General features: G+C 41.2%; 4 protein-coding genes across 6 annotated transcripts; 2 read left to right on the top strand and 2 right to left on the bottom strand.

Moving 5' to 3' along the window:
- The first annotated feature begins 10,836 nt into the window (after positions 1–10,836).
- IL1RAPL1 (interleukin 1 receptor accessory protein like 1) lies at positions 10,837–554,611 on the top strand. The gene is made up of 10 exons (XM_077812318.1): positions 10,837–10,987; positions 31,510–31,789; positions 117,332–117,518; positions 121,216–121,369; positions 293,391–293,465; positions 505,105–505,237; positions 507,937–508,082; positions 526,722–526,865; positions 552,401–552,571; positions 553,893–554,611. Exons 1-10 carry the CDS (start codon positions 10,837–10,839, stop codon positions 554,609–554,611), a joined length of 2,160 nt encoding a protein of 719 aa, XP_077668444.1.
- A 202,814-nt stretch (positions 554,612–757,425) lies between these two features.
- NR0B1 (nuclear receptor subfamily 0 group B member 1) lies at positions 757,426–760,568 on the bottom strand. The gene is made up of 2 exons (XM_077807204.1): positions 760,004–760,568; positions 757,426–757,670 (listed from the first exon to the last, which is right to left on the bottom strand). The coding sequence occupies exons 1-2, from the start codon at positions 760,566–760,568 to the stop codon at positions 757,426–757,428; spliced, it is 810 nt and encodes a 269-aa protein (XP_077663330.1).
- Positions 760,569–933,717: 173,149 nt separating this feature from the next.
- On the bottom strand, positions 933,718–946,105 carry TASL (TLR adaptor interacting with endolysosomal SLC15A4). 2 transcript variants are annotated; one of them, XM_077807205.1, is made up of 2 exons: positions 945,976–946,105; positions 933,718–936,802 (listed from the first exon to the last, which is right to left on the bottom strand). In XM_077807205.1, the coding sequence occupies exon 2, from the start codon at positions 936,799–936,801 to the stop codon at positions 935,941–935,943; it is 861 nt and encodes a 286-aa protein (XP_077663331.1). In that variant the 5' UTR covers position 936,802; positions 945,976–946,105; the 3' UTR covers positions 933,718–935,940. The 2 variants fall into 2 exon arrangements, with proteins under 2 accessions (XP_077663331.1, XP_077663332.1); XM_077807206.1 differs by having other exon boundaries at positions 945,954–946,105.
- Positions 946,106–979,095: 32,990 nt separating this feature from the next.
- GK (glycerol kinase) lies at positions 979,096–1,025,737 on the top strand. 2 transcript variants are annotated; one of them, XM_077816972.1, is made up of 20 exons: positions 979,096–979,259; positions 988,157–988,230; positions 989,014–989,120; positions 989,638–989,715; positions 990,703–990,782; positions 991,590–991,727; positions 992,296–992,405; positions 993,081–993,147; positions 996,162–996,197; positions 997,216–997,283; positions 1,003,607–1,003,649; positions 1,004,743–1,004,823; positions 1,005,717–1,005,795; positions 1,008,007–1,008,103; positions 1,010,163–1,010,247; positions 1,011,279–1,011,399; positions 1,013,289–1,013,432; positions 1,016,222–1,016,302; positions 1,019,560–1,019,646; positions 1,022,928–1,025,737. In XM_077816972.1, the coding sequence occupies exons 1-20, from the start codon at positions 979,182–979,184 to the stop codon at positions 1,022,939–1,022,941; spliced, it is 1,668 nt and encodes a 555-aa protein (XP_077673098.1). In that variant the 5' UTR covers positions 979,096–979,181; the 3' UTR covers positions 1,022,942–1,025,737. The 2 variants fall into 2 exon arrangements, with proteins under 2 accessions (XP_077673098.1, XP_077673107.1); XM_077816981.1 differs by lacking the exon at positions 1,019,560–1,019,646.
- The last annotated feature ends 68,778 nt before the right edge of the window (positions 1,025,738–1,094,515 follow it).

Consider the following 1,094,515-nt stretch of genomic DNA (forward strand, 5'->3'; position numbering starts at 1 on the left):
TTTGTGCTTTCTTTAATTATTGGTGTATGTTGTCTGAATATCCCACTGTTTGCAGAGTGAAGTGCATTGATGAATACTACTGGTGTGGAATTTACTTGAAGTTATTCATTTTAAACAAGTTACACAGATAATTTCATGTACTATGTGTGTGTGAAGTGGCAGTTTTGGATGAATTTTCTACTAAGAGAAATGCAAATATTTCTCACTGTACTCCACCTGTTGTATGGGCTGATAAAGTATCCAGATCATTGGGCCCAAAGAGACCATAGCTCCTTGGAACAAAAAGGATTACTTGGAACAAAAGTGTTAGAATCAGTCCCTGACTGGATATTTGGAACAATAAGCTACTTACCATACCACTGTATTCAGAGACAGCACTCTTTATACCACAGAACTCATCCAATCACCGAATTATAATCTCTCCACTCAGGTAGATAGAACGTGGGTAGCAAAACTCATATGTCAAAGATATTGCAGCGATGTAGCCATTTTCTAATGAATATATGCATGTGATGCGTTTTCACTAACCGATTAACTACACAGTCTCTATCCTCGTTTATTATAGTCTACTTCATTTACTTTTAACCACGATTTATAGGATTCCTATTACTACAGGTAGCAGGTGTCACTCAAAGCAGAACTTCTCAGTAGCTAATTTCATTACATTGATCAGTAGCAAAGGGTACAAATAAATATCCTTTTCTGGCAGTTTACCTCATAAGGCTAATGTAATGGCATCACTGAAGTCCCTTAGTTATTTCTAGAAATTGCCTCCTCGTTGTGTAGCAATTTATATTCTAACCTTAGCAGTACTAAGTACTAAACTAAATTCTAGTTCTTCATAAACAATCTCCAAACACACTCATATTCCTGCCATTGTGGTGGCCTCTGGCACTAGTCCATCTTGGTCCCTCTTTTCTCTGCCAGTGGCACATAATAGTTTTATCTACTGTGGGCTGTAATACTTTGTTCTAATTTTGGTTATTGGGTTTAGTGTGCATGTCCTGGCTGGTATTGGTAGCCTGTGATATACAAGAGGTCAGACTAGATGGTCTGGTGGTCTTTTTTGGCCTTAAATTCCATGACTTATCATTAAGTATCATTGTGTTTTTTAAAGTCTTTTCATCAAGTCACTAAAATGTAAAAGGTCTGGCAAAGTAAAAAAAAAAAAAAAAGCAGCAATATATATTTAAATGGAATATATTTAAAATCATACCATTGCCTTTTATTATACCTGTGTATTTAAACTCTTGTTTGTTTCAGCAATGATAGCTTGGCTGTTGTCCAGAAGCTTAATTAGCACTTGTTTGCCTGATCTCCTATAACAGATAATATTATTACTGTTTTCAGGGACTCTGAAATCCCATATCTGACAAAGCAGGCTTAATAATGAGAATCACTTAGTTTTATGTTGTATTTGTCTTGGCTAGAACACCGCCCTGAAAATATATATATTTCTTCCACTAACTAGAAAACATACAGACATACAGGTCAGAGTTGCATTCCCTGAGTGGTTCACTATTCAGAAAAATACAATTGAGTAGAAATTTAAAATGGAATGAAATTGGAGTGGGAGTTACGGAGAAGGACAAAGAGTGCAGTACAGCATTGGTTTCTGTACTGATGTTTGTTTCTCGGTGAATAAAATGGATCTGATTTGTCTATCTTTTTCATCTGAATTTTGAGCTGTTTTAGACAAACTGAAAAATATGAAATGCTACATACATAGTCCTTAGTTTGGTTGTCTGTATTCTGATTTCTTCTAAATCATATTCCTGTTTGAGATTTCCCTGTTGATGCATCCAAGTATTGCATTAGTCCTTTTGGCCACAGCATCACTCTGGGAGCTCATGGTCAGCTGATTTTCTACAACAACCCTCAGTTTTTTTTTCATAGTCACTGCTTCTCAGTGATAGAGTCTCCAATCCTGTAAGTATGACATACAGAGCTTAGAGTTGGCCTCTGGAGACTGAAACCCATGGTCAAAAGTCACAACATTCTTCCCTTTTGGGAGGAGTGGAACTCATGACCAAGTAGCGTCAGGGAGGAATAGTGCTTGCCTCGGTTAGGAGTGACACAACTTGCCCTTGTTCATTAGGAGAACTGACCCTTAAAAACAGTTTTAAATGTTGGCAGTTATGCAAGGTCTGCAGCACAAAAGTTGGGGGACATCGTCTTCCTCATCTGGAGACTGATTGTGACACCAAGATCCTCCTTCCCCTTTTAACATGAAATGCGTCAACAAACTTACTGAAATTCTGTTATGAAGGAGATGTTAATGGACAGTCATTGGGGTACTGAAAGCAAAGGCAATTACAGACCATGTTAAAGAAAATAGGTACATTAAAGCACCCAAGTGAAACTGGTTTGTGTGGCAAAAAACAGATGCAGACAAATGGAGGGGTGGATGTCTGGAGCAAGCTAGCAAGATCATCATGAGCCCAGGGTACTAATGGGGATTTCAATCTCAGGGACTGAGACCTGGGCAAAACTGTTGAGTGGTAATCTGCGGGAGTGTCTTTGTTTTGCTGTGAGTCTATGTGTGTCCTTAGAAAGAAACAGAGGCAGGAGATCTGTTTCCTGGGATAGAGTAAGTGTGCCTGACCTGAGGCTTCTGCAAAAAGAGAGTTGCCTGTGTGCAGTTTTGTTCTTTCTGCAGTTTAGTGAAACAGGAGATGTGAATATTGTCTGGCTATACCAAAAGAAGGACTGGAGACATTTGACATGGGTTTAATTAGGCTGCAATTTTATTATTAGATGTCTGGGACTACCCAGCAAATAAAAGTGTACAGTGCAGGTAACCTCATGTTTATTCCATAATTACCTGGGGGCTTTTACCAGCTCCCCCTCTTCTTCCCTCCAGCAAATCCATTGCCGGTACCTTACCATCCATCCCCTTCCCCCGCCTGCCCCCACCAGCCATTAGCTTGGCTGCTTCCTCCCCAAATCAAGTTGGGTTCCCAGACATCTCCTCATGCCATCTTTTATATCCATTAAAAACATGACGGCACCTAAGTCTGACAGGTGAACCTCATCCTCCTGAAACAACTCTGGCGCCCCATATACTATGCCAAGATGTGAAATTATTGCCCTTCCTAGGGTCCCAAGGAATTTGGCCACATCCCTGTTCACATACCTCTTTGCCTTGTCCACCCTGAGGAGGGGGGGTTCATGGCTCCCAGCCAGACCCTGTGCTGAAGCATGTCCAACCATACAATGTTAACTCCTGGAAAAATTTCAAGGATCAGCTTCAAGTCCCTCTTTACTCTGAGCATTAGTTCCCTGCCTTTAAGCATTCCCAAATCATTTTCCCCAAGGTGTACGACAATTATATCTGGTGGCCGCTGACTGGCCCGCATAGCGTACAACAGCGGTATCGGTTGATCCCATAACATGCCCCTCTTTGCTGAGTACTGCTTCACCACCACAGCCCAGCTGCGAATCCTCGGGCAACTTGGATGCATGCCTATGTGCCCAAAAGACACCACCTCAGTGTCTGCAAATCCACACCACCGTCTGCATTGCCAGTCATCCAACATCTGTAATGAGATTACAACAAATTAATGCTGACTTACCACCTGAGGTCTTACATACATTCGGTACACGTCCGAATGCCAACACCCAATTGCCTGAATAGCCTCTGCTCTCATATCTAGCTGTGCTGCTGCCATTGCTGCCCCAATTCTGAATAAGTGGGAACCAAATTCTTGGGCTGGCAGCCCCAACCTCGTCAGCCCCTCTCTCAACATGGTAACAAATTGATATGCTGCGAGGAGACTCCCATCACCATGCATAAAAAGGGGGCCTTCCCCCTTTTGCTGTATAACCATGTAGGCCTTTAAAGCCTGGACAAGGCAGATCGCAGACTCACCACCCACCTGGAGGATAACAAATTCTCCCCCGACAGACTTGATCCGCCTTTGATCTTCATAAGTGTAATATCACTGAATGCACATGACATTGTATATCATGCAGTTCCAAAGCCCTTCCTGTACAGTCCCTAACGGATTCAGGTACTAACTTGCTGATCCTGAAAGCAACAAAAAAATGCTATCAGGAATGCTGCCTTGAACAAGGCTGCCTCCCATCCACTCTGACATATGGTGCCAAGGATCTGTATGAGATCCCTGAGCATTAAAACTGATGGGACGACAGGAATCCTCCCTGGAGCCACCACTACGTGACCACCCTGCCAAAAACATTTGAACTAAAAAACTACTGAAAGGATCAGGATAACCATTTCGCCTATTGATGAATGTAATGGCAGAAAGGTGATTTGAGATTGTGGAGGACAGCAGTTGATGGGTTGCCAATGACAGCATGTACCACAGCACCTATTTCTCTGTAATGGGCCATATTACTGACAGACCTTCCTGATCCTGAAATTGTATGAAATCATTAAAACTTCTCTCACAGCCCTGCCATGTGCATGGAGCAACTGATCTCTGCACCACACTGACCATCATTCAATGCCAGAGTTCCATAGCGCTGGTGGCATCTGCCTGGGTTCCTGGCTGGCTCCCGCTGCCAGCTCCCAGAAGTGTGTGGATCTGAAAATGAGATAAGGTGTCTGCTATGCCATTATCAACCAGAGAGGTTATGAAGTAATGTATATTCCCTGGAGTCCTCTCGGGGGCCAAGCCTCAGAGAAAAAACCCACAAGTTCTCCACAGGCAGTTGGTTGAATGGCCCTGCTACTCTACCTGCCCAATTCATTCCTGTGGAATTATGGTCTTAAAAAGCATAGCCAAACCCCACCCTGACTTTAAACATCATTTATTTTATATAAAAGGGCTAAGAACCCCCATTAAGCCCAGCCACCAAATTTGACCGATGTGCTTTGATGGGGTAGCCCCACAGGAGGCCCTTGCCTATTCCACTGCTTTAAGCTGGCCCCTTGCACCAGCTTGCATTCTTTCTCTCACCCACACCCCATTCCTGCAGGTCCTGACCTGCTGGTGGCATTTGTTCTACAAAACATTTTTTCAAGCATTCCTGAACGTACAGATGCTGGGAAAGAAAAAAAAAAAGGAAGGAAGAAAGAGAAAGAAAGACAGAAAGAAAAACCTGCTTTGATTAAATCCATGCTCATGAATGTACTGAACGCATGCCCAGTTATATTCATATGTTTAACATGGCTGGGCTTCTCTCTGGGTAAGCTTCAGCTGTAACACAAGTATAGCCAATGAAGGCAGTCTTAGCAAGACACCTCTCCCATGTATGTCTCCAGCCACTGGAACAACTTTAAGTTAGCCTGTAGCAGCCATGCAATACCATGAACCTGCTAACTGGGGTGTGCTCCCCCTGCCCCCCGATGAGCTGATACAGTTTATAAAACTGCCAATCCTTGCCCCCCCCCCCTTTTTTTTTGTAAAGTCTCAGAGGAACCAATTTTGCCTGGACTCCACGCCTCACTGAGGCCCTTGGAATCCCCACCTGTTTCCACTCTATTTGGTATGGGCCCCTGAACCATCTCCTGTAGCCTGCACTCGATGCACATCCAAACACCCCTGCAATCAGGAACCTTTATCCATTGTTGATTTAATTCACCCCTCAGCATCTCCCTCCTCTCTTGCAATCCCCTGACTGGAATGTCCTGGATCTGGGCAACCCATTACAGTTTGTACGGCCTGTAATGCTGCAGAAACAACTTCAGGTGCAATAACTCTGATTACTTGTATCAAATCCCTGCTGATTGTCCCACCATCAAATGCAGCCAGCTCACTTGCCTGGGTAAGTGCTTCACCTGGAGTGTCCCCTTCCCCAACCTTGATAGGCTGCCTTTGATAATCGAACACTACTCCAGGCTTCCCCAGCCTCTCACCCTTGTAAGTATCCTGCCCTTGGCTCACCTGGGGCCAAAGAACAGCCCTTCATCTACCTGTGCAAGGCTTGATTGCTCCCTGTCCCAGAGAGACTAACCGGGGGCGGGGGAGGTGAAGCAAAATTCCCCCCTTCCCCATGCTGTCTCCTGCCCACAGCAGGAAAAACCTGAAACCCAATTACCTAAACCTCTGTGCACAGCTGCTGCGAGAGGGGGCAGACATACCAGAACCTAGGGTATATAAACCTTCAAGGCTGTCTACACGCCCAATAGTTTCTCCCTCAACTACAGTGCTGTTTTAGCGGTGTAATAGTGTGCTGCCTCCCCTCTGTCAGAGCCTTTCACCTCTGTGTGTAGCTGCATACCTCAGGATGGATGCCGCCTGGCTTTCACTGCAGCCTGTAGGTTCATGTGTAATGCCTGTACCCTATATGCTGCCGCCAGCATAGACAAGTCTTAAAAAATACACTGACTTGGTCAGTAGTTTCTCACTGAAACAAAGGCACCCTTCAAAGCCTGAATTTGAGCTATCACTCAACTAAATGAGCAATATTATTAAGTCTAGATGCAAGTTCATTTTCTGTGCTTTCTACAGAGAACTGGGTATACCAATTATATCACTCACAGTTACATCTGAGTCATCTGACTTTCCCATGTACCAGATTGAAAAAATCATTGCCCACAATATTTTGCTTGCCTCGTTTCTGTAAGTGTCTCTCTTGATTATTCCAAATTGTTATTTTGGGATCCACTGTTGCACACTGTCTCTGTGTTCTCTACTTTTCCAATTGCTACAAAATTTTAATATATCATAATGACCTAATTGGAACATACTCTTCTATTTAGTGTATAATCAATTTGAGACCACTCAAAGAGTGTCAAGTTCTTTCAAATAGCAGCCATAGTTTCCAGTTCTGAATCGTAAGTAGGAGTAATGGAAGGAAATTAAGCAAAGGAAAATGCCCTAACTATTTTGAGAAATGGTGAAATAGTTTCCCAAAGGCGGTGGTGAAAGCTCCATCACTTCAGTCATTTGTAATTAAATTGGACAAAGCACTCAAGAATATGCTATAATGTACAATCCTGCTTTGTCATGGGGTGAGTGAAAATACTTTTCCATTAAATGTTATAATTTTAATAAGTTTGATTAAGGCTGTTTTCCATAAAGGTGCAATGCCCTTCTGTAAGGATCCAATGGCAGGATTGGCCTATAATTATTTTTAAAGTTGATGTTTTGTATTTCCTTTTTGAAAAGTTATAATATTCCAAGTTTCAGAATTTATATTCAAAGGATAAAATACTAGGTTTCATTAATAAAAGATCATCTGTATGCTACAAATGTGCTTATGACTAGGTGTATTAGTATTAGTTATTTTATAGATGGGAACCTGATCCGTGGAAAGAAATCATTAATCTGATCATTGGGTAATTCCTATTATATTGCAATCAGGATATGTCCATTTTTCCTGCAACAGCAGTTAACATGCTCTTTCGCCCCTGCGTCTGAGATAAATTTAACAGATCCAGAAATGAGGTAAAACAGCCTTTCCAACCTGCTAGACACAGGTCTGAGGAAACAGATGGTGCTGCACAATAATTGGCTGTGTTATATTGGGTACAATGAAAGAGGCTGTACCTAAGGGAAATTTGTCAGAGTATGCTTTGCTTCCTAGCTTAAATGAATGCTTTTTATTTTTTAGTTGTGGAACCGTCATTTTCATTCTTGCACTCATGTACACAGTGTGAATTTTTGTTTAAGGTAATTTTGCTCTATGTAGTGGTTTAAACTGTGTTTGTTCTCTCCCTTCTCGACCCCTTCTTATGTCTGGCTCCTTGATTTAGATGAATGAATGTTATAACATCATGAACTATCTATGAGTAGTAGAAAAATTGCATTTTTTAATAATTTAAGTTTAAAATTAAACTGCTATTGACAACTCATGGTAAACTCTGAAAAAGATTATTTTGTGAAATGTTGATCTTATCCCATTTAATTTGTCAATTGTTCATTTCTATAGATATTTAGTATCTTTAATTCTGACGCTGTTCATTCTTTTTTCTCTCCAGCAGATATAATCCTCTGTTTGTGATAGGAGAATTAGGTATTCTGGATTGAAATAACCATAATATCACACTTGTACAATGTGGTCTAAGTTTACCAAAGGGACCAGTGATTCTGGGTGTTTCAGTATCCATGTGCCAAACTTGTGACACAAACTTGAGCCTAACTTTTCAGAAAGTACAGAGCATCCACCCTCTGACTATTTAATGTGTGTATAAGGATCTCAAGTTGGGCACCCAAAATCACTAGTCACTTCTGAAAACTTGATTCCATTTCTTTATCAATATAATGTGTGGCAGGTGAGAATGAGTGGGACCCTTTAATTGAGTGCAGAACATACCATATAGAATGTGTACCTCCGGTTGTAGCAAATTGTATAACTTTAGACTATACTACTTCAGGTGATCATAGAATTAGAAGCTTTCAGAATTCCAGGACATTAAAAGGCGAAGAGTTAAGGTTGCATTTGCAACTTTAACACTGGCATTTCGTGAGTTTTGAGTAGAAGTGGTTGAATACTGTAAAACACTGTGAAGATATTTAATTCTGAACAGCGGCTTGATTCAACTGTCTTTGTGCAAGTTTTTTGGGTTTTTTTTTCCTCCCCTCAGAGGTGCTGACAACCTGCAACTCCCTTTGAAGTCAAATGAAGATTTGGTTGCTCAACCTCTCCAAAAAGGCAAATGATTTTTTTCTGTGAAACATCCCAGGCTTTTGATTTGTAATAGAACAACATAGGATAGGGGGGAACAAAGAGAAGCTTCACTGTTCTTTTCTTAGATGAGTTGCAACAAATTGAAAATAGTGCATTTTAATTCTCTCACCTGGGACTCTTTGACTGGAGGACATCAAAATGCCTTGTCCCTTAAGAGTTCTGCATGGCAAGAAAACCTTATGACCTGCACAGCTGCTGAAGTGTATCAGAGTGGGGAATTTATCAGACTGCAAATCTTGCAAAGAGGCTTCCCTAACATTTTTCACCTTACAAGCTTACCAGCTCTTGTCCCAGGCACTTCAGAAAGAAAGACAAGACACCAGAATATGATATAATTAGGCTGCAACTTCATTAAGTAATACATCTGGGGAACTATCTGGCAATAACTTGTACAGAGCAGGTCATCCTTTCTATTATAGACCATCCAACTTGGTGGAGGGCTGCTGCCAGCCTCCGTCCGCTACCATCCCCGTTAACCTGGTCCTAGCACCATTGTTGAAACCTCCACATCCCTCCCTCCTCTGAGGGTTAAGGGGGTGGGGGAGAGTGGGTTGTTTCTTTACTGTAGTACTAATTAGGAGCTCCAACACCATTACCCAGCTTCTTGATGGGATGTCTTCTAATCTACTTCCAATTCTGATTTATCAAGGAAACCAACTCACTATTGAATAAGCACCTGCATTGGGCACCTGCCTACAGCTGGTACCAGCAGTTTGCATGTCTTCCTCCTCCTCTTGCCAGAATTCACATGCAATCTGTACTATATCACTAGGTTAGCCACACACATATGCAACCTTCTGAACTGCAAACTTCATAAGTTTAGTGAGAAAATCAATGCAGAAGGTACTCTGCAGCCACAATATGCAACTTCAGTTAAATTAAGATGTATTTGCTGTAGACGTGCAGTGGTATAATGTGTTATGTTTTATCAGTTTATCTAGTGTTAAAAGTATAAAGTTGGAGATGAGGTTATTTTGTTTTGAACTTTTCTTCCACAATTTTATTCTAAAATGAAATTCTGGCCAAATCAACGTAGTTTTGCAAAGGGCTTTGATTTTGTTGGAACTGAATATTCCAATGGAATGTGGTTTCATCAAAGTTTCTCTGACTACCTCTAGTTAGGAGTGATGAGGGTGTTTGTCAGACATAGCGGCTAGGAGCAATAGGAGAACAAGGAAAGCAGCTGTTGGGTCTGGGTAGTTCCAAAACTTTTCCTTGTGGAGCTAAATTATGGTATGGTTAATCAGTGAAATAATGGAACATTTTGGTAAGTGGCCTATATGAGGTGGGACTGTGTATGTATGTGTGAGGTTTGAAGTTTGGGTCACTGTCACTCTATGGGTACAAAGAACCCATAACTCACTTAGGGGAACAACGGGGGAAATCATAAAGAGATCATTTTTAAGTCACACTTTCCTCTGTTTAGAAAAAAGTAAAAGTTGTATACAAATAGAATACAAAATTCAGCTCTGCTTTGAACTGTGGTTGTGTTAAATCTAGAAACTAAATTCAATCAATGAAGAGTGAAATAGAGGGATTTTAATCCTGCTTTAAGTGCAAATCTCAATTCAATCTTAATGATGGAGTTACTAACAATACCTCCATAATATAAAATGTCGTCTAGAGAACATATATAATCATGCAGGTTTTGTTATTTTGAACTTTCAATCCCTGCAATTAAAAAAAGTAGCCCATCTTTTCTCCACTGTCATTAACAAAATGAATTCTGAGAAATGTGAAAACAAGAAAACTCCAGGTTTGATGGAAGATGGGGAAGGGGAATATGAAAATCATGGGATGAATACTTCTGTGCCTCATCCAATATATTTGCTCCGTTATATGTGTAAAATAATATGCCAAATGCCATACAATGAGCTTTCACGCATACAACATACATACAGGGAATATTTGTTCCCCCACTGCCTAGTCTTAATGGTTAGTGCAATATGAAAGTACTGATTTACAGTTGTCACACAAAAGCTGTCTCATGCTCTATTTTCATTATTCTAAAATGCTACTTGTACCATTGGACAGGCTGCTGAGAGGTTTTTATAAACAACATTAATCCTTTAGTGAAGCTTTTCCAACATTGCTCTTAAAAGGTAGCTGAGAGGAATGGAACCTCTAACAGAATGCTTAATTTAAGCATCAGATCAATCTGCTCTTTTTAATAGAATCCTTTTGATGTTTGTGGAAGACTTGATTTGCTGTGGTTAAGTGACCAAAAATGGGTAAATGGGTTTATTTGGTATTTATTCCCATAAAAGACTGAGCCTTCTGAGGGAAAGCGTGATAATAACACTGCCAGTAATCCTTATAGGAGCTGAGTTTATATACAGATTGCAGTACAGCAGTGTACAAAATGGTACTCAGGAAGAAAAATCACGTAAGTTTCCATGATCATTAAGAATACTGCAATAAACTAGGAGAGTTTAGTAAATAATATTATCCCACCTGTTTGCAGACCCAGCTTAAAAGCCTAAGATGTTAAATGGGAAACAGATCTCTCTTCTACCCTGATAGTGCTTATACTAGGTTCAAAAAGAACACACCAGAGGAATAGCCATTCTTTGCTCTTGGAGTGGTACTAATTTATTACTACAAGCATGGATAAGGAATGGCCTTCAGCGTAAAATACTAAGAAAAAAAAACAGTATAGAAGGGGAAAAAGTCTCTGGTCAGTATCACGAAGGGGGTGTGAGCTATAGAGGGGGGACACAAATATCCATACATGGCTAAAACAGAGCTTTGTAATCTTCTCCCCCAAAACTTTTCCCTCTACCTCAGTGGCTCTCAACTGTGGTCCACCGCTTGTTCAGGGAAAGCCCCTGGCATGCCGGGCCGGTTTGTTTACCTGTCACTTCCGCAGGTTCGGCCGATCACGGCTCCCACTGGCCATGGTTCACCGCTCCAGGCAAATGGGGGCTGTGGGAAGAGGTGGCTGGTGCGTCCCTCAGCCCATGCCACTTCCTACAGCCCCCACTGGCCTGCAGCAGCAAACCGCAGCTAGTGGGAGCCGCAATCGGCCGAACCTGCAGAAACGGCAGGTAAACAAACCAGCCTGGCGTGCCAGGGGCTTTCCCTGAACAAGCGGTGGGCCACAGTTGAGAACCACTGCTCTACCTCCTTTCTTGATCACAACACCTCCATCCTGCCTAACACTCAGACCCAAAAACTGGGGCATCATATTTGAATTGGACCTCATTCTAGCTTCTTATATCCGGGCTATATTTAAAACTTGCCAATTCTTTCTTCATAACATCTCTAAATACAGCCTTCCCTGTACAGCTAAACAGGTAAAACTCATGTTCAGGTTCTCATCATCTCACATCTTGATTACTACAACCTCCTTTTCTCTGGCCTTGAACAAAAACAATCTTGCCCTTCTATCTACGGTGCTGCAAAAGTCATTTTCCTAGCCCCAGGTCCTTTATGGCCTATCCCCACCCCAGATATCATCAATGATTCAGTATTGTGATGACGACTCCTGACTTTGACCCATGATGCCAGCCTCCATTGCCCATGTTATCCTTTTGAATGAACACCTTCATACCTTCTCCCATCAGCCCCTCATACTTTGGAGGAGCTCCTTATAATCATCCACAAAGACACCTCATTATCCTCCTTCAAAACCCTCCTTACAACTCTAGTTTTCTACAAAAAACATCAGTTAGGCTGCTGGTGAGATGAGACCACTGTATTATTCTGACCAATATTCTCATTGTTTTCTTGTACTCCCCCACCTATCTGTAACTAGCTGTGGTCTTTTGTCTTATACCTAGAGTGTAGGCTGTCAGGGACAGGAATCTTCTTTTTCTTCTGTATTTGTGCAGAGCCTAGCACAGTGTGTGTATGTGTGTGACTAGAGTTATCACAACAACAACTACGCACTCAGAAATTCTCATTTAAAAACTCAAGCATGAATAGAACACATAATCAGCATTTCTAGGCCATCCGCTTTTAATAGCCACACAGCAATACGAAAAAAAAATAATCAAATGAAAACAAATCTGGGGTGGCATTCAGTTTCTTCCCTGCTGGTCACATAAATAGACTGTAAACTCCTCAGGCCGGGGATCATTGTCTCCATGTGTATTTGTACAGCTCATAGCATAGTTAGGCCCTGATCCCGTGTGCGCCTTTGGGCATTACTGTAATATAAATACTTAGCAATGAAAATTCTTTTTGACTTATAGAAGCCAACAGGGGGAAATAAAGGCGAGTTTTAAAAACCATTTATTTTTCTGCTTAACGCAACCCTGTACTCAGTACATTATAAATGCTGTTATTTATATGCCTCTCTGAAGGCTAATGGAAGCTGGGATGCAAAACAAAGATTTGCTTGACAATGGAACACCACAGGCACAATGCTGACACCGAGTGTCATAATATTTTTTCCTTAGACACGAGCACACACTTGAGATCCAAGCTTCCATCTGTAAATTCCAAATTAGATTTCCTGTGTTGTTAGCATCAGACTGACTCCAGTGACCCTTGACCTGGCAGGCCTCCAGTTTACAATATGAGACTTCAGAGTCTCATCAGCTCTTTACCCAAAACTGCAGCAACACCCACCTTTAATAAATAAACCATGTGGTGGGGAGGGAAAGGAGCTGGATAGAAGGGGGATTACACATTGAATTGAGCAACCTCTAAGGCAATTTTAAATAATCACAGATCAAAAACTGTTTTATCTCTGTGGTGTTACAGTATATACCAGAATTTTCTTTACCTCTGTGGATTTGAGGTATTATAAAAGCTGCATAGAGATCAAATAGAGTGAAGCATCACTCAATATAACTGTCATAAGGAAACCTAGAATATAAGGTTGTTCTACCACCAGCTCTAGCTTCATTGACACCCTTTATAGAAATGTCCATTCCTTGGACAACTGGAAGAGCTTTACTAGGAGACTGCAGGACTCTCTCTTTAGAAGTGCAATCATTATTAGTGTCTGATTTTTGTCACTGTTACTGCAACATTGAGGTGGTGTTGGAAGATATGATATTTCTCAGGAAATGACAATTTGTTCTAAAATTAATGGCAAACAATCACACTTCAATATAAAACTAAATAAAAATTCAGCCCCATTGTATAATATAATCAAATATACAGACACAATTGCTTTTGGCATCACCTAGGCATATGCAGTGAATTAAAATTGATGCTGAGTGTCAAAATATGATACACAGCATAATTCTGGACACTTCTATTGCCTCATTTCCCAATAATGGATATTGTTACACATTCAGTGCATTACTGACTGATGAAGTAGTGTGGTTCACACAAAATTGAATAGTATCACAGTGCTGTACAGTAAAAAACAGCAGGAGAGTGAGATATTCCTCATGATATAGCAATCCCCAGTGCTGATATGCATCCAATTTTAGTCCAGCAGTATCTTCATCTCCAAACCAGGAGTGAATCTTTTTGGTTTGTTGAATTGACCCAAAACTGCATTTCCTTATTGTGGTAACTAATTTACATTAATGTGTTTTGATTTGTTTTTAGAGGAAGCTAATTGCATTGATTTATCAATCAGCAGAAGACTGGAGTTATGATTTTCAAAGTTATGAACCTAACTCCCTCTGAATTTCAATGTGATTTGGGCACCTAATTCACATATCCTAGTCTAGATTTCAGTATACTCCACTTTAACATTAGTATGCCTGTTAAACTTAAAAGTAAGCTTTGGTTAAAAAAAAAAAAAAAAAGCCTTTCTTCTCATATATTTCCACTAAAGTAACAGTAAAAAAAACAAGGAGTACTTGTGGCACCTTAGAGACTAACATTTATTTGGGCGTAAGCTTTCATGGGCTAAAACCCACTTCATCAGATGCATGCAGTGGAAAATACAGTAGGAAGATATATATACACAGTGTGACAAAGTTCCGAGCCTGTAATTGTGGGTCCCGCACTTCCTGGTGGATCCAGGGGCCTCAGAAACTCACTAAGGCCCCAATGTGACCTTCCTTTCACAGTGTAGTGGCCAGAGTCACAGCCTATTGAGTTACTTCCATCACAGGCCAGTATGGGAGATGGAAAGGGGAAATACCCCACAGACTTTGTTGTTCCATAGAGCTCAGTAGGCACAGTTCGCCCTCCTGAATGGATCAAGTCTTGCTTCCCCTCTCAAGGGGATCTCTGTAGAGTATGGGGGGGGAGGGGGCAGGGAACCCAGGCCCATCCTCTACTCTGCTTTCCAGCCCAAGGACCCTAAGGATAGAAGCTGTTGGTGGCTTTCCCTCCACCGCTAAATGCTGCTTTGATTCCCTGGGCCACTTCCCCCGTGATCCCCTCTTCCTAGCTTCACCCTTGCCTCAGGATACAGCAATACTGCTGCTTCTTCCTCCTCCAGCTCTTTTCACCTGGGCCCTCTACAGAGAACTGGAAAGGAGAGCTTTTAAGCAGTCTGAGTGAGACCTTGATTGGTTCCACCTGTCTCTATTAGCCTAATGATCTTAATTGGTTAATTGGCATCAGGTGTCTTGATTGGCCTGGAGTAGCCTTTGTTTGGCTATCCAGGAAACCGGGACCTGTTCATCCTGAGGCTGATATACCTGCCTTTGACTCTCTTGAGGTTGTCCTGCAGGCTGGTTGCCCCCCCCCCACCCCGGCTACTGCTGCCGCTGTGGAGAGGACTCTGCTGGTGTGAGTTCTCAGAGGGTAGTGTGAGGCCCCACTTGTTCCATCTCTTTTGGGGTGTCAAGGTTCCTCCCCCACTCTGAACGCTAGGGTACAGATGTGGAGACCTGCATGAAAAACCTCCTAAGCTTCTCTTTACCAGCTTAGGTCAAAACTTCCCCAAGGTACAAAATATTCCCCCCGTTGTCCTTGGACTGGCCGCTATCACCACCAAACAAATACTGGTTACTGGGGAAGAGCTGTTTGGACACGTCTTTCCCCCCAAAATACTTCCCAAAACCTTGAACCCCACTTCCTGGACAAAGTTTGGTAAAAAGCCTCACCAGTTTGCCTAGGTGACTACAGACCCAGACCCTTGGATCTTAAGAACAATGAACAATCCTCCCAACACTTGCACCCCCCCTTTCCAGGGAAATGTTGGATAAAAAGCCTCACCAATTTGCATAGGTGACCACAGACCCAAACCCTTGGATCTGAGAACAATGAAAAAGCATTCAGTTTTCTTACAAGAAGACTTTTAATAGAAATAGAAGTAAATAGAGATAAAGGAATCCCCCCTGTAAAATCAGGATGGTAGATACCTTACAGGGTAATTAGATTCAAAACATAGAGAACCCCTCTAGGCAAAACCTTAAGTTACAAAAAAGATACACAGACAGAAATAGTTATTCTATTCAGCACAATTCTTTTCTCAGCCATTTAAAGAAATCATAATCTAACACATACCTAGCTACATTACTTACTAAAAGTTCTAAGACTCCATTCCTGGTCTATCCCCGGCAGAAACAGCATATAAACAGACACAGACCCTTTGTTTTTCTCTCTCCTCCCAGCTTTTGAAAGTATCTTGATTTAATTGGGGATTGGTCCTGCTTTGAGCAGGGAGTTGGACTAGATGACCTCCTGAGGTCCCTTCCAACCCTGATATTCTATGATTCTTGTCTCCTCATTGGTCATTTTGGTCAGGTGCCAGTGAGGTTACCTTTAGCTTCTTAACCCTTTACAGGTGAGACAATTTTTTTCTCTGGCCAGGAGGGATTTTAAAGGGGTTTACCCTTCCCTTTATATTTATGACATGGGGCCTCCCCTGGCTGGTTGCTGCTGTTGTTGTCATTGCTGCTGCTGGAGCTGAGGAGGGAGCAGAGGGAGCCTTGTAACATCTTTGCTTCTGAGGTGGTAGGTGCCTTTGCTGTGGGGAGCTGGGGGAAAAGCGTGGAGCCCTCCCCTGGTTTGTTCGCTCCCCTACTGCCACCACCACTGCGCCCTCCACCTTTCTACCTACCTTCTGGCTCTATTCTCCACTCCCCAGCCCAGCAGTTTGCTCTCCCTTTCTATCCATCCCAAGACAGCAGCGGCAACAAGTGGGCACTTGTTTTTTGGGTGCCTGTGGGTGTGCCTTTCCTTTCCCCTCCCTTGGCTTTGTCCTCCCTCCCTTGCTGTATTTGGCAGGTGGGCCCCCTTCCCCTCTGCCTCTCCCACTGTCCTGGTTTTGCAGCTGTTTGCCCCTTTTCCTTTTGCTGCCTGCCCCGCCCACCCCCCTTCTAGCCACCCTGTTTGCTCTGTTTTGCCCTGTTCTGGTTTTGGGTCCTTGGTTAGTTTGTTTGCCCCGTCTTTGTCCCGTGGTGCAGGCGTGGTTGCCAGCCCCATTCTCCTCCCCTTCCATTTGTTGTGTTTGAACCTACCCTGTTTTTTACTCCACGCCTGTGGCATACTTGTTCTGACACCCCCCACTTTATTCCAATCCCTTGCTGTTTGCTCCCCTTCCTGGTCTGCCCTCATTGCCCACGTACCCACTTTCCGCTGTTGTCGCTTGAGATTCCCCCACCCCCTTTTTTTTTGTTAATCCCTTCACTGATGCACACTCCCCCATGATGTTTTAGTTTTCCCCTCCTTTCCTCAGTGCAGCAGGGGGAGCCGTCTTTTCTCATCTTGTGCTGGGAGTTGTGTTCCTCATTTTCCTCTGTCTCCTTCTGTTGACGCGCCTCCACCCTGCTTTCAGCCTAGTGGGTGTTGTGTGGTAGCCATTCCTCCTCCTCTCCTTTCCCTTCCTCTTCCCTTCCCCCCGTTCCCTTCTTCCTGCCCTAGTGGCTGTCCCTATCACCCCTTTGCCATACCAACTGTAATGAGACCAATCAATTAAGGTGTAACAGTGTTTCTCCTTTCCTTTGCGTAATGAGATTACAGTATCAATCCACTATATTATCCCAGTGGCCTCTATCTCTTTGTAGGTTAGTTGAGAAAGTTTATCAAACATAAAGAATGTAGAATCAGAAGGAATGCCAAGTGGCATGTGAATTGATACTGGGAGCAAAGCTTCACAGATTTAGTATGTCTTTCATAAGCTTTGCTTTCCAGACTTAATATGGTTATCAGGGCAAAAAAGGAAGGGAATACTAGATGTTATGGGAAGATGAATTCTTCTAAAATCAAGAAATGTACAAAGAGAAGTACAATGACTTGTCATAATACTTACCTTGTAGATACAGGGTTGTTCATATATTTTTCACTTCAAATTTCAGGTGTGTATTATTTTTCCTTGCTAGGGTTTTTAAGAAGTTTCTGTTGGAATTAAATAGCCTTGTTTTCTGGCTGGTGGCATCTGCAAGAAAGGAACATATATTAATAAACAATTACAGCATAATACCTCTTCAATTAGAAATGAATTGATATGTGATTACTGCACAAACAAATGTGATCTGTCTTTAAAAGTTTGTTAAGAAACACTCAATTATCCCTGCACACCATACACAGAGAAGCCTTTTTTGTAAACATAGTCAATCTGGGGTTTTATAACTGTTGGAACTAAAACATAGTTTAAATAGTTTATTTTTCTTTTCTGTTTTTCTTACATTACGCATTCAGCATTCATTAAATTAACAGTCATTGCACATAAAAGGAGATCCACTCAATATGACAAATTTTGGATTGGCAATGGCTTGTTCTTTTATTTTGACATTCGTACATATCCTCTAATTGCTGCAGTAATGTTTCTGGATTGGTGTCTGTGGGTAAGCATATCACAAATACCATTAATTGCTTTTGCTGCTGACAGATTCACACTGAAACTTTTACATTCTGATAGATATCACCATATGAAATTAAAAATATGCCCCTCCATTGTGTGAGTTCAACATTACTATTATTGTTATTTTTAATACACACTTTACGCACCAGAATAGTTAATCCTTAATAATAGAAGTATTGTGTTGGTTTCCTGGCAACTGTCAGGCAGCAAGGCTGAGACTGAAAGTAGCCATATTAGCGTGAGGTGAGAGGAAACCACAGCCCTATAGTGTCAGCCAGTCGTGTCTATGTAAATGTTGGGGAGAAATTCTGACCTCATGGAAGTCAATGGTAAAACTCTGTTTGATGTCAATGGGGCCAGGATTTCCCTGCATGTTCTTATGCAGTATTATTAGTGCAGCTCATCACAAGGTATTTACTGTATTTATTCCTGGTAAAGAAAATTGGGCATTTCTCATGTTGAAGAGATGGCTAGTTTTTTCTAAATGCCACCTACCCCCATCAACGGGAGGGGTAACTTGAGGGGCCAGTGGTGAAAGGAGGACAGCTCCATTAGCAAGGGAGGGAGACACTTGCCATAAGGACAATAGGTAGCTCCTCCCACTAGTATTTGGGATCCTTTGGACAGCTGGGAGAGAGGGGTGCTCATCAGCCACCGTTTCCCATTCCTAGGATTTAGCCCAGTGCAAGGGCCATGTGGCGCCTCTGCCCGCTCTTTGCCATCAGCCCACCTGAACTAGGAATGGGAACCTGACCAGACAGATGCTGCAGGTCTAGCCTATCACCAGTTTAAAGGATTAGGAAGGAACTTTTCTTCCATGGGCCAATTGGTGGAGGACCGGGGAGGTTTTTTTGCCTTCCTCACAACACCTTTGAGCTACAGTGGGTTAAGTAGGAATGTGCTTAGTACTGAACTGAAGTACTGGGATGGTGGTGTCCATTCACAGCCACTTGCAGCCGGATTCCAGTGTGATTATGAGAATGAAATGAACAGTTCCCAGAGGTAAAAGATCTGGGATTTTGGTGATGGGCCTTGGGATCATGTGATAGGGTGAAACCTTGTGGCCTCTGTGGGAAAAGTCAGAATTTGAGGCCCTCACGGGTCGAGGTCCCCACCCTGTTGCACCCTCTGTCCCCCCTGCAGAAGAGAGGGTGCTGGGACTCAGAGAGAGCTGATTCTTGGGAAGGTAGGCTGAGGAGAGCCACTCGAATTATGGATTACCAGGTCTCTAACCCTGGTGCCAGTTAACAGGTTATATGTTAGGGAGCCCTATGAAACCTACACTGGAACCAACTAAATGTCTGGTATAAGAGAGAAAGAGTGATGGGCAGGTCGCTCCACTCCCTTGTGTTAAAGTTTAATAAAAGTTGCAGCCTGCCACTTCATTCCATTCAAGTGTCTGTCCTCATTTGGCTGCTGTGTCCTCATCAATCTTTAATTGCTTGCTCCAGATTTATGCTGGTGAAACTGAGATCCTAGTCTGACCCTCTGTGTCTGGGCAGATCAGAAGTGGGGGAAACACTCTCCCACTCCAGCTTCACTCATTTGCTAGACAGAGCAATAGTAGCCGTGACATTAATGACTCACCACCAGGCTTAATGTGGTAGCTATGAAATCACTGGGATATCCTAGCACCTGAGCACTACCTGCTACCAAACTGTAGCTGCCTAGCTACCATGCTCAGCCTTAAGAAGTGCTTCTGCCCTTGCAGCTTACTCTAGCATGGCTGTAGTAGGAACTGGAGTGGGTTCTTGTCTCAAGTATTACTTTTCAGATGTTTGTAGAGAGCATAAAATAACACTAATAATTACCTCAAATCCTTTCAAAACTAATTTATAACAACACTGTAAATTTCACATTAATATGTTGATGCAAATATTGGCATCATGTTTCTATCCATGACAACTTTAATTGCTTTGTAGGCCCCAATGTGTACAAACACACACACAGTTCATCAAATAATGTAGAGACATGCACTCATTTCACAGTTGCCACCTAAGATCATTTGAATATTTTGCTCTGGCAAAATCACCTAAGACTTTGTCCCATGAGTTACATATTTTTTCATTACTTTTTTCAGTATGTATCACAATAGCATTTGTCTGTTATGAAATATGACAATGTTTAGAGACTCTATAGTTACAGATATACCAATAGCTATAGTTGTGGATTGAGTTGCCTGCCTCACACGTATCATGATTTCAAAAAAATATTTATTTGGAGTACAGCAGGGCTCACTGTGAAATATAACACAGAGACAAATCTTATTATCCATAATTAGATGAGCCCAGTTAAGTCAAAGGGAGTTTTGTGTAATGCAAGTTTAATGAGATCTTACAAATAGTACCACTGAAGTTACGATTGACACTTCAATAAAAATATTTTCACAAATTTACCAAGTAGCGATATCATTCACACAGTAACAGTGGAATGAAATATGAAATATAAATATGAATTTAATACAATGTTGTATGTTACTGTAGACAATCACTCTGAATGTCTGTATACATATTACTGACATTATTGAACAGCTTTAGAACTACCAAGTTTTTGCACTTTGACTTTATTAGTTGAATAAACGTCATCCTCTGCCACAAATGTATTTCATATCCACTGTAATTCTGTGGCTTAAATCTCTCTGACTCACTTGTTTGAAGTCATTGAAGTGATCTATCTGGAGGATCCATCTCCCAGGTGTGTTGAGCACAGCTTTTATGTTAACTCTCCAGAAGGGCATGTGAAATGTTTTTTCACCCATCTCCCCACCCCCACCCCCCCCAACAAAACGAACTCATTTACCCCACTATGCAAATAGTCGTCTTTAGTATTGTTGTGGGTGGCATAGTAAGATGAGGTTTAGGAGCAGTCCCATGAATAATTGATTAATTTGATGTGGACATGGAAACATTGAGACCCATATCCCATAGCATTGTTAAATGTGGAAACCTAGTGACTTAACGCAGCACAGGGGAGTCAGTGTCAAAACTGGGATTAAAATACAGTGGTCCCTAAGTCTCAGTGCCACACTTGTTCCTCTCCAACAGGCTGTTTCTCATATCACTGACGTGTCTTCCCACATGCATTCCTTTTGGCTAGAATGCACATTGGCTGCTCAGTGGAGCTGCTTGTTTGGCCATAAGCAGCTTTCTGGGAAGGAGTTTGTGATGAGGCTAACACCATCAGTGGCAGCGCTGAGTGGCTAAGGGAGAATGTGCATGTACGCATGCACACATGTAGGTGTGTGTGCGTGCCTGTAGAAAGCCGAGATTAGCTTTCACATTTTTAGGCCTTCAAAACCAGGACTGGGGTTCATGGGCATCAAAGGCTTGCCCTGCTGTTCTGCCATACAAAAATAGCACGGCCATTCTTGGCTCCAACCACTCCTTGCCTTTTGTGGTAATTATTGAGGCTGTTCCTCATTCTTGTATTTGACATGGAGGAGGAGATTTACAAAGGCCTAAAGGGCAATTCAGTGCTGAACTGCTATTGAAATTTGATGGGATGGGCACCTTAGAGCCTATTTGTGTCTTTGAATATCTCCCTCATAAATTACATTGGACTGCAGCAGACTCTGAGAACTGAGGAATACAATTACAGCTGTGGGAAATGGTTGTAATCTGCTATACAAAAGATACACATGTATGCTTATCTTTGAGAACTTGTGGAGGAAGAGAGAGATCCCAGCAGCCTAGGAAAGGGCAAATATAGCTCTTGTCTATAAAAAAAGAGAATAAGGATAACTCAGGGAACTATAGACAAGTCAGTTTAACTTTGGTACCCCGAAAGGTAATGAAACAAGTAATCAAACAATCGATTTGTAGGCACCTAGGAGAAAATGAGGTTATAAGTAACAGTCAACATGGATTTCTCAATAACAAATCATGTTAAACCAATACCTAATATATTTTTTTGACAGCCTTGTGGATAAGGGGAAAGCAGTATATGTGATATATCTTGATGTTATTAAGGCTTTTGATGTTGTCTCAAATGATCTTCTCATAAACAAATTAGAGAAATATAGTCTAGGTGAGCCTCTTATAAAGTGGGTGTTCATCTAGTTGGAAAAGCATACTCAGAGTAATTACCAGTGGTTCACAATCAAGCTGGAAGGGGCATATAGATCGAGGTCCTGAAGGGATCTCTACTGAGTCCAGTTCTATTCAATATCTTCATAAATGATTTGGATAATGCAATACAGATTACCCTTGTAAAGTTTGTGCACAATACTATGATAGGAGGGATTGCAAGCACTTTGGAGGACAGGATTAGTATTCAAAATGGTTTTGACAAACTGGGGAAATGGTCTGAAATAAGATGAAATTCAATAAGGAAAATGCAAAGTATCACAATTAGGGAGGAAAAATCAATTGCACAAATACAAAATGAGAAAGCACTGTCTAGGAAGGAATACTGCAGAAAAGGGTCTGAGAATTATAGTGAATCACAAACTAAATTTGAGTCAACAATGCAATACTGCTGCAAAAAAAGTACACATCATTTTGGGGTGTGTCAGATATTTTAGGACATTGTAAGCAAGATGTAAAAAAAGTATTTCTTCCACCCTATTCAGCACTCAAAGGCCTCAACTGGAGCACTTGGTCAAGTTCTGGGCACCATTCTTTGGGAAAGATGTGGAGAAAGTCCAGAGCAGAGCAACAAAAATGAAGAAAGGTCTAGGAAACATGACCTGCAAGGAAAGATTGAAAAAAATGGTGGTTTTTTTAGTCTGGCAAAGAGAAGACTGAGAGGTGGACATGATAACAGTCTTCTTGTACATAAAAGAGAAATGTGATAAATTGTTCTCCTTAACCACCGAGGACAGGACAAGAAGTAATGGCCTAAAATTACAGCAAGGGAGAATTAGATTAGACATTAGGAAAAAAAACCCTAACTGTAAAAGTAGTTAAGCACTAAAACAAATTATCTAGGGAGGTTGTGGAATCTCTGTCACAGGAGGTTTTAAGAAAGAGCCAGGGATGATCTAGCTAATACTTTGGCCTACCTCCATGCAGGGGCCTGGGCTAGATGACCTATATGATTCTGCATTTCTGTGGTTCCATTGACTCTCTTCCTTAGTGAAGTACCCTCCAAGAACTGAGCTGGTCCAACCTTGCTTAGTTTATAGGAACTAGCAGAGTTGCTATCCATGGTTTTACAGTGTGCTTGTAGGTTAGTGATTTTCTTGTAGTCATTTGAAGCCCCAGGGAGGGCACTACCAGCAGCACAAATCAAACCCTAGTGTTTTATATAACAATGTAGAGCACTATCTCTAGGCAAGACACTTAAGAGAATCATAGATTTTTAAAGCCAGAAAGGACCATTAGATCTTGTGTGACCTCCTGTACAATACAGAGCATAGATTTGTATCCAGATACTGTTATTAAAAAGGGCTTATATGCTATTTTATATGAATGTTCAATAAGTTTGTTCTTATAACTTAGCATAAGTTACTAACAGCATAAGTGATTAAAGTAGATGAAGCCTTAGGCCGAGGTCAAGCTGACCTGAGAGGAACGCTGAAGAAGCAGCTACAAAACCAGTTGAGACTGCCCGTTATCACTGAAGATAAAAAAGAATGCAAAGAGTTGGACTGTCTGTCTCCTGGAGCAAATCCAGCACCCGGCAACGGACTCTCCACTCAGCAACAGAACTGTCCAATGGGAAAGAGCAGAGACCCCCTACTCAAATTAAGGGTTTGGACTTTGGACATGGGTGAGGGCAGTGTTAGCAACTGTAAAGGGTATAATTGCTTGCAGTTTTTGAGGGGCAGGGTCCCTCTCCGGAGGCACCCAGCTCGAGCTGTATTTCTGTACACCAATAAAAGATGCCTGTGTAGATTGGACTCTGAATCTAGAACTCTGTGTGATCCTAGAGTCGAATCAAGCACCTAGAGGGGTGAGAGCAAGGGCTAATTGTTTTTTCCCCTAACAGTTACCAACACCCACCCACCCCCACTCTTTAAAATAGATAGACATGAATCAGCAAGTCTAGATCCCTAGTCACTCTCCAGTGGGCAAATTCCTAGTGAGATCCAAACGTCAGATTTTGAAGTAAAAAAGGCTCTGAAACTGTTGGTTTTTGTTCTTTATTATTTAAGTACCAGTGATAGGATACCAAATACAGACAGTCCCTGACCTGAAGACATACAATTCCAACAAGAATGACACATGCATCCACACAAAGTAGGAGGCCAGTAGAGGTAATGACAAGGAAATTCTTTCCTTAAAATATATTACTATTGACTCTATACTTCTGAGCATCACAGTGAACCTTATGGAAGGATTTCAAAGAAGAGACACTATTGACCTGTGGCACAGAGTAGGGTGGGAGTTCCAGCTGCAAAGAAAGATATGAACCTGTTTGAGGGGAGAAGTGTATTCAGACCTTATGCATTCTAGCATGCTGCCGTTTTCCCTCTGATGACTGATATAGCTTTCATAACTTATCTAGTTTGTTCTATCGTGAGCTTTCCGATTTTTATAACTCATGGTACAAGTGATGGATTACTTGTTAAGGAGGGTTACTATTTCAAAGGTGTGATCTTGAGCAGGGCTTGTCCAGGGTGAAAGACCCAAATTCTGCAGTGAGTAGAGCATATATTATAAACGTGTTAAGCATACAGGTCTTTTCACCTCTCTCCTGTTTTACAGTAGAATGATTTGAATCAATCAAGTATCCACACTTGTGATCATTCTAGTCCCTCACTTGGGAGTCAAGGTAAATAATGAATGAAGCATTTTAAATTAACTGTTTGCAAACACTCAAAACTTCCTTTCATAACTAGATTTATGTCTTCACCTGTCTTTCCCCTACATATAGCAAATGCACTCATTAGTCCTCTTAAAGGGCCAAATCTAATGTTTTAAACACTCAACTGACTGAAAAATGGGGAAGTGTGTGGGAAAATGTAACTGAAGCATTCCTTAACAAATGAAAATATCTAAAATAATTTTATGTACCTCTCTTAAAAATATAAACACCACACACTTTTGGAATGAAACCAAAGCATGAGAAATTTCAACCCAAAATGAAATTGTTGAGATAGAAGCAAAATGAAAATAGGAGCTTGGAATGAAAGCACTTTCTCAACCTTAACTGTAGCCTACTAATCGTGCAAAGCTATGATAACAATGTTAATCCAAACGGAAATAAATCACATATAAAATGTACTTGACTGTCATTTTAAATTATTAGCATCAACTCTTTTCATGTTTCTAATTTCATATTGAAACTTTTTAAAAAAACAATAGAGTATGACAACACAATGATCTATTTAAAAAAATATAGCTTGATCACATTCCTTTCTCATTCTCAGCCTATCAATGTGTGTAACATTTTTTAGCCCTCCTTTCCTGCATTTGGGGAGGAGATTAGTATTGTTACCATCAATTAGAATGATACTGTAAGAAAAAATAGCACAATCCAGAATTTGTAATATAATCAGAACAGACACTAGATGAAGTGGATGCATGGCTGATCAGTTCAAGCATTTTGTTGAGCACACTGTGTTCAAGCACTATTCTTTTGAGAGCATTTCCTCCACCTCCCTTTTTTAATGTTTGTTTTTTTTCTAATTGAAATAACTAAAGGAAATAGCTTGGAAAAAGGTACAAAAGATGCCTCAGGATGTACTGCTAGTTTTACCTTTCCAAAATTGGCTATGTGATAACAATGCTGATTAGAAAATGTGCTTTAAACATGAAAGGGTTCCAACATGAATTTCTAAAAGTTTATGGATTTCATGTTAAATAATCCCAATGTGTTAAAAAAAATCTGGGGGGGGGATCTTTTTTTAATGCATATCTTTTAAAAAAAAGTTTCTGATGCAGTTTTAGGAAGTGTGGGTTATTACTTGAACCTTTCTCTTTGAAAGTGTGGTTTTCACATAATGGCATACCTAAATTGGTAGTATATAACAGGAATTTAGATTCCTGAAATCATACTGGAAACGTTGACACCCCTATTACCTCACAAGAACCAGAAATTGAATTGAGGTTTTGTTGCTTTGTCAGGTTGTGGCAATGGACCCACAAGTCAGTAGCTCAATTTTCTACTTCTCTGCATCAAATATTCCCTTGAAAATCATGCATACAATCCTGAGAAATGGCAGGGAGGATGCTCTTAGAAGTGTTAAATATTTGGTTCACTAGGTCCTATCAGTAGGTAGGGCCTGCAGGGAGTTTGTTTATCCACCAGAACGATCTCATTATAAGGACAGTGATGTAGTGTGTGGTTTACTTCATACTCTGAAGCCATTCGAGGAAATAACTGAGTGAATGGTCCCTGTATTGTGCTATTATGAGTAGCAATAACTGGCAGCATATTAAAATGGAGATTAGGGAGTACAGCCACTCAGCTGAATGCAGCTCTGAAATTTCAAGGCTGTTGAATTATTCAAGTATTTTTCAATTTATAAAATAAATATGTGATTGCTTGATGGAGTGATAATAGAAATGGCTCAAGCTTGAGAAAATTCTCAGTACATATTTATTTGTCATAATTGTTTTCTGCCAGCATGAATGTATGTATTGATTGTGTGATGCTGTGATCAATGTTGTCATATACAAAGAAGGGTAACACTGGATCTGATTTTACAAAGTGTACTGAAAGATAAAGAAGAGAAAAGCATATGATCACAGCAGAAGTGGGGCAAAATTGAGAGTATATCTCAGTGGCACAAATAGCATTCTGCATGCTGCATTATTCTTCTGAGTAGTGTCTTTGGAGGGGATTCAGCAAAGCATGTAAGCACCTGCTTAACTTCAAGCATCTGCTTTAGTCTATCCCTATTTAGGAAGGCACTTAAGTGTGTGCTTAAATAAGTCCCAGTGAAGTTAAGTATGGGATATTTTTTCAAACAGAAATGTCAGTTGGGTGCTTAACTCCCACTCAGTTTTTCAATGGGAGTTAGGCACGTAATTGATACTTGTGGACTTTGAAAATACTGTACATCCCTATGTGCTGCAGTTATTTGTACATCAGGACATTAATTCCCATGGATTTCAGTGAGAGTGTTCTTTTGGATTAAGGTATGGTATGAATTCAAAGCGTGATAGCTATGCTGGAATAGTTTGTGAGTGGACATTCTTATTTCAGAATAAAAGCGTCCATATGGGGAACTATTCCAGTTGCTTTTCCAATAAGACAAGCCCTAAAATTGTTTTATGTTCTTCAACTGTCCAGTGACAAGGCAGAGCATTTTTCAATAGAGGAAGATAAAATATAAATAATTCATTGACCTCAGAAAGGATAAATATGCATAAGAAAAATCTTGGTGTTTTTTGTTGGCTGTAAAAATACTAATCCTCTGGTGTCAGTATGTTATATGCAATGTGTTTCTGCAATCACTAACTCTATGATGCTGTTCAACAACAAAACTCTGACATATTGCCTCTAGTGGTGAACCTGTTATCCACTTGAAATATGAGGAAGAGTTTTGTTTAGTTTTTTGTTGATGGGAATTATGGTTAATCATCAGGAAACTATGGAAAATGCTACATTTTGAAAATTGCTTTGCAGGCAATATGCTATGCCTTCAGGCTTAAACTTCACTCAGTTAGGATCTCTTCCTTGTACAAAGTGGGACTATTCAGCTGTGTAGCACAAAATCTTATAGACAAATTCACGTCCAAATTTATTGTTGCATTTTCCAATAAAACAAGGAAAGAAAGAGAGAAAATGATAAACCAACTGGTGATATCACCCATGCACTAAAGTGCCTGTTTTTGAAGGGAATTAAAATTTTAGCATTTTTTGTCAGCTTAAAAAATTCTGAAATGGCAAGACATTTTTCAGTAATGCTCCTTCCCTTTGACTATGGCATGAGGTGGTGATCTGATTCCAAATCGGGTTTATTGGTAAAGTGGGCAATGAATTTTAGCATGTATAGATCAAGAGATCTCAAAGCTTTTTTTACAAAGAATGGTAACTATCATTATCCCATTTTACAGATTGGAACTGAGCAACAGGTAGTTTAAAAGACTTGTCCAGAGAGAGGAGCAGAACCTAAGGTTCCTGTCAGTCCCATGCCTTTTCTTCTGGACCACATTCCTTCTCATCTGAGTTTTGACTTGAAGCTCATCAGGGCTAGGACTAAGATTGGAATTAGCCTTAGATAGTGCAGACATTTTGAGAAGAGCTGAGAGTTGAGTTTGGCTACATCCAAACTGGAAGGTATTCCTCATTCTCTTTTTGGATCTAACCAAGATCCAAAACATGTAGGAGTATGTGATTGATTCTGGATTTTCAACTGTAAATTTCCACTGAAATTCTAAGGATTTATTTTCAAGTTTTGCCCACCACAACTGGCAAATTGGAATTTGGCTATACTCTCAGAGCCCGAGGGAATAGCTGGGTCTTACATTGTGCCCTGAATTTCAACTGACAGGCTATTTCAGACCAATGGGGGAAATAAGTCTCAAAGCTGGGAGCTCTGACTCCAACTGCCAGATGTTCAAATCTAGGCATAATCAGAAGAAGCATCCTAACTAATCCCAGTTGTTGTGACATATATATATATATAAAAGAGCTATTTTACCAAGTAGCCAGAACTCAAGCCACATAAAACCTGAGATCAACACCAAGAAGCTGATTCAAATCCAGGAAGTTAGGAACAGTACACTCTTCATAAAATTGGTGTAACATGCTCTAGTCATGGTTATTCCTGTTATTTCCAAAATTACAGTAAAACTACCAAATATAAATCTGTAGTTATATTACAGTGTAAGTAATAAGTACTTAAATAATATTTGTGCTTTACAGCAAACAGCAATAGAGCAAAATACAGAAAAACTGTCTGCATTTAAGCTTTTTCAGGTATTGTTTGTTGTCATAGAAATATCATTATTTCTGTATATGTAGTAATAGTTTCACTGAGCTTCATTCCAAGTAGAATATTTGTACAGCCAATTTATTTTTCATACTCCTTTAATACATCTCCTGAATTTTAAAAGCATTCATTCACGTAATAGTTAACTCTCTCTCTTCTTTTTGCACATGAGTGTATTATGTCTTCCAACACATTTGTCTAAGCTCACTAAACTAGATTGCAAGTGACATAAATACATGAATTGTCTTGGTATTTTTTCCATGGGGAATTCTAAACTGAACTAAATCAAGGTTAAGTGCTCTGCATAGCTGATCCTCCATTCAACACAAACAGAAATATGTAGTGGAATAAGTATTCTTCCATAGTATGTTTCCATGGATGCATCATGTTCAAGGGAGCTGGCAGCATTAAAATTGAAGGTCCTGAGAGAGAAACCTAGGCTAATAAAGTGGCATTATAAACCAAAAGCATACAAACTAAATTAAATAGTAAAGGTCAAAATTACAAGCTGATAATGAGCTAACATGAAGAAGCTGTTACCTAATAACTTGTATAATGGAGTTAACATTTCTTAAAGATGCATTTTAATTTACTGATTATTTCTGGGTTTCCAAGCTGACAGATTTAAGGTGCTCAGTAACGTAAAAGCTGGAACAATCAGAAATGGAAATTCATTCTAAAATCAGTAGATTTGAACACTGGAAAACTGGGCATATGTCCCTTCTAAATTGTATAAAGTTCCCATTCCTAGCCCTGCAGATTTCCAAGATATGGGACTTTAAAAAAAATACATTTATGTATCGCAAGTTCATCTCTTCTGCAGTACTGAATCTTGCCTGATCTAGGCCTCTCGCAGGGGTGATTTTTTTTTTTTTTTGGGTGGGGGGAAGGGACAGACACTTTGGGTTATTTGAAAATGGAACACCCTCTGGCCTCCCCCAAAATTAAATAAGGAAACTAATCAATCCATGAACAATATGGAATATTTCACTATATGGGTGGCCATTCCTTACACACCCTGATTCTAATATTGTCCTGTACTATATTGACAATGTTGAGTGGCAGTTATACTACTATGTCATACTTTATATGTTCATGTCATCATAACATTTGACTATATAGAATATATACTCCTATACATTTATAACAAATATTTATATTATATTACTTATTTGTGGACTCTTAAAAATGATTTTTTTAAAAGGCTTTTCTCCCAAATTAAAAAAAAAACACCAAAATCTGGCATTGTACAATACATAGCAATAGATAGTAAGGCTGGTTGTAAATTTTCTAACAACGTTTTTTTGTGACAAAAATTGGGTTTTTGAATAAACATTTATTTGCAAGTGTCTGCTCACCTTAAAAGTTTTTGATTTTTTTTTATTGTAATACCATTTTTTAATGTTTGAGCGTTTTTTTTTTTTTGGTAGAAAGTCAACATTTTCCATGAAGTTAAAAACAAACCAAAAACCCTTCTTTTTTGAGCAAATCTAATCGATAGATCCTGTCCTGAAGTTACTTTGTTCATCTATGTTGCAGTTATGATTGGATAGAATTAACCTTGACTGAGAGTTTTGTCTGTGCTTAGCATCTTAGGAAAACTGAAGTACAGAATTACTGGTAGCAGGAACAGTAAAATACCAAACACTTACATCACATTATCTCATCCCCAGCATTTTGTAGCACTGAAAGCTCAGGCATTCCTCGTAACATCCTATCTAACCTGTTCCTTCATTTATCAAGAGAGGATGCCTTGAATCATTTTTCCTAATACTCTGTCCTGCTGCACAAACACCAATACTATTAAGAACTTCCCCTCCCCCCCCCCAAGATCTAACTTAAACTTTTCCTTTCTTAGCTTCAGACCACTGGTCCTTGTCCTAACATAATCTGAAACTCAATAATTGCCTTCTTTCATTTATATTGTTACCTGGACGGGATTTGATTAATGCGATTCACTGATTATGACACCTTCTGTGGCAGACGGCCACCATGTTACACTAATTTAATTCCAATATTTTATAATAATTCACTTTAAAATTACACAATAGAGAAAAAGAATAACTGCATATATATCATAGGAATTATCAAGATTTACCGTAGATTCATTTGATATCTCTTTTCTGCACAATTCATCTGATAACTCTTTTTCACCACAGAAAAATGGTGTTAATAGCAAAAAAGAAAAAAAAATAGGCAAATTTTGCATGGTACTTAAAAATTAATAGTGCTGCTAGATGTTCAATGGGAATGGTGTAAGATAGAGTGGTTTTTATGCCAGCTGTGTAACTCTAAACTGCAGCTCTGATATTAGGCTGCTACTGTATTCAGTTGGCTGAAGCCTCTATTTATATATACGTATATATTTATATATACACACATATATATTTCTCTTTTTCTTTTCTTTTAGCTGATGGATGCACTGACTGGTCGGTGGATTACAAGAAGTATCAAGTTCTAGTGGGAGAGCCTGTTCGTATAAAATGTGCATTATTTTATGGCTATATCAGAGCGAATTACTCTCTAGCACAAAGTGCTGGCCTTAGTTTGATGTGGTACAAAAGCTCTGGACCTGGAGATTTTGAGGAACCTATAGCTTTTGACGGAACTAGAATGAGTAAAGAAGAGGATTCTATTTGGTTTCGGCCAACAGTGGTACAAGACAGTGGTCTTTACGCATGTGTTATAAGGTACTTTTATTTTAATTTATTATGCTTGAATACAGTGAAATACAATAGAATTATTGCTCTTAATACTGAAACTTTATGCTACCATCCACAGCACATACTGTTTTCAGTGATTTTGGTCTTTTTTCCCCTGATGGTGAATGTTTCATGAGTAACTTAGGTTTTTCTTTCTTCGTCTCACTCCCCTCTCCTATGCTTGCAGCATCAATCCTCTCCCACTTTCAATCCGAGCCCTCACCTTTGCCCTTCAGTAAATGCTGCCAGCCATAAGAAACATGCACAGCATCATCAACATTTTGCAATACCTTTTGCTATATTCAATTAATGTGCTTCACATGTGCAGGCTATAGATACCTTCCACCAAGTTAATGCTTCCTGGAGGCAAGATTGGGAGGTCACCAGACTGGGCTGGAAGTGGAGGAGAGGGCTTGCTGTCCCTGTGGCTATCTTCTTTGATCACTATCCCATTAGTAGCATTGAGAAGACTGCTAGACCTACAGAGTGATGATGCATACCACCCATTATTTTGTAGCAGCCTTATACATCTGAAAAAAGTAAACAGATTGTATCTTATATACAAAAGTATGTTCATGTGCTGTGACCTGTATTCTGCATTGCAACCTTGAGGGAGTTGAAAGCTGTAGAAAATAAAGGCTTACAGTGGATATTCCATCATGCTGTTATCTATTGTGTTTGCCAGATTGCACTATTGTTGAATGAATATATTTCTAAAGAATTCTCAGATTTTTTTATAAAAAAAACTTACCTTTTCAGTTACAGGATCAAGTTTGTCTCTCAAGATGATGAACTTTTTGTTCATTATTATTGCACAGTGACTCATCAACGTACAGCTGCTAAGAAAAAAGTCTTTTGTGTAGACAGACAAGAACTTTATACATTGTCGTTATGCTGTATAGCTACTTGTAAGAGTTTGTTCTTGAATTACAACTTAGATTATTTCTGTGACCGCAATCAGTACTCAGTATTCTCTTTTCAAACTCTGCCTCCTCTTCTTGCAACAACTTGTTACTATGATACCCATTTACATTATTTTCCTTGTTGTCTGACTATATCAGGAGGAGGACAGGAGACAATGGTTATGGCTTAATGAGGCCACAACTTTATTATTAGATGTCCGGAAGTACCCAGCAGATTAAAGAGTACAGTTCAGGTAACTCCATAATCATTTCAATATCTACCTGGGGACTTCCGTCAGCCCCCCCGACTTCTGTCCTGGTCCCCAGCCAGCCCAAATGAGGATCAAGGTGGGCTATAGAGGAGGGGGTGTTTGGCTTCCTGCCTTGCCAGTCATAGGTGCCCTGAACCTCTCCCTATTCCACTCCTTTAACAAACACCTTCTTTAAAGTCTTTACCAAACCATCCATGTGATCTCTGTGTCCCCTCCCTTCAGAGTACCTGCACTGGACATCCACCACAAGGAGGCACCAGCAACTAGCTTGGCTGCCTCCCCCACATCCCCAGCTGGGTTCCCAGACATCTCTCACTGCCCTCTTTAATATCAGACAAAAATGTGTCTGTGCCAAAGTCTGACAGGTGAACCTCATTCCCCCTGAATAATTCTGTTGCCTCATATGCTATGTCAGAATGCAAGATTACCAGCCTCCCTTATGATCTCCATGAATTTGGTCATGTCCCTATTCATATACCTCCTTCACAGCTCCCTGACACACCCTGCATTGAAGGATGTTTCACCACACAGTTTTTACTCCTGGAAAAAGTTCCAGGATCTGCCTCAAGTCCCTCTTAACTCTGAGCATTAAGACTACCCCTTTACAAATTCATAAATCACTTTCTCCAAGGTGCACCACTATTTGATATGGTGCCTACTGATGAGCCCCCACGGTGTATACAAGTGGCACCAGCTGGTTCTGTAACATGCCCCTTGTTCTATGCCAGCTCGGGATTGCTTCATCACTAAGCCCCAGCAGCGAATCCTCAGGCAACCTGAATGCCCACTTATGCACCCAGTGAATAATACTGTGCCCAGAGATCCACACCATCATCTGTGTGGCCCTTTTCCCCACATCTGGAATAAGAACACAACAAAAAATTGACGCTGACTCTCCACTGAGGTCTCATATACATTCTATATGCTTTCAAATGCCAACAGCCAATTGTCTGAATTGCCCCAGCTCCCGTACCTAGCTGTGTCACTGCTGTTGTCTCCCCAAACCTGAATGAATGGGAGCCAAATTCATGAGCTGGAAACCTCGGCCTCGTCAGTCCCTGTCTCAACACCATAACAAACTGGTATGTTGTGCGGGGACTCCTGTCACTGTGAATAAAGGGTGGCCCATCTCTCCCCCGTCTTATTGCCATGTATGCCCTCAAAGTGTCCTCTGGGCAGAGCATGGGCTTGCCACCCTCCCATAGGCTACTGGCTACGCCAAGGCCTCCTTGATCCATCTTTCACTTTCACAAGTTTAATATAACTGCTTACCCCTGCCAATGTATATTTCACAGTTTCAAACCCTTCCAGTAGAGACCCTACATGATCCCAGGTACTGCTGACCCTGAAGCTCAAAAAAATTATTCCAAAAATGCTGCCCTGGTCATTATCATAGGGTTAGAAGGAACCACAGAGGTCATCTAGTCTACCCGCCTGCCAAGATGCAGGATTTGGGTGTCAGCGTAGACTTTAGGATCAAGCTGGAGCCTGAACTCTGAGACCCACTCCACTCTCACCCCTCATGGGCTCTCCAAGCCCAAAGGTCTATACTGTAGTTCTGTAGCCTTGCAGCCTGAGCCCTGCAAGCCTGAGTCAGCTGACCCAGGCCAGCTGTGGCTATGCCGTGAGTCTTTTATTGCAGTGTAGACATACCCATCATCAGTTTATATAACATCAGATTTATCTAGTAGTTGGATTTGAATCTTCTTATTCATTTTAAAGATGATCAGCATTCCTCTTCTCTGACTTACCATTAACTTTTGGAAGAGGCTGTCATGAATGACATAGCCAATGAATGCTATTCAAAGTTAACTAACTTAAGTAATTACAGTCCTAGTATACACTTGAAATTACTGCAAAGAGCTCAATTATGCTTGTGATGTATCTTCATATATTGTTGTAAATTTAAGGATATACATATGAAGTTTAAAATATTATTGTCATGTACAATTCATTTATCCAAAAAAACCCTGTAATTTTAAGCCAAAACAACAACCATTATATACTAAACCAAACCAAACCCCACCACCACATCACTTTCAGGGAAGCATTCTTTTAAATTATCATTGAGGGTGCAGTTCAAATCCTGTAATGTCTTAGTCCACTCCCTCTGTGAAGACTTGTTGGATAGCAATCCCTCTGTGCACTGGTTCCTGACAATCACATTGTGTGTGTGTGTGTGTGTGTGTGTGTGTGTGTATATAATAAAAATAGATGTTGTAATTTCCATTGTCAGAAATATTGAATGAAATACAGGGAGGGCAAAGACACCCCTGCTTTTGGGGTGGGAGTAAAGTTGAGCCTAAAAGAAATAGGCTTCATTTTTTCATAAACTGTTCACAGACACCATTTCTAAATCATCAGAATTAACGTAAAAGCTTTTACAAGTGAGATTTACCACTCCACAATACCTGGCATTCTTTTAATATTAGTACTGATTTCTAAATATCTCCACTTGACTCTGAGAAGGATTTTTCCCCAGATAATTAGAAACATACATAATTATAAATATTTATTTCACCTAAATGATTTTCAACATTTATTACTTTGTTTTTATTTTCTGATCTTGTTTACCTTAATTCTGTTTAAAGTATCCTACACAAATGTCAAAGTTATGATATAATTTTTATTTGTTTCTCTTTTGTAGCAGTTAGTATTAACTGAGATTTCTTAATGTTTGTCTCTTCAGAAGGTAATCTTTTAGTTCCCCGTGCAGTTCTATATAATATAATGTCTCTAACTGAAAATCAGCCTATACTTATAAAGTCGATGCCAGGGAGCCTACCTTATTGACTGGCTCTTCCTGATTTTGAATGTAATATTGTCAGGGATTTCTCTAAAAATCCACCCTTTCTACCAAAACATTAGAAGCTAAATTTTGAAAAATAAGAGCCTGATACGTACATGCAAATTGGGCACCTAACTCAGAGAGCAAGTTCAGATGCTTACATTATTTAAGTTTAATGTTGTTATGGCATATTGCAGTCAAGTCCAGAGGCCCTATTTAGGGTCAGGTCTCCTAGTGATGGGTACTATACAAACAAATTAAAAGACTTCCTCAAAGAGCCTGCAGTTTGGCACACTGTAAACAAAGATACAAAAAGAGCAGTTAGGATGATGGCATGGATGGATAGAAAGAAGTGAGGGAAAATAGAAGGAAATAAAAACTGAGATAGAAGCAGGATTTGAGTTGTGCAGATGTTTGAGAATGGAAATTTTGTGTGGAAAAGGAAAATCACAGAAGAGATTTGATAAGGGAGTGATAAGTTCTTTGTTGTGGGAGAAGATAATTTTAGAAGTAATATCTTAATAAACTGGAGAAGAGGAAGCTGAGAAGCAGGTAGAAGTGAAAGATCACCAAAGAATAAGTGAATTATAGGGATGGGGTGGAGAAGAAAGTAACATTTTCAGTAGTAATTATTATGCAGGATTTGGGAATGGATATGATATTGGAGAAGAAAGTTGAGTTGAAAGTGACAGTGAAGTGACCAGGCAAAAGCCACTAGTAGAGCCAGTTTTAGTGGAGTTGAAGAGACAGATTCCCATAGTCAGGGACCCAAGAAAGAAATTCTTGCAAGAGTTCTTTATCAGATACCAGTTTTCTTTTACTGTTAATTACTTTACTACTGAGATCATATTTTCTTAAGGGAATCTATGGAATAAAATAGAGATTATCCTGAAAATTATGTCAATGTCTTGCCAGTATATTAAGATTTTAAATATTCTTTTAGTAGTGCAGGCTTTACCTCCTTTGTATTCATTGTCACATTTCTTCTTTGCTCCAATAATTAAAAAATTCCACTGACATGGCAGAAGGTATTCTGTACAAAAGTTAGCTCAGTTTCCTAATATGGTCTGTTTGTGATGGCTGATCTTGTAGAACTGGAACCTTCAGAAAAAATGTGTAATCGTCTGTAAGTTACAGTAGCTGACTTTATTTCTACACAGGATAAAAATGAGACTTTTCAGGATCTTTCACTAAAAAACAGAAAAGAGAAAGACGCCTTCCTTCTCCTGCCTTCCTTTCCTCCTCCAGTAGCCCTGTGGATAGGGCAGTCATCTGAGGTCTAGGAGATGATCTAGGTTCAGGATCATAGAAGGTGTATTGATTTTTCACACTTGCTAAGACCAGGCTCTCTCCCATTTTGACCAAAAATTCCATCCTGGACCTGAGAAACCTTCCTGATGTAGTTTTCATCTAAGCCAATATGTTTCCGCAAAACTTTGTTGTTGTTGTTGCGAAATGGCTCATTTCAACCAGGGTAACATTTAATTGACATTTTTTTTCAACCAGCACTATCTACTGCAAATGCAATTAATCCATCTGCAGAGAAGGGATCATATGTTATATAAAATAATGGAAAACAAAGCTGTCCTGTCATATGTCCCCACATCAGATGGAAAACAAAATTAATTAAGTTAAATCCAGATACTTAGTATTGATGTCTTCAGTAGACTTTTTAAAATAAGGGCAACCAGATTCACTCTTTAATGATCAGTCTGAGACCTACCTTTTGAACAGAGACCTTCAGAATGTGCAAATTCAATTGGTGGATAAACACCTTATGCAAGAATTGATATGAGGCTGACACAGTAATGGTTAGTTATGAGATTTAAAACACGCTGCTTACATATTGCAAAGCAGATGAGAAAATAACAATGTGACTGCAGTAGCAAACTATACAAGTTTATGCATTTAAAATTAAAGTTTGAAAATTTTTCTGCAGTTTGTCATTTTTAATAAAAACATAAGGTAATAATTCACCTTTACCTTTTTATTTTCTGTCATTTCATTTAGGCAAGGATTTTTAAAGGATATTACATGCATGTATATATATTTCTATTATTAAACCAGTAAACTATACTAACTATTTTGGTATGAAATATATTTTCAATTTTGATCATTTTTTGTAAACATGGAGACTATTTGGAATAGCAATATCCTGCTTTTGCCTTTCCATTTCTAAATCCACTTTTATGGTGATTCGTGAAATTTTCCTGTGCCTAAATGCTGGACTGGGCACTGGACTAGGATTCAGGATACCTGAGTTCAATTCCCAACTCATCCACTGGCCTGCTGGGTGACCTTGGGCAAGTCATGTCCCTCCCTGTGCCTCAGTTTCCCCATCTATAAAATGGGAATATGGTACTGACCTCCTTTGTAAAGTGCTATGAGAACTACAGATCAAAAGTGCTATAGAACAGCTAGGTACTCTTGTTATTATTAAAAAAAAAACAGGAATTGTACAACTGGGATTAGGAATTACTGAAGTGAGCTGTAGCTCATGAAAGCTAATGCTCAGATAAATTTATTAGTCTCTCAGGTGCCACAAGTACTTCTTTTCTTTTTGTGAATAGTTATGATGAGATAAGCAAATGCTTGCAAGTTAGCTGTCAGGACATTTACATCGTGGAGAGATAAATGTTGTCACCTGCACATTTCAGAGACAATGCGATGAAAATGAAAATTATGACAAGTTCCTGAGTGCTCGTAGAAAGCAAAAAAAGAGAGAGAGAGAGAAAGTAAGATGATTATCACAGGTTTAAAAAAATTACTTTGATTTTCTATTACTTTCAGAGATAATTTTACTCATGGATTTTACCATCCTCTTACAAATTGTTTATGTTCACTTTTATGTCTTGTTTCAGATTAGGCCTTGATCCTGAAAACACTTACTTAATTTTACACAAATGAGCAGACCAACTGATTGTGTTTAAAGTTAAGCATACCTCCAAGCTTTCAAACCTGCCAGTAGGTGACATAAACCATCAAAGTATGTGCCAATCAACCAAAATATAGAACACCTGCATTTTGTTGTATGTTGTGCCATAATTGACAGATTATATTTTTAAGGATAAAATATGTTTGAAAAGTTGTTTCATAACTAAATAGCATGAAGTCATTAAATCAGTCATTATATATACTTGCCAACTCCAAGTGTTCAAAGATCATAAGTCAAATCCACCAAAATTCATGAGATTTGCTTAATATTTACATATTTTTCAATAATACATTTTTACTTCTTTTGTATTTATCATATGGTATTTAAGGTTCACATTTTCAAAGTTTCTTCACAAACAGGCGACTTAGAAATTTCCCTTTTTAAAAAAGAAGGGAAAATTGAAATTCTCATGAATTATCTGATTCCAGGAAATAGAGCTTTCAGAAAAACACCAAATAGCAAGTGACTCCCAATGAAATCATGAGAGAGAGCAGCATACTTTTACAGATGAGATTAAAGTTGGAGAAAAGGTCTCTGCTCGGGTTGCTGGGAGGCATAGGGTGGGGAAGCTGAAGAGAATGTCCCTGCCTCGGCTTCTCTGGAGGCATGATGGTGAAGGGCTCTGGGGAGGGAAGGGAGGTATTTCTAAAGGTTGCCTCCAGGAAAATTAATTCAGACCATCCACTGGTTTTCCCTGCAATTAACCCAGCCCCTGCACACCAAGACAATTCAGGCCAACCCCAGTGTAATTAATTGAGCCACCAAACTCTACTCCAATACCATTACTCACCCAAACCTGGTACAATTAATTCAGGCTACCCACATATAATAGCATTGTTGTAGTCCAGCCCTATCTTTCAGCATCAAGGGCTTCCTTGATGCTGCCATAAGGAAGGTCCTTGCTGCTGCTCCGAGCCCTGCTTCTCTCCCCGCTTCCCCCATGAGAGAAAGCCCAACTGCAAACAGTGATTTCCAAAAGGGGTAGGGAGAAATGAGGGAATAGTCTGTGTCCTACCGTCACTGTTCACAACACAGGGGAGTTGGGGGAGGGAACTACCACAGCCTGTGAAGACCCCAGTAGCTTAAGGCCCCTGCTTTGCCTCCTTCTTCCTGCTCTAGCCAAAAAGACAATTCTCTTCATATTTTGAGTCTGCTACTGAGATAGGTGGGGAACTGTGCCCTGAAGGTCTACAGATTCAGGCTTTGAGACCAAACAGGCAAAGCAAATTCCAGTGGGAAGGATATTACAAATGTTAAAGATCAGTTTGGGGAGAGGCAAACAAGAGAGAATTAAGCACATATAAATCAAACGCACAGAGATAATATGCCAACAAAGAGAAAGGAGCAAAGAAAAGAAATCAAAAACATATTATTTAAGGGACATTTAGACAGAGGTTAGATGAAATCTTGACAATCAGAAATTATCAAAAAACAAAAACACTGAGAAACAGAAGGTGACAAAAAAAGTAACAAACAATAGCTGAGGAGATGAGCCAGACACTAAGATGGGGAGAAAAAATAAATAATTGGAAGTTGGAAACTTCACTCAAGTTTTGCCAATTCTGTTCATTTTTTGTGAGTCTTGAGATATTTTGTGTTTTTCTTAAATCCCCAGTTCCTAGTGTCAGTGCCTCTATAAGAAATCTAGTAGAATCTCAGAATTTGTTTTTAAAATAGAAGGGAATGTTTAGCCCTAATGGTTGCAGAGAAAAGCTAGAGTGTAGAGTAGACCTGACTGCAAGTTAAAAGCTTAAAAAAAAAAAAAGAGGTGGGAAATAAAAAGAAGCCTCCCAATTAATATATTTTTAAATATCTTGATTTTTGAGGACTGACATAATTTTAAATGCTTAGAATTTGACAAGACTGTTCAACTAAATGACAATTTGTACTGTTTAAAGAACAATGCAATACTCTGCCAAAATGAGATGTGCCAACAAAAGTGAGGATTAAATGCATTGTCCTGTAGAATGTCAGTTTCAGGCGATCAGAATAACATCACTGAAAAGAAGATTTTTAATATATATATTTTTCCTTCAAACTGCAAGGCTCCACCAAAAGAATTCTGATTCTAATTCTGACCATAAATAATGTTCAAGTGGTTTTTATTGATGAGGCTTCTAAGTTTCAATTCTTTTTACAGTTACAAGGGTTCTTAAAATTAGACAATCCTCTTTTAATGTGACTATTTGTTTATCCCATTTCTTTGGGGCTGCTTCCCATAATCACAGATCAGAAAACACATTGAGCTGGAAGGGTATAACAGAGTCCTGAGTATAGATCCACAAGGCAATGTCTTTTAATGCTACTAAAGCTGTGCATGATTGCTCTGGTGATAATAATAATAATATTTAGCAGCTAAATAATACTTTTTCATCTTCAAAGTGATTACGTTAGACATTTCAACAGCCCTGTGAGGCAGGCAATTAAGGTGAAGCACCAAAAGGTTAAATGACTTCCCAAGGCCAACAGAACAGTCAATGTCCTGTCTTGCAATCCAGTTGACAGACACTACTACATTTGATGCACTTGCTGGGGGTTATTTGGAGGAGTAATTTATGCCTGGCTAAATCAAAGGTCTTTGGCTAATAATAATAACTCACAGTGTACCTGAGCACTTTGAAGCATAGAAGAAGATACGATCTTTGATGCAAAGTCCTCACAATCCAGACAGTGGATAGGGGGAACAAAAGCAACAGATAAGCAGTTATACAGATATACTTGTTAATAAATACTGACATTGTTCTCTATGTATATATTGATAGATGGATGGAAGGAAGGAATGAAGGAACATGGAAATTATGCCCAAGTTACTCCTCATGCCTGACAACTTCCATTGGCAAGTTTCTTATCAGCATTGTGACAGAGAGAAATCTTCAGGAGGGACTTGAATGTGGAGAGAGTTAGGGGGCTAGCAGATGAGCCCAGAAAGGCTCTTTCATTTGTAAGGGGTAATACAGCTGAAGAAACTGTACTGGTGTAATAAGGTGACAAATGGGAAGACAGGGTAGCGTCACTGGCAGAGCAAAAGAGACGCGGGAGAACTTGGAACTTAATGAGGGTAGATAAGTAGGGAGAAGCAGTCATGCAGTACTCTCAAGTCAGTAACAGGAAGGTTAAGTCTGATGTGATTGAAGAGGAGCAGTAAAATGTGGTTTTATTACAGTGTTCTAAAGCCATTGATTTCGGGAGATCATTGCTGACTTTAGTTACAGCTGGTGGTAGAATTAAAAAAATCACTAGTAATTCTTTGATGAAAAATGTCAAGATTTGCAATGAACATATTTTGCAATGAATTATTTGGCCAGCTCTGCTTAAAATGTAGAATAACTAATTTTGAAGCACATCTACCTTGGAATAAATATATCCGGTCAGGATGATTTGTCTGAAATCTGTGAGTGTAAAGAAATTTTCAGTAATGTCTCCTAGTGATTCACAAGATTTGGCAAGTAACATTCTCAAATTCTCTGTGCCACACTGAAAATCACAACTGCTCAGACATCACCACTACAGAGAAAGGAAAGCCAATGGTATTTCCATATTGATTTTTACCCAGTACTGCAAGCTGATAAGTTGTGGTTATGGTTTGGGGCAGCAGTGCAAAAATGAGGTTGGATCTATCCAAGCAGTACTTGGAGATGTACTTACATTCAGAGCCTAAAGAGAAGATGACCTGAGGGCAAGGTTATCTGTATAAACATGATTTGGCCCACTTGTGTTTATGCATTATCATTCAGTCTTTAATTACGTGATCACCTAGTGTGCAGGATGGACCATGCTCTGGGAATGAATCTGGGTTGTATAGTAACACAGGCTGTTGCTTGGAGGACCCCCTGCTTTATTTGTTGCAGAAGTGGGAAGGTGTGTGCTGAATGAGGCAGAGGATTGAAGAAAGGGAAAAGGCACAGTCTCATCGTTAAGATAGTTGAAAGTTGCCCTGGGGATTTGGACTCTATCCCTGTGTCTGCAACAGAGTTCCTATAGATGCTGGGCAAGTCACTTACTCCAAACTTTTTACAGGTGGTCACTAATTGTGTGTTCCTCATTTTCTGAGTACCCAATTTGAGACTGGGGAGACTGATATTCAGACGTTCTTTTAATGTTTTTAGTATGTAATGTTCAGAAACATGAAAGTAGGTTAGAAAAAGCGTTCTCCTATGCAGTAATGAATTCCACACCATATTAAGTTTCAAACACAAATATATTTTTTGTTTCTGACAATTTGCTATTCGTCACACCTTGTGTATTACATGAGCACAAGCTAGTTGAGAGGTCTGACAACAAAATATAAGGAGACTTTGGGCAATTATTTTTGTATGATCTCTGTTAAACATGGATTGCATTTGTCTCTGGCAGCCAAAAAACCACAAAGGACTATTTATTCCTTTTGTTTGGGAGTATGCTATGGAACTATTGATAGAGTGTGTGTGTGTCTGTGAGAGAGAGAGAGAGACAGACAGACAGTTAAAACAGAAACTTCCTTGAACTGAGTATTTCCCTGGACACTATATTAAGAATGTTTTGCGACATATAGAATAAGGTTCTTTGATTGCTCCAATGAATAAGAAGAATAAACAATAGAAGGCTATAAAACTACTTTTCTCAAACAACTGCTTCTACCTCTCAAGTATAAGGGAAATATATTAAAAGAAAAGGTACAAAGGTTCAATTTAAGATGTTCTTCAGAGATGGCATAATATAATGTGTGATGGCTTAGCAGGAGTCTCTTGAGGTTTCATAAGTTAAGTTTTATTGTTTTAGCTGTACAACTGTTAATTAGATAACGAAGGCCATGTCTTCACTACAGCGTTAGCTAGAGGTATAACTCTAGTGTTCCCCTCAACCCTACTTGCATCTACACACAGTCTAGCTTGTAGTAAGTGGTGCTTTGAGCTTGAGTGATGCTTGACCGTCGCTGATGCTCAAGTTAGTGATTCAGCAGGGACTCAGGTACAGTCCATTTGAGTACTAGGAGTTTCCTAATGTCTTCCCCAAATTGCTGCTCAGGTATATTTGTTGTGTCAACTTCTGGTCATGAGATGGGGAAGATAATCTCCATACCATATAAATAGCCACTTGAATGTTTGGACCCCTCCTTGTATGACGTTCTAGTTCTTATTCTGCACTTTCGTTTAGTCAATGGTGACTGAGTAGAAACTTCTTCCCCAGCATCCACCAAACTGGCCTGTGGCTGATACCAAGCATTTTATTCCGTTCTGATGTGATTCCAGTAGGACTTAAGATTTTGGATCCAAGACCCCAAATCAGCAGTGTTAGGACAGTACATAATCCAAATCTGTCTGAGGAAGGGATCCACTCTACTGCCACCAGTCTTGGGACAAGATCAAATCTCTAGAGATACTGTACCACCAGACAAAGGACCACAACTTCTAGTCTAGTAAAAGCCTGAGGAGCTACTGCATGAGCAGTTTGTCCAGGTGCACACCAATACTCCAAGAATGGTGCCTGTCTACACTCTGGAGAAGTTTGTGGATGACTGACTACGGAGAACCTGGGGATGACCAAATGTGGAGGAGCTAAAGCTCTCAACGGGGAACCATGGCCACACTGCTCAAACCCAAGATTCCGAGAAGGAGATAGAGGAACAGACTGTGGAGGAATGGGACAGGGAGGAAGCTGAGAAAGGATCTCCTCAGCCAGGCAAGGACTTGATTCACCATTTTAGTTATATTTGGAAGAATATGACATAAAGGGCCCATTGTGTATGTAAGACCAATCTGTTGTCTGGTGGAAGATGGATTTAAGAAATGCCACTTGTAGCTTCCTTTCAGGATATGGGTACTATCACCCCCACCTCTGTTAATGCTGCTTGTATATTCCCTTCAGGGCATGACAACTTTCTCTCCTTTTTCCCTCCCCCTCTGACATCCACATAGCAAGCTGCAGCTATTGTCACACCTTCTAATCCTGCTGTGCATGCAAAATCACCATCCTTCCCCTCCGGCATCCTGTAATGGTGTGTCTATGTTCCCTGCTGGGCAGACAACCAGCATTCCTCTCTCTATCTCCCCCACACCTCTTCTCACCTCCGCTTGGGGTTCCAAGATGGATTCCAAATGGGGAAAAACACTTTTTTTTTACACTAAACAGAGATTTAGTGTAAAACGCACTGCTGCATGTATGCAAAGCAGGCATTATTAACACAAGCTTACGAATGCCTGCCAACACAGGATCGGAGGTATGTTCAAGCAGTTGTTGGTTGCATTTATAGTAGTATGCTTTTCCTCACTCCTGCACTATCATTTAAGCATTTAAAGAGGTAGCCCAAGCTTATCAAGATAACATGTCCCAGGAAATAAGTCCACTGTAAGGCCTTTTTGTTGTAAAGTCAATAAAAATTCAAAAGTCTCTTGGCAGTAGAGGACCAGACTCTGACTACCGTGGATGGAAGGCATGGATGCTCCTGCATCTAGTTTAGCAGGCTGCTTGCAGTGGCCCAGAATTTACTTCAGTCTTGTGGAACAATGTAGCAGAACTTCTCATAAAAATGAATTTCCAGTCTTTCAAATTTTTAGGCAGCCTCAACTTCCCACACCCACCACTGTAGCACTAATTGTGATGGTAACTCCACAATAAAATTAAATACCCCTCCTTCTCTTGTGGTGACAAAGCACTCACAGGGCTTGTCTTCCCTGCAGAGTTAACTTGCGTATTGCCCCTAAATCAAGTTCCAATCACACATATCTTGAGTGTGGTGTTGCTTTTAACTCAAGTTGGCTGTCCCATTACAGGATATAGGCTACAGCTTAAGTTAACATAACTCCTCATCTGCTAACACAATTACCCTGTGCAGAATGAGGGTTATTTCAAAGTGTGGCTGTTGTCACTTGTGCAAGACAAAAAGAGGAGTTAACTAGAGTATAAATAACTCTGCAGTGAAGACATCGAACTAATCCCTTTGTGTATATATATGATCCATTTTGACTCAAACATTAAAAAAGGAAAATCATCTTCAGAAAGAGACAAGGTCTGAAACATTTCAGCTTGAGAGGTGAACATTTATGAAGCCCTCAGACACTATAATAAGAGCTGAATACAAAAGCCCATGAGAAAACTAAAAGCTTTGTATTCAGTGCAGGATGTGGGTAGTATGCAATAACTAAGGCCTGGGGCCACACACTGAATGTTGAAGATAAAAGGAAAGATTCAACAGCTACCCATTCAATGAGGACTGCAGGTCCTGTGGGGTGATCATGTAATTAAAGACGGTATCATAACTAGGTTTGACAGAATCTGATTTTTATTTTTTATATAATTGCAACAGATAATATCAATGTTTATTTTAATCAGTTTTTCCTATATTTATCAACTAAATTTTCACAGTTACACAAAATTATGAAGAGGTCAGTCCATAGGAGGGGTCAGACAATAATTAGTTAATTACACTGAGATTCAAAAAGTTAAAGCTTTAGTACTGTTAAAACACAAATTGTCAAAATCACATGTCAAAATATATGAAGTAAATATCCGTAAATTAAACTCCTAATAAATTCTCAAGCAGCATTTTTCTTACTTTGCCTTTCTGTAAGTTTCAGTTATTGCTGATGGAAGTATTTTTTGTCAGTTTGTGTGTATATGGTGAAATCAGCGTTTACCGACATATGCCGATAAAAATTTCATCCTTCCAAGCCTAGCCATAATGCATCTGCCCAAGAGAGTCAAGCTAAGGTTGCACAGGCAACTTTAATTCTGGCATTTCCTGACTTTGAAATGCTTGATTTTCCAACTTTAACATTCTGGTTTTGTATGTAATATAAATATACAAATTGTGTGTGTGTGTGGTATTTGTGTGTTAAGGTGGAAAGAGGGTGTTTGCTTTTGTTTGATATAACATGTACACTGGCTTTGACTTCCTGTCTCATTTCATACTCATTTTACATTTTGCCACAGGGTAAGTTGTATTGGAGGTTAAAGGAGAATTGTAAAGACTATTAAAAAACTGCTTAAATCTCATAATTTGTAATGGTGAAGTATTTAATCCTTCTCCTTTTTAAGACTTTTCTGTGAGCTGTGGTAATTAATGGGTCACACAAGGAGATCTCCAGCATTCTGAGTTGTTGCATCATTCTCCTAGGTCACCATGTGGGAATTAATAGAATCGTAATCCCTAGGTAAATACAAGCTGGGCATCCTGCAAAGGATGTGAGGATGTGCTTGATTTCCAAATTGCAGAATGCTGGCTGCAACATGCTGTAGTAGCCTCTCTCAGAACAGTAGTTTTCAAAGTGTGGGTTTTTTTTCTTCTTCTTCAGGTTTTGAGGTTTTTTTCCTTATTCTGCTGTGTGACAGCTGTGTTGCCATTGATTCATTCCTCAGAGAGGATGAGAAAAGAATCACCTGCAAAATAAGAGTGATATCTATAATAACGTTACAGTGTAAATCGGCAGTAAACACTCCAGTTCATTTGTGAACGTTTAAGTTGCAAATCAGCATAGATTGTTTTTTTCCTGTTTGACTTTCAAATCTCGAAGCCAAAATGCAGTGTAGATTGCTTTATGAGCCTAAGGAATGCCCTCTAAAATTTAGGTCTGTTACCAATTCATTATTCAGAAAACTGTTAGATCAGATCAGCTGGCTGGCAAGAAGCATTGCCCCTTGCTCTTGAAACATTGCTCCATATTCAACCAGTGGTAGTTTTCTTAATTGGAGAAGACTACATGTTCAGGACAGGTTCTTTAATTTCCAGCAATGGTTCTAAATCCACTGGAGTCTCAGCGATAACCTCATAGCCAGGGGTAGTCCTCCACAGGGCATGAGTAAAGGGAGAGACCTTTGTTAAACTCCCAGATTGTTCACCAAAAGGAAAATAAGATTCTTTTAATTAGGGCAATAAAATAACTTTATATTTAATAATATATAATTTGTTTGGGGAGCTGTTATAATCTTTTTCCTATTCCTTCCTGGAAAAAGCCTCCAACTTTTAATCATGTCTCATGGGTGTTTGCTGAGTGTGGAAAATTGGCAAAGGAAAAATAAAATCACATCAGCTTGGACAGAAACTCGAGGGAATTCTTCTTTTTAAATATTAGCTTACATCTAGACTAATAAGTTTATGTTCAGTCTGCAAATGACATTTCTATAGAAGTGTTGACTTGATAGACTTTGAAAATGTAACTTCTACAGTATTCAGAGATAGTTTTGAACTGCTTACTAAATTTGGTAGTAAAAGACAGTATATTTCCACAGAACAGTGTCAAAATATACATTTTTATCCTTCACAATATAGTTTGCAGTTCTCGTGAGTGAGGTGCCTTCTAGCTACCTTTTAAAAAGTCACAGTTAGTCTGTAGTGCTTTCTTCTATCAAAAGGATCTGAGAGAACTTGGCAAACATAATAGCTAGAGCAAGTATCCTGGAACATGCTTTCTGTGTGGGACAACTGGAGTCCTGGCCCTGGGAATATCTAATACCACGTGCTTCCTAGCTGACTTGCGGGTGCGGCAGACATGAATGTCCATGAATAATGGAGAAAAAAATAGCTGAAAGTTTGCAATGAATGAGGTAGGGTTCTGCAGGAAGCCCATACCATAATGTATTTGAAAGAGAGGGCAGAGCTAACATTGCATATGTCGCCTTAACCTTAACTAAATCCAATGAAAGCTTCTTTTCACCTCCCTTCACTTGTCGGGAAGTCAACATTTATTTTTTCTGGACCTCCAATTTAATTTCTCCTTTAGAACATGAGTTTTAATGGGGGGGGGAAACTACTTACAGTTCATGCAGTTATAGTTGTTGCCATTCAAAATCAACCTTTATTGAACCAGGGTAATTACTTTTTACCACAGGAACTACTGCTGTAAAAATTTAATTACAATAGCATGGTAATGACTGTGGATTCTTTCTTTTAATGACAACATCTGTAAGAGGAATTCTATCCTAGTAATTCAAATGTAATAATAATTTGAATGTAGGGTATGGTCTAATGTGTGACTGACTTCCTATTTTGGTGAGTTTTTATTGGCTTCCATGAAGAAGTCAAATATTTCCATGTTAGGCCGGTTTTGCAGCTAGATATATTACAATAAATAAAAGTTGTATCTGGATATTTAAATGCTACCATTTATTTTACTTGCTTTGCATCTTGGAGGTTATTTTCTTTTTAAATGGAATAGATTCAGTGTTACTACGACAACAACTTCTATTATTTGTCACTTATATATAATATATATAAAACCCACAGTAGTTATTGGATTTGTTCACACCACAGAGCGGGGAAATCTGCTACCAGATGCCTAAAAGTTAAATGTAACTTATGGGAATTCATACATCAGTATTTTTCATGTTTTGCATGTGTTTAGAGTGATGTTTATATTGCAACAAAGCTAGTGAGCAAAGAAGTCAAATTCAGGGTATCCAATCTATCTTGCATTTTACTGGCAGTGCATACCAGTGACTAAAGGTTGGAGAGAGGGGTTGTTTTTCTTCATTTGCACTTTTAAAATTATTGGATTATTATTAAAGTTTAACTAAATAGTTAACAAGGTATCTTTTCAGTGTAAAAGAAACTTAGGAGCTTTGATATGCAATCATTAACAGAATATTCCAAAAATATTTCCATATTGACAATATTGTGACTCTATTAAAATAGTGCAATTCAGACAATATATTTGTCATCCACATATTTAGTTACCTGGCAGAAAGCAAAATAAAGCAAATGACAGACTATGCATATAGATTGAAATGCTCTTAAAAATTCTAAAGATCACGAAATAAGTTAAAGGTATTTACTTTACAGTAGTTACATATTTGTTCATTAGAGAATGTGTAGGTTCAGGAAGGTATATGTAGTAACAAAGTTTAGCATTAATATCTGCAATATTAGAGGAAGATTTGTGGCAAATAAAGGATATTCTTTTAATGGTTTGCGTAACATGCATGTTTGCTTCTTTGCCTTCATATGGATTAGTACCTTATGCAAGTAAAGAGGCTGGGTTATCTGTGTGCACTTGAGTGGGCATGGGAAGAAGACAAATATCTTTACTCATTCCTGCATGGCTTTTGCAAGTGTTAGTAATAATCAGAGTCATTGTGCTTGGAGAAGCGCCATACGTGCACCCCTGCAGGCACATATTGCCCCAAGGGAGGAGGCAGTATATCTCCCTATTTTCTGCACACACCAAGATAAGTAGGTTCTACTCCCTGAAACCTCCACCCTCAGGGTTTCCCAGTGGCTAACATTTCTGTTCTTGCACTTTCTGCAACAAGTAATATGGAGGAAGGTCATTAAAAACAAGGATATAGATAAACAAGACTAGGGTTAAGCTGGTCCGCTACTTGTTACTAATATATAGGTTTAATGAAGAATTCTATATGAACCCTTCAAAAAGTTGTCTAGAACACTCTCAATTCTGTTTTTTAATTATGTTAATTCCAAACCACTGGGATCTGAGTATCACCTGGTAAGAAGCTGGAAAATCCTAAAGCCACACTGAAGTGGAATCAAACTATAGGTATTCCCTAACTCAGTACTTCGAATGTGTAAATCTGCTCAGTACTTGGAATGTGTAAATCTGCTGCAGAGGAGTGAGAGCAGGCTGCTTTAAGATTCCTGTTTTATTGCTTATATTGATTTTAGCCTTAATGGTTTTGAATTAGGCTATAAATAAACCAGAAATATAACATATGTACCCTTTAACCTTGCCTTAAGGGTCTTTTTATATTCACCATAGAAACAAAATAACCATACATATTCAGTAATTTCTTGCTGACAATAGACTTTGATGATTAACTTTGTCCCATTGTGAATACATTAAGATCAGAGAGAGTGCATTGCATTTAACTGTACATGATAATAAATTAAAACCCTTTGGATGGGGTATATTTCATATCCTGGCTTTGAATGGGTTAATATGGACCTGATAGGCAATTAATTAAAGATGAAGCCCCACTGGAGAAGGAGTAGAGTGATTACTATAATGAAAGGAAGGCTGGAGCAGAAGGGGGCTGCAGGGCGAGCAGGAAGAACTCTACCATCTCAATCTGAGTAACGGAAGGTAGAACTGGGAGTTATATGGAGAAGACCGTGGGGTAGAGCATGCTGCGGTTCTGAATTCTGACAAAAGGGCAGGACCTGGACCTCCAGGAAAGAAAACCCAGGAAGGTGCTCAACTGAGGAAGAGCTTCAGAAATGAATTTACACCCTGGGATGGGCCCTGGTGGGAAAGGACAGCAGAAGTGAAGGGGACTTCTTGAGTGGGCCTGAGAGAAGGCCAACCGCAGGTAGATGGCCTTGGGGATAGATGAGAGTAGAGGATCCAGAGTAGAAGCCAGGCTCCAGGGAGGTAACTCTTAAGAGTCAGTATTTTATAGAAGAATGAGGAGCACCCAGGATGGATTAAAAGTGTAAGCTCGAAGAAGGGGGCAGAAGTTATGATTTGCTTTTGTTGTGGTTTGCTTTTGAGTTTGATTAAAGGAATCCAGGGAGAAACCCTGTGGCCACTACTGTGACAGAAGAGTTAATGTTAGAATATCAAAGTTGGAAGGGACCTTAGGAGGTCATCTAGTCCAAACCCTTGCTCCAAGCAGGACCAATCCTTAATTTTTACCCCAGATCCCCAAACAGCCTCCTCAAGGATTGAACTCACAACCTGGGGTTTAAGCAGGCCAATGCTCAAACCACTGAGCTATCCCTCCCCCCACAGAAGAGCTCTGTAGGTGTGGAAAATATCAGTCACCAGTGTTTCATGGGGACACTGTTTGGGATGCTGATGCCCCAGAAGGGGAGAAACTTTAAAGTGACCCCACTAGTGGTCAGAGTCACGAGAAGAGAGACCACTTGTTGTTGTCATTTATATTATGGTAGCATCTAGATTAGTGGTTCTCAACCTACAGCCTGCGGGCCGCTTGTGGGCTAATCAGCACACAGCTGCTGCCCATGTGACATCCTCAGAGCCACACAGGTACATGCAGGGTGGATGCGGCCCACATAACACACAGAGTTGCATATGTGGCCCACAATGGTAAATAGGTTGAGAACTACTGGCCTAGATTTTGTGCACACACAACTGCTGATTTAAATGGTTTTAATGGATTGAAAACTAGTTAGATCACAAGAAATAACTGTACAAGTGGAACCATTATCCATAGGGTTGTTCATACTGGGGCCCCACAGAGATCTATTCTTGACCCAAAGCTATTCTATTGGCATTCCACATGGACAGCAGTAAAATACTTTTCTTTTAACTTTTTAAACCCAACACTGGAAAATATTAGAGACTGAGTCATGTCACCATCATACCAGTACTAAACCTCTTCAAGAAAGATATTGTGGCTTCTTTCTGTAAGATTGCATTGCTTGAAACGGTTATGTTTTGTTTTCATTCTAATAGCAACAGCACTCTTGATATTGGATGTCCAGGCAATGAAAAGCTTATGCACTGATTAAATGTCTCAGCTTTGCTCTGGTATTTAATCAATTGCCAGTGCTATTTATTGCTTAGTATACCCTTGCACCATGACCGTTATCCCTTTATCATACTAGTATAGAAGCCAAAACAAATGGCAAGGCTTCAGAATACAATAAGATAAAAACGCATAGCTTGTAATATTAAAAAAGTAAGATTCTTCTACCATACCATATATCAAGGCTACGTCTCTACTTATGGCAGAGTGTAGAGTACATGCACTGCGCACACACCCCAGCACTGGTGTAAATAGAGTTAAATATTAAGGCACTGCTTAGGTGAGTAGAGTAAAGACAAGATAGAACCTTAGGATATATACCTTACACCAGTGGTTCTCAAGCTAGGGCCACCACTTGTTCAGGGAAAGCCCCTGGCGGGCCAGGCCGGTTTGTCTACCTGCCGTGTCCGCAGGTTTGGCTGATCGCGGCTCCCACTGGCCGTGGTTCACTGCTCCAGGCCAATGGGGGCTACGGGAAGTGGTGCAGGCCGAGGGATGTGCTGGCCACCCTTTCCACAGCCCCCATTGGCCTGGAGCAGTGAACCACAGCCAGTGGGAGCCACAATCAGCCGAACCTGCGGACACGGCAGGTAAACAAACTGGCCCGGCCTGCCAGGGGCTTTCCCTGAACAAGACGCGGCCCTAGTTTGAGAACCACTGCCTTACACGGCTCTCTTCACATCTACAGTGGTATTTTAAGCTATTTTAAGTGATATCCTGCTGCTAGAGTTTTTTCCCCCATGGCCGCCCCCATTGCTGGAGCCTTTCTTTGCTGCAGGCAGCTGCTGGAGTCTCTCCCTGCCTCAGAGCTCCAGGTGTAGGGAGGCAATTGGGAAATGCTCCAACAACTCTCCACTGCCTCCCCTCTGCCAGAGCCTTTCACTACCATGTGTAGATAGACACCACAGCATGGATGTCGTCTACAGCATACAGCTACACTGGGGCCCTGCTAAATTCACAGCCACAAAAAACGCATCACAGCACTTTCTCAAATTGGGGGCCCTGACCCAAAAGGAAGTTGCAGGGGGGTTGCAAGGTTATTTTAGGGGTGTCACAGTATTGCCACCCTTACTTCTGCACTGCCTCTGAAGGCAGCGCCCCACCAGCAGCAGTGCAGAAGTAAGGCTGGCATGGTATGGTATTGCCACGCTTACTTCTGTGCTGCTGACTTCAGAACTGGGCGGCCAGAGAGTGGAGGCTGCTGACTGAGGGCCCAGCTCTGCCTTCATAGCTAGGCTCCGGGTCAGCAGCCGTCGCTCTCTAGCTGCCCAGCTCTGAGGGCAGTGCCGCCGTCAGCAGCAGTGTAGAAAAAAGGTAGTAGTGTGTGGATTTATGGTGACAAAAAACTAAAATCACAAGCTGCAACTATGGAACTTTTAAAACAAATCTGCACATTTTCAAGTTTTTGATTAACTGCAGCTTCTGACTGAAATTGACAATCCTGCCACAAGTATTAATGAATGTATTTATCTGTATGATAAAAGAATAAAAAGGGGCACCTATCCAAGGTTCTAGGCAACAGTGATACAAGTATGGGAATAAAAATAAAATTAAATAGCAGTGTATGCCCTAGCATCCAGCAGAACTCAACCCACTATAATTCACACAATTTCCTTCCCTACACACAGATGTAAACCAGACAACACTGAAATAAGAGTATGTGATGTGGTGAAAAGTTCTAATTATTATTATTTATTTCTCTTACAGTAGCACTTAAAGCTCCATTGGGCTAAGCACTGTACAAATATAGAAGAGCAGAGGGCAGCTGGTGAAAATTGTCTTAACTCCATTGAAGTCAATGGAGCGATGACCTTTTACATTAGCTGAGAATCTGTCACAGAGTGGGAGACTGTCCTGATGGCCAGCAGCCTAGCAAACACTGTACCCTACCCAAGAGAAGTGATGATTGTAAGGGGAGCAGAGGCAAACTGTCAGGATCACAACTGGGACATGGACAGTGAGACTTAATGTTCAGAGCCATGGCAGTAGGCAGGCCTGGACGTTAGAGCAGAGCTGAGCTGGAGTCAAAAATCAGCACCCTGCGATAGTTGGAGGTGTAGTTAGGGTTGCCAGGTGTCTGGTTTTTGACCAGAATTCCCGGTCAGAAAGGGAGCCTGGCAGTTACTGACTGGGCCATTAAAACTCTGGTTGGCATGAGGCCCCAGCCCTGAGCCCTTTCCCACAAAAACTCCCTCTCGGAGCCCATGCCCCTTCCGCACCCCAACCCCAGCCCAGAGCCCCCTCCCACACCCTGAACCCCTCATTTCTGGCCCCACCTCAGAGCCCACACCCATAGCCCATATCCTCTCCCACACCCCAATCTCCTGCCTCAGCCGAGAGCCCCCACCCCCCATCATGGAGCCCCTCCTGCACCCCACCTGCCCATTCCCACTCCAGAGCCCCCAGCTGGAGCCCGGATCCGAAACCTCTGCCCCAGCCTGGTGCAAATGGGTGGGGGTGAGCAAGTGATGGAACGAGGGGGGAATTGAAAGACTGGGGGTAGGGCCTCAGAGAAGGGGTGAGGCAGGGGCAGGGTAGGGGTGGGGAAAGGGTGTTTGGTTTGCAGTGATTAGAAAGTTGGCAATGCTAGGTGTAGTTGAAAGCAAAGCTGAGGGTCAGAGCCAGGGATCACGAGCCAGCACAAGTGGGTGATCCAGAGCCAGAGACAGGGTGTCAAGGATGGAGAAGGACAGGAATTGAAATGGGCACAAGAGCAGGAACAGGGGCAGAGAGCAGGACCAAGCATGGCTATGGGTATGGAACACGTTCAGCAGCCCACAAGCTCTGGCTGCTGCAGGCTCTAGTAGTAGCTAGCTTCAGCCCTCTACCAACTCGGAAGTGCAATCCATCATGCAGCCCCTGCCAGGAACAGCTGTGTCCTGTGTGTTAGTAAGAGACTGACCCTGCTGCAGGTGGCTCCCTGCCAGACACACACATGAAATGACTTGTCCAAAATTGTGCAATAGGTCGGTGGCCCATCACATCCATGTGCTGTCATAGTTTCCCATAGATCTTGGTTTTCCATCATAATTTCAGTCCTATCTCATACATAATTCATACAATCTGCTATTGTAATATAGCTAAAGTAATAGTTTTAAGTGAAACAGGAGTATTCAATTTTCAAGAAACAACTTGATTATCTGCTTTGTAATGATAGTCCCACATCACAATTCAATAAACATGAGAACTACAGTGTGAGATTTACAGTACCATAATAATCATGTAGTAATTATGATGCTTGTGCCTCATTAGTCTCTGATCTTAAGTCTTCTGACATATTCTCTGTTCTTCTCACATCTCCAATCTTCAATCTGTGTTTCAGAATAAGCCGTCTACTTTACTTATAGTAAAACTTTTTGGAGGACATTTCAAATGTAAAAGATTGGAAGCAAAAATCATTGTTGTGTTTGAAAAATCAGGAGAAAGTCCAGGGCAACTTATCAAATAACAGTTTTCTAAGAATATATCTGAACTGTGCATAGGAAGGTGTCACATTCTGAGGTGCAATCCAGACCAGTAATCGGTTATGTCACTTCCTGACCTGTAACCCTTAAATTCTTAAATTCTCTGCTGCTGTGGTTCACAGCCTGGGCACTGATGGCCAGTAGACAAGCACACACTGAGCAGGTGTGTGGTTAGAGGCTCTGATGCAGCAATTCTGATTCCAGCTGCCAGTTTGTTGCACTCTGGCATACACCACTTGTGTTTATTTCTGGCAAGATGTCCCCAACACCACCTAGTCCTGAATTTTCCCAAAACCATGTGATCTGCAATGTCTAGCCTTTCCTGAACCATTCAGAGGAATAATGAGGTTTGTTTGCTCCTCTAATTCAAAGTTTATCACAAAATTCACAGCTTATCACTTTAACTAGAGTTGACTATCATTTCAGTTCAAACACAGAACAGGAGGTTTAGATAAAAGTAAAACAAGTTTATTATCAAAAGAACATAGGATTTTAAGTGAGTTCAGGTATGAAGGACAGATTTAGAAATGGTTACAGCAAATAAAGGAGAACAATGCTTTCTAGAGGCTAAGCCTGAACAAAAAAAAGTTAGTCTTTGTTCAAGATAGCTTCCTTACCTCTCTGCCTTTTGGCAAGATGGCTGACCACCACTCTGGTCAGGATGTCCCACAAAGTCCAAACTGCTTGGTTCCTTTTTCTTTTTGGGTAAAAGAGCTTGGGGGTCTCTGTGCCTCTTTTTATATTCCACTGAACCTTTGAAATGAATTATTCTGAAGGTTGGTTACCCTCCCCCCAAAAAAGTAAAGTTCATTCAAGCTGTGAGGACAGCAACATGGAGTCTCCTTGTGAACAAAGTTTCATGCTACTTTCTTCCCCTGCTGGTGTTTTCTAAAATGCAAATTGATCTGTTTCCTGCAATCTGCTCCCCCTGTTGTGATGCTGAGTGGTTATCTCCTCCCCTTGATGGTCCTGTGTTATCTTCTATGTAAATTGCATTCCCATTGTTTCTCAATGTACCTTAGAAATACCTTTCACCATTCCTTTGTCTAGTGTGGGGTAATTTTAGCCCTGCCTGGCAGAGGCACTTTAAGAACATAATTCCCAATATAGTTGTAATTTTCAAAATTGTTCTCCATATAGTCAGCATGCAATAATATTAATGATCAGTAGTTTTCTGCTGATATCTGACATGACACCATTTAGATACAAGTTATGATATTAATGAGTTGGGGTACATGCACCTGGTCAGGCAATCTGAAATGCACTACCAGATACTATTGAACTTCAGTGGGATATTAGGTAACAGTTAGGGTAACAGAGGGGGAGAGATTTCTGAGCTTCTACTTTTTTCAGCAGTATATGCAGTCATGACACACTCAGCCAACGTAATGCTTCCTACCTTGTGTGACAGCATCTTAAAACAAAATCCTATCCTGTGACGGGATATTGTTTCTATTGTTTGTCAAATTAGCCTTTCTATGTGTGTTACAAATAACTTAACTGTATGTGATGACAATAATAAAGCTAACTTTATGAACAAATTCATAAGTCAGTCAATGCTGATGCTATTTTCTCATTCTGGAAGCATCAAAACTTTGAGAAGTGGAACTATTCCAGTAAATGGTAGCCTTATGCAGTGTTACCAACTCTCAGGATATTATCATGAGCTTCACAAAATATTTTTCTTTAAGTCCTGGCTCCTGGTGTCAAGTGTAATGGATATGAAACTTTTAGTTTTTAAAAAAACACAATAGGTTACTAGCTCTCCTGGTTGCAGGGAAAAGCTTGTGAATATGACTGACCTGAGAGCTCCCTAAAGGCTCAAAATCCAGAAGTAAATAAATGAACCCCAAATGTATTTATTTATTTTGTTAGTCACGTGAATTTTAAGCAAATCTCATAATTTCATGGGCCTGACACATGTTATTTGTATCCTTGGGGTCATCAATACTGCTTATATTCCCTATGTTTCTATTTTTTCACCAAAGAAAAGTAATCTTTATCTTATTTCCTTTCTTTCCAAATGTCTAAATGTAACGTGCCAGTTCCCAGCTGCTGTAAATCGGATAGCTCTGGATCTGAGTGCATAAGGTGATATTTATAAAACTTTTCCACTTTCATGTGGTTCTCCCAAAGACACAAACATGGAATGCCCTCTGAACTCTGCATGTTGAAAATTGACTGTCAGCCATATTTCCTATGACTTGTCATGCTCAAAATGTTTCTAAAAAAAATGGTTAATCAACCATTTCACAGGCCCTAAATATGAGCTGCCTAAAATTGAGAGTTCACCTTTCACCCTGAATAATGGAAAATTTTACAAATATCTTAAACAGTAGTTGCAGTAGTCTTAAAATCAAATCTTAAATATAGCATTTAAAATCTGTAATGTTCTTATGGTGATGCTTAGAGGATCAGGTATCTTTAGTTTTAGTCATATAGACAAAACTCTTTGGACTGGATTCACAACAATGCTACTTTAGTTTTAAGTTGGTGAATCTACATTGAAGTTATTGTTACACAGATATAAAACTGGAGCAATGCATTAGTGATTCAGGCCATTTGACTATATGGCATGTTAGTGTGCGCAAGCTGGGGTGTAATTCTGCTGCACAAGTGTGTCATGCTAACTGTCCACGTGGACCCTCCTGGTGCTCACTAAAAATTCTTTAGTGTGTGTTGATGTTTCAAACAGGACCATATCAATAATCACTAGGGAACTTTTAGTGAATGCCACCAGGGTACATATAGACAGTTAGCACACTGGTGCTCCCTACAATTTAAACCCCAGCTGGCGTGCACTAACACACCATGTAGGCAAACCGTCCGACTATGGTAACACATGATTCATTTTACTATTAGGGGCATACAGTTAAGACTGAACTGTTAGAATGTTTCATACAACGGGTCATTTCAAAGTAAAGACCTCTACCATTGAAGCCAGTTTCAAGCAACAAGATTCAGAATCATGAATTAATATATGATTAATACTTAATCTAGAATCAATTTGTACAATTTCACTCGTTTTAAGGTATTTGAAATTGTTTTGTCCTCAGAAATTATGATGAATTTGGATAGTTACCTGATCACCCCTACAGTCATGCAAATGAACCTGCTAGCTCTGTGAGTTGACTTGCTAGATCAGTCAATATTTAAAATCAGTTATTTTCTTATTTGTCATGAGAGCTGTCCTTTATATCACTACGAAGACAGAACGAGTAAGGCAAGGGTGGGAGGGAAAGAGACAAGTCTTCTAATAAGTGACAGTAACTCAGCCAAACTTGAATGTGAGCTCTGTAAAGCTGATATTTCTTGTCTAACTACTCAAGACCAGGTATGAGAATGCATATTGAAATATAATTGGGACCTTATAAAACTACCACTGAAAAGGTTAGTAGGTAGGACTCTGTATAGAGTATAAAGTTTCATTCCAATCACAAGTATCAAGATCTACATAGAAAACTATGGAAGAATGTGCAGCCAAGAAAAGTCTTGGAAGATGTATTCCCAGATGCTAGCAAATTCCATATCTTCCTTAGGGAAAAAAGAGAGAGTTACATCAAGTCCCAGTATAAAGAGTCTGCCTAGAATCTTCAAATGCATGAAGATGCTGTTCCGGGGAAGACCATCCATTAAAGATGAAAAACAATTATCATTAAATGTCACCATTTTCAGACCTATTTTCTCTTTTTTGGAACATTCACTTTTTGGGCTTAAATTTGTCATAGTTGATCTCTTCCAAACACAAACAGACAAACACCACAAAGAGAAGACAGAATAGTAGGGAAGAAGGGGAAAAAGTGATTGTTTTACATTACGCAAAAAACATTCAGACATTTGAGTTATCAAAGACATTAAAATACAAAAAGTTTTTCCACTGTGAAAATATTGGTCTATTGCTTTTTCCAAAATGGCTTAACATTACATTTTGGCATGTAGATACCCAATAATGAACAGTTTTGTGAACTGTAAGAAATTGAGTGTCAAACAATACTATGAATATTTGGGAAAATTGTATCATATTATCTAAAGTGTGGTCACTTTATTAAAGTTTTCAAAATGTAATACACAAATTCAAGTTAGCACACTAGGATTGTACGTCACTTATCCTAACTTTAGAGAATTTATGGGCAACCTTAGCACTCTCTAATATAATTTATATTAATGAAATTTGTGTATGTATGTGTATCAGACACAAAAAGAGATGGAACATATATAGAAGATACAGATGTATTCTATGTATTCTCAGTTCTGTGTATTAGAACTGAGTGAAAATTGGAATTTCTATCCCACAGGATTTGTCCTGACTCAAGACAGAAAGTCAATAGAGTAATATTTCATAGAACAAATTGTCCCAAAAAAAATTCTTAACATTTTGACATTTTTTGTTCAAAATGAAACATTTTACGACTCCAGAATCAAAATCTTTCATTTCAGTGTGTTCAGCTGAATCGAAATGCCTAGTTTCAAGCCTGTTTGATATTTAATTGCATCTGACTCAGGTGCTGTGATGCCTCATAAGAATTGTAGATTGGGCACCTCATGCCATTATTCTTCCCTATGGGACAGTCTCTCTGGTGGGACCACATGTCCCACAATGCACCACAGTCATATGATGCCAATGCTACACTAATCCCGTGGACAGAGGGGAGGCTATAGTGCCTCATGGGAGATGCCGACTGTCCAAGAAACCCAACTCATAGGAGAGAATGGGGGCATTCAGCACCTGCACTACAGCTCAGGAGGGACCATGACATCTTAGGCAGATGCAGTTTAATTTTGAGTTGACTCAAAAATGAAATGTGTTGGTTTAATTCAGATCAAACCAACCCAAAATAAAATATTCCATTGGGAAACAGGAATTTTAATTTTGCAGAAATTGAATCTTTTATTGAAAAATAATTTCAACAGACAATTCCTGACTAGTTCTAATACCTATTAATACAACAAATTCAGTAGTGGAAGACTGTGGTTAGGTCTTTATTACTCTTTCTTTGCCTCATTAGTGAATTAATTATTGATTTCTAAAGGGATAAGAAAGTAGTTCTTGCTTAAAATGTTGCATAATATAATTGCCAGTATTCCTCTTTTACCTTTAAGTGTTAATTAACTATAATTTATAGAGTATGCTTTCAAAGAGAGAGCATTATTTAAGGATTCTAGCCCTGTAGGGTTTTTTAGAACTGAAGAAATGAAAATAGGAAATCCCTAAAGAATATTGAAAGGTACTTTTTTTTTTTTTTTTGGAACTTTCTTCTGAAGCCTGTTAATGGATTGTCAAAGGAAAAATGACTTTGTACAATTTCAGTCATGAACTTCAGAACTATACAAGGATTGATGGGTTCTCATGGATGTTATATCATTGTTCACACGAAGTTGGATTTTTTTCTTAAAATGGAATAAAAGCTACTACAAGAAATAAGTGTTGATGTGCATATGTGTAAGTGTACAATGAACTGTTAATATACATAACACATTAGCAAGCACTGCCTGTCACTCAAGGGAAATCAGAAAGTCAGAGTTGGCTAGAATAGGCTGTCAGTCTTTTATCATAGACTGAAATAAATGACATGGTTGTTTCCTTTACTTATGAAGTTGTCTGTCTTTAGTTTTCACTTTAATATTTTTTTTTCTTGTCCCATTGACACTTGCAGTGGGTAACTATATCTTTTTATTTTAAAGAAAGATATATCCTCCCTACTTTGTAAAATATTTTGCCTTGCTTTCCTCCAGTTTCCCAGCCATGATTTCCTTTGATGAATCTATATTTTTCTCATTTACACCTTTATACTCATATTCCTCTCAAAGTACTGATTGATATATGGAGTTCAACTTTTGACCTCGGGAATTTTCTTTCAGTAAACTAATTTTCAAGCCTTTAGTAAGGACTTGAAGAAAATGAGCTGTTCGTGAACAGCTCAACATTTTGTGTTTTAGGTCATCTATACTTCCAATCTGTGCAACGCCATCCTGTTATTCCAGCATTTGGCTCCTGAATTTTGAAAACAGAATAAATTGTTTGTCATATTTATCATCAACCTCTGTGGGGTATTTTGGGTTGTTGTTGTTTTTTTTTAAATATTTTTGCAAATGTGAGGATTTGGCAGTGTGTTTGTCATCCATCTCCTGTTGTATACACATAGTATACTGGAAAATAATGGGCTTTATTGGAGGCATTTGTCATTTTCCCCTTTTGTATAAAAATATTGAAACACATTTATACATTGAGGGAGATGCTGATAAACATCATTGATAAAGCCTCTGGTTTTCTGTCACTGACCACTCTTCAGATCCTTCAGCATTATGTCCAGTTAGCACTCTCCTCCTAACTCAATCTGAAGAGTTTAGGAGATCCCTTTATGATATGCTACAAGGCTGTTGTTTCCCTGTTAATTCTGGGTTTTAACGAAGGTGTCTTATACTTATTCAACAAAATTAATCAACATTATGAAGGCATTCTACACCAAATCAAAATGCTGGCATTAAAATGGAAAATGGATGGAGTAAGCCATTCAGCATCAAGACAGGTGAAAGGCCGGGGTACATCCTGTCTCCTTTTTTGTTTATGCTAGTCATTGATTGGATTAAAACAGTGCGATAGTGATACATATGGTCTAAAATGGAACAATTCAAGGCTATTTGATCTAGACTTTGCTGACGACATCACTCTTATCAACAAAGATGCCAGCGGACTACAAAAATGCACAAACAAGTAAAAGAAGTAATGGGGAAGATAGAATGCAAAGAAATGCATAGTCATGTTAATGGGGACTATAGGAACAGAAATCAAAATTGAAGAAGAGAAACTGGAGAAGGTGGACAATTTTACGTATCTTGGAACTACCATCAGCCAAGATGGTACCAGCTCTGAGGAAATAATAAGAAGAAGAACTGGGAAGGCAAACACTGCGTTTGGAAGACTCAAAAACATCTGGCAACTCAAAAAACATCTCCCTCAAGACAAAACTGAATGTGTACAAAGCAATTGTTATCGTCATCACAACATATAGCAGTGAGACATGGCAACTTACCAAGAAAGATACGCAAAAGCTGGATGCATTTTATCACAAATGTCTGAGAAGAATATTGGGAATAACATATGAAGATAGGAAGATGAATGAAGAAATCAGAAAAAAATTACTGGACAAGGCACCTTCTCACAAATAATCTACAAAAGAAGACACCAGTGGCTGGGACGTGCTGAGAATGGGAAAAAAATGCTTACCAATGCTGCCCTTGAATGGAAGCCAGAAAATGCAAGAAGAAAGAGAGGAAGAGCATGAATAACATGGAAACAAACAGTTCTGAATGACATCAAGCACCTCAACATGAAATGGGAAGATTTGGAGAGAAGGGCAGCTGACAGGCAAGGATGGCAAATGTGGATAGCCCAATTTGCAACAAAGCACGGGATGGACTAAGTGACTAAGTGAAGTCTTATACTCTAGATTTTGATACTATCCTCTCTTTTGTTGTCCCAACCAGCAAGGTCTCAGGTTCCAATCTGCTGTCACTGTTATGTTCCCCTCCCAGTGCTCTTGTTTCTATAATCACCTCTTATGCTTAGTCCCTATTTAATCCCCAGTTCAGAAAAGAATGTGTTTATCTCTATTTAAAAAAATCACTTAAGCAGATGCTTAAAGCCCATGTATCTTCATAGGGACTTAAAAATTGCTTAAAATAAATCATACTTACGTGCTTTCCTGAATATAGATGCTTGCCCAAATTGTGGTGTTAGATTGCATGCTGTTTAGGTCAGGGACTGTCTTCTGTTTTATGTTTGCACAAAGTCATTGGGGGGCTTCTGGGTGCTACTGTATTACTCCTCTTTCCCACCTCACAAGATCTTCTCTGCCAATCCCCAACCTCTGTTTCCTCACACAGGAGAGCATTTTTGGTGGAAGTCCTGTGATCACAGTTTTTCTCAACTGCATTTTTTGTTCCCTGCCTCCTTCAATTCTGCCATTTTCTTAGCTAAATAACGCTACCCTTCTCCACCCTGATTAAATCCCATTTTGACAAACCCAGCTATCTATTTACCACTTTCAACATCTTCCTTAAATACTGCCCTCACTACCCCCACTCTTCTTTCCACTCAGAATTTCATTGACATTTTCAAAGAGAAAATTGACCAGATCTGACATGACTTCCTCCACCTTCTGTTTTCCCATTCTCACTTCCTCCTTCTAGTCCTACTATTCCCTTCTCCTTCTCCTGTATCACTGACAGTGACATTTCTTCTCTGCTTTTCTTCTCTAACTCCTTCATATCCCCCATCCTATCCAGTCTCCCTTACTCCCACTTTCACTCCTCCTTCTCCTCAACCTTTCACTCTCTTTAGCCTCCTTTTCCTCCTCACAATACAGGAATGTTTTAGTATCCCACATCATGGAAAAAAAAATCTCATTGCTTGTCTTTTCAACTAGTGCCTCATCTTCTTGCTTCTCTTCACTTACAAATATATTCAATGTGATGTCTATAATTGCTGCCTTAATGTCCTATTCTCCAGCTCCATTCTTGACCCTCTCCACTCCACTGAAACTGCTATCATCAGTGTCTCAAAAGACCTCTTCCTGGCCAAGCCCCAGTGTCTCTACTCCACACTTCCTTGATCATTCAGTATTTTTTTAAAACACTGACTGCTCTCAGCATCTTGAAATCCTGCCTTCCTTTGGCTCTCTTGGTTTTTGTTTTACCACACTGATCTTTCTTCAATATCTTCTTTGGAAGGTCCTCCTCTTCCTCTCTCCTTATTACAGTGGACATCCCGAAAGCTTCAGTCCTGCCTCCCTTGCTTTTCTTCATCTTCAATTCATTGTGCTCTTATCCACAATCATAGCTTTATATATCATCTTATTGTTGATGATATGCAAATCTACCTCTCTACTAAAGATCTGTCACCATTAATCCAGTCCTGAATCTCATCCCATATTTCTGGAATCTTTTTGTAGATGTCCAGCCAGCAACTTAAGTTCAACATGTCAAAAACAGAGATTTTGGTCTCCCCACTCACAGCCCAACCCTTCACTTTTCCCCGGTTTCTCCTTTCTCATAGACAACAGCACCATCCTCCCACTCACTCTTGGCCTTAATCTGGGTTATCTCTTCTCAACCTTCTCTCTTGATCCACATATCCAGGCCATATGCATGTCTTACCGTTTCTCTCTACATAATAGACTCTTGTTCAGGCCCTCATCATCCTGAACCTTGATAACTGTAATCTTGATCTCTTGCCTTGACACCAATCATGTGACTCAACTACCATTCATTCAAAAAGCTGCTGCCAGGTTTATCTGGCTGGCTTGTGCCTCTGACCATATCACTCCCTCTTCAAATTTCTCCATAGGCTCCCTCTCCTCTATGGCACCAAACAAAAGCCCCTTGTCTTTCCCTTTCAGGTCTCCCACCATTTAGTTCTACCCTGTCTATCAGATCCACTGATTTTTTGAGCCATCAACTCCAACCTTGATTGCCCATTTGTCCATTTCTCCTTGAGCACCTCCAAGTTTTCACCCATGTTTGTATTCCCCCACCCTATGCATGAAAAAACCTCTCTATCAAAATCTGTAAAGCCTCACAGACCTTATCTTCTTCCTCAGCTCCTTCTCAAAATTCACCTCTTCCATACTGCAAATAGTAAGCTGCAACCTCATAAAGGCTAGCCAAGTGGCAAGTGTGATTACTGAATCTGATGGGCTAAGATTGCACACATCTTTTTTGCCCTGTTTCCCACCACCGCCACATACGCTTGTTACTTTTTGACTTTTAGTTTGTAAACTGTTTGCGGCAGGTCCGTTTTTTGGCTTGGCACAAAAAGCTAGTCCTAGTCTTGTAATGGGTTTCTGGTGGGGATTGGCAACAATGTCACGGATACTCTGTTGCCACTTCCCTTTTCTGGATGAAGTTACACATTTCCCATCAGAACTAAGGACCTGTTTTTGCTGGTCCGCCCCCTTGGTGGTTAATTGAACCAGTCAGGTTTCAGATCGTTCCAACTGAGAATACCATTCAGTCAACAGTCCCCTCAAAACTAAATATTTCTAACCTTTTTATTCACTTCTCACATAAAAGTCTTTCTGTGCATTTAACCATTTTCATTGTTCTCCTCTGAAATTGTTTGAGATAGAGTGACTAGGGCTGAACAGAATATTCACTGAAAATGTGCTATCCATTTATTATTCTCTCTCTCTCTTTTTCATAAAACCCAGCATCTTCTTTACATTTTGGACAGCAGCTGCACATTGAGCTTTTCCCAATGACTCCTAGGTCTTTTTCCTGAGCAATTACAGCTAATTTAGAATCCATCAATGTGAATGAAATGTTCACATTATTCTTTCTAATAAACATTATATTGCACTGTCTACATTACTGGAACTTCTCTTGGAGGGTTCAGGTAGCTGATTGGTATATGTGGTGGAACTGAAGGAGGGGAGTTTATTTTGTGACAAACTGGGAGGCTTTATTTGAATGATCTATACCTATATAATATACACACTGACCCAGATTGATGTTTGTGTATTTATAAAATTATAAAGGCACCTAAATTACTAGATAAGTACTTTTAATAAAGTTAAATAAATACATAAACTGTTGACATTTCTGCTTTTTTGTGTGTTCAGCCATTTTCTTGTTAAATGTCCTTGTTCCATATTACTTTAGGATATATTTCGCATTGATCTCCTAACAGTCATCAGATGAAGAAGCAGTGCTTCTTTTTAAATGCAAGGGGTCTGTGTGGTGCTTGCCTTGGCGTGGTGAGTTTATATGTCAAGTGTACAATATCATTTTTGTGCCCAATAGCTATTTTAATTTTTTTATTTCAGTATATCGATTTCCATTGGTAGGGTTTTAATAACGTCTTTAAATCTGTTGCATATTTTTTTCTTTTCTTTTTTCCCCTATTGGACAAATGAAAGGCACAGACCAGGATAGTCCTGGGTTCTAGTTCTGATTGAGCATCGGACTGGGTGATTTCAAGCAAGTCACTTGACCTCAGTGTGCCTCTATTAACCCACCAGCAAAACTGGGTAAACCGCAAGACCTCGCTGACAACCAGCTGCTGCATTTGAACTGAACTGTCCTAAATTACATTGAATTAGCATTGCCACTAGGTCTCCTAAGACTTAAATTTTAATTGTTTTGTCATCAATCATAATCTCCCATGAAAACAGCATTATAAAGGCATAAAAAATAAGTGTCTTCAAAGATTTGTATTGAAATTGCCTGGCATAGTTAATGGGGGTACTTAGGGCAAATACATAAAGTAATTACTACAAATCCTTAATATTTACTTGTCAAACTTTTTGTCTATATCAAATTAAATATGCATTTAACAGTAAGCACTGCGTGTTTGTATATATTTTGATCAGTTGATATCAGTCTCATTTTCAATTATTCAAATGATTCCAAAAAGGTAAAAAGAAAAAAATAGACTGATTTTGAGGGTAACTACTAGAACCTGGGGATTAAAATTGTTCTTTCAGTTGTTCAATTTTGTCCCAAACCAATAGAAATATTGTATCTTTCCAGTGATGGTTAGTGATAGTGCCCTCAAACCCAATACATTTCTTTTGACCAGATTCAGTTCTTTCAAGTAGTTTTATGTTATGTGATTTGTCCAAAAACTAAATTGTGCTGTTGCCATCGAAACCTATGCCAAAGAGCAAGAGTTCAAGAGCATGGGGAAATTGTTCACATCTGCGCCAGTTTTACAGCAATGGTGCAACACTCCTGGAACATCTTGATCCTGTGGACGTCCCTTAGACCTGGCATTTGCTTTCCCTATTGTTCGATCAAGAACCAAGTCTGTTAACCTTTAGGGCAAATATAAGACTTCTCATGTCTCTTAGGTTTTGCTTGAGAGAGAGAAAAAGAGGCATTTATTTTGGGACCAGAATTTTCATTTCATATTGTCAAGTGTCCATGTCTCTGTCATCTTTAATCCTTTCTACATGTGTGGAAAGCCTCTTGGGTGATCTCATGTTTTAAATCAATCAATATACTATGAAAAGCATCAACATTACACAAAAGTTGCTCACAAAATAAGACTTTTGTTTTAGCACAGGAACAATGTTGTAGTATTGAAGCAAATGCACAACCATTTGTATTTCTTCTTGTTCACTGCTAACGACTCACATATCTAGCTGGAATAAAATGATCAAATGTTGGCTTTTTCATGTTTTTTAAAGAGGTTAAATATTCATTGCAATAATTGTGTTTTCCAGAGCAGATTTACAAGCTGTTAGTATCCATAGCTAAACATATTGCATGTTGTTAACAAATGAAACATGGAAATTAAAATGAATTGTTTATGGATTCGTAGGGCATCAGAAGCATCTTTGGGTATGTCTGCACCGAAGATGGGATGAGCCTCCCAGCCCGCACTGGCAGACTCATGCTAATGGGCATTGAACTAGCACACTAAAAACCGCTGTGTGGACATTGCGGCTTCAGTAGAAACTATGGCTAGCCACCCGAGCTTAACCCCACCCACCCATGTAGGCTTGAATTTGACTAGCCCAGCCCAAATCTCTAATGTCCACACAGATATATTTGGCACTGGCACATGAGCTTTGAGACCCATTAGCATGACTCTGTCTACATGGGGCTGGAATGCTCTCTCCCAGCTGAGGTGTAGACATTCCCTTTGTGTCTGCTGTAAGAATGTGCATGGGTTCCTATATTGGGCCTCTTCTGGTGCTAGAAACCTTGTGTCCCTTATGATGGTAGTACTGTTGAAATAAGATCTGGAATCACCTCATATGGGCAGAAAAGAAAAGAAAAAAGCATGTGAAGGGTAAAGGAGAGCGTCTCAGCAGTTGGCTGTATCAAAGGTGGGACGCAGGATGGATAACTTTGATCCTTTGCGAACAAAATAATGTGTGTCAAGTCTGTGTTGGAGTTATGTTATTACAGTGGTAGGATTTTTAAAATGAAGACAGAATGAAATTGATACTGGGACTCTGATGTGGATCCTTTCTCTGCCCTCTCCACCAATCTAAGGTCAGAAATTTAAAAGACAGGGAAAAAAGTGCGTGTGGAAGTTCATTTCCAGTCTAGCTTTCCCTCACTGTTTTATGGAAACTGGCATTGCATTCTTCTCTCCATTCCCCAGAAAGGTTGGCATTTAAGGAGTTGTGTAGATTTTTTTCTTTCCATCTTTCCCCTCCTCATGCTGAGGAGATGGGACCCAGAGGCCTAAGGGCTCTCATGTCTCCTTTCCTAATTGGAAGGGAAGAAGGCCTGTGACAGTGTTATTTGAAGGGACTTCCCGAGGGTGCAGAGTAAAATGATCAGTGCCCCTTTACCCTGCTGTCTTTGTCTAAGAAGAAATTGTCCACTAATGTGTTAATCAGTGTATTTAGCTTGGGACCATCTGCTTGATCAGTCACTGCTTTTCACTGTGCACACAAGGCCAGGCTCTTTACCCTATGTCCTCAAAGATATGACTTTAAGTCTTCACCTTTTCGTCACTTTGATCATGAATTCCCTTCCTTACCGTCACTAATTCATTTTCCAGAAAATGATTGTTACTGTGATCACTTACTTCTCTGTGACTTTATTCTCTGATCTAATTTAATGATTCTTCTTAGTGGTAAAAAATCATCTACTGTCCTTCAGTGCTACAAATGTTGAATGACGGGATCTGTTGTTAAGTCATGTGCTCTCTGGTTAAAGAATACATCTCTATCAATCAATCCCAGTTTTTTTTAAAATGGGGCAGTCACCATAGTTTCTGAGTGCCTTCTAGGAAGTTAAAAATAAATCCACAAATGGCACGTCGCCTAGTTTCCTTCCTGGCTTCTCTGATTGCAGTCAGGTATTTTTTTTTCTTTTAGGTTGCATTTCCTCCTCCTTTCTCCTCAGTCTTCTCCCCCCTCCTTTCCTCTTTTTTTACTTCTTCACCTTATATAGTTTTTAATCCACTTCCTCCTTTCTTTTTTTATGCTGCTTTTAGTCCCATAGCTGGAATAGTCAAATCAAATGAGTTTTGCTTCTTTCACTCAAAGAAGCTGTATCCTGAAGGTATTGAAATGTGTGCTCTTTCGGCAGTCCTATGGAAATGAAGTCCAAAAGTCTTCACTATTGCAAAGAAAGTCCTGTATATCAGTCTCACAACCTTCAAGTTTGAGGTTGGCAGCTTCATAGGTCCCGAGGAACACAGCTGCAAGTGAGATCTTTGTCACAAAGAAAGAGGCCTTCTGTAAAATAGCTATGGCTAGTTCTATGGCGGGCTTTGAAAATAAGGACTAAGACTTTGTGAATTGGACCCAGTATCCTATGATGAGCGGTGTACTGAGCAGAGTTCCAGGGTGATTTTCTCTCAGCAGTCAGAATTTAGAGATTTGGAGTGAGACTTCATGATGTACTTCTAAGAGGCTCAGCATAGAATGTGTAGCTCAGAATGTGGGGGAGCTAAAATTGCTTTAAGCTACCTTTGCATCCTTCCAATCCTGTGATATTTCAGGGAATCATAGAATCATAGAATATCAGGGTTGGAAGGGACCCCAGAAGGTCATCTAGTCAAACCCCCTGCTCGAAGCAGGACCAATTCCCAGTTAAATCATCCCAGCCAGGGCTTTGTCAAGCCTGACCTTAAAAACCTCTAAGGAAGGAGATTCTACCACCTCCCTAGGTAACGCATTCCAGTGTTTCACCACCCTCTTAGTGAAACAGTTTTTCCTAATATCCAATCTAAACCTCCCCCACTGCAACTTGAGACCATTACTCCTCGTTCTGTCATCTGCTACCATTGAGAACAGTCTAGAGCCATCCTCTTTGGAACCCCCTTTCAGGTAATTGAAAGCAGCTATCAAATTCCCCCTCATTCTTCTCTTCTGCAGGCTAAACAATCCCAGCTCCCTCAGCCTCTCCTCATAAGTCATGTGTTCTAGACCCCTAATCATTTTTGTTGCCCTTCGCTGGACTCTCTCCAATTTATCCACATCCTTCTTGTAGTGTGGGGCCCAAAACTGGACACAGTACTCCAGATGAGGCCTCACCAATGTCGAATAGAGGGGAACGATCACGTCCCTCGATCTGCTGGCAATGCCCCTACTTATACATCCCAAAATGCCATTGGCCTTCTTGGCAACAAGGGCACACTGCTGACTCATATCCAGCTTCTCATCCACTGTCACCCCTAGGTCCTTTTCTGCAGAACTGCTGCCTAGCCATTCGGTCCCTAGTCTGTAGCGGTGCATTGGATTCTTCCATCCTAAGTGCAGGACCCTGCACTTATCCTTACTGAACCTCATCAGATTTCTTTTGGCCCAATCCTCCAATTTGTCTAGGTCCTTCTGTATCCTATCCCTCCCCTCCAGCGTATCTACCACTCCTCCCAGTTTAGAATGGAGAAGTCCCCAGCGTAATTTAGTCCACCCTGGAGCAGGGGCACTGGAACAATTTGTATGGGCCAGGGGAGGGTGCTGAGAGCCATCAAACCAAACTGTAAACCCTGTATGATGGAAACCACTTCAAGCCAGGGGGTGCGGCAGCACCCCAATTCCAGCACCTATGCCCTGGAGGCCTCTCGAAGTTCCAGCAGCCTCCCCAGGCTGCCCTATTAACTTCAACATTACCTAGAATATCCCCAATGCTGCATTCTATGGCCCCATGACTGTCACACTCCACCTGCCTCCAGTAAGTCCTCTATGTAGGGGCTTGAAAGAGAATTCATATCGTTTTCTATAGTACTTGCACTAGGGGAATCCTATGTGGACCTTTTATACAGCCCATGTATGTTACTCTGACTTTTTGACCCAAATAAAAGGGCCAGAGAAGAGGTGAAGCTCTCCCTCTTTATATCTAGAGACAACTTAATTTTATGCTCGTTCTGTATTCAAGTGAATGTTCAAATTGCACCTTTTTAGGACAAATGTATTTGGTTTTGGCTGAAATTATGTTCTAATAATCATTTTTGAACAATTTATTCCTATACCAATTTATCCTGACTACTATGAGCTACGTTTTCTTTCATTAGTACAGATTTAGTAGCACAATCAAACGTTTTTGAGGTACTGAACCAATGTCACACTTCTATTTAAAGAAAGCTAATCCTATTGTATTTGTGGAAAGCTTTTCTAGGTAAACATATGAAATATGTAGATAATAAACTTGCTTCTCCATAGGTTTTTTGTTTTCCCCTAATTCCATTTATTTACCACTGTAAAATGTGTTCTAACCTGCCCTTTTTGTAAAGTGCATTTGTGTACGTTAAAATTATATATGAATACACATGCTGCTGCTAAGGTATCTAGCTCTAACCTGCTTTTGGCAACTCATATGTCTCACTACATTGGCAATCTTTGTTTTACCCAGGTTATTTATAGTAATTTTTTTCTGGGTTGGAGAAAAATGGCATCTTTATGATTTGATGTTGGCAATATTTTTATCAGCTGAATTTGAATTTTAAAATTAATACTAATCATTTGCTCTTTTGTTAAAACTTCACTCATTGTTAGCAGAGGAAGAGTCATACTAAATTCTGTTTTTATGATTTGACAATGTCCTTTCTGAAATTCATAGGCAGCATATCATGAGTTAGAGAAAAGGAGTTGATTCTCAACATCTAATAGCCAATGCATTGCTCTTTTACAACTCCATTACTTAATAATGCACCCACAAAAAAGACACTGAACAATGACAATCTGACCCTAATTATGCAACATAAACATTAGTTTCAAATGTAATACTGAATATACTTTAACAAATAGGAAGGTTTAACCCAGCATTGAATGGCTACCTCATGAAGAAAAAGGAATTGATTTAGCTGTTTTTGTTTTGCTTTCTAGGGAGAGAAAGTGAGAATTTAAATGCATAAAATGGGATTATTTCCTTATAATGTTATGTACAGACTTATGGGACTGGGTAGAGCATGCGATTACTCTACATGATTTTGGGAAACAGAAAATATGTAATAATATATATGCAATGAACGAATGGTAATCTTGATAATATTCTGGCTTGTTTTCACTGCTAGATAAGGTTTAGAGCAGTGGTTCTTAACCTGGGGTACATGCACCCGCTGGGGGTGCGAGATGCCAGATTTTTTTAGAAGGTAAATCATTGAAAACACAAATTAAACACAGGCACGTAAGCACAACTACTTTGTTTAATCAAACCTATGTATTTATTAACATTATACATTATTAACTATTACTGTAATATACAAAGAAAAATCTAGGTTTAAAATATCTAGGTTTAAAGAACTGACCTACTTCAACAATTTTTATAAGGGGTGCGAGAGCATATTTTGATTTTTGATAAGGGGTGCGAGAACATATTTGGAGAACCAGAGGGGTGCAGGCTGCAGTAAAGGTTAAGAGCCACTGGTTTATAGGCTTTAGTTAATTTTTAATTGCCTTGTGAATAGGTGCTCTAGGATAAATTTGACTTGAAATTTTAAACTTCAACTGACTCTTCATAACAGAGGTTACTATGAAGTGTTTTGGGTGATTTTTTTAAGAATTGTTTTCATCTTTCATGGTCATATCTCAACAAATGTTACAGAAGATGTTTCCTTTCAGCCCTATTTCATGGAAAACTGTATTTAAACACAAGCTCTAATGCACACACTGAGCTAAAGTCTGCCTTCACTTAGGTTACTGTGAACTTTGGCCCAGAATGGATGTTATTTTCTTAAGTACATTAAGTTTGTGTTGCAAAATGTTTATTAGGATTTTAATTAATTACAACATTTATTTTCCCTTGTCAAACTGCAAATGGCTTACACAAGAAAGGAGAAAAATATTCAAATAAAATTCAACAGATGGCAAAAAATTATTCTGGTACTGATCTTTTATGTTTGCTAGGGGAAACATGTTACATAATGCTTGGAAGGTCTAAATTTTTAAAAGTGACTAATGATTTGGCGTGCTTTAATTTTTGGGTGCTCAGCCTTAAAGGAGCATGGTGTGCAGAGGGAAAAGTGCTCAGCACTTTCTGAAAATCAGGCCCCTATAAAGTGTCTTAAGTTTAGCACCCATAAAACGAAGAATATAATATCTAAAGACTCTTGGAAATGTAGGCCTTCAGGTCAAAGCACCAATTGTCTCAGCTAAAAAAGTTATTAATAGTTTAAATATGACATGGTATGCGTGGTACTTGTTAATAGCAGCAATTTGCATGTTATTACAAGATCTTGGTAATAGTAGAAGATCTTTCCTAACACTTATTACTATTAAAATGTTTAATGGCAAATGAGGAATGAATAGTTTGGGTTAATAATAATAATAATAATTAATAATAATCACCACTAATAATATCTGCATTTGCAGTATCTTTCACATGTGAATCTACAATTTCTTGACAAGCATTATTTCGCATCTATATGAAGCATAGGTGCCTACTCTGTGGCTGCTCCGGGACTCAAGCACCCATGGAAAAAAAAAAAGGAGTGCTCAGCACCCATCAGCTACAGCTGTTTGACAGAGCCGCCAACTGCTTGGCTGGCAGGAGGTGCTTGTGGGAGGGTGGAGAGGTGTGAGTGGCAAGCAGGCAGAGGGCCTCATAGGAGGGGGTGGAGCAAGGATGGAGCCTTGGGGGTGGGGGTGGAGGTGGAGTAGGGGTAGGAAGAGGCGGAGTGAGAGCGGGGCCTTGGAACAAAGTGGGGGTAGAGCACCCACCGGGAAACATAAAAGTCAGTGCTTATGGAATGAAATATGCTGGTATTGATATCCTAATTTTACACTTGGGAAACTGAGACACAGATGTAAAATAATTTTCTGAGTGTTATTCAGAAAATCATTTGAAAAGGCAGGAATAGAAGGTAGGACTCCTTATTACAACTCTGTTACACCTTCTAATGTAATGCAAAAGTACTCTTAGCTTGCTTGGTTTGGGATCCACCAGAAGAACTGGCCAGTATTTACATACTTTTTTTTTTTCTAAAACTTTTAGCTATTTGCAGGATACAAGTCAGAAAAAAGAAAGCATTCACTGAAAGATTTGCCAGAAAGCATCAATGTTAACCACTGCGTTTTTTTTTCCATTTTTTTACATTGATTAATCTTACTGTTTTGGAGATTCATCTTATTACATTTGCCAGTTTTATCTTGGTTTGACATTAGTGTTTTGAATTCCAGGTGAAACTAGATGTCATAAAACTATGCAAACTATTCCCGCTGAAGAAGTTCAGCAATTCTAATGTGAAGTGGAACTGGTGAGGTTCACACAGCTCCACTCATGCATATCAGTCCCTGGTTCTGATTACTTAACAACTATATCCTCTCCTTTAAACTGCAGGAACATTGAGGGTTGGGTTTTTGTTTTGTTTTGTTTTATTGTTCTTATATGTGTTTATTTTATTTCTACATTCAACACTGAAAACAATTTTGTATAAATTCACTGAGCCTGATCCAAGGCCCACTAAATCAATGGGAGATTTATTGTATTTAGCAGACTGCATATGACTTTTAATTTCCAAGTGCCATGGATTGACAAACTACTGTGGCTTCTACTTTATGTCTGACATGGTCACGTAAGGTGCTTAATTGAATGCTTGACACCCTTTGGTGAATACTTTTGGGAGATGGTGAGGATGAGAAGGTGACTAACACTTCTCCACTGGAGTGATATTTCTTAATCTCTCAACTGTATTTTGATATCTTCCTCAGTCCATACACAAATATTGGGTAAAAATATGATATGGACAACTAACATATATCTGAGTTCCTTTGAAGATATATTTCCAGTGACATACAAGTTAACATTTATATACATATGTTTTAAAGGCTTTGACATTCTCTGTAATGTTTGGATTGTGGCTGTTTGGGACTGTAACATATAAATCTCTAGCTTTTACAGCTTTTTAAGGCTGTATTTGTTTCCACTCTTCCACAGTATCCCACCATCAGTCACTTTCCCTGCACAAAGGACAATTTTATTACCTGTCAGTTAAAAACCCTAATCTATATACATTTTATTATAGCTTTTTATATATATTATATTTATTATATCTATATTTAAGTTCTACGTTTATATTGATTTATAAACTGGTCTGTGTATTTACTGATTTATAAAAAAGTCCCTATGGTCAAACCTCTGGGCACATTTAGACCTATTAAAGACATCAGTGCTACACAAACATATTGACAAATATAACTGAATTAAACTTGTCCGCATCCTCTTTAAAAGCCTGCATAAAGTGAGTACCTCATCGTGCCCGGAAGGTGAACAAATATTGCTGTGTTGCATCTACATGAGAAACAGATTCCAGAGTCTCTAATTCTAGACTGCTCCAAAGAGACCCTGCTTCCAGTCATTCTGAGTTAGACATGTTGGGACCCCTACTGTCTGTCTTCTTAATATGGTACTCAGTGCAATAGTACCTGAGTATCTCACAATTTTTAGTTAATTTATTCTTGCAAAGTAGAGAAATGCTATTATCCCCATTTTACAGAGGGAGAATTGAGGCACAGAGAGACTAACCTCACAAAATAAGTTTGTGGCAGAGCAGGGATTTGACCCAGATCCCCTGAGTCCTAAGCTAGCACCCTGTTCACTGGACTTTCCTTCCTCTCAAATAATGGTCGGTGGAAGACCTTGTCTCTTAAGGTAGCCAGCGTGAAAAATATATAGGACGCAGTTTTCAGATTAAGGACCAAATCTTGCAAAGAGTTAAACATCTGCTTAACATTAGGCATGTATGTTGTCCCATTAACTAAACTAAGTGTTTGTAGGATCAGGGCCTTAGATACCTAAAGGCAGAGACCTCATTCTATACGTAGGCACCTAAATAAAATGGATCTGATTTTCAAAGATGCTCAATGTGTCCTGCTTCCGCTGAAAAAACCCAAACAAAACATAATGCTAGACTGCACATACCATCTTCTCCCTGGGGAAAGAACAAACCATACATGACAGATGTTAGCCATGCCATTTAATGCACTTCTGAAAGCCATTAAGGTACTATGGTGATGAGAGTTGTGTAACAACCTGAGGGGAAAAGAAGAGACTTCATCTGGAGTCAGGGTGTTCAGCACCTCTGAAAATCAGGCTACTTTTATTTAAGTGCTTAGGTATGGTTTTGTTGAAAATCTTAGCCATAGGGTTATATAGATCCATCTCAAGATCTTGAATTGCACCCATAATAAAATCAGAAGCCAGACCGTCAAAGATCTGCATGAATGCAGTGTAGTTATACCCATATCAGTCCCAGGATATTAGAAAGACAAGGTGGGTGAGGTAATATCTTCTATTGGACCGACAGCTGTTTGAGAGAGAGACAGGAGAAAGAGATCTGTGTGACTTGAAAGCTTGTCTCTCTCACCAACAGATGTTGGTCCAATAAAAGATATTATCTCACCCACCTTGCCTCTCTGCAGATCTCCAGAACTGTTCCCCATGCATGACCAGTAAGTTGCAGACATTACCTTGCTACCATTTTTCCTGCCCCTGTACCCTCAAGGCTAGACAACTCCAATGAACTAACTCTACATGGGGCTGCTGTTTCATTCACAAAATGTGAAGTTGAATGCACGTTAAGTTGCGCAAGTGAAACTTTATTAAATCATGGGTTTCAGAGTAGCAGCCGTGTTAGTCTGTATCCGCAAAAAGAAAAGGAGGGACTTGTGGCATCATAGAGACTAACAAATTTATGTGAGCATAAGCTTTTGTGAGCTACAGCTCACTTCATCGGATGCAGTGAGCTGTAGCTCACGAAAGCTTATGCTCACATAAATTGGTTAGTCTCTCTGGTGCCACAAGTCCCTCCTTTTCTTTTTGTACTAGTATTGCAGCTTTTCCAAATTCAAGTTATCCACAGCCTATAGCTACAGTCTCCTTAAGCCTTTATGAGATTTGGGTGGAAAGCAGGGGATTAACATGAAAAGGTTAGAAGTGATTGAAAAATTGCTTTGGGACATGTTCAAAGAGAGCCTACTGATGTCTATTTAGTTGGTAGGTTTTTCTGAGCCTGATGAAGCTCTGCCTTCATTGTAATACTACAATTATATTTTCCCCACCTACCTTAATAGACACAGAAGTTATTATTTTCAGGATACTGCTAGCGCAATTTTACATTACAGTAATTGTAAATGTTTCAGGAGAGAATTGTGGATTTTGCAACTAATTTTAGAGGTTCTGCCATTTTTGTTGCATTCTGGAATATTCTTCAGAATTGATTTTAAAATAAATGTGTTTGTTGGGAAAATATAGTGGTCTCACTTTATATAGTAAACAGTTATACAGCAGCTTCCCTAAAGCAACATTGCAGAAAATGGTATCTGTTCAAAATAGAGCAACAGTAGAGGTGGCAATAACTATCTTCTTTCCCATGACAATCAGGTCAGTGAAGGGAGAAATTCAAAGCCAAATTAGGGCCATTTAAATGCTAGAATTATTGCAGAGAACAGTATTTTCTCATTTAATTAAAAAACAAAAGGAAAAGAAACTTAGTATTCTGATCTTTTGGCTGAAATCATATGTGGACACTTGGTGTCTTGATGATATTACTACAACTGTTGCACAATTAAAATTTAATTTAGTTTAAATAGCAAATATTAAAGTACCTATGCAAGTAGATTTGGCTACACAAACACGTATTAATCTATATATTTAACATAGAAAACATTTTATACTGCATGTGCAATGTCTAGTGTGTTAGAGGAACCTTAATTTTTGTATTTCTTATTTTTTATTTTTATTTTTAAATTGCAACCTTAGGCCCAGGTCCACAAAGGGAGTTCAGTGTTGCAATGCTAATTGTTTCAAAACCTAACTTTTACATGCCTAGCTTACCCAATGGACTCCACAAACCCTGAATTCTAACCCTAGACTCCTGTACAATGCATGGGGAGGGATAGGTACCTGAGAATGGGATCCCACAAAAGTCAGTACGTTAGTTGGGAAGTTATATTTTGTGGGGAGTGAGGCATATTCAGAGCAAACCTACTGGGTCTGGCCCCACAGGTGAGATAGCTGAGGCAACGTGTATCTTCACCTAGTTTAAGGATCATACTGCCGCTCAGGCATGAGATAAGCACCCAGAATTTGTCTGATGCAGCACCGGGCATGCCCAGAGGCAGACTCTTAGTTGCGTTGGGGACTTTTACAGTGAAACTTTAGGAACCAAGTGAGTTTAAGTGCCTACTGGTTTAGGCGGCAGCTGAGGGGAATTTTTTGGATCAGGTGGCACTTTAATCTTGACTTAGGCACCTACATCCATTTGTGGATGTGGACATTAATGTTTAATAGCATAGAAATATATATTGTCCTGATTGTGATAAGAGAATACATTAAAGAAAGAGAAAAAAATGTGTTATAGAGTGCAGTGGGGAAAAATATTTGTAAAACTTGCTGCTATTGAAACATTGTAAGTTTCCCAGATCATTTAGAAAACTAGTCTGATATACCAATAAAAATAGCATCTGTAAGTGCACTTTGCTAGAATTAAAAAATAATTAAGACCTACCCTTGGACATGCATGTGGGAATTATCCAATCACTAGATTGGATAGGATATCAACTCTCCTATAGTGTTATACAAGGCACGCATTATAAGGGTTTCACACATTCCAGGATTGGCTACTTTGAGATACAGAATTCTGGTTTAGATGGTCCAATGATCTGTTTCACAATGACTATTAAATTCATATGGAAATGAATATAAAGACAAATTCTAATGTTTTATTATTTACTCCATAAACCATAATGGTGCAATGTATCATGTAAATTATATATTAATACATTGTTAAAATGTGTGTTCTCTGAGCCATTATGGTTTATTGTAAAATCTCAGTCTACTTTATATATCCATCATGAAGTTATTCAAATATACATATTTGGCATTTTATGAACAAAGTTACTATGCCTGTGTGGTAGCCATTTTCAAGTGCTTCATTTAGAGGTGTTTAAAAGCCTTCACCTTTTACTGGTAGCCTGCAAAATATGAAAACAAGCTGGTTGATATTACATTGTAGACAACTTAAGGTTCTGAAGCATCTGATCGAGTCCCACTTGAGTTATAATAACTATAGTAGGCATAACAAAGTTATGGGAAGTGCTTGTCTTGTGCAGGTTAGTGTAATATGCCTTTTAGATATTCATACTGCTGTCACTTTTACAATTTGACTACCTATGTGTTACCTAACATAAAATAATTATCCACAATATCTGCTATTCTTCCAGGCTAAAGGTGAGGATGCATAATCCCATCATTGGTAATTATCTTGTGGCATAGACCAAACAAAAGAGAATTATGGGTTGTTTTTTTAATTAGTCGATTTATATTTACAGCAATATATAATATCTTTGGGGAAACATATTGTGTTAAGTTTCAGAGTAACAGCCGTGTTAGTCTGTATTCGCAAAAAGAAAAGGAGTACTTGTGGTACCTTAGAGACTAACCAATTTATTTGAGCATGAGCTTTCGTGAGCTACAGCTCACTTCATCCGATGAAGTGAGCTGTAGCTCACGAAAGCTCATGCTCAAATAAATTGGTTAGTCTCTAAGGTGCCACAAGTACTCCTTTTCATATTGTGTTAAGTTTATGTATCACTGTGGGCTAGGGATTGTATGTATGATTGTGTTCTACTCCCATAGGGGAGGGTTACCACAGCTCCTTCAGGAACTAAAACAGTGTATGTGTGTGGTATTAAAGTGAGTATTAAGGAATCACTCATGTTGTAAACACTTCCAGAGAGGTACTATCCCCAGGGGAACTTTTTTACTCTGTTTCACACTGGGTTTCCAGAGACCAGGAAGACAAAGAAATGGCTTTAGGTATAAAATGGCTGCATCTAAACTGACCCAGGTTGATCCAGCAAATGGATAGGACATTCTGCCTAAGGGCCCCCAACTTTTGCAGAAGGGTTTTGTCTACCAGGACCCCATAAGACTGGTGGGAGATCTCTGGTAAGGTTTTTTGCATATAGATAGGAACTTTTGTTATTTTTATATGTTCTCTCTCAAATGCATTTACCTTAAGAATAAATGGCTTCTTTAGAAATAGCTCTCTGGTAACTTGGAATTGCTGGAAATCCACCGATCAGAGAGAAAGCAAAGCACAGGTGCTGGCCTTTAGGAAGACTGGCTTGCTAAGTGTAACAGAGCACAGACTCATCATTGCTGCCTCTCCTGCTGGCTTGCTCTGGGAATTAGCTCATTCAGCTGTGGAGCGCCCTCTGCAGGTGGTGTCTTGCCAGTTGTCTGCTCGGCTGCGCTGTCTGGACCCGCGTTGCTCCCTGGCTTGCAGTGTCTTCTTCTGGACACAGCCCTCTAGCTGTGCCTATGCTCTATTCTCTCCCCCATCTGGGAGTATCAGCAGTCCTCAGTCTGAACCTGCCTTCGTGGCCACCTGCTTCCCCAAAGTCTAGTCCTTTGCTTCAGGGACAAGGCACAGTCCATCAGCCACGCTCCTCCATGGTAAGGTGTGATGTAAGGGGTGATGGGAGGACCCAGGCCTGTCCTTTACTCTGGGTCACAACCCAGGAACCCTCTATTGGCAGCCTCCCACTGCTCCCCCTTCAATCCCCTCTTCTCCCTGTGTACCCTGGACCACTTCCCCTTGGCCCATGCACCTTCTTGGCCCTTTTCATCAGGGGCCACCGTCTGGCAGGTAACAGGCTGGAGCTCTCTCTCTGCTCCCTGAGCCTGCCCAGCACTGCTCTAGCCTAGGTGCTCTGTCTACAGGGAGCCAGTCCTTCCAGTCCCTCCAGTCCCTTCCAATGGGAGGTCTGAAGCCAGAACCAGAGAGTCCTGAGCCTGAATAAATCCAGAGGAAGTGATGGAAAAGACTACAGGCCATTGTAATAGTGCAGCCATCTCCAGAGCATCCCCACCCCCCACCCCCCGCCATGGCTTCAGGGTGCCCTGCAAGCAGCCCTTTCACTCAATTTCTCTCTTCCCAGCACTCTCAGCTACTCTCTTCCCAGGGGCCTGATCGTCTGTCCACATTCTCCACCATTGTAATAGGGTGGCCCCACCTGGGGTGCGATCCTGTGGGAGGCTGTGGTACAACCACTGCACTCACCTCAGTTTTCCCTTTCTTCCAGAGCCTCAAAACCATAACTCAGAATTCCCCAGCAATACATTCACTCTTTCAAGTCCCAGTAGTCCATCAATATGGTAAGTACTGCTCTAGCATCTTTTACCATACTCTGGTTCTCCAGTACAGCACCAGCGCTTCTTACTACTTTTCACCCCCACCCTTTCTCCTTCCTGTTTCCTCCTCAGGTTTGATTCTAGGTCTTGCCCAAAGACATCAGCAAACTCAGCCCTTCATCATTCCCCAGTGCTCAGCCCTCTCTGGCTTCAGCTGTCCAGCTCTGAGAGCCATCAGGCATCTCCCTCTACTGCTCTCAGCTTCAGTCTGCTTTAGTCAAAGCTCTCTGGCCTAGTGAAGTTTGTAGATGACCCCCTGACTATCTTCTGCTTACACCAGCCTGATCTAGTTCTAGTGCACACTAAGGAACTCACACCACTCCTTCCTTCAGAGGCATCTCCTCCCTGAAGGTCTAAACCCAGCTGTGTTGTTCTTCTGAGTGTGTCTGTGAACACTTGTGTGCTCTCTCTCTTCCTGTCATCTCCAAACACTTGGCTTCCTCTGGCTCTCTTTTATAACTCCTAGGGGCACTATGCTAAACTAAGACACACCTAGATTAGGACAAGACACGTGAGTCTGATTTCAGTTAAGGGACCTTCTACCCTGTTACAGGTATTTGAACTGGAGTTTGAGAGGCTGCAAGCAGGGGAAGAGGAAAAAAGAACTCTTTGGTCACTCTCTTGGCCCTAGAAAAGAAAGAAACCTGCAAGATGTAGACTTGGAGCATGCTCCTATGGCTGACCAGGACCTCTTCAGAGGAACCAGACCTCCACAGAGAAGCCCTGGGAGTCATTGTGCATTACAAAGAATCCAGGAAGGGGCCAAAGAGAAGGCCTAAAGAAAGGCATCCAGGCAGTCTGCAGCAAAGTGCCTGACAGAGCAGATTTTGGCTGCTTATACTGGGGTCCATTGACTGGAACCAATACAGAGTGAGGGCCTGGATTCCCCTCCCAGCCTCTGGGGAGGTGACATGGAGCTCCTTGGCATAAGAGGATATGGACAATTAAAAGACTGAAAGAAGGGCGTAAGGAGAGTTGGGACTAAGGACCAGATGTATGAATTGTGGATTATCTGTTGGACTTTGTTACCCCAGAAGGGGTGGGGCTAAAATGTGACCTGAGCAGAGGGTTGAATTGCAACAAGAGGCAGACCACTGTAGGACCAGAATAATGACTGGCAGGGGGCACTAGAGAGGAAAGAGCTGCTATGTCATATTCACCCAGGAGGGGGCTGCCAGCAGTGAGTCCTCCCCTCTACACCCAGATATAGTAATAATACCAAGTTTGTATACAACATTTCACAAAGGAGGTAAGTATTATTATCCCCATTTTACAGATGGGGAAACTGAGGCACAGAGAGGTGCCAGAGAGGACAAAGAGAGGTGGGAATAGAAACCAGCTTTCATGAGTTGTAGGCCAGTGCTTTATCAACTAGGCCACATTTTTCTTCTGTGTTGGTCCACTTATTAAGCATTTCTTTCCCACAGAGAACACATTATATTTTTTGCTCCATAGTCTGCATTGGTTTCTAATTGAATTCTTGGCAGAATTTAAGATGTTGTTTTTGGATCTATAATGTCCTAAATGCTTTAGGTCTTGGCTACCTGACAGTATATGGCTACCTACAGTGTTGCTGCAGCTACAAAGAGTGGAAGTGGTTGAACTGCAAGTTGAACTGCAAATTCAATATCTGAAAGGGATAGGGCTGATTACAGGGTGTTTTCTTTGAAGGACCTTACCTCTGGAACTCACTTGTTCTGATAGAACCTAACTTGTAATCATTCAAGATATGCTATAAAGCTCTTTGAATGGGGCTTTGAATGAATGAGGAGGATGGTGGGAGATATTGGTTGATTGAATAAAGTAGATTATTATTTTGGGATGATTTATATATCTGAGAGCTGGGGGTTCATTTAGATAGGCAAACCACTGTTTGGGGGACTGTTAAGTCTTAGTTTTCTATATTTTAAACATCTCTAAAATAGAATATGCTTTTTTTTAAAGCAAATTGAAGAAATAAATAAAAATACCCCATAACATCAAAATACATCACAAGGTAATGTACTATAATAGTTCCTATGTCTGGAGAAGCACATTTTGTCTTAGTGAACACCATATGTAGGCAATTTGAGTAGCAGCTGTTTTCTCAAAGTTGACACAGGAAATAAGTCTCAAAAAGTGGGTAATTTTTCCCACTTAAACCTGTCTTGTTCCATTTCGCTGGAAAGAAGGCAAAGGATTTGCCTTGGCAAATGGCATGGAACAGGGCTTAAAATGTATGCTTATGTCAAGGGTATGCACTATCTTTTGACATCCGTGTTTGATCTTCCCTACATGTTGAGCTTAATATCAGAATCTAGTTACGTCATTAAAAAAGAAAACCTGCTCTTCATCTGTGTCTCGCATGGCACCAACTTAATTTTTACTCTAAAAACTGTTCACAATTTCTGGGAAATGTGTTCCCAAGTCTCCTAGTAAAAATTGTCTGCCACCTGTTCCAAATAGATCCTGTGCCCACCTGTCTGAAATAGAAGCTGTGTGGCTTCTTGTTTACTGACTGACTTGATCAACTGATTTAACATCTACCCTTAAAGCCTGAAATTGATTTTAAAGGACTCCCATTCTTGGCTGCCTCTCTTCCTGGAGTCCAGCTTGTTGAAACACAGAAGTCAACAGAAGTGATTCTGCATTTGGTGAAATACTGTGGCAGCCATTTATAACAAACAAGTCTGTGCAAAAATTACATAAAAAGTGGAATCAAATCACGTTATATTTCCCATGACTTCCTGCAACGTGTGTGTGGCAATGGGGAAGAGTGCAACATTTTTGTTGTAACTGCAAAAGGCAGTTTTAATAGGTGAAAATAGTCACATGATTTCAGAATTCTGAAATGACTGTACATTTTCCAAAGGTTGTGAATGTTTGTGCTCCAGAATGTTTCTAAATACCTGCTGAATTATAGAATCATAGAATATCAGGGTTGGAAGAGACCACAGGAGGTCATCTAGTCCAATCCCCTGCTCAAAGCAGGGCCACACCAACTAAATCACCCAAGCCAAGGCTTTGTCAAATTGGTCCTTAAAAACCTATAAGGAAGGAGATTCCACCTCCTCCCTAGGTAACCTATTCCAGTGCTTCACCACCCTCCTAGTGTTTCCTAATATCCAACCTAGACCTCTCCCACTGCAACTTGAGACCATTACTTCTTGTTCTGTCATCTGCCACCACTGAGAACAGCCGAGCTCCATCCTCTTTGGAACCCCCTTTCAGGTAGTTGAAGGCCGCTATCAAATCCCCCCTCACTCGTCTCTTCTGCAGACTAAATAACCCCAGTTCCCTCAGCCTTTCCTCAAAGTCATGTGCCCCAACCCCCTAATCATTTTTGTTGCTCTCCACTGGACTCTCTCCAATTTGTCCACATCCCTTCTGTAGAGGGGGGACCAAAACTGGACGCAGTAATCCAGGTGTGGCCTCACCAGTGCCGCATAGAGAAGAATAATCACTTCCCTCTATCTGCTGGCAATGCTCCTACTAAAACATCTTAATATGCCGTTGGTCTTCTTGGCAACGAGGGCACACTGCTGACTCATATCCAGCTTCTCGTCCACTGTAATCCCCAGGTCCTCTTCAGCAGAACTGCTGCTTAGCCAGTCGGTCCCCAGCCTATAGCGGTGCACGGAGTCTTCCTTCATAAGTGTAGGATTCTGCACTTGTCCTTGTTGAACCTCATCAGATTTCTTTTGGCCCAATCCTCCAATTTGTCTAGGTCATTCTGGACCCTATCCCTACCCTCCAGCATAACTACCTCTCCCCACAGTTTAGTGTCATCTGCGAACTTGCTGAGAGTGCAATTAATCCCATCATCCAGATCATTGACAAAAGATGTTGAACAAAACCGGCCCCAGGACTGATCCCTGGGGCACTCTGCTTGATACTGGCTGCCAACTAGACATTGAAACATTGAACACTACCCATTGAGCCCAGCTTTCTATCCACCTTATAGTCCATTCATCCAAACCATACTTTTTTAACTTGCTGGCAAGAATACTGTGGGAGACCATATAAAAAGCTTTGCTAAAGTCAAGATATATCACCTTCACTGCTTTCCCCATATCCACAGAGCCAGTTATCTCATCATAGAAGGCAATCAGATTGGTCAGGCATGACTTGCCCTTGGTGAATCCATGTTGACTGTTCCTGATCACCTTCCTCTCCTCCAAGTGCTTCAAAATGGATTCCTTGAGGACCTGCTCCATGATTTTGCCGGGGTCTGAAGTGATGCTGACCGGTCTGTAGTTCCCCGGGTTCTCTTTCTTCCCTTTTTAAAATTTGGGCACTATATTTGCCTTTTTCCAAGCATCCAGTACCTCCCCTGATTGGAACAAATTTTCAAAGATAATGGCCAATGTCTCTGCAATCACATCAGCCAACTCCCTCAGCACCCTTGGATGCATTAGATCTGGACCCATGGACTTGTGCACATCCAGCTTTTCTGAATAATCCAGGAATCTCAGAAATAACATTGAACAGTAGTCTCAGAGAATTGAAGATACCATGCACTTTGTCTTCAATAAACTATCTAATTTCTCTGAGAGCTTTTTACACTTTTGGCCCACACCTGCAGACCCAGGTCTACTGAAGGCAGTGGAAAAACTCCTGTTTACTTCAAATCAGGAATGATTTGAACTATATCATGCTAAAGCCCACAACAGACCTGCATGCATCCTACTGCGTGGCATTTCTCCACTGCCTGTCTGATTCTTTCTATCCTCTATGCTCCTGTCAGTCTGAACTTCCTATCTTTTTCTTCCCTTCCATTTCCACTTCCTGTAGCCCACTCCTTTCCCCCTATTTAGTAACTTCCTCTTGCTTTTCTTCAATAAAAACAAAAACAAGTTGAAATAAATTACAATTTTAGAAAAGAAGAAATGGAATTAATAAACCAGCTTGAGCATCATCATCCTGATCACTTTGTTTTTGTGCTGTATTCCTTTCTGCCATCCTTTGCTAGGGCTGAGGTTTCTTATCTTTTTTAGGACATAAGCTCCCCACATCAGTGATTGTGTATTCCTGCGTGTTTGTACACAGCACCAAACATCATGAGACATTGATCTTGACTGGAGCCTGTGGACACTACAAATAACAAACCATGGCAATAAGTTCTGATACATAAAGAGCAGCATGCACCATTTAAAATATAGTATATCCTGAATATGAAGTCATATGTGAGACTGGGTTTAAAAATATGGTTGCCAACTATCCAGGATTATTCTGGAGCCCCCAGGATTTAAAGATTAATCTTTAATTAAAGATTGTCATGTGATAAAACCTCCAGCAATATGGCCAACCAAAACTGGCAACTCTATTTAAAAATGATGTATCAACGAAAGAGATACCTTTGTAAATTGTACATACAGAGAAAATCTTTTGGCCAAGATCTAAAAAAAAAAATTGTGATTTTGTGTACATCAGTGTGGGGGTATCTAACTTAAAACACTTTAAAGGGGACTGATTTTCAGAAAGCGCTAGTACCAGCCTCCTGAAAACCAAGCCCCTTTAAGGTGTCTCAATTGGTTGGGCTCCCAAAACAACAAGTCACTTTTGAACCATTCGGCTTTTGTTTCTATATTTAAGAACATGTCTTGTTCAGCACCCTTAACCCTGAGGGATCCTAACACTCATGTCAGACTATATGTTCTGTACAGGGGTTACTTGCTTTTCAATGAAATGCAGCTATCTTCTGAGAGTGGGTCATGCTAGCACCACCAAAGAACAGTGCAGCTTCTCCTTGTTTTTAATTATCCCTACATATTTCTCAGTTGGAATGAAATGGGTGTTTTGTAGAGGAGAAAAATGTGTTTAAATCCTGATACTGCACTGCAGTACTAAGGAGCACTGTGCTATTATTAGAAGTGATGTCTTTTGACTGAGACATTGAACAAAATTCTCTTCTGCCTCTTTTTGCTAGTTGCCCAGGTGGAAGTTGAAGAGATACTATGACATACAACCAATATTCTGTCTATCAATAAAGCAGGTCCTTTTTTCTGAGGCTATGTGTGAGCTATTGTTTGGTGCATAGTGGCAATTTGGCTTTGTCTACAGGGTTACTCAAAGTGCTCTATAAAGCCTTTTGGGATCTCATAAAGATGACAGGTACTATTTAAAACCTGATTCTGTTTGTTTTTTTTTCTTTTTCCCCTTTCTATACAGCCTTTTTACATGACAGACAGGCATTGCGTTCAAAATGTTTTTGCTCCTGGCCCAGTGTAATAAAAAATAGTGAGTGTAGGCCCAGCAGAGAAGAATATGACTGTTTAGGAAGAGGAGAATGATTACAACAATGAACGACAAAAACCTTAATTATATTGAAGAGAAAATTGCAGATATTAGATTTAAAAAAAAAATACCGACTTGAATCGTTGGAAGTAACGAGTCTTGGCTTAAGCCAGGCACAGTGGTCTCAGACTCTACAAGCGCTCTCCCTGCTGAGCACTCAGTGCTAAAGCACCTTGATCACAACCTGCAATACAGATTGTTCCCCTGTTGTTGCAGTCTGGGAATTTTCTGAGCAAAGCCTTGCAGTCATGTTCAATTCTATACTTGTGTTTTCTTTTAATGTGCATGTATGGGGACTAGTATGAGACCACCAAACTCATTTTCTTGTGTATCCTCCTCAGGCATAATTTAGATATGTAGTGCACTAACCTATTGCAATAGCTAACTATTGGTGCACTCTCTCTCTCTCTCTCTTACTAAAGCCATAGAGAATCATGCAAAATACCTGTATTACTCCATTTATATATTCTCCAAAGATTACAATTTATAATAGGTTTTCTAAAACAGCGTTGTTGTTTTTTTAATATCTGAGGAGGACATTAGGACTAATAACATACCTTTGGAGAATATGCAGCAGTAAAAGTAATATGTGCTTTGCACACCTTTAATGTTCAAAGTGACTTTGAGTACCAGTGGTGACTTTAACTATTTCCTCTGTAGTTGCCTGCTTGTTCCAATCTGCATTTACCCCATACATTGCTGTTGGCATACGGAATCAGAATTGCTGTTTCTCAGACTACTGCTGGTCTTGTTTTGTCCTTGCAGTTTTCTCACTGATGTACCACTATGAAAAACAGCTATAAAATCTGAACAAATGGGTAAAAATGAGATTCTCATGAGGGCTCATCAAATTATTTGGCTAAAAATAAATCAGGAATACAGCTTTATCTCTATTTGCTAATTGTGAATTGAACCTGAAGAAGAAAGGTCCAGCATTCTTGTGTCATCATGGGAAAGTTACCTGGTCTCTCTGTCAGTTCACTCTCTGTAAAATGGGGATAATAGCACTTCCCTGTCTTCCAGAGGTGTTGGCATAATACATTAGAAATTGTGAGGTGCTCAGATGCTATGGTAATAGGAGGCATATAAGTACCTGAGATGGAGATGGATGTATTTGTTATACCGAAGTGTTCACCAACTACTCTGGATGAATAATTTATCAATTAATGGTTGTTAATAGGAGTTCATTTGGACAATTTGCAATTCATTATACATTGTGTGTAGTTGGTTATCTACTATAAGTCATATGGTGTTTTTTCTGTTCCGTGATTGGATGTCTGAAATGTTTTTAAAAGAGATTATGGAATAATGAACATCAATATTCCTGTTCATTCAAAAATACCTTTTTTTGCAGAAGGCTTTGGGTATTTAGATGAGGAAAAATCATTCTGAAATATTTCCATGAATAAAATCCCATTTGGCTAAATATTTGACTAAAATTGAGTAAAATTAAAAATGAAATATCCATTTGGAACTCAAACAAATATTCATTAATTCTGTTCTTACAGTAGTCAAACAATTTGAGCTTTCAAAATCCATTTCTTCATCTGAACTTGTGGTGGAACTAATAATCTTCCCTTGCTTATGAAATACACAAACACATACATACAGTAAGAACACTCTCATTATGCTGACACTGCATAGATTTTATTGACAAAATGACAGATATATTGATAATTTAGCAAAGGTATCATTTGCTGACTTTAATGCAGTTTTGTAAGAGGCAGTATTATAAAAATGGGGAAGGCACTTGCATTGCTGTTTAATTTTTATGGAGTGAACATGGAAAGATAAGAGAGCTTATTAAAACTGGAATGAAGGCAAGTGATAAAAAATGGTGTTACAGGGGTGCTAGAGCCAGAGGTCTGTTACACTTTCCATCATAATCCCTTTTTTTTTTTATAACTGTATTGTAAAAAAATGCTTCAGGGTGAAGCTTGGTGTACAGTGTTTCAGTGAGGTCTGTCAATTAAAAATATATATTGCATGTATTAAAATAACTTTACTTAGGCTGAAATGTCAAGTATGTAAAAATTAGGAAAGACTAGATTTAAGATTTTTCATGGCACTTTAATTTTGCCTCTTTTCGTGTCTATCCTGTGTAGTAAATGAGGCAGGGGTGCAAAAAAAATATGGGATCGTATAATTAAAGATTGTAACAGAAAGCATTGTGCACAATGGGGCAGACTGAAGGTTTTGTGGACAACTATAAATCTGGTATTTCCTAACTCTTGAGTGGTTGGCATTGCAACCTCAGTAATGTTCTTTTAACTTAGCATTTTAAAGTAATTTTCTAGGTGTTTTGAAGGTACCAATACAATTCTGTTCTATGAAACCATAGCAAGCACCCAGGACTACACTACACCCCCCCACCGTCGCGGTTTGATCTCTTAATATCCACCTGTACGGTTCAGACTGCTACTACCTGAACTACAGCACTACATTATTTTACCCAGAGGGGGCCCTGTATTGGGTGCCAGGGCTGGTCAGGTGAGGCCAGCCCTTTGTTTCCCTACTACTACACCAGCTGCTTCAACACTCCCTAGCCATTCCCAGAGTTGCCGAGGGCGGGGGGGAAGGGCCAGTGGTACCACCCTCACTTCTGCGGCGCTGTGCTCCGGGCTGCCGCCCCTCACGGCTCTTGCCAGGGCTTGGGGCACCCGGGCTCCTCCTGTGGCGCAGGGCGTCCTAGTCCCGGGGCTTCCGCCCTCCCCCTGCGGCTCCTTCACAGGCTCGCCGCACCCTAGCGCCAGGGCTTCCACCCGCTGCCACGCCCCGCAGCTCCAGCCCTCTGCAGCTCCTGCCCAGCTCGGGGCTGCCCCTCCCGCCTCCCGGCTTGGGATGCCCGAGCTTCAGGGCTGCTGTCCCCCGCCTCCCGGCAGCCCCTCCCCAGGCTCTGGCCGCTCGAGCTCCAGGGCTTCTGCTCTTCTCCCCGCACCCCCGGGAGCTCCTGCTAAGAGCTCAGGGCAACTGAGCAGGGTGCTGTCACCCCCCGCGGCTCAAGCCGGGACTCGGGGCTTTTGCTTCCCGCAGATCCTGTCCGAGCTCCAGGCTTCCTCCTGCCCCGTGGCTCCAGCTGGGTCTCAGCGTCCCCGAGCTCAGGGCTCATGCCCCTCGCAGCTCCTGGCCCATAAATTAATCTGCCACTGACCCTGACTAGCAGCGAGGAGCCCCCGGCTGGGGCGCTCCCAGCAGCACTGGGGAGGTTGGAGCCTCCTCCAGCTGCGGGAAACTCTGCAGCTGCTGCCTTCAGAGCCCTGAAGGCAGCACAGAAGTGAGTATGAGTATGCAAGCCCCCATCCCCTTTTGGATCAGGACCCAGTTACAACACCATGAAATTTCAGATGTAAACATCTGAAATTGTGAAACTGACCAATTTTAAGACCCATAGCTGTGAAATTGACCCAAGTGAACCCTGAATTTGGTAGGGCCCTGTTTATAATGGAAAGCGTTAGTCCCTTTAATTATAGAGTAGTCTATACCGGCTCCCCAATAACAGGTGAGTTGCTGCTGAACAGATGTGGGATGACCTGTATTTTGGGGTTACTAGTCCCACTAACACCTTTCAACTTTGCCAAATATACTAGATTATTAGTTCTGTAGAGCAAACTCTAGCAACTCAGCACAACATGTAGTGTAAAACTGTACAGTAGCCAAAGGAAGAAAATCCAGTCCAGTGATGGAGGGTGCCAGTACCACAGCAAGTTTCAGAGTAGCAGCCGTGTTAGTCTGTATTTGCAAAAAGAAAAGGAGTACTTGTGGCACCTTAGAGACTAACCAATTTATTTAAGCATAAGCTTTCGTGAGCTACAGCTCACTTCATCGGATGCATACCGTGGAAAGTGTGGAAGATCTTTTTATACACACAAAGCATGAAAAAATGGGTGTTTTCCACTACAAAAGGTTTTCTCTCCCCCCACCCCACTCTCCTGCTGGTAATAGCTTATCTAAAGTGACCACTCTCCTTACAATGTGCATGATAATCAAGTTGGGCCATTTCCAGCACAAATCCAGGTTTTCTCACCCTCCGCCCCCCCCCCCCCACACACACAAACTCACTCTCCTGCTGGTAATAGCTTATCCAAAGTGACCACTCTCCCTACAATGTGCATGATAATCAAGGTGGGCCATTTCCAGCACAAATCCAGGTTTTCTCACTCCCCCCCCCACCCCACCCCCCACACAGACTCACTCTCCTGCTGGTAACAGCTCATCCAAACTGACCACTCTCCTTACAGTGTGTATGATAATCAAGGTGGGCCATTTCCAGCATAAATCCAAGTTTAACCAGAACGTCGGGTGCAGGGGGGTAGGAAAAAACAAGGGGAAATAGGCTACCTTGCATAATGACTCAGCCACTCCCAGTCTCTATTCAAGCCTAAATTAATAGTATCCAATTTGCAAATGAATTCCAATTCAGCAGTTTCTCGCTGGAGTCTGGATTTGAAGTTTTTTTGTTTTAAGATAGCGACCTTCATGTCTGTAATTGCGTGACCAGAGAGATTGAAGTGTTCTCCGACTGGTTTATGAATGGTATAATTCTTGACATCTGATTTGTGTCCATTTATTCTTTTACGTAGAGACTGTCCAGTTTGACCAATGTACATGGCAGAGGGGCATTGCTGGCACATATCACATTGGTGGATGTGCAGGTGAATGAGCCTCTGATAGTGTGGCTGATGTTCTTAGGCCCTGTGATGGTGTCCCCTGAATAGATATGTGGGCACAGTTGGCAACGGGCTTTGTTGCAAGGATAGGTTCCTGGGTTAGTGGTTCTGTTGTGTGGTATGTGGTCGTTGGTGAGTATTTGCTTCAGGTTGGGGGGCTGTCTGTAAGCGAGGACTGGCCTGTCTCCCAAGATTTGTGAGAGTGTTGGGTCATCCTTCAGGATAGGTTGTAGATCCTTAATAATGCGTTGGAGGGGTTTTAGTTGGGGGCTGAAGGTGACGGCTAGTGGCGTTCTGTTATTTTCTTTGTTGGGCCTGTCCTGTAGTAGGTGACTTCTGGGAACTCTTCTGGCTCTATCAGTCTGTTTCTTCACTTCCGCAGGTGGGTATTGTAGTTGTAAGAATGCTTGATAGAGATCTTGTAGGTGTTTGTCTCTGTCTGAGGGGTTGGAGCAAATGCGGTTGTATCGCAGAGCTTGGCTGTAGACGATGGATCGTGTGGTGTGGTCAGGGTGAAAGCTGGAGGCATGTAGGTAGGAATAGCAGTCAGTAGGTTTCAGGTATAGGGTGGTGTTTATGTGACCATTGTTTATTAGCACTGTAGTGTCCAGGAAGTGGATCTCTTGTGTGGACTGGACCAGGCTGAGGTTGATGGTGGGATGGAAATTGTTGAAATCATGGTGGAATTCTTCAAGGGCTTCTTTTCCATGGGTCCAGATGATGAAGATGTCATCAATATAGCGCAAGTAGAGTAGGGGCGTTAGGGGACAAGAGCTGAGGACGCATTGTTCTAATTCAGCCATAAAAATGCTGGCATACTGTGGGGCCATGCGGGTACCCATAGCAGTGCCGCTGATCTGAAGGTATACATTGTCCCCAAATGTAAAATAGTTATGGGTAAGGACAAAGTCACAAAGTTCAGCCACCAGGTTGGCCGTGACATTATCGGGGATAGTGTTCTTGACGGCTTGTAGTCCATCTTTGTGTGGAATGTTGGTGTAGAGGGCTTCTACATCCATAGTGGCCAGGATGGTGTTATCAGGAAGATCACCGATGGATTGTAGTTTCCTCAGGAAGTCAGTGGTGTCTCGAAGGTAGCTGGGAGTGCTGGTAGCGTAGGGCCTGAGAAGGGAGTCTACATAGCCAGACAATCCTGCTGTCAGGGTGCCAATGCCTGAGATGATGGGGTGCCCAGGATTTCCAGGTTTCTGGATCTTAGGAGTAGATAGAATATCCCAGGTCAGGGCTCCAGGGGTGTGTCTGTGCGGATTTGTTCTTGTGCTTTTTCAGGAAGTTTCTTGAGCAAATGCTGTAGTTGCTTTTGGTAACTCTCAGTGGGATCATAGGGTAATGGCTTGTAGAAAGTGGTGTTGTTCATATTCCGACCTATTCATGATGACAACAGCACCTCCTTTGTCAGCCTTTTTGATTATGATGTCAGAGTTGTTTCTGAGGCTGTGGATGGCATTGTGTTCTGCACGGCTGAGGTTATGGGGCAAGTGATGGTGCTTTTCCACAATTTCAGCCTGTGCACGTCAGCGGAAGCACTCTATGTAGAAGTCCAGTCTGCTGTTTCGACCTTCAGGAGGAGTCCACCTAGAATCCTTCTTTTTGTAATGTTGGTAGGGAGGCCTCTGTGGATTAATATGTTGTTCAGAGGTATTTTGGAAATATACCTTGAGTCGGAGACGTCGAAAATAGGATTCTAGGTCACCACAGAACTGTATCATGTTCGTGGGGGTGGAGGGGCAGAAGGAGAGGCCCCGAGATAGGACAGCTTCTTCTGCTGGGCTGAGAGTATAGTTGGATAGGTTAACAATATTGCTGGGTGGGTTGAGGGAACCATTGCTGTGGCCCCTTGTAGCATGTAGTAGTTTAGAAAGTTTAGTGTCCTTTTTCTTTTGTAGAGAAGTAAAGTGTGCATTGTAAATGGCTTGTCTAGTTTTAGTAAATTCCAGCCACGAGGAAGTTTGTGTGGAAGGTTGGTTTTTTATGAGAGTATCCAGTTCTGAGAGCTCATTCTTAATCTTTCCCTGTTTGATGTAGAGGATGTTGATCAGGTGATTCCGCAGTTTCTTTGAGAGCGTGTGGCACAAGCTGTCAGCATAGTCTGTATGATATGTAGATTGTAATGTAATGTAACCACAGCAAGTATGCAGTACAGTCTAAGAAGCATGTGTTGTAGGCTGCTCCACCCAACACTGTAGATGGAACTGATGAGCTACATATGAGCCACAAAGAATCCGTAAAAGGCATCTTCCAGTGGCAAGCAGTTTGATGACCTTTGAAAAGACACACTTTTGTCTGGTATGGCATAAAATCACAAATTGATTTGGTAGCCAGAATCAGCACAGTTACATGTGTCAATACAGTAGAGGACAAATATAACCACCTGCAGTATGCTACAGAAATATATAGTAAGGCACATAATGAAATTATTTCAAAGTAATAGTTTATATGCCAAAAAATGCCAGATTCTTTTGGAGGGTTGGATTCTTTTGGATTCTTCTTTTAAACTCCTTTCTCATGTTTAGCTCAGTGATTAGGGTATTCACTGGGGATTTCGGAGACAAAGGTTCAGATTCCTATTCTGGAGCAGGGACTTGAATAACCCCTCCAAAGTGAGTGCCCTGCCCACCGGGCTATAAGGTATTCTGTGGTATACTCTCAGTCTGTCCTGCTGAAGCTATTCCATTTTGTATAAAATACTTCATTGGGCCAGAAAGGAAGAATGTTTTTATATCCTAATGGTTAGAGACTTGCCTGGGATAATGGAGACACAAGTTCAAGTCAACTCACCTACGAGGCAGGAGTGTCTCACGCATCCCACATAAGTGCCCTAATCAGTGGATTAAAAGTTATAAATTGGTCCAATAAAAGATATCACCTCACCCACCTCATCGCTAGGCACTAATGCTAGACATTCTGGAATACAATAAAATATCTTGCTTGTTAAAAAAACCCAACAACAATCCATTATTCTCTGCAGCACCTGGCCAGACTCAGAATCTCTTGGAAGATAAAATATTAACATGTATATTAATCATCAGGAAGATATCTTTGAATTAACTAGAAACCCAGGTCTATGACTAGGTCAGATCTTTACAGAGGGCACTCCATCAGGAAAAAAGATGAGTCCTCAGTGAAGCTTTTTGAACAAGAAACTCCATTCTTCCCTCTTAATAAATCACTGACTCCCTAGTTCTCTGCCATAGCTCTGGAGAAGTGTTAACGGTATCTGTTCTTGCCTCTTTCATTTTTCACTTGCTGGTCCCACTTTTATCTTCCTGTACTCCCTAACCTGTATTGTTTCCCGCATTTTGTCTCTTCTATCCTGCTTTTCTACTCTTCCTTTTTTATTTTATAGCAGCCTTGAGAGACATTGCTTGAGAGAATCAGACAGAGAAGACTAATGGAAAGAGAGGTCATTTTTGATGCGGGGTTTGGAGGCGGAGGGTGAGGCTGCAGGACTCACAGGGTCAGGAACAATGTTCCAGGCAGAGCACAGATGAGGCATGAGATGAAGTCTGGAGTCACTCGTGGGAGTCAAGGTAGAAAATAGTAATGTGAGCTGAACTGGCAAAAGCATGGACCCTGTTGAGAGGGAAACTTTAGCAATGAGTTGCAATTAAAAGTGGATCTGCACTGGCTTTTGGAGATCAGGATGAGGAGTTTCTACCTTGAGAAGAGCTCAGAAGCTTTAAAGAGTGAAGGTGACTGGCAAGGAAGATAAGCATTACTACATAGTTTTGATGGTAAAATGATGAGTTATTTTGTGTTAACTTTGGGCCAAATTTCTGAAAAAGTAAGTTGTTTGGAAAATTGATTTTTAATTGGTTTGTATAGCCTCAAGCAGGACACTGTGGTGTGAAGCCAGGTGAAATTTTTAATGACTCTGGCTCTCCCTAGTTAGCACATGTTACTACTCAATAGTCAAAATTCTCCAGATGGTTTTTAGCAATCTCCAGAAAATTCTCAGTACACTGAATTTGTGGGAATTAGTCCTGCAGATATAGGTGGTAGATATTTTGCTGCTCATCACACAATATCAGCTAATAGTATGAACTTGCAAAAAAGGCCCTTCTTCCACAAATTACAGTAGAATTATTCATGCAAGAAGTACGTTTGTCTCAGAAGGCTCACCTTCCAAAAGTAGCACCTTCAGGAAATACGTCACCACCGGGTAGTTTGGCTTATCTGGGTCTTTTATAGGGAGAAGCTGCAGGAACCAGGAAGAATCTAATATTTATGTTCTTCTTCCTCTTCCCATGGTTGATACTAGTTGCAACCCTCAGCTGTAAAAAGGAACAGCAAAATAAAGTGAACTTATGGTTTCCCTGCTGCCCAACCTTAAAGTGTAGCAGAGCAATCATTATTATTCATTCAGAAATATTTACAGAAGAAAAAGAACACATATCAGAACAGGAAAATGTATTTCATGCTCTGTTTTTCTGTGAGCATTTATTATCATGTGAAGATTACTTTGGTTTTAAAACTTTTTTTTCCATAGGAATAGATTGGATTGCTTATCTCTCTGTCTGATTGCTGTCATGCTGAATCATTCTCAGGATAATATTGTTCTGTATAAAATATCTCACACGTTAAAGAGAGGCTTCCTTTTACATTACAATATATCTGAAAATACTTTTGAGTTCTGTTCTTTACTCCTAAACCTGAATCAGTTATGTATGCAACCCCCTTGTGGCTATGGATCCCCTTTCCCACACTCATCCACAATTCTCAGTTAAAAAGACAGACAAAATATTTTATTTAGAAACAAGTCTGCATCTACTTCATATATATACATATATATATATATATGCAAAATATATACATATACAAAATAACATGTACTCAGCATTCCATATTTCTGTCCTCTTGTCCTTTATGTCTAAGTGTATTTGCATGAGAATCTGATCTTTGTTTAAGAATTCAACTGTTCCAACTGCTGTTTCATTACAATTATGAGATATCACAATTGGGCTACTGTGGCAATTATTATGGTGCAACCAAATGAGGATTATAACTTCATGTGGGTCTTAAAAGTAGGAGTAGATGAATTTGTGGGAATCAAATGTTATTTTCATGCATATGGTTTCATAATAACAAATGAGAGAATGATATCTCTACCACTAATCATGCACATAAGTAGGATAAACCTGGCCCTATTGAAGTCAATGGGAGTTTTGCCATTGATTTCAACGTCGTTAGGATTTCATTCATGAAGTCTGACCAACAAAAAATGCTTATAATTCAGAAAGAGTGTTGTATACATTTTCCCTCTAAAACTTTCAATATGGCGTCAACAACCCTTTATTTAAATCCACTCAGCTAAGCTTTCCCTATATATTTTAATTAGCATACTACAATCTGCATCATCAGTTAAGATCTCAGTGTTATCATGTTGCCCCTTTCTCTTTCAGTAATTGGAAACAGAAATATATTATAGTTATTTGTCTCTTCCAGAAAGAGTAAAAAAGAGAGAAGTTACACAGATAACTTTGATATTATGGAGTAGTGGTAGTTGCTCCATAACTCTGGTTGAAGCTAATTTCTCACTATAATCCTGATTTAAAAATAAACAAACAACCCCTAAAAAAAAAGAAGAGAAAGAAAGACAGACACATCCTTATAAAAATGGTTATGCTACATTTCCTTTCAAAGGCAAAATTTTGGGGAAGTTTGGTAAAAATAAGAGAATGAGTTTGAACTTTTGTTCTGAAGAATGATGTCATTCACTTGAATATTTTTCTTTAGTTATTTGCTTCATAACGTTGCTATGCTTGGCGTAGAAGCTCCAAATTTCTGTTTTTGGCCATGCTGAGAAGAAATGCTTTATGGTATTTTTGAGGTCGTTAGTGGGAAAATTACAATGCTATGTAATATAAACATTTATAATGAACTACAGAAAAATATAAGCAGAAAAGAGGTTTACTTGGGGCTCATTAGAGCAGAGATCTAAATAGAAAACACAAAGAAGCAAATGGGCCAGAACCTAGAGGGAAAGAGGAAGTGTTCACCCTCACTAATGACAGGTCCTGTTGTGTATTTGTATCACATGATCATATATTATTATTTTCACAGAGCCACTGCCTTATTCAGACCCAGAGTCTAAAGTCCGTGATCAGGTTGAATAGCACCCTACTCCATGAAAAGTCCCATTTAAATCAGTGAATCAATGGACTACTCAACACTTAATTTTGCAATCTTAACATTCTGTGAAACAAGTTTTGTTTGTTTGTTTGATTCATGTTGCTTGTCTAATTTAAGCTACGGAGACCTGATTTAGGCTACAGCATATAGCAATGCAGATGCCATAATGGAATCGGTAGGAAGGCATGTAGAATTAGGGAAAGAAAAAAGCATTTCCAAGTGAATTATTTCAATGTAACTCATTTTCATTTAGTGCTAATATGGTCAAGTTATTACAAAATTATGCACTGTGGGTCTGATTCCCATTTTCACTAAAGCTCCAATTAAATGCTCTTGCAGTTTAAAAAAGGCCTTGTATAAATGAAAATAAGGCGCTTTAAGATAAAAGCAGCAGTTCAGCAATAGGCTTTGCCCACGCTTTAACATTAGGTCTGTGTAACAGGGTACTGGTACCAGGGTGCATACGCACATCCTTCTTTCAAAGCTCAACACGTTACAGTTGTGTGTGCCGAGTCTCAGAGCCCAGGTCAGCTAAAAATAGCAATGTAGACTTTAGGGCTCAAACTAGAGCTAGGGATCTGAGACCCTGCAAAGGGGGAGGGTCTCAGAGCCTGGACTCCAGCCTGAGCCCAAATGCCTACCCAGTAATTTTATAGCCCCACAAACTGAGCACTGTTAGCCTGAGTCAGCTGATCAGTGCCTAACCACAGCCATGCCAGGGGGCTTTTATTGCAATGTAGATATACCCTTAAATAACGTGGGGGGTCACGTTATTGCAGGTTACAAATGGTGTTTGCTATAAATACAGGCAGCTGACCTTTAAAAGGGAGAGACTCAGGTGCCAGGAAAGACCTGGGAGTTGGTGTTTCACACTAGTCCAGCAGAAGGCCTGAGAGGCAGACAACTGTGGGAAGCAGAGCTGACTTGGAAGAAAACTCAAGTGGGGAGAGCTAAGAATCTGTGGAAGAAGTGAGTGTGAGGACTGTGAATAGTATCCAGGAAGGTCTACTAAATGGTAGAAGCTGGGAAAGCTTCAGATAATTTGTACCTTGAGTTTATTGGGCCTAGGTTATTTCTAGAGCTGGGCAAAATCTTTCAACTGAAACTTTTTTGGTGAAATATGCAGGTTTGAGTCAACCTAAAATTTTTCCAAATTTGTGTTAATTTTGGCAAATTGTTTTGATGGAAAAAACCCCAAATTCCAAAAAGAAACATTTCAACTTTTTGATTCATACACTTTTTGATTTGAAATTATCTCTATTTTTATTATTTTAAAAATTTTAAATGAAAAATGCTCAAAATCAAAAGGAAATGTTGAAAATATTTGGTGTAGGGTTTAACCAAAAATGATTTAAAAAAAATTTTTTTTGAACTACCAGTGAACCGAATTATTCACCCGGCTCTAGTTGTACCTTCTGTTATTTAAATAAAGCTAACCCAATGGAAAAGGTCTTGAAGTAGAGGGTTTCTGGGGTCTTTATTCTGCCAGTATTCTACAAACTGAATACCTAAGAATAGTGAATGTTGGCCAGGCCACTAATGTTATTCTCCACTCTCTTAAAAAAAAACTTCCAGAAGACTTTTAACTTCTATATAAAAAGCCATCAGAGATGGCAGAAAGCACCAAAAAGTAATATCTCCTCTACACTGTAATTTTTAGACTGATCAGGGCAGTGTCAGGAATAGGATGCTTTTAGCTAAATAAATATGGCAAGAGATTAAAAAAAAAAAGAAAAGAGGCATATATTCTAAATTGTTCTTAGTGTCCAAACATTTAAAAGAAAGCAGAAGGGGAATACAATAAATAAAAATATATCAAAATGTTTAATTAATATAAATTGTACAAGCTGTTGTTATGCTTTCAGTCTCAGGTATGTCAGGGGATTTCTGACTGAAGTACATTAGCTGGAGTAGTAGGCTGACAAGTAAAGGATAAACTAGATTAAGCTTCACACTCACTGAGATTTTAAGTGCCTTTTGGTAGAGTAGTTTCTTTATTCACTTATTTTTATTATACAATCTTGTGACTAGGCTTTAAGCCAATGCTTAGTAACACACTGTGCCTAGGAAGTAACTGAATTAGTTTTTCTGTATTTACCATGTGGTGTATTTTAGGGTGTCTCATGTCCCAGGAAGAGGTAAGTGACTGTAGAAGTCAGCATTTTCCCAGCTGGAGGCTTTATAGCTCTTCTGATACAGAAACAGGGGATCAGGTAGGCAGCACTAGGGACCCTAGGATGTGAATAGGAGAGTCAACTTACATGTTGGCCTACCAGAAGACTGCAGATGTGGGAGTGGGGCAGATGGTGGTCTCCCAGAAAATCCAAGAGGGAGGTGGGAGAGTGCTAGCCACCCTTGACTATGTCTAGAAAGGTATATATTGGAAGGAGTAGGAAACCACCATCCTACTGCCTAAATAAGGACTGGGAGCTAGGTCTGAAGGTAGAATAAATTCAGGTGAGTTTCAGTGATTTCCATTAAACTTACCTGGACTTGTATAGTTTCACTTTCACACTTTGGCTATAAATTAGAATGTGCAAAGCTAACCCACTGGTACATTTGTCAAAGCTCAAGAAATGGACATGTTTTGTACATCCCCAGTTAGGTAAAATCACTTGAATCTGTCCGCTTAGGTATGCCTTCTCCATTCTTATTACTGCTGTTCACAATCTACATGGATTTGGATTTTCATTTCCAGGCACACTGGATGAGTCATCCTTCTGAGGATTAGAAACAGCAGCAAGGTGTTGATAACCAAGCTAAGAAATGAAAAGATGTCATAATGGTTTCTAGCACCCTTCTGTACCTCACACTCATGCTGCTCTGCTTGTTGGGGCAGCTGAAGATCCTGCAGCCTATTTATTTTACACCTCTGACTCATTTGCAGAGGTAGAGACAAAGAATGCAGCTTCATATGCATGTAGTTACAGACTAGTCTGACTTCTCAAGTATGTCACATTCTGATTGGGCCGTACCACAAAATACGGAAAGCTGGCTTTTGAGAGAAATAAAGGTGCATGGTTGTTTTTATGTTATGTCAGGAACATTAGGAAAATAAGCATGAACATCTTTTTGAATGCTGCAGAGAAAAGGGTTCATTGCATTTGATTCTTTTGTGAGTTCAGAGCCTTGTCATAAACACAAACTGGACTTATGCTGGGATTTTAATAAAAATGGAAGAATATCCAAATGTTCAGTAATTTGCTTTTGTTGATATCCTAATTTAGCTGGAATTTCTTTTTCAACAATTTTCTATTCCTAGCTCTGACACTTACATATTTTAAAATTTATAAATTGCCCAGTACAGCATCTTCAGGAACTTCTGTAATATATCATTTAGAATGTTCATGTAAGAAGAATGACATCTTGGTGAGATCTTGGGACATTCACTTAACTTTCCTGTTCCTCAATAAGCAAAATGGGGATAAAATAACATCTCAAAGAGAATGTTGTGAAGTTAAATTTATTAACTATTGGGAGGCACTTTGAGATCCTTGGATGGAAGACACACTAAAATTGTAAAATATCATTTATTATGTATTGAGTCAAATGCTGTAATTCTTATATATATTTTACTTGTTTAAAATCTCTATTAAGAACTTCAGGATTTTCCATTATTATAAAAATTCAGAGTGTAAAACTCATTAGATCAGGGTTTGTAGGGAGCCAGGGTGGCTTTCCGCCAAACCAGAGGGTAAAGAGCCACTCTCTCAGCCTGAGTGGCGGGGCCAGACCTAGCTTACTCCAACCCCGGAAGGGGCGGGGTGGAATACGAAGTACAAAGGGTGGGCCCTTTGCCCAGTGTGGGCAGCACCAGGGAGGGAGACAGACACGGGCTGCTGGCTGTTCCCTCCAGACCCTGCTGCCGAGCCAGGGGAGGCCCTGGGCCAGGAGAAACCTGACCTGGAGGAAGGACTGGGGCTATCAGGACTGCCAGCTGCCGAGTACCCGGAGGAACTGGAGGAGCCAGGCAGTGGCCCAGGCCAGCGTGAGCTAACGCGGAGGGGGATCTGGAGCTGGAGCTGCCAGCAGCTGAATACCCTGACAAGCTGGAGGGACCAGAGGGACCCGCTCGAGAGACCGGGTAGGAAGTAGCCCAGGGGCAGAACTGCACAGTGCGGATGGTTCCCCGCTGACCCAGCGGCGGGACCCTCTCCTCCCGCCACTGTCAGGGCCCTGGGCTGGAATGCAGTGGAGTTGTGTGGGCCTGCTTTCGCCTACCCCGGCCAGCCTGCCTCGGGGAGCAGAATCCCGACAATGCCACTGATTCTTGCCGGCGCTCCCCATGCCTGAGGGGTGCGCCACTGACTCTTGCCGGCACTCCCCATGTCTGACGGCTCACCACTGACTCTGGCCGGTACACCTCCCTCCGCTAATTTCCTAGTGACAGAAAAGTGTGAGCAAGGCCTGCCAGTGAGGCAGTAGTTCCCCACCCCGCCTCCAGCGGCTCGGTGGACCAATTGAAACCTATCACAGGGTTATTTATTTTCCTGTCTCCTCCATCCCCCCAGTAGTTTCTAATTTGCCAATAGGGTAGGGACTGCCACAAGACAAGTGTTTTCACAGGACTCTGGTATTTCCACTTCCAGTCCTAGATGTACACAGGAAATGCAGAGCAGTTTTTAATTTGATTTGTATGGCTTCAGACCATCCAAGAGGGATTGATTTCCCCCTCTCTAGTCCTACTTCCAAAGGAAGAGAATAACTGGCCTGTGAATTACCAAATCAGTCTAGGAAAATGAGTGTCTAAAAATGTGTTGAATGTATCAAACAATAGGTGGTTGGTCATAAGCATCACTAAGGATAGGTTATATATTCATTTAAAAGTGGTCTCAGAGCAGCTGTGAGGGCAATCACAAACTTCCTGGGGTTGAGTGGTGGCACCTGGATACTAGGTAGAGCCTGAGATGGCCTACACCCAGTGGTTCTCAACTGTGGTCCACTGCTTGTTCAGGGAAAGCCCCTGGCGGGCCAGGCCAGTTTGTTTACCTGCCACATCTGGAGGTTCAGCCGATTATGGCTCCCACTGGCCGCGGTTCGCCAATGGGGACTGCAGGAAGCGGCGTGGGCCGAGGGATGTGCTGGCCGCCCTTCTTGCAGTCCCCATTGGCCTGGAGCAGCGAACCGCGACCAGTGGGAGCCGCGATCAGCCAAATCTGCAGATGCGGCAGGTAAACAAAATTGACCCAGCGCGCCAGGGGCTTTCCTTGAACAAGTGGTAAACCACAGTTGAGAAGCGCTGGCCTGCACAGAAATGCTTGATTTTTTTTTTTTTAAATATTTGGAGGAGACCTAACATGCTCACTCTCCTCCAATTTTATGTTTCAGAAAGAGGTATGGGAAAGATTCCAGAGGCATCTTCTTTATGTCCATATTTTTGTCCCCAGAATATTCAAAATAAATACTGTCCTCTATCGACAACTCTAAGAGATAATGGAACATGAGAGACCAAAAAGTATCACCCCATGCAGAGAAGAACAAATTGTTCCAGTTAGGTCAAAATAGTAATGTAGCCCCTTCTTCACTGATTATATAACAACTGGTAATTTGCTTGATGTATTGTACCAACTATTTAACAAAAGAAGCTAGCTTAGCATATGACACAAAGGTACAGAAACTTTCACAATTCAGCTGAAGGTTGGGAACCATTGTTTGTACTCATATTGGTTCAGCATGTGGACTGAAAGGAGAAAAGGAGACCACTCAGCAAACTACTTTATTTCCAATATTAGTGTTTTTCATTTAAGTTCTATAAAAAGTGGATTGAATTACTGTATGGGATGTCCCAGTTGTACAGTTGTTCCAGTACCTCTGTATGTAACAAACCAGGTAGTAAATACTCCTTCATAAGAACCCATTTTTGCATAGGCACTCTGGCTTGAACTGCTTTGCCCAGGCAGTCGAGACCATTATTTATGGCCATCTGGCCTGAGTCAGATCCTCTGCCCATTCATGTTTACTCTCCTGTCTGTTTCCTTTCTATTTAAGCCATTAAAATAGTATTCCCGTTTTAGCTTCCTCCTGGTTACTAGGAAAGCAAGGTGATACCAGCACCATCTACCCATAATGGGAAAGTGGAAGAGAAATAATAAATTCCCCAGAAACTGGTACAGTATTGATATTCGAGACTGCAGCACTCCATTTCTGCCAGCATGTGATACTAAGTGACGTTTTAAATTTGAAGTTCTTTGATCTCACTCAGTTGGATCAAGAAGATCTCTCCCAGCAGAAAGCAGGCACTGATCTCTTCTCTTGGGTCCAGAGGAGGTTGTCTTTAAAGAGGAGTTTTATCCTAAGGTATTAAAGGGTTAATGTTTCTATCTCTGTGGTGTAGTTGGTAGAAGGATGGAGGGAACCAACTCCACATTGTCCATCCTGCCACTGGGTTTCTCCTTCTCCTCTATCTGAGGAATCCATGGGAAATTTCCTTAGGGAAGGGATTTGGTATTATTAGGATATCTTTCTGGTTTTACCTTTTTCTGCCTCCCTGAGCCTGCTTTTCTTCTGTGCTGATTTCTCTATCACAGGGACCTTTGGTGAAATGTTCCTGTGACTGACAGAAACATTTTCAAATGACTGAACTCTGTATTTTACATATTTTGGCACTATGAACATACTGGGGTCAAATTCAGGCCAGTTCCAAGTGGCTGTAATTCCATACTTTGACTCACCATGCAGACTGTGCATAGTGTCTTAGGTTCTTGTCTGATGCTGTAGTTAAAGTTAGCTGTGGTACTTTTGCAAATGTCCCAGGTGTAAGTGTAATTGCCAAAAGCAGCTTTCCATTAAAATCGCCTTTTTAATGGCAAATTGTTTTCAGTAATCGTATCTTTCCGCACAATATGTAATGTCTATGTACAATAATAATATCTGTGTGCATTTTACCTCCAATCTCATACACATGCTCCAACAGATTCAGTTTTATGTGTATCTGAGTCCTCAGTGAACCCATATGAGAGGTTACAAATATTGCATGTACTGAAAGAAGCTGGGAAATTTGCTTTGAATTTTTTATTACTAGACCCTAACTTCTGCTTAAATGTTTTGTGGAGAAATGATGGAATTCCACTTTATTTTATTCATTTGAGCCCTTGGGTAATTGCCATTTCAAGATCTTCCCAATGTGATGTGTTTTCATAGAATACTTTAGCATTTCTTTTTCTGAGGAATTGAAATTTTATGAAAATGTGGGAACATACCAATGTGGTCTTGAGTCTAGTGCTTTCATAAAGAATGAGTTTGACTCAGACTTTTAATGAGTCAGAGAACGAGAGAGAGCTGTGTAATACAAGAAAAAAATGCTTACTGATTTACTCACAAGGGAAGCCTTAATGATTATTTTTGAGTACTATAAAGGAAAAATGTCTGCTTTCTAAAGGCAATTTTTTGTATCACAGCACCGATAAAAATTCAAAATCAGTAGCTTCTTTAAACACAAGCACTTTAAGAGTAGAAGTTGGAGCAAGGCATAAGTGTTCCTTGTCTATCAGCAAATATTACTATCAGTGAGGGACTACATTGTATAAACCTGACATCCTCTTCAGATGATATTGATGAGGACAAGGGGGAGTTCAGTTTACTGTGTGTGCTTGGTTTTTTAGGAGAGGAGAGAGCTTTAAAGTTACCGCTTCTGAGAAACGAAGCATGCAATAAAATAGTTCAGTACTTCTGGTGTGATTAATATGAATGTGCTAATCAAAACAAATATCTTGTGGGACTTGTGCACACTGTTATGGAAATAGGGCATAGCCACGCCGTGGTGCTAATAGAAGAGGAGAAAAGCAGTGTTTCCTTCAACCCCTCTGGCCTCCCTACTTCAGAGACATCAGATCGGAGTTTTCTGTGCTCTTATAACAAGAGGGCACACACAAACATTCTTTCACATTCCCTTCTCATTCACACGTATTCTGTGTGTGTGCTTTTTCTCTCTCTTCCCCCTTCCTCCTCCTCTTCCACTTACCTGTTTCAAAAGCAATGGAATTTTAGATGCATTTGTTGTCTTAAAGTAATGTGGCCTGTTCCTTCTCATTACTGCATTGCACGTACTTTCCGTACTTTAATATTTATTTAATAAAAAGAACAAGCTGCACCTGACACACTAGAACATAATCTAAGTGGATTCTGCATTTCTCTACACTAGACTCTGACTTGAGCCATTTTCAGACGTTAAGATGAGGAGCAAAGCTGACCAGCACACCAATTAAGTTCCATCATTATGTTAGGAAGAAATAAAAATCTGTGAGGCCATTATAAAAATAATAATCAGTTGAGAGGCTTACATTCTTCAGGTTACCCACTGACATTTTTCCTAAGCAAGCCCCTTAAGGCTGAATTATGGCTGCTTTGGGTGCTAACAAAGTAAAGTGTCTAGAGTTTATGAAACATTTCTATTTTCCAATCACAAGATCCTTGATTTTCTGGATCTCTCTGCCCCTTAGGCTCCAAACTGCTACAGTATAAATCTGTAAATCAGTAAATGTTATATACCTCCTGTCTTCTGAGTTAAGTGTAATAGTTGGTTCCAGAAGGGTTTCAAATGCTGGCAGTGTTAGCTATTTATTTTAATTACAGGTAGATGACAATTAGTAGAATTGTCTTGTTAATATTAATAACACTACCATTGTAAGTTTGAATTTAGCTGAGTTTAAATGAACAGTGCTCTTAATGCTTTAGATGTAAGGGTTAGCCTTTCATAGCATCCAATAAATAAACATAGTTAGTGATAAGCATTGGAACAAAACCTGGTATTCATGTATTGTTAGCAACTGAAAACATTTTAGATTATCATCTTCATTATCCATATGTGTCTGTAATGAAATAAGGTTAATTCATATTCATTGCTCTTCCTTCTATTTATAAACATAAGAAGTTAATAGCTTGGTTGAACCTATGCTTTATTAGTAATGGTAAAATATTGAAAAAGATGCTGAGATTTGTACCACTTTTGTGGCCACAAACCCTCACTCCCACCTCCTGCCGCCACAATTATATGAATTAGAGGGCATCAGTTAACAGGAGGAAAATTGCTTACAATGGTCCTTAATTTATTAAACACTATGTGTTATAGCAGTGTTATACACAAAGTTGAATAAAATAGCAGGAAATATAATACTTGCTCTTTCCTCAGGAAGTCTTTTGCTGTATTTCTGCATTGTGTAGACTTAACAACATTTCTGGATGGATTTTGCCTGGTGCCACCTTAGAGTTTGTGTAATAACGATGACCTTAATAGTAAAAATAGAGATGGTCAAGAATTGCAATATCCTATCAAATCCACACAGATGTGGGTAATGCCTAGAAGTTCCCTTCTCAGATGTCTGTTTGGTCCATTTAGCCCAACATTGTGTCTTGGAACAGTAGCCAATGCCAGATGCTTCAAGGGTAATGAACAAAACAGGGAAATTATCAAGTGATCCATCCCCTCTCTGGCAGCCAGAGGCTTAGGGATGCCGAAGGCATGGGGTTGCATCCCTGACCATCTTGACTAATAGTCATTGATGAACCTATCCTCCATGAATGTTTCTAGTTCTTTTTTGAACACAGTTATAGTTTTGTCCTTCACAACATCCCCTGTCTATGAGTTCCGTAGGCTTATTGTACATTGTGTGAAGAAGTACTTCCTTTTGTTTGTTTTCAACCTTCTGCCCATTAATTTCAGTGGGTGACTCCTGGTTCTTATATTATGTGAAGGGGTAAATAACACTTCCCTATTCACTTTCTCCATACCATTCATAATTTATACATCTGTCATCTCCCCCCTTAGTCATCTCTTTTCCTAGCTGAACAGTCCCAGTCCTTTTAATCTTTCCTCATAGGGAAGCTGTTCCATACCCTTAATCATTTTGTTGACCTTCTCTGTACCTTTTTAATCTCTAATATATCTTTTTTTGGAAGGGATGACCAGAACTGCACAGAATATTCATGGTGTGGGCATACCATGGATTTATATAGTAGCATTATGATATTTATGGTCTTGTTAGCTATCCCTTTCCTAATGATTCCTCACATTCTGTTAGCTTTTTTGACTGCCATTGCACATTGAGCAGATGTTTTCAGAAAACTATCCACAATGACTCCATGATCTCTTTCTTGAGTGGTAACCGCTAATTTAGACCCCATCATTTGGCACATATTGTTGGGATTAGGTTTTCCAATATGCATTCCTTTGCATTTATCCACAATGAATTTCATGTGCTATTTTGATGCCCAGTCACCCAGTTTTGTCAGATCACTTTGTAATTCTTCACTGTCAGCTTTGGATTTAACTATCTTGAGTAATTTTGTATCATCTCCAAACTTTGCCACCTTACTGTTGCCCCTTTTTCCAGATCCATTTATGAATATATTGAACAGTACTGGTCCCAGTACAGACCCCTGGGGGACACCACTATTTACCTCTCTCCATTCTGAAAACTGGCCATTTATTCCTTCCCTTTGTTTCCTAGCTTTTAACTATTGAGAGGATGCATGAGAGGATCTTCCCTCTTATCCCATGAAAGCTTACTTTATTTAAGGCCCTTTAGTGAAGAACCTTGTCAAAGACTTTCTGAAAGTCCAAATACATTATATCTACTGAATCATCCTTGACCAGATATTTGTTGACCCCCTCAAAGAATTCTAATACATTGTGAGGCATGATTGCCCTTCACAAAAGCCATGCTGACTCTTCCCCAACAAATCATGTTCATCTAGGTGTCTGATAATTCAGTTGTTTACTATAGTGTCACCCAATTTGCCTAGTACTAAAGTTAGGCTTACCATCCTATAATTGCCAGGATTGCCTCTGAAGTCTTTTTTTAAAAATTGGTGTCACATTAGCTATTCTCCAGTTATCTGGCACAGAAGATGATTTAAGTGATAAATTTACATACCACAGTTAGTAGTTCTGCAACCACTCCTTGACTGCTGCTAATAGACACTCTTGGCCTGTTTCTCCAGTTTTATTCGGAGGCAACTACATTGACTTTGGTGGTAAAAAACTAGTGGAGAACCATGTCTTCTAATATTAAAATACTCCTTTGTACCTCACTGCCCACATAAATCACTATTATTTTCACACAAAAAAAACAAGTGAAGGAAGAAAACATGGGGTAAGGAAGGCAGATCAAATCAATCGATTTCTTTTTGCTTTGATGGAATAAAAGGTGTTTTTTTCTTTCTATTTTAAATACTGTGGCAGTATCCTAATACTAAAATAAGGACAAAGTAAGTAGATGATATATTTTACTCTATTTCCTCTCTTTTTATACTAACATCATAGTATTAATAATACAGTCACTGAGTGGAAACCAGTAACTCTAGATGATTCCTTAAACTGGTTTGGGGACACTGAGAATTGTATAAGTTATAAACACTTGTTGAATTTCTTAGAGAACAGTGCTTTACCATATTACCCCCCCCCTTTTTTTATGTTTTACCACTTTTTGTATCAATCATCTTAAAAACAAAAATCAAAGCAAAGAGCACCATATTAGAGGTTGGATGATTTTAATAAATCATTCATTCTTTGAATGTCAGCATTTCAAAAATGCTTTCATTGGACACACAGGTCATTTTGTGACTGGGTGAGTATAAGTCTTTGCTTTCTGGAAATACTTGCTTAAACGTTTAGGTTATGGTAAACATTCCAGCCAAAAAACTCATTAGTTAGACTATTCACAGAAAGTAAACACTAGGGGACAGACCCTTAGATGGTGTAAATTGCTGTAACTCCATTGAAATCAGAGAAACTTTTTTTTACTATTTACACTAGCTGATGGTTTGCCCCAAAAGGGCTGCAAATGCAGTCAGTGTACTGATTTTAAAACTTCACACAAATATTAGTGAACTTTGTGTGTGTGTATTCCCTGCCCTAGATGTAATGTCACACTGAAAAAAAAAGCGTATGTGGATGACAGTAAAAAAAGGGTAGTGACTGTGGTGTTTTGGAGTGCTATATTGCAAATGTCTGTTAAGAAAAAAATATCCTGGTTTGAATCTTTCAAATACTGTCAACTATAAATATTGACAAGGTGGTTTAAACGTTTAGGCCTAGCAGTCTTGAAAAGTTTCCCTTTATTCTGTGATATTTCATATTCTAACTATCCTGTTATGATTTTCTGTGAAATTAAATGTGGTTATTATTATTATTATTATTTCTTGCAGTGTCCACAATATGCCAAGCACTTTCTACTAAAGAAGGACATGACTTGTGTCCTGAATGTGCTTATCTGTTCCAAACCATATGCTGGAAATTATATCAATCATATTGTTAGAAAACAAGGCACATTTGACAGTTCAGTTTAAGTTACTGAATTTAATTACCTAGATCAATGTCAGTCCCAGGATTTTGTCCACATACCACTTGGGAATATGACAGAGGCTGCCCATTCAGGCATTGCACTATTTATTTTTCTTGTTTCCTTTTTTAATGGGCAAAGTTACAGAGGCTTTGTGAGACAATTGTAGGACTGGAAGGGACCTTGAGAGGTCATCTAGTCCATTCCCCTGCACTCATGGGAGGACTAAGTATTATCCAGACCATTCCTGAAAGGTGTATGTCTAACCTGCTCTTAAAAAGCTCCAGTGATGGAGATTCCACAACCTCCTTGGCAATTTATTCTAGTGCTTAACCACCTTAACAGGAATTTTTTCCTAATGTCCAATCTAAATCTCCCGTGCTGCAATTTAAGCCCATTGCTTCCTGGCCTATCCTCAGAGGTTAAGAAAAACAATTTTTCTCCCTCCTCCTTGCAACAACCTTTTATGTACTTCAAAACTGTTATCATGTCCCCTCTCAGTCTTCTCTTTTCCAGATAAACAAACCCATTTTTTTTCAATCTTCCCTCATAGGTCATGTTTTCTAGACCTTTAGTCATTTTTGTTGCTCTTCTCTAGACCTTCTCCAATTTGTCCACATCTTTCCTGAAATGTGGCTCCCAGAACTGGACGCAATACTCCAGTTGAGGCCTAATCAGCATAGAGTAAAGCGGAAGAATTACTTCTCATGTCTTGTTTACAACACTCCTGCTAATACATCCCAGAATTATGTTAGCCTTTTTTGCAACAGCTGTTGACTCATATTTAGCTTGTTGTCCACTATGACCTTCAGATTCCTTTCTGCAGTACTTCTTTCTAGGCAGTCATTTTCCATTTTGTATGTGTGCAACTGACTGTTCCTTCCTAAATGGAGTAGTTTGCATTTGTCTTTATTGAATTTCATCCTATTTACTTCAGACCATTTCTCCAGTTTGTCCAGATGATTTTGAATTTTTATCCTATCCTCCAAAGCATTTGCAACCCCTCACAGCTCGGTGTCATCTGCAAACTTTATAAGTATACTCTCTATGCCAGTATCTAAATCATTGATGAAGATATTGAACAGAACCAAAATCCATTCCTGCAGGACCCCACTCGTTATGTCCTTCCAGCATGACTGGCAACCACTGAAAACTACTCTCTGGGAATGGTTTTCCAAGAGTTTTGCACCCACCTTATAGTAGCTCCATCTAGGTTGCATTTCCTAGTGTTAGATCGCCACAAAAGAATCACATGATACGACAACAGAGCAGTCTACTAAAAAGTCTTATGATATGCTCCTCACTTACAAATACTGGAATCATGCTGGTGGAAGCTAAACTCTAAACCTGTACATCTGCTTCAGATATAAGGGAAATATTGTGACCTGAAAAAGCAATACACTTCTATCCATGTTATGACCTATAGATGTCATGGGTAAAAATGGGCAAATAGTGGAGAAAGTTATTCACAAACATATTGCAAATTCTGTTTAACACTATTCATCTCATGTATTTGCTTTCTGTGAACATACACACAAGTGAAATTGTTAGACAGGTGTTTTTGGAAAGAGAAAATCACAACTACTTGGGTGCATTTGGATATATCTGCCTAGTCACACTAGGTATAAATGTACAACCATCGGGAATGCACCTTGAGAGTTTGGGAGCTGGAAGGGAAGGAGAGAGGTTTTAGCAGAGGAGCAGAATAGCAAAAAATAAAATGCCACCACTCCCAAACAAAGCAGAAATGGTGAGGAGGTGGTGGTGGATGCTGTGCCATTCTCAGGAGATGGAGAGGTTTGAACTGTGACTGTACCCGTGATCCATAAAAGCAAAGCTTCTCTCTACTCTGAAAATTTAGAGATAATGTAGCACATGCAATGTGCTGTACATCTTCCAGACCAAGAACCATTTAGATGAATCAGGCAGCAATTAACAGTCAAGACGTTATGGGCTCTAAATGACAGAGAATGAGTGGATGGCATGCGGAAATCCTTTCGTGGCCGTGGCCTGTATGAACAAGCCTTTGGTATTTAGTATTCTCTCTGTACATTGCTGGGTGTGTACATAAGGATATTAAACACCACTGATGAAAAAGGATGTAGTAGTTAAGCAGCGAAGGCACAGGAAAGAGTGCCACAGAAATGCAGCTAAAGCTGGAGTGGTATGTGGGGTGGGAAGATTAACACAGTCATTGACAGTGTTCCCAAAATCTGTGGCCAGAAGTCTAGTGCTATTGCAATGACTTGGACAAGGATGTATGTCTGCTCCCTTTGCAGCTAGGACCGGACACTGTAATTCTAGTGAATAGTTATAGATGGCAGAAAATAGAGCCTGGGAAAATGAATCAATATACTTGCTAGATATTATTCTTTAACATTTATTTAACAGTAGCACACAGATGACCTGATCAGCATATGCGCCTTGCTGGGCTATCAGCTGTACAAATATACAACTAGACATAGTTTCTGCTCCAAAAAGGCTTTATAAAATATTGTTATATACAGAATATGACAGTTAACATAGTTCCCTAAGCCCCTTGCCAGAGACTTGCCATGGAGACAAATGAGAAAGATAAAGATATGCAGCCTTTGCAAATAGGACTGTGTAGTTATATGTGTAACCCACTCCAGCCAAGTGTAGGTTTTCATCCCTGTCTGATGGCTGGGCCACAAATGACACTGTGTATCTTGTGGGGAACACCCAGCCACCCTCATGTTCATTCTTATAAAATGATTGTGTGGTATCCAGTGCAAAGTTTGTCATGTTGGGTGTCTTCGGAAGGCTCATGATGCACTGAACATTGTTGTTATAGTAATGTTATAGGTTGTAATTTCATGTATATAGTTATGAGGCTGAAAATGTGTCCTCATGGCTTAAAACAAGCCCAGGCAAAACTCTCCAGATAACACCATAGGAGAATGTCACAGTGATGTCTGTCTGTGACAGGTTTGCGTTACAGAATTTAGTGCTTTAGCTGAAACAGTAGAAACTCATTCTTTTATTGCTGAAGGTCCAGGGTTCAATCCTCCTGTCAGCTCAAGTGAATACAGAAGTTGCACAAAATGCAGTTACCTTGTGAAGAATGAAAAACAAAAGTAAATACAGTAACTGTTCTATTCAAACAATACAATCTGGTCTCCAGTGGAATATACAATTTCTCTAAAGTTACCAGTGGTACAGGACTCTGTTTGCTCTAATGCCTCCAGTGAGAGTCATATAGGAAACTCCCCCAGTTCTAAGATTCTTGACCCTCTGGGGCACTTGTAGGCTAACTTGAAGGCTCTGCTACGTGATACACATTTTCTTAGCTCATGGGCTCCACCTACTTCTAGTCCAGCTGCCGTCAGCCAACAAACCACCTCCCCGCTGGAGTTGCTGCCTTGCAGATCTAACTGCCTCAGGCCATTAGGGACTGACTGATTTTTTTATCTTTTTCTGGTTCTCTGAGCCCACTAAACTGGTTTTCTTTGGCTCACATCATTCTATTTTGTTCTGTTTTCTCTACAGTTCCTTAGAGCCGGACTGGCCATTTCCTGGATGCAACCTGGGCTCCTGGCAGAGTGCCATATGAGCCACCTTGTCAGCGCTGTTACTATTCAGGCTCACGGTGGAAAAAACATATAGGGAGACATGTCATGTGAAGGCAGCCAAATCTTTATGCTCCTTTTATGCTGCTTCAAGCTCCCAGTAGAAAGTGCTTTTGAGGGACCCTACATCATAGAATACAGTTGTCTAAGTATCCCAGCCTAGACATGTCAGCGCCTTGGACTCTGGGCTTAGCACTTCATAATTGAGAGCATCAGCACTTTGGAACCCCATCCTTTATCTGGGCAGATGGACTCAGTTTGAACTGAAGCGCTTATGCACTAAATTGTGAGTCACTGAGGTGCCACAGCTCTCCTCAAACCACAGATACACCCAGACTAGGATACATCCTAAACAGGATCATAAAATGTAGAGATCTTCATTGCATTTTCTGCCCAGAATATCATGAAAGGAGTTTGAAAGTCCAGACTTTAGCTGACATGAGAATCCCCGTGGTGCTTTCTGCTGGGAGCCAAGAAAAAGACTAGCTGTGAGGATGAAACCTCAAACTTGCCTCGGAAGGAACCTTAGGGAAGAAATGGCAGAAAAAATAATGAAAAAAATGTGATCTGTAGCAAACCAGGTTATTGTGAACATAGACCAGAAAGAGTACCGAGGCCCTAACTGGCTAGGGCAGCTGCACTGGTTAAAGCTTAGAGACACCATTTCCTGTGCTGACTGGAGTCAGAAGGGAACCAGCTGGATTGTTCCGGTGCCCCTGAGGAACCTGATGTTGGCATATGCTCAGCAGGACAGGGCTCTTGATCAGGCCTATCTTGGAAGGAAAAAATAACTCTTAGACAGGGACATCTCCTGAAGTGATGTGTTCCAGAGAGATGTGAACCAAGAGTGAGATTCCTGCCTAGCTGGTATCTTTAGAGAAGCAGAATTGCAGGTTAAGTGATTTTCTCTTCTGTCTCTGTTAGGAAGGAATTTTCAAAGCATGTGGTGATATACACAGCATAATACTCCCTATGCCTGCTTATCACCTTCTACCTGTCTCCCAGTAGCATACTCCCACTGTGATAGAGAGAAAATCTATGCCCCAGTGAATTGCTTTGGCCCCCCTTCTTCTGACAATGGTTAGGTCATCCAGTCATAGAAAAGATAAAAAAAAAACCCAATATCAGCAGACTTAGGTCACAACTTAGGACAGTTTGTGACTTAGGAATGATCTATATTCAATGATTAAATTGCTTGCTATGGATACAGAAGTTTTACCAACTCCAGTCACAAGTATACACAGGAAGCATCAGATAGCTCCAAGGATGGGAGTACAAGCTGACTCCATTCTAGAGAAGATATTTTATATTTGTTGCCTTTCCTGCCCAGAAAAGACATGCATGATTTAAGGTCATTGACAGAATTACTGTGCTTTCAGAAATGATATTCTTATTAGTAATTAATAAATAGTGCCTTTGAGATTTACATTTTCTTCTAGAAATGAGGCTGTGGTGCTCTTTGTGTGCTGTTTTCCTTCCTTTTTAGCCTTTTAATCACTTCCTGATAAACAGAAAGAGTAAACAGGTATTAAGACATCTAAAGGCAATCTGAAAATGCAGCTATCTTTGACAGCCTGCAATGCTAGATATACACTAGACTCTTGTAAATCAGCAGTCATCTCACAGAGTCTAAGAGTGAAAATAAGTAAAGGAAAAGTGTCTTAGTGCTCTCTGCAGGAACCACTTTCAGCAGATTAGGGGTCAAATGCATTTACAGAATAGTAGGGGAAGATGCTTGCACTGTCACAGTGTACTCCTAGAGAGTACTCAACCTTAGACATGCTCGTCCTGCCCATTTGGATACCCAAAATGAAAAAATAAATCCTTTTCAAGTCATTTTGTCTTTGAGACTAATTAAAGTGCATAGTGAAATCAGGAAAACAAAACAATGTTCCGCAGTCGCTGTCTGTCTGGCATATCAACATATGGCCACCAGTGGAAAGTAATAAGTTGCAGGACAGAGCCCAAGCTAATGAAAGCTGAGGATAATGCAGGGGAAACATTTTGGCCTGGGAATATGGGGATGAGAGGCTAAGGTAAACAAACTGGTAGTCCTCTAGTTTAAAATACACTGAGATTAAACTGTTTTCTATGGAGTGAAAGGCCGTAAGTCTGATTTTTAATCAAATGTTGTTTAAAACTATATTTTTAATTACTGCTTCACTTGAAAACCTGCTTAAATTTGATGAATGGGGGGGCTAACACTCCAGTTCATGGTGTGATGCCCAAAGTTCCAATGTGACACCAGGCTGCTGTGGAGTAAACTGATTTGTTAACCCCAGAGAGCTGTTGTAATAGTGTTTGGCAGGAGGATGATTATGGTGCTTTGCTGGTTAGTGCATGAAGCTTTTTTTGGCCTTTACTTAGGAGGAAGTTGCCTGCCAATAAACAGTATGGACTATAATGATGGAGGGAAGGAAATTCAGAGGAAAGGAAAGGGTTCATTCGTGGATTCAGGCCAGTTATTGTTATTACATTAAAATCTAGTGGTTGAGGTGGGGATTGGAAAGCGAAGAGCCTATCCTGAATAACTAAGGACTACACACACAATACATAAAGCAAGAATAGTTTGATTTTTCTCTCTCTCTTGCCTACAATGAATATAACTGTATCGAAAACAATCATGTGACTGGGATTTTTTTTTCACACTGGACCCATTATTTTTATTTGTGTTATATTACAGAAACTCTACTTACTGTATGAAAGTCTCCATCTCGCTGACAGTGGGTGAAAATGACACCGGACTCTGCTACAATTCAAAGATGAAGTACTCTGAAAAAGCTGAACTTAGCAAAAGCAAGGAAATCTCGTGCCCTGACATAGAGGATTTTTTAATTCCTTATAGAGAGCCTGAAATCCTGTGGTATAAGGTAAGGAATACAGAAGACTTCTGTTGCCTTCAACAAAATATTCTGTCAAGTTCTGATTCATTTTCAATAATCTCAACATTTTATTTGGACGTGATATACAGCTTGGATGGATTTAAGATGCAATAATAATAAGACAAGGAGGGATAGGATGAAAAAGGAACTAGACCGTAAAGTGTTTTAATGTACTAGCCTTTTAGTTGTAGAGGCAAGGATTCAAATGCTTTCTTAGGTAACACTGAAAATTCATTATTTGGAATCTTCTTATTGCCATCTAGCTGTATCACAAAATAACCAAATACTTGGTGGTCCTCTTTCAACTGAAAAGTCCAAAACTGGAAAAGAAAAAATGTTACCAGGGTGGTCTGGTATGGTACACATTGGTAAGGCTGGGTGGGGAAGCAGACAGCAATTGTCTGCACTATGCCAGATTCAAGCTCATGCTATTAGAACCCTCAATTTCCAAATATGAAATTCACTCAGAAAGATATGAAGAGAAAACATATTTGAAGAAGAAGCTGTGCACACTTTTTACTTGCATGCACAATTTAAATTGTACCTCATACAATTCAAAAAGAATCCCATGTTTTCAATAATATTAAAACTTCAAATCTCATCAAGAATAAAAACTCAGGTTTAAGGCTTGTGATCTGCCCATTGTTCATACAATTATGGGAAGAAAAGGGAAATGACAATGTCCCAGAGAGAAAATTAGCTTCCACTTCAAATATCCATATTTCTCTATGGTTTATTGATAACTTTATTTCAACATTGTGCATTAATTTGCTTTTCTGGAGAGTTATTTCGGCCCTGGTTCTGCGAGGTACTTGTTAAATGCAGCTCCCATTGACTGCAGTTGGAATTGAGGGTGCTCAGCACTTTTCAGGAGGCACTTTGCACCTTGTAGGATCTGTTTCTTAAAGTACCCTAGTTATTGGATAAACCAAAATAGTTCTGATCTTATAGGTAAACCTGAAATAAGTTTGTGTATACAGGAATAATTAACTGTAATTTTCCAGTTGAAACATATTTCACTATGCTTTCTAATTATAAAAACATACAGATTTACCTAGCCTCATTATGGGTACTTGTAAATAGTGTACATAACACTGTATTGTCCAGTGATTATAAAGAATTATAATCTAGGAGGATTCTGGCTGAGCCACTGCCTCTGAAAATGTTATGCAGCCCAACTAGTAGCTTCATCTGAAATATGCTATCTAAGTGTAAGGGGACTGTTGCCCCCTTACTAACATTCAGTGGGGATGTTTTAGTTGCTAGCTCCCAGTACTAAAAAGAGGGCAGGGTCGATGGGGCATCAGGACCCTGAAACTGCTAGTCCCCAGGAACAATGGGGAGAGGCCAGTGCTCCAGGTCAGCCTGAATAACAGGGCGGTCAGGCTAATCAGGGAGTCAGGAGGCGAGGGAGGTCCCATCCTCCCTGTGAGCTGGATTTGTTTGGGTCAGACAGAGTGGGGCCGAGCTAAGGAGAAAGCAGGGGCCTGAGCTGAGCTGGGGAGCAGAGCCGTGCCAGATCCAGAGAGAGCAGCCCCTGTCCTGGGAGCAGAGCTGCAGCCCCAAAGCCAGAGGCACAGCCCAGACAGAGCAGACTTGCCCTGAGAGGAGAGCTGCAGCAACCAGAGCCAGAGGAGCCAGAAAAGCAGCCCACGAAGCAGTTCAGTGCTGGGAGCAGAGTCACAGAAGCAGCCTGCAGAGCAGACCTGTGCTGGGAGCAGAGCTGCAGCAGCCAGAGGCAGAGGGGCCAAAGAAGCAGCCCAGGGAGCTGGAGGCAGAGCAGCGGCAGCAGTGCTGAGACAGAGTGGTGGAGCTGGAGCAGTCTGGAGCTGGGTGCGGTGAGCAGCTGAGGAGACGGATGGGGACCCTGGGCAGCGAGCCCAGCACAGGGAGACACCTCAGCCAAGAGGCTCTGCAGGCCAGGCTTGGATTGTAACCCCGACAGTGTGGGGACGACACTGGGAAGAAGGGTCCTACCACTTAGAGCCTGAGAGCGTGTGGCCACCACCAGAGCAAGTCTCCAACCCACAGAGCAAGTCTCCAACCCACAGCATCCCTACAGCACAGCCAGGGCCTGAGGAGAAGGCCTGGGACTTACAAGGAACAGACTGTGAACTGCCCTGACATTGCAGAGACACTGTTTGTGATGTTCCCTGCCACAGAGCAGGTTAATGTGTTTCTTTTAACCTTTCCCATTTTTCTTATTCTTTTTAAAATTTATTGTTGATTAAATAACTTGCATTTACTTTAAATTGTATGTAATGGTCAGTGGGTCAGAGAAATGCCCATTGCAGAGAGAGTACCCTGGAGTGGGGACACCCTATCCCCTGTCCTAGGTGATCACAGCAGGGTTGGGAGTTGAGCCCCCCAGGAATCCTGGGCCCAGCCTTGTTGGGGTTACGAGGACTCTGTCAGGCAGGAGAGTGGAAGGGGAGTTCTCAAGGGCAGGGAGGCCACTGGGTAAAGGAAGTGGGAGCGAGGACTCAGATCCTTTCACTAGCCCACTTCACTGTGGTAGTGCAGAAGCCAGGAAAGTTCCCCACAGTAGCGGGACTATTCCCCCGCTTACATAATATTTAAAATATGTAATAGAATACGTATCTAAGGATTTAAAATGTCAAAAACTATTTTCCCTTGGTAGGTTGCAAAGTTTCATAAAAGACCATTGTGGGTTTTCATGTGCATGGACATATGTCTATTCTAAAAAATAGTCTGAATGACATTTATGAAACTAGCCTATATGCTAAATACGCAGCAAGCTGCTATGCTGGGCAAAATGAGCAGATTATTTTGTACTGTTACATCAAAAGTCTCAAGGACATTAGTCCATTGGCCTGTAACTTATTTCTTAGAAAGATGAAGAAGTTTGGAAATCGCTGAAAAATATCCAAAAGCGTGCAGCTATATCATGTTTTACTTTAATTATCTGAAATCTAACTAAGGCAATTTAAAAAAAGAGAAAAAAAAATAACCACACAAGGGGAAACCAGTAAAAATTGCCAACACATACACACATTCTTAGACCATAACAAATTTCAACCTAGTGGATGGGCCCACTTATCAAACAACTAAAAAAGAATATATTTCAGCATGAATGAAACATACAACTCTATCAGTAGCCATTAAAATTGGGACACGTTATATTTTGTGTACATATAAATAGTACAAATTAGACATTGCGTTATCTCACTGAGTCAATAGTAAGATCATTGATAAGTTAAACCTTTCAAAGCAAATTCTAAGATGCTTTCAGGTATGGGGATGCAACTTGCTTCCTCCTTTTTTTTTCTCATTCGCTCCTGCTTCCCTCCTTTTTGATTAATTATTGCTTTACAATGACTTCCCATGTCCTTTAGCTGTCATTAACATAATGAAGATAAAAGTTTTCTGTATATGTAATTGTCCCAGAGACAACATTAATTAGATAGGAAGAATAGGAACTCTTCAACAATATTACTTCAGAGTACCATCATTAAGGGAATAAATTCCCTGCCTTTCTGGCATCTAGACAGCTCTCATGTGACTCAATGAAGTAGAATATTTGGGCAACTCAGTGTATGTGAGATGTCATAAGTAATTATCTAAGCCATTTCCTAGGCTCTTTGACTTGGGCAGTGTTGTCAATAATCACTACGTTTAAATACAAGGACTTCAGTCATGGGTGTATTATATTGTCTTTGAACAGGAATGCAAGGCAAAAACATGGAGACAGAGTATTGTGTTCAAAAAGGACACTCTCATCATCCGGGAGGTTAGAGAAGATGACATTGGAAATTACACTTGTGAGTTAAAATACGGAATCTTTGTTGTCAGAAGAACTACAGAATTAACAGTTACAGGTAATTTATAGGCTCGTAATATCTCTTTCTGATATTGTAAAGAATGACATTGCCTTTTTTTGTTTTAGGTCATTTGTGATATACATTGCAACTACTTAGCCAGAGACAAAAGTTTTGATGATTGTCATTGCCTAGGTGATGTGCCCAAACAACCTTACGAAGTTCCAATTAGTGTGCACAGCGCTCTGAATGAGGTCTAGGTTGGGGCCTGTTTTAGAGACCTGTAGGCAGCTTAGGTTTCTGAATGGGAAATGGAGAGTGCGTTCAGTTTTTGGTAGGATAGGTAGCTTGGAACCTATACTATTTATGGCAGAAAATAACATGATGGAGCCCACTATATTTGTTTGTGGAATGCTGCCTTTTGAATGCAACACTTCTAGAACTAATGTTGCTATGTCAGAGTGGCATCATTCTAGGAGGTACCTTCCAGAGGAATACTACCATGATTCTTCTCCATCAGGCCCACCGGCACAACCATCCAGCATATCAATCATATTGTGTACACCTGTGAATACTAACGGTGAAATCCTGAGCCCATTGAAGTTAACGGCAAACTCAGACTGATTTCATTAAGGCCAGAATTTCACTCCATGTATTCCATATCCACCTAGCTCTAGTTCTAATTAAAAAAAAAATCCTATAATGGCTATATCTTCTGAAACATAACATTGGTGACAGGGGAAAAGATGCTTTTAATATAATTTACATTAAAACCTTCAACATCCTACATAAGTTACATCATGATTTGATCTTGCACGTACTGTAATAGCAATATACTCTATTCCAGAAAACAACCTTTCTGCATAAGGGTTAGTCCAACCGTTTTTCAACTGTTCCATCCTCTCCAAACCTCAGTATCACAAGGGCCTGTCCTAATTTAGAAAGAATATGGCACAGCGCTATCCAAGGAAAAATTGTACTGAATTGATTTCCAGAATTATTTGGTAATGTTGGGAGATCATATATGTGCTATATCTTGGGTCTTCAGATTGCAGTGCACTTGTCATTTCCAATGCAACATTCCTTAATAGCTGGCAAAGTTTAGGTTTTCCCTGGGGATTGAAGGTGAAATAGATTCTTAGTTGCCTCAGCAACACCAAAAAAAAAAAAAAAGAAGAAGCTAGTGGCAGTGTGTTTGGAGTAGTAAACAAAACATACAAAGAAAGAATCTTAGAGCAGAAATATCCACTTCAGGTTCTCTTTGTTTCTCTGCTAAGTCCAATATAAATGTATATCTCATCTGGCAGTTAATTACTGTGTTTATAGTATGCCTCGATCTGCGACTGTGGAAACATTTCTGAGTTTATTAGAAATTTGTTTTCTTATGTGCTAATGAATCTCAGTATCGTCCATCTTGCACTGCTCCCACCCAAAATATGAGAAGCTAAACGTAAACCTCATGATTTGTAACTTCCACTTATTAGATTAGTCAATTATATATCTGGAAATTATACCGTATGTTGATTTGAGAGAAATTCAGACAATCAATCATGTTTTCTTTAAGCACAATATCCAGTTTCTCTTCATATTTTTTCTTGTATATGAAATTGATTTATTTGGTGACTAGAAGCAGGCAATTACTCTCTAGTGATTATGCTAACAGTAAATATCAATATACCCTGTTTGACACTCCTGAAGGAGAGCAGAGATAGAGGAGTGCTGTAGTTAATTTACTTCAAAATAAGGCTCCAATTATCTTCTCAATGTATGATTATGCTCTTGAGTAGTACATAATCTTTCAGCCCTCCAGTATTCTCTCAATCACTTTGGAATGGTGCTTCCACTGCAAAAATATATCTTGCTGGTAAATTTGGTGTGCAGTGTTGTTTGAAGCAGACTAAACCTACAGCTACTGAAACAGGAATAAGAGCAGTATGAAGACATGCACTCACATAATTTGTGATAAAGAATGTTCATTCGTCAGTTATGTAGTTTCTGGGGGAAAGCTCTATACTTAATGTGGAATGAAAGTGTGACCACTCAAGAAGAGACTTGGCTTACTTTTGAAGTGTTTTAAAATGAATGAGATTAAGAGAGGAGAGCTGCATGATTTCTGTATCTGACAACCAGGGAAGATGTAAGAACCAATTTGTTGCAGAGCATCTTAGCAAGTTTATTTGTTTTGGTATTACTGTGGTTCTGCATGTTGTCTTTATATTTATGTGACTAAGCTAAAGAAATAGATACACTGGTATTATGATCAGTTTTCTTCTTTTAATACATGCCATAGGCTACAGTCAGTAACCATGCTATATTATTATTTGACACGTGTTTGGTAGGAAGACATGCAGACATTAAATATGTCTTATGTTCTGTTTATGTACTGGTGAAAAAGAGTTTATTTTCCAAGTGACATACATTGCAATTTATGTGAGATTATTTCTGTTGTGTTTAAAAATAGCTTAGACTTGAATTCAGGAGTCAGAGAATAAATGTCGCATCCTGATTAAAAACATAAAGTTGACACCTTTTACTAAATTAGCTATAAATGAACTAGCTAAAAGCACTCCCCCACCATATGTAGAGGTAGGGCATATCAAGTGAATATATGTGTGGGCCGACTGTTAGACTGATAGATGGGTCCCTTTTCTTCACTGATATAACCCTTTTATCCTCACTCATCCTCCTTGCGACTCCTTTCATCCTTGTCTATTCTTCCCCCATTTATCACCCTGCATCATTTATAAACTCCTGAAGTTTGTAATGTATATGGAACCACTACTGGCAGCTAATTCCATTAACAAATCTACCTCCCCCAAAAACTAATCATAAGAACCAGTCCTAATACTGTGAAGTTTCTATGCTAAGCCATTTGTGACTTACAACTAGCCAAATCCAAAATTATGGAGGTGTTCAGAAAGTGAGAGCAATGAGAGTAGTTTTTATGAGACAACCCCCCGCCCCCGGCACCTATTATGTAAAGTTAGCACATCTAGCTGGAAACTAGTGACTCTCCATAATCTACAACTATTCCTCTGCCTATTTTTCCATATTCTGATGCAGCAAATGTGTGGTTATTTTCTGGTGTTTGTGTGTTTGTATGCATTCATGTTTAATAAATACTGTCTTTTAGGCTTCCTGCCTCTGTCTGTGGTGGGAAGAACTCTTCTGGGGTGTATTGTATTTCCATCCTGTGCAGAATGTGTTATGTGAAATCCATGAGCCAGATGCTCAACTGGAATAAATCACTATAATTCCACTGAAGCTGAGGATAAAGATCTAGACCTTTATATTAATACCTTTTCTATCATCAAGTAACATAGTGAATGTTGCAAAAAGGGATTGTCATCTGGTTGGCGACAGGGGGGCCGTGTTAAATCAAATGCAGAAGTGGATTAAAACAAAACATGCATACACAGTTTTGGGGTTTTTTTCTCATCTAACTGCCAGGTGAATCAGGCAGTGGGTGGAGAAACATAATTGCAGGAAGTTTCCGTCAAATCTATTTACATAAAATTTTCATTCCATTTTGGCTGTCCACAGCCCAGATCAGAACAACAGGGTAAAAAAGGTTTTGGCAGCTAGCATCACTTTAGAATGAATAGGTCAGCTGTGAACAATTTACATTGAAATCCATCTTTCACATTATAGGGCTATTGGAAATCTACTTTTATGCAGATAAAGTTACTTAATAAGAACAACATTTTAAAATGAAATGTCTATATTGTAACTGATCTTTCCTGTATCTAGTAAGTTCAGTATTCTGTACACTATTATGTTCTATAATGAAACAGCAAAGTTGTTTAGACCTCCAGAGGATGATGAACTTTTGCTGGCTGAATGGGGTAGGAAAGATGATCCAGTGGTTAGGCCACTAACCTAGAACTCGGAGCACCTAATTCCTGCTCTGCCACAGACTTCCCCTGTCAGCTTGGGAAAATCACTTAGCCTCTCTGTACCTCAGTTACCATCTGTAAAATGGGAATATTATCATTTCCTGACATTACAAGAGTGTCAGGAAGATAAATACATTAAAAATTGTGAGGCATTAAGGGCCAGATCCTCCAAGGTATTTAGGTGCATAAGGCACCTAAATACCTTGGAGGATCTGGGCCTTAGATACTACAGTAATGGGAGCCATGTAAGTTCCTAAAATAGATATACTGGAAGGGGAAATATGATATCAAGGCTGTGTGTGTGTGTGTGTGTGCACGCATGCGAGTGTGCGCATGTGTGGATACACATTATACAATCTAAATATATTGAGAACATAGTAAAAATTGAGATTTTCTTGACAGCTTCTTGACTGGTAATACATGACAGTATTAAGGCAGGGGTACATTGCTCTCCTAGTAAAAGAAATATTAGCCATAAATGTAGATGGAGAAGATAAAATGTGATGACTTGGAAATATAAGTAAGAAAGACTAGGTACAGTTGTATTTAACTTGTAAGAGCTTTAAAAGATCACTTCCTATTATTTACACTTATTATGTTAACTTTACATTCCATACTAGATATCACAGAAGTATACATAGTCACATAAATGAAGGACCGATGCTGTAAATCATATTTATAGTGAAAAGAAATTAAATCCTCTTTTCCTATATGACTTTGAAAGCACTTTTCTATGTCAGTTATACATATTTCTCTGGTGCTTACCACTATAGTTTCTGTGCATCTTGTTAACATTAATTAAATAAGCATTAAATTTCCATGAGGTAGGGAAGTGGTATTATCCTCAGTAATATGAGGAATGGAGTGGTTTAAGGGACTTACTTTATGTCACTCAGAAGTCTGTGGCAGAGCCTTGAGGAGAATACCGCTATCCAGTTTCTTCTACCTGTTGTACCATCCACTTCACATGGAATACTGAGTATTACTGAGCATAATATTTGGGCATGATATAAAAGTATGTTTTCCGTTGCATTGTATCATATCAGCTGTGATACAGGATGTGTGTTGTGCTGGTGTTAAGCATTAGGGAAAAGCAGCTGCTTTTTTTTTTTTTTTTAATGTTAGAAACACGATATTAAGGGAAAGCAAAGGACGTAGTTATTTCAAAACACCCTGGCTCCAACCTGGAGACTTCATGATGTCTTCCAAACAGGCCTCAGAAAGTTGGGAATTCAGCTGTTTCCCTAGAAGCTGCTGTCTCTGTGGTTGTCTGGTCATCACTGAATTGCTCGGGTCACCATCTTGTAGGAGCCTTTGCCAATGGGCTTTTTTGAACAGCTAGTTATTTATGTCCAGGAAGGGGGAACAGCTGCAGCCCTAGGACAGTCTGACTGCTCTAGGCTCCTCCTTCCTTCCTTCCAGCTGGTGAATATTTGCAGTTCCAATTATGGGTTCCCTTGGTTTGCAGAAGTTGGAACATCTTCACAAAGGTTTTGATGGATGAATGGGGCCTGCGTGTTGTGAGCTGACACTAGCAATGTTGGAAATGGGCCAGCAGCCTGCAGAGCTGCTTAGGGACAAATCCTCCTAAGTGTACTTGTTTTTTTTTTTAATTATGGCATAATAGTGGCTCAGCTTCCTTACCTCCGTGTTTCTGCCTAGACCCACATCTTCCCAGCAGACAGCAGGTAGTGAGCCCTATGTCCTTCTATTCTTTTTCTACGCACTGCAACCCTCGTTTCTTTCCCACACCAAGCAGACTTCTGATGGGGAATCACTGTCAAAGTCTGAACCTAGTAATGTGAACTGTGCTCTCGCTGCTGCTGCTCTGAATAACTTGTATATTAACATCAATGTTAAAGCCCATCTCAAAGCAGAAGTGAAAGCAAAGATTGTGGTGCAATCTCTGATTTGGGAGTTTAAATAGAAATATTTTTTTCAAACCGGACTGGGAATTTGCTTTAGAGGTAGTTTTAAAATAGCTAGTGTATTTAGTGGTGAAAGTAGTGGTTATACAAGAAAAATCTCTGTTTAATGGTGCTAGTTTTGCATTTTTTTAAATGTATTGTGTGACGGGGCAAGGCCAGATGGCTATAGAAAAGTAGTAGGAGATAGATATATTAGCTCCAGGCTCAACAAATCCCTGGTACCAGGATAAGTTAAATGGAAGCTGCTCCAGGTCAATTAAGACACCTGGGGCCAATTAAGAACTTTCCAGAAGGCAGGGAGAAGGCTAGGTTGATTGGGACACCTGAAGCCAATCAGGGACTGAAACTAGTTAAAAGCCTCCCAGTTAGTCAGGTGGGTGTGCATGTCAGGAGCTGTGGGAGGAAGTTGTGCTGTTGGAGAGACTGAGCAGTACACACCATATCAGGCACAAGGAGGGAGGAGGCCCTGAGGTAAGGGTGAAGTGGAGCTTGAGGAAGTGGGGGCTGCCGTGGGGAAGTAGCCCAGGGAATTGTACATGTCATGTTTTTAAAAGGTCAGCTACCATAGCTGATACTATTTGGGTCCCTGGGCTGGAGCCCGGAGTAGAGGGCGGGTCTGGCCTCCCCCCTTTGTCGCCTCCCCCCCCCAATTAATCACTGAGACTGGGAGACAACAGAGACTGTGCAAGGGAGGATAGCTTCTCCTCACCTCCCTCGCTGGCTTATGATGAAAATGGCTCAGTAGACTGTGACCCTTGTCTCTAGAGAGAGAAGGGTTATGTGGAGGGTCACAGTGAGCCTCTGAGGCTAGCGAAATCCACCAGAAAACGTGGGACCCACGGAGACAAAGACAGAGCTTTGTCACAATTGGTAGAAGGTTCACATCTTCAGTCACTACTTAGTGCCTGTTACTTACTGAGAATAATTGTTAATTTACTTTATGTACCCTTTGGAGTAGTATAAAGTAAATTTATGTCAGATAAATTTACTTTTCTGTGAGAACATATTTCTTTTCCTTTCCCTTTGATTTTTCTTTAGTGCTGGTGAAAAGATCTCTATCTCCTATCAGAAATGTGCTACTGTCTAAGCAATCTGAATCAATTTCCTTCTTCCAGTGACATCTGTTTTAGAAAGTGTTATCTAAATTGAAAATGATAAATTAGATACTTTTTTATTCTAATAGCATATCACAAACAGAAATGTTCACTTAAACAAAACAATTTGTTTTGTGGGGTTTTGTGTAATAGGTTTATCTATAAAGGAAAACCTGCTCTATATTAGAGTATTTGTGAATATTTATACCTTCAGATTGAATAGCATCACCCAAATTATTTATTAATTGGAATTTTTTTAAAAAATGCATGTTTCTAATTCCTAGCAACATTCCAAAATTAGATAGTATGGTTAACTTGGGCCACAGAACACAACATGGGCCATAAACACTTTCTGATCCTGATTTATACTTGAAATGTTTAGTTTAATATTATACCTCATTGTGCCCATCCTACAAAGGTATCTGCAAGTGCAGATCTGTCTTGCTAGCATGGAGTCCCATTGAAGTCAAAGGGAATCAACCTGGGCATAAGGGGCTGTGCAGTGGATCCCTTTGCAAGAATAAGTCTCTCCTGTAAAATGTATACCATAAAACATACAGGATACGCAATCGAGCCCTATCAGCCTTGCTGTTAAACATTAATATATGCAATTCCAGCCTGGCCTTTTGTGACTTTTAGCATTACATTAATGCTTTTCTTTGCATTCAGTTAAGAGTAAGAAGTACTAGTACCTTTGCAAATGATACCAGAGCTAATCACCTGGGCCTTAATCATGAAGTCTTTTTTCAGGGTCAATTTTTGTTACCCTTACATAAAGTAGTGCCTTATTTTTGAGGAGTAGTCCGATTGAAATATATAGTGTAAGGTACATGAGTAAGGGTGTCAGTATGTGGCCCTCAGTTTTTACCAGCTTTCCCCAGGCATGTCTCAAAGGGATTTGGCTCTGTTAAGATCTATCTCAAGAAAAGCGCGTCATAGCAAACCAAGTACACTTTGACCTTCAGTCAGTCCCTCGGCCTTTTCTATCTGCAAAATATTTTATGGCATATTTCAGCAACACCAGCAAAACAAAACAAAAAAAAATTTGCAATAGCTTTTTCCAAATGTGCAAAATCACCATGCCCCCAGATCACCATCTTTGTGCACCTATTCTTTCAGCTACAGTACAATGGCCTACAGCTCAAACTTTAAATTCCTGTACCCTTCTATTTGCTAATTGACTGCAAGACAAAGCCAAAACTTCAACACGGGAAACTAACCTCAGTAAATGTAAACTAACCTCAGTATGCAGGCATATTTTAGTCCTTGCTTCATATGCAATTTAATGACCAGATCCTGGAAACACTTTATTTGTGTGAGTAATATCACTCACATCCACAGTCCCATTTACTTCATGAGGCCTATTCATGTGACTCAAGTTACTCATTTGCATAAGTATATACTTGGTTGAGCCTTAAATCTATACACTGATAGGTTTGGTCTGAACATTTCCATTCATTGAAAGAATAATGATGCTGGGTGAAATCCTAGCCCCATTGAATTCCACTTCAGTAGAGCCAGGATTCCATCCACTGACTTTAGTAACACTGACAGATTTGAAATCTGTAATCCTGACCTATGGTTCGTCCCTGTTACCAAATGCTGGTAATTTGCTTTTATATATAAAAGTATTTCCATATATAACTGATCAGCACTTGTAATTATTACCATATTCTGGGTCACTATTTAGTCTCATCAGGACCAAGAACTGAGCTGATGCAAATGTGTGAACTGGTGAATCACAAGTTTTTCAGTCTAAAATAATGTACTTGCTTATTCACTGTACATGCAATTGTTTAAAGTATTTGAAATAGTCAGGGAGTCCCAGTCCTTATCACACTGTTGGCTCAAACCCGCAGTCCTGAAGCAGCTAAACCTTCCATTTAAATCAATGTGATTTTAAGCTCAGTCCTCTAAGCGGGTCACACAGAAAAGCCGAAGAAACACCTTAAACATAAAGATGCCCTTTAGTGTTTTTAATTTGCTCACAACTGTTTTAAATGCCTTTCCCTACCAGTTCGTTCTTTTCTATCCATTAAAAACGACTTCTTTTTTTTCCCGATTTGTTACGGACTGCAAGCAAAAAGCTTTTTCTGCTTCTGGTTATCACATCAGCATCACTGGTTATATCATTTCTGATGTAGTAATAGGATTTGTTGGTTAACTTCTGTTCTCTTGGCTGTCTGACAGACTTTATCGTCTCAGCACAAGAAAAAAGTTGCTGGGATGCAGTGGGTTTTTTGTTTTGTTTTGTTTTTAATGGTGATAGATTAGTCTTAAACATAAAATTTTAAACAAAAAATGTTTACAATGCAGTGATATTGCCTAGTGTTAGAGTTGGTCAGATTTGGGCCCGACATGATTTAGGAGATTTTTAAACAGCTATTTATGGGATTTTTTTGTGGGGAAAGAAGGGATGTTCAAGTTTAATCAGTTTGTGCTGATCTATATTGTAGTTGAATGATGGGAAAACTATGGTTCATTTTTTTTTCTGAAATGTTGTGAATTTAGGTTTTGCTGGTTCATTTGTTTTGTTTTGTTTTGTTTTAGTTCCTAAAATGCAAAAAAACCTGTTTCAGTGACTTTAGCTTATAAACAGTCTTGATTATGTAACTCTTTCATTTATTTATATTAATTATTTGAGATGGTTCTTTATTTCATGTAGGTATTAAGTACCAAAAAATAAATATTGAAGAGTAGATTACTCCCCCTATGTAGTTTCTACATTTAATGGCAGGAACTAACCATTCAGTCCTGGACTGATGCACCAGCTGATCCTATAATTATCAGGGTTGATGGTTATTCCTTTTGTTAATTAACCTGATGCACAATCATCATGCATTTAATTCAGCTCTACAATATATTGAGAGAGAGATTCTATTTACTGTACATTTATTATTCTGTGAAAAGTGTAATAAAATATAAAGCAAACAATAGAGTTATTATGAAAGCAGGATGCTCACAAAATCATCCCAGCACTTCTGGTAATGCACTAAATCCTTCTGGGTATAACAAATTCCTGGCTAAAGAGTAATTAGAAATTAGCGATCTTCTTTATAGAGCAATAATTTCTGTGTGCCTAAAAACAAGGAGCTAAATTAAAACCCTATGTGCATTTGAGAAATAATAATCAGAACATTCTGCACAGATTTTATGAAAAAGGTTCTCTATAAATGTTCAGTTAATGTACTTATATATAGCTGTAGCAGCATATACACCCCAGATTCACATGCAGAAAACTTCACACAGGGATCCATGTACCTTACTGAAAAAAACAAGACCAAATGCAATGAGAGATGCATGTTATTGGTTATATGTAGAAAATGTGTATTAAAAACACCTTTGGCAAATTTGCAAAGAAGGAAGGATGTATAATTTAAGGATGATTTGGTTTTGCTGATGATGACCTTCTGGTCTCTTTACCTCTGTGATGCAATTAATGATTTGCTATTCCTATTAGAAGCTGAGTCTTTTTATTAATTCTACATTGTATTCTCTTCCTTGTCTATAATGCCTCCTTTTCTTCGATTATCTGGTCCCACTCTCCTCCAGGTTTAGATATATTCCAGGTCTTGATTTCTGCTTAAGTGCCATTGCCATCACTATTGCCACCCTAATCCTGATCAGTGGTCTTACTGAGTGTTTGATTCCTACTCCCCACTTCTTTTCACATAGCCTTGGGGCACTCACTGTCACTGATTGGGCATTTTCTGGGGAGAATAAGTGGTTGGGTCTTTAGGTTGTTTTGTGAACAGTATTAAAATGGAACATAACGTATGATAGTTTCATTTTATTAGGACATTTTTAAACCCAGAATACTCCAGTTAGTTTGAAGAGCCAAAAAAGCAGATTTGTTCCATCCTTATCTGCAATGTACCACTGCATTTAAGGGACCTGCAAACCTGAAACAGTGTTAATGAATGTCAGTCAATGTAGTGAACAAATATATCTGAGTTATAACAGTTACACTGTCAGGTCCAGCAGACCCACATAATTGATTTTTCATTGGGTGAACTCTCTTTTCTTAAACAAAGTGTCTTATTCACTACCAGTAGTATTGACATTATGATGTGAATGAAAGTTAAAGGGATTTGTTATTTGCAAAGTGCTAATAAAATGTCAGTAGCAGATTTTGTTGTATTTCTTTATTTGACCAAAGATGAAGAAATTGATTTTTTGGAAATACTACCACAGAGCAGACACGCCGTGTATTTCTACGTAAACAGACCTGCATTTGTGCTACATTCTTTTTATTTTCGTCCATAACTTGATGGTTGGCAAAATGATGGCTATGTTCATAAGCATATGCTGCATTTTCTATGTCAAGTGAAAGCCGAGAGGCACAAATACATGTGTGCCCAAAAGGTTTTTAAGCAATACTTTCAAACTATTTAGAGAAATGCTGTTTCTGTTTCTCATATTTGTCTGAGTCAGTTTATATCTGTTCACAACTCAAACTTTAAAACATAAGATCTCTAAGTAGATGTTGTTGCCATGGTGCTATTTATTGGTATAACAATACTGTGTGACAAAGTCAGTAAGGTCAGATTTATTCACAAAGTGGGAGAAACTGGTATGTGTATATAATATAGTAGCTATATGGTAGTGTTGAAGAATACTAAAGATGTACCAGGCTAATAACCCACAAACTGAATAAGATATTACAAAAATTAAATAAATCCATTCTTAAGACACCCAAAGTGCTTATTAAGCAACCTTTTAAAATGTAGTTAAATATTTTGAATTATTCCTGTGGAATCAGAAGACTTTATTTTACTTTTATGTTTCCTTTGAGTATGCTAATGCAACATTGTCCTAGAGTATCATTTATCATTTCTCCTCCCCTTCTTAGAAAGCTGTAGATAATTGAACTGTACAGAGTACAGAATACTCCCAATGGAGTAAAGTGGGACTGTATTTTAATAAACAATAAACAAGGTATTTAAAGTATTCAGGTGATTCTTTGCATATAGCATAGCTGCACAGCACAGTATTTTGGCCTTTTTGTGGAGCTAGATTCTGTCAGCATGCAAACACAGTAACTGTACATAAGGTCTGAAAGCTTAGGGCACACTTTATGTTGTGCTGTATGAAAACCGTAGTAGAGTTCATTATCAGTACCTTTGTTTTTCCCCTCCTAAGTTTTATTGGGTCTTTTTTTGGGGGGGAAAGGGGAGTTTCCTCTCAAAGCTTCTGGCATTTTATGGTATGAAAATAAGTATTTATACATAAGACAACAGATAACAATCAAATGTTGAAACTAAAAATCTAATTTCATATTTCCAACATACATATTTTCAAGCGTAAATTATTGTCAAGTGCAGTTTTTTCTTTAAATGAAATCCTTTAAAAAAAATATTGCTGCTTGAAAATCTCCTATTATTGACTTGGCAAAGGGTTTGGTCCTATGTTGGTGAAAGCCAGTGTCAGAGCACCCACTGACTTTTCCCTGCAGGATCAGAACAAAGATGTCTAAGTATCAAACTCCATCTGATGGAAAGATGTATAGCCTATTTCCATCCGTAGAGCAGTATACGTAACAAAGTCTGTTTGTAATGATCTGTAGACAAAGCCACAGGGGAAAAATTAGTTCTGACAGATATTGCAATCACATGCAGTCTTTTGGAGTCCGTATTGTATTAAATCTATTAATGGTTTCTATATGCGTTCTAGTCCATGAGATGAGGGTTATCACAGCTCCTAAAGGAACTAAAAATCTGTGGGAGGCAGGAGGAGTGGTATGATTAAGGTGAGTCACTGAGACTAAACAATGCTAGAGAGTACCACCCCTGGGGTGGTTTGCATAACATGTTTCAAGCTGTGTTTTCCAGAGACTAGGAGACAAAGAAAGGGCTTTCAGTATAAAAGGATGAGCTTGAACTGACACAGGGCTTTCTTTCTGATCCAGCAAACCGAAAGCACCTTATGCTCAAAGGGGGCCCCCAACACTTGCAGAATTTGCTGGAAAGACTTTAGCCTACTAGGGACCCTGAAGATTGGTGGGTGATACCTGATATATATGTTTATTTCTGAAATGCTTTTACCTTAAGAGTAAATGTGCTTGCTTAGAAAGAGCTGTGCTGTAAATTGTAACTGCTAGAGTAGCCCTCGTGGGGGGGTGGGGGGAAGAGGAGCAAAGTGCAGGTGCTGGCCTTTAGGCAGACTGGATTGTTGGGGATATCACAGCCTTAGAACCAACTGGTTAGACTAGGATCCCTATTCAGACACAGGTGATAGCTGGAGACCTGAGACCTGGGAACTCCTGGAGTGGACCATGGAGGGGTAGGGTTGGGTGCGGGGGCAATAGAGATTAGCTACATAACGTCCTGAGTCCATTAAGTATTTACAACTTGCTTAAGTCCAGCTTTCTTTGGGTTAAGAATTAAGTGTGTGCTTACTTACTGTCCTGAATAGAGATGCTTTTCTGAATTGAGGCCTAAGAGCACAACACCATATGGTCCTTTTGTCAGTATTCCCAAAGTATATTCCAACCAGTATAAGATATTATTGAGCATTTAGATAGGGTTGTATACGTACATGTGAATGTACAAAATGTAGGTACAGCTTTAAAATAAGTATCATAACCAACATACAAAAATGTGTCAATAGTTTAAAGTATGTTTTCTCTAAGAATTTACTCTTTATTTATGAATTACTTTTTTCTTCTTCTTCTACAAATATATTCATGCTAGTACAGCTATTCTCTGAAGTTTATGTTTAAAATGGAAGTGTATATGAGAAGGAGTGGGAATGAACATTAAAATTCTATCATCATTTTGTATGTTTTTTTTCACTTATCTTAGTAAGGCTTTAGCATAGGAAAATAATATTGCCATATTATTTTGTTTTTCTGTTGGGAAGTTGATAACATGTGGTAATTGTATGAATATGGGAAAGAAATTGGAACCAGCAATGACATTTTTCATTCCTTTTGTATAGGTTTTCCCTTCACTTTGGCATACTTAATTCAGATCCAGAACTGCATTAATTTTAAAATATGAGATATGAATTCATGGAAACAAGATTGAGGAGTGATAGAAATCAGTGGATTTCCTTCATATTCTTTTGCCTTTATAAAAGATGGAAAAAAGAGAGCTGAAGTATATGAATGTCTGCCAATTTCATCATCATCAAAATCTCTCTCTCTTCTCATGCCCCCCACCCCCACTCTTGTTAAATAAGTTCATGGGATTTCTTCACAGACACTAGAAGAAAGTACATGCACCCAATCCTTCATATAGATGGAAGTCAACAACTTCGCAGATAGATGTCTATATTTCTTAGTATAGGTTTGTGCAAGTTACAGAAGACCAGTAGAAGTTCATTGAGTGTGACCTGCTGCATGCTAGTCCCTCAGATTCACATTTGTAGTTCACAGGTTTTATATCTTTGTGAATACTGGGATATCTTCTGCAATGTTTCATTATTATATAATGATCCCCAAGTAGTGTTCCCTCTAAATTTTGACAGGCCATGTGCACAAAAAATTTCTTCTGTGCAAATTGTTGTGCTTCTGTGCAAATTTTTGTGTGTGCAGTGTTTTGCCCTGTGTGCAGGGTTTAGGATCTGTGTGTGTGTGCACACACCCACAGCTTCGAGGGAACAGTGTCCCCAAGATAAACAATAGATTTGTAATAGCATTTCTACTATCTTATGGTACAACTGTTGACAGGCAAATGACATGTTTCATTAAGTTATTTAAGTTATTTAAAAAGTAAGTGTAGCTATTTACTAAACATTTTCTATAACTATTTCATTTTATTTTGTCAGCAAAATTGCATTATATTTTATTTATGACACTCGGTGAACCCATATACTTACTGAATTTTGTTAGAAAGGGATAATCTACAATAAAAGAAGTGAAAGTTTTCCTTTGGCCATTGTCAGCTTTTGCATTCCCTATTGTGTATGTGGCTACATCATCTCTAGCAGCTTTAAAAAAATGGTTTCTTGTAACAAGGATATTGACAATAGGATGGAATGTAGATGAGAGACAAGGCAAAGTAACCTTGAGTATTGAGTTGTGGGTCATCAGTGTTGACAACAGAAACAATAAAACAGAAACCATAGTATGGATAAACGTAAAGGCTTAACTTCAGTTAAAAGTACTATCTAACTGTGATAATGAACCCAAACTATCTGTTAGGGCTGTTCCAGGGTAGATTTCAACTGGCACTAATGTCCCAGGTGGATTATAAAATTGAGTGTTAAGGACATGCCCCCTCTACACTCTCCAACTTGCCCAGAGACCCTTTCTGAAGGTCATAGTCTAGAAGAGGGAAGCCAGAAGCTTCACAAGACAGTGGAAACCTCATCATGTATTGCCATGCTCAGGACCAATTCCCAAGCAATGGACTGAGTTACAGGACCTTACATCAGATCCTTTCTAATTCACCAACCAGACTGTAACCTGCCAAAGTTATGATAATTGTAATTTAAACACCCCAAACTGAACCAGCTGGATACTGTGTGGAAGATGAAAAAAATCAACAGGGCAGTTTGCCAATTTAACCATGTGGGAAAAATCCCTGAATCCCTGGCCTCATCAGAGATCCAGAAAGTAGATCAGAGGTTGGAGCTCATCCTGGCTGCAAAAAGTAGCAACACCCATCCCCCTCTAGCACCTCCAAATAGGACCAATCTCCTGGCCCCAGCAGCGCGCCCCATCACCCAATGGTAGCAGCAGTGGATGGATCAGTCCTCAGAGCCTGAGGCCAGATGCAGCATATGATTGCTTTCCCCCTCCATGCCCTGAAGCACAAGGAAGAAAAGGGGATGATGGGGATGAAGAGAGAAGGAGCTGCCTCCGTGCACTGAAAGCAAAGGGGAACAAGGAAGAAGAGTAAGGAAAGTAGGGGCGAGGGAATGTAGAACACTGTGTGATTTTCTCCCTGTTGAGATATCTCCAATGCTCCTGCCCCATCAAAGCCACACCCTAGTTGGCATTTGTGATGCTCGGGGGGAGGCGCTACTGTGTTTTTCTGTTTTGTTTTTCCAAAATACTTTTTTTTTCAGAATTCCTGAACTATCTTTCAGAATTCAAAAAGTGGTTCATGGATAACTTGAGAAAGGGCAAAAATGAATAGCAATAAGATTATTTGCATCGAAATAGGCTCATTACCATGTGGGCTGCCAATGTATTTGGAAGCCTGATTTTTACCAACAAATTGGGTCTTGCAGAGTACTGACCTGTCTGCTACCTACAGGAAGAAGCAAAACAAAACCACTGCTGCAGACGGTGGTTGTTTTGAATGTCCCATTATCTATTTTGATGTTATTTCAGGGCTGACAATTAACTTGGAAGAAAAAATTGGTAATCAGCATTAAAACAGAGAAAGGTTTGGAAAACAGGAGTAAGGCCAATTGCACTGGATGTCCCAAGAATGATTTCTCATTCTCTCTCGCCTGCTATCACATGCCTATAAAATATATGTGCACATCCTATAATACGAATCAGGCCCACCTGGTTCACTTATGCTGATGAAGATGGGTTCAAAAGATTGAGGGAGGAAGGTAGCTGGAGAAGTTACGCTGCCTTGACAGATGCCAATGTAATTTTTAAATGCTTTTATACGTGTACTTTAACCCATCACATTCCTTTTATTTAATATTGTAGTTCACAGATCATCTCTCCAATACCAGATTCTATTCCATTCTGCTCTATACAGCAGGGGTTTTCAAACTGGGGGTTGGGACCCCTCAGGGGGTCATGAGGTTATTACATGAGGGGTTGCGAGCTGTCCGCCTCCACGCCAAATCCCGCTTTGCATTTATAATGGTGTTAAATATATTTCAAAGTGTTTTTAATTTATAAGGGGGGTCACACTCAGAGGCTTGCTGTGTGAAAGGGGTCACCAGTACAAAAGTTTGAGAACCACTGCTGTACAGGTTTTTACACTGCCCTCATCACTGTGGTAGCTGAGCACTTCCAGTAGTGTCATAGGATCTTTGATGTGCACACAAAGCAGACAGGACAGTGATTTATAAGTTCTGCTCAGAAAGATATACATCTATTGAGGGCTGAATGGAAACCATAAACTACTAAAACTACTTTACGCTGTGGTTTATGTAGCTTGAGGGAAAGTGCTATCTGTAAATTTAAGTTGACAGAGTCATGGGTTACTTAAAATACAATTTCAGAAAAATTTCATATTTTCTTTAAACTTATGTTTATTTTGGTTACTTTCCATGTTGTTCATTTGTTACAAAGTTTGTTTTAGTTTTTTTTTTTTAAATATCAGTTTTGAAAAACAATCACTTTGTATTGCAAAAATAATAAAAACAATGTTGGCCCTGGTAAACCAAATAAAGGAATCTTTTTAATTTCTGAATTTTTGGATATCCAGCCAAAGAATTTTTTTTAAAAAGCTACGTCAACTTCCCCTGTTCACCTGTTAAACTGAATGAGTCACATTACCAATGGACAGGAAACTTGCATTAACTTGGTTGAAAAAGCAGTATTGAGTCAATACAGAAATGATGAATCGAGACTTACATATTCTAAGAGAGTTTCACAAGTGGAAGGGAGAGGTTTTTAGTAAGTACATTATTCCACAAAAAAATTCAGTTTGGAAGAGTAGTTATATGCATGCACTTTGGAGGCTAAATGAGCTCTATTTAGTAGGGATGTATGTGTTTTCTACTTGTGTGTGATATTAAATGAGAAATTAGATGTACAGGCTTATATTTTGATTCACAAACTGAATATGAGCTATGTTTCAGGTTCAGATTTATTCTCACAAGAGTTCTGTCCGACACAGATAACATCTCATGAAATCAGCTGAAAGGTAGTAAGGTGTCCAGGATTGTGTTTATGTAGAATCCAGTACAATGGGACTTTTATCATTATTCCAATCTTTAGACAATACTGTAATGTAAACAGTGGATGATGATAATAGTATTCTGATCATTTTAACCACTTGAGCAGAAAAATAGGCCCCTTCCAATGGTGGGTCCAATCCAGAACCAAAACTATACGGGACAGATTTGGATCCCCAGGGTTTCTGCACCTCCTGAAATTGATTCAGACGTGAGTTTTCAGTTTTGGCTCATCTCTAGATCCAAGTATTTGTGGTGTTTCTGGAGCAATATTTTAGTGTGTCAATAAGCCCCTTATAAGGTCAATGTAATAAAAAATGATAGTTTGATTCCTGGATGATGAAAGTACCCTGAATATATACATTGCGTTGTTTCAGCTTTCTAGAATGGCTCCTTTGGAAGGGCTGAAAAAATAAAAAAGCCTCAAATATAAAAAGTGAAATATTTTAATTTACCTGAATAGTGAGCTATTTAGGATTATTCATGTTCCTGCAATTCACAGCTCTCATGGCTAGTGGCTAGTGTACTGTCCTCTCCTCCACATCCTGGCCACTCTAAAAGGAAATATAGCAGCATTGACATAATTTGTAAAAAGGGCACTGAGAAATCCAAGTGTATAAAAATGATTTTGCCCTGAATGAAAGATATATAAGTCAGGCTATAGACAGTGTAATATTTGAATGTGGTGATGCAAGACTAGTGAAAGAAGCATTTTGAGGTCTATAAGATAGTTCATTATGAGATGGCTATGCTGCCGATATGCTAATGAAGGCCCTGGAAAACTACATTTTGTTATACTATTATTTCAGAGTATGACTGATGCATTTGTGGATTTCAGAAAATATTAACTGTATTCTTATCAGATAATTAGAAACAATTAAATAACAATGAAATAATTAGATAATTAGAAACACAGAAACACTGTTGTTACAGAAGTTGTCCACTTCCATTTCACTTCCCCTCTTTTTTTTTTTTGTTTTTGTTTTTTTTGTTTTTAACTTTTTTGTGGGAGGAGCAGGGAATGCTACAGTTTATATTTGCTTTTGGAAATCAAGCTACTCATTCCTTCAAAACTGTTAGGTATTACCTTGAAGTTTCTGAAAGAAATTGTATATTTGTATATTTAACTATGTCTTATCATTTTTGGTTAACAAAATATGTTCATAAGGCTAGCCACATGGCAGATTCTATGACTATCTTTTGAGTTTTCTGTGTTGCATATTGTAGTATAGGAATTTTAATTGAAAGTAAATTACGGTTTAAGAAAAAAACAGTCCAGAATATTTAAACCCTTACCATTTTTCAAGTTTAGGACAATACAAATGGATATTATTCAGTAATATAAGATGTATCTGAGCATACTGTGGGTTTACGCCTATGCCTTTTTTGACACAGCATATTTTGAAATGAAACTTTTATGGTATGCCTTAGATGTAAAACTTTTAAATCAAGCTTTTAGTATTGATAGTTTTCTGTGAGTCCAACTTTCAAGTAAACCCTGAAATATTTGTCTTCATTTCTCGCAGGCAAATATCCCCTGACTGAGGACTTCTGTGTCCTGGAGGGAATACATATATATTGCCAGCTGAAAAAAAAATAGTGAATAAAGTACTCTTAGATTTTAAGAACAGGTATTTCTGTTTCTCTGAATGGAAAAACACAAGCATTTTCTAACTATATTTGGATAATTCACCTTGCCCTTAAAATGATACCAAGTAAGGAGTGGTGTAGATCCTTGGACCAATAAATGTGTAGTCAACAGGCCACCTCAGGCTTGCTCTATGGGAGTGGGAGAGCCCAAGAGTGGGGCAAAGAAAAATTAGCACTCAGTATACACTTAAAGTAGAATACATTGCTAGAAAGCTGTTGTGTGAGAGAGGGGGGAAGCCTGAGTGCTTGTGATAATGCCACGCCCTTTTCTCCTAACAGGAGAGAATTTTCTATTATTTTCCTCTAGTGAGAGTTGAAGCTTAAGCAGGACTCCATGGTCAAATGAGCAGAAGCTTCATTTCAGACATCGACACCTTGTTTGAGAAAGGGTTTTGTGTGGAGTCACATTCAAATACAAAGGAGTGTGCAGAACATCTTGTCTTCTACCCAGTGCAGGAAATCAGCAGGTGTTTGGAGCTGCTCGGGAATAGTGTCACAAGTTTTGTGTAAGATAAAGCAGGACACCTCCATGCATATGTTTCCCGCTGACATCTGTTGAAAAACAAACAGAAAAGCTGAATGAGGAATGCAGTAATTATTTACAGGAACAGTGACTACAGGTTTGTTTTGTGGACAAGATGGGTGAGGTAATATCTTTCACTGGACCAACTTTGTTTGGTGGGAGAGACAAACTTTTGAGCTTATACAGACCTCTTCTTCAGATTTGTTGGTTTGTTTCAATGAGAGTCTGCACCACTTTTTACCTGCCAAATGCTAAAGGACAAGGTGAACAAACCCAGAGGCAGAAAAGTGTTTAAAGAAAATGCGCATACGTCTGCCAAGGTAAGTGGCAACAGCAGCCATAGCTAATAAAATCTTTCATTGGCTTTCTATGATAAACAGTGTCATATTTTTCTATGACATTGAAAAAAGTTGTTGACATTCTATTAAAGCAAACATGGTAAGTGAAATGAATAGGCAATAGGCTAAGGCTCCTTTTACTTGGCTGTTACTGATTTATAGAAGATGAAACAGTTTATGGAAAAGCAGCAGAGTCAACTGCTGTAAGCAATAATTAAAGGAGTGAAAGCTTGAGAAGATACAGTATTATTATGGTGATAGTTGCAACTCTTAACTTCCCTTACACTGTGTAAAACTTCGATTTCACTTCACAAGTTCTGTTTAATTGAATGTATAGGTAGTGACACCCTAGGAAAAAAATATTGAATTAGTTGGGATTTAGTTCTTTTTAGAAGCTGTGTATATCACTAGTGAAATGTGTCCACTACCTGAGTCGATCTGATTGGTATAAATCTTATGCTGCTTCATATAAGTTATATACATGTAAGCAAATAAAAACATCACCTGGCATCAGAAGCAGCCCAAGAATCACAGCCCTTCACCTTTAAGCAGGGGCTTTTTTAGTTGGTCTGGCTGAGTGATGGGAACAGTGCTTTATGGGTGAAGGGTCGGGGGAGGATGAAAACTGCTGCAAAGGGGGCAGAGTGGTCACTGACTCATCCCCTGGGAATGCAGGGTTTGAAAAGGAGCAGTGCGGTGCCGGGAGCCTTCCTTTTTACACATATCATGGCTGAGGCAAGACCCAACCTCCCTCCCTTTTAGGTGGTAAAATACCAGGTTTGGTCAACACCTGCTGTGGGCATTACGCTAGCCACCCCTTTTTTAGGGGAGCTGGGAAGGAATTTTTCCCTTACCACCATATTGGCTTGGGTGCAGTTGGGCGGTTTTTCGCCTTCCGCACAGCGGGTTCAGGAAGGGCTTTGTTCATGCATGTCATGATGGGCGGTAGACCATCTGTCACAACTCATTATTTAAGTGTAGGGCTGATGTCCAGTGCAGGTACTCGATAGGAAAGATATACAGTGACTGGAGTGAAAGAAAAGGACTTTAAAAGAGGTGTTCATTAAAGGAACGAACCGGGGGGTGGTGGGGGAACGGTTGGGGACTCCTATGATTGGTATGGCAGGGAGCCAACCCCTCATTCTTATAGCCCACCTTAACCCTCCTCTCCTTCTTTTGTCATAGCTAGGCAAAAGGACAACTGGCCAATATTGTGTAATGTGCTAGAATTCAGCCACACATCATGAACTACGCAATCATAAACCTTCCTGACTAAGAAATTTGAATAGCATTCAGAGTGCCTTTTAAAGGTCACCTAAAATCCAGAGATGACGAGGAAAAATGCTGTTATCTGCTAATCTGGGTTAGAGACAACGGTAGAGACATTTAAATACTTGAATAGTTATGTCAGCAGAGAACTTATTACAACAGACTGATGAATATATAGCTCCAAAAGTTCACCCAATGCCTGCACTTTATCAGTTTTATTACAAGTATAAGTCTCAACTGAAACCAAAAATAGGTTTGGTTAATGCATCTGATTAAGGGCTGATACAGAGGAACTTTTTTGGGACAGGCATGTTTGGTACAATAGACCAAAATTCTGTGAAGAACTAACTGATACAACAGGGAACTATCCTTGATTTACATAAAGGAGCACAAATCCACTCTAGCCAGTCCCTCATACTGACTAGAGACTCCATCATCTTGCATGTTACCCTTCATATACCTTTTCCAAATGTCATCCACTTGTGGCATCAAAATGGCATATTGTCACTCACAATATATTGTGCAAATCTGCAATGCTACTTTCTTGCATATTTTAATAGCAGTAAAATAGTTCATAATGTTGACATTTACTTTGTCATCACTGGACATCTGATAGGTGATAGATTGATAGATTCGATATAAACGTCTCACAGCTGTTGTTTCAGGCTCTCTGCAATTCTGGCATTCCTCACTGCAACGGTTACATGCGCTTCACATTTTCAAGGTTTTCTCCACACCCATAACGGCTAGAGATTGACTTTTTAAACATGAAGGCATTGCTTCTGGACAATATGACGCCAGCTTCAAAGAAAAAGTGCTAAAGAGTCCTGAACTAGCTGACTCAAACCCTGCATCTATCATTCCACCGTGCGGAATGTGTGAGCTAGAATCTTCGCTCCACAACAGTAGTTCTGTTTCCAGGGGAAACCCACACAATACAAAATGATGTTTCAAATGACAACATAATCTCAACCATAACTTTTCTTCTAACTAAAATGAATGACATTAAAAATTGGTGTCAACATTTACCTTCACTAGCTGGATTGAGTATTAGAATGGGAAATATCACTGAAATTTGCTGAAGTAAACTTAACATCTGTAGGCAGAAATATGCTGCTTTTAGTTGTAGGCACCAAACATTTTCTTTTTGTCTGGGAATATGTGCAGTCTGCAAAATATGTTCAGTCTGCAAGATGAAGGACACCATAAAAATGTTGGCTACTGTTTCCTATGGAAGTGATATTTGCTCACAGAATGAGATGCATATGTATTTCAGATTTTCTAAATCATGCACTATCCAAGCAAGCAAACTACCATTCTGTAATATTTTTGTCTGAAATACAAGAATGTGATATTGCCATTTTCCAGTCCTGAAAAATTCTGATTCTAAAAGTACCTCCTAGCCAAAGCTGTACTTTAAGGAGGAACCTCAAGAAATGTGCTTTTCACCATCATCAAGTATGTACTAATGTTGTGAGTAGCAAGAGATGAATTCTAGCTACAAAATCTGAGCTACCAACATTTTTCTAATATTCAAATTCTCTACATTTATATCATCAACTTTGCTTTTTAAACTCAATCTGTCACCTAAGCCCTATAAATACAAGAACATTATCTAATCTTCTGTTTGAAAATATATCTGTAAATCACTGCTTTAATAATTTTTTTTTGTTTTGTTTTTGTAAAAAGGAAGGAAGGATGGGAAAGTACCAAGCTGCTATTGTAACATGTACAACTTTGGACCATTACTGTTTAATATGGCAAGGTGATTTTGTTTTGTTTTTAAATAAGGGTCATTAAAGAAAAGCATGCAAAGCTGAAAGCATATGATACTGATATTCCTACGGTTAAGAGAACCTGCACATCAATACCTATATAAAGACTTAAGAAAAAGAGTACACATTTTGTAACGTGAGTACTTTTATTTACACTGGAAAAGCTTTCATTAGATGCTTGAGGTAGTTTTATTAAAGAAATGTTTTGTCACAACTCTGTCAAAAAATCCCCCTAAGCTCCATGAAATGAGTAAAGCCTTTTATTTGCTCTGTCAAACATAAGTGGGGGTTTTGCTTTTATAAATCAGTGTTTAATGACTACCTACCTGAATAGTGCCCTTAGAAATCTGATGCCATATGCCTAGTATTCTATTCAGTTAGATGTTGAATTCATGTTAACCTTCAAAAACCATCCATATAAAGTCTCAGCAAGAAGACTAGATAAGTGCTAAGAGTATTTCAAATCTGTTTCCATAGCTCACCTGTGAAAAAGTGATCTCTTACATTATCAGTCAGCTGTTTAATGTTTGCTTACTAGTGGCTTGTTTTCTTCCTGGGAGATTTTTCCCCCTTTTATATGGTGAGAGAAATTAAATAGAATGTTTTCAGTTCTTTTTATGAAATGTGATCTATACTGCACCTTGATCAATGGAACACAAAAACACAACAGGATGTGAAAAGAACATGGTAACTGAGGACTTATTCCCACCAAATCAAGGAAATCCAGAATTGAGGCACATGTAAGTGAGCTTAGAGCACATTGCAGCACTAAGGTCCACAGAACCTCAGTAATGTTATAAGTCCTGGATGCTTCCTGGTGATTAAAATCTGTAACAAGAGAGGTGCATAAAATTATTATCTGCACAATTATATCACATGTTGAGCTAAATATTTTTTCTGTGTGGTGCAACATTGCTGCCTGTGTTGTGAATACCCTTTGCGGGCTACTTTTTTGTTATACTACCTGTCTCACAAGAGTGGCTGTCCTCTCCTGCACAAATGACTGGTCCTTACCCCAGTTATGTTAGATGTGGTTCCAATTTTAGAAGCAGTGGGCGACTGGCATGCTGTAGTATTATGATAGTAGCAACATGCAGGAGATTTCTAGACTTGTATCTAAAATGTCTCCCCTCCCCCTTTTAAAGAAATCTTTAGTTTCTGACATAGCCCTATGTCCTGGTGGGACATGGGGACTCAGAAGCTTAATAGGAGACAGATCCTTAGATTAATAGAAGACCGGGCTCTTTACCTTAGCTCATCTGTTCAAAGATGATTTGGGTTGATCATGCCCAAAAGACACTAATCTCTGTTGACTGTTTGGTCTTTATAAATTAACTGTCTGGTCTTTTTCTAATTCCTGTCTGATAAATGCCCAGATTATAAAAAGCACTATTACAGTTATCACTAATTGGTACCCTTGCTGGTAATCTCAGCGGAGAAAATAAGAACTGAATAGCTATGGATACTGAGTTACCAGTCTCACCTTTAAAATGATCTCTGAAGTACATTAGCAGAAGAGTAGAGAGAAGCTTACTCTGTTGCTGTATGAATTGTAGAGAACTAAAGGACTTCAGTTCCCTGTGCTGATACTGTGATGCCATTCACGAGAGAGAATTTCATTTAAAACTAAATGTGTTGATTTCCATTTTTAAACTTCTTGTTTTTAAGCTTGCCTGATTAGGTAGCTATTCTAAGGGGGAAAAATGATTTTGGCATGTTATAGCAAGATATATTTTTTAAATGGTGTCTTGGCTCAGAAAGGAGGTAGATGACTCTAAGACCATGTCCCCATGAGAGACTTTCTTTGGGCCAGTTGTCCCATTTGGCACTAGTCTCTTTGAGATGCTGAGAATGCCCATATTCTGACACTTGACATTGGCCTGGAGGAATGCTCAGTCTTAGTTCTTTGAATTTGAGCAACTCAGTAGGTATGATCAGGACATTTGTGGCTGCTTGATGTTCTTGGCTGAGTTAGATATTATTTTATAAAACACCAGATACCTGGTGTTTTGAAATTGTAAGATAGGGGGTAAGATCCTTACAAAAATGAGTACTATGTGAAGGAGCACTGCGTTATGGATGTTTAGGCAATGAAGTTGATTTTTCTAACCCTTTATAACACAACATTTTATCCCCACCCATTTTTGGTTAATTTTATGTCATCTTTATTATAACTTTAAAAACCAAGGTAAACTCCTAATGACATCCTCTCGTGGCCGAAGTGAAAGGCTAAGGGAAGTCAGAAGCTAAAACAACTTAACTGTTCAAGGTCTAATCAATGAAGGCCTTTGTTTGCTAGCACAATTCCAGGAGCTAGCCAAGCAAGCTACTGCACAAGGAAACTTCGAACCTTGCTGCGAGAGCTCAGGCATCCTTAGAAATCCACAGGAAAATGCAGCTGGAAGTAAGTCTGGAAGATTCCCTTCTTATCCCCAGTAATTCTAACCAAGTGAAGGAGAATCCAAATACTGCTGCCAGAACAAACTGCCCCAAGCTGTGAATCTGTGAAGCAAGTTATAATGAAGTGAAACACAATTCCTGTACTCATAGCGAGTAGATAGGTTGTGCACCATGGAAACAATCTGAATAACTAATAACGGCAAAAACACATGAGATCCAGAAACACATAACCCAACTGTCTACATGTGTAAAGAGTTGAACCTTATGCTACCCATGCAACCAGTAAACCCAAATGGGAGGAGAGCAGACTTTGTGATGACATGACAAAACATGCAGACTTTGTGATGAGATGACAAAGCAGGAAAAAAGCAGCCTACCTTCACCCAATACTGCCTTCTATGGGCACTATCTTGCTGGGCACTAGCCAACCTCAGCATATTTTAGATTTACCATTTGCATTACCGTTCGAATCTCATTCCACAATCTGGTATTAGCCGAGATACCCAGCACTTCTTGTATGTTTTTTCCTGATCATATAATACTGGGTCAGATATTGAGAAATGGCTTAGATTTTCATCCTAGAAATAATTATGAGGTCAGTTAGTGATCTACCTTTATTGTGCCTATAAACAGCAGTTAGACTACTGTTTGTAGTGGGTGCTACAGAATGCACACACAGTTATTTGTGCCTGTGAAGGCTAACTTTAGAGTTTTTAACAGTTAGGCTGACATCTAGAAAACAGCCCTTATTGAATTAACACTACATTCTGGGTTGTCTTTGATGTTCTGATTTAGAATTCCAAATCCTCCCACTTCTTTTTAAGATGTACAAACAGTCTTGATCTGCCAGTTTTGTTTTGTTTTTTGTTTTATTACTATACATGCAGAAATACAATTTTGGAGAATATATTATAGACTCCCTAGAAATTTATTTTTCACTTTTATTGCACTAGTACATTCTGTGGTTTATATATTTATGACAAATTTAAGAAAGGATGAAGTTAAGGTTGTACATTCCATGCTCTTTTTGATATGGATTATGATTTTAGTGTTTCATTATATGGTCACAGTTTGAAAATAATACCCCAGATATACATTTGTAGAATCTTGTAATAATTGATACTACTGTACTATGCATATGACAGAGATCTTGCACTGACAAAAAACTCAACTGGGGGAAATTTTAGTCCTATTAAGGTCATTGGGAGTTGCCACTGTCTTCAGTGGAACAGGATTTTACCCATAGTATGATGTCAGCAGTGCAAAAGCAACTTGCTCTGTGTCTCATCTGGGCCTTTGCGAGCCATGGAGTATATGCAGCATTGTCTTCCTCTGTCAGCTATTTATCATAATAAAGGTAGAGCAATATTTTCTATTGTATTGAAAAAGAGAGGTCACTTTTTAAACTGTTAAAAAGAAGTTGAGGTAAATGTATAGAGGTGTGGAAAGGGTAATAAGTAATTAATGGAAAGGATGTGGTAAAACAGAATGTCTCTAAAATGGCACCGATCTATCTTCTTAAAAGAATGTAACCTTTATCTGGTAGATATAGTCTGGAAATACTTATAAGATAAGAAAAAAAATCTAGGAGTCTAGAGAAGGTAAGTGCATGAAGTTAGGCTTCGGGTGTTCTTTTGAGAGCCTTTTTCTTGTTTCAAAAGTATTTCTATTTTTGCTCCCTGATGAAACCAGAAATATTACCAACATATACATAACGATTTGGGAAAGATGAACCAGAAAGAAATTGTCAATGTAGAAGAGACATTTTCACTATATTTTGTTGTTAAATGAGGGTTTAGGGTGACAAATTAAGGACCTTTTTAGCCGGATAGACTTTAATGTTATCAATTAGAGAGATTAAACCATTGGCAAAATATGAAATGGGTGGGGGGGATTTATTACTGATCAAGTTCCAAGAAAACCCTGTGGAACGTAATGAGGCTGCCACATAGGCTATTCAGAAATGCAACTACTCCTCAGTATGGACTGATTAATATACTACATGACCAGGATGAGCTGCATACAGCAATAAATGAATACTTAAAGATAACATGACCTGGATAAAACCCCAAATTACTGGATCATTTATCAGATTATTCAATCACTTTATTTGTAGGTTAAGGTTATTTTGTTTAATTTATAAACCTAGTTAAACATTCAGTGAGGCAATGTGACTTTAAAGCAACAGAAGGGACATTTTACATCTTGATACCTAGCACGGGTACAGCTCTCAAAGAAGCATATAAACATATGCACATACATAAAAGTGCTGCCATAAAAATAATAACATCACAGTGAGCAAATAATTTGGCAGTAGGTTCCTGTGGTTACCACATAGTGGTATCAGAGCTGTAACAATTTCCCCTCATACTGAGAATAGGAAATTACGGAGACATTACTGCGTGGAAACTATTAATAAATGATGACTTTTGAACAGTGACCAGTGTAGTGTATTAGTAGCAGTAATAGTATTATTTTGTGTGTGTGCAAAATTCCTTTAAAACAAACACTTAGGCCCCCATCTGGCAAAGTATAATGTGTGGGGAAACAACTGTGACCATGCAGAGCCGCATTGAAGTTTTATATTGCTATATGCCATTCTCTGAGCATCTGAACTTACATTGCATGCCCAAACTAAATATCAGGATCCTTGGGGGTTGCTCCATCACTGATTTTGTCTTGAGGTAAGGATTAAGCCAGAGAAACAGATGAGTCTTTAGAAATTGACTGTGTTTTGGAGATGTCCAGACCTCACTTACTTTCTTATACTCATGAGTTGCTTATGTACATCAGAAGCTCCATACTTTTACCTGGAGTCCCTGTGTAGGCAAAGGGGTCTATGCCGAATCCGTACGCAGGACCAACGACTAATATGTTAAACTAAACTACGTATATCTGACTTGATTGATAGCATTTGCAATCATTAGCTGCATCCCATCTATGGGAATTATGAAGAACAACCATGATTTAATTAAGCAGCAGTCCCTACTATCACAAGCTCTGTTGCCAATAGCTGACATCAATTTGAGTTTACACTGGTTTTTAGTTCTTAAGCTCAAGTGAAAGATGCCTTATCAAATGCCAAGGTAAATCAGCATGGTCAGTAGAGCTCAAAAAGAGAGAGGATTATTGCTATTAGATCATATTCTGAGCAGGGAAAGAAGTTTGATAATCTTTAATATTTAAATTTGTAAAATCTTTTAAATAACATGTTTGAAAAAATATAGGCACCGTCAAAATTTAAAATGAGTATAACAGGAAAATTTGTCATAAAAAGAAAGAAGCTATGTATATCTTACAGGACATAGAGATATTGGAGAGAAATTTGATTTTCATTGAGAAAGCTCTTGTTTCAAATCCCATTTCTGATATAGGCCACGTAACTATGAGACAGCCAGCGATGATACAATAAAATACAGTAGTACTGTTTTTTTAAAATAAAACAGAAAGCATAGAATCCTTTTAAATTACTGTTTAAATTCCCAAAACTCAAGGATTTATTTTTAGATAACAGTAACTAAAATTATAACCCTTGTAAATAATCCAAGCTTAAATCGCTACATGTTTATGAACAGCAAATATTAAACATATTTCCCTATTAGAATTTTTTTTCTTTTAGGTAGCATATACAGGAATGACTGCTCTAGTACCAAAGGAAATGACACTTGTAATGGTGCATAGTATTTGTACCATGCAAGCAAAGATTTCATTTTGTATGCCTATCATTTTAGCCATCTATCTGTCCATCTGATGGTAATTCAGAATCGAAATGTAAAGTTAGCTAACTAGTAGAGATAGAATTATTAACTTATTATTACAGCTATAAATTAATCGCAATTAATGCATGTGCTTAATGCAAAACAAATTAACTAGATTTTAAAAATAGTCATTATTAATCACAGTTTTAATTGCACTGTTAAACAATAATAGAATACCAATTTGAATTTATTATAAATATTTGTGGATGTTTTTCTACATTTTCAAATATACTGATTTCAATTACAACACAAAATACAAAGTGTAAAGTGCTCACTTTATATTGTTTTTATTACAAATATTTGCACTGTAAAAAAGAAATAGTATATCCTAACCCCCATGACACAGCAAGGATCTTTACAGCATCTGGAGGAGAGTATAAAATAAGGGACAATGACATAACCACTTCACCTCTCCTCCTGGGAGGAGTCATCCTATATGGAAAAGCTTTCAAGTTACCCAAAAACGTACAGAATTTCTGCTAAGAAAAACCTTATTACTTCAAATGTGATTTAGCATGATAAAGATTAGGAATTAGACTGCAATTTTATCTATTTCTTATTGTAACCAATATGCTTATACCATTTATATATCACTTAAAACATATCTTTCTTTAGTTAATAAACTTATTCTAAAGTTTTATCTAAGCCACTGCGTGTTTGATATTAGTTTGGGGAATCTCCTCAGGTTACAAAATCTGATGCATGTCCACTACCTTGTGACAGAGCAGTGAGCTAATTAATGTGCTTGCAATGCTTAAGAAGGTCTTGAGCAGTGTAACACACACATTTCTGGGGTGTAAGGCTGGGACTGAGAGGGTGGGATTTACTGGTGTCTCCCTGTATGCAGTTCAGGAGTGGCTTGGGAGAGCAATCATGCAACTTAGCTGGGTGTGCCTCAACATGCTAATGGCTGTGTGAGAACAAAGCCTAAAGGGATTCACTGTTCACTAGCATAGCGGTGTAGGAGAGTTAAAGGGGTCACAGTCCAGAGTGCACCCTGGGGGACAGTCACACTGTGATTTTTTTTCCCAGCTCAGTTGTTACTCTGACACACAATGTTTTAATAAACACTAAGTCTTTTTTGTCTTACCATCTTCATCTCTGTCAGTCTGTAAGCGGACAGGAATCCCAACAGCTATTTTCTGAGTACATGTTGGGTCTCAAATGTTAAGTGATAGTAGCATTATATTGGATAAACAAGTGGTGATATTTTGGCTTGATGTAGCAGCTATATAATATGTTACTGTTAATCTTTGCAGAAATATTGAGCAAAGACCTTGCATCTAAAACAACATAGTATTTGTATGACTGGGGTGAGCTAAATATATGTAAAACAATGAGTACTAATCTCTGCTTCATGCCCCTCTTTTCTAAAGATCTCAAACATTTTAAAAGAACATAACAATGTTCATTATGTTTCCCAGAGATAATGAACAAAACAAAGATCTACACTCTCAGAAATAGTTGATTATTTTTTAATTTAGGAAACAAGAAAGAACAAAAATAAAGTCTCAGTGTGTGTTTGTGGTCTCTTATGAAAATGAAGTGGCTGCTAAACTCTCCACACAGGGAAAATTCTTTGAAATTTAAAGATGCAGTATGCAAAACAAAATACCCTTAGGTTCTCAGCTGTGTACCCCATTTAACATCTTAATATCCATTAATCACATCCTCTAATCTTACAAGTGAATTTTCTTCAACATTGAATCATTCCTCATCGTGAGAGAATGATTGAAGTTCTGTCAGCCACCAGCTTCTGACACATCATTCCAGAACCTTTCAGAAGATTTTATGTCTGCTGAGGTAAACGGTTGGAATTTGCGTTTGTAAACGAAGATTCATATATAGCAGTGAGTAATTTCAAAAAGTATTTTCTATGTTTAAGGATAATATGATCCAAAGGAAGTTATCTTGGGGAAATCATTACCTTCTCATGTGATCAAATTTGGTAAGATCTGTCATTTGATTCACCTCTCCCATGTTTGCTAATTGATTTATAACTATTTTAATAATTTTATATCTATATTGACTTAACTGGTCTTTCTATGACTGACTTAAGAATTTAAGGGCTTTTTGTACTCTTTCTTAATAAATTTTGATTTTTTTCTGAAATAGAAAAAACCTTTTGCTGATGATGCAATTTATTATGATAAGTAAAAAGTGTTTCCTCCAGTAAATCTAATTTGGACTACTATTAAAATTGGTTAATTTGAAGGAAAAGTGTGGAAGTATATAAAACTAATTTTTCAGGAGCATGGAATGACACACCATCAAACAGAAATCAAAATGCTTGAAATGTTTCATTTGTAATATAATCCTAGGTCTGTGTATGGAATAATCCGCAAGATACAGCCTCAGAGTTGCAGGGTTCGGGATATTTACTGTTTATGTTGTGAAAGATCAGGAGCTTTTAGAAGCATATTGACGTTCTCCTAAAATTTCCACCAACAGAAGCATTATCATTAGAGTTGAGCTGACCAAGAGTGTAGTGAAAGAAGCAGGCATAAATATGTACCCATTCCTGTTAGACATCCTAAAAGCTCAGAGCAGGGAATCTTGAAGGCTAGCAACGTTATAAATATTCAGTAAGATGTGTAATTAGTGTAGAAAAAAAGCCAGGTAAGCCATTCACAAAGATTTTTACATCAGTGGATAGTCATAAATGCAGGGCCTGATTCTGGTTTGAGTTACTTTAGTGAAGATACAAAATGATTCTGTCAGTGTCACAGTGGGAAAGTATTTTTTTCCAGATTGAATGCAAAAGAGACATGACTTCAAATCTTATCCAATCAAGCAGCCTCAAGGGAAGTGTGATGGGAGGTGTTCACTGGTGGCATAGCCTAATGGTTAGAGGGCTAATAGTCTGCTCATTCCATCTCCAAATATTTCCACTGGGCTACAGTCATGCCCTGTGGTGGTCTGGCTTTTGGTGGGTGTTGACTCGACCCTCCTATCAGTTTACCAATCAGCCTTCTCTTTCCCTGGAGTGATGGAATCCCAAGGAAGATACGGTGTCCCCCACCCTCAGAATTGGGGGGGAAGGACACCGTCAGTGGTATCTATTTACTCCTGCGGGTGTCCAGCCCCAGCAGTGAGGTTCTAGAATTCTTTACTCTTTCCTTCCTTCCCTAAGGGAGAGTCTGTATATGAGGGTTTTGTGCCCTTTGTAATGAGGGGGGTTGATAGGGAAGCCCAGCCCCTCCCACTCCACCGGCTCTGGCCCAGAGACATGTAGAAGGCACCAGTGTCCCACCCCATCCCAGAGTGCCTTAAGGCTGTCTCCCTCAGCCACTTCCTTCCACCCATTCTCTCGCCAAAGTCTTACAGTTTGCTTCCAAGTAGTAAAAGAAAAGGAGAATAATTGACCCTTTAGGTCATCTTGGCCTTGCAGGCAAGCTCAATTTCTTTGGGAAAAGGCTTCTGTAGCACCCTTCCCAGGAGCTCTCAGGATAGGACTCTCTCCTTGCCCTGTCAGACCCCTTCTGAGCTGTCTGGCTCCCATTTAAGTTCCACCTCCAGCAGGAGCATACCCTGCAGGTGGGACAAGCTGGGCCACCTGGGCCCAGAGTAACTCCATAACCCTTTCAGATCCACTGCAGGGTATATACACCCCATCACAGGGGCCCTGATCAACGGTGTGTTGAAATCAGTGGAAAGACACCCAGTGCAATGAGATTTGGATCAGGCTGTAAGAAAGCTAAGGTGCTCATTAGAATTGATATTGTGACTTACTGACATCAGGACATGGCTCTGTTTATAGTTTCTGCACAGATTCCTCCTCACCTTAAAGGCACAGAAGTAAATATATCTAGATATTAGTCTCTAAAAGATCAGTACAATGATGGAGACACCTAGAAATACCTCAGAGGGATAAGGGTACCTTGAAGCATTTCAGGAGTACCAAACCAGACAAGAGAGAGGACACATACAAACACAGATAGTTCAGTGGTGTTAGTCACAAACAGAGTGATCAGAGAGCACCTGTTTGATTAGTTTGCCTAGTCAGACAGATGGAGGAATGGAGCCTTCAGAAAAAAAAAAAGTTTTCAGGCTAGAGACCACCAAATACAGGAAACTGAAAAGAGTATTTTATACTGAGCAACAATGGTCTAGCACCTCAAGTTCTTACCAGACAAGGATGGAATTAGCAATAGATGGATTGTTATAAAATTGGAATAAGGATCTCCATTTTATGAATTTCCTTCCCTTTTTTTCATACCCATGATATTGCTCAGAAAGACCAGGAGAAAGTAATTGTAATAGTACCATTCAGGACCATGGAACATGGATATTGAAACATCGTGAGTATTTCAGCATTTTGTCTCATAAGATTACTCCCCAAAGAAGAAATAAACACAGAAACCAAAAGGTGCACAACAATTAAGCCTGACAGCTAAGTTACAAAAAGGACTAATCAAGAAAGATTTAGTCCCATCCAGTAATAAATACCTTACAGTCATCAAGGGAACACTCAACTGCACTTATACGATGATATGGTTCAGATTTAAACACTGGTGCACAGATCGGCATATTACCTTAGTAGACCTATCATCTTGGAGTTCACACAGAGAAGGACTTTAGGACTTCAAATAAGCCTATTCCATGTACTAGTAGCAGCAATAACAAGTATGTTATGAGTTAATAAATAAGGCATATATTATGCACATCCTTACAACAAATTTTTCTGACTAGGTTTTCTAATTAATTCCACTGAAATGAAGTGCAAAGAAGCACTCGGAACTGGACTTTAAATATTTTCTTAAAGACTTCCACTCAACATCCTTGCAAACGATGACAGTCCGTCTCTAGGTGTTTCCTAGCTAGCGACATTGTAATCTTCTTACAATATTGAAATTCCTCTACAAAAGGAATGTTAAATGTGTAGGTTTCTTAAGTGATGTAATAGGTTCTATATATTTCACAATAAAAGGTGGTGTAAAGAACAAAATTTGAGTTCATCTCCATTCCTTTTCTCTTGTCAGTTACAATGATTTCAGAGAATTTACCATCCAAAAAAGAGGCAGCGGAAATGAGACACATAGAAACAAGGTGTATCATTTGCAAGGGGTATTCATTGTGCACTCTTTCTTCCACCCTGTCATGTTTTAAATTGTTTAGGTGGACTACTGTGATGTGCTATCTTTTATACAAATACTATTCCATTGTTTCTTTATCATGATTAGTTAATATACAATAGTCGATTTTTCTGTAGCAAAACAACTTAGACATGGATGTTAGATGGCAGATACCACAACGCTGGATTTTGGTCATTAGTCTGCAAGCTGCTATTTGTCACTGCAGTTACACACATTTTAGATTTTCTTTAGACAGCATCAATTTTGTGGTTAACAACTGAACTCTTATTTCACTTTCTCAGCTGTTTGCTACTTCACAGCTGCCTTCTAGAAAAAATACAGTGTATATCCCTGACTGGGATAAACCAGATTGCAAAAATTATGAGTTTAGGTCCCAGCATGAACGTTTGGTCTCGGGCTCATAAGTATGAGACTCCCTAATGTCTTTACAGTTACTGGCAATCCGTTAAATCTCCTGAAGCAGAATTCATAGCAATGTTTGGTTTGGTGGGAGGCAGGAGTTGTGGGGATTTGTTTGTTTGCTTGTTTGTTTTAAACTTGTAAATGTTGAAATCAGTAGCTCGATATGTGAGTTATTTTTTTCCTCCTGAAATAATAAAAAAATCAGTTGTAAGAGAGGGCGGATTTGATGCATTTTCTTTGACTTTACTCTCTAATAAAACAGTTGAATAAGAAACTAGATATTGTCAGCTAGAGCGTCTGGTGAATGTGGCCACTTAGCACTGCATTGTTGTGAGTATCTGGTCACAGAGCTAGCATAGCTGGTCCCAGGTGCCCATAGCTGGCACCTCAGCATATGGCAATTCTCTGATGAAGTAACACTCCTACCCCACCACACCCCATCCCTCCTGCCAGCAGAGGAAACATGGCTAGGATGCATGGTTTATCCTATGGGAGACATTAGTAGCCAGTGTATATTAGACTACCTTGTGGGTGATTCAAAAACAGCACAAGAAGACTAGATTTTCAAACTGGGTCACCTTCATAGGCATGTATATGTGTGCACACGACTTTTGCTGTATGCTCCTTGAGGACAGCTGAGGGTCTGACTCTATGAATAGCATATGAAACAAAAATATTCCATATGATCCCAATATTACTTATTAGGTAAAATGGGTGTAGAACACTTTTGACCAAGCCACAGAAACAGCTTCTGGTGAGCATGCCCAGAAGAAATGAACCATATTTTCAGAATGTGGAAACTTGCTAATGGGTTGAATGCTGCAAAGTGACATTTGGGGATTTTTTTCTGAGGGGGTGTTCGTGGTGTAAGAGCATAATCTAGTTTGAAGGACAAAGATGGGGCATTTGAGGGATGCTATCTCTAGTCTCAAACCTCTGTAATGGATATAACATTTTATTACTGTTGCTACATAAACTTAAGAACTATGGTTTTCCTTCTCCCATTTATTAAATAGCATAAAGCTGAACTGTAATGCTTTACAAATTGCAAACACCACACTAATATTACAGTAAGAGTATTTTAATATTATTTCTACGAGGTGCTTCGTTTATCATCCTAATTATATCCTACAACCTCACTAACCTTTGTGAAGAAGTGGAATGACTTGCTAATCTAAAAATGTCAAGGTTCCTTCCCCACTCTGAACTCTAGGATACAGATGTGGGGACCTGCATGAAAAACCCCCTACACTTATTTTTACCAGCTTAGGTTAAAACTTCCCCAAGGTACAAACTATTTTACCTTTTGTCCTTGGACTTTATTGCTGTCACCACCAAGCGTCTAACAAATATATAACAGGGAAAGAGCCCGGTTGGAAACGTCTTTCCCCCCAAAATCCTCGCAAACCCTACACCCCCTTTCTGGGGAACGATTGATAAACATCCTCACCAATTTGCATCGGTGAACACCGACCCAAACCCTTGGATCTTTAGAACAATGAAAAAGCAATCAGGTTCTTAAAAGAAGAATTTTAATTGAAGAAAAAGTAAAAGAATCACCTCTGTAAAATCAGGATGGTAAATACCTTACAGGGTAATCAGATTCAAAACATAGAGAATCCCTCCAGGCAAAACCTATTTTTTTCACTGAATGCATCCGATGAAGTGAGCTATAGCTCACAAAAGCTTATGCTCAAATAAATTTGTTAGTCTCTAAGGTGCCACAAGTACTCCTTTTCTTTTTGCAAATAAGTAATAGTATCAAATGGAATTCTGAGAGTCTTTCAGAGACTAAATTGACTGTTAGTATAATATCTCATTTGGCAACAAAGACACTCATCCATCCATTTGTGTTAAAAGTATTTTAACAAAAATATTAAGTGAATTCTCACTGAAACCATTTTCATTATATAGTCTCAAGTTGTTACCCTGTGATCCTTCTCAGATGCTTATCTGGAATCCACAGCAGAATGGATACCTTATAATTATTTCTCCTGTTTATAGAAAATATCTGAATAGTTCTTGTTGTTGTTGTCCCCACTGGGGAGACAAAGACCCTAACAAGATTTGGAGCTGGTGCTGACAGTCCCAGTTCAGTCACAGAAAAACAAAAGTGGTGAAGTCTATCCAGAGCTTGTATGGGCTACTCGTGAATCTTTTCCATTCCAGTCAGTCTCAAATACCTCTATAGATGTGTTTGAACTAGCCACATATATTACTTCCTAATACAGAGAGAGAGAGAGAGAGAGAGGCTTTGGCATAAATGTTATGGCTATGCTTTGCAATGTGTTTTCTGCTGCCATTTGCCAATACCTCCATTTACCTGAGTGGGTTTCCTTTGGGATTTCTCCATTTTCTTCCATTAAATCCCATATATTTATATTTGGGCTGCAGCGCAGCAACTATCATGCTGACGATAGCTGGAGTTGGCAATCCTTCTGTGGCCTGTTTTTATTTATTTATTTATTTTTTAAAAAATCTGTCACACCCTCGATAACACTAGTAAAGACATAAAAAGCAAACCCTTGCTCCAATTCAGCAGCATTGCATCTTATAATTCCTTTCTCATATGTAGGTCAAAGTGATTTACTGAGAGCAACAACAGATGTTTCCTCCAAAGTGCTCTCTGCCCCAGCCCACCTGGGAGTGAAAGACAAGCTCAACATGCTAAATTTAATTTATTTATCAACTAATTTTTAACATTTACTGTACATATCTAACATATTAATTTTCTGTGCAGTTGTTTTACAGATTTAAAAATTATGCAAAGGAAGCTTTTCACTGATTTCTTGAATTATACTTTTTTTCTTGGCAATATCTTCTAAAAAGTTTCAGAGTACTTCAAAACTATTTCTCGAATCATTTTTTTTTTCTGTTTGTTCAATTGTACTACCCTTCCTCCCTGCCCAAATAAATAGAACTCTATTTCTAATTACACGGAAATTGATGAGACTCTGAAAAAAAATGGGACTCAGGCTCATAAGTCACATAAATGCTTTTGAAAATTTTACCCATCATCTAGTACATGGTATTATTTATCAACTTACAACTTCTAAGTAAACTTCTAAGATCAGGACACTTAACACTAAAAAGATCAGTTATTCAGAATATGTTCTTCTAGTGTACCAACAAGTGCATAAAATTCCAAGAAAACATACAGAACTCTAAAATAGTTTGTTCTGTTCTGGGACTCAATATCTTCGTAAGGCCTCTTCTTCGGAGAAGACTTATGTACATGCATAACTTTATAATAAACAATATAAAAAATCAACAGTGTGCCTCTGTCAAGGTTCCTTCCCAACTCTGAACTCTAGGGTACAGATGTGGAGACCTGCATGAAAACCTCCTAAGCTTACTTTTACCAGCTTAGTTTAAAACTTCCCCAAGTTACAAACTATTTTACCCTTTGCCCTTGGACTTCCCACTGCCGCCACCAAACATTTATCTGGGTTTTATTTTTATTAGGACAGCGTTGGTTGGAAACGTCTTTCCCCCCAAAATCCTCCCAACCCTTGCACCCCACTTCCTGGGGAAGGTTGGTAAAAATCCTCACCAATTTGCATAGGTGACCACAGACAAACCCTTGGATCTTAAGAACAATGAAAAAGCATTCAGTTTCTGAAAAGAAGGATTTTAATAGAAGTAAAAAGTAAAAAAGAATCACCTCTGTAAATCAGGATGGTAAATACCTCTACAGGGTAATTAGATTCAAAACATAGAGAATCCCTCTAGGCAAAACCTTAAGTTACAAAAAGACACAAAAACAGGAATCAGAGTAACAGCCGTGTTAGTCTGTATTCGCAAAAAGAAAAGGGAGTACTTGTGGCACCTTAGAGACTAACCAATTTATCTGAGCATAAGCTTTCGTGAGCTACAGCTCACTTCATCGGATGTATACTGTGGAAAGTGTGGAAGATCTTTTTATACACACAAAGCATGAAAAAATACCTCCCCCCACCCCACTCTCCTGCTGGTAATAGCTTATCTAAAGTGACCACTCTGCTTACAATGTGTATGATAATCAAGGTGGGCCATTTCCAGCACAAATCCAGAGTTTAACAAGAACGTCTGGGGGGGGGGGGTAGGAAAAACAAGGGGAAATAGGTTACCTTGCATAATGACTTAGCCACTCCCAGTCTCTATTCAAGCCTAAGTTAATTGTATCCAATTTGCAAATGAATTCCAATTCAACATTTTCTCCCTGGAGTCTGGACCTGAAGTTTTTTTGTTGTAATATCGCAACTTTCATGTCTGTAATCGTGTGACCAGAGAGATTGAAGTGTTCGCCGACTGGTTTATGAATGTTATAATTCTTGACATCTGATTTGTGTCCATTTATTCTTTTACGTAGAGACTGTCCAATTTGACCAATGTACATGGCAGAAGGGCATTGCTGGCACATGATGGCATATATCACATTGGTATATGATTGGTATATGGAAGGATAGTAACCTATCCTTGCAACAAAGCCCATTGCCAACTGTGCCCACATATCTATTCAGGGGACACCATCACAGGGCCTAATAACATCAGCCACACTATCAGAGACTCGTTCACCTGCACATCCACCAATGTGCTATATGCCATCATGTGCCAGCAATGCCCCCTCTGCCATGTACATTGGTCAAACTGGATAGTCTCTACATAAAAGAATAAATGGACACAAATCAGATGTCAAGAATTATAACATTCATAAACCAGTCGGAGAACACTTCAATCTCTCTGGTCACATGATTATAGACATGAAAGTTGCGATATTACAACAAAAAAACTTCAAATCCAGACTCCAGCGAGAAACTGTTGAATTGGAATTCATTTGCAAATTGGATACAATTAACTTAGGCTTGAATAGAGACTGGGAGTGGCTAAGTCATTATGCAAGGTAACCTATTTCCCCCTTGTTTTTTTCCTAACACCCCTCCCCCCCCCCCCCCCCCCCCCCCCCGACGTTCTTGTTAAACCCTGGATTTGTGCTGGAAATGGCCCACCTTGATTATCATACACATTGTAAGGAGAGTGGCCACTTTAGATAAGCTATTACCAGCAGGAGAGTGAGTTTGTGTGTGTGTGGGGGGGGGTGGAGGTGAGAAAACCTGGATTTGTGCTGGAAATGGCCCGACTTCATTATCATACACATTGTAAGGAGAGTGATCACTTTAGATAAGCTATTACCAGCAGGAGAGTGGGGTGAGGGGAGGTATTTTTTCATGCTTTGTGTGTATAAAAATATCTTCCACACTTCCCACAGTATGCATCCGATGAAGTGAGCTGTAGCTCATGAAAGCTTATGCTCAAATAAATTGGTTAGTCTCTAAAGTGCCACAAGTACTCCTTTTCTTTTTGAAAAACAGGAATATACATTCCATTCAGCATAACTTACTTTCTCAGCCATTTAAAGAAATCATAATCTAACGCATATCTAGCTAGATTACTTACTAAGTTCTAAGACTCCATTCCTGTTCTGTCCCCGGCAAAAACATCACCCAGACAGACACAGACCCTTTGTTTTTCTTCCTCCTCCCAGCTTTTGAAAGTATCTTGTCTCCTCATTGGTCATTTTGGTCAGGTGCCAGCGAGGTTATTCTAGCTTCTTAACCCTTTACAGGTGAAAGGATTTTTCCTCCGGCCAGGAGGGATTTTAAAGATGTTTACCCTTCCCTTTATATTTATGTCAGCCTCCAACTGTATATTTCTATTCCAGAACAAAACAAGTTGGCAAAATTAAGATTGGTTGGGTTGAGTAAATCAGGTATAGTGATAATGACCCCCTGCACCTTTAAGTGGGAGTGCGGTGGGAGCGTTTGGCTGGCTGGCTGAGTGAAGGGAACAGTGCTTTATGGCGGGTGGTGGTGGGGGAGATTAAAACTGCTGCAAAAAAGGGTCAGCATGGTCACTGACTCATTCTCTGGGAATGCAGCATTTCAAAGGGGCAGTTCAGCACCTGAAGCCTTCTTTTTTACACGCATCAAGGCTGAAGCAGGACTCACCCTCCCTTTTAGATAGTAAAATATCAGGTTTGATCATCACCTGCTCTGGGCATTATGATAGCTGTCCCCTTTTTAGGGGGGTTGGGAAGGAATTTTTCCCTTACCACCATATTGGCTTGGGTGCAGTTGGGGTAGGGGAACTCCACTGAAGCAGAATTTCAACTTCTAATTAAAGTATTTTGTCACTTATGAGCAGTAACATTTATCTGCAGTAAATTAGTCATCCCCAGGTGAATATAAGTGGAGTACTGTCTTATTTCTAGTTTATAGTGAGGCCACAAAGAGGGTCTGCTCTGGCAAAAAAGAAGGAAGGGTGTAGGAGGCTGAGAGGAAAGGCCAGGTTTGGAATCCTGCTTGCATTGTGCCTGCCCCACCCCGTTCCACTTGGAACCACCCCCCCGCCTTCCTTCACTGAATTTCTTATTCAGAGATCTCCATCCCAGGAGTGGATAATGTTGATAATACTCTATCTCAATTTCAGGATGACAGATTCTGGGAACTCGTCCCATTGACTAGCAGGGATCTACAGGTGATGCCACAACCAGTCTGGAACCTTGATTCATGACAGCTGTGGGACTAATTAAGCACTCGGTTGCCCCTCAGGGTATGTCTACTCTGCAATTAAACCCCTGTGGCTGGCCCATCCCAGATGACTCTGTCTCGAGCTAAGGGGTTGTTTAATTGCGGTGTAGACGTTTGGACTTGTGTTGGAGAGCAGGCTCTAGTATCCTGGGAAGGTCCCAGAACTCAGACTGCCGCCCAAGCCAGAACGTCTACACCACTATTAAACAGCACCTTAACCAGTGCCCTGCAAGCCCAAGTCAGCTGGTGGGGGCCAGCCGTGGGTGCCTAATTGTAGTATAAACATACGCTCAGACTCTGAGGGCCTGGTCACATAATTTAGGGCACAGGGAAAGCGGCTATAAACAGTAAAATGTAACTGTACCAATGCACTTTTGTTTCAGGGGGCATCCGGAGTGTACCCGATATTTGGATTTGCAGGCACTTGATAGTGCACTGGGCCCACAAGAGGGCAGCCAGGATGGCAGGCGGATCTCAGTTGAGCTTCAGGGTCTAAGCTGTTTGCATCCAGTGGCTCAGCAGAAGAGGCATACAGTGAGATCAGCTCATGCCACTTCACTCTGATGAACAATGGAGATCTGCCTCCCAATCCTGGCTTTTCACCTTGGGAATAAACATCTCAGGGGCTGCATGGAACTCAATTTAAGGAATAGAATCCAGAAGGATGTCAGCTTGATTAGGCAGTCATGGACAGAGGTTTAGGTTAGTATGGTCAGAAATACTCCTAAAGTGGGTTTGGTGGGAAGCTGCGGATCCAGCCAGCATGGACCAGGATTGGAAGAAAGTGAATAGAGAGGTCACCAGAATATTCCTGGAGACAGATTGTTCAGTGATACATCTGTCACAATTGGCCTAATTTTTCAAGAATGATGTCACAAGTTTGTCAGATGGAGGCTCTGACCTATAGTAATGGAATGTCTGGGAATGGATTGGTCAGGAGTTATGATTGGGACTATGCAACCCAGCTAGTCATTGGCTGTGGCTGATTTCCAGTGTTGTTAAAAATAATAAAATGAACAGTTCCCCAGAGGTTAAAGACCTGGGGTTTTGGTGATGGTCCTTGGGCTCATGGGCCAAGGTCAGACCTTGTGGCCCTCAAAGTGGGAGGGGGATAGGATTCAGAGCAAGCAGCTAATATTCAACAGGAGTGAAAAACACTGCATGTGAAAGTATATATTAGTTGTGCTGTGAAATGGTGGTGGGGGGGAGGTTGTTGTTAATCCAAATAATGTGCCACATCATCAGTTTGATGTCACAACTAACTGGGTCACAGTAACATTTGAGTGCTAATGAAGATGATTTTTTTTACACATCAGTGGTCACTATATTAAGGAAATCTGGGTGTCCATGTTACATGTATATTACACCTTTCAGACAATTCCTTTTTTTGCTTATCTGTTACAAGACGAAATTAAGGAAATATAGTAGAAATGGAATGCAAATCAATCTAAGTTTATTATTGACATTTTAATATCTGTTTGATTCTCTCACAACACAAATTATTTAGGTAATACAGATATATCTCTGGCAGGGATGAGAATGTGCTAATCTTCCTTAAAACTCAGTCCTGCAAGGTGCTGAAATAGCCTATTCCTGTAAATACTTACACATACGTGTAATTCTAAGTATGTGACTAGTCCCACTGGCTTTTTAGTGGCTTTAAAGTTAAGCATGTGCATAAGTGTTTTGTAGCATCAGGTACTAAAGTACTAATAAAGAAGTTTAATGGTCTAGTTAAAAAAAGCTAGAGAATTAATCAACAACCAGAGCTGATCACTGCCCTGAAATGTAATATGTATGTAGCAGTGCAAGAAACTCTAGGTTTTTTGTTTGGTTTTAACAATAATGAAAACCTTTAAAAAAATTTGCAAAATACCTATCAGTTGTCTTCTCTATTTAATAAATCTAACTTATACATTACTACCATGCCCACAATTGTTGTATCTAATCATATAGTTAATTATAGCTGGTATTGTCCACGTTTGTTTAAAATTGTTCATGCTCTGCCTTCCACCTTTAGTTCTGGTATTTCATAAGCAGATTTTCAATTGATGGATAGTGGATAAAGACATGGCTTAGCCTTCAGTTTTTGGTATCTAACATCAAACATTTTTTTTAAAAGTCAACATATTTGAATAATGTTTACAAAAATAAACATATGCCTTATATTCTGTTGACCAGTATAAAGCACTAAAATTCTGTAAGAAAAACGTACACGGACTCATTGGAATTTATTTTTTTTTAAAGGAAAAAAGCCTGCAGCACATTTTACAATATCAACCAGGCTGAAAAGAAGATTATTAGATTTGAAGAGAGATGTTAAAATGTGTAGTGTGCTGGTCATGTCAATGAGAAGATAAATACTGGAGCTGAACTTCAAATATGATAAAAATTGATAGACTGCCTTGAAATATTAGCCCTCACTAAATTTTCCTCAAAAAATATGGAGAAAGTATCATCATTTTTTCACCTGCCAGTTATTTAACAAAAGAAAACCCCAAACACTTGGTATGTCTTACACATTTTCAGAAGTTAAATATTTATCAATTGTAGAGTCTTCTTCCTTACTCTTTAAAAAAAAAAAAAAAAGACTTAAAGCTTTTCTCATATAGTAAGAGCCTTAGTTATATATCATGTTTTTTTCCCCTTTTCTGCAAATGACTTTTTGAAAATTCTCCCTGTGACATGGTTATACGGGATAAGCAATATCATCTCATGCTGCACCACTGCCTACCATATCATTAGCAAGGTAATGGCCTGTGTATTCAACCTGGAGTACCTTGCTTGTGACATTTTATGTCACATTGTTTCTACTTACCTGTGGCTAATGGGTAAAAATGTCATGCTTTGAATTTAATTTGGAGGTTGACTATCTGTGTGCCTCTTCCTCTGTCATTGAGAGTTACCAAGACTCCTCGTACATGCCTTCTCATGACAAGTATTCAGAATGCTCATTAGCACTCAAATACAGTTGATACATATTTTAGAAACTCCCTACTCTACAGTTTAGTAGTATCTGTATATGAATTAGCATATGAAGATATGAGTAATTGTTTTAATGAAAATTTTACCCCTGCACCACTCTTCTGTGAGTTCATTGTGAATATAATTAGGTCTGCCACAGTCCTTTCCCTGTGAGCCTGTAGATAAGGAATGGAAAAAATTATTTCTTTTGCTATAATCCTTCTGCTTAAAGATGATAGGAAAGCACCAATGAATTTAATACCATTAATGTTCTCTGTGAACTAAAACTCTTTAAATCACAAACTATCATATGTCTTTTTTATTAAAATGTTGACAATGTCTCCAAATATCTATTGAAATATGTATGTAATTTTATAGAGAGTCCAGTGAAATAAATTGAGGAACTTGTTTCTGTGTTCTTCAACGCCATGCATAATATGGACTTTGACATACTGTTCATTTGACCTCCCATTAAAAATGACAAAAACAAAATATATCTTCTATTTCTTGCACACCAAACTTTAGTCTGTCCTTTGGTGTTTTGTCAAAATATACATGCCCCATTAACTCTCAGATAAAAACATGAGTGTTTTTCAAATACAGGGTTGATTTAAAAATGTAACCTTAAGAATAAATCTCAGAAACACACTCTTATTTAATATGCAAAATTTTCTCCATGAAAACTGCCTAGACTCTATTTGGCTTTTTTAGTACTTTTGAACCAGCTTAAATAATGAACATTAATGGTGTTGTACTTTGAATGATTTTTGTAAATGGATGCATAAGAGCTCAGCTCCTTTTTTTTTCTTCCAAAAAAAGACACTTCATAATAGGAGAAATATTTTCTGAAAAATAAAGATCTAGGACCAGCTGATGTTAATTGTCAAAGATCCGTTGATTTCAGTTTTGGGATCTAGCTCCTGCTGAACAAGAAGTAAATTTGAAACATCCCAGATGGCAGAAATTTTTGAAGAATGCGTATGCTATCTCTGTAGTGGCTATATTTATCCAGGGAAAATGTTGACCTATGATAGCAAGTCAAAAGCGATGGAGTGCAAAACTCTAGGACCTAGAAGAAAGAAAGTATTTGACATTTCTTGTGCAGAGTTCATTACTTATTAACTTTATTATTATCAGTCTCTAAAAGTGTGCTTGGTACTTTAAACAGGGAAGTGGGGGAATGAAACCCTTCCCCAAGAAGCTTACAATTCAGCTACAGACAAAACAGATCACCTGTCCTGTATATAGTTCTGGGTCAGGGCATTAAACCCCTGGTTGTTACAGCTGCAGCTGGGTTTGTATTTGGTCCTTTCTAGTTAGTCCTTGGAAGTCCTTAATGTTTATTTCTTTATCACTGTTTTTTAAATAAAGTTATTATTTTATGTTTACCGTATCCTTGTAAGTTTTTTGGAGGGCTAACAACCCAATGACAGATGTGGGATAGAGAGGCAAATCTAGGCTGATTTCCTGGCCAGATTAGAAATAAACATTGGTTTATTAGTTATTCTAAAAGGGTTTTTTCCCTTCTGAAACAAAGTATTTTGGAGGACCCTGAAATAACTTCAGGATGTACAGGCCCTTTTTGTGCTCTAAGTTAGATTGCTGAAGTCCTTTCTACACTGCCTACACCTTAAATTAACCTGGAAACTGAAGCGGTTTAGTGAGTGGTGCATCCCACTACTGACTTTACATGGTGTTCCAGGATCTGCAATAGCTGCCTATTGATTTCCAGGTAGAATTTAAGCTGTTGGTTTTCATAAAATCATCAGTGGCCAGGTACCTGCTTGTTTGAGACAACATCATATTTCTACTTTGAGGTCAGCAGAAGTACTTGAGCCGGAGCCCCCTTGGCATAAAGGAGAAGGAGCTGCCAGCAAGGTATTTTCTGAGAAGGGTCCTTAGAGTTGCAATCTTGGTCCAAAATAACCTGAATTTGCTGATGCTCAGGTCATCCTGCAAGACCCACCTCCTTACCGCGGATTTCGTGGAGGGAGAAGCATGGTAAGGGTTGGTATTAGTAGGTATGTTGTGGTTGGGTATTGCTTGATTTGAGCTCTCTAGGTATTTTTTGGTTTGGAGAAGTGAAGTAGTGTAGACGCGTCTCTTTTTTTAAAAAAAGTCTTTATTGCATTTTCTAGTATTATTTCACAGGCAACTAAGATAAAACTATTTTTTCATATTATAAATCTAAATGAATGGATAAATATTGTGATATATATGCATCATTTGTGTATTTTTTTTAGAAAAAGTGAAACTAATTGGTTGGTTTCTGAAATGAAGCGTTATGAGCTGTACAATGTTTTGCACAGTGGATTCAGAGATGCATGTTAACAACCAATCTGAAATGAAGAGTGATCAAATGACTCAGACTATTTACACTTAACCCATTTTTCAAAACATTGTGTCACTGAATTATTAAGCATGCCGGGACAGATGTTTCACATTAAATAGATAGTAGAAGCTGAACTGAAATGTTTAGAAATCAACTGATGACTAAATGATTATTCCACAAACTCCCCTTAACTGAAGGCAACAAATCTCTAATATTTTATCAAATTATGGTCATTTGTCAATTAATGTTAACCTTTTCATTTAATAAAGAAATTTAAAAATGTATTGAAATATGAGGACTCTTTCAGCATTAAGTCCAACAATGTGTAAATATCAACTCACAGCTTCTGCCTGCAGCATGCAAATAAGATTATTACACTTTTGGTTACTTATACAAAGTAATAGTTCAGGGCGAAAGATTGTCAGATAATTGATAATGGGATATACAGTCTTCCTCCGACAGATAACCAATAGAGACTGAAAGTCATTATCTGATGGTTTGTTGTGATAGGGTTTACCAACCCCACACTGGGACTGTGGGGTTAATGAGAGTCATTGAGCTCAAATTGCCTCACTCAGCTACACCTTCATTATGCATCAAGGAAAGAGATAAAAGGACTGAACCTGGTTCAGGTAGGGGCTAACCAGGAAGAAGAGATCTGCAGCTCCCTTTCAGCAAGAGAAGCCTGGCTGGAATCAGGTTGCTGGGCTGGGCTGTTGGCACTCACAGCCTCTCTGTCAGATGCTCAATTAAATTTGTTAGTCTCTAAGGTGCCACAAGTACTCCTTTTCTTTTTGTGAATACAGACTAACACAGCTGCTATTCTGAAATCGGTCAGAAGGTACGGCTGCAGTAGAGAGCCCATGAAAATTGGGAAGAAAAGTTGCAGGAAATGAACCCTCTCAGCATTTTCCACACTGGTGGAGGAGCTGGAGGGAGAGGAGAACTCCTCTTGGGACACAGACTGCCCTGACAAGGGAGTAGAAAACCAGCCGCAGCAGCAGAACCAGTTGGATAGCAGAAAGTGTTATGAAGGAGGCAGAGAAAGCAGAGCTGATACACGGTGAGCCCAGAAAGAGGCTGGGGCAAAGGCCCAAGAAGGCAAAGTAGGAAGTGGTCCAGGGAGGCAACCATGGGTCAGTGTAGTCAGGCCTTGACTGCTTATTAAAGGGTCCACTAGAAGCCACTGGAGAAGGAAGGCCTGGGTTTACCTACTGGCCCACTGAGGAAGGTAGAGCAGAAATCCACAGTAAGTGCTAAGGACTACTCAAACCCTATGATATCAGGTAAGGACTAGTGATTTCACACACAGACCAAAGGCCCAGTGCACGGTGAACAGACTGTGTTTTGTTAACTATTGGTTTAGCCTAGAAGGGGTGGGAATCTATGGCTATGTCTCCACTGCACAACACTGACAGTGGTGTGTAGGGTATGTGTAGCTACATGCCTCAGTGAAGAGCAACCTGAGTCCACACTGCAGTGTGTAGCTACATGTCAGTGAAAGGCTCTGGCATGGAGAAAGTGGCAGGGAAAGGCTCAACCTTTCCCCACTGTCTCCTCATTGCTAGAGTTTTGTCCTGTGGCGGGGAAAAGTTCCAGCATCAGAGGGGCAGCAGGACACTACTCAGCTAAAAATAGCAGCGTAGACTGAGACACTGTTGGGGTTAGTAGAGGGCTGTGTAGGCTAAGTCCTGGAAATATACCCACACTCTTCAGATATATCTTTATTCTTCTCTCAAGCCCAGGATCACCAGCTAAACTGCTATTTATACCCAGGCTAGTGGGCTACACCTATACGTATTCTACACACTGCTGAAAAATGTGTGTGGTATAGACCCTCTGTGACCTGGCCAGAGGGCTGAGTTGCAAGAAGAAGCAGAGCACTGCAGGGTTGGAGCGGTGTCAGTGCACACCTTTAATCTTCTCTGAAACTACTGTATCTCTGCCAGGGCCTATTTTCCCATGACTTCATGTAATCTATCATCTTGACCCTGCAGTTGGGTGATGTATAGTTTCCCTTTCCAAACCAGGGGCTCAGTATAAAGTCTAAGAGTTTGCTGTGCAGGACAAAGGCCTAAACCTCAGTTTCTTGCATGGCAGTGTGAAGTGCTGACTTTAAACTGCTGGAATGGGTGTCTGATCCTACACGTCTTCTGTGGCTTCATATGAAAAATGCCACAGGCTTATGTTTAGTTAGTGGCTATTGGTTTAAAAGAGTAAACCAACAAAAACGTTTAGTTTATCTAAAATAAAAATGTATATTCAGCATCCAGAGGAGGGTTCTGTCCTGTATATTATCAGTTTTAAAGTGGATTAAATGTTCGGTAATTGGTAATTCCCCTTCTAATTCCAGTTTTGATTGTCAAATCAGAGGCAGATCAAATGCTACAGTATGCATAAGAATGAGGAGGTATATCTTGTTTGAGCTGGTATAAGAAAAAATATCAGCATTAGCAGCACTAAGAAAAAGATACTGTATAATATTCCAGACTCTGTCTGTCTGTCTGAAGAGATTTGCACAAAATGATACAGTATATTATATTTCTGGATAAAGTAGATTAACAGAATTTGTAGATATTTTATTTCTATTCCTGTTCAGCAAATGCTGTTTTTTTTCCCGCCATTTAAAACATACCTTTTCTCAAAACAAATTGTATTTAAGAACTAACATCAGTGAGGTTCTAGCTGTGTCTCATTTCAAAAGATGTTGTTGTAACTCAATGGCATAACAAAATACATATTTGTGTACAGCATATTTCTGATTGCTATACATATTAATAAAAATGGGACTTGATCTCATTAGTGTGTAGACCAACAAACCATATGCACATTGTTTTAATTTTTATTAGTTAATATAAACCATGATTCTATAGGTGTCTAGTAGTTAACAAGTATTTTCTGTTCATTGTTCTTACTTTTTTTTTGACATTTCAATAATCAAAGCATAATTCTTAAAATTATCTATCCTAGAGTTTTCTATAGTGTGTCATCATAAGAGTAGGTAACTGAAAAGTAAAAGTTAGTTTCTATTTTAGAATAACTTCAAGAAGTCACTGTTTAATGTTTTTCCACTGAATGCATCCGATGAAGTGAGCTGTAGCTCACGAAAGCTTATGCTCAAATAAATTTGTTAGTCTCTAAGGTGCCACAAGTACTCCCTTTCTTTTTGTTTAATGTCTCTCATGTTAACAACAAACTCCAGTCTAAATCTACTTGTAAATAATAATATTGTAGTATCTCCCTTTCATCTATCCATATTCCTCCACCTAGACAGAACATAAAGTTTATAAAATATATATACAGGCAAGAAACTCCTGTTCAGTCTTACAATATTGTATGACTACACAATATTACAGAAGATAAGCACTTCTATACAGTTTGAAAAAGCTAAAACAACAAAAATTTATACTTAATTTCCTGAATCCATGTAATATTGTAGGATTGAAGAGATTTTTTTGTGTAACAGTATTGAGAACTGTAATATTTTGCATATGTTCAAAATAAAGGATTCCTATTAGTGAGTTAAACCGATGTAGGGTAGAATCTTTCAGTCAACTTCTGTCTAAATTCTAGTACATAGTAATGGAAATATTTTAAAAATGATATTAAGGTTAACAAGTTTGTTGTTTCCGCTTTCTCAAGCTGTAAAGAGGTTGCTACACATATCTTTACAATGTGGTTATCTAAAGCAGGTACATGGTAATGGTTATTTTGTTAATTCTAAATATCGTACATACCTTGTACATCAACTGCCAAAATATCCTCATGAAAATTTCTTTTGGTGGGGAAGAGAGCTAATATATGTGTAGAGTAAATTTTTGCAGAGTAATTACTTTCTTCATATCTTACCATAGTTATTAAGGATTAAGAGACAATATGCCAAATTTAATCTAACAAGCCATTTCTGAATCATAGTGGTGCAAAAGACTTCTGTAATCACTCATCAATTTTATTTGTTGTTTTAAAGTCCTAGAGAAAAAAAATATTACTACCAGACTGAGACCTTGTATGCCAGATTCTACTGTGTAGCAGACTTTTATGACTTTTACATGTGACCCCTGTAAAAGGTAGCTGAAGATGGAAAATGTTGACAGTTACCATTAAACTGCAACAGTATTAACGATACTTCCTGTAAAACAAAATGTAATGTCAGCAGAAAATTTTAACCAGCCTTAAAATTGGTCAGAAAATAGAGAATGTTTTTCACAATATTTTGAGTCAAAATTTTGACAGACAGAAATTCTAACTGGCTGTATTTATGAGCATGAAAGTATTACAATGCATTTTATTATGTTGACTAAGGCTAAATTGAGTCTGCATGAGGTCTGCATGAGACCTATGTGCCACTTATGTCCCATTTAAGCCAGAGAACTCTACCCTGTGAAGACTTAAGGTATGGCCGCATGGCAAAAAAAAAAAAAAAAAAAAAAAAAAAATCCACACCAACTGAAAAAAATGAGCAGCAATCCTCAAAGCCTGGATCTATAGGACTCTAGCTCGTGGGGCTTGCTCTAATGCATGGAGACATTCAGGCTCACACTGGAGCTCAGGCTGTGAAGCTGAGGGAGCGGAGTGGGTGTTTCAGAGTGCTGCAGGGACAAAGCTGGCAAGAGTCTGAGCTCAGGGGTTGGGAGAGGTCTAGGAAGCAACCTAAGCATGACCCCTTTGAGCTTGCGGTACATGCAAGAATCCATCAGAGCGCAAAGGGAAGGAGGCCCCTGATCAGTTACTGGAGGGCTGATGTTGGAGGTGTGCTTGATCTGTTTACTGATCAAGGTGTTGGAATGAGTCTGGGTGAATTCCTGACTCCCCAGAGGCTGTAGGAAGACAGCCTAGGTAAGGCATGAGTTTGGAACAATCTGTCAGAGAGGGGACCCTCACGTCATGGTTTAAGAGGTATTTAAGTGGTGCCCTCTGCATGCGGTGAATTCCACACTAAAAGATTAGTGAAATTTATCACATTATTTTTGTGCGGTAGGTAGGTGTATAAGTTCAGAGGTTTATGTGTGTAGTGATTTCCCTTTCACCATACTTTTGTTCGTTGCAAGCACATGTATCATAATTGTCCACTTTCACACTATAGGATAGGTGAGTAATGGCTAGACCTGGGGTTCTCAAACTTCATTGCACTGTGACCTCCCTTCTGACAACATGACCCCAGCAGGGGGGATCGAAGCCTGAGACTGCCCAAGCCCTGCTGAAAGCCTAAGACGGAGCACCACCACCCTGGGAAGGGGGGCCCAAGCCCAAAGGCTTCAGCCGCAGGTGGGAGGCCTGTAACCTGAGCCCTGTCACCCAGGGCTGAAGCCCTCGGCACCGGTTGATGGAGCTCAGGCTTTGACCTCAGGCCACAGCAAGTCTAACGCCAGCCCTGGCGACCCCATTAAAATGGGATCGCGACCCACTTTGGGTTCCTGACCCACAGTTTGAGAACCACTAGGGTAAACTACTCAAATATTTTTAAAAAGTTGAATAAATTGTTTTACAAATATTACCATATTGCAGTTACTCATCTAATAATTTGACAAATAGTATTTGACAGGCTGATTAAATATTGTAAAACAAAAAAATTGTTGAATAACTTATTTGACAAACACTCTTTGACCAACTCTGTTGTCTGACAAACAAATACAGTGTATTTGACTTAAAGGGGATGCTTGCAAACAGTTGCCATGGAAAGACAGCGAGTTAACACAGTAATGTGTGCTTGTAGAGAAAGAGCCTGAAAACAGTAATTTAGTTTTAGTGTGGAGGGGTAAGTGTGGCTATTGATTTAGAAATGGATCCACTCTCACTAGCTTGGAACAATAGTATGAGTATTGAGATTATCATTACTATTGAAATCCAGTATGGGCTGGAGGTTCTTTTCCAATACAAGCGTGACTTTCCTTTTGTCATTGTGTTTGACTTTATTTCTCCTAAACAATCAGAAGCTTACCTACTGGTTCCACCACATCATTGTAAAGAGGACTCTGCCCTCTTGAGTGCCTCCTTACGGCTGGGTGTATACTGTAGTCCTTTTCCTGCCCGTATAGGTTGTCGACCTCATTTGGTGGGTCTTCAGTAACTTGGCCCTCAGTCAGGGTCATAAAGTCAAAGTGAACCACTTCCAGGGTAACAAGAGTCTATCTTCCCTCACCAAGTTCCTTACATTCAACCCTTCAATAAGGCTTCCAAAGAAGTCCTGTCCCACTTTTGAGGCTTAGGTTAGGCCTGTCCCAACTTTTTTGGGATTTATGCAACTTTGCTTTGTGGCCAGTTGGTGAACCTGGGCCCACCCACTACTCTGGGTTGCAACTCAGGAACCCTATTCACAGCAGCCACATATCACTCATTTCAATTTATTGCTGCTTCTTCTCTGGACATCTTCCCATCTGGCCCCTTAATCTTTACCCTTAGCTCAGGACCCAGGTTCTCAGGTCCTTGGCTCCCTGCAAATCCAGCTCTGTAAAATCTAGCCAGAGATAAACTCTGGCTAATCTACAGGCTCCTTTCTCCAGAGAGGAGCCCACCCTGCTCCTCTGGTTCCAGCCAGGGACTGCCCTGCAATGGCCCTGCAGCCACTTTTGGCTGAGCCTGCTGGGATCTGATTGGCTGTCACTAGCCCTTCTAGGCATTGGAGAACGAGGTATCTGTAGTTTCCAAGATAGCTGCTCCAGAAAGGCTTCTCTAAGGAGGCTTGGAAAACTCACCTTTGCTGCTTGATTCCTCCCACATGACTGCTTCTTGGGGCAGGGTGGAGTAGGAACCTGTGAAGGCTACATTCGCTCTGTCACAACCCTGTTATCTGTTCTTCTACATTTTTCACTGTGTTATTTTAATTTTCCCATCAATATAGTAATTCACAAACCTGATTAATTAATTGTTTGTCTTTGTTTTGTACACGTCTAAATAAATAAACAAATAGGTGTTGGGGAAATAACTGTCGGGGTTGGACTAAGTTTGCATGGTCCTGTCTCAGCGTAGGGACCTGAAATGAGCTGGATGAGTTCTTGAGGCCCCTTCCAGTCCTAGGTTTCTATGAAAGGGCCAAACTGCCATTGCATTGTACTACTTTTATTTTTAGAAATCTGTGAAAATGCTATGGTAAATGTGATACGAGACGATTTCATTCAGATTTATTGCTTTCATTACAGGAAAAAAAATCTGCTGGTCAGGTGATTGTTTTTGTGCCTGTGGAAGGTTTAGGGTTATCTCACACCTTTTATACTCCTAGCACAAATACCGGAATGTTCTTCCTATTGATCTGCGTGGTAGTCTGATGTGATGTGCCGATTTAGTAGAAGGACAGTTTAATTCTAAGTACTGGAATCTTTGTGCAGTAGGAGTCAAAAACAGCTTATGAAAACTCCTATTTGAACAATGTTTTCCTGTTTGTGACTTGGGTTTCATTGGACTGTTATATGGCTGAATTAATTTTGTTTTTAATCTAACCTGCCTTTTGCATCAATAGTCAATTTTGTTTTTAAAAAATCTGTTACTTTATTCTTTGCTAACATATTTAAAGTATGTAATTTATTATAAATTAGCAGATTCTCTAACCACTGGAAACACAATGAGGGGTGCTCAGTTAGGAAGTTTCTATGGCCTTTACATGACTCTCTAAACACGCAATAATGTGGAAATACAGTGTACGTGAAACACCGGTTGGATTGTAGACTACTCCTATTACTCCATATATCTATCAGTAAATTTTCTAGACAATAACAGATAACTTTCTAATTTATTTTCCGTTTGTGTAGGAACAGCAAATGTGCATTTGGGGAAGCCTCTTACTTAACTCTGTGCCAGTCCACCTCTGACCAGGAATGGGACCAGTGACTAGCATCTTTCTCCCAGTTAATGTCAAAAGATTATTTTCTCTCCTTCTCCTCCTCACAAAATAGTTCAAAGCTTTTAGTATAAATATCTCCACTTATATGAAATCATTTACACTAAAAACTGATGTATCTGACCACAAAATTTCAATCAAGGTCCAAAATTTCCTAGATCTAGGGGTGTATTCAGTTTCAGGTTTTCATTTGGGTCCATCTTTAATGGCAATGACTGTGTTTGATGTGAAATATGTCTATTTAATACATATTTATCCACGTATATGTACATGGGCACATTTATATTAATATATACCCCAGTTTTATCTATCTTTACTGTCTGATCAGTCACAATAATATCAGAGTGCTTTCTTTGTAAAATCAATAGCAGTAGCAGAGTTCCTACTGAATTTCATGGATACTATCGCTCCTTCTTCCCCTTTGGGTAAAATATCAGTTTGAGGTAATATTTTTAGGTTAGTTGGTTGACTGACTTTTTTCATGTTTCTAGAGTTATTTTTTTAGGGGTTCAGGTGGATGGGCATGTCAGTGTGGCAAGTGCCAGGTTTTTTTTTGCTACATTTGAAAGGCTTCTATTTTTAAAAGTGTTTCCTAAAGATGGTAAGAGTCTGCATTTGCTCAAGTTACTATGGAATTTCATTTCATAGCCAGATCCACTTGACTGAAAATGCTTTGCACCCAGCTCCAGCGTGATTTGATTTGGGTTTTATAATCTGCATTGTGCCAGAAGAGCACAACTATGTTGGTGGTCCATAGGCCATAATTCAGTCCTTAATGTAGCTGTGGCTTGATGTATTATGTGTTCTGAGGATTAAGAACAAGGAGTTAAATTGTTTTCTGAAATTGGCTAAGAGCCAATGAATAGACTTCTGCACGGGTCATAGCGTGCTCATGGTGGTCTAGCCCACAAAGAATGAGGGGAGCTGCATTCTGTACCAGCTGGTTCACATCCAGCTTCAGATACAGTAAATTTAAGTAATCGAGCCTGAAGTCAAAGTATGGATCACTCTGTCCAGACCCCTGGGATGAAAGGGTGAAGTTTTCTAGTGAGCTGGAGGTGAAAGAATCATGTTTACACAGTTCTTGCCACTTTGATGAATGGGGTTTTTGTATGCCTTCTATGGAAAGTGGGAACATTGTCTTGGCTCATTCTTCAAAGCATTTTCACCTTTCACCCATCATTACTTTGATTTTTTGCCTTCAATCTGAATTTCTTGTAGATGTTCTGACACCTTAATAGCAGTGGTGGTGGATCATTGGTGGTAAATGAGCTACACAATTGAGTTTGTTAACATATTGTTGACAGCTGAGCCTGTGGTTTGTCTCTGTGTTTCCCAGGAGTATTATGTAGATATTGAAAAGTGAGAATAATATGGATCCCTGTAGTGTCCTGCAAGTTTGGGCCTTCCAAGAGGAGGAGTAGATTTCTATTCCCACTCTGTAAGATGTGCTGGATAGGAATGGCTGGAGCCACTGTTATGCTGACATCTCTGAGTCTGGTGAATACATGTCATAGATGCTTTCTGGAGTGAAGTTAAAGAAAATATTTCATATAACAAGTTAAAGTTATCAAAATCCACTTGCTATCTCAACACTTTACAAACTGTGAAGATATATTTGATTAGACATTTTTCATAAGGAAAAGTAGATAAAGAAGACATGCACTACTCTTTTTAAATCTATCATTTTCTCCCCTTCACCTATCTTTTATTAATTGATTGATTTCCTGTTGGCTGGAAATAAGCAACACAACTATGAAGAAGCTAGGACAAACAGCATGACAGCTATAACTTTTGGGGGATACATGTGTTATTTGACAGGTATGCTCCATTCACCAGGAACCAAATCTTGACAAATTACAATACTTAATAGGTGGATTATTATTTGTATTCTTCAGTTCAGTTGAAGAAAAGTCTTTTAAAACTTGAATTAAATTCTTTTCACAGAAGAAATTGTATGTAGGGGGTAAATAAACTAGATAATCTTTTCTTCATTTTGCCAAGTTGAGATGAAGAAAATATATTTTTTGCTGCAACTTGCAAACTTGCCATTGCAAATAAGAAAGCTTTGCCTTTTAGATGCATGGTGCTGTATGTGAGCTATGTAATTTACAGTATTTTAGATTAGTATAGTGTATAATAATTCAGCATTGGGATGTTATCTGTGATGGATGTTGCACCTTAGAAAGCTATTTGTCAATTCAGAGTTTCTTTTTAAATATACCTGTTAAAAAGTATGAGGCCACATGAATTCCCTCCGGTTTCCAGGCATTGTGCAGATTCAAGAATAATACATTACAATTCTCTACCAGGCCTAACTACCACACAAGTGTTTTGTCAAACAGACAACACCATGTAGTTGTTGAACTACTCAAATTATGAATACAGACTTTGATGTTGCTTCTAATCATAGCAATTTTAAAGATTCATACTTAAGGCAAGGAGGAGGATGTCTTGTCTAGAATCATTTCTGTACAATACTTTGTTTCACTAGTGCCCCAGGAATAAAATTTGCAATATTTTGTGTATCTTCAGTGATTACTTTTCAGATTAAGTATATATCTATTTGAATGTTTTCCTAAAAACAAAGGGGAAAATATTTTTATACATTCAGGTTGCAATTATGAGAACTTGCAGTGAGATATCCTTATTTATAGTATATTTGGTTCTTCTCAACCTTAAGTTTAATTTCTAACTGTATTTTTTACAGTTTGTGTGTTTACAAGCTATGGGTTTCAGACTTTGCAACAACTGGCTTTAGAAGAGCTGCAGGAGGTGCTAAGGCTTGCAGGCAAAAAGGCTAACCTTGAGTGTTTAAAAAAAAAATCCAATCTCCAGTAGTTGTATTACACTCTCAGTTGTTTCTTCTCTCTCCAAAGTGTTTTACTTGATTCCTTCGAGTCAAGGAACTCCACTGAACCTGCTCAGGTTGTCCTGTATGATTCATTTTTTAAAAGACAGGCACTGCTGTGATTCACTGATCTATTTCAGATATCAGTCAAGAAGAGCCTTACAATGTATACCCAACCTTTTGATTCACTTTTGCAAAGGAGGAGGCAGAGGCTGACATGAGGTGACATGAAGAACAAATGTATGGTGAAGTAGCCATTGCCTATATATATATATAAAGAAAATTGTACATTAAGAGTGTGGAACCCTTAACTAGCTGAGGGACACATCTCCTCTGTTCCAACATATCTTGGAGTCTTTGCAGATGTCATCTAAAAATAGGAATATAGCAATCTTCTTTCATGCTGTATGTGCAGTAAAAAAGTAATTTTGCTTTTGCAGTTTCTCTTGTCACTTAGGGCAATATGCTCTATAGCATTTATTTAATTAAGCTTTCAGTGTTTCCAGAATTGACTACACCAGTTTCAGATACTATCTCATATATAAAATGTGGATGGCATCACTTCTGTGAGGTCTCCAAAGGCCTATATATGCATTAATAAGAAATACTTTTAGAATACAATATTTCCAGTAAGGTAACTTGCACAGTATTTGTTGTCATATTCCTACTGTACACTGATAACCTCTGAAATCTTTACACTGTCTAATATTCATGATTTTGATCATAACCAGAGCATTATCTGGCATCAGAAATTTTCCCATGTGGTCTAGTATAGTCCAGCTGTGTGTATTATTGGTAGATTGGGATGGGGGATTGTGGTGTTTAGAAATTGCTTGTAATTATTAGAATTGGGAGCACTGGCTGTTGGGAGTCTGAAAGGACAAGAAACAGGAAGGATGGGGGGAGGAGTTGAGAGGCTGGGAGAAAGCTACAGAGGGTGCAGCAGCAGCTTGGTAAAGAGGTTTCCACTTTGAAAATAAAGTCCTGTTGAAGCTTGTTAGTACCTTGCCTGGTTGATACAACAGGGATTTGACTTTCCTTTGATTAATTGGATAATGGCCATCATTGGAAACAAAATACCAGAGAAGATGGACAGCAGGTCAGTTCCATTATAGGAATCCTATCTTCCTATTTTTAGAAGACCGTGTTCAAAAGAGAGATTGATGGCAGGTGCTCTTTTCTACCTACTTATTTACTTTTTTGGACTCAGACAATCCACATGTTGATGCAAATTTGATGCATTTTGACCTGCAGGAAAACCTGCATTCAGCAGTGATAATTTAGGGGGAAAGTTGAATGGCCTGATTCTGGTGTCTGACAAAACCCTTCACAGCAGGAGCCATAGAAGAGCCTTTTTTAGCTGAAGCCTATGGGTGAAAGTATGGGTCACGTTTTATGCATATGAAAGCAAGTACGCAGAAATCTCTGTTGATTCCTCGGCAGGAATAATTGTTGGCAGCCCGAGGGTGGGGTATGGTAAGCATAATTAATGTAGCTGTTCCTATTCACTACTATAGGCCGGCCAGCACAGCATGTCGGGATTGTAATTTGTTTGGGTATATGTCATAAATATAAAGGGAAGGGTAAACCCCTTTGAAATCCCTCCTGGCCAGGGGAAAGCTCCTCTCACCTGTAAAGGGTTAAGAAGCTAAAGGTAACCTCGCTGGCACCTGACCAAAATGACCAATGAGGAGACAAGATACTTTCAAAAGCTGGGAGGAGGGAGAGAAACAAAGGGTCTGTGTGTCTGTCTATAGTCTGTCTTTGTCGGGGATAGACCAGGAATGGAGTTTTAGAACTTTTAGTAAGTAATCTAGCTAGGTATGTGTTAGATTATGATTTCTTTAAATGGCTGAGAAAAGGATTGTGCTGAATAGAATAACTATTTCTGTTTGTGTATCTTTTTTGTAACTTAAGGTTTTCCCTAGAGGGGTTCTCTATGTTTTTGAATCTAATTACCCTGTAAGATATCTACCATCCTGATTTTACAGGGGGGATTTCTTTATTTCTATTTACTTCTATTTTTATTAAAAGTCTTCTTGTAAGAAAACTGAATGCTTTTTCATTGTTCTCAGATCCAAGGGTTTGGGTCTGTGGTCACCTATGCAAATTGGTGAGGCTTTTTATCCAACATTTCCCAGAAAAGGGGGGGGGTGCAAGTGTTGGGAGGATTGTTCGTTGTTCTTAAGATCCAAGGGTCTGGGTCTGTAGTCACCTAGGCAAATTGGTGAGGCTTTTTACCAAACCTTGTCCAGGAAGTGGGGTGCAAGGTTTTGGGAATTATTTTGGGGGGAAAGACGCGTCCAAACAGCTCTTACCCAGTAACCAGTATTAGTTTGGTGGTGGTAGCGGCCAATCCAAGGACGACGGGTGGAATATTTTGTACCTTGGGGAAGTTTTGACCTAAGCTGGTAAAGATAAGCTTAGGAGGTTTTTCATGCAGGTCCCCACATCTGTACCCTAGAGTTCAGAGGGGGGGAGGAATCTTGACAGTATAGATCACTAACAATTTACTAATCCCCATTCCTCCCTTCAATGCAAAGTGCAGGGACTTGTGCCATGGAGGGGAGGTGTATCCTGGTCTCACAGTGTATTCTGGAACTACTCTTTAGGGGGTGCAGCATTTTTGCATCTTCCTTTGCTCAGGGTGGTACCCAAAGCTAAAATCTAGCTCTATAATATTGAAGCACATGTGTGCTAGTCTGAAGGGGTGGTAATTTGGTCCATTATCATGTGGAATAACAAGCAGCATAAAGTTTTAAAAAAGAAGTTGTCAGGTTAGGTTTTATCTTTTTTCAAAACTGTTTTTGTCCCAATAATTAGATCAAAATCATGCCATATTAACTAAAATTACTCTCCTTTGTGTTCTCCTTTGCATGAACATTGCATGTGTTGTTGTAGGGTGGCTCTGAAAATGCCTGGCCGTTAATTACAGAAGTAACAGAAAAGGGGAAGCCTGTTGATAAACATTATCCTTCTGTGTTTTTAAAGAGTAAAGTAATGATTTAATAGAGTGCCTAGGCTCCTCAGACACTAGAGGCCATACACACAGAGAATTTTTCCCACTGGTGTATATATAGGCCAAACATAGTGTGCAAAATATTATAATAGACTATGTATATACAGTATGTAAATAGCCTTAGTGTTCGCATGAGAACACCACAAACCTTAGCAGACACATTATTTTAGAATGTGAATTTATTTTTCCTTTGGATTGATGCTAATTTAATGTGGGGGTGGGGAGCTGTCTGCTTGCATGCTTTGCTGGTAACGTACAAGTTACTAAATAGAGCTACTGCTTCAGTGATATAAGATCATTTTATATTTGCATTTACAGTACAAATAATCAAGATTTCAAATAAAATCTGGTAAATATTACAGAAATTACGCAACTTGGGTAAACGTTGATTAGCTTATTTCAGACAGTGATCACAGCTGAGCTAATGGAATTTTTGAAGGTTTGGAAAGTAATTCCACACACCTAGTTTCAATAGGCTGTGAGAGAGAGTTATTGTCTTCAAGCATCTATTTGTTTGTACTGTTCACCATATCGACTCCCAGCAGTCAACTTTTTTAATCAAATTATGGAAGATGACAGGAAGCATAGAAACTGTGCTTTCCTAGTTAAGGACCAATGTTTGATTTATAGCTAAGTGTGCTAAGGATGCTTAAATTACTCAGAGTTGTCATCTTAACGTGGTAATAAGATATATACCTGACAATGGCCATGCAAAATTAATTTATCTGAGCATGTGTTTTTATTGTAGAACATAAACATGGCTACTGTGAGGCAAAACAATAACAAAAACTACTATTTTTTTCATTAAAATAATACAGATTATGATCTTTGGAATTTTTTTACTATAAATTTGTTCTTCTTGCCTTTTTTCCCCCAGGCCATGACTTCCTTTATACTTAAGTGTGACAGGCCATTAGCTTTATTTATAGTCATTCAGAGAGTTCCACTTGTTTTCAGAGGCAAACAATAACTAATGCAGTTTATGTGATAGTAATATAAATACATGTCTTGAGTCTATAACTTATGAAGTATTGTACTGATGTCTTTTCAGAATATAACCTTTTTATAAACCAGTATTTCTCATTCCTGCCTTTCAATTGAAATAGACTATTAGAGACACCTAAATCCAAGGTGGAATATGCTATCAGTTTCAGAATAAACTGCGTCTGATGGATTAACCTAAAGGATTTAGATGAGATGGAGCGAAGATTTAGGAACCACATTAAAATGGTCTCAGTGGGAGGAAGGGAGGGAAAAACAGGCTTATAGCTTTATCCAACTTGGCTTTTCAAACAGAATTGCTTACTGTTTTGCTATGTGTCTACTGCCCTATTGCAATGCACAGAAAAGATACAAAGAATCCAGGTTTCATAAAATAATTAATAAAACTGCTCTCATAGACCAATATCCTGTAGACTACATAGTGATGGGCTTTATCTTTGGAGGCTGTACGGTTTACATTTTCTTATTACATTCCCTTTTTTCCCTGTTCAATACGGTTAGGCAATAGAATATCAACTCCTAAATGTTTGCATGTTTCTAGCTTGTGGCATGACATAGCCAAATAAAATCACTCTCCCCAGCATCTAGTACACTTACACCTGTTTGATTAAAAGTTGTTTGTTCTTAAATTATAATGAGAACTTTGAGTGAAGAGTAGCTGCTGAAGCTAATTAATATGCACAACAATACCCATAATTAACAGGGTGTTTTCGGGGAAGATTTTCAACATACATTTCTTTCATATCTGTTGTGGAGATTTCTTCCCTTTTTTTGGAATGACAGTCTCCAGGTAAGATTCATAAACCTGTTGATTATTCATAAACAAAGTTTGCTTTCGGTATCTATTTATGGTCTTTTGTTCTATTTGGTTGCATTATTCTCTGTATTAAAAAACAATAATGTATGTGATAGTTAATTTTCCTCTAAACAAAAGCTGTATGCCACTGCAATCTGACTAGATGACAAAAGTGGTAAATTAAGAACATTAATTGCATTGATCTTGATGTGCTGTAAAGCTGTATTTAGCAGTATGCTCATTTATTTTAGACATTTATCTTTATAAGGTCCAGGATCATTTCTTGTTAAATGATGGTTATATTTCATTGTTTAAATAGTCATTGACTATGTTATCCAATATATGACAAAAAAAAAGATCTTTTTTGAAAGAAAGAAAGAAAGAAAGAAAGAAATATATACACTGACAGTATACTCATTGAGTGAATATATGCTGAATTAACAGGTACAATACAGTACCATTTTTAAGCAAAAGGTAACCAGATCTCTAGGGAATATGGCAGTTCATATTGCAGTACCATCAATATGTTGATGACACTTCGCTCTTTGTTTCCATTTCATTAGACACAAGTAGTGTGGTCAACCAGCTTTCCCAGTGGGTGGCTATTATTATTTAATATTTGTACGCAGTAGTGTTTAGAGACCCAAATCAGGGACTGGAGTCCCATTATAAACAAACACAACAAAAAGACAGTCCCTGCTCAAAACACTAACATCTAAGTAAACTGGATTGGGGCTTGGATGAGCTCTAGTTATCTGAAGTGTGACCCAGATAATAAAGAGGTGAAGCTGAAGGAAATAACAAAAAGAATGACCAAGGAGCTGGATGTCGCCTCAGCTAAGAGGGGCTTATATGGCTGAAGTTTTCCCAGGTTGGATCCTTGGCTTCTTCTGGGTACCCAGAGAGCTGTGATAGTTACAGTTGCTGCTGTCCATGTATGCTTGGCTAGGTGGCTGTGACCTTTATTTTTGGGTGTGGATTTTGGTACTGTTATATTTGTCTTTGTCACCTCCAGATTGGATTTCTACTGTGTAGTCATTCTGAAAACCTGTTTGGAAGCTTCAGCTGGTGCAGACTTTGTGGTACTTCTCAGGAGGAGCATGTTACATTCATTTTGCAGTTCATTTCTGGTTACATTGATCAATAAAGCCCTTTATGGTTATGTCCTGTCTTAGACAAGTCCTATCTCCTCATGTTTGAACCCAGTGATCTTCATCAGATGTTGCACCGCCTGTTTACTAAGCGGCTCAGCTGCATTTGGGAGGGGAGCAGAGAGCTATCATAGTTTTGAGAACTGAATAGAGTTTCACCATGCACAACTTGTAAGTTTTTGTAGTGACTTTCAAATAATTAATTGCTTATGTGATTAGAGGTCACGATAACCAAATTGAACTTGTTGAATTGCTAATAATGTGAATATTTTAGAACAGTTTTCAAGAGTGACCTCTAAAACGTGACTAAAACTTTTCACATGCCAAAATTTTAATTGACATGTGCACACTGTATTTGCACATTGAGTATGCACCTATGAACCCAATTTGTATGTGCAAATATAGCTTCCACATGCCAATTCAAGTTATTGCATTGGAAAAAAATGGGTGCAGAAATTGTGAAATCAATATTAAAAGCTAGATCAAAGCCATAATGAAAATCTGAGTCTACATTTTAAACAGAAAAAAAAAATCTGTTAAACTGATAAAGTATATCACCAATTATCAGAGAGACGGTATACATAGATTTATTAATAAATACATTTATCTCTGCTCTTTTAGTGAGATACTTTAACTGTGAACCTATAGGGAAAAATCTAAATTGTGGCTACAGTTAGAAAAACGACTGTTTAAAGAAAATACATCTTTCTTCTACAAGATAACTGGTTTTTTTTTTTGCCTTTTGTCCATATCGTCATACCATGCATATCACTAGCAATGGTTTCAAAGTGATAAAATATTTTTCTACCTTTTATTCTTGCTGTTACAACCTAGCTATGAGCTCAGTTTGCTTTAACTTGTACATCATCAACAGAATTGTTAGCTAAGGACTTCTCTATCGGAACACTTAGTTCACCAGAAGCAGGTGTGTAAAGCTAACCTATGCTGGCCTGTTATGCATTGAGTGTCCATGTGAACCCTGCTGGCATGCATCAAAAGTACTTTGTATACCTAGTGTACTTTAATCTACCTGGCATTGAAATAGGAGTAGATTAAAGTGCACTGGGCAACTTGTAGTGAACCTTCTTGGGGTCCACATAAATGCTCAGTGCACAAGAGGGCTAGTGTGAGGTAGATTTGAATCCCAGCTAGCTATGAACTAAGTGCTCTCATACACAGGCCCTAATTTCAACTATATAATCTTTATAACCAGTAATTGTGGGTAAATGAGAAGCAAATCCTGCCATTTCTTTCTCTATATTAGCATTGAACTATAAATATTATTTCTGTCATACAGCTAAATCTCTCGTTCATGCTCTCATCATCATCCATCTTGATTAGTGTAACCTCCCCTCTGACCTCCCTGACACCCACATTCACTTCACACCACGAAACCCACATGGCTTCTAAAGCCACAGTCTTCACCTGTTAATCTGAACATGGTCTTGCACCTCCCTCTCTTGGCTCCTCTTCTCAATCTTATCAAGTTAAACCTTTTTATTATTGTGGCTTTCAAGGCTTTACATAACTGTGCCCTCAGAGCCACATAACCAACTTTTTGTCTTATAACATTGCCTGCCCCCTTGTCTGAATTCCACCATTGTCACCAGTCTTGATATCCCATCGGACTGTTTATCCCAAAAGCATCTCCATGCTTTCTTCCATATCACCCCCTACATGTGCAATGCCTTTCCTAAACTGATCTGCAAGATAACTACCTTTTTCAAATCTCATTTTAAGACTCATTTCTTTCAGGGTGCTTCAAAACATCGTAATGTACACTAACCGTTACTGAGTAACTGCATAGTCTTACTGTTTGCCCAGCTATGCTTTCCCTAAACCCATATCTATTTTTTTTTGGTTCATCCCTTGATGTGTCATATGCAATATTAGTTTTTAAATCCCTGCCGGTGGGGATCTGTCTTGTATTTCTGCCTATGCTATGTAGTGCCTGTAAGAAAATATACATAATAAAATTAACACTGACAATGAGTTTTTTCTGGTCTCCTTCAGGAAAAGAATTGAAGGCATTCTCCAATATTTGGCGAGAGTACTCGTGAGTTTTGGACATTTCCCAGCAACACTCTTTTGGAGTGTATACATCTGGATATCTGGCAGCTTTTTCCCCCCAGATTACATTAAGAAATATTAGCCTTGCTATATAACACCATATATTCAAGTTAGGAAATATAATATTAGATTTCCATGTATATTTCCCCCAATGTTTTCAGTGCCAAATGTTGCTGAAAGAAAAAAAAAATCACAGCACAGTTTATGGACAACTGATTACCTGTTTTGCTAGGTTTCCCTGATCCTTTCTTTTTCTTTGAAAATCCTGTCAGGATGCTGAAGTTATTAGCAGTTTTATTGCTTATCTCATGGAAAACAAGAACTGAAATTGATCCATCCAACCTTTGTATTAACGTAAGCAGTTTACATTAATAGACCTTGTACATTAGACTGGCTAGTATTAAGTTTATTGAAGCATATTATGAGAATTAATTGTATAACTAAAAAATAAACTAAAAATTCCCCCATATTTGTTTTCACAGTACTTTGAATCTTGTATTCATGAGAATACACTGGTAGCAGTTTTTTTATCAGCCTTCTTTAAATAATACAATTTGACAAGTTCATGAACTGTGAAAAGATCATTTCAAATGTAGTGTGGGCCATTTAATATGTAGTTATCTCTGTCTAATACAAAAATCTCAGCTACAGTTATCATTTGTCTGAGTCTCCAAGATTTTTCTCAATTTCTGCTTAATAACAAGGATACTTAGTCTATCTGCCTACATTTATACAAAACTCTTTGAAGGTTAGAAGAACTATATAAACTAATAGTTAAGTGAATTACTCAAAGCTAAAAAAAGGAGTTGATGTCTGAACCAGAATTCAAATTAAGGAATTCCACCTTCTTAGTTCTATGTTCAAACCATTAGATAGTGCCTGTTTTTTTCAAGTAGAGCTGGGTGAAAATGAGGAGTTCAGATTTGTGAGACATTATTGGCATTTTGAAGCTTGTTTTTGTTCTCAGTTGGAAAGAAACCAAGTTTCTTTGACAATTTTTGAGAGCTGGAAATCTTAGTTTCAGAAACGTAATATGTGGAGTTTCTGAAATGAACTTTGCTCCCTGAGACCAGCAGCTGTTGAGTGAAACTGAATGTCAGTTTTACTTGGCAGCTGCCAGGGCTCCCAGGGCCTGCAATTTCCAAGTGGACAGCCTGGGAAGCCCGTTGGCCAAGGAATCAGGAAGCCCTGGGATTCCTAGTCCTGAGACTGCCCATATGGAAGGTCTGACCTAGAGTTGTGGGTCTTGGAAAACAGGGTCCTGAGTCCTGGTGTGATCAGTACTATGGGGCTGCCCTTGAGCTGAGGGCCCTAGAAACCTGGGTCCTCCCAGAGCTGTGGACTCTGGAAGCCTGGGGTTCCTGTCCACGCCCACATAGTAGAACTTACTAGCCGCCCACCAGGTGAACAGGCCGGGAATCAGGCAGTTTTCTTTGGGAACTTTGTCAATTTGGTGAAAGTTCATAGAATCCAAATCACTTTCCTGAGAAATGTTAGATTCAACAAACCAGCATTTTCTGACAAAATGGTTTATTTCTGACCAGTTCTATTCTCAGATAGAAGGCTTTCTGATGGTCAGATATGGTGTTCAGTTATTCAGTACTACATTCAGAACTTTGCAGGCTATCATTCTTCATCAATTGTTACTTGGGGCTGGGAGGATTTGTTTTCTGTATACTGGATCACAGGTTTTGAAATTAAATGGTTATATGACCCATATATGTGATTAACCTCTTTATCCCTTAAATTAGAGATCTGTAGCATTAAAGTGCTAAATTATTTACTGTGCTATTTTGTCTTCATTTCTTCACCAGGTAGGCCAGTTCAACATAGACTTGGACAAGGATATGTTCGACCACACTTAACCATTTAAAGCTACAGATTTTGGAAACCTCTCTTAATTTGCAGAGAGAACTGGGAATGGGAGAACTGTCTTGTGACAATCAGAATCAACCTTACCTCAATTCTTATGTCTATTCAACTGCATGGCCCCCACACTGTATATCTGAGCACCTCACCAGTATTAAAAGTGAGGAAGAAGTAGCTTGATTGTTTGTGTGTGAGTGGCTGGGTTTTGTCTGTGTGAAGAACGTCTTGAGGAAAAGATACAATGAAGAAGTGAGTTTTGTACTTAGTTCTAAAAGTTGTGGTGTTCCTGGTCATTCTTACTTCTTAAGAAGTGTAAAGATGTGAAGGTAGAACCAGGGTCTGCAGAGTCTAGGATGGCTAATGTTCCTGCAGTGCCGCCATGCAGAGTCAGGTTCAGGGAATACTGTGGTGAATAGGGGCCGCAGGAAATACCACCCAAGGAAGCCAGAATGACAGTACCCTGCGGGCCTCTGATTAGCCAGTCACCCTATTTAACCTGGAGAGTGCTCCAGGCAGTTGTCTGGGCAACAACACAGGCTTTGGGCCTGCTGTGGCTCCAGACCTCATCTCATCTCCTGATCCCAGCCTTACTTTAGCCTCCTGATTCCAGCCTGGTACAACCTTTGACCCCAATTCTTGCTTACTGAACCCTGCTCTAGCAATTCTTCCAATCTCTATTCACTGACTAAAATCCCTGATGTGTGGACTCAAGCCCAGCTGTGACTGTGAGGCCAGACAGCCTATGTCCTGGTCCCTTACAATGAGTTTCGTAGTTTAGGTCCAGCTTCCATGTAAATTGTCTCCTGCGCTCATTGGACTCCCCCATTGGTCAACAGTTTCATTGTTCCATTTGAAATATAGCTGTCCTTGGAGGTCTTGGTTGCAGAGAGATGTGCTCTATTAGGTAGCTAAGGCAAATATCACAGTAGGCCTTGAATGTCAGAACAAAGACTTTGAACTGAACTCTGAATGCACTTGGGACAGAGGGACAATGTGATCACAACAACTTATGTTGCTAAGCAGATGGATTGCTGTATTTTGTTGGAACTTTTTCAGGATGGGTGCTTTCATACCTATATGTAATGAATAGTAATAATCAAGTCTGGAGGTTACAAATGCATGATTCACTTGGCCAGAACTCTGTCTGATAGGATGGGATGCAACCATTTGGCCGGTCATGCAAAACCAACTTGTGTTTGGCTCTCAAGGCTACATGAGCATACTTTATCACTGAGGAATCTAAAAGAAACATAAGGCTGATTGATTTACCAGAGGGTGAATGTGCTCAGTGGTGGTGATGGTATAACAGAGAGAAATTCTTCAAAGTGCTTCCTCTTCTTCCTATCAGTGTTACCTCAACTGTGCCTGGTTTCATGTCCATTCAGCTGCTCTTCATCCAGATATTAATTTAATCAAAGCCGTATCTATTTCCTTTTACATTTATGCAAAGCAGATACAGACCTACGTGTTGTCTGAATACTTTTGGCATGTCAGCCTTTGTTGTCGTAAACCCCCACAATATTGAGTAGAACTAGTTTGAACTTTTTCAAATGCATTTTTTTATCAAAAATACCCTTTTTCAACATTTTCATAAAATAACAATGTTTAAAATGTTTGTTACAATTTTTCATCAATATTAATATTTTATCCATCTATTAGCAGCGCTTCCTAATCACTGTTTTTCATTTTTTGTTTTCAAAAGAGCAGTTTTAAATTAGTTTTTTGTTCTGATAAAATGATTTGAAGAGTTTCACTGTTTTCTCTTTCTTTTCTGACCAACTGTATTAGTGAATAATATGGAGAGGATGAGTCTTCCGAGAGTGTCTGTAGGTGGGGACTATGGAGGCTGAGGAACAGTTGCCTTTACTTTGTTTATTGAAGAAGTAATTTAACCAGTACAGGAGGGTTCCCCAGTGGATCCAGTTCACAATTGTTGGCTGTGTAGAAGAGTTCATGCTTACCTAATAGCAATCCAAATTGGGAGTATGTATACGAGATTTGTAACTATTGTGATACAGCATGGTCAGAGGGCAGCAGGAGAGTGTTAGAAGGGAGCCTTATTGCCTATTGAGGGAAGAAAGTTTGCTATAAATTAATTAGAGCACCTGAAGCCAGTCACATGATAAAATCCCCCTGCTTCAATCAGACGGGGGAGCAGTTGAAGCAGAGTGGATTGGCATTGGAGCAAAGAGCAGTTTGGAGGAGTTGAAACAGAGTGGATTGGTGATGGAGCAGAGAGCAGTTTGGAGGGAAGCAGAGGAGAGTTTGGAGAAGTGCTGTGGTGGGCTAAGAAGACCAAGACCCTAGGTAAAGGGACACCTGGTTTGTGCAGAGGGAGGGCAGGAAGCCCCACAAGCTGAAGGGCAGGAGCGGGAAGTAGCCCAGGGGAAGGAACTGCTAGTTCTAGTGGTTTACCGCTATCCCTAGGGCCCCTAGGCTGGGACCCGGAGTAGAGGGCAGGCCCGGGTCCCTCCCTCTCCAGTCGCCTTCTCTAGGACACTAGTGGGGCAGTTAATACCCCAGTTCAGGGGTGAGAAATGGTGCCCTGAACCCCCACCCAAGAAGAGAAAGCGTGAGACCCATCATAGTAGTGCCGGCAATTTGCCACACGATCCACTAGAAAAAGAAGCTAGTAACGCTGTCTAGACGGATGCTGAATTGCCAGGACAATGAGCCTTCAGGAATTAATAACTTTGCTAGGCAGCATGTCTGTTATGTTCTTTGGGAAGCCCTTGGTGTCCAGGAGTTTCTAGATTAGCAGGATGTCCAGGTTAGCTTGATATCTGGTTTTACAGAGTAAGTGGATTTACTCAAAGAATTATGTTTTCAGTTAACTTTTCCTGAGCCCAGAAGGGAAACACTCAGAGTTTGAGACGGTAGTTAGAAGAGTACTTAAACTGAGTCCATACCCTTTTAGAGGTTGAATAAGGTCTTATGTCTTTATTTTAACTTTCACACATCTCTGCAAATTCTGGACAAGAAATATTACTACAAAAATGCTGGTTGAAACCTGGAAATATTGTAAACTTAACAAAGGTGACTTTTCTTCTTACATTTCTGGCTTTTTTCAGATTAAAGAGTAAATGGAATTATTGTAGTTAGAGAACACACTCAGTAAGACACAGTCTATCCTGCTTGCAGCCGGTGCAAGATTGTTCCAAAGGGGCATGGAGTCTTTCCATTAACTTCAATGGGCTTCGGAACAAACCAGTTGTCTTTTCTAGTGCTTTGTGCAGTCTAGTTTTAAATGTTGCATTTTCCTTGGGAAACTGTTTTTATATTTCCAGTATTTTATCTGTATTAAAGCCTTGTATCAAAAGTGATTAGGCCAAAAAGGGCTAGAGAACTACATTTCTGAGACCCTGCATGACAAATAACTGAACTGAAATAATAGATGTTATACACCTCCCAAAAACTGGAGTGAGATGAGTCGTAAAATGAAAATAGTGACAGGCAGTGATATCTCTACTAGTGGATACAGTAGTCATACTTAGCCATACGTACATTTTAAAATGTATATAATTATCTTTTTAGACATTTATCTCTTCTGTAAGACCTCTATTAAAATTAATCAAAGTTGAACTGAATCTTCTTCTTTATTAACATTGTGACCTTGACATTTGCTATTGTGCTTGAAATGTAGTAGCTCTCCTTTCTCTTCATGCAAATGACAGGAGCGGCTCTTAGTGTAACTGAAACTGTGGCAGTTATTAGTTGTACTTTCAACAATAATGTTTTCATGAATTTCCAATTAAACCAACATAGCTATTGGCTGCCAGTGAACTTGGAATTCCCCCCTACTCATCGTGTATGAGGAAGCAGCAACTCTAATAAAATACTACAGCTCCATTCCAAATGCATGGATCAAATACTGGTGTATTTGTAATTTCTGCGTATGGTATATGACAGTGTTTTCCTGTCGAACAGTCATAGATATAGTTGCAAAATCTGCAGTGTTTCCTCTGAAGAATTAAGAAGTTAAGGCTCTCATAAAGTAGACCTTTAAACTGATTTTTGATTATTGGAATCCCCTTTAAGATGTCATAAAGCGCAGGTGTACTCATATTTAACAGTGGAATGCTCATCAGAATCTAGATAATGCACTTTATTTCATACTATACTTGAAAACCATTTGCAAATTACAGATATGGTGGAGGGCAGGTGCTTGACTACTTAAGCGCATCCACCCACCTATGCTTCACAGCTGTATTGGTTGCCTATTGCTCAGCAAATGAGAATCTAGATCTTATTTGTATTATTTAGAGCACTAAATAATATGGGACCTATCTTTTCCCGCCTTTTTGTGGTATGAAGTAGAGCAAATTACATAAATTTGCAGGATCCCTTTATATTTTTGCTATAGCTTATGTTTTAGCCATAACTTGCAGCACATAAGACTCTCACTTTACTTGCCCGTTGTTAACTGCGCAGCTCCTGTTCTGTACGTACAAAATGCTGACCCAAGTTTAATATCTGTGCACAGTCATGAGGGTATGTATTATGGTATAATTCTCTTCCTTTCCTGAGTGCCAAATGCCATCCTCTCCTATTCAGCATTTCCAATTCCAGCATCTGCCAGCTGGCTTTTATATCCCTTACTTCAGAGTCGGCTTTGTGCATGTACTTGTCCAATCACCCTGAGAGTAACATACAGGAAAAACACTTTGAGGTCCAAGTGGTATAGAAGTTGGCAGCCAAGGAAGAGGTAAAAAACCCATATGGGATTAGTGGGGTAAAGGGAAACAAGCTGGGAGAAAAGAGAAGGCTGAATTGCCCTGGATACCAAATAACTGAATTTCTTTTAAGTTTCATCTTTGCTTCCCCACCACCATTTCTCCACATACACCACTGCTGAGTTACCATAAGATCAGACAATGAAGAAAAGTGTGGAGGAGGATTAGTGGCCTATCCATCTGTGCTGAAGTTACTGTAGGGATGGCCCCAGTGCTGCTGTTCCTTCACAGAGATCAATATTTGAAAATAGTCACAAATTACATAAATCATGACATGCCTGACTGTCAAGCAGTCTGACATTTTTCTGCCATAATTACAATAAGGAAATAATATTATAAGCTAACACTTACTGATTATTGGTGCATTAGGAAATAGAACAAATGTTTTGCCAATTTCTAAAACCTTGTCTTTACGGATTTTGAACAGTATTTTAGATTCGTAGAGTTCTAGCAGGTTTTTCACCATGGTAACTGAAATGATGGTGGGCACTGTTTGTACTTGACTACATTTGCAACAAAACCCTCAGAACCAGTTCAACTGTACTTGTTGTTGACACCTATTGTCAGCAACTGGCAAATTACATAATGTGGACAAGACTTTTCTGTTAACTCTATCCCAAACTCATTGACGTTATTTTTCAAGGACATGCTCTTCTGTCACACTGGAGAGTAGATGTTACTCAAAAACACCTAGGATCTGTGCTTTAAACAATGGATACCCATGACATCTGAAAGGGACTTCTGCTTTAACACAAAAGATTGTCTGATATTATAGTTAAGTGACTTAAATACAGAGTCACTAAGCCAACTCTGTGGAGAAATGTGAGCAATATGAATATGTATTTTTAAAATGTTTATATCTTAGCAACTTTGTTATAATATTTTCAATTACTGTCATATCTTTAGTAATGATGAATAAGTAAGTAAAATGCAGAATTTGTATTTCTACTATTTATATGCTTATATTTAATCATGGACTTAAGTGCCTTGCTGGACAAGCATCTCAAGGGAATGGCTAACAAATGAATGACAACTGTAGGGCACATAGAGCTAAAATGTTCAGACTCATCAGGATCTTTCTCATACACATGTATTTCTATCCTTAGTGTTTAACACTTCACACTTCTGCAGGCAAAAATATAGCCGTGGGCCACCTTTGGATTAAATATGAGGAAGTCTTTAATTTTAAAATTCATACCTGATCAAGCTGCTGTTCGCAATACCAGAGTCAGGGTACAGCTACACTAGAAACACTACAGCAACACCGCTACAGTGCTGTAGTGTAGACCGCATAGCAATGGCAGGGGTTCTTCCTACTGTAGTAAATCCACCTCCCCGAGAGGCAGGGGTGTTCACATAGGGGGAGGCAAGCAGGGGCACAGAACACCTCAGGCCCTGGGGCCATGGTGGGGAGAGTGAGCTCCTTGGGACCCCTCCAAAAGCAGTCAAATTTTATTCCTGCACATGCTCCTCCCGAAAGGCAGTAGCTAGGGTGACAGAACAGTTCTGTTGACCTAGCACTGGCTATAGGTTGGCTTAGCTGTATCTCTCAAGGACTGAATGACACAGCTAGGTTGAGCGAACTTTCTAGTGTAGACCAGCCCTTAGCACTGTATTGTTGGGTAGGAGTGCGAGCCCCACAGCTGATATAAATTGTCATAGCTCAATTGAGTTCAGTAGAAGTGTGCCAGCTTACATGGGCTGAGGATCTGGCGTGTACATACGTAGGCTTGGCAGATTTCCTTTTTTTTTCATATTTTGATGCCTATCAATGTTTGTTTTTAGGCATTTTTATTATTTAAATGTTGACAGTTGCACAGAATTATAGTGGCTAAGCATTTTTAAAATCAATTTAAATTTTCTCAGTTGCAAGAAACAATGGGTGGACAGACCATAATTAATGAGAGTAGACATTGAGATTCAAAAAAGCGAAGTTTATAACTGTTAAAACACATTGGCAAGTATGATGAAGTAAGTAGCCTTAAATCAAACTCTAAGTTCTCTTACTTTGCCTACTGTAAATTACAGTTATCATTGATGGAAATACTTTTTATCAATTTGTGTGTATTATAAATTCGACATTATATATTACTGATTACAAATCTAATCCTTCCAAGCCTATCCATACTATATCGATTAGAAATTATCTGTCCACCTTAACTATGGAGTTACTACCATATCTCTCTCATACAGAAGTACAACTGTGAAGATGAACCTCTCATCTTGCCATACTGACTACCTTTCATTGTTGACACAGAGGTTGAATGAGATAATCAGAGAACCACAATTTTGTTCTTATTTTACAGTTTATCTCCATGTACAATACTTGCTGCATTTATAGACTTATTAACTTTTTCCAGAGTTATACATTGCGTTAATCAGGTTGCATGATAAAAATCTGCACATGAATAATTTTATATACTGTTTGCATTTTCAGTCTCTCTTCATCTCAAATCATCAGCTATAATACGGAGTTCAACTTTTGTCACCACATTTAAAAGTAAGCGTGTAGAAAAAATTGGAGATGATTCAGAGAAACAACAAAAACGGTAAAAGATTTTGAAAATAAGAACTGTGATGGGTGTTTAATGTTTTCCATATGGAAAATAGACTGAAAAATCACATGATGAACAATGGAAGGATCAGTTGCTTTCATTTTTCAATGAGTGAAATTGAGAACCCATGGGCTTGAGCTGCAGGAGAGAAATTTTGGTTAAATATTAAGAATAACTTCATAACGATGAGAATAGTTTGCCAATAAATCAGGCTGCCAAGGGAGGTTAAATATGTAGAATCACTATCATTGAAGATATTCAAGACTAGGCTTGACAGTCATCTATCAAGAATAATGAAATCTATCCTGCCATGATGCAGAGGGACGAGCTAGATGACTTATGAGAAGCCCATTCCAATTCAAATGACTCTATCATTCATGCTGCATGTAGAGTCTGTCTATAATATGAAAGCCATGAGAGAGACTGTTAAGTAAAATGTAGAATCCTGGTAGGATCCATCTAGAAAGTGAGCCCCACTAAGTCTGTAACCTACATACTTCTATAACTTAAAGCAGTAGGAAATGGTTAGAAAGATTTAAAAAATAAATTATGGAAAATATTCTGGTAAGCATAGCATTTAGTACCTAAAGCTGTGTCTAAATTCAGCTTCAGACATCTAAGTGGAATAACTTCTCAAGATGAATGCTATACACCCATGGTAAAGCCTATTTACTATCTAAGATGTGACAGAAAGTAAAGCTTTGGTCGATATCTATAGCTTTATGAAAATTTCTGTTTGAACTCCTTCATCACCTTAGGGCCGGGGTCTCAAACTCAAATGACCATGAGGGCCACATGAGGACCGGTACATTGGCCTGAGGGTCGCACCACTGACCACCCCCCTATCCACTGCCCCGGCTCCGCCCCCACTCTACCCCTTCCCTTGAGGCCCTGCCCCGCCTTTTCCCACCCCTTCCCTGCCCCCATTCCAACCCCTTCCCTGAAATCCCCACCCCAACTCTGCCCCCTCCCTGCCCCCAGGAGGTGCAGGAGGGGTGTGTGGTGCGGCAGGGGGATCAGGGCAGGGGGTCGGGGTGTGGGTTGCGGCAGGGAGCTCAGGGCAGGGGGTTCGGCTGCAGGAGGGATTCGGGGGGGGGCGGGTCCGGCCCAGCGCGCACTGGGGGCAGGGCAGGCTCCCTGCCTGCCTGCCTGCCATGCCCCCGTGCTGCTCCCGGAAGTGGCCGGGACCTGGGGGAGGGTAGGGGCACAGGGGTTTGTGTGTTGCCCTAGCCACTTCTCCAGGTACCTCCCCCGAAGCTCCCATTGGCTGGGAATGGGGAACTGTGGCCAATGGGAGCTTCGGAGGAGGTACCTGGAGGAGTGGCCAGGGCAGCCCACAGACCCCTTTGCTGCGCCCCCCAGCTCCCCTACCCCCCAGTCCCGGCCGCTTCCCAGAGTGGTGCGGGGGCAGGGAGGGAAACTACCCTGTCCCCGGTGTGCACCGGGCCGGAGACGCCCTAGGTAAATGCTGGGAGGGAGGCCGGGGGCCATGGGGAGCTGGCAGGCCGCAGAAAATAACCCTGCGGGCTGCGTGTTTGAGACCCCTGCCTTAGGGGGTAGAATCTTGCAAAGGTGGTCAGAGACCACATTGCCCTGTTGAGCATACAGCTGTATGCAGCCTTTGAAAACTTCCTATCTGAGTTACTGAGTGTCATGTATACCTTTTCAGTTCTCTGGTCTCCAAAAATGTCCTCACTATTTGATAATCTTTCTGAATCTATTTAGTGATGTGATGGCTTATCAGCATTAGTATTTCTTGAGATTTCATCACATTTAGGGGGAAAATATGTCTTTTGGAGAGCTGATTGCAACTCAGACTTAAGAGACTTAACTTAAGAGAGAATATACATACTGGTTTTCTTCTCCATAAACCATGGTGAGGAATTAACTGATATTTCTGTCACAGACAGTTGTTAGTGATGGGCAAAACTTACAAAGTTTGAAAGTAAATTCAGATAAATGACCAAAAGACATGGAAATTTGATAAGATCAAGCTTAAAAAACATACAAATGGCTACACTGTTTCAGAATAATAAACCATCTAGCCTCGTGGTTCTCATTGTGAGCCATATATGCAGCTCTCTACGTATTGTGGGCTGTATTCCCACTATGTCTGTCTATCTATCTATCTGCATGGCCTGAGGATGCCACATGGGCTACAGCTGTGTGCTGATTGGGCTGTGGGTTGAGAACCACTGATCTATCCTATCCTGTCCTGTCTTCTGACAGTGACTAGGCCCGATGCTTCTGAGGAAATTAATAGAACAGGGCAATTATCAAGTGAGCGATGGCTGTCGTCCAATCCCAGCTTCTGGCGGTCAGAGATTTCTGGACACCCAGAGCATGGGGTTGTGTCCCTGACAATCTTGGCTAATAGCCATTGATGGACTATCCTCCATGAATTAATATAATTCTTTTTTGAACTCAGTAATACTTTTGGCTTTCACATACTGTGTGTAGTATGATGAAGTACTTCCTCATGTTTCTTTAAATTTGCTGCTTATTAATTTTAGTGGGTGACTAATTTTGTGTTAGTTGAAGGGGTAAATAATGCTTCCTTATTCATTTACCTTCTCCACAATGATCTTGTTTTCGAGTGTTCCTTTAGCTCCTTGATTGTCCAGTGACCTCATTGATTGTTTGGCAGGCTTCCTGCTTTTGATGAACTTTAAAAAAAAGTACTTTAGTTTTTTTTGTCTTTTGCTAGTTGCTCTTTAAATTCTTTTTTGGCCTGATTAATTATGCTTTCACATTTGACTTGCAAGACTTTATGTTCCCTACAACACTTCCAATGCTTCTGAGTTTCAGCCAGGAACAGATTTTCTCAAATTATTCCAGAAACCAGGAAGTGGAGAGATTGAGGGAGAAAATTAATTCAGTTTCTTTAAGTCTTGAAAATAAGTTTCAGGCTCATTCTGTTTCTAGTTTTATGTGAGAATTTGGGTATATTATTTTAATCAAACAAAATGTCGCATTTCTAGTTTAAAAAAGCTTTCATTGACGTTACGTGAAGTTGCGACTTTACCTGTTAAAATGTGAATTAATCGAATTGAATATTTAAATATTGTGTTAAAATTATAGTTGTACAGCACTCACAGTGAGAACACATTAGTTTAGGTTGCATACTCTTCTCCCTTATAATTCTGTTTTCACATTCTGTTGTTTTCTTCTTTTTGGCTGGCACTTTCAAATGTGGACGTAGACAATGTGTGTGTGTTTTTGTTTTTGTTTTGTTCATGGTTTTTTAAGGTAAATTTGAGAGAGATTCCTTAAGTCATTTTTGAGTTTTAAAACTATGGTAAGCTGTGCTGCAAAATACTGGAAACTAAATAAAAAAGCCTTGAAATTGGAATGCTACAACAATGGGATACAGTAATTCTAAACTTCTTTCTGCTCAGAAATACAGACTTTGACATACACACATGAATAGTTCTAATGGGGGTTTCTTTGTGAATATATTTAAGTCTTTATCTTTGTTTCTAAATTACAAGCCTGTTTGCTTAGTAAGCCTGCCATTAGGTCAAGGTATAAATACTTAAGTACATAGTTGGTTTTTTCCCTTTAATCTATTTTGTGTCACATTAGGTTACTCAACATTTTAGCTCTAAACATGCATAAAATTTCAGATTAATACGCCTCTTAGATTAAATAATACGTTAATGGGCCAAATTTACCACAGCATAATTTGTGCACTTCTAACTATGGCATGCACATTTCCCCAGTTCATCTGAGCAAGCTGGGATTTCAACATGTAAACCCAGATTTAACATGTATTAGTAAAATTGTCCTATTGAAAATCTGGCACAATTATTTGATTATTATTTAATCAAAGGAAAATGTCATGGAAAATGAAGGGCCAAAACCATCTTTGAAAAATATTTTGATTTTTAAAAAGGTACTTTATTAAAGTGGTGTTTTGTGTTTTGAATGCCCTCAATACTTTATCTTCCAGATTCTCCTCTGACAGTGCAAAAGTAAATCCAGATTTGTCACTGTAACAGTGTTAACTCTTAGTCAAAGGAATAGCTGTTGTTCTTAAACAGTTCTATAGACCCTTGGAGCATCATTAAAACAAGCAAATGCTAAATGTTAATCTTTATTGGCCTGCAAACTTAATCATGCATAAACATGAAGAGTTCATTTTTAATTAAATAGCTCCCCACTCATTACTTATAATTTTCTCAAAGGAACAGCAGTAAAGAGTACCTCTTGTTGTTATTTTACACTGGCACATTAGCTGATCATATGTGAACGTGTGCTCCGTGTGCAGGTTTCTGCATGTTAAGGAAATGGGAGTACTGCTCGAGTGACAGAGTGAGATGAAGGATTCTGGGAGGACCTATCTACTCTGTCTGTGGTGGTCCCTCAGTGTTACTGCTCTGCTTTATGGGGCCTGGCATCTACTAGAATTTGGGAATAATAAAATGTTTCTTCCAGATTGCTTTTTTTAATTATATAGCTTATTTTAATAGCATCTGAAAAAAAGTTGTCTTATATTAGGCAGCATCACTGGGCTGCTGGCCCTTGTAAGAGGAATGGGGTCCAGGCCACCCATGAGGAGTTAATTTAAGGATCCCATCTAGGCAGTTGATTGGATAATGAGCACTAGGCCTGATATAAGACCATCAGGGCTCAGTTGCAGGGAGAGAAGGTCTCCTAAGGGAGGGACACTCCTGTAGACCACTCGCCCCCAAGAGGCGGGTGGGGAACCCCAGAATCCAAAGGGAGAGACTTTATGAAATTCAAATAAACTTGAAATAAAAGTCAAACTGCAGCAGGGGAATTTTGTCTTCTACCCCTTTGGACTGTGTGGAGTTAGAAGCCTTGAGAGAAGAGAAACTGAGGCAGGAAATGCCTGCAGCACTACACTGACGCACTACAAGGTAGGCACATCCTGTGACAGTTGGATGGAACAAAGCCACATACTAACAGTTTTGAAAATAGGTTTGGGGGGACTATTAGGGAAGGCTTTCTTTCACTGTTGATGCATCTATTTTATTAATACACCCCCTAACTAGCTGAAGAGCTGTGAACTTTTACTCAAGTAATCTTTGCTCTTTTGGTTAATTCCACAGAGGTTGGTTGAACTATTGTTGTGAATAAGGACTACTCACTTGAGTAAGTGCTTGCAAGAAAGTGCTACTAGGTTAGAAAAATTGTCATAGAGCGAGCACTTAACAGTAGTAAAAGTAGCGTATTTCCATTTTCAGTTGCTTATTATAAAATCCTCAAATGTTCACTTTTTATCCTGAAATATTCTGGACTAGTCTCTGCCAGCTAGCACATTTTTGAAATTTGAGCAAAAAACTGTTCAGATATTACTGAGACTGGTAAAAATAAAACTTATGGCATTACACATGTGCATGCACATACACGAAGATAGATACATATGCATGCCACACCGATCTCCAAAGCAAACTTGCACTACTGGTATTGTGTACATTTCACTGTTTATAGATTTTGCCTGATATTAAACCTAAATTTCTCTTTGCTTAGTTACATCCCATTATTCCTGATTGAGTTCTGGGTTAGCCAAAAAAATCCCACTTTCTTTCTGAGGATTACATCCCTCAGGGATTCATACATAATGACATCATTCCTCATTCCCCCATGCCATCATTTGGCCAAGTCACGATATTACATATTCAGTTCTCTTAATGTTTTTTTCATCATTCAAGTCCCAGTATAACCTGGAGGGACTGAGGCCTTGGTCCATAAAAGCACTTAAGCATATACTTAACTTTAAGAATGTAAGTAGTCCCACAAGTCACATGGCTATGTGGATGGTGAAGATGTATGCTAGCTTTACTACTTAAACACAGGTACTCATTTAATTTTGCAGTGGGAAAAGCAAGGACCAGAAAGAAATCAGACTCTCAAATAAATGCAACAGTTTTATTATTTATTAACGCACTACACTAGTTTACATGGCTAGCTGCGATCAGTTCAGCTAAGATTACTGACAGTACAGAATCCTGCTGATGTTTTGCGAATCTGCAATCATCAGCTGTAAACATGATGGATTCACAAGCACTCTCATTTGTACTTTGCTGTTGAGGTGGTCACTTTTTCTTAGCTAGCTAAAAGTCTCCAATTGTGAGGGATAATTTTGAAAGATTTTGAAAGGAAGCAAACACTTTCTCAGGTAAAATAATGCACAGCAACAAAATGTACTTATCCTTCCTGTTCTGTGTCTTCAGAGATATTTTAGAAGATGGAATGTGACCTTACTGCAGTTTTGTTTGCCTCAAATCTTACCTTATCTATTACATCTGAATACCAAAATGACAATCCTCTCAGCCACTAATGTAATACCAGTTTTACAGTATTTAACACTGCCTTTTTAATATTTTTGATTTGCTTTTGTCCAGTTATTTTGTTTTCTCTCTCTTCTGAGCAGCTCCTTTCCTATTGACTCTTTTCACCTGAACTCGGCTCTGTCTCACAAACTGTCTCTCTAAAAACAAAGGTTTTGATTTGGAATAACCACCTATCATTCAGGCAGTTTAAGAAGTGAGGCCTGTTCTACACTTAAAATATTCACATCCTCTGAATGCCATAATTAAGCTGACCTAACCTCCTGGTGTAGGCATGGGTAGATCAATGGAAGAATTCATCCATTAACCTAGATGCTGCTGCTGGAAAGGTGGATTAACTACAGTGATGGTGTCACTGTGTCTCCGTAGGTCACGATTGAGAATGCCAAATTCAGGACAAACTGCTGAGAAATAGGGCAGACACACCCCAAAACTGGTGATTATTCTCCTATAAGAGATACCGAACCAGCAACAAAAGTTAGCTTTCGTTTCACCACACTGATTAACAAAAAGTCAGAACAGTAGTCTCCTTAGGCATTCCAGTCCTTGTATCACCACCAAAAACACTAGACTTAAAGATATTTAAAACCAATTTCATCAAAAAGAAGGTTCCTCTGATCCCAAAGGACCAGTCACACACCCATGTTAATATATAACTTAGATCTTACCCAATCATCATGCTGTTGCCAATCCTTTAGTATCTAAAATCAAAAGGTTTATTTATAAAAAGAAAGAAAGGTGAGTTAAAATTAGTTAAAGGAATCAAATACATTCAATACATGTAAAGTTGTTGGATCAGGCTTGTAGCAGTGATGGAATAAACTGCTGGCTTTTTAAGTCTCTGGTTGCTTCCAAATCATTGGAATGTCCTCAGTCCTTTGATTAGAATGCTCCCATTAGTATAAGTGCATAGTCCAGAGGTCTGAGCAGGAAAGAGGCAAAATGGAGATGTTTTCAGCGCCTTTTATAGCTTCTCTCAAATGAAGAGAAACCCATTTTTCTTACTGTAGAAAATTACAGGTAGCAAGAGGGTGTTTGGGGTCACATGGGCAAGTCCCATGTCAATGTATGATTTTGCTTAGTCACAGCAAAAGCCATTACTTATACTCCAGATGGAATGTTCAAAGAAAAGTCCATTAAGTGTAGATGGGTGTCTCCCATGGTCCATTGTGAGTTAAGGGTTCCTTAATGAGCCATTCATCTTGAATAGTTCCTTCCCAATGTGCTGGCTAAATACTTTGTGGGTGCTACCCAGGAGAAAACATTTGAAATCCAATACTCTTAACTGCCAAATGATACATGCATACAAATAGCATAATTATATTCAGCAAAGTATAATCTTTGCATAGACCCCTTACTTGACATATGTTGTACAAGATTTGCTGCAACTATATTGCTGTGGTAGCAAGAATGATCCACATGGTCGTATTTTAATCAGACAACATTACAGATGGAAAAAACCCTTCCTTCAGTGTAGGAAGCATCTACACTACATGTACTACCGCAGCCCAGTTACAAGGCTGTAGCTTATGTACCGCCCGTCATGTAGACATGGCCTAAGATTGCCCTTCTTCCTTTACTCCTGGACTCCTGTGTCTTTTCTCACTCTTAAAGAGCTGCAGTAATCCTCTTTTCAGCAGGTCAGGGGCTTTGGCATTATGCTTTTCTATGAATTTCCTCCAGTGCTTATCTTTTTTGTTTTATGCAGTGTGGAATCTACAATTGAATCTACTTTATTTGGTCTCCCTAGTGCCTCATAAAGGATAATCTTCTTTCCTATCTGTGACATAATGCTACTTTTGTGCCCTCCAAGATCACATTGGCATTTTTGCCCCCATATTGTACATAGTTACATGGTGATGAGAGCCATATAGGTACTGAGATTGCCTTGCGATTCACATTCTGTTTGTCCACTGTATTTGTTTTTCCAAGTCACAATTATGCAGGTAGCTCAAACCAGCCAAGAGATGATAAATAATAATTAGAGTAGGTGTTAGATGATAAATTGCAACCTATCATAGGGTACACATTAGTGATCCAAATGAAGATAAAAACATAATTTAAAGTGAATCGTTTGCCTCATTTACAGGGCGTTTCTGTCATGTACATGGTAACTTCTGTTACTTTTCCTGGCGGTTTTTTTATGCTTCTGAATAAGCAATTCTTATTTTGTAATCACTACAAATATTTACTTTTGTGTGTGACTTGTTAATTAACTGTCATTCCTGTGAACAGTGTGTATATTATATGGAAAATTATACACTCTATTCTTTAGAGTGTGTCTTAAACCTACAGCAAAAATATATTGATACTGCTTTGTAGTCTTCAGAAGTATGGGTTTACAGTTTGATGACTTCCAACCACTAAAGTGAAGCAGCTGCAGCTCTGAATAAAAATGTGCTAATGAAGCTTTCAGAGTGGTGATCAAAAGCAGATTCTGCTCTTTAAATTGTGCACTTTTCTGAAGATAATTAATTGTGCTGTTTCAGCAAAATGTGCATATTAAAGCAGCTGAGTCACATGTTCCAGTAGAAACTTTAGAATATTTTTTAACACACTATGATAGCTAATCCTTGAAACAAATGGTCCATCAATCATGGAACATCAGAAGGTAATTAAAGTGTATTTTTAGCACTGTTTTGTATATTCAATGAAAGCTCTGAATACCAAAGATAACCTCTGTATGGACACATATGCCATTGTATGCGTAAGCCTGCATGGAAACTCATACAGATAACTAAATATTACAATAATCAATTTGGTGGGATAGACTAGCCGATAAAAAAACACTATCCTAAAATTTCTGAAGTGCACAGTTTTTTACAGGGGAAAAGGAAGTAAGACAGGTAAAACAAGGTATTTAAGTAATAGCCATCATGGACTTGTCAAAATGAATCATGCCAAACCAATGTAATTTCCTTCTTTGAGAGCATTACTGGCCTAATGGGTGGGAGGAAGCAGGAGATGTGCTATATCTTGAATTTAGTAAGGCTTTTGACACAGTCCCACATGAGTCATAAGCAAACTAGGGAAATTTGGTCTGGGTGGAATTACTATAAATGGGGTGTGCCAGGAAACAGGGCCTGCAGCAGAGCCTGCCACCAGGCAACTTAATGAGCGCATCTGCTGTGTACTAGGCTGCCTGATTGGCAGGAAGACTGAGAAGACTGGCTCTTCCACAAGTCTTACAACAGCAGTAGTTCAGTGGCTACTCAAACCATGGCTCTGATGGTTTCTCTGCCTCCTTGTTTCCCGCCCAGTTACTGCCTTGGACACAGCACTGCTCTTGTCTTTGGTCCCCAGTCTTGCCTTACTCCAGGTAACCTGGTCCTGATCCATGGCTCCAGTTCCTCACTGCTGACTTTGTCTCTGACCCTTACCTCTAGCACCTGATTTCTGACTCCAGTGCTGAACCTTGGCTCTGATTTCTGACTACAGACTCCTGTACTAACAAGTAGGCCTGACTCCTGATCTAACACTGGCATGACTACGCACATCCTGGTTACTGACAGGGTGCACAACTGGTTGAAAGTCCATACTCAAGGAGTGGTTTCAGTGGTTCTCTTTCACACAAGGGGGGTGTATTTTGTGGGTCCCACAAGGGACTGTCCTGAGTTTAGTATTAGTCAATATTTTGCTTAATGATTTGGGTAATGGAGTAGCGAGTGTGCTTCGAAAATCTGTGGATGACACGAAGCTGTGATGCGTTGTTAGCACTTTACAGGACAGGATTAGAATTCAAAAGGATCATGACAAATTGCAGAATTGGTCTGAAATCAACAAGATGAAATTCGATAAAGATAAGTGCAAAGTACTACATTTCCCTTTCCTTACTACCAAGGAATTAGTGATTATGCCGAGCTAGGCTCGGTGAATCTATATGCCCCTGTGGTGTTAAATTGCTCTTATTGTTCCAAAGTTTAATACAAGCTGTTTGGTTTCCATCCTCTGCTTCTCCATCTCACGTTCTTTCTGTGTTATGTAGTCTATTTCTATACTAGGCAACTTTTAGCGACACAGCTGTGTCGCTACAGCTGTGCTGCTAAAAGGTGTGCAGTGTAGATGCTGTTTGTCATTTCTCCTGCCAACAAAAAACTTCCTCCCCCAACGAACAGTGTTAGCTTTGTCAGTAGGAGAGCGCTCCTGCCGACAAAGCGCTATTCACACTGGTGCTTGTCATCAGCAAAACTTTTGTCTTTTGGTGGTTTTTTAACACCTCTGAAAGACAAAAGTTTTGTTGTTCAGTTGCTAGTGTAGACATAGCCCTAGAGTTGTTTGAAATTAAGAATTCTTGTTTCATAGAGTTTTGCATGAAAAATCAAATGCACAATTACAAAATGGGAATAAATGTCAAGGCAGTAGTACTGCTGAAAAGGATCTGAGGATTATAGTGGATCACAACTGAATGAGTCAACAATGTGATGCGATTGTGAAAAAGACTAATATCATTCTGGGGTATATTAACAGGAGAGTCACAGTAAAACTCAGGAGTCTCACTCGACTCAGCACCGCTGAGGTCTCACCTGGAGTACTGTGTCCAGTTATTGGTGCCACACTTTAGGAAATATGTGAACAAATTGGAGAGAGTCCAGAGTAGAGCAACGCAAATGATAAACCATTTAGAAAACCTGACCTATGAGGAAAGATTAAAAAATCCTGGCCATATATAATTTTGAGAAAAGAAGACCGTGAAGGGAAAAGAAATCTTCAAATATATTAAGGGCTGTTATAAAGGGAACATTGGTCCATTGTTCTCTATGTTCAGGACGAGAAGTAACTGGCTTAATCTTAAGCAAGGCCAATTTGGGATAGATATTAGGAAAAACATACTAATTAGGTTTTTGAGACAGGTTATGGAATCCCTGTTGTTGGATTTCAAGAACAAGCTAGATGAACACCTGTCAGGAACACTTGGTCCTGCCTCAGATTTGGCTGCTGTACTAGGTGACTTCTCAAGATTCCTTCTAGCCCTACATTTCTATGATTTCATGATTGTGCCAGGAGGTCGGTGCCTACCCCCAGCCCTGCCACAAGCTTTCTATGAGAATTTGTGGCAAGTCACTTAGAGGCCAGATTTTAAATGCATTTAGGCATCTAAAGATGCAATTAGCAGCCTAGTGAGATTTTTAAATGCACATAGGTGTCTAATTCCCACTGAAGTCAATCCTCAGTTACCTTGGTTTCTTCAGCTATAAAAATGGAGTGAACAAATCCCACACCTGGACAATGCAGGAGATGTGCTGCTCTGGCCTACAGACTGGGGTGGCAGTTGGATCTGCTCCATGTCAACTGCAGAAAATGTGAAAGCTGGATGGGGAGGGACCTTCATCTGGAGTGGAACAGAAGATAAGAGAGGAAACAGGTTTCAGAGGGCTCTTTGGTCACCTTGCTAGAGGTCTGGAAGAAACTGCTGGTAAGATGCCTTAGAACTGCATGGAAGAGATGAGTTACACAGGGCTTCACTGAGGGGGAGGAAAACTCAGGCTACAGTATGTTCATCAGCTCAATGAGCGGGGAGACTGGCCAGGTTTCCCTGGTAAAGAAAAGCCAGGGACCTGCTGTGCATATTTTTCCCCTCCATGATGAATTAACAAAATGTTTGGAAGCCAGCTGAATGGGAAAGACTATCCAGGCCTTGATGAGGAAACATGAGGTTCTGGGAATGGATTACTCGTGCTAGGATGGTTGTCTTTGAAGAACTCACTTTAGTTTGCCCGGCTCCAGATGTTAACATTTTGTTGATATTTTTGACTTTTATTTTGATTAAAGAAGAATGTTTGCCACCCCTGCCCCTCACAACTGGGCTTGGCATTTGAATATAGCTTGCTCAATGCCACTAGGTTGTCTTTCAGGAAGTACGAATTTTCTTGTCTCCATGATTCTGTTGCAACCAAATTTGCTGTAGAAATTTCCACCCCTTGTCACAGAATTTTGCTCTACTTTTCATTTAACACAAAAGTATGGCTCTCCTGCTTGTGAATCTGAAAACATTAGCCAAGCAGAAGCTGAGGTGCGTATCTGAGACTTGTGACTTTCCTCTGTTTATCTTAATGAATTGCTTACTCTAAAACCTATGGGTGATATTTCAAATGTCAACATTGCACACTGTTTTGCTGCTGATCAATGTAACAGAATCATAGAGCTATTGTGCGTCTTCCACATTGCCCAAACTGCCTCCCATACCTCCCAAGGGGGAGGGCTCCCAAAAAGACAAACTGTTTCCTAGCCAGCCAAAACCTCCTGCTTCCCCCTGACATCTTCTTTATCGTGCTAAAAACTGGCAGCATAACGAAAACAGAATGTGTCTACAGTGATTTTAATATATCAATTGAAAATTGTAATATCAACTGAATTCAATATAAAAATATATAAAACAGGTGCTTAAGCCTCTATATTGAATTACTAATTTTCATATTGAATTCATTTCAAAATCTTCATTTTAACTTAAATGCAATGGCTGTAGAATTTCCAGACTGGCATATCAGAGTGGTACAGAATCCAAGGATCTTGTTTCAGAATTTAGTTCCAGTTTGCTGCATAATACGCGAGGCCTTGTCTTTAAGTTTTCAGCGTGACACACCACATGAGGGACTTGAGTGATGTATTTTTCCAGTAAATAAAGAACATAATAAGCAGTCTCTATGCTGTCTAAAAGTAACTTCTCTAGGTCAGCTTTTTTAACTTAACTCATAAAGGGTAATTACATTCTCTCTCCCATGTGCCTTTATTCGTGATTCTCATGTTTTTAAACAAATGCAATCCCAACTGTATAGTATCGTTCATGGCCCTTTTCCACTCAATTTGGAAGTAGTAGGCTTCAATGAAGATGTGTCTCAAGACTCTTCAAATAGGTTATGTTGTCCTAAACAGTTTCATAATTGTGAATGGTATACTCATGAGAAAACTTCATGTCAGATCATATTCTCAGGGTTTGTATCAATAGCAAATTACTGTACTGTTGTATGAAAACACTCTGACCTTTCCAAATGTCTACTTGGAGGCTATAGGAATGATTATTACAGCAAAACACTACGTTCGGTATTACCTCAATCAAAATCAATGAAACCAGTGCAGTGAAAAGACTGATATTCCAATTTTTCATTCTGCCCTTACACTAATTCTGTATTTCATAATATCTGTTTAACCAACTTAGTTCTAATTCACTGAAATCCCATGATTAAGACCCTTGTACAATATTCTTCCTAAACTTGACATTATTTTATTCACAAAAAATAATACCTTGAAGCTGGGTCAGAGGAGAGAGTGGGATAGAATGTTAAACTAAGATAAAACCCTAAATCCATTTACAGTGTCTTCATTTTGTCTCATTTATAGTATATTCAAAAATACCTTCCTCTTTTATTCCCTGGGAGACTAGATGCTAAGTGAAAAGTTTTTCTACCACCAGCAGCCAATGTAAGTGCTTAGCCAACCCTAGCTTTTGTTCTTTATTATCGAATGAATAGCTAGACTGTAATATAGTTCATACTGTCTTCTATGCACACGCACATACACAAAGTTATTTTATGGACATGTTAAAATACTAGTTTACTAAAGTTGTGTGATTAGTTGGGTTTAGTGTGCAGGTGTGGTGGCCTGTGATATACAGGGGGTCAGACTAAATAACCTGGTAGTCCCCTCTGGCCTTAAAACTCTGACTCTATTTGTCCAGAGTTTTCCTCTACTTGACACACTGAGAGATGGGGATCAAATGTTAACCAGGGATCTGGGGCTTTCTAACAAAAAGTAATAAAACAACCATTCCAAAAATTCAAAAAACAAAACTATCTTTAAAGGTTAAGCAAGAAACAAGCACAACTGAGTACGCTTCATTCTCATCTGCTACCCTGTGCTGTCATATTAGCATACAGTATATATCGTGTGGAAGATCATCCATGCTAAGACCTATGCAATTAATTGAGTGTAATATGGCTGACAGAATGTGTTCTTTCCATTTTTAAAAAACCCAAGCCATTTTCCCCATTATTTGGAGATATATGTTCATCTTGATGCATGATGAGATTTGCATATGCATCAGAGTCAGACATGTAAATACACATCAAGAAAGTAATATACTGGTTGGAATTGATGATCAATAGTAAATGCTTAGTTAGTGCCAGATTCTGCCATTCTTAAGATGACTTGTATCTCATTTCACAAGTAATCCTATTGAAACCAGAGTAAGATAAAGCTCAAAGTGATTAAGGGTGTCTGAATTGAGCCCATACTTATTTACATTGCTGTGAAAGTAATGTGCAAAGAATTATTTTCCTTTCCTGTAATCTCTTATATTGTAGCTGCAAATGTAAACTTCTGCATTTTTAAAGTAATGCATTCAAAAAGTAACCCCCATTTATTGACCTGTAGTAGTTTGGCTCGCTTGTCCTTCAGACCAAAAGTCATGAAATTGCAACTATTTTAAGGATTTGCTTCTTTTTGCTGGAACACTGATCTCATCATTCTATCAGCTCTTTTTGACTCCAGGCACTGCCAATGGAAATTTGTCAGTGTACATCTTATGCCAAGATTCATTAAAAACAAGGGTGAAGAGTTTTAAAAAAGTGATTAATGATTATAGGTGCCTCAATTGTTTGGGTGCCTACTGAAAAACACATTAGGGTGAATGTTTAGCACTTTCTGAAAATTAGGAGCTGCTATGGTATTTCAGGTTGGGCACCCAAAACCACTAGTTAATTTGGAAAATCTCATCCAGGGATTTGCTGGGCTATGTGAAATGAGTTTGGTGGTCTCATTGACATTCCCAGTGGGCCAAGTATCCATATCAAAAAAATCACTGCTATAACTGGGACTAGTTAGCCAATCCTATCATTAGTGCCAAGAGAGGTCAAAGAGTGACAGTTGACACTCTGTGCCTATCTTCTCATCCCTAGAGATTGTTCCTTCATGGTGGGTTTGAGACTTATTGGGAGGGCAGAGAGGGGAAGCCAACACTACTACAATCCTGGCTCTACCTGTACTGCAGACAAAGGGTCTGTGGATCCAATGGGAGAATTCAAGGTGCCCGGGCTGCTAGTTCAGCTCTTTTCAAGAATAGTAACTTGTTTGTTTGTCTGTTTTTTTTTAAATAAAAGTAGGATTTTGTTTACTCAGTAGTGAAGCGAGTGAAATTGAACTATGGACGGTTAGCATTAGCTGTGTCAGCTTGGGAGGAAGTGTAGGGCACAGCAGCTACAATGGCATTTTCCCATGCCTGCTCCATGTAGACAGACATGAAAGGAGGCAATGGACATTGAAAAGGGACCAAAGGAATATCCAGCTACACAAATCCAATGGTCCTAACACCTGGCACAAGTAGAAAATGGAGGCTAGAATATCATCCAGAGACAGATGGTGGTGCAGTCCAGTGTCTGGCCCCTGCTTGGAGAATGGATTTTGCCCCTCTTCCCCTCCACCCACTCCTCACTCCTATAAACTCAATTTTCTTGGAAACCTGATATTTAATTTTAGAAAAATATTTGCCCTGCTACCACATAGAGAAAGTAATCCATCTACTTAGAGAGTGATAACTTCCATAACTTTATTTCTCCATATTCAGACATTTTTGCCACATGAATTGTTACAGGAAAAATAGAGTTCCAGCACACCCTTTTAAGCCAGGAACAGTTTTTGGGGAAAGGAAAGGAGAGTAGGAGCCTTTACTCTGATTCATGGGTACTAGAAATCCCCCCTCTCCCCCTTCCTGGAATGGAATTCCCAGAACTGAACATGCTGGCAATATGCCTACAATGTGCCAGTGGTGCAGACCAATGGTATCCTTGTGGGGGACAAATTTACAAGTGCACACAAAATAACAGAAATGTAAACACTGAGCATCAGGAAATAATGTTTTAATGTGCTGTCTGTCTTTGTCTTCAAGAAGAGATCGAGACAAAAATTTACTGTGCACTATTGTTTAGCTCCAGGATATGTTTTGACATTGAGATGCCCCAAATCAAGAAGGAATGAAGGTTGAATAATTCCATGATTTAAAGAAACTCCTCATAGTTCTACAACAGGGGTCTCAGTTGTACAAACAGTTTTGAGACTGGGGGTTTTTAATGTTAGAGAGCCATAGCACTGAAACAAGTACTCTAACACTGTTCGGGAGGTGGCTAGGGTTTATATATAAACATGTAAACACACATCCTCTGCCTTACTGTAATGTTTATCTTTATATAAGTCTGTTAGTGATTTAAATCAGCAGGTGCTGTTCTCTTCATTAGTGTCCAAATCTGTCATACACCGTTCGGCTCTTCTTAAACTGAGCAAACTTCTGTGTTGTTCATCATCTTAATATTCATCCACAATGTGAACGCTGCCTGGTGTTGTGTCATCGTTATCAAAGTCCTCACAAGTTTTACTCTGTTCAGGACCACTTACCTGTACTGTGTATGAAATTAGCATTGGTCATTTTCTTCTGGTGGTGGGTGAATTTTTCATCCTATCCACCTGTCCATTTATTTATTTAGTAAAATGCACCTGCACGCCAGTGGACTGAATCAGCCAGTTCAACTATGGAAGAAGCAGTTTTTCAGGTAGCAAGGTTTTTTTCTCTAGACTACATTCTCATTGGCAGTCATATTGTATTGAGGGTGTACACATGGTCTTGCATTTATAGTTGTCTCCTTGGAATTCACAATTAGATGTATTTGTGTGGGTTCCCCCCAACGCACATACACACAGGGGTTTTATTTTAAATGCCTCACAGAGCCAGTTAGCCATATGCTTTTATTTTATTGCCCTCTTATTAAGTGGTGGCTATTTTTTAATGTGTCAGTGTGGGGTGAGCAGTCATATTATATTCTGTAAAATTAGTTTAATTTATGGAATGGGCACTAACAGGAAGTTTTATAAATCTAAATATATAAATTTGAGGTATAGGTGAGATCTGGATGAGTTAGCACATTTAGATTCTCAATAGTGCGAGAACTAAGATAAGATCAGGTGTTATGTCCCTTTGAACCCATAAACAGATTTCCAGAGATATCAAAAAAAAAAATGAGTGAGGAAGATACGTGGTTTTACCCCAAAATTTCTATTTTTGGCAGAGTTCATTTTCATGAGGAAAACAACTTAGCAGTCTTAATAAAAAATGGCTTAAAAGAAGAAAATATGTTCATATGATTGCAGGAAATTTCTCTCTCTCCTTTCTGGCCCTTTTCTTCCATCTGAGAAGTTTACCACTGTTCTTATGACTACATTTATTTTGCACTTTTTAGAGAAAATTCTTTTTAATCTTCAAGCAACCATCTAAAAGCAGTATTTTTAAAAACAAATCAGTTAAAAACCTTGGTGAGGAGCTGCATGGTGAAAAGAAAAGGTTATTACTATGCAGATGAAGCCACTGTTGAAGTCCAATGAGAATTTAATTTTACATGCCATGAATGCAATAATATGTTCGCTGTGGTTCTTAAAGAGGTTTCAGAAAATGTCATTACAGAGTTTTTATTTCCAATAATTCACTTCATAGGTGAAAACTGCTTTAAAATGAATAGTATGTAACAGTCCTGGAAGATATCTATTGGAATTCTTAGTTAATAATGAAGAGGGTAAGTTGTTTATCTAGGGAATTGTTCTGTTGAAAAGCTTTATATGAAAATGGAAATATTCCATTCTTTTATCAAGTATGGGGTAACAAAAGGAGAGAAAATGAAATATTTTCTCTTTTTGTGCAGAACCTAGATTTATAATTAGCTTGTCTTTCTGAATCAATGGAGAGCTGTGTTTTGGGCTTTTGAATACATATATACAATAAATCATCATGCCTTTCTAACAATAAATATGGAGTAAGATATATATGATGATAAATTTTGTACTCTTCTAATGGGTATTAGGAGTCTGCCATATTAGTGCTTTGCTATTTGTACTATTTTTTTCTTATCTAGTCATTAATTCTCAAAAAATGCCTAAAACAATTAATTCTCAACCTCTGATAGCCACCTAGCTATCTTGCTAAGCACAGTGTTAGCAGCTTTAATGCAAGAAGAACATTGTGAATTCAGAATGAAAATAGACAACAATATAGAGTTGGTTGGGAATTTTTTGACAAAACATTTTTCTGTCAGAAAATGCTGATTCAACTAAACCAGAACTTTTCAAAAGAAAGGTTTCAACAAATGCTTTGACTTAAAGAAAAAAAACCCACAAAAACCCTTGAAGAAAAATCAAAATTATATAAATATTTTATTTCAAAACCAAGAAAATCTGTTTTTTTTCCAATTCTAAACATTATTTTTCAAAAGTTAAGCTAATTATAGGTTAAAAAAAGTTTTAAATAAAAACTGGTCAAAATTGAAACACAGCATTTAATGCTGGAAGGGACCCCCAGATCATAGAATATCAGGGTTAGAAGGGATCTCAGGAGATCATGTAAAGCAGGGCCAATCCTCAATTTTTACCCCAGATCCCTAAATGGACCCCTCAAGGATTAGAACTTACAGCCCTGGGTTTAGCAGACCAGTGCTCAAACCACTGAGCTATCCCTCACCCCCAGATCATCAGGACTATAAGGTAGATAGAAAGCTGGCTAGATTGTCGGGCTCAACGGGTAGTGATCAACGGCTTGATGTCTCGTTGGCAGCCGGTATCAAGCGGAGTGCCCTAGGGGTCGGTCCTGGGGCCGGTTTTGTTCAACATCTTTATTAATGATCTGGATGATGGGATTGATTGCACCCTCAGCAAGTTCGTGGATGACACTAACCTGGTGGGAGAGGTAGATATGCTGGATGGTATAGGAATAGGGTCCAGAGTGACCTAGACAAATTGGAGGATTGGGCCAAAAGAAATCTGATGAGGTTCAACAAGGACAAGTACAGAGTCCTGCACTTAGGATGGAAGAACCCCATGCATCGCTACAGGCTGGGGACCGACTGGCTAAGCAGCAGTTCTGCAGAAAAAGACCTGGGGATTACAGTGGATGTGAAGCTGGATATCAGTCAGCAGTGTACCCTTGTTGCCAAGAAGGCTAATGGCATATTGGGCTGCATTAGTAGGAGCATTGCCAGCAGATTGAGGAGAAGGGATTATTCTCCTATATTTGGACTGGTGAGGCCACGTCTGGAGTATTGCATCCAGTTTTAGACTCCCCACTACAAATAGGATGTGGAGAAACTGGAGCGAGTCCAGCAGGGGGCAACGAAAATGATCAGGGGGCTGGGGCCAGGGGTGAAAGTAAGTCTGGGGACTTACCGGTATGGGGCTGGGCTGGGGCCGGCTCTAGCCCCTAGAAGGGGCGGGGCCTCGGGCGGAAGGGGCGGGGCTGGGGGAGGTCAGAGCCAGCCCCGGCCCACCCTGTACCGGCAAGTGTCTCCTTCCCCCTCCCTGGGGTAACAGCGGACCCGGGGGCTCTGGCAACAGTTTAAAGGGCCGTGGCCTTAGCAGCGGCCGGAGCCCTGGGCCCTTTAAATCGTCCCCGGAGCCTGCCAGAGCCCTGGGGAAGTGGCGGCGGGGCTCCAGGGATGATTTAAAGGGCCCAAGGCTCAGCCGCCGCTACCGCCCAGGGCCCTTTAAATTGCCGCTCCAGCCCCCCTGCCGGTACCCCAGGCCTCTGGCAGCGGGGCTCTGGCAGCAATTTAAAGGGCCAAGGGCTCCAGCCACTGCTGGGAGTCGCAGGCCCTTTAAATTGCACCTGGGGAAGCCGATCCACCCCGGTACGGCACACCAGCTCTTGCCGGTACGCCGTACTGGGGCATACCAGCTTACTTTCACCTCTGGCTGGGGCACATGACTTATGAGGAGAGGCTGAGGGAACTGGGCTTGTTTAGTCTACAGAAGAAACGAGTGAGGGGGGATTTGATAGCTGCTTTCAACTACCTGAAGGGGGATTCCAAAGTGGATGGAGCTAGACTGTTCTCAGGTGTAGCAGATGACAGAACAAGGAGCAATGGTCTCTAGTTGCAGTGGGGGAAGTCTAGGTTGATGTTAGGAAACACTATTTCACTAGGAGGGTGGTGAAGCACTGGAATGGGTTACCTAGGGAGGTGGTGGAATCTCCATCCTTAGAGGTTTTTAAGGCCTGGCTTGAGAAAGCCCTGGCTGGGATGATTTAGTTGGGGCTGGTCCTGCTTTGAGCAGGGGGTTGGACTAGATCACCTCCTGAGTTCATGCATCCGATGAAGTGAGCTGTAGCTCACGAAATCTTATGCTCAAATAAATTTGTTAGTCTCCAACGTGCCACAAGTACCCCTTTTCTTTTTGTGAATACAGACTAACATGGCTGCTACTCTGAAACCTTCCAACCCAGATATTCTATGATCCTATGATTCTAATGAGACTTCCAACATATCACAGGCCTCCAACAACTGATAGTAGATGAAAGTATTATAGCACACTGGAGACTAGATTGTTATGTGCCATAGGGAAGACCAAGGCGCTTTAAGGCCTCAGCAATGGCAGGGAGGTGATTAAATGAGAGACCCAGATAATCCTGGCAACTGACCCACACGCTGTAGAGAAAGGCAAAAATATCCAACAAGGTCACTGCCAACCTGACCTGGGGGAAAATTCCTTTCTAACTCCACATATGGCGATCAGTTAGACATTGAGCAAGTAAGCAAGAACCATCCAGCCAATCATGTGAGAGAGAGAATGCTCAGTACCACCTCAGAGTCGTGGCCCTCTGCATCCTGTGCTGCATCCAGTGTCCTATCTCCAGTCATGGCCAGAAAACATTTTGAAAGCATCAGAACAACACAACTCGATTGAACTGATTTGGGGGGGACTTTTGGTTCACAAGTAATGTTAAGATTTCAACTTTTTTCTCCCACTGCAGAAGGGGGAAAATATTTTGAAGACTCAAATTTTCATGGGAGAGAAAAAGGTACTTCCAGGTCAACTCTACAACTGAGACACAGGCTTGGTGAAAGGAACCTCCATTGGTGGGTTACGTCCATACTTGGAGCTAGGTTTGTGATTCCCAGCTTATGTAGACGTACTCACACTAGCTCTCACTGAGCTAGCCCAATGGTAGCATGGGTAGCAGTGAGAGGTGGCATGGGCCAGCCACCCCGAGTATGTACCCACAGGTGCCAGATGGATTTAAACTGAGACCGGTTAGCATGTGTCAGCACTCACTGCTGCCTGTGACATCACAGCTACTCTACTATTTTTAGTGCACTAGCTCTCTGAGAGCTAGAATGGGATTTGCTAGTTACAATTTCTCCCTACTGTTTCCTTTTCCCCCACCTTGTCCTCTGTCCAGATTCCACAACAAACCTCTTGCATGGCCGGTGCTCATCCAAACTGCACCCTATCCATCCCATAGCCACAGACCCTGGCTTAAACTGGGTGGGGGAAAAAATCTCTACAAATCCCAACCTAGCCAAAAGTTTCTGAAGGCTACTTTGGCTTCATATCTCCTCTCTTCCTCCATGAAGGGAGATATACTCCAATCTTCTCCACCTGGGCTCCCAAGAGCCTCTCTTTCGGGGATCACCAAATTCTGGCTTGCCCCGATGATGCTTGTCAAAAGGCTGGACCCCACTGTTGACATTTTTAAAGAAGAGAGGAGCACTGGTGGCAACAGCAACTGCAACCCTGCCACACACAAACTAAAAATCGAATGCATAACTGCATAACTCCATAGGCAGAGTAGGGCTGGGAGGCATCAGTTACCAGAAACAAAAGATTGAGGCCAACATCAGTGGCATTTTACTGGGTGACAGGCAGAAAGGAACACCTCATTAGTGCCCAGAATGAGGATTTGGTGAGTTTTGGGGGGTTGGAGGGTAGGATAGGCCTTTTGCAATGGTTTCTGTTTCACTAGCATGTGACCAGAGAAAGAAAAATACCCTACTCTTCGTGAGCAGACAAGGCCATATGGGTGCTAATAAAAAGTCTGTATCAGCCATGGAAATCTCACTCTGAAACTTATAAAACTGATTAATTTTTCATGTGTGTTAATTTAATCCTTTTATCTTCAGATGTTTTACATTACTGAGGACTTTTTCCCACACATTTCAGTGTTCATATACTGTTTAATAAATGTCTTACTAAATCTAGTTCTTAAATTAATATAGTACATCATGTGCCTAAGATTCTCTAACCCATAGGGAATAGTAGATGAAAGTATTTAAAGTAAGAGCATATGTGTGTTACTCTGTTAAAATTATTTATGGATTTAGTTAAACATTTATTTACAAAGCAGGAAGGAGTTCATTTCACACATAACTCACATTTGTATATTGTAATGCTATTGTAGATAGGGGATATCTGTTCAATAAATGGGGGTTCTATGTTTTTAAGCCATGGTCCTATAACTGTACATGTGTAGGAAGATCTCAGTGCTTGCATGGAGCCCTACCAAAGTGGATGGGGCCGTATGCAAGAGCAAGAGTGTGCTTGTATGCATGGAGATTCAGGATCTTAGTTTTCTTTATGGAATCCTATTTTTTGCCATCTCCAATCCCCTGAAGATGTTTCTTTCTGGCTTCTTCTTTACTCTTGGAATTTCCTTTTATTTTTTTAAATGGGGTGTGCGTGTGTGTGCGTGTGTGTATAAAAGTGAATATAGATGTTATATAAAATATATGTACCAGTGTGCCTGCTGCTGAACTAAAGTTAGGAGGAGAAACCAATGTCTTGCAATGAAAGTAGAAAGCATGTCGTTTATTTCACAACTCATGAAAGCTTGAAGGAGTAACAGCACTTGTTTCCTCTAGTTTAAACCAAAGGAGAGACTGACTCTGCCAGCCACTTCTTGACAAGCGCCTTTCATTAGGCTCCAGTCACCCCAGCTGTGACTAATTTAAGGAGTCTCAGGTGCAGTAATACTCAGTCCGCAGGAACTAAGGCAGAACGGGTATTACACTACATAAAGCAATAGCAGCATATACCCCACGTTCGCTTTAAATAGATGCTCTAATTAGGTGGGATGATTGAGATTAGGTAATAGTTAATATCCTCCACAGATGAAGTCCTATAGAGAGGGGATTTGTAGGTAGTTGTTAGTTATGGCTTTGTTGGTGTGTTTGTTTTCCTGCTAATAAGTTATTTTGTTTTGTACATTTTACTGCTGCTTCCTATGAGTCTTCATCACTTTCCCATCTTACCCCACATGCTTGCCACAGGACGGGGCCCAGGAACTACCCATAAACTCTCACGTGTAACCTCTGTACCAAAACTGTATGAGGAGGCTCTGACATCTCCTCTGCAATTACCATATGCCAGAGTTTAATCCTAACTAAATATAACAGTCAGTTTTCTTTTCCTCTATCATTTCATTCTGGTGCCTCATGTCTCTTCACATCCCCACTTCCCTTTCCTTGACAGCGGATTTATACGCTGCATAGGGAGTGTGTGCACATAACCTTGTAGCTGGGGAAAGGTGAAGAGCCCTCTGTGTTGCCACTCTTGACTGGATTTGGTGGTGGGAAAAGAGAAGAGGGAATTTCTAAGGCTAACAGCAGTTGATTTTTCCAATAGATACATATTTTTAAATCCCTTTTTCTGAAACTCCATTTGTAACTTATTTTAGTTCTTATTCAAACATCATCTTCACTATCTCCAGTTAGTGCCAAGTTTGTCTGGGTTTCTTAAATTGTTCATTGGCATTTGATAGAAGAAAGGTTATCCAACAAGCACTTTGTTCAAAAATGTTTTGTCAGAACATCTCGAGTTACTGATTTTTTTCTGACATATGATCAATAAGGTTAGTTGAAGTACAAACCAATCACACTATGGTACATGTTTGTTTTCTTCCCTTTTTCCCAACCATGATCAAGATGTCAGTCATGTCTAAGGATTGTATACTTCAGGTTTCTATTTAAGAGTGAAAGTTGTGCTGTATATTATTGTATATTAAGTTGTGCTGTATATTGGCCCAGAATAGGCTTGAATAAATAGAGCATTGCTGATTTCCTCACATGTTCATGGAAAAAATGTGAACAATCTTCATGGCCTAATGCAAAACCTATTGACGTTTGAGATACTTTCCATTGACTTTAATGGATTTAGGATCACAGCCCATAAGTGACTAATACAAAGAGTATGGAAGTGCAAGTTTTAGAGCTCTTGAGAGGAAGAATTGTGCAGTGGTTAGGGCACTAGCATAGGATTTGGGAGCCCTGGGTTCAGTTCCTCCTGTGCCACATACTTTCTGTATGACTTTGGGCAATTAGTTTCTCTGTGCCACAGTTACCCATTTGTAAAATGGGAATGATAGTACTTCCTTACTTCATCACTGTTGTGAGGATAGCTACATTACAGATCATGAAGCACTCAGATAGTATGGTAATTGGGATGATATAAAGACCGTAAATATTCAACTTTCCCTTTCATCCTTTACTGGCAACCAGTGGTGCTGCCATATAGCCTGGCTTCAAGTAGTAATAAACAACCAAATACATGGTTTCCGTGGTTTCCATCAGCAGCACTCCCACTATAAAAATTGTTCCAGCACTCCTGCTGCCAACCTCTTCTGAGTAACATTGCACTGAAATCCAGTGTGAAGTCTGTGTAAGCGCCAGAATCAATGGGACCTTGGTTTTTAATTGAGTGTGTAAATTCTAGTTGCTCCATTCCATCGTTGGGTTAGTGTGCATCATGTCCAATGGAACTTGTAGCTCTGTCTCCCAAGCAGACCAGAGCAGCCACACAAGACTTCATGAAATAGATGTTAATGAACTTGAGAGTAATGTGATATTGTCCACCCTTTTGGTCAGAAGGGTCATAATTCCTGTTTGTTTAGAACAATATATGCATGTCTTTACTATACCAAAGAATGTTAAGATTTTATGGAAGGGTGGCCCAAGATCTTTCCACCACCACTGTGTGGCTGTGTGCACACATGTTTTGAGATTTAAAATGTTTATTTTGGGAGGGAGTTGTGGCTTTTATGCTCTACCAGGTTGGACTGGCACTGTGAAGGTGTGTTTCCTCCTTCTCCCCACTGGGTGGGTAGAAGAATATATATATTTTTATTACTACTATTTTTATTACTATAATTCCTACCCACATTTTGAATCAAACAAATTGAGTGCTTCTTTGGCAAAAATTGTAAATGGTTCTCAATCTGGCCTTTAAGGTTCCACCCACATACTCCTGTGCAAAAATTTTTGAATGTACAAACAGATTCGTTCATGCAACTGGTTAGACATCTATGCTGGGATTTAAGGAAGTTAGACATCCAACTCTCACTGTAATTTCTGCATAACTGATTTGAGAAAATATTCTTTTCACTTGTACAGGCAAATCTAGGGTTCTGTATATAAAAAATTATGGATAGGTTATCTTTGAAATTTTAGTGTATTGGCTTCTCTGCACAGCCCTAATATAGATTCTGCATGCAAAATTTAAGAGAATGAAACACTCTGAGATTTCTGTGGCCCAAAACTGCTGAAAACCGAAATTGGCCAAAAACCAAATTGGGGCCAAAAATTCAAGTTTTCTTGTCTTTGGTAGTCTGTGGAGACACTTTCTATAATTGTGTTCTTGTTGTTTTCGTGGAAGTCCAGTCCACGTTTTGGTTGAAAATGTGTTCCTTGCTTAACGGAGTGTGTTTCTGTTGGGTAGAAAAGCAATGGAAACAGCCTCACGTCCTCCCTCCCCCAAATAGGGGAGAAGAGGAGATCTGAAGTGGGAGTGACTAGGGCAATGCTGTGTGTCTTCTGGATCTCCCCTCCCAATGGGCTGTAGTGTGTATATGAGAGAAGGGGAGGATGTTGCTGCTTTCTTGTTCAACTCCCCACGTTCCCTGTGGTGCCATGTTTTGCCATAGGATGTGATTTCCCTCGTCTTACCTCTCATCAACTTAGAGGAGGGGAATGGGTTGAGATTCTGCCTTTTACTCATGGTCTCTGGGCAGGCCTCGGAGTGTTGAGGAGCATTGCCTCATGACTACCCCAGGTTTGAAATCCTGGGGTTGTTGGCACCCAGTTGTCTTTCACACTGGAATGGCCCTGATGTGGTTCTCCATTGGTTCATAGCTTTAATAAAGTGATCTCAACGTTTAAGCACACTATAGTATACATATCTCATTAGTTCCATGTCCACAACAAAAAGTATAAAATGCTCAAAATGATAAAATATTCAACCAGCTCTCATGGCCATTTTCCATATCTAAGAGGAAATTCCACAACCTCCTCATCAAGCAAAGCTGGAAGAAAAACCATCTGGCTACAGCTGCCAGAACTATCGAAGGATCTATCTAGCATGATCCCCAAATTGTTAACTTGTCTACCAAAGGTAGTCAAACTCCCAGAAAAAAAGGGTCAGAACAACACTAGTTGGCTTTCAACAGCCACGCAGCGTCATCTCAGTCTTTTCCAGATTCATTTTCAAGCAGCTAGTTTCTAATGCAAGCTGCAATCATGCCAGACAGTGGGAAGGCAGAGAAACCAAACCAACTGATTATACTGAACTTTATACATAAAGCTGAGTCATCAGCACACTGACAGTACTGCAGTTCAAACCCTCTCCTTATTTACTCTAGCAACCTCAAATAAACTTTGATTGGAAGGGTGACAGGATATAGCCTTAAGGCTGCACAGATGGGAGTCCTCTGGGCAGATGATCAAGTAACCTACTATTACCATCTGGGATCACTAGCAGAGAAAGAATGGAGCAGTTCTACCTACTCTTGCTAAGGTCCAGAGTCATATCAACAGTATTCCATGATGAATATATGAAAAGCCTCTGACATGAATGCCTGACCTTTGTTCATCATGAGAGAACCACAAACCAATGTGGCCAGTTACATTTCTGCTAAGAACAGTCAAGGAAATCTCAGAACTACATATAGTGCTGAAGTTTTCTCACCACAACCTTCTCTAAAGCTCCCCGCTAAAAGAAGATTAGAAGCAAGGTTGATTAGGAAAGATGGTCAGCGCAGAGCTGATTTACTTTCAAACAGTACTACATTAAAGCACACTAGGGTCTACATGGGATGGCTGGCAGGCAGCATATTGGGGAGCTTTGAATCAGAGCCCTGTAATATGCAGTACCACATTCTATGGACAAACCCCCAGTAATCTTTGGTTTCAGGCTCTTTTGTAGAGCCAAACCTAACAGTCTTGTGACCAAGCTCATCTTGATTTTGATGGTCCCTTAGAGCATGAAAACAATTTAAGTGGCTATATAGACTCTGTCTTATGTTTTCCTGAAAAACTACAAAGATTTTGAAGATAAAATATTTATTTCCTCATTGCATATGTAAATACAGAAAAAATGATATCCTGGAATTCTGACCATTACTCTGTCAGAGTTGTGTTATAATGGCTTACTTCATACTGTGAATCAACAGATGGCAGGTACAGTATAAAACATGTTTTCATTGTACAGAAAAATGATTAGAATATATTTGCAAAAAGAAAAGGAGTACTTGTGGCATCTTAGAGACTACAATTACTCCTTTTCTTTTTGCGAATACAGACTAACACGGCTGCTACTCTGAAACCTAGAATATATTTATTTCACAATGATGCCTTCATTTCATTTAACATCAGCAGAAAATTTATGTATTTGAAAATTACAGTATAAGCATGAATCTCTTTAAATATTTTCCCTTGGTCACTTGTATGCCTTGGAGCGAGTGTCTGAGAGAGCTGGTATAGGCAACCAATGACCAAAAATCATGCTTGTGCAGTGTATGTGCTTTGTGTTCTTACTATCTTGAGATTTTCTCCCTTTGGAGAGGAAAAGAAGTAAAGTCCTTTGTTGTTTTATTAGTCCAAAAGCAGAGTAAAGAAATCTTTGGAATCTCAAATCCGCAGACTAATGCCTTGGAAAACTACGTACTGAAGTAATGAAGTGCAGCATTGTAGCAATTATATTAAGAATTGTGTAGCACTTTCATGGCTTATTATAAATACAGTACTAGTGATGACATAATCAAGCCAGCATGCATACCATTAGTAGCCTTACTCTACATAAAATGTTGATTACGTCCTTGTAAACAATACAGCATGTCATGAGGTGATGTAAACAACAATATAGTGAGACAGGGCCATTTGTATGAAAAGCTAATGAAACAGTAGAGAAGCAGAGGATAGGCGAGCCACAGATTTCTCTATCCAAACTGTAGAAAAATGGTTAGGGAAAATAACTCAATTAAGTCTCTTAAAGTTAATGCCTGAAAGCATTAAGTTCTAAGTTGTAAACATAATTTTAGACACTTTTTCTTTCCATTTTGCATTTTATGATCTATTCCACGGCAACAGAAGATAAAGTCTGCAATTATATCTTAACAACTTACACAATTGCATTTTGATGTATCTATATATAACATATATGCAAATTAGGCTCTGATTTGAATATTAACCTTTTCTTAATTAACTTATTCCTATAAAAATATCAAGCTATTTATTTAGGGCTAGAAGTGTTTGCCAAAGACAGATTTCTAATTTTGAACCTGTTAGCTTGATCAACATGTACATTGTTACCATGGTTATGTGTGGGCATTTAACTAACTTCTCAGCAAGATCTCTCAAATCCAAGTGTCTGAAGGCATTGTGGGTTTGCATTGAGGACACAGCAATGTCACTATCTTGTTGAACAATTTAATGGTTGTTATTTACCCTACCAGAGGGATGTATAATTAACACAAGATAAATTAGACTGGAACTTGAAAAATTACAGCTGATGTCAAGTACTGTGAGATTTATGTCTTGGAAAGATTCCACTTATTCATAGTGAGAAAATCCTTTGGTGACATTTCTGTTCACTCTACTTATCGAGAAATCTTCATGTGTTTGAACTGTTTCTATGTACAGTTCTCTTAATTTCGACTTTGCTTCAGTATGTCTCCCAGCAATCATCCGTTAGAAGGATGTACTCACTACTATGCATTTTAAAAGATTATTATTTTAACATTTGTGGACAGCAGATGCTCAGTTAGTATAAAATCAAAGGTGGAGAAATTAAATAAATTTTAGTTACTACTTGATTGTCACTGATCCCACTTTAGTCAACTGTAGTTCTTGTCTTTAATTTATTTCTTCCTTTCTTTCTTCTGAACACGTGCACTACAATTTAATGAATGAAAATCAATTGTGGTCAAGAGGTTTGTCACAATTAAGATGTGTTTGCAATCTTTTAAGATTGGATCACAAAAGGTTAAGTCCACAGTCTGCAAAAACATTGTGTTGCTGCATATTGTATTTTGAATTAGGTTAGGGTCTACTCCTTTACACAGTGCCTCCTGTGATCACAGTCTTCAACAACACACACACGTGTTCCACATATTACGGAGAGGTAATTCTGTTTCCATGCCACTTCAGTCTTATGTCTCTCTTGAGAGAAGAGATTGAGAAATATATTGTACTGAAGCACATGTTTAAATTTAGCGATTTAGGCTGCTGCCCATAAAGAGCTGGGGTAAGAGATTTAAAACTCCAGGGTATGTTTTATTTGAACTACATTTTCCAGTTGCAGAAATGAAAGAAAAAGGGAGATAGGCAATGCTGATGTCTAGAGAGGGGCCTGAAACCCAGAGACTGAACATATATTTAGAGGAGTGGGACTCAGTCTAAACCCAAATTAGGAGTATTGCTAAATTGTAATCTTTACTACATAAAAACAAACAAACAGAATCACACCAGAACACCTATATTAAAATAAAATTATTTGGGTTGGAAATTCAAGCACTCAAAAGTTAGGGAACATCTGTGAAACAAGAATTTTTCTCCCTCATGAATTGCATCCTAGGCACTGAATGAGTCAGGAGTCCTATGGAAAAAATAATGTAATCATTTAATTAAAACGGGTTAGTAATGCATACACAGAAGGGGGCAGAACTAAGGTTGCACAAGCAACCACAAAGCTGGTATTTCCTAGCTTTTGAGTGCTTGATTTTGCAACCTATATCATGTTTTAATGTAATTACCTATGCTGTTTTAAAATTAAAAATATAAAAATAAAACATTATGTACAACTGTAATAATCCCCCTGTCATCATCAGCAGGGTTTGAAAGGTGTAGCTCTGAAGCACAGCTACCTCCTTCTTCCCAGGATCTGGGGGAGGTTCTGCAGTATGTGGTACCCCAAGAAGCAGGGCATGTACTTCTGAGGTTCTGGGCCAGATCCAGCAGTGGGTTGGTTTTCAGCCCACCAGGTGCTGCTGCTTTGTGATTTGGTGACTGCATAGGCCACGCTGTTTGGAATGTTCACATACAGTTGTTATTGTGGAAGGCTGCCAAACCTTTTCTGAGGAACACAAGTGGGAGAAGGGATATGGTGATTTCTAACAGTTTATACCTCAGTCAAACCTGAATGGAATTTCATGGACAAGTGAAAGGCATACCTTTAGCCCCAAAGTGTTAGGCCACCCAAATATAGGGGGCTCTACTAGCTGCCTGTATAACAATAGGTCTAATGATAAACATGGATCCAAACTTCATTTTTTAAAAAAAACATTGATTCAAATCTGACTTGTATAACTTGAGCCTATTGTTGTTTATATTTACCCCAGTTTCCCTTTCTCCTTTTACTCTAGCTTTGGTATAGATCTCGTTTTGTTCCTCTTGTCCCACACAATTACCAACATCTGATTCCACCTCTCCATGAGTCCTCTTTGGCTTGGCTCCCCTGCTCACCATTTCAGATACTGTCCTGATCTATGTTCCTTCCCACTCCCTATGCTTTTCCTAACGCTCTTGCCGTATTCCTTCCTTCCTCTTCTTCCATCATCAGATGTATCCTTTCCATCAGGCTGCCCCCTCTCATGGAACAAGATCCCTGTCCTTGTCTGCCCAGTGCCTCCCCCTGCCTGCCCCATCCTGCAAATCTCTCCTCCCTATTCATTATTACTAACCCCTCAGTCTTCACTATTAAAATCTATTGTCCTTTCCTTTCAGGTTAAACAAGATATAACCACACTACACCCACACAGAATGTGAAAAACTGTACAGTAGTAGCCTTTTTAGCTACTGTGCTGTCATTGACCCCATCACACTCCTCATTCCACTTGTTCCTTTTAGAAATTTTGGTGTATCCAGCAGCGCATGTGAAATACTGTCCTTTCCCATCTGGCCAGGAGTCTGCATAAAATGTTGTTAATGTGAACCCCTTTGATTTCTGTGGGGAATGGTTTCTGACATAAACCCCAAGTTCTTCCTCAGCCTTGTGTGTTTTGAAAGGGAGGAGCAAGGGATGTCTGTATGGTCTTAGTTGTATTGGGATACAGTATGACTTGGTCTCTTAAAACCTGCCTAAGCATGACAAGAAAATGTATGGCTTTTCCATGCTGGAAGGCTGGCATTGCCACAATTTTTCTATATTCCTTTTATCTAGATTGTTGCTGCCTTTGTGGGCAAATGTCCATATCATCTCTTCCCTCTCTGTTGGCTTTCAGCTTTTTACTCACTGGCCATTTTTCAAAGCACAAGGAGAAGGGAAGGGGGATAGATACTGTATCAAAAGGCACTCCCCCTTCCAAATACTCTGGGGAGCTACTGGAACACAGTCTTCTGGAAGTGAACCTGAGAGTGGGGTACTGTGCCTCATAGTATTTATCCCTTCCTTTCCTGTGTGTTTTTAATGATGAACGTGAGAACATTTGCAGTTTTTAGCCAGAACGAGAACTACAGTATATGCATGGAACTGGGTTCTACATTGTGTAACCCATGGTACAGTAACAGTGCCAATACACATCCAGATACATAAAAATGCAATGTTTATTTAAAGGCAGTGGATGATCTGTTCCTTTCATACAATGGCTTTTCATTTTGGAAAACTGTTGTAAGTGATTGCTTCCAATCACTGCCCTCATGAATAGAAATAAAACAAATAAACACATGCAGTGTGGCTGTGTAATTGGTCAGCAAAGCTTCTGCTTTAAAACCTATATTAGGAATAAAGTCTTATTTGATTGAATGCAGAAATCAAGTATGCTTGTAAATTGATTATTTTATTTAAAGCTTTGCTCTTGTGGTTGTGGGACTTTTCTTCTTTTTTTTTCCTTTTTTTAAAAATTTATTTTCACACAAATAAAGGACTCCCTGATTAAAGGAGACAGTTGTAATTTGGTTTAATTGTTTTGGGCAAAATTTTCATAAATAATTTTTTGTGTGTGCGCTCTCCAATTTTGTTCTTTCAGGTCATCATCAAGGTATCTATACACAAATAAACACATCCAAAGTTAAAAGGAGCTGACAATTGAAGACATGTATCATGTATTATTTTTTTCTTCATGGCCTATCAGGTTTACAAATGGATAGTGCCTTACCAGTCTCTGCACACTACTCATTTAATACCTACTTGGGTATTTAAGTGATCTACAATATTTCTGGAGGAGCTGAATGAAAGTATCCTGCCCCAAACATGCAAGTGTGAGTTATCCTTTCCAAAGCCACTTAGCCTTCCCTGATTACATCTTTTTCAAACTTTTAAAGTTTCTCTCTTCAAGCTCTAGTTTGCTCTAATATTTTCTTCTATCAGAAGAACAGTGTTCTGTTCTCCTTCCCAGTTGCCACTGGGACTGATTGACCAAGAATGATACAGGAGCCGAATAGTTCACAGCCTTCCTGGGAGATTGAACATTTGGCTTACTAGAGTGGATAAAGTACATGATGATCTCACCCTCCAGTGACTTGAGACATGGAAGAGGGTATCAGTAGTACTGTTAACAAGTTACCGGAGGAGCAATGAATCTAAATAAACAAAGGGTATAAGATTGTCATTTAAGTCTGCCTCCACATGACCTTATTGCTTACTAATACATCTGAACCTGCAATTGTTTCTGATTGAATTTTTCAAAGATTCTGTGTGAGACCTGTTGCTATTGCCTCATTGTTGGTGTCAAATTGTGTTAGTTCATCCCAAACAAATGAAAATAAGTCTTCTTAGTTTTTTACCTGTGCATTCTAGATATACCACTCAAACTGAAAGAGAAATTTTCTTTGCCGTTCTGCTGATTTGCTCATCACAATCTACATTATTGTCAGCAAAATTCTTTGGATTACAAATTTCATTTAGATGTCTCGTATTGATTCAGCCTCCTTAAAGGTTTCGCTGGTTTTTAAAATTCCTCAGTGAGGCTTTTATTTCAATTTTTATACTTCATGTTGAGATGGATATCTTGGTGGGCCTGTTTCAATGTAGCTCTTTGCAGTGATCAGTGTGAGCAGGAAGCAACTGTGAATAGTGAAGTGCCAGTTATGGAGTAAATCTGGGACTTCTGAAGCCTATGAGTTTTTGGGATAGTAAAATAAGTGGTGTCTGTCACCACTGGTATTAGAATAGGATATTATTCTGGCTATTCTTGGCAGTTCATTTCCCAGTTGGAAGGACATCCATTTTTTTAGTATTTAATAAGGTAACACTTTTTATAGAGGTAACAGTTATAAATGCATCAGTAATGACTGCTAAAATTAAAGCAATTAGAAAATTTTACAGCTTTCTAAATGATTTTAAAATAATTGATAAATGTCATAGCAACTTGTTAAAAAGCCCTTATTAATTGGAGCACATCGTGTCTCTTGAGGGATGAATTCACACTCCGTTGCATGTTATACTGCTAATGTATAAAAATATGGAATATATATTATATTTCAAGAAAAAATGTTATGATTGAATTTACTTTGACTTTCATTAGCTTTAGATCAGGGCCTACAAAGAGTACATTTAAATGTAAGAGAAAATATTTTCACTTGTTCTATTTCTTAAATAACAATAACAAAAATCAACTAATTTTCTCCTTTTGAGACTCCAAGACAGCACTCTCTAAAAAAAGACAAAAAATACTTTTAATTACACCTCGATATCCATTTCTTTTCAAAAATGTATCTTTAATAAACATCACCACGCACGTGATAACAGTGTTCATGCGAGGAAAAAAATAAAAATTCAGCTTTGAAGCATGAAGATCTGAGACAGCTTCTCCCTTGAGGCTATTTAAAGTGTTAAGGTGATCAAGAAGGGAGAAGAAGAACATGATTATTCCCAACTGATAAGAGAGATTCTCCTTAAGTGAGATAAAGTGAGTTGTGTTCTCTCATCCCCTGCCAGATCCAGAATTAGTAGTGGCAATAGGATTCAAACAGCCCCAAAAGTATCATTTGCAGATATTTATTTTGTTCTTGCTTACTGTATGTACTGTATACTATTTAGTCATTATTCACATTTATTATTTCGGTTCTGGTAGTGCCTATGAGCACCCCACTGTACAAACAGAAAACAAAGAGACTGTCTCTGCTACAGAGCTTACAAAATAAATCTGTTTATAATGTAGGAAAAATTCACCTTCATTATATTTGCACCATTGGCAAATGGTCTAAATGTGGTTGTAAACTGTGAGAGAAGATTGTGGGGACATCGGGCAGGGGTGGGGAGGGAGCCTTTCATTCACCATGTTCACTATGGAATGAATTATTCTGTACGATTCTCTGTTGAGAATTCATCTGCAGAGATCTGTAAGCACTGACAGGGAAGTGGCAGGAAGATTGAGCTAGAGAGAACTGCCATTGTTAGATTCTATTGTTTGACTTCTATGTGCTGTGTTATAGCACAATCAGTGTCCAAGAGAAAAGGAAAACAGAACTTTTCCCCCCTTTATGTAAACTAAATAACTCTTAATTACACAGTACATACAAAGTCACACCAATGCGATTGCTTTCTAACATGGCTCCAGTGCTCCATGGTGCATCTGGGGTTTCTCTGCTGCCACTATGGCAACAGTCCTAGACAGACTCATTCATTTTTGTTGGCATGGAGACAAGCAAAGAACTTAAAGCAAAGCTGTAAAAGAGCCAGCAAGGCTCAAAGTGATTATTTGTAATTGGAGAGAAATGGCATGCAGAGCTCTGCAGATGACAGGGTGGAAAAGGGGTTAAAAGATTATTTCAACACCATTTGCCAGACAGAACACTCAGTGCATGCAGCTGGAGCACATGGTTTTCCAGTGCTCTTGTTGATGTGCCTGGTTCATCCTAATGTTCTATTTCCTTAAATGCACTTTCCATACATAGCTGCTGCTGCTGCCGGAGCATGGTCACTTTTGGGCTGCAGTTAAAAGGGAAATTCATTTGTCCAAGTGACTCCAACAGAGTTTCACTACTGAATCAGTCTGTTACCTGTCACCTTAGAGTGATCTACTTTTCCCAGGCTATTCCTTTCACAGTTTCTCCCTCTTAATATTTCTCCCATTGAATATCATTTACAAAAACAGAACACAAACTCCAAACCCTATAACATGAAACACTACACATATGTGCAAAGCGGTGAAATAATCAAACGTACATTAAGGCTGTCACAGCTGGTTTTTCCCCTTGGGGGGAGCAGAGAGCTTCTTTTTCTTTTGAGCCTTCTAATTCTGGGGCTTACACTCAGAATATATTTAGCGACTGATAATTCAAACTAAATAAATATATACACAGATAATGGAACAAATATATGAATCATTGAGTTTAGAGAAGTAGAATATTTTTTGTCTATCCCCTTAAACATTGTACTTGTAGAAATATGGATTTATTTGTCATATGGCCAAAAATGTGCCATTACTAGAGTTTTATGAATAACTGATTTTTCAGCTCAGTGACAATTCAAAAAAGTCTTTGGAATTGTCTGTTGATCAGAAAAGTCTGTTTCATAGAATCATAGGACTGGAAGGGACCTTGAGAATCCAGTCTCCTGCACTCAATGGAGACGTCCCTGGCAGGTGTTTGTGAACCGGCTCTTACAAACCTCTCATGATGGAGATTCCACAACCTCCCTAGGCAATTTATCCCAGTTCTTAACTACCCTGACTGGAATTTTTTCCCAAATGTCCAACCTAAACAGCCCTTGCTGCAATTTAAGCCCATTGCTTCTTGTCCTATCCTCAGAGGTTGAGAACAATTTTTATACCTCCTCCTGTAACAATCTTTTATGTACTTGAAAATTGTTTCATGTCCCCACTCAGTCTTCTTTTCTCCAGACTAAACAAACCCAGTTTTTTTTCAGTCTTCCCTCATAGCTCATGTTTTCTAGACCTTTAATAATTTTTGTTCCTCTTCTTTGGACTTTCTCCATTTGTCCTCATCTTTCCTGAAATGTGGCACCCAGAACTGGACACAGTATTCCAGTTGAGGCCTAATCAATGTGGAGTAGAGAGGAAGAATTACTTCTTGTGTCTTGCTTACAACACTCCAGAATGATGTTTGCTTTTTTTGCAGTAGTGTTACACTATTGACTCATATTTAGCTTGTGATTCACTGTGACCCCCAGATGCCTTTTTGCAGTACTCCTGCTTCCCATTTTGTATATGTGCAACTGATTGTTCCTTCCTATGTGGAGTACTTTGCATTTATCATTATTGAATTTCATCCTATTTACTTCAGACCATTTCTCCAGTTTGTCCAGATCACTTTACATTTTAATCCTACGCTACAAAGCACTTGCAACCCCTCCCAGCTTGGTATCGTCCACAAACTTTATAAGTGTACTCTCTATGCCATTATCTAAATCATTGATGAAGATATTGAACAGAACTGGACCCAGAACTGATCCCTATGGGACTCCACTTGATATGCTCTTCCATCTTGACTGTGAACCACTGATAACTACAGGTTTCAGAGTAACAGCCGTGTCAGTCTGTATTCGCAAAAAGAAAAGGAGTACTTGTGGCACCTTAGAGACTAACCAATTTATTTGAGCATGAGCTTTCGTGAGCTACAGCTACTTCATCGGATGCATACCGTGGAAAATACAGAAGATGTATTTATACACACAAATTATGGAAAAATGGGTGTTTATCACTACAAAAGGTTTTCTCTCCCCCCACCCCACTCTCCTGCTGGTAATAGCTTATCTAAAGTGATCACTCTCCTTACAATGTGTGTGATAATCAAGGTGGGCCATTTCCAGCACAAATCCAGGGTTTAACAAGAACGTCTGAGGAAGGGCGGGGGGCGGGTAGGAAAAAACAAGGGGAAATAGTAGTGATAAACACCCATTTTTTCATGGTTTGTGTTTATAAAAACATCTTCTGTATTTTCCACAGTATGCATCCAATGAAGTGAGCTGTAGCTCACGAAAGCTTATGCTCAAATAAATTGGTTAGTCTCTAAGATGCCACAAGTACTCCTATTCTTTTCACTGATCACTACTCTCTGAAAATGGCTTTCCAACCAGTTATGCACCCACTGTATAGTAGCTCCATCTAGGTTGGGGTGGGCAAACTACGTCCTGCAGGCCGGATTCAGCAAGTCAGGGATTTGGATCCGGCCTGCGGGATTGCCCCCAGTAATGCAGCAGGCCACGCGCCGCTCTCAGAAGTGGCCGGCACCACGTCTCTGCGGCCTGGGGTGGGGTGGGGCAGAGGGCTCCATGCATTGTCCTTGCCTCCAGGCACCGCCCCCCGCAGCTCCCATTGGCCGGGAACAGGAAACCGCGGCTAATGGGAGCTTCGGGGGAGGTAGCTGGAGGCGCAGCAAGGGCAGTGCATGGATCCCTGTGCCCCTCCTCCCCCAGGGTCCACGCAGGGATGTGGTGCCGGCTGCTTCCTGGAGCCAGGAATGGCATGGGGCCAGGGCAGGCAGACAGGGAGCTTGCCCTGGCCTTGGTGCGTGCCGCTGCCACCCCGGGGCTTCTTTAGGGTTAGGGTAAGAGGTGCCGGGCCGGAGCCCGAACCCCTCCTGCACCCCGCCCCCAACTCCCTGCTCTAAGCCCCCTGCTGCACCCCAAACCGCTCCTATACCCCAACTCCCTGCCCTGAGCCCTCTGTCGCACTCTGCACCCCTCCTGAACCCCAACCCCTTGCCCTGAGCTCCCTCCCGCAGTCCTCAGCCCTTCTGCACCCCTGTCCTGTTAGATGTCCAATTGCTACTAATCTCTTCGGTGAAAACTGAAACAAAAAAGTCATTTAACACTTCTGCCATTTTCACATTTTCCCCCAATGAGTAATGGGCCTACCCTGTCTTTGCTCTTCTTCTTCCCCTTGCTTCTAATGTATTTGAAGAATATTTTCTTGTTACCCTTTATGCCTCTAGCTAGTTCAATCTCATTTTGTGCCTTGGCCTCTCCAATTTTGTCTAAGCAAAGTTGTGTTATTTGTTTATATTCATTCTTTGTAATTTGACCGAGTTTCATTGAAAATCTCCTGGTTAAGCCAGGGTGATCTCTTGCCATACTTCCTATCTTTCCTACTCAGTGGATAGTTTGCTCTTGTGCCCTTAATTTCTCTTTGAAAAACTGCCAACTCGTGAACTGTTTTTCCTCTTAGACTTGCTTCCCATGGGATCTAACCTACCAACTCCTGAGTTTGCTAAAGTATGGCTTCTTGAAATCCATTATCTTTATTGTGCTGTTTTACCTCCTACCATTCTTTAGAATAATTAAGTCTACAATTTCATGATCACTTTCACTTAAGCTGCCTTCCACTTTCAAATTCTCAAACAGTTCCTCCCTATTTGTCAAAATCAAATCTAGAACAGTCTCTCCCCTAGTAACTTTCTCCAACAGCTGAAAAAAAAAATGGTCTCCAATACATTTCAAAATTTGTTGGATAATCTGTGCCCTGGCATGTTATTTTCCCTACAGATGTCTGGGTAATTGAAGTCTCCCATCACCACCAAGTCCTGTGCTTTGAATGATTTTGTTAGTTGTTTTAAAAAAGCCTCATCCACCTCTTCTTCTGGTTAGGTGGTCTGTAGTAGACCCCTACCATGACATCAAGCTTGTTTTTTATCCCTGTTATCCTTACCGAGAGACTTTCAACAACCTCAGTCCAAGTGTATACATTTTTAATGTATATGGCAACACTTCCTCCCTGTTCCAGACCACAGATTCAAACCTGGGTCTCTCACATCCCATCCAGTTATAAGGGGGGTGGAAGGAGAGGCATGGCAGCACTACCCTCTGTTTGTCCTCCTCCGGCCATTTTCTGAATGGCCAAAACTATTTGTGTCATATTCATGAATAGTTTCTGGTTGACCGACATTTCATTTTTGTCCAAAACTTTTTGCCACACTCTAGTTATGACAAGGTTCTAGCATGGCTTTCTTGTCCCTGATGGACACCCCCACTCCCCACTTCTTATAGCTGTTTTCAAAAACTCTGATAAAAGACCACAATAGAGTTATAAAATAGTACTTAAAAAAACTGTCAGGGAAACTCTGTTAGGGCCTGAACCCAAGTCCATGATAGTTACTGGAAAGACTCCTCTTGACTCTAACAACCATCTGCCCTTAACTCCTGTTAGTGACTATGCCTCAGCACTGCTGTTGTTAGTAAGGTTTTAGCCATAGTGTGAAGAAATCTGAAAAGTGATCTGTTGATAGTTACAATAATCAGTGAAAACTTCTATACTCTATTTGTGAAACTTTTGTTAAATATATTACAGATTCTTCTATTTTAAAAAACAAAACAAAAAACTAAAATTTGCTGAGTAGTTTTGTTGGTTTGATGAAAACGGCTTCTTCATATTTTATCATAGTGGAATGCTTTATGGGCTCACTGCTTAGTTTTGTTTCCTGCTGAGTTATGCTTAAAGAGACTGATTTTTGGTTGGTTTGCTTTTGGTAATGTTTTTTTTTTTTTTTGAGGTGTCGTGGGGCATGCTTGCCATTTGCAGCGCCTCCTGCTGGCCGTCCTGGGGATTAGTTCTGCCAGCTTGCACTCTCGCTGACCTCTCTTGCTCTGCAGTCCCACTCACTCCTGGATGTGCAGTCTCTTCTTCATAGCTCAGCCCTTAGGCAGGTCACTAAAGTCCTCCCCTTCTGAAGAACTCAGTCTTTCCAGACCTGCTGTCTGGCTGGTGTCTCCAACTCCCTTTGCTACTCCGCAGTGGCAAATCAGGGAACCCAGGCCCACCCTTTAAACTGGGTTCCAGCCTATGAACCCCATAACAAGTAGCCACCATCCCTGCAAAGTTCTACCCCTTGCTGCTGTTTCCCTGGGCTTCTTCCTATACCAGTGGCTCCTGCTCTCTCTGAGTTTGCCAGCTTCCAATTCTTTCCACTCAGGGAGTGACTGCAGCCTACTTCCCTGCAGCCTTTCTCAGTATCAGCCACCCATGTCTGCAGCCAGCTACCTGGCTTTATACAGGCCCTGCCTGTTCCTGCACAGGTGACCCTTTTCTTCTAATTAGGGCTTTCTTCTTAGCCTTCTATCTACTAGGTTAATTGGCCCGTAGGGCTTCTATTAACCCCTTCCACTTTGGTGTGGGGTGGATACCCTATCACATGAGGTCACCCGTAATAGTTTGTTTGTCCAAAGAAATTAGTGTTGAAACCTGTTCTGAATTGGCTGTTTTCATTTGATTTTTATCTGTTGCAGTGGATGCAAAATTGTTTTGAATATAATCTTTCCTTCTCTCTAGTCTGTGAAAAAAGTAGCAAATTCTGTAACCTGTGTTTAGAAAATTAGGCTATTCTTCAACATGTAAGAGAGATCTATTTCAGATAAGCATTCCAAATAGTGGATGCTTATCTGAACTATCTAAATGTAATAGATCTACAAAATTTGACTGGTAATCTCATGAGTGCCATTTTCCATGAAATTTCAAATGTCACCCACTCACCAAAGCCTCAGTATTGGGAAACTTTGTCTAGAACAGTAGGTGAAAGATACCCATGGGATATTCCTATTTCACACCCTTCCTCCCCACTCCCTGTGGGCAACTGACACCGTTTGGGGCCCTGCATATAGGGCTGTGCACATGTCCCTAGCATGCCAACTGGCTTGGTGGAAGAGGGCAGTTCCCACTACCCACCCCCCCATGCCTGTCATCCAGTATTAGAGTAGGACCACATTTCCAGATTTTGCTGCAGGCAAGACACCCTTAGGAGTCTGGGAATTAATTTACATTTAAATATATCAGGTGTTGTGGTATCTGAGTTACTTCCAGCTTTGTGGATACTACCATAATGTGTTGTTTTATGAAGAATTTGTGAAAGATGCTGTTGTGTATTAAAATACAATTTGTATAGTATTGTGATGGGCTCCAGAAGTGTGCTGGTGAACAAACACAACACTTCCCTACCTTTTGGACTATGTTAATTCTAATTTGAATATTTCTTTGTGGTAGCAGTAAGTGCAGCCAGAGGAACTGGATATATTCCAGTTCATTTCAACTGATGATAACAAGCTCATCTATCAGTGGGTGGGACAGAGCTGGTCAAAAAATTCAAAAAATTAATTTTCAGCTAAAGTAAAGCTGGAAATAATTTCTTCAAAAAGGTGAAGAGGGTAGTTGTAGGGTTTTCTTAGTTTTTGTTAACAAAATGGGGTTTTGTCAAATGATTTTTTCATTTTTTTTTCATTCAACTTTCCTCTCTTTCCTCTCAATTTCTTTATTTCATTTTTATACACTTACAGTATGTACAGTGACACTTCCGGTCTACTAGTCTGACTGTCAACCCTGCAGGCTCTCAGGAACTGTGTCTTTGCCAGCTGATTGTTTATAAAATGGCATGATGGGCCACTCAGACCAGCTGAACTAGATACATTCTGTATTACCTTGTAGTAAAGAATTACCATCCATGAAAGTATATATTCTTCCTGCAGGCTCACTGCTTATGAGCAACATTATACTAGAGAAAGCCACATCAACTAGTTGCTAAGTTTTTAGATGGGTAGGCTGTAATGAGTGATACAAAGCATGAAATATCAAAGGGGGTCTAAAGAAATTGTAAAAGTGATGAATTTATTTTAGTAAAATTGTGCTAATTATGAAAGGCAATTAAAAAAATCCAGTAATTTGGGATCTTTTTTGTATTTTCTAAGAGGCTAGAAGAGATGCCGTCCTCATCGTTGGTAGTAAAGCTTACTGAAAGATTCTGTAAATAGTTATGATAATAGAAAAAAGAAAAGGAGTACTTGTGGCACCTTAGAGACTAACCAATTTATTTGAGCATGAGCTTTCGAAAGCTCATGCTCAAATAAATTGGTTAGTCTCTAAGGTGCCACAAGTACTCCTTTTCTTTTTGCGAATACAGACTAACACGGCTGTTACTCTGAAACCGATAATAGAAAAAGCTCTGTAGAATAGGAGTTGTTGATTTTATTGCTTCGGTATTTCATATAATTAGATTGAGTGAAGAGAGTGATGCTGCAAGTCAAATGTACAAAGGCACCTTTGTTAATTTTATCTTTAAGGTTTTAAAGTGGACTAGGCTTGGTTTAGCATTTTATTTGACATGATTTGCAATTAGAATTGTGATTGACAGAAAGGGAAGTGCCCCATTAATTAAATAAATAGTCATTTGAGCCTTTAAACCAAGGTAGTATCCAACCAGTTTATCTACATGATAGCTAAACATCCCATAGTAGTTCTGGAAACTCCAGGGTCTTTCCTCTTCTCAATATAATTGGTTTGTGCAGGCTTCCACCTTACACACAAGGCTGTCCTCACCACTATGCTGATTTAGGCGTCTAGCACTACTCGAAAACAGAGTTCAGGACTGGATTTTATTTGGTTGTGACTTAATTGTGTGGCTTAACCTTAGCATCAATCTTTTGTTCTGTCCTTTTCCTTTTAACAGATTACCTTAAAATATTTTAAAGTTTGATTTTTGTCCTTCCCCTCTGCTCTACGGGACTCAAGATATCTCTTCTTCAAGTTCAGTGCAGATTGAGCACTCTCTCTATTATCCCTAGAATCTGTTTCACTATTGCATTCTGAATGGTGAGGGATAGAAGCAGAGTGAAATAGCCAAAATGTAATGGGCAGAGGTTTCATCTCATAACATCTGAGATATTTAGGGGTTTAATGGGGAGGAGTTGGGCATCTGTACACAAGACTTCCTTATAGTTATACTCTGTATCTTAAAAGCAAAATGTGTTTGCTTTTTAAAATTTTATAATCCTAGACCTCACAGGTAGCACTGCCTGTAGTTAAAGTTGCCTGACACTCTCTCTTTTAAGACCATGTTTTTAATTACTTATAACTTTGCCAGACTCAAACTGTTTGAGCTAAAATTTTTCATGCTGGGAGTTTGCCTCAAAGTTTTTTTTAAAGTTACAGCTAAAAAGCTGTTTCCAAAATGAGATTAAGGAAAAAAATATATTGTTTTGCCCATCTTAACAAAATTCTTACAACTGTTTCATTGAGAAGCTCTAATATCAACACTGAAATTCTCTAAATCCTTCTGAACCTGTTCCACCCCATGTGATACCACATTCATCACTGTAGTATCTGAGTGTTTCCATGTGTCAGTGTGCTTTGCTTCAGTTCTCCTGAGTTTGTCTAGCAAAAAAATTACTGTTATACATTGAAAGTTAGGCCTTCTGCTGGTTAAACAAAGTAGACATGAGATGCAGACATGTAGCCATGCTCTCGGAAGATCTAGTCAGGTTTCACGTTGGTGTGAGGTTCAACAACCTCTTCATTAGTTAGCTATGATGTGATGCTGGTGTTGATGCATTGGCATTATGAGATGCATCTCCATAACAAGGCATAGAGTAACAGTATCAGTTATGCAAGGAACAAGAGAAAAGTACCAGTATTAATATTCAGAACTCTCATCCGACAGGGAGAATTTCTTTTCTGTGCAGAGGGTCAGAACAAGTCCCTAATTTTGAGGAGTTATGTGGTATTTAAGTCACAGGACATAAGCTTCCAAAGAAACCAGATACCAAAACAGAGAGGCTGACATCTTCCTGGGGGCTGGCTTGCCAGGTGTTAAAGACCTCCCAGAGACCCTGGGAGACCAAGAGCAATAGCTGGTAGAGCTCCCTTTTCTCCAGTGAATTAATTGCATTTAGGTCCGCTGTTTAATGGCCTGATCCACAGCCCACTGAAATCAATGGAAAGTTTCTCAATGATTTCAATGCATTTTGGACCAGAGTCTGAGCACAGGATCTGTTGATATCAATAGAGAAAGGACTTGTGCCATAATTCAGCACATCTGTTATGGGAGTGTTTACGAGAGTGTTTACCATCCCTCAAGTCGGGTGGAAAATTGACTTCCTAGTCCACTGTTCTTGCGGAACTGCAACAGGCAGTTGCAGCGAGTTAGTCTGATATGCTAAAAGAAATCTATATCACTGTAAGTAGCTGCAAAATATTATTTCAGTAAAGGCTACTCTGGTACTTATGGAAGTTCTAGTGAACTTTCCCTTTATCAAAGCACTAACACTTGCCATTTGAAGCAAGTTGTAATACAAATACTGAGCAGTGAGGTTAATTTATATCGGTAACACTTTATTAAATGAAAAGCTTTAAAAAGCAACAAAAAATCCATATTTTCCAAATCTTATTTCCATTACTCCTGTTCAGGGAGAGCAGTATCTTAAGATACACATTAGTTTGGTGGGCAAAACTTTCAGTTGAAACATTACTGAAAAAAAAGTTTTATTTTAATATGAACTAATGCTTCTTCTCAAGTTCCCAAAAGTGGAGTATGTTGTTAAAATGAAAAGATACCCGATCTTCACTCTCTGTTTTCATTAATCAAGTTCTCTTCACTCTACATTACAGATCTGCTGCAAACAGTTAAAGCCACATCCAGGTAAAGTAATTGAAATTAAGAACAACAGCAGGGATGTTCAAAATAAAATTTGAGTTGGGTGACTAACTCCCTTAGGCTCCTTTGAAAATCCAAGAAATCTGAGATATATTTAAAATTATTAGGTTAATGAGTATCCTTTTCTTAGATGTGCTCCCATTCACTTGTATCCCTTTTTCGGATTATATATGGCTTCTTTTTCAGAGGCCTCAAGCCAACCTCTTAATATATGTTTGTAGTTTTATGCCATCCCCTCCCCTCCAAAAAAATTAAGCATGCACCGTGAAGTTGGTAGGTGCCTACATGACTTGCAAATTAGAGCTGAGAGGGGAAGAATCCTGAACAAAAATTGTGATTTCAAAATCTTCCCATTTCAGGTCAGAATGACCTTTTGAGCTGTTTCACAGGTTGGGGGGAAAGGGGGGAAGTGGAGAAGAAGGGAGAGATCCCAGAATAGGCAAGTGGTTATCGGGCAGAGCAGGCTTCAACTTGCCTTCCACATCCCAGATTAATATCCTAATCAGTTGGTCATTGTAGGGTAGGTGGTCTCTGTCTCTCTCTCTCATTTTGACTAGAAATTCCCTCCTGGACCTGAGGAACCTTCCCAACAAAAGTTTTCGCACAGCCAATCCTTTCCTGAAAATAAATAAATAAATAAATAATATATATATATATATATATATATATATATATATATATATATTCAGGAAAGGGTTGGCTGTGCGAAAACTATATATATATATATATGTGTGTGTGTTTCAACCTAAATATTTTGTTGAAAAAATCCTGACTAGCTCTCTTGCAAATGTTCATTGCATTTTCAAATTTGGATTTTTGTGCATGGCAATATGCTCAAATGACCATGAGGCAAAATTTCAGTTCTAATTTCAAGTCAGCTTTTGAAAAATGTGTCTTGTACTGACTGTCTTGTGAAACTCAAGTGTTTTTTTCAAGAGCATTAAGAATACCATAGAGAGAGTCCACATTTAGAATTTCAGTAACTGTTTAAAAATGCTGTGCACTTCGGAGAGACCTCAATATTGCTCATAACATTCCATGAAAGTACTAGTTCACAATCCCCCTTTATTGATATTACATACAGCACAGAGGAAGACACAGGTAACAAATATTCGAGGTCCAATTATAAATACAGCAAGGAATGCAACTGGAATCTACAGGAAATATTCAGATCATGCACTTGGGATAATTTCAGACACTCGTGTTTCCAGCCAACTCTTTTCAACTTGTTGGCTATTGTAGGCTTGTTAAGGAGTTGCTGGGGTTATTTGTTTGTTGGAATTTGTAACTTCCCACTCTTGGCGAGTAGCTGTACTACTGTAAGGGTTTATACGGGGCTCAGCTTTGCGATGACAGTGCCATGATGTCATTTTTACAGTCTTGTCTTTCAATCTGGCACTTCTCTGTAGTATTGTTTCCCCCATTGTTTACCATAGAGGTTACAAATGAAAAAGACCTAGAGTGTCATCTTGCTATCATTATGCCACTGTGGGCTGGTTCTCCCCACTTAATTCACAAGTGATATGACCATTCTAAATTTAAATTAAATTTATCGTTGATTATTCAAATGTTGGGGTACTGTACGTTTGCTGAATACAGTGACTCTCTATATAGTATACCACAGGCATTGTCCAGCAAGATTTTTAACAGAAATTCCATGGAGTCAGAAATGAATGTATTCAGTGAATGAAAGGGTTGTTGCCATTATCTTTCTGCCAGTTACTGAGACATTTTCTTCTACCAATATAAATAGTATAGTGGAAAAAATTGATATTCTCCTATCAAGCTTGTAAACCCACATTTGCTTACAATAGCCACTGTTAATGTACTGTCAACAGGGCTCCTGTATTGCTGAAATACCTGTACTACTGCTGAACTTGGCAAAGATCTGTCATATGTCTCCCAGCCCTATTACTTCACAGCTGGTGTCAATAGCTCCAATCTAAGTTAATAGGAAAAACGGTAGGAGATCTGTTTAGAGCTTCTTTGCTTCAAAGAGCTAGAAATAAATTTTTAAAAAATGCAACTTTATTTTCTAGAAGGCCTCCCTTGGATGAGGACTGCATTTTGAAGCTATTTTGTATGTGTGATTGAGCATTCAGTGTGATAGACAGTCAAATCTAGAAGTTATGAACTGACATGTTATAGCCATTCAGCAAATGGAAAATGTGATTCATAACACAAACTGCTCTTCCTGTAAGCCACAATAAACAAAAATGGTAATGAGGGTTGTGGGATTCCCATAGCGCCAATATATACAAGGAAAAAGCAGCAAAGCTAAAACTGTGTTAATACTTCACCCTCATAATTCCAAATGACTAATTTCACCAAGTGCCTTAGCGTGCCAAGACACCTAATGAAGATCCCTAAACAACCAATGACTAATATTTAAATAGGTAAGCAAATTGAGACTGAAAAGAAAAATGCCGAAATATTGTAGGAAATGCTGAAATACTGCTGTTGTGGTGTTTCCAGCCTGGCAGGAAGCAAAATGTTCTGCTCATCTTGTGGTAGAACCTGTGCTGGAAAGATTTGGGGTCCAGTTTTTCAGATTCAAGAAGTATGGCTGACCAATTTTATTTTTGCTATATTTTGTTTGTTCAGCAAAATCTGAGTCTTTTGACGTATGTTCCTCAGTAAAAGGAACCACCAACCTCCATGACATCAGAACAAGTAGGGTAGAAATGATCAGGACCTAGGTATGTGCCTATATAGCATTGGAGTTGGTATTTTAGTAATGTACCTGTTAAGCCCCTGCCCCACAGTAATAAAGACATTGTTACTTTTTCCTTTTTAGGTTGTTTCTCACTCACTGACAAACTCATATGCCTTAAGATATAGTTACTACTTATTTCTTCCACTTGATAGGTTGAATCTAGTACCTCTCCACCTCATTCTTTTTCTTTCTTTCCATCCTTCCTATGTAGCTTTGCTGTTATTTCTCTCTCCATTGATCCTAGTTGTCGCTGGTCATTATTACTCTTGTGTCAGCTCTCCCACAGACTGTAAATTGTATTTGCATTCCACTCTGCTAAGTGAAACTTGCTCCAGTTGATAAATCACCCTTCCCGGTTAGGACTCCTGGCTCTCTTTCCCTTTACCATTCTAATGTTTGAGGCCTCTTTTCCAAACCAGCTCACCGAGGAAACAATATTTCATTTTCTTCCACAACCTTAAACACATTTCTCCTCCAGCACACATAGTAGGGCCAAGAAAAAAATGCTGTCTTTTGGACCCTTATGTCACGTTTGGTATTGTTAGACCAGGCCATTTCTGATGTTTGGTGTCAGTGGAAATCAGATAGCTATCAGATCAAATAATCCTTTCTGTGAGTTCCCCGTGTAGCACGCTGAAGTCCTTTAAGATAAGATATGACTGAAGATGAGAAATTGATGGATGTTTTGTGTATCAATGATTTCCAACATGAAAGAATTCTCCCCTTATATCTTATTCAGTATATATGGTGAACTGCTTCAGGCAGTTAAAATCAAACTGGCGGAAGGACTGGAAATGTATTGACTTGCACTATCAAGTAGATGGGCTAGATAAGTTAATAGAGATGAGGGGGAACAAAAACTCACTTATGAATGTGACTCACCATCCAGTGTGCCTTCTGTTGCTGGTGTAGCGTAGCAGGCTGTCCTCTTTTAATGCTCCCTGCTAACAGTTCTGTCAGCCTTGTGGTGGTCTGCTTATTCTTGCATTCAGACCACCAGCTAGGCCCAGTTCTTCTGGGGTAAACCAATAGTCCAACAACTAATAGTCCTTCAGGTTCATCTTGGACCATCAGAGCAAGTCCATGCTCACTGGTAGTAGTGGTAGGGGGGTGCTCAGTCGTCCTTATCCCTTGCTGTGGGGGTTCTAATCCACCTTCCTTGATGAGCTGGTAGGGGAAACCAGGCCTTCTCTCACCTCCCTCCAGGGACCCTTTTACCTTCCTGGACCATTTCCTGCCTTGCCTCGTCTTGGGATTTTGCCTCGCCCTCTTTCTGGGCTCCCGGTGTACAAACTCTACTCCCCCAACCCTCGTCCACAGGCTCCCCTCAGAGTGTTTGAACACATTCTGTTATCCAGCTGGTTCTGCTTCACGAGATTTTTCTCTACTCCCCTCCCAGGGCTGTCCCTGACTCAGCAGGAGTCATCTGTCTCCCTGCAGGCCCCTCCACCAGCACGCAGAGTCCTGGGTGGATTTACTTTCCGTCATTCCATCCCAACTGCCTTGGACTCCCTGTTGCAGGCCTATCTTTCTTCAGGGAGGCTCTGTCTGCCAGCAGTCCCACTTAGCTCCTGGACTCCAGCCAAGCTTCTCTCACTGAGTGAAAGCCAGACATCTGCTCTCTTTCTTGGCCAGACCCATAGTAGCCAGGTTTAGCCCTTTTAACACCCCTCGCCAGGCTTGACACCTACTGCAGGTGTAGTGAGATGAGGCTGATTGAGCCCAGAGGCTCTCATTAACCCCTGGAGACCTAGTGTGAGGTCAGTACACCACATAGAATATCGGGGTTGGATGGGACCTCAGAAGGTCGTCTAATCCAAACCCCTGCTCAAAGCAGGACCAATCCCCAACTAAATCATCCCAGCCATGGCTTTGTCAAGCCTGACCTTAAAAACCTCTAAGGAAGGAGATGCCACCCCCTCACTAGATAACCCATTCCAATGCTTCACCACCCTCCTAGTGAAAAGTTTTTCCGAATATCCAACTTAAACTTCCCCCACTGCAATTTGAGACCATTACTCTTTGTTCTGTCATCTGCTACCACTGAGAACAGTCTAGATCCATCCTCTTTGGAACCCCCTTTCAGGTAGCTGAAAGCAGCTATCAAATCCCCCCTCATTCTTCTCTTCTGCAGACTAAATAGTTCCCAGTTCCCTCAGCCTCTCCTCATAAGTCATGTACTCCAGCCCCCTAATCATTTCTGTTGCCCTCCGCTGGACTCTTTCCAATTTGTCAACATCCTTCTTGCAGTGTGGGGCCCAAAACAGTACTCCAGAGGAGGCCTCACTAATGCCCTATAGAGGGGAATGATCACATCCCTCGATCTGCTGGCAATGCTCCTACGTATACAGCCCAAAATGCCATTAGACTTCTTAGCAACAAGGGCACACTGTTGACTCATATCCAGCTTCTCGTCCACTGTAGATCCTAGATCCTTTTTTGCAGAACTGCTGCCTAGCCACTCAGTACGTAGTCTGTAGCAGTGCATGGGATTCTTCCATCCTAAGTGCAGGACTCTTTTGAACTTTTTGAACTTCATCAGATTTCTTTTGGCCCAGTCCTTTAATTTGTCCCTCCGTATCCTATCCTATCCCTACCCTCCAGCGTATCTACCACTCCTCCCAGTTTAGTGTCATCTGCAAACTTGCTGAGGGTGCAGTCCACGCCATCCTTCAGATCATTAATGAAGATTGTCATAAATATAAAGGGAAGGGTAAACACCTTTAAATCCCTCCTGGCCGGAGGAAAAACCCTTTCACCTGTAAAGGGTTAAGAAGCTAGGATAACCTCCCTGGCACCTGACCAAAATGACCAACGAGGAGACAAGATACTTTCAAAGCTGGAATGGGGGAGAAACAAAGGTTCTCTCGGTCTGTGTGTTGCTTTTGCCGGGACGACAGCAGGAATTCAGGTCAGAACTCCTGTAAAGGGCTAATAAGCAATCTAGTTAGATATGCGTTAGATTCTGTTTTGTTTAAATGGCTGATAAAATAAGTTGTGCTGAATGGAATGTATATTCCTGTTTTTGTGTCCTTTTGTAACTTAAGGTTTTGCCTAGACGGATTCTCTATGTTTTGAATCTGATTATCCTGTAAGGTATTTACCATCCTGATTTTACAGAGGTGATTCTTTTACTCTTTTTCTTCAATTAAAATTCTTCTTTTAGAACCTGATTGCTTTTTCATTGTTCTTAAGATCCAAGGGTTTGGGTCTGCGTTCACCTATGCAAATTGGTGAGGATTTTTATCAAGCCTTCCCCAGGAAAGGGGGTATAGGGTTTGGGAGGATTTTGGGGAGGAAGACGTTTCCAACAGGGCTCTTTCCCTGTTATATATTTATTAGACGCTTAGTGGTGGCAGCAATAAAGTCCAGGGGCAAAAGGTAAAATAGTTTGTACCTTGGGGAAGTTTTAACCTAAGCTGGTAAAAATAAGCTTGGGGGGTCTTTCATGCAGTTCCCCACATCTGTACCCTAGAGTTCAGAGTAGGGAAGGAACCTTGACAAAGATATTGAACAAGACCGGCCCCAGGACATCACACTTTCACAAAATCGTATGCATGAATGAATGCTGTAGCATCATAGGAAGGATTACATAACAATATTATGTAATCATTAAAGTTAGATATTACATCAGTGAACCATTTTTCAAGTCTAATATGATGGTTCCTAAGATCTTAATATAATTAAGTGTTGTGTCTTCATGAAGCCTTTTTTTGGGGAAAATGTATAGAGGTACAGATACCCCAAGTGAAGCTACTAGTCTGTCACTTAAGTACCCATTAAACTTAGTTTAAGAAGAGAGAGGAGGAATAGTCAAAAACAACACCCTCCTTCTGTCTTTTCAGGATCTTCTATCTAAACTGTGGTCGAATCACCCCTCTCTAAATTAAAATGGTCATTTATAATAACACTGTTAGATTACTGAAAGGCAGAAACCTACTTCAATAACAATAAAATATTAACAATACTGCAAGATTGCCATATGTACTCATTTATGGAAAGAAAAATACAGATTGCTGTGATAATTACTGTCAAGAATTCAAGCTGTCTTCTTTCCAAAGTGCAGAATGCATTTTTCTGTGCAACTGGGAATGTGAATTACCAACCTATGTGCAAGGCTAAATATACAAGGACTGATGTTTCTTTTCCAGATGATATTGCAATGGGTACTGATATAGATTCTGACAGTGAGAGCTGGTGTGTAATATTAGCTCAAAATGAGAGGCTGCAAAGTCAAAACCAGCAAGGAAAAAAATGTTTTATAATCCCTTCTGAATCTATTGCTAAAAATACAGTTAAAATACTGTAAGATGAACCTGTCCAATGCAAATTCAGATTTCAGGGGACCCAGGATTTACAAACACCCTCCACCTCCCGGCAAACTGACTTGTCTGAGAGGAGGCAGAGCAGAAACTGTTGAAGTAGAAATAGTCTCAGAAGCATAAAATGTTCCCCTCAGAAAGAGGCAAGGAACTTGGGCAGAAACAAAAGTGTGGGGAGGTGAGGTCCAGCCTGGGATACCTGTCTCCCATTACCAAAACCAGAGTGGGATACAGATTCATTTTCCAGGGCAGTCTGTAAAGAGACTCCCTCTCTTAACAACATAGGCTTGGGAGATGTAAACCAGAAGCTCCTGTGTGTGGAACTAGCTCTTTAGGAGCAGAAAGACTTTTCCCCCAGCACCTCCAGCAGCAGCTGGCATGACCATCAGAACCCCATTGTGACAGTAATGTCACCAGATACCAGGGTATATTTTCTTCAGTTTGGACTCTGGTAATAACTGCAGTCTCAAATATCATAGTGTACTAAATAGTGACATCTGGATGATGGCCACTGTACATATACACATACTTCCTGTTAGCTAGCCTGGTTTTCCCAAGTTTAATTATGACAGTAGCTTACAAGATGCAATAAAAGCAAATGACCTGGTCCTTCCATGACCTATGCACATGAGTAATTTTACTCATTTAAGACCTATTTATGTCATGTGACCCAAGATGGCGTACAGTTTTAGGAGTTTAATTGCAGTGATATTTTGCTGAGATAAAAGATGGCAGCATGTAGGAAAGTCCCATTGTTTTAGGAATGATAAACATGCCAGCGGTGCCTGTAATATAGTGCTGTGTTAATATTCATGCTTTTCAGGAAGCTTAGAGGTATAAATCAGACATCTGTTTCTGGGCAGCGATATAATACAGTACCACTTTAAATTCCCCATGCTGCACAGTTGTCTTACCTTCATTAATTGTAGTATAGGTTCTATTTATCAGATGGGCCTGAGTACGTATCCTGTCCTCTTGCGTAGGCATAATTATCATATGTCATTTAAGTGCTGGTGATGAGCTTTGTGCTATACAGGACAGAGAAGAGAACATCATCCCTGCTCTATTACTAGCTCAGTAGATTGACTAAACTGAATACAATGGGGGAGACCCAGAGGATGCTTCTTTGTTAGAACAGAGTTGTTATTACAGTAGAACCTCAGAGTTCTGAACACCAGAGTTACGAACTGACCAGTCAACCACACACCTCATTTGGAACCGGGCATACATAATCAGACAGTAGCAGGAACAAAAAAACAAGAGCAAAAAAGCAAATACAGGACAGTACTGTGTTAAACATAAACTACTAAAAGTAAATAAATAAAGGAAAAGCAGCATTTTTCTTCTGCATATTAAAGTTTCTAAGCTGTATTAGGTCAATGTTCAATTGTAAACATTTGAAAGAACAACCATAATGTTTTGTTCAGAGTTACGAACATTTCAGAATTACAAACAACCTCCATTCCCAAGGTGTTCATAACTCTGAGATTCTACTGTATTTGTTGACTTACAATGTCATTCTACACATTTGATTTCTAAGTCACAATTAGAATGTTCCAAAGAAGCATACTTTTTTTTGAAGACCTACTTTTTAAACTATCTAATATGTATTTCACACTGATTTATAAAAGTATAATTAATTTAATAATTGTAATGTTAACTAGTTCTCTTATGGCACTTTAACTTCCAAAACACTTCAAAATCATTAGCTAATTAATGCTCGCAACAAATGCAAGAATTCACACAGCTAATGTGTGAACCACGCTGCTACGCTTTGCTTGTCAGCACATCCAAGCTGTGCATTTGTTGGCATATGAATGCACACCTTATTAAGTGTTATGGCTTACATATGAGGGCTGTGTGTGGTCCATTGGTAGTCATCTGAAACTCTTTCAGAAAAAAAAATATTCTCATTTCTTTAAAATTGTGTGACTTCAGCTCTTAAGAAAATCCTAGAAATAAAAAAAATACAAAATAGTATAATAACTTCCATTGTACAGTTACTTTGTTTCCCTCCCACCCATTCCATTTGTCTGCTTTGTCCACTTGCTATATTTTCATTCACCTCAGCCCCAATCCTGCTTGCATGATGTTAATTGTTTCACAAGCATAAAGTTAAATTCTGTGAATGTAGTATTGGGCCTTTCATTTGAGTGGTTTGAAGAAGAGGCTAGTCTTCAGGGTTAACTCTCATTTCTTTTATTCTGGCTTTTTGGAGGGGTGAGAAGTGGAGAGAGTAGTCTGCTGTTCCTACAAATGAGCTTTGCACTTACTGTTGGAAATTTTTTTTCTGATATGCACCTGTGGGGCTAAGCCCCTATGACAACCATTGTTTGGTAGCTGGGAGAGATGAACAGGGTTGATCTACATTTGTGGGAACCACTCAGGGCATCTCCACTTACCGTGGATCAATGCTGCGGCAATCGGTCCACCAGGGGTCGAGTTAGCGGGTTTGTGTTTACAGTGACTTCTCTCTCCAAGGCAATTTGCATAGTTTTAACATTTATGTGTACAAGAACATCTAAATATGTTTATCATGAATAAACACATGATTTCAGCTTATCAGTCTTTAAACATCTCAGAAATGTATAATGTTTAATTACACATCCAGCATTGTGATGCTTGTCTCATTTTCAAAAGTGATTTAGGTACTTAAGAGCCTAAATCCCTTTTACTGTCAATTGGATTTTGGCCCCTAAATGCCTTAATACATTTTGAAAATGTTTACACTTCTAAATCAACTAGGTGCTGCAACGCTGAGTGCCACAATGCCAAAATACTTTAAAAATCTTGGTGTGAGTGCTTATCTGATGGTCTGCTAAACCTTCTGCATCTCCAAAATAGAAATCCTGGGAGAACAGGAAGTGAGCTGTAGCTCACGAAAGCTTATGCTCAAATAAATTGGTTAGTCTCTAAGGTGCCACAAGTACTCCTTTTCTTTTTGCAAATACAGACTAACACGGCTGTTATTCTGAAACCTGTCATTATTCAAGGCACTGCATTTAGCCGTATGGAATGGAAATCTATCAACTGCATGAAAAAACTTTGCATCCGATGAAGTGAGCTGTAGCTCACGAAAGCTTATGCTCAAATAAATTGGTTAGTCTCTAAGGTGCCACAAGTACTCCTTTTCTTTTTGCGAATACAGACTAACACGGCTGTTACTCTGAAACCAGGCTTTTTCCTGTAAATTTAAGCTCTTCCAACTTCTGGTTAGGCTAGAATCCAGAGTTTAGAGGAAAATATCAAGTATCCAAAGTAAGCAGACTTCTTTCCATCTCCAAAATTTCAATTGGAATGCTAGTTGGAAATTTACGGGGGCACTTCTTATTGTATCTGATTCAGTTCACTTATCCATAATCATAATACAGTTTATGGTAGATGATTTGATAAGGTGAATATAATTTGCATACTTAAAATGTGACATTTGAAATGACAGTTTTATACTTTAACAATAAGTTGTCAGAGCCTGACATTCATGTTTTGAGGCTGAGCAAGTTTTCTTTAGGGATGCACTCTATAGTTCTAGAATGTACAGTAACTCCTCACTTAAAGTCATCCCGGTTAATGTTGTTTAGTTGTTACGTTGCTGATCAATTAGGGAACATGCTCATTTAAAGTTGTGCAATGCTCCCTTATAATGCCGTTTGGCAGCCTCCTGCTTTGTCCACTGCTTGCAGGAAGAGCAGCCCGTTGGAATTAGCTGTTGGGGGCTTGGAACCAGGGTGGACCAGCAGCCCCCCATCAGCTCCCCCTTCCCCTAAGTTCCCTGTGCGGCTGCCACCTAGCAGGTGATCCATTGCCAGCAGTTCAGCTGTCCCTCCCCCCACTGCTATGTGCTGCTCCTGCCCTCTTCCTTGGAGCTGCTCCTGGGAGCCTCCTGCTTGCTGTGCGGCGGGGACCAAGGGGGGCTAATGTCAGGGTGTCCCCTTCCCCCCTGCTCCTGCACCCCACTTACCCAGATCTTCCATAGAGCTGGGGGACACATGATAGGGCTCAGGACGGAGGGAGCTTCCTGGCAGCAGCTGCTGTCTCAGCTTGCTGATTAACTTAAGGCAGTGTACTTAAAGGAGCAATGCACATCTCTCTCACACAGAGGGTGTGTGTCTCTGTCTGCCATGCTGTCTCCCCTCCCTCTATTCGTGCTGCCTTGTAGAGTGTGAGGCTACATTAACAACAATGAGTTAACCCTTGAGGGATCAGCCAATTCCTAGTTCATCATTTAGCAGTAAGGAATCCCCTGGGAAATATCCCACCCTCTGACTTCACCACCTCAGCCAAGCTTCATAATCATCACCACCGTGTACCAGTATTAAATTGTTTGTTTAAAATGTATAATCTTTGTGTGTGTGTGTAGTCTTTTGTCTGGTGAAAAAAATTTCCCTGGAACCTAACCCCTGCTATTTACATTCATTCTTATGGGGAAATTGGATTTGCTTAACATTGTTTCGTTTAAGGTCACATTTTTCAGGAACATAACTACAACGTTAAGCGAGGAGTTACTGTATAAATGTAGGGTCAACATAGTCCATGCTGTATTCAAGGTGTGCTATTACAGTTACACAACTAAAGAACAAAATATATGGCTGGTTCTCTGTTGAATCATCTAGATAAATTGCTGATCTCAAAAAACAGGTATCATGCAAGGTTGTAAAGTGTGTGGGCTTTTTTATATATATGTAAATGTATATACACACCAGCTAAGTGGAGTTCCTTTGTGTGTGACTCATGAAATCTGCTTATGAAAGACCCAGAATATTCGTCTAGTTTTTTTTTTTTTCTAAATTCGCTCTTTCAGGATCAGAAATAGACTGGCTAATAGAGTCCTACGTATTCATTTGCTCTGTGAACCTTGCCAATGTGCTTCCTCTTAGGCCAAATTATAGAGGAGGTTTTGAAACTGTACACTATGAATCAAGATGTTGCTGCTGTGTTTTATTAAGTTGTGGCCAACCTGTTTCTTTACTGATGATAGCTGTGGGTCTCACTGGTCTAGAATTGCCTCAACGGGAATGACCATTGCTCCCATAAAATGTCTTTGAAGAACTGATTTGCATGCTCATAGTGACCACAAACCCTACCAACTTGGCTATCAATTGGTTTGAAATTCTGGGGCCTCTTCTCCCAGAAGTCACACTCATTCTGAGAAATGGTGGTTAAGGGGCGAACAAGCCCCTACATTTTTACTATACATCTTCACCTCCTTTCATTTGCCATTGCATGCTTAAATAATTTTACAATAGCCTGAAAATAAAATGGCTGAAGACTTAATTTGCTGACAGGTAGTGCAGCCACTTGAATACTTACACATATTGTATGAAGAAATTAGGCTATTTTAATAAGCTATAAAATATACTGGAAGGCACCCTTGAACTAATTAGAAAAATACCTGTCTATAAGAGTGAAAATAACATTAATTTCCTACATTTATTGCAAAGTCTGAAGTCGGTGCAAATAACTCTTAGTTAAGCTTGCATAGAACAGATAATTTAGTTAACTTTGTAGAATTTTTTAAAAATAGTTTTTTCCCCAGATTTAAGTTAAGAAAATAGCTATGTTGATATGAAGGTATTAATTTTTTTGTTGCCATGGCAATGATTATTAGTGGAATTTAATATAGACTTTTTATGGGATACAACAGTGTTACAACCACAGAGGTTCAACCTGTAAAATAAACTTGATAAAGATGTCATAGTTATCTTTCAGCTGTACTGCTTTATTTGGGATAGCTGTTTTAGAGACCTTGTTCAAAAACAAGGATTTTTCTGTTATAGTTTGAATAATTTACTATCTATGGCAAAGATCAAAGGCTGCTGGCATCTAATTATGCCATTAAATGAATGAAATCCATGTGTAGTACATTGCAGCAAATGTGAAGGCAATCAAGGAAATTGTATTTAAGGTATATGCTATTGTATCCAGCTCCAACCTGTTGATGAATGAATGACAGTATAATGCTCTCCTGCTTTCTGATAAGGGCTTAATGATTGAAGTATGTCTCATCAAGTTTAAACTTCTCACTTCATCTGTTTAACGTTTTATAAGTTTAATATGGTGACTGGTGGTTAGAAATCAATCTTCTGCCCTAGAAAAGAACTGGCCATTTAAAATATTTAACAAGAAGCTATTCAGGTGGCTCTTGTTACGCATTTAAAGATGAGGTGCTTAGAAGCATGACTGACATTTTCATATGCGTACATATACCAATGGAAGATACCATGCCACTCAAACTTCTAAGGCTGAGGAGAGGCCCTACAAGTGCTGTGTAAGTACTTCATATGGCATGGGGAAACAACCTGCAAATCACTATGGCATAAACTATGCAAGGTAATCAATATTCTGGACCTCAAATCTAGTCCAATGGTCTCCTTGGAGGATAAATTGGACCAGAAGAAAAATGAAACAATAAGATACTTTCACTCGCTTCAGAGAAATACAAGTGCATCTCTTCTATTCCTTCAGTGTTGGAAAATTCAATAATCAGAATGAGAATGGCCAAATGAATTCAAGTAGCTGTGAAAGGAATCCCCAAAAATCTCTTTGAAGTGCCTATGATTATTACCAAGTCTCAAGAAGATGCCAGTCTGTTAATCAGTCAAGTCTTTCCACCAGCAGTTGAGTTCCTCCACTGAGGGCCTAAACAGCCTCTTCTTTCTTTACCTGTACCATTCTGGCTTGCAGGACCTTTCATCAAAGTGCAGAGACCTAAATATAAAGACAAACCTATCATGTCCACAGGGATTGAACTCATAACTTCTGAGCCAGAGCCTCGACCACCTCTGAGATAAAGGATCATGTCTATTGGCTCAGATGCAGGAGAGTCTCTTGCTCTTAGGTCCAGAGGTCACAGATTCAATCACTCATCTAGGTGCACATAACAAGTGGTGCCCTGTGTCAAAGTTTCAGGATAACTACATCTGTATTCCCCCTCCTAAGTTTTCTGACTCCCAGCCATCACCTCTCTTGGGCAGAGACTGCTCTCCCACCTGACCAAAGTTTTAAGGCTGTGCAGCTCCCTGCCTTGTGCTGTGATATCCCTAGCAAGCCAATATTCCTTATGGCCAGTGCCTGTCCATTGCTTTTTCTCTGAAAGCTATGACCAGTGTATTGCCAGCAGTCACAAGTTACCACATAGCTCTTTCTAACACACACACACACACACACACACACACATACACATATTTATTCTTAAATTAAAAGCATTATAAAAAATACAAGCTTCAGAGGGGTAGCCATGTTAGTCTGGATCTGTAAAAGCGGCAAAGAGTCCTGTGGCACCTTATAGACTAACAGACGTATTGGAGCATGAGCTTTTGTGGGTGAATACCCACTTCGTCGGATGCATGTAGTGGAAATTTCCAGAGGCAGGTATAAATATGCAAGCAAGAATCAGGCTAGGGATAAGGAGGTTAGTTCAATCAGGGAGGATGAAGCCCTCTTCTAGCAGTTGAGGTGTGAACACCAAGGGGGAGAAACTGCTTGTGTAGTTGGCTAGCCATTCACAGTCTATGTTTAATCCTGAGCTGATAGTGTCAAATTTGCAAATGAACTGAAGCTCGGCAGTTTCTCTTTAAAGTCTGGTCCTGAAGTTTTTTTGCTGCAGGATGGCTACCTTTATATCTGCTATTGTGTGTCCAGTGAGATTGAAGTGTTCTCCTAGAGGTTTTTGTGTATTGCCATTCCTAATATCTGATTTGTGTCCATTTATCCTTTTACGTAGGGACTGTGCAGTTTGGCCGATGTACGTAGCAGAGGGGCATTGCTGACCCATGATGGCGTATGTTACATTGGTGGACATGCAGGTGAATGAACCGGTGATGGTGTGGCTGATCTGGTTAGGTGCTGTGATGGTGTAGCTGATGTAGATATGTGGGCAGAGTTGGCATCGAGGTTTCTTGCATGGATTGATTCCTGAGTTAGAGTTACTATGGTGCAGTGTGTAGTTGCTGGTGAGAATATGCTTCAGGTTGGCAGGCTGTCTGTGGGCAAGGACTGGCCTGCCTCCCAAGGCCTGTGAAAGTGAGGGATCATTGTCCAGGATGGGTCGTAGATCACTGATAATGTGTTGGAAAGGTTTTAGCTGAGGACTGTATGTGATGGCCAGTGGAGTTCTGTTGGTTTCTTTCTTGGGCTTGTCTTGCAGCAGGAGGCTTCTGGGTACACGTCTGGCTCTGTTGATCTGTTTCCTTATTTCTTCATGTGAGTATTGTAGTTTTGAGAATGCTTGGTGAAGATCTTGTAGGTGTTGGCCTCTGTCTGAGGGGTTGAAGCAAATGCGGTTGTATCTCAGCGCTTGGCTGTAGACAATGGATCATGTGGTGTGTCCGGGGTGGAAGCTGGAGGCATGAAGGTAGGCATAGCCGTCAGTGGGTTTTCGGTATAGGGTGGTGTTAACGTGACCGTCACTTATTTGCACCGTTGTGTCTAGGAAGTGGACCTCCTGTGTAGATTGGTCCAGGCTGAGGTTGATTGTGGGTTGGAAGCTGTTGAAATCGTGGTGGAATTCTTCCAGGGTTTCCTTCCCATGGGTCCAGATGATGAAGATGTCATCAATGTAACATAGGTAGAGAAGGGGCATGAGTGGACTAGAGCTGAGGAAGCGTTGTTCCAGGTCAGCCATAAAAATGTTGGCATATTGTCCATGCTGGCACATGGACTCCTCCTGAGGGTCGAAATGACAGTCTGGACCTATACATAGAATGCTTCTGCCAATGTGCACAGGCAGAAATAGTGGAAAAACAACGTCGCTTGCCTCATAACCTAAGTCTGGAGGTATATATTGTCATCAAATTTGAAATAATTGTGCGTGAGGATAAAGTTACAGAGCTCAGCAAACAGTTGTGCTGTGGCATCATCAGGGATACTGTTTCTGTCAGCTTGTATTCCATCTGTGTGTGGGATGTTTGTGTAGAGAGCCTTTACATCCATGGTGGCTACGATGGTGTTTTCTGGAAGATCACCAATGCATTGTAGTTTTCTCAGGAAATCAGTGGTGTCACGGAGATAGCTGGGAGTGCGGGTGGCCTAGGGTCTGAGTAGAGAGTTCAAATATCCAGACAGTCCTTCAGTGAGAGTACCAATGCCCAAGATGATGGGGCATCCAGGGTTTCCGGATCTTGGGTAGTAGACAGAATAACCGCTGTCAGGGCTCTACGGGTATGTTGATTTGTTCCGGTGTTAGTGTAGGGAGCGTCTTCAGTAGATGGTGCAGTTTCTTAGTGTATTCCTCAGTGGGATCTGAGGAAAGTGGCCTGTAGAATTTGGTATTGGAGAGTTGCATGGCAGCATCCTTTTGGTAGTCAGACCTGTTCATGATGACAACAGCATCTCCTTTATCAGCCTCTTTGATTATAATGTCAGGGTTGTTTCTGAGGCTGTTGATGGCATTGAGTTCTGCACGACTTAGGTTATGAGGCAAGCATAAACTGAAGCATATTCTCACCAGCAACTACACACCGCACCATAGTAACTCTAACTCAGGAACCAATCCATGCAACAAACCTTGATGCCAACACTGCCCACATATCTACACCAGTTACACCATCACAGCACCTAACCGGATCAGCCACACCGTCACTGGTTCATTCACCTGCACGTCCACCAATGTAATATACGCCATCATGGGTCAGCAATGCCCCTCCGCGGTGTACATTAGCCAAACTGGACAGTCCCTACGTAAAAGAATAAATGGACACAAATCAGATATTAGGAATGGCAATACACAAAAACCTGTGGGAGAACACTTCAATCTCGCTGGACACACAATAGCAGATTTAAAGGTAGCCATTCTGCAGCAAAAAAACTTCAGGACCAGACTTCAAAGGGAAACTGCCGAGCTTCAGTTCATTTGCAAATTTGACACTATCAGCTCAGGATTAAACAAAGACTGTGAATGGCTAGCCAACTACACAAGCAGTTTCTCCTCCCTTGGTGTTCACACCTCAACTGCTAGAAGAGGGCTTCATCCTCCCTGATTGAACTAACCTCCTTAACCCTAGCCTGATTCTTGCTTGCATATTTATACCTGCCTCTGGAAATTTCCACTACATGCATCCGACGAAGTGGGTATTCACCCACGAAAGCTCATGATCCAATATGTCTGTTAGTCTATAAGGTGCAACAGTACTCTTTGCCGCTTATAAAAAATAGAAGTTCTTATACATCTGCTAAAAGCTTACCAGAGATGACCCGTCAGTCTTATGGGGGCAATGGTAGGTCAGTCTGTCCAACTCTTCCACAAGGGTCGGAAGATCCTTACACAGAAGGTCCCGTCCATTAGCTGGATAGCAAAAAAAAAAAAAAAAAGGCCCATAGTCAGTTAAAATGCAGCCTTGCTATGCTAAAAGCCCTTTCTTTGTACACTGGTTTCTGGAAAACTCAGTTTGAACCAGGATATGCAAGCCTCCCCAGGGTGTTGTACTTTTCTGGAGGTGTTTACAGCCTGAGTGATTCACCTTAATCACCCTCACTGTTTTTATTTCCTGGAGGAATGAAAATCAACCCTCCAGCCCTTTGAGTTGCATACAATCCATGGCCCACAGTGATACATAAACTGTTCATATCTCTATGTTCCCCCCAAGACAGTGCACGTTGTTGAAATATCTGTCACAGCATGTATGGGGATTTGAACTGCTTTGGTCCTCTGAAGCTTTGAACAAGCTTCCCCAGCCAGGGAAGTGTGCAAACCATGCTAATACAGTGTGACCCTGTGTCTCCCTCTAATAACTAGATGACTTAGAGAGGATTGTGTCTGCTAGTGTGTCTGAATCAATGCTCTGCTTTATCTCAAGCAGTAGAAGCTCATGCTTTTAGATCCAGAATTGTCAGGTTCGGTCCCTGCAGTTCACTCAGCCTGGAACACTGTTACAAGTAGCCGGCTTCTGGATCTGAAGACACGAGCTTCTACTACCTGTGCAAAAGAACCAGGTCCAGTAAACCATAGCAGTCTCAAACCTTTATGTGTGTACTATACACTAGAAGGGGACACTGAGGAACAATGTGTTAGCATTAATTAAGTCAGTTCTTCACTTGGCAGCTGTGTAGTGGGACCTTTGAGACATTGGCACCCAATCAGCCCGTTTGGGATGGTGGTGTGAGCATTAGTAGCTGAATGTTTCTGCTAAAATTGCCAACAGTGAAATAGGTAACAATGGTGGCAGTGAAATTGTCATCTTTGAGTGTCTGACTTCATCCAGTAAAATAAATGGGGGCAGTTAATACTTGCAGCAGTTATTGTTTCAGGCTCTCTCTAAAGTCAGGAGTACCTCATTGCCTCTGTTTATATGATCTGGTTCAGGTTTTCCAGGTTATCTAGAAACATTTTTTTCTTTTAAATGAGAGTTCAGATTTGGGAGCACATTGAGCAAAAAGGGTGTTGCTCAAAAGGTATATTCTCTGAGGAATTCCATGGCAATTCTAGTGCTCTAGCTATGTTGTCCAAGAGCCTCTTTTGAAAGAAAACCTATACTCAGAAAGTGATTGAAATATTTCTGTCTTCCACAAAGTCATCCCCAATTTGGAATATTCTGCGGTTGGGAATAAACCCAGCTCATGTTACCAGTCTGAGGAAATCAAGGTAATCAAAAAGTTGTTCACAGGATCAGTTATTGTTTGTTCTTAAACCAAACACATTTCACAAATATACTTCCAGTTTTATTTATTATCAAGCTGAACACATTTTGAAGAACTCCCTCTTACCTTCACATCAAAGAGCTTCAGTTATTAGCTCTCAAAATCCACGGTTGTACCATGGAAACATAATTTGGTTCTGGAACTCCTAATAAGACCTTTTAGTCCCAGGCAACCGTGTTTTTATGTTTCCTCTCCTTTAAAGTGTCCTTTCTAGTAGTCATTATCTCAGCCCACAGGGTGTCTGAATTGGAAGCACTGTCTGTGAATTCTCAGTACTGCACCTTCCATTCCAACAAAGTGATGCTTCAAGCATTGTCTGGTTATACCGAAAGAAGGACAGGAGACATTTGACATGGGTTTAATTAGGCCACAACTTTATTATTAAATGTCTGGGACTATTCGGCATATAAAAGTGTACAGTTCAGGTAACCCCATGTTTATTCTGTAATTACCTGGGGGGCTTTTGCCATCTCCCCCTCTCTTTCCATCCAGGTCCCTCCAGCAAATCCATTGCCAGGACCTTACTATCTACCCCCATCACAGGAGGGCTATAAGAATCGGGGGTTGGCTCCCTGCCGTACCAATCATAGGAGTCCCCAACCTCTTTTTAAGTCCTTTTCCAAGCTATTTATCCGGTCACTGTATATCTTTCCTATGGAGTACCTGCACTGGACATCCGCCCTACACTTAAATAATGAGTTGCGACATACGGGCTACTCCCCTTCATGCCATGCATGAACAGAGCCCTTCCTGAACCTACTGTGCAGAAGGTGAAAAAACCCCAACTGCACCCAAGCCAATATGGTGGCAAGGGAAAAATTCCTTCCCTTGACCAAACCTGGTATTTTACTACGTAATGGGGGGGGAGGGGGCTTGAGTCCTGCTTCAGACTGCTCTGTGTAAAAGGAAGCTTCAGGCGCAGGGCTGCCCCGTTTAAACCCTGCATTCCTAGGGGATGACTACTGTCCCATTTTGCAACATTTTTCATCTCCCCCCTCTCATCCCCAGCACTGTTCCCTTCATTCGACCAGCCAGCCTAATACTACCTCCCACCTTAAAAGTCCTATTGGGTTAAATGGAGGTGAGCGGGCGCAAGCCTGCCCATGGCTAAAGTATTCTCCCCCAGCCTGTGGGGAAGATCCACTGGACCCGGGAACTCAGATAATTACACGGGACAACAGAAAATATAACAAGGACAGGTGTGAAGGTGCAGGGTGGTCATTCATACCAAAGTGACCTCTTCCTTCCATATATAATTTCTCCTCATGTTCTCCCTTAAGCCAGTACATTTGGGACAAAAACAATGCCAAATATTGCATGTCCACAAAGCAATCAAAATGTGTCTTATCAGTGTATCTCTCTCATTCATGAGCTCCATCCCTATTCATTTTATATCATCTGGCATTGATGGGAAACAAAATAACAAAGGTTTAGCTGAAAAAAATGTTGTTTCAAAGAAGCCTACAAAAAAGGCTTCTACCATCCAAAATCATCCCTGCAAATCAGAGAAGGGCAATTGTCTTTTCAGGGACTGAAAAGTCCCCTTCATCGTACAAAGAAATAGGCAAAGAAGCTAGATGGTTCATTAAATACATTTTCCTGCTACTACAAATTGGCTATACAAGCACCTGCAGGTGTCAACTTTGACAGAAGGGTGTAACATGAACTGAAGCTATAGTAGTATTAATGCAATCTGTCTATTATGTACATAATTATGGGAGCCATCTGTGGGGCTTTCACTGCTATAAATATCCCCATATTGATATAGTGAGCTTGAACAGCAAAGGGAAATGTGTTACCTGAGCTTTCTTTTCTGGGCATCCAGATTCATCATTCTGCCACTTACCTTAACTGTTCAATGTTTACATGTACATTTGACATTTCTATCTCGTACGCTTAGGTGAGTAACTTGGGGAAAATTATCAAAGTTTTAATATTGATATGTAGCATTCTCATAGTATGTTTCACCTTTGGAAGCAACCTAACTGTTTTTATTTTTGCTAGAAGAGGAGCAAGCCAAAACTCTTAATTGACAGTACTTCTCCTGCCTCCTCTAGCAATAGAGAAGAAAGCAATCTAATGTTGGAATTGCTAACCTAGATAATAGGAGAAGAAAAAAATTATCAGATAACGCATTTGTCTTCTTCATATGTATTTGTTATTCAAAAGTATTCATTCAAAGATTCATTCCCTGAGTAATTGTTTCTTGTCAGATTAATCACAAATTGTGAATATATCAGATTCACAAGTCTCATTGTTGCCTAACCCAGATTAGTTACACAATTAATATAAAAATGCACTTTTTATGACTATTGAGATCAGTGAAGTTCAAATATTTGAAAATGAGCATGGAAAATTTGGAAATGTGGACAAACTGAAATTATTTTCCAGTTCAAATGAATAATGTTTTGAACAATTCATTCAGCTCCTGTTCACAACAGTCCCAGCTGAGCTCAGATAGTCAGATACCATAGTGATGGCTGTGACTTAACAACCTGACTAGAATAGCATCCGATGAAGTGAGCTGTAGCTCATGAAAGCTTACGCTCTAATAAATTTGTTAGTGCCACAAGTCCTCCTTTTCTTTTTACGATACAGACTAACACGGCTGCTACTCTGAAACCAGTTGTCACTAGTTTCTAATGGAACAATTGCTTTGGTATCTTTCACAAGCTTAGCCTTACTTCTATATTACCATAATACACCATCCAAATGTATAAACAAAATGTGCATTGACACAAAAGTAGTATTTGTTTTTGGTGTCTAAGAGAAGCAATTCCAAGATGCTATAATGGTTTGATATGTGATTCAGTGAGCCTACTTTTTATAGAAAATAGAGATGATGGATGCTTGTGCTGAAAAGGAATATATTCTGTGTAATAACAATTTGCGTTGTGGGGTAAAAGAGCATTCAAATGCCATTATCAGTGATTTCTAAATGAAGCTTAATCTGCATTACTTGTTCTCATTTTATTTTTTACCAACAAGGAAGCAGCAGAATATTATTCATTATAATATGTGTGCATGTGAGTCAACAGTTGGGTGTTAGGGAAAATGAGCTAGACATGCATGGTATTTTCATGAAAAAGTACATAATATTTTGATTTAATTGCACAAAGAACAGAACCAACTAAAATCCTCATTAGTTTGGTTACGAAGATCACTCTTCCTTGTGTGAAAACTACCACTAAAGAGTCAAAAGAGCAATATAAAGACAAGTGTTGGCACAATGATTTAAGTTAAAAAAGTATTGAATATATTTGGAAATGTGCTGGGATGGATAATAATATAGAAAATATGATAAAACCATTATTGAAATCAATGGTTCAGACTCATCTAGAATACTGTGTTCAGTTTTGGTTTCCTTGTCTCATAAGGTTCAGAAATAGGCAATGAGAATGATTGGAGATATGGAAAAATTCTCATATGAAGACATATTGAAAAGATTGGGATTGAGAGGAGACAAATAAGAGGACATGATAAAAGTATACAAGATAATCAGTAGTATAGAGAAGGTAAACCATGAATTTTTGTTCACTTCTTCTCATAATAGAAGAATAAGGGATATTTAATGAAATTCAAAGATAGCAAATTCAGAACTGTTAAATGCTTTTTTTTTCTACACAAAGCACAACTTGCTTGTGAAACTCATGGTCACAAGACATTGTTGAGGTCAGAAGCTCACCAGGACTCAGAAAACGATCAGACATTTATATGGGTAGCAAGAACACCCAGTTATAATAATATAGAATAGATAGAAACCTTCAAGCTTTGGGTCATAAATCAATTTGTAATTATCGGGGGCCAGAAGGAAACTTTCTCTGAGAAAACTATCTACTGCAGGGTTTCTTCATCTGAAGCATCTGGCATTGGCCACTATCTAAGAGGATGTTTGACTAGATCAGTGATGGGCAGGCTGAGTGCTTCCCATCAGCGTAATCTGATTGCAGGCCGTGAGACATTTTGCTGACATTGACTGTCTGGAGGCATGCTCCCCTGTAGTTTCCAGTGGCCGCGTTTCGCCGTTCCTAGCCAATAGGAGCTGTGGGAAGCGGTGGGCTGCAGGGATGTGCTGGCTGCCACTTCCCGGAGCGCCCATTGGCGGGAAACAGCGAACCATGGCCACTGGGTCAATGTCAGCAAAATGTCTCGCGGCCTGCAATGAGATTACCCTGATGGGCCACCGGTTGCTCACCACTGGACTAGATGGACCACAGGTCTGATCCAGTACGGCTGTTCCAGTGAAGGAGTTTGGCAGTATGGAGATTTTGTTCACTCTGTAAGTCCTCTAGTCTACTTGTCTGCTTCCTCCTCCTCTTCTTTTTATTTGTCCAGGAGAATAGTAAAGTTACAATTTCAGATGTAGACACTGCTATCTGATATAATATCATGGTTAAACATAACATTGTGCATTCTACTTTTACATCCATAGACAACAAGTAAGGTGCTATTCATTTCCAATTTATTAGTCATGTCTCAGCATTTTAACCCTGCAGCCCTTCACAAGTGTTACCTAAAGCCTGTATGCCTCTCTTGGGCAGTTTATACAAAATTCAGAAGTAAAACAGGACATCATAGTAATTACACTATAATGACTGTATGTTTTGTTACATAGTTTGGCAAAACTATTCTAAAATGACTTTCTTCTCATCTGTAAAGCATAGCGGTGTTTGGTTTGGTTTTGGGTTGTGGGGTTTTTTTGCTATGTTTAAGAGGGTTATGGAATTTCATCACATCCACAGTCGAAGAAGGAATTGAAATGACAGTTGGTCAGTGACCAGCTCCAAACTCATTTATTTATGAAACAGTTATTGTGTAAGTTGATGGAAAGTTGCATGCAATCTGTTAAACTCTAGAAACAGATCAATGTTATCAAACATTTGACATACTGTTTATTGAAGGATCCATGTCAACCATTCTTGAACACATGCAGATATTTTGTGTGCAAAAGGAGTTATCAGTATATAGGAAGTGTTTTTTTTTCACTACAAAATCCACAAACTCTACATAAAGCATTGCCATCTACTGCGTGTTTTAGGAGAACTAACTCAGTTTCCATAAAAAGAAGTAGTACTTGTGGCACCTCAGAGAATAACCAATTTATTAAAGCATAAGCTTTTGTGGCCTCAGCCCCCTTCATCGGATGCATAGAATGGAACATATAGTAAGATATAGATATACACAGAGAAGGTGGAAGTTGCCATACAAACTGTAAGAGGCTAATTAGTGAAGATGAGCTGTTATCAACAGGAGAAAAAAACTTTCGTAGTGATAATCAAGATGGCCCATTTAGACAGTTGACAAGAAGGTGTGAGGATACTTAACTTAGGGAAATAGATTCAATATGTGTAATGACCCAGCCACTCCCAATCTCTATTCAAACCCAAGTTAACGGTATCTAGTTTGCATATTAATTCAAGCTCAGCAGTTTCTCGTTGGAGTCTGTTTTTGATGCTTTCGTGTTCATCAAGGAGTTCCTATGGTAACTAAAAATCATTATCTGTGTGATCATCTTGTTGTTTTATGATGCCCTTACAATTCTGCACTTTTTTTAAAGTACCAAATGCTGTTTGACAACTTACTGGCAATAAATGTAAAAGTGACTGACTGTGTTACCTCAGTGCAGCTGTGATGTGTTGCAATACAAACTAGAAAGCTAGTTTCTGGGAAAAAAAATCTGGCTTCAGGAACCAGGTCACCAATACACAATGAGTGTATGGAGGAAAGGCAACAGCACTTGATTGATTTGACTTCAGTTGTACTGAAAACCAGTTCCCAAGCCTTTCCTTGAGAGGCAAAGGTGCCATGCTAGTTGCCTCCAGCAAAATGTGAGTGAGTTCATCAAGAGACAGTGGGGAGAAAAGCAATTTTTGAAGGGTAATTTGAAAAATCTTAGCAATTCAAGCGGTACTAAACATTGTCATTACCTTATCATTACAGTTTCCAAAAATTGGCACAATATAACATTACTCAGAAAAGATATCCAAAGGTAAAGGTATAAAATGTTTGATTATGCAAATAAGATCGGATGTAAATGATTAATCTTTAATTTTCATTTGTTTCTATATATATAATATAAAAATAACCACTAAAATATTCAAAAGTACATGGAAATTATACATTTTGTTTTTAAGTTTAGTTCTTAAGTTAAATTCTTTGATCATGGTTGTTAAAAATATGCCTTTGTTGTTAGAACTTGTACAATGACAGGAGTATTACAGGCAAATTCAAGACATGAGATTGTGACCTTTTACTAAACAAGCACTTCTTGTAATTGTAATTGCCTGGGGCTAGTGGATACTACTATTACATTCATTTCCACAGTAATTGTACACCTATTTGAAAAGACATGTCATGCATCATGCGTATCCACTTTAAATAGTTCGGTATGATTATAGCTAATTAAATCATACATTTACTAATCACACTGCATTTACTAATGTTAAGTGTTTGACTAACACCCACAAAAGAAACCCAGAAATTCATAGTTCCGATTCATAAAATATTGTCCTTACTCTGAATGTATCTCCAAACCAGAGCTGTAAGAAATATATATTTTTGACAAAATTTTGCAGCCAATTTTTTTCCATTTTGTGCAAATTTGCACCTTCCAGATTTTTCTTGATTCATTGTTTCAGTGAAACGGCTATATGTTTTTAGGATAAATTTTGGTATTGTTTTGAATTTAATGTGTCAGTCAATGGCACTGTCGCTCTTTACGGCGCATGGTGGATGCGCTGATGAGTTCTTTGACGGTTGAGTCCGATGCATGAGCGACAGTCCCATACTCAGGTAAGGCACACCCATGCACTAGCAATGCTCCGCATCTGAGCAGCAGATTCTTTCCTCCCCTGATGCCGGTCATCACAGAGCTTGATCCCGTCTGCCTCGCAACGCTTTGCTCCGTCTACAAGCTGACTCTGCCACCCAGAGCGGCATTCTGCGCTCCTTTTCCAATCATCCGCAGAGACTCCAGAGGATACTAAATCATCTTTACAAGCATCCTGAAATCTGCGCAGCAGTCTGCTTCTCTTTCTAGACCCTTTGCAAGCTTCAGGGTACAGCACATTCTTTGAGATCATGTAATCTGGCATTTGCTTGACAAGTCCAAGCCACCTGAGTCTTTTCTTACTAATCAACATTCCATGAATGACATACCTGCCCGATTTAACACTGCTACATTTGTCACCGTTTCTTGCCATCTTATTCAAAGAATTTTATGCATCTGATGTACAAACTGTTTAGTCTTTTTTGTATGTTTGGCTCAAGTCATCCATGGAGCTGCAACTAGCGAGAGATGTTAAGAGTAACAAGAAGGGTTTCTTCAGGTATGTTGGCAACAAGAAGAAAGCCAAGGAAAGTGTGGGCCCCTTAATGCATGAGGGAGGCAACCTACTGACAGAGGATGTGGAAAAAGCTAATGTACTCGGTGCTTTTTTTGCCTCTGTCTTCACGAACAAGGTCAGCTCCCAGACTGCTGCGCTGAGCATCACAACATGGGGAATAGATGGCCAGCCCTCTGTGGAGAAAGAGGTGGTTAGGGACTATTTAGAAAAGCTGGACGTGCACAAGTCCATGGGGCTGGACGAGTTGCATCCGAGAGTGCTAAAGGAACTGGCGGCTGTGATTGCAGAGCCATTGGCCATTATCTTTGAAAACTTGTGGCGAACGGGGGAAGTCCCGGATGACTGGAAAAAGGCTAATGTAGTGCCAATCTTTAAAAAAGGGAAGAAGAAGGATCCTGGGAACTACAGGCCAGTCAGCCTCACTTCAGTCCCCGGAAAAATCATGGAGCAGGTCCTCAAAGAATCAATCCTGAAGCACTTACATGAGAGGAAAGTGATCAGGAACAGTCAGCATGGATTCACCAAGGGAAGGTCATGCCTGACTAATCTAATCACCTTCTATGATGAGATTACTGGTTCTGTGGATGAAGGGAAAGCAGTGGATGTATTGTTTCTTGACTTTAGCAAAGCTTTTGACACGGTCTCCCACAGTATTCTTGTCAGCAAGTTAAAGAAGTATGGGCTGGATGAATGCACTATAAGGTGGGTAGAAAGTTGGCTAGATTGTCGGGCTCAACGGGTAGTGATCAATGGCTCCATGTCTAGTTGGCAGCCGGTGTCAAGTGAAGTGCCCCAGGGGTCGGTCCTGGGGCCAGTTTTGTTCAATATCTTCATAAATGATCTGGAGGATGGTGTGGATTGCACTCTCAGCAAATTTGCGGATGATACTAAACTGGGAGGAGTGGTAGATACGCTGGAGGGCAGGGATAGGATACAGAGGGACCTAGACAAATTGGAGGATTGGGCCAAAAGAAATCTGATGAGGTTCAATAAGGATAAGTGCAGGGTCCTGCACTTAGGATGGAAGAACCCAATGCACAGCTACAGACTAGGGACCAAATGGCTAGGCAGCAGTTCTGCGGAAAAGGACCTAGGGGTGACAGTGGACAAGAAGCTGGATATGAGTCAGCAGTGTGCCCTTGTTGCCAAGAAGGCCAATGGCATTTTGGGATGTATAAGTAGGGGCATAGCGAGCAGATCGAGGGACGTGATCGTCCCCCTCTATTCGACATTGGTGAGGCCTCATCTGGAGTACTGTGTCCAGTTTTGGGCCCCACACTACAAGAAGGATGTGGATAAATTGGAAAGAGTCCAGCGAAGGGCAACAAAAATGATTAGGGGTCTGGAACACATGACTTATGAGGAGAAGCTAAGGGAAGTGGGATTGTTTAGTCTGCGGAAGAGAAGAATGAGGGGGGATTTGATAGCTGCTTTCAACTACCTGAGAGGTGGTTCCAGAGAGGATGGTTCTAGACTATTCTCAGTGGTGGAAGAGGACAGGACAAGGAGTAATGGTCTCAAGTTGCAGTGGGGGAGGTTTAGGTTGGATATTAGGAAAAACTTTTTCACTAGGAGGATGGTGAAACACTGGAATGCATTGCCTAGGGAGGTGGTGGAATCTCCTTCCTTAGAAGTTTTTAAGGTCAGGCTTGACAAAGCCCTGGCTGGGATGATTTAATTGGGGATGGGTCCTGCTTTTGAGCAGGGGGTTGGACTAGATGACCTCCTGAGGTCCCTTCCAACCCTGATATTCTATGATTCTATGTTTCTGAGCCATATAGAAGAGTAGATAAAACACTCAAATGTGGATTTTCGCTTTAGTTGACAACTTGTTATTGGTCCAAGCTCTGTCTTGCAAAAGACCAAAGTTCCTGGCTGCTTTGTCAATTCTACAGGTAAGCTCAGCATCAAGACCTACATTGCTGGTAACAGTAGAGCCAAAGTAGTAAAACTAGCCAACATCTAGAATACCATCTATTTGATGTGTATTTCCTTAAGCCATAACCTGATTGTGCACTGGCTATGCAGTTACTGCAGTAAGGTTCTGCAGGGGTAACTGAGGGCAGGTCTACACTTAAAACTCTGTATCAGTGCAGATGCACTGATGCAGATATGCTGCTGTAGCATTTTAATGACAACACTACACGAGAGGTGATAACTATGTCAATGAGAGAAGCCCTCCTGCTGACATGGTACTGTCTACACTGTGGGTAAGGTTGATTTTTCACACCCCTGAGTGACGTTATATCAACTTAAGTTCCTAGTGTAGACCATGTCTAAGGTCTGTTCTACACTACAGACCTATATCGATATAACTACAATGCTCATGAGTGTGAAAAATCCACACCCCTGAGCGATGTAGTTATACCAACCTAACTCCTTATGTAGACAGCTCTATGTTGACAGGAGAGCTTTTCCCGTCAACGCAGCTACGACCTCTTGGGGAGGTGAATTAACTACGCCAACAAGAGCGCTCTCTCCCATTTGCATAGAGCGCCTTTGTTAAAGCACAGCAGAGCAGCTGTGTCGGTGCAGCATTGTAAGTGTAGACCTGCCCTAAGATAGAGACAGAAGTTCTGAAAAGAGGAAAATATTTTACAGAAAAGTGACCGAAACATGTAAGAGGTGGGTGTTTTTTGTTGGCGGGCGGTGGGAGGGGGAGTTTTAGAATTTTTGTGGGGATTTTCAACAGAGGATAGGAAGGACAAGAATTTGGGGAAGTCTTTGTTGTTGTACCACCTCTCTCCTCTGGTGTCTTATCTACTATGACTCTTTCTGTTCCTATACTGCTTGGGAAGCAGGCCAGTCCTCGCCCACAGACAAACTGCCAACCTGAAGTATATTCTCACCAGCAACAACAAACCGCACCATAGTAATTCTAACTCAGGAACCAATCCATGCAACAAACCTTGATGCCGACTCTGTCCACATATCTACACCAGCGACACCATCACAGCACCTAACCAGATCAGCCATGCCATCACCGGTTCATTCACCTGCACGTCCACCAATGTAATATATGCCATCGTGTGCCAGCAATGCCGCTCTGCTATGTACATCGGCCAAACTGCACAGTCCCTACGTAAAAGGATAAATGGACACAAATCAGATATTAGGAATGGCAATATACAAAAACCTGTAGGAGAACACTTCAACCTCCGTGGACACACAATAGCAGATTTAAAGGTAGCCATCCTGCAGCAAAAAATCTTCAGGACCAGACTTCAAAGAAAAACGGCCGAGCTTCAGTTCATTTGCAAATTTGACACCATCAGCTTAGGATTAAACAAAGACACTGAATGGCTAGCCAACTACACAAGCAGTTTCTCCTCCCTTGGTGTTCACACCTCAACTGCTAGAAGAGGGCCTCATCCTCCCTGATTGAACTAACCTCCTTATCCCTAGCCTGTTTCTTGCTTGCATATTTATACCTGCCTCTGGAAATTTCCACTACATGGCATCCGACGAAGTGGGTATTCACCCATAAAAGCTCATTCTCCAATACGTCTGTTAGTCTATAACATGCCACAGGACTCTTTGCTGCTTTTATAGATCCAGACTAACACGGCTACTCGTCTGATATACTGCTTTCTGTCCTTGTCTATTTTCTTTCTTTTTGTCTCTCCTATTTTCTTTGGACGTGAAAGGGACATGGCCTCTTGGTATATGTTCTTCAGTCTTTTTGGTCTGCCCTGCTTTAGAGAAATATACAAGGGAGTGTTTATCCATTTCAGCTGTTGTGGTCTCTTGTGTACTATATAGCTACCTTTAGTTTTTTATTCCTATTTTTCCAATGTAAACAACAAATATGAGCAGTAAAAAAAATATAATAACAGGAGTACAGCTAAAGACAGGACAACTAAAGAATATCTGTAAACGAAAGAAACTAGTATTTAATAAACATTTGCAACATTGATAATCACAATTCTTCTAATAACTCCTGCAGTACATACAGCACAAATTAAATTGTAAAATGCATGCAATTTACTTGATAGCCTGTGATTGATCTGAATTTTTCTGTGCTTCTTTCCCATGACACTTCCTAAAATTGTTAATTATGGTAGTCTATTGTAAGAAGTCATTGCTGAGATCAGAGTTAAAACCATATTCTAAATGATGCTGAACACAGTAGCCAATGTTCAAATATTAATAATTTGGCTATCACATAAAAGCAGCCTTATAGATGTCAGCTTTTTAAAAAATATATCCATTTTTCAACTTTTCTGTAGCATGAGAAATTGTCTATTTTCTTTCTAAAAAGTTAAGCGGACAAAAATATTTTAGAAGAGGTTTACAAAACAATTTAATTTGGACAGGATGAGTTCTTGTATGGCAAAACTTCAGTCCTGAGAAAATGTTCATGATCAGGTTATGAACTATAAAAAAGAACAAAAAAACCCACCCTAATTTATTAAAGAAAATAGTTAATAATAAGGTCTGAATCTGCAAAAAGGAAAGGAGTACTTGTGGCACCTTAGACTAACAAATTTATCTGAGCATAAGCTTTCGTGAGCTACAGCTCACTTCATCGGATTCATGCATCCGATGAAGTGAGCTGTAGCTCACGAAAGCTTATGCTCAAATAAATTTGTTAGTCGCTAAGGTGCCACAAGTACTCCTTTTCTTTTTAGTTAATAATAAGGAATCTCATACATATATTATGAACTGGAAGGTCTCTCAGGCTCTCTTGAAGATTGTTTTCTCATTTTTGTATTTTGCATACCAGTGCACACTCTTGGAAACAAATGTCTAAAAAGCCCACACCCTCCAGATGTGCTGTGATGAATTTGTGAAAAAAACAACACATTGGCAAAGTTTTAAAAAAAGCTATCTGCAAGAATTTTTGCTTAACTAGATTAATTTCAATTCACTCTCTAACTTCCCCAGACTAAAGTAATTGCTTTTTAACATGTAAGATGTTGTTAGTGTGGTTACGATATGGCACTTGAGCCACTAGTTGCTCTGGATTTAACGGTTCGGACTGACACTCTTATTTTTCTACCTGGGTTTTAGGCATAGTAAATGCAGTGTAAAAGGCAGTGCGCAGAATGCTGAAATATTGGAATGGTGGGAATAGGAGACATTTGGATGGAAGTCAGAAAAGGAGTCACTGGACTCCTTTAGTAGCTAAGAGTAGAGAGCTCAAAATCTACTTGGAGTGAAATTTGCCATGTTTAGTCTCAACCATTAAATGAATTTATTGGGGAAACTTCAGGAAAGTTGGTTATTTTTGAGTTATATGACCATGGAACAAAAAAAAAATCTTAGTTCTTACCTCACATTTTAATCAGAAGTGTTTTTAGAATCAGAAATAGTTGAAACTGGAAACATTGAAACTGACTGGTTTGATAGCACTCCATGAAAATTACCCCTCATCCTTCCACCCCAGCCCATTCCCCCAAAAAAGGAGATTTGAAGAAATTAATTAAGAATTTTTAAAATTCTGAATGCTTTTCTAATTGGTGGTTTCACACATGTATTAGGAGAACTAAAATAAATGTTTATTTCCATTATTTTGGATGACCGAGTTAAGGACTCCTCTCTTTTAATCAATTCACAGGATTTCTTCATAAAGACAAACTCTGCAAGATGGATAGGTTCCGTTCAGAGAATTTACAAACTCTACAAGCAGAATAGACTTGGCCTGACATATTTCCCTCCCCCCGCCCAAACATAACCCAAGAAATTAAATACAAAAATTCCATTAATAGAACACTGTTTGATAAATCAAGTGCAAGAAGTCAGACAATTCCAGAGGTTAAGGTTTCTTCCACTGCACTAATCCAGGCACTTGGTAAATATGTAATATCTTTTTGTTAAACGTTTAGGACTAAATTATTGCTGCCCCAACAAGGGTCTGTTGCAGTGGATAGAAAGGAGGGGCGGGATTTTGAGTTGAGAGAGAGATTTTCTAATAGGGCACAGGAAGCTGCCTAGTGGCAACAAGGTGTCCTGGGCTAGCCTAAATCCTCAGAAATAATCTGATCTGGGATTTCTCTGGGTAACTTCTGCACAGGTCACTATATGTGCATGTAATTCACAGGCATCAGAATATGTTAGTTATTCTGTAGTTGTTATAGCACATGATAATAAAACCTGAAGAGTACAGGAGAGAGATTAAAACAAAAAAACAAGGAATATATATATTTCTTTCCTATTGACTGTGATCTCCTCCACCCCACCCCTCTAACCCCTGCAACAGTGGCTGTCCTAGTAGTAAACGGTTGTGGCACAGATCCAGAGTTCTTCAGTGTCTTAAATGGTTCTGATTTCCTGTTTAGTGACTTTTTGATTGCTTGAAACTTCCTCACTTTTGTGAAGGCTAGTTGTTCACCAGAGCTGAAATACAGGATAGTATTTCTGTTTCTGACCATTTTTTATTGTCTGTTTCTTTGTTTTGTTGCTGTTATAAATAAAACATAACTCTGAAAAGGATATCAGAAGAAGAGAGTGTAGTTGAATAATGCTTAACTTACAGCATATTGATGAATGCTCTTGGAATACATAGGCAGAATAAATAGGTACATATGGAATTGCATTTGACTCCCACATGAATTTAGTAAATTCCTTGTGTTCTGTTCTATTACAGTAAATACCAAAAAGGAATGATAATAGGGAATACTTTAAATATGGTATAAGCATTTGGAACTTAACCTTTATCAATGTAGTGACTAATTTCAGTGAAAATATGAGTGTTGCGATTGTTTCTCCTCTGTTGCTTATTTAAAGTAAAACAAAAAATGATTCTTTTTCTCTCTGACATCAGTATCTTTGAAAATGGCATATCTGATTAACAAACAAGTGATTCTCAAGTTTGAGTTTCCGGATTTGTTGTTGTTGTTGTTTCTCTATTGCTACAATTTCCACCACTGGAAATATGTCAGACTGTGTTTGTTCTGCTCAGATATTATTTAGACTTGCTTTGAGGTACTACACTGTATTAAGCTTTCTAGCTATGCTAGCTGAGATGCTATTTTTTGTTACATTGCAGCTTATAGTTTGCTGCTTGGTAATCAGACCTGTGTAGTTGTTGTGATGCTTTGACAGTGTCTGTTAGACAAATGTGCATGAAGAATTGAATTTAGCATAACTCAATTTACAGGAATGTACTATTATTCTTTATTGTTTTTGAGCTTGAGTTGAAACACAGCATTGCCACTTGCCTTTGGCATTAGTCTGACACAGTTACTATAAGTGTCCTTGCACAGCTGCATATTCATGAGCAAATTATAAGAAGGACCTATTGTAGTTTCTGAAGTCCAAGTGGATATTACCCATGATACTGAAAACTGAGTTTGATAGTATTATAATGTAGAAGAGAGAGAGCTCCCATGTGATACCTTCAGGGAAACTAGATAAATTATACTGACAACTATGGAGAATAATTGGACTAATTTATATATCCTGTTTTGGGGAAAGGGTAATGGGGGAAAAAGCTTTTCTTAAAACTTAACCTTATATTATCTTGTAACCCTTTCCCCTACACTCTGTCTTTATACTGTGATGTTTCCTTCTTTTCTCTTAGAAGCAGAATATCAGGGTTGGAAGGGACCTCAGGAAGTCATCTTGTCCAACCTCCTGCTCAAAGCAGAACCAATCCCCAATTTTTGCCCCAGATCCCTAAATGGCCCCCTCAAGGATTAAACTCACAACTCTGGGTTTAACAGGCCAATGCTCAAACCACTGAGCTATCCCTCCCCCAAAGGAAAGCATCTAGGACAAGATTTTTAAAGGTATTTAAGTCCCTACAGATGCAGATAGGCACATAACTCCCCTTGATTTTAATAGGAATTAGGTACCTAGGCACTTTTTAAAATCCCATTAGGCACCTAAATACCTTTAAAAACCTGGCACCTCATAGTTTAAGGCTGTTAGTGGAAATGCATAATAATATTTATTATTAAAGGTGAGCACATATATTCATCACTAAACTCTAAAATATGCCCATTTTTCTCACACACACACACACAATGCCAAAAGTTACACTTGTTTAGAGCAAAAATTATTGTGGTTTTTTTTTTGTTTTTTTTACTTTGGAAGGATGTTGTGGGAGGAAGAGAATACAGTTAACTGTCCAGTGTAGAGGCTCCCTTCCTGATGGTTGTTTTGTCTTGTGTGCAGTGCTGTGTCCAGAGGCTACTTTAGCAGTACTGCCTAAACATTACCTAATCATAGAGGCCTATTTTATTTCTGACTCTTTAAGATAATCAAATGCAGAGGCCTCTGCTGGGTCCAATTGCTTCTAGGTAGATCCATGCATTAGCGAAGAGGTGGTTTCTATCCCTGCATAATAACACTTATTTGCATCTTTGTCTGCCCAAAGGGAGCTTTTGTTGTCATAATCAAATAGACGCTTCCCACAGTTATTTGCTGTCTGACGATTTACTTGTTCTACCAACACTGGGCATAGAAGCTTACCAAACTAAAATATTTGCTGGCAACAAACTTCACAGCTCCCGGAGATACAACTTTTCCAACTCCCTCAATAAACAATCACATTCAATATATATAAAAGCTGCAACTTATGTAATGCTTTATTTTTTTCCCAATAAGAAATCACAGCACCACTCAGGAGGGCAGAAATGTGCTACAGACAGGGATTTTAAACTCTTGTTCAGCTTCAAAAATAAATATTATACATTAAAAGACCTTAAGGGAAATACACACTCCAGCTGCTTGGGCGAGAAATCCAAATCATAAACATATAAGAGGAAATTCAAGGGGTAGTAACTATAGATATGTTTTTGAAAAAATCTTAGCAGATACTTGAAACCCAAGAACAGGGTGATAGGAAAGGGAAAGATGAAAGACTAGAGAACATACTGGCAATGGAAGAAGTGAAACTGAACAAGAGAACTCAGATATCTGTATAATTACCTGAAGATTATGAAGAAAGGACTTCTTGGGAGTCTTCAAAAATGAATAGTTGAATAGTCATTATTTTAATGTTTCAAAGAAAATAGTATGAAGTTTGGTTTAATTAGGGAGGGCTTAACTCTGTGATAACTTTGTTCAATATTTTAAAAATAGAGAAAATTGAAAGGATAATATGGAAGTATTGGGTGGACAAAGCAGTCCTAGGAATGATAACTACAGGATATGTGATGACGCAGAACTTGTTGCCAGGGGACGTTGTGAAGGCCAAAAGTATAACTGAGTTCAAAAAAGAATTAGGTAAGTTCATGAAGGATAGGTCCCTCAATGTCTGTTAACCAAGATGGTGAGGGACTCAACCCCTGCTCTGGGTGTCCCTAAACCTCTGCCAGAAGATGGGACTGGATGACAGGGGTGGATCACTAGATAATTACCCTGTTCTGCTCATTCCCTCTGAAGCATCTGCCAGCAGTCAATGTCAGAAAAGAGATTATTGGGCTAGGTGGATCATTGGTCTGACCCAGTATAACCATTCCTATGTTCTGATGTTTGTGACATAATACATGGATACAAGGGAAGACAAAAAAAAATCTACAGTTATTTACTGAAAATATATGTGCATAAAAAGTGGCCAAAATAGAGACCATGGGTCAAATACAGTTCTCCAGAATTCCTTTATGTGCACTGACAGAGTTACACGATACCACAAAAGAAATTTTCTTCATTTCCCCATTGTGCAGCAGTCATGTTACAGCAAAGAAAATTGAACATGCAGTTTTTTACTTCCATTTGCGCTCGTTGTTCCTACACAGTCATAAAGACCAAGATAGACAGTAGATCCAGGACAAAGTGGAAATAACCAAGAGTTTCATTCCCAAACAATGTGGATAAGAATTTACAACTGATAGATAAGCAAAGCGGCCACTCAGTATTTGGACAAGAAAGAACAGCCATCATCAGCATGCTGGTCTTGCACTTTGTGTCGTCACATACACACGTACAAAGTAGTAAGAGAATGGTAGCATTTTATGACCCTTTATACTCTGCGAAGGTGTAAATGAATATATAAGGTATAATGCATTTTTAATTGACATGTGAATCACATGCTGTCAAGGTTCCTCCCCCACTCTGAACTCTAGGGTACAGATGTGGGGACCTGCATGAAAAACCTCCTAAGCTTATCTTTACCAGCTTAGGTCAAAACTTCCCCAAGGTACAAAGTATTCCACCCGTGGTCCTTGGAATGGCTGCTACCACCACCAAACTAATACTGGTTACTGGGGAAGAGCTGTTTGGACGCGTCTTTCCCCCCAAAATACTTCCCAAAACCCTGCACCCCACTTCCTGGACAAGGTTTGGTAAAAAGCCTCACCAATTTGCCTAGGTGACTACAGACCCAGACCCTTGGATCTTAAGAACAATGAACAATCCTCCCAACACTTGCACCCCCCCTTTCCTGGGAAATCTTGGATAAAAAGCCTCACCAATTTGCATAGGTGACCACAGACCCAAACCCTTGGATCTGAGAACAATGAAAAAACATTCAGTTTTTTACAAGAAGACTTTTAATAGAAAATAGAAGTAAATAGAAATGAAGAAATCCCCCCTGTAAAATCAGGATGGTAGATATCTTACAGGGTAATTAGATTAGAAAACATAGAGAACCCCTCTAGGCAAAACCTTAAGTTACAAAAAAGATACACAGACAGAAATAGTTATTCTATTCAGCACAATTCTTTTCTCAGCCATTTAAAGAAATCATAATCTAACACATACCTAGCTAGATTACTTACTAAAAGTTCTAAGACTCCATTCCTGGTCTATCCCTGGCAAAGACCAGCATACAGACAGACACAGACCCTTTGTTTCTCTCCCTCCTCCCAGCTTTTTAAAGTATCTTGTCTCCTCATTGGTCATTTTGGTCAGGTGCCAGCGAGGTTACCTTTAGCTTCTTAACCCTTTACAGGTGAGAGGAGCTTTCCCCTGGCCAGGAGGGATTTCAAAGGGGTTTACCCTTCCCTTTATATTTATGACACATGCTCATACTTAGAAAATGCTTGATGGGAGAAGATCTAGTAGAGTGAAGCCACAGCACAATTATGTCATATTCTATCAGACAAAAAGTCCAAACAGCATGAGAAACAAAGGATGGTGACACTGGCTCTAATCCTGTGTACTTTGAATGCTGTACTTAGGGCCTACCCTGCAATCCTTACCCAGAACAAACTCCCACTGAAGTAAGTAGGAGTTTTCCAAATATAAAAACAGCAGAATCGGGCCCTAAAGTTACCTCCTCCACAGTAACTGGAATAACTCAGGATGTATTAGGCAACGCTGTATTATAATTTCACCTGATGTGGTTGAATATCGCTGGACAGATGTTCTCCTAAAGAAACAACTTCAGGGTCTATTGTTGTCTTTCCTAACTCAATTAAGATGTGGGGGTTTTTGTTTTGTTTTGTGGCTTGTTTTGTGTTTGTGCATTGCTTTCTTGTCTTTCCATGTCTTTTATTGTTCCATATATCCACTATTAGTGCCACAGTCCAACTTTGGTCAATTCTTGAGTCACACCTTTAGAAACCAAGTAGGGAAGATGTACAAAAGTACCACACATTTATATTGTGCCATGTTTGTACACAGAAAAGTCAGTGCCTACCCATCCCTAAAATATCATGAATCTCATATGAGATAGAAGAAGACAAGTGGGAGCTAGAGAGAGCCTTTTAGGCAGCCAGCCCAGGGCTGACTCCCTTCTACGAGCTGAGGTTGAGCCTCAGGGCATAACCTCCACAAAACAACATTTCCTTTTTTTTTCTTTGTATTTAAACCACTACTTCCATTGTTATTGTTATGTGTGAGAGAAGAATGAAAATAGAAAGATAGGAAAAAAATATTACCGGTGCTTGGGAAGAGAGAGAATTCAAGTCCGTGTAAGAGCCACTTATAAGGTTTAGATAAGGTTGCAAGTCTTACTATCTTTTGAGGATCTGGATCTTATATGCGCATAAGAATGCCGTACTAGGTCAGACCAAAAGTCCATCTAGCCCAGTATTCTGTCTTCCAACAAGAAAAGGAGTACTTGTGGCACCTTAGAGACTAACAAATTTATTTGAGCATACAGATGTGGGGACCTGCATGAAAACCTCCTAAGCTTACTTTTACCAGCTTAGGTTAAAACTTCCCCAAGGTACAAACTATTTTACCCTTTGCCCTTGGACTTTCGCTGCCACCACCAAACGTCTAACACCAGTTACTTGGAAAGAGTTTGTTTGGAAATGTCTTTCCCCCCCAAAATCCTCCCAAATCTTACCCCCCTTTTTCTGGGGAAGGTTTGATAAAAATCCTCACCAATTTGCATAGGTGACCACAGACCCAAACCCTTGGATCTTAAGAACAATGAAAAAAACATTCAGTTTCTTAAAAGAAGAATTTTAGTAGAAGAAAAAGTAAAAAGAATTACCTCTGTAAAATCAGGATGGTCAATACCTTACAGGGTAATTAGATTTAAAACACAAAGAATCCCTCTAGACAAAACCTTAAGTTACAAAAAGATACACAGACAGGAATATCCATTCCATTCAGCACAGCTTATTTTCTCAGCCATTTAAAGAAATCATAATCTAACGCATATCTAGCTAGATTACTTACTAAGTTCTAAGACTCCATTCCTGTTCTGTCCCCGGCAAAAGCATCACCCAGACAGACACAGTCTTCCAACCAAGACCAATACCAGGTGCTTCAAAGGGAATGAACAGAACAGGTAATCATCAAGTGATTCCTCCCCTGGCGCCCATTCCCAGCTTCTGGTAAACAGAGGCTAGGGACACCATCCCTGCCCATCCTGGCTAATAGCCATTGATAGACCTATCCTCCAGGAACTTACCTAGTTCTTTTTTGAACCCTCTTATAGTCTTCGCAACATTCTCTGGCAAAGAGTTCCACAGATTGACTGTGCATTGTGTGAATAAATACATCCTTTTGTTTGTTTTAAACCTGCTGCCTATTCATTTCATTGGGTGACTCCTAGTTCTTGTGTTATGAGAAGAAGTAAATAACACTTCCTTATTTACTTTCTCCACACCAGTCATGATTTCATAGACCTCTAGCATATCCTCCTTTGTTGTCTCTTTTGTGCACAGTGATTGGGGTGATTAAAACACCACTTTGGCCAGCCCACTCATTATGCCAAGTATTTATACCTATCCAATTCTGCATCAGTGAATCCCAATTTGAATCAACATCCTTGAAAATGACTATTCTTTTCCACAAATGGGCACAATTTACACCCTTTATTGATCTCCACTTCTGAGCCAGGCCCTTTAAGTTGCATTGCTATTAAACATATCATTAACTGTTTTAAACATATAGAAACTGTTAAAACATTCCTATTTAATGACTCCACACGAGTAATTTCTTTCTTGCTTGTTTACAACTTGCGCATTGATGTTTTGCAGTGTATCCGAGAGATTAGTCATATTCCGAGGTAGAGATTATAGTTTACTGGACGGGAGTATTTACCTTACAGCAGTGGTATTTCATCCATAACAATGCTTGTTTATTATTTATTATTATTATTATTATTACAGTGCCTCTGTTTCAGCTTTATGGCACCATGTGTGGGTGGGTTTGTGCATGCCCCCTTTTCAAAGAAGCGCCTGTGGCAACCAGCTGTCAGTTCTCAACATTTCTCACTCAGTTAGTTAATAGGCTCTCTGATAACGTGGTAATCGGAGCAGTATAGGAACTAGAATATAATTGAATACGGCAGAACAGGAAATTCTTTAGAGCAAAAATCTTTTCTCAGAGCTACGTGGCAGATTCCAATACCACCATCCTGCTGTTCCTGCTTCTGGAGTTCTTTGTATGTAGGAAAATCCAAATATTGAACGTGAGATCAGCCATGTGGATCTGAGTAGAATTGTGCTCTCACTTTTGATCTTGTCCTGCAACTTAAAGTCTTTTAAGATAAAACACTTTTTTCTTTTTTAAGATCTAAATGTAAATCTCTCACATGGGCAGACTGATCCTGTCCAGTTGTTGGGTTGATATTTCATTGTTCTATTTTAAGTGCATATGCTCAGAGCCCCATATTTTATTTTATTTCATGACTTTATTATAGTTTGTGATGGCAGCATTTTGCTTATTTGAGCCTTTCTCTTGAGGGCCATGGAGAATTGCTGAATATGTTCAAGCAGGGTAATAGGAAAAAGAAGCAATATCTGCCTCTTCCCTGAATTCACAGGGCTGGCTTAAATGTCATGTCAGCTTCAATTAGAGATGAGCAGATAATGAAAAACCCAACATCTGGTTGGACACGTGCTCCTCTTCCCCAATACCCTATCTGTCCTTGGTCATCAGGGGCCACATTTACTTAAAACTTTGTGAACCACTGTTTAGAAATATTCCTGCATTCTTGTCCTACATTTTGTATTTCTCTTTCCAGATTTTTATCGCTACAGACATTTGCATGATAACAGAATCTTTGTTTCTTAATGGTTCATCTACTCCTGCTGCTGCTTTGTTATACCAATAAAATAAAACCAGCAGGATCTTATTAAAGGGAAAAAGGCAAAATACCACATTTATTGTGAATACAGAAATAATCATGGTAAGCAGTTAGTTATAGCTATAACATTCCATTCAGTTTCATATTTATTCACACATTCATACACACACAGAGGTTCTGCAAGGTTGTTATCATAGTTACCAGCCTTAGAGTTGCTCATGCCAAGCCACTGGCCAGGTGGCCTGGACATGAGGAGGGAGCAGAGCCTTGTCAGATGCTCATCTGATGCTCCTGGAAGATGGTTTGCAGAATCAGACCCCAAAGTTCTCACTTTCTAGAGTTCATTTTTATAGGAGTTTCTTCCTATGCCAGTCTAAGGGAATTTCTTCATCATGCTGTTGCTGAATCAATCAGCAGATAGCACATTCCTGACGGCTCCGTGCTGCTAGATGTTATCTTGTTCTTTGGCTCTCCCGTTCTTGAGGCTGTTGGGTGGATTCCAGTCTGCCCTCCGGGGATCCTCTGGTTATTTCCACTTGACGCCTTCTTCAGCCGATGGATACTTGGATTCTTGGGCTGGCACCTCCCCGATCATTCAGTTATTATCCACACCAAGCATCCATCCACATACATCCTCTGTCTCTATTTTAATCACAATTGTTAATACAACAAAAGGGCGGGGAGTCTCTGGGTGCTGTTTCTGTTGTTACAGAGTATTGCTTTGAGTCTCTCTCTGTGTGAATTGCTTTGAGAACAGACTCTGTCTTAGAATGTACTAATGCAATTAGCAGCTTGCAAGTTTCACACATAGAGGGAGAGAAACAGTACCAAAAACCAAGAGACCTTTTAATTAGTAATACCCTGGAATTTAAACTCTGGGGAATCAAACTCATTTGTGATTTTAATACAGAACTTCTTTAATATGATCCAACAGCTTCCCTACCTTCCATTTGCAACATCAGAATTGTTATTGCAGAAGCAATTTTTGATGTCATAAAGAGAGGATTATGACTTCAGGTGGGAAAGAAGCAGCGGGAGCAGATGAACGGTTAAGAAACAATAGTCCTGTTTTCACTCAAATATTTCTAGTAATTATTTTTTAAAGGAAGGAGGTGATGAGAAATATGGACATTAAAGGCAGAGACAGAATACTCTCTAAATACATGGTGTATCAGAACTTTTTTCAGAACATGTTAGCAAATCTTAAATCAGCCATGGAAATAACTAAATCACATTAGGCCCCATTACCAATAATTTTATTGCAGTTTAACATGCTACCTCTGAGATGTCCCTGCATGCAGCTGACCTATCTGTGAAATGCTGGATTCAATAATAGAACCAGGCTTCCCCAGGCAGTGTTGCAGAACATTATTAGGAGGTTGTTGGGCTGTCCATTTCAGGTTTATTTAATTATAAATGTTGCTCTTATGCAGCCCTTGCCACTCTTATATAGCCCTTGGACCTTTGATCAGTCCCTTGCTCAAGGCTGCAAAGTTATTGTTCTTGGACCGTCAATCAACCCTGCTGTCTGAAGTCTTTGATTGGCAAATCGCTCCCTGGTGGTAAGGAGTGGAGCTGAGCTAAGCTAAGCAGAGAAGACTTGGTATAAAAGAGTCATTTGTTAGGCACACTCAGGAACTATGAACACAGACAGTTAACATGGGAGTTTGGAAAGGGAGTGTAAGAGGCTTTCCTTCTAAGTTCAGCACTAAGTGTGATATCAAGATGGACAGCAATGGAACAGTGGTAGTGGTGACCTGCATCAGGTGTGACATGTTCTCTTTCCTGCCTGAAGACAGAAGGGACTTCTTGTACATGAAATGTACATTAGTGACTGTGCTGGAGGAAAAAGATTTTTGGATTGGAGGGGCAAGCTGAGACACTATTAAGAATCAGAAGTTAAGGAGTTCCTAGACAACCAGGTTCAGGAAACACCTGTACCCCAGGTTCAAGGAAGAATCGAGCTGGCTACAAAGAAATGGGAGAGAGAGGAAGTCAGAGAGAAGACCTGGTGGTTCCTAACCACTAGGGGCAGGAGGTCATGGTGGAATTCTACATGATTGGAGATAGTTGAGGAGAGACTATGTTCACCAGCAAGAAGAGAATCACCAGGAATTCCATACCACTAGAAGTATCAAACTGATACCGTGTCCTCAGTGTAGAAACTATGGAAGATACCTCTCAAGATCCAGCAGATCTAAGGGAAGGGAGAGATTTACAGGACACACATGTGGATGGCAGCTTGGATCAACCTGTAAGAAAATCAAGTTTACCCACAAAGAGTTCTCCAGCTGTCCAAGGTAGACAGATGATCCTTGTTGGAGATTCAATATTCAGAGGGATTGAAAGAACATTCTGCAATGGACAGGAGGACAACAGGATAGTATGTTGCCTTCCCAGAGCCAGAATACAAGATGCCACTCTAAGCCTGGATAGGCTTCTGAAGTCTATGGGCAAAGATCCATCTGTGACAGTTCGTAGCAGCATTATTGACACTGACATTATTGACACAGGATATCAGATGACTTCACGGAACTCAGAAGCATACTGAAGAATAATAATATCCAAACAATTTCCCCTGAGATTCTTCCTATCCCACAAGCAAAGGAAGACAGAAGGCAGAAGATTCTGGAAGTGATCTGATTAGGTAAATGATGTAGGATGCAGGGCTTTGGTTTTGTGTAACATTGGTCCATCTTCTATAGTTTCAATGGCATCCACCTCAGTAGCAAGGGACCAATTCTCCTGGGGACAGGCTGGTTAGAGTAGTTTGGAGGGCATTGAGATAATAGCAAAAGGAAAGGTTAAAAAGAAGGAAGATATGAGCACTCAGCACAAAATCAAGATGTTGAAGAACAAAACAAAAAACAAAGGAAGAAATTCTTCTAACTAATGTTAGAAGCCTGAGTAACAAACAAGAGGAATAGGAATTGGAATTGCTCATTTATTAACATAAATTTGATCTAGTTGCTATAACTGAAACTGGTGGTATGTTTCACACAATTGGAATATTTAAAATCAATGATAATAACCTATTTAGGAAGGAATGAGTGGGCAAAAGCGGGGGGAGTGGCACTCTGTCAAAAATGGTATTACTTGTTTCTAAGTCATGGATAACTTTGAAGAATATGAGCTTGATTGTTTATGGGTCCATGCCCTAACAGATAAAACACAAGATGGGGTACTAGTTGCTGTCTGCTACAGATCACCAAATTGCACTAGGGAAAAGGATGCTCACTCCTTACGCACTTATCTACAATGTGTAGGGGAAAAAGAAAAAATCTGTCATCATGGGAGACTTCAATTTGAGTGACACATGCTGGAGTTCTCATGCTGCCAGTACTAAAACATCCTCGGAATTTCTAAACATTATAGATGACAGTTTCCTAACTCAAAAAGTATTTAATCTAATTCTATATTAGACTTCATCTGGACAGATGAAGATGAACTGATTACAGAATTTAAAATTAAAGGTAATCTAGGTACTAGTGATCGTGACTTGATCACATTTACAATGTACAAACAGAATAAAGTCTAGACCAGTTTACAATGCTGAAAACAGTTATGAGCCAAATCAGCTGGGAGAAGAATTAAATCAGAAAAAAATGAATAATTATTAGGAATAATTTAGGAACACTAGATGCCCAAAAAGCCCAAATCCCACAATTGAGGAAGAAGTCTATGCTGGTGAAAAAAAAAAGACTGGTTTAGAGGTAAAGTTAAGGCAGCTGTACAAAATAATGTATATAAGAAAGAGGAAGTTGATAGGACTGAATATAAATCAGAAAATAAAAACTGTAGAAAATTGTTAAGGGAAGCCAAGAGATACTAAGAGAAATCTATGGCTGGCAGAATTGAGCACGATAAGAAGGAGTTTTTAAAATAAATTTTAACAAAAATAATCCTGGCAATGGTATTGGTTCTTTGCCAGGTTGAAATGATAAAATAAGCAATCATCATGCAGAAAAGGAAGAGGTGTTCAATATTTTTTTCTGTTCTGTATTGGAGGAAAACAGATGATGCAGCCTCATCCTATGGTGGATAATACTCTTTGCACAGTATCTCTGGAGGGTGCGAAACAGAAGTTACTAAAGATAGACTTTTTTTTTAAATCAGCAGGTCCAGATAACTTGTATCCAAATGCTTTAAAAGAGCTGACTGAGATGCTCATTGGACCATTAACGTTGATTTTCAATATGTCTTAGAGCCCTGGGGACATTCCAGAAAACTGGAAGAAAGCTAATGTGTAATTTTTTTTAAAAGGGTAAATGGGGTGATGTGGGTAATTATAGGCCTATTAGTCTGACCTCGATCTCAGGCAAGATAATGGAGTGTCTGAAATGGAACTTGATTATTAATGAACTACAGGACAGTAATGTAATTAATGCAAATCAACATGCATTTCTGGAAAATAGATACTGTTAACCTCATTTGATGTCTTTTTTGATGTTACAGGTTTGGTTGAAAAGGTAATAGTGTTGACTTAATATACTTAGGCTTGTGTAAGGCATTTGACTTGGTGCTGCACGCCATTTTGTTTAAAAAACTAGAGTGATATATAATTAATATGGTGTACATTAAATAATTAAAAACTAGCTAACTGATAGGTCTCAAAAAGTAACTGTAAACAGGGAATAGCCATTGAATGGTCTGTTTCCAGTGGGATCCCACAGGGACTGGTTCTTGGCCATATGCTATTTAATATCTTTATTAATGACTGGGAAGAAAACATAAAATCATCACTGATAACGTTTGCAGATGACACAAAAATTGGGGAAGTGGGAAATAATGAAGAGGACTGATTCAGTGGGCTCTGGGTCTCCTGGTAAACTGGGTGCAAGCAAACAATGTGTGTTTTATATGACTAAAGATAAATTATACATCTGGGAACAAAGAATGTAGGTCACATTTACAGGATGGGGGACTTTCTCCAGGGAAGCAGTGACTTTGGAAAAGATTAGGAAGTGGAGATGAAGCTGAACATGAGCTCCCAGTGTGATTCTGTGGTCAAAAGAGCTAATGCAATCCTGGGATACATCAACAGGGGAATCTTGAGTAGGAATAGAGATGTTATTTTACCTCTGTATTTTGCATGTATGACTGCTGCTGGAACTCTATGTCCAGTTCTAGTGCCCACATTTCAGGAAGGATGTTGAAAATTTATACAGGGTTCACGGGGATGATTAAAGGATTAGAAAACATGCCTTATAACAGTGTCCTAAATATAAAGGGAAGGGTAATCACCTTTAAAATCCCTCCTGGCCAGAGGAAAAATCCTTTCACCTGTAAAGGGCTAAGAAGCTAAAGGTAACCTCGCTGGCACCTGACCAAAATGACCAATGAGGAGACAAGATACTTTCAAAAGCTGGGAGGAGGGACAAAAACAAAGGGTCTGTGTCTGTCTGTGTGATGCTTTTGCCGGGGACAGAACAGGAATGGAGTCTTAGAATTTAGTAAGTAATCTAGCTAGGTATGTGTTAGATTATGATTTCTTTAAATGGCTGAGAAAATAGCTGTGGTGAATAGAATGAATATTCCTGTCTGTGTGTCTTTTTTGTAACTTAAGGTTTTGCCTAGAGGGATTCTCTATGTTTTGAATCTAATTACCCTGTAAGGTATTTACCATCCTGATTTTACAGAGGTGATTCTTTTTTACTGTTTCTTCTATTAAAATGTTTCTTTTCAAGAACTGAATGTTTTTTTCATTGTTCTAAGATCCAAGGGTTTGGGTCTGTGGTCACCTATGCAAATTGGAAGTGGGGTGCAAGGGTTGGGAGGATTTTTTGGGGGAAAGACATTTCCAAACAATGCTTTCCTAATAAAAATAAACCCAGATAAATGTTTGGTGGTGGCAGTGGAAGTCCAAGGGCAAAGGGTAAAATAGTTTGTACCTTGGGGAAGTTTAACCTAAGCTGGTAAAAATAAGCTTAGGAGGTTTTCATGCAGGTCCCCACATCTGTACCCTAGAGTTCAGAGTGGGGAAGGAACCTTGACAAACAGGGATAGGCAATCCTTTGGCACGCAGCCTGCCAGGGTAAGCCCCCTGGCGGTCCGGGACAGTTTGTTTACCTGCGGTGTCCGCAGGTTCGGCCAATGGCGGCTTCCATGGGCTGCGGTTCGCCGCTCCAGGCCAATGGGGGCCGCACAAAGCAGCGGCCAGCACATCCCTCAGGGTTCGCCGCTTCCCACCAGGGGGCTTACAGAGATTGAGCTTATAGAGTTTATATAGAGCCTTATAGAGATTGAGCTTCTTGAGTCTATTTATTTAGTTTAACAAAGAGAAAGTTAATGGGTGACTCCATTACAGTCTATAATTACCTATAGGGAAAACAAATATTTAATAATAGGCTCTTCAGTCTAGCAGAGAAAGGTATAGCATGATCCAGTGGATGGAAGTTGAAGTTAGACAAATTCAGACTTGGAAGTAAAGTGCAAATTTTTAATGGTGAGACTAATTAACTATTCAAACAATTTACCAAGTTATGGTGGAGTGTCCATCAGTGACAATTTTAAAATCAGGATTTGATGTTTTCCTAAAAGATATGCTCTCAGAATTATTTTGGGGAAGTTCAGTGGCCTATGCTATTCAAGATGTCTGCCTAAATGATCACTGTGGTCTCTTCTAGCCTTAGAATCTATGAATCTACATGAAAACCAAGCCAGTTGTAACTGAGAAATGGAATCCAAATTAAGTTTTGGTCTCAAGCAATGATTACACATTTTCTTTTTCTGAAGGATATAAGAAAATGGACACAGTAATCCAAAGTGTGTTCCGTTATATCGGTGTTACCCTTTGATCTAGGGGGTTTGTGAGTTTATAACCGAAAGGAGATTTTGCATTGCATTGCATGATTTAAACTTAAGTTTCTATCCTGCAAACACGCACATGCTTCATTGTACTTACATGAGCAATCCCACTGATTTAAATAGTATTACTCACATGAGTAGTTTTAAGCACATACCTGAGTGTTTGTAGGATTGGTCCCTGTGTCATTAACATTCCTGCAGTTTCCTATAATTGAGAGAAAATGTATTCCTATATTACCTTCTTTACAGTAGTCAACATTTTTTGTCAATGAACATTTTGCAAGTTACTACACAGTAACATCTGACATGCTGCTGTTCTCCCTCACCCCCCAACCTGTACTTACAATAGGAATAAACTGTGATATCTTTGATAATGTTGTGTGTAGTAACTTTTGATAAGTGACGGCTTGAGTATTGTTCATAATATTTTACTTTAACAGGTACTTTCATACTGTGCACATTTTTGAAAGAAATGACTTTCAGATATTAATCTTTTAAAGTTTCGATTCTTACTCTTACTTTTCTTTACCATGCTTGTTGTTTATGAAAGGTATTTGTATATAACCTTTAGGATAGCAGTAAGTCCTGAGGTATTTTATATATATTTTATATATATTTTATATACCTGGTCACTTCCTAGAGCATCAGACTTGGCCTCTTCTCTGTAGCAGACACTATAATAAGGAGGAGCATCTGGATCTGGAGACTGCATCCATTGCTTCCCCTCTACTGAACAAAACTCTCTTCTCATATCCTGCTGGGTGTGCCTTGCCCCACTCCTTCCATGCTCCTAGATTGTTTTTCCTGTCTCATGCCAGGGAACAGCAGGGAGCAGGGATTTACTGCCTGTCGAGCAAGAACTCCAAGTTGAAAAGGCTAGCTAGAAACTAGGCAATGTGGCTGGGGAATATAAGACTCTCTGCCTGCTTGGGTAGGGCCATATCATGTGTGCTTTAGGGGCATGGAGAGAGATAGCACGGGTTTGTTTCAAGAGAGGGGAGAACGTAGAGAGGGAAGTGAGCGTTTCAAGAAGAGGGGAGATGCATAACCTAAGAATTCAAAGTGTGGGAATACTTCCCCTTAAGCTTATGTCTCCCTTCTTTCCTCCTCCTATTCAGTCCTGCAGAGAAGTCCTAAATTGTATCAGTGACACCAGAGTCATTACCCCAAAAATGGACTGTGAAGTCATCAACAAAAGACAAATGAGCCTGCCTGATGTGGCAAAGTGAGAAGCTGAGCTAGGAGGAAGCTCTAATTCAAATACATGATCACAAGCTATGTGTGAATGACTACCACAGCCCTTACTGCTCAGCTGTGTGCAATCATCCCTGTAAGGATAATGGAGATTCTCTGTTAGTTTAATTGGTAGGGGTAGTCTGTGCTTTTGGGGAAGGAGGAATCTGAATTTGGTCCCCAAGATGTTTCAAGGGACCATGGTGTGCAGCACGTTGATAACAACTGACAGCTGTTACGTCCTGTTTGGCCATTGATTTTTTACCATAAAATAACAAACTTTGTAATACCAGTTCAAGGCATGTAGAAAAGGGCTGTCCAAGTAAATTTCCTGGTGTATGTTCTAATTTAATTGTAATTCAAAGGATTTCTTTACGTTCCAGCTACCGTTAAAGGTCATTAATTAGTGTTGTCATCTCTCATGACTTTATCAGAACTCTTGGGGTATCTTTTAAATATAAAGGGAGAAAAGAAAAAAAATGGTCTTATTTGTAAAATGGATACAGCACAAATGCATTGTGTTTTATTTTTTATTAAGATTTAATGATATGTTGCAAAAACTTATAGCAGTTCATGGATATTGTTTGGAAGCAAACTTTATAAATTAGAAAATAAAGTGCTTAATCGCTTAACAAATCAGTTAAAAGTCTAGGTTTTGTGAGTTTCACTTGGTTTGTGAAGTCTGCATAGGAGAAAATGTTGTTTGGTTAGAGGACTGGGTGTCAGGGTTTATGCAAACTGTATTGTGTGACATCAGGGTAATTATCTGACATCTCTGCATCAGTTTACCTGCTCGAAAAAAGTGTACAATAGAAATTGGTCAAATATTTTGGCCTCATGGATAGTCTGTCCACCCACTGAAGAATCCATCCCAAGGGCTTTTTCTCTAGGTAAACTGTAGTATTGCTGGGCTGGAACAAGATAGAATGTAACTTCGAAGATGCACATAGCTCTATTACAGAGCTTTTAAACTCACCAAGGATTGCAAAAATTGTTAGAGGCTATCTCAGTCTTCTAACCTCTATCTTTATCCATGGAAAAATATTGCCAGAAAAGCATGTTTACATTTTGGAACATGACTTTCAGAGAATTATGCATACTTAATACATACTGAAGTTAAGGACTGGCAGAGCACAATCTATCTTGGAAAATCTGGCTGATAACATTTTAAAATAAAGTATACAAAGTTGCTCAAATTTCACTTTCTTGCCTTTTCTGTTCTAATTTGTAGTGGTTTCCTACAGCCACCTATTGACTACTCTGCAGCCCAGAATAGCTGAAATGCAGTGTGCTCCCGGCATAAACACCCTCATGTCCCCAGCATGTTCTGATGCTGGAGGCTTCAGTTTGGAGTAGTATAGGGTTCCCTAAGCCATAGGGAATTTCCATGTGGAGTAGCATGAAGAGATTGGAACTTGACCCAAAATCGAAGCCATAGAGTGCATTGCATTGTGATTACCCCATTAAATGATGAGTTTGAAACTTGACTGGCCACAAACTTTGGCTGCTGAATTTATCACCCTAAAATGGGCATACAGCAGAGTTATTGTCTATGGTTTGTTTGTAATAGCAATGGCCCCAATTATTAAATAGAAGTTAAATAAATATAAACACACATATTAAAGCAGCATCTTCTCTCATAACCCCAGAGCTGCTGTAAGCAAGCCTGATGCTTTAGATAAATGACACTGGACACAATGACAGGGTTTTATGAGATTAACACCCCTAATCCCTGGTTAGCTAAAAGTGATCATCTGTCGCTATGGATATTTACAGAAAGCTGCCACCTTAGGTCCAAGACCTCAGGGAAGTAATGTAGCACTTTGCTTAAAAAAAAGAAAAAAGAAATGTGATCTCTTGTTCTCTAACTCACATGCCTTTTGTACTTGGATTAACTCTACCAGTTACTCTGGGTTTGTCTACACTTAAAGCGCTGCAGTGGTGCTGCTATAGTGCTTCAGTGAAGAGGTTACCTATGACGACGGGAGGGCTTCTTCTGTCAAGATAGGTACTCCCTGAGAGGCAGAAGCCAGGTCAAAAGGAACATTCTCCCATAAATCTAGGACTGTCTACACCAGGGGTTAAGTCAATTTAACTGTGACAGTCAGGGGTGTACATTTTTCACGCCCCTGAGCAGAGTAGTTATTGCTACACTAGGAAATTAGGTTGGTATGAAAGAACTTTGCCTGCTTTGAAGAGTATTAAAAGGGATTTGAAGACAACAATAGCTCAAGAAACATTATGTGATAAATGGGCTTTGAGTCGAGAGTGAGAGAATGGCAAATCTACCTTTAAATGACAGAGTGGACACTCTCTGAAAGTTGACAGACTTAGGCATCTTTAAAGAGATGTTAAATGTGAATAACTATCTTTGCAGTTTAAATCAATATAACTAGTTAAGAAAAGTCATATCCCAGAAACGTAATTCCCTTCTCCTACCGCTCACTTTACTCCCCTTCCAAGAGAGAGGGAGAGAGAGAGAGAGAGACAAGAAATGTATTGAAATTCAACAAATACAAACGTAACTTGAATTCCAGTAAAGTGTCTAAAACCTTTTCATAACTGTGGGCTGCCTCAGAGGTCTAACCCAGTGAGTGCAAAATCCACTCGTGAAAAGTAGAACTGTTGTTGGAAGGGACAACAGAAAGCTTGTGAATCAGCTTCAGTTCTTTTGATTTTTTAAAGATAAAGACGTTGATCCAATGCTTAAACACTGGTGCCTGGGTTCGCATTCCAGATATCCAACCAGCCTGGAGTATGCTCCCGACAGAAAAGTCAGGAGGGGGAGAAACATTTGATCACATTTGATCAGTCACCCTTAACTGATCAATTCTGTACTTGTTGCAGAGTTGAAATTGGTATGGTGGATTTCAGGGGACATGTATATTTCAATCAGAGAGCTCAAAAAAGCATAATAAAATCTAAAAATAAAATAAAAAAGTAAAGTGGCTAAATGATTATCTAAAATACTGCTGACATAGTTCAGCTGACAGAAGGTGAGCAGATTTAGTAGGATAACACACACATCTGTGTGTGTCGTGCCAACTTGATGTGGGGGCAGAAGTGATGATTTTGACAAATTGGATGGAGCAAAGATTATAGAGTTGTTTCAAATGTACTCAAATCAATGACAGCCCATAATATCTATTAAAGACGCTAATATAAATTACGGTAAAAAAGTAAAGCAACATAGAATTTCTGCATGACTACAAAAGTGAAAGTAAGGCTTTTCTATGGACATATACTGCTGATATTGAAAAAAAATCACTTGCTATTTTTCTATTTTTAACTCATGTTTCTGGTGGTCAGAGGTCAGTAAAGGAAGGACTTATTTACAATAATAATTATTAATGTGGATTCTGTCAATTAAGTCTGTAGATGAAGAATTTGAATAATATGACCACCAGTTTAGCTGCATGATTTGACATATGAGCTTTGCTGTTTAAAAAGAAAATTATATACATGAAGATAGTATGTTAGGGATCGATCCTGCAAGTTGATAAGCACCTTTGTACCAGGTGCCAAAAACCATCACCTCTCACTGACTTTGCTCATATAGCACTTTGGAAGAGATTTGTAGAAACTTATAGAATCAGACCTTACTGCATATCTTGAAAATTCCTAAATATAAGTCTAACTGCTCTAAGGTAATACTAGGGGAGACTAAAAATGGAAAAAAACACTTTTGTGGAAAATCTTGACACTTCTCAACTATTTCCATTTCACAGGTTTCAAAAACTGACCCATTTTCTGACCTTCCTTAAAAGTGCCATTGATCTTTTTATTAATGTACTAATTGACATTTTTGTCAAAATTCTGTTGGAAATCATTATCGAATGTCTTTGCTTACTGAAAATTGTGGTTTCGGTAAACAAATATGTTCTCATACACAATTTTCATTAAAATAATTATTAAACATCTATAAAATTGTCATGGTTTTTTTCTGAAAAACAAAAAATTTCTATGATAAATGTTTGTGAAAAGTTTGACAAAGATAAATATTTTTGTCAGAAAAACGGTTCTGTGCAAAAATATATGACAAGCTCTAAATAGTACCTTGAGTATGAATAATGCTATTTATAAGTTATGTATTTATCTTACAGTTAGAAAACAACATGCCCATCATAACATCTAGATGCTTGTGCATTTAATTAAAAATGCACACAAATTAAGGGGTATCTTTGCTGACATAGGTAAAAATCAAACACTGTTGTATAATATGTAATATCCAGAATAATTATATATGTATGCTTTTCCCCCCCCAGCACCACTAACAGATAAACCACCAAAGCTTTTGCACCCTTTGGAAAGTAAGCTGATGATTCAGGAGACCCAGCTAGGTAAGTAGCAATCATGTCATGCTGTTCAGTAAATTGTGCTGATGTCATCCTTTGTATTAATGCTTGATGATGATATTAAAGTTTACCCTGAAAGACCTGGAAGAACATTAGTGTCTTGCCACCACTATTCCTGGGTTCAATAAAAAATGTTTTGCACAATTGCCATAAGAATATTATTATAATTAAATATTGGTTAATGAACACTTACAAAATATGTATTACAAGATCCTCAGTGTATGGACAATGTTAGCTGAGTTTGGTGTATCGTCCTAATATTGATCTCTGAGTCACAGGGATGTAAATCATATATATGTACTTTTACTTTTACAATGTGTTTATCTAATATACATATTTATGATTCAGTGAGTAATTAAGATTCAGTGTAAAATTATTCCAAATTGCTCTGCAAGACTTCGTTTGCTTTGGGGTTTAACTATAATTCCACAACGACATTTTGTAATTATAAATACTTGTGATGACCACAAATCAGCCAACAGACAGTGAGACGTTAATATAAAAGTGTCTGGTTATTCTAATATACCACTATTTCAGAGGGTTTGGAAAGAGTTATCTTACCCAGGACAATGTAGAGGAATTCATCAGTAGAGTGAGCATCTTTCTCCCTTTCTCAGTCTGACTAGTGTGGGTGTCGGGATGTAACATGCAGTTTAGAATTTTGGTGTGTGTTGTCTAAATGCAAACAAATTGTCTAATGGGTTGACAGATGTTCTAGCATTTCATCTATGGAAACAAAAGGAATTGAGTTTGGTGGTTTAGCCTGGATAAGTAGCAGACATTTGTTGACCAAAAAAAAAAAAAAAAGCACTGAATAATGTTAAGGAGATACTGTTGCGTAGAGATCTAAAATAGGAGAAGTAGAAGTCTTGCAAATTAGGACTGAAGTTCATTGGCAGAGAGTTATGTACTGTGCCTGTCCATGCTATGCCTGACGCTAGCAGTATTTAGTGCTCCTGCATTTTAATAAATGTAAAAACGGTGAGATTGGAAATAGTTGGGTCAGGGATTTTAAGGTGTTGAAATACATGCACATGCACCCCTGCAGTTGTAATGCAATTCCTTGAAGTATTGATTTCTGGAGGCATTGCTTTTATGCATAATGTCACAAAAGTACCCATGAGTATATGATATTGTGGATGGTTCTTCTCTCAGACCCATGAAAAGCCAGGGCAGTATAGTTCAAAATAACTCTGCGAAATTGCCTTCTTGACTAATGTTGCTTTCATAAATATCATTGGGGGGAAAATTGATTTTTTTTTTTTTTTTTTGCTTTTTGTCGCTCTCTTTGCTAAATGTACTATATTGGTGAGATTAATTCAAAAAGAGTGTAATTATTAATGGCTAGCTAGTGGCTTTTTGTCTCTGATTTTTAGGATTAATCATATCTTTGATTTCTCAAAGTTCTAAGAAATAGAATAAATAATTTGTGAAGTGCCTGGTTATGGAAAAGGCATTTTTCAAAAGAATAAATAGTTGCGGATGAAAGTGAAAGGATTAACTTGAAAATGTCAATTTCACATACAAATTGGAAGGACTGACCATAAATTAATCTGAAGTGATAATGGCTTGGCTTGTCTAACCAGCCTACAGGAACTATATTAATTAATTACTTAAGTATCTATACAAAAAGCATGTGAGTGCCAGGGTAAGGGTGCAATTGTGAGATTGAAACTGTGTTGAATAAAGAAAAGGAGGACTTGTGGCACCTTAGAGACTAACAAATTTATTCGAGCATAAGCTTTTGTGAGCTACAGCTCACTTCATGAAAGCTTATGCTCAAATAAATTTGTTAGTCTCTAAGGTGCCACAAGTCCTCCTTTCCTTTTTGTGGATACAGACTAACACGGCTGCTACTCTGTGTTGAATAACTATCTTCAAACTGAAGGTCCTTATCCTGCTAAAGTTTAGCATTTTTTTACTTAAGTCACATTAGTAGTCTCATTGACTTCAGTGAGACGATTCACATGTTTAAAATTAAGTAAATACATTACGCATTGGCAGGATTCCACCTTAAAAATTCTGCCACTTATCCATTTGACTCCTGTATCACAGAGAGATTGAAGCAGCTGACATTCAAGTCTGAATGTCAGAGTCTCTTCCCATGCTGAGAACCCCAGTAGAAATTAATATTGTAGAGCTACAGACTGTCTTAGGAGAAGCATAGATAGTGGTCGGTTTTCTTTCACTTAAAGAAAAAGATGAGTGAGATGTTTTTAGAGGCAACTGTAAAGGTTGGAGCAAAAACATTATTTTTTAGGCTGGCCATGTGAAAATATTCCTCCTTCCAATTTCTATGAGTCAAGCATTTGTAATTCCCCTCTATGCTGGATTTATCAGCACGACTGATCTTCTGCTTGCACCTTGTTCAGAATGCAGCTGCACATTTCCTCATGGATTTGAGCTACCATGATTATATTCAGCTCGCTTTGCGTTCTTTGCATTGGTTGCGTATTAATGGTGAATTCAGTTTAAATTAGCCTTTAATTTGGTTTTAAAAAGTTCTGAATAGGACTGGCCCTGGTTGTATTCAAGACCTCCTCCTTGAGCCCTCACCAGATGGGTTTTTGCACTCACATACCACCTTGTGCTTAAGGGATTCTGCCATTGCCTCTGAAAGTCAGTAAACAGTGGAGCTTTGGATGTGGTAGCCCCTATCATGTGGAATGCCATCCCTCCTGAAATCTGTTTCATTTCTTTTCTCTCCACCTTTGTTTCAGAGGTGTTATATTTTTTTAAATTACTATCACAATTGCTGTTCAGTTGTTCTGTTCCTATTGTTTTTTTCTTTACCCATGTTGTTTGTAATTTTATAGAGGTTGACATGTTCTTTTTATTAGTTAATGGGAAATAGCTTTTATGATACTTGTTCAGAACCCTGAGCACTTATGAGTGGGAGAGGTGCTTTTTAAATAGATTATTTTGTATCACTGCTATTGTGTTTTAGAATAGGAAAGTGAACATGAATTCGTCCATTAAACTCATATTAGGTTTTTGAGACTGCATTATTTAATTAAAATTCGTAGACAAAAAAACCCCGTCGCCCCACAATAAATTTCCACACACCTCTAGGAAATCAGGATTGATTTCCCAAACACTCCTGTCAGCTCATAACTTCCTGAATTCACTGAAATTATCTGTAATTCAAACAAAATCCTAGGATTTTAGATTACAATGGATTTTTTTTAACATTCTAGCTAACTTTAAATGTTGTCATACTCTGATTTCTATCCCAAATAATTCAAGCATGCTAAATTGAAAGTCTAGTGCCTGGTGAAATTAAAAATGAAAAGCAAAATCCTACTATAAGACTCAGATCCTAAGTTTAACCTGTTCCTCTGTCAATAATAGCTTACAATATTAGCTGGCATTTTAAAATAATTGTCTTTTCTTTTTTTTCTCTTATTCTTTAAATAAACAGGTGTCCCTGTAATGCCTGGTTTTATTCTGAATATAGTGCTCTCCTCCGGAACAGTAGAGAACAGATGTGTTCACAGTAGACAATTTGTTAAGAATTGGCAAAACAGCTCATAAAAAAAGATTGAAACATCAGCCACAATTTTGAATAAAAAATGAACTGACACACTTTTAAGGACAGAAAAAGTTAGGTTGATTTTTTTCCTTGTTTTGGTGTTGTTTTTTCTTCTCCCACATTATCCATTTGGTGGTCTTACCCAGAACTGTAAGTTGAAGTGCCAAAATTCTGCAAAAAAAGGCTACACTTGCAGTATTATCAGACACATTGAAAGCAGGAAATAGTCAAAAAAGTATTGATGAAAGAACTTGTTCTTGCATGATTTCCAGCACTCTCTGAACGACCAAAAAGTTTTCGATAACTGTTTGGGTAAGAAGCCACATTTTTCTTCCTTTATCTGAACTAATCTTTTGATTAGTACATCAGTAAAAATTACTTCTATATTCCAACAAACACACTGTTTATTCTCCCCTGGTGGTCTGCAAAGTATTTTTTTCCTATAAAACTGAATTAATTACTGTATGGTGAATAGGGGCTCTCTTTTTTTCTTTTCCTTTTCTTTTAAAACACAAAAAAGATACTAACACTGTTTCGAACATATTGTTTCTAAAAGAGAGATATAAACAATTCCCAAAGGTCAAGCTTCAGGGGAAGGAGATTAATGGTCCATTTATATCACAATGCATTTTATTAAATCTTCCACAGAAATTGGCCTTGTTAATGAGAAAAGTACTTAACTAGTCTAATCAGAAATTATATAAACAAACACAAAAATAAAAAGAATTAACTAGCACTCTGTGTGCCTGTGTTCTAGTACTCAGTTAAAATGAATGAAAACAATTTTCATGCAATGCATCTGAATGACATACCAATGCTGTTAAAGGAACAAAATCATCATCATTTTAATATATATTTAAAAGTTACCTTTTATTTAATAACACTCAATATTATTAAAACGGAAGCAATTTTTAAAGATACCCATTTTCATAGTAGTTCAATGCTAGCAGCACTCTGCTGTTTGAGGTGGGTCCAGAAATGAGGGGTTCAGGGTGCAGGAAGGGGCTCAGGGATTCACAGTGCAGGAGGAGTATCTGGGCTGGGGCGGGGGGCTGGGGTGTGGGGGATGTGAGGGCTCTGGCTGGGGGTGCACACTCTGGGGTGGGGCTGAGAGGTTTGGGGTGTAGGAGGGTGCTCAGGGCTGGGACTGAGAGAGGTTTGGACAGTGGGAGGGGAATCAGGGCTGAGACAGGGGGTTGGCACGGCGGGTGAGGGCTCTGGCTGAGGGTGCAGGCTCTGGGGTGGGACTGGGGATTAGGGGTTTGGGTGAAGGAGGGTGCTCTGGGCTGGGTCCAAGGGGTTCGTAGAGTGGGAGGGGGATCAAAGCTGGGGCAGAGGATTTGGGGCACGGGATGGGGTCAGAGGTGCAAGCTCCAGGCAGCACTTACCTCAGGCAACTCCCAGAAGCAGCGGCATGTCCCCTGTCTGGCTCCTATGCGAAGGCACAGGCAGGCAGTTCTGTGTGCTGCCACATCTGCAGGCGCTGCCCCTTCAGCTCCCATTGGCTGCAGTTCCCAGCCAATGGGAGCTGCAGAGCCGGAGCTTGGGGCCAGGGCAGCATGCGGAGCCCCCTGGATGTTCCTGTGAGTAGGAGCTGGAGGGGGAACATGCCTCTGCTTCTGGGAGCTGCGCAGAGTCATGGCAGACAGGGAGCCTGCCTTAGCCCCGCTGCACCACCAACCAGACTTTTAATGGCCTGGTCAGCAGTGCTGACTGGAACGGCCAGGGTCCCTTTTCAACCAGGTGTTCTGATCGAAAACCAGACACCTGGGAACCCTAACTCCTCTCAGGCACGTTGAGCATGTACTACCAGGTACCTTTGGCCTGGACACCACAGAAAGAAACATCAGAAATATGATTTAACTAGATCACAACTTTTTAAAATAACACACCTGGAAACTATCTTGCAATAACTCATCTAGAACAGGTCATCCCTTCTATCTGTTCCACCAGGTAGGGGAAGAGAGTATTGTCTCCACACTGTACCAACTTTAGGAGCCACAGTCCCATTCCCCACCATCTTTAGGAGATGCCTTCTCCTAACCCACTTCCAAATTTGTTTCATCAGGGAACCAGTCCACTTGTTGCATGATTACTTGCACTGGGTACCTGCAAACAGGAATCACCAGCAATTAGTCTTTTATTTATTTCTGAGAATATATATATTCAGAAATAATAAAATAAACAATAAATAATAAATAAAATAAATAATAATAAAATATTATTTAGAATAATAGCAGGTTCTAGCATATTTGAGTACTGTTCATCAGAGTTAGTTTTAGAACAAATTCCTGTAGTAAAAACAGAAAGTGGGAGACAGTTTGGAAAAATGGAAATGAATGTTGAAGGTACCCAAACTACCTTATACCCTGAGAAAATCAGAATCTCAAAAATACCTTTTTCCCCACCTTGAAATAGTATTTAATTTTTCAATTACAAAAACTACAAGAATCTACTCTTGATTACACAGTGGTTGTGCTAACTCTAATTTTTTTATTGTCAAATAAAGTCCACAGGAAAGACAAAAAAATCTAATTTTCAAATTCTGTATTACAATTTTTGATAGAAATGCAGTGGCCATTCAAAGTGTGAGCCATAGGGTTTAATCTTCTTAAAGATCTCGTGAAATATCCCTGACACGGCAGTAACATCTTTAACAAAATAGTTGAAAAGGGAACAAAAATGAATATGGGAGATTGGAATCACTAAGGGGCGGTACAGGAGTACAGAATTAGCCTGTGAAATACTCTTAACTGCTATTTGTAGACCCAAACATCTTTATACTTGAGCTAACTAGTCAAGTTGCAGCGTGAACTCCCCACTAAGGTTAATCTCAACCAGCTAAGTAGACGTAGTAGTTGGTAATCTGCATCTACATTAAAATAAAGATACCGGTAATAGGTAGTGTGAGAGAGCTTTCCGTTCACCCCCTCCCCTGGTTCTTGTCTCGCAGACAGAAAGCAGAAGACCAGAAGTCCGAAGTGCAGGTAATGTGATGTTTATTGGGGTTAGTTCCAAACAAGCATATCCGTACAGAGTCTGTTTCCCTGTGTTTTGTTCCTAGCAGAGCATTCACTCCATTTACCCCTTCCCAGCTCTGACGCCACAGAGCCTTGCCTGTGTCCCGGTTCCCCATTCCCCCCACCCCATTTCCATTTCCCACCTCCTCCTTCTTGGCAGGCCAAAATATACCTGCAATGCATGCCCACAGTCCCACCCCTTTCATATCCCATGGGAGAGGTGAGGAGTGAGGTTGTGCTAAGGTCAGAAACAGGCATTTCTTTGGTCTTTTAGTGATTTATACCTTCCCAGCCCCAATCCCCCCCTACTGATTGGTTGCTTGACCTTTCCTTAAGATAGAGGTTTAGACAATCTTAAAGTGTGCTCAGACACTCCCACCGTGCCCTGTAACAATTTAACTGCTCTATCCCTTATCTGTTCCCATTGTACTAACAAACCCATCTGACAGAGGCAGAAGCAACACACACGTTGTCTTTGTTCACACATATTAATGCAAGATATAAGAGTATCAAAAGGTCAAACCCAATATTCTATCTCAGGCTGACAAACAAGCCTATATACTAACAGGTAGGCCAGAGTTAGTTAGTGAACACGCTAGCTAAACTATCCTTCCCCCGTCCCTCAACCACCTAATTCTAGTTATACCCTAAAAAGGTATGCTTCACTATACATTTTCATACTTTCTAATGTTTGAGTTTCTATAAATTTATTCACACTGATACGGTCTTTCCAACATTTACCTCGCTTTATTAAAGTGTTTTATCTGGGAATCTGAACCTGGTGGGAGGAATAAACTATTTTTTTTATATTCATCATGGGTGATACATACCCATATTCTCCTGCAAAGAGTCTGCACAAGGCCCTATCTACCAGTTAATCCTTGTTTTCAGGCTTTAATATGTGGTGCATAGGCGTCTGAGCAAGCTCTCTCCATTGGTGTAAATTTCATCCTTTGTTAGTCATAAATAGTGCAGACTGAATGTACTGCCACTTCCTACTTCAGGCTACCAAATTATTTCTTATGAAGATCAACACCCCAATCTTCATAAAGATCAATAATAAAGGTAAATGTCCACACAATTTTGTATGGAGAGAAGGGTAGAGAAACCCGTGATTTCTGCTATTAGTGATCGAACCTCAAAAGGTTTCAAATTTGAGTTTGGTTTGGTTAAGCATCCAGAAGTTTGGATTCTTATCTGAAACTTACTTGCATAATCCAAAACTCTACAATCTCTTATCAGCATAGTAAAACACAATTTGATGCAGCAAACCTTTTGCAAATTGTTGTTGTTGGAGACAGCAGCATATAGCAAATTATCAAGAGCAAAACCCTAATAAAATATAGAATACCTATAATATGTAATGCAATTTAGAAGTAGGCACATACTATACATGATTGACATCCTTTAAAATGGTACTAATAAAAAGCCCATAATCTTGTAAATTCCAAACATCAGGAACATGATTGTTCTGCAGTCATTTTGCCTTGTTTTTTGGCTTGAAGCTACACTGAGTGTTTCTGAATTATATCCAGGCTCTTCATCAGGACAAATGTCTAGTGTTGAAACATCTAGAAGCATTACCTGGTAAAATTACTACAATAATAATAATAATCATAATAACGTTGCATAACAATACTGGGTAAAACTTCAAAGGAATGTGTTAACCAAGAAATATCAAAATCAGAGTTAAGTATTGTCATAAATATAAAGGGAAGGGTAACAACATTCCTATATACAGTACTGTAAAATCCCTCTGGCCAGAGGTACAAAATCCTTTTACCTGTAAAGGGTTAAGAAGCTCAGGCAACTTGGCTGGCACCTGACCAAAAGGACCAATAAGGGGACAAAATACTTTCAAATTTGCGGGGGAGGAAGGAAAGGTTTTGGTCTGTCTGTTCTGTGTGCTTGCAGACACAGATCAAGGAAGCAAGCAATCCAACTCCATTAGAATTCGTAAGTACTAGCAAGGGAATGCATTAGCTTATTTTTGTTTTGGCTTGTGATTTTTCTCTGTGCTGAGAGGAAGGTGTATTCTTGGTTTTCTTTTTGTAACTTTAAAGTTTGGCCCAGAGGGAAATCCTCTCTGTTTTTGAATCTGATTGCCCTGTAATATTATCTTCCATTCTAATTTTACAGAGGTGCTTCTTTTACCTTTTTTCTTTATAATGAAGTTCTGTTTCTTTTAGAATATGATTGGGGTTTTTTTTAGTGTCCTAAAAAAACCCAAGGTTGGTCTGTGCTCATCTTGTTTATTCTCAAGCCTCCCCAGGAAAGGGGTGTGGTGGCTTGGGAGGATATTAGGGAGGAGTAGGAATTCCAAGTGGTCTTTTCCCTGAGTTTGTCTAAATCACTTGGTGGTGGCCGCAGTACCTAATCCAAGACACAGAGGAGAATTTGTGCCTTGGGGAGTTTTTCACCTAAGCTGGTAGAAATAAGCTTAGGGGGTCTCTCATGCAGGTCCCAACGTCCCCTAGAGTTCAGAGTGGGGAGGGAACCCTGACAAGTATTGTGTCCCAAATATTTCTGATTAATGACTAGTCACTATAAATTTAGTCTGTAATATCCTGCACTGGAGTTAAAGGTCTCCTGTGAACAGCATTCATCTCCACATGTAAAACTGACCTAAATAGCTTCTTTGGGCTATCAGTGAAAGTACAAGTAATTCTTGCTTTTTCCCACAGGAGCAGTCTGTTCTCCAATTGTACAACAATAACCACTTGCCAGCACTGGAGAGTTCAGATTAGCATCTGTTTGTGAAGTTCAAAATTGGAGTGATTTTACAAACAACAAGATTCTGTAGTTGAACATGCTTTTGTATCTATTAGGTGCTTTGTACTACTATTAGGGTTGCTATATATACAAAGAACAGGAGTACTTGTGGCACCTTAGAGACTAACCAATTTATTTGAGCATAAGCTTTCGTGAGCTACAGCTCACTTCAAATTACTCCTTTTCTTTTTGCGAATACAGACTAACACAGCTGCTATTCTGAAACCTATATATACAAAGGGGTTTCATTTTGAACAATCCGTCTGCAGCTATGGGAATTTTGAATCGTGCTAATTATTTAGTATCTGGCTGGTTTTCACATTTTTGAGCACTGCTATTTTGGTGAAAAGTTTGTTTGGCGCTAAATGTAATTAAAATGCTCCTGAAGTATCCATTTATAGTTTTCTTCTACAGGATAAATTTTGGTAGCTGGGCAAACTGTAATAATATTGATATTTTTAAAAGCTTTGTTTACTTAAAATTATTTATATTTGCTAACATACATAAAACATTTCATATTGTGAACATGAGTTTTATAGTTTCATAGGATTTGTGCTTTGTTTCTTTGCTTTTATAATACTTTATGAAAATTTAAAGTATTTATAGTACATATAGTTAACACTGAGTGGCCAATTCACCAATTATCCAGTTTTGGTTATCTGCTTTTCAGTATTTTAGATACTTCTAAGCCAAAAAGGTACATTAATTTAACTTGACCTTACATAATGCTACTTGATTCAGGGAGCGATCTTGACCCGTGTTCATTCTATGACATGTAGTGTAGCTTTATTACAGCATTGCAGTAGTGCTAATAGTAGTTGTGAATGTAAAAATAATGTTTTAAAATAATCATCCATTACCTATGTTATGTTAGATGAATCTGAACCAAAGCTGTTGCTCTCAGGACCCCTGAACTATGGGTTAGGCCTGAGGAGAGCAGAATCAAAATTGCCCTATCTTTACACTAGCTCAAGTCCAGATCTTGAATCTGAATATCGATTATCATTGGAGTTTTTAAAAACCACATCTTGATCCCAATTTTGTAGCTTGAATCTATTCAGTAATGCCTTAGATTGTTCAAAGCAAAAGGATTTTTTTAAAGACTTCACTGTTTTTCCTCTTTATTTTCCCCCCTTTTCTCTGAGGTGTGATGATGAAATTAGACTAGAAGTTCCATTTTATTTCATGGTTTCATACAGGGAAAAAATAGATGTAACCTGAGTGTTATTGCTTAAAATTCTCATCAATGAAGACTGCACACAGAAGAATTCAGGATTTACATATTCACAGAACCTTGTCTGCACTGGCTCCTAGTGTTTATTTCACTTTTGTGAAATATAAGTGTATCAATTAGTTTGTTTATAGCAACACACTGTATGCAGAAATTGTTGCACACTCATTAGAGTCACTAATCTGTAAAATCTTTGAAAATGTTTGTATAAAGGAGAACAGGAAAGTCTTACTTAGCAAGGAAAATATATCAAGCGGGAGTTCACTATGCAAGAAATTCATACTCACTACATCAAATATTCAAAACCATACTTTAATTAAGCCACATTAAAAATAATTCAGAAAAATGTATAGAAAGAACCACAAAATCAAATTAACCTCACCTAACATTGTGGCCAAATATGGGGCACATGGGAACTGAAAAATCAAATGGTTTAGTCCTTTCACATCTTTTTCTAGATGCTTCATTTGAATTAAAAAATGTTTGTGTTTTTGAATAATGTATCGGGGTTTGACTTTTTTTTCCATGGGGTTCTTTAAAGTAAGCAGAGTGCATTTCTGCTCATTAAAAATGATAGAAGAACCAACTTCTCAGCACTAATTTTATAATTCCTTTAGGAACTGATACTAAAGATACTTATAAATCTGTTATAATTTAAACTATTTAAGCAGAGGGGTTTTGTAATTCTGTCTTTTCCAGGTTTCCTTCAACCACTGCATTTCATCCCAGTGAACTTACAATTAGAGGATCTCTGTCCCCAGAAGGCATTACATCACAGAATGTAGAAGTGCTACACCAATAAAGAGGAGTGAATTTACAAATGTAGTAACCACAATCTATTTTGCTTCATGGGTGACAGCGAATGTTACAATATTGATCTTTTATCCTTGACTCCATATCCAATATATAATTTTCAGTCTCCCAAAGCTTTCTTGAGTGTCCCAATGCTTTACATGATGTCTACACATCCTGTGGCAATGAGCCTCCCAGCATGGGTTGGCATATCAGGGCTAGCGGGTATCATTCTAGCACTCTAAAAATAGCTGTGTAAACAGCACTTTGATGTTGCCGCTTGGGCTGGAGTTTGGGTTCTGAAGAGGTCCCCGATCCTCCCTAGGCTTCAGAACCCTGCGTTCCAACCTGAACTGCAACTTCAAAGCTCTGTGTACACAGCTGTTTTTAGAACACTAGTATAAATCTTACTCGTCTGAGCCTGTCAACCCAGGCTGGGAGGCTCAGTGCTGCAGTTTGTGTAGACATACTCACGATATGCAAGGCCCGGGTCATGGAATGCTTTGAAGATAAGGACTGAGACCTTGAACGTGATTTGAAATTCTATGGGAAGCCAGCATATAGAATCATAGAAGATTAGGGTTGGAAGAGACATCAGGAGGTCATCTAGTCTATCCCCCTGCTCAAAGCGGGACCAACTCCAACTAAACATCCCAGCCAGGGCTTTGTCAAAATGGGCCTTAAAAACCTCTAAGGATGGAGATTCCACCACCTCCCTAGGTAACCCATTCCAGTGCTTCACCACCCTCCTAGTGAAATAGTGTTTCCTAATATCCAACCTAGACCTCTCCCACTGCAACTTGAGACCATTGCTCCTTGTTCTGTCATCTGCCACCACTGAGAACTGTCTAGCTCCATCCTCTTTGGAACCCCCTTCAAGTAGTTGAAGGCTGCTATCAAATTCCCACTCACTCTTCTCTTCTGCAGACTAAATAAGCCCAGTTCCCTCAGCCTCCCCTCATAAGTCATGTGCCCCAGCCCCCTAATAATTTTCGTTGTCCTCCGCTGAACTCTCTCCAATTTGTCCACATCCTTTCTGTAATCCAACACCGGACTCAATACTATGGATGTGGCCTCACCAGTGCCGAACAGAGGGAAACAATCACGTCCCTTGATCTGCTGACAATGCTCCTAATAATTCAGCCCAATATGCCATTAGCCTTCTTGGCAACAAGGGCACACTGCTGACTGATATCCAGGTTCTTATCCACTGTAATCACCAGGTCTTTTTCTGCTGAACTGCCACTTAGCCGGTCAGTCCCAGCCTGTAGCAGTGCCTAGGGTTCTTCCGTCCTAAGTGCTGGACTCTGCACTTGTCCTTGAATAACCTCATCAGATTTCTTTTGGCCCAATCCTCCTATTTTTCCAGGTAATTCTGGATCCTATCCCTGCCCTTCAGCATATCTACCTCTCCCCTCTGCTTTGTGTCATCCACAAACTTGCTGAGGGTGCAATCCATCCCATCATCCATATCATTAATGAAGATATTGAACAAAACCGGCCCCAGAACTGACCCCTGGGGCACTCTGCTTGATACCAGCTGCCAACTAGACATCAAGCTGTTGATCACTACCCATTGAGGCTGACGATCTAGCCAGCTTTCTATCCACCTTATAGTCCATTCATCCAATCCATACTACTTTAACTTGCTGGCAAGTATACTGTGGAAGACTGTATCAAAAACTTTGCTAAAGTCAAAGAATATCACGTCCACCACTTTCCCCATATCCACAGAGCCAGTTATCTCATTATAGAAATCAATCAGTTTGGTCAGGCATGACTTGCCCTTCGTGAATCCATGTTGACTGTTCCTGATCACCTTCTTCTCCTCCAAGTGCTTCAAAAATGGATTTCTTGAGTACCTGCTCCATGATTTTTCCAGGGACTGAGGTGAGGCTGACCCATCTGTAGTTCGCTAGATTCTCCTTCTTCCTTTTTTTAAAATATGGGCACTATATTTGCCTTTTTCCAATAGTCCAGGACCTCCCACGATCGCCACAAGTTTTCAAAGACAATGGCCAGTGGCTCTGCAATCACATCAGCCAACTCCCTCAACATGCTCAGATGCATTGAATCCGGCCCCATGGACTTGTACATGTCCAGATTTTCTAAATAGTCCTTAACATGTTCTTTCACCACTGAGGAACGCTCACCTCCTCCCCGTAGTGTGCTGCTCATTGCAGCAGTCTCGGAGCTGGCCTCTCTGTGAAGACAGAGGCAAAAAATGCATTGAATACTTCAGCTTTTACCACCTCATATGTCACTAGGTTGCCTCCCCCATTCAGTAAATGTTCCACACTTTCCCTGACCTTCTTTTTGCTAACATACCTGTAGAAACCCTCTTGTTACCCTTCACATCCCTTGCTAGCTGCAACTCCAATTGTGCTTTGGCCTTTCTGATTACACCCCTGCATGCTCAAGCAATATTTTTATACTCCTCCCTAGTCATCTGTCCAAGTTTCCACTTCTTGTAAGCTTCCTTTTTGTGTTTAAGCTCACTGAAGATTTCTCTGTTAAGCCAAGCTGGTCACCTGCCATATTTGCTATTCTTTCTGCACATCAGGATAGTTTGTTCCCGCACCCTCAATGAGGCTTCTTTAAAATACAGCCAGCTCTCCTGGACTCCTTTCCCCCTCATTAGCCTCCCAGGGGATCCTGCCCATCAGTTCTCTGAGGGAATCAAAGTCTGCCTTTCTGAAGTCCAGAGTCCATATTCTGCTGCTCTCCTTTCTTCCTTTTGTCAGGATCCTGAACTCGACCATCTCAGTAGAGAACAGAGGACAGATTTCTTATGTTTGCAGTAACCTGTGTTGCTGAGAAGATCCACTGCAGCATTCTGAACTAATTTCTAAGCGCTGAAGGGTTCATGCCCAGGTATACTGCATTGCTGTAATCCAGTTAAGAGGTGACAAGAGCATGAATAATCAAGGCCAGGTCTTTGTCTGCCAGAATGGGGCAGAATTTCTTAGCCAAGAGGTGATGGCAGAAAGTGTTACTCATGCATGCTGCTATGTGAGAGCTCAATGTCAATGAGGAATCTGAGAGTACTGCTAGAGTAGGGGTTAAATGAACTAATTATGGTATCTTCAACCAACAGAGACTGCACCATAGCTGTAAGCTCTTCAGAATTAGTTCCTCTTCCCACCAGCATCACTTCTGTCTTGCTCTGATTCAGTTTCAGCCAACTGTTCCTCATCCTTGCATTCATCTCATCCAAGCACTGGGCCATATTTTGTGGTAGTGATGTGGACATGTGTGCTGAAGAATGCTATCACATTCATCCACAACCGAGAGGTCTAGTGGTGGAGGTGCAGTTTCTCAGCACTGCTCATTGGGTGTGTCCCTCCAGCAAGAACTCAGACCATGTTAATGCATTACCCTGGATCCCAGTCATCTCTCTCAGGCGATAGAGCAGAATCTCATGGTCAACAGTGTTGAATTCTGTAGAGAAGTCCAGGAGGATGAGAGTGGATATCTGTCCATTGACAGAAGGAGATCATGTATCAATGCCAGGCAGTTTCATTTCCATGTCCTGGCTTGAATCCAGATTGTGCTGAATCTAGAATGTGAATTCCAGTTAGATAAGCTTGTAGTTGGTCTTTTGCGAGTTTCTCTGTGAACTTGCTCAGGAATGGGAGGTTTGATACTGGCAAGGACTGAAGTATCCAGGGTGGGTTTCTTCCGTGTTGGTCAGACTACTGAGTGATTGAAAGAGGGAACATTCCTTCTTTGAATGATGTATTGCCTATTGTCAGGAGTGGCACCAGTTGTTGTGACTCTGTTTCACAAGTCAGGAAGGGAGGGTCAGTGTCACAAATCTTGGGTTGAGACTCCTTTAGGATTTCCAGAACTTCTTGATGAGTGAAAGTCCTGAACTCTGTGAATGCAGGTGGGCTGTTGGTTAGAGAGTATAGGCAGAGTGGATCCATGCTGGTTTAAACACCTTCCTGAATGTGTGTGATAGTTCTTCATAGTGCTTGGTTCTCAGCTCTGATGCATGTTGAAGGCATTCTGAATTAATGAAGTGGTTTACCCAGAATAACTCCTGGGGCAGGATTTGGCAGCCTCATTGTAGCCCAATAGGAAGATTCTCTTGACTTGTATTACAGCCTCAACATAGGCTTTGAGGAATTCATAATGTTTCATTTTGCCGGAATCAATGTTTGTTTTCCACCATTGGTGCTTGGGTTTCCATCCTTTCCTTCATCCGGCACAGGGTGTCAGGCAACCAAGGAGATTTGTGTGAACAATGGGGAGAAAGGGCCTTTTGGGGGGTCAGCATATCAGTGGCCATGGCCAGTGTAGAATGGTAATGTTTCACTAGGTCTTCAGCTCCTCGTCACATGGATGGGGTGCTGCTGTCTTTTAGCAAGCGTTGGAATTTATTGGAGTCCATGAGTATATGTTATTCTAGTCTCTAGTAGATAGACACATTATAAAGCTGTAACACAGTGCACTGTCAGTTTAAGATTTGTGAGGTAATCCTCCAGGGCCAGCAGTATCCCGTTCCAGATTCTGCCTCTTAAAATATACCTATGGAAAAGGAGACACAGTCACTAAGGGAGAGAAAGTAGGAGGCAATTTGTGGCTTGGGAAGAAAACCCATACGGCTGACTGATTATATGGGAGTTCTATGAGGAATTGAAAGTCCCCTCTTCTTGTCTGATGAGTTGCTTCATGCTCAGGGTAGTTCTCTTTGAGATCTAAGGCTACAGGGGAATGTGGAGCAAGGCAGCCTGAGAAATAAGGGAATATATAAACCCTACACTTTTCCTAGATGAAGGGACACCTGGAAGGAAGCAGGCTGTGCTACTGGGTCTCTCCTAGAATCTATGAACAGAAACCTGATTTTCTATATTTTAATTTTAAAATGTTTTTTAGGCAGATCCATCTAAATAGGGTCTGAACCAGTTTCTAAAAAGACTTTAGTTTCTTTGTACTGCCTTGTATGGCAGACTGAAAAAGCACTGCTTTCAGGGGAAGCTTTCTTTCCTGTTTTTACGAACTCCATGACCATTGTTACTTTGGCCTGCCACAGCAACAAGGCATTTTAGCAAATTTGCTCAAGAATGTGGCAGGTCTACAATACTGGAGCTGTAATGCATTGGCAGAGCTATGTAGAAAAGTGTAAACTCTGCTTGCCTGATTTTATCTAGTGCTATACGTTCAGTATTTTCAAAAGAACTCAGATATTCACCTCAAAATGTACTTAAAAAGCTAGTAACCTGTAAATTAGCTAGTGACATAGTGCATAGTAGCTCTGTGCTAATCTAGAAAAATAATTCAGAATGTTAAATGCATGGAAATATTCTGATATTTTATATATAAATATGATATACATGACGGAATGCATTTTGTTATTGCAAACCCCAGTGAAGTTATATAATGTAGAACTCACCTGGAGTTTTCACATTTTCATATTTGGGAATTGTTTTGTTCATTAAAATACTGATGTAAATTGAGATGAGTATGTTATTTATCATAATTTGTTAATACAGAACAGACCACACTACATAGATAAAAAGCTACCTTCTGTTCTTAATTATTTTGTTTTTGTTTGAAATTAAACAATTCATTGGGCAGCTAGTTAATTAACTAATTATCCAGTGAAGAAAATTTAAGATATAGGAATAAATTGTAACAATAATGAAGAAAGAAGCTTTAGTCTTATCAACATTGTAATTAGATTTTCAGTTAATTTCGTTTATTAGTTGCACACACTTCAACTTTTTTGTCCTTATTTATATCAGTATATAACTTACTGGGATATGGTTCTTTCTTTTCTACATAAATATACATGATCAGTGCAACTGGAAACAACTAGCAAATACTTTTAAAAGGCTGGTGTTTTTAGTGATAATAGTAGGGGTTCATAAAATTTTTGAGATGATTTTAATTTCAGCAGATATTTTTATTTGTAGGTTTTCATTCTTTTAACCATTTAGTGTCAGGGGAATTTTATTTTTAGAGACAATATGCAGATCTTCACAAACAGGGCCCTCTGCTGTAGCCTTGATGAGATACAGGAATCCTTTTACTTGCTCATCTGAGTGACATGAGAAAAGCAATCTTAGAAAAAGGATTGTTCCTCCTGTTGAGTTATGTAAAAACATATGCTGACTTTGATTCATTGTGCTGAAGTAAGCCTCATAGACCCATTTTATTTGGGCAGCACATCTCAAGAGCATCCATCCATGTATATAATTTCAGGATTGCATATTTTCTGGTTTGAGATGACTGTCTTTTTGGGAAACATCACATTGAAATGCTTCTAAATTAGTCATTTTAGTAGTTCAGTAGTTTGCTTTTTTCCCCCTAGAGTTTTTGACTCTTGCAATCGAGCATTTGTACATGCCAAGTCTTCCTATTCTGAGACTAGCCATTCGTACTGGCAGCTTTTCCATCCAACCTTCCTCACAAACCCAGTTCTCCTTAAATTTCTTATGTGGCTAGTGGCAGAGTATCAGTTAGTAATAGATTAAAAGAGGGCATTAAGGCAGTCAATCTCTTGTAGGAGCTGAGTGCTGCTTCTATGCACTGTGCTCATGATTTACAGGTTTTGTCCTTTATTATGTCATTGGTTAGTCCGTTGCTACTCTGTACAGTTTTCTTGTGCCAATCACCAGTTTTCATCATTTGTGGAAATCAGTTGATAAGTGCAATAGGTGAGTGTGTTGTGTCCAGTTTTTGAGAAAATTACTGATGAAACATCTTGTAGTATGGTACATGGGAGGAAAAAGGAAGAGTAATAGGGGCTAGCTTCCAGAAGCTTTTAACATGGGCAGGAAGGTGAAGATAACAGGAATAACAGCTACCAGGAAAGTGCTTGAAAATATTTTAAATGTCTTGTGAGAAGACTGTAAATAGCAGCATGCCAAAAAACACATTTGAAATACATTCCCTCCACCACCATTAGCACAAAGGCCTTAGATACTCCTCCTTGTATTATCATCATGTAGTATCATACAGGAGATTCCGCTGTGTTTTCTTATTAGATTTTCCTGGAGCATTTACAGGCAGGTAAATCCTTGTGACTAATGAACTCTCTCTGTGAAGGGAAGCTGTTAATATGTTAATCAAACCCACACAGCACAGGTCATAGTATATGTTTGTCATCAAAGAAAATTTCATGCAGTTAAATGTTTATATAATATTTATTTGGCTTTTGTGCCTAAAGGGACAGTACTTATGTCAAATTTGCCCAAAAATATAACAGGAGACTATAATCAATGTTTCTGTATTTTGTTTCACAGGAATTAAAAGAAAGACATCTAAAAAATAATTCCCTGCAGTGTTTGCAACATAGACATTACAGCCTTGGGTGTGTATGTATATCAGAAAGGGAAAGTCATTACAGTCTGACTAGATGCAGAAGTGGGTATTGCTAGTCCAATTTTACTCTTCAAGCTGAAGGAAATGTAAAAAGTAAACAGCCTAAGTTTTGGAAAATAAAATTGATTTTTAATTGTCTTAGTTTACATAATCTAAGAAATAATGTAGGTAAGAAATTGTTTTTGAATATTATATTATTTATAAACTGATAGCGTCCCTTTAAAATATACCGTCATCCTTCCTCCTGCAGTCTGGGCATCCCTGTTACCTCTAGGTTCTCTGGTCTGCCCTTTCCCCAGTACCTCTGAACCCTGCAAGGCCTTCGGGGTTGCCTTGGCATCTGCCTGGGCTCCAGCATTCCTGGCTCCTATGGTCCTGGGCTTCCACTGAGCCTTGTCTCGAGTAGGCAGCACACCTCCTTCCTCAATGGCAGTCCTCCCACAGCTGAGCCGAGCTGTTCTCTTTTATACTGGTACACTTGGAGCATGCCCAATAGTGTAAAGGGTGTGTGGCTTCCTCAGCCCACAATGTAGGGATAACCCTTTCCCGGCAAGTGCGCCCCATCACACTAACCTTTTCTACCCACTCTAGGAAGGTGAGTCTGGAGATCTCAAGGATTGTCGTTGCACCCAGACTCAGTGTGGACGCACAAGGAGTGGGCAGAAGGGCCTTTATGGTTTCTCCTCTTCTCCTTTTATGAACTGGCACAGAATTGAGTTCTTAAATTTTCTTTGTCTCACATTGGCCATCCATAAAGTGGGACTAATGACAATCTTATCTACTATACCTGACTGCTCTGTGGTTTCTTCAATGGTTGCCAAACACTCTGAGCTCCTCAAAAGAAAGACATTAGGTATACATAGCCCATAAGAATTAGTGCTAGGATATAATTTGCCCAGGCAAAAATAAGCATGTGGTAAAGTCTGATAAGAGCAAGACTGCAGGAGAAAATCTGATGTGATAGGGCTCACTTGAATAGTTTTCCTATTAGTCTGAATTCAAGCCCTTGTACTTTTGAAGCACAAAAGTCAGATAATACTAAATATTGTGTAAATATTCACCAGATTGGAAATTTCCCTGATGAAGACTTCTTTATATGTGTGTGTGTGTGTGTGTATGTATGTGTGTGTATATATATATATGCATTATCTTCTACTATCTTGTAATATATATATATATATATATATAGTAGAAGATAATGTAATCTGGCATTCAGCTGTTGCATATGTTGATAGGAATTCATATAGACACAAGTAGCAAGAGCAGATTACTTTATTTATAGTTCTGCCAAGCTGACTCCATAGAAAATTCAGTCAGCCAGCCACATGGCCCTAAATTAATTTTTTAAAAAAAGTATTGTGTCTTATTCATAAAGTGAACATTCTTCTTCTGCATCTTTACATCTTATAGCAAGTAGGCAGAGGGCTTTTTGAAAAATAAAATTAAATTAAAATAGAATGAAATAAAATTGGAGATTGTCCTGTATCAAAATTCCAGATCAAAATACTCAAGAATTTGGGGGAAATTCAGATCTAAAACCAAGAGATGTGCCCAATCCTGGTTATATACATAGGGGTCTCAGACAAGATTATAATCAGGGACAACTAGCCAGTCCCACCACTTGTGCCGTCATGGTTGCAATTCTATGTTTAGTGCACTAGCTCGATCAGAGTTAGCACAGGAATATCCACTTGAGCTGGAAATTACTCCCGCTCCACTGTAGACCAACCCTTAGACTTTTCAGATTGGGTATCTTCAATGAACTGTGCCATCCTCAACCATGACGCTGTTTGCCAGTAGGGTACTTCCTGTGACTTAATGAGATAGGAGCAACACAACTTCCCTCCACCATTTGGGGTGTATATAAGTATGGGAAGAATTTAGTCCATAGTGTAGAAATGACTAATGTAGCAGGAAGGGGCTTGACACATACTCTAGTACTAACTGCCCTATCCAATAGTTGTGGAACATTTTTCCCCCAAAGGATTTTCGTATTCCTTAGGGAGCCCTGTTATCAAATGTTGATTGTCATGGCAAATGCTGTGTTTATTTCCAGTACATTTCTTTTGTGTGTATCCTGTTTAAATTATAATAAAGGTAACTTTTTAAGAATTACTTCCAAAACCAGAGATGCTTGATGTATTGTCAGAGACTTCTGACAAAGCAACTAGCTCCGAAACAACAGAAAGGATACATGTAGTCATTTTTGGCTGAGTAAAGCAAGGCTATACACTCAACTTGATGGCATTTCTTTGTCTGTCTGTCTTTTTATATGTAACATGCTAACATTTAAGTACTGCTGTGACATTAGCCAGGGTACAGTCTGGACTGTTGAACATCTGTGTCCCCTCAATTCCTCAACCTGGAGGAGCCTTTACACTGCTTTGCTGTGAGAACAGCCGCTCCTGGTCTGTTCTCTCACAGCCTCCAGCATGTAAATTACTCCCAGTTATATTGTATGAGTGCTATAGCCAGCCCCTCTTGAATTACACTGCAGGGCAATACCAGCAAACTCACTTACCCAGACCTTCCCCCAGAAATGTGCATCTTGTACTGACCAACCCTCCTGGACAACACAAGCTCATATAAGGTCAGTCATTTTATTAATAGAAAATGATATGCACAGATCCTGTTTTTTTCAAATGGATTTACCCAAAAACATTAGTCCAAAAACACTGGTTTAAATAAAACAATAAAACAAGTTTATTCACTACAAAAAATAGATCTTAAGTGATTACAAATAATGAGGCATAAAAGTCAGAATTTGGTTACAAGAAAATAAAAGTAAAGCACAATTTGTACCTAATTTAACAAGCTAAGTGAATTCAAAACAAAGGGTCTGATCTCTCTTTTACTATATGCTTCAGCAGTCTTTGTGGCTGAATTCCTTTCAGATAGGATCCCTCCCTCAGTCCAAAACTGCTTCTTTTCTTCAGATGTTGTGGCTACTATGGGTAGAGATAAAGGGAGGAATAACTTGGGGCACCTGATCCACATTATTATGTTTTTTCCTCTTCTTCAAGAATCATCCCCAGCTGGGATTCAGGAGACAGTCTGTGGAGACAGGAACCTCCAGCTGTTTATTTGCCAAGATGCAAATTTCTCACTCACACCCTTTTTCCTACCAAAGAATGGCCACTTGACCATGTGATGGTCCATTTGATTCTGTTGACACTGGCTGAGGCAACAGTTTACTTTTTGACTCTGAGGAACTGGTTTGTGACTGCTTTTCTAAGCTTGGAACATGTCTCAGTCATGTCATACAATAGAATTGTATAACTTTACATACAATATTGCTACATATATATTTACTAGGACAACAATGAACAGCAAACTGTTAGCGTTCAAATGATAACTCATGCTTTGTACAAAATATTTCATAGCCTTGTAAAAGGGGTACAGACTGTTACAACCACATCCAGTCAGTTCCAGATTTTCAGGGACTCTAGGCATCAGTGGTTGATTTTGGTGAAAACTGAAAAACTGTAAAGGGATAAAGAGGGACACACGATACTCTGCTGCTGTGTTTGTGGGGGGGGGGGTATGGGGGACTCTAGTATGGAGTAGAAGGGGCTTGGGGCAGAAGGGGTACTCAGAGCCCCTGGCATATTCTGGGGGAATAATTGAGGGTACATAGTCCCTGGCATGGAGGGTTGTGTAGGCCTGGGGCATACAAAGCCCCCAGCACGAGGGAAAAAGTTTATGTGGGGGGTTTCACAGACTGGTATGAGAGGCATGGAGAAAGGGGGAACACAAATAGACCCTGGCATGAGGAGGGGAAGAATTATGAACCAATAGCATGGAGATAGGGGAACATGGGATTTGACAAAATCCTGGGCACTGGGGAGTAAAGGAATGTCCCAGAAAGCATCTGGCAGGGAGGAAAGGGCTGCGGCGGTCACACAGAGCCCCCAGTATGGTGGGCATGCAGGAAGGAGAACACAAGTCCTCTGGCATAGGGGAGACAATGGGAGACAGCAGTAAGAAGGTGGGGAAGCCTCTCACATGGTGGGGAAGGGGAGACAATGATAGGGGAGTAAGGAAACAACAATTTCCTTACTGGCAATGTGGCAGAGCAGGAATGGGGTGGGGCACATAGAGCACCTGGCATGAGGGAGGGGGTACGGGGAGTTGCAGGGAGTTCCTGAAATAGAGGGGAATAAGAGGGTGCCACACAGGGAGCTTGTGGCCAAGAGGAATGTAGGGATACAAGAAGCCCTGGTATATGCAATGAGCTTGTCCTACAGAAGCTGTGAAACAATCTGCTAGTATTCCTCTTTCAATATTGTGAATTGTGGTTCTTTTGATCTGATTTACAGAATGTTAATACAATTCTACTAATAAAATGAATCCTGACTCTGCACTGGAGCAGGAAACGTATGTTGATTTGCTAATTATACTATGACCATGCCTGGTTTTAGTTATTCAGCAGAGTAATGTTTATACTGGAGTCTTAAACTGATCTTATTAATGTAAGTAGCCGTAAGTCTGAGGTACTGAAAAACTACTCTAATTCCTGAAAACAAATTGCTAAACAAGCGCTCTGTCTTTTGGGGATTATTAATAGGGTACTTTTCGTTTGGCCTTTGCAGCTTTGTCATTTCCATATCCTTTTATCTTAACCATCCATTGTCAGATTTAAGCTTATTACTATCATGTAAGATTTGTGAGTGTGACTGCTCATGACTAAATCCTACCATGAAGTGTGAATTAGCTTCTTTCCAGTGAAACTCTGCAGCATCTATAGCTAGTGCATGTTTGCCCTTTAGCAACTGTACACTTACGTACAGTATAGTGAACATGGGGAATCTGTGCTGTAATTTTCAGCATCTGAGAGATGTATGTCTGCGTTAATCTACTGGGTTAGCTGAATGGAGTTTGCCTTGAGTTACCCCATAGGCTTCCCAGGGGGGTATGCATTAATATCAATTCAGGGTAGGAATTTATTGTATTTGTGGATAGAGTATTGTTTTTAAGTTAACATGAGATGCAATTTACTACCTGATATTTAAATATTGTAAAGTAAGGATGTCATGTTATGTCATGTCATTTCAGCACAGCTGTATTAGTATAAACCCGGGCATTTTCACAGATTGTCATTTTATTTAAAGTTGATTCAGCAAACTGGGTGGCTCAGGGAACTAGTAATAGGCTATGGAGCCTTTTTTGCCTCTAAGTCACTAATATGAAGTCAGCTGAAAAGACAATGGCCAAAAGTTTTTACATAGGTCCTCATAAAACTACTACCACAGCTGACACTCATGTTGGCAGTTGTGAAGGAAGGCAAAGGGTTTGAATGGGAATGAAAAATAAACTATTATTTTACTTACAGAGAAGACCCTTTCAGGACCATACTCAGGCATACTGGCAGGGCAGTATGATGAAGCAAAAGAATGTGTTGTTTGGCTAAATAAAGGACATCTGTCTGTAGGACTGGAAATATAGCATCTTTCACACCCTTTTTAATAAAAAAATAAATATGTAACTTTAAAAAAATTGATTCAGGAAAAAAAGATGCCAGAAGATCATAGATACTTCCTATTTACTTCTATGATTCTGCAGATTTTTTCTTTGTCACTTTAAGAGTTAAAAATAAAGTACTGTGGTACATAGTGTATTTACTGGTAAAGGATTTTGCATCTCTGTCATACTGATTTATATATAGCTGGATAATTTAAAATGATCAATAAGTTCTCTACACTCACCAGTGCATTCACAGTATATAAATCGATTGATCTTTTTCATTTTTTAATTGCTGGGAATGTTCAGAAAATCATTTTATAAATGTAGCATTTCAAAGGGCTTTGTAGTCTGTGTGGTTGTTACAGGTCTCTGTCAAGGTTGTAGTGACATGAAAGCTAAATATTTAACTACCTACCTCTTTTCCATTAATCACTCTGTTGCCAGAAAAAGGCCTTTAACAGAGATAAATAACTACATCAGAGAAGCATCGTGTACAGATGCACAATGGGAAGCCTCAGCTAGTTCAATGCAACCAGGTAATCGGGTAATGTCGTCAGATGGAAGTTCTTTTAAAAATGCAATTAGGAAATAGGGTTAAATTAAATATTTATAACAATCTCTGCATTTTTAAAGTCTTGGCCCACATAGTTCTTTCTCTGTTGTGTAGGGTAAATATCAAGCCCTTTGTGCACATGTTATGCTTGTTGTGGTCTTGTCTGGTTTTTAGAGTGAGGAATGAGGAGCTGTAAGAAAAAAAAAGTTGCGGATTTCACCTTTTGTATTCCATCCTAAACAAAGCAGCGTGCTGTACTCTGCTTCTTCAGGCAAAGAGTGCAAAAGGAGTTAGAATTTTCACCCATCAAGGCTGGCTTTGGGAACACTGGGGACAAGAAGCTATGCAGGGCACTAAATATAAAAGGGAGGGTCACGGAAGCACGTACACTGTGGACATGCTGCCTCCCATGAAAAAAATGACTGTTCACTTCTGTCCCCTTGCATTTAAAACAATGCTTCCCCATGTGCACTGCTGAAATCCCTTTCATTTTAACAACACACAGAACATGTTGCAGGCTGCTTGCTTCCTATGGTTTATATGGCAGGGATGTAAATAACTTCTCTGCTTACCAGTGTGACAAAGAACATATTTCTGTTGACATCTTTTCTTTAAAGTTAAGTGAAATCCTAAAGTTTTTGATTCCTTAGCAAAATATTCCTCTCAACCCTATATGGTGCAGCCTGACTTAAGTAACCAGTTGCTCTAGTCTGACCCTTACCTGAATTCAGTGCAGGCAGTTTTTCTTGAAGTTTGTATACCTTAAGCTAGACATAGGAATGTAAAGATCTGCCTTTACTGAGGCTGACAACAATACTGCTGCATGGACCATCATCTTGAAAACAGTCCCTCCCTACTCGATCACATTCCCATTCTTTGTAAAACACAGGGACCGATCTACAATATTGCCAATCATCATGGTCTAGGAAGCAAGCATCCCAAGCTGGGCCCTGAAGCATAGCAATAGTAGACACTGCTGTGTGTATGATATTGTGTCAGTCTAACAAGACTGCAGATCATAATTATGTGCTCAACCCCACAGCTCTGTGTTGGTATTTTTTCACATGAGAAATAAGATGGCTATTTCTACTGGTTGAAAGTACTCATGTTAGTCTTTTAACTCATAAAGTGGCAAGCAACAAATATATTGTAGATATTATTTGACTTCTTTTCAGAATAAGTGTTTAATGTTTGTGTCTGTGTGTATACATTAGATCCCAGCATCACAGCTAATAATCTACTCAGCTTTCTGTAATATCTTCTCTTGCCCTGCCATGCCCAGCTACAGAACTCACCCAAGTCACTCTGTGGCAGGGAGAGTATGGGAGCCTCCACCATGAAGCTCATGTTGTGCTTATTTAAACACTGGTGAAGTTTTTTTTTTCCTTTTGGTTCCCTCCTCCTTCCCCTTCCTGTCAGTTCCCCATTACTTCTGTGTGCTCCAATACTGCTGATTCTCATAGCTACTCTCAAAGACTCTGAGGAAGTGGGTTTTAGCTCTTGAAAGCTTATGCCCAAATACATTTGTTAGTCTCTAAGGTGCCACAAGGACTCCTCATTTTTTCTCAAAGACTTGTTCATAGTTCCCCCTTTGCAGCAGTGAGCCTCACCTGGTAGGGATTTGCATGTAGCTCTGAGTGGCCAGTAAATTAGCATATGAGATTTTAAAGTTCCCAATGGAAGATGGTCACTGAGAGCCCACGTGTCCCCCTCATCTCTACCTCCACCACCCAGCTACATTCTCTAATGCCCTGGCCGCATGGCCTAACTGAAGCCTGGTAATTTACAGCCACACAGGATAAGTCTCAGAAAGCAGACTTATATGTATCTAGTGAAAATATTGTTTTTTGCCTAGTACTGCAGACTCATGCTTTTCAGCTCAAGAAAGCTCCTTTAAGGTGTCTGTCCTGGGAAACTCATTCCTTTTAGAAAGTTGTGCATTTCTTATAGCCAGGGGGCAAAAATAAGGCTCCCTTTGTTCTTAATCAGCCTTGCTGTCTAGGCAAATAGAGGGAGGGAAGATGGGACATGGCAGTGGAAGCCACATTTAGGAGGGATTTTAAGGGTGATATCTTTAGCTAAACCATATTCATAGATCACTGTTGAGAGATTATGATTATTGCTATGACCAGTCATGGGGGCTAGCAGATAATGGCTGTGTCCAGGGTTTTTAATTTTCATTCCAATGAGACGTATCCTGCCCAGCACTCACAGGACATATAGAAACATATTCTTCTGACCTCAAGACAAGAGAACTAACATATCCCTCTGCCCCCTCCTCTGTGCAGGAGAGGTTCACAAAATACAGAACCACATCTTTTTTTGTATGTGTGCACGCAGGCTCTCAAATAATGTGAGTCTAGTGTCTGTGATCAGAGTCACTGTTCTCAGAATGGGGATGGAGGAGTCCCTCATTCAGAACTCACTCACTGAGGTATTGGTTAATTCTGACTCTTATCTATCTTAACCCAGTCTGCTGTGGTGAGATGGGATAATTTCTCCATTAACCTAGAGGCAAATTTGTCAGTAACATTTGTCACTGCTTACAAATTTGCTAGAGCCCTTAGAGAAACTGGCAGTGGCTTGAAATTGAAGTAATCAGAAATCATTCTTTTAAATAGCTCCAGAGGAAGCCTTGCAGATGGTGCATCACATGGTAAATGCACTCCCATTTGGCATCTAGGACATTAAGGAATCTGGTTTGTTCATTTGGTCTCCTCTTTTTCCCATCTTGGTCCGTATGACTGCAAGAATATGATAGTGTCCTCAGTGTCTAATTTCTTCCAATTTCTCAGGCGAAGGCACCTGCCTATCCCTTTACCAAGACACAGACATCAAGAAAGGATAAGATGTTACCACAGTTTGTGTAAATGCTTATCCAGGCACATTGTAGTCTCAGGAGCAGATCGTCAGCTGGTGTGAATTACATTGCTCCATCCATTTCAGTGGAGTTATGACAGTTTTCCAGGGTTGCCAGGTTTCCAGTTTGCCTGGTCGAAAAGGGACCCTGGCAGCTCTGGTTAGCACCACTGGCTGGGCTGTTAAAAGTCTGGTCAGTGGCGCAGTGGGGCTAAGGCAGGTTTCCTGCCTGCTGTGGCTCTGCGTGGGTCCCGGAAGCAGCAGCATGTCCCTCCTCCGACTCCTACATGTAGGGGCAACCTGGGGGCTCCGTGCGCTGTCCCCGCCCCAAGCACCAGCTCTGCAGTTCCCATTGGCTACGAACTGCAGCCAGTGGGAGCTACGGTGGTGGCGCCTGTGGGCAGGGCAGTGCGCAGTGCCATGCCGTGCCTCCATGTAGGAGCTGGAGGGGGGACATGCGCTGTTTCCGGGACCTGTCTGAGGTAAGCACTAACCAGAGCCTGCACCCCTTACCCACTCCTGCGCGCCAACCCCCTGCCCCAGCGCTGATCCCACTCCCACTATCCGAACCCATCGATCCCAGCCTGGAGCATGCTCCTGCACCCCAAACCCCTCATCCCCATCCCCACCCCAGAGCCTGCACCGCGAGATGGAGCCCTCACTCCCTCCTGCATCCGACCACCCTGAGCCAGCCCACTGAAAATGAGCGAGTGAGTGAGGGTGGGGAGAGCGAGTGACAGAGGGAGGGGGGAATGGAGTGAGTTGAGGCTGGGCCTCAGAGAAGGGTTGGGGCCTCTGAGGAGGGGTGGGGCAGGGGCAGGGCAAGGGTGTTCAGGTTATGTGCAAGTAGAAAGTTGGCAACCCTATATCTGGCCCTGGGTGTCTGTCAGGTGTGAACGAGTGAAGAATACAGGCTCAGATACAGAGGGGGTTATACTCAAAAATATATTAATTTGGGGTCCTCTTATGTGGTAAGTGGCATCTGACTTGCATCACATCCCAGGTTTACAAATTTTCAGCATGGACCGTGAAAGTGGCAGTAATATCACTGCCATATATCTAACAGTATATAGCCACTTTGTACTTTTTCTAGATATTCACAAGTTGGTGCAGTTGCCATATTGGCCCATTATATCACATGTGCCACATGGAAGGATTAATAATGTTCCTGGAAGAGCATGAGAGAGGAGAGGGGGTGTAGAGCCTTTATAAATAAAATACATGCGAGGAGTTGGGAAGAACCTCAGGATATTGAAAAGAAGTTTTGAAAATACAAGAGTCTGAGTACCTGCACCGATGGGAGGGCCAAGTTACTGATGTATTTTCAAATCACAAGCTCAGCTCCTACTCACTGTTCAAGATTCCTGTCTCATTGGATGCCTTCTGCTGGCTGAGTGAGGACTGGAAATTACACAGCCACAGTACAGTTCTAGTCTTTCATGAGATTAAACTGTTATGGATGGGTAGATATGTCTCAGAGGGTTCTCCCAGCTGTCTCCTGGCATTACTCCAGGGACAGAGTTAAGGTTGTTTGGGCATCTCCATTATTTAATATATGTGAGTTTCTTATACATTTAATCTTAGCTCTGAGTTTCCTGGGTTCCTAAAGTGGTTTGTTTCTAATTACAATAGAATTATTGTAAAGTTTATATTTTTAACTTTAAATTACTGCTCAACCTTACTCCATTTTAACTAAAAGAAAAGGAGTACTTGTGGCACCTTAGAGACTAACCAATTTATCTGAGCATAAGCTTTCGTGAGCTACAGCTCACTTCATCGGATGCATACTGTGGAAACTGTAGAAGACATTATATACACAGAGACCATGAAACAATACCTCCTCCCATCCCACTCTCCTGCTGGGAGGAGGTATTGTTTCATGGTCTCTGTGTATATAATGTCTTCTGCAGTTTCCACAGTATGCATCCGATGAAGTGAGCTGTAGCTCACGAAAGCTTATGCTCAAATAAATTGGTTAGTCTCTAAGGTGCCACAAGTACTCCTTTTCTTTTTGAGAATACAGACTAACACGGCTGTTACTCTGAAACCTGTCATTTTAACTAAATGTTTCATATGGGAATGCCCTACAGTCTTGGGCAATTAATTAGAAGTGATGTGTAGTTCAGCTTATTTACATGGCAGCTCCTGTGCGCTTTTAAATTGGGTAGAAAAGTTATTGTAAAATACCAAAAACATTTTGTAGGCACATTTTATCACCTATATTAGTGTTATTCCACATTTTCATTTCATTTCCAGATGGAAATTAAAATAAAGTGTTTGTTTTTCCTTAAATGTCAAATAGCACACTGCATTTTCAGATTTATATAATCAGTATACAATGCTGTGACCTTGCATGTTCCACTGAGCATTTCTTTCTTCAAGCTGGCAGAAAATTATGCTGAATGCATGGGGACATAACAGATTTTACTTTAAATCAGATGTTCTGGAAATGAAACACTTTATCCCCATTTCTGTATGTGGGTGCCAAGAAAATACTGCTGCTTCTGGATAACATTATTCATTTCCCACCTTCTGTCCACTTAAACATCTCCTGAAACAAGAGAGTGGAAGATTCCTAACTTGTGTAAGTACACACAAGTGAAAATAAATGTAACTAAAAGAAAAAGAATGAAAAAATATCACTATGCTGGCAATCTTTGCTCTCTGATAATGCCTGTGAAATAAATAATCATACCTAAAGACAACAGAAAATCTTTGTTCAGCATTTTTCAGAACTGTTAAATTTTGACTTTTCCGAATAACTTCCAAATTCACAATACAGTACAGTGACAGATTTCCTGGTGTATTAAATATAAATACCACTTTAGAAATAAACAACATGTACCACAACTATAAATCAAAATAAATCCAATGTAGTTTTACAGTATATTTGCCAATTATGTAACAGTTATTTTCCTGAAGTGTCTTCCTTTTTGATAAGTTTTTTGTGTGGTCTCTCTGTGTGAAGATAAATGAAAAATTAATTTTAAATCCATGAACTTGAATGCAATATTAATGCTTTTTTCATTGTTATGAAAGAAAAAACTGAATTAGAAAACACAGTCATCTATATATATTTCTCCTTAGCAGAAATAATTTTGGGGAATTTCTGTATGTTCCTTGGAAGGTTTTACTATGCTACTTTATTACTGTTAGTTGCTTAGACATGCCAACATAAAACTGGCACCATTATCTGATTGTGCTCATCAATATTTTAAACACATTTTTTCAGCTGTCCTAGTATTTCAACCTGGAAAAATATTCAAGACATAAGAGTGCAAGTTTGTATTTTATGGTTGATATGCTTTATGATTCTGTCTCTTTGCTTTTTATCCAATCTTGTTATGATACTTGTCTTGAGAGCAATCTTCTAAATGCTGGTCTATAGGTGCAGGACTCTATGGTTACATTTACATTTATCTGGGCAAAAATAACATAATATGGCAGATATAATGTTAATGATAGAAGCCAGGTTGGCATCCTCACTCCTTTGAACTCTGGACATGGTCTCAGCATTAAAGCTGGTTGGAATTATTTTTCAACAGAAAACTTCAACTTTTTGGTGCAAACTGAAATATTTTGGCCTAAATTAAAAATATTTCAATTGGGAAATGCTGCCATAGTGCTTCCTATGAGTTGCCATTTGGGTGCCTCATCCATTTATTCTTCTATGTAGGTTTGGTTCCCTAGTTACACTACATCTCCCAAGATGCAATCAGGTCTCCCCTCATGGTGAGGGGAGACAGCTGCATCATGGGAGATGTAGTACAGCTGGACAGCCTGGCCCATTGAGGAGAACGGTGACATAAGGAAACTCTACAACTTCCATGAGGCACCACGACAGGGTAGCCAAATAAAAATATTTCATTTTTTGGCTGATATTTCCGATTTGGTCATTTGGCTTTTCAAAGAAAAAAATTAATTTTCTGTGGAAAGTGAACACTTCATGCATGCATGTGTGTGCATGCACACAAAATTGTTTAATCAAAAATTCAATTTTCAACTGAAAAAAAGGTTTGAAGGATAATTTTCAACCATCCTGACTAGGCCATCCAGTCCCACTCTCTGGGGGAACAGCAGAGGGGAGAAACTTTCCCCTTTTCCCCATGTAGGGCTTGAAATCCCTGTGGCAGGGGGAGAAATATGGAACTCTTTTTGTGAGGAAGGGAATTACTGATGCTCATTCTGTCTAGGGAAGCAGGTGGCACTTAGGGGGTGCAATGGTGGACCAGGTTCACTGGGCCATCCGTGCAGGGGTTGAGGAATAGTTTGATAGAACTAGAAAACCAAAAAGCAACTACCAAGTTCTAAACACTATGAATGGATGCTTTATTCTAAGTAGAACAGGGGTGAGAGTAAGGCGGTACGGCCAGCATGGTGTATCAGTAAAAAGTGGCCACCAGTACCGGCCTGTACCAAGCTGACTTTAAAGCGCTGCCCCTTTTGCTCCCCCCGTCGGCAGCTCTGCCAGGTCCCTTCCAGCAGGGCCGCTGATAGAGGGTGCGGGGTGCAAAACCCCTGCCAGGTCCCAACCAGCAGGGCCACCAATGGAGGGGCACAAAAGAGGCAGTGACATTAAAGCGCTGCCGTGGCAAAGGACCCTACTTATAGTGCTGCCATGCTGCTGTTGTCCCTTTTGCCCTGCCTGAAGCTCCGGGCCCTTTAAATTACCACTGGAGCCCCGGGCGCGTGGGCCAGGCAGCGTGGAAGGGCTGGCTGGGGGATGCTGACCTCCAGCCCTGCCCCTTCTGCCCAATGCCCTGCCCTTTCCGTCCAAGGCCACGCCGCTTTTGGGGGCCAGAGCCGGTCCCCATACCAGTAAGTCTTTAGCTTTACTTTCACCCCTGAAGTAGAATAACTATAAATAATATTGACTTAAGTGTTAATGATACTGGTAAAGAGCCTAGAAATTGTATTGTAGAATATAATCAGAAAAGGATTGACAATGTAACAAAATACATTGCATAAAACCTTTGTTATTTGACTGCCTATCTCAGACATTTTCATATCGTTCAGCAAAACAATACCATGGCAGAAGAATGAATCACTGCTTGATATTGTTTTACTATTCAGCTATAAGGATTGAATCACACAGAAATTGTATTCAGTACAAGGTTCAACTATGAATTTTGTATCTGTAAAACAGCAAAGTTTTCTGTACATAATTTGTGCTTAGTGTCAGTTTATTTGTGTGGTATATTCACCACACTTAAATAATGCAGCTACTCATACAATAAAACCTTTATATCACATGACACTGTCATATATCACTCTCCCTCAGCATATACATCAGGACTTGGTTTTGTACTTCTGTAATGATATTGGTTTTGAAAGTGATTTATTTAAAATGATAGAATCCCCTAGTATGGAATACATTATTCCAGTGTTAATGTGCCACACTTATATGAAGATCTTCTAAATTTATGGAAATAAACTATACCAGTATAATGACAGGTTTCAGAGTAACAGCCGTGTTGGTCTGTATTCGCAAAAAGAAAAGGAGGACTTGTGGCACCTTAGAGACTAACCAATTTATTTGAGCATGAGCTTTCGTGAGCTACAGCTCACTTCATCGGATGCATACCGTGGAAACTGCAGCAGACTTTATATATACACAGAGAATATGAAACAATACCTCCTCCCACCCCACTGTCCTGCTGGTAATAGCTTATCTAAAGTAATCATCAGGTTAGGCCATTTCCAGCACAAATCCAGGTTTTCTCACCCTCCACCCCCCCACACAAATTCACTCTCCTGCTGGTGATAGCCCATCCAAAGTGACAACTCTTTACGCAATGTGCATGATAATGAAGTTAGGCCATTTCCTGCACAAATCCAGGTTCTCTCACTCCCTCACCCCCCTCCAAAAACCCACCCCCATACACACACAAACTCACTCTCCTGCTGGTAATAGCTCATCCAAACTGGATTTGGATCAAAACCTGGATTTGTGCTGGAAATGGCCTAACCTGATGATTACTTTAGATAAGCTATTACCAGCAGGACAGTGGGGTGGGAGGAGGTATTGTTTCATATTCTCTGTGTATATATAAAGTCTGCTGCAGTTTCCACGGTATGCATCTGATGAAGTGAGCTGTAGCTCACGAAAGCTCATGCTCAAATAAATTGGTTAGTCTCTAAGGTGCCACAAGTACTCCTTTTCTTTATACCAGTATAAGCACCTTTCTACCAGTGTAACTGTGTCCATTGTAGAGTTTTAACCATATAAGTACAAAATATTAAATCAGTACAAAAACTGTGTAGACCAGGCCTAATGTGCATGTCTAAATAGTTCATAAAAGTCAATATGTCACACAGAGTGTGAACATACTTTCAAAGAAACACACAGTTTAGATTCACAATTTGACTGTGGGAAAATTATTATAATCTTGATGTATTAGTCATCATAATTTCACATACATGTATTTAAATTCACAAAAATAGTAATTTTTCTTTGAATTAAAAAAAGAACAACATAAAAAACCATTGCTTTTAATTCTTTCATCTGCAGTATAAACAGTCTTAGGTTGTAGAGACATTCAATAAAAGAAGATCAATTTAACAAAGACTGAATTAGTAGGACCACTTGTGGACCACATTGATTAAATAACATTTTTCATATAGTCCCATTGTTTTCAATGTAACTAGTAAAGAATTAAGATACTATTTTTGATACTAAGATACTTAAGAGACTATGAATAAGGTTATTAGAATCTGGTCCCATGTAAGATTTGAAAATGTGGGCTTATAGTTTGAAAGACATATATGTGAAAGACAGAGTTTAAGCTACTCCAAAATTCACTTTTACCTACAGCTATAAGAGCTAGATAGTGAAGAAACAAGATCAGTGTCTGTTGGAATCTTTTGTAATGTGATGTTGCTATGTCTCAGAGAACATAAGATCATTGAATAGCTACTTGAACGTCGGAGGATGCCAACGATTTTTCCCCCCTGGCAGAACAAAAAAGGTAGTGAGAATGTTTCAATCATCATTTCTCTGTCTCCTGAAGAGGTGGTAGAGAGATTTGACAAACCTGTAAATTAGACAGGCGAAAAGGCTAGCAAGACTAAAACAAACTTGTTGAGACCATATTTACTATGTCATCTACAAATGGAATCGCTAACTTTCAGAGGCGGGGGGTGGGGGGGAGGCTAAATAACAATTAGAATATGAATAAATGTACACTAAATGCAAACAATAAGATTAGAGGGCATACCTGGACAAGGAGACAAGACCAAATTAGTGTTTATTGCTGGATACTTCAGTGCATATTGTTGCTAGGTAGTGAATATATAATTTAACTATTTAATAGATGAAGTCTTGCCCTGCAACATGGGACTGAATAGCAGAGAAAAATTCCCCACATGCTGCTTACAAAGATAACATAATCAAAACAGACTTCAGAAACATTCTTTCATTACGGGCCAAAAACATTTGTGTGTACAGGATTTTGCTTTGTACTTTGCAAAGAGTGACCAAAATATTATAGTGACTGAAATGATTACGAATAATATGGATTGTACAGTTAGGCTTTATGATATTTAGACATATTGTGCACTGCATCTCTAAGTAATTTTGCATTGATAATAAATTGCATTGTGATTTAGTATAACACATTTATGCAGACCAGTTCAATGGTTCCCAGAGCCCTTTACAAGCTATAAACCAAATCCTTATTATTAAAGTGATTTCTCTTGCTTAATGCATGAGTAAACAAACTTTCTCAGGAGACTTTATGGGACATGGACTTTTCTCCCACAAACCTGATGGTGGGACAGGAAGCATCAGCACAGTTGGTAGAACTCACAGACTCTAATAACATATCTGCCGGCTTTTTGTAATGTACTGGTTTAGCGTGTCATCTCTTAGTGGCTGACCCACAGGGAAGATAAGGGACCAATTACTACTGCCAGAAAGGGAGAACTGTTTATGCTCAGCTGGCAGTAGCCTAAACTTTGGTAACCAAACGTCCTGAGTTTTATTCCTGATCCTTCTTGTGTGGGGCTTAGCGGATGACTTATATGGTTTTAATGCACTGGGCTCCACTAACACGGGGGGTTTTGGTCTGTGAGTCAGGCCTCCACCATTTCCCAGATCCACCTCTTTTTACTCGTCTCTTCTACAGGCTGATGCAGAGTGTGCTACACTACTCTGAAGCACAGGGATTTTGGATTCCTTGTCCTTCATCTTCTGAGTGGCCATTCAGTTATGTGTCCATGTACAGCTTGTGTAGCGGGCCAATAAGAGATGTTGGCCATGGTACACCTTTGAATGCATCTGCCATGCATCATAAGCCCCTCACATACCTCTTCTGCAGAAAGGCCACACAGCCATATTACTCCCTTCTTTTCAAGGCCCTGGGAGTTTAGAGTCAGCTGGGGTGATGCAGAACAAATACACCCCTTACTATACACCAGGGAACAAGATTTGGGCCTGTATAGTGACAAAGCAACAAACTGAAGTATGTGTATCAACACAGTAGCATTATAGTCACGATGACACCTGGCTGACACAGGAACGACAGCAGAATATAGTCATGTATACACAGGCTTTAAGGCTCATACCCTCTTACATCAATGAGAGCTATGTGCTCTGGGTAAAATTCACCTCTCTTCAGAGAGCCCCACCCAAAGCCCTCCATACCAGGAAAGTCATGAGATACCCTTTTGGAGGGGAGGGCACAGACTGGGCAATCAGGCATGTGGGGAGGGGAGTGCAGCATTCCCTGTTTACTAGGGAAGTGCTTGGAAGCCCCTAGGTTGGGTAGAAATTAGTTTTAAAGTGGGCTAAAGAAAAGGCTACTGGCCAGGAATATAGACGGGCAGCAGCAACTATTCTAGTAATATACACCTTGCAGTCTGCCTCTCTTTTTGGTGGGGGGAGGGGAGCAGGGGGATTGAGGAAGGTGGATATCATCCCTCCCGCAATCCCCTGCGCAGAATACTCTCATCGAGTTTTATTTTCTAGACTTTTATATGTATTTCTATAGTTTCAGCCTCAATGATTTGAGTATTTTCTATTCTTCATATATGACTCATTAACACTGATGCAAGGTGATGTCCATATATCTTTAAATTTGCTTTAGAACTCCAAATTTAAGAGTCTCAGTTCCCCTTTTATATAGGCACAATTTCAATTTATGTTTACAGGATCTTTAAAAGCACATTGAGGAAGTAATAGAACCCTTTGATCTCTAAATTATCAAATTTAACTATTATAACAAAGAATCTAGGAATGCTGGATTTTTTTATATATATCTACAGAATAGCCAGGCCCTCTAAAGCTGAAAGACAAATGATAATGCAATCAAAAGAAAAAACACAATACATAAGAATTCTCTTTGGAGATTTTTTATTCAGGACCAAATATTTTGTAATTAAAATGGTAAAATCTTCCAGTCTGTTAAAGTTTTCTGCCTATCAGTTTAAGTGTAGAAAAACCAAGAAAACATTTCTAAACATTCATGGTCCATTGAAGTATAATAAACCCAGCTCTCTGGGTGTGACAGGGTGGATTAGGCCCAGAGTTCCCTTGGTGGAGGCCTCAGTGTCCTGCCACACCTGTCCCGGGAAAGGAGCAGTAGAGGCATTCTCCAAGCAGCCTAGAGTGTCTTCAGGGAAAACAGTCAATCAGAGGGGCTGCAGGGAGCAGCCAGTCAGGGCCCAGGAGAGCCATGTAAAAGGAGCTGCAGTGCCAGAGACAGTTTCATGCTGATGGTGCTCCTGGCTGGCCAAAGGACCTACCAGCACCAGGGACAGTTCAGTGCTGGTAGGCACCAGGGCAGGGAGAAAAAGAGCTCCTGGCTGGCTGTTGGGCTTGAACTTAAATGAGCCCTGATGTAAAGATGAAGCTTTGTCAAAGGCTGGGGTCGTGGAGAAGTGGCCCAGGGAACTGAAAATGTTTTAGTTAAAGGGACACAGCAGCACATGGCTGCTATTCTGAGGATCCTTGACTGGGACCCAGAGTAGTGGGTTGGCCTGGTCCCCCCTGCACATATGCCACTGGGGCAGTGGCCTACAGTTGGACAGAGAGTAGCTCCCAGAAGGGGATCTGAACTGTTAAGAGACCCAGATGAAGAGCTGGGGCCAGAACAGACCAAAGAGGATGAAAACATTGCCTCCGGGAAAGGAAGCCCTGGGGGTATGGCTTGATACCAGGGCTGGAACTATTTAAAGACCTCAGACACACCTGACCAGAAGGGGCATTCATGAAAGGTGGGTGCCATGCCATTACACAAGATTTACAAGTGCAACTAAATGCAAAAAACACACACATTTTTGATGGTCACTGACTTTGTCATAGAAGCATAATGTGAATGAATAGGATATGTGATGTGTTTCCTAGAAATTAACACAGACTCAAAAAGACAAGCAAAATTAAGTGAGGGCTGTCAAATTTCTAGCTATTTGTGTGTGTGTGGGGAGGATGTCCTTTTAAAATTCTCCATAGCATGAAGATGTTGAATTAACCTTGTTTTATATTGATTATCTCATTTTAGTATCCATTACAAGTCTAAATGACATATGAATGTCAGTGTAAATAAGAATCTAAATGACCATGAAAATGATAAATTGTATATTCCCTTCAGCTTTACTTGAAAAATTCTACTGTAAACAGTTAATTCTAATTGTATAAGAGGTATTTTTTTCTTTGATTTAGTATTGATAACGTTTATGATGCTGACAGAATTTTATCTTCCATGTTCTGCTAGATAAAGATATCGGCACACACAACATTGTGAACGTGAGCCCTCCCCCCCACCCCCATGTTGCTCTTAAGCATGTTTTGGTGTACACATAAATGGATATAAACTCAGTCATTTCCCTTTAGAAGAATTTTTTTGGTAAAATATAACTGAATAAATGATGCTGTGTAGGTCAATTACTTATGGGTTATCTTTATTGGTGAGTGAATGCTTCCTTTATCATTTTGTACATAGTCTTTGTCTGTAAACCCAATACTCTTTGTATCTAACCAGCCCTTCCCCTGTTAATGGTTTCATAGCAGCACCTGCTGGTCATGATAAAATGTTAACACCAAAGCACCTAGAATACTTGATCTATCATACTTCTTTGAAGATGCATAGTCAATTTCTTGTTGCATTTCATTATGCTTTCAAGTTCCTCAAACATTCTTTCATCCCCCAAAGATGATTTCCCTGAGCTCAAAAACCATTTTCCCCCATTACCCTCAAACTAAGAATTTGAATGAGAATAGTGAAAGGGGTGAGAGGAGGAAATTGACCTTCTCTAACTAGAGCAAGCAATTTTGTGATAGGACACAGAGGGTATTAGATCTCTTCCTTTATTTTCATCACCTCTGATAGAGATTTAAAAATGAATATTCTAAATAGCCACAAATGTGAGTCTCCCTAATTTGTTCCTTAAAACTCAAAATACAACTATTTTTAAGAGTAGTGGAATTTAAATTCCAACTTGTTACATCTGGCTGGCTGGTTCATTTTTCTTTGTAATAGATATTTTATACTTAGAGCTTACTTGTATTGGATATATAAAAGTGTGAGGAACCATTTGACAGATCTCTGGTGGCCTATATTGAAATGAGTTGGTCTTACTTCAGTACCTAGTGAAATACATGTTCACATCACAAAACTACCAGTTGGCCAGCACCCATTCCAATTTCTCTTTGACTTTGACCAGGAAACTGCATCCATAGCCATGTAAGCGAAGAAAATTATCTTATTTTTCAAAAGTTCTGTTTAATTTTTTATGTTTTGAAAGGGTTTGCCAAGGTTATAGGAGATTGTACCTTATTCCTTTGTTTCACCAGAAAGATTACTTAAACTCTACTTTTACTGCCTGGACATAATGGGCACCGATTTCATTTCAACACAGTATTGCAAGATCCCTGAGATTAAGTTTCTAAACCACACACTTCATCCTTATTCTGTAGCATGAAATGAAAAACTGACACTGCCATTAATATCATTAACATATCCAATTCATATTTTTACTATGATGTTGCACAGGAAATATTTAAAGTAATGAGAAGTGGAAATCATTTGATTTTGTTTGTGTCACTTGGCAATTTTGTAATTTCTTTAGTTATGTCTACACTACAGAGACTATGCTGGCATGACTGGGTTGTCATAGTCCCATACTGTAGCTGTAGCCTTCACTGATGGAAAGGTTTTTAGCTGTGTCAACAGAAGCCCTCTTTCAGCAACATTGTTGCATTATACTGGAAGGAAGTGGTATGTTGGCATAGCTATACTGGTCAGATTTTTTTTCCACACTTCTGATTGAAATAGCTAGACTGATATTACTTTTCAGTGTCAATTAGGCATTTGTTTGGCAAACTGCTTCCACAAAAGTGAGAGCATGGTAGTCAAGACTCTTAAATTCAGTTCACAGCAGTGCCACTAACTTACAGTATGGCCTTAGGCAAGTTACTTAACCTCTTTGCCTCAATGTACCCATCTGTAAATTCTAGTCTGTCATATTTATAAAACATCATTCACAGACAATCTTAACACTGGCATTTCCTAACTTTTGAGTGCTTGACTTTTCAACTTCAATAATGTTCTTTTTAAAGTAACATTTTGTGTGTAATTTCCTAGTTTTTATTAAAGAGAAAACCAGAAAAAAAAAACCTGAAAAAAACAGAAATATCATCATGTGGCATTACTGACATCCACATTGTTCATCAGCAAGCTTGGAGCCTGTCACACTGTGATTGCCCCTGTTAGGAAGGAGTGGAGTCCAGTGCACTTGTGACTCCTCAGCTGCCCCCTAATTGGGTTTTAAGAGAGGGCACCTGAGTCATGTAAATGGAAGAGCCTGACAACAGATGGGTTTAGTCAGAAGATTGCTAGGTAAGAACTGCCAGAGATCAGGAGGCTGGATTAGGTATCCAGGGAAAGCTGCAGAAAGCTCTGCACACCTTTCCTGGGAGTAGGAAACCAATGGAAGGGCTAGTCAGCTGACCTTCTTGAGCCAGAGTCAGGAAGTGGAAAAGGACTGAGGGCTTGGAGACCAGTAGACAGGCTGACCTGCCAAGCTTTCTGAGAGCCCTGGCCAGAGAGGCTGAAGGCTGAGAGCCGCTGTGAGAGATGCCTGCTGGAGAGGGCTGAAGGCTGGCAGTGAGGCATGATGAGAGATGCCAGACCCATACCTGATAAGTGAGCCTGGTAAGAGATGCTGGAGATGTAGTGGAGAGCTGGTGTGTGGTGAGAGACACTAGGGCTGTACTGGGGGTGTTGATGGTCTGTTGGGATTTGAAGATTGAGTATACTGTTTGGAATGTGCTGGGAAATCCTGGATTATGGTTGTGGGACTTCTATTATGGTGTATGTGCACAGGATTTTCTTTTGTAATAAATAAACCATGCAAGAGCTCTAGGTTTTTGGAAAGCTATTTTGGACTATTTCTAGGAAGCAGTGAAGTGGAAACTGAGGAAGGTACACCTGTTATGCCATGGTCTGCTGCAGGAAGGCACCCCAGGAACGGTCCACCCTGTGACAGAGCCTTTATAACCACCACATAGGCTCTGCTACTTGAGCTAGTAGAGGAACTGATCGCAGTGGTAGGCTGGGATCCTCTGTGTGGACCAGCACTTGACAGGAATGAGATACACATACTTTGCCAGTGGGTTTCACAGATATTTGCTGACAACAGAAGAAGGGTGAGGCTCAGGAAACTCAAGTTCTATTCCAGGCTCTCGGTAGAGGGTGCTCAAATGGGCGAAGATTTGTCTGCTTGTTCTTCCCATTCTTGACAAATTCCATTGCCTCCAACCTGTCCCTGTCACGGTCCTATCTCTTATGTCCTGGCTCCTTGCCCCAGTCCTAGTCTCTGCTCCTCAGGCTTCTCACCACAGTCCAATGTCTATTTGCCCAGCTAGTCCTAATCTCCCTCTTTAGGCCTGTTGTTTGAGTCCCAGTCTTTCCCTAACTCCTCGTCTCTTCCCCTCCCTACACCCAATTCCAGTCTCTTTGCCCATCCTTCACACAAGTCACTCCCCTTCCAAATTTCAAGCCTCTAATCCAAAGTATGGGGCAGTGGCACTAGAGCATTTCAAAGAAAAGTTTGGCAGCATTTTTTAACTTTGAACAATATATTTGTTCTCAGCCTCATTCTCAGAAACTGCTTAGCTGTTTTGGCTGGAAATTTAAAAAAAAAAAAAGGCTGAGGAAATACCTTGAATGGAAAATATCAGCCCAAATGTCAGTTGGCAAGTTACAAGTAACTAAAAAGAGTCTTATAATGGGAAGTGTCAGGCAACCTTTATCATAGGCAGTGCTACCAGTCCCATGTATTATGTAACCTGCTCGATCATTCTGCCAAAACCAATAACATTTGATTAACTTAATATGGGCTTGGAAATCTAGTAGAGAGAAAAAAAATCTGAATGACAGTTAATCATCCTTTTTCCTTTTATCGCTTCTTGTGATGTTTCTCCTACATATAATTGCAGTGAGTGTTACGTATTGATGAAACATTTTTGATCCATTCTCATGTAGTCATTTTCTGGTCTTGTTTTAGGCATTGCAGTTTTGAAGTATTTTTTTATTATGATTGGGAAGGTTAAGTTAACCAGGTCCTTGGAAGTATATAGTGGTACCTGAACAGCCTGTCTATATTTATCAATCTCATCCTGCATATCTCCTTTCAGAATGCTGCAGCAAAGATCATTTTTGTAGTCTGTTACTTTGACCAAGTGAACCATCCCTTTGAATCATTCCACTGGCTCTCCCTTCTCTGCTTTATCAAACGTATGATGCCGTTCTTCGCTTTCAAGGCCCTTTGTAACCTACCCCCACACAGCCTACAGTCACTATTGAAATGTCAATTTCCACCTCCAATCAGCCCATGACACCAGTCTCTATTACCCACTTGATTGTTTAAAAATTTAACATCTTTGTGTGTTCTCCCCTGCTGTCCTTCGTGCTTGGGAAGGGCCTCCCTCTAAATAACTGCAATGCTACCTCATTATCTTCCTTCAGATCCCTTCTTTAAAATCTCCTTTGCCATGATGCCTAAAAAAACCCATGACAATGGTCAGTCTGCTGGTGTGCTGAGACTGCTGCCTAGCTTGCTGACCAGCATTGCCTTGTTTATTACTTGTACTTCACCATCAGTCTGTCAAGAAGAGAATTACTTCTTATCTACATCACAGGGTCCTTTTGAGAAATAAGTGTTTGTAAAGCACTTAGAGATCCTTAGATGAAAAGCACTATATAAATCCAATATTAGATTATTTTAATCTACCTCAAAGAATGGCTTACTCTGTAATTTTAGTAGTCAAATTACTCACAGGTATGGAATCTGAGCATATGTCTTTGCATACCCAATGCCAACAAACGTTATAACCCTGCGGTCATGACATGTGTTTCAATATATTCTGCAAAGTACTTGATTTAGAAAGGACAAGAGTAATTTTTGCAGGGAGATGTTTCTCCAGACTGTGGAATGCAAAACAATGGTTACAGAATCTCGAGAGAAGTGGATTACTCAAAAGGATCAGTTCTGTGTGTTGTTTACCTGTAGATTTTCTTAAAGCTCCAAGTAGAGCTGAGTAAATACTGAAGGATAAAAATTATGAATCTGCTTTGATGTTGAAATAAACAATTTGTGAATAACCTGTAGGCTGAAATACAGTATATGCATATAGTGTTAGAATAATGACCACATATGTAAAAAATCAAAGTCTGTATTTATGCAAGCAGGGTCTGAATGAGCTCTCCCCTAACTTCTAGCACGGAGCTGAGGGAAAAGACTTCAGGAACAGACTGTGTTTGTCTTGACATGCCTACTCTGCCTAGGTGCACAACATGACAGATTTGCTTTGCTAAAATTATCACTTTTAGCTGGTGTTGGGTTACAAATCATGTTAGTATTGAAGGCAGGGATAATGAAATGTTGTTGTTCTTATTGTACAAGTAGAAGGCAACAGAACTGTACTCAGCCTGCCCTGATCACCCTAAACTGAACCTCATTTGCTAAGCAGGAGAGGGATGGCAAAGCCCAGTAAAGGAGAGAGGGGATGGGGACAGGTTTTCCTACCTGGTGGTGTGGACTCTACCCAAAGAGTCCTAGATACCATTTGACCTTCCCCTCTCCAGTGTTTAAAGACAGAGCTAATTGGACTCAGTGGAGAGTCATTGTTTCTTTTCAGTGACTACCAGAGCTGAAATCACTGATAAGCAGCTCTAGAGGCTACAATGTAGAGCTGGTGTGGGGACAATGATGAAAAGAAAGAGAATGCAGAGGTTGTACTGGCAGTGACGTTCCCCGCTTCACAGTGAAATCACTAAGAGCTGAGATCACTAAAGACCTGGATTAAGCGGTGGAACCACAAACATGGCATCGCAGAAGTGGCAGCGAGCATCCAACAGTGGCAGCTTGTGGCCAGCAGCGGCAGAGAAAAGTAGCAGAGGCAGCTGCAAACAGCTGCTTGATCCACCACTCCTTTATGAGGTAGGAGGTGAACCCCTATAAATACACCTTTGAACTCTGGATCTTCACTAATCAAGCACAGCCAACTGTAAATGGGGTATAGCAGAGGGAGACGGGTGATGTGAAAAAGGGACATTCATTTGTCAGACTTTTCCACTGCAAGGTGGGAAACTGAGGCAAAGGACATTGCCCAGTGCACTGTGGGGTTGAGTTTTTCCTTATGGTTGTATGCTTTTGAATGTGGCTGTGGTGTCTTCCTAAACTAATGCTTAGTTCCCTTTCCCTTTCATTAAAAGTTCTTTTGTTATACACAGACTCAGTGCTTATGAAAGGAGGAGTAATGCCTCTTTGAGGTGCCCAGGGGTGGTAAATTTTCCCAGATTACTTGGTGGGGGCTCAAAATGGTTCTGTTTCTTATTGTTAAGAGGAACCCTTAGATAGTGAACCCAGCCCTTTTTGCCGCCAGCTACACCTGGCAGAAGGGTTACATTTATAAAGGCGAATAGTGCACATATACATAACACACACATGCACTTGTGTGTATGTATATGTTCTGCGAGTGTGTTTAAAAATAAATAGAAAAACACAAGCGTACATTTGAGACCAGGCTCGTTTGGGCGGGGAGGGAATCTCAATTCCTTTAAAAAAATACTAGCTACACCACTGCTTTTGGTAACTGTCTGAGCCAATTTTCTCTTTCTTTTTTCACGTAAACGGAGAAAATAAAGCTTGTTTTATGAGGTGACACGAGGAAGTTTGCAAATCCCACGATGCACATATTCTGCATATAAAGAAGGATCTTCAGTCTTGAGTAACGCCATTCCAGTATCTTCCTTGAGCAAATTTTTAAAATTAAAATAATTAAAAATGGGGAGGCTTGAGTACTTTAAAAATGATCACATGCACTGCCTCTCCGTTATATCCATCTCAGTTAGTGCAGTTTTTCTGACCAGAATACAAGAAGGATTAGACAGCTATATCGATGATAACAATATCCATAGTTCCAAAATTCTGTTAGCATAAACTATTGCAAGAGATATTAAACCTTCAGTGTTTAAGCCAATCTCTAACTAGAGGTATTCAGAGAAGACCTGATGTGGGGGGCTGATTATCTCGCATTTGCCTAATGTAGGATTTCTTGCTCCTTCTTCTGAGGCATCTCGTGCTGGCCACTGTGGGATATTGGATATTGATATTGAACAAGATGGGCCATAAATGCAATCCGCTATGGCAATTCCAATGTTCCAATTAAGCAAAACAACACATATCTAAACCATGCTGAAATGTATAAACTAAACCCTTATGATACTGTCATGCAAAATGGCAAATCTGGCCATTCTGTCCTATAAAATTGTAGCCCTTAATAGACAATGTGGTATATTCAATACTGAGTGGCATCATACAATTACCACACCCTAGAAAAAGCAATGTTTAAGATTACATTGTAATTTTACAATCTGCCCTGAGTACAGATCAGGGTGTCTCAGGAGTAGACCAGAGAATGAACTGTGTCTCTGGGTGGGTCACAGTTCCTCTGCTTCTCCATCCTGCACTCTGGAGAGGGAGTAAATTATTTCTCCCTTTTCTCATGGAGTGACTTACTCCCCCGTACACGTGGCCAGGTACTTTATCTGGAAAGTGTGTGGATGCATAGCCAAGGCTTCTCCCACTCTTCAGCTCTCTCTAACCATTTGCTCAAGGAGGGAGAATATCAGATGAATAGCCTCCTTTCCCTCTCCATTCCACAGAAAGAGTCATAATCTGAGCTGGTTAAGTCTGAAAGGCTGTGACAGTCTAGTCCTCGGTGAAAATGAATGTCAGCCTGAGATGAAATAACTTGTGCTCTTTAGCATCCACAACACAGCCATTTGAGAGTTATATCACTATGTGTGTCCGTATTCATCTATCAGCAAAACCTGAGCATTGCAAAATCTAGCACTCAGTTTCATTATGCAGACTTGGGGCACTTGTTGAAGTAGCTTGATTCTACAAAGTAATGAGATGACCACTGTGAGACATAGAAATATATCATTTGAACCTCTGGCACATAATCTCACTCCAGTATTGGTTATGTTGTTATCCGTAAAGAAAAACTGTACCCATTTACTTCAGACAGGCACTCTGAAATTTGAAAAGAAAATAAGCAACTCTTAACATAAAGAAACAGACAACTACTCATTACAGTCAGTTTGGCAATAAATTTTAAAGCTTCACATTTCTGAGATGTTCAAATTTCTTTCTTAAAAAAAAAGTACACCATTACTAAGTGTTTAATACAATTGAATGAAAATAGCTTATGTAAAATATGAGATTTACTAAATGATTTACCCTAGCAAAAAGAGCATCATTACCATGACTTTCACACTTCAGTGACACACATCTTAATAAAATCCCCAGTAATCCCAGGTGCATAATGTTGTAACTCATAGCTATACATAGTACAAAATTATACTTAGATTGGAAGTCTTTTTTCCTCTGTGTGTCTACATTCCTCCTCTATTTTTGTCTCAGTCCCTGCACAATAATCAGAGGTTTGGTCTCGATTTACAGTGGATCTCTTGAGATCCAAAGAAGGCCACAGAGTTATTAGGCCTAGGTGTCCTGCTCTGCACTGAGAGGAACTCCTCCTTCCAGCAGTTTCCAAAAAGGAGGCTCAACAAGGGGAGAAGGAAGAGCTGTCATGGAAAAATTAAGGCAGTCTTAGGCTGTATTAACTTTTCTGCAGGCTCCCTGCTCCTCGCTAGGGGTGGATGAGGAACATAGCATACTGAGCTCGAGGCTGAGACAAAGCTCTGTAGGCAAGGAAAATGGGACTCTCTGGGTGGCTAACTCTCACTTATACATGTCAGTGTATTCAGGTAAAAAATAAGTAGATGTTAAATGTGCATACACTTAACAAGGCCTTGTCTAGACTAGGGATTTCCCCTTGGAAATGTAATAGATATAGTTATATCACTACAACCCCTAGTATAGGCAGCCAAAGCTATTAGTATAAATAAGCTTATCTGATAGTTTCAAGCTGATATAAATTCCAGAAATGCTAATAGTTGCTGGGCCTGTCTCTATGAAAGGTTGTGTCAGTACAGTTATCCCAATGGTTGCCCGCTAATGGTAGTAATTGTAGCAAATCCCCAGCCTGGGCAGGGTCTTAGAGTGAGTGCTCATGGTGCATGGGCCTTCAGCCCAATGAGTTGGGAGCTGCCATGCACTCCCTGTACTGTCGGAACCCACACCCTATACCAAGGAGAAGCGTTGGAAGCTTTCACCCACCCCATCACCAAGAACTCTATTCTGTCTCCCAATTAATTGCTCTGTCCACACACACCCAAAGTAATATGCTCTGCTGTCTCTCCAAACACAGGAATCCTCCAATGAATTAATCTACCCCAAACACAGACTCCAACATTGATTGGATTCCTTGCCCTCAAACGTGCCTCTTCTGATGTTGCTGCTGATGTTCCCCTTATCTGGCTTTGTGCTTCTTGCCCAGCTGCTTTGTTCCATCACTCCCCTCTTTGTCCTGGATGAGGAGGGGTGGGATCAGCCAGGAGTTTCATCCTCTTAGGCGTGTGGAGGGGTCAGGAGGGAATAGCCCTGGGAGCTGGAGAAGAAGAGATGCAGAGCCAGCTGGGGAGCATAGGGCTGAGCATTTCAGGAGTGCTCCCAGACCTTTATGATGTGGGGGAGAAGGGAGTGAGAGAGAGAGAGAGCTTTTCCAATTCCAAATGAAGAAGATGCCCCTTAGCACATGGAGCAGCTCTGATTGGGTGCCTTTCACCAAGAGGCAGGAGAGTGGTGAAGCACAGGAAATCAGAGGGAAATATGGAATAACTTGACCACAATGGAAGTTTCTTTCGAACCCTTGCCAGTTAGAGGACTAACATGTAGTGTAACATGAGTCCTGTACCATGGAGTTTAGAATGGAAGGATGTGCTCCAAAACTCACTGAAATCAATGGAAATATTCCCACTGACTTTGATGGTCCTTGGATTGGGCCATTAGAGTCATGGCCAAGTGCCATGCAGATAATTAAGCCATTCAAAATATAAATTAATGGATGAGAGAATGAACAACAATTGAGTATTAGTCTTAGAGCTTAAGTCAAATATGAATAATCAGGATTTCACTGTTGTAAAAAATGTTCCTGTTAAATTTGTCTTGGCAAATTCAACTTTAACAAAATGAGCGACCTTTTTAGTTGCAGTTCATTTATGTCTGTGTCAGTTGCGTGGGTTCTGTCTTCTGGTCATGAGAGCTGGTTATTAAAGGAAAAGCTGCAATACATATCTGGCATGTGCCTATTTTCTTTTAAGGAACAGTTTAATGGATGAGTAATAAAAGGTTTGCAGACTTTGTACTGAGTGATTTTTTTCTGTTGTTGGGGCTTTTTATATACATAATTCAGGGTCATGACTCGAGTGACTATCCTTTTATTACAGACAGGATTCTAATTCAAGACAGACAAGGCAGTTTTTCACTCTGGTGAAGAAGGTTTTAAGTTTTGAAGTGTACTTCACTCACACTTAAACATAACCACACATGCACACAAATATTGCAGAAGCAGAACATTTACTCAGAGTAATGTTTGCTTCTTTGTTTTTTAGTGCCTTTCCAGTTTTAAATCCAATTTTGCCTTCATTAAGAAGAATGATTGTCTTACAAATCACATTAATAGTAAAAATGTAAAATGCCTCATTCTTGTAGGATTTCTGGCATTTCTGCTGGGAGTTTTGCATATAAGATATATTGTTTTCCATCAAGGGGTTTATATTACCTCTCAATTTGCTGATTATGCTTGAAGTTTCAATTATTTCATTGCAGGGTTTAGCAAGGAAAAAGAAGGGAGAGAACATTTGGAATACTCCACTGTTAGAGATTAGTTTGTTCTTTTGAAAAAGAAGTTGGCTCTTTTGATTTCTAATAGTTGTTAGTTTATTGTAAAGTTATCTACACTCTGGTGGGTGAAACATGGGAAAGGCATAAAATGAGAACCTTCCCGAAACTCTGGTACAAACACTGACCACTTACAAATGCAAATAAACATGATGCTCTTGTGTTAGCCATAGTGAATATCATTAAGACTATCACTGGAATTGTCTCTTTTTTCTCTGTTTCTGCAGATCCCGGCACAATAGGGCAACAATCCAATTGGGGGCCTGTGGGTACAACTATACTATAAATACTTAAAAATGATAATAATGACTTGATGTTTCTGATAATCTCTGCAGCTAATAGGTGGATAACAACAAATTGCAAATGTTTCATAACATCTGCACACAGCCCCTCTCTCTCACTCCTTCTCCATTTCCCCACCACCACTCCACGTGAGTCTGAGAACTGCCAGGTTTCTTCCCCATTCCCCTGCATAGCTCAATTTGTGCCCAGGTTCTCCTGACACCACCCACTTCCATATGATACCAGAGATATGGTATCCGGGTCCACTTTTAATCTGTATCCGTTGACATGGATAAATATCAATGATTGGAATTGTGGACAGAGGGCAGGAGGGAGTGGGGCTGTGGAGGCATGGGGCATAATGCAAGGGAGAAGAATTGAACTCTGACAATCCTCCTGGTCCTGTAACTTAGGGTGAGGATCCGTTCTTATGAACTGTAATATGGTTATTGGAGGACAGCCCTTCTCTCTCTCCACTTCTCCCCCTTTCACAGTCAGTGGGCAGCAGAGGATATGTATAGGAAGCACAGGAGGTAAGGTTGGCAGTGGCAGGGTTAGGCAGCAGGATTGAGGACAGGTGGACAGTGGAGAACCCGGCTTCCCAGTTCTGAATGTGCCCCCCTCCTGTCATTCTCATCTCATACTGACTGACAACAAATGATCAATCAAGATGTCACCATCTATAAACTAGGTTATTTAGAAACCTATTTAATCATGTTCTGTTTCAGCTGGTGCCTTTTCTTTTACAACTGCCATTTCATAAATATAGGTTACACAGATGTTACATATAAAAAAACAGATGTCATCTGTCCTGTATGTCCTCTATTTAATAAAACCTCGACATTCCTGCACTACTGGTATATTCCTGCTTTCCCTGCACAATGAGCTGCTTTTTTGTTCATGCCAATTATTCTATGTTAAATTCATGTGTGTGTTTTAACACACTATCTTCCAATGCAGGCTTTCCTTCTTCCTTGTTTTCTAAAGTTATGAAATATGGTCTTGGTGGTGGGAGCCAGTCACTTTTAAATCCTAATCCAAAGTTATACTTCCTCAAACATTGACACCCCACCCCCCTCCTCAGCAGTCATGAGCTAGACATTTACCAGCTATTTCAGTATCCACCCATCTTGAATAAGAACATGAACATCCACTATTTATATATTTACATATGCAATCCCTTCCTCTCCTGAAGAGTTACGTGTGAGGGGATTCCATGCTTAATAGCAGTGTGTCCTTAGACCAACGTTTAGCATTACATCATCTTGTTGTTGACATTAGGACTTATATGGGTTTGGTGTTTGTTAAAATTTAATTCACCAAGATCCTGGATTAAGTCACAGATATCCTTTATTTATTATTCTTGTATATAATTATCTGTTTGCATGCAAAACCTCTGTAGCTCTTTATGTACTTAAAGAGTAATTGTTCTCCCACTTGATCAGCAGCAACACATTTGTAGCTAACCGGTGATAATGACACATGCCCAAGAATATATTTATAGCCTGTCACCAAAGTTGTTAAGAAAATCTACACACATACACCCTTAGTCATCTGTGCGCGCACACACTTACACTCCATCATGGAGAATATCACTTTTGCCACCGGCCCTTAGAACGAGTGCCTCAAGGTTGAGCTTGTGACTCTTAGTTGGAGGGACAGTGTGAGTAAGTTTATACTCTTAAATAAACCTCTCTGGTTGAAGCTATTCCAATTTGTATAAAGTACTTGAATAGTCACTGGGTCAGTGATAATGAGAATGACTCTATAGCCTGGTGCTTGGCACACTCACCTAGGGAGATGGCAAACTCTAGAGCAGAGATGTGAACCTGTCTCCCACATCCCAGGTGAGTGCCCTAATGACTGGACTATTGTGTGCAAGAAGGACACCACCATTACCTCCTCCAGTTTTCTGTGTGGTACCTGTGCTCGTCTATTCTGAAACAAAAATTGTCCTAAACTAGTCAGTGAATTCATGTCAAAGGCACAAATAGTTTCAAACAACCCAAAACTGCATTTTTCAGTGAATAAACAAATTCTCTGAAAAAATTTGCCCAGCTCTGCTTAGCTTGTGTAAATCTGCTTAACTAAATTGATTTCACTGAATTTAAATTGCAAATGAAGTTCCAATGAAATTTTTTCCACAATAGGAAACTAGTCACTTTATGTCAGAGGTAGTCTGCACCAGATCCTGCAGCTTATGCACTGGAACAGTGTCTGCAGATGAAAAATCCAAATCAACTGCATAAAAATTACCCTTGTTTCTGACATATGGACTATAAAACATTCTACGGAAGGGAAGAGGTTAACAGTAAATTCTTTGGTATGTTGTTTGTTCATTAATGGCACCACTTTGTCTGTTAGACCAAGGTTTCAGAATAAAGGTAGGCACTAGGAAAGCTGGTTTAGTGCTTAAAACGTTCATCACTTTTGTTTAATTTCAAAATAAGATCTTAAGCAGAATGGATTCTGAGATCACCCATGAAAAAGTAGCTCTTTATTGTATTTTCCCCCTTTTATTTTATCATGGTCATGAATTAACTATATAACAAAAACAGACCAGAAGCAAAGTTGGCTTCATTATAAATAAGAATAAAATAATCTGAGAAGGTATCATTGGCTTGCTCCTGTGTCTAAAGGTTGAGATGAATACTTTCATTCATTGCCACACTGAAAGAAGACTAATTGTCTCCAGCTAACGTGATGTCTTAGCTGACAACTGTTGAAACTGAAGTGCACGCTTCGGGCTCCTGACAATTAAAGCAAAACACCAAAAATTTTAGCTTGATAAAACCTGTTAACCCAGAGATTTAGTTTTGTATCATTAAACAATCACGTTCACCCAAATTGTCTTCAACCGTCAGACTCAAATCGAGTTCTTCTCTCCACGATCAAATCTAATTATGGCTATCTCCCTGATTACTTCCTCTATCTTATGAAACAAGAAATTGCCCTCAGTACATTCCAATAACTTATTGGGCATTTTGTATTTGGATATATTACTTTTCCAGCAGATGTCAGTAGTTGTGGTATGTGTATGTAAAAGTTTAGCTGGTCTTGTACTTTATCTCATAGTCACTATTGTCACTATTGAACATAATACAGAAAAGAAACCTCAAGAGAGCAATAACTTTGCTTTTAAAATCAATTTCAGAATATCTATCCTTAGACACGTTCTTTTGTAGGTTAAATCTTTCCCTTCTTTTCTCCCTGGACCATGAACAGACTTCACTGGGAGAGGGGAGCCAGGGAAACTTAGGTATCAGAAAGATTTTGACATTTTGAGGTTAAACTGAAAAGATGCTTCCTGGCAGAGAGAACATTTGATGTTTGTCAAAGGTGTTGCATAATCACTGACAATTGCCACATTTTTCCTTAAGTTAAAAATTCACAACTTGAAAAACCATTGCCACTGCTCTACAATTTGGCAAAAAGAGAGCGGGTTACTTTTAACCAAAGGAAAGTGTGTTTTTTCTGTGGTTTGTTTTTCCTTCCAGAATATGGAAAAGAAAAAATTAACCATTTGTCTCTGTTCACATCATGGGGTAAATACATACATTGATAAATCTGCATCAGGTTTGTCATGTTATTTTTAAGTATCTATCTTATTCTGATAGTCTATACACATATACTGTAATAGGATGCCTTGCTGTGTGGGCTGGAGACCCTGGGGCTAAGCCAGGCCTGATTACAGCATGGGCCTCTCCTGAGACAAATCGGGTGATTCCTGTATAAAAAGAGACTACAGAGAGTAGGATGCCATTGAAAGGGGGATATTTATATGAAAAACATACAGACCATAAAGTCCCATTTTTTTTGTTGCAACACCAAGTAAGAGCATGAGGAAAATGTGGCTCTGTTTTGTTTTTTGTTTTTTAAAGGCAATATTGCAATTCCTTAAGAATACTGAGAAAGGTGAAAGACTTAATTCAAGAATTAATGTATGGTGTCCAGGGTTTGTCAGCCATATTCTCAGTAAATGAGCCTGCTTCACCATAAAACACGGGGAGAAGGAGGCCCTGGCAGGGCCCTGAGTAAAGAGAGAGTCAGAGCATGGAGGAAAGCCCTTCCAGTAGGGAGGCTGGAAGGGAACCTGACTAAAACAGCAGAGAGACTGGAAGACCCATCAGGGAAGTAAAGAGGTGATGTAGGAAGTGGTCCAGGGAAAACTGAAATTTGGATAGCAGATCCTACCTAACTGTGCAGTGCAGGTTCCTGGGTTGGAACCTGGAGTTGAGGGTAGGACTGGGTTCCCTCACCTGCCCCAATGAGGGGATGTACAAGCCCTTTACAAGGGTAGTTGGTCCCAGCAAGGGGGCAGCAGACTGAACCGGGGACTGGCTGAAGAATAGCCTCAGAGAGGGCAGATGGATTTTGTTTCTGTTAAGGACATTTTAGACTTTTAGTTGAGATAACTGGGATCCCAGCAGGGTGGACTAAAGAGTATGACCTGGTTGGAAGGCCGAGTTAACAGACAGAGAAATCACCTCAGTGACTCTCAACAGAGGATGCTAGCACAACAAGGAGTTGCTATTACCACCCCTAGCTCCAAGGGGACCCCAAGTCATGACTGGACTATGTTACACAGACAGACAAATATAGTGCCAGATACTTAAGATGTTTATAATCATGCTGGACATGCCACAGCAACTCTCCTCTCACACTCATTCAATAAACTGAAAAAACTTGTGAGTAAATTACCAGTTATAGAACATAGTATAATGGTTTAATGATGGCATGTTCCTTAACCCTAGGAATGGAAGCTCCTGGCCTTTTCATCATCATACACTTAACAAAGCTATTTGATGGTCACACAGGTTGTTATATTTTGATATTTATGCTCAAGGTTCTCCATTAAGATCTCACTAGCACAGTGCTCACTAGAAAAGTGATGTGCCAGTTTAACTGGAGAAGAAACACTCAACAGCTGGATTTGTGTAGGCAGCCTATACAATTCTGTGAATGCAATTTCTTATAGGAGCCATGGTCCTTCAGACATTAGTGCTACATTCGTTCGCTCTTTGTACATAATTAAATTGTATCATATGCAGAATAAGCAAAAAGAGAATACCTGAGAGTGGAGGAAAGGAAAACACAAGATTTGGTAATTGTGACAGCCGAAGAGGGCAATATATTGCAGTAGACACCTGAACAACTCACTAGGGCCATTTGGGGTTTCCAAATGTATATCATATGTTTCTTAGAATAAGAGTACAATCCATAGACAGGCTTTTTAAAGACAAACCCATGACAGAGAGTTTGGCTCCAGGCGCACAGCATAAATCAAATCATACAGAGTAAAGAGGGACGGGGAAAAAACTGTAAACTGCACATTTAACCTGAAAATTGGGGGCAGTTTTCCCAGGTGCATGTCTCTGATTGACCCTTTTTGTGGAAAGCTTTAAGGATACTGTGAAAGATCCTCATTTTGCTTAAACTAGAGCAGGGTTGAGCATGGTGGAAAATACCAAATATAAATCACATTGCTCCGAACTTAAATGAGACAGTAGACAAGAAGAGGGACAGAACATGCTTTACTTGTCATGATCCACAGGCTGCAAATATGCCCTGACAAATATTTTGTATAAGAGTGACAAACTGTAGTGATGTTGTTAGTTATCCTATCCCTGCCCTCTCCTGAGATCAGACATTGCTCTTCTCTTGCTGAATGCTCAGGACAATCCCTATTACTGTTGGATTGTGTCTTCACCTTCTGATAGTCCTTTGAAAATATATTTGAAACATTATTATGGGTGGTAAGTAGAGCAGTGGAGTAGGGTGGCAGGAGGACAGGCACCCCTGCCCCAGAGGCATGCAGCAGTTGCCCCCTTGAGCATGGCCCTTGGGTGGTTGCCCACCTCTAAGGCCAGCCCTGTCCAGAAGGAAGGGGATAGTGCAGGCATCATGGGGTCAGGTGCCTCTCTCCCCCCCTTGGAAGGTGTTTAACCAGCTCTCCCAAGTTGCCCACAGGGCCACGATCGCTAGTGCAGCATGGAGTTGGGGGAGACCTCTCGAGTCACCCAGGGGATGGGGTCCTGTGGCGGCAGCTCCCAAGTGCCCTTTCCCTTCTTCGCGTCCTTGCGGCGGCTGGCGACTGCCCTTACCCCTTCTCTCACGTAAAACAAATCATAGATTCATAGATATTAAGGTCAGAAGGTACCATTATGATCATCTAGTCTGACCTCCTGCACAATGCAGGCCACAGAATCTCACCTACCCACTCCTGCGATAAACCTCTCACCTATGTCTGAGCGATTGAAGTCCTCAAATCATAGCTAAAGACTTCAAGGTGCAGAGAATCCTCCAGCAAGTGACTCGTGCCCCATGCTACAGAGGAAGGCGAAAAACCCCCAGGGTCTCTTTCAATTTGCCCTGGAGGACAATTCCTTCCCAACCCCAAATATGGTGATCAGATTATTGCATGGGAAGGGGGCATGAGACCGGCTTCCCAGAAATCAGGAGGCATTTTGAGAATCTGTATGTTACAGAGTCTCTTGTCCCCAGCCGCTTCCTGCTCACTGCTGTAGACGGTGCCTCCCTCCCTGCCCGGTTGCCGCAGAGTTCCGTCTCCAGAGATGTGTGATTAACGCTCCTTAAAAAAATAACATGTTAATTTGTTTTGAGTTAATCACATGCGTTAACTGCGATTAATTGACAGCCCTAATAATCATTCAATAAATTTCAAGCATGTGAACGTGTTCAACATAATGTTCCAAAATTTACTCACATGCTTTTCAAATAAAAAAAAATTATCAATACTCTCTAACTTCATATGTTCCTTTTCAATCTTTGCCTACTGAGTCTCTCTGCAAATGTTATGCCTTGATAATTTTCTGCAAGTGATTCTCTGTGTGCCAGTCCGTACCAGGAGGTGTTTAGTTTTCTTTGTACAGTAGAAAGCTCAACATGTATCAAGATAGAACCTTGAAGATTCAGTGTTCTCTCCACAAATGCCTCTTTTTAGTGATGCATTGCCCACTTTCTATTAACTCTCATAATCAAATAAAAGAAAATGTTGATTTGGTGCCTAATTTTCCATGGCCACATACCTATTATACTCAATTACACTTATGCAAAGTGGGTATAAAATACTCCACTCATACTAGTTGTAGAATTCTGACTTGGTACAATTTACACCTAGTTTGCAGTCACTTGGAGAAATTAACTACATAAAATGCAAGGCAGTATAAGACACTTGTTTATTCCCTAAACACAGCTTTCCCTCCAACCCACCCTATGCAATACTTACAATTCTGTTCTGAATCAGTGTGCAGCCAACAGCTGAAACTTTGGTATGGATAAAAATTGTGATTGGCCAGGTTACCAGACTCCCTCCTGGGCCTTGATTGGCCATGATTGGTAGCTACGGAGCTTAACTTCTGGTGGAGCTGAACCACAGTCTTTGAGGATCACCAGCCCATCCTTCCATTTACTTGAGCTTTCAGTACCTTTTCACTTTGAATTTTTGTTTCTGCTGCAATTTCTTGGGTCTTGAATACATCATTTATCTCCTTCTAACCTTAGTTCCCTTTCCTATAATAGAGGCAATTTTGGTTACTTACTAACTTGTTTTCCTTTTTTCTTTCTACAAGTTCATAACTTTTATTTCAGTTACAGGAACAGGCTAGCCGTTGCATTGGTTTAGAAACGGTGTCCTTAAAAGATCAGAAAAAAACAGGTGGTTGTTTGAATATAGGATTTAAGGGTAAACATGCAGGAAAATGCTGATTTTAAATAATTCCGTTAGATCCTCTTCCCAGAGACCATTCAATCTCTTAGCACAAGCTTTGGCTACTTAGCATGGTACAAACTTTAGAGCCTGAGCTACAGTACGATGTCCAGGGACAACAATTACATTTTAGAATGCATCTGTCTGTGAGGGGTTAAGCAGCGTGTCAGTCTGAGATGGAAAAATCCAGGGGTGGTTCTGACTTTTGGAACAACCTGTTCACATTTCAAAAATAAAATTTTGATGGAGTAAGAATAAATTGATCTTCTTCTGAGCAATATCTTGTGTCTGTGTTATGATTAAAAAAGTTGTGGCCTATCCAGATCTAATTTATTAGAAAACTGGTTTGTCTTTATCAAAGGCATAGTGTTAAAGATTGTATGTCAACTAAATCTTTAATTTTTTATGCACAGGAAATCCACAGAATCAGTTCAGTAACTTCATGATAACTATATCCATTAATTGCCTTTGATTTTTTGATAAAATGGATAAATATGTTTAGGAGAGCATTCTGTACCTATCAAAGCAGGGACTGTCTTCTGTCTTGTCTGTATACCATTGTATAAACCAATCAGATGTCATAAATAATAATAATGCATAAAGCAAGAACCCACCATTTAATCCCATTGATCAGTATGGAACCCAAAGAAAGTCTTTCCATATCTAGAAAGAGCCATTTTATGCTATGTGGAAGATGCATTTACCACTTAAGTAAAAGTCGTGTAGATTTTATAGAATTTAATGAAAATTATATTCTTGCTATAGAATTTTATAGAATGCTTCAGAAATCTTATATAAAGGGCACCTTCTCAGGTAAAAGTTATGCACGTTTAGAGTAAGTTGCATAGGACTTTATTGGTTTCAACCTTCTCAAATATTTTTGGACTTTTTTCCTAAAGGTCCTCCAAGCTAAATTTTCTCATTCAGTCACTGTGGTTATATTTTGCTAAGAGTCTCTATAGCTCAGTTGTTACTCTTTCACTGGAAAAGAAACAGCCACTCAAACTATAACCATTATGTTTTGTTGGGATTTTAATTCTGACTCTGTCCAATAAATCCCAAGGGGTTGGGAGGAGCAGGGGGAAAGAAAGATAATAATACAGCAAGGGACTTTTCATCTTTAAACATTGCTGTGATTGAAGAGCTTCCACGTCACAGTATTAAAAGACCAATTTTTTTAAAGAAGTGAATTTAATAGAAGGTTTAATTTCATCCAACTTTTTTATACCTATATCTCAAAAGTGGATTGTGACACTTTTCCATGTATACTTAGAAATTCTTCAAAGACCCAGTTCAAATCCTAAATTCCATCCAGGCTGTATAGTTAATAACAAATGAGGAACCAGAGAGGATGGATCCCACATATTATGGATGTCTGCTTTATGAGTTATGAAATTGCTATCCACATGCTCTGGCAAGCTCTGACATAACAGGGAAATATGTTGACCCTCGAGAATGTTATCTTCAAAGACAGCAGAAGCAGCGAGCCATACATTTCAAATTGGAACTCTTCTGTTTTTTACAGGTTGCTGAACAGCTTCTCTGGGAGCATGATGAGCCTTAAGTAGGTTCTCATTCACACCATTGTTTAATGCTTTACAGTTTTCTACACTAATTATGGGAACATCACTTGCATAATTGCAGAGCAGAGAACCATTAATTTTAGATATAATGCTAGCTACGTTATGGAAAATTGTTTTGTGAATGCTGTTTCCATGTGTATCATGGAAAGGCATTCAAAACGTTATGCAAGCTACCTAAAGAAAAAGCATCAGACAGGTGATAATGTCACATTTCAGAAACAACTCTACAGTGGAATTATAGCCTTGTAATGTTTGTATTTCTGATAAAACATTTGACAAGTGATAGTCTGTGAAATGAAGGGGATGGTATTTACTAGACCGCACACATTTTGTCTGCAACTTTTGAGAATTCTTAAAGAGCTGCTGGCACCTCTTAAAGAATTGTAGAAAAACATTAGAAACCATTTTGATTACATTTTTGTCTGTATCTCTTTTCTCATTCTCCCTTACTATACTGACAACAGCCTCTCTCTTAAGAATTCATTAGTTTCTGTAGTTTATTCTCCTTCTGAAGTCATAAATGTCTCTTTGGGACATCACAGTAGGGTACTACAGAAATGATCAGTATATGTACTTGACTTTATTATTACAAATTGAAATAAAGGTGTTTTTTCAACATTTAATCATTGAAGTAAATGCACTGTCTTACAATGTTCATAACTTCATGTACTAGGGTACTTTTGAGCTGGAGTTCATATTCATAAAGATCATCAATAAGTTTGTTTCTATAAGTAGGAGAAAGCAGCATACTAAGCATGGACTATATTGTTCAGTCAGTTAACTTCATGTTCAACCATTTCTTTTTCAACTTTAGCAAAGCACGTATTCCTCATTGAGAATTATGCACATGCCAAGTATGAAATTTTAAAGCAATGCAATTTTTTTAATGTTATCCGTGTTAAATGAAAAAGGAACATCCACATTGCATAAAGCATGAAAATCATATATTTCTCATATTCTGATAACTTAAATATGACCGAGTTACGTTTTAAAATAAAATTCACTTTTCTGCTGAGAAGAATGAAAAAATGCTATTGTGATTTATTAATAATTGTTTGCATTAATTATTTTCAATTCATTTTAATCAAGCCATATCTTACTCAACTCTTCATTGTATACTTTTAAGTTTAAATGTGAAAATATCAAATGATAGAACAAACATGGCAAGTGAGGTAACGTCCTTTATTGGAACAACTTCTGTTGGTGAGAGAGACAAGCTTTCGAGCTTCCCAGAGCTCTTCTTCAGATCTGGAGAAGTTGGTCTAAATAACAGATATTACCTCACCCATTTTGTCTCTCTTATATCCTGGGACCAACATGGCTACAACAGCACTGCAAATGACAGAATAAGCTTTTTGCTTCATCCATTACTACTAGTGAGGCAATATTCATGTGAACAATCTGTTGTTTCCATGTTATCCAGGAGTAAATTCTGTTATGTAAGAGTGTAGTACTTCCACACTGGGGGATTGCCATAAAACATAAGAAGCAATTAGACCATGAAGCGTATTTTGCAGCTTATTCTTGCCCTTTAGCAATCAACAAAGCACTTCTGCATCTGAATAGTCATTCTGGAAATCACTTGAGTTCCAACAAACTTGTGAAGGTTTTGCCGACCTATTTTATATTTTATGTTTTTTTATCAAGCTATAATACTTGAGATCATACAATCATAGAATATCAGGGTTGGAAGGAACCTCAGGAGGTCATCTAGTCCAACCCCCTGCTCAAAACAGGACCAGTCCCCAACTAAATCATCCCAGCCAGGGTCTTCTTGTAGTGTGGGGCCCAAAACTGGACACAGTACTCTAGATGAGGCCTCACCAGTGCCGAATAGAGGGGAATGATCACGTCCCTCCATCTGCTGGCAATGCTTCTACTTATACAGCCCAAAATGCTGTTCGCCTTCTTGGCAACAAGGGCACACTGTTGACTCATATCCAGTGTTAGGTTCTAGATATTGTTACGAATTACACCTTGTAGGACACGCACACAACTGCTGCGAATTATACCTGATAGGACACGCACACAAGTGCTACGAATTACACCTGGTAGGACACGCACACAAGTGCTACGAATTACACCTGGTAGGACACGCACACAAGTGCTACGAATTATACCTGATAGGACACGCACACCAGTGCTGCGAATTATACCTGATAGGACACGCACACCAATGTTGCGAATTATACCTGATAGGTCACGCACAGTTCGAATCTAGGCTGAGACACAGAAACAAAGTCCACAACTGCAGAGTTCCCAAAAGACACTAAGTTTATTACGCTCGAGCGTGGTGCCCCCCTGCTAGCCAGGAGGGGACCCTGAATGCAGATTATACAAAGGTTATATACCTTTTAGCAAAGCATGTTGCCCTCATGCATCGGAAACCTTAGCCAATAAACAAACCCTTGTCTTATCTACCACCTATCCCTGCTTGGTGCATTCCTCGTGCTATACCAGTATGTTAATTACACAGCATGGTCCTAAAGCCATGCATCAGTAACTTTTATTATCAGGGTGGGAGGCCTCACATCAAGGCCAAGAGACAGGGAGTTAGAGACTGACAAAAAACAGATACTGGGAGTCAAGGCAGGCTGGAGACAAGGAGGAGGATTTTCACAGGGATTCAATATCTAAGGATTACTCCTCCTGGTGTATGATGTGCTGGCATTTAAACAATGGTGGGCCCCAAACCAAAATGGAGTCACATGTGCTAACTTTTCCTTAACAATATTCAGGCCTGTCTGTAAAGGCCTATACTCTAAGAATGTATGTGTATTCTTATCACTTAGCTAGTTATAGAGGTATAAAAGAAAGAATCAAAATCACTGTCTGCCGGTGTAAGAGCCTTCTCCTACTGTGACAGTCTGAGGCCCTGTTCTTAGGCTAAGGCCTTTGGCTAAGCAGCAGAGGCAGCCATAAGCTGGGAAGCGAATGGTCACATCCTCACATTCCAAACTAGTCACATTGAAATAAGTTGCTATTGGGCTGTTAAGAATACACTTCTGTCCTGATAATGCCTATCTGCTGCAGAGAAAGGGAAGTGCCTAGAAAATGTAAAAGAAAACTGAGTTTGATAGCATCCTGTCTGGCAAGAACTCACTTATCAGTAGCTGGGATGTAAAATCCTCACTTCTGTATTGTTTTGTCATTATATTTCCCACTTCGCTATTATTTGTCTGTATTATCTCTGTCTGGTTCTGTGATTGTTTCTGTCTGCTGTAGAATTAGTTTTGCTGGGTGTAAACTAATTAAGGTGGTGGGATATAATTGGTTAAATAATCATGTTACAATATGTTAGGATTGGTTAGTTAAATTTCAGTAAAATGATTGGTTAAGGTATAGCTAAGCAGAACTCAAGTTTTACTACATAGTCTGCAGTCAATCAGGAAGTGTATGTGTGCGGGGGGGAAATGGGAACAGGGAATGGGGTGGGGAAATTGGAATCATGTTTTGCTAAGAGCAGGAATGGGAACAGGGACACAGGTGTAAGGCTCTATGGTGTCAGAGCTGGGAAGGGGGACACTAAGGAAGGAAACTGGAATCATGCTTGCTCGAAGTTCACCCCAATAAACATTGAATTGTTTGCACCTTTGGACTTCGGGTATTGTTGCTCTCTGTTCATGTGAGAAGGACCAGGGAAGTACATGGGTGAAGGAATAAGCCACCTAACATCCAGCTTCTCGTCCGCTGTAATCCCTAGGTCCTTTTCTGTACAACTGCTGGCTAGCCACTCGGTCCCTAGTCTGCAGCAGTGCATGGGATTCTTCTGTCCGAAGTGCAGTACTCTGCATTTGTCCTTATAGACTCATAGACATTAAGGTCAGAAGGGACCATTATGATCGTCTAGTCTGACCTCCTGCACAATGCAGGCTGCAGAATCTCACCCACCCACTCCTGCAATAAACCTCTCACCTATGCTTGAGCTATTGAAGTCCTCAAATCATGGTTTAAAGACTTCAAGGTGCAGAGAATCCTCCAGCAAGTGACCTGTGCCCCATGCTGCAGAGGAAGGCGAAACCTCCCCTGGGCCTCTTCCAATCTGCCCTGGAGGAAAATTCCTTCCTGACCCGAAATATGGCTATCAACTGAACCCTGAGCATGTGGGCAAGATTCACCAGCCAGATACCCAGGAAAGAATTCTCTATAGTAATTCAGATCCCACCCCACCTAACATCCCATCACAGGCCATTGGGTCTATTTACCATGAATATTTAAAGATCAATTAATTACCAAAATCATATTATCCCATCATACCATCTCCTCCATAAACTTATTGAGTTTAATCTTAAAGCCAGATAGGTCTTTTGCCCCCATTGCTTCTCTTGGAAGGCTGTTCCAGAACTTCACTCTTCTGATGGTTAGAAACCTTCATCTAATTTCAAGTCTAAACTTCCTGATGGCCAGTTTATATCCCTTTGTTCTTGTGTCCACACTGGTACTGAGCTTAAATAATTCCTCTCCCTCCCTGGTATTTATCCCTCTGATATATTTATAGAGAGCAATCATATCACCCCTCAACCTTCTTTTAGTTAGGCTAAACAAGCCAAGCTCCTTGAGTCTCCTTTCATAAGACAGGTTTTCCATTCCTCGGATCATCCTAATAGCCCTTCTCTGTACCTGTTCCATTTTGAATTCATCCTTCTTAAACATGGGACAGCAGAACTGCACACAATATTCCAGATGAGGTCTCACCAGTGCCTGGTATAAAGGTACTAACACCTCCTTATCTCTACTGGAAATACCTCGCCTGATGCATCCCAAGACCGCATTAGCTTTTTTCATGATCATATCACATCAGTGGCTCATAGTCATCCTGTGGTCAACCAATACTCCAAGGTCCTTCTCCTCCTCCGTTACTTCCAATTGATGCATCCCCAGTTTATAACTAAAATTCTTGTTGTTAATCCCTAAATGCATGACTGAACACTTCTCACTATTAAATTCCATCCTATTACTATTACTCCAGTTTACAAGGTCATCCAGATCTTCCTGTATGATATCCTGGTCCTTCTCTGAATTGGCAATACCTCCCAGCTTTGTGTCATCCACAAACTTTATTAGCACACTCCCACTTTTTGTGCTGAAGTCAGTAATAAAAAGATTAAATAAGATTGGTCCCAGAACAAATCCCTAAGGAACTCCATTGGTAACCTCCCTCCAGCCTGACAGTTCACCTTTCAGTATGACCCCCTGTAGTCTCCCCTTTAACCAATTCCTTATCCACCTTTCAATTTTCATATTGATCCCCATCTTTTCCAATTTAACTAATAATTCCCCATGTGGCACCGTATCAAATGCCTTACTGAAATCTAGGTAAATTAGATCCACTGTGTTTCCTTTGTCTAAAAAATCTGTTACCTTCTCAAAGAAGGAGATCAGGTTTGTTTGACACGGTCTACCTTTTGTAAAACCATGTTGTATTTTGTCCCATTTACCATTGACCTCAATGTCCTTAGCTACTTTCTCCTTCAAAATTTTTTTCCAAGACCTTGCATACTACAGATGTCAAACTAACAGGCCTGTAGTTACCCGGATCACTTTTCTTTTCCCTTTCTTAAAAATAGGAACTATGTTAGCAATTCTCCAGTCATACGGTACAACCCCTGAGTTTACAGATTCATTAAAAATTCTTGCTCATGGGCTTGCAATTTCATGTGCCAATTCTTTTAATATTCTTGGATGAAGCTTATCTGGGCCCCCGATTTAGTCCCATTAAGCTGTTCGAGTTTCGCTCCTACCTCCATATCCTAATTACCATTTGTCATGCTGCCATTATCCCTAAGATCCTCATTAGCCTCATTAAATACTGAGGCAAAGTATTTGTTTAGATATTGGGTCATGCCTAGATTATCCTTAACCTCCACTCCATCCTCAGTGTTTAGTGGTCCCACCTCGTCTTTCTTTGTTTTCTTCTTATTTATATGGCTATAGCAGCTTTTACTATTGGTTTTAATTCCCTTTGCAAGGTCCAACTCTACTTGACTTTTAGCCTTTCTCACTTTATCCCTACATGTTCTGATCTCAATAAGGTAGCTTTCCTTGCTGATCCCTCCCATCTTCCACTCCCTGTATGCTTTGTGCTTTTTCTTAATCACCTCTCTGAGATGCTTGCTCATCCAGCTTGGTGTACAACTCCTGCCTATGATTATTTTCCCCTTTCTTGGGATGCAGGCTTCTGATAGTTTCTGCAACTTTGACTTGAAGTAATTCCAGGCCTCCTCCACCTTCACATCCACAAATTCTTCAGTCCAATCCACTTCCCTAACTAATTTCCTTAATTTTTAAAAGTTAACCCTTTTGAAATAAAAAACCCTAGTCACAGATCTATTTTTGTTTATCCTTCCATTTAGTTTGAACTGAATTCGCTATGATTGCTTGAACCAAGGTTGTCCCCTACAATCATTTCTTCTATGAGGTCTTCACTACTCACCAAAACCAAATCTAAAACGGCACCCCCTCTTGTTGTTTCAGCAACTGCTTGATGAAGGAATCCATCAGCTATCGCATCTAGAAAAATATGAGCCCTATTATTATTACTAGTACTTGTCCTCCAGTCTATATTTGGGAAGTTAAAGTCTCCCATGATCACACAATTCCCATTAGTATTTACTTTATTAAAAACATTAAAGAGGGCTCTATCCATATCCAAATTAGATCCTGGGGGTCTACAGCACACCCCAAGCACTATCACAGGGGAGGCTCTAGTCGTTTTCTTCCCCAATGTGATTTTTGCCCAGACAGACTCTCTTATCCATTCCATCGCTTCTTATTTCTTTACATTCTACCTCATCATTGATATACAATGCTACTCCACCACCTTTACCTTTATTTCTGTCTTTCCTGAACAGCACATATCCTTCAATACCTGTTGTCAGGGTTCCCTCCCCACTCTGAACTTTAGGGTACAGACATGGGGACCTGCATGAGACCCCTAAGCTTATTTCTACCAGTTTAGATTAAAAACTCCCCAAGGCACAAGTTCTCCCTTGTACCTTGGATTAGGTACTGCTGACACTACCAAGTGATTTAGACAAACTCAGGGAAAAGACCACTTGGAGTACCTACTCCTCCCTAATATCCCCCCAAGTCCCCACACCCCCTTTCCTGGGGAGGCTTGAGAATAAACAAGATGAGCACAGGCCAACCTTGGGTTTTTTTTAGGACACTTAAAAAAAAAAACAATCGTATTCTAAAAGAAACAGAACTTTATTATAAAGAAAAAGGTAAAAGAAGCACCTCTGTAAAATTAGAATGGAAGATAATCTTACAGGGCAATCAGATTCAAAAACACAGAAGATTTTCCTCTGGGCCAAACTTTAAAGTTACAAAAATAGAACCAGGAATACACCTTCCTCTCTGCACAGAGAAAATCACAAGCCAAAACAAAAATAAGCTAACACATTCCCTTGCTAGTACTTACTAATTCTAATGGAATTGGATTGCTTGCTTCCTTGATCTGTGTCCGGCAAGCACACACAACAGACAGACCAAAAGCTTTCCCCCTTCCCCCTGCCCCGATTTGAAAGTATCTTGTCTCCTTATTGGTCCTTTTGCTCAGGTGCCAGCCAGGTTACCTGAGCTTTTTAACCCTTTACAGGTAAAAGAATTTTGTGCCTCTGGCCAGGAGGGATTTTATAGTACTGTGTACAGGAAGGTTGTTACCCTTCCCTTTATATTTATGACACCTGTAGTCCAGTCATAACTACTATTCCACCATGTTTCTGTTATACCTATAATATCTGGTTTCACTTCCTGCACCAGTAGCTCTAGTTCCTCCATTTTGTTACTTAGGCTTCTTGCATTCGTGTACAAACATCTTAATTTTTGCTGTTTGGCCTTGCTCACATTCTTTATCCAATTAGGCATGGACATTCTACTGCCAGTATGACCTACTAGACTGGTATCCACACTGCCCTTCCTCCTTATGTCCATTCTCCTACCCACGGCTGTATCCTTTCTTACTTTGTTTTCTTCCCTCTCAATGTTAAAATCCGGCTTGGAGATTACCTGGACATCTCGCAGCCATCTCCCCCAAATTCCTAGTTTAAATCTCTCTTAATCAGTCATGCCAGCCTCCATCCTAGAAGTCTATTTCCTTCCCTATTCAGATGAAGTCCGTCCTGAGAGAACAGTCCTCTCTCCATGCATCCTTCCCAGTGGCCATACATCCCAAAGCCCTCCTTATAACACCACTGCCTGAGCCATCTGTTGATAGTCATCATCTTGTCACACCTTTGTTGCCCTTCTCTAGGAACTGGCAGAATCCCACTGAAGATCACCTGAGCCTTGATTTCCTTAAGCATCTTCCCCAGTAAATATCAATTTACTTTTAGAAATATGTAATTACAAGAAAAACTGTTAAATTCATTCTCTACGTGTATGTACTTCAGTACCTTTAGGATATGACTACATAGGAATTAAACACCTGCTGCTGGCAAGGGTCAGCTGACTTGTGCTCTTGTGGCTAAGGATGCAGGGCTGTAAAATTACGATGTAAACATTTGGGTTTGGGCTGGAGACTGAGCTCTGGGACAGAGCCCGAAGTCTACACAGAATTTTTTAGCCCAACAATCCAAGCCCCAGGCAGCTGACGAGGGGCAGCTGTGTTGCAGGTCTTTTATTCCAGCATACACATACCCTTAAAATATAACATGATGAGTGTGAAAATATAGAACTGGGAAAAGCTTCATTCATTTCAGGCATTTGCACTGTCCTGGCCTATCCAATTAACTCTAGAGGGATTAGACAAGGTAAAAAACTATTCCTGTCCCTTCCTCCAACATGTTCACAGATCCCATCAGCTCAACCCTTTCCCAGTGCAGTGTGCAACTCTGCCCAGCCTCACTGCCATACAACATGTTAGATGGGGATTGGGGGTGGTGATGTGAGTAAGCAATTGAACTGAGAGATCTACATTCAGTTATTAGCTTTGCCACAGATTTCCTGCATGACCTTGGGCAAATCACTCATTCGCTTTGTGCCTCAGATCTCTATCTGTAAAATGTGAAAGACAAAACTTCCTCCACATGTCACGGGGATATTGTAAAGAAAGTTTCATTATTATTTGTGAGGCACTGAAGCACTGGGATGATGAAGGCCATATATGTACCTAGATGTATAGGTTTTCAGTTATGCTGTAGAGTGGGTTGTTCTGAAGATGAGTGACAGGTAGAGCTGATCAGTAATCATGATTTCCCTTCCACACGAAATTCTGGGGGGAAAAAATTTCTAAATCAGAATGAAAAGCCCAAATTTCAAATTTATCCATGAAACAAAAATTCCAAAAATTTCTATCTGAGCCCATCGGAACATTTTGTTTCATAATGCTGCATCATTTCATCATTTCATTTCAATAATATTGAAACATTACCTTTTGGTAAGGTGAAAAGTGTAATTTTCATCAGGCAAAAATGTTTTGTTGAGACACTGTTGGTTTAGATTTCATTTTTAACTTATTATATAACATTGTGTAATATAGAATATGACATTAATATTTAAATATGATCTAAATTGGAAACAAAATAAAAGACTTTACCTTATCCAAACAAAACATTTTGACTTCATATCAAAACAAGATGAGAGCCAAAATGATGTATTGACTTTTTTTCCATAGAAAATTTCATTGAAATCGACGTGTCCCTGTGAAATAATTCTATTTCAATGAAACTGAATGTTCTGTTGAAGATTCTCAAAGCAAGGAGAGAATGAATAGGCTCTGCTACTCAGAGAGAGATGTGATAGCTCTGAAACAAGTTTTCAGAACAAGAGAAAGATCAATCGAATGAGGCCACTGGGGGGAAAGTGGGAAAGAGGTCTCCAGGGATGTTGGAAGCCCACCTTGCAAGGTAAACATTTGTCTGCAGATGATTTCCCCATCTCCATCTTCCCCACCTCCTTGCTGGAGTTACTGAGGCCCTGTGGCTGGACTGACCCCGACACACATACACCAAGCAGTCACACAGTCCCAGTTTGGGGGCAGGAGCCTGGATCCACATTCCTTTCAAGCTGCTCAGGGTGTTGAGGAGTGGTCATTAAGCGAATTTGCATGAGTTTTTAAATACTTTCTGCTCTCAGAGGTTTGAATTCCTTACCACTCCTTCTTCCCTCTGCTCCCTGTGTTGCATTATGCATAGGGCCAAACATTCCCTGGGTCAATCACACCAGTACATGGACTGCAGCCATTTGGTGCTAACATGACCATTAAGACAATATAGACTGGGCTCAGGATTTGCCCTTGTTGACCATAGGTGAAGATAGATGTTTCAGAGCCTGAAGGAAAAACCAGTCTGCTTTTATGTAATGTGCTTGAATGCCCATTTTAGCCAGGCTAGTGTGAGCATGCGATGCTGAAGTGGATGTCATTTTCATTTGCAGGTCACCTTTAATAATTATAATGCATATGATTGTCATAGTCATCATTCTATTTAAGAGACTTTTTTTGTATTTGTAAGTTAATTACTACTTTGGCAGAATTCCAGCCTATTAATTGTTAGCAATGAATTCACTGGAGAATTTGTAGTTGGGGAATCTATTAAAGACAACAATGTATTTGTTTTTGTTATGCAACTTAAGCAAAATAAGTTGTTCTTCTGTTCTCAAAGAGAGAGGAATTGTTAGCAATATTACATCTCAGGTAAAGCTTAAATATTTATCTTTTTTCATTGGATTTTGAAGAGCAAATTTTCTCTAGGTAATTCCTTGCTTTCTTATTTGAAGTAAACTTAATACATAGTTAAGACTGATCTACGCTAGAAACTTTGCCAGTATAGTATCACTTTTGGAGTGAGATTGTTTTACGACATTTTTCATATCAGCAAAAGCTCTAGGATACATGCAGTTTTACCAGCACAAAAGTGCTTTTGCTGATACATCTTACTTTGGTTGGGGAATTGGTGTAAGCAGCGCCCACACTAGAAGGCAAATAACTATATTGGCAACACTTTCCTAGTGTAAACGAGACTTTAATTTAATAAGATTAAGGGTCTGGACTCACCCGATGGTATTTGAGATACTGAGAATTAAGGCTGCTATCATACTATCCTTCATTAAATTCTATCATGAAAATAGGGTAATGATGAGATGTGATGTACTCCATATTTTAATATCCTAATTCTTACTTGCTTAGTTTCCAATCACACAATCAGATGTGCTTCGACCCAGGAATCTACATGTTTAAATCCCAACTGACTTCAATGGAACTGCACCCTCTGTATAGGTTCATAAGTTCAAGCAAAAGGCTCCACCTTTGTGGATCTGATTTTAGGATCAGGACCTTGTGAATTTGTGTGTAGGTAGCTAACATTTTGTGTGCTGGGATGTAGATGACTCACCGTCAGTTCATCTCTCTGTGCTTTGGTCCTCTCCTGAGGAGAAACTGCAGTCTCTCTCCTAGCCCACAAGCAGTAATCAGTCTGTCATTTTATTTCTTTTACATAGCTCCTGCAAAAGGATTTGAGGGGACTCCTCTTCCACACAAAAGCTAGACCGTATTATCACAAAAGTCAATTACTGCAGTCACTATGGGTCATCCAATACAGACTTTTAATAAACCTACAGAGAATAGATACATTAGCTGGTCTTCACGAAATCTATTAAAATATTTTGCAACCTAATGGAAAACTGAGTTTAGAGATAAAAAGCTAAACATAGGTAAAAATACCATTATGGTTAGAGTTGGATGGGAAACTATTCTCCTGTCCCTTTCTGAGATTTCAAAAAGTTTTCCCATTCGACACGGGGATAAAACCAAGAACTTTTTTTTTAATGAACAACTAGAGAGGGAGACCCATACTCAGGTTATAACCCCCAGGATGCTAATTAGTGGTAGCTCTCTCTCTAGTTTTGACCAGGGAGACCTTTTGTCAAACCTGACCCCTTTCCACAAAAAGTTTTGGTTTTGACAAATCAGCATTTTTCATCAAACTCCAAACCAGCTGTAGTTATGGTACCACACCAGACCTTGTCAGAAAATAATCTTCATCTTTCTGCTTCAGGACATTCTCCTTGAGAAATGTATCTATCTGACCGTAACTCTTATCAGTCATACCTTAGGGTTTATATTGTAGACCTTCCCTACATTGCAAACCCCACAACCTCAAGGAGTGGTGTGGGTTCTCTGGTTAAATGGGAACAAAAGAACTGATATTTGGCTGATATTAGGAAGGGAATTTGTTAACTCTCTAGGAATGCAGCTGGGGGGTAGAGAGAGGCAGTCAAGTTAATTGCTAGCACCTCCTGGTGGTCCCTGGGTGGTCTGATTAATTGGATTTAAAGGTGGATTGGGGGGGGTGACATCCCCTAAAGAAGCTTTGGGAATGAAGTTGGGGTTCCTAATGTCTGGTACAGCAAGAAGCAACCCTCTTTTCTCAACCCTTTAACCTGGGTACAAGGAAAGGGTGCTAAGGTTCCAGCAGCAAGCTGGGGCCAGAATTTGGAAGGCCTAGCAGGAGGGACGACAGAAAAGAGGTGGAAGCGAGTGAGGAAGGAATGATGACCTTCATTGTACAAGTTATTGCTGGGTAGTTCCTAGATGCAGTAAACACTGTTGGTGTTTTCTTCTGCTCAAAGCCAACATAATCTGATTTACACTGCAGGAGCTTTCCTTGCCCATGCTAGGGGTTTGCACCAGGCCAGATACGTCACCGACTGGCTGCTGGGTTTATTGTACACAAGGGTTAATCCCACTGTCCAACACCATAGTATCTGAGCTGAATCTCTTTGAGGAAGTTGGTCTAGTCTGTTCTTCAAAGAGGAAGAAGTCGAGTGAGTGACATGGCACAAGGTGTCCATGGCATCCTGTGAAAGGATGTCAGAGCTCCCTCTTCAGTGTTGAATTTGCAGCAAAATTCTAAGTCTAAATTCCTGTGGGATCCTTGATGCTGCATGGTTCCTCAGCTGTTGTCTGTCACTACCCACCAACATGATCAGCAGTTTAAAGCCACAGTCTAGCCCAGAGTCTGTAGTAAATTATGTTTCTGTTTTTCTTGTTAAACGTGTTTCTGTTTATGTTGATAAGTGTAGATTGCACCTCTGAAAACAGACATTGTGCAGGAAAGACATTTGTATCACTTTTGAATTACCTGACTTTGTTTTATATGTACAAATGAAAAATTGCTTTAGTCTGTTCCTTGCATTTAATTTCCTTATTTTAAAAAACAGACAAAAATGCTTGTGCTTAATAATTTTTATGATTTGAATAGTCGCAATTAGAAATTGAGGAAGAACAGGATACAGGAATGTAGTTCACACTTGCTGCTGATATTTTTTGGAGATCAGCTGTTTTCTAACATTTAAAAGAAGAAAAAATAAAAATAAGTATCCATTTTTCACGATGAGGAAAGTACAGTTTGTCCAACCTTCCATAATTAATAGGTTGGATTTGTCTGAACATCCATTTAAGGGAGGGCACTCTTTATTGATAAGACCAAGAATGGATGATTTCAGCCAAACAGTAGGTTTTATTTTCCCTGTGAGTGAAAACTGGGATTATTTTCCTCTACCAGCTCAGTAAGAGTGCAAAGCCACACAGTTTTGTCGGTGCTGAATTAGAGACCCTTCTGGTGCAGTGGGCATTTTGCCAACTACAGAGACGTGATTTTAAATAAAAGGAAGATTTAAAAAACACTGTTTCTTTTATTAAATTAACTAAAGGTTGTATTTAGTTTTTTCTAATGCAGAATGCTCTCTCTGAGCATATTTTATTGCAACAAATGTCTGTGAGCAACATCAAATTAAAATACTAAATTAATACCTAAGAAATTCTACAGAACATATCCTTGGGTCTTACCACTGGTAAATTAATGTATCATCGCCATCAAGTATTCTAGTGTCTTGGCTCCTTTTGTAAGTACAGTTCTAATTTTAATTATAAACAGGAATAAATATAGAAATGGATTGCTCTGAATCTAAGTGACTGTGGCAAGTGAGTAGGTGATTTTCCATCTTGGACTAAGAATGCTTTTGACATCTGCATCCTTCAGACTAGCTGATGGAAGAAGGCACCAAATCATATGAAAGCCCTTCCCCCACACTCCCATCATGACCACATCTACTTCACTTCAGCACAGCTGCATAACCAAATTATTAAAGTCAAATCTATTCAGGGTTTTTCAGCAGAAGTAGATTGATTAAATTGTGTAATACAATTGTGCCACAGTAATTGTACGCTGTAGATGGAAAAATGAATGAAAGAATTCACAAGCTTGTTGTTGTGGCATATGCTAAGAAAACAGAGATTTCCGTGTGTAGGAAAGGTCACCCTACAGTGCTTACTGGACTGAACTTCATAATAAGGCTGCCTGGGTAACTGCTATTTATAATGTCACTAGAGCATCTCCTGGCTAAACCATGGAAAAAACATATGCTTCAGTTAATTAGTATAGCCCCTTATTGTTAGTTACAATAATACACTGCTGCCAGAAAGCAGTATGTTAGGCATCTTACAAACAGTTAAAAAAAGACATTGAAGTCAATGGCATAACTCCCATTGACTTCAGTGGGCCAGGATTTCCCCCATGGTTCTTGACCTAACGAGTTTACAAACAAAAGCCCCAGTACTCCTGTCAAGGTTCCTCCCCTACTCTGAACGCTAGGGTACAGATGTGGGGACCTGCATGAAAACATCCTAAGCTTACTTTTACCAGCTTAGGTTAAAACTTCCCCAAGGTACAAATTAATTTTATCCTTTGTCCTTGGAATATCCACTGCCACCACCAAACTCTAACTGGGTTTACTGGGAAACGTAGTTTGGACACGTCTTTCCCCCCACTTCCTGGGAAAGGTTTGGTAAAAATCCTCACCAGTTTGCATAGGTGACTACAGACCCAAACCCTTGGATCTGAGAACAATGAAAAAGCATTCAGTTTTCTTACAAGAAGACTTTTAATAGAAATAGAAATAAAGGAATCACCCCGTAAAATCAGGATGGTAGATACCTTACAGGGTAATTAGATTCAAAACATAGAGAATCCCTCTAGGCAAAACCTTAAGTTACAAAAAAGACACACAGACAGAAATAGTCATTCTATTCAGCACAATTCTTTTCTCAGCCATTTAAAGAAATCATAATCTAACACATACCTAGCTAGATCACTTACTAAAAGTTCTAAGATTCTATTCCTGGTCTATCCCCGGCAAAAGCAGCACACCGACAGACACAGACCCTTTGTTTCTCTCCCTCCTCCCAGCTTTTGAAAGTATCTTGTCTCCTCATTGGTCATTTTGGTCAGGTGCCAGTGAGGCTACCTTTAGCTTCTTAACCCTTTACAGGTGAGAGGATTTTTCCTCTGGCCAGGAGTGATTTTAAAGGGGTTTACCCTTCCCTTTATATATATGACAACTCCACACAAACAGACCTCTAGATTTCATGTGGAATTGTATTTTGTTAAAATGAACTGTTTCATGGGGGTTTTCTTGAGATGGAATTCAGATCTATCCTGACACCATATTTTAAGGAAATAAAAGAACCCTCTGCAAAGATGTCTTGAGATCATCTGACATTCTCATGACATGGAAAGTAACAATCTCTTACACTGATGCTTTGGAATAACAAATATATTAAAAGAACACTGTCAAAATTGCTAGGCTTACCCTGTGACTACTTTGACGGTGCCTCTCCCCCCTGTGGCAGAGCTTACTGTAAAGACTACAAACTTGTTGATTTATTTAGTTAGTTTTTTCGTTTGCACTTATTCCTGGTGGTGTGGTTTGGAGGAACAAGCACAAGGATGTCGTTTAAAAATTCACAGTCCCAGTTAAAAACTTCTAGTCCCAGTTCTGCCACCAACTTGGTATTTGACCTTGGGAAAGTCACTTAAGGCTAGATTGTGCTTGAGAGGCACATCTCTACTTGAAGGACATGCATATCACCACAGGGGAATGCCTCCTGAACTTCCTTAGTGTGTGGAGGAGTGCATAAACCTCATATTCCCTTGTCAGCAAAGCAGCCATCCCTGCTGGTTGGTATATAGTAGGGAAGAATCAATGGCTCTGCCTAATTCCTATCTTTCCCATTCCCTCGGGAATGAGGAAACAATCTCCATAGCAGCTGTTGTGCTCTACCAAGCACCAGGGCTACGATCCTTAGGGGGGAGGGATAGCTCAGTGGTTTGAGCATTGGCCTGCTAAACCCAGGGTTGTCAGTTCAATCCTTGAGGGGGCCATTTAGGGATTGGGGCAAAAATTGGGGATTGGTCCTGCTTTGAGCAGGGGGTTGGACTAGATGACCTCCTGAGGTCCCTTCCAACCCTGATATTCTATGATTCTATGATCCTGGTCAGCCCTTATAGAATCATAGAAAAGGAGGGCTAGAAGGGACCTCAAGAGGTCATCTAGTCCATCGTCCCATGGTAAGGCAGGACATAAGGAAAGATTAAAACAACGGGGTCTGTTTAGTGTTGAGAAAAGAAAACTGATAACAATCTTCAAATACGAAAAGGGCTGTTATAAAGAAGAGGATTATCAATTGTTCTCCATGTCCATAGAAGGTAGGACAAGAAGTAGTTGACTTAATCTGCTGAAAAGGAGATTTAGGTTAGATATTATGAAAAATGTTCTAATACTGGAACAGGCTTCCAAGGGATATGGTAGAATCCCCATCACTGGAGGTTTTTCAGATTATACAGGCTGCGTTGAAGGGTGGGCTCTTTTCTCCCATTCCACATTGCTTGGGTCCAGTAAATGCTGCCCAGAACTGACACCTGCATCTCTCTGCAGTCTTCTACTCTGTAAAATGTCGATAATATCCCAAAGGGGACTTCCAATAATATTGAAAGGCAGCTAATTTGTAGTGTGTTTATATTAGTTATATATATTTATATTTTGAAAATATTTTGGTTTGCTAAAATCTGTGAAATGCAGTGCCCCAGGACAGGAGCAAGACAGATAGCTTATTATGGCTTTATTATTTTTAATTAGATAAGAAAAAAATCTCCTATTAAATTAACACGTAAGCCTCAGGCTTCTGCAAATATGTGATCAACAGTTGGTATAACAAATTAATTTTTCTCCTCCCTCTATGACCAAAATCTAGGTGTCTTTTGAGTGGGTGCAGGAGGGAAATACATCTTCCTCAGTCAGAAATAACATGCACTGACTACTTTTTAAAAAAGAAAGTAGGATGTATTTGAACTTCATCTATATTGGTATGCCATTACATGGGTGGCTGTACTCAGTCATACAAAAATCATTGGATTGGGTCTATTCACTAGCAGATGTCCCAATTAATTATCTGTGTCATTTATCAGGAATCCAGTATAGTTATCGTGTATAACAAGTTTTATGGATTAAAATATATTTTACAAGTTTGTTTACATATAAACACTTAAGCAGTTGCCGATTTCCACAAAAAATGAGGTTCCATATTTTGAGCCTTCCTATATTAATATTTGTGGAACTTTATTAGGCTCTAATATTACGGTTTGGCAGCTTCATTGTGACAGGGCCCTGCCCCAAAGAGCTTATACTCTAGAGCCCTGATCCTGAAAACACTTAAGTATGGGCATAATTTTCCCATATGAGTACTACCATCAATGTCTATGGGACTACTCACATGAGTGAAGTATACACATCCTTAAGTGCTGGCAGGAATAAAGCCCAAGAAGGCAAACAACATACATGGGGTGGGGAGGAGGGAGACAATCAATTATATGTATTTCCATTGTAACTTCATTAATATTTACTCTCCCATCTGCTCCTCATCTTAGTTATCATATGGCATTTTGTTTCCTCGCTCTACTTGTGGGATTCAAATAAAATACGTTCATTTCTCCAACAATATTCACTGTTTCCTGGAAACTGCCACCTTGGGGAGAAAAAAATCTTGTAACATGGGAAAAAGTTGGGAGGAAGAACACCAAACCCGCACATTTAATTCTTTGTACAGTTATTTAAATGAGATAACAATTATGGAAACTGATTAGGGGTCATGTCAAATAAGTCTCTTATTGAAACGCAACAAAGCTTAATCATATGAAAATTCTGACATAAAATATATGACATTTTTCTTTTATTGTCTCAGAATGTACATACAGATAATCTATTTCATCTAAGAGAGACTTCATAAAACATTTTTCATGTAACTGTATGGGAGAGAATTAATTAAAGGATAAGGTTTGTGGTAGAATACGAAGCCATAAATAGATTTTGTAAGTCATTAAACACCTAAGCTATCATTGTTCCTATTATATCATAACAAAAATTTAAATATATGGGGCTAAACACTACAGTCCTATATCAGGCTAAACTGCCTTGGAAGTCAATAGGAATTTCATCTGATTTAGAAGTTAAGGTTTCTGCTATCTTTTTTTTATTATCTTCCCTTTATGAGGGTTTGAAAGACATGTGCATCTGTGCACATGTGCACTCACACTCTCTCTCTCTCTGAGTTTGCATTTAATTCACATTTGGGGTATTGATACAGTGAATACATGTTTGGAGGTGTCAAGGAGAGAAGGAACTTTAGCAAAAAAGGAGTAATATAACTGCATGCACCCAATGTCAATTAGAGATGTAAGAGTCAGACTTCAGGTGTGTACAGTGAAGACAGAAATTCTATGTGGGCCTCAAACTCATTTTTTCTGGGTGTAGTCACAGTCATTAAGGGGGGGACAGGAAGATTTCCTCCACGCACCCCCCTAGAGGAGGGGAAACTTTGAGCATCACAGAGGGGAAGCGAAGAAGCACAGAAAAGGCCATTTAGCCCCTAAAGTATTGCTTTCTGCAGCAGTAATAGTAATCTAAGCACTCCCCTCCCCTCTGGAGCCACCTAACAGCTGGGCAGCAAAGACTCAGTATGGCGGGTCAAACAGTTTACAAAATGAAACATTGCACAATTTATTTTTTAACCAGAATTTTCCCTTTATGTATGGAAATCAAAAAGTATTCAATTTTCATTGTTTTCTGTTTTGAAGTTTTCTTTTCCTTCTCTCCCCGTCCCCCTTTTTTTTTTCTTTTTTACTTACCCTGGCAAAAATGAAAATAGAAGAAAATGGGGGGAGAACCTAAAACCGAAAAGTTTTGTACATATTTCACAACATTTTTTGAGAAATGAAAAATCAGTTATTTTCAAATACTTCAAAACAAACAACATTTAATATTTTACAATATTTTGTTTTGTGACCAGTTCTAAACTTAGGTCAGGGATAAGTAGAGGCTGCACCAGATTCAGCCAGAAGGGGTAACAAGAGGGAAGAGACCAGTTTCCTTCCTACTAACAGGTTGCACTAACAGGTCTCCTCCCTCTGGCTTGCAGTGCATGGAAAGAGTCAGAGTCCACCTGTCAGCCAATTTGGGGGAAGGAAAGGTCTGCTGGAAGGGAGCCAGACATCCCATATTGGGAAGACTGGACTCAAAAGAGGAGTAGGGACAAAGAGAAAGAGAATGGTTGAGGTGCACAATCACATAGAAAACCGTGTGGGAGCAGAGCACTGGGGAGGAGAGACACGGGTAGGCCCATATGTTTTTTATGGAATAAAACATTATGCTAATGGGGGCCTTTTTTGGAGGAGGGGAAATAAGCTTATATGTAGAGCCAGATCCTTGTTCCCCCCAGCCTCTGGAGCACAAATGACTCTCCTGGTTCTCTTCTATAGTGCTTTTTATCCATATATCTCAAAGCCCTTTACAAAAGGAAGTATGTATCATTATCCCCACTTTACAGATGGGAAAACTGAGTTACAAATAGCAGAAGTGACTTGTCCAGAATCACACAGCAAAGCTGGGAATAGAACCTAGGTCTCCTGACTTCAAGTCCAGTGCCATACCCACGACCTCTCTAAAATCACCTCTAATCCCAAAGGAGGTGGATTAGTAGCCAGAGTGGAAATGAAATGGGTAGCATTCAAGAAACTTGGCAATATGATGGTGGATAGAAGACAATCCAGGATGAAAGGCCGTGAAATAACTGTAACCTCTCAGGAAAAAAAAATCAAAGGTAAAATATTCAGCAATACCTATGTGAGTTAGGAGCCTAAGTTTCTGACTTTCAATGGGATTTAGGAGCTTTTGAAAATTCGACCCTTAGGCCAGAAGGTGGATATGAAAGTGCCAGCTCAATGTGAAGTGTTACTCTAAAAGTGGGAATAAGATTTTTAGGCTGTATTAAGACAGAGATGAGTAATTATACACAAAATATAAAGACGTGAATTGCTGGGATGGTCTCAGCTGAAAAATATCCAGTCTTGGTCACCTCATCATGCAAAATAAACAAAAATGGAGATCCAGAAAAGTGTAACAAAAATTATCATATATGGATGGGGGATGAGAGTTGAGGTAGGTTTTATTTGATAACAGATTAAAATGACTAACCCTATTTAGCATGGAAAAAGAAAAAGTAAAAAGATACATGATAGGGATATGTAAAATAATGAATGCTATTGTTGAGGCTCTTGTTAATCCTTTCCCATAATACAAGAAGTTACTCCAAATTAAAAGGCATCAAGTGTATATGAAAAGATCTACCTCTTTATGCAATATGTAATTAATCCGTTGAATTCACTGCTGTAGGATATTATTCAAGCAAATAGCACTGTAGAATTGAAAAAAAAGATTAGCCATTGATATAAAGGGTCTGAATAAACTAGTAGATTGAAATTACATGGACGATCAGTCCATAGTTCATTGCATAAAATGATCAGAATCTGAGGTCAGGAAGAAATTTGCCACCATAATTATGGCTGTGTCCTACCAGCTCTATAGTGAAGGGATTGAGATTTATATTTAAAGTAGACTTAAAATCCCTCTGTTTCCCAATTATCAATTGAATTTAGCCTCCAAATTTAAAACAATAATTCTCTGCAGGCCAGCTGGATTTTCCACTTTGGCGGCGTTGGATATTTTTAGTAAACGATTTGCTAACCTTGCTTGAGGAAACATTTTTTAAATGATCCCTTTTCAAAATATCCCTTGGCAGACTAACATTTTTGGGACCTCTGTAGCTAAATAGCTACAGTTGCCAGAAATTCCAAACTCCCCTCCCCACCTCCTATTTGGTCACAGATCAGGGATTGGAATACTAATTTCAAATGTCAGTTAAAATAAATTAGTTATTCAACTGATTCATAACTTGGGCTCCATAAAGTAAAGCTGATAGAACTGTCCATTGCCAATTGTGACTTGTCCTTTCTGACCCTATCTAGAGTGTCTCCCTGAGTCTTCAGATCAGCCCTCGCAATACTCCTAACTTTCGGGCCCATGGGAGAGAAGCTGGGTAGTAGAACATTTGGGGATGGGAGGTGCTATGGAGGGCATGCAGACATGCCAGGTACGGGGATAGAGCAGGAGCCAATGAAAAGCGTAAAGGACAATAGACCAGGAGAAATGGAAAGGACATCCGTATTGTCTCTTTTAGCTCCTTGGGGATGAACACACCTCCTATGATTTGCAGGAGGGAGAGAGGTGGGTTGGCTCGAAAAGTTCATCATAAAGGCTGTCAGAGGGCTATGGACACTGAAGGCACCTAAGAGGGGCCAGGAGCCTTCCAGCATCTATTGGTATTTAGAGTCTATTAACACAGATCAGCCAGAAGTGCACCACATTTCAGCAGGCATATGTGTTGTCTATGGGAAAGACAATGGGCCAGAACCCCTCCCATGGCAGCATCTGGCTCAGTAACACATGCCTCTGTTTAAATAATAGACTAAATTTGGGCCTACATTGCTCACTTAATTGTCATGCATGTCAAATTTTATATATGACAACAGAACAAAATGACGAAGTTGAAAGAGAGATGTGTGTAAATACTGGAGATAATATAAAAGGACAGCTATTAAAATGGTGACTAAGATTGAAATAAGGGACAATCAAAGGAAAAAATTGTGCTAGACATCAGGAGAAAATTCTTATGCTAATGCACAGTAGACAATGCTCTGCCGAGGTTGGTCACTGAGGCATCATCACTAGAGATGCTGGAGAGTAAAGTAGAAAAATGATTATGGGTTTAATGATGAAGACATGATTGTACTTCTGAACAGGGAGTGACTGGATGATCTAAGAAAATCCTTTCCATCCCTATCATTGAGGATTTTTCACATGATCCCATGTAGTTTCGTTATTGAGTTTCCATATGTGAAAAGCCAATCAATTGATCTGTGTGTATATATACAGATAACAGAAGTGTATGGGGTAGAGCTGTTTGGAAATTTTCCAATGGAACATTTTTCCATCCGAAAATGTTGATTTGTTGAAAGGAAACATTTCACGGAAACATGCTATTTTGGTGAAAATTCATTTTGAAATGTCAAAAAAAAAAAAATTCACCTCACCACTTTTGATAGGGGAAAAATATTCCATTTCAGACTTTGTGGAAAGGAAAATTTCAAATTTCTATTTCTAAATGACTTTTCATTTCAATATTTTAAAATGGTATATTATAAATTATAATATAGAATGGAAAAAAGTTAATGTCTGAATGAAACGTTTTCATTTTGTCAGAGGCAAATGTTTGATTGACCCAAAATGCAATTTTTGTTTAAAAAGTGAGTTCGTGGGAATTTTTTTTTTCTTTTCCGTTACAGAACAGGAGAAATTCCAAACTTGCAAAACTCTCCTTCAGATAAAAAATCCAGTTCCCACATTCTCAGGTGAGACCATTGGCAGGATCTGTTCTCAGTGGACCCAGGAAGGGATCATCCCAACTGAAGAGTTTTTCTCTAGTGGTATAGACACAACTTTGAGACTTTTTTAGCCTCTTCCTCTCCTTGCTGCAAGCTTTGCTTGAAAAAAAGCATGGCTGGACAAAAGAGGTTGGGTGATCCTGCCCCAAAATGTTTCTCAGCTATGGAACCATTGCCATTCAGAGCCCATGTATGTTAAAATAGCTTTTAGATTACGCTAACACAGCACAGTAACACCAGCAATTCCAGAATCAAGGCAGGCTCGGGGGGAGTAAAGATGAATGCTGAGTCGTATTTTCACTGTTTCCTGTCCTCTGTTCTGTGCAGGTCAGCCACATTGCAGTGTGTGGCCCATTGAGTTTACTACCCTAATAGTTTAGGTGCAAAGTAACTAAAAAATGACATCTTGGTTATATCAGTTGCAGTATCTGGAATTACTCTGAAACACTAATGTTTAAAGGGCAATTTGTAGAGTGAAATGTAGAGACTTTGACCAAGTACCGTATATTATTCACAAATAACTGAAAAATATGTAATTGGTATAATGCAGAAGTTTTCATTATAAAAAAATGGGGGTTACAATAGCACCATTAATCATAGCTGAAATATACATTTTGTGTATATTGGGAGGAGGAATGCAATACCCATAAATCAGATTTTCCTGCATTTGTAGGTTTTTTTTTTTAAAAAAGACCTTCATTTCTCCCCTCAATGAAATCATGGAGAAATATATCTTCACTTGCTAGGAAGACAGGAAGTGGTCATCAGGAAGTAGAAGAAGTGGACATTTCTTATTTATTTAAAATTTTGTCTTTTAAAATATTAAAAAAATAAAGTTAACATACTTGCCTTGTAGACATACTGCTTTAGGATTTGTGTCTAATCACACTGAATGCCTAAACAACCAGAGAATAATTTCAAGATTTTTATGGTTTAATGTACAATAGTAGAACTGGGTAGATGCTGACATGGTAAGAAAAGATAACTTTATCAGCCATATCAAAGTGGCAACTTCTAGTTTAATGTAAAGGCTGATCCTGTAATCTTTATACTGACATGTTTGAAGTCCCACTGTATTTAATGAAAATTTTGGATTAGGCCCGTAACAACAAGGAGAGCAATTCAACCTTGGTGAAAAGTCTACTGCAGACAATGTGCTCGCCCCAGAGCTAAATATAACCCAAAATCTCTAAGGACCTGGCAGCTTGAAAAAAGCTTATATCCATTCATGTATCTATTTTTAAAAAACAGTGCAGTAATTAATGGAGAAATTATAACTTTTCTTCTCTGTGGAGCAATAACCCTAATTTATTTCTTTTGGTGTTCTTCTCACCTTTCTCTTTCCTCTGTTTTATTTTCCAATCCTATATTCTCAGTTCTGGTCCACTCTGAAGAAATAGCTTCCATAGTTTTTCTATAGGTAATTATACTTGAACAAATTTGCTTATCATAGTCTATATAGATATTATCATCATGGGGGTTTTACTACACACAGTGCTGACACTTTATGCATTAATGGAAACATACACCACAGTGTTAAATCCGCCTAACAAAACTGTTTTTTTGGAAACTACCACATCCATTTTCTTTCAATATGTTAGCAAGCTCATGGCTCATAGTTTGCACCACCATAAGTTCAGTTTCTGGTCTTTTTCAAAGCTAGTAGACAGCTTTGTGTGCTGGAAAGGCAGCTCACCCAGCATCTGGGCTGGACACAGTTACATCATTCACATAACTCAGAAATAGCCACTTATATTGTTGTGGGGGCTTTTTATGTACTACTTTTATAAATGTGTGTGGTCCTTTTTACAATAAAAATAATGAAAAATTCCCTCCTGCCAAAAGTGTACAATCTAAGGGCCATTGATCACACTGAGTAGTATTTGAAGTCAATGGGATTACTTGCCTGAATAAATGTTGCAGTTTCAGGATTTAAATTAAGGCAGCGATAAACAAAACCAGATGACAACACGATGTTGTGTATGAGAGGGGAAGGTAAGGGAAAAGACAATAGATTATGCCAGGGATCGACAATCTTTGGCCCGTGGCCTGCCAGGGTAAGCCCCCTGGCAGGCCAGGCTGGTTTGTTTATCTGCCACGTCCGCAGGTCCAGATGATCACAGTTTCCACGGGTCACGGTTCACTGCTCCAGGCCAATGGGGACTGCGGGAAGCGGCGTGGGCCAAGGGATGTGTTGGCTGCTGCTTCCCACAGCCCCCGTTGGCCTGGAGCAGTGAACCGCGGCCAGTGGGAGCTGCGATCGGCCGAATCTGCAGACACGGTAGGTAAACAAACTGACCAGGCCTGCCAGGGGGCTTGCCCTGGCGGGCCGTGGGCCAAAGGTTGCCGATCCCTGAATTATGCAATCACTTGGGAGATCAATGTTCATGTCTAATAAGCATAAAATGTTGTTCAAATAAGTTTTTGTTGTTGAGGAGTGAGGGTTGTCAGCCTTCTGCCATGCTCAGAATTTCTACTGACGGTAGTCTAAAGGGAGACCTGTCTGAAAATCCACAGGTTGAAGTATGCCAGGTAGCCTACAAGAGAAATAAAGAAGGGAAAAATAAGATCCTGAGAGTTCATGGAGGACATTTAGGGCAAGTCTACACTATGGGTTTAAGACGACCTAAGTTACGCAACTCCCCTTATGTGAATAACGTTATTCATATAGCTGGAGTCGATGTACCTTAGATTGACCTATTGCAGTGTCTGCACTGTGCTGGGTCAACGGGAGAGTTTCTTCCATCGATTTACCTTATGCTTTTTGTTCCGGTGGAGTACCGGAGTCGACAGGAGAGCGATCAGTGGTCAATTTAGCGGATCTTCACTAGACCTGATAAATCGACATCCAGTGTATCATTCGTTGCAGCATTGGTCCATGGTAAGTGGAAACAAGCCCTTGGAGAAAATCAGCTGGAATGGAGTAATGTTCTGCAGTTCTCATTCTCGAGCTTTCAATAATGTGTTAGCCCCAGGCCATTAAGCACTTTGAACATATGGATAGAGATCTTGAGTTTAACACTGTTTTTTCTATTGGAAGCCATAGAGGGCAGAGGACAGGTCTGGTATGCGTTCAGTAGTCCATGGTGTCACACAGAAGATAAATTAACCCCTTTTCTCTGAGTTTCACATGATTGATTGTAAATAATACATTGTGGAAAAAGCTTTGGATAGAAAAACGTATTTCTGTAGAATAGGAGATTGCATTTGATTTTAGTCAAAATGGGTTGTTTCCCCCCCACACACACAGTAGTAGTGTAATTGACAAATTATATAGTGTAGTTGTATCCAGGATATTTGAAAAACAAGGTGGATGAGGTAAAGGGATGGGAGGCTTAGTGGGTTATAGATTGTTGCAATAAACCATAAATTCAGTGTGTTTATGATTTTTAAATTTAGATACTCTTTTTGCCCTTTGACTACAGAGGTGTTAACGGGCCACTCTGCCTCGAATGGGCCCTTACAATATGTGCTAAATACTGTGCTAAACAATCTCTTCCACCTTGCTTTTAGCTGTGATGCTGGGAGTACCTTTCACAGGCCTGAAGAAGAGCTCTGTGAGGCTTGAAAGCTTGTCTCTTTCACCAACAGAAGTTGGTCCAGTAAAATATATTACCTCACCCACCTTGTCTCTCAGATGATTATACATCAGCCTATGCCAAAAATAGGCTAGGCACTTTAAACCTGGCAAAGTGTGTGTTACATTGTGATTGATAGAAAACTTGTGATGTTCTCTTGGGGAATGGCCAAGTTTTGTATCCACTCATATGTTACATCACACCGTTCTTGCGGCAGAATTCCAAGAGCACACCTTGGACATGCTGCAAGAGAATGGGTTGCTTTTTTATAAAATGAAACTTTATTTAGGGTAAAATGAAACTGATTCCATCACCAGAGTAGCAATAAGGCAACCGAAAACTAGGTCATCTGAAAACAACATGGTGAAGAGCTGTGGAAACCAAGCTGAAAAACCTGGGGCACAGCTGGGGAACCACTGAAAGACTTGCCAGAAACAGACAGGAGTGGTAGAGATTCATTGCTGCCCTAAATGCCAGAGGCATAATGGGAATATGATGATGATAGCTCGCTACACTTGTCATTCCAAGTGAACTGCTTCATAATAGTAGTTGTTCCTGGCTTCACCTCAGGAGTATAGCCACAGGTGGGCCTGAGTGGGTTGTGGCCTGCCCACTTAGCATCCAGACCCACCCAAATTGGGGGCCAGAGTCCCCTGAATCCATATGTTGGGAGGGGGGGAGTCATCCCAGCTTGGGGGGGGGTGTGCCTCGTGGGGGCAGGTCTGGGCAGGGCTAGCGCTGGGGCCAGAGACCAGGGCAGCAACACATGGCACCGGCAGGAGAGGGACACTGCTAGGTGGATGGACACCAACCCAGGGTCAGGAGGGGCAGGCAGAGCTCAAGCCACAGCAGGGGGCCCCCCCCTCGCCCCATGGGCACACCCTGCAGCCTGTGTGCCCCAGGCAGCCTCATCATCTAGTGCCTGCTGAGCGGTAAGGACTGACTGGAGGGGGTGGGGGAAGGCAGGCACCCCATCCCTTATGCCCTCCTTCCCATTTCCCCCTGACATTGCCCGCCCACCCAAAAGTCAGGTCCCACGCAGTTTTCCTTTCCTAGCTACGCCACTGCTTTGCCTCTGACTTTAAACTAACAAGCAAATTATTAAACTGATGGTGATGATTGATTGGCCAGGGTTGTGGTGAACCCCACCGACAGAATCCTTAGAACCTGCTTCCCTGACTGCCTGTCAGAGCCTGAATTTGGCACACTGTACATCATGCAGCAAGGCCCTTCCATTCAGTCAGGATTTGACTGAAGGTTGTTATGAATTGTTTTGGTTTAATTGGATGTTTGGGGTTAGACAAGTTTCTGTGGAAGGTGGGTCAAGGCAGGTAATTGTTGCTTTAATTGTACAGTGCCTAATTATTATTGTAATGGGTACTACATAAGCTAACAAAGATATAACACAGCTTGGCAGTGTCTGTTGAATAAGAGATTGTTGTTTTTGCACAGTAACTTTTCAGAGCAGAATTGCACTTTAAGGGCAGCTAGCATCCTGCCCTCTCAAAAGGAGGCATTAACAATCCCTGCCAATAATGGACTGGTGGTACCCAGCACATTTTTATGATGCAGGGATGATTTTTAACAAACATTTTCCCCCTTTGAAAGAAGAATAGATGCCAAAGCTTATGAAAAACTTATTTTAAGCAAATATTGATAATTGTTTTTTGTTTATCCCTCAATGTCCTAAATGGCCTGGTAAAAGACTTTAAAAGGAGGTGCTGGTTAAAGGAATGGAGCAGTGTGGGATTTGGGGCTCCTACGGTTGGAACGGCAGGTAGCCAACCAGAGGTGAAAGTAAGCCGGTACAGTCTGGTATGGCGTACCGGTAAGAGCCGGTACACAACTGAACGTACCAGCGGCAGCTGGGAGCCCTGGGGCTCTGGCAGCGATTTAAAGGGCTGGAGCCCCGGGGTAGTGCTAGAGGTGGCTGGGAGCCCCAATCCCTTTAAATTGCTGCCAGGCCGTGCTGAAGGGCTGGCTGGGGGAGTCTGGCCCCGCCCTGCCCCTTCCGCCAATGCCCCACCCCTTCCAGTTGAGTCCCTGACCCTTGCTCAGGACCCCAGCCGCCCTGCGTACCAGTAAGTCCCTTTAGTTACTTTCACCCCTGGAGCCAAACTCCTTTCGTCTAGCCCACTTTACCTTATGAGGGGGGTAGATGGTAAGGTCCCAGCCATGGATTTGCTGGAGGTACCTGAATAGAAAAAGAGGGAGAGCTGGCAAAAGCCCCCCAGATATGGTGAGGGGGACCTAGATGGAAAAGAGGGGGAGCTGGTAAAAGCCCCCAGGGCTTACCTGCACTGGACACTTTTATCTGCCAGTTAGTTCCAAATATCTAATAATAAAGTTGTGGCCTGATTAAATCCATTTGGTATAGCTGTCCTCCTTTTGGTATAGCTGGACAATGATGATAATTGCTTTTTGTTTATCCCTTAATGCTTTTTTTATAAATATAATAGTCATATCTCCCTGCTCCTCTGGGTTAGCATGCTTATTTTAAAGCAAGTAAGCATTGTTCACTTAAATTCATAAGTGCTGACTGCTGGAGTCCTTTATATTTCAAATTCAAATTATAGCTAGACACCACTTAAATGAAGTAAGAATTGCTGGCTTTGACCAATTTGACACTGCATGCCTACTGGGAGCTGAGTCCAATCTGGTACTAAATAGCTGGATGCCATCTCATTTTCTGATATTTGCACTGAAAATGAATTGCTGTGGGGAGGGGGGCTACTACTTCTACTTCAATGAGAAAGTATATAACTGATGCTAAATGCAAGAATATTTCTTTCTGGAGGAGCAAGAAGAAGATAGAACCATAGGCGGTACAGTTAATTATAAAAACAAATTAACTGACCATGTCTGGCCTACATTTCCTGTAGATCTGAATTTGTTATTTTTCACTGATTAAAATAATTACCTAGCAGTTATGCATATGTTCAAATGCAAGTCATTTGTTTTCACTAAAAAGAGAGGGAATCCAAGATCCCATGATATTTTGAATGCTAATCCTTTTCTTTAAAGTAAATGAAACAGTCTCTTTACTGTCAGCTGCAGTCCTTTAGGACAAATAATTTATGTACTTTGTGCAGAAAAGTAATCAAAAATGCTTGCATGATTAAATGTGCTTATTTGAAAGATTACTTCTAGAATACTAGTGCAAAAATTCTTCAGAGACAAAATTAGCAAAGCATTTCTTTTTAACCAAAAGATAGCCATCCCCAGAGTGCTGCCTCCATTCTGATTATGATCAAAAGTATATTTGACTATGTACAGTCCAGAGTCAAAAGTTGTTAGAAAAACTAGCACAAAGAGCTCTGGAAGTACTGCAAAGGATTAACTAGGATAGAAGTCATCTGAGGGGAGTTGCACATTAAAAATAAAGCCTAAATGACATGTATACTTGAGTCTGATATTGGAACAGTAGGAAAACAGTTGAGAGTGACCCACACGGTAAATGCTTGAAGGGAAACTAAATAATAAAGCTTAGCAACAAGGGTCTAATGATTACTTTCATGGCCATTATGCAGCATAGTGAGTAGGACTTTAAGGGTGGAAAATGAATGCCAATTTTTGACCTGCCTTTTAAGATATTCTAAACCATCACAATTTAATTGGGATCAGGTAATTATTCAAAAGGCTATCCTGGTGCATTATCATCCTCCTGTGTCACTTCTGCATTCCTTGTTATCCTGACACGGTTTGTCAAAAAGTTGTCACAAGAAACTGTGTCTCACAGAGAAAAATAACCTCAGTGCGGTTACTGTGAGCCTGACGTCCAAGTCCTGAAATAATGAGAAGATTCTGTTACTGTGGAACCTTTCTTTAAGAGAAAAACGAACTTCGCTGCCCAGATTTGTCTGTCATAGTAATGTGAGGGATATTTTAAAATATTACCCAGGAGAGTCTTTATGGATTTTGTTCACTCGTCTCCTGGCATTGTTTACAAAATGTACCTAGTAACTCCTTTCCGAAGCTATGCTGCAGACTATCTGTATTGTTGACAATTCCTTTCCAGTTATAATCTATTGGGAAAAGATGTGTAAAGAGTACTTTTAGAACTACATTGCATTTGTGTACCACAGAGAATCTAGTTCTACAGTTTATTCTGATTTTCTTTTCTCTGTTGTTTGAAACTTTACATGAGAAATAGCTTCCTGGGTATCCATTAAAGTCAGTGGGGTGATAGCTGACTGCTACAGCATATGTCTAGGAGCTATTGTTTGTACCATTTGTTAGCAATGAGAGAAGTAGACAAATTAATATGAATAAGGAAGTTGCTTACATTCTTTACAATTTAAGTCCACTCTAAAGGCATCAGGATTTTCGTAAAGTGCTGTGTGTAGAGCAACCAATGAAGAAAAAATTATTCACAGGGATGTGAAGTTTTTGGAGCAGAATGTTGCTGTCCGTGTGTAGGTATGGAAGGAGTAACTAGTGAGAGCCTTCTCCATTCCTGGTCCAAAAGCCATTCACAATAGATGTGGGACCTTTGTCACTTCGCTATGCTAGCATCATTGCTAGGTTTCCCCAAGTAAAGGGGGGATATCCTGACCTGCATAGGCAATTGGCCCACTGCACCGTCAAAAAGAGTATTGGAGTTCCCTTTCCTGCATTTCCCCTTCTGCACATTCGGCCATTACCCCTCCAAAGACTCCTCTGGCCACATGGCTGCTCCTCACCTATTGTTCCCCTCCCACAATTCTGCCAGTGGCCACATTCTGTCCCTTTACTTAATGTACATTTTAGCATTGTACATTGGCAAAAAATCATTGTTTGATTCTAGGATCTTAACCAGGAGTTCATTTCTGTTCTCTAGTTAGCGTTTGTGACATCTGTTTGGCAGATCACACACAATTTTACATCATGTATGTTTTGGGATGTGCTACAGGTACAAAACCATATTCCTGTTCCATCTCGCATGTCATTTCCTGTGTGATGCTTTTAAATGCAGGGAAAATAAGACATTGATGACACTAGCCGTGGCTTCCACATAGGAAATCAGTCTGTATCCAGAAAGCAGTCACTGTTATGAATATTTGCAGTGAATATCACATAATTCTAACTTAAGTGTCTCCATGTGGAAATGCTTTGCACAGTTTTTCCTCTTTCAGCTTGTATGGCCATTGGCCAATTTGCCGTATGATTTTAGGTATACTTAAAAGATTATAGGGTGGTTTAATATGAGAGGTTGAGAAGTTCAAAGTGATAGATTCTAACAACGCTTTAAAAAGATGTCAGAGGGCATTCATACAGGTGTACGTGATTATTCAGCAAGGGAGCATGCGTTAATGCCACGTGTCAAGACCTGTGTTTCGTGAGCCTCTATTTGTTGCTGTGATGGTGCAAATACTTAGGGGCAGAATAACGTTTTAGATTGTGCTGGCTTTCTATTCTGTATGCTACAGGCCCCCCTGTGGAGGTAAGTCTGCCAGGACTGGAGAAACCGTCAGCAAACAAGTGGGGAAGGACGTATTTAGGAGACTCCCAGGCAGGGCCACTGCTGCTCTCTAATTTGGACTCCTTTTGGGGTGTGGTTGGTGTAACAATCTTGGGGTTCATTAAATAACATACCAGTGAATGAGAAAGGAATAAAACTTTAATATAATAAACTGGAGAACTTCTGTAGTGAACTGCTGCCCAGAGCCATGTGGTGTTCCCAACGCCCGCTTCCAGAGCACATCTCCAAATTCCCACACTCACAACACTGTCCCTTATGAGGGAGTGTCTCCAAATCAGTCTTTCATAAATCAAGTATCAGAGGGGTAGCCATGTTAGCCTGGATCTGTAAAAGCGGCAAAGAGTCCAGTGGCACCTTATAGACTAACAGACGTATTGGAGTATGAGCTTTCATGGGTGAGTAGCCACTTCGTGGGATGTGGTAGCAACAGCGGCATCCGGAGCCCCGGGCCCTTTTAATTCGCTGGCCCCAAGGCAGCTGCTCCCTTTGCCCCCCTCCCCACCCGTCGGCAGCCGGGGCGGGGGGGGTGAGCAAAAGGGGCAGGGATGTTAAAGCGCTGCAGGGTCCTTTGCTGCAGCAGCTCTTTAACGTTGCTGTGCCCCCCCGCCTCCCCCGTCGGCAGCCCCACCGTCGGCAGCCCCACCGACGGGGGGATGGGAGGGTGGGCAGCAACATTAAAGAGCTGCTGCGGCAAAGGACCCACACCGGCCTATACCCAGCACACATTAAAGCTTTGCCATGGCAGTGCTTTAAAGTCCCTGCCCCATTTGCCTCCCCTGTCGGTGGCCCTGCTGGTACGGACGCTATCAGCAGGGCCGCCGACAGGAGAGGCAAAGGGGGTTCTTACCAGTAGGCAGTACTGGCCTGTACTGGCTCACTTTCACCCTGGTATGTGAAGGATGTGTCTTGTACACAAGTGGATAAATATAGATCTTAGTTTGAACAGGACGGCAATCACACATGCAATGAAAGCCTGTGTGGTTGCCTACATATAACCTATCAGAGTTACTAAAGGGAAAAATGGAAGTATATCAGAAGTGTATCAGAAATTTCGAAAGACAAACAAAAATTAACAATGCTCCCCTTCCTCAAACACTCCTCTCATCTAGTGCTATATCAAACACAGCCTAGTTATAATTCTTATTACAGTAACTTGTCCTAATTTCACATAATTGTCAGAAATGGGAAAATATTCTGCTTTGTTCCCTGATGCTTTGTATGGTATATTTGCATACTGGTTTGTATGGTATATTTATTAAATGCCTAGTAAGTTGGAGTAAAACAAGCATGTGAAAATAAGATTTAGTTATTTGGCTTCAAACCAGTTTTCCTTTTAAGCAGGTATAACTCATTCCTCAATTGTTTTAAGGTATGATGTTAATAAGAGTAATCATTTGCTCCTTTATCCACATTTTCTTGATTGTCACCCACAGTTATTTACGTGTGAATACAAAAACAGCATTTTACTAGCTGCCAAGCAGATGGGGTGATGTCATTTGCATAGTTTATAATATGACTAATTAAAATGAATGAGCTTGCTATAATGTTCTCTGCACTATTTGCTGGATGAAAGTTTTTAAAATATTTAATGCTGCAACAATAAACAACTCTATATGCAAAGTAATAATAAACATGCATATTTAATTTGATGTTAATCTGCTTTCTGCCAAGTTGAAGTAGATTTAGAACTTCTTAATATCAGCACAATGTTTGTATATTTTGGGTTACATTTTTTCAAAATAATTCTCCAGCCTTAGCTTGTTCCAAGAGGATTCGTCACATATACGTCCCAGCCAAGTCCATCCTTCAGGTGGTTTTATCTTTTTTTAAGCCATACCAATGTGTCTATATTGACCTTTAAATGTTACACAGTACATTGGCATCACACGTTTTCTTTTTAGTTAGTAGGAGATAACAAGGAAATTATTAACTAGGGTAAACGTTGTAGCTGTCAATGTTTCCAGTGGTTTTGGTTTTTAATGTCATTTTCACAATGTGCTGTGGGTTATTTTGTGCTAACTGCACAAATGACTCTTGTTACCACTGTACATGAAGCACAATGGAAAATGTGTTGCTATGCTTTATCATAGTCACTGAAGGACACAGAGCTCAAAATGGCTGATAGAAGTCACCAAGTCTTCCATCATTATCAAACTTAGAAGACTAATATATGCATCTTGTTACAAATCCTCTAAATATATACTGCTGGCGTGTGATCATTCTGCTAGCACAAAGCATCAAACTAATTAGCACCAGCACACATGCAAATGATGCTGTTCATTTTAAAGAACTTTGCATAATACCCTTATGATTAGTAAGGCAATTACAATATCAGTTGCATGTCATTATTAATCATTTTAATAACTTCTGTTTTCTAAGTTTAGCTCATTTTAAAGTCCTAAATCTTTTTTTTTCTTATACCCATCAAGAACTTCTGATATTTTCCCCTTTTTTTCTCACCCTTATTGTTTTTACCTTTGTCTTTATTTATTTTTCAGGTGAATGATGCCAGCTATATAATAACAAACATGTTTTAACTGAAACTGCTTATGAATAACAGTTGGTAGATCTGCAATGTGCAAAAGAAATGGTTAAAGAATAGACACCTCTTTATGATTTGCTTATTCCAACCTCTTAGATCATTTGATTCATGAGGTTTTTAAATGTATTTTAAGCATAAACAGGGGACGGAAAATGCTTAAATCTAAACCAATGAAGGGAAAGGCATTAAAAAAACTCACACACAATTTCAAGCACAGGTAGCAATGTAAGAGTTCAGACCATTGTTGACTGTTCATTGGCACAGCAGAGTAAGATTTGGGTCCATAGTTACCAAGGGAAGTACACTCAGTGCTGTATCTGCAGGGCTACATTCTGAGAGACAAAATGTATTTTCCCAGAGCTTCATGGAAAAGCATCTGAGGAGAAGTACCATCAGCAGGCCTTCCAGCTAACTATGTGTATAGAATCTATGGTGTGCTCAGCATATTAATGAATTTCCACACTTAACGTACTGATTTCCTTAACTTACTAAATTAGAAATTTGTAAGAAATACTGTCTTCAGGAGAGAGAGACGGCATGGCTCTGGAGTCCTCTCTCCTTTTCTCATATCCTCCTTTCATGTGATCTACAGACCCTGTTCTGAGATGAGAAAGAAAAGCCAAAGAATCTGAAGATTCTTTCTGGGTGCAAGGGGTGAATCCTTTTATGGTTCACTTTAGAAGGGCACATGGGATGCAGGTTTAAGTTGAACAGCTAGGAAGAGGTAGCTTTCATACACAGTGCTTACCAAAGTACAGACCTATTGCCACTGAATATGGGCCGTGATCCCCGATACACCCCTCCAATTCAACAGTTTAGTTCTGTTGAACTCATTGGAATGTCAAATAGGATTCAGGGTCTACATTTCCAAAAAATGCAGCCTACCTTCCTCAGATAAGCAGACTAGATGGTGGGAGATGAGGCATTACAGACCTCTGATGCTCCTTGCTACTGCATAAAATATACATACTAACAGAAAAAGCCCAGCTAATTATGTTACTCACTGTAATGAATCCAGTGCACATGTGCCAATATTGGAGATAATGTCTAGTGGTTTCTCTCCGAAGTGCCAAAAGAGTAAGTCATGAGTTCATTTTGTGTTTTGTAATATTTTGCACTGGATGGGGGGGAGGATGTGGGGGAAAGCAATCCTGGAATCCTCAGGGTATAAGAACATGGATCTTGTTAAGTTTATTATTCAGGATAAAATTTTAGATTCTTTCCATATAAAATTTCAGCACTCTGTTTTAATGCTGCCGCATGGCATGCACAGAACTAGCAGGCTTCAAAGGTAGCTCTATATGTGGAATAGCTACTGAATTGGGACAAAAATATTTTTGCTGCATTTAAGCACATTTGGGTTATTCATAGACTCAGAGAATATCAGGGTTGGAAGGGACCTCAAGAAGTCATCTAGTCCAACCCCCAGCTCAAAGCAGGACCCAGTTCCCAACTAAATCATCCCAGCCAGGACTTTGTCAAGCCTGACCTTAAAACCTCTAAAAAATGAGATTCCACCACCTCCCTAGGTAACCCATTCCAGTGCTTCACCATCCTCCTAGTGAAAAAGTTTTTCCTAATATCCAACCTAAACCTCCCCCCACTGCAACTTGAAACCATTGCTCCTTGTTTTATCATCTGGTATCACTGAGAACAGTCTAGATCCATCCTCTTTGGAACCCCCTTTCAGGTAGTCGAAAACAGCTATCAAATCCCCCCTCATTCTTCTCTTCTGCAGACTAAACAATCCCAGTTCCCTCAGCCTCTCCTCATAAGTCATAAGTCCAGTGTTCCAGTCCCCTAATCATTTTTGTTGCCCTCCGCTGGACGCTTTCCAATTTTTTCACATCCTTCTTGTAGTGTGGGGCCCAAATTGGACACAGTACTCCAGATGAGGCCTCACCAATGCCGAATACAGGGGAATGATCATGTCTCCCGATCTGCTGGCAATGCCGCTACTTATATAGCCCAAAATACCGTTAGCCTTCTTGGCAACAAGGTTACACTGATGACTGATATCCAGCTTCTCGTCCACTGTAACCCCTAAGTCCTTTTCTGCAGACCTGCTGCCTAGCCACTTGGTCCCTAGTCTGTAGCAGTGTATGGGATTCTTCCGTCCTAAGTGCAGGACTCTGCAGTTGTCCTTGTTGAACCTCATCAGATTTCTTTTGGCCCAATCTTCTAATTTGTCTAGGTCCCTCTGTATCCTATCCCTACCATCCAGTGTATTTACCACTCCTCCCAGTTTAGTGTCATCTGAAGACTTGCTGAGGGTGCAATCCATGCCATCCTCCAGATCATTAATGAAGATATTGAACAAAACCAGCCCCAGAACTGACCCTTGCGGCACTCTGCTTGATACCGGCTGCCAACTAGAATGGGGCCATTGATCACTACCCATTGAGCCTGATGATCTAGCCAGCTTTCTATCCATCTTATAGTCCATTCATCCAGCCCATACTTCTTTAACTTGCTGACAAGAATACTGTGGGAGACCATATCAAAAACTTTGCTAAAGTCAAGGAATAACACATCCACTGCTTTCCCCTCATCCACAGAGCCAGTTATCTCGTCATAGAAGGCAATTAGGTTAGTCAGGCATGACTTGCCCTTGGTGAATCCATGCTGATTGTTCCTGATCACTTTCCTCTAAGTGCTTCAGAATTAATTCCTTGAGGACCTGCTCCATGATTTTTCCAGGTGAGGTGAGGCTGACTGGCCCGTAGTTCCCCGGAGCTTCCTTCTTCCCGTTTTTAAAGATGGGTACTGCATTAGCCTTTTTCCAGTCATCTGGGACCTCCCACAATCACCATGAGTTTTCAAAGATAATGGCCAATGGCTCTGCAATCACATCCGCCAACTCCTTTAGCACCCTCAGATGCAGTGCATCCGGCCCCATGGACTTGTGTTCGTCCAGCTTTTCTAAATAGTCCTGAACCACTTCTTTCTCCAGAGAGGGCCGGTCACCTCCTCCTCATATTGTGCTGCCCAGTGCAGTAGTCTGGGAGCTGACCTTGTTCGTGAAGACAGAGGCAAAAAAAGCATTGAGTACATCAGCTTTTTCCACATCCTGTCACTAAGTTGCCTCCCTCATTCAGGAAGGGGCCCACACTTTCCTTGACCAACTTCTTGTTGCTAACCTACCTGAAGAAACCCTTCTTGTTACTTTTAACATCCCTTGCTATCTGCAGCTCCAAGTGTGATTTGGCCTTCCTGATTTCACTCCTGCACGCCTGAGCAACATTTTTATTCTTCTCCCTGGTCATTTGTCCCATCTTCCACTTCTTGTTAGCTTCTTTTTTGTGTTTAAGATCAGCAAGGATTTCACTGTTCATCCAAACTGGTCGCCTGCCATATTTACTATTCTTTCTATACATCGGGATGGTTTGTTCCTGCAACCTCAATAACGATCCTTTAAAATACAGCCAACTCTCCTGCACTCCTTTCCCTTTCATGTTATTCTCCTAGGGGATCCTGCCCATCAGTTCCCTGAGGGAGTCAAAGTCTGCTTTTCTGAAGTCCAGGGTCTGTATTCTGCTGCTCTCCTTTCTTCCTTGTGTCAGGATCCTGAACTTGACCATCTCATGGTCACTGCCTCCCAGGTTCCCATCCACTTTTGCTTCCCCTACTAATTCTTCCCTGTTTGTGAGCAGCAAGTGAAGAAGAGCTCTGCCCCTCGTTGGTTCCTCCAGCACTTGCACCAGGAAATTGTCCCCTACACTTTCCAAAAACTTTCTGGATTGTCTGTGCACTGCTGTATTAGTCTCCCAGCAGATATTGGGGTGATTGAAGTCCCCCATAAGAACCAGGGCCTGTGATCTAGTAACATCTCTTAGTTGCCAGAAGAAAGCCTCGTCCACCTCACCCCCCTGGTCTGGTGATCGATAGCAGACTCCCACCACGACATCACCCTTGTTGCTCACACTTCTAAACTTAATCCAGAAACTCTCAGGTTTTTCTGCAGCTTCATACTGGAGCTCTGAGCAGTCATACTGCTCTCTTACATACAGTGCAACTCCCCCACTTTTTGTGCCCTGCCTGTCCTTCCTGAACAGTTTATATCTATCCATGACAGTACTCCAGTCATCTGAGTTCGGGCCTTTTCCTTCCACAGGGATGAGAACACCACCGCCATTATAGGTCTCTGTTTAGGTTCTATAGATTCAACGGCATCCTTTTAAAAGTTTTGCTTCAACTTTCTAACTAAGTTACACATAGAGATTCAAAGGCGCTCTTGGTATGCCAATCATTTCTTAAGTTAAAAACTTTACATACAGAAATTAGGATTTGTTAACCTCCAAGACTGTGTCTTAAATTTTGCAATATCAAAAGAGAGAGACTGCCATTTCTGTAACTTCTTGTGAACATACTTCACATTTACTCAAATCTGTCACCAATTGAGACTCATAACTCAGACTAACCCCTCCAATTGCCAATTTTTCTTTGATACCTGTACACAGAAAACCACTGCAAAATGATCACTCATCACAGTCAAGTCATTATTACTTCCTGGGTTGGTCCCTTGTGTAAATCAACAAAGAGGCAAGATGTATTACAAATTATACTTTCAGATGATGGATACAATATTGATAAAAAATGGAAGTGTAAAAGATGGCAGCCATCTGTTGTTTAAACCAACCAAACTGTATGTAATTGTAATTTCTCTGTAGGTATGGTGCCTTTAGAAACAAACACATGTACGTTTGCCGTTGGTAGAGCCTTTCTCGAACTGCGGTAGGATGAGCATTCATTGCCCTACCCTTTCTTTGCTAGTGCAACATTTTAAAAAATAATATTTCTAACAAAAACATGAAGATTCTAAACAATGTACTCCCACTAACATATCCTCTGTACATTTCTTCCTATGGTGGACAAAGGGTTCTGATATTATAGAACAATCAGCTGACAGATGGATTATATACAGAAGTCTGTACCAGGCTACTCACTAATTGGTACAGTTGATTCCCATATTTCCTGCAATTTGCTATTCTCAATTAGGGGCAACTGACTGCAGAAAAAAAATCCAAATCTGAAAAAAGCACACATGCATTAGAGGTCAAGAAAAAGTCAGTCGTTTTTATTGAATTTCAACCCTTCACATTTTTTCATGTGCATGTTAGACTCTGAGGCCTCCAACTTGGAGAGATCAAAATCATCTGAGGTCAAAAGTTTCATCTGACAGATGATAGCAAAATTTCCAAAGGCAGGTAAATACAGGATGGATACTGCCACCAGTAACCAAATCAGCAATAAGAACAGACTGCTATCAACTACCATTAGTATGATCTAGCTAATTATATTCCCAGACAAAATCCACATTTAGATGGAGTTAAAATTGAGATTACATATCAATAATTTAGGGTAAAAACAAACTTTTTCAGAGATTTAGAGTTAAATTTAAAAGGAATCCAAACATGTTAAATTATGGAATTGCACAGTTAGGGCATGCAACCAGCCTTCATGTTGCTCTGTAGTAATAAAGGTTGCCAACCCTCCAGGATTGTCCTGGAGTCACCAGGAGTTAAAAATTAATCTTTAATTAAAGATTATGTCATGTGATGAAACCTCCAGGAATATGTCCAACCAAACACTATGCAATAACAATACAGTTATGATTAGGGCATTATAGTGTGTGTGATCCATAATTAGATGAAACTGTTTTAAAGACATATTTGATCTTTTCTTTAAGTTCAAAAGTTCTCAACCATTTTGACTTTACAAACTACACCTGTATGCTGTACAGCTACTGCAAGGCATGTATCTATGCCATACCAAGAGTCTTAGACCATTTTGATATCAGAGGTAACTCCATCAATCACCACCCTTATTCTACAGCTAATTTGCATACCACAATTTCATTAGTTGTATGAGGGAGACTTCACAGATGGTGGATAATTTGACCCAACTGCCAGAGTTCTTCAAAACCTCCTCACAACAATACAACCAGCACCCACAATAACCCCAAACACAGCCCCTCACCATAGCTCACACCCCTCATTCACCACCCACATAAATCCAGACAACTCTCTCAGCACAGTGCAACACACACACAAATCCACACAACTTTTTGTTTAGAATATCACTGGGTTCAGTACTTGTTTGAAGTCTTACTGTCTAATTTTTAAGTTCTCAGCCATTTTTAGCTCTTTTACACACAACTTTATGAATTACATCCATGTGATAACATGGCCTTTGTGCTGTTAGTGTGAGAATAATTCCTAAGAAGGTGGACTGATGGGCACAGTGCAGGTAAGCAGGGCTGGCCTTACCATGAGGCGAACTGAGGCCGCCGGCTCAGGTGCTAGAATGTGCAAGGGTGCCACTAGGACCCAGAGTGTAGAAAATTGTGTCTGCTGCTGGTGCATATGTATTCTCTCTGCTCTAGATGCACAGAGATGGTGGAGCGCTATGCTGGAGGAAGGAGGGTACAAGAGACATAACAGGCAGGCAAGAGAAAAGGTAAGAGGGCATAACAGAAAGCAGCAGGAGCTGCAGAGAGAGAGAGGAGGAGGAGTCTCTTATGTACCTGTCTAGCACCACCAGGAGCCTGGACTGATTGACACCAGCTTCTGAGGGCGCTTCCTGTTTCCTGCTGCTTCCCTGAACCCACTTGTGGGGAACAGGCGGTCAACTGAAGTAGTAGGAGCCTATTAGGCCCTTAAGACGCTGATATCTTCCCTCACTCAGGCCCTGCTACTAGCCTGCTTATTTGTCCCCTTCAATTCAGTGTTGACAGCCACTATAGCTGGCACAGAACAGCAGTCATGAGTGAAAGAAGAAAACCCCCCTCTGGAGCAGCATTCAAAAAAAGAAAGAAAGCAGAGGAAGCTTTTCTATCTAAGCAGGAAGGAGCTCTCCTGAGATACATAGGCACACACGTTCACGGTGAGCCTTCTGGCCCCAGTGAGGATGTGAGTGGTGAGGAGATGCCTGATCTTCCAGTTAGTCAGAGGGTAGGTGACCTGGCAGTTACTGCAGCATCCATATCTCCATCTCAAATGGATGTAACCATGCTCATTCCTGAAGGAAAATGTAGATCAGAGAAGAGTGTGGTGGAGGCGCAAGAAACAGCTGTTGCTGAGTTTAGTTCCTTAAGTCTAGATGATCCAGGACTGTGGACCCACTTGAGCAGTAGCCTGAGGGACTTCCTTGTAGTACTTGGGCCACAACAAGTGAAAAACTTCATGTTCCGCAGAGACAATGAAAATAGAAGTTTCCATCCAACACATTATTGGCCTGAAATCCCCAATGGTGACAAAGTGGAGAGGCCATGGCTTATGTACTCAAAAACCCAGAATGCTGCATACTGGTTTTGTTGAAAACTCTTCCAGTCTAATGTTCCAGCCACATTGGGTTCTACAGAAACAAAGGACTGGAAAAATCTGGCTAGAAATCTGGCATGCTGTGAGAAGGCAGCAAATCACCAGAGAGCATTCCATAGGTGGAAAGAGCTTGAGATTAGACTAAGGTTAAAGGCCACCATCAATGATCAGCATCAAGAGAAGATTGCATTAGAGTCTCTTTCCTGACAAAATGTTCTGAAAAGGCTCCTTGCCATTGTGAGAATGCTTGCTACCCAAAACCTAGCACCTAGGTTCAGATCAGCTGTATGTGCGAAACAATGGAAACTTCCTTAAAATTGTGGAGCTGATGGCTGAGTTTGATGCTGTACTCCAGGAGCATCTAAGAAGAGTCACCACCCAAGAAATGTACACACACCACTACCTTGGAAAAACAATTCAAAATGAGATTATACAGTTACTGGCAACAAAAGTCAAACAGAAGATTGTGGCAGATCGGAAGTCAGCAAGATATTGCTCTGTTATTCTGGACTGCATACTTGACATCAGCCATATGGAACAAATGACTTTTATGGTGCATTTTGTAACAACAACAGAACCTAGTGAAAATGTCCCTGCAATGGAGACTGTCAGAGAGCATTTTCTAGAATTTATTGACATAGATGATACTACAGGAGCTGGTATGATAAATGTGCTTCTTAAAAAGCTGGAAGATACAGGAATTGAGATAGCCCTGACCTCTCATGTCAGCTATGATAATCGTGCCAATATGAGAGGAAAGAACAAAGGAGTGTAGACACGGATCCGAGAGTTAAACCCTCGAGCTTTTTTTGTCCCATGCAGTTCGCATTCATTGAACAGTGATGCAGCATCAGCTTCTAGTGGGGCTGCTGAATTTTTTATTGTAATTCAGAGCATCTATGTATTTTTCTCTGCATCAACTCATCGATGGCAAATTTTGAAGCAACATCTGGGAACATCCTCTCTGACACCGAAACCACTGAGAGCCACATGATGGGAGAGTTGAGTGGAGGCGATAAAGCCTACCAAACACCAAATTGGGAAGATAGATGATGCCATAGTTGCCATTATGGAGGATAATGCTACAACAGGAACTGTTCATGGGAGAACAGTGGAGGAGGGAAATGGAATCACAAGAAACATACATAACTTCAAATTTCTGTATGGCTTAGTGTTGTGGCATGACATACTGTTTGAAACAAACGTTGAAAGGTATTGACCTTGATATATCTGGAGCAATGGAACAACTGGACAAAATAAAGTCATACCTACAGTCTTACCGGTCAGATGAGGGATTTCAAAACATTCTGAAGAGTGCACAGAAGTTGGCAGAGGAACTTCACACTGAAGTTATTTTCCCACCAATTCAAGAATACAAGAGTCACTGAAGAAGAAGACATTTTGATTACAAGACACGGGATAATCCCATAAGAGACCCCAAACAATTCAAAGTTGAATTCCTTAACCAGGTGCTAGATTGTGCAATACAGTCAATTGAACGTTTCATGCAGCTCAAGGAACACAGCAGTATATTTGGGATGTTGTATGATATTACAAAACTCCTCACTATACCTGAAGAAGACCTACACCAGCAATGCAGAGCGCTAGAGACACATGATGACATATGTGATATTGATGTGAGTGATTTAGGTGATGAACCGAAAGTCCTTTCAAGATATATTTCAGTAGGATCAACTCCAAAGGCTGTTCTGGAATATATATGCACAAATAAGATGACCACCCGCTTTCCAGATGCTTTTGTTGTGCATACTTCTAACACTGTAAAAGTTGCCAGTGGAAAACAGAGCTTCTCCAAGCTGAAGTTAATAAAAACACATCTATATTCCACAATGAGACAGGAGAGGCTGGTCGGCCTTGCAACCATCTCAATAGAGCATGAGCTGGCCCAGTCTGTGGACCTTCAGCAGGCAGCAGTTCAAATCTTTGCAACCCAGAAGGCATGGAAAGCACCACTTTGATTATTCAAACAGATAAAAATGCCCGTGTTTACTATGCAGACAAGAAAAGTGACATTTGCTGTTCAGACGTTTGAAAGTTAAGTGTTACTTAAAATTTTGGACAAGACATTTTAAGTCGTTAGTTCTCCTTTACTGGGGTAGGTAGCAGAGCAGTATCATGAGAGGAATAGAAAAGGAAGAAGGCAGAATTGAGACTTTTCAAAGTTTTGGCCCAAGTGACGGGGCATGGGGGCATCATTTGAGCTCCCTGCCTCACGTGCCAAAATGTTGTGGGCTGGCCCTGCAGGTGAGGCAAGCAAAGGTGCATGCCTATCGCAATGGAGAACTGTTCCAGGGCTAGGGCTCCTAGGCACAACAATGACACATAAAATAATATATAAAAGGATATCTGGTTTAGCACATGGACCTCAACTCCACATATATAGCATGTCTTTAGGATACATTATAGAGTTGCTTTTTCAAAGCATACTGAGTGTTGTAAATATCTAAAAAGATATTTAGACACAGATCTGATAGTAAATGAATAAACTAGTAACCACGATAAAATCGCTTTATCTTGTAGTAAATGCAAAACTAGATCATGTAGGCAAAACGTGGCCCTCCTCTCTAGGTTCTCCTCCTACCTCTCTAATTGTTTTTTTTTTTTTCCAGCATGTCCTTTGGCTGATCCACCTCATCCACCTTCCAGTTTTCTGTGGGGATTCCACATGGCTCTTCCTTTGTTTCCCTTCTCTATTCCTTCGGTTTATCTCTGGATAATCTCCTCTGCAAACGCAAAATCAACTACCATCTCTGTGACTATCAGATCTACCTCTCTTTTCCAGACCTGTCTCCTTCTGTCCAAACTAAAATCTCAGCCTGTCTCTCTGACATCTCCTCATGAATGTCTAGCTGTCAGCTCAAGCTCAACATGGCTAAAACAGAGCACTTAATCTATCTCCAAAACCCTCCTCGCTACCTCCTTTCTTGTTCACCATGGACAACATTGCCATATCCTGCCTGTCATTCAGGCCCATAACCTGAGCATTATCTTTCACTTGGACATCTCCGGGTCCTCACATTCAGGCTACATCTAAATTTTGCAGATTCTTTCTGCATAACGTCCTTAAGATACATCCTTTCCTATCTAACCACACAGCTAAAACTCTTGGCCAGGCTCTCATTTTTTCCTGTCTTGATTACTGCAACATCCTTCTCTTTGACCTTAACAAATACAATCTTGCCATCCATTCAAAATGCTGCTATAGAGATCATTTTCCTACCCCATTGCTTTGACCATGTCACCCCTCTTTTTGTATCCCTATATTCACTGCCAGTTCTCTATCACATCAACTATAAGCTACTTGTCTTCACTTTCAAAGCCCTTCATGGCCTATCCCCACCCTACCTATCACCTCTCAATCTGTGTTAAAATGTTGACTCCTGCCTCCAATCAGCCCATAATGCCAGCTTCCATCACCCACTTGTTAAATTTTCAAACAAGCACCTTGGTGCTTTTTCCATGCTGCCCTTCGTACTTAGAAGTCTTTCCCTTTAAACATCTACAACATTAACCCATCATCCTCCTTCAAAACACTCCTTTGCCATGATGCCTACAAACATTTAACATTACTTAGGCTGCTGGTGTGCTGAGACCACAGTCTATCTTGCCTAGCAATGCCGCCCAACTGTTTCTTTGTACTCCCAGGCTCTTTGGGTCAGGGACTGTTTGTTCTGTGTTTGTACAGTGCCTAGCAAAATTAAGTCTATGACTAGGTCTTCTAGGTGCTGAGATAATACAACTAACAATAATAATAATAACTAATAAGGATTCTGCAGAATGCTACAATGAACTCACATATGTTTAAACGATGCTGTTCATTTTAATCATCTTTTTTTCTTAAAATGTTGCCAAGAGTGCAGATGTTTTCCCAGTATATTAATCTCCTATCTCTTAGTTCACCCTTTGTTTGTTAGTCGAACTGAGTACATCAATCTATTATGTAAAAACATGCTTTCATCCATGTCAGTTTTTATAAGCCAGAAAGATTTGCCTTGCTTTCTTACGATAATATTGCCTTTTGTACTTTTTAACAGCAGAATATGTAAAGGTGACTCAAGCATCCTACATAAACAATAAAATAGAATGGCAATCCTGATTGTTTCCTGCCAGTAGGGTACACTGTATGAAGTCAGGGTATTCAGGTGAGTTAGGCGGAGATATGTAATTTGCATGGACTGTACCAGTAGCAGGGAATTGTGTAGTTTAATACTATAGCTGAACAAGGGTTTTCTAAGTTGCATATCTGTGGTTCTACATCAGTGGTTCTCAAACTGTGGGTCTGGACTGCAAAGTGTTTTAATGGGGTTGCCTGGACTGGCTTAGATTTGCCCAAAGCCTGAGCTATACTACCTGGGGCCAAGCAAAACCCCAGGGCTTCGGCTTTGCACCCACCCCACCCCATCTGGCCAGGGCAGGTGGGTTTGGGTCTGGCTTTGTCCCCACTACCACCAGCTGGGGCGGCAGGGCTTGGGCAGGCTCAGGCTTCGCTCCCTACTCCTGGAGTCATGTAGTAATTTTTGTTGTCAGAAGAGGGTCACGATGCAATGAAGTTTGAGAGCCCCTGTTCCACATTATTTTATCATCTAATGCTTGCACAGTCCTTTTATATATTGCAGAGGGTTCCTATTCAAGGGCTCAAACTAGCACATGCAATAGGTAGCAGCTGCTTATGATTGATGTTCATTTTTTGGCAGCATGTCAAGCCTTCTTGTGCTTTGTGGGTTTTCCTAATCAAGCAGCTGCATAAGTATGCTGATTAAAAAAATAAACACTTGGTTATCGTGAAAATTAACCCATAATCCTTCATCTTATTAAATAACAAAATTTTATGTACTACTGAGACAGTTGGGATAAAATTTGAACCAAAAAGTAAGGTGGTATCATGTTCATGGCTATATAATGTATAAAATTAGATGGAATTAAGAAAATAAGAACTATAGATAGAAAACCATGAACAACTTCTTAGTTAGATTTGTTAAAGGGTAGAACTGCCTCGCAGGGATGAGGTGAAACATTTGAGACATTAAAAATTAGACTAGAAAATAAAATGCAAATAAGAGCCCTGCAGTGGATAGGGTATGAACTATGAGCTTAATCTGGCAGACTGCTGAGCATCCACAACTCCCTAAGAAGTCAGGAGCAGCTGAGAGTGCTTCATACTTTGTGGAATCAAACCCTAAATGACCTAATATGACTTTTTGCCCAGTACACTTTTATGATATGTAATGATGGATTTAAAATTCTCTTTACAGTGATTTTATTGTACATAGATAAAATAAAGCCAGTAAAACTTAATACACTTAACTATACAGCTATTCCTCAAGACATAAGAGGTAAAAGGAAACAAGTAATTTATTTTGTTTGTTGTTAATTATTTTTCTTGATACTTTTGGTAGTGATTAGGAAATCTTAAATTTTCCCAAAGAAGTTTCCCCAAAACAGAGAATATAATCTCTAAAACATAACTGAAAACTGGAATGATTTATGGCTTTGATGGGGCAATGCAATTTTTTATATATGAAATTCCCTGGCTGAAAGCCACATGAGAAGTTAAATCACCATGATCATCATCTTTATATAAAAAAAAAAAAGATAGATACATATGAACAGGAAAGCAAGACTTCTATTGTAAATGGCTTGTTTTCTCTATCAATTTGTTGCTTGGTTAGGGAGTTAACTGCATGAGCACCTGCAACAAGACCTGACAATAATCAGATCAGTATTCATTACAGAGAAGAAATGTATGCTGAAATGAGGGAATAGTTTGGCATCCTGCCACCATAAATCATCTTCTTTACAATCTTTGTATTATTAACAAAGAGAACCTAACAAGTTATTGCATGTGTTTTGACGAGATTCTACCATTCATGAAGTAGTCCTTTAGAATCTGTATACCTCTAGAGATTTCTGTTCTGTCACATGGTTAATCTTAATCAGCCCCAGATTCTGTACATAAACACATTTTCTCCCCCCATGGGTGGACCATTGTAATCCTGGCACTCAACATGTCTGTTCCTTGGGGCCACAGGAGATTTTCATTCTCCCTCTGGGTCAGGTGTCTTCTCCGTCGCAAATATTTATGGACTGATTCCATTCTGTATCCAGTATTGCACCACATGAACATTGCTCCTGCAAGCAGTAGCAGTTCTATGTCTCCAATGCAATTTGGCAGAAGACAGAGAGACGATCAGGAGCAGCTGTCTCCAAAGGCATGAAGATGGTGTACAGTACCAGAAACACACAGCAACTCAATCTTTTGTGGTGCACGTGACTCTGGGATATTACCCCGTAGATGTTAGCACTACTGTCATGTACCAAAAATGTGTATTGTGGATATATGCCTGTGCACAGTGTGTACCCATGCCCAGCATGGCATATATGCACACTCGGCTCAGGTACAGGGTACATGTGCTAGCAGTAAATGGACAAGTACCTAGAGACACACGCAACTGTAGATATAGCCTAATTGTGGTGCTCTCAGAAATGTCATTTCCTTTTCAGGCCTTAAAAGGGGGGCAGGCGGTTGGAGCGCAGGAGGGGATTCAGGGTGCGGACTCTGGCCAGGCAGCATTTACCTCAGACAGCTCCTGGAAGCCTCCGGCATGTCCAGCTCCTAGGCTGAGGGGCCAGGGGTTCTGCGCACCGCATGCACTGCCCCCGCAGCAGCCATTGGTGGGGGTTCCCGGCCAATGGGAGCTGTGGAGCTAGCGCTCGGGGCAGGGGCAGCACATGGAGCCTCCCTGGCTGCACCAGTGCCTAAGAGCCTGATATGCCAGCTGCTTTGCGGAGCCATGCAGGTAAGCAGCCTGCCTGCTGCTCCGCAGACTGGACTTTTAGCAGTCTGGTAAGCAGTGGCACCCTCTATGTTATATATTTGGTACACGTGAATAGATAAAAATAATTACAAATAAAACAATGCTTGGGAAGAATAATTTTTACTTTTTAGCCCTAAATGCTGTAGTAAGTCCAAAATAAAGACCAATTTAGACATTTTGCTGTCAGACTTACTAGATTTGTATTCCTGAAGCCAAGTTTTGTCATACATATTCACTCTAAGTTGTACATACCTCCACAAGTATTCCTTCTGCTGCCCAATACAATTAATGTGGGCAGAATCTGTCCCATAATTTATCAGTGGAAGGTAACTAGGTCTTTTACAGTGGTGTGATAGCTTTCAAAAGCTCACATCCAGCTAGCCAGGAGTGTCTGAGTGGAGCTTTCGCTACTACTGTAAAAAAGCTTTCTTTTTTAACTTAGCCACCCACAAAAATTGTATCTCTTTGTCAGTTTGAGTGTGGGAATATTGAAATGATAAGACAAAGGCACAAAGTGTGATTCTCATAGGCTACTCTGCATGGCTGAATGGAGAGCAACTTGCAGAGAGGACAGACCTATCCGTATTCCACCACTGTGAGAACTAGCACATGTTGAAGATACCTGACTTTTATGAATCCTTGGGCCTGATACTCCTGTGACGGATTTATGTTCCCAATCTGCCTGTGGCGTCAGGTGATCAGGCTGAGGCCGCAGGGTTTTTAGGGGAGGAGATGAAGGAGCACATCAAGTGACTAAACAAGAGATATCCGGTACTTCTTTTACTATACAGGTGGGTGGGGAGCAATTGGAGAGGAGTGGATGGAGCCTTGGCTCTGCATCCCTAGTGCACTGGCCAGCTCAGCAAAACTGTCATTGGGGGAGGGGGATGTTAATAATTTGCTACTACTCAGTGCCAGTAGCAGATTAGTGGTCCCTCTGCCCCACGTGCATGCATAGACATGCACATACAAGCAAGAGGGGAGCTGGGAAAGAATTATGACTCATAGATTCATAGATTCATAGATATTTAGGTCAGAAGGGACCATTATGATCATCTAGTCTGACCTCCTGCACAACGCAGGCCACAGAATTTCACCCACCACTCCTACAAAAAAAACCTCACACCTATATCTGTGCTATTGAAGTCCTCAAATTGTAGTTTAAAGACCTCAAGGAGCAGAGAATCCTCCAGCAAGTGACCCGTGCCCCATGCTACAGAGGAAGGCGAAAAACCTCCAGGGCCTCTTCCAATCTGCCCTGGAGGAAAATTCCTTCCCGACCCCAAATATGGCGATCAGCTAAACCCTGAGCATATGGGCAAGATTCATCAGCCAGATACTACAGAAAATTCTTTCCCAGGTAACTTGGATCTTACCCCATCTAAAACCCATCACAGGCCATTGGGCCTATTTACCATGAATATTTAATTACCAAAACCATGTTATCCCATCATACCATCTCCTCCATAAACTTATCGAGTTTAATCTTAAAGCAAGATAGATCTTTTGCCCCCACTACTTCCCTCGGAAGGCTATTCCAAAACTTCACTCCTCTGATGGTTAGAAACCTTCGTCTAATTTCTAATCTAAATTTCCTAGTGGCCAGTTTATATCCATTTGTTCTTGTGTCCACATTGGTACTGAGTTTAAATAATTCCTCTCCCTCTCTGGTATTTATCCCTCTGATATATTTATAGAGAGCAATCATATCTCCCCTCAGCCTTCTTTTAGTTAGGCTAAACAAGCCAAGCTCCCTGAGTCTCCTTTCATAAGACAAGTTTTCCATTCCTCGGATCATCCTAGTAGCCCTTCTCTGTACCTGTTCCAGTTTGAATTCATCCTTCTTAAACATGGGAGACCAGAACTGCACACAGTACTCCAGGTGAGGTCTCACCAGTGCCTTATATAACGGTACTAAAACCTCCTTATCCCTACTGGAAATACCTCTCCTGATGCATCCCAAGACGACATTAGCTTTTTTCACAGCCATATCACATTGGCAGCTCATAGTCATCCTATGATCAACCAATACTCCAAGGTCCTTTTCCTCCTCTGTTACTTCTAGTTGATGCGTCCCTAGCTTATAACTAAAATTCTTGTTATTAATCCCTAAATGCATGACCTTACACTTCTCACTATTAAATTTCATCCTATTCCTATTACTCCAGTTTACAAGGTCATCCAGATCCTCCTGTAGGGTATCCCTGTCCTTCTCTAAATTAGCAATACCTCCCAGCTTTGTATCATCTGCAAACTTTAGTAGCACACTCCCACTTTTTGTGCCCAGGTCAGTAATAAAAAGATTAAATAAGATTGGTCCCAAAACCGATCCCTGAGGAACTCCACTGGTAACCTCCCTCCAACTTGACAGTTCACCTTTCAGTAGGACCCGTTGTAGTCTCCCCTTTAACCAATTCCCTATCCACCTTTCAATATTCCTATTGATGCCCATCTTATCCAATTTAACTAATAATTCCACAATTCCTTCCCTGAGCACTGGTTAGGGAGATAGAAACCACAAAGAACACTAAGCAAAGGGGTCAATCTAGCCCTAAGTGAAATGGACAGTAATTGAAATGAAACCCTTGAGGATTAAGCACGGATTTATTATCCCAGAAGCTAGTAGCTGTAAAATGGTGTTGCAAATCAATTACAATTTCTAATGTTCTAGGAACAAAACATTTCAACACAGACGCAAACTTCAATTAATATTTAAGAGGCTGACTTGTAACATAAATCCCCAAAAGCCAGGAAATTCAGTTAAGACTGAAACTCGGCCCTTAATTCACCCTGCTGTGACTAAGCATTGTAGCTAATACCTCAATACTGCTTGGTGACTAGAACATGGGTGGCAAACATTTTACAAGGGCAACTCTTTTGCTTCAGACTTGTCTTCCCTACTTATTCTACTAAGGGGAAATAGTTTCCCTTCAATTTGAGCATTATGAGAGATTTAGCAATATCTAGATACAGTGGGGGAAAAACTACAATTTATCTACTAATTTCCTGGGCTGACATTTGTGTTTTGAGGCTTCAATTCAACAAAACACTTAAACATATACTTCAGTGTCTTATTCAGTAATAATGGGAATTATTCACATGCTTAACTTAAGGCATGCACTTACATTATGCCTCAATTCAATAAAATACTTAAGACCCACAGATTAACTTTAGCTAACCAGGGTAGTTTTTGTTAAGGACTTTTTTACCAGTATCCTTGACAATTAAGCTAATTCCTATTAACACTATTATCATGAGCCTTCTCCCATTGGAGCTGATTGAAAATCTCCCTCTGTCTTTAAAAGGAGCAGGATCTTTGCCTACGTACGCTGATAGGATAAATATACTCCTATGGTAATATCCCTAAATATAAGACCATGCTATTTCTATTCAGATGACTTTCACAGTGTGTTAAAACCCTATATATTTATGAATATTTGTTAAAATGAAACTATTGGAAGCTTGTTTAAAAGTAATTATGGAATTTGATATTGAGTGTTAAAACATCTATTAAATATATATTTTTAAAAATTATATATATATATAATTATAATTACTGACTGACAACCCACAAAATTGTTTGCAGTACTACTGTAACCATGTCGGTCCCACGATACTAGCTAGTTGCGCCAATAAAATATATTACCTAGCCCACAACATTTCATTTGAAAAGCGGACAGATGCTTTTCTGCTGTAGGAATGCAAAATATATCCCAAGCCGGTAACTTCATTGGAGTCTATTGTACTCCTACAACATGAACCCAAGCAGATTAATACTTTGACTTAAAAAAAATGCTGTCAGGTTGAACCTTTGAAGCTTTATTCCTGAATTGCAAAATGGAAACATTAACATGATGCAAAATTGATATTGCCCTGTTGCAATCAATGGGGCTACATGTAGGGTGAGGTACCACTCAACACAAGTAAGAGTAGCTGAGTCTTGTCCTCAGGATGCAGCACTTTGCAACCTCATTCTTTTTCAACACTGGTAAGTGAGATAGTGGTAAGCCTCAGAACCTGAAATATCACCCCCTCCTTGTATTGTAAAGCTGATCAGGCAAAATCACTTCCCTATTCGCAGTCAGTGCATTTTTCCCCATTGAGGTTCCATCACACCCTGAAGGCACAGCCTTGTGTTGTGCAAGGCAGTGCCACACCACCCACCATGGGAGCACCAGGAGATATTTTACTTCTGTGTCTCGCCCCTTGCCACCCAGGACTCCCAAGGAGTGCAGCCACTGCACCAACCCTTTAATAAGCAGCAGCTCTCTCACTCCTCTGGGGCCAGCTTCCCGTTTGGAGTAGCTGAGGATCCTGGATGGGAGCAGCTCCCACACATGAGTGCTCAGTGGTTAGATTTACCTTGTGCACCCACAGAAGGCTGGGCACAACATACCACTTAGTAAAAGTCTATTTTAGATATTATACTATTAAATATACTCCTGCTCAATTCATACAAATCCACAGTGTTTGCATTGTACTGCAGGTGACGTTAGTGTAGGCTACCTGCATACAACTGTATGTTGAGCAAGTGTGGAATTCCATAGTACTCCCAATGTTTACGTCCTACTAAAATTAGAAAATTAAATTATAATATAGAGGACAGCTTACATTCATTTTATAGGACAGTTTCCAGAAGCTGTAACTCTGGTCCTCCTAACCTTTACACATGCAAACAAGAGTTTTCAATATCAGTGTCCAATATTATTATTATTGAAAAATATTTAAATTAATATTCAAATATTGCCAGAGCAAAGGAGGTTAAAAGCACACTGTCGGTGAAAAGGTTGGGTCGTGAGGCAGGAGTGATTAATGAATGTGGCTGGAGTGTGGAGGCCCCCTCCTCATTCACAGCAGGTGTTGAACACCGTATAGTGTATGACACATAGGACTGTCCACACACTCAGTAATGAGGGTAAAAATAAATATCGAATGACTTTCTTATAGACGGAGCCCATCAAATCTTTTACATAAGTAAAGCAGGGCCCACTGGAAAAGAAACACAAGGGCCAGGCCTTAGTGCACCCAAAGAGAGATCAAGTCCCAGAAGTGACTTTTGCCACCTTTCCACCCCGCATGAGGGAAATTCAGCACCTGGCACAAGTCAGAGTGGCCCCAGCGTTGATCTAACCTGTAACATCCTCCCCTGTAGCCCATTCTGCTAGTTCAGAATCACTGGAGTGCAGCTTCCTTTGGCCACTAGCATGTTCCCTATGCCAAGCATGAGGGGCAGGAGTGGATAGTGTAGAGTAGACATTATACCACCTGGAGATTGCCTTAGACAATTTGAATTCTCGTATGGCTCATCCAGCTAGATTTCATTTCTCTTATTATCACTCTGGTGGTGCAAATAAGATAGAATGGGGCCAAGCTTCTGATCAGATATCAATTAGTGACTTACATAAGGGAGCTAACAGTTCTGCACACATCTTTAACTTCAGTATTTCTTTGAGTTCTCCACATTGAAACTGTATTATTCTTTACTGTAATGTGTTTTCTTGTTCTTTGTGTGTATGGAATTCTTATTTATTTGACATGTCCATCCATCAGCAGAGATTAACAGTATTCTGAATTATCTGAGTCCTAGAAACTAGGGAAAGACCAGGACAAAACCTGAATAGGAAACCAAACCCTGGAGTCGGTCTGTTTCCAATCAATCTGTATGTAACTCCTATATCGTCCGCTTCTCTTTAGAGCGCCACCCTAAACCACCTCTTGGTACCACTTTTAAAAGGGGTTATTGGCACATCATAAGTGCTTGACTGGCTGAGATTACCCTGACTGAAAATAACTGTTGCTTATATTGGTGTGGCACCTAGCTGATCTCAGTTGTCTCAGATAACATCCTACTACTAAGGTTATGAGTCTGATCTTCTCAGTGTCTGATAATTGGCTTTCAGGCTGTACTGTCACACATCAGCATATCTTACCTCCTATTCTTTTTCATTGGCCTGTTTGCACATTTACACTCACTTTCATCTTCCAATTGTTGCACCATTTTGTTTGCTATAATTCGGATTCTGTCGTGCATGACAACCGTTCGTTGTAAGGATATGTTAACAAAATAATACCATAGAATTTTAAAATAATAAATATCAATATGAAGTTGGGATAAGGAAGAATGTTTTACTTTATAATATTTTGTATTGAACTGTGATTGAAATGATTAAAGATAGATGGTGCCTTTTTCATCTTACAGTCTTTCTCATTATCTTTCTTTTTTAAATATGATAGTTGGATTTCCAACAGAGAGAAGCAGCTGAGAAAAACATTTTGCTACAGTTAGTTAATTCTTCCCTACATGTACTATATTCAATGTATCAATTTTAAAAAGCAAATGAGGCATCTCTGTTCTTCTATCATCCACTGCAAACTCTAGCTGTGCCAATTTTAGATTATGCTTATCTCTGTGGGAATATGATTTTCTATTCTTGATTATATTGTAAAATTAAAAGAATAAAAGATTGGAAAATAGGCCAGTGTCAGGAAGTAAACAGGCTGAGAGAACAATATTTTTCTGCTGCTATTTCAGATCAAACAGCAAAGCCAAGCAGTCTGTTTTTAGAAAGCAGGTAAAGTCATGTATTGTACATGAAAGGGTTTTAGAAGGGAGAATGGTCAAGTTATTATCATCTGAGTACTAGTAGTTACAATTTGCTGACATACAGTAATTCTAGTTACCACACATCATACTCTCTGATGCCGTTACTTTTTCCTACTGTGTATAAGTGAGATTGAACACAGGCAAAAATATGAGCAGACCCTGCCTCAGCACAGTTCTGCCTGCTATAAAAGAATAGGTTGTTTCACCGACATGGCCCTCAGCACCCAGAATTATGACAAGATGTCAAGACCCACATGCATTTAACCATTGCCCCTTCTTTTGGGAAATACTCTAACAAATGATTCCGTAGTTAACGTACTGAATGTGCTTGATGAATGTCATAACTGTGAACTTTCTGTGTCATACATTGCTATAACTACTCAACAGCATGCCATTGCTGAAATACCTAACCTGTCTGTCTGTAAGATCAAAATCATGCTTGGTAGTGAGCCACATGTCCCTCTAGCGTAATGGGATCACCTCAGAGTCATTTGCTTACTTTTGACTCTCCATTTTTCCCTTAACCTTGCAATTGTACACCTGTTTGTTTACTTAATTCATCCTGGCATAAAATAGATAAATAAGTGCATGTTAGGATGAGATAATTATAGTACAGAATTGTCATTCAATACCTAATAATACTTCTCTTATGCGGGGATTCTACCCCTCCACGCATATCCCACATATGTAGTTTGCATGAGAAGTGCATTGAGCGTTGAGATGAATGAATTCTTAACCTGCAGGCAAGCATTGAAGCAGCTACACAGCACTTCAGAACATGGTCTGTAGTAGTAGAAACTGGAGCCTCTGGGTGCCCCTTCCCTGGAGGGGATGATGATCGAAGGAAGCTCTGATCACTTCTGTCACTTGTTCTGTTAATGCCAATCCCTAAAACCCCAAGATCTTTGCTTCTATGGTAAGAGGCACACACAGGGCAGATCACAGCTCTCAGTACTGCTCTGTTCTGTGGAGTTCTTTTTCGGTAGGATTTGGCCCTTGGAATAGAACCACATAAGAAAGCGAGCAGCATCTGCTGATGGGGACTCCAAATGTTCGAAGACTTTTTACAAAGATGCTAGCCCGAGGAAAAGGGAATGGAGTCATACGATAGTTTCAATATGTCTTGCTTGTTAGCACTTTTCTCCTGACACCCATCACTGTAGTATGTGAGCACCTTCCACATACAATCAACAGCAAAGTCCCTAGTGGGTTTTATTGAGCCTCTGACACTTCTCCCTTTTCAAAGATGTTTTTTTGGGGCGGGGGGGAGGTTGTTTTGTTTTTCTTTTGAGGGGGGTTGGAAGAAGAGGGGGGTGTCAGTATTTTGTCATTCTTAGGGTGGGAAGGGTTGTTCAAAGAGGAAGATTTTGCAACATTTCCTACAGATAGACTATTTTGAAAAATCTGAAATGCTATCACATTGCAACTTAGAAGTTAAAAGGTCATTGAAAAGTAAATTATTAATATACAAAGTTTATTCCAAGCTTTAGCAATGAATGTGTCTTTATCCTTTACCATCCAGCATTTGGAGACCAGCCCAAAAGACCCCCCTGTCACCAGTGCTTTTGCAGGCCATTTACTATTGTCACTTCTCCAATTCCATCTGCTTGGGAAGCTGATACTGCTGTGAAACCTGCTGCTAATAATAATTATGATTATTTCTGCTGTTCTAGCTGTTGATTCTTATGTACAGTATCTTTTGCTCTAAAACTGATTCTAATCATCTTTCCCTTCTAATATTTTCCAAGTCTTCTGTGTTGCCTATTGCTTCTAGTGCTCTAACTGATGCTGAAAAACTGTAAAGCCAATGATGAAATGTTTTGTTGGCTGGATTTTTCTTCCCATCTAGCTTCTGCCAAGATGTTATTTCTCTCAGGAGGCCTAATCTTGGGATAAGTTCCCTCTCTTCCTCCCTCTTTTCTAGGTAGTCTTTCTTGCAGATAAAGACACTAGTGTCACCCAGTGATGATCAAAAAGATGGGCTTCCTTCCTTCCATATATTTTCTAAATTATGTTAAGCAAACCCTATGGGAGACTGGGAAATAGAAGACAGTCCAAGGCAGAAAGAGGAAAAGTGGAGAGAGGGAAGTTTCATTTGTACACTATTAGTTGAGAAAGTTTCAGTGGTACTAGCATTGTTCATTCTCAGACTACTATTTGGAGTCAGGAAAGATTATGGCATAAATGTGCAAAAGTGAATTTGGGTGCCCCAATCAGTGGATGCCAAATTTAAGATACCTTAAAGAGACCCGAGTGCTGAACAACTGCTCTTTGAAAACTCAGACTCTTTTTAGATATATCAAACTAGGTATCCAAAAACGGAGGCACCCCAAATCACTTGGAACTTGGAACCTTTAAGCCTAGACCTTCCTCAGCCCATATATGTGTAGCATTCTGCCAGGCAACAACCAAGGGGAACCCAAAAAAACCTAGCAAGACAGTACACAGGGTTTCCTAAAAGTGATGTTATCCTTAGTCATATGCTGAAAATGGAGTGGCATAAACCCATGCTGATCCCATGCACTATACGTTTACAGACAAAGTAGGAGTACAGCTTACTTTAAACCTTCTGAAAACTGAATTGTTTTTTTTTTTCACTCAGATTTATATGGAACAAATTCTAAAAGGAAAACAGATTACCATCTTGGTGAAAAAGATGCACCATAAGATGTTCCAATAAAATTACAAAATATTATATTTACTGTACAGCTAAAAGTACCCATGAGTTGACTTGCTTTTGGGGGCACTGTACAGTTAGAACTGGGTATGATATGAGTATCTATGGAAACTTAGTAGTACACTTCGGATGAGTTCAGTGTATTTTTATAGAAGACTTATATTGCACAGATATGATACATCATTTAATAAAATAAGAATATAGAATTATTTTAAGAATATGGAATAGATTAAAGATTTATACTATAGGTTTTGCCAATTGAACTATATTTAACTAAAAGTATGTGGCTAAGCACATTCAAATTTTGTTTAGAATTAAGCAGTAGTTCAAGTTTCTATTAAAATATTCCTGGTGCATAATTTTTCATAGCTTTTCTTCTATGTGATTAATATCTTTGAAATATTTTTCATATTATTTGGTCATAGGCAATTCTTCTGTAGATTAGTTCTGTTCATAAGACACAATGTAACGAATACATCTTCATTTTTAAAAAGTGCTATTACAAAATGAGACTTATGTTTTCAGTACTCTTTTATACTTCTGTAGTGGTCCAGACTCTGTATAGTTCTTCCCTACCAGTAGATGGAGCCATTACAATTCAACATCTGAGTTATTTCATGCCTGTCTTTATGAGAGCTTGCTTCTGTGGTCTGTGCTTCAGCTGGTGAATATTCAGCAAACTTTAGCGCATACAAGATATGTGGGGTCTTGGTGAGAATTCACACATTAAATCGCCTTTTTCTCCAAGTGAAGAAAGAGCAGAAAGCTAGTCCAAAATGGGAAAGAAAAACTAAATATGGAAGGGTAATTTTTTCCCTGGAAAATACGTATTTGAAGAATGCTTACAAGATTTAACTTGTTCCTCTTCCATGTTTCAGTAATTAAAATTATCATTGACCTTGGCCATGTTACACAGAAATTCTCATGGTGAGGATGAATTGTTCTTGAACAATTTCTCCAATGTAATAAAAAAAAAGGAGGAAAAACATACCATTTTACTACAGCATCATGAAGGTCAACTTGTCCTTTCTCTGTTTTTATTTACTGAAAGATATTATGGATAGTGCCAAGAAAATCTTATTCTCTCTTTATTTTTCAGTTTTGCTTATTTTTCTCGTACTGTGTCTCAGGTTACTGATAGAATTTAGGACTGAGCTCAACATTTGACCCTATTTTGTTCTTCAGGATTTCTGTTTGAGATTCTAGAGCCACAGTGCAAGTGCACTGCTTAGTGACTCTTTGCACTGTCTCTTATATTGATTTTCCTGTTCTTGGCATATGAAGATCCCGTGTGTGCATCTTGCTCCTTTTCCTAGTGAAATGGTATCTCCAAAACAGTGAAGTCTGGACTCTTTAGGCTGTCAGAGAGTTTCCAATGGATATCAATATTATATGTTATAATTATGTCACAGTGAATTCCTGCAATATCTGTAAGGTTTTCTTTAAAAGGACACTGTATGCTTTATTCTGAAATAAAGTACTTTAGGTTTAAGGAGATTTTAATTTTTGTGGGGAATAGTATAATATCGTTATTATTAGAATACATCATGCTGTTACTATTGTTTCCATAGTTTCCCAGTCGTTATATAGTCATATAAATTAGAAATAAAAAGTAAGAACCATTAGGTCCCGCAAGCCATCCTCCTGCCAATAGGATTGTTTCCATACAGTATATTCTAGAGGACTTTATATCTATTCTGATTTAAATGTCTCAAGTGATACAATTTGCATCCTTTTTCCTTGCAAAATTATTCCACAGACTAGAACAAGTCTCATGAGGTGGACCATCCCCGAATTTTCACTGTAGCTTGATTCACATATGGGCTTTTAAACATCTTGCTTTTTTTCCCCTCTCAATCGCCCTTGCTTTTTTAATATGGCAACTTTACCGTCTTCCAGATCCCACTAGAGATGTCTTCCCTGACTTTAATGTGCTGTTCCTTGCTATATCTTTTTTTTGCTTCCTTATAGCTATAACTATGTTTCATCTCTGAATCAAAGCTGAACAATTCAGAGTGAACTCGGTGATCTGGGAGGTGATTGGAAATGGACTTCTAAACATAAATCACATTTTGATTTCTTGCTAGCATATGTTTTGCTATCAGGGACCCGATTAATCTACCAAAGTTAGATTTTTTTTTCCTTTTGTTTTAAATTGCAAGCAACATTCATGCCCCAGAAGGGATTAGCAACACTGAAAGCTGAAGTCAAGTCTTGTCGAAAGTACATATTTGAAGAGGATGGTTGTAATGTATATATCCCAATGTTTTCCTTCCCGTATCTGGAATTTTGAGAGTTGAGATGCTTTTTCAGTCCTGGACCTTTCTTAACCTGCTTTTGGGCTGGGGCTGGCTATAAACTGATATCAAAACACATTTTGTCTAAGATTTTAAAGAGTGAAATGGCACTAACCTCTTAAACCTTTAGTCAGAATATGCTTTGTAATGGGCCACGGGTGGGTGCAGTGAATGAATACTGTCCTGATATTTGTCTTATATCATCCCCTACTGTGAAAAACATTATAAAAGGTATGCGGGGGGGGGAGATACATTTAATATCTGTGGCTTCAAAGCTATGGACATCCAGCCACATCATGACCTAGAACAGTGTTTCCCAAACTTGGGACACTGCTTGTTCAGGGAAAGCCCCTGGCACGCCGGGCCGGTTTGTTTACCTGCCATGTCTGCAGGTTCAGCCGATTGTGGCTCCCACTGGCTGTGGTTCACCGCTGCAGGCCAATGGGGGCTGCGGGAAGCGGCGCAGGCTGAGGGACATACCGACCGCTGCTTCCTGCAGCCCCCATTGTCCTGCAGCAGCGAACCGCGGCCAGTTGGAGCCGCAATCAGCCGAACCTGCGGATGTGGCAGGTAAACAAACTGACCCGGCCCGCCAGGGGCTTTCCCTGAACAAGCGGCGGAACAAGTTTGGGAACCACTGGCATAAAGCATTTTCTGGCCATGTAGTCCTTTACTTTGAAGTCAGTAGGACTGTTCATGAGAATAAGTGCTCAGCAACAGGACTCAGGGTTTCACAGACTTGCCTTTTGCCTTTTTCAGACTCCCCAGAGATTCTGGATTGTTTTTTTTTTTTCCCCCAGAATATATGCACTAAGATAAAAGTACTCTCTAACTATCTGTGGATCTTTGCTCTGAGGAAACCTGCTGTGATGTATTGAAACAGTACCCACCACAGTGAGAATTAGACACTAATAAGGTAAAAAGAACTGGAGACCATTTTATGAATGTAAAATTAAGTTGAAAGCTCCAACTGTTCACTGAAGAGAATATTTGGATTCTTAATACACATGCAAGACCTACAGATAATATCATGTTCTAATAGTGTGATCTGGGGATCAAATACTGAACACAGAATTGTACTCACTTCTCTGTACATCGTTTTACAACAAAAAGTGATGCCTATCTCTTTCTCTATTTAATCTAACTCTTCCTCACACCCCAGCAGAACAGGAGCGAAGTACAAGCATTGACCACGCTAAATACAGGAACCATAAAAAAAATCAAGTGGGAAATAAAGATTGAGAGCTACATGACAGCTAGCAAAATTAATTTAGTGTTTTAGGAGGGAGAAATATGTTATGGTATACTCAGATATACTAATGGCATCCTCTATGTTATATATTTGGTACACGTGAATAGATAAAAATAATTACAAATAAAACAATGCTTGGGAAGAATAATTTTTACTTTTTAGCCCTAAATGCTATAGTAAGTCCAAAATAAAGACCAGTTTAGACATTTTGCTGTCAAACTTACTGGATTTGTATTCCTGCAGCCAAATTTTGTCACACATATTCGCTCTGAGTTGTACATAACTCCACAAGTATTCCCTCTGCCGCCCAGTACAATTAATGTGGGCAGAATCTTTCCCATAATTTATCAGTGGAAGGTAACTAGGTCTTTTACAGTGGTGTGATAGCTTTCAAAAGCTCACATCCAGCTAGCCAGGAGTGTCTGAGTGGAGCTTTCGCTACTACTGTAAAAAAGCTTTCTTTTTTAACTTAGCCACCCACAAAAATTGCACCTCTTCATCAGTTTGAGTGTGGGAATATTGAAGTGATAAGACAAAGGCACAAAGCGTGATTCTCATAGGCTACTCTGCATGGCTGAATGGAGAGCAACTTGCAGAGAGGACAGACCTATCCACATTCCACCACTGTGAGAACTAGCACATGTTGAAGATACCTGACTTTTATGAATCCTTGGGCCTGATACTCCTGTGACGGATTTATGTTCCCAGTCTGCCTGTGGCGTCAGGTGATCAGGCTGAGGCCGCAGGGTTTTTAGGGGAGGAGATGAAGGAGCACATCAAGTGACTAAGTTTTAAAGCTTTATTTATAAAATAGCAGCAGTGAGTGTTGGGTGCTCCCCACATCACTTAGAGGAAGGAAGGAAGCGTTAGTGCCTGCTCCCTAACCCACTTTCATTTTTACACACGCACAACCCAAGGCTGGCCAAGCCTGGGTGTAACGTAAGAAGAAGAGGAGGAAGGGGAGACAAGAGTTCTGTCCTGTGCACAGGCCGTCTAGGGTCTGCTGTTAATTTTCGACTCGCTTTGGCTTTTGCGAGGATTTTTAAGCCCTGGGTTTTTCTGGGGGTGTTTTGTTTAGGGACCTCTGTCCCCTGTGTTAGTTCAAACTGGCCTTTTGTGGCTTCCTCAGGTTCTTTAAAACACACCGCCTTTAGGGTCACAAGACTATTGTTTTTTAAGTTTTTTAACTATTGTTATTGGCGTTGGCAATTTTTTTTGTTTTGCACCCCAGTTTAGAGGAGTTTGGGTTTTTTGTTGTTGTTTTGTTTTTAACAGACTTTTGGCTGTCTGGCAACAGGGAGCTTGTTTGTTTACGTTGGCTTTGAGAGGCAGTTTTATGCCTTATTTTTGAGCCTAGCTGAATTGTTGAGTTAACCCATTCCTTTCTTTCTTCCTCCCCCTTTGGCCTTTTGCAACCTGCAAAGGAATATTTTGCTTTATACTTACACCTTTAACCCCTCCCAAAATCCTTTCCCGTGCATATACATATATAGGCATTAGCAATATACAATGCTGGTGCTTACCCAGGGGACCCCATGGCGGGAGGGGCAATTTTACTGTGCCTGGGACATTCCCATGGGGCAATTTTACTGTGACTGTGACACTCCACTCTGCTACACTGGTTTTATGCAAGTGCAACTCCACCAAAGTAATTGCAGTTAAATTGATGTAAAACTGGTGTAATAGAGTGGAGAATCAGGCCCTTGAAATGTAAAGTGGGGTAAGAGAAAGACACTTTGTCTCATTGGAAAAAGAGATGGGGTCTCCGGAATACCCAATCTGAAATGTAGATACTTAAGCCTTGTCTACACCACAGAGTTTTGTTGACAAAGTCATGTTGACACTCAAAAAGCGCTATAATAAAAATCAGTAGTGCATGTTCACACTCGCTCCCTCTGTCAGCAGAGTGCATCCACAGTTGATGCACTATCATCAACAGTGTGAGCAATGCACTGAGAGTTCCTGTCCCACAGTCCAACTCGATACCTTCTGCTGCTAGGTCTTGTGGGAAGGTGGAGCGGATCGCGGCCATCTTGGGACTGGACTCAATGTCCCATGATGGATTGTTTTCTGTCCCAGCATTTCTTGGGCTTCTGGCTTTCTTTCACAGCATTTCTTTCATGGCATTTTTCAATGGCCCTTGTTTGCTGTGCACCCTGGCATCTTTGTGAGAAGGGATGGATCCTGCACTGCTCTCCTAGGCTCTGATAACTGTCATTAAGACATTGCGAAGTACCTAACTGAAGAAGACTCCCAGTTGCCTGATAGGCTGTGTGATATAGATAGGAGCAACTTTAGATTGCTTTTGATTCAGTCGGGGATTGGTCCTGCTTTGAGCAGGGGGTTGGACTAGATGACCTCCTGAGGTGCCTTCCAACCCTGATATTCTGATTCATGGAACAGCTGCAGACAGTGGACCGTCACTTTAGGGCTCAGGAAGTAAGCACTGAATGGTGGGATCATATTGTCATACAGGTCTGGGATGACAAGCAATGGCTAGAAAACTTCTGGATGCGGAAAGTTACCTGCCTGGAACTGTGTGCGTAGCTCACCCCAGCACTATGGGGCAAGGACACCAGAACGCGAGTTGCCCTATTGGTAGAGAAGCACGTGGCAATTTCTATGTGGAAGCTGGTGATTCCAGACTGCTACCAGTTGGTCACAAATCAGTTTGGAGTGGGGAAGTCGACTGCTGCATCAGTATAAGTGTGCAGGGCAATTAATTACATCCAGCTATGAAGGACCGTGCTTCTGGGAAATGTGCGTGAAATAGTGGATGGCTTTGCAGAAATGGGTTTCCCTAACTGTGGAGGGGCAATAGATAGCACGCATATTCCAATTTTGTCACCAGACCACCCTGTGATAGAGCACATCAATAGGAAGAGGTACTTCTCCATGGTTTTGTAGGCACATATGGATTACCATGGGCGTTTCATTGACATTAACGCGGGATAGTCCAGGAAGGTGCATGATGCACACATCTTCAGGAACACTGTCCTGTATAGGACACTACAAGCGGAAACTTTCTTTCCTGACCAGAAGATTACATTGGGAGATGTTGAAATACCCATAGTGATCCTGGGAGACCAGGCATACCTCTTACAGCCATGGCTCATGAAACCTTACACGGGAAACCTGGACACAGTAAGGAACAGTTCAACAACAGGCTGAGTAGGTGCTGGATGACAGTGGAATGTGCCTTTGGCAGATTAAGGGTGTGATGGTGACGTCTTTATGGCAGGTTAGACCTCAATGAGGATAATATTCCATGGTCATAGCTGCATGTTTTATGTTGCATAATTTCTGTGAAGCTAAGGGTGAAAGGTTTGCTCAGGGGTCGAGTGTTGAGGCAGACCACTTGGCTGCTGATTTTAGCTGCTGGGCTGCAGACAGACATCAGGGCTGTCAGAGGGGCCCAGAAGGGGGCAATTCGAATCAGGGAGGCTTTGAGGCAACACTTTGAAAACGAGAACAGTAACGTATATCTCTGTGGTTGGTGCTGCAATGTTACATTACATGTAGTGTTCCCAGGAAGCAATGGTTAAATTTGGGGCCTTACATTCCAGTAAGCAAACGATTAAACTGCCTGTGTATGTATTGGTAGTGCCTGCTACTCAATGTGTAGGAAACAAGTAAAGATGAGTTATCATTCAAACACATTTCTCTTATTGCACAAGAAACAAAACACACACACACACAAAGATGCGTGATGGTAAAGGAGGTATCAGGGAAGGGCAGACTTTCAGAGCTTTGTGTAGGTACAGCTATCATTTTGAAAGTTGTCCGAGGGTGTAGAGTGAAGGGGAAACCGAGAAGTTTCATAAAGCGGAAAGGACTGTGTGGGCAGAGTTTGGGGGGCACAGAAAAGAGTTCTGAATGTGCTGCATTATTAAGGACTTCAGCATCTGTGTTTGCTCCTCCATAACTTTAATCATCCGCTCAGTAGCATCCTTAACAAACTCCTGATTTTCTTTTCTGTCCTGCCTTTCAGCTTCCCTCCACTCCTTGCGTTCCCTTTTCTCTGCATTGGAGAAGTGTAGTACCTCTTGGAACATGTCTTCTTTGCTCCATCTTGGGCATTTTCTTATCTGGCCGGGGCGTATGGGGAGTTCCTCAAGGCCACGTGTGCTGAAGCACAAGGAACAATGCACAGAAGCATGATTTTTAAGTTTGCGCACAGTATTGAAATGTTTCAGTAAAGTACACCTCTGGTAACATAACAATCACTTTCTCACCGACCCTTGGCAAGCACACATCTCGGCGAACACCCAAAGCATAGAGAGTGTTGGCTGGGGGCGGGGGGCTCTACATAGAGAAAAGAGCACTCTGCAATGGTTGCAGTGCAGACAAGGGAAAAAATTCTAAAATTCTCCTGCACTTTTCCACAGGCCGGGGTCATTCTAGCAGATATCTCACTGCTGAGGGTAAGCAGGGAAGTGAGGGTGTATCTACTACATGCTTGTGACTTCCGCTCTGGTCCCTATGCTTCTCGCCTATATGCTGCTTTGGTTCCTGCACAAGTGATTGCTGAATGGCATGGAAAATTTCCTACAATGGGGGAAGGAACAAAGCTGCTCTGCCATGGAACCTTCGGCAGAGGATTGACGAGTACCTCCAGAAAACTTTTCTGGAGATCTCTCTGGAGGATTCCTGTGAGATCTTGGCATGCATCCACATCCTGTTCCACATAGCCAGCCTTGTACATTTCTATACCCTGAACCCACCCCCACACTACACAAACCACAGCTGGTTACAAGGTGTCTCCTCTCCTGCTTCTTGCTCGCCGGAGAGCAAATGCTGAGACTGGCTAGACACTTCTGGAGTGGTGAACAGTTCTTGGCTGCCTGCCCCACTGGGCAACCCCACCGGGAGCTCCACATCGTCATCTAACTGCATCTCCTCATCAATGACTTCATCCTCTGGCTTAGGTCCTCTTTCCACCACCTCCATGCCCGCCGAAGTATCCATGGGGCTCCTAGTGGCAGTGGTGGGGTCACCACCGAGGAGAGCGTCCAGCTCCTTATAGAACTGGCAGGTCGTAGGTGCAGCACCAGAGAAATGGTGTGCCTGCCTCGCCTTATGGTACACCTGCCTCAGCTCCTTTATCTTTGCTCTTCACTGCAGCAATCACTTTTTGCCTAAGCCTTGAGAAATCTGTCCGTGGGTGTCAAATTTCTTACGACTCTAGTGCAGCTGGGACTGCACAGCTTCCTCTCCCCATATACTGAGCAGATCCAGCAGCTCTGCAGTGGTCCAAGTGGGAGAGCATTTGCGGTGCTAAGCTGCCATGGTCACCTGGGAAGATGCAATGAGACCTCTCCATGCTGAGCTAACAGGAAATGGAATTTCAAAAATTCCTGGGGCTTCTAAGGGGGGCGGGTGGATGGTTGTTTACCTGGCTGCAGGCCGGTGTAGTTCAAACTGTTGACTAGAGCAGTCAGGATTAGCATTGTGGGACACCTCCTGGGGGCAAATTAAAGCAGTAAAATCAAGCATGGTGTCTACACTGGCACTTTGTTGAGAAAAAAGGTGTGCAAAAAGCCCTATGTCTCTCATCAGTGTGGTTTTATTTTGTCAACAAAACAGGGCATTTTTGCCGCCAAAAGCCGCCAAAAGCCGCATTGCAGTGTGTACGTGTAACCCACACACCTTCTGGGTGTGGTGTTCTGTCCCACACACTTAGTGCCCTTAGTGGCACTAAGCCCACTTAGAGAAGAGCAACAGAGAGATAAAATAAGTCTGCTCTACAGCCTTAGCTAACAGCCAGTTGGCTTTTAGCTCATGCAGTAGAGCTCATGCATTTAGCTCCAGAGGCCCCAGGTTCGATACTGCCCACCGATGACCGGGGTCTGTCGGTGTTACATACGCATTCACTGATTTGTCAACAAAAGCTGCCTTTTGTCAACAAAACTGATGTGTAGACAAGGTCTAAAACAGATGGTCTGGAAACGCACTAATTTTCTGTGGAGAAGCAAATGGGGATCTTAAACAAAGATGGTGACTGAAATTGCGGCCATGAGAAGCCCACTCTCCAAACAAGCTGTCTCTCTTGGGCTAAAGTACTTTCATTTGAGGATCACTAGTGAAGAAATAGGAAATGTGGACTGTGCTGGACTCCACAAAACTATCTGTGAAGAATGCTACTATAGGATCCCAGTTAGACCGAAAAAAGGTCAAAATGCAGTTAGGGCCACTGTGATTACAGTGATTTTAGACATTCGTGAGAAAGAACAAATATTAAGAACTTGAGAGAAAATACACTCCTTATCATTGTAGGGAACAGAGTGCTTATCTTCCTTGGTTTTACTCTGGCTAATCAAAAAAGTGATGGACACACTGACAACACCCAGGCAAGCTTTTCTTGGTTAAAATGTAGCGGTCACTTTGCTACAGCTTGTTAAATTCACAGGCATACCAGAATAAATAAACTTTACTATTTTCAGACACTGTTTCTAAGTTGCTTGAGAGCAAAATCCTAAACCATCCAAAGCTTAAAAATCATCATTTTGATTCATATCCTTTTGTTTCTATGTAAGTATTGGAATGTTAGTTTATGTGAACAGTAATTAGCTGTTACAGTTCTTTTATGTTCGTCTTTAATGATGTTGTGATATATGTGCAGTGGTTCTAAGCAAATAATTCTGAAACTATTACTGTCACTACAATTTATGATTCCTTTCATGAAGGCTTTGGAATACCCATGGATTTGGATACTGTGTTGAGTGCCCTAATCGTGGAAATATTTTACATATGTGATATCTGTGAGTCTTTGCAGGAAAATTAAATAAATGATTGTTTACTCAATCTACTTGGCTAAAATTTTGAAGTCTAATTTAAAATGTATTGCATTTTCCATTTTTATGTCATTACAATTCTATGATATAACAGATGTTTCTGAAACAAATATCCCATTCTCTTCTACTTAAGTTCTTACGCCATTCCCGTCACTGTGTTTTCTGAGTTATAGTAAAAATATATTTCTAGATCATCAATTATAGACCAATGTAGTCGATTCCTTGTCCCCTCATAAACAGTAGACTCACTTGTAGTACAACTTCTTTGCATACTACATTAGAATTGGTTATGTTTAGAATATTTTTAGTATTCTTTAATACTACAGGGCAAGACGGTGACATTCAATCACAGCCCTGCATTGGTAGCAATGCAGAATCAATGTGTTGCAGGTTCAGTATTAGGTAAAATTCTACCCACCCCCGCCCCAGAGTCACATGACTGGCCAGAGTTCCTCTGGTTTTCTGGGCGAAGAGTGATCTTCCGCTGCCCTTTAAGGGATGCAACATACCCCATGCAGCCGACAGTTCTGCTGGTTTTGTATATAGAAGACAGAGCCACAAATCTGCCCACTCCCCACCTTTTCTCTCTCTTTTAGGTACCTTGCTCCTGAGGTCATGGAGGGAAACTCAGTAGCAATTCTTGCCCTGCCCTGGGCTCAAAGCTGCAATTCTGAATGACCATTACATTGACCCCACAAGATTTTTTTTTAATTTCCTTTCAGACAGCTCCATTATATTTCACAATACCAAGGAGTTATTATAATGCCAGATATCTTGTGGCTACCAGTCATTCTGCCTGTGCTTTTCCTTCCCACCATAACTTATGCAGCAAAAGTCCATCCACCCCAAAGTTTCCCTTGAAAATCAGAACTCAGTTCTCACCTGTGCTTCCATATAAGCAGGGGATATATGACCAGAAAGGAAGGCACAAACATAAACTTGCATTCTAAGCTATCTGCCCCCAAAATGTGTGGCGTTAAAACTCTGCAGCTCTTCTGTGTTGATAGAGGGGTCTTATAGGGCAAGGCTTAGAGTTTAGGGGTATGGTCTAAGACTTTTAGCATGTACATGCTGTGACAGGGTCAGGCCAGATGGCTACAGGAGAGTAATAGAAGGCAGATATATTAGCCCCAGGTTAAGTAGGTCCCTTTTCCCTGGGTAAGGTAAAAGGGAAGGTTCCAGAACAATCAGGAACCTTCTGGAGACAATTAAGACAGACAGGATGATTAGAACACATGCAGCCACTCAAGAAGCTGTTAAAATCAATTAAGGCAGGCTAATCAGGGCACCTGGGTTTAAAAAGGAGCTCACTTCAGTTTGTCGTGCGCGTGTAAGGAGCTAGGAGCAAGAGGTACTAGGAGCCGAGAGTGAGAACGCAGACTGTTGGAGGACTGAGGAGTACAAGCATTATCAGACATCAGGAGGAAGGTCCTATGGTGAGGATAAAGAAGGTGTTGGGAGGAGGCCATAGGAAGTAGCCCAGGGAGTTGTAGCTGTCGCACAGGTGTTCCAGGAGGCACTCTAGACAGCTGCATTCCACAGGGCCCTGGTCTGGAACCCGGAGTAGAGGGCGGGCCCAGGTTCCCCCCAAACCTCCCAACTCCTGGTCAGACACAGGAGGAGTTGACCTGGACTGTGGGTTCACGAAAACGGCCAAACTGAGGGCTGCCGTGAAGCTCCAAATCTGCCAATAAGCACAAGACCCACCAAGGTAGAGGAGGAACTTTATCACAATGTTCTGACGTGACCTCACAATCTCCCACCTCCCTTCCTAGAAGGACTTTCAAAGACAATATCCATTGCAGCATGAGTAGAACAATTTACTCCTGAAAGAAACAGCATTTCATTAGTGCTTATTATGACATCAGTTATGCTCTGAGTTAATGAAATGCATACAGCAACTGGCTAACAAGAATATTTTAAGCCACGGAAAACTAATTTAACAGCACTGTCAAAGTATACCAAATATAAAACATAAAAGCCAACCTTTGCTTTGCTTCCTGATTGGTGGAATGAACTCCATGGTTCATGCAGAGACTAGTAATTATCTCTCTCGGAGCAAACTAACTTGACTGAGAGAGGGAGCATTCTTTTTAATAAGGTTATTTACTCCTTAATTAAAAAACAAAATAATTAAAAACAGATTTAATGGTCTACAGCTCTGAAACAGCATATTCAATAGAATTGCTGTAAACACTAGACTATCATTGTTTTTCCGTATATAGTTCTTTTCTTTTCATTTAACACCACTTACATGTATTTTTGTGTTTTCATTGTTCATTTTTTTTTTTGTTTTGACAACACTGACCTTCAAAACTTAGGTTGTAAATTTTAGTATGTGTGTGTCTGTCTGTCCCTTGCTGCCATACAAGAGACAAATTGGCTGAATACTGGACAGTTGACAGTCTTTACTCTGGATATTCAAGTGGACAAGTCAAGCACAGAGATGGGGTTGCTGTAGAAGTTGACAAGAGAATAATTATTTCAATGAACAGTTGGAAACTGGTGTTTGAGCAGACTCTCATAGCATGGTTGACTACGGTCTACAATAAACTATACATACCAGTGAAGTGCTGTTATGCACCAACAGAAGCAGCTGAAAAGAAAGAGAAGGATGGATTTTATTAACAGCTGGAGAGATCTGTAGATGAGATTCCAGATCATGATAATTTGAAATATGAATGCAAAGTTGGGTAGTGGACGTGGTAAGCAAATGAATGGTGTCTGACTACATGGCATCAGGACAGCAAACAGTAACGAGGAAAGGATAAGACCAAAAACTAGACTGACCACATTATTATCAATGACAGTTATAGATGGTCACTGTTGAATGTTAGAGTCTATGGAAGTGCTGAGTGTGGTCGTTATCATGAAATACTAATACAAAAGATTAAGTTATCATCCAAAAAAAGATGGGTGCAACGGGAGCCAGATATGACCCTGATAAGTTAAAGGATATCTCTGTGAGGGATGTGTAGAAGGTGACGCTTAGAGGCCATTATTTTGTGGTGATGAAGAAATCACACTGGACAGGAAATATTCAAGGATGCATTACAAAACATAGTGTAGGAAGTTACTGGAAAGGACAGCAAACAAGGAAAAGCTGGACATGCAATGAAACAAGAACATTACTAGAAAATTATAAACAAGTCAAGACTTCTGAAAAAGTGGAAGAAATAAAAACATTGCACAAAGAGGTGAAGAAATCACAAAGACTTGGACAAGCAGAAGCCTTGAAAAGAAGAGACTCAACAATTAGAGGACGTATCAAGAAAACAAGATATGAAAACAATATAGAAAAAGGTTAAGTTGTATGGAAACACAATCAGGACAACTGTTCAAGTGGTAAAAAGTGCTATCTGTGACCTGACTGCAAATGCCAAAGAGGTGCTGGAAGTATGAAAGGAGCATTCTGACAAAGTGCTGAGCCTTGCAGTTCTTCCTGATGCAAGCATTCTAGACATGCTAGATGAACAAGGTGGCTTGCAAGGCAATGGATATCGGCACTGAACCACTATCAGAATTAAAAATAAAAAGAGTAGTGAAGCAATTAAAAACAGGAATGCTGCAGGAAGAGACACTATAACAACTAAGCTGCTAAAAGCTGGCAAGTGCTATCAAAGCATTAGAAAAAAATATACAGGAAGATATGGGAGAAAGAGGAACAACCAAATGACTGGCTAAAGACAGTAGTTGTACCAATCCTGAAAAAGCAAATCCTGTCAATCAGAATAATTGTTATGGTGTATGCTTATTGTTAGTACGGGGGTGGGGAGGGGGGGATCATGATGAAAGTAATTGTGTGGGTACACTGCAAGAAGGACAGGAGACACTTGTTATGGATTTTAATCAGGCCGCAACTTTATTATTAGATGTCTGGGACTACCCAGCAGATAAAGTGTACAGTGCAGGCAAATCCATGCTTATTCAAATCAGTTCTCCAGGGCTTCCACCAGCCCCACTTTGTTTCCATCCAGGTCCCCCAGCCGACACATGGCTTGGACCTTACCATCCACCACCCTTGTAAGAGGGTTAAGGAGGGCCATGAGAATGGGGGAGGGGGTTGGCTCCCTGCCGTACCAATCAGAGGAGTCCCCAACCCCCTCCCCCGTTCTGTTCCTTTATCTAGTACCTCCTTTTAAATCCTTTACCAGTCCATTTATCTGGTCACTGGTTGCTATGGACTACCTGCACTGAACATCCACCACAAGGAGGCGCCAGCAATTTGCTTGGCTGCCTCCTCTCCTTCCCCACCCCTCTCCCGTCCCCTTTCCAGCAAAGGTACAGACAGCTGAGCAGCAACCTGCTCACAGCAAGAAAGAATTGCAGCCTGATAGCCCATACATCCATTTGCAGCATGGCCGGTACATGAAACAGTTAAATTCCCTTGTCTCCTTCTTCTCCTCCCCCTCCCAATGCACATTGATTGTTTCAGAGGCTGACTAGCTTCGCTTGCCAATTCACCCTCCCTGAATGCAACTTCCAGCCTGCCTATAGGTGGAAGTACCTGGGGCAAGAGGGTGCTAGTTCCCCTTGTTTCCGCTCTCCCCTTCCTGCGTGAGCCTGAAGCCACGCTGTCTCGTGATTGTGGCACCTTAGAGACTAACCAATTTATTTGAGCATAAGCTTTCGTGAGCTTCTTTTTGCGAATACAGACTAACACGGCTGTTACTCTGAAACCTGTCTCGTGATTGCAGTAGATGCCGAGCAGCAGCTTCACTTGCTAAATCACCCCCCTTGTGTCCGACTTGTAATTTGCCTCTGCCTGCCCTTCCCGGCCTCTGGGGAAGCTCAGCCTTCTCCGTGCCCCTGGAGCCATGCTGCTTCAAGATCCTGTTTGCTGGCTTCCTCACTGCATGAAACAAAGAGACTTGCCCCACCCAGGTTTCGTACCTTTATGCCCTTCGGATCACACATTCCTGGGTTGGGGCGGGGGAGTCATTGCTGCAAAGCTGACCACCGAGCACCTTTTTTACAGCAGTTTCTGACTTACTTCCCTCCCCTTTCCCCCCGCATAAAGCAGAGCTACCTTTCCTTGGGTAAGCCCAGACCAACTCTGCCCCACCTTAGTTGTGGTGCAGTCATTGTCAACAGATGAAGGCCAGTTTTAGAGGAAGTAGTAGGCAAGGAACAGAATAGTTTCAGACCAGGCTGAAGTTGTATTCATGCTCCAGCAGTTGATGGGGGGAAAGAGCAAGAATTCAGATTAAAGATATTTGCTGTTTTCATCAACTTCATGAAAGCGTAGCAAATTGCCAGCACTACTATGATGGGTCTTGCGCTTTCTCTTCTTGGGTGGGTGTTCAGGGCACCCTTTCTCACCCTGAACTGGGGTATTAACTGTCCCACTAGTGTCCTAGAGGAGGGAAGTGCAGAGGGAGGGACCCGGGCCCGCCCTCTACTCCGGGTCCCAGCCCAGGGGCCATAGGGATAGCGGTAAACCATTAAAACTAGCAGTTCCTTCCCCTGGACTACTTCCCTCTCCTGCCCTTCAGCTTGTGGGGCTTCCTGCCCTCCCTCTGCACAAACCAGGTGTCCCTTTACCTAGGGTCTTGGTCTTCTTAGCCCACCGCAGCACTTCTCCAAACTCTCCTCTGCTTCCCTCCAAACTGCTCTCTGCTCCAACGCCAATCCACTCTGTTTCAACTCCTGCCCTTGTCTGATTGAAGCAGGAGTTTTTTATCATGTGACTGGCTTCAGGTGCTTTAATTAATTTAAAGCAAACTTTCTTCCTTCTACAGGGAAGAAGGCTCCCTTCTGGCACTCTCCTGCTGCCCTCTGGCCTGGGCTTTCCTTGCTTTTGCCCCTGCTTTGGTTCCCCCCCCCCCGACCGCGCCAGATGCTTTTTCTTTGTTTTGTTTTGGGGGTTTTTTTGCTGTTTTTCTTTGCTGCCATTCGAGTGCTGGTCGGCTGCCAGCTTGCCTGCCAGCCCCCCCACGCCTGCCCTCGGACGCTGCTATTGCTTCAGCTGCAACCCCCGGAGGAGGGCGGAGGACTGCCGACCCGCTCCCCGGAGGAGGGGAGTGGACGCCCCCAGACCCAACCGTTTTGCTGTTCGTTTGTGGATCCATAATTAATCGTTGTCTTATCTGCTTGGCATTTTTGAAATGCTCCACAAAGCCCGGGAGAGAAGACAGCCGACAAAGACATCACCTAGGGAAGCTACAAATCATCGTGGAGGGGGCCGTAAGACTGAGTAACTTTTGAACTGTACTCTCATGTGGGGGGAGTTTAACTGTCTTAACTGCGTTTGTAGGGGCACAGGGGGTGTGGCACAGAGCTGCCCCCCGATCCATCAGTGCCCCCCCAACACTACTACAACCGTCACGGCCCCCCCGCCGTCCATCCCTGCTGGCAACCTGCCATCTGCCTCTAGCCTCAACTGCTTGCCCTGAATTCCATCATCCAGACCAGACACAACAGCCGACCAAACGAGACTCTTTGGACAAACGCGCGTGGGTCCGCGTTCCCCCCCCCCCGCCCCCGGACTGCCCACCCCACAGTTGGCCTCTACTACCTGACCCCAACTCCTGTTTCCTTCCCCTGTCCAGTCCGACCCATTTGCCCCCCCAACCCCCGCCTGCAGCCCAACAGGGAGAAGTGGTTAATCTGCTTCCCCCTCCCCCCTCCTCCTTCTGGTGTCTCCCCAGTCTCTCCCTGCTCACGATGGCGGGGAATGAGAGGGGTGAGACCCCTCTAACAACCTCAGTTGCCCCTCCCCCACTAACCCCCCTGGCCAACCCCCAAGCCTCCCCCACACCACTGCTGCCAAAACACCTGCCATCGCCCCCGCTGGGGCATCGGCAGCCGGAGGCACCGAGGCGACTATTGCCACTGCTACGCCCACCGCCCCCCCAGATTCTAGGAAAGGCTCCCCCGGTTAGCCGGAAATGCCAGGGTGCGAAGAAGGGGAAGGGCCCCGCCACAACCACCAAGCCCTCCATGGCAGAGGCTGCCCCCACCGCTGTGGCCTCGTCATCGACCATGGCATCCCTCCCCGCTGTTCCCTCCACCAGCTCTGCGAGTGTCCCTCCCCCGGCCCCCAGGGCGTATGCCTGGGCGGTGGCAGCCCCCACCCCCCGCCTGCCGCCTCGTCATCTCGCCCACCCACCGCCTCCGCTACCATCAATAGCAGCCGGGGCCCCTTTCCCACCATGACCAGGAAGCATGGCATCCGTTGCCTCCCGGTGCCCGCCTCACCCCACGTGGAGACATACATGCAGGCGTTGGCGAGGGTGGTAGGACCCACGGCTATTGTGGCAGCCTCCAAAATGTACGGGAAGGTCTTTTTCTTAGCATCGGAGGCTGCCGCCCAGGAGGTGGTGGAGAAGGGCCTGGCAGTGGCGGGGTGTTTGTCCCCTTGGAGCCACTAGAAGACCTGGGCGTCCGCATAGTCCTGACCTCCGTCCCTCCTTTTCTACCCAATGCCGCCCTGTTACTTGCTCTCTCCACCCTGTGCAGCTTCTACCGCCGCCACCAGCACATGACGGAGAGGCGCTCGAGGGGTCCTTCCTAGTCCCCTGCCAGGGAGCCCGCTATTGGGTCTACTATTCCACAGGAGAGGCCTGGTGCTACCTCTGCCGATCAGCGGGGCATGTCCAAAGAGACTGCCCCTTGGCCCGGCGGGGAGGGGCACCCGAGACCCGGCAGGACATCAGCTCCGTCGTTGCCGACGCCCCTGGCCGCCCGACATCTGAAACCACCTCTGCTCCTGCCCGGGCCCAAGAGACACCTCCCCTACAACGCCCAGATGAGTGAGGGAGCCCCGCCCATGCTGTTAACAATCCAGCAGAGCCTATGGAGGAGGGTGCAACAAAGATATTACCAGGCATAAGAGAGGGCCCTCCCCAAGGAGAACCGCCCCCCCCCCATGCTGCCTCACCATTACCCCCCCTGAACCATTGCCTCTGCCCCCCAACATGACCCCTGCTAACCAGCCCCCAGACGATGCTATGGAGGGCTGGACCCTAGTCCAGGGAAAGCGAGGCTGCACCCATCCAATGTGTAGGCCCCCCGGGAGACCAGGAAGTGAGGCACTGATACTGAGCCTTCCACTATGCCCACGAGAGAGATCCATCCGCCGGTGTCAAGAGGGGAAGACAAAATAGCACTGGAAGGTAGAATCTCCCCTCCACGGGAGACCCTCCCCTCCGAGACCCCTGAGGAAGCCCCTTCTGCCCGAATATCACCAGAACCCCCCGTGAACCCCGAAGCGACCGCTCCATGTATGAGGAGATCGAGGCCCTAGGTTTGACCCAGGTCACCCAGGGAGAGAATGACCTACTGCCAGCTGGCCTCGATCTGGGCAACCTTACCCCAGTCCCCCTTTCCCCATGCTCCCTCCCCCAACCACCTTCCCGGGCGAGCACCCTGCAGAAGGTGGTCCACCACCTGATGCCATGGCTGCCAAATCCACCACAGAGCCTGCGCCTAGCATCACTGGGAGCCCCCTCCCTACCCCCTTAACCCTCGAATCTGTTCAGGAGGCACCACCTCTCAGCTGCTTGCCTCCCGAAGCCCAGAGCCTTGCCTCTGCCCCCACCTCCACCCCTGTCCCTGCCCAATCCACCTCCTCCTGAAATGCTATTGCCGCCCCTGGGATTATTTCTTTCCCGTTTTTTGCGGATTCCCCCCAAGGAGCAGCCTTTGCATTTTCCTGCCGCGACCCATTAGGAGCTGCAATTTTCCCTCCGCCATCCCCTTCTACCCCAAAGCTTGAGACAGACCTAATAACTTTAGCCTGTCGGATGCCCCGTCGGTGGTCTGCACCCTGCCTGCCCGCCTCAGCAGACCACGAGGCTGCACCAAGAGCCCCACCAGGGAATAACCCGGAAATTGCAACCCCACCCCCCATGAGCTGCAAAAAGCATTGTGAGAGTTTTTAGAAGACATCCGTGGCTCCCACAACAGGGTACAGCTAGCTCTCCAGATATGAGGGGACTTTGATCAAATCCTCCAGGCCACAAGGGCCCTTATAAAGGAGGGTAGAGGGAAAGGAAGGCACGGTGCCGCAGCCTACAGGCGGGCCCGCAGCTTCTGTGACGATTTACTCACTTATGGGATGGGTCACGGATTGTTGCACGACCCGCCGGGGGCTGCAAACACCCCCGCCAACAAGGAACCCCCACACCCCCCAGCCCTCCACATGACGCCTCTCATTATTGCAACTTTGAACCCCAGGGGCTGTAGGATGGCTCTCTGCAGGTCCCAGGTGCTCTCTTACCTTCGGGAAGGGGGGGTACTCTGTGGTTTTCCTGCAGGAGACCCATACGGATCCGACGGCCGAGGACAGCTGGCGGCTGGAGTGGGGGGACGGGGTCTACTTCAGCCACTTCATGATTTGACAAGCTGGAGTGGCGACCCTGTTCTCCCCCAACCTATGGCCCGAAGTGCTAGGGGTCACTGAGGCCGTGCCGGGCCACCTCCTGCATCTCCGAGTCCATATGGAGGGGCTCGTGGTCAACCTCATTAACATCTATGCCCCGACAACGAGCCCGAAGCGGCCGCAATTCTATCAGCGGGTATCCGACTTCCTCAGCACCCTAGATTCTCACGAGTGCTTAGTCCTGGGAGGGGACTTTAACACCACCCTCAAGGAACAGGACCGCTCAGGGGCCGAGCTGAGCCCGGCCGCTGCGAACATTCTCTGAGAAATAGTCAAACATCACTCCCTAGTAGACGTCTGGCGTGACCACCACCCAGATGACACTTCCACGTTCACCTTTGTCCGGGTGGAGGCCCATCGGTCACACCACTCTCGGTTGGACCGTATTTATTTATCCCGTTTCCATCTTTCACAGGCCCACTCCTCCAGCATTCGGCCGGCCCCATTTTCCAACCATCATCTAGCCACCATAACAGCCTCCCTCCGTGCAGAGAGGCCGGGGCCGGCCTATTGGCACTTTAACAACAGCCTGTTGGAGGATGAGGACTTCGTGACGTCCTTCCAGGAGTTTTGGCTGGCCTGGCGAGAGCAGCGGCATGCCTTTCCCTCGGTGCGGCGATGGTGGGATCTAGGGAAGGTGCGCGCCAAGCTGTTCTGCCGTGACTACACCCAGGGCACCAGCCGACGGAGAAATGCAGCGATAGAGCAGTTGGAACGGGAGGTCTTAGAGATGGAGAGGCGTCTGGCCGCCAGCCCCGAGGACCTGTTCCTCTGCAAAGCGTGCTGGGAGAAGCGGGAGAAGCTCCGGGCCCTCGAGGACCATTGGGCCCAAGGTGCCTTTGTTCGATCCCGCATCCGCCTCCTTCGGGAGATGGATCATGGCTCCCGTTTCTTCTACGCCCTGGAGAAAATGAGGGGGGCCAAGAAACATGTCACCTGCCTTCTAGCAGAAGATGGCACCCCTCTCAAGGATCTGGTGGAGATGTGTGGGAGGGCCCGTGACTTCTACACAAGCCTTTTCTCCCCGGATCTGACCGATCCTGGCGCTTGCAGGGTGCTCTGGGAGGAACTCCCCACAGTCAGCCTGGGTGACCGAGACCGACTAGACCTGCCTCTCCCCTGGCCGAGTTCTCGGAAGCCCTCCGTCGCATGCCCACCAATAAATCTCCGGGCATGGACGGGCTAACCGTGGAGTTCTACCGTACGTTCTGGGATATCCTTGGCACAGACCTAGCCACTGTCTGGGCCGAGTCTTTGCAGGGCGGGGTCCTTACTCTTTCGTGCAGGCGAGCGGTGCTCGCCTTGTTGCTGAAGAAGGGGGACCTCCGCGATTTACGAAACTGGTGTCCCGTCTCGCTCCTTAGCACAGACTACAAAATCGTAGTGAAAGCAATCTCGCTGCGGCTAAGGTTCATGATGGCGGACATGATCCACCCAGACCAGACCTATATTGTCCCGGGCCACAGCATTTTTGACAACCTATTTCTAGTCCGAGACCTTTTGGAACTCGGGCATAGAGACGGTCTGTCGTTCGCCTTCCTGTCTCTTGATCAGGAGAAGGCGTTTGATAGAGTGGACCATGGGTACCTCCTGGGCACTCTGCAGGCATTTGGATTCGGACCTCAGTTTGTGAGTTTTCTCCGGGTGCTGTACGCTTCCGTGGAGTGTCTGGTTAGGCTCAACTGGACCCTGACCAAACTGGTCAGCTTTGGACGAGGAGTACGGCAAGGGTGCCCCCTCTCGGGCCAGCTGTACGCTCTGCTGATCGAGCCCTTCCTCTGTCTCCTCTGAAGGAGGTTGACAGGGTTGGTGCTACGGGAGCCGGAGCTGTGGCTGGTCCTACCGGCGTACGCCGATGACGTGCTCCTCGTGGTCCAGGACCCGGGCGACTTGGCGCGGGTGGAGGCTTGCCAGGCCATCTATTCGGCAGCCTCCTCCGCCCAAGTCAACTGGGTCAAGAGCTCTGGCTTGGCGGTGGGGGACTGGCGGCAGGTGAGCTCCCTCCCACCCGCACTTCAGACCATTCGATGGAGCGCGGGTCCGCTGCTCTACCTAGGCGTTTACCTTTCTGCCACACACCCTTCTCCGCCGGACAACTGGCAAAATTTAGAAGGCGGGGTGATAGAGCAGCTCCGGAAATGGACGAGGCTACTCCGATGTCTCTCCCTCCGAGGGAGAGCACTGGTGCTTAACCAACTAGTCCTGTCCATGATCTGGTACCGGCTCAACACCCTGGTCCCGGCCCCAGGTTTCCTGACCAACCTCTGGACATCGATTCTAGAGTTCTTTTGGTCAGGAATGCACTGGGCCCCTGTTGGTGTTTTTCATCTACCCCTGAAGGAAGGAGGGCAGGGCCTGAAGTGTCTGCACACTCAGGTCCGTGTCTTCCGCCTCCAGGCCCTGCAGAGGCTCCTTTACAGTGCAGGTAGTTCGACGTGGAGCATACTGGCTCATGCCTTCCTGCGCCGCTTCCCAGGGCTCCGATATGACCGGCAGCTCTTTTATCTCTGTCGGAGAGGTTTTCCGCGAGACCCCTCCGGGCTGCTGGTCTTCTACCAGGACCTCCTCCGGACCTGGAAACTGTTTTCAATGACCAGGTCCGTGGCGGCCGCCGTGGGAACAGATCTCCCCACGGAGCCCCTGCTACACAACCCCCAGCTCCGTGTGCAGGTCGCGGAATCCCGCTCAGTGCTCCAGAGTTTAGTTCTGGCAGGAGTCACGAGAGTCGGAGACCTCCTGGACTACAACCGGGGAGACTGGCTGGATCCCCTGACGCTTGCTCAGCGCATGGGGCTCTCCAGACCTCGTACCCCCGGCGCGTACTTCAGGAGGGGAAGGCCGCCTTGACGCCCACTGCTCAGGCTTATCTCAACCATTTATTTATTTCCATTTATTATAAAATGTAAACATTTTATGTATTCAAGTAAAGGCAGTTAATTGAAATAATCTCCCTAGGTGATTTCTTATCTTGTCTGTATATTCCGAGCTAAGTAAGCAGATAGGTGTTATATTACATTCATGTTATAGGATGGGAAAGATCTTTTGTGTGCTAAGTAAGTGTTTCTGTATATTTCTTTTGTGTTATTTTCAAACTCTAATTATCTACCCAGGGTGAAAAACATGAGGTTTACAATTGCTATGCATGAAACTGTATTTTTACAAAAGAAAAGGAGTACTTGTGGCACCTTAGAGACTAACCAATTTATTTGAGCATAAGCTTTCATGAGCTACAGCTCACTTCATCGGATGCATACTGTGGAAAGTGTAGAAGATCTTTTTATATACACACAAAGCATGAAAAAATACCTCCTCCCACCCCACTCTCCTGCTGGTAATAGCTTATCTAAAGTGATCACTCTCCTTACAATGTGTATGATAATCAAGTTGGGCCATTTCCAGCACAAATCCAGGTGTTCTCACCCCCCCCACACACACACACACACAAACCCACTCTCCTGCTGGTAATAGCTTATCTAAAGTGACCACTCTCCTTACAATGTGTATGATAATCAAGGTGGGCCATTTCCAGCACAAATCCAGGGTTTAACAAAAACGTCTGGGGGGGTGGGGGGTAGGAAAAAACAAGGGGAAATAGGTTACCTTGCATAATGACTTAGCCACTCCCAGTCTCTATTCAAGCCTAAGTTAATTGTATCCAATTTGCAAATCAATTCCAATTCAAGAAGTTCAATGGAACTTTGGGAGCCATGATACGTAAATTTGTAAATGAGCACTCCTATGATTGGGACCTAGTGTTGCAGCAGTTGCTCTTTGCCTACAGAGCTGTACCACACCCCAGTTTAGGGTTTTCCCCATTTGAACTTGTGTATGGCCGTGAGGTTAAGGGGCCATTACAGTTGGTGAAGCAGCAATGGGAGGGATTTACATCTTCTCCAGGAACTAACATTCTGGACTTCATAACCAACCTACAAAACACCCTCCGAACCTCTTTAGCCCTTGCTAAAGAAAACTTACAGGATGCTCAAAAAGAGCAAAAAACCTGGTATGATAAACATGCCAGAGAGCGTTCCTTCAAAGTAGGGGACCAGGTCATGGTCTTAAAGGCGCTCCAGGCCCATAAAATGGAAGCATCGTGGGAAGGGCCATTCACAGTCCAGGAGCGCCTGGGAGCTGTTAATTATCTCACAGCATTCCCCACCTCCAACCGAAAGCCTAAGGTGTACCATATTAATTCTCTAAAGCCCTTTTATTCCAGAGAATTAAAGGTTTGTCAGTTTACAGCCCAGGGAGGAGAGGACGCTGAGTGGCCTGAAGGTGTCTACTACGAAGGGAAAAGTGCTGATGGTGTGGAAGAGGTGAACCTCTCCATGACCCTTGGGCGTGTGCAGCGACAGCAGATCCAGGAGCTGTGGAGAAACTGTTGAATTGGAATTCATTTGCAAATTGGATACAATTAACTTAGGCTTGAATAGAGACTGGGAGTGGCTGTCATTATGCAAAGTAACCTATTTCCCCTTGTTTTTTCCTACCCCCGCCCCCGCCAGACGTTCTTGTTAAACTCTGGATTTGTGCTGGAAATGACCCACCTTGATTATCATACACATTGTAAGGAGAGTGATACTTTAGATAAGCTATTACCAGCAGGAGAATGGGGTGAGGGGAAGTATTTTTTCATGCTTTGTGTGTATATAAAAAGATCTTCTACACTTTCCACAGTATGCATCCGATGAAGTGAGCTGTAGCTCACGAAAGTTTATGCTCAAATAAATTGATTAGTCTCTAAGGTGCCACAAGTACTCCTTTTCTTTTTGCGAATACAGACTAACACGGCTGTTATTCTGAAACCTGTATTTTTAAAATTATTTATTGTGAACCTAGACACCTAAACTCACTGTCCATGCAACTCATGTACAAATTAACTTCTATACTGCTCTTCTTAAATTGAAACATATTGACCCAAATCCTTGGTCATGATATGACAGGTTTGACAACACACAGCTTCCCTAGAACCAGCTTACTTGAGCCTGGCTTGGATTCCCTCTCTCCAGGAGAATGCTTGGGTATTATAGAACCACTGTAATGCCTCCTATGTTCACTGGCAACAACCACAAGGACATGGCCAGGACAAAGCTGTTCCAGTATCCCAAATAAATGGCCACTGGAGCTCATCGGTAGCTGTCACAGTTTAGAGCAGCCTTCAGGATAATCTAACAAGTGCAAGGGGCTGGATCTTGAAGTAAGGGGTGCAAACAGCACCTTTACATACACACATGAGCAGCAGGGAGAGCATCCCATCCATAGTTGAGATCAGGAGCACCAAGTTTGACTATTAAACTTCTGTTCTGAAATAAGAAAATACTTTCATCAAAAGTTTCAGTTTTTAAAGGAAAACAGACAAGAAAAAGCCCTGATGTCTTCTTTATTAGATATAAAACATTGTATAGAAGGAGAGAGGTCATTTTAGGTTATTGGGGCTGGTGATATTTTTCTCCTTCTTTAAGACTTTTAAAGATTTGCCATAGAAAGTAATACTGTCCCTGAGGATGAGATCTGTTTTCATGAACTGAGCATAAAATCCCTGACATTTAGAAATGACAGTATGTCAGTATGAGGTTGCTCAAAATAAATCCTGCTAAGTTTTATCAATTTTATAAAATGTTACAAAGTGCTGGTATTCAGCTTAAGGAAATTGTTTTAGCCGTTAAATACTGAGATGTATGTAAAGTTAAAGCACTTCAACTGCTATCCAGTTTATAACTGTAGACCAAGCAGCTGGAATACCTAACTACACCTATTGCATTGAAACATATTGATATTGTCTGGTTCCAAGTTGATCTCTTATCTCAAGAAACCTCGTCTATAATGTGAAAAAGACCTGAAATTGTGACTGCTCAATCTTCCCTGGAATTTTATATTGAATGGCCTGCATTTTCTCTCGTGTATAGAACTGAAGTAGGATTGCAGAACATTATTTGATGGCTATCTCCCTCTTAACCCTAGGAGAATGAGAGGTGTCTCATGCACTGCTAACCCAGAGAGCAATTAGAATGGGTTGGAAAATGGAAACATGTTTTATTAGATGAAATTTTTCACAAAAACATTTAAAAAAGAAATTCAGAAAAAATTGACCAGCTCTAATTTTAAATAAATAAATATTTGTTGTGGACCCAATAAGAGACTAAACTTTCAGGTACAAGACCAAGCAAATTCAGTTAAAACTGAATCTCTTTCCCTACCACTGCTACCTCTGCCTCAGCTCTGATAACACTGTGATGGATGCAGTGTAAGAAACTACATAAAATAGAATAGTTGTCCAGCTCAAATTTTATGTAAGGGCATCTGTGGTCAAGAGACCCCTGTAGCAGTACCTAGCACAATAAGGTCAGTTAAGGACAGGGCGGCAGTTTAACTACGGACATCCTTCCTTTTAAAAGTTAATATTAGATATTTAATGCTAATTTTGCAAAAGTTTTGCAGTGCAAACTACTCTGATTTTTTAACTGGCTTTTTAAAAAATTATCTTCACAAATAAGTATTTAGCAGCTGACATTACAGACCTCTGGTGAATTTGATTCATGGTGTCAACATGTTTCAGAGTAGCAGCCGTGTTAGTCTGTATTCGCAAAAAGAAAAGGAATGTGGCACCTTAGAGACTAACCAATTTATTTGAGCCTAAGCTTTCATGAAATATCCTCCTTCAACATGTAAATAGGTATAGCTCCAAATTATATATTCTTAATGTTCTTTTTATTTATTTGACTTGACTCTTTCTGGTCTGTTGTGTAAATACTTATTTAGTGATTTTTTTTGAAGGGTCTTTTTGGTTTTGTGGACAATAACAGCTCTGAACTTTAACCTAACACATTTCAAGTGCTGCTAAGCTGCTGTGATGTACCATCAATTTTTGTGGCACGTTCATGGATGTGCATACTGGCAAATGCTAGTGAGCCTCTTTCTGCCTTCACTTATGCTGGTGTAAATTCAGAGGAACTCAGCTGAAGTAAATGATTTATGCTAGTGTAAAACTGATGTGAGAACAGAAACAGCCCTAATTTCCCACTTCCAGATCTAATTTCCCGCTTTTTAATAATGAGTGAAATCTTTGAACTATACAAATGGAAACACTACATCCCCCAAACTATGCATTTCTGCTCTTACTTGTATTTTAAAGTATTTTAAAGCTCATGTCCCAGACATGAGCCCTTTTAAGCAAATTTTCAGGTAGCACAATTTCTTTTATCACTGAACTAATATGGGAATAAAATGGAAAAACTAACAAAACCTAAATTCAGTGACAGTGGTGGACCATGGTGGACTCTACACGTAATGTGTTGGTATTGTATGTTTTATAAATTGAATATTTTTGCCCCATTAGTTGTCTAAATTCTGAACAGGTCCTGAAAATACAATTTAAATTTCTAATGATAAAACAGGGATGCTATATAAGGTCTTATCAGTGTAAAAACAGACTCCAAACAGGTATTCATGGCTTTCTTCTTTGTCAAAATGAAGAAAATGCCAAATTTACATGAACAGGCATTTTGAATAAAGTCAAAAGGAGCCAGTTATGTGGCTTCAGGTATTTAAATGCTCACTTTGATTAGAAAGTGCTGCATGTTCCAGGATTTGACACAGCTTAGTTAACCTCTGGTACTTCAGATGTTATACTTTATTATTGTTCAGTCCTCAGGTGCTCTCATTGGCTTTGATAGTCAGTGATTAATAGAACTGACCACAAATCACTTGCAAACATTTCAGTCTGAAAACAATCCAAGCCATTGTGACTTTAGCTAATATTCAGAGCTGGAAAAAAGCAAACCCAGTACTTGAAATATCCTCCTTCAAATTTCCCTTCTGTCATGTAATATCATCTCATATTGATCAAGAGTTACTTTTTAGGATTGATTTAGGTTATTTCACATTTGGTGTGGAGCGGAATTTTCACATCTCTTAGAACATTTTTTTACTGCATAATACATATTTGAAAAGAAGGAAAGAAAGAGAAAGAAAGAACAAGAACTATGCTAAAGATGGGTTGAATTCAGCTTTTCCTAAACATCTTTTCTCTTATCTTTCAAAAGAAAAGGTTTTACAAAGGATTATTTCATATCACATTACAAGCACGTCAGAAAAACTGTTTTGAACTGCTCAGAGACTTATGCAGAATGTGACAAGGTTACATTCTAACTTTTAACATGCTCATCGTTAACATTTTGTCATTCTCTTAGCCTGTCTGATCTGAGGGAGATGAATTCATTAGAGATAGGTAAATAAAAAAGTGATTTTCTTTCTAAATTAGTATAATGACACACTTTCATGATGAATTTTCTAAATCATTTTCAGGTTATACTTTCCTCTCTATGGGTTCAATTATCTTTGTCATAAAAAAGAGCTTTTTCACAGACAACCTTTATCCATTTTTCAGAGACTAATTTAACTATTAAGCTGTTAACATCACACTTTAAAGATGATGATGGATTGCCTTTTAACCTATTTGAAATTTTTCAGATTAGATATTATAATATTCATAGATATAACCTTACCAATTATGATGAGGAAAAACTGAAAACACAAATATGGCTTTAACCTTGAAACCTGACATGGGTTTGGATAAGATAGACTTGTCATCTCATAGATTCTAATTCTTTCTCCGGGGTATGGGCTCATGGTAAGTCTATGTGCTTTCCTAAATTGACTGGGATTATTCTTAAATTCATACCCCAGGGACCAGATTCTGATCTCACTTTGGTTATACACCAGTTGTAACTGCTTTTACATCTGTGGACTTACTCCTGATTAACTCTGCTGTAATTATGAGTACATTTTGGGTGTGTCTACACTGCAATAAATAAATTACATACATACATAAATAAAACCCACGGCAGCGAGTCTCAGAGCCTGGGTCAACTGACTTGGGCTTGCAGGGCTTGTGCTATAGGGCTAAAAATAACAGTGTAGACATTCCTGCTCAGGCTGTAGCCTGGGCTCCAAGACCTCTTCCCTCACCAGATCTCAGAGACTGGGCTACAGTCTAAGCAGGAACATCTACCATGCTACTTTTAGCCCCATAGCATGAGCCCTGCTAGTCCAAGTCAGTTGATCCAGGCTTCGGGGGAGCAGGGGGGTACTGCTGTATTGATGTTTTTTCCAGAACACATGGGTAAGATTCTATTTTCAGTTACCCCTAAGGCATTCCACTCATTCAGTGGATTACTCCAGACTTACCCTGGGTTTACTCCAGTGTGTCAGAGAACAGAATTTGATTTATAGGTCTCCAGGCTGTTTTACCTCAGTAATTTCTCATGCAAAATAATGAGAGGGGCCATGTTAATAGAGGCAATAATAGCTCCTATTCAGAATGACATCGTTCACCAGATTTTTTCTGTAGAATTAAAGTGACCAATAATAAGAGTTCTAAAGCTGTGCAGAGCCGCCTCTAGGATGGAACAGTTCAGCTGCTTAATGGCGTACGATAGCAGTGTGTAAGGATGCAATAAATCAACAGATAAATCCTCAAGATGTAACGCTACAGGTAAACATGAAGGACCAGATCCTTGTTCCTGCTAAGTTACGTGTGCATCACCAGAGTAGTGCAAAATGACCTTAAATCTACACTAAATAGGCAGCCGATGATTCCCTGGTCTGAGTAATTAGCTGGAGTATATTTAGCCAAACCTACTGATTTCTCCCTATGCCAAGGGAGCAAGAGAGGGTGTTATGTGTCTTGGTGGTAGGGTATGGAGGATGCTGCACTGCAGTGATCTTTGCCATTTAATAACAGCTAGAGTCCATTACCATACAGTGCAGGTTAGAGCAGCCTTTGCCTCTGAATGTGAGCTAGGCGAAGCTGAGGACTAAGGAATCTAAAGGCCACATCCTGAGCTGCAGTGTTGGCACAAAATTTCCCCAAAGCTGACTTAACCAACCTTGGTTTTCTTGCCAAGTCCCCGTTCATCATGTTGTCCAATATTCTGTTCCCTTTATTACCTTTTTTTCCCAGAGCATAAGTGGGAAGTTTTCAAACATGAAACAGACACTAGGCACCTAACTCCTATTTGTGCCTTTTGAAAAAATATGCTCTGTAACCTTGAACCAGGTATCTTGGTAACTAAACTAAACATAGTTTTACTGAGAAAAATGGATATACTAACCTCTTTAGTGTAATAATATCCAGCTTAATTAAATCATCTCACTGATTTATTTTCAGCATTTGCCTTACTGTTTAGTGCAGTAATGATAGTCCTACGTGATACTTCTTTCCCCTCCCTAGTTCATTCTATTTTTTTTTTCACCTTGTGGAAGGTTCCATTATGGTAAAAGTAAGACTGCAGCTATCTTGACTGCAAAGAACCAGGGCAGCCATCACAGACTTCAGACAGTGTGCCCCAGCTTGTCTCACACACTTAGCAAATAGGACCAAGAAACAGCAATAATTCCTGCAGATAAGCACTCTCTCTCGCTTGCCTAGGCTCCTTAATCAGGTTTCAGAGAATGAAAAAAATTGAAGAATAATGTATCAGTCCCTGAAACGAGTGTACCTTTCTTCTCACCTTCTTTGCTGAACAGTTTGTACGTGGGCGGGAAATGTGGAGCAGGTGAGATAAACTGATCTGCAGAAGAGATGGACATTCCTCCGCATTCCCCCTCAATCAGTGAGGGAGTTAAATGTCAGTCAGAAAAGGTTACTATTGTTGACTTCATGTTAGGCTGCTAATCAAAAGTCTCAGTTTAGGGATGGAGGAAAGTAAGTACAGTAATGTATCATTAGGTACAGTTCTTCCTCCGCCATTTAAAATACCATTAAGAGTTTAACTTAAGATAATTTCAAATTCAAGGTGACAGATTGTCCTTAATTTACCTCCCTGTGCCTATTTCAGGGTTCTTGGAACAAGGACTGGTGCTGTAATTTCAGGATGCCATGCAGTAATTCTGCAGATGGAATGGCACTAAGACTTTAACATTTTATTAATATATGAGCCCATTCAAGCATGTATAAAATATGACTAGTATATGTAATATCACTAATATCCATTGCTGCCTTAATAACTCCACAGCTGAAATCCATGTATGTCCATGTGCTGTGCATCACTGGCCTTGAGTCACGTAACTTATCTAGGCTCACCACCTGTCAAACTACCCTTCTAATCTGTCCAAAATACAATTGCTAAAGTCATCTTCCTTTCCAATTGCTCTGATCATGTCACTCGCCTCCCTGAATCCCTTTATTGACTTCCTGTCTCCTTTGTATCATGTTAAAGCCATTCATCCTTGACTCTAGGCCCTACATAATCTCTCTGACATTTGTATCCCTGTTTTCTTTTTCATCTGTGCATTCCTTCTTGCATCCTATCAACTTACTGCTTCCTTGGTCTCCTTCTTCTATCCTTGATTTTGTGCCTTCTATCATGCCCCAGTCCCAGGGCTGAGACAGTCTTCCTGTTCTCGCATGTCAGCCAGTTGCCTTCACCCCCATCTTTCAAATCCCTCCTTAAAGGCTTCTTTTGCCAGCCATCATTCTTATCATCGTGACTTATCCCCACATCCTGCTATTGTTCCATTGTTTAACAGATATTGTAACTCTAGGGGGCAGTGCAAATATCTCAGAATGCATTTGTAAAGTGTTGTATAAACTTAAGGCACAATATGTAGTTTACTCAGGAAATGCAATGGAACTAGATAGGCCCAGCCATGTGCCTTGGATGCCAGCATACTCGGGCCCTGTCAGACAAATGAGGGAAGCAATTTGCAGTAGTTTTCCTTGGATAATACTTCGTCCTTTATCAGGCCCACAGAGTTCAAGTCAGGGGATTGTTACCTGGAGTGTTTCAGTTTTTCTCAACAGCTGACAACATGCCTAGCAAACAGAGCAAACCTCTTAAGCAGGACCCAGAGACATACAGGCCAATATTTTAAAAAACGGGTGCTTAAATTCTTCAATCCTTGTTTAGGCACCCATATAAGAAGTTTTATTTTCAAAAGTGAGGATGATTTGTAGTGTCTCAAGTAGGGCACCTACAGACTGAGGCATCCAGAATCATTAGTCACTTTTGAAAATCTTGGTATGAGTGCCCAGGGACTCCCGTTGACTTTAATAGGAGCTGCGGGTTACTCATCACTTTTGAAAATCATGTATTTAAGTGTCTAACTACAGATTTAGGAAACTTAGTTTAGGCGCCAATTTTTAAACATTTTTAGCTACAGGACATAAGGCAGAACTTTGAAGGAAAGCTGCAACCTATTTTCCCCAGCGTAATGGTCTGAAAGCTGTCAAAAGTTGTACCTATGAATCAACTGCAACCTGTGTATCTTTAAAGAGTTTTTAGTTCCAATTGGCAGGTTAATGCAGGTGGTGGCCATCCTGCTGAAATGTGATGTCATTTGTGGAGAGTGCAATGTGAAGGCCTGAATAAGAGACTGGTTTTGGTACCTGCTTCAATGTGGGTTTAGGCATCAGAAGAAAACATTAATACTTACGGGTTTAAGGTCACACAGTTTTAAAACTTCTTTTTACATTTGTTCAGCCATTACTGAAATAGATTAATACTTTGTGAACAGATTCTTATATTGAACTCTCACACTGCCATTGTCACAAATCTACACTGCGTTTCAGCAGTGGACCATTGTGGTACTATATGCAGAAATGACAATTGTTTAAACTGAAAAGTTTCAGGGTTTTCATGATGACATATTTCTTGTCTGAGTAAAATGGGTGAAATTTTCCTTTGTCTTAATTTTATTGTATGTCACTTCTTTTGCTCTTGTGCTACATTATGCTCTTTTCATTGATATATTATAGGAATTGAAACAAAAAATTCAAAATGTGTATGGAAAGTTCAGTTGAAACAAATGTGACTTTGTAGTAGCTACACAATATATGCATGGAATTCATAGATACCAGGACCAGAACGGACCTCTATGATCATCTAGTTTGACCTCCTGTATAACATAAGGCATAGAACACAATCATTCCTAGAGCATCTCTTTTAGAAAAAACATATTATACTGATTTAAAATTGTCAGTGATGGAGAGTCCACCACAGCCCTTGTCAAGCTGTTCCAATGGTTAATTACTCACTGTTAAAAATGTATGCCTTACTTCTAGTCTGAGTTGTCTAGCTTCAACTTAGAGCCATTAGATCATGTTATACCTTTCTCTGCTAGATTAAAGAGTCCATTATTAAATAGTTGCTCCTGATGTAGATACTTCACAAACTGTAATCAAGTCACCCCTTTACCTTCTCTTTGTTAAGCTAAATGGATTGAGCTGCTTGAGTCTATTACTTTAAGGTATATTTTCTAACCCGTGGATCATTCTTGTACCTCTTCTCTGAACTCTCTATAATTTGTCATCATCTTTCCTGAACTGTGGACAACACAACTGGACACAGTATTCCAGCCACAGTAGCACTAGTGCCAAATACAGAGGTAAAATAACCTCTCTACTCTTACTCAAGATTCCCCTCTTTATGTATCCAAGGGTTTCATTCGGGCCACGGTGTCACACTGACAGCTCATATTCAGCTGATTATCCAACCCCAAATCTTTTTCAGAGTCACTACTTCCCACAATGAAGTCTCCCATCTTGTAGACACGTTCTACATTTTTTGCTCCTAGGTGTGTTCATTTACATATTTAGCCATATTAAAACACATATTAAAGCACCTAAAGCCAATATATTTTTTTCTTTCTAATGTTAGGGCCAGATCATGAACCTCAGATTTTCACAGAGCCCAGACACATTGAAGAGAAGATCAAGCACCTTCATAGTACCATTCCCTAGTTCTTGCACCCATCGAACCCCAGTTCCTAACTGGAATCACCAGTCACAGTCCTTTGGGTAAATGTTTGGTGGAGCAGAGGCACACTCAGCTCCAAGGTTTTCCATGGCACACTTCTTGTATTAAAAGTAGGTCACAAAGCATTTTGCAGTAGCGGGCTCTTCCATGGCAAGGAACTCTCTGAGGCAGGTAGAGCTAGCAGGGGAAGAGACTATTGCAGACCGGAGTGGTTGGATTCCTCCATACAATTATTCATTCATCTGGGCATGAGGTGGAAAAAAATCACTGAGTGGAAAGTATATTTTTAGGAGGAGAAAGATGGCTTTCTTTTGAGTGTGAAAGTCAGTGCTGAAGTTATTTAAAGAAACAGGTGAATGACATATAAGTGAGAAAGTATTTTTATTCTCAAAGGATAAATAGGGGTATTCGGTCATGCTAGTTACCACACTATCTGCCCAGCTAGAAACTGTTTGATGAGGCCAAAACAGTGTTGTCACTACTTCCAATCTCTGGTGCAGGACCAGGAATGAAAAAAAGAGTGAGCATCAGTCCCTGTGATCATTGATAACTATAGTTCTGACATTAGAAGGTGTTTGTTATTTCTTATAAGTGAATTTCTGTTTCTTTAATAGGTGACTTTTGTACAAAAATCACAAAGCTACCATTTCATAAACAAGGATATGTGAAGAAATTCACTAATCAGCCAGCGTCTCTTCTAAAACATTTATCATCTTAATGGGGTTGGGGATACTGCCTATCAAAGTTACGAGGCATTACATGTCTCAGAACATCTCCCAGCCTTTGATGGCACACTAGCTGCCTCTGCAGGGCAATGCAGAGAAGCATTGTGGAAAGAAAGTCTGAATCAGTTCACCTGCATTAATTATTTATTATGATGGTATTGCTCAGTGTCAAGCACACATTAAAGTGAGGTTAGCCGAGCTGAAGAAAATGTAGCCTTTGTGATCCACGTGGGGAGATAGTAAAGTCAAAAATACATTGCAGCGGGTGGCAGTTTAAATTCCAGAAGGGAAAAGGAAAATAGAAAACCTGTTGTGGGTCTAAATTTTGCCCACAATGTCTTTTGCCTGGAGTTTGGAGCTCTGATATTTTAGAAGCCATTGTGAGAAGTTCCTGAATTTAATCATCATGTAATGATTTTTTTTTAACTTAAACGGTAGCTCTTTGGAGCAGGGATCTGTCTGTATCTACGTATAGTACTAAAGCGAATGTGGCCCTGATCCTGAATGGGCTCTCTGGGTGTTATCACAATATAAATAACAACAAAGTTAATATCCTGCTTCTCCTTTTTTTGAAGAAAAAAAACCCATAACGTTGTTTTAGAAGAACAAGCCTTGATTCCTGGTTCTTGTTATCTGCAGCAGTAAGCAACAGACTTTAAGTTTTGTACCAAGCACTGTAAGGAGGCAGAATCAGACACTAGATCTACTACTGTCATTCCTTTCTCACCTTGATAATATAACCATCTAACTCTGCAGGGCAGGAGAGGTTTTGGCATCTTCATCTATAAATGATCAGGTTATGTAATGGATGTGGTTTTCGCCATACTGCTATATCTGCTATAATACAGTCTCTCCTTTTCTTTCATTTTACCACTAAATTGAAATCCATACATCAAGGGTGAAATTTATGGGGGGAAAAGATCTGCCTTGGAATTCAGAGTTTCTTAAAATGTCCAGACATTTATTTCTTAGAGTAGGGGAAAAGACATGTTGTTTCATGAAGGTTTAGAAAGAGTCAGAAATAGAATATCAAGTCAAACACAAAGCACCTTGTATTATTGGAAGTAGAGAGCAAACAGTTCCTACTCTTTCCTTTCTGCACTGTAAGTTAAAAGTTAGTATCCATTCTTGAGACTCAGTTGGTTAGCAAATTTTTAATCTAAACCTGAAGGGACATTATTTCTTTGCACTAATGCCCTCTGAGATATCCTATTATGTATGAGATTATTAATAAACTGTTCTGGTCTCTGGTTGTGCTTCATAATGAAGACTAAATCCAAGGTAATAAATAGCCCCAATGATTAGTAATACAATCTTTCTTAGTATCATCTACCTGTAGGGCCATTTCTGACCTTCCTCATAATGAAAACAGAGGCATAACTCAGGAACACCTTTTACAGCTAAGTACTGGGGGGAGTGGGGACACTCATACGCGTGTGCGCATGCAAGAGAGAGAGAGAGCAAGAACTACTGCTCAAGGGGAAAAAAAGAAAATGAATGTGTGTGGAGCTGGGAAACTGTCAGACTGTAGCCCTTTTTTATTATTAAAGAAAGTGTGCATTGTGGGCAGGGGAAGTGGACTTGTATATATGATTGTTAGTACAGAAAAAATGAATGGATTCAACCACATCTAACTTAAAGGCTTTTTTTGTGACAGCTAGTGTGGTATGTTCAATATTTCTAATCTTTAGGACTGTACTTTGTGTTGTGTCCCAAATGCACTTATGTAGAAATGGGAATAGATATAGATGCACTGATTTGTATGGTTTGGTTTGTTTTTTTAGGTATAGGTGCATAAGGTTTCTTAGAGTACTTACTTGCACTTTACTGTGCACAATGGACATTCAAGCATCCTCACAGTGAATTAAAGATACTAATTCGTCACATTATTTTTGTTCAAATTTTCAAAAGTGACAAAGCAACTTAGGAGCCAAAGGGCTTGTCTCCATGGCAAGTTACTCTGTGGCAGGCAAGGGTGTGACTCTACTATGCACCAGCTTGCTGTGCAGTAACAACCTGTGTAGACGCTGCTATAGTACAGTGAAAATCCTGGAGTGTGACTCAGCATACTTTACTTTCAATGAGATTTACTATCTGAAATATCTATGTCCCTTTTGCTACAACTGACTATAGGACTTCCTTTTTCAGTATTTATTAGATCAAATAAATAAATACAAAGCCCACAACAATCATGAGGTACTTTTAACATTTGCTAGCCCTCCAGCCAGGCTTTGGGTCATCTCTGTGAAAATGAGGAAGAAGTTGATAGCAAATGAGAAGCAACATTAACATTTGGTGTCTTAGAAGCAGCATGTGTCTGTTTCTTCTGTATAAACCTAAGCAGAAGTATTTTTTTGTTCTGTAATTGTGAACTACAACTGTAGACATAAGTAGGCTCTGGAGAATTTGAATATGTTCCCAACTGCTGACAAGCAAAAAAAATAATAAATAGCCCATAGTTAATCCTGGCTGATTTAATAGTTACAGTAGTTGAAAGGGGAGAGTCTCCTGATAGGGACAAAAAAAGAACTGCCAGAACACATTAAAACAAGGTTAAATAGACTGTGTATCTCATGGAGAACAATTTTCATAATTTAATATGTTTGTGGCTCTCAGTTATTTACAAAAAGAAAAAAAAAATTGTCCCCAGATGTAAAATGTTCATACAGCACAGCAAAAGTTAAACTCCTAAGGGTCAGATATTCCATTGAGGCTCTGACCCTGAATGATTAGATTCAGTGGTCATGAAAGAGGTCTGCTTGTTTATTCAATGGGAAAATGCAGACTATGGAGGTATGATTGCTAAAGCACAGTGCATTAATTGGTCCACGTAAACCCTGAGGGCGCGCACTAAACATCCTATAATGCGCGCTTAAACATAGTCATTAAAGCACTTGAGGAAACTTAGTGCGCACTGTCAAGGTCTGAATGGGCCAGTTAATGCACAACATAGTTTGAATTACCCCACCATGTAGACAAGCTCTTAGATTGTTGTAAACCCTCTGGGGAATGGGCTGTCTTTATGTTTGGTGTTCCCACAGCACCTAGCACATTTGGGTTCTGGTGCATGACAGGGGGTTTCCTATGTGCTATGATAAGACATGTAATAATTAATAATGCTAATTAAAAATTATACCATTGATCATACCAGTGTGTGTTCCCTGATTCATTTTTTCATCTATTTTATAAGCTAAACTTTAGTATCTGGCCCTGAAAATACCCATAAAAATTGTAATGTTAATACAAGATTTTAAAATTATTGCAAGAGTTATTTAAAATTATTGCAAGTTAATATATTTGTTCATTTCCCATCTTTATGATTCTCCAGTCTTGGGACTCAAATGTATGGAAAGCATCTGTAAGAGACTAGATTCTGCTGTACTTAGAGCTCTCTAAACCCACACTTAAGTCATCTTATACTCATTTCATCTGGAAAGATGGCAGTAAGTTGTTGTTAACATTGTGAAAGGCAGCAGATATAGCTGCATATTGTATCATAAGAATAGACAATTTTAAAAAGAGTATAAGATGAAGTACCCTTTCACAAAGCTGTAATTTTAACTGGTAATTAAACTCAACTGTTTCATTTTCCCAGTCAGCTCATCAGTAACACTAGAAAATAAATGATCTGAAAGTGAAATCCTTTGGGGAAAACAATAGTAATTAATTACATTTCTCAAGGGAGAACATATTCCCAGTGCTTGTTTCTGGGTAACCTCTTGAGCAACAAACATTGTAATGTACAGGTGGGATAGAAGGTAGGAGGCTGTTGGAAATTAAGATAATTTAAAGTGAATATTCATGAAGTTTCCAGCATTGGCTTATACATTAAATCCACCATCATTTGTTGTTTTCTAACAAATTGCAAAGTCAATATATAGATTACTCAATGTGAAACTATTTTACACCAGATATAATTTAATATCTCAAGACTCTCTGCATATGAAAGTGAGGAGAACAGATTCCATAGGATTTGCTGCAGTTCTTTCTTGGCACTGCTCCAGAGGTTCATCATATATTCATAGACTTTAGAGATGGAAAAAACCTAACAGATTATGGAGAGGTACCTACTTGCAATACATGGTGATTTCCTAGAGAACATACTATTATTTTTTCCCCCATCAATTTTAAGACTTGAAGTGATTGGACTTCTCCTATTGTTATTGATAAACTAATAGGCTTCCTTTTATTGACTATCTTCTGATGTTCAGCCTTAACGTTCTTCTGCTTAATTTAATCCAGTTACCTCAATTTATTGTGTTTATTCTCTGCATGGTTATCCTAACACTCTTTGGTTCTTTTTAGCCACCCTACATGGATTAAAATTTTAATCTATTTTAGTATGACAAACCGTTGAGACCTTTAATAATTTTTGGTGCATTTCTCTGTGATCCCTCCATTGTAGGGATCCTGACATACATAACACAGTTGTCAGCCAACAACACTGAGAAGAGAAATCACTATCTTTGGTACCAAAACCACAGTGCTCACTCAAGTGAGCGAAAGATGCCATCCAGAAAATAAATAAGCATTTCCAATATTGCCATGTAAAGAAAACAAGCTGGTCCTATTACCTGCCTTTGGAGATTGTGGCAGACATCTGTACTATTTTAAGAATAGTATGTGTCTCAGTTTACCTGTGTGTTGTTATAATACTGGCTGCATGGTGTCAAAGTGTTAACCCCAGTTGAACATAACATTTTTGAAACTGCTGCCTGTGAGGTACAGCACTGCTGCAACTACCAAAATTCAGAGCTTGCTGATAATGTTTTGAGCTATGGGATAATGCCCAAGATACCAACTGCTGCAACATAGAGCAGGCCCACACCTCCAAATGTTGCAGGGTGAGTTGCACCCATCCTACCCTCAAGTTGCCATCTGCCACCATGTTAGAGGTACCCACTTTCCATTTTTCCAGTGATACTTGTATTTCTCAGCCTCTTGAGGCAAAAATACAATATGATCAGATTCACAATGAGACATCTAAAGGACGAGGTGCATCTTAGGTTTTGTGAAGCCCTGTGCCACTTTAAATGTGTAGGAATCCAAGAATGTTTGCACATCTTATACTAGAAAGCAGCCGATTCAAGGCCGTAACCATAGTCTTCAAGTAATCAGTGATGGGACCGGCAGGAGTTTGCTGTGTTCATAGACTCCCTGAGCTAGTGTTTCTGGATCATGAATACCTTTGAGTCAGTGACTCCCAGAACAGAGGAACTTGTGCCACAGTAAACACAGTACGTGTATTTAGTGGTGAGCCTGAAACAACATTTCTGAAAGTTAGAAACATTTGGAAATAATTTACTTAGCATATATAGCATTTTCTCTGTCCTCACCATTCTGATTCAGTATTTCTAAGTACAAAATTAGCAATAATATAAATGAGAGCAATATGAGGCAGATGCTCAGCTGGTGTAACTTGTCATATCTGAAATCAGTGGAGCTATGACAGTTTACACCAACTGAGGATCTGCCCCAGATGTGTATGAGACGGTAATAAATTTGGGTCTAAAGCATAATTGCTGTACCTCCTTAAAGCAGTCATCACTCTTAAAAGACTAAAGTTTACCCAGCACTCCTACAATTAACTTTCACTTTTTATATCCTGTAAATTAATGATATCAGAAAGCATCATCTTGAAACTGAGGTCAAAGAAAGTTACAGAGAGGGTAAAAGAAAAGAACGCACATTCATTACAAGATTTGTTTGTCTGTGTTTGGGTCTTTGTCCCAAAAGGTCAATATGGAAAAAAAAAAAAGTTTCACTTGTCTTGAACTATGCCATTGCTACACTGGAACTCAAAATCAAACATATCACAAAGTAAACACATGCTGAATTAATATGATTCCTAAATAATTAGCAATTTCAAGCAGATGTGCATAATATAACAGAAAGGTTGAGAGAAGACAAGGTAAATTTCAAACCCACTTGAAACCTGTGAGTTACTTACAGAGCCAACTGTTTGAAAGTTCTTTGCACATAACATGTTTAACCATTTGGTGTAGCCAATGTTCCAACATGACAAAGTCTAAGTAGCACCAAATGACTGGAAATCATCATAGTGATGTGTCAAGTTGGAGAGGAAAGTATTTTCATCCCATGTGAGCTGCCTGAACATCATGGGAAGATGACATGGGAAAGCAACAGGAGTCACAAACAGAAAAAAAATGAAATCTAAATAATTCAGCATGGGAGACTATATATCTGGATTTCTAAAATAAAAAGCCAGAAACAGGTTATTAACCACAACTAATGACAACTTTCCACAGAACAAGTGAATTGCAACAGGCTGGTAATACTGGCTTTATTATTATTTGTTTGTATTGCACCAATGCCTAGGTCAGAGCCCAGTAATACTAGGAAACATACAAACACATTATAAAGAGATGGCTCGTGCCCCAAAGTGCTTTCATTACAAGACAAGACAACAAACAGATGTGGGAGGTCCACACATTTGACTGTTTTACTGTAACTGCACTGGGATCCACAGATCACAGAGTATATCCATAGATCAAAGAGGAGAACAAAAGCATAGACAATACAGAGATGCATATAGAAGTAACAGTACGTGAGGACCCAATCCAACAAAGCACTTAAGCATGTGCTTAACCTTAAGTGTGGATCCCCATTGAAGATAATGTGTTTGAAGTCATGGAACTTCTCATATATATGTTAAAGTTAAGTACATGCTTAAGTGCTTTGCTCGATCAGGTCCAAAATGAAGAATGAAAATAAAGAATGAACAAATAATTTAAAAAGTAGAACACTTTACCAGAACCTCCAATAAGTAGATACTAATCCAACAATTTGATAGACTCTCTCATTTAATAAACTACTGCATAATAAATAGTACATATCCAGTAATGATGATTATTATGCATTTCTTAGAATCAAAGAACTGGAAGGGACCTCGAGAGGTCATCTAGTCCAGTCCCCTGCACTCAAGGCAGGACTAAGTATTATCTAGACCAGTGGTTCCCAAACTTGTTCCGCCGCTTGTGCAGGGAAAGCCCCTGGCGGGCCGGGCCAGGCCGGTTTATTTACCTGCCACTTCTGCAGGTTCGGCCGATCGCGGCTCCCAGTGGCTGCGGTTCGCTGCTCCAGGCCAATGGGAGCTGCTGGAAGCAGCAGCCAGTACATCCCTTGGCCCGCGCCACTTCCAGCCACTTCCATTGGCCTGGAGCAGGGAACTGCGGACACTGGGAGCTGCGATTGGCCGAACCTGCGAACACGCAGGTAAACAAACCGGCCTGGCCTGCCAGGGGCTTTTCCTGCACAAGCAGTGGAACAAGTCTGGGAACCACTCATCTAGACCATTTAAAATATTACTAAGAGTATTTCAAATTTATTTTTACTACATAAGTTCACCATTCATCCTTTGTGTCAGTTCTTCAAAAGGGAAATGTCCCCCATTTTTCAAAGCTGTAAAAGTTGACTTTTCAATCTGCAAAACAAAATATGTTTTGCACATAATATTGTGTCTGGTTTTTCTTAAGGGGGATATAGGGTATTATGAAACCATCACCCAGTCTAGCAAAGTAACTAAGCATATGCTTATCTTTTGTCTCTTCAAAAATCACACAATACAAAAATTCTTCATCTCACATGTGCACGGGTCATCAGGTTGAGAAAACAATCTTGATAGTTGCCAGAAGTGTAAAGAAATTAAAAGTGATATTGGGAATATATTCATTTTGGTGTCATCCATTGAATTATTATGGAATAATATTATTAAAGTAATGGAAAAAGAACCAAGAGTGGAAATACAAGGATCATCCAAGTTTAGGCCACAATACAGCAAACTACTTAAGCAGATGCTAAACTTTGAGCACATGGATAGTTCCATTGAAGTCATGAGACTATTCAGGTGCTTAACATTAAGCCTGTGAAGTGGATCTCTTAATATATTAGCCTGCTTAATGGGCTCATTAGCAGATTGCAATATTCAATTTTCAGTGTCTCTCATAAACCAAGGACTGCTGTTGATAAACATGGAATAGAGAGTCGATTTTAATTCTTGCAATACGTATTGTAATTACTTGTACTATCTGTGAAACTTTTGCTTGTACAATGTACTTTTATTTTTAGTATGTACTTATATATTGTGACAAAGTTCCTCCTCTACCTTGGTGGCTCTTGAACTTGTTGGCGGATTTGCTCACCTCGGAGGTTCACAGCAGCCCTCAGTTTGGCCATTTTCATGAACCCACAGTCCAGGACAACTCCTCCTGTGTCTGACCAGGAGTTGGGAGGTTTGGGGGGAACCCGGGCCCGCCCTCTACTCCAGGTTCCAGCCCAGGGCCCTGTGGTCTGCAGCTGTTTAGAATGCCTCCTGGAACAGCTGTGCAACAGCTACAACTCCCTGGGCTACTTCCCCATGGCCTCCTTCCAGCACCTTCTTTATCCTCACCATAGGACCTTCCTTTTGGTGTCTGATGATGCTTGTACTCCTCAGTCCTCCAACAGTATGCATTCTCACTCTCAGCTCCTAGTGCCTCTTGCTCCTCACAATACACACACCACAAACTGAAGTGAGCTCCTTTTTAAAACCCAAGTGCCCTAATTAGCCTGCCTTAATTGATTCTAGCGGCTTCTTGATTGGCTGCAGGTGTTCTAATCAGCCTGTCTTAATTGTCTCCAGAAGGTTCCTGATTGTTCTGGAACCTTCCCTGCTCCCTTACCCAGGGAAAAGGGACCTACTTAACCTGGGGCTAATATATCTGCCTTCTATTACTCTCCTATAGCCATCTGGCCTGACCCTGTCACAATATGGAGTATTTAATTGTACTATATCTTTTTTCTTGTATTATGTGTGAGATTTTTAAACTATTGCTGTCTGTTTTGTTGTTTGTTCATGGGTTTTTAAGAGTCTCAGCCAAAAAATGTAGGCCTAAAACCTTTAATTGAATCTTCACAAGTGCTTTCAATTCAGTGTCTTCAATGAGACTTTGCATAAGCACAGGGATCAACCTGCTAGGTGCAAGAGAGTGCATAGTGCTGAGCATTACTGTAAATTGCTGAGTGCTCTCAACTCTCAAGAGAAGTTGAGCACACCCAAAGAGCACATTGCACTATTGAGCCCTTTAACAGCTTCATGAGCTTCAGAAGGCTATTTCACTTACCCATCTTCCTCTGCTAACATAAGTTCCTTGGCACAACCAGAAGAGTGAATGTAAAAACATTTATTTATCTTTATGTTAGCAGGTGAGATACCATGATCATAAAGTATAGATACAAAATGATAAAATGTCTGCTTCTCAAATTCTCTCAACTTCTGCCTGTCATTTATTTCTTTGTAATATCAGGAAGGTGGTAATAATTGCATAGCAATCCATATTAGATTGTTTTAAAGTCCTAATCCATTGTTCGCATGTCACTGAAGGCATAACCCACAAATCATGTGTAACAATGATGGATTATGACTTTTTAAAAGCTTTTGTTATATTTTTAAAAAATTGAAAAAAAAATTAAAAAGCTTGTTCTTAACCTAATTCTGTCAGAGGGAGACAGTCTATATTGTTTTTTTCCCTAAGAAAAGAAGAAAAAGACTTGCATTACCATTTGCTTGCCTGGCAGATTTCTTAAAACACCACCTTCTCCGCTTAGTTTTATGTTTGCAGTCCCTTGATTCATGACATGGCTATTATCATTCCGGTCAGAGAAGACTAGATAGAACTCTGGAACCCCTCCATGTCTCTCCTTAACTAAGTGGCCAGGCCATTAGTTGCATATCACAACAGAACCTCTTTTATGAAGGACAGGAGCATGTAACTTCAACAGCTCTATCCCGTCACATTGGGGGTGGGAGGGAGGATGTGGACATGGGGACAGAGAGAGCTTGGAAGGGAAGTTGTCCAAGATACCTGGGGTGAAATGTTGCCCCATTAAGTTAATGTCTAAACTCCCAATAACTTCAATGAGACAAGGTCCAGTTCTGATCTCACGTATACCTCTGTAAATCAGGAGTAACTCCAAAAAAGTCCATGGAATTACACTGGTTTAAAACTGATGTGAGATCAGAATCAGATCCATGGAAATCCACTGTGGCAGCAAACACTGCCCACCAATTATGAGAGCCTGAAAATATTTTATTTTGATCACACTAGTTTCTTGTATCAGCCTGGGATTTTCTCTTCGTATTGACATATTATGTATATTTTTTAAATGAGCAGCAGTGAAACTGTGAAAACAAATAATTTCATAGTTCTGATACTACCACAAACCTTTACCTTTATTAGACCATAAGCTTTCATGGGCTACAGCCCACTTCATCGGATGCATAGAATGGAACATATAGTAAGATAGATATATAGATATATATGCATGCAGATAAGTTGGAAGTTACCATACAAACTGTGAGAGGCTAATTAGTTAAGATGAGCTATTATCAGCAGGAGAAAAAAACTTTCATAGTGATAATCAAGGTAGCTCATTTAGACAGTAGATAAGAAGGTGTGAGGATACTTAACTTAAGGAAATAGATTAAATATGTGTAATGACCCAGCCACTCCCAGTCTCTGTTCAAACCCAAGTTAATGGTATCTAGTTTGCATATTAATTCAAGCTCAGCAGTTTCTTGTTGGAGTCTGTTTTTGAAGTTTTTCTGTTGCAAAATTGCCACTCTTAAATCTTTTACTTAGTGGCCAGAGAGGTTGAAGTGTTCTCCTACCGGTTTTTGAATGTTATGATTCTTGTTGTCAGATTTGTGTCCATTTATTCTTTTGCATAGAGACACTGCAGTTTGGCCAATGTACATGGCAGAGGGGCGTTGCTGGCACATGATGGCATATATCACATATTTGCAAGGATAGGTTCCTGGGTTAGTGCTATCCTTGCAACAAAGACCGATGCCAACTCTGTCCACTTATTTATTCAAGTGATACCATCATTGGACCTAATCACATTAGCCACGACATCAGGGGCTCGTTCACCTGCACATCTACCAGTGTGATATATGCCATTGTGTGCCAGCAATGCCCCTCTGCCATGTACATTGGCCAAACCGGACATTCTCTATGCAAAAGAATAAATGGACACAAATCTGACATCAGGAATCATAACGTTCAAAAACCAGTAGGAGAGCCACTCAATAAAAGATTTAAGGGTGGCAATTTTCCAACAGAAAAGCTTCAAAAACAGACTCCAATGAGAAACTTGAATTAATATGCAAACCCTACCATTAACTTGGATTTGAATAGAGATTGGGAGTGGCTGGGTCATTACACATATTGAATCTATTTCCTTAAGTTAAGGATCCTCACACGTTCTTGTCAAATGTCTAAATGGGCCATCTTGATTATCACTACGAAAGTTTTTTTTTCTCCTGCTGATAATAGCTCATCTTAACTAATTAGCCTCTCACAGTTTATATGGTGACTTCCAGCTTATCTGTATGTGTGTATATATCTATATATAATCTCTTACTATATGTTCCATTCTATGCATCTGATGAAGTGGTCTGTAACCCACAAAAGCTTATGCTCTAATAAATTTGTTAGTCTCTGAGGTGCCACAAGTACACCTGTTCTTTTTGCGGATACAGACTAACACAGCTGCTACTTTGAAACCTTTACCTTTATGTAAATCACTATAGCTGATCTGTTGTTGTCAGTTCATGCAGCCCTGGCAGACACATTTTTGGAAGAAATATTTTTTATTATTATTATTTTATTATTTTATGTATTAATGAGTACATGAAAATACTTGGGCTCTCATCATGCAATGGTCCCCCTGCACCCATTCAGAGCCTCACTGGAGTCCACCTGCATGGAGCTCCATGCAGGACTAGGGTCTTAGTTATAGAGGTCTGGAACTAGTGGCTTCATTTTTGGATGTTGTGAGCACCTATAGGTCCCATTAAAGTCAAAAGTAGTTGTGAACTGAAAATCAGCCTATTTAGCCAGAGCTTTTAATGAAATGCTTTCTTTGTGTCTGTGTGAGTAAGAAAAAATAATGAATCAATCATGTTAACTACTGGGAGAAGAGAGAGAGCCAGATTCTTTACAACCTTGTGTCATATGAAGTGCTTTGTAATATAGGAGTCAAATGCCACCAACTCAAAATGCTTGCATTTTACACTCACTTTGCACAGGTGTAAATGACCACAGATAATGGAGAATCAGGACCAGGGAGAAAGAGTGTGTATAAAACCAATATTTTGCCAAAGGGGAACTGTATAACAGCGGTATACTCACCTATAGTAAGAGCTTTTCAGAACTATTGACGGAGAGAAAGAGAAAGAAAACTCTAACCAATACAACATCATTTAATCTGTCACTTTTTAAGATTTATTATGTTTTGTCAATAAACCTTCTGTCACTTTTAGTTTTGGATATATAATTAGAGAGGTTTTTTGACTCTTTGAGGTTTATATTTTGCATCTGCTGTGACTTTTGATTTTTAATGATGGGTCTTCCTAACTCTTATAACCTTTGTTTACTATCAGTTTAATATCTATACAGCCTGTCTTGTGGCAGCCCAGTCTCATCCTCCAAATGTACTTTCTTTTGTAATGCTCTTATATTTTGTGTGTTCCTAAACTTAGGACATTCTAAGAGTATGACTGATACCTATTATCATTATTGTTGTTGTTTGGAGAGAAGTGACAATGTGCTCAGTGTTTTACAAGATGTACAAGCAAACACAACCCATTCCTCAAGGATTTACCATCTAAGTAGACAGACAATGACTAGACACATATGTTGGACACAAATGCTGATGAACTTTTAGCTGTAGTGGTGTTGGTAAGTTCTTTGTGCCCTGAGAGACCCAGAGGATGGTGCTAACATAGTTAATTTGTATTATTTATTTTTCATTTCTTAGTAACAGCATTATACAGATTAGCATTTATGGGCCTTGCATAAAAAGTGGGAGGGACTTTATAGGAGGGAGGCTGGGCACCTGGTGCACTGGTAGAGATTTCCAAGGAGACTGCAGGAAAGAAGGTTTGAAGGAGGGAATTGTGATACTGGCATCACTGGCAGAGAAAAGGGTACAAGTTGAGATGTAATTCGAAAGAGTGCAGACATACAGGCAAGGGTTAAGCTGTGCAGAGCCTTGAAACAGAGAATTAGGTATTTAATACATGAGGTAGAAGAAAGCCCCTGAATGGATTCTCAAAGAGGGGAAGAATGAGGTCCAGAGGGGAGCAAGAAAGACGATATTTGCTGCTGCATTTGGGACAGAGGGAAGAAAGTTAGACGGTAGCTGGAGAGGTCATAGAGGAAGAGGTTACAGCCATCATGTCAGTAGATGATCAAGGCATGGATTAGTTGGATTTTTGATATGCTGTGAAGAGAGTAACTTCAGGATTCAGTTACAACCTGGCTATGCAGAGACAAGGAGAGGGAGCTGTCAAATATGACTCAAAGGTTGCCATCCTGAGTGACATTGAACATGGTAATGTTATCCACCATAAAAAAGAGGGGAGGAGGTAAGGCAAGCTGTTAAATTTTTGCCCTGTTGAACTTGATTCACTAGTGGCACAGATAAGAGAGTACGTTGGAAAAGCAAAACAATTAATAGATTTTTTTAGAAAAAAAGTCAATTAATATAACTTAATGACTCCTTCATGTCCTTATATTAAGAACAAATCAATAATGCAGAAAGATTTTAAAATGTGGATTGCTGACCCAAACATGCAAATGCTAGAATATGAACTGTTAACACTGATGAAAAGTACTTACAAAGAAGAACCAACTCTGGAAACCTCACTTTGGAAACATTTTCTTCAGTTAGGGAATCCTCTGTTCTCTTTCATTCCATCCAGTTCCCCAGTCACTCCCAGGTTTTAAGTACTGATGGGTTAGAACCAGTGTTGTTACATAAGGTGACAAGGGCACAGGATATGGCAAGTTCATGTCAGGGATTTTATATCCTCGGTGCATGGAATGCTTAGTGGATGAGCAGGGGCATAGCTAGTGAACCCACGGTCAAGTGGCTCTACCAACTACACCTGCCCCTCATCTAGTCCTTTTAAGTACAAGGGCAGTCATTTGTGTGTGAGTGAATTCTGCCACCCATGAAGCACGCATTCACCATATCTGTTTATTTGGGTTTGGCACACCTTTGGGTATTTGATCATTAATGAGTAGGCCTACTCCTACAAATATCCTCAACAAAATTTCTGGCTGGGTTGTAACCTAGCCCTACTTGATCATCAGACCTCTAAGGAAGCATATCTCCCTTACCTCTTCTGCAATGGGGAAACAGAGATTTCTGGGACCAAGAGTTTGAGGGGGGGGAAGAGTAGGATCCACAGGTTGGCCACTTTCCCATCTCAAGCAAGTGGGTGGAGACAGCTGGGAAGTGAGTGGAGCCTTGACTCTGCATCAGCAATATGCTGCTTAGCAGAGGTCAGGTGGTGTAAGGGCAAAAGTAAGCTGACCCTTGTAACTGCAGTGATTTCCTTCCCCAGAGAGCACTAGAGGTACAGGGAAGGAATTGTGGCTGAGGTAACTCCTGGGGTGGCACAACTGCATACCACCCTTCAGGCATGGCTGATCCTAAAGGCTATGAAGTTTTAAGCTATTTGAAATCAATAATTATCTCTGTTTCATTGGCTCTGTTTTTCTTAATGTAACTCAGTATTTATATTGAAAATGCTGATAAACCTTTATCTGCAGTGGTGTAAGCAACTGCCATAATAACAAAAGCTGATTATTTTTAATGACCGCTGTTCTCACTTACAGTTCCGCTAGGCAGGATTAAAACATGCTATTCTTGTTATCCATACACATTTAATAATATTACCACATATAACTAAAGTACCTGGTTCTCTCTCTCTTCCCATATTTTTTATTATTTTATAAAATAACCTTTCACACACACACAAAGACTTTTTCAAATAATATCAAGAAAATAATAAATAACACAATCCAGAACTACTGAAAATATAATATATAAATCACAGAACTAAAATGACTGTAATAAAGATGTGCTGAGTTTAACGTGAAAGATGCTGGAGGAATCTGGTATACAATTCCCAGATGGAAGAGAATGCTTCCAAACTCAGACCACATATGCAAAAAGTTTGACACCTGAAGCTACATAAAGAAGGCCTTTCTCAGACAAAACACTCAACTTAGTCAATGAGAGTTTAGCCTGCATAAGGTCTGCAAGATTTGGCCTCTGAATATTGCAATTGGATAACAAGCGACAAGTCAGAAACAGCATATATGTTATGAGTATAAACAGCAACACTAACTGATTTTCACAAATAGATTGGTGTTGAAATATGAAATGTTTTTATTCATTTTATTGCCAAATTACACCTCTTTTATGGATCCCTTTGTGCACGTGTGGGACAGAATTTGGCTCTTAGGGTGAGAATCTCAGCTGGTGAAATTTGGTGTATTTCCATCGAAGTGAGTGGAGCTACACTAATTTACATACAACTGTGTATCAAGCACTTTTTCTTTATCCTTTGCAGCAATCCTTTGAATGAAAGTTTAATTTGAGAATTACAAAAGTTACAACAACAAATCAAATGAGCAACTCAATTTTGTTTGTGTTGTAATAATATATCTAGAATTGCAGTAGCATCCCCACTACTCAAAGAAAAGACAGACAGGCTATGATAAATTATGTTTTCCAAACTGCAACTGTCATTAATATCCTTAACTCAGCTCCTTATTGAGGTTTTTCCTCCATGTAAACATTTTGGGGTAACTACTGCACTCAGTAAATCGAGATGATTGGTAGGTTTTATTTTAGCAACAGTAAAACAGACACAGCTCTTAAAATGAGACATCATTTTGAACAATTCAGAGTTTGGCTTTTTTTTCCTACAGCAACTCGCCATCATTCACCAGTCTGTATTTTCACATTTGTTTCTGAAACCTTTAGGTTTTTAATAAAATGAAACACGCACCGGTAATATTAAAACTTTAATCATAAGTATTTGTATACACATTCTTACCTCAGCTCAGAGATGTTAGTTTCTGAAATCATGCAGTTCCCAATTACCTTTTTATCTATAAATTGGTTTCCTCTAAGCATTTATTTCCAATTGTATCTTTTCTTCTGTGAATTTAATAAGTAGAAGCAGTTTGAACTAAATATTGAAGCTAACTTCAATGTATTTTTTCTAATAAAGAAATAGATGTACTTTTTCTTACATACTGTATGCAGTAAGTGTTTGAAGAGAATATGATTTTATACAACTCAAACATGTTTAAAATGTTTCACATACCTAGAACATATAGTTATGAGGCACTATCTGCTCATATGCTCTGCAAACACTAATTTCACATTCATAGATATCGGTATAATTAGAGAGAAAAACATGCAGACTAACACTCTTTTTTTTCACTTGAGACCCACATCCTCTCTGATAAGCTGGACTGTAAGCTCTCTTGGGAAGGTACTCTCTTTATTTGTCTGTATCGTGTTTAGCACAATTGGGAACCTGATCCCTAACTGAGGTTCCAGTGATTTATAATTGTTGTTTTCACGATTGGTGAAGAAGGTATATATTATAGTGGTGAAGCAGTGCCAATATAGTTAACATTGCATCACAAATTCTATTTAAAGGTTGACCTAAGTCCTCTAAAAGTGATATGCTTCGTTGGATTCCTTTGAAATTTGGTGTGCTTCAGGAGAGAGCAGTGACCTAAATTTGAAGTCATATATGAGTTAGGCGTTCCAGAGTGATAACACCTGAAAAATATAGTTGTTTTTCCAAAAAATTTTGGGGGGTGAGAGGAGGAAATAAAGTATTTTGATCTAACACCCTGTGTAGATAGTGCTAGGTCAACAGAAGAATTCTACTGGCCTAGCTACTGCCTCTCGGGGAGATGGATTACCTACAGCAATGGAAGAACCCCTTCCATCAGCACAGGGAGTGTCTACACTGAAGTGCTACAGTGGTGCCACTGGAGTGCTGCAGCTGTGCCGCTGCAACATTCCAAGTGTAGACACAGCCTAAGTTAGTTTCAGGTTTTTAATGTTGCTCCAGCCTTTTGTTCTGCTGCTTGACTAGTTCACACTGCTGTACATATCTGTATAGCTGTGGCTAGGGTTGACTCAGTTATGTACTTAACCTAAATCCCGTTGTAGACAGCACTAAGTCAATGGAAGACTTCTTCCATGACCTAGCTACCACCTCTTGGGGAGGTGGGTTAACTGCAGTGATGGGAGAACCCCTCCTATCAGCATAGGTACTGTCTACACTGAAGTGCTGCAGTGGCGCAGCTTCCCTGTAGGATAAATTAAAGGAGATACCTAAATATCTCCCTTCCCTGGTGGAGCTTTGTAGCAATTTGAAATCTTGAAAAATACTGCTTACTAACTGTCGGTTGTGAAGGTTTGTCAAAGCTGAAGTTCACTGGAGTATTGAAGAGTGGTGCATTGATGAGATCCTGCAACATTTGTTGCTGTTTTCCTTCTGTTTCTGTTCTTCTCTGTCACTAGTTTATTTCTGACACCATGTCATGTGTTTCTTGTACACGGTAAGTTGAAGGTCAGCCACCACCAGGTCAGGCTTCTATATCTATATCAGATATAGACTACAGTGCTTACTTCTCAGGGAGATTCACACTTGATGTGTTGACTATAAGATCCTTTAATGCTCTGCCAGGTATGGCTAAGGATAGCTTAAATAAACTATGTTACATATAATACCATTTAGTATATGCAGAACAATATAATGCAGTATAGCATTCCATTACAATGATATGCATGAAGTATACCCGTTCTCAGCTCCCCACCCAAAAGGTCAGGACTTCCTCAGATCTTGGCTCAAATGGAGGATGAGGAGGGAGGATTCAGACCCCCCCCAAAAAAGTATAGTCACCTGAGAATCCAGCTCACGTGAAGATGGTAGGGAGGGGGTCCAATCCCTGCAGATGGGTATTGATCCCCCAGATCCTGGCACTCACACAGGAGACAGCAAGAGGGGCTCAGGTTTATTTCCCCCACTGCTCTCCTTGGAAGGCTGTTCCAGAACTTCACTCCTCTGATGGTTAGAAATATTCATCTAATTTCAAGTCTAAATTTGTTTGATGGCCAGTTTATATCCATTTGTTCTAGTGTCAACATTGGCACTTACTTTAAATATCTCCTCTCCCTCCCTTATCCCTCCAATGTATTTATAGAGAGAAAGCATGTCTCCCCTCAGTTTTCATTTGGTTAGACTAAACAAGCCAAGCTCCTTAAATCTCCTCTCATAAGGTAGATTATCCATTCTTTTGATCATCATAATAGCCCTTCTCGGCACCTGTTTCGTTTTGAATTAATCTTTCTTAAACATGGAAGACTAGAACTGCACACAGTGTTCCAGTTGAGATCTCACCTATGTCTTGTATAATGGCATATTTCGCTATCTCTGTTGGAAATACCTCACCTGATGCATCCTAGGATTGCATTAGCTTTTTTCATGGATGTGTCACATTGGTGGCTCATAGTCATCCTGTGAACAACCAATACACCCAGGTCTTTTTCCTCTTCTGTCACTTCCAACTGATACATCCTCACCTTTAGCAAAAATTCTTGTTGATAATCCCTAAGTACATGACTTTGCACTATTAAATTTCATCCCATTTCTTTTACTGCAATTTTCAAAGTCATCCAAATCTTCTTGTATGACTCCTTTATGGCAATACCTCCCAACTTTGTGTCATCCACAAATTTTATTAGCAGACTCCCGAAGTTTCACACTCGTGCCAAAGTCATTAATGAAAATGTTAAATAAGATTGGTCTGAAGACTGATCCCTGAGGAACTCCACTAACAACCTCCCTCCACTCTGACAGTTCACATTTCAGTTTGACCCATTGTAGTCTCCTCTTTAACCAGCTCCTTACCCATCTTTCAATTCTCATACTAATCCCCATTTTCTGCAATTTAACTAATAATTTCCCATGTGGAACTTACTGAAAACCAGGTAGATTAGATCAACTGCATGTCCTCTGTTTAGAAAATTGATTATCTTCTCAGAGAAAGAGATCAGGTATGATTTTGTATTTTATCCCAATTACCATTTACCTCTATGTCCTTAACTACTTTCTCTTTGTTCCAACGCTTTGCATATAACTGAAGTCAAACTAGTTTCCCTGATCACTTTTTTTCCTTTCTTAAAAATAGGTAGTATAGTAGCAATTCTCTGGTCATAGGGTACAGCCCCTGCATTTTCAGATTAATTAAAAATCCTTGCTATTGGGCTTGAAATTTCATGTTCCCATTCCTTCAGTATTATTGTATGGAGATTATCCAGCCCTCTCTCCCCCCAGTTTGGTCATTAAACTGTTTGAGTTTGACTTCCACCTCAGATTGGTAATTTCTACTTCCATATCCTTGGTTCCATTAGCCAGCCTACCACTACCCATAAACTCCTCATTACACATAGTAAAAACTGAGGCGATGTATTTGTTTAGGTGTTGGGCCATGCCTAGACTATCTTTCATCTCCACCCCATCCTCAGTGCATAGTGGTCCCACTTTTTCTTTTCTTGTTTTCTTTTTATTTATATGGCTAATGAACCTAGAGGGGCAAGAGCCTCCCAGATCTAGGCATCCACATGGGAGCGGAGAATGTGGGGTGACAGATGTGCTTGCCTCTATACTCCCCCAGGTCTCCTGCCATTCACCCTCACTTCTGCCTTCCCAGTGTCCTACTCCTCCACTCCTTCCAACTTCCATGCTTGCGTCACCTAAATGCCCAACCTCTCTCCCCTCCCCTCCCATCCATTCTTATTTATCCCTTCCCCATTGCCCCTCCCTTTGCTGCAGCCTCATCTCCTCTGTCCCCTAATATATCTCCCTTCCTAGCAGGCATTCACGTGTCTAATTTTTCCCCCAAAGAGTTTGGCTGGAGCTTGCTATAATTTCTGAGACGTGGGTCACAATTCCAAGTTGCGCGGAATGTAATCACGCAGTCCAAAACTCCTTTTTTCTTAGTTGAGGGCTTGTGATTAATTTATCCTTAGTTATGTTAATTGAATGGTGAGTTCACAGCTGTCAATCTCAACAAGGACTGTGATTCATCCAGTCATTAGTTCTTCTGAGTTTAACAGTACAAGGCAGCAGAAGGAAATATTTTTGGGAGGGGGCTGTATCTTGGGAACCGCTAGGTCAGATTTTCCTAAATGGATCACTAATGCCCACATGAGGCAAACTAAATTCAAAGCAATCTGAGTAACCATATGGATTTAAGAGCACTTACAAGAGTCAAGCTTTAAAGCATATAAAATGGCAGGGATGGAAACCCTCTAGCTATTTTTCTGTATTGGCACATGTGCACTGTAAAACTGTACATATTTTAAAATACCATTTTCATTTTGGGTCCCCCAAAGATTTAGTGGGTAAATCATGTCAGATTGAGTCTATTTTGACCCATATCACATCAATAGTTTGATCTCTAGCTTTCTAGAGACAGACCACAGACCACAATTCACTGCAGCACAATTTGTAACTCCAAACGAAATATGATTTTGATCATATTACTAGCAGCCAACATTATCCACAAGTGAATGAAGAGGCTGAGAGGGCTGACAGATAGCCAAGAATGTCCTACAGCAGAAGATCCATTTTGTGCTCTTCTGAGTTACAGATCAACACAATAGCAACTATTGATATAGTCCAGCACAATACCTGTTGAACTACTGTTCCAACTTTGGAAAAGAATTTATCTCAAAAGTGATCATACATGAAGAGAGTAGACAAATCACATAAAAAGGCTAAAAAAGCTTCTGAACACTTTTACAATAGGCATCACTCAGAGAACTGCCAGGTGACTGTGCTCATTCAAATTAGATGGAGACAAAGGATGAACAACTCCAGCTGTTGTAAAGAAAAACAAATAAGTGCCCAGATCATCTGTGATCGATACTGACAGTGAAGAGTTCAACAGAAACCAACAACATCTACAGGTTGTTCCTCAGAAAGAACAATCAACAGAGCAAATTCTACAGATGGCAGATGTAGAACAAAAAGAAGACTCAAGGATTCCAGATGGACCAGAGACAGTCATTGCAACTAATAGCCAGATAAGCTAGTTACACATATGGGTCATGTCATTAGAAAACCAGTACAATTCAGAGACACTTAACAAAATGATCCATACTGAATTTTAAATACAGTGTGATAGGGTCAATTTCGTAAACGATAGGAGTGTAGAACTTAAAGGGGGAGATGTAATGGAATGCTAAACTGCTTGATACCGTTGAGCCATTAGGTGATGTGGTGTGTTACATGGCTTATTTAAGCTAATGTTAGCCATAACTGGCAGAGCATTAAAGGATCTTATAGTGAGCACATCTGGTGTGTATCTCTGTGAGAAGTAAACTCTGTTCTCAGTCTATATTTGATAGAGACGCCAGACCTACTAGTAGCAGCCCTGCAACCTACTGGGTACAAGAAATACATGACAATCACAGGTTCTAAGGCAGTCGGGGGTGGGGGGGGATTGAAACACCCACTGAAATGAAAGGAGCAGCTATATGTCTCAGAGCTATTGTTTCAGTTTGTATTCACCATTCAGCTGAGAACATTTCTCCCTCCTATCCTGCAGATGGATGTGTAGAGGAGCTTTTTACCTCCATCATCATTTTATCCTTCCAGTTTGAAGGAATATCAATTAAAGTTGAGTGCAGGTAGGTCCCTATAAAAGGAATTCAGGAGAATTTGTATTCAGGATATTAAGGACTTCATAGATTCTATGGCCATTGTGATCATCTAGTCTAAACTACCTTTGAGTCAGTGCTAGTTCTTTGTCCTCCTCTCCGCCTAGTGGAGAGGATTGAATAGCCAGCAGGAGGCAAGGGTCCCCTGCTCTTTCCTGAATGGTGAAAGGACATGGTGCTGGGCTGAATGAGGCTCTACTTAAGATACAATAACCTCTGACTCCAGTATCAAGCTGAGTGCCCCAGGGGTCAGTCCTGGGGCCGGTTTTGTTCAACATCTTTATTAATGATCTGGATGATGGGAGGGATTGCACCCTGAGCAAGTTTGCGGATGACACTAAACTGGGGTGAGAGGTAGATACGCTGGAGGGTAGGGATAGGGTCCAGAGTGACCTAGACAAATTGGAGGATTGGGACAAAAGAAATCTGATTAAACAAGGTTAAACATGGACAAGTGCAGAGTCCTGAACTTATGACAGAAGAATCCCATGCACCACAACAGGCTGGGGACTGACTGGCTAAGCAGCAGTTCTGCAGAAAAGGACCTGGGGATTACAGTGGTTGAGTAGCTGGATATGAGTCAGCAGTGTTGCCAAGAAGGTTAACGGCATATTGGGCTGCATCAGTAGGATCATTGCCAGCAGATTGAGGGAAGTGATTATTCCCCTCTATTCCCCTCTATTGAGGTCACATCTGAAGTATTGCATCCAGTTTTGGGCCCCCCACTACAAATAGGATGTGGACAAATTGGAGAGAGTCCAGCGGAGGGCAACAAAAATTATCAAGGGGGCTGGGGCACATGATTTATGAGGAAAGGCTGAGGGGACTGGTCTTGTTTAGTCTGCAGAAGAGAAGAGTGAGGGGGGATTTGATAGCAGCCTTCAATTACCTGAAGAAGGGGGGTTCCAAAGAGGATGGAGCTTGACTGTTCTCAGGCAGATGATAGAACAAGGAGCAATGGTCTCAAGTTGCAGTGGGAGAGGTCTAGGTTGGATATTAGGAAACACTATTTCACTAGGAGGGTGGTGAAGCACTGGAATGGGTTATCTAGGGAGGTAATGGAATCTCCATCCTTAGAGGTTTTTAAGACCTGGCTTGACAAAGCCCTGGCTGGGATAATTTAGTTGGTTTTGGTCCTGGTTTGAGCAGGGGGTTGGAGTATATGACCTCCTGAGGTCTCTTCCAACCCTAATAGTCTACGATTCTATAACTCCATTTCTTTCTCCTTAAAAAATGGCAGAGAGGAATAGTACCTGTATGGAAGCTGCTCTCCTTCACAGGCCAGAGAAGAGATGTATGCCAAATACACTGCCCATGAGAGTTGGGAGGCTGTGTAAGTCATGGGCAGTGTATGGAACTGCTAGTGAGTACCAAAACACCTATTCCATCCCACCTAACTTAAAATTGCAATGATTGAGTCCCTCCACATAGCTCGTTATAAACTCCTGAAGGCTATAGTGTAAGGCTGTGGAAACTTCAAAAACAATATATTTTAAGAAAGGATAGTAGTCCTACCTCAGGTACTATCAGGCCCAAATTCTGCTTACCCAAGGCACATGAGTAATCCCACTGAATGTAATGGGGCTACATAAACTGAATAGAATTTGGCCCCAAGTCATATGCACTATATAAAAAAAAAAAAAGATGATGCACTAAGCATTTGGCTATAAGGCCTTTCTAATTCCTGTTTGGATTTTTCTAAAGCATTACTGAGCACGCAAAATGTGATGCTGCTGTCCCGGAAAGCAACTGAGTTAGGATAAAAAAAAAAAAAAAAAAGGCCACAAAAACCTAAAATACTGCTCTAAGATAGCAAAGGGTTACATGATGTTCACTAAGCAATGCACTGAAATTTCCCATCCTGAAGACAAAAAAAAAAGGCAGTTCACCACAGTATGGAAAGATAGGTCATAAAAAATGTGATAGATGAGTCTCTAAACTGGATTTTGGAACATTTTCTACAAAATTTTACAACCAGATTTGTTCATATAGCAATACAAAACGTGTGTGAAAATTCAGAACTCAGGCTCTGAGTATTATTTATATACAAAGATAAGATGAAGTATCGGAAAAGAAATAAAAGATGGGAGTCTGAAATCCCGTCCTGTTTAGAGTAAGCATATTTCACAAGAAAACCTAAATAATAAACTAGATGTTTTTCATTGTATTGCCTGATTACATGAAAATAAATAGCAACAAAACCCTGAAAGGCAAGAAATAGATAGTCTAAGAAACCAAACTAGATCCACTGGTATAGCATGCAGCAGTGCCTCTAGTTCAGGTCTGCACAAGGGGTGAAATCCTGGCTCCGCTAAAGTCACTGGCGCTTTTGCCATTCACTTAATGGAGCCAGGATTTCACCGAAGGCCTCTTCTCCCTTTATGTCCCATTTTGAGATGTTAAATGGAAGTTAAGTAGTGCAGGCCGAATGCTCAGAATGAACTTCATCCTTTAAGACTATGGTATCACTGAGAGCACTGTGTTATATCATATATCACAGTAAAGGGAGATAGTCTAGCCACGAGTTAACTGCAGCCTCTGAGAACACTCTGTTCAGTCACTGAGCCGGGTCTGAGGTAATCAGACAACTGGAGTTAAAGCAAGGGAAAACTATAGCCTGTTGTGCAAAACATCTGCAGATACATTAGTTCTGGATTTCTTTGTTGCTGAAGCCATTGTCACAGGTGGGTGAAAGTTCATCTTCCCTGTAATGGAATGGTAGGGCAGAAAAAAACTTACCTTCCTTTTTTGAGTACTAAATACACCTACATGCTCACATACAAAACAGGAAAGAATTGAAGATTTAACCAGTCCCATAAACAGGTAGGAAGATGCTCAGAGGAAAAGTCAGAAGCTAGGTCTCCATGTGTATGAATGAGTGCAAATGCCCTCAGATCTAGATGTCTGGAAATATATAATGATATTTTCCCCTTTGCTATAAAAATCATGTAACACACTGCATATATAGTACTATTTAGCGTATGAAGACTGTGTTCACCCATTCCCATTCTGAAAATGTGCCGGTTCCTCAGTGTATGAAATGGAAAGCTACAGTAGGTTATAAAAATCTGATGGATGATTTAGGTGGCTGTATTCAGCTGTAAGCAATAAACGCTGAGCTCGGCAGAAACTACTAAAGGCAAAAACGCAAGTGATTTACTAGCAATTTAAAGCACACGAGATTTGTAATGCATGAGGCCCTCAGGCCCATCACTTTTCTGCAGTAATGGGAAACAATATTTTGGTGAAAAATAGCACATTTAATTTCAACCTTGTGGTGTGAAATATAAAGGCATCCTAGTTTCTTCTTTTCCAAGAAGCAGCACGTGTGTATCTTATTCAAATTGCAGGTGGATGTTTAAAAAAAGAGAAGAAAAAGATCTCCTGACTGAATTTTATCACTAGAAAGTTAAAACTAGTTAGATATTAATCATGGTGACCTTACTAGTCCACCAAATTCATCTAAATTTTCAAGAGTAGAACAATTGGCCAAGTTCACCTGAGATTTTTTTTGTTGATGTCCATTAGTTCCTTCATAAAAGTTTGATTGATTGATGGATAGATACTTTTAAAAATAGTGAATGAGCATGTTGGCAAGACCATGTTTCCCGAAACTTGGGAAAGAATTCTCTGTAGTAACTCAGAGCCCTGCCCATGTAGTGTCCCATCTCCAGCCGGGCTGGGGGTTTTTGCTCCTGGCAATCATAGACAGGCAGTTTCATCATACCATCCCCTCCATAAACTTATCAAGCTCAGTCTTAATACAAATTAGGTTTGTTTGGCCCTGCTGCTCCCCTTAGAAGGCTGTTCCCAAACTTCACTCCTCTGACAGTTAGAAACCTTCATCTAATTTCAAGCTCAAACTTGTTGATGGTATTTATATCTATTTGCTCTTGTGTCAGCATTGGCACTTAACTTAAAAAACAACTCCTCTTCCTCCCTGGTATTTATCCCTTTGATGTATTTGTAGAGAGCAATCATATCTCCCCTCAGCCTTCATTTGGTTAGGCTAAACAAGCCAACCTCCTTGAGTCTCCTCTGGTAAGGTGGGTTTTCCATTCCTCTGATCATCCTAGTAGCCCTTCTCTGCATCTGTTGCAGTTTGAATTAATATTTCTTATACATGGGAGACCAGAATTATACACAGTATTCCAAATGAGGTCTCATCAGTGCCTTGTATAATGGCAATAACACTTCGCTATCTCTACTGGAAATACCTTGCCTGATGCATCCTGGGATTGCATTAGCCTTTTTCAGGGCCACATCACATTGATGACGCATAAACATTTTGTGATCAACTAATCTTTATCCTCCTTTATCGCTTCCAACTGATACATCCCCAGCATATGGCAAAAATTCTTGTTGTTAGACCTAAGGGCACTTTGCACGATTCAATTTCATCCTTTTTTATTACTTCAGTTTTCAAGGTCATCCAAATCTTCTTGTATGATATTCTGGTCCTCCTCTGTGTTGGCAATACCTCCCAACTTTCTGTCATCCACTAATTTTATTAGCATACTCACATTTTTTGTAACAAGGTCACTTATGAAAATGTTAAATAAGGTTGGTCCCAATACTGATCTCTGAGGAACTCCATTAACAACCTCCCTCCAGCCTGACAGTTCACCTTTCAGCAAGACCCTTTGTAGTCTCTCTTTTATCCAGGTCCTTATCCACCTTTCAGTTCTCATATTAATCCCCATCTTCTCCAATTTAACTAATAATTTCCCCTGTGGAATTGTATCAAAGGTCTTACGGAAATGCATTTCCTTTGTCCAATAAATCAGTTATTTTCTCAAAAAAAAAAAAAAAAAATCAGGTTGGTCTGCCATGATCCACCTTTTGTAAAACAGTGTTGTATTTCATTCCAATTACTGATTAACTCCATATCCTTAACTACTTTCTCTTTAAAATTTGTTCCAAGACCTTGCATGTAATTGAAGTTTGGCCTATACTTTCCCTGATCAATTTTTTTCCCTTTTTTAAAACTAGGTACTATATTAGCAATTCTCCAGTCAGAGGGGAAACCCCTATGTTTACAGATACATTAAAAATACTGGCTATTGTGCTTGCAATTTCACGTGTCAGTTCCTTTGATATTTTTGGTTTCATTAAACTGTTTCGGTTTGACTTCCACCTCAGATGTGGTAATTTCTACTTCCATATCCTTGTTTCTGTTAGCCACCCTGCCACTACCCATAAGCTTTCATTATCCTCATTAAAAACTGAGGCAAAATATTTGCTTAGGTGTTGGGCCATACCTAGATTATCTTTAATCTCCACCCCAACCTCGATGATTAGTGATCCCACTTCTTCTTTTCTTGTTTTCTTTTTATTTATATGGCTATAGAACCTTTTACAATTGATTTTAATTTCCTTTGCAAGGTCCAACTCTGTAATGGAAAAATAAGAACTGTGAAAAGCCAAGCACTGACCTCCAAAAGATAGCTTTCCTTGCTGATCCTTGCCATCTTCCATTCTTTGAAGGCTTTCTGCTTTCTCTTAATAACCTATATGAGATGCTTGCTCATTCAGTTTTGTCTGTAACCCTTCCCTACAATATTTCCCCTCCACCTTGCTTGGGAAGCAGGCTTCAGATAGCTTCTTCAAAGTAATTCCAAGCCTCCTCCACATTCAGATCCTTCAGTTCTTCAATCCAGTCCTCTTCACTAACTAATTCCCTTAACTTTTTTAAAGTTTTCCCTTTTGAAATCAGGGACCCTAGTTTTTTGTTTATCCTTCCAGTTAGTTTAAACTGAATTAGCTTATGATTGTGGATATGATTATGTCACAGAGGTCACCACAATCACGAAATCTGCAAATTTTGCCATTTAACCATGAAAACAGCAAGAATGCCTTGAAATGCACCATTTTATCCAGGACCAGCAGTAGGGGGTCGCAAGCAGGGCAATTGCCCAGGGCCCCAAGCCACAAGGGGCCTAGTGAAGCTAAGTTACATGCTTCATCCCTGGGTGGCGGGGCTTGGGCTTTGGCTTCAGCCTAGGGCAGGACTCAGACTTCAACCCTGCACAGAGGGGCTCAAGGAGGAGGTGCCACCTCTACCCCCCTGACTCACCTCAGCAGGCCATTCAGCCTGTGGGTCAGTGTCAACCCCTCCACAGTACTCTGTAATACTTTATAGTTAAATTCTTACACATTTTTTTGCCATGACTATACACTGATTTTGTACATTTTTACCATCAGTATTCTGTGAATTTTGCCTCATTTTACCATGACAAAATCAACCAAGGTTGTCCTCTACAACTAGTTCCTCTATGACTAGGATCAGTAACCTTTAGCACGGGGCCCATCAGGGAAATCCGCTGGTGGGCTGGGACGGTTTGTTACCTGCCGCGTCCACAGGTTTGGTCAATTGCAGCTCCCAATGGTCGCGATTCGCCATTCCAGGCCAATGGGGGCTGCAGAAAGTGGCATGGGCCGAGGGATGTGCTGGCTGCCGCTTCCCGCAGCCCACATTGGCCTGGAACGGTGAACCACAGCCAGTGAAAGCTGTGATTGGACAAACCTGTAGATGCTGCAGGTAAACAAACTGTCCTGGCCCGCCAGCGGATTTCCCTGACCGACCACATGCCAAAGGTTGCCGATCCCTGTTCTATGAGGTCCTTACTACTTACCAATACTAAATCTAAAATGGCATCACCTCTTGTTGGTTCAGTAACTATTTGGTGAAGAAATCTGTCAGCCATCACTTCCAGGAATATCTGGGCCCTACCATTATTAATAGCTCTTATGCTCCAATCTGTATCTGGGAAATTAATATCACTTAGTAATGGCTTAGTGTTCCCTATGATTTCTCTCTTCTCAGCTTTGGCAAAACAGCTATGTCGTCAGAGTTGAAACTGCTTCTTCACAAACCTGGCTATTGTGTTTGAGTGTTTGCTGAGATATTCCTTATCTGGGCCATTGTTGTACTTTTCATGTCTGGTTTCTCTAATGACCATTTTTAATCTGACTCCACAGAAAGTAACCAAATTCATAAAAAATAATTCTCCAGTTCTCCACAGCTGCTAGTACATTAATCCTTTCTGTTCTGCTGACATGGCCTCTGGAATTTGGTTAGTGGAAAGGATTAATATGAAAACAAAGACATGAGGAGTACCTTCTGCCAAGGAATTTTCAGAGGAGGAATATAAATCCACCAAAAATGGAGCGCCTGGTGGAGCTACTTAGGGCTAGTGGTGGCCAGGATATGGTTTTCCTATCCAGTGAGAAATTTTGATATTTCAAAATATGTTCTTGCCCAGAATCAGGACAAAAAATTCAAAATTTTATGTTCATGAATCTAAAATCTGGAATACAAATTGAAATGGAAAATTCATCAAAACCTATTCTTTCCTGCAACATGTTTCAGTTTCAACAAATCACTATTTTCTTATATAAAACTGTTTCACTGAAAAATTCCCAACCAGCTCTACATAGGACAAATCAAGATTTAAAGGCCCCAGGGCTCCAGCTGCGGGGCCTTTAAATCAAGCCCGGAACTACCAGCTGCAGAGGCAGCTGGGAGCCCAGGGGTGATTTAAAGGGCCCCGGGCTCTGGCCACTGCTACCGCAGTGGCGCTCTGGGCCCTTTAAATCACCGCCAGAGCCCAGCCGCCACTAGCCCAGGGCTCTGGCAGCAGGGCTCAGGGGTCTTTTTAAAGGGCCCAGGGCTCCCTGCAGCAGCTGGAGCCCCTGGCCCTTTAAATCACTGCTGGAGCCCTGCCGCCGCTACCCCAGGGCTCCAGCAGTGGGGCTCAGTGGTGCTTTAAAGGGCGGGGGGCTCCCGCAGCGGGGCTCGGGCGGTGCTTTCAAGGGCCTGGAGCTCCCCGCAGCAGCCAGAGCCCCAGGGGCTCCAGCAGCGGGGCTCAGGCCACTGTGGGGAGCCCCAGGCCCTTTAAAGCGCCAGCCTGGGGAAGCCAGTCTGGTCCGGCACAGCATACTGGCTCTTGCCGGTACGCCGTACCAGACTGGACTGGTTTACTTTCACCTCTGCCACCAACCCTGATAAATGGTGGACAAACTTACAAAATATCTGTTTTCAAGACTTTTATCAGCTTCTTCGATTATGCTGTTTAGGGAACGTAACACATTGACCAAGTAAAACTCCACATACTAAATAATTTTCTATATGTACTATGGTGGACTACTGCAAAAAAGTATGTGTACAATCCATACTAGTGAAAGCCAGAGGCATGATTGTAGAGAAAATATAAGGGACCAGGTTTCATATGACTTTTTTCATTAATATGCATGCAAAATCTACAGACGTATCAGTATGCCTGATCAAAAAACCAAATTTGTCTTTGCAAAATCAGATAATTGCATGTCCAACAGCATGACCTGTGCATGCAAATACAAAATTGCACAGCTGCATTATCTGGGGCTCTTAGAAAATGCCTCCCAGACTCTTATTCCCAATTGCCATCAATAAAAATAATTTTAAAAGAAAAAAGTTATCTTCAAAGTCATGCAGAGGATTTTGGCTGTAAAGCTCCTGTTAATGTCTATGGCACATTTTGCTCTGAGTTTTTAAAAAATAAATGCACATACAGTTACTATGATCATGCATGCAAAGGACTATTTAAGTGTCTATCTGGTGATCTGCCTGGATAAACATCAGGATTTTTCTGAAAATATAGGCCTCTAAAATTGATTGACAAGATCTGAATATACTAGAAATATGATGACCTAAACTGAATTCAGATATGTTAATTTCCACCAAGGACCTCATTAGTTTTCTGAGCAAAATCAACATATTAAAATTAAAATTGTAATAGATTCAATTATGGGATTACCACAGGCCCAGAGATAAGGTGCAGTGTGTTTTCACTGCCTGAGGAGAAGACACGGGACCAAATTGTAACTGAGTGCCCTAATTTTCCCCATAGTGAAATATTCTGTGCGAGTCCTTTACCTGGCTCAGATTACTTGTCTTTCTACAATGGTTTGGCTGTGTTTCCTGGTGCATTGGATGGGGCAAAGTCAAGACTCCACCCACTACCCACCCACCACCTGTGCAAGAGAGGAAGTATCGGCCTCATGAAGGCTGCTTCTCTTTCTCCTCCATGCTGTCAGGAAGTTGGTAGTCTACACAGCCGAGTTAAGGGACACATTACACCTGCTTTCTCCTGTGAGCGAATTGGTAGAACAAGCTATATTCTCACCCAACTCTTTAAATATTTTGTTTTATAGTCTATAGTACCTAGTCCAGACTTTCAGGTCCTTGAACGTGTTAGTCATTTGCCTTTGACTCAAGTAATATGCTTTGCCCTTCCTTGCCCACTATCTCAACACTCTGTGGATTGTTGTTCCATTTTACCAGTCATCCAGTTATAGTGTTGTAAGTCAAAGAGATCAGATTCCAAGATAGTAGTGATCACTGTTAATTATAAGTGATACCCCAGAGCTAGTCTATGAATAGTGAAGATTTTGTGATTTAAGCCCTATAAAAGGGAGTACCCAGCTAAGGCAGAATATTAAATTTCTGCTCTTTACTGGAGTGACCTCTGATGGCTCTTGTAATGTAAATTGGTTTTGAATCATTATTAAGTCCTCCTAATGTTGACTATGATTTATATAGAGAGTTATATAACAGATTTATTGTACTGTAAGTCCACAAAGGCATATTGTATTTTTTATAAAGGTTGTTGAAAACTTGACCCCATAGAATTTATCTTGAATAAAATTTCTCTCCACACTTCAAAATGATCCCAGATTTATTTTTAATATATTTTCATGAGCTCTAAAATATCTGACCACAGTCGTTACTGTCATTTCATAACCTAGAATCTGCTGTAAGAAATGCAGTCACACCTCTCTTATTTCTTTATGCTGTTCCTTGTATTCTTTCTTTTATTGTGAAACTGTTTTCCAGAGGTTGGAATTCAGTTACTCAGAGACATCAGACTACGGATTAAAAGGGGCAATGCTGGGTAGCAAGAACAGATCACTGTATGCTTGTTTATCTTGTATATGATTCTTAAATGAAGAGATTGTATTCAGTAGCAACTGAATCAAACGAGCAAGCATATATACCCAAAAGGGTTTTGGTATGTCTACCATATTTCATCACTCTCATTTCTTTCCTGTTTTAGATGAGACATAAAACAAAGTCATGACCAGTTGTGGTCATGAAAAAAACCAGTGCTTTTTCCACAATGTAACAGCAGGTAGGAGTATTAGCCTTAACACCGGATCTGTTTACTTGAAATTCCCCATTTGGATAAAGGTATGGCCTGTGCCCTGTGCTTTTTCAAGGACTGTAGCCTTCAAGTCTTGAGGTTACTGCATTTACCGATGGTGAAATGTATGTATAGTGCTTGTGTGTACACACTAATTGTATATAGCTATAGATATGGGTCTATTAATTTTATATCAAACTGATTGTTACCCAGTGATCAGTCACTGGGAATGATTCTGATTTTGGTAAAGGATGTATTAAATGCTAAATTTACATTAATATAACTTAAAATTTACAATTTTAAACACTCAAAATCTAGGAAATACAAAAATTAAAATTCTCAGAATACCCTTAACTCACCCACATTGCATATAAATGCTCTGTGTTAATCTCTATTCACATGTGCAATTTTTCTTTGAAGTCAGTGGAAGTTGTGTGGACATATCAGAGGACAGTATTTTCATTCCTTGACTTCTCACTATTTAAAATATTAATCTGAATGTATCATATTAATGTATTTTTTTGGTAATTAATTGTTAAGAGAAATCAAATAAGGCTATTAGGACACTAATCTCTATATTTCTTTTTCGGTGTAATTCCAGAATTGCAGATCTCCATAATGAAAGATCAACACAACTAGTCGTAGATAACATATCTAATGCTTATATTATGAATTTAGAGTACTTGATAGTCCTATAATTACAATGAACACAGTATCTCAAATACTACTATACAGTAATTTTTGCCAAATGTTGACTTTAAATGGTGACAATTCCATAGTATTTTAATTCTAAAGATAGTATAAATGTTGTATGGTCTACAAGTTGATAAAAACTATTTTTCAGTCTGCTATTTTAAAATAACACTTTATTTTATCTTTATTCATGTTAGCCTTTTGGTGAGTCCTCATTTTGGACTAGCCACTTGAAAAAGTCTAACTCATAGAGTTCAGCTATTTTTCAGTTATAGAGCACACATTTGTTTGTTTTTTGTTTTAAAAAAGAAGTCAATGTTACTTTACGTGGGTAAGATATATTTTTTCACCCAATCTTCTGTTAGTCTACAAGGTGCCACAGGACTCTTTGCCACTTTTACAGATCCGGACTAACATGGCTACCCCTCTGATACTTGACATAACAGTGTGTATGTTAAATGTACATGTGGTGGCATGATTTTTTTCCTGGCCTGAGCATTCATAGACAATTTCAAGGATTGGCATGCCATTGGCAAGCTGCTTTTCCCTAGCTTTTGTGTTTCATGAGATATTAGCCCTTAAATGACTGTATGACCACTGTGTTTTGAACTTGTAGAACAACCTCCTGGCCTGCGACCCAGGCTCCCCTGGCTAAAATACTATGAGAAATGGTGTTGTTTGAGGTGTATGCTGCCCAGACAAAAGCAGAAGGAAGTACTGAAAATCTCACAAAAAACCCTGACTTTGTGATATTTTCGGTTTGATTTCCAGGTCAAAGAGTTCTGGTTAAGCACACCGATTTTGTATGCTTATCAAAATTGAGTTGAACCTTTGCAGGCTGATTCATGCCCATTTAGAATTGCTGAAAAAGAGCATATAGATACCAATCAGGATAGTGGTAATCATACAGAGTTATATATCATGTTGTGAGTCAGCCTGATGGCAAATTAAACTTACCCATAGAGGATAATTAAAACAGGACAATGTCTGCATTGCACAAGTCCCAGAAAATATTATCTGTAACCACGGGTATCTGTCCAACACATATATCCTGTATGTGTTAAGGGTTCAGTACCTACACCAGTTCCATTCTATGGCATACACAGATACACATAGGCAGGCAGAGACATTTCCTATACAGCAGCAATTCTCAAACTGTGGGTTGGGACCCCAACGTGGATCACAACCCCATTTTAATGGGGTCGTCAGAGCTGGTGCTAGGCTTGATGGGGCTCAGAGCTGAAGCCAAAGTCTGAGCCCCACCGCCCAGGGCTGAAGTCCTCAAGCTTTGGTGCCCCCACCGGAAGGTGGGGCTTTGGCCCCCCTGCTCTGGGCAGTGGGGCTTGGGCTTCAGTCTCTCTTCCTGGGGTCATGTAGTAATTTTTGTTGATAGAAGGCGGTCAGAAGGTGCAATGAAGTTTGAGAAACCCTGCTGTACACTAATGGTTAGTGAGGTTTTGTTATTGTCCTGTTAGCAGTGAAACAAATCTCATACATTTTGCTTTAGGGAGTACATTTGTGAATTTCCAAAGTTACATGGGACTTGAGTCCCACTTCTCCCACTGATTTAAACATAATGTGTATGGACTTTTAGCCACCTACCTTTCCAGCTTACTCTAGACGGAGACGTTAAAGGGAGAGGAGAATGATATTTAATTATAGAGGTTGCCACCAAGAGTTTTAAAGAGTTTGACTGCTTTGTATGTTCACAAACGTGGTTCAGTCCTCCTATTTACTGTATGCTTTAAAGATGGCAAAGGTGAGAGGAATACACACTGTAGGGAATTGCCTGGGGATGTTCCTGCAATGCTAGGTGATGGACTAAATGGCCTTATAAGTCTGTTGCCCTCTACCATAGACAGGTCTGGTCTACCCCTCTTGTAAAGGGATCCCTTTCTATGCTATCAGATCTCTCACACACATAATTACGATTTTCATTTTATTTTTAGCACCAACCCTGAATAGTTTCAGGCAATTTATATACATGAGGGTTTTGTTCATTTAAGTTACTTTTCTTAGGAGGATAAGAATTAGCTAGAAAGTATTACTAAATAGGTCAAGTCTGATGTTGCTATGGTCTCTGGATATTCTTCTTTTTATATGTGAAAAATCATAGGCTTTTCTTACAAGTATTGCACAGATTTTTTTATTTAACTCACAGAAACCAGGGTGTTCTAGGTGAGCTCAGAAGAGGAGTAAGAAAGAATTTGTTCTTAAGCTGAATTGTTGCCTGGGACCCACAAGAAGTTATTATAAGAATCCAACCAAACTGCTGAGATTACTGGCAGAGAAGAGTGGGGAACCATTACTGGGGCTGCCTTATTAGATGGCCATGGAAAGAATCAAAATAAGTATTGTGGTAGAAAATTAATCACGCATTGTGTTTGAAATCAGAAATGCCTGAAGCGCTTTATTCAAGTATACGTATACAGGGAGAGTCAGCAATAGCTGCTCTACGTAAGCAGAAAATACAGGAGATTATATAGCTGAAAATCACAATTTGTTAATCACACTTCCTTTAACAGTGTTTTCCTTATTTGGCATATAGTATCGGCTCTAACAGTAGTTTTCCTTATTTGGGATATAACAAAACAAGCTTTTCCTGTTATTGACAGGTTGTTCTTTGCGGTTAGCGAGTCTTTCCTAATTTCTAACTGTTAGGGTTACATTTCCTAAGCTATTCTGTTGCAACTGCCCCACAGTGGAATTTTCCTCAGCCTCTACTTATGCTTTTACACACACAGTTAGCTTGACCAAAGTTTTAGGCCTGCTTGGGAAGTTTTAGGCCCACTGGATTTTTCCCCACATTATCTACTACATCAGGGCAAATATTCTCCACAGGATGAATGAAGAACTATATTTAATTCTATCATTATGACTAAAGCATTCTAGAGAATTCTAAAGCATACTAGAACGTGTGATCTTAATTCTGAAGCATTTAATTAAAAAGCATTTAGCCTTGGCTTTTCTGTAGATCTCTCATGTAATTATGGAATTTTCTTTTTGGCCTTTTGGCTAAGCTCCAGTAAGGTATCTTTTTAATATCTGGTAAGTGAGTGAGAAGGAAGATGACTATATTCTGCACTAACAAATACATTGATTTGATTATTTACAAGGTCTTTACTTATCTCTAACTTCTGTATTCCTATAACTACATTTCACATTGACAGAAAACCTTTGGTACTCATCTCCCAACACCAAGCATAGAATCTTTTGTTGCAGGTATGGTTATTTTGTTTTCTGTTTTTGTAAGTAGTGACTCCTCTCCAGGGATAGTGTAATCTTTGGTCCTTTCATTTTAGTTCACACACTGGTTACTCTGAGCCATTGTCTTCTATATCATGATCATCATGCACCAGCATAGAGATGGAAGACATGCAGTATTCATGCAGAGACCTTCCTTTGATACTGTGAGCTAGGAGTACTATAAGTGAGCCAGTATTATTGTAGGTGCTGATAATTGCTATGCTTCATGGCACTTCCTCTCTCTCCAGAGATGAAGGGTCCAGTATCTCGTTGGTTTAATCCACCTAAACTCCAGTTGCTCTTCCATAAGACATGAGGAAAGATGCCATGATGACTTTCCAATATAAGACCCCTTGCATGGTGGGGCAATGTTGAACTGAACTCACACTTCTGCCTCAAAACAATAGGAACTTTAAATAAGTATATGTTCAATGCCAAAAGACTATGTTAATGCAGACTTAAGGCTACTTGGTGGTAGGTCGTCCCCTTGCAGAATGGTGAGTTGAACAAAACTCAAATTTCTGAAAACCAGGAAATTCACAGATACGGTTGCTCATGCAACCTTATCTCTGCCCTCTTTCAGCAATGCCCCAGATGCCCTGATAACACACATACCTTTACTCTGCCACCGAAGAGTGGGAAAAACAGGATGCCAAACCAGGCCATCTGATACCCAAATTGGTCTGTAGTCAGCAAACCCCATGTTATGGTGTATGCCTTACTCTCCAACAAACTTCTGCAACCTTGTGACCCAGGAATAGTCCAAAATCCACACATTGGCAGTCTTGGCAGTGCACATATTTCTTTTCCCTTAGTAATCAAGGTACCTAGACTGTCAGTTCCAAATCTCCTCACTATGTGTCTTTGGAAACATCACATTACTCTGCTACAAGATCTGGCAGTACTCTGCCCCGTCCCTCCCCCGTGAGCTAGTAAAATACAGATTTTCCCAAACAACCAAGGCTTGTGTACCACCAGTTTCCCACCCCTTCTGCAGCCATCACACCTTTCCCCACAAAAGTCCTCTCTCTCTCTGACTCTGCCCCACCCAGCATAACAAAAATTTTGTTTAGACCAGCTGCTGACTGTCTTGCTGTATTCCCAGTAAACCTCCCTGTAAAATAAAAACACATAATATTAAAACAGAGATAACATGCAACATGATCTATTAAATCTTTATTCTACAGGGGCTCAAAGGTTTGGATTAGAAACATCCATGTTGGGGTGTTCACTAGGGCAATGACTTTGGAACATTCCCTCGAACAACCCAGGCAAGCATAAAATGGCTGTATAGAAACCTTCTCACAGGTTTTTTCTTTATTGGTGTATGAACACCTTCATTCTCCCAGACTGCACATCTATGAAAGCAAAGAAGGGAATGTGTTCTTAAAAACACCATTCACAGTTTGGGTCCCCAGAGACTTAGTGGGTGCCATGCACTACCTTGGGTATAAATTGACCTATTGAGGCCACTTTGAGACCTACATCACTTCAGTAGTTTGCTCTCTAGCTAGATGAAATTTTTTGGAAAATGGCTATTTTTTTTTCAGGGCTCATGTTGTAGTATTATTTCTGTTTGGCTGGGCCTTGGTAGTGATGGGCATTATTTTGCCAGCTGATAAGAGATTGCATTGTGTATAGCACAATCCTTCATAGAGCCATGATATCAGAAGGCACTAGGTGACTAATGGGAGTTTTGCCTTGAATATTGCCAGGATTTCAGCACTCACAAAAGCATGTTACAGTTATATTATATTGAGGATAATGCATATGGTCAGCGACCGGTAATCACCAGGTTGTTGTGAGATTTAATTTAGTAACGTTTATAAAGTACATTAACATGCTTGATTGGAATACAATATAGAAGTACTATTTATATTAATATAACTGCAAGAAAAACTGAGCCAGATATGGTATAGTAGGCAAAGTGGCTCAGATTAATGTATATTTATTCATATGTTTTGGTATTTGATTACTTACATAGGAAAGAGATGAGTGAACAATGGTGGATACACTAGTATCATTGTATACAAATTAGAATTAACATTAGTTAGAGATGCACTGTGCAGGTATATGCTTTTACCACTTGTGGTGTGTGTTTCAGTCTATTCACATTTGTATTAGCCAAGATGGCCAGGAATGCAACACTAAGCCTCTCACTGCCCAGTGCTAGGACTGGATGACCGGGGATGGATCACTTGATAATTGCCCTGTTGATTCCCTTAGAAGCATCTGGCATTGGCCACTGTTGAAAGACAGGATACTGGGCTGACCCAGTATAGCCTTTCTTATGTATTTCTTAGGAGGCAGCAACCATCCTGTGTAATCTGTTTAATATTTATATCTGCAAATTTTGGTCTGCATTCAAATCTTGTGTAACTCAATTGACTTCAGTTGGCCTGTTGGTAGGTAGGTCTATTTGTTCTTTAACAAGCTTAGTTACTTCTTGTACATAAACAACTGACTGAGCAAAATCAGAATCAGAAAGCCTAAATAAGAGGTGGGCAAATCCTCCTGCCCGGGCCCTGAGCTCCTGGCCCGGGAGGCTAGCCCCGGCTCCTCCCCTGCTGTTCTCCCTCCCCTGCAGCCTCAGCTCACTGCGCCGCTCTCACAATGCTCTGGGCGGCGGGGGTGGCGAGCTCCTGCCAGCAGCGCAGCTGCAGAGCTGCGGCCTGACCTGGTGCTCTGTGCTGCGCGTGGCATGGCTGGCTCCAGCCGGGCAGCATGGCTGCCTGTCCTGGTGCTCTGGGCGGCTGTCGTGCTGCCAGCTACCGGTGCTCCAGGCAGCACGGTAAGAGGGCAGAGAGCGGTATGGGGGGGGGTGCGTAGAGGTCAGGGGATTTTGGGGTGGTGGTCAGTGGGCGGGGGTGTGGATAGGGGGTGGGGCGGTCAGAGGGTGGGGAACAAGGGGGTTGAATGGGGGCAGGGGTACCGGGGGGGCAGTCAGGAAGGAGAGGGGGGGTTGGATGGGGCGGCAGGGGGCAGTCAGGGGCAGGCGTTCTGGGGCGGTCAGGGTGAAGGGGTGGTTGGATGGGGGGGCAGTCAGGAATGAGAGGAGGGGTTGGATGGGATGGGGGGGCAGTGAGGGCGGGGGATCTGGGGGCAGTCAGGGGACAGGGAACGGGGGGGTTGAATGGGGCAGGAGTCCCAGGGGGATAGGGGACGGCATCAGGGGGCAAGAAGCGGGGGGGTGGGGGATCGGATAGGGGGCAGGGGCTGGGCCATGCCTGGCTGTTTGGGGAGGCACAGCCTCCCCTAACCGGCCCTCCATACAATTTCGGAAACCTGATGTGGCCCTCAGGCCAAAAAGTTTGTCCGCCCCTGGTCTAAAATATGGTAACATTTAGAATAATATTGTGTGTTTGTAGACATAAAACACAGGCACACCCATATCGATTGGTATACACACACACAATTAGATTCCATCATAAAACCAATATTCTTGCATCTCCGTCGCTCTAAAATAAATGTTCATGAATTGCTCTGTGGAATCACAGCATGCAGATTAGCACAATAGCTAGTAGCACACTTGTTTCTTCAATGCATACAATAACCTACTACATATAAAAATACAAGCACAAAACACTTTCCAAATTATCATAAAGAAGGATTATTTTATTATTATCATTGTTAATATGACACTAGTGTCCAAAATGTACTAAGCTCTCTATCCAACAGGTTATGGGTGTGCACTTAAAAATATTATTCCAATTTTAAAGATAACCATTCCAGCGTTATTCCTTGTATTGAAAATGGGGAATATATCTATAACCAGTAACATCTCTAGGAATAGAACTTTAAGTGTGCACCCACTATGGGAAGACAATTCCCTGTCCCACAGAATTTACAGTCTAAACCCTCCATCCTGCAAACACCTATGTGTGTGCTTCATTTTAAGCACGTGAGTTGTCCCATTGAAATCAAGGGATGTTAAGCATGTGCATAAGTGTCTGCAGATTCAGGCCTTCAATGCAAAATAGACAATGAGAAAGAAGAGTATCTGGCATACAAACACAATGATCAGGGTGATGACCAGAGCACTTCTTAGTTCCATTTTTATAAACGCTAGCCTAGGATCCATTAACAGGTTGTTCAGAATCCTTTCCAATTATTATCCATTCATTTTTATTTATAATTTCCCTAACACTCAATTTGCAAACAATATGGCCCCATGAACCATAGTGAACTGAACTTGGCACTTTTATTCATGAAAATATTCATGGATTTTTTTTGCCCGTTTAGCCCACCAGTACTGGCAAGTAACCTCTATATAGTAATGGATGAGGAAACTGAGGTGATTATGTAAACTAGCTGAACAACCAGTGTGATGACTACTTATTAGTATTTGTTGTTACATTAATAGCTAGAAGCCTCTACCAAGCTCCGGGTTCCATTGTGATAGACTGTCCCTGCCCCAAGGACCTTGCTGTCTAAATAGACAAGACAAATAAAGCATGGGGAGCAAAATTAGCGTTATCTCCAGTAGAGGAGGAAATGAGGCCCCCCCAAATTCAATGATTTCCCCAAAGTCACAGGAGAAATATGTAGCAAAGATGGGAATTGAACCCAAATGTCACAAGTCCCAGTCCAGTGTATTAACCATGTGAACATCCTTTCTCTCTATTATAATAGTGTCTATATGGATGGGCCATAACTAAAGCTGTGTAAAAATTCTCCTCAATGCACAAGAAATGATGCATTTATTTTTGGATATCCAAAAATCAATAATTTACCCTGTTCGTTTCGGATTATCCCTCTCAATGTTTCATTTTTTCCACCTTGTCAAAGAGGGGGTATGATTCTACATTTTTTCCCTTTTTCAGTAAAACTTTAGCTTTATGCAGCTCTTTATATAAACAGCAGCTCATCTGCATTCTCTGCTGTGACTGCTCCCTTGTGTCACCGAACTGCATTTTATTCATAAAAGTGACATTTCTGTAATTAATAGCTTTTTTATGAGAAACATCCCTGAAATTAACAAAAAAAAACATTTTTTTCTCACTCAATCTCAATTTATGGAGAAAATGCCATGTCAACCTTTTTCTTCTGCCTTTTTCAACAAATGCTCTTTTCAAAGTTAAATTTCTTTCAAATATGTAACATGTTAGCCATATTAGGAAAAATTCCTTTTAACGAGTCTTGGTATTGACCTCTTTTCTAATGGGCAATGAGATCTATGGATCAAAAACACCATGTATGAGCTAGATATTAATTACTTATTATGCTTGGTGGTGGTGGTCAAACAAACAAACAAAACCCTATTCCTAAACCTTAGCCATTTGCTTGTAGCAAAATTATCCAAATCCTTTTGTATAGGTGGGAAAAAATTCTTCTTTGTCACACTGACTTCAAACAGCTCACTCCAGTCTCCAGCCTCTTCTCTTTATTCCTTCCTGATCACTCCCTACTTTAAGGGTCCAGTATATCTCTCAGGTCCATGTTGGGCTTCAGATCCTGCTCTGTCTGGTGCAGAACACATCCCAGACTGCCTCTAACCAGGAAAATTTCAGTACATGGGATATTTGAATCTAGCAGTACCTAGAGATAGAGGATGCCAGAAGCCATGAAAGGTTTTGCAGTAGTTGAAAGAAACGTTGCCCATGAGAGAGGGTGCTTGTGGAAAGGTGGGGATTCAAGTGTGGTTGTGGGCTCACAAAAGCAATGAGGGGGTAACTGTTAGTGTGAGCAGAGAGGAAATGTTCCTGTTATCTAGCACACAACTGCCTTAACTCAGCCTTTTCTGAAATCCTCATTGTCTACTGCAGCTTCCATATCTATGCCCACCACCAAACTCCAGAGCTCTGGACTATATGTGCTCTGAATACTGCTTTCCAGACACCTAGAAATGCGGTCACAAACATATTCTTCTTCATACTATTCTATCGGATCCCCATTCATTTTCAAATCCATTTCCAAATTTTTTTTTCCCTTGAAACCTTCAATGGACTTTCTTCGGTCCACTTCACAAGCCATCTCTAGCTCTAATGTTATCTGCTTTGCCCCTCCCTGACTCTTCCCCTTCACGCCCCACCAAAAAAATTGACATAGCTCATGCAAGAGCCTCCCTCTTCTGTTATAAAGGGTTAAGCTTCAGCAGAACACTTGAAGTTATCACACTTCCTGGTGACTCAGATTCTGTCACCCACACAAGGACAGGTACCAGTTTCAGAGACTGAGACAGAGCAAACAGACAAGTTGGGTTAGAGAGGCATCCGTTGTGTCATCTAAAAACCTGTCTCAGTTATCACTGAAATACTACACACAGTTCTTGCCATCTGAAAAGGCCTTACTGTATCTCTCTGCCTCACTAACCCTCTCAATCTCATCTCGAAACAGCTTTTCTCACTTTGCATATGCCTCTTAATTTCTCCCTCTCATTAGTTATTATTTAATTTTTGAACCCTATAATTTAACTCTGTGAAGTGTTTGGGGTACAGTATAATATGAAATAAAGTTGTAATATAATTGTGTTCAGAATCAATTCCAGTAAAAAACAGGCCATTAAACATATCAGTCACAACTGTCTGTGTAATTAGATTGGAATACTGGGAACATAAAAGATAGCAAGTTGGGTAAGACTTTCAATTGGACAGGTTTACCTATTCTGGCTACTGAGCAGGGAAATATGATCTTTCTCTTTATTATTAGCACTGCTGTAGTTGAGAATCTGTCAGCATTTTCATCAAAGTATAAATGTTGCTTTCAGAGGGTTGTGATTCAGCCATAAAGATGAGCTCCAGGCTGGTTCTTGGCATAGAAAGTTCTAGCTCAAGAGACTTTTTTTTTTTGTAAGAAAAAGTTTATTACAACCCAACTTTGGTCATTTCTAGGTTATAGGAATGTTTTAAAAAATTGTTTGGATGCTTCTTTTGTGAGCTACTTGGATTTAAATCAACCTAAGAAGCTTTCCCAATCCTAGGTGGGACTTTCAAAATCTCCTACTTCCCCACATTTTTGCCCTCTGGCCCAACGGCTATATCACAGCCCCTTTCATTAGTTGAAGATAGAACTCCCTTTGAACTCCTCATTTCATGCTGAGAGGTCATCAAGTAGCCTCCTGCACTGTGGCAGGACCAAGTAAACCTAGACCATCCCTGACAGATGTTTGTCTAATCTGTTCTTAAGCTCCTCTAGTGATGGGGATTCCACAACCTGCCTTGGAAGCCTATTCCAAAGCTCACTACCCTTATAGTTAGAAAGTTTTTCCTAATTTCCTAACCTAAATCTCCTTGATGCAGATTAAGCCAATTATTTCTTATCCTGCCTTCAGTGAACATGGAGATCAACTGATCGCCATCCTCTTTATAACTATCCTTAATATTTTGGAAGGCTGTTCTCAGGTATCCCCCACCCCAGTCTTCTTTTCTCAAGACTAAACATGCCCAGTTTTTTAACCTTTCCTTGTAAGTGAGGTTTTCTAAACTTTTTATCATTTTTGTAGCCCTCCTACAACTTTCTTAAAATGTGGCACCCAAACTGGAGACAGTAGTAGAGTGTGACCGTTACTTCCTGTGTCTTCATATGATACTTGGGTTAATATTTGTCAGAATATTAGCCTTTTTGCAACTGTATCACATTGTTGGCTCATATTCAATCTTCAGTCCCTAAATCCATTTCAGCAGTACTACCACCTAGCCAGTTATTTCCCATTTTGTATTTGTGCATTTGATTTATAAAATTTCATCTTGTTCATTTCAAACCAATTCTCCAATTTGTCAAGGTTGTTCTGAATTCTAATCCTGTCCTCCAAAATGCTATCAACCCCATCCAACTTTGTGTCTTCTGTAAATTGTATAAGGACAATTTCCATTCCATTATCCAAGTCATTCATGAAAATATTAAATAGTACCAGACCCAGGACAGACTGCTGTGGGACCTCAATAGATACATTCTCCCCGTTTGACAGCAAAACACAGATGATTCTTTGAGTACGGTCTTTCAACATTTTGCAACCCCCTTACAGTAATTTCATTTAGACCATATTTTCCTCATTTGCTTATGTCATGTGGGACTATGTCAAAAGTCTACTAAAATCAAGATATTGCACATGTACAGCTTCCCCAATCCATTAGGCCAGTAACCCTGTCAAAGAAGGAAATGAAGCTAGTTTAGCATGATTTGTTCTTGACAAATCCATGCTGGCTATTACTTAATACCCTATTGTCCTCTAGGTTCTTACAAATTGATTGTTCAATAATTTGTTCCGGTGTCTTTCCAAGTATTAAAGTTAGGCTGACTGGTCTAAAATTCCTTGGGTCCTTTTTGTCCCCCTTTTTAAAAATAGATACTATGTTTGCCCTTCTCCAGTCTTTTGGGACCTCACCCATCCTCCATGAGCTCTTGAAGATAATTGCTAACAGTTCTGAGATTGCTTCAGCTAGTTCCTTAAATACACTAGGGTGAATTTCATCAGGACCAGCCATCTTGAGTCCATCTAACTTACCTAAATATTCTTTAATCTGTTCTTTCTCTATTCTGGCTTGTGTTTCTTTCCCTCTGTTGTTCATATTAATTGTGTTAGGTATATGGGCACCATTAACCTCTTTAGTGAAGACTGATGCAAAATAGGCATTTAATATCTTAGCATTCTTGTTGTTATCAGTTATTAGCTCTCCTTCCCTCCAGAGTAGTGAACCTACACTTTCCTTCATCTTTCTCTTGCTTCTAATGTTTTTATAAAATCTCTTATTACCTTTTATATTCCTTGCTAGATGTAACATCTTAACCCCAAGTCCCTGCTGCCCCCACGGATCTGAATGAGAGAGAAGCGCATTAGGACAACTCTTTATGTTAAAATGAATTTCTTCAAGGACTGACCCCTTCTAGTGAAGGCTTATGCAAGGGTTTATGGATCTTTATGATAGTTAATGTGCAAGAGGCCTCATTGTGCTTTCACCCCAGAAAGGCAGCTCCCTGGAGCACCTCCTGCCAGCTAGTATGTGACCCGTCCACCTCCCAACCTTGGACTCCGTAATTTCTACCACACATTAACCTATAGAGAGTAAGACTTCAAAATTTGAAGACTCCATAGATCGAGAACCTGGACCTGCTCGTTCCTGCGCAACTGCTGTATCCATGCCACCGCCCAAAAGCTCTGGCATAGCAGCAATTGGCTGGCTGTGAGCCTTGTGGGTTTATGAACCACAGGATGTGCCACATGCAGAGAGCCTGATTGGCAGTGCTCCTGCGGTCCCTGATTGGTCCAGGTGCACTACTTAAGCCTGGAGAGGAAGAAAGTGGTCTGTGCAACTAGGTGGATCCCTAGCCAACTGCTATGACAGACCTAGCTCCTCCCTGTTTCTGGCCCTGCTCCATTTCCTGGCTTCTGACGACAGTACTGACCCTTGGCTCTGGTTCCTGGCATCTGACTCCTGCTCGACTCACTAGCCCTGGCTGCCCACACCCTGGCCATTACAATTTTCACAGACCTCCCTAACCTGTCTGTGACCAGTGACCCAGTGGGGGTATGGAAGAAGTGGACATCCCATTGGCCAATGAACCCCACGGGGCATTAAATCTACAGGGGATGCTCATTTCCAAGCAGAGAACCATGTTCTGCAGACTTCAGTGATGCAATTCCTGGCAGAGAACCAAGCCCTCCAGAAACAGGGCGCCCAGCTAGAAACAGGGAATGCAGCACTCCAAGCCATTTCCCACCAGCTGAACAGGCCCCACCATGCCCTTACGTGAACGTTTTGATGGGCACCATCAGCAATTGAGGGGATTCCCTACTCAGGGCTATCTACCCTTTGTGCTCGTTCCCTAGACCTATCCCACCGATTGGGCCAAGTTGAGAGTGGTGATCAGCCTATTAACTGTAGAAGCCTTGGACTGAATTTCCCCCTTGCTGAACAAGGTCTCAGACTTGAAATCTCCTCACTGGTGGCTCAACTCTCCTTCTTAGGTAGAGTTGTTTATGGTGGGGTTTTTTTTCATTAATGTCATTGTAGAGCAAGGATCGGCAACCTTTGGCATGCAGCCCATCAGGGAAATCCACTGGCGGCTGGGATGGTTTGCTTACCTGCAGCATCTGCGGGTTCAGCCAACCACAGCTCCCACTAGCCACAGTTCGGGACTCCAGGCCAATGGGGGCTGTGGGAAGCAGCAGCCAGCACATTGCTTGGACCCGAACCTGCGGACGCTGCAGGTAAACAAACTGTCCCAGCCCGCCAGCAGATTTCCCTGATGGGCCGCATGCATAAGGTTGCTGATCCCTGGTGTAGAAACTACATATGATGCATCCATATGATAACAAATATGGATTTAAAATCCATTGAGAGCATACAGTACAGATTAAGAATATGTAATTGTACAATCGTAATTATGTAATTGTAATTATGCAATCATTTGCAATTAGTCCCCAAGGAGAGGCATTGTGTATAATGTAAAGAACGCTCTATAATGTAAAGAATGCTCATTTTAAAATGTTTGTAATGACAGAAAATGTTTGCAGGGATGCCATTTAGATGCCAAAGGACTAATGAGTAGGCACTGTACTATGGTTTTCAAAAAGTCCATAACTGATTTATTACCCAATATTTCCTAAGAGCGTTTATGGATTAACCAGTCAACAAAATGCACGGTACAAAGTCTGAATTGTACATGTACACCATAGACCTAACACCATTTTATGCCTTAGGTTATGCAGTGAGTAAACATGCTCGCCTTCCAATTCCAGGGACCTGGATTTAAATCCTAGCCCTAGGTCACACCTGGAAATGAGTTTGGCAGTGTTATCCCAGTCCCAATGTGGGTGTCTGTCCACATTAAAAAGCCATTTCACAGGTCAGTATGATTGTCAGTCTGTGCTCAGGAGAGGCCTAGGACTGCGTTAGGAATGGGCCTGCAGTTCAGGATGGATCTGCAGAGCTATGTAGGGAAGCTATATTGTGCCTGGCTTTAATAATTAGATTTGTTAGTCTGACAACTTTGTGAATATTGAATTCACATAAACATTATTGTCAGTCACCTGGGAATTGATAACCCTGTTGTGATCTGTATCTATATTTGTACAGTCATGTACCATTTTTCTCCCTCACTTTCTGAGAGGGTCAAAAACAAGATCACTATTATAATTTATTGTCACCTCTTAGAAGGGTTACATGAAAATTTTATTTTATTTTAAGCTGCTTTTAAAAAGCATCACAACCACCTGCTCTCCAAAACCTAGCCGAAATAAAACCAGTAACTTAAAGTCCTAGGGTGCTAGGTAAACCATCAAGTGCTAGGTGCACACTACGAGTTAGGGATCTGGTTCCCCAGCTTGCGTACACCTACTCACAGTGGCTCGATGAGCGTTAATGTGAGTATAAATAGCAGGGTAGCCGTGGCAGAGCGGGCAGCAGCTGCATGGCTTAGCCATGTTGAGTACAAACCTGCCTCCTACTGGTGAGTACGTAATCAGCATGGCTAAGCCATGCCACCACTGCTGCTGTCCTTGCTACTTCAGCGACACTCCTGTTTATACTCACACTACCTCTCGCTGAGATATCTCTAGTAGGTATATGTGAGCTGGGGAAGCATACCCCTAACTCGTAGTGTAGACTTACCCTAATAATGAGGATAGACAGTATCCCTTCCTCACCTCAGGTTTTTGGTCTTCAGGACAATCAGTGGCATGGCCGCAGATGCTACAGCATGAAAATTATGTTGAATAGACCAGACGAAGAATAGAGAGATGAGGCTTTTGTCGAAAACTTTGAAGAAGATAAATTGCTTACGTTTTAAGCCCTACAATTTTCCAAATTCTTCAAAGTCAGGTGTATGTTTTCTTGATTTAAAATAAAAGAAAATAAATTTATTTGGTGCTAATATTATTTCCAGGTGATAGAAGGAAACTGCAGTGGGGAAGGGGATGAGCTGAGCTAACATCTCAAGGCAGTTCTACACTACTGCTTAAAGTCGATCTAACTTACACAGGCAACCCTGAGCGACACAAGTTACAGCGACCTAAGCGCTATAACGCTCTCCTGCCAGCATAAGAGACACTCTCCCACCAACATAACTTCCTCCTCTCTCAGGGGGTGGAGTAATTTGCCAATGAGAGAGCTCTCTCCTGTCTGCATAGAGCATCTTCACCAGACATGCTACAGCGGCACAGCTGCATTGGAGCATGGCAGTTTTAGCACTCAGTGTGTCAGACCACTCCTTTTACTGTACTGACTCTTTTTAAATGAAGTAATAAGCAGCAAACTTGCACATGTTAGCAGGATTCTTTTTGTTCATAAGGGTGTGTGCACAATTGTCATACACTGAAGATATTTTCTAGTACAACTGCATACGGATGTGTAATTTCCACTCATGGGGTTGGGTGGAGGGAAGTGTGCCAAACATTGGCAGCAAAGTAGGAAGATCAGTAGGAGACCACTGCCAGTGGGTACCTATTCCAAGTAAAAAGTACACCTTGAGGAATTACACAATTATGCTCCTGTGCAATTTTACACGTAAAACATATGACCACGCATTGTCACATAATATTTCATAATATCCTTTAACAGAGAAAGACTGTGAAAAGTGTCAAATCACACTGAGGATCAAGGGAGCATTGATTGATTTTGGCAGAAACTGCCATGCCCAAGGTCCCACATTGCAAATATACCAGAAAAAAAGAGAGTGAAAGATTTTCCTAGACAGGTATCTGAAGATGGCAGAAAACTATTTTGCAAAAAGTGCAATGGACCATCAGAGGAAACTGAAAATTGTAAACCGCCTGGCCAAATCACCGAAGCATTTAAAGAGAAAAACTGCATTACAGGGAGAGTCACAAAAAATGCAGTGTACACTTTCAACATGTTTCAACACAACCATAATGTGAGCTCTTGGATGTTGTCCATGACTAGGTCTTAACTTGTGCCATTGGAAATATATCGTTATCTAAAATGGACCGTCCTTTCGTACTCGTTTCTAAACACTCGAGTCAAGAATGGTGGTGGAATTCCAAGAGGTTACCAACTTCAAGATACATATCATACAGATGTCTACAACACTGAGATAAATAAACTTAAGGAAAAAGTGAAGGATAAGTACGTGTTTGCCCGCAAGGACTGGGGGGGAAGATACCAGTGAAAGGAGGACACTCAGGCCTAAGAATACTAAACTATGCTTTATTGAAGGAAGGAAGGACTTACGTTCCAATCTGCGCGGGGAGCCCCTAGGACGTGCGGAGGGGCTGCAGGGGACTCTGGCCGTTCGGGACAACTGACCAGGCAGGACTCCACCGGGGAGAGTCCTCTGCAACGCTATATTCTCCGCGCTTATCTCAGGGATACATGGGGTCAACAGCTGGCTACATTCGTATATGTACGATTTATACTTTATTTATGCTTTAATAAATTTATGATTTATTTTAAAGAATCCTTATTGAGGTTACAGGGACAAACCATCCCGATGTGTAGAAATAATAGTAAATATGGAAGGCAACCAGCTTGGCTTCACAGTGAAATCCTTGCTGATCTTAAACACAAAAAAGAAGCTTACAAGAAGTGGAAGATTGGACAAATGACCAGGGAAGAGTATAAAAATATTGCTCGGATATGCAGGCATGAAATCAGGAAAGCCAAATCACACCTGGAGTTGCAGCTAGCAAGAGATATTAAGAGTAACAAGAAGGGTTTCTTCAGGTATGTTAGCAACAAGAAGAAAGTCAAGGGAAGTGTGGGCCCCTTACTGGATGAGGGAGGCAACCTAGTGACAGAGAATGTGGAAAAAGCTAATGTACTCAATGCTTTTTTTGCCTCTGTCTTCATGAACAAGGTCAGCTCCCAGACCTACTGCACTGGGCAGCACAGCATGGGGAGGAGGTGACCAGCCCTCTCTGGAGAAAGAAGTGGTTCAGGACTATTTAGAAAAGCTGGACGAGCACAGGTCCATGGGGCCAGATGCGCTGCATCCGAGAGTGCTAAAGGAGTTGGCGGATGTGATTGCAGAGCCATTGGCCATTATCGTTGAAAACTCATAATGATTGTGGGAGGTCCCAGATGACTGGAAAAAGGCTAATGTAGTGCCCATCTTTAAAAAAGGGAAGAAGGAGGATCCTGGGAACTACAGGCCAGTCAGCCTCACCTCAGTCCCTGGAAAAATCATGGAGCAGGTCCTCAAGGAATCAATTCTGAAGCACTTAGAGGAGAGGAAAGTGATCAGGAATAGTCAGCATGGATTCACCAAGGGCAAGTCATGCCTGATTAATCTAATTGCCTTTTTTGACGAGATAACTCTGTGGATGTGGGGAAAGCAGTGGACGTGTTGTTCCTTGACTTTAGCAAAGGTTTTGACACGGTCTCCCACAGTATTCTTCCCAGTAAGTTAAAGTAGTATGGGCTGGATGAATGGACTATAAGGTGGATAGAAAGTTGGCTAGATTGTCTGGCTCAATGGGTAGTGATCAGTGGCTCCATGTCTAGTTGGCAGCCGGTATCAAGTGGAGTGCCCCAGGGGTCGGTCCTGGGGCTGGTTTTGTTCAATATCTTCATAAATGATCTGGAGGATGGTGTGGATTGCACTCTCAGCAAGTTTGCAGATAACACTAAACTGGGAGGAGAGGTAGATACGCTGGAAGGTAGGGATAGGATACAGAGGGCCCTAGACAAATTAGAGGATTGGGCCAAAAGAAATCTGATGAGGTTCAACAAAGTGCAGAGTCCTGCACTTAGGACGGAAGAATCCCATGCACCGTTACAGACTAGGGACCGAATGACTAGGCAGCAGTTCTGCAGAAAAGGACCTAGGGGTTACAGTGGACGAGAAGCTGGATATGAGTCAACAGTGTGCCCTTGTTGCCAAGAAGGCCAATGGCATATGGGGATGTATAAGTAGGGGCATTGCCAGCAGATCGTTCCCCTCTATTCGACATTGGTGAGGCCTCATCTGGAGTACTGTGTCCAGCCTGGGGCCCCACGCTACAAGAATGATGTGGAAAAACTGGAAGGAGTCCAGCGGAGGGCAACAAAAATGATTAGGGGACTGGACCACATGACTAATGAGGAGAGGCTGAGGGAACTGGGATTGTTTAGTCTGCGGAAGAGAAGAATGAGGTGGGATTTGATAGCTGCTTTCAACTACCTGAAAGGGGGTTCCAAAGAGGATGGATCTAGACTGTTCTCGGTGGTAGCTGATGACAGAACAAGGAGTAATGGTTTCAAGTTGCAGTGAGGGAGGTTTAGGTTGGATATTAGGAAAAACTTTTTCACTAGGAGGGTGGTGAAACACTGGAATTCTTTACCTAAGGAGGTCCTTCCTTAGAAGTTTTTAAGGTCAGGCTTGACAAAGCCCTGGCTGGGATGATTTAGTTGGGGATTGGTCCTGCTTTGAGCAGGGGCTTGGACTAGATGACCTCCTGAGGTCCCTTCCAACCCTGATATTCTATGATTCTATGATTCTAAGGGTACATCTACACTGGAATAAAAGACCTACAGCATGGCCGTGACTGGGCTTGCAAGACTCGGGCTGCAGGGCTAAACATTGCTGTGTAGGCGTTTGGGCTCGGGCTGGAGCCCAGGCTGTGGGATCCTCCTCCCCTCATGGGGTCTTAGGTCTCGGGCTTCAGCTGAAGCCTGAATGTCTACATAGCAATTTTACAGCCCCGCAGCCCAAACCCCGCAAACCTTTCTCAGCTGACCCTGGCCAGGGGTATTTAATTGTGTAGACTTACCCTTGGCCTTTCCTCTGCATTTCACCCCTGGCTAATTTAGGTGTCTCTCTGCTCAGCTTGCTGGCTTCTGAGGATCCCTTCCTTAGGCACCTAACGCTCACTATGCACTCTATGGGAAGAGAGGGAGCCTAACTGAGGACTGAGAATTCTATTGGGCGGCAGGGTGCCTCAGGTTGCAACACTCAGTATTACAGTGCCCGAGTAGCTCCGTGATTCAGAGCGCAGGTCTGTAGCTCTGTTGTTGGATCACAGCCATTTTTCAGAAATCCAAGTAGTTTTAGCTACTAGTGTGTTTCAGATAAATGCATCTAACTCAGGAATAATTTAATTACGTTTCTTTTTGTTTGTTTAATCAAACATAACTGAAGACCGTAGAAACATACCAAGAGCTTCCCAATCCAGAGCCAGTTCAGGGCTTCTTTAAACCACACCAGGCTGCCTATAGCCCCAGGAGAGGAACCATTCTGGAACCAAACCAGGGATTGCCAGAACATAGTGACACTCCATTCATCCATGCCTGCCCCCAGCCCCTTGCTCTGGAAGCAAGGAGGGGAAGTGCCATAGTGCTGTCATATTTACACTTTGCCACTTGCAGAGTTCCTTACACAAGGAGAATCTGGAGGATGCTGGTTAAACTTGCTATCTGACTGCTTTGTGCTCCTAGTGTAGTGCAAAGAAGCTCTATTATCAGGGGCAATCAGAGACAGTACGTTTTGTGTTTGTTTGTTTTTTAATCTGGAAAATGCAAAGAAACACGTCTGAAATGGTCACATTTAGAAAGCTCGCAATTTTTTTACAATCCTTTTCTTCAAACTTAGACTCTTAACTGTCAATATGGCTACTAAGCAAGCAAAAGCTGGAATTCAGGCCCATACGTGGTTCTGAGTTGTGAGTGTAAATGTTCTGAATAAATTGGCTTGCTGCCCGCTATAGCCATCATAAAAACAGATGATACAGAATTCTGAGAGTTCCCTAGCATGGAAAATGTAATATAAAACAACTGTGTGGTGTTATACAGCATGCTAAGTACCAGCTGACAGCAGTCCACTCTTTGGGTAGATGTGGTAATCAGCACTGTCACCTGCCGCACAGTAGCTCACTTTCTACAATTGTATTGGCTAAAATATGTGAAATAGAACTAGTGACCTCTGATGATCTTAATTGCTCCAGATTGGGGACATCATAGCTAACACACTACTTTACTGAAGAAATTCATAGGTATTTTCCCTAGACTCTCTGAATCTCTTTTCTACTTCATGAGTCACCTCTCTCTTCCCACAACTGTAGTCAACCCTATAAATGCCAGGAAAGCTTCTGGGTCCTTTCCCTCTCTTCTGTTGACTGTGTGTTCTAAAGAGATGTTTCACCATAGTGAATGATATTTAACCAAATGTAAAGACTGACTCTCCAAAGGGTATTTCCAACATGAGAAATGCCATAGCAAAGACCTTGTAGTGATTTTTGATAGAGTGATCATAGTTTGAATTTGGTATTTTCCTTACATTTATAGGCCCATAATCAATGAGAACATCAAAGATCAAGATTTTAGCATAAATGTTAAATGGAAAATAATTGTATCAGCAATCGCCCCATTATAAGCTTCTCTATTACATCAGATAAAAAACTGAAGAGTTTCAGCACACCTACTGAAGTAAATGCAAGCTATTAACATGTAGTACCACATACCAGATGAATAAGAGTTAGTTATATAGATCATCATTCTATGCCAAATATGCCAACCATGGTGTTTTTGTCTGGCCTGATTGGTGTATCCAAATTCTGATATTAACACTGAAGTTTACATGGTAATAATATAAGTGCTAGCATTAAGTATTTGTTATTTTAGTAGATGAGATGAGCAAGGACAGGGTGGAAGCAAAGGTCACAAGGTAGAGGAAATTGAGAGGTGCTGAAAGGAAGGAAAACCAGATGGATGAAAGGGAGAGACATGCAAAAGTAAGAGGAACAGAAACTGAGAAAGGAAGATTTGGATGGAAGAAATACATAGTGCAGAGAAATAGCAGTGGTCCTAAAGACTAAATTATTTGCTTAGTGAATGGTGCTGAATGCAGCAATAAGGTACTGAATAAATATTAGAGGTGGTCTAAATTTTTCCATCAAAGCTTTTTTTTAAATAGAAAATTGAGTTTTCAACTAAATTATTATTTTTCCCCAGAAAGCTTCTGCTTTCTGTGAAAAATGTTGCATTTTCATTAAAAAAAAAAAAAAAAAACCCCGAAACTGAACGTTGGGGTTTTAAAGTTATTGGTTTTTCAACAAAAATTTTCCACAGGAAAATAAGTCATTTTTCCAACCAATCTTAATTAATAATAACTAAAACTTTTGTTAATATTTAAAAGTCACATTCTACCCCAATCACCCACTGATATTAGTTGGAGATCTGCTGTGGATCAAGAGTAGTATGTATTTCTAAATGTATATTCTGACCCAGGAAAATTAATTAAATATGAAATTCAACCCTCTCCACAAATGAGTTTAATATCCTAGGCTATGCACTGTTCAAAATTGTGGACAGGTGTTTTAGTTCAGAGTCATGAGTGTGTAATGGCATTCAGCCACTTTATGGCTTGCATAAAATTGTTTAATCATAATACCTAACACTTACATCTTCAGTCTGTTGACCTCATTAATCTTCAGAGGTAAGTACATATTTTTATACCATTTTATGGATACAGGAAACTGAGACACAGTAGTCTAGTGACTTCCCAAGACCTCCCAAAAAGTCAGCTGGAGAACTAGGACTGGCATTTAGGTGTTCCCAGGCCCCAGTGTTATGCTTAGTGCATAATAATTGCCAATGTGATATAACTTGACATATGAAGAGAACACCACGATATTTAACAAGTTGTAATGGTGGAAGCTGCAGATCACAAAATATGTGTGCAAACTGCAGAGCAGCATAGTAGTAGGTTTAGGCAAGCAGGGAGTTAGCATTTCTACAGAGAGTCTTCCTCTGAAGGAATAAACATAAATCATTAAAAATATGATTAAACTCCGTGTCTGTAAATGCTGGCATGGATTACAACATCTTAAAACAACCTGTCTGCCAATCTCCTTGGAATATGAGACTTCTTTGGAAATTGGTGCAGTATCGCCCTGCCTGCTCTGCTTCTAAGAGATTTTGTCAAGACAAACAGGTCCAATCTGTGTGGCTTAGGTTTGTCATGAGTTGCCACCGAGCTTAGCATCTGTGAATGTAGTGGTGTTGCAGCCCTCATTTTGGAAGGCTGATAATTTTATCAGTGTCAAGGAAACCATATATTTTTTAAAAAAACACACAGGGTAGGGATCTGAGTTTGTGCATGTGAGTGAAAAAGAGCAAGAATGAGCTTTTGGTCCCGTCTACCTTGACAGGGTAACTTTTGTAATTTGACATTCTAGTGGTACCTATACAAATAAATGTAAAGCTTGCCTTTGCATCTGTGCATCATGTTGTGCCATTTGCAACATACAATTACAAGACACTAATATTCCAGTGCCACTTAGAATTTCCACTGGTTTACCCCTCACCGTTATAAAGTATCAGGGGGTAGCCGTGTTAGTCTACAACCACAAAATCAACGAGGAGTCCGGTGGCACCTAAAGAGTAACAGATTTATCTGGGGGCATAAGCTTTCATGGGTAAAAAACCCACTTCTTCAGATGCATCATTATTAGATGCTGGGCATGGCTATCTAACATGTCAGCTGTGCAACATACCTCTGAGGTTTCCGTTAAGATATCTTCAAATTATCATTGCTTCCTACAGAAGTGGTTGTCCTTCAGTCTATCAAATCAAAGGGTAACGTGAATGCCATTACACTGTATTCCAGCATGTATGACTAATGGTGCAAATGTAATTTAAACTGCCCGTACAAGATGACATTTTACTCAAGCACAAAACATTCACTAGTTGCTAATTGCAACTAGCAGGTTCTCTGGATGCTGATGTTTTTAATTAGAGCTTATACTCTGGGCAATTTCTCCTGATTAAACAAAAGATTTTGTTGTTAAAAAAAGACAGACAGTGTCCTCTAGTGGAGAGGAGCTACTCTAGCAGCAGCTTGAAAATGTCCAGAACATTGCTAATTGGAGAAATATAGTACTTAAAATAAGTATTGTCTCTGCTGATGGGATTTGCCAATTTGAAATTAATACATTTTGTTGAAGGCACTTCCTCACATTCTGGCCTGTTAGAAAGTGTGCTGAATAACAAGGATTGTTCCCATTTTAGATCGCAAAAAGTTTTTGATCAATTTCAAAGTGCCTCATACTGAACCCAGTTGGTTAGAGCTGACCATGCATCTTTATCACAAGAAGCTGAAGAAGCATTTAGTGCAATTTATTCTTGCTTTTACAGAAAGTAAGCAAGAACATATTCATCTTCAGAACTAAAGACGAGGCAGACAAATACAGTTGATGTTTGCTGCTTTGTAGGTGTTCTCTTAAATTTTTTTATTTTATTCTTCTTTGAACATAAAGAAAAGACTTGTATTGAAAGGCACAAAACATTCGTGTAGCATTATTATTTGAACTGGAGACAGCAGACCCATGTTCCCTGGATGTACTGTTATTGATGAGACACCAGAGAAGCAGGGAGTTCGGGGGGGGGGGGGTCAGGCTGGAAGAAACTCAGCCACATGGACAGAGCAATGCTTAGGGTTTTATAAAGTTCTTTTTGTTCAACTTAATCTGCATTCAGCCTCACTCTTTGCCATTGAAACAATTCAGTTTTTTTTCTCTTTTGTCTGCCCTTTCTAGAGTCTATTTGCTGCTCGTGTAGCAGTCTCACTTTGATAATTCTCATCTTGCATTTTGGGCCCTTTCCAGTGGAGCACACAGAGTAAAACCATTACTGAGGACCCACATGGAGACAGCTATTATCTTGAGATTTCATGACATGCTGCAGCAAAACAGAGAGAGAGAGAGAGAGAGAGAGAGGTGGATGCCCTTGTTAGCAAATTTAAACATGGATTTCAACTCTTTAAAAGGATAGACTGTAAAACAGTAATAATCCTGCATTGACAAGAAAATTAAAGATGGCAGCATTCAAAGTAACCGTAACATGCCCACTCATTGTCAGATGTGCACTGTTATCAATCCAGTCTTAGTAGTTGTGCAAAGCTTTACAAAAATTATCATTTACGAAGGTAATTGCTTCAGGGTAACCGTGAATGGCCTAGAATTACCACCTCTGAGGTTGTTTTCTACATTGGCTAAAGGGAAAGCATCTTCTAGAGTTAGTTTATTTACTTAGATTTGCAAACATGCTCCTCTAATAATCAATTATGCTTAACAAAAATTTTTAAAAATACCAATTATTAAAGCCAAAAGTCCATAAAGACCATTCTACGCTCCTGACAAACTGTTCCCCATCCTCTTTCTCCAAATTCCTACTCCTACAGAAAAAAAGCCAACAGCCCTGTAGCATGCCATGAAGATGATTAAATCTGGTAGAGGAGCAACCATGGAGGGGGCAATGGGTGAGATATATCCTTACAACATTGTTTACTATCCTCTTGATATCCTCCTCAGTGAGGCTGCAGGATCCCCACTCCATCCCGCAACTGTCACCAATTTTATAGTATGTCCGCCCCTATGAAATTCAGATTCTGGCAGGGCAAAGGGAGGAAAATAGACTATATGAGCGTCAAGGACCCCTCAGTGAAATTGTCCAACTGACAGTTTCCCACCCCTTCTAATTAGCTGTTAGTGCAAGGGAATAAGCAAGGTCTTTAGCTGTGGTAACTGATCACAAGGATCCTGCTAATCACCTTTCCAATGGATTTATTTTGAAGCTCAGCTATAATAGAAAGAATAGATGAATTTACAGCTGAACACCTGATATATTAATGGCCCTTGTTCAACAGCAGTAATCTGCACAGTATTACTAAGGGACAGTACATCCTTCCTCGTTTATTTTCCATATGTAAATATATCATGTTGAATAGGAACTTTAAATTCTGTGTCTAAAAGCATACTTAAATATTTTATGCATCGGGAAAAAAAATCCCTCACAATTTAGTCAGGGAAAAGCCTCAGTCTTTTAAACTTTTGCTTTTCTAATGCATTTTTATCTTAACAAAATACAGTGTTTAATGTCTGTGGGTTGATATTTATTTAATATGCACTAATACATGGATTAGAGCCCAATGAGTACAAAAATCAGTTCAGCAGGTTTCTGCTAGCTGTAGGAGCTCAGCACCCCTGTGGATCCTAACCTTGATGCTTCAGGAGTAAATTGGCCAGCAGCCAAACTACCTTAGGCTGTGATCTTCTCAGATCTAATAAACTAAAAAGTATTGGACTGGGGTTGTACTTAGTAGGAAAGCGCCAGGAAAAGCCCAAGGTGCTGGAGTGATGGTGATTCAGTAGGTAGCCCTCTCCATTTTAAGACAAAGTTGGGTAATGCCATAGTGGTACTTATTATCTGCTAAAGAAAACATATTTTGGATTAGACAAACAACTGAGGTGCCTTCTTACCACTTGAGAGCAATAAAAATCCAGTGGCTGTATGTGAATGAGTAGGAGGCACTCTCTTGTCACAATTACCACACAAATGTTTTTATCATAATTGTATTGTCAGGGATTACCCTGGTTTTACTCCATCTCTGTCTTTCCCCTTGCCAAAACTTCCTGCCAAAGCTCTGCTAGGACAATTTTGGGGCAGCTGGTCCTCTCTGACCCTCTGTTGGGACTGATAGTCAACAGTTAATTTTACCTTGTACTTCCTCGAAATTGAAATCAGGTACATAAAGTACTCTTAGAGAAAGCAAAAGTCTATTTCCTAGAAAACTAAACAAAGTCAAGGTTAGTGACATGGAACAAGAAATGTGACAACTGAGGTATCCTGCAGAAAATAAAAGGTCATTTGTATGAACCTGCTTCAGAATTGCTGTGAAAAGCTACGTGTGATGCCTAAACTCATCAAGAAAGTTTAATTACAAAGATATAGCCTGAAAGCTTACCAAGTTGTACTCTGTATTTGACCTACATTAGCTGAGCTTCTAATTCAACTCTCAACTCATTCCACTCAAATTATTTTGGGATTTGGAAAATCTAAACCCCTTGCCTGCTGCAGAGCTGTGTTCCATGGGGTCGCCCTGAGATTATCAAAATTCCTCCGTTATTCAGGAATTCCATGTCTTGCTTTCTGGTTATTAGATTAACCTTCTCCTCTTCCCTGTGCCAACTATTTGGACACTCATGCCGACTTGATACTCATTTTTAGCAATACCACCCATGACAACATATGTCAGGGAATACTGTTGCTACCTTGCACTGAGTGAAGGTAAGCTTTCACAGAATGACCAATGATAATCCACTTGCGAAACAGCTGAAGGAAGGTAATAAGTGACTCTTGCCTTTAAAAATGTAAACATTCATTGCAAGGTTTTATGCTTTGTAGGTCTGTGAATAGGTCAGCAGGGGTGGAAGCCAGATGTTTTCCTGGAAAACTGCAAATAAATTCCAATAAATAAGACTCTTATTAAATAATTATCCATCTGGCTATCATACAGTTGTGACACAGAGGCCCACTGGTGGTTGACTATTCTGTCAGCAACTCTTAACAAGCCTGATAAACTCACTACAACTAACACATTGCTGTCATGATATTCACCTATAAAGAATGTTGTGTGAGGTATCAAATTAAAGCCAGTAACACTCTGGTCATTGCTATCATTGTGAAATGTGTGTATTAACTGCTATATGAGGAATTATGGATACTTACTGATATTAAGCTTTAAACACCAAACGCAGATAGAATCAAGTTTCCTTCCAGACAGGAGGGAGCATAGTTATCTCCCCACCTCTAATGTAAACTTAGCGTTGTGAGTCAAGTTCAATAGGAGTTACATTTGCTAGTAAAGTGAACAGAAAAAACAAATTAACGGGGGATGTGAAAATAGCATGGTGATGGCACACTGGCGACCCAGTGATAGGGGGAGGAGGATCTTATCTAGTGCACTTCAAAGTACACTTCAAAAGGATCCATTTCAAAGGTTGATAGACTATAAGAAGGGAAAAGAACCCCTTTGTTATCTACCAGTGAGGGAGCAAAAAGGACTGTGCTTTTTGCATTCATTAAAGTTGGATCCTGGCCCGTGGGGCTGGTCATACTGAGAGTTTGCTTTAGGTGATAAACTTATCTTAGACAGGTTTAAGCCTGCTAAAATGATTAGTCTATTGTTTTATTTGTAACCATTGCTGTTTCCATTATTCTTACACCATACTCACTTAAATCTGTGACTCTCCCTTCTTAGTTAATAAACTTATTCCCCTTTTACTATACATTCATATAAGTGTCACTTTGGAGACAGCAAACTTGGCAATTTCTGTGAGTGTCCAGGCTGGATATTACAGGGGAATGCATTTCAAGGGCCCTTGGGATTGGGGTGCGCCTAAAGTTAACCTGCAAGCTAAAGTACAGGTTAGAAGTTTCTGAGAAGATTGTCAGGTGGCTAACGACTGGAGTGACAGGGAGATGATACCTAGTTTAATACCAGCAAATCTCTTTCACTGTGGCAGGTGGGTAACAAAGGTGACACATAATCCTGGGTGCCCCCCAAAAGCATCACAACAGTATCCTGCAGTTGTTTCCAAAGGAAAATGGAAATAAATTGTGCAAACGTTTGTTCATTTCATGTGTTCTCTAAGGACCAGATCCTCTCCACCAACTCACATTGACTAATACCTTACTCTGCAAGTAGGCCCACTGATTTCATCTCTATTTGTAGCTCCATTACAGACACTGTGGTAGTCTGCTAGTCTTTAGAGACCCAAGACTAAAAATTGAAAATGTACATTGAAGATAAGTTTGGTGATCTTGATTTAGGGCCAGTCCCAAAGAATCATAATATTCCCTTCATGCAAGAAAGAACAGGCCCTTACTCCTGAAACCACCACATAATTCTAGATAAATAGTCACTACCAGGGAAAAGAGCACACAATCGTTCAGAAGAGTTGACACAAGTTAAGACCAAGGTGCCTTTACAGAGGTAAATGGGAACAATGAACACTGTACCTTTGTGCAGTATGTCTAACTGTAGCCAGCGTTATCAATTAGTCACTTTCACATGAACAGTATATATGTGAAGTATCGCTTTCTCTGTGTGCAAAATTAAAACAAACTGAATTAATGCAATGTAAGGTTGCACAATCAAATCAAAGCAAGTCAAATCAGAAACAGTACACATTAAGGTTCTTGCAGTAACATTAAATTAGTAACATTGCACGTTGTATTCCTGTTTTCCTTGTGTGGATTTCTGTTCATATTTTAAAATATGGCTCACAAAATGTGGAATAAGTACACAAATATATTATTCATTACACTTGACGTTCACGACTCAGTGAAGTGGCTGGGGTTGGGAATGTGAATCATATCTTTGGCTTCCACATAATGATTGCCTACTGACAGTTCTCTGCAGGGATAACGGAACAGGGAACAAGCACCTCTGCTTTTAATGGCTGTATCTTGGCAGTAGAAATAGCAATGAGGCCATCGGGGACTGTTACAGTAACTGCTGTAAACTCAAGCAAATACGGATTTGATTGAAAATATATTTTTTCATAACCTGTACCTTTTTTGAATAGAAAAACATGGAAATAGACCAGATGTTTAGTCTATTTTTGTGTTAGGTAAATCAGCACACTAGCAAGTTCTTACGGACTTGATCCTGCATTCCTGTAAACCCAAACTCTCAGTGAAAGAATGCAAGATTGGGCCCTATTTCTATATAATTTGTTTCTTCTTTTTGTTTCCAGAGAATTTGTTAAACATTGGTTGGAAATTAAACTACAACTAACTATATGTGCAAATCAATGATTTTTGCGGATTGATATAAGAGTTCAAAGGGTTTCTCGCAGCTGATTCAAAAATTAAATATTTTTGCAAATTTTGAAATAACATATTCTCTTTAATTCTCTGTAACAGGCAATTCTGCTAACCTAACCTGCCGAGCTTTCTTTGGATACAGTGGAGATGTCAGTCCTTTAATTTATTGGATGAAAGGAGAGAAGTTTATTGAAGATTTGGATGAAAATCGGGTCTGGGAAAGTGATATTAGGTAAAAAGCAACATTTTTGTTCTCTCAATCAAGATTAAAACTGTATTTGTTTTTATAGTGAATAGTACTGTGTAAAAGTAACAAATAGATTTTATTACTAACATGAGTATGAAAAGGCTGTGGGCCTGATTCTCTTCTGTTACACCTGTTTCATGTCAGTGTAACTCTATTGACTTCAGTGATATTACACCAGCGTGAAGCTGTGGAGTAGATTATTTTTGGAAAGGGGAACAGAGAAAGTGGAGGCTCTGGCAGGATTCTCATTTTAGTTTTAGCACCATAAAATCAGAATAAATGACACAGGAATGCAGTGATGTAACAGATTATAATCCATATCATGGCTTCATCAAGTAACAGAAAACATTTGCAGTATTGAACACTGAAAGGTTATTGAGAAGATGTCAAGGGACATAAATATGTCAAGAAACAGGGCTCACAAATAAATACTTTTTAAAGCCATGGAGCATAAAATGTTGTGTCAAAAACTGGCCTTTGTTTCCAAATATTATTGTTCCTGTTATATGTGAAAGGAATTACATTCAATTATTATAGAAGAACTAGACCTCAAGAATGTTGCTTGTCTTCCAATGCCATGGTTTTCTTTCATATGGTCTACTTCTACCTGCTGAATACTTAGATACTGTGCAGCTGGGGAGGAATATCATATTCTTATGTTGCTTCTAAAAGTACTGCTGTAATCTGAGATTGTCTGTTCATTAGGAATGCTCTGGTTGACATACCCTAGAAAATCATGTACAACAGAGTTTCTCAAACTGGAGTCCGCAGACCCCGTGGGGGTCTACCAGGGTACTCCAGGGGCCTGTGGGTCCTGCTCATCAACTCCTCCCCCCCGACTCCTCCCTCTCCCTCCCAGTACCTCCTGCACGCCAGGGAATAGCTGTTCAGCGGTGTGCAGGAGGCGCTGGGAGGGAGGGAGAGGAGTGGGGATGGGAGGTGCTCTAGGAAGGGAGTGAAGTCATGTCCAAGGCTGCCAGCCCCGCTGGTAAGCTCCTCCCCTTCCCTCCCAATGGCTCCTGCACCTCAGGGAACATCTGTTCCATGGTGTGCAGGAAGCACTGGGAGGGATGGGGAACACTCGGGGGAGGGGTCGGAAAGATGTGGGGAAGAGAAGGAGCAGTGGTGGAGTGGGGGGCCGGAAGAGATGGGGCGGAGATGGGGCCTTGGGGGCAAGAGGTGGAGTGGGGGAAGGGCTTGGGGCTGAGCGGGGGGCTTGGGGGTCTGCAAAAAATTTTAAATCAAAAAGGGGGTCCTCAGGTTGCTAAAGTTTGAGAGCTGCTATGCACAATATGATTCTAAAGTATCTACATGGGTCTGAAAAGAACCTTTTTCCACACAGTATATAAACCAGTACTCTGTGTGTGAATGTATAAGTGTGTGTGTTTAAAATATAGATAGTTACCAGTATAAAATGACAGCAAAGACTTCTTAATGATTTACATATGCAGTTTAGATTATAGGTATGTTATCCACAATGAATACTTATGACAGACTAAAGTTAGCATATTTAAATTTAATCTCTTACTAAAAGTTTGCTGCTCCATAGCCTTGTTAATCTGGTCTGATTCTCAAATTAAATCTCAATATCTTCAGACAAACTAAAGTAACAGAGGAAACCAAGTATCAAAACCAATAAGGCCATGCAAACATTCAAAGTTATTCGACTCATGTTCCACCTCCCTCAGGTGATGGAAAGGTGGAGTCAGGAATATCTCACTCGAGTGTACTCTAATTTTATTCCACTGAGCCGAAGTCCAATACACCAAATTACATAGAATTGTGGTATGCTGTATTTCTTATTTAAAGCTCTCCTACAGCCTGTCATCCAGAAACTTAGGCCTTTAAAAATTTTCAAGAAGTGATAATGCTCTTCACAACTGGCTTGGTTCTGTGTTTGTTCAGGGAGGACCCTGAAGAGTGTTTTCCATTTTCTTTAGGCATGTTAATAGTGTGGGTGATGAGAGTTTGAAGCAATTTCCTGTTTGCTTGGTTGGTTTTTTAAAACCAGTGCTGGGACTAGTGAGGGAACAATGGGTAGAAAGGGAAGACAGGTGGTATCCAAAGAGGTTTTTACTCAGGAGGTGCTTGCTTTTAATATCCACTTGAATGGTATTAACCAAGAGAACATTAACTGCTCCAGCTTTCACTGCTGGTTTATAACTGCTCAGTAAAATAAACATGAAGCAATGATTTTTCTTACTGTAAAAATGGCTATGCTGTTTCCTATTGAAATGTCAAAGCATCTCAGAAAATTGCCTTTGGATAAAAACAAAGCTTGGACCATACCGTTAGTAGCACCCTCGATGGGGAATTAACCATTTGGAACCTCTCCAGACCTACACCATGTCCTATCATTTCAAGAGATCATATCCTACTTTTAAGCAGAATGTAAACTTCTCATCAAGGTCTCCTTCCCAGTCCTCAATATGTTATCAGTGTGTGCATCACGCTGCTTAAGGAAGATAATTAACTGCAGCTCTCATTAACATCTACAAAGCCAAACCTCCTCATTAGGAGTGAGGAAGAAAAGAGCATAATATAATCTAATTAAGATTGGCTTCAAATTTGGCTATGGTTTGATGCAGAGAGCTGCAAATTGAGAGTAACGTTATATCATGATTATCTAATGCTGTGACATGGTACAAACAGACTATTATGTCTGAATTATTTCATTTCTGTAGAGTTATTAAGGAACATCTTGGAGAACAGGAAGTTTCCATCTCATTAATTCTCGACTCGGTGGAAGAAGGGGACCTAGGAAATTACTCATGTTATGTTGAAAATGGAAATGGACGCAGACATGCCAGCATTCTTCTACATAAGAGGGGTAAATATATGACTTTTTAACATAGCTACTGTACATTGTAATGATGTTGCATTTGTAAACTTTCCTTCAGAGGCTACCCTTAGCTTTATCAGCCTAAGATATTGAAAGGCAAAGGCTGATTGTTTGCTTCCCTGCATCTGTGAAGGTCTATGAAATAAACTAGGGAAGCCCATTGTTAACTGTGGTTGTCACCGCAAGAAATATAATAAAATAACACTTTTTAATAATGACTGTATACAAGATACATTCAACAGCTCATGGGTGTGGACACTGATAAAAGTTTAGTAGGCTAGTAGGGTAGGAAGCTATTGGTAATATAACTTTAATCATTTTCTGTTTACAAAAAAAAAAAGCCCAAATATTACAAAAGTTATAGCTAATAGATTCCTGTTGAAAAATGTACAATAAAAGTCCCACTAGGAAATTTACTGCCTTTTCTGAATCACCCCATTTTTCAGAGATTTTAGTTCTAATGTATTTAATCCAAAGGTCTCAGAGAGGGACTATTGAGAGACAAACTTTTAAAGGTCTTCCTATTTTCACTGATAACAGGTGCTTTGAGCCTAACTAATGGCCTCAGTGGTCTCCCACTGAGATAATTAGGATGAGACAGAAAGCACCCTGTTAAACAAGACTCTCAGTCCACTTGCACACTTTATCTCCTATAATGTATTCCACTTTGACCCATGCTATGCCTGATGCTCTCCATACTCCAGCAAAATCCTGTTGGTTTGAGTAAGAAATGAAAGATCAGGACCAAAGTCAGTTTTTTTATTGTGCTTATTTTAACCCCTTTATTAAAGGGCCAGTTTCTTACTGTATTTCTCAGGTGTCCATTTACATTAAGGCAGCTATCACTTCTTTAGTTTTAGTCTTGTCACATGAGAAATTTGGGTAAATCCAAAATGGGACCTACCAAGGGGAGCTATCATAAATAATAACATTTTATGTTTCTTTCCCACCCACTATAAAATAATAGAACAATAATGCTTTGTGGCTATTCTACTGCACTAAGGTATAGCACTTATCTCAAAGAGGTAAGAATGCAGAAATAATCAAATGATCTGTTTGGCTTGGCATTTATACAGTAAGTGCTTTGCCATTTATTCTTGCAAGTATTGAGTTGGGAAATTAGTCTAAGCCAGCTAGCACATCTTTGAAGTTTATTAATAGACCAGCAGGTAGGCAGGGGTCTATTCAGAGGTATTTGAACCCATGTCATGAGATCAATTCAGTAAACACTAGAAAACCCATACGTTATCATTTAATAGTACAATTAACGTATGGATCTTTTAGGATAAATAATTTCAAAGTTTTGGTGAATTTAAAAACAATAATTCATTGACATTTAATAGATCTTTTTATTATCTTTCTGTTACTTTTCCATACCAGCAATAGCAGTAAGACTATGACACTACATAGAACCTACCCAAGTAGGAGTTTTGCCACTGCCAGCCTTTTAATCTGGCAGTGTACATGGCCTAATTCACTCTGTTCCTTCTGTATGCCTTCATGGAGCTGTCAGTATAGCGAACACACCATAGCATGTAGCCTCATGATGACATGCATATGAAGAAATATTCAGAAATTTAAATCATCCTCACAATGAGCAAAAAGTTAGAAATAGCATATGTTTTTAAAAATAGCTTGAATCTGAAATATTCATTTGAAAAGTGACCCTAGTGGGTCTGTAAAATGCAAAGGGTACCTATCATGAGCATTCTACATACATTGCACTTTGACAACTGTTTCATTGAAATGAAAAATTAACCGTGACAGATAAAAATTCTAACTAGTCTCTCAGGTCTCCTAGAAGGACAAGCTTTGCACAGCTTGCTTGGTTTTCTGTAAATCACCATGGCAACACTCTGTTTTAGGTTTCTTGTTTAGACCCACATTTAGTCTCTGCTAGGGATGTGTATTTATTAATTTCTGATTATTTGGTGCAGTCGGTAACTACCAATAAATTAGAGAAATTTTACATTAAACATTAAAAGACATCTAGAGTGGCACTACAAGTTTTTAAGTTTTAATTGCTGGCATTATTTTGTTTTGCAACTTGGTTTTTAAACAAGTAAAAATGCTGGATCTGGAATGCTTATTAGATACATAAACAATTGATTAAAACTTCGTGAACTCTATATACAATGCAATGTCACTGTTCAAAAAGAAAGTAAAAAATGAAAAGCCTTGTTGTTAAACAAAGACCTTTCCCAGTTGTATCAACTCAGAGTAATCATTGATTTAAAACAACTACCCCTCTGGTACTCTAACTAAAAATGTTTTCTGTATTATATTATTATTAGGGATGTTTAATTCTAAACAACTGTCACTCAGTGAAGGCTGATCTCATGAGGTTAAGCTCACTAAGTGCTCTGAGACATTGAAAATGGTAAAATTACTCTGCAAATAGGGTGCAATACAGCCAAAGTCCATTTAGATAGATCACGGTAAGAATAACTGAGCTCAGGGATGGGATCTCAAAACTTCAGAGTTCTATGTCTCTCTGCCATTCACTGTGTCCCCTTGATCAACTTAGTTAACCTCTGTGTCTCAGTTTTCCTATTTGCAAAATGTGATAATATTACTTACCTAAATCACAAAGATACTTGGAAGTGTTTGTTTAGTGTTTTTAAAATATAAAGTGCTATACTGCATAAGAGTGAAGTATTATTACTCATAACAATATCAGCATCATCTATGGACCACATCAGTCAAGTGTGAAGCATGAGAGTTCCTGTGAAGATGGTAGTGTACCCATTTAACATGGGAAAACTGAATTACAGAGAGATTAAGGTCCAGATTTTTCAAGGTATTTAAGTGTTGCACTCAGTGTTACAACAGTGTTACAACATTTAAGTGATTTGGGGGCCTAAATCTCATTTTCAGAAGGAATTGAGGTACTTTGGGATTTAGGATCAGTTAGACATTCTAATGGTGAGTGCGCAATCCCTCAATACCTTGAAAAATCTGGGCCTAAATGTCTTGCCCAGGTTAACAAAGAGAAACAGTAGCGGAAGGGATGGGAGGAGAACCATAGGAGTCCTCACTTCCATTCTGCTAGACAAAACCTCTTTACTTCCCCATTGTTCAGATCAAGTTATTTTCTTTTTATCCAAGAGAAGAGAATTATGCTTCTTGGGTACTGTTTCTTGATTTTGTTATCAGTGGTGACTATCATTTATAAATCTGGTACATCTTCAACTAGATTTTCGAACCCTATTTTTACATACATTTTTATTTTATATGATTAAGAAGCAAAATATATAAACTAACATTATAACATTTTCTGTGGTCCAGCTGCCAGTGGGGCAGACACAAGGTTCTGCTATTTTCCCCTTTATTATAGCAGATCGTAGCCAATGTCTTTTTTGCAGCGTGGAGGCATGTCTTCTTGGCCCACTGTCCCCACTGCATTCTTGCCTCTTGCCCTACAGTAGTGGTCACACCAGTATGCTTGTTTGTTTGACTTACCTGTCATAACTGGTCTGCTGCCTTTGATCTTTATAACCTAGGGCTGGTCAAAACATTTCACATGAAAGGTTTTCCCACTGGAAAATGGGGTTTTGTCAAAATCAGAATTTTCAGAAGGGAAAGATCCATTTTTGACTGACTGTTCCAACGGGAAAATTGAAGAAGAGAAAAAGTAGTTGTTGCTCTGTATAATATATTCGGTACCACCCGCCTCCACAACAATGAAGCTAGAGAAGGGCCAGCTAATATCTAAAGTCTGGAGAGAGGATCTCATGTTTTCTACACGTGGTATTCCTAGTCCATTCATCCATCCCCAGAACATTGTTCTCTTGCTGAGAAAACACAGATGGTAAGGGACTCTGGCTAGATCAACGGAATGATGACAGAAAGATCAGCTTTCTTGAACTGAGTAAATTCAGGAGTCATATTCAGTAAAGTATCAGGGGGTAGCCGTGTTAGTCTGTATCCACAAAAACAACAAGGAATCTGGTGGCACCTTGAAGACTAACCGATTTATTTGAGCATAAGCTTTTGCTCAAATAAATCCGTTAGTCTTTAAGGTGCCACCGGACTCCGTGTTGATATTGTACATGAAGTTCACTTCTTCAGCCCTGAAGAGAATATCTCACTTGCACATGACATCCACTGAGACAGCCATGCATCAAGTCTACCAGCTGTTAGTCATGCAATTCTGCTGTCCTAATATCTCCAGATCAGCCTTAGCCTGGGTGTCAGTAAATTAGGTGGATAAGGTATGTAACTTCCAACATAGGTCAGAAAAATCAATTCATATATCATCTGGCCTTCAGTGTCAAATTATAGATCAACATTATATAAAGCTCCCAGGTAAAATACAGGCAGTCTTATCTTAGCCAGAAGAGTAATGTTGCATCACCCTTAAGCAGGCATATTTCAAATAAGATATTCCTGGTTAAAAATGATCAGTTGTTTGTTCAAACTCTGGATGTTATAGTAATGCTGATAAGAAAAAAACATTGAGACCAGTGGACCTGAAAGATAATTTAGCATCAGCCAATCTCAGTCTCAGTTAGCTTAATCTCCAAATCCTACTTGGTCGCTGGAATTTATATCCATCAGAATCATTTTCAGTTCACTGCCCTGCCCTTTCAACTAGCTTCACTCCCAAGAACATTCACCATAGAGGTTTTTAAGGTCAGGCTTGACAAAGCCCTGGCTGGGATGATTTAGTTGGGGATTGGTCCTGCTTTGAGGGTTCTCCAACCCTGATATTCTATGATTCTGAGTGCTGGTCACTAAGAGTGCAGCAATGTAGGAGGGAGTTTCATTAATTCCCTATGTAGGCTGGCTCCTCTGAGCTCCTTCACTGTAGAAACACAAAGTCATTGGAATGTCATCACAGATATTTCAGTGGTTATCTTTGGTGGTGAAAACAAAACAAGGGCTCATTAAGGCCAACCCGTATAATCAGGCATCTCAGAGCCGGATGCTATTTACATAGAATGAGAAAATATGTTCCTCCAAGACTCTGGAGGTCATAGACATGAATTAAAATCTTTTTTTCTCCTTTCCCAGGAGCCATTGCTCCACTCTGATTCTACTCAGCTCAGTCAATCTTAGTTGTGTCAATGGGTTATTTGCAAAAGCAAGGTACTTGCAGAAGTTGCTCGAAACTAAACTGGCTCCATGAGGATGTCAGAAGGCAAATAGAAGCTTAATGTGGGCACATCCTTGAATTTCCTCCAGGCTAATGAATGAGACCTCTCATAGACGTATCTCTGAGATCTTCATCCATAGGAAGCTAGCCACTAATGATGGGATTAAAGTCACTGGAAGCAGTAGATGCTCAGCCCCTCTGAATATCAAACCATAAGAGAAATGGAGGACCTCTTGGACCAACCTATGGAGAAGAGAGAAAACGTCCTGTAGAAGATAAAAATTCTCTCTTCCTCCTTGAGAATAAGAGAGTATTTGTCCTTATTTTCTATTCCCTTCAAACCATTGGGTAGAGATTTTAATTCCTTCAAGGTTTGTGCTTGCGAGCTTCACTCAGCAAATGGGTAAATTGGCTGCCTTTTTAAAATTCCTCTTATATTTTTCACCAACACCAGATACTCTGTCAGACTTGCTCTACAGCACTTTTCTCACAAATGCTTTTTACCTTTATTAGGATACAGCTCTTCCAGACATCTGTCTCATCCATCGCCCAAGGAGGAAGTCCTTCATTCCCTTTGATATTAGAAAGGCCCTTAAGATTTATCTTCTCTTCAAAACTCAAATGCAGTTTTCATCCTGCACAAAGGCCGCAAACTGGGATCACAAGCTTCCAGGCCAGGATCACCCTGTGGACCAAGAATAGTATTTCAAAATCACATAAGTGAGGGTTTTGTAAAAATCAGGACTCATTTGTTTAGATGCCTTTTGACCAGAGTAAGGTAGAAGCTTTGGTGGAATAGCTGTGTGAGGCAGCCACCTGGGAGTCATTGCACATCACCACAAAACACAGCCAAAGTAATATGATGGCTTTGGCACACAGTGTTTTCAGTCACTGAGATCTCAGGCCAGTCCTACCGTGATAGACTGTTCCCCAACTCCCTTCTGTGCCCTCAAAACATTTTTCTTGGAATTTTAGGTAGCAACCCAAACACACTGAAATGTTTCGTGATCGTCATGCACAGAAGTGAAGTGGAGAATCTGGTCAAAATTAATCTAGAGTCCATATCAGCCCAGGTCATGAGAGATTTGGGCAGACCCCTTACTGATAGCCTTTCAGGTAAAATTAGCAAAATGAATGTGCTTCCCTGGATACTGTATATCTTGAGAATGTCCCAGTCTTCCATTTTATTTTAGGAAAATTAGTGAATTTTTAAAAATATTTTTCTGGGGGTGGGGGGAGATGAGGAGGCCTAGACTGGCTTTGTGTAAATTGCAATTCCCAGTCACATCTGGAGGCTTCTATTCCCCATCTGGCAGCATAATCATACAGCCTTTATCCTTAGCCAGGCAGCCTTATGGCTCCAGAACACAACAAAGCTGATCCCTCCCTGGCTGCTGGTGGAACAAGAGTTGTTACATCACTTTCCATTGGCAGGAATACTGGATACAGCGTATTGCCGTTTTCATCATAAAATGTCACCTACAGAATTGTCTATAAAACATGGGTCCCTTTGGCAAGAAAAATTAAATTCCACCCCTTCTCTCACACTGATGCTCTACTTTGGAGCAACCCATTGTTGACAATTGACAGAAAGCCATTAATGTGGAGAGGGTGGATAGATAAAAGGGATAATTTGGGTCTGTCAATTGATCTTAGAGGATCCGTTTCTGCCATTCAAGCACTCCAACAACAATATTGCCATATGACATATGCCGGAGGCCTCATGCATATCCTTGGAATTTTTAAATATCATAGACAGCAATTTCCTAACTCAAAAAGTGTTGCATTCAACATGGGGGATTCTGTATTAGACCTTGTTGTGGCAGATAAAAAGGAACTGATCACCAAATGAAAAATAAATGGTAGCTTAGGTACCAGTGATCATGACTTGATCACATTTATAATGTAAAATACAATAAAGTCCAGACCACTGATATTTTATACACACGTGGTGCTTTAAAAGGGTCAATTTCATAAAACTAAAAATAATTCTGAGCCAGATCAGCTGGGAGGAAGAATTTAATCATGAAAATGTAAATGATAATTGGGAATTGTTTAAGAACATTTTACTAGATGCCCACAATCCCACAATTGAGGAAGAAGGCCATAGTGCTTTAAAAAATGGCCTGGTTTAGAGGGGAAGTGAAGGCAGCTATAAAAAAAATAAAAGTAATATATAACAAATGGAGGAAAGAGGAAGTTGACAGTAGTGAATATTAATCATAATAGTATAATTGTAAAAAATTGATAAGGGAAGCAAAGGGACTGGTCAGCAGAGGCAAGGACAAATAGAGCTACTGTAAGGTGGGTGCAAAACTTGTTGGAAAACCATGAGTGCAGGAGACTGGATTAGATGACCTCTCATGGTCCGTTCCAATTCTATGATTCTATGAATACAAACTATCTGATCCAGCTGCATGGCATTACCTGCCGCTTAAGCATCCCTTGAAAGATGTATTTAGTCTTGATGCACTGGGAGTACCATAGGCTGCAGGATTGTTGTTGATGTAGACAGAGTTTCATAGATCCATAACCAGCTGTATAGCCTGTTGTGAATTCCTGACCCAAAAGACCCTGCCTAATTTAGATTGCCTGGAACAAAGCGTTGTATATGTCTTTGAACTCTAGCCAATGGGGAAGTGCCTTGCAAAACATTAAAAACTCTACTATCGATCTACTATTAAGGCTGATGGAGCAAAAAATTATTTCATTCACACTGGTTCCCACACAGGTTACAGTGCCCTGCCAAAATAGACTGCTGCTGTAATTGTGGGTCTCCCAGAGCAACACCGGCTCACAAGTTTTGGGACTGTCCCAAGATACAATCCTTTTGGCTGGAAGTAGTCAGGAGATTAATATGATAATGGATACCTCCTTAAAAATTACTTCCCAGAACTGTGTTTTGGGATATATCCCATCATCTTGGAAGCTCTCCAACTCACTGAAAGCTTGGTTCTCTAGAGCAGTGCTTATAACCAAATGACTGTTATTGCTTAGATGAAACAGCAGACTGCCGCCAGGGATAGAAACTTGTCTCATTGACTTGGCTGATGTGGCAGCTACAGAGCAGGTAACGTTTCAGAGAAAAGTGACCTCAGACAAATCTGAAAAATTTGATCTAACTTTTTAGAAACCTGTGATTAATTCCTGGCAGATAGAAACAGATGTAATTCTCCTTTCTCCTTCCTGTCCCTTTCCTTCCTTTTCTTTCCCTCCCTTCCCTTTTTTTCTGTTCTTCACTTATTTTACAGGAAAAAATAATAAAATATAAATTAAAAAAATTCTTTCCCATGTCTGTGCTTACTGTTTGTATTTGGAGGTACTGTTTGTCAGTAAACATCTTCTGTGCTGGTGACAGACTGACTACAGAGGAACAGATGTCTTACCTGATAATTCCTTTCTATTGTCTGGCTACATCAGTGCAAATATCCATGTATGAGAACATACATTATGTAGGTCAGGATCAGTGGTTACTGATTCACCTGACTACAGTGTTCCCTAGGGCTTATATCATTTCTTCCCATGCAGGGCTTTTTTTTATTCCTTCAGTTCCTTGGTTGCCTGTAATCCATTAGTTGTTTTCCTTTTAGAAAATAATTTTCATTAGTTAGGCCAGGGTGTTTAACCGTTTTGTTTTCAGCCATAGAAATCATCAACAATAAACTACTGAAGGCATTCCTGAAAGCTCCAAATAGGGCATTGGCTATAACTTGCCTTAGTAGAGTAGAAAGACTGTCCCATTCAGTCAGACCACAGACACACACAGACACACACACGCGCACAGGTAAGAAATATTGTTTGATCTTATTCAGAGCAATATTCAGTGGAATTCTTCAAGACATCAGTGTTTCAACTAAGTCACTGTACTAGGATGGTTTGCCTTATATGGTATAGAAGATCACTCTGTTCATTATAGGTCTAGCAGTATTTAGGGATGATAATGTATGCTGAGGAAGCATAGGCAAGCTTAACTCAGGACTTGTCTTCTATGGGTTTGTGTCAGACCTCAACATATTCTATTTACTTTGATTCTTTAATTTTGTTTGCCATATTTATAATGGTGCTAAAATTCCATTTTCCAGAAAATTCCAGTATTTTATGAGTTTAGTTCCTCAGCTTTCATAGCAGATCTGTTGACAAAGTGTTAATGATAGCATCACTGGCATGACACTATAATGCTGTTTTATGAGTTGAGGAGCTTGAGTAAGCCAAATTGCTCATCTCAAGAACATTCTCAGTTATTATGACTTGATTATGGCCTATATTCCACAGACTGATGGTGATGATTGACTGTTCAGACTTGAGTGAGACAAGAAGGAGCAACTCCTTTTGTAACCTCCGCAAACAAACTATAGGTCTAATCATTCCCTCTGCTGTAATGTACTGAAATTCTGTAAGACTTCCAAGATTTCAAATCTCATCATATGAGATATGTTACTAACAGGTTTTTACACTAGAATGTCTGTTAATTGTTCCTAATGACTTCAACAATTAGGCAAAAATGTAAGTTCCCAAAAGAAACAAAACTCTATTATAATAACTTTCTGAACCACTATGTTTGTTGGTGTATTAAACATGTATATCTTACATTATACAAAACTATCTGTTTATATGCTAGCAAAAGCTTTTTCCAGGTTTCACTCTGTAAGAGCAACAGAATGGGAATTAGCATCAGCCATTTTCTTAAATAAGAAATGATTGTAGAAAAAAAAATCTAGTGGTCATCTAAGAAGCCTGCATGTTCTTTGTTTGTTGGATAATTCTAAGAGTTCCTAGTGTGATTCACAGTTGCTTTAGATATAGTTTATATACAGCCAAAAGCGTACATTTGATCTTCTCTCTGATTTTCCCCCTCCCCTCCCAAACAAAAAGTTTGCTGCCACTGTTATACACAATCTCAGTGTCTATTTTGAGACCAAATATATAACCCAAGACACTCTATAACCTTGTTTCATAAATCAGTAAGGCTATTGGCCTTTTCTTTTACCAAGAAAGCTGCAGTATGGTACCTCCATGGAAAACCTGACCGAGTATTAAACTTGCTCCCAGATCCCTGGTCTCTGTTAGGGCAGTGCTATGTTGCGAATTGGGATGTACATCCAATTTTTTTGTCAACAGTTTTAACAGTTTTCTTAGAATCATAGAATCATAGTATATCAGGGTTAGAAGGGACCTCAGGAGGTCATCTAGTCCAACCCCCTGCTCAAAAGCAGGACCAATCCCCAATTAAATCATCCCAGCCAGGGCTTCGTCAAGCCGGACCTTAAAAACTTCTAAGGAAGGAGATTCCACCACCTCCTTAGGCAAGGCATTCCAGTGTTTCACCACCCTCCTAGTGAAAAAGTTTTTCCTAATATCCAACCTAAACCTCCCCCACTGCAACTTGAGACCATTACTCCTTGTCCTGTCCTCTTCTACCACTGAGAATAGTCTAGAACCATCCTCTCTGGAACCACCTCGCAGGTAGTTGAAACCAGCTATCAAATCCCCCCTCATTCTTCTCTTCTGCAGACTAAACAATCCCAGTTCCCTCAGCCTCTCCTCATAAGTCATGTGTTCCAGACCCCTAATCATTTTTGTTGCCCTTCGCTGGACTCTCTCCAATTTATCCACATCCTTCTTGTAGTGTGGGGCCCAAAACTGGATACAGTACTCCAGATGAGGCCTCACCAATGTCGAATAGAGGGGGACGATCACGTCCCTCGATCTGCTCGCTATGCCCCTACTTATACATCTCAAAATGCCATTGGCCTTCTTGGCAACAAGGGCACACTGCTGACTCATATCCAGCTTCTCGTCCACTGTCACCCCTAGGTCCTTTTCCACAGAGCTGCTGCCTAGCCATTCGGTCCCTAGTCTGTAGCTGTGCATTGGGTTCTTCCATCCTAAGTGCAGGACTCTGCACTTATCCTTATTGAACCTCATCAGATTTCTTTTGGCCCAATCCTCCAATTTGTCTAGGTCCCTCTGTATCCTATCCCTGCCCTCCAGCGTATCTACCACTCCTCCCAGTTTAGTATCATCTGCAAATTTGCTGAGAGTGCAATCCACACCATCCTCCAGATCATTTATGAAGATATTGAACAAAACCGGCCCCAGGACCGACCCCTGGGGCACTCCACTTGACACTGGCTGCCAACTAGACATGGAGCCATTGATCACTACCCATTGAGCCCGACAATCTAGCCAACTTTCTACCCACCTTATAGTGCATTCATCCAGCCCGTACTTCTTTAACTTGCTGACAAGAATACTGTGGGAGACCGTGTCAAAAGCTTTGCTAAAGTCAAGAAACAATACATCCACTGCTTTCCCTTCATCCACAGAACCAGTAATCTCATCATAGAAGGCGATTAGATTAGTCAGGAATGACCTTCCCTTGGTGAATCCATGCTGAATGTTCCTGATCACTTTCTCTCATGTAAGTGTTTCAGGATTGATTCTTTGAGGACCTGCTCCATCATTTTTTCTTAGTCGTTCTTGACTTAGTAGTCAACTTGTTAAGCACTTCAGACTCTGCTTTTACTGAGGACAGAATACAGTATCGCTCTGTGTGTATGTTTCCATTGCATCGGAGATGTGACTGCAGGATATGCAGACATACCTGTACTAGCTTTGATCTAGCTAGCTGGAATAATGTTAGGGAAGCTATAGCAGCAGCACAGGCTGGCCACTTGAGTACGTATCCAGGGACCTGGGAGAGCTCATACAGCCCATATTGCTACCCATCATGCCACAGCTTCACTGCCGCTGCTGTTGTTTGAACTAGCTACCTCAGGTCTGTTTGCACATGCTTCAGTCACACTTTTGATGGCTGTATGGACATACTCTGGGGTCCCCACCAGTGATTGTCCATGGGTAACAATATCTATGAACCTATTCCAGTTGTCTTAAATAAGAGGTTTCAGAGTAGCAGCCATGTTAGTCTCTATTCGCAAAAAGAAAAGGAGGACTTGTGGCACCTTAGAGACTAACACATTTATTTGAGCATAAGTTTTCATGAGCTACAGCTCACTTCATCGGATGCATCCACTGAATGCATCCGATGACGTAAGCTGTAGCTCACGAAAGCTTATGCTCAAATAAATTCGTTAGTCTCTAAGGTGCCACAAGTACTCCTTTTCTTTTTTCTTAAATAAGAGTAGATTTTATTGGCACATAGACATCATTACAAATGAAAGGATAGGTACAAAATAGTATTTCTGCATATTCCAATGCTCTATAAAGATGAACTACCATAAGCCAAACATTTAAATAATGAATTGTTGTACAGTCCTCATAAAAGTCTTGTTTGCAAAAACAAACAAACAAGAAAGTACTTTTCCTCACCCAACTTTAATCTTTGTGTGTGTATCACCCTTTCTCCTAGCCTAAACATTGCCTGTTTTTCACTGGGAGTGTCTGTCATATGACCCAAGGTAATGTTCCTCTGTTAGCCAGCTTTCTCCTTACATTATCGGAAACATTTCTTTTCTATGCTAAATTCACTTTGTTAGACAAGTTACTATTTACTTCAGCTGCCAAAACCATTTTTGTCAAGCTTGTGCTGTGTCCTACAGCACCACACGTATGAATTTTAGTCATTATACTGGAATAGTTCCCTTCAAAATCCTATTGATTATTGTTAAGTTTCATGTAAGAATTCTCAACTCACACTTTCGGAGGTATAAATTGACCTATACAAGCTGTGTGGCTTGATTGTTCAAGATAAGCAGAATCATGTACGAATATAGAAATGACAAAAATTGGTACCTTATGCCCCAGTGCTGCAGAGAATTATGTACATGCTTAATCTGAGAGAGTCTGAGTAGTCCCACTGCTTTTGATGAGATTACTCACAGTCCTTAAAGTTAAGAAATCTGTGTAAGTCATTTCAAGATTGAGGCCTGACATAGTAGCATAGTTACACAGCTATAAAATCCCATATCCATTGTAAAGTCCTGTGTGCCCCCTTTTGGTCTGGTGTGGTGCTGCAGGCGTGCCCCACCTCAATGTTTCACCGTAATAGCTTTGCCTGGGGCAAAGAGAAGCCAACAGACGTTAACAAAACAATCCTGTTTTAATAGGGCTTCAGGAAAAAGCAATTACAATAAACAGTTTGTTAGGTCCTCCCCTTAGGACCAGGTTCAGAGCTCCCAAAATTAATGTCCACAACAGCAGGTATCCCAGTCTGATTAGGCTAGTCTCCTGGAGCTTGAGAGAAACCACCACCCACTTCAGCCTGCCTGGCTTCTACTTCCCTGTCCCTCCTTAGTTTCCTCTTTCTGTTTTATATAGCCTTGGCCTAGGGTAGGGCCGGGCAGGGCCTCCTTGATTACCCCAGGCTTTCCCTACTGTAGGTCCAGCCTGTCCCTTAAACAGATAATACACTATTTCACATCCACTTATAGTTATCCATAATATCCAGAATATCTGAAGCATAATTTGTGTGTAGTAACTCAGTTGTATACAGAGTAACAACTAGTCTCCAAAGGAAGCCAAATGAGTCTAAGGTATGAAGCTCAGGGGATATATTTTCTTTGATTTACTTCTCTGTACAAATAAATAAATAACCTGTGTGACACTGCTGAGGAGGTTTATCAAAAAATAACGCCAGGTGCAGATCAAAGATACATCCCAGAAGTGCACCTGATAATTACAGTAGGATTAGTGTAAAATGAGTGCATTTATTACCAGCCTTATCATTCTGTATGTTTAGAGAGAGCATGTGCTTTATTTTAATTAGCTGTTTCTTTCACTGGATTGTTTTGCCAAACCATCCCAATAAACAGAAAAAATGTAACCATTGGTCAAAATGCTTGTAGCAAATCTCATTTTAAATTGAAGCAATTTATTCAGAAACCAATCTACTACTGCAGCAGTAATCAATGTGTTTTCCCTTAGAGTAGACCCATTCTTGTTTTGCTGAAGGACTATTGTTAATTGCCTGTATCTAAATGATTGCTCTGCTCTTGAATGTAACTCTTTGGCACTTGTTCATTTGTTGCGTTTAACAGAATGCCAGTTCCCCTAAGGTTCTGCCTGATAATTTTTCTTTACAATTTTCAACATTCAGTCTCAGTCCCTTAAAGAGAGCAAGGTTTGTCATTTTAACATCATAACACAAAAGCTAAACAGATTTTAAAAGGTTTAAGCTTTTTGTTTCTCCCCTCTGATGTGGAATTGTGCTGAAACTGAATCTTTTTAAAATGCTCCCACTCCAGGCAACTTGAACTTGCACAGAAAAAGTGCATCACACTTCAAAGAGAGGGTAATGCTTGCTGTACCAACCAGGCCCAAAGTTTAATACAAAAGATAGAATAAAGCAATGGAGTGTGAAGACAAGTACGTCTTGCTACCTCTGCTTACAGTCTAGTGTTAATGGTCACTACATAACTATATCCAGCTATAATACATCACTTTTCATCGATTGATGTCAAAGTGCTTTAAGGAAGTCAGTATCGTTATCCCTATTTTACAGATTGGGAAATCAAGGCACAGGAAAGCTTAGTACAGCCCCAGGGGGTCAGTCAGGCTTGTACTCAGATGGCTAGCCTGTGCCACGACCACAATGGCCACACTGCAGTTTTTAGCACACTTGCTTGAGCAGCATAACTAGTGCAAGTCTGTTTACCGGGGCTGGCAGGTATGCTTCCAGGTGCAGTGTAGACATACCCTTAGGATCAGTGAAAGCTCTTATGAATTTTGCTGTGTTGCTCTGTCAATGGGTATGAGGCAATGCTATATGAATTCAGATTGATTTTATTAAAAGGAAATAACTATACATGCTATACCTGCTCTAGAGATGTTTATAGTTCCAGTAGTGAAAATTGCACGAAAATGTACTTTAAAAGAGACGCTGTATTGACCAAAGTACTACTTTTCATATAGCATATTAGTTTGCACGTTGATGGTGGAAAGACAACTATGTACAGTGTTTTCTGTTTAATCGCTCAATCGTTAATTTTGGGGAACATTTTGTTTTTGAATAGTAAAGTTTTTCTTGCCTTTAATGCAACATAACAGCAGGCATATAAGTGGTATATTCTGCACCTAGCAACGTACCATATTAATTCCTCATATTCTGGTTACCACTGAACAGCTGCATCACATGTGGTGCAAAATGATAAACGAGCTGTTGTAAGCCAGTGTAGTGTAATTTCCATTTCCATTTATTTTCCAAAATATTGTATTACTAGCCTATGCAAACTGTATTCTTTTAAAAAAAGAAAAGGAGTACTTGTGGCACCTTAGAGACTAACCAATTTATTTGAACATAAGCTTTCGTGACCTACAGCTCACTTCATCGGATGAATACTGTGGAAAATACAGAAGATGTTTTTATACACACAAACCATGAAAAAATGGGTGTTTATCACTACAAAAGGTTTTCTGTCCCCTCACCCGACTCTCCTGCTGGTAATAGCTTATCTAAAGTGATCACTCTCCTTGCAATGTGTATGATAATCAAGGTGGGCCATTTCCAGCACAAATCCAGGTTTTCTCCCCCCCCGCCCCGTCCCCGCAACAAACCCATTCTCCTATTGGTAATAGCTTATCTAAAGTGATCACTCGCCTTGCAATGTGTATGATAATGAAGGTGGGCCATTTCCAGCACAAATCCAGGGTTTAACAAGAACAGTTTTAGAAGTTCCCAGAAGTCACCTACTACAGGAAAGGCCTAACAAAGAAAATAACAGAACGCCACTAGCTGTCACCTTCAGCCCCCAACTAAAACCCCTCCAACGCATTATCAAGGATCTACAACCTATCCTGGAGGATGACCCAACACTCTCACAAATCTTGGGAGACAGGCCAGTCTTTGCCTACAGACAGCCCCCCAACCTGAAGCGAATACTCACCAGCAACCACATACCACACAACAGAACCACTAACGCAGGAACCTATCTTTGCAACAAAGCCCGTTGCCAACTGTGCCCACATATCTATTCAGGGGACACCATCACAGGGTCTAAGAACATCAGCCACACTATCAAAGGCTCATTCACCTGCACATCCACCAATGTGATATATGCCATCATGTGCCAGCAATGCTTCTCTGCCATGTACATTGGGCAAACTGGACAGTCTCTATGTAAAAGAATAAATGGACAACAAATCAAATGTCAAGAATTATAACATTCAAAAACCAGTCGGAGAACACTTCAATCTCTCTGGTCACTCGATTTCTGATCTCAAAGTGACTATCCTTCAACAAAAAAACTTCGAAAACAGACTCCAACGAGACACTGCTGAATTGGAATTAATTTGCAAATTGGATACAATTAACATAGGCTTGAATAGAGACTGGGAATGGTTGAGTTATTATAAAAAGTAACCTATTTCCCCTTGTTTATTCCTTCCCCTCCTCCCCCCCCCCCCCCCCCCGCACTGTTCCTCAGACGTTCTTGTTAAACCCTGGATCTATGCTGGAAATGGCCCACCTTGATTATCATACACATTGTAAGGAGAGTGATCACTTTAGATAAGCTATTACCAACAGGAGAGTGGGTTTGTTTTGGGGGAGTTGGGGGGGGGAAGAAAACCTGGATTTGTGCTGGAAATGGCCCACCTTGATTATCATACACATTGTAAGGAGAGTGATCACTTTAGATAAGCTATTACCAGCAGGAGAGTAGGGTGGGGGGAGAGAAAACCTTTTGTAGTGATAAACACCCATTTTTTCATGGTTTGTGTGTATAAAAACATCTTCTGTATTTTCCACAGTATGCATCCGATGAAGTGAGCTGTAGCTCATGAAAGCTTATGCTTAAATAAATTGGTTAGTCTCTAAGGTGCCACAAGTACTCCTTTTCTTTTTTTGCGAATACAGACTAACACGGCTGTTATCTGAAACCTGAATTCTTTTAAGTAAGCCTCCTCCGTACAGACCAGAAAAGTACTGAAAGTATGAAATAACAAGCACTGATCTTAAAAATGTTAACACAAAGGAGTTTCTACCACAGTTTAGAAAAGAATTATATGGAATGTAAATACTTTTATTTTATTTTATTTTATTACACTTCTAGTGTCCTCTGGGGAGCAATGAAACCTTTTTAACAGTTGTGTGTATCAGAATAATAAAAAGTGTCCATTTATTGGTAGAACATAGTAAAATTAAATGGAACTTTTCTCTAATCTTTTATTTCTTTAATTAAATTGTATAATAATGTATTATTACATATACATAACCAAAAAGTTTACCTGGATAACATGAGGGTTTACATTGCTTAACCCAAGTACATGCTGCCCAAATGGAGGCAAATGTTACAAAGACAGGATGTTGTTTATAGGGCACAGTGCCCCTTAGTAGTGCATTATGTAAAGTTTTCCTTATGGAACTCTGTATTCTCTTCCAGTTAGGCTTTTTATCAGCCAAAATGTGTCCATTCAATTTCTAAGTCCTGTCCCAGTCCTTCTTCAAAACTGGGGGTTAGAAATATTTAAAATTAATGGGTTTTCCTGGGATATACCAAGTTACTGTTCCTCTCTATTTTTAATATAGCAAACAAACAAAACCCTTGGAGCTTTGCACTGTTTCATATCTTTTTTTTTTTCTTTTCGCACTCTGATTTCTTATTTGAAAAGTAGTGAGAATAATAACAAAATGGACTCAAAAGAGTTACTTCTGCTTTCTTGAGTATTCATCTACTGAAAGTAGGATCAGCAGACAATGATGTCTATCACTTATTGTTATTATCTGATAAATGACATCACTAAGGAGATTGCTGTTGTCAGACAGATAGTGCTGCATTTGATTGGCTTCTTCCTCCTGAGGGATTGAGCTACATGACAATGATCTCCATCTATCATGTGAATCTTCAGTGGTACAATGTAACAAAGGAAGAGTGGTCATGCTCTGAATCTGAATGTCTGAACTGACAAATTGGGATGATTTGCAACATCTAAACAAAAGCCCTCCCTGTTTAGGGAGAGACAGGGGGAATAACGATGAATTACAGATCAACAGGAAACTGTCAGATATTAACACATAACTGAGGAATGTGTTTTTTGGGGTTCCAAGGATGATTTGTCTTCATATCCCACAAGCATTTTTATTAATATTTTGAAAAAGTAAAATGGTTATCTTTAATATAATGCAATTGACAGAAACCCAACATGAAACAGTTGTGTGTTCTGATATTTTGTGTGAGGTGTTGGGGAGGAGGGTTGTGTCTGCCTTCAGCTCCACAAAAGGAGAGCAGTTATATGTGCTTAAAATATGAATGCTGTGACATAATATATCTATTGCGAGCAAAACAGTGATATACAGATATATATTAAACCTGCACAGAACATTGAGTAAAAACAGTTGACTGACTTTTCACATAACCTATTTAAAATGTGGTATGAGGGTATTTACATATATATAAAGGAAAAACTGCATTATCTGTATGTTTCTCAGAGGGTCCCATAAATAATCTGGAAAATTAAATGCAAAAATCCTGCATTTGCATTCTACTGTTATCTTCAACCTGCAAAATATCTCCAGTGTTATCCTTTCTCCAGTTCTGAATGTGGTTGTTATTACATTTTATAATTCTTTGCAGAGCTGATGTATACAGTTGAGCTTGCTGGTGGGCTTGGTGCTATTCTGCTGCTGCTTGTTTGTTTAGTGACTATCTACAAGTGTTACAAGATTGAGATTATGCTCTTCTACAGGAATCATTTTGGAGCTGAAGAACTAGATGGAGGTAAGGCATCTTCTCAGTATGTTTCCTACTTTCTAAATGTGCCGGTCTCTTTTTTCAAGTGGTTAATTTTCATTTTGGAGCAAGAAGTGTTAACAATGCGGCAACCATCAGTGGCGTTTCTCTCACTGCATTAGGCACTGCATTGAAAATGCATCCCTAGACAGCAGATTAGAAGCAATGATTGTTTGACTGATGCATTTGCTGCTCTGCAGATCTCCAGGAGACACCTGTATGTTTTAGATTTTTACTCCCAACACCAAATGTAAATTACAAACATTCCATCAATATTGAAAGCCAACTTCACTTCCCCATAAACAAGTGAGTGTCTCCTCTAATTATATTCCCCCAAAGTATTGAGAGGCTGAAGTGAATCTCAATTTGCTCCTTGTTTAAGCTGATCAGTTTTGATAAACTGTACTGCATGTTTTGGAATTTACCCACCAGTCTATGCTCTTGAGTGTATTACTTACCTGTTTAGAGAGTGGCTGAGGTTGATTAAACTAGTTGTTCTGCAGATGTGGTGATTCAAAGACATCTAGTTTAAACAATAGGAATCGGCATTATTTGCACTGAATTATACACTACTTTTACCATTGAAAAAAAAATGTTGTATGTGTCTCTAACCACACTAATCAGTGTCACAGCTGAATAGCAAACTAGGTTGAACACTGGGCTTCGATTAATTAGGCTTGGTGCCTTCAGTCACAGTTCTTGCTGTTTCAGACTGATACCATATGCGTGATACACTATATCCTTATTTACGAAAACCCTATTGAAATAAGGGTGTTAACCACTATTGAAGATACAAAGTATGGCTAGATGATATCCTGTTATATTTTATAGTGTGATGTGTGTGGGATGGGAGATGTTAGTCAAATCTGTCACAGTGAGGATGAACAGAGGCAGTAAAATTATAGGTGCCTATGTAATGTCATAGGATGGTGCACATTATGCCTAAGATCCCCAGGAGTTGACCCACTTCTTCCTACAATATAAAAATATGTGAAGATGTGAAAAAGCTAGTGCCAAAACAACAAAATCAGACTCAAGTAATCTCACCTGCTATACACACCCACACATACCCCCACACACATAAATATATCAGTATCTTGCATCTCTGTGTCACCTTCTACTGAGAGATCACAGAAAAATGCTTTGCAACATTAATTTGTTAACTCATATAACACCCCAGTGTGATAGATTAGTATTACTACTCTTACGGTGAGGAAACTGAGATGCAGAGAGATTGTGACTTGCTCAGCATCACACAGGTTTTTGGTAGAACCTGCTTTCTTCGTAGCATGACCAAATGTCCCAATTTTATAGGGACAGTCCTGATATTTTGGGCTTTTTCTTATATAGGCTCCTATTACCCCCCACCCCAGTTCCGATTTTTCACATTTGCTATCTGGTCATCCTATTTCTTCGGGAACCAACCTCCCTGACAAAGCAAACTATCCTCTCCTTGTATGGATCTGTCTCCAGCTTGCAGTTCTTGCTTTCTAGAATTTGAGAACCCACATGGTTGGAAACATTACACACTGTAGTCTTATTACTTCACTGACCTGGGGAAGTGAAAATCCATCAGTCATTCTGAGATCCAAATCTCCCATTTAAAAATAGTAACCAAAAAGCACTCTTAGCAAGAAACTGAGTTAGGTTTTTGAAGAGGGAAAAATTAATATAATTGTCTATTTAAGTCAGTCTTCTCATTAAAATAAATTCTGCCATTACAGCAAGTAGAGAAGATGTTCTCTTTAGATAATAAAAACAGCAGAAATTTTATGTGCTTAGCTCTGGTAATATGCTAAGTGAAATATTACTCTGAGATGCCAAGCAAAATAGAAAGTGTTGAATAAAGTGGAGCACATCAAAAGCAGAAAGAAAAACCTGTTGCACTGAGGGAGTTACTGCAGCTGGACTTTTTACCCTAAGTGTCTGTTTCACTTAAGTTCTCCAAATTAATGCACATGAAGGAAGGCATAAAGGAAATGCCTTATGGACCAATACGTTATACTTTGTATAGGAAGAAATTGTAGAAGTAGGCTCCTGTCCTTTGTAGTTTTTATTACAAATAAGCATTGTGCTTCATTGTACTTTCCAGAGGCTCTCCACAAAATGCTCTTTTTCAAAATTCTCCCTATCCCTATCTTCTGAGGGGCATTAGCCATGTACCCACATGTTATCCATAATTTACATCATGTTCTGTCATATCCCAGAATAACATTTAGATAAGCAAACATTGACATATTAACAGGCTCTTTTTATACAGTGTGCTGAATCCACAGAGGATTCCAAACACTCTAAAATTTAGATCCAATTAAATTTCTCAGCAGAAGATATCCCTCAAAATGCAATGTTCAGTTTCTTTCCTGACTGGAGTGTGAGTCCTGCAGGATAGCAAAGCTCATCATGTTGTCTTCTCTCTTAGCCTTAGAAGAGAACTGCATTCATTTTTCTCATCTTTGCAATCTGATTCCTTTGCAATATGTGGGTAAACTGAAAGATGTATTTGAAAGCAAATTTTTACCTTTAGAGTGAGTGTAACTTAACTTCAGTTAATTCTATCAAGATATTGCAGGTGAATGTGTTCCTTCATAGTTGCTGATCCCTCCCTCTAACCTCAAACTTGGATTATACCACATGACCCCGCCCAAGGAACTACGCCTTATTTCTTGACTCTCCAGCAAAAATTCTCCCTCATGCTTTACTCCTGTCATGTACCCAAGCCACCTTTGTTCCCAATTGCCAGTTCCCTGCCTCTCCCCCAGAGTTAGACCACCATCAACTCTCATTGTACTTTGCATCTCCCTCAATGTGCTAATACTTGTCTTTCAAGTGCCAGTTCCATCTCTCCCTCCTCCCCCCATGGTTGTGGAACCTGACCAACTCCTGGCCTTCAGACTAGTCAGTTTCTAGCTATTATCCATATGGAAATTTCAGCGCGCTATAAGATTACTAGGAGGCAGCATGTAATATAGGAAAAAGTGTGGGTTTGGGAACCAGAAATTCCTCCATTTTTAATCCTGAATCCATCACTGACTTGCTCTGTAACCTAGGCAAGTCTCTTCTGTATCATTTTACCCATCTGCTAATTGTAGACATATTATATTTTGGAGTGTTAAGAGAACTAATGAATGTTCTATAACACTGTGAAACACAGGCCAAAATTTTCAAAAATAGAAGCTTACTGGGAGCTTCTGCATGCTCAATACTTTTGAAAATCAGGCCTAATCATAGATTTAAGAGTCTAAGTATTTTTAAAAATCTTATACATAGAGTTCTATATAAGTGCTAAGTATAATTATTATTACAATCTACTGCTAGTAGAAGCTACCTTGACAAGGTATGACGTCACTTGTGCCACTAGAGTACATGATATGTTCCAAATCCCTGGGTGAGCGATTTCATACCAGTTTCCATCCTGCTATAAAGCTAGTTTAACAGTTAATATTTACACAAAAGATTTAATATTTATATTTTTCAAGAAACTGAATGATCTCCAGTGTTGCCTTTTTTCCCCACGAGTAAAATAATTGTAATAACTTAACCAATTGGTATACTCGAATCAACAGAAAAAAATGCAAAATCTTCATGCTAGACAATCCCATAAGTTCTTTCTCCTTTCTTCTCTTGAATATACAAACGTCTTGAAACCAAAAAACGGAAGATGCTTTACATATATGTAATATATACATATAACATATATTTATATATGTAAAATTTTGTGTGTATATGTATATGTGTGTGTATATATATTGGTTATATATATGTATATATTTTATACCTCTCCTGGTAGGGAGTGAAATCCTGTCCCCATTGAAGTCAATAGGCATGCCAGGATTTCACCCAGAAAATTTTACCTCTGGATAACAGTGCCATCCTCTGTGCAAAAGTCTTTAATTATTAGGCTCAGATTTATTAAACCGAATGAAAGGCATTTCTCAACTGAAGCAGATGTTTACATACCAAATTCCAGTTGCAATAAATCCAGTGCTAGATTTGAGAATGTATGGACATATGGTATCTCCCCCTCGAGAAATAGTTTCCAAATATTGATGTGGACCCAGAAACGGTGGGACATGCTTGCCAGAATATGGTTAAATGTGGATATCATGACTTCATTAAACTATTAACCAATGAGGAAACACTACCCATCAGAACTGTTCCAGTGGCCCTGGGTTGTACAAACCTACAGTGGGTCTGAGACCATGCCCTTCTACTCCCCCAGGCCTGCTCAGACTGGGTGGAAGCCAGAGTCCCAACCTATTCCCTTCCTGCATGCAGGATGTAGGGGAGATGAGATGAAGGGATCCCCATGCTGTATTAGACATGGAAGCAAACTCCTTCACCATGTAATGTCATGGTCAGGGCCCCTGCCCAAGAGGCACACTGGATTACTGGGGTGCTGGATGGAAAGTGAAAACAAAACCTCTCAAAACACAGCCATTGTGCTGCATAGGAAAAATCCCTTCCAGACCCCAAAACAAAATTTGGCAATAAGCTTAGTACCTGGCATAATAAGAGATCCAACTCACTAGATAAGAATGGGGAAGAAGGGGGCTTGAGCAAAGCAAAACTGGCTACCAGCCAACAATGGGCACAAATGATCCCTCCTTCCTACTCTCAGGTCCATGCAGGTCTGTCATGGGCTCAGTCATTCACAGGCAGCAGGATTAGGTAGGACAGACTCAGCCTGGATGGATGCTGTGGGAGACTGCCTCCTCCTACCCCCACACTGCAGGCCATTGGGAGGGAAGGATCAAGAGAACCAGTGGAAGCCCGAGTTTCCCCCTGTGCATTGGCCCACACCCAAGGCAAGTAGTGGAGGTGGTCCATGTATCCTTACTACTCCCAGACCCATTAGTCACACACTTGTTAGTGAGCAAATTTAGCAGGCTTTAGTGCTATCCACGAACTTTTCAGATGAACTCAGAGTAACAATTTAAATTAGTGAGAGCAATGCTTACAGTCTAAAGGAATAAATAAACTCACAAACTGAAGAGTGAAAACGCAGAAGGTGATCAGCCCACCCTGAGTGGCTTTATTTAAAGGAACAGGTGGATAGGAGAACTGAAAATAAGAAATAATAGAAAAAGGCTGAATAAACAAATAAACAGATTAATACTCTAAAACCCACACAAACATTCTTTCTCCTAGCCATCCTCACAAAACCCTGTTACTCATTATACGTGGGGTGAATGGGACAGCTGCCTAAGGTGCAAAGCCACAGGGGCAGAAAAACAATGAAAAAAAAACTGGTAGGAGGCGTGAAAATGCCTTCTTGCCCCAAATGCTAAAATGCCTAGTTATGGCTCTGTCATCATGGGCTGGCTAAGAATGCTGTCAGGATTCAGTGGAAACAATTTCAGTTTTTTAGAGTAATAATGTTGGCTAAGTTGGGGGTGGTGCAACATTGTAGCACTCCTATGAGATCCCACAGGGTGAGCCACTCTGTACGAGTGAAGTTTGGGAGTCTTCTTACTAAACTGCTATCAGATGTTATTCATTCACTCCATTTCCTTGATCCTTGCTGGAACAGGAACTAGTTGATGATAAGAAGGTCAGAGTGCCCTCTCTCTCCTCATAACAGTCCTTCCACTCCTGCCTCAGTCCCCTCGCTCGATGTGCCTCCTGGCAGAGTCTTTCAGACTGGTTCTTTGCAGAGGAGGATTTAACAGCTTTAAATGAGAACTCTGTTGCCCTCATCAGCTCTCTAACTCAAGCTTCAACTTGGAGAAATGCCCCTGGCTTTGCATTGATTCAGAAGGTCTGTGGTGACATTTTCTACTCTATGTTGGTTGCTTTCTGAAAAGGAGAGCTTCCATTGCTTTTGGCACTGGGAGCCAAATCAGTGCTCAACTTAGAAGGCTTGTCAGGGCAGTTTCTGTCTTGGAATCACTGTTGGAAGTGGGACTGCTTATATAAACCACCTTCCTATGGACACCTTCTCCTTCACCCCCATTTCTGTAGCAAAATACTAGCAAGGCTCACATGGGATCATCCACATCAGATTTTGTCAAGACAAAAGAAGGTCATAGATAGTTCTTTATAGCTTCTATGGACTGTGAGTTAAGCTGAACAGGAAAAAGGCACTTCTTATTCTGAAACATGTGGAGGTAATCAGGAACAACTCTATATGTAGACAAGCCCATGCATTATGAAAAAAGGAGGACACCTTTAAGAATCTTTTAATATGAATTAGCTGCTAATACCTTGGGATATAATTTTTGCAAATGGTCTAGGCATCTTGGAAAGTATTTTTGTTAATGATTAGGCCATACAGGTATGACAACTCTGCAATTGCTGCTGAAGCTAGTGACACATTCCCACTTACAGAATCTCCCCTGGGGACCAATGAAATAACACTGCAGTAACAACCTTGAGTGTACATGAGTTCTAATTGGCTGCGGGCACAGTTTGCTAATAAGAAATGTTATTTCTTGAAGATCAATTTTGAATTTTATCAAATAAAGCAGCTACACAGAAATGCAGCTTTAATCCTTCCAAATGTTAGTAGTAGAATTAGTGGTAGAATTATACAGAAGCAGGATTTCTCCTCTTAATTAAAATTTATATTCTCACAGTGTTGACTCACTTTAAATCTTTTTAGTTTTATGCATTTGGCTGCATTTGAAATGTCATTCAAAAAGAAAAATCACAATTTATATCTGCATATGGGGGTTTGTAGCTTGTATCCCTGAAACTTATTGATTAAAAGAAAAATGGGTTCTATTGTTAGTGTCTTCCTAATTTTTTTATTGCAATTAAGGCATAATTTTAACTGAAATTAACATAAAAATTAACATTATCATAGTAATGTCCTTTATAAGATTAACTGTAAGAAGACAGATATAGCTACCTGTTCCAGAAATAGAATAGAAATAAATAACTGTTCAAAGATATACATTATCATGTTAAAAATTGCATATGAGTGAGCAAAGCCCTTCATATAGCATAGAAAGTGTGGGTAGGTATTTCCACTATATGATCTCTTCTGGGCCTTAGCCAGGTGCTCTATCAAATATTTACATGCTTTGGAGTGTTCTAATAACAAAGGTCATCCTAGCATCTATTACGTTCTTTTGACCCCAAAGTAGTCTCAAAGATATGAGAGGTTTGAAGATCACAGCTGACATAACCCAGTCTGGCAGACTTACTTGAAGTTAGTTGTGCTGTATGTTAGGGAAGGGAAATGAGTGACTGTACTCTTTTCATTTTTTTTTTTAAACCTAAGGAAAATTGGAGTCTGTTTCAAGACATAGGCTGAGGGTCTGTGTTTTCAAACCATTTTTTCCTCATTCTAATTCGGGAAACTATGTAACTGATTTTTCAGATCCCTGGTAGTTTGGGGGGTGGGGGGTGGAAAGGTTGGGTTAGAACCAAATTTGAAAATTCTGACAAATTTCAGCAAATTGAAAAAGTCTATTTTGGGTGAACAAACCATTTCATTCAACCTGAAATATTTTGTTTCTTGGCAGTTTTACAAGGTTGGATTCACAAAGGAAGAGGTGGTAATGCCTCCCTTATAAGGTTTAGCCCAGTGGTTAGAGCAGAGATTGGCAACCTTTGGCACACAGCCTGCCAGGGTAAGCCCCCTGGTGGGCCGGGTCGGTTTGTTTACCTGCCATGTCAGGTTCGGCCGATCGTAGCTCCCACTGGCCGCAGTTCGCCACTCCAGGCCAATGGGGGCTGCGGGAAACGGCGAGGGTTGAGGGATGTGCTGGCCGTTACAAACCGGCCCGGCCCGCCAGGGGACTTACCCTGGTGGGCCGCGTGCTAAAGATTGCCGATCCTTGGGTTAGGGCACTCAGCTGGAATGTGGAAAACCCAGGTTCAATTCAACTCTGCCTGATGGGAGAAAGGATTTGAATAGGGGCAATGTTCCCTCTAATTTTTGACAGGCCGTGTGCACAAAAAATTTCTTCCCTGCAAATTTTTGTGTGCGCGGTGTTTCACCGGGTGCGCAGGGTTTAGGATGTGGGTGCGTGCGCACAGCTTAGAGGAAACAGTGAATGGGGCTCCCACACCTCTTAGGAGAGTGCCCTAAGCACCAGACTATGGGGGGTTCTGATGTGGGACACTCTGTTGAAGTTGTTCCACTTTGGATAAATAATTAATCACTGGTGCGAGGACGTGAACCTGGGTCTCCCATCTCCTTGTTGAGTGCTGTAAGCAGCAGGCTATAGGGACACTTTCTTTCTCTTGCCCACAGACTATTTAATTATTTATACAAAAATGGCTTCAACAGAGGAAGCTGAAAAAATCCCAACCTACGCTACCCACCTGTGACCAGAAAAGCAAAGCAAATCTTACCCTTGCAAGGCTGCCTCCCAGTTCACAAATTGCATTAGCCTATGAATTCATCCAAAGAATAATGCAGTCAATATTTTTCTTCGTGTTTAGTCTCTGCTGACCTTTCATAGATCACTCAGGTAGCATTTAGTGCATGTTCATTCTTTGGATACCTTATAGTAATATTCCTTTTGTAGTTTTTACATTCGACTAGCAAACATTTTGCAGCAATAGAGAGAATAGTTAATATCCCTGTCTTTTAAATGTCATAATCTTTTTAGAACTCTAAAGCTCGTATAAGAGTGTCTGGATTTTCATATCAATCTTCTGAGACTCTAATGTATCTAATATTTTATTTAACAAGTAGTAAATCTTCAGAAGTAGAATTTAATTTAAATTTTTACTGTTAATGAGAGCAACTGAGAGTGAATCTAAACATGTTTTTTTCTAATTTCATTAGATATATGAAATTAGAACAAAGCTCAGCAAAAGTTCTACCATTAATAATAGATTACTCCATTTGGTTTTGTTAATTAAATAATATTCTATCTGGTGTATCTATCAATGCCATATTTGAGTTTTGACAATTTCAAGTCAGCAAAAATATAGATGATAAAACTTTGTATGTTTGAAATAGTGGCACTGTATTAATCTTTCAGACCTCTTACACCAGATTTTCACTTGCTGTGAATTATTACCTATTTTCAGGCAATATCAGCTGTGTTTCAGAAATTCAGTTTTTTAGGGAAAAGGTTTATATTAGTATTCATATAAAACACCCTATAAACAGTGTAATTTATTAATGAGATTTATCATGAGATTTAGGCTTCTAAAATTCAAAAAGAGTTAATGAATTGATTGGAAGGTAGCAAAAAAATAACTAAACTAAAGCTCATTACAGAATTAGTTCACTTGCTATTTAAATGTGTGCAGTTGGGGGTAAGATGTAGCTGGGCCTCCAAACCTCAATCACTATTGAAACAAGTTTGAGAATCTCAACGTAATCCCAAATGTTGCATGTCAGAAAGCCACCAGATAAATTAGCATAATTGTCTTTGTTTGAAAAGCTGGAAGTATATTAACTGAGCTACTATAACTTGGGAATTTTTCACATTAAATGCTTGCACTATGGCTATCCCAATGCTAACAGACCCTTACTTTCATAAACACTAAAATTGACTCACCGTTATTTAAATGCATGATGAGTTTCATTTTTCTATTAACCTTCAATAAATGTTAGGGGAAGAAATCATTTTTAAATTTTGCAAAGACTCATGATGACTTTAGATTCTCCGGATGCCTAGGCAGTCAGACAAACATTTCAATTACACTCTTCACTATGTTGAGGGAGATGGAAAAGAGATGCCTGCAATACATTCGGTGTATTCACAAATTATGAAGCCCACTCAAATTAGAACTTGTTACTATTGTTTTGAAATGGCTAAAATCATTGGGAAAAATCTCTTGATACCTATTTAAATAATTTCTTATCGAACAAGGTAATTAAAAATAGCAAAGCTTGCTGTATGAAATTGCCTTTGAATCAGTATGGCATTGATGAATCTGGTCTCATTTCTATTTCTTTTCTTGAAATCCCAGTTATGTCTGAATCTATTCTATGCTGAAATGTACTCTGGGGAAGGTGGAGAATTAGTTATCCATCAAGTTTCTCACTGATCTAGAAATGGAATGTCTGTTAAAGTCAGAAGTGGCTTGCTGGCTACAGTTAGCAGCAAAGGAATCTGCATGTGATCAGCTCTGTTTAATCTAGTAGAGGTTTCTGCAGTTAATATTAATTTCTCTACAGCAGTGTTTCCAAGACTTTGGATGCCGCTTGTTCAAGGAAAGCTCCTGGTGGGCTGGGCCGGTTTGTTTACCTGCCGCGTCCGCAGGTTTGGCCAATCACGGTTCCCACTGGCCCCGGTTCGTCACTGCAGAACAATGGGGTCTGTGGGAAGCAGCACGGGCCGAGGGTTGTACCGGCCGCCATTTCCTGCAGCCCCCATTTGCCTGCAGCAGTGAACCACGACCAGTGGGAGCCGCAATCAGCTGAACCTGCGAACGTGGCAGGTAAACAAACCTGCCCGCCGGTTTGGGAGTTTGGGAAACACTGCTCTACAGGATTTCAGGAGACATGAGAGAGATGAAGAGTCTAACTAGCTGTAAGGTTCATTAAAAGTAAGCCTTGGACCTAGCAATGCTACTTGTGACATTTGTCCAAACAGTGTTGGTTTTTCCATGTTAACTGCTTTGTGGTCAAGTACATTGCATCTGCCACACAGCAGAATTTGTGATCTGCTTTAATGGGGCTGACCACAACCAACTGACTCACATGCACTCCATGAAATGATATACTTTTATCCACAAGTGTAATTCTTATGGCCTGATTCAGCAAAAATATCTGCAGTCGTTAAGGCCATTTAAATCCTCAAAGGCCACAGAGGGCTGAATGGTGGCCAACCTATTAATAGGTCAGGTGTGCACATAATACCACTCATTCCAAGTAGAGTCTATCATTCAGCACCTGGAAAAGTGTAAGACAACTTTTGTGCATTGGCTCACATCCTTTTGCATGTATCAGTAGTTCTCCCATTGACTTCAGTGGAGCCAGCATTTCACCCTTAATATCTACCTTGCAGAGCCAGTTTAGACAATGCTGGCAGATAGGCAGCTCATTGGGCTTCCACAACACAGAGATTGTAGAAATGATACCTAGAGGTTTGCCTTTATGTTTCACTGCTACAGAGTGCAGGGATACAAGCTGCTTTGTGCTGACCGAGACCTCTGTGGAGATACCTTGAGCCCCTATAAGGGAAATTATGCACACTGTATCTGGACCCATTCCCTACTTGTCCCCTCTGTGTGGAACTAATGAAACCCATCTCTCCCCTTCCCATCCCCCACCCCCTGTTGGCATGGCAGAGTTGTTTGAGGGAGGCTAAGATGGAGGAAGCTATACACTGAACTTGTGCTTTGCAGCTGGGGCCTCAATTGCATAGCTATGCTGGGGATAGGGAGAGGGCAAACTGGTTCAAACTAGTCTCACTGCCGGCTTTATTTTTTTAGTTGTTTCAAATGAGTCATGTAATAAACAGTTCACAAAAATGTCTATAGTAGTAATCCTTTCCCCCTCTACAGCTACATGTTTATAAATATGCATGGGGCTGTCATAGGATGTCATATGTCATGTAGGGTTGTGTCGATTGAATCACTTCACATAGTATAATGTGATTGTGCAGCCCAACTTGATACAGTGCAAGGTGTGCTACCCTGATAAATAGCTAGAAAGAGCAATCTTCAAATAGTTAAAGGAAATTGAGCTCTCACAAATAAAGGTGATATTTAGAGTTTGCTTTTAATCTCTACCAACGAAAAGATTCAGAGGAAATCTTGAGCTTCCTTGTCTTTGTGTGGTAATTAGCAGGTATTTTTCCTGCTAAACGTGGGAGGAAGCAGGCAGTGAATGACTGTGATTCAGTTTACCACTAATGCATGCAAGCCTCAGAAAAACAAATCTTTGAAATGGCATAATCTATACTTAAAGCCAAAGTGCAAGCAACAATCAATCACATTTTCATTCTGAAGATGCACTGATAGCAGCTTTAATAGCACTTCTTATGCTAATGAAGAGAAATTAGTAAATTCTCATTTGAAAGAGGAGATTGTATTGTCATCATGTCTCTAGGTTTTGCTTTTGGCTGTGGGTTTTTGGTTTTGTTTCTGTTTTTTCATGTGCTGAATTTGTGTGAACTGATTTTGAACCCAGGCGAAGGATGTTGATGTAGAGGGAGATGGCTTCCATGATGGCAAGGGTGATGTTCTAAGGAAGAAGAAAAGGAGTACTTGTGGCACCTTAGAGACTAACCAATTTATTTGAGCATGAGCTTTCGTGAGCTACAGCTCACTTCATTGGATGCATACCGTGGAAACTGCAGCAGACTTTATATACACACAGAGAATATGAAACAATACCTCCTCCCACCCCACTGTCCTGCTGGTAATAGCTTATCTAAAGTGATCATCAAGTTGGGCCATTTCCAGCACAAATCCAAGTCTGCTGCAGTTTCCACGGTATGCACCCAATGAAGTGAGCTGTAGCTCACGAAAGCTCATGCTCAAATAAATTGGTTAGTCTCTAAGGTGCCACAAGTACTCCTTTTCTTTTTGCGAATACAGACTAACACGGCTGTTACTCTGAAACCGTTCTAAAGAAGGTTGTTAATGTTGTAGAGTTTCTGGAGGAAGTTGCTTGTGTATTGGAGTAAAGTGGCCACTTGTGTGGTTTGAGCGTGGTTTGCATGAGTCCCAGTATTCCTTCAGTAAGAGATTCATGGCCAGATATGATGGGTCTGCCTGGATTCCCTTGTTTCTGTATCTTGGGAAGTGTGTAGAAGGTCTCTGGAGTGGGTTTGTGGGGTATGAGTTTGTAGAGTTTCTCTTGGAATTGTTTGGGGAAGGATTTGATTATACTCTTAAATTCCTGAGTGAATTGCAATGTAAGGTCTTCTCTGAGTTCTTTATAATAGATGCTGTCAGAGAACCTCACTGATGTAGTCATTATGGTTGAGGACTACAATGGTACCCTCTTTGTCTGCTGGTTTGGTCACTGTCTGGTGATTGAATTTCAGGGACTGTATTGCTGTGCTCTGAGAGGTGGAGCGATTATGGTGGATGTAATATTTGATAGGGATTTCAGAGTCAGTCTTTTTTTCCCCCGACCAATCAATGCAATGATCAAGAGTGTGGTTTTGTCTGCTGTTGGGGGTGCAGTGAGCTGATTCATTTTTCCTGTGACTGTTGGTGGGGACATGGCAGTTGTGATCCAGTTGTCCTACACAATCAAAACATCTGATCTACCTCATCCAGTGCACTAAATGCTGCAATAACAATTATGTGAGTGAAAAAAATCAATCATTATGCTCCCCAATAAACTCATAGAAAAACGATAAAAGATAATGTCATATCATCAATCAGCAAACACTTTTCAAAAAATGATCACTCTATCTTTGACCTCCCTGTCCTCATCGTCAAAGGAAACCTGCATAACACCTTCAAAAGATGAGCCTGGAAGCTTAAATTCATAACTCTGCTAGATAGTAGAAATCCATTAACTCACTAAAGACACTGCATTTATGGCTCATTACAACATTCAGTAATCCACTATTCCTCCTTTGTTCTATGACTGCAGAAGTATTAACTTCCCACTTCATCTTGAATGGTCTCTTGCAACATGTGTTAATTCCTTATGCTAAACAATCTTTTCCACCTTGTGTTTAATTGTGACAGTCTGGCCTGGTCAACACTACAGAATTAGGTCAACGCAAAGCAGCTTAGGTCAATCTAACTAGGGACGTAGAATTTGAAAGTGTAAGGCAGCTTCGGTGAAAGCGATCATGAAATGGTAATGTTCATGATTCTAAGGAATGGTGGGAGGGAAAGCAGCACAATAAAGATAATGGATTTCAAGAAGACAGACTTTAGCAAACTCAGTGAGTTGGTAGGTAAGATCCCATGCAAAGCAAGTCGAAAGGGAAAACCAGTTCAAGACTGTTAGCACTTGTTTAAAGAGATATTATTAAGGACACTAGAGCAAGCTATACTACTGCATAGGAAAGATAGGAAGTATGGCAAGAGATCACCCCAGCTTAACCAAGAGATCTTCAATGATCTGAAACTCCAAAGAGAGTCCTACAAAAAGTGGAAACTAGGTCAAATTACAAAGGATGAATATAAACAAATAACACAAGTATGTAGGGACAAAATTAGAAAGGCCAAGGCACAAAATGAGACTGAGCTAGCTAGAGGGATAAAAGGTAACAAGAAAATATTCTACAAATACATTAGAAGCAAGATGAAGACCAAGGACAGGGTAGGCCTATTACTCAATGGGGGTGGGGGGGGCGGGGTAACAGAAAATATTTCCAACACACCTCTGAACAACGTACTAATCCACAGAGACCTTCCTACCAACACTACAAAAAGAAGGATTCTGGGTGGACTCCTCCTGAAGGTCGAAACAACTGACTGGACTTCTACATAGAATGCTTCCGCTGACGTGCATGGGCTGAAATTGTGGAAAAGCAGCATCACTTGCCCCATAACCTAAGCCGTGCAGAACACAATGCTATCCATAGCCTCAGAAACAACTCTGACATCATAATCAAAAAGGCTGACAAAGGAGGTGCTGTTGTCATCATGAATAGGTCGGAATATGAACAAGAGGCTGCTAGGCAGCTCTGCAACACCACTTTCTACAAGCCATTACCCAGTGATCCCACTGAGGGTTACCAAAAGAAATTACACCATTTGCTCAAGAAACTCCCTGCCAGCAATGCTCCTCTGCCATATACATTGGTCAAACTGGACAGTCTCTACGTAAAAGAATAAATGGACACAAATCAGATGTCAAGAATTATAACATTCATAAACCAGTCGGAGAACACTTCAGTCTCTCTGGTCACTTGATTACAGACGTAAAAGTTGCAATATTACAACAAAAAAACTTCAAAAACAGACTCCAACGAGAGACTGCTGAATTGGAATTAATTTGCAAACTGGATACAATTAACTTAGGCTTGAATAGAGACTGGGAGTGGATGGGTCATTACACAAAGTAAAACTATTTCCCCATGTTTATTCTCCCCCCACACACACCCCACTGTTCCTCAGACGTTCTTGTCAACTACTGGAAATAGCCCACCTTGATTATCACTACAAAAGATTTTCTCCTCCCCCCCGCTCTCCTGCTGATATTAGCTCATCTTAAGTGATCACTTTCCTTACAGTGTGTATGATAACACCCATTGTTTCATGTTCTCTGTGTATATAAATCTCCCCACTGTATTTTCCACTGAATGCATCCGGTGAAGTGAGCTGTAGCTCACGAAAGCTTATGCTCAAATAAGTTTGTTAGTCTCTAAGGTGCCACAAGCACTCCTTTTCTTTTTTAGAAAATATGGAAGTGGCAGAAGTGTTAAATGACTTTTTTGCTTCCATTTTCACCAAAAAGATTAATAGCAATTTGGACATCTAACATAGTGAATGCCAGTTAAAATGAGGTAGCATCAGAGGCTGGAATAAAGAAAGACCAAGTTCAAAATTACTTAGACAAGTTAGGTGTCTGCAAGTCACCAGGCCTGATGAAACACATTCTAGAATACTCAAGAAGGTGACTGAGGAGATATCTGAGTCATTAGCGATTATCTCTGAAAAGTCATGGAAAACAGGAAAGATTTCAGAGCACTGGGAAAGGGCAAATATAGTGATAATCTATAAAAAGAGAAATAAGGACAACCCGGGGAATTACAGACCAGTCAGATTAACTTTCAGTACCCAGAAAGATAATGGAGCAAATAATTAAACAATCAATTTGCAAACACTTAGAAGATAATAAGGTGATAGGTAACAGTCAGAATGGATTTGTCAAAAAGAAATCATGTCAAATCAACCTAATAGCTTTCTTTGACAGGGTAGCAAGCCTTGTGGATGGCGGGAAGCAGTAGATGTGGTATATCTTGACTTTAATATGGCTTTTGATAGTATCTTGCATGACCTTCTCATAAACAAACTAGGGAAATACAACCTAGATGGAGATACACTCACTTAGCATTGTAGTTATGTTCCTGCAAAATGAGACTTTAAGCAAAATGATGTTAAGTGAATCCAATTTCCCCATAAGAATTAATGTAAATAGGGGCAGTCAGGTTCCAGGGAAATTTTTTTCACCAGACAAAAGACTATATTTTGTGTGTGTATGTGTGTGTGTGTATATATATATATATCCATATATACATATATGTGTGTGTGTGTGTGTATGTATATATATATATATACATGTGTGTATGTGTGTGTGTGTATGTGTGTGTGTGTATATATATATATATCCATATATACATATATGTGTGTGTGTGTATGTATATATATATATACATGTGTGTATGTGTGTGTGTGTATGTGTGTGTGTGTATATATATATATATCCATATATACATATATGTGTGTGTGTATGTATATATATATATACATGTGTGTATGTGTGTGTGTGTATGTGTGTGTGTATATATATATATATCCATATATACATATATGTGTGTGTGTGTATGTATATATATATATACATGTGTGTATGTGTGTGTGTGTGTACACACACACACACACACACTATAAGTTTTAAACAAACAATTTAATACTGGTACACATCAATGATGATTGTGAAGCTTGGTTGAGGTGGTGAAGTCAGAGGGTGGGATATTTCCATGGGGATGCCTTACTGCTAAATGATGAACTAGCAATTGGCTGAGCCCTCAAGGGTTAACTCGTTGTTAACATAGCCTCACACTTTACAAGGCAGCACAAATGGAGGGAGGGGAGACAGCATGGCAGACAGAGATACACACCGTGTGTGTGAGAGAGAGAGAGAGAGATGCGCATTTCCCCTTCAAGTACGCTGACCCCACTCTTAAGTACACTGCCTTGTTAAGTAGATCAGCAAGCTGAGACTGCAGCTGCTGCCAGGAAGCTCCCTCCCTAGTGAGCCCTGTTGTGTGTCCCCCTGCTCTATGGAAATTGGGTAAGCAGGGGCAGGGGGACACCCTGACATTAGCCCCTCTCTTTCTTCCCTCCCCCCTACCCAGCAATCAGGAAGCTCCCAGGAGCAGCTCCAAGGCAGAGGGCAGGAGCAGCACATGGCAGTGGGGGGAGGGACAGCTGAACTGCCAGCAATTGGTAGCCTGCTGGGCGGCTGCTGCACAGGGAACTTAGGGGAGGGGAGAGCTGATGGGAGGCTGCCGGTCCACCCTGGTTCCAAGCCCCCACCAGATAGCTCCAATGGGCTGCTCTTTCTGCAAGCAGTGGACAAAGCAGGTGGCTGCCAAATGACGTTATAAGGGAGCATTGCATAATTTTAAACGAGCATGTTCCCTAATTGATCAGTGACATTACAATGAAACAACGTTAACCGGGACGACTTTAAGTGAGGAGTTACTGTGCTATAAGGTGGGTGCATAACTAGCTGGAAAATCATTCCCAGAGAGGAGTTAACAGTGGTTCACAGTGAAGATGGAAGAGCATTTTGAGTGGGGTCATGCAGAGATCAGTTCTGGGTCCAGTTCTGTTCAGTATCTTCATCCATGATTTAGATAATGGCATATAGAGTACACCTATAATCTTTGTTAATGACACCACAGTGGTAGGGGTTGCAAGTGCTTTGGAGGAAAGGATTAAAATTTAAAATTATCTGGGTAAACTGGAGAAATGGTCTGAAGTAAATAGGATGAAATTCAATAAGGACAAATGCAAAGTACTCCATGTAGGAATGAACAATCAGTTGCACACATACAGAATGGGAAATGACTGCCTAGGAAGGAGTACTGCGGAAAGGGATCTGGGGGTCATAGTGGATCAAAAGCTATATATGAGTCAACAGTGTAACACTGTTTCAAAAAAAGCAAACATCATTCCTTGATGTATTAGCAGGATTGTTGTAAGCAAGACATGAGAAGTAATTCTTCCGCTCTACTCCACACTGATAAGTCCTCAACTGGAGTACTGTGTCCAGTTCTGGATGCCACATTTCAGATAGGATGTGGACAAATGGAGAAAGTCAAGAGAAGAGCAACAAAAATGATTAAAGGTCTAGAAAACATGGGAGGATTGAAAAAAAAACTAACCTTTGTTTAGTCTGGAGAATAGCAGACTGAGAGGGGACATGATAACACTTTTCAAGTATATAAAAGGTTATTACAAGGAGAAAGGAGAAACATGTTTTCCTTAACTTTTGAGGATAGGACAAGAAGCAATGGGCTTCAACTGCAGCAAGGGCAGTTTCGGTTGGATATTAGGAAAAACTTCCTGTCAGAGTAGTGAAACACTGGTATAAATTGGCTAGGGAGATTGTGGAATGTCCATCATTGGAGATTTTTAACAGCAGATTAGAAAAACATCTGTCAGGGATGGTCTAGATAATACTTAGACCCGTCATGAATGCAGGGGACTGGACTAGATGACCTCTCAAGATCTCTTCCAGTCATAGAATCATAGAATATCAGGGTTGGAAGGGACCTCAGGAGGTCATCTAGTCCAACCCCCTGCTCGAAGCAGGACCAATTCCCAGTTAAATCATCCCAGCCATGGCTTTGTCAAGCCTGACCTTAAAAACGTCTAAGGAAGGAGATTCCACCACCTCCCTAGGTAACGCATTCCAGTGTTTCACCACCCTCATAGTGAAAAAGTTTTTCCTAATATCCAACCTAAACCTCCCTCACTGCAGCTTGAGACTATTACTCCTTGTTCTGTCATCTGCTACCACTGAGAACAGTCTAGATCCATCCTCTTTGGAACCCCCTTTCAGGTAGTTGAAAGCAGCTATCAAATCCCCCCTCATTCTTCTCTTCCGCAGACTAAACAATCCCAGTTCCCTCAGCCTCTCCTCATAAGTCATGTGTTCCAGTCCCCTAATCATTTTTGTTGCCCTCCTCTGGATGTTTTCCAATTTTTTCACATCCTTCTTGTAGTGTGGGGCCCAAAACTGGACACAGTACTCCAGATGAGGCCTCACCAATGTCGAATAGAGGGGAACGATCTGCTGGCAATGCCCCTACTTATACATCCCCAAATGTCATTGGCCTTCTTGGCAACAAGGGCACACTGTTGACTCATATCCATCTTCTCGTCCACTGTAATCCCTAGGTCCTTTTCTGCAGAACTGCTGCCTAGTCATTCAGTCCCTAGTCTGTAACGGTGCATGGGATTCTTCCGTCCTAAGTGCAGGACTCTGCACTTGTCTTTGTTGAACCTCATCAGATTTCTTTTGGCCCAATCCTCTAATTTGTCTAGGGCCCTCTCTATCCTATCCCTACCCTCCAGCGTATCTACCTCTCCTCCCAGTTTAGTGTTATCTGCAAACTTGCTGAGGATGCAATCCACACCATCCTCCAGATCATTTATGAAGATATTGAACAAAACCGGCCCGAGGACCCGACCCTTGGGGCACTCCACTTGATACCGGCTGCCAACTAGACATGGAGCCATTGATCACTACCCATTGGGCCCGACGATTAGCCAGCTTTCTATCCACCTTATAGTCCATTCATCCAGCCCATACTTCTTTAACTTACTGGCAAGAATACTGTGGGAGACCGTGTCAAAAGCTTTGCTAAAGTCAAGGAACAACACGTCCACTGCTTTCCTCTCATCCACAGAACCAGTTATCTCATCACAGAAGGCAATTAGATTAGTCAGGCATGACTTGCCCTTGGTGAATCCATGCTGACTGTTCCTGATCACTTTCCTCTCCTCAAGTGCTTCAGAATTGATTCCTTGAGGACCTGCTCCATGATTTTTCCAGGGACTCAGGTGAAGCTGACTGGCCTGTAGTTCCCAGGATCCTCTTTCTTCCCTTTTTTAAAGATGGGCACTACATTAGCCTTTTTCCAGTCGTCCAGGACTTTCCCCGATCGCCATGAGTTTTCAAAGATAATGGCCAATGGCTCTGCAATCACATCCGCCAACTCCTTTAGCACTCTCAGATGCAGCGCATCCGGCCCCATGGACTTGTGCTCGTCCAGCTTTTCTAAATAGTCCCGAACCACTTCTTTCTCCACAGAGGGCTGGTCAGCTCCTCCTCACCGGTCCTACGAGTCTATGATTCTATAAGTGTTTAATTTAAATTTTGCTCCCACCGATATAACTACCCAACTATGCCAACTTAATAACTCCACATCCATGAGTGGCGTAGTGTCAAGGTCAATGTAGTTAGGGCGAAGCAGTGTCAGTGTAGCCACTGTGTTGTTTATGTCAACTGTTACTGGCTTTCAGGAGCCTTTCTATAATGCCCCACAGTAACAGTACAATAGATACAAGCTATGCTGGTGACGATACGTACCGCTGACACAAGCAGCAAAGTGTAGACACACATAAGTGATGTAATTACTGTGGTAGCTGTATGCTGATGTAAGCTAGGTCAACTTAATTTTGTATGTAGGCATGGCCTCTGAGTCAGGCACGCCAGAACAGACGGACCAGAGGAAGAGGCAGTGCGGGGACGGGGTACGGGGGCAGAGGTGGTGTGAGGTTGGGGGCTTGGGGAGAAGGGGCAGTGCGAGGCCAGGGCCTCAGGAGGCATAGACAGTGCGAAGGTGGGGGCTTGGGGAGAAAGGACAGTATGGCGGCGTGGCATGGGGCTGGGGCCACGGTTCAAGCATCTGTTTCCCCCTCCTTTTAGGGCACTTCTGCTGCTCCTGCTCTGAGTACCTTTCCCAGACCTGAAGAAGAGCTCTGTGTATGCTCAAAAGGTTGTCTCTTTCTCCAACACAAGTTGGTCCAATAAAAGATATTGCATCACACACCTTGTCTCTCTAAATCATAAAATGAACGGTCAAAGGAATCATGTTGCCAGTTTATCTCAGTGCTTCTGTTTGTCACTCTTTCTGACAAATAGTTAAAATAAATTCTGGTTTACTAAGATCCACAGCATATTTGTCATGGTAGTTAGGGGCCTAAATAACAGAAAAGAGAGCAAACCAAGAATGAAATTAAGGATAACAATTTCCAAAGCCAGAGGTCCTCATCAAAGAGAACCCTGCCTAAGACATGGCATGGGAAAACTAAGGTTCCAAGAGCCAGTCATCTTAACTGCCATGATGAGGTATAAGGTGACAGTCTGTGTTTAAGATAATCAGATCTGAAATTAATACATTTTTTAAATTCTTCAGTACCTCTTGAATTCTAAATGTAAATTTACAGTACAGAAATTTGAAAACATATACAACCCTGAATTCTAAATGAAGTCCTATTAGGAATGCAGCTGCCTGCTCCTTGCATTCAGGGCCGGCTCCAGGCACCAGCAAAGGAAGCAGGTGCGTGGGGCGGCCAATAGAAAGGGGCGGCACTCCGTGCGTTATTGGGGCGGCATGTCCAGGTCTTCGGCTGCAATTCAGCGGCAGGTCCTTCACTCCCTCTCTTCCTCTTCGGCGGCAGCTCAATCAGATTTTTCTTACTTTCTTTTTCTTCGCCGCTTAGAGCGGGAAAAAAGCTGGATCCGGCCCTGCTTGCATTATGCAGAATATTGCACACACATTCACTAGATATTGTGTATCTCCATGACCTGAGCTTGATGCCTTCTACCTTATGGTTGGAAGTCAAGGTGTTAATTTTAACCTGCATGGTTCTAGTTAACCTGTGATCTGGTTGTCTGAGAGATCACGTCTCTCTGTAAAATTGTACCCTAGTTGCAGTCAGTGGAGACACTGGAGCTGGACCCTCTACAGTATAGAAGAAAGGTATTGTTGAAATAAATATTACACTGTTGCATTTAAGCAAGAAAACAATGAGAGAATGCAAACAATTTTCGCTCAGATTAGAAATGTACAAACTGTCTCAATAGGAAATGCCTTGATACCTTCAAACCAGTTTGTCTGAATACTCATTCTTCCTTATAATGTATCCCCTAGAGAAATTCATGCAGTCACATACCCAATCAAGAAATTTTAAAGTACCTTGTCCATGCTCAAGCAAGTATCATTATTGTTGCTACTTGTAATGCTATGGCACCTTTCAATCAAATCTTATTTTTTTTAAAAAAAAAATGTAAAATTACCCAAGTGTCACCCTGCTATTTATGGTAGTTTTCCAATAATCTCTTTATCTTATTGCTAATTAATAATGTAAGATATACAACCTATTTCTGTGTAATCTGGTGCTTTCTCCTCTGTAATCAGCCTCTGCCTCCTACTTCATTCATTCAGTGAAGTCACAAGCCATTGGTTTGTGACATGAGACTTGTTTCTGTCTTGATGAATGTTGATATTCCAAATACTGCAGTGAAGCATGACTGAAGGAATTATCCAGGAAGAAAGTGTTTATAGTTCAGGGAGATCTTCTGGTCTGTTGTACGCACACAAACACATCTCCTTGATATTTGACACCAATGTGGAAGAAAATACAGCTCAAGTACAAAACCGTAGAATGGGGATTTGATATAAAGTTATATTTGTAAAGTTGGTAGTATGGCTGTGGTATGATGTAACATCTGTAAATGTTAGCGTATAGAGTGTACATTTGACAGGGAGAGGGGAGCGGAACAATATGTAAAATGTCATATATTCATTTTGTATAGACCGGGAACACTAGTCCTGCATTCTGCATGTTTTTTTTAAACAGGAGCTGTTAAAATGTAAAAAGGAGTAAAGTGAGAAAAGGATTTATAGTTAGTAAATAGCTGAATTCAGCATTGAATGAATATAACATGACTTATGGCACACAGTAGAATATTCAATCAGGCCTCCTTTACAAGCAATTGATATTCTCTATGGCCTGTGCATAATACTGTCTAGAGAATTAAAGGATGTTAACATTTCATTACTCCTGCCATTGATTTTTCTCTACTTTCTTCACAACAAAAATCAAAATGTGACCTCTTATTCCACTGAATTAGTTCCAGAGCACTTGCCATTATTGACTTCCTAATGAAAATTAATGATGGCTTCTTTCATTCAGTCTTACAAGTAAGCACAGCAAGCAAATTTCCAAAAAGGGTGATTTTTTCCTCCTCAGATTGAAATGAAAAAGACCATATTAAATACAAATCCTACATTAAGGCAGCATTAAGTGTGCAAATTTAAACACTCAAAAGTCAGAACATTCATAATATTTTAATTATGATTTCAATTGCACCATTGGGTTCCAATGCTGCAAAAACGAAATCGTGTCGGTAGCTTTACTCATGTACACTCAATGAATCATAGAATCATAGAATATCAGGGTTGGAAGGGACCTCAGGAGGTCATCTAGTCCAACCCCCTGCTCAAAAGCAGGACCAATCCCCAATTAAATCATCCCAGCCAGGGCTTTGTCAAGCCGGACCTTAAAAACTTCTAAGGAAGGAGATTCCACCACCTCCTTAGGCAACGCATTCCAGTGTTTCAGCACGCTCCTAGTGAAAATTTTTTTCCTAATATCCAACCTAAACCTCCCCCACTGCAACTTGAGACCATTACTCCTTGTCCTGTCCTCTTCTACCACTGAGAATAGTCTAGAACCATCCTCTCTGGAACCACCTCGCAGGTAGTTGAAAGCAGCTATCAAATCCCCCCTCATTCTTCTCTTCTGCAGACTAAACAATCCCAGTTCCCTCAGCCTCTCCTCATAAGTCATGTGTTGCAGACCCCTAATCATTTTTGTTGCCCTTCGCTGGACTCTTTCCAATTTATCCACATCCTTCTTGTAGTGTGGGGCCCAAAACTGGACACAGTATTCCAGATGAGGCCTCACCAATGTCGAATAGAGGGGGACGATCACGTCCCTCGATCTGCTCGCTATGCCCCTACTTATACATCCCAAAATGCCATTGGCCTTCTTGGCAACAAGGGCACACTGCTGAGTCATATCCAACTTCTCGTCCACTGTCACACCTAGGTCCTTTTCCGCAGAGCTGCTGCCTAGCCATTCGGTCCCTAGTCTGTAGCTGTGCATTGGGTTCTTCCGTCCTAAGTGCAGGACCCTGCACTTATCCTTATTGAACTCATCAGATTTCTTTTGGCCCAATCCTCCAATTTGTCTAGGTCCCTCTGTATCCTATCCCTGCCCTCCAGCGTATCTACCACTCCTCCCAGTTTAGTATCATCCGCAAATTTGCTGAGAGTGCAGTCCACACCATCCTCCAGATCATTTATGAAGATATTGAACAAAACCGGCCCCAGGACCGACCCCTGGGGCACTCCACTTGACACCGGCTGCCAACTAGACATAGAGCCATTGATCACTACCCGTTGAGCCCGACAATCTAGCCAACTTTCTACCCACCTTATAGTGCATTCATCCAGCCCACATTTCTTTAACTTGCTGACGAGAATACTGTGGGAGACCGTGTCAAAAGCTTTGCTAAAGTCAAGAAACAATACATCCACTGCTTTCCCTTCATCCACAGAACCAGTAATCTCATCGTAGAAGGCGATTAGATTAGTCAGGCATGACCTTCCCTTGGTGAATCCATGCTGACTGTTCCTGATCACTTTCCTCTCATGTAAGTGCTTCAGGATTGATTCTTTGAGGACCTGCTCCATGATTTTTCCGGGGACTGAAGTGAGGCTGACTGGCCTGTAGTTCCCAGGATCCTCTTCCTTCCCTTTTTTAAAGAATGGCTCTACATTAGCCTTTTTCCAGTCATCCGGGACTTCCCCCGTTCGCCACGAGTTTTCAAAGATAATGGCCAACGGCTCTGCAATCACAGCCGCCAGTTCCTTTAGCACTCTCGGATGCAACTCGTCCGGCCCCATGGACTTGTGTACGTCCAGCTTTTCTAAATAGTCCCTAACCACCTCTTTCTCCACAGAGGGCTGGCCATCTATTCCCCATGTTGTGATGCCCAGCGCAGTAGTCTGGGAGCTGACCTTGTTAGTGAAGACAGACCGCTCATATAAGTAAAGTTACTTCTGTGTTTAAATCTTTGCAGAATTGGGCCCTTTATTTGTTTATATTCCACATATTTTGTCACATCCTGCCCCCCTAACCCCTTCATCCTGTATAGGGGAAACTGAGGGTGGCATAGAGCATCATTTACACTAAACGCTTCTGGGCCCATGATGTGGGACATGGTCAGCAGTCCCTGGGTGCTAGATCAGCAGACTTTAGGCAGCCGACTTAACTTAGAGCAACAGCAAGGCATAAAGCCACCTTTGCCCTCCATCAACTTCTCCAGTCTTGCACTGAGCAGAATTCAGCTTGACTGGGTGTTCTGGGCCACTGTATATATGTTCGGCATTGCATATATTAAGGTCGTCTAAGATATTGCAGTACAAACATGCAGTGCATGTTAATTAACCGTAACTATTTCATTTCTGGACTTTTGTGTTTTTAAATATGCAAATTTTGCACTAACATAGATATTTACTTTCTTTTCTCAAGGCTAGAAAAGGCTTTACATTATTTTTTGTTTTTATCTCCCTCTGCTCAAATAACACCAAAAAAAAAAACAACAGGTGAACTGATTCCCTTTACATCCATCCATACAAATATATGTGCACAAATCACCTTCAGGGTAAGACCATGGGCTCTCTTACATCAGTATAAATTAAGCATAACTCCATCAGTGTCAAAACAGGATAAATGAGAGGACCCATATCTGGACGTGAAAACTAGCTACTTTATCTATGGCATTTGCTGATGATATACAATTATCTAGTGAAAACATATTATTGTCTGAAGATCCAGTCAAAATACTTCATTTTCTTTCTTTCTTTCTTTAGACAACAAAGATTATGATGCATATCTATCCTATACCAAAGTGGATCCAGACCAGTGGAATCAAGAAACTGGGGAAGAAGAACGATTTGCTCTTGAGATCCTACCAGATATGCTTGAAAAGCATTATGGGTACAAGTTGTTCATACCAGACAGAGATTTGATTCCCACTGGAAGTAAGTTATATTAGGCCGTGTGTATGTGTTTCCTATATGGGGAAAACAGAAATTACATATATGATGCAATAATGTGCTTTCTATCATAGTATCTTCCAAATCTTATCTCTGAGTTTTTTCTATCATTTAAAAAAAATATTTCATCTGATTTTGGGGGTGCACTTTTAGAATATTTGTTGGCTTGCCTCCATTATTCCCTAAAATAGCACTTGCTTATTTGGTTTGGGTACTATTTTCAGTTAAGATTAAAGGGTTCAGGAAAGACATAGACAGGAAAACATGACAAAACCAGTATTTTGTAGGGTTTGGTGAGGAGCCTTTCTATCTATGAATCAAATACTGATGTCCTTAATCTGTTTTAATTCAGTCCATACTTGGACAAATTCCCGTGGCCTTGAATGTGCACTGAGTAAACTCTGAGTAAGGACTTTGCTTATTCCAGAAACTAATCAAGCTTTTTATATGGGGAAAAATAGACTTGTGTTGAAACTAATACAACAGTAGAGTGATACATTTGTGGTTCTTTTAAGGAACGCTATATGCCATGGCATTCTGTTAGTATTCACAGGAGATGATTTTTTGGTGTGGCTACTGGAGATCTTCAGAGAGCAAAATTAGCTGATTAGTTTTTAGTTTTATTCATTTACTACTTGATCATGTTTATTTTGCATAGTCCTGTCCAATTTTAGTTATTGCTTTAGTGAGAAATTGTAAAGTTCATCTCCATAGCTTCCATGTAGCCTTCAAACTTCCAACTTCTTACTGGATTATTTCAGTTTATTTTTACTAAAGGCAGAAAAGAATCTTTTATCTTAAAAAGAAAAAAAATAGACCTGTTAGCAGCAAAGTTGTTGTTAAGATCTGTAATAACCTGAACATTAATTCACAGGAGGCAACATTGTAGATGCTTGGGGGGAAAAAAAGACAGACTAAGGGTCCAACCCTGCAACATACACAAGAGTAACTTGTGAGTTTATTGTGTATGATTGGTACCCTAAATCACATGGTCATTGTTCTGTTACCGCGCAGAATGACTTAAAACAGAAGAATGATGATGACTATGCATACCCTTGCATACATGCAGATATTAGTCTTTGTACAAAAATTTTGCCAGAATTCAAATATTCTGATGAATAGAAACCCATTCACTTGATGGGGGGCGGGGGGGAGGGGTGGGAATTGAATGAATATATGCAATCAATACTTTGCATTGTTCAGCTAGCTGTTCCTGGACAGGAGAATTTAGCCCTGTTGTTTCCACTGAGGTTTTTGGGTGAGATACTTGCTTTGACTGATCTTGAGCAACTGTCTTTTTTTATAGCCTACATTGAAGATGTGGCAAGATGTGTAGACCAAAGCAAGCGACTGATCATCGTCATGACTCCAAATTATGTGGTAAGGAGAGGCTGGAGCATCTTCGAACTGGAAACCAGGCTTCGGAACATGTTAGTCACTGGAGAAATTAAAGTGATACTGATTGAATGCAGTGAACTCCGGGGAATTATGAACTACCAGGAGGTCGAGGCCCTGAAACATACCATCAAGCTTCTAACTGTCATTAAATGGCATGGACCAAAATGCAACAAGTTGAATTCTAAATTTTGGAAACGTTTACAGTACGAAATGCCTTTTAAGAGGATAGAACCCATCACACACGAGCAGGTTTTAGATGTCAGTGAGCAGGGGCCCTTTGGGGAACTGCAGACGGTCTCAGCCATTTCAATGGCTGCTGCCACCTCCACCGCTCTTGCCACTGCCCATCCAGATCTGCGCTCCACCTTTCATAATACTTATCATTCACAGATGCGCCAGAAACACTATTATCGAAGCTATGAATACGATGTACCTCCTACTGGCACCCTGCCTCTTACCTCAATAGGTAACCAGCATACCTACTGCAACATCCCTATGACACTTATCAATGGGCAGCGGCCGCAGACAAAAAGTAACAGAGAGCAGAATCCAGATGAGGCTCACACAAACAGTGCGATACTGCCCCTCTTGCCACGGGAGACCAGTATTTCAAGTGTCATTTGGTGACAGAAATGCAAGGGGGGACCCTAACCCCCTTGAGTAGGAGCTAAGTGTGCAGTCTGGTGCCTGGAACTACATCCTCGACTGCTGCTGTTAAACATGCATTACAATCTATAAAATACGAGGAAAAACAGGGTCTTGTACATATGTTTTTTGCAGTTTCTTTGTAGCATCAGTCTTCCTGTTTTACCCATGTCTCTTGCCATTCACATTTTTGACTTTGTTTTATACATCATTGGAATTTGTATATTACGTTTTTTTTAAATGAAGAGACTGCTGTATAGATAGGAAATCTTTTTTGCTCCATTAGTATAGTTTTAGAATTTTTTTAAACGTTTCTTGGGAATGCTTGGACGAAGCTATGTTAATATCAGAAGCACCATCCATTTTGTTGGCCTGCCTAGCCTGATACATGAAGGCCATGCCTGCTGCATTTCACCGTTGTGAAGAACCTTTGTTCTTAGGAGGACCCCGCCAAACATTCTGAGCTCCAATTTCATTACTTATCCCATGACAACACTCTTTCCTCCCACTTCCCCTTCTGATGGTCCCATGCTGGGTAACACTACAGACAGTCTGATCATCTAACATTTAACTCAGTAAATGCCTGTCAGACAACAAGATATACCCAATATGTATCAATTGCCTCATAGTAACCACTACAGAGTGTGTAGAAAGTAGCGTTTGTTTTTGTTTTATGGATGAGTTGATTTGTATCCCTTTTATTTATATAAAGCAACAACCCTAATTCAATCACTTCTGGAATAGTGTGAATGTGTATGCAGCTTTTTTTTTGTTTGCTTGTTTTTGTTAAGCATTTAACTTTTTCTTTTCCCCCTCTTAAATTCTTCAAATGAGGTTATTTGCAATTGTCAAACAAGTAAGGTAATAGGCGTTGAAGTGCAGTAAATCCTGCTGAGATTTACAGCGATGGCTTCCAAACCAAAGGGGAGTAGAAGGACAATATCAACTATGGTTTGTCACATTGTATTATAGAAAATGGATTTTTCTAAAAAGTAAGAGCAAAACATTTCTTTTCAGCTGAGTATGGATTCCCCTTGTATTTGAATGTTCCAATCACTGTAATTACTTTTCAATGATATATTCACATTTGAGCATTTTTATATTTTGTCTTAGCTTGTTACAATAAGTAAAACCTTATTAATTTCAAGGTGATTTAAATGAGAACTCAGGTAGTAAAAAAAGAAATTATGAATACCAACAAACATCAATGTTGTAAGAATAAACATTTATTTATATAATATTAATATTTAAGTCAGACATGGAAGCATTAAAAACCATTAAGTTTATTGAATAAATAAATAAACTAGTTTGGTTTTTAATGCATGATTCCATCGTTGAGGAATGCAGATTACATGTGTGCTATTGCTCCCAGATTAAAAAAAAAATCACTGTTCAGATATCTCTAGAACTAATGGAATAAAGGATCTTACCCATATTTACATTCAAATGATGAAAAAGTCACTTTCCATTTAAGAAAATGTATGGAGTGGAGTTAGATTTTTTTTTCTTTTTAAAGGGCCATATTCTCTGCTGGTGTAAATGGAACTGGTGGAGGTGCTCCAATGACCATCAGAAGAGGATTGGCCCCCTTCTCCTTCTTCTTCTTCTTCTTCTTCTTTAATATCAACAATACAACATGAACACTAGGAAGCAGCTTTTGAATTTTTTCAGCAACTCGTTAACTGTTAGGGATTTTCATAACAGCTGACTGGTGTTGGCCAATATAATGGATGTTGTGTGATTTGTTCATTCTTATTATCACTATATTCAAAAAAATACAAGTTTTAATATTTTGGTCTCATTAGTAAGATGTGATTGGTCAAAAATGTGTAACCTGCAGTTTGTGGGCATTTGTGGGGGTAAGTCAATATTGACAATGTCTGAGGAACGACTATTATGTTGTAACAGTCAAGAATTCTCAGTATCTGCATAACCAGTTAAAGAAGCTTTGGGATGTGCACTGACTTTTATTTGCTGACAAATGTTTATTTCTCTGACAATTCGCTCGGGTCCTTTTCTACAATCTGTTCTTTATTTCAATTGTGTCCCTCTGGACGTGCGCCAAATATCCACAAAATGGAAATGAAGCTGCCAGGGCAGATAAAATTTCAAGACAGTTTTACAAATTTGATTGTTTTCAGATTATAAGACAGTTGTTATTTATTTTATATTATAAATGCCTGTCAGGAACTGATGGCATTTAACTTCATTTGACTGGATTCTAAATTCCTCCAATACCCAGAAAAATTAAAATATTGTAATACTCTTTCCCTTCGTCCCTCCCCTTTATATTTTTTTAAGATGAAGATTGGAATAAATATAGAGTGTAACAACCTGACGACGGTCACATTCTAGGCATTGATAGGTGTTTCTTTAGCCACATTGGGGGTACTTTTTTGTTCTATTTTTAGTGTAGATTTAAGCACTTTGAATAGCATGATTCAGGGATTGATGGATACTATTTGATATTCACACTATTTAAGGAAAGTTTTTCTTATTATGTTTTGTCATATTATTAAACAAAAACAAACAAATGAAAAAAGAAATACATGGAGAAGCTATCTATGGCTTTAGAAACATTCCTCCCAGGTATTCCTCTTCTATAAACAGCTCTGTGTGAGAAACAGTGAAGGAAACTGTCATGTGTTCACGTGGTCTATGTTTGACAAAAGTTTCTGTTAGAAAGCAAAATAAAAAGGAAAAAAAATCAATTTGCCCTAGTGCTTAGGCTCCATCCTTTTTTGGTTCAGATGTTCTAGTTTTTGATAATGCAGTCTGAAGTGTGCATGCAATAGCCAACTGCAAGGGTAAGCCATTAAAAAACAAGCACTTTACCTTTGAAAATTGTAGTGTGGTGATTGGACAAAACTTATTATGCCTGGTTTCCATCTGTCACTAATTTTGGGTATGTCTATGGAGTCTATGCACATGAAGTACCTAGATACAGTGCATTCTTTCTTTCAGGATGGCTGTTGCTCGGGTTACACATTTTTTAGCCTTATATGCCAAATTCTTGCATTTTCTGTTAGCACCCAGCTGTTAAAATGAAGCAGACATTACATAATGGCAGATAATCAGACGCTACATATTTAGAAAGCCTGTTATACTTGTCTGATTAAAATGCACAACATTTTAGTTGAATTGCATGCATTAATGATCCATTTACATTATAGACTGAGCAATGAGATTTTGGGGAAACAGGCCCGGTGAGCAGGCTTCCCTTTTTCTCAAACTTAAAAAAAAATAGTTACATCTACAAACCTTGGAAAAACTTTATTAGAATGTAAGAATTGCAACAGTAAAGCAGACACTAAGAAAACCCAATCAAATAAAAGCCAAGGTAGGAGAAGGGGGAAACATCAGCCTGTTTCTTAATTGGTTTCAGAGTAGCAGCCGTGTTAGTCTGTATCCACAAAAAGAACAGGAGGACTTGTGGCACCTTAGAGACTAACAAATTTATTTGAGCATGAGCTTTCGTGCATCCGAGGAAGTGAGCTGTAGCTCACGAAAGCTTATGCTCAAATAAATTTGTTAGTCTCTAAGGTGCCACAAGTCCTCCTTTTCTTAATTGGGTTATGGACATTCTCTGTTATGGAGTCCAGCCACAACTTAGTCCAATCTACATAAAGCAACTGACATGTACCACATCCTGCGGATGGATCAACAGTGTCACAAATACAGCCCTGATATCTGGCACACTGCTGAATGATTTTGCATTTGCTGGTAACCCAGCAGCGCACACAGTTGTTGGGGAATCATCCATAGTTGTGGTACATAGGGAGACAAAATTTTGTTGGCACTAAGAATCTTCCTCCATAACAGGCTTAGTGCATGATCCAGAGCAACTATTTTCATTCTTACCCTCCCTACACACAACTCAATAACATTTCTACCCCTCTTCATAACTGAACAGGAGCTTTGTTTGGCTGGAATTAAACAAACATGGGCAGTTTCATGACACTTGGTATCTCCCTGCATAATTCTTGCTTCAAGTTCCTTAGGTGTTTTATTTCTGCCGCAGCTCTAACTCTGTTAATAGTCACTGAGTGGAGAAGGAGGAATGAGCATTACACCCTTTATGTATGCTTCAGTAGTGTCACTGGTTTTTGTAGGTTGGAATTCAGCATTGATGCCATGCTGTCTCATGGGGCATGTTATTTTGCTGAACAGTTTCCCATTCACACTGGACATAACACCAAAAGAAGACAAGGCAGCATCACGCTTCTCCAACTGAGCTTTGGTTGGTATTTCAGAAACTGCAGAGCCTTTGGAAGTAAAACCCGAATAGAAATGAACATTAAGATTTTTCCTTCGCAGTTTTGTTTTTAATTCTGGTTGAGATCAAGTCTGGTCTGTGTACAGTACTAATAGTGTCTATGGGCTGGATAGGCAAGACTTCAGGGAGTTATACCACACTCAGTAAACAGAAAATGTAAAGATGTGGCCATGTTAACAGTTCGGTATGTGGTAAAAAAAATTAAACCCTCCCCAATGTGCCTAAATAAGTCAGATAGTGCTAAGATCTTGTCCTGGGAAGGTGTCCTGTTTGTAACAATGAGAAACTTAACTTGAAAGCTTAACAGCATGCTCACATATTATAGTCAATATCCTCGATAACATCTTTACACAACGAACCAGTATTTGATTAAAACATTTTTGTTTCTGTTAAGTTAAGGTTGCATGGATTTCAAGAATTCTGGCAGCTAGTTTTGAATGTTGTATGAAGTACACAATCCCTATCCAATACATGGTTTATAGAAAGGCCCACACTACAGCTGTTAAACTGAGATTTTCGTTTCATTTTAGTTTTGACAGATGCCATTTTCTCACTGACTGGTGTCAGATATAACAAGGGGCGGACATAAATGTTCATGATAAAATTAATTAGCTTTTTAAACCTTATCTCCTCTTTTAATTGAATCTTAGTTTTCTCCTGATCCCCAAATATAAATAGCATAAATGTCAATTCTTCAGGAAAGATAAGTACCCAATAATCACACTCACATCTTCAAAGGACTTTACAAATATTACCTAATTAATCTCCACAACCAGTTCAGAGGAGGGTAGGGAAATTGTGTCCTTACAGATGGCAAACTGAGGTAGAGGACTAAATCATCACCTGACTTACACAGCAGCTCCAGGGACTAAATGGGTATAAGGTCCCTGCTTGCTCCCTTGTGTCAGAGTGGAAACCAGATGGAGCCTTTGTTCCATCCGCCACAAGTGGGCCAGCATATCTGCACCAGCATATTGAGTGACATATGCCGGGTCAGCTATAGGCTCAGCATAGGTCCTTTCCCCTCAGTGCAACAGGGAGACTTGGAAATGGATTGTGCCTCTCCCAGTCTTTTCCGTACTCATGGTAAACACTATGGTTGAGCCCAGCAAGTTACAAAGTTAAGATGAAAGCATAAAAAGTGTGATGACAAATAACTCCCAGCCTGTGCTCCAACCATACCTCACTGCTCCTGATCTTAACCTTCATTCCTTCCATTCCGCCCCCCATCCCCTTCATTTACCATGGAGTCTCTACCGTGCTCAAGATAAATCACAAAGCGTGAGGTGCATCCTTCAAGCCTGGCTCATATGAACATTCTTTACCTGTGGGACTATTTGGGTGAGTAAATGTCACTTGCAGGAGCAGCCTTTAAATTTGTAAAAATACTTGCATTCACAATGCACACCCTTTTCTTCATCCCTAATGTCTTAACAGTGTCCTTTTGGGGTAACATCCCTTTCTTTTCAAGCCTTAGTGTGTAATCTTTCTCTGGCTTATACACACCCCTGCATAAAACAATGATGCGGTGACTAGTTCCTATGATTTACCTTATTGTTTTAGCTTCAATTCTTAGCATAGATTGATTTTCCAAGCAATGCTGTAGGCTGTTGTGTGGGAGCCTGTTTTAAACTTGTTTTACAATGCTTGTGTGACAGGTAAACAACATTGTATGTGTGTATATGTTTGGTTCTTTTAAAAAAAATTAATCTTCATTACAAGTTTTGAACTTACAAAGTTGAAAGAAATTGTTTGCCAGCGTTAAAATTCTCTGGTGAACAGCTCACCGCTGCTCTATTTATGTGCTTAGGGATACTTTAAGTAGACAATTAAAACAATTAGTATTATACATGTAACTTTAGCATCACATTAGAATGTTGTACACTGGTCTTCCTAAAACCCAGAAAGCATCAAATGGTGACAATTATGTAAATACAAAGTAAAGAGGAAAACATCCGCACAGCTTTCTTATTGTCTCTAATTTGCAAAAATTACAAAGAAATCTTGCTTCTTATTTTAGATCACTGAAGCCATTTCTACCTCAGCAAAAGCATTTAAAATGTAAAAATGCAACCCTTTACAAGACCTATAGGCTCTCAAGAAGAGAAATGGTTTCAACAAATGGAAAAGCACTTGCATGTGCTTTTTCTCCAAAGATAGGTATCCAATCATTCACAGCAGTGTAAAATAAAACAGTAACAACTTGATCCTGTAAAAGTAGACAAAGTCCAAGTAAAATGGCTTTGCTCACATGGAAAGGCTCTGCATGTGTTGCAGTGCCAAGGCAAACTTGTAGTCAGCCCACTGCTAGGTATGGATAGATTTGGGACGGAAAAGCAGGCCAAAGCGCCATTCCTGTGGTTCCATTCCACGGAGCTTTGGCCATGTAGATACTTACTGTACACTGATTTACTAGTCATGCTCACTTTAAGGGGGTGACAGGTCCACTTTTCCTTATTTGTAGTTCCATTTGAAGGCCCTTCCTTGTAATGTCTCTAGAACAGAAGTTGTGTGGAGCAGTCCTGTGCGGGTGGCTGCTTGGTTTGCTCCCCACTCCACCTTTAATACACAGCAAACGTTAATTGTTTCCCCTGCCTCCCTTTGCCACATTAAGCCCTTACATACCGGCATCATCAGCCTCTGGATACAATAAACAATGGATCTGATCATGATTTCAAACAGCACTCGCCTGTAGAACACTGGGTATCTAAAATTCATCAGGTGTTTTATTTCCCTCCCCTGTAATGTTGAAAGATACTTATTACAAAGCTTTGTTAGCGATAGTAAAGGGTTTGGTGACGGGATGACCATATCCTCTTGAATCACTGCTTAATCGCCCCGAGAGTCCCATGATTCGTTGTATGTAACAATTATAGTGGCAATGGAGTGCATTTTTCCCCCTGAAGTTTGATTGTATGAAATGGTAATGATGGACACTAGCAAATAGGATGCTATCTCTCAGCTTTTTTTTTTTAACAGTTCGATACACTTAATTTTTTGGGAGCCTTTCTATTGACTTCACTTTGAGTCAGAACCTAAGGCCCCAATCCTGCAGAGATGAGTGCTTAATGCACATGGTTAACTTTACCCATTGGGACTATTCACAGCGCACAAAGTTAAGCTCAGACATAAATCTTTGCAGGATTGGAGCCTTTGTGCACAATTTCAATAGGCAGGTAATTTTCGGTAAAGGAGAGAGCATTACTATGCATTGTTCAATAGATAACAAGACAAAATGGCCAAAGAGACTTATTACAACAAGAAACATGCATTAACTGCCGTGGTAGGAGTAACATTAGGCAAATTTCCCTTCAACGAAGCAATGGAACTGTGACTAAAAAATAAGGAAACTAAATTCTGTAGAGGAATGTCTTAGGGCCACCTTTAGTGTCTTTGGACTGAAGGATATTTGTCCACAGGATTTAGTTTCTTTAGTTATCCGGTCTATGAGAGCTGGATGTGTATATATATATAATTATATATAGCAACAAAAAATTGCAGTGATAATAGCACTTGGGAGTGCAGTGCACTACACTAAGTTAACAGCTAGAAGGGAGTCCGAATAAAGCACTTTATCACCAAACCTGTCAGTCAGTCTTCTGATCTTTTAATGGAAAGAAATAGATGGATGCCATGTGGGACTTTGGGAGCATCTGTCCACAGATACTTAACCATAAGCTGAAGGAACTCAACGCCAGAGTACAACTGGTTTAAAGGAGAGCAGAATCAGGCCCAGCATTTGTAATCAGCACCCACAATCAGCACAGATGCTGATGAAGCAAAAACCTGTAAAATGATTTTCCTATTTTATGTATTTTTGTTAAAGATGTAGAATTTTTCAAGTGTCTTTCACTGATGCTATATAAACCGTAGCTCAATACATATGTTCCTTCCAAAGCTTACTATAGGGGTACACGTGAATAAAAACTGCAGAAGTTGACTCTTTCTATAGACACTTTGTGCAAACCCACTGAAATTAAGGTAGACACACTAGAGTTAAGTAGAAATACAACAGACTATATTAGGTGTACTGAATGTTAAATATTTTACCTAATGAGAGTAACTTATATTCATATTTAGTTAAAAAAAATATAAAAGGGGCCATAGATAAGAGTGCATTTTTATTAGTGATGCTATACATGCTGCTGAAAAGCAAAAGGTAAATGTTACCCAATTTCAATGTATGTTACTTTAAATAGCATATTTCTGTTATCCTACAGTATATGACACCTTTTTAAAAATTTACCATGTTTGATACTTTAAACTGCACACCTTGTTGTAACAAGTATAACATATTTAGCATTTTGTACTTTCATTGATTTTTATTCTTAAGGGAGAAAAGACATCACTCACTAAATATGAATGCTGCACAGGTTAGCAATAGAGATATTGATTTTTGTAACTTTGATTGCACTTGCCTTAACTTTTCCACACACACGTGCGTGCGCGCACAGACACACAAAGATTAAAGGAAACAAAAACCACAAAAATAGGCAAGTTCTGCACCGAATATACTTTTTGCATAATTTAATGAATAATGAGACATGAGCCTATTCACTACGATCCTTGTAAAGAGTACATGAGCACACGATGCCGTAGGTTTGTTAAAGCACAAGGTGTACTTTGTCTCGATTTAGAACAACAACAGCGACACTTTTGGTGTAACTTTGCTTTAGGTTTAAAAAAAACAACCCTTTATTACTTGCATATGAATATTTTTGTATGATAATATCTGAAGAAGGTTTTAAACTGGAAAATAACTTGCTTTATGGCGTGCAACTTTTAGAGAAAATAAACAGGGTATATGTCCAGTTTGTAAAAATGTTTTCCTTTCAAGATTGCTCTTTCACTGGCTAAATGCAAGGTTATGACAACTTTAAATACTTCTTTTGTGAACTGACAAAAAAAAAAACAAAAAAAAAAAATAAAATTATGTGAATAAGTTGCGTATGCAAACTTTTTTTAAAACCAATTATCCAGTTATTGCCAATAGTAATCGAGGGTAACCTAGGAAGATTCCAGTTTGGTCACTTTATTTTATAGACATACGTGGCTAGATTTTCAGCTGGGGCATCAGTGGAGCTGTTCCAGTTTACATGAGCTGAGGGTCTAGTTTTTTGCATATCAATTTATTTTAACACAAGATATATTCTATTCATGGGGAAAACCAGCAGTATTAATATCTGCTCTTCTTTCATGTGTAATTGGTTATTATTAGCCCTTCGGTCTCGGACTGTAGTTTGCATACAGGATTAAAATATATATAATATTACAGCTCCTCAGTTCCAAATTGCTTTTGATTGGGGTTTATAGATTTCTTCGTATTAAAGCAAGTAGCCAGTGCAGTATAAATAGCAGAGGGTCTCTCACACTTTGAGGAAGAGTTTATTTTTTAAAAAACCCTAATGCTTGGTTCACCCCCGTATTACTCCAGTTCATGCCAGTGTAATGCAATTGAAATCACTGAACAGCATAAAAGTGGAAGAACCCTACAGTAGTGAATGAAATTCATAGCCTTGTGAGTGTGCGGGTGCGTGTTTGTGTGCATACACACGTGTGTGGAGTGGGAGCACAATCTTGGATTGTACTGGAACTGTACTGGAGTAGAACTCAGGCAATATTGCCATGGTACAAATAAAAGCTAACCTGCAATCATCCAACATGTTTTAAAAGACTGATAACAATTTTAAGGTCCAGTGGTTTGGATCAGGAGAAATTCACTCATTTCGTTCTCAGAACAAAACACAAAGGGTTTGGTTCTCTTCTCACTAGCAGTGGTGTAAATCAGAAGTACTCTACTTAACTCAGTGTAGTTATACCAGTGTAAAGTCAATGTAAGTGAGACAGAATCAGCCATCTTTGCTCCGCCAGGCTCTTACTCCTTAGAATCTCCATGTCCCACCATTTTGAAAAGTGTAAGAAACTTTTAGATTGTTTCTCCTTTCACTTTCACCAGTTGTAAATATGTGTAATTTCACTGATTTCAGTGGCGTGGCTCCAGATTTTCACCATTGTAAGATGGAAATCTGTACTGGAGTGTGAGGACATAAACACAGAGCCATGCTTTAAGCTGCAGTTAGAAAACTTCCCAACTTGGAAATTCCCCTGTTTATTAAGATCCCTGCTGCAACCCATCCTAGACTTCTCTGGTAACTGTGGAGGACCAGGAATGCTATAACCATCCCTCCATCCCCCTTTAGTATGAAAGATTAAAACTTAAATGATAAACCAATGTGCACATACACAACAATTCAAAATAAACTTCAAATTCCTTATCATTTACACTATTATGTCCCCTTATCAATTGCACTTAAATAGTCCTGACCAGTAGGCTAAAGATCAAGTCTTTGAAGGGGTCTGATCAATCTTCCAGACCATGTTCTCAGTTCTGTTGAGTTTGTGCGTGGAGTTCCGTGTGTAGGGGGCTCACTTCCTGACAGAGTACCAGCAAGGGCTACGCCCTCTCTTCGTTGTGTTGGGAAATACTGAAGATTCTACCTGAGAAGTCCTTTCAGAGTCTCCACAATTTAGTCTGGGAGTTTCTGCCAAGTTCCAAACCATTCCAAATGTCAGGGAGTTTTAGAGCCAAACTTTGTTCCATAGTGTCCATTCAGGTAGTGCTTTTATTATGTGCTGAACACTGAAGTTTTGTTGTTGCTGAATTTTTATTTCAGCTCCCTGTTTTTGAATTTCCTTCAGGAAAGGCCACTTAGGTTTAAGCTGTATTGCTGGCACAGGTAAAGGCATCTTTAGCTGTCTTCTCATCAAAAGAGCTGCTGGAGATAGTCTAGACACAAGCAGTGTTGACCAATATGCCAGGAGTGCTCTATATAAGTCCACTGGGTTTTTTTATTTTATTTTTTTGCAGAAGTCTTTTTAAAGTCTGCAGTGCTCTCCATGTCCCTGTTGCTCTGGGGTTAATGTGGGCAACCAGTATGCTTTCAAAATCAAAGTCCTGTGCAAATTCTAGGAATGTTTCAGAGTAACTGAGGCTCATTATCGGAGATGAGGACTTCAGGAACCCCATGTCTTACAAATATTGACTTTAGTTTCTGTGCTGATAAAGTCTGGGTAAGTGTAACCAACTCAGTATATCTGGAGAAGTAATCGGCTACAATAATGTATGCATGTATATATGTCCTTTCCAGAAAAAAACAAATTAGTAGCTATCTGCTGTCAAGGTCTGCTGGTACCTTGGTAAAAAGCAAAGGTTTTTTACCCCCCACCTCCCCACACACACACACACTTCTTACATAGTTTGCAGCCCTTTACTAAGGTATAAATTTGCCTACTCAGACTGGCCACCATACAGATTGTTGTGCTCATATGCTGCACTTGTTTTACCTTGGTGTACCTCATGGATTTTGGAGAACATCTCTTTCTGAACTACCATAGGGATAAAAATGTACTGCCTTTTCAGAAGCAGGCCACCAGCCATATGAACGTCATTTTGGCCCTACCAATTTGGGGGAGGTCTGTTGGAAGTTGACTTCTTCAACCTTATTCTCTTTGGCAACATTGAGTCAGTTTCTAGCAATTCTTATCCTTTACTTGTTCATCTCTAATTTGCTGATGACTGTCAGACGCTGGAATTGCTGCTAGAACAAATTTAATGTAGACTTTGGCATCTTTCTTTAGAGCATTTTTTCTTCCATTGGTGACTGCTCAGTTGCAACTCTAGACAGCGTGTCTGCGGCTATGAGTGCTTTCCCTGGTATGTATTCAGTACTGAAAGAAAATCACATCAATTGTAGTTGAAATCTTTGAATTTTAGGTGGAAGGTCATCCAGTGGGTCTGAACCCAGTAATGTCCTAGGAGTTTGTTGGGTGACCAGATAGCAAGTGTAAAAAGTCGGGATGAGGTGGGGGGTAATAGGTGCCTATATAAGAAAAAGCCCCCCAAATCAGGACAGTCCCTATAAAATCGGAACATCTGGTCACCCTAGGGGTTTGTGGCCTGTTTCATTGCTAAAAATCAAGTCAAACAGATGTACACTGAGCCATTCACAGGTCCAAGTGACTGTTAGTTTCCTTTTCCACTTGAGCATGCCATGGCTTGGTTTCTCTGAGGCTTCTTGATATGACTGCAACAGCTCTTTGGTCTCCTTTTAGCTACTTTTGTGTGAGCACTGCTCCTAAGCCATATGAAGATGTGTCAGCCACTGCTGTAGTTGGATAGTTTACTGAATATTATGCCAAAATAGGTGGCTACCCCAGATCAATATATTGGGCTCATTAAGGAGTTCTCTTAAGGGTGGGCGTTGGGCTTTTTTGGATGAGCTAAATTTGGTAAGAATTTTCCAAAAGGATTGGTCGTGCCCAGGAATCTTCTTAAAGTAGAAACATCTTTTGGTTCCAATAAGGGGAGTAATGCCTTCAGTTTGTCTGAATCAAGCTGAATTCCCTGATTCCTAATGATGTGTCCTACCAATTTTATCTGCGCATGACCAAATTCACATTTTTCATTCAAAATGAGACCGGCTTGTTGGAAGCATCTCAAAACTGTATGTAGTTGCTCCTCGTGTTAATTTTTAGCTCCGCCATATACCAAACACATCATCTGCATGGTAAAGGTTGCCAAGCAAAACTGACACAATCTGAGACATTCTCTTTTGGATATGTTCTGGTGCTAAAGATATGCCAAATGTAAGATGATTGAAATAATACCTTCCAAACACAGTGATAAATGTAGTCAATGGTATAAACTCTTTAGCAAGGGAGATTTGTCAAAAGCCTGCTGTAGCATCTAAGTTTAAGAAGATTTTGGTTTCTGATAACTCATCTAATGTCTGGTCAACAACAGGAAGCATGTCTCTTTCTCTGCACATGCTTTTATTAACTTATGTAAGTTCCACACAAATCTGGATTGTGACATTGGGTTTTGGTACTTTGGTGCTTTGACCATCCCTGCACACCAGACAGTTGGCTCTTTTGTCTAGGAAATAAACGCCATATCTTTCATTCTCTTTAATTCTTCTTTGGCTTTCCCTCACAGGGATATAGGAATGTAGAGTGGGGCTGTGAAAGAAAAAGGAGTCTTTGATGGCACCAGTTTTATTTTGTAGCCCCTCGACAGCTTTCCTAACCCTGTGAAGAGATGTGGATACTTTTTCTGTATAGTTTGTTTTTTTTCCATTCACGCATTTCAGTTTCTCTACTAGTTGTAGTCCTTGTGTTGCTGGCAGCCCTAGCAATTGTTGCCAGCTGTGGCTTGGTGTCTTGCCTCATCTTTCACAGCTTTCCCAACGTCACCGTCTATTAAAGTACTTTGGTCTCCCACTCTATAGCTGTGTAATGTTATTATGTTATAAATATTTTCTGTGTCGATGTGATCTGATGCAGTCTCCCCCTAGCCCCCAATGTAAGTCAGATTGCTGTTTCTCTGTGGCTTCTTGCATTCCTACTTCTGTTTCAGCTTTTACTAGTATGAGATCTTGGCCTAACTGAAGCTATTGTCTTTTATGCAAACAATTATTTTGTCTTATTAGTTCTTCTTTTAATCATTCCATATTTGCAATGTTCAGCAAGACTAGGAACTACAGTAATAAAAATCTCAGCTGTTTCCCCTTGTTCCAGGCACTTCCTATTAAATTGGGCTATTTCATATATAATATTCTGCCTGCCTGTGAAATGGGCATCAAAAGCCTCTTTCACTTTGGAGTTTTCTTTCTTTTCCTCATCAGTGAGGGGCAGAGCACATAGTTATTGTCAGCAGCATCACCCATGGCAAAAATCAGGGAATTTACGAGGTATTTGTGTGCTTTCTCTGTTAAAGCAGAAGCCATCCAGAATTGTTCATATCCATGGAGCCAGCAGGGCCAGCTGTTTGAGTTGCCAAAATCAAACTACTCTAACAGAACCATTTGTGTTATGGTTCTGTTGTGATGTGGAGACAGGGCTCTTCCTGTCTCCTGCTGCAGCTTTCACAGGTCTCCTCCCTGATTTTCCACTTTGCCCACTCACCCACTACACAGGCATTCTGGGGCTCTTTCTCTCCCCCTCCCCTTACTCCTTCTTTTGATAGTGTGAGGAGATGCCTTAAGCAGCAACTAGAGAACTCCCTAACCAGGAAGTTCCTACATTTGTAAAGTTTCCAGCTGCTGCACTTCCTGGTTCTCTCTGGTAACTGTGGAGGACCAGGAACTCTATAACCACTCCACAAGGATGCTTAACACAGATAGCCATGCACTAATAGATAATAGATTTGTGGAAGCTTGATAAAATGTCTCCACTTTTTGTTGCAACTGGGGTTTAAGTTGATACAATGAGTTAGCAATCCAGTTGCCACAGTATGCTATGCTGTAGAATGTGCTATATCCTGCCAGTACATGAGAATCACAAGATTTTTTTCTCCACTAAAAAAAATGGCAGTTGGATTAGATCACTTCTACCATCACACAATGAATCACACAGACTCAGTGTCACCACTGAACTATGCCGCTGAAGCCTGCAGCCTGAAGGGCCTGCTTGAACTCAAATTGCCCTGTTTACTCCCAAGAGTGATCTCTCTGAACACTGTCCCTAAAGTGGCTACTTTTCATGATATTTTAATCTTTGACATAAGCAATACCCCAAAGAGTTTCTAGTCAGATGATTATGGTTTCACTGATACCAACACAATCCATTGCCCCAGGTACGATGTCAATAAACATATTATATACTGGATGAGTCACGTTTACTCTCCTGACAGCATGTCAAGTGCAAAGGAAATATGAGACCCAGTATATATTCAGCAAATATTTCTGTATCTTTAGTTTCATTTTGAAAATATTGCTGTTAAAAAGGACATTAATAAAAATGATCAAATAACACAAAGGGCTCTATTCTTCTTTGACGTGTTTACACTCTATCCCTTGGAATTTCAGAGACACACACACCTGAGATGAGTACTGATATATAAATTACATTATTGTAAGTTAAACCTTTTCAGAATCATGCACATCCAGATGAGTTTGGCAGCCAAATGGTGTAAAATACCTGAACAGAAGAAGAAATTGAAAAAAGTGAGAGAACTGTCTTTAGAGAGCAACATATGCTTCTCTTTCCAAATATTAGCATCTAACTCTACTATAAGGAATGCAGAGGAGGTTGAAGTCCTTACAGTCATCTCCATTTATGATCATCAGCTCACATAATACTAACCTAATCTTCAATACACATAGATAGCTAGCCAACGGTCTAAAATTCTCTTCCGATTGCAATGATTGCTAACATTCCTTTGCTCAAATGCATGTTTTCTCCCTGTTATGCTGAACTAAATTTTCAACATGTCTGTAGTGCCTGAGGCTGCTATTAAATGACTAGCAATGAAATGCATCCAAGTATCCACGTTATGTGTACTGCACCTAAAAACTGAGAGACAACTGTTCAAAAGCACCTCAACGTAGCCACCACATGGTACACAACTTTGCATCTGTAATTGCCTGAATGCACACACACTGAATACTATCATGTGTGGACAAATGTAAGATGATTGAAATAATACCTTCCAAACACAGTGATAAATGTAGCCTATAGTTGATAGGCTCTAACACTTTCATGTGTAGGCAATGAAATTTGCATGCCTCTATTGGAGGATAACTGTTGATGTTTCTCCTGCACCCTCTGGAGGCTGGCCAGGTACCATATTCAGATGTCCTGGAATTCTTGTTTTAATTCTTTTGCTCCCTGACTGTACAAAGAGGATGTAGAGATGTCCTTTTTTGTTCAGCCAGGCCTGACCTCAGCCTGTGATAGGCCAATCCCAAGCATGGAACCAGCTGCTAATGGCCTCAGTGGGGCATGAGGGCAAGATGCAGGGAACTGTCACAGTAAAATTGCCCAATGGGAACATCCCAGTCATAGTAAAATTTCCCCCTTGGGGTCCCCTGGGTAAGCACCAACATTGTTTATTGCTAATGCCTATATATGCATATGCATGGAAAAGGATATTGGGAGGGATTGAAGGTCTGAGTGTGGAGCGAAAGATTCCTTTGCAGGTTGCAAGAGGCCGAAGGGGGAGGAAGGGAGAAAGGAATGGGTTAACTCGATGCTCCAGCTAGGTCCAAAGATAAGACGCTGATTCCAGCCCAAGGCCACAGCACACAAACAACTCTTGGCTGCCTGCCAAGAAAGACAGGGGCCTGGATTCCAACCCCGACCAGCTGTGAGAAAGGAGGATTCAGCTGAACAGAACTGCAGGGGCTGCGAAAACTAGTGAGACAGCGAAGGCCAGCGAGTGGGAAGACAACAGTCTTGTGTCCCTGAAGCTGGTGTGTTTTGAGAAAGCTGAGGAAGCTGCGGAAAGCCAGTTTGGACTGGTACAAAGAGCACAGGGGACAGAGGTCCCCAGATGAAACGCCCCCCAGAAGAACCCAGGACTTAAAACCCTCCCGAGAGCTGAAGCAAGTTGGAGATTAACAGCGGACCCTGGATGGCCTGTGCACAGGACAGAACTCTTGTCTACTCTTCCTCCTCCTCTTCTTCCGTTACACCCAGGCTTGGCCAGCCTTGGGTTGTGTGTGTGTGAGTATGAAAGTGGGTTAGGGCTTGGGCACTAACGCTTCCTTCCGTCCTCTGAGTGATGTGGGGGCGGACCCAGCACTCACCACTGTTATTTTATAAATAAAGCTTTAAAATGTAGCCACTTGGTGTGCTCCTTCATCTCCTCCCCTAATGAATCTGTGCCCTTAGCCTGATCAACTGACGCCTCAGGCAAATTGGCAACTTAAATCTGCCACAGAACCCCCTGCCATGAGCCCCATGGCAGCAGTAGGGTATTGTTACATAGGAACGTGAATTCCAGCCCCATGCCAGAGGACAAACCACCTTCCCCATATAGAGCAGATGCTTCAGTGGTGAACGATTTACAGAAGTAGTATTCATTGGTGATGCAGTGTAGAGAGGCCATGCTGCACTCTAGGACTTGAGCATATATTCAAAAAGTGGCCTCTGTGCATACATCTGTGTGTACACCTTCGAAGCCCTAAAACCTGAACGTGCAGGTGACAGAATTAACAAATCCAAATATTCAGTGTGGCATGGCAAGGCATATATCTGACTGCAGACAAGGACTGTCTTGATTGCCCTCCACCTTACATCTGTTTCATCCATTTAAGGATGGCGATCTTCTGATTGTACTAAGTAAATTTGGCTAGGCCACGTTCATCCTATGTGAATGTATTTATGTATTTCTGCCCTCTAAACAACTCCAACTTCTTTTTTTAAATGCAATTCTTAAAACAACCATAAAAGCATCTGCTCTTCCTGCCTCCTTTCATTACCACTCATCCATAGCACAGTTATCCTCCTCAGCACCCCATGACACACATGCCATAGACCAGCACCCTGCAACCCAAGAGACCAGAACCTTATTTCTGCATCCCTCAGCCTTCCCTACCACAGTTCATAATTTCAAGTAATTTATTTCCTTATGTTTTATATGAATGTTGGCCAGTACAAGGGTAACATTGGTAAGCTTATGGAGTATCCCTCTATTTCATGTGCATGGAGCTCCCCTTTGTAGTTTTCCCATCAAGGAGTTTTGTTTGTTAAACAAAGTTGTTGTGTTTCAGATGTCATTGCAGTGTGCATAGATTATTTAACTCTGTAATTAGTGAAGCTATAATTGTTTAATTTCAGGTTTGCCATCTTATGCGTTCAGTGATTTACCTGCATTTGAAACATAGGTGATGTTCACAAGCATTTTCAAGAGCCTATTTTCATACTTGCTGTGACAAAGTGGGAAAGTTCTTTATGCTTTCTCTGAATACTGTTTGGGTGCCTCAGTTTCCCCTATGCATTTCTTAAGTATCTAGGTAGGGGGATAAGGGTGTGTGACTGTTGCAGAGCCTGACAGGGCCAGTGTGATGGCATCTACACAGAGAATGGCCAACACCCTGTCTCCTGGCAACTAATGGCCTGGGCCCCTCCCCTGCAAAGGTGCCAGCTGAAGGTGTTGGAGAACAAAGAGATCAGGTGACTTCCTGGCCTGGGAAAGAGACAAAGGTGAGAGAAGGAGCTGGAGCATTTCAGTTTGGAGCTGGCTGGGGAAATGGAGGGAGGCCCAGATGGATCTCTGGCCTCCCTGCCCCCCAGGATGGACCTGATTGAGGGGTCCTGTTCTCTGTACCTACAAGCTCTGTTTTAGATCATGTGCCTGTTGTCTAATAAACTTTCTGTTTTACTGGCTGGCTGAGAGTCATGTCTGACTGTGGAGTTGGGGCTCAGGGCCTTCTGGCTTCCCCAGGAGCCTCGTCTGTGCGGACTCGCTGTGGGAAGCGCACAATGTGGAAAGGAATGCTGAATGCTCTGAGGTCAGCCCCAGGAAGGTCGAAGCTGTGTAAGCTTCTTGCCCCGGGAACAGTCTGCTCACAGAGAGGAGGCTCCCCCAGAGCGCTGACTGGCTTCATATGGAGTAGTTCCAGAGCATCCTCTGGGGATGCTGTGACAACTGGTGGCAGAGGTGGGATGTACTGCCACCCGTGAATGGTGCTTCTTGCAGTAAGTGTCTGGGGAGCAGTAAAACGAAGGGGGAGTAACGAGGACCAGGCGTGCTGAAGGCTCAGAGAGAGGCAGTTTCAGGGGGGGAAGGACCTACGCTTAACCTCTGGGATTGTGTGACCAACGATAAGGACTGTTGCAGTAACTGGGTCCCCCAGGGACTGTAGTGAGCAGTCTCGGAGCAGAGGAGGCTGCGTCTCGACCCTAGGAGAGAGGTGGTGAACTGGAGAAGGGCTGGCATGCTTGGGGTTCCTCCTGGAAACAGTAGGGAACTGAGAACACACAGGCCTGCGAGTCCACAACAACTTGGGAACAGCGAAGTGATGGCCTATCACCATCTCCTTAAGAAGGACATTGTAAGCCTGTGCAAAAAGAGAGGGTTACACATTGGAAAGTTACCAAAGTACAGTTAATCATGCAGCTGGAGGATAATGACCGCTCTAAGGAGCAGATTCCTGACCCAGATGGAGCTACAAGAGGATCTGGGAGCAGCTGGAGTGGCAGCCAGGCATCCCCAAGACTCCTGTCCCCGACCAGATGGGAGTCTTCATGATTGGGGTCCCCATCAGGAGGTCAGACACAGATGGGACTGGAGCTGAGTCAGAAGGAGCGCGAGGACTGTGAGAGACCGTGAGAGTCTGAGAAAGAGCTGCAGGAGACGCAGCAGCAGCATGAACTGGCAGTGGTGGAGCGGAGAGGCCTACGGGATGTGGATACTCCCGGGGGTGAGTGGGGATAGACCCCGGGGTGTCACGGGACCTTGATACTAAATTGCTGCCCCTGGTTAAGGAGTGGTGGGGATGTGGATGCTCACCTCACTGCCTTTGAGCAGGCTGGTGATTTGAACCAGGGGGACCCTGCGGAAAAGCCCCGGTATCGAGCTCCCTTGCTGTGTCCCAAGGCCATAGACTCTGTCAGCCAGATGGGTGGGGTGGTGGACAGGCTTCCACTCCTGGCCCAACCTATGTGTTTGTGAGGAATCTCCTGGGGTTAGGCCCCTTGCACCCCCAGTGGGAGCGGAAGGTGGTGGTCAATGGAGTGACATTCCTGGGGTGGCGAGACCCTGGGACAGAGAGAACTGTTGTCAGGACCTGGGTGGTGCACCCCCACCAGATGCTGAGGGCTGTGTGGCCTGGATGAGGGTCCTAGGGATGGGGCCCCTTGCCCTGCCTATGGCCCAAATCACTGTGCAGACACAGGAAGGGTCGGGCTGGCTGGTAGTTGCAGTTCTCCAGGATATCGGCTGTGAAGTCCTGTTGGGGGGTGACTGTCTCTTTGGGACAAGATCCAGGCCCTGCTCCTGTAACGGCCGAGGATTTGAATTTGAATCCAGGGAACCAAATGGCTGAGACTGAAATGGTCAGTGAAAATGCAAATGACATGGCTGGCTGGGGGGAGGAGCTGCTAGGCTCAGGATATCTGCCTGCCTGTAACCAGCACCCTGGGGCTGAATAAGGGTGGGGGGGACACAGGCAGGGCAGGTCGGCTGCCAACCAGGTTTGCCTTGTCCAGAGGCGCTGCTGGGAAGTGAGTCCACGGCAGAGAGGGGACTACCAGGGACAGGGCTCAGTGGGGTTATGGCTCCAGGCTTAGGCAGCGAGAGGGAACTGGTCCCACTCCCTCCCCCAGCAGCTGAATTCCAGACCGAGCTGCAGAAGGATCCCTCCTTGGAGAAGCTGAGGGAACTTGCTGGCCACAGCACTGCAAACCCACTTGGGGAAGGCTGCAGGGAAAGATTCCCGTGGGAGAGGGGATTCCTGTACCGGGAATGGGCTCCCCAAGGGGAAGTGGAACCGTGGGGGATCTGGAGGCAGCTGATGGTGCCCCAGAAGTACCGCCGCAGGCTATTGTACCTAGCCCACGATGTCCCTCTCTCAGGACACCAGGGGATCCAGCGCACCTGGCAGCAGTTGCTGCAGAACTTTTACTGGCCCGGAGTCTGTGACGCAGCCCAGCAGTACTGCAGGTCTTGAGACCCCTGCCAGAGGGTGGGGAAGGCCTGGGATAAGAGTGAAGCTCTCTTGAGACCCCTGCCCATCATAAAGGAACCTTTCCAGAAGGTGGCTATGGACATAGTGGCGTCCCTCAGCAAGGCGACCCATGCAGGGAAGAAATACATCCTGTTGGTGATGGATTTCACCACCCGCTACCCAGAGGCAGTGGCTCTGTCCTCCACCGAGGCAGACAACATGACAGACGTGCTGCTGACCATCTTCAGCAGAGCAGGGGTCCCCAGGGAGGTTCTTACAGGTCAGGGGTACAATTTCATGTCAGCCCTGCTCTGGGGCTTGTGGGAGAAATGTGGCTTCTGGCCCACCTGGGCCTCTGCATATCACCCTCAATCCAACGGGCTGGTGGAGAGATTTTATGGGATTTTGAGGATGATGCTGAGGACTTTTATGAATCAGCATCTACAGGACTGGGACAAGTATCTGCCCCACCTGTGGTACGGGGAAGTGCCCCAGGAATCCACAAGGTTCTTCCCTTTTGAACTGCTGTATGGGAGGAGAGTTGGGGGAACCCTGGACCTGTTAAGGGACGGTTGGGAGGAGAAGGGGGAAGACCCCCTGGTGTATCTCTTCCCTGAGATGGGAGCCAATCCTCCCATCAGGTGTCCCTGGGAAAACAACCCAGAACCTGGAGGGAAAGGTCAAGGACATGCTGGCTTTAGAAGTGATCCAGCCATTCAACAACCCATGGGCCTCATCAGTGAGGCCGGTCCCCAAAGAAGATGAGTCAATCCAATTCTGTGGGGACTATCGAAAGCTTAAGGATATCACCATGTCCAATGCTTACCCCATGCCTAAGCCTGGTGAGATTCTAGACAAGCTGGAGGGGGATCATTAGCTCTGTACTATGGATCTCACCAAGGGCGACTGGCAGGTGCCTTTGGGCCCAGATGCCAGGTTAAAATCTGCCTTCACCACCCCTTGGGGCTCTGTAAGTTCCTGGTCCTGCCTTTCGATCTCAAGTGGGCATCGGCCACCTCCCAGCGCTGGGTGGATTGATTACTGATGGGAATGGCAGAGGTGTTGTACCTGGGCCACAAGGTGGGGAGCGGCTGCCCAAGCCCAGAGCTGGCCAAGGTGGAGGCAATCAGAGCTTGGTCCGTTCCCCAGACTAAGGAACAGGTCCAGGCCTTTATCGGGCTGGCGGGGTACTACCGGAGGTATGTACCCCACTTTAGCTCCCTAGCTGCCCCCATCACTGAGCTATGTAAGAAGGGTAAACCAGATGAGATGGTCTGGACTGAGCAGTACCAGAGGGCTCTCTGTGCACTGAAGGAGGCTCTAATCCAGGGCCCGGTAAATCTGGTAAAGCCAGACTTTGCCAAGCCCTTTACAGTGTTCACCGACACCCTGGGCTGAGCACGGTGCTGATGCAGGCCAATGCTAAGGGGGAGAGACACCCCATCGGGTACTGGAGCAAGAAGCTGCTGCCCCAGGAGCAGAACTATGCAGCCACAGAGAAAAAATGCCTGGCCGTGGTGCAGGCCCTTAAAAAGCTGCAGACCTATCTATTTCAGTGGCGTTTTGCGGTGTATACTGACCACTCTTCCCCGACTTGGCGGCCTCAAATGAAAGGGGCTGATGCTGAGCTGCTAGTAACAGAGACACTTGGTCAGAGGGTGGCCAACGTCAAGATGGGGGCTTTTAACCAAGAGAGCCCGAATCACAGCCTTCCAGACTGGAGAGCTGGGAGAAGACCAGATTTCAGTTTAAACCCCAGGGGTTTTGGGGTGGCAAAAGGGCACAGGCCACATAAACCTTCCCACATGCTGCCTGCGAGTGCCATCAAGCACACCCGACCTAAGGGAGGGCGTGAAACTGGAAGGGCCTGGTGTAACTCCCACCAAGGAATGGAAGAGATGCTGGGGCATCCATGGGAACATTGGTGGGTTCAAACTTCCCCAGTCACCGGCTAAAGTGACCCCATTCAGTTTGGTCTTGAAGGTGGGAGAGATGTGATGAAGTGGGAATGTTCTTTATGCTTTCTCTGAATATGGGTGCCTCAGTTTCTCTGAGTATGGGTGCCTCAGTTTCCCCTATGCATTTCTTAAGTATCTAGGTGGGCGGATAAGGGTGTGTGATTGTTGCAGAGCCTGACAGGGCCAGTGTGATGGCGTCTACACAGAGAACGGCCAACATCCTGTCTCTTGGCAACTGACGGCCTGGGCCCCTCCCCTACAAAGGTGCCAACTGAAGGTGTTGGAGAACAAAGAGATCAGGTGACCTCCTGGCCCGGGAAAGAGACAAAGGTGACAGAAGGGGCTGGAGCATTTCAGTTTGGAGCTGGCTGGGAAAATGGAGGTAGGCCCAGACGGACCTCTGGCCTGTCCCCAAGATGGACCTGATTGAGGGGTCCTGTTCTCTGTACCTACAAGCTCTGTTTTAGACCATGTTCCTGTCGTCTAATAAACTTTCTGTTTTACTGGCTGGCTGAGAGTCATGTCTGACTGCGGAGTTGGGGCTCAGGGCCCTCTGGCTTCCTCAGGAGCCCCGTCTGTGTGGACTCGCTGTGGGAAGCGCACAGTGTGGAAGGGGATGCTGAATGCTCCGAGGTCAGCCCCAGGAAGGTCGAAGCTGTGTAAGCTTCTTGCCCCGGGAACAGTCTGCTCACAGAGAGGAGGCTCCTCCAGAGTGCTGACTGGCTTCATATGGAGTAGTTCCAGAGCATCACCCAGGGATGCTGTGACACTTGCTTGTAAGCCTATATGCTAATTGTTTAAGGATACTTGAATGCCATTTATGCTGTTGCATTCACAATTCCAAAAATAAAATGCTGAGGTATATTTTATGCAAACTGACAAAATGGCTGCCATTGGAGCAGAGAGAAACTTAACATTACCTGAGTAGAAATTACAATGCTCCTAGATGTCAGAGTGCCATTTATTTGCACCAGAAGCGGTACGGATGTATTATTTTGACAAGCAAAAAAAAAAAAATTATTAGTTGGAAACAACAACCGTGATGCTGAGAACATGAAGAAAACAATGGGAAGTTGCCAGGAAGACCCACTCTCTGGCCAAACTGAAACAGGGGGACCAGGATAAACTGAAACAGGGGGACCAGGAGCATCAGTCCAGAGAGGCTGGTGCTGAGTTGGGAAAAGTTTGCCATACCATGGAATGCACACAGGTAGGTGAGTTTTACAGGGCTCTGTAATCAAATGTCCCTGTCAAAAAACAGAATGAATGTATTATTAATCAATTGCTTGACTAATTCTTGCAGTTGTATATTTAAAATGTTCAAGAGACCAAATGGCCAAGCTTTGCCAAGTTCATTAACTAAAACAAAGCAATATACAAAAAGGAGTCACACATCTCACCCCTCTGAGAAGCCCTTGCACCATTCAACTGACACACTAGGTTTGCTTCCAGAACACGCCCCCCAAACCACTTGTATTTATAGTACAGGTCTTCACAAGTTAGAAAGTGCTTGTTATGTCACCCAAGACTAAAGATGACCAATCAGTCTTTTACTTTGTTTTTCTTCTATGATGTTATACCTTTTTAAAAAAATTTATTTTGGATACCTCATTTAAAGTCAGTTGGGCACAGAGATACATCCTAACCTGTGCTAGTACATGACTCATGTATCTTGTTTTTGACTGGCTTCCTATTTTCTAATGCCAAAGCTGACTTCAGCTTTGCCAAGTGCTATGGGATACTTGACACGGGTTAACAGAATTGTAGGAAGAGCATAATACATTCAGTTAACTTTCCAGCACATATATATATATATATATATATATATATATATATATATCAATCATATTAATACCGTACGCATAACACCTATTAGTCTGGTGAACACTATGCCTAATATATACAAAGGCTAATAAATGGTAAGTACAAACCACTGCAGTGCTAACTGATATTAACATCTAAATAGACTAGATAGAATCACAGTGTAGAAGTGATGGCAAAAGATGTGGTTGGAAAATCCGTAACTTCAAGCCATTTAGCCATAGGTCTTGCAGGTGTTTCACTTTCCAATAGGAGATTAAGCAGGGTTCTTCCTTTAAGAGCAGGTAAATTGATCCCACACACAGATTCCATTCAGTGGAAATTGTCATTCTGTACCTAACAAGCTGTAGTACTACCTAATACCAAGCTGTACAAGATAAGAGAATGATTCTGATATGAGATATGAGAAGAGACTAGAGGAGGAATTTCCATGAAAGAAGATGCACAAGATGTTCTATGGAAGATACCTCCTCTAGTTGCCTCTCATAACAAATTGTCCCTAGTGGGATAGTTTCTTTGGGCATACACTGAACATTGCCATGGACTGGCAACTCTGTGGATGTGTCCTTTTCTGGCGACACATCCTGTGCTGCTAAGGGAGCAAACAAATTGCCTTCTGAAAACAAGTCCTCGGGTTATAAAGCTGTTGAATGATATCTTCTCTAAACTTTTTGGTGTCAACCAACTCCAAAGTAGGAGTCACTTAAGTGCACAAGCTTAATTAGAATCTGATATTATTTTATCAATACACTGCATCAACACATTACATCCTTCTACTGGGAAAGTATGTCTGCCAGCGAGACATTTTTGCCTGCTGAGGACCTACTTAAGCTGTTGTGTTTGTGTGCAATTTAGAAGTATTCAAGTTGTGCAATGTGGGTGGCCATATGTGGGACGTTAGTTGTGAAGCTGAGCAGTAGGAGTATGTTTGCGTATTATGAAGCAAATGTTGCATGGCATGAGAGTTGAGGTGAGCTTGAAGTGTAATGTAACATTAACTGGAGACTCCTTTGATTTGTGTTGATTATGTTTATAGAAAATACACTTTTGAGCAATCCATAAAATTACTTGTAATAAACAATGAAAATGAATTTAGCCAATAGATTACAATGGCTCAAGAAGAAGTATTCATAGCTTCTGAACAAATGAACTGCAGTTTTTAGAAAAAGGAAAGCAGCCTAAATACATATTTACACAATAGACCTGAGCATGTGGTAAGGAGCGGTTTCAATCTATTAGGTATATAATACTGTTTTTTAAAACCTCACAAACTGTTTATGTTTTTATCCAGTAAAACATCATAGCTTTGTAAAAGTTGTTTTGGTCTCTTTGGCAAATAATTAGCATTTTAAAAAACTGACTAAATCCAGATTTATGCAACAGTCTAGAAGGGGTTTCAAGGACTTATCTGAGGCTTTCTTGATTTTAAATAGGATGAAATGGCTCTGATCTAATCTCTTGGGTAAATCTGTTATATAAGTTTTAATTAAAATTGGGGGAGGGTGAAAATAAGTTTAAACAAATATTTAAATAACAGCAAGGATCGGATTTAAATATGACAAAAGACAGCATACTTAAAAACCAGACTAACCCTCCAGCCTCGACTCCTTTTCTATTTAAAATAAAAAAGCAACTGATGGTGGATCCCTATGGAACACCTAAAAGGGAGAGGAGGGGCAGCAGAAGGGGAGAGAGAGGGAAGGCGGCTTCAAGCACAGATGGGGCACACACTACATAGAAGATGATACAGCCTGAAGCTGCATTAAATTTTAGGTGGATTCTCCTCAAGAATCTCCCGATGTGCCCTTATCTGTCTGTGGAGGTTCTCCACAGAGTCCAGGATGTGGATGATGATGTTATGGAGGTGTTACTTCTGTGTCTAAAGAGAGAGCTCTGTGCATGGAGGGCTTCCCCTGCCCCCGTATCCTGAGGGAGATGATCCTGCCTATGAATTTATATTACTGTTTTTTGCATTATATTCTTCTGAAGCCCTTACTCAATTCAGAAGCACCATGGCCATTGCCATCTCAGAAAAGGCCAGCCATGCCCCCTGATTTCTAACTGCTTAGGGGTTTGGTAGTGGGGAGAAGAGGACTTGCCATGATCCCAAGGCCACAGTTAATTTAAGAACTGACAGGAAGAGTCACCCTTACTGCCAGCCGTACTCCTATTAGAGGATAGGAATGACACTACAGATATGGCCTCAGAAGATGCATATTGCTTTTAGGGAAGCATAAACTGTACCTTATTTACTTAGGTTAAAATTGCCCTAGTGCAGAATAAATACAGCAGAAGGAATGCCACTTGTGGTATTCTTATGGGCCTCTTCATCTCTTCCTTACATGCACACTACAGAATCAGGCACAAGCAATTTATCTTTGCCTGAATTCACTTTGACTTTCTGGCTTTTTTCTATTATCTAATTTTCTGTGTGGGCCACACCAAACCCACATTTGAAATGCAATTATGTTTAGTCTGTACGGGTGGTATCCCCTTTTCACACAGAAGTATGGTTTTTTTTCATTATTAGCAGTCTAACTCACCCTGGAAATTCACAATGAAGGCTGCTCATGTGCCCTCATCACCTGACGTTGTATGAATAAAATAAATGGGCAAGAAGGGAGCACCATAGTGAGGGATATGAATGAAGTGCCAGCTACTATTTTGGAATTCCTGTTCTCTTGTCTGATTAAATCAAACTCTTAAAATATAGTTTTACCTTGAAATGCAATAAACCGATTCCTTGCATGTTGTCAAGGTTCCTTCCCCACTCTGAACTCTAGGGTACAGATGTGGGGACCTGCATGAAAAACCCCCTAAGCTTATTCTTACCAGCTTAGGTTAAAAACTTCCCCAAGGTACAAATTTTGCCTTGTCCTTGAACCCTATGCTGCCACCACCAAGCATGTTAAACAAAGAACAGGGAAAGAGCCCACTTGGAGACGTCTTCCCCCAAAATATCCCCCCAAGCCCTACACCCCCTTTTCTGGGGAAGGCTTGATAAAAATCCTCACCAATTTGTACAGGTGAACACAGACCCAAACCCTTGGATCTTAAGAACAATGAAAAAAACGATCAGGTTCTTAAAAAAAGAATTTTAATTAAAGAAAAAGTAAAAGAATCACCTCTGTAAAATCAGGGTAGTAAATACCTTACAGGGTCATCATATTCAAAACATAGAGAATCCCTCTAGGCAAAACCTTAAGTTACAAAACGACACAAAAACAGGAATATACATTCCACCCAGCACAGCTTATTTTACCAGCCATTAAACAAAAGGAAATCTAACACATTTCTTACTTGCTAACTTTACAGAAGTTTCTGAGACTGCATTCCTGATCTGTTCCTGGCAAAAGCATCACACAGACAGACAGACCCTTTGTTCCCCCCCGCCACTCCAGCTTTGAAAGTGACTTGCCTCCTCATTGGTCATTTTGTTCAGGTGCCAGCCAGGTTATCTTAGCTTCTTAACCCTTTACAGGTGAAAGGATTCTGCCGCTGGCCAGGAGGGATTTTATAGCACTGTATACAGAAAGGTGGTTACCCTTCCCTTTATTTTTATGACACATGTAATCAAAGTAATACCTGCTGACTTCAGTGACAAAATAAGATTTTAGGCACAAATCCCCAAAAGTATTTAGGCACCTAGCTCCCACTGAAACTCTCTGAGGATTTGAGACCCACTGCTTTTTACTCTTGTTAGCCCTACAGAGCTGAATAGGAGTGAGATGGGAATTCTATTTCTTGATAGAAATAATCAAAATAATTGTGGACTAAATTCTACAATTTAGTAGAAATTCTACAATTTAGTAGACAGTGGCACCTGTCCAATTCTGCTGAAATCAGTGAGGGTTACGTAGGTGCTTCTAACAGCATAATTTGAAGGTAATGGGGTTATGCAGCTGTCACTGGGGGCATAATTGGAAGACAATGGGGTTGCAAAGGTGTAAATGAAGGCATAATTTGGCCTATGGAACATTTATTGCAGGGGAAGAGGTAGGAGAAGGAAAAAGCCATGTTTGTCTCTGATGTGTCAGTTGAATTGAGAGGAAAATAAGAATTGTAATTTTACAAGTAAATTGAGCATGCTTGTTCAAGAAATCAGTTCTGGACCTTCATAATACTATGGTCATACCTGCTTTTCAGAGCACAGCTATTCTTAAAATATCATTTATGAAGGTGGATCCTTGGGGAGGCAGGTCTATGAAGTTGTCCTGAACTCTTTCCCGGTAAGTCTGTATTACAGTACTATAAGGAGGTTGCCTGTGTGGAACAAGTTACAGAACTAGTGTCTAAAGGCCAGATTGGTAAAAATATTTAAGCCTCTAAAGATTTTCAGTGGGAGTTATGCACCTGGGTACTTTTGAAATTCCCACTAAGTGCCCAGCCAAATCTTTATGAATACCTTTCAAAATCTGGCCTCAAGTGATTTGCTCTAGGCTTTAATGGGAGTCCTTCTTGCTGCTTGAATTAGAACTCAGGGTCCAGGGTCCCAGTTCTATGTTTACACTACTACACTCGGCCACTCTCTATTTGATGTATTTACCTTTTCCCTGAGGGAATAGAAGACTCTTGCATGAAATGTTATTGGGCTTGTTTATATTACTTAACTGAAACTAAAATGAATCTTTGGCTTTATGTGTTGAGAAAATGCTGCAGTTGTGTAGGTATTAAAATGAAAAATGCACCAAGATTGCTAACCTTAAGAAGGTTGGCCATCCATTTATTTACCCTGTATGTTCCTTACCCCTTCACTTTGAGGTGACTACTCTTTACCACTCATGCTTGTAACCTCTTGTTAACCTTTTCCCTGTGATTGATGTGAGGTTTTTCTTTCCTTGTAACTTTACCAAATAAACATTTCTGCTTAACAGGAAAAGTGAACAAACAGTTGTATTACAAGAAAAGTAATTCATACAAACAAATACAGTAAATGTATTTGGAGCGAGTAGATAAGGCTTGGGAATAGTTTATAGGTTCTGGTAAGACTCTTGTGTATTTTAATGGGATTGCCACTGATAGTAGATTCGGAAAGCAGGATAAACTGGGCAATAAATACTGGTGGTATTGCTGATGGAATTAGCTCATCGCAGTATAACTAAAACCAGCTCTGTTGATATTAGAGAAAGCAACAATGTCTAATGGTTTCTGCGCGGATGCTGTGAGAAACTCCTTTGAATCTGCCACTGACTTACTGTGTTGTCTTGAGCAATATACTTAGCTTCTCCGTGCCTCTGTTCCTCTATCTCTAAATTATGGATAATACTTACTGTACAGCAGCATTATAAATATGAAACAATAGTTTGCTCATAACTTTGCAGATTAAAAAAGCCATACGGTGCTAACTACAATGTGCATTGCAAAGTTTCAGATTAGGCTGCAATCCTTAGAGCCAGTGGGAAGCAAAGATACATTTAAATAATGTTCAGTTCTGTCTTCTTGGTTTGCAGTCACCCTAAGCTTCTGAAGCGACTCGTCCACTCTGACAGTTTCCTGCTCTGGCTGTAGCTCTAATGAGAACACTTTCTCGGGAAGCGCCTCTAGGGAGCTGCAGTTAGAATGGCTGATTTGGGAGCTCACAGGTGATTATAAATTTTGAAGGTAGCAGATGAGATCATTAACTTAATTTTTTTAAGGCTAAGATGACTTTGTGTGTAACATATTCCTCCTCCGTCTTGTATTTCAAGGTCATCTGACTCTCAAGAAGTTTTCAACTTCAGTAAAAGAATCTTTAAGAACCTTTCCTATTTTTTTGAAGTAGTGAATAATAATGCTTTGCACTTCTAGAGCACTTTCAACTCAAGTATCTTAAAGTCTTTCAGCCATTAATGAATGAAACCTCACAACAGAGAATCAGATATTATAACTACCCCCACTTTATAGAATGCTAAGACTGAGGCACAGATATCCAGGCCAGCATTTTCAAATGTGGCCTCTGCTTCGGGGTGTCCCTATTACTGGTTCCCCAATTTGAGGCTGCTCTTGCTGTATGGTAAGATTCCAATACGATAAACACAGGAGCATGATATTCAGTGCCTGAATTACAGTGGGAAGGGCTACCTCACTTTTGTCCGATTCAAGGGTGCCAGGTTGTGTGTTTTGTCCCCCTTATTTTTCCCAGTGCTCCCTGTAAACTGTGTACCCGAGCACAGTGCATGTGCAAACTGTCTACCTGGCTTGGGAGTGTCCATGGCAAGCCAGTCAGAGCAAGGGAGTATCATCAGCACCTTGAGATCCCGCTAGGAGTGTTCACAACAACCCAATGCCAGTAGGGAGCATCTGCAAATTTTCATGTCAGCCTCGAAATGTCCCTATCTGCTCTACTAAGGAAGGGAGAGTTGTCAAATTCCCAGTCTAGTCAGCCTGTGTGCACAACTGCCCAGCACTGTTCTTGATCTTCCAGCACTCTTACAGAATATGGACCACAAAATGAATGGTAACTAAGCCCTGGTCTACACTCAGAGTTGAGGTCAAATTTAGCAGCGTTAAATCGATTTAACCCTGCACCGTCCACACGATGAAGCCCTTTTTTTCGACTTAAAGGGCTCTTAAAATCGATTTCCTTACTCCACCCTGACAAGGGGATTAGCTCTGAAATCGGCCTTGCCTGGTTGAATTTGGGGTACTGTGGACGAAATTAGACCGTATTGGCCTCTGGGAGCTATCCCAGAGTGCTTCATTGTGACTGCTCTGGACAGCACTCTCAACTCAGATGCACTGGCCAGGTAGACAGGAAAAGGCCCGCGAACCTTTGAATTTCATTTCTTGTTTGACCAGCATGGCAAGCTGCAGGTGAGTGCAGAGCTCATCAGCAGAGGTGACCATGATGGAGTCCCAGAATGGACTATTCAGAGCTCCAGCATGGACCAAATGGGAGGTACGGGATCTGATTGCTGTATGGGGAGAGGAATCCGTGCTATCAGAACTCCGTCCCAGTTTTCGAAATGCCAAAACATTTGTCCCAGGGCATGAAGGACAGAGGCCATAACAAGGACCCAAAACAGTACTGTGTGAAACTTAAGGAGCTGAGGCAAGCCTACAAGAAAACCAGAGAGGCAAACGGCTGCTCCGGGTCAGAGCCCCAAACATGCCGCTTCTATGATAAGCTGCATGCCATTTTAGGGGGTTCAGCCACCACTATCCCAACCATGTTGTTTGACTCCTTCAATGGAGATGGAGGCAACACAGAAGCAGGTTTTGGGGATGAGGAAGATAGCTCACAGCAAGGAAGCGGAGAAACTGGTTTTTCCGACAGCCAGGAACTGTTTCTCACCCTGGACCTGGAGCCAGTACCCCCCAAACCCACCCAAGGCTGCCTCCTGGACCCGTCAGGCGGAGAAGGGACCTCTGGTGAGTGTACCTTTTTAAATAGTTTACATGGTTTAAAAGCAAGCGTGTTTAATGATTAATTTGCCCTGGCATTCGCAGCCAGTACAGCTACTGGAAAAGTCTGTTAAAGTGTCTGGGGATGGAGTGGAAATCCTCCAGGGACATCTCCATAAAGCTCTCCTGGATGTATTCCCAAAGACTTTGCAGAAGGTTTCTGGGGAGGGCAGTCTTATTCCGTCCACCACGGTAAGACACTTTACCACTCCAGGCCAGTAGCACGTAGTCGGGAATCATTGTAGAACAAAGCATTGCAGAGTATGTTTGCTGGCGTTCAAACAACATCCGTTCTTTATCTCTCTGTGTTATCCTCAGGAGAGTGATATCATTCATCGTCACCTGGTTGAAATAGGGTGCTTTTCTTCAGGGGACACTCAGAGGTGCCTGCTCCTGCTGGGCTGTTTGCCTGTGGCTGAACAGAAATGCTCCCCACTGTTAGCCACGGGGAGGGGTGAGGGGCTAGCCACGTGGTGGGGGGAGGCAAAATGTGACCTTGTAATGAAAGCACATGTGCTATGTATGTAATGTTAACAGCAAGGTTTACTGTGAAAGAGTGTACCCGTTGTTCTAAAAAATGTGTCTTTTTAAATACCACTGTCCCTTTTATTTTCTCCACCAGCTGCATGTGTTTCAAGGATCACAGGATCTTCTCCTTCCCAGAGGCTAGTGAAGATTAGAAGGTGAAAAAAACGCACTTGCAATGAAATCTTCTCTGAGCTCATGCTGTCCTCCCACACTGACAGAGCACAGATGAATGCATGGAGGCAGACAATGTCAGAGTGCAGGAAAGCACAAAATAACCGGGAGGAGAAGTGGCGGGCTGAAAAGAGGGCTGATGCTGAAAGGTGGTGGCAGCTTGATGAGAGGATGCAGGATTCAATGCTGAGGCTGCTGGAGGATCAAACTAATATGGTCCAGCATATGGCTGAGCTGCAGGAAAGGCAACAGGAGCACAGACCGCCTCTGCATCCCTTGTGTAACCAACCGCCCTCCTCCACAAGTTCCATAGCCTCCTCACCCAGGCGCTCAAGAACATGGTGGGGGGGCCTCCGGCCACTCAGCCACTCCACCCCAGAGGATTGCCCAAGCAACAGAAGGCTGGCATTCAATAAGTTTTAAAGTTTTAAACTTTTAAAGTGCTATGTGGCCTTGTCCTTCCCTCCTCCAGCACCCCACCCGATGCCTCCCTCCTCCACCACCCGTCCCGGGCTACCTTGGCAGTTATCCCCCTATTTGTGTGATAAATTAATAAAGAATGCATGAATGTGAAGCAACAATGACTTTATTGCCTCTGCAAGCAATGATCGAAGGGCGGAGGGGGGGGTGGTTAGCTTACAGAGAAGTAGAGTGAACCAAGGGGGAGGGGTTCATCAAGGAAAAACAAACAGAACTTTCACACCGTAGCCTGGCCAGTCATGAAACAGGTTTTCAAAGCTTCTCTGATGCGCACAACGCCCTCCTGTGCTCTTCTAACCGCCCTGGTGTCTGGCTGTGCATAATTAGTGGTCAGGAGATTTGCCTCAACCTCCCAACCCACCATAAACATCTCCCCCTTACTCTCACAGATATTGTGGAGCACACGGCAAGCAGTAATAATAGTGGGAATATTGGTTTTGCCGAGGTTTAACCGAGTCAGTAAACTGCGCCAGCGTGCTTTTAAACGTCCAAATGCACATTCTACCACCATACTGCACTTGCTCAGCCTGTAGCTGAACAGCTCCTGACTACTGTCCAGGCTGCCTGTGAATGGCTTCATAAACCATGGCATTAAGGGGTACGCTGGGTCTCCAAAGATGACTATAGGCATTTCAAAATCCCCAATGGTTATTTTCTGATCTGGTAATAAAGTCCCTTCCTGCGGCTTTTGAAACAGACCAGAGTTCCTGAATATGCGAGCATCATGTACCTTTCCCGGCCATCCCACGTTGATGTTGGTGAAACGTCCCTTGTGATCCACCAGTGTTTGCAGCACTATTGAAAAGTACCCCATGCGGTTTATGTACTCGCTGGCTTGGTGCTCCGGTACCAAGATAGGGATATGGGTTCCGTCTATGGCCCCACCACAGTTAGGGAATCCCATTGCAGCAAAGCCATCCACTATGACCTGCACATTTCCCAGGGTCACTACCTTTGATATCAGCAGACCTTTGTTTGCATTGGCTACTTGCATCACAGCAGCCCCCACAGTAGATTTGCCCACTCCAAATTGATTCCCAGCTGACTGGTAGCTGTCTGGCATTGCAAGCTTCCACAGGGCTATTGCCACTCACTTCTCAACTGTGAGGGCTGCTCTCATCTTGGTATTCATGTGCTTCAGAGCAGGGGAAAGCAAGTCACAAAGTTCCATGAAAGTGCCCTTATGCATGCAAAAGTTCCGCGGCCACTGGGAATCGTCCCAGACCTGCAACACTATGCGGTCCCACCAATCTGTGCTTGTTTCCCGAGCCCAGAATCGGCATTCCACTGCATGAACCTGCCCCATTAGCACCATGATGCCCACATTGCCAGGGCCCGTGCTTTGAGAGAAGTCTGTGTCCATGTCCTCATCACTCTCGTCAGCACACTGACGTCGCTTACTCGCCCGGTTTTGCTTTGCCAGGTTCTGGTGCTGCATATACTGCTGGATAATGCGCGTGGTGTTTAATGTGCTCCTAATTGCCAAATTGATCTGAGCGGGCTCCATGCTTGCCGTGGTATGGCATCTGCACAGAAAAAAGGCGCAGAACGATTGTCTGCCATTGCTCTGATGGAGGGAGGGGCGACTGATGACATGGCTTACAGGGTTGGCTTACAGGGAATTAAAATCAACAAAGGGGGTGGCTTTACATCAAGTAGAAACAAAAACAACTGTCACACAGAATGGCCTCCTCAAGGATTGAACTCAAAACCCTGGGTTTAGCAGACCAATGCTCCACCCAATGCTCAATCCACTGAGCTATCCCTCCCCCGGTATTTCAGGCAGGACTGAATCTCCATTAAACTTTTCAAGGTGCCCCTGACCGACCTCACCAAAATGATTGTCGGCCATTGATTTCACGAAGGGAGGAAGGGGGGAGCAAATGCATACAAAACAAATCTGGTGTATTTCTTGTTTTGATCCAATCCATCTATCTTTTACACCTTTGGCTGGCAGCAGATGGTGCAGTAGGACTGCTAGCCATCCTCATCTCCTGGCTGCTCGGCAGAAGATGGTGTAATAGGACTGCTGACAGGACTAAAGAGAATGACCTGGTCGACTCACTCCTAATTTAGTCCCTGCACCCATGTCTGTCCAGGCGCTCCTGATGGACCTTACCGAGGCGGCCAGGAGCACCTTGGACATGATGACTATGGTTTTCAGGCCTATTGCACCGTCTGCTGCCACAAGGCAATGGGTTGCTGCTGCTGTGTAGCAATGCAGTACTGCAGCTGCCAGCACCCAGGAGACATACGGTGACAGTGAACTGAGCGGGGCTCCATGCTTGCCGTGGTATGGCATCTGCACAGGTAACTCAGGAAAAAAGGTGTGAAACGATTGTCTGCCATTGCTTTCACGGAGGGAGGGAGGAAGGGAGGGCCTGATGACATGTACCCAGAACCAGCCGCAACAATGTTTTTGCTCCATTAGGCATTGGGATCTCAACCCAGAATTCCAATGGGCGGCGGAGACTGCAGGAACTGTGGGATAGCTACCCACAGTGCAACGCTCCTGAAGTTGACGCTTGCCTCGGTACTGTGGAAGCACTCCACCGAGTTAATGCACTTAATGCACTGAGAGCATTTTGTGTGGGGACACACACAATCGACTATATAAAAAAATTTCTAAAAAACCGACTTCTATAAATTCGATCTAATTTCGTAGTGTAGACATACCCTAAGAAACTGACAAGATGGTTAGCATTAATGACTTACATGACAGTGCCAATAAAGAATCTAAGAAATGCTAAGACCTTAGCCTCCTAATGCTTTTGCTGAAAGTTTGGCCCTAAAATCTTACACAGGTAAACATATTTACTCAAACAGTGAATGTGTGAGTAAGAGTATATTTATGAGTGGAGTTCAGTCGAAGAAAAGTATTGAATTTAGTCTTGTTATTGATTGACATTTTTTGAAAAGAAATGAAGCGTAAGTGCAATTATCTTAAATTTATGCTCTACATCTGGAAATTACTATGACAGGCTTTTTTTAGCATAGGTCAGAGACAACCATGCTTATTAGTCTTTTGCTTTTACAATGAAAAAGGAAAAACTCAATGTTTTGATTTTCATTTTGGTTTGCTGTCTTGTAAGTTTAGCAGGAATTTCAGTCAAAAGATTGTTTGTGGTGTATAAAACAGTAGAAGGTGGAAGAGAGAATATGGTAAAATTCTAGATTCTTCTCCACCAGAGAGCATTCTACAGATTATAGCAGAGTGATAGGTCTGCTAGAGTTAAAGGTAAGACCAGCTTCCTGGTTAAGATCAGCTAAAGCTTGATTCTTCTAACTACTCTAATATCTACACAGCTCCTCAGATTGTTCCAAGATTAGGTGTGCCTCAGGGGTGTGTGGAGTTCTGCTAGTAATCCAAATTTGGGACCATTTAACCAAGAGGTCCCTAGCATACAGCCTCTGGAGGTGAGCAGGAGAGAAGCAGCCTTTCTTATAGTTAAAAGAAAAGGAGTACTTGTGGCGCCTTAGAGACTAACAAGTTTATTTGAGCATAAGCTTTCGTGAGCTACAGCTCACTTCACTGGATGCATGCAGTGGAAAATACAGTGGGGAGATTTATATACACAGAGAACATGAAACAATGGGTGTTACCATACACACTGTAACGTGAGTGATCAGGTAAGGTGAGCTATTACCAGCAAGAGAGAGAAAAAACCTTTTGTAGTGATAAGTTGGGCCATTTCCAGCAGTTGACAAGAATGTGTGAGGAACAGTAGGGGTGGAAAATAAACATGGTGAAATAGTTTTACTTTGTATAATGACACATCCACTCCCAGTCTTTATTCAAGCCTAATTTAATGGTGTGGACATTTAATTCAATGCTTTTCTTCTACTGAACTCCACTCATAAATATACTCTTACTCACACATCCACTGTTTGAGTAAACATGTTTACCTGTGTAAGATTTTAGGGCCAAACTTTCAACAAAAGCATTAGCAGGCTAAGGACTTAGCATTTAGTGGACACCATTAAATTAGGCTTGAATAAAGACTGGGAGTGGATGTGTCATTACACAAAGTAAAACTATTTCCCCATGTTTATTCCCCTCCCCACACACACACACTGTTCCTCACATGTTCTTGTCAACTGCTGGAAACGGCCCACCTTGATTATCACTACAAAAGGTTTTTTTTCTCTCCTGTGGGTAATAGCTCACCTTAAATTGAGAAAGTAGGCCATTTTTCAGCAAGTGTGTGCTAACACTTTTGTATTTCTATGTCTGATTTTGTAAGCAAGTAGCTTTTAAGTGAAATGTAACTTTGATTTGTCTTGCATACTCCCAACAAGGGGTACAGTAATCCGGAAAGGTTGAGAGCCACTGTTGTCCCTCTGGTTGGGGATTTTAGAATAGGCATGCTTGGAGCATGTACCAAAAACATGCTGCTGAGACTGAAATAAGGAGCTGAGAATAGGTATGCTTGACACCTACCAGAAACTCTCCAGCACCATGGAGCAGGGAAGGAAATGCCCACTGATCTGAACAGAACACTTCCCACTGCATATCTTAGAGCTGTTGTTTCAGGCTGTCTTCATTTCCATTGGGTACCCTTCTGAGAACATTTCCTAGAGATGAATGGGTCCCTTCATACACCTCTGAGCCTGCAACTCTGAAACTTGAAAGTCACCCTGGGCGGAAATCTGAGACCAACCTGTAAACATCTGGGAAAAGTCTGCCTCTGTCAAGGTTGGGTGGTGGTCGTGGTGGTGGTTCTTACTGATAAATGTAATCTGATTACAGCAGAATACTCAGAAGGCACTGAAATGCTTTTTGAAATAATTTAAACATGCAAATATTCACTGGGACAGGAGGATTGCAAGTGTAGATTGTAATAGGGGATGAGGGAAGGAATTGGGAGTTCAGGGATGCAGGAGCTGTCAGCCCTAAATTCTCCCCTGCTGTGTAACTAACAACCATTTCTCTTTGTTTAAAAATACATATAAAGAAATTAAATGGCAAAAAACCATCCTTAATGCAAAGTTGGGGTTCCCTGATGATAGCTCATGGCCTTTCAGAATGTCAAATTGACCCAAACTCACACGGCTGACAACCAGGCACCAGAGTTAAGGTAAATGTCCACACAACCTTAACTCCACATTTTGAAAGATGCCCCACTGTGCCCCTAACATACATATGCACGCTCTGCCTTGTGGCTGTAATGGACAGGCACTTGCGCTGTGCTCAAACCCTGACAGAATACCACACTTGGTTACATTTTCATCACTTACACACAGGATACCGCTGAAACCTACTCTTTTTCTTACCCATCAATAAATCCACAGCCAGCTCTCAGATGCCACCTCATTACTGACAATGCCTATGGCAAGAAGACCCCAGTGCCCTGCTACTGAGACAATGTACACAATTCCGTATTGAAATGCTGCAGACTGGAACCTCGAGGTACACATGCTCCTCTTTTCTTTTGATAACACATGGGGGAGGGGGACTGAGACCCAGCCCTCCACAAATCTTAATCACAGCTCTTCCAAGCTGCTTCACTGTATTCCTCCATCATCCAATACAGCTACACCTAACACAGTGAATGCAGCTGGAGTGCATGAGGATAACTTCCGGTGGCTATTGCCAGCTCCAGCCGGGCAGAGTTAAGGTTGTGTGGACATTTACCTCAACTCTGTGTTTCCTGGTTGTCAGAAGTTCAAGTTTTGCTTAACTTGACATTCAAGCAAGGCACAAGCTATCACCAGGGAACCTTAACTCTGTCTTTTGCCATTTAATTTCCAGTATAGTCAGAGACTATTTGCCAACAGCTGTACATGGTCCACAATAGCACTAACAATCTAGCCCAAGAAGGGAACATCTATACAGTACTAGGGCCCCCTTACTCTTTTTCCCTATAATTCAAGCACTGGTGCTATTGCCTATATTCTACATTTGAAGCCCTGCTGTTCTAGGTAAATGTGACTGTTTAAAAATTAGTGTGGACACTGAGAGCCAGTGTGAACCCTTTCAATCACTGACGAATGGTTACGTGAATAGTCTCATTGACTTTAGCGTCACAAGTGGGAGTACGGAGTTCACAATTAGGGAGACCAGATAGCGACTGTGAAAAAACAGGACGGGCTGGGGGTAATAGGCGCCTATATAAGAAAACGTCCCAAAAAACTGGACTGTCCCTTTAAAAACAGGACATCTGGTCACCCTATTCACAATCCAGCCCTTAATGAAGCAACATGGTCCACATATGGAAGATGCAACTGAAGAATATCAGTTCGTCTGTCTGGATATGTTCATTTTTAGTTCCTTAGAAAAATGATTAACTTCTTCCTAAAGCTATCTACATCAACTTCAAACCTGAACTTCCACCGTCTCCCCCTCATTTTAATGTCACAAATAAAAAGTTATTCAAAAGTCCCAGAAATTGATAATTCACTACAATATCTGCTATTTCTTACCCAAACTGAACAACAAAAAAGAACCAAAACATCAGATGGCCCAATGCTAACCAGCATTGAAAGTGGGACAGGGGCAGGATCCTATTCATTTAAAAATTACTAATATAACAGATCAGAAAAATCACAAGCATTAAAAGGCTCCTGGATTAACTGCAGGTTAGAGGTATGAGAGGAAATAGCATGAAAGTATTCCCCCCCACTTCACCTCTATGGGGGTAAGCATTAAGGGAAGAGGGGGTGGTTAGGACATGATGCAACTCACACTAGAGCCAATGGAAAGACTCTCCTTAAAGTTGGACCATCTCCTTAACGCACTAGTCTTTCACCTCTAGTGACTACATTTAAACCCTGTTTTTAGACCACAACTTATAATAAGTGGTCCACCACTGATTCATAAAACAGCTCAATAAAAGTCTTGGGCTGTGATAGCAAACAGCTTACACTTTGTGATTAAGGTGCACAGGAAGAACTGTGGGAGAATGCTGTGGGTGGGGGGAAACAAATCACTCAGAATGAGACTATACCATGTGTCAAGTTTTCTCATAGTGTGCATTTTATTGGCTTAATTATCTACTCTGTAAAATGGATTTATATGGAAAATGCTGACAACTTTAATTTATAGTGGCTCTTGCCATGTCTGTCAAATGTCAAATACAAATAATAATAATAATAATCAAACCTAATACTTTTAAAGATAATAGCTCTGATTCTCCATTGCTTTGCATCTTGTTGCAGTTGTTCAGAGCTCAGTCCTGCAAAGTGCTGAACACTTTGGCCCTGATCCAGCAAAGCTTACATGTGCTTACATGCTGAAATTAAGTGTGTGAGTAGTCCCCCTGAAGTTAACTTAGGTTTATTTTTACTAAGGCTTGGTTTAAACAGGTTTTCTACAGTTGTAACTAATTTGGTTGGAGGTGATTTTTTAAAAAAAATCCAAACGTATATCAGTACAGTTAAAGCAATACACAGTTAAACTAGTATAAAGTTATTGTATGCCAGTGGAACTTATTCCTATTCCCTGGTGAGAATAAGATATACTAGTATAGCTAATCTGTTCTGGAGGGAGTTGTATCACTTTAACTATACTGGTTGAAGCAATACAACTTGTCTACACTTACGAGTCCCAAATAGTGCTCATGACTAAAACTCAGCAAAAAAATGTGGGGGGCAGTGTTTATCTGTAGAAAAATAAAAAGTCAGGCAATCCAAAACTATTTGTGAATTTGGCTGGGAATTTTTTTTTCAGGTCTAGCTTCATAAAAGTGTGTGTGTCCATGCCCCACTTTATAACCTTTAGATGAGTTGTTGGAGTGCTTGCCTGCGATGTGGGAGACTCATGTTTGATTCCCAACTTTAGGACCGGGATCTGAACTCAGGCTGCTCACCTGGAAGGTGGGAGATCTAACTACCATGCTATAGGATAGTTTGGGGTGGGTTATTCTCAGTCTTTCCTGTTGATATTCCATTGTATACAAATACTTAAATATTCATTGGCTCAAGGATTTGAACTCAGGTCTTCTTCCTAACAGGGAAGTGCCCTAAGCACCAGACTACAGGACATTCAGCTCTGTTTCTCCCATTGAAGCTATTTGATTTTGTATAAATATTCACTGGGCCAAAAAGAGAGAGTGACTCTATGGCCTAGTGATTAAGACATGCACCTGAAGACGTGGATTCAAGTCTGCTTTGCCTGATTCAGACGAGGGGTTTCTCCTACCTGTGAGTGCCTTGTTCGCAAGGCTATAGAATCTTTGTCTCTCTCATTTGTTCTGATTGGGTTGGGTTTTTTTTTTTGCCTTGCTGGCTAAACAAAAAAATAAATCAATTATTCATCCATCTTTTCTCATGCTGATGACTTCTCTGCCTTGTGCAGTTAAAGTTATCAAGCGGAGTGCCCCAAGGGTTGGTCCTGGGGCTAGTTTTGTTCAATAACTTCACTAATGATCTGGAGGATGGTGTGGATTGCACCCTCAGCAAGTTTGCAGATGACACTAAACTGGGAGGAGAGGTAGATACGCTGGAGGGTAGGGTATAGGATACAGAGGGACCTAGACAAATTAGAGGACTGAGCCAAAAGAAATCTGATGAGGTTCAACAAAGACAAGTGCAGAGTCCTGCACTTAGGATGGAAGAATCCAATGCACCACTACAGATTAGGGACCGAATGGCTAGGCAGCAGTTCTGCAGAAAAAGGACTTAGGGGTTACAGTGGGCGAGAAGCTGTATATGAGTCAACAGTGTGCCCTTGTTGCCAAGAAGGCTAATGGCATTTTGGGCTGTATAAGTAGGGGCATTGCCAGCAAATCAAGGGATGTGATCGTTCCCCTCTATTCAACATTGGTGAGGCCTCATCTGGAGTATTGTGTCCAGGTTTGGGCCCCACACTACAAGAAGGATGTGGAAAAACTGGAAAACGTCCAGCGGAGGGCAACAAAAATGATTAGGGGACTGGAACACATGACTTATGAGGAGAGGCTGAGGGAAGTGGGATTGTTTAGTCTGCGGAAGAGAAGAATGAGGGGGGATTTGATAGCTGCTTTCAACTACCTGAAAGGGAGTTCCAAAGAGGATGAATCTAGACTGTTCTCAGTGGTAGCTGATGACAGAACGAGGAGTAATGGTCTCAAGTTGCAGTGGGGGAGGTTTAGGTTGGATATTAGGAAAAACTTTTTCACTAGGAGCGTGGTGAAGCAGTGGAATGCGTTACCTAGGGAGGTGGTGGAATCTCCTTCCTTTGAGGTTTTTAAGATCAGGCTTGACAAAGCTGTGCCTGGGATGATTTAGTTGGGGATTGGTCCTGCTTTGAGCAGAGGGTTGGACTAGATGACCTTCTGAGGTCTCTTCCAACCCTGATATTCTATGATTAAGCACATGCTGAAGGGTTTTGCCGGCTTGGGTCCAGAATGCTCAGCATCTTGTAATATCAAGTCCTGACATGTGCAAATGCTGCCTGAGAGAATGATAGTTTTACACTCACTTTACCCAGATGTAAATGAGCACACTGGGTGCGAGGCAGGACAGAATCTAACCCAGTGTTCCTGTCAATACTGCTGTGACACTAAGCAGGGTCTCAGAGTAGCAGCCATGTTAGTCTGTATTCGCAAAAAGAACAGGAGTACTTGTGGCACCTTAGAGAGAGGACCCCTTGCAGAGCTGGAGAAAAAAACGTTTACTTTGCATGTATGCAAATGCTATTTAAATGCTATTCTTCGATCACACATACAAACTATATTAAAAGAATATTTATTAAGATTGCAAAGCCAACACTCAAGAGTTAGGAAATGCCAGAACTCAGGTTGCCTGTACAACTGTTACACCCTTGAACACATGACTCAGTTTTTCAAAGAGAACATCTATCCTGGTGTAGCGAAGAGGTCTGGTTCCCCGCTGCCCCGGAGAGTGATGAGCCCTGCCCAAACTCGCTTACACCTGGGAATTCTAACCTTTTCCTTCAAGAACTTGCAGACAGAGACTTCCTTAGTGCTTGCTACAGGCCAGCTCCCTCTTGCAGCAGTACACCCTCTGAACACAGTCTTTGCAGTAGCTCACTCACTGTATGCCCACCCTAGTCCCAAAGGGGCAGCTCCCATTTTTCTAACTTATGTAACTTCTATATGTATATATATAATATTAAATGTTCAAAATCTTTAAATAGAAACAATATGAATCTATTTCTAAAACATCTATTCTAGTGACCTCATACTCTCTCCAGTTAAATAAACGTTGTTCCAACATTAAACTACTACTATGTTACATATATTGCTATTTCTGTTTAAAATGCAACTTAGGCAGGTGGTTGGCCATGTCCACCAAACGAGGGGGTGACAACTTTTACGAGTCTACAATCAATCATATGTCAGTATCTCCTTTGGTCATTGCATTCTAACTGATTATCTTTGAGGCTTTCCTACAGATAGTCTCATCTCCTGATTTCTCTAGCTGAGTTCAGTCTGCTTCCAAATGTTCTGAAACAGTGTCATCAGCATGCAGTTCAAGATCAATAGGCCTCAGTCTCTCTGGAGATGGCAGTATGTGGCTGGAGCCAATAACGAATTTTCTTGCGTAAGTGTAACCCACACACCACCTGGGTGTGGTGGTCTGTCCCATCTACTGGCATCGAGACCACTTAGAGAGAGGTTAATGAGTCTGCTCTCCAGCCTTAGCTAGGGGCCATATGGCTTTTAGCTCATGCAATAGAGGCTCATGCATTTAGCTCAAGAGATCCCAGGTTCAATCCTTCGCGCCGACGACCAGGGTATGTCAGTGTTACCTCAGGATTCAATGGTGTCCTTGTTTCTCAGTGTAAAATATCTTGTCTTGTGCCAACAGGATGGGCAGCTGGTCAGCTGAGAAAGTGGTCTAATTCCAAAATCCATCCTTCCTGAGCTTTCAGCGTCCTCCAAAACAATCTCCATTTCCTTCAGGTTTTTATGCAAATACACTCCCTCTACTTTGGAAACATCATTCCCATTGGCTCTTGACTTTGCTTTTCAGAAATAATGCAGTCACAGGGCATTATCAGGCTTCATGAATGATCCTGCTCCATCTTTTGGTTTAACCTCATACAGTGGCTATCCTGTCCTCCTTTTCTCTCAGTGATTATATGACATTGATCCTTCAAAATACTTAACATTTTCCTGACCTTCCCCTCTCTAACAGATCCCTCACCAATATGTGGTCGCCAGGCTGAAACTCAAGTCCTCTGACTTTCCTGGCCATAGTAGTTACTAGAAGAAAATAATGATTTCAGATTTTTTTTCTGTGCAATCTAGTAGGCAAATGAAAGAATCCTGTAATGTTCCAGCACTCAAGATGTTCATGGTAAGTGTGTCCTTCTTGATCTGGCCTCAGCCCAAATATTAAGTCAATAGGTATCTTTGGGTGTCTCCCATACAAAAGGAAAGAAGGGTAAGAAAATTGCCAAGTCACTGACATGCAATTATAGGTATACACCACTATGAGATACTCCCTCCAGTTCGATTTCTTGTAGTCTTCTAGAGCAGTGGTTCTCAAAGCCGGTCTGCCACTTGTTCAGGGAAAGCCCCTGGTGCGCTGGACTGGTTTGTTTACCTGCTGCATCCGCAGGTTCAGCCAATCGTGGCTCCCACTGGCCGCGGATCGCCGCTCCAGGCCAATGTGGGCTGCAGGAAGCAGCACAGGCCAAGGGACATGCTGGCCGCCCTTCTCGCAGCCCCAATTGGCCTGCAGCGACGAACCGTGGCCAGTGGGAGCTGCGATCGGCCGAACCTGCGGACGCGGCAGGTAAACTAACTGGTCCGGCCCACCAGGGGCTTTCCCTGAACAAGCAGCGGACCGGCTTTGAGAACCACTGTTCTAGAGTTCTTATAGTCTTCTAGAACATGGAGAGTAACTTTGGTTAAAATGTTCTGCTGGATTGACTTGAGGGTGATAGGAAGTTGTTTTAAAATTTGTGTATTCGTGCAGTTGTGTTTGTGTGTGTTGTTGTTGTTTTAAACAACTGGTTCTCAATTTCCTTTTCTTGGTTATGGTGCATCTTTGAAGGGAATCTACATTTTATTGCAAAATCACTGCAGATTTTCTCAGTAGCAGAGTTACCAGACTTATTTTGGGTATGCTTTAGGCGACATTATCCACAATTAACAAGATGTATTCAGACCCTCCTTTATTCCTCTCCAAATAAAGGTAATCACTGCAACTATATATATCAGCGCTGTAGAGATGACAGGTGCATAGGCATTTTTTTGCTTCACGCATGTACAGATTTTTGCAATATGATGTTCTATGTCCTATTGCAACTTAGCTCAAAAGGTGTCTCTTGTTAGGTTCACTACTCATTCTGTTCCCAAGTGATCCATTTCTTCATGCAATTGTTTATATCAGGGATTGGCAATTTTCGACATGCGGCCCGTCAGGGAAATTTGCTGATTGGACAGGATGGTTTGTTTACCTGCCGTGTCCGCAGGTTCGGCTGATCGCGGCTCCCAGTGGTCACAGTTCGCTGCTCCAGGCCAACGGGGGCTGCAGGAAGCGGTGCAGGCTGAGGGATGTGCTGGCTGCCGCTTCCCGCAGCCCCCATTGGTCTGGACCAGTGAATTGCGGCCAGTGGGAGTTGCGATCAGCCGAACATGTGGACCCTGCAGGTAAACAAACTGTCCCAGCCCGCCGGGGGCTTTCCCTGATGGGCCATGTTCCAAAGGTTGCTGATCCTTGGTTTATATGCTAAGTCACTATACTGCCTAGGAATACAAGTTGGATTTCATAGGCTATCTGCGTCTCAAAATAGCATTGGAATCAGTATGCAGTCAGGTTTCAGAGTAACAGCCGTGTTAGTCTGTATTCGCAAAAAGAAAAGGAGTCCTTGTGGCACCTTAGAGACTAACCAATTTATTTGAGCATGAGCTTTCGTGAGCTACAGCTCACTTCATCAGATGCATACCGTGGAAACTGCAGCAGACTTTATATATACACAGAGAATATTCAAATCCAGACTCCAGCGAGAAACTGCTGAATTGGAATTCATTTGCAAATTGGATACTATTAATTTAGGCTTAAATAGAGACTGGGAGTGGCTAAGTCATTATGCAAGGTAGCCTATTTCCTCTTGTTTTTTCCTACCCCCCCCCCCCAGATGTTCTGGTTTAACTTGGTTTTAAACTTGGAGAGTGGTCAGTTTGGATGAGCTATTACCAGCAGGAGAGTGAGTCTGTGTGTGTATGGGGGTGGGTTTTTGGAGGGGGGTGAGGGAGTGAGAGAACCTGGATTTGTGCAGGAAATGGCCTAACTTCATTATCATGCACATTGTGTAAAGAGTTGTCACTTTGGATGGGCTATCACCAGCAGGAGAGTGAATTTGTGTGGCGGGGTGGAGGGTGAGAAAACCTGGATTTGTGCTGGAAATGGCCTAACCTTTTGCTCACTTTAGATAAGCTATTACCAGCAGGACAGTGGGGTGGGAGGAGGTATTGTTTCATATTCTCTGTGTATATATAAAGTCTGCTGCAGTTTCCACGGTATGCATCTGATGAAGTGAGCTGTAGCTCACGAAAGCTCATGCTCAAATAAATTGGTTAGTCTCTAAGGTGCCACAAGGACTCCTTTTCTTTTTTCAGTATGCAGTCAGATTCACTCATATAGAAACTGTCAAACTTCAGAGGATCCCCTTTTTCTTTCCTCTGGACTCAGTTTGTAGTTGTTTTTCCTTATAATTCTTCCATTTGCAGGATTACTTGCTTAAGCTGACTTTTATCTCATGGGAAATTATTTTTTCTCCTATCAGGATCAATATGTTGTATACATTTGCTTTCAGAGTCAATAGATATGCTATAATTGCTGAAATCCACTCCACATAACCCTCATTTTGGTTTCTCTCAGCTTGAACCATTGCTGAACTGCTCTCAGGATCATATTCCCTTGGGCATTCTCTGATATATGCTTCCATATTTAAAGGTTCCCTGGATAATTAGTCTGTGTCAATATTCACTTTCCCAGGATGGTATTTTATAGTGAAGTTGAAATCTGAAAGCTGCAAAATTAATCTGTGACTAGAAGCATTTAGTTTTGCCAATGTCACCACATATGCCAATGGTTTATTATCAGTGTTGTTAATGCTGAGTTTGTGTCTGTGCATTTCTCCTAAGCTGTTTGTAGAGCCTTGGTGTTAGCTGCACTAACAGATCACAGTCTCAGTTTGGTGGCAAAGGTTCAGCCTGGTTTATTGTCCACAAAGCATGGTATCAATGCAATTACATAGCAATTACATGCACATCCAAGAATACTGCAGGACCTGACTGAGACATCTGAGGCATTAGCGATTATATTCTAAAAGTCCTGGAAGATGGGAGAGATTCGAAAGGACTGGAAAAGGGCAAATATAGTGCCAAACAATAAAAAGAGAAGTAAGGCCAACCTGGGGAATTACAGACCAGTCAACTTAATTTCAGTGCTGAGAAAAATAATGGAGCAAATTATTAACCAATCAATTTGCAAACACCTAAAAGATAATAAGATGATAGGTAACATTCAGCATGGATTTGTCAAGAACGGATGATGTCAAACCTACCTAATAAGGTGGGTACATAACTGATTGGAAAACCGTTCCCAGAGAGTAGCTATCAGTGGTTCCACAGACAAGCTGGAAGGGCATATTGAGTGAGATCCCAAAGGGATCAGGTCTGGGTCCGGTTCTGTTCAATATCTTCATCAGTGATTTAGATAATGGCATACAGAGTACACTTATAAAGTTTGCAGATGATACCGAGCTGGAAAGGGTTGTAAGTGCTTTGGAGGATAGATTAAAATTCAAAATGATCTGGACAAACTGAAGAAATGGCCTGAAGTAAATTGGATGAAATTCAATAAGAACAAATGCAAAGTACTCCACTTAGGAAGGAACAATCAGTTGCACACATACAAAATTGGACATGACTGCCTAGGAAGAAGTACTGCAGAAAGGAATCTGGGGTTCATAGTGGATCACAAGCTAAATATGAGTCAATTGTGTGATGCTGTTTCAAAAAAATTAAACATCATTCTGGGATATATTAGGAGTGTTGTAAGCAATACACGAGAAGTAATTCTTCCACTCTACACTGCGCTCATAAGGCCTCAACTGGAGTATTTTATCAAGTTCTAGACACCACATTTCAGGAAAGATGTGAACAAACTGGAGAAAGTCAAGAGAAGAGCAACAAAAATGATTAAAGGTCTTGAAAACATGACCTATGAGGGTGCCACAATAAAATGCACCCCCATGGGGTCCCCTGGGTCAGCACCAGCGTTGTATATTGCTAACACATTTATATGTATCTTGGGAAGGGTTGAAGGTGTGAATGTGGAGTGGAAGATTCCTTTGCAGCTTACAAGAGGCCGAAGGGGGAGGAAGGGAGAAAGGAATGGGTAACTCAATGATCCAGCTAGGCCAAAGATAAGGAATGAAACTGCAGCCCAAGGCCAGCGCACACAAACAAGCTCTCTGCTGCCAAACAGCCAGAAGCCTGTATCTCAACCCCAGCCAGCTGTGAGAAAGGAGAACTGAGCCAGACAGAACTGAAGGGGTTGCAAAACTAATAAGATTGCAAAGTTTAGTGAGTTGAAAAACAACAGTCTCGTGACTCTAAAACCGGTGTGTTCTGGGGAAACTAAGGGAGGCGCAGAAGGCTGGTTCGGACTGATACCGAGAGCATGGGGGACGAGGATCCCTGGACAAAAACGTCCCCGGAAGAACCCAGGGCTTAAAACCTTCCTGAGAGCTGAAGCAAGTCGGAGATTTACAGTTGACCCTAGATGACCTGTGCACAGAGAAGAACTCTCGTCTACCCTCCTCTGCCCCCCCCCCCCACCTTCTCCTTACGTTACACCCAAGTTTGGCCAGCCTTGGGTTGTGTGTGTGAGTATGAAAGTGGGTTAGGGCTCAGACACTAATGCTCTTTTCCTTCCTCTGAGTGACGTGGGGGCGGACCCAGCACTCACCGCTGTTATTTTATTTATAAAGCTTTAAACTTAGTCACTCGGTGTGCTCCTTCATCTCCTCCCCTAAAGATCCTGCCGCCTCAGCCTGATCACCTGAAGCCACAGGCAGATTGGTAACATAAATCTGTCACAAGGGAAGACTGAAAAAAAAAAGATTTTGTTTCTTCTGGAGAAGAGAAGACTGACAGCATACATGATAACAGTTTTTAAGAACTTATAATGTTGTTACAAGGAGGAGGGAGAAAAATTGTTCTCCTTAATCATAGAATCATAGAATCATAGAATATCAGGGTTGGAAGGGACCCCTGAAGGTCATCTAGTCCAACCCCCTGCTCGAAGCAGGACCAATTCCCAGTTAAATCATCCCAGCCAGGGCTTTGTCAAGCCTGACCTTAAAAACTTCCAAGGAAGGAGATTCCACCACCTCCCTAGGCAACGCATTCCAGTGTTTCACCACCCTCTTAGTGAAAAAGTTTTTCCTAATATCCAATCTAAACCTCCCCCACTGCAACTTGAGACCATTACTCCTCGTTTTGTCATCTGCTACCATTGAGAACAGTCTAGATCCATCCTCTTTGGAACCCCCTTTCAGGTAGTTGAAAGCAGCTATCAAATCCCCCCTCATTCTTCTCTTCTGCAGGCTAAACAATCCCACTTCCCTCAGCCTCTCCTCATAAGTCATGTGTTCTAGACCCCTAATCATTTTTGTTGCCCTTCGCTGGACTCTCCAATTTATCCACATCCTTCTTGTAGTGTGGGGCCCAAAACTGGACACAGTACTCCAGATGAGGCCTCACCAATGTCGAATAGAGGGGGACGATCACGTCCCTCGATCTGCTCGCTATGCCCCTACTTATACATCCCAAAATGCCATTGGCCTTCTTGGCAACAAGGACACACTGCTGACTCATATCCAGCTTCTCGTCCACTGTCACCCCTAGGTCCTTTTCCGCAGAATGTCTGAGGATAGGACAAGAAGCAATGGGCTTAAATTGCAGCAAGGGCTGTTTAGGTTAGCCATTAGGAAAAACTTCTTAACTGTCAAGGTGGTTAAGCACTGGAATAAATTGCTTCAGGAGATTGTGGAATCTCCATCATTAGAGATTTTTATCTCTGAGTCATTAGCCATTAAAGAGGACTGGGTTAGACAAACACCTGTCAGGTATGGTCTAGATAATACTTTAGTCCTTCCATGAGCGCAGGGGACTGGACTAAATGACCTCTCCAGGAGCCTTCCAGTCCTATGATGCTATCTTCAAAAGCTGCGACAAAGCCAGCTCCCCATTGACGCTCTTCTCAGATAACACTTGCACAGATTAGGGCTCATCAGGTAACATGCTGTCCCCATGTACCCTCAAGTGTGTACATCTCTCTAAGGGGAATGGAGAGAAGGCAGGGCCATGTCTGTACATACACACCCTGAACTTCCCCTCCAGTTTCTTTTGCACAGTGTACAGAGGGATGAGCAGTCTCTTCTTCCTGAGCATGCTTGGAATTGAAATTGTGCTTCCTTCTGGAACAGTGCAGCTCTGTGTTCTCCCTTCTTGGACCTATGCCTATGCACCATAACCTAGTCCAACATATATTTGACTGTACTATGAAATTAGTCTCTAGAAAATGAGTGACCCCCACATTAGTTTTAAAACAACACAACCACATATTATTACCTGTTCATTTTGACATCTTTTATTATTTCCTCTTAATTATATTTATAGCAGGGGTCCGTATAGTCTTACAAGTTCTGTTTCTTAGCATGTGAGCACTGCACAGACTTTAAGATATTATGTATTCTAGCTAGATTTTGTGTTACCCTTCAGGAAACTAAGCTGTCAAGAGATAGGCAGGAAGGTCCTCGCATGAATCAGTATCTGGTCTTCTTAGCATAGGCAAAACATGCCTCCAGTGGCACATGACCAGAATTCATCATTGAATTTGGTCTGCTGGTTGGATCGTTAGTTCCCCAGCCTGGGCCAGGTACTGACAGGGGAGCATTTTGGGAACCCTGAGCCATGCCCCCCACCCAGCTTCTGATTAAAAGGCAGGAAACAAAAGGAAAGAATAAATGGTCAATTTTCACAATGGTCAAAAAAAACCTCCAACTCATTGTGCAGCAGTAATCAAAAAGGCTTATAGAGTGTCAGGAACTATTAGGAAAGGGATAGCAAATGAGACAGAAAATATCATATATAAATCCATACCTTTAATACTGTGTCCAATTCTGGTCACCCCATCTCAAAAAGGACATAGTGGAACTGGAAAAGTTTCAGAGAAGGGCAACAAAGATGATCAAGGATCTGGAATGGCTTCCATACAAGGAGAAACTAGAAAGATCAGGGCTGTTTATCTTAGAAAAGGATGACTAAGGAGGGAGATGACAGAGGTCACTCTTCACTTTTTCTACACCAGTCATGATTTTGCAGAAGTGTTATTTGCCCTTTTATTTAAAAAAAACAGGGTTCACCTATGAAATTAATAGGCAACATGTTTAATACAAACCAAAGGAAGTACTTTTTCACACAATGCACAATTAACTTGTGAAACTCATTGCCATGGGATGTTGTGATGGCTAAAAATATAACCGGATTTAAAAAAGAATGAAATTCATGGAGGATAAGTCCATCAATGAAGTTTATGGAGGAGATGGTATGATGGGATAACATGGTTTTGGTAATTAAATATTCATGGTAAATAGGCCCAATGGCCTGTGATGGGATACTAGATGGGGTGGGATCTGAGTTACCCAGGAAAGAATTTTCTGTAGTATCTGGCTGGTGAATCTTGCCCATATGCTCAGGGTTTAGCTGATCGCCATATTTGGGGTCGGGAAGGAATTTTCCTCCAGGGCAGATTGGAAGAGGCGTGAAGGTCACATAGAGGTGAATTGGCTCTCCTGTCTACATAACAAAAGCGGGATACAATATTCGTCTTATTCTCATTTAACATTTTCCTGCACATCTTTTTCGTGCCACACCACTCGTTGTGCTTACCAAATAAAAGATATTATGAAACAGGCATGAAAATGTTCTCCTCTAAAATGAACTGCTGGCAAATAGCAATGTCAATCACTCTCTATTTATGCTAATGTGATTGGAATGAAATAAAAAAAAGTATACTCATGAAATTAGAGTGATTGGACATTATGCTAGTGCCAGACGGGGGCTTGTAAAAAGATTAGGATTAACGTTGATATGTCCGTGCATTACTTCTCCTTAAAATGTAACAGATTACAGGAATAAACTTCATGCTGAGAATAGCAGGAGTTAGTAGCTTCTATGTGCTATATTCCCCAGTCAGTACCGTTTTATAATTGTTTCAATTTAGGCAATAACTTCACATTTGAGGAAAAAAGATAGTATGCACAATATACCCAGAGGGAAAAAATACTGACTCCACAGAATCTGAGAGCCGTGTGGTGCCACTTTGTGCAATTTATATCAAATTCTCAAATAAAATGGGTGTATGGACAGAACAGATCCCTATCAATCCCTATTTAAAGCTCTTGAGAGGTTCTGAGTGCACTTGTATAGAAGTGTAATAACTGTGCCAATAGTGGCAAAGAGTCTTGAAGCGTGGTACGGAGGACATAGTTTGTACCCTGTGTTTCAGTGGAAATCTTAAATTTTAAAGTAAGATTCCTGTTACTATTATTATTTATGTATTATTTGTGCTGGGAAACCACCTAAAGGGCTTAATCATTGGTCAATGGTATAGTGGGGCCAGATCACAAAAGAGATCCTTCACATAGCATGATCTTTCACGCAGCGTGTGTGAGTTCACGCATCATGGAGGATGCCATTTTAGAGCAAAATGGTGTCCTCTGCACAGCATGACCTTGCACACACAGTGCATGTTATCTCACACTGGTGGTGTAGATACCCATTAAGGACTACGCCACTGCCATTGTTCTAGGCCAGTGGTTGCCAAACTTGTTCCGCCACTTGTGCAGGGAAAGCCCCTGGCGGGCCCGGCCGGTTTGTTTACCAGCTGCGTTCGCAGGTTCGGCTGATTGCAGCTCCCAGTGGCCGTGGTTCACTGCTCCAGGCCAATGGGAGCTGCTGGAAGCAGCACCGGGGTGAGGGACATACCGGCCGCCACTTCCAGCAGCTCCCATTGGCCTGGAGCAGCGAACCACAGCCACTGGGAGCTGCGATCGGCCGAACCTGCGAACGCGGCTGGTAAACAAACCGGCCTGGCCCGCCAGGGGCTTTCCCTGCACAAGTGGCAGAACAAGTTTTGGAACCACTGCTCTAGGCAATGTACAAACATGGAACACAGGTTATTCTCTAGTTGATGACAGAAAATTCCCATGCCAGATAGATCCTTGATTCTCTATTGGAATAGGATTGCTTGAGTCTGTATAAAAAATGTGCCTTTCTCTGCCCCACCAGTGCATTACATTTACTACTAACATAGTGTTAGAGTCTTTACTCTAGTGTTAGAGTCTTTACTTTTTACACTAATCAGTTCATTGATTTGATGAAGATGTGGTTGTTCTGACACATACTGTACAAAAAGTATTAAAAAGGAAGAGTATTTAGTATAATTAGCTTATTGATTTCATAGTTCTCTGTTCTTTAACATTTAAAAATATAAAACAGCGGAGAGAGAAGTTTTAAAGAAATTAGATGATAATTTTACATTTTTGTTTTGTTTTGTGTTTTTGAATGGGGACCAAAGAGGAGTAAGGAATTAATTTGTTGATTGTATCTTTGTAAAAATATAAAAACAATTATAAAAAGTTAGGAGAAGAGTTTTTTAGGATAATTACTACACTGACTGGTTTTTTTTCCCTTGCTCTTTATATTGAAAAAAAGCATCATAGAAATTACTGCTATGATCAGTTTTATATATGTAAATTCAAGGCTGGTGACAGATGTCAGGCTGATAGCCCTAATAATTGAAGGTTTCAGAGTAGCAGCCGTGTTAGTCTGCATTCACAAAAAGAAAAGGAGTACTTGTGGCACCTTAGAAACTAACAAATTTATTTGAGCATAAGCTTTCGTGAGCTACAGCTTATGCTCAAATAAATTTGTTAGTCTCTAAGGTGCCACAAGTCCTCCTTTTCTTTTTGCTAATAATTGAAGTTATCTGTAATAGAACTAGTCAGAAAATGAGGGATTCTCTTTTCCCCCTAGAAAATTTCGGCTTTTCTGTGTTCAAAAAATAATAATAATCAAAACCTGAAAGTTTTTTCTGTTTGGAAATATCACCACAGTGCCTCATAAGATTCATAGTTCAGGTGTGTCATGTCCCCAAACTCCTACACAGAGGGTTCTTTGGCTGTATTATGTCTAGGGACCTACCAATTTCACAGCTATGAAAAACATGGTGAAATCAGCCCTCCCCCAGGAAATATGATCTCCCTTGCTGCTGGGAGCCCTGGGCTCCTAGCTGCTATTCTGGCTGCACTGGGGAGGAACAGGAGTTGTCCTTCCCCTGCATGGCCGCTCTTGGTGGGGAGATCAGACGCGCCTCCAGAGGCAGCACAGAAATGAGGGTGGTACAGCCTCACTTTTGCACTGCAGCAGCTCAGGAGCTGGGCTCCAGGCTTCTGCCCTCCTATTCAGCGTGGCTCCTCTGGCACCACCAGGTGCCAAGCCTGGCGCTTCCTCCCCTGGGGGCTTCCACTTCGTGACTGCAGCCAGGGCTTGGTGCAGCCCAGGCCAGGGACTTTCTCTGCCACTTCAGCTGGGGTAGCACAGTCTCATGGCTTCCACTCCCCACCCAGCTGGGGCAGCTTGGGCTCCTGCCCCTCCCCTCATGGCTCATGCCACAGCTTCGGGCACCAAGCTTGGGGCTTCATCCCCCGGCAGCTCCTCTTGGGGCTGGGGGCTTGTTTTCCTGCCGGCTGCAGGCAGGGCAGCCTGGGCTTAAGGCTTCTGCCCTCTCCACCCCTCCAGCCAAGGCTCGTGGCAGCCCCTCAGGGTTTCTCCCCCCACCCCCCAGTTTCTTCAGCTGGGGCTCAGGGCAACCCGGCTCGGGGCTCCCTGGACTCAAGGCTTCAGCCCCACAACTGCAGCCTGGGCTAAGGGCACCAGAGCTCGGGGCTTCTTCCTCTGCGGCTCCTGCCGGGACTCGGGGTAACCTGGTAGATGCTTCTGCCCTGGGGCTTCTTCTGGAGATGGGGCACCTGTTTTTCCTGGGGGGCCCCAAATTGGCTGGGAGCCTGCCTTATTTTGTCCCTGGCATGGACTAGCAGCTAGGAGCCCCTGTCTGGGGTGCTCCCAGCAGCATGGAGGAGATCCTAACCATGGCATGACCTTCCCTTGGTGAATCCATGCTGACTGTTCCTGATCACTTTCCTCTCATGTAAGTGCTTCAGAATTGATTCTTTGAGGACCCTGACCCAAAATGGGATCATGGGGGTGGGGGGCGGGGATTGCAAAGTTGTTGTAGTGGTGTCCCAAGATTGCCAACCTCACTTCGGTGCTGCCTTCCTCCCAGCTTCCTACAGTTAGAAGAGGTTTCCCACATCAGGACCTTCACAGTTACAACACCATGAAATTGTGAAAATTGACCAATTTTTAAACCCTCTAGCCATGAAATTGACCAGAATGGACCATGAATTTGGTAGGGCCCTGATTATCTTCACTAACAAGGTCAGCTCCCAGACTGCTGCGCTGGGCATCACAACATGGGGAATAGATGGCCAGCCCTCTGTGGAGAAAGAGGTGGTTAGGGACTATTTAGAAAAGCTGGACGTGCACAAGTCCATGGGGCCGGACGAGTTGCATCCGAGAGTGCTAAAGGAATTGGCAGCTGTGATTGCAGAGCCATTGGCCATTATCTTTGAAAACTTGTGGCGAACAGGGGAAGTCCCGGATGACTGGAAAAAGGCTAATGTAGTGCCAATCTTTAAAAAAGGGAAGAAGGAGGATCCTGGGAACTACAGGCCAGTCAGCCTCACCTCAGTCCCCGGAAAAAAAGGTCCTCAAAGAATCAATCCTGAAGCACTTACATGAGAGGAAAGTGATCAGGAACAGTCAGCATAGATTCACCAAGGGAAGGTCATGCCTGACTAATCTAATCGCCTTCTATGATGAGATTACTAGTTCTGTGGATGAAGGGAAAGCAGTGGATGTATTGTTTCTTGACTTTAGCAAAGCTTTTGACATGGTCTCCCACAATATTCTTGTCAGCAAGTTAAAGAAGTATGGGCTGGATGAATGCACTATAAGGTGGGTAGAAAGTTGGCTAGATTGTCGGGCTCAATGGGTAGTGATCAATGGCTCCATGTCTAGTTGGCAGCCGGTGTCAAGTGGAGTGCCCCAGGGGTTGGTCCTGGGGCCAGTTTTGTTCAATATCTTCATAAATGATCTGGAGGATGGTGTGGATTGCACTCTCAGCAAATTTGCGGATGATACTAAACTGGGAGGAGTGGTAGATATGCTGGAGGGCAGGGATAGGATACAGAGGGCCCTAGACAAATTGGAGGATTGGGCCAAAAGAAATCTGATGAGGTTCAATAAGGATAAGTGCAGGATCCTGCACTTAGGACGGAAGAACCCAATGCAAAGCTACAGACTAGGGACCGAATGGCTAGGCAGCAGCTCTGCGGAAAAGGACCTAGGGGTGACAGTGGACGAGAAGCTGGATATGAGTCAGCAGTGTGCCCTTGTTGCCAAGAAGGCCAATGGCATTTTGGGATGTATAAGTAGGGGCATAGCGAGCAGATTGAGGGACGTGATCGTGCCCCTCTATTCGACATTGGTGAGGCCTCATCTGGAGTACTGTGTCCAGTTTTGGGCCCCACACTACAAGAAGGATGTGGATAAACTGGAAAGAGTCCAGCGAAGGGCAACAAAAATGATTAGGGGTCTGGAACACATGACTTATGAGGAGAGGCTGAGGGAACTGGGATTGTTTAGTCTGCAGAAGAGAAGAATGAGGGGGGATTTGATAGCTGCTTTCAACTACCTGCGAGGTGGTTCCAGAGAGAATGGTTCTAGACTATTCTCAGTGGTAGAAGAGGACAGGACAAGGAGTAATGGTCTCAAGTTGCAGTGGGGGAGGTTTAGGTTGGATATTAGGAAAAACTTTTTCACTAGGAGGGTGGTGAAACACTGGAATGCGTTACCTAGGGAGGTGGTAGAATCTCCTTCCTTAGAAGTTTTTAAGGTCAGGCTTGACAAAGCCCTGGCTGGGATGATTTAATTGGGGATTGGTCCTGCTTTGAGCAGGGGGTTGGACTAGATGACCTCCTGAGGTCCCTTCCAACCCTGATATTCTATGATTCTATGATTCTATGTCTCCTCTAGTGCCTCACAGTCTCTCCTCTTGCTGAGCAGCTACAGTGCATCATGGGAGATGTAGTTCAACCAGGGAAGTTGGCTTGTGTAGGAGAATGGAGGTATGAGGCACCTGAACTACAAGTCCCATTATGTACTGTGGTAGCATTTCTGAACCAAAAGTTTTCAGTGTTTAGGTGTTTCATTTTTGATTAAAGCCTTTTTGCAAAAAAAAAAAAAATCAAAAACACACTTTTCTGTCAATACAGTTTTGAAGGGAAATTTGACCAGCACTTCTCATCCACATAACACGTACAGCAAGTAGCCTTTGAGATGTGAAGTTGGCGTCCTGGGACAAAGATAAAGAAATAGTCACTTTCTTCTAACATTGAAAAAAGAATGTTATTAGAGTAAAGAATACGCTTTCTTCTAAAGCTACTCTGTGTCTCTGACTGTAGCTCTTCAGCCTAAGATCTTCCCTTACCCTTTCCTGCCTGCTACCTGAAAAAAGAAAAGGAGTACTTGTGGCACCTTAGAGACTAACCAATTTATGCCACAAGTCCTCCTTTTCTTTTTACAAATACAGACTAACACGGCTGTTACTCTGAAACCTGCCTGCTACCTATTATATTTCAAGAAATGGTACATGCTCACATCTTTTCCTTTGTTGTTCCTATATAAATAATCTTTAACAAGCTACAATATTTGGTAATAAATTATAGATCAAGATTAATTACAGATGCAGGTTTAACCATTCATCTAGATCTGGTTATGTTTTGGCTTTGAGTGGGGTTTTGTCCAGAGCAAATACTGGGTCTTCACACTGTACAATTGTCTTAACGGGAGCTCTCAACATAGCCATTTCTTTGTGCATGATAAACTGTATCCCAAAAGCTTGTAATTCAGAACTGGCAAACTGGGGCTTGTCACCAATGACTATTTCTTCTAGAATATCAAAATGAAACAGATGGGGAAGGGTTCTCCACTAGTATGTCTCAGCATAGCATCAATGACTTCAATACAGCTACACTGATTTATATGAACTGAGAATCTGGCCCATGCTTAACCTTTCTTGTGACCTATTGACTTGTCTAAAAATTCAGAAAGATATATTTAAGGGCTACCAAATAGATCTCTCCTTTTATTTACCCAGGTCTAAAATTAATATTTCCCAAGGCCAGCTGGATAATTTTGTATGAGAAATTCTCTGGGTCTTTCTAGTCGTTCTACAAGACTGACATTTCACCTTGTGGTTTAGATCTTTAGCCTATACTGTGCACCACACTGGCATTCAACTTCACTACCAGCATTCTGAGATCCTGGTATCCCTCATGCACTCTTTTCAATATGTCATCCTGCAAGGACTGGAGGACCATCATACAAGTCCCATAGATAACCAAGACCCCTTATATCAGGGGTGGGCAAACTTTTTGGGCCATGGGCCACATCTGGATGGGGATATTGTATGCAGGGCTGAGGCAGGGGGTTGGGGTGTGGGAGGGGTGCGGTGTGCAGGAATGGGCTCAGGGCAAGGGATTGGGGCAGAGGAGGGGTGCGGGATATATGAGGGGGCTCATGGAAGGGGTTGGTGTGCAGGAGGGATGCAGAGTGCAGGATGGGGCTCAGGGCAGGGGTGCAGGAGGGGTGCAGACTGAAGGAGAGAGCTCAAGGCAGGGGGTTGGGGTGTAGGAGGGAGTGCAGTGTGCAGGAACAAACTCAAGGCAAGGGATTGGGCAGAGGAGGGGTGCAGGGCATGTCAGGGAGCTCAGGAAAGGGGTTTGGGTTGCAGGAGGGGTGCAGGGAGCGACAGGGGACACAGAGCAGGGAATTGGGGTGCACGGGGGTGCAGGGCGTGGAGTTGGGGTGCAAGGTGCAGGCAGGGAGTTGGGGGATAGGATGCAGAAGGGGTTCAGGCTCCGGGGTTGCAGCGGCCGGCACCACATCCCTGCACGGCCCCGGGGGGGGGGGGCACAGGGCTCCACATGCTGCCCTTGCCACGCCTCCAGGTACCTCCCCTGAAGTTCCCATTGGCTACGGTTCCCCGTTCCTGGCCAATGGGAGTTGGGGGGGTGGTGCCTGGAGGCAAGGGCAACGCACGGAGCCCTCTGTCCCCTCCCCGCCTGGGGCCCCAGGGACATGGTGCTGGCCACTTCTGAGAGTGGCTCAGGGCCTGCAGCACCACGGGGGGCAATCCCGTGGGCCGGATCCATAGAACTGAGAGGCCGGATCCGGCCCGCGGAACGTAGTTTGCCCACCCCTGCCTTATATCCTAGGGTTGATCCTCATTGTCCTGGCAATCACAGGTTATAGATCAGAATGTCTTTTCCCAACCATATGGTTGCTGGGAAATCCATGGGGCTCCCTAGCTACCAGATTAGGGATTATAGTGCATATCTCCCATACACTCATGATAACCACCATTGCATCAGGAGCAGGAGGAATACTTTTGCCAGCCAAAAAGCAATCACTGATATCTGGAATGTTTTAAAGGAAATAGTACTATGCCAGAATTCCTCTATGTAACACTTAAGCTGAATCATAGAATTGCACACATAACTGTACTCATAGCTGTACTCCTTCATGGATGATGAAGGTTATAGAGCACATTCTTTATGCTCAGTCACATGACTGTACAAAATGAAATGAAGGAAATATTTCTCTTTTCAGTTTCAGTACCTAATATCTAACAAATATGGCAAGGAAAAATAAGAATGGCCCTAGTAGAAGTGTCAGTCATAGTTTACTTTACAACAAACAGTGTATTTTAACAAGTCCCCAGACCAAGGACTTCATGTTAGTTACTGCTACTGGAGTGTCATTGGCTAATATCCAAAACTCCCCCAGGGAAAACACTACCTAGAAATAAACAGTTCTGCTGTTTCTATTTGTGGCAAAACAAAAACTTTCCAAGATCATTTTATCTCCAACAACATTCTAGAGGAATGAAATATTCACCTTTTTATGAAGTACTCTTCATAATCTTGAAGGTAATTTTTGTCTCCTCTGAAAATAAATACACACACTTCAGGCTCTTAGTACTTCTTTAAACTTATCTTTTTGCTATTATTGATTCCTCAGAATTTAAACAAAATTTCCCTGCAAGTCATTTCAGATTATCCATGTCTTGTTAAACTAGCTTCAGAGGCTGAACATGTCAGAACTTAACTCCAACTTTAACATGTAGACAGATAATGAACTGTGTTACCTCTGGGGGAAATGAACACCGGTATATTCAGAAGTTATAAATCAAAAATACTTGTTAAGTGATCATGTTAATCTCTGTGCAGAATTGTTCTAATGGGGCTTTCGGCACTTTTTTCTTTAGGTGACTATATTGCAGCTTAATCAGTCTGGCTGTCAAAAAGTCTTGTCTTCCGGGTATTGCGTGAAATCCTGTCTCTACTGAAGTCAATGGTTAGATATACCTAAGCTAGCTAGCTAGCTTGGGCACTAGAGTACTTAAGCTGCAATACTGCAAGCTTCAGTGTGGACTAACCCTGTCAGTAACTACCAGCCTTCTAGGCAGGGCTGTGCAGCCCATGCCAAAACATGCACTGTCACAGCCTCGCTCCTCCAGGATCCTAGCTAGCTACGTAGATTAAAGCTAGCTTTGGTACACCTACCCAAGCTGCAATCATACCCTGTTATTGCAGTGCAGACATACCCTTGGTGCCTGATCCAATGCTCACTGAAGTCAGTGAACGGGAGACTGTTGATTCACCACTCTGACTAGCTGACTTGGTGGGAGGTATCACTCAGTCACTAACCCACTCTGACTGTAGAAGCTTTTTGCATGGCGTAAGTAATTGCAATCATTATTCATTCAGCTGTGAATTTAGGTTTGATTAGAGGAAAAAATAATCTGGAGGAGAAACTAAAGCATTAGTTTTAAAAGAATCCCTCTAGCCTATAGTGCACTATACTACAAGGAAGTGTTTCAAAGCTAAATGTATCTAACTATATTCTTTGCTACTCCGGGGCTTAATAAAAGACTAACGAACATAGGGCTAGTTCCTGCTTTTAGCTGCTCAGTGAGAATACAGTTTTCCTATAAGAATTCAGCAAATCCTTCTTAGACACTGACACACTATTGTACTACACAGATGAGTTAACTCCAAAAAACATATAAATTGTATTCTGTTGTATAAAATAGACCACTCTTCAGTGCAACAATGCTGTTATAGGCACTGTAATTACACAATTTGATCATAATAAAACTGAACACTTCCATGGCACATTTTATCTTCAAAGTACTTATTCAATTTGTTTTCAAAGTCTTCTTTTAAATCTCCTAAAAGAAGTAAGAGCAGAGGAAATTACAAAGTTGAAACAAGAAGGGAGAAGAAAAGAACCAACCAGCTCAGATTCAAAGCATTATTTAGTTCTAGAGGAAAAGAATACATCAACTACAAGTGCCTGAATAGCAAGCTGAAATTTTAACAAAAGACTCCCTTTTACTTTTCCCCCTATAAGGGCTGGGATAGAGATAGAAATTCTGTCAGCAAAGATCAAGACAGTAGAAACATTTTCAACAAAATATGATCTTCTACAGAACAGCAAAGATGGGGGAAAATACCAGGGTTCACGCTCCTCCATAGCAGCGGTTCTCAAGTGGGGGTCTGTGGCCCTGTGGGAAGCCATGAGCAGGTTTCAGGGGGCCCCCCAAGCAGAGCCAGCATTAGACTTGCTGGGGCCCAGGACAGAAAGCTGAAGTCCGAGCCCTGCAACGCTGGTGGAAGGGCTGGGGCTGTGCGGATCAGCCATGACGTCAATGAAAACAAACTACCAAGCCAGGATGAACACTGACCATGACATGAGTGTGTGCTCGTTGAAGATACCCCTGCAACTCCACAGTTGTTGATCAGCACCAGCAACAAGTTTCACACTGAGTTGGAAAAGTGAAAATAATATTCTGGTTTTTTTATCTATATTATCCTTCTCCTTTTATATTACGTGTGTGTGTGTGTGTGTGTGTGTAACTGTATAACTAACAATTTAAAACAGCTTTTAATCTACTGGATATGCAAAAGAAAGAAAGTTGTGGGGGCACAGGTGGGCTGTGGAGTTTTACAGAATGTTGGGGCGGGGGCTCAGAAAGAAACAGGTTGAGAATCCCTGCTCCAGAAGATGCGAATACAGAGATTCCCTCAACTATACACCTTGCTGAGGAGTTAAGGGTGGCATTTTTCAGACATGCTCAGAGTTGGCCCAGCTTATCTGCCATTGACGTCAATGAGAGTTTTGCCGTTCACTCAGTGGGAGCAGAGTCAGGCCAACAATGAGGTTTTTTAAAACTTCCGCCCTAAGACGGTGATAGTGTCTAGTCAACGTTTTCATTAACAAAAAAGGTTCCTCGGATAGGAAGGTGCTGGATTTCCAGTAATCCATGTTGATTTAGGTATGAACATAGTTTCCTTTAGGTATATAACAGACTATTCGAGTTTTGTGTTATGAAGATGACAATAAGGTTGCCACCAGAGCAGGCAGATATAGTACTGTATAAAGTCCCATTTTGAAGGATTTGATGGTAAGTGGGCATATACAAATGGCTTAGAATAGGGAAGTCTTACTATTTTATATAATGCTCTACGTGCTGGTTTCTAATTTAAGGGAATAAAAATAGTTTTAGATGCCTTAGTGTGCTCCAAACCTTAAAAATAGTCAGAGGGTATTTTTAGTAAAAGTAATGGACAGGTCAAGGGCAATAAACAAAAATTCACAGCCTGTGACCCGTCCATGACTTTTACTATATACCCCTAACTAAAACCTGTGGGGGTGGCCTGGGGGGGCACTGCGGGTGCTTGTGGGGTTGGAGGCGGCGCACAGCCCAGGATCCCAGCTGGTGCTGGGGGAGGAGGGGGCTGGCAGGCTCCCTACCCAGCTCCTCGCAGCTACCCGGAAGCAGTGAAATGTCCCTCCCACAGCTCCTAGCTCCACATGCTGCCCCCTGCCCAAGTGCTGGCTCTGTAGCTCCCATTGGTCAGGAACTGTGGTCAACAGGAGCTGCGGGGGCAGTGCCTGTGGGCGGAGGCAGCTCACAGAGCTAGGAGCTGTGGGAGGGACATGTCGCCACTTCTGAGAAGCCCCCCAAGGTAAGCACCCAGAGCCCTTACCCCCCTCACGCCCTAATCCTCAGCCCTGAGCCCCCTCCCACGTGCACCCAAACTCCTGCTGCTGGGGGGTGTGTGGCCTGAGACTGTCCCAGCAGCGTCTGGTGCGACTGGCCCAGGGGCTGCCCAAGCTGCTCAGCCGGCCCCCAGGCCAGCCACACTGTCTGCTGCAGAAGTCCTGGAGGTCTCTGAAGGTCACAGAATCCATGACTTCCGTGACCTCCATAACAAACTTGCAGCCTTAATTATAATCAAATTTAGTTTCTTCTGAAGCAAATGTCTGCTCGCTGAATGGGAAAATTTCAATGCTTGGGCACTGAAAGCTGCACACATGGAAGGAGAAAGCAGAATAATGGAGATGAAATCAATTGCCTAGATTATATCAATTTTTGGTACATTCTTACCTTTCAGCTTTCAGTTCTGGTCATCCCATCTCAAGATACACAGCAGATGTTAGGAGGGATTGAGATGAGCAATGAAAATGACTAAAAGAGTGGAATTACTTCTGCACAAGGAATGAAAAGAGTGAGACTATTTTGTAGAGGAGATGGATAATATAGGACACATGAGACATAGAAACAATATATTGAGCATTCAAGCTCAACTATTTTTCTTAAAATACCAGAATAAGAGGACAACCAAAGAAATGAAAGACAATAAACCTTTTGTGTATTCTGTTTTTTTTTTAAGTCAGCCTGCGGAACTCACCATCACAAAATATCATTGAGATAAATAACTTAGAAAGATTCACAAAAAAATTAAGCATTTATAGAGGTAATGACAACATCCACTTTACGTCAGACAGGAAAAAAAGAAAAGACAAACAAATCCTCAATGCTCGTATTTCCGCAACTCCCATTGCCTGGGAATGGCAAACCACAACCACTGGGAGCTGTGGGCAGCCATGCAAATGTAAGCAAACTGTCTGGCAGCCTGTCAGCAGATTACCCTGATGGGCCGCAAGTTGCCCACCTTTGCTATAAACCAATCACTAACTAACAGGGGTTTTGAAGAAACTTCTCTGATAGTTATCGTAAAACATGCCCATCTATGTTATTAGGATCTGGGTCAAAAAGTGTTCATAATTGGTATGAAGGCACAAAAGAGGCCTTGGTCCCCTGGAATCTCTGGGGTTCCGTGGGGTTTGACGTGTATAGCCCCATCTCTCTGAGGGACTATGTGTGGGAAATGTATTATTCTCCTAAGGATTTTGCCATGTGGTGGGGGTGATCTGAACCAGTCTTTCAAAGAAATTGACCGAGATAATGTGTCCTAACTTGTAATCTGTTTAGCACAATTATATGGCAAATCTGACGCCAGGATCTCTTGATGCCAACTAGCAGAGGGTACAGCAGTACATAGTGGTACAGTGATCCCCTGGGTTCACCAGAAGAATGTCACATACGGTCTCTGTCATGTACGGTCTCTAATTAAAGCCTATCTCACACAGGTCATCATATACATTGCGAGATATATGTATTGAAAATATTAGTGGAGTTATGTATATATGCTGAAATAGATGTTGTCTAGGCCTTGTAGTTAAAATCAGGTCACTCAGAGGTACCATATCTTGACACAAACTTTTCCAGACAGACGGTGCGAGACACCTATCTCCCTGGTGGACCTTTATGTGTTCTATGTGATACGATAGAAGTCAAATTCTAAGTCAAATGCTAATGAAGAGCTTGTGGAGACTTCAAAAATAAATTAACAGGGAGAGGTAAGCAGCAGGGGTTGTGGGAATCCTATTCTCAGGTGAGCATCAAAGAGCTGGTGTAATACATCTGAGAGTGTAGCGAGAAACCCTGGCATCCTTCAGTGGGGGAGGACAAGCCATCAGCAGGCTTGATCTTAGGAAACAGGACCCCCACCAGCCTATTTGAAGACACTGGGGAAAGGACTTGGTAAGCTACCTTGTAGGAGATCGGGGAATGCCTCGTGAGTTAAATTTAATTCTAAAAAGCATGTTCTCATTTTTTGTTATATGTAACAATTTGTTTCCAATATTCTTACTTTCTCGCACTCTATTCTTTGATACATATATAGTGGAAACAAGAATAAATTTATCTAAATACTGTGTGTTAAGAAGAGCAGAGATCTGGAGTTGGGAGTAGCAAAGTTGAGAGTTCTGAGAGTGTTCAGTGGAACAGGGACTGGACACTCCAGAGTGACCATTGGAGGATTCAAAGGTTGGTGTGTGCTTATTGCTAATCTGAGCGAGAGAGGCCTGCAGAAGTCTGGAAGGTGGTGCTTGTGTTGCCAGGGGCTAGTGGAGTCAGGGAGCTGAGCAACAGACAAGACTTCCTCAAGCTAAGAGCAAGTGATAGCAAGGTATCCCTGGGAAGTGTCACAGCAAGCAACAGAAATATATAAGATACATTCTAGGGCGTAGATTCACCAATAAATACTGGTTTCTCAGCCTTTCCAGAATAGCACAAAGGAGGTGAAGGGTACTAGCAAATGTGGCCTCTCCCTAAAAATGTATTGACTACACAGAGCCAGAGAACAGACAACTTAGAGGGAGGACATTTTCCTTTGCTTCCTCACTACTGATAAACCACTGAGTCTTTCACAGGGATAAAATTCACATTAAAAAACCCAAAGCTCAGTGCACTTTCTGTGGACTCGAATCCATAAAGCATATCTAACAGTCAGCACAACTGGTGCTAATTGGCACCCTTGTTGGCATTTTTTAGAAAAAAAGATTCCAAGAAGCAGATAGGCATGGAGATTTCACTACCCTCTTGCTCAAAAAGCTTTAGAAATGGGCTGACACATAATCTGTGGGGCAATAGAGAGAGATTTGCACTGTTGGTGCCCATGCTATGCTTGTACTGTGGATAAATAGAGGGCTTCAGTCTCCAAGCTGTCAATTTGGCATTTTTCAAGAATGCCACATTGCTTGTAGAACCATCAAAGGGAGGGGAAATAACAAAGTTAAAAATAACGTAACGCAGAGCTCCACTGGTTATAATACTTAGCATGCCTTTCGTTTCAAGGTGACGATAACTTAAATAAATAATTCCTGACAACTGTTAATTCCACTCAGCAAAATTCAAGGTCTCATGAGGCTTGCAGCTTGTCTGCCACACTTCCCAAGTGACAGCACAGTTAGTAGTACTTCTGCAGGGAGGTTTAGATTTCAAAGTGCAGATGGGTGTGTGTATATATCTGACATTGGAGCCTGACTTTCATTCAGACCAACTTCTTTGTGTGCCCATGTGCTTTACATACATTAACATGCATACACAGGGACATTGGTGCTGGTCATGCAGTAGTGCTGGTACCTGTACAGGTGAAGGCAGAGGTCTGAAAAACCAGGCCCTGTCATTTTATTGTTCTCAGCAAAGCTAGTCTATGTTACGGACCATGTACTCAAATTTTACAGCATCCCCCAAAAGAAAAATTATGGTGCCCTTGCGTATTACAGAATCTACATTCAAGGCTGTGGAAACCCCCAAAATTGCATCTTGACCACCTCAAATGGGTTTCCACATAACAGAAGATGACAAACTTTTTAATCTTTTTGAGCCATTAAATCACTCTCTGATATGAGTTAAAGTTTAGAAGTAAAAAAAAAAAAAAAAAAAAAATCTATAAGCAGGAAACAAACACCCCAAGACCCGGCAGAAATGTATTTGCTGGTAATAAAGAGAATATACTTTCTGCTAGTAACCTAATTATTGAGACAAATATAATCTTATAAAAGCATAAAAACCTGAGGAGAAGCCAAATAATGGCAATCACAATTTATACCTTACAAAAAAGAGAAACAATTAAAAGGCAAGCTAAATCTGCTCATATAACTGAATCAAAAGGGAAAAAACCACTAATATCGTAGAACAAGGGTTTTGTATTGCTTATGATAATTCTGGATTAATAAGATGTCGCATTAACACTTGTCATGAAGATGCTATTGCCTAAATGCCTTACATAGCTTCCCCTGCTAAAGGAAAAGTCTTAGAAGGGGAGTTAAAAGAACAAAATTATTTTCCCTATACAGTGCTTGTGATACATGAGCCTGACCAGATTATGCAAGACTACAAATCTGCAAGTGAATTTGGTCTTTAACTGCCTACAGGGCAAGGGAAGAAAAGATTGGAGGGGGAAAAATTAAAGTATAAAACATTTATTAAAAACAAAATCCTCTTAGAAGATAAAGGGTGATGTACGTGTGTTTATGCTATACTGGGTGGTAGTAATCCAAAGAGAGAGCCTGTTGCCTAGGGCGGATAATTCTATATATCAAATTTAGTCCAATAATCTTAGAATTATCAAGAAGGCAGTAGTAGTAGATGATGAGAGGCAAAGCCAGGTTATTTAGATGTTATATTTCATGAGTACATCCTCTAAATTAAATACAAAAGTATCCTATATCATGCATTGTCTGGATTCAATATCTCTTCATTAATGCCATAGTTAGAGGTGTTTTAGACCCCTCTGCAGCTCCTGTCAAGTGCACCCCTCAGGTGATAGGCTCAGCATCATTCCCCTTTCTGAAGGGTGGAACCCTGCAGTTCAGCCATTCCTAGACTGGATCTCTGGGTTGCAGCTTCTTTGGTTACCAACTGGGGCTCCTCTAGCTGATCCAATAGGACTTGGCCCCTGCAGGAGACTTCCCTTTGCTGGAAGTGAACGGCAGCTGATTCAAGTGACTCCAAACTGCTTTTTTCAAAACTAACATAATGTTTTTTCACACTACAGTACATAAGCAAAGAAGTACTGGTAAATTCCACTCAGCCCAGGCACCCCTACTTCTGGGTTGGGAAGGACGGACAGACAGACCTGTTGCAGTTTCTATCTGTCAGTATCTCTTCTCAAGCAGTTGCTGCCCACTCAACTCCCACTCACTTTCTTTCTCCAGGGTGTGCTTTAATCTGTTTATGGTCCTTTTGATCTCTAGATTTATCGCCTTGGCAAAACAGATGTGTCATTTTTGCCTGGAAAGGTATCCTCCCAAACAATGATCCTTCTATTGTTCCTTTCGCTCCCTTGAAGTTGTTTACTTTATGATGTTTTTTCTGATCATCTTTTTGTTTCTTGATTGCTCTCCCTAACAACCTCCTTTGATTTAATTCTGTATAGTCAGAATAATATCAAGCAGATAAACTGAGCTACCCATAATTATGCAAAATAATACGGATTTCTCCTTTATTCTCCACAGTTATTTCAATGAAATAATCTGATACTACTATATGTATCTCTTACTCTTCAGATAAGTAAACCAAGGTTTTTAAAAACATTGTGTAGATCAGAAAGACCCCACATTTAAATTGAATTACGCTGAAATGAAATTCTTCGTTAGTGAAAGCTGACCTGACAAGTGTACATTTATTTCTAGGTTAAGACAATTCCCTGCATTCTGACCAACTGGCTGAATGGGGATAAAAATTAGTGATATCCTTAGAGTTAAGGATGTGCTTAAATGCTTTGTTAAATTGCCTAACTTCTTTGTCTTATAGAAAATGTACAAAGATGTATCAGATAACTGTTAAGAGGTGGTGAAGTGAAACATTTACAGGCTCTGTTCTAATCATCATGATGTGAATGAACCTGGAATATGTTAAATTTCTCTTGCTGTATCAGCTCTTACTCCAAAAATCATCAGCCTGCTGCAATGTAATTTGAAATTTACTCATTATTTTTTCTTACTTATGTTTGAAGTCTGCAAAATATAAATCACACCTACACACAAAACCAACCAGAAAAAAAAGAAGCCCTCAAACCAGGACCTTTGTCCCTAGCGTATATTGAGATAGAGTGCACCCTTTACCGCAAAGAAGGAGCACTGGCGAATTATTGGTTGGTGAAGCTTTGACACTTGTTCTGTCACCATGTTTTTCATTGGAACTTTTTAAAAAGGCTTTATTCTCACTTCTAGATAATGCATGAACATGACACATAATAAAGCAAGAAATAATGAAAGCAGCAGCTATGAATAAACATGAAAACTTACCCGCTTATTTCCTTAAAGGACATAAAATAATGGAATGATCTTATTGAGAATGTATTCTTTTTTTCTTTCTTTTCATAGGAAGCTTTTTATAACAGTAATCAGAAATTTCAGTTGCTACATCTGATAGATTTGGAAGGCTAGACACATTCTTAAATTAAGATTCTTTGGAGGAAAAAAAAAAGCAAATGTCTTTAACAGCTTCAATTGTTAAAAGTAAAATAGCTTTAAAAATCCAATTTACTCTTCACCATGGATCTTATTCAGCTTCCAGTGAAAGACTCCATCTGGAAGCTGGATCGGGCCCCACATTCTGTTTTTCTTGCATTTCACTCATTGAAGTAAAATGCACTTATATATATAATGAGCTTCTAATTAGGTTCCCTTTTTTAGTTCTCATACACTAGCAGGATGCAATAATGTCTGGATTTAAAACACTGGGAAATGTTATTCCTTTTAAAAAAAATAGCCACTTTCATTGTCATGTTAAAAATCCATATTTTTTAGAAAAAATAGTTTTGGCTTTCTGTTTTGTAAAGGTTTGTTTTAACAAAACCTAAATTTTGGCCCTAAATTACCCGGGTGATGTGTCTCTTTAATTGGACCAGCTGTAAAATTCCAAAGAGTTTGATTTTATTTTAGCTGAATAGATCTTTAACTGTGTAAAATAATGGTTCATTAAAGAAAAGTATCCCAGGAGACAAGCGACGTAAAGCATAATGATCTGATTAGTTTTTTCAAATGAATCTGGAACAGACAGGGTAACTTTTGATCTTATTTAGTGTACCAAAATGGGGATTCTGTACATCACGTCTGCAAGCTGAATCCCTGGCAAGGAAAATGGAATAAAATGAATGATTTCTTGTGAGAGGTTTGATAGATTTAGTTACAAATGCAGTCACCTTGGGAACTGTGTGTGCAATCCTAATATTGGGGGATTAGTCAAAATGGAATATGCAAAGGAGTGGTTAGTTCTATGTCTCTCACAAACTATCTCAGATGCTAAAGCAATCAGGTAGGTTGGAGAGGCAAAAAGAAAAGGTAAGAGCAAGCAACCAAGTTTAAAGGAGGTCGCAGTTAGAATCTCCTTCTTGCTAAATTATGTCTTTAGGAACAGCCCTGGATAAGGGGGTATGTCTGTAAAATTGCTGGGACAGGCTCCAGGACAACCAATGAATCAAAGAGGGCAAAGTAATTTGGTGCCGTATGTGTCATCTCATGGGTCCTCAGCTTCAACAAGACCAGGATTTTACACTTCATATTTGCTCTTTATTTGTCTGCTGTCTTCAAAGTGAAGTAACTCTGTCAGACTTTATCATATTCAAAGTTACAATGGAAGGGGATTTAAACCTGGTTTATTTTGATGTTAAACTAACTTGATATGATCAAGTTAAACTAAGGATCTGTCTACACTGTAGATGCAGGTGTGATGGTTAGCCCGGATAACAAGAGTAGCAGCACAGGCATAGTCGTTACGTAGGCTCTCCAGTGGGCCTGTTCTCCAGTTGTTAGTCTGTACCGAAGTTTATGCAGCCACGTATACACTGCTAGTGTTATCCACGTAACTGGATTAAAGTTAGTGTTTGTATGCCTACCCACAGTACACTCATACCTTCACTTGCAGTGTAGACATACTCTAAGTCAATTCCTTAATAAGGACTCAAATGAATCTAAATTGATATAAACCAGGTTTAAACTGAATTCAGAGTGTCCAGGCAGGGTTTTACACCCATTTAACTAAATTAGTTTTTAAAACTGGGTTCAAGCTGAATCAGTGCACTTGCAATATATTTATCTATTTAGATTTAAAAAAATAGAGAGATGCCTATCCTAGGCTCTAGGCACTCTAGCACATCATCATTAATGCAATAAAATCCCAGCAGCATTAAAGCAATTCTTACAGCAGAAACTCAGCCAGCCATACCTACAGAAATGTCTTTGCACCCTTCCAACATTGTGAGATAGACAAGGCCTTAGTTTGAAAGTACCCTGTTCTTTCTTTGTATGGGAAAAACAGAAGAAACTTGTGACAAGTGTAGGAATTTAAATTAACAAAGCTTAGAGAAAATAATGAAGCAATGCTGATGTTTCCTTATTTAAAAAGAAGAAAAATAGTACAGGTGAAAAGGCCTCTTATGAAAATACATAAGGTTTTCAGTTTTATGAGGAGGAAGAAGAATTGTAAGCATATATTCACAGGCGTGAAGAGTTTTTATGCAAATACCGTTGAAGACAGTGGCAGGAGAAGATCTTTCTTAATGCTATTGGAAAGGGTGAAACAGTTTTTCATATTCTATTTCTTTAATGACTCAGGCAGGTTTCAAGATCACTTTTAGCTTGTATGCTCTCTGAGCCAGGCATCATCGTTTTTCTCTGTATAGCTGCTAGCACTAGAGAACCTTGTCCTATTTGGATTTTAGGTACTGCTGCAATACAAATGTTAAAAAAACTAGAAACAGCAAATTGTAGTAGCACTGATGTGTTTACACTTTAACAAAGCCTGTCTGGACTTGTGTGTGAGAGTCTGGATTAATCAATATGAAGTATGTCACTGCATAGAATCCTATATAAATGTTAAAACCCTCCTTAACTTCAATACTACATAGCACAGCTTGCCTTTTTAGTGTGTGTACTTTCTATATTCCAACAAATGATCACAGAAATTAATCATAACTTCCATGTTACATTTATCAGCTGGTCTCCAGTTTTTTGGATGCTTTAATGGTTTTCTGGATCTAATGTAAAGCAAAGTGCCTTTTAGGCATGTCTATGTTTTTAATACTCTATTCAATCTATCACATACTGTACAAAATTAGATCAATCTATTAAGCTTTTTGAGCTGGAGTATGTACTCTCACATCATTCTTCTCACCTAGCTGCCCATTTTCTTCCTCATTCCTGTTCTCAGCTTCATTTAGCAGATCTTTATGTGCTCACTGAATATGCACAAGGTAACATTTCTTTAATCACTGTAGCTTGTTCTGGCCAGTGACCATCTTTCCAAATTCAGTGTCTTTTTGTTTGAATTGTGATGAAGGTCATGGCCGTCTGCCATAATTTTTTATCTGGTTTGATTGGTTTAATCTCTTTGCCAAGATCACAGACTCATTATTCATCCTTTCATTATGCCTCTGTTAGATAATTGAGTATGTCTACTATGCAGAAGCTTAGCTGGTAACTTTCCACATTGCAGCTGTGTAGCCGAGTAGTCCTAAATATGGATAGTCACTGGCAGCCACTAACTTTTGGAGCAGTTTCATCACTATGAACTATGCCTCCTATGTATTAATGCATCCTGCTCATCTATTTGATTGTGTACATCTGGGGTTAGATGTCTTATGTTGAAAGTTTTAGCAGAATCCAGGAATTTTATACTTTTGAACTGTGGTCAGTTACCTATTACAATCCTAGGAACTCCATGACTTGTAAGTTTGAATTTATTGTGCTTGATCACAGTTGAAGTTGTGGTATGTTCAACTATGATAAAATTTACCCATGTGATTGTAATGAACTGGAAAACATCAGATTTATTTTCCTGAAAAAAGTGACTCAGCTTCCCTTCTCCCCTTGTATTGTTACCTACCAGGTGTCAAGGGGTTAATTTTTTCCCTAAAACAAGGCAAGCAATGCAGTGGAGGTGATGGGGGAGTCACATAAACATGAATACCCAGTCAGGAACTAAAATCACTGGGGATTATTTAATGCAAATCCCTATATAGGTAAATAAGTCTGGGGAAGCCTCACTTCTCCTTCACACACCCCTTTCCCCCAGGGGAAACGGCGTATCCTGTTTTGAACTTGTTAAAGAAGGCTACCAAACTAAGAACTGAGAATGGTATAAAGTGTCCAGCCTGATATTTTTTTTGGGGGGGGGGGAAGTGTCACTCTTACCAGATCCAATAAGGGACATGTCACTCTAGCCAAGAGGGACATACCTTGCTGAAAGGGTGAAGGACTCTGAAACCTTTGGTCAATGTGCAGCAGCAGTCAAAAAAGCTAACAGAATGTTAGGAACCATTAGGAAAAGGAGAGAAAATATCATAATGCCATTATATAAATCCATGATACGCCCACGCCTCTAAGTACTGCATACAGTTCTGGTCACCCCATCTCAAAACCTAATCCTTCCCTTTATATTTTCCTTTTCTCAGTCATCTCTGGGCCTTCTTTCATGAGATTTCCCTGTAGACACAATCTGGATCTGGAAGACCAGCATGGTTATTTTCTTCACCATCATTGCCAGACACAAAAGGTTCTGCGGGTCAACTTTTGCCCTCAGTGATAACTGTGCTGTCAGTGGGGTCAAAAGGTATGAATTATGGGCCTCTGAACTGGGGTTTAGTGAATAATCCCCCAAGGATCTGTACTGAGAACAGTACTGTTCAATATATTCATAAATGATATGGAAAAGGGGTTAAGAGTGAGGTGTCAAAGTTTGCAGAGGATACAAAATTACTGACAATAGGTAAGTCCAAAGCTGAATGCAAAGAGTTACCAAGGGATCTCATAAAATTGGATGGTTATAGATTCATAGATTCATAGATGTTTAGGTCAGAAGGGACCATTATGATCATCTAGTCTGACCTCCTGCACAACACAGGCCACAGAATTTCACCCACCACTCCTACAAAAAAAAAAAAAAAAAACCTCACACCTATATCTGTGCTATTGAAGCCCTCAAATCGTAGTTTAAAGACTTCAAGGAGCAGAGAATCCTCCAACAAGTGACCCGTGCCCCATGCTACAGAGGAAGGCGAAAAACCTCCAGGGCCTTCCAATCTGCCCTGGAGGAAAATTCCTTCCTGACCCCAAATATGGCGATCAGCTAAACCCTGAGCATAAGGGCAAGATTCATCAGCCAGACACTACAGAAAATTCTTTCCTGGGTAACTCAGATCTTACCCCATCTAATAACCCATCACAGGCCATTGGGCCTATTTACCATGAATATTTAATTACCAAAACCATGTTATCCCATCATTCCATCTCCTCCATAAACTTATCGAGTTTAATCTTAAAGCCAGATAGATCTTTTGCCCCCACTGCTTCCCTTGGAAGGCTATTCAAGAACTTCTTTCCTCCGATGGTTAGAAACCTTCATCTAATTTCTAATCTAAATTTCCTAGTGGCCAGTTTATATCCATTTGTTCTTGTGTCCATATTGGTACTGAGTTTAAATAATTCCTCTCCCTCTCCGGTATTTATACCTCTGATATATTTATAGAGAGCAATCATATCTCCCCTCAACCTTCTTTTAGTTAGGCTAAACAAGCCAAGCTCCCTGAGTCTCCTTTCATAAGACAAGTTTTCCATTCCTCGGATCATCATAGTAGCCCTTCTCTGTACCTGTTCCAGTTTGAATTCATCCTTCTTAAACATGGGAGACCAGAACTGCACACAGTATTCCAGGTGAGGTCTCACCAGTGCCTTGTATAACGGTACTAAAACCTCCTTATCCCTACTGGAAATTCCTCTCCTGATGCATCCCAAGACCACATTAGCTTTTTTCACAGCCATATCACATTGGCGGCTCATAGTCATCCTATGATCAACCAAAACTCCAAGGTCCTTTTCCTCCTCCGTTACTTCTAATTGATGCGTCCCTAGCTTATAACTAAAATTCTTGTTATTAATCCCTAAATGCATGACCTTACACTTCTCACTATTAAATTTCATCCTATTACTATTACTCCAGTTTACAAGGTCATCCAGATCCTCCTGTAGGGTACCCCTGTCCTTCTCTAAATTAACAATACCTCCCAGCTTTATATCATCCGCAAACTTTATTAGCACACTCCCACTTTTTGTGCCCAGGTCAGTAATAAAAAGATTAAATAAGATTGGTCCCAAAACTGATCCTTGAGGAACTCCACTGGTAACCTCCCTCCAGCTTGACAGTTCACCTTTCAGTAGGACCCGTTGTAGTCTCCCCTTTAACCAATTCCCTATCCACCTTTCAATTTTCCTATTGATGCCCATCTTATCCAATTTAACTAATAATTCCCCATGTGGCACGGTATCAAATGCCTTACTAAAATCTAGGTAAATTAGATCCACTGCGTTTCCTTTGTCTAAAAAATCTGTTACTTTCTCAAAAAAGGAGATCAAGTTAGTTTGGCACGATCTGCCTTTTGTAAAACCATGTTGTATTTTGTCCCATTTACCATTGACTTCAATGTCTTTAACCACCTTCGCCTTCAAAATTTTTTCCAAGACCTTGCATACTACAGATGTCAAACTAACAGGCCTATAATTACTTGGATCACTTTTTTTCCCTTTCTTAAAAATACGAACTATGTTAGCAATTCTCCAATCATACGGTACAACCCCTGAGTTTACAGATTCATTAAAAATTCTTGCTAATGGGCTTGCAATTTCTTGTGCCAATTCTTTTAATATTCTTGGATGAAGATTATCTGGGTCCCCCGATTTAGTCCCATTAAGCTGTTTGAGTTTCGCTTCTACCTCAAATATGGTAATGCCTACCTCCATATGCTCATTCCCATTTGTCATGCTACCATTATCCCTAAAATCCTCTTTAGTCTTATTAAAGACTGAGGCAAAGTATTTGTTTAGATATTGGACCATGCCTAGATTATCCTTGACCTCCACTCCATCCTCAGTTTTTAGCAGTCCCACTTCTTCTTTCTTTGTTTTCTTCCTATTTATATGACTATAGAACCTTTTACTATTGGTTTTAATTCCCTTTGCAAGGTCCAACTCTACTTGACTTTTAGCCTGTCTCACTTTATGCCTACATGTTCTGACCTCAATAAAGTAGCTTTCCTTGCTAATCCCTCCCTTCTTCCACTCCTTATATGCTTTCTGCTTTTTCTTAATTACCTCTCTAAATGCTTGCTCATCCAGCTTGGTCTACAACTCCTGCCTATGAATTTTTCCCCCTTTCTTGGGATGCAGGCTTCCGATAGCTTCTGCAGCTTTGATTTAAAATAATCCCAGGCCTCCTCTACCTTTAGATCCATAAATTCTTCAGTCCAATACACTTCCCTAACTAATTTCCTTAATTTTTGAAAGTCAGCCCTTTTAAAATCAAAAACCCTAGCTGCAGATTTATTTTTATTAATCCTTCTGTTCAGTTTGAACTGAATTAGCTCATGATCACTTGAGCCAAGATTATCCCCTACAACCATTTCTTCTATGAGGTCCTCATTACTCACCAAGACCAAATCTAAAATGGCATCCCCTCTAGTCGGTTCAGCAACTACTTGCTGAAGGAATCCATCAGCTATCACATCTAGGAAAATCTGAGCCCTATTATTATTATTAGCACTCGTCCTCCAGTCTATATCTGGGAAGTTAAAGTCTCCCATGATCACACAATTTCCATTAGTATTTACTTTATTAAAAACATTAAAAAGGGCTCTATCCATATCCAAATTAGATCCCGGTGGTCTATAGCACATCCCAAGCACTATCCCAGGGGAGGCTCTAATAGTTTTCTTCCCCAATTTAATTTTTGCCCAGACGGACTCAGTCATATCCATTTCATCGCTTCTTATTTCTTTACATTCTATCTCGTCATTGATATACAGTGCTACTCCACCACCTTTACCTTTATTTTGGTCTTTCCTAAACAGTACATACCCTTCAATACCTGTAGCCCAGTCATGACTACTATTCCACCAGGTTTCTGTTATACCTATAATATCTGGTTTCACTTCCTGCACCAGTAACTCTAGTTCCTCCATTTTGTTACCTAGGCTCCTCGCATTAGTGTACAGACATCTTAATTTTTGCTGTTTGGCCTCACTCACATTCTGTACCCTATTAGGCACGGTTATTTTACTACCAGTATAACCTATTAGACTTGTATCTACACTTCCCTTCCTCCTACCTACGGCTGTATCCACTCTTACTTCATTTTCTTTCCACTCAATGCTAAATTCTGGCGTGGAGATTACCTGGACATCTCCCAACCATCTCCCCCAAATTCCTAGTTTAAAGCTCTCTTAATCAATTGTGCCAGCCTCCATCCTAGAAGTCTATTTCCTTCCCTACTCAGATGAAGTCCATCCCGAGAGAACTGTCCTCTATCCATGAACGCCTCCCAGTGGCCATACATCCCAAAACCCTCCTTATAGCACCACTGCCTAAGCCATCTGTTGATAGTCATAATCTTGTCACACCTTTGTTGCCCTTCTCTAGGAACAGGCAGAATCCCACTAAAGATCACCTGAGCCTCAATTTCCTTAAGCGTCCTCCCCAGCCTAGCATAGTCTCCCTTAATACTTTCCAGCGAGAATCTAGCCGTATCATTTGTTCCCACATGAAGGATAATTAGGAGATTCTTTCCCACTCCCTTTAGAATCCTTTTCAGCCTCAGGTCTACATCCCGTATCTTAGCACCTGGAAGACAGCATACCCTTCTATTCTCTGGATCAGCTCTGGTTACAGGCCTATCTATTCTTCTCAGTAAAGAGTCCCCAATCACATAGACCTGCCTTTTCCTAGTGACGGTGCTATTCTCCAGTCTATCCCCTTTTCCCTCTGGCTGCAAGTTCTTTCCATTCCCATTCTCCCTTGTAATCCTTTTTAACCCATCCTGTATCCTCCTGGGGCTCATATTTCGTGTAATCTCCATTAACTCTTCCCCTTTTCCTATAGGACTAGCCGCTCTTCTCTTCTTCCTTGCCCCTCCACCTTCAGTGACTACCTGCTGAGCCCCTTCTTTATTTTCCAATTCTGCAAACCTATTCTTAAGCTCTATTTCTCCTTCACTAGCACGTCTTTTCCTCTGCCTAGTTCTTTTAGTCACATGCTTCCACTGACCACTTTCCTCACCCAGTCTCCCCTCAGAATTCCCTAGTCCTGCTTCCATCTGCAAGTCTGAGCTTTTCCCTTCAGATACCTCGTGTCTTTGCTTCATAATCTGCTCAAACCCCTTCCTAAACTCTACCAGACTTTCCACCTGCATCTCCAAACCTCGGATCTTTTCCTCCATCAGCTCTATCAGGCAGCACTTCATGCAGACAAAACTCTTACCAGGTGCCCCCTCCAGGATCATGTACATATCACAGCTTCCACATCCAGTCATCTTCATTGTGTCTTCTGCTACATGGGTCACTCCCACTGCCACCTCTGTATCTGTCATAGCCTTCCCACCTAAATCCTGTTAATCTGGGAAACACAAACCACACCAAAACACCACCACCCACAGCAAAACCAAACCCCACACAAGCACCACAAGACAAACTCCCCTTTCAAACTCCCACTCAAACTCCCCTGTTTACAGCTCTGTTTGCTAGCTCCTGTGCCGCTGCAGCTGTCTGATGGTTGGACAACAAAAGTGAAGATGAAATTCAGTGCTGATAAATGCAAAGTAATGCACATTGGAAAACATAATCCCAACTAAACATACAAAATGGTGAGGTCTAAATTAGCTGTTACCAGTCAAGAAAGATCAAGTCATGGATAGTTCTCTGAAAATGAATGCTCAATATGCAATGGCAATCAAAAAAGCTAACAATGTTAGAAACCATTAGGAAAGGGGTAGATAATAAGACAGAAAATATCCTAATGCCACTATATAAATCCAGGCCCAACCCTTGACTACTGTGTGCAATACTGGTGGCCCTATCTCAGAAAGGATATAGTGGAACTGAAAAAGGTTCAGAGAAGGGCAATAAAAATGATTAGGGATATGAAACAGCTTCCATACAAGGAGAGAGAGAAAAGATGGGGACAGCGAACTGTGGCCACTGGGAGTCACGATCGGCCGCGATCGGCCGAACCTGCGGACGCGGCAGGTAAACAAACCGGCCCGGCCCGCCAGGGGCTTTCCCTGCACAAGCGGTGGAACAAGTCTGGGAACCACTGGCTTAGAAAAAAAGACAACTAAGGGGGTTTATGATAAAGGTCTATAAAATCATGAACGGTGTGCAGAAAGTGAATAAGGAAGAATTATTTTCCCCTTCACATAACACAAGAACCAGCCCTCCCATGAAATTAATAGGCAACAGGTTTAAGACAAAAATAAGGAAGTGCTTCTTCACACAATTCCAAGTCAACCTGTGGAACTCATTGCCAGGAGATGTTGTGAAGCCAAAAGTAGAGTGGGTTCAAAAAAGAATTAGATAAATTCATGGAGGATAGGTCCATCAGTGGCTGTTAGCCAAGATGGTCTGGGACACAACCACATGCTCTGGGTGTCCCTAAACCTCTGACTTCTGGAAGCTGGGACTGGACCACTCAATAATTGCCCTGTTCTGTTCACTGCCTCTGAAGCATCTGGAATTGTCAACTGTCGGAAGACAGGATACTAGGCTGGATGGACCATTGGTCTAACCCAGTATGGCCATTCTTATGTAGTGGATAAGTATTAAGTGGTAAGTATGCATATAAGCTGTTTGTTTATTTTCAAGATAAGTTTTCTCTGTAATGGTTTCATTATGAATGAATAAATACTTTGCTTTATAAAGGTTGGCTGGTCACTGGTCAACCCTATAATTGTCTCTGGGAGAGAACAGGACTTATGGCAGATGCGGAACTAAATTCAGACTTACTAAGCTGATCACAGTGAATTGCAGGAGGAATTGCAGCCTAAATCCCCAGTCTGGAGAGGGAGGAATATAGGTTTCCGCCCTGAGAAGGGTGATAACTAGAGGCTTGAGACCTAAATGGGCTACCCTTAAGGAGGCCATGAAGGAGGAAATTACATTGAGAAAATTATCATGGAAGGAATGGTGGTTGGGCATCGTAGTAGAGGATGACCAGTGAGGAGATGGATGGATAGTGTGTGGCAGATCACTGGAAAGTCAGCTGTTGAGTGCTTAAAACTAGCAATGGATGGAGAAGACTTCAAAAACTTTCTACTATTATATCATCAATATTCAGACATGAAAAAATGGATGGTACTACTACTACTATAGGGGTAGTCATACAACTTTCCTTTTCTATAAAGTTTTATTGAAAAAAGGATGCATTTTTCACACACAAAAAACCTTCCCATTTTTTGACCAGTTCCATCAACAAAGTATTTCTTGTCCCACGGAATTGCAAGTCTAGGGATTCCTGCCAGCATGAAGAACTCCAGAAGCAGCCTAAGCAGGGGCTGCTGCACATGGCGGGGAGGGATAATATGGGGCTCAGCTAGGGGCACCCCTCCCACCCAGTATTGTCCCTGAAGGAGAGAGACACACACACACACACAAACACACACCTTGAGGAAACTGGGATCCAAGTGGTCTTCATCTCCCTCTGCCATTGGGGCGGGGAGAAAGTGCAGAGAGGCACCAGCCTGAGACTCCAGGTGGCAGGAACAGCTGCCAAATCAGAGAACTTCTGACATTTTGAGCACTTCAGACAGTTGTTTGGCTGTACTTCCTCTGCCCTGAGCTGATTGCCTTTCTGCTCCAACCCCCTTTCTCCCTCCCCGTTATTTCATCACTTCAGCTTCACTCCACACTTCCCTCTCTTATTTTTTTCTCCCCTTACCTGTCCCCGCTCCCCTCCCTTCATTTTTTTCTCCATTTAGCTGATCTCCCTCCTAATTAACCCTCCTTACCCATCTACTCTCCAAAAATGGAACTAACGTGCTTGTTGCTGCCATCACATTGTTCACTCTGATTGGCTAGGTATACTCTTTATGCCAGCGTAGAGTACCGGCACACCAACACTTGTAGCTATTTGCTGTAGTGAAAGGCAGGCTGCATCCACACTTGTCACTGTGGCACGCATCTATGCCCTGCAGAGAGACACTCTAGAAAGAGACTTTGACAGTGGCGGGAGGCAGTGGGGAAAGGGTCCAGCAGGGGTGAGGTAGCGGGATATTACTACTGCTAAAAATAGCAGTGTAGACACAGGAGACTCTGGTATATACCCCCTGGGCGGTTCAGGTATATAGGCTACTCTACTCCAGTTGCCTTGATCTCCCAGGTTCTTGACATCTTCCTGTCTGGTTCCTGAACCCTTTCAAGAAGCATAGAAGAGATGATTGGTTTTGAGGCTGACTCTTTTCAGGTGGCTCCAGTGTCTCTCAAGATCCGGACAGGGAGTTTGATCTGTCACAGGTCAAATCATATTTATATCCTGTCAGAAGAAATAATGGCTGTATTCTCAGTGATTCTCTCCAGTTCCTCTCATGTACTGAAATTAGTGGTTTCTGGTCAGTTTGGTCTTTAAACTTTGAACAGTCATAGAAAGCCTAGTATCTTTTTTTCAATTTCCAGATTGATTTTCTCTGCTGCTATCATGACTCTCACAGCATACCTTATCGGCAACCTTTTAGACTCATTCCAGTACCAATACCGACCTAAACCCTCATTTTTAAAACAATTGCTGAGAGCCTGGTGTTTTTTATTAATGGGTCAAAGATTTGCAGCACCCATGCCAATGTCAATATGTGCTTCAAATCCTTAAACTCTTTCATGTTCCAGCAGCCTCTCTGTACCTTGTAAAGGAGTTGTCTTAGGTGAGTTATTATAACTACCTCGTTAGCTTAGAATTTGCTGACCTAATTCAAAATTACCTTCAGCTTCCGATTTTTTTTATCTTCTGTTCAGTATAGCATAAATCTTAGAATGATTAGGAATTATTCAAAAGCCTTTTGAAAAAGTCCCTCATGAGAGACTATTAAGGGATTTAGAGTATTATCATGGACTACTAGAGACCAACTAAGAGACAGAAAACAAACAAGAAATAAATGGCTAGTTTTCTACATGGCAAAAGGCTATCAGTGGGTGCTTCAAGGATACATATAAGAATCAGTGTTTTATGTATATATATTATATATAACGTTAATGATCTGGAAAATAGAACAGTGAGGAGGCAAAATTTGCAGATGAAACACTGTTTAGGTATTTTGGGGTTAAAGGAGACTGCAAGGAACTCTGGCTCCCACAAATCTACATAAATGGGCATATTGATGGCAGATGAAAAATTCAGTGTTGATAAATGCAAGATAGCGCACATTAATGGGAATAATTTGAATTACTCATACGCACTGGTGGATTTTAAGTTAAGTAATCACTCAGCAAAAAGACTTGGAATCTTTGTGGCCAGCTCAGTGAAAATGTCTGTTCAGTTCACAGTGGTGGCCGAAAAAAAGCAAAAAAAAAAAAAAAAAAAAACTGGATGCATTAATAATGGGAGGGATGAAAATATTATGTAGATTCATAGTATCGCCTCATATGCCACTTCTGGTCATCCCATCACAGAAATAATATGGCAGAGGGGGTTCAGAGAATGAATGCATGATTACGGGCATAGAAAAACTCAGAAAGACAGATTTTAAAAAAATTGGGCCTCTATATCTTAGAGAGGAGTTGAATAAGAGAGGACATGATCAAAATGTACAAAATAATTAATGGTGTAAAGACTGGGAACGTCTATTCACCCTGACTTAAAAAATTGTAAAGTGACATTCAAAACTGATAAAAGAAAAAATTATGTTAGACAAGACAACATGAATCTGTGAAAGTCATGTGGCGATTGAAACCATGGGTTTAGAGGAATTCTTTAAAGGATTAAACATTTTATATAAACAACTTGGAGCTGGAACTGGTCAAAATGTTTTGATCAAACATTTTTTTGGTTGGAATATATCATTTTTCAAACCTTATGAAAATTGGTGTATTCTTTCAAATTGATTTTTCCCCATCAGAATGAAATGAAAAGTTGTCTTGATTTAAAATGGAAAATGTTATTTCAATTCAATTTGATTCAAATAAATATTAACATTTTTCTAGGTTTTTCCCGCTCTTTCTATCCTCCTCCCCCCAACACACACACACACTTTCCTCTTCCCTTTTTCAGTTAAGTTAGAAAGAATAAAAACTTGTATATATCAGTTGTAATAAAAACTTGTATATATAAGCAATATACCCTTATATAAATGCTTGGACTGTGGGAAAAGCTTCCGTCATCGCTCAAATCTTATTAGACATGGGGGAATCCACATGGGAGAGAGACTTTATAAGTGCTTAGACTGTGGGAAAAGCTTCAGTCGGAGTTCAAATCTTATTAGCCATAGGATAATCCACACTGGAGAAAAACCCTATAAATGCTTGACTGTGGGAAGAGCTTCAGTCGGAGCTCAAATCTTATTAGCCATAGGATAATCCACACTGGAGAGAAACCCTTTAAATGCTTGGACTGTGGGAAGAGCTTCAGTCAGTGCTCAGGCCTCATTAGCCATAGCAGAATCCACATGGGAGAGAACCCCTATAAATGCTTAGACTGTGGGAAAAGCTTCAGTCGGAGCTCAAATCTTATTAGCCATAGGATAATCCACACTGGAGAGAAACCCTATAAATGCTTGGACTGTGGGAAGAGCTTCAGTCAGCGCTCAGGCCTTATTAACCATGGTAGAATCCACATGAGCAAGAACTCCTATAAACGCTTGGACTGTGAGAAGAGCTTCAGTCAGCACTCAGGCCTTATTAGCCAAGCCATGAGAGAACCCACCCAGGAGAGAGACCCTATAAATTCTTGGACTGTGGGAAAAGCTTCAGTCGGAGCTCAAATCTTACTGCTCATAGGAGACTGCACACTGGAGAGAGACCCTATAAGTGTCTGGACTGTGAGAAAAGCTTCAGTCGGAGGGCACATCTTATTAGACATGGGAGACTCCACACTGGTGATAAACCCTATAAATCTGCGGTTCTCAAACTTTAACAACCCGAGGACCCCCCCTTTTGATTTAAAAATTTTCAAGGACCTCCCCCAAGCCCACCGCTCAGCCACAGACTCTGCCCCCACTCCACCCCTTCTCCCAAGCCCCCACCCCTGCCACTCCTCTTCCCTGCCTCTTTCTGCCCCCTCCCCCAAGTGCGCCCCATCCCCACTCCTCCCTCTCCCACCCAGTGCCTCCCGCACACTGCTGAACAGCTGTTTTGCGGCATGCAGGAGTCCCTGAGAGGGAGGGGGAGGAGTTGATCAGTGAGGACAGCAACCCCGGATATGACTCGTTGGCCCACTGGAGTACCCTTGCAGACCCCTGGACCCCAGTTTGAGAAACCCTGCTATAAATGCCTGTACTTCAGGAAGAGCTTCATTTATTGCTCAAGTGTTAATTAACCATGAGAGAAACCATACAGGAGAGAGATCCTATAAATGCTTGAACTGAGGTAAAAGCTTCATTCCGCGCTCAGGCCTTATTAACCATAGGAGAATCCATATGGGGGAGAGACCCTAAAAATGCCTGCAGTGTGAGAAAAGTTTCAATGCACCATCAGCCCTTATTATACACCAGAGAACCCATACAGGAGAAGAACCCTATAAATACTTGGATTGTGGGAAAAGTTTTAATCATTTCATATCTGAGAACCCACACAGGAGATAAAACCTGTAAGTGCCTGCACTGTGGGAAAAGCTTCAGTGAGAGCTCAAATGTGGACACAAGAATAAATGGATATAAACTGGCGATCAGGAAGTTTAGACTTGAAATTAGACGAAGGTTTCTAACCATCGGAGGAAAGAAGTTCTGGAACAGCCTTCCAAGAGAAGCAGTGGGGGCAAAAGACCTATCTGGCTTCAAGATTAAACTTGATAAGTTTATGGAGGAGATGGTATGATGGGATAACATGATTTTGGCAATTAATTAATCTTTAACTGTTCATGGTAAATAGTCCCAATGGCCTGTGATGGGATGTTAGATGGGATGGGCTCTGAGTTACTACAGAGAATTCTTTCCTGGGTATCTGGCTGGTGAATCTTGCCCACATGCTCAGGGTTCAGCTGATTGCCATATCTGAGGTCAGGAAGGAATTTTCCTCCAGGGCAGATTGGAAGAGGCCCTAGGGGTTTTTCGCCTTCCTCTGCAGCATGGGGCACGGGTCACTTGCTGGAGGATTCTCTGCACCTTGAAGTCTTTAAACCATGAGTTGAGGACTTCAATAGCTCAGACATAGATAAGAGGTTTATTGCAGGAGTGGGTGGGTGAGATTCAGTGGGCTACATTGTGCAGGAGGTCAGACTAGATGATCATAATGGTCCCTTCTGACTTTAATATCTACGAATCAATAAGCAAAATGCTAACTGGTGTGGACTGGGAAGAATCTTCTCCTCTGAGCAAAGTTATTCCATAATTAAATAATTATGGACAAGTTATATTAGAACCTACCCCTGCAAATACTTCTTCATGTTAGTAATTCTGCTTCTGTGAGTAATACAATTAAGCTCAATGATTTGACTCACATGAGTCGAGTTATAAATGTGTAAGAAGGAGAACCAGGAAACTACAGAGGGGTCAGCCTCACCTCAGTCCCTGGAAAAACCATGGAGCAGGTCCTCAAGGAAACCATTTTGAAGTACTTGGAGGAGAGGAAGGTGATCAGGAATAGTCAATATGGATTCACCAAGGGCAAGTCATGCCTGACCAACCTGATTGCCTTCTATGATGAGATAACTGGCTCTGTGGATATGGGGAAAGCAGTGGACATGATATATCTTGACTTTAGCAAAGCTTTTGATGCGGGCTCCCACGGTATTCTTGCCAGCAAGTTAAAAAAGTATGGATTGGATGGCTGGACTATAAGGTAGACAGAAAGCTTGCTAGATTGTCGGGCTCAAAGGGTAGTGATCAATGCGTCGATGTCTAGTTAGCAGCTGGTATCAAGCAGAGTGCCCCAGGGTCGGTCCAGGGGCCTGTTTTGTTCAACTTCTTTATTAATGATCTGGATGATGGGATTCATTGCACCCCCAGTAAGTTCGCAGATGACACTAAGCTGGGAGGAGAGGTAGATACACTGCAGGGTAGGGATAGGGTCCAGAGTGACCTAGACAAATTGGAGGATTGGGCCAAAAGAAATCTGATGAGGTTCAAGAAGGACAAGTGCAGAGTCCTGCACTTAGGAAGGAAGAATCCCATGCAGCGCTACAGGCTGGGGACCGACTGGCTAAGCAGCAGTTCTGCAGAAAAGGACCTGGGGATTACAGTGGATGAGAAGCTGGATATGAGTCAGCAGTGTGCCCTTGTTGACAGGAATACTAACAGCATATTGGGCTGCATCAGTAGGAGCGCTGGCAGCAGATCGAGGGAAGTGATTATTCCCCTCTATTCAGCACTGATGAGGCCACATCTGGAGTATTGCATCCAGTTTTGAGCCCCGCACTACAGACAGGATGTGGACAAATATGAGAGAGTCCAGCAGAGGGCAATGAGAATGATCAGGGGGCTGCGGCACATGACTTACGAGGAGAGGCTGAGGTAACTGGTCTTGTTTAGTCTGCAGAAGAGAAGAGTGAGGGGGGATTTGATAGCAGCCTTCAACTACTTGAAGGGGGGTTCCAAAGAGGAGCTCAGTTGTTCTCAGTGGTGGCAGATGACAGACCAAGGAGCAATTATCTCAAGTTGATTGGGGGAGGTCTAGGTTGAATATTAGGATACACTATTTCACTAGGAGAGTGGTAAAGCACTGGAATGGGTTACCTAGGGAGGTGGTGGATTCTCCATCCTTAGAGGTTTTTAAGGTCCTGCCTGACAAAGCCCTGGCTGGGATGATTTAGTTGTTTTTGGTGCTGCTTTGAACAGGGGGTTGGACTAGATGATCTCCTGATGTCTCTTCCAAAACCAATCTTCTATGATTCTATGTGTTTGTGAGATTGGGCCCCATTCAGACTAGCTGGGATGTTTAGAAGAAAACCCCCCAAAAGTCTTTGAAGTCATGTGAGAAACATACAACTGTAATCATAAAATAATAAAACTTCAACAAAAAGGTTTATTCTCATTTTAAAAGGCTTCAGGGAACCCTTTACAGTATCCTGTTTATAAATTAAAATTCTGTGCAATAAAGCCATTTCTGTAGCCTTCATAATCATTAGATGCAACCCACATTAGATCTCAAACAAAAGATAAAATTGGAAATTACCTTTTTTCCAAGACATGCATCTCAGAGGTACCTCTTGTCTGATTGAAGTCTTTCGTTTGTTATATTAAATTTTCATCCTCTGGCTAAACAGACCAAGACGATAAATAGTACTTAAACAACTTTATTACATTTTTCTTCCCTGAAACTTCTTTAATAATTGCATTTTTGGTAGCAACCCCATTGAGGGCCATGTAGGCATTGTTAGGTTTTTAACAGACAGATTCCTAAAAATGTGTGATGGAAACAACCTCTTCAGTCAACTAGTTCATTCCTTGGCTAGTGCAGGATTGCTCCCTATATTCTGATATATTCCAGTGCTTTGCACTCAAGGTGTAAGTGACTTAAATGCTGGAGATTCCAGCTCTTCCATGGGAGAAGCAGATATGAGTATATTTGAATATGCAGTCTAACAATTGCACATTCAGATAGGCTGGTTGCCTGTACGTAAAATCTAAATAGATCCGTAGATGCACCAAAGGGTGCTCAGACGGGATTAAACATTCAAATCAACGCATGTCGAAATAAATGCAACAATGTATGTTTCACTGTGCCAAACATCTAAATGCATGTACCAAGGTGTCAGGGACCCACAGCTGAATCCAGATCCAGCTCATTGCCTTCAGCTGATTCTGCTAATTAAATTGGCCTCCTGAATGCCTGAAGACTCCAGCGGGTACATTTTTAAACCCTGCAGCAGTGGTGGGTTAATGGCTCCTTAATAGCATTCCACACCTGCAGCTGTTTTTCTGGGTCTGTTTCTTGCTTGCTCTTGCTCCTTGTTCCTGGATCCTTCTCTTGGTTTTCTCCCCTTGGCTCATAGTTCCTGGTTTCTGCTCCTGCCCTTCTCCAGCTGATACTCTGGCTCTTGGCTCCAGCTCACTCTCTGGACTTGATAACTTGGCTCCTGATTCAGCCTCTGGCTGTTTGGCCTGGTAACCTCTGCTCCAATCACTAAGCCTGACTCCCACCCTGATCAATAGGCAGACTACTCACATTCCAGTCCTTAACACATGTTCTTGTGTGTGCATTTACCAATCTTTCTACAAAATCCATTAGCCCTATTTCTAACTATTTCTCTTTTTTGTCCTTTTATTTTGTTTGTGGTATAGCTTTTATTTTTAATTTAGGGTGGTTGTTGACTTTATATACTCATTTCAGTTAAACTCTCCTTAGACAAACAGAGCTTGGTGAAATTTTCCATATTCTTCTAGGCAAGTTTCCTCATACTTCACTGTTTTGGAATCAAGTCCCATAACTTTAAAACTTGATTTTATAATGGTAGAAACTCTTTCAGTCTTTGAAGTAATATAATTTCACAATTATGGGGATGGTTGTTTGAACTAAAATTACTACTTCTTGTGAAGGATCTTGTTCACTAATAATCCTTCCTCGATTCAATCCTGTAATTGCTTTTAAATCATATGCCAGAAATGATTTTCCCTCTTCGGTATCCAGTATCTCACTGAACTCTGGCACTTGCAAGTATGAATCAATCACAGATTTATCACAGTTACTGGAAGAAGAGTAGGACAGAATACCTACCTAATTTAAGAAGTCCAATAAGTAAGATGCCTTCTCTCAATTAGCAAGTTAACCTTTGTCTATTATTTTGTTCGCTCAGATGAAAAGTACTATTTCTCAGTTAACAAAAGCTGTATCCATTTTCTGACCAATCTTTAACAATCACAGAACTAATACTGTTGACGATGTTAATGGGCTGCCCAGATTACTATAAATGTGGATATATTTTTTTACAATCATCATCATCATCATCTTGTGTAAGACAAGCAGAGAAGTATTTTCCTTCCACATCACCTTGCTTGGCCTCTGTGGAGTTTGGTTTCAGAGTAGCAGCTGTGTTACTCTGTATTCGCAAAAAGAAAAGGAGTACTTGTGGCACCTCAAAGACTAACAAATTTATTTGAGCATAAGCTTTCGTGAGCTACAGCTCACTTCATTGGATGCATTCAGTGGAAAATACAGTGGGGAGATTTATATACACAGAGAACATGAAACAATGGGTGTTACCATACTCACTGTAACAAGAGTGATCAGGTAAGGTGAGCTATTACCAGCAGGAAAGTGGGGGGGGAACCTTTTGTAGTGATAATCAAGGTGGGCCATTTCCAGCAGTTGACAAGAACATGTGAGGAACACTGGTGTGTGTGTGGGGGGGAATAAACATGGGGAAATAGTTTTACTTTGTATAATGACACATCCACTCCCAGTCTTTATTCAAGCCTAAGTTAATTGTATCCAGTTTGCAAATTAATTCCAATTCAGCAGTCTCTTGTTGGAGTCTGTTTTTGAAATTTTTTTGTTGAGAATTGCCACATTTAGGTCTGTAATTGAGTGACCAAAGAGATTGAAGTGTTCTCCGACTGGTTTTTGAATGGTATAATTCTTGACGTCTGATTTGTGTCCATTTATTCTTTTACATAGAGACTGTCCAGTTTGACGAATGTACATGGCAGAGGGGCATTGCTGGCACATGATGGCATATATCACATTGGTAGATGTGCAGGTGAACGAGCCTCTGATAGTGTGGCTGATGTGATTAGGCCCTATGATGGTGTCCCCTGAATAGATATGTGGACACAGTTGGCAACGGGCTTTGTTGCAAGGATAGGTTCCTGGGTTAGTGGTTCTGTTGTGTGGTATATCGTTGTGTGGTATGTCGCTTCAGGCTGGGGGGCTGTCTGTAAGCAAGGACTAGCCTGTCTCCCAAGATCTGTGAGAGTGATGGGTCGTCCTTCAGGATAGGTTGTAGATCCTTGATAATGAGATGGAGAGGTTTTAGTTGGAGGCTGAAGGTGACGGCTAGTGGCATTCTGTTATTTTCTTTGTTGGGCCTGTCCTGTAGTAGGTGACTTCTGGGTACTCTTCTGGCTCTGTCAATCTGTTTCTTCACTTCAGCAGGTGGGTACTGTAGTCATAAGAATGCTTGATAGAGATCTTGTAGGTGATTGTCTCTGTCTGAGGGGTAGGAGCAAATGTGGTTGTATTGTAGAGCTTGGCTGTAGACAATGGATCATGTGGTGTGGTCTTGATGAAAGCTGGAGGCATGTAGGTAGGAATAGCAGTCCGTAGGTTTCCGGTATAGGGTGGTTTTTATGTGACCATCGCTTATGAGCACCATAGTGTCCAGGAAGTGGCTCTCTTGTGTGGACTGGTCCTGGCTGAGGTTGATGGTGGGATGGAAATTGTTGAAATCATGGTGGAATTCTTCAAGGGCTTCTTTTCCATGGGTCCGAAGATGTCATCAATGTAGCGCAAGTAGAGTAGGGGCATTAGGGGAAGAGAGCTGAGGAAGCGTTGTTCTAAGTCAGCCATATAAATGTTGGCATACTGTGGGGCCATGCAGGTACCCATAGCAGTGGCGCTGATTTGAAGGTATACATTGTCCCCAAATGTGAAATAGTTATGGGTGAGGACAAAGCCACGAAGTTCAGCCAGCAGGTTTGCCGTGACATTATCGGGGGTACTGTTCCTGACGGCTTGTAGTCCGTCTTTGTATGGAACGTTGGTGCAGAGGGCTTCTACATCCATAGTGGCCAGGATGGTGTTTTCAGGAAGATCACTGATGGATTGTAGTTTCCTCAGGAAGTCAGTGGTATCTCGAAGATAGCTGGGAGTGCTGGTAGCATAGGGCTTGAGGAGGGAGTCTACATAGCCAGACAATCCTGCTGTCAGGGTGTCAATGCCTGAGATGATGGGCCATCCAGGATTTCCAGGTTTATGGATCTTGGGTAGCAGATAGAATACCCCAGGTTGGGGTTCTAGGGGTGTGTCTGTGCAGATTTGTTCTTGTGCTTTTTCAGGGAGTTTCCTGAGCAAATGGTATAGTTTCTTTTGGTAACCCTCAGTGGGATCAGAGGGTAATGGCTTGTAGAAAGTGCTACATCTCTTGGGGTGTGAAAAATCCACGCTAACCCTGGGTGTAGATAGGGCTAGGTTGATAAAAGAATTCTTCCATTGACCTAGCTACCACCTCTCAGGAAAGTGGATTCCCCATGCCAACAGAGGAACCCATACTGTTGGTGTAGCTAGTATCTACACTGAAGCACTACAGAGGGATGGGAAGGGAGCAGTCTTCCTTCTTTTCCCCCTACTCACTAACCAGAGTAATGGCTAGGTGCAGGGAGAGAGTAAACTGAACCCTTCCAAGGGTTGACATAACTCACTTTTCATTTAGAGCAGGATGGATGTAGGAAAGGAATTGTGACTCTCTGAATAAGCATCCCTTTCTTGGGCAGATAATTACATGTCACCCATTGCTCAGGGCTGAGGCTGAAGTCTCTAACAAGCCCTTCCAACAATTAGATCCTCAATGATATAACAAAATGTGGTTATACATTTGCACTAAAACATTCATTTCACTGTCCACGGCCTATTCTTCCATCCATACGTATGATGAGTAGTAACTTATTACATGTGTAGTATTTTCAGTGGGATTATTCATAGAGTAAGGTACAACCCAATGTGATTAAGAACAACACTTATGGAACATCCGATTAAGTGATGCTGTAGCTCGCAAAAGCTTATGCTCAAATAAATGTGTTAGTCTCTAAGGTGCCACAAGTACTCCTTTTCTTTTTGTGAATACAGACTAACACGGCTGCTACTCTGAAACCTGTCACTTATGGAACAGTATTTAAAGCTCTCTATTACAAATGAATTTCTTGTTCTTCTTACCATTTAATTAAAAAGAGCTATTTTGCAGTTACTTTGAGAGTCTAAGTTATTGAACAAAAGAAAGTCACCTTTAATGTAAATGTAATTGCTATTACTAGCCTTTATTTGTAATTCTTTAGTATAGTCTCTGGATGTATTTTGCATGAGGATCAAAGGCAAATGTGTTTATTAGGCTAAATATTGCATGTCTTGGGAGTCAATTCCATTCCTATGGCTGGATGATTGGTTACTCAAGAAGGAAAGCTACTAGGTAGGTAGGAATAGAAGTAAGAGGAAACATGGAAACTGCTCCCAGGCCTGAACAATAAGGGCTTGTCCAATAGGGTTGCCACTGCCAAGATGCAGACAAACTAGTCACTGCCAGACCCCCACCAGCAAAAGACAGCTATTGGCCACACACATCCTCTGTCAACACATGGGGATAAAACAGTGTGGGAAAGGCAGTCCATTGTATGTGCACTTTCTGATAGCATTAAATAACTGATATGGCCTGCATCTCTCAAATGCAAAGAGAGTTCCTTTGAAATACTAGAGATAACAGCTTATCTAGAGATGGTGACACTCACTGAAATTGTGTACAAAAGTCGGATGTGTAGAAAAGGAAATAGAGTGATAAGCTCACATGGAGATATTGAAATTGAGGAAATGATATTTGCTGGGAAGTAATATAAAAAGACCACTTCAAGGCTAAAATGGTAATGCAGGGATTGACACCTAATCTTCAAAGGGAACTCAGAGTACAACAAAGGTGGGTGTCTGAGAACCTTGGGCACTGAGAAGTTGAGAGAAATTTGACCGCCTGCAGGAGAGAGACAGAAGTCTAAGGATGTAAGTGTTTTGTTCACTGAACTGTAACCATAACATATTGACCTACTTAGATGAGGCTGAGTGCAGTCTTAGACCTAAGTATATTTTATGCTACTTAGCATGGTGGTGGTGGTGGTGTATCTAGCTAGGTGCAGATGGCTATCCCAGTTTGTATTTGGAAGTTAATTCCTAGGTGGTCCTGTAGTTTTGAGTCCGGGAACTATAATTCTGAGGATGCGCCAGAAAGAGGAGAGAGGAGGAAGAGGAGAATGAAAGGAAGAATCTGAGCTCTGGAAAAATTAAGGGAAATAAACCTTATCTTTGCTGTTATCAAGCTTCCCAAGTTTTCCTCAAAGAGGTTCAGATAGAAAAGAAACTGTGGAAGAACTACAGAGAAACAGAAATCTAACTTATCCAAGTGCTTCATGATTCCTGCTTTTTCCTCAATTGTCTAGTAAACATTCTTTCTTTAACCTACTTCTGCCATCCTTATTATTTACTGTTTATACTACAGTAGTGCCCATGGTTATGGGCTCGTTGTGTTGGAGCTGTACAGACACATGGGGCCACATTCTGCCACCTTTACTTATCTTTGAGTAGTACTCTAGGCTCACTGATTTCAGTAGGACTATTCCTGACCTAAGGTACTACTCCATGTGATGGAAGGTTGCACAATCTCACCCATAGAAAGACACAAACTTCCGTGAAGAGCTTCTGGCTCTTCCTAGGATATTCACTATGGTCCTTTCTTAGAAGACAAGTAAAACTTCTTGCTACTGGTGAGAGGCCAAAGGGGACAAAAGATACTTGAGCTAAAGCACAGAGCAAAAAGCTGCCAAACCTCACAGACAATGGCTGCAGTGAATAAGGAGCACGGGGAAAGCTAAGAGACAAAAGGAATTACAGCAATTGTTTATATGCTCTATTAATATTTATGTTAATATCTTTTATTTTTAGGCAGTAATTGTATTTACTGTTTACTTCCCAATACACTTCTCACTATGTAGACTTCCATACTTAAACCCCAAATCTGCAACACTACATTTCAATGTACTATGAACTTTCACATTATAAATGTCAAGTGAATGAAAGCATTATTTATGGTTTAGATTTTTGTCTTGGTTTTGTCAATCCTGATCCTGTTTACATTTTATTCAGACAAGATTCCTATTGAAGTCAAGGAGTGAGAAATAAGAGAGGCATTCTTGAGTGACTCTAAAGAACTACTGCTGTGTGTATGGTAAGTCAAATTCTGTGAGTGGTGCATAACTATGACACCAGGACTGAGTGACTCTGCAACTGTGGAATTTGCTCCAGAACCCCACTCATTGGCACAGAACCATATTCCAGAATCTAAGGTGTTTGCTCCTGCTGTTTGGTTTTAAGTTTCTACTACATATGGTTGCAAAGAAAAACCTTTCCAATGTAATCCACACAGTGTTCTTGTATGCTGCATACATGTCTTGGAGGTGTGAGACGCTCCCTCATCTAACTAAATAAATTTCAGTGGCACCATCATTAGCTATTTCATTACTCTCCTGGCCCTGCAGTTTTGTGGCCTTTTAGGAAGTGTGTGGTGCTTGGTGTACATCTACAAATCTGGAAAAGGGAGACAAGCCCATGACTGTTGAACATGTAAATCCACAATAGTCTGCAGCATCTGTGTTTGCTGCCTGAGAAGCCACATTGTGTCCTGTGCATCTCCCTCTCCTCTTCCTGCTGGGACTTCTGGGCCTTTCTCCTTTCCACTCTTTCCTTTACCATGCGGTATGCAATATGCACCCTCTAGGCCCTCTGCTCATGCTCTGTTACAGCATCGACTTGCAGGATCTCACTGAACCCTCTTCTTTCTTCTCATCTGGCTCAGGAGTTCTGTGGGTGTGGATGGGAACCCCTCAAAGCAGAAGCTCCAGATGAAACACACAGAGCTACCTTTGTCAGTATACTAACAACAGAAAGTGAAAGTCAAGGTTCAGAATGTCTTACTCTTGCTCCCCTGAAGTTTTAAACAAGGCATGCTGTGACTTGTGCGCTTGGAGGAGCCACACTGAGATTGCTCAATCAGGGCAAACTGCAAAGAATAGGACAGATGATCCCCAAATTGGTGTTTATTCTAATAAGTAGATTCACCGAGCCAGCAACAAAAGAGCTTCTACAATTCCTTACTGGTTACCCAGAAACCAAAAACACAGCTCCTGTAAAGGAACCCAGCCTTTGGCTCCCATCCAGACAACCAAGTCAACTATGATGATGATTATTTAATATCTTATTCACCGTATTGTGATGGGTTGGGTCACAGAAACCCCCCTGGGACTGCCACCTGATGTGCTGGGACTGCCTCTGAGCCCATTTTCCTTGGCAGCTCGGGACTTCACTGCCTTGCATTGTTGAGCCAGACCCACTAGCCTGCTACAAACAGAGCCCCAGGTCCGAACCATGTCCCCCAAAAGCTGCAGCCTTAACTGAAAACAACTTAAGAAGTGCTACCGTTTCCAACACCCAGATACCCAGTTCCCAATGGGGTCCAAACCCCAAATAAATCCGTTTTACTCTGTATAAAACTTATACAGGATAAACTCATAAATTGTTTGCCCTCTATAACACTGATAGAGAGATATACACAGCTGTTTGCTCCCCCAGGAATTAATTACTTGCTCTGGGTTAATTAATAAGTAAAAAGTGATTTTATTAAATATAAAAGGTAGGATTTAAGTGGTTCCAAGTAATAACAGACAGAACAAAGTAAGTTACCAAGCAAAATAAAATAAAACACACAAGTCTAAGCCTAATATAGTAAGAAACTAAATGCAGGTAAATCTCACCCTCAGAGAAGTTCCAATAAGCTTCTTTTACAGACTAGACTTCCTCCTAGTTTGGGTCCAGCAATCACTCACACCCCTGTAGTTATTGTCCTTTGTTCCAGTTTCTTTCAGGTACTCTTTGAGGTGGAGAGGCTATCTTTTGTGCCAGATGAAGACAAAATGGAGGGGCTTCCAGGGCCTTATATAGTCTTTCCCTTGTGCAAATCACAGCCACAAGATGGGGTCTCTAGCCACCTGGGCAAGTTACATGTCTATGAATGATTCAGCTTGTTGCAGGCCGACGCCATTGTTTACATGTTAGTTTGAACATTCCCAGGAAAGCTCAGATGTGGATTGGTGTCTCTCAGTGTCCATTGTTAGTTAAGTACTCCCAATTACTTGAATAGCCCCTTCACACTATGTTGACCAAATCTGTCTTATGTGCTTCCTACAGCAAACACTTTAAATACAAGCATAGAGCCTATGCCCATAACTTCAGATATAAAAATGAAACATGCATACAAATAGGATGAATATATTCAGTAGATCATAACCTTTGCAAAGATATGTTACATGGCATATCTAGCTGAAAACATATTCCAGTTATGCCATATTTACACTTATAAGCATATTTCTATAAAGCATTATCGGGTGCAATGTCACACATATATAAAGTTCTACCAATCCCAAGGGATTGGACACATTACCCACCAGGTCAATGAATATTTCTGACCTTATCCAAATACACGCTTACAGCCAATTCTTATTAACTAAACTAACAGGTTTTTAAAAAGAAAAGAGAGAGAGAGGATTGTGATTAAAGATCTATACATACCGATATGAATAAAGTTTTTAGGTCAGTTTCATAGTAGAGATGGTGAGTTGCAAAAAGTTCTTGCAGAATCAATTCCATAGGTTATAATCCAGTAGACTGTCCATATGCAGAATCTTTACAAGTTCTTCCATGAGAAATAGCAAGGTAATCCAGACTGGAGCAGGACACCTCAGTCTTGCAACTCAAGTTTCCCATCACCAAGTTTAAGCAGTACTGAGACTGGGGCCCTAGAGTTTTTTTATAGATCTCCGGCAGGGTGCGGTAGTCTCTTGACAATAGTCAACACAGCAGGCATTCATTGGATGAAGAATGGGTAATATACACTGTGGCTTTAAAGTCAATTCTATTTCTTCTGTATTCAAAGGTAATTAGTTGCAATGATTAGCATAAGGTAATTATCCATTTAAGTATTTCATAGGTAGTTTACTACAAACTTCAAAGAAAAATAAAGACAATGATATTATTACACAATTCCTTTTTTATCTCTTAATCAATAAACTATAGTAACAGAAAGGAATCAGCTGATTATATTGTTAACCTCTAACAAGATATAGGTAAACACAGACAAATACAATCACTATCTTTTTCTAATTCTCTAACAATACAAGTCTACATTTCAAAGCTCTAGTCTATCTAACATGGCTATGTTAGCTATTTATAAGGAATAGCCCTAATTACCATTTAAATACTTCCCTAATATGTCTTTAAATTTTGAATTTGGGTCATTTAGCCTGCTGATTACTTAACCCTTTCTGGATCAGTGTCACACATGCTTATTGACACTTCTTCTGAGTGCTTGTGCAGGGCACCACTCACAGCACCAGCCCTGGTGTGTATGGCCTGCCAGGGGTGAGGGAAATGAGGAGGGAATTGCTTGGTTTCATCAAGCTGAGTACACAGCAACGGCACTGAGTGCTGGCTCCATTTTCCCCAGGCAGTGGTGATTTTTAGCTGATATCTCACTCCTGAGGGTAACAAAGGCATAGAGCACACAGCTGCTGCTGCTGGCATCCCAAAGTCACCTGGGCCTGCACGCTGCTAGCCTGTTTATTTCAATGGTGCCCTTTTAAAGGGGTGCGGAAAGAGGGACTTTTAAAGGGGTGGGCAAAGAGGGACTTCTGGTTTCCATGACCTCTGAGCAATGGAGTTCACAATTGTGATCAGAGCGGTCAATGTCAGGCATTGTGGGACAGCTGCTGGAAGACTGTTAGTGTTGGCATAGGTAAGGCAGTGCCTACACTCACCCTACATTGACCTCAATACATTGACCATGACTCAATGCTGCTCATGGAGGTGGTGTTACTGGGGCACCATAGCGAGGAACTTACATCAGTGGAAGATTAATTTAAATGCAGACACTTGCACAACAAGGTTGATGCAAGGCAACTTATGTTGACCTAATGTTGTCATGTAGACCAGGTCTTAGAACAGGCAGTAGAGGACTGAGGATAGAGTTCCACTTCAGTTAAACTATTACCTGTAAGCACAGTGGAAAACTATCTACATGTAAAGGCTGAAGTTGATGCTGACGCCTAAAACTTAAGTTGACCTAGCTATGTTGCTCAGGGGTGTAAAATATGTACACCCCTGAGACACCCAGGTAAGCCGACTTAAGCCCCAGTCTAGATGTCACTAAGTGGACAGAAGAATTCTTCCATCTACCTAGCTACCAGTGCTTGAAGGGTGGATTTACTACAGCAGTGATTCCCAAACTTGTTCCGCCGCTTGTGCAGGGACAGCTCCTGCCGGGCCAGGCCGGTTTGTTTACCTGCCGCGTCCTCAGGTTCGGCCGATCGCAGCTCCCAGTGGCCGCGGTTCGCTGCTCTAGGCCAATGGGGGCTGTGGGAAGCGGTGTGGGCCGAGGGACGTACTGGCCACCCTTCTCACAGCCCCCATTGGCCTGGAGCAGGGAAACTGCGCAAGCGGCGGAACAAGGTTGGGAACCACTGCACCACAGCAATGGAAAAACCCCTTCCGTTGCTGCAGCAAGTGTTTCTGCAGTGGTGCTACAGTGGCCAGGGCCGGCTCCAGGCACCAGCGTTCCAAGCAGGTGCTTGGGGCGGCAGTTAGAAGGGGGCGGCAGTTCCTCCAGCTGCAGCAGCAGCTTCTCTGTTCCGCCCGCCGCCGCGGCAATTCGGCGGCAGCTTCTCCCCTTTGCCGACCACGGTGGCAGTTCTTTTCACTGCTTGGGGCAGCAAAAACTGTAGAGCCAGCCCTGAGAATGGCATAGCTGCAGGGCTGAAGCTGTGGTGCTTGGCACTTGTAGGCATAGCCTAAGGTTTTAATTAAAGGTAAAGAGAACTATGGGTAGTGTTTTGTACGTTAATTCTTTCGCCAAGTGTCAGAAATGCACGATTGCAGAGGTAAGACAGTATAAATGTATGGCAAGGTATATTTGCTCTTATAACAGTTTAATATTGACTGACTGACTTTTAACCACTTCATCCCACCTGATCCACCTTTGCAAGGTTTAAGAAAAACTGATTGTGAAAGGTGTTTAGCACCTGCAGCTACCATTGATTTATTAGGATTTACGAGTGCTTGGCACCTTTGATCAGCCCACTGTTACATGCATTATACATACAACCAAACTATTTGGGGAGCTGATATTAGTCTGTAGTTCATTTGCTCTTAGTTGAATCACATAATGAAAACTGGTTTGTTTGTACTTTGAATAATGTGAAGGGAACTGGCTCATTAGTCCCTCTTCAAACAATAAATTATATGGTTTTTGACTTGTTTGCTTTTCAATGAGGAGCAATGACTGTTTCATTAATTGTTTCTTATTTATTTAGTGTAGCAGAATGTGGATTGATTTTTAAATCAATTTTTAGTAAATTACTCTTTAGATCAGTCTCCAAAAAAAATAAATTTCCTCCACATGTGAAAACTACACGCTGCAAGTGTTGGGAAGGCAATGGGATACAAAAATATCACTCTGATTTTTTGCTTCTCCGATCACGGGGCTACTAGAAGGCAAAAACTGTATTTTTTCCCTTTGATATACATATCACTCTTAACAAAAAAAGAGGTGATAAGGCTGTCCATAATCTTACATTAGAATATATTCAGCTTGATCTAAACATTTTTGCACAGCTGTAACTGTCAGTTTTGGGTGTGGCTATTTAAAACGAATATAGTAGTATCAGTACAACCCTTAGTACAGGCATAGTTATTTTGGTATAAAGGTGACTATTACTAGTAGTTTATTCCCCTTTTTCATGTGGGTACAAATTATTGGCCTTCTTTACACTAAAAAGTTGCACTGCTTTAACAGGTATAATCCCCCTGTGGTGGACACAATTAAATTAAGTACAAAGGTGCTTCATACAAAAGAAGGCAAGAACACAGTATGGATTTTAGCCAGGCCATAACTTTATTAGTCAAATTAGATCCAAGGTTCCTGTCAAATGACAGCCCAGCACACTTACACACCCCCCACTGGTCCTTTGCCAACTCTTGGGGCTCCCATCACAGTGGGAGCCAGTCATCACACTAGAAGGGTCTCTGGGTTCCTCCATTCACCACCTAGCATCCATTCCTCTTTTGGGAGTTGAGGTGAGAAGGCATCTTGACCCCCCGCCCCCTGCAGCCAGCACCACCATCAAGTGTATCGATGCAGCAGTCCACCTGAGCAGTACCCCAGACCCTGGTTCGCATTTGTCCCAGGGGGTTAGACACAATGGCTCCATCTTGTAAAGGGATGCCCTCAGAATTCCCATTATGGCCTATCTAGAAGTTCAGCCAACACAATACCAAGATTATCCAGGAACAGATTGGTGCTTATGTCGGAGAGGTGCACTCCATCCTCTTGATAAAGCTCAGCTGCACTCTGGGCTTATAACTGAGCCACTTAGAACTCCAGCCATGCTGTTACTTTCCAGCTGGCCTTCTTGTGGGCCCTATCCGCCTTTTTCATAGGCAGAGGTCAGTCTGCCATACCCTGTGGGCTAGTTTCTCCAACATTACTATCCCCACACTGGCAAACATGTCCACTAGATGTCCAATATCCCACTTGGCCTTCCAAATCACATGAAAGCCAAAGCACTTTCCCAGGTCATTCTCCCCTAGATAGATAATGGGGCACAAGCCCAGCAAAGGAGAAATGAGCTCATCATCAGCTGTGCAAAGAGAAAATTGCATCCCACCTGAGGCCTGGCTGCATGTCCCTTGCTGAGCTACATGCTCTCCTGTAAGCCTAGTGCACAATGCTGTGCCCTCAAATGCCATATCCCCAGTCATAGCTGTGTTCTGATACATTCTGTGTGACAGGCATGGAGAAGGAAGCACACATGGTTAAAAGCTGTGGTGCTTACAGCCCACCACATGCACTGGTCTTCCCTCAGGCAACCGTGCATAAGACTTATAAGCCCTGGATCACCACACCATATAGCCTGGACTTCTGATGGACCCCAGAGCCAACTAGACCGCTGCTGTTGTGGCCCCTATACAGAATGAGTGGAGCCATATTCTCACAGTGGCAGGTCCAAGAGTGACAGCCTCTTCCTAAACATGCCCACAAACCGGAACTGGTAAGGAAGGAACCCTGCAGGAAGAGGGGACTTTCACCTGGTGACCATTGAGCCACATATGGCAGGAACGGTGTACCAGATCACCAGCCTCACCAATGCCAATTTGATTGATTTTTGATTGCAGACCTTGACCTGTAGACAGTCCCTTTCCACTGCATGTCTTATAGCTTGAGAGCCCACCCCAAAGAGTCTCCCTTGGCTGATGGGAACAACTCACTGAGCCAAAAGGCCCTGAAGAAAACTGACAGAAAGGCTGCCTTGAAATGTGCAGCCTCACCCCACCCCACATCCCCAAATAGTAGACCCCAGGAAGAACCTCAACTAATTGTTGAAGGACCTGCAAGTCACTGGCTTCCTGACATTGCTCTGCATCCCAGCAGCCCAGGCCCAAGCCATCCCTCATCCTGCTGATCATGAATCCCCGATAGGGGTCCAGATGACCCACAGACCTTCAGTAAAAGCCCACCCTAGATAATGCGTTAGCTATCGCAAGACCATAAACAGCTAAATTTGGGCTTCTGGTGTAGGCCAGGCCATGGATAAAACCTCAGCCCCCCCCCCACTTCTCCCCCCCCCCCAAAAAAAAACCTCTTCAAATGGCATTGTGTAAACTAAAAGGGTGCGTGGTGCAAGTGCTCCCTTCAGCAGTAACTGTTCTGGCCATTCCTTGGCCTCCAGTGCTCTGAATCTGGTGACCTACAATCAAGAGCACTTTGGCTATGTTAAGCCCAGGTGCATGCCTGGCAGCGCAATGGATATTGCATGCATGTTTCTGTTTGGCAATGTTCGTTGTTAAACATCTCTAGAGGCAAGAGCCTGCTTTGAGAGCCTTAGTCACAGTAAGGATTCCATGCAGGTGGAGCCACTCCTCCCCTTCCCTGGGAAGGGCTGCTGTGTCCCGTGCTAGTAAAGGAAATCTCTCTTTTTCACAAAGCCGTGGTGAGACATGAGAGAGACTAAGCCCTGATGTCCTGCCCTTATATCATTCCAGCAAGAGTGGGGTTGAGTACCTTCCAGTTCCTGTCCAGGAAGACAAAAGAGACAACCAAGCCTCTGTTCAGAACACAATGTGCATGTTTCACAAGCATGGACTGTTTGGGGTGAGTAGGACTCCATCCCAGGGGTGATCTGCCATCCCCGGGCCCACTTGAGTGCACACAAGGAGAGACAGATGGAATAAATTCCAAAGCTGAACTATTTCCCCTCATTCAGGAATCTGGCAACGAATGTTCAGTTCATCCATCAAGTAACTTGTGCACTCACACTCTAGCCAGTCTGTGGGTCCAGGAAACACCCATCTGACTGGGAGAATTCTGCACTGGCACTGACTGATATGCTTGAGCAGGACTGATATGTAAGGACAGAGATGGACACACAAAAAGCCATTTAAGGCATCGTGTTGCGTTGTGGCTGAAACCGGCGCTCCCCTTCCAGCTAAAGCCCCAAGCCTCGGCAACCTCCACAGAGCTGGAGAGCCACAGGGCCTTAAGCCCCAGCCTCTGCGGGGCTGAAGCCAGAACGGAGCTGCGGGGCTGAAGCCCCAAGCCCCAGCACTCCCCCTGGTCTAAAGCCCTGAGCCCCAGTGCTCCTGCGGGTCCTGAAGCTGTAAGCCCCAGGGCTAAAGTCCTGAGGCAATACAGTATTTGCTCTTTTGTTTGTGGGGTTTTTTTGTTCGTTTGTTTTTTGTCTGGTTGACTGGTAAGTCTGTAACTTCTGGTTTTCCTATCTTTGAGGTTCTACTGTATCGGGAAAGTTAAAGTGGTACAACTTTTGTGTGTAGACAAGGCCTTCAACTGTAATCTCCTTTGTTAGATTAGTGCAATGGAATCAAAAAGGGGAGGGGGAGAGGACAATAGCCTGATTCTGCAAACTGATTGACTGCAATAGGCCTATTCATGTAAGGATTGCCTGTAATTTCAAGGGGTTGCAGATCAGACCCATGCTTACTAATAATGATGGGCCATTGGAAAAGTACTAAACGGGCTGTGACCTGTGAGGCTGATCAAGCCGTAAATGGTTTTTTGGAAGCAACATTAGTCACTATTCAAGCACATAAGTGAACAAATGGAGCTGGCAAGCAGAGATATACAAAGGAGAAACTCTCTGCTTTTGCTATTTTTGATCCTAAAAAAAGCTGAAAGGGACACATTTTTCTGGGAGGAGAAAGGTCAGCAATTTATTTTTTAAAATTTCTGTTGGCTTTGCTAATAGGGTTCTTACATAAGAGAGAATTTGTTATCCCACAACAGTCAGAACCAGGGAGTAATTAGCATCATTTCTTTTTTCCTGTCCTGTGTTGAGCTGGTTGGATCTAGGATAATAGCTGCAATGAGTGTAATCACGGGGCTGTGTTTCACTCTTGAGAGCTCTGCTGACAGCACAAACTACAAGAACAGCAGCAGCACTGCAGAGCTGTTTGTGAGGAGCAGCTGAGCCACAGGCTGGAAGTGGAGTGTGGTTAATTAATCTTTCTGGGCCAGATTCTGAGCTCAGCCGCTCTAGTTTCACACCAGTGTAGTTCCATTGATTTAATTTGAGTTACTCCTGATTTATACTGGTGCAAAATGGAAGTATAAATACACCCTCCTGCCTTTTTCAGATTTTTTTTTTTCTATTCCTTGGGAAGCAATGTAGAAAGCTATTTTCCTTATCTTCTTAAGTAAATACAAGACAAGTATCATGAATGTAACAGCTGGAATGTCAGGTCGCATCATACTGTAGAACTTAGAGTTAGAAATAGGGAAGGAGACACGGAAGAAGAAAGATTATTAGACCAAAACATGTTTTCATTTATAAAGCCAACACTTCTCTGCTTTCTCATTCTTGATCAGGTCCTTGAGTTTGACCAGATAGTTTCACAGATAGCAATGTCAGGTCATCATAATGATTTAATGTACCATAACAGGCCGATCCATTTTGCATACAGTAGATATAAGCCTCCATTTGAAGAACAGATTTGAATACACCTGGACTTGAAAGTAGATCTGAATGTTGCCACTGGCCTCTATTTCTTTCTATTGGGCCACACATAAAAAACAGGATTCAAACACTCAGATTTTTGAAAAGTCAGAGTCTGGATTCCAAGACAGCCTGGATGTCTTTGGCCCATCTTTGGTTATTAAAGTTCTACTATTTTGTCAGCATACCGTAATGTATTACTACTGCTAAAACAAGGCCTTTTCCTTTCCCTGCATTAATACTAAGAAATAGTGCTGAACTTGAGACGGGCTTGAACTTCATTCCTAAGTCTTGAACTGTGTGGTGGCTCAGAATCTGGAGCTCAGCACAGAGCCAAATTCTGCCGTTCACAATAATCTCTAGCAAAACAATACAGAACCAGATTTTGTTACTCATTTTCAGTCGAGCTGCAGTTATGTCCAGCAGTTTTGGGACAAAGATCTGGTCTGAGGACAATATGCTCAGAAGACCTGATTCAACATCCATTGAAATCCATGGGAAGGCTCTCATTGCCTTCAGTGGCTCAGCCCCATAATGGTTTTATTTCTCGCTTTATAAATTGTGTCATATGGATGCTTTAAGAGAATTGTTTTTCCTAAAATGAGCAGTGAAGTTACATTACATGGTGGTAAAAATGCCTGCACCCTCTCTGCACTATAACTTTCAACATTGCTACTTCCAGTGAAGAATTATGAGTCCTTGCTTTGCCACTGACAGCTGCATCCTGACAGTCTAGGAGATAAGAAGACTCTCTGGCTGAGCTGAAAGCATATGCTCGAGAATGTTCACTGGGCCCACTTGAAAACTGCCAATGGTGGTATACATATTGTCAAAGTGAATTTATTAAAACTAGTGTTAAACAGATTCAAACCAATGGTTACAAATGATCACCAGCATTCTTATTTTAGCTAAATAATCATACTTAGCAATTACATAGCAAAATGCTTTGGCAAATATTAAATAACTCATCTCCCAAAATACCTCTCTGAGGAAAGCAACTAAATATTCTCTGTCATGCTATCTGGGGTGGCTCATGACTGTGAGTGCCTACCTCAGGGCTGACTGTCAAAAAAAAAGCAGACACCCCAAACCAGTGGTATGTTCCATAACGAGATTTCACCAACTCAGTACCAAATGTGAACTCCAAAAGTACTACGATAGTCTTATAATGGAGTCACAGACAGTCCCCTTAGATACTCCAGGCTACCTTGCAACCAAGGCAAGCTGGACTACATGATAAATGGTCACTTATACCAAAAAACACAAAATATACAGGCTACACCCAGTCCCAAGAGACCAGTCAATCTCCCAGGTCGATTTGCATCCTAAAACTCACACCAAAGACAATGCTGGTAGCCAGTTCTATAGTAACTAACAAACCTGTAGTTAGTAACCTATAGGTTTTTTAGCTAAGAAAAAGGAAATATGAGTTATTGAGAGGTTAAAGCAGGTAAAATCTATTTACAACTGAGTCACAGTCTATCATTTCAAAAGGTAGCAGAGATGGAGGAATCTGACAGTTTTCCAAAAGACTTTTAGGGTTACCCAGAGTAAGTCTGGGGGTCTCTATCTTCTCTGTCGGTTATTCTGCCTTGTTAGACTCCAAACTGTCCACAAAGAATTTTTCCTTGTGTCCATATTTATAGCTTCTCACATAAACCAAGGTGTCAGCAATTGTTGCCACACAGGTTCCTTCTTCATGGAGCCAGGGGAGGAATGCACTTAACAAAATCTTCGATCTCACACACAATGCAGAGAAAGCAGTGTTCTAAATGAGCACGTGGTCCAATGGATTGGATGCTAAACTGGAATTCGGAAACTTGGTTTAGATTTTAAGATTCTTCCACTGACCTGCTGTCTAACCTTGGGTAAATCACTTTAACTGACTGTGTTACTGTTTCCCCTCCCACCCTTAATCTGTCTTGTTTATTTAGACTGTAAGCTCCTTGAGAACAGGATAGTCTCTTACTATGTATTTGTACATTGGCTAATCCAGTGGTGCTCTGATCTCGGTTGAGACATCTACACACTGCTGTAATACAGATAATTAATGATAACAATAATAGAAAACCTACCTGCTTCCGAGGCCTTGCTCCCTGATTAATAATCTAGTATCGGTACTATTTCCAGTGTTACAGGAGCTTTCAGTCTTCCAGCTTTGCAAGAAAAAAATGCCTAAGGCTGACATGTATCACTCTACCATCTCCAGTTTATAGTCTTAAAATTCTAGTGTCATGCTGGGGATTTCCTGCCCCACTGGGTGAATTCCATTGAATGACACAGAGTACCATGTATAGTTTTCCTTAAAAGAAAGAAAGAAAGAAAGAAAGAAAGAAAGAAAGAAAGAAAGAAAGAAAGAAAGAAAGAAAGAAAGAAAAGGGAAGGACAGGAAAGTACCTTGTTCTCTTAAGAGGGGAGGAAAAAATAAACATTTAACTCCTGGATTTCGAGATTCCCCTTTTCTCTGTTCCTCAAGAACGAAGGTGGAGAAAATGAATGAAAATTCTTATAACAAATTGACAGAGTCCTTACTTTGTCTTGATTTTATTTATCCCTTTGTCAAACTTCTGACCTCTCAGCTCAGCCTGTGTCTGCTTCCTATTTGGTCTTCCTGTGTCCCACCTCCCTGTGTTGACTTTCAGCATTTTAATATGTGTTGTTTCTCTTTACTTATCCCTTCTCATGGCCCTGTTCATTCATTCTCTCTCTTTCTCTTTGCTTCCCTATTTCCATCTTTCAAATACAGCAGCTACGGGTGGTCAGCGTGTAAGGGAGTCCCAGCCATATCTCCTCTGGCATATGGGAGTTGCTCCTTTGGCTCTGTATACCCAAAGGTCCCCGTACACAGAAAGAACCCTCTAGCAACTGGAAAGAGGCTGTTTTGCACCAACAGAGCAGTCCAAAGCTTCTGTAATGCAGCCCACGATTGAGCCTGTATTCTGGAATCTCCAGCTCAGAAAACTGAACAAATAAAACCAAATGAATCTCCAGTGGAATCACACTGTATCTGAGGAGACAATTAGCCTTGTGTGACTCACAGTCATTTTAACCTTCCCCACCAGACAGGGCAAGACAGTAGTGACCTTCATTTCCCACACGCATTCTGAAGTGGCATTGTTATGGGCTAGACTGTTCCATTAACCCTTATGCCAGCTCCCCCACTGCACATCTGTGTATTAGTGAGACAGAATCATTATTATCCGTATTACCATAGTGCTTAGGAGCCCCAGTCACTGACCAGGACCCTGTTGTGCTAGGTGTTGTACAAACAGAACAAAAAGATGTTCCCTCCCCCAAAGAGTGTACAGTCTTGCCCTAAATGATTATTATATAACAATAGCAAACAGGGCATTTTAACGTTTCCCTAAACAGTGTATTACAGGTTAGAGTGCAGATTTTAATGTTTCTCTTTCTAGTTTGGGGGAGGAGGGCATGCAAATTACTGTTCATTTTTAGCAATAAAAACTGTTTACACTTTGCTTTAAATTGTTTTTCGTGAAAAACATAAAACACGTGCCCCCCTCTGACGCCCAGTTCTGCCTGGGATGACATCTAGTGAAAGAGCTTCTGAGCCCAGTCACTACCTCTGCAAAGGGGAAAATTTGTGTATTTGCAGTGTGGTGATGGTGGGGGCAGGGGTTAAGCCTGTTCTTAAATTTTTCCTGTGATGGGCTATTGTCATGTTCTATCAGTTTAAACTAAAACTAAACACCCTATTCATAGCATAATGGGTAGAGGTAAAATGTCCTTCATCAGTTCACTGGCGCAGTGACACCTCCTGTCATGCAGCAATGTGTGCTGCCACAGGGTCTAGATATTAGTTTTCCCAGTTTGAGGGCAGGTCCCTTTAGAAGCTGATTTTAAAGAACAAGGAGTGATGTTCTCCTGCACTATCTAAGGGCAGGATCAAGCCCCTGGCATTTATATCATATTTTCCTCTTGCTGTTCTGAATGTCACAGGTGGTTAGCGGATAGCTGTGTGCTGTGCATTCAAAAGACACTGGAAAAGAAAAGCCCAAACATATTTCCTAACATCTTTCATTGTCTTCATTTTAGCTTTCAATAAAGAAATTCACAAAGCAAAGGAAGAAGAAAGAATCATTATGAATCGGATCACGTATATTGTTCAGTCATGATATAATACCCTTTTTCCCATTTGAGAGGTTAAAATAATCTTTGAGTTTTCTGCCAGTGTTAGCAGCACTAATAAATAACACTTTCATGAGACAGGAAGGTCTTAGTATGGCAAGAGCCGTGAGTATCTAAGCCCTGGCAAAGACCTCCTCTAAGTCTGTTGATCACTTACATCTCTGCTGGTAACAGCAATTGTGAAACCAAAATATTCTATATGAGAGAGACAGTGACATGCAAACATACCCAGACCCGGGAGTTAAGTTTTCAGATTTGAAGAGCCTCTCCTCTCTTGAGAGGCAATAGGGATGGGTGATATGGTTTGATTTGAATAGAAATTGATCCAAACCTTTATCCTCTGGACTGATTTGGTACATCTACACAACCCGCAGCTGCCAGCATCCCAGGCTGGGTCAACAGACATGGGCATGCAGGACTCATCCTAGTGCTCTAAAAATAGCTGTGTAGACCGTGCTTTGAAGCTGCAACGTGGGCTGCAGCTCAGGCTCTGAAGCCCTCCCTTCCCGCTCAGGTCAGAGCCCGAGCCGCAACTTCAGAGTGCTGTGTACAGAGCTCTTTTTAGAGCACTAGCGTGAGACCCGCAACTCTGAGTCTGTCAACCCAGGCTGGGAGACTCATTGCCGCGGGCTGAGTAGATGTACCCATGGAGACTTAAATGGTCATTGGCTTTATTCTCAGTCTTTGCACGGGGTAAATTTCACCTTCCCTATATGTTCCTGGCCTGCCCCCAAACTGTTTAGTGGGAAAACTGAGGAAAGCAGAGGAGGAACAGGCACCAGAGCAATTATCATTCATTTGTATTGTGTTAGCACCAAGTACCCCAGTCAGAGACCAGACCACCATTGCACTAGCTGCTGTACAAGCGCAGAACAAAAAGACACTCTCTGCCCCAGACACCTCCGGTAGGTTGTGCTCCTACAAATGCTTAAGCAAATGTGCTGAGTGATCCCTATGAGGCCTACTAACATGAGCTAAACTACACATCTGCTTCCTGTAATCAGGCTAGGACTGTACTCTGGTTTTACAGTGGTGTTTTTCCACAGACTTCAGTCCATAAATCAAATGACTCAGTGATATGAGATAAAAAATATAAGTGACTGTTTTGCAGACGAGCCAGTTCTTTTCCAAATACCAAATTGCCAAATTTCTGATCCAAATATGAATTTGTTCTCTTAAATTTGGCTGTAAAAAAGTCTGGGATGAGCAACGTGGCTGAGTTAATATCAGGGAAGCAACAAAAGGACATTTTCTGACCTTTAAGTGTGTGATTGTTCAACCCTTAGGCTTCTCTAATTCTCATTGGTTGCATTATCATTTTTAGTTAGGATTAAACCTCTTTTAAAAAACAAATAAAGAACTAAGTAGGGACGGATAAAATGACTTGTTAAAATAAAGCTGATCAAGACATTCTGAAGATTATAAAAGGTCCATTTTGAAGCAAATGAACTCCTCTCCCACCGAAATATGGCTGAAGTGGTGCATCAGACTTGTGTTAGCCCTCTGCACAGGCACGAATTTCACTGCGAGAGCTAAAGGAGCTACACAGACCACTATTGCCACGGGAGTGGGCTTTGCTGTATTGGAATAATGCACAGGTGGGAACTGCTTCTCCTCTGCCTTGCACCTGTGCAGTCATTTACACCTGGGCAATGTGGGTGGCAAGCCCTGTCATTCACTTTGCAAAGGAGTTGCTGCTTTACAAACAGGCATTTTGTATCAAATGGACAGGGACAGAGCTGCAAAAGGGTGAGAAACCACCGGTAGGTCAATCCCAGCAGTGCTTCTGTTCCCAGACTGCTATTTATTTAAAATTGCCCGAAGAACCCTGTAGTTAATTCTGTGGGCACTTCCAGGTGTGCCGGCAAATGCAACATCTGAGTCCAGCTGCAAAAAGTCATAGTGGGGCTAGATTGTAACTGTACAATCTGTCCTTAGTGAGGGGCTCCCCAGAGCTGCACTGCCTCAGGAGTAGCATCGTTACAATTCCTCCCCTGCTCATCTTTGCTCTGATTGGGAGAAGTAAACTACTTCACCCACTTTTGTAGCACAACTTACTCCCACTGTGCAGATGGCCAGCTATTCTAGCTGATGAGTTGGAAAGGGAGGGTGCTGGACTCCTTCCATTTCCTACCTTTTGGTTCATAGTAGGGATCGTGAGGCTAGTCACCTCTGCTTTTTTCACTGTAACCAGAGCAGGTCCAAGCAGAGACATAGGGAGGTCTTATTCCCCTGTGTAGCCAAGTAAGCGTTGTGACAATCTAATGCATAGTTTGGGGCTGGCTCAGTACCAAGCAAGGTCAAGCGTGGCTCAGATGCAAAGGAATGCACAAAGCTACTATAATTTTCTCCATGTTTGTTTGTGGTGGGTTTGCCTAGACACCTCTTGGCCCATCTCTAACGTATGGCAGGGGCATCTAGACAGAGATGCTTAACTATCTCTAAACCTCCTGGTAAATGTTTTTACAGGTATAATAATTGTGCTGTTGAATGGTCATCAGAATCCAGTTCCTTGCTCACTATCTGGCTGAGAGTGCATTTGACTGCAGTGGGTGCTGGGGAGGGACACCCAAGTTCAAAGGCAGCTTTGTATCATTTCCTCCCACTTCCCTGTGCTTGTCTGTCTTCCCTTAGCTGATGAGTTCTCTTAAAGTTATTGCACTGTGGTCTCTATAACCTATTTGCCTTTTTTCTTTGATTCAGCACATCAAAGGCATGCAGGATACTAAACTTATAGTAGCACAGAGGGTGCATAAAGCAACATTTCTAACAGGTCGCTTCTGTGAGAGAGGAACTGAAATTTATAATTTAGGCTGATGGCCTACTCCAGCCAGAGGCACCTGCAGTAGCTAACGTACTCTCCTCCTTTCATCTGGCACAAGAACTGAAGATCATATCACAGCAGATGCCCGTCTGAAGCCAGTCTGAAAGCCAGTCTGAAATTAGTGCCATTTGTCTTTAAATGTCAGGATGATGTTACACTTGACATCTACATGGTGACACATTGTGCTGTGCTACAGCCCTTTGCACCCCTTTGACTCTAGGCCCAAGGAGGCCGTGAAACAGGGTATGGAAAGGCAGGCAATCATCAGAAACACAGATATATATGTATAAAGTAATGGAAGCGTCAGCATAATCCCCTAATTAACTTTCCCTGGACACTCTTATGCAGTAGATCATGCCTGAAACATTCCTACTCTAGTTCATTCTTCTTCTTCCTTACCCTTCGCACCTTTCTGTTTAGAACAGACATGTAGTCTTCATTGCTTTTGCATATTTCATTTGCCATATGTTATATTAATAACACAACTTATACCATGGCTACGTTCTAGATCCTGTGATTATCAGTGAATTTACAGTTCTACAGTGGGTCTCTTCACCTGCTCTAAATCCTTCCTATAATTATCTAATTAAGAACACATAAGCACTTTTCTTAACGGTGACATACTGCCGTTGCTCTTCATAAGTATTCTTTGTTTTCTGTTCTGAGCCAGATCTTCCTCTCCGCCCATCATCTACTCCTGCTACATTTTTAACTTCTGAAGCAAGCTACAGCATAAATTCTGGCACCATCCCAAAGGCTTTCCTCAGCCCTAGACAAACTACCTTAGGTGAGTTGGCAGGGGTTTAGGAATAGAAGGGGTGTTTTAATTGTGAGTCAGTGATGGTGGAAAGTCTGTCTCAAAGAGGAAGGCGTTGAACCATTTCCTAAAGATGGTCAGACTCTGGATTTGCCTTCTCTCCCCTGGAAGTGTGTTCTTTAGCCAGAGCCCCTTGAAAGACAAAGTTTTGTCCCCAGCTCTCTCATGCCTCATCCTGGAGTTTGTGATCTGCCTTGTCTCAGAGGAGCACAATCTGAATTTGGTTCATTGATCAAAATTCAGTTTTTGGTCTTGCTGTGGCTTGATCTATTAATTGCTTTGAAAATTAGGATCAAAGCCTTAAACTAGGTTCGGAAGTTGACTGAATCTAGTGGAGAGACTTGAGCATGAGCATGACGTGTTCACAGTGGCCATGGACAAGGTGACAGCTGCTTTCTATGCCAGCTAGAGCCTGTGCAGCTTCTTCACATTCACTTTCAGGTACAGTGAGTTACAGTAATCCAGCCTGGAGGTGACAAATGCATGGATTACTGTGGCCAGGCCATTGCCAGGGGAAAGGGATGAAGTTTCCTAGCTAGGGTACCACCTTTCTAATTGCTGGATCCTGAGGCCCCACCCCTGCTCTGCCCCTTCCCCTGAGGCCCCATCCCTGTTCTGCCTCTTCCCTTGAGGCCCCGCCCCCTTCTGTCTCTCTTTCCCCCCAAGGTCCCGCCCTCATTGCTCACCCCTCTCCTTGCCTCACCCCATCACTCGCTGGATTATCTCAAAGAGTTTGCCTACAGGTAGGAGGTAGCTCTTGCTGAGCAGGGGCTGGTGTGGGTTTATGACCCAGAACATCCCCCCATCCTGGGTAACTGGTCTTTTGATTCAGGTGCCATTTAGGGTTGCCAGGTCCCCTTTTCAACCAGACTTTCCAGTCAAAAATCAAACACCTGGAAACTCTAAATGGCACCTGGACACAGAAGCGAAAAAACAAACTTTCTGGGTAAAACCCAGATAGGTGGCAATCATATTCCTAGCAAGCTATCGGTGAAAGAAGTCATGTTTGGAAACTGACCTTACCTGCTCATTCAAGCTCAGTGAGAAGTCAAACAGGAACCTGAGGCCTTGCACAACTTTGAATTGGGGCTTGATGCCTTCAGTGGAAGGTGGAGACAACATCTTGGACAGTTCTTTGAAGTGTTTCCCCTTTGTAACCAGCATCACTTTGGTCTTGCCTGGGTTCAGACTGAGCAAGCGGCCTTCATCCAAGGGCTAATTTCTTGGAGGCATTCTGACATTTTAGTAATGGTGGTGGTTGCAAATGAGTCAGCCATGAGTTGAGTGTCATCAGCATGCTGTTAGCATCTGAGCCCATAGCATCTCACCATCTCTCCCAGTGCTTTCATATAGATTTTGAAGTGGGAATGGTATGGGTCCCTGCCAGTGAGGGCTTTCAGAGTGGAGAAACAGTTACCCATCAGCACTATCTGAGTTTTGTTAGAGAGGTACAACTGGAGCCACTATATGCTGGGCAATCTAATTCTGCTATGTCATGTAGGCATATCAGTAGTTCTTTTTATCTAATGTATCAAAGGCTGCAGAGAGGTCCAGCAGTATGAGCTTGGAGACCTTACCAGTGTCCACGGGCATGAGAAAGTCATTCCTGCAGCTTTCAAGCTTACACAGACCTGAAGAAGAACTCTGTGTGGCTTGGAAGCTACTCTCTCACTCACCAACAGAAGTTGGTCCTGATTGTAAGGCATCCAGGATGTTGGCTGATATCACTTGTTGGAGTTTGCTGGTTACTACTTTCTCCCATTTTGTCCAAGAAATAGACATGGAGATAGAATGGTAACTGGCCAGATCTTCAGGGTTGGGTGTTGGTGTCTTGAGGACTGGGTGAACTACTGCATTGTTCAACGAACTTGGTAGGTGAGCTTTTCTGGAAGGAGACAATGATTATTTCCCTTATTAATGGGCACAGTCATTTTTCACTGGCTTTTACATGCCAGGAAGGGCATGCATCCATTTCACAGGTTGTGGTTCTGATGTTTTGCAAAGCTTTTTGAGTTTCAGTATGTGTGATGGGGACAAACTCAGTCAGAGGTGGTGAGGCAGATAATACAGTCTGGTCTGGGGTGGAATTTTCTTTCTTAGTTATCTTCATACACATTCTCTTGATCTTACCAGTGCCGGATGCTGACAGATCTTTACAGTGATTGTTGCTTCGGTCTGGTGTCTCAGTTATGCAGTCTGTGTTGATTAGCCATCTCACTGTGTGAAATAGATCATGTCACAGTTTCAAGGTAACCGTGCCTGTATCCCCGCCTCCTTCCCCTCCCCCAATGGTCCACTCCATAAGTGCCTGTTCAGGTATCCAGGCACCACCCGTCTCTGGGAAGAGACCTTTGTTCAACTCCCTTCTGAGCTACTTAAGGCTGCACATCTCCCTGCCTTACACTGTGATATCCCCAGCAGGGAAATCGGCCTAATGGCTGGCGCCTGTGCTTTGCTTTCTCTCTGAGCGCTATGAACAATATATTGCCTGCAGTTACCAAAGCAAGCACATTTATTCTTAAGGTAAAAGCATTACAGGGGAAACATAATGAAAACAATAAACATATTTCAACATACACTAAACATAGCAGGACTCACCCATCAGTCTTACAGGGCATTGGTAGGCCAAAGTCTTTCCAACTTTTCTGCAAGGGTTGGGTCTCCCCTTGGACAGAGGGTGGTCCTGTCCATTTTCCGGATCAGAACCAAGGTTCTGAGTCAGGTTAAAACCAGCCTATTTATATCAAAAGCCCTTTATTTGTCTGTTGATCTGTGTAAAACCCAGTTTGAAGCAATATATGCAAGCCTTCCCAGGGAGTGGTACCTCTCTGCAGGTGTTTACAACCTGAGTGATTCACTTTAATCACCCCCACCATTTTTACCCGGAGAAGCTCTGGTAACAATTTGTGGCATACCATTCCCAGCCCACAGTGATTCATAAACTTACAATATACTCCCCCAGAGATACTGCATGCAATTGTAATATCTGTCACAGCTCTACTGGCCATGATTCTGACACATTGATTGCAGAGGAGTAGAAGGCTCATTTTGCTTCCTTTATGCAGTAGTGTAGTCCCTTGCAAGTGTGGTTTGTGCTGCTAGCAGAGGGATTAATGATGTTTCTTCCACCACTTGCATTCTAACTTTCTGTATCTGCTCTTCAGATGTGTGAACTATGGTGATTGTCTCAATTGATATGGGTGGAGTGCACAGCCTGGGAACCAGGAATAGAGGGTAGGGGGCAAAAGGTGATTGCACTGTTGTGCTAATCTCTAGGACAAGTTGAAAACCAAGGGAGTTCAGATGTCTTTGGTTCTCACTATCTTAGAAGGAAGGAAGGAAGGAAGGAAGGAAGGAAGGAAGGAAGGAAGGAAGGAAGGAAGGAAGGAAGGAAGTCTCTGATCTCTGTTTGAATGAGGTGGTGATCAGACCAGGAGAGTGATATGTTTGTGACTTCTCCAATATCCAGTTCTAAACTGAAGTTAGGATCTAACATATGCCTGCATGTGTAGATCCAGAGACTGCCTGGGAGAATCTCATGGTTTCCATGTAGGCCATGAGATCAAGTACTACTCTATCAAGATTGTCTATGTGAAGGTTGAGGTCACAGAGGACAAGGAATTTGGGAGCTTCCAGTACCATGCTGGACTGCAGCTCTGACTTATTCCAGATAGTTGACAGAGTTCCCACCTGGAGATGTGTGCACCGCGTGGGAATCTAGGTTCCTCTTAACCTTCATCTCACAGATCCTGTAGATGTGCTCAGATGTTTTTGTTTCTGGGATAGAACATTTTCTGCATCCCAATTTTCTTGAAAACCACTTGTCCAGTTCCTCTGTGTGAACTGACCATGCTAAGAAGCAATAGTAAACAGCCTCTCTTGTAAACATATTCAGAGAGAACTTTTTTTTATTTTTTAAACAACCTTTAGAGTTAATTTCCTGTGCTGCCTTATCTTAAGATATCACCTTAATTTATTACCCATCTGATTTTTTTCTTTTTTGGTAGCAATTTGTTCTTATTAATGGGAAAATATTACATATGCGTCAGGCTTTCCTAACCTGAACAAGTCTGATTTGAAATAGAATTGTAATCTCTTCTTAAGGATGGGAAATGAATATTTTAGAGGTGCTTCATAAAACTAGATTGGTTGCATCTCCTTTCACGATCAGCTTTATATGTGGGTCAAAAGAAAACAACATTGGTCTTGATTCACCATTGAATTAGTCCAGCTCTATACTATATACCCCCTTTATTCCAATAGATTTACATGGATGTAAAACTGGAATAATGCAGCATAAATTGGACCCTAATGAGATTTTTCATACTGTGGAAGGCAGTGTATATGTTACTTCCTCCTAATGAGATTATTTTCTTCCTTTACTAACTAGTAAATTAATTTTAGAAAAGTGTGGTACAAACTAAAGTTGGGTGAAACTCCATCTTAATGGCTCACATGTACATTTTTTTCCACCTGGGTTCACATCTCCTGAGTTTCACCTTGACTTTCAAGGAGTGCAAATCAAGTAGCAGCCAAATTTCACCCAGTTTCAGGTCAAAATGATGTGAAATGGCAAATATTCCAAGATTTTGACACAAAACCATAAGCGGACATGATCTGCTTGAGAACAGACCCATATTCATTTTAAAAGTTTGTGAATCCAAACAAATCTTACCTATTCTGATGTTTGAATTTCTAATCAACTCTGAAAAGCAAGTGAACTTCTCAGTTTGGGGTTTCATTGTGAATGTTTTGCACAGCTGCAGTGCAAACCTGCACAGGTAGGTAACAATACAAAGGTAGGATTCTAGTACTGTGTGCCTTGATGACAGTTTCAGCTCCCTTTTATAGAGCTGAATTTATCTGAGCCTAATTTGATTCCCATCTTTAATAACAGCTCTTTAGTAAAACCTGTTAACTGTTTTCTTTTGGAGGAATAAATTCAAACATCATGTAGATTAGGGACTAGTCAAGGGAATTTCAGTTTCAGGACATTGTCCACAATTTCAGAAGACCATTTAAGCTGAATCTACATTCTGCCTTGTCTCTAGGAGTTAAATCCCTTAGCCAAGGGGGTTCATCTAGGCTGATGGCATGGCTTGACAATGACATAGCAGTTCATGATGTTATGTCTTTTATTCTGTGCCCATAATGCAAATCACTCAATGAAATTAATGGTAGGTAAATGTAAGATGAACTAAAGGAAATATTTCTTCACAGAGCTTCTGGAATTCACTGCTGGAGGAACTCGAGGTGTCATGTGCTATAGCTGGTTTTAAAAATGTTATGACTAATAACATTTGTAGTTAAGCATGATTACCGTCCTGGATAATCAGATCTAATATATTGAGCATCCTGCAGGGGTCAGGCAGAAATTTTCAATCCACATACAGCACTGCACAAATAACCAAGTGCATTATGGTTTTTTATTTTTTATTTTGAGTCCTCCTGAAACATCAGTCAGCAGTCATTGCCAGAAGCAGGATACTGAACTCGAAACACCAGTGGTCTGATCTAGCTTGACACTCTGCTCATAGAATCTAATTCTTTGCTGGCTTTCATTTGTGTCCAAAATATTCAAGGTCTACTTTGGATAGATTCCAGTGTCAAGTCTGAAAATGACAATAAGAGCATTTAGGGCTATAAACATATCAGCAAATGCTTGTCTTGCACATGACTTGTCTAATTCTTGTGCATTGTTAGCATAGGCAGCATCATTAAATAGCTTGTCACAGTCAGATATATTGTTGTCTGCAATCAGATGGTCAGCAATTGCAAGATTTTATTTGGGTTTTGATTTACATGCTATTGTGAAGTGATTCAATTCATTTCATTTGATATGGAGATGAAGAAGACAGTTTGGAAGCTGCATTTTGTTTGGATAATCTGTTATGCATGTTGTATTAAAGAACGTGTTTTTTGTTTTGAACATATTTGGGTTTGAGTTTCTAGCAATCCTCAATTCTTACAGGTCCAGCCCCCTCCCTCTTTTTTCTTTTAAAAGGGCTGCCAATTAATCTCAGTTAACTCATGCGATTAATCTCACAAAAATTAATCGCAATTAAAAAAATTAATTGTGATTAATCGCAGTTTTAATCGCACTGTTAAACAATAGAATACCAATTGAAAATTATTAAATATTTTGGATCTTTTTCTACATTTTCAAATATTTGATTTCAATTTACAACACAGAATACAAAGTGTATAGTGCTCATTTTATATTATTATTTTTATTACAAATATTTGCACTGTAAAAATGATAAACAAAAGAAATTGTATTTTTCAATTCACCTCATACAATACCATAATGCAATCTCTATCATGAAAATGCAATTTACATATGTAGATTTTTTTTGTTACATAACTGCACTCAAAAACTAAACAGTGTAAAACTAGAGCCAACAAATCCACTCAGTCCTACTTCTTTTTTCAGCCAATCACTAAGACGAACAAGTTTGTTTACACATACAAGAGATAATGCTGCCCTCTTCTTATTTACAGTGTCACCTGAAAATGAGAATAGGTATTTGCATAGCACTGTTGTAGCCGGCATTGCTATGTATTCACATGCCAGATAAGCAAAACATTCATATGTACTTCCGTGCTTTGGCCACCATTCCAGATGACATGCTTCCATGCTGATAACGCTCATTAAAAAATTAATGCATTAATTAAATTTGTGATTGAACTTCTTGGGAGAGAATTGTATGTCTCCTGCTCTGTTTTACCTGCATTCTGCCATATATTTCGTGTTATGTCAGTCTCGGATTATGACCCAGCACATGTTGCTCATTTTAAGAACACTTTCACTGCACTTTGACAAAATGCAAAGAAGGTCCAAAATGCAATGTGAGATTTCTAAAGATAGCTACAGCGCTTGACCCACAGTTTAAGAATCTGAAGTGCCTTCCAAAATCTGAGAGGGAGGAGGTGTGGAGCATGCTTTCAAGAACTCTTAAAAGAGCAACACTCTGATGCGGAAACTACAGAACCCAAACCACCAAAAAAGAAAATCTACCTTTTGTTGGTGGCATCTGACTCAGATGATGAAAATGAACGTGTGTCAGTCTGCACTGCTTTGGATCGTTATCAAGCAGAACCCATCATTAGCGTGGACACGTCCTCTGGAATGGTGGTTGAAGCATGAAGGGACATATGAATCTTTAATGCATCTGGCATGTAAATATCTTGCAATGCCAGCTACAACAGTGCCATGCAATGCCTGTTCTCACTTTCAGGTGACATTGTAAATAAGAAGTGGGCAGCATTATCTCCTGCAAATGTAAACAAACTTGCTTGTGTGAGCGATTGGCTGAAGTAGGACTGCGTGGACTTGTAGGCGCTAAAGTCTTACATTGTTTTATTTTTGAGTGCAGTTATTTTTTTGGATATATTCTACATTTGTAAGTTCAACTTTCCTGAAAAGAGATTGCACTACAATACTTGTATTAGGTGAACTGAAAAATACTTTTTATTTTTTATTTTTTACAGTGCAAATATTTGTAGTAAAAATAAATATAAAGTGAAATCAATGTATTTGAAAATGTAGAAAAAATCCAAAAATATTTAAATAAATGGTATTCTATTATTGTTTAACAGCACGATTAGTTGCATGATTAATTGTGATTATTTCTTTTAATCGTTTGACAGCCCTAGTTTTTACCATATATTTGTGGGTGCTTGGTGATGAATGGTGGTCCTGACTCCAAAATATGGTTTCTGTGTATAGGGTTTCTGAGGCAGTGTCATAAACATACAGCTAAGGGTAGCATAAAATCCCTCCTTTACCTGTAAAGTGTTAAGAAGCTCAGATAACCTGGTTGGCACCTGACCAAAAGGACCAATAAGGGGAGAAGATACTTTCAAATCTGTGGGGGGAAGGTTTTTGCTTTGTCTCTTTGTGTGTGTTCTCTCTGAGACAAAGAGAGAGACCAGGCAAGTAATCTAGCTCCTACAGAATGATACATTTAACTTACAGAAATAGTAAGTAATAGCAAGGAAATGCATGAGAGTATCTTTTGTTTTAGCTTGTGAATTTTCCCTGTGCTAAGAAGGAGGTTTATCCCTGTTTTTTGTAACTTTAAAGTTTTGCCTAGAGGAGAATCTGCTGTGTTTTGAATCTTATTACCCTGTAAAATTACCTTCCATCCTGATTTTACAGAGGTGTTTCTTTTACTTTTTTTTTCTTTATAATAAAGTTCTGTTTTTTAAGAATCTGATTGGTTTTTAGTGTCCTAGAAACCCAAGGGTCTGGTCTGTGCTCACCTGGTTTACCCATTTGGTTGGTAGATTATTCTCAAGCCTCCCCAGGAAAGGGGGTGAAGAGGCTTGGGGGGATATTTTAGGGAAACAGGAACTCCAAGTGGTCCTTTTCTTGAATCTTTGTCTAACTCACTTGGTGGTGGCAGCGGTACCCATTCAAGGACAAGGAAGGATTTGTACCTTGGGGAAAATTTTAACTTAAGCTGGTAGAAATAAGCTTAAAGGGTCTTTCATGCAAGTCCCCACATCTGTACCCTAGAGTTCAGAGTGGGGAGGGAACCTTGACAGGCAGTATGTTGAAATGTCAGAGCAAGAACACGGTTTCAACACACTCTTCACAGACTAAAGGTTTGTGATTGCAATATGTTAAGGCTGAATGGCTCTAATTGACAGAGGAGCTAGCAGTATTGTTGTATGCATGTTGGTCTTAGGAAATTAGAGAGACAAGATGGGAAAGGTAATATCCTTTATTGGACCAACTTTTGTTGATAAAAGAGACAAGCTTTTGAGCTTATACAGACCTGAAGAAGAGCTCTGTGTGCCTTGAAAGCTACTCTCTCTCTCTCACTAACAGAAGCTGGTCCAATAAAAGATATTACCTCCCCAACCTTCAACCATCCCAGGCTTTTATTCTGAGAAAATGATTTCACTTCACAGTTAATCCGGGTAATTTGCATCTGGTTTAATCTTGCCTGGGCGTAAGCATTCTCCCAACAGAGCTGAATTATTGTGTCCTCACAGTTTCTAAACATGTCTGTTGTGGGCATGTCCTATGGTGTTTTGTGCTATGATGTTCTAGGATTCCTTCCCAGTCAGTTATGAGAGAAATGTCTGTCCTTCAGGGGGAATTGTCAGAAGGGCATTGGAGAGGGATGGGCAATAATTTTTGCAGGGGACCACGTCACGAATTTTGGTAAGTGGTCACGGGCCACACATTTCTACTATATTAATGGAGGGGTGCGGAGAGGGGTGCGAGGGAGTTTGGGTACAGGAGGTGAGCTCTGGGCTGGTGCAGAGTGTTGGGGTGCAGGAGAGGGTGAAGGGGTGTGGGCTCTGGGAGGGAGTTTGGGTGCAGGAGGGAGTTCTGACCTGGGGCAGGGGGTTGAGGTGCGGGAGGGGGTGCGAGGTATGAGCTCTGGCCGGGAGGCGCTTACCACAGGCAGCTCCCAGCCGGGGGCACAGCAGGGCTGAGGCAGGCTGCCTGCATCTGTGGCCCCACAGCGCTCCCGGAAATGGCTGTGGCCGGCTGCTGCTGGCACGTCTCTGCATGAGGAAAGGGGCAGCAGGTCTCTGTGCACTGCCCATGCCCGCAAGTACTGCCCCCGCAGCTCCTATTGGCTGGTTTCCTGCCAATGGGAGCTGTGAGGACAGTGCTCGGGGCAGGGGCAGCGCGAGGAGCCACCTCCTCCCCTGCCATGAGCACGCAGAGATGTGCCAGCAGCAGCCGTCCGCTTCCGGGAGCAGCGTGGGGCCAAGGCAGGCAGGCAGCCTTCCTGAATGCCCTGCTGCGCCACGGGACTTTTAGCAGCCCAGACTCGGAGATTGCGAGGGGGCAGAGGAGGCTAGACAGAAATGATAGTCATGGCGGGCCGGACAGAAATGTATTTTTCTCACCCTGGTATTGGAGGACTGTGAGCACTTGTGTGACTTTTGCTTCTGTTTTCATTGCAAAGTTGATGTGTTCCAGCCTGAATTAAAGCAGAATTTAGGCTCCAACATGCCAACCCCCACTTCCCTAGCCACACCAGGTTTAACATACCCCCCCAAAAAACAAGTCAAAGGTTTTTCTGTGTGGATGAGTGGGTGGGCTAAAATCCAGATAAGAGCCTGGGCCAACTGTGCAATGAAAACATACCCTTAGATTGTCTGGCTTACTGACTGGGAGAAACCAGTCTGTGGCAAAAGGAGACTTCACACCATGGTCTTCTAACAAAAAAACCATTGAGACATGGTAATTGTCTCAGTCACCAATAGAGGGCAGAGCTTTGAGAAAGGTTTCCCTGACATGAGGAATGCAGACTGGGGAATGCTATCTAGAAGGCAAACTGAGACCAGGCTGGATCCCAAGAACTCCTGAGCTTGCAAAAATAAATAAATAAAATAAAATGTAAACAGTAAGGACCGGTCTATGCTACAAAGTTTTACCAGTAGGACTTGCCTTCTGTCAGCACAACCTTGCATGTGTCCACACTCAATTTTGATTTCTACATGCAAAACCCTGAACTCCTGTCAGTGAAGTTAAACCAGCTCCCCGAGTAGCGTTAAGTCCTCTCCCAGCACGCTTCTGCCAGCACAATGCCTGTGTGGATGCTAAATTACCTGTACTGGTTCAATCAGTCCCCCAGCAACAATCCCACAATGCTGTTCTCTCCATGACAGTGACTGCTCTGGTTGAATTTTTGAACTCTGCTACCCAGGGGTCACAGTGACCAGATGCTCACCCCACCTTTAAAATCTTCAGTGTGTTTTTAAAATGTCTTTCTTGTCTTCCTGGTAGCCTACCTTTAGGAGCACATCTTTGTGAACACATAGGTATGACTCCAGGTAAAGCTGCAGTTATGAGAACCTCAGGCAAATAGCCTACTGGTGCCCAGTCCAGGAAAGAAGTCCTGAATTTCCTCAGGATGTGGGGGAAGGAGCAGTGCAAGCCTGTCATAAATATAAAGGGAAGGGTAAACACCTTTAAATCCCTCCTGGCCAGAGGCAAAACCCTTTCACCTGTAAAGGGTTACGAAGCTAAGGTAACCTCGCTGGCACCTGACCAAAATGACCAATGAGGAGACAAGATACTTTCAAAGCTGGGGGGGGGGACGGCGCGTGAGAAACAAAGGGTTCTCTCTGTCTGTGTGATGTTTTTGTCGGGACCAGAGCAGGAATGCAGGTCAGAACTCCTGTAAGGGGTTAATAAGCAATCTAGTTAGATATGTGTTAGATTCTGTTTTGTTTAAATGGCTGATAAAATAAGTTGTGCTGAATGGAATGTATATTCCTGTTTTTGTATCTTTTTGTAACTTAAGGTTTTGCCTAGAGGGATTCTCTATGTTTTGAATCTGATTACCCTGTAAGGTATTTACCATCCTGATTTTACAGAGGTGATTCTTTTACTTTTTCTTTAATTAAAATTCTTCTTTTAAGAACCTGATTGCTTTTTCATTGTTCTTAAGATCCAAGGGTTTGGGTCTGTGTTCACCTATGCAAATTGGTGAGGATTTTTATCAAGCCTTCCCCAGGAAAGGGGGTGTAGTGCTTGGGGGGGTATTTTGGGGGGGGAGACGTTTCTAAGTGGGCACTTCCCCTGTTCTTTGTGTAACACTTTGGTGGTGGCAGCTTTTCACCTAAGCTGGTAAGAATAAGCTTAGGGGATCTTTCATTCAGGTCCCCACATCTATACCCTAAAGTTCAGAGTGGGGAAGGAACCTCGACAAAGCCCATCTACAGAAGTTCCACAGGAATAAAGAGGTTCAAAGGGACATTGCAAAGGTGATGCTGAAGCTGGGTATGACAGGGAGGCATTCTAATGCCGGGCAAAGGGGAAAGGACTGCAGTAGTCTTACCACAGGGCAAAGGAGGCCAACACACAATCTAGGGGTGTCCTCCAGAGTGGCTGCTAGAATTATGTGGCATTAGATGCCAGAGTAAGCAGGGACCCTTCTACCAACCTGCAAATGAAAGCGGAGAAATCACAGTATCCAAAGGAAGACACCCCAGAACTGAACACAGACAACAAGCTTGTTGAGGGAGGAGACGCGGAGGATGCTGAGCCTATGGAGATCCAAGAGTTCTTCAAGACCCGGTTGAACCCACCCCAGCTGCTCCAGAAGGAACCTATGAAGAGAGGATGGGGACTCAGGTTGGTTTACTTTCTAGCCCCCATTTATGCATAGCTTTCATTTTACTTTCTTCACAGCCCCCCAAACTTCATCCTTCCCTTTTCTGTCTCCCCCCCCCCCCCCATGGAAAATGATGGCAGACCATGGGCAGGCAGGGAACAAAGGAATTGTTTTTTTTAATGGCTGGTTTATTTTAAGAGAATGCATTGGCAGTAGTAGTCAAAAAGTGACAGTAAGAAAACTATAAGCAACCAAAAAGCATTCCTGAACACATACTTTAGCAGAAGCCTTTGATGCATTCAAAGGGGGGTGGGAAGTAATACAATAAAAACAATGCAAATACAATCCTGTACATTCCAGACTGAAAAAGAAATACACACCAGCTAACACCAGAGCATTCAAATTAAATACATTAAAAGTACAAAAGAGTGCTTGCAAACAATCCAATAACTGGGCATTTATACTGCAGGATTTTGCATAAATATCATTGTAAACTTACTGAATGCAAGTTTTCTAACCCCTAACACAATATTTTGTTTTTCCAGGTTGAAAGTCCAAATTCAGAACAAGTTACCTGCACTTATGCTTAGAGCCAGTGAAGAGGAAGAAATGGTAAGTTGCTGGTTCAGGGGCCTTGGCTTGGACTGGTTCAGGGAACTAGTCAGCGACCACCATTCTTCTTTACTCTTAGAGCATCCAGTGTGTCTTGACCCATTCATCCTGTTTGTCCTCAGCCATGTTTACTACACTGTCCCTAGACTTATCAGTCACCCATCAACTTTACCTCCCCCTCTCACAGCTAGAGGATTTGAAAAATACCCTCCTCGATTCACCAGGCTCTCTACTGTTACACAGCCCTGAAGCAAGTGGTAACACGTGTGGCCCTGTTTGTATTTTGATGCAGAGCTTTATGGGAAACATTTTCGGGAGTTATGCCACTTATATCTTCATGTCTGCAAGCCTCATAAATCTAGCAACGGCTGGCTGGCTATTGATGACCAGACCTTGCCTGGGATATCCTTGAGAACCACACCCTGCCCAAGTGCTGAAAGACTGATCATGAGGAGGAGGAAAAACAAATGAACTCATTTTCTCTGAGTGCCTTAAGACTTTTGAGTGCAGAGCCTGTGAGACCAGGGAATGGAAGGAACGCATGCTGAAGGAAAGGCAAAAAGAGCCAGAGGTGTTTTGGGAGGTGCACCAAGACACCATGCAGGAATTCAGACAATAAACTGAGATGCTCCAAAGTATCATGGAGCACAGCATCCAAAGGCCTACACCCCAGCAGTCATTACGCTGCATGGACAACTCCTTCTGCCAAGGGCCAGGACCATATACAACAGAATTTCCTGCAACAATATCCCTTCCACTCAACCCCTCATGAGCAACAAGGAGACTATGTTGTGAGTACACATATACTGACCTGTGAGGCAGCCCAGAGCAGCCAGCATCTTGCACTTTTATTTTTAGTAGTTTGTTTGTTGTTTATTACCACACAATGCAGTTCTGTTTTTTTAAGTCCTCTGATTTATTTTATTTGTCTTGCAGTACAGAAATGTAAACACCAGATCAATAAGTGCTTATGAGAGTCAAAAAATTCATAGCCTTAAGGTCTCGCTCAGCTGCACAGTACCTCAGTTTGCCTCTGGTAATTACCCTTGTGTCAGGCTGCTGAAAATCAGCAGACAGTCTTTCCACTCTTCCTCCGCATGCTCCCCCCAACCCCCGCCCACCCCGCCACCAGTAACATCTTCCCCTTGGCCTCATGCAGCAATAACAATAGGGCTATTTGACTTGTTGACAGTCAGTCTCATCGGAAGATAGCTCCACTATCTTAATCTTAAAAGCTCCACTTTTAATCTGCCAGATGCACATTCTGCAGTCATCCCGCATCTGAGCAGATGATCATTAAATCTTTCCTTCGGCGTGCAACTTTCTCAAAAGTCCTGTATCTCTAAAGATACAAGCTACATGCTCCTTCTCTGACCACCCAACTCTAATATCAGTGAAACATCCACAATGATCCACTAATGCTTGTTTAACCCCGGAAAAGTACCCCTTTCTGTTTGTGTACTCAGAAGCAAATTGGGAGGAAGGCTGAGGGGAGATGGAGGCAGGTACAGAATCAGGATATTCTTCCCATTTGTTGACCCACCACAGTTCAGGAATCCCATTTCCATTAATCCATCTATTTCTTACCCACTGCCCAGAGTCACAGTCCTGTGCAGTAGGATTCTTGGAATGGCCTCATACACCTGGATGATGGTGACCTGTACTGTAGATTTGCCAACACGGAGCTGTTTGCTTACTGACTGAGTGCAGTCCAGAGTTGCATGCTTCCCAAGCAGGATCACTACCCATTTATCCACTGTCAAAGTGGTGCTCATTGTGGAGGCTCTCTGTTGGAAGGCTAGGGTGAGCCTTGAGAGCCCTGTTGTCCCAGACACTAGAGGAAAACAGTCAAGACACCAGGGATGCGGTCTAACTAGGCCACAACATTATGTAACATATCTGGGAACTACTGAGCAATTACTTGTGCAGTTCACGTCATCCTTCCGTTGTAATCTGTACCATTTAGTGGAGGGCTGCGATCAGCCCCTCACCCAATTGACATGTAACAGTACCATTGCTGGCACCCCACTGCCTTCCCTTTTGAACTAGGGTTAAGGGGCTGAGGAAATGGGGTTGTCTCCTTGCTGGATCAGACATTAGGAGCCCCAACCCGAACCCACACCTTCTTGAAGAGAGGCCTTCTCCTAGTCCACTTCCAGTTCTGATTTCAGTTACCTGCACTGGACACAGTGATGCTGGAATTAGGGGTGCTGACACACCCCCTGGCTTGAAATAGTCATAACAAACACCAAATACATGGTTTACATGGTTTCCATCATCAGCACTCCCCCCCATAAAAATTATTCCTGCACCTCTGACTGGACATTTGCAAATTTGGGACACATTGAATTTTACAACCTAATCTACCCACCGGCACCTAGGGCTTCTGAGAGGAAGTTGAAAAATCCCACCCCTCTGTGACAGTGTATACTATTATAGTCACTACTTTTACAGAATGATGATAAATGTTGTACAAAGTATGCCTTGTGAGATATCATTTGAAAAGTCATAATCTGCTGAATATCATTATCCTGTTAAAATATGTGTCGCGACACTACATGCAAAGTTATAAGATTCTATTGTACAATTACAGAAAGAAAAGGAGTACTTGTGGCACCTTAGAGACTAACAAATTTATTTGAGCATAAGCTTTCGTGAGCTACAGCTCACTTCATCAGATGCATTCAGTGGAAAATACAGTCAATTGTTACTGAATTACATTTTTGTAATTCTGGGTCACACCCCCAAACCACTTTTTCAGAGACAAAGACACACTAGCATCCCAGACAGGTGTTAAAGAGCTATCACCTACTTAACCGGCCATCCTCCAGCAGAGGGGAAGGTGTAAACAAGAAATTTATATTTAATCACAGAGACAATTCAAACACCACATCCACACCGACTGTATGTCAACGTGACTCAGCAAGGATGTTTCTTGCACAAGAAATGTAATTATAAAGCGGGAGGAAAACAATTTACTTCACCTCTCCTCCTCCCACCTCTATGCTCATGACATCAATGGCTCTCAAAGAACTAAGGGGGAGGGGTCTCAGGCTGAAAGGAGACACAGTCTGTGAAATTTAGCAACACATATGGTGAGACAAAACCTTTTACTTTTAACTTCACTTAGTATGTTAAGTCAGGTATTAGCGTTTTACTCTCTTATTTTCTTTTTGTAACTAATCTTGACATTTATGCATCATCACTTGTAATCACTTAAAATCTATCTTTCTGTAGTTAATATACTTATCTTATTGTTTTATCTTAACGAGTGTGTTTGGATTAAGTGTACGGAAAACTCTATTTCGGATAACAGGGCTGGTGCATATATACTTTTCCTTTGATGAAATGACAGACTTTCTATGAGCTTGCATTGTTCACTGGTGTGCAGACTAGTATAAGACACACACTTAGCCCAGCTTCATGAAAACCCCCAAACTATTCTTGTTCAGAAGAATCAAACTCTGCAAGGAACTCACACCAGAAATAGATGTTATCATTTCTTTTTGAGAAAAGAAAATGGACTTATTTTTTTGTGTTGTCAATTGACTTGCCTCAGGGCTGCACGGCCCCCCTTCTCCAGCCTTCCCCAAATACGTGGGAAAGGCTGTAAATTCCAAAGTCACATGCTTGTAATTTTCCCTTTTGTTTCATGGCAATATCCTTTATTTAAATTCATTGCTACAAACAAATTATCTGGCCTTCCTGGGTCCCTGCATAGCTGATCCTTTTTGCAAGGTCAATTGCCTAACTGTTGTTAAAAATTCACTCTAGTTACAATCTGTCACCTCTGTCCCCCACCGTGTCCTTTTAGGTTTTAGGTTTCTAGCCATCAATTCTCTATGAGGAGGGAATCAGCATCCCTCTCACTCTAGACTGCGGATTTAGTCTTGCAATCCCTCTGGGCTTCCTTGTGTTTATCCCAGCCGGTCTGTCTTTGGACCAGCACCTGTTGTTTTGCTCTCTCTCAAGGGGCTAGTGAACACCAATGATTGACCAGCTTTCCCAGAACAAAGTACATCTATTTAAGGACAGAAGCTTTACAGAGAAAACATAGAATAAAACAAAACAAAACCTTAAACGCATGCTGAGCTTCCCAGGAGTCACCCAGCTTCCACATGGGGAATCTGGTAAGTTTCAACATCCTTCAAACCCTTCCAGCAGGGTTTGCCCTGGGTTGAAAGTTCATGTCAGTTTGTTGAATCAGAAAGAGAAGCCCTCTGCCAGAACTGGCTCATCCTTTATACCACACTCTTTCTTTGTCTCCTGGGCCTCTTGAACTTGGTCTGAGCCAGTATATGCAAACCCCGCCTCCTGGGTGGTACTGCTCTTGAGTTGTGTACCTGCCCCAAGGTCTGCAGTAATAATTTCCTGCTGATTTTAGTTCCCGGAGGATGCTTGGCAACTCTCCCCCATGAAGTGAGAATACGATCCCTGGCTCACACAACTACCGATAGCGTATATAGTTGATACAATAGTCTCAAAGATATTGTATAGGTCTGTAATATCTGTCACATAGACAATGCCCTCTTGCACTGTAGTATGTCATACTAATAGCCTATATATAGTATGTAAACCTCAGTTGGGTCATGAAATCCCCTTTAAAAAAAGACACGCCTGAATATTTAGATTTATTTATACTATGAGTGTCTGAATTAATCCACATTTCTTACTATAAGGTAACAAGATACATTATCTTGCAGCTGATATTGTAGTTGCATTGAATTTATGGTTTATCAGTTTAGATTACAGTACTAATGACTGTGGATCAATGTTTAGCCAGCTTTATCAAAAATAAAACAAGTAATCAACACTGCACGATCAAAGTGAACCCAGAAAGTCTATGGGGATCTATTAATTTTTTTTCCATAGAATGCATAAATGTTTGCGAAGCAGTTAAGCAATTAGTGACATTTTGGAAAACAAACCTCTTCAGCTGCAAAGAACACCTTAAAAATTCAGAGGAATGCAGGTGGCAGAACCCTCCTAAAATTTCAACTAAAAAAAACCCTCATGTAATTTCCTCACAAATGAAAGGAAATGCTGAACCTAAGCTAGTTCTTTGTATCCAGATGTTGCAGGAATCTGCATAGTGGATAATTTTTCATACAATGGTTTTTAGAGGAGAGCCAGTGAAACCTTCTCCTTCCTCCCCAAAATACCATTCTTTAACTTCAAATATCCAAAAGTTTCCCAGCATGGTAGTATTTGTTACTTTCTTTACATATTTTTGTGGTTTGCATGATCATTTGCCTCCATAAATATGGGCTTGATCACTCCTTCTTGAGAATAACACATGGAAGGGGGAGGAAATCTTTCTGAGGTTCTCTTCACAGAGTATCCCAGCATTCTACCATGAGGCAGGGTTTGTCCACTGCAGAATGAGATTTGGATCCAATCTCAGACTTCATGGATCCAGGGGAACATAGGGCTATTCTTGCTTTCACCCCACATGGGCTTTCTGTTGGACCCATTCTGTTAGAGACTCCCTCTCCCTACCCCAAGCCTACCCTTAACCTTGTTTGCCCAGCACCCCTGATCTTGCATGTTTAAGCTCTGAAGGCTGAAAATTTAGAAGGTAAAGAGCTCTCTGCTGTCATCTGTTGGTGAACTAAGGGAAGAACTACAATAAGATCTCTACCCAGAATTCCTTGAGCAATACTTTGGGAGTTACCATAGCCAAACACAAACTCAGAATTGGTTGGGAAGTGATGCTGAGCTGAGAGAGAGGAAAAGGGTTGGAAGGAGTTAAGATTCTAATTCTCATTTTCTGAGCGATTAGGAGGACTCTTCTGTAGCAGATGACACAGAGGTGGGTCTTTTACAGGGTATAGTACAGAGAGAACTTTTTGCCGAATTCTGGTGAGGAAGGCCTGCCTGAGCACATCTCAGTCCTCTGGAACTATGCTACCCACTCACACCTAGGCCATGAGGATGGAGCAGGGGGACATGTTGTGGTAAAGGGATAGTTGCATATTGGACATTAACACCAACAAATGGGAAGCTGAGTTAAGTCTACTGACAAAAGCTCTGTTTTGCTTATCATTCATTTAGATATATTGTGGCTTTGTTTTCCAAAGTTTTGTTGTGTTCCCTTTCCCCTGATAAAGTTTTCCTTGTTTCATACATAGACTCAGCGCTTGTGAGTGGGGAAGGACTGCCTATTAAGAGTATCTAGGGAAGTTATTTAGTGGTCCCTGAAGTTATGGGTCTGGGCTTGAGCCGATGGTGTGTGTTAGTTTTAAGAGGTGCCCCTATCTATTTGAACCTGGCCCTTGTTGCTGACAACGCCTGGAAGAAGGGTTCCACATCTTTCATGCAGCAAGCCCTCCACAGAGTCAGGATGAAAGTGGGACTGACACTGTAGAGGTGGCTGAGTCACCTTATCATATGGGAGGCATGAGATTTGCACAGATCCTCTACTCATGGATTGGGGACCATGACTGGGCCCTATATGAAGACAAGCTATTTATTCTGGTACACAGCATACAGACCCAGTAGGGCTTCCCCACAGCAAGGATTTTACCAGAAGTTGCCTAGGTTCTCAACCTCTTCCATACTGGGACTCCTCTCTAATCTAGATAGGATCTGGTCAGAACCTTCTCCCATTTAGTTTATGGGAAAAGCAGGTGGTTATAACTCTTGGATAAAGATTCAGTTTTAGCATGAATATCCTTCTTTATGGGCACTTCAGTCATTCTTCTAATATTGATAGATTATTTTAAAATATAGCAAAAATGAGAAACCAAATAGAAAAATAATATCTGCTGGAAATATGCAAGTTTTCCAGAAAACATGACATCTTCAAACCAGTTCCTTTTGTGTTAGCCCAGCAGTACTGTTTATCATGTACATACATTTAGACCATTTATTTTAGAATACTTGATATTTAAGGGATAATGAGGTAATTTTTATGAGGTAATAATCCAGTTGTGGATCCAAAGTGTATCATCTACAAGAACATGGGTCAATTACTAAATAATTATTTAGACAAACATGAAATAGAATTCATCTCACTTTTTTTTTCCTTCTCCCCTACTGCCTGATGCTCCCTCATGCTGAGCTCATCTACAGTGCCAGGTGACTAAGAAATCACACTTAGGTCAGGGAGTACTGAATCTGCCATCTGGAGGGCAGAAAGTGTGAGATTTCTGGTGTTTAACATTTTCTAAATTGGGTCTGCAAACAGAGATCAGGGAAGGGAAGTACTGAACTGGTGAGGAGGGAATGGGAACTTAAAAAAAGAAGTTAAAATGGTAGTTAGAATTGCACTAAACTGAGAAATGGAAAAGGAAACTAGGAACTGCCATAGAGCAGAGGTTCTTAAACTGTGTCCGTAGACCACCAGTGGTCGGCAAGCTCCATTCAGGTAGTCTGCGGATAGTTCCCTCTAAGGTGTGTGCTTGAGCGGCCTCACATAAGAGAATGAAGGGCCACCCACCTAATTAGTGGAGCCATTCAGGCATGGCTCCACTAATTAGGTGCCTGGACCCTGGAGAACATGCACATGTAAGGTGAGGTGATGGCCTTGTGGGGAATAGGAGGGAGGTGGCAGGGGGCAGTGGGGTGAGAAGAGGGGGTGGGGGGAATTTGGGATGTGCAGGGCCGCAGTGACCAGAGAAAGAGGTAACTTTCCCTAACTCCAGGGCTGCAGCTGCTGAGGAGAAATGGCCCTCCTTCCCAGCTCCAGCTCGGGGGCTGCTGCGGTAGGGGAGGGAGGGCACATCCATCGCATCAGAAAGCTAAGGCTACTGCTATCAAAATTTGTATGTTGTGTGCTGTTATTTATAGAACAAAAAAAGTTAATTATTATTAAGTGTTTTTTAGATAGATAGATAGATAGATAGATAGCTCTTTTCTCCAAAAGGCTTTACAATAGTTAGCTAACATTACAAACAACATTTGGAAAGATCATGAAGTGGTCTGCCGAGACCCTCAGCAATTTTCAAGTGGTCCGCGAAAAAAAAAGTTTTGAGAACCACTGCCATAGAGTATCCAATTACTGGCAAAGGCCAAAACTTCATGTGTCAGATGAAAGCAAGGAACACAACCCATAATGCATCTATCCAGTTGTGCAAAATGGTGGGGTTGGGGAATACTTTCTTGATTTCCACAATCATTAGCTTAACAGTTGATGGGCCAGATTTAGTAAAATGGGTCTCCCACTGCCAGTCCCTGGAGATGATTCAACCCAGAGAAGGTGGTTTGGACTTCTGACTGGAGATGTTAGGGGATCCTTTGAATCTCTGCTGCCAGAAGCTACTGTGTGGGAAAGTGACACTCTGTGTTCACGCCCCCGTCCAGCCAGTGCCACCCACATTTTGAGCAGTTTATTCCCATCCAGCATTGATCATGCCAGGAAGAACAGAAGTGATGGCTGACACAATTTCATCCTCTGTTGAGGACTTTCTGGTGGCATAAAACCTGGGTGACTGAACCACTTAATCTCATTGTTTTAACTTTTATAGCTAGCAATGTTGCTGGTGACCATGAAATTATATTGCTTTTAAAAGGAAAATCCAGCCACAGCAATTGATTCAGTGGCCTCCTGTGGCAATAAAATATTAACTTTCGTATCTTAATTCATTACACTTTAGTTTCATCCCCATGCTCACACAACATAGGAAAAAGCAAAAACTGTAGGGCTCTGAGACCTGGAAAGGGGGTGGGCTCAGAGTCGGGGCTCCAGCCCGAGCAGGAATGTTTACCGTGCTAATTTAGCCCCCTTTCATGAGTCCAAATCAGCTGACCCAGGATCTGAGACTAACTGCTGAAGGTTGGGGGGAGGGTGTATGTTGTTTGTAGTGTGGCCATACCTTATCTCCCCTCCGTGCCTTTGAAAATCTCTCTTTACATCCTTCATCACTCACTTTTGAATATTTTGCTATTTGTTGTTTGGAATGTTTCTTTCCCTTTTGGCACATTATTACTGTACCTGTCATAGTTCATGTTCCAGTCTCTTCATGCTGTTAGCACAGGGTTTTCACTTTTGAAAGGCTGCATTTTAAGCACTCATCAAGTTATGTAATCCTCCATTTGGCCGTACCAGTTTCACTCCCCCGCTTTTTGTTTCCTTGCTCAGAGGTAAACGCACCATCTGTGCTTCTCCTACAATGATCTTAAATGGCCTCCAGGCTGAGCTGATGGTTTTAAATTTCGATTCCTTTGCCCTTCAACCTCTTGTTAACCATTTTGCTCATTGTTTTCAAATCTGCCCTTTTAAGTTTGCTGTTACTGTGTTCCCCACCTCTGATAAGATATCAAACCTAAATGTGCAGTAATGGCTGTTAACCAATGGAGCTACCCTCATAAAAGATGCCACCTGATGCGGTTTTAAAAAGCAGTAAAAACACAAAATATTTATTTGAAAAAAAAACCCCAAAGATAACTTACCAAGAGCACAGAGGGAGACAGTATGAGATCCAGTTGGTTAAGAATGAAACAAATACCCACCACCAACCCCGCAAAAATACAAAACCTAAACAGCTCCCCATAGTTTACATGATTCAGAATGATCAAACATAACTAAGGACATGGCTTACAAGGCCCCACAATTTGGGGGTGTGCATAGCAGTGCACAACAAAGTGCTGGGCTGTAAATTCCTCCTGTGAGCACTGCAGGCTTGGACCAAAAGGTTCCTGTGACTGGGAGATCTAGGCTTAATTCCCAGTTCTGCCACATGCTTTAAGTTTGCCCTGGAGCTAGTCACTTCACCTTTCTGCATCTCAGTTCTGAATCTGTAAAACGGGGATAATAATGTTCTCTTTGTCTGTCTTGGTCTATTTAGATTGTAAGCTCCTTGGGACGGGGACTGTCTCTTGTTATGTGTTTTATGTGTTATCACAGCACCTACCACAATAATTAAATGTATGATCACAGTATTTTCTTACTGTCTGTAAGTCTAGGGACTACTCAGGAAAACAAGAGAGCCTCAGTTTGCACTGTGATTTGTGATTCCTGCTAGATCAGGAGACGGTCATGAAAATGCAGGCATTTACAATGGAAACAGCAACGCATCCTTGTCTGCTGTAGTGTGGTTCTATTTGGTTCTGCTGACACAGTGTTTTGTTTTTAGGTGAAGTAGAAAGGGGAGCGCAAGATGGAGTGATCTTTCTTATTGTATCATTCTCAATAACTAAGTGACTTAGAAATCCTTCTTTTAGTTAAAATTAAATATTACCAAATTTGATCATCTCCCACAGAACTCTGTTCACTGTTCTAATTTAAAAGGCAAACATCTGAACTCCTCAAACATAGGAAGAACAGGCATAAATATAATTAAATGGAATTTCATGCTCTTTTCATCCAATTCTATCTGCTCTGTTGGAATTTCCACAGTTCCAGTGTGTTATGAGTCCTTCTGCATCAGAAGTAATGAAAAGCTAAATTGAACCAGTTGTTTTATATATAAGGATATTCCTAATGCCAAGGCTTTCATCAAGGATTATTATAACCTCAAAAATTGTCATTTAGTTGCTGAATAGGACTACTTACCTTTACTGTATCCAATTACAAATAAATAAATACATGCATCAATGTTTGTAAGATGCCACTTCCAATGTGGCCTCTCTAAGAATGACCAAACCCATAACTATCTTATACGTTTTTTGGTGGCTGAGATTGTTGAGTCTGGGTGAAATTCCTCTGTGTGCGGAGGGCCAGCACACAGCCTGTGCAATAATTAATGTAATCCACCTTTCCTCTGGGTTACTCGGGAGCAGGCAACTATCCCCTGTTGCCTGGGAATCTTGCATCATTAAGGATAATGGAGATCATGGGGGGCCCATCTGAGATGGGGAATGTTACAGATTAAGTTGTTATATCTGTACCACATCAGTAGGTGGCACTGCAAAAGCTCAGGGAATGGCTGCCGCTTTGAATAGCAAGTTGCAACGTAAACCTAACAGACTCTCTTGACTTTATTCACAGATCCATCCCATCCCTGAGTGCACGCTCTCCCTTAAGCTTATAGTCCTGAGCCCTCCCTTGCATTGGCGTGCTGGGTGAACAGGAGTTCAGGCCAGCACTCTGTAAGTCCAGCAAAGGCAGTCCAGGTGACAAAAGGAGTGAGGCAATTTTGTATTGTGACCAGGTTAGCATACACAGTGCTATCTGGCAGTGACAGTTGTAATATTGGAAAACAAGAGCCCAGGGGTAACTCACTCTTTTCCTTAATTGTCTGTAGGCCAAATTCAGATCTGCTGCCCGACTGTCTCCAGCTTCTGCCCTCATGCCTAGCTGTGGAGGAGTCCAAGTGCCAGGGCTCAGCACCAACAAGTGCGTAACTGTTGTGTAGTCTTAACCCTAGTTGCATGTCTTCAATCCTAGCAACTCACCCATAGGAATCTGTCACAGCTTCTCCTCGGCCCAGACCCAAAGAGAAGCAGCAGCTCTCTGGTCCAGATCCCTGCCCATAAAATGGGTGCTGCTGTCCCCTTGCAGCAGTCTCTGATCCCAGAAGCTCTGTCCCGTCCTACCAGGCACCCACCACTGTAGCTTGGGATTTGCAGTTTAAAGAACACAGAGGTCTTTTTAACCAGGATACCCCTGAAAGGATTCAGAGGCTCCTCCAATAGGTGAGCCTACATTAAGTCCAACTCAAACCTTCAAAACAAGGCTCACAGAATTCATAAACCTTGCACTGGCCACTCAGCACAGGGGAGAATGCCACCTTCATTGCACGAATGGCAGATCTTTGGAAAACTCGCTTGGCATGAGCAAGATCAAATTCAAGTCTGAAAAAAGTTCAAAGTGTGGCAAGCTGAGCTTAATAAAAGTTAAAGCAGGAGCTCTACAGTGCTATCATAGTGTTCATAATAAAAAAGGAATCAATCAGAGGAAGAAATAACTACTGGGCTTTCAAGAATATTTACTCCACCAAGCCCTCTTTTCCTTCTCTTTTATAAATTAAGATCTATTCTCCCTAGATATATACACATAACTGTATTGACATGAATTGGGGTTTCATGTGTTTGTGGAAAAGAGAATCCATCAAAGGGAGCTTTTCTTGTGTATGGCCTGCATGATCTAAGTGTCCGGAGTACATCATGTTTTAGCAGAGAAGATGGCGAGAAAGGCTCTTTTCAGTATTTCTGGTGTTTAATGCACCTCTCTGTTGCTCCATGACGCGTATCAGCTCAGCCTCAGGCTTGACACACACAAATTCTGTTTGAAACAAGATTATGACACAGTGATCTTGTTCCAAACATTACCTTTCATTTCAGCAGCAATATTGGAACCTGACCTTAGAACAGTTTAAAATTCCAGTCAGGTTTTTTGCAGAATTTTGGTGGGCTTCCTATGTTTTTTTTAAAGTTTTACTCTTTGGAATAAAGACTAATTGGAAGCACTCGCTTTGATTATTAGGCAAATGACAAATTGTTTGTGACTTAGGGCATGATTCAGATCTAAGTTACATGAGTGTAAATCAGGAGTATCTCCACTGAACTTAATGAAGATACTTCATTGTAAAACTGATGTATATGAGAGAAGAATCAGGCTCCTAATGCATATGAGTTCTTGTCTGCACTTGAAAATTTAATGTACAATAGCTAGTCCAGAAAACTGTATAGACAAGCCCTGATTTATCAGATGCTCTCACAAGAATTCGAAACTCTAGAAAACTGTTCGCTGAGCTCTGACTCTAGCCTGAATTGTAGTTGTTTTCAAATAGAGAGGAATATTTGTTGCTGTGTCATTTGCCACAACTATGTTTTCTGTGACTATTGTAAGCTCCCTGTATGTTGATGTAAGCAGAGACAGGATGAGCTCCACCCTGACATCTGGTGGTGAGTTGTGGCAAGTTGTGGAAAAGAACATCAGGGGCCAATCTCATTTGCAAACGCACACCCACCCCACCTAGAATGAGGCCATAGCTGCCCAAATGGTCACTTTGGCAGCTGTGGGATCCCCAATGTCTCTGTTATTGGGGCTAGAAGAATAAATTGTTATTACCCTGACTATGGGAATCAAGGACAGTGGAACTTGGCCTTTTGTTATGATGGAGGGACTCGCCATCAACTAAGTAGCACTCGCTAGGCAAGGGACATGGGTTCCAATTCTCTGTGAATTGAGAGAGGCTTGAGACAGGTATTAGTATGTGGTGGTGTGGGTCCCTTTGTGAGGGCCTGAAACATCAGTTGCACCTCTGTATCTCTCTACTGTAGAATGTCACAGCTAATTTTGGGTCTATTAAGAGTCTAGCTACAGGTACTGTGCTGAATTCACTTTGGCCTTATGGTGCACCAGCACTAAGGCTCCCACTACTGCAAGCTGAAATCACTAAGCACTGTGTCAAGTAGTGGGGAGCCATTTGTGGATGGGCTGGTGGAGCAGTTTATGGGATGGCGGGAGCTGCTTGTGTGACACTGAGCTGTTCGTGGGATGGCTGGTGGAGCGGAGCAGCTTGTGGAGCAGATCAGAGTGAAGCCCTGTGGGGCAGTCAGCTTTTGGACTTTGGGTGATTTTTGGATTGCTGGACTCAAGAGACATTTGGGTTGTGGGACTCAAGAACCTGAGGGAAAGGACGTAGCCCAGTTTGCTGGGGTGGGTCTTTGCTCATGGTTTGGTTGATGAACCCTAGTTGTGGTGTTTTCCCAATTTAATGCTGATGTCGTTTACCTCATGTTATTAAAGATTCTCTGCTACACCGAGACTCTGTGCTTGCGAGAGGGGAAGTATTGCCTCTTTGAGGCGCCCAGGGGTGTGTGTAAGATTTTCCCAGGTCACTGGGTGGGGGCTCGAGCCAGTTTTGCATTTGCTTTGATGAGAGGGAACCCCTGTGCACTGAACCCGGCCCTTACTGCTATCAACTCGGTCTGGCAGAAGGGTTACATTACAATGCTATTCAATTACATGAAATAACCCCTTTGCCTTTCTACAAGATCCTCAACTGAATCATCCTTGATCCTACCCTCCTATCTCACCTGCTCCTGTCTTGTTTTCAGGATTCTCTAAAAATATGTCAAGCCAGCTAACTTCAGCAGTGTAGGAGGTGCACATTGGCTGAGTGCCTTGCTTCAGTTGGAACAAGATGGTTTCTTTTAAATATGAAGTCAAACCAAATGCATTGCCCATAATCCAAGCTATCATGATTGAGTTATATAGACTCTCTAAGATGGACTGTCATACTTTAACAAACTTGAAAAAAGAGAGCAGTTTTACTATAAAAACACTAACTTGCCAGTTATTTTCTGTATTAACTTCACGATTATTTCAGACACCCTCTTGTATAAGAGCTTTTTTCCTATGTTTTGGGGTTTTTTCGTTCTTGGGAGTGTATTTTTTTTTTTGTTTAATCCTACAATGAAGTCATATTCCCGTGTTTATCTAATGCTGGTTTGTTTCCAAGGAAGTTAATGTGATGACAGAAACTTAGTACATGTATTGTGACTTCAGCAAAAAGAAAAGATGAAAGGGAGTGTGGAAAGTATTTCAATACTAAAGAATTAAATGTTGTACTGAGTCTTTGAGTGAGACAGGAGTCTTTCGTGTCACACCAGCCTGGACTAGAAGCAGGAGACTTTAAGGTAGTCACTGGCAATAAGGACCTCTGTGCTTGGGTTATGTGTGTATTTACGCCTCCAGTCATTCCTGCATTATAAACACTGTAAAGAGAAAGCCTTTGTTAAAAGTCAAATGACCCAAGTCCTCCTTTACGACCATCGCTGTAACTCCTATGACATCAAAAAGAATTTGACCAATGCTCTTTATGTTTACCGTAAATGTAGCATTTGTGAGCTCTGAACTATGGACCAGATTCTCATATCTGACTGAGCTGAGCTCACTGCAGGACCACTTTGAGGCAAATCATAGAATCATAGAATATCAGGGTTGGAAGGGACCTCAGGAGATCATCTAGTCCAACCCCCTGCTCAAAGCAGGACCAATCCCCAATTTTTGCCCCAGATCCCTAAATGGCCCCCTCAAGGATTGAACTCACAACCCTGGGTTTAGTAGGCCAACGCTCAAACCACTGAGCTATAGTCCCAGGACCACTAGATATTAGACCCCAGCATAAGACAGAGTAGCAGCCTGAAGTCTGTTCCATTTTACAGAAGCAGACAATGGCCCCCAAGGACAGTCTGGCAGCTGGACTCTGTAGTGCCCCTGGCTTGCCCCTTTCTCCCCTTCATGCCCTTGTACTGGTGGTTAGTACGGTAGGTAGTGTAGAAGAGACTGTGGCAGCCCTATGCCATTTCCACTACCCCATCAGTCTCCCTGTATCCATATGTTGTCTCTTGTCTTGTATTTAGATTGTAACCTTTTGGGCGCACGGACTATCCTTTTTGTTCTGTGTTTGTACAGCCCCCTCACACAGTAGGCCCCTATGCAATACAAATAATAATTTTTTAAAAGTAGCCTCCAGCCTACTCTACACTGCTCAGGCAAAAGGACAACGGGTAGTGATCAATGGCTCCATGTCTAGTTGGCAGCCGGTATCAAGTGGAGTGCCCCAAGGGTCGGTCCTGGGGCCGGTTTTGTTTAATATCTTCATAAATGATCTGGAGGATGGTGTGGATTGCACTCTCAGCAAATTTGCGGATGATACTAAACTGGGAAGAGTGGTAGATACGCTGGAGGGGAGGGAGAGGATACAGAAGGACCTAGACAAATTGGAGGATTGGGCCAAAAGAAATCTGATGAGGTTCAATAAGGATAAGTGCAGGGTCCTGCACTTAGGATGGAAGAATCCAATGCACAGCTACAGACTAGGGACCGAATAGCTAGGCAGCAGTTCTGCGGAAAAGGACCTAGGGGTGACGGTGGACGAGAAGCTGGATATGAGTCAGCAGTGTGCCCTTGTTGCCAAGAAGGCCAATGGCATTTTGGGATGTATAAGTAGGGGCATAGCGAGCAGATCGAGGGACGTGATCGTTCCCCTCTATTCGACATTGGTGAGGCCTCATCTGGAGTACTGTGTCCAGTTTTGGGCCCCACACTACAAGAAGGATGTGGATAAATTGGAGAGAGTCCAGCGAAGGGCAACAAAAATGATTAGGGGTCTAGAACACATGACTTATGAGGAGAGGCTGAGGGAGCTGGGATTGTTTAGCCTGCAGAAGAGAAGAATGAGGGGGGATTTGATAGCTGCTTTCAACTACCTGAAAGGGGGTTCCAAAGAGGATGGCTCTAGACTGTTCTCAATGGTAGCAGATGACAGAACGAGGAGTAATGGTCTCAAGTTGCAGTGGGGGAGGTTTAGATTGGATATTAGGAAAAACTTTTTCACTAAGAGGGTGGTGAAACACTGGAATGCGTTACCTAGGGAGGTGGTAGAATCTCCTTCCTTAGAGGTTTTTAAGGTCAGGCTTGACAAAGCCCTGGCTGGGATGATTTAACTGGGAATTGGTCCTGCTTCGAGCAGGGGGTTGGACTAGATGACCTTCAGGGGTCCCTTCCAACCCTGATATTCTGTGATTCTATGATTCTATGATTCTATGACAAAGAATGAAGGAGGATAACTGAGTTCCTGAGAGCTCCCTCTCTTTGCTGTGCCCAAAGTAAGCTGAATACAGTACAGTATCCTGCCCTTTTATGTTTAAGTCTGGATAAATGTTTAATCACAACTACAAATTTCACAATGAAAAATTGGAATGGTATACCTGAGGTCAATGTCAAGGTCATAAGCAAGAGGCAATGAGCAAAATTTTGCCTTGGGGGCCATTTCTCTTTAATTTAAGACCTTCCTTGACATAAGAATTAAATGTCAGTAGCTCCTTTTCAATTTTAAGACCTTACAGCCTCAGTCACTGTTGGCATAAATGAATGCTGCTCCCTCATTGACCTCCATGTATGGTCATATGCCAGCTATGAATCTGCCCTCTGTGTACTGACTGTCACGGAAGTCTTTCTTAATTCAGAAACATTCTGCTCTTTCTACAGTTATTTGTGTTGCTCAGAACATCTACAAATTCAGCCTTGTCATATTTGATAAAATCAGGCTTAGAAGGATTCTACCAGAATACTAAACATGGGTTTCATGTTAAATGATATACTTACCTTTTTTAAGAGGGTGCCATTTTTCAAGGAATTTCTCTGATTCATTATTTTGAGTTAATTATGTTGCCACAGATGTTTTAATTGATCCCTAGCATTGCACTTGAAGGTTCAGTACTCATTAAAGTCACGAATTAGTTAAGGAGTAGACTGATAAGTCTTTATAGTGCTTTCATCAAATAGAATAGCAGCTATAAACTGTGAAGCCGTATCCAGGCTGTCCTCCCACCGCCACCCTTCACCCTCCAACAGTGTTTGAGTGACTGTGTACGGTTTTGGCCTCCTAACTATAAAAAAGACATTGATAAATTAGAAAAAATGCAAATAAAGGTGACTAAAGTGATAAAAGGATTAGTGGGCATGACCTCTGAAGTGAGATGAAAGGAACTGCGTATGTACAGTTTAGAGAAAAGATGACAAAGAGCAGACATGATAACCATGTTTAAATACTTGAGAAGTAGTAACACAAAAGATGGGGAGGAATTATTTAAGGTGGTTAAGGATGACATAATGAGCAATGGCCTGAAAGTTAAAGAAGGAAATTTCATTCAGATTAGACATATGGGATAAAAATTCCAAAATCAGGTTCAATTAGACAACAGAACAATTTGCCAAAAGAGGTCACTGAGTTACCATCTCTAGAAGAGCTCAAGAATAGACTAGATAAAGCATGTATTGGTTTGATGTTGAGAGCAGTCCTGTCCTGCCGGCTGATAGACAAGATGACTGTAGATAACCTTTCTAAAGCTATTATATCAATGAGTCTGGGAATAAAATGGGATCCAAGTGTGTGTGTGTGTGTGTGTGTTAGTTATCTGATTTACCACTATGTAAAGAGTCATTCAAAGTAGACTTAAATTTCATCTAAGTATGCCTTAGCAGAGACATGTTGAATAACAACGCTTATTATAGAAATTGAACAGTGGAGGCTTAGTCGTTGGGGACCGCCACACTCAGACAAATGGAAAGATAAATTCAAAGTGAAATAAATTTACTGTATCATAGTCCTGTGCACCATCCAAAGCCCATTTATTTAATCTTGATGCATGATTCATACAGGGGCACGTACCCTGCTACCTCACAACGTGTAGTATGTGTCATGAATATACGCACGTGCCGGTGTGGGCTTCCAAAACAAGCATCAGTGGAACATCATTGACCAGCCTCTCAGGCATGACAGCTGATGGAGGGGGACTTTCAAAGATGCATTTTGCCTACTGAACATGTGTGCAGCTACAATGAGTGAAAGAGCCTCACCTGCTTTTTTCTTCTTTTTAATAGGAGTGGAGGAGAATATAATGGACCATTGTCCAGTATGGAGTTTATGGTAGCTCAGTTATGCAGGATGATAATTCATGAGCAGTTTTACTTTAATCTGTGGTGTTATTTGGGATCTAATTTTCTTCCAATCCTTATTCCATCTCCCCCTACATTATCCTCCAAATAAAATACACTCAGAGAATACCAAGATAGAAATAGAAGTGCATAAATCTTTCAAATGCATTTATACCAGTGCTTTGCACTATGGCACATATTCAACTGGCAGCTGCTGCATGCCTTTGTGTTCTCATTCATTAGATGTGTCTGTCTGCAATAATACTAGCAAAGTGGAATTCTTCAAATCCTAAATATCCATCTGTTCTTTCAGTTGCTCACAAAGGAGCGATCAAGCTATTTATTAGATAAAGTGTCCAAGGTAATGCTTGTTAACTCACAAAGCATCAAACTTTGTGACAGAATTCTTCAAGGGTTAAAATAAAATGTAGAAAAGAATCCGAGCAATAGGGGTTTTTAAATAGGGATTCAGTGATATAATTAAGATAAGTGAAATGGTGAGAGTGAAACTGAATCTCAGTTTTAAAGAATTGCAGTGGTTCTCTAAGAAAGAAACCAGGGCCTACTATACAATGTAAAAGCATTGTGACCTTGGGAAGGCATTGCTTGGAAAATGAAGATAGCTTTTTATAGTTGACACTGCTGCTATTTCAGCAGTGATGCAGGTTTTCACAGCACAGATGAAGCAGTGGTAATCTTGAGAAGCCCACCTTCGTACAAACTGAGATCTATTGCCTTTTTCAAAACATCAGGACAGTCATTATGCCATTACCAGCAGGAAAGAGATATACATGTCATTCAAACAAGGTTAGTTTCTCGAGCGTCTGGGCATGTGCGAGAGGTGGAAGTTTAGTGTCTTTCGGCGTTAGGTGAACTATTTTAATTGCTCTATTTCCCCTTTTAAAAATCCCTTTAACTAAAATGCCAGTTACTGATACTAAACTAAGTTACAATCTCTCAAGCCATGATTTATGGAAAACCCAGAAGAGTCACTGCCATTTGATTGGTAGGCCTGCAGCGGTAGTTATGATTTTAGAGGCGATATATATTTTGTTTATGTGGAAACCTCCTAAACAACATTTATATCTTCAGTCTTAAAGATTTGTGGATCTCTTGGAAAAGCAAGCTAGGGGTTGTTGCTCTTTGCTCTATGCTAACAGGCTCAATTTCCTGAATTGTAATTACAGAGCTTGCAGTCATCTTCAGGGGCTAGTGGCCTTAATTCTGCATTTATGCATACCTTGGGGAAAGTAAAAGAAATAAAGACCAAGCAGGTCTATCTCCTGGGTGTCTAATGGTGGGAGGGAACTCTCGTGCAGAGACACTATAATGATTAAATATCTCTCAGCACCACCATGCACAGAATAGAGCTGGTACTTGTTATAGTCTTTAAAGAAAAAAATGGGTCCTGATTCTTTTCTCACTTAGATCCTGATCCAAAGCCCATTGAAGTCAATGGAAAGACTCCCACTTTTTTCAGTGAGCTTTGGGCTCTATTTTAACTTCAGTGGAGTTACTTCTGATTTACATAGGTGGCAGAGGAGAATTGGGCCTGTGGCATTTTGTAGTCTATCCATTAATTTTTTGAAAGTGTCCAAAATGAGGTAATTCTCTCACATTAATAATAATACTTAGCTCTTATACAGCACATGTAATCAGTTGATCTGAAAACACTTTACCAAGGAGATCAGTGTCATTATCTTCATTTTACAGATGGGGAAACTGAGACATGAAGAGGTCACCCAGTATAACAGTGGCAGTGCCAGAAATAGAATCTAGGTCTCCTGAGCATCCACCAGGTCGTACTGTATGTCACTACATATACTGTATATTTATGTATTATTATTATTACTTTATTTGATTTGCATTGTGTTAGCACCTAGAGACGCCATTCAGGAATCAGGACCCCTTTGTGCTACGCTCTCTACATACATAAAAAGATGATTCCTGCCTCAAAGAATCGACAGTCTGAGGGCTACATTACCCCATAGTTTGGATTATGGGGGTGTGGATGGTGCTGTACGGTAGCTCCCCCATGTGGACTCTATGAGCATGAACTAAAAGGTTCCTCGTTTCCATTAATGTAGTCCTCTTCAAACAGGACTGTGTTAATGCAAACTAGGAACCTTTTAGTTCACATCCACAGCAACCACATGGGGGAGCTACAGTGCAACACTTTGGTGTGCACTTCTATTCACACATCTGTAATCTAAACTGTGGAGCATGTGGACGTACCTTAAGTATTATGGGAGTGTTAATAGCAGTTCCACAGTTAACGATGCATTTAAATCTTCCCTTAAAGCAGGATTTAAATCCTTCTATTGGTTTGACTGGCAATTTCCTTGATTTTTAGTGATTGCATTCATAGGAAATGCTCTTGAGCAACTTTAGTAAGCTCCTTGGGACAGGGACTGTTTTGTTCTGTGTTTGTACAACACCTAGCACAATGGAGTCCTGGGCCATGACGCCTGCTCCTGGGTGCTACAGTAATACAAATAATAACAATAACAATAATAATTTAGATCTGACTCTTTTTAAGATGAAGGGAAGTGTCCATGTCTGGGTTATTGGCACTGTATTTTGTTTTGATAGGACACTTTTTGATGTGACACAGCGACTGCCCCTCTTCATCTTTTTATTTCTGGCAGAACTTGGCAGCTTGATTCAGTGGGGGCAGTCGCATCATCACATTACCAACCAGCTTCACTGTCACGGCCCTTCTCCACAGGCTGGGATTGACCATCACCAGGGTTACACCTTTTTTCCAGATCCTGAGAGATATAGTGACCATACCAAAGAGACCCTGGCTTTGTTTTCATTGCTAAAGGGCCTTTTTTCTCACAAGGACATAGCTAACTCAGTGTAAAATTCTAGGGATTAATCCTAAAGCCCCCATCTGAGGTTTATCTAGATAAGCTATTGAGGTAAAATCCACAGCTTGTCTCATCTAGGATTTTACATCAAGGTTGCTATCTTGAAATTAGCTACCTTGATATATAAGCACCGTTTCCTGCAGTGAAGACATAACATCTCTTTGGAATATTGATATTTTAGTAGCTGTAGATCCCGCTTAGCATTCCAGATGATCTCATGCCAAATTCTCTGGCCTCAAGCACTGAGACATCAAAGGTCATTTGGGCCAATGAATACTTTTGTCAGCTGGGTAGTTTCTTTCACTTGGCTAATTAATCGTGCCTTAAGTATTTCCCAGGCTCAGTCTGTCTCAGAGAAACAGGATGTGCAACTATTTGCATTGATATTGTCAAAGGTACAGCAAGGAAACTAATTTGTTGATAATACAGAAATAAAACTACAAATAACAATATCACTACTTCTAGGCATTGTATAGCTGACTGGATGGATTATGGAAAGGTTTTGCTTTCCTCTGAATTCTGATATTAGCTAATGCCACATGTATAAGGACAGACAAATAAATGGGCAAATCCAGGAGGGCAAATCCTATATTCCTTTAGACAGTAATTTGGTTTAAAACAATTCTGTATAATATTTGAATGCAGTTTTTCTTGTGTATAATACTGTATATAAAACACAGTAAACTTATGTGCTTAGACAATATTTATGTCTGTTATTATTTTCCTTTAAAATATTTCATTCCTACATGTGTTACTTAAGAAATATGCTGTATATCTCATTTTTGCTAGTGATCTAGATTTGATACTATTCTTGTTCTGCAGATCCTAGCCCCTACTTTGTTTAACAATCTTATTCTCTATCAGTTTTGGTTATCCATCATGCTTACCTTTTGGCCATGCCAACATTTGGCTTGCACTTTTTGTTAAAAAAGCTCAGTTGGGAGCATCACAGAACATTTCATTTGGCTTTTTAACAAACAAGCCCGTTAAAAGCCAGAGTGCCCATGAGTAAATGCTACTGAAGACCACAGAGCTTGTTGCAGAAAAAGCTGTCAGTATTACAAAGAAAAGCACTCATCTACCACATGCAGGGGTATGGTTTGAGTGAATTAGAGAGAGAGGTAGATGGGGACGGTCAAGAAAATTTTAGAGCAGAGAGTTTAGAATGAGCCAGAAGAGAGGGGAAAGGGGAAAAAAAGAACATTTTCATTGTAAAATCCATACAGAATACCTCAGTATGTATAACAGAAATAACTTCATCTGTATTAGTCTGCCACTGTTCTATGCATGAGGCACTTTTTTCTAAGAGCATTTCATGTACAGACTATTAATATTTTTCTTTCAAAAGTAACATTTAAAACGATGAACTCTGCTTTGACAATAGAACAAAAGAGGAGTCACTGAAAATCACTTTTAGTTTATTTTACTTCAAATCAGCAAGGCTCACAGTTGTGTTGGATTGCAAAACAACGTCTCTTTCTTCCTGGTAAGCCTTTATAGAGTACACAAGGAGGAATGTCAGAGACAATAGTGATATTGCTTGTGGGAAGAGGAGATGCTAAAGACATCAGGAAGCATGTGTAGGGGAGGGAAAGAAAATGGGGAAGGAGTAGCTGTGGGAAAAGCAGAACAAAGGTGTGTGAAGGGGAAGAAAGTAACAAAAGGGTGCAGCGAGGAAAGACACTCGTCAGGTACTGTGTGTAGAGTAGGGAACATCAGGGAGTGGGGAATCTCTTGGGACTCTCTGCATAAGGTAGAGAAGGTGGATTAGGAAGCAACTGGAAATTTTGTGCCAGGAAAGGAACCAGGAAGAGAGCATGAAGCCATCACAGATTTTATTCAGGGTGAGGAAGCAACCATGAGAATGGCAGAGGAGCAAAACCTAACTCGAAAAGCAAACTTGTGTAGCTATTTCATCACAGGTTTCAGAGTAACAGCCGTGTTAGTCTGTATTTGCAAAAAGAAAAGGAGTACTTGTGGCACCTTAGAGACTAACCAATTTATTTGAGCATAAACTTTCGTGAGCTATAGCTCACTTCATCGGATGCATACTGTGGAAACTGCAGAAGACATTATATACACAGAGACCATGAAACAATACCTCCTCCCACCTCACTCTCCTGCTGGTAATAGCTTATCTAAAGTGATCACTCTCCTTACAATGTGTATGATAATCAAGTTGGGCCATTTCCAGCACAAATCCAGGTTTTCTCCCTCCCCCCCGCCCCTTTTTCCAAAAACCACACACACAAACTCACTCTCCTGCTGGTAATAGCTTATCCAAAGTGACCACTCTCCTTACAATGTGTATGAAAATCAAGATGGGCCATTTCCAGCACAAATCCAGGTTTTCTCACCACCACCACCCCCCCACACACACAAAACACACACACACAAACTCACTCTCCTGCTGGTAATAGCTTATCCAAAGTGACCACTCTCTCTACAATGTGCATGATAATCAAGGTGGGCCATTTCCAGCATAAATCCAAGTAGAGAGAGTGGTCACTTTGGATGAGCTATTACCAGCAGGAGAGTGAGTTTGTGTGCATTCGATGAAGTGAGTTGTAGCTCACGAAAGCTTATGCTCAAATAATTTGGTTAGTCTCTAAGGTGCCACAAGTACTCCTTTTCTGTTTGCGAATACAGACTAACACGGCTGTTACATTGTAAGGAGAGTGGTCACTTTGGATAAGCTATTACCAGCAGGAGAGTGAGTTTGTGTGTGTGGTTTTTGGAAAAAAGGGGGGGGGGGGAGAAAACCTGGATTTGTGCTGGAAATGGCCCACCTTGATTATCATACACATTGTAAAGAGCGTGGTCACTTTGGATGGGCTATTACCAGCAGGAGAGTGAGTTTGTGTGGGAGGGGGCGGAGGGTGAGAAAACCTGGATTTGTGCTGGAAATGGCCCAACTTGATTATCATACACATTGTAAGGAGAGTGATCACTTTAGATAAGCTATTACCAGCAGAAGAGTGGGGTGGGAGGAGGTATTGTTTCATGGTCTCTGTGTATATAATGTTTTCTGCAGTTTCCACATCCGATACATCCGATGAGTACATCCGATGAAGTGAGCTGTAGCTCACGAAAGCTTATGCTCAAATAAATTGGTTAGTCTCTAAGGTGCCACAAGTACTCCTTTTCTTATTTCATCACAGTCACTCATCCTGCCTCCAGCCAACACTATAGATATGTGCTTTCTTCCAGGAGGTAAATTTGTCAAACCACATTCAATTTCAGCTGCATCTTTCTCATTCTTTTTAATACCAGTTGTGCAGCTAAAACCTTGATAGTATTTTGAAAATATAGGGGTAGGTGTCACCAAGTTGATTCTTGATGTTTCATATTTTTCATAGCTGCAGTTCCCATTCCTCCCCTCCCCTTCCCCCAACACACACATAGGCTAAGTTAGACCAAAGAGAAAATGTGAATTGTTTAGGCTTCCATTAATTCCATCTATTTTTCACTTGATACACTGCACATATATGCTCTAGCTGTAGAATAATAGTCTTCATATAAAAACAGGAGGGTAAGTACTTTTGTCTTACGCCTGAGATCAAAACCAGGGTCCTCAGACTCTAACTGATGCTATGGCTGTTGTCTAGCTCACTAAAGCTAGATATTTGCTGACCACCACAATACGTTAGAGTAGGGATTCTGGACAGATCTGCTGCAGCCCATTATAGAGATACAGGACCTGATCCTCCATTCCTTTATGCTGGTGGAGTGCCATTCAATTAAATGGGGTCATACCAGCATAAAACTCTCAGAAAAGACGGGAGAATAATGCCTATGAAGTTCAGAGGCAGTTTGGGGATATTGTTATTCATAATGTGAAGACTTCAATAGCTCAGACATAGGTGAGAGGTTTATTGCAGGAGTAGATGGGTGAGATTCTGTGGCCTGCATTGTGCAGGAGGTCAGACTAGATGATCATAAGGGTCCCTTCTGACCTTAATATCTATGAATCTATGAATGTTAACATATTATTAACTTAATACCAAAAGCTACATTAAAGGAATGTTACGGTTGCGAAATCAAGCACTTAGACATCAGGAAATACCATCATTAAAGTTGCCTGTGTGCAACATTAATTCAGCCACCTTGTACATATGCATAAAGCTGATGCCTTGTCCAGCATCATATAGGGAGTCTGTCTCACAGTCTGGAATAGAACTCAGCTATCCTGGGTCCCAATCCAGTGACTTAGGGTATATCTACAATCCAAAAAAAAAGTCCGCAGCAGCAAGACTCAGAGCCTGGGTCAAGTGACTCAGCCTTGAGGGGCTTGCAGTATGAGGCTAAAAGTAGCAGTGTAGATGTTCCCACTTGGTCTGGAGCACTGGGTCTGAAACTTAAAGCTTATACAGGGTAAACTCATAAACTGTTCACCCTCTATAGAGAGATATGCACAGCTGTTTGCCCCCCCACCCCAGTTATTAATACATAATCTGGGTTAATTAATAACTAAAAAGTGATTTTATTTAAAGCAAAAAGTAGAATTTAATGGTCCCAAGTAGTAACAGACAGAACAAAGTGAATTACCAAGCAGAATAAAATAAAACACGGAAGTCTAAGAAAACTGTACAGTAAGAAAACTGAATACAGATAAAATTTCACCCACAGAGATGTTTCAATAAGCTTCTATCACAGACTGGACACCTTCCTAGTCTGGGCACAATCCTTTCCCCTGGTACAGTCCTTGTTCCAGCTCAGGTGGTAGCTAGGGCATTTCTCATGACTGCAGCACCCTTTGTTCTGTTCCACCCCCTTATATATCTTTTGCACAAGGCAGGAGTCTTCTGTCCCTCTCTGGGTTCCCACCCCTCCTTCTAAATGGAAAAGCACCAGGTTAAAGATGGATTCCAGTTCAGGTGACATGATCATATGTCACTGTAAGACTTCATTGCCCTCTTGCCAGCACACATGTATACAGGAAGACTTACAAGTAAACAGAGCCATCTACAGTCAATTGTCCTAACTGATGGGAGCCATCAAGATTCCAAACCACCATTAATGGCCCACACTTTGCATGGTTACAATAGGCCCTCAAAGTTATATTTCATATTTCTAGTTTCAGATTCAAGAGTTATACATTTATACAAATAGGATGATCACACTCAGTGATTATAAACTTTGTTATGATACCTTACAAGAGACATTTTGTGGGGAGCATATTCCAGTTACATTATATTCACACTCATTATCATATTTTCATAAAATCATATAGAGTGCAACGTCACATGGACCTCATGGTTGCCACCTGGCTCCGGTCCCAGCACACCTTCTCCTGCTTTGCAGCTGCTACCTAGCACGTGCACTGTTAAGGGTTGCGCTAATAAAGTGGACCTGTAAGAGCTCTGAAGGGTCGGGGGCATGCTCAGTGCCGATGGAATGTTGGTAGAGTTTCACTGCAAGTCTCTAATAAGCCCTACTGAACATGTGCAAAGGCAGTTTTCAGAAGCATATAATTTGTTCAAATCTGGGTAAATATGCATAACAAAGTGAAGGACACCTCTTGAACCTCAGGACTATCCCTCTGCCAGACTGCAAGTCCATTCTCCAAAGGATGAAGGTTTTAGAGATGTCCAAAAATGGTTTGGAAAAAAAACTTTAACAACCTGAGGCACAGGGCAAGCATGGAAAACTTCAACCTGAACAGTTAAAGTTTGGCAAAGTGAAAAAGCAACTGAAAACAGGGGCTTATAATGGAAAATGGTAGGCAATCGTAACTATAACTGTCTCTGCAATCTCTGCTTATAAGAAATATTATGAGGCCAAACAAACACTATACTACTACAGTATCAAGCTCCTCTCCTTTTAATCTTGTGCTAAACTTTATCTGGCCTTGATCACTGCGATGTCACACGGAAGAGAACACAGATGGAAAAACCCTCCTTGTCCAATACCCAGAGTACTTGCCAGCTCTACATCTCCAGTGAAAGGCTGATCAAACATGAGCTGATGTCTGAAGTAGGACACAACTGTTTACATTACTTTTTCTGTTTGGTAAGTTATTGCTTCATTAATTCATCCATTCTCTCACTCATTGAAATGTTATTTTAATGTCCTTTAAAAAAAAAAGTTAACACTCAAATTGTCTTATGTGTCTGCCAGGATTATACTTTAGTAAAAAGGATGGATGTCTTTAAACTGGGCTTCTGTATGTTATTTTTTGTTTTATTTTGTTTTTTTCAGAAGGAAATGAATTCTACTGCAAATTAGGGGCACTGCAATTTCTTTTCCACTCAACCAAGATGAGATACCCCATTAAAACAGCATGAGCAATGTGGTACAGCCCTGGTCCTATTTTTAAAAGTTTAACACAGTTTCACTTTTAATTTCACATTGAACAAGATCGCTTCTTTCTGTTTGCAGTTCAGGATGCACAAAGTACACATATTACAGAAATTATTTTTTCTGGGAACATCACATGTGAATGTTATGTCTCAGTGGAAAGCGAAAATAGTGAGGGAACAGCACCATCTACAGGACACATTACTGTATCAGTGAAGAATGCCAGATATGGAGATAATCTTCTGTAACTGTACTATTATTTAACTTAAATCATTCCTCCAACAAAAGAATCCTGCAGTAGGGCTCCAAATATCTCTTGGTGACATTACAAACACATTCTATGCTATTCGGAGTTTCATCTAGCCATGGTCATTTTCTAGTGTGCCCCACATCCTGTGTCGGTGGGTGGGTGGGTAGGGAGGAGGAGTTGTTTGTTTTAAAGAAGCAGTAATAATATTTTGACTGCAGGGTGATTCTAAAAATCTTTGAGGGCTGTACAGGGCTTCCAGAGAAACAGGGATCACAGGTAAAAGGAAAATTAACATTTGAATTACAGAGAGGTCAGTACAGATGGCATAGGTAGGGCCAACACTAAAATGAAGAGGAGGACAAACAGGGAGACTGCTCTCCTTTAGCTGGATTCTTTCATCTGAGAGAGCAGGCTCACCCCCATAGACAAAAGATGGGAGAACAGACCATTTAGCAGACAGATGGCTCACATCAGAGGTGGGGGACATACCTTGCAGGACACGATCCGTGCTCATATCAATATATCAGAAGGTAAGGGAGAGTGGATTTTGAGTTTCACACAGCTATAGAGTGAGAAGGAACATTCTGGATCTCTGAGTCAATCTCCCTATATTTCTGAAGGACCAAAGCTCTTCAAAAAGAAAGGGAGTACTTGTAGCACCTTAGAGACTAACCAATTTATTTGACCATGAAAAAATGGGTGTTTATCACTTCAAAAGGTTTTCTCACCCCCCACCCCACTCTCCTGCTGGTAATAGCTTATCTAAAGTGATCACTCTCCTTACAATGTGTATGATAATCAAGGTGGGCCATTTCCAGCACAAATCCAGGGTTTAATAAGAACCTCGGGGGGGGGGGGGCAAGGGGAAATAGGTTACCTTGCATAATGACTTAGCCACTCCCAGTCTCTATTCAAGCCTAAGTTAATTGTATCCAATTTGCAAATGAATTCCAATTCAGCAGTTTCTCGCTGGAGTCTGGTTTTGAAGTTTTTCTGTTGTAATATCGCAACTTTCATGTCTGTAATCGCGTGACCAGAGAGATTGAAGTGTTCTCCGACTGGTTTATGAATGTTATAATTCTTGACATCTGATTTGTGTCCATTTATTCTTTTACGTAGAGACTGTCCAGTTTGACCAATGTACATGGCAGAGGGGCATTGCTGGCACATGATGGCATATATCACATTGGTAGATGTGCAGGTGAATTAGCCACTGATAGTGTGGCTGATGTTATTAGGCCCTGTGATGGTGTCCCCTGAATAGATATGTGGACACAGTTGGCAACGGGCTTTGTTGCAAGGATAGGTTCCTGGGTTAGTGGTTCTGTTGTCTGGTGTGTGGTTGCTGGTGAGTATTTGCTTCAGGTTGGGGGGCTGTCTGTAGGCAAGGACTGGCCTGTCTCCCAAGATTTGTGAGAGTGATGGGTCGTCCTTCAGGATAGGTTGTAGATCCTTGATAATGCGTTGGAGAGGTTTTAGTTGGGGGCTGAAGGTGACGGCTAGTGGCGTTGTGTTATTTTCTTTGTTGGGCCTGTCCTGTAGTAGGTGACTTCTGGGTACTCTTCTGGCTCTGTCAATCTGTTTCTTCACTTCAGCAGGTGGGTATTGTAGTTGTAAGAATGCTTAATAGAGATCTTGTAGGTGTTTGTCTCTGTCTGAGGGGTTGGAGCAAATGTGCTTGTATCGTAGAGCTTGGCTGTAGACAATGGACTGTGTGGTGTGGTCTGGGTGAAAGCTGGAGGCATGTAGGTAGGAATAGCGGTCAGTAGGTTTCCGGTATAGGGTGGTGTTTATGTGACCATCGTTTATTAGCACCGTAGTGTCCAGGAAGTGGATCTTTTGTGTGGACTGGTCCAGGCTGAGGTTGATGGTGGGATGGAAATTGTGGAAATCATGGTGGAATTCCTCAAGGGCTTCTTTTCTATGGGTTCAGATGATGAAGATGTCATCAATATAGCGCAAGTAGAGTAGGCATATTAGGGGACGAGAGCTAAAGAAGCGTTGTTCTAAGTCAGCCATAAAAATGTTGGCATACTATGGGGCCATGCGGGTACCCATAGCAGTGCCACTGATTTGAAGATATACATTGTCTCCAAATGTGAAATAGTTATGGGTGAGGACAAAGTCACAAAGTTCAGCCACCAGGTTTGCCGTGACATTATCGGGGATAGTGTTCCTGACGGCTTCTAGTACGTCTTTGTGTGGAATGTTGGTGTAGAGGGCTTCTACATCCATAGTGGCCAGGATGGTATTTTCAGGAAGATCACCGATGGATTGTAGTTTCCTTAGGAAGTCAGCTATTACCAGCAGGAGAGTGGGGTGGGGGGAGAGAAAACCTGGATTTGTGCTGGAAATGGCCCACCTTGATTATCATACACATTGTAAGGAGAGTGATCACTTTAGATAAACTATTACCAGCAGGAGAGTGGGGTGGGGGGAGAGAAAACCTTTTGAAGTGATAAACATCCATTTTTTCATGGTCTGTGTGTATAAAAACATCCTCACTGCATTTTCCACTTTTATGCATCCGATGAAGTGAGGTGTAGCTCACGAAAGCTTATGTTCAAATAAATTGGTTAGTCTCTAAGGTGCCACAAGTACTCCTTTTCTTTTTGCTAATACAGACTAAGACGGCTGCTACCCTCAAAGCTCTTCAGAGTCCCACTAATTAGTTGTGTATATTTTCCCCAAATATGTCTGGGGTTGGGAATTACATAATCAGCTTTGGCATCTTAATAGAAAGTGGAGTGAATGCTAGAGGTGACTTGTATGATCAGTCTTCCTTTTGTCGGTTGCTTATTAACAATACATCTGTTAATCACAGGAGCACATTTCGTTTAAACATGTATTTACTCTTATAAAGTCAGGATTTTTGAATATTCAGCCCAGACAGCAGGTATACAGTCCATCACCAGTGGCTGTGAGTTACTGGCTCTCAGCAATTTAATTTCACAATGGCTCGTTTGAATATTTTCTCTGACTGATCACATTGGTTCTTAACTATCAAATCTTACTTTTGACTTTCAGAGTGGAATGAATTGCAAAAGTTATTGTGAAAATAGCTAAAATGCATGGAACTCTCATAGAAAATGCATGGGACACTCCTGGGTCCAGTCTGAAGCCATGAACCAGGTCTCTATCTTTCACTGTCTTCTGAAGGATAAGGACCTAGTAGCTGGTGTATGAAAAATGTCCTCTTAATGACTTTTGGGGCTACTTAATCCCTTCTTGAGGTCATGAATTCCTATTTCCCCCCCTAGATATTTTCAGGAGAGTCTGCCAGGTTAACCAGCTTTCCCTCAATCTAAAGTACCATGTATATCCTTTCCACCCCAATTTGGCATCAGCAGGACTGACTGTCACCCTAGAGCAAGGGTTAGCCTAAGCCTGTTCTTCCTCAACAGTAATATTTTGTAACTCTTCCTCTGTCTGTAACATGTACTCCTTTTTCTCATTAGCACCACCACTAATAACTTTCACGTTTGTCTCAACATGATGGTTAGATCACAGAGTCCGAGCACAGAATCATTTTTACAGACAAGTGCAATAGTATATAACCCCTGCCATCCTAATGGTTTTGTTCCTGCTAGTGAATTTAAGATCACACTAATCTCAAACACATTGCTTCGATTTACAAGTCCATATGCCCGAGACAGTACACTGAAAATACTGCTGCTTTCTGAGGGATGCATTATGCATTAATTTTGTTAGGGAGCATCTCTGCTGTTCTTGCTGCTGCTTCTGACCCTTTTCATGTATTTTATAATTGTTATGAAACAAATCATAGTAACCATCCCAGACATTATAGAGAATGAAACCTGAGAGACACTTGTACCCAGTACTGCTACATCCAGTAAATTACTGGTGTAAACTCAGTTTTGCATTGGCTCAGTGTGTCTGCATAAGGAGTTTGTACCAATGTAATAACTTGTGCAAATTTCTCAAACATTAGGGTCAGTGAATAGACCCTCACTCCCTTCAGGTTGATGGATGCACCAGTAGATTTCCAATGCTGAATATAAGAGTATTTGAAGGGCCTCTGGGATGATACATGCTGTTTTATAGAAAGGGTTTTCAACAATTTAAACATCCCCTCTCTTCCATGCAGGTTTACAGTCCTGGCTCTCACAGAGGAGAGAGCACCCTTCCTGAACACACAGCCCTCAACCTCCAATTAATGAGCATTACTAAATGAGCATGGCATGCTGCATCAATTGGCCAGGTGTACAAATATTTTTTTTGAAAATCCAATTTAAGAGTAACATGAAGCACACATGAACATTAGCAAACCCCTGTAGGTGAATTCCCTTGCACACACAGGCCTGAGCCTCTTTTTTTATTTCCCCTTAACTAGCCCCATCTTAGACTCCTTGAAAAAGCAAACTATCCCTTACATTTAGGGGCATGTGGGGGAGGGGGGGTGTAAAGACTGCATGAATGAGCCTTATGACACTAGAGTCCGGGGCAGAAGAGATCAAAGTTATATGGAATTCATGAAGAACATGAAAACAGTCACAAGTTGCTTTCTCTCGGCTCCATTTCCCAGTCAGGGTAACACCAATCACAGTTACACTTTTTCATGCTTTCTGCCAGACTGGAAGATGTTTCTGTTGAATCTGCCTTAAAGAAACTATGGAAATGTTGAGGTTGATTCTGCTTCTGTTTCAGCCTCAGCATCAATTAGAGGTCACAAGTGACTGGGTGAAAGGTGATGAGTCACTCCTGTGCTAGGCTCCAGCCAATCCACCAGGCAGAAACTGATCTTGTGACTCCCAGACTATGTATAGAAGCCTCAAAGGAGGAAAAGCAGCTCAGTCTGCTTTATGTCATGCCAGGGCTTGGAACTTGCTCCTGCCTGCCAGTGGCAACAGACTCCCTGAGCCTGAGCCAGCTCCAGCCCTGTTCCTAGTCCTGCTCCAGCTCTGCTCTGGACTACTGAATCGGACTCCAACTCCTAGGCATGACTGCTCCAGCTCCAACCATTAGGCCTAACCATCTCCATCATAGTTTCTAACACTGGAAGTGAATTCCTCCAGTACAGGAGCTGTGTAGAGTCAACAGAAGAGCCTCCATTTGCAGACTCCTAGCAGCCAGGATGGGAGCAGGGCAGAGGTAGCATAGTGCATTCTAGGCTGCCCTGAGGCCCATAGGCAACCCTCCATAAATTAGAGCAGGCTATGGGGCTGATTTATGCCGGGGCCATTTTGGCTCCTGCTGCAGTCAAGAACAGAAGTGCTGAAACATGTTGTAAAGCTCCCCTGGAGCTGTGTTGCACAGAACCTGCCTGTCATATTTGCTTGGGGCTGGCCCCAAAGAAGCAGTGTGGTCTGATGCTTTGTGGGAACAAGGAGCAGAATCTATGGGTTGTTAATTTCTACATCATCTTTCCAGATAGCAAAAATTATGGGTTTCTGTTTTGTTAAATCTTCAAAAAAAACTGCATCTGTGAATTTTTTTTAAGTCTGTCTTCTATTTTTGTTCACTTTGTCATTGTTTTTAATCTGCATGTGTTTATAAGGATCACTCCTCAAAGGTTGTCTTTGCAGGAATATAATCTATATTCTGTTCACATAATATCTATTTTCCCATGCTGCTGCTGCTGAGTTATTCTCATGCATATTTGAACATTTTAAAGCTTAACCTTGATACATATGGTTGTTGCATATCTCTTTACTAGCCTCTCACTTTACAGCCAAATTTACCTTTATCCCCTACAAACCTGGTGTTATTACAATATTATACAGCAAAACCCCTGCACTGTAAAATATTACTTATTGTCCAGAAATAAATCTCATCCCATCACTACATTTAATAGTATTTTATTTGTGTCCCCGTTTCTGCTCTTAATCCCCAAATTAGTCAAATGTTTGGGGCTTCAAGTCTTGGCAAGATGGGTAGAGGCACTTATTAAGCAAATGATATAAAAGTGTTCCTGAAACACTAAGGGTCTTCATTTGAGGTCAAATTCTGGCTCTGTTGAAGTCAAAAGCAAACTTCCCACTGACTTCAGTGGCACCAGGATTTCACCCTTGCTGTATTGACATCAATGAAATATATAGAGTTTAATAAATAACTAGGGTACTTTTCAAAAAGACATATTTGGTAGCCTTTAAACTAGCTCCGTTATGCCTGGACTGTACAAGAGACGGCTTTAGTCATAGGTGAGCTAGGTGACCATCTGGAGCAAGGCACCTAAGCCCTTTCTCCCAAAGAAAGAGAAGGTGTCCCTCTTATTAACTTGACCCCCAGAGGTTAGAGCCTTCACTCAGAATGTGGAAGACCTGGGTTTGAATACTGCCCCTCTATTGTGGGGCAGGGACTTGAACAGGGCAAGTCTAGCCACTGAGCTGTTATTCTCATTCTTTCTCTGAACCAGTTAATATTGATTAGTTATACCAAGTGGAACAGCTCCAGCAGGAAAGAGAGAGAGAGAGAGAGAGAGAGAGAGAGAGATCCATCCTACAATGCCCCATAACCTAGTGATTGGGGCATTCACCTAGCAGATGAGCCCACTGGCTCAATTCCCTGTTGCACTTCAGGCCACCTGGAGTGATTCAAAGGAGAGGTCAGTCCAGGGAGAGTAGGAAGCAGGGAATGCCATGTTTTCCATACACACAGACTTACTGTTAGTGGCTTTTATTTCAAATTAAGAGACATGATAAACAAAGAAAAAGCAAATACAGAACCTTTGTGAAGTCAGAAAGAGCATAGAGACGCTGTAATGTTCTGCCTCTGTACTGACTCAGCAATGCCACCCAACAGACAATGAGGGAGTAGCCTTACTTGGAAAGGTGGAATACATAGAAAACAGAATAGTAGCATCTCCCCATGACTATATACACTATAGGTGATCTGTGGCTTGTAGAGGGGGAGGAGAGGAGAGAGAAAAAATAGGGGAGCATCTGGGGAGGAGAGAAGGGTTAGAGAGCAGAGAAGAAGGGAAAATTTTGATAAAGGGGGGAGAGAATACAGAGAAGGGGGAAAACAAACAATGGAATGGACACAAAAGAAAATAATGAAAGTGAAAGATAAAAGATAAAAGTGAATAAGGAAGGGGTCTGAGAGGGCAACGAGCAAAGGGACAACATAAAAGTAACACAATTTTTTTTTCAGATTGCTACATTCCAGATTTTAGGGGTGGTTTTCCAGGCTATGAATTATGGATTTTTGGCCAGAATAAATATGCACTGTTAATATCATTGACCTCTATGTTCTTCTTTTGTCTTGTGGGGGTGAAGCCAAAAGTAGAACGCAACTGCACCAAAATGGTAAAACAGCTTGTGACATTACAGTCCATATTCCTTATAAAAATATGCTTGATCTGAGTATGACATAACAGATGTACTTTATGCAAGATGGCTCATGTGAGATATCATTGGAAAGGTTTTGATTTACTGAATGTGATTATCCAATTTGTATGCCTGTATCATTTCTGTATCTGAAGTTAGGAATATTAACTATGTATCTGTATTTCAGATGTGTTACTTTGGGTGTCAACCCCAACCAGCCCTTCAGGTACAACAATGGAAAAGCCGGACAGGGCTAAAGGGCCATTAGAGGAAACAATGGACTGTGAAAGAGCTTAGTCTTCCTGTGGACGCTCCAGACAGCCTATGGGCAATGTCTGCCACAACCATGCAGAGACATGGGTCTGAGTAACCTGGTGCTGGATACCCCTCCTCCCCTTTTGGAATGCCAGTCGTTTTCCACTAGAAGACAAAGGGTTCCCGCCTTACACAAGAGCTATATAAGGCAGGAGAGTGACATCAACAGGGTTCTCTCTGCCTCCCCACCCAAAGAGACACTGAAAAAGACCTGGAAGCAAAACTGAACTGAGGGGAGAAGGGTTGAACCCAAGATGGAAGGGCATCTAGCCATCTTGTGAGTAAAAATACCTGAGGTCTCAAGAGGGAGACCAGTGCAGCTGCCTTTCAAGATTTTCTGTAATCTGCCTGCAACTATATCTAGGGTGAGAAATTACTATTTGTAACCAATTTGTTTAGTGAAACAAGCTTAGTTTGCATGTTTGGTTTCATTTGCTTAGTAATCCATTTTGTTCTGTTTGCTACCCCTTTTACCGCTTAAAATCTGCCTTTTATAGTTAATAAAATGTTTTGTTTATAATATAACCCAGTTTCTGTAATTTCTAAGGGGGAAGGCAAGAAATGTGCACACCTCTCTCCACATTGAGGGAGGGGGCAAATTTCATAAAACCTTTGGGTTTGTACTCCTTAAAAGGAGTGAGTACCAGAGTGTTCGAGCAAGCCCCTTAAGCTAAGTCATCCCAGAACTGATCTGCAGCTGGGTGTGGCCCTGCCTGTGTGCGTTTTAGAGGCGGCTTTAATAGCCTGACTCAGCAAGACAGGTTAAAGGGGAGAACAGGTAGACTGTTCATGCTGGCAGAACAGGTAGACTCAGTGGTATCTCAGCACATCAGGTGGCTTACTAAGGGGCATAACCCATCACACAGCTATCAGGTACAAAGCATACTTTCATTGCAAAGTGTGTGGCACAGCTCTTTCTCCAGGGGATTGGTACCTGTCAGGAATTTGTCAAAGTGTGGCAGACCTACAAAACTGAAAGCCTGTTGGGAAAATGGACTTTCTGTTGTTACCAATATGATGGGAAATCACCCAGTGTATGGAGTCATTCCAGCAGACCAGTGGGGAAAGGCTAGACTATTGCACTGCCATGTATTACCATCCTGCAATTGTGTGCCTATTGATAGTCCAATAACCATAAAACATGTCCAAGAAAACAGTAAGGAGTGAGATGTTATCCAGTTTTTCAGAAACAAGAGCCTCTTGATAGTTCAGATAATGGCAGATAGGTTCCATTCCTTAATTCTCATGTGCAAAATATAACTGTGCCCAGTATCACTGGTGAAGAACATCAGCCTGCTATATGACAAGATCAGTAAGCACAGAGGTTATTTATCTAGCTAGGTTATTATCCATCACCAATATACTTCAGAACCTACTCAGATGCTGAGGCACCTATTTAGGCCCCCATGATTACAGGTGGTAAAATAATCCAAGATTTCAAAAAACAGGAGTGTTATAATTCGAGCAGAATCAATATGACAAATTTTCTTTATTATTTAATGGCATATAAAATATTAGCTACTGGTAGTCATTGAATTCTGAACATGAATCCACTTAGTTAGTGTTTTCTGGTTTTTCCAAGGTCATGCTATGACAATAAGATTTGGAGTTGTCCAGCAGTGTGCATTCACCATTAATTAAGATTGTCAATACACTAACTCTATTAGTGGTCTGTGCATGAGGCTACAACCTGAACATCCTTTTTACCAACTGTGGTATTGAACTACAATCATCAAATGGCAAGCTGTGAAAGCCTGCCTCAAAAAGCTTAAGACCAGTTTTTTGAGTCATGGAGCCATTTCTCATGTTCAGGCTAGAAACGTTGAAATTTTGTGTGAAGATCTCAACAGTTCTGGGGTAAATCATGGGTCTATACTACAGTGTGTGAAGAATCTATGTTTTGGGTGGTGGAGAAAGACTTTGGGTGTGTTGTATATGCACAGGGTTCCATATGCTTGGAGAAAGATGTGATGCAGTGGTAGTAAACTTTAAATACAAGCAGCAGCTGCTGTTCAAAAGGATCTGGATTTGTATTACAGAAACATAATAAAAAAGGGAAACCAATGACATAATTATCTCAAATTCTCTAACTCATCACACCTTAGAATATTTGTACCTGGAAAATGATCCTTAGATAGACATTCAAGCCTTTTGCTAAGAATGACTTCCTTTACCATTGCCTGGTTACCACTGAATTCTTTTATGTGTGTTCACAGTTTTATAGAGCCTGTCTCAGCTTGCTTTTCTGTTTGGTAGCCCTTTAAATCTGGGAGACAAAAGAGGCTGCAGCCATAAGGAAGCCATTTTAAAGGTGATTGCTGCAAATTGCACTTCTCTTTTCTTTCAGCTGGTAAGTGTGTGTTTGGTTGTTTTTTTAAAGTTTTTGTTTTGATCTTTTTTCCCATCACTCTTGACAAGATTGTACACCACTGCGTAAAAGTGTGTACTGACACTGGAATATGTACATGTGCAAATTTCATTTAAAAAACATTCAAGTCAAGGCCACAGGAACTGAAGACACAGTTGCCCAGGAGGAACTCACAGCTTTTAGCATAAGGACTTGTATATAGAGTCAAAAGCACTTGCTGATTCTTAACAAATATTCCATTATATTAGTATAATGAGCATTGTTTTGCTCTAGTATTTTTCTAAGTAACATTCTCCAAGATTTTCAAAAGCTTGGGAAGACACAGAAAGCAATTTGAGCACCCACATAGGAGCTCAAAAAGAAAAGGCCATGGAAGGGCTTTTCAAAGCTGGTGTTCGGTTGTGCCCAAGTTATCTGAGAGCCCACTGGCTTGAGTCCTCGAAGGGGCAACATAAAGTTGGGACTCAGGGGGCTGGGTCTCTTGTGGTGTCTAAAAATAGACTGCTTATTACTGGGCATTGAGGCCTGAACAGCATAGGCAAAGCAAAAGTTTGCATATGCTAATGTATACCGAGGGTGCATTTCTGCTTCACTCTAAGTCACCAGGAAAATTCCATGGGCAATGCTCAAAATTCCATTGGATGCACAGGCAGTTTGAGCATGGCCAAAAATTGCCTTTGGAAATCATCTGGGATCCCAGCTCCCAACTGAGTCATTAGATGGGGTTGCAACAGCAGTTTCAGTGGCCCAAGTTTTTGAAAATGCTGACTCTGTTACATAAAAATTGCTTCTTCCAAGCTTTTTGTTCCACCTTCTGCAACATCTGAGCACTAAATGAGGAAAAAACTGTCTGTTTTAATCATCAGAGGGGTAGCCGTGTTAGTCTGGATCTATAAAAGCAGCAAAGAGTCCTGTGGCATCCAATGACATGCATCCGACGAAGTGGGTACTCACCCACAAAAGCTCATGCTCTAATACGTCTGTTAGTCTATAAGGTGCCACAGAACTCTTTGCTGTTTGTTTTAATATCACTCTTTAAAACAAGTAATCTCCTGACCCATACTTATGTGAGGTTGGTTTTGTTTTTTTTAACCAATTCAGGACAGTGTACTGTTTCAGCAAGCCACAGGTGGCTGATGGGAGAACTGTGGTAGTGTCTTGAGTAACTTTGGATGAGAGGTGAAACTGACATTTAGCAGTGCCTTGAGAGCATACCATCATATAGCAGTGAGGTTTTGAAAATGCCAGTAGCCAGGTGTCAAAGTGAGCTCCCAGACAGCTTGGGCATATAGTATCAAGATAATCGTTTCAAAAAACAACCCCACTCTGTTCTCTTTGCTGTTTGGATGCCCAAATCCTCAGCAGTGTGTCCAGAGCGGGAGAGGCCTTTAAAAAATTTCCTTGCAAATGTACTAGAATTATATAGTTCAACTGTGGTATAAAATTGTATTATTCCATTGCACTAGTAAGCTTAAACAGCATAGTATTGTGTTTCATAGGCACACATCTGTATAAGGTATTTCTTTTTATATGTAACACATTACATATTTCAACCACAGGAGTATAAAATGTGAGACTGAGGTTTTCCAAAGGAAGCAGAGGGGAGGATTTTGTTCTCATTTTACTGGCATAGTTGCTGTACTAAGGAACATTCTCCTGCTCTGCTCTTCCACAGAATAAAAGGATCCTGTTCTAATAAAAATCTATCAGGCTTGGTATGCATGAAGAGAACAGAAAGGGTAAAAATAACCCAGTATTACAAATAAAATTAAACCTTCTATTGATTTTGTGTGGGAAAAAGACTCCATAAGAATGGCCAAACTGGGTCAGACCAGTGGACCATCTAGCCCAGTATTCTGTCTCTGACAATGGCCAGTATGAGAGCTTCTGGTGAAGTGTACAGAACAGGATAGCTGAAGTAATCAACCCCTGGTTTCCCCTCTCAGATTCTGAGAATTCAGGGGTGTCCCAAGCGTGGGGTTGCATCCCTGACCATTTTGGCTAAAAGTCATTGATGGACCTATCCTCCAGGAAATTATCTTGTTCTTTTTTGAACCTGGTTATGCTTTTGGCCATCACAACATCTAATGGCAATGAATTCCACAGGTTAATTGTGCATTGTGTGAAAATGTACTTCCTCTTATTGTATTAAACCCACTGCCTATTAACTTTATGAGGTGACCCATGGTTTTTGTATTGTGGGAAAGGGGTCATAGCATTTATGATTTTATAGGCCTCTGTCATATCCTGCTTAGTCATCTCTTTTCTAGGATGAACAGCCCTAATCTTTCTAGTCTCTTCTGATATGGAAGCCATTTCATAGCCTTGATCATCTTTGTTGCCCTTCTCTGTAGCTTTTCCAGTTCCACTATGTCCTTTCTGAGATGGGGTGACCAAAACTGGACACAGTATTCCAGGTATAGGTACACTGAAGGATCAATCCGTTCTTGACTGCTGCTGCCCACTGTGCTGAAGTTTTGAAAGAACTGTCCATGGTGACTCCAAGATGTCTTTCTTGAGTGGTAACAGCTAATTGGGAACCTGACATTGTATATGTATAGTTGGGATTATTTTTTTCCAATGTGTATTACTTTGTGTTTACCACTGTTGAATTTCACCTTCCATTTAGTCACCCAGTTTTGTAAGATTCCGCTGTAAATCTTCACAGGCAGCTTTCGCCTTAACTATCTTGAATAATTTTGTGTCATCTGCAAACTTTTCCACCTCATTGTTCACTCCCTTTTCCAGATTAGTAATGAATATGTTGAACAACACAGGTCCTGGCACAGATGGTTGGGGGTCCCCACTGTTTACCTCCACTGTGAAAACTGACCATTGAGTTCTACCCTTTGTTTCCTATCTTTTAACATGTTTCTGATCTGTGAGCGGACCTTCCCTCTTCTCACATGTCTACTTCCCTTAAGAGCCTTTGTTGAGGGACCTTGTCAAGCTGTCTGAAAGTCCAAGTACACTATAGCCACTGGATCACCCTTGTCCACATGGTTGTTGACTCCCTCACAGAATTCTAATAGATTGTTGAGCCATTGGTGTTCTGTTTATGAAAAAACAACTCATGTTAATCTGTGTGTGATAATTTTGTTCTTTACTGTAGTTTCTACTAATTTGTCTGTGCTGAAGTTAGGCTCACTAACCTGTAATTGCCAGGATCACCTCTGGAGCCTTTTTTAAAAAGCCTTACTTAGTTACCTTCCAGTCATTTGGTACAGAGGCTTGTTTCAGTATAGGTTACATTCTACAGTTCTGCGATTTCATCACCTGGATCACTTGGATCGATTGGTCTTCAGCTGTAGTTAAGACTGTGCCGATCACAGCATGTCCGCCATTCTTCTCTCACTCTTGCCTTTCTTCTCCACATTTGTCCGAAACTTTTAACAATGTCATCTTCCCATCTTCTTGGAGGCCGACCGGGTGGTCTTTTCTGTTCTCGCAGGTACCACTCAGCAATGATTGTGATCCACCTATTGTCCATGAGCCATGCTGTGTGGCCCACCCATTGCATCTTGTTATGTCTGCTTTCCATGACAATATCTTTCACGCTGCTGCGTTCTCTGATCATTTCATTTGGGATGTGATCCAGAAGGGAAATTCAACGACATAGCTCATTCCATTGTCCTTTCAGCTACTGACAGCCGCTGTTCTTCTCTCTTCATCAGTGCCCACGTTTCACTGCCATACAGCATGACTGGCAGCACCGTTGAATTGAAGATATTTGTACATGTGGTCTTGTCAATTTTTCCTTTGAGGATGTCCTTGATGGAATTAAATGCACACCATCCTGCCCAAATCCTTCGCAAGAGTTCTCCGTTAAGTTCTGGGCACATATTAACTTCTTGGCCCAAATATATGTACTGTTCCACTTCTTCAATTTCTTCTCCTGTTACTGTTATTCGGGCTTTTCGTAAGATGTCTGATCGCATGTATTTCGTTTTGCAGCGGTTCATTTTCAGGCCAACCTGACTGCTTTTCTTGTCGAGTCTTCATAGCATGTTCTACAGTTCGTTGGTACTTTCGGCAATTAGTATGATGTCATCCATGAATCTGAGATGGGATAATCATTCTCCATTTATGTTGACACCACTCCTCCAATTGATCTTGTTCCTAACCATTTTGAGGCAGGCAGTGAATAGTTTTGGTGAAATTGTATCTCCTTGCTTTACACCTTTCTGGATTGGGATGCGGAAGGGAGTTTCGAGGAGAGTAATGTCTGTTGTACATCCAGTATTTGCTTCTTTCAACAAACTGATATACTGCGTGTTAATGCCCTGCTCTGCGAGCGCTTTTTCACAGTCAACAAAAGCAATGCACAGCGGGAGTTTGTATTCCCTCGCTCTTTCTAGGAGCTGGCTAAGGGTAAATATATGGTCGATCATGCTGAAATTTCTTCAAAACCCTGCCTGCCTGCAATTTCATATTTGAGTTAATTCAGAATCCTTTGGTGCCTCCTCATGAGATTTTCATCACTATTACTATATTTAGATTGCCATGTCTTCTGACAGTTTTACTGCCACTGTACATGATCTTAGCTCTTTATTTCTGTTTTGCATGCCTTTCTATTGTTTGTAACACTCATGTATAAAATACAGTGTAAGCATAATATGTAAATGATGCAATCTCCTTATTGGTCCCAAGACTCCATTGCTCAGTTATCTGTATTTGTTTTCATTTTTGTCATAGTTCTTATGTTGTTTTATTTATAATTAAGTCGGATGTGTGCAAGGAACTTCACAAATAAATGAGGACATGGTCCCTGCTCCAAAGAGCTTAAATTCTAAATGGACTACAAAGGATGGTATGGAACAGAAAGCAAGTGATTTTGCAATAATGTTTAGCTTCTGCATCGCTGATTCAATAGTGTTTGCTTGTTCAGTTGTTTTAATAGTCATCATCTGTTTTACATGCTGGGACAAGAAGGATCTTCCAGGTGTAAGGGACACAGGGAGAAAGATGCAGAATTGAGTGAGAGAAGAATGTTTAGTCACATAGCTTGGGCAGGGAGATAAGAGGAACTAAAAGAAATTAGCAGGAAAAAGAGGTAAGGGAAAAATTGTGCAACACTTTGAAGATGACAACAGAGAGCTCAGCCATATTCTATGTACTTTATTCGAAGCAGCCTGGTCTCAGTTTGTGCTCCCACTCCTTACTATTACTGCTAATTATTAGCTATATTAAATGAGGCCCCAATCAGGATTCAGGAGCTGTAGTGGTGCAAGACTCACCACCATGGCGCCTCCTGCTGGTGGTTCTGGAATTAGCTCAAGTTCTTCCTCAGGGCACCCTCCTCCAGTGGTGTCTCACTTGCCGTTACTCCCACTTTGCTGTCTCCACCATTCTGGGACCCGCATCGCTCCCCAGACCGCGGTGTCCTCTTCTGGGCACGGTCCTCCTGCTGTGCCCCCACTCCAGTATCAGCAGTCCTTAGTCCCACCACTTGCCTCAGCAGCCAACTGCAGTCCAAAGTCCATCCCCTCGCCTCAAGGGCAACTGCAGTCTTGATACCGGCCACTCTCCTCACTGGCAAGTGTGATGCAAGGGGGAGGGGGAGACCCAGGCCCGCCTGCTACTCTGGATCCCAACCCAGGGACCCTATAGCCTGCAGCCACCTACTTTTCTCCTCCAACTTGCTGCCTATTTTCCCTGGGCTACTTCCCCCATAGCCCTAGCACCCTCTCAGCCACTGTAGCAAGGCCCCAGCCTGGCAGTGGTCAGCCAGCAGCTCACCCTTGCACTCTGCTGCCCCTGTCCAGCACTGACCTATCTAGGGCACTTCTTCAGGCAGCCAGTCCTCCTCCCTTCCCTTCAGGGAGAGACTTCTCTCTGAGCAGCCTTTTATATATGTGTGACGTTCCACTGTGTTATCTGGACTGGTGATCTGCTAGGTCACTCCAATCCTTGACTTTGGGAGCCAGCCTTACCCTGCTCTGCTGTGAGAACCCCCACTCCCGGGCTGTTCACGCACAGCCTCTAGCCTGTAAGCTGATCCCAGCTACATGAATGAGCACTTTTGGCTAGCCACTATGTGGATTGTGCAACCGAATGACACTAGCCAATATCTCCGGTCCCAGACACAACCCTAGGAACCTCCGTCTTGTAGTGTTCAGTTATGCCTACTGGATGCTGCAAGCTTATATGGGTTTTTCAATTTAACAAAGAAATTGATATGTACCAGGCTTGGTGTGCTCTCTCCAGACCAAATGCACTGCTTTAGGTAGAATAAACAAACACAAATTTATTAACTACAAAAGATAGATTTAAGTGATTATAAGTCAAAGCACAACAAGTCAGATTTGGTCAAATGAAATAAAAGCAAAATGCATTCTAAGCTGATCTTAACACTTTCAGTGCCCTTACAAATTTAGATGCTTCTCACCACAGGCTGGCTGGTTGCCCTTCAACCCCTCTGAGGCTTTCCCCTTTGATCAGCACTTCAGTCACCTGGTGGTGGTGTCTGTAGATGGAGGTGGAGGAGAGAGAGAGAGCATGGCAAACGTCTCTCCCTTTTATCATATTCTTTCTTCCCTCTTGGCTTCCCCCCCCTTCAGAATCAGGTGAGCATTACCTCATCGTAGTCCCAAACTGAAGGAGGGAAGGGGAGTGACTCACTCAAGAGTCCCACAGATTCTTTGTTGCTGCCTAGGCCAGTGTCCTTTATTCCTGTGAGGCTGGGCTGGATTTGTCCCATACATGCCCTGATGAGGTGTGAACTGCCCCTCTTCTCCTGGAGAGTTTTTGCCTGGGCTTGTTTTAAGTCATAAGGACACATTTTCAGCCTGATAACTATATACATGAAATTACAACTTATAACATCACTAAAACAACAATGCTCAGTGCATCATGAGCCTTCCGAAGACACCCAACATGACAAACTTTGCATTGGATACTACACAATCATATTATAAGGATGAACATGGGAGAATAGGGTGTTCCTCTGAGGTACAGAGAGTCAGAATATGGCCCTTGGCAGCCCTGACTGTCTGCTTCAGCAAGCCTTCCCTCTGTTGGTGGGCTCAATGCACCCTTTCCTGATTAGTGGGTTCTGCGCAGCCTCTCTGGTGCTGCTTTTAACCCCTTCTTCTCCCTGTGTGGAGCAGCCACCCCACCACAGGGTCCCATTGGGTTGGATACTGTACAAAAATATCAAAGAGGTAATGCCTCGTAGTGTTCAGTCTTGAAATTAGCGTTTGGGAATTATATAGGTGCTGATTTTTAAAGTGCTGTACAACAGAGCATATAAATGGAGCTTGTTAAGAGTGTATAAGGTAAGTAAATATTGTCACTGTTTTATAGATGAAGGAAACTGAGACAGTAAGGTTGTTTACTTTTCCCATGGTTATACAGCAAGTTGCTGCCAGACCTGGGACTGGAACTGAGGAACACTTGATTCAATTTTCCACCTCTTGTCTTTCTTATTGGTATTTTTATTGTTTTCATAAAAATATAGAATTCTTTCCTGAGCAGTTCTCCATGTACAGAGGGCTACCGCTTTCTTCTCATTCAAAAAATTCACATCGTTATTTTTAACAAACTAAATTGTTTTTCATTCCTAAAATGGATAACACAAGTTTTAATAAAAGCTTAAAATATCTGTTTTCTCCTTCTGTCCCAAAGCCGCCCCCCCCTTACTTTTAAGACTGTCACTGATGAACACTGATTAATATTTGCAAAGCTGGAAGGAAAAAAGAAGTATTCCCATTGAAATTGTGTATTCTGATGAAGTGGGAGAGAGAGGTGGTAATGAAATACCACACACGGAAATGAAATCAAAAGTTAAGCTCCCTTGTGACTGATTATGCTGCTTGAGCAGGTGCCACACTCTTATTGGTTTAATATCTGGCAGCAAAGGTACTAGACAAGAACTTCCTCTGGGGATGATGATTCTGCTCTTGTTGATATGTTTAATGAGGTGTTACTAATTTCCTCCATGCCTTTTGATAACAGTATACATATCTTCTCCTATTTCATAGAATATACTTAATATTCTAAGTGAATGTCTGATAAATGGAACAGGTGTCTGCTATGTGCATGTCTTCTGCAGAATTATCTTAACTAGACAGAATTTGAAGGGATTTGTCTTACTACTTTTTAAGGACCCCTAGCCTGGACATGCACTAAAATAATCATTGGTCCCAATGGTTGTGCCATTCAGACCAAATTTGCCTCAGATGTTCTTGGCTCACAGTGGCTCTGCAAGCCTTAGACTGCATAGCTGTAGTGGTAATCAGCTAATTGGGTTCTTCTCTTGAAGTGAGGTTTTAACTGGCGTAACTAGCTCAGGGAGGAAGGTAACAGAGGGGACATATTGAGCCAAAGAGTTTCTCAGCTGTTCCTCCCTCATCCCCAAAAATGAACATTAAAAAAGGTTAAGAGAGTTTCTTTCCTCTTTTCAGTTGGGATAGTCCCAAAAGCAAAGTGGGGTGGGAGAAAAGTAGGAACATCCTTCAGAGACCCCCTCACACACTCCTTCCTAGCAATCAGGTACTCAGCCACTCACTGCTATCAAGTTTTTTTGTTTTTTTTTCCCACCAACATTGTCTCCTGTTTCTACAGAGTCATCTGGGTGTAAGGCATCCCTAGAGCTTTTGTAACTCCTGCATGCTGCTCTTCTTTATGGGGTTAGAACTGACCCAGAACACAGCTTGTGGTGTGCAGGAGGAATAAAGCTTATGTACATAAGCTCTCCTTCCCCAAGCAACTCTGTACCCTCACCACCATATGGAAAGGCATATGTATTTATATTTTACTGATGCAGCTGGATGGCCTGTTTCTTCAACATGGTGACCTGTTGCAGAGCTAGTATCCATCGCTCAGAAGGCCACAAATATTTTAGCCTAGATAGAGTCCTGGATTACAGGACAAAGATTCTGTTTATGAAGTATTTTCAGATCCCTGAATGGAGGACACACCATGTTAGGGCTGTGTGGGTTTCTAATAATTTCTATCAGATGCCTATAATTATGAATTCCACATAACCAACTTTACTTCTTGGTTGAGGTCCAGAAATTATAGAAGGCTATCCCTGGACCTGTGAGTGGTAAGAGTTAGTGTCTGTCACCAGTTTGCCTGGCTTGATTCAGTGCTATGAATCCTTCGTTTTCCTAAGAATCAAATTACATCCTCGTTTTAAAAAAAAAAAAAAAAAAAAAGCTTGTGGCATAACACAAATCAGTATTAATATCCCAAGTTATAAAATTTCTCTATTTTTATTATTTAAAATACTAAAAAACCTCAAAGAGAAAAATAATGCACCAGTAAGGTAAGCTTCACATTCACAAAGGTTTTACACTGGAGTCAGTATCTTATTGTATTTAATCTTGATACATGTACTGTGCCCTGTATAAATATATGTGCGTGTGTATAATGACAATATATCTTTCCCTGTGAAGTAATAAGCCTTAAATAGCAGTAAACATCCTGATGAAATAGCAGCTGAAGCAGTAGAGCATAAAATTAATATGCATCAAATGGCAGATGATTGGTTGATAGGCTGTTCCATAAAGTTTGCATGAATAATTTAAACAAATCTGTTTAGCAGGTTGTGGATCTTACAGTTATAGCGCTGTTTATTGCTAATGCATGAAATCTATCTGTTCAGGTAATAATATAGCATTTTGCCACAGCAAAATTTAAACAGTTCAGCTATCAAATATTTGGTACAAGCTAGCATACCTTCTGGTCTGCCATCTAGTGTCTTAGTGATGTAGAAATCCCTTTTTGGGTTAAGGTATATCTCAAATGAATCACTTTCTGTGTTCTGTGCTGTCTGTTTTCACCATTTTCTTCTAAAAATTCTCCACCACAGTTGTATGGCTTGATGGCATTGCTGAGACCCAGGTTTGGGAGGTGCAGGTAACTTACATCATATGCTTCCTAGGTTAAGGGACCTCAGGCAAATGAAAGTTAACAGGCTTGGCCTCTGGAGTGGAGTGGAGCTTAGTTAACTCTAGGGTTGGAAGTAAGCTCATTGCACAAGCATCCACCAGGTGATCAATCAGAGAGACGCTTCAGGATCCAGGTAGGTCTGTCCTTCCCCAAGAATAAGTAGGGACCATGTCACCATCCAAAAAGGAAATGAGGGGTGGGGGAAATGGGATCCCAAGAATACAGTGTTAGGGGACACTTTAATGAATCCTTCTGATCAATTTTAACTGAATGCTAGATGTTGTGAATTAAATTTGAGTGTGCAAGGAGAAAGTGTCTTCACAACACAAAGCTTCTATCTATGTCATTCTACATATGAAAAATGTGCTGTCTACATTTCATATTGTTTAGTGCAGTTTGTCATAGGTTCTCAGAAAAGGCCACATGCATTCCCGATACTGCTGATAATGATGCTTTCTGTTAAAACTCTTCCACCTACTTTCATTCACTTCTTCTGAAGTGAAAATTCTTTCTTAAAAGTGCCTTATTGCGTGATGGAAGTCAGCCTATTGTAAAGTTGTCTTTCAATGTTAAATGGCAGTCATTTATAACTCAGGAACATTTGAAGTAGTGTTCTGAAAACTACAACAATTTTCACGAATGTAAGTTGTAGGGGTGGGAAGGATAATACAAAAACAAGATCTTTACTGAGCTGCCCCTTTGTAGTCATCTTGAGTTCATTTCAAGTGGGAAAATTCTTCCAGTACAAAAAAATGGAAAAGTGAGATTTTTAATCCCCTCTTCGGAAAAGACTACTGACTAATTAGCAATGCTGAAGTAATTTTCTATATATACAGCATTAATATCTTTATTTTGCTATTTATTAATTAAAAATGAAGAGATCAGTCTTATAGGACTACTTAGTGCAGTTAAAAAAATTTAGAGAATTCACTACACATGAAGACCATGGATTTGACAGGAAACTTGGTGCCAGATGCTGTATATCACAATATGGAGCTTGGCACATGATGTTGTTTGCATTTGATATTTTCTGGACCAGAGCAGCCAATGTTTTCCTAAATGTATACACTTTGATTTTTCTAAAAAAGAAAAGGAGTACTTGTGGCACCTTAGAGACTAACAAATATATTTGAGCATAAGCTTTTGTGAGCTACAGCTCACTTCATCGGATGCATTCAGTGGAAAATACAGTGGGGAGATTTAAAACACAGAGAACATGAAACAACGGGTGTTATCATACACACTGTAAGGAGAGTGATCACTTAAGATGAGCTAATATCAGCAGGAGAGCTGGGGGGGGGAGAGGCAGGAAGAAAACCTTTTGTAGTGATAATCAAGGTGGGCCATTTCCAGCAGTTGACAAGAACGTCTGAGGAACAGTGGGGGAGGGGCAATAAACATGGGGAAATAGTTTTACTTTATGTAATGACCCATCCACTCCCAGTCTCTATTCAAGCCTAAGTTAATTGTATCCAGTTTGCAAATTAATTCCAGTTCAGCAGTCTCTCGTTGGAGTCTGTTTTTGAAGTCTTTTTGTTGTAATATTGCAACTTTTAGGTCTGTAATCAAGTGACCAGAGAGATTGAAGTTTTCTCTGACTGGTTTATGAATGTTATAATTCTTGACATCTGATTTGTGTCCATTTATTCTTTTACGTAGAGACTGTCCAGTTTGACCAATGTACATGGCAGAGGGGCATTGCTGGCACATGATGGCATATATCACATTGGTAGATGTGTGGTGAACGAGCCTCTGATAGTGTGGCTGATGTGATTAGGCCCTATGATGGTGTCCCCTGAATAGATATGTGGACACAGTTGGCAACGGGCTTTGTTGCAAGGATAGGTTCCTGGGTTAGTGGTTCTGTTGTGTGGTATGTGGTTGTTGGTGAGTATTTGCTTCAGGTTGGGGGGCTGTCTGTAGGCAAGGACTGGCCTGTCTCCCAAGATCTGTGAGAGTGATGGGTCATTCTTCAGGATAGGTTGTAGATCCTTGATAATGCGTTGGAGAGGTTTTAGTTGGAGGCTGAAGGTGATGGCTAGTGGCGTTGTGTTATTTTCTTTGTTGGGCCTGTCCTGTAGTAGGTGACTTCTGGGTACTCTTCTGGCTCTGTCAATCTGTTTCTTCACTTCAGCAGGTGGGTACTGTAGTTGTAAGAATGCTTGATAGTGATCTTGTAGGTGTTTGTCTCTGTCTGAGGGGTTGGAGCAAATGCGGTTGTATCGTAGAGCTTAGCTGTAGACAGTGGATCGTTTGGTGTGATCTGGGGAAAGCTGGAGGCATGTAGGTAGGAATAGCGGTCAGTAGGTTTCCGGTATAGGGTGTGTTTATGTGACCATTACTTATGAGCACCATACTGTCCAGGAAGTGGATCTCTTGTGTGGACTGGTCCAGGCTGAGATTGATGGTGGGATGGAAATTGTTGAAATCATGGTGGAATTCCTCAAGGGCTTCTTTTCCATGGGTCCAGATGATGAAGATGTCATCAGTGTAGCGCAAGTAGAGTAGGGGCATTAGGGGACGAGAGCTGAGGAAGCGTTGTTTTAAGTCAGCCATAAAAATGTTGGCATACTGTGGGGCCACGCGGGTACCCATAGCAGTGCCGCTGGTTTGAAGGTGTACATTGTCCCCAAATGTGAAATAGTTATGGGTGAGGACAAAGTCACAAAGTTCAGCCACCAGGTTTGCCGTGACATTATCGGGGATAGTGTTCCTGACGGCTTCTAGTCCGTCTTTGTGTGGAATGTTGGTGTAGAGGGCTTCTGCATCCATAGTGGCCAGGATGATGTTTTCAGATTGACAGAGCCAGAAGAGTACCCAGAAGTCACCTACTACAGGACAGGCCCAACAAAGAAAATAACAGAACTCCACTAGCCATCACCTTCAGCCCCCAACTAAAACCTCTCCAACGCATCATCAAGGATCTACAACCTATCCTGAAGGACGACCCATTACTCTCACAGATCTTGGGAGACAGGCCAGTCCTTGCTTACAGACAGCCCCCCTACCTGAAGCAAATACTCACCAGCAACCACACACCACACAACAGAACCACTAACCCAGGAACCTATCCTTGCAACAAAGCCCGTTGCCAACTGTGTCCACATATCTATTCAGGGGACACCATCATAGGGCCTAATCACCTCAGACGTTCTTGTCAACTGCTGGAAATGGTCCACCTTGATTATCACTACAAAAGGTTTTCTTCCCCCTTCTCCCCCCCCACCCCGCCCCCGGCTCTCCTCTGCTGGTATTAGCTCATCTTAAGTGATCACTCTCCTTACAGTGTGTATGATATCATCCATTATTTCATGTTCTCTGTGTATATAAATCTCCCCACTGTATTTTCCACTGAATGTATCCGATGAAGTGAGCTGTAGCTCACAAAAGCTTATGCTCAAATAAATTTGTTAGTCTCTAAGGTGCCACAAGTACTCCTTTTATTTTTTGCGAATACAGACTAACATGGCTGCTACTCTGAAATTTTTGATTTTTCTGATTTCTAGCCTAGTAATCTTTTTCTTGGCCCCAGAATTTCCAAAGAGGGCTTTAAATTCTGAAAATGGAAATGTAACAGTACTAAAATCTCAAGAAATGGTTAGATTCTTACACTGTACACACTCATATTATTGGGCTCCTTCTTAATTTGAAAGTATAGGATGAGCATAGCATAGGAAAAGATATGTGTAGTAGTTTACTATAGAGCCACATAATTTTTGGACAGTAAGTATTGCTGTTAGCTAATTGGTAAAGTGTGATTTAACTAACATTGCATTTTATAAATCCCCTGAGTAATTAAGTGGAAGCCATTGTGGTGAGCTACAGTATGCAGGAACAGTACAAGAGTTGTTTTTATTAGTATTTAAATATCAGTACTGTACCATGGGAATCTTTTTAGTCACAGATTTAAAATTGCATAATTTCCCCATCCAGCAGTGGTAAGGAAGAAGGGTATTATACGGGAGGGAGAAGCATCTTAAAAGAATCTGAATGACCAAGAGACCAACATAATTTCTTGGCTGACTCAAAATTTATTAATTAGAAAAGAATATCAAAGGGAAAGTGTGATCCAAAAATAGAATCATAGATGTATAGGACTGGCCATCTAGTCAAGTCCCCTGCACTTCAGGCAGGACTAAGTAATAACTAGACCATTCCTGAATGGTGTTTGTCTAACCTGTTATTTAAATTCTCCAATGATAGAGATTCCACAATTTCCCTAGGCAATATGTTCCAGTGCTTAACTACCCTGACAGGAAGTTTTTTCCTAATGTCCAACCTAAACCTCCCTTGCTGCAGTGTAAGCCCATTGCTTCTTGCCCTATCCTCAGAGGTTAAGGAGGACAAGTTTTCGTCTACCTGCTTGTTAGCAACCTTTTATGTACTTGAAAACTGTTATCATTGTCCCTCCTCAGTCTTCTCTTCTCCAGACTAAACAAGTCCAATTTTTTCAATCTTCCCCTCGTAAGTCATGTTTTCTAGACCTTTCATCATTTTTGTTGTTCTCCTCTGGCCTTGCTCCAATTTTTCCACATCTTTCCTGAAATGTGACACCCAAAGCTTGATACAAAACTCCAGTTGAAGCCTTATCAGAGGCCTTATCAGAGCTGTGTAGAGTGGAAAAATTACTTCTCATGTCTTGCTTACAACATTCCTGCTAATACATCCCAGAATTATGTTTACTTTTTTTTTTAAACAGTGTTACATTGTTGTCTCATATTAAACTTGCAATCCACTATAACCCCCAGATTCCTTTTTGCAGTACTCCTTGCTAGGCAGTCATTTCCCATTTTGTAGCGGTGCAAATGACTGTTTCTTCATAAGTGGAGTACTTTGGATTTGTCCTTATTGAATTACATCCCATTTTCTTCAGACCATTCCTCCAGTTTGTCCAGGTAATTTTGAATGTTAATCCTATCCTCCAAAGCACTTGCAACCCTTCCCAGCTTGGTATCATCCACAAACTTTATAAGTGCCCTCTCCATGCCATTATCTACATCATGTATGAAGATACTGAATGGAACTGGACCATAGACTGATCCCTTTGCGATCCCACTCAATATGTCTGCCAGGTTGACTGTGAACCACTGATAACTACTTTCTAGGAATGGTTTTCCAACCAGTTATACACCCACCTTATACTAGTTCTATCTAAGCTATATTTCCTAGTTTGTTTATGAGACGGTCATGCGAGTCAGTATCAAAAGCCTTACTAAAGTCAAGATATACCATGTCTATCTCTTCCTCCCATTCACAAGGCTTCTTACCCTGTTTAAAAAAAAAGCTATTTTGTTGGTTTGACATGATCTGTTCTTGACAAGTCCATGCTGACTGTTACTTATCACTTTATTATTTTCTAGGTGTTCGCAAATTGATTGCTTGATTATTTGCTCCATTATCTTTTTGGGCACTGAAGTTAAGCTGTCTGTCTGTAATTCCCTAGGTTGTCCTTATTTCCCTCTTTATAGATTGGAACTATATTTGCCCTTTTCCAATCCTCTGGAATCTCTCCCATCTCCCATGAGTTTTTGAAGATAATCACTAATGGTTCAGATATCTCCTCAGTCAGCTTCTTGAGTATTCTAGGATGTGTTTCATCAGGCCCTGCTGACTGGACGACATCTAACTTATCAAAGTAATTTTTAACTTGTTCTTTCCCTATTTTAGTCTCTTAGCCCTTTTAGAGTCTAACTTATTTTCACTGACATTCACTATGTTAGACATCCGATCACTACTAACCTTTTTGGTGAAAACTGAAACAAAAATGTAATTTAACACTTCTGCCGTTTCCACATTTTCTGTTATAGTCATTCACCCCTCATTGAGTAATGGGCTTACCCTGTCCTTAGTCTTCCTCTTGCTTCTAATGTAGTTTTAGAAAGTTTCTTGTTATCCTTTATGTCTCTAGCTACTTTAATCTCATTTTGTGCCTTGGCCTTTCTAATGTTGTCCCAACACGCTTGTGTTGTTGTTTTTTTATATTCTTCTTTCCTAATTTGACCTAATTTCGACTTTTTGTAGGACTCGTTTTTGAGTTTCAGATCATTGAAGATCTCCTGGTTAAGCCAGAGTGGTCTCTTTCCATACTTCCTATCTTTCCTAAGCAGTGGGATAGTTTATTCTTGTGTCCTTTCTAATGTCTCTTTAAACAACTGCCAGCACTCTCAAATTGTTTTCCCTTAGACTTGCTTTCCAATTGTGTCAGTGTAGTCTGATCCCAGTATTACCTAGGTAGCTGCAGAATAGATCTTACAACTCCTGGGATGCTGGACGGAGACCTCCTGTATAATTTACTTTACATGGGACCATGCAGAGCCTAGAGACATCCTGAATGGCACTCTACTCCCCATCTAGTGGCTGGACTTGCAATATATTTATCCTGCTTCTCATATCTCAGCTCACTCAAGGAAAGGTGTTAACCTTGTCTCAGCTGGAGTTAATTCTGTGTATCTTACTTGGAATTCTTTATGAAACATTTAACAGCTGGGGGTGATATCCTGGGTATACTGAGTTCAGTGGGAGTTCTGGTATTGACTTTTATGTGACCATCTTTGGTGGCAACCATTGGTATTTACTTGTTGTCAAGGTTCCTTCCCCACTCTGAACTCTAGGGTACAGATGTGGGGACCTGCATGAAAACCTCCTAAGCTTACTTTTACCAGCTTAGGTTAAAACTTTCCCAAGGTACAAACTATTTTACCTTTTGCCCTTGGACTTATCACTGCCACCACTAAACGTCTAATAGGGATATAATTTGGAAAGAGTCCATTTGGAAACGTCTTTCCCCCCAAAATCCTCCCAAACGTTACACTTGTGCATTGCAGAAAATAACTCCATGTATTCTGCCTTTCTTAATAACATAGAATCTCTTTCTGCTGACTATAAAGAGATTGTTAATATTATGATGTTAGGGAGACTCCAGAGTTTGTCTCTCTATACATTTATTTTCCTGTGCTTTTTTTTTTTTTTTTTGCTGAGATAGGATCTTTGTCCTCTTCTATTTGCTTTTTTGTGGTAAACATTCCATTGTAATAATGTGCCATGTTCAATGGAATTGCATTCAGCCATTTAAATAATTGAAATTGTGATTGAATGTGCTTCTTGTGAAGAACTCATGCATTTATAGCACAGTATATTTCCAGAAACATTATAGCAATGAGTCTGTCAGCTACAATTCACCAGGACACCATTACAAACATATAGAACTTATGGAATTCTTTCAGTCACTTACTCTGGAGGTAGATGTTAGGTTCTGGGGTGCAATCCAGACAGATGAAGAGTTGTCATCTCTTACCCTGTAATCCGTAAGCACCTTAAAGCTTTGCTACTGTAATTATCTGCCTGGAACTCCCACAGTCAGCAGCAAGCATGCAATCTGTCTATATATTGGGCAGCCCTGGTCCAGTGCTTTGGATCCAGGAGCCTGTCTGCAATATCACAGACTTCCATTGGTCTCCCCCAACCCTGCTTAATAACTAGTAAGCTGGTGCCACACTCTCTCCAGCCCTGAATTTCCCAAAAACTTTTGTTCGGAAATGTTCAGTCCTGTCTCAGAACAATCAGAGAAATGTTAAGGTTCATTGTTCCTCTAAAGAGTCACTATCCAATAGTTTGTTACTTTAAACAGTTACCAAACAGTTCAGTTCAAACACAGCGCTGGACTGGTCTAAATTAAACATAAAAATAAGTGTATTTTATTCCAAAGAGAGAGGTTTTAAGTGAGTGCAAGTATAAGGTTTAAAGTCAGACATGGTTACAAGAGAAATAGAGATAAAACACTTTCTAGTAACAAAAACTTAACAAGCTAGAGGTAAAATTCTCATGTAATGTTTCCATCAAGATGGCTGACCCAGTTCTTGGATCAGGATCTATCCCTCAAAGTCAAAGGGCCGGAATCTTTGTCATCTTAGGTGAAAAATAGATAACTTGAGGTTTCTTTGCCCTTCTCCTTTATCGTGACCCTTTGAAATGGATTCTTCTAAGGGTTACCCCTAGATAAAGTTCATTCAAGCTGTCAAGAAGGTGACATGAAGTCTCATGGTGAAGGAAGTTTCTTGCTGGAGTTGTCTGCTAAAATGCAAATTATTTAGATCCTGCCCCCTCCGGTGTAATTCCATGAACATTAAATATGTGATTGTCAATCTCCACCCACACTGTGATAGTGTGAGGTTTGCCTCCACCCCTTGTTAGCTTGATGGTTCTGTTTATGTAATATGTAAATACATTCTCATTGTCTTTCAAAGTACTTTGTCAGTTTCTCCCTGGGGAAAAAACTACATTCCTCTGTCTAGGGTGGAGTAACTTCTAGTTGGCTGGCAAACATATTTTAAAAATTATAATTTCAGTTTATGTCCTTAGCTTTGCATCAGTTGCTTGTACCTACATTAACAATTATATTAATAACCAATGAGTCGTGAGCTTTTGATTGACCCCTTGCATGACAGTTACATTTCATAATGTTAAAGAATTGGCGTACACTTGAACTGGTTAACTCAGCTACAATTCATTACAAGCTATCTGGTTTGCCCTTTGCCCTTGGCCTGTTCTTTAGTAATAGTAGAAGTAAAGAAAATGTCAACTATTTTGCACATTTCAGATCTGGCCTGCAGCCTTGAGCTGTGACCACAGCAGAACTTTCAAGATGTGCAGAGCTACTTGGAATTTGGGTGAAAGGCCTCAGAAACATCCAGGTGTCATCCAAGCATTTGGTGCTCGTGATTCATGAGGTAGCAATCTTCCCTCTGGGCTGCTACTGAACTAATAGCCTTACACTGTGGTAGGGGACACTGTGTGCTGCTAGAGGGCTTACCTTAAAGTTGAGAGGTGAAATCCAGTTCCTTGCCAATTGAAAATTCCATGGTATGAGTTTAGTAGGAGGAGTGGGAGCCCTAATGTTTTGACTAGATTCCAATACAAGCAATTATAATATATTCTTCCTGATTGATTTTCCCCTGGAATTTTCCAGTTGGATAAGTTAGCACTGCTCTAGAAGTTAGCACTGTTGCTATAGAATAGCTGTTGCTATTTGTAAGGTATCAGTAATGGCACAATGCCAGAGCTTCCTTATTAAACATTTGTTAGGAGCACTCTAAGAGGATGTGGCTTTCAGAGTGGTGTGATAGTGTGTATGATAACTACAAATTGTCCAGGCAACTAAAATTCAGGTCAAGCCAGATTTAGAGATAAAACAGAGTTTATCTCTAAAGTGACTATGACCTGAACTATAAAGGGTCGGGACTGCATCATAACTGTCAGCATTTTCAGCATGTTGTGAAGGTGAATGCAAAAGATTACAGTCTGACCTAAACCACACCATTCGCTGAAGCTGCTGTGGAACCCACTAGACAATGACGTGAAGAGGAATTAAGTTGGGCTGCCCTGGGGCATGATTTAAAAAATCCTATTTTCAGGTGCTAACAGCATGCCTTGGTAATTGGGTTTAACATTACCTTGCAATCTGGAATATTAGGTCCGTTGGTAACACATTTGCCACTTTGGCGAGATTGTGTTAAACTCTTCAGATATCAAAGAGAAGTTTTACTGAGTGATGTCATGCTGCAACATTGCACTAAAGCTGAAAAGTGAATGTAATGTCCTCTAGAATGTCCTTGAGAATGGAGTGCTATTGATGTGCTGTGACTCCTGTGCAAAAATCTATCAGTCACATCAGATCCTGAGCTTGTGAAAAAGACTGACAATAAGGAGTACATTTTTAACAGAGTAACTCTTGGAACAATTTACTTAGAGTCATGGTGAATTCTCATATAGGCAGACTTGGAATGGCTAGAGGCAATTCATATCTGCTGTCAGCACCAATTCCGGAGCACAAAGTGGTTTCATTTTGTGCAAAATGTCAGTCTCACAGAGACCTGGCCTTCCTTCAATCACTCATTATATTCAAAAGTGGCGTTGCATGGTCTTTGGCCATGTTGCCAGGATGGACAAAAAGACTCCGGTATACTGTGCTCACAAACTCTGTATTGACGAGTGCAACCTGTAGGGCTGCCCCACAGATTCAGGGATTCACAGGATGGGGCCAGGTTTGGGAACGTCACTAAACAATGACTGGTGTGATACCACAACCTTGGTCACTCTGACTGGTGCAATAGTCCTCAGCTGACTATGCGTGCTTGATGATCATGGTAAGGATATGGTGGATTCTCCATCAATGACAATTTGTAAATTGAGATTGGATTTTTTCTAAAAGACATGCTGTAGGAATTATTTGGGGGAAATTCTATGACCTGTGTTATACAGAAGGTCAGGCTAGGTGGTCGCAATGGTCCCTTCTGGCCTTGGAATTTATGAATCTATAAAAAAGAACTGATAAAGCTCCATTGAAATCAATTTTTCTCCTGCCTTTTGAAAGTTATTGAAATCAATGGAGCTGTGCTGATTTACACCAGCTAAAGCTCTAGCCCTATATTGGTAGCCAGTCTGTATTGCTGGTCCACCATCTTCATTCTGGAATTAGATTGTGGTCATAGTTTAACTATGGTTTAACTGCAGTCATAGTTTTTTACTTGACACTGCATTAGGATAAGACAAATTGCATAATATGTATCCCAATAGCGAACAATAACCATACCAAATAGCCTGGAAGCAATAAGACTCATACTTTATGTATCAGATGTTTATGAACACACACAATTCATTTTTAAACAGATGTTGCTTGAATTGTCCCAGTTTACCCCCAAAATGCATAGATGGGGTGATAATTGGAAAGATTATCTGTGGTGAGAGAGGCTCCTTAATCAAGGGTCTAACAAATGCTTCTTTAAAAGATACTGTCATCTTGCTGGCTTTCAAGAGGGTAACAATCATCTCCTATAATGGCTACAGTTCTTCCCCGTTGGCTGTCCACAGGCAGTAAGGAAATTGATCTGACCTGCAGAGCATAGCTTGTGTGCTCCTTTCACAAGCTGAAACCCAGGCAAGCAAGAATCTGAATTTGTCCCATTATCCTGGAGGCAGACATCACTTCAGATCTGAGATATCTTATCTGCAAAATAGTTTGAAAACTCCAGAACAAGAAACATTCTACGTTGTTACAAGACTCAAACTGGATGAATCCAATTGTTAGCCTTTTGGAACAGTTCTGTTGACTGGCATTGTGTGAGTCCTATGATGAACACAAAAAATCTTTCTTTGCCTTCTATGACAAAGAAATAAGACATAAGATTTCATGACATATGCTGCAGTCAATCTAATTCAGAGCAAGACTTCCACCATTGATGCTCTGCTGCTCTTCCTTCATAATTCATCACCCTAAGATCATATGAATACCGTGGTGACACAGAGAGATGAATCTTGATGTAAAGGGCATTATAGGTGCATTTGTATCATTGAGCAAGGACTACAAATCATTATAAAGTACCAAATCACTAATAAAATGTCTGTTGGCAAGGCAATATTCTTTCTTCAACCTCTTGAAAGCTACGCATTCCATTAGGTTAGAGGTAGTCCTTTGTCCTGATGGGAGAAATATACTCTGACCTCAAAACAAAGATAGTGATGTCTGCCCATATTTGTCCACTGGTCAATATAATGATCATAAGATTCTGAATAAGCCCACCGGAGTCACTATTCATATGATCTTTATAAATCATACATAACCATTAGTCAATGTGATATCATGATCATTGTGGAGAGGGATTCTAGGATGCAGTAAGGAAAATTTTTACTTTAATACTAGTTCCATCTTAACCTATCCTGGCACTTACATATTAGTTAGCTCATGAAATATATTCCAAAGCTTTGTTTTATATGTGAGGAGACTGTCCCAAGTACAGTATTCATAGACAGGAATGGATTTTGGTCCTGACTTTCAGAAGTGTATATGCAGTCACTATACTTTCATGTATAAATGGACAGCTATGTGCATAAATGAATATTTGCTTTTGAAACAATCTGATTTCCATGCACAATCAGAGTAATTGTATATACATGCTGCAATTGCACAAAGATCATGTAAGTAACACAGAGGGGTTTTTTGCACAGGTAAAACACAAAATAGCACCACACCAATATTCATACACAAAATATTTTAGAGGGAGCTGGTTTTTACATTGAACAGAAAAGAACTGGCTTAAGGAGCGCTCAAAAAAAAAGACTATGAAAATTGAAAGATGGCATAGAAAGTAACAGATAATGAAACTGTTGATTCTAGGAAGCAGTGTTATGAAGTAAAGGGATTTTAATGTTCACAGTGCAGATTCCTAAAGCACCTGTACGTGTTTTAAAAACTAATCTGGCTGTTTGATGCTCAAGAGGGGAGAGAAATAAGCACATTATTGAAAAATACATTGAAAAGAGGGCTTCTGATAGTATCAGCATGGTTCCCATTCCTTTTTCACAGCCATACGGTGAATGTTGATTAATGTAACTTCCTTGACATTAGTGGGCATGGCTGGGGGCAGGGGAAGAACACCCTGTTTACACTTATGTAAGTGTGATCAGAATCAGGCCCTAGAACTTTATTTTTCGTCAGTTCATGGTATTTCATAGTACCTTTCCTTTGTCCCAGACATAGAATGACCTTATTTTTAGATGGAATGGCCTCACAGATCTTGGGAGACAGGCCAGTCCTCGCTTACAGACAGCCCCCAAACCTGAAGCAAATACTCACCAGCAACCACACACCATACAACAAAAACACTAACCCAGGAACCTATCCTTGCAACAAAGCACGTTGCCAACTGTGTCCACATATCTATTCAAGGGACACCATTATAGGGCCTAATCACATCAGCCACACTATCAGAGGCTCGTTCACCTGCACATCTACCAACGTGATATATGCCATCATGTGCCAGCAATGCCCCTCTGCCATGCACATTGGCCAAACTGGACAGTCTCTATGCAAAAGAATAAATGGACGCAAATCAGACGTCAAGAATTATAACATTCAAAAACCAGTCGGAGAACACTTCAACCTCCCTAGACACTCAATTACAGACCTAAAAGTCACAATTATTCAACAAAAAATCTTCAAAAACATACTCCAACAAGAAACTGCAGAACTGGAATTAATTTGCAAACTGGACACCATTAAATTAGGCTTGAATAAAGACTGGGAGTGGATGAGTCATTACACAAACTAAAAACTATTTCCCCATGCTAATTTTCCCCCTACTGTTACTCACACCTTCTTGTCAACTGTTTGAAATGGGCCATTCTGATTATCACTAGAAAAGATTTTTTTCTTCCTGCTAATAGTAGCCCACCTTAATCTATTAGTCTCATTAGAGTTGGTATGGCAACCCCCATTTTTTCATGTTCTCTGTGTGTGTGTGTGTGTGTGTGTGTGTGTACACACACTGTATTCCTACTGAATTTTCCACAGCATGCATCCGATGAAGTGGCTTTAGCTCACGAAAGCCTATGCTCAAATAAATTTGTTAGTCTCTAAGGTGCCACAAGTACTCCTTGTTCTTTTTGCTTATTTTTAATGTTGACTTAGTTTTAAGCATAAGAACATCCATTCTGGATCAGACCAATGGTCCATCTAGCCCAATATTCTGTCTCTCAGAGTGGCCAATTCCAGATGCTTTTAGCAGTTGGAGGTGTAGGGACACCTGGAGCATGGGATTCCATCACTGACCTTCTTGGCTAATAGCCATTGATGGAGTTATCCTCCATGAACTTATCTGATTCTTTTTTTAACCCACTTATACGTTTGGCTTTCACAACTTCCCCTAACAATTGAGCTCCACAAGTTGACTGTGTGAAGAAGTACTTCCTTTTATTTTTTTAAACCTGCTGCCTATTAGTTTCATCAGGTGACCCCTAGTTCTTGTGCTATGTAAAGGGGTAAATAGTATTTCCCTGTTCACTTTCTCCACACCATTCATGACTTTATATACCTCTATCATATCCCCCCTTAGCCATCTCTTTTCTAAGATGAACAGACCCAGTCTTTTTAATCTCTCATTGTATGGAAGCTGTTCCATACCCCTAATCATTTTTTGCCTTTCTTTGCACCTTTTCCAATTCTAATATATCTTTTTTGAGATGGGTCGATCGGAGCTGTATGCAGTATTCAAGTTTGGGCATACCACAGATTTAAACAGAGTATGTCTTATTATCTATCCTTTTCCTAAAGGTTCCAAACATTGTTAGTTTTTTTAATGCTGTTGTATATTGAGCAGATGTGTTCAGAGAACTATCCACAATGGCTCTAAGATCTCATTTGTGAGTGTAACTGCTAATTTAAAAACCCTCCTTTTGTATATACAGAATCATAGAATTGTAGGACTGGAAGGGACCTCGAGAGGTCATCTAGTCCAGTCCCCTGCACTCATGGCAGGACTAAATATATCTAGACCATCCTTGACAGGTCTTTGTCTAACCCTCCAGTGATGGAGATTCCACAACCTCCCTAGGCAATTTATTCCAGTGCTTAACCACCCTGACAGATAGGAAGTTTTTTGTAAATCTCCCTTGCTGCAATTTAAGCCCATTTCTTCTTGTCTCACCCCCAAAGGTTAAGAAATATAATTTTATCCCTCCTCCTTGTAACAACCTTTTATGTATTTGAAAACTGTTATTGTGTCTTCTCTTCTCAAGACTAAACAAACCCAATTTTTTCAATCTTCCGTTATAGGACATGTTTTCTAGACCTTTAATCATTTTTGTTTCTCTTCCCTGGAATTTCTCCAATTTGTCCACATCTTACCTGAAATGTGACACCCAGAACTGGACACAGTACTCCAGTTGAGGCCTTATCAGAGCTGAGTAGAGTGGAAGAATTACTTCTTATGTCTTGCTCACAATACTTCTGCTAATACAACATCCCAGAATGATGTTACACTGTTGACTCGTATTTAGCTTGTGATCCACTATAACCCCCAGATACCTTTCTGCTATACTCCTTCCTAGGCAGTCTTTCCCATTTTGTATGTGTGCAAATGATCCTTCCTTCCTAAGTGGAGTACTTTGTATTTGTTCTTATTGAATTTCATCCTATTTGCTTCAGACCATTTCTCCAGGTTTTTATGATCCGCAAACTTTATAAGTTTCTAAGTGTACTCTTTATGCCATTATCTAAATCATTGATGAAGATATTGAACAGAACCGGATTCAGAACTGATCACTGCGGGACCCCACCTGATATGCCCTTCCAGTTTGACAATGAACAACTGATAACTACTCTCTGGGAACAGTTTTCCAACCAGTTATGCACGCACCGTATAGTAGCTCTATCTAGGCTATATTTCCCTAGTTTGTTTATGAGAAGGTCATGCAAGACAGTATCAAAAGCCTTATTAATGTCAAGATATACCACATCTACTGCTTTCCCCCTATCCACAAGGCTTGTTACTCTGTCAAAGAAAGCTATTCAGTTGGTTTGACATGATTTGTTCTTGACAAATCCAAGTTGGGATTATTTTTTCCCGTGTGCGTTATTCGCACTCATCAACATGGAAGTTCATCTACCATTTTGTTGCCCGGACACCCACTTTTTATGAGATCACTTTGTAACTCTTTGCAGCAGGTTTGGACTTTAACTTTCTTGAGTAATTTTGACAGGTTTCAGAGTAACAGCCGTGTTAGTCTGTATTCGCAAAAAGAAAAGGAGTACTTGTGGCACCTTAGAGACTAACCAATTTATTTGAGCATAAGCTTTCCGATGAAGTGAGCTGTAGCTCACAAAAGCTTATGCTCAAATAAATTGGTTAGTCTCTAAGGTGCCACAAGTACTCCTTTTCTTTTTGAGTAATTTTGTATCACATCTGCAAATGTTGCCACCTCACTCTTTACCTCTTTTTCCAGATAATTTATGAATATACTGAACAGCACAGGTCTCAGTATAGATCCTTAGGGGACCCAGCTATTTACCTCTCTTCATTGTGAAAACTGACCTTTTATTCCTACTCTTTGTTTCCTGTCTTTTAAACAGTTACTAGTCCACGAGAGGACCTTCACTCTTATCCCATGACTGCTTACTTTGCTTAAGAGCCTTTGGTGAAAGACCTTGTCAAAGGCTATCTGAAAGTCCAAGTATACTGAATCCACTGGATCAACCTTGTCCACATGTTTGTTGACCCTCTCAAGGAATTCAGATAGATTGGTGAGGCAGGGTTTCCTTTTACAAAAGATGTGTTGATTCTTCCCCAACAAACCATGTTCATCTATGTGTCTGAGAATTCTGTTCTTTACTATAGTTTCAACCAGTTTGCCTTGTACTGAAGTTAGACTTACCAGCCTGTAATAGCCAGGATTACCTCTGAAGCTTTTTTAAACATAGGCATTATGTTATCTACCGTCCTGTCATCTGGTACAGAGGCTAATGGTTCTGCAACTTAAGTATCTTGATAATGTTAATTATTCTTCAGGGGAAATGGTAGTCTGTTTTCGGAGGCAGGGCTGAGATTACAGTAAGGCCCAGGATCCCTGTAAGAAGGAGCTGTGGGAGCCTCTGGGAAAAGACAAGCAACAATCTCTGTTTTCCACAGAGCTCTCATAACAAAAAAATGTTCAGAATGCTTTTGATTACCTGATTGTGATGAACTTGTTATGGCACCATTGTGCATTTCCAAGACTTGAAACGCCCCATGTCCCTTCACCACATATGGGAACTGCCTTCGACAAAGTATTTCAGGGTAGATGTGGGGAGAAGAGACCTGCTGTGTTGCAGATTCTGTCAGCCTCTAAAACAGCCATCATCATCTGCTTTTATCTCTCTTGGTGCTGTTTCTAATCTTGCAATATTCCTAATATATAAAAGATCATGCTATTTTGAAATAAAGGTCTGCAGTAATTATAGTGTTTAACTTCTGATATAAGGCATTCTTTGTTGTGCATGTTGCAAACAAAAGAGACTAGCTGCTTTAATGTTCTTCTCTGAATGCTAATTCCACTTGAACTGATATGGTAGAAAGGTGCTTGGCACTTTCCTTTTTTTAAAATCATCCATTAAAAGAAGTTCATACACAAAGAGACAATGGTACTTGCTGATATTGTAATGAATTGCTTACCTAATACAGTTCATAGAATCATAGCAATTAGACACTGAAAATACCTATTCAGTCATCTTGCCCACACTCAATAGTTCACACATCTTCCCTAAAAGGTATTCTTAATTGTTTTCCTGGTCTAGTTTTTATATTTTCAAGTGGAAAAAATTGATGCTAGAATTATTTTGAGGATATCTCCTCCCAACAAATTCTACCATGTGGTATTAGAGGAAATGTTCTGATTTGCCAGATTAAACAAATACAGCTGTTTAGAATGTTTGTGACTGCAGTCAATGAGCATAGTTCATTGCACTATGACTGCAAAAGCAAAGACTGCCTAGAGGAATGTAGTTGACCAGAATAAAAGTATTAAGAGAAATGAAATTGCCTTATTGCCTGTAAAAGATAAACTGAGCTATTTAGGAAAAATTGATCCAATGGGATACATGGATTATAAAAGTTATATCAATGAAAAAGCAGTATGTACACATACTGTAATTCATAACCTACAATGGACTGTCACATCTCTGCGGCCTTACTTTATTTCTTTGTATTTTTCACCCTCACTTTTAATAGCTATGTTAAAAAAAATTGTAATGTCAACAGTTCTGTTTATTTAAGCATTAATTTCCCTCATATAATCACACACTAAAGGAACACCTGGAGCCTGGGCTTTTTTTTTTTTTTTTTTTTCTTGAGACAAGATGATACAAAATGGAGAAGCTTGGAAATGAAACAGCCTGTGACACAGTATGTTAATTAGTTCACCATTTGCTACTCCCAGTCATAGCATTCCACCTCATCAAATCTAAGTTTCTTTGCCATAAGTATTTATAATCAAAGCTATATATTTTATTTCCTAGGTACAAATTCCTAAGTACAGTCACTCCTAGGTATTTTACATGTTGTTGTGCATTTGCTCTGGTAAGGCTATCTCTGGTAAATCCAAAGTCATTTGGGTTTTTCTGTGCTTAATTTTTACCTTCTTTAATTGAGGTTTGGTGGTCAATAGGGACAATAGAATAGATTGGTATTTTCTAATCAGCATGAGTCCCCATTTGGACAGTGATAAATATCATTACCTTTTTCTGGACTCGGTGAGCATTTTCTGTGTTTAAGGATGGCAGGATCAGCCTCTAGTGAAATAGAATGTATAGTGGCATTTATTTATTTGTGAACCTTTTCTATGCTGGGTGAAGGGATCTAGATATAAAAAATGCAAGGGAGAGCTGAAGCATACTCAGTTTGTACTGTTTTGTAGTTTGAAGTAGGCAATTGGTTTTAGGTCAATGGGTGTGGCTATAAAAACAGATTAAACTAACACAGAATCATAGAATCACAGAATATCAGGGTTGGAAGGGACCTCAGGAGGTCATCTAGTCCAACCCCCTTCTCAAAGAAGGACCAATCCCCATCTAAATCATCCCAACCAGGGCTTTTTCAAGCCTGACCTTAAAAACCTCAAAGGAAGGAGATTCCACCACCTCCCTAGGTAATATATTCCAGTGCTTCACAACCCTCCTAGTGAAAAAGTTTTTCCTAATATCCAACCTAAACCTCCCCCACTGCAACTTGAGACCATTAATCCTCATTCTGTTATCTGCTACCACTGAGAACAGTCTAAATCCATCCTCTTTGGAACCCCCCTTCAGGTAGTTCAAAGCAGTTATCAAATCCCCCCTCACTCTTCTCTTCTGCAGACTAAACAATCCCAGTTCCCTCATCCTCTCCTCATAAGTCATGTGCTCCAGCCCCTGATCATTTTTGTTGCCCTTCAGTGAACTCTTTCCAATTTTTCCACATCCTTCTTGTAGTGTGGGGCCCAAAACTGGACACAGTACTCCAGATGAGGCCTACCAATGTCGAATAGAGGGGAACGATCAATCCCTCGATCTGCTGGCAATGCCCCTACTTACACAGCCCAAAATGCCGTTAGCCTTCTTGGCAACAAGGGCACACTGTTGACTCATATCCCGCTTCTCGTCCACTGTAACCTCTAGGTCCTTTTCTGCAGAACTGCTGCCTACCCATTCGGTCCCTAGTCTGTAGCAGTGCATAGGATTCTTCCGTCCTAAGTGCAGGACTCTGCACTTGTCTTTGTTGAACCTCATCAGATTTCTTTTTGCCCAATCCTCTAATTTGTCTAGGCCCCTCTGTATCCTATTGCTACCTTCCAACATATCTACCACTCCTCTCAGGTAGTGTCATCTGCAAACTTGCTGAGGGTGCAGTCCACGCCATCCTCCAGATCATTAATGAAGATATTGAACAAAACCAGCCCCAGGACCGACCCTTGGGGCACTCCGCTTGATACCGGCTGCCAACTAGACATGGAGCCATTGATCACTACCTGTTGAGCCCGACAATCTAGCCAGCTTTCTATCCACCTTGTAATCCATTCATCCAGCCCATACTTCGTTAACTTGCTGGCAAGAATACTGTGGGAGACCGTATCAAAAGCTTTGCTAAAGTCAAGGAATAACATGTCCACTGTTTTCCCCTCATCCACAGAGCCAGTTATCTCGTCATAGAAGGCAATGAGATTAGTCAGGCATGACTTGCCTTTTGTGAATCCATGCTGACTGTTCCTGATCACTTTCCTCTCCTCTAAGTGCTTCAGAATTGATTCCTTGAGGACCTGCACCATGATTTTTCCAAAGATTGAGATGAGGCTGACTGGCCTGTAGTTCTCCGGATCCTCCTCCTTCACTTTTTTAAAGATGGGCACTACATTAGCCTTTTTCCAGTTGTCCGGGACCACCCCCTCAACATAGCTGAGGCCTAATACAAATATTGTGAACATCACTGCTGGGAACGTCCATTCCACTCTATTGAACGTTTTTGCTGCATTCATTTTGGTGTGCATTTAGAGTGATAATTAATATGCATATTGTTAACCAGTGCTCTGTTCCTCATAAATGCCTTGATTGTTAGTTTTTTCCAGCAAATATTTTACAATCAAACTTCAGTCTTAAAATTGGGCTATATCAAATGATGTTCTTTGGAAGAAATAAAAATGGTGGCCGAGATAAGACTATTTAGTGGCTTCCCCTTCTTCAAGAAAACTACTACCGGCTTGTCAAGAAGAGAAAAATGAATTCTTCCACAAATTTGTTCTAGTTCTCATTTCAGGCTTGGGTACCTTTCCAGATGCAGAATTACTGTAGCTTCCATCATCTGTACTAGTTTACCCCATTTTCCATTGTTTTCTTTTTACAGATAAAATTGGAAGTAGTTGATGTTAGAGAAAGTGATAGAGGAACAAAATTATTAAATTGAATTTATCCTAGCGATAGAAAAAAAGGACAAGATCTCCAGCGGCTGTAAGTTGGCATAGCTAGCTCCATTGACACCAATGGCAACCATTAACCTCTGATGAAGATCTGGCCTGTAATGTCGCCCTCTTGTTGTTTTTAAATTTGGAAGTGCAGTTCTACTCTGCAAAGATTGGTTATGAAAGTGTGGGGTTCTATTCAAGGTAAAAATGGCATTTTCTTACTGAACAGATTTTCTTCCTGAGGGTATTCAGTCATATTTTCACTTCTGAGAAAGAAATAAGTTTTTACTCCTAATAATCCTGAAAAACCAATACAACTAAGAGGGAGTGGACTAGGCTGAAGTCTTTCTTCTTATGTATCATCAACAAAATTGTTAACAAAGTTCCACTTAATTGCACATATATAAACCTATTGAAGATAATTGTGCGAGAGTTCTGGTCTGAAAAACATTGAGGCTAAATGGAGAAATGGAATTGTGGGCCTGATCCTGGGATGAAAGCTATCATCAGTCTCCCCTAAGAGTAAAAATTTCCTCTCTGAATATCCGTGTCTACTCAGAGTGGTTTAGCAACACTGAACCTCATTTTAGTCATGCCTTTTATTGCTTTTTAACAGCTTCCATTGTATATATGTCTAATAAAGGGTATGAGGTCAGCTGTATTAGTTTAGTATATTGAGATTAGCTGGCTGCCCGTTAGTAATCATTGAATCATAGAAATCTAGGGCTGGAAGGGACAACGAGAAGTCATCTAGTCCATCCCCTTTGTGTTGAGGCAGGATCAAGTAAATCAAGAGCATCCCTGATGGGCATTTGTCCAACCTGCTCTTAAAAACCTCCATTGTTGGTTTATGTACATATACAATTGATAGTCTACGTGGACCTCTCTGTCGCCAGCAAGACATGTGTCTGCTTGGGCTCCTGTGCCTTTGGCAGGCTTGCATGGACTCAGCATTGTGTTGGCTAGCTTGTTCTCTTTCTGGAACAGTTTTCCTTCTCCAGAAGAGACCCTCCAACCTCACAAACCATAAAGCTAATCTTACTGGGTTTTGTTATTACTATTACACCAATTCCAGGGTTAACTTGTTAAAAATCTATATGATGCTGCTGTGTTATCATTTGCTGTTTTACCTTGTACACATCAGCATGTCTGTGTGTATATGAGAGAGAGAGAGAGAGAGAGAGAGAGGGCGCAACTTTTTTGAGGGGTATGGGAGGATATGTTTATAGATATGCACTACAGTGTATGAGACAAAATAGTAAATGATAACATAACAGCAAAAAAGCAATGTTTTTTTTAAAGTTGAGCCTGGATTTAGTGTTGTAATACATTGATAATGTAACCATGGGTTTCAGAGTAGCAGCCGTGTCAGTCTGTATTCGCAAAAAGAAAAGGAGTACTTGTGGCACCTTAGAGACTAACCAATGTAACCATGCATAGACTTAAATGAGTGTGTGCCTGTATATACATTTATATGAGTGAGTGAGAGAGAGAGAGAGAGAAAGTGTGTGTGTGTGTGTGTATATATATACACACACTTTCTCTCTCTCTCTCACTCACTCATGTAAATGTATATATGGGCACACACTCATTTAAGTCTGTGCATGGTTACATTATCAATGTATTACCACACTAAATCCAGGCTCAACTTAAAAAAAAAATTGCTTTTTTGCTGTTATGTTATCATTTACTATTTTGTCTCATACACTGTATACACACACACACATACATACGAGCCTATACCATGGTGTGTATGCATAAAAGATTCTGGATCACATCCATTGCTGGCACAAACTGTTACAATTCTATTGACTTTAACAGAGTTGCACTTATACCAGCAGTAAATTTGGCCTCTTACTTATTTTCTGGTGTTAAGTATTTGTCCATACTGTCCATCTTATAGCTTCAGGTCCACATTAGTCTTGTTTAACTTTCACTTAAATGTCTTTAAACAATCTACAATTTAGAGCTGCTCTAGTGGTTTTGACTCTTTGAATCTATCTTTCGTGCATCATAAATGCAGAATGCTTGATTTTGATCATGTAACAAAGCTGGAGGCCGTATGTGCTTCATTGATCTAACCATGCCTCTCCAAATTTTAAAAGGGCTTATTATAGTATTTATTTGCATCTGTCAATTATTATCTTTTGTTTTTCTTGGTGAAAGACTGCTAAATAACTTAATGGCTTTCTGAAGGTTTTTAAATGTTTGCTGTAATGCTAGAATGTCCACTAGAGGAAAGTACTTCTGTCTTTAAACAGACAAAAATGAATGACAAATTATAACAGATTCAATGCGCTACACACACGCATTTCAGAAAATACACACTTTATTTACACGGCCTCTTCTTTGGGTGCAAAATAGATATTGCTCAGTTGATGTTCATAGTTTATTTGTAAGAGCAAACGGCTGAAAAAAAAAAAAAGTTGAAAATAAGCTATTAGAAAGATTACCTGAACAAAGGTTATACATTAAACTAGAAAACAGAAGCTTAAGAATAAATACCATTTAATTCTTATCTATAAGAAACATTCTTAACCAGGTTTCAGAGTAACAGCCGTGTTGGTCTGTATTCGCAAAAAGAAAAGGAGTACGTGTGGCACCTTAGAGACTAACCAATTTATTTGAGCATGAGCTTTCGTGAGCTACAGCTCGCTTCATCAGATACATACCGTGGAAACTGCAGCAGACTTTATATATACACAGAGAATATGAAACAATACCTCCTCCCACCCCACTGTCCTGCTGGTAATAGCTTATCTAAAGTAATCGTCAGGTTAGGCCATTTCCAGCACAAATCCAGGTTTTCTCACCCTCCACCCCCCCACACAAATTCACTCTCCTGCTGGTGATAGCCCATCCAAGGTGACAACTCTTTACACAATGTGCATGATAATGAAGTTAGGCCATTTCCTGCACAAATCCAGGTTCTCTCACTCCCTCACCCCCCTCCAGAAACCCATTCTTAACCAGGTTCACTGAAAATATGAGGTTTCTTGTGATTTTTACTTTCTCAAATCTCTTCAGAGGAAAGGGTATCTCCCAAGAGTAACCCCTGCTGAATGGCACTTTGTGATTAGAAACTCACTATTGCTAGCATTGCACTCCTGAATAGAAATGCTGGGTATCTAGGTTGGGGTAGGTGGCAATAGCTATTACTGGGCAAAATGGACAGCAGTGACGTTATCTAGCAGGGACTGTCACCATGAGGATTGCTAAATGAAATTTGTGGAAAGGCTGCTTTCAGTTTGAAATGCCTGTGAAATATGTGAGCTCTGGGGAAATGTGCTTATGAGGAGAGCAGTGCTCAGGGCACCAATGTTAGGGAGAGAATAATGGATTCATTTAAATGTGCCTGGGAATAATGTCAATATGTACATTAGAATGTTAACTAATATCCTCTATAGGCTTCCTTTAGGAGCATTCTAGAGAAGGTATCCCGACTCCAATTATTCTAACACTCCAGATAATTAAGCCTGGTTTTTTTTTGTTTATGTTTTTCCTGGAACTGCTCTTCAGAGCTGTACAAGCATATCCAAGGACAAGATTGTATCCTTGTAATGCCCAGAAGATGGTGTTTTCCCCCCAAATCCCACAATGTTTTGCCACATTGTTTAGCACTAGAATGGCATTTAAACTGTTTTTATCAAAATGTCTGAACACTGTTTACATGTTGTGGGCCCGATCCTGTGGATCTGACATGAATAGTTCCAATGAAGTCAACAAGACAACATGAATAATTAAAAAAACAAAAAAAAATTAAAAAGGCCGTTCTTTTGGGAGCCTAGCTTCTCCCAAAAAAACACTGACTTTTTTTTGTCAACAAAAACAACACATTAACTATGCTCCACCTACGTGGACATTGAAATATAATTTGTTAAGTCTTTTAGTAGGCTCATCTCCAAAACATCTAACTGGTATAGCGCTTTTACTTAGCTTAGACTCTGCCCTTGACAGGTGTTTCTATAATATTGCTTTTGGATGCACCAGAGTTGCTTCATTCTTACTGTAAGGTAGATGTCTGTCTAATGAGTGCAGGACGCTGTTATGAGAAGGCTCATTCCTTGTATTCTCACAGAAGAGGCTCAGTCGGAAATAGTGAGCTGCGTTAGGAAACCTGGTACGACTGCTGACCCAGCCCCTTTCTACAGAAAGTCACGTGTCAATATGTGGTGCAGAAATGTCTCTTCTCCCTCCCCCTCCCCCCCCAAAAGTGACAGGAAATATTTCCCTGTGACCATGAGACCCAGCAATTATAATTCCCTCTAAGTAAGGCTGCCAATAGGTCTCCTCTGCCACTTTCAGCTAGAGCCGAACATTGTAGCTAACATGCCTGTTCGCAAGAGTGAACAGCTGTGCTTGTGTTATACCCACCCTGTATTCTGTAAAATGAAGTGATTTTGAACTTAGGATGTTTAGGTTCCATAGCCCTTAAATTGGAAGCATTCTGGTGGGCTTCTGCACTCAATCACCACCTGTTGGCCAGCAGTTCTATCATCATGCCTCATGTCTTATGGATTTGCTACTATGTGGTGCATCTAGTCAGATGCTTCTCTGTTCCCACCCCACCATCCCTGTGAAGAGGGCATACTGCACGGAAGGGTGTGCTGTGTTGGGGCTGCATGCACTAGTGTCCATGGAGTGTTCAGCTCTGTCAAAATTCTTCCTTTGCATACAGCCTGGTCACTCGCCATAGGCTTGCGCGCTGGGGACAGCATTTGTTCCTTTGATACTTGTCTAAGTGACTGGCCTTGGTCCTTCACGATGAAATAGAAGCTCTTTGTGCAAGGAGCGAAGTGATATAATAGAGCTTTTGTTTTTAAAAGACCTGAATTTGTGAAGGGGAAAAAAATTACCATGTCATATTTTCATAAATGCAAGAAACATTTTAAATGTTTCCGTTTAGTGTGCATGCACATATCTCTCAGGCAATTTTCTAAGGGGTTGGCTTATAGGGCTTCCTTGGAAACCAACTCGAGGGTCGCATACTTCACAGCTTCTACGGGCAGAGCACAGCACCTACCAGGAGATCCTTGCATTCCTCCATTTCCTCCCCCCCCCCACCCTCCCAAGGTCCCTCTTTGCCATTTTCCCATCGCCCTCTGATTCAGGGACTCCCTACAACTCACACTCACACTCTCATGCTGGTGGCTGTGTGTCCCCTTCCCCACTCCTTCTCACTCCAGGGGCTCTGTGTGCCCTTCTTCCCTCTCTACCATATGCCAACGTTCCCCATTTTCTGCCCCCATGGCAGGGGCTCTGTGTTCCTCCCTCAACTCCTTCCTCCCCATACCAGGGTCCCTCCCAACAGGAGTTCTATGTGCCCTTCATTTCTGCCTCACCTATATCAGGGACTCTCATTCTCCCTTCACTATGGCAGGAGCTCCATGTGCACCCCCATTCCCTTCCGTACCAGAGTCCCCTAACCATCCCTTTGCCAGGGATTCTGTGCTCCCCTTCCCCCATATCAAGGTTTCTATGTGTACCCCTGTTCCCGCTTCCCTCCCTCCCAGGGGCTCTGCCCTCTATTCTACCTTTTGTCCCCCAGCCTGGAGGCTCTGTGTATCCCCAATCTCCCCCATCCCTCTATCAGTGTCCCCCAATCACCTTCCTGCCAGGGATCCTGTGTGCCCCATTCCCACATGCTATGGGCTGCGTGCACTCCCCATTTTCTTCCACCCTTACTGTTCTCTGTCTGGAAGATGTCATTCAGGGTGTTAACAGGTTACGCTCTATTGAGAAGATGGGCAGAGATGAGCTATGGGTATTGTTAAGCTGAAAGATGTTAATGGCTGCCTTCAGCCAGTTCTTTGATCTATAGACAATGGCAGAGGCATTGTGGATCTGTGGATCCAAACTGTGGATCTGCTAACCAGAGGAAAGGGCAATCTGTGCCCCTCATTCCCACCCCCCCCCACACACACATTTATAGGGTTCTTCCCATTGATGCCTAGAATGTTTCCTGATATTTTGGAATTGATCAGATACACCATTCAAAAGTTACCATGGTACAGACAGACAGAAATTCCAGCAACTTGAGCATTAGGCCTTTGAAAATTCAGCCAATTATTCTAAGATCATACAAACTATTTTACAGATTTGTTGTTGGTATATTTAGCTGTCCGTTTATCTTAGGAACTTAAGAACCTGACTGTGCCTTTAAGACACAGGCCAGGACTAAGTGATGCAGAGCATCCTCTCTCCTGAGGAAGCTCCAGAGGAGACGGTCTCTCAGGAGACACAGTCCCTGCCAAAGCTATGTACTACACAAAAGGAGCGTGCAAGCTGTGCTATCACTCTTTGTTCTGTGTTTGTACAGCACCTAGCACAATGGGGTCCTGGTCCATGATTGGAGCTCACTGGCACTCCAGTAATACTATTACTACCAATAATAATTCATTTGGATACAGACTACAGGCGTTGAGTTTTACTTTTCCCCAGGAGGTGTTCCATCCCAGCTCTGGCACAAGGCCCTGCCCCACTCTACCCCCAGCCCCCACCAAGACTCTACCCTCGCTTCACCTCTTCCCACCCCCACTTTTCCCCCTCTCTCAAGGTCCCGCTCTGGCTCTCCCAAGGTCCTACCTCTTCCCACCCACCACCGCTCCGCTCCACCCCCTCCCTGAAACCGCCACTCGCTGCTCTCCGCCCTCCCTCAAGCCCCTCCCTGAGCTGCCAAACAGCTGTGGCTGGGTAGGTGCTGAGCACCTACGTTTTTGTTTTTTTCCCCACGAGTGCTCCAGCCACAGAGTCAGTGCCTATGATGCAGACTGCTCCTCGACCAGTCCCTGCCTTTCCCTGGGCAGAGGGGCTGTGATTATCCCTGGCCCTTGCATGGGGTGTACCGAGGTTGGGGTTAACGAAGACTTTGTGAGTTACCCCCCACCACCACAGAATAACATTCATGAGGGGTAGGCACACCCTTACCATGTTTTAAGAGATTTTACAAAACACATGGCAGTAGGAGAGGTTATTACATAAAGTTTTACTTCCAACAGTGATTGGCTTTGTTTAGATTGAAGCACTTCAGCTCAATTTTTCTCCTTCCCCCCACCCCCCTCACTTGCTCCTGGAAAAAGCGGGACAGAATTGACAAGAGGAGGAGAAGGAAAACGAACACATGTTTTTCTTTCCCAATTTTGTGAGAAAAACAGAAAATTTTAAACCAATCCAAAGAGGCCCTTTTCAACACTGTCATAAATATAAAGGGAAGGGTAAACCCCTTTGAAATCCCTCCTGGCCAGGGGAAAGCTCCTCTCACCTGTAAAGGGTTAAGAAGCTAAAGGTAACCTCGCTGGCACCTGACCAAAATGACCAATGAGGAGACAAGATACTTTCAAAAGCTGGGAGGAGGGAGAGAAACAAAGGGTCTGTGGGTCTGTCTATAGTCTGTCTTTGTCGGGGATAGACCAGGAATGGAGTCTTAGAACTTTTAGTAAGTAATCTAGCTAGGTATGTGTTAGATTATGATTTCTTTAAATGGCTGAGAAAAGAATTGTGCTGAATAGAATAACTATTTCTGTCTGTGTATCTTTTTTGTAACTTAAGGTTTTGCCTAGAGGGGTTCTCTATGTTTTTGAATCTAATTACCCTGTAAGATATCTACCATCCTGATTTTACAGGGGGGATTTCTTCATTTCTATTTACTTCTATTTTTATTAAAAGTCTTCTTGTAAGAAACTGAATGCTTTTTCATTGTTCTCAGATCCAAGGGTTTGGGTCTGTGGTCACCTATGCAAATTGGTGAGGCTTTTTATCCAACATTTCCCAGAAAAGGGGGGTTGCAAGTGTTGGGAGGATTGTTCATTGTTCTTAAGATCCAAGGGTCTGGGTCTGTAGTCACCTAGGCAAATTGGTGAGGCTTTTTACCAAACCTTGTCTAGGAAGTGGGGTGCAAGGTTTTGGGAAGTATTTTGGGGGGAAGGACGCGTCCAAACAGCTCTTCCCCAGTAACCAGTATTAGTTTGGTGGTGGTAGCGGCCAGTCCAAGGACAACGGGTGGAATATTTTGTACCTTGGGGAATTTTTGACCTAAGCTGGTAAAGATAAGCTTAGGAGGTTTTTCATGCAGGTCCCCACATCTGTACCCTAGAGTTCAGAGTGGGGGAGGAACCTTGACAAACACAAAACATTTTTGTTGGGAAAAATTTGACCAGCTCTAATAGCCACCCCTTACATAGCCAGCTGTAAGTGGGTATAGGATGGGATCTTCCTTGAATAGCTGTGTAAGGGCTAATCACCAACAAGACCATTATTTTTGTTGAAAGAGTTCCTTTTAATAAATAGAAAGCCCATAGTAACAGAAGCAACGTCAGCCCCCATCTAAACCACTTAAAGGTGAAAAAAAAAGATCATTTCATGATATGTTTTAATTTACGTTTTTGTTTGCAATGTTGTTGTAGCTGTGTTGGTCCCAGGATATTAGAGAAACAAGGTGGGTGAGGTAATATCTTTTATTGGACCAACTTCTGCTTGTGAAAGAGACAAGCTTTTGAGCTACACAGACCGTTTCTTCGGGACTGCATAGCTTGAAAGCTTGTTGCTTTCACCAACAGAAATTGGTCCAACAGAAGATATTACCTCCTTGACCTCATCTCTTTTTAATTACCATTTTGTAAGAAATACATTTTGAACATTCGTTTTTATATTGTAACCCCCTCATTATATTTACCTTTGTCATTAAATCTTGCTGGTAAAATGGTATTTAGCTCAAAAAAATCTGCAAGAAAACTAACATTATAAGCCCCCATTTAAACTAGGAAAATGATCCATTGCCGATAATGACTGTCACCAACATGTTTTCTCCGACCATGCCAAATCTCCTCTTCAGCAGGTATTGGAAGTGCCTAGTTAATAATAGAGATTGGATAAAAATTCCTTCAACACCATCCTTGATAGTTATCATACTTTCCCTGTTGAAAATGTTTTTCTTTTGTTTTCTCACTCCCCCATCTACATTAAGACTAAACCATTTTCAGTGGCCAGGAGAACTCATTTCAGCTAGTCATTGTCAGCAGTGGGTTATTCTCCTAGCATGGAATGGGGCCTTAATGTTATATGCCTTTCAAACTTTTGCTGCAGAGCGCTGGGACTGGGTGAGATCAGAGAATGGGAATGATTTGCTATAGGGAACTATTCACATTAGCAGAAAGGTGGACTACATGATTTAACAAGTCTTTTTTTCATTTTCTGACTTTATGATTTGTCTTTGATAATATAAACAAACTAGCGGAGAAGGAACAAAAAGAACGTTGAGGGCACAGCACATCCCTCGGCCCGCGCCACTTCCAGCAGCCCCCATTGGCCTGGAGCAGCGAACCGCGGCCAGTGGGAGCCGCGATCAGCCGAACCTGCGGACACAGCAGGTAAACAAACCGGCCCGGCCCATCAGGGGCTTTCCCTGCACAAGCAGTAGACCGGCTTTGAGAACCACTGGGTTAAGACAAGCAAATAAGGAAAATGAATTTAATTTAAAGCCTAAGTGAGACATGTGTATGTTACTAAACACAGTGGGCCAGATTCTGATTGCAGTAACAGTGATGTAAATCCAAAGTAACTCCATACTTTCACAAAAAGAAAAGGAGTACTTGTGGCACCTTAGAGACTAACAAATTTATTTGAGCATAAGCTTATACTCCTTTTCTTTTTGCGGATACAGACTAACACGGCTGCTACTCTGAAACCTCCATACTTTCAGTGGAGTAATTTTATGTTGCCACAGGTGGAACCAAGATCAGAATTTGGCCCACTGAATTCTAGTTTTTATAGCAAATGCCTAGGGGGAAAATAAATCAACTGTCTGTGGTATACCAATAGTTCTTATGGCTTTGTAAAGAGTTTCCTGTGTTTAGAAGACTGAGTTCTGTTTCCCCCAGAATCCGACATATGTTAAATTTAACATTTTGCCACAGGCATTGGAAGTATCTGAACTACTCTGAACAATCAATTTTGAAATGTTTGCAACACATTGTCTAAGGGCTTGTCTACATGGGAAAATTGACTGGAATAGTTATTGTGGAGTAATTTTTATGGTAATGAACAGTCATTTTTTCCAGAATAATTACTCTGTTTTAGAACCATACTAATTATTCCAGAATAAAGTGACTTTATTTCACAATAGAGTGTCCACAAAAGGAGCTATTGCAGAATAATTTATTGTGCAATAGCTATTCTGGTCAATTTCCCAATGTACACAAGCCCGTAGGTAAATGGTTCCCTTAACTATTCAATACAGACCTCATCCAAAGCCTGATAAAGTCAACAGAAAGACTTTACTGGCTTCAGCGGTTATGGATAAGTCCCATAGTTCAACTATAAAGATTGCTGTAACTAAGGTATCTTATTTAATGTAACTGAAATGTGCAAAGTAATTTGGCTCTTTTATCCTGTTTTTGACTCTCTAAAGAAATGTGTTAAAATGTAAAACAACAATGCTTTGGGAAAAAGTGGGGGTTGCTCATTTTGAAAACATAACACAGGTCAGCCTGACCTTTATTCAAAGACAGAGAATACTCATCTCACTTTGGAAACTAAAACTCTTCATTAATGGTTTAAAAGGCATATATTTTCATGGCTGTACATCCTATTCTGAAAACAACAAGTTTAATAAAAATTAAATGTCAGAACTTGAATATTTTATTATTGAATACAAAAATACTATCTATGTAAAAAGAATAAGTTAGTTTATTTACAGTACTTTACACTATTCTGCTCTAGGACTTCCTTAGTAATGGATTTATTTGTATACATGCCTTTATAACTTTGCACAAAGCATCTCCAGCAGCATGTCATCCATGTTCACTGTTCCAATGATGGGCCTAAAGAATAGTTCAGCAATTACGTTAGCATTAATGGATCTTAGCAAGGAAAGAACAACATTCAGCTTGGCAAATCTGGCCTGGTCCCCTCGATGTATCAGTCTGACGTGTTCATTTAGAGCTTGCTGTGCTTCCCTCTGCAGTCCCTGGATATATTGTACACACTGCAGCCCTGGCAGATCTGAAAGAAAAACAGGAAACTAAATGTCCGTTTACAAAGTTTTTATCTATAAAACAACTCATGGAAGTTGGCCATCCTGCAGCATGCCAGCTAAATGGTAACTCATAAACATCAATATAAAGTTTCTTAGATGAGGAACAAGCCAAACGTAATTACCTTTCTGCATTAAAATGATTCAGCTAGAGATATTATATCCAACTTGCACGTAGATATGCACAGATTTTAACAGTGCAATCCAAAATCTCACCGCGTTGCTGTTCTGGACATGCAGTGCTGCTCTTAGTTATGCAACAACAAATTTAGATTGCAATGATTTTCCAATATTCATATTTTTTAAAAATATATAATTTGTAGGTGATAAAATATGGACGACAAGTATGGATTATTACCTTGATCTTCAAGGTGCCAAATATACCATGTAAATAGTAAAGATAACAATAAAAGGAACAAGTTTGCTAATAACTTGTTGACCACTAGGAAATGCTCTACTCATATTAATGTGTCCTGCTGACAGCTACATTGGAACAAGCTCCACATTGCAGATGATAAGCAAGTTAACTCCAAGTTGTGATAGGATGTTTGCTTTCTAACTAAACAAAATAGGGGAGTTGGAGTTGTTTTCAAGTTCAGTACCTTTTCTTCTTGGTCTAAGCTTGACAATATTAATTAAAACATTCCAGTAGTATATCTGAGCACAACAAGCTGTTATATTTCAGGTAGGTTTTTAAAAATAAAAATCAACTGTTAACATATCTGACTTTATTGTGAGATTATATAAAAATATTGCTTTTTAAACAAACTATGCATACATATATACTTGCTTTCCTCATTTAATCTAACCAGATTCTGTTTCTAAATCTTGAGATGATAATTTTTTATTCTTTGAAAACCTTATCTAGCACACTTTGTTTGAGCCATTAATTTTTCTTAACTGCAGTTATGAATTACCACCTGATTATTTTAAGAAACCAAACCATAATGCTTACCGTATGGCTTGTGGTGCAGCTGTTGAATTTGCAAAGTTGCAAGTTCAGAAATAAAAATACAGTGACTATTACTATCACTAACCAACCTCCGTGGATTAATTTTTTGTAACAAAGAAAGTGGGCAGAAGGTGTAATCCTCAGAAGCAATTATTTAACACAAAATAAAAAGCACTCTAGCTAGTTGTTTAGTCGTCATGTATGAATTGTAACTGGAAAGATCCCTATCAAACGCCTTGACGAACAGGAAAGAGGAGAGATTTTTCTCATAGGATGAAAGAGAAATAAATGTATACTGCCCACCCCACGCGACATGTCATTTAGTACTAGTGGCTTTTAGACTCTAATTAAGCTGGACAAAGCGCTCTCCACCTGAAAAGGATCCCACAGCACCACCTCCTATTCTTCCCTTCTCTCCCCAACCACCGCAAAGGGCTTGTCTACACTTCAAATGCTGAAGCAGCACAGCTGCTTCAATGTAGACACTACCTGTGCGGACAGCAGGATTTCCCCTGTTGCTGTAGTTAATCCACCTCCCTGAGATGCCCCAGCTAGGTCCACAGAAGAATCACAGAGACTTAGCTTGGTTTAACTATGCTGCTCAGAGGTGTGAATTGTTCACACCCTGGAGTGATGTAGTTAAACCAACCTAATTTTCCTAAAAAGAAAAGGAGTACTTGTGGCACCTTAGAGACTAACAAATTTATTTGAGCATAAGCTTTCGTGAGCTACAGCTCACTTCATCGGATGTAGCTCACAAAAGCTTATGCTCAAATAAATTGGTTAGTCTCTAAGGTGTCACAAGTCCTCCTTTTCTTTTTGCGAATACAGACTAACACGGCTGCTGCTCTGAAACCTAATTTTCCTAGTGTGTGGCCCAGGCCAAAGTTTTCCAATTGTTGGGAGGTTGGACCTATATGGGAAGATGATAGTCTGTCCGTCTTCTAGGCTGCCACCTCTGAGATAGAAAAAACAAAAAACCGTAGCACCCCAGGCTGCTCTGAGCCCATGAAATGGGACAGCTGGCAGTGCCTACTGAGCATCCTTACAGATTTCCCTGGACAGCTTCCTCCTGGGCAAACCTGGCAAGGTGGCAACCCTACCCTCCTCCCTTTCCTTCCCCCAGTGCATGTAACGCAAGCTCCCTTCAACAGAAAAAAAAAAAAAAAAAAAAAGCTCTAGCTTTCAAGTGTTTCCCCTTGTCAGCTCCTTCTGTCAACCTCCCTCCAGTCCCGCTCTCTTCTCCACCCCACTTGGCAAGGGATCAAACGGGGCAATGCCCAGGCGGTGCCCCTGAGAGGGGAATCCCCGTCGCGCAAGGCGCCGGCGGCAGCAGCCCCGGTTACTCACCCGGGTTGAAGAGCACAGTCCCCTTGAGGTAGGCGTACTCCTTGGTGCTGATGTCCAGGCTCCAGCACTTGGCCAGGAAGCCTTTGATGGCCTGGATCTCGCCGGCCGAGGGCAGCTGCGGGCTGCTGCTCGGCGGGGGCTGCTGCTGCTCCTGCCGCCGGTCGGTTAGTAGCCGCTGCAGCATGCTGGGCTCCGCCGTCTCCACCGTCTCGAAGTGCACCCGCTCCTGGGCCAGCCCCAGCACCAGCAGGGGAGCCCAGCAGCTGCGCACCAGCACCAGCTGCTCGTCCAGCGGCAGCTCCTGGAAGCAGGGCACGCTCTTGACGAAGCGCAGGGTCTTCACCAGCACGGCCGAGGCCGCCTTGCCCGCCACCTGCGGGCTGCGCAGGGCCACGCGCCGCCGCGAGCCGCACGAGCAGCCGGGCCCCGGAGCCTCCTCCGGCGGCGGTGGCGGCGGCGGCCCCGCCGCTGCCTCCTTCCGCTCCTCGCTCTTGAGGATGTTGTAGAGGATGCTGCTCTGCCTCCGGCGCTCCGTGCAGCAGCGGCAGCCGGCCACGCACGCCATGGCGCCGCGGGGGGCGTGGGGGTCCCCTCCTGCCTGCTGGGCTGAGCCAGACGGGGAGCTCCCGCTGCTTGTCCCTTAACTTATTTATACCGTGTGCGTGCGTGTGCAGCCGCGCTGTGGCTCAGCCGTGCCAGGGGGCAGACGCTCATTACTGGCTGAGAGAGAGCGCGAAAAAAATCCTCCTCCTGCTGCTGCTGCTGCTGCTCTCGCTCGCCTCCTCTGCTGCAACTGCGGTGGCTAGAGGGAGCCTGAGAGCTGCCGGCTCCAGGTTGCCCCTGGCTTGAGGGCTATATTCATAGGAGATTAGGGTTGGAAGGGACCTCAGGAGGTGATCTAGTCCAGCCCCCTGCTCAAAGCGGGACCAACCCCAACTACATCATCCCAGGGCTTTGTCAAGCCGGTCCTTTAAAAACCTCTAAGGAAGGAAATTCCATCACCTCCCTAGGTAACGCATTCCAGTGCTTCACCACCCTCCTAGTGAAAAAGTTTTTCCTAATATCCAACCTAAACCTCCCCCACTGCAACTTGAGACCATTGCTCCTTGTTCTGTCATCTGCCACCACTGAGAACAGCCTAGCTCCATCCTCTTTGGAACTCCCCTTCAGGTAGTTGAAGGCTGTTATCAAATCCCCCCTCACTCGTCTCTTCTGCAGACTAAATAACCCCAGTTCCCTCAGTCTCTCCTCATAAATCATGTGCCCTAGACCCCTAATCATTTTTGTTGCCCTCCGCTGGACTCTCTCCAATCTGTCCACATCCCTTCAGTCGTGAGGGGACCAAAACTGGACGCAATACTCCAGGTGTGGCTTCACCAGTGCCAAATAGAGCGGAATAATCATTTCCCTCAATCTGATGACAATGTTCCTACTAATGCAGCCCAATTTGCCGTTAGCCCTAACGAGGGCACACTGCTGACTCATATCTAGCTTCTCATCCACTGTAATCCCCAGGTCTTTTTCTGTAGAACTGCTGCTTAGCCAGTCGGTCCCCACCCTGTGGCAGTGCATGGGATTCTTTCTTCCTAAGTGCAGGACTCTGCACTTGTCCTTGTTGAACCTCATCAGATTTCTTTTGGCCCAATCCTCCAATTTGTCTAGGTCACTCTGGACCCTATCCCTACCCTCCAGCGTATGCTCCAGCCTTATTCGTGGATCGCTCCCTGCCTTGCTTTCAGGCGTCTGTGTGGGGGGAGAGATGCAACATTTTACACCCACTCCTCCCCCTTCCCCTTTCCAGAGGCACTCTCTGAAGTGGGGCAAGGGGCTGAGCTGCCACGTGCCTCTTCCCAGAGCACTGGACGGTGCCACCTGCCTCTGCCCGCAGGCGCTGCTCCGCACAGCAGGGGCCCCGCAGAGCGCTGGTTACATCCGCAAGTTTGGGGAAGGGACCTTTGAATCCAGCACCCCATGGAACCTGAGCTCTGGGGCCACGTGTTGGTAGACAGGCAGTTTCGCACTCGAGAGTCCCCGCAGAGTTTTCCCAAATCTCTCTGTGGGAGGGGCCGTGCGGGGTGGGAATTCCCTAAGGGAAAGGCAAGGCTGGGGGGAATTCCATGGGGTATTCCCAAAGGAGGGAGCACATGGGGCACATAAATATAGGGTGTTACACTGGCACCAACTGAGAATTATATGGTGGAAATGCCTCCGTTTATGCCAGTCTTCTTTTTTTACATTCCCAGTGCTAAATTAACCTGAGGCTCTAGGCCAGTTTCCTTAAAGAAGGGGGTAAACAGGTGCAACCTCCCCTACACTATGGGGTACCGAGAAGAGCAGAGCTGGAAAGTGGCTGCGTAGGCTCAATAGTCTCTGCCAGCAGAGCTATAACACGTTGGGTGAGATTTAAAGATGCTATCCCCCAGCAGAAAGCTTGAAGAAGGGAAGGGTAGGGATCCCCCACCATCACAAAAAGGTCAATCAATTTGGCACAGGAAGTTGAATGTTCACTACCTTTCACCGGGTTTGGGTAAATCTGGCCCTATGTATTTTATATACCTATTTCATCTTCCTATGTTGTTGTTTGCGAACCATCCATCATCTTAAACAATTATGTCTTCTCACCTTCTGCCATATTATTAAATCAGTTCAATGCCTTTTTTGTTTCAATTTTCACCAAAAAGGTTAGCAGTGATCAAGCATCTAACGTCTGTGTAAATGGGCTAGGATCTGAGGCTAAAATAGAGAAAGCACAAATTCAGAATTATTTATACAATTTACATATCTTCAAGTCATCAGGGCCTTACAAAATACATCCTCGAATACTTAAAGAACCGGCTGAAGAGATCTCTGAGGCAATAGCACTTATTTTTGAGAACTTGTGGAGGACAGGAGAGATCCCCAACTGTAGACCACTCAGCTTAACTTTGGTACCCGGAATGATAATTGAGCAAATCATCAATCAATTTGTAAGTGCCTAGACGATAAGGTTATAACTAACAGTCAGCATGGATTTGTCAAGGATCAATCATGTCAAACCAACCTAATATCTTCCTTTGACAGGGTAACAAGCCTTGTGGATGGGGGGGAAGGAGGGAGCAGTAGATGTCATATATCTCGACTTAGCAAGTGATACTGTCTAAGATGACCTTCTGATAAACTAGGGAAACACAGCCTAGACAAACCTACTCTAAGGTGGGTGCACAACTGCTCAGGAAAGCCTACTCAACTACAATCAAGCTGGAAGGGCATATAGAGTGGGTTCCCACAGGGATCTGTCCTGGGTCTTGTTCTATTCAATATTGTCATACATGATTTGGGTCATGGCCTAGAGAGTATATTTGTAAAGTTTGCAGCCAGTACCAAGCTGAGAGGGGTTGCAAGCACTTTGGAGGACAGGAATAGAATTCACAATGATCTCGACAAATTGGAGAAATGGTCTGAAACAAATAGGATGAAAGTCAACAAAGACAAATGCAAAGTACTGCATTTATGAAAGAGATTATCTGGGATGCTCCCAGTTCCATGCATGGGGCCAGTTAGACAGGCAGAACTGCAGAGTCTCAATGTGTGGATGAGATGATGGCTTAGATTTATTAGGAACTGGGGAAACTTTTGGGATGGGGGAGCCTATACAGGAAGGATGGACTCCACCTAAACCAAAATGGAACCAGATTGCTGGCACTTAAAAAGGTCATAGAGCAGTTTTTAAACTAAGAGCTGGGGGAAAGCTGGCAGGTGCAGAGGAACACATGGTTCGGACATCCCTTAGGATGGGATCCCTTAGCAGGGTCTGATCAGAAACAGTCAAATAAAAAAGATTCTCATTTAATTGCATTGTGTAATGGCAGACAGCTAAAAGGAGACAAGTTTTTAAAGTGCTTATATACCAATGCTAGAAGTCTAAATAATAAGATGGGTGAACTAGAGTGCCTCGTATTAAATGAGGATAGTGATATAATAGGCATCGCAGAAACTTGGTGGAATGAGGATAATCAATGGGATACAATAATACTAGGGTATAAAATATATCGGAAGGACAGAACAGGTTGTGCTTGTGGGGGAGTGGCATTATAAGCATAGAATCAAATGAAGTAAAAATTGTAAATAAATCAAACTGTACCATAGAATCTCTATGGATAGAAATTCCATGCTCTAATAATAAGAATATAGCGGTAGGGATATATTTTCGACCACCTGACCAGGATGGTGATAGTGACTGTGAAATGCTCAGGGAGATTAAAGAGGCTATTAAAATAAAAAACTCAATAATGGGGGATTTCAATTATCCCAGTATTGACTGGGTACATGTCACCTCATGAGGGGATGCAGAGATAAAGTTACTTGACACCTTAAATGACTGCTTCTTGGAGCAGCTGGTCCTGGAACCTACAAGAGGAGAGGCAATTCTTGATTTAGTCCTAAGTGGAGCACAGGATCTGGTCCAAGAGGTGAATATAGTGGACTGCTTGGTAATAGTGACCATAATATAATTAAATTTAATATCCCTGTGGCAGGAAAAACATCACAGTGGCCCAACACTGTAGCATTTAATTTCAGAAAGGGGAGCTATACAAAAATGAGGAGATTAGTTAAACAGAAATTAAAGGGTACAATGCCAAAAGTGAAATCTCTGCAAGCTGCATGGAAACTTTTTAAAGACACCATAATAGAGGCTCGACTTAAATGTATACCCCAAATTAAAAAACATAGTAAGAGAACCAAAAAAGAGCCACCGTGGCTAAACAACAAAGTAAAAGAAGCAGTGAGAGGCAAAAAGGCATCTTTGTAAGAGTGGAAGTTAAATCCTTATGAGGAAAATAGAAAGGAGCATAAACACTGGCAAATGAAGTGTAAAAATACAATTAGGAAGGCCAAAAAATAATTTGAGGAACAGTTAGCCAAAGAATCAAAGAGTAATAGCAAATTTTTGTTAAGTACATCGGAAGCAGGAAGCCTGCTCTATGATCAGTGGGGCCACTGGACAATCAAGGTGCTAAAGGAGCACTCAAAGACAATAAGGCCATTGTGGAGAAACTAAATGAATTTTTTGCATCGGTCTTCACGGCTGAGGGTGTGAGGGAGATTCCGGAACCTGAACCATTCTTTTTAGGTGACAAATCTGAGGAACTGTCCCAGATTGAGGTGTCATTAGAGGAGGTTTTGGAACAAATTGATAAACTAAAAAGTAATAAGTCTCCAGGACCTGATGGTATTCACCCAAGAGATGACTGCAGGATAGCTAATATGACGTCAATTTTTAAAAAGGGCTCCAGAGGTGATCTCGGCAATTACAGACCTGTAAGCCTGACTTCAGTACTGGGCAAACTGGTTGAAACTATAATAAAGAACAATATTGTCAGACTATAGATGAACATAATTTGTTGAGGAAGAGTCAACATGGTTTTAGTAAAAGCAAATCATGCCTCACCAATCTACTAGAATTCTTTGAGGGGGTCAACAAGCATGTGGACCAAGGGGATTCAGTGGCTATAGTGTACTTAGATTTTCAGAAAGCCTTTGACAAGGTCCCTCACCAAAGGCTCTTACACAAAGTAAGCTGCCACAGGATAAGAGGGAAGGTGCTCTCATGGATTGGTAACTGGTTAAAAGATAGGAAACAAAGGGTAGGTATAAATGGTCAGTTCTCAGAATGGAGAGGGGTAAATAGTGGTGTCCCGCAGCGGTCTGTTCTGGGCCCAGTCCTATTCAACATATTCATAAATGATCTGGAAAAAGGGGTAAACAGTGAGGTGGCAAAATTTGCAGATGATACAAAATTACTAAAGATAGTTAAGACCCAGGCAGACTGCGAAGAGCTACAAAAGGATCTCACAAAACTGGGTGACTAAGCAACAAAATGGCAGATGAAATTTAATGTTGATAAATGCAAAGTAATGCACATTGGAAAACATAATCCCAACTATACATATAAAATGATGGGATCTAAATTAGCTGTTACCACTCAAGAAAGAGATCTTGGAGTCATTGTTGATAGTTCTCTGAAAACATCCACTCAATGTGCAGTGGCAGTCAAAAAAGCGAACAGAATGCTTGGAATAATTAAGAAAGAGATAGATAATAGGACAGAAAATATCATGTTGCCTTTATATAAATCCATGGTGCAACCACATCTTGAGTAGTGTGTGCAGATTGGTTGCCACATCTCAAAAAAGATATTTTGGAATTGGAAAAGGTTCAGAAAAGGTCAACAGAAATGATTCGGGGTATGGAACAGCTTCTGTATGAGGAGAGATTAATAAGACTAGGTCTTTTCAGCTTGGAAAAGAGATGGCTAAGGGGGGATATGATTGAGATCTATAAAATCATGACTGGTGTAGAGGAAGTAGATAAGGAAGTGTTGTTTACTACTTCTCAGAATACAAGAACTAGATGTCACCAAATGAAATTAATAGGCAGCAGGTTTAAAACAAATAAAAGGAAGTATTTCTTCACACAACGCACAGTCAACCTGTGGAACTGCTTGCCAAAGGATGTTGTGAAGGCCAAGTCCATAACAGGGTTCAAAAAAGAACTAGATAAATTCATGGAGGATAGGTCCATCAATGGCTATAATCCAGGATGGGCAGGAATGGTGTCCCTAGCCTCTGTTTGCCAGATGCTTGGAATGAGTGATGGGGATGAATCATTTGATGGTTACCTGTTCTGTTCATTCCCTCTGGGGCACCTGGCACTGGCCACTGTCGGAAGACAGGATACTGGGCTAGATGAAACTTTGGTCTGACCCAGTAGGGACATTCTTATGTTCTTATGTAATAATCAGTTGCACAAATACAAAATGGGAAATTACTGCCTAGGAAGGAGTACTGCAGGTGGGGACAATAGACAGTCACTAACTAAATATGAGTCAACATTGTAACACTGTTGCAAAAAAAAGTGAACCTCATTCTGGGATTTGTCAGCAGGAGTACTTGTAAGCAAGACATGAGAAGTAATTCTTCCACTCAGCACTGATAAGGCCTGAGCTGGAGTACTGTGTCAAGTTCTGAGCACCACACTTGGGAGAGCTGTGGACAAATTGGAGAAGACGTAATGGACAAGAGGTATTGGATTTAAATTGCAGCAATCGAGATTTAGGTTAGACATTAGGAAAAACTTCCTAAATGTAAGGGTGGTTAAGCACTGGAACAAATTACCTAGGGAAGTTGTGGAATCTCAATCATCGGAGGTTTTTTAAGGACAGGTTAGACAAACACGTGTCAGAGATGGACTAATAATGTATAAATCCTGCCTCGGTGCAGATGACTTATCAAGTTCTTTTCAAGTCCGACATTTCTAAGATTATAGTATGAACTATATCACCAGTAAACACAAATATTCCCTTTAACCCCAACTTTCCAAAGATCAATGCTTTGGGAATCAGTGTAATGAGGAAATAATCATTACAGAAATCTGGGGAGGGGGAGACCTAATGTGCACCTTAGGGAAGATGAATATTCTATATAAACCTGATTTTCTTCTCTTTCTGAACGAGCCATAAGTAATTGTGCTTTCTCAATCAGACTAATTTCAATTAATTATGTGCTATAAGGAATATTGTAATCCATTTAATAAAGAGTTAATTATCTGTGTGCTGCACAAGAAGGAAACTTTGTGAGCTATTGTTCTATTGACTAGAAAAGCCTTGGAATAGATTGAAAGGGAATTGATTGTTGTGAGCGGTGCTCTCCACCTGTTGTCTCAGTAACTGATTTGATCTAAAGAGCAGTCTAAACTGGGAATGAGCTTCTTGAAAATACTTCCTGTTTTCAAATAAAATGAATAATTTGTTAAGGAAATATAAGTACATGCTTTGTGTTTCTGAGAAAATATAAGCCTTGTGTAAGACTCAGCCTTCAGTTACACCCATGATTCTTATCCAACTGTGTCAAGGTTCCTCCCCCACTCTGAACGCTAGGGTACAGATGTGGGGACCTGCATGAAAACCTCCTAAGCTTATCTTTACCAGCTTAGGTCAAAACTTCCCCAAGGTACAAAATATTCCACCCTTTGTCCTTGGATTGGCCGCTACCACCACCAAACAAATACTGGTTTGGAAACATCTTTCCCCCCAAATACTTCCCAAAACCTTGCACCCCACTTCCTGGACAAGGTTTGGTAAAAAGCCTCACCAATTTGCATAGGTGACCACAGACCCAAACCCTTGGATCTGAGAACAATGAAAAAGCATTCAGTTTCTTACAAGAAGACTTTTAATAGAAATAGAAGTAAATAGAAATAAAGAAATCCCCCCTGTAAAATCAGGATGGTAGATATCTTACCGGGTAATTAGATTCAAAAACATAGAGAATCCCTCTAGGCAAAACCTTAAGTTACAAAAAAGATACACAGACAGAAATAGTTATTCTATTCAGCACAATTCTTTTCTCAGCCATTTAAAGAAATCATAATCTAACGCATACCTAGCTAGATTACTTACTAAAAGTTCTAAGACTCCATTCCTGTTCTATCCCCGACAAAAGCAGCATATAGACAGACAGAGACCCTTTGTTTCTCTCCCTCCTCCCAGCTTTTGAAAGTATCTTGTCTCCTCATTGGTCATTTTGGTCAGGTGCCAGCGAGGTTACCTTTAGCTTCTTAACCCTTTACAGGTGAGAGGAGTTTTCCTCTGGCCAGGAGGGATTTTAAAGGGGTTTACCCTTCCCTTTATATTTATGACAAACTGAATGGACATTCGTGGGTACAGCTGTGAGCAAACATCCCTTTATCTATAAATATCTTGGGCTTAAGAGGTTATATGTTTTTCATGCAGTACTGTATAAGTGCAAGTTATTTACTATGAGTAAACACCAATTTTCCAAATGCATATTATCCAAAATTTAGGTTATCCAGAAGCCTCCTGTAGAATCTAAAATTAATTTATCTGTAACTCTGTAGTTAACATTTTTGACATGCCCAAAACATCATATATTTTGCACCTGCCCAGCATTTCAGATCACTGTTGACTCAAGAGCCCTTATCCAGTTTTCCAAAGACCTGGTCCATGACCTATTTATTTGCTTATAATATTGGCCATGTATTACTAGATGCCTCAGATAATAAATGATTGCACACTTTATGGCCAAGCATGTTGTTTTACTGCAATGGAAAGATTATGAGGGAAAACTTCACTAGATATAAGAATTTCATATTTGACCCACTATAACAGGCACCCAAAAAAGGCAAATTTGTAACGTTATTAATTTTCTCCTTCTTAATTTTCATCGTAAAACAGAAGTTAGGTATGAAAAATGCCTCTCTGGTTATCTAGTCCAATGGTTCTCAAACTGTGGGTCAGGACCCCGAAATGAGTCGTGATCCCATTTTAATAGGGTCGCCACAGCTGGCTTAGACTTGCTGGGGCCCAGGACTGAAGCCCAAGCCCCACTGCCCATGGCAGAAGCCCAAGAGCTTCAGCCCTGGGTGACAGGGCTTAGGTTACAGGACCCCTTTTGTCCCCTCTTTGTCCCTCCCCCAAGATGGTAGAGCTCAGGCTTTGACCCTCACACTGGGGTCGGTGGGGCTCAGGTGGGCTCAGTCTGTGGTCCCGCCTCCTGAGGTCGTGTAGTAATTTTTGTTGTCAGCAGGGGGTCATGATGCAATTAAGTTTGAGAACCCCTGATCTAGGCCATTCCCTTTGCCAGAATCAATTGTTCCCTAAGATATATTCTCTAGAGTTTTTTCCAATGTAGTTATCATATCTTTTTTTCTCCTCTTCTGTTTGTGATTCTTTGGGCCAAACTCAGAGGTGAATCTAACCAAGTCTTAGAAAATAGAGGGGTGGGTCTAAATTGGTGTAATTTATATTTTCTTCTGATTTCTTTAAATTCTGTTAATTTAGACCCCAATCCTGAATTTACACATGCTTAACTTTACTCACATTAATAGTTTCATTCACTTCAATGGGTCTCCTCACCTGTCTACAGTTATGTATGTGTGTAAGTATTTGTAAGACCAGGTCTTTGGATTCCCATAATCTTACGTATTTAGTTCTAGACTGTGACTTGGACTACATGCACAATCAGAGGTGTAAGGTGGAGTAAAAGCCTCCCTTAAAAATCTGCAAGATCATATAGAATTTGGTCCCTTAGAAGAGGTGGGTGAGGACTGAGGCAGAGCCTTGATTACAGGTATAACCTGGCAGCAAATTCTACCCCCAACCCTCGGAAGCAAGGGGGCAGCAGGGAAAGAATTATCTCTGAACGGTGTCTCTGAGGCACAGTTCTGTTCTATTCCATTTCAGGTACTTATGCCCCCCATTGCTACCATACCTGAGTGCCTCACAATTTTTAATGTATTTATCTTCACAACAGCCCTGTGAAGTTGGGAAGTGCTATTTATCCCCATTTTACAGATGGGCAACTGAGGTTACAGAGAGGCTAAGTGACTTTCCCATGATGACACAGGAAGTCTGTGGCAGAATAGGAATTTGGTCCCCTAAGCCCTAGGCTAGTGTCCTAACCACTGCAGCATCCTTCCTGTCCTGAGGCAGGTGCAGCTTACATATTATCCCTTGCTCAGGGCTGTGCATTTAAGGTACAATGTAGGCTTCAGATTAAAAGGGTCAAATTCAGAGGTGATGTGTACATTATGCCAGTCTACTCTCGCAAATTTTGCCAGTATAGCTATACTGGTTGCAATATTTCTGGTGTAGATGCAGTTTTACTAGCATAAAAGCACTTTTGCTGGTGTATCCTATTTTGCTCTCTGAATTAGTATAAACTATACCAGCAAAAGCACTTTTTTTGCCAGCGTAAGCTACATCTGCAGTGGAAGGGTTTTGCCAATACAGATGTTTTTAAATGTAGACTCATCCTAGACCCCAGCTGCCCTTGACATGAACTTAGAGCCCACTGTGAATGCTGAAACCTCTACCAATGTCTACACGAAATTACACATACCTGCTGAGGAGCTAAGCTCTCATCCACTCCTTATATTCCCTCCACTCATCATGATGTGTCTAATTCTAGATAGCAAGCTATCCAAAACCTTCATAATCTGTTTCCTCCATAAAGCATCTAGCACACTTCTGTGCACTGGGAATATTTAGGAATACAGATAGAATAAGGTACTCCTCATATATATATTTAGTATAAACTTTATACATTCTTTACTCTTCAGCCTTTCTTTTGTATTATACATTTGTCTTTAACATTAAGTTTGCAAAGCCAATGCAGGTTTTTCCTTAAAAAAAAAAAATTACAGCACCTATCTTTTAATATATAAAGTTACATAGCCAAGAGTAAGTGTTTCTGCCAAAGGATCTAATGTTACCTGCATGTGAATGAATACCATATTGTCTAAACATGCATAGACTTACACAAAGACATTAAAAAATAGCAGCCTTGAATATAAAGGTGATATGCTGCATTCTTGGCAGTCTTGTGCTTTCATGTTACTCTTCAGTGTCTATATAGCTCATTGGATAGCACTCTTGTTTCTTGGCCAGAACACAGAAAGTTAAATTTCAGAAAAGGACTGGCATTCATATTTAATGCTGTCACAGCATAGCTAGTAGCAGGGAGATACTTCACTGTTAGGGGCCAGATCCTGAGAGCTGCTGAGCACCTCTACTTCCCACAGATATTCTGTGCTGAGCAACACTGAAGTATACACTAGTTTTCAGCCTTCAGATGAGATGTTAAATTTAGGCCCAATCTGGTTGGTTACCCAGGTGGAAGTTAAAGATTCTCATGACTCTTTCTTAACAAAAATCATTGAGCCTGGTACCTTGGCCCCCATTACTTTTCTCAGTGGATTAGGTCATAATCCACCAGACTGCATGTGTTTTTCTGAACTGCTAGGGATGAACAGTTAAAGCAGTGAATAGGGATTTAGCTGCATGACTATTTGTTTTCCTCACAGATCCCTTTCAGTCTTACCCCCATATGGCTGTCGTGTGTGTCTATACGAGTGTTTCTCATCCTCTTCAGGTTGACAATCCTTTAGTCAAAATCAAACATTTTCTCAATCCGCTTATTTTTATAGGAAATGTAAGAGTACAAATGTATCAATGACGGCATTAATAAGCCTATATAATTTATTGGTGTGTATGTTTTGAGAGATTGACAGAAAATACTTGACCTTGAAAGATAACAGTGTATGGGGAGTGTAATTTTCATTGCTTTTGATTGTAATAAAATTTTTAATGCCTGGTGAATGCAGGGCTGAAGCACCCACAGAAAAAAAATAGTGGGTGCTCAGCACTCACCAGTAAGTCCTGCCAATCAGCTTCTCCTCCTCCCCAACAGTGCCTCCCTCAGCTCCTCTCCCTCCCACCCGCCACTGTTCAGCTGTTTGACAAGAATGGTTTGTTTGACAAGACGGTTTGACAAGAATGGTGAAACTAGGAAATGGAAGTCAGAGAAAGCCTAAATCTATATCACTAGAACTTTGGCAAACAGCATGTGTGAGCAAAGTGTAGAAGTAGGGGTAATTTCTATCTGCTCTCTAGAGACCATACTAGAGGTGTTTAAACATATGCTGGTGGAACCCTTAAGTGGTCAGTCTGCAATTGGTAAATGATCTGAAAATGTTATATGCAGGGCTGGCAAGGAAACACTTTTCCCACCCCATGAGAATTTTTGACATTTCCAAACATGTTTCCAAGCCCGAACTGAGACTAATAGTCAAAATCTCAGGAAAGGTAGCTATTACCAGCAGGAGAGCAGGTGGGGAGGATGGGGGAGGGATCCTTTTGTAGTGATAATCAAGGCGGGCCATTTCCAGCAGTTGTCAAGAACAGTAGGAGGGGAAATAAACAAGGGAAATAGTTTTACTTTGTGTAATGACACATCCACTCCCAGTCTTTATTCAAGCCTAAGTTAATTGTATCCAGTTTGCAAATTAATTCCAATGATTGAAGTGTCACATCATTTATTCTTTTCTCTACATAAAAGAATAACTGGGCACAAATCAGACTTCAAGAATTATACCATTCAAAAACCAGTCGGAGAACACTTCAATTTCTTTGGTCACTCAATTACAGACCTAAAAGTCGCAATTCTTCAACAAAAAAACTTCAAAAACAGACTCCAACGAGAGACTTCTGAATTGGAATTAATTTGCAAACTGGATACAATTAATTTAGGCTTAAATAAAGACTGGGAGTGGATGTGTCATTACACAAAGTAAAACTATTTCCCTATGTTTATCTCTCCCCGCTGTTCCTCAGACGTTCTTGTCAACTGCTGGAAATGGTCCATCTTGATTATCACTGCAAAAGGTTCCCCCCCCCCCCGGCTCTCCTGCTGCTAATAGCTCACCTTACCTGATCACTCTCCTTACAGTGTGTATGGTAACACCCATTGTTTCATGTTCTCTGTGTATATAAATCTCCCCACTGTATTTTCCACTGAGTGCATCAGATGAAGTGAGCTGTAGCTCACGAAAGCTTATGCTCAAATAAATTTGTTAGTCTCTAAGGTGCCACAAGTCCTCCTTTTCTTTTTATAGTACAATAATACTGTGGACAATCAGTTGATTCAACTGCTTATTCTTTGGGGTTCTGACCCCGTGCTCTCCCCCACGGGTGTCTGGACCCTGATTATCACATGTATCCTCCACAATATTTGGGGATGCTCCATGCACTGCCTGCTCTGAATTTAAACCAGATATTGCATTGCAATGTTTACTACATGTTATTGCATCATCATGAGATATCATCACCACGTGTACTAGCAGTACAATACAGCAACAGATTATCATAGGTCTGCTATTCGAAGTGATATCTCCTCTCTTTCCTCTCCTTTCTATTTCCCCCAGCTGCTAAAATGTGCCAGGAGTAACTGAGAGGCCCCAGCAGCTTCAATTTATTTGCTTAGTGCCTCCCACTGTTTAGCATGTGTTAAGCAATGTGAGGAGCAGTAAGAGTCCTACCATTGGACTTAGAAAAATAAAATAAATGCATACTAATCTTCATTCTGTGAACCTCTCAAAGGCTGATTGTTTCACAGTTTAGCTGCCTATTTAATATTTCTATCCAGATCCATGCAGAAGCAGTTGCTTGCTCATGATATTTTGGCACAGGCCTCATGATTTTGGAATGCATGAGGTTGGCTATACTTTTAGAGTAGAGAAATTTTCAACAGTGAAACTAAACTGATGTAGCTACACCAGTGCAAACTCTTACCACAGACATGTAAAACTGGGCGTGCACTAGTGCTGCAAGTAGGCTGCTTCTATTTGGGGTTTGCAGTCGTGTCGCTATAGTTATGTACTTATACAAGTGCAAATTTCTTTAACATGGACAGAGCCCTAAAGGGTAGTGTCTGTGTCTGTCTGTGTCTATCTCCGCCTAGTCAAATGTTCTCTCTTTCCAAACACAATAAGTGATGTGCAACTAGTTTAACTGAGCAGTATCTGTGAACACACATAAAGAGTTATTATATTATGCATCTAGCAGAGAGTTGACAAAGGTGAAACTAGAGCTCCAGTAGCATTAATTTTAAAGTTCTACAGTACAATTCAGTAAACCACTGCATTTATATAACGTTGCTTCCTTTCTTTTCTGTGAAAGGGTCGGTCGATTCATTGTCACATTTTTGTTAGAAGATCTTGTATTAGTCATCTGTCTTCTTGAAGAACATGTGAATGGGATGTCTAATCTTACTGTATCTCTGATTCAGCCTGTCTGCACTAGAAAAGACATGCACATACTGAGGCATGATCTATACCTAGAAGTTTTGCTGTTCCATCTATATCCATTAGGACTGTGACAAAAATCACACCCCTGCCCAACATAGCAATACCGATATAACTATCTATACTTTGTCTTTTGCCAGCATAGCTATGTTGATTAGGGGTGTGATTTTGTTCATCCTCCTAACTGACATAGGTATGCCAGAAAAACTTTTATGTCAGACTTGGCCTCTGTGTGTGTGTGTGTGTGTGTAATGCATGTACAGGAAAGAAGAAAATAAAAGAAATATATTTAAGCTCATCATGACTGAACTGGCATGAACAACTAAGTTATTTTGGTAATATACCCATATTTATTAATAGGCAAAAATAACTTGACAGAGCCCAACACTGCTGTTGCTTCACATGTATAAAATTGAACTGCTAGGCCTGATTTTTCTTGGTTCACTTTGATCCGGGCTACTGGGCCTGTACTCCTGCTCTATGGTGCAGCAAGGGCACCCACTCTCAGGCTTCTGTCTCCCTAGTGGTCGCCTCTCTTTGGTACAGACTCACATCTCTCCACCTACTGACAGAGGTATCTCCAGGCTGAACAGTCCCCTACCAAAAACAGGCTGCCTAAGCAAGCTTCTCTTGCCATCTCTTCAGAGACTAATAACAGAGTGACTGCCACCAGTTATAAATTATCACAGCACGTCTAAGAATAAAATAGGCTTGCACAAAGTAAAAGCACTACAGAGAAAATATATTAAAGACAATAAAAGAACTTTTACATGCAAGTCAATAAGCTTATCTAAGATCACCCCACCTCTAACACGGTCTCTCACCGAATCATTCCTTCAAAACCCCACAGAAAGAGAAGGTAATTAGCATATAATTAGTTCCTCTCCTCTGGGCATAGCTTCAAATGGATGGAGTCCAAGTAGGTCACTTTCATTCCCCTCACCCGGAGGTATCTCTGAAGAAATCCACTTTACATACATTGTCCCAAAAAGTCCTTTGAAGTTCTTAACGTTTATATTAGTCAAGACCCTAGAAAAGTTATACACCATTCTACAATAAAATATAAACAATTGCATTTTTAATACAATGGATCCCAAAGGTATTAAACCTAATTTAATAAAGTTTATGTTAATTCCACAGAGTTTGTCCAAGATATTACAGGATATTGTCTGTCTGTCACACACTTCGCAGAATATTCTTGAATCACTACAAATATGAGCACAGTAGCTTTCAAAACAATAGTATAAATCTCCCTTAAAAAAAACAAGAATCATGTTCTAGTTCATGTTCATCTAATCAATATGGATGCCAGAGGCTATTGATTTAATCCTGATTAGACAGAAAGAGGCTAATTGTGTTCTTCCATGAACAGCAATAAAGCAATTTATATAAGAAATTAGAGAGCTTCCATGAGAGAATGCCATAATATTTTAAATCATGTTTACTTATCATTAAAAGATGGCAAATATACTACATCTTTTAATGTCTATATTCTTTTGTCTTGTTTCATTTAATATACCGAGCTAAAGCAAACTAATTTTTTCTCTTCTGTTGCTGTATATAACTCTCCACTAGTAATATGGGCTGTCTTGCTATCTATCCCCTTTACATTTGGTTAACATTAAGGATTTGTTGGTTCCACTATAATAGCAATGTGAAGAAACATAGATATCGGGGGTTGAGGTAAGTAGGAGTGACCCCCCTTTACTGCATTCTTTACCATAGTATATGAGCTCCTGCTGGGGCAGGGGTGGCCAACCTGAGCCCAAGAAGGAGCCAGAATTTATCAATGTACATGCCAAAGAGCCACAGTAATACATCAGAAACCCCCTATTAGCTCCCCGACCCTGCTCCCAGTGCCTCCCACACACCAGCAGCCCCACCGATCAGCACCTTCCCCTCCTTCCCTGCACCTCCCAATCAGCTGTTTCGATCAGCTGTTCCATGACGTGCAGGAGGCTCTGGGGGAGAAGCGAGGGCACGGCAGGCTCAGGGGAAGGGGCGGGAAGGGATGGAGTCGAGGTAGGGCTTGTGGCAGAGCCAGGAGTGGAGCAGTGAGCACCCCGCAGCATATTGGAAAGTTGGCACCTGTAGATCCAGCCCCGGAGTCAGTGCCTATACAAGGAGACATATAATAACTTCTGAAGATCTGCATGTGGCTCTGGAGCCACAGGTTGGCCACCCCTGTGCTGGGGGGTTGTTGCATCAAACAGGGAAGATGAGAGTGTTACAGTAGCTGTGAGAAGGTGGATAAGAAGAAAGGAATATGGATAGTGAGGATTAGAAGATATAGGACAGTGAGAACTAGGAAGAAAGTGACTGTAGCATGCATATGAGATACTCCTGGGGGAATTCTGCACTAAAAAATTAAAAATTCTGTGCAAAATATTTTAAAATTCTGCACGTTTTATTTGTTAAAGTAATACAATATTATCACACTGGTTTCAATTATTTTAGTAATTTATTTAAACTACAGTACAATGAATGAAGAATAGGAGTAGGGAGCACTGGAGGAAATCCGCAAACCCACTCTTTCTAATAATAATGTAGCTAGTATTGTCCCTTTATTCTGGTTATTAGTCAACAAATATATGCAGTCATATGCTCAGTGTTACATCATAGGCAACTGAAGAGCAAGTGAGGGCTGGGGACTCAAACTCATAATTTATATTGGCTACTGACCATCTCCAGAAAGGTCAGTAGCAAACAGTTCATGGAGCACATTTTGATAGGAAATTTTTTTCAGTCCAAAAATTTAGACCAGTTCTAATCACTAAAGCAGCATAAGCATCTATAAGGCCACCCTATCCTTTAGAATAAGGCTCCTTTACACCACTCCAGCAATGTAAAGGTGCCTTAATGGCAATAATTCACTAAGCAGGCAAGCTTCTACATTCTGCTCTGCCTGAGGGAACAGAGCCTGCCCACACCTACCTCCCCAGAAACACCCCAAAGCCCTGCCCCTCCATGCCGAGCGTGCCGCAATAGCGAGCAAGAGGGACAGAGTGTCTCTCTCTCTCTCTCTCTGACACATGCCTGCCCAGCCCTCCTGTCCCAGTGGTGATTTATGCCAGAGGTGCCCCTGGCAACTACAGGCCAGTAAGCCTCACTTCAGTACCGGGCAAATAGGTTGAACTATCGTAAAGAACAAAATTGTCAGATACATAGATGAACATAATTTGTTCGGAAATAGTCAACATGCTTTTTGTAAAGGTAAATTATGCCTCACCAATCTACTAGAATTCTTTGAGGGGGTCAACAAGCTTTTGGACAAAGGAGATCCACTGGATCTCGTGTATTTAGATTTTCAGAAAGCCTTTGACAAGGTACTTCACCAAAGGCGCTTAAGCAAAATAAGCAGTCATGAGATCAGAGGGAAGGTTCTCTCTCAGATTGATAACTGGTTAAAAGATAGGCAACAAAGGGTACGAATAAATGGTCAGTTTTCAGAATGGAGAGAGGTAAATAGTGGTATCCCTCAGTGGTGTCCCTCAGTGGTGTCCCCTAGTACTGTGCCCAGTCCTATGTAAAATATTCATAAACAATCTGGAAAAAGGGGTAAACATTGAGGTGGCAAAATTTGCAGACGATACAAAACTACTCAAGATAGTTAAGTCCCAGGCAGACTGCGAAGAGCTACAAAAGGATCTTACAAAACTGGGCAACTGGGCAACAAAATGGCAGATGAAATGTAATGTTGATAAATGCAAAGTAATGCATATTGGAAAGCATAATCCCAACTATACATATAAAATGATGGGGTCTAAATTAGCTGTTACGACTCAAGAAAGAGATCTTGGCGTTATTGTGAATAGTTCTCTGAAATCATCCACTTAGTGTGTGGCAGCAGTCAATAAAGCAAACGGAATGTTGGGAATCATCAAGAAAGGGATAGATAATAAGACAGAAAATATCATATTGCCTCTATATAAATCCATAGTACGCCTACACCTTGAATACTGCATGCAGATATAGTCACCCCACCTCTAAAAAGATATATTGGAATTGGAAAAGGTTCAGAAAAGGGCAACAAAAATTATTAGGGGTATAGAACAGCTTCCATATGAGGAGAGATTAATAAGACTGGGACTTTTAAGCTTGGAAAAGAGACGACTAAGGGGGGATAGGATAGAGGTCTATAAAATCATGAGTGGTATAGCGAAAGTAAATAAGGAAGTGTTATTTACTCCTTCTCATAAAACAAGAACAAGGAGCCACTAAGTGAAATTAATAGGTTGCAAGTTTAAAACAAACACAAGCAAGTATTTTTTCACGCAACGCACTGTCAACCTCTGGAACTGCTTGCCAGAGGTTGTTGTGAAGGCCAATACTATAATGGGGTTCAAAAGGGAGCTAGATAGATTCATGGAAGATAGGTCCATCAATGGCTATTAGCCAGGATGGGCAGAAATGGTGTCCCTAGCCTCTGTTTGCCAGAAGCTGGGATTGGGTGACAGGGCACGGATAACCTGATGATAACCTGTCTGTTTATTCCCTTTGGGACATCTGCCATTGGCCACTGTCAGAGGACAGGATGCTGGGTTTGATGGACCTTTGGTCTGACCCAGTATGGCCATTCGTATGTTCTCTACCGGCTGCTCCAGGAGTCCAAACTGACTTGCCTGCACTGGCTGGGAGTGGTGTATGACTGCTTTTGTGGTTTCCCTTTGCTTCCCCATTAGAAGTCATTTTTCTGTGGGAAAGCAAAGAAATCTTTGGGGACCATGAATTCTGTGCACATGTAGTGACACACAATGCCCCCAGAAATAAATAAGAGGAACAAGTAAAGTAAAAAATGAGGAATGATAAACGAGAGAGATTGAGAAAAGATAAATACAGAAAGCTGGGTAAAATAGAACACCAAGATGATGAGAAGAGAATAAAGAAGGAGAAAGAAAAGAGCAAGAAATACAGTAGGGCTTGGAGCATGAGAGAGTCCTTGTTAAAAAAAAAAGTGGGGCAGAAAACAGAGTGAAAGGATGGGGTCCAGAGAAAGCAGAAAAGTGCACAAGGTCATAAACATTATTCCCTCCAAACTCCTTTTTCTGTAGTGTGTTCTAATGTTACTTTCTGAAAAAGGCAGGGAAGGGAGGGATCAGCTGGGTTGCAGTGGGAAGAAGGAGCAGAAGACATTTTTTCTTTCCCTTCCCCAGCTGTCCAAACAATCCCACATGCATCTCCCTGATTACAGTAAAATTTCTCCCCCAATCCTGTCACCATCTTAATAGGTAATTCTAGGTTTTTGCTTTGAAAACATGGTTATCTTTCAAGAATGAAGGGAGAGAGTTTGCCTCCGAGGAAATAAATCAAATAAATAATGAGTTTCACTATTTATTTTGTGCACCAGCCACTTGTGCTCAATGTATATTACATATACCAATTGCAAAATAACATTTATTCTGAGAGGAAAAAAACCCTAAAAGGTCATTATTGAGTGACCACTCCAGTGTCTTATTTCTTCCATACAAAAGGTCTTTGAGTTCAAATCTTTTATTCTCCTCAAGGACCACTCTTCTTTTTACACTTTTAACACTGCAGATCATATCATTTCCTTGAACTGGAGAGTGATGGTACTATTGACAGCATCTGTCCTCATGCCCCAGTTCCACTAGTGGAGGCAGATCCTTGTGGAGTTCCCACAGAAGGGCTTCTACAGGGTTGGGAACAAGAAGCAAGGGAAGATGCAAGGTGGAAAGACACACAAAGGGAAGAAGGAATTAGGGTGATGGTCCAGTGGTATCAGAGCATGATGGTCTAGTGGCATCAGAATTCCAAACTAGGACTGGTCTCTCACACCCAGGGAGGAGCTGGAACTAGATGTACTGCAGATATAGAGCACTCTGTGAGTATGTCTACACTGCAATAAGAACACGCACAGATGGCCTGTGTCAGCTCTTACTACAGCATGAAGTCCCTGCTAGCCTGAGTGGAGGACTTAATGTGTGGTGACATTCCTTCATAAGGGTGCATGGCCCTACTGCTGGGATTTATTACCCTTAGAAGGGGGGAATCTGTATGGCCCAAATCTAGGAGTATGTTCACTTTTTCCTAGTAAATATAATTGCTTTGAATATAGAAGTGGTATGGAGGAGACGGGGTTGTGATTTTTTTCTTTATCCCTGAATTGTGCAAAAAAGACTTGAATTTTTTATGCTAAACACAGAAAGGAGCGCACACACTCAATTTCTTCACAAAATTGTATGCAATATATTTAATTTATAGTCAATTGTCTGCTCATAATTCAGCCTTAAATGGTAGTCCCTATAATAACCTGTTTTGTTGGCTTATTCAGTAAACTGGTAGAGGCATGTTCCAATTTTATGAGATTTATTACCTGTAGTGCCAGATGACCTTAGCATCTTGTTCTCTTTCTCCTGGTGATGAGAATTAAGAGTTATTACTGAGAGCACTGGGAACTTCTGAAATTGTTCCAGCTTTAAATGGTGTGACTCAACAAGCAAGTTAACCTTTCATTTTTGTTTGCATTGTAGCAATTCCCTAGGATTTCATAGACACTTGCAACAGAGTGACATAATATTTATACAGTGTCTCATAATTATTTCCCTTGCATCTTGCAGTATAGATTCCTCTGACTCCTTCCTTTTGCCAAGTAGCGAGTCATTATATTGCTGGAACAATGCAAGTACTTCTGAAGTAGCTCTTGCATATTCATAGCATGGCTAATGGTCTGAAAAGTTCATGACATGGTGACTACTGAAAAAGGTGCATGTTTTCTGAAAAGATCTCATGCTGCAGTGGGCAACATAGTCATACTCATTCACTTGATTTGCTCTGGAGTCCACAGATCTTCTCAACACTCTCTCTGCAGGAATTGTCTTTGTGCAATGCAGTCTACATTTGTTTAATCAAAATACAATTCCCATTCCCAGTGGTTAAGGGACTAGCATTTTAAAAAATTGAACTCGCAGGTGGCTTTCACCTGTACACTGATGTTCAAATTACTAGTCTGGGGATGGTCTTAAATCCTTTCATTCAGAGATGAGAACTGCAAATCAATTCACTGAATCGGAAATTGAGTAGGAAAAAAGGCAGAATGTGAGTCATTTTTAGGAACGATAAAGACATGAGGGCAGCAAGAGTGATGGGAAACAGATTCATAACCTGCAGGGTATTACAGACAACTTGTAGAATCACTGAGCTATTTTAAGAAGCTATGATCAACTGAATTTGCTGTCTAGCTCATTTTGTTTGGGTTCAGAGAGAAGAAATAAAAGTAAAGAGGGTGTTTCTCCCTCTACTTACTGAAAAAATTCACGATTGTGAAAAGCAGAAAGCCTGCATTTTTTTTCAATCTAACCATATTGCCCCATCACTTTGTTGCCAGAAGATGGTATTTGCTTTTGCTTCTACTCATTAATCATTGTGGATTAAGTAGATTTAAACATGGTTTTTAGAAACATAGAGCCAGTTTTTCAACTGATGTCAATAGGCATAGCTCCATTGGCTTCAAATTCTGCAGAAGGACACAATAATCATAACTACTTTGCAGTCACATAGTGCCTTTCCATCTAAGCATTTTAAAACACTTTATGTATATTTATAAATTAAAATGTCCAAATGTCCTTCATGCAGTAGGTAAGTGGTTGTGCCCATTTACAGAGGAGGAAACCGAGAAAATCACACACAAATTTCTCTGAAATCAATAAGGTGAAATGCAATGTACTTGCACAAGATACTTCATAAAGAAAAATCAAAGGCACAACTACAAAATGGGAAATAACTGGCTAGGTGGCAGTACTGCTGAAAAGGATCTGGAGGTTACAGTGGTTCACAATTGAACATAAGTCAACAACATGATGCAGCTGCAAAAAAAAAAGCTAATATCATTCTGGGTTGTATTAACAGGAGTTTGGAATGTAAGACATGGGAGATAAGTGTCACACTCTCCTTGGCACTGATGAAGCCTCAGCTGGAGTATCATGTCCAGTTCTAGGTGGCACACTTGAGGAAAAATGTGGATAATTCGGAGAGAGTTCAGAGGAGGGCAACAAAAATGATAAGAGATTTAGAAAACCTAACTTTTGAGGAAAGGTTAAACAAAATGGGGTATGTTCAGCTTTGAGGAAAGAAGGCTGAGGGGGGACCTAATAATAGTCTTCAGATATGTTAAGGGCTATTATAAAGAGGACTGTGAACAGTTGTTCTCCATGTCCACTAAAGGTAGGACAAGAATTAATGGGCTTAATCTGCAGCAAGAGAGATTTAGATTAAATATTAGAAAAACCTTTCTAACTATAAGGGTAGTTAAGGTCTGGAATAGACTTCCAAGGGAGGTTGTGGAATCCCCATCATTGGAGGTTTTTAAGAACAGGTTGGACAAATACCTCTCTAGGTTTACCTGGACCTGCCTCAGCACAAGTGGCTGGACTTAATGACCACTCCAAGTCTCTTCCATTCCTACACTTCTATGATTCTGTGATGCCTGCAATTTTTTTCTGAGTCACTGCTTCCCAGGATAGAATCCACATCCTGTTATAATGTAGTATGGCTTACATTCTCTATTCCTAGACATGTTCATTTACATTTCATAGAATCATAGAATCATAGAATATCAGGGTTGGAAGGGACCTCAGGAGGTCATCTAGTCCAACCCCCTGCTCAAAAGCAGGACCAATCCCCAATTAAATCATCCCAGCCAGGGCTTTGTCAAGCCTGACCTTAAAAACTTCTAAGGAAGGAGATTCCACCACCTCCTTAGGCAACGCATTCCAGTGTTTCACCACCCTCCTAGTGAAAAAGTTTTTCCTAATATCCAACCTAAACCTCCCCCACTGCAACTTGAGACCATTACTCCTTGTCCTGTCCTCTTCCACCACTGAGAATAGTCTAGAACCATCCTCTCTGGAACCACCTCTCAGGTAGTTGAAAGCAGCTATCAAATCCCCCCTCATTCTTCTCTTCTGCAGACTAATTTAGCCATATTAAAATTTAGCAATTTAGCCATATTAAAATACATATTCTTTGCTTGCACTCAACTTACCAAGCAATCCAGATCACTCTGTATCAGTGACCCAACCTCTTCATTATTTACCACTCCCCCAATTTTTGTGTCATCTGCAAACCTTATCATCATCATATGAATACATAATCTGTTTTTATCCAAAATATAGAACAGAAATATTTATTGAACACTTCTGTATGTTATGCATTATTTATAATTCTACCATTTCCATCTAGTAATGGATCAGTACTATGGTTAGGATTCTTTTTGTTCCAAATATACTTAAACTCCTATTTATTGTGCTTAACACTGCTGGTCATTGAATTAACCTTCTGTCCCTTTACATCCCTTATCAATTTTTTACAATTTCTATCTTCTGGTTTACATTAATTACTATCAACTTCCCCTTTCTTCCATTTGTTATATATAATTCTTTTATTTTTTTATCGCTGCCTTCACTTTATCTCTAAGTCAGTTTTCTAACCAATGGAGCCTTCTTCCTCAGTTGTGGGATTTTCGCTTATTGGGCATCTAAAGTTTTCTTAAACAGTTCCCAATTATCATTCGCATTTTTCTGGTTAAATTCTTCTTCCCAGCTGATTTGTCTCAAATGTTTTCAGCTGTGTGAAACTGGCTTTTAAAGCACCACGTATATATATATATACACATATATATATATATTACTGGTTTGGACTTTATTCTGTTTACATATTATAAATGTGATCCAAGCATGACAACTTGTATCTCAGCTACCATTAATTTTTAGTTCTGTGATCATTTCTCTTTATCTGCAAGATGAAGTCTAAAGTGGAATTGCCCGATGTTTGATGCAACACTTTCTAAGTTATGAAATTGTCATCTATAATGTTTAGAAATTCCAAGGATATTTTAGTACTGGCAGCATGAGACCTCCAGCATATGTCACTCAAGCTGCAGTCCCCATGATCATGTAGCTTTTTTTCCTCTACAGATTATAGCTAGGTTCATAAAAAGCCAGTCAACCTATTCCCAAGTGTGATTTGATGGTCTGTAGCAGATACCAACGAAGACTCCATCTTGTGCTTTATCTGTTAGGACAGAGGTGGGCAAACTATGGCCTGTGGGCCACATCTGGATTACAGGACCATCCTGCCCAGCCCTTGAGCTCCCAGCTGGGGAGGCTAGCCCCTGGTCCCTCCTCTGCTGTCCCCCCTTACCCGCAGCCTCAGCTCGGCATGCTGCCAGTGCTCTGGGTGGTGGGGCTGTGAGCTCCTGCCGGTCAGTGTGGCTGCAAGAGCCACCGGCCTGCCCAGGTGCTCTAGACTGCACAGCAGCAGGGCTGGCTCCAGCGGGGCAGCACGGCTGGCAGTCCTGGTGCTCTGAGCGGCATGGTAAGGGGCTAGGGAGCAGGGGGGTTGGATAAGGGGCAGGGGATCCCCGGGGCAGTCAGGAGACAGGGAGGAGGGGGTGGTTGAATAGGCGTGGGAGTCCTGGGGGACCTGTCAGGGGGCAGGGGTGTGGATAGGGGTTGGGGCAGTCAGGGGACAGGGAGCAGGGGGGACTGGATAGGGGGTGAGGTCCCAGGGGGGTGGTGAGGGGCGGGGGGTCCTGGGAGGGGGCAGTCAGGGGACAAGGAGCAGGGGGGATTGGATGGGTCAGGAGTTCTGAGGGGGGCAGTGAGGGGGTGGGAATTGGGAGGGGATGGATGGGGGTGGGGGCCAGGCTGTTTGGGGAGGCACAGCCTTCCCTACCCAGCCCTCCATACAGTTGCAAAACCCCGATGTGGCCCTCAGGCCAAAAAGTTTGCCCACCCCTGTGTGAGGACATTGATCCATAAGCATTCAGAATAGAACCCGAACACCTGGATACCTGACTGGTGTCCACTTCAGTATTGGATTGCACTCATATTTTGCACAGATTTATGAAACTATGGAAAATATTCTATGGGAGGACAACAACTTGGAGGTGTGTAACAGGGCCTACTTCATATTTAAGGGCAAGGCTGAGATCATTTTATGCAAGAACAATTGCTGCAGTCTACTGTGCTGCAATCACACCTCTGATTGCAGTGTGGACATATCCTCAGCTCATGTCCTGCTTCCTGGTTTCACTCTCCTATCAGCCTTTTTTGTGGGCTCAGCACATGGACAGGAAAGGGCCGCTTGCCTCTCCCTCATCTGGCTTTTATTAGTGAGGTCATGTGGGGGTGGCAAGAAGATCATAAAGCAAAAGGCTACAATGGGGCTTTTATATGCATGTTGTTGGCAGGGTTGGGCCCTCTGTTACCCATTACTTTGTTTTCAGACATTTAAAAGTAGGTTGGACCAAGCACTAGAAAATGATCCTGTATTTCCAAGGGATAGACTAGATAACCTAATAGTTATTTCCAGCTCTTGTTCCTATGGTTCTATTATCCTGTGGTCTGTAGACCATAAATAGTGAATATTCCATGTTCATCCTTATCTCTAATCATGGTATTAACTCTGGTTTTTAAAGAAAGGGAATTAACTTAATGGAATAGCATTGTTCCTTGCTTATTCTCACTCGTTTTCATTGGATCCTCTCCTCCTTGATACTTAGCGGTATTGATTTGTAGCTGGTGATAGATATGTTTCTGCATCTGACAGGTTCCAGTTCTTTGCAGGGCTATTGTATTAAGTATGATTCATGTACACTGCATATTTGCTACTCACAAAGGCTTATCCACATAAGGGCAAGGCCTACCTCACTACTTTTGCAGCTACAGAGGGTTCTGAACACAAACTGGTATGGTTCTCTGTATGTCACCTGAGGTTGGGAGTGGGAGCAGGGCAGAGATGCTTCTGAAAGCCCTGAAGTTTTCTCTGCAACTAATCTTGGAATGTTTCAGTACTAGAGCTTACCAGGCATTACATTCAAGTCAAAATAATTCTCTTCTCTGGATCCTTCATAACCTCAAAGACTGGAGCTTGTTCCTCCTTGTCAAGGTTCCTTCCCCACTCTGAACTCTAGGATACAGATGTGGGGACCTGCATGAAAAACCCCCTAAGCTTATTTTTACCAGCTTAGGTTAAAACTTCCCCAAGGTACAAACTATTTTGCCTTTTGTCCCTGGACTTTATTGCTGCCACTACCAGGCGTCTAACAAATATAACAGCGAAAGAGCCCAATTGGAAATGTCTTTTACCCCCAAAATCCCCCCAATCCCTACACCCCCTTTCCTGGGGAAGGCTTGATAAAAAATCCTCACCAATTTGAATAGGTGAACACAGACCCAAACCCTTGGATCTTAAGAACAATGAAAAAACAATCAGGTTCTTAAAAGAAGAATTTTAATTAAAGAAAAAGTAAAAGAATCACCTCTGTAAAATCAAAATGGTAAATACCTTACAGGGTAATCAGATTCAAAACATAGAGTATCCCTCTAGGCAAAACCTTAAGTTACAAAAACAGGAATATACATTCCATTCAGCACAACTTATTTTATCAGCCATTTAAACAAAACGGAATCTAACGCATAGCTAACTAGATTGCTTACTGACTTTTTACAAGAGTTCTGACCTTCATTCCTGCTCTGGTCCCGGCAAAAGCCACACACAGACAGAGAGAACCCTTTGTTCCCTCCGTCCCCCAGCTTTGAAAGTATCTTGTCTCCTCATTGGTCATTTTGGTCAAGTGCCAGCGAGGTTATCTTAGCTTCTTAACCCTTTACAGGTGAAAGGGTTTTTCCTCTGGTCAGGAGGGATTTAAAGGCGGTTAGCCTTCCCTTTATATTTATGACACTCCTGCTCCTGTTCTTTGCCTACCTCATCAGAGCTCTCTGTTATTCTTTTAAGATCTTTGCCTTGAGCTTGGTTTTCAGTTTTCAGTCATGTTACTTTCCACCTAACTATTCATCAGCCTTCAGGATTCTCCCTCTCTGAAATCTCCCTTTTGTCCTTTGTGACATTCCCCAGGGTTCAGCCTGAACTGCTGTGTCCCCTTAGCTCGCCAGCCTCAAATGCCTTTTACACTGCTTTGCTAGTGAACAGCAAACTTCTCCAGGCTCAGATCACTCACAGCCACCAGCATGCAAAGTGACTCCTAGCTGAGTACATGAATGCTGTGCCCCGCAGTCCATGAACAGATACAGAGCAACACCCACACATCCCTCAGTCCCAACTTTGCGCCCCCACCCCACCCCACCCCTCAAAATGTGCATCTTATGCTGTTCAGTAGCCCACTGGACCGTACAAGCTTATAAATTAGTCTTTCATGCCAGCAAAGAGTAATGAATATGCAGCAGCCTTGTTGTCTCAAGTGAAGTCTTCCCAAACACTTCAATCCAAATACACTGGTTTAGATAAAACAGTAAAACAAGTTTATTAACTAGAGAAAGAGAGATTTTAAGTGATCTACAAGTGATAACGCATAAAAGTCAGAGTTGATTACAAAAGAAATAAAAAACAACAAACACACAAACTAATTCCTAAACTTTACTAAGGTAATAAGTTTAAAAGCAAAAAAGGGTTTTCCCAATAGTCTGTACTGGCTGGAAAAACCTCCAGGTCAGGACCTCTTCACCACAGTTAAATGAGGTCTTTCAAGTGGTCTTCCTGCTGTGAGTAGAGATGGGGGAGGAGAGGTGTCTAGAGTCATTATTCCCTTCTTATACTCTGACCCTTTGTTCTACAAAAGTCTTTGCTGAGTCATGGGGTCAGAAGAGTATAAGTTCCAAGGTGCATGTGACCTGCCAACTGTCCTCAGGTGAACTGTAAATTTCTTGTTTACAACTCCCCTGCTGGTGAATCTCCGATTAAGCAAATAATGGCCTTTTAGAACCTAGCTGGCATGCCAGTGTGCCTTTGTCTTTGAGAAAATGGGCTCAGGGCATTACCCAAAACTACAGAATATTTCAGCAACAATTATAGGAAAATCTCATAGCTCCATATACAATGTTATTACAGGTTTCAGAGTAGCAGCCGTGTTAGTCTGTATCAACAAAAAGAAAAGGAGGACTTGTGGCACCTTAGAGACTAACAAATCTATTTGAGCATAAGTGAGCTATAACATCGGATGTTATTACACTAATTTTGACAGGACAATAATGTTCTGTAGATTGAGTTTTCAAATTATCCCTCACAAGGCATACTCAGCGCCGGGTTTACAATGGCTCCAGTGGCTCCATGGAGCTGGGCCCATGCTCAGAAGGGGCCCCAGCCTGTTCCACTTGCACTGCGCCCTGAGACCCCGCTGGCTCCCCCCACCCACCACTTTCTCCTCTCAGCTTGCCCGCCAGCTGGACGAGGGCTCCTCTTCGGCCCCGGCCCCACCCCCTTCTCCTCTCAGCCCCCTGGCTGGACCCCAGTGCACATCTGGCTCTGGGCAGTCTCTGCTTCCCACCACCTGTGGGGTCCCACCTGTCTCCATGGAGCTGAGCTGCCTGGGACTGGTGCAGAAGCCTGGTCAGTCTCAGTTAGGGGTGTGTGTGTGTGTGTGTGTGTGTGTGTGGAGGGCTTGGCCCGGCCCCTCCAGGCAAGTCCATTTTGAGGGACCCTGGCTAGGGCAGGTCCTGGCCTGGCTGATCATGCCACTCCCAAGGGGCTGGAGCAATTCCTGGCCCTAGGACCTGCCAACTCAGCCCGCAGACACAGACACCTCCCAGCTGGGCTGGTGAGTGTGGCCGGGAAGCAGGGCATGGGGGAGTGGGTCTCTGGGGGGACCTGGAGGGGTGCTGGGCTGTGAAGGGGCAGGGAGGATCTGTGTGTGTTGGGGCACTAGGGAGTGGGGGTTCTGTGGGGGGTGCTGGGCAGTTGTGGTGGGGCTGTGGGTAGGGGTGATGTTGTGCAGGGTGCTGTACATTTGTGGGTGGGTCTGGGGGACCTCTGGCTACAGGGAGTCAGGGGTGTTAAGCGAGGGGGGGGGGCTGCGTGGCGTGGTGCGGCATTGGCCTGACGCCGAGGGAAGAGGCATGCTGGCAGCACAGGGCCGGGTGGGCCATTGTGCGCCTGGCAACTGCTGGTTTGTAAATAGTGCCCTCTCATTGGGCGGAGCAGAGCCACCCCTGCCATGCCATGTCCCATTGCCTCTGGCTGGCTCCTCGCTCCAGGGACTGACCTCCCCGTGCCATACTCCATTGCCTCCAGGGGGGCCCACAAATATGTTTGGCGGTGGACCAAAAAAGGTTAATCCGACCCTGGGCATACTTTGTACAAAATAGATCATAACCATATAAAAGTGGTGAACATGAGGTAGGGTGTCACCTGGGGTACAGGCTTTCACACCCTTTTCTTCTCAATGCTAGATTTTAGCACCTTTTTCATGATTAGTACCCTACTCTGAAAATTGTCCCTCTGAAATCAGTGGAGTGACTCACGCTGAATAACAGCTCAGGGAGGCAGAATCTGAGCCTCTAATTGTTTGTTCAGTTGTACAGAATTTCATAATATTTGTGTCCCATTCACATATCTTATACCAGACTTTGTTTTCTTCTCTCAGCCCATGCCCACACTCAGGGGTGAAAGTAACTTAAGGGACTTACTGGTACGCAGGACAGTCCTGAGCAAGGTGGGTGGGGTGGCTCAACCGGAAGGGGCATAGCCTCGGGTGTAAGGGGCAGGGCCAGACTCCCCCAGCCAGCCCTTCAGCACAGCCTGGGCAATTTAAAGGGCCCAGGGCTCCCAGTTGCCATTAGCACTACCCCGGGGCTCCAGCAGCGATTTAAAGGGCCTGGGGTTCTGGCTGCTGGCACAGTAGCCCCATGATAGAGGTTGCCAGGCCCCGGGGAAGCTGCTCCTTTTAGCCTCTGTCATCAGCGGCCCTGCCAGTCGGCTGTGTACCAGCTCTTACCAGTACGCTGGACCGGACCAGACCAGCTTATTCTCACCTCTGCCCACGCTGTCCCCACACGCGACCACCCCTTAGATAAGTCACAGCTTTAGTCTTTTACCTTCCTCCTCTTTCTTTGCTAGTTGGGAAGAATTTTCTTTCACTTCAGCCATTTCTCTGAAACAAAATCCAAAGATTCTTGTTATAAATAGAGTGACTCAGAACTTCCCCATGAAATGTGTATTCAGTAAGAGCCAGACCATGGCTGGCCCTAGGATTAGGGCATTGGGGAAGGGTGCAAGGAGTCTTCTCCCATTGTGACCGCCACAAAAAGAGAAGACAAAATGGCATCCCTTCCCTGCTCTTGGGAGGTAGAAATTATGCCAGAGCAGGCTTGATAAAAGAAGGTCTGTGGCCAGTAACACGGAGGTGACCAGGCTACACTGAATGATGCAACTTGGTATACTTCCTCCATGTACCATGGAGCTCAAGAAATGTTTGTGACTCTGCCCCAGAGCCCTCCTTCTGGTGGTCTATCTCCACCCCACTCCCAGCATGGACTGTTGTGCTACTGACCCACTCTCTGATGGATTCTCTTGGTGACCTCTGTGGTATATGTCTTTCAAATTCTAAATTCTTATCACCTGTGACTGCTCAGTTTTTCCAGACAGTTTCTTTCTCCATCTGTTAATTTGTCTTCTAAAATGAAAAAAACAGACAAACCATTCTTTCCATTCTGATAGTTTGATGCTGGAAAATCTGTGTTTTGGGATTATTAATATTTTTCACTTTTACAAAATAAACCCAACAAAAATGGTATGAGACTCTGTAACAAATGTTATTATATTCAACAAATCTATATACTGTGAGTAACCCACATTCCCTTTGTTGTGTCAAAATTCACCTCCCCTTTCTGAAATTTTACTTCTTTGACAGTGAGTAGCTAGACAACTGTGCTACCCGTCTCCCCAGTGCTGGCTGGTCCTAGGGACCCTACTTCAGGGTTGCTTTGCTTAGCTCAGCTCATGCCTTAGGTCCTCTCAACATCAGATGCAAAATCTCTCTGTCAGCCCTGAAGCCTGCTTCCTCCCTTATCCCCATCTCCTACAGCACCCTCTCTCCAGGCTTGGTTTTGCTGGCTGATGTTGCACAGGCAGAGCCAGCTTCAGCTCCTGCCCCCAGTACAGACCTTGCTACAATGTGGTGTTTGTTCACCCCACGGCATGTATCTTTCATTCAAGGAATTCAGTCCTCTACAGGTAAACTAATTGTCTTGCTACTCTTCTGCTTGAAGAAATTAGAGTCCAGCAGTTCTCAACCTATTTACCATTGTGGGCTGCATATGCAGCTCTCTATGTGTTATGAGGGCTGCATCCACATAATATATATGTGCTAGCTGTATGACCCTCAAGATGTGATGTGGGCCACAGCTGTGTGCTGATTGGGCCACAAGCCAGCCACAGGTTGAGAACCACTGTATTACACTCATTTAATTGCTGGGGGAAAATGAGGTTCAGAAGTTGAGTGACATGGCCAATGTCACACAAGGACCATAGTGTGTGTTTTACATATCGCCTCTAGGCACTTGATGGTATCATAGGTTGAAAAACGCAAGAAAATCTCCATACTGTTTCAACAAAATCTAACCATAAACTGACTATTTTCTACTAACTTTATTTTTGTTCCTTTCTTAAAGAACAGGCATAAGAAGCCCTTTTTCCAGAAAATGTGTGAGAACATGAAAATGGGGCTTATCCTCTGGTTTTTTTTACAATAAACAGAAGGCGGATTTTACTTGATTTACAACAGTTATCTGATTTCAGTAGTATTGCTATCTCTATTACTATAAGAATGATCTATTAGGATTTTCCTTTTCTTTCCCCCAGAGAACATTAAGGAAAAACACCAAGACCATTTTCAAATAGGTAGAATTGTTTAGACACTCTTATCCACAGTTGATTGTAAAACTGCTCTAGTTTTCTCTTATTTGCTTCCAAACCAGCCCCTTTTTATAGCATCAGTAAATGGCGAGCAAATTCCATATGTGTAAGTGCAGAAACTGCAGTGGTTCAACAAACTCCCTCGCACTTCCAGATAGGCAGCCATGGAAGACTTCTCCCCATCTTATATGGAAGCTCTGGTGTTCTAGTTCTGGAACCTTGCTCTGGGGAGTACTCTTTCCCCTATTCCTGCAACATCTACTTCTCGAGAGAAGAATTCTGTAAACATACTGAAGGAAAAAAAGCCACATGAAACCTGCAGCTGGTTCATCACTGAGCAGTGTACTTCCTAAAAGTGCGTCAAAGACCACAGTACATTTATGAGCCATAGTCTTAACTGTCTATTATTATTATTCATTTTATTTTTTTCATTTTATTGCTAGCACTTATAGGCCTCAGCTGAGATTGGAGCCCAGTTAGCTGGTCACTGTGCTAAAACATGTGGAGATCTAACCCTGCCCTGAAGAGTTTACAATCTAAATAGACATGATAAAATGTGGGAGGAGGAACAGAGGCACAGAAATGAGAAGTGACCTGCCCAAGATCACCAGCAGATCAAGGAGTTAGAGCCCCAGTTGCTTGACTCCTAGTCCAGTGTCCTAGCCATTAGACCATGCTGCCTCCCATGAACACAATTAATTTCAAGTCTTCATCTCCAGAGCTTTGAGTATGCTAGAGCCTGGTTATGTAAAATGTTCTGCTCTCACTGCACTTAGAAAATGGTAGCTGTTTCTTTAATCTTCATTGGCACTAGAAGAGCATTAAAACAAAATCCACTCACCAGCCAAGAAATCAACACTCCAATAACAGGAACGTGGCAAATAAATGCTTATTACATATAAGTCACCATTAAGTTTTATGTCCATGCACATGCAGTGGGCCATGCATAAAAGACTTTTTTTTTTGTTCTAATTAGTTTGTGCTTCTACTGGCTGAGGCTTATAAAGCTCTGCTTCATTGCTCCAGTTGTTGCTCTAACAAGATACTTTGAGAGAGCTTTTTAATTCTATTTTCCTCAAAGTTAATCCTCTTGTGCCAACTTTTGTAAAAGTCGTTGGACATGTCGCTGCTTAAACTAAGAACAGTAGGAGGATGACTGGGGCAGGTAAGGTGAGAAGAAATATGTTGTAGCTCTTAATTACCACAACTAGACAGTGTTTCAGCAATGTGTCTGGACTGCAGTATACCATACTTAATCATCAGTGCAACTGTTTCAAATGTACCATACAAACATTGCCTATGTTTTACACAGTTGTCATACTGTATGATGTGATGAGAGAGGGGCAAAGGTCCAGAAATTTAATATATAAGCAGTTCTGCTATGGTTTTTACACTAGAACAGTTGTTCAAAGTGCAGATGTTTTATATTTTAAAATAACTAAATTGTTGCTGATTGATTATATGGCGCCCTATGTGTGTATGACCCTTATCAAAATATAAAAAGAGAGGTCACTGACCTAAGGAGTCTACAACTGCATACTTTGTGGTTTTTAGCATCTTCCTCGGAAGCAGCTGCCACTGGACACTCTGACCAAGGATGATGGATCATGTGGTCCATTGGTCTGATCCCTGTCAGTTGTGATGTTCTTACAGCCCTAATTCCCTATATTGTAACACATGCCAGCAAAGAAAGGAATTCAACAGAAAAGACATGTGATTTGTTCTGTTTGTTTCATGTATATCTTATTTGTAACTTTGTTGGGTTTGTTTTGGGTCATGTTAAGCTTTAAGAGCAGGAATAGTTAGAGCCAGAAAGGAGATTAGAAAGGAAGCCAAAAGAAATGAGTTATAAGAAAAGAATTGGAGGAGGAGCATGAGGGCACTTAATAGAACTTGGGAAATACTATTTAGAGCAAATAATTAGACAAAATTTGCCCTTTATGTTTCATGCATACAGGAAACATTTGAAACTGTGAACAGTCAAGTGATCTTTTCACTAAAAACACCCTTCACTGAAATGACTTCACAATAACAAAATCTGAAGGGAAACCCAGGACAGTAGAAATATTACGTTCCTCTGCCAAAAAAATGGCATTGTTTATCAAAAATGGTGATGCCTCACTGAAAGACACCTGGAAAATTACAATAATTCACACTGGTTAATTAAATTTGACCTATTGCATGTTCCTAATGATGACACCTTTATTTCCATTTACCACCTCTTTCATCTATCTAATCTCTATAAAGGTAACCAACATTTAAATAAATGTTGAAGTGTTTTCCATATCTTAGAACATAAGGCTAGAGACCAGGTTTTCTTTGTATCAGAAAAAGTGTAAAGAGTACAAACAAAGAAAGGGAGAAAATCAAAGATGTACAAAATAGAAAAGTGTTAAAATGTTACCTTGGTTATCAAGGTATATACAATTGCTTAGGCTATTCAGCTGAGGGTTAGTGGTGTAGATTTGCCATTACATATTCCAGATTTTGGTCTGTCAATTAATCATGAGTTAATGAAGGGGAACCGTAGTGCCTCAAATGTCTCCCAAATTTTAGAACCATTGCAATGTTTTATTAGGCATACTGAGAATGCTGCTATAAAATGGTTATCAGATACACTCCTGTAATACAAAGCATTGTTTCTTGGGGTATTAAATGCATTAAGCACTATTTATGTTTATGGAAACATCTGCGCACAGTAACATCTTTATTGCGACAGGGTTGGGCCGGATGGCTACAGGAGAGTAATAGAAGGCAGATATATTAGCCCCAGGTTAAGTAGGTCCCTTTTCCCTGGGTAGGGTAACAGGGACGGTTCCAGAACAATCAGGAACCTTCTGGAGACAATTAAGACAGACAGGCTGATTAGAACACCTGCAGCCAATCAAGAAGCTGTTAGAATCAATTAAGGCAGGCTAATCAGGGCACGTGGGTTTTAAAAAGGAGCTCACTTCAGTTTGTGGTGCGCTTGTGAGGAGCTGGGAGCAAGAGGCACTAGGAGCTGAGAGTGAGAATGCATACTGTTGGTGACTGAGGAGTACAAGCATTATCAGACACCAGGAGGAAGGTCCTATGATAAGAATAAAGAAGGTGTTGGGAAGAGGCCATGGGGAAGTAGCCCAGGGAGTTGTAGCTGTCATACAGCTGTTACAGGAGCCACTGTAAACATCTGCAATCCACAGGGCCCTGGGCTGGAAGCCAGAGTAGAGGGCGGGCCCGGGTTCCCACACATCTCCCAACTCCTGGTCAGACACAGGAGGAGTCGATCTGGACTGTGGGTTCAGCAAAAGGGCCAAGCTGAGGGCTGCCATGAAACTCCAAGGCAAGGAAATCCGCCAATAAGCGCAAGACCCACCAAGGTAGAGGAGGAACTTTGTCACACAATGAAAAAGAAGTAAAACATCATTGTATTTGTACATTGTGTTTTGTACTTACCTCTTTCGTTTACATGCACAGGTTTGAATAAAAAACAGATTATCTTCATGGAGAATTAAATATTAACTTTGTACTGTTGTACCATTTAATCCTTGACATTGATCCAGTTCTCTTAATTATTTAAAAAGTTATTTGTGTTCTTTTTACTGTAAAATATCACTCTTGCAGGCTGCTTTTAAAATAACTGCTACTTACCCAAAGCTTTAGTTTTAACCATTTTAACTCCTTATTACTTGCAAAACAACCTTATTGCTACAGAGGAAGATAAAACAAACACTGGCTTTTGGTGTACTTTTTAAGTAAACTATACTCCTACCACATGGCAGGGCTTGGTATCCTCTGACTGCAGTGGCTACTGTTACATCTTCCCTATTTTTAAGTTTTGTTTGATTTGCTTTTCAAAAATTCCAACTAAAAGCAACAACCATACACTCATACACCCAATTAGTCAAACACATCCAGAATCGGGGGAGAAGGGTAGAGTAGATGATCTGAACCTATCAAGTGCAATGAGGTATATTCTGCCTCTTATTGGACACCTGTCAACAACTCCTATCACTAAACCTCAGTGGCTTTCTTAACTTATGGCCACTCTTTGTTCTCAAAATAGTTCCTTCTGTTGTTTGGTTGCTAGGGTGGATCCAACACCTGCAGCTTCTATTTGTTTCTCCTCATGTTTTTAATTGCTAGTGACTTGATGAACAGTTGTTACTTCTGTAACATCATGAGTGCAGTTTGCAGTGATGTTTGAGTGACTGGGATGCATTAAAGGTATATAACACATTGATAGAGTTATCTGTGTGCCACCCAAAATATGTGCATCACATAAAGACTGATTAGCAATAAGTGAAAAACTAAAACCACTATTTGATCAGACAACAGAAATTGATGTTACTGAGCTGATTCAGATGCCTTCAGACTGTGTTAACAGTATCGTCACCATAATAAAACCATGCTGGTGAAGGAGTTTCATAGCTCTGAAGGATCTAAATATGGCCATCAATTCTGAACAATTCCTCGTGATAGCAGTTGAGGAGATAACTAGACTTAAAAATGCAAAAGTATTTTCAAAAAGAAAAGGAGTACTTGTGGCACCTTAAAGACTAACAAATTTATAGTCTCTAAGGTGCCACAAGTACTCCTTTTCTTTTTGCGAATACAAACTAACACGGCTGCTACTCTGAAACCTGTCAAAGTATTTTCAGTTTGGGATAAAACCCAAACATCTTGGCAGATCCCCACTCCATACAGAAAGTGTAAACCTCAGCATTTTGAGCTTGCTTTGTCTCCACATCTGAGGTATACTAGAGCATCATGTCTTGTAGCTTTGACAACCAGTGGATGTAGTTGAAATAACTGCTGATGAGCTGTTGATTTGGGGCAAAAAGTATCAATAACATATAATGAGAAACAACAAAAAAGAGAGGTGATGGGAGAAGACTGAGCATTTAGGGTTCAATGGTGTTTTGTTTTTTTCACTTTAATGAGTTTGCCCATGAATACTACTAGTAAGTAAAGTCACTTCTCTAAAACTTTAACATTAAGCAAATGGAGTGAAAATGTGCCTGGAGTTCAAAATTAACAGATTCTGTGGTGAGTTCCTAAGTGGAACTTTGATACTGAATGATGTAACTTTAATTGATTAAGTAAAAGATACATTAATTATGAAGGACTGAGTTGTTGATCTTAGAATGCCTTTTTGGTTTCATTAACTTTCTCATCTGAACATTCAAGATAAAAACTAGGGACCTATTCCTATCTCATAATAGATTAATGTTATATATATGTACTGTGACGGGGCAAGGCCAGATGGCTATAGAAAAGTAGTGGGAGACAGATATATCTCCAGGCTAAACAAATCCCTGGTACCAGAATAAGTGAAATGGCAGCTGCTCCAGGTCAATTAAGACACCTGGGGCCAATTAAGAACTTTCCAGAAGGCAGGGAGAATGCTAGGTTGATTGGGACACCTGAAACCAATCAGGGGCTTGTTGAAACTAGTTAAAAGCCTCCCAGTTAGTCAGGTGGGTGTGCATGTCAGGAGCTGTGGGAGGAAGTTGTGCTGTTGGAGAGACTGAGTAGTACACGCCATATCAGCCGCAAGGAAGGAGGCCCTGAGGTAAGGGTGAAGTGGAGCTTGAGGAAGTGAGGGCTGCTGTGGGGGAAGTAGCCCAGGGATTTGTACAGGTCATGTTTCTAAAAGGTCAGCTACCATAGCTGATACTATTAGGGTCCCTGGGCTGGAGCCCGGAGTAGAGGGTGGGCCCGGGATCCCCCCACACACACCTTTGCCCCCTGATTAATCACTGAGACTGGGAGACAACAGAGACTGTGCAAGGAAGGATAACTTCTCCTCACCACTCTCGCTGGCTTATGATGAAAGTGGCTCAGACTGTGACCGTTGTCTCTAGAGAGAGAAGGGATATGTGGAGGGTCACAGTGAGCCTCTGAGGCTAGCAAAATCTGCCAGGAAACGCGGGACCCACGGAGGCAAGGACAGAGCTTTGTCACAGTACATATTATTAAATTTGCTGCTGATTTTCTTTTACCTTTAAGTTAGACAAACAATGTTATTGGTCCCTCTGATATGCCACCACTGGCATTGCTAATGTTTTCCAGATACATGATAGGGATAGATTGGATTGAAATATTTGCAAATTGCTTTGTAGGAGCGCTTACTATTATTTAGTGTTAGAATGCCAAGGGTATGTTTGGTGCTGTACAAAATAGAAGAGACAAGTATCCTTCCTTCAAAGAGCTACAAACTAAAGAAAACAAAGTGCATGTAAATAGTGCAGTGGGTGATCAAAATATGGACGTTTTCCCATAAGACTTTTTTTCTTTTTTTTTTTAAGGGAGAGAACTAGTTTATAGGCTTTTTTGGAAGAAGTGTGATTCAAGGTGCAATTCTGCTTTAAAAAAATGAATACAGTAAAACCTCAGAATTATGAACACCAGAGTTACAAACTAACCAGTCAACCACATACCTCATTTGGAACTGGTAGTATCCAATCAGGCAGTAGCAGAGACACTAAGAGAAGCAAATACAGGACAGTATTGTATTCAATGTAAACTACTAAAAAAATAAAGGGAAAGTTTAAAAAAAGATTTGACAAGGTAAGGAAACTGTTTCTGTGCTTGTTTCATTTAAATTAAGATGATAAAAGCAGCATCTTTTCTGCATAGTGAAGTTTCAAAGCTGTATTAAGTTAATATTCAATTGTAAACTTTTGAAAGAAGGTTTTGTTCAGAGTTACGAACAACCTCCATTCTCAAGTGTACTGTACATGAAAAAGTCACCATTTTACTCAACAGCTCTGCTCCATGAGTCATATCCGCTTACCTTAGTGACAACAGTACATTTGTATGATTTTTTGGCTTGTGTTAGCATTACAGGATCAGCAGACCTGAAACAGAATAGGAGCTACATTCTGTTCTTTCTTTTATACCATCAGCATAAGAACATAAGAATGGCCATACTGAGTGACACAAATGGTCCATCAAGTCCCGTATCTTTTCTTCCGACAGTGGCTGGTGTCAAATACTTCAGATGGAATGAAAAGAACAGGGCAATTATTAAGTGATCTATCCCCTGTTGTCCACTCCCAGCTTCTGGCAGTTAGAGGTTTAGGGACACCCAGAGCATGGGAGTGTATCCCTGACCATCTTGACTAATATCCATTGATGGACCTATCCTCCATTAACTTAGCTAATTCTTTTTTGAACCCACTAATAATTTTGGCCTTCATAGCATCCCTGGCAATGAGTTCCACAGGTTAATAGTGTATTGGATGAAAAAGTACTTACTTACGTTTGTTTTAAACCTGCTGCCTAGTAATTTTAATGGGTGACCCCTGATTCTTGTGTTATGTGAAGTGGAAAATAACAATCCCCGATTCACTTTCTCCACCATTCATGATTGTACAGACATCTATCATATCCCCCCTTTAGTCATCTCTTTTCTAAACTGAATAGTCCATGTTTTTTTTAATCTCTCCTAATATGGAATCTATTCCATACCCTTGATCATCTTTGTTGCCCTTCTCTGAACCTTTTCCTGTTCCACTATATCCTGTTTGAGGTGGGGCCACCGGAACTGTATTCAGTATTCAAGATGTGGACCTGAATTTATATAGAGGCATTATGATATTTTTTGTCTTATTATCTATCCCTTTCCTAATGGTTCCTAACATTGTTAGCTTTTTTGATTGCCGCTGCACAGTGAACAGATATTTTCAGAGAACGATAAAAAGAAAAGGAGTACTTGTGGCACCTTAGAGACTAACCAATTTATTTGAGCATGAGCTTTCGTGAGCTACAGCTCACTTCATCAGATGCGTGAAGTGAGCTGTAGCTCACGAAAGCTCATGCTCAAATAAATTGGTTAGTCTCTAAGGTGCCACAAGTACTCCTTTTCTTTTTGTGAATACAGACTAACACGGCTGCTACTCTGAAACCTGTCAGAGAACGATGACTCTGAGATCTCTTTCTTGAGTGATAACAGCTAATTTAGAACCCATCACTGTGTATGTATTATTGGGATTATTTTTCTCAATGTTTATTACCTTGCACTTATCAACATGGAATTTCATCTGCCAGTGTAGTGCCCAGTCACCCAATTTTGTGAGTTCCCTTGGTAACTCTTCACAGCTTTGGACTTAACTATCTTGAGTAATTTGTATCCTCTGCAAACTTTGCCACCTCACTGTGTATGCCATTTTCTATCATTTATGAATATATTGAACAGTGCAAGTCCCAGTACAGATCCTTGGAGGATTATTCACTAAACCCCAGTTCAGAAGCTCATAATTAATACTTTTTTTGATTTCACTGAAAGCATAGTTGTCTCTGAAGGCAGAATTTGGTCTGCAGAACCTTTTGTGACTGGTGATGGTGGTGAAGAAAATAACCATGCTGGTCTCCCAGATCCAGATTGTGTTTGTGGGGAACTCTCATGAAAGAAGGCCTAGAGATGACTGAAAGAATAAAAGTACAAAGGAGTGGGTTAGGCTTGGGCAAACATTAAGGGCAGAAGGGGGATGGGTAAAAAAAGAGAAAATTGTAGAATTTAAGCATGACCTGAGTCACTTGAGTTCAGATCTGGATTTGTAACTACTCAAGGTTTGAGGCTGTTTGGACCTGTGCTGTGGTGCTGTAAATTATAGAGGCAGGACCTATATGTGAAATTTTGATCTGTATATGAGTTAGGATTCTTTGACTCTTTCATCCTCAAAGTTTAGGGGTGAACAGATTCAGGAATTTGATTTGGGCCCATCTCTACTAGAAATGTGTAGAAACTACTGTGGTCAATTACTTGGTAGTTACTTGAGGTGTAGTAAAAAGGTGAGCCAATCTCTTGCAGATTATTAGATCTTGTTTTCTATATCATATGTTTATTAGTTTAATTAACAGTCAAAACTCAATTATCTAAATGGAACAGGGACACTGGATAAAAAAGATCTTAGACCACTGAGGGAATTTACAGAGCAAATTAGCATACATGAGGGGAACATGTCCACACTTTGGACAAATGTGATTTTCAGATAATCGAGTTTTGACTGTGGAGGTGTGAATAAATACACCCCATTTTCATCATGGAAAAGCAGAGATTGTTCAAATACATGAACAATTCCCTAATATTTAATATTTTCCACTAAGAGAGGGAATGCAACCAGAACCACCACAATATGTTGCCAGACAAGGACGCTGCAAAGAACAGCAGCAGAAATGATAGTGTGCCCTTACAATCCTAATTTGGTTGTGGAAACAGATAAACACCTAGTTAATTGGTACATTGTGTCCAGGCCAGGAAAATTTTGATCTGGCTACATCAAGGAAACAGTTTTCTCAAGCAGCAAGTTCAACTCACTGGAACACACTACACCTATATGCCTGAGAGGTTTCTTCTTATGCACCCATAAGGGCAACTTATCCTTATCTTCACGTATGGGAGTCTGTTACCATTTTAGATCTTCCATCTATTTGGGACGTTCACATGTGAAATCAGTTGTGGTGATGCAAGTCTGAATCTAATTCTGTCATTTAGCCAATATCTGCCCCTTAAGCCTAATCCTGTGAATTCCATAGCATATCACCATTGCAATTGAATGGCCCCAACTCCCATTTATGCGTACTCACAAAAAGCTAAAAGTGCAGCTGCAGCCTTAACGTTGTCATTTCTAACTTCTAAATGGTTAAGCCATGAAACCATAATGTTCTTTTACCATAGGTTTTCTAATACCTGTACCACTTCAGATACAGGTGAGTGCTATTCCAGCTTTACTTACCAAGGATGCCCTCCATTAGGATAATACTTGGTTTACCATGATGTGTATTATGGACCAAGAGGAAGAACTGGGGGGGAGATCCACTCTGTAGTCACTTTTAGAGGCTACAGAGCCTATGGAACTTACATTAGCTATAGGATAACAGCTTTAAACTGGGATTCCATCTCAGTTAGAGAGCAAGAATGGGGTAGCACTCCGTGAAGTGAGGATTTGTACATTCCTGTCTGATTTAGATGGGCTTGTAGGGAGATAATGCCCTATAGAGTGAGAGCCTTATAGAAATGAAGGAATTAATATTTTGTATGCTGATCCCAGTACCTATACCACTTTGGATACAGGCTACAGACTTCTGTTTCAAGAACAACTGAATAAAACCAGTCAATTAATGCAAGGACTGGAATACAGCTAGCTGTGGAGATCCTCAGACTGTTTGTTTGCTGACAGGAATCTGAAATCTTTGCAAAAGAACTGAGATCTTGCCATTCTTGTCAAGCTATGAAAAATCCACCTTACATATTATGTTACACTATAGAGACTGAGAAATCATCTGTGAAAGAAGATAATGGTGGTTCAGTCTTTCCTTTATACAGCTTGTACCTTTGGTCTTCAGAGACTGAGAACAGTTAATCAGCAGAAAATGTTCAGTCTATCCTTTATACAGCTTGTACCTTTGGTCTTCAGAGTCTGAGAACAGTTAATCAGCAGAAAATGTTTCTCTGCTCAGGGCATAGCTTCAAAAGACTGGATTTTTGCCTAACCAGAAGTGGGGAATTTCCCTAGAGATTCCCTAAGAAAAGCACTTGATACTGTTTTGTACCAAAAGTCCATCCTTGGCTGGCACATTGTTCAGCATAGTCCATTGAAGTCCTAACACTTCCCAGGGTTCACATCCCACCTCTCCCTTAGAGAGAAGTTACATACAATCCTGGTCCACAATAATACATATATCATTCATGAGAGACAAGGTGGGTGAGGTAATGTCTTTAATTGGATTGACTTCTTAACAGAAGTTGGTCCAATAAAAGACATTACCTCACCCATCTTGTTTCTCTAATATCCTGGGACCAACACAGCTACCACACCACTGCACACATAAATCATTCATGTAATACAATGGATCCCAAACACATTTAAATATTACATGTTTGTGGGAGCTCCATCTAGATTTTAAAAAAAACCAAACAGTGTTGATAGTTCAGCATCAAGTATTTCACTCAACTCTGTTTTGCAAGGATACACTCCACTGATTGGATAATAACCAAAGTTATTGTGCTGTAATGAACAACACAGTTGTGGCCCCTTTTCTCCATGGCAACTGAGAAAAGTGGGCAACACCATCTTATTGGGGCTCATACAAACTAGACACTGAATATGATGTATTAAGGGAAGGCTTGTGTGTTGCACCTAAAGTGTCGACATCATGTTTGGTCTAGAGCACAGGTATGTATCATAATATTAACTGGAGATGGAAACTAGTGTGTAGTTTTTATGGCCTTAGTCTGGAGAATTTTCTAAAGGCAGAACATTGGAATCACAATTCTATGTCCCATTTTGGTGAACTACTCAAAAACAATAGTCATTAACTGTGTGATTCTTTTGAGTAGCAATGCGACACTTTAATGCTAAGAGGAAAATGGCTACTGAGTGTGTCTTTTCAAGGTCTGAATGGTTACTTATTTTAGTGTTGTAATTGTTTATGTTGCTGATAGGTCAAGGGGTTGTGCAGGTTTTGTCAATAGGATTATGTTCCAGCAATTGATTTTCTTTCAATGAGTAAATAATGAAGTAGTTTTACCTTGTCTGTTTCCTAATCAGAAACAGCTCTTTTATTTTGCCATGACAGAGGCTGCCTGTGCTTATCTTTCAATGAGCTGCACATGAATTGTCAGATAAAATATCCCTGCAAGCAGGAGTCACCTGTCCCTACCCCTGTTACTCACATATATAATGTCAATAAACATTATAGGGTATAGTGGTTGCCAAGGTCACACAAAGCTCACGCTCCTAGTCTGATAGTAAATTAGTATGGCTGTTACATTAGGGTCTGTCTGCTGTTAGTGACCTCAAAATCAGTCTCTTTCTACATGTATAAGCAGTAAAAGCAGGGATTGTCAGTTACTGACCTTAGAATCAATCTATCTCTGTTTTCCACACATATGATAAGCAGTGCCAGGTTTACAGTGGTGCCATGGAGCTGGGCCCACGCTCAGAAGGGGCCCCGGCCTGCTCCGCTTGCACTGCTCCCTGAGACACTGCTGGCTGCCTCCCCCCTCGCGCCCCGCCCACCACTTGCTCCTCTCAGCCTGCCCGCTGGCTGAGGACTCCTATCTGCCCCCGACCCCAGCCCCCTGCATCTCTCTGCCCCTGGCCAGACCCCAGTGGACCTCTGGCTCCAGGAAGTCTCTGCTTCCTACCACCTGTGGGGCCCCACCTGTCTCCCCGCAGCTAAGCCACCTGGGACTGGTGCAGAAACCTGGCCAGTCTCAGCCAGATGGTGATGGAACAGTGTGGGGGGGATTGGCTAAGCCCCTGCGTTTTGAGGGAGCCCAGCCAGGGCAGGCCCTGGCCTGTCTGATCATACCACTCCCGAAGTGACGGAGTGATTCCTGGCCCCAGGACCAGCCCAGCCCAGCCCAGCCCTGGCTGCACTGCCGGCTGAGCCTGGCAGACAGACGCCTCCCAGCAGGGCTGGGGAGTGTGGCCAGGAGGCAGGGCATAGGGGAGTGGGTCTCTGGAGGAGTCTGGAGGGGTGCTGGGCTGTGAAGGGGTGGGGAGGATCTGTGTGTTGGGGCAGTAGGGAGTGGGGGTTCTGTGGGGGGAGCTGGGCAGTTGTGGTGGGGCAGTAGGCAGGGGGGCATTGGGCAGGGGTGGTGTGCAAGGTGCTGTGCATATGTGGGGGGTGCTCTGAGGGAGGGCACTGGGCACAGTGGGTCCGGGATGGCTCTGGCCATAGGGAGTCGGTGGGATGTTGGGCAGAGGGGCTGTGTGGTGTGGCCATTGAATCAAACACAAGTAGAAATCTAATAAACCCCAAAGAGGGAAAAATAAATTTTAGAAACAAGCTAAAAAGCCATAAATAGATTTCATACTAGAATACACTTTTTTTTTCAAGGAAGCTAAACTGTCTTCTACAAAAGGAGGCATCTGAATATAAAATAAATCATGAGACAAGGCACTAAACAAGTAGATTTCATTAACAAGCATGAAAAGAACAAATTCACAGAGGAGATGTCTGTGTGCATCAAAAAGTGGCATGAAAAGAGTTTTGTTTTGTTTCATCTTGTGACCCAGGACCTGCATCCTCTGAGACAATTCACTTTCTGCAGGGGAAGAAAAGAAAAAGGGGAAACTTATATCCACCTCAGCAAAGCAAGAGGATGACGTATGTGTGCTTAGAGTGTGGAAAAGATAAATTACAAAGATAGGTTGTTATAGAGGTGCCGGGCAGTGAGTCTACAGTTAGGGCTGTATTCTAAAGTAGCTTCTAATGGGGCCTAAATTCCTGTTTTTCTCTAAAAAGCTTTTCAGTGTGAAATGTCACAAATGGTTAGTTATGCTGTTACATAATACTGTGTATGTGCAGTTTCTCTGCAGAATGGAAAAGCCTTTTATATACAACTCCTGAGACGTAAGGGTTTATGGGCTTGACGCAGGGCAAGTATACTCCGTGACCCTTTGGGGTGGAGGGAAGGGTATTATAGCCCCCTGATGACCATCCTTAGCCTCATGGCAGTATGGCCTCAGGGCCAGAGTCACTACAGCAGTCCTCCCTTGCGGGGCCCTGGGGTCTAAGGGCCAGGTCACTACGGCAGCCCTCTCTTGCAGGACCCTGGGGCCAGTTGGCTGCCACCCATGCTCCCAACTCAGGGCCCTGATAGGAGCAAATGGATTCCCTACTAGATCAGTAGTGATCTCTCCAAAACACACTACTTTTGTCTCTGTTCCACAACCGAACCCATGTCTAGTTTCCATGGGCTATTTCCTACCCTGTTTTCCAGTGTTGCTGTCCACAAGCCTCCTGGATTTCTGGGGTTGTCACCAATTCTCCTAATTTCAGCAAAACTATTCATTTTTATTATTAAAATATTTCTAGTCATAACAAAACTTACATCTCAAAGGTATCAAAGGCACTCAAGACCAAGGTCGGCCATTCAAAGATTCCTTCTATTCTCACTATACATTTACTACTTATTCTGTCATTCTATTCTAATAGCAAAACTGCGAACATGCAGTTATTTGGCCTTGCCTGTGGGCTTCTCTGTAAGCCTGCATTTTGAAAGAAGTCCCTAAAAGCAGAAATGCGGCTATCCGGAATCCTTAATTGGAATCCTCTGCTTCTCTTGTGTCTGGGTTTCTGTAGGCAGCTCCAGTTAGACAATGGGTGGAGTCTATTGAGAATTGTGTGCAAGAGAGAAATCACAGTTCAGATGACCAGTAGGCTGCAGGCAGAAAGGGAAACTGAAGGAAGAAGCAATTCCTCCCAGTGGCTGTTCTTGGAGGATATCAGTGAAGATAAGGCTAGACTAGGGGAATATGAGCTTTTTTCAGTACAAGGGTCTTGGATCCTTCACATCCATTGACTGTTTTTTCAATTCATAGATAATCAATGTGACACTTCCCCACCCAAGAGCCTTACACTTAAATTACTCACTGAACTATATTTGTTGTATATTTTATATACATTTATGGTGAATTACTGGTCAAATTCTTCCCACTAACTTCAGAGGAATTACTGTAGGGATGAATTTGTGTGTTCAGCTTTTGAAATGCAGAGTGTGATACATTACCAGGTAGGGGGAGAAAAAGGAAAATGAAAGAGAAGATTATTTTGTGCTTAATAATCATATTATAGAGGAAAATAAATGGCAAGCACATAAAATTTCTCCATTTCCTATCAAGCATATTGTGCAAGATCTGGGGCCAAGCTTAACTAAGTAAATAAGTTTGCATAAGCGGTATCAGGGTTTTCTATGACTTCCATGTGATGTTTGCTCAGGAAACTAGCAAAGTATCTTTTCTCAGTTTATCAGTGGTTCACATTGTAATCTTTCCCCTGCACTGTTTCAGGTTTGTGGGTTTCCTGTGATTTTGGACATATTTTAAACCTGCTTTTGGCTTTGCCCCTAGCATAAGCCTCATTAAATGGGTACCAGCAGCTTCTGGGGCTCCTACAACTGCTACTCAAAAACCCCAAATTTGCATAATCAAGACCATTGCTGTAGTGTCTGGTCCGAGGAGAGAGCTGCAGGCATCAATGAAAGGGCCCCAGCACTTTCCAAACTACCACTGTTAGGATATGCCACAGAACCAGCAGTTTCAGACTTTGTCAGTTAGATTGAATTCTAACTTTATTGGTGACACAGATGACTCGGGGAGTCCCAGAGCTCAAGCTCCAGCCCAAACCCAAATGTCCACACTGCCATAAAACAGCCCTGTGAGCCTGAGTCAGCTGGCATGGGCCCTCAGCCATGGGTTTTTAATTATAGTTAAGACATACCCTGAGTGGCCAAGTTACTTCATTGTTTTCAGCTCAGTGGCTAGCACGGACCATCCCCAGTTTTCCAGATCCTATTGGTGCGGGTGATTGCTGCTGTTTTGATCCTTTAATGGATCATCATGGCAGCTGATGCAATGGATTTCTAGGGCTTATTCAACAGCTGAAGCTGCTGAATTGCATGAAGCTGAGTTAGAGACAGTAAAGCCTCTTTTTCGAAGAAAATTGGGTCAGGAGAGTTGCTGTGCTAGGTGGAAGGGATGAAAGAATGGGAGTTGTATTATAGGTAGGGATTAAATATGAAAGGCTGCTGATCTGGCGATTGTTGAGTCCTTTGCATTTTAGGCTGTGTTATTTCCTGTCAGTTGAGAGTAACTGAAACTGGTGCAAAGGGCTAAAAAAACTACTTAGGCTGGAAGAGCAAAAAACATTTTTAAAAATTTTCATATCACTCCATTTGTTTGTTCATTTTTTTAACCTCCAGGTATCATTATATGATAAACATTAGAACTTAGCAAGTAAAGCTGGAGGTGAAACCTCCTTAAACTCACCCCATGTCTCCTGTCAGAATATTTCTGGAAAAGAATGTTCTCAGATTATGCTCCTGAGAATGTGAGGGAGATTCCCACACCTGAGTCATTCTTTTTAGGTGACAAATCAGAGTAATTGCCCCAGAATGAGGTGTCAATAGAGGATATTTTGGAACAAACTGATAAATTAAACAGTAATAAGTCACCTGGACCAGATGGTATTTACCCAAGAGTTCTGAAAGGACTCAAATATGAAATTGAAAAACTATTAAGTGTGGCATGTAACCTATCACTTAGATCAGCCTCTGTACCAAATGATTGGAGGGTAGCTAATGTTTTTTTTAAAATGCTCCAGAAGTGACAGTGGCAATTACAGGCTGGTAACCCTAACTTCAGTTCCAGGCAAATTAGTTAAAACTATAGTAAAGAACAGAATTTAGGCACATAGATGAACACCATATGTCGGAGGAGAGTCAACATGGCTTCTGTAAAGGGAAATCATCCCTCACCAATCTACTAGAATTCTTTGAAGGGATCACCAATATGTGGACAAGGATGATCCAGTGGACATAGTATACTTGGACTTTTAGAAGGACTTTGATAAGGTCCCCCACCAAAGGCTCTTAGTAAGCAGTCCTGGGATAAGAGGAAAGTTCCTCTCATGGATTGGCAACTGCTTAAAAGATAGGAAACAAAGGGTAGGAATAAATGGTCAGTTTTTACAGTGATGAGAGGTAAATAGTGGGGACTCTGAAGGATCTGTACTGGGACTTGTGCTGTTTAACATATTCAGATATGATCTGGAAAAAGGGGTAAACAGTGAGGTGGCAAAGTTTGCAGATGATACAAAATTACTCAAGATAGTTAAATCCAGAACTGACTGCAAAGAGTTACAAAGGGGTCTCACATAACTTGGTGACTGGGCCACAAACTGGCAGATGAAACTGAGTGCTAATAAATGCAAAGTAATGCACACTGGAAAATATAATCCCGACTATACATACAAAATGATGGGGTCTAAATTAGCTGTTACCACTCAAGAAATATCTCTGTGGGGCTATGATTTCACTCCTGGACTTTTGTTAGGAGCTTAAAAGAAAACTAAGCTCTTTTGAAAATCTGGGCCCAATTGTGGGTGTTGAGCACTTCAGAATCTGGCATCTCAAAGTTTGATCGTGCAAGGTGCTGTACGCTTTCGCCTCTCACTAGTTTAATGGGAGCTGAAGGTGCTCTGCACCTTGCATGACTGAGGCTTATGTAGACAAAAATTCTAAGGAGACTTTTATTGTGTAATGATCTATTGTTCAGATAACTCACACAACTCTTGTAACTGTTCTGGCAAGTAAATGGAGCCAGATGTGGATATAAATGGACAAACTATTCTGAATATGACATTTAAAATGTTCTCATTTCATTCCAAGTATATTTTGAATGTTTACTTTGGCTATTTTAAATAAATATTTCAGTACCATTCTATGTTCTTCTTAGCAACACTACAGAACACCATGGATGGACAAAACCAATTATGCTGGAGGTTTTCCTATTGAAAAACCCAAATGAATGGTTGGTTGTTTATTTATTAATTGTTGTTAGCATTATTGTTGTCGCATTTGGGAGTTTCCATTATGGCCAAGAATACCATTGTGCTAGGTCCTGTAGAAACAAAACGACAGTCCCTACCCACAGAGTTTACAACCTAAGTGCAAGACAACCGACAAAGGTTGGTTACAGACAGAGGGGAGGGAGTACACAAAAGTGATAAGACGATATTGGTCAGCATGGTAGGCAGTGGTCTGCACCCTAGTTCTCCCAAACTCCAAAGGCTGGGAGCAGAAAGCATGATTGGATAAATGATTTTAAAAAAAAAATAATCCTACTGGAACCTTTTTCAAAGTTCAAAGTGAATCCAAACAGATTCAGTTAACTTAAAAATATATTGTTCATAGCTCCCACTGAGTTTCCAATGGATAAGTCAAACACAGGCTCATTTCCCTGATGCTGAAAGCCAGATAGCTGTTCACTTTAACAATTTGTGTATTTCTCTCATCAATTGCTAGTTCACAGATATCTGGAGTATATTTGTTATGGAGAAAATTAAATGCCAGAAAAACAATAATAGCATGGATTATTAATATACACTGTATCCTGTCCTCTGTTAATAACAATGATCAAGTAACTAAGTCCCAAGCATTGTTTGGCTTTGATCTAGGTTAACTGCTCCTTTGTTTAATATAATTTTAATTGCTTCTGTAACCTAAGCAACATGGAAAACAAAAACCAATTAAACTGAAAGGGCCTGTTAAGCAATCCATTCACCTTTCCTATTTAGTAATTATGTAAATAGGGACATTCTATATTATGCAACCAGTCAGTGTTGTCTATTCCTTTTCTAGGAAACAGAAAATGAGAGACTTTTTAAACAGTTTTACCTTGATGTATTTTATTTTTATATTACACACACACACTCCCTTTCTTATGAGTATGTGAATGCCATATGTGAGTACAGGCTTGTGCTCAATGTAAACTGTATTTAAATGTAGTTTCTTGGTGGGGCATAAAACAATCCGTTTATCATTGTGTCACATTATCAGTCAACAACAGAGGTGGCATAAACATCCCTTGTTACCTATAGAAATTCAAAAACGAATAATAAAAATACTTGGGTGACTGGATGGCCCCTCAAATAAATACATAGGGCAAAATCTTCGCCCTACTGAAATCAACGGAAGTTTTGCCAGTGGCTTCAGTGGAGCCATGATTTCATTCAGTTGTTGTGGGAAGGGTGGCGAGAGAAGGGACAATTTAAAGGTGAAGCCTGAAATGGTCATAAATTGTTGAAACCTCGGTTTCCAATTAACTTTTAAGAAAATAGAAGTGAAACTGACAAACACAGAAAAGCTACCAGAGATGATAAATTAAAACTTCAATGCTGAATTGGAAAATGAAAATAGTACTTTTTCCCAGATACAATTAATCTTTTCTATTTCCAGTCAAGTGCATGAAAAATACTATTCTTCACGATTAAAGAAAACTTTACAATGTTTTCCTGTGTCCTCTGAACCTCCATTGAATGATTAACTATGGGCTTTAACTTGGGTCACATTCTTCCCATGGTTTGCAGTGTATACTGGAGCTTTCCAAAGAGATCACATACCACTGCCAAAGAAAAACTAAATGATGAGGTAATGTCTTTTTGAGTTTTAATATTTTTATACATATATGGATTTTTAAACTTTCTTTTAGCCATTTTTCCAAGCAGTACAATTTGACCCATGTGCTGATAAATTATGGAAGACAATCATATCTACAAAGGAAAAAAATAACTTGGCCAAATTCAGTCTAAGGAAATTGTGAGAGGTTGGAGGCTTCCCATTTCTTCCCTAAGAGCATGGAATGATTTGAATTGGAATCCTGCATTTTGGTGCATCTGTTCTCTTCACCCCTTACATGTACTGGTGATTGATTACAGTCAGGAGAACTCTCCTCATTTTATCTCTTTGCCCCCACATGACTCATTCTGTAGCTGGGCAGCCACTATCTTTTTATTCTGTATGAGTTGCATTCTTGGCTGCAATCCAGACCAGTGAGGGGTTGTGTTACCACCTGCCCATTACAGTGGGTGCCTCAGTCTGCTTTCTTGTTGTCCAGCTTACAACTGGGCCACTCACAACCAGCCTATTAGCATGCGGGTCACACCTTGAATATCTGTGTGCTAGACAGTCTTGGTTCAGCAGCTCTGACCCCAGCAGCCTGCCTATAACCTCACTCTGGCTTCCACCAGCCTGGATTACTAGTTGCAGGGTACCCCCAACATGCTCCCACTCCTGGATTTTCCCAAAAAACAGGTGCTCTGCAACATCCAGCCCTCTTCTGGATAGTTCAGGTATTAACATTGGTGCTTCTGTTAGGAGTCAATATTCAACAATGTTACTTTAACTGTAGATACCAAACAGTTCAGTTTAAACACAACATTGGATTGGTTTAGATTAAAAATAAAGCAAAAGAAAAGATAGGGTTTTAAGTGAATTTGAGTATAGGAGATCAAGGTAGAGATGGTTAGAAGCAAATAAAAATGAAAACATGCATCTAAAACTTAATCTAGCAAGTTTTCGTTCAAGGTTTTGTTGAATATGGCCTTTCTCATGCAGCAAGATGGTGACTGATCCTTTCCTTGGTCAGGATCTTTCCCAGAAGCCCAAAAGTGCTGGTGCTTTTGTCATCTTAGGTGAAAGAGATAACTTGGGGCTCTTTGCCCCTTTCTTTTATAGTCCAGTCAACATTTGAAGTGGATTCTTCTGAAGGTTACCCCTCAAAGCAAAGTTTATCCAAACAATGAGGAAGGCAGCATGGAGTATGGAGGTGAAGGAAGCTCCATGCTCTTTCTTCCCCCACTTGTGTTTGCTAAAATGCAAATTGTTCTCTTTCCTGCTATCTCCTCCCCCTGCTGCTTTGAGGACCCCATTTACTACTTATGTAAATTGAAGTAAACACAGTGATCACCCACCTCTGTGCAGCCAGTGGCCTATGATCCCTAACGCCATGCTGGAGTCTCCACATTTATTTGACAAATAAACTTTGCAGAATTTTAAAATATTGTGCACAGAATTTTTTTTGGTGCAAAATTTTTATTTTTTTGGCACAGAATGCCCTCAGGAGTAAGTCTACAATATCTACATGGGGGGAAAATATGATCGTTAATGGTCCTTTAATCTATCAGAAAAAGGCATAACAAGTGTAACTCTGGCAAATGAGGCACCAGCTCTTGCCAAATCTGTAGGTGTCAGCTGAGCACCGACGAATTCATAGCTGGAAACCAGGCCAGCCCACCGGATGTTAATCTTATTCAAGATAGATAGTGAACTTGTAAGAATGTGTTTAGTGTTTAGACTCTATTAAATGCTTGGAAGTTACTGCATGCATTAATTTTACTTCAAATGTCTGTGTCCCGTGCTATAAGGTAATATGTACTGTGACAAAGTTCCTCCTCTACCTTTGTGAGTCTTGCACGTATTGGCGGATTTTCTCACCTTGGAGCTTCACGGTAGCCCTCAGGTTGGCCGTTTTCATGAACCCACAGTCCAGGTCAACTCCTCCTGTGTCTGACCAGGAGTTGGGAGTTTTGGGGGGAACCCAGGCCCGCCCTCTACTCCGGGTTCCAGCCCAGGGCCCTGTGGAATGCAGCTGTCTAGAGTGCCTCCTGGAACAGCTGTATGACAGCTACAACTCCCTGGGCTACTTCCCCATGGCCTCCTCCCAACACCTTCTTTATCCTCACCGTAGGACCTTCCTCCTGGTGTCTGATAATGCTTGTACTCCTCAGTCCTCTAACAGTATGCATTCTCACTCTCAGCTCCTAGTGCCTCTTGCTCCCAGCTCCTCACATGCACACCACAAACTGAAGTGAGCTCCTTTTTAAACCCAGGTGCCCTGATTAGCCTGCCTTAATTGATTCTAACAGCTTCTTGATTGGCTGCAGGTGTTCTAATCAGCCTGTCTGTCTTAATTGTCTCCAGAAGGTTCCTGATTGTTCTGGAACCGTCCCTGTTACCTTACCCAGGGAAAAGGGACCTATTTAACCTGGGGCTAATATATCTGCCTTCTATTACTCTCCTGTAGCCATCTGGCCTTGTCACAGTACATTTTGCTTTATAATTGTAACAATGCCTGCTCTGAACTTGTGAATTGAGGCACTTGTGAATTCCCAGCCCATATAAAAAAACTGTCAAGACTAAATGGGCCATTGTGGCCCACCACAATACAAAGGCTGGTTTAATGGCCCTCTTATACCCATGAAGATGCCACATGTGAGAGGGCACATCCCATCAGCTTGAATTCTGAAAGAGGGAAATAAAGAGAGCTGGCATGAAGATTTTCATCTCTTTGGTGTTTGGACTCTTACAAGGGCTGGAGCTCAGAAACAAAAAGCTAAGATCCCCAGGGTCAACCTGGGTTAACCCTAAAAAGACATTCACTACTACACATTGCTACACCTCTGTCATCTTTGGAACCATAGACTGAACTCATTTGTGTGTATGTTTCCTGCTTTAACCTGTAAATAACTCATTTCTTTTCTAAGTTAATAAATCCTTAGTTTACTGTAGGATTGGTTACCAGTGTTCTCTTTGGTGTGAGATCTAAGGTTTTCACTCATCTCTTGGGACTGGAAGCAACCTTAATATTTTGTGATTTTTCGTGTGAGCAACCATTTATCACTAAGTCCAGCTTGCCTCGGTGGCAAGATAGACTGGAGTGCCCAAAGGGACTGTCTGACTCCATGGTAAGAGTGTTACAGTGATCCAGGAGTCCACATTCGTTACTGGGTTGCTGAAATCTAATTATAGAACATACCACCAGTTTGGGGTCTCTGCCCTACTTTTGACAGTCTGCCCTGTGGTTGGCACTCATGTTTGTGAGCCTTTCCAGATAGTGTGGGCCACAAGATCTGCTGGTTGCAAAGTGATGGTAGATAAATCAGAATAAAAACAAGGTGCCAATTTAACAGTTGGGTAATAAACTGTTGGAACAATTTATCTAGAGACATAGTGGATTCTTCACCATTTGAAATATTTAAATCAAGATTGGATATCTTTCTGAAAGAGATGTGACCGCTCAAACAGAAGTTGTGGGCTTGATACTGAAATCGCTGGGTGAAGTTCCATGGCCTGTGTTATACAAGAGATCAGACTTCAGGCCTTAAGATCTATAACTCTTCATTCTGTTTGTTCCTCCTTACCAGGAATGGATTTTTAAGGTGTAATTAAGCCACCAACCTCACTGAAAGATGGGTTAATACTAGAGGGTTTGAGCTCATAGTAGAAATGGGAGTAGTCTAGATTTGATCAAAGTGATTATCACAGCTGAGGGAATTCACTCTCAGGAAAGGAGGAGGAGAAATGTCTTGGTATAAAGACCTGTGAGTCTTCTAGGAAGTTAGTTGCAGATGGGGAGAAAGTAGGTATCGGTTCAGGCCACAGAACAGAAGATTCTGTCTGACTATATATGAAACCCTCAGGTGGTATTTCCTGTGCTAGGTATGTTAAGCTTGAAAGGAGATAATGCAGTGATTTCTAGACTTTTCTTATTGAACTTTCTCAACTTCGGTTTTGACTTTGTGGGAGGAAGATGGTAGGAAGTTTTTCAGTTTTAGGTGCAACTTTATGGCCTCAAGTTTATCTGTCCAAGAGCAAGACTTTCAGTTATTTCATGGGACTCTAACATGGTGGTGTAGGTTGCACCTAAGCCATTGTGTGTGTTATACATGATTCTATGGGATGCATGCAGACTCACTTGGACTGACATACACTGGTTGAAATTTACCTCCTGTTTACAGAGCACCTATAAAATTGCTCTACTGAGCCTCATTTGGTTTATCTTGGTTTCTGAGGATCCAGAGGGGAGGGGAGTAGCAGGAAAAGCAACTAGACTGCCATCTGAATTAGATCCAAACTCTCCAATCCAGAATAAAGACCAGCTTTCCTCTAATAACAAAATAACCCTATACATATTGGAAGAAATTATTCCACTAGCAGGGAGCAAGCTTGCAAAGTCCATGAAGTAATCACTTATCGGATATGACAATGAAACTCACCCTGTTTTTAACACTATTGTGTAAATGCCCAGCAACCCAAATATTTCCATTTCCTCAAATTTAATGCTAATTATACACTAGGAGGCAATATACATAAAAGTGTAATAATAATAATTAATCTAGGAGCTTCTAATCTATTTTGCCTGTCATTATCACTACCGGGGGTTCTTCATTGTTGTTGTTTGTATTAAAGTAATTGTGGACCTCACTGTGCAACCACATAGTAGAGAGAGTCCCAATCTACACTCACAAGATTGGCAAAGGGTGGGAGAGGAAATGCAGTTAGAGAGAGAATGATTTGCCCAACGTCAGACAGAGCTGGGACTAGACCGTAGGTTCCCTGAGTCCCAGGCCAGGGCCCTGTTAACTGGATCATGCTGCGTGAATGTCTCCTTAGTCACACTTGTAATCCTATTGCCTTCAAATTGTGCTTTCAGGAATACTTGAACTGATCCCATTAGCCTTTGGTAGGTTTGCACAGATGTTAACGAGGATGCAATTTTAGGACAGTTGAATTGCACAGGTGTAACCAAGGACATAATTTGGCCTGCAGACCCCTGTGAGTGGGGATGGTGTATGGATGGAAAGAAACTGGCTTGTCTGGATACAAGGGTGAGTTTCTGGAGGTGGCAGTTTGAAAAAACATTTTTACTTGCAAACTTGAGAAGAATGTTATATGACGATAGTGAGACACAATGAATATGGACTCCCAAGATGTCATGCCTGCAGAGATACTTTTGAGAGTAGAGCACATTGTAAGTAGTGGGCCACAATATGAAAAGTGTGAGAACTGCTTGTTTTTTATTAATAAACTTTTGAAAGTTACACTTGCTTTGCTTACTCTAGTCCAAAATAAGGCAAAACAAATGGGGTGGGATTCCTAAGGGGGACTTCTAGGCACCCTGCTGCCTAGTAGAATTCATAACCCCGTGTTGGGTGCCCAGGCTCCCTAACCAACATGTGGGGAGAGTGAAACCTGGCCTACATAAAAAGTTAGGTTCATCGCTATGAGGTGTGAAAAATCCACGTCTCTGAGAGATGTCGTTAAGCTGACTTAACCCTCTCTGACTATGCTAGAATTTTTCCATTGACCTAACTACTGGCTCTCAGTGGAAGGTGGGGGATAGGTACAGTTGAATAGATAAAGTTGGACGAATATAGTCTCTGTTGTGACTTAAGAGGAACCCTCCATCAGCCCTTTTTAAAGAAAACTAGTCCACTGATTGCTTTCCTTAAAGAAACACCCATGAAAGTTGAAATAGGCAAAGTTTGCTTCTTCATCCTGTTCTTCACAAAAGAGAAATATAACTGGTCTGCAGCAAGAATCCACAAGAGCTTGCACTTCAGCCTTGTATGTGATACCTTACATGGCAAACTGTTTACGAAACATCTATGCTCCCAACATTCAGTGTGTTGATTATTTAAACTGATGACATTACTAATGCCATCTTTGGGCTCCTACACAAATCCTAATGATTGGCTTTAACTGTGTGTGTTTGGCAAACAAAGATGAAATTCCCTAAACTAGTGGGAAGTAAAGAAATTGAGGCTGGTAGCTAATTAACAAACTAACCAGTAACATGATTTGTGGCATTTTCTGCATCCTAAAGGTACAGCTTGTGCCGAGGGCTGGGGGAAGTACCACCACATTTTCACATATATTGTATTCTGCTATCTCACAGGCATGTGGAGAAAAAACTGTCATATTTACCATATTTTAATTTCAGAATGGATGATCAAAGCAGCCAAAAGGGTCCAAAACAGTTTGAAAAAGCCTAAACATCGCTAGAAAGCATAAAAGAGCAAGCAAGAATCATCAGAACACCAAGAGTGGGGTTCTCAAAAGCACTCAGTGATGGTCTAACTCTGATTTCACTAAAGACAATGGTTAAACTCCCATTGTGACATCAACAGGAGCAGAGTTAGGCCAATGCTGAGCACTTTTGAAAATCTCATCCTTGGATTTTCAGGGTCATAATTTCAAAACTGACCACTTAATGAGCAAAATGTGAGGTATACCTATTGCATGCACAAGTAAATAGTTATGATCATATTGTAAATACCTGTTTGAACAAATGTAAGGCTTTGTAGGGGCAAATTTTGCTGGTGCAGGTTTTGTGAGTAGTTCTTAACTAATAAAAAACAGGAAAAAATGGTCCTTTTGCTTGATCTCTGGTGTAAAAAAAGCTGTCTTTGAGTGGGGAAACTTGACTTTTTGGAAAATCTAGTGGTTCCCCGTTTGTGTCTCAGCGTTAGAGAAGGATCAGATCAAAACATAGCCACTTATTTGCTCACTCTGATCAGAGCTAGATTGACAGTATAACATCAGACTGTTCATGAAAACCCTTACTATACAATAGTAAATGCCTACTGCAGCTCATAGCCCACCTATGGATGTGTATTCAGTACAATGTTCCAGTTGACCTCAGCCATATTTATATCATCTTAGGATAATCTACAGAAAATGCTGTGTTTTTTGCAGTGCCTCAGACAGACAAACAGAAGGGATTTAAGGCCTGTGGTCAATTTTTCCCATTTGTGATCCCAAATCAGGATAGGGTTTAGTAATGCATCTATAAAAGGGTCCTCAACTTCCACTGCCTTACAGCCAAAACACTGAGTTATTGATGAACAGATCCTTGCATGTTTAAAGGTTAAAATATGTATTATAAATCATAGACCAAAGATGACCCCAAATGGAATATATATCTGAATTCACTTTAGTTTCATATCACATCAGCAGAGCCCCTTGAGTGAGTTACAGCCTTGTATTCCTTCTGGGGCTATCTAATATGACTTACTTGATTTTCAGTTGCAGGCAGGCAAATTGACCATGTATACTTGCTTGTGTCAGTAGCTAATTTTAGGTAGCTAATCTAATTGAAGATGTTATGCTCCTTTAGGTTGTCAAATAGAAATTCACATTTTCTGATTAATGTGATTCATTTACATTAGATTTTACTTGACAGAGTGACAATGTGTAATATAGAATACAGGGATGACAAGGTTCTCAATCTCTTCAGTCACATTCCTTATAAATGGTCTAGTCAAGGCTAGAGCCTAACATCTTATCTATAACATGATGAAATTTGAACTGTATTGCAATCATATATGGTCTACATAATATGTTCTCACAAGTGGCAATATGCTTTCAGAAGAGTGACAATTTTAACAGCTTTCTTACATTTGTAACACATATATAACTGACTCCCTGACACCCTGCTGTGACTGAAAAATTACTAAGAAGAAAAGGAGGAGGAGGAGGAACAGAGTGAATCCTTGAAAGAAAGTAAAACAAAGTTTCACCACTTGGAAAACAAAATATATAAGAAGGAAAATGTCAAGAGAAAGGTAGAAAGGCAAACATAAATGGATGGGTGGGAGCAGCGATGGAAAAATTGAGCAGCATGAACAAGACAAAACATATGCAATGAAAAAAAGAGAAGTGTAGTACAGAGAAGAACAGTCCTGTAGGAGTCAATGCCGGAAAGCATGGAGAAGCAGAAGATAATAGAGAAAAGCAGACAATGAAGAATGGAGTTGTCATAAGATTACAAATAACATTAAGATGGTATTCTAACTAGACAGTTGCACACTCTGTTGATTCTGTAGACTAAGTACACTGCACACACCAGGGGCTTCTTGCATTTCTCCCCACACAAGCTTCCCTCCTTTCCTCCTCTATTTTGGGAACTCCCTGTAACCTTTTGTTCTGTCCATTGTAAAGTTCCCCCTGCTGTACTTGGGTGCTTCTAAGCTTCCCTAGGTCTGCAGAGGCTACAGCCCTCTCTTCTCTGGCTTGCTTCATGGCCACACATTTGGTCTGTTACTCCTTCACAGAAGTAAGACCTCATGGTCCAGCTGCCCTAGGCCCTCAAGACCAGTGCTGACCACCCAAGACAATCCAGAAGATGAAGCTCATCCTTTCCCAGAACTACTACCTTGTGGGCACTCCAGTTTCTCTCTCCAGAGAGATATGATAGTTGAAGCAAATAGATGCAGGCTTTGTAAAGGTTTCCACAGTTACTCTTTACTTTAGGTAGCACAAGAGACAGACAGACAAGACAGCTCTAGTCAAAACAATTAAACACCTACAAGCAATCCTTGCCACAGTTTCCCCATCACTCTTGAACATTCTTTGGGAGTTGGTCAGAGTTCACTAGGCGTCCAGGACTCCCCTGGGATGATTTGGGGAATCTTTACAATTTACAACTTCTGGTGAATACGACTGTCATATCCAGTATGGACATTCCTCTGTTCTTAACCAAATTTTTGATCATACAGAGGTGGATGTAGCTGCTGGGTCTGCTAAGCAGATGCAAGGGGTTCCTTCTGTTTTCCCCTTCTTGTTTCCCAATTTTCACCCAAATCAATAGGATTCTGCGCACTGATACTTACAATATTCCCTGATTATTTTTTTTAATTGATTGGATGCAACATTCAAAAGTTATTGTGGTATTGACAGACTGGGAAATGCCTTTGTGTCAAGTGTAAGACCTCGCTTAGCTCAGCCAACTGGCCAGGACTTCTACAATGCTACATGATTGTCCAATCATTCTTCCACCCTGTTCTACTAGTATATCATCATCGACTCTTAAGAACTTCTTCTACACTGTATCTGAGGGCCTGATCCACAATGAATTGGCTTTAGCTCAGGTCTTTTTTGCACACTTCAAAAGCAACTCCTCCTCTCTACAGGCAAGGATGTTACTGTAACTCACTGTTCTCTCTCCCTCACCCACTGAGGATGTCACCTCTTACTGCATGCAGCTACAGGACCAGTCCAACCTGTACAGTAAGATGTTCATGCTTTTTGCTCTGGAGACCCTCAGTTTAGTGTCTTAACAGCCAAGGTACAAATCTTCACATAAGCAGCACTTAGAAAGGAGGTATTGATTTCTCAGGGGACACTTCACTGCAATAGAGGAATGGCAGACAATCTGCAACTAGTTGCATATGTAAACATTAGAGCATGCACATGATGTAAAGGTCTGTCCTTCCTAATGGAGGCACAAGGTGGATGAGGTAGTATCTTTTGTTGAAACAACTTCTGCTGGTGAAAGAGACAAGCTTTCAAGATACACTGAGCACTTCTTTAGGTCTAGGCCCACCGTAAGGACTCCTGACAAAATATAGTGCAGGATAGATTATAAAATCCTCAAGATCTAAATTTCGAGATGTTTCAGCTCTGCTATTACTAATTTACAGGGTTAAACAATAGTTAGTGTGAAATGGAGGTCAATTACTCCTAAAACCATGAAATGCACCACAGTGGGGGAGATATAGTTAATGGTATAATTAGGTGATATGCAGAGTCTGGACTATTTTGATGTTTTGGGGAGACTTGTGTGCAGTAGCCTGTGAATAGCACGCTGTGTGTGATCAGTACCACCATGCTTCCAGAGTCATGCTGCAATTTACCCTCCATCTGCAAAAGTGGCAATAATGATAATGACATTGCAGCAACAGACACTCTAAGAGGAAAATATTGTGAAATCATTCTTGGATATTCAGCTGTCTGTTAATGACATAAGTTCATGGTGGGTCCATGCACTTATGGATAAATGTAAGTATAGTAGGGAGAGTTTAGTTGGTATTTCTGTAGCTGTATAGCTCCTGTCTTATATAAGGCACAATGGATCTTGCTGTACCAAAGTCATTTATTTGCATAGTCATTATATACCACAGTGTTGGGAGGCAGAGAAAGCCTTTAGATTAAATGTCTTTTTTAAAAGAGAGAGAGAGAGAACACAAGCTTTACAGAGCTGGAAAGATTAAGTTGGTATCACATGGAAAGAGGATGAACAAAGAAATTAAGATAAATCAAGGTGAAGAACATCTTCAAGAGGGTGAAAAAAGCCAGAATAGACTGCCTCTGCTGCAACAAGGTAGAGAAGATTTATTAAAGCCCAAAGCTAGCAGGTGGAACAAAGACACTGTCAACAAGCCACAAGAACTGGGAGCCTTTGCAAGATCCTATACAGTCATGTATGGTTCATGAGATTGTTTGCAGCCATGGTGAGTGAAGCTTTTGTGTTGTACTGGACAGAGTGAGAGTTAAGGATGATTAAAGAAAAAGAGATTAAAAGGAATAAATGTGTGAAAATGAGGAACAGCAGTGTCAGAAATAATATGAAAAGGGGAGGGGATCAGTGAAATGACACTTCTTTGCCTAGAAAATAGTTTAATTTTATACAAAATTTGACGCAAAATTAAGACATGTTTTGTTTTTTCTTGCAAATGTGTGAGTGCAGAGAATGTGTTATTCCAGTACTACTTAACTGTATTCCTCTGCAAAGGTTCAGACTCACCCCTGTAGTACCTCCTGCTGGTCGTTGGGAATTAGCTCTTTTCCAGCCTGGAGCGCTCTCTGCAGGCCAGTGATCCTCACAGCTCTGGCCCCCGGGTCACTCACAGACCCCAGTGCCCCTTTCTCTGGGATTCTGCCCCCTGGCAGTACCCCCACACTCTGCCTCTGGGTCTCCCCTTCCTGGGGAACCCCCAACCCACTAGCCCCACCTTGCCTCAATCTGGGCTACTGCCAGTCATCACCAAGCCCCCACTCCCTGGGGCAGACTGCAGTGTAAAGGCCACTCATCATAGGCAAGGGTGTTCGGACCTGTTGCCTTCCTCTGCCTCCCAGTACCTCTATGGGCCTTGGGCCAGGCCCTACAGCCTGGGGAGTTGCCAGCCTGGAGCGCCCCACTCAACCTGCTCCTTCCCCAGTACTGCACCACCCTCAGTACCCTGTCAGGCAGGCAGGCCCTGCTCTCTCCCAACCTGGAGAGAGACTCCTTGGGCCTCTGGCTCACAGCCTTCTTATATAGGCCAGCTGGGGCCTGATTGGGGCATGGCCCAGCTGCGGCTGCTTCCCCAATTAGCCATCCCCAGCCACAGCCCTCTCCAGGGCTGCTTTTAACCCCTTCTATTTTAGGAGCAGGGTAACCACCCCACTACATCCTCTTTCAGATATTACTATGGTGGGTACCACAGAAACACCTAGAGAGAGATTTTGGGGGATTGAGGAAGCGGAGTCTTAGTAAAAATGTATTTATTTTTCTACAGACATTACGACCCAGGGCATTCCAATCCATGTTTCCTTCTCTGACTGGGAGCACTGTTCCCTCTAAGCTGTGTGCGTGTGCACACACAGATCCTAAACCCCGCGCACACGGCGAAACACCACATGCACAAAAAATGAAATACTACATCGGAGCCAGGCCGAAATACCATTTACGGGCAATTTTTGACATTGTTTGCCCGCCATCTATCAACATAGCTAGATTCTACTAGCTGGCAAGGGGGAGAAAGGGAAAGGAGGGCAACGAATCGTACCCCTCCTCTCCAGCATTTCGAACGTGGAACATTGATCACGTCGGGACGGTTGGGACCCCCACATCTCCATTTTCCCACTATTTTTGCTGCGGATGCATGGACGTGATCGGAGCTATGCACAAACTTCCGGTATCCTGATCGGAATGATCTCCTGTTTTCCCTTTTGTTGAGTCACGCTTTTATGTGCATTGAAATAGTATCCATATAATAAAAGTATTAATTTTAAATAAACCAATCTGGTAAAAAATCAATCCCAAAATGTCACTGTCTAGAGGTCTAAAGTGTAAAAGAACCGCGACTTCATTTAAATCTGGATGGCCGGATGAGACTAGAGAGACGGTTACACAGAAGCCACATAGGGTAACGCTTGTTAAACTTTGTGAAATAGTCACATAGGATGAGGACAATGGAGTGGTTTGTGTATACTGTCAAGATGCCAAAGCTTCGGGAGAATTTTCAACAGGAAGAATGTGGAACGATGTATGGAAGTAGGATTTCTTAAAGTGTCATCTGTCAAATCCCGGTGTTCAAAATACAAAGACTTTCTTGCTGAAGAAATTTTATAGTCAGTCAGTACAATGACTTTAAGTTTGTAGTAGCTGAAAGAATCAAAAGCCAATTGGTTTTACGTTTCCCGGATATGGTGACATTTTCTCACCAGAACGAACAGTTTCAGGATCTTGCAAAGTTGATGGGTATTGGAGGAATATTCCTAGCATCAAGTGCAGACTGTAAGCATGGCTTTAGCTTAATGAACACTCTAAAAAACAAACTATGGAATCGTTTACGAGTAAAGTAGATCATTTGGACACCCTGATGTGCATTAAGAGTTACCAGCTGGATGGAGCATGGATAGATCTGGACAGAGTTTATATCGAATGGGCAAATGAAAAAGATCACAGGAAAAAACAGTAAGGTGAGTTTAGCAGTCTTTGACATTTGGACCAATAAGGAAATTAAAATGCATTTGTAATTACATATCTTATTCTTGGCTGATAATCATTTATTGATATTTTTTAGGAAAATTTTAAATTTAAAACACAAACTCTTGTTTTTCTTTTTTTACTTATGATGTCTCTATCTGAAAACCCATATAAATTGACATAATGGCATACTTGTTAAAATGTCTTTATTATATGTTTATCAAAATCTTTTCAGACATGTGTATAGAACGAAAGGTGAAAGTGGACACCAATGGGCAGAAGCCTATGGACTGATAATGATCATGATTAATATGTGCTTGATATATGCTCGTGATTGTCTACAAAAAAGATCATAAAGCGTGATGCTTAAAACTAACTTCTGCTTCATGAAGAATGGTTAAATTTCCTTTTTCTAAGTATTTAAAAATGACATTTATAAAATAACATGGTGTAAAACTATTATTATCACACATTGCAAATTAAAACTTTTGCAATGTCTAAGCATTTTACTCGCTTGGGCGCATTGGCCTCATGGCGCACAAATTTGAACTCTGCTTCAAAAATTTGCACAAAAGAATCTTTTTGCGTACACAGCCTGTCAAAAATTAGAGGAAACATTGATTGGGAGACTGCACTATTCTGCTCTCTTCAGAGTTCATTATTATTTATAGTGATGTGTACTAGCACCACTGTAGTTGAAGTTTTCATAATAAATTCCTGTTTTATTTTTAGGGGTTTATAACTCATGTATAAAAGTTCACTTTGGCCTGAAATATACCCCCACCACCCAACACCCACTTATCTGAACTGGCAGTAATAGGTGATAGATATGGAGGGGAGAAGCAGCACTTTGAATAATTCAAGGTGATTACCCACTGGGAAAAAATCATTCTCTTCATGAACATGTTGTCAGAATGGCCATCTGCATTTGCACCTGGCAACCTTAGGCTAAATCTCAGCATCGCATTGTATCAATAAACAGAGGCCAGTCCTCTTCTCACCACCCCTTCCCTTATCAAAACACCATGGGTTTAAAACCTTGCTGTATAAGAAGCGAATTCAGTATTTTTTAACAATCGCCTATGCATGCTAAGCCAGCGGCGTTAATCAATCACCTGAATATGTTAGTTGTTAGGGTACAAGATGGCTTTGGGGATGGTATATAGCTCCTTTTTATCGGTAGTTCACCAAAGTGAAAGTAGCTCCATTTGGAACCTGTTACATATGATGGCTTTTAGAACTCGATGTGAATTGACTATATGGGTTTAGTTGTGTTCTTAGCAGGTGGGCGTATACATCACAAAGCCATTGATGCTAATGGAATTTTGTCTGGGGTAAAGTCCTCAGGACTTGGCCCAGTAATAAATAGTAACAAAATTCTTTTCCTAACTGAGACTTATGCAGACTCTACGTGAGATCCAATATCCTCTCCTCTCCCATTAGATAGTGCCAATGAGGAGCAGCCCTTGCACTCAGACCCCTGGAGTCTGAGAGTTGAGAGCATCTAGCAAGCAGCACCTCACAGGATCAGGCATTAAATGGTGAGGCTCCATACTGACCTTTCTCCTGAAAGAGTACTTTTGTGATTTTCACCCAAAAACTTATCACACATCGGGAAAGTGCCAGCAATTCAATGATAACAACATGAAAATATAGAAATGCTATTAGTGAAGAAAATAACCTGTTCTGGAGATCTCTTCTCTCTCCTGCAAACCTTTGTGAGGCATTTTTGATAATCCACTTCCTATCTAACCAGAGCACTGCAGGAAATAATGTAGAAAATAACATTACAGTAGATATAACCCTAACTTAATTGGAATTTATATTAGGGCTGTCAAACAATTAAAAATTAATTGTGATTAATCATGCAATTAAAAAAAGTATCGTGATTTATTGTGCGATTAATCACACTGTTAAACAATAGTAGAATACCATTTATTTAAATATTTTGGATGTTTTCTACATTTTCAAATATATTGATTTCAATTACAACACAGAATACAAAGTGTACCGTGCTCACTTTATTTTTATTTTTGATTATAAATATTTGTACTGTAAAAACAAAAGAAATAGTAATTTTCAATTCACCTAATACAAGTACTGTAGTGTAATCTCTTAATCATGGAAGTTGAACTTACAAATGTAGAATTACGTACAAAAAAATAACTGCATTCAAAAATAAAACAATATAAAACTTTAGAGCCTCCAAGTCCATTCAGTCCTATTTCTTGTTCAGCCAATCAGTCAGACAAACAAGTTTGTTTACATTTGCAGGAGATAATGCTGCCCACTTCTTATTCACGTCACCTGAAAATGAGAACAGGCATTCGCATGGCACTGTTGTAGCCAGTGTTGCAAGATATTTACATGCCAGATAAATGGTAAAGATGTATATGTCCCTTCATGCTTTAACCACCTTTCCAGGCAACATGCGTCCATGCTGATAATGGGTTCTGCTCAATAACAATCCAAAGCAGTGCGGACAGACACGTGTTCATTTTCATCATCTGAGTCAGATGTCACCAGCAGAAGGTTGATTTTCTTTTTTGGTGGTTCGAGTTCTGAAGTTTCCGCATCAGAGTGTTGCTCTTTTAAGACTTCTGAAAGCATGCTCCACACCTCTTCCCTCTCAAATTTTGGAAGGCATTTTAGATTCTTAAACCTTGGGTCAAGTGCTGTAGCTATTTTTAGAAATCTCACATTGGTACCTTCTTTGCTTTTTGTCAAATCTGCAGCAAAAGTGTTCTTAAAATGAATGACATGCTGATTCATCATCCAAGACTGCTATAACATGAAATATATGGCAGAATGCAGGTACAACAGAGTCAGAGACATACCATCCTCCCCTGAGGAGTTCAGTCACAAATTTAATTACCACATTATTTTTTAACGAGCATCATCAGCATGGAAGAATGTCCTCTGGAATGGTGGCTGAAGCATGAAGGGACATACGAATGTTTAGCATATCTGGCACGTAAATACCTTGCAACGCCAGCTTCAAAAGTCCCATGTGAATGCCTCTTGTCACTTTATGGTGACATTGTAAACAAGAAAAGGGCAGCATTATCTCCTTTAAATATAAACAAACTTGTTTGTCTTAGTGACTGCCTGAACAAGAAGTAGGACTAAGTGGACTTGCAGGCTCTAGAGTTTTACATTGCTTTGGTTTTGAGTGCAGTTATGTAACAAAAAAAATCTACATTTGTAAGTTTGCACTACGGTAATTGTATGAGGTGAATTGAAAAATACTATTTTTTATCATTTTTACAGTGCAAACATTTGTAATCAAAAATAAAAATAAAGTGAGCACTGTACACTTTGTATTCTGTGTTGTAATTGAAATCAATATATTTGAAAATGTAGAAAAACATGCAAAATATTTAATAAATTTGTTAGTATTCTATTGTTTAGCAGTGCAATTATAATTGATTAATCGCGATTAATTTTTTAAATCATGATTAATTTTTTGAGTTAATCGCGTGAGTTAACTGCGATTAATCAACAGCCCTAATTTATATCCATAATTAAGGCATGACAAATCCGGTTACAATGTCTATCTCTTACTTTCTCCCCTCTTCTCTCTCCCTCCCACTCTTTTTTCCAGTGGTTCTTTTTATTCATTTGATTTATTTAACAAGAAAATGCACTGGAAACGTACAGGAGTAATTCAGTTACAAGTTGGTATTTTATGTACCTACTGAACATTATTGGATTATTATTGATGTCTGCTTTAATAGGAGCACAGCACCAATGGTTTAATTTGTGAATTTTGGTGTATGGTTTTGCTAGCATCTGACCTCTATTTATATACATTATGAACTCTTGCGCTGCAATTTCCTGTTTACTTAGTGTGCTGATTAAATAGAATCATAGAAATGTAGGACTGGAAGAGACCTGGAGAGGTCATCTAATCCATCCCTTGCACTGAGGCAGGACTAATTAAATCTAGACCATCCCTGGCAGGTGGTTTGTCTGACCTATACTTAAAATCCTCCAGCAATGACAATTCCACAATCTCCGTTTAAAGCCTTTTCAAGATCTTCACTACCCTTACAATTAGAAAGTTTTCCTGATATCTAATGCAAATCTCCCTTGCTGCAAATCTTAATTGCCCATTACTTCTTATCCTATCTTCAGTCGACATGGAGAACGATGATTCCCCTCCTCTTTATAACATATTTGAAGACTTATCAGGTTCCCCCTCAGCCTTTTTTTTCTCTCAAGATTAAACATGCCATTTTCTTTTAAACCTTTCTTTATAGGTCAGGGTTTCTAAACCTTTTAACATATTTATTTATCTCCACTAGACTCGATCCAGTTTGTCCACATCTTTCCGAAAGCATGGCACATCCAGCTGAGCTCCCCAGTGCCTAGTGGAGCAGAACTACCTCCTTGTCTTACTTACAACATTCCCGTTAATACACCTCAGAATTTTAGCTTTTTTAAAAATTGCATCACATTATTGACTCATATTCAGTTTGTGATCCACTATAACCCCTAGATCCTTTTCAGCAGTACTACCACAAAGCCAGTTATTCCCCATTTTGTAGTTGTGCCTTTGATTTTTCCTTCCTAAGTGCAGCACTTTGCACTTTATTGAATTTCATCTCGTTGAATTCTCCACTGTATCAAGGTGGTTTTGAATTCTAATCCCATCCTCCAAAGTGCTTGCAACACCTCCCAGCTTGGTGTCGTCTGCAAATTTTATAAGCGTACATTCCACTCCATTATTCAAGTCATTAATGAAAATATTGAATAGTACCAGATGTAAGACGGACACCTGCAGGACACCACTAGATACACCCTCCCAATTTGACAGCGCTGAAATTAATAGTATGGACGTTGCAGCTCAGACAACAGCTTGGCCTCTCAAGCCCACCTGACACCCTAGGTTTGAACATGGGAGAATCTTCACCACAGCTGCAACATCCACACTACTATTTTCAGCGTGCTACCTGGAGCCCTGCTAAATGAGACTGTCTAGCCAGGCTGGGAGGCTTGAACCAGATTTAGAAGTACAGAGCCAAAGATGAAAGATTTTTTAGAACAGGAAAATTATGTACCATCAGGCAAATTCCGTTGATTTCCTGTGAAATCCCTCTTTGAAAGACTAATAATTTTCACTGTTTTCCCTGTATATTTTTAAAACCATACAGCCTGTCATATTATGTTTTTATTCTTCGGAAACTGTTTGATCCTCTCTCTTTACCAAAATATCCATTTAATCTTTCACCCATTTGTTTTACTCCTATGGCCTTTTCTTTCATTTTCTGCTCTTACATGTTGATAGCTTAAACTACGGTAGTTTATTCCATCATACCTGAACCTTTGGCATGGGCTGACATGGCATTTTAAAAACAATGCTACTTGCTTGTGGAAAAAATATATTTTTCCATTCACAAATACTAGTAGACCCATCATTAAACAGTGCCATACAGCAGTCAGGTATACTATCTCCTCTCTCTTCGGAAGAAGTTAAAAGGAAGTTTTCTAATTGGTCTTTAATTATGAATCCCACTTATTGAAAATAAAGTTAGATTATTTTTAATGAACAAGCTTAAAATGTGATTTTGTTCCCGAACCTGATATGCAATATGCAAATCACTGTGAATTATAGCACATTACTAACTGCACTTGTTGGAGCATGGACTGGAGCATAAGTTACAAACTAAAGTTGGAAATACTTCTGTTGTGCCCTCAAATTCCAGGATGACATATTGAATACAGCCTTGAAATTTGATGTCCCTGAAACCCTAAATTTCCAATACTAGAAGGGAGTATTTGGGAATATTAAACAGATAACTTGGGAATCATAAATGGTTCACAGAAAAAGTTCCTTTTAATGAGAAACAGCTGTTAAGAGAATGTCACTGCAAAAATGGAAGTCATCCATGAACATTTATGTTCTGAATATGTTCACTGGGCAAGGCATATTTAGAAAATGTTAACTGAAGTTTTAGTGTAGATATATTTTTAACTGTTTTTAAATTGTTCTACTCTATGGCTAGATCTAGTATATCATACATACAATTACATTTTAAAACAAACAAAAATATGATTTGTATTACTCTCGTGCCTACAAGAGCTAATTTTGTACCAGGACTCCATTGTGCTAGGCTCTGTACAAACACAAAACAAAAAAAGATGACCTCAGCCCCAGGGAGCTTACCATTGAAATGTGAAAAGCAGCATCTCCTTTGGTTATTTTTGAAGACTTGAGTTCAGGGATCTGTTTTTCCTTCTGCAAAAGTGGCTGTTATAACACAAGCACTGACTACACTGCTGAAGAATCTTCTTCTTAGGCATGAGTATTGTCAACCACTTTTGTCTATACAAGATGTTTATTTTTATGTTTGCATTGTAAACATTTAGATCATGTTTTTAAAAAGTTTTTCAGTTCACTAACTTTAAAGACAAATTAGATGAATGAATATATAGTCATTCTTTGTACACCGAATATAATATGACCTAACTATATGAAATATGACCTAATTATATTGAATTATTTCAGGATACCTTCTCAGTAATATTATTGTCAGTGTCTCTTTCTGTTCCTCAGTCTCTCACCTTTCCCTTTAAAAAATAATATGAAAAAGAAAAACAGCAAAGTCAGAAAGCACACCCACGTAGTTGGCATTAGAAGAGCGCACTTTGTTTCCGCATATTTTCTATTTTGGCGGGAACATGGCTCAACCAATTATTTTGGGTTTTGGATGTTCTGACTTAAGGAAGCTGGTGCGGAGAACATTCTTAGGGAAAAGACGTTAAATTAATTAAAAAGCCTACATTGAGGGTGTTAGAGGGTGCCCTTAGATGTTCTGCTTTTAAAGAAATCATACACTTGTAATGTTGGTCAAAATGAATTTTTGGAAGCTGGCATTTGAGAAGCTTGTTGAGAAAATTGTAAGTGATGAAGTAGCCCCAGGAAGGAAGGAATGTCAGAGTGAACAGGAGATTTTGATGTGAAGCCCTAGCTTCCTAATTGTTATTATGCTTACAAGGGCATTCAGTAAAAAGAAAAATGAATGCCTTGCTCAACACCTGCTGTAAGAGGGACTCTGCAGCTCTGGAGCTTACTTAAATCATTCTTCCTGAAACAAACTGCCAAAAGAGCCTTAGCCCATTTAATTCCCAAATACCAGTAATTAAAGTGAGTCACATCATCAGAGTTTGGCAGGGCTACAGCCTTCTTTTCCCCTTTCATCTTCACATAAATTTCAGTGAAGGTCAGATTTGTTGGGGCGAGGAGGAGAACCTGCCTGCTTTGTGCTCATGGGAGGTTAAAATATGACTTGTTCACAGTGTCCCTCATAGTTCAGAACTTAATGGTCCTTGACGGGGATAACCTAGAAGTTAATTTTACTCTGTGTCCCAAAAGCAGTCATTGTCACTGCAATCCTTCTTTCAGACTGAAGGGTACCTTTACCACCTGATCAGACTTTCAATAGCCATTGATGGGCAATATCACCACCCAAGAGCCACAGAGATGGCTGGTTATTGATCTGCCGTTGCTAGCGTTGTCCTGATTAAGACAGAAGAAATCAGGCTTTGCCTTCGAGTGCAGTCTACTTTTTATAAAACTACTCTGAAAGGTATGTTACCTGCTTCTTAATGTCATCTTATGCTGTTTATATATATTACATATAAAAACTAACTTAGAAGAATGTTAAGGTTGCCCACTTAAGCATTCTACAGTGAGGAAGTGACAGAAGACTTGATTCTTTTTCTTCCTCGCTGCCTGGGGGCCAGAACAGGGAGACAATCAGTCTTCCAGCTCTTAGGTCCAGTGTCCAGAACCACAGTGGCCCTTGGCAGTCAGGGGCAACAATTACAGGAAAAGTCCTGTTCAGCCCCGAGACAGAGCATGCTCACTCACAATGTGGGGGATGGTTCACGCACAGTCCAGTCAGCATGTAGGAGCTATGAGGGGATGGGAGCATGCTCAGGGCAGATGGAATCTTAAGAGAATTTAGCTACCAAACTCTAAAAAGTCTTTACAGAGCATGTGGAAACTAAGATTTTTTCAGAGACTTATTACAACCAAATTTGGGTGTATTTTCCATGGCGGGGACCTCCTTGATACCTGGGGAATCCCTGTGCTAAATTTCAAAGCATGGAGGTACTAGAGATTCCAGTGAAAGGATTGTAAGAATTTAATAGGGGTAAACCAATATTTTTCCCTAACCTTATTCTCATAGCCATAAAAACTTTTAAACTGAAACTTAAAAATCAGCCAAAGGCAACCAAGTATGAAAAGTTTCAGCCCAAACAGTTGTTTGGCAAAGTTATAAAAAGCTAAAAAGAATGTCTTATAATAGAAAGGTGGGAGACCACCTTCATGAAGACTACCTGTGCCACCTATAATTAATACATTTGTCTGGTTTAAGGTCAAAAGGCTGTGATCCTTTAGCCTGACCTCCTGCATAGCACAAGTCTTAGAATTTCATCTAATAATTCCTGCATTGAGTTCAATGACTTGTGGTAGAGCTAGATCATATCTTTTAGAGAGATAATATACACTTACTCCAGGAATTTGTCATATAGAGAAAGGAGATTTTCCAAATCATACTGCCTGAAAAATAGCGAGGCCCAGAAGTCACTTGCCGTATAGACAAGAAGTGATTTTGACTTCCCTTATCACTTAAAAACACAACTGTTCTGTATCTGTATCAATATTAAGTGTCTATTTAAGGTATCACAAGCTTTCAAATATTGTGAGTCATCTCAAAAGAGTCACGATACTTTAAAAATATTTTTTGGTCTTTTTTTTTATTTGCTTTCTGGGTTTTGAGCTTGGGGCATGTTTTCAAGATTTTCTCTGCAACCATGAGAGCTAAATATTTTTTGTTTGTCACAAAATCACAGGGCTCCAGAAGCTGAGGCTTCAAGAAAATTCCCTAATATTGTGAGACTCCTGATCAGAGTCACAAAAGTTGGCAACACTGTGGAAACTAAAGGTGAAGTAGGTAAAATAAATAGCATCCATAGAGAAGGGTGCATCAATACTTTTGTTGTTTTCAGAGATCTGGAACTCTTGAGTTCTTTACTGACTGTGGTTAAGAAATTCCTTTGCCACAACTATTTTCCTTGATCACCTGACACATCGTTCCCAAAGGGGTTAAACTAGAAACCCAGAGAGCTGACAGCCTAGGAGACTGTGGGAGTGTGTTGTAAGTGACTGAAGGGGTTCAGGAGGTCTCAGTCACTGGTCTCAAGGTCTAGGGTGGCTGCGCAGCAGCAGCACCCTACATCAGGGTCAGACAAGAGGTGCCTTACAGTCAGAGAGCTAGAGCCAGTGACTAGACTCTTTCCAGACACAGATAGCTTAGAAACATGTGGGACCCACTAATTGGGTCCACTCACAACAGACTGGTGACTGGATCATGGGTTACTGGAGCAGTTTGTAACACACTGGTTTTTTTTGGTGGGGATGGGGAAGAGGAGCAGCATTTGTTTATGCACAGGGTAGACGCAGATACTGTCATTGCATGTATTGTTACTGGCATTGCGTTTTGATTTTCTGTTCATGTAAACTAAGCTGTAAAGATGTTCATCCACGCATTTTCTGTTGTAGAGTTCTGCTGTGTTGAAAATTAGTAGTGCTGTCTGTAAGCACATAACACTAATTGCACTTTTCCCATGTATCCTTGGGACTGCGAATATTTCTGAACCAGGTAGTGCATGGGCGTGGGACAGACAGAAAAGTGTTTGCAGTATCACGGCATCAAACAGTTAAAATTTCAATTATAGCACCATTCAATTTCATGTGCTATGAATCATGGGACCTAACCTGCAAACATTTTCAGTCTATCATACTCAGGAAGGAGGAGCCACACACAAGTCAACAAAACTATAACATTTGTTAAAAATATGAGATGAAATGTGTAGTTAAAAGATTTTTAAAAGAACTGTCAGCCAATCATCTTTAAAACATTAAGGGAATGAATCTGTGAAAACCAGACCTTTATAGATTGGGTAAGGGTCAGAAAGAAGATGGTTCACTGCATTGTGAGAATTGGGGTGGAGGACTATTGAAACTTAAGACGTGGTACACGCCCCTTGCCCAGTCCACATGGCATACTGGCACAGGTATGGGGCCACGCCACAGCCTAAAAAGTGTACTTACCTATACCCCTCAGGCATGGTATCTTCCTTGCCCTGTACTCACCTTCAGATAATGCTTCTGGGGTTTAGAAACTTTGACCTAGTGGCCGAAACTCTGCCCCCTGACATACCCATGTAACCCCACTGGCTTTGCTGGAGTTGCACAAGGGTATCGGAAGGCAGTATTGCACTTTAACATATTTTCTGTACAGCCACAGGTTGGATTCAGTTCAAAACCAAGTTTCTTTGTTCCGCTTCATTGAGCCTACCTTGATATTTATGTTCTGCCCTGAACCTTTTTTCTTCTGGCTTTAAGGGAAAAAAACGATTGCAAACATATCATGTTTACTATAAGGTTTCTGACCTACAAGAACATTGAAAAAAGGGTACTGTACTCTCATGTGTAGTCACACTGATGTCCATCATAAACCATATATATCTAGTAAGTACCTCTGCAGAACATAAAACCCCTCAGAATCAGCCTTGAAGAAGTTATGTTCTATTTAAAATGTCTAACTTTTCGGTACTTTCTTTATCCCCTGGGAGAGCTTGATCTGAAACTGCAGCTTCATTTCAGTCTCAGCTTCACCAGTATCCCTTCCCCATCAGAGATGCTGTTTTTGTTTTGTCTATTTAAAAAGTGTGCTGCCAGGGTACGCTGCTTCTGTCCAGACTGCCATTCCTCGTTGAGTGGTTAGGCCATTTGCTTTCAAGTTTTAACCCTCCAGCCTCTTACGCTGACTTATCTATCCAGCTTATAGGCTCTGCTACATTATACGCCACTGGCATAGTGTACATGTAGCTACAAGCCACAGTGAAAAAGTACATCATGCCCACATTGCGGTGTATAGCTGCACATGCCAGTGAAAGGCTCTGGTGGGGGGGTGCAGTCTTTCCCCACAGTGTGGAAGGGGTTCAGCAGTGGGGAGCTGCCACAGCCTTTCCTAGCTGCCTCCATCCTGCCAGAGCCTTTCCCCACTGCCAGAGTTTTTTCCTGTAGTGTGGAAAAGTTCCAGCAGCAAGAAGGCAGTGAGACACTATACTGCTAAAAATAGCAGTGTCCATGGAGGCATGACTTGGGGAGATAGAGAGCTGTGTAGGCTATGTGCTTGCATACATACCCACACCCTTCACGTGTGTCTTTACTCACCTCAGCCGTGCCTCATCCTCTACACTGCTGTTTAGACCCATGACAGGGGGGACTATGTGTGTACGTACCTTATGTGCTACTGAAAGAAGAGTGCAGTGTAGACACGCCCTCCATGACTAGATCTAGTTGGAAAATTTTCAGACAGAACAGACTTCCATCGGAAAATGCTGTGTCATTGAAATTGACTTAATTTTAACAACTAAAGCTTTTACTTTTTAATATTGGACATATTTCAATATTTTATATTTATTTAATATTTAATATTTTATATTAGAATGTTTTGACTTTATCAAAGTTATGTTTGATATTTCCACAGCAAAATATTTTGGAATTTCCATTTCATAGTAAATTTAGAAATTTTGATTTTTCATTCCAAGTTGGAATGTAGGGAAATTTAACAGTTTCTTCCGGGATGTAAATCTGTTTTCCAGACAGGTTTAATAATGATCTGGGGGAGGTATTCAAGTTACATAAATGTCATTCTACGTGTCGGAAGCAAAGCTAGATGAATAACAAAAATGTTTAATCAGTAACAAATTGCTATTCAAATCCCTTTTTGTTCACTTTTTCTCTGGTCATTTGAATGACAAGACCAATCTGCATGTTTGTTTTGGGCAGCAAAACAACTCTTCATGCAAGCGTAAGCATTATTATTATTATTTATTTTTACTATAGCATCACCTAGAGATCCACTGCATTGTACTAAACGCTGTACACATATGTAATAAGAGCTGTCTTGAAGAGCTGCAATCTAAATAGACAATCAGACAGTGTGTGGGAGAAAGTAAAGATTATTACTGCAGTTACACAGATGGTGAGTTAAGGGCACAGATTAAGTGATTTGCCCAAGGTCACGCAGGTCATCCATGGCAGAAGCAGGATTTTTATCCCAGATGTCCTGAGACCCAGTCCACAAGACCATCCTGCCTCTCTATATGCATGAGCAGCAGCAAGCAGGGAGGTATAGGGACAGGAGGAGATGATGAGCAAGAGAAAGATTTTGTCTATTAATACTGTGCATGTTCCAGAGCCAGAACGTGAAGCAAAGTGCTGTGATTAGACAGTGGGGTGAGAGCAATCAAAGACTGGGAAGTTATGACATTTTCTGTATTATTATACATCTCTTTCTCAATACAGTCTAATGTTTATTTTTGAACCTTCACAGTGTAATAACTTGTCCATGGTGACACAGAGATCTTCTCCCTGAGTGGATACTATTAATTTGGACTCTATCAGCACATCAGAGCATTCAGAGTGGAAGGAACAAGATGCATTACCTTGCACTTGTCAACATTACATTTGTGCTAATATTGTGTTGCCCGGTCCCATACCTTTAGTATGTCTTTCTGCAGTTTGTCACATGCTTTTGAGTCTTGGCTACCAGAATTTATTCTGTATTTCTTTTAGTTAATTTAATATAACAGTCAGGAAAGAGGCCCCATTGTGCTAGGCATTATCCATACACATGGAACCTGGCTCAAGGGGCTGAGACCTTGTCTTGACTAGGGAAAAAAGTAGGATTGTTTCCAGAGGTTGGCTAACAAACATGGTAACTAATGTGGTAAAATCCTAGTGAAGACAAGGCAGTTTCTAGTTTTCACATGAGTTAGCATCGTCAAGGTAAATATTAATGTGTGAAAGCTACAAACTGCCTTGTCCTCACTAGGATTTTACAATGTGTTAGTTACCATGTGTTAGCTAATATGGTAAAAAAGATCACCTTTTTTTATAGTGTGGACACACATTCAGAAGAAATTGTGTCTTATCCACAACTCTCACTACACTATTCACTGTGTTTATCATATCATTAACATGGGCACGACTCTGCATATGAAGTAATCTACTGTTAGTGTGGGAGTGACTATGCTAATGTTTGTGTTTAAGTTACTGAGCATGCCCAGTGTGAACTTACAAGTTTCTCGAAGCCAGAGATGTCTGACTGGTTCCACAGTTGCAAAACTGTAGAATTTTTCTTAAGCATCACATGAAAGCATTTGGAGGGAGATGCATTCAAAGTCTTCTGGAGAGGTCCACAGTTACTCTCTCCCCTTTTCCAAGTACCTCAAAAACTTCAGGCAAAAATAATTGACAGGCCAGACTGACACCTATTTATCACTTCCTACTAGCTGTTCAGACCACTGTTTAGTGGACCAGAACCTAACAGTCTTCCATATGATTTTCTGGAAGTTGTTTGTAAATATGAGACATATATAAAAAGAGCAGAACGGAAGCTCTGGTCTGAAGGATTCTCTGATGATCACAAGTTAGCTGATCAGTAATCATTTTTAAAGATATCAGAAACAGGTTTGAAAATCCTGCTTTCATGCTGGAAAAAGGCAACTAGCCAGTCAAATGATAAAGTTGATAGAAACCTTGCTCTGTGGGCTTAATCAGAATGAAGAGTTGCATCCCTAATCACTGACTGTGTAACCAAAAATACAGCCCATGGCAACCATTAAATCATATTCATTGACTTTGGCCTCTTTTCCCTGGGTAACCAAAACCAGGGAGAATAACAAGCTAGTCACAGCCGTCTGCCTATCAAAATCGGTCAAGACAAAATATTGTTTCCTTTTGGGGTGTCAGTGCTTTACTAAGCTATTAAGCCTTAAGCGGCAACACCTCCTGCTGTATCAGAAACTTCATGACAGAACTGGTAGGTGTGCTAGTTTATTCTGGTCACATCTGCAGTGTCACAGCTGTCTCTTGAGAATCAATGAGCCTTGGATGAGGAAAACTCTAAAGGCTATGAATTTCTCTTGACAGGGAGACACACTGTAACCCAATTCTTCTGACTATATTTCCATAGACAAACAAGAGTATGTGTCTCCTGCTGTCTGAAAGGTCTAGTGCTAGAAGAAATGGCAAAGACAGTTTGTGACAGCACAGGTCCCTAAAAACCAGTCCAATCTAATAGAATTAGTCTCACAGGACACTTAGATGCTTTTAAATATAAGGCCTACTCTGTCAGCAGAGATGATACTTCAGCTAACAAACATGATGACATAGCCACAATACTTTTTTTACAGCCCATCAGTCAGTAAACAGAACCTTAACCAAACATTTACAATAAACCCTCAGATGGGCACAAGAAATAGGCATCTGCAAGTGTCGGGTGCCAGAAAGTGTTACCTCCTCAGGCGGAAAAACAATGTGGCTTTATTTCCCAGTTTGTAGAGACCTTGCCTTTTGATTTTAAGAACAGGTAATGCTGTTTATTTGAGGGGGGAATAAAGACTCATTCCCCCATAGGTTTCAGAGTAGCAGCCGTTAGTAGTAGCAGAGTAGCAGCTGCAGAGTAGTTAGTCTGTATCCGCAAAAAGAAAAGGAGTACTTGTGGCACCTTAGAGACAAACAAATTTATTTGGGCATAAGCTTTCGTGAGCTACAGCTCACTTAATCGGATGCATGCAGTGGAAAATACAGTGGGGAGATTTATATACACAGAGAACATGAAACAATGGGTGTTACCATACACACTGTAACAAGAGTGATCAGGTAAGGTGAGCTATTACCAGCAGAAGAGTGTGGGGGGGAACCTTTTGTAGTGATAATCAAGGTGGGTCATTTCCAGCAGTTGACAAGAACATGTGAGGAACACTGGTGTGTGTGTGTGGAGGGGAGAATAAACATGGGGAAATAGTTTTAGTTTGTGTAATGACACATCCACTCCCAGTCTTTATTCAAGCCTAAATTAATTGTATCTAGTTTGCAAACTAATTCCAATTCAGCAGTCTCTCGTTGGAGTCTGTTTTTGAAATTTTTTTGTTGAGAATTGCCACATTTAGGTCTGTAATTGAGTGACCAAAGAGACTGAAGTGTTCTCTGACTGGTTTTTGAATGGTATAATTCTTGACGTCTGATTTGTGTCCATTTATTCTTTTACATAGAGACTGTCCAGTTTGACGAATGTACATGGCAGAGGGGCATTGCTGGCACATGATGGCATATATCACATTGGTAGATGTGCAGGTGAACAAGCCTCTGATAGTGTGGCTGATGTGATTAGGCCCTATGATGGTGTCTCCTGAATAGATATGTGGACACAGTTGGCAACGGGCTTTGTTGCAAGGATAGGTTCCTCGGTTAGTATTTTTGTTGTGTGGTGTGTGGTTGCTGGTGAGTATTTGCTTCAGGTTGGGGGCTGGCTGTAAGCAAGGACTGGCCTATCTCCCAAGATCTGTGAGAGTGATGGGTCATCCTTCAGGATAGGTTGTAGATCCTTGATGATGCATTGGAGAGGTTTTAGTTGGGGACTGAAGGTGATGGCTAGTGGCGTTCTGTTATTTTCTTTGTTGGGCCTGTCCTGTAGTAGGTAACTTCTGGGTGCTCTTCTGGTTCTGTCAATCTGTTTCTTCACTTCAGCAGGTGGGTATTGTAGTTGTAAGAACTCTTGATAGAGACGTTGTAGGTGTTTGTCTCTGTCTGAGGGGTTGGAGCAAATGCGGTTGTATCGTAGAGCTTGGCTGTAGACAATGGATCGTGTGGTGTGGTCTGGATGAAAGCTGAAGGCATGTAGGTAGGAATAGCGGTCAGTAGGTTTCCGGTATAGGATGGTGTTTATGTGACCATCGTTTATTAGCACTGTAGTGTCCAGGAAGTGGATGTCTTGTGTGGACTGGTCCAGGCTGAGGTTGATGGTGGGATGGAAATTGTTGAAATCATGGTGGAATTCCTCAAGGGCTTCTTTTCCATGGGTCCAGATGATGAAGGTGTCACAAATTAGACGTCAAGAATTATACCATTCAAAAACAGTCGGAGAACACTTCAATCTCTTTGGTTACTTGATTACAGACCTAAAAGTGGCAATTCTTCAACAAAAAAACTGCAGAAACAGACTCCAATGAGAGACTGCTGAATTGGAATTAATTTGCAAACTGGATACAATTAACTTAGGCTTGAGTAAAGACTGGGAGTGGATGTGTCATTACACAAAGTAAAACTGTTTCTCCATGTTTATTCCCCACCACCACCACTATTCCTCACATGTTCCTCACATGTTCTTGTCAACTGCTGGAAATGGCCCACCTTGATTATCACCATAGGGTGACCAGATAGAAAGTGTGAAAAATCAGGATGGGGGTGCGGGGTAATAGGAGCCTATATAAGAAAAAGCCCCAACAATTGGGACTGTCCCTATAAAATTGGGACATCTGGTCACCCTATTCCCCCATTAAATTCCATGAACATGTGTATGCTTGTGGATCATCTTTCCCACTTTTTTGCAAAAGTGTTATGTCTTGTTTAAGTGAAGGCAATCTTCCATCTTTTCTCTTATTCCTCCCAGGAAAACAGATGCTTTAAAATACTGAGATCCTACATCAGAATCTGAAACAAAACGTTAGGTCCCTTCTGCTTTGATTATTTTCTCAGATGTCTTATTTGATGGTTTTGTGTCCACTGTGGCTTTCTGACATGGATTTTTAACTTTAGGGACTAAAATGTTGTTATGAGTCTTACATTCCTGGACAAAATATTAAGTTGAATTCTTCCTTTCATGCATTATCTTCCTTACAAGTTTCATGTTCCTGAAACAAAAACTTCTGTAGTCTTAAAACAAAAACACTCAGATATTCCCACAATAATGATGCTCTATAATAATCTCTTACACTCCCCACAAAAAATGTGATCACCATATTTTGAGGAAAAAAACTCCCTTTTGAACAGTTCTGATTTCCTATGACTGCTAATATTAGCTATGGATAAGGATACAATTTTGTCATGGAGGTCACGGATTCCATGACTTTAACAGACTCTGTGACTCCCAGCTTCAGCTTCAGCCCTGGGCGGGAGGGCTCGGGCTCCAAACAGTCAGCCCTGCCGCAGCAGCAGGGCTCAGGCAGTCAGTCCCACACCGCAGGGCTTTGGCGTCTGTGATTTTTCTGTGTATTGCCAGCGTCCTGCCCGTGAATCTTAATAAAAATCCCCATGCCAAAATCTTAACCTTAGCTGTGGACAAATTAATGTCTTGTTAACAAGGAACATATGAGGACAACATGACATTTGACTCCAGTTAATGTATGTAGAAGAATTTCGTTAATGCTGGGCATCTGTCTATTGCTTTTGCATTTTAGTTTAAAAACTATATGGTCCCTAGGGTGATAGACTGGGCTCTTTTTAGGCGGCATTTGGGCATTTTTCAGAGACCTTTCCCCATCAAAAGTCCTTCCATTTATATGGGCGCTTGGTTGCCAAGGTGTTTTAAAAGTGACTATAGAGGGCAAACGTGTTTATGAAGGTTGAGTACAGCTAGATAGCAGGTCAGGGTTTATCTTCAACCCTGCCCTGCTCCATTCACTTTTCCCTGGTGTAGAGTTCCCTGTGGAAAACACAAGTTTGCAAGCTGTCCTCCTCCAAGCAGCTCTGTTCTAAGAGTCGGCTAACTCTGGAGCACAGCAGCACTCCTCCTGTTTGCCATCTCTTCCTGTGACAAACTCTCCCTTTTACGCTTATTTTCTCCAAGTGGGCAGGCTCTGCAGGTGTTCCAATTTAGTACCAGACAAGCCCATAGGAGCTCAGAATCCTTTTCCTGATTGAATTGGGGGTGTGCCCGATCACAGACAGATCCTCGTCCTCACTGATGTCAATGGACCTATGAAAATTTACAATAGATGAGGATCTGCCGTCATGTTTACATTTCTTGCCAAACTGAGGGCTCATTTCCAAAATGAAGCTGTTATCATTATGTATGGGATCTACACTGAAGGAAGGAAGGTTCTGGAAATAGATAGAATGAGTGATTTTGCACAGCCTGATGATCCCTTAATAGCAGGAAGCCACATGGTTTGAAAAGTTTATTTCAAAATATGTAAGGGTTTCTGGTTTTCACCCAGATGTGATACATAACTCCACAGGTTCAGCTACACAATAGACACATTATTCTCTCTTTTTCTATGCAAATTTTATAACTGTAAAGTTAGGTATTTTTTAATAAAGGAGCTGCTCAGTGCAACAAAAATAAGTCTACTCACAGGACTGGAGGATGCGAACTTGCTGCCTTATTTAGAGTGTATGCCTGGGGGGTGGGCTCCCAGTGACTCAGTGGGACAGAAGGGAGGGGTAGAGCATGGTTCCATCACATAATTCTCCGGATAATCTAGCTAACACTATCATGACCACCTTACTATAGTCTTAATGGTTTTTTTTGGAGATGTGGTAGTAGGAATTAGATCTCAAACTTGTTTATTAAAAGTTGGGACAATTTCTCCTAGAGAAATTGTTGCTGGAAATCTTGTACCTCTGAAATTGTGATTGAATACGAAAGGAGATTTTTGTTAGGTGCTTTTCTAAATGCTATGTGGTCATTGTATTAAATCAATGAAGTTGCATGGTGTAGGGGAAAAGCCTTCTTTCAAGTTCCCCTGTTTGTAGAAATGTTAATATATCTTCATGTTGGTCTCTGATAGTGAGCATATTCAAAAGACAATATCTTTGTGACCTGCAGACATATTCACATGTTGACAGGATAACTATATTTATTCTTATTAAGGTTGTTAATGTTGTTTAATATTGTTTCCTGTTATGAATATTAAGCATTTGTCATATGCCTGGTGAGTGTATCTTCTCTAGTAGCATCTGGTTCAAAATCCGTTATGATAGGAAGAGAAACTCTCTTTATGGGAGCCCCAAATATCAGGTTTTAGAGTGGAGGTTCTGCTCCTCCTCACATGAAGCCATGGAGCTTGGCTCGCCTCTACTTATACAGAGAGTGCAATTCATATACTTTGCGGCATCAGCAGGTAGCATTCACCCCTGCCTGGGAATGCAGTGTTTCTCCTACTGACCTCCCTGAGGAGTTCATTAGGAGCCCTGATGACAGTGAGCATGCAGAAGATGTGAGGAACCAGTGCATCTCCCAGGCACTGTGACATCACCCACTTTCTACGCCGCTCAGGCCAATTTAGACCTGGCAGATTGCAGATTGTGTCCAGCCTGTTTGATTTTTTTTTTTTAAGTACTTTTTCATAAGGGAAAAAAACTTCAAAAATGTCATTCAAACTGATATTCTTTTATGCACTGGACAAGTTTTAGGTTAATGTGACATATCTGTTAAATATTATAAAATGTATTGGCCTTGAAAGGTTTGTGACTATGCTTTCTGATTCACGTTACCTTAGTAACTAATAGCACATGGCATTGTGAGTATCAGTGACCAGGAAAGCTGAAAGCAGTTTAAATGCTCCAAGTGGAAATATGTAATTTTTCAGTTATATTAAAGTAGCAGCAGGATCTTTGCTACTAATAACTTGTTGGGGCTTGGAGCATTTTAAACTAAAACTGTGTTAGTGGTGGAAGAGAATGTATAATTAGAAGGCATTTGTAAGAAAATGGAACTACACAAAAGCAAGAAATGATGCCTGCACTAAATGAGATATCCATGAATATAAATACTGGGTTGTTAAAAACATTCACTTCAGTGGGACTCCACACATGCCTAAGGATTACTCAAAAGTTGAAACGATCTTGCCTTTAGTAAGGTGCACTAGAGTCACTACTCTTCTGGGAGACACATGAAATGCATAGTGTGACAACTTCTACAGAGGAATAAGGAAGATCACTGGAGCAAGAATCACAGACCCAGGATAAAGTGAATGAGCAGGGAGTGCAAAATCTCCCACAAGCATCTGTCTGTTTAGGAAATACACCACTATTATTGTTCTAGTAGCTTTTTTCTAGTTGAGTGAAACTTGTTTTTAACTTGGTTGTTAATATTTTTATACCCTGTAAGATGGTTTAGAATTCTAAACAGGTACTTGCTTGCTCTCCTCCCCTCATAATTGTGGTTAAACAGAGGAGAAATATACCGAATAGTAGACATAAAATGTGCTCGTATTAGGATAAGTCTGTGCTACTCAAGAGGCACTCATTTCCTGAAGAATTATTTAAATCTTTACTCTCTTTATCTTAAGAGGACTTTATCTGGAATGGATTTAAACATGCTGTGATTGCATGGTTCAGATCCTGAGCTTCACTGGTGTTGTGCCTGATGCAACAAGGAGAGGAGCACAAAGGTGACTTTATGCCATAGTAGTGTCTCCCGGAATCTAGGGCTGGCAAGGGACCAGTTCACTACCTGGTGCACTGGCAGCCCAGCCCTTCAGGTATTTTCCACACACACACACATGCCTTTTCTGTTCCAGCCAGGAGGTAAGGTTGTGCAGAACTGGTGTAGCCAAGTCTGTGCTATCTGCTCATTCCCTTTAGTCATGGGGAATTCCCAACCAACCAACTGATACAGATTTTGTCCCTTAATGTGCAACAGAAGTCAGAAAGGTAAATTAAATGTTAGGTGGTATTGAGGAGAGGAAAGAACAAATATGACTCCAGTTCATGTATGCATATAAAAGAATGAGGGCTGCTGCTGAGGACACCGGTATTGTTTGGGCAAGAGAAGCTGTCAGACTTAGATTTGGCAGGCAATATAGTCATACTGGATACCAGCTTGGTTGGAATGAGAAAACTTTCTATGGGCATAAAGGTAGCAGCTGCTAAAGTGAGAGGCTGAAGACCAAGCCCATGGAGATAGGTGAGAATGCTGTCAAGACTCATGGATACGTGGTTGGTAGAGAAGCCTATGAATGAAGTGATGACATTTTTTATCTTGGAAGTACAATATCTGTTAATTGCCAGCTCACTAAAGAACTGAAAGCAAGATTAGTAAAGCCAGTGGCTCATTTTTCCTGTTTGCCAAACATCTGAAAGAGTAAGAAGATACATCTACACACTAAAATGAGACTGTACAATGCTGCTGTCCTCCCAACACTACTGTATGCCTTGGAAACACGGTAGCTGAGTGCCTTCCACCAGTGTTGTTTAAGAAGATTCTTGGAAATTCATTGGACAGATTGTGTAACCATGGAAGCAGTGCACTGCACTGGTCAATAGATGTGGACTCAATAATTAGACAGAGATTTGACCATGTCATCAGGCTATCCCATGTCAGAAGCACAAGCTATGTCTTAAGTTGTATTCCACCTGAAGGGAAAGAGAAGGCGTAGATGATAAAGAATGACCTACTGCAGGACAATCAGAAAGGATGATGCCACCATGGAGACAACTTTTAATGGAATTGAACATCTTGTTCTGGACAGACAGCAGTGGGGAAAATTGGCTGCCTCATGTGCCACTAGATACAGGAAATAGTAAACCTAAATGAGCCTTCCAATATAACATCTACGTTTCTATACTTTAGCACACACAAATAAACACATTCCCTTCTGGTCTTTTTTCAGTGAAGATTTCTCAGTCTTTATAGTGCAACCATAATATGTAGTGTTTGTCCCATGGACTCCCCAGAGCTTGAAAAGAATGGCAACAGCTCAGCTCTTTACAAAACACTTCAGAGCCTTGTCAGCAAACACTAGTCTGGGGGATGAGGCAGCATTGCAGCCCTTCGGTTAATAGTTGACTGGTCTCCTCAGTTGTTGGTGAAATGGAAATCTGGAAGGTGGTACAGGTATTGGGATCAGTTAATAAAATCTCCATTCCCTGAATCTCTGTAAGGTTCTCACACTACAGGGCATTATCTTTCCCCCACAAGCTAAGGACATGAAAGCCCTCAGCTCACTGAGCTCTACCCCTATTCTCTCTTTAATGGAGTCAAAAATTCCAGTTTAAAGCAGTTAGTTAATAGGTAAATGTAAGTCCCATAGGCTCTGTAACCTCAGAGATATGTCTACACTGAAGTAAAAGACCTGTGGCTGGCCCATGTCAGCTGACTCATGATCAAGGGGCTATAAAATTGCAGTGTAGACATTCAGGCTCAGACTTCAGCCCAAACCCAAATGTCTACACTGCAGCTTTATAGCCCTGCAAACCGAGCCCTGAAAGCCCTAGTCAGGGAATACGGGCCAGAGGCAGGTGTTTTATTGCAGTGTAGACATACCCTATGGAGCACAAATGCTCCCCTTTCAGCTCACTTTCTAGGTCCATAAAACACACTGCAGTGGACCAAATATTATCTTAATGGTGCACTTCCCTTGTAAGTAAAGCTGGAATAGCACTTACCTGTATCCAAGGTGGTACAGGTATGGGGACTCAACCTACAGAACAGACAGAGCTCTCAGTAGTGGATGTAGCCAGGACTGAGTGCCCAAGGCTGTCTTTAACTCCTATGTTTATAAACTAGACGAGAGGAGCGTATGTCACAGGAAAACATCTGTTATAAAAGGGGAATCCATTTTCTTAAAAAAGGAGGGAAATTACATATTAGGAATAGTCATGCAGAAGCTGTCCTAACCAGAATATAACACTTTATGGGTAGGTTTAATTGTTGGAAAATTGTCTCGTCTAGGAATAAGTACATGAAAATATGGGGGGTAGGTGCAGAATACTCATAAAAAGAACTACAGGTTGAATTTTCAAAATATAAACCTTAGTTTTGCAATTTTTTTATTTAATACAATTGGCATTCTTTCCCTCCTCCCCCGGTAAATTGCAAACTAAATTTAAATTATTTCAGTAAAAGTAGACATGATAAAACATGCTATACTAAAGTAAATAAAGGCAAGGTTTTATTTTTAATATATCTATTATCTGAAAGCAAGTGACTACACCCATCTGCAGAATATTAAGGGTTAAACACAATTTTTGAAATTTAAAAGTCTGACTGAATATGAATCAGGAAATTCTAATATAGCTTCTTAAATTGAGTCACCTGCTGCGAGTCTAGCAGATTAAAAGCTCAGTCCTATAGGTTACTGAACCAGAATTGCTTCATTCAGGCTCTTTAATATTCACTTTAAATCCTGAGCTATTGAAAGTCCTGACCCAAAGTTCCCTGAAGTCAATGTAAAGCTTCCATTGACTTTACATTGCTCCAGGGATGAAAATTAACTTAGCAGGCCTCATTTCAGCAAGACATTTACACATGCACATAACTTTAATTTGACTTCAGTGGGTCTACTCACATGTTTACATTTCTTGCTGAACTGAGGCCTCTATTTCCAAAATCAAGTTGTTATTATTTATGTATACGAATACAGTACCCACATATCATGGCTCTTGACTGTAACAAAGATCCACAAGATGACCCCAAGACACATTTACAGGAATGAGGTGATGATTAACAAAAAATGTCTATGCTATTTGTTTAAAGTTGTCACTTAGCAAGGCTTTCCCCCAAACTCAGGTGAGGTGGACAAATATGCAATATTTGTGAAACCCCAAAGGGAAAGAAGGGGAAGCCAATTAAAACCATTAGTACTGTAGAATACAAAATGGTAGTGTTATCTAATGATTAAAAAATGGGCCTGACAATCATAACCTAGAACAAGAGGTTAGGAAATCTATATTCTATTTCAAATTTTCTATCAATTTTCTATATAAATGTAGGCAAGTCCCTTAACCACTCTGCACCTTAGTTACCCCATGTGTAAAATGCCGCTAATAAATGCTAACCAAATCTTTGTATATCATTGGACAGAAGAACTATGAAATGCAAAGTATGATTAATATTTGCACTTTTAAACTATCTTTCATTTAAGGAGTTCAGAGCACTGTTAAAACTCTAATATAATAAACTCTAATAATAGTTCATAAACCCCTGTCAGGTAGGTGAATTAATATCCCCATTATCCTGGAAAGTGAGGGACAAAGAGGTTAAGTGATTTTCTGAAGGTCACATTCCAAGTCAGTGGCAGATCCAGCAACATGACAATCCTCCCTGTGCTCTGAAGAAAGTATGTTGATGCACAACAGGGAAAAGTGAAGCAAGATGCTTCAGAGACCTCTAAATTGTGACCTGTAGCTGATCAGTAGCCTATGACTATGGAGTATGGAATGGGGTAACAAATGTGGTCCTGTTATCCTCCCCAGTATGGGGTCCAGGCTATGCACAAACTCTCTAACTATGCCCACTGTCATCACTATGTGGTATATCAGGAAAACTCACTGGAATTTGCTCTGTGTTATAATAGGAGTCCAGAATCTTCCTGTTTGGATCACCAGTACAGCAAAGACACTGAGCCTGATTCTCCCCTTTCTTGCCCTTTTAACCCAGCATAGATCTGTTGACCCCAATTACTCTTAATTTAGACCAGCTTCTGTTGCCTTTTGGCCATAATGTGGTCAAATAAAAAGGTTCAGGGTTTTGGTCCATGAAACTACATAATAATATCCATGTACTACAACAGCAATAGTTACTTTTTAAACAAATACTAAATATTGTGGGGTTGATACTTCAGTGAGTTAGGGCCTCTTTGCACTACTCAGGCAGCACAAATGGGCTACAATTTAGGGGCAATTTAATGTCCTCCTTTGACCGGTGGACCAGTCTACTGGATAGGGGGAAGCCGTAGACGTGATATATCTGAACTTGAGTAAGGCTTTCGACACAGTCCAACACGACACTCTCATAAACAAACTATAGAAATATAGTCTAGATTAATTTACTGAAAAGAGGGTGCACAACTGGTGGAAAGAGCATTCCCAAAGAGTAGTTATTGATGATTCACTGTCAAACTGAAAGAATTCAAAGGATTCAAAATCAAAATGATCTTGATCAATTGAAGAACTGGTCTGGAATCAACAAGATGAAATTCATTGAAGACAAGTGCAAAGTACTATACTTAGGAAGGAAAAATCAAATGAACAAATACAAAATGCGAAATAGCTAGCTAAGCAGCAGTACTACTGAAAAAAATCTGGGGATTATAGTGGATCAAAAAATTGAATATGAATCAACAATGAAAAAGGCAAATGTAACTCTGTGTTGAGTTAACCGGAGTATAATAAGTAGGACACAGGAGGTAGTTTGGTCTGCTCTACTCAGCACTGGCGAGACCTCAGCTGGAGTACTGTGTCCAGTTTTGGGCACCAATGAACAAATTGGAGCGAATCCAGAGAAGATCAACAAAAATCATAAGAGGTATAGAAACCAAGACTTATGAAGGAAGGTTGAAAGAATTGATCATGTTTTGTCTAGAGAAATGAAAGCTGAGAGGGGAATATGATAACAGTCTTCCAATACATAAAAGATTGTTATAAAGAGGACAGTGATAAATTTTTCCCCAAGTTCACCCAGGGTAGACAAGAAGTAATTGGTTTAGTTTATAGCCAAGAAGATTTAGATTAGATATGCAGAAAATCTTTCTAACAATAAAGATAGTTAAGAACTAGAACAGATTACCTAAGAAGGTTGTGGAATACCTGTCCCATTGGAGGTTTTTAAGAACAGGTTAGACAAACCCTTGTTAGAAATCATCTAGGTATCTCTAAGTCCTGCTTCAGCTCCAGTGGCTGGTCTACATGACCTCCTGACCTATATATCTATGAGTCTACGATCTGGTTGCATAGCCAAACAGAGAACTCCCGTGTCAAAAAGGAACTCCTTGCTGGTGTATTTATGCAGAGGCCAGATCCTGTGCCATCTTCTCCCCACCCCTTCCATGGAAGCATGTCAGGGGATAGAAGGGAAGTCTGCAGTAGCTTACATTTTCTGTTTTATGTTCTGTAGGGTCAATTTGAATTTGTCAGTCTTATGTATTCTATGAGCATTTTTGGTAGTTAATCATGCATTCTCTTCACTATAGAACCTAGCAATATATGGCATGTTTTCATAATTTATTTGAGATCTATTGCTTATATTTCATACCATAGTCTTGCTGGTTTCTCACAGTTTAAAACACTAATCTTCAGGTTTCAGCTGCAATACTTTGTGTCTTTTATTTGAAGCAAGTCTTTAATTTGAATTACAAATTCTTTCATGTCTGACTTATCAGCAGTCTGCTGTATAGTAAGAGTCTCCAGGAGTGAATCATTTTACAATTCAAGCTTTGCAATATCACCAGCTTATGGAAATTAAATATATCATACCCTTTAGGCATTTTAAGTTTACTGCTAAAAATTCTAGCAGACCAATCCACAGCATGTGATCTCATTAAGCTGAGATGTTGCTGTATTTGAAGTTCATGCCTATCAGATGTAGGGCTGTGCATTGTATTTGAGTCTAAATACAAAAATCCTGAAAATTGTTTTCTCCTACAGTTTTTGCAAGGGGACTATCAACCTGACATATTAGGATCTGGACCTGGGCAAGCAGGGCCGGCTCCAGTTTGCCACCCCAAAGTGGTGAAAAAAAAAAAAAGAAAAACCTGATTGAGCTGCCGCCGAATTGCCGCCAAAGACACGAACGTGCCGCCCCAATAACACACGGAGTGCCACCCCTTCCTTCGCTGGGCCCTGTAGGGCCCTATTGCTCAGGGACAATCATTTCTTATACTTCCTGGTTCACAGATGTCATGGCTCGATGATTTCTGGAATACATATATATTTTTTAACTTTCATGTAATCTAAATTGGATTTTCCCATCCTTTAGCAAGCTTTTTTTTAGAGGTGTTTTATAAATTGATTAGGAATCGATGAACTGGCTCAGATATAATTAGGACTCCTGCCAAAGCTTTCTCAAAGTTCAGCAGTGTCAGGTGGTGGCAATAGTTGTGGTTTTTTGTTTGTGATTCTGCAATTCTTGGTCCCAGCCGCAGTTGGAATTGGAAGTGCAGAAATACTATGAGAACGGGCATTCCAGTAGTAAAACTGCCCTAATTATCAACAGGAAAGATTGGAAGTCTTACAACAATGTGTTGTGAGATTTCCTGCATAGTTCCGCATACCTGAGAAGTTATCTAATCTTTTGGGTGCTTACCTAAACCCAAACTATGAGCAACTTAAGGCTCCTTAATAATCAGTGTTGATAATCAGGCAAAAAGCCTCCTCATTTTTAAGTTAAGGCTGCTATTAGGATCAAATACCAAGTAATATTACAGTTAAAAAATTCTAAGCATTTAAGAGCAAGGAACCCAATAATTAAAAGAAGATAAGTATTGGAATACACTCCTTGCTAAATGTACACAGGTAAAATATTATATTGCATATTCAAAAAAAAATCTTCATGCTGCCCCTGTATTCCTACCCAGTGTCAAACAGATGAGAAACTCTCCGTCCTCCATCCTATGTATGACGTATGGTCCCCAGGCTCAACCAGTTTACCCACCCATCATTAGCCAGACACACCATTATCATTGCCTTTACCCCTTACCCCCAATCTTAATCTATGCTATTTACCCTCCATCCATAGACTCAAAAATCCAGTTACGACTTTCCTGTGTGCCCTTCAAACATTTTTATTAGTTGTGGTTATTATGATACTTCTCTGGCCAGGGGTGAGGGTGGAGTTAAGATTGTCTGTGGAATAAACAATCTGAATTTTTCAGGCCAAATCAATTTTGTCAAAGTTACAGGAGGCTAAAAAATAGACTTACAATATAATTTGACGACAGCCCTAACTGTAGATTGATCACAAAACTATTGTCTGTCCATACTGTAATAGTAGTGGTATTACTTCTGATTACTGCTGAACACACAGCAGAAGTACATATCACTGAGTAGTGCTGATGCTAAGAAGGAGGATTTTCTTCTTTCCCCAAACTCTTGTTCACCTGAGATAATGGCTAGAGCACTGCACGTGGGTCAGGAGACAGGTTCTAATCCCAGCTCTGACACCTTGTCTAGTGCAGGATTTAGGCTCTGATGTTAGCACCTGTTAACTAAAATGTTTTAGAAGTCTAGTGTAGACAAGGCACAATGACACAGATTTTTTACAATTTACTTATAATTTTGGGTGCCTCACTTTTGGGTGTCCAATCTGAGAGGCCTTGCAGGACCTGACTTTCAGAAAGTGTTTAGCTCCCATCCTCAGAAGATCAAGCCCTTTGAAAGAGGTGTCTAGTTGAGCAGTGACCTAGGGTTGCCAACCCTCCTGGTTTTGCCGGGAGTCTCCTGGAATCGGGCTCTATCTCCTGGAGGTTAGTGAAGCCTAACTGGGAGATTTTAGGCCACTAAAAAGTCTGGCAGTGCAGCAGGGCTAAGGCAAGCTCTCTGCCTGCTCTGGCCCCATGCCACTCCTGGAAGCAGCCGACACATCCCAGTGGCCCCTGGGGGAAAGCCAAGGGGTCTCCGTGTGCTGCCCCCACCCTGATCACCAACATCTCAGCTCCCAGTGCCCAGGAACTATGGCCAATGGGAGCTGTGGGGGCGGTGCCTGTAGGGTGTCAGTGAGTGGAAAAACCCTGCCCTCCCCTGGGGCCACAAGGACATGCTGGACACTTCTGAGAGTGGCGCATCACCAGGGCAGGCAGGGAGCTTGCCTTAGCCCCGCTGAGCCACTGACCAGGAGCTGCCTGAGGTAAGCACCGCCTAGCCGGAGCCCGAACCCTTCACCCCCTCCCTGCCCCAGTCCTGAGCCCCCTCCCGGAGCCCATACCCCTCACCCCCTCCTGTACCTTAATCCCCTGGCCAAGCCCTGTGCCCCTCCAGCACCCAAACTCCCTTACAGAGCTTGGACCCCGCAACACCTCCTGCATCCCAAGATGCTGCCCCAGGCTCAGCCCAGATCCCCCTCCCACACTCTTAACCCCTCGGCCCCAGCCCAGAGCCTGAACCCCCTCCCACACCCTTACCCCAGCCCAGTGAAAGTGAGTGAGGGTGTGGGAGAGCGAGCGACGGAGGGAGTGGGGATGGAGTGAGCAGGGCGGGGCCTCGGAGAAGGGGTGGGGTAGGGGGTGGGGCAAGGGTGCTTGGGTTTGTGTGATTACACAGTTGGCAAATGTAGAGGCAACCAAAATAACTAGTCAGTTTTGAAAATCTTGGCCTCTGACTTGAACACATGCTGTGCTTAATTTATAATGAAAGAGGTGCTGGGGCTCAAGCAATTTTTTTACATTCATAACTGATGCATGAAGTCCATAGGTGCCAGGGCTATGAATTGCAAAGCCTAGAAGTGCTGGGGCTCAGTGAACACATGCTAAAGGAAGAGTTAAAGTCTAGAAAGGAGTCCAGGCTTTAACTTGGCCAGCTTAGTATGTTTTAATGCCCTGTCTACTCCAGACTTTAAACATAGTAGCATGTTTTTGCTAACATTACCACTTTAAATCTTACGGTAGGCAAGGCCTAACATGCTGTGTAATCCTGGGCAAGTTACTTCCCTTTCCGTACCTCTCTTTCCTCTTTGTCTGTCACATCCTTTTAGATTGTAAGCTCCTCAAGGCAGGGACTGTCCTCAATAAGTCTTTGTACAGCACTTAGCAAAATGAGATGCTGATCTCAGTTGTGGTCTGCAGGCACTACAGTAAGATGAATAAAAAAATAATAATCTTTTCAGAAAGACTGTGTGGGGAAAAGGAGAGAAATCACTCATACAAGTAGGACTAATATTCTGTTTGGATGGCTGAATCATAGCTCTGTCACCCATGTGATCAGCTTTTTCTCTCAATTAAATGTGTACTTTGCTCTGAACACAAATAGCCTCTTTTGCGGGGTTTTGGTCCAAACCATCAAGTGCTAAAAGCAAGAAAATGTTAAGAACAAACATTTTGTACAAACAGCAGCCTTATCTTGAAGCTTAAAAAAAAGTTTAGTTCCCATTTTATCCAAACTGATTTTTCTCATCCTTAAAATGGGACCCTCTTCTCCAAAAAGGCACCATCTAAAAAACCCTTCTCTTGAAAAGCACCATCTATTTTTGGATAGTCCAGACATTTTTGCTAAATGGCATTTGATCCATGACCAGGATTTAACCCCCTCCCACTCCAAAAAAAAAAAAAGAAAAACGTTTAATAACAATCATCGCTAAATATGATAGCATCTTAATAAACATGTTCCAGAAGCTTAATTACCACCGGTGGGGTATGCCATTTACTATGATGACTATTAGTGGTAATAATAAGGACTAGATGTATGTGGGCTTGACTCAATTGCCTTCTTGTGTCCTTTTTTTGTTTATGACATACTACTTAAATTGTAAGCTTTGGGGCAGCTCTTTTTCTTCTTTTTGTACAGTGCCTAGCACAGTGGGATTTTGGTCCATGAGTAGGGCTCCTAAGTCCTGCTACAATACAAATAATAATTAATACTAAATTATGCTGCTTTATTTCAGGCCACCTTAAATCAAGCATCACAATTAAAGGTGAATAATGCTGCAAAAATTTCTCTGTAAATATATTTGTTCACATTTGTACATGAATTGGCCTTCTGAAGCCTTTTTGACCCTTTTGTATTCACTCTCCATGAACATGCTGGCGTGCAATTGTATTTGGCAGGAAGGTTCAACAATATAGCAACGTTGAGGTGAATGTCACTGAATATCCACAGAAGGTGAATGATGTAATCATATGTATATGCCTCATCGTATTTATGTTCCCAGTCAAAACAGTACAAATATTGAAAGGTAACAATGAACTGCAGGTGAACAGGCTATGGACCAAGAACTAGTCACAGAACATAATTGTAAACAACAAATAAATCTGAGATTATACACAATCTGTTCATGGACAATTTACCAACAGAAAATGAGATGGAATTTGTCAATGAATAATTCATTATTAATGATTGCTCTACTTGGGCAGGATCCTCATCCACACAGAGCCCTACTGACATCAGTCAGGCTGTTGATATGTAGAGGGGTTGGCCAGCTCAGGATCAAGACTTTGCAGCTAGACCATTAGATTAGGGTTGGCAAGTGATGGTTACTTGAATAATGTGGTTTGTCAAACTGTATATCCTTTGGGGCAGGGACCATCTTTTTGTTCTGTGTTTGTACAGGGCCTAGCACAGTGGGGTCCTGGCCCATGACTGTAGGTGCTATGCTATACAAGCAATAATAATAATTTAGCTCTAGTGTATGGGTTTGTGATAAAGGTGCAACACGAGTCATGCTATCCCAGAAACCACAACTTTTCTCATCATCTCTGATTTTGAGCATTTTTGGCATTTCGCTATTATTTTTTGTATTTTCACTGGGAGTTGTTAGCCTGAGAAAGATCACTTCTTCAGGGGATTTGACAGCATGTTCAGTCTCTGGGAAGTAGGATCGAGTTCTATTTCTTAACATGGGGATAGGGCAATAGAATGGCGTGATCTCATCGTCACAGTCTTGGTGGGATTTTGGCTTGGAGGTGGGATAGAGTCAGACCTCTTTCATGGTGGTTGTGGGCAATTTAGTAGACGTCATTGTGTTTCCTTGAAGGCAGGACCAACAGATTGAAGATGGGATTAGCTGTTGTCATGTTCTAAGGGATTCATAGGCATTTTCAGAAACTGGTGGGGGTTAAAATGCAATACCTCTGTCTATCCTGTGACTTTGGCCTTTTTTAATATGAAATTTGACAGCCTGAACCATGATTCAGGAAGGGCTTGGCACATAACTTTTTTAGTTGCTTTACCACAACATCTTTGCAATCAACTGAAACATTAACATGATCCAGTGCAATGACTATTTTATTTCTGAATTTGAAGGTCTCTTCTGCAGCACACTGGCAAATAAATAGTCGCTGATCTGCTTCCCTGACTTCAAAGCATGTCCAACAAAAGAAAACCAGAGGAAGAAAAAAAGAAGACCCATTTTTATATTTGTCTGTCTGCTGACTTAAGTTTCCTTCATTAAAGCACACAAAGCCAAAGGTCAGAGGATCTGTGTACATTTTAAAAGGTGTTGAAAATGCCTATGATGTCACTGCATGAGTGGGATGCATTTTTTAGAGATAACATGCTGTGGGTCATGCCGCACTGTTATAGTCTCACAGACGTGTGTTCTTTTCTTTGCGATATACAATATATTTTCCTATCTCTTCTCTTGTTCATTCCGATTACCATGTGGGCCAGTAGAGGCAGGTGGGAGGCTAAGTGTCTAGTTAGATAATAACCAAATGTACTTTTCCAGTTTTTCAGAATGTCTAATCCTTTTCTGGTGAAGGAAACATGGTGATGACATTTATTTCATTTTTTTCCGTCTTTTTGTACCTCCCCTTGTGTGTTTTTAAACATAGATGGGCTTGAACAAAACTCTGGATCTAAATATTCCTGAACGTTGGGGATGTTTGAAATCTAAATACATAATGCACACCCACATTCGAACTTTGCAGATGACCCCTATCTTTGTAAAAGGATAAATAAAAAACAGGCCCTTGGCTGGTGTAAGTCAGCGAGGCTCTACTGACATCAGCAGAGCTGTGCCTGTTCACACCAGCTGAGAATCTCTCTCTCTCAGATCGGAAGGCACCAGGCTAGATTTTGAAATCCAGATCCAAATGTTGTGACTTCTGCCTATCTAGTCTGTTGTGCTTCACATGGGTAGAGAAGGGTTCAAAGAGCAAATAACTGCAGCTTGGTTATCTAGATGAGTATCTTCTTTAGTTCCCTGGCAACGATTAAATTACATGCCCCATAGTGATTTTATTAGATGTGAAGAAGTGCCCCATCTGCAATATTGCCAACCCCAAATGTTCAAAAGTCATGAGTCAGGGTCACCATGAGATTGGCTTTAAAATCATGAGATTATGTAAAAATAATAGATTTGGTGTTCTTATTTGCCTTCTGCTCTTTGTGTCTTTAAGGTGCACTGGGGTCACATTTTGAAGCTTTTTCCACTGCCATGAAGACTAGAAACTTATTTTTTCTTTAAGAATGAAGGCTGAAATCGTCACATATCCCCTTGACTCCAGGAGCTGGGGCTTTAAGGAAAACAATAATTATCATGAGACTCATGACAAAATCGTGAGAGTTCACAGCCCTGCAGCTGCCTATCCAAATTCCGAAATAAGCCAGTCAAAGTTGTGTGCAGACTGATGGCGTACTTCGTGACAATAGCTATTTAAGTCCTTTTTTGTTCCCTCACTTTGGACCATGCTGAACCAGTCAACAGCAACCTTTTCAGTGTCTGAGGCTCGGTCTACACTTTAAACACTGCAGTGGCACAACTGCAGCGCTCCAGCTGCACCACATCGTGCTTCAGTGGACGCTTACTACACCAACGGGAGGGTTTCTCTGTCACTGTACATAATCTAGTCCCCAAGAGGCAGTAGCTAGTTCAATGAAAGAATTCCTCTATTGACCTAGTGCTGTCTACACTGGGGGTTAGGTCAGCTTAACTATGTCTCTCAGAGGTGTGGATTTTTAAGTGCTGAAAATGAAATAAAACCAAAACCATTGCTATTAGATTTTCTTTCCTTTTTCTCTTGTTTATGACATGTAAAGTGCTCCTGAGGAAACTTTTGGTTGGTTTTAAACTATAAGTAAAAAGTAAAAGGTTAATGCATTATTGGCTCACTCTGCCACTTCAGCCAGGACCTTTCAGCTTCAGCTATGCACTACAGCTTACAAGACTAACTGTAAACAAAAAAGGAAAACCATACAAATCAGAGAATGAAAAGACCAATTTCAATATGTCTAGCAAGTCTGAATAGACAACAGAGTTAATCATATGCCCCTTATTCCTGAGACTATTTAACATTTCTTCACCAACAGTGTGAAAGAAAAGTCATGCCTCTGAGTCAAATGGTCAGGACATTAGTCTTGGACTCTAAAAAACCTGGTTCAATTCCCTGTTCTGCCCTGAAAATCCTGTGTAACCTTGGGCAAGTCACTTGGTGTCTCTGTGCATCAGCTATTATAAGTTACTTGGATATTATGGTAATGGGGGCTACAGAAGTACCTAATATGGATGAATCTACATATTGGGAAGTATCTCTCTAAAAGGGTTGAGAAGACCCCTAATAAACCAGACGCTTTGGGGAGATCTTCAAAAGTGCTTTTGGAATTTAGGAGTACAAGTTTCATTGAAAGCCCTAAATTGCTTAGGTGCTTTTGAAAATCTCCCTCTTTATTTTTCTTCTACAAAATGATGAAGATGATTGTATTGTACTGAAAAAATAATTATCAAAACTTAGAAGGGGTTTAATGCAGTATGAGTTTACAGAAACAATATTTTCTGCAATACCTAACGTACAATTAAATGTAATTGGAGTAAACCATTGAAATGAGCTCAAACACTTTACATAGTAATGCTTTCTGATAGGATGAAGGTACAGTGTGTAATATAAAAGCCAGCTTATGCTTTCCTACTGGTAGTATAGAGCAAAGGCTGGAGTCTGATGGGAGAATAATGAAAATGAGACTACATAAAACTGAAAGCTAAAATGCAAGAGTAATAAAATAAATGGCATAACACACTGGAGAACTGTAATCTTTCTTGAGAGAAGACTTTGTTCAAAGGAGTTTTGTTAGTATTTTTAATTGATTAAATGTGACCTTGACATATTTGGCAGTGTGCAAAAATAATAAGGTTGCTTTCTACGGTTTCTAGGTGAACAAGGTCAGACTAAGGCATGAAATAAGATAATGCCGACTCTAGTGTAAATATAAGAGCCCTTCAGAGACCAGTCAGAATTACATAATGATTTTTCTCACTCTCTCAAGTCCTCTGGCACATAAATTCATTCAGACTTGTTTGGGGATCTCTTAGTTGACACATTCTCAATAATAAAAATGAATAGCTTGTAACTTTAAGAATAAAAAATACATTATTTGAACAGTCGGATCTGTCTTATCTTTCTTTGGAAGAAATAGTTGACGTTTCACTTCACCACCACTTGCAAATTCTTCACTCAGTCACATCAACAAGAAAAGGCTATAGGATGTGGCTGTTTTTGGCTACTTAGCAATAAACAAATAGAGCAAACATCAGCGTTTCTTAAATTTTACTATTGAGTTTGACTATCAAATCTATTTTGAACTGGATTATATGAATTGCAAATCACAACAGATCAGTGTCCTCTTCTTGACGATAGTCAATGTCAGATGCTTCAGAGGAAGGCCTAAACCCCTTCTGTGTAGTATGGCTAATATTATATATCATGGGGAGGAAATGTCTTTCTGGATGGCTGTTACTATGGCCCAGCTCCGCTTTCCAGACTAGCCAGGGTATGGGGTCTCTGGGGCAAGAGAAAGAGCAGGGGGCAGGGCCCATGGCGAAGGAGGGCTAACACCCATCTCAGCCCCCACACACACTGGGAAGAGGCTGGCACCACTAGCAGTGGCTGTGTTTCGTGGCTTCGGAGCTGACTGCCTTATCAGCTACCCCACCGCAAAGCGCAGTCCCTGCCACCACTGCTCTGTGCTTGCCCAAGGCTAATACACCCTTGCTAAGAAGTGGGTGAGCATGGCCCTCCCACTTTTAAAAGTGGGGAAGGCCATGACCCTTTCTCCCCTCCTCTCCCCCCCACCCCCACCCCAGTTCCGGCACCCCTGGGCTCCTGGAGTGTGAGGAGGGGAAAATATTTTCTGTTCCCAGTGCCCCAATAAATCTTAATCCACCTCTGCTTCTCATCACAAAGTCTATGACAATTGAAAAGAGAAGTGAGGATTGTGACCATCATTGGTGGCAACCATTGGTATTTACTTGTTGTCAAGGTTCCTTCCCCACTCTGAACTCTAGGGTACAGATGTGGGGACCTGCATGAAAACCCCCCCTAAGCTTATTTTTACCAGCTTAGGTTAAAACTTTCCCAAGGTACAAACTATTTTACCTTTTGTCCCTGGACCTTATTGCTGCCACCACCAAGCGTCTAACAAATATAACAGGGAAGAGCCCACTTGGAAACGTCTTTCCCCCCAAAATCCCCCCAAGCCCTACACCCCCTTTCCTGGGGAAGGCTTGATAAAAATCCTCACCAATTTGCATAGGTGAACGCAGACCCAAACCCTTGGATATTAAGAACAATGAAAAAGCAATCAGGTTCTTAAAAGAAGAATTTTAATTGAAGAAAAAGTAAAAGAATCACCTCTGTAAAATCAGGATGGTAAATACCTTACAGGGTCATCAGATTCGAAACATAGAGAATCCCTCTAGGCAAAACCTTAAGTTACAAAAAGACACAAAAACAGGAATATACATTCCATTCAGTACAACTTATTTTATCAGCCATTTAAACAAAACAGAATCTAAGGCATATCTAACTAGATCGCTTATTAACCCTTTACAGGAGTTCTGACTTGCATTCCTGCTCTAGTCCTGGCAAAAGACACACACAGACAGAGAGAACCCTTTGTTTCCCCCCCTCCTCCAGCTTTGAAAGTATTTTGTCTCCTCATTGGTCAGTTTGGTCAGGTGCCAGCGAGGTTATCTTAGCTTCTTAACCCTTTACAGGTGAAAGGGTTTTTCCTCTGGCCAGGAGGGATTTAAAGGTGTTTACCCTTCCCTTTATTTTTATGACATACACTATTGAGTGCTTCTGTGAAATCAAGGAAGTTAAAAACAATCTTCTGCTGGCTTTCTAAGCCCTTCTCAACGTGTTTTTTTCCAGGTGAAAATCAGGTCTGAACATGACCTAGCAGATTGAAATCCAGCGTGTTATTCCCTGAGTATTTATCTACAGCAATTTTCATTCTATTCAAAATGATAACGCAAAACACTTCTTCAAGTACAGATAGGAGTGTCACCCATTTCCAGTTATCACAAATAAGCTGGTCCCTGTTTTTAGGAATATTGCACTTAACACCACTTCTTCAGCGTATGCAATTCATCATCACTTTCTCTCCAGTTTTTAACATTTCAGCATCTGTCTTATCATAGCCTGGTACTTTGCCACTGTTCAGTTGGTTTATGGCATTAGTTACTTCCTCAAAGGCCATTACTTCTAGTGATATAGGTAAGTATGCTATTTCTTCACATCTCTCACTATATGGTTCTGGTTGGCTGAGCACAGCCTAGAAATGTTCCATCCAATGGGCTCTCTGTCCTTCCTCTGTGGTTAAAATTGTATCATCTTGAACCTTCACAAAGTAAGAGTGATTCATGAATTGTGATGTAAGTTTAGATACAAGAAAAAGCTTTTTAGAATCTCTTTTTTTATATGCCTCCTCAGATTCTCTTGCATTATTTTCCATCCATTCTCTCATCTCCTCTGGCTGATTTTTTTAACTTCCTTGTCTTTGTCTGCATATTCTTGTTGCAGAATAATTCTGCTCTCTTTTTTGCTGAATTCTCCTCTTTAATTTTAGTGAAATGTTATTTCAATATGTGTAACAGCAAAAAAACGGGCAAGTTTGTATGATGAACAAAAGTAGATTTACTAACAGCTTTTGTTTAAAAGTTATTCATAATATGCCAAATACTACTTTCACTGTGTTTTCTGTGTGCAGTGAATGTTTGTTTCTCTCTCTTTGAAGTTGACTGGGATCTATTCATGCCTACTTATCAGGTTTTTTTCACGTACCCTAGCCAAAGTTTTAACTCTATATAATTCTTTGTGAAAAGTCCTGAAAAAAGCAAACTTTGGCCTGTGCTTCAGCAAAGAGTGAAACTGTGGTGCAGGACGAAGAGGAGTGTAATAGAATCAGACATAATATTTCCACAGCAGCCTCCTGCCCATTACAGAGGCGCCAAGACAGATTTTTCAAAAGCACCTAAGCCGTTTAGATGCCTAATTAACATTCAAATCAATGAGGGTTAGGTGCCTATCCTACCTTGCACTTTTGAAAATTCTGGGAGGCATCTATCTGCATCTTTAAGCACCTAAATACCTTTGTAAACTTGGCCCTAATGCCCAACATAAAACATATATTTATTTTAGAAAGAAAATCATTGGAAAACCTATGTAGTTTATCACACTGCACTTCTATGTATCAGTACTCCCAGGAAACATAGTACTCCATTGTGACATGATAACCAAATACTCTACATTTCTTATAACCACCTCCTCAATGAGATGAATCTTAATATTTCTTCTATATTACTGCTTACCCTATTGTCTCCTTGCAGAACATGATCTTCTGCAATACGTATCAACTCTCATTGCCCAGGCAACAGTGAGTAGGCCATTCAAAAACAACACTTGGAGAAAAAATCTGTCACAAAACTTTCAGTGAATTGGTGAGGTCTATCTCAAAACTTAAAGTTGCAATTCCCAAAAGTGTTGCTCCTAGAGGTATGTCTACACTGCATACTAAGCCTGGCCTCTGACTCCAGTTTGAGACCAACCTCCCCCTTCTGTCCACACACAAATCAGTCTGATTCTGATCAGCAAGCACTCAGGCCAGGTCCTACAACCCTAGTAGGAGGGAAGTGGGTCAGAACCTGAGTCCTACTGTGATTCCATTCCAAGCACCATCATTTTGCAGTGTGGATGTTCAAACACAGGCTTGGAAACACCGAGTCCACAAGTGTAGACATTCCCTAGGAGGGTTGCCTCCTGAGCTCTAGGGTAGCTCTTGCTCTGTAGGTCACCAGCACATGGGAAATAAAATCTTCAAGGCAACAGAGAACTCAAAAACTCTGAAGTATTTGATGTTCCAGTTATGGGTCACTAATTACCCAAATCATGATGATTACACCTATTTGGCTAATACATTTTGATGAAACTTTCCCTTCATGAGGTGTTTTTAGTTCAAGTCAATGAGACTTTATTGGTATGATTTGCTATATGAGTGTTGCCAAGGTGAAATAATATCAACAGACAAAAATACAGTTTCAAATAAAAAATTCTTAACCGTTCAGATTTAACATTCAGTCAGTTAAAATTCTGACTCTATGACATTCCTTTTTTGAAGGGATCATGTTTGACTCTCCATAAATGTTACTGAATTCATAGTGACAATAAAAAGTGTATTTGTATCTGCTCTGAAAGTAAATTAGTATTTGGCTGCTAGACAGACAGTTGTGTTAAATAATATCAGAAGCACATATTGAAAGAGACTGAAATGAATGTGACCCAAAGAGATGTATGTCAGGGGCTTCATGCTTTTGTTAGCACAAAGCTTTTCTTGGACAGAAGTTCAATGTTTAAGAAATTTACAGTAGGCCACAACAGTTGCCATTTGCAAAAAAAATAAAAAGACAAAATACATTTTAGTAAATTGTTTTTAAAAATAAAGAATGGTATTTATTGCCTTAGTCAGTGATGGTATCTGAATACATTTCCTAGAAACATGTTTTATTCCTTCTCAGAACATGAGGGGGAAAGGGAGGACAAGCAGAGAAGGAGGCAAAACTTAAATGAGAGATAGAAAAGAAGGGTACAAAAGGGGAAAGGTCCACTCTGGTTTAAAGATCACACAAATGACCTGTGATTTTTCATAGCCTCTGTGCATGCTCAGAGATTATTGTTTTACTCATGCTTACAGCCTCCTAAATGTTACAGTACATTGGAAAAGCTAATATAGATAAATTACATGTGGGGTACACTACACAGGTTCTGTTTTTGAAGACATTGAAACGGCTTTCTTTTTCAATGTAATCTCTTATTTCCCTGCATGCTGCTTCTCCACTTCTCCTACAATGATACTACAGAAATGTACCCACTTATATTGTGTCCAGTGGCAGCCCTATTCAGCACTCCTCACTTCCTGTTACTCAGTCACAATTCCCTTTGAAGTCAGGAGGTGTTTTGCCTTGCTAATAAGTTCTGAAAAGAGTCCATAGCATATGGTTATACAAATGAAGCCAAGAACTGGGGGGGGCATGTGGAAAGAGAAGGAAATATCCATCCCAATGTTAACTGAATGGTGATCAGGCTATAGACAAGAGATTTGGAACTTCAAGAGTCACAAATCTAAAATAATTTGATGTCCCCAATAAAGAGTATTTACAAAATGTTCCAGAAGATAAGGCTCATGAGACATGATAAACAGACAAGGGACAGTAGCCATACTGATAAGTCATATAATGGAACTTACTTTATAAATGTCCTCTCAGAACCTAACTAGAAACAAGAGATCAAGTAAATTCTATGTGATCGTTCACTGAGCTGTGTAGCTAACTCCTGTCATAGTTCCATGTGGTGTTTCACATGAATTGCAGCTAACTCCTGTCACTGCTGTATTAATGTACAGAGTGTTGAAGGAATTACAGCTCCCTTCTCAAGGTATTATGACTGTTTAAAAAAAGAGTCAGAATTACTAGGTGACAGAAGTGATGTTGACAGGAGTTCTCCTAACTGCTCAGCGGCTGCTTTGCCATTCTTTGTTATTTAAATAGCAACTGTTGCATATCTTAATTATGCCAACTGGGCCACAGCAGGTTTCTGAACGAGCCTAGCAGAAATCTGAATGCACATGGCTTTTACTTAGGAGGAGCAGAGACAGTACTGTGCAATCACATTTCCCTTTTACCAGATTGTTGAACCTTGGAAAGGCAGTTACCCTTGTCCCTTGAGCGGTTTGTTTGCTATGTAGTTCAGTGAATGGAAATGCATGCTGACACTTAATAAAACAGTTCAGTGTTTTTGCATGGGTTTAATTTCCTTTCTCTAAGGGTTTTGCTATCTATTAATCTGAACATATGCTTTTAGGTTCTCTCTGTATTACTTCCCTTCTCTTTCTCTTGTATCCCGGTCAGCATGTTGTGCAGATTCCCAAACTTGACTCCTCTGCTATCAGAGAGTGCTTGTCACCCCCAGGAGCACATGTGGCAAGAGACTGATTAGTATTGACCGCAGGTAACAACAGTTGGTGCAGCACCGCAGCTGTGGAGGCCTTGACAGTTCCATGACCCTCATTCCTCCACGGTCCCCTCCCTCTAACTCCCGCCTGCTCTGCTACTCGAACAAAACATCACATCAGCATTGTTTACTGCAGGATCTCAGCCAAGGAAGTCATAAGAAGACAATAGACATATAATCTGATAACCTTGTTAGCTGGGTTGAATCAGAGCTTCTAACAAGGAGAAGAGTTTAGTGAAGCGGAATAGAAGTATTACAATATTTGTTGTCAATAGCCTTTCAGCTTTGTCTTTGAAAAAGTAGCATTTCTTGTGCTTTTATTTAAGATTAAAGCCAGGCTCAAGGACATGAAACAAAACGACATGTACAAGGTCAGGCATGATTTGAGGAAAAAAAATTTAAAAAACCACAACACATATTTACTGGGACAGGCATACAGAGTTCTTCATTGTGTACAAATTGCAGACAGCATCACGGCATAAAATGTTTTGAATTTCCCTTTTCAAAATCACTGCAAGATATTCAACAACATGAAGTGTGCTCTCCTTTATTTTCTTAGGGCTAAATCAGAGCCGTGAGGAGGGCGGTTCAAAGGAATCCAGAAGTAGCAGCCCTGGGGCCATAAAGGCCCTTAAAAAAAAAGTCTTGCTTTTTCTTCCATTGTGGGGCCCTAGCCTTCTCTGTTTTGTGCCTCAGATAGACCATTCAGGGTCGCATTTACTGCCCTGAATTGTGTATTTCGGGCCCCAATTAGTGCCCCATATGGTGTACTCTGGGCTGCATTTATTGTCCCAAATATACCATTAGGGGCTCCATTTAATGCTTTGTAGATTTTATTGACATCCGCAGCAAAACAAGAGAGGGTATTACAGAGGTTATTTTAGAGAAGCTGAAAAAAATACAGTTTAGAAATTGTAGACTGCAGGGGAACAAAACTATGGATCTAAACATGGCTGCAGCGTACAAAGATGTTCAAATTCAAATTCAGCAGGTAAATCAATACATATCTTTCATCCCATGTCCTGCCCACTCACTGAATCTTGTTGGAGAAGTTGCTGCAATGGTGGTTCCCTACGTTGTTCCGATTTTTGGAATTGTTCAAAGATTGTATTCCTGGTTTTTCACTTCTACTGGTCATTGAAAATTCATAAGACCATTACATTAAAATGCCAAAGCGTGACAAGATGGTCAGCAAGGATGGAGGCAATCCACCCACAACAAAACTGGGTTGAGATCGAGGCTTATGCTGGAACTAGGGTGACCAGGTGTCTGGTTTTCAACCAGAACACCCGGTCAAAAAGGGACCTGGCAGTTCCGATCAACACTGCCAACCGGGCCATTGAAAGTTCAGTTGGCAGTGGTGTGGAGCTAAGGCAGTCTAGTCCCTACCTGTTCTGGCTCCACACTGCATCCCGGAAGTGGCCAGCAGCTCCAGCTCCTAGGTTGGGGGGGCCACAGGGCTCCGCATGCTGCCCCAGCCCCGAGCACCAGCTCTTTACTCCCATTGGCCAGGAACCAGGAGCCGGACCTGCTGGCCACTTCCGGGGCGCAGTGCAGAATCAGGACAGGTAAGAAGCCTGCCTTAGCCCCCGTGCTGCACCACTGACCGGGAGCCACCGGAGGTAAGCCAGTGCCACAACCCCCAGCCCTGAGCACCCCCTAACCCAGAGCCCCCTCCTGCACCCCAAACCCCTCATCCTCAGCCCCACCCCAAAGCCTGCATCCCCAGATGGAGCCCTCACCCCCCCCCGCACTCCAACCCCCTGCCCCAGCCCAGAGCCCCCTCCGCACCTGAACCCTCTACTCCACTCCACAGCCTGGAGCCCCCTTCTGTACCCCAAGCTCCTCATCCCCATCCCCATCCCAGAGCCCACACCCCCCAGAGGGAGCCCTCACTCCGTCATGAACCTCAACCCCCTGCCCCAGCCAAGTGAAAGTGAGTGAGGGTGGGGGAGAGCAAGCCACCGAGGAAGGGGGAATGTAGTGAGTGGGGGGCAGGGCCTCAGGGAAGGGGTGGGGAAGGGGGCATGACCTCAGGGAAGGGGCAGGGCTAGGGTGTTCAGTTTTGTGTGATTAGAAAGTTGGCAACCCTAGCTGGAACTTAAGTTGGAAGCTGGCAGCTTGCAAACAAACATTTCTGAGGGTTTTTTTCTTGTTTTTCTCACACAATGTACCATATCTTATACAAAAAATGAACATTGTGAGCAAAACATTGTACAGTCTGGATTTTGTCAATCAAAGAGCTCATGGTTTACTTGGAGGCCTTCAAGAAACTTGATCAGAATCATAGTCTTCAGGGTTCATTGTATGTAAGGAAGCAGGTTCTTCATGGGTTGAAACATTAGGGATGACCACACAATTCAAAAATAAAATATCCCGAAGGAGGAAAGAACTAATAGGTAAACTTGCAACAGACAAAGGGTCATCAAATCCCCCCCCCCAAAAATTTTGAATGTGAGGTTTTCAACCCAATCTTAGATACAACATTAACATAAGTGCCTGATAAGATCTGTAAGTGCAATGGAGTCAGGGAATTGTTTGCTTTTTAGATGGGCAGAGAAACTGAAAACTTTCAGCAGCAAAGATCTGAAGAGCCACACTCAAATCTTAGGAAGCAGCTTCACTGAGGATTTAAACTCCTGATAGTTTTGAGAACAAAACTGAGCTCTTCACCAGTTTTTGCAAGCAAATTTTTCAGGGTGACATGCAAATAAAGGCGCCTATTATTGATCTTCTTAGCTGCATTCACAAAAGGTCTTTTGAAGTGAGTCTCCCTAACACAGAAACAGCACTGTGTATTTTTTTGCTGTCTTCATGTAACTATGGCTGCTAATGAAAGGTGTTTCAGCAAGCTAAAATTAATCAAGACCTACCTAAGAACATGTATTGGGCAGGATAGTGTAGTGAGCTGGCAGTTATTGCTATAGGGAACTTAGGAGCAAGGTGGATAGATGCAGATGAGCTAATTAATGAGATTGCTGCAGAGAAGGCTAGAAAAGTCCCTTTGTAGAAGTACTTTGTGGTCAGGGAAAGGGGACAGATTTTAGTCTTTGAACTGGCCTTGGAAAACCCTTGGCACGTCACTGGGCTAAACTGTGGCTTTGCCAAAAGCTTTAAGGGGCAGCATGTTGCATGCACTGCCCCAAGAGCAGATCTGAAACCATATTGTGACTTGCAGTGTCATGAAACATTCCCATTCCCACTTTGTCCTCAGGGGAGCAGGGTAGGAGGGAAGGAGCAATCTGCACCACCTATATCCCTGCTTAAGTGTACATCCCCCTCCGTGCCAGGTCATCTGTGCTGGCTGATACATTGTAGAGGGAGGGAGTAAACAAGGCTCCATCTATCACTGCCCCGACCCTGTCTGCCCAATTTCCCCACTCACTTGTGTGTATGGGAAGATTAGCAACACTTGCAGAGGCTGTCCTCCCCATGATAATGGGTAGCCCATGCAGAGGAATAAGAGGGGGAAACTCACACCATATTACTGCAGAGGTGCATGGGATGAGTGACAAGCTTGCCCTTTACAATTTCAAATTAATCATCAATTTTAAAAAGAAAAGGAGTACTTGTGGCACCTTAGAGACTAAGCAATTTATTTGAGCATAAGCTTTCGTGAGCTACAGCTCACTTCATCCGATGCACACTGTGGAAACTGCAGAAGACATCTTCTGCAGTTTCCACAGTATGCATCGGATGAAGTGAGCTGTAGCTCACGAAAGCTTATGCTCAAATAAATTGCTTAGTCTCTAAGGTGCCACAAGTACTCCTTTTCTTTTTTGCGAATACAGACTAACACGGCTGTTACTCTGAAACCTGTCATCAATTTTGCTATTTCATATCTCAAAACTACCTCTGGTTAATTAATATCCATCACATAATGAATCTGAACATTGAGGTTAATTCATACGATATACTGTCTGACAAATAATTTTTGGGATCTGACCAACTTTACTGAGAGAAAATATATATTTTCTTTCTTGCTTTGTTTCTTGCTTTCTCTCTCTTTATCACTTAACCCTGTATCTGTAGCATGTTTGTAAAGCATTCTGGACTAAAGTTTATTAAAGGCACTATACAAAAAATTACACAATTTTTAATAAATAGGAATGGAGAATTTGTTATTTGGTGTCCTGACCTTTCCCTGAAGAAACAAAAATCTCAGGGGAAACAAATGCCATTTTAATCTTACCATTTTCCAGCTGCTAGAAACAGTCATGTTGTGGTGCATTGCATATTTCAGTACGGGATTTTTTATAATTAAGGGAATGAAAAATAAATTAAATTGGCAGCATCCATTTTACTTTTAGATGAGAAAAGAAGGGAAGATGTATCAGATATAACTAACTGAAAAAAAATGTTACAACCTGTCATAAATATAAAGGGAAGGGTAAACCCCTTTGAAATCCCTCCTGGCCAGGGGAAAGCTCCTCTCACCTGTAAAGGGTTAAGAAGCTAAAGGTAACCTCACTGGCACCTGACCAAAATGACCAATGAGGAGACAAGATACTTTCAAAAGCTGGGAGGAGGGAGAGAAACAAAGGGCCTGTGAGTCTGTCTATATGCTGTTTCTGCCGGGGATAGACCAGGAATGGAGTCTTAGAACTTTTAGTAAGTAATCTAGCTAGGTACGTGTTAAATTATGATTTCTTTAAATGGTTGAGAAAAGAATTGTGCTGAATAGAATAACTATTTCTGTCTGTGTATCTTTTTTGTAACTTAAGTTTTTGCCTAGAGGGATTCTCTATGTTTTGAATCTAATTACCCTGTAAGGTATCTACCATCCTGATTTTACAGAGGTGATTTCTTTACTTCTATTTACTTCTATTTCTATTAAAAGTCTTGTAAGAAAACTGAATGCTTTTTCATTGTTCTCAGATCCAAGGGTTTGGGTCTGTAGTCACCTAGGCAAATTGGTGAGGCTTTTTACCAAACCTTGTCTAGGAAGTGGGGTGCAAGGGTTTGGGAAGTATTTTGGGGGGAAAGACGTTTCCAAACAGCTCTTCCCCAGTAACCAGTATTTGTTTGGTGGTGGTAGCGGCCAATCTAAGGACAAAGAGTGGAATATTTTGTACCTTGGGGAAGTTTTGACCTAAGCTGGTAAAGATAAGCTTAGGAGGTTTTTCATGCAGGTCCCCACATCTGTACCCTAGCGTTCAGAGTGGGGGACGAAGCTTGACACAACCAAATTTGCCTCTCATTTATTATCTTTGAAAGTGGCCATAATGACAAAGATGCAATATTACAGGGGGAGCTGCTGGGTGCTTGTCACTTTTGAAAAATCAGGCTACTTTTTAGGTGCCTAAATCTAGATTTAGGAACCTACCTTTAGGTACCCATTTTTTAATTCTTGACCAGTAATCTTACTTTACTTTTGAAAACGAAGCTGCTTATTTAGGTGCCTAAATATGGCCTTATGAGTCTAATTCTAGACATGCATTTTGAAAATCTTGCTAATACAAAAATGTAGTGAATACAAAGCTTCTTTGTTATCATTTTATTTCTTTATGCTCTATACAAGCAGTCTTACTTACATCCTTCCCATGCCAGTGTGGACACAAAGGGCAGAAACCACTCTCACCCATTTCTCTGTCATTTGCTGCTGCTTCCATTTGCCAGATGGTGTTGACATCAACTATTCTGCCCTTTCTGCTAAGCATTCTTCATAAGGCTTCTCTTGGGTGCCTTCATTTTCTCACACCAGTTGGTTTCCACTTGACAGTTTCATGGGGGAGTCTGGGTGTTGCCATTCAGAGTACATGCCCCAGATATGTCCAGTGTTTCCTTCTGATTCTGGTGGAAACAAGCTAATGGTTTGAGATTTTTCAGTTCTCTGCATTGGTGATGAAGTCTTTCCAACCAATGCCCAGAATCTTTCCCAGGCACTTATTTTCAAAGGTGTCTAATTTTCTCTCTTATGTTTTAGTAGTTCTCCAGCTCTCACAGCCATATGTGAGCATCAAGATCATTTTTAATTGAAAATTCTCAGTTTTGTTCTGGACTGTATATCTCTTGATTTCAGTACATTGCTGAGTTTAGTGAATGCTTTCCTATTCTTGGTATCACTTCCTTTTTGAGGTCTCCATTGGCTAATACAGGGCTGCCTGGGTAGATGAACTGTTCTACTGTCTTGATATTTTTGCTTTCTACTAACTTTTTGAGGTCTTCTGGCATTTGCCATAAACCCATGCTATACCAGTGTTTGTGTTGCTAAAACACTTCTTCATTATCCAGTCTATGGCAATGCCAAACAACAATGGAAATAAAATGAATCCCTGTTTCACACCAGTGTCTTCATTGAATCACTCTGTTGTCTGATTGTTTACCCTCACAAAGGTATATATTCATCTCTTCCTAAAGCAGAAATTGTTTGTCTTGGGGAGGAAGGTCACTGATATATTGTAGGTGTAACATGTGAATGTTGCCTCTACTCCTATGCAAATAAGTATTAAAGCCTCATGAAGACATTCTGCCATATAAAAAATGGCAATGACAGAATTAACATTTTTCATTCCCACTATATTCACTGTCACTATTAAGATTTTAATGGCATTTAGGCACCTAATTCCCATTTGTGTCTTTCAAAATCTTCTAAGATAATAACCTCAATTCTCCTTATCTGTTCTTTTCATCTGGAAGTTGGATGAGCAACATTTCGCAAAACCTTCAGAAATCACATTTCTGGAGTCAAGTTTCAAACCAAGACATTCCTGTTTGACAGACAACAAATGAAAAGGACGGTTTTCTTGGGATCAAATATCCTTTATTTGTTATGATGGATTGTTTTAATATATAACCTCTACAAATTCAGTAACAGTTAAATATTATATACCTACCATTTCTTGTATCTAGAAGGAGCTCATTCCTACTCATAAAATGAGACAGTCCTTCTGTTTTAATTTATACCACTATTTCCTTCTGTTGAATACTCGAGCAATGGGCTGGTGAGGCACAAGCATTCTACTCTGCAGTGGTGTTTGAGGCAGAGACAAGAAAAAGTGCGACTGTGATTCTTTCTCCCTCTGTTTCTTAGGGTTGCCAACTTTCTAATTGCAGAAAACGGAACACACTTGCCCACCCCTGACCGAAGGCCCCACCCTGGCCCTAGCCCCTTCTCTGAGGTCTCGCCCACACTCACTACATCCCCCATCTGTCACTTGCTCTCCACACCCCTCACTCATTAGCTCATTTTCACCAGGCTGGGGCGGGGGTTGGAGTGAGGGAGGGGGCTCCGGGCTGGGGGGGGTTGGGCCAATGGGTTCGGAGCTCAGTGCTGGGGAGGGGGGTTGGGGTGCAGGAGGAGATGAGGGGTCCGCCTGGGGGTGTGGGCTCTGGGGTGTGGTTGGGGATGAGGGGCTTGGAGGGAGCCAACCACACCCCAGAGCCCACACCCCCAGGAGTGGGCTCCAGGCTGGGGGGTGGGAAAGAGGGGTTTGGAGTGTGTGAGGGGGCTTTGGGCTGGGGCAGGGGTGTGGGGAGTGGAAGTATGGGCTTTGGGGTGGGGCACAAGGTTGAGATGTGGGAAGGGGTGTGGGCTCCAGCTGGGGTTCTGGGTTCTGGGATAGGGACAGGGATGAGAGCTTGGGGTACAGGAGGGGGCTCCGGGCTCCAGCTGAGGTGTTTGGAATGTGGGAGGGGGCTCAGGGCTGCAGCAGCAGGTTGCAGTGTAGTCAGGGGTTCAGGGTGTGGTCTCTGGGCAGCACTGATCTCATGCAGCTCCCAAGAAGAGGTGGCATTGTACCTCCAGCTCTTAGGCAGAGGAGCAGTCAGGAGGCTCTGTGCACTGCCCCTGCCCACAGGCGCTGCCCCTGCAACTCCCATTGGCCACAGTACCCAGCCAATGGGAGCTGTGGAGCCAGCACTCAAGGTGGTGCCTGCAGACAGAGGCAGCGCGCAGTGCCCCCGGCCACCCCTCCACCTAGGAGCTAGAGGGACATGCTGGCCACTTCCCGGGAGCCACACGGAGCCAGGAACAGAGCCTGCCTGCTCCACTGCAGCCAGACTTTTAGTGGCCCAGTCAGCTGTGCTGACCAGAACCGCCAGGGTCCCTTTTCGACCGGGCTTTCCAGTCGAAAACTGAATGCCTGGCAACCCTATTGTTTCTCCACAGCCTAGCAGAAGCGTGACTTACTATGAAAGGAATGTGCTGTAGTTAGCTTGATGGGATTGTCACCAGTCACAGCCTTTTAAGCTCATGACAGTGACAGGAATGTTTCATTGTACACACCTTTCAACAGATTTCAGAGTAGCAGCTGTGTTAGTCTGTATCTGCAAAAAGAAAAGGAGGACTTGTGGCACCCTAGAGACTAACAAATTTATTTGAGCATAAGCTTTCGTGAGACCTAAAAGTCACAATTCTTCAACAAAACAACTTCAAAAACAGACTCCAATGAGAGACTGCTGAATTGGAATTAATTTGCAAACTGGACACCATTAAATTAGGCTTGAATAAAGACTGGGAGTGGATGTGTCATTACACAAAGGAAAACTATTTCCCCATGTTTATCCCCCTTCCTCCCCCCACGGTTCCTCAGACATTCTTGTCAACTGCTGGAAATGGCCCACCTCGATTATCACTACAAAAAGGTTTTTTTTCTCTCCTGCTGGTAATAGCTCATCTTACCTGATCACTCTCGTTACAGTGTGTATGGTAACACCCATTGTTTCATGTTCTCTGTGTATATAAAATCCCCGCACTGTATTTTCCACTGCATGCATCCAATGAAATGAGCTGTAGCTCACGAAAGTTTATGCTCAGATAAATTTGTTAGCCTCTAAGGTGCCACCAGTCCTCCTTTTCTTTTTACCTTTCAACAGAGACTTTCTTGTAGATTGTTAAATCTTCCAAGCCCCGCACACAGTAATGTGAAATTGAAATTTATACATTTTTTTAAAACAAGCAATTCTGTAGAATTACTAAACCTTCCGGTTACTGCAGGTGTGAGGCTCTACATTCAAAATGTACAGCATCTCTTTTTCTTGTTTTTAGGTATGTTAATGGCTATAACTTTATTTTGGTAATTAATGTATTACATGATGTGTTAAAAATTAGGCACACCATGCTCATTAGCAATAAACCAGGAATGCCTAATTCCTTCTAACAGGGGATTAATTATCAACAGTGGAATTACACGCATAAATCCCCACACACCGTGATAAAAATAGACCCTTTTATCTCTAAAATGCTGAGGCACCATCATATTGTATCTTGTCAAACCATCATTTAAAATTTGTAGCTACTATTCCCTTTTCCTTTGTTGCTCCAAGAAACTGTCTCATTTTATTAAAACATTTTTATTAGGGAAGTTTATCATCTTTCCAGCTGAGGTAGTTTTCGAAGATCTATGAATAACTGTTTATTAGGGAGGGATAATGTCTGTTTCCTAAAACAAAAGGTCTACTTGATTTTTTTTTAAATCCTTACATTCAATGAAAAGATCATTTGAACGCCATGCACACAACCAAACTGTGCATAGCTTTTTCCTTCTCATTCTCTAGTTGCCTTACTGCAGCTGCACAGCTCTCACCTTTCTTGGTATCAGACCATGCTTCCAGCTGTCACTTGTTGACTTGGAGACTGTGTTGCTCTCATCTCCTCCGATTATCCAGCTGCAATTGAGGTTTACCCCTAGAACAATGTGTTTTCCCATTATGTCTATCATGAGAGAGAGAGAGACTTACATGGGTACATTGCATAAGACTCTTCTCTTAATTGGACTCTCAGTAGGATCAATGCTTTTATGAAGAAGCAAGCAATGACTTTTCAGAGAACCAACTAAACCTATTATGGCTAGGGTGACCAAATGTCCCAATTTTATAGAGACAGTCCCGATTTTGGGGGCTTTTTCTTATATAGGCACCTATTACCCCCCACCCCCGTCCTGATTTTTTACACTTGCTATTTGGTCACCCTAATTATGGCCTCAATCTAGCAAAGCACTTAAGCACATACCTAAATTTTAAGTGATTGCTGAATCAATGCCTATAATGAAAGGATGTAAATCTCTATTCCAGTACACCTGGGTAATTCCTTGATGTGAAGTTTTGGATAAAGGAGCAAGGAGTCTTTCTTCAAGTGAATATTACACAATTGCCAGTTTGGTTTATTTGAGTTTACTATAGGCAGATAGTCTATATAGGTGTTTTAAAGCAGTTATAGCATGTACTCCAAAATCTTTTGGACTATGGAATTTTCATGCACAAGAAATACAACAATGCACAGATCATATAGAAAACGAACAACATCCTAAATGCAATACCTCTCACTCTAGCTCACCCTTTCTTAGGGAGACCATCTGTGTTCAGGTAGACAGAGCTCCCCTCTCCCCCCATCAGGCTCTTGCAGAGGTTTCCCTATGCTTGAGCTGGTGAAAATGGCTGAAAACCCCTGAATAGATCAGTTCCTGCCTTTTATGACCTTTTATTCCCTCTGTCAGGAAACTCCTGGATCACTTTCCCCAGGTGATTCCAGACCTCTGCCAAGAGGCTTCATTGTCAGGCAATGTCCTCCCCTCACTAAACAGTTCCAAAGAATTCTACAGCAGGGATATAAAACTCTATTACACTTTAGAGCAGTAGTTCTCAACCTATTTACTACTGTAGGCTGCATATGCAGCTCTGTTATGTGCTTCAGGCTGCATCCACACGATATATATACTACCTGAATGGCCCTGAGGATGTCACATGGGCCCCAGCTGTGTGCTCATTGGGCTCTAGAGCAGCAGTTCTCAAACCAAGGATCCCCATTTTAATTTAAAATTTTGCCACAGACCCCACAAGCTCCCCATTCAACCCCAGGTCCTGTCCACACTCCACCCTTTCCCCCAAGACCCCACCCCACCTCACCTCTTCCCACCCCCGCTGCACCCCTGCCCTTCCTCTTCCTTGACTCTTTCCGCCCCCTCCCCCAAGCACCCCCGTCACTCCTCCTCCTCCCTCCTAGCACTTCCTGCATGCCGGGGAACAGCATGCAGGAGGCGCTAGGAGAGAGCAGGAGGAGTTGCAGGAGGGAGGGGAAGGAGTTGATCAGTGGAGCCCCCAGATGCCCTGGAGTACCCTTGTGAACCCCCAGGGGTCCACAGACCCCAGTTTGAGAAACGCAGCTCCAGAGAAAGATTTAAAAATTGTATGGGAAGGATATTCTTCTCCATTAAATTGTGTAACCCCTTTTGACCTGAGTGGCTACCCCAAAACTGAGGTCTAGTGGGTTGTTACAGTTAGGACAAGAAAATGGTGGTAGTTAGGTATTTCTTTTATGCAGTTTTGTTTATTTACAGAGAACATATGAAGTCCTGTGCCTCTGAACACAGAAGGAATCCAATGGCAGGAAACAGCTTTGGCTCACAGCACCAAAAACACTCTTTTCAGCCTGCACCCTGAACCCAAAAATGTTTCCCCAAGCTTCCTCCAATGTCATCCCCTATACTTACAGGCTGTCTGTGTGGCTCCCTGGTCTTCTGTCTTCCCTAATTTATCTTCCCCTCCCCTCCCAAAAAAGAAAAATACTTGACAAAATCACCTCTGCCCACCCAGTCCAAAACTCCTGGGTGGGTTCACTCATTCCTTTTGTCATAGGTAGGGGGTTATCCTTACAGTTACATTGATTGGTGTAAAGACACATTAATTTATCTCAACGAGGTTTTAATTCAACCCATAACAAGGTTTCACCCCACTCATAACAATTCTATAGCTTTCGAGAGTAATTTCTATAAAACATTTTGGCATCATCTTTATTTAATACTGTCTCAGGAATCTTTGCTCCCACCCACCTTTTCCAGCTTTTCTCCCTCTTTTTCAGCTAAAGGTGATGAGTGTATGGGGATGACGGCATACCTGACGCTAGTTCTCTCATATTGTTTTCTCCTGCACTTGCAAGTCCTCTGTGATATGAGGAGACAGTTAGTTATTTGCTCAAGGTGAACCTTTGAATGAATTTATGTCCTTGTTTAATAGGTTACATTTGATTAGTTAATTAACATCCTAATGAATTTCAGATGAAACAACACAAATTTATTTTTAGCCTTGAATAGAGGTGTTAATTGGTAACAACAAACTGGAAGACCATTTTAGAATTGCTTTACATATTTGTACTTAATCACCAAAATACCTGTATCTTTTTGGGGGGCTAATCTGTGAGGGGTTGAGCACTCCTGGAAGATGCTGTGCAGCCTCATATACCACAGACATCAATATGAGCTGAGAGGGTCTTAGCACCTCTCAGGGACCTTTATGAATTTGCAGTTTTGGACCTCTACACAGTAATTTTCTAAAGCCTCTCCACCGTGCATGTTCTAGTCTTGTACGTCTTTGCTACGTTGTACGATCTTCCAAGGCTGATTTGACATCATATCACCATAAAATTGCCGAACTGACGAAATATTCACTAAATATATAGAAATGGAGGCTTTCGTTTTAGTGTGATTGAATTTTCTATTAGCAGTGATATTCAGAGCTCCAACTATGCTACAGAAGCGGCCACTTTTTAAAAAGTGGGGTCAGCAAGAACATTTGTGCGACCTGAGTTTATAGGACATAACTTCCTTCAGCACTGGAGATACGACTGTACTAGGAAACCATTTTTTTAAATAGCTGTTCTTTTGTACTGCAGAAAGAGTCAGACTCTTATCTCTCATTTTCTCTCCTATTTAATGTTTAGTCATTTCATATTTCTACACCACTCAATAAAGCTTTGTCATTTCCCTAGAAAACACTGGGGGATGGGTAGAGTAGCAGAAATTCCCTTTTCCCCCTCACAACAGCCAGTCAACCATGCAATGCCATTTAGGACCACATTCTGAGCTTGCTTACACTAAGGCTATGTTTACACTATGGACCTTACAGTAGCACAGCTGTACCGCTTCAGCTGCACCACTGTAAGGTCTCCTGTGTAGCCGCTCTACGCCAGTGGGAGAAAGCTCTCCCGCTGGCATAATTAAACCACCGCCAACAAGGGGTGGTAGCTATGTCAGTGGGAGAGTATCTCCCGCCCACATAGTACTGTCCACACTGGCACTTTGTTGGTGAAACTTATGGCAGTCGGGGGTGGGGGGGTTCACAGCCCTGACGGTGACCACTAAAAGTGCTAGTGTAGATAAAGCCTAATATAGCTAGCGTGTAACTCCACTGGGGAAAGTCAATTGAATAGCTCTTGCCCTTGCTGTCCATGAAAGGAATATGTTGCTGATGAGCCTCATGACTGGCTCAAACTCCCTGCAAAACAATAATGCAAATGATTAGCTCAACTGATATACTCGTGTCATCAGCTGCTGGAGAAAAGATAGCTGCAAGTTGCAAGGACCAGAGAGACAGTGTAGGAGAGGAAAAGGCAGGCTGTCTGTCAGACTGTGATATGATAACCTGCTGCACTGTGAAGAAAATGGGCACTATATTTTGTGTTTAAATAACAGGGGATATATACAGACTGCTTTGAAGAGGGAGGTCTGAGGCGGCAAAATAAATTTTCTACTCTAAAGTTACTGGGCCTGATATTTAATTACATTAAGGCCTAAAGTGAGCAAAAATGTAATCTACTTTGAAGCGTTAATGTAAATTACAATAAGGTTCATTATCTGAATTGATTGGTTCATATGAGGGGATGAAAGAGAACTTTCAATCTCTTCTGACAGCAAGAGATTCCACATTAATATGAACCTTATTTCGTATGTATCAAACATTCACCACCAAAGATAACACTTTAAGGTAGGATACATTATCCGGGTAGATTATTTTAGTGATGGCTGTCCTACAGTCAGATATGTTTGAAAGTATTTATTATAGATATTCTTACATTCTTGTTCTGTTAGGGTGATTCTCCATCATATCACTTGATGTTGCTAATGATGCAAACAGGTTAATGGCTACTGGGATATTTGCAAATCTTCCCACTAACCTCATGGGCTGGAATGGATTTTATGTGAGACAAGAAGATCTAAGACCAAAATAAAAGTTACATACTGGTATGTAACAAATGGTAGAGAGAGTTTAAAGATCAAAATTTTACAAACTACTGTTGCAGATAGATATACCCATGCTCTCCAGTATACATTCTGAAGAACCCAGATTTCTCAGCAGGGTTCTATAATATACATTCTAAAGAGTATGAGCCAGATTGTGTTTGGTCTTGTATGAATCCACAGGAAAAGGAGGCTTCCTTCACCCTTTTTACCCCTCTTCATGGTCCAAAGTCAGTAGTGCAATTACATCTTAAAACTAGCATTGATAGAAGTGTTAGCTCCCCAAAGTAGATTTGGCAGGTCAAAGGAGGACTAATAGCAGAATTAGCCCCACTTGGTGTGGTGGAATACACTTCTGCATCCTGAAAAAGGGTGCAGCTGGGACTCCCCTGACTTGCCATCCCCCAAAGCAACAAAAATTGTGCCTGCCTCAAAACATTTCCCATTCTTATAATCAATGTTACCAATCTCAGTAGAGCCCTTCCAGCATAATCTGACACACCAGACTATGATTTTTTTTATTCTCAACAATTAAATGTCTAAGATTAAAATACTGGTAAAGTGGCAGGGCACATATGATTATTAATTTGCTCATAAAACACTGTGCCCCCCTTTTTAATAATCTGATGAAATTGGGTTAGACATGCCTTTGGCCAAAGTTAATACCATCTGTTACTGTTTGGATATAATACATAGTTTCCCTGTGTAAAAGAAAGAGAAGATAGTGGTGAAGGATGATTAAGATATTTAGATCATTCTCCATATATTTAATGAATGATGAGTATAAAGCCTGTTCACTAGAAGTGGGAAGAATCTTATTTAAATATTAAAAAGGAATGTGTCTGAGTAAAGAATGAGGAAGTTTATTATTCTTTATTATTTGTATTCATTGCTGTTTGGTATTTATTGTCAAACAGGTAGACTTGATTCATTGCATAGTGTCTCCGTCATAAGATCATTTTTGTAATTGTTAGTGTTGCATTTTTTGGCACTAGTATGGCAATAACTTGTAAAATGCTTATACAGTTATTTTTAAAGTGTCTGTCATGAATTCCAGATATTTGTACACATATAAAAAATGGGTTACATTTGGGCTTCTACATACACTTTAAGGCACCTAAAAAGGTACCCTAAAATTTCAAAAGTCTTAAGCACCAAGAAGCTCCTGTTGGGTTCCTGAAAATGTATTTAGGTGTTTAACTTGAGGCTCTATTTTTGGTGTGTTGTTACAACAATCTAATACAGTTAGTTTGGGGGCAGAAAAATAATAAAGTATCTAATTTGGAGAGTCATGTCCTCCATTTTAACCTGGGGAGCTTGTAATAAACATAGTGCTAAATCAAATTAATTATTTTCACTTCTCTCAAAATGTGCTTGATATCTCAGAAACAAGATTATATGGGTGGGATTTTCAACAGCACCGAGTGCTGGTCTATCATTATGAAGTCAGTGGGAGTTTTGCCATTGACTTCAATGGGAGCAGACTTATGTCAATGCTGAGGGCTCTTGAAAATCCTGATGTTGCCAACTGTTACAATATTTGGCACTTTTTAAAGGGTTCTTGTGAATTTCTGGCTTCAGTCTCTCAAATTTTGTCCTTATCCAAAATGACTAATGCTATCTCCCGTTACTTATAGTCAGTGGGGCTGAAGCCAAAGGCTTCCCTCAAGATCACCACCATATTCTTTAATCTTTCTAGATTAGAGCGGTTGCCTTCAGTGAAGATGAAGGTACACTCTCGTTGTTTCCAAGGGGACTGAAGCCAACCTGCACTCAGAAAAGATGCTGACCAAATAATCACCGTGGGAGGGCCAAGCAAGGAACAGGGAAATATCTGAAGATGTCAGCAGTGGAACTGTGGGGGCAGCAGAGAGGAAGAATATACTAGAACGGAGAGTGCAGGGGAAGGCTAGGAGCTGGAGGCAGACTGGGGTGTGTGGAAGCTGCAACCAAATTAAGCAGAACAGTGGAAAGTAGCATAGCAGACTAGGAGAATGGGATGGATAAAAGGCTGTGAAGGGAAAGGGAGGGAAATGTGGGAGATGACTGACTGTGGAGATGGGGCAGGTGGGAGACTGAAGTCTCTGGGGAAGCAGGCAAGGAGAACGTCAGTGGAGCATCTGTCACGCTATCCTGTCTAGGAAAGGAGGGAGATAGAGAAGGTTAGAATGATAGTTCCCCAACTCGGGGGATGAGTGGAGGTAAGGAGCAGTAAGCAGGAAGGGCTGCATTTATTCATGCATATTTAAGACTGAATTTTGATCCTGAGATAATCACATACAAGTTGAAGGTAAGTGGGAAAAAATCAAAAACCAAACAAAATACAGTGCAATTCCTTTTTGTAAAATCTCATGATTTTTAAGTCTACCTTTAAGATGTTTGGACATTTGGGATTGGCAGTACTTAAATCCTGCACTGTGCTCCTCAGTGCCCCCACTCTCTACAACAGTGTAGAGGAGGGACTGAGGGATGGCCAGTAAATTCATTACTACGCAGATCCACAGGATTAAACCATCCATGCATCTGAGCTGCCCAATGGAAGAAAGTGTTCTTTTCCCTTCCCACTGCAATCCCTTTCTGATTAGATGCCCTGCACAAAGCTCCTAGAAGGTGGTCAAAATGGCAGCTTTGGACCCTAATGTTATGTTTACACAGAAAAAAAAAAAAAAGAACCCACAGCAATGAATCTCAGATCCCAGATCTACTGACTGAGGCTAACACAAGGGCACTAAAAATAGGTATGTAGATAGATCAGGGATCGGCCATCTTTGGCACTTGGCCCATCAGAGTAAGCCCCCTGGTGGGCTGGGACATTTTGTTTACCTGCTGCGTCCGCAGGTTCAACTGATCGCAGCTCCTGCTGGCTGCGGTTTGCCACTTCAGGCCAATGGGGGCTGCAGGAAGTGGTGTAGGCAGAGGGATGTCCCCCGGTGTCCCCCTCTGAAACCCACCCCTTACCCTGAACTTCAGAGTTCAAGCTCCAGCCTGAGCCTAAATGTCTACACACCTAGTTTTAGCACTGTGCCACAAGCCCAAGTCTGTAAACCTGGGCTCTGCCATTCGCTGCTATGGGGTTTTTTTGCCATGTAGAATCATAGAATATCAGGGTTGGAAGGGACCTCAGGAGGTCATCTAGTCCAACCCCCTGCTCAAAAGCAGGACCCATACCCAATTAAATCATCCCAGCCAGGGCTTTGTCAAGCCTGACCTTAAAAACGTCTAAGGAAGGAAATTCCACCACCTCCCTAGGCAACGCATTCCAGTGTTTCACCACCCTCCTAGTGAAAAAGTTTTTCCTAATATCCAACCTGAATCTCCCCCACTGCAACTTGAGACCATTACTCCTTGTCCTGTCCTCTTCCACCACTGAGAATAGTCTAGAACCATCCTCTCTGGAACTACCTCTCAGGTAGTTGAAAGCAGCTATCAAATTCCCCCTCATTCTTCTCTTCTGCAGACTAAACAATCCCAGTTCCCTCAGCCTCTCCTCATAACTCATGTGTTCCAGACCCCTAATAATTTTTGTTGCCCTTCGCTGGACTCTCTCCAATTTATCCACATCCTTCTTGTAGTGTGGGGCCCAAAACTGGACACAGTACTCCAGATGAGGCCTCACCAATGTCGAATAGAGGGGGACGATCACATCCCTCGATCTGCTCGCTATGCCCCTACTTATACATCTCAAAATGCCATTGGCCTTCTTGGCAACAAGGGCACACTGCTGGCTCATATCCAGCTTCTCGTCCACTGTCACCCCTAGGTCCTTTTTCGCAGAACTGCTGCCTAGCCATTCGGTCCCTAGTCTGTAGCTGTGCATTGGGTTCTTCCGTCCTAAGTGCAGGACCCTGCACTTATCCTTATTGAACCTCATCAGATTTCTTTTGGCCCAATCCTCCAATTTGTCTAGGTCCCTCTGTATCCTATCCCTGCCCTCCAGTGTATCTACCACTCCTCCCAGTTTAGTATCATCCGCAAATTTGCTGAGAGTGCAATCCACACCATCCTCCAGATCATTTATGAAGATATTGAACAAAACCGGCCCCAGGACCGACCCCTGGGGCACTCCACTTACTTAATGTAGACTTACTTTGAGATACCAAAGCCATTCTTGGTAAGTCCCAAACTCTGTTTATATCTTTAAGTTCAAGCAAACATGAAAAATCTTCCAAATCTAGTTACAGGAATCTCAGTGATGTCATATATTTTTATAATATGTAACAAGGCGAAAGGGAAAGAATGTGTTTTTACCCTTCTATTTACAGGCATAGACTTTTATGATTAACTCCTTCAATAGGAGCAAGTATGTCAGAAACCTATGTGTAACAATATTTAGTATTTATGAGGAATTAATTGAAGAGGGACATTTCCCTGTGTAGCTAATCGGTAGGGTGGAATAGGGTGTTGATGCACAACAAGAGCTCACAGGAAACCTCCAGAGAGATCTCCAGGAGGTACTCGCCAATCCTCTGCCGAAGGTTCCATGGCAGAGCAGCTTTGTTCCTTCCCACATTGTAGGAAACTTTCCCGTACCATTCAGCAATCACTTGTGCAGGGACCAAAGTGGCATAAAGGCACAGTCAAGTGTCATCTGGCACATACTCAGCCTGTTCTTGAACCGCTCCTTACTGCTGTCCAGGTGTCCCGTGTAAGGTTTCATGAGCCACAGTTGTAAGGCATATGCTGGGTCTTCCAGGATCACTATGGGCATTTCAACATCCCGCACTGTAATCTTCGGGTTTGGAAAGGAAGTCCCCGCTTGCAGCCTTCTGTACAGGCTGGTGTTCTGAAGTTGCATGCGTCATGCACCTTCCCGAACCACCCCATGTTGATGTCAGTGAAACATCCTCAGTGATCCACAAGCACCTGCAACACCATGGAGAAGTAGCCCTTCCTATTGATGTACTCTGTCACAAGGTGGTCTGGTGCCAAAATTGGAATGCGTGTGCCATCTATCGCCCCACCACACCTAGGGAACCCCATTTCTGCAAAGCTGTCCACTATTTCATGCACATTTCCCAGGGGCACAGTCCTTCGTAGCAGGATATGATTTATTGCTCTGCACACTTGCATTAACACAGCCCCAGTGGTTGATTTCCCCACTCCAAATTGATTTGTGACCGACCGGTAGCAGTCTGCAGTTGCCAGCTTCCACACAGCAATTGCCACATGCTTCTCTACTGAGAGGGCAACTCTCATTCTGGTGTCCTTGCGCCGCAGGTCTGGGGCAAGCTCTGCACACAGTTCCAGGAAGGTGGCTTTCTGCATTCAAATGTTCTATAGCCACTGCTCTTCATCCCACATCTGCATGACATTATGATCCCACTATTCAGTGCTTGTTTCCCAAGCCCAAAAGCCATGGTCTACCCCCGAGACGGCCCACATTTTGGCACCTGAGGCAGGGAGCTCAAATGACGCCCTCATGCCTACTTGCTTGGGCCAAAACTTTGAAAGGTCTCAATTCTGCCTTTTTCCTGTTCTACTCATCTCATAGTATTGCTCTGCTACCAACCCCAATAAAGGAGAACTAACAACTTAAAATGCCTTGTTCAAAAATTTGAAGTAACACTGAACTTTCAGACACCTGAACAGCAAATGTAACTTTTCTTGTCTGCATAGTAAACACTGGCATTTTTATCTGTTTGAATAATCAAAGTGGTGCTGCCCGTGCCTTTTTGGTTGCAAAGATTTGAACTGCTTCCTGAAGGTCCACAGTCTGGGCCAGCTCATGCTCTAGTGAGATGATTGCAAGGCCGACCAGCCTCTCCTGTGTCATTGTGGAGCATAAATGTGTTTTTATTAACTTCAGCTTGGAGAAGCTGCGTTCTCCACTGGCAACTGTTACAGGAAGTGTTAGAAGTATGCGCAGAGCAACAAAAGCATTTGGAAAGAGGGTGGTCATCTTATTTGTGCACATATATTCCAGAACAGCCTTTGGAGTTGATCCTGCTGAAATGTATCTTGAAAAGGCTTTCAGTTCATCACCTAAATCACTCGCATCAATATTGCGCATGTCATCATGTGTCAACACTGTCTCTAGTGCCCTGCATTGCTGGTGTAGGTCTTCTTCAGGTATAGTGAGAAGTTCCAGTAGAGATAAGGAGGTGTTAGTACCATTATACAAGGCACTGGTGAGACCTCATCTGGAATATTGTGTGCAGTTCTGGTCTCCCATGTTTAAGAAAGATGAATTCAAACTGGAACAGGTACAGAGAAGGGCTACTAGGATGATCCGAGGAATGGAAAACCTGTCTTATGAAAGGAGAACTCAAAGAGTTTGGCTTGTTTAGCGTAACCAAAAGAAGGCTGAAGGGAGATATGATTGCTCTCTATAAATATATCAGAGGGATCAATATCATGGAGGGAGAAGAATTATTTAAGCTCAGTACCAATGTTGACACAAGAACAAATGGATATAAACTGGCCATCAGGAAGTTTAGACTTGAAATTAGATGAAGGTTTCTAACCGTCAGAGGAATGAAGTTCTGGAACAGCCTTCCAAGGGAAGCAGTGGGGGCAAAAGACATATCTGGCTTCAAGACTAAACTTGATAAGTTTATGGAAGGGATGATATGATGGGATACCCTAATTTTGGCAATTAATTGATCTTCATCTATTAGCGGTAGATACACTGAATGGCCTGTGATGGGATGTTAGAAGGCGGCGGATCTGAGTTACTACAGAGAATTCTTTCCTGGGTGTTTGGCTAGTGGCTTGCCCACATGCTCAGGGTTTAGCTGATCGCCATATTTGGGGTCAGGAAGGAATTTTCCTCTAGGGCAGACTGGCAGAGGCCCTGGGGGTTTTTGCCTTCTTCTGCAGAGTGGGGCACAGGTCACTTGCTGGAGGATTCTCTGAACCTCAAAGTCTTTAAACCACTATTTGAGGACTTCAATAGCTCAGACATAGGTTAGCGGTTTGTTACAGGAGTGGATGGGTGAGATTCTGTGGCCTGCATTGTGCAGGAGGTCAGACTAGATGATCATGGTCCTTCTGACCTTAAAGTCTATGAGTCTGAGTTTTGGAATACCATACAACATCCCAAATATACTGCTGTGTTCCTTGAGCTGCATGAAATGTTCTTCAACTGACTGTATTGCACAATCTAGTACTTGGAAAAGAATTCAACTCTGAATTGTTGTTTGGGGTCTCTTATGGGATTATCCCATGCCTCGTAATCAAAATGTCTTCTTCTTTGGTGACTCTTGTATTCTTGAATGGGTGGGAAAATAGCTTCAGTGTGAAGTTCCTCTGCCAACTTCTGTGCACTCTTCAGAATGTTTTGAAATCCCTCATCTGACCGGTAAGACTGTAGGTATGACTTTGCTTTGTCCAGTTGTTCCATTGCTCCAGATACATCAAGGTCAACATCTTGGCATCTCTTGCTTACAACATTTATTTCAAACAGTCATACCACAACATTAAGCCACACAGAAATTTGAAGTTATGTATGTTTCTGGTGATTCCATTTCCCTCTGCCACTGTTCTCCCACAAACAGTTCCTGTCAAAGCATTATCCTCCATAATGGCAACTATGGCAGCATCTATCTTCCCAATTTGGTGTTTGATAGGCTTTATCACCTCCAGTCGACTTTCCCATCGTGTGGCACTCAGTGGTCTCAGTTTCAGAGAGGATGTTCCCAGATGTTGCTTCAAAATTTGCCATCAATGAGTTGATGCAGAGAAAAATGCATAGATGCTTTGAATTACATTTAAAAATTCAGCAGCCTCACTAGAAGCTGATGCTACATCACTGACCACCAAGTTCATGAATGAGAACTGCATGGGACAAAAAAAGCTCCAGGGTTTAACTCTCGGATCCATGTCTGCGCTCCTCTGTTCTTTCCACTCATGTTGGCACGATTATCATAACCCTGATCTCTCATGTCAGCTATCGCAATTCCTGTATCTTTCAGCTTTTTAAGAAGCACATTTGTCATACCAGCTCCTGTAGTATCATCAATGTCAATAAATTCTAGAAAATGCTCTCTGATGGTCACAAGTGCAGGGACATTTTCACTAGGTTCTATTGTTGTTACAAAATGCACCATGAAAGTCATTTGTTCCATATGGCTGATGTCAGGTGTGCAGTCCAGAATAACAGAGTAATATCTTGCTGACTTCAGATCTTCCACATCTTCTGTTTGACTTTTGTTGCCAGTAACGGTATGATCTCATTTTGAATGGTTTTTCCAAGGTAGTGGTGTGTGTACATTTCTTGGGTGATAACTCTTCTTAGATGCTCCTGGAGTACAGCATCAAAGTCATCCATCAGCTCCACAATTTTAAGGAAGTTTCCATTGTTTGGCACATATAGCTGATCTGAAGTGGCACGCAGTGCTAGGTTTTGGGTAGCAAGTATTCTCACAATCGCAATGAGCCTTTTCAGAACATTTTGCCACAAAAGAGACTCTGATGCAATCTCTTGATGCTGATCATCGATGGTGGCCTTTAACCTTAGTCTCATTTCAAGCTCTTTCCACCTATGGAATGCTCTCTGGTGATTTGCTGCCTTCTCATGGCATGCCAGATTTCTAGCCAGATTTTTCCAGTCCTTTGTTCCTGTAGAACCCAATGTGGCTGGAACATTAGACTGGAAGAGTTTTCAACAAAACAGTGTACAGCATTCTGGGGTTTTGAGTACATAAGCCATGGCCTCTCCACTTTGTCACCATTGGGAATTTCACGCCAGTAATGTGTTGGATGGAAACTTCTATTTTCATTGTCTTTGGGGAACATGAACTTTTTCACTTGCTGTGGCCCATGCACTACAAGGAAGTCCCTCAGGCTACTGCTCAAGTGGGTCTACAGTCATGGATCATCTAGACTTAAGGAACTAAGTCTACTTAGTAAACTCAGCAGCAGCTGTTTCTTGCGCCTCCACCACACCTTTCTCTGATCTACACTTTTCTTCAGGAATGTGCATGGTTACATCCATTTGAGATGGAGATATGGATGCTGCAGTAACTGCCATGTCACCCGCACTCTGACTAATTGGAAGATCAGGCATCTCTTCACCACTCACATCCTCACTGGGGCCAGAAGGCTCACCGTGAACATTTGTGTCTATGTATCTCAGGAGAGCTCCTTCCTGCTTAGATAGAAAAGCTTCCTTTGCTTTCTTCCTTTTTCTGAATGCTGCCCCAGAGGGGGGTTTTCTTCTTTCACTTATGACTGCTGTTCTGTTCCAGCTATACTGGCTCTCAACACTCAATTGAAGGGGACAAATAAGCAGGCTGGTAGCAGGGCCTGAGCGAGGGAAGATATCAGCATCTTAAGGACCTAACTGGCTCCTACTACTTCAGTTGACCACCTGTTCTCTTCAAGTGGGTTCAGGGAAGAAGCAGGAAACAGGAAGCTCTCTGAGAAGCTGGTGTTAATCAGTCCAGGCTTCTGGGGGTGCTAGAGAAGTACATAAGAGGCTCCTCCTCCTCTCTCTCCCTGCAGCTCCTACTGCTTTCTGTTATTCCCTCTCACCTTTTCTCTCGCCTGCCTGTTACGTCTCTTGTGCCCTCCTTCCTCCAGCACAGCAATCCACCATCTCTGTGCATCTAGAGCACAGAGAATACATATGCACCAGCAGCAGACACAATTTTCTACACTCTGGGTCCTACTGGTGCCCCCCCACAGTCTGGCACCTGAAGTGGCCACCTCAGTTTGCCTCATGGTAAGGCCGGCCCTGGTCCACCCTATGCAGCTGCTCTGTGAATGCCAAAAGCAATCTAAAGTTGCTCCTATCCATGTTACTCAGAATGTCAAGTGCCTGTGAGTCTTCTTCAGTTGGGAACTTGACGATTAACTGCGCTGCCATCTGCGATGTCTTCATGACAGTTAACAGAGCATAGGAGAGCAGTGTGGGGTCTATCCCTTCTAAGAAAGATGCTGGGGTGCACAGCAGAGAATGGCAGTTGTAAAAATGCTGCCAGAGAAAGCCAGACACCCAAAGAGTGCTGGGCCAGAAAGCAATGTGTCACGGGACATTTAGCCAGGTCCCAAGATGCACCGTGATCTCCTCTGCCTTCCCACAACACCTAGCAACAGAAAGTGTTGAGCTGGACTGTGGGATAGGTACCCACAGTGCAATGCTCACTCTGTCAACGATGGTGCCCCCAATGTGTCTGCTGACAGAGGGAGCAAGTGTGAACATGAAATTCTGATTTTTATTATGTCGCCTTTTGGGTGTCGACATCACTTTTGTTGACAAAATTTGGTAGTGTAGACATGGCCTAACTGTTACAGGAGGCAGAAAGGGAAAATAAGAATTGTGAATATCTGGGTCTGAATCTTGCAGTTTGGAAGCTTTGACTAGGCAATATTCATATTAATTTACTAACTCATATTTTTTTTACACTTTGGGCATTATTACACTATAAGTAAACAGGAAGCACAAAAATTAAAAGTCCATAAGTGTGTGTTTACTGGGAACTATGGATACTGACCAGCCATTCAAGCTCTTTTTGTGTCAAAGTTTCTAACACCCTTAGAAAATGTTTATTTCTAGGCAGCCAATAACTGTACTATCCTGTACTATTTGTTTTAATAGATAAACAGAACAATCATATTCTTCTCCATATCTTAATGCATGACATAAATCATATTAACAACTGAATGATACCTTATTGGCAGTAAAATTAATGTTAATTAATGTCTGAACAGTGTTTTGACATGTAAATCACAACATAATTGCTAATTATTAGTACAAAGTAAACTTTTGGTTTAAGGTTTGTGTAACTCCAAAGGTTTGGTTTAAGGTTAAGGAACTCCAAACGTTAGTTCTCATTTTATTTAGGTTTGTTGTAAGGTTTATTGTACTCACTCACACACATCCTGACTCCAAATTATAATCCAAAAGATGCCAGTAAATGAGAAAGGCAGAAGTAATGTAAGAAAAATTTATTAAAGAAAATATAGTTATTTCAAGCTGAGTAATCCCCAGAGGTCCCCCAAATTACTATATAAATCTAAGGTACAGTCTTGGATGCATGTCACATGAATTAATGGATCATGAGAGGATGTTTGTTTGTTTGTGACCAACATAGATTTAGTGAACCCAGTTATTCACCATGTATTCATTCAGAGCTGACAAATCTTATCACTTTGTCTACACTACAGACCTTATAGCTGCATGCAATACCACTGCAGCTGCACCGCTGCAAGGTTTTCTATGTAGCCGCTCTTGGTGGGAAGAGGAGGGGCAGGAGCAGGGCCTCCGTGGTCTGGTTACCAGCAATTAGCAAGGTGGCAACCCTACTGATGGAGCTACTTAGTTGTAACAATGGTAGAAAATGTGAAGAAGAAAACAGAGTTTAGAGGGATAGCTCATTGGCCTGCTAAACCCAGGGTTGTGAGTTCAATCCTTGAGGAGGCCATTTCAGGATCTGGGGCAAAAATTGGGGTTGGTCCTGCTTTGAGCAGGGGGTTGGACTAGATGATCTCCTGAGGTCCCTTCCAACCCTGATATTCTATGATTCTAGACACAGCCTCTCCACGCAAAAGAATAAAAATCAGACATCAAGAATTGTAACATTCAAAAACCAGTAGGAGAGCATTTCAATCTCCCTGGACACTCAATAACAGACTTAAAAGTGGCAATTTTTCAACAAAAAAAACCTTCCAAAACAGACTTCAACGAGAAACTAAAGAACTGGAATTAATTTGCAAATTGGATACCATCAAATTAGGCCTGAATAAAGACTGGGAGTAGATGGGTCACTACAAAAGTAGTTTTCCCTCTGCTAATACTCACACCTTCTTGTCAGCTGTTGGAAATGGGTGACATCCACCTTGATTACATTGGCCTCATTAGCACTACAAAAGTAATCAACTGTTGAGAATAGGCCACTTCCACCTTAATTGAATTGGCCTCGTTAGCACTGACTCCCCACTTGGTAAGACACCACCTATCTTTTCATGTGCTGTAATATATATACTACTTACTGTATTTTTCACTCCATGCATCTGATGAAGCGGGTTTTAGCCCACGAAAGCTTGTGCCCAAATAAATATGTTAGTCTCTAACGTGCCACAAGGACTCCTCATTGTTTTTGCTGATACAGGCTAACACAGCTACCATTCTGAAATCAATTCAATGGGTGTCTCATTCCCCTTTCACAATTCTGATCTGAAATTAGTCAGCTACTTTAAGTCCATTTAATATGGACCACAGTGACTTAGCACAAGACACTTGACCTCAGATTTGGCTTCCCATCTTTTAGAGCTGTTGTTCCATTTTCCTTGAGAGACCAAATAAGAAATATATTAAACCCTACATGAGATTAGCTGCCTTGACACAGAATGTATAAATGAACATTAACATCAGACAATAGCAGGATCTTTGAGGTCAAAAATATCCACTATATGGATCATTTTTTGTATTACAGCCTCATAACCCACTTGTTCAAATGTTATGAAATATAATATTTCTCACTGTAGTCTTTTATGATGTCAGGAATCTTTCAATAAAAGAGCCTCATTCTAAAGCTGTTAGCACCCTATTATGTGACTGCCATGGTTATGTACGTGTTCTCCAGCTGCAAAAAGGGACTAATATAGAATCGCTAGAGTTATTATACTTACAACACTCTACAAGCAAGATGTAACTGGAGCATTAAAATGAATGCTACATATGGTGAAGGACAGTCCGTACATTAGGATGTTAAGAACTGGTAACAGTGAGGATTGTTTAAAAAAGACTAAAATTAAATGTGTATTTTTCTCTATTGTGCTGCATCTGGTTTCTGTCAGAATGAATTTTGTTGATCTTGGTTTCAAGGTTTCCATTCTGTGAGTTTTTAAACCAAGGTCAAGCAGTAGGCAGCACTGAGACCTTGAAGGTGTCATTGACTAGGAATATATAAGCTTTATAGCTACAACACTAATTATTTATCATTCATAGAAAGAAATATAGGTGGGCAAAATGTTATAGATACAGATTTTTCTATGGCTGTATACACACCAGCATGTCAATAGACAGATGATAAAGATTATGTGAACATATGCAAGCATACACATTTATATAAATACATGTGTGCATATTGAGAGAAAGATGCATATATAAAAAAACCACAATGTGAAATTGTAATCTGTGGGTATCCCACTAGAGTTATAGGGCTCTGTCATACTCAGGCCCATTTACCTTGCTCTGATGCATAAAATGGTCTTTAAGTCAATGGATTTCCTACACCCCTGGCTAAGAGGGCTCCCCTGTGGACTAGAGCTGTCAAAGCAGCTTTAATCAAGCCCCTCAGCTTCCCAAGGGTAGGAGTTGTGTCTGGAACACTGTGGTGTTCTGCTTATCCTCTGCTTCCAAAGCCCCTAGGAAGTCATGAGAAGTGGAGCATCAGACAGTTCTTGAGACTGCTTTAACTTTCATGGGGGAGGAGGTGAGTATGCTCTCACAAACACCCCACAATAAAGGCAGTGTTTTGCCCTACCTCTAGCCCTCGATTGCTGTGGTGCACATGGGAAAAGAGATACTGAAACTGGGCTATTTGTGACATTGTAGCTGCATGAGTAATGAGACTTGAAGTGGCCTCCTGAGCTGATTTTGTTTCTGTTAATACAGTATGTGTTTGACATTGCAGCCTTCATATATTATGTCCAAAATGAAGTATAATTACCAAAGAAAAACAACTTTAATAACATGTTTTATCAGAATGGTTTCTGAGAGCTCCACAGGGAATATGTCTAATCTAGGCGTTTTCTCAGCAGGCATTCTCTTTTTATGCACCAGCAATGTCTGCAGTGGAAATGAGACTTCTAGACTGGTATTCCTAGCTGGAGGGGGTGGAGGTGCAGGGGAATCCAACCAAAACCAGGTTTCATTAGTCAGAAGGCAAATGGATGTATATGGGGTTTACAGTACTGTCCAAACTGATCATTAATTTTGTTAATGTCTTTCACTGGCTTTTAAGAGTAGCCGTGTGATGTTTGAGGTGCTATAAATGGGTTGGAATTTTCTGAATAACACTTCTAACATTGTTGGCACATTGTTATGAATGTAAAGTCAGCGTACTCCCGTATCAGAATGTTAATACTTCAGATGAATTAGGTTTGTAAGGATTACCTTAGTTTTGGAGATTTTACACCAAGACTTTTTTGTGGTTTTGATTTAGTTCTGAACATCTCCTAAAGCACATCTTGTTTCATGTTTTGTTTTGTCTGTCAGTTAGAGCAAATACATTCCCCTCTTTTGACGGCTTTAATATCATCCCACGGGCTAATAATAGTCAAGGTTGCTGCTTTCTGAAAAATCCAGTGAGAAGTAATTCTAGTTCTCGTCAGAAAGATCCATAATTGTGCAGTATTACCTCTTTCATTCCCTTTCTATGGGCTATCATTAGTGCTATCTCCTGCTCTCTCTAGTGAGCTCTTTCTCTCGCCTCAGCCCTCGTACACCCCATTCTCTTTTCCAGGGTCCTCTTTCTGCCCTCTAAAGCCTCCATCTCTCTCCTTTCTCCCTAAGAATAAATTACATTATTATTATTATTATTTCAGGTTTGTACCGTTTGAAAGCTAGATTTCTTTGTTTAGTGTATGTCAAATTTAAAAAGCTTAATTAAGTTATTCCTTTTGCATCTTCTTCTAATCCCTCTGAAGTAAATGGGAGTTTTGCCATTGGCTTCAGTGAAAGAAAAATAAATTTGGTCCTATGTTACATTAGATTGTTGTATAGGTATGTATTTCTCCAGTATAAGTGATCCACAGAATAACTTAACTATGCACCCACAGGCAGGTAATTAGGCATCTAAATGGGTACTGCTGCACAGTTAAATGCAGGTGCAAAATTACACCCGTATATCAGAGGGTAGGTTGGGGCCTGGCTAAAAATTAGTTATATTCTTCTATATACTTGGTCTGTGCTGAATAAATAAGTATTTTGCCAATGATAAGTTATATCGCACAGCATTCTGAGCATTTATTAGTGAAGAAGAATAATGGTACTGTGGAACCTTTATGAAGAATGTGATTTCTTTAGTGGGTTCAATCAGATAGTCTTATAATATAGTGTTTGGCATTTAATTTCCTTTCCTGCAAAGCTATTTCAAAATTTGATACTGATTCTTGGGGCACCTCAGCATTAACCTCTTTTTTGACTGAAAAAAAGGCCATTTATTCCGACTCTCTGTTTCCAAAGGCCGTGTTGGAGCTTCACAGACAAGGTTTAAAGCCTCAAATCTTCAAAAATAATCTACTTAAATGGTAATCATGGAATCATAGAAATGTAGGGCTGGAAGGGACCTTGAGAGGTCATCTAGTAGTCCATCCCCACATGCTGAGGCAAGAAGAAGTAAAACCAGATCATCACTGACAGGTGTTTGTCTAACCTGTTCTTAAAAACATCCACAACCTCCCTTCGTAACTTATTCAAGTACATACCCTTATAAAGTTTTTCCTAATATCCAACCTAAATCTCCCTTACTGCAAACTAAGCTGATTACTGTTTTCACTATTCTGTGGAAATGAAGAATAATTGCTAACCATCCTCTTTATAACAGCCTTTTACGTATGTGAATACTGTTATGTTCCCACCACAGCCTTCCCTTCTGTAGACTAAATATGCCCAATTTTTTCAACCTGTCTTCATATATCAGATTTTCTAAATCTTTGGTTATTCTTGTTGTTTGTCTCTGGACTCTCTCCAATTTGTCAATCTTTCCTAAAGTGTCCGCAGTAATCCAGCGGAGGCCTCACCAGTGCCCAAATAGAGTGGAACAATTACCTTCCATGTCTTACATGCAACATTCCTGTCAATATGTCCTAGAATTATCTTTGCCTTTTTTGCAATGACATCACACTGTTGACTCATTCAATTTATGATCCACTATAACCCCAGATCCTTGCAATATACATATCTACAGTTTTTTCTACTCAGGGCATGCACTGTGGAGGAACTAAATGACACAAGTAAAAGAGACTGGGAAATTTCTAACAATGAGTATTTAAATACGCCTCTGTGAAACTGAGGACATTATTTTCACATTCTCCATAGTTTTGTTTTCCCCATCATTTCATCCATGAAATATTATGTATTCATGACATTTTTCAAAAACTGTAATTATGCTCCAAAAACATGCCAATATTGCACTTTCCCATGCTTTTACACTGAAAATAATTTCTCAATAATGTGCTTGTTTTCTCTGAAAAGTTCTTTTTTACTACAAAATATTGCAAAAACCAGGACCAATTTTGAATTCATAATTAAATGTGAAAAGGCTCGAGTGTTGGGATCCTGAATTTTGCTGTGACTGTTTCACCCCTTGAAGTACTCATATTCACTAATACAATTCCCTGAGTTTCCCACTCATCTCCTTTCGTAACACAATGTGTACCAGCAAACCCAGGAGCAGATCAAGGCTTTGTCAGGATCCAGATCCACCAACACTTCCGAGCCCCAAGATACACTTTTCCTCCTAGCTCCTTCTCTTCCTCCCAGCCATTTGTAAACCCTTATCTTTTTCACACTTCTTGCTGGTTCTCTGAAGTAAGGCACCCCAAAGAAACCAAGCCTACCCCAGCTGTCAGGCAGCACCGTTTATTTGTGCTCTCCTCTTTCTGATCCCCATCTGCTGCTCTCCTTCGATTCACTGCTGTGCTGGGTCCACTCTGATTGCAAAGCCTGGATCCTAAGATTCCATTTGTTCCTCCTTAACGCTCCCGTCAGCAAATCCCTGGAATTATCACTGTTTCTAAATGTAGAGCACCAGCTCTACTTGTTTCTTCCTTTTCACACTGTAAAATGTATCCCCTTTATTACTAAAACATGAAAATATTTATTGTCAGAATGTGCTCCCGTTGCTGTTCTGCTGATTAATACAGTCTCTGGGGCAGTGGCATGTGAAATACTGCTTGTAGTATCTCAGAGCAGAAGCAAATCTGCTCTTAAAGCATTCTTTTCAGAGTTTAACAAAAAGAACAAAAATAAATAAGGTCTGTTCCTTGCCAAGATCTGCCCGTTTTGAACTCTTCAGTAGTACAAATCATTATTAATGAAGTGCTTACTATTACGCTCCCAACAGCTCGGTATAAAAGTTTCTGCAGTCATCTAAAGGGTAAGAAGAAACACAGCAGATAACTTCTGGAGGGGAAAGATTTACGCTCTTTATGGGTTCAAGTTTACATGACAAAGGAATGGGGGATGTGTTTTCTCTTGAAAGCTTTTGAGGGAGAAATGTGAAAGAAAATGGGATTTTGATTTTCAAATTAAAGGGAAAGCAACCAGAGATCAAGGTCTCAGCAGTGGGGAAGATCAGCTCCCATCATCAGCTGTTTGTTCGGTTTTTTAATGTAAGATTGTGAAACAAAGCTGTATGACATGGCAATTTACAGTACAACATAGACTACAGTAAAGTGTGTAATGTAAACCTCCATGTTATAACACTTATCTAAAAATAGCTGAGGATGAGCTGCACCTTGGTCTCTGGCTGCTTTCCATTAATCTGAAAACCAAAACCCCATTTCCTGTGTATTTACGTCATATGAAGTGTGTACCACAACATATTATTGTGTCCGCTCTGTATTGATCAGTCTGTACACCCATGAGTGATGCGAGATGTGAGAGGAGTCCATTTGAGCAGTGTCCGGAAATAAAGGGCCTGATCCACTCCATTGAAACTAACTGCATCTTTCCATTGACTTCAATATATGTTGGATCAAGCCCAAAGATTGGGGAGAGAAGGCTACTTATGAGACTGGGACTGTTCAGTCAAGGCTGTTCTGTAATGGGAACTGAGTTTATGCCAGGTCCTGGCAAAAGGGGAATGGGAGAACTCTTTAGAAATAACAGTATTCAGTGTTTGTCAGCCTAGGACAGAAGAATGTGGAAAGGAGGGAGGGAGGAAGGGGTTAGCAAAAACAAAACAAACAAATGGAAATTTCAATGCCACATTTCTCCTGCAACTGTTTTTTAACAGAAACAGGAGGAGGAGGAGGTCATTTTTGGTTTTGATTCATAGGGCGTGTGATTGGAAGTACAGCAAGACTTTTTATAACAACCCAAACCCTCCCACAAGGGTTTGCACAGTTTAGCCAAATGAACTCAATCAGTTAATAGGCACCAGAAGTCAGAAATTCTACTGAGGGCATCAGGCTATGTTGCTCCCTGGGGAAATACGCTGAACAGAGGGAAGAGACAACAGTTCTGCTGTTTTAAAAATAGGCATATGTTCTGAAATTCAGCATGTCAGCTTATTAAAGGAAACATTTACTCTCCTAATTCAATGCAGCAAGTTAATCAATCATTTGTTACTTAGAAAAAGATAAGTGTTAGACCTGTTGATTTTCTTTTGCTTAAATTGCTTGACTGAGTGTGGTTTGGGGATTATTTTCCCCAGATACATTTGTCACAGCTCTGGGCAAATGCACCGGTATTCTCAATCAAGGGGCCCTTGAGAGCACAAACTCTTAGGTTTCTGCTCCCAACTGTCACCTCTCTTGGGTAGAGATCTGTGTCTCTCTTCCTCCTGAAGAGGGTATTTCCAGGCTGAACAGTTCCCTGCCTACACTGTATTATTCCCAGCACGCCAGACTGCCTAACTAGGGCAGTGTCTGTGCTTTGCCATCTCTTCAAAGGCTATGAACAGCTGCAATTGAAAGCAGGAATAGGTTACCACACAGCCCTTTCTAAGCATGCACATTTACTCTTCAGGTGAAAGCATTACAGAGAAAAACATATATTAAAACCAATACAAGAACCTACACACATGCTAATGAGCTTACGAGAGATCACTCCAACTCCAACAACAATGGGTCTGATAAGTGATTGATCCTTCAAATCCCACATGAGGGTTTTTCTGTGGTTACAAGTTCAGAGCTGCTTTAGCTCAGAAGAAGAACCCCCCGAATGGGTTAGGGCTGGTCTACATTGAAACCACCTCGATGAGAGGCATAGCGCTTAGGGAGACGTACTTAGAGCAATGCAGCGTCACTGTACACACTACATTGCTTACAGGTTTCAGAGCAGCAGCCGTGTTAGTCCGCATCCGCAAAAAGGAAAAGGAGGACTTGTGGCACCTTAGAGACTAACAAATTTATCTGGCATAAGCTTTAGTGAGCTACAGCTCACTTCATCCGCTGCATTCAGTGGAAAATACAGTGGAGACTTATATATACAGAGAACATGAAACAATGGGTGTTACCATACACACTGTAATGAGAGTGATCAGTTAAGGTGAGCTATTACCAGCAGTAGAGCGGGGGGGAAACGTCACCCTTGCTTACATCACCTTAAGTGGCCTCCAGGAGGTGTCCCACAATGCCCACTGCAGCCACTTGGGTCATCAGTTTGAACTCCGCTGCCCTGAAGCCAGGGACACAGGCATGCATTCCTCCCTCTTTAAAGCCCCGAGAATTTTTGAAATTCCTCTTTCTGTTTGCTTGGCATGGACAGCTCAGATTGCATCTTCCCAGATGACCATGCCAGCTCCTCGCAGAAAACATACTCCTGCCTGGAGCACACCAGAGTTGGTGGATCTGGGGAGTCTGTGGGTAGAAGAGGCTGTGCAGTCCCAGCTCTGCTCCAGCCACATGAACTATGATACCTACAGGCAGATCGCTCATGGCATGGAGGAGAAGGGGCATGAAAGGGACCATACAGCAGTGTCATGCTAAGATCAAGGAGCTATGACAGATGTAACAGAAGGCAAGGGAGGCCAATTGTAGGTCTGGTGAGTCGCCAGAGACATGCAGCTTCTACAAGGAGCTGCAAGCCATCCTTGGTGGCAACCCCACCTCCATCTCCAAGAGCCCTGTGGATCCTCTGGGGGGGGGCTGGAGACAGTGGCCAGTGAAGTGAACCCCAAGGTCAACATGGTGGATGAGGAAATGGAGTTGGAGGAGGATGGGAGACAGGCGACATGGATGTGTAGTGGCACGGTGAACCAGGACCTCTTTAACTCTGGACAGGGCTAGCCAGTCCCAGCTCTCCAGTGCATCTGATGCAGGAGAAGGAAGCTCTGGTAAGTACTCCTTGTGCTTTGGTGCTGCAGGGAAGTAGTGCCCTGCTTTTTTTAATCAGGGTAGAAGAGGTATTGAAATACCCAACACAGATACAGTTTGTATCTGCTTCTCATTCCTCTGTGCAACTAGGCAGAGGGGGCCCTGCGGAAAAGTTTGTTTATGCACACAGGGGTGTCACGGGAATCCTCTATGGGGAGCTCTAGCAAACTTTCCTGGAGCTACTCTGCGATCCTCTGCCAAAGGTTTCTTGGGAGGGTTGCCTTGTTTCTTCCACTGTGATAGGAACTTTGTTGCACCAATAGGCAATTACTTCTGCAGGCACCATAGCAGCACATAGGTGAGCAGCATACAGTCTGCAGCACAAGCATGCAGGAACTGCACCCTTGCATTCTCGGTTATCCTCAGGAGCGAGATATCGGCTGCTATCACCCCCGCCTGTGGAAAACAGTGCCAGTATTCAGAATAGTGACCCTAGGCCCATATTGCCCTTCTTCCCCACCCCTGGTCAAACTCACCATGGCTAGGGATCTCACCATGCTGTGTGCCTGCCAAAGGAAAGTGAGAAAGCGGTATCTCTAACTTGTTTGGATCAAGGCTGTGAGTGCACTCACAATAGTGCCTCTATTTTTTTTTTTAACATCCGCAGATATGCCTTTGAGGGTCTCCTCTTGCACCCTGGCTGAGCGGCTCCATCTGATAAGGAAACAAAACAGGAAGAGTAAGGAAGACATGTTCTGAGAAGTGCTGCAATCCTTTGATGCTTTGGATGATACAGCTGCTTCAGGACCAAACAGACATGCTGAGGTTCTGTGACTGATCATCAGGTGCAATACATGTGCTTGCCCTCCTCCTACAGAACTGTCTTTCATGCCCTCCCCACACACACATTCCTTACATGTTCTTGGGCCATTGCAGTACCCCCTGCACTCCACCCTGAGGGACATATTTCACAATGACAGCTGGACGTACACCCAGCTCTGAGAGCCTTGCTAGTAAATGTGCTCTTGGTTTTCATGTTTCTTGCAGAACATAGACATGTTTGCATCAATTTTTAGTAAAAATGTACTTACTGAAAGAGAATAAATCTTTATTTGTCCCCTACATATGGTGGTTGCTGCTGAAATTCATACACAGTGGTAATCAGTGCGTTTGCATGGTAAAATTAACACCTACACAGAGCAATCATTACAAGGTTCACACTACAGTGCAAGAAAACAATGCCTGGCTCAATGCGTTAAAGAAATCCACATTACTGTGGTTCATTGTCAAAATGTTCCTTTAAAGCCTCCCTGATTTGAATAGCTCCCCAGAGAGCTCCTACAACTGTCCTGGTATCTGATTGCTCAAAAGCAGCAGGCAGCCAATCCACCTCAATGCTCCACCGCTGCAGAAACTTCTCCCCGTTAGCTTCACAAATGTTATGCAGAGCACAGCAGGCTGTTATGACCATGAGATCACTGAGGTCTAACCTGCCAAAAAGGCAGCACCAGCAACCCTTTAGGTGACTAAAGGCACATTCAACAATCATTCTTCACCTGCTGAGCCTGTTGAAGCGCTCTTTGCTGCAGTCAAGGTTACCATTGTAAGGCTTCATGAGCCATGGGTGTAAGGGGTAGACTAGGTCTCCAAGGATCACTATTGACATTTCCACATCCCCAGTTAGAATCTTCTGGTCTAGAAAGAAACTCCCTGCTCGCAGCTTTCTGTACAGGTCAGTGTTCCTCAAGATGCACACATCATGCACCTCCCCTGACTACCACGTGTTGATGTCAGTGAAACGACCCCAGGGAGCCACCAGTGCTGGCAATACCATGGAAAAGTAGCCTTTTCTGTTGATGCCATCTATTGCCCTGCCATAGTTAGGGATTCCCACTGCTGCAAAGCCATCCACTATTTTCAAGAACATTGCTCAGAGTCCATTGTCCTTCATAGAAGGAGGGGATTAATGGCCCTGCACACTTGCATCACTGCAACCCCCATGGTGGACTTCCCCACTCCAAACTGATTTTTGGCTGACCGGTAGCAGTCTGGAGTTGCCAGGTTCCACACAGCGATTGCTGCTCACTCTCCATTGTTAGGATAGCTCTCATTTTGGTGTCCTTGCACCGCTGGGCAGGGGTGAGTGCCACACACAATTCTGGAAAGGTGGATTTGTGCCTCTGAAAGTTCTGCAGCCACGGCTTGTCATCCCATACATGCATCACAGTCTGATCCCACCAGTCAGGGCTTGTTTCTTGTGCCCTGAACTAGCGGTCCACCATGTGCAGCTGCTCCGTGAATGCCAAAAGCAATCTTGAATTGTTTCTGTCCATGGCACACAGCAGGGCAGACACCACAGTGTCATCATCAGATTTGCAGCTCATGAAATACTGAAGGATCAGCTGTGTTGTGTTCCTAACGCTCATCACAGGACTGAAGAGCAGTGCAGGATCCATGCTTTCAGACACAGCTGCCGGGCATGCAGTTTACAGGGGCTGTTGAAAAGCACCACAAAACATAGTGGGAAGCCCATGGAATAATGGGACGAAGAACACTGCATTATGGGACACTGATCCTGCCCCCATGATGCACTGTGATCCCTTCCCAGAACACATAGTGGCAGATGGTGGCAAGTTGCACAGTGGGATACCTACCCATAGTGCACTGCTCTGTCAGTGTAAGAGCAGCAATTGCGGACATTTTGCACAGTCACAAGGAGAATTGTGTGAACATGCAAAACTGGTTTAATTACAGCAGTGGATGAATGTTGATGTAACTTATAGTCTTGACATACTCACAGTCTTAGGCCTGGTCTACACTAGGAAATTAGCGTGAAAAATGCATACCCCTGATTGACGCAGTTAAACCGATCTAACCCCCAGTGTAGACAGTGCTAAGTCCACAGGAGACTTTTCCTATCCACCTAATCATAGGCACACACTCTGTGGGTGCTTGGAGGCTGGAGCACTCACAGGGAAAAAAAAGTGGGTGCTCAGCATCCACCAGTGACCCCACAGATCAGCTCCTCCCTGCCCCACCCCCCAGCTCCTCCTGCTCACTGGCGATCAGCTGTTCAGCCGTGTGCAGGAGGCGGGGGGAGCCATGTGGGGGAGAGGTGGAACAGGGGCCGGAAGAGGCAGGCTGGGGATAGGGGCTTTGGAGAAGGGGTGGAGTGGGGAGGGGCCTGGGGTGGAGGGGATTCAAAAATGAACACTGCAGCAATCCACTAGAAACCACACCCCAAATCAGTGTGTTACTGTTTAGCACTACCGTACATGTGGTCACAGGCCTCTAGCCAGTTTCTAACCATCTGAAAATTTTCATAAATAAAACAATATAATTAATTTTGAGAATAAGCTTTCAGAAATGCTTTCTAAAAATCAAAGTATGTCACTACCTTCCCTTCATCCATTAATTGTGGTTTCTAACCAAAAAAAAATGATGCAGTGTTATTGTGGTCTGATTTATTCTTTAGAAACTAGAGCTATATGAATAACTGGTTACTTACTGGGATATAACAAATATGATCACATTTAGGGTGACCTTCCAGAAGGAAGATTGTGATATTTATGCTTATTGTTTTGCTATATAATGTTTTCAATCGATCCCTTTTTCAACAGGAGTCTTGATGGTTGCTGTGGGATGCTGAGATCATTCTGAGCTTCCATTAAGTTGAAATATATCCCTATGGTTATTAATTTTTGAAATATATGGCTAACACTTGTCAGCATAGCTATGGGATATTGTGAAATGTGGTGAATGTTGGGGACCAAGAAATTGTTGGAAGGATGTTCGGCACCTTGCAGGGAGATTGCCAATGGCACAAATGGGAATTAGGTGCCTACCTCTCAGTGGGACCTAGGCAATGGATTGCCATTTGTGCCTTTGAAAATATCCCCCATTATGATCAGCAGGATGATATTTTAAAAGGAGAGATGAGGGAAAGGGAAAAGTGTCCATAATTAATTGGTCCAAAAATATCTGGTTCTTAAATGGTCTTCAGAAACAGACAAATTATAGTGAGAAGAGGAATTATTCCGAGGTGTCAAATTATTGTCTCTTAATTGTTTGGCTCTGCTCACAAATCATACCTATACCACAGCTATTTGAGTCCACCTGAACAATATGCTCTTCGTGGAGTTGAGAATGACGTTTACATTTATGAAATTGTAGAATGAATAGAAAGTCTGATTGTAACACTTGACTGTTCAGCTAGGAAACCCCACTCAAATCTTGCTGACCTCCTTCCCCACAGTGTCAATGCAACTATGGTAAAGCTTAAGAAAAGTGTAGAGAAAGATTTAGGATCGGCTTTTTCATTGGTGTATGATGGAGAACATTCTGTCTTCTGCCTAACTTGGAGAGCACTGCAAAGGTTAATCATATTTTTAAAACCCTATAAATAAATCCTTCCCCTAGTGATGCATGGGGATCTTGTCTTGAATTTTTAGAAACCCCATTATGTAAAATTAGACTGGACAAAGTGCTTGAAGATAATGCCTGGAAGGCATTTGGGGACCAAAATGTATAATTTTGTTAACAACTCTTGATTGGCTACTATAAGTCAGGCGCTTTAAAAACTGTTGAAAAAACAACACATTTATTTAACTCTATCCCCCTTCATTTTGACTGTGGAGTAGTTAAACACTGAAACAATTTCTCATGTTTCTCTGCCTAACTGTACTGAGTGACACACAAATATTCTCAGAGATCGTGGTTATGGGCTTGGTTTCTATATTGTTTCAGTTAAACTTAAAGTGAAGCCACACACCAGTCCTTGGCAATAGAGATATTGTGGCCAAGTAGGGTGTGATCATACAGAGTAATTTACAGTCTTTGGACTCGATAATCCTCAAGAGAAGCCGTTCTCTACTTTAGAACCACAACCACAGAAGCATTGCTAGTGGTCATAAGGCTACAGTCAAAATTTCCCTGTTAAAACAGCAGGAGGCAAAAAAGCTGAAGTTTCACTCCTTCCCTAGCTAGGACTGATAAAAGTAAACTGGTGCACAATATAAGGACCTGCTTCTGCTCCCAGTGAACTCATGGGAGGTTTGTGATTGACTTCAGTGAGAGTAGGATTGGCCCTTGCAAACGTACAATAAATTATCTGCTATATTTTTCTTTATGGTGTCAAGGTTCCTTCCCCACTCTGAACTCTAGGGCACAGATGTGGGGACCTGCATGAAAAACCCCCAAGCTTATTTTTACCAGCTTAGGTTAAAACTTCCCCAAGGTACAAACTATTTTACCTTTTGCCCTTGGACTTTATTGCTGCCACCACCAAGCGTCTAACAAATATATAACAGGGAAAGGACCCACTTGGAAACGTCTTTTCCCCCAAAATCCTCCGAAACCCTACACCCCACTTTCCTGGGGAAGGCTTGATAAAAATCCTCACCAATTTGCATAGGTGAGCACAGACCCAAACCCTTGGATCTTAAGAACAATGAAAAAGCAATCAGGTTCTTAAAAGAAGAATTTTAATTAAAGAAAAAGTAAAAGAATCACCTCTGTAAAATCAGGATGGTAAATACCTTCCAGGGTAATCAGATTCAAAACATAGAGAATCCCTCTAGGCAAAACCTTAAGTTACAAAATGACACAAAAACAGGAATATACATTCCATTCAACACAGCTTATTTTATCAGCCATTTAAACAAAACAGAATCTAACACATATTTAGCTACATTACTTACTAAGTTCTAAGACTCCATTCCTTTTCTGTTCCCAGCAAAAGCCTGCCACAGACAGAGAGAACCTTTGTTTTCTCCCCCGCTCCAGCTTTGAAAGTATCTTGTCTCCTCATTGGTCATTTTGGTCAGGTGCCAGCGAGGTTATCCTAGCTTCTTAACCCTTTACAGGTGAAAGGGTTTTTCCTCTGGCCAGGAGGGCTTTTAAAGGTGTTTACCCTTCCCTTTATACTTATGACATATGGTTTGAAGCTTAATACCTAAATGAGGAAACACTAAATAAATACTTGCAATAGAGAGCAGTAGTTTCATGAACTGAGTCAAAAAGCACTCAATTAGCAGAGTGTCATTTGCTGGGAATCATTAGCAAAGGTGATGATTTAAACAGCTCAGAAAGAGCTTACATTGCCTCCAGTCTCAAGAGCAAGAGTCATGAACTGCCTGCCAGTGACAGATTTAACTAGTGCAGCTGGAAATATTGGTTTTGTGAGTACTGATTATCAATTAAATATTTAACAGTGTAAATGCATTGGCTTAAACCTAGTGAAAATAGAAATGAAAAAAGAGAAGGAAATGGCTAAAGATGCTTAAACCTGTCTCAGAACATCTTTCTGCTTATAAATACCAGAAGAGGAAACAGATGAAGTTTTATGAAACACAAAAAAACCAATATCCAGCACTAGGGGTGCCATCCTGTGGGCAGCCTAGAGTACCCATTGTCAACAAAGTTAATGGGACCCAAAGGCCCTCGGCGCCTCACAGAATTGAGCACTAGATGAGAAACATTTAATAGCAAGTAGGCCATGATATAGTCTGTACATATGTCAAAGATGAAGAAAATATGTGAAGTTGGAATGAAATCAAAATAAGGGTCTGGGATAAACAGGGGGTGGGGGTCAGCTTAATGTTTAGTTCTTGATGTTTTAATAAAAGATTGAGTAAAAGAAAGGCTCCACAATTAAGGGGCTTATTTTCTGAGCACCCACAACTCACATACCTCTGAGTTCTGTAGACCCCAAGGTTACCAGAAAAAGGGAAAGGAACTGAACCGTGTTTACCACCTTCCCAAGACAGTCTGACTAAGGAAGACAACAGTCACCATTGTTCTCCTACCATCAATTGGGGTCCTGTTGAGCTGCTCCATGCTTTTTATGTTTTAGTGCTTTTGAAAGGGTCCAGATATTTATCCACAGAAAAAATGAAGCCAGGGCAGCCCAGTGTAAGCTTTCCACATGCTGGGCCTCATTCTAACCTGGAGGAACCAACCATATGCTAGGAGTGATGAGCGTTCATTTCCAATGCTCGTTCAAGTGTTGGGGGTCTGCTGAGGCTGCCTAGAATGTGGGTTATAACAAGGAGGATCTACTCCTTACCTTGAATTGTGTAAAAGTCTATGTCTGATGGCAATATTGAAAAGTGCACCAGGAATATCCTACTGACTTTTTTAAACACCCAAAGCTCCTTGTGAGAGAGCCAAATGTTCTCTCCATGGCCGTGCTGGTGGGTTGAGAGCACTGTTGTACCTGAAAATCTCAGGATGGAAAAATGTCAAGAAACGTCTCCATGTGCTATACCCTGTAACTCTCCTGCCACTCCCTCCTTCCTTGCTCTGTCTTCCAAACTCTGTAGCAAATGCTAGTTCTCAGTGGCTGGCTGACTCTATGAATCACTCCATCTTGCTCCCTTTCTAAAACTCATGCTGTCCTGAGAGTTTGGGAATTTAAAATTCACTAGGAACAGTGTCTCTGGATGGACTGTATCTAGAGCAGCCAGTGAATGGCTGGAGCCTGAGCAATTTAACTTGTGACTCCTGGTTTATGGCAGAAGAGTCTCTGAGTGATTTTGAAAATCCTGATTGAACAGCCAGTCCCTTACCCCACACCCCAGAAGAGCCCTCTAGGCATGCTAAGCCCTTGGAGCAAACCGCCTGTTTTGAAAATCCTCTGAATGGCTAACTATTCTCTGAGCCCTGGCTGGGCCACACAAGCCATGTGCATTCACACCAGCTGGCTGGCACTGGTGCTCGAGTACACTATAATTCTGAAATTCAGTCTATAATAATAAGAAACCAATTGTTCCTTCATTGCAATATTCTAATGGCGTTAGAGTCCCTATATATTATGTTGGCACAGAGAACTAATGTCCCAACGCATGTGACACTTTGTCACAATCACTGACACTACATCCAATGTGCTGATGTCAAGCAATTGACCAGTCTGGCATATTAGGAAGGCCACAAGTAGATTGTCTACAATCTGATATGCATTTGAAGAAAACAGAACCCTAATTTGGATATGTATTTTTAAAAATGCTGCATTTTATCCCAGAAGAAAAATTCAAAAAGAAATAATAAGAAAATACCAAATTTCACAGCAAGGGAACCATATGACCATATTAGATGCATCTACACAAATAACCAGCTTGCAGTCTTTATTGTCTCTCTGGGGTATTAGAAGGTGCCAAAAAGCTCTTTTTGATTTGGTCTTTGACAGGTTGCCATCCTCTCCAATTCTCTAGCAGCTAAATCTAGATAATTATCTGCATATGTTTTCAAGAAATCATTAAAATACCAAGAAAAGGAATTATTGCAAAATTGTCTGCAGTGTAGACTTTCAAAGCTTATATTGGTAAAAAAGTGACATCTTGTGGTGAGAGGCAGAAATGAAATCCACACAGGTACATTTTCAAAATAAAAGCCATTCAAATGGGTAGGTTAAATTCCCAAAATGTTGGATCACCGGTAAATTAAGTTTTCTGGTTTCAGTTTAATTCCTGGTTGTAGACATTGAGAGTGACCTAAACTTTTCTTTGGTACAGACAACATGAATGGGAGTATAAATGTAGACAATCATTAATCCAGAACATAGTAAAGCTTCTTTTAAATGTGGTCATTTTCTTTCAGAAACAGGATATACAGTACAATCACCTTAGCATATAAGGGGGAGAAAAATCATTCACCTCTTCAACCTCCCTGACTTTGCTCCTATTTTTATTAGCAAGCCAGATGTTTTAAAATGTACCAGTTTGAGAAATGTTATGCAGAGTTGTTCAGAGGAAAGAAGAAGGGACCAGCGGTCCATGTAAGGAGGAGATGCTATTAGAGCTCTTTAAAAATTTCGTAAGAAAGCCCAAGACTAAATAAAACAAGTGAATTGTGCTACACCCTCATAGGTCAGGCCAGATTTGAGGAGATTTGCAAATTTGATAGCTGGTCTGTATTGTTTTAACCTGAAATGACAGGAAAATTGGCAGTTTGATCTTCATTCTTCTTTGAATTTGGGATTCTGTACAATCACCTCACAATCACAAAGTTAATTGGATATGAACCCACATGTATTAAAAGAAAAAAAGATTGCAAGAGCCCTCTATGTACTAAAAGCACCAGTTTCCATATTATCCTTAGTTGCTACTGCATCCGTTGAATGTGACTTTCAACACTGGCACAAATTGTTGACCTTGTTAGTGTCTTTCTTGACCTCAGTATGGACAAGCTAACTGCAAATTATGGTTATTTTGAATGATGATCTGATTTACATGATTGGTAAGCTGTGCCTGATATTACATTATGCAACTAAAATGTTATGCCTATAAACATATATTTTATAACTGTCTAAAAAAATTTGAATCTTTTTGTCAGGATAATAACATTGTTGGGACAGCACTTCCTTTTTCAAGGGTATTCTGGGGACAAACAGGGAAATGAAACCCACAATATTATACAGAAAACACATCATAGTCAGAGAAGTGACATACAGGAACAAGGGATATTCAGTGCCTCAGTCATCCATCATGGGAAAGTTTCAACACTTGACAGCAGTTTTGCATCAAGAGGCAATTTATTCCAACCTGATGGCAAAGGTAGGCAAAAACTATATGTTTTACACTGGCATGCTGAAAATTACAAAATAAATCTTAAATAGTATTCAGACAACAAACAAGTCAAATATACTGGCAATGGCATATGACTAATAGCACACCCATATAAAATTTGATGCTAGGGAAATAATTTTCCCTCATGTAAGGAAACCCATACAAGCTAATTATTGCAAAATCTAATGATGCGTATATTGGCTGCTGTGGGCAGTGAGCATCCAAAATTCACCAGGCTTGTTTAACAGCCATTAAGTAGAGAAAGATGCTCACGCTACACTCAATATTGCAGCAGAGGAACTGGCATTTGCTCAGCTACTGTCTGTCTAACCTCTAACTGCTGAGTGAGTCCACATCCAGAAAGGGTAGCCTATGTCAGGTGTACATGTCAATCACAAGAAGGGCCTGTAATAGGGCCCACATGCCTCCACCCAAGGCAGGAAGGGTTAATGGGCTACTAAAGGCGCAATTAGTCAAAATTAAGACAGCTGGAGCAGGAAGCAAGCCTCCAGGGAGGGGCTTAAAAAGAAAACCCTTGTCCTATAGAAAGGGGTAGGCAGAGAGAAAGCAGATATAAAGGACTTATTGTGGGAGAAAAGCCAAGGGCCTGTTGCCTGCCATATCTCCTGGAAGAATTGGAAGTGTTTGTTGCTTCAGACTTGTTTTGATCTTTGAGTGCCTTGGAAGGGGTAGAACTGTAAGTGATCTAGCCAGGGAGGTAAGTCTCCACAACCCAGAAGGCACTGGAGGGTGGGCAGAGCAGCAGAAGACCAGCCAGGAAACTGAGACTGAGTGGTTGCTGCACTGCACAATGCCAGAATGGGGCACCCTGGTAGGGAGGTGCTGTGACAGGGCCGAATAGGCACGATGTTGGAATTGATGTGGAGCCACACTACACAGGGCAAGCAATAGAGACGTTCTGCTTCAGAGAGGCAGAATGCTATGGAGCTGTGCAGGGGGATCATGTACCAGGCTACACCCTGACCAGCAATGGAAGTTAGGAGCCTAAATACCTTTGAGGATTGGGGCTGTAGTGCCTTAAGACCCACTCCAGGAGTGGGAGAAGCACAGGACTCCACCCCAGGAAAGGTGAAGGCAAAAGGCCTAATACCTGAGGAGGGTGCACTCAGACACCAGGGAGGGGTCAAAGGTACCGCTAGATAGATACAGAGCTAGGCTCTGTCCTGTACCTGCACACTGAAGGGAAAACGTGCACCCTCCCTATTCCATGGCTTCTGGAGTTTAGCCCCTGATAGAGGTTAGAGCAGTCCTCAGTTGTATGCCTTCTTCATTGAACACTATGGGGCTTTGCAAGTAGCTAGGGTGAATGTCTGAGATAACCATGCCTTCTCCCACCCCCAATCCACCTCCTCCATAGTCTGGTCTACTCACAATCTGCCTCCACTGTGCCCCAGAATGCCACCTGCACTCAGTGCTGCTGTGCAGGTGAACATAGGGGCCTCTGGAGCAAGGGTATTTCCCAAGGCCCTTACCTACATGCCCTGCAACCCATTTGCACCAACCAGCCAAACTGGGCCCAGAGTAGATGGTTGCTTGTGGAGATTGAGTGTTCCTTGGCTTATACCTGGGGGTGTGATGTACAGGGGTAGACCATAATACCCTTGTTATAGAACCAAGCAGCATTGGTATTAGTGATTAGAGCAAAGGATTGCGAGCTCAAGACTCCTGGAGTCTTTCTCCTCTCATTCCACTGACTTCAGTGGAGTTTTCCTGATTTACACCAGGAATAATAGCACTGACGTGAATGTTGTTACACTGGTGTGGAGGAGAATCAAGTTTCAGGTTTATACCCCATGGCTCCTATCTAACAATTTTTTAAATTGGACTGCTGCATATGGACACAAATGGTGTTTCGCACTTAACTATTTGGGGAGAGATCTTCAAAAGCACAAATGGCCCCTGTGTGTCCTAACTCCCCTTTGATTTTTGCAACGGGAGGTAGGTGCCTCGCTTCCCACCTGTGCCTACGAAAACTGTCATTTTTGTGACTTTCCATTCCTCTTTTGAGAGTTTAGTTCCCAGCCCAATCCAAGAGTTTTGAATCTGTTTGTTTAAATTTGTCCAGCCATGCTAAAAAGTTAACACAACACACAAGTCTGTTTGGAAAAAAGCCTGGGGAAATGGTAGCAAATCATAGTTATTAAAGTGACACACAGCAAAGCAGCCTGTGAACAAGAGGAGTGCAACGCCTACTTCCTGCAGTGACACAATGATGAGACTGTGCCCACTATGTCTGCACTAAGCAGATGCTTTTGCGATAGTACCTCAATGAAAGTCATTAGAGGAAGGCTTTTGATGAGCATTAATTTTTACATCAGGAAAAATAAATGAGTCTCCACTTCCTTCCTTCTCCCTATATTTTCACCTTCAGGTTAAGGTCTTAGCAAGGACAAAAAGCTGATACTTTTGCAGCTCACAAATCAGAATTAACTGTTCCCATGCCAATCTGAGTTTGGAGAAAATTTCCCTTCCAAATTGCAGCACTGTCGGCTAGTGCTGTGGCATTTTTGAATGATTTAAATATTTTGAAAGAGTGATTAAAGAGCAAACAAGCCATGAATTCACTAAAATAGTAGGAGCCCCTAACCACTTATCACCCTGTCCCAAATCAGCCCCTTAATTTTTCCACCTCCTAAGCTCTCCCAATTGTCTAGTTTTATCCTGTTATCCTCCTTGCTGCCTTCCCTTAACCATCCTTGGATTTACAGGAAGCTAGTCCCATCAGACAGGTGTTCTGTCATATAACCTAGGCATGGAGGAGGTTGTGCTTGGAATTCTGAGCTATAAGTTTCATATATCACTATGGCTGTATGTCATCCAGGTAGGAAGCCTTCCAAATCCATCTGTCTTGTAAAATCTCTTTGAGAAGTAATGATGGTTTAAAATATATTTTAACATGAAATATGTGAACTGCATGTCAGAGTGATGATGTGTCTTCCTGCTGGCCCTTTACAATTGATTTGCTACAGCTTCTGCCAAAGATGAAATCCTGACGGGGAAAAAATTAGATCTTTCATTTCCAGGGGCTATTTTGTACTAATATTTGAACTAGAATTTAGAGCAGTTAGAGCTCAGAAATCCTCACATCAGAGCACAGCCAGAGAAGAACTGTAAAGTTTTAGGAATGAATGGATGAAACTGGGATCTGGCAGGCAGCTACCCCATTCTGACTGACACTGTTCCAAATTTCCAGTCTGAAGTGGGACAGAGAAATTGTTGAAACGTATAGCTTTATTCAGCATTTTTCTCTCCCTTCTCCATTTGCATCTTTTCCTCCTTACAGAAGTGGCAGGTATAACAACATTTTCCGTTCTGTCTCCAGCAGGGAGAGCCTTCTGAGTGCAGCTGCAGCACCACCTCCCAAAGAGAGGTGGGGGGCAGCAGGAGAGTTACCTTAGTCCCCACCCCTAAGATGGACCAGCCCATCCATCCACTCACCTTTAAGGACATAAAGCAAGTAGTATGTAAAACCGCCTGAAATTCTCTAAGTGCTATCCCCCCCAAACACTGACCTTTATGTTTGTACAAGTAATGGTGTCCAGAGCTCTGCACCAGGGCAGGGTAAATCTTCAGACTCTCAGTAAAGAATGCAGTCTATATTCCAGTAGAGCTTTGCCTGAGTAAGGTCTGCAAGATTTGGCCCATGTACACAAAGGAGAGAGAGAGAAAATAGGAGCTTTAAACACTATTTAGATAATTTATACTGCTGGAGTCATAGCTGAATTTGCATCCATCCCACTGCAGTAAGCAATGGGCAAATGTGACTGCTCTATACCAGCAAGCTCCAAGTAATCTGTGTAGTTCTTCCTCCCCACCCCCTTCTGCCTTTCATCCCTGCTTATATCACTTGTGATCTGACTCCCTCGTCTTCAGCTCTGAGTATAAAAAGTCATTTAAAATCACTGCCATTTCCACACTTTTATTCTGGCCTCAATCAAACTGGTACTTCAATAAATAAATCATAGCATGTCCATTACTGTAGTTGTTACAAAACTATAGATAATGAGAAGGCATTTTCAGTTTTGGAGAGAGAGAGATTTGTTTTAAAACTGTGCTCCATGCTGGGATTAAAGCTATGCAAGTTAAAGTGACTAAGGATCTGTCTAGTGTAGACTGGATTAAATATCTTAGAGATTGACTATGACTAGCTAACACATTTTAAACCACTGTTTAAATCATAAATCATGCTATGTTCTGTGTTTATATAAGGTCTAGCACACTGGGGACCTGGTCTAAAACTATGGCTCTTAGGTGTTATGGTAGTACAAATAATCATTAGAGCAGTGGTTCCCAAACTTGTTCCACCGCTTGTGCAGGGAAAGGCAGTATGTCCCTCAGCCCGCGCCGCTTTCAGCAGCTCCCATTGGCCTGGAGCAGCAAACCACGGCCAGTGGCAGCCGCGATCGGCCGAACCTGCAGATAAACAAACCGGCCTGGCCCAACAGGGGCTTTCCTTGAACCAGCGGTGGACCGGCTTTGAGAACCACTGGACTAGAACATGTTAATGAACATGTTAGTGAACCCATTTTTAGATACGAGCTATTTTCTTAGTCTAGATATGGTCATAGTAGCCAATGGCACTGCTCATGTATTTTTGCAAGATCCTTCCAGACATGCCAAACCAGAAAAAAAAAAACAGAAATTGGGCTTGTTTTTGGCTTAATTGGCTTGTGAGTTGCATGTTGGCTAGTTTTTGGCTTGTAGCTTGTTGCTTGTTTGGCATGTAGTTTGTTGCATGTTTTAGCTTGTTGCTTCTTTCCTTCAATCGGCTCCCAGCAAGTAGGGATAAGTTGAGGAGAGAGTCAGGGGTGCACAGCGGGCCCACCACAGTCCCACACTGCATGCCGGTAGGGGGGGGATCTAGTCACATACTGTTTGGGGTTCTTAGGGATTGGCTTGTTTTGGCCTTGTTTTGAAATGGGTTTAGCTTGATTTTTGGCTTATTGTGAAAGTCGGGGTGCTTATTCACAGCGTAAAAGTTGGCAACTGTGGATCCTTCATTTTATAAGTCCCTTAGAGGTGTTGAATCTTTAACAAAGACATCCTTTCTCTAAATATTCTTTAGGCATTGCAGTTTAATAGGCAAAGAGAATAACAAAACCCAGTAAAAACAAGAGCGCTAAACAGTGCGATGAAAACCCATGTCCCCTCTCAATTGCTCAACCTTGTGGGAGTGAAATTGTACTACTTCTCCAGTTGCTATTGAGTCTTCCAGGGTAGACCTCAATTTCTTATGTAAAAGAATACATTAAAAAAAATAGCCTTTCAAGCCTTACCTTATAAAGAAGAAAAATACATAATTATTTTTTTTAATTTACTTGTAACATGGTTTACCCATGCTTATATACTGGACTCAGTCACCATGTTATCTTATCCCTACATCTGATAGTTTGCATGGAGTTTAATACTGAGATAGTATTGTACTGTAATGTTCCAAGGTAGACTGATTTGGCTCACAATATTGTGGTGCTGGTATGTGGAGTGGAGTTGATCCAAAAGTGTGAGTGTATTAAATCCATAAAGAGGGAACAAGTGGCAGCAGAAAATCAGTACTTTTTATGCCCCTTTTATGCATTTTGACCTAAATACCTGCATGTGTGTTCAGTTGTACACATGCAAATGGACACACATACCTCTAGCATTCCTATAAGATGCTCAAAAACTGTATCAAAATAAAATGTTGACAGAAAAACAAACTTTTATGAAAATGTGGGCTATGGGCTATTTTCTCCCCTATTTTCTGTCCAGCTCTATCTTGACGTCACAGTCACTGGATATAATGGTGAAAAAATTGAGGGAATAGTAGATTTGTCCATTAGAACTAACATTAACTCAAAGTTTAACTATGGCTTAACTCAAATATTAAGCATGGCTGTTCTGATGCAACTTCATAGTTAGAATTGTTTTTTCACTTCCAGAAGCACAGCAGACTCCTTAGCATATCGTAATATATTGGGAATGAAAACCTTGGCGAACACTGATCTAAACTTTACTGAGAATTTGTTACTGTGGTGCTAAAATCCAACTACTAGAACTAAAGACGTGTTTCAAGAAACTTCTGTATTTTCTCAAATTTTAAAAGAAATGTGCTTTGACCCATGCTTGTGTCCTTTTTTGTTTTCACTTTCCACAAACATTCAAATGAAGAGGTTTTAGTCAAACAAATGATGGTGGAAAGTGAATTTTAAGCTCACATGATCAAATATTTGCATAAGAAGTGGTATATTTTATATGGGATGGGACACAGCTTGAGTCAGAAGGGAACAGAGTTTCCAAAAACCCTTTCCAAAGACCTGCCACAGAGATAATTTAGACTCCCATTCTTGCCACTTACCACCCCACACTGGCACTCATAGGGGGTATCACTAAACAGTTACAACCTGCATTTGATGGGGACCATATCCTGAAGAAATCTTTCCCAAACCCCCTCTTCTGGCCTTCAGCCAACCCCCAACCTTGCCAAGTTCATCAGCAGAAGCAAGATTCCCACAGATCAGGACTCACCAACTCAGTGTGGCACCAGACCCTTCCATAACATATGCAAAACCTGCAGACATATCTTCACTACTACAATGATCAACAACCCCCACAACACGCCTTTCAAGATCCAGGGGCCCTACTTATACCTCCAACATGTGCTGTAACTCATCCACGGCACTAAATGCGCCCATAACAACTGTGTAGGTACTATGAGAAAATCACTACATTCTTGAATGAACTCACACAGAAAAATGACAAAAGACAAAAACACCCTATCACCCTGGGCGAATACTTTTCATAGAACAATCACTTCATATATGACCTCTCAGTCCTTGTTCTCAAAGGAAACCTGCACAACATCTTCAAAAGACAAGCCTGGGAGCTTAAATTCATACCTTTGTTAGACACTAGCTTAAAGACATTGGATTTATGGTTTATTACAACAGTCTATAACCCACTAACCCCCTCTTTTTGTCCTATGACTGCAGAGGTGTTAATGGGCTATTTGATCTTGAATGGTGTCTTACAATATGTGTGAACTACTTATGCTAAACAATCTGTTCAATCTTGTATTGAGCTGTAACTCTCTGAGTATCTTTCCCAGACTGGGAAAAGAGCTCTGTGTTGCTCAAAAGCTTGTCTCTTTCATCAGTAGAGGTTGGTCTAATAAAACACATTATCTCACCCACCTTGTTTCTCTAATATCCTGGAACCAACATGACTACAGCAACACTGCATTCAACAAGGTACTTAAACGTGAAATAAATTCATTTGAGGATCTGTGCCTGTGAAGCTTTAAATACTTGAGTAGTATTACGAGGGGTAGGCAGGGTCTCCCAGGATCACAGTGGGCATTTCAACTTTCCCTACGGTGATCTTCTGGTCCGGAAAGAAAGTCCCAGCTTACAGCTTCCTGAACAGGCCAGTGTTCCGAAAGATGTGTGTGTCATGCACCTTTCCAGACCAGCCTGCGTTAATGTCCGTGAAATGCCCATGGTGATCCACAAGCACCTGGAGAACCATACAGAAATATCCCTTGCGATTAATGTACTCAGTGGCTAGGTGGTCTGGTGCCAGAATTGGAATATGCGTGCCATCTAACGCCCCTCCGCAGTTAGGGAAGCCCATTTGTGCAAAGCCATCCATAATGTCATGCACAGTGCCCAGAGTCACAGTCTTTCAGAGCAGGATGCGATTAATGTCCCTGCATATTTCCATCAACACGAGTCCAGCGGTCGACTTTTCTACTCCAAACTGGTTAGCGAACGATCGGTAGCAGTCTGGAGTAGCCAGCTTCCACAGTGCAATCACCATGTGCTTCTCCAACGAACAAGGCAGCTCTCATTCTCATGTCTTTGCGCTGTAGGGCTGTGGGCGAGCTCCTCACACAGTCCCATGAATGTGGCTTTCCTCATCCAAAAGTTCTGCAGCCACTGCTGGTCATCCCAGACCTGTATGACGATGTGATCCCACCACACAGTGCTTGTTTCCCAAGCCCAAAAGCAGCGTTCCACTGTGGTCAGAATCCCCGTGAATGCCACAAGCAATCTCGTGTGAAGCTACTTTGTGTGGCGAGATCAATGTCGCACTCCTCTTGCCTTTGTAGTTTAAGGAATTACTCCACTGCCACTCATGATATGTTAGTGAGAGCGAGAAGCATATTGGTCAACAGTTCGGGATCCATTCCTGCAGACCGAAGAGTCAGAGCGCGCAGTACACAAACCGTTGAAAGATGATGCCAAATGTGGACGGAAGCACAGGGATTGCTGGGATGCGAAGCAATGCATCACGGGGCACTGGGACAGGACCCAGGATGCCCTGTAACCCCCTCTGCCTTCCCACAACTCTTAGTGGCAGAAGAAGAAGAGGTGCTCTGTGGGATAGCTGCCCAGAGTGCACCGCTCCGAATACCGCTGCAAGGGCTGTAAGTGTGAACATGCTATTGTGCAGGCAGCTGACAGTGTGAACACACAACAGCAGTTTCCCTTCAGCGCGCTCTGAGCGGCGATGTAACTGCCGGCGCTGTAATTCTGCCAGTGTAGACATACCCTGAGTTACACATATGCGTAAGTACCTTGCTGGATCAGGGCCTAAGTGATACAGACAAGAAACTAACTGCACTCATGGCAATCAGGGACTAGCACATGCATACTGTTACTTCGGTGGAAAAAATTTAAATGTAAATTCTGCACCTAACCGATAATTCTTTGCAAAGTCTAATTTTTCTAGGAATGATGCCTTGGGTAAGGCTTGTGTGGCCCAGAAAATAAAAGCTTTAAAATTTTCTAAAATTCCATAATCCAATTTATCTGCTACCTCTCGCTGAGCGATTTAGAGGCCCAGAGGCTTATTTAAAGCCTTCCATTCAAGGACAAGAAACAATGCTGTTTGACTTCACTTATATTACCACTCTGCTAACACAGCTTGAATTTTAACTAAGTACTCACAGCGGGCTGTTCATGATCAATCCACAGAGTAATAAAAGATACCAGCGTTCACTGAGAAATATTTTTCAGTGACTACATTCAAAAAACTCGCAATCTCCTCATTTTTTTCTGCAGTCAGAAAAAAAGGGCAAAAAATTGTCAGGCTAATTGTCTGTGATAAATGTGGTGGTGTTTGTTCTATGATGGCAATTCTGATAAAGGAAATCAGTGTGTGCTCCTCAGAAAACTAATTATTCACAAACATCCTTTAAAGATCTAATCTTCACAGTGAGGCGATTTTATTTTATGCACTTATATGACTCCATGAATACATAAACTCAAAGTCTGGGCTGCACTAGTTGCTCCACAGTTCACTTGGTTTCCTCCTCTAAAGAAAAGTGAGGCTGGCAAGACGTTGACTTTACAGATTCCTGAAAGTAAGTGAAATGTCTTTTTAATGAAGATGAATCACTCTTCTGAGGCATGCGCTCCCCTGTACATCTGTTCAACACCCGGCCCAGCTACTTGAGCCAGGCCCTGGGGTCAAGATTTGCCCTTTTTAAAAAATATCAATTTTGGGAGTCAAATGCGGCCTTTAAAATGGACATCATCTTTAAAAAAGCAAAGTGTGCCTCATCGGTCTGGCTGAGGTCAGGTATCTTGTGCCGGCTTGCTAGGCTTGAGTTTTGTTTCTTTTGTGTGACGTAAATATCACTCACTTCCAGTTTCAGTTTAGGATTTGAGTCTGTTTTGTGTCTCTCTGGTTTTGCACCAACAGATGGTCACTGGTGCCTTCCAAGTATTACCACTTTTCTAGAGTTTCGTCACTGCACATTTCTTGTAAAAACAAAACTGCATCTACAATTGAAACCACCGAAGCAGGTGGGGGAACACCAGGGAATGGAGTTCACTGAGCCATTTTTCATACTACAGTACGTATTTGAGGAAAGACAACTTTATGGACGGGGGGGGGTGTTAAAGATCCTCTCAGCTTTTATTGCCTCACATGCTTAACCTACATGGAAGTCTTAACTGGTATACCTAAAATAATTAACTAAAGGACAGTTTGCAAAGGACTGGTCTAGTCTGTTTTTATAAGGATGTGCAAGAATACAAATGATCGATCATGAATTGTAGGAAAGTCATAGTAATCAAAATCAAAATTTTTATTCAGATGTTGCTAGGGAGGGATACCAATCTCCATCACATTAGAAGTTGTAACAAGCTTTCCATTATTATAAGCCTGATTTTGAACAGCCTATCCTAAGTTTACAAAACTAAAAACTATCCATCTGAAATTTCAGAGGCACCAACTTATTCTATAGTAGATTTGGTAGATTTATTTTATTTTCTGGTAAGTTTGGGACAAATTAACAAGGAATTTGCGTCAAATGAATCTCGGAGGATGCTTATCCTGGGTGCGTAACAATCAGGCCTCAGGTCTGGGCATAGCATGGAGTGATACTAAAATATAACTTCAGGGGAATGGATGCAGACAATATCTTTGTCTTGGTCTACACTACAGAGTTAGGTCAACCAAGCCTAACTCTGTAAGCATCTACACCACACTGTTGGTCCTGCCGATAAGTCACCACTACACCGACCTAATAACTCCACCTCCATGAGAGGTGCTGCGCTTAGGTTGATGTAATTTAGGACAACCCAGTGCCAATGGCCTGAGCTGTGAGCTCCAGAGAGGCAGGGCTCCAGCAGTGAGCCCCGCTGTCAGCCCGGGAGGGGGTGGGGGGAAGCTCCACCTGTCAGTGCCCCACACGGTTGAGTAGGTAGAAACACCCCTGGTGATGATTGCGGTGGCTGTATGTCAAACTAACTTGTGTCGACTTAATTTTGTAGTGTAGACAAGGCTTTAAAGATCCTACTACTTAACTTATGCAAGTTAAGTGGTAGGATCTTTAAAGCCTTGTCTAAAGCCTTATGCAAGTTAAGTGCATTTCACCCCAAGATAGTGTTTATATGGGTCATCATGAAAAAGTCAGAGTTTACCAAAATATTGTGATATGTAAGCAAAGTTGCTTCCCAATATAAATCTAGAAAATTGCTGTGGGCTGACATTTTCAAAAGTCCCTAAGTGTCTTAGGAGCACAAATCGCATTGTGGCTTGTGTTCCTGAGTTACTTAGGTGCTTTTGAAATCCCTCCTCTAATGTATTAGGAGCCACAATGTGGTACATAACAGTAAATGTTGACTTTGGAGAGGCAACCACTGAAGGATGTCTAATGACAAACAAATATTGATAATACAAATAGGGGGTTCACTATGAAGAAGTATGTGTGTATGTTATTGTTTATGTTTGTTTTAACATAGTGGCTACATGCCCTAGTCATGGACCAGGACCCTATTGTTCCAGGCACTATATAAATGCAGAACAAAAAGATGGTCCCTGTCCCCAAAGAGCTTTTAATCTAAGTACATAATGTGATGAACAAGAGAGAGAGAAAATACATTTAAAAAATCCAGAATTAGGAAACTTGAATGCCTGATGTTAGGAACCTAAAACTAACCTTATGCACCTGAGTAAATGGCCTGATTTTCAGTAGTGTTGATCACTCGCAGCTCCCATTCAAGTCAGTGGAATTGCATCCACTTACAGTAAGGCTGAATTTATCTCCCTGACTTTATTAATGGTACATGATATGTAAGGGCTTAATTCTAATACCCTTAACTCTTGTTGAGTAGTATCTTACCCATGATTAGCTCCACTGAAGTTAGTGGGGGTAACTTGCAGCAGAAAGTTCTATCTGATATGAGTAAAGATGGCAAAATCTGGCCCTATGTTAGGCCAAGAACTGGCCTTTAATTCTCATTAAAAAAAAATCTGTACTCCCCCAGTACCACCCCCAGCCCCTGCCAACAGTCTACTTTCTGATTTTTCTCAATGTGTTGTGTAACAAATAATAAAGAATAGTTTTTAAACAATTGTGACTTTATTTCCTTTCATATATATAGGGGGCAGGTAACTTCAAGAGAAATAAACACAACTGTCACACCGTACCCTGGCCAGTCATGAAACTGGCTTTCAAAGCTTCTCTGATGTGCAGCATGCCCTGCTGCGCTCTTCTAATTGCCCTGTTGTCTGGATGTGTGAAATTGGCCTCCAGGTGAGTTGCCTCAATCTCCCATCCCATGATAAACGTCTCTCCCTTACTCTCACAGATATTGTGGAGCACACAACAAGCAGCAATTACAATTGGAATATTGGTTGTGCTGAGATCTAACAGAGTCAGTAAACTGCGCCAGCGTGCTTTCAAACATCCGAAAGCACATTCTACCACCATTCTGCACTTGTTCAGCCTATAGTTGAACTGCTCCTTACTACTGTCCAGGGTGCCTGTGTATGGCTTCAGGTGTCATGGCATTAAGGGGTAGGCTGTGTCCCCGAGGATAACTATAGGCATTTCAACATCCGCAACAGTAATTTTCTGGTCTGGGAAGTAAGTCCCTTCCTGCAGCTGTTCAAATAGACCTGAGTTCCTGAAGATGTGAGCATCATACACCTTTCCCGGCCATCCCATACTGATTTCGGTGAAACGTCCCTTGTGATCCACCAGTGCTTGCAGCACCATGGAGAAGTACCCCTTACGATTTACGTATTGGCAGCCCTGGTGTTCCGGGCCCAAGATAGGGATATGCGTTCCGTCTATCGCCCCACCACAGTTAGGGAACCCCAGCACATTACAGCCATCCACAATAGACTGCACATTTCCCAAAGTCACTACCCTTGATAGCAGCTGGTCAATGATTATGTTGGCTACTTGCAGCACAGCAGCCTCCACAGTAGATTTGCCCACTCCAAACTGATTCCCAACTGACTGGTAGCTGTTGGGCATTGCAAGCTTCCACAGGGCTATGGCCACTCGCTTCTCAATTGTAAGGGCTGCTCTTATTTTGGTGTCTTTGCACTTCAGGGCAGGGGACAGCGAGTCACAAAGTTCCATGATAGTGGCCCTACGCATACAAAAGTTTCACAGCCACTGGGAATCATCCCATTCCTGCAACACTGTGTGGTCCCACCAGTCTGTGCTTGTTTCCCAGGCCCAGAATCAGTGTTCCACGGCATGAACCTGGCCCAATGCCACTATGATCTCCCAATCGCCACATGCTGTGCTTCTAGGAATGTCCGTGTCCATGTCCTCATCACTATCATAATTGTGCTGTTGTCGCTTCCTCACCCGGTTTTGCAGGTACTGCACATACCGCTGGATAATGCACGAGGTATTTACAATGGTCAAAACTGCAGCAGAGATCTGAGCGGGCTCCATGCTTGCCGCGCTATGGCGCCTGCACGGGTAATCCTGGAAAAAGAACGTGAAACGTAGGACAGCAGAGTGGCAGCAGAAGAGGTGCTGTTCAGTTCATGATAGCCGAAAAAAGGCAGGAAATGGTTGTCTTCTGTAGCTTTCACGGAGGCGGGAGCCTAGGACAGACAACATGAAGAAGCTCGGTAGCACAGCAAGAGCGGGAGAGCAGAGTTGGCGGAGGAGCTGTGCTTCTTGGTTCATGATGGCCGAGCAGAGTTGGCTGCGGAAGCGGTCGATGAGGAAGAGAAAGAGTAGATACTTATAGAGATTACATAGAAAGATGAGAGGAAATGTGAGGTGGATTCATAGTACCAGGAGAGAAGTGGTGCACCGTATTGCACCGTCTGCTGAAAGCAGTATGGCGTCTGCACGCCAAAAAGGCGCAAAACAATTGTCTGCTGTAGCTTTCACGGTGGGAGGAGCGACTGACGACACACACCCAGAAACACTCACAAGAATGTTTTTGCCCCATCATGCACTGGGAGCTTAACCCAGAATTCCAATGGGCGGCGGGGACTGCGGGAACTGTGGGATAGCTATCCACAGTGCACCGCTCCAACATTCAATGCTAGCCTTGGTGCTCTGTGGACGCACTCCGACAAATTCACACACTTTAGTGGGGACACACAGGACCGAATGTATAAGATCGCTTCCAAAAATTCGAATAGAATAATTTCAAAATAATTTTGTACTGTAGATGTACCCTAAGATAGCTTTTGCAGAGATTGAGACAAGATACATTATGCACACTTGTGAACAGGTGTCTCTCTCACACCCTGTGTGACAGAGACACCCCAGTCTTGGTATTTGACTTTGTCAACAAACAAATGATAATAGGACAACATGAAGTCCATCTGCGCTCATGGGCTTGCTGCTCCAGCATTCATAGTTCAGTTCAGGTTCAGCTTGAAGTTTTCTCTGCATCTAATACCAGATTCCTCATTCAGGACAGCCCAGCTCTAAAGCTTGCTTCATTCCCCCTGTTTTATTCTTCCAGTGTGTGGAGGGGTCATTCCTTTCAGGCTTGATAGTGCAGACAGGTGTCGGGGGTTAGGGACAGCTCCAACCTCTATCTCCACAACAAACAATTAACCACTTCCTGCCCTGGTGAACCCAAGACTTGTCCACCCTATCATCATGCCATTCCTTTCAATGTAATGTGTTTTTGCTTCTCTCTATTCTTAATCATGTTGTTAACGCACACGTTTGAGTCTGACATTGTTTTGAGGTAAAAGTTCCTGGAGTCCATTTTGAGCAGGAAAACAACCTTCTGACTTTTTGTGGGAGGTGATTAGGGAGAAAATATCACCTATTGTGTGGCACTTGTGAGAGTCAGTATTCTTAGAAGTGCCACTGCATGGCTGCGATCAGCAGATGCACAGGGAAAGCTCACTGACCACAAAGAATGTCAAAATCAGGAACCTTCGGTTAAATCAAAATCAAAGCAGTTAAATGTTATAGCTGTTACCTTTCTGTGCATTGGACCAAATAAATCCTCCTGAGACAAAATAAGCCCAACTTTCCACCACTCCTGCCCCCTCCCAAGTGTACTTTTATGAATCCAAGTGCAGGAAGTGACTTTTTAAGCATTGCTATTTCAGAGGGCCTGATGGTGAGTACCTCTGACTCTCACTGACTTGTGGTTGCTTAGGCTTCAAAGGAATCTAGGCATCTAACTCCCATTGCAATCAATGGGAGGTAGCACCTAAATATCTCTGAAGATCTGTAAAGATCTTTAAAGGGCCTCTGTCCCTCTCAGGATCAGTCTCTACTTAGCTAATCTTTTTTTTTTTTTTTTTTTTTTTACTGGATTCTTTTGGTAAATGCCATGCTTTTATTCAGCTGACCTGTTTTTCTCCTACCTTGTTTTTTGTTTTTTAAATAGATGCTGGCGGGTTGTAACCAAATAATTCAAACTCCTGCTTGGTTCATCTCCAGCTACAGGACAGTGCCATATATTTGTAACATGCTCTTATTAATGGGCAGAATGACAGAATAATATACAAAGGTAGCTTTTGAATAATGTTCAGCAATATCTCTTCAGTCAAACAAGCTGCCTCTGGAGTGATACTTCAGCCAGCTTTGCATTTAAACCTACATTTGCTAAATACTTCAACAACACTTGAGACTGATTGGTTTAAAGTGGTGGAACTGACAGCCTATAACCTCAGTTTCCTAAAAGCCCCAATTATTGCTATGCCTGCCTGTGACATGTTTAATATGTTTCTTTCTTTTGATAAATAGCTTTCATTTAGAAATGCACTGGAATTTGCCCATTGTGAACAGAAGACTGTAGGTATCATATAAATTATGATACCTACATACCTACCTACATCAGCTCATTCTTGTACTCCTATCCCCAAAATAGGAACCACTTTCCAGCAGGATAGTTTGCATTTAAAGGACAAAAGTTTGAGGATTGTATAAATGGAAGTACATAGGTCAGCTCTTGTAATTTGATTCTAAGCCAGAGTTCTATCTCCTGGTTGTTATACTGAAATTATACCAACAAAATATGCTGCCTAACCAAGCTGTATACCCATTAAATCTTCCTTTCCCATAAACCATTTTAAAAAATCTCCCTTATTTTATTTTTGCTTAGTAATTTATTTACCCAGGATGTTCATCAAAGGAACAGGCTATTAAATATCCAGGTTTTGGCTAGCCCTACCTGCTAGCTTATCCAGGTTCACAAAATGCCTCAGTCCATCCTAGAGCAGAAGTTCCTGTGGATTTCCCTGTGCTTCACTCCCACTACTAGAGTGCTCAGGCTCCTTATTCCAGTGAGTAGGGTTCAGACAGTCACACTGTGTAATTGGTTGTAGGACCCCAACCCTGACTCTCACCTGGAAATGAAGGGAAGGTGGATCCTTAGCATTTTCTGAAAATCAGAGCTGTTCTAAGCTGGCCTTGCAAAAATTGTCACTTTTGAAAATCTTGCCCCCAAATTGCTGTCCTCACTTCAATATTCAATGAGGAATGGCTGGAACATTCTGTTTCCTCTGAGACAATTCTTAGCAGGAACCATTTTGTGAAATATATTTCCTGAATGTCCTGCAGAAGCTGAGACGATTTCACAATCCCCACTCGGCGGGGATGTCATTAACTCTTCAGTCGTCTCCACACTGCACTGCTCTTTCATTTCTGTTAACAGTGAGTCTGCTGCCGCCACAAGGCTTTGTGTAGTCCCACCAATACAGTCTGACATCACTCAGGGTTGCCACCAGGTGTCTAGTATGCCGCTGTGCTGCTTCACTGATCCTTTCCCCATTCTCTTATACGCTCCAATGATTCCTTTTAGACTGCTGTCTTTTATCTTTGCTCTGTGATGCCATGAGCCCACTCAGTACTCTTTCTTACTTTCTTGATTCACCCTTAAGCAGTTTTAACTTGTGTTTTTCTTTGCTTATGGAAGGATTCCCCCCCACCCCTGTGTGTGGGGAAAGGAAAGCAGCAGTACTTGCCTCAGATCCATTTCCTTTCTCTGTGCTAAAAGAAAAGGAGGACTTGTGGCACCTTCGAGACTAACCAAATTATTTGAGCATAAGCTTTTGTGAGCTACAGCTCACTTCATCGGATGCATTCAGTGGAAAATACAGTGGGGAGATTTATATACATAGAGAACATGAAACAATGGGTGTGAGTTTTTTCATGAAGTTGATAGATTTCCACTCCATATGTATATAAATCTCCCCACTGTATTTTCCACTGAATGCATCCGATGAAGTGAGCTGTAGCTCACAAAAGCTTATGCTCAAATAAATTGGTTAGTCTCTAAGGTGCCACAAGTACTCCTTTGCTTTTTGCGAATACAGACTAACACGGCTGCTACTCTGAAACCTTTCTCTATGCTGCTCATCTCTAGGCCCTTGGCTGAATAGAAGTGTGACAGAGTGTGGGGAGACAAGGTGGGGGAGGTAATATCTTTTATTGGACCAACTTCTGTTGACGAGAGAAAAAAGCTTTCAAGCCAAGCAGAGCTTTTCTTCGGGTCTGGGAAAGGTACTCCCAGCATCACAGCTAAATGCAAGGTGGAACAGATGGTTTAGCAAAAGTAGTTACCACACATTGTAAGGGACCATTCAAGGTAGAGTGGCGCATTTGACACCTCTGCCTTCATAGGAAAAAAAGAGAGGGTCAGTGGGTTACAGATTGTTGTCATGAGCCATAAATCAAGTGTCTTTATTAAGGCCACTGTAGTCTTTATTTTTAGTTAAAGTTAATTTTAGTGATGTCATATTACACCATCAAGGGTTTGGCTCTGGCAGCTACAGTTTCAAGTTCAACAGAGTTATCTCTGCTTGTTTTAGATCGAGAGTTCATAGGAACACATGAAACCATAGGCAAGTAACACATACAATCACAAGAACAAGGTCCACTATCTCTTATCAATTTTATTAAAGTTGCCAAGAAAGTTATGAATGTCACAGCATGTACAACTCCTAGATATATCCATGCACCAGTTATACCTACAGACATGCTCACATCCTCCTAAATAGTGTTAGAGTCTGATGGCGCTCTCATGGATTGATCATCAGTACAAGGATAGTTCCTGCTGGAGGTCTCCCATGGGAAGCATAGTTTTCCTGCTTTGGGCACCCCCTTGTTATAATGTGATTCTGTCTATACCTATATTCTGTGCATGTACATGAAAGTGTCAACCCTCTTTTCCCTTATTCGTCTGTATCCCCTAGAAACTTAAGGGACTCCAAGCTCTACAGGTTGTGTAGGTTCTCTTTATTCTCATTACCACTGACGTACAACCTATACCCTGTGGCTAAGACACATGTGAGAGACAGGCGTGACTCTACAGCATTTTTATGATTTAAAATTAATCTTCTGGCTATTTATTTGCAATATTACCACTTGGGATCTCTTTTCCCATAATCTTGGGGCATCGGGTTATTCTTCGGTCACATACTTATGTCAGCATTTCTTATCTCCAAGGCCTAAAATAGCTAAGCTAAAATCTTGCAGGCCTCAGCCTACAGGTCTTGCATTCCAGCCTTTCTTTCTTAGCTATCTAATACATTATTCCCTCTAAATACTGCTTAATCTTATATTTCTATAATCCTACAATTTAACTCTGTTTAACATACAATGGTTTTATATATCATGACATATGAATTAATCATAACATCACACAAGAAATGGATAATAAACTAAAATCATTGACTACACCATGATTTTCAGTGTCTAGCAGAGTAATGAATTTAATCTCTCAGGCTCGTCTTTTGAATGTGTTATGCAAGTTTCCTTTGAGGATGAGGACTGATAGGTTAGATGTACAGTGATCACTTTGTGAAAAGTGTTCATCCACAGGTGATAGGGTATTTTTGTCTTTTATCATTTTTCTGTGTGAGTTCATTCAAGAGAATTCTTACAGAGAATTCTTTCCTGGGTATCTGGCTGGTGAATCTTGCCCATATGCTCAGGGTTTAGCTGATTGCCATATTTGGGGTCGGGAAGGAATTTTCTTCCAGGGCAGATTGGAAGAGGCCTTGGAGGTTTTTTGCCTTCCTCTGTAGCATGGGGCATGGGTCACTTGCTGGAGGATTCTCTGCTCCTTGAAGTCTTTAAACCATGATTTGAGGACTTCAGTAGCTCAGACATAGGTGAGAGGTTTTTCGCAGGAGTGGGTGGATGAGATTCTGTGGCCTACATTGTGCAGGAGGTCAGACTACATGACCATAATGGTCCCTTCTGACCTTAATATCTGTGAATCTATGAATCTATAAGAGCGTAGTGATTGTCTTGTTTCACCCACATAGCTGTCGTTGGGGCATTTAGTGCACTGGCTGAGGTTCATCACACACTGTGATAGGCATTTGTAGGAGCCATGGGTCTTGAAAGGTGTGTTGTGGGGGATGTTGATATTTGTAGCAATAGAGATGTGTCTGCAGGTTTGTATCTTTTGTTCTGGCAGGGTGTGGTGCTGCTTTGAGTTGGTGTGTCCTGATCTGTGGGGAACTTGCTTCTGACAATGATCTTGGAGAGGTTAGTGGGTTGTTTGAAGGCCAGAAGTGGGGGTTCAGGAAAGATTTCTTTCATAATGGGGTCCTCATCAAGTATAGGATGTAACTGTTCAATGATACCCCATGTGAGTTCCAGCGCAGGGTGTAGGTGACAACTAGGGGTGTGCGGTCAGAGGGTGTTTTATTTCTGGACTGATAGCATGAGGACAGTATCGAGTCCGCAGTATATAGGGAATTAACTCCTTCCCCTTCCATGAAAGTCTATTCACAGGGAAAGGATCCTGGACTGATGAAAGGAGGAGAATGCCTACTGGAAGGCACTGAATGCTTTGAATACTGGCTTGATCTCCAGACAGGGGAAGTAATTATCCGTCACTCTTTTTGCTCATATTACCTTCTTTGGTTTGTGTTTATATAGATTCTCTCAATGGTGAAAGTAACTTAAGGGACTTACAGGTACACAGATGCCGGGGTCCTGAGTGGGGGATGGGGGTAGGAAGGGGCTTGGGCGAAAGGAGCAGGGCCTTTAAATCCCTGGGTTGTTTAAATTGCCGCCGCTACCCCGGGGCTCTGGTGGCGATTTAAAGTGCCCAGGGCTCCAGCTGCAGTAGAGGCAGCCGGGAGCCTCGGGCCCTTTAAATCGCCACCAGAGCCCCAGGGCTCCCGGCCACCGCTGCTACCCCAGGGCTCCAGCAGCGGGGATCTGGCGATGATTTAAAGGGCCCGGGGCTCCGGCCGCTGCCAGGAGCCCAAGGCACTTTTAAATTGCCCGCCTGGGGAAGCTGCCCCCTGCCGGTACGGACGGCTGTGTACCAGCTCTTGACGGTATGCCATACCAGACCGTACTGGCTTACTTTCACCTCTGGATGCTTTCCTTCTGAGTAGGCCTCACCACCTGTTGCTGTACTTCATATCTACTCCGTCATCTTACAAGAAGTTATAGTTAACTTGTTTTGTTGACAGTCTTCCTCCAAGTGGGCTTTGTGCCACTGGCGGGAAGCAAGGCACATAGCCTGGGCTTCACCAGCACTGAACTGGGCTCAGTCTTATATGATTTATTCACTGTGTTTCTCCTTTCCTGCAGTCTTGTTCGGCAACTGAGCTTTATTGATACTGGGCTTGTCGTTTCATATATTAAATGTGGCATAACAATTTGGGGCAGGAGAAATTATTATTATGAATCATTTATATAATACTAAAATGTGCACCGAATGTCACAAAACATTGAGCGAGACCCAGCCCCTGATCTGAGGAGCTTGCAATTTGAGACAAAATAAAGACGAGATATGGTGTTTTAGGTAAAGGAGAGTTTTGAGATTTTGCTTGCCCAATTTCAGACATCATGAAAAGGACTGACTTTTCAGAAAGTGCACTGCACCTGCCTTCTGAAAATCTCACCCCGTTACAGTGTTTCAAGTGGGGCACCTCAAATTATTAAGTCATTTTTGAAAATCTAGGCCTGATTCTCTCACCAATAATCTCTAATCACATTTGAAAATTTAGGACACAAGCTAGGAAGATTCCTGGTTGAAATGGGTTTGGGGACAGGATTGGAAGGTGAAGACAGAGTGTGTATCGTGAGCAAGAATTGAGAGGCTGCTCTCAGCATAGTGGGGCAACACAAAATAAGACACAAAGCAGAGTGCGGGAGAAGATGAACGGAAGAGAGAGTACAGGGAGGAGCATGGAGACTAGGTAAAATCCTGACCACACGGAAGTCAATAGGAAAATTTCCATTGACTTCAATGGAGCTAGGATTTCACCTTGTGAGTAGGAGTGAATGGGAGCAGACATATAGGCCAGGGTGTGAGTATGTAGTAACTCGATGGTGAGGGCAATGAACTTGAACTGATATGGCAAAAGACAGGAAGGCAGTTAAAGGATTCTGGAGGGTTGCAGGTGTGGCCAAAGGAGAAGGAGTAGGAGTGTAAAATGATTTTAACAGCAGCATTTTGGATAGATAGGTTGGGAAATAGTTAGGGGTGAGGGAGGCCTGATTTTATGCACTGCAGTTCACTAGTGATCCGATATTAATACAACAGAGAGCTCTGTTCATTTTTCTTGATGAGATTTCAGTGTCAGATGAGGTATTTCATCTGACACTGAGCTCCACAGAGAGTTCATGAAGGAGGTAAGCGGCTCTGACAATATGCTGACTGGTGAGCATTGTTCATTAGAGAGCCCACTTAGCATTCTGAAAAATCATCCTTATTCTGTCAGCATTAATGCCTGGAAGACCACAAGCTAACATTCCCTGATTCAGCAGAACGAAAGCAGCAGCAAATTTATTATGTATAGAATAAACATATATTAATTTAAAATGATGTATCCTGAAATATTTGTTGTATTTTGCTTTTAGCTGTATGGTCTTGATTCTCTAAGCCACAGATAGATTTCTGAGGAGATGGTGTTTCCATCCGGCATAGAACAGCTGTTGGGTCAGTTCCTCAGAGGGTGTAAATCAGCATAGCTCCACTGAACTAAAGGGAGCGACACCAGTTTACAGCAGCAGAGGATCTGGCCCATGTCCCCCTCACCCTCTATTGTCTACTATGTGTATTAATAATGCAGCTGGTGAAACTTCTGCTGTCCGTCTCTGTCATTCTGTCAGCACCGCTGACCTTTGCTGGCCATCGAGGGCTGTTGAGCAGCCCCGGACACAGCTGTCTTTTTGAATCAAAAGGGCTTGGTTGAGTTGGTTTGTTGGTAGAGGCAAGTAGCAGAGCAAATTTGTGAAAATGCACCAGGCTTTTCACCTCCACACACCTGGGTTCAAATCCTTAGGCCACAAGTGACAATCAGTTTGGTGGGCTCAGAAGCCATATCAAAGACCACCCCTAGAACTCAGCATGACTGGCAGTGCGTTGGAATGAGCTAGAATGGAATAACAGGGCTGCTGGGGGTCACTACAGAAGATCTTTAGCAAAGCTATATAGGGAGATTTCCCAACGCCTGCTCACAGGGAGGGGAATTCATCACTGGGCTGTGGCTCCTTTATACCAGTTCCAGCATAAAACTAGCTGCAAAGTAGGCAGGTGCCCACATAGGACAGGCACAGACCCATCTACACCAGCTCTGTGCCCCACCCACAGGAGGCCATGGCTCAGTGGGAAAGCTGGGGGTAGAAGGAGGCATGGTGGGATGTCCCTGCCTCTTGACGATTCCCTACAGCAGCAGGGAGAGCAAGACAGGACAGAGCTCAGGCTGCTCAAACCTGCTCCAGGGGTCACTCCAGCCCTAGCACAGAAGAGCTGCAGAGCATCCCCTCTCAATCCTTACAGCAGGCTCTGCACTGGTACTGAGATGTAATCCCAGCAACGTGTCTGGCTCTAATCAGTGCTGTAACTCTTTTCATAAATGGATTTTGGTGCTTAAACGTCAACTAATTTATTTAGGGTTGTTAAGTGGCCAGTAAATCAGCTTTTTGTTCTCATTTGAACATAGCCATCCTGGCATTAAATGGTCATTTTCATATCACATACAAAGACATGTGCATTGTATCACCATCCCCTTTGGGCTGCACTGGAAATCAGAACTGGTAAAGAAGCCGAGTCTAAGGTGCAAGACTTGAACTGAAAGGCAAGTTGGTGACCAGTCGAGCCACAGGTACATCTGTGTCATCTTGCAACAAATTTGTGGCCCCTTAGGGTTACACATTTGATACCACACGCCATGGCTACTTGGATTTTCACAGTGACAGTATTCAGATGGTGATGGGCATGGAAACTTAACAGAATAGGGGCATGCTTTATCATAAGGTTACATTTATAAGCAGTTTATAAAGGACTAATAGATGATATAAGCAGGTCACAATGAGTAGTATGTAGTAAAGAAAGTTATAAGTATATTTGTAGAGGGTATTGAAGATGGTTTTAAATCATGTTTGTAATCAGTCTTTTGACTTGTTGGAGACTATGGCACTCAATTCACCACTCATTGAAACATCTATTAAGCCTTTATAAACTATTTATTAATGTACCCTTAATACAAAGTGGGACCGGGAAGGGACTACAATAAAGTGGGGGTAGAATTCAAACTTTTTTTCAAAACACCCAGGTTCTGCCACTGGAGCTAAAGTTGATTCCCCAAAAACATTGTAATAGAGGGAGCTTCACGTGATAGAGGGTAGAAATTATTGTCAATGGAGTTACTGGGAAATAGCAGCTTCTCCTTTTCAATTTAGCATCCGAGAGAGAAAGAGAATGATAATCTGCTTTAGGTAATCACCTGACTTAATTTAGCAGGAGCCAAATTAGCATCCAAAGGGCTTTCAGCCAGGAAAGAAAGTCATACCTAGTGTGGTCATGACAAAAGGGAGCTAGTTTTGGCTTGACCAAAGACAGATATGGGAATGAACTTTAGTCTGAGTACAGAGTAATCTAAGGATGTATCCATGTGTTTAAGGTGATACCTCTCTAAATTCAAATAAAGTTTTGAAAATAACCTGGCCAGGGACAAGAGGTGAATGACACCTAGTTATCTCAAGGAGCAGGTTCAATACAATACTAAAAAAAAAAATTGGAAGATATATGTAACTATTCATACAGGAGAAGGAAACAACTGTGTTTGTCCAGGGAAAGGTTGATTATTCAGCTTTCCAAAATAAGTGCACCTGTGCAAATATTATGGCCCTTATATAAAAAAAAACACCTTAACATTTCATAATCAATTGGATAGTACAAATTAACACCTTTACTTTACGGCATATATATTCAAGAATATATCAAGGGGAGTTTCCTTGACCAGAAACTTACTGTGGCTGTGTCTGCACTAGAGAACTGAACTATTGGTAGTTGATCTATTGAGACAGCATCAATATAAGTACTAGAGATTCAGTTGCGTCTGCTCTAGCCATGTTCTTTCAGCTTTACTCTGAATCCCCATTTATGCTTTACCACACTATTACAATCACACTTCCCTGTAAGTACCGAGCCTTCAGTTCTCAACACCGCTCCCTGAAACAGTGGCTTCTGGGAGTTTTCGGTGAGCTCAGGGTAACTGTGGGGAAAGAGGTGAAATTCTCACCTTACATTGAGCATCTCCCATAATTCCACAGGTGCTGATGCTAATTCCAAAACCTTTTCTCAAAATGGAGGCTAGGGTGAACACTTACCTCTTGCTCTTTCCTCAGCAAGAAAAGGGGAGCTTTAAAAAAGCAGTTTCAAGGCAGCTGAGAATATGTTCTGGCACTACCTGCACAGGGCCAAAACCCAAGACAATAGTTCAGAGTTATTTCTACAGAGCTCATCTGCACCCCCTCACCCCACCAGCAGCACATGAGAAACATGTGGTCTTACAATGTTTGAGAATGGTGTTCACTGAGTGGACTGGACAGATACAACTTTGAAGTCCACAGTGAATTTTTGCATGGCAAAATATAGTGTGTTGCACAGGCTTGTGATCAAGGCAGCTGATGTTCTGGTGATCAATGTGGGCTTTAATCCGCTAGGATTCCTGAATAGCGCAGGATGTATGTTTCCATTCTGTAGAAAAGAGAGGCAGGTTCTTGTGTGGAAGGTAGCCACGTCAAATGGTTGATGGCAGGGGGATGGAGCCTCAGGCATTACTGCCAATAGAACTTATTATTAATAATCCTTTTCAGTGATGCAATTCTAAATCAAAACTCCAATGAGACAGGGGCAAAACTGCAATATATTAATCTCTTGTATCTCATTTAGCCATCTAGCTGTGCTGGGTTACGTAACACCTCTCACTATAACTAGTTTCAGTTGCATCTCATGTATCTGGGGATCATACCTGCCATGCACAATGACTCAGTGGAAACACTTTTTAAAATATATTTACCGTACTTGCTAATCAAGCGCCCACCATGAAGGAAAAATAAATCAAGTTCTGTACTTGAGAATCAGCTGATTAAAACGTCAATTGAGTGATCATAAGGCACACAGCAAATGCTATGCTTAGAGCTGAGTGTTTGCAAGAAACAATTTCTGTGCCTTGATGATGATGCAAGCACTTTGGGCAAGAATATTCATGCCTGTGACTTTGCAATTCATTTTCTACTAATATTTGTATCAATAAAACTCAATCATTTGAATGTTAGCAGAAAAACAGAGTACAAGTATGGTCAGACTAAACTCATCTAAAAATCTAAATGCATATCTGTAAAAAAAACCTTTTGCATTATTCACTTACTCTAGTGGTGCTCCACATGCTATTCACAAATAGCTTCTAAAGGGCCCAGCATATCCATATACCTCTGGGCAGGTTTAAAGAAGACCATAAAGGATTTGAAGAGATGTTTATTATTAACTGATGTTGCATAACTCTCTACATGCTACCATGAAAATGTGTTTCTTGGATGGAAAATAGCGTCATTTTTATTTGTCAATTGCATTTGATCATTGAAGTATCCTGAACTGTAACAAAGGAAAGATTACTTTTACTGATTTGCTGTATAATAGTATTATAGTAGGTTGCTATGACAACAAGATGTAACGCCCCTGTATTTGAATGGGGCTCTCGCTTCAAAGGTATTAGAAATCTACAAATTTCAGCCATTTGTACTTCAAATAGTCATTTCATCCTGAAATTATCACCCTGTAGGGAAGTATAAATGTTATCACTAAGCAATTTCTTGCAAGAGAGCAGCAACAAAATGAAGTTTTAAATAACAAGTTTATTTTTTTAAAATGTTACATGCTGATAAAAAAAAAACTGTACAGATAAAAGTAAAAAAGATCCCACTGAGAGAGATGCAAAGGCAAATATTAAGCTCTAATGAATCACCAAAGCAAAAATATCTGGTGGGTGTTTATTAATAATTTATCGTATTACAGTAGCACAGGGGGACTGGCCCCCCATTATGCTAGCTGTTGTACAAACTCATAATAGGAGATAGTACCTTCCACAAAGAACTGAGTCTAAAAAATGTGAATGCAAGTATGCGGAGGGGGGAAGGACTTCCTTATGAAAGTACATCAAGGCTCTGTGATCTGAGGTGCATGCCAGTGATCACAGCAAGGAACAGTATTATGAATAAACAAGTTAATTAGGAACAAACAAGAACAAACACCAACTTTAATGTACTGCTTGTTGTGTACATGTACCACTGCCCACTATTGGGTGGGATATTTTAGGCTTCCTCAAGCATTCAGTGGAAATATTCCCATTACCTTCAGGCCTTTAGTGTGCAGTTTGGAATTCTCCCAGCTATGATGAATCCTATTTTCTGCCTCCTTCAATGCCCTCCACCACTAGATTCATAAGAAAACATTCATTAAATGGCCTAAAAAGAGGATATTGCATGTATCAGTTAAGGAAGATTCTCTTTTAGCTCAAGTGGTAAAGTGCTATGTTTTCTAAAGCTCTGAGTTCTATTCCCCAAGCTGCATCGTATATAGCTAGCTGGCAAAAAAAAACACAATATCTACAAGTGATTGCAGATCATTATAATTTTTCCCTGTTCTTTTTAACAGTTCAATTCAGAGAAGAACAAATTCATACACACTTGGGGAGCCTACTTGGCTCAGAACTAACCTTGGATTGGATCTGAGAGAAAGTGGGCAGGGAAGGTGGTGAAACACAGAAAGTAAGAGGATGGATAGAGTTGGGGCAGACAGTAGAGATTAGTCATAGTTGCGAGATCTGGACACAGCCAGCTTTGTTTGGGAGGAAGGCTGAAGTTCACACTGGTACAAATGATTCGGGCCCTGCCAAATTCACGGCCATGAAAAATGCATCATGGACCATGAAATCTGGTCTCCTCCTGTGAAATCTGGTCTTGTGTGTGCTTTTACCCTATACTATGCAGATTTCACGGGGAAGACCAGTGTTTCTGAAATTGGGGTCCTTACCCAAAACGGAGTTACAGGTGGGTCACAAAGTTATTTTAGAGGGATTGAGGTATTGCCCCCCTTACATCTCCACTGCCTTCAGAGCAGGGTGTCCGGAGAGCAGTGGCTGTTGGCAGGTGCCCACCTCTGAAGGCAGCGCCCAGCCATCAGCAGCACAGAAGTGAGGGTGGCAATACCATACCATGCCATCCTTTCTTCTGCACTGCTGCCTTCAGAGCTGGAGAGTGCCAGCTGCTGGCTGAGGGCCCAGCTCTGCAGGCAGCAGGCAGAAATAAGGATGGCAATACCATACCTTGCCATCCTTACTTCTGTACTGGTGCTGGCGGTGGCTCTGCCTTCACACCTGAGATCCTGGCCAGCAGCCACCTCTCTCCCGCTGCCCAGCTCTGAAAGCAGCACCGCTGCCAGCCACGGCACAGAAGTAAGGGTAGCAGTAACGTTGCGAGCTCCCCACAACTCCTTTTGGGTCAGGACCCCTACAATTACAACACCCTGAAATTTCAGATTTAAATACCTGAAATAATTAAATTTACTCTTTTTAAAAACTATGACCATGAAATTGAGCAAAATGGACCGTGAATTTGGTAGGGCCCTACAAATGATAAAAGTGCAGATTCCAAGCAGGAGGGAGAGCTTAGCAGGACTGGGGCTCCTGGGTGCAATGACAGTACAAATTATAAATAATAATAATGTTCGCAGTGTTGTTGTAGCCTTGTGGGTCCCAGGATATTAGTGAGACAAGATGTGTGAGGTAATGTCTTTTATGGGACCAACTTGCATTGGTGAAAGAGCCAAGCTTTCAAGCTACACAGAGCTCTTCTTCACCTCTGGACCAGATCTGCGTAGCTGCAAAGCTTGTCTCTTTGGCCAACAGAAATTGGTCAAATAACAATACTCTCAGTTATAACAGGGTTAATTCAATAATATCAGAAGAGTACTATAACTGAGAACTTAGCATTTGTATTTACAAAGCCTGTAAGCTTTCTAGCTGGAGACCACCTTAATGCCACCAGTCTACATACTGATGCTGCTTTATTGCGAAATATGCAGACTAGGGGTGCTTATTTCACTAGATACTTTTCCACTGGCAAGTCGTAATAGGCAGTTAATGACCATGTCTTTGGCCTTAGTGGTCTCCATATTCCTCTCCCGTGATATCTGCATGCTGATTTGGTCTACGTTGGTCATGATGAGCTCAGAGGCCATGATCTGAGTGGGGGATGCGCTGTTGACCATGCTGTCCATGATATACTGTTTGTACAACTCCACCACTTTCTGCTCTAGGTAGTCATTCAGTATTGAATTGGAGAGGGGCTGCTGGTGTTGCATTATGCTAGTCACTCGCCAGCATGACGAGTACCCTTGGACGGGCTTGCGAATGAGGTCATTGGGTGGCATCATGGATTCCATAGGCGGAGGAATCTCTGATGACTCCAAAAATGGGCCTATCCCACTGTCACAGGTAAAATCTGTTGTTACATCACATGGCATCACATGGCCACCAGCAATATGCAAATCATTGTAATTCTTGCAAATGCTTTTACAGGAAGAAGGAACCAGGTAGGTATCTCTACTTGTGGATCCTCCAGCCATATTCAAAGCTGGAGATGTTTGCCTTTCAAACTCTGGGCTCTGAATAACCTGCAGTAAAGTCTCTTTCTGTCTTCCATTGTGTTTGCTTCCTTTTGAACGGACTGAAGAAAAGAACTTGCCCACAGACCACCTCTGAAAGAGACTTCTGCCCTGTGTTTCATCCATGGAGGAATAGGTAAAGCCACACATGGCACTCATCTCATGCACCTTCTCTTCTGCTTCTCGCTTTCTGTAGAGCTTGGAACTCAAGAAGTCCTCACAAAAATAGGGGATTCCACAAAGATACCCTTCTGACAACATTCTTGAAAAAAGAGGAAATAAGACATCAAAGATTAAATTAGATCATAAACCAACAGGAAGATGGAACAGAAAAACAACAAGAAAAGGCAAATAGTTCATTTGTTTGTAAAAAGACTTTTGTATTGATTATGTTCCCCCTGAAAATCTGTTATTGGTTGCATATAGATTAGCTTCAGATCAGGATATCACCATAGGAGTTTACCACTTTTTAAATGGCTTAAATGAATGCAGTGAGCAGCTAGGCTGCTAACTGTGATGTTAGACCAATCACATAAAATAATTTTATGTACACCACTATATACAATATACTGTGTTTTTGTTTTATAAGGATATTTTGTGCAATGGCTTGTGGTTTATATCTATATGGTTTCTGCAGAAAGTGTATTGATTTCAGTGGGTGGCCATAAAAAGTGGGTTTTTTCCATTCTCCATGCACATTCAAGCTATGGGTTTTATTCCAAAACTTGAAGGCCTTCACATGCCACCGTTTGAAAAGGTGGATCTCACACTCAGAACGTGAATCTGACTTCTTCCTTCTTCTCAGGCTGAATAATTGTTATTTTCGTGGTTTCTTTTTAATTTAAAAAAACCCGCCATAGAGTGATTATACAAATTTCTGTACTTGGACTGGCTAATATTGGTTATCAGCCAGTCTGAATGGTCACTTTGAGTTCCCAAATTGAGACAGCTAGGGCCTGGTTTTCAGACATTCTCAGTACCCCCAGCTCCTGTTCATTTTGGTTGGAGTTTTGGATGCTCAGCAGTTCTGGAAACAGGGCCACACTATCTCAAGTCAGACACCCAGAAATCAAGGCTCCCAAAATCATTGGCTAGTTTTGAGAATGTAGACCATACAGTATAGTTACAGAAAAATAGCCATACAATGATTATTGAAATCAGACACTTAGAAAGCAGTCAGAGTGCATAGTACTGTGTAACTGGGAGATACATGCATCGCTATGCACCAGCAAATGTTCAGCCTCCCAGCACATTCAATTTCAGTATAATTATTCATAATTATGCAACAGTTTTTCTAAACCAGTGGCAGGAAAATATCCTGTAAGAAAGGGGTCCTAGACCAGTCCCACATGGTGGAGCAAAGAGGAAGTTAAGTTTTACCAAGCAGATTTCACATGTCCAAATCATTTTTATAGTACAAAACTACCAAGTGACCCATGAGAAATTAAATAGTCTTCACTTTAATAGCATGTAGAACTCTTCATTTAACATTTAATCCAATTATAAAATGCAATAGGCACGGATATTGTCTCCACAGGGAGGAACACATGTTATAGATATTTTTCAGTTTATTCAACTGTTTCAGAACACCAGAACTGAGAGCACACAAGTGATTGGGAAATGCTTATACAAACTGTGAAAGGAGAGGTGGTATCATTATGTGGCCCATGGGATACTACATGCCAACTTTGTGGTTGTCACTCATTATCGGTGGGTGTGATAGGGCTTTTACCTCCTCCAAGAGCCATTCCTTGCATTACAGTAGCCATTGCAAAATGTTGCAATACATATTGGACAAAGTCCTGGTCTTGGCTCTGGAAGCGTCCTCAGAAACTGGGGCAGAAAGGAGCTGTCAGCAGGAGAGAACAGGCCCGTCTGTGCAAAGAACCCATTCTGAGTTAGGAGGGAGGAGAAAGTAATTCACCCAGGGACTCTCAGAATGTAATCTGTGTGTGGAGATAATATCTACATACATATGTTAGGGACTCTGAGTCCTGGCTGTCCTCTGTCCCTGTGGCAACTCCATGGTTACCTCAGCCCTGTGACTCCAGTAACAGCAGTTAGCAGAACACGGGAAGAGACATGGACTAGTGTCCATGGAGGGTTCCTGAGAGGGGGAGATCTCTTTCCCATGAGGACAGCTTGCCCTCTCAGATGACTGGTTTCTAGCATCCCTTCCTTTTAAACAGCTACAGAAACCCTATCTGGAGCTTAATTGCCCTTAGGATTAATTGCTGCTGGTTTACTTTATTTATTAGCCACACTAAGAGAGCCATGAAAATCTACTTCAGAATGCCAGATAAATTCTGCTTCCATCATAGCAGGAGGAGATGCCAAAATAGTTCTCTCCTATAGTCTTTCACAGGAAACAGTAGAGTGTTGGCTTTAACTTTGGTCAGAACAAATGTGGAATTATTGTGATACTGACCCCCTATACTTATTTTTGGTGTAGATATTGAGAAATATGTAAAACTATATTACATGATCTATCCCATTTCTAATCACTGTACATAGGCTGTGCCCAGTTTATGTAGCATGTGTCATCATTGTTTTCCCAGCTGCCAGATGTACCATTCTTCTATCACAAAGTGATGTAGCAGGGAACTGAAACTGCTGGTTTCATTTCTTTGGCCAAATTCTGTAGTTCTTATTTTCAGGGTCAGATCACACCCAGTGCTGAGGTGGGGGAACCCAGAAAACTCATGAAACTGAGCAAGTTCAGACCCACAGACTACTTGGAAAAATCTAGTTGGCTGAGTGGGCTTTACCCTCTTGCTCTGTAGAGGATTGTTTCCCTTTCAGCCTGCAGATGTTCCCAGGTCTTCAAGCGAAATCGTGCTAAGGTGAGAGGCAATTCTGAGGGCCTGGACATTTACACGGAAGCTCAATACATTCCTGTTATCCCCTCCATCCTCTGCCCATCAATTCAGCTAGAGGCAAGTTGCCATGGTCTCACTACTGGCAACTGGCCACACAGAGGGGATTTGCATGTGGAAAGGGTCAGCATTATTTCCTACAGGTGCTTTTTCTTTGGTAAGGGAAGAACAGTTATTCCCAGTTCCATTTTCTCCTGCCTCCAATACACATGCACACCACAGAGTCCCAAATGCACAGAGATTGTGTATAAGGGATTCCACAGAGTTGGAGCGATGAGGATTTCATGCTCCTTTAGATCAGTCTATTTTTCTCCTATCCTTCCTTGAAAAATTCACATGGATGTTTCATTCCATGGGGGACAAAGAGAGCAGATGGCCTAGTTCATGGTCTTTACTCTTGACATGTTTTGCCTGAGACAGGGCTGCCGGATTTTATTTTTTACTATGGGTGTTATTTTTTACTATGGGTGACTGATTAAATTCTAAAGGAATACTAGCATAGCTTGCACTGGGGAGGAATAAAAGAGGCACTGCCTGTTGTAAATCTTTATTACCTTTATATCTTTTCGGTTTTTAAAACCAAATCCCTGGCATATGCCTTAACCTGGGTATTTTCTGCATTTCAGTGGAGAGATAAGTCGACCCTTGATCTATGCTGCTAGCATTAGTGTGACTACAGTGAGCCTCTGCGCAAATATCCAGAATCCAGCAATATCATAGGCTTTCTCAGACTGACAGATTCACTGCTTGGAGATGATGGCAGTGTGTGTACAAAGAGCCCAGTGCACAGCTGATAGAGAAGCTACATAACAACATAGAATTGAACTGACTACCTAGCCTAGGCTAAGCAAGAGCCTGGAGCAATATATATATATATATATAAGAAGAGTAGTAATAAAATCTGCTTGTCCCCTAAAAAGCCTGAGTGAGGTAGAAGATTTCTAGATAAAGTGAAAGGAATGTAGTACAGCCAGTGGGCACAAGGATATGTGGGATGCGGGCTTTTAGAAAGGGACGGACACAAATACATTTGGGACCACAATGTATCTGGCATCCAGGCTCCCAAAGTATGGTCCTAAATAACGTTATAGGTGTTCTGTTCGGTATCTGGAGTTCAGCTTCGTATGTGATCCCTATACATACACAAGTTCTTCCAGCTGGCTTCCTAGAATCACAGGTGCAAATAATCCCTTCTCCTTTCATGGAGGGAATGAAAATCCTATGGATCCCTTTCCGGAAATCTTCTCCCACCCCCTACGACTCCGAGAAGCCCTTCCATGAGGTTAGGGATCCTGGTTGGGGGATGGGAGGATGTAGAGCCAAGGCCCACCCTATGCGGAGTTTATACAAAAGTTATAGTGACCATCAGTATTAACTTTATATCTTATGGCACTCTTACTTCCTACTCCCATCTTAGAATCATAGAATCATAGAATATCAGGGTTGGAAGGGACCTCAGGAGGTCATCTAGTCCAACCCCGTGCTCAAAGTAGGAACAATCCCCAAATAAATCATCCCAGCCAGGGCTTTGTCAAGCCTGACCTTAAAAACTTCTAAGGAAGGAGATTCTACCACCTCCCTAGGTAACGCATTCCGGTGTTTCACCACCCTCCTAGTGAAAAAGTTTTTCCTAATATCCAACCTAAAGCTCCCCCACTGCAACTTGAGACCATTACTCCTTGTCCTGTCCTCTTCTACCACTGAGAATAGTCTAGAACCATCCTCTCTGGAACCACCTTGCAGGTAGTTGAAAGCAGCTATCAAATCCCCCTCATTCTTCTCTTCTGCAGACTAAACAATCCCAGTTCCCTCAGCCTCTCCTCATAAGTCATGTGTTCCAGACCCCTAATCATTTTTGTTGCCCTTCGCTGGACTCTCTCCAATTTATCCACATCCTTCTTGTAGTGTGGGGCCCAAAACTGGACACAGTACTCCAGATGAGGCCTCACCAATGTCGAATAGAGGGGGACGATCACGTCCCTCGATCTGCTCGCTATGCCCCTACTTATACATCCCAAAATGCCATTGGCCTTCTTGGCAACAAGGGCACACTGCTGACTCATATCCAGCTTCTCGTCCACTGTCACACCTAGGTCCTTTTCTGCAGAACTGCTGCCTAGCCATTCGGTCCCTAGTCTGTAGCTGTGCATTGGGTTCTTCCGTCCTAAGTGCAGGACCCTGCACTTATCCTTATTGAACCTCATCAGATTTCTTTTGGCCCAATCCTCCAATTTGTCTAGGTCCCTCTGTATCCTATCCCTGCCCTCCAGCGTATCTACCACTCCTCCCAGTTTAGTATCATCCGCAAATTTGCTGAGAGTGCAATCCACACCATCCTCCAGATCATTTATGAAGGTATTGAACAAAACCGGCCCCAGGACTGACCCCTGGGGCACTCCACTTGACACCGGCTGCCAACTAGACATGGAGCCATTGATCACTACCCGTTGAGCCCGACAATCTAGCCAACTTTCTACCCACCTTATAGTGCATTCATCCAGCCCATACTTCTTTAACTTGCTGACAAGAATACTGTGGGAGACCGTGTCAAAAGCTTTGCTAAAGTCAAGAAACAATACATCCACTGCTTTCCCTTCATCCACAGAACCAGTAATCTCATCATAGAAGGCAATTAGATTAGTCAGGCATGACCTTCCCTTGGTGAATCCATGCTGACTGTTCCTGATCACTTTCCTCTCATGTAAGTGCTTCAGGATTGATTCTTTGAGGACCTGCTCCATGATTTTTCCGGGGACTGAAATGAGGCTGACTGGCCTGTAGTTCCCAGGATCCTCCTTCTTCCCTTTTTTAAAGATTGGCACTACATTAGCCTTTTTCCAGTCATCTGGGACTTCCCCCGTTTGTCACGAGTTTTCAAAGATAATGGCCAATGGCTCTGCAATCACAGCCGCCAATTCCTTTAGCACTCTCGGATGCAACTCGTCCGGCACCATGGACTTGTGAACGTCCAGCTTTTCTAAATAGTCCCTAACCACCTCTTTCTCCACAGAGGGCTGGCCATCTATTCCCCATGTTGTGATGCCCAGCGCAGCAGTCTGGGAGCTGACCTTGTTAGTGAAGACAGAGGCAAAAAAAGCATTGAGTACATTAGCTTTTTCCACATCCTCTGTCACTAGGTTGCCTCCCTCATTCATTAAGGGGCCCACACTTTCTTTGGCTTTCTTCTTGTTGCCAACATACCTGAAGAAACCCTTCTTGTTACTCTTAACATCTCTCACTAGCTGCAGCTCCAGGTGCGATTTGGCCCTCCTGATTTCATTCCTACATGCCCAAGCAATATTTTTATACTCTTCCCTGGTCATATGTCCAAATTTCCACTTCTTGTAAGCTTCTTTTTTATGTTTAAGATCCGCTAGGATTTCACCGTTAAGCCAAGCTGGTCGCCTGCCATATTTACTATTCTTTCGACACATCGGGATGGTTTGTCCCTGTAACCTCAACAGGGATTCCTTGAAATACAGCCAGCTCTCCTGGACTCCTTTCCCCTTCATGTTAGTCCCCCAGGGGATCCTACCCATCCATTCCCTGAGGGAGTCGAAGTCTGCTTTCCTGAAGTCCAGGGTCCGTATCCTGCTGCTTACCTTTCTTCCCTGTGTCAGGATCCTGAACTCAACCAACTCATGGTCACTGCCTCCCAGATTCCCATCTACTTTTGCTTCCCCTACTAATTCTTCCCCGTCTGTGAGCAGCAGGTCAAGAAAAGCTTCCCCCCCTAGTTGGCTCCTCTAGCATTTGCACCAGGAAATTGTCCCCTACGCTTTCCAAAAACTTCCTGGATTGTCTATGCGCCGCTGTATTGCTCTCCCAGCAGATATCAGGAAAATTAAAGTCACCCATGAGAACCAGGGCGTGCGATCTAGTAGCTTCTGCGAGCTGCCAGAAGAAAGCCTCATCCACCTCATCCCCCTGGTCCGGTGGTCTATAGCAGACTCCCACCACTACATCACTTTTGTTGCTCACACTTCTAAACTTAATCCAGAGACACTCCAGGTTTTTCTGCAGTTTCGTACCGGAGCTCTGAGCAGTCATACTGCTCCCTTACATACAGTGCTACTCCCCCACCTTTTCTGCCCTGCCTGTCCTTCCTGAACAGTTTATAACCATCCATGACAGTACTCCAGGCATGTGAGTTATCCCACCAAGTCTCTGTTATTCCAATCACGTCATAATTCTTGAGGAGCTATAGCTGGACGTGGAGCCCTGACAGTGCAGTGCCTGTGGAGGCCTCACTGGCAGGATCCATAGGGGGCTAGGGAAAGCCAAGAAAGAGGGCGGAGCCATACGGTTTCCATGAAGATGGCCATGCCCGTGGTGGATTCCCTGACATCCCCAGATTTAGGAAACTGAACCTCCTGCTCATGGCTTAAATTCAGCTGGAGCTGTCCGGAGCAAAGCTCTGATCAATATTTTCAGACCCACAGGACAGAAGCCCTGAGCCCCGGGGAGCTCCAGGAAATACTCTATGAGAATTTAAGCCCTGCTCCTGCTCATCTGATGAGGAGTAACTTGCCCCCTTCCACTCCCCAATACGTACACAATGGAACAGTCTTGTACAAATTCTCCATGGGGAACTCCAATAAGTTTCCAGTCCCCTACACCTTTTTGTCGAATGTGGTCTTTATTTCAGGTCAGAAAAGGTTCTCTGGGCCATCCACTCTAAACTGCATTTTGCAAGACTCTTTGCTGTGTACATCTGAAAAGCCCTATAGCAAAGCTGTTGTTGAATATTTACAGTGACTGTGCCTCAAGTGCTTCTATTTGGAGTTCATTATACTGCTCTGTTGCCATTATGGCTAAGAACCTTTCCAAATATCAAATAAACACTTTTCTTCATTAGCCTCAGACAAGATCTCCTTTGCCTACTCCCACCTAAAGCTAGGAGTTATATCCTTCCCTTGTGTATAACTTTCTTAAAGGTGTTTGCCAACTGTGAGCATGATTCCTCTGAATCTGCTCCTTGTCTAGATTACAATTACATGGGCCAAATCTTGCAAACTAGCTGCCTACATTATACAAAACATGCATTTGCCTGCACCAAGGGGGTACAAAGGAACATAAAAATTGCCATTCTGGATTGGGCAGTTGCTGTCTCTAATCCAATAACCTGTCTCTGACAGTGGCCAATACCAGATGCTTCAGTGGAAGGTGCAAAAAAACTCCATAATGGGCAATCATGGCACAACCTACCCATAGATTAACTAACTCTGCTAGTGTGAAACCGAAGCCCAAGGGTTTCAGCCCCTGAGTCCTGTTGCCCAGGGCTGAAGCTGAAGCCTGAGCACCGCTTCGGCTTCAACCCCAGGCGGTGGGGCTCTGGCGTTCGCTTTGGGAGGTGGGGCTCAGGCTTCGGCTCCAGCCCAGGACCCTAGCAAGTCTGACACCAGCACTGGTGACCCCATTAAAGCCCACTGGCAACCCACAGGTTGAGAACCCCTGTACTATACAATTTAGAGTGATAAAATCTTTGTTTCTACATGTCTCTCTTCTAAGTAAATTGAAATCTCTATTTAATCAGTCTTAACTCTGTGGATTTTGTATGTGCATTTCAAAGCTATATCCATGTTGTGACAGTTCATTAATATTTTGCATCTCAAGTAATTGGAATGGGGGAAATGGATTCATGTGCTCTTGTTACTGAAAGTGTTACACTTAGTAGGAGTGGGGGACAGAGAAAGAGCTACAGTACATTGCTATTGAAATGACTGCCATTTTATGAAGAGTGAACAGGAGGAAAGTGCACGAACCTGAGCATGGAATGAAAGGGTTACATCTGCTGGGGACTAAATGTAAGAGAGAGAAATAGTGTGTGTGCGTGTGTGTCTGAGTGCGTGTGTGCACACTCCTGAATTTCCTGTGAGTCTAGAAAATGCAAGGATTAAAGGTCCTACAGGTAATATTTATTTTAACCACAATTGGGTTGCTCAGAAAAATTCTAAACCTTTTGGCACAGATATACAATATCCATTTTTCACTTGGGGGAAACAATCTGCATATGCAGTACTCTACCTCTAAGCTGTCGCTTGGATAACTTCCTAGCTCATACATACACATCAATGAAAAATGATATAAATACCAGCATAAAAGCAGCATATTCAATTACACTTGCTTTAAAAGTATTACATAATGTAGATTATTATTATTTTATTACTTGTATTATGGTAGTGCCTAGAGGCCCAGTCATGTACCAAGACCCCACACAGGATCTGAGTGACTATGTTTTCATATCCTTAAGCCACATCAAAGACTAACTATTGTGACTCATAGTTTTGGAGGCAGATACACTAGCCTGGAGTTTGTAATATACTTACCAGTTCTGAAGGAACCAGAAATTGCATGTGGAAATTCACAGAAGCTATGTAAAATCATTGAAAACCTACACTGTCCACATGCCATTCAGACAAAGATTATCTGAATTTTACCAATGTGATTGCCAATCAGACACTAACAAGCCAAGTGGAGAGGCAGCAAAAACATTTACAGAGAATTGTACAGTGCATAATGTGTTTTAGTTCTTACCTTCAAGAGCTTAGCTGCTTACCTGAGACAGAAGATACACAACAGGAAATGACCATGCAGAGAAAAATTGTAGTTCTTCCAGACAGTTTAAAAGTTCACTTGTATGTAGCTTTTTTTACATCGCAAAGATGACATGTATTTTGTTTCTCACTCTCCATTACTCAGAAGAATTAAAGGGAAGTCCCTGGGAGATTTGGAGGTTTTATAACTGACTTATTAGAATCACACCATATTAGACCCTTTCTTCCTCTTTTTATGCCAAAATGAAACTGTGTTGTGAAACTAAATGTTGTTAAAATAGTATATTGCAACATAACACGTGTGTACCCATCAGCCTATGCTGCCAGTTCCGTAAAGAGAGATGTTAACGAAATGAAAATATATAGCAATCTGAGAGAGTTTGATAATCTAGAATTCAGTTGTGTCTTACCTCAGCTTCACTCCATTTATGTAATTTTCCATCTTTACAGAGATGGTAAGTCACCATAGGACCAAACAGGAATCCCTTCCTTAGCAGGCACACGATCTCATAAAGACCCTATTGCATCTAGTCTACTGCCAAATAAGCCAGTACAAGATGCTACTGGCACATCTGAATTGACCCCACAAAACTGAGTAAGAGTTAGCTGAAAGGGGGTTATCAGATTTCTATACTAAGAAAATGATTGCAAACTATTTTCTTCCTGTCTCTCTTTTATTTTTTAACTAAAACCTATATTATTTTTCTTTAAGGAAGTCTAAGGTTTTATTAGAAGCACAGAACTCAATCTGCTAACCAGCTGAGGTATACATGCAGGTATATCATGTAGCATGATTAAGCTATGTAAGTCACTTGGAAAGACTGGAATCAACCAAAAAGACTGAGGTCTATGCCACCCTGGGGCACTGTGGGAAGGACAGCCTACCTTATCCCTTCATCTGTTCAGGAGAAATTGTACTGTACCATGGAACTGTTTTCATTAGATGATGATGGCTTTTCCACAGAGCCCGATAAGGAACTGCATTTTGCTAGAGCAGGGATGGATTCTAAAGAAAAATCTGAGATAGGTAGATAATAGTCTTCATTGTGATAATACATACACATCCCTTGAAACTCAAATTCATTAGACTCCACCTTATGCTACTTCAGAAGCCAGTGTCTCATTTTTTCATGTAGTCCAACTTTAAGACTGAGTAGCAATAATATACAATGTCCTCTTAACCTTAGTCAGATATCCCAGCGCAGAAATCAGTTTTCACACTCTGCGTTAAATACGCCTGCTACGCCTATGCAATGTTATTTACTCCAACGGCCATATGCGCTAGCTAGGATTAAATAACATTGCATCTGCTCAGGAGATATGCCATTTTCAATAGGTCCTAAAGCCAGCTATGGCTGGGCAAGGTTGGCAGTCTCCATCAAATTCCAAGAGGCATCTTTACTGCAGGAAGTCCTTCCCTTGGGAGCTATTCCGCACTGGCAAGAGACACCTGTTATCACATGTGTGCCTTTAACAGTCATGTAGCTTTTTCCAGCTTCATTCCTTGGGGCAAATTCAGGCCTGGTGTTGCCCATCTGCCTGGGATAAATATGGCTCTGTAGCTGGAACAGGGCATACCAAAGATTCAAATAGTGAGTGATATTGTGAAGTATTACATTGATTTTCAGGTAATTATAAAACGATGAATATATGCTACAAGTTATTTTTTTTGGGTAACTACCATCTGCAGAAAAGATAAAATATGAATTTTCCTCCACAGATGTTGCAGCATCCTCCTCCCTTCCATTAATGTGATTCCCTTAATGTGCTGCCACTTTTAGACTCTTCTCCCAAGCCTCCATTACCCGTTGAGCTGCTGCTGGGAATTACTGGCTTTTCTGTATTCTACAGAGCTCCCTAGGGCTGGTCGCTCAATATTTCTGCTGAGAGTAAAAATGTCAAAAAATGAGTTTTTGCTAGTGCAAAAGCACCTCCAGGAATAACTTAAGAAGAATGGTCAGAATTTTAAAACTGGATGCCTAAAGTGCGGCTTCTAAATGCATATATTGGCACCTAGATATAAGTGGCCTGATTTCCAAAAGAGATGAGCACTTCTAAGTCAGTGGGAGCTGCAACTTTCCAAATATATTGAAAATTTAGCTACTTTTATTCCAAGTACCTCAGGGATTTAAAGACCTAACTTTAGGCACCCAGGCTTGAAAAAATTAGCCAGTGCTCACTGCTTTACAGTACACAAAAACCATGATAGTCTGTTCTCATTCATCCTACTATAGCTATAAGTTCCAGAGGAAGAGAGTTTTAGTACTGTAGTTTCTCATAAGACAGGTTGAGCATTAACAACCTGATATTTTGCAAGAGCAAGGATCAACCTTTTTGGTGGATATCCATATGTTTCCTAGTGCCCTTGTTCATCTTCATCTGAAGGGTTATCCTCAGGCAGGCAGAATTATCACATGAATTGTTACGCTCTGATTTATAATCTGTTCTTTAACTGTAGCACTCTGAGGGTCAAATTGAAAGGTGAGTGAACTGCAGAGATTCTAACCTGCTGTAACACATCACCTTCTGCCCCCCTCAACCTGTGTCTAAATTGGCTTAAGCTGGCATTACTTCCACTGAGCGGGCTCAGAAGATGGTGCAAATTATAGCAACTTTGAAACTCCTTCAGATTATTATCTGAGTTTTGCTCAGAATGTTTGTGGCCACATTTACTTATTATGCTCAATAGACTTTGCCATCTATTGTGTACCTGTCTTAGGCAGACTGTGAGCCAGATTCACTGACGCTGGCAAAAAGCCCATTTCAATGGCATCTCTCTGCATGAGAGAGAGGATTCCCCTTGGAATGACAACTTTAATTCCCACTTGTGATCCCATAATCAGTGGGAATGTGCCGACATAGCTCAGCCCTGGCTCCCTAGACCTCCCTACTCCCCAGCCAATGTTGCCCACTTTTTGTGGGTGGTAATGCTGCACTATTATAAATGTGAAGAGAAGGCTGGAGCTGCTTCACATACTTCATACAAACTCCACCACAGTGAACTTTATGATTGAGATCCCATATCAATACAGGCTGAATATGGGCCTGTGTTGTTAAACACTGCAAAGATGGCTGCATTTCAGTTGTGAGTGAAAGGCTACTTGTCTTTGTCTGGAACACCCATAGGGAAAAAATGGTGGGTGCTCAGCACCCACCAGCAGCCCCCCTCTCAGCTCCTTCTCCTCCTCCCCAGCACCTCCCACCCACTGGCAGCCCTGCCAATCAGCGCCTCCTCTCCCTCCCAGCACCCACCATGGATCAGCTATTTAGCAGAGTGGCGGAGGTGCTGTGGGTAGGGGGAAGAGTGAGGGCGTGCTCAGGGGAGGGGCAGAACAGGGTGGGAAGAGGCGGGAAAGGGGGGAACAGGAAGAGGGGGTGTGGTGGGGGCAGGAAGAGGCAGGCGGGGGTGGAGGCTTGGGGGAAGGGGTGGAGTGGGGGTGGGGCTTGGTGGAGTGGGGTGGGGCCTGGGGTGGAGCAGGGGTCGAGTACATCCCTCCCCCCCCCCCCCAACAAAGGACAAATTTGGCACCTTTGGTAGGAAATAAATTCAGCCTGCATGCAGATGTCCTTTTTTTTTTTTTTTGGTGCATATATTCAAGCTGTACAGAACAAAGGTGCACACTGAAATATCTGCAGGCCAAACCAGTTTTAATTCTGAAACTACTTCATGATCATATATCATTAACTGGGGACTCTGGAACTGCAAAGGTTATAATTACATAGCCTAACTTTATGGCCTACTCTACTTACGATTTTATGCAGTATCACAAAGGACTGCTATGAATCTTTTCCCTCTTAAAAAAAAGACAGGCAAATATTTCAATCCCTTAATATATTATGTGGTAGATGTCATGAATAATTCAAAAAGTGTGACCATGTGTTAGCAAAATCAATATTTCAAGTTGCATAATACACCACTTTCTTAATTACAGTCCAGCACTACTTTCACACATTGATAATCACATGCATACTATCAATTACTTAAATAAAACAACAATAATCTTTCAGTGAGGAAGAAATATCATGGTTCTGTACAGTTCCTCTTTCTCACCCTTCTTTGTAGTTAATGGAAAGCAAATTAATAGAGTGTCCTAAATAAAATATAGTGTCGTTGTGTTAAACATCTATTTACAGCTGATTCCTCTATTCCTATGCAAAAGACTGCATCAGAAAAACACAGCAGCAAATACTGCTTCACTGCTACTTTGCATGTCCCCGTACTATGTACATGTATGCATCTCAGTAGCACCTTTCAATGAGATGTTCCATTCCAGGGCCTCACTGAAAGCCCACTGAACTGAATGGAAAGACTCCCACTGAAATTGTTGGGTTTTTGGATCAGACTCCAAGGAAATGAGAGTTCTGAACATGCCTATTAATGGAGTGTGTTTCCTGGATGTACCCTATGTGTCATTCAACATTTACAGGGCCGGATTTGGGCATAATGGATCTAGAAGCAAAACATGTCCACAGAATCCAAATCTGTGCACACAAATGGGTAGTTGAATATGCTACTGCCTAATTTTCATGTGCAATTAACCTTTTGCATGCACAACCACGCGTGTTGGGTTCTGGAGAGCAAGGGAGGGGTGCAGCAAATATGGGCTAGATTCACAAAAGGACGTAAAAAGAAAAGAAGTACTTGTGGCACCTAAGAGACTAACCAATTTATTTGAGCATAAGCTTTCGTGAGCTACAGCTCACTTCATCGGATGCTCACTTCATTAGTCTCCTAGGTGCCACAAGTACTCCTTTTCTTTTTGCGAATACAGACTAACACGGCTGTTACTCTGAAACCTGACAAAAGGACATAGGGGCCTAACTGCCATTTTAGGCACCTAAAACCCAGAATCAGGCCCAACTGGGATTTACAAAGCTCTTGCTCAGTTGCTCTAAATTCTGTAGGCACCTAAAGTCACTGGGCACCTAAATTTCTGGAGTCAAAATTCCTGAGGCACTTACGTTTCTGCCTCTGGGCATGCACACTGCATTCCCACAGCAGGCATCCAGACACCTAAACCCAGAACAATGCCCAAACCAGGAGAAGACAGATGTTCCTCTGTCTAAGTTGCTGGCAGGGCCTGATATGGTAAGTGTGCTCAGACCTCGCCTACCAAATCTGATTCCTGTAAGCAAGCTTGCATATAACGGGCAGCAGGGGAAAGCGCAGCTCTCTAATAACTTTTAACCCAGTGGTTAGGGTGCTCACCTGGGATATGGAATACCTCCCCGCACTTTAAGTCCCCTCTCTGCCTGAGGAGGAGGAGGGATTTGAACTTGAAGCTGCTGCCTCTTGGGTGCATGCCCTAACTACTTGGCAATGGGATATTCTGATGTGGAGCTCCCTGCCTGCCTTGGCTCCATGCTGCTCCCAGAAGCGGCCAGCATGTCCAGCCTCTAGGCAGAGGGCGGCCAGACAGTTCTGCGTGGTGCACACTGTGCGTGCCCACCGGCGCCGCCCCCACAGCTCTGGGCAATGGGAGCTGCGGAGCCAGCACTGGAGGCAGGGGCAGCACGCGGAGCTTCCCTGATCACCCCTGCGCTTAGCGGCCGCAGGAACATACCGGCCACTTCCGGGGGCTGCGCAGAGCCAGGCAGGCAAGGAGCCTGCCTTAGCCCCGGGCTCCTGCTGCACCACCAACCAGACTTTTAACGGCCCAGTCAGCAGTGCAGACTGGAGCCGCCAGGGTCCCTTTTCGACCCAGCATTCCGGGTCAAAAACCGGATGCCTGGCAATGCTACACTCCCACCCTAACTGTGCATTTCAAGGCAGTTCACCCACGACAAAGAAATGTTGGAGCCTAAACCTCTTCTCTGTATTTCCAGTGGTGATGTGGAACCCACACCCACTTTGGACACGGGGGGTACTATATTGGATGCTTCACAAGTATGATGGTACTAATGGCTCCAAACACTATTCCTAACATCTCCTGGATTAAACCACTCTAACACACGTCCGGCAGAAAGGAATCATTACTGGGCCTGTGATATAACCAATCGGTAGGCTCAGGAGGAAGTTATTAAAGGAGCAACAGCTTGAAAATAGGTGAGGCCTTTAATTTAGGGATTATTTCAGGTGTAACAGTTCCTAACATGGAGGCTGCAGGACAGTGAGCTGCAGTACATGAGGAGGTGATGGCTGTGGGCCTGCCTTTACTTTTTGGATGTGGGGGAGAGAATTCCATTTCCCAGGACTGACTCATTAGAGTCCAGGCAGCTCCATTCCTCCCCCACCATTAGCCAGGTGGTCTGGTTCCCTTGACTAATCCATTATTTTCAGGCTAACTCTGAAGGGGAGCTGGCTTAATTTAATGTCAAGCTTTCTGCTGACACTTTCACTGAAAGTATGAAACAGCTGACTCCCTACCCTTACCTCCTGGAATAAGACAGACATTCTTACATGGAAGATTTTATTCAGTCACATTGTGCAAAAAGGAATCTTGCATCACATTTCTAATGTACTTCTCAACTCACTACTGTCAGTTACTAGGGGGAAGGTTTTAAGGTTTTACACAGAGGGCTTTTCACTGGAAATAGGATTGTGAAATAGACGGGGCCATTCCCTTTTGTGTTCTCAGTTCAATATAATGAAGTATATACAACTCAGGATTTTTAAAATAACGTGTGTTAAATACCAAATAAGATTTGGAGAAATACAGGCAGGACTGTTGTGGCATAAGGGCTGGTTATTTCAGTTGTACTGAAAGATGTGTGCACTAGCTATTTGGAGCCATCTAGTGATACTTTAATTGCATGCAATTTAACTAAAATAACTTGTTTTCCAAATATTGTATCTTATTGGGGGTGGGGGTTCTTTGTTTTACTCTCTTTTCCGCTTCTCTTCCTCTGCCCTGGCTATTCTTATTTCTTTCAGCTACCAAGAAACTAAACATTCAGACTGAGCCAAACTAATCCCTGGTGAAACTCCACGGAAATCAGTGTCTGAATTCAGGCAGTCTCCTTGCTAGGGTTAGACCAGAAATAAATATGGAGATTTCTGTAAGAGGAAATCTCAAAGCAGCAATAGCGAGTATGGTAGAACCATTGAGTAATTAAGACAGAACTGTCAATGTTTTTTCCTACATGGCCAACCAGTTCACAGAAGGGCACTCATAGGCACTGCTTGCGGTGTTGTTAAATGTGGGTTCTTTTGGTAAAAGCAGCTCTCTAGAACTGATTTCCATGTTTCAGACTACAAGGGAGAGGAAACAAACATTAGGAGATGAGACAGCCGCAATGAACAGGATCAGTTCAAAGTACAAGTATATAAATTAGGTAGATTACATTATGCAATAGAAGTGACATTCATGGATGTGAGGAGGAAGAGGTTATCATGAACAAATTTCTGGAAGGCTGGTGAAATATGTGTAAAGTGGAAGGCTCAGGAAGTAGGATTTTGTTGAAAGAATGTCATAGACCTAGAAGAAAAGAGAGAATTCAAAGAGTCAGGTATCCAAATAAGTACAGAGAGGCTGTTTCAGGTGGAGGGATCAGCATGGAAGAAGAAGGAGAGATAGGGATACAAGCAGTAAGAACATTAAAATTTCTAGGTGTAAGCAGTGTCAGGATGAGCTCCACCCTGACATCTGGTGGTGAGTTGTGGCAAGTTGTGGAAAAGAACTTCAGGGGCCAATCTCAGTTGCATAGGCACACCTACCCCGCCTAGAATGAGGCCATAGCTGCCCAAATGGTCACTTTGGCTGCTGTGGGATCCCCAGTGTCTCTGTTATTGGGGCAGGAAGAATAACTTGTTATTACCCTGATTATGGGAACTGTGCTGGGAACTGTACTTGGCCTTTTGTTATGATGGAGGGATTCACCATCAACTAAGTAGCACTCGCTAGGCAAGGGTCATGGGTTCCAAAACTCTGTGCATTGAGAGAGGCTGGGGACATGGACTTGGTGGCATGGACCCCTTAGTGAGGGCCTTACATGCTAATTGCACTTCCTCCTCTCTCCACTGTGGAATATCAGAGCTAATTTTGATTCCATTAGGAGTCTAGTTACAGGCTGCTGAGCTGAATTCACTTGGGCCAATGGTGCACCAGCATTGAGGCTCCCTTACTACAAGCTGAATTCACCAAAGAGCTGAACTGACTAAGAGCTGAAATCACTGAGTGTTGTGTTAAGTAGTGGGGGAGCCTGAAGATATATTGTGGAGCAGTTTGCGGGACGGCTGGAGTGCCTTGTGGACAGGCTGGTGGAGCAGTTTGTGGGACGGCGGGAGCTGCTGGTGGGCAGCGGAGCCGAGCGAAGCAGTTCGTGGGGTGGCTGGCGGAGCGGAGCGAAGGCCTATGGAGCTGTGGGGTGGTCAGCTTCAGATCATGTAAGGTGCCCCTTACCTCTCTTCCCCCTCCACCCCCCACATCTCCACCCAGGTTGGGAGGTAAAGCTCTGCAGATAAACTTTCGAACTCTGGGGCTCCCCTGACCAGGGAAAGAGACTTTTGGGTCATTGGACTTTTGGGACTTTGGGTGATTTGGGGTTGCTGGACTCAAGAACCAAAGAGAAAGAGCATGCCCCAATTTGCTTGGGGTGGGTTTTTGCTCATGGGTTGTTACGAATCCTGTTGGTGGTGTTTCCCCAACATAATGCCACATTGTTTCTCTCTGTTATTAAAAGGCTTTTGCTACACTCAGACTATGTGCTTGCGAGAGGGGAAGTATTGCCTCTTGGAGGCGCCCAGCGGGGGTGGTATATATTTGTCCCAGGTCACTGGGTGGGGGCTCGAGCCGGTTTGCATTGTGTTATTGGAATGAATCCCCTAGATATTGAACCCGGCCCTTGTTGCTGCCAACTCTGACGGGCAGAAGGGTTACATAGGAATAGAATAGAAAATATGAGACAATACAGCCAGGAAGATGGAAAAGAGTGCCAGTCAATGGAGCATCTCAAAAAATGAAGGGAGAGAATGTGCACTAGATTCTGGAATGGACAGGAAGGCCTTGAAAATATTTGAGGATAGAATATTTATATGCCTGCTTTTTGGTACTGGGTGATGGGAGGGAAGTGGAGGAGAGCTAAGTGCTTATCCTAATGTAGCTGCAATGGAAGCTCCCAAAAATCCATGCAGAGAAATGAGACTGCAAGATCCAGAAGATCAAGACCCCAAATGGTTAAAGATGAAAAAGTATTAGGGAAAAATTAAGCATGATCACGTTATCTATACACAAAGGAGAGAAAGTATTTCTCCATAAACATGTACTGTATTACCAATACAGTATAATAAAAAGTTGTGTAAACACAGTAATGAAATACGTTATGTATAATTATCAGATTAGATAAAAGTAATAAAATAAATACAAGAGAAGAGGCAGAGGAACAGTTAGCTGGGGAATAAAGAGAGGACAGTTCTGTGGTTAAAGCAAGGTCTGAGTTGGATTCTCAGTTCTGTCCCAGGCTTCCTGTGTGACTTTGGGTGTGACATTTAACCACTATATGAATCAGCTTCCCCATCCATAAAAACAATACCCTCCTGCTATTGGTGTTTTGAAATTAAATTAATCAACGTTTATAAATTGAGTGGAGACCCTTAGAGTGAAGGTATTACCCAGATGTAGTATATTATTATTCTATAGGTAAGGAAAGCATTATCTCTGTGGACTTGATCATGTGAGGGTTGGGGTGGAAACAAATTAAAGAACTTCAGAGTGGTGTTTAAGGCAAGTGAGTTCAATAAACATTAGGTCAGATCAGACACTACAGCAAAGCCAACTTTAGAAGAAAGAAGTAGGCTAAGTAATTCAGTTGCCATTGATCATCATATGGTCAATCTGGTTCTTCTCTCTGCCATATGGAGAATACCATGTCAGCTTGTGGATTTCACGATGTTGGAATAGGGTTCTGACGATGACTAGATCATTCATATTACAGAAATCAACCAGCCTTTCTCCGTTTTCATTCATGGTGCCACACCCATTGCTCTGTCATTGTTTGTCTTGTCCTTACCAACCTTGGCATTCAGGTCTCCCATGATGATAGTTATGTCGTGGCATAGTTCTCTCTCTTTAACTCCACCTGTAATATAAGATAGAATTTGTCATTTGCTTTTCATCATGTCAGAGCACTGAATCAGAGTAATATTATTGCATTTCCCTTTCTCTCTGGCTCTCATAAGTCTGCTGCTGATGGACTTCCGTCCAAGCAGGGAATGCTCCACTCCCTTCTTCAAAAGGATGGCAACACCCTCATGGTGTTGTCCATTATCCCATCCAGAAGACAGCAAAGCTTCTCCCGAGGCTATTGTTAATCTTCCTGATCCCGTCCATCTGCTTTTGCTGACTCCCAGGATATGTAAGCGGTAGCTTCTTATCTCTGCTGTGACCTGAGTTAGCTTCCCTGTTTTGTACATTGTCCGTATGTTCAAAAAACCAAGTATGGTTTTTGTCTTGGTGTTGAGCCTTCAGTCTTCATGCCAGTGGCTTCCTTTTGACTTTCGCCACCGGCAGTCATACAGGTCAGTGACTCCTGAAGGCCATCAACCACAGTAATGGTTGATATGTCTGCTGCTGTTTCTGTAACATATTTTGTTTTTTAAGGGACAGGGTTGTTAGCCCTGTGCCTAACCCCCAACCTGGAGGACCAGGATGTCTGTTTTGTGTCTGGCTGCTCCCCCACAGACCAATCCAGCATGGTTGAACCTGCCAGGAGGAAAAAGCCCCCACCTACAGAGACTGGGGATTATTAGAGCTATCCTGCCATGACAAGGAACGGACACCAGAGGACACTTTTTTGCTTTAAGTGCTGCTTAATGCTTGGTTTCAGGACCAAATGCATCTCTAGATTCCAGAAATGGTTGGCACCTTTAATGAGTTGGCAAATAGTTTGTTTTACGAAGGAACCTTAGAAATCATTAGAAATTAAAGGTGTTTTAGTATCTGCACCAGCTCAGCTTTTGTTGCATAATTTCATACCTGGATGAAGTCTGGATAGTGCTTTACATGGATTGAGAATGTAAATTGGTTTCAGCTCCAAACTGAGCAGCCATTTTAGGAAGACTTATTGAGCACTCAGGAACTCAGAGATGTTGACTCTACACACTTTGAATGCTATTGTGTATCAAAGTAAAAGTAATTCAAAAATGTTTGCAATGTAATTATTCACACCTAAATACCATGGTAAGATAAGGAGCACATGACACCAGGAGAGCACTTTGCCTTCTGCTTTATACCTACTATTACAAGTATGGCTCAAACTCATCCCCATGTGATATACTGCACAATGCCCTAGGCCGTTTCATTAAGAGCAAAATGAAAGACATGTTCCAATGGTTTCAGCAATTTTTGTTAGTAATAATTCCCCTGTGTGACCACACAGTAGACATGAAGTTAATAGTATTCTTTCCATGCAGGATTCATTCCTCCTCCAGGATATGCAGGACTGCTTGCTGCCCTGAAACAGGACACTTGTCTAGCACTTATGCTCAGTATGTGGGCTACTGAGCGGAGAAAGGGCTAATTCCACATGCTGTACTGCAGTGATGTCCATCATGTGGCTCTGGAAGCTCAAAATTATGGCCCTCAAGGGCAACTGTATTAAGAAGAAAATTTGTATTTGAATATGAATTGGAGATCTGGCCCCTAAGCTGTGCTCTGTGGTTTTTAAACTAAAATGGCTGAATCAGCTCTGTCACCATAGAGAGGAGGTGGGGCACCAGCTGTCTCCCCGAGGTTCCTCCCACCACATTCTCTACAGCCCCAGGGGCAGCTGTCGTGTGAGCTGGGTGCTCATGAGCAGCTGCTTTTCCTTTGCTGCTACAGCTGCTCCTCTGCCAGATTGGTTGTTCCCCATAATTATTTGAACCTCTGGTTCAGTAGCTCCTTCCCTTAGGCTGGGGAAGGGGCCTTCAGACACGGGTGGGCTTGCACCCCTAGCTTTCAGTAGGTGCTCCTCTGCTGGCTGCCCACTGCATCTAAAGGGAGGGAGGGAAGAGTACCTCTGGCTGCTCTGTTTCCCTGCCAGCCTGTGGGATTCCCCAGGGAGAGCTGACTTGACTGTCTCTGCCTGAACACATGGAGACTATCTAGTGAAGGATGGTTCCCCTCCTGCATACAGCCATCCAGGGCATCCTAGGAGAGAGGAGAGGAGATGCTGAGAACCAGCCTCCAGTTATAGCCCCCTGATTCTCTCCTGCAGACCTGGCACAGGTTAGAGCACCGTGTGGATTGCTCTAACTTCCGCAATCTGGCTATGGTACCCACAGCAGAGCACAATGGGAGTAGAAGAGGCCAGATAATCTGCTTGTAAGTATTAATTTTGGCATTTTGGGGGTAATATATTTTACCATCAGGCTTAAAAGGTTGCACACCCTTGCTGTATTACGTGGTGAAGGGCCACAATCTACATCATGCTGTGATGAGAAAAAGTAGGCATGTTTGTAGTGCAGAGCAGGGGAGGTGAATACTCAACCAGTGACACTCTGTTTGCCCTTTGTCAAAAGTGTCTGTTATGCACCCACTTGGGAGTCCAGAAATTGTGTCTAGCAAAAAGGTCTGTCAGTTTTGCAACTTTGAATTAAAGAGTCAAATGGCTTTTTAGTGGCATTATTTAAAACAAAAACAAAACCAATTGGTCCTTAGAACTTTACATATTTACACACACACAGATAGATAAATAGAAAATACATATTTTCTTTTCCTTAACATCCCTTCCACACTACTCTTTTTTTTACATCTTACATTCCCTTTATACATTTGAGGCAGTTAAGTTCCAATAGAACCCCCTTCTGTTCTTTTAGCAAACTTGACTAAATTGTCCAGTCAAATGATTTTAATCAGATAGTTTATTTTTGCCTGGCTAATTTGCAGACATTGCTTTGGAAAAGGGCCCATTTTTTCCTTCAGAATGGCTGCAAAGAAACCAAGAATGCTCTTTCTCTAACACTTTTCCTTTTTAACATTTTCACAAAGTTTAGCTGCTTAATTCCCTCCAGCCTCTGCAGAGTTAACTTTTTCACTCTCTTTTTGCATTCCTGGAGTGCCTCTTTCACTATTTTCAGCTGGCTTTGGGTATTTGTAGCCAGCACCTTCAATTGTCTGCTTCCTTTTCTGTTCCTGCCTTTTCCTCTTCACATGAAGACAAACGGAGGTAAGAATCTTTACATGCCTCCCACAACAACCACATTGCTGCTGCATCTCTTTTGGCAGCATTAGAAGGTTTGCATATGAGGATATACTGAGCCAATCTATCCTCTAGGTCTGAAATAGTGCAGACATCAGCTAGGGCTTGTTTAGTCCAAGGACTGTGCCCAAATTTTTGGAGGATTTGTTTAAAAGGTGTAATTTAACAAAAGTTGAGGTTGGAGTTCCTTCTGACTCCATTCCTCCCTCTGGTACTGGCTTACCCTGTTTTCTTTTAAACATGGATATTTCAATCTCTTTGTCACTCCTGGTATTACTTAGCAAGTGACACAGCCTAGATTCTGAAATCATAGCTTAATCTATGCGTTTTTCCCCTGCTACCTTCCCGGAGGCCAGCAGGTCTGGTTAACATGTTTCTCCCTGCTACCTTCTCGGAGGCCAGCAGGTCTGGCTAACCTAATAGAAATGCCTACCTCAATAGAGCTGGCGGTGTTCACATCAATATTTACAATAACTGAGGTTTTTTACCAATATTCCCCCTTTTGCAATTCTCCACCAAAATGTTATACCAATAAAATAAAAACCAGCAGGATCTTATTAAAGGGGAAAAGGCAAAATAGCACATTTATTGTGAATACAGAAAGAATCATAGTAAGCAGTTAGTTATAGCTATAACATTCCATTCGATTTCATATTTATTCACACATTCATTCATACAAACACACACACACAGGTTCTGCAAGGTTGTTATCAAGAGTTACCAGCCTTAGAGTTGCTCATGCCAAGCCACTGGCGAGGTGGCCTGGACATGAGGAGGGAGCAGGGCCTAGTCAGATGTACATCTGATGCTCCTGGAAGTTGGTTTGCAGAATCAGACCCCAAAGTTCTCACTTTCTAGAGTCCATTTTTATAGGAATTTCTTCCTATGCCAGTCTATGGGAATTGCTTCATCATGCTGTTGCTAAATCAATCAGCAGATAGCACGTTCCTGACGGCTCTGTGCTGCTAGATGTTACCTTGTTCTTTGGTTCTCCCATTCTTGAGGCTGTTGGGTGGATTCCAGGCTGCCCTCCGGGGGTCCTCTGGTTATTTCCACTTGACGCCTTCTTCAGCCGATGGACACTGGATTCTTAGAATCATAGAATATCAGGGTTGGAAGAGACCTCAGAAGATCATCTAGTCCAACCCCCTGCTCAAAGCAGGACCAATCCCCAATTTTCCCCCAGATCCTTAAATGGCCCCCTCAAGTATTGAACTCACAAACCTGGGTTTAGCAGGCCAATGCTCAAACCACTGACCTATCCCTTAGGCTGGCACCTCCTTGATCATTCAGTTATTAACCACACCAAGCATCCATCCACATCCATCCTCTATCTCTATTTTAATCACAATTGTTAATACAACAAAAGGGCGGGGAGTCTCTGGGTGCTGTTTCTGTTGTTACAGAGTGTCGCTTTGAGTCTCTCTCTGTGTGAATTGCTTTGAGAACAGACTCTGTCTTAGAAAGTACTAACGCAATTAGCAGCTTGCAAGTTTCACATATAGAGGGAGAGAAACAGTACCAAAAACCAAGAGACCTCTTAATTAGTAATACCCTGGAATTTAAACTATGGGGAATCAAACTCATTTGTGATTCTAATACAGAACTTCTTTAATATGATCCAACATGTTGAGCCTTACGCTGGTACCACATGGTCTCCCCCTAACAATTAGTATACAAAATCTCCATCCTTACCTAGAGTCCTTTGCAGCTGCACATTTAGTTGCTGCTCATTTGGCCCTGTGGCATAAATGTACTTTGCTGATTGTGGCTGGTATAGCTGGGAAGTTAGCTTTCCGGTATCTGGTGAGACATTTTTTTTAAACCCAATAGCCATAGGTGACTCGTGGCTCTTGATACTGGGGGGCGTAATCTAAAGGGGAGGACATCTGACCGCCCCATAACTCTCGTCTGCCAGAACACCCCACCTGCACCCAGCTCAGGATTGCCACACTCTCCCTGTCCCACCAGAGTTAGCTGCAGGGTGAAGAGGAGCTCTGTCCTTGTCTCGCTGCATCTCCTCCTCCCCCTCCCCCCGCTCTCCCACCCACCGGCATGTTTGGCCACTCTCCCTAGCAGCCAGGCCCAGACGGGGAGCAGAACGGAGCCACTGCTTACGTGGCTGAAGCTGGCAGCTCCAGGTTGCTGCGCCTGTAAGAGAGCCTGGCAGGGGCGGTGGCTGGCCCCAGCCCCTTCTTCTTTCCTGCTCAGGCCGGTTGCTGGGGACAGGGGCCGGCGGAGTGAGCTGGAGCCCCCCCTTTCCCCTCCAGCATGTTTCCAGCTTGCTCGGCTCCTGGCCCCAGCAGCTGGCCCCAGACAGGGAGCTGGGGGGACGGGGAGGCAGGCCGCCTCCCCAGCCAGGCTCCCTCTGAGGCAGTTGATGCACTGTACAGGGCAGCGACCCCGAGCAGCCGGTGTGAGAAGCTGGTTCTGCCCCTTCTGCTCCCTGCTAGAGCTTGGCTGCTAGGGACAGCGGCTGAGGACGCTGCGGGGCAGGCACAGTGGGAGAAGGTCAGAGCCCCTCTCCCTCCTCCCCCCCCGCAGCAGGCCAAGCAGAAATCTGGAGGGGCGCTTAACCCCACATGCCCCCCCACCATGCATCATTTATGCCTAGGGTTGCCAACACCCTTGCCCAGCCCCTCCCCATAGGCCCCGCCCATGCCCCACCCCTTCTTGGAGGCCCTGCCCACTCCATCCCCTCCCCTCTGTGGATCGCTGTCCCTACCCTCACTCACTCGCTCATTTTCACTGGGCTGGCTCAGGGATCTGGAGTGCAGGAGGGGGTGAGGGCTCTGTCTGGGGGTGTGGGCTCCAGGGTGGGGCCAGCAATGAGAAGTTCAGAGTGCAGGAGGGGGCTCCAGGCTGAGGTAGGGGGTTGGGATGTTAGAGGGGGTGAGGGCTCCAGCTGGGGGTGCAGGCTCTGGGATGGGGCCAGGGATGAGGGGTTTGGGGTGCAGGAGGGGGCTCCAGGCTGGAGGGGGTGGAGCCAAGGGGTTTGGAGTATGAGAGGGGGCTGTGGACTGAGGCAGGGAGTTGCGGTGTGGGAGGAGGTACAGGCTCTGGACTGGGGGTGCTGGTTCAAGGGTGGGGCCAGAAATGAGGGTTTCAGAGTGTGGGAGGGAGCTCTGGGCTAGGGCAGGGGGTTGGGGTGCGGCGGGGCTGACGGCTCCAGCTGGGGGTGTGGGCTCTGACGTAGGGCAAGGGATGAGGGATTTGGGGTGTAGGAGGGTGCTCTGAGCTGGGATTGAGGGATTCAGAGGGGGATCAGGGCTGGGGCTGGGACTGGCGGTTGGGGCCTGGGAGGGGAGGGGTCGGGGTGCAGGCTCTGGGCAGCGCTTAACTCAAGCACCTCCTGGAAGCAGCGGCATGTCCCCTCTCTGGCTCCTACGTGAAGGCGTGGCCAGGTGGTTTGCGCGCTGCCCCGTCCTCAGGCACCGCCCCTGAAGCTCCCATTGGCCGTGGTTCTGCTTGGGGCGAGGGTAGCCCCTGGCTGCCCCTACGCATAGGAGCTGGAGGGGGGACATGCCACGGGAGCCATGTGGTGCGGAAGCTAGCAGGGGCCTGCCAGCCCTGCTGCACAGCACCACCAACCAGACAGTCAATGACCCAGTCAGCAGTGCTGACAGGAGCCACCAGGATCCCTTTTCAACCGGATGTTCCGATTGAAAAACCGAACACCTGGTCACCCTAGCTATGCCAATAGCTTCTCAAACATACCAGTTTAAACCAACCAATGGAGAGGTTGATTTTGACTTTGTGATAAACATCTATGTCCATGCGCTACCCCCTGACATTTGGTGATGGATGTAGAACATACCACATTCAGGGAAAATGAGCATCTCCCCTTTTTTGGGATCCCACCCATAGCACCCGGCTAAGTGTTTGCATATCTGATTTTTACATATGTGGTTGTTTCATGTTTACATCATGCAAACATCAGCACATAACCCTCACCATATAAAGATAGTTCAGAGTTTGCTTCCTACATAGTTCCTGCACAACGATGTAAGCCCCATATTTAATATTATGGGATTCCTGCTTGCGTAGGCCACTTAATCCAGTATTCTGTGCTAAAAACAGATCTTCCTTGAGCTAACTACATGTACATTTTCAAGAAAAATGTCTCCTTTGGTTGTCAAGATATGTTGCTGATCTGGCCTTTTGCATTAGACCCCAGATTGAGCTTAATGTACAATCCTTAATGCTATTGTGTAATTCTTAACTCCTTCACTCTTGCCCCAGAGGGTGACATGTGCAACATGCTGCATTAGCAGAGGTCACCAAACATTGCATAGACTACCTTAATCATCAAGTTGATCAAAATAAATCCTCCAGCAAATACATATAGAGTGAGCATGACATAACTGCAGCATAAAGCTCCTTTTTGATTACAGGGATCTTGCTATTATTATCAAAATCTGCAAAGAAAAGACAAACAAATGGAAAAATAGCAGCAATTCATCCTGGAATAAATATGAAAAATGTCCTCCTGTTTTGGTGTCATTGGTGTACATAAGTTTAAGGAAAAGCGTGCCTGGCTCACTACAAAAAGGTCAGCTTTCCAGTGATTTGGCTATAGTGTCCTGACGATGGATGTTGAGGTGCCCAAAGAGAAGATCAGAATTTTTAGAAACAATTCAAAAGTTAGCCCCCAGATTTGAAAAAAAACCCTGAATATTTGTCTCTGTACAAAGCCCTAATATAGATTTAATTGCCTAAGTATGATCGCATATAATTCTGCTTGTTTCACAAATAGTATGGTCTATAGTAATTTGGGTTTATCTGGGCCCACTTTGAATACATATATGATTTTCTGTGCCTCTGACCAAGTTTTCTTTTTCAATTTCATAGTTTGTACTGTGGTCTTCTAACAGTTCATCAGTTGGGGTTATATTATCCCATTGATACAGACATATGGTTTAACTCCTACCAGCATGAATGGAAGTTACACACATTTGGTTAAATAAACCCTATATACATTCCAATAATCTGGAGGATTATTTACTCATGATAATTAGTTGTCTTTTTACTATTTTCAATGTGTTCTTGTACTACTCTAATGCAAAAACAAGCTCTTTTTTTAACTGCATCAGTGTGTTTTTTGTTTGTCCTGTATTACAGAATCACTAAAGCTTTTAATCACAAAGGGTCAAATCATGTGAAGTCCTCAGACAGTTTTTATTCAGTTTTTATTTAGGCAAGACTCCCATAAACTTCAGTGTAACCCATGCATGAGAATGGGCTAATGGCTTGGTCCTCTGATGGGTGCTGCATACCCCCATTTCTCATTGACTTAAGAGTGTTCAACATCTTCCAGGATGGGACCCTAAATAAGGACTGGGACCAAAGTGTGTTGTAAATGATGTTGTAGGTAATGAAAAGAATGAATACTAAACCCATGCAAATGAATTATCATTGCTTGCGGTTTTGTGTATATAATTCTTTAACTCTTTTCACTGTGCCACGATATAATTTCTGAGCAATTTTGGTACTTATTAGCAGCATCCTCTATTTAACTGAAGTCTGTGCCTTCAAAAATTGTTCATAGTTTTCATTAATCAAAGCATTGTATCAAATATGTTCACATTTCTGTGTCTGTTCCTGTTGACAATTCATGTACAGCAGTCTCCTAGTTCATAACGGATATTCTTTGTTTTTGAATTTATTCACTATTCTATTAAAAAATAAACACAACAAACATACAGAGATAATGAATGAAGCTCTTCAAGCACAGTATTATTTGCTGTAGTAACTCTGTAACCAAGGCTAATTCTACAATAAACGTGGCAAAACAAAAGAACACACAATTTCAGTCCAACACAAACACCAAAGAGCACGTAGACTGGGCATAAATTAAGGCAGAGGTCCCACGCTTGTTCTTTATGAACTCAGTGAGAAAACTCCCATTGACTTCAATGGGAGCAGGAGCTGGCCTATAAATATTCTTGAATATTCAAGCAGTGGTGAACTAAGACTCCAGGCACCTAATAGCTTGTGTTACAAGTGGGTAAAAGACCAACAGCTATTGTGTATAGCAGAAATAACAGATCTGGGTATATAGCACATGAAATCAAATCTCAGAGATATGGCCCATGTTCAGTGTTGGCGGAAGCTGACTTCTTGCCTCATGAAGCGTGATGGAAATGCTGACATAGAAGCAGGTGAGGGTTGCAATTAAATATCTTTTATACTGTTGTTATCTCATCATAACTATAACCTGTGCATGCCAAATGAACAGCCAGGTATGAACTCTTCTGTAGGAGTCATGTCACTGCATAGGTAATTTTCCTTGATTTGCAATAAAATCTAGGAGCTAGCTCCTTAGCTGTTGTAAATCAGTGTAGTTCCATAGCTTCACTGGAACTATACTGACTTACACCATCTGAGTACATGACCCTAGGATTTTATTTAACTCCAACATCATGAAATATTAATTACGCCAAAAAAGGGAATATACTGGCAAACAAGTCTTTCGTAGTCATTAGAATGTTATTAAATGACATGGATGTACTCAACTAATAGAACTCTAGCTTCTAAATTTAAGTGACTTACACAGGCTATACCCATTCCTTAGGCTTTGTCTACACTAGCACTTTACTCAGCAAAACTTTTTCGCTTAGGGATGTGAAAAAAACACACACACACCCCCGATTGACATAAACTTCACCGACAAACACGCTGGTGCAAACAGTGCTTTGTCAGCAGAAGAGCGTCTCCTGCCAACATAGCTACCGCCGCTCACTGAGGGTGGTTTAACTATGCCAGTCGGAGAGTTCTCTCCCGCCAGCTTAGAGTGACTCCACAGGTGAAACTGCAGCAGTACAGCTGTACCATTGGAAGGTCCCTAGTGTAGCCATAGCCTTAGGTAGCTCCACTACGTAATGTGTAAAAGGAAACATTTGAAACTACTCAAAGAGCAGAGAACATGGACATAATACTTTAATATGGATGAAACCTCATGTCAGGACCGGCTCGAGGCACCAGCAAAGCAAGCACACGCTTGGGGCAGTACAATTCCAGGGGCGGCATTCCGGCCATCCCCCCACCTTTTTTTTTTTTTCGCTTGGACAGTTGCGCTCTTGGAGCTTGGGGTGGCAAAAATCCTAGAGCCGGCCCTGCCTCATGTTATTGTAGTGTGTGAAATGCTCCTGTGTGCAAAGAGCCTGAATGAGGTTGATGTGCCACTTGAGGCACAGGGTGAATTTCACCCATTGAGGAATAACACATGATCTGTGAAATTCAAATAGTGATGTACTAATTTTATATTGTTTTGAAAAGAGTGAACAAAATTTCATCTTGACTTTTGCTAACAACCTCTGGACCATGATCTAGCCATTAATGATATCTCCAGAACTTCTTGCTAGATTGTTTGTATTCTTGATGGATATATAGTATATTATTAGATGGTTCAGTCCTGCTCCAACTGGGGTCAATAGAAGTATTGTCAAACATTTCTCAGGGAATGGGATTAGGTCAGCAGAAGTTTAAGGACACGCGACTGTAATCGTACAAATAGTGACCCACTATAAAGATTCATTCTTGGGTGGTTGTGCACATCATCTCCCTTTAATGTCAATAGGAGTTGAGGGGCCTCAGTGCACTGCAGCATTGTCCAGCGGTTTGAGCACTAGCCTTGGACTTGAGGGAGCTTCGTTCAATTCCCTGCTCCTCCACCACAGCTTGTGTATGACCTTGGGCTAGTCACTCAGGCCCAGATCCTCAGAGGTCAGTGGGAATGAGGTGCTTAAATACTTTTGAGGATCTGGGCCTTCGTCTCTCAGTGTCTTGATTTCCTATCTAAAAAGGGGATATTGGCATTTCCTTACCTCACAGGGATTATACATTAAAGATTGTGAGGCATTCAGATACTATGGCGGTCACATAAGTAACTAAGATAGATCAATAGACTCTAAAATAGTGGGCAGTTCTAAATTTTCAAAACCTAGTGTGAAGATAAGATAGCATACTGCAGGATCCGCAACACCATAGCCACCCTGTAGCAGAACAGCAGAGACTTGTGAAAGAATGTTGGTAATGTCTTTTGAAACATTTTTATAAATGAATATATTTCTATAAACGATGCTGTTGGATGCTATAAAATAACTTACCCTGCAATTTTGAACTCCATTTCACTTTTGGAGCCCACTCTAGACATGTGATTGCTTTAGCCTGAAATCCTACTCATTTATTCTGCTTTATTTAATTTGTGTTAGTTGTATGTGAACTTGGAGCTCAGGCCAGCGAAGGATTAATAAAATTTGCTTGAGACAGAGTAATAGCCTTGGGGTTTTCACACAGCTCTGCTAATGCTTCTTGTTCCTGGTGTGTCAATCCCTTCTATTTCAGTCCTAGATCTTTTATTTATGCATGCATGTATGCATTGGCTAGAGTTTAGGATGAAAATCACCAAACTCATTTTCAGTTCTGACCTGAGCCAGAGTTTATAGAGAGCAGACAGCTGCTGGTGTTTACAATAATTCACCCTTATTTAATGTTGCTATTAATCACAATCTATCAGTTTTACTTGCACATCATTTTTGGCAATATCCACCTATTATAAAACGATGTATGTGAAATTACGCATTGTACAAACTCTCTCTGCCTTGCTTCTGTGGAGTTAAACTGGAAGAGAGTGCAAGGAACAGAGCCCATGGAAAACTGTACGCTTCTTGTGGGCTTTTGGAATGTGAATAGGCTGAATTCAGTTGACTAAAGCAGTAAGAAAGAAAACAAAACATGCCTTCTGGGAAACCAGCAGAAGGCTCTCTCACCTAACACTTCTCTTTAATATGATACGCTTTTTTCTTCCAGGATCCTACAAACTGTCTCTTACAACAGTCAAATGCTTCTGAACTAACCAAACTATTGTTAGTTTGTATAATTCTCTTCTCTTCTCCCCATGAGGAAACAGAGCTCATACCCTGTATGATGAAGGAAAAGACCCAGAATCCCCTGCAATAAATGAAGTACAGCTTACCAAGGAAAGTGCTAGCAGGAACAGTCTCTTAAATGGATATCTGCAGTGACCACTAGTTGACCAGTGAAGGCATGAAATAGCCTTCCAGGACAGTACAGGTCAGGCCAGGTTGAAATAATTATTATCTGAATATTTGTTGATCAAAATGTTTTGCCAACTTTGTGATAAGATGCAGTAGATATTATTGCACCAGTTGGTGACTGTGGGCAGATTCAGGGAAACCCAGTGGTACTTTTAGGTAAGCCTAAGCCTTGTTGCAAGAAAAGGTAATGAGCCCAGTTCATTTTAAAACTTCTGCAGCACAATACAGAGAAAAACTTTCATCAGTGTGGATGGGGGGGGGAAACCAACCAACCAGAAAAAACAGCTCCGTAGAAGAGCATTGGTGTTTTCATACATTTCTAAAAAAAAGTTTCTCCATGCTGATTTTAAAAGCATAGCATTTCATCCAGTTACTGTTCACTTATCATAGGTTTTATGGTAAATGACTTACAGAATATAACTCAGGTATTTGCTATGTATTTCTTTATCAGTTCACTTACTGATAATACGGCAATTAAAGTGGAATTTTATGTCAGTAAATAAACCCTTTTTGCTTGATTTCCCTTAGCAGTAGCAAAAGAGGACAACATATGAATGAGAAATGCTAGTACATATTCCAACTGTTCTTTGCTTGAGCCTTACTTTTCCTTTCCTCTATTATATGCCACCCTCCACCTTTTACCAGACATTCATTTAAAAAAAAACCTCCACACACTTACTAGGATAGAACAAAGAACAGATGGTGGAGCGTCTAAGAAGGGAAAGAAATATGGTTGTCTGCCTAAAGAAATGGATAGGAAACATCTAAGTCTCTAAATGTCTTTGTCCAATGAAAGCCTGGGGTCAGAGGACCTGAGTATAGGCAATTGCTATAGTGCTACAGTGGGAGCTGGCAAAATCCCTTTTCCTGCTGTAATAATAAAGATAAAATGAATCAACCATATAAAGATAATTTGCATAAGCACATAAAGATTAGAACCAGGGAAAGGTAGAAAGGAAGAATTACTTATCTGAGGGCTCAGTCAAATCTACTCTGCAGTGACCTATGTCTCTTTCCCCTCCTATTATGCAGAACACAGTCCTTCTTCCCTGGAGAATTAAATGAGTTTCCCCACTTTATTCTTTCTGTCTTTGAACACTAATGAGTGGTGAATTTAGAGGGAGTTAAAGGCTCAGTTCTCATTGAATTTCATTCCTGTCAGAGCACTTGGACCTATGTGTCTATTTGCACTGCATTATTGAATTTACCTTAAGAATTTTACAGTATGTTTCCTTTGCACTTTTTTAGTTCTTTCCATCCATGTATCCTGATTCTCAACGTTAAGTAATCTAACCTCACAACGACACAATGAGGCAGAGGTAGTCAATAGGTGGACTGGGGGCCAAATCCGGACTGCCAGATGCTTTAGAACAGACCCCAAAATATTTTTTTGGTATTTTTATTTACTTATTATTACCATTATTATTTTTTATTATTATTTTCTCTGGAATTTGGACCTTGCCAAAAAATAATTGCCTTCCCCTGCTATGAAGAATCATAGAATCATAGAATAACAGGGTTGGAAGGGACCTCAGGAGGTCTTCTAGTCCAACCCCTGGCTCACAGCAGGACCAATCCCCAACTAAATCATCCCAGCCAGGACTTTCTCAAGCCTGACCTTAAAAACCTCTAAAAAGAGAGATTCTACCACCTCCCTAGGTAACCCAGTCCAGTGCTTCCCCACCCTCCTAGTGAAAAAGTTTTTCTTAATATCCAACCTAAACCTCCCCCACTGCAACTTGAGACCATTACTCCTCGTTCTGTCATCTGCTACCACTGAGAACAGTCTAAATCCATCCTCTTTTGAACCCCCTTTCAGGTAGTTGAAAGCAGCTATCAAATCCCCCCTCATTCTTCTCTTCTGCAGACTAAATAATCCCAGATCCCTCACCCTCTCCTCATAAATCATGTGTTCCAGCCCCCTAATAATTTTTGTTGCCTTCCGCTGGACTCTTTCCAATTTTTCCACATCCTTCTTGTAGTGTGGGGCCAAAACTGGACACAGTACTCCAGATGAGGCCTCACCAGTGCCAAATAGAGGGGAATGATCATGTCCCCCGATCTGCTGGCAATGCTCCTACTTATACAGCCCAAAATGCCGTTAGCCTTCTTGGCAACAAGGGCACACTGTTGACTCATATCCAGCTTCTTGTCCACTGTAACCCCTAGGTCCTTTTCTGCAGAACTGCTGCCTAGCCGCTCGGTCCCTAGTCTGTAGCAGTGCATGAGATTTCCATCCTAAGTGCAGGACTCTGCACTTGTCCTTGTTGAACCTCATCAGATTTCTTTTGGCCCAATCCTCTAATTTGTCTAGGTCCCTTTGAATCCTATCCCTACCTTCCAGCGTATCTACCACTCCTCCCAGTTTAGTGTCATCTGCAAACTTGCTGAGGGTGCAATGCACGCCGTCCTCCAGATTGTTAATGTCTGATTATCCTCATTTTCCAGATGAGGAAGTTGAGGCACGGAGAGTTTAAGTGTCTAAGATCACACAGGACAGAACCGAACCCATCCCTCTTGACTCAAAATCCTGTACCTCCGTCACAAGACCATCCTTCCTCCTTGGTTTGTATTTTTTTCTTAAGCCATTGGTCTTCCTTTCAAAGCTCGCAGATCTGCCATGAATGCTGAGACTGCACAAGTACAGTTCTAAAGTAGAATATTCAAATGTACAAACCCCATACATAATAATTGTCAGGTAAGTTACATTTTCCAGAGCTACCTGCAAGCCCTAGATTGTGCTTCTGCAGTAGCTCTGCAGTGTCCCAACTGTGTGGAGTTTGGAGGGCGGGGAGTGGGAATGGGTTTCTACTCCCAAACCTAAAGAGGAAAAACAGTGGAAGTTTACACAACTTGAAACTATATTCATTTGTGCTACTGTCCCTCTGTGCTGTGGAACCTTCTTGTGGGGACATTGTAGGGAGGGAAGTGGAGTGTCCAGGAGCACTATTCCTGCAGAAGCCCTACTTGCCAGAGATCATGCAGCAATACAGAGGCAAAGGGCATCCACAAAGATGCTCTCTGCCTCCTGCGAAGCCCCTGAGATATGAGAGTTCAGGGGGTTGAACACCCAGCTTTTTCCATGGAGCACACAAACTCCACATCCATATGGGACAACATATAGGAAAATCCACAAGTCAAAACTGAGAGCACTCTCCCACCCGCCCTTCCCAATGCAGGTTCTTCCCATAAAGAAGCAAATGCGAGGGCCCTAAAACCATGAAGAAAAGCTTGCAGGAAGAGAAACATCTTCTTCACAATGAACATATAATAATCTCAGATGCTATGAAGGCCCAAAGTTCCTCTCATTATACATAAGACACAGGAACGTTGCCTCCCCTCCCCTACCTCTTAAAAGCTTCCCTGCACCTTTACAGTTTTTGCAGCTGTCTGTAGTAACTTTGATTTACAGGGCTTAAAGAGGTTTTGGCTTTGCCCTGACTCCTCTCACATTTCCAAAGACAGTACAGACCCTTCTTTGATTTTGCAGGTAGTCTGAGGTTCTGCATTGGACCATAATAGTACTATGTGCTGGTTTGGCAGCATAAGAGGTTTTAGCTTGTATATAAAATTTGGAAATGGATTTTATAGTAAATGGCAACAATTTTGGCATGCAAACCAGGAGATAAAATGTCTTATAGCTATGACTTGTGAGGCAGAGAATACCCAAGACGCTGCTCATAAGTATTTATTTCTCCAGTATTTTTTTATTCTAGTTTTCCAGAAATGTTGATTTTCTAACTATTAGATTCTTTTAATGTATTATTTTTGCTTGATTTTCCTTTTTTTTCTTTTAGTTATATGACTGTAAATTACTTTACATACAAGGGTTTATTGAATTAAGCAAAGAAGCACTCAGGATAGTCCAACATATTCTACTTCTTAAATTTGAATTAACTTAATCTAAGATTTGCTTTTGGCCACAAGAATAATGCAAAGACTGAACAATGTGTGACAGAGCCTTTGTGTAAAAGGTCATCCTGCGGCAAACAATTCTTTAATACCTGTTCAAAAGTCAGATGCCTACATACTACAAGCTATAAATTTCAACACTACAATTGCAGCTTCATGATTCAACACTTCTGGCCAAATGCTAGCCGGGCGCTGCACAGAGTAAAAACCCAGCACAGGGAGCATGGAGTGGAAGTTTTCCACTCTAATCTTGACTTCCCCTACATCCACAGAGAAGCATATTATTTATGACAGGAATTATAAATGGTCATTTTAAGGTGGAGCCTTAGCATTCGGGGCATGATCTATTTGTGGGTGCCTCCTGACCCTAACAGAACCTGTGTGCCAACAAGTGCGCCCTGACACATTATTCATGCTCTCAGCAGGGCACAGGAGGGCATGTGACCAATGACCCAGAATGTGAGTATGCATCAGTGCTTATGATGTGCACCTTCTTGGAATAATGTGCACACTGAGTTGGAATATGATCCTTCAGATCTATCTACAGGAATACAGAATCGGAACAGATTTGTGTGGGATGTTAAATATTTGGATTCAAGTCGCTGGTCTCTCACTAGCATTCAGAGACAGTGTGGAAAGATGTGTTGACAGCTGACATCTATGCCTTAATTTACACTGTCACATGCTTGGACAAGCCTGGTGCAGTCACATTTTCCCCTCGGGTTTTTAATTCCAGCAACCCAAAAGTCCCTTTAACGTGCCCACCCCTTCTCTTATCAGTTGCTGTCCTTGGCCAGTTCAGTCCCAGAGTTCAGAGATGCATCTGCAGAGTTCACCTCCCACCCTCGGGCGGGGGGTGGGGGGGGTAAGGAGGCACCTTACTCGCTCTGCTGCTTGGGCACTCACTCGCCGCCCCTCTCTGCAGGGCTCTGCTCTGGCACTCTCTGCCAGCTGCCCTGCTGGCCACTCGCCACGCCTCTCCACCAGCTGCCCTGCTGGTCACGCTTCTCATCCAGCCATGCCAAGATGTCTTCAGGGTCCCCCACTTAATACAGCTCTTAGTGATTTCAGCTGTTAGTGTGGGAGCCTTGCTGCTGGTACACACTGGGCAGTCTCTTGTGTCAGAGACACTGCCCCAAAACAGGTCTAATACTTAGACCCAGGTATAAGTGATTTGAGCTCTGCAGCATGTAACAAGACTCTCACTGAGTCTAAATTAGCTCTGTTATTACACAGTAGAGAGAGGAAGGGTCAAATGGTGTCTGGGGTCCTTAGGCAAAACACACACCACCTGGTACAAGTACCTGTCCCCACCCTCTCTCAACCCACTGGGCTTTGGAACCCATGTCCCCTGCCTAGAGAGTGTCGTTTAATTGAGGGTGAGTCCCTCAATCGGGAAATGCCAAGCACAGTTCTGCTGCCCTGGATTCACACAACAAGGATAACAACACTTTATTACTCCCCAATAATAGGGAGACTGGCTATGTCAAAAGAAAGCTTGGGGTCAGAGGAACTGAGTATTGGCAATTTCCATTTGTGCTACAGCGGGAGCTTAGTATGCTGGCAAAGTCCCTTTTCCTGCTGTAATGACAAATGAATCAGCCATATAAAGATAATTTGCATAAGCACATAAAGATTAAAACCAGGGAAAGGTAGTAAGGAAGAACTGCTTATCTGAGCGCTCAGCACTACTCTGCAGTGACCTAACTATGTCTCTTTCCCCTTCTATTATGCAAAACACAGTCCTTCCCTGAAGAATTAAATAAGTTTATTCTTTATTCTTTCTGTCTTTGAACATGCCAGCCAAAAGTGACTATTTGGGCAACCAATCCCATCATGCAGATCACCTGATCAGCTCCTGAAGTCCTTTTCTACAGATCACCACTAGATGTTAGGGGAGAATTCATTCAGACTCTGCTTACACTAAAAATCATGAACTTAATAAAGACACCGGATTTATGGCTCATTACAACAATCTATAACCCATTAACTATAAGGTGACAGGTCATCCCTGAACTAGAACCTGATTAAGCCACATGCATTGAATAGTTATTCTTGTGCTAGGCTCCAACCAAACCACAAACCAGGAGGTAGTCTGGTGACTCTCAGAGCAGATGTATAAGCCACTGTCAGAAACTGTGATGAGGATGTGGGGCCTAGTGGCCGGATCTGTGGCAGTTGGGCCTAATGGTCAAAACCAAGGGGTCAGAGCTGGAATCAGGAGTCCACAGCAGGACTGAAGCAAGGCTGGAGCAGGACTAGGAATGTGGCTGGAGCAAGAGCAAGTCTAGAGCAGACTAAGACTTGTGATTCTGTTATCAGGCAGGGGAGAATTCCAAGCCATGAAGTGACACTCAGCAGACTGAGCTGCTGTTTCTCCTGTGAAACTTATATACCTGCCCGGAGGGTCATCAAACCAGCTCCTGGCTTGTGGACTGGCTGGAGCCTAGCACAGGAATGACTCATCAGTGCATGTGATTTAAAAAGGCTCTTGTTCAGGGATGACTTGAAGGTCCACCAGGTTAATCTGTTGAATGATCCCTTAGGGATGTGTAGTTTCCTTGAGGGTCAAGAGGTATACAAGTGTTGAGTTGAGAGCTATACCCTGTCTCTGACAGCCATGGGAGGATGGTCCTGTTGATGGTCAGCGTATTGTTTGTAATCCTCCTTGGCAGAGTTTAGGTGTGATTTTAATTCCTCTTGATTGCAGTGGACATGTTGAATCAAATCAGAGGCCACATGGACATGGGAGAACAGCAATACAGATGTATGAAATGAGGGGTAGAAGCAATAACTGGCATAGAAAGGACTGTGGCAGATTGATCTGTGATCAGAGTTATTGTAAGCAAATCTGGTGAAAGGCAAAAGTCAGAGCCAATCATCTTGATGATAGTTGATGAAGCAGCAGAGATATTGTTCTAGAACAGTGGTTTTCAACCTGTGTTCTGGATTTAATTGACCCACCCAATTCAGTAGTTCATTGATCAATGGAAAGGCATATTTACTCTTGATAGTGATAGTTTATGCAGAGGCACAGAGTGCCATCCTTGCTTTTGACAAACAGGATTGGGGCCTCAGCAAGGGACATCGAAGGGTGGATAAAATTCTTCACTAGATTTTCATCAAGGAGAATTCTGGGACAGTTGTAGGGCCTGTGGGGGGGCAGAGCACTGGCATTTCTTTTATTGAATACAACCACAAAGTCCTTATATTTTGTGGGGATTGGTGAGTGATCTTCACTTGGAGCCTGCCATTTGCAGAAAATGGTGGCCTTGCCCAGATTGCATCTAACATCCTCGACATCAGGTTGGACTAGGCACTGATGCTGACAATAATCAGACTCAAATTGCACTTCTCATGTTCTCCAGGAAATGCCCAAATTGTGAACGTAGAGCCAGGGGATGCCAAGCACGAAGGACTCACTCCACTTCCCAACCAAGTTAAATCTCAGGATTTTCTGGTGGTCTTCAATTACAGCTTGGAGTGGTGCAGTCTCATAGATGATGGGGCCCAAGGACAGCAAGCTGTCAACGATTGCCTCCACTAAGTCAGGGGTGCGCTTCCTGTACACCAGCATCTCTGCTGTGCACCTGATTCTGTAAGACACTCTTTCTGTAAGGATGAATTTTCTGTTCTTTATCTACTTCTTGTCTTATGTTTTCTTCCTGTTTTTCTCCTCCAGTTTTCTCCTTTTGTCTCTCGTCTCCTCTCCTCCCTCTTGTTTTATTCCTCTTCCCATTGTCTTGCTGTCCTTACCTCCTTGCCCCTGTCATCCCATTCCTTATTTTCTCCCTCGAATAGCTCTATAGTGCATTCACAGATACACCTGATCACCCTCATGTGCATCTTCCCATGCCTCCAAGGATATACCAAACTGGAAACCCTCACCACATATAGCAAAGTGGTGGGGTTGTTTGGGTGGGTGTTTTGTTTTGTTTTTGCTTTGTTGGGGTTGGGGTGGGAGGCTGTATTGCACTAATGTACCTCTAGTAAACTTAGGAAAAAATAAATGTTTTCACTGAAATTCAAAGCCAATTTATTTAAAATAATTACATTCATATTGGAATTGGATTTGTACATATATTTTCTTTTACAAAAGAAAATATTAGGCATATGCACATTTACAAATACCTAAATGTTACACATAGACTGATACTGCCCCTTTAATAAAGTTTAGGTGAACTAAGGAGTTACTTAAGCCTGGCAGTAATCTTTCAAGTTCCTGTTTTGTGTAAATACCACTAACTTAGCTGGAATGATTACAAATCATATTATTGGCATCATTTCATATAGAGGGTGGAGCAGTAACCGTAAGCTTTGTAAATGGCAAGATTCAACACATTCAAGTAGAAAAATATTCAGAAATATCTCAAATTACTGTGTCCACATCAGCAAACTGTGATACATTTTTCTAATGGCTGCAAGCAGATATGATTCAATGTTACTTATTCTCACTTTAACATTCTTATTCTGCTGCCCTGCATCTCAACTCTCCTTTGTAAGGATCACTAAAAGAGACATTCTTCATTTTAGACTCAAATTTACTTCCATCCCACACAAAAACAAACTTTCCTGTCTCTTCTGTTATGGGAAGATGTTGTCTCCTTTTGTCCAAACCAAAAACATGGCCTCTCTTCCTGACTCTCCTCATGGATGTCCAGCTATTAGCTCAAACTCAACATGGCTAAAACAGAGATCTAGCTCTGATGCAGGGAACAGAACCTATGTTTACACCATGCCGCAGTGCAGATTACGGGGGTGTGAACTGCAGAGTGTACCAAAGTGTTGCGGTGTATTTCCCCCATGTAGGTGCTGCTGGCCCAAACTAAAAGATACTTAGTTCGTATTAACACAGTCCTCTTCAAACAGAAGTTTGTTAACACAAGCTAAGTACCTTTAGTTTTAGTTCATGTTAACACCATGCGCACAGGGCAGTTACAGTGCAGAACTCTGGTGTGCACTGCAATTCACAGCCCTGTAGCCCAAACTGCAGAGCCGGGTAGACAAACCTTTAATCTCCCCCCACAAAACCCTTCCCACTATCTGCTTTCTCAATCACTGTGGACAAGACCAGTATCTTGACTGTCAGTCGGGGTTTGACTAGACTTGACAGTTTCAGATCAACTTGATTTCTGGAGAGATAAACTGTTTTGCTTCCACATACAAAACTGTTTTTGGTTTCTTTTTTTCAAATTAATTGATGTCTCACCCTCCTCTAATTAATCCACTTTGGAAGCAAGTTACCACATTTGGAATATATTTTCCCACAATAAGGTAGGTGTGGACACATCCCCATTATAATTAAACTGCTCTGCCTCAGGCATCTGCTCCTGGAACTCGGTCCACTGCTGCAACAAAGAAAAGGAGCTCTGCTAGGGTACAAAAATATCAGGGACAATAACAGGACCTCTGGCAGAGCTTGTATGGCCAGTATCTACTATGAGGAGTTGTGCTATATTTTTGAAAGGAAGGCCACCATCAAACACTGGCATGTTGTGGACTTCACTGAGGATGCCCCCGTGGACATGAACCAGGATACATAGCAGGAGATTGACCCAGACACCCAGGATCTCTTCAATCCTCTAAAAAGAAAAGCAGAGACAGTACCAAAGACCGAGGAGATCCCTGAATCACAGGTGGAGAGCCAACCTGACTGCTGAAGAGGGGACTTCTTCCAAAAAGTATGATGTGTTATATTACAATACAAATGTGCGGGGTTATTTAAATAACTTTGTTCCGGATACTGTCAGGGCACCACCATGTTTGGCTAGACTTTCTCCGCCTCCTCAGATTTTAGCTGTGGTGTATTGAAAATTTTGTTAAAACTAAAAGCTCTCACTTTAATTTTTAAGGGATTTCCTGGTCCTGTTTGCAGGCTAAGGAAGCATGTGATCTGAATCAGCCTGAAAGAAGCCAGCCTAGATCAACCTGCATTGAGTTGTGCCTTTCTGCCTGCTTTGTCTCTCTCTCTCTGGTTTTGGTTCTTTTGTGCTAGAGTTCTGGATTCTAAGAAAGTAATGTTATGTGGCAACCTTCCAGAAAAACATAAAATACTCTAACTTCTCTGTGTATGCTGAGAACATAACATTACATATCCCCTCTGCCAAATACAGCTGCGCTAGAGAATTTCAAAGCTCCATACAAATTATTCATCTGAAATATCAAATTCTAAAAGCATCAGGAGTAAACGTTCTTGATCCCTGTGACCCTAAGAGCCCCTTTATGCCAACTGGCAAATGGCACATCCAACAAACTGTTGTCACAATATTTAGCCAAACAGCATCATATAAGGTATCATATCATATAAAAACCGGTGAGACACCTGTCATGGAAATCATTGTGTGATACGTGAATGGGTTGTGTATGAAGAGTTTTGTAGGTATGCTGGTAATATGGTCTTAACACATTGTGAAGGTAGCTGATAAGTTTATTCTAGAACGTTTCCATTGTAAATCAAGCAAGGCAGTGCCGGAGACAAGGGAAGTTCATTTGTATCTTTCATTTCTACCTGAATCCACATGAAAAGTAAATTAAGAGGGAGCAAGGATGGCATCAGCTTCCTTCAGCACAACCAGCAAGGGAGAAAAACTTTCTCTGGGAGCACGTTTGTTTGAAAGTCTTCTTGGAGTGAGACCTAACCAGGTTAGCCCAGCTCGTTGAAGAAAAAGGGCTGAGGGCTGCTTTGCCAGAAATGGGCAGCGGCTGAGGGAGTGAGAGAAATATAGCACACTCCCTGCATTTTCCCTCTCCCTTCCCTCGGGGTTCACGATTTGACTCCCCGCGTCTGGGCTCTGCCACCAAGAGCCCCCGGACAACCCATTCGCAGAGCCAGCGCCCCGCCTGCGACACGTGACCGCCTCCAGCCGCAGGCTCAGCCTCGAACGTTGCCCCGTTGCCCGCGCCTCGCCCCCCCTCCGCGCCCCGCACGCTGATTGGCCGGGGCGGCGCAGCGTGTCAGCCGGCGCCCCCTTCCCTCTCCCCGCCCCCGGAGCCGAGAGTGGAGCCACGCGCCGGTTACGTACGCAGGCAGAGAGGGCGCTGGAGACGCCGGGGAGCGTTCTGCCCTCCAGCCCGCGGCCAGGGTCGCCTAGGAGACGCGCGGCTCGCGAGCGGCTCCCATGGCTGCGTCGCACCGAGTGGTGCTGGGGCCGCTGGTGGGTTCGATCGACCAGGGCACCAGCTCCACGCGCTTCCTGGTGAGTGACCCGCCCCACGCGGGCTCCGCCTGCTGCAGGGGCGGCGCGGTGCCCTGGCACGGGAGGCCGCCCGCGGCCGGCCGGTGCCCCCTGGCTCTGCCCGCGGCTGCTGCTGCGGCGTCCAGTGCGCCTCTGGCCCCGTGGCGGGGGCCGCCCCCAGGGAGACCCACCGCCCCGCCTGTGGGCATGGGGAGCTGGCCAGCAGCACCTCTGGTAGGCGGCGTGATAGCCGGGCCTCGTTGGGTTTATCCACACGGAGCCATGGCTCAGACTCCGGTTTGACCTCCCTTGGAGAGACCAGCAAGCCCTCCCTGCCATCTGCACGTAAATCACTCTGACTCGGACCTGCAGTCCCAGGTGCCTGCTTAGGGGTGGGTCAGAGCCTGAGTCCCCTTGTGAATTGGGCCCAAGCCCTGTCACTTTGCAGGCCGGCGTTACAAGGTCTAGGTAAAAAGAAAAGGAGGACTAAGGTGCCACAAGTCCTCCTTTTCTTTTTCGCGGATACAGACTTACACGGCTCCTACTCTGAAAGGTCTACGTAGTGCCCTATGGCCGAGTTAGCAGCACTGTGAGAACTGGGTCTAGCAATTGTAAACCTAGGTTCACAATGTTGTATGGGTGATCAAGCGTGGGTTTGGAAACACTGGTACACCACCATAGCGCTTGGGTCAATTGACTTAAACTCGTAGGCTTCGGGGCTAAACATTGCAGTGTAGACATTCAGGCTTGGACTGGAGCCTGTACTCTGAGACCCTCCCTTTTTGAGGTGTCTCAGTGTCTGGACTCCAGCCTGAGCCTGAAGGCTACACGGCAGTTTTTAGCCGTGTGAGACCACGTCAGCTCTGGGTCCCATGGACCTGGGCTTAGTGTGCAGCGCACCGTTGAATCCACTAGGTGTTTCACCACTGAGTTCAGAGGCTGCAGGATTCTCCCCATGGCTCTGATTCTCTGCGGCTACATTGCACCTTGTGTTGTTGCTGACACCTACGAAATGTTACTTTTCTGATTTGGAAGTGGCTTACATCCACTGTGAACCTAGCCAACACGTGTAGATGTGAAATGTGTAAACCAGGTGTCCGCACAGAATCCGGTCCCATGGCTTGCCTTAAAGTTACTGATGATGTGTAGTGTAAAATAGCACAGTGACTCAACTGCACTGCCACTCTGAAGCCTGTTTCTGCCTGTATGAATAATGACTCCTGCTAATGCCATGGGTAGGCCCTAATTCTGCGAAGACTTAGCACACACTTAGCTTTACACACTGAGAAGTTCTAGTGACTTAAATGGACTTTTCACAGTGCATAAAGTTTAAGCATATGTGTAAGTCTTTAGTCTACAGGTCTTCGATAGGTCCTCAAATGATAAAGATAATTAAAGGCCCTGGTATGCACCACAACTTAACTAAAATATATTTGCTCTGAAAGCTAGTGCACAAAGCTTAAGGCCAGTAATGGTTCTTCTTATTTTATTTAAAAAGCCAAATTGTGAGTTATTTGTGAGGGTGATTTCCGAATTGGTTGTCAGCTTATTTCCCAGAATTAATTATCAGCTTGTTTCCCAGAGCAGAAAGTGAAACTAAATTGTAGAGAAGGGAATTGTAAAAATAAATTAATGGATTATTTAATAATAACCTAGTTTAATTGCAAAATGGAGGCCCCAGCCATTTGGGTGCTGTTATAATATAAACCTTCATTCAGCCTTCCCACCATCACACTGCATGCAGAGCTTCCCTTGAATCTCACTGGTGATCTTATGCAAAAATTGTGGATTCAGCATATTTTTGTGAGTAGGAATGAGTTTTAAATTATGTAAATTGCCTATAAATGTTTTGTTTCTGATCAACAGAGTGGAAGAGTGTTGGACTATTAGAGATCATAGTAGGCTAAAAAAAAATGTGGGAACTAATCATACAGAGAGACTGAAACTTACTATATACAAGGTGCTGCCAAATGCACAGAGTATACAAACTGGGGGGGGTTGGAGGGGGGGAAATATTCTTGTTCTTGCAGGTTGCCAAAAAAAAATTCCTAAATTGAATCTATTCCATGCAGATGAGTTGCTGAAGAGGGAGACTAGTCTGGAATTGAGTGTCATCTTGACCGATGTGAAAATTTATTTCCCCTTGCCCTTTTCCTTATAGAATTGTCAAATGACAAAATAAAATCTGGGCATGGAAAGGAATTCTAGACTTGCAGCTGAGGATTGTCCCTTGTGGTGGCAATACATGCAGCTACCTTACAAATGCCAACTAGGAAAATGAAAATATGGAAAAACTTAACCTAATTTCAAGTGTTAATCTGCTTTATTTGTACCAGTAAGTTTATTTGGCAAAAGCTCCTTTTGAGTAGACTTAAGAGACTTTCCCAACTTCAAAATTCCCTTTTTTTTTTAAATCAACTTTAGTTACATGTAACATGTCAGGTTACTTTATAAGGATTGGAGAAAGTCTGTTTTGTTTTTAAATGTCTCCTTTTGACAGCATTTTGTATATAGTCAGACTATCATTCACTCTTGTGAGATTAGTTTCCTCTTCTGGTTGTATTATAAACACACAAAGAAGAGGAAAATATTTTTAAAAAACAGAAGTGTGATTGTAAATTTCCAGGAATATATAGGTGCAGGTGTAGAACCTGCAACTACTCCTAATTCTTTTTTAATTTAAAAAATTGCAAAATGTAGCTGTTTTCTTAAAATAGCGGTGTGATTGAAATATTACAAAAATAAAAAGTGCCATGAACTTGAATGTCAAGAGATCTCCTTTTACCTCAGTGAGCAGAGAGTTAACTCATAAACACCAACATTGTGAAAATAGTATAGAGGGACCTACGCTCTACTGCCCATTCGCTCAGAAAAAATGTGTATGCATAAAATAGAAATAACACTAAATGGGGGGGGGAGACTTGCTGAGGGAACATACCATTTTACAAGGGAAATGTTTCATGTACCAGTCTACTGTTACAAATCTAGTGTTCTGTTAGTCTGTTTTTTCACTAGATCTAGCCTCTTCTTACCTGTCCACCTTAATGTCTTGGCTTCTATGCTTGTTTTCATCTTCATGTATGTCTTTCCCTATCATTTCCAACTGTTTTTCTTTCTTTTTATGTCTGCATCATCCATCTCAGTAGGAGGCAACAGTTACTTACCTTGCTTATGCCTATTATTAATACAGAAGCACTTGTAGCAGCGGTGTGACTATTACGCTGACCACGTGATTTTAGGCAACTTCCAAGTGATATTTGCTATTGTCAGGAGTAAAGATATGGTCATGGAGTTAAAATGTGGTGCAATTCTCTCCCTTGGGTGAGTGAGAAGAATGTGTGTGAATCCTACATTGCATTTAAACCTTCTGGATACCACTAAAAGATATTCAAAGCATGGGTGGAAAAATCAGGTAGACAAAACAAATGCTCCTAGATGGATTAAGATGGTACCTTGTGATACGTCTTGACAATTACTTTAGCAAAGCTTTTGATACAGTCTCCCACAGTATTCTTTCCAGCAAGTTAAAGTAGTTTGGGCTGGATGAATGGACTATAAGGTGGATAGAAAGTTGGCTAGATTGTCGGGCTCAACGGGTAATGATCAATGGCTCCATGTCTAGTTGGCAGCCGGTATCAAGTGGAGTGCCACTAGGGTCAGTCCTCGGGCCGGTTTTGTTCAATATCTTCATTAATGATCTGGAGGATGGTGTGGATTGCACCCTCAGCAAGTTTGCAGATGACGCTAAACTGGGAGGAGTAATAGATACGCTGGAGGGTAGGGATAGGATACAGAGACCAATTAGAGGATTGGGCCAGAAGAAGTCTGATGAGGTTCAACAAGGACAAGTGCAGAGTCCTGCACTTAGGACGGAAGAATCCCATGCACCGCTACAGACTAGGGACTGAATGGCTCGGCAGCAGTTCTGCAGAAAAGGACCTAGGGATTACAGTGGACGAGAAGCTGGATATGAGTCAACAGCGTGCCCTTGTTGCCAAGAAGGCCAGTGGCATTTTGGGCTGTATACGTAGGGGCATTGCCAGCAGATCGGGGGACATGATCATTCCCCTCTATTTGGCACTGGTGAGGCCTCACCTGGAGTCCTGTGTCCAGTTTTGGGCCCCACGCTGCAAGAAGGATGTGGAAAAATTGGAAAGAGTCCAGCGGAGGGCAACAAAAATGATTAGGGGACTGGAACGCATGACTTAAGAGGAGAGGCTGAGGGAACTGGGATTGTTTAGTCTGCGGAAGAGAAGAATGAGGGGGATTTGATAGCTGCTTTCAACTACCTGAAAGGGGGTTCCAAAGAGGATGGATCTAGACTGTTCTCAGTGGTAGCAGATGACAGAACGAGGAGTAATGGTCTCAAGTTGCTGTGGGGGAGATTTAGGTTGGATATTAGGAAAAACTTTTTCACTAGGAGGGTGGGGAAGCACTGGACTGAGTTACCTAGGGAGGTGGTGGAATCTCTTTTTTTAGAGGTTTTTAAGGTCAAGCTTAACGAAGTCCTGGCTGGGATAATTTAGCTGGGGATTGGTCCTGCTTTGAGCAGGTGGTTGGACTAGAAGACCTTCTGAGGTCCCTTCCAACCCTGATATTCTATGATTCTATGAAAAGGAAAAATAAAGTAAAATTTAGCACAACTGCAGACTGTCACCTTTTGTCCCTTAAACTTATTTCATTCTTTGTCAGTAGGTACTTTCTTTGTGTCTGTCAAGTGGCAGCCCTGGAAGCAATAGTTTATGGGGGAGGACTTTTTAGTCCCTCCCCTTTTTACCAAAAATCCTAGCTGTTTGACTTCAAACACCCTTTTCTACCTCTTTTTAGAGGCTGATGATTAAGTTTTTATGAGGGTTTTGTTTTCTTTGCCAAACAGCAAAAGGCACAACTTAAAGCAACAAAACTGGTTTAACTTAAAAACAAAACTTTTTCAGAATAACAGGGAGAATCACATTAAAACAAAAGAAATGGCATATCTAACATATAGCTTGACACACCTTAGAGATTTTTTTTGTAAATATGACTTCATTAAATTTGTTGCAGCATTGACTGTACAGCTATACAATTAAAGATGTATGCAATAAAATTGATTAAGGGAGAATGCTGGTTTAATTTTTCAATAATTTGTTGTAAGACTACCTGTACATGACGAGAGCTTTGCAACACCTTTAACCAGACTTTTGTGATTAAATCTCAGTGTTAGTAAAGTAGAAACTACATATAGACAATGCTATACAAGAGAGCACGGAGGTATATAAAGTATCTTAGAGGTCAACAAGGGATCATCAAACTAGCAATTTTTTGCACCGGAACTTCCTCAGGGAAGGATTTCCCTTGCCCTGTGATAGGTAGATTCAAGAAACCGTTAAACTTTATTCACTGCAAGGAATATTCACCCTCTCATCCTTCCAATGCTCAGCCTGTGTCACATCCCTCCTCTTGTCTCCAATTCCTTCCTCAGTTATAGTCTGTAATCCTGGTTTGAAAGATGTTACAGAACTCACCAGGCAGATGTTACATTGGCATTTCAATAATTTAGTGTTTTATCAGGTGTTCCATAGCAGGATGGGCATTCAGCAGTCTTTTCTGCATATGGTGGTTACTGTCCCCTGTACAATCTAACCCCTGACTTTCCAAACTCTGGGGCTCAACTTTATCTCAAAACCTAGCATTTTAAATGCCCGTTTGATCTTATCTATGACCTAGTCACCCAAAGGTTCAAAGTGACTGAATCTTAGTTTGCATGTCAGTTATTCCTGGCTGAAGCAGTTAGCTTGAGCCAAATCTGGTCTCTTTTTTTGGGCAACACTATTCTATCCTGTTGTCCAGCTGAAATTACATGTAGAGGCTGTAAGTAATCCCTCAAGGGGTTGGGGAGAATTTCCTCACCACAGACATTCTGTTGGGCTGTTATAATAGTTGGTCTCTCATGAATCCCAGTGCAGGGCATCTGTCAGGAAGGCAGAGCTGTAATGCATGCCACAATGGTCACTGGCACCGTTGGGCTGACTGCTATAACTCAAAGCAGCCCCGAGGAGTGCTCAAGTTTTGCTGGCAACTGTCTTGCCCCAGGATATATTGTGTCAGTGTTTGACTTTGTTTTTGTTTTGTTTTTCGATATACCATTGCAAGAGGTGTATGTTAATGTCATGCTGTACAGTAACCTACTACATTGCAAATGGCTCCAAAGCTATTTCCTTATATCATGTTAGTCCCTGCCTTAATTTAATGCCATGTATTGCATCAAGAGAAGCAAAACAGTGTCACGGGTACTAAGTCCATAGTCTCTGTAAGCAAAATGACAAATACAGCACTAAAACAACTGACCAGTTTGTCCTCTCACACTGTTACCTTCCACTTCTGTATAGAAAGATTTTGACTTACTCTTGGCACATTAGTTTATGCTGCTTCTCCATTCTTATTTATACCTTTGGTGACTAAACTTTGTAATGGAATTCAATGTGTGTGTGTGTGCTGGGAATTGAATGAGCACATAAGTCTGTGTATTGCAAAATGACTGCAGACGTCAAGTAGTAAGAGGTTTTATGTGGCTGCTAAGTGCACATTCAGGCCAAAATGAACTTTTGATTGCTCTTGCCTGAGATCATCTGAATCAGTGGGGGAGGAAAACTGATTGGGGGAAGGGACAGGAACTGTCTCAAAAACCTGGTTTTATTTTTGGCTTACCTGCATCACTGATATCAGAACAGATTTTGTCAGTCTGGCTTGTTTTTTCTGTTTTGTTAAGTATTGGTCTGGTGTCTGAAGCATGTTTTGGTTTTGCTTCATGTGTTAGGAGGTTAGGATTGCTATATAGGAATGGATTGTTTTCATTTGTCTTCAGGTTTTTGATCTCTCTGTCTCTGGTAGAGACAGTGTCTGCTGCTTTGGTTGAGATGGTGCTAGAAGTAGACTGAATGCATCTAAGGAGACCAGAGGGAACACTTACCCAGTTGTGCTCTGTCAGTATTCTGGCAGGTGTTCTCTGTAGGGATGATATTTGATTGCAGTGGTGGAGGATTTCTATTGAGAATTTGTCCCAGTTGATGACAGCGTCCTAGTGGTGGTAAATAGTTATGTGGGAACCAACACCAAGGCTGGCAAAATGGGGATGAGCGTGCTGCATTCCAACTACTTCAGCCCTTGTTGGCTTGGGAGTGAAAGCTTTGCCTGGCTTGACGTGCTGCCATTAAGCTGTCTGAGTGACTTCACCCATTTGTGCCAGCATCCTTCTTAGCTGAAAGAAAGACAGGAATACGCTGTCCTCCATTTGGGAGTGTGTATGAATGTTGCTAATATGCCAAAAGGTGTAGTCTGATCTTAGTGAAATAAATGCTTAGCAAATGGTTTTGTTACTCGGCTTTTGACTTTTTTTTTTTTTTTTTTTTTAATTCTTTGTATCTCTTTCCTCTTGATGTGCACACACAAGCCCTTGTAATCATTAATGGAAGCTGGATTGGTGCACTGAGGAAGAAATTATTTATATTGTCATAGCACCTAGGAGTCCTGATGCCAGGCACTGTACAAATATGTAGTATAGACAGTCCCTTCCTGTCCTGAAGAGTTTAGTGTAGCTTAATGCTAAGACTGAACAGGTAGATGAAACAGAAGATGCGTAGATAGAGGGAAGAGGAAGGATGAGATAACCATAGTATATTTTGTGTAATCTAGCTGTGCATGCCACATAACTACTAGGCAAGGGGCAAGTTAACAACTGGCAGTGTTCTCTGGCATCATAGCAGAAGTGAGTCTCTGAGCTCAATTTTATCACTTTGGACAGTACAGAAATGAAATCACTTTACCGCTTTCATGACTAGCTACTTGATTTGGAAGCATGGGTGGGGATAAAGAAAGTAGCTATAACGTCTAATGTCACTTGGTGTAATTTTATACACAGGCCTAGGTTGCTCAACTAGGGTTGCCAGTTGTCCAGTTTTCAACCAGAACAGCTGGTCAAAAATGGTGCTCGGGTCAGCACCATTAAAAGTCCAGTCGGCGATGCAGCGGGGCTAAGCCAGGCTCCCTACCAGCCCTGGCTCTTCACCGCTCCTGGAAGCACCCAGCATGTCTGGCCCCTAGATGCAAGGGCAGCCATGGGGGCTCCGCCCACTGCCCTCACTACGACCACTGGCTCCCCAGCTCCCATTGCCTGAGAAACAGAGCCAATGGAGCTGCAGGGGTGGCGCGTGCGGGCAGTGTGTAGAGCTGTCTAGCTCCTTCGTCTAGGAGTTGGACATGCTGGCTGCTTCCAGGATCTGCCTGAGGTAAGCACTGCCCATCTGGAGCCTGCACCTCCTCCCACACTGCAACCCCCTTCCCTGCGCCCCCTTATGCACCCCAAACCACTCCTCCCCACCCCAGAGCCCACACCCCCAGCCATAGCCCTTACTGCACCCCACCCCATTGCCCCAGGTTGGAACCTCCTCCTGCACCCAAAGTCCCTCCAGGAGCCTGCACCCCAAACCCCTGTTCCCCAGCCCCATCCCAAAGCCCACACTCCCGGCTGGAGCCTGCACCTCAACCCCCTGCCTCAGCCCTGAGCCCCCTCCTGCACTCCAAACCCCTCGGCCCTAGCGCAGAGCCATCTCCCACACCCTGAATCCCTCATTTCTGGCCCAACCCCAGAGTCCGCACCTCCAACCAGAGCCCTCACCTCCTCCCACACACCAAGCCCCTACCCCAGCCCAGTGAGAGGGGGGAGAGTGAGCAACGGAGGGAGGGGGGGATGGAGTGAGCAGGGGGCAAGGCCTTGAAGAAGGGGCAGGGCAAGGGTGTTCGGTTTGGTGTGATTAGAAAGTTGGCAACCCTATGCTCAATGGAAATGTAACATACCTTCACTTTGTTATTGTCTCCTCATATATGGTTTATTTAATCCTGTAGGCATAAATTTATTTAATCTGTATCCTTGTTATTTGCAGGTTTTTAATGCGAAAACAGCAGAGCTCCTGAGTCACCATCAAGTAGAAATAAAACAGAAATTCCCTAAAGAAGGGTATGATCTCTGTATATCTTCTGTTCCATTTCTGTCTACCTTTCAATGTGGCAAAAGCCTATTTAATAGGATCTATGTATGCATAATTACACTTGAAGTCTGTTAAGAATATGGAATCAGTTGCTAATGTTTTAGAGTGGTCGGAAAGAATAATTAAATAGATCTTTTTTTTAAAAACAAGACAAAAAACTCCCTCCTTTGTATGGCCTAATGGAAATCTTATTAATTCCTAAAAATGTTTATGAAAGTTCAACCCTCGCAATAGTCACTCACCCATTCTTTCTTCCACTGTCCAGGCTTTCTTAAAATGGTGAAACTATTTATTCTCTTGACTGACTTGCTTATCTTTACATTCTCCAGCTTCACCTATGGAGTCTGCACAACTTATTCTGTAGCTCTAAACTTGCTGTACACTGTTCACCAAGTGTTATCCCTAGACTCTTCCCCCTCTGTACTGAGGCAGTATACATGTATCTATAGAAGATTTTGAAATACCACATTGACTTTTTCTCTAAAAATGCAGACTGACTATTCAAACTATTCTTTTGCTTGATTAAACAAACACTTTCTATATGATACAGAATTAGGTTGGTCATTCTGACATGGAATCAAAGCAAGTTGACTAGAGGGAAAAACTAGCTGAGTTAACTTTTTGATACTCTTTAATATTGTGAACATGTGACTTTATGGCCTGCTCTTAGAATTCATATGCAGCTCTCCATAAATGTAACATCTGCCTCATGTTTTGGTTCTTTTTTGATTGCTGTCTAATATTTGTTAAAGATGGGTGGAGCAAGATCCAAAGGAAATCTTGCAATCTGTTTATGAATGTGTGGAGAAAACATGTGAGAAATTGAACCAGCTAAACATAGACATCACCAACATAAAAGGTATTGTTGCAGTTTCTTATGTGTATCTAGTTGCTTTTGAGAACATGCTTTGGGGACTGGGGAAGGTCAGATCATCCAGTAATGAAGCCAGTGATTAGAAAGGAAGTAGGATTTAGCCCCATGTCAAAAAAAGCTCTGCATGTTGGGGAAATAAGATATTGCTGACACTTACTAGCCATGCATTGTTTTGCCAAGTAGACCAAATAAAATTCTCTCCCCAGGGATTGCAAAGAGGTTATGCAGCTAATGGATGAAATACTGATCACATTATACTGCAGTGCCTGCTGTTACAAAACTTCAGTTTCTTTGTTCATGTCTGTTTGTGAAAGTTAAACAGAAGAATAAGAGATGTAGAGCAGAGTTCAGTTTTTTGAAATGAGAGAAAAGTGGTATTCCAAGAATGTAAAAGGCATAAGCCAAAAGGTTTTTATTTTCCTTTCACTTCCTTTTCTTCCTTGCCTGCCCTCTAAAAATCTCTAATGTGTACTTTTCCCCCCTTCCTTTGTTTGTTTTCCAGCTATTGGAGTCAGCAATCAGAGAGAGACAACTGTGGTTTGGGACAAGACAACTGGAGAACCTCTATATGATGCTATTGGTACGTATCACAGTGCCTGCCTGGTGTATATGGCTTCTTAAAGTTTATATACTCTTCCTTTCAGTACAGCCTTGCTGCAGTTTTACTTGCAGATTCTTAGAAATCCTATATGAATCTTGTTAGAACCTGCAAATAATAATGACAACTTTTGGTGGCCTTTCCCAAAAATTGCATGTTTGCAACCACTGATGCTGCAATTACACAGAAAAATATCCTAGTTAAATATTCTATCACATCACAGTTTAGCTTAATAAATCTTTTAATCAGGCTTCAGCAAAATAGAATGTTGACAGCTTGTGTTTGTCAGAGGTCTGAAGTTCTGCCTTGTCTTTTGCTGTAGAATTGAAGGGTCCTAAGAACTTTCAGAAACCTGAACTTGGCATTGCTTTGAGAGAGGGGATTTAAGTTCTTCCTTCCAAGTAGCTTTTTGTGTTTAATGTTCAAGTGTGTGACGTTTAAGACTTTATCTTAGGTAAAACTGAGCATCAGTAATTCTTTAACACTGTTTACTACTGTAGTTGAGTATTCACAGAGAAATAGTAAATAAACCTATTACTGTATGTACTTTAAGCTTTCTAGTTGAGTGGCCTTGGTCTTCTGGCAAACTATTAAGTATGGTTACTCACTCACTTGTTTGACCTCTGTATTGTTCATGAATAGACTGAGAAACACAAAGTATATCCTTTGTAGCCTCTCTTTGTAGAAAGTCATATTGTGATGTTACAGACCACTTAGCCTTGCAAATAGAATGAGGTTACCTGTCCCTTCTACCTTTTTACAATGATACAGAAATATACATAAGAATATTTCTTTCCTATCAATTTTTTCTTTACTAAAAATATTTTAGTGTGAGTTTCCTGACATTAAGGACTTCAGCAATTTTTAGTAGAAGCTGTACAGTTCTGCTGTTCTTTGACTATGACAAATAGCAAATGGTGGTTGAATTATTGTAAATGTTTTGTGTGTGTGATCTATTTTGGTTTGTAGTGTGGCTTGACCTGAGAACCCAGCCAACAGTTGAGAGACTTCTTAAAATAATTCCAGGGGAAAATAAATCCTTTTTTAAGGTAAGGGATTTTTCTAGAATATCCAGTTAGTAATGCTTTAAATTAAGATTTCCAAATAGTCTCTGTGTGTGTTAATGATTTTCTATTTGAAGTCTTGGGCATTATGTACCAGATGCCTGTCTTAAACCCACTAAACTCAGAGTTAGGGCTTCCACTAGAATAGGAGTTAATATGGTCTTCAACCCACTTTCCCATCCTACGTTTGTCATATTAAATAATTATTAGAGTAACTTTTAATTTATAGCATTAATTTAATATGGCTAATTTGAGAGTTGAGAAGCAGTTTCACTAGAGTCCATCTTCCTTTCACATTCAGCTTTTAACCTGGTGGCTGTATGCTGGCCAAATGATGTCCAGCTTCTTTGTTCTATAGCCACACTTGGTAGAAGTGGGTCAGTGAACCAGCGTATCAGCTTGCTTGGCTATAAAGCTACAAATGTAACTGAAAGTTCATCCTTTCAGTGTCAGGTTGCTCATTGCAACATCATTGTTTGCTGTCTTACCCCAAGCAGCTATCGCATACGATGTCTGCATATGCCTTTATCTTGTTGCCACGTGAAAGGTCTTTGAACCGTAAACTGATCAGTTGTTGTGATCGTTGTTCATAGGCATGTTGGTCTTTGGCTTTGATGTGTGAGGGTTTTACAGTATTGGGAATGCTTGGTCTTTTTTTAAAAAAGAAGAAAAATAAGGTTTAAATAAAGAATCTTGAGTTTCCTTTCTCTTTCCCTAACTTCATAGACAAGTACAGTAGTCACTGGAGGGGATTAGCTCATGGCATGTCCTAAATGACCCTCACTCTTGCAGACTAGGACTGGCCTTCCGCTTAGCACGTATTTCAGTGCAGTGAAACTTCGATGGCTCCTAGACAACGTGGAAGAGATCAGGCAAGCTGTTCGTGATGGGCGAGCTATGTTTGGTACTATTGATTCATGGCTTATATGGGTATGTGTATGGGGGTTCTTTTTTAAAAAAAAAGTTTTTTGTACAACAGATTTTCATTGTACACCTCTATACCAACTGTTGATAAAGGAATTCTCTGGAGGTCACATAACCAGAACTATATCTGTTGTGGAACTTGTGTGGCTACAAGCAACGTTTAAAAAAGAAATGTGTAAAAAAAAAAAAAAAAAAAAAATCTGCTGCCTTAGAATATATGGGTGGAGGGAAAATTAAAACTTACATAAAATTTAGACTGGTAACCTTTCATAATCCCCGTTTTGTGTACATGCATTATATATTCTGTCCATTATGGATATCCTGGTCTTGCTCTTCATTCACGTATTGCAAAGATATCAAAGTTCCGACTTATCTCAGGGGTGCAAAAATACTATTTCTATTTCTCAAAATACTTTATTGATTTCATTCTTACTAACTATAAAACCGACTATTAAACTGTGGCTTTTCAAACTTTCACCAGTTACTGGTGGGCTAGTAACTGGATTATTTTGTTTGAACTGTTGACTAATTTTTTTTATTATTTTTTACTAATCTTCTTGGTTGCTTTTTCCAGAGTTTGACGGGTGGGAAGAATGGAGGTGTTCATTGTACAGATATCACCAATGCCAGTAGAACGATGTTGTTCAACATTCATTCCTTGGAGTGGGATTCTGAACTCTGCCAGTAAGTCTAATTTTTCCTTTAAATCTGTTGAAATAGCTGTATTAGTCAATGATGTGTAAAGACAGACACTAATTGTGCTTTTCAAAATAAGAATCTTCCATCAATGCTTGTCTGGTCACATTTGTGACCAAGAAGAGCAATTAGTTGCATTTATTATGGATATAACAATTAGGGTTTATTCTCTCTAAATAGCTACATAACTACTGTTTGGATTAATGAAAAGGCCAGATCTTAGTGTCTTTCTAGATTGAAAACCTGGTACACAGAAGTGATTTAAATATTAATAGTTTCCCTTTAATTTCTGAGTTACCCAACTACTCCTTCAGCACGTTTCACAAGTATAGTGCAAAATGGTAGTCTCATTGCTTTAAATTTAAACTTAAATTCTTTGATACCCCAGCATGTATTCACTTTATTTTATTTCAAAATAGGAATGATTTTCCAAATGTAAAAATGGAGTTGGATCTGTCCATAAAATGCTCAACAAAGCAAATATTGCTTCATAACTCAAACATTCCAATGCCCTCCCACATCTTACTAGGAAAGACATTAGGTCATGATCTAAGATATGGCCATCAAAGTTCCCTTTATATTATGTTTAATTTGTCTCAAAGTAGAAAATGTAAAAATAATTTCCCTAGCATAACTAAATGCAAAATATTTTTTTTTTTTCAGTTTTTTTGATGTTCCTATGGAAATACTTCCAAAAGTGCGGAGTTCCTCTGAGATTTATGGTTTGATGGTATGTTTTCTCAAAGATATAACTATTGGGGCAGGGGGGTGGATTGAAAGACTTTACGCTGATTAAAAGCAAGCTAATGGCTCTCTAGTTTTCTAGAACAACGTGGGTTGCTTTATCAAACGGTATGAATCCAATGTCAGCATCTGTTAGCCTTTTTAATAGTATGTATGTCAAATTAAGATAATTTTTTAGATAACAGCACTCTTGATGAGTGTCAAACTAGTAAAACTCAGTTGGAAAGGTTTTTTTGAGACTAGTAAATATCTGATTCTTATTGCAAACTACTTATTCAATTTTGATAAGTAGCTGGTGAATTAATCTATAAGCAGCAGATTAAAAGTAATAAGATAGCTTCAAATAGTGCCCTTCCTGGGGCCACCATCCAGTGCTCCTAGAACAGGCAAAACTCCCATGGGCAGCTTCCATGTGAGTCTTCCTGGTGGCAGGAATGCTGGGTAAATCCCATTCAGAGTTGCATCCCTGTGGGATTGAGTAAAGGATTTAGTAGGGTTCTGTGGGAGTTGGAAGAAATGCAGATTCCATCTTGTATTTCCTCCTTTTGAGAAGTAAATTCTAGTTGCTTGTGTGTCAGTAAAGTTTGTTACAAAAACATGTTGGAGCATTGTTGATGTGTTTGTAATCAAACAGTGCTTTTAGAGCACCTGCAGAGACTTTCCCCAGGAGTGATTGCTGAACTGTGTTCATGCAGTTGAAAAGAGGTGGAGCTTACTTGCAGAACTTAGTAACAGAACTTCATGGCTGGATGAAGGCTGCAGGACAGGATCCTGTTTACCTGTTGGGAACTTATTTTGCTTTGAAGGGTGTCCTTTTATGTTAACTCCAGAAAAAGATTCTGGATTGTTCTTAATTTAAAAACCCCAACTTGTAGCTTTTTATTTTTTTTTAACCAGGTTCTAAATGTGCTTGCTACTAGGAATCTTAGTTGGCGTCTACTAATTTGAAGGGATTAGATCAGAGTGAATTTTATTCTGACTTGAACCAATGCAGCAACTGGAAGAAGAGATAAAGCCGTTCATGGGAAATGAGACAGGATAGCTGATTATGAACTTTTTTGTCTTTCTCCTTCCTACCTATTATTATTTTCTTGCTGACTGTAGAAAATGTGCCCTAGCCTGGTGAGTAGACACATTCATTAGGCTGTCCACAAGTTTGTCTCATCCATTCTGTTCAGATACAGTGCATTTCCATTTACTTAGAGGCATGCAATGTAACATTTGTAAAACTAGCAGATCCAGCTAGCGTCTCCAGATTGAGACACTGCAGTTAAGTGGCCAGTGTTACTAGTATGTTTGCATAAATTTCGAAGACTTGACAATTTCATATTTATAAAGAGAAACAGGTATGTCTGGCTTTGTAGTGAGAACAACACATGGTATTTCAGTGCAATAGAAATAAGGTTTGTAATGTTAGTTTTATATTAAAATTTATTTAAACAATCAAAAAGCCCAATCAGTTAAAATGGGAGTTGTGGAAACTACTGAGATTTCCTAATTGGAAATGCACTGTCATGTCTTATGCATGACCTCAATGAAAATGTATGGTCACAGTTCAAGAAAGAACCTACTAGTTAATAAAAGCAAAGGATATTTTAAGTAGGACTGATTCCTGGTGATGCCTGTAGTCATTTACAGGAATACAGCTGAAGAATCTTTCTAGCACATGGTTGTTTTTGTGAAGTGCTGCTTAAATTGAAAACACTGTGTGGTCTTAAAATAGGACCTCTGTTATTGTTTACTTGTTAAATCACCTTATCATAATCACTTGTAATAGGAAAGTGCCTGATCATAGTACCTAGTTGAACCTTATTGTTACAGGCCACATGCTAGCATACCACAAATGATGGCCTGTTTCTTATTTTAACAAGATTGCTTTTTATTTTAACTATATATGGAAAACTAACAACTAAAACTGGATTCTGGATTCCTCTATCTTAGGTTATGGAGTAAATGCACAAAGCTTGCTGTTTATTGTTTTGATTTTAGACCTGATTTGATGGATTAAGCAGAGGTCCTATTCACACAAGAATTCAAACCAAGCTGCTGTAGCAATCCAAATTCCTCCTGTAAGCACTAGGACCTGCTCTGTCCCTTAACTGGAAGGCATCACTCTGCCTCAGTGCTTCTCTCTTGTATTCTACCGAGGGGAGGAAGCCACTTACCACATGGGGAATGTTGCTTTGGGAGGTGGATTACCTACGTTGATGGCAAAATGCCTTCTGTCGATGTAGAAAATATCTATGCAACAATGGTACGGTTGCTCCTGTCGTATAGAGATTCCCTGAGAAGGCTATTTTCTGGTGACAATAGCCAATGGGACTTATCTGCGTTACTGTGTTAGATGTAACTGACTGACTGGTGGAGGAATAAGTTGGAGTAGCTTTGAAGAGATGTCATTGTGATATAAAGTGAAGTCAATGGGAGCTGGACCAAGTAATGTAGCTCTCAGTGACACTTTATGGGTTCCTGAGAGTGGAAAGATCTTTATCTCAAAATTAGTGAGCAGACTGTTGATCTATAAATGCCATTTTTATCAATGACAGTTGTTACACCATATGGCATTGACAGTAAAATGAAAAAGTGCAAAACCACAAACAAGTAGAAAGAGTTTACAATGTTTTTGTAGAGCGCCTCTGAATGAAAGGAAAAGTGTTGTTACAAGCTGGCTTCAATGTAATATCTAGCTTGTGCCAAGAGGCAACTTTTCAGTATTGTTGAAACTTTCATCAAAGCACAGTTTTTCTTTTAAATGCTACCTTTATTTTATTTAATTTTTAAAGGCAGTCTTTTGAAATGGCAGTGTCATGCCTTGTTTTTTAACTTACTACCAATTCTGGTATGAGGACTCTTTTCTGCAGCTGTTTCTGTCCACACCTGAAGCATGCATATCTCCATTAAAAACTGAAGAGTGTCTTTCCTTCATTGCTTAAATGTTACAATAATTGATAAGCAAGCAGTGTGAAATAAACTGAAGTTTGTGTTCTGTATTTTTGTTAGAAATCTGGAGCTCTGACAGGTGTGCCAATTTCTGGGGTGAGTTCTTTTCCAATTTGAATTCTGGCATGAGGACTTGGGTCTGCTTGGAGAGACCCTCACTGGATATAACTTAAAAATAAACTAATTATTTTAGAAAATCAAGTTGTATTTGCAACAAAATTCTTTCATTTTAAGCAAGTACAGTATACTTACACTAATAATGAAGACTATTGTGAATTAATTAATTAAGGCCTGATCATGCAAACAAGTACAGTAAAACCTCAGAGTTACGAACACCAGAAGTACAAACTGACCAGTCAACCATATACCTCATTTGGAACCAGAATGAGGAGCCGGGCAGCAGCAGAGACCCCCCCCCAACCCCCCCCGCAAAAAAAAAAAAAAAAGCAAATACAGTACAGTACTGTGTTTAACGTAAACTACAGGGAAAAGGGGGGTGTGGAAACAGCATTTTTTCTTCTGCATAGTAAAGTTTCAAAGCTGTATTAAGTCAATGTTCAGCTGTAAACTTTTGAAAGAACATCCATAATGTTTTGTTCAGAGTTATGAACATTTCAGAGTTACATAAAACCTCCATCCCCTGAGGTATTCATAACTCTGAGGTTCTACTGGATGTTAGCAATTTAACTCTCACAAATAGTCCCATGGAAATCTAGGACACTTCACAGTAAGTAAACATCATAAATGGATAACTCATCAGAAAATGAAAGCTAGCCATATAACAACCAGATCTACATGTACAAATCTTGAAGTGAGCTGAGAATTTAACCAGTAATGTCAAACACATGCGGATATTGCACTTGATCACACTTGCTAAATTAATTGTTACCTTAGCTGATGGTACTAATTGGCACTTTTTGTTGGCGGTTTCAGTAGAGGGGAGAAGGAATGAATATACATGAAGACTGTGCTTGTGTTCACTACCTTCTCATTTACAGTGTACACAGTTGACCCAAATTGGGATTATAAGCTTAGAAGAAATTGATTTAAGGTTATTGTTGTTACACAGTGATTCATATGCACTTCTTTGCTAAGAACATGTCTATCCTTTCAGTGCCTGGGTGATCAATCTGCTGCTCTAGTTGGACAAATGTGTTTCAAGGATGGACAAGCAAAAAATACGTAAGTTAGCACAACAATATTGAAAGCAAATATTAGATCATCTTTGTCTAGCCCTGAATGTAGGGGGTGTGGGGGAAAGCTGGATAAGGTTATAAAGGCTAAACACTAACAGTTTGAGAACACGAGTGTCTGCAATTCCTTCTTTTTTAAAAAAGATATTAAATGGCAAAAAAAATCAATTCTGTTAAGGTTGCCTGGCAATAGCTCATGCCCTTCCAGAATGTCTACTTCAGCAAAACTCATACTTGTGAAAACCAGGAAATATTTAGTTAATGTAAGTGCCCATTCAGCCTTAACTCTGCCCTCTTCGAGTGATACCCCAGTAAGCCCATGCATTTGCACTCTGCTTTTGCCCTGTACTGAACAGGAGCTACCTATGCCTGCTCTACACTCACACACTTAGCCTACTCCAGAGAAAGACCACCACGCCTACTAAAGTCCTTCAACCCCTTCATCCTTATGGATACAATACCATCAAATACTGGCCTTCGCTTTATCCATCATTATACTCTCAGACTACTCTCATCTCCCACCTAACTGCTAACAGTCCCCCTGGCAAGACCTCCCCATGCTCTGCTAGTGACATAACCTACACAACGCAGCATTGAAATGGGGCGTACTGGATATCCCAAGTTACATGTTGTGTTGCTTCCCAGGATTATGAAGCACCTCCTTACTACCTGCCCTTAGCATGCAGAATCCTTGTGTGTGTGTGTGTGCCTGCTGTGAGTCAGCTCCCTGCCTCCACTGGCAACACAAGTATAGGCACAGGCCATAGGCAACACAAGCACTCTACTCTCAGCCCCCACGGGCTCTACTATCCCTCTGTAGGTTAGCCATAGGCACATTCCAATCTCCAAGCATCTACCTGGATTTTACACTGGACATTTGCAGTATTCACAGCTTCCAAAAACTCAGTACATCCCAGGATACCAGATACACCTCGGATTGCTGCTCCACTTAACACACAGCACTTGGATAAGTCTGTAGTGAAAACAAGTAAAAGTTTATTTAATGGAGTTAGAGATTCAAGTGGTAGCAAGTAGAAATATTGGAAACAATAGTTGCATATAAAATAAGACCATGCACTCTAGAACCTAGACTGACTTAACTAGTTACTGTCATGACTTACAGTGAAAAGCTCTATCAAAATCCTTCCAGTGTATTACAGCCAACCTTGGCTGTGATTGCCGTTCATGAGACAAGCCATGCTGTTAGCTTGCCTTATCAGTGCAAACATCCAGGGTGTTTCCCTGTACCTAGAGTTATCCCCTCCACCCCCCCCTCCCCAAAAAACCCTGTTGTCCTTACTCGTAAACAGGATGCCTGCCGCTCCTGCTGGTTGTGGTTTCCTTTTCTGTCCCTTTCTTGTCAATTGTTAATCAAGAGCTTGTGAATTCAGCTCAAATTGAAGATAGGCCTGCATTGTGAAACAGACCACACAATATGCACATGACCAGCCCGAGAGAGATAAGTGTCTCTTTCCTCCTACCTAACAGGAGCATGTTTATCCCCTTCTGGGGACGTGCCTTAGCTCTCATACCTTAAGAACATATTTTTCAATACAGATACATAATTCCCTCAACATTACATATACACATATATTTTTGCAATGATTATGAAACCAGTTGGTGACTGGTTCTTGGTAGGTACCTCACATGCTGCCTTCTGGTAAATATAATTGTGCATATATCTAACCTATAGGATCCCAATATGTACCCCCCTCTGTCAGTTGACCATGAACCTCTTGCTACCGCATATGTGTTGCTTTTTCCTTTCGACTCTTACACACAGGGATCAGAGAAGGGGCTCGCTCACATATCCGCCGAGGGCCATAGCCCCGATCACCACAAATTGCAATCCCATCTCTTTAAAAAGAAAAGGAGTACTTGTGGCACCTTAGAGACTAACCAATTTATTTGAGCATGAGCTTGCTCATGCTCAAATAGATTGGTTAGTCTCTAAGGTGCCACAAGTACTCCTTTTCTTTTTGCGAATACAGACTAACACGGCTGTTACTCTGAAACATCTCTTTAAAGGCACTCCAGCTTATTCCTTAACCATTTAGTCAGCTACATCTAAGACAGCGAATGCAGATAATTCCCAGTGGTTATTGACTGCTCCAGGGGGACAGAGTTAAAGTTGCATGGACATTTACCTTAACTCAGTATTTCCTGTTTCTCATAAGTTTGAGTTCTGCTGACTTAGACACTCTGGAGGAGCACAAGCTATGTTTGGGCAACCTTCACTCTAAGTTAATGAAGCTTTTTGCTGTTTGTTTTCCTAGAGTTTTGTTTTGTTTTTCGTTTTTAAAAGAAAAATGTTGATAGGCACCTGTAATTATCACATCGGTGTGCGGTTCAGACACATCTGTGGAGAGGTAATAAGTGCTCGCACTTACAAATGCTTTTTGTCAGTAGATCTCGAGGGAAAGTTATTTTTCTCCTTGTATAGATGAAACTATAGGGGAAACTGAGACACAGAGGTGACCTGACTTGGCCACAGTCACCCAGCAGGCCAGTGACGGAGCCAAGAATAGTCTGAGTCCCAGCCATGGGGGGTCTACACATCCAGCTGCAGCATAGGAGGCTCAGTGGTGTGAAGTGGCCCTTTCATTTCAATTAGGTGTTCTTAGCTGAATGAGAATACCCCATGGAGATGAATATAGCCTACAGCAATACGGCTTGGAGACATATGTACTCATCTGAGTGGGTGTTACCATCCCCCTCCACAGTGCAAGGGAGCCTATGATATGCATATATCCTCACCCCAGTCTCAGCAGTGTTGTCTTGATGCATTCTCCAAGCATGCTTGTTCTAAGGTTATGTCAAGGTTCCTCCCCCACTCTGAACTCTAGGGTACAGATGTGGGGACCTGCATGAAAAACCTCCTAAGCTTATCTTTACCAGCTTAGGTCAAAACTTCCCCAAGGTACAAAGTATTCCACCCGTTGTCCTTGGAATGGCCGCTACCACCACCAAACTAATACTGGTTACTGGGGAAGAGCTGTTTGGACGCGTCTTTCCCCCCAAAATACTTCCCAAAACCCTGCACCCCACTTCCTGGACAAGGTTTGGTAAAAAGCCTCACCAATTTGCCTAGGTGACTACAGACCCAGACCCTTGGATCTTAAGAACAATGAACAATCCTCCCAACACTTGCACCCCCCCCTTTCCTGGGAAATGTTGGATAAAAAGCCTCACCAATTTGCATAGGTGACCACAGACCCAAACCCTTGGATCTGAGAACAATGAAAAAACATTCAGTTTTTTACAAGAAGACTTTTAATAGAAAATAGAAGTAAATAGAAATGAAGAAATCCCCCCTGTAAAATCAGGATGGTAGATATCTTACAGGGTAATTAGATTAGAAAACATAGAGAACCCCTCTAGGCAAAACCTTAAGTTACAAAAAAGATACACAGACAGAAATAGTTATTCAGCACAATTCTTTTCTCAGCCATTTAAAGAAATCATAATCTAACACATACCTAGCTAGATTACTTACTAAAAGTTCTAAGACTCCATTCCTGGTCTATCCCCTGCAGAAACCAGCATATAGACAGACACAGACCCTTTGTTTCTCTCCCTCCTCCCAGCTTTTGAAAGTATCTTGTCTCCTCATTGGTCATTTTGGTCAGGTGCCAGCGAGGTTACCTTTAGCTTCTTAACCCTTTACAGGTGAGAGGAGCTTTCCCCTGGCCAGGAGGGATTTCAAAGGGGTTTACCCTTCCCTTTATATTTATGACAGCTTACTCCACCCAGAGAGGCAGGGCTTCCTTACATCCAGTCTGACATTGGTGGGTGGGGAGGATAGAGATTCCTAGAGGGATAAGCCTCCCACATATCCCTACTCACATGCAGGTGGGGGCAGGCAGAGCGGCTCAGCCACCCTCAGGAGGACTAGCCCACTAGATCTCTGCTCATACAGGGGTGTGGAAAGGGCCAGATTCAGTAGCTGGGCAGAGGCCATTTCATCTCCCAACTCACAAAGTGGGTCAGGCAGAGGAGCTCAGATTCCCCCTCAAAATAGCAGTGTATCTGTGGACAGCCACTTGGGCTAGCTGCTCTGAGTACAGTCCTGAGCCAACCTCCTAATGCAAAATAGGTTTTTCACACAATATAAGAAAGTGTGCTCATTGCTAGTTGCATTTTGCTCAATATCCTTTCCTTAGTAATCGCCACTTTTACCATCTGTTATACTCTAAGTTACCATTTAACTCTCTTCTGCTTTACTGGAACACAAAATGATCTACGTTACTGACATGAGAATTTTTTAACCTGTAAGAGCTTTTTTACAAATGCAGAGACTAAAAAATAATTTATTTTCTGGTTGCATTTTACTTATCTCGTATGTATATATCAATTGTTTTGTCAAAATATACCTCTGAAATACTTCATGCGTTACTATTTTAAGCTAACCTGTTGCCTGCATGTTTGTTACAAAGGAATTTCTCACTGTTTTTAATTACACATTATGAAAATCTACTGTCGTTTATCTGAAGGGTTTTTTTTATAAACGTGTTTGTCAGCTTCATGCTTTCGTAGAGAATTTGAAAATGTGCCACTCCCATTGTGTGGTGTTTCTGAAAATGTTCTCTCTAGTGAAAGTCTCTTGTAGCAGGGTGGATTTGATTTAAATCATGATTTAAATCACTAGTCAGAAAGACTTGATTTAATCATGGTTTTCTACATAAAAGTGCATTCTTGTTGGTTGTTATAACCTTAATACATATTATTCTTCACAACTCAGAGATAGATGTAGGTTTCATTTTCAGAAGGTACACACTATACATTTTTAAACAATGATTTATTTTGAAAACTTCTCAGATTAGTTTTATAGCTATATCAGAAAATGAATAATTATTTGGTTATTTCCTTTACCAAAGGTAATTGAAGCAGATATTTATGAAGTTATTGGGAGGTGAACTATCTCCAATTCAACAGGCTAATCATTAATATTTGGAGGATTTTCTTGCCATGCTGTATTAGGAGGAGAACATCATGCAGACAGACATTTAAATTGTTTTATTTAACTGAAACAACAATGTTAAGTATTCTGGATTTTTTTTCTTCAACAGCAAACATATAATATTTTAACAAAACAAGCATATGTCTCTCACATTTATCTCAAGACTTCTTCTCCTTGTCCAGATCTATTCCACCCCCAACAATCTTGAATTTTTTGAAACTTTGCACTTTTAGAGCGGTAGGGGATTGACGCTGTGTACACAAATTTGCAGCGGGACAATAGGGTTGAGGTCTGTTTGTTTATTTTATTTAAAAACATTTTTTGCTGTTAACAAGCATGTTACCTCTGGAGACACAAATGGACAGTTTGAGAACTGCAAAACTAAGCATCTCGGATGGTATCTTCTAGATCAGGGATCAGCAACCTTTGGCATGCGGCATGCCAGACTAAGCCCCCTGGCGGGCCGGGCCGGTTTGTTTACCTGCCGCGTCCACAGATTCGGTCGACTGCAGCTCCCACTGGCCATGGTTCGCCGCTCCAGGCCAATTGGGAAGTGGCACGGGCAGAGGGATGTGCTGGCACCACTTCCTGCAGCCCCCAGTGGCCTGGAGAGGCAAACCGTGGCCAGTGGGAGCCGCAGTCGGCTGAACCTGCGGACGCGGCAGGTAAACAAACTGGCTTGGCCCGCCAGGGGACTTAGTCTGGCGTGCTGTGTGCCAAAGGTTGCCGATCCCTGTTCTAGATTGAGCATTGAGTCCCATTGGGTAGATAGAAAGATTAACCTAAATCTATACAGAAGCCTGCAGAACACCATAAAATTGGGTCCTTAATCCATGAACTAATGGAACTCATTTACAAAACATTACATGAATATATTGTCTCATACTAGAGAATTAGAATTCATAATCCCTCTTCCATGATGAGAGATCTTTGAGCTATAATGTATCTTAATTAAAACTATCTTTGCTTTTGTCCTCCAAAAAGCATTTTATCAAAAAATCCAATTTAAATAAAATGATTTTTTTTAAAAATCATGGATTTTTATCCACCCTGTCTTGTAGTTATAGTCTTAAAATTACTCATCCTATTACAAGCTCTGCAAACTGCCCTTCTTCCTTAATTGCTCACTTAAAAGTTGGAGACATAATTCAACTAAGATTTATACGAAGCTCATTTTATAAATTACTCCTAGACTAATTGTAAGGTGGTGGTGATGTTTTGCTATATTAAGTTGCCTTATCATGAAATGCCCATAACTCTGTGATAAATGAATGTCACAGATGTCTGTCTTCTGTTCCTGTTTCTTCATTTTCTTTTTATAAATTACTACCTTATGTCTTTTTCCACTACAGGTACGGAACAGGATGTTTCTTGCTTTGCAATACAGGTCAAAAGGTTGGTTGCTTGAATTAGAAATAGCTTGCTAGGAGTATGCATTTTTCAATTAAGTTGCTTCTCATGCTAAATAAGCAGATCTTGTTCCATAAACCCTTCATACTCAATAGGAAAATGTATCACGTGAGTCACTTCACTTCCTCCTCATCCCCCTATAATATTTTGGAATGTGTTTTTTTTTTTTTTTTTTTTCTTTTGATGCAAGGTCATAAAGTGCATAATGCACATAGGATTAAGCAAAGTTACCTTATGTTTTTAATGTAGAACAAATGTTAATAGCAGACAATTGAATATACGAAAGGTCAAAAAGGAAACTAGCTCATTTGTGCTCATGTACTCTCTTGTTAAGCTTCAGTCATTTAAAATAACTTCTGCGAAGTACCACTTTAAAACTAGTTTTTCTTGTTCCACTTAAAGTTGCTAATATAGTTCCTACAGATGCGGGAAAAGGGGCATCTTCTAATCTACAAGACTAGAAAGCAACATTTCATTCAGCCTATGGCTTGGTGAAGCTCCATTTCCTGGCTCCTAACTTGCTAAAAAGGGAAATGACAAACTTTCATAATCTCACCCTGTTCTTTTGCATATGCTTTTCTGCCTCACCTAAACATTTTTCTGCCTGTTGATTCCCTGTTCCCCTAGCCGTCTGCTCCTCTTCTAGTCCCTTGGCAGTACTGCTTGACTACTTCAATTGCCTTCCTTCTGTTTTCTTGGAAATTTCTTTCTTGCCTAGCAGCTCCAGTCTAGAGATAGCTAAGCTTGAGTCTGCTCCTTGTTACCAGCTTCTTCTGCAAGCCTCCAGGTTCTTCTTTGCAGTGAAGACCCTGGAAGCTTCTGGAAATAAGCAGAATCAACAAGTTTCCATGGGTTGCGGATTGGGATCTGTGCTAAAACATTGGCTAATTTAATTTCTAAACTTACTCACCTGTTATACTAAAGAATTTGTTTTTTCTCCTTTACTCTTTATAAATAAGGACCTCTCCTTCTAATTTGACTATTTTACAGTATTTTATGCAGTAATTTCTCTTAGAAATGTGACTCCTGACTTTTCCTGTTCAAGTAGTTGATGGTTTATCCATATTTTATTTTTTAGCCTGTATTGTCTGAACATGGCCTTCTGACCACAGTGGCTTACAAACTGGGAAGAGACAAACCTGTATGTTATGCACTAGAAGTAAGTATATGTGGCAATTGCTTCCCTCCCACACACACCTTTTTGACACTCCCCTCCCCCCCCCCCCCCCTTCTTGGAATCTTGATTCAGAAAAACTGTCCAGCAGATGGAAGAGTAAATCCTTCTATGTGCACAAAAGCCATAATTACGTCAACATGTTTATGAGAGACCATCTACACATACAGTAAACAAAAAGGAAAAAATAAGAGGAAGTCCTAACCTTCTATACCATTCTTAAATATACACTGTTACCCTTAAAACTAATTATCTTCACTCCTCACTCAGGGCAAGCGTGACTAGGTATTGCTTTGTCATCTAATGTAGTGTATTTTAGAGCAAACTTCTAAAAGATCAGGAGCATCTATCAAACCTGTGGAAGGCTCTATGTTCGTAAACATTGATCCTCCAAACACTAAGTACATGAGTAGTCACTCCAAAGTCAGTGGAACCATTCATGGGTCTGAAGTTTAGCACACTTTTTGTATCATCAGGATTTGGAGGTCTTAGGTTGGGATACATAAGGCATTCAGACCTCGCAACTGTGTATACAGAAGTCTAGATATGACAGCTCAGGGGCCTGCGACATAAAGCCAGTCTGACCAACATCTTCACAATTCTTCTTCAGGGGGGAAACAGATCTCTATGTGGTAGAGAACTGGAGTAGTGTTGACTTTCCTGCACCGCTGTGCTTTGACACTCCCCCAGCCACTGGACGCCTGTGGCTCCAAAGTGGTGGTCAAATACAATTTAGAGCAGTCCTGGCGAGCCCCAGGGTCCTAGATCTGCAAAGATGATATTTAGGCGTTGTTGTCCCACCTTTCTGAACTCTTGAATTTTTTTATGCTAGAAATTAGTAAACTCCAGCTATGACCATTTGTTTTCTGTTTCCCTAGGGCTCTGTTGCCATAGCTGGTGCTGTTGTTCGTTGGCTACGGGACAATCTTGGTATAGTAAAGTCTTCAAGTGAAGTTGGTGAGTATTCATAACTTGTAAACGTTTTTTTCAAACTGAATAGAGGGCTGACACAGTTTTGAAGTCTCTAGTGTTGAATAAAAGGTCAAAAGATGCAAGTAAAATAGAAGAGAGGGACTATAGTAAAACATGCATAGATGTATAACCAGTTCTTTCTGCAATTACTAAAAAAGAATACGTAAAGTTACATTTTTTACATTTAGCACTGTTGCTCGTCTAGGAAAACCTCTTGTTACTGCTGAAGTATGTAGAAATTACTAAGAGCTGTGCTACACTGACATAGCAGATTTATTGGCTCATTTAATATTGAGAAGTTTGGGATAAATAGTATACAGGTCTCACTGTGTAGTCCACTGAAAATTGTGTCATAACACCTACAAACTTGTTCCCATACTAAAAAATGGGGGACTGAGGCCCCAGACTTGCAGTGCGCTCTGTGCAAGGGGTGCATGGAGTTCATTGAAAACTTAATACCTCAATTTGCAGTACTGTACCAAATGACATTTAACTTGGACTGTGAATGTAATATCTGAGGATAATCCATTTTACCTGAGAATGGATTAACCAGGAGAAACCAGGGTAGCTAACACTTTTTTATATTCTTAGGAAATTTAACTAAAAATGCAGATGTGTAGTGCTTTGAAATTTTGGAACAGAATTGACTTCTGAAAAATTATCCAGATACATGGGATAAAATTTTGAAAAAGCATGGTCAATGACACAAAGGTTCCTAAGTCATTTGGACAGCCTTGTAAGTTTTACACCAAATCTGAATAGATTTCATGTTTTGTATTACAATAAAAAAGGTAAGAGTCGAATATCGAACCTATTTTATAAAGTTAGGCTCCTAAATCCATATTTCGACATCTAAATAGATAGATCCTGAAGTGCTGAGAATCCCCAGTTCCCACTGCCTTCCGTGGGAGCTGGGGTTGCGTGATTCCTGCACAGCTGCAGCTGAACTTCTGAACATTTTAATGGTTCAATCTTCAGTTTTTGTCAGCATTGCTCAGCATTTAGGAACATACCTTGATTACCCTCATCTGTGGGTAATCCCAGAGAACTTCTTTAGAGGGAAAATGTATTATCTACACATGAATACTTTTCTAAAGGGGCATTGTCAGCATGAAACCTGTTCAGTTTCAGAAGAGTTGAAAGTAGTTGCAGATCCTATGCATGACCCTACTTTCTCCTCACCAATTTTTGTAGTTTATAATTGCATATTCCTATTCCTCTTCTTAGTGTCTGTTTTCATCCACACAAACAGGGGAAATTTACTTCACTGTACAGGGGAAACTATGAAACAGACTCTACAGTATTGTCAGATGCAGAAAGCAAATAAGTTGGACGGGAGCGGAAAGAAAGCAATACTCATTTTTCAGTTAAGGTTGGCACGGGTGCTACCTTTAACGATAGTAGGTAAAACTTTCGAAAGTGCAACTCTTAAATATATTGTCCCTTCCAAGAACCAAATAAAATATCCAGAATTGCAAAGGGAGAAATAAAATGGCTCCTCATTACTGAAATCTAAGGGTATGTCTACACAGGGGTTAGAGGGGTAAATTCCAGCTCAGATAGACATACCCATGCTAGCTTTGGTTTGAGCTAACGTGCTAAAAATAGCAAGGTAGCCATACTTACACCAACAGCTAGATAGGCTAGCCACACTGAGAACATACTTAGGATTTCAGATGGGATTGTACTCAGGGTGACTAGCCTGTCCCACCACTGCGCCTATCTTTAGTGTGCTAGCTCTGATCAAACTAGTGCAGGTATATGTATCAAAGCTGGAGCTGGAAGGTGTCTTTTCCAGTGTAGACATAACCTAATTGAGCATTGCTCAGACTCTGAGGCATCTTGCTTTTCAGAAGAAAATAGATTCTAGTCCTGTGATACCAGTTTTTTGGTGTGTTCCTAGTAATGAATTTCAGCTTGTTTTTTTTCCACAGGGACCTGTGCGGGGTTTGGTGATCAAATTTAATTGAATAACATTGTAACTGGCTGAATAACAATAATACAACCATCTAAATGTCAGAGTAGCCAGGTGTATCTTCTAACTGCAGTTGATTTTGTTAACTGTTTTCATAAATGTGTTGTGTCTTTGAAGTATTTTGTCTCTTAAATAATTTCTGGAGCAGATGGCAAAATTAAATGTTTCTTTAGACTTAGATGTATTTGTGCAAAACTAAAGGCTTTTTGTATGTGTGCTAGAAAAACTTGCTGCAGAAGTGGGAACTTCTTATGGCTGCTACTTTGTCCCAGCATTCTCGGGATTATATGCACCATACTGGGAACCCAGTGCACGAGGGTAAGGATAACAATTATATTTGCAGGAATGACTCATTATATTCTGAAAAATCCATAGGTGGCTGCTAGAGGGCAACCAGAACCACTAACCATCATGGACCTTTCAAAACACAAACTTCCTTGAATTTGTTTTTGGGTCACCGGAGAGCACCACCCCCTGCTGTCTCACCAAAGGGGCCTGGAGCAGGGGCTGCTTGTGGTACACAGCAGGTAGTGGTGATGGCGGCTGCTGCTCAAAAAAAAAGTCATCTAAAATACACCCGGGAGCAGGAAGTTCTGTGTTCAGCATCCTTCCCCAAAACAAAAAACTCAGTAGAGAAAGCAGGGAAGAAACCTACCCTGGAGAAATGCAGCTGGCTGTGGATGAGGGGAGAAGCCAAAGTCTCCACCTTACCTCAAGAGCCTGGCAGTCTGTGGTAGGAAGTGTGGGGCAGAAATTAATTGTGATGGGTGAGTTTGGGAGGCAGTGCTCCAGAAGATCTCACCTTCCTTGCAGTTGCATTGTCTGCCTCTTTCCTTCCCATTTTCAATGCTGGTTTCTCGTTCACTTTTAATCTGTCACAGGAAGAGTTGAGGATGCAGAGCTTGTGTGTCGTCTTCTCCTTGGACGTACCTCTGCACATACAGTACATGGCCTACTTCCTCTCCTCTAGAAGAGTCACTAGGAACCAGCAGGCAACAGCAGTAGGAAGTGGGGAACTTGGTGCTGAGAATTGTCAGAGTTTCAGTTCCATCAGTGCTCCCCACACGTTCTCTGGATATTTTTAACTATCCCGCTGTGAGAAGGGTTCTCAATGTGGGTCCCATAACTGTCGTTCCTTTTGGAGAGGACATATGCTCATGGCCAACTCTCCCTCTTTCCAGCTTATTGGATTCTGTCTAGTGTATTTGCAGGCCCCATCAGATTTAACCAGCTGTAGTTTCAAGTAGTAGTCTCTTCAAGTTTGCGCTCTGCTGCTGCTGAATTTCCCCGGTCTCAGTGGGCCTTGGCAGTGGGACCTGTGGGAGCACCACAAGCATTATTTAAATGTGAAATATTTTTTCTTAAAACTCTTAAGAAGTCACTTACCCTTCCTTCTTTGAAAAAAAGAAGGAAGGAGGAGAGAGTGGGGGAGGGTAACCTCACCTTTTAAAACTTTAAAATAGGCATCCCATTTAGTGTAACACCTATGCAGTCCTGTTGAACCTCTTGTCCGCCTGTTCAAGATTTTTTTTAATTAAGACAAAATTTTGTATAAAAATATTGATGCTAATTTTTCAGGCCACTCTTCAACATTTGTTAGCTGTGACCCATGCCAAAATCAATTCTAAGAGAATGTCTAAAATAATATATAAATTGGCTTGTACTCCTTATTGCATCAAACTGGGTTTTTGTGCACTGTATGTTAATGCATCATTCAGATGTAGAACTGTTTGAAAAATTAGGTTGACTTGCTATCATATTCAAAGTACCATTGCTTGATGCAATTTATATAAGGGAAAATACTGCATTACTTACAGACCCCAAACTACTTTTGTTGGAACTTGACTATTACTTGTTTAACGCAGACTGGGTAACAGTTTTACGTACCAAGAACATAGTCCTGTCCCCAGTGAAGCCCTTGTTTGAGAACTGAAAGAACAGATATATAGTATATGGAGGAAATTGGAGGTTCTTTTGAAACACGAGATGGTTTGCCTGGCGAAGTCATCCTGTTTGCATACTTCATCTTTTTTTTTTTTTTGTGGGGGGGGGAGGACTAGTAGAATGTAATATTAGTTGGTTTGTTTTTTTCCCGGTGTGGCAATGAAATGAAGTATCCATGTTATAAAGATAATTGTGTTCTGTATGTAAAACAAAGACATTTTTAGGATTAAAATCCAAGGGGAGAATAGTCAATGGGATTTTAAAACATTACCATGAGAGGTTTTTATTCTATTTTCAGGTGTTCTAACTTTAAACCACAGTATCTATACGCAGTGCAATACGAATGTGCTTGAAAATCTCAGGTGTAAGACTGAAACATAATCTGACCAAGATTCGTGATCTTAGTCGCTTAATATTTGTTTTGTCTTAACAGTATTATCTGTGGCCTTACTCAGTTTACAAATAAAAACCACATTGCCTTCGCTGCATTAGAGGCTGTCTGCTTTCAAACACGAGAGGTAAAGGCAAACTTGCTCCTAACTTCTGGGGGAGGGGGGTTGTTTTTGAGTTTGAGTACAAACAATAATGACTTGTGGTATTTAAAAATTTCTCCAACAAACTGATGAAAAGATCCAGTTAAGTTTAGTAGCCCCAGATTTGTACAGCTATCAGGACATTGCTGTGCTCAGTGTTCCAACACCTATCTGATTTAAGAGCCTAAATCTCATTTTCAAAAAATGATTTAGGCATTTAAGAATCTAAATCCCATTGATAGTCCGTGAGATTTAGGCTGTTAAATCAGGTAGGTGTTGCAATATTGAGCACAGCAGTGCTTCCCTACCTTTACAAATCTGAGCCATAGTGCATATTCCACCTCTAGAATTGTTCTCCTCTGTAAGCGTTTCACCTTATCATAACAAATATTTAATATTACAGTGTCCGATGCTAATTTGGGCCCCATTGTGCTGAGCTCTTTGTGGTTTAAAAAAAAAAGTCAGTCCCTGCTCTGATGGGCCAACCAGTCTACCCCTACAATAAATCACAGCATTACAAGTTCATTCTTTTTATGAACTGCCATCAGTAAATCCTTACGATCCTCTTTCACCTCAGTTCCTCTTCCTTGCCCAAAGAACTGTGGAAGACCTCTAAACAACCTGTCTAGGCAGTCAAAGGTCTCCATTTGGTAGTCTGAGTCTCCGGGGTCAACTTTGTGTGAAGATGAAGCCATCTTCTCGGCTCTAGAGGTTAGATATATTTTTATTCAGGTCTGATGTACATGGGCCTTTTAAGCATGGTTTGTAGACTCTCTACAAGTCTGTAGCAGTAATAAGAGTCTAACACCTTTCCCGTACACATATTTTAAGAGTATATGTTTGAGTAATGTGGGAGCAAACCAGTATTGTCACTGCCTGCTTTCTCTTTTGTGGATGAATAGGACTTCAGAGGAATGTTCTCAGTCTGGAATTCTTCAACAATCTTTCTTTGTATTGAAAGAGGCTCTTGTGTTTCTGCACAGTAAAATGTATAATATGTAGTGCTCTTCTTTCAGATTTTGGATGCTATGAACAAGGACTGCGGGATACCACTGAGCGAGTTACAAGTAGATGGAGGAATGACTAACAACAAGATTCTTATGCAGCTCCAAGCAGATATTCTATGTATTCCAGTAGGTAAGTGCAAACTCACTGTTTAGACTTCTCAAGAACGCAATCAGAGTCTAAAAAGCTGAACAAACTTCATATGTAAAGTATTAGCTTTTTTTGCTGCTGGCCCTTCCCATCACTGTTCGGGGGTGGGATGGGGATTTAAATAAAAGCGCTGGCTAGCCTGGTTTGTGGGAGGGGAGTGTCCAAGGCCCAATAAGGATTGTAGTATTCTAGAGGTGCTTGGCTCTTTCTGACTTCCGTTACTGAAGCATTACAGCATCATAGTAGAGGTCTAAGATCTGGTGCAGGTTCTTCTTACGCAAGGTTTCTCATCCCGGTTCAGATTCTAAACCCACATGTAGGTTGTTGGAGTCTGATGTAGAGGCCAGTTCACAAGATTGCACCCCAACTGCATCATATATATGGGGGAGCGCTAAACAAAATCGCCAGTAGGGTGGCAGCTGCTAGGAGTTGTACTTCTTTCCCCCCCCCCCCCCCCCGCCTTACCCTCTTCCCCCCCCGCCTTCATTCTGCACTCTCAGCTCTGCCACGTGGCTTAAGTGGAAGGAAGTTCCATGACTCAAAGTGTAGAATGTGGAAAGACCGAAGAGAAATGTCACTGTGTTCTGCACCCAATGATGTGGGGGGAAGGGGTATCTCCCACATTGGCTATGAAGAGGTGGGTGGAGAAGGAAGAAAAGAAAATAATTTAAGGATTTTCCATGTATTAATGTGGTGAATGTAGTACAGAAACCTAGATAAGATCCCTCCCTCGGAAGAGGCCGGCTGAGGGGAATAAAGAGCCACTTCTTCAGGAAATGAAGTTTCACAGACCAAAGATATTGATGCAACAGCAGCGCAACGGGATTATAATAAAGGGCATCAAGCTGTGCCTGCAAGGCCATTGTATGGTGAAAAGGCTCTTCAGCTCTTGAGACTGAGCGCCATTGCTCTAAGTGGGTTGCTCTTTAAAGCCTCTTGCAGTATTATACCACAACACTTTTATAGGATTGCAGAACTTCAGCAGCAGTGAGAATAGAACACCTTTCCCAAACCCTTACTGTAATACTGCTGTGGCAATGTGGAGCTGCTGCGAATACTGATATGTAATTTATTAATGTGGTATCTGACCTGGCCAGAGTAGTTTCCATATAGTTGTATTGAGTTAATAGAATTTTCCGTGTCAGTGTGTAGAGCTAACTTAATACGGGTTGCTGGAAAAACAAGCAGGAAGGCAACACAATGGCTCCCAGATAAGAGAGCCCTGGCACACACTTCATAACTTTGAGAATCCTATGTTCTGTCTCCAGTGAAGTTGCGAGCCTTATTTTTGCCATGGCTGAGAGTTAACAGACCGAAGGGTTGTAAATAATTAAAGTGATGTGTTCCCTGAGAAGGGAAGGGATCAGAAAGACTGAGCAGAGACAGGAGGAAGAATTATCTCCCTCCTGCTTCCCTTCCCCCTGCGGAAGATGGAAAGACACCTGTCTAGCTAGATGTGTGTATAGTTTTTAATACTAGTTTTCTCTGAAATGTTTTTGTTCTAAATAAATAATACTTAGCTTTAAGAAGGCTATTTGGTCACTGTGATAACCACAAGTCACTGACTAAGGAGGGCACAGAACTGCAGGTACTGAACATAAGTCAGGCTTGTTGAGGTAATAGTGGTTAGCATCTGGGAACCACAGCCCGAGGCTGTGAGATAAGAGTGAGAGAAGGCTAGAAGCTTGAGGGAGATGCACTCCATTGAGGTCAGACATATTAGACCAGTAACCGTGACAACTGTGTTTAAAGGGAGGTTTGCAACTTTAAACCTTAGGGAAGCTAGGTGTATAATAGCCCAGTTAGGCCTCTTTGTCTATGCACTTTGACCCATAAAGAAAGATGGTTTGTGTTCCTTTGTTTTACTTTAGTGAAGCCATCAATGCCTGAAACAACAGCACTAGGAGCTGCAATGGCAGCCGGAGCAGCGGAAGGAGTTGGAGTTTGGAGTCTGAATCCTGGGGATTTGACGGCAGTGACGTGGGAACGATTTGAACCACAGATCAATCCTGAGGGTAAAAGAAATTTGAAATTTGAACTTTAAAAATTATCTGAAAACTCCCCAGCAGCCCCTTTCTGTTAGCATACATATAAATTTAAATTGAATGGTTGGCCAAAAGTTGAACACCCCACTGTAAAGATAGTTACTGGTAATTAGCAGTACCATTTCATAGAATCATAGAATATCAGGGTTGGAAGGGACCTCAGGAGGTAATCTAGTCCAACCCCCTGCTCAAAGCAGGACCAATCCCCAATTTTTGTCCCAGATCCCTAAATGGCCCCCTCAAGGATTGAACTCACAACCCTGGGTTTAGCAGGCCAGTGCTCAAACCACTGAGCTATTCCTCCCCCCTACCACTCAGACTGTGGTAACAAGTCTGTAGTGCTTGATGCTTCTGGCTTTTTAGGAGGGAGGTGTGGGTTCCGTCTGCTTGCTTTGCCAATAGTTGGACAATAATGATGGAGCAGGCAAAAATGACTTAATACCAAAGCTCTTTACATAGGAGCATGTCGTTTAGTGTGACTGGATTTGGTGGCTTTTGGTTTCAACCAATTAAAAACTGATTAAAAAAATCCCACTTACCCCTCTGAGTCCTCAGTGTTGAAAATTGTTGGCAAAGGATGCTAGTGGCCCCTAAACAGTCCACACAGTTGTCAGCCCACACAGGGCTGCAGAAGGGGCCAACTTTTTATAATTTTAGGAGAAACTTTTTCTATGTAGAGCAGGTCGTTATCTTTAAAATTAGCTCACTGTTCTAACTAATGTGTCATCTTGTATTCATTATAATGTTAAGTTTCTGTCTCCAGAAGAACCTAAGAACAGATACATGTGCAAGACTCAAGCATTTCTCCCTTTTTATTAGAGGTTTTAATATTTGATTGCATTGCTCTTTGCACAATTTTTTTGTCTGGGTGTTTTTAACAGCAATAAATTTCTGTCGATTTCCTCTCCTAGTATATTAACTTCAAAGTGACTACTACTGCTTCAATTTGGATTATACTTACCAATCTGCCTAGTGAATTTGTAGGGGAAAAGTTGAGTTTTAAAGCCTGATTCTCCACTACCCATATCCCAGCATATTTAGTTTTACCTGTGTTGAGTCACAGTTGAGTCAGAATGACAGCAAATGACTGCTTAGGAACAGGTACAGCAGAAAAGGATCTGGGGGTTATAGTGGATCACAAACTAAATAGAAGTCTACAGCATTATACTGCCTCAAAAAAAAAAAAAGCAAACATCATTCTGGGATGTGTTAGCCAGGAGTGTTTTATAAGCAAGATGTGAGAAGTAATTCTTCTACTCAACTCAGCACAGATAAGGTGTCGGCTGGAGTTCTATTCAATTCTGGGCACCACACTTGGGAAAGATTTGGACAAATTGGAGAAAGTTGAGAGGAAGGAGAGCAACAAATGATTAAAGGTCTAAAAAACATGACCATGAGGACAGATTGAAAAAAGTGGATGTGTTTAGTCTGTAGAAGAGAAGACTGAGGAACTGTGGGCGGAGGGGATATGACAACAGTCTTCAGGTACACACAGGGTTGTTATAAATTGTTCTCCTTAACCACTGATGATAGGACAAGAAGCAATGGGCTTAAATTGCAGCAAGGGAGGTTTAGGTTGGACATTAGGAAAAACTTTCTAACAGTCAAGGTAGTTAAGCACTGGAACAAATTACTTAGGTGGGTTGTGAAATCTCCATCATTGGAGGTTTTTAAGAGCAGGCTAGACAAACACCTGTTAGGGATGGCCTAAATAATACCCAGGGCATGGCTACACTTGCAGGCGTAGAGCAGCCTTCATAGAGCACAGTAGGGAAAGCGCTGCAGTCTGTCCACGCTGACAGCTTCAAGCACGCTGGCGTGGCCACATTTGCAGCACTCTCATTGGGCGTGGTGCATTATGGGCAGCTATCCCAGCATGCAAGTGACTGCAACATGCTTTTCAAATGGGCCGGGTGGAGTGTAACAGGGAGTGTGTTGTGTGAATGTGTGGGGGGGAGAGCGAGTGGGTTTTGGGGGGGCTGAGAGCATGTCAGCATGCTGTCTTGTAAGTTCAGACAGTAGCAGACCTTCCCTCCCTCCCTTGCCCCCCCCCCCCACACACACAGAGCATTCCACACTAATAGTTGCTTTGTCTTGAAGCAGATAAGCATGCGGGCTGTCAGAAACAGCGCTTTCAAAGGGCATATCTGCATTCCTACAGTGATTCAAAAACAATGAGAAGAGTGGCCACTTGACTTAAGGGGATTATGGGATGTTTCTGGAGGCTGATCAGAGCGCAGTAATGCAATTGCGCTCCAGCGGGGGGCACAGCAAATGTTATTCCGCTCGCCAAGGTGCAGTACCAGGAGTGCTGTAGCCGTGGAGTCAGAGCGCTCTATGTGCCTTGCCAGTGTGGACGGGTGTTGAGTTAGTGCGCCTGGGGCTCCTTTTATTGCGCTGTAACTCGCAAGTGTAGCCAAGCCCACAGTGCTGCCTCAGTGCAAGGGACTGGGGTAGATGACCTACAGAGGCCCCTTCCAGTCCTACAATTCTATGATTCTAAGTGAAATGCAGTAGAGAATAAAGTCTGTAATCCTTACTCTATAAATGTTTAGAGCTGTGAAGAATTGATAAATTGCTAGTTGTTCATGCATGAGTCTTTTTTTTTATCACTCCAGATATTCTGTTGTAATGGGGATGAGTTCTTAAATAACTGCTGTGTATTCTTTGGGAAATCTTTGCAGGACAGAGGTTTAATAGTGAATTTAATGTGTGGAAATCTAACGTGAAATTACATTAATACCTCTTTGTGATTCCAGAAAGTGAATATCGCTATGCCAGGTGGAAGAAAGCTGTAATGAAATCAATGGGCTGGGAGACATCCGAACCTCAGGCAAATGGTAAACCATTATATTTTATACTTCAGTGACTAGCACAAGTTGAAGGTCCTTCAAAACATCAGTAGCCCTCTACATTATGGAGATGTATTTTTCTCCTTTAAAAGACAGAAAAAAACCTCGCTTTTTATTACATTTTAGCACTTGGTAACACTGAACTGTCTATCTCTGCTTCTAAGCAAACAGCATTTTAAGGTTTAACCTTGTTGAATAGTTATTCCTTTTAAAATATAAACTGTACAGTTGAAAGGATGATGGCCTATTTCCTTGTTGACATTATCAGATCCTTTAATTGAAAAAAGATATTATTTGCAGTAAAAGGGCTATAGATGTAAAACAAATCAAACAGGAAGTGGATTTTCCTATGTAACTTTTAAGGAGATTTACTTGTGATGCTTAAGTCACTGCAAAGATATTAAAATCTTGGGCATGTACACCAAGAGCAGACTGTAGCTTCCTCTGAACTGCATCAGTAAAGATGTCTGCAGTAAGAGAACAAACATAGTATAAAGCTGGAAGCTATGAGTTAATACAGCGGTTGTCAGACACTTCCATAATGTGGCCCCATGCTACAAAAGGAAAATGTTTTAGGACCCTCATGTCCCTATTTTTAAAAAAAAAAAAAAAAAAAAAAAGAGGGGTGGAGAGAGGGGAGGGCAATAACTCCTTGAAACTGATTGTGACCCACAGGTTGAGAATCCGTGTACTAATTATTATGAAGTAAAAATAACATGGGACTGACTATATGCCCCATACAGAGAAAGCAACAACTTTCTGAACAACTAAACAGTAGCTACATTTTTAAAGTAGCATATCATTTCATACTTTGTGGTATCAGCAAGTTCAATTTAAACAAAAGCTGCCCGAGTTGGAGTGTAATCATCAACTGATTAAGAATAGTCCCATATGGCTAGATTCAGGCCTATAAAATAAGGCTGATTTTGATTTGAGCTAAATGAGCTATAGAAATGGTCCATGCAGCATGCTGCCCTCTCTGTGAAAGGGCAACCCTTCCTCAGAGAGAGAAGTTGCAACTTTAGATCCTTGCAAAAGACATTCTCAACTCATGTTAGTAAGGTAAATGAAGCACTGGCCTAAGATCAGTGAAAGTATTTCTGACAATGTTTGAGCTAGACTGCTCAAAGTAGATTATAATATACGTCTTATTTGGGGAGGGAGAGAGATTTAAAGCACACAATGCTATATGTATTTCTCTAGAGCACACAAAAAATACAACTATATTGCAATGTTACAAAAATTGGATTTAAGAACCAAACTCACGAGAAAATGGAGAGGTTGAGGGGGAAGCATTTTGAAAGAGGGAAGCTGCAGCAACTAGAGGGAATTACTTTGCTCCTGGGAACAGTTTAAATGCATATTAATTGGACATCTTATTAATTCAGTGTACATTTAAATACTCAGTTCATTGTCATTTTTTTAAAAAGGATTGGACTAGGTACACATACCTCATTTAATGTCACAAGCGCAAAAAACAAATTTATCTGGAATCCCTAGAAGAGCAAATACATAATCTTAATACAAATGACAAAAGTTCTTTTTCAGTAAAATGTCAGTTGTGACTGGGATGCCTTACATGGAACAAACTCGAATGTTATGTACCCTAAAATCACCAACAGCCAGAGAATGAAGTGCGTATACAGGGTGTTTCCCCATTAACAGAATTGAAAATTCTTCCAGCCCTCAAAAAATATGCTTATTTCCCTTTTCACTTAAAGTGATAAGCAGTGTGACAGGTTGGGTCACAGAAACTCCTTTGGGACTGCCACCTGGTGTGCTGAGACTACCTCTGAGCCCATTTTCCCTGGCAGCTCGGGACTTCAGTACCCTGTCATGTTGAGCCAGACCCCCTAGCCTGCTGCAAACACAGACACAGGTCTGAACCATGTCCCTCAAAAGCTGCAGGCTTAACTGAAAACAGCTTAAGAATTGCTTCTGTCTCCAACATCCAGATACCCAGTTCCCAATGGGGTCCAAACCCCAAATAAATCCATTTTACACTGTATAAAGATTATACAGAGTAAACTCATAAATTGTTCGCCCTCTATAACACTGATAGATATGCACAGCTGTATGCTGCCCTGGGAATTAATACTTGCTCTGGGTAAATTAATGAACAAAAAGTGATTTTATTAAATATAAAAAGTAGGATTTAAGTGGTTCCAAGTAATAACAGACAGAACAAAGTAAGTACCAAGTAAAATAAAGCAAAACATGCAAGTCTAAGCCTAATACATTTAAGAAACTGGTTACAGATGAAATGTTCCAATAAGCTTCTGTCACAGACTGGACTCCTTCCTGGTATGGGCCCAATCCTTTCACTGGTACGGTCCTTGTTCTAGCTCAGGTGGTAACTAGGGGATTTTTCATGACTGCAGCCCTCTTTATTCTGTTCCATCACTTTACATACCTTAGGCACAAGGGTGGAAGCTTTTGTCTCTTTGGGTCCCCACCCCTCCTTCTAAATGGAAAAGCACCAGGTTTAAGACTTGATCACATGTCCTGTGAGACACCCCGCCCCCCCCAGCCTTCATTCTTCCCAACCTGACTCATAGGAAGGCTTGCAAATAAACAGAGCCATCTACAGTCAATTGTCCTAGTTGATGGGAGCCATCAAGATTCTAAACCACCATTAATGGCCCACACTTTGCATAACTAAAGTAAGACCTCAGAGTTATATTTTATATTTCCAGTTTCAGATACAAGAATGATACATTCATACAAATAGGATGAACACACTCGGTAGATTAAGCTTTGTAATGATACCTTACAAGAGACCTTTTGCATGAAGCATATTCCAGTTACATTATATTCACACTCATTAGCATATTTTCATAAAATCATATGGAGTGCAATTTCACAAGCAGAATATAACTATTTACCAAAATGTACTTGCAGTGATCTCAGGTTACCACTGGGAGAATCTTTGGTATTTGCCTTCACTCTTATTTTGGAATAATTGTGCTTGCTTTCTGCTTGTGGCTTTATGCTGAATAATATTAGAGATGGGCTCTACCTAATAACTCTTGAAAGAGGATTCTGGATCCAGATTCAAATGTATATGGCTTGGACTTCTCTATATGGCATGCATGTAACACTTTAAATAACATTTTTGTGAATGTTACTACTCTTTTTTGTAACTTTTTTGCTGTTCATATGATTCTTAACGCAAATACTGCAATTTACATATATTTCTCTTTTCGTTTGCTTGACTGGAAACTCCTTCTACTGGATGACATCAGGTGACTCTAGTATCTTCTCTAGTCTGCCTTTGGGTTTTTATATAGTGAGTAGCATGATAATGTTAATCGGAGCAAAGTACATCTCAGGTTAGTTATTTGAACTAGATAATTCTACAGGGTCTCTACACTAGTTTAAATGTTCTTATCTTCCATTTGTTTGTTCTCAACAAGAAAGTTTTCAATGCTATTTGTTGCTCATGCACACAGAGAAAAGTTAAGGGTGGGAATTACACCTATAGTTAGTAAGAAAATGCAGGTGAATGCTGGAACTCTATTTGCAACTCATCCCGTTGCGCTGTAAGTTCTTTTTTGTTTTTTTGTTTGTGCAGAATTCTTACCTGAAGCAGGAGTTCTGCATAAACACTTGAACTGTATAGTCCATGGTGCTTTTTTGATTTGATTTGTACATCTAGTAAACAAGATGTACCCTTTGGAGCACGCTGACAGAGAATCATATTCTCTGCAGTAGTGTGGCGTAACTGGGAGTTTAAAATAAGAGTTTTAGCCTGTGTCCTATACTTCTTTTCTTTTAAACTACTTTGAGGGCCTGGCTTAAAGACCTAAAAGGGCAAATGTATTTTCAGCTCTCCTTGAAAGAGAGATAGGAGTTCAAACAATTTGAATATGTGTTTTCAGTTCTGATCCACTTGGAGCTATTGGTCTGTTTGTACAGACTTAGCAAACTAAACAGCTTCATTATTTTGCTCATATACACTTTTCAGTCTTCTCTTGATGCCGCAGTGCATCCTGTAATATAACTAACTAGATTTGTCCATGTATATAAAGTGAACAGAGCATGGTGGGCCTATGCATTTTAAAAAAAACAAACTTTTTTTTAAATGGGAAGAATTGTGTGCATGTGCAGTAAATATTTATTTTCAGAGACAGTCCTTTGTTTAAAAGTTAACGATAGATTAACAAGGTTTAAAAATAGTGTCTTTGAACAGCAGAAACACAAATGTCGTATGTATATACATTATTTTGCTTTCTTACAATATAGACCCACGTGGCTTATTTTGAGCTTTTTGTTTTAAAAAATATACAAACGGCAAGTTTTCAGCCTGAAGCAGATACTTTAACAGCATAGTGGCCATACATTTCTGAAACACTGACCCAAACTGTTAATGACTCTGGAACACTGTTCTAGTGATCTGAAAATAATTTTTCTATTCAGTCTGTTGCTCATACTGTTCAATGCTACTTTTTCTTGCATTGTGTTTTAAAGATTGCGTGTGGCCTGTACTTCTCAGAAAGTTTTATGGTAAAAATCAAATTGAGAGGCTTGCCTTTGATTTACTAACTCTGGAATATATCCGAAAATGAGTTTGATGAGCTGCCACTTAAGTGGATAGTGCAGCACTCGAAGGCGGGCCCTGGCTGAGAAACCCAGTTACAAGTCAGTACTCTATTAAAACAAATTTCTACAAGTAGGTACATTTTTAACAAGCTTAATGAGAACTCTTCAGTTTTAATTGCAGTACTGATTCCTGACCACATCTGGGACACCTACAACAATATGAAATTTGACATTCGAAAGCAAGTCAATACTGTGCCCATTTCTGCTTATGATTATTATTATTTTTTTTAAATGTTGGGTTTATTTGTTTAAAAATGCTTTGTCCTGTAATCTAAGTGCATATCTAAATTCTCATGCTTGGAACCAATGTGAATCTTAATTCCTTCCCACCCACTAAAACTAAGTCTTATCAGCTCTCACATGACACCTGCAGGAATAAAGGCCTGGGAAAACAGAATCTCTGCATCACTCTGACCTTCAGATCATGTTCCTCCTCTTGTTTTCAAGTTATCATGAAGTGAGGGTTCACTGGCTAAAAACAAACTTCAAAACCTCAGCTATATTTTTAAAAGAAATTTAAGGCAGGCATGCAGAGATGGGCTTTTAACATATTATTTACATGGTAGGCTTTGGGGGTGGGGAGGATATAAAATTGAAACTGGTTAACAAACTCAAAAGGGAAAAATCCCTTAATTAGAAGGGACTTCCCTCTTTAAAAAGTCACATTTGGTCACATGCTTTCTTATTTACAGCAGCATAATCCCACTGGCTCATTTGAGTCTTGATGACTGCATTGGAGCTGCAGTGTCAATTAGAAGATTATTTACTTAATTTAACTGAGGTTAAATTTCCTGTCTTGTATGCAGTGAATCAGCACCAGGCAACAACACAGTTGTTAATCATCTGCCTTCTGGGCAACCTTGTGATACTAGAGCTACTGCAGGGGGAGAAGAATCTCTCCTTGCTAGGACAGTATCTGGAGCACTAGTGCAGCAAAGCCATTTTATACAGAAGCTGCCAAATTGTAAATTGTCCTGTAATGTAGTCGCTTCATCACTGCACCAGAAATCAAACAGGAATCACTTAATTATTAACACCTAAAGATGTCAGAGTATGACCCTTGCTCCAAAGGAAAAAAGACTAATGGTGCATCTAATAAACATTGTTTTCATTAAAAAGAGGAGGAGGACTTGTGGCACCTTAGAGACTAACAAATTTGAGCATAAGCTTTCGTGAGCTACAGCTCACTTCATCGGATGCATCACAAAAACTTATGCTCAAATAAATTTGTTAGTCTCTAAGGTGCCACTAGTCCTCCTTTTCTTTTTGCGGATACAGACTAAAACGGCTGCTACTCTGAAACCCATTGTTTTCATTGTAACTTACGTAGCATACTGAGTCCTGGAGCTGCAATCTCATTAGATTTATTTTTTAAGCTTAGCTGCTTGACTTCTCACTTGATGTGAGATCTCTAACCAAACATAAAATAAAACCTTGGGTGCTTTTTGAAGTTTCACTAATTATTTCTTGTAGTGACTTTTCTTATTTTGGTGAAAATTAGCATTCTGTCCTTAGAGTTGAAACTGAAGCAATGTCTCCACATGGTGTATTGTGCTGTCCAAGTTACTTCCTCTGAAAGATGGTATAAAAAAGATGGTATAAAACTTCTGGTTAAGATCCCACAAAGGGCGGCATTGGCCCTGCTGATGAGGCTATCTTCCAAAACATGTCATATAATTCCACCTACCTAAATTCCTCTGCTATTGCACATGTATGAGACATTCTTCCTCACCTTTTGTCTCTTAAATTGTTGGGTGTTCTGGTGGTTACTGCATTCAACCAGAGAGATGGCTGTGAAATTGCAAACTAGTTACAGATGGGCATAACAGCACCTACCGCTGAAATGCAGAAAAATCTATGCAGATAGGCTAAATTAGGATTTTAACTGTGGAAAGCTGATCCCCGTTTCAAGAAAATGAAGCTAAGAGCATCCTATTTCAACCCCTCCATGTGACATTAAATGTGTTGTGGTACATTCTGTACTTTTGATGCATAATCTTTTCTGTTTAAGGAATTGACAAATGAGGCTACTTAATGGATTACCGGAATACGGCCTGTTTGGTTTATGTACGAAGAGAGAAGAATCCAGTTATCACCCAATATGATGGCACTGTTTGTTTGATTAGTTAATTTATAAACCGATCTGTTGTCTGACCTACAGAGACATCTAAGGTGGTGGATTTCTAACTTGAAATAAGGAAAGTAAGCTCCCTTACCCCCCTACCCCCCCACCCCCACCCCCACACAAAATATACCATTCTTTTCTCCTCTCTGACCTCCATTTAAGTATCCTTTCAAGGTCCATAGGTCCTAACTTTGTTTGAGGACGTGCCATAAATAGAAGTTGTAACCTGTCTAATTATTGGTACTTTATTATAATGCATTACAGTAAGCCATAAAACAGTTAAATTATTTCCCAGCTGCTGTGAATTAGTTGTATTTCTATGGTTGCTAAAAGGATTTTTTGTTCAGTGGCTGCTGGATTGAAACATCTCTATTGGTATAGGGTTTTTGTTTTTTTAACACTGACTTAGTACCGGACACTTTAATATCTGCAGACTCTTCTTAAATATTGATCAAAACATTAAATGAGGTTTGATTTATTGTCTCTAGTATACATTCATGGGAGGATCATTGATAAGAACTATTTAAGACACTAAATCCTAACTCTGTCTCTTGGAAGGGAATAGGGAGAATCAACTTTTTTGGTAAAGGCCATTTTTGTACATTTGCATTGTTTTGAAAGCCAGATTTTACACAGGCACACTGCTCACAGGAGAGCCTCGTAGTCCGTAACAACTGATAGCCCTTACAGTTAAAGGGATGTATTGACCTTTGTTGTCCCATGCTGTATTTGGGCTTTTCTCATACCAGTTTAGGATACTACATGATGCACAAAACTTTAGGAAGATGCAGCTATTGCTGTTTACACAAAGAGGATCCACTCTAAATAAGTTGTTCTTCCTCATCACTTCATGTTCTTGATCACATTTAGTGTATCTTGGGGACAAAAAGCTGCTTCTGAATGTGCATGACCATGTTTTTACTTAATGAGCTTGTTTTGTGTCCTGAACTGTGATGTTTGCAAGCCCAAATCCAAGCTTTGGGATACACAAACTTGAGTATCCAAAACTAGACACTTAAGGTCTAAGCCACAAACTTAGAAATTGCCTTCAGTCCACTTAAAAATGTAGACCCGGTATATCTAAACAGATAGTCATCTAAGATGATCATAGGAAAAGTGACAATCTGACAGTAGCAACATAAATTATTTAAAAGCTTATTTGGTAGGGCAGAGAAGATGTTTCTGCAGATGCAAGATGATACTAATGTTACAGTGACACTGAGGAGGAGAGTCAGTGTGGGAACTTTCCTGTCATTTATTTTGAATATTTTTCATAGGTGCACTAGGAGCTGAAGGGAGTGTTTTTGTGTTCAAAAGCTCTCTCCTGGTCTGTTTTATGCAAAAGCAGTCATTCGCTAAAAAAGCTTTATTTCTTCCATAAACTGTAAAGGAGGAGCTAGTAGAGAGTAATAAGTATTGGAGCTGCATAGAAGTTCAGGTCTGTACATGTTTTTAATATAAACTGCCTTTTTATTATCAAGTGCAATGAAGTCTGAAAACATCTGCTTTTTAAATGTTCACTGAGGAATATATTTTCCCATTGATGCTTATATAACTGATTGATACTCGTGGGAGTCTTCTGCATTGGTGGAAATATATAACCTCCCTTCATACCCATAATCTGTTCACTCAGGCCTTATGTCACTTGAACATACTTTGTCCACACTAACTTCTGCAAATACCTAGTGTTTGGATACATGTAGCAATAAAGGTTTCTGGTTTTCAGTATGTATTCAGATGTAATTGTAGAAGTATACTGAAGGAGGAATGTAATCACTAAATAATGGTAAAACCACAAAGCTCCTCAACTTTACACAATTCTCAATCTTCCCTTTGTGACTTACTCTCTAGAATCTCACATCTATACTACAGGGACTACATTGGCATAGCTACAGTGCTATACTTATGCCATCTTAATTCTGTATTGTGGAAGTAGCCTGCTCCCATAGAAGTTTTTCCATTGGTATAGGAACAGCACCATGCCAAGGTGATGGTGTTTTGGTTGATAGAAGCATGCTTTTGTTGACCTAACTGCATCTACACAGGGGGTTAGGTTGTCATGGCTACATTGCTTTTGAGAGGTGAATTTTTCACATCCCTGAGCAATGCAGCTATGTGGAGCTAATCCCTAGTGTAGACCAGGCCAAACACCAGGGACCAATGTAGTGCTAGTTGCCCCTGGAGGAGGACACAGATTAAGGGTGGCCATACCCTAGAAAATGGGGTTTCTAGTTAGTTATTTGCCAAAATTAGTTCCCAAGTGGTTATTTTCTCCAGATTAATGCTGAAACGGGAAACCTGTAATATGTAATGAACCTGAAATCATTAATTTCATTGTGTTGCCTTTTACACTGGTGTATCTGTTTTTTGCATAGAGTATTGATTCTGCTGGTTTTCTGACATATACAACCTATTGTGAGATGATGCTGTTCCAATTGCAGTTTGTGAGTAAATGATTGTAACTTATTTTTTGTGAGATTCAAATTACTGTTGCAGATATTTTTTAGGTGTTATTTCAACACCATTGTTAATTTTCTACCAAAATAGCTTAAATTAACTATAAATAACTTGAAAACCTCTTCAAATAAATTGTGTGAATAGAAATTGACTTTTTTCTATAAATTGCCAGATTTATGAATTCTTACTTGAAAAACATTGACATTGAAATACAATGAATAAATTGGCTTAAAAATTTGTCTCAGTTCTTGCTTGCAGATATGTACTTGCAGAGGAAAACATGAATGAAAACTTAACATGCAGGATGCCATATGGACTCCAAGAGGTGTAATACGCAGTGGATTCCTATCTAAATCACCCCCTCCCCCCGCTTTATTCAACTCTGGATAAAATCTTATTTTCCAAAGTTTGGTTAATTGGTTCTGCTGCTTGCTCTCACTTGGGTTGATCGGTGGCATTTTCAGTTGTAAGGATCAGATTTGAAAGTGCTTTGATATTTTTCTGTTTCTCAGTTATTGAAGGAAATAAGACTATTGTACGATGAGGAGCCATTGCATGGGGGCAGGGGAGATGTAAAACAATGAAAGGACTATGGTTTGAGGATATTGTCGAGGGGTAGGTCAGTAGGTGCATGCAACTGCATGATGCTATAGAATGGATTGGGAGAAGAAGTCTATCTTAGAGAGAGGTTACCTATGTGTGGTAACTCTTGTTTTCTGAGTGTATATTGTCTCCAAAGGCACACTGTGGGTATATGGCTACCACAGACTTTACATCCATGTAAATTGCTGTCGTGTGACTGGTTATGGGTCTGAGTAGTAACTGGTGTGTAGGGGGTGCGTGCAAGTCTCTGGCCATTATATTCAGACCCCCATCTATTTCACAAATCCATGTCTGGGACTTGCTGCAAAATCCATCTTTCACACATAATTGTGCCTAGAATACAAACTTCCATTCAATTAAAAATTTTAAACAGCCCTTATGGCTGAGAGTCTGTAGAACAGTGGCTCTGTTCCCCATCAAAATGGGTGACTTGCCTTTAGGTTTCAGACTTAACGAAAATGAACAACACCCACTTCACTGCTGATCATTTTAGCAGAAACCTCCAGCAGATGTGATTACCCCACGATATCAAGCTGTTTCCATTCCTCTGCAGGTATCAAACACCCCAGTAGCCCCTTCTTAACAGCCAAGATTCTAGCTGTGCCCCAGAGAGCTGACATTAGGAAATATACAAATCACTAGTATATCAAAACCTAAAAATAGTGATGCTAGCACAAAATCAAACTTGATGTAAAAATACATATGCCTACTGTACTGATTTGTTGTGCAAGGAAGCTCTTAGAACTCTGTCTGCTGGAGCAAGGTGCTGTAAAACTCTCATATGTAAAATTAGGCTTCCAAGTAAAGAGAACCTGATTCGCAGGGGCACTGCAAATTTTGGACTAGATTTTTTTTTTTTTTTTCCCCCAGCACCCAAGTCTGCGAATTTTGGCCACCATCCTTCTGCCTAGAAAATAATTAATCTTTCTCAGTGAGAAACAAACATACTATGAGATTTAATAAATTCAGTGTGATTATTTTCCTTTTTTATTCAGTTTGAAAGGAATATGTTTAGCCCCAGTGATGCCCAAACTTTTCCTGTCTCGCCCACCCCTTACCAGTAATGGAATCTGTGTGTGGGGCTCCTCCCCCCTCCCCCCATTACTGCACAGTTAGCTCAGCAGAGGACCTTGCGCAGTCCTTAGGGAAGAACCAGTGAATTTTGTCAATGTTCAAGTCTTGCACACCTCAGAATATGTGAGTGATCCTAACTGTATGAAAAGTTCTGTGGAAGGGATTAATTTACCCACAGTAACTTAATGGATCTTGAAGATGATGCAGACCTGTCTTTGATGTGAAGAGATTAAAGCAGCTATTAAAATGCTAAATATAGGTAAATCCTCTGGGAGGATGGCCTGTCTGCTGAGTTTCACAAAGCTGCTTCTGATAAGATAGCCTATTCTGCAGTCACTTATGCAGGGAAAGCACCCACTGACTTCAGTAGGAGTGTGTCTGCATTGTGAACTGCAGCTTGAGCCAGGTAGTATTAGAGGCTGAGGAAAAGAAAACATCAGTTCATTATTTTGTAGAAAGCAGTTGGCCCTTCCATGGCAGCTTTCATCCAAGGATCTCAAAATATTTGTATTGCCATTTTATTGTTTGCCTTTTTTTAAAAGGATTTTGATGTTTAGCTGTTGACAAGGAGTTAGTCAGTTGTTGGTTAGGAATTACCATACTGGATTGGACTCATGATCCACCTAGTCTGATATCCTGTCTCCCACAATAACCAGGATCACCCATCTCACAGAGAGGCTCAAAGAATCCAGCTGTAGGAAGATGTGAGATAATGTGCTCCCTATGAAGGCCTTAACCTAAGTGTTTTAAACCCTGTTTTAAACCCTAAAGCATGTAGCTCTAGCAAAAGTTTAATTTTTAAACCTCTTTAATTCTACAATAGCCTTTTTGAGATGGGGTGGCCAGTACAGCATCCAGTATTCTATATTAGGGTGTGCTATAAACTGAGCATAATGGTGTATTTTCAATATTCTTCCCAAGCCTCTGGGTATTTTTGTGGTCTCCAGAAGTTGACTTACTATTAAAAGGTTATTTAATGCTATGTGTCATTGGAAGCTATAAAACACTTTACAATTCTAAGCCCCTTCATTTAATAAATTATGACAGTTCATTATAAGAAATTATTCCCTGTTAGTGTTGAGTGGTTTGTTTGGAAGGTTGCTCTAATAAGTTTCTTTCCCAATATGCTTACAGGTCAAATAGACGGCAAGTGAGGGCTTGTCTACGCACTAGATCAGTTTGGAATCAGTCAGGTTAGTACAATGCCCTCTAATGTAGACAGTTATATCAGTGTAAAGGTGCCTGTACTGGTGTAGCTTATTCCTATAGATTTAGGGGAATTCTGTTCCCTTAGCAGTGTGCATTGATACCGTCATTACTTATGTGACCATATAATATTTTTTCCCCACATGACCTCTGCCTTGGCCAGTGCGTAGGCTGGATGATGATCACTTAAGTAGCTGTTCTGTATTTTAGTTTTAAACTCATTGTTCATTGAATGGCCTATGATTTACTACACACTATTCAAACCCTGCTCAGTCTCCATGTTTCCTCTATCTTCTTTTCATCTGAGTCTGGTGGATTCCTCTTCTACGCTGCGTGGGTGTAAGCAGGGCCCAGGGGGTCATTGAGAGCACATGGGGTAGGGAGGAGAGACTCGGTGCTCTCTGTTCTGTTGCCCAATCCTACCCTAGCCTGCAGCAGCCACTAGTGGGGAAGTCCTGAGCTGGAGGGAGCATGCTCATTTGCACTGTGAGGATGGCACATATGTAGGCTGGCTAGCACTAGCATCTGTCAGAGGCTTGGGTATGCACTGTGATGACAGAATCTTCAGAGATATTAAGGGCTAAACTGAGTATCTACTGGGCATGTGCCAACTCTGATTTAATTTTTTTAAAGGCATAGATCTTGGTCACACTTGTGCACATTTTCACAAAAACAGCAAAATGCACATCCCTGACCTAAAGTTCACCTCTGCCAAGTTTTAAGTCCCTAGTTGAAAATGTGGGGATACTAGTTTCTCAAAGAAAAGGTTGCTAGCTTTTTTTTTTTTATGGGAAACATATTTTCCCCTAGCCTTAGTCTCAGAAACAGCTGAATCATTTTGGCTAAAAATTTCCAAAACAAATGTAGCCTGAGGGAGAAAATCAACACAGAAAACTTTACTTCAAATAATTCAAGTTGGTAAACTTATAAGCAACTTAAAGCAGGGTCTTACAATGGGAAGACAGCCTTAATTGTGCAGCGCTACCTATCCAGCCTATAATAAATTAATCATCTAGTTCTATTCACAGTGGGGTAGGGGAGTAAGATAGTAAGATATGAACCTCAAGCAGTTGGACACTTGAATTGGCAGAGAGTTGTGTGACAGATGAGTGTTTGAGTGTGTGGGTGTAATCCTTCGCTGTTTAAGGGCCATTACAGCTCATGAATAAAGTAGGCTGTGTTTATGGCTACTTACGTCTTTCCTAACACGATAATCCCCTCTTGTTAGCCAGACCTCTTCCTGGTTTCATCTATTACTGTTACTACAGAATTATCTCTTTTTTTCTTCTAGCCCCATTTGTTACACACAATCAGTTTGCTGTATTTCTACAAGGTGTGAATATTAACTAGAGAAGTAGGATTCATTACAGCTTTATTTCAACTTCTGTGTTTAAACAGAACCCCTGTTGCAGATTTTATGAGTGAAACTTCAGGAATATGCCAGCTGAGCAGCGTAAGAAGCTCACAGCTGTGTCAGTGCACTTCAGAAATGTCCTGTTGAAAAGAAAAAGAATTCTGGTGAGGCACCAATCTTCCCTGCAAGGCACTCTAAAATTACGTCTCACCAAGCACAACACTGGCTTCCCTAGACCTACAGCATCCCAAACCATCCTCCTGTATCTCATCCTCAGTTACTCCCAAAATCCCTCCCCCAAACACAGGATGAGTTTCAATGGACTGAGCCTACCCATTCCTATCACTGAATGCTCATACCATGCACTAAGCCAGCCCATTGTCTACTCAGTGGTGTGTGCCTATAGCATTTAATGACCTCACTGGTTCTCTACTCCCCATTTTGATCTCAGCACTTGCTTTCTATGGTATGACCTGAGCCTGGCTGTCCTGTCCACCTGCACTTAGTGCTCTGTGCCCATGCAGAGAGGATGTCTGTGGCACAGGACAAGCCCATGTGTTCTCAGCAGCCACTCCCAGTTGTAATGTGGTGTGCCTGTGGCAGGCTGCACACCTGCCCTTTCTCAGCTCACCATCCCGTTTCTGAGCCAGCCCGTTCTCAACTCTGTCCCATCACAAATTTGTGGCCTGACCGCCCTGTCTCCCACAACCTTGGTGACTGCATGAACCACTGGGCTACAGGGTTGACGCTATTAGCTTTTGCAAGAAAGGGCTGACCAGGCTTACATGCCTAATGCCAGGCATAGGCTTCAAGTGGAGTTAGGTGTTTAACTCCCTGTGCCAGGCAGGGCTGGGGCAGGGGAAGCGAAAAAATCCCCATGGCAGAAAGTCTTAGAGGCCAGGGCAATTAACTAGGGCTCCTTGAGCTAAAGATAGCAGTCCAGACTTTTTGGCCTGGGCTCTATGACCCCCCCCCCCACCCCCTTAGGGATTCAGAGCCCAGGCTCCAGCCCAAACTTGTTGCTGCAGGTCTTTTGTAAACCTCTTCTTTGTGTCTCCAGTCCTGAGCATGCCTATTCTCAGCTCCCCATTAGTGCATGTCCGTGCCATGCTCTGAGCCAGGCCATTACCACCAGCCCAGCCCAGCCCAGCTCAGAGTTGTGTGTCCTCAAACTTTTCAGGGTTGTGCCCCAGCCCCAATCTCTATCCACAACCCCTTCCAGCCAGGGTTGGGAATGGGACCGCCGCTCTGGGGCATGGGGGAACGGGGACATGGATGGGGTAAAGGGGCCAAGGCTGGGGCCACAGCTGGGGGCGGAGGCGGGAGCAGAGTGGAGACCCAACTGGAGGGCCGAGGCCAGGAGCCAGGGCTGGGGCCAGGAGCAGAGCTGGGTGACACTCCCTCCCTGCTCCCTGTGGGGTTTGTCCAGGCCGCAGCTGTGTGCCCCCGGGTAGACCGCCAGGTCTACAGCAAATAGTGACCATACCAGATCTTTGCACCCCATTTCAGTCTTGGCACTTGCTGACTGTGGTATGAACTGAGCCTGTCTATTCTCAGCTACATGACCAAGCCTAAACAGTGTGTGTCTGTGGCATGGAGCAAACAAACCTGGTCTCAGCAGCCTACTCTGGCCTCACGACAAGGTGCCTGTGATGTACACCACTTCTGAATGGCTGTGCCCGGCACCAAGCCAGCCCAGTCTCAGCTACGCAGCCCCATCGAAGACCAAACCAACCTGTTCTCAGCTCCCGCCCACCCTCGTCAGGTTGTAAGGGGGGGAAGGGGTGTCCACACCTGTTCTCTCAACCCCCTTTTTTTGAGCTTAGCACTTGCTCTCTGTGCCAGGCATTGAGCTTTCCTGTTCTAATTGCCCCACCCCAAGCTGTTTACTGGGTGACTGCGCTATGTGCTGAGCTTGCTGGTTTTCAGCTTCCCTCCACAGACTGCCTGTTAAGTTCCTGTGCCATGCCCTGTCTCAGCTCCTTGCCCCAGCCTTAGCGCTTTGTGGCTGTTCTCTGTGTGGTTGCGCAGCTCTCACTCTGGGCGCAGGGCTGTGTGCCTGTGACATGCACGTTCTCAGCTCCCCACCTTTACAGCCAAACTGGGGGGAGGTATACACTGAGCCTGCCTCATCTGAGCACGGATCTGCAGTCTCGGCCAGCACTTTTGCCCATCCCAAGCATGCACTGAATTGTCCATTTCATGGAAGAGGAGGACTGGAAGGGTCCTCAGTAAGTCATCTGGTTCGGTCCGCTGCACTCAAGGCAGGACAAACTAGACCATTCTTGACAGGTGTTTGTCTAACCTGTGCTGAAAAAAACCTCCAATGATGGAGAGGCCACAACCTCCCTAGGCAATTTCTTGGCTCCCTTATGTGTATTGACAGTATGTCCCTGGGGCGTGTACCAAGCCTGGCCTTTCTCAGGTCTTCTGCCCCGGAGAGTACTGGCTGAGCATGTCCTGCATAGCCAGCCTGTTCTCAGTGTCTGCCCCAGCTGTAGCATGGCCCAAATAACTCCAGTCTTAGTTCCCAGCCTCAGTCATAGCTCTGTGTGTATAGACCATACGGAGCTATGATTGCGGCTGGGAACAACATCTAACAACACATGCCCATTCTCAGCTCCACTCTACCGAGGCAGCAGTTCCCGGGTCCTGTGATATACACCAAGCGTATCAGTTCTCTGCTCCCCAACCCGATCCCATTACTGAGTACCTGGCTCAGCCTGTGCTCAATGCTCCATCCTTTTTCAGTACAACTGGGCACTATGCTGTGTGCGCCCATACCAGGCCTGTTATCAGCTCCCCATTTCAGTCTCAGCACTTGCTTTCCATGGTATGAACTGAGTCTGTCTGTGCTCAGCTCTCCTGTCCCCACACAGTTTAATTTACCTGTACCATGCACTGAGCTGGCCTGGTTTTAGCGCCTCTGTCGCCACTGTGTGATTGTGGCATGCACTGAACACATCCATTTTGAGCATCCCACCCAGATAATAACTGTGTGCCACAGCCAGGCACCAAGCCAGGTCAGTCGGCACTGTGCGTCTGTGGTAATGAGCAAAGAAACCTCAGCTCCCAGCCCTAGTTGCAACTCTGCATGCTTCTGGCATACAGCAATCCTGCGCATTCTTCACTCCTGTTCACAGCCCTTATACTGTGTGCCTGTGATATATCCCAAGTCTACCTGCGCTCAGCTCCCCCCAACCTCTGATCCCATTAGTGAGAGCCTGTCCTGCAGTGCTGTGTACATATGGCATATGTCTGGTTTTTTAAATCTTAGTTGCTTTTTGTGCCATGCACCAAGCTTGCCTGGGCACATCTCCCCACCCCAGTCTGTTTACTGTGTGTGTCTGTGCCATGCACTGAGCCAGCCTGGTCAGAGCTCCCTGCCCAAGTCTCAGAGCTCTGGCTGCCTGGTCTGCTCTCCCAGGCCGTGGGTACTGTTCTGTGTGCCTGTGTTATGTACCAGTCCTGCCTGTTCTGCGCTCACATCACTTGCCTTGCAGTGTGTGATTATGCCAGGGACTAGCCTGCCCCTTCTCAGCTCTGCACACTGGGCTTAATGCTGTGTGTCTGTGACATGCATTTTCTGTTTTTAGCACTCCCCCCTGGACTCAGCTCTGTGTGCCTGCACCATGCCAGTCTCAGTTAATCCACAATCCTGTCACTGTGTGCCTTTGGCATGTTTGGCTGGTCTCAATCTGTCACCCTAGTCTCACAGCTGCATGCCCTTGCCATCCACTAAGCTTGCCAGTTGTCTTCCTGCAATGCTACTTGTCTGTGTCAGTCATTGAGCAAGTCTGCTTACAGCTCCCGACCCTAGTCTCTACATCGTGGGTCTTTAGCATGCACCTGGCTCCCAGCATTGTGTGCCTGAGATGTGCACTGCCTGTGTCAACTCCCCAGTTTCAGATGTGTGTTTTAGTGGCATTCACCAACCCAGCCCAGTTTCACTTCCCTCCCCTGCTCTCTATGCTGTGTGCATGTGGCAAGCACTGAGCATGTTTGTTCTCAGCTCCCCAACCCAGTCATAGCTCTCGGTGCCTGAACTATGTGCTGAGTCTGCCTGTTCTCTGCTTCTCATCATGTGGCATACAGTAAGTATATCTCCCAACACCAGTCTCAGTGCAGTGAGCGTGTAGCTTACACTGCCCTAGCTAGTTCGCAGCTACCAGCTCTCCGGGCCCATCACAGTAAGGAGTGTCTAAGACATGGACCGTGCCTGCCCACTATCAGGACATGTTTAATGGGACTGCCTAACCCCCTACTGCCTTTAAATATAAACAGAGCCAACAAAATAGTCATTATAATGTAATTTTTTTCATGAGGATAAATATTTAAAGCATACCAGAACATTAAATTACTTTAACTTAGTCACTTAAAGTTTATAGGGTCCCTCTAAAAACTGTTTGAAAGATTAATTGCATATATTGATTGATAAGACTTGATGCGCTCTCTTGCTTCCTTTTTGAGTCGTCAGTCTCTTTTATGTCTTTGAGTTCCCTTTCCTAAACAAAGTTCATTACAACCTGTTCACTGGAACCACAAATGGTTAAAGGTTTTTTCCAAAGAACAGTGCGACTAAACAGATTTGTCTCCACTGCCATTTCTCTATCGCAGCAGATGTTAAGGAAATGCAGTTCTGGTTGTAAAAACAAAACTCTTATTTGATCAGCTGGGTAGCTAGATACTGCTGGCCCAATTCATGGGGCTTGCTTTATTTGAGTAAACAGTGCTTTGTACTAAGAAGCCATTGGCACAGATGTGATATTTCTGTTCATTTTTAACAAACCTAACTTTGCTTTGCTGCTTGATAACGTCTTTCACCATGTACTAATACAGCCTGAATTAGCATTAAGGAAATGTCACAAGCAAATTGTAAATGATCACATAGTTTAGGGCAGTCGCAGTAGGAAATGCTCCTATGTTGCTATGCAAGTTCTGCTTTTAATTTGGGGCTTTGGTTGATTAAGTATAAAAAGCATAAATTATATTTTCTGAGCAAAAGAGCAGAGAATTGTTTTTGCTTTCTTAATCACTGTTTTTTGCCTTAGCTCAAAAATTACCAGCTGTTTTTAATTAAAAACAAGGCACTTGTTGACTTCACTCATTTTTCATGAAAGTTGAATTCACATACTTAAAGGTGCTCAACTCACAGCACTGTAATGTGAAGTCCTGTGTGTAGCCACATAAGTCATGCATGGCAAGCAGACTTCCTAAGCTTCACAATGTCAGTGTGCCTTAGGGTGACCAGATGGCCTGATTTTATAGGGACAGCCCCGATTTTGGGGTTTTTTTCTTATACAGGCACCTATTACCCCCCACCCCCATCCCGATTTTTTACACTTGCTGTCTGGTCACCCCAGTGTGCCTCCTCCCTCATGTTCCACATAAACAGGGAAGGCAGTTCACTCCCTACCACCTCTTTTGAAATTACAAAGGGTAGTGTAGCCACCTATCCACTAGGAACTGAAAGAGTCCCCTTAACTCATTGCCTCAGGTCAGCACCATTAAAGGGAAGTTGCCTTTAGCCACTAGGGGCAGATGTGACTCAGTAATCCATTAAAAGAAAGTTCTGGATCCCACTACCAGTCAAGTAGAAGCTGTCCAGTCGCCTGTTTGTTTACAAGCCTTCAGGATCCTGAGCGCGCACACACACGTTTTCAGGCTTTCTTTGCAGAGCTAATGAGAGTTTTGGTGACTCAAGGAAAGCAGGCTTGACTTTTAACGAACACGTGTTTTTTTAGGATGAATCACACTGTGCAACAGGCCTGCACCACGCCTGTGCAGTATTGCCATGACTGAGCATTCAAAAAAAACATGAGTCAGGTCTCTCCAAAAACTGAGATTGGCTTAAAAATCATGAGATTTAAAAATCACAATCAACACTGGATTCTTTCTATTACTTGCCTTCTGTTTTTTGCGCTTTTAAGGTTTCACATTTTCAAGCTTTTGTCTGCAACTGCATGAGCTATAGATAGATAGATATATGGAGAGATATTTAAAAGATGAGCTACTCATATAATAACATGACCCCAGGAGCTTGAGTTGTAAGAAAAACAACAAATATTGCAAGACTTATGATAAAAATCTCAAGAGTCAGCAACACTTGCTATGCACCAATTAAATCATACCTATGGCCTCAAAATGAGGCTCAAGTGGGACGTAAGCAATGCACAGTCCTTGTGTTGGACCTTTGCACAAGGGCGAATGTCACCTTTAATTATTCTGAAATATTTATTATAGTAGGTCAACTCTGAAAGGGATCCCACTCAGGGTTGGGGGAATAAGGGAAGGCAGGGTTTTATGACATATGCCAATGGAGTGTGTCTACATATCAATGATACTTATGTGGCCCCCATCACCTTAGTATTTGAACACCTCACAATTAATGTATTTATCCTCACAACATCCCTGTGAGGTAGAGAAGTGTGATTACTCGCATTTTACAGATAGGGAACTGAGGCACAGAGAGGCTAAGGCCCAGATCCACAGAGGTATTTAGGCTCCTAACTTCCATGGAAGTTAGATGCCTTTGAGGATCTGGTCCTTAATGACTTGCTCAAGGTCAAACAGGAACAGAGTAGCAATTTGAACCCAGGTCTGCCAACTCCTTGGCTAGAATGTACAGCAGGATACTATGTTTAGCAGACTGAGCAGTTGAAAGAGCATGATGCTCAGGAACAAGTCTCGCTCAGCCATTTGTGGCACATTGTCCTTCCCTAAGTGTCACTTAAAACTCGTGAAAGCTCATGACAAAAATAAATAAAAACAATTTAAAAATCCAGAATACTGTGGTTGCATCTATTTATCAAGTTTACCAAGTAATTATATAAAGTAACTCAGTTTAAAGCACTGCACAAGTTTTAATTAAAATTCACATCTATATAAAACAAGGAATTCATAGAGTCTTATACCTTGACAGAAGGATTTTCATGGAAAATGTCAATGTTTAACTTGCATTAATTATGTAATTAAAATCAGTATGATTTTCCTTATGGCTTTACTGATGGAGTGGGAGTGAGAAAACCTGAGGGGAAAAAAGGGCCACAGCAGAAACGTCTCGCGTAGGAGACGGCATTAGTCACAGAGGCTGCGGAAGCTTACCTGGAATGCGGGAAGCAGAGGTGCATGGTGAAATTTAAACATACGAAGCACTGGGAGAGGGGGACAAGTGAGGTGTCAGGAGAAGTCAGGGGGGTGCTCTGCATAGGGAGTGGGGGGCAGTCATGGGTGCGGGAGGGGAGGTTGGCGTGTCACTGTCAGGGATAGGAGTGGGGTGGGAAAGGAGGGAAGCTATTGAGATTTGGCAGGGAGGGGCAGCTGTCTCCAGGCTGGGAAGCCAGTACTGGCAGTTCACATCTTGCTCCAGGGCTTGTTGCTCCCAGCCCCGGTCTGATCACCCTGGTTCCTACCTGGTTTCTGGCCCAATCCCAGGTGCTGTGACAGCCCTCTCTGGCCTCTGCCCGCAGCAGCCATGGAGCCTCACCCGGCCTAACCATGTGAAACAACTCATTTAAGAATGACTGGCAGGGGTGGAATTAATGTAGATCAGCCCCCACAGTATTTCCATTGGGAAGGGTGGTGGCCTCCACAGCTGCCTGGTTCTGCTGCCCCTGATTACTTCAAAACATTGCATTGATTATTAGAATATATTCACCTAATTTTCTGCAGGAGGAAGGTAGTATGTTCTCAGTGGTAAGAAGCACCTGGGTAATATTAGGGGCTTGCTGTCTACCCAGGGCTTTCTCCACTTTCACAAGCACCTAAGAAGACCTCAGCTTATTTTCCTCCCTCCCTCACCTTTGCATCTTTGTCACAGCAAGTTTCTTATCCCATTTCCTACATTTTAACCTGGCCAGCTCCACATGATAGCTGTCCATTTGGCTCAGACAGGATGTCCTTTGAAGCTTGGCAGTATCATTCCTTACTCTGCCAAAGGAGTCACTGTTGGATAACATTAGACCAGGGGTGGCCAACCCGGGGCTCCGGAGCCACATGCGGCTCTTCAGAAGTTAATATGCGGCTCCTTGGACAGGCACCGACTCCGGGGCTGGAGCTACAGACGCCAACTTTCCAATGTGCCGGGGCGTGCTCACTGCTCAACCTTTGGCTCTGCCACAAGCCCTGCCCCCACTCCACCCCTTCCCGCCCTCTCCCCTAAGTCTGCCATGCCCTCGCCCCCCCGCCCAGAGCCTCCTGCACACCACAGAACAGCTCATAGGCAGGTTTGGGGGGGGGGGAGGCACTGATTGGCAGGGCTGCTGGTGGGCGGGGGTGTGGGGGAGCTGATGGCGGGCTGCTGACATATTACTGTGGCGCTTTGGCAACGTACACTGGTAAATTCTGGCTCCTCTTAGGTTCAGGTTGGCCACCCCTGTGTTAGACATTTCTTCTCCTCAGCACTCCATGGTACTACCACCATTCCCTCCATCTCACTGCAGAACTCTGCTAGCCCAGAGGCTGAGAAAAGGAATTAGTGGTCTCTGTCAGTGGCCCCTTCACAAATGAGATTAGTCTTCTACAGACTCCGGCAGCAAAGCCTGGCTGTTTAGCTCAGAAGAGACTCAGGGCTTGTCTCTGTGAATACCTACTTTGGGGCAAGCTGGGGCATAAATCTCTCTTGCAGTAGCCTGGCACACATTAAGGTAATTGGAGTGGGGGGAGTATGAGTCCCAGCTCAAGGAGACATGCTCATCAAGATAGTGTGCTAAAATGGCGAGGTAGTAGGAAGCAGCAAGTGATGGGAGGGGCAAGCTCCCCCAGTACAAACCACGCCAGACCCCAGGAGTATGTACTTGAATAGCTAGCCTGAGCTGCCGCTGCCCCTGCTACTGCAGCTACTTCGATTTTTAGTGTGCTGGGTTAATGAGAGTCAGCAGGAGCATGTCTCTTCAAGCTGGGAATCCCACCTCCAGCTCCAAGTGCAGACATACGCTAAGTGGCTGGTTGGACCCGGATGCCCTGCACTAAAAGTGCCCTAGTGTATTTTGTTCTACCTTGCTTTGAAAAGGGAGTAGATCAAAGCGCACTGGAGAACGGTCAGTGCCTGGCAGCAGGGTCCATGCACATGGACACCGAGCGTGCGGCAGGCTTGTAGCAATTGGAGACACCCCAAACTGAGTTTCAGAAACTGCCCAGCGCTCACCAGCTGGAAAAAAAACAAGCAGCCCCTTTGAAGCAGTTTAAATTGGGCACCCCCAAAAAAGGAAGCACCCAAAATTGCTAGTCACTTTTGAAAATCTTGGCCAGTACCTGGGGGAGGTCCGAGGTCAGCTATAGTGTGTAGCCACATCCGCCCGCCCCCATGGCATCAGGTGTTAGAGACGCTAAGTCACTAACACGCCAAGAGTGTGTTTGTTAAAAAAAAAAAAAAAAAACCCACAACAAAACAAACCAACCACACTTGGAAACGGGCCATCTCCGGGCAGGGGGCTCCCCGTGCTTAAAACACCCTTCCCCATCCTCGCAATCGCAATCGCAGGGCAGCCTGGCAGGCGCAGTCCTGCCCACTGACCATGCCTACTGCCTGTGGCTTGTGGCGGGGCCGCTGCTGCTCCCGCAGCCCCAGCCGCCAGCCCGCGGCAAGTCCGGGCCTGCGCCGTCCTGTAGCAACAGCGGCGGCTCCCTGCCGGCGCCTGTCAGCAACGCTGGGCAATGCCCGGGCGGCGCCGCCGGCAGCCGGGGCGCGGGGCACGCCCTGCCGCTGCTGCTGGCGCCCCACGGCGGGGTTCACGGGCCGGTCGCCGCAGCCCCGAGCCGGAGCGGGCGTCAGCCACCAAGGGCCGCGGCCAGCGCGTGTCCCCCCGCCCCCGCCCCTGCTACGAGCCCTGCCCCTGCCCCTGCCCCTGCCCCTGCTCCTGCTCCTGCTCCGAGCCCTGCCCCTGCCCCTGCTCCTGCTCCGAGCCCTGCCGCGCCGGCGCCGCGGGAGAGGCAGGCAGGTGCAGGGATGCGCCGCCAGAAGCGGGCGTGGGGGGGGGGGTCAGAAGGAGCCACCAATTCTTGTAGCCGCCCCGCCGCACGGCAGCCCGCTGGCCGGAGGAGTGGGTGCGGCAAGACTCCCTGGGTCACGTTATCAAACTGTCCGCAAGGCGGCGCCTGGGGCTGCGGGTCCCTCCTCTTTGTGGAAGCGAGCCGCCCGCTGACAGCAGAGCAGGTGGGGGGCTGCCCGGGGCGGGCGGCATCGTCACATGTTCTTCGTTTGGAATTCCCCGCCTCCTGAGAGGGCAGCCGGGGCTGTCCTTTGCTGCGAGGAGCCGGCTCCTGCTGCTGCGTTAGACCATGCGAGCGGGGTCCCCCCAAGGACCGAAGAAGGGCCACACTGGGTCAGCCCAAGGGTCCATCTAGCTCCCTGTCCTGTCCTCTGGCAGTGGCCACTGCCGGGCGCCCCGGAGGGAATGAACAGAACAGACAAGCAGAGGCTTAGGGACACCCTGACCAGCGTGGCGGAGGTTAAGATTTTGTCATGGTTATTTTTTAATAAAAGTCACAGACAGGGCTCAGGCAATAAACAAAAATTCACAGAAGCGCTGACTGGTCCCTAACTTTTACTAAAAATAAGGACAGGTTTCAGAGTAACAGCCGTGTTAGTCTGTATGTGCAAAAAGAAAAAGAGGACTTGGGGCACCTTAGAGACTAACCAATTTATTTGAGCATAAGCTTTCGTGAGCTACAGCTCACTTCATCGGATGCATCCGATGAAGTGAGCTGTAGCTCACGAAAGCTTATGCTCAAATAAATTGGTTAGTCTCTAAGGTGCCACAAGTACTCCTTTTCTTTCTCCTTACAATGTGTATGATAATCAAGATGGGCCATTTCCAGCACAAATCCAGGTTTTCTCTCCCCCCACCCCACTCTCCTGCTGGTAATAGCTTATCTAAAGTGATCACTCTCCTGTTACAGACTAACACGGCTGCTACTCTGAAACCTGTCATTGTAAGGAGAGTGATCACTTTAGATAAGCTATTACCAGCAGGAGAGTGGGGTGGGAGGAAAGAAAACCTTTTGAAGTGATAAACACCCATTTTTTCATGGTCTGTGTGTATAAAAATATCCTCACTGCATTTTCCACTTTTATGCCTCCGATGAAGTGAGCTGTAGCTCATGAAAGCTTAGGCTCAAATAAATTGGTTAGTCTCTAAGGTGCCACAAGTACTCCTTTTCTTTTCACTAAAAATAATGGTGACAAAATGGGGCTGAGCCCCAGCCCTGCTGCAGGATGGGAGGTAGGGGGGGGGTCCAGCACCCGCCACCACTGTGGCTGGGAGCTCCTGGGTCCCTCCATCGTCAGCGGTTGCTGGGAGCTCCAGGGTTCTCCAGCTGCCCATGACAGCTCAGAGCTGCAGGGCCCCAGCTTGGCGCTCCGGGGCTGGAAGCTGACCCCCACTGACTGCAGCAGCTCAGAGCTGCAAGGTCCCTCTGTGGTGGCTGGGATCTCTGGGTTCCCCCCAGGCTCCTGCTGCCCATGGCGGCTCAGAGCTCCAGGGCCCACACGGGCTGACAGCTCCAGCCCTACCCTCCGGGGGCTGAGGCGGAAAATGTCACGGACAGGCCAGCCATCTCTGCCATAGTTTTCCCCTTTCCCCGGGCACAACACTCTGCAGCCTGGGGACTTGTGTATGTGAGGAAGGGAAAAGAGTGCCCCTACCACCCACTCACTCACTCTCTCTTTGTAGAGCTCAGCATTCTAAATTGCAGCGTACAGGAGCTGGAGTTATTTGCAAAGTGCCAACTACTTTGGGTTGCCTCCATTTTTGTGTGGCCAATTTGAGAAACCAAGCAGCCTAGTCCAAAACAGAGGCACCCAGAATTAGTTCACGCTTTTTCAAATAGCTGGCCCACAGCTGCATGTGCTCTCATTTCACCCACCCTGGCCCAAGCTGTTCTGCCACTCCTGGGCCCACATGGTATTTTTCTTTGTAGCCTTATGCAGCAGGTCTGCTTTCTTCCAAATCAACCAACCTGTTGCACAAGTCAGAACAGAGGCTAAGTAATTTATATTTAAAGGCGATTTGTCCAAGGACAACCTTAGCTCAGCTGTGCATCTATCTCTATCATACAGAGAGTTGAGGAAGGTACAGTCCAGCTGTCAAGGTTCCTCCCCCACTCTGAACGCTAGGGTACAGATGTGGGGACCTGCATGAAAACCTCCTAAGCTTATCTTTACCAGCTTAGGTCAAAAACTTCCCCAAGGTACAAAATATTCCACCCTTTGTCCTTGGATTGGCCGCTACCACCACCAAACAAATACTGGTTACTGGGGAAGAGCTGTTTGGAAACATCTTCCCCCCAAAATACTTCCCAAAACCTTGCACCCCACTTCCTGGACAAGGTTTGGTAAAAAGCCTCACCAATTTGCCTAGGTGACTACAGACCCAGACCCTTGGATCTTAAGAACAATGAACAATCCTCCCAACACTTGCACCCCCCCTTTCCTGGGAAATGTTGGATAAAAAGCCTCACCAATTTGCATAGGTGACCACAGACCCAAACCCTTGGATCTGAGAACAATGAAAAAGCATTCAGTTTTCTTACAAGAAGACTTTTAATAGAAATAGGAGTAAATAGAAGTAAAGAAATCCCCTCTGTAAAATCAGGATGGTAGATACCTTACAGGGTAATTAGATTCAAAACAGAGAGAACCCCTCTAGGCAAAACCTTAAGTTACAAAAAAGATAGACAGAAATAGTTATTCTATTCAGCACAATTCTTTTCTCAGCCATTTAAAGAAATCATAATCTAACACATACCTAGCTAGATTACTTACTAAAAGTTCTAAGACTCCATTCCTGGTCTATCCCGGACAAAAGCAGCATATAGACAGACACACAAACCCTTTGTTTCTCTCCCTCCTCCCAGCTTTTGAAAGTATCTTGTCTCCTCATTGGTCATTTTGGTCAGGTGCCGGCGAAGTTATCTTTAGCTTCTTAACCCTTTACAGGTGAGAGGAGTTTTCCTTTGGCCAGGAGGGATTTTAAAGGGGTTTACCCTTCCCTTTATATTTATGACACCAGCTAAGGCTCATTTTTCTTATACCACCAGCAGGCCTCTTCTTCTGCCAGTCAGTGGATAGGATGGTGGAAGGAGGCTTCTATATCCCAGTATTACCAGCTGCTTAGTCCTGTACAGTACACACAAAATATGAGCAGTCCGTGTCCTGAAGATCTTACAATCTAAGGCTCTGGTTCTGCAAACAGATATGCATGTGCATAACTTCATTCACGTGAATAAAGTTACACACGTGCCTACGTGTTCGCAAAATTGGGACATGAGAGAGAAACACAGTGAAGATGTGTTTCAGAGTAGCAGCCGTGTTAGTCTGTATTCGCAAAAAGAAAAGGGTACTTGTGGCACCTTAGAGACTAAGAAATTTATTTGAGCATAAGCTTGAAGATGAAGATGGTACACCTCGGGGAACTGCAAAGGGGAAGAGGGTGTTTTGTGGGCCTGATCGGTGATTCCAAATGGTGAACATCTCTCCACTTTCCTAATAACTCTTACCTGGAAGAATTAATTTCAATTATATGGGCCCACTGTCAGGGTTGCCAATTCTTGTGATTTTAACACATGCATTCACAATATTTCATGTTCTTCTTAAAGCCCCAGCTCCTGGCATCAAATGACTGTATTAGAATGTGATTATGTGCTTGCCTTTTTTTTTTTTTTTTTTTTTTAAAAAAGAGTGAGTGAGGAGAAAAGCTTGAAAATGTTAATCCGAAAGGCTCAATAACCAGAAGGCAAATAACAAGAATGGCAAGTCTATAATTTTTTCAAATCTCATGATTTGAAAGGTAAGCTTACGATTTTGACAGGTTTCAGAGTAACAGCCGTGTTAGTCTGTATTCACAAAAAGAAAAGGAGTACTTGGGGCATCTTAGAGACTAACCAATTTATTTGAACATAAGCTTTCCGATGAAGTGAGCTGTAGCTCATGAAGCTACAGCCCACTTCATCGGATGCATACTGTGGAAAGTATAGAAGATCTTTTTATACACACAAAGCATGAAAAAATAGGTGTTTACCACTACAAAAGGTTCTCTCTCCCCTCACCCCACTCTCCTGCTGGTAATAGCTTATCTAAAGTGATCACTCTCCTTACAATGCGCATGATAATCAAGGTAGACCTGGGATATTCTATCTACTACCCAAGATCCATAAACCTGGAAATCCTGGGCGCCCCATCATCTCAGGCATTGGCACCCTGACAGCAGGATTGTCTGGCTATGTAGACTCCCTCCTCAGGCTCTATGCTACCAGCACTCCCAGCTACCTTCGAGACACCACCGACTTCCTGAGGAAACTACAATCCATCGGTGATCTTCCTGATAACACCATCCTGGCCACTATGGATGTAGAAGCCCTCTACACCAACATTCCACACAAAGATGGACTACAAGCCGTCAAGAACACTATCCCCGATAATGTCACGGCCAACCTGGTGGCTGAACTTTGTGACTTTGTCCTTACCCATAACTATTTTACATTTGGGGACAATGTATACCTTCAAATCAGCGGCACTGCTATGGGTACCCGCATGGCCTCACAGTATGCCAACATTTTTATGGCTGACTTAGAACAACGCTTCCTCAGCTCTCGTCCCCTAACGCCCCTACTCTACTTGTGCTATATTGATGACATCTTCATCATCTGGACCCATAGAAAAGAAGCCCTTGAGGAATTCCACCATGATTTCAACAATTTCCATCCCACCATCAACCTCAGCCTGGTCCAGTCCACACAAGAGATCCACTTCCTGCACACTACAGTGCTAATAAATGATGGTCACATAAACACCATACTTCCCTATACTGGAAGCCTACTGACCGCTATTCCTACCTACATGCCTCACCCTGACTACACCACACGATCCATTGTCTACAGCCAAGCTCTGAGATACAACCGCACTTGCTCCAACCCCTCAGACAGAGACAGACACCTACAAGATCTCTATCAAGCATTCTTACAACTACAATACCCACCTGCGGAAGTGAAGAAACAGATTGATGGAGCCAGAAGAGTTCCCAGAAGTCACCTACTACAAGACAGGCCTAACAAAGAAAATAACAGAACGCCACTAGCCGTCACCTTCAGCCCCCAACTAAAACCCCTCCAACGCATTATTAAGGATCTACAACCTATCCTGAAGGATGACCCAACACTTTCACAAATCTTGGGAGACAGGCCAGTCCTTGCCTACAGACAGCCCCCCAACCTGAAGCAAATACTCACCAGCAACCACATACCACACAACAGAACCACTAACCCAGAAACCTATCCTTGCAACAAAGCCCGTTGCCAACTGTGCCCACATATCTATTCAGGGGACACCATCACAGGGCCTAATAACATCAGCCACACTATCAGAGGCTCGTTCACTTGCACATCCACCAATGTGATATATGCCATCATGTGCCAGCAATGCCCCTCTGCCATGTACATTGGTCAAACTGGACAGTCTCTTCATAAAAGAATAAATGGACACAAATCAGATGTCAAGAATTATAACATTCATAAACCAGTCGGAGAACACTTCAATCTCTCTGGTCACACGATTACAGACATGAAAGTTGCGATATTACGACAAAAAATCTTCAAAACCAGACTTCAGCGAGAGACTGTTGAATTGGAATTCATTTGCAAATTGGATACAATTAACTTAGGCTTGAATAGAGACTGGGAGTGGCTAAGTCATTATGCAAAGTAACCTATTTCCCTTTGTTCCCCCCCCCCTCCCCAGAGGTTCTTGTTAAACCCTGGATTTGTGCTGGAAATGGCCCACCTTGATTATCATACACATTGTAAGGAGAGTGATCACTTTAGATAAGCTATTACCAGCAGGAGAGTGGGGTGGGGGGAGAGAAAACCATTTGTAGTGGAAAACACCCATTTTTTCATGCTTTGTGTGTATAAAAAGATCTTCTACACTTTCCACAGTATGCATCCGATGAAGTGAGCTGTAGCTCACGAAAGCTTATGCTCAAATAAATTGGTTAGTCTCTAAGGTGCCACAAGTACTCCTTTTCTTTTTGTGAATACAGACTAACACGGCTGTTACTCTGAAACCTTTATTCACTTAGTGATTTACATTTAAAATAACCCTTTAGCAGCTCCTGTTGGCCATGGGGTAGCTAATGAGAACTGTTTATGTAAAATACCCAAAGGCAGTAGAAAACACTTAAGTAACTGCTGGTAAGAGACAATTTTGATGAGATTATTGCTATTCTAAGCCATGATTAGTCATTTCAAATAATCCAGTGGCATTTACTAAGCTCTTCCAGTAAAATGTTCAGAAGAGGCTTGATCCAAAACCACTGAAGTCAATGGGAGTTTTCTGTTTAACTTCTGTGGGCTTTGGATCAGGACCTATTAGCAGATTTAATAGGAAATCTACTGTTCCTGGAAAATAAGGTCTTTGGGAGAGGGATCACATGCCGGAGGAGGAGATACAGGAGAATGCAGTGTCTTTCTCAGCGTTGTCTGGTTGGAATTGGACTGAATTTAAAGAGATGATTTGCAAAATGAAAAGGAGTACTTGTGGCACCTTAGAGACTAACCAATTTATTTGACATAAGCTTTCGTGAGCTACAGCTCACTTCATCGGATGCATACTGTGGAAAGTTTAGAAGATCTTATTATATACACACAAAGCATGAAAATAATACCTCCTCCCACCCCACTCTCCTGCTGGTAATAGCTTATCCAAAGTGACCACTCTCCTTACATTAAAAAGAAAAGGAGTACTTGTGGCACCTTAGAGACTAACCAGTTTATTTGAGCATGAGCTTTCGTGAGCTACAGCTCACTTCATCAGATACATACCGTGAAGTGAGCTGTAGCTCACGAAAGCTCATGCTCAAATAAACTGGTTAGTCTCTAAGGTGCCACAAGTACTCCTTTTCTTTTTGCGAATACAGACTAACACGGCTGTTACTCTGAAACCTCTCCTTACATTGTGTATGATAATCATTCCTACGTACATGCCTCCAGCTTTCACCCTGACCACACCACATGATCCATTGTGTACAGCCAAGCTCTGCGATACAACCGCATTTGCTCCAACCCCTCAGACAAAGACAGACACCTACAAGATCTCTATCAAGCATTCTTACAACTACAATACCCACCTGCGGAAGTGAAGAAACAGATTGATAGAGCCAGAAGAGTTCCCAGAAGTCACCTACTACAAGACAGGCCTAACAAAGAAAACAACAGAACGCCACTAGCCGTCACCTTCAGCCCCCAACTAAAACCCCTCCAACACATTATTAAGGATCTACAACCTATCCTGAAGGATGACCCAACACTCTCACAAATCTTGGGAGACAGGCCAGTCCTTGCCTACAGACAGCCCCCCAACTTGAAGCAAATACTCACCAGCAACCACATACCACACACCACACAACAGAACCACTAACCCAGGAACCTATCCTTGCAACAAAGCCCGTTGCCAACTGTGCCCACATATCTATTCAGGGGACACCATCACAGGGCCTAATAACATCAGCCACACTATCAGAGGCTCGTTCACCTGCACATCCACCAATGTGATATATGCCATCATGTGCCAGCAATGCCCCTCTGCCATGTACATTGGTCAAACTGGACAGTCTCTTCGTAAAAGAGTAAATGGACACAAATCAGATGTCAAGAATTATAACATTCATAAACCAGGCGGAGAACACTTCAGTCTCTCTGGTCATGCGATTACAGACATGAAAGTCGCTATTTTACAACAAAAAAACTTCAAATCCAGACTCCAGTGAGAAACTGCTGAATTGGAATTCATTTGCAAATTGGATACAATTAACTTAGGCTTGAATAGAGACTGGGAGTGGCTTAGTCATTATGCAAGGTAGCCTATTTCCCCTTGTTTTTTCCTACCCCCCCCACCCCGACGTTCTTGTTAAACCCTGGATTTGTGCTGGAAATGGCCCACCTTGATTATCATACACAATGTAAGGAGAGTGGTCACTTTGGATAAGCTATTACCAGCAGGAGAGTGAGTTTGTGTGTGTGGGGGGGGGGGGGGTGAGAAAACCTGGATTTGTGCTGGAAATGGCCCAACTTGATTATCATACACATTGTAAGGAGAGTGATCACTTTAGATAAGCTATTACCAGCAGGAGAGTGGGGTGGGAGGAGGTATTTTTTTCATGCTTTGTGTGTATATAATAAGATCTTCTAAACTTTCCACAGTATGCATCCGATGAAGTGAGCTGTAGCTCACGAAAGCTTATGCTCAAATAAATTGGTTAGTCTCTAAGGTGCCACAAGTACTCCTTTTCTTTTTGCGAATACAGACTAACATGGCTGTTACTCTGAAACCTGTCGATTTTCAAAATGTTTGCCAAGAACTTGGACTGGGATTAGGGGAAAGGGGATATGAACTCCCCTTGAGTAGAAGGAGCATTTTGCCAGTGACCTACTCGTGGAAGAGAGCTAAAACAATGTAGGTAGAAGGGGGGAAGATGGTTGAACCACTTATTTAATGCGGAAAAAGAAAAGTCAGTGTAACGCCCTTGCCCTGGGAACAGCCCCTCTGAATTTCTGACCAGGGCTGGATCAACAAAGAGGAGAATGTTCCCAGAGAGGTGAACACAACTCATGCTGGGACAAGACTTTGGGAGTGCTGTGTGAATGCTCAGTTCATTAAGTATGGCAGGTCTACAGCACTTGGTTCTATGCCTCACACTCAGATCTCGGAGCCTTAGTGTGACGAGCTCATGAGTGACCGGGAAGAAAGCTGTCAGCACTGACGATGCTGCGATCCAGAAGAGCTGCTAACCAACTGCTGGGACTGCCTCACTAGCAGCAGTTTCTAACATACATTGAGACTTCACAACTTCCCTGCAGGCTGTCATAAGAGAAAGGGGAGTGAGCTTTTTTCCCCTCCCAAAGAGAAAGACCTCTACAGGGAATTTCAGCAAGGGCTTTTCGCTGGTGAGGAATGAGGTTGAGGATTTGGCAGCTGGCAAGCGGGGAAGGGAGGGCTGCTATGAATTTGGTGAATACAAAATTAAGAGTTTTCTCCAAGGTGGTGTTTGGACAGTCACTCCCCTGCTGGGTTCTGAGTTGCTCTTTTTGACTAAAGTCTACAAACACTGTAATAAGCTCCTCCTGGTTTTCAAAGGTGAATGGCTAATTCACCATATTTCTACTAGGTACAAGCTTAAAATTGCCAGCTCATATTGGGCAATGGTTCGGGCCATTCAGCTGCCCTAGTTAAAGAAAAAATGAACCTTTCCCAATTTAAAATCACTCACCCTGCAGAGGTGTTTATTTCATTGGCTGCTGTTGTACTTGGCTAATGAGATGAGGCAGGATTTAGACACACAAACAGTATTGCTAATGCCTAATTTTACTGTGATAAAAATGGAAAATTATCTTACATTTACTTAGTTGATTAGTCATAGCATCTTGAATTCTGAAAGATACTGAAGTGTTTAACAAACAACTTACTTCCTCCAGCATGGAAATGCAGCCGCCCTCTGGTGTGGAATAAGATAGTAGTATAACAAAATATGGCAACCCTACGTGATAGTTTAGAATAAGATGTAAAGTTGAAATTGCATGGGATATTTAGGATATAATTAAACAAACTGGAACGTGACTAGGACACAATAGTTAATGCTCTTACAAAAAGATCTTTATATTATTATAAACTTACATAGCCCCACAGGTGGACTTACGTACACAGAGATATAGTCCCTGCACTGAGAATTTTACAGTCTTTGTTGGAAGGATGTTGTACAAATATTTAAAGGATGCAGCGCAAAGAATTGGAGCAGACAGTAATAGGAAATCTTTACCGACTGTGAATGGACAGCACCTTGATTTTACATCTTATTTAGAAGAAACTATACAGAGGAGGATAGTTTACTAGCTTACCAGCCTTCTCAGCTTTCATAAAACAGCAACAAAAGGAATAACTACTATGTACTCTTCTTATACTTTAAAAGTAAATGAACGTAATTAATGTCTATGAATTGCAAGATATTTTATCAATCTGTGATGACATCCATTGCTCTGGCCGCAATGCACCATTCCACTGCTGGTGTTTTTCCTACACGTTAATGCTGACTGTTGATTTTTGTAAGGGACAGACTGTGTCTCTAGATTCTGGCAAAGTATACATTTCTTCTTTTAGGAACACAAACACATTTTCATTTTTCTCATGAACTTCTGCAGAGAACAAACAATTGTGGTAATCTACCACAAGAACAAGCTGTGAAATGATTTCCCTTAAATGATGTACCTGTTCTGTCAAAGCAACTGGAATTCTTCTGAAATTATGCCCATCTTTTCAACACAGACGAATTAAGAAAACTAAGGCTCAATCCTTTAAGGAGCGAGATACTGGCCATGATCCAGGAAATCATTTCTATTCAGGAAAAGCATTTTAATCATATGTTTAACTTTATTGACTTCTGTGGGAGATAAGCATATGCTTAAGTACTTTCCTGAATAGAGCCCTATTTGGGACTGTTCACTGCTTAAAGTTAATCACATGCGGAAATGTTCTGCAGGATTGGGCCCAGAATGTCCAGCACTTTGTAGAATGAAGACATCAAATATGCTGATCTAGTTTGGCAATTTATTTTATATTTTATAGGTCTGTACGTGCATACACTTTGTACTTGAAGACAATTCATGTATCTCTTAAGAATGATCTTAATACAATGGATGAGAAGAATAGATCAGAATTAACTAAGAAAAATGTTGGTATGTACACCACAAGACAGATATAACTTATCTTTTGGATAAGTTGCTATATTAATACATGTAAAGACTGGATTGAAATTGAAAACTGGAGAAGCATACCATAGAATCAAGGTTGAAAAGTAATAAATATTTCAGGGGTTTAAATGCTAAAAGGAGTCTAATCAATAATGGGAAAGGTACCAAAACAATTCTATAACACTGTATTGATTTTTAAGTCTTCTGTGAAAGGGAACTGCATGTCATTACTAGGCTAGATGGGAAGACCCTGAAAAAGATAAGGGCTTTATGTTCTTATTAGAAAATACTGCCCCAAATATTCATTATTAAAGGTCAAACTCACATACTATATTTATTCTTAGGAAACCAAAGTGCCACTTGGTATATAAGGAAGAGCTCTTTCAATTGCTATGCAACAAGTCTCGAATTTCTCTGATTCAGTCTAACCATTAGAGAGGTTCCATCTGCAGTGTGTTTCCCAGTATCCAGACATACCCAGTTAAATAAATTCTATTTTTAAACTTTTATTCAGCTAATTACTAACCACTCCCATTCATGTCTTCTAATATAAAACTGTAGAAGGGATATGAATATGCTTGGTTACAAGCCTTAGCGACTAAAACTGAGACACCGTTATTACTTCCATGGAGGATTCCGGTATAAATGTATTGCAGATCCAGCAAAGAACACCCAAGGATGCTGACCAAATTCAGGTTTCTCTTTTCCTTATTGACTAAAAATCTTCTGCAGTTTGTGACTTTTTTCTGAGAATTTTTCAAAATGTATATATTAATTCCAGACTGAATAATTTACCCAAACACAGTAGCCTGAGGAACCAAGGTAAAATATACCCAGAGTAGTAAATTGCCCCTATGTCAAAGAGATTGATGGATGAGTTAAGGATGTTGTCGTTACTGGAAGTCCTGCTTTACCTTGATGTCATAGGAAGTTATATTGTCACAGGACATGATGATATGACTTAAATCATTATCCTTCCAGAGTCTGGGTTAACCCTTGTCTCACACCCAGTCCTCAACCAGAAGTCCCATCTTACCTAGAGAGGAAAAAGAATAGAATTTAAGGTATGGTCCAGAACCCCTGTGGCTCCACCCTTCTAAGTGATAAAGAAACACAGCTAAATGTACAAAAACAAGCTAAAATGTAAAGCAAGAGAGAGATGTTTATAACTATGTGTAAAGAGACCTATAAAGGAAAAGGTGTATCCTTGTAAATAACTAAAATGCTCCAGAATGTTTTCATTGGAGGGGGTCGTGACCCAAACCTCTGTGAGATCCCCAAGGCCCTCTTCATTTTGGGAAGGAAACCAACAGCATTAGGTGTCTGGCCCAGAACCAATGGTTGATAGGTAGCACCACCCCAGAAATGATAAAGAAACAGCTAAAAGAATGAAAAAGCTAAAATGTAAAGGGGCAGGGGAGTTAAAAATACGTGCAGAGAGATTGGCTAAAGGAAAAAATGAATATTTGTAAAAAAGTCTGTTAGAATCTAAGTATTAACCAAAAAATCCCAGTGAGAGAGGGCCCTAGTCCAGACCCCTATGACCTCTCCAAGGCCCTCCTTACCTACAGAGGGAAACCAAAAAGATTTGACAGATGGCCCAGAACCCCTAAACCAATGGCTGATAAGTACTACCACCCCCTAGAAATGAAAACAAACTGCAACTAAAAGTATGAGAAAAGCTAAAATATAAAAAGAGAAGTGTTTTAAAAGACTTGCAAAGAGACCTGTTAAGGAAAAAGGGATGTTTGTAAATCCAAATGTTACTACAAACACAGTAAAAAGTTTTGCCGCATGCATAATTGGAAATAAAATTATTTAAAGAACCAAGGTATAAATAATTATACCTTTTAATAATTTGTGATATGAATTATATAAATTATATATTTGTTGTTAGAAAGAAAATGTCAGGCTTTAAATAAAAAGTTAAAACGGGATTGTCAATACCTCTTCTAAGCACTAAAAGAGAGTGAGCAAATACAAAAGGCGAGGGGATATAGAAGAGCTGCAGCCCAGTAGGTATGCAGATTGGTGTTTGCAAAAATTCAGTTAATGATGTTTAAAACTCAGTTCACCCCATTTGCCCATCTTTCCTCAATTGGTAATCTAATACAGGCAGTAAGTCACTCAGTTTCTCTTAATTATTTTATTTGGCTCTGTAGGGGGCTTATGTGTTTGTAACCAAAATGATAAAATATATGTAGTTGATATTATCACAAAGATCCTAAACGATTTTATTTAACTTCAGACTCATCAGGATCTGTTCTTATCATCGTGGCCACAAGAACTTGGGTGTTGTCCCCCCTGATTTAACTACTGCATCAGTTTTCTTGTTATTCATGACTTTAAAGTAAGAGGGAAAATGCTTGTACTGTTTGTGTGTGTGTGTTGTCACATATATATTATATATTCATAATACCCCGCTGTAATGATGAATGGAGAAAACACTTGTGATGTGTGTGTCATGTTGTCTGGAGTGGTTCACGAACGTGAGTGTGAACCTCAGGACAGAGGCCCCAAACTGGTTGTATGTTCTATAATTAGATTTCACCAACCCGGTATCAAATGCGACCTCCTAAAGCACTATGAAAGTCTTACCATGGAGTCACAGACAGTCCCTTTGAGCATTCCAGTCTGTCTTGCCACCCAAGCAAGCTGGACTTAGTGATAGTTGATTGCTGTACACATAAAATCACAAAATATTCAGGTTGCTCACAGTCCCAAGAGACCAGTCACTTACCACAGGTCGGTACCTTAGATCTCACGCCAAAGACAATGCTCGTAGCCAATCCTATAGCATCCTAACTAAGAATGTATTAACTAGGAAAAAGAAATGAGAGAATTATTTACAGGTTAAAGCAGGCTAACGTATATACACAAATGAGTTATGGTCTATGGTTCCACAAGGTGACAGAGTTGTAGTTGTCTGTCAGCACACAATGTCTTTTAAGGCTAACCCAGGTTGACCCTGAGGATCTCTGCTTCTGTTTCGTAGATCCAGCCCTGTGAGAGTCTAAACAGCAAAGAGATCAAAACTTTTCTTGTCCTCTATCTTTATGTCCTTCTTCCAGAATTCAAGCTGATGGGACAAGCCCTTTTGCACGTAGCCTCCTCATGGATGTGCAGGGTCAATTAGCAAAGTCTTTGTATTGTAATGTCCCACAATGGCCCATTTAGTTTTGCTAGCCTTCCTGATGGGCAAGAGGTAATGCCTTTCATAGAGATTTAGCATTTTGCACTAGGTAAAGTTGATTCTTGTTTGGTGAGCTACATAGTTCAGAACAAACATTTTATGGCTATGTAGCAAACACTAAAGTATTACCTTATAGCATGGGATACAGACATTATAAATAGAATTAATACATGAAGCAGCTTTCAAGCATTTCATAAAGTATAAACACATGGTTACAAGTCCAATACCCATCCTAACCATACTAACACACAGGTGAGCGAATCTGTTTTCCAGCAATAAATTTGTCAGTGCTCAGCTGAGGCTGACAGTCTTGTCAAGAGCTGGCAAAATTAAAACCATGCAAGCAGAATAATTTTGTAAAAATATGGGTAGAGGAAAATATAACTAGGTATATACGAGCTCTCACCCTGTTCTCAAGGCAGGGGATTTTGACACAATTTTACCATAGTGGTATCTAACTTCTTTTTAAACCGATAAACACACAGACAGACAACCACACAGACATGCATTTAAATTTGTTTTTAATTTATTTTAGCAAAACACAAAACACACACACACAGCACCATTCCTTTTTTTTTTTCCCTTGTGGTTTGGGCTAGTTTAAACAACTGGCACCTGCAATTCTTTTTCCTTTGTTAGTTTGCAGACACAACTGATAATTTATTTTTTGTATTTTTAATGTGTGTTTGTATGTAACTTATTTATAAAATAATACATAGACTGATTTGAAATAAATGGATGGTTATCTATACAAGAATATGCAAATTGACTAGATCGTAGTGTATCTTGTACTGTGCTGATTTCAGTATCAGTTTCTTTCACTCTCCTTCCACCTCCTTGTATTGCTCACTCTTTCTTTCCTGCTATTGTGTTCTCCACCTTTTCCATTATATCTTGTATTGTTAACATCAATAGGTGTTTACCTGAATGCTCAATATTTAGAAAGACACCAAGAACCAAAAAACCCAATAATTAAGTTTTCCCTATTGCTTTACAACAGCTCTTAGTCAATTCTCTTCAGTATTTTACTTGAATAGGCAGTAGCATTGTTAAACTGTGATAAATAGCTGCAGATGCTTTTATTTAAAAGAACATTTTTGTTAATGCTCTGTTGGGAGCAGTAAAAGGAAGTAGACTTTACTTATTTGCCCAGTCAGTTCTGCTTCCAGATGGCCTCATCAACATCTGTTGAAATTGGGACATTTCTTCTGAGTAAAGATTAAATAGCTTTGTTGAATAAATGGTCAGTCTCTGAAAAGTTTTGAGTATAAACCTCCCGCATTTCTGGTAAATCTCATATGAAATGTGACACAACAATTGAGATTATTCAGAACGTGGTAAGAAAGCTCTATGTTGTACTAAGCTAAAACCATAAGAGTGCATGAATGTACCTTACTAGGTATTGCAAAACCCTCCCACTCAAGCTGAAGTAAGGCAATTGCTATGCAGGATTTGTGAATTAATTCCTTTTTATCTTGAGAGGTATGAGACTTGACTAAAAGCAAGTCCCTCACAGGTAGTTTGCTCCCCACTTTGTTTCCCTTTTACTATTAAAAGTACTTTAAAAATATCAGATAACTGGATAACATACCACAAAGACAGTTATAGAAAAGTATATGGGAAAATATTAGTTTTATTTTGTTGGTTTGTTTTTATAGAAGTCACAGAATGGTAGTATAGCTACATGAGTTTCAGTCATTCAGCAAACACAAGAAGTTAGCTTGAAATAAACACACAGCCATGCAGGCCATCATAGACAAATAATATAAGAGACAAATATAATGGCAATCATTAAGAGTGTTTCTGAACACAGTAAACGTTAACCAATATTTTCAAAAGTTACCAGTGATTTTCAGAAAGTAAAATCATAGTCCTTTCTGAAAATCAGACCCTGTCAAGGTACCTCAGAAGTTGGGTACCCAAAAACTGACAACCAAAGACACTTGTCATTCTTAAAAATCTTGGCCATATTGTCAAAAAAATTAACTTTAATAAGCAGAAAACTTCTGCAAAGATAGCTTCTTAGCTCAATAGTATTTATAGCATCCACAATGAAAATGATCCACATATTCAAAAATGTGTTGTACGAATCTCTGATTTAGGCTAGTCATTATTTCCAGGCTAAGCACTATCTCTAAGGAGAGAAATAGGACCACCACAAACCATAGTTTTCTCTATCCTTAGAATTTTTCCTATATTAGCAATAGGGTAGAATATCCTGAAGTGTTGGGGAGCCAACCTCAATGTAAACCATCATTAAACATTTGGATGAAAAATTACTATTTTTTTTTTTTTTTTAAAAACATAAGTCAATAGAAAAACCACTTGCTCTAGGAGCTTCATTACAAGAACATAAATGAATTACACTTGGAACTTCCTCTCTAGGTATAGGATTATCTAATTGTCTTGGTACTTGAGTGCCTTGTCTAATAATTCTTTAATGTTTTTTAATTAACTGCTTATAGGAATAAAGAGTTTTACAGTAAATTTCAAATTCAGCTACAACAGCTTTTAGTCTTCCTGTACTTTAATTTCAGTTTTGGAGTTTTTATCCACTTTTTGTTTTGAAAAGCAAGTCATTTGCCCCTTTCCCTTTTTTTTCCAATGAGAGAACTGTTTACTACATTGCATGAGCTTATCATTTTTTTCCCACAGAGAGAAGAATTTAATTGTACAAATTAATATCTTATGAATCTTCGAGGATCCACTCTTTATCTACTTAAAAAAATAATAATAAAGAGATTCCTTACTGGAAGACCTAACTAGGTAATTATTTTCTGATTTGAAGAAGGGGCAAATAAAGGCACTTTAAACTCCTGCTTTGACAGCATCCCATTTTGTTCTATATAAAGTGTTGTTATGCTTATTAAGTAAAATAATATTCAACTTTCCTTGGCATAAAGTTTTGCTATTAAGATGGGGTTACTGTTATTATTGCTAGGAACTGTTTACACAGTCCCTTTACCAAAGAGTTTACAATCTGAATACACAAGACAGACAAAAAACGGAGAGAAAGGAGATGCAGGAAGTCTCTAGAAGAGCTGGGAAAGAAAACCAGATCTCCTGAGACCGAGCTCAAAGGCCTAACCACTGGTTATCAAATCAGAGCAGGGCAACCATATTTCCCAAAAGGAAAATGGGACACCGCAAGGGGTAGCATGAGGGCTCCATCCCCCCGCACAGGGCTGGCCCGAGCCACTTGCCCAAGGCCTGCTTGGGGCCCCCCCTCCATAAGGCTGGAGCTGGCATCACTGCTAACTCAAGCCATTTCTGCCCTTCACTTGAGCCCTGCCTCTCTCACAACCCCCACCCCATGTGGGGCAGGCATGGCCACTCGCTTGCCCTCCTCTGCACTCCACTTTAACTTGACTAGTTGGCAAGAGCAAACGGGACAAATCCACTTTTGCAAGTAAAGTCGGCAACTATGTGTTACAGTCTAATAGGTCTTCATTCTCCATTATATAAAACTCTCATTAAATTGCTTTAATTTACAGTAGGATTCCCAAATGCCCATTCAAGCCAGGCTGAAGTTATTGCACCGACATAAAATACGTTTTTAAAGTTTATGAAGAAGTAATTGCTGTAGACTCAGATCAGTAACAGTTAATTCTCAATAAATGTTGTAATACTCATATGGTATGTTAATTTGCACTAACGTATCAAATTGAAATAGTTACATTTAATATGACAGCTAATATGTGTTCAAATACCACCAGATTATGGAGAAGATGGAAAATAAAGATCAAGCTGAACAGCAACTGAACGACCCTGTTAAGGAGTGCACTGGCTGAAGTGTTTTGCTTCCTTCAATGGATTCTCTTACTATCAAGGGCCCAATCTTAGTAAGTGCTGAGGCCCCTCAATGCCCATAGAAATCATTGAAGTTGAGGGAACTCAGCACCTTCCAGACTTGGACTCAGAGATAAAAAGGAATAGAAAATATTTTTCTTTGAGACGTAGAATAAAACAGTTGTACTTGTACTCTGTGTGAATCACAAAGGCTTAATTTAAATTCTATTGTTGCTAGGTGATAGGTTTCCAAGGTTCTGATTAAGGAAGGCACGTGAGCAAGAGGTTAACTTTAAACATCCAGCTAATCCCATTGAAGTCAAAGGGAATACACACACACACACACACACACACACGCTAAGTATCTTGTTGAACTGGGGCCCAAATGTCTACACTTAATGAGCTTGTGCAGTGGCTGTGCTCTCCTTGCTCTATGGGCAGCACCATGCCTGCCTATTACATGGTTTTTCTAGAGCCTTCTCATTCTTGGATTGCAAGACTGTAGTATAGCTCACAATATCTCAGGAGTGGAATGGTGTTTTGTTTTTTAATACAGAATTTATTAAAACCGAATTTTAAAAGTTCAAATATTTGTATCCAAGCTATTTTACTGAAGTATTTTGATGATTGTTTTCTTTATAAAGCCATTAGGCGGCACTATTTCATAAATATATCAGAACTACTTACATCAGAAGTTTTCAGTTTGTTCATCCTCAATAGCAATTTTCCAGAAGTCGTTCTGGCTATGTTAATAATATCTGTGATTATTTCCTTCTGGAGAGTTGTGTATCAGGGGGTCATGTCAGAAAGAGTGTGTCTGTTGCAAGCTGTGGTTATTTAGGGCCAGATTCGGACACCCTTGCTACTGGTGAATAGTACCTTACTCTGAGTATTCTCATTGAAATCAATGGGACTATGCTCATGGAGCAAGCTGTTCTCAAGGTGAGCATTGCTATCAAATGACCAGGGAGGAGTATAAAATTATTGCTCAGGCATGCAGGAGTGAAATCAGGAAGGCCAAATCACACTTGGAGTTGCAGCTAGCAAGAAATGTTAAGAGTAACCAGAAGGGTTTCTTCAGGTATGTTAGCAACAAGAAGAAAGTCAAGGGAAGTGTGGGCCCCTTACTGAATGAGGGAGGCAACCTAGTGACCCCAACCTAGTTTTGGGCCCCACACTGCAAGAAGGATGTGGAAAAATTGGAAAGCATCCAGCGGAGGGCAACAAAAATGATTAGGGGACTGGAACACATGACTTATGAGGAGAGGCTGAGGGAACTGGGATTGTTTAGTCTGCAGAAGAGAAGAATAAGGGGGGATTTGATAGCTGCTTTCAACTACCTGAAAGGGGGTTTCAAAGAGGATGGATCTAGACTGTTCTCAGTGGTAGCAGATGACAGAACAAGGAGTAATTGTCTCAAGTTGCAGTGGGGGAGGTTTAGGTTGGCTATTAGGAAAAAAAAATTTCACTAGGAGGGTGGTGAAGCACTGGAATGCTTTACCTAGGGAGGTGGTGGAATCTCCTTCCTTTAAAGTTTTTAAGGTCAGGCTTGACAAAGCCCTGGCTGGGATGATTTAGTTGGGGATTGGTCCTTAATATTTATGATTAACCACCTGGATTTGGTTCTCAAGCCTGCCACATACATCCTTTTCAAGCTACTTAATCTTTCCATGCCTCAGTTCCTGCTCTGTAAAATGATAATCCTTCCCTCCCTCTCAAGAATGTTGTGTGGATATATTTGTTAATGTTGTAAAATGTTCAGATACCATAGCGATGAGGGCCATAAAAATACCTATAACACATTATCTGTGAGGGAAGTAAATATGTTCATATCCTGGCTCATGGCTGCTGAAAAGAGTTGTGTGATAAGACTATGAGGACCTGATTCTGAAAGAGAATGATCACCCTCCTCCCGCATCTCAGCATCTCCAAGAAGCTCAACACTTCACAGAATGCAGCCCTACATCTGTGTTGATTTCAAAGGAAAATGTTTCAAAAGCACGTAATGTGCATTTATTCTTTTCAATGAGTCTCAAGATTTGTCATGCCTCAAAGTAAACACCAATTTATGCTTCACTTTGGATTGGTAAATCTTGATTTTCACCTCAAGACAAGTCAAGGGCTAAATTCACCAATGGCATCTGAGTTGTCTTCTCTCATACAATGATGGGGAATTTCCCATATCTATAGACTACAGCCATTTAACACATAAATGAACTGGAGAACAGAAGTCTTGTGAGACTTGCTGAAGGTCAAATAAGAGGTCAGTGGGAAAAGCAGGAACCAAATCTAAGTATTCTGACTCCCTGTCACTTTCTCTAGCTGCTACATCCATTGCTTTTCCTCACATTTGTATTATACTTGTATATTGAAAATATGACATGGCTGAGATGCACCATGGCACATTCCAGCACTTTAACAAGATTATATTTGTTTTTGTCAGGATTCTGAGCAGAGTGTTGTTGCTGATTGGTCACTTTGATACTGCAAGTTCATAATAAACCTCGTGGAATTAAACAAGTATGAATAACATAATGCCCAACGCAGCATTGGATGCAACCTCAAGGAATGCTGAAGGAGCTCAGCTTCAGGATGACAACATGATGACTTCTCCAGACTGGAGCAGAGATGCCCAGGAAAATGATACTGCTCTGAAGGAAAAAGAGCAATCTGGCATGGCTGCTGGAGCCAGGGAGCCAAGACTGAGGGAGCCACTGGGGCAGATAACTAGCTGGAGTTCGCAGACTTTCCTCAGTAAGGAGAATGAGGACGAATCCTTAAAATATTCCAGATATAGATTAGGAGGGTCAGCTGACAGCGTATGGTCTCTTGCTTCTTCTGAGCCTTTTGACCCACTTGAAAGAAAGCCGTTGAGATCTAGCGAATCAGAGTGTGCTTTGGCACATTCCTCAAGCATAGCTCAAGGCAGCACATATGGAAGACATAAACCAACACCAGATACTACTCAGGACATTGTGGATGATATAAATAGGTGATGAAGTTGCTTTAAAAATATCTGTTCAGCTGATTAGTAATAATAATAATAATAATAGTCCAGGTGCTACTCACAGCATGGCTTCCAGAGACATTTACCCCCAGATACACACTGGACCAGCAAGTCAGGGTGAAGCTGCCTACTTAGAACATTCTCCAGATACTGCACCTTGTTCGCTTGCACCCTGCTCAAGGTCAGAGGGGCTTCCAGAAGATGGGATGCCAGATGGACAAGCACTCAGCTTGGCTAATCCGCAGAATTTGCTTGATTCGCGTGAAATGCTGATGTTGTCAGAGACAGAAACAGCAGCATCGCAATGTTCCTGTAATGGATCCTTTGCCGAAATGAGTCAGGAAAGTCCTGGCTTTATCCATGGGATTAAGGTGATTGCAGCATTGTCAAAGAGCACATATGGCAGTGGCACATTATCAGCTGCAGACAGAGTGTCTGACACTCATAAGGTAAAAAGCATCTATGTATGTGAGAGTGCTGAGAAGTAGTGTGTTTTCTACTGAATACAGGAACATAGAAAACAAAGTAGGGTTTTCATGGTTTGGGGGACTAGAAGTGGAATATAATGCTTTATTGTTAAAATTCAGATCACGTTGCTAGTGGGTGGAATTTCCAAAATCATCTCAAGGAGTTAAGTGAAGAGCTCCTATTGAGTTTCAGTGGGAGTTGGGCCCCTAACTCCTTTGATGACACTTGAAAACCCCACCCAATGATTGAATGTTTTTTCACTTGACTATTCCGTGGCCTCTGTGGTCCCCGCTCCTTGTGCACAGGGGAACTCAAGAAGCCAATAACAACTGGCATTGGTTGACTGTCACAGCTAAGAGGCCAAGAATTGAACTAACCTCTTGTACCTAGTGGTAAGGTGAAAGGTGATCTCACCCAAACAGCCTGGACCAAATTCACGGGGATAGTTGCATTCTGTGCTGTTCCCTCTCACGGGAATAGACAAAGAACCTGAGACTCCAGCACTGCCATTTGTCAGCCCTAAATTCACAAACATTTTAAAGTAATGGAACCATATATAAATCTTGCTATCACCTCCCCCTGCTGCCTCTGCCTAACTAGCTAAAATGGGTGTTTGTTTTTTTCTTATTTCTGGGATTTTTTTATTTAAATGCATACATATATCCTCTTAAGTTGAGAAAATCCACTCATTAAAAACAAAAGGGAAGGGAAAAAACAGCTTCTGTTCATCTCCATTTCTAAAGCACACAGCAGGAGGGCTCGAAAGAGAGAATGGGCCTTTACAAAGAGCCCTGCTGTCTCCCACACCAGAAGTGAAGGAGGATGGAGGTTGGGAGTGTGCGGGGAAAGCCAAGGATAGGAGAGGCACAAGGACAGATGTGGGAGCAATACTCAACACACTTAGAACGAGGGGGAACAGAAGAGGGGAAAGCAGCTTTATAGTAGCTACTAATCGTATTGCTGGGATCAGGTAAGGCTGCGGAATTTTCTTTGGAGTTAATAGATGCTACATGGGGTAAAAATTGCAGATACTCTTGTTTAGGGCTATATGTGGAGTGGGTTTATTGTGTGGCTGTTGATGAGCATAAGGAAGGAGGAGCTGCTTTATAAAAGCAGTTCAGGGCTGCACTTGGGGTTAAGAAGCACTGCAGCATGTCTTCTCGTTCAGAGATCAAAGTAGGAATCAGGGCTTCTAATCTGCCAAGTCCTACTGCCTGCCTCATCATCCACCGCCTGTGCAAAGCTGGGCTCAGGGAGAAAATTAAACCGACGCTGATCGTACCAAAACAAAGCAACGTCAATCTATTTTTTACTTGACTATTTTTAGCAATGCTTACGTTAGCATGTGGTAACTGGTAGATTTTAAAACAATACTGTTATCAAGGGGTACGATACCATTGACAACCAGCTTCGTTATAGTTATTAGTACATGAAAAAAGGAACAAAAAGAGTTACCTTCAGCTTCACTCTGGCAGGAAAAAGATAGTTTACTAAACAAAAAGAGGCAACAGTGGAAAAGAAATGCGGGGCCTGATTTTCTCATTTACACTAAGATTCCTTTACATTCGTCTGGCAGTGCAAAGGGGTCTTCAGATGCGCTTTATTTACATTCAAGGCTACTTCAAGCCTCAGTGTACGTGAGAATCAGGCCCCTAAATTTCAAGTTAAAGATTTATTGAGAGTAAGGCTGTCAAGTGATTAAAAAAATTCATCGTGATTAATTGCACTGTTAAACAATAATCTAATACATTAAATGTTTTTGGGTGTTTTCTACATTTTCAAACATATTGATTTCAATTACAACACAGAATACAAAGTGTACGGTGCTCACTACATTTATTTTTTATTACAAATATTTGCACTATAAAAAACAAAAATAGTATTTTTAAATTCACCTAATACTAGTACTGTAGTGCCATCTTTTTATCATGAAAGTTGAATTTACAAATGTAGAATTATGTAAAAAAACTGCATTCAAAAATAAAAATGTAAAACTTTAGAGCCTTCAAATCTACTCAGTCCTATTTCTTGTTTAGCCAAATCGCTCAGACAAACAAATTTGTTTACATTTGCAGGAGATAATGCTGACCGCTGTTTGTTCACAATGTCACTACAAAGTGAGAACAGGTGTTCTCATGGCACAATTGTAGCCAGCGTTGCAAGATATTTACGTGCCAGATGCGCTAAAGATTCATATGTCCCTTCATGCTTCAACCACCATTCCAGAGGATATGCATCCACGTTGATGACGGGCTCTGCTCGATAACAATCCAAAGCAGTGTGGACCAACGCATGTTCATTTTCATCATCTGAGTCAGATGCCACCAGCCGAAGGTTGATTTTCTTTTTTGGTAGTTCGGGTTCTGTAGCTTCCGCATCGGAGTGTTGCACTTTTAAGACTTCTGAAAAGTCATGCTCCCCACCTCATCCCTCTCAGATTTTGGAAGGCACTTCAGATTCTTAAATCTTGGGTCGAGTACTGTAGCTATCTTTAGAAATCTCACATTGGTACCTTCTTTGCGTTTTGTCAAATCTGCAGCAAAAGTGTTCTTAAAATGAGCAACATGTGCTGATTCATCATCCAAGACTGCTATAACATGAAATGTATGGCAGAATGAGGGTAAAACAGAGCAGGAGACATACAATTCTCCCCCAAGGAGTTCAGTCACAAATTTAATTAACACTTTATTTATTTATTTTAAACAAGCATCATTAATATGGAAGCATGTCCTCTGGAATGGTGGCCAAAGCATGAAGGAGCATATGAATGTTTAGCATATCTGGCACATAAATACCTAGCAATGCAGTCTACAAAAGTCTCGTGCGAACTCCTGTTCTCACTTTGTGGTGACATTGTAAGTAAGAAGAGGGCAGCATTATTTCCTGTAAATATAAAGAAACTTGTTTGTCTTAGTGAGTGGCTGAACAAGAAGTAGAACTGAGTGGACTTGTAGGCTCTAAAGTTTTGCATTGTTTTGTTTTTGAGTGCAGTTATGTAACAAAAAAAATCTACATTTATAATTTGCACTTTCACAATAAAGAGACTGCACTACAGTACTTGTATGAGGTGAATTGAAAAATACTGTTTCTTTTGTTTATCACTTTTACAATGCAAATATTTGTAATAAAAACTATAAAGTGAGCAGTGTACATTGTATATTCTGTGTTGTAATTGAAATCCATATATTTGAAAATTTAGAAAAACATCCAAAAATATTTAATACATTTCAATTGGTATTCTATTGTTAAAGAATGTGATTAATCTCAATAATTTTTTTAATCGTGATTAATTTTTTTAAGTTAATCGCGTGAGTTAACTGCATTAATCAACAGCCCTAATTGAAAGTGATGGCAGGTATTGTAATTACCTGTGTACAATTAACTCAAAAGAAAACCAGCGGAGAGCACATACAACCCAGAGACATATTGTATATTAATAGAGTAAATTTGCCAAGCACCAAATGTTGCTGTTTCAGACAATACTGAACCTTTCACAATAGGCTGGATTTCCTATCATCCCAAACAATGTGGGCAGAAATTCTCCTATGCTGTAGGCTGACAATCACCCTGCACAGTGCCCTTTTAAATAGCTGGATAGTACACAAGTTAGGATTATAAATGTTGGAGCTGGCCAAAATTAAAAGTGGCTTTCACAGTTTAATGAGTCCTGCCCCTTCTCTGTACATTGAAGTGGTGTTCTGAGCTGATCAGATTTTGCACGAAGCAAGTGTTCAGACCCTCTGATCCCCCTGGTATTGACTGACATTTTGAATGGCAGGCTACAACTGCAGCTGCTCGAGCAGTCTTGCTGGCTGGAGCCTCATCTCTTGTGCTCTGTATTGTTTAAAGACTAACACAAAGGGTGACATGGATGTAAATGGAAGGTAATGCCCTCGCACAAGGAGCTTTGGGGATGCTGAATTTGGGATGCATGAGCACAGAGTGACTAACTAAGACAATGAAGGTAAAATGAAAGAAACAGCTGTTAAGTTTGGACAGGGATTTAAAACAAAAAACCTGAAATACAGCCTTTGTGCACAAAACAATTAAAGAAAGGGACCTTCTTGATGGCAGCTTGTCTAAAATAAGCCTTGTGTGTGTAAAAACCAGATAAATCATTCCACTTGCTACTGAGAGTCTGACGTGGTATGATGTTTGTGTGATTATATGCTGATGCCTAGAAGATGTTTTTGCAGCATATAGTATTTACATACCCTGAATACTGATTATCTGCCAGAAAAATACATTTATAATTTGATCTGCTTAACAGTCATTACCTTCAGGGACATTTCATTTGACCAGTTCCTTTTCTCATCTTGAATGCACTGTGTTGCTCCAAGATCCCACTTCTATCTGTTGAGTCTTTTATCAATATTTATAATTTAGTCTTTGATGAGATCTAATTTTAATGGCTCTCTGCTTGTGTAACTGTTTATTCAACTTTAAAAGTTTACCCTATACAGATATAGGTGACTTAAAAAGAAAATGTAAGCCGTATCATAAGGATATAAACGTTCTAAAATTATACTTCTGGTTTAGGTGTTCATTCAAATACATAACCATCCACAAATTATGATGTATATATTATAGAGGTAACAAGCTAAGAATTGTTTGCCTGACATTTAAAATACCATATTTAACTGGGTCTAATGGTAAATGGTTCTTCTATTTCAGCTACATGGTATATTTTTAATATATAATTTAATATGTGAACTCGTTCATTGTATCTGTGGTCTCAGCTGCTTTAGAGCTCTCACTTTGCTGCCAACAGCAGACTGTTAATAACTAAAATACCCTTTGTTATACTTTAAATACTAGGCAACAGAGACAGAAGAATCTCAGGATATATCCGTGCATCTGCTGCAATCCCTGGTTGAGAGAGCAGAGGAAATTAATCAGCTCATGAAGAAAGTGCAGATTGAAAACCAGCAGCAGTTGGAGAAACAGGGCCTGCTTTCTACAGAAAATGAAAGCTTCAAAAAGGAGGTAAAGAGGATTTTACTCATTTTTTACTGTGACTTTTCTGTATCTCAAGTGTGTGATGCCTCATTCTGGTAAAAATAGCTGTGAAGTCCTGAAAAGAGAATGATGTGTTCATGCAAGGTTTGTTTTAGAATCACTGAATTGGAGAAATGTAGGGTGGGAAGGGACCTCAAAAAGTCAATGAGTCCAGCTCCCTATGCTGAAGCAGGAGAAACTAAACCTAGACCGCCGATGACAGGTGTTTGTCCAACCTGTTCTTATAAACCTCCAGAGATGGGGATTCCACAATTCCCCCTTGGAAGCCTATTCCAGAGCTAACTACCCTTATAGTTAGAAAGTTTTCCCTAATGTCTAACCTAAATCTCCCTTGCTGCAGATTAAGATCATTACTTCTTTTCCTACCTTCAGTAGACATGGAGAACAATTGATCACAGTCCTTTTCAAACAGCCCTTAACATATCTGAAGATTTATCAGATCACCCTCAGTCTTCTTTTCTCAAGACTAAACATGCCCTCTTTTTTTTTTTTTTTTTAAACCTTTACTCATCATGTTTTCTAAGACTGTTTTCATTTTTGTTGCTCTCCTCTAAGGGTATGTCTATACTACCCGCTGGATTGGCAGGCAGCGATCGATCCAGCGGGGGTCGATTTATCGCATCTAGTCTAGATGCGATAAATCGACCCGAGCGCTCTCCCGTCGACTCCTGTACTCCACTGCCGCGAGAGGTGCAGGCAGAGTCAACGGGGGAGTGCCAGCAGTCGACTCACCTCAGTGAGTAGGTCTAAGTATGTCGACTTCAGCTACATTATTCACATAGCTGAAGTTGCGTAACTTAGATTGATCTCCCCCTCCCACCCCCCGCAGTGTAGACCAGGGCTAAACTCTCTCCTATTTGTCAACATCTTTCCTTAAGTGTGGCACCTAGAACTGCACACACTACTCCAACAGAGGCCTCACCAGTGCTGAGTAGAGCAGGACAATTACCTCCAGTGTCTTACATAGGACTGTTCTGTTACTACACCTCAGAATGATATCAGCCTTTTTCGCAACTGCACCACATTGTGGACTCTCATTCAGTTTGTGATCCACTATTACCCCAGAACTTTTTCAGCAGTACTACCATCTAGCCAGTTTCTCTCCATTTTGCAGTTGTACATTTGATTTTTCCTTCCTAAATGAAGTACATTGCACTTCATTGAATTTCATCTAGTTGATTTCATACCAATTCTCTAATTTATCAAAGTCATTTTGAATTCTAATCTTATCCTCCAGAGTGCTTGCAATTCCTCCCATGGTTGGTGTCATCAGCAAATTTTATAAGCATACTTTCCACTTCATTCTCCAATTTTGAAAATATTGAATAGGACCAGACCCAGGCCTGACCCCTATGAGATCCCCACTACATTCACCCTCCCAGTTTGAGAGTGAGCCATTGATAACTTTGAGTATGGTCTTTGAACTAGTTGTGCGTCCATCCTTATAGTAATTTAATCTAGACTGAATTTCCCTAGTTTGCCTATGAGAAAGTCATGTGGTACTGTGTCAGCTGTCTTCCTAAAAATCAATATATATCACCTCTACTGCTTTTCCCTCCACCTACTAGCACAGTAACCCTGTCAAAGAAGAAAATATAGGATGATTGATATATATAATTTTTTTTAAATAAACAGCACTTTAAAAAATGAGAGAAACAAGTAGAACAGAGGGCATATTTCTTTAGTTTGATACCAGTAACGCTAGTTGATGTAGTGTCCTGATCTTGCTGCACTTTACACTTCTGCTGCTAAATGTCTGGGAAATTAGAGTCACCTGCCAATATTGCATAGAAGTGAAACCTCTGAATACATGCAGATAATTATCTGTGCTCACGATCCCTTTCAACAAGCGAAAGATATGAAATAAACGTATTGATATTGCACATGCAATTCTTTGTTACCCACATAATCCTTTGACTCGGTCTTTTGTGACCAGTACAGTTCAACTATATTTAATATTATGTCTGGGGAGAACCTAATATGACCTTAGAAATTGTAAGAATTGGGAACAAATCTTTATAAACTACTGATGATTCCAGATATTTGTTCCCTTGTTCCTCTTTTGAAGATACCCAAAAAACAATAATAATATAATTGGAGATTTGTTGTTACTAGTCCTTTCTCTCCACTTTGCTACACCCAGAATAGTCACAAGTAAACAGAGGGTTGCAAAACTCAAGGATGTGTCCATGTGTATATGGGAGGGGTTATATATTTATACAATTGAAAATAAAACCATTTTTGTCTCAATAGCAGGGCAGTTAATTTTAGATTTGGTACTGTTGCATTGCATATACTTTAGTTTGATAGCTTTCCACTGGATGCTACATGTTCAGTGGGCAAATCTGATTCAATATTATGATTTTTTTTCTAACAAGCAGGGTGTATAATTGCACACACAAGTTTAACAATTGCACATGCAGATGAAAGACCGGCATGCAAAAGTTACTAGAATAGACCCTTTGAACTTTCAGTTACCTGATTCGTTTGGTCACTGCAAATGAATGCAACTTGAGCATGGAATGTCCCACATAAGTCCTTTGAAAAGAGAGAGAAGCTTTCAATCCTCGGTTAAACAAAAAACCTCTAGTACTACAGCATCCCCCATAACTTATGAGCAGTGTGCACCTACTACCAGGGGGTGCATTCAGACAGAAAATCCCAGTTGCACCTCACGTTGATCCACAGACACTGAACATTAAACCCCCAAGTCGTTACTCACTCACTCTGGCTGGGGAGACTGATTGTCCAAAGTCATGTTCTAATTGTCTAGTTGGGCCCTTTGGATGTGGTCAGCAACTTATTACACCAGTTCCGAGTTGTGTCGCACTGAGATCTCACCAGCACAAAGACATTTTAAAAAACCCTACATCCATCATGCTTAATAAGCTAAAAAAATTTAAAAAAAAAATTCTCTCCTTATCCTCTTCCCTGTCTGTGCTCAAAACAGACAGTTGAGGGGCTGAGGAGCAAAGCAGCATCTAGATGGGGGTGAAGAAAGGCCTGGATTGGAGGGCAGTGTTAAGTTGTTGTCTACTCCTGGAGTTCAGATGCCTGGCTGCCAGCAGGTTGTGGCCCACCGGTCACGGTCAACTCTGTCATAAAAAAGAGAAATTACAAAATTAGGAATTCTTCAATATCTCCAGTTTCATATTTGTGAAATGACGTGGTGAGTTGAAGGAGGCATTTGAATCAGAAACTGCTGCTGGGTAACAGCAGAAAAGAGGGACCCAAAGAGTCCAGAGAACTTCAGAAGAAAAAAATAAAAAGACAAATATTATAAAAAACTAAGTTAACAATAAATAGATTCAAAATGGAGAAAACCAGTCTTTTACCATGAGCTGTGTTTCCATGGGAAGGATACATTGCACACACCCGCTTCACCTCACAAATAAAGGTCTTTTAGCAAGGATACCAGTGGGCAAATTCTTTCGACTCCCATTGAAGTCACTGGGAAGACTCCCATTGACTACTATGATGCAAATCAGGGCCAAAGTGCACTTTCTGGACCGTTGAAGGCCATCAGTTTGTGGTCTCCTGTCTTGCAGTATACTTGTAACTGTGCCATCACCCAATCAATGCACACTCTGTTGCACAACTTATTGGCACACACAATGCCTGCTTCTCTAATACCCCTCCTCCTTCCCTGTTTCAAAGTAGACATGCCATTATACATTAATGTGATCACAGACATACATCCTTCAGAGCTGAGGAGACATGTTTATTTTGGCCCACCTGCTGTTGAAACTGAGAATTTGTCCTTGGTGTATATTACCCATTGACAAAGGGTTTTGATTGAGTGATACCTGGAAAAACAACTGACATAACCCCCTTTAATGACAATTTAATGCACTCAGTAACAGTAATGCTGTGCATAACATCAAGCAGGTAAAGTGAAAAAAATGTTATTTGAAGTACATTCAGTTAAGTTGATATAAGGATCAGTCCTTGAATAAAATCAAAATTATTCATTTAGCTGCAGTATATTGTGAAGTAACATTTAAAGCAGCCGCAATAACAAAAGCTACTCTAAACGCCCCAACATACAATTAATTCATTTTTTTCATCCCATTTCCTTGCCTCTCTGTTTCGCTTATGTGAACAAATAACCAACTTCAACCAAAAAACCGGTTATAAATTGGTGGTACTCAGGATCACAATGTGCAGCCATGCAGCTAACACCAGCAAGGAGTTCCTTTAAAAGGGGCTGTAGCAAATCTGGGCCACAGAAATGAAATGCTTCAGAAACAGATAATCTGGGCTCTTCACTAGACAGATGGCAATGGCTGGAAAGGAGATAAAAATAGTTTTGAACTGTTGAGCTGCTGCAGATGCATGGTCAGAACAGAAGATGCGCTGCAATCCTGAAACTCAGGGCAGCTTCACATTTTTATTTACTAAGGAGCATAAGAATGAAGGAGAAAACTAGGGAGTGAAGAGTAAACGTATGTGTAATAGTAAGAATGAAGAGAAAACTAAAGCAAGTAATAAAGGGAAGAAAACTCCAGAAAGCTGTTAACATTTCCTTGGTAATAAATGCTATTAATGCTAAACAAATGGATTTCATTATCAGGAGGCAAGGAGTTTTAAGGAAAAGATGACAACTCCCAGTCACCTCAGCTTGGACCACAGCTCACCTTTAGTACTACAGCAGCAAATTGGTATGAAGCAATGTCATTTATCTGGGTCTGTTGTTCCTTTTCTTTGTCGGACACATTCACAAATTAGCACATCTTTCACCCAGCAATTGGAAGCTACAGTAGAACCTCAGAGTTACAAACTGACCAGTTAACCACACACCTCATTTGAACCCAGAAGTACACAATCAGGCAGCATCTGAGACCAAAAACAAACAAAAAAAAAGCGCAAATACAGGACAGTAATGTGTTAAATGTAAACTACTAAAAAATAAACGGAAAGCAGCATTTTTCTTCTGCATAGTAAAGTTTTAAAGCTGTATTAAGTCAATGTTCAGTTGGAAACCTTTGAAAGGACCATAACATATTGTTCAAAGTACGAACAACCTCCATTCCCAAGATGTTCATAACTCTGGGTTCCACTGTAGCTTAAAACAAGGAGCTCAGGTAGAATTTGCTAAATGACATATGGGTATAAAATATCACTAAAGAGTTTTAGCAAGACTAAAAAAAACCAAGAACATTTAAGGTTGATCTGAACAAACTAGGATTATTATTTGTATTATGGTGGCACCTAGGTCCCCAACTGAGATCAGGGCCTTGTGATTCAGATTAAGAAATGATCCATGTTCCAAAGAGCAGACAAAGGATTTGGGAGGAAAGGGCTATGACATATAAGCAGAGTTAACGAAGGGATGATTGGGAAGTGTCATGTAGTTCCATGATTTATTGTTGCTGTGTTTCCCTTTCTTTCTCCCTCACGTTTTGGGTGGAGTGTTGGTTGGAGGACTTTGGAGGGAGGAGATAAGGTTTTTATGAGCCCTTGTGTCCGTAGAAGGGGGCTCTCCCTGCACAGTTCTTGGTCCAGGGACAATGTGGGGAAGGATAATCCCTATAGAGTCTAAAACTAGGCACAATAATGCTAAGGAAAAGGGAGGATCCCCACTGTACCTGTAACCTAGGTAATAGAGAGATTATTAATGATATGGAACAAGTTAATAGGAAAGATGGACATGTGGACTGGAGACATATGTTCAGTTTCTGGCTCCTTTGCAAACTTTCTGTATGACCTTGGGCACAAAATCATAAACAACCCTGTGTCATTTTCCTCATCTCTTGTAAACCCTCGTGTAGGGGGTGTGCTGGTGGCAGGCTTCCATGATGCTGTGGGATTCTAGGCCATGCTACAGCCCAGGACAGGATGTTCAGGCACTGCTCTGACTTACCACAAGGGCTTGTTCAACCCTGGAGCAGCGTAGAATCTGAAGGACACAATGGTGGCATTTCTGTACTCCATATCCCTTCTGCCACGCCCTCCCTCCCGCACTGTTTCCTTGGTCTGTGCAGCTCAGATTTGCCAGGCTCTTCCTGGAGTTCCTGAGCTTTTCCTCTGCATAATCCAAAGAGCTTTAGGGCATTTTTGAAACAGAAAAACAAATTCAACCAAGCTGTAGAAAATAAGAGCTTGTTACTTCCTTTTTGGGGGTTTGTCCTGAAGTCATGAATCGTGGTTCCTGAGAGCATTTTAAAATTAATCTCTCCTTGTTCTGTCTGTTAAATGAAAATATTAAACTAAACATTTCCATTAAATTCTCATATCTTCTTAAGGTTCATATGCTGGCTAACACAAAATCTCTGGTACTGTAAGCAAGTTCTCTGGCCACCTATATCAGAGTTACTGCACCTTTATATTTACCTCAGGTGAAAACTTCTATAAAAACATTAACAAAAGAGAAGTCACATGAAGAGGGAGAAAAATCAGCCTCTGTTTTTAGATGTTACACTTTGAAACAGTCTCCATTTTGTAGGCTTTTAAAATGTCAACAAATTGACAGGTCATGTTGCATTACAAAACTGCTTCTGGGAAATCATGGTACTCCGCTATATTAGGTAAGGGCTTGTAAAGACTGGCTGATGTCCAGAGGCCAGGTGAAAAACTAAGAGGTTATTCTTGGTTTCTGACAGACCTCATGACTGCCATGTTAATATATTTTTAAAAAACATTTCTTTTTGCACTCTGGGGTCCAATCCGGCACTGGGCACTGCTGCAGTGCCACTCCCCACATGCACAAAACTTCCTGCTAGTAGATCTCAGTGCAAGGTCTAGGCCGGGGGTCCTCACACTGGGGGTCATGTGAGGGGTGGGGGGTTGCCAGAGGGCACGAGGTTATCATGTGGGGGGGTGGGTCATGAGCTATTAGCCTCCACCCTCAAACCCCGCTTCAACTCCATCATTTACAATAGTGTTAAACATAAACAAGGTTTTTAAGTTTATAAGGGGGGGTTGCACTCAGAGGCTTGCTGTGTGAAAGGGGTCACCAGTACAAAAGTTTGAGGACCACTGGTCTAGGCATACACGTACAGAAAATATATATAGTTCTTTATCCAAGTACTATCTGAGAACTTACTCAGACCTCATCACCATTGTACCACACAATCATTGGACGGCATTCCCCCTCATAACTCTCTTCATGGTGTAACAAAACATTTTCCCCAGTTTATAGTTTATGCAAAGCCATACAAGGAGCCTGTGGCTTGTACGTGAACTCAGGTCTTCTGAGTCCCAGTCTAGTGTCTTATTCACTAAACCATGTATTTTGCTTTATATTGCCATATTAAATGCTATGGGTGGAGTAACGTGAGTCATGGAATTTAGTTGCAACTCTTACTAACATTAAAGGGAGCCACACATCAAAACTCTTAGCTTATCACATTGATCATGTATTCCTGGTACTCCACTTTGCCCTCCACTAACAAGCTGATCCAATATTTGTAAAATAACTGTACAAACAAAAAATGACTATTTAGAAACTTAATGGATTTTTTTCCCTTGAGCTTTCTTTTCATTATGTCTCTCCTCTAATACACAAATAAGGAATCATATGAACAAAAATAGAGTAGCAATTCCACCTGGGAATGGGCAATTTTAATCAATAGAACTTCTTACTAACTAAGACCCTGATCCCCTAAACACAGACTTACTAAACTCTAGGCACATTAATAGTTCTATTGACGTCAATGGGACTGCTCATGTGCCAGAAATTAAGCACCGAGAGGAGCGTACACAGGATCGGGCCTCAAAAAATCTTCTCCGTATTCAGCTTCATGTTGTCTTTCATTCCATCTATATTGCATTGGAAAGACACTTTATGGTTGTTCAGTATTTATTAATCATAAGATTCAGCACTTGCTAAACATTAAGCATTTCTCAAACTTCATTGCACCGCAACCTCCTTTTGATAACAAAAATTAGTACATGACCCTGAGAAAAGAAACCAAAGCCTGAGCCCAAGCTCCGCCGCCCCGGGGTGTGAGTGTGTGTGAGAGAGAGAGAGATAGAAGCGCCAACGCTGAAGTCCCAGATGCAGGGGGTTGTAACCTGAGCCCCACCGCCCAGGGCTGAAGTCTTTGGGCTTCGGCTTCAGTCCTGGGCAAGTCTAATGACAGCCCTGGTGACCCCATTAAAATGGGGTCATGACCCACTTTGGGGGCCCGACCTACAGTTTGAGACCCACTAACCTCTAATCCCTTTGCCAGAGATGCAGCTACATTTTAGCTGGATTTGGTGTCAGAGTTATTAAGACTTAGGAGTTCCCAATTCCTAATTGGATGCTCGGAGCACTAGCCCACAGCTCTTTCTCCTTAGGAGTGCATTGTCAAAGAACGAATGCAAGGTATGTTTCCCTTTTGACATATCCAAGTCACACACGCTGATACGTTTGTTTTACAGCAAGTCTTAAGAATCAGGTTGGTGATCTTCTGGGAGCCAGTGAGGCTGCTGTTCTGGAGCTGGCAAATGCAGACGAAGAGATTTCACAACTGAAAAATGAAATGGCTCAATTAAAATCTGAATATCTGCAGAAGATAAAAGAATGCAAAGAAGAAAATCATCTTCTCAAGGAAATGGTAAGGAATCTCCCAGGCCAGAGAAAGCCTAGCTCAGGGGTGGCTCTGAGCCACATACGATAATCTTCAGAAGTTCGAGAGCTGGGACACACCTGCCTTGTGGGGAGGAGGGGTCTTGGGGCTTCTGCCCTGTGGGGATGGGGGTCTTCTGCCCCACAGCTAACACCTTCTGGGGGTCAGGGCTTTAGCTCTGCTCCTACTGAAGCCCCGAGACTCCCCATCCTGCTAGGCAGAAGCCTGAGGCGACATGGGGGGGCACCTAGGGTCATGTTCCGCCCCCCCCATCTTTGCAGAGTTTGCTGGCCCACTTGGTCACATGCTGCTGCCGGGCCCCCGCCGTCCATGACAGCTTCTGAAGCTGGCAACCTGGGAGCTACAGCTGTGGGGAGAGGCAGCAGCAAACACCTGAGAGCTGCAGGGAGGGGCCACTGAGGGTAAAGAGCGTAAAGTTTGGGCTTGGGGGGCATAACTCAAGCTGTTGGGGGGGGGGAACCTTTAAATTGTGCCCCCCCCCACTCTCAGCAGGTACCAGTCATCTCTGGCAGAAGCCCTCAGCCCCATCACCCTGCTGCAGGGCAGAAACCCCAAGCTCACCCCACCCCAGTTGGTATGTGGAGAATGGGGAGGTGTAAGAAGAACTTGCACTGGCTGTGCTAGCTCTGTAGTACAATGCGAACATAAAGCCGAGGGGAATTTGAATTTGGAGGCCTTGAGTTTCTCCAGCTTTCCCTTCTGGCTGATGGACAGCGTGTTACTGGCAAACTCAGGAGAAAGCCACAGCCAGCCCAGTGTGTGACCTTCTGGAAAGGGGAAGGGAGGGGGGGGGGGAAATGAGCAGAGCTGTAAGGGGACTCAGTCTCACAGGTCTGCCCCTTCTCACAAGAGTCATTTACATTTTACGCATTAAAATGCATACAAGTCTCCATTTGGTTGGCCAAAAAAAGCAACACAATGAATGTAAACAGCTGTCTTGTATTATAGCAAAATGAACCAAGGAGAATATCTGGTTTATCAAACAGACTCAGGCCTGTGCATTCTCTTTCCTCCCACTCCCACCATGCTGGCTTTGCACTGCGTTTTTACCAACTTGCTGTTTTTTATACAGTACCTCTAGTCTTTACAACAGGACATCAAGCTCCATCTCATTGAACAAAACAAAAGTGATCTGCTTCACGTACAGTAATTAGGCCCTGATCCGTCAAGTCTTTACTCCCGAGAGCAGTCCAATTGAAGTCAATTCCTTCCTCGCATGGGATTGTCCCTGTGCGTAAGGTTTCTAGGATTGGGCCCCTAACTGAAAGTAATGTCTCAATATTGACAAAGTAGCTTCTTTAATAAAACAAACTTGTTTTTAGTAGTATTTATGAACAATTGAGGAAAGGGCAATATGGTTATTTCAATTCCAGTTTTAAAGAACAGCACCGAAAGCTACTGGGAAGCATCTACACACACTGCTTTTATGGCTATAATAAAATTTGCTTTCAGTTTTAAAGGTAGGCAACGTAGGATGGGGATTTCATGATACACTTGGTGATCCGTATGGCTCATGAATACATGTACATTTCACTCCTTGGCTGATAGATTATTAGAGTCACAGCCTGCGCTTAAATGGCTTAACCATATTTTGCATAATGCCCTGCTATTACTCTATTAGCATCATTGTTGTTATTATATTTCTCCCGTTTTTTTATCTTGTAGGCTTTCCTATACTACTGCAACTTCCCAAGCAATTATTCTTGCTGTGGAAAGCATGCAGGTAGAATTCAAAGCAATTCTATGCATTATTTTAACTCAGATCTGTATTTAAATGAGCATTACAAGAGCTCAGAGAAGATGTATTTGACTTCAAAAGCACATTTAAGAAGTTAGCTTCTGCTTTCTTATGTCTGTACTTTATATAATCTCAATCTCTCTCTTTCTCTCTCTCACACACACACACACAAATTTCTCTCTCCAAAATGTAAATCTCTCCGCAGCTACTCTCCAGGCATTATCTAAATGCTATAGGCAATGAAATAATGTCATGCCTTTTTTATTTTAAAGATGAACAGGGTGAGCAAGAGACACGCTCCACTAGCAACCTACGAGCAGCACCTGCATGAAGAGATTTTTCAAATAAGACGCGAGTCCAGGAGGTTGAGAGAACTCTGTCACCAACTAAATGAGGAAAACCACAGACTGAAAGAAGAGCTATGGGATGTTAAGAGGGAATATGAACGGCTAGCGCAGATGGCAACAGCCAGAAAGAAGGGTAAAGCAGGCAGCCCAAAAATGTCATTTTACAGTTTATTTCTCAGGCTCTTTAGAGGCCTAGGAAAAGACAAGCAATGAAATGCATGACACTGATGCACGGCATTTAAAACATTTTAACGGTTCTACTTGAAATGGTTAGAGTTTAAATAAAATACTTCATGAAAAACATGTAGCTCCCCTCTACAGCATGTGATATCCCATCATTTTGGAAGTAAAATACAGAGCAGGGTGTTCTAAACTCTGTTCTGTATTTTCTGCCACCGTGAAGTACACCATCTTACCCCAGGCTCTAATAAGAACAAGAGCTATAAAAGAGTGTCTTGGTGAAATGTAATGCACACTTGTTTTATTTCTAAGACTCCAGCTTTTACTGGAAAAACCAACTAGTCAATTAGTTTCAATTTCAGTCATTTCTCTTCTTCCATATATTGTACCATGAATGTGGTGACTTGCATAAGTACACAATTTACAACCAGGGCCATACACTTCAGAACAATTTTTCTTGTTATGATTGGAACTCTGTGCCATACCGATCACACTTGAAACTGGGCAAGCATGCCTTTACAGGATGGATGTTATTCACAGTTTGAATTCTATTATGTACACTCAACCCCAAGGGCTCAGGATAGCCAACAGGCTCTCTCAAGACAGGTTTCGGGCCTATAGAACGGTCCCTAAATCTTACTCGGTTAACTTTCTGCTGCTCTCATTTTAAACATTCCACCTTTTTGAAGCAACTGTTCCCCTTTAGAAAAGTTCTGAGCCCCAGTCTGAATGATCTTTGACAAATGAGAGACTGATTGAAACCAACTGGAAAACCTGTACGTGTAAAAAGGGCAAAGCAAGACCAATCAATGGTCCTGCTTGAAAAGTCATTGGGATGGGAGAATAAAGGACACAGCTATGGAAGAATGAATAGACAAAGCAATGGCACCATTCTGTGCATATAGAAGCTGGTTCAAATGCTCATTAGAAAGCACTAAAAAGTTATAAATGAATTAGATACACTTTTTTTTTTTTTAAAAAAGATGAATTGTATCCCTTCTGCCATTTACTGAGGGGACACATTTGAGCTACTGGAACCCTTATTCATAAGAGAACAGCTATTGAGCATTGCAGCATGCAAACATTCCAAAGATTCCACATATTTGTTGCATTGAAAGCCCTGATTCAGCAAAAGCCTTAAACATATCCTTAAGTACAGGGCTGAAGCCCCATTGGCAAATGAAGGCCAAGGAAAAGGTTGGAAGAAGGAAATGAAGGATGGAGAGGAACAGGAAGAGCAAGGCTTATATTGGAGGGATAAAAGGAAGGAACAAGACAAAGCAAACAACCAAATCAGCACAGTGCACCTGAGTGAAAATGGTGGGAATTTAGATAGATTTTTAGCAATTAGAGGTGTTTCAAATCCTTCAAAGATCAAAACCTCCTTCCTTTACAAAGTTTAAACTTGAATGTTCAGAAATCAGCCCATTTATTTTTTCATTTCAGTTTTATTTGAAAAATGGTCTTGTTAATGTAAAAATTGCCATCTTTCGCCAGCGCTTTTTGAATCTCTAAAAACTACCCTGAGAAAAACTGAGAAGTGAAAGGCAGGTAATTTGACAATAGACATATCAATAGACAGTAGGCAAAAAAATAAACTCTGCATTCAACTACCCTTTTTTAGGCCAGACCACAACATTAATTCCTTGGACTGATCTTTGCAAGAAAGACTCTCAGACTAGAATTCTATCATCGCAATATGGGTAAGTCATGGGAGAAATGCATGTAATCTTTTTCTATTAACTTTACACTAGCCAGGGAATGACACTATAAGCCAGCAGTACACATTAAGAAGAAATGAGTCAAACTGGACATCATGGAAAAAGCTGCATGAAGTGTAAAATAATGGTATTACCATAATCAACACTTTACTCCCCGCTTACCAGAACAGCAAGTTGCACTCCAGCCTTTACAAGCCCCCTTTGTATTTTGTTTTTGTACTCAATGCCCATCTATGCTGAGCAATTCTATAGGCAGAGTTTTTACTACCTAAACAAGTAGTGGAAATACATAATAGATGTATCTTATTCAATTTCCCACCCACAGAATGTGATAAATTGTACCTTCTTGTCAAAAATCTGCTTTAACCAACCAGTCTGTCAGACTCTGTTTTGGATATGATGTGCTAAGATTTGAGCAATTCTGATAAGATGGTATAATTCTCTCCAAGCTCCCATCTGCTTTCACCAGCTTTGGAAATCTTTGTTTTGATATGAGTTGTATACCTCCTCCCCCCAAAAATAAACCTAATGATCATGGTCATGATCCCTCATGTTCTTTAAAGAGCAATAAACAATCAATCAGTGGTAGTGTCTTCCCATATCTTTGCTCTTAGCAGGAAAGAAGGTTTACAAACAGATGAGATGAATGGCATTCCCAGCAGCAGAATGGTGTCTGTACTCGAAGTTTTCAGCCCCCGTGCGTGTGATGGTAAGTGATGTTGAGTTCGGAAATTGCCATGCTGGGATTCAAATTTAAAAATGGGCCTTCATTGGCTTGTGCTTCAGTAATAAAGGTGTGATACTGGGATTCTTAGCTGTATTTCCAAAAACTTGCCAATTGAAGTCTTACTGGGTTAACACGCACATGCAATGAGCTCTGTGCGGGCTCCTTATGCACAGCTCATTACAGGGCTATGGTGTGAACAAGTTAAATGAGGATCCAACATAAAGGATCCAGATAGAGTGGCTATCATTTTATCTTTCTGATGAAGAACAACTTTACTACTATTAGTGTTTTCCTTACCAGCTGCATAAGCACTAAGTTTCCCCCATTTTTTAATTTAACACCACGAAGTCCAGGGGTTCTCAAACAGGGGGTCACGAGGTCATTACATGGGGGGGGGTCGCAAGCTGTCAGCCTCCACCCCAAACCCAGCTTTGCATCCAGCATTTATAATGGTATTAAATATATTAAAACGTTATTTTAATTTATGGGGGGGGTCACACTCAGAGGCTTGCTCTGTGAAAGGGGTCCCCAGTACAAAAGTTTGAGAACTACTGATGTAGCCTAATGCCTACATTTTTAAGCCAGCCACACTGCAGTTAAGGTTAAATGATCCATAACCAGTGCTTCTGAGATGCCTTGGTCTATAAGAGGTGATAAGAAAGAACTTCTCTTTTGTCTTCTTACCTTCATCACTTTTATGTGCTGTTCCTGATAGCTGAAATATTGCTTAAGATCCATGGTCCTGTACACCAGTTTAGAAAACTTTGATATACAAGTGATTTATGACATGAGTTTAAGGATTTTTTTTATTGTTTACTGCTTTCTGCATTAGAGCGTTCAAATGTAAATAAATAATAAAATCACATTTATAGGCAAAAATAATGTGTAACTGTGTCAGAGAATGGAAAAAATAGCCTTTTAAACAAATTGCTTAGCTAGTATATTCCTTTATTAATAAATAGAATAGTAATTTTACTATTAAGCCTCAGGTTCATCATAATAAGCTTAGCTTTGCTTTTCTTAATGTGGTATCAAATTCCGCTTTCTGTTTAAAACTAAGATCTGCTCCACCATCCATGATGGTGGCTGCTAGGTGCTACACCATTACAAACAACATAATAATACAAGACTATTAACCTGTAGTGAATTTTTACTGCTCAAAACAGTAATTGTATCTTTACAATAATATCAAGAGCTGGTGAAGTTGATATGAGCAAACCTTTTTCTTTCTTTAGAAAGGCAACAAGAATGTTCTAAAAGCAATGCCTCCTCAGTGTCTATGAACAGCGAGTCTACGGAGATTCTGATCACTGGATACCATGATACAGGCTTAAAGAAAGAATCTAAGAGAAACTCAAAAGGTACATTGTTTTAACTACATACTGATTAGAGTTGTTCATTAAAACTCTCTCCAGGTCAATTGATGCTTTTTTCTATTGCATTACATAGAATTTTTATTTCCAATACCTTTTATATCAGTATATATTCTACCTGAACGGAAGAGTTAATTCTGTGGTCAGAACCCTGCTGGTGGTTAAATAATCTTGCCATATTTTCACATGCAATCTACTGTTGTGTAAATATTCAAACAAAGCATTGTGACTGACCTTTATTCATACTTTTGGGAAATATTTGTATCAGAATGATCACTGCTTCTCAGCTGGGATTACAATAGTACTTTTTGAAAAAGCTGAATATTCACAATAGCAGTCAAACATGTTCTCTGATATATACAGTAGGCCCTGGGGTTCAGATACTGCACTGATAGGTACCCTGAAAGTACTTTAGATATGGAAGTGTGTTGTACAAATAATATCAAGGAAGCTTTTAAAGTAAATTCTAATCATTTAACTCTTGTAAGTATTGTATTTATTTAGTTCTATTTTCCCTAAGAAAAACCCACAAGAGGGGTCTCACCTCTGTGAGGACCCTCTTAGACATACCATCTTTGTCTACCCATAGAAGAGGCCAGAGACCATACATGGCTTGGGATCTTGTAGATCACAGCGGGGTGCTGCAGGAGGCCGTTCCCATCTGCATGGAAGTTTTGCAACCCTGCACCAGCCCTGGTTTGGTGGCTCCTTGGCAGCACAGCCCCAGATTGATTTATTTTTTTGATCAACTTCCTCATGGTTGTGGAGCTCAGTCCCTGCCCTTCCCCCAAGCCTTCAAAGGGGGGGGTGCAGTGGCTTATCCTTCCTGGAAAACCAACACACAGACGTTCCCCTACATGCATTGATCCCTGGGAGATGAGCTGTTAGGTAAGAAAGAATCTGTGATTAATAGGGATTGCACACCTGCTGTTAGAGATTACTTAGCTTTAAAGTGTCATCTGGAATTTCCAAATTCATAGATCACTAGCTTTTTTTTTCTTTTAATTATGCAAAGTTAGGGCTTGTGAAATGCGCTGGCTCTTGGGTTTGGGAGTCTGAATCTGCTGAATCTGTATCACTAGTAGACAGGAGCAGTGACTATTCAAGTTCCCTGCACTGCCTTGAAGTACTTCAGCAAGGTGCTAGAATCATAGACTTTAAGGTTAGAAGGCCCCATTATGATAGTCTAGTCTGACCTCCTGCACAACACAGGCCACAGAATCTCACCCACCCACTCCTGTAACAAACCCCTAACCTATGTCTGAGCTATTGAAGTCCTCAAATCGTGGTTTAAAGACTTCAAGGTGAAGAGAATCCTCCAGGGAGTGACCCGTGCCCCACAATGCAGAGAAAAGGCGAAAAACCCCCCAGGGCCTCTGCCAATCTGCCCTGGAGAAAAATTCCTTCCTGACCCCAAATGTGGCAATCAGCTAAACCCTGAGCATGTGGGCAAGACTCACCAGCCAGACACACAGGAAAGAATTCTCTGTAGTAACTCAGATCCCACCCCATCTAACATCCCATCACAGGCCATTGGGCCTATCTACCACTAGTAGTTGAAGATCAATGAATTGCCAAAATTAGGCTATCCCATCATATCATCCATTCCATAAACGTATCAAGCTTAGTCTTGAAGCCAGAAACGGACTACTCTCTGTGTACGCGCACAGTTCCAGTTCATGGCCAGTTAGCCTTTGGACCCACCTTTGAGACTACCTGTAACTCTGCCACTTTTGATGATAGGATATTTAGTTTATTTAGACAAATCAAACATATGACCATTAGAAATTGAATTGTGTCCGCAGTTAAGTTCACATGGGTCAGCTGATAACCACTTTTGCCCTAAGCGGAATTGAACCAGGGACTGGTATTGAAGAACTTCATCTATCATTATGAGCCATTCTGTTGATGCATCAGCATATTACTTCCAGACAGATAAGGCTAAGTTGCCGTTTGTAACCAAGTTTGGTAAAAATTTCTGAGGATACCTTTCTAGTCTTCGGTTTAGAAAATCCATAAACTATGTACAACTTCAGTGCACCCTCTGACCATGCTGATTTTATTGCTGCTTTCAAGATGGTGCATGTGAGGAGATCCCAGAACCGTGTGATGATGATATGTCTGCAATCAGCCAGCACAATAGGACACGTCATCGGAGCTCTCTACAGCATGATGCAGACGTAACAGGCAGACTCTCTGCAACGAATACCTGCAGTAAACATGCCATGAGCAGGTAATTTAGAATTAAGCATTAAGTTAAATAATTAATTGTGATTAAAGCAAGACAATTTTGCTAGACATTTTAAAGTTTTCTAATCCGATTAAAAATCTATTCTAAAATAAACCCTACCCAAGCAGAGCTTTCTATTATGTGGAAAGGCAGAGACTTCATGAAGTCTACTACAGACTCAGCTAGTGCTAATCTGCTTTCCCAGAAAATGCTCAGCAGCTTTGGCGATGGGCTGCAGTATAAAACCTTAACATAGAGATGCTGATGAGCACATCCAGAAACATTTCAGCTGTTCAGGCACTGGTAGAATTAAAGTCTCCCTCTCAAATTAATTTTCTGTGAAAAGAAGCGTGTGTAAATCTGCTTAGCTTCCCACCCTTGCCCTCACTTCCTGAGGAATTCGGAATGGTGTGTGAGGTTGAGGGGCTGCTTGTATCACCACTTTCGTAAGTCACTATATTGTTAAAAGCACTTAGTCTCCTGACACACATGCCAGTGGCCTCCCGTGTACAACAGCCATTGTTAAAACGTCGGCTAAAATCTTCAAGTCACTGTCCTTAAGCAAAGACCCAGCTGTAATGGTAATGATATGCCGTCCAGAATTCCCTGACGGGCCACACTTTGTGGCCTTGTCAAACCAATGGGTGAAGTGGATTCAAGGGTTCAACACACACTGCTTCTAGTTTCTCAACAGACAAGTTAATTTCAATCACTGTGGTGGAGCATGAGGAAAGAAGCAGTCATCACTCAAAACTGTAGGGCTTTGGTAGATCAAAACCAACACTGTGAATTGCTTCTGGAAACTACTTTATAACTAGTACAAGACTACAGAGGACCTGTGTAAAACATACCATGCTAGAAGCCCTTTAAAGGAAGCACGCACCCACTTACTAAAGTTCTCAAATGGGCAACCCTGTATAAGGAACCACTGCTGTATGGCAGAGCATCAGCCGGTGGCAAAAGCTTGCATAAATGCAGTGAGGTCCACCTCTGTCAGGAAATGTCACAACTTCCAAGCTAACTGTAGGTGAAAAGACCCTTGGCTACTGTGGAACCCAGGGGTAGTGGGGAATCCAAATATGAAGCTCACTTACAAGATAGGCATCCCCTTACAGTAGATGTTTCTTCACACCCATCAGTATCATCTTGATTCTCATCCACAAGGTGTTTCCGCAAATTTGCTCCTCTGCCCTCCTTCTAAGATAGGACCCCCTCAATGTTCATAACTTATGTTTTTCAAACAAAGAAAAAACTAAATTGTATCTCACTTGCTTTGTGTGCTGTGCCCTTATCATACATCAAAATGTTCTTGTTTAACTAAAGAGTATTGCTGGTTTCACAGCAGCCAGCGTGACTTACCCTTGACCAAGAGGAAGAGTATCCAGGGCCATTTAGTCGTTGGACGGAGGATATGGGACAAAGGGGGTCCTTTTTCTTGTTCTTGTTGTGAGGTGGACAGCTGTTCATTAGGAACGGAACAGTTATTTCACATAGGCCAGGAATAAAGAATCAGATGATGATATATTTGGTTACTACCAATCAGAGCTGGGATTGAAGTCATGGCCTCATAGTAGATCGTGTTATCTAACAATTCTTTACGAGACATTTTTAGATATACTTTTGTTTTTAAAATATAGAAAAACCACTCAGCCTAATTTAATTTAGTGATTAGGACGGGTGCCGGGTTGGCTGCCAACGTCAGCAAAGTACTATAGACCAAAACCAGGATGGCACCGGCTACGCCAGGGAATGCTGACTTGTATCACTGTGCCAGTGCACACACTCCTTGTTCTCTGAGGACCACCTCAAAGGGCAAGAGGGTAGTACCATTTCCATGCTTATTCAGTCTGGTAAGACGAACAAGGTATTGGCGATCTTGTAAACAGCACAAAATTAAGGTAATATTTGACGAGTTATTACTGTTAGAGAAAAATAAGCAGTGTTCATGATACTTGTCGACTTCAGCTGAATCTTAGGCCAGTGACTTTAGCCCATTGCCAATTAAATGGTTGTATATTTGGGGGCAAACATTTGTACATGGATGGAATTGGCATGATTGAGTACAAATGCTTCCAAATTTATAGGGAGCAAAACACACAAGCCACTAATCATTTCCACCTTCCCCTCCATCTTACAGCCTCTTAAATCAGCAAGCTTCCCATTCGGAACTCCAGAATATTAATTTCCTATCCATGAGCAATCGGCCCAGGACCATTCACTCAGGAAGTCTGTCATTTTAGGCATGAAGCTTGGAGGGGCTGAAAAAGAGTAGCACCTACAGAACCAAAGAACTTGTGCAGCTAGAGTTCTGATGTCGGATACAAAGCTAGCAGTAGCTCTTAGGAGATGAGAGTTAGCTCCTGTTGGTCCAGGGATCACAGAGCGGTCACACATCCCTGCAAGAGTTCCATAGCCATCTCATTTTGCAATAGCAGAACTGGACAGAATGCCCATTGGGGAGCTAGCTGGGGCCAGCACTGGCTGAGGAAGCAGCCTGGCTAAGGGATGTGTAGCCGCACAGTTTCCTTTAGCAGGGTTCCTATGAAGACCCTGGCACAATTTAAAACTGGTCTTCTCTGATACAGCCCCAAAGGAGGAGCCAGTTCTGCTGTGTTGTCGGTATTCATGCATCAGTGAATGTAAATCCTGCCTCTGGCATTTGTACTGAATGATGGCCAAAAAAAAAAAAAAAAAAATGTTGCCAGCCCTATGTAACAAGAATTCCATCTTCAGTGTTGGCTCAGGCTTGCGGCCCTTGTGAACTGCTGCTAGAAAAAACATCCGAGGACTTTGCCCAGGAAAGCTTTTGTAGGGTCAGTTTTCTTCACCTTGTGCCATGCAGATCATTTTAGCCTGTTATGGTTCAGGTGGCCCATGGAGTACCTATTCCCTGAGTACAATATCCAGTTTGCTGGCACTCCTCAGTGTATTATTTATACCCTAGGTGGCACTTACAGAGTGCATCAGATTTTACAAGCTGTTCAAACATGCACTATTGGTCCAATCCTTTGCCCACTTAAGTCTATGACAAAGCTCCCATTGACTTAGATGGTGCAGGATCAGGCCCAAGTCCTCATAACACCCTCTTGATAGGAAGAGTAATCACCTCCATTTCAGAGGAGAAAGCAGAAACTTGTGGACTTGCCCAAGGTCACACAAAGTCAGTGGCAGAACCAGGATTATAACTCCAGACCTGACAGACTAAACAGGGGACTGAGAGCTATTACCCAGCACTGCCTCTGCACTCTGGCATGCAGTGAAAGGCGGCAGGCATTCATCCGAGCCCAGCCCATAACACAGAGAAGGCGTCAGTCATTAAATTTCTGGAGTGTCATGAGTAATAAAGGAGACTCTCTGTTGGGCTTCGTGGAGAGATCCAACTCTTTGAATAGCCCCAGTCACAAAAATAGGAAATTAATCACAAAACTGACACCTCTCCTGGGAGCCACATCTGTTCTGCTCAGGTCAGCAGCTCCCTCACTCAGGCTGATAAAGATGTACGGCATAGTGTATTCTGATTATTGCTTCTCATCTAGACTGGTGTCTTTTGGTCCCTTCCTGCAGACATGTAAGACACTGGCTGTGCAGATATCACATTACACTATGATCATTTGGGTTTTCAGGGCTGGTATAAGTGTCTTCATGGTGTGAACTGCCTGCTTTAAACGCCAATACGTTTTTGAAGGACCTAGAAAGAAAAATCTTTTTGCAGTCAGTAGATTTAGCTTTGTGCAAGCTGTCGATTTCTTTGCTGGAGGCTGAGTAAGGTTTGTCTGTGTGTAACAAAGCCAAAGCAGTTGATAAATCACAATCTCAGCTAAAGGCCTCTTCCATTCTTTTACTTAACATATATAAAGGGAATTCAGACCTGCGCAGGAATCCAAATCTGTCAGGACTGGAACAGATGCATGCACTTTGAGTTTGAAGAACTGTATTGGTTCTTCATCTCTGGCCTTATGACCTTTTACACATTCTCTCTTCCCCTCAGTCATGGTTTCTCACTACTCCACTTTTCTCCAGAGATTCTGAATTTGGGAATGAGGCCTCAATCCTAGTTTTAGAGAATTCTTGAACTACGAACAGTTAGTTCAGAATCTTGTCCAATAAAGTGTGCTAAGGGATTTGTTAATCCTCTGCTTTGGTGTAAACCAGACTCCAAAGCTGTTCCCCAGTTTGTTTGCACACTAAGTTTTTATCAGGCACAACGAGAAATACTTAGGCTGATGCTTTATTAAGAAATGGAGGGGTCTGAAACTTTGGCCCCTTGGAGATGAGGGAAATGGGGAATATGCCGAAGGGAGGAACATACATGAATATTTCAGGATAGTGACAGGACACGTTAGGCTTCTGATCCACTCATCCAGGACATTTTGGTGTACACATCCACCATAATATGCTTAGTTCAGGTCCTCTCATCTGGAATGCCTTGCTAGGCCCCTGCTGCCTAAGGAGAAGGCAGGTGAAGTCAAAAGTGTTAACTTAGGATGGGAGTGACTCTGCTAGCCTTAAATTTTGCCAGATGGCAAAATCACTCATCACCACATCTGCACAGCCTTCAGAGGTCTTCCCCCTTCCCCTTCCCAATTCCCTAACTTTCACAATGCTTAACTCTCCTTTGATCCTTTTATGTGTCATGGTGCCTTCCACAGGGCCATTTCTATTTGGTTCACAATACTGGGTGATCTGTTTTAAGGCATGGTGCTCCCATGAGTTTAGTGAGCTGGGTTAAGCCACAGTCTCACGAGTAAGGTAAATTCTTGACAGTGCAATTGGTCCAGCAGGCACCAAAAGGAGAAAGGGAGGGGAAGTGAAAGAATTGAGAGGCCTAACAATTAGTGACAAAAGATTTACTAGGTCACCTATTCCATTCCCTGACCGAACAGGATTACTCCATACAATACACTTCTAGCACTTTGTTGGATTCATTGTTAGTAAGTCCCAAGTAATGGGCTTTCCCCAACTCATTCCCAGTGGAGATGCAAATTATATTTTTGCTATGGTTAGTAACTATGCAGGCAAGCAATGTTGCAGCAAGCAGTGATCAAGAAGTGCAGTGGGTCTGCTTATGCATTCCTATCCCTTTCTAGTGAAAGAATGTAACAGGAGAAAAATACAAAACAAATCTACCTGAGCTGCCTCTGTGCTGTGGTAGGGCAGAACAACCCTCCCTCCCCCTAGAAATCTTTGTGGATTGGCAATTGAGAATGAAGTTTTAAGAAATGTAAGAATTCTAACTGGAATTCACAGGGCATTTATCCAAGTGGATCACAAACACAAAGTTATCTGGTACTCTGAACAGAAGCCAGCAAACAGAGTTCTTCAGAATTTAAAATTAGTTTCACTCTTTTACAAAAAGGTTTTGCTTTTAATTTTTTTCTTTTTACATCAGGACTCCTGTGGGTAAGGTGCTGTTACCAAGACGACCGTTTGCACCAAGAAGTGTTACAGACTTGACAGTTGGAAATGTGGTGAAATTCTCCCGTCCAGCAGGGAAAATCAGTAAAGGAACTATCAAGTACTTGGGGCACCTGCTTGGGAGAGAGGACGTGTATCTTGGCGTAGAACTGGAGGGCAGCGAAGAGGGAAAACATGATGGAACATTTCAGGGAACACGATACTATTTCTGGTAAGATTAATCCTATAGTTACTTTAAACAAAAAAGCCTTTACTATTCCCCAGAAAAATATGTAATTTATGGTTCTATAAATATTAGGAATTATTTAATATATTTGTCACAGTATATCTGCTGATAAATAGCTTAGGTTTTATTAAATCAAAAATATGTATAAACAAAGCAAATGTATTTTTAAAACCATTGATCCTGTTCTACTATAACTTTCATTTCAGTTATACCAAATAAGCAATGCAGATTTTATTTTGTCTGGCAGATGTTGGTGCACCAGAAGTGACAGTTCTTGTCTGTACCATTTACCTCTTTTCTGAATGGTCTACAGCAGGGGGTCAACAACCTATGGCATGTGTGCCAAAGACGGCACGCGAGCCGATTTTTAATGGCACGCTCCTGGCCAGACCGGCCCCGCTCAGCCCTCTGCCGAACCCAGGCTGGGACCCCAGCAGGCAGCAATGTGCCATTAAAAATCCTGCCTGCCCCGCTCTTCTCCGCCCCCCATGGGGGCAGGGTGAAGAAGCTTGGTCCTGCCAGCTGCTGCTGCAGGGCAGGCAAGCTCCCCCCCGCCTCTTCCCCCAGCATGCTGGGTTCCTGCCCCTCCTCCTTTCCCTCCCTGCCACCGATCTGCTGATGGCCCTTGCGAGGGAGAGGCAGAGCCACAGCGCAGGAGCTGCTCCAGGGAGGAGACGGAGGAGAGGTGGGAAACGGGGGTGGAATCAGGGCATATCCCCTCCAGCCCCTTGCCGTGAGCCGCTTTGGGCAGGGAGCGCCCCACGACCCCAGCCCACACCCCCAGCCTCCTGCCCTAACCCCTGCACCACCCTCACACCCTAGCCTCCTGCCCTGACCCCTGCATCCCCCCATGACCCCAGCCCTGACTCCAGCCCCCCCATGCCAACTCCTGCACCCCCCTCACATGCCTCCAGTTCCCTGCCCTGACTCCTACACCCCCTACACATACCCAGCCCCCCCATGCCCTGACTCTTGCACCACCGCCCACATTCTCACCCCCACCCTGAGCACCAAACGGGAGCTCCTGCACCACCACCCCCCATTCCCACCTGCACCCTTGCACTGAATGGGAGCTGCCCAGGTAAGCACTCCACACCCAAACCTCCTGCCCCAACTCTGAGCCCCCTCCCTCACTCTAGCTCCTGGCCAGACCCTACACCCCAACCTGCTCCTTCACCCCCAGCCCTGTGCTCAGTGCACTCCCACCCTCAGCTCAGTGCAGAGAGAGAGGAAGAGAATGGGCTAGAACCAGGGAGAAGGTAGGTACCCACTCTATGTGGGCAAGGCCGGGATCCCAGACCGGCAGCGGGCTGAGCAGGTCCAACAGCTGGGACCCTGGCTGGCAGGAGCCAGCAGACAGAACCCCAGACCGGCAGCAGGCTGAGTGGCAGCAGGCTGAACCCACTGCTGGTCTGGGGTCCTGGCCGCCGGCCCCTTGCCAGCCGGGGTCCCAGCCGCAGGGCCCGCTCAGCCTGCTGCTGGCCTAGGTGAACGGAACCCCAGGCTGGCAGCGGGCTGAGTGGGCCAGCGGCGTAAGATCTGCATTTTAATTTAATTTTAAAATGAAACTTCTTAAACATTTTGAAAACCTTGTTTACTTTACATACGACAATAGTTTAGTTATATAATATATAGACTTCTAGAGAGAGACCTTCTAAAAAATGTTAAAATGTATTACTGGCACGCGAAACCTTAAATTAAAGTGAATAAATGAAGACTCGGCACACCACTTCTGAAAGGTTGCTGACCCCTGGTCTACAGAATTATTATGGAGTCAGCAAGTTACTGTCATGTTTCTCAAAACAAGCAATTTTAATAAAAGTATCCTAGATTTTTACCAATTAACTAAGAGTAGGAGGGTTCCACCGCAGTGAATAGTCACCCATTAAACAAATTGCTTAGCTAGCAAAGTTTCCATTTTGCATAATACACTGAATTACAATACAACCATATTTTAACAAGTATAGTATATGCTGGATTAACCAGTTACTGCAGCTTTAGAAATAATGACTCAAAAAAGTGGAAAACAGAAAACAAAATATGGACGACTTAATATGTCTGTGTAACAAGATTCCATCTCCAATGATCAGACAAAAATCCCCAGATAAGTTATCGGTTTCCAAGACAAAAGATTCTTTGATATTAAGAAGCACAAGAGATGACTATTATAGATTGTTCTTACATTTTTCTTGAACAGCAACCATTCCTGTAACACAGTTAAGCCGCATCATCTCCTGTGATGGAACACACCCGAATGCCCTTCATCAACAGTATATAACATTTTTAAAAGTGAAGTTGGCCACTACTTAGAAAGCAAAGCAAACATCTCTTCTTCTGTCCTTGAGGCAGCAGTCACTCCTCAAAGTTTTCCTGACCCTAAATCACTTTATAAACTGGATTTCCATTAGCCCTAAGAACCAACAGAGAGAGAGTGCATTTGTGAGAACTTCTTCAGGGCCACCAGAATAATAAGCAGAGAGCAGGACCAGGTACAGAGTCACCCCAGGTATCCCAGTTACACAACTAACAGTGATGAGAAGCATTAATGGTAAACGGGACACAAGACTCCTGGCTGTCCTGGATCGTCAGTGAGAATAGATGGGACCTCTACTCTGAGAGATTGTTAACATCTCCTTTGACAAGCAGAAATTGCCCCCAAACCTAAAGCATGCCAATGTCTAGTCAGTATAAACCACTATACAGACAGAAATACGTATGGCATCCAAAACACATGAAATCCATTTTTGTTCTCATTTCTCCTTGTTTGACTATTGCTGTCCCTTGTTTAGGCTTCAGTCCTTCTTTTGTAGTCTTGTTAGTGTGAGAAAATTTTGAAACCTCAAAATTCTGAGGTTTTTGTAAACAGGAAAAAAAAATCACATTGTTCTGTGGTTTTCTCCCCCAAGAACAGTATGATTCTTGAGAGACAATGAGCCCATTTTCACTGACAGGTCATCTAGCTTTGAAGTAAAATGAATAAATTTTCAAATTTATTCAGGATAAAAATTGTAATGCATGGTCTGGCCACCTGTCTCTGCTTGTAAGGTAATAGTTGGTGCACTTACCAATCATTTAGCATTTCCGAGACAAGACCAGAAAAAAGGGGTGTCAAGCCATAATGGTCTTCCAAGTTCATAACAAACACAACATTATGCCAGATCAGCAGACTGAGTTCAATCAAAGGTGAAAAAACTGGTTTCAACTTTGGTTTAGGGCAAAGTCCTACTGTCAGTTCTGCAAATCTTGGTATCAGTTGAAATATTGCATATTTAGGAGTAACAAAAGTTTGGAATCCAGATCTTTCAGATCCAAAAGCAGAATTTTATTCTATTAGACAAACCAGATTTTGCTATACTGATTTGCAGAAATGAAAAATTTTCACTTTATGTAATTAAAATACATGTGCTTTATTTGGAGAGAGGGAGGAAAGCCGCATTTTGTTCTTCACTACTGTGGGGTTTTTTACATGAGCCTTAAGATAGACCTTTTGTGAACATTAACTGAATGTTTTGTATGGGTTTTTCCCCCCTAGCAAACCTAACAAAGGAGTATTTGTGAACTTCAGCAAGGTCATTATGGCATGGGAATAATGAATCCAGGACAACCTATAATAAAAAACGCCCCCTCAAATGAGCCTATGGACTTTTACAGCAAGTTACTGGAATGCTATGCCCTTTGACTATCTGCACAGAAATTATATTGCTATACACAGTGCATTTGCCAAAAGTCTATCGATGTATTTCCTACACATTTTATTAGAAATGTTTATTTTAAAATATTTTCTGGACCCTTTGTAGACCTTTTTGTAAAATAAACATGACGTATTGTCATTCCTGAAGGGAGACTCTTTAATGACTTGACTGGAATTTACTTACCTGACAACAACATAGCATAATCAGCAATTTAGCAAATCTTCTAAAGAAGGAATTACTTGTTAAAACAAACACCTGTTCCTATAAAACTTCACACAGCACATCTATAATATACCAGAAGAAAAAGATTCATGCAACTGAAAATCTGAAGTGTTTCACTGATAGGAATGTTTTATGGAAATAGCTTGCTTTTTGCCTCTGTATATAATTTAAGACCTGATCTACATTAGAAAATTTGAGTTAATTAAACTGGTTCAAACCTGTAACGTAGCTTAATTTAAACCAGGATGACCCTCACTTAAATTGGTTTAAGCTAAATCAATTGAAATAAGGGATAAGCCACTTTAAGTGCATCTAGAGGTTTGCACTGGTTTAACTACACCAATTTAAAAATTAATTTAGTTAATCCAGTAAAAATTTTTTTAATATAGACAAACCATAGTTATCTCAAAGTATAGGACACACACAAAACCAAAAATCAACCTTTGCAACATTTTAACAACTGCAGATATTTGCCACTAACTTCATTATTATTTTAATGTTCAAATTAAAAAAAAATCAACTATTTGTTCACGTTTATCAGCATGAAGTGTGCTCTTAAAGTAGCATAACAATGAACAGATACAATAAATGCTTTCAGGAAAAGATACTTGTTTTTTAATTTTGAGAAATTAAGGGCTTGTCAACACACAAAACCAGCATTTGTTTAATTAAAGGTTTGGTTTAAAAAACAATGTACTGAAGCCAGTGAAAATCCCACCATGGACAATCATATCAGTTTAAATCTTGTTTATATTATTTTAGCATCAAAGCTAAACCAGAGTAAACCAGATTTAAATCAATGTAAATGTCTCACACATAAAGGTCTAGTCTACACCAGGATATTTACCAACCTCGTTTAACCATTATAATTGTGTGGATGCAAACCAAAAAAAGTACAGTTATTCTAAGAGTGTTGACATGAGGTGTTATAGAAGTAATCATGGCGGTATAATTATACCAGTATAGTAATTCTGGTACATTTCCCTAGTAACAAGACCAAGTTGTACCATTTTAAATAAATTAGTTTTAAAACTGCACCTTTAGTTAAATTAGTGCAACGTTGGGAGTGCCATTGCTAAGTAATTAGAGGCGTTTGTAGCGTGGAACAAATTCATATCTCATTCCATACTTCACATTCAGTACTTCAATTTCTATTTGGTGCTGATTTTCTAGCTCACATGCTAAGCTGATGCTTCATCTATTCACATTCTGTTGAAAGCAAAGTGTTAAAACTTATCTTGTTTCTTCCACCTTGCCACAACAAACACTGCAGCTGCAGTAAGGATATTAATGTTTGATTTGTAGGCTATGTGGGAGCAAAGTTTACCTGACCAGAGCTGGCTTCCTTTGACAAAACTTGATGGATGTGGGAAGTTTTGTCAATGCCACATTCTATAGGTCAGGCTCCTTGTAAGAGGTCATCTTTTTAGTGATTGTAGATGGGGGAGTAAAGCATGCAGGGAAGAGTGAGACAGCCTACAATGGAGTTATGGGGGACTGATCAGGGATATGGGAGGGGGGAAAAGGACTCAAGGTATGGGGGACCAACGATGATGGTATAGGGCGTGAGCAAAGCTCCTGAGGCAGCATCCAGAGGATGAGTGAAGGAGAAAGCAGAGGAATGTTAGTGTTTTCCAGACAGACTAGCAATGGTCCAAGTGCTCCATCAGTTCTTCTCCACAACCTAGCTAATCAGCAGCTCCTCACATACTAGACAAGGATGCAGCCCACAAACACAAACGTAACTGTGAACCCATAGCTAAGCTTGTACAGCGAGTATGAATTAGAGGACGTGAATGTGTGTGCTGCGTATGTGGAAAGTAAATATAAGTTTGTCATGCAGCTAAAGAGTCTGCGTGTGGGCACTGTGTTTGAAAGTGGGGAAGACCTGTACACTGAGGTTATCCTAGTTGTTAATGTAGCCTAATTTGATGATTTCCTTGATTTTTATTGATTGCTGTAACACAAACCACACTTGAGCAACCTTAACGCTAAAGCAACCAAGTTTGTGTGTTGATATTATGTAAGGCAATCCCTTCCCTCATAGTAGGTTAACCCCCACACCTCTCCGCCCCAGTTATGCTACACTGGATTTTTAGAAGCTCGAACATTTCTTCATTTGCT

Source organism: Eretmochelys imbricata, chromosome 1, assembly GCF_965152235.1.
Source record: "Eretmochelys imbricata isolate rEreImb1 chromosome 1, rEreImb1.hap1, whole genome shotgun sequence".
NCBI lineage: Eukaryota > Metazoa > Chordata > Testudines > Cheloniidae > Eretmochelys > Eretmochelys imbricata.

Bases quoted from the DNA above. Each gene is read 5' to 3' on its own strand.
- IL1RAPL1 (XM_077812318.1), top strand. From the start codon at position 10,837: ATGGGTTTATTTGGTATTTATTCCCATAAAAGACTGAGCCTTCTGAGG. The intron at 10,988-31,509 runs GTAAGTTTCCAT...CTTTTCTTTTAG, and splicing joins TACTCAGGAAGAAAAATCAC to CTGATGGATGCACTGACTGG. The intron at 117,519-121,215 runs GTAAGGAATACA...GTCTTTGAACAG, and splicing joins CTGAAATCCTGTGGTATAAG to GAATGCAAGGCAAAAACATG.
- NR0B1 (XM_077807204.1), bottom strand. From the start codon at position 760,568: ATGGCGTGCGTGGCCGGCTGCCGCTGCTGCACGGAGCGCCGGAGGCAG. The intron at 757,671-760,003 runs GTGAGTAACCGG...TTTTTCTTTCAG, and splicing joins GACTGTGCTCTTCAACCCGG to ATCTGCCAGGGCTGCAGTGT.
- GK (XM_077816972.1), top strand. From the start codon at position 979,182: ATGGCTGCGTCGCACCGAGTGGTGCTGGGGCCGCTGGTGGGTTCGATC. The intron at 991,728-992,295 runs GTATGTGTATGG...TGCTTTTTCCAG, and splicing joins TTGATTCATGGCTTATATGG to AGTTTGACGGGTGGGAAGAA. The intron at 1,013,433-1,016,221 runs GTAAAAGAAATT...TTGTGATTCCAG, and splicing joins ACCACAGATCAATCCTGAGG to AAAGTGAATATCGCTATGCC.
- TASL (XM_077807205.1), bottom strand. From the start codon at position 936,801: ATGTTGTCAGAAGGGTATCTTTGTGGAATCCCCTATTTTTGTGAGGAC.